Source organism: Typha latifolia, chromosome 7, assembly GCF_019914945.1.
Source record: "Typha latifolia isolate L0001 chromosome 7, TyphaL0001v2, whole genome shotgun sequence".
NCBI classification, from domain to species: Eukaryota; Viridiplantae; Streptophyta; class Magnoliopsida; order Poales; family Typhaceae; genus Typha; species Typha latifolia.
The window spans coordinates 12,869,285-13,969,225 of record NC_133092.1 but is presented as its reverse complement, the minus strand read 5'-3'; the positions used below and the strand labels follow the sequence as shown (position 1 = coordinate 13,969,225).

The 1,099,941-nt window shown below is 37.0% G+C and overlaps 147 protein-coding genes, 12 long non-coding RNA genes, 4 other non-coding genes and 1 pseudogene across 270 annotated transcripts; 86 read left to right on the top strand and 78 right to left on the bottom strand.

Annotated features, from left to right (window-relative positions):
* The first annotated feature begins 4,707 nt into the window (after positions 1 to 4,707).
* LOC140793090 (bZIP transcription factor 44-like) lies at positions 4,708 to 6,122 on the top strand. Its single transcript, XM_073144460.1, has one exon. The coding sequence runs from the start codon at positions 5,429 to 5,431 to the stop codon at positions 5,891 to 5,893; it is 465 nt and encodes a 154-aa protein (XP_073000561.1). The 5' UTR covers positions 4,708 to 5,428; the 3' UTR covers positions 5,894 to 6,122.
* A 3,245-nt stretch (positions 6,123 to 9,367) lies between these two features.
* Positions 9,368 to 17,171, bottom strand: LOC140792229 (bifunctional phosphatase IMPL2, chloroplastic). 2 transcript variants are annotated; one of them, XR_012109702.1, is made up of 10 exons: positions 16,545 to 17,133; positions 16,377 to 16,455; positions 16,196 to 16,290; positions 16,062 to 16,111; positions 14,558 to 14,682; positions 14,329 to 14,395; positions 14,084 to 14,173; positions 12,559 to 12,670; positions 12,102 to 12,263; positions 9,368 to 9,660 (listed from the first exon to the last, which is right to left on the bottom strand). XR_012109702.1 is itself a non-coding variant. In XM_073143086.1 (9 exons), the coding sequence occupies exons 1-9, from the start codon at positions 16,906 to 16,908 to the stop codon at positions 12,193 to 12,195; spliced, it is 1,053 nt and encodes a 350-aa protein (XP_072999187.1). In that variant the 5' UTR covers positions 16,909 to 17,171; the 3' UTR covers positions 11,897 to 12,192. The 2 variants fall into 2 exon arrangements, 1 of the variants encoding a protein (XP_072999187.1); XM_073143086.1 differs by lacking the exon at positions 9,368 to 9,660 and having other exon boundaries at positions 11,897 to 12,263; positions 16,545 to 17,171.
* Positions 17,172 to 18,250: 1,079 nt separating this feature from the next.
* LOC140792410 (NAC domain-containing protein 74-like) lies at positions 18,251 to 23,246 on the top strand. The gene is made up of 6 exons (XM_073143406.1): positions 18,251 to 18,411; positions 19,315 to 19,377; positions 19,475 to 19,652; positions 20,203 to 20,480; positions 21,002 to 21,214; positions 21,851 to 23,246. Exons 3-6 carry the CDS (start codon positions 19,487 to 19,489, stop codon positions 22,709 to 22,711), a joined length of 1,518 nt encoding a protein of 505 aa, XP_072999507.1. The 5' UTR covers positions 18,251 to 18,411; positions 19,315 to 19,377; positions 19,475 to 19,486; the 3' UTR covers positions 22,712 to 23,246.
* An 868-nt stretch (positions 23,247 to 24,114) lies between these two features.
* Positions 24,115 to 31,012, bottom strand: LOC140792228 (uncharacterized). 2 transcript variants are annotated; one of them, XM_073143084.1, is made up of 4 exons: positions 30,320 to 31,012; positions 28,888 to 29,356; positions 25,362 to 25,393; positions 24,115 to 25,241 (listed from the first exon to the last, which is right to left on the bottom strand). In XM_073143084.1, exons 2-4 carry the CDS (start codon positions 29,216 to 29,218, stop codon positions 24,300 to 24,302), a joined length of 1,305 nt encoding a protein of 434 aa, XP_072999185.1. In that variant the 5' UTR covers positions 29,219 to 29,356; positions 30,320 to 31,012; the 3' UTR covers positions 24,115 to 24,299. The 2 variants fall into 2 exon arrangements, with proteins under 2 accessions (XP_072999185.1, XP_072999186.1); XM_073143085.1 differs by having other exon boundaries at positions 28,888 to 29,350; positions 30,320 to 30,724.
* Positions 31,013 to 42,861: 11,849 nt separating this feature from the next.
* Positions 42,862 to 44,945, top strand: LOC140791667 (uncharacterized). The gene is made up of 5 exons (XM_073142279.1): positions 42,862 to 43,496; positions 43,680 to 43,820; positions 43,907 to 44,026; positions 44,378 to 44,473; positions 44,642 to 44,945. The coding sequence occupies exons 1-5, from the start codon at positions 43,278 to 43,280 to the stop codon at positions 44,771 to 44,773; spliced, it is 708 nt and encodes a 235-aa protein (XP_072998380.1). The 5' UTR covers positions 42,862 to 43,277; the 3' UTR covers positions 44,774 to 44,945.
* Positions 44,946 to 45,020: 75 nt separating this feature from the next.
* LOC140791669 (uncharacterized) lies at positions 45,021 to 47,361 on the bottom strand. The gene is made up of 2 exons (XR_012109610.1): positions 47,103 to 47,361; positions 45,021 to 45,460 (listed from the first exon to the last, which is right to left on the bottom strand). It is a non-coding gene; the product is annotated as an uncharacterized lncRNA (long non-coding RNA).
* Positions 47,362 to 47,807: 446 nt separating this feature from the next.
* LOC140792227 (uncharacterized) lies at positions 47,808 to 52,898 on the bottom strand. The gene is made up of 7 exons (XM_073143082.1): positions 52,464 to 52,898; positions 51,550 to 51,692; positions 50,875 to 51,146; positions 50,157 to 50,311; positions 49,758 to 50,020; positions 49,590 to 49,652; positions 47,808 to 48,496 (listed from the first exon to the last, which is right to left on the bottom strand). The coding sequence occupies exons 1-7, from the start codon at positions 52,735 to 52,737 to the stop codon at positions 48,239 to 48,241; spliced, it is 1,428 nt and encodes a 475-aa protein (XP_072999183.1). The 5' UTR covers positions 52,738 to 52,898; the 3' UTR covers positions 47,808 to 48,238.
* A 982-nt stretch (positions 52,899 to 53,880) lies between these two features.
* LOC140792225 (uncharacterized) lies at positions 53,881 to 71,758 on the top strand. 2 transcript variants are annotated; one of them, XM_073143079.1, is made up of 19 exons: positions 53,881 to 54,013; positions 54,448 to 54,516; positions 55,145 to 55,251; positions 55,359 to 55,397; positions 56,645 to 56,698; positions 57,670 to 57,744; positions 59,136 to 59,201; positions 59,313 to 59,355; positions 59,526 to 59,574; positions 64,301 to 64,394; positions 64,465 to 64,517; positions 65,442 to 65,526; positions 65,595 to 65,697; positions 65,782 to 65,874; positions 66,492 to 66,558; positions 66,695 to 66,761; positions 66,854 to 66,907; positions 67,026 to 67,183; positions 71,060 to 71,758. In XM_073143079.1, exons 2-18 carry the CDS (start codon positions 54,450 to 54,452, stop codon positions 67,158 to 67,160), a joined length of 1,251 nt encoding a protein of 416 aa, XP_072999180.1. In that variant the 5' UTR covers positions 53,881 to 54,013; positions 54,448 to 54,449; the 3' UTR covers positions 67,161 to 67,183; positions 71,060 to 71,758. The 2 variants fall into 2 exon arrangements, with proteins under 2 accessions (XP_072999180.1, XP_072999179.1); XM_073143078.1 differs by having other exon boundaries at positions 65,595 to 65,709.
* LOC140792226 (peroxidase 9) lies at positions 68,695 to 70,572 on the bottom strand. Its single transcript, XM_073143080.1, has 4 exons — positions 70,294 to 70,572; positions 69,830 to 70,021; positions 69,366 to 69,531; positions 68,695 to 69,266 (listed from the first exon to the last, which is right to left on the bottom strand). Exons 1-4 carry the CDS (start codon positions 70,558 to 70,560, stop codon positions 68,845 to 68,847), a joined length of 1,047 nt encoding a protein of 348 aa, XP_072999181.1. The 5' UTR covers positions 70,561 to 70,572; the 3' UTR covers positions 68,695 to 68,844.
* Positions 71,759 to 74,414: 2,656 nt separating the features above from the next.
* Positions 74,415 to 76,222, top strand: LOC140791680 (peroxidase 72-like). Its single transcript, XM_073142291.1, has 4 exons — positions 74,415 to 74,735; positions 74,928 to 75,119; positions 75,372 to 75,537; positions 75,634 to 76,222. Exons 1-4 carry the CDS (start codon positions 74,514 to 74,516, stop codon positions 76,044 to 76,046), a joined length of 993 nt encoding a protein of 330 aa, XP_072998392.1. The 5' UTR covers positions 74,415 to 74,513; the 3' UTR covers positions 76,047 to 76,222.
* A 332-nt stretch (positions 76,223 to 76,554) lies between these two features.
* On the top strand, positions 76,555 to 82,331 carry LOC140792326 (calreticulin-like). Its single transcript, XM_073143250.1, has 14 exons — positions 76,555 to 76,746; positions 77,972 to 78,079; positions 79,298 to 79,490; positions 79,729 to 79,987; positions 80,071 to 80,127; positions 80,313 to 80,360; positions 80,445 to 80,531; positions 80,609 to 80,666; positions 80,767 to 80,834; positions 80,921 to 81,016; positions 81,104 to 81,151; positions 81,245 to 81,277; positions 81,365 to 81,421; positions 82,037 to 82,331. The coding sequence occupies exons 1-14, from the start codon at positions 76,653 to 76,655 to the stop codon at positions 82,046 to 82,048; spliced, it is 1,218 nt and encodes a 405-aa protein (XP_072999351.1). The 5' UTR covers positions 76,555 to 76,652; the 3' UTR covers positions 82,049 to 82,331.
* Positions 82,332 to 83,768: 1,437 nt separating this feature from the next.
* On the top strand, positions 83,769 to 91,248 carry LOC140792380 (phosphatidylinositol/phosphatidylcholine transfer protein SFH8-like). 2 transcript variants are annotated; one of them, XM_073143349.1, is made up of 15 exons: positions 83,769 to 84,014; positions 84,108 to 84,193; positions 84,728 to 85,028; positions 85,496 to 85,595; positions 87,190 to 87,456; positions 87,548 to 87,625; positions 87,722 to 87,823; positions 87,906 to 87,955; positions 88,045 to 88,144; positions 88,235 to 88,333; positions 88,423 to 88,536; positions 89,404 to 89,530; positions 89,942 to 90,345; positions 90,750 to 90,824; positions 90,912 to 91,248. In XM_073143349.1, exons 2-15 carry the CDS (start codon positions 84,160 to 84,162, stop codon positions 90,930 to 90,932), a joined length of 1,872 nt encoding a protein of 623 aa, XP_072999450.1. In that variant the 5' UTR covers positions 83,769 to 84,014; positions 84,108 to 84,159; the 3' UTR covers positions 90,933 to 91,248. The 2 variants fall into 2 exon arrangements, with proteins under 2 accessions (XP_072999450.1, XP_072999449.1); XM_073143348.1 differs by having other exon boundaries at positions 83,827 to 84,014; positions 89,401 to 89,530.
* Positions 91,249 to 92,563: 1,315 nt separating this feature from the next.
* On the top strand, positions 92,564 to 100,640 carry LOC140791949 (bifunctional dihydrofolate reductase-thymidylate synthase-like). Of its 2 annotated transcripts, none has more exons than XM_073142681.1 (13): positions 92,564 to 92,878; positions 93,400 to 93,495; positions 94,461 to 94,904; positions 94,982 to 95,381; positions 95,473 to 95,517; positions 96,361 to 96,426; positions 97,681 to 97,742; positions 97,838 to 97,912; positions 97,989 to 98,154; positions 98,816 to 98,939; positions 99,620 to 99,726; positions 99,857 to 100,035; positions 100,318 to 100,640. In XM_073142681.1, exons 3-12 carry the CDS (start codon positions 94,483 to 94,485, stop codon positions 99,965 to 99,967), a joined length of 1,578 nt encoding a protein of 525 aa, XP_072998782.1. In that variant the 5' UTR covers positions 92,564 to 92,878; positions 93,400 to 93,495; positions 94,461 to 94,482; the 3' UTR covers positions 99,968 to 100,035; positions 100,318 to 100,640. The 2 variants fall into 2 exon arrangements, with proteins under 2 accessions (XP_072998782.1, XP_072998781.1); XM_073142680.1 differs by having other exon boundaries at positions 94,366 to 94,904.
* Positions 99,360 to 109,069, bottom strand: LOC140791948 (toMV susceptible protein tm-1(GCR26)). 2 transcript variants are annotated; one of them, XM_073142679.1, is made up of 11 exons: positions 108,823 to 109,069; positions 106,634 to 107,287; positions 106,128 to 106,334; positions 105,258 to 105,473; positions 104,935 to 105,160; positions 102,599 to 102,846; positions 102,319 to 102,497; positions 101,803 to 102,056; positions 100,878 to 101,044; positions 100,732 to 100,797; positions 99,360 to 99,734 (listed from the first exon to the last, which is right to left on the bottom strand). In XM_073142679.1, exons 1-9 carry the CDS (start codon positions 108,934 to 108,936, stop codon positions 100,887 to 100,889), a joined length of 2,256 nt encoding a protein of 751 aa, XP_072998780.1. In that variant the 5' UTR covers positions 108,937 to 109,069; the 3' UTR covers positions 99,360 to 99,734; positions 100,732 to 100,797; positions 100,878 to 100,886. The 2 variants fall into 2 exon arrangements, with proteins under 2 accessions (XP_072998780.1, XP_072998779.1); XM_073142678.1 differs by lacking the exon at positions 108,823 to 109,069 and adding an exon at positions 108,269 to 108,359.
* A 1,935-nt stretch (positions 109,070 to 111,004) lies between these two features.
* LOC140791951 (heavy metal-associated isoprenylated plant protein 2-like) lies at positions 111,005 to 111,733 on the bottom strand. The gene is made up of 2 exons (XM_073142682.1): positions 111,599 to 111,733; positions 111,005 to 111,427 (listed from the first exon to the last, which is right to left on the bottom strand). The coding sequence occupies exons 1-2, from the start codon at positions 111,681 to 111,683 to the stop codon at positions 111,099 to 111,101; spliced, it is 414 nt and encodes a 137-aa protein (XP_072998783.1). The 5' UTR covers positions 111,684 to 111,733; the 3' UTR covers positions 111,005 to 111,098.
* Positions 111,734 to 118,367: 6,634 nt separating this feature from the next.
* On the top strand, positions 118,368 to 120,375 carry LOC140793095 (probable jasmonic acid carboxyl methyltransferase 2). Its single transcript, XM_073144466.1, has 4 exons — positions 118,368 to 118,604; positions 118,698 to 119,108; positions 119,289 to 119,564; positions 119,913 to 120,375. The coding sequence occupies exons 1-4, from the start codon at positions 118,536 to 118,538 to the stop codon at positions 120,288 to 120,290; spliced, it is 1,134 nt and encodes a 377-aa protein (XP_073000567.1). The 5' UTR covers positions 118,368 to 118,535; the 3' UTR covers positions 120,291 to 120,375.
* Positions 120,376 to 125,167: 4,792 nt separating this feature from the next.
* On the bottom strand, positions 125,168 to 128,553 carry LOC140792307 (uncharacterized). The gene is made up of 4 exons (XM_073143213.1): positions 128,370 to 128,553; positions 127,421 to 128,133; positions 125,925 to 126,353; positions 125,168 to 125,611 (listed from the first exon to the last, which is right to left on the bottom strand). The coding sequence occupies exons 2-4, from the start codon at positions 128,055 to 128,057 to the stop codon at positions 125,436 to 125,438; spliced, it is 1,242 nt and encodes a 413-aa protein (XP_072999314.1). The 5' UTR covers positions 128,058 to 128,133; positions 128,370 to 128,553; the 3' UTR covers positions 125,168 to 125,435.
* Positions 128,554 to 130,198: 1,645 nt separating this feature from the next.
* LOC140792306 (dihydroflavonol 4-reductase) lies at positions 130,199 to 132,506 on the top strand. Its single transcript, XM_073143212.1, has 6 exons — positions 130,199 to 130,561; positions 130,664 to 130,833; positions 130,911 to 131,105; positions 131,191 to 131,350; positions 131,698 to 131,890; positions 132,110 to 132,506. The coding sequence occupies exons 1-6, from the start codon at positions 130,447 to 130,449 to the stop codon at positions 132,312 to 132,314; spliced, it is 1,038 nt and encodes a 345-aa protein (XP_072999313.1). The 5' UTR covers positions 130,199 to 130,446; the 3' UTR covers positions 132,315 to 132,506.
* An 887-nt stretch (positions 132,507 to 133,393) lies between these two features.
* Positions 133,394 to 137,097, top strand: LOC140791777 (proteasome subunit alpha type-1-like). The gene is made up of 2 exons (XM_073142423.1): positions 133,394 to 133,883; positions 136,371 to 137,097. Exons 1-2 carry the CDS (start codon positions 133,533 to 133,535, stop codon positions 136,806 to 136,808), a joined length of 789 nt encoding a protein of 262 aa, XP_072998524.1. The 5' UTR covers positions 133,394 to 133,532; the 3' UTR covers positions 136,809 to 137,097.
* Positions 137,098 to 137,766: 669 nt separating this feature from the next.
* On the bottom strand, positions 137,767 to 141,570 carry LOC140791778 (soluble inorganic pyrophosphatase-like). 5 transcript variants are annotated; one of them, XM_073142425.1, is made up of 9 exons: positions 141,252 to 141,570; positions 140,053 to 140,175; positions 139,806 to 139,834; positions 139,468 to 139,533; positions 138,744 to 138,851; positions 138,591 to 138,656; positions 138,279 to 138,399; positions 138,078 to 138,159; positions 137,767 to 137,982 (listed from the first exon to the last, which is right to left on the bottom strand). In XM_073142425.1, exons 2-9 carry the CDS (start codon positions 140,171 to 140,173, stop codon positions 137,940 to 137,942), a joined length of 636 nt encoding a protein of 211 aa, XP_072998526.1. In that variant the 5' UTR covers positions 140,174 to 140,175; positions 141,252 to 141,570; the 3' UTR covers positions 137,767 to 137,939. The 5 variants fall into 5 exon arrangements, with proteins under 5 accessions (XP_072998526.1, XP_072998528.1, XP_072998529.1 ...); XM_073142427.1 differs by having other exon boundaries at positions 141,245 to 141,380; XM_073142428.1 differs by having other exon boundaries at positions 141,228 to 141,347.
* A 1,188-nt stretch (positions 141,571 to 142,758) lies between these two features.
* LOC140792481 (protein RER1A-like) lies at positions 142,759 to 145,647 on the top strand. Of its 2 annotated transcripts, none has more exons than XM_073143516.1 (4): positions 142,759 to 142,924; positions 143,124 to 143,493; positions 144,853 to 145,033; positions 145,272 to 145,647. In XM_073143516.1, the coding sequence occupies exons 2-4, from the start codon at positions 143,138 to 143,140 to the stop codon at positions 145,320 to 145,322; spliced, it is 588 nt and encodes a 195-aa protein (XP_072999617.1). In that variant the 5' UTR covers positions 142,759 to 142,924; positions 143,124 to 143,137; the 3' UTR covers positions 145,323 to 145,647. The 2 variants fall into 2 exon arrangements, with proteins under 2 accessions (XP_072999617.1, XP_072999618.1); XM_073143517.1 differs by having other exon boundaries at positions 142,783 to 142,924; positions 143,133 to 143,493.
* A 339-nt stretch (positions 145,648 to 145,986) lies between these two features.
* LOC140792480 (uncharacterized) lies at positions 145,987 to 151,968 on the bottom strand. Of its 3 annotated transcripts, XM_073143512.1 has the most exons (12): positions 151,694 to 151,968; positions 149,986 to 151,405; positions 149,171 to 149,281; positions 149,056 to 149,088; positions 148,142 to 148,322; positions 147,864 to 148,045; positions 147,038 to 147,174; positions 146,823 to 146,918; positions 146,660 to 146,729; positions 146,467 to 146,541; positions 146,307 to 146,352; positions 145,987 to 146,174 (listed from the first exon to the last, which is right to left on the bottom strand). In XM_073143512.1, exons 2-12 carry the CDS (start codon positions 151,360 to 151,362, stop codon positions 146,128 to 146,130), a joined length of 2,355 nt encoding a protein of 784 aa, XP_072999613.1. In that variant the 5' UTR covers positions 151,363 to 151,405; positions 151,694 to 151,968; the 3' UTR covers positions 145,987 to 146,127. The 3 variants fall into 3 exon arrangements, with proteins under 3 accessions (XP_072999613.1, XP_072999614.1, XP_072999615.1); XM_073143513.1 differs by lacking the exon at positions 149,056 to 149,088; XM_073143514.1 differs by lacking the exons at positions 145,987 to 146,174; positions 146,307 to 146,352; positions 146,467 to 146,541; positions 146,660 to 146,729 and having other exon boundaries at positions 146,840 to 146,918; positions 147,038 to 147,098.
* Positions 151,969 to 153,003: 1,035 nt separating this feature from the next.
* On the top strand, positions 153,004 to 153,824 carry LOC140792479 (uncharacterized). Its single transcript, XR_012109761.1, has 2 exons — positions 153,004 to 153,276; positions 153,387 to 153,824. It is a non-coding gene; the product is annotated as an uncharacterized lncRNA (long non-coding RNA).
* A 471-nt stretch (positions 153,825 to 154,295) lies between these two features.
* Positions 154,296 to 156,147, bottom strand: LOC140792477 (eugenol synthase 1-like). The gene is made up of 5 exons (XM_073143510.1): positions 155,786 to 156,147; positions 155,582 to 155,716; positions 155,200 to 155,437; positions 154,898 to 155,101; positions 154,296 to 154,816 (listed from the first exon to the last, which is right to left on the bottom strand). Exons 1-5 carry the CDS (start codon positions 155,969 to 155,971, stop codon positions 154,650 to 154,652), a joined length of 930 nt encoding a protein of 309 aa, XP_072999611.1. The 5' UTR covers positions 155,972 to 156,147; the 3' UTR covers positions 154,296 to 154,649.
* A 648-nt stretch (positions 156,148 to 156,795) lies between these two features.
* LOC140792478 (eugenol synthase 1-like) lies at positions 156,796 to 158,785 on the bottom strand. The gene is made up of 5 exons (XM_073143511.1): positions 158,423 to 158,785; positions 158,220 to 158,354; positions 157,637 to 157,874; positions 157,343 to 157,546; positions 156,796 to 157,269 (listed from the first exon to the last, which is right to left on the bottom strand). Exons 1-5 carry the CDS (start codon positions 158,606 to 158,608, stop codon positions 157,103 to 157,105), a joined length of 930 nt encoding a protein of 309 aa, XP_072999612.1. The 5' UTR covers positions 158,609 to 158,785; the 3' UTR covers positions 156,796 to 157,102.
* Positions 158,786 to 160,032: 1,247 nt separating this feature from the next.
* LOC140792327 (eugenol synthase 1-like) lies at positions 160,033 to 163,269 on the bottom strand. The gene is made up of 5 exons (XM_073143251.1): positions 162,803 to 163,269; positions 162,594 to 162,728; positions 160,799 to 161,036; positions 160,506 to 160,709; positions 160,033 to 160,407 (listed from the first exon to the last, which is right to left on the bottom strand). Exons 1-5 carry the CDS (start codon positions 162,986 to 162,988, stop codon positions 160,241 to 160,243), a joined length of 930 nt encoding a protein of 309 aa, XP_072999352.1. The 5' UTR covers positions 162,989 to 163,269; the 3' UTR covers positions 160,033 to 160,240.
* A 1,795-nt stretch (positions 163,270 to 165,064) lies between these two features.
* Positions 165,065 to 168,460, bottom strand: LOC140793102 (phenylcoumaran benzylic ether reductase Betv6-like). The gene is made up of 6 exons (XM_073144474.1): positions 168,221 to 168,460; positions 168,009 to 168,143; positions 166,195 to 166,432; positions 165,857 to 166,060; positions 165,601 to 165,775; positions 165,065 to 165,329 (listed from the first exon to the last, which is right to left on the bottom strand). Exons 1-5 carry the CDS (start codon positions 168,404 to 168,406, stop codon positions 165,609 to 165,611), a joined length of 930 nt encoding a protein of 309 aa, XP_073000575.1. The 5' UTR covers positions 168,407 to 168,460; the 3' UTR covers positions 165,065 to 165,329; positions 165,601 to 165,608.
* Positions 168,461 to 169,487: 1,027 nt separating this feature from the next.
* On the top strand, positions 169,488 to 172,696 carry LOC140793100 (pheophytinase, chloroplastic). Its single transcript, XM_073144471.1, has 7 exons — positions 169,488 to 169,702; positions 169,779 to 169,871; positions 170,440 to 170,578; positions 171,142 to 171,312; positions 171,443 to 171,686; positions 172,000 to 172,091; positions 172,256 to 172,696. Exons 1-7 carry the CDS (start codon positions 169,609 to 169,611, stop codon positions 172,527 to 172,529), a joined length of 1,107 nt encoding a protein of 368 aa, XP_073000572.1. The 5' UTR covers positions 169,488 to 169,608; the 3' UTR covers positions 172,530 to 172,696.
* A 762-nt stretch (positions 172,697 to 173,458) lies between these two features.
* LOC140793103 (phosphopantetheine adenylyltransferase-like) lies at positions 173,459 to 180,245 on the top strand. 4 transcript variants are annotated; one of them, XR_012109880.1, is made up of 8 exons: positions 173,472 to 173,702; positions 173,989 to 174,060; positions 175,211 to 175,270; positions 175,348 to 175,442; positions 175,521 to 175,590; positions 175,712 to 175,918; positions 179,878 to 179,893; positions 179,986 to 180,105. XR_012109880.1 is itself a non-coding variant. In XM_073144476.1 (6 exons), exons 1-6 carry the CDS (start codon positions 173,577 to 173,579, stop codon positions 175,853 to 175,855), a joined length of 567 nt encoding a protein of 188 aa, XP_073000577.1. In that variant the 5' UTR covers positions 173,459 to 173,576; the 3' UTR covers positions 175,856 to 176,059. The 4 variants fall into 4 exon arrangements, 1 of the variants encoding a protein (XP_073000577.1); XR_012109878.1 differs by having other exon boundaries at positions 179,878 to 180,245; XR_012109879.1 differs by lacking the exon at positions 179,878 to 179,893.
* Positions 176,014 to 178,255, bottom strand: LOC140793105 (uncharacterized). The gene is made up of 4 exons (XM_073144478.1): positions 178,083 to 178,255; positions 177,880 to 177,998; positions 177,671 to 177,801; positions 176,014 to 176,173 (listed from the first exon to the last, which is right to left on the bottom strand). The coding sequence occupies exons 1-4, from the start codon at positions 178,132 to 178,134 to the stop codon at positions 176,014 to 176,016; spliced, it is 462 nt and encodes a 153-aa protein (XP_073000579.1). The 5' UTR covers positions 178,135 to 178,255.
* A 321-nt stretch (positions 180,246 to 180,566) lies between the features above and the next one.
* LOC140793099 (tubby-like F-box protein 5) lies at positions 180,567 to 183,832 on the top strand. The gene is made up of 4 exons (XM_073144469.1): positions 180,567 to 181,873; positions 181,964 to 182,051; positions 182,675 to 182,807; positions 182,962 to 183,832. The coding sequence occupies exons 1-4, from the start codon at positions 181,520 to 181,522 to the stop codon at positions 183,629 to 183,631; spliced, it is 1,245 nt and encodes a 414-aa protein (XP_073000570.1). The 5' UTR covers positions 180,567 to 181,519; the 3' UTR covers positions 183,632 to 183,832.
* A 560-nt stretch (positions 183,833 to 184,392) lies between these two features.
* LOC140793104 (universal stress protein PHOS32) lies at positions 184,393 to 187,264 on the top strand. Its single transcript, XM_073144477.1, has 5 exons — positions 184,393 to 184,971; positions 185,332 to 185,411; positions 185,543 to 185,661; positions 186,802 to 186,878; positions 187,007 to 187,264. Exons 1-5 carry the CDS (start codon positions 184,728 to 184,730, stop codon positions 187,030 to 187,032), a joined length of 546 nt encoding a protein of 181 aa, XP_073000578.1. The 5' UTR covers positions 184,393 to 184,727; the 3' UTR covers positions 187,033 to 187,264.
* A 546-nt stretch (positions 187,265 to 187,810) lies between these two features.
* LOC140793107 (uncharacterized) lies at positions 187,811 to 188,490 on the bottom strand. The gene is made up of 3 exons (XR_012109881.1): positions 188,409 to 188,490; positions 188,137 to 188,248; positions 187,811 to 188,028 (listed from the first exon to the last, which is right to left on the bottom strand). It is a non-coding gene; the product is annotated as an uncharacterized lncRNA (long non-coding RNA).
* Positions 188,491 to 188,802: 312 nt separating this feature from the next.
* Positions 188,803 to 190,868, bottom strand: LOC140793101 (basic helix-loop-helix protein 79-like). 2 transcript variants are annotated; one of them, XM_073144472.1, is made up of 7 exons: positions 190,498 to 190,868; positions 190,170 to 190,418; positions 189,957 to 190,091; positions 189,679 to 189,750; positions 189,364 to 189,579; positions 189,162 to 189,246; positions 188,803 to 189,059 (listed from the first exon to the last, which is right to left on the bottom strand). In XM_073144472.1, the coding sequence occupies exons 1-7, from the start codon at positions 190,753 to 190,755 to the stop codon at positions 189,022 to 189,024; spliced, it is 1,053 nt and encodes a 350-aa protein (XP_073000573.1). In that variant the 5' UTR covers positions 190,756 to 190,868; the 3' UTR covers positions 188,803 to 189,021. The 2 variants fall into 2 exon arrangements, with proteins under 2 accessions (XP_073000573.1, XP_073000574.1); XM_073144473.1 differs by having other exon boundaries at positions 190,170 to 190,415.
* Positions 190,869 to 193,048: 2,180 nt separating this feature from the next.
* On the top strand, positions 193,049 to 193,871 carry LOC140792733 (uncharacterized). The gene is made up of 3 exons (XR_012109801.1): positions 193,049 to 193,096; positions 193,178 to 193,260; positions 193,459 to 193,871. It is a non-coding gene; the product is annotated as an uncharacterized lncRNA (long non-coding RNA).
* A 1,128-nt stretch (positions 193,872 to 194,999) lies between these two features.
* Positions 195,000 to 200,642, bottom strand: LOC140793091 (U-box domain-containing protein 5-like). Of its 2 annotated transcripts, none has more exons than XM_073144461.1 (6): positions 200,371 to 200,642; positions 199,851 to 199,938; positions 199,032 to 199,217; positions 198,427 to 198,579; positions 196,587 to 197,788; positions 195,000 to 196,016 (listed from the first exon to the last, which is right to left on the bottom strand). In XM_073144461.1, exons 2-6 carry the CDS (start codon positions 199,905 to 199,907, stop codon positions 195,233 to 195,235), a joined length of 2,382 nt encoding a protein of 793 aa, XP_073000562.1. In that variant the 5' UTR covers positions 199,908 to 199,938; positions 200,371 to 200,642; the 3' UTR covers positions 195,000 to 195,232. The 2 variants fall into 2 exon arrangements, with proteins under 2 accessions (XP_073000562.1, XP_073000563.1); XM_073144462.1 differs by having other exon boundaries at positions 198,427 to 198,534; positions 200,371 to 200,641.
* A 7,415-nt stretch (positions 200,643 to 208,057) lies between these two features.
* LOC140792484 (protein RADIALIS-like 3) lies at positions 208,058 to 208,949 on the top strand. Its single transcript, XM_073143520.1, has 2 exons — positions 208,058 to 208,415; positions 208,775 to 208,949. The coding sequence occupies exons 1-2, from the start codon at positions 208,147 to 208,149 to the stop codon at positions 208,797 to 208,799; spliced, it is 294 nt and encodes a 97-aa protein (XP_072999621.1). The 5' UTR covers positions 208,058 to 208,146; the 3' UTR covers positions 208,800 to 208,949.
* A 366-nt stretch (positions 208,950 to 209,315) lies between these two features.
* On the bottom strand, positions 209,316 to 210,050 carry LOC140792870 (peroxiredoxin-2E-1, chloroplastic-like). Its single transcript, XM_073144091.1, has one exon. The coding sequence runs from the start codon at positions 210,048 to 210,050 to the stop codon at positions 209,316 to 209,318; it is 735 nt and encodes a 244-aa protein (XP_073000192.1).
* Positions 210,051 to 213,031: 2,981 nt separating this feature from the next.
* Positions 213,032 to 214,574, bottom strand: LOC140793108 (zinc-finger homeodomain protein 6-like). The gene has a single exon (XM_073144479.1). It carries the CDS (start codon positions 213,902 to 213,904, stop codon positions 213,224 to 213,226), a length of 681 nt encoding a protein of 226 aa, XP_073000580.1. The 5' UTR covers positions 213,905 to 214,574; the 3' UTR covers positions 213,032 to 213,223.
* Positions 214,575 to 219,809: 5,235 nt separating this feature from the next.
* LOC140792726 (phosphatidylinositol 3-kinase, root isoform) lies at positions 219,810 to 231,649 on the top strand. The gene is made up of 19 exons (XM_073143889.1): positions 219,810 to 219,977; positions 220,075 to 220,171; positions 220,277 to 220,373; positions 220,462 to 220,620; positions 220,775 to 220,984; positions 221,959 to 222,137; positions 223,125 to 223,272; positions 223,957 to 224,052; positions 224,718 to 224,853; positions 226,105 to 226,226; positions 226,924 to 227,115; positions 227,272 to 227,442; positions 227,537 to 227,674; positions 228,826 to 228,980; positions 229,712 to 229,855; positions 230,178 to 230,325; positions 230,416 to 230,606; positions 230,692 to 230,767; positions 231,370 to 231,649. The coding sequence occupies exons 1-17, from the start codon at positions 219,869 to 219,871 to the stop codon at positions 230,551 to 230,553; spliced, it is 2,439 nt and encodes an 812-aa protein (XP_072999990.1). The 5' UTR covers positions 219,810 to 219,868; the 3' UTR covers positions 230,554 to 230,606; positions 230,692 to 230,767; positions 231,370 to 231,649.
* Positions 231,650 to 232,383: 734 nt separating this feature from the next.
* Positions 232,384 to 233,708, bottom strand: LOC140792504 (dof zinc finger protein DOF2.4-like). Its single transcript, XM_073143548.1, has 2 exons — positions 233,485 to 233,708; positions 232,384 to 233,310 (listed from the first exon to the last, which is right to left on the bottom strand). Exons 1-2 carry the CDS (start codon positions 233,542 to 233,544, stop codon positions 232,648 to 232,650), a joined length of 723 nt encoding a protein of 240 aa, XP_072999649.1. The 5' UTR covers positions 233,545 to 233,708; the 3' UTR covers positions 232,384 to 232,647.
* Positions 233,709 to 236,114: 2,406 nt separating this feature from the next.
* On the top strand, positions 236,115 to 297,878 carry LOC140791995 (serine/threonine-protein kinase ATM). Of its 5 annotated transcripts, XM_073142745.1 has the most exons (79): positions 236,115 to 236,412; positions 236,502 to 236,610; positions 237,652 to 237,795; positions 238,576 to 238,737; positions 238,826 to 239,021; positions 239,172 to 239,328; positions 239,416 to 239,555; positions 239,635 to 239,722; positions 239,815 to 239,918; positions 240,029 to 240,127; positions 241,427 to 241,483; positions 241,716 to 241,794; positions 244,078 to 244,161; positions 245,199 to 245,240; positions 245,308 to 245,378; positions 246,603 to 246,651; positions 248,144 to 248,215; positions 249,097 to 249,231; positions 249,351 to 249,449; positions 249,555 to 249,742; positions 250,610 to 251,225; positions 251,303 to 251,371; positions 251,487 to 251,651; positions 254,537 to 254,662; positions 254,749 to 254,876; positions 256,246 to 256,402; positions 258,183 to 258,229; positions 258,323 to 258,386; positions 258,714 to 258,788; positions 259,455 to 259,577; positions 261,770 to 261,955; positions 263,123 to 263,244; positions 263,328 to 263,397; positions 263,486 to 263,613; positions 265,425 to 265,566; positions 265,662 to 265,802; positions 265,960 to 266,058; positions 266,138 to 266,184; positions 266,295 to 266,490; positions 266,596 to 266,817; positions 268,850 to 268,921; positions 269,056 to 269,125; positions 270,621 to 270,729; positions 270,814 to 270,934; positions 271,039 to 271,167; positions 271,255 to 271,353; positions 271,452 to 271,499; positions 272,516 to 272,620; positions 272,711 to 272,797; positions 277,065 to 277,367; positions 277,535 to 277,650; positions 280,548 to 280,614; positions 280,714 to 280,788; positions 280,866 to 280,988; positions 282,007 to 282,171; positions 282,256 to 282,357; positions 283,072 to 283,223; positions 283,301 to 283,502; positions 283,579 to 283,626; positions 283,789 to 283,872; positions 284,189 to 284,272; positions 286,619 to 286,699; positions 286,865 to 286,954; positions 287,035 to 287,097; positions 288,086 to 288,226; positions 288,355 to 288,411; positions 288,534 to 288,593; positions 290,100 to 290,194; positions 290,272 to 290,380; positions 290,827 to 290,916; positions 292,397 to 292,476; positions 292,560 to 292,638; positions 293,043 to 293,089; positions 293,172 to 293,271; positions 293,480 to 293,611; positions 293,719 to 293,853; positions 293,935 to 294,000; positions 295,749 to 295,892; positions 297,467 to 297,878. In XM_073142745.1, the coding sequence occupies exons 1-79, from the start codon at positions 236,344 to 236,346 to the stop codon at positions 297,542 to 297,544; spliced, it is 9,075 nt and encodes a 3,024-aa protein (XP_072998846.1). In that variant the 5' UTR covers positions 236,115 to 236,343; the 3' UTR covers positions 297,545 to 297,878. The 5 variants fall into 5 exon arrangements, 4 of the variants coding, with proteins under 4 accessions (XP_072998846.1, XP_072998847.1, XP_072998848.1 ...); XM_073142746.1 differs by lacking the exon at positions 244,078 to 244,161; XM_073142747.1 differs by lacking the exons at positions 293,719 to 293,853; positions 293,935 to 294,000; positions 295,749 to 295,892; positions 297,467 to 297,878 and having other exon boundaries at positions 293,172 to 293,295; positions 293,480 to 293,612.
* A 705-nt stretch (positions 297,879 to 298,583) lies between these two features.
* Positions 298,584 to 300,539, top strand: LOC140791928 (small ribosomal subunit protein uS12). Its single transcript, XM_073142655.1, has 4 exons — positions 298,584 to 298,722; positions 299,571 to 299,726; positions 299,834 to 299,960; positions 300,194 to 300,539. The coding sequence occupies exons 1-4, from the start codon at positions 298,718 to 298,720 to the stop codon at positions 300,332 to 300,334; spliced, it is 429 nt and encodes a 142-aa protein (XP_072998756.1). The 5' UTR covers positions 298,584 to 298,717; the 3' UTR covers positions 300,335 to 300,539.
* A 682-nt stretch (positions 300,540 to 301,221) lies between these two features.
* LOC140791925 (glucan endo-1,3-beta-glucosidase-like) lies at positions 301,222 to 302,578 on the bottom strand. The gene has a single exon (XM_073142651.1). It carries the CDS (start codon positions 302,463 to 302,465, stop codon positions 301,440 to 301,442), a length of 1,026 nt encoding a protein of 341 aa, XP_072998752.1. The 5' UTR covers positions 302,466 to 302,578; the 3' UTR covers positions 301,222 to 301,439.
* A 647-nt stretch (positions 302,579 to 303,225) lies between these two features.
* LOC140791927 (large ribosomal subunit protein uL5z-like) lies at positions 303,226 to 307,463 on the top strand. Its single transcript, XM_073142653.1, has 5 exons — positions 303,226 to 303,312; positions 303,392 to 303,499; positions 304,222 to 304,264; positions 304,361 to 304,509; positions 307,095 to 307,463. The coding sequence occupies exons 1-4, from the start codon at positions 303,310 to 303,312 to the stop codon at positions 304,459 to 304,461; spliced, it is 255 nt and encodes an 84-aa protein (XP_072998754.1). The 5' UTR covers positions 303,226 to 303,309; the 3' UTR covers positions 304,462 to 304,509; positions 307,095 to 307,463.
* Positions 305,012 to 305,105, top strand: LOC140793138 (small nucleolar RNA snoR1). The gene has a single exon (XR_012109903.1). It is a non-coding gene; the product is annotated as a small nucleolar RNA snoR1 (small nucleolar RNA).
* Positions 305,522 to 305,615, top strand: LOC140793135 (small nucleolar RNA snoR1). The gene has a single exon (XR_012109900.1). It is a non-coding gene; the product is annotated as a small nucleolar RNA snoR1 (small nucleolar RNA).
* On the top strand, positions 306,058 to 306,151 carry LOC140793136 (small nucleolar RNA snoR1). Its single transcript, XR_012109901.1, has one exon. It is a non-coding gene; the product is annotated as a small nucleolar RNA snoR1 (small nucleolar RNA).
* On the top strand, positions 306,605 to 306,698 carry LOC140793137 (small nucleolar RNA snoR1). Its single transcript, XR_012109902.1, has one exon. It is a non-coding gene; the product is annotated as a small nucleolar RNA snoR1 (small nucleolar RNA).
* A 349-nt stretch (positions 307,464 to 307,812) lies between the features above and the next one.
* On the top strand, positions 307,813 to 310,931 carry LOC140791926 (universal stress protein A-like protein). The gene is made up of 4 exons (XM_073142652.1): positions 307,813 to 308,105; positions 308,385 to 308,506; positions 308,640 to 308,758; positions 310,630 to 310,931. Exons 1-4 carry the CDS (start codon positions 307,922 to 307,924, stop codon positions 310,736 to 310,738), a joined length of 534 nt encoding a protein of 177 aa, XP_072998753.1. The 5' UTR covers positions 307,813 to 307,921; the 3' UTR covers positions 310,739 to 310,931.
* A 1,081-nt stretch (positions 310,932 to 312,012) lies between these two features.
* On the bottom strand, positions 312,013 to 312,763 carry LOC140792566 (uncharacterized). Its single transcript, XR_012109769.1, has 2 exons — positions 312,489 to 312,763; positions 312,013 to 312,367 (listed from the first exon to the last, which is right to left on the bottom strand). It is a non-coding gene; the product is annotated as an uncharacterized lncRNA (long non-coding RNA).
* Positions 312,764 to 313,754: 991 nt separating this feature from the next.
* LOC140792611 (uncharacterized) lies at positions 313,755 to 314,527 on the top strand. The gene is made up of 2 exons (XR_012109781.1): positions 313,755 to 314,038; positions 314,164 to 314,527. It is a non-coding gene; the product is annotated as an uncharacterized lncRNA (long non-coding RNA).
* Positions 314,528 to 317,513: 2,986 nt separating this feature from the next.
* Positions 317,514 to 319,542, bottom strand: LOC140792369 (probable UDP-glucosyl transferase 73B6). Its single transcript, XM_073143328.1, has 2 exons — positions 319,044 to 319,542; positions 317,514 to 318,796 (listed from the first exon to the last, which is right to left on the bottom strand). Exons 1-2 carry the CDS (start codon positions 319,413 to 319,415, stop codon positions 317,699 to 317,701), a joined length of 1,470 nt encoding a protein of 489 aa, XP_072999429.1. The 5' UTR covers positions 319,416 to 319,542; the 3' UTR covers positions 317,514 to 317,698.
* Positions 319,543 to 320,168: 626 nt separating this feature from the next.
* On the bottom strand, positions 320,169 to 322,043 carry LOC140792368 (probable UDP-glucosyl transferase 73B6). 2 transcript variants are annotated; one of them, XM_073143326.1, is made up of 2 exons: positions 321,670 to 322,043; positions 320,169 to 321,434 (listed from the first exon to the last, which is right to left on the bottom strand). In XM_073143326.1, the coding sequence occupies exons 1-2, from the start codon at positions 321,985 to 321,987 to the stop codon at positions 320,298 to 320,300; spliced, it is 1,455 nt and encodes a 484-aa protein (XP_072999427.1). In that variant the 5' UTR covers positions 321,988 to 322,043; the 3' UTR covers positions 320,169 to 320,297. The 2 variants fall into 2 exon arrangements, with proteins under 2 accessions (XP_072999427.1, XP_072999428.1); XM_073143327.1 differs by having other exon boundaries at positions 321,706 to 322,043.
* A 1,586-nt stretch (positions 322,044 to 323,629) lies between these two features.
* LOC140792869 (UDP-glucose flavonoid 3-O-glucosyltransferase 7-like) lies at positions 323,630 to 324,931 on the bottom strand. Its single transcript, XM_073144090.1, has 3 exons — positions 324,776 to 324,931; positions 324,469 to 324,687; positions 323,630 to 324,361 (listed from the first exon to the last, which is right to left on the bottom strand). Exons 1-3 carry the CDS (start codon positions 324,929 to 324,931, stop codon positions 323,630 to 323,632), a joined length of 1,107 nt encoding a protein of 368 aa, XP_073000191.1.
* A 140-nt stretch (positions 324,932 to 325,071) lies between these two features.
* Positions 325,072 to 333,407, top strand: LOC140792366 (inorganic pyrophosphatase TTM2-like). Of its 2 annotated transcripts, none has more exons than XM_073143323.1 (12): positions 325,072 to 325,110; positions 326,904 to 327,264; positions 327,422 to 327,536; positions 327,694 to 327,889; positions 328,074 to 328,187; positions 328,272 to 328,445; positions 328,946 to 329,140; positions 329,909 to 330,031; positions 330,120 to 330,241; positions 331,966 to 332,083; positions 332,247 to 332,507; positions 332,892 to 333,407. In XM_073143323.1, the coding sequence occupies exons 1-12, from the start codon at positions 325,087 to 325,089 to the stop codon at positions 333,105 to 333,107; spliced, it is 2,019 nt and encodes a 672-aa protein (XP_072999424.1). In that variant the 5' UTR covers positions 325,072 to 325,086; the 3' UTR covers positions 333,108 to 333,407. The 2 variants fall into 2 exon arrangements, with proteins under 2 accessions (XP_072999424.1, XP_072999425.1); XM_073143324.1 differs by lacking the exon at positions 325,072 to 325,110 and adding an exon at positions 325,716 to 325,867.
* A 624-nt stretch (positions 333,408 to 334,031) lies between these two features.
* On the top strand, positions 334,032 to 340,445 carry LOC140792367 (RING-box protein 1a-like). The gene is made up of 5 exons (XM_073143325.1): positions 334,032 to 334,301; positions 334,465 to 334,515; positions 334,633 to 334,692; positions 340,016 to 340,087; positions 340,173 to 340,445. The coding sequence occupies exons 1-5, from the start codon at positions 334,166 to 334,168 to the stop codon at positions 340,208 to 340,210; spliced, it is 357 nt and encodes a 118-aa protein (XP_072999426.1). The 5' UTR covers positions 334,032 to 334,165; the 3' UTR covers positions 340,211 to 340,445.
* A 97-nt stretch (positions 340,446 to 340,542) lies between these two features.
* Positions 340,543 to 352,418, bottom strand: LOC140792365 (uncharacterized). Of its 5 annotated transcripts, none has more exons than XM_073143321.1 (22): positions 352,082 to 352,418; positions 348,862 to 349,096; positions 348,406 to 348,612; positions 346,693 to 346,947; positions 345,817 to 345,941; positions 345,668 to 345,712; positions 345,475 to 345,556; positions 345,311 to 345,379; positions 345,065 to 345,235; positions 344,921 to 344,986; positions 344,562 to 344,630; positions 344,301 to 344,441; positions 344,126 to 344,202; positions 343,372 to 343,638; positions 342,116 to 342,207; positions 341,907 to 341,992; positions 341,657 to 341,779; positions 341,534 to 341,576; positions 341,401 to 341,441; positions 341,016 to 341,077; positions 340,889 to 340,940; positions 340,543 to 340,787 (listed from the first exon to the last, which is right to left on the bottom strand). In XM_073143321.1, exons 3-22 carry the CDS (start codon positions 348,574 to 348,576, stop codon positions 340,737 to 340,739), a joined length of 2,088 nt encoding a protein of 695 aa, XP_072999422.1. In that variant the 5' UTR covers positions 348,577 to 348,612; positions 348,862 to 349,096; positions 352,082 to 352,418; the 3' UTR covers positions 340,543 to 340,736. The 5 variants fall into 5 exon arrangements, 4 of the variants coding, with proteins under 4 accessions (XP_072999422.1, XP_072999423.1, XP_072999419.1 ...); XM_073143322.1 differs by lacking the exon at positions 348,862 to 349,096 and adding an exon at positions 347,046 to 347,094; XR_012109745.1 differs by lacking the exon at positions 348,862 to 349,096 and having other exon boundaries at positions 342,116 to 342,179.
* A 4,088-nt stretch (positions 352,419 to 356,506) lies between these two features.
* LOC140792867 (putative disease resistance protein RGA4) lies at positions 356,507 to 360,319 on the bottom strand. Its single transcript, XM_073144089.1, has one exon. The coding sequence runs from the start codon at positions 360,317 to 360,319 to the stop codon at positions 356,507 to 356,509; it is 3,813 nt and encodes a 1,270-aa protein (XP_073000190.1).
* LOC140792051 (disease resistance protein RGA2-like) lies at positions 359,267 to 369,683 on the bottom strand. 3 transcript variants are annotated; one of them, XM_073142858.1, is made up of 2 exons: positions 369,543 to 369,683; positions 359,267 to 365,340 (listed from the first exon to the last, which is right to left on the bottom strand). In XM_073142858.1, exon 2 carries the CDS (start codon positions 365,105 to 365,107, stop codon positions 361,334 to 361,336), a length of 3,774 nt encoding a protein of 1,257 aa, XP_072998959.1. In that variant the 5' UTR covers positions 365,108 to 365,340; positions 369,543 to 369,683; the 3' UTR covers positions 359,267 to 361,333. The 3 variants fall into 3 exon arrangements, with proteins under 3 accessions (XP_072998959.1, XP_072998958.1, XP_072998957.1); XM_073142857.1 differs by lacking the exon at positions 369,543 to 369,683 and adding an exon at positions 366,211 to 369,441; XM_073142856.1 differs by lacking the exon at positions 369,543 to 369,683 and having other exon boundaries at positions 359,267 to 363,585; positions 363,691 to 365,846.
* On the top strand, positions 369,408 to 370,449 carry LOC140792052 (uncharacterized). The gene has a single exon (XM_073142859.1). It carries the CDS (start codon positions 369,423 to 369,425, stop codon positions 370,278 to 370,280), a length of 858 nt encoding a protein of 285 aa, XP_072998960.1. The 5' UTR covers positions 369,408 to 369,422; the 3' UTR covers positions 370,281 to 370,449.
* A 1,289-nt stretch (positions 370,450 to 371,738) lies between these two features.
* Positions 371,739 to 376,764, bottom strand: LOC140792180 (1-deoxy-D-xylulose 5-phosphate reductoisomerase, chloroplastic). The gene is made up of 12 exons (XM_073143020.1): positions 376,512 to 376,764; positions 375,843 to 376,024; positions 375,180 to 375,266; positions 374,955 to 375,080; positions 374,813 to 374,875; positions 374,548 to 374,697; positions 374,329 to 374,396; positions 373,884 to 373,995; positions 373,692 to 373,796; positions 373,426 to 373,547; positions 372,381 to 372,527; positions 371,739 to 372,165 (listed from the first exon to the last, which is right to left on the bottom strand). The coding sequence occupies exons 1-12, from the start codon at positions 376,603 to 376,605 to the stop codon at positions 371,991 to 371,993; spliced, it is 1,431 nt and encodes a 476-aa protein (XP_072999121.1). The 5' UTR covers positions 376,606 to 376,764; the 3' UTR covers positions 371,739 to 371,990.
* Positions 376,765 to 378,565: 1,801 nt separating this feature from the next.
* LOC140792084 (peroxisomal membrane protein PEX14-like) lies at positions 378,566 to 383,550 on the bottom strand. Of its 2 annotated transcripts, none has more exons than XM_073142914.1 (9): positions 383,396 to 383,550; positions 382,410 to 382,630; positions 382,263 to 382,311; positions 381,860 to 382,050; positions 381,536 to 381,719; positions 381,282 to 381,440; positions 380,170 to 380,201; positions 379,459 to 379,503; positions 378,566 to 379,281 (listed from the first exon to the last, which is right to left on the bottom strand). In XM_073142914.1, the coding sequence occupies exons 1-9, from the start codon at positions 383,442 to 383,444 to the stop codon at positions 378,790 to 378,792; spliced, it is 1,422 nt and encodes a 473-aa protein (XP_072999015.1). In that variant the 5' UTR covers positions 383,445 to 383,550; the 3' UTR covers positions 378,566 to 378,789. The 2 variants fall into 2 exon arrangements, with proteins under 2 accessions (XP_072999015.1, XP_072999016.1); XM_073142915.1 differs by having other exon boundaries at positions 378,566 to 379,275.
* A 1,506-nt stretch (positions 383,551 to 385,056) lies between these two features.
* Positions 385,057 to 389,593, bottom strand: LOC140792081 (protein KINESIN LIGHT CHAIN-RELATED 2-like). 3 transcript variants are annotated; one of them, XM_073142908.1, is made up of 3 exons: positions 389,501 to 389,593; positions 386,929 to 388,973; positions 385,057 to 385,534 (listed from the first exon to the last, which is right to left on the bottom strand). In XM_073142908.1, exons 2-3 carry the CDS (start codon positions 388,890 to 388,892, stop codon positions 385,324 to 385,326), a joined length of 2,175 nt encoding a protein of 724 aa, XP_072999009.1. In that variant the 5' UTR covers positions 388,893 to 388,973; positions 389,501 to 389,593; the 3' UTR covers positions 385,057 to 385,323. The 3 variants fall into 3 exon arrangements, with proteins under 3 accessions (XP_072999009.1, XP_072999012.1, XP_072999010.1); XM_073142911.1 differs by lacking the exon at positions 389,501 to 389,593 and adding an exon at positions 389,206 to 389,341; XM_073142909.1 differs by lacking the exon at positions 389,501 to 389,593 and adding an exon at positions 389,143 to 389,284.
* A 2,820-nt stretch (positions 389,594 to 392,413) lies between these two features.
* On the bottom strand, positions 392,414 to 397,225 carry LOC140792086 (serine/threonine/tyrosine-protein kinase HT1-like). The gene is made up of 3 exons (XM_073142918.1): positions 396,414 to 397,225; positions 393,281 to 393,736; positions 392,414 to 392,928 (listed from the first exon to the last, which is right to left on the bottom strand). The coding sequence occupies exons 1-3, from the start codon at positions 396,774 to 396,776 to the stop codon at positions 392,680 to 392,682; spliced, it is 1,068 nt and encodes a 355-aa protein (XP_072999019.1). The 5' UTR covers positions 396,777 to 397,225; the 3' UTR covers positions 392,414 to 392,679.
* Positions 397,226 to 401,582: 4,357 nt separating this feature from the next.
* On the top strand, positions 401,583 to 403,941 carry LOC140792087 (uncharacterized). Its single transcript, XM_073142919.1, has 7 exons — positions 401,583 to 401,709; positions 402,412 to 402,563; positions 402,647 to 402,777; positions 402,904 to 403,121; positions 403,211 to 403,417; positions 403,510 to 403,590; positions 403,673 to 403,941. Exons 1-7 carry the CDS (start codon positions 401,684 to 401,686, stop codon positions 403,905 to 403,907), a joined length of 1,050 nt encoding a protein of 349 aa, XP_072999020.1. The 5' UTR covers positions 401,583 to 401,683; the 3' UTR covers positions 403,908 to 403,941.
* A 1,116-nt stretch (positions 403,942 to 405,057) lies between these two features.
* Positions 405,058 to 410,119, top strand: LOC140792083 (probable glycosyltransferase At5g25310). 3 transcript variants are annotated; one of them, XR_012109693.1, is made up of 8 exons: positions 405,058 to 405,519; positions 405,605 to 405,649; positions 405,735 to 405,827; positions 405,904 to 406,034; positions 407,092 to 407,440; positions 408,282 to 408,999; positions 409,181 to 409,267; positions 409,931 to 410,119. XR_012109693.1 is itself a non-coding variant. In XM_073142913.1 (7 exons), the coding sequence occupies exons 1-6, from the start codon at positions 405,175 to 405,177 to the stop codon at positions 408,963 to 408,965; spliced, it is 1,647 nt and encodes a 548-aa protein (XP_072999014.1). In that variant the 5' UTR covers positions 405,100 to 405,174; the 3' UTR covers positions 408,966 to 408,999; positions 409,181 to 409,268. The 3 variants fall into 3 exon arrangements, 1 of the variants encoding a protein (XP_072999014.1); XR_012109692.1 differs by having other exon boundaries at positions 405,100 to 405,519; positions 409,896 to 410,119; XM_073142913.1 differs by lacking the exon at positions 409,931 to 410,119 and having other exon boundaries at positions 405,100 to 405,519; positions 409,181 to 409,268.
* A 608-nt stretch (positions 410,120 to 410,727) lies between these two features.
* Positions 410,728 to 415,048, bottom strand: LOC140792082 (protein EXECUTER 2, chloroplastic-like). The gene is made up of 11 exons (XM_073142912.1): positions 414,593 to 415,048; positions 414,264 to 414,380; positions 414,107 to 414,172; positions 413,861 to 413,967; positions 413,695 to 413,776; positions 412,856 to 413,596; positions 412,066 to 412,192; positions 411,829 to 411,992; positions 411,684 to 411,758; positions 411,390 to 411,482; positions 410,728 to 411,175 (listed from the first exon to the last, which is right to left on the bottom strand). Exons 1-11 carry the CDS (start codon positions 414,911 to 414,913, stop codon positions 411,074 to 411,076), a joined length of 1,995 nt encoding a protein of 664 aa, XP_072999013.1. The 5' UTR covers positions 414,914 to 415,048; the 3' UTR covers positions 410,728 to 411,073.
* Positions 415,049 to 415,923: 875 nt separating this feature from the next.
* LOC140792085 (E3 ubiquitin-protein ligase SIS3) lies at positions 415,924 to 420,404 on the bottom strand. Its single transcript, XM_073142916.1, has 10 exons — positions 420,143 to 420,404; positions 420,024 to 420,062; positions 419,886 to 419,952; positions 419,727 to 419,800; positions 419,207 to 419,345; positions 419,007 to 419,099; positions 417,763 to 417,828; positions 416,989 to 417,105; positions 416,803 to 416,916; positions 415,924 to 416,561 (listed from the first exon to the last, which is right to left on the bottom strand). Exons 1-10 carry the CDS (start codon positions 420,169 to 420,171, stop codon positions 416,172 to 416,174), a joined length of 1,128 nt encoding a protein of 375 aa, XP_072999017.1. The 5' UTR covers positions 420,172 to 420,404; the 3' UTR covers positions 415,924 to 416,171.
* A 3,406-nt stretch (positions 420,405 to 423,810) lies between these two features.
* On the top strand, positions 423,811 to 440,135 carry LOC140792408 (uncharacterized). Of its 3 annotated transcripts, none has more exons than XM_073143402.1 (21): positions 423,811 to 424,317; positions 425,223 to 425,285; positions 426,023 to 426,369; positions 426,468 to 426,564; positions 426,638 to 426,715; positions 426,797 to 426,856; positions 426,935 to 427,039; positions 428,119 to 428,229; positions 429,914 to 429,955; positions 430,129 to 430,245; positions 430,324 to 430,508; positions 431,247 to 431,521; positions 431,663 to 431,784; positions 431,875 to 431,917; positions 432,010 to 432,101; positions 436,283 to 436,331; positions 437,934 to 438,004; positions 438,120 to 438,239; positions 438,992 to 439,080; positions 439,563 to 439,608; positions 439,804 to 440,135. In XM_073143402.1, the coding sequence occupies exons 1-21, from the start codon at positions 424,075 to 424,077 to the stop codon at positions 439,849 to 439,851; spliced, it is 2,403 nt and encodes an 800-aa protein (XP_072999503.1). In that variant the 5' UTR covers positions 423,811 to 424,074; the 3' UTR covers positions 439,852 to 440,135. The 3 variants fall into 3 exon arrangements, with proteins under 3 accessions (XP_072999503.1, XP_072999505.1, XP_072999504.1); XM_073143404.1 differs by having other exon boundaries at positions 423,859 to 424,272; XM_073143403.1 differs by lacking the exon at positions 429,914 to 429,955 and having other exon boundaries at positions 423,925 to 424,317.
* Positions 440,136 to 440,739: 604 nt separating this feature from the next.
* Positions 440,740 to 443,290, top strand: LOC140791760 (uncharacterized). Its single transcript, XM_073142404.1, has 5 exons — positions 440,740 to 441,021; positions 441,195 to 441,805; positions 441,890 to 442,024; positions 442,229 to 442,320; positions 442,415 to 443,290. The coding sequence occupies exons 2-5, from the start codon at positions 441,200 to 441,202 to the stop codon at positions 443,061 to 443,063; spliced, it is 1,482 nt and encodes a 493-aa protein (XP_072998505.1). The 5' UTR covers positions 440,740 to 441,021; positions 441,195 to 441,199; the 3' UTR covers positions 443,064 to 443,290.
* An 892-nt stretch (positions 443,291 to 444,182) lies between these two features.
* On the bottom strand, positions 444,183 to 449,736 carry LOC140792080 (histidinol-phosphate aminotransferase, chloroplastic-like). 2 transcript variants are annotated; one of them, XM_073142907.1, is made up of 10 exons: positions 449,678 to 449,736; positions 449,349 to 449,599; positions 448,672 to 448,755; positions 447,788 to 447,942; positions 447,584 to 447,681; positions 447,267 to 447,375; positions 446,830 to 446,987; positions 445,921 to 446,063; positions 445,592 to 445,732; positions 444,183 to 444,614 (listed from the first exon to the last, which is right to left on the bottom strand). In XM_073142907.1, the coding sequence occupies exons 2-10, from the start codon at positions 449,556 to 449,558 to the stop codon at positions 444,486 to 444,488; spliced, it is 1,227 nt and encodes a 408-aa protein (XP_072999008.1). In that variant the 5' UTR covers positions 449,559 to 449,599; positions 449,678 to 449,736; the 3' UTR covers positions 444,183 to 444,485. The 2 variants fall into 2 exon arrangements, with proteins under 2 accessions (XP_072999008.1, XP_072999007.1); XM_073142906.1 differs by lacking the exon at positions 449,678 to 449,736 and having other exon boundaries at positions 449,349 to 449,662.
* A 2,479-nt stretch (positions 449,737 to 452,215) lies between these two features.
* Positions 452,216 to 457,999, top strand: LOC140792418 (proline-rich receptor-like protein kinase PERK8). Its single transcript, XM_073143414.1, has 9 exons — positions 452,216 to 453,877; positions 454,103 to 454,519; positions 454,612 to 454,698; positions 454,820 to 454,890; positions 454,974 to 455,050; positions 455,135 to 455,282; positions 455,930 to 456,091; positions 456,166 to 456,378; positions 457,486 to 457,999. The coding sequence occupies exons 1-8, from the start codon at positions 453,352 to 453,354 to the stop codon at positions 456,349 to 456,351; spliced, it is 1,674 nt and encodes a 557-aa protein (XP_072999515.1). The 5' UTR covers positions 452,216 to 453,351; the 3' UTR covers positions 456,352 to 456,378; positions 457,486 to 457,999.
* Positions 458,000 to 458,437: 438 nt separating this feature from the next.
* Positions 458,438 to 461,913, bottom strand: LOC140792598 (ATP synthase subunit O, mitochondrial-like). Its single transcript, XM_073143680.1, has 6 exons — positions 461,762 to 461,913; positions 461,561 to 461,611; positions 461,226 to 461,469; positions 460,768 to 460,880; positions 460,068 to 460,154; positions 458,438 to 458,784 (listed from the first exon to the last, which is right to left on the bottom strand). The coding sequence occupies exons 1-6, from the start codon at positions 461,810 to 461,812 to the stop codon at positions 458,665 to 458,667; spliced, it is 666 nt and encodes a 221-aa protein (XP_072999781.1). The 5' UTR covers positions 461,813 to 461,913; the 3' UTR covers positions 458,438 to 458,664.
* A 23-nt stretch (positions 461,914 to 461,936) lies between these two features.
* LOC140792597 (putative disease resistance protein RGA4) lies at positions 461,937 to 464,791 on the bottom strand. 2 transcript variants are annotated; one of them, XM_073143679.1, is made up of 2 exons: positions 462,901 to 464,791; positions 462,392 to 462,802 (listed from the first exon to the last, which is right to left on the bottom strand). In XM_073143679.1, exons 1-2 carry the CDS (start codon positions 464,771 to 464,773, stop codon positions 462,711 to 462,713), a joined length of 1,965 nt encoding a protein of 654 aa, XP_072999780.1. In that variant the 5' UTR covers positions 464,774 to 464,791; the 3' UTR covers positions 462,392 to 462,710. The 2 variants fall into 2 exon arrangements, with proteins under 2 accessions (XP_072999779.1, XP_072999780.1); XM_073143678.1 differs by having other exon boundaries at positions 461,937 to 464,791.
* Positions 464,792 to 467,358: 2,567 nt separating this feature from the next.
* LOC140792866 (putative disease resistance protein RGA4) lies at positions 467,359 to 474,978 on the bottom strand. Its single transcript, XM_073144088.1, has 3 exons — positions 472,425 to 474,978; positions 468,128 to 470,032; positions 467,359 to 467,696 (listed from the first exon to the last, which is right to left on the bottom strand). The coding sequence occupies exons 1-2, from the start codon at positions 474,968 to 474,970 to the stop codon at positions 468,181 to 468,183; spliced, it is 4,398 nt and encodes a 1,465-aa protein (XP_073000189.1). The 5' UTR covers positions 474,971 to 474,978; the 3' UTR covers positions 467,359 to 467,696; positions 468,128 to 468,180.
* A 1,858-nt stretch (positions 474,979 to 476,836) lies between these two features.
* Positions 476,837 to 478,531, bottom strand: LOC140792865 (ATP synthase subunit O, mitochondrial-like). The gene is given in 5 exon segments (XM_073144087.1): positions 476,837 to 477,249; positions 477,251 to 477,304; positions 478,062 to 478,148; positions 478,353 to 478,395; positions 478,521 to 478,531. Coding segments are annotated over 5 exon segments (261 nt in total). The 3' UTR covers positions 476,837 to 477,183.
* Positions 478,532 to 478,891: 360 nt separating this feature from the next.
* Positions 478,892 to 491,754, bottom strand: LOC140792247 (disease resistance protein RGA2-like). 4 transcript variants are annotated; one of them, XM_073143114.1, is made up of 5 exons: positions 488,296 to 489,776; positions 487,877 to 487,945; positions 486,874 to 487,781; positions 479,657 to 480,277; positions 478,892 to 479,233 (listed from the first exon to the last, which is right to left on the bottom strand). In XM_073143114.1, exons 1-2 carry the CDS (start codon positions 489,747 to 489,749, stop codon positions 487,903 to 487,905), a joined length of 1,497 nt encoding a protein of 498 aa, XP_072999215.1. In that variant the 5' UTR covers positions 489,750 to 489,776; the 3' UTR covers positions 478,892 to 479,233; positions 479,657 to 480,277; positions 486,874 to 487,781; positions 487,877 to 487,902. The 4 variants fall into 4 exon arrangements, with proteins under 4 accessions (XP_072999215.1, XP_072999213.1, XP_072999216.1 ...); XM_073143112.1 differs by having other exon boundaries at positions 487,877 to 491,754; XM_073143115.1 differs by lacking the exon at positions 487,877 to 487,945.
* On the bottom strand, positions 479,710 to 482,832 carry LOC140792864 (putative disease resistance protein RGA4). Its single transcript, XM_073144086.1, has 3 exons — positions 482,482 to 482,832; positions 482,179 to 482,193; positions 479,710 to 481,941 (listed from the first exon to the last, which is right to left on the bottom strand). The coding sequence occupies exons 1-3, from the start codon at positions 482,830 to 482,832 to the stop codon at positions 479,710 to 479,712; spliced, it is 2,598 nt and encodes an 865-aa protein (XP_073000187.1).
* Positions 489,237 to 497,036, top strand: LOC140792245 (uncharacterized). The gene is made up of 4 exons (XM_073143111.1): positions 489,237 to 495,380; positions 495,476 to 495,563; positions 495,959 to 496,086; positions 496,584 to 497,036. The coding sequence occupies exons 1-4, from the start codon at positions 491,728 to 491,730 to the stop codon at positions 496,843 to 496,845; spliced, it is 4,131 nt and encodes a 1,376-aa protein (XP_072999212.1). The 5' UTR covers positions 489,237 to 491,727; the 3' UTR covers positions 496,846 to 497,036.
* Positions 497,037 to 498,280: 1,244 nt separating this feature from the next.
* LOC140792266 (acetyl-CoA acetyltransferase 2-like) lies at positions 498,281 to 506,223 on the bottom strand. 3 transcript variants are annotated; one of them, XM_073143144.1, is made up of 15 exons: positions 506,116 to 506,217; positions 505,696 to 505,756; positions 504,673 to 504,771; positions 504,380 to 504,553; positions 504,198 to 504,303; positions 503,874 to 504,012; positions 502,613 to 502,690; positions 502,457 to 502,522; positions 501,329 to 501,414; positions 500,953 to 501,052; positions 499,938 to 500,048; positions 499,807 to 499,848; positions 499,175 to 499,261; positions 498,928 to 499,013; positions 498,281 to 498,670 (listed from the first exon to the last, which is right to left on the bottom strand). In XM_073143144.1, exons 1-15 carry the CDS (start codon positions 506,200 to 506,202, stop codon positions 498,637 to 498,639), a joined length of 1,356 nt encoding a protein of 451 aa, XP_072999245.1. In that variant the 5' UTR covers positions 506,203 to 506,217; the 3' UTR covers positions 498,281 to 498,636. The 3 variants fall into 3 exon arrangements, with proteins under 3 accessions (XP_072999245.1, XP_072999247.1, XP_072999246.1); XM_073143146.1 differs by having other exon boundaries at positions 506,011 to 506,129; XM_073143145.1 differs by having other exon boundaries at positions 498,531 to 498,670; positions 498,907 to 499,013; positions 506,116 to 506,223.
* Positions 506,224 to 507,134: 911 nt separating this feature from the next.
* LOC140792267 (uncharacterized) lies at positions 507,135 to 508,301 on the top strand. The gene is made up of 2 exons (XM_073143147.1): positions 507,135 to 507,913; positions 508,042 to 508,301. Exons 1-2 carry the CDS (start codon positions 507,350 to 507,352, stop codon positions 508,117 to 508,119), a joined length of 642 nt encoding a protein of 213 aa, XP_072999248.1. The 5' UTR covers positions 507,135 to 507,349; the 3' UTR covers positions 508,120 to 508,301.
* Positions 508,302 to 512,388: 4,087 nt separating this feature from the next.
* On the top strand, positions 512,389 to 516,793 carry LOC140791660 (phosphate transporter PHO1-3). Of its 2 annotated transcripts, none has more exons than XM_073142269.1 (14): positions 512,389 to 512,767; positions 513,088 to 513,388; positions 513,695 to 514,103; positions 514,222 to 514,270; positions 514,355 to 514,426; positions 514,571 to 514,700; positions 514,782 to 514,902; positions 514,979 to 515,228; positions 515,361 to 515,465; positions 515,534 to 515,578; positions 515,674 to 515,826; positions 515,909 to 516,187; positions 516,313 to 516,449; positions 516,553 to 516,793. In XM_073142269.1, the coding sequence occupies exons 1-14, from the start codon at positions 512,534 to 512,536 to the stop codon at positions 516,638 to 516,640; spliced, it is 2,373 nt and encodes a 790-aa protein (XP_072998370.1). In that variant the 5' UTR covers positions 512,389 to 512,533; the 3' UTR covers positions 516,641 to 516,793. The 2 variants fall into 2 exon arrangements, with proteins under 2 accessions (XP_072998370.1, XP_072998371.1); XM_073142270.1 differs by having other exon boundaries at positions 512,607 to 512,777.
* A 547-nt stretch (positions 516,794 to 517,340) lies between these two features.
* On the top strand, positions 517,341 to 523,937 carry LOC140792819 (probable apyrase 7). Of its 6 annotated transcripts, XM_073144037.1 has the most exons (5): positions 517,341 to 517,508; positions 519,053 to 519,309; positions 519,427 to 520,935; positions 522,198 to 522,520; positions 522,794 to 523,266. In XM_073144037.1, exons 2-4 carry the CDS (start codon positions 519,099 to 519,101, stop codon positions 522,491 to 522,493), a joined length of 2,016 nt encoding a protein of 671 aa, XP_073000138.1. In that variant the 5' UTR covers positions 517,341 to 517,508; positions 519,053 to 519,098; the 3' UTR covers positions 522,494 to 522,520; positions 522,794 to 523,266. The 6 variants fall into 6 exon arrangements, with proteins under 6 accessions (XP_073000138.1, XP_073000137.1, XP_073000134.1 ...); XM_073144036.1 differs by lacking the exon at positions 522,794 to 523,266 and adding an exon at positions 523,488 to 523,937 and having other exon boundaries at positions 519,053 to 520,935; XM_073144033.1 differs by lacking the exon at positions 522,794 to 523,266 and adding an exon at positions 523,474 to 523,937 and having other exon boundaries at positions 519,053 to 520,935.
* A 7,796-nt stretch (positions 523,938 to 531,733) lies between these two features.
* LOC140791904 (paired amphipathic helix protein Sin3-like 1) lies at positions 531,734 to 533,382 on the top strand. Of its 2 annotated transcripts, XM_073142629.1 has the most exons (6): positions 531,736 to 531,864; positions 532,076 to 532,241; positions 532,339 to 532,507; positions 532,577 to 532,894; positions 532,980 to 533,078; positions 533,168 to 533,382. In XM_073142629.1, the coding sequence occupies exons 2-6, from the start codon at positions 532,093 to 532,095 to the stop codon at positions 533,240 to 533,242; spliced, it is 810 nt and encodes a 269-aa protein (XP_072998730.1). In that variant the 5' UTR covers positions 531,736 to 531,864; positions 532,076 to 532,092; the 3' UTR covers positions 533,243 to 533,382. The 2 variants fall into 2 exon arrangements, with proteins under 2 accessions (XP_072998729.1, XP_072998730.1); XM_073142628.1 differs by having other exon boundaries at positions 531,734 to 532,241.
* Positions 533,383 to 533,802: 420 nt separating this feature from the next.
* On the top strand, positions 533,803 to 535,253 carry LOC140791906 (uncharacterized). Its single transcript, XR_012109650.1, has 3 exons — positions 533,803 to 534,405; positions 534,493 to 534,665; positions 534,744 to 535,253. It is a non-coding gene; the product is annotated as an uncharacterized lncRNA (long non-coding RNA).
* A 2,972-nt stretch (positions 535,254 to 538,225) lies between these two features.
* LOC140791903 (paired amphipathic helix protein Sin3-like 4) lies at positions 538,226 to 549,965 on the top strand. Its single transcript, XM_073142627.1, has 23 exons — positions 538,226 to 538,638; positions 539,075 to 539,239; positions 539,331 to 539,499; positions 539,585 to 539,683; positions 539,762 to 539,932; positions 540,272 to 540,593; positions 541,619 to 541,752; positions 542,760 to 542,835; positions 542,958 to 542,987; positions 543,137 to 543,405; positions 543,494 to 543,648; positions 544,291 to 544,418; positions 544,549 to 544,803; positions 544,971 to 545,651; positions 545,801 to 545,886; positions 547,098 to 547,763; positions 547,847 to 547,947; positions 548,031 to 548,169; positions 548,269 to 548,421; positions 548,705 to 548,868; positions 548,936 to 549,047; positions 549,142 to 549,323; positions 549,627 to 549,965. The coding sequence occupies exons 1-22, from the start codon at positions 538,562 to 538,564 to the stop codon at positions 549,298 to 549,300; spliced, it is 4,311 nt and encodes a 1,436-aa protein (XP_072998728.1). The 5' UTR covers positions 538,226 to 538,561; the 3' UTR covers positions 549,301 to 549,323; positions 549,627 to 549,965.
* Positions 549,966 to 554,636: 4,671 nt separating this feature from the next.
* On the top strand, positions 554,637 to 574,425 carry LOC140791862 (calpain-type cysteine protease ADL1). The gene is made up of 32 exons (XM_073142551.1): positions 554,637 to 554,774; positions 555,181 to 555,361; positions 556,015 to 556,265; positions 557,546 to 557,728; positions 557,854 to 557,989; positions 558,180 to 558,310; positions 558,396 to 558,510; positions 558,607 to 559,645; positions 559,766 to 559,876; positions 561,235 to 561,293; positions 562,429 to 562,591; positions 564,472 to 564,745; positions 564,871 to 565,021; positions 565,107 to 565,218; positions 565,320 to 565,485; positions 565,586 to 565,656; positions 565,805 to 565,896; positions 566,042 to 566,204; positions 566,685 to 566,756; positions 567,475 to 567,852; positions 567,955 to 568,070; positions 568,189 to 568,486; positions 569,107 to 569,426; positions 569,586 to 569,937; positions 570,580 to 570,900; positions 571,013 to 571,117; positions 571,225 to 571,353; positions 572,281 to 572,661; positions 572,758 to 572,895; positions 573,022 to 573,258; positions 573,344 to 573,781; positions 573,946 to 574,425. The coding sequence occupies exons 2-31, from the start codon at positions 555,234 to 555,236 to the stop codon at positions 573,647 to 573,649; spliced, it is 6,498 nt and encodes a 2,165-aa protein (XP_072998652.1). The 5' UTR covers positions 554,637 to 554,774; positions 555,181 to 555,233; the 3' UTR covers positions 573,650 to 573,781; positions 573,946 to 574,425.
* A 359-nt stretch (positions 574,426 to 574,784) lies between these two features.
* On the top strand, positions 574,785 to 577,473 carry LOC140791863 (protein Dr1 homolog). 2 transcript variants are annotated; one of them, XM_073142553.1, is made up of 6 exons: positions 574,785 to 575,117; positions 575,526 to 575,595; positions 575,858 to 575,947; positions 576,187 to 576,281; positions 576,985 to 577,053; positions 577,145 to 577,473. In XM_073142553.1, the coding sequence occupies exons 3-6, from the start codon at positions 575,863 to 575,865 to the stop codon at positions 577,298 to 577,300; spliced, it is 405 nt and encodes a 134-aa protein (XP_072998654.1). In that variant the 5' UTR covers positions 574,785 to 575,117; positions 575,526 to 575,595; positions 575,858 to 575,862; the 3' UTR covers positions 577,301 to 577,473. The 2 variants fall into 2 exon arrangements, with proteins under 2 accessions (XP_072998654.1, XP_072998653.1); XM_073142552.1 differs by lacking the exon at positions 575,526 to 575,595.
* A 216-nt stretch (positions 577,474 to 577,689) lies between these two features.
* LOC140792502 (phosphoenolpyruvate carboxylase 4) lies at positions 577,690 to 590,882 on the bottom strand. 2 transcript variants are annotated; one of them, XM_073143546.1, is made up of 21 exons: positions 590,741 to 590,882; positions 590,471 to 590,631; positions 590,007 to 590,170; positions 589,422 to 589,536; positions 589,255 to 589,332; positions 588,329 to 588,397; positions 588,173 to 588,251; positions 588,020 to 588,096; positions 587,841 to 587,936; positions 586,616 to 586,757; positions 583,527 to 583,661; positions 582,366 to 582,424; positions 581,940 to 582,209; positions 581,618 to 581,743; positions 581,390 to 581,491; positions 581,151 to 581,297; positions 580,593 to 580,691; positions 580,346 to 580,434; positions 579,762 to 579,888; positions 579,484 to 579,690; positions 577,690 to 578,865 (listed from the first exon to the last, which is right to left on the bottom strand). In XM_073143546.1, the coding sequence occupies exons 2-21, from the start codon at positions 590,624 to 590,626 to the stop codon at positions 578,041 to 578,043; spliced, it is 3,162 nt and encodes a 1,053-aa protein (XP_072999647.1). In that variant the 5' UTR covers positions 590,627 to 590,631; positions 590,741 to 590,882; the 3' UTR covers positions 577,690 to 578,040. The 2 variants fall into 2 exon arrangements, with proteins under 2 accessions (XP_072999647.1, XP_072999648.1); XM_073143547.1 differs by having other exon boundaries at positions 590,696 to 590,842.
* Positions 590,883 to 593,290: 2,408 nt separating this feature from the next.
* Positions 593,291 to 595,964, bottom strand: LOC140791811 (uncharacterized). Of its 3 annotated transcripts, XM_073142470.1 has the most exons (3): positions 594,993 to 595,964; positions 594,250 to 594,670; positions 593,291 to 594,174 (listed from the first exon to the last, which is right to left on the bottom strand). In XM_073142470.1, the coding sequence occupies exons 1-3, from the start codon at positions 595,200 to 595,202 to the stop codon at positions 593,441 to 593,443; spliced, it is 1,365 nt and encodes a 454-aa protein (XP_072998571.1). In that variant the 5' UTR covers positions 595,203 to 595,964; the 3' UTR covers positions 593,291 to 593,440. The 3 variants fall into 3 exon arrangements, with proteins under 3 accessions (XP_072998571.1, XP_072998570.1, XP_072998572.1); XM_073142469.1 differs by having other exon boundaries at positions 593,291 to 594,670; XM_073142471.1 differs by having other exon boundaries at positions 593,291 to 594,670; positions 594,982 to 595,187.
* A 4,358-nt stretch (positions 595,965 to 600,322) lies between these two features.
* LOC140793098 (protein decapping 5-like) lies at positions 600,323 to 608,346 on the top strand. Its single transcript, XM_073144468.1, has 8 exons — positions 600,323 to 600,615; positions 602,276 to 602,376; positions 603,529 to 603,597; positions 603,700 to 604,590; positions 606,492 to 606,557; positions 607,299 to 607,487; positions 607,595 to 607,705; positions 607,782 to 608,346. Exons 1-8 carry the CDS (start codon positions 600,468 to 600,470, stop codon positions 607,929 to 607,931), a joined length of 1,725 nt encoding a protein of 574 aa, XP_073000569.1. The 5' UTR covers positions 600,323 to 600,467; the 3' UTR covers positions 607,932 to 608,346.
* Positions 608,347 to 609,697: 1,351 nt separating this feature from the next.
* On the top strand, positions 609,698 to 611,041 carry LOC140791817 (uncharacterized). The gene is made up of 4 exons (XM_073142479.1): positions 609,698 to 609,987; positions 610,171 to 610,289; positions 610,541 to 610,666; positions 610,750 to 611,041. Exons 1-4 carry the CDS (start codon positions 609,772 to 609,774, stop codon positions 610,823 to 610,825), a joined length of 537 nt encoding a protein of 178 aa, XP_072998580.1. The 5' UTR covers positions 609,698 to 609,771; the 3' UTR covers positions 610,826 to 611,041.
* Positions 611,042 to 616,061: 5,020 nt separating this feature from the next.
* Positions 616,062 to 617,438, bottom strand: LOC140792863 (putative transcription factor bHLH086). The gene is made up of 5 exons (XM_073144085.1): positions 616,950 to 617,438; positions 616,726 to 616,830; positions 616,564 to 616,629; positions 616,414 to 616,479; positions 616,062 to 616,309 (listed from the first exon to the last, which is right to left on the bottom strand). The coding sequence occupies exons 1-5, from the start codon at positions 617,436 to 617,438 to the stop codon at positions 616,184 to 616,186; spliced, it is 852 nt and encodes a 283-aa protein (XP_073000186.1). The 3' UTR covers positions 616,062 to 616,183.
* Positions 617,439 to 620,828: 3,390 nt separating this feature from the next.
* Positions 620,829 to 624,909, bottom strand: LOC140792862 (disease resistance protein RGA2-like). Its single transcript, XM_073144084.1, has 2 exons — positions 621,610 to 624,909; positions 620,829 to 621,135 (listed from the first exon to the last, which is right to left on the bottom strand). Exon 1 carries the CDS (start codon positions 624,907 to 624,909, stop codon positions 621,640 to 621,642), a length of 3,270 nt encoding a protein of 1,089 aa, XP_073000185.1. The 3' UTR covers positions 620,829 to 621,135; positions 621,610 to 621,639.
* A 2,779-nt stretch (positions 624,910 to 627,688) lies between these two features.
* Positions 627,689 to 630,826, bottom strand: LOC140792861 (disease resistance protein RGA2-like). The gene has a single exon (XM_073144083.1). The coding sequence runs from the start codon at positions 630,824 to 630,826 to the stop codon at positions 627,689 to 627,691; it is 3,138 nt and encodes a 1,045-aa protein (XP_073000184.1).
* A 268-nt stretch (positions 630,827 to 631,094) lies between these two features.
* On the bottom strand, positions 631,095 to 636,496 carry LOC140792876 (putative disease resistance protein RGA3). Of its 3 annotated transcripts, XM_073144102.1 has the most exons (3): positions 635,051 to 636,496; positions 632,974 to 634,927; positions 632,214 to 632,467 (listed from the first exon to the last, which is right to left on the bottom strand). In XM_073144102.1, exons 1-2 carry the CDS (start codon positions 636,043 to 636,045, stop codon positions 633,004 to 633,006), a joined length of 2,919 nt encoding a protein of 972 aa, XP_073000203.1. In that variant the 5' UTR covers positions 636,046 to 636,496; the 3' UTR covers positions 632,214 to 632,467; positions 632,974 to 633,003. The 3 variants fall into 3 exon arrangements, with proteins under 3 accessions (XP_073000202.1, XP_073000203.1, XP_073000201.1); XM_073144101.1 differs by lacking the exon at positions 632,214 to 632,467 and adding an exon at positions 631,095 to 631,129 and having other exon boundaries at positions 632,974 to 636,496; XM_073144100.1 differs by having other exon boundaries at positions 632,974 to 636,496.
* A 2,356-nt stretch (positions 636,497 to 638,852) lies between these two features.
* Positions 638,853 to 642,294, top strand: LOC140791762 (double-stranded RNA-binding protein 4-like). 7 transcript variants are annotated; one of them, XR_012109626.1, is made up of 7 exons: positions 638,853 to 638,975; positions 639,473 to 639,735; positions 640,517 to 640,727; positions 640,832 to 641,251; positions 641,474 to 641,525; positions 641,614 to 641,748; positions 641,901 to 642,294. XR_012109626.1 is itself a non-coding variant. In XM_073142406.1 (5 exons), the coding sequence occupies exons 1-4, from the start codon at positions 638,948 to 638,950 to the stop codon at positions 641,164 to 641,166; spliced, it is 837 nt and encodes a 278-aa protein (XP_072998507.1). In that variant the 5' UTR covers positions 638,853 to 638,947; the 3' UTR covers positions 641,167 to 641,177; positions 641,614 to 642,294. The 7 variants fall into 7 exon arrangements, 2 of the variants coding, with proteins under 2 accessions (XP_072998507.1, XP_072998508.1); XR_012109624.1 differs by lacking the exon at positions 641,474 to 641,525 and having other exon boundaries at positions 640,832 to 641,177; XR_012109627.1 differs by lacking the exon at positions 641,901 to 642,294 and having other exon boundaries at positions 640,832 to 641,177; positions 641,614 to 641,784.
* A 1,402-nt stretch (positions 642,295 to 643,696) lies between these two features.
* LOC140792521 (uncharacterized GPI-anchored protein At4g28100-like) lies at positions 643,697 to 645,138 on the top strand. Its single transcript, XM_073143574.1, has 2 exons — positions 643,697 to 644,543; positions 644,625 to 645,138. The coding sequence occupies exons 1-2, from the start codon at positions 643,917 to 643,919 to the stop codon at positions 644,934 to 644,936; spliced, it is 939 nt and encodes a 312-aa protein (XP_072999675.1). The 5' UTR covers positions 643,697 to 643,916; the 3' UTR covers positions 644,937 to 645,138.
* Positions 645,139 to 645,777: 639 nt separating this feature from the next.
* On the top strand, positions 645,778 to 653,390 carry LOC140792897 (heat shock 70 kDa protein 17). Its single transcript, XM_073144123.1, has 14 exons — positions 645,778 to 646,799; positions 646,959 to 647,191; positions 647,341 to 647,500; positions 648,450 to 648,695; positions 648,817 to 648,953; positions 649,095 to 649,431; positions 649,516 to 649,677; positions 650,177 to 650,251; positions 650,342 to 650,442; positions 650,528 to 650,597; positions 651,962 to 652,018; positions 652,108 to 652,169; positions 652,717 to 652,789; positions 652,891 to 653,390. Exons 1-14 carry the CDS (start codon positions 646,026 to 646,028, stop codon positions 653,089 to 653,091), a joined length of 2,688 nt encoding a protein of 895 aa, XP_073000224.1. The 5' UTR covers positions 645,778 to 646,025; the 3' UTR covers positions 653,092 to 653,390.
* Positions 653,391 to 653,527: 137 nt separating this feature from the next.
* LOC140792898 (pentatricopeptide repeat-containing protein At3g61360-like) lies at positions 653,528 to 655,745 on the top strand. The gene has a single exon (XM_073144124.1). The coding sequence runs from the start codon at positions 654,491 to 654,493 to the stop codon at positions 655,589 to 655,591; it is 1,101 nt and encodes a 366-aa protein (XP_073000225.1). The 5' UTR covers positions 653,528 to 654,490; the 3' UTR covers positions 655,592 to 655,745.
* Positions 655,746 to 661,333: 5,588 nt separating this feature from the next.
* LOC140792899 (uncharacterized) lies at positions 661,334 to 663,740 on the bottom strand. Its single transcript, XR_012109841.1, has 2 exons — positions 663,668 to 663,740; positions 661,334 to 662,035 (listed from the first exon to the last, which is right to left on the bottom strand). It is a non-coding gene; the product is annotated as an uncharacterized lncRNA (long non-coding RNA).
* An 8,900-nt stretch (positions 663,741 to 672,640) lies between these two features.
* LOC140792896 (uncharacterized) lies at positions 672,641 to 674,096 on the bottom strand. The gene has a single exon (XM_073144122.1). It carries the CDS (start codon positions 673,956 to 673,958, stop codon positions 672,750 to 672,752), a length of 1,209 nt encoding a protein of 402 aa, XP_073000223.1. The 5' UTR covers positions 673,959 to 674,096; the 3' UTR covers positions 672,641 to 672,749.
* Positions 674,097 to 675,443: 1,347 nt separating this feature from the next.
* LOC140792894 (protease Do-like 7) lies at positions 675,444 to 699,662 on the bottom strand. 3 transcript variants are annotated; one of them, XR_012109840.1, is made up of 26 exons: positions 699,253 to 699,645; positions 699,079 to 699,149; positions 698,743 to 698,877; positions 692,879 to 692,937; positions 691,961 to 692,041; positions 691,515 to 691,551; positions 691,131 to 691,256; positions 690,703 to 690,792; positions 689,100 to 689,165; positions 688,881 to 688,937; positions 688,708 to 688,773; positions 687,703 to 687,810; positions 687,440 to 687,520; positions 685,687 to 685,736; positions 683,825 to 683,990; positions 682,542 to 683,051; positions 681,154 to 681,336; positions 680,979 to 681,081; positions 678,808 to 678,978; positions 678,634 to 678,713; positions 678,328 to 678,555; positions 677,323 to 677,538; positions 677,097 to 677,254; positions 676,581 to 676,692; positions 675,822 to 676,201; positions 675,444 to 675,709 (listed from the first exon to the last, which is right to left on the bottom strand). XR_012109840.1 is itself a non-coding variant. In XM_073144121.1 (25 exons), exons 1-25 carry the CDS (start codon positions 699,542 to 699,544, stop codon positions 676,025 to 676,027), a joined length of 3,423 nt encoding a protein of 1,140 aa, XP_073000222.1. In that variant the 5' UTR covers positions 699,545 to 699,662; the 3' UTR covers positions 675,638 to 676,024. The 3 variants fall into 3 exon arrangements, 2 of the variants coding, with proteins under 2 accessions (XP_073000222.1, XP_073000221.1); XM_073144121.1 differs by having other exon boundaries at positions 675,638 to 676,201; positions 699,253 to 699,662; XM_073144120.1 differs by lacking the exon at positions 691,961 to 692,041 and having other exon boundaries at positions 675,638 to 676,201.
* Positions 699,663 to 702,150: 2,488 nt separating this feature from the next.
* On the top strand, positions 702,151 to 708,051 carry LOC140791704 (putative disease resistance protein RGA4). 4 transcript variants are annotated; one of them, XM_073142324.1, is made up of 3 exons: positions 702,151 to 705,618; positions 705,739 to 705,835; positions 707,102 to 708,051. In XM_073142324.1, the coding sequence occupies exon 1, from the start codon at positions 702,213 to 702,215 to the stop codon at positions 705,531 to 705,533; it is 3,321 nt and encodes a 1,106-aa protein (XP_072998425.1). In that variant the 5' UTR covers positions 702,151 to 702,212; the 3' UTR covers positions 705,534 to 705,618; positions 705,739 to 705,835; positions 707,102 to 708,051. The 4 variants fall into 4 exon arrangements, with proteins under 4 accessions (XP_072998425.1, XP_072998422.1, XP_072998424.1 ...); XM_073142321.1 differs by having other exon boundaries at positions 705,735 to 705,835; XM_073142323.1 differs by having other exon boundaries at positions 705,709 to 705,835.
* Positions 708,052 to 708,269: 218 nt separating this feature from the next.
* LOC140792860 (putative disease resistance protein RGA3) lies at positions 708,270 to 714,953 on the top strand. Its single transcript, XM_073144081.1, has 4 exons — positions 708,270 to 708,394; positions 708,516 to 712,242; positions 712,375 to 712,475; positions 714,025 to 714,953. Exon 2 carries the CDS (start codon positions 708,831 to 708,833, stop codon positions 712,149 to 712,151), a length of 3,321 nt encoding a protein of 1,106 aa, XP_073000182.1. The 5' UTR covers positions 708,270 to 708,394; positions 708,516 to 708,830; the 3' UTR covers positions 712,152 to 712,242; positions 712,375 to 712,475; positions 714,025 to 714,953.
* A 1,808-nt stretch (positions 714,954 to 716,761) lies between these two features.
* LOC140792118 (putative disease resistance protein RGA4) lies at positions 716,762 to 722,102 on the top strand. 5 transcript variants are annotated; one of them, XM_073142959.1, is made up of 4 exons: positions 716,762 to 718,218; positions 718,609 to 718,752; positions 718,885 to 720,135; positions 720,942 to 721,623. In XM_073142959.1, the coding sequence occupies exons 1-4, from the start codon at positions 716,865 to 716,867 to the stop codon at positions 720,980 to 720,982; spliced, it is 2,790 nt and encodes a 929-aa protein (XP_072999060.1). In that variant the 5' UTR covers positions 716,762 to 716,864; the 3' UTR covers positions 720,983 to 721,623. The 5 variants fall into 5 exon arrangements, with proteins under 5 accessions (XP_072999060.1, XP_072999058.1, XP_072999059.1 ...); XM_073142957.1 differs by having other exon boundaries at positions 716,762 to 718,752; positions 720,942 to 721,624; XM_073142958.1 differs by having other exon boundaries at positions 718,609 to 720,135.
* Positions 722,103 to 722,565: 463 nt separating this feature from the next.
* LOC140792116 (nuclear poly(A) polymerase 1-like) lies at positions 722,566 to 729,353 on the bottom strand. 2 transcript variants are annotated; one of them, XM_073142951.1, is made up of 12 exons: positions 728,637 to 729,353; positions 728,480 to 728,557; positions 728,290 to 728,397; positions 726,984 to 727,046; positions 726,746 to 726,907; positions 726,166 to 726,279; positions 725,958 to 726,020; positions 725,527 to 725,856; positions 724,423 to 724,587; positions 723,380 to 724,342; positions 723,048 to 723,124; positions 722,566 to 722,842 (listed from the first exon to the last, which is right to left on the bottom strand). In XM_073142951.1, exons 1-12 carry the CDS (start codon positions 728,748 to 728,750, stop codon positions 722,785 to 722,787), a joined length of 2,295 nt encoding a protein of 764 aa, XP_072999052.1. In that variant the 5' UTR covers positions 728,751 to 729,353; the 3' UTR covers positions 722,566 to 722,784. The 2 variants fall into 2 exon arrangements, with proteins under 2 accessions (XP_072999052.1, XP_072999053.1); XM_073142952.1 differs by having other exon boundaries at positions 723,048 to 723,117.
* An 809-nt stretch (positions 729,354 to 730,162) lies between these two features.
* On the bottom strand, positions 730,163 to 731,555 carry LOC140792117 (uncharacterized). Its single transcript, XM_073142953.1, has 2 exons — positions 731,502 to 731,555; positions 730,163 to 731,407 (listed from the first exon to the last, which is right to left on the bottom strand). The coding sequence occupies exon 2, from the start codon at positions 731,405 to 731,407 to the stop codon at positions 730,295 to 730,297; it is 1,113 nt and encodes a 370-aa protein (XP_072999054.1). The 5' UTR covers positions 731,502 to 731,555; the 3' UTR covers positions 730,163 to 730,294.
* Positions 731,556 to 734,115: 2,560 nt separating this feature from the next.
* LOC140791761 (uncharacterized) lies at positions 734,116 to 735,569 on the bottom strand. Its single transcript, XR_012109622.1, has 4 exons — positions 735,541 to 735,569; positions 735,356 to 735,430; positions 734,855 to 734,935; positions 734,116 to 734,170 (listed from the first exon to the last, which is right to left on the bottom strand). It is a non-coding gene; the product is annotated as an uncharacterized lncRNA (long non-coding RNA).
* A 3,499-nt stretch (positions 735,570 to 739,068) lies between these two features.
* Positions 739,069 to 740,077, top strand: LOC140792859 (WAT1-related protein At3g18200-like; annotated as a pseudogene).
* Positions 740,078 to 740,695: 618 nt separating this feature from the next.
* On the top strand, positions 740,696 to 744,021 carry LOC140792893 (fructose-bisphosphate aldolase 3, chloroplastic-like). Its single transcript, XM_073144119.1, has 6 exons — positions 740,696 to 740,998; positions 741,595 to 741,864; positions 741,968 to 742,077; positions 742,187 to 742,277; positions 743,062 to 743,331; positions 743,520 to 744,021. The coding sequence occupies exons 1-6, from the start codon at positions 740,840 to 740,842 to the stop codon at positions 743,796 to 743,798; spliced, it is 1,179 nt and encodes a 392-aa protein (XP_073000220.1). The 5' UTR covers positions 740,696 to 740,839; the 3' UTR covers positions 743,799 to 744,021.
* Positions 744,022 to 744,426: 405 nt separating this feature from the next.
* On the bottom strand, positions 744,427 to 748,521 carry LOC140792892 (T-complex protein 1 subunit delta). Its single transcript, XM_073144118.1, has 2 exons — positions 747,200 to 748,521; positions 744,427 to 745,102 (listed from the first exon to the last, which is right to left on the bottom strand). The coding sequence occupies exons 1-2, from the start codon at positions 748,417 to 748,419 to the stop codon at positions 744,721 to 744,723; spliced, it is 1,602 nt and encodes a 533-aa protein (XP_073000219.1). The 5' UTR covers positions 748,420 to 748,521; the 3' UTR covers positions 744,427 to 744,720.
* Positions 748,522 to 748,895: 374 nt separating this feature from the next.
* LOC140792344 (DExH-box ATP-dependent RNA helicase DExH3-like) lies at positions 748,896 to 760,670 on the top strand. Its single transcript, XM_073143293.1, has 19 exons — positions 748,896 to 749,545; positions 750,183 to 750,337; positions 750,430 to 750,517; positions 750,705 to 750,950; positions 752,099 to 752,194; positions 753,219 to 753,407; positions 753,564 to 753,723; positions 753,837 to 753,967; positions 754,911 to 755,078; positions 755,150 to 755,422; positions 756,575 to 756,769; positions 756,984 to 757,187; positions 757,284 to 757,353; positions 757,465 to 757,613; positions 758,072 to 758,380; positions 758,760 to 758,819; positions 758,950 to 759,102; positions 759,219 to 759,329; positions 759,855 to 760,670. The coding sequence occupies exons 1-19, from the start codon at positions 749,120 to 749,122 to the stop codon at positions 760,299 to 760,301; spliced, it is 3,630 nt and encodes a 1,209-aa protein (XP_072999394.1). The 5' UTR covers positions 748,896 to 749,119; the 3' UTR covers positions 760,302 to 760,670.
* A 3,467-nt stretch (positions 760,671 to 764,137) lies between these two features.
* On the top strand, positions 764,138 to 771,209 carry LOC140793053 (CDP-diacylglycerol--serine O-phosphatidyltransferase 1). Of its 9 annotated transcripts, none has more exons than XM_073144398.1 (13): positions 764,138 to 764,280; positions 765,089 to 765,281; positions 766,014 to 766,079; positions 766,432 to 766,491; positions 766,966 to 767,056; positions 767,777 to 767,831; positions 767,922 to 768,001; positions 768,114 to 768,230; positions 768,326 to 768,410; positions 769,103 to 769,194; positions 770,150 to 770,403; positions 770,596 to 770,684; positions 770,804 to 771,209. In XM_073144398.1, exons 2-13 carry the CDS (start codon positions 765,115 to 765,117, stop codon positions 770,824 to 770,826), a joined length of 1,179 nt encoding a protein of 392 aa, XP_073000499.1. In that variant the 5' UTR covers positions 764,138 to 764,280; positions 765,089 to 765,114; the 3' UTR covers positions 770,827 to 771,209. The 9 variants fall into 9 exon arrangements, with proteins under 9 accessions (XP_073000499.1, XP_073000496.1, XP_073000490.1 ...); XM_073144395.1 differs by having other exon boundaries at positions 770,791 to 771,209; XM_073144389.1 differs by having other exon boundaries at positions 770,566 to 770,684; positions 770,791 to 771,209.
* A 1,171-nt stretch (positions 771,210 to 772,380) lies between these two features.
* On the top strand, positions 772,381 to 774,317 carry LOC140792925 (alpha-1,3-arabinosyltransferase XAT3-like). The gene is made up of 4 exons (XM_073144169.1): positions 772,381 to 772,729; positions 772,817 to 772,909; positions 772,986 to 773,538; positions 773,609 to 774,317. The coding sequence occupies exons 1-4, from the start codon at positions 772,600 to 772,602 to the stop codon at positions 774,207 to 774,209; spliced, it is 1,377 nt and encodes a 458-aa protein (XP_073000270.1). The 5' UTR covers positions 772,381 to 772,599; the 3' UTR covers positions 774,210 to 774,317.
* Positions 774,318 to 778,659: 4,342 nt separating this feature from the next.
* LOC140791870 (beta-1,2-xylosyltransferase XYXT1-like) lies at positions 778,660 to 781,141 on the bottom strand. The gene is made up of 5 exons (XM_073142560.1): positions 780,614 to 781,141; positions 780,443 to 780,496; positions 780,275 to 780,355; positions 780,104 to 780,187; positions 778,660 to 780,011 (listed from the first exon to the last, which is right to left on the bottom strand). Exons 1-5 carry the CDS (start codon positions 780,756 to 780,758, stop codon positions 778,849 to 778,851), a joined length of 1,527 nt encoding a protein of 508 aa, XP_072998661.1. The 5' UTR covers positions 780,759 to 781,141; the 3' UTR covers positions 778,660 to 778,848.
* A 1,546-nt stretch (positions 781,142 to 782,687) lies between these two features.
* Positions 782,688 to 784,795, bottom strand: LOC140792432 (alpha-1,3-arabinosyltransferase XAT3-like). Of its 2 annotated transcripts, none has more exons than XM_073143432.1 (3): positions 784,480 to 784,795; positions 784,280 to 784,354; positions 782,688 to 784,024 (listed from the first exon to the last, which is right to left on the bottom strand). In XM_073143432.1, the coding sequence occupies exons 1-3, from the start codon at positions 784,607 to 784,609 to the stop codon at positions 782,844 to 782,846; spliced, it is 1,386 nt and encodes a 461-aa protein (XP_072999533.1). In that variant the 5' UTR covers positions 784,610 to 784,795; the 3' UTR covers positions 782,688 to 782,843. The 2 variants fall into 2 exon arrangements, with proteins under 2 accessions (XP_072999533.1, XP_072999532.1); XM_073143431.1 differs by having other exon boundaries at positions 784,280 to 784,357; positions 784,480 to 784,761.
* Positions 784,796 to 786,153: 1,358 nt separating this feature from the next.
* On the bottom strand, positions 786,154 to 788,569 carry LOC140792405 (alpha-1,3-arabinosyltransferase XAT3-like). Its single transcript, XM_073143398.1, has 3 exons — positions 788,166 to 788,569; positions 788,028 to 788,066; positions 786,154 to 787,441 (listed from the first exon to the last, which is right to left on the bottom strand). Exons 1-3 carry the CDS (start codon positions 788,308 to 788,310, stop codon positions 786,261 to 786,263), a joined length of 1,365 nt encoding a protein of 454 aa, XP_072999499.1. The 5' UTR covers positions 788,311 to 788,569; the 3' UTR covers positions 786,154 to 786,260.
* Positions 788,570 to 793,192: 4,623 nt separating this feature from the next.
* On the bottom strand, positions 793,193 to 809,176 carry LOC140793055 (leucine--tRNA ligase, chloroplastic/mitochondrial). The gene is made up of 20 exons (XM_073144399.1): positions 808,834 to 809,176; positions 807,491 to 807,635; positions 807,362 to 807,418; positions 805,345 to 805,464; positions 805,051 to 805,155; positions 804,689 to 804,912; positions 804,522 to 804,588; positions 804,298 to 804,452; positions 801,734 to 801,995; positions 801,455 to 801,649; positions 800,084 to 800,163; positions 798,265 to 798,327; positions 798,088 to 798,169; positions 797,518 to 797,595; positions 797,346 to 797,447; positions 797,092 to 797,264; positions 796,816 to 796,993; positions 795,799 to 795,876; positions 795,496 to 795,627; positions 793,193 to 795,010 (listed from the first exon to the last, which is right to left on the bottom strand). The coding sequence occupies exons 1-20, from the start codon at positions 809,121 to 809,123 to the stop codon at positions 794,777 to 794,779; spliced, it is 2,820 nt and encodes a 939-aa protein (XP_073000500.1). The 5' UTR covers positions 809,124 to 809,176; the 3' UTR covers positions 793,193 to 794,776.
* LOC140792858 (alpha-1,3-arabinosyltransferase XAT3-like) lies at positions 793,666 to 794,580 on the top strand. The gene is given in 2 exon segments (XM_073144080.1): positions 793,666 to 793,793; positions 794,133 to 794,580. Coding segments are annotated over 2 exon segments (576 nt in total).
* A 306-nt stretch (positions 809,177 to 809,482) lies between the features above and the next one.
* Positions 809,483 to 814,931, top strand: LOC140792616 (proteasome subunit beta type-5-A-like). Its single transcript, XM_073143716.1, has 7 exons — positions 809,483 to 809,709; positions 809,834 to 809,963; positions 811,989 to 812,095; positions 812,262 to 812,396; positions 812,467 to 812,570; positions 812,657 to 812,757; positions 814,505 to 814,931. The coding sequence occupies exons 1-7, from the start codon at positions 809,593 to 809,595 to the stop codon at positions 814,630 to 814,632; spliced, it is 822 nt and encodes a 273-aa protein (XP_072999817.1). The 5' UTR covers positions 809,483 to 809,592; the 3' UTR covers positions 814,633 to 814,931.
* Positions 814,932 to 817,154: 2,223 nt separating this feature from the next.
* On the top strand, positions 817,155 to 822,201 carry LOC140793026 (disease resistance protein RGA2-like). Of its 3 annotated transcripts, XM_073144353.1 has the most exons (3): positions 817,155 to 817,661; positions 817,751 to 820,896; positions 821,881 to 822,201. In XM_073144353.1, the coding sequence occupies exon 2, from the start codon at positions 817,935 to 817,937 to the stop codon at positions 820,839 to 820,841; it is 2,907 nt and encodes a 968-aa protein (XP_073000454.1). In that variant the 5' UTR covers positions 817,155 to 817,661; positions 817,751 to 817,934; the 3' UTR covers positions 820,842 to 820,896; positions 821,881 to 822,201. The 3 variants fall into 3 exon arrangements, with proteins under 3 accessions (XP_073000454.1, XP_073000452.1, XP_073000451.1); XM_073144351.1 differs by having other exon boundaries at positions 817,214 to 820,893; XM_073144350.1 differs by having other exon boundaries at positions 817,214 to 820,896.
* An 893-nt stretch (positions 822,202 to 823,094) lies between these two features.
* LOC140792648 (uncharacterized) lies at positions 823,095 to 825,349 on the bottom strand. The gene has a single exon (XM_073143758.1). The coding sequence runs from the start codon at positions 825,199 to 825,201 to the stop codon at positions 823,243 to 823,245; it is 1,959 nt and encodes a 652-aa protein (XP_072999859.1). The 5' UTR covers positions 825,202 to 825,349; the 3' UTR covers positions 823,095 to 823,242.
* A 4,443-nt stretch (positions 825,350 to 829,792) lies between these two features.
* Positions 829,793 to 834,540, top strand: LOC140793041 (putative disease resistance protein RGA3). Of its 3 annotated transcripts, XM_073144375.1 has the most exons (4): positions 829,793 to 831,717; positions 831,868 to 833,439; positions 833,537 to 833,689; positions 834,168 to 834,540. In XM_073144375.1, exons 1-2 carry the CDS (start codon positions 829,854 to 829,856, stop codon positions 833,352 to 833,354), a joined length of 3,351 nt encoding a protein of 1,116 aa, XP_073000476.1. In that variant the 5' UTR covers positions 829,793 to 829,853; the 3' UTR covers positions 833,355 to 833,439; positions 833,537 to 833,689; positions 834,168 to 834,540. The 3 variants fall into 3 exon arrangements, with proteins under 3 accessions (XP_073000476.1, XP_073000475.1, XP_073000474.1); XM_073144374.1 differs by having other exon boundaries at positions 829,793 to 833,439; positions 833,537 to 833,685; XM_073144373.1 differs by having other exon boundaries at positions 829,793 to 833,439.
* Positions 834,541 to 838,326: 3,786 nt separating this feature from the next.
* On the bottom strand, positions 838,327 to 841,182 carry LOC140792685 (probable protein phosphatase 2C 40). Its single transcript, XM_073143813.1, has 4 exons — positions 841,112 to 841,182; positions 839,552 to 840,707; positions 839,187 to 839,451; positions 838,327 to 838,591 (listed from the first exon to the last, which is right to left on the bottom strand). The coding sequence occupies exons 2-4, from the start codon at positions 840,653 to 840,655 to the stop codon at positions 838,464 to 838,466; spliced, it is 1,497 nt and encodes a 498-aa protein (XP_072999914.1). The 5' UTR covers positions 840,656 to 840,707; positions 841,112 to 841,182; the 3' UTR covers positions 838,327 to 838,463.
* Positions 841,183 to 841,850: 668 nt separating this feature from the next.
* Positions 841,851 to 846,199, bottom strand: LOC140791724 (uncharacterized). Its single transcript, XM_073142359.1, has 8 exons — positions 846,057 to 846,199; positions 845,831 to 845,974; positions 844,940 to 845,052; positions 844,083 to 844,175; positions 843,299 to 843,401; positions 843,126 to 843,200; positions 842,235 to 842,330; positions 841,851 to 842,160 (listed from the first exon to the last, which is right to left on the bottom strand). The coding sequence occupies exons 1-8, from the start codon at positions 846,138 to 846,140 to the stop codon at positions 842,101 to 842,103; spliced, it is 768 nt and encodes a 255-aa protein (XP_072998460.1). The 5' UTR covers positions 846,141 to 846,199; the 3' UTR covers positions 841,851 to 842,100.
* A 239-nt stretch (positions 846,200 to 846,438) lies between these two features.
* On the top strand, positions 846,439 to 850,062 carry LOC140792403 (ATP synthase subunit beta, mitochondrial-like). Its single transcript, XM_073143386.1, has 9 exons — positions 846,439 to 846,993; positions 847,393 to 847,468; positions 847,625 to 847,713; positions 847,835 to 847,952; positions 848,037 to 848,140; positions 848,231 to 848,389; positions 848,467 to 848,691; positions 848,787 to 849,098; positions 849,653 to 850,062. The coding sequence occupies exons 1-9, from the start codon at positions 846,523 to 846,525 to the stop codon at positions 849,764 to 849,766; spliced, it is 1,668 nt and encodes a 555-aa protein (XP_072999487.1). The 5' UTR covers positions 846,439 to 846,522; the 3' UTR covers positions 849,767 to 850,062.
* Positions 850,063 to 850,302: 240 nt separating this feature from the next.
* On the bottom strand, positions 850,303 to 854,119 carry LOC140792404 (uncharacterized). Of its 10 annotated transcripts, none has more exons than XM_073143388.1 (4): positions 854,047 to 854,116; positions 853,765 to 853,941; positions 852,111 to 852,199; positions 850,303 to 851,493 (listed from the first exon to the last, which is right to left on the bottom strand). In XM_073143388.1, exon 4 carries the CDS (start codon positions 851,429 to 851,431, stop codon positions 850,580 to 850,582), a length of 852 nt encoding a protein of 283 aa, XP_072999489.1. In that variant the 5' UTR covers positions 851,432 to 851,493; positions 852,111 to 852,199; positions 853,765 to 853,941; positions 854,047 to 854,116; the 3' UTR covers positions 850,303 to 850,579. The 10 variants fall into 10 exon arrangements, with proteins under 10 accessions (XP_072999489.1, XP_072999494.1, XP_072999490.1 ...); XM_073143393.1 differs by having other exon boundaries at positions 850,303 to 851,459; XM_073143389.1 differs by having other exon boundaries at positions 853,901 to 853,941.
* Positions 854,120 to 855,548: 1,429 nt separating this feature from the next.
* LOC140792407 (uncharacterized) lies at positions 855,549 to 862,319 on the bottom strand. 2 transcript variants are annotated; one of them, XM_073143401.1, is made up of 9 exons: positions 862,177 to 862,319; positions 858,772 to 858,799; positions 858,401 to 858,657; positions 857,209 to 857,280; positions 856,818 to 856,885; positions 856,520 to 856,673; positions 856,344 to 856,424; positions 856,166 to 856,255; positions 855,549 to 856,061 (listed from the first exon to the last, which is right to left on the bottom strand). In XM_073143401.1, exons 3-9 carry the CDS (start codon positions 858,653 to 858,655, stop codon positions 855,963 to 855,965), a joined length of 819 nt encoding a protein of 272 aa, XP_072999502.1. In that variant the 5' UTR covers positions 858,656 to 858,657; positions 858,772 to 858,799; positions 862,177 to 862,319; the 3' UTR covers positions 855,549 to 855,962. The 2 variants fall into 2 exon arrangements, with proteins under 2 accessions (XP_072999502.1, XP_072999501.1); XM_073143400.1 differs by lacking the exon at positions 862,177 to 862,319 and adding an exon at positions 859,311 to 859,971.
* An 828-nt stretch (positions 862,320 to 863,147) lies between these two features.
* On the bottom strand, positions 863,148 to 869,553 carry LOC140792406 (uncharacterized). The gene is made up of 9 exons (XM_073143399.1): positions 869,215 to 869,553; positions 868,799 to 868,992; positions 867,705 to 867,880; positions 866,869 to 867,153; positions 866,724 to 866,782; positions 866,570 to 866,606; positions 866,390 to 866,461; positions 864,590 to 864,899; positions 863,148 to 863,740 (listed from the first exon to the last, which is right to left on the bottom strand). Exons 1-9 carry the CDS (start codon positions 869,372 to 869,374, stop codon positions 863,369 to 863,371), a joined length of 1,665 nt encoding a protein of 554 aa, XP_072999500.1. The 5' UTR covers positions 869,375 to 869,553; the 3' UTR covers positions 863,148 to 863,368.
* A 2,937-nt stretch (positions 869,554 to 872,490) lies between these two features.
* Positions 872,491 to 874,380, top strand: LOC140792992 (protein PIN-LIKES 2-like). 2 transcript variants are annotated; one of them, XM_073144285.1, is made up of 2 exons: positions 872,491 to 872,646; positions 872,806 to 874,380. In XM_073144285.1, exon 2 carries the CDS (start codon positions 872,901 to 872,903, stop codon positions 874,242 to 874,244), a length of 1,344 nt encoding a protein of 447 aa, XP_073000386.1. In that variant the 5' UTR covers positions 872,491 to 872,646; positions 872,806 to 872,900; the 3' UTR covers positions 874,245 to 874,380. The 2 variants fall into 2 exon arrangements, with proteins under 2 accessions (XP_073000386.1, XP_073000387.1); XM_073144286.1 differs by having other exon boundaries at positions 872,510 to 872,646; positions 872,803 to 874,380.
* A 6,578-nt stretch (positions 874,381 to 880,958) lies between these two features.
* On the top strand, positions 880,959 to 889,460 carry LOC140792024 (oligoribonuclease). Of its 3 annotated transcripts, none has more exons than XM_073142804.1 (9): positions 880,959 to 881,100; positions 881,574 to 881,726; positions 883,353 to 883,487; positions 883,862 to 883,938; positions 884,336 to 884,417; positions 884,533 to 884,588; positions 886,335 to 886,421; positions 886,957 to 887,047; positions 889,100 to 889,460. In XM_073142804.1, the coding sequence occupies exons 2-9, from the start codon at positions 881,615 to 881,617 to the stop codon at positions 889,216 to 889,218; spliced, it is 759 nt and encodes a 252-aa protein (XP_072998905.1). In that variant the 5' UTR covers positions 880,959 to 881,100; positions 881,574 to 881,614; the 3' UTR covers positions 889,219 to 889,460. The 3 variants fall into 3 exon arrangements, with proteins under 3 accessions (XP_072998905.1, XP_072998907.1, XP_072998906.1); XM_073142806.1 differs by having other exon boundaries at positions 880,969 to 881,100; positions 884,542 to 884,588; XM_073142805.1 differs by lacking the exon at positions 880,959 to 881,100 and adding an exon at positions 881,195 to 881,334.
* A 1,319-nt stretch (positions 889,461 to 890,779) lies between these two features.
* Positions 890,780 to 897,815, bottom strand: LOC140792023 (ABC transporter G family member 7). Its single transcript, XM_073142803.1, has 11 exons — positions 897,475 to 897,815; positions 896,829 to 897,019; positions 896,566 to 896,716; positions 895,809 to 895,941; positions 895,306 to 895,507; positions 894,046 to 894,322; positions 893,581 to 893,712; positions 892,680 to 892,900; positions 891,915 to 892,127; positions 891,746 to 891,830; positions 890,780 to 891,318 (listed from the first exon to the last, which is right to left on the bottom strand). The coding sequence occupies exons 1-11, from the start codon at positions 897,715 to 897,717 to the stop codon at positions 891,151 to 891,153; spliced, it is 2,016 nt and encodes a 671-aa protein (XP_072998904.1). The 5' UTR covers positions 897,718 to 897,815; the 3' UTR covers positions 890,780 to 891,150.
* Positions 897,816 to 898,111: 296 nt separating this feature from the next.
* Positions 898,112 to 906,071, top strand: LOC140792728 (rDNA transcriptional regulator pol5). The gene is made up of 9 exons (XM_073143891.1): positions 898,112 to 898,733; positions 899,529 to 899,654; positions 899,747 to 899,944; positions 900,538 to 900,765; positions 900,973 to 902,127; positions 903,061 to 903,351; positions 903,673 to 904,192; positions 904,537 to 905,374; positions 905,629 to 906,071. The coding sequence occupies exons 1-8, from the start codon at positions 898,215 to 898,217 to the stop codon at positions 905,340 to 905,342; spliced, it is 3,843 nt and encodes a 1,280-aa protein (XP_072999992.1). The 5' UTR covers positions 898,112 to 898,214; the 3' UTR covers positions 905,343 to 905,374; positions 905,629 to 906,071.
* Positions 906,072 to 907,906: 1,835 nt separating this feature from the next.
* On the top strand, positions 907,907 to 911,825 carry LOC140792621 (beta-glucuronosyltransferase GlcAT14A). Its single transcript, XM_073143726.1, has 4 exons — positions 907,907 to 908,780; positions 910,524 to 910,599; positions 910,691 to 910,806; positions 910,897 to 911,825. The coding sequence occupies exons 1-4, from the start codon at positions 908,276 to 908,278 to the stop codon at positions 911,412 to 911,414; spliced, it is 1,215 nt and encodes a 404-aa protein (XP_072999827.1). The 5' UTR covers positions 907,907 to 908,275; the 3' UTR covers positions 911,415 to 911,825.
* Positions 911,826 to 912,332: 507 nt separating this feature from the next.
* On the bottom strand, positions 912,333 to 914,961 carry LOC140791765 (uncharacterized). Its single transcript, XM_073142409.1, has 3 exons — positions 914,856 to 914,961; positions 912,829 to 913,295; positions 912,333 to 912,661 (listed from the first exon to the last, which is right to left on the bottom strand). Exons 2-3 carry the CDS (start codon positions 913,249 to 913,251, stop codon positions 912,596 to 912,598), a joined length of 489 nt encoding a protein of 162 aa, XP_072998510.1. The 5' UTR covers positions 913,252 to 913,295; positions 914,856 to 914,961; the 3' UTR covers positions 912,333 to 912,595.
* A 2,416-nt stretch (positions 914,962 to 917,377) lies between these two features.
* LOC140791838 (uncharacterized) lies at positions 917,378 to 919,636 on the top strand. Its single transcript, XM_073142505.1, has 3 exons — positions 917,378 to 917,812; positions 917,920 to 917,995; positions 918,426 to 919,636. Exons 1-3 carry the CDS (start codon positions 917,774 to 917,776, stop codon positions 919,523 to 919,525), a joined length of 1,215 nt encoding a protein of 404 aa, XP_072998606.1. The 5' UTR covers positions 917,378 to 917,773; the 3' UTR covers positions 919,526 to 919,636.
* A 3,381-nt stretch (positions 919,637 to 923,017) lies between these two features.
* LOC140792446 (uncharacterized) lies at positions 923,018 to 924,988 on the bottom strand. The gene is made up of 2 exons (XM_073143453.1): positions 924,707 to 924,988; positions 923,018 to 924,062 (listed from the first exon to the last, which is right to left on the bottom strand). The coding sequence occupies exons 1-2, from the start codon at positions 924,849 to 924,851 to the stop codon at positions 923,272 to 923,274; spliced, it is 936 nt and encodes a 311-aa protein (XP_072999554.1). The 5' UTR covers positions 924,852 to 924,988; the 3' UTR covers positions 923,018 to 923,271.
* Positions 924,989 to 925,318: 330 nt separating this feature from the next.
* Positions 925,319 to 930,262, top strand: LOC140792975 (actin-interacting protein 1-2-like). Its single transcript, XM_073144253.1, has 6 exons — positions 925,319 to 925,779; positions 926,447 to 926,608; positions 927,415 to 927,601; positions 928,313 to 928,738; positions 928,991 to 929,398; positions 929,629 to 930,262. The coding sequence occupies exons 1-6, from the start codon at positions 925,388 to 925,390 to the stop codon at positions 929,881 to 929,883; spliced, it is 1,830 nt and encodes a 609-aa protein (XP_073000354.1). The 5' UTR covers positions 925,319 to 925,387; the 3' UTR covers positions 929,884 to 930,262.
* Positions 930,263 to 930,843: 581 nt separating this feature from the next.
* Positions 930,844 to 938,613, top strand: LOC140792745 (uncharacterized). The gene is made up of 13 exons (XM_073143908.1): positions 930,844 to 931,005; positions 931,278 to 931,360; positions 932,123 to 932,180; positions 932,679 to 932,738; positions 934,002 to 934,131; positions 934,593 to 934,819; positions 935,237 to 935,329; positions 935,399 to 935,470; positions 935,611 to 935,643; positions 936,396 to 936,536; positions 936,853 to 936,909; positions 937,886 to 937,975; positions 938,058 to 938,613. The coding sequence occupies exons 1-13, from the start codon at positions 930,892 to 930,894 to the stop codon at positions 938,118 to 938,120; spliced, it is 1,221 nt and encodes a 406-aa protein (XP_073000009.1). The 5' UTR covers positions 930,844 to 930,891; the 3' UTR covers positions 938,121 to 938,613.
* A 2,327-nt stretch (positions 938,614 to 940,940) lies between these two features.
* Positions 940,941 to 944,846, top strand: LOC140792964 (multicopper oxidase LPR1 homolog 2-like). Its single transcript, XM_073144230.1, has 3 exons — positions 940,941 to 941,326; positions 942,234 to 943,682; positions 944,562 to 944,846. Exons 1-3 carry the CDS (start codon positions 941,123 to 941,125, stop codon positions 944,613 to 944,615), a joined length of 1,707 nt encoding a protein of 568 aa, XP_073000331.1. The 5' UTR covers positions 940,941 to 941,122; the 3' UTR covers positions 944,616 to 944,846.
* Positions 944,847 to 949,084: 4,238 nt separating this feature from the next.
* Positions 949,085 to 951,259, top strand: LOC140792857 (multicopper oxidase LPR1 homolog 4-like). Its single transcript, XM_073144079.1, has 3 exons — positions 949,085 to 949,309; positions 949,434 to 950,900; positions 950,996 to 951,259. The coding sequence occupies exons 1-3, from the start codon at positions 949,085 to 949,087 to the stop codon at positions 951,047 to 951,049; spliced, it is 1,746 nt and encodes a 581-aa protein (XP_073000180.1). The 3' UTR covers positions 951,050 to 951,259.
* Positions 951,260 to 955,933: 4,674 nt separating this feature from the next.
* LOC140792856 (multicopper oxidase LPR1 homolog 4-like) lies at positions 955,934 to 957,865 on the top strand. Its single transcript, XM_073144078.1, has 3 exons — positions 955,934 to 956,158; positions 956,254 to 957,720; positions 957,812 to 957,865. The coding sequence occupies exons 1-3, from the start codon at positions 955,934 to 955,936 to the stop codon at positions 957,863 to 957,865; spliced, it is 1,746 nt and encodes a 581-aa protein (XP_073000179.1).
* A 3,458-nt stretch (positions 957,866 to 961,323) lies between these two features.
* Positions 961,324 to 963,738, top strand: LOC140791816 (multicopper oxidase LPR1 homolog 4-like). The gene is made up of 4 exons (XM_073142478.1): positions 961,324 to 961,372; positions 961,466 to 961,705; positions 961,815 to 963,278; positions 963,373 to 963,738. The coding sequence occupies exons 2-4, from the start codon at positions 961,487 to 961,489 to the stop codon at positions 963,424 to 963,426; spliced, it is 1,737 nt and encodes a 578-aa protein (XP_072998579.1). The 5' UTR covers positions 961,324 to 961,372; positions 961,466 to 961,486; the 3' UTR covers positions 963,427 to 963,738.
* A 10,348-nt stretch (positions 963,739 to 974,086) lies between these two features.
* Positions 974,087 to 975,396, top strand: LOC140792973 (uncharacterized). The gene is made up of 4 exons (XR_012109853.1): positions 974,087 to 974,302; positions 974,557 to 974,654; positions 974,757 to 974,834; positions 975,338 to 975,396. It is a non-coding gene; the product is annotated as an uncharacterized lncRNA (long non-coding RNA).
* A 2,076-nt stretch (positions 975,397 to 977,472) lies between these two features.
* On the top strand, positions 977,473 to 980,359 carry LOC140792631 (multicopper oxidase LPR1 homolog 4-like). Its single transcript, XM_073143734.1, has 3 exons — positions 977,473 to 977,826; positions 978,535 to 980,001; positions 980,100 to 980,359. The coding sequence occupies exons 1-3, from the start codon at positions 977,614 to 977,616 to the stop codon at positions 980,151 to 980,153; spliced, it is 1,734 nt and encodes a 577-aa protein (XP_072999835.1). The 5' UTR covers positions 977,473 to 977,613; the 3' UTR covers positions 980,154 to 980,359.
* A 908-nt stretch (positions 980,360 to 981,267) lies between these two features.
* Positions 981,268 to 988,944, top strand: LOC140792855 (uncharacterized). The gene is made up of 14 exons (XM_073144077.1): positions 981,268 to 981,397; positions 981,498 to 981,632; positions 982,426 to 982,542; positions 983,092 to 983,220; positions 983,497 to 983,670; positions 984,235 to 984,375; positions 985,577 to 985,765; positions 985,844 to 985,915; positions 986,005 to 986,134; positions 986,448 to 986,548; positions 986,966 to 987,066; positions 987,678 to 987,979; positions 988,065 to 988,194; positions 988,403 to 988,944. The coding sequence occupies exons 1-14, from the start codon at positions 981,281 to 981,283 to the stop codon at positions 988,830 to 988,832; spliced, it is 2,268 nt and encodes a 755-aa protein (XP_073000178.1). The 5' UTR covers positions 981,268 to 981,280; the 3' UTR covers positions 988,833 to 988,944.
* A 2,054-nt stretch (positions 988,945 to 990,998) lies between these two features.
* LOC140792854 (tetraketide alpha-pyrone reductase 2-like) lies at positions 990,999 to 992,784 on the top strand. Its single transcript, XM_073144075.1, has 6 exons — positions 990,999 to 991,107; positions 991,321 to 991,493; positions 991,563 to 991,751; positions 991,877 to 992,039; positions 992,301 to 992,490; positions 992,595 to 992,784. The coding sequence occupies exons 1-6, from the start codon at positions 990,999 to 991,001 to the stop codon at positions 992,734 to 992,736; spliced, it is 966 nt and encodes a 321-aa protein (XP_073000176.1). The 3' UTR covers positions 992,737 to 992,784.
* Positions 992,785 to 994,853: 2,069 nt separating this feature from the next.
* On the bottom strand, positions 994,854 to 996,600 carry LOC140792026 (ethylene-responsive transcription factor CRF3-like). The gene is made up of 2 exons (XM_073142810.1): positions 996,181 to 996,600; positions 994,854 to 996,069 (listed from the first exon to the last, which is right to left on the bottom strand). The coding sequence occupies exon 2, from the start codon at positions 995,895 to 995,897 to the stop codon at positions 995,154 to 995,156; it is 744 nt and encodes a 247-aa protein (XP_072998911.1). The 5' UTR covers positions 995,898 to 996,069; positions 996,181 to 996,600; the 3' UTR covers positions 994,854 to 995,153.
* Positions 996,601 to 1,000,690: 4,090 nt separating this feature from the next.
* Positions 1,000,691 to 1,001,704, bottom strand: LOC140792457 (uncharacterized). Its single transcript, XM_073143471.1, has one exon. It carries the CDS (start codon positions 1,001,534 to 1,001,536, stop codon positions 1,000,949 to 1,000,951), a length of 588 nt encoding a protein of 195 aa, XP_072999572.1. The 5' UTR covers positions 1,001,537 to 1,001,704; the 3' UTR covers positions 1,000,691 to 1,000,948.
* A 2,706-nt stretch (positions 1,001,705 to 1,004,410) lies between these two features.
* Positions 1,004,411 to 1,005,264, top strand: LOC140792769 (uncharacterized). Its single transcript, XR_012109812.1, has 2 exons — positions 1,004,411 to 1,004,962; positions 1,005,066 to 1,005,264. It is a non-coding gene; the product is annotated as an uncharacterized lncRNA (long non-coding RNA).
* Positions 1,005,265 to 1,024,484: 19,220 nt separating this feature from the next.
* LOC140792773 (uncharacterized) lies at positions 1,024,485 to 1,025,916 on the bottom strand. The gene is made up of 4 exons (XM_073143960.1): positions 1,025,747 to 1,025,916; positions 1,025,384 to 1,025,539; positions 1,025,228 to 1,025,291; positions 1,024,485 to 1,025,110 (listed from the first exon to the last, which is right to left on the bottom strand). The coding sequence occupies exons 2-4, from the start codon at positions 1,025,527 to 1,025,529 to the stop codon at positions 1,024,832 to 1,024,834; spliced, it is 489 nt and encodes a 162-aa protein (XP_073000061.1). The 5' UTR covers positions 1,025,530 to 1,025,539; positions 1,025,747 to 1,025,916; the 3' UTR covers positions 1,024,485 to 1,024,831.
* Positions 1,025,917 to 1,028,723: 2,807 nt separating this feature from the next.
* Positions 1,028,724 to 1,029,893, bottom strand: LOC140791763 (ribulose bisphosphate carboxylase small subunit, chloroplastic-like). The gene is made up of 3 exons (XM_073142408.1): positions 1,029,522 to 1,029,893; positions 1,029,300 to 1,029,431; positions 1,028,724 to 1,029,207 (listed from the first exon to the last, which is right to left on the bottom strand). Exons 1-3 carry the CDS (start codon positions 1,029,696 to 1,029,698, stop codon positions 1,028,977 to 1,028,979), a joined length of 540 nt encoding a protein of 179 aa, XP_072998509.1. The 5' UTR covers positions 1,029,699 to 1,029,893; the 3' UTR covers positions 1,028,724 to 1,028,976.
* Positions 1,029,894 to 1,031,494: 1,601 nt separating this feature from the next.
* LOC140792587 (metal tolerance protein 7-like) lies at positions 1,031,495 to 1,035,837 on the top strand. Of its 2 annotated transcripts, none has more exons than XM_073143666.1 (6): positions 1,031,495 to 1,031,746; positions 1,033,877 to 1,033,989; positions 1,034,122 to 1,034,367; positions 1,034,683 to 1,034,763; positions 1,035,047 to 1,035,277; positions 1,035,375 to 1,035,837. In XM_073143666.1, exons 1-6 carry the CDS (start codon positions 1,031,563 to 1,031,565, stop codon positions 1,035,717 to 1,035,719), a joined length of 1,200 nt encoding a protein of 399 aa, XP_072999767.1. In that variant the 5' UTR covers positions 1,031,495 to 1,031,562; the 3' UTR covers positions 1,035,720 to 1,035,837. The 2 variants fall into 2 exon arrangements, with proteins under 2 accessions (XP_072999767.1, XP_072999765.1); XM_073143664.1 differs by lacking the exon at positions 1,031,495 to 1,031,746 and adding an exon at positions 1,032,926 to 1,033,420.
* Positions 1,035,838 to 1,038,299: 2,462 nt separating this feature from the next.
* On the bottom strand, positions 1,038,300 to 1,039,907 carry LOC140791807 (uncharacterized). The gene is made up of 2 exons (XR_012109636.1): positions 1,039,733 to 1,039,907; positions 1,038,300 to 1,039,148 (listed from the first exon to the last, which is right to left on the bottom strand). It is a non-coding gene; the product is annotated as an uncharacterized lncRNA (long non-coding RNA).
* Positions 1,039,908 to 1,041,604: 1,697 nt separating this feature from the next.
* LOC140792732 (LOB domain-containing protein 41-like) lies at positions 1,041,605 to 1,042,559 on the top strand. The gene is made up of 2 exons (XM_073143895.1): positions 1,041,605 to 1,041,851; positions 1,041,953 to 1,042,559. Exons 1-2 carry the CDS (start codon positions 1,041,662 to 1,041,664, stop codon positions 1,042,414 to 1,042,416), a joined length of 654 nt encoding a protein of 217 aa, XP_072999996.1. The 5' UTR covers positions 1,041,605 to 1,041,661; the 3' UTR covers positions 1,042,417 to 1,042,559.
* Positions 1,042,560 to 1,050,098: 7,539 nt separating this feature from the next.
* On the bottom strand, positions 1,050,099 to 1,051,173 carry LOC140792688 (LOB domain-containing protein 41-like). The gene is made up of 2 exons (XM_073143816.1): positions 1,050,843 to 1,051,173; positions 1,050,099 to 1,050,738 (listed from the first exon to the last, which is right to left on the bottom strand). The coding sequence occupies exons 1-2, from the start codon at positions 1,051,030 to 1,051,032 to the stop codon at positions 1,050,290 to 1,050,292; spliced, it is 639 nt and encodes a 212-aa protein (XP_072999917.1). The 5' UTR covers positions 1,051,033 to 1,051,173; the 3' UTR covers positions 1,050,099 to 1,050,289.
* Positions 1,051,174 to 1,055,547: 4,374 nt separating this feature from the next.
* Positions 1,055,548 to 1,057,077, bottom strand: LOC140792563 (NAC domain-containing protein 92-like). 2 transcript variants are annotated; one of them, XM_073143634.1, is made up of 3 exons: positions 1,056,815 to 1,057,077; positions 1,056,371 to 1,056,636; positions 1,055,548 to 1,056,278 (listed from the first exon to the last, which is right to left on the bottom strand). In XM_073143634.1, exons 1-3 carry the CDS (start codon positions 1,056,966 to 1,056,968, stop codon positions 1,055,781 to 1,055,783), a joined length of 918 nt encoding a protein of 305 aa, XP_072999735.1. In that variant the 5' UTR covers positions 1,056,969 to 1,057,077; the 3' UTR covers positions 1,055,548 to 1,055,780. The 2 variants fall into 2 exon arrangements, with proteins under 2 accessions (XP_072999735.1, XP_072999736.1); XM_073143635.1 differs by having other exon boundaries at positions 1,055,548 to 1,056,275; positions 1,056,815 to 1,057,074.
* A 2,607-nt stretch (positions 1,057,078 to 1,059,684) lies between these two features.
* On the top strand, positions 1,059,685 to 1,062,131 carry LOC140793112 (uncharacterized). 2 transcript variants are annotated; one of them, XM_073144484.1, is made up of 6 exons: positions 1,059,685 to 1,060,060; positions 1,060,125 to 1,060,459; positions 1,060,538 to 1,060,876; positions 1,060,940 to 1,061,314; positions 1,061,411 to 1,061,607; positions 1,061,706 to 1,062,131. In XM_073144484.1, the coding sequence occupies exons 1-6, from the start codon at positions 1,059,810 to 1,059,812 to the stop codon at positions 1,061,949 to 1,061,951; spliced, it is 1,743 nt and encodes a 580-aa protein (XP_073000585.1). In that variant the 5' UTR covers positions 1,059,685 to 1,059,809; the 3' UTR covers positions 1,061,952 to 1,062,131. The 2 variants fall into 2 exon arrangements, with proteins under 2 accessions (XP_073000585.1, XP_073000586.1); XM_073144485.1 differs by having other exon boundaries at positions 1,059,686 to 1,060,060; positions 1,060,541 to 1,060,876.
* A 2,111-nt stretch (positions 1,062,132 to 1,064,242) lies between these two features.
* Positions 1,064,243 to 1,070,106, top strand: LOC140793113 (caffeoylshikimate esterase-like). 2 transcript variants are annotated; one of them, XM_073144487.1, is made up of 8 exons: positions 1,064,243 to 1,064,527; positions 1,065,460 to 1,065,531; positions 1,066,200 to 1,066,326; positions 1,066,424 to 1,066,570; positions 1,068,295 to 1,068,425; positions 1,068,506 to 1,068,643; positions 1,068,902 to 1,069,000; positions 1,069,615 to 1,070,106. In XM_073144487.1, the coding sequence occupies exons 2-8, from the start codon at positions 1,065,529 to 1,065,531 to the stop codon at positions 1,069,840 to 1,069,842; spliced, it is 873 nt and encodes a 290-aa protein (XP_073000588.1). In that variant the 5' UTR covers positions 1,064,243 to 1,064,527; positions 1,065,460 to 1,065,528; the 3' UTR covers positions 1,069,843 to 1,070,106. The 2 variants fall into 2 exon arrangements, with proteins under 2 accessions (XP_073000588.1, XP_073000587.1); XM_073144486.1 differs by having other exon boundaries at positions 1,064,245 to 1,064,527; positions 1,065,460 to 1,065,489.
* Positions 1,070,107 to 1,073,548: 3,442 nt separating this feature from the next.
* Positions 1,073,549 to 1,075,183, bottom strand: LOC140792680 (zinc finger protein STAMENLESS 1-like). The gene is made up of 5 exons (XM_073143809.1): positions 1,074,928 to 1,075,183; positions 1,074,712 to 1,074,818; positions 1,074,496 to 1,074,621; positions 1,074,235 to 1,074,316; positions 1,073,549 to 1,074,082 (listed from the first exon to the last, which is right to left on the bottom strand). Coding segments are annotated over exons 1-5 (750 nt in total). The 5' UTR covers positions 1,074,930 to 1,075,183; the 3' UTR covers positions 1,073,549 to 1,073,649.
* Positions 1,075,184 to 1,080,611: 5,428 nt separating this feature from the next.
* Positions 1,080,612 to 1,089,905, bottom strand: LOC140792691 (uncharacterized). 5 transcript variants are annotated; one of them, XM_073143836.1, is made up of 16 exons: positions 1,089,596 to 1,089,905; positions 1,089,316 to 1,089,454; positions 1,089,025 to 1,089,229; positions 1,088,732 to 1,088,806; positions 1,088,540 to 1,088,647; positions 1,087,392 to 1,087,424; positions 1,087,208 to 1,087,297; positions 1,085,237 to 1,085,362; positions 1,084,700 to 1,084,843; positions 1,084,129 to 1,084,548; positions 1,083,839 to 1,083,973; positions 1,082,814 to 1,083,035; positions 1,082,424 to 1,082,699; positions 1,082,026 to 1,082,160; positions 1,081,272 to 1,081,577; positions 1,080,612 to 1,081,019 (listed from the first exon to the last, which is right to left on the bottom strand). In XM_073143836.1, exons 3-16 carry the CDS (start codon positions 1,089,211 to 1,089,213, stop codon positions 1,080,804 to 1,080,806), a joined length of 2,475 nt encoding a protein of 824 aa, XP_072999937.1. In that variant the 5' UTR covers positions 1,089,214 to 1,089,229; positions 1,089,316 to 1,089,454; positions 1,089,596 to 1,089,905; the 3' UTR covers positions 1,080,612 to 1,080,803. The 5 variants fall into 5 exon arrangements, with proteins under 5 accessions (XP_072999937.1, XP_072999936.1, XP_072999935.1 ...); XM_073143835.1 differs by having other exon boundaries at positions 1,089,025 to 1,089,238; positions 1,089,519 to 1,089,844; XM_073143834.1 differs by having other exon boundaries at positions 1,089,025 to 1,089,238; positions 1,089,596 to 1,089,828.
* A 1,613-nt stretch (positions 1,089,906 to 1,091,518) lies between these two features.
* Positions 1,091,519 to 1,098,374, top strand: LOC140792422 (uncharacterized). The gene is made up of 10 exons (XM_073143417.1): positions 1,091,519 to 1,092,171; positions 1,092,266 to 1,092,403; positions 1,094,414 to 1,094,602; positions 1,096,226 to 1,096,363; positions 1,096,452 to 1,096,573; positions 1,096,663 to 1,096,795; positions 1,096,911 to 1,097,040; positions 1,097,230 to 1,097,309; positions 1,097,408 to 1,097,539; positions 1,097,747 to 1,098,374. Exons 1-10 carry the CDS (start codon positions 1,091,704 to 1,091,706, stop codon positions 1,097,978 to 1,097,980), a joined length of 1,764 nt encoding a protein of 587 aa, XP_072999518.1. The 5' UTR covers positions 1,091,519 to 1,091,703; the 3' UTR covers positions 1,097,981 to 1,098,374.
* Positions 1,098,375 to 1,099,941: the final 1,567 nt, after the last annotated feature.

Sequence of the window (1,099,941 nt, the reverse complement as noted above, 5' to 3'; positions counted from 1 at the left end):
AAACAACCACTGATTACTGTTTTCAGACTATTATGTCAGCTTTTCCTGGTTAAGGAATTTGTCAATTGTCTAAGCATTTTGATGTGCACTTTAAAGTGCATGTAAGCTAATGAGACTTTTGAAAAGCAAAATATACAATCTTCATTTATTTTTCGGTTATCATCTTTCTCATCTGATTATTTATTTATTTTCTTTCCTCCCTTTGCGAATGTTTTACAGTACAAAGTGACCAATTCAGGCTCATTGAAGCGTTCAGTAGCAAGAAAATATTATGGAAAAAGGACACAAGAAACAACAACACACTATGAGTAAATCTTTGGTGTATATATGACTGACGCAATGCAAAATTAAGGATCTTTATCAATCTTCAAAGTGGCAGTGCTCATCTTCTCTTTAGTAATTGTCATGAGTATGACTTGGCACTTGGCAGAATACAGTTAGTGAGCAGAAGAATCAAACTTTAGTTGTTTACATTGTACAGGAGATAGAAGTTTGGTGACATGCATTTCGCTGGCTTCAAGAACATGATAAGTGCATTGGTGGGGACAAACTAGTACTAGCGCACTGACTAATATGTGATGTGGGGTATCTCCATGGATTGATGTTTTATCCCAGGAAGGCATGCAGTTGTGGATTAGATCATTTTTTTTTTTTGTCCAATCCACAAAGAGTAGTTTATCCTGGAGGCAGGTTTATTAACTAACAAATAAATAAAAAGATTTGAGGATCATAGTATTTCTGCCAATAATTTTTCTAAGTTTTATCTTATTTAGGAGGCGGCCTTTTGCAGCTCTTCTAATCATAGTCCTTTGTAGCAGTTAGAGTTAAAAAAGAAAGTGGTGAGAACTTTTAACTGTTTTGATAGCTTATCATAGACTGCCAAGTAAACCCACTGTATAAAATTCTTGTAGATGGGGGCTGCATCATGCTTGAGCAGAGACAATGGTGTGATGTAGATGCTAGAGTTGGAATCTTCTCACACCAAATTATCAAGTAAACTATAACAGAAGGACCCACCTAAAGGAGAAAATGTTCCAAAATAGAGGAGGATTTGATTGTGAAGTTTGTGACAATGCTTGTAGAGTCCAATCATATCAGAGTAGTGTAGCAATAAAAAGAGAAGTTCCATCCATTCTGGTGGTCTAGATTCATCTAACTAGAGGATGAGCTTGATCTTTCTTTTTCCGGTTCCTTCTCTAGAAAACATTAGATTGCTTTGGACTAGGATATGTTCCTTCACCCAATAAGATTCTTATCCATTTTTAAAGGCTAGAAGCATCAATGTAATTTCTTCTGCCTTTTTCTTTCTCTTTGTTCTTTGGTTTTGCTGCCTCAGGACAAGTAAAAATCTTGCAAAGAGGAACGGAAAAAGCAGCTCTTTCTTATCCGCTCTATTTTTTCGAGCCTTCCAAAGTTATTTTGCATGTATACATACTGCTAGAACTTTGATATTATTTCTCAATCTCATTCTTGTAATGCTAGGTAGTAGTTCAGAATTATCTATCTCCTTGTATTTATTACACATAAGGTTTGAACTCTGATTATAAAGATGTTTAACTAATAATCTTGCTGATCAATACATTCATATATGATTTCCACTTATCATTATCATCAGAAATTATTAGTCAAGGTCTCATCTATCAAGTTAGGTACAAAGTTATCTAGAAGTACTGCTGAACTAAACCATACTAGCACAAAGAAAATTTTGTTCCGAAGTACTACTTGGTTTCATTGCATAGATTTCTTTCTAGGTCTAAAACATTGTGCTAGCTAGTACCGCAGGATTCGCCTTCAGTCAATTGTCTACTAAAAGAATTATACAGTTTAGGACCACATGGCAAATACATGAGCTAATTTGCCAAATCCCCTTAAGTTCCTAACAAGTTTCGCTTTCGCTATTATTAACCCGATTAGATGGCATCTCCCTTCTTCTATCCACTTCCTCTTTCTCTTAAGAATGTCAAAGTTTTCGGAGCTATCCTATAATTTTCACTTTACATAATTCAGCACTAATGCATATCTCCTCGTGGCAATAGAAATTTCTCAATTAGTACTCAACCAAGAATAAGCCGCCTTGTGCTTTTACTTGAATTCTCCAATTTGAGATGTCTTTAACTACTTTTGACCCCTTTACTTGACCAGCTTAGAATTAAAGATGAAGCTGAATCAAAGGAGTTTCTTTTTCTTCCTTCTGCAAATATACTTGAAAAAGGAATCAATCTGAAAAACTGCAATGAAAACTGCTAATTTCTTTTATACTCTGATCAAAGATGATCTCAAAACCAAAAGGCTTCAACTGGATAGATTACAGTATGTCATAGATGCACTTAGGACTGTGTGCCAACCAACTCATGGTAAAGATATTTGCAACTGAAAGAGAGAAAAAGAAAAACAATGAATGACACTGGAGGCTATATGCTTGAATGGACCAACTAGCCAATGTGCTTCTTTCTTGGTAGGTAGGGGATGGTTGGATATATAGGAAGCTTCCCCATTGGGTCTCTCTTGTCAATTAAAATGATGTCTACCTACTTGGATTTACTGCCTTAGGGGCACACAAGCAAGGACTTGAAAAGAGAGATGAGCCTGGATTCTCTGCTAACTTGATTAATTGCAGGAAATTTATTGCAGTTGCAAATCTGCAGCAGTGAAAGTAAAAGCAAAAAAAATAAATAAAAAGAAGAAGAAGAATTTATAAGCTTTTAAAACGATTCAATAGGCAATCATATATTGCCAAATATCCTAACTGCAGAGAATTCATGCGGGTCTTCAAGGCTGTCAATTGCCTACTCCCTATAAAACTCTCTTGCTTCCAACCTTCAATTATTCCCCTCTTCATCTTCTATCTATCAATTAGTAGGTCATTTACATTTGCAAGATAGAGAAAGGTGTGATAGGCTATCAAATCACATGGCAATTGGAATCCTCCTATAAGAACTTATCTCGTTTTTTTCTTTAAGAAAAAGTATAACATAGTAAAGATGTATACCTTATAAAAAGGCATGTGCATCAGGTGGGCTGCTGGAATAACTATTTATGACAGAGATAACCTTTTCCTTGTCTATGTAAATAGCCATCCATTTGACTTGCACAAGGTTTTATTGCAAGCAGCACAACGTTTCGACAAATGTCCAGCTTCGAATAGATAAAATATATGCAATCTTATCCTCATTTTTTTCAGAGAAAAAAAAGACTATTTGCCTAATTAGAATTTTTCTGTGAAAGAGAATCAAATTATCCTATCATTCTTTGAACCATCCTTCAAAGTGTATCAGAGGTCCAATTGCTCAATGGTGTAGAAGTATCTGATGCTTATATTAGCTAAAACCCTCAAAGCAAAGATATTATTCTGAGAGCATAATTTTTTACCTTTATTAATGTGAACAAAAAAAAAATTAAATTGGGGGACCCCTCCTGATGTCACATTTGGCTCTTCAATATAAATGTAAAGGGGGTTCATCATGACACTTTTTTTAATTTTGTTAACATCTTATATGTTAAACAAATGTTTCATCTTCTAAAGCAACAGTGACAACAAAGAATTCATGAAATGATACAGTAAAAGGAGTGAGAGTTGCTGTAGAATAGATAAGTCTAGTATCTTAATCATTTCAACCTTTGGTTGCAAATTTGCAAATGGGCAGTAGACAGATGGTAGTGGGATTGTGACTATACTATCTGTTTGCTATTTTCCAGATGAGAATGGTGATAAAATATATATTTGAAACATATATTGAATGCTGTGTTCTTTGTGGGACTTTGAGAACATCATAGAGATGGATATGGACCATTCATTGCATTAGATATGTCTTCAAAAGATTCCAAATGCTACCAGTGGTTTAGCACTGCTATGCCCAGAAGAAAGAAAGCCCTCAATATTTTAGACAAAGATTCCAATCATATGGAGAAGAAAACAATTTCTATATATTGATTGGTTTAATCCTCCTGATTGACTTCAATGCAAAATGCATGCACCTTTGGTCAAGTAGCCTTATCATCATCATATTTAATCTCTAAAAAATATTCACACATTCAAACTTTTTATTAGCTTACTAATAAATGATAACAACTGTGATTTGTCTACTTCTCTTAATTTGCTATCTCTTTTGGGTCCTTAAATTACATCAAGCAAATAAAAGATTATACAACTCACTAACACTTTGGTAGTATCTCTCTTAATGCACTTTAAATGCGTGAATGCACGAAAAGGAAAAAAAGAAAAGAAAAAGAAAATTATTAAAGACATTTGGATTCATCACATGACAATTAAGAAGAAGAACCCCCCCCAAAAAAAATATATATATATATATATATATTTAATTATAAGAATTCTCTCCTAATGCAGGAATTTCCTACATCCGGTGTTGGAGAGGATCTCTTCACGTACGATAAAGCAGGATGTCAGAGTTTTATTACCACCGCCATGGGTGCGGATCACCTGCATTCCTGTGCTGCGAGAATTTACTACAGTAGTTGAATGCTACCCAATCATACTGTATGAACTTAGTAGCATGCGTGTATAAAGTTTGGTGAATCTAGGATTGCAGGCGATCAGTTCGGTGAGGCCCTGGGGCTGGGGTCCTGCACACCAGCTGGAATTGGAGTCTTGCAGCAAATCCCATTCTCCACCCCTCTTTCTCCCTCCCACATGGCTCATCACTCATTCCAACAACCTCAAACAGCCTACAGCAGATTCCACCCAACCCCTCACCTTTTCTCATAATTTCTTTTTTCACTTTTTCCCCCCCGCATCTTCTATAAATTCCACCCCTCTCCAAGCTCAAGACCTCTTCCCCCTGTTTCCCTTCCTCTTCCTCCTCCATTGCCTCCTTCTATCCTCTTGGTTTACTTTTCCGTTGTTTTGGGCTTTTGGTTGGGTTCCAGTGCTCCGGGATTGGCTCTTCGATCCTAATTCGAAGAACCCATCTGAGGAATCTGGACCTGTTGCTTCCTCTTTGCATCGATTGGTGGAAAGGCGACTCCTTTCGGCGTAATTCTCTTCTTGAGCTTTAAAAGGAGTCATCTTTGAGCTCTTCTTCCACAGAAGTTTTGGTTTTTATTTTCTCTTCTTCTCATCTCTCCTCGTTAATCTCACATGCATCCGCTTCTCTTGATGTTCCTCATTGATGTCGCCCATCCTAAGTGAAATCCTTCTCTCTGGGTTTATGATAAATTCCACACTCAGGCGCAGGACCCATCTCGTTCAATCCTTCTCTGTGGTGTTCCTTTACTGGTTCTACGTTTTCTCATGAACTCCTTTTGAAATCTAAGCACTTGAGTCCTATTATTATTATTCTTATTACTACTACTACTACTTCTACATCCCTATATATAAAGACTCTTATACAATATAGAAGAGATCCTATCCAAGGTCTACTTAGTATTTCCCAAGTAATTAGCTCTAAATTGCATATAATCCATCTGTACCATGGCTTCTTCTAGTGGGACTTCATCTGGGTCCAGCCAAATTCCAAATTCTGGGTCCGAAGAGGACCTCCAAGCTTTGATGAACCAAAGGAAGCAGAAGAGGATGCTCTCCAACCGAGAGTCCGCAAGGAGGTCAAGGATGAGGAAGCAAAAGCATTTGGATGGTCTGATGGCCCAAGTGAATCAACTCAGGAAGGAGAACAGCCAGGTGAGCACAACCCTTAACATCACCATGCAGCACTACCTTGGTGTGGAAGCTGAGAACTCTGTGCTCAGGACCCAGATGATGGAGCTGAACAATAGGCTGGAGTCCTTGAATGAGATCCTATACTACTTGAATGGGAATAACATAGCTGGCATGGCCTGTGAGGAGTTTGAGACCTCTCATACCAACATGAGGCCATGGAATTTGTCAGCTGTGAACCAGCCCATGATAGCCTCAGCTGACATGTTTCAGTACTGTTGAACTGAGAATAGAGAGGGGATCCTGGTATTGGTTTTGGTCTTTATGGTGGTTTTGCGATGGGTCATCCTTCTGTGGTGTTCAACTTTAGCATTTAGAAATTGTAAAAGGAAACAAAGATGAATGGGCTTAGTATATGGGATTTTAGATTAACTATGCATTCAGAGCTAAGTAAGTGTAATTTCTCTCTCTATTAGTGCTAAAATAATAATTGCTACAAGCTGTTCTGTTCTCTCTCTCTCTCTCTCTCAGCCAATATCCCTTCCATGATAATAGTGCAAAAGTTGTTTCTTTCTATGAAATTGAGCTAAAACTGCTTAAATTGTGTGTCTAGAGTTATTTATTTATCCGACCAACAAAGAAATTACTATCAAGCTTAACATGGTCACAGTGATTCTCTTGAATTCTGGGTGTAGAATCTCCTTGTTGTGTTACAATGTATAGTAAAAAACAATTAGCACTACATTTGTTGCTGAAGCCTGCCTCTGTGTCCATTGTTTTGTTATTTCTTGAGTGGTTGTTGAGTTCTGTGCTTATTACTTAAATTTAGATGAATCAAGCAGTCAGAAAGAAGTGCACATAAATGAGGTGTTGGGGACGAAATAAAAGCCATTGATCTTCAATTCTATAATTTTACTTCCAGGCATGGACCACTAATTATTGGTGTTGAGCTAGCTTTCAGTCACTACAGCAGCATGCATATGCATACATGTTTGCATGCCAAGAACTCAAATTTGCCTATTCTTATCATTCCAATTCCAATTCCAATTCCAATTTGATTAATTAACCAGTTTATTCTTTTCATAAAGTGCGGCCTCACATGTAATGATTGAATCACACTATATTCTTCATCCAAAACTTACATCTTCTAGCAGCTAAAGCTGTTGATTTATCAGATATCTCACGGTTATTGTTTCACATAGTACCAGAGTTGGAGATCTTGTAGACCTATCTATGGTTAATTACAAAAACATCTGGTCATTTAGGTGTGTGTTTCTATTAATATTACAACCTTTCATCCATTGTTTTCTTTTTAACATGATCTGACATATCCTACAGTAAAATGCTGAGATTCTCAGCATATGGACTAAAAATTAAAGAAGCACTTCATGAAGTGATGCAAATTATTAATTAATATATGTATTCACCTGATCACCTCCAGTGATGGCTTATTCTTTATTGAATCTCAAGATTTACATCATACATAGAGACAGGCTCTTACAGTCATGTCCATTTCCAATGTCTCATAAGCACTAATATAATGTCAGATGGGTACTTAGATCAATATGAAGTACAAGGAAAGGTAATTGTTTATTATCATGCAGATCTGCGAGATGTAAAACGCTTTTGAAATTTCAGTTCAAGAACCTTAACAAAATCATGCATCAGATTAAAAACAAGTAGTTGTAGCTTCTCAGGATTTTGTGCCCAAGGCTACTCAAGCGACTACTGGACAACTCTTCAAAACAAAAGGATCCTCCAGGTCACATTAAATTTGTTATGAATAATTTATACAGTTCTTTGAATCCATCAACATCTTAAAATTATGTACTTATGTACCCTATAGCAATCAATTGTTGCAGATTTTACTTGGGCAATTCAGTACCTGTATCCCTGCAAATAAATGCTCTCATGTTTGTAGGTGTGAGGACTCGTTCATTGCGCACAAAGTGCGACTAACTTTATACATATATTAAGAAGTTTTATTGTCTCTTTGGAATACTTGCTCTAAAGGGGGCCATATTATGAGTAAATTGAAAAAAATAAAATAAAGAGGAGGAAGAGCAATTGACAATGTTAGGTGCTATCTATAGTTCTATTTTACTCCTCACATACAGAAAGAGATAAGATGATGAGATCATCTATATAGCTATTTGACCCAGCATTTGGTTTCTATGCTAGAGAAGGACTAAGAACACCAATAATGGAACTAGAGAGTGATGAAAGCTTTTGGCCATCCTTTAATGGAAAGGTTAAGGCCCTTAAGCTAGATGAAAGGAAGAAGGAACCTTGTTTTGTTGGAGGCTTTTATAGTTTTTTATGAGCTTGATGGTTGTGAAACATTGAGGTCTAATGTGCATAGATATTGATGTCTGTGACTTACATTGCATCCCATGAGAGGGAGAGTGAGAGTGAAACTCCTTAATGGATATTAGTGGTGGGTGGAGAAGAGCTTATTTTAGTGATTACACAGTTGGCAAATCTACATCTTTCAGCTATTGGGTGTCCAATTAGCACAAGAAAGTGTTTAAGCCTCTACTTGGTGGAATATATTTAGAAAGCAAGATGAAAACACTTAATGTATTTTAATCAGCAGAGTAGCAATCAGCAGCGTCATGCATAAAAAAGAAAAGAGTTACAATAATATTAAGCACATCAAGACAGCAGCACAAGTAGCCTCAGCATCTTAAGACTCTTAATTGTTTATTCCCTAGATAGAATAGACATTTTATGTTTGAATTTTTTGTTGTTTGCGTTATGACATCAATTGCATAATTTATGCTCTATGTTCAATTGCAGCTTATTACATCTAGATAAACCCAAACATAGATTCTGTACGTTCCTACGTTGATTAGAGTGTAATATATCTTTGCCTTAAAAACTAACTAATATCTGGAGGCATGTGTGAAGATTTAACTTAAGCATTGTCTTCAGTATTCGTTTCAAGATGTAGGAAGGTTAGAAAGTGCATAAAGTTTGATGTGTGTCTGATTGCATCAAAACGTACTCATGTCTATTACTGCCATAACTTGAAAATTCTATATATAATTCCATTTATTGAAGCATCAGCACTTCTTATTTTTTTTAGTGTCCATTTTGGTTATCGAAATACTATCAATTTTTCTCTTTCGAATAAAAAAAAGAAGAAAACATCAGTATATTGCTGACACTTAGACATCTACCTTATAAATTTCGTCAGGAAGTCATAAGCTATTTTGATGACCAGTACCCTCCATTTTGTTCTCCCTGAACTTTTTAGGTGGGATAGAATCTCCTTCACATGGCTTTCAGCAATTGCAGAATAAATTGTACATTCCACCACTCCTTAAAATCTATCAGCAAGTCAAAAGTTGTTCACTTGCATCTCATTCCACTTCTAGTTTCTTGATTTGTTACATTACTTTCTAAATATTGAGAATCTTGTCTTGTCTAAGATTGCATGCCCAGGTAACTGACATTATTCTTCTGGGACAGGAAACAAACAGTGAAAGGAAATTGTACAACATGTATGTTCATTTTGCAACTCTTATCAGGATTTGAGAACCAATGGCTCTATTAGGTGCTATCTACTTTTCTAGTGTATCCAATATACAATTGGTTGCTAGACTCAGAAAAGACACAGGGGAACCAATAATGTGAATGGAGATAGATGAATGAAGCATGTGGCCCTCCATTATTTAGTGGGTTAGAGCTTACTTTGGTTATATTTCAGTTAGCTTACTCATATGTATCAGTAAATTAGTATACGACGCTTGCTCAATGAAATGGCATCTATAATTAATGCAAGGTTTACAACATGATTTCAAAATTTCAGAACAATAAAATTAGCATGCATAAACGACGCAAAAAAGAGCCCTTAGCAATCATAGTCACAGCAAACAGTATAGAATACTTCGTATTCAACCAAAAGCATACAACAGAATAAGTCAACCAATAGGTAGGCAGAGATCACAACAATTTTCTTGTCTGGGCTGATCTTAACGAGCCTAGAATTTCGTCTTCCCAAATCTGTGATGATTGTCCATCCATCAAATTTCTTTTGGTTTCCACTGTAAAAAGGAAAGAAAAATGATGAGATAAAGTTGCATAAGAGAACAAGTTCGCTATAGTATAATGGCTAGAACACATAACCCCCAAGACAGAAGTAAATATATGCATGATGCAAGAGTGCTGTTAATCCACTGCTTGACAACTTACAACTATTTATTAAGCAAGTAAATTAGGTGCCCTAGCAATGGCCTATCAACATATTTACTGTTCACTTAAGTTCTGTCTATCATTGTCATAATAAGAGTTGGATAATTTCTACTTTGTTAAACAAGCTGCAATTTTTATCAGAGAGAAATGATACCTTTGTGCTAAGTCTGCCAAAAATTTCTAGGCAAAATCGGTATCATGTTAACTGTTTGAACGTCTGTACTAAGCTGCAGATCTTTTAGATCAACAAGACTTTCAGGTACAAATTTAGAGCTCGGCAATCTCAGTAACTGCACAATGATTTTGGAATAGCAATCGTAGAGGTACTTGATATATCCAGATATCATAGATGCTTTAAATCACCTAATCATTCGGGCAAATTCTGCAAACTAGTCAACTCTAGGTGCAGCACTCATCAATCTCTTCAATCTTTCACAAGCTCTAACATTTTGAGACACTGTGACCGAGACCCATAGGATGAGATCAAGAGTAGTCTTACCAACCCCTGGTCGACCAACTATGGCAATAATAGATTCATCGAGCATTCTTCCATTATCCAACAGGGACGTTATAATATGATCACGATCTTTGTCTCCTCCGAACACTTTGGCCGGAGGATGTGAGGTGGTGGTTTCTTTGGCAAGATTTGCCACGTTGGCCTTTACGTCTAACAATTTGCAGAAGTGTTTGGGTTTGAAGACAATCTGTTCGAAGTCATACAGGCATTTCCTGAGCTTCCTCTTCGTGTAAATCAGCTGCACGAATTAGCTAACATTTAATTTGTTGTGATTGATAACAGCAGTCTCACTCAAAAGCTTAAACTTGACTCGCTCACACCATTTATAAAACCTTAACATCTGAACTGGATATTAGGCTTGATAATGGACATTGGACAAGCTTCATTAGTCTTCTCAGACTCGAAATTAATATGAAGTCTAGCTTGAACAAACGACTCAAATCAACCCTATTAATCTAAGAACTATATATATATATATATGAAATGGCTCCCTATGGTTTTACCTTTCTATCAAAAATTAAAATAGAAAGTAACAAAAATATAAAATAAAATACAAATTAATAACAAAAAATTTTCCCACCGTAATAAATATTAAAATGATAGAGTTGCTCTTCTCCTCCTATAAATTTACTTACCTAATCATACTCTTTATATTTAAAATAAAGTGTACTTTGAAATTTACTTATATATATATATATATATATATATATATATATATATATATATATATATATATATGAAGTATTGAATAGGCACCAGACCTATATATGGCGGATTTAAAACTCGAGCTTGAGTCATATCAAAATTTAAATGAAACTCAAATACTCAATTGAAGACAATCCGATGTTGAGAGATAAAGCCAGGATACACGTTAAATTAATTAATTCGTTTTGAGTCGAAATAAATAGGCCCGAAGTTGAGGTCATCTTGGCATTAATTAGTTTGAGCTCTATAGTAGAAATTAATTAATTAATTAATTAGGAAGAGGATAGGATGGGAGGAAACATAGTTTGAAGGTTGGGGAGTACGGTTTCAGTTCATGTTCAGGAAGACGGTAGCGATATTGGTCGAGCATATCGATCTTGTGCTTCGTAGAAACAATCTTTGGCTTCCCTCGAGCCATTCTTCTATCTCTCGAGCAAGTTGAGGGTGGGAGGATCTCCTGCCTGCCTTGCCTGTTGGTGTGCAAGCAGCTCCATACCTCATTGATCAGCCTTTCGAGAGCAAAGGAGATACACACCACCCATCCGACTACTGTAACAAGTATTGTTTTTCTGCAGCCATGGAGATTATTATTCTTCACAACTTCCACAAGAGAGGAGAGGTGAGAAGAAAAGGGAAGAGAAGACAAGAGAAGAGAAGAGAGGTGAAAATTATTTAATTGATGAAGTTGCTGTGAGGTCTCGCATAAACTTACTTCCCTTCAGACGATCTTGATCTGCTGATATTTGACATGCAATACCGTTCTACATCATAACTTTAAGGTCATATAATCAGAAAATACTTTCTCATACCATACAGCACGTATTCTTGAACCAACAATTATCACCTGTTCTTTGAGATACTTCCAGTGAATCAACATAATCATCATGAATTAGGCGATAGCTTATGTTAAGGACAAATGTACTACTTTTCTTCCTAAAAAGGATTACCAGATGAAACGTCCAGAGCTATCTACTATAGCAACAGGGCATGGAGCAGTCTCATAATTCTACCTCTTCCACAAGCTATATCACATGAATAACATACTTGTAGATCAAATATAGAATATCTAACCGGATTCTCATACGACACCTTTCCCTCTCATGCCCCTTGAATTCCAGAATTGAATGTAAAGGACATCAAGAACCTCTGGGACCAGAGCTACCTACGGCCATTGCAGTGCATCCAATGCCTGCTTGTGGACAAGGGAATCTCCCGCTGCCACCACGTTAAAACCTAGACATATATAAAAAGTTAAATTTTAGATGTAAGCCTGATTATAAAAGGTAGAAAAAGTCGAGAGGGTTTGAGATAATGTCCTATTATAATGGTATAGATATATGTATGAACTCTTGCAATAAGCTTTGTCAGATAAAGAAGCCAAGTAAACAAATTACATATATATAAGGTAAATCACATTTTGTTGCCTTAAAAGTGACTGCAAAATAGTAGGCAGCTCAAAAATATAATAAGAAATAAAAATAAATCAGTGATGGAGACTAGAAAGAATTTTAGAGCAAAGAAGACATACTTGTTGGGCGTGATTGAGCAGAGGCATCCCACTGGAGCCTATTTCCTTTCCAATCAGTTATTAATCCACCAGCACCTTCTATTACTGGTACCAATGAGAGAAAATCATATGGCTGCAGACCAGGTAATTGATGAGAAGCTTGTCGCATTTGACTACAAGAAAAACACAACAATTGCAGGAATACGCATGCACACACACATTGGAGAAGCAAGATCAAGTAAAATCAGTTCGATGAGGCCAAACCATGAGAAAAGAACGTATTTTAAGGATTAAGCAGGTGATTCAGGGCAGAGGGGGACTACACTAAGTACTGTGGAATATTTCATAGTTTGATTCACAGATGCTAACTTTAAGGAATTTAAAATAACTGAATTTGTATTAATGGATCTTTCTTCCAAATAACCAATAGTAAAGTAATTAAAAAAGAATAGGTTGCAAGTCAGGAGTTTTGGCTAGCTGAATGGGCTGCGAATGAGGCCAGGTTTTCAGATAATCCGCACCATATGAGTCTCCTGACTTACATATTCTTCAAAAGATAGGTCAGAAAAATTTATAGCGGATTTCGTAATGAGTTATGCCATATTTCTTGATCAAGACAAAAGTAAGTGTTAAGTGAGTTTAATCAATCAGAACAAAAAATTGCAGAAATTTTGTAAAAGATAAGAGAGTCTGCAGTAACTTTAGAAGGAAAAGAGGAAGATAAAAGTGAGAACACGAGAATCGGACAAGATGAAGAATTCTTACTTCCCTTACAGAAACTTCAAAAACAATGTATTAAAAAGCTATGAACCTATTCATTACATTAGCATTAGTCTAACCAATCTGAAACTAGTCCAACTATAGAAGCTGGATCCTGACACAGGATAACTCGATGTCCCCAAAACTCTCCAAGTATTCAAATATGCCTGATTTGTATTTTGTGCCTACGCATCCTCAAAAGGAGATATCGTTTGGATGCCAAAAGGTAGTTCAGTTTAGCTGTAATGTCCTCTATTTATTTTCCCCCTGGACCAACTTAAACTGAGCCATTTGATTAGACAAAGAAAACTGCCAAACAATCATATCTACCTTTGACTTCCTATTGTTATGAGTCAGAAAAACAACAGCACAAATATGTAAGCTAAACCTGAACAGCTTGGTTTCTTTCTGCTTGTACGGATCCATTACCCCTTCTTGATCGTCCTGATTCAATGATTTTGACATCTGATTCACCATCCAATCATTTTACTTTAATCCAAGGCACATCCATCTCTCCATGTTTCACTCTACTAAATGTTTTTTCACTCTCTCTACTATCTAATATTATGTGATGATTTGTTATTCCATGTTGTTATTAACTTCATATCAAACAAATCCAACAAGAGCAATGAGCAACCAAGACAAACTAACACAGAAGCAGAGTCACAATCTATATAAACTACAAAGCATACCAAATTTGAACTTGTACGCAACTAAAATATCAAACATAGATAATCAATTCACCCAAAGTAAATTGTAGTATCCCATCATATTATAAAGAAATTACCTTCAGCCCAGATTCAACAACAAGGTCCACATGACCAGAAGCCAAAAGAGCGTAAGCATAGCAATCGCAACCATATAATGGGACTTTAACCTAGCATCAGAAAAGAGAATTAACACAAAGGCATCTTATAGGGACAAAAGCATTCTATCCCAACTCATTTCCATTTTTCAATGCATAAAAATAGCAAAATTTGAACTTGAAATTGCAAATAACTTTACTACTTAACTCATGGAAACTACACCAACCTTATTTCTGACACGAACAAATGCTTGCTCAGCATCCCCACTAAAAAGGTGTGGGCTTGTCGTATACCTGAGAAAGGGGTAGACCAATGCAACATGTTATATTGATAAACTAACAGAAGTATTTACTTTATACCTCCATAAATTTATAGTGAAATGAAGTATGAGTAATACCACTAAATCAGAATTATAAAAATGAGGAACACTAAAGCATTCTAACAAGAAGTCATACAAATAAGCTTGAGAAAGAATGCTACAAGCACGAGTTGACACTTCTCGATCATTCAAGGTTGTTTTCCTGCCACTAATCCCAACCCATCTTTCTCTCAGTACAGGTTGATCAATAATTCCAACAACCTGAGAAAGAAAGAAAAAAAATATTGAGATAAATGAAAGTGAGCATTAATTCTTTAGCACCAAGGAAAGAAAACAGATAAGAAGTTTCAAATAAACATAATTCAGATTATGTGCTATCTTGACAAGTGCCAACCCAAACCATTGATTGATACACAACAACGCCAGATCTTAACACTTCTAGAATATGTTTCATAAAGTCTTTTCACTGCCCTGCATAGGACCAATTAAATGAAAAAAAAAAATTCAACTGGCCTAGGCATTATAATTTTTCAATCATTATCTCTTTCTCCATTCAAGAGTCCTCGCCTGGACAGAAAAATCCATCTTCCATTTTTTCTTTCAAGATCTCTGATTCTCTTATTTATTATAGTTCTTTTATTTACAATTTTATGCATTAATGAATTGAAGTGCTTATGACATTAAACACATACTCAAAACCGGTCATCTGATTTCAGCAAATTTGTTATGCAATTGCTTCACAACATGCATAAATAATTCCCTTTTGAAAACTTAGAAATGAACCCTAAGTGAATCAGACTAAAAAGGATCAAGGATTCCATCATGCTGGATGGTAGTTTTTGTTAGCTCGCCAAAATGGTGCATTACTGCTAGACTGTGCCAGCATCTACTTTCAGGAAAATAGAAATTTTCAGTATAAGAATCAAATAGAAATATGATGGAAATGCTTGACGAGGATGTAGATTGATAAAGAAAAGAAACATAAATGCATGAAGAGAGAAAAATGAATTCATGCACTAACAAATCAACCTATTCAAGCTCATCAGTCAAAGCTTTAAAGGATAAAAAGGTTAGTCAAGCAAGTGATACGTTATAGTTCTTAACTACTGGATTTACTTATTCCATCCGTGTAATTGTCATAATGCCCTGGTATTTGATGAAGTTGAATATTGATAAATCCTATACTTTGTACATTTGAGCAACCATCTTCAAGTTGTGGTTTCACAAGAACTTTCTGAATTCACAAATTTTACCTATTGTGGTTTCACAAAAACTTTTTGAATTTCAAAATTTTATCTATAGAAGGGACAGTAAAAGAACATATTTTATTGAAAAATACCAAACAGACAACATGATGATTTGAGTTTTGAGAAAAACTAAATTATTGCCTAAATCACTCCGGTTTCCCACTCAAGATAAACTGCATTGCAAGAAAAGTTCTTTCGCCCCATAAGAGAAGTAGCTAGGGTAACACAAAATGAATTCTTACAGGATGACAACAAGTTCTTCACTTTCACCTTTTCCATGAGTTTATATAATAGAAATGAGCATGTAAGGAGAACGTCAATAATATGTCAAAATATCAAATGAGATTTTTTTTCTTTTTTGAAATGCAAGTATATGACATCACAAGATTGTACCGGTTTCCCCATATGTAAAAGGGCAATCAGGGTCCCAAATAAAGGTTTCCCTGCAAATCAGAACAGAGTAATGCAATTACTAAAAAAACACTAATTTTATTCAAATATACCAAGAATGTTACTAGACACAATACCAGTTATGAAACTTTTCGTCCCATCGATCGGGTCCAAAACCCAGACATAATCGGCAGATTTCTCCTTACATCTCCAACCATTCTCCTCCCCAAAACTACATCACCATTCCACCACTAAGGTCGATTCCTTTTCCATCTCAACCAAACAGGAATGACTACAAACAAGTAAAAACAATCTTACACAGCATGAGAAGGGAAACTCTCCAATATGATCGACACCATCGCCTCCTCCGCCTCTCTATCCGCAATCGTCACCGGACCTACAATAGAAAACCAGTAATCGTACCAACCAAAAACCCCCAGAGAATTTTTTTTTTAAAAAACCAGCTTGCACAAAATGGGAACATACTAAGATCCTCCTTGTCAATAATGTCAAATCTCTGACGGAAATACTTGCGGAGAACCTCTCCGGCAGCATCAGCCACCTTGTTCGCCACCGCCACGAACCGATCCAGCTCCGCCTCGTTCTCCATCGACATCGAAACCGGAGATGTAAAAGACGAAGATGAGGAAGCCCCGGTAAGATCGAGGCAACTACGCATCCTTCTTCTCGCGCTTAGAGAACAGATGAACGGGTTATGGTCCCGACTTGGGTTTCGGGATAGGGGAAGATGGAAGCGAGGTTGGATATGGAAAGAGGAAGGGAAAAGAGGAGGGGAGAGGAGGGGATTGGTTAGGGAATGGAGGCGAGAAGAGGAAGAGGACGAAAACATTGAGAGAGGGAATGGTTGAGTAGAAGTGTGGAGGGGTTTAAATAGAGGCGGGAGAGAGAGAGAGGGAGGGAGGGAGAAGGTTGGAGGAGCAAAGGGGCGAAGTGTGGAGAAGGACGTGGAGAGCACCGGCGAGGAGTGTAAGTGTTGCTTGATACGTGTTTGTGTTTTGGTCTGAGAGAGTTATTTTCTTAGCTTTTGGGCAATTCTTTTGTCTTTGATGAGCCCAAAGTAGCCCAATGGCCCAAAAAGTCTACACATAGTCTAAGATTGCATTCAATTAGCAATGCTACCTAGATGATAAAAATAAAAAAAAAGATAGCGAATATTAGTCGTCCAGATATGAGACAGTTATGAACCTGTAAGATACCCTAATTATAAAAGTCGTCCAGATATGTGACATACTTTACATCTCAATAATCAGAATTATTGAATTATTATAGAAGTATATTTGTTTTTTAATCTAACGTAATAGAAATAAAATACTACTTTTATGCACACAAAAAATGAAGCATTTGGTTATAAGTCTTATCATATGATATCACAGTTAAAAGTTGGAAAGGAACTGTAAACCATAGATAGGAGATTAGAGAATACCACTTCTTTGAAATTGTCCTTCTATTGATATAGATGTTTAATCCACCTTACATGAACTAAACCACAGACTAAATTTTGTAGCTCTTCTAGAATATCTTCTATCTAGATTCTAGAGTTAGTTTGTGACTTTATTCCCTCCTTAATTTGTTACATTTAAAACATAGTCAAATTGAAGTTTCCCAACCTTACCCCCTATATATCATTATGCCATTAATTTTTATCTATTTGGGTGGAAATGAAGACCTGCTCCATTTAATTCGAAAGGACTAAGAATTTGTACAAACTAATTTCGTTACGACATTAACGGGCCATCTTGAATTGTGATTTGACTTAGTTACAAAAAAAATAAAAGCCAAGCTTAAACCTGGTAATTAATCCTATCTTAATAAATCATTCTTTACTACTTGATAGCTAATAAATTGATAGTTTTTTTAATTGTTTTATTTCACTTTTGTTTATAATTAAAATTTCAATTTTATTTTATTAAAAAAAAATCTAAATTAGTTTGTACATGTGTACAATAAATGAGAAGCTCCTTTAGTCTACATTTGGAGTACTATTCTCCATGGAGTTTCTTCCAGGTAGCTTCCTAGTCTTTGAATATTGAAGCCTATAGTTTTATCCACATCTATATTCTTATTGACAATTGAAAGCGACGAGAAGAATAGTTAGCTCAGTCGTAAAGCTCACCTAGCGGTGACGATACCCCCCACCCCCCCCATATAAACCGCGTAGAGATTAAACTGCCACTCTCACACGCTTTTAGTAGAATACAAAGACTTCGCCTTGGACGACGACTCGAGACGACGGGAACAGTGAAACCTAAAGCCTTCCCCTTCCTTTCGACTCTTCCCACCGCTCCTCGCGCGAGCGGTGGGTTCTCCTTCCGGATTCAATAAGGTTGAGGAGGTGAGGGGATCTATTCTTTTGAATTCTTTTCCCGAGATTTTTGGTGGGATTACTTGAGTTGTTTTCGTATCGGGAAATGGATCGTTGAACGATGGAAAAACAGCTGTCTTTTGGGTTTCTCTCGATGGTTCTTGTTCAATCCTTGGTGTTTAATTCTTTGGTTTTTGTTGGGCCGTCTTTAATTTTTGTTTGGATAGTTTAATTTCTCAGCTTGTAGTCGAGATTATTGATTAGGTAAAGATCCTCCCTTTGGAATTTCGTCTATCGGATAGATTCGATTGGTGACAGTATATAGTTTAATGCAATATCAATTGCTATGAAGAAAAAATTGAATCTTATACGTTGACTTAGTTACATAAAAATTTAGTATTTAATTCCCCAGGATTATTCTTGTCTCTTATAGTCTTACCTCTTGATGGAATACAACATTTACAGATGCTTGTTCTAGTTGCATAATTTGTGAAGTATCTTGACTATACATAATCTTCCTGAATTAGTTTCTCTATATTGGATACGAGGGATTTAGAAGAGGTGTACCTAGATGAAATTTTTGCCATAGGAGTGTAATGTTAGTGAAAAATAAGTGAGTATTAAAAGAATCATACATTTTCCCTATTTGTACTTATGCATGCACGAGATGGAAGCAGAGAAAGCATTGGGAGATGGTGATCCATGCGTCAGTTCACAGTTCTATTTATAACTTGCAACGCATTTGTGTTTGTTAAGACGAAACATGTGCATTGTGCCTCGGGTATCATGTCAGAAATTTATGCACTTACTCAAGTGACATCTCCATATTTTGATTGACATTTTATCAAATGAAGAACTATATTTTGTTACCTTTGCTGTTTTATTGTTCGATTGCTGTTTATTTATTTGACAGTAACAAATTGTGCATTTCAGATACCACTGCACTTAGGGGAAGGCAAATTAATAATGTTAAATAGAAGACTCTGATTAACCTCTGTAAGTCATGTCTTTTTACATACCAATCTTTAGAATTACGTTGTGATTTGTGACCTGAATCTGCCATTAATGTATTAGTTCATGTATTCTAATGTAGATATTTCACGCAATGGAAAGTCTGAGTTCCATCTCCCTACCACCTGGATTTGGTTTTCACCCAACAGATGTCGAACTCATTTCTCATTATTTGAAGAAGAAAATACTGGGACAGAAAATTGATTTTGAAGTCATACCGGAGGTAGATATATACAAATATGAACCATGGGACTTACCTGGTAAGTGTCTTTCGTGTTATGTCACAAATTCTAGCATTATTTGGTTTAGAATGTTCACAAAACAAAAGAAGAAAATTAAATGACATGAATCAGAAATTTTGTTTAGATTAACGTATGCAATAAATAACCTTCACTTACATGGTTCTGAGATCTTCTTTGCTGATAATTCTATTAGATCCATCTTGTGGATTGAATTGATGAAATATCCTGATAATAGATGTAGGAGTGACTTGCTTATTACTCGATGTGCAGTCTAAGTACGGTACTTTTGGTAAAGGAAAGTGCCATTACAGTACTCATTCACTTTTTGAATATTTTATTTATTTCTGCTACCTCAACCAATTACTTATACAAATGTAGCATAAAGACAGTCGATTGTGGAGAAATCAAGATGTTTATCTTATCTAATCAATGTTGTTGTAGTGGATTTTTACCAACCTTTTTAGTTGTATCTTCTCTTGGTACTTCAGTATAGAATTAGTTGGATATATAATCTTGCTTGGAAATTGGAATTCTTGCCATTTCTTAATTACTTATTTCTCTGCTCCAGCGATGTGCAACATCCCTACCAGAGATAGCAAATGGCATTTCTTCACATCTCGTGACAGAAAATATCCTAAAGGTTTGCGGTCAAATAGGGCGACAGAAGCTGGTTATTGGAAATCCACTGGTAAAGACCGGAATATCAAGGTTCACAAAAGGATTATAGGGACCAAGAAGACACTAGTTTTTCATGAGGGTCGGCCTCCTTCTGGAAAACGTACAGATTGGATTATGCACGAATATGACATAGATGAGAATGAGTGTAAAATTGCCCCTGAATTGAAGGTAATAAGCTTTTTTGAATTAATAAAACTATCATACTGTATTACTAAACATTTCTTCAATTTCACGAGCAGATATTGGCACAAAGATGAAGGTTAAGTAGTAAACAATTTGGTATTTCCTAAGATCAACTGGAGCATGTTTCAAGACACACAAGTTCTACTTTATCATCTTTCCTCGGTGTTTCTTTATTTTCAGTTCAGTCCTTTTATATCTATCGACCTATAAAAAAAATTAAAGTATGCACTAGACACTGCAAAAGAATATGGAATAAAACTATGCTATTTACATGTAAGTATAGAATTTCCAGTATTTCCTTACATTGAATCGTTATCCTTGTTTCAGCCAAAGGTTGAATACTTGCAGCTGAACATAAGTAGACTATACACTAAAATAAAAATAAATGACAGATATATACTATAAGAGCTTTAATAATTATTTGAGTAATGAGTCTAATATTATGTAGTACTTGTAATCATCTTGTATTTCATTTTTTTATTAATGTTCTCAGCTTTATACAACAGGATCTCTTCGTTCTCTGTCGTGTTACCAAAAGGAATGATTGGGCATTAGAAGATGAGAGTAATTGCCCAGAGCAGACAAATGTAATGACCGGATCAGTGGCCTGTGATGAATTATCAGGTCCATCTGGCAATGCACATATTCAGGAGATGGTCTCAGAACTCTTTGATCCTGACTTTTGTGGAATTTCCCCTGCAGATGAACAAAAGAGTGAGGTAAAAATTGTGCTATGATCTCCTACAGCCATAATAAGATTTAAATTTAACATAAACTACATCACTAAATAACAGATGCTTACTGACAAATTTGGATTTTAATCCTCAGTACTAATCTAATTCAGTATCTCTACTTCCTATTTCGATCAATTAATGGCCATATATTCATAAGCACTTGCTAGATAATCTTCTAGACTGTCATTTTAACCAAATGACAAAAGTTAGCTAAATCCATCGCAAAAAAAGAGTATCATGATTCATGGGCTTTTGCAATTCAATTGCATTTGATTTTTCGTTTTCCAATAATGGACTCTAGTGCATATATGAATCATGTGTATTCCATTATAACAAAATGTGTATTGACTATAAAAATATATGCACTCATTTTATATGCTAAATAGCAAAACGAAGTTTAACTAAATTGCAAAAACCCCCATGATTCATGATAGGTCTTCTTTGTTAAAGAAAAAATGGTGTGAAGTAGTTTGGCAAATAATCTTTGTTGATCTTCTGAGTAGAGAGTATCCTCTAAGAAGCTCATCTATAACAGTATGTAGAAGATTCTGGTTGGAAGCATGAAATGTTATAAGCAGTAGAGCAATGGTTACCATTCTCTCTTGTTTTGTGATTTCACAGATATGTCTCGATTATGTGGCACCAAAGGTGGAGCCAGTGGATTCTTGCCTTGACCAGAGTTATGTAGACGACACAGAGTTCTTATTACCAGAGGACATCTATAGTATTTTGTACCCTGGTACTGATAACTTCAATGAAGTTATTGGAGATCCTAGAGTTGGGACCACAGATGCTGCTCTCCTCCATTCTTCATTGAAATCTGATAATCTTTTCCCTCTTTTAAGTCTCATGGAAGATGAAATAGAGAAGAAAGAGATTCCTCCATCCTATGATGATAATAATGCATCCACCAACTCAAATGAAAACATTGATACTGGAATTCAAGTAAGACAGCGGTGCAAAAAGCCTATTGAGGTATCGAACAGAAGAGTCAGGCTTCAAATTCAACTTCACAAGATGGAAACAAGAAACTCAGGAGCAGTCAATGAGACCATCAAGCTTGTCGACCAACATGGTCATCTTAATCTGAATGATGGTTCACATTGTAGTGTTAAAGCCCCCATAGTGATGAAAATCAGATCTATGCACAAATTGCCTTCATCAGATTCTAATCTGATTAAACACAATGGAGATTCTATTATCAGTAATGACTCTGAAGACAACCAATATGATCTTCTTCATCCAACTGAATCTAGTGCCAGTGTTTATAAGTCTGAAGCATCATTTCAGAAGAGTTCAGCTGGCTCTACTGGTCCAAGAAGATCGAGAGCTTCATTGGATGACATGAGATCCATCCAAGGAGTTACAAAGGGGCCCTCTCTGTTGCTAAGAAAATTTTCATCTGCTGGTTTAAACTACTTGTTGCTCAGTGCTTGTATGGTTGGAGCTGCTGGTCTAATACTTTATTTTTCTGCTGCGTGATGCACACTGCTTCTTGGGAATTTTTTGTCCCCTCCGATTACAGCATGAGAATATTGGCTCTTATTGTTAGATAAATACAGATTTATTGTTTCATAGGACCACTAGGACCTCTCTTTATATTGCAGTTAGGTTGAGAGGCAGAACTTTGGCAGCTGGTTTAAGCATTGAAGTTACAGTCCTTTATACTCATACCATCATCTGATGCTCTATACGTCGTTCTGTTGCTTGATGTACAGTTCCTCATCAGATTATCTTCCTTTCAGGTGTAGCATATGAATTGCAGAGATTTCTGATACTGTATCTGGTTTTGAGAGGCAGTACTTCTAGTATCACCAATTTCTTTTCGTGGCCTTTTGTATAGTCTTGAATGTAAATGTAAGGCTTATCTTTTTCCTTTCCCCTTTTGTTTTGCTTTGAGTGCAAAGTTGATCCTTGTATATTTATGTGAATTATGTTTCATTGTTATACATTAGAACTTAGGATGACATGCAGTATATGAAAATTTGAGCTTACTGGCGATGATGATTTCCCAGCAGTTTTTCTTTTATTTTCTTCTCTGCTGAATGAAAAGTAAATTCTCAGGATATTTAATAGGTTGCCATGTTACTCTTGATACCCATGATATGACGTCGAGCATATAAAATACTGATGCGCTTCCTTCAAATGAATAAATTTTATCTGGAATTGATGAATGTAATCGGTATGAAAGTAGCAATTTGTTTTTTTTTAAAAGAACTAGCAAGTTTTTTAAAATTTCTTTTTGAGAAGAGAATGGAAATAGAAATATTATTAGAGCTCTTTCCAAAGATTAGAATCTTAATGCACTCACCATCATGAGCTGACGGAATCCTACACTTCCGTAAAAATATTTCAGAAGGATTTTGATTCTTAAATGATAGCCAGGAGAGGTCTAACGATTATACAAAAGTCATCTAATTGCCAAGGAATGGATGTTTCCACAACTTAAATTCGGAGAAATTAAAAAGTGAAGCCAAACCTGTGCTGATCAAGTGATTATGATCAACAATAGCTAAAAGGTAATGAAACATAACTGAACACAAACACAGGGACAAATCAAAAGGATATAGTAAAAGATGTCAATCAAGTTGTCAGCAGCAAAAGTCTACTCAAGCTTCTCTTCCTCTGTTGATCATTCTGGGGATTGTTGCACCTTCATAACCTCCCAGTGCCTGTCCATGCACCATAGGTCTGAGTGCACAATTGACTCAAAACTTCATTAGTGCCCCTTATACTATAATTTCCAAAATAGAAGAGTAGATATTCCCTTGAAACATTGCTAGTTTGATTTCACATAGTATAATGTATGCTTGCTCGGAGAAGTCCAGCCATCTTTTATGCACTGTAGGGAAAAGCATTTGCTTCATAAAAGCAACAAATGGGGGTGGAAAAGAATACTTGGACTTTATTAGAAGAGCAAGCAGAAGGACTACAACAACCAAGCCTTTAATCCCAACTATTTGGAGACGGCTGGGCAAAACTACTTTCTTATAATCCTCAAATTGAGTTTAGGCAAAAACATAAGAACTAGATTAATAGCTGATATCTTCACTTTGAGGACACTCTATTTTCATTCCCTCCTGTATCTTGACCAGAACCCCTTCTTTCTGGTAGATTCACTTTCTGATACAGATCGTGAGGGTCGTGAACCGATAGAGAAGTGCCGCATTAAGGACGGCCTGCCAAAAGAGCTCTTCGTGCTAGAACTTGCTCCCATTCTGGGACTTTTCCCACCTCTTTTCTGATTATCAAAGAGAGAATCTTCGTTGGCATCTACATCAGCGACTGCACTCCTGGATATCTTGCTTCTAACTTTTGATTCAATCTTTTCAAATAACTTTGCTGTACATTTCTCTCCATGGGTGCAGATAGGACAAGGAGGGTCATACTTATCAGTTTCTAATGTCATGTTTTCCAAACAATCAGCATGGTAAACATGACCGCAAACCAGAACAGCTACTACAGAGAGTTCATTTGTAGAAAATATCTTTTGGGTGCTCCATGGAGATTTCTCCTTTAACAGCTTTGAACAAGCTTTGCACCGTTGCTGATCAGGTGAGAGTGGTACTGATTGCTGAGTGCTTAATCTAGTTATCTTGCCAGAGCTAAGGTTTTCACTCTCAAAAGACCATCTCTCTCTCTGAGAGGATGCCACAAGCTCAGAAAATGTGCGCATGGACCAGCCATCAGAAGACCCACCATAAGATCCTCCTGCAGACAAGTCATTGCTACAGGCAGATAACACAAAGGACTGCCTTCCTTCAGGGGAGCTGTTCTCGTTCAGAGACTTTAGAGATGGAATCCTGCTGTCTGAGATTTGCCTAGTCAGTTGGTATCCTGGTGAACGACGTGCTTTCCTCAATGAAGCTGGGTCAGATGGCAGAGAACGACTCCTAGAGGATGAAGGATCAGCTCTAAATCCAGAGGAGGACGGAGTTGATGGAAAAGAGATTGGAGGCTTCAGATCTGAAGCAGAGCTTCCCATGCCTAATGACCTAGTGCAGTCCTTTACCTTGCAAAATATAAAAACAGCATCATCAAACACAAATGGAATGCAGTATTTAACTTCACAACTGAGAAGGGCATCAGCAAATAACTATGAATAAAGTCATCACAACTTATTACAACTCACCTCGGGGGAAGAACTGCTCTTCATGGATAGATCTGTTAAGAGAACAAAAGATATGTCAGAGAGGAAAAACATTAGGAACCTTGTAACAGAATCAGTAAATACAATAGGAGAAAAGTAAGAAAAAGAAAAAAAAAGTGAAGGGATAAATTTAAACATAGTCCAGCAAGATAATGTCAGCCTATGAGTAGAAAATAAAAAAATTTTAAAAAAGAAAGGAAAAGGAGAGAGACCTTCAATATGTTCCACCTAATGTTAATCTGCCACAACATTAGATAAACAACTTCAAATTTTCTTCATTGTTTAGTAATGCTTCAACCTCAATTTCTAAAGAATCTGACCAAAGATGATTATCACTACAAATTTGAGAAACTTTTAACTAGGGGCAGAGATATAATAAGATAAATCCAAAACCATATGGATGAGATAAATCCAAAACCATATGGATGAGATGTATGTTATGAGAGAGTCACTTGTTCCTATATGTACTCATAACTTAATAGTACATCTTAGACTAAATGGAAAGTAGAATGAAAAGGAAACATGAAACAAACAACTAAATGGGGCCCAATAGCCATCCATATCCTCTAAATCAGAGATTGAAATGAAAGAAATTGTGAGTGCTGTAAGTACTAAACCATAAATAGAAGCTACTTTATATAGATCGAATAAATAAGGACTCACTAAGAGAATTTGAGCAGATTTTATACATTGATTCTTAGGAAAAATAAAAGGACCAAAACATACAAATCAGAGCACCTGTAAAGTAGTAAAAGTAAATATTCTATAAAATCATAAAAGCTGAGATACAAAGCATGTAGATCCAACTATTTAGGGTCCATCTTCATAGATTTCTTACTAAAAGTTATACATTAGTTATCATGCTAGTTAACACAATCCTCCTGCTATACATGGCTTGGGAATAGCTGATGAAGGATATAGAAATTAGAGTGCACATGAAAAGTTGTAACAAAAAGAAAAATTGAACGGGCGTGGGGGCACGTGCGCGACCTTACCTTTCCCCCTCCTATACATGGCTTGGGAATAGCTGATGAAGGATATAGAAATTAGAGTGCACATGAAAAGTTGTAACAAAAAGAATAATTGAACACGTGCACGACCTTACCTTTCCCCTTCCCCTCTTCTCTCTCTCTTTTCCTCCCTCCTCCCTCCCTCACCCCACAGCCGCCACCCCCCTCCTTTTCCCCCTTCTTCTTCTCACCGCGTCAAAGCATCGTCGGAGCTCGCTGACGTTGCCGATCAATTCATCAGTGAGTCCTTCATAACCCAAGTTAATTTCAGTTTAGTTGCATTGCTAGCCTTTTTCCCATTCCTTATTGCTTCTCAGTCCCGTTAAGAGATCGGCCGGTGGCGGCGGCCTTGTGTTGGTGCCACCCCAATCTGGGAAACTTCTCTTTGCAAAGCTCCTTCAGTTTTTGCCCTTCGTGGGCTTCCCCCTTTCTTGGGAAGAGGCCACTTCCCGCCAGCTTCCGAGAGCAAAACGAGCTATCACCATCGTTGTCTCCTCTTGTACGATCTAAAGCATTTCTCTTCATCAGACGAAGCTTCCAGTGTCGTCCTTCGATGCCCTTGTGGCCAGGTTTGTCGGGCGACATATGTCCTTGGCTGTCGGCCAAAGTGTGGGGCTTGAACGCCACCAGCCGCGCGTCACCTAGTGTAGATTATGTCTGTTGTGTGTGCGAGGTGTTTTGCATGGTAAGTTGGGAACGCCAGTGACTGGGATTGTCAGTCACTTCCCCCTTCACTGTCGAGCTCTTCTCATCTTGATAGACTCCTTACTCAATCTCCGACCATATCCGCACCTTGTGTACTCTTCCCCAACTTATGAGTGTTGTCTGACGTGTCGGCCTCAGCTGTCGACGGTAGTGTTCGCCAACAACCACCTCCTCCTTCCTCTGTTGTCTTTGGTGGAAGGAAGTGGTAAGGGAGGTCCTCAACTTCGGTTGGGTGTGGCCCAACCTAGGTGGTGAGTTAGGCTGAGCCCAACCAGGTGTGACTTGGGTTGAGCCACGCCAAGATTGTGGACTTGGATTGGCTGTGACCTAACCCAAGTAGTGGGTTAGGTTAGGCCCAACTCAAGTTGGCTTGGGCTAGGTGCGACCGAGCCAAGGTCGGGTTGGATTGGGCTACGACTCAACCCAGGTTGGTAGTAGGTTGGGCTGCAGCCTAGCTCATGTTGATCATGAGCCAGCCCAAGTAGCAAGCTTAGTTGGTTTGGGGCCAGAGATGTACTTCAGAGGAAAGAATGTCAGCCTGAATTAAATGCTTGGTGGGCTTATGTTATGGTCTTTGAGTTGGTTGTAGCCTAGCTCATTACTTTGAGCTGGCTTAAGTGGATTAATTACTCTTTAATTTATTTTCACTTACTTGAGTCATTTTATTATTTATCCTTATCAACTTGAGCCTTAAATGTTACTCATCACTACAAGATAGGTTTGCTAGTTATATTAATTATTAAAAATCAATATTAATAAATGAGGTTAGGGCCTAGGAGTACCTCTACTAATTGCTCATATTGGAGAATTAGTTCTAATTAGTATTGTGTAAACATTTTTAAGGATGCTTCCATATTTAACAAAGTAAGTTAATTAAATGTTAGCCTATTTTTTTTTAATTTTAAATCAACACTAATTATTGGGAAGATAAATTTGATGTTAATTGTATTAATTAATCCTAATAATGAGTCAGATATCATTATTACTATACTAACTCTACCTAATTTAGAAAATGCAAGAATTCCTAGTTGAACCTACAAAACCTATAGTGGTTGTCATTAAGATTATTTAATTAATTAATTTCACGTAAGTTGGTCCTTATGTTTATTACTTTCGTTATCATGAGGTAAATTTAGTATCATATGAGGATGATCATGTTTTACTATATGATCTCATCGCATTCATATCATACATATGCAGATATTTATTTATCAGTTAGCATGATTATATTATTTTACTGCTTCATAATTATGCATGAATTGTGGAGCGTATTCCTGAGGTATGATAATTTTCATGCACACTGTCGTATGATTTATGATGATGATCATTGCACCATTTACACATACAGGCTTATTTATGACCTATAGTATTGTGAGATTCTTTTTACTTGTATCATTTGTGAAAATGTTGACTTTTCTCTTGTATATTATAAAAACATTGATTACTATGCCATGTAAAAACCATATGAATTCCACCCACTGATCAACCTGCCACGTAAAAACCATATGAATTCCACCCACATGGGGGGGGGACGTGTATTTGGAGGCATGTTTCAAAAAAGTTCAGAGCCCAGTAGAGAAAATTTGTAAATCAAAAGATTGTGATATTCATATATAAAAGATATGAGAAATTATCGATAATGACTTAAAATAATTTAACACAGGTAAACAAGGTTAAATTCTAAGTTTCTAACAATAAAGTAAATTCACATTCAATAGTCTTATCACATTAAAATGATTGTGCACAAGGACATTAAATTCACCATGATTAGAAGAAGCATGTAAAGTCCTAACCTCTACTTGGGGCACCTGCTTTGAAGTTTCCAAAAGTTGCAGTCTTACTGTGGGACTTGTGCCACTGAACCATCAAAGAAGCACCAGATGGACTACCTTCATCAGAAAGACCTTCAGTTTCTGTTGCTGCACCACTTCTAATTTCAGATCCAACACTGACGCTACTGTGTTGAGAAAAGTGAGCACGGTTATCCATTATATCCTCTATGTGTGTTCGGTTGTCCCATCGAAAGCTCCATGAAGGTGAATGCCTAACATTCCTATATGTAGAAACTTCAAACTGAGTGGGCAGTGGTTTGTCCCTTGCAGCCACACAGCAGCTGGCCCCCATATTGTTTAAGAAAAAAATTTTTCAAACAGCCCCCGTCAACAATGGCATTAATATTTTTAACAGTCAGAAAATGTGAATTATTTTGGGTCCATCATTCCCATTTCTCCAATAGAACCGGGTTCAATTCTGCAGCTGCTCCTAAAATTCAAAAGATGGTGATAGAATCAACAATGGCACAAAAAAAAAGATTCTGTCATTAAAATAAAAGGCAAAGAAAATTGAACCCAACACAGAGCAACATTCACTAAGCAAAATATAAGTGGCCCCAGACAAACTTCTGAATAGCAGAAACGGAGAGCAATTGCTAGCTGAAAGCCTTCAAGAACAATCTCAAGGTTAAAATCCAGACAATAAATTAAAATCATCCAGACAATAAATTAAAATCCATAAGATTCTAGGAAAGCATCCAGACAATAAATTAAAATCCATAAGATTCTAGGAAAGCATCCAGACAATAAATTAAAATCCAACAAGAAGATCAGATGTCATTCCAAAATAGCAGGATTCTGAGAAAATGTCATCACTGAGATTATTAACACTCTTTCTGCAACAATAAATATCATATTAAACTTCCCAAATAAAATTCTACTTGATAAAGCAATCATTTCAGAAGGAAAAAGATGATTTTTAACAACAAAAAAAGTTGAATATTGAGATGTTATGACATCTCACACTCCAAAACTAGAACAAAGCAAAACAAGCTAAAGAAAAGTGAGGTTGCAGTTCAATCAATTCCTTCAAAGAACACTCGGGACGCAAATGGAGGTTAAAATAAGAAGGGTCAAGAAAGATGAAATTACACGCACATACTTGCAAAGTCCAAATAACTGTACTCTCCTACAAGAAAGAGATTACAAAAAAAAAAAAAAATGAAATGAAATCAAGCAAGAGAAAAACATGCTCTACTCTACTATCACACTCACCAGTAATTATCACAACAACATACTATTATCAATATTAAAGGTATACAAAATTTTCACCTTTGGTCACGCAAATTATAAAACAGAAGAATAACTTAAAACGATCAAACCACCTACAAATCGGAAGAAAAAAATTTTAGAAAAATCCATCTTTCCCACTTAATATGAGATGTTAAGGTACCTAAAATTTACAACGAAATTGATTCGATCGATGCCGTAACGCTCCAATCCGAACTGCGACCGCCTAAAATCCGGAAATCTTCACCTCAATCGGACAACAAAGAGAGCGAGGAGGAGAGAGAGATAAGTCCTAGTTCCGCCGCCGCGAAAGCCGCCGCCTCCAGCGGTAGAGACTAGTAGGGTTTCGGATGCGGTCCGAGGAATCCTCCCGCCTCTCCAGCTCATCGGCGAGAAGCGAACCCGAAGGGAGACCAAAGAGGTCGGTCTCCTATCGATCCGAAAGCGCCATCTAAGGTTAGGGTTTGTACGAGAGAGAGAGAGAGAGAGAGAGAGAGAGAGAGAGAGGGTTTTGGGGGCAAGAGATGGAGTAAAAAGAGGCGAGACGAGTGGGCTTCTTACTGGGTTCGAACGTAGAGCGTCTCTCTCCCCATTAAATGAAAAAAAAAAAAAGGAAAGAAAAGCGAAAAAAAAAAAAAGGAAAGAAAAGCAAAAAAAAAAAAACCTCTTTTATACTTATACCCCTTGAAAATCTCATATTCACATGCGGATACTTTTTAAAGGCCTAGTTAAGTTTGGTTGTGGACAGGACAGCCCATATTTTCTTCTATAAATGCAAAATTAGGTCTATTTGTAAATAAAGAACTATAGAAGGGAGTATATGCAAAAGACAACTTACAAACGACGACTTTTTTTCGGAACAAAACTGAGGTCGTTCCTCTTTGAAGAAGGAATGTCTCGTCATCAGATGGGCTCCGCAATCGGAAGCATGGCAGTAGTTTCCTCTGTTTGTTTGTTTGTCACAATAACCACCGTCGGTTAAGTTCTCTGATTAGGATGGACGGCTGGTGATCTTTCTGATTCAAGCGGTGGTAGCTCTCTCTCTCTCTCTCTAATTTTTCTCATATAAACCCCTGTACTTCGATCATATTAATAAAGTTGACGAAAATTACTTTACTCCAACTTTGTTCGCAATTGTTAACTTCTCTATCCAAAGTTTTTTTTTATCTTAAAAGTTTATCTTTCCGAATTTTTTTTTTAATCACTAAATTATCCCAAACTTTTTCTTAGAATATTTATCCAGTTAAATATCTGTTAAAAGTTTGAAGACCATTGGACTAAAATAAAGTTCAAAATGATGATAAAATTTTTCTTAGAATATTTTTTTATATTTAATCATTCCATTTCTTCAAAAAGATCCAGAGTCCCAGTGGCTAAGATTAGAAGGAAATATCTTTGGCTTTTTTGTTTTTGTTTTGTAACAATAAAGTAATGACATGAGATCATGACAAGGATGATCTACCACTTAGATGCTAACTATGCATCAGTAGACCTAACAATTAAAATGGAATGCATGCAGAAGAACGTTTTCTCTCTGAGAATTTCTGATGATTTTGGTGGTTGGCAATTCCACCTACAAGATTACAATTAAGTGGCTCTATGGCCCATTAATTAATCTTTTCTTTACTACTCTAATCATTTCATTTATGAGTACATCTTCCACTCCAACAAGGAGCAAAGGACACTAAATGGGACACTTAAACCTCCATTTAGCCCACCCATCCTTTTCAAATCAAGGTGTAATGCAAGTGAACTGATGCATCTTAGGTATCTATTTTCACAAGCATCTGGAGATCCAATTGCAGCATTAATTTATAGCATAAACTACATCAATACTGGCTTAGGTTGCCCAATGCAGGGCAATGGTCGGATCTATTTGTCTATGAAATGACAACTAGATGAATGAAAGCTAAGAGAAACATATAAGAAATTTTGTACTTAAACTTCATAAGCTGGAAAGTTATAAACAAATTAGATCTCTGAGTAATAAAGTTTGTACTAATAACTGTACCTTTCTTAAATTTGAGATGGTAATGGGAATTAATCAGCCAGCCCATTAGATGTGATGCTCTCTTTATATGAAAATTGCAGCCATGGTATGCTATTAGATCTTGTAAACTATGACAGAAACACTTATCTTTTGTTTTTAAAAAAAAAAAATTATAAACAGACAAAAGAGCTAGCTCTCTCTGATATCTAGTCCAAATCTCATTATGTGTATATAACACTGTAATAGAAAATCTATCAAATATCAGCTTCAACGCAAAAGATTATCATGATCAGAAGCATCAAAAACCCTAATCTTTTGTGAATTAATTGATTTGGTTCTGTTACTTGTTTCAGTTAATTATATGTCAAAGAATGAAGTGTTGGAATTTGATTTAGTTCACATTTCTAGTTCTTAAACAATTTTGTGATTCATCTTCCAGCATAGCAATTTCACTGATGAAAATTGAATAATATAAAGATGAGTAAATATTAAGTGTTAGTTTAATTTAAATAGAGTTATTAGAGATTATTTTTCTCTTTCAATCATCATCAATGAAATCGAACTAGCTATATCCTAAAGTGTAGCCAAGGAAGTTATTATAGTTTCTATTCTGTTCTATAATATTGGAGTGCTCTATGTTTGTAACATATAAAACCTTTTTTTATCTTATGTATCCTTAGATAATGATCCATTTCGGAATCAAAATAACACACCATATTAATCATTGTAGCAAAAAGATTGTTATGATCTAAATTCTTGTCTAAATTGTATATTGACAAATTTGTAGTTCAGTCTCATGCAACTCAAATGTCTTAAAAAGTTCATACATCTGCACACAAAAAAAGAAAAAAAAAAGATCTTAGATGGAGGAGGAAAAGAATAGCTTCAATGCAAGGAGTTGTTCTGATCTCTCTTCTTAATATAGGCTTATGAGATATATATACTTCTACCAACATACATTTGACAAGCTTCTCTTCAACTGTCCACTTTGGTGGACTAACCTTCAATAATTCTCTTCTCTAAAAGTTCATATAATGTCTGAAAGACCAAGTGAAGCCAAAGGCCTTCTCCAAATAAATAGTTGAACACTGAAAGAATCCAGGCCTCCTGCTTCTTTTCTTTGCACTAATTATCTCACTGGTTTAAAAATAATAGAGCTAATATTCGCCATAGCAGAACAGATGCAATACATGGAGGTAGTTAACCTATATACTTGCTGATATGTCACTGAATATTAATATGCAGCATGATTTATAAGTAAATACCAAGGAATATTTATAATGCACTCAATTATTCTACATCCTTTGCCAAGAAGAGAGCAGCATTAGTTAGGTATAAGCTTGAAAGGAGGCTTTGCGAGCGATGGGGAAGTCTCGTAGCTTCCATAATCATTTGTCTGGACTTTGAGTATCCTCGCATGGATGATGACTTCATCTTCTTGTAATAACTTTCTAGCTATTTCCTGGCAAGAGCTTAGAAACTTAGGAAGACATAATGGAAGAATATGTTGTTCAATAACAAGAGAAAATTGGAGGTTTTGAGACCATATGCTTGTGTAGTTATGTTTGCTTTTATATAAGAGTGCAACCTTTTCGTTCTTTAAATCTAATGATAAGCTTAATCGCTGGTAAATTTAAGTAGCAAAATGAAGCTCCTGTACAATGAGCATGAGAAGGTAATTAAATTCTATACAGATATAAAAGAAAGGAGAATCCTACTCCATACCTTTGTTTCCACTTGTACTGTGTATTTATCGAAAAATTTCCGTTGCCCTCCTACATAAGCACATCGATCGATGTCTTAACACATAAAGAACCAGAAAGCACATACATCTAAGGTTACAACATGATATCATTTATAACTAGCTAGCCTAAATAGATCTATGAGTTCCATACTTTTATTCACTACGTACTGCAGAAAACTTATATAAAGATTAATTTTCAGAACTGTTCTTAAACTCTAAATCTTCTTCCATGAATTAAACGAGACGACGAACTAAATCATGGGACAAACCTGCCAATGCAGTTGAGAGCAGTGAGGCCAAAATGAGAACTAATAAGAGAATAGTGGATTTCTTGGACTCCATCAAAACCATGCTGACAAACTGCCTTGATCACACAATGTTCTTCTAGCTAGTACTCTCTCAGCAACATAGAGAAGAGATGAAGCTTCCCTTTGATGTAAACACTAGGAAGCTAACTAAGGATGCCATAACTTGAGAGAGGAATATTAGATAGGCAATTCTTTAGACATGAGAAATGCGAATCTCACTGGCTTCTTTTAATAAATTCAAAAGGCAAAAGTAGAGGGGCAGCACTTTCTTCATGGAATGTTTAGGTTGTGGCCTGGTCATGAGAGTTGGTGGGGTTGTTTAATTAATCCCATAAGAAAAAGTCATTAGCATGTAGACTTCTCTTGTTGTGTTAAATTAACATCATTGCCCTTGAGAGAACCATCAGGATACTGCTAAAGTAGCTAAATATCCAGTCAGGAATCTTAATTAATTGTGATGATAGTATGCTAAACAACTATCTTTGATAGCTTTCCGACATGCTTCAGTCATTACCATTCTAAACTATTCTTTTATTTTCTATTCTCATTCTCTTACACCGATCACTATTTGCTTCAGAAAAATTCCAACTTCTAGTGAAGTACCGACTATTAACAAGAGTGGAAGGGAAGAAAGAGATGCAAATAGAAGTGGTCAGGTAGAAGTGCACGTCCCCAACAAAGATTTATAGGCTCTTTATTGCTTTGGAATGTACATATGTCAAAAGATAAGGCAGCATAAGGTAGCATAAGATAGCATAAGATAGCTTAGTGGATGGGTAGTGCTCCAAATTATCGTTAGCAGACGAGGACAAGGAATCAAACACATTATCATGAGAGGACAGTGGTGGAGGATAAAGACTAGATGCACTACACACTATAAAATACTAAGTGGTCATGCTTTTTGATAAAGTGGTATGTTAAACTAATCATAGTGCAAGTTCAAAACTAATGGAAATCCTTGTGGTCTAAGCAAGGCACTTGGGATTTCAAGACTTGGGTCATTTGATTCGCTTTTTTATGAATGAAAAATAGTAACAATTTCATGTAGTTAATCTTGTTAATTAATTCGGTGGCTGTTTAAGAAAGTAGTCAATCTTTTAGTGTTTTCTTGATAATGCAATCTTGAAAACTAAATAGTAATCATATACGAAGTGACTCATTTTTACCATTACCATTACCATTGCCATTACCATTGGTAGATAAAAACGAAAAAAATAAAATAAACTAGTAGATAAAGTGGTGTCACTCTGAATATATGGACATCCATTAGATTCAAATGCGGCCAAATATTTATGTCTTAGAAGCACTGCAGACGCTAAAAGTCAGTGCTCAAGGATTGCGAATTCATTACCACAAATGATTCGGCGACGATATACATTTTTTTGCCGACTTCAAGTCCAAATTTTTGGCAACCATCCATGCTTACCAATATAAAGAAGGGCACGAAGACAAGGTTAGCAAATTGAAGAAGTGTGCAGCTAATCAAAGTGGTCACGTATAGCAGGTATGCAATACTCAAAACTTCAAATGCACTTTGACCAAAAGAAATCAAACCTGTAAGATTTTTTCCAGCATTGCTGAATCCTGATTCAAACCATAGATATAGGGGAACCAAGAAGCACAATTAAGATCAAGAAAGCTGTATGGTCTAGAGGAATAATGAGTCAGTAATGACATAAACAAACTTATTCAACAATTACAAACTAGATGTACAATCGTTATGATGTCAGAGATCCAAGATGACAGAATTACATTAAGACGTATCACTAATTAGTTTCACCCTCCTCCCTTTTCGAGTAAATAGCAAGAGGAATGTAAACGGCAATCAGACTAATCAAAATTGATGAGAATTAATTATCAAGGAGGAGGAACCGGAAATAGCAGAGCAACGATAGAAGAAGAGAAACTTCAAACATGCTGCTTAGATTGTATCCATGTGTCAATTGATCGATCTATAAGGAATATGGGCGATCTTGGGGGCCAGTTCTCACCTTTCAGTTCTAAGCACCGCTCGCTCCTTCAAGACTGGGCACCCAGATATTCTAATATCAGAAAGTGACTATGGCAGACGAACCAGCAATGATGAAATACCGGGGCAAAAAGACAAGCTTAGGAAACGAAGAGAATTAGGCAAATCCGACAACGACGATATACCTTCACAGCAAGTTGGATCTACAGATTTGAGTGACTCAGGCAGATTCGACAATGATAAATTTGAGTGGCAAAAAGACTCACCACCTTCATCCTCTACCATCTTCAAATCCAAGCAGGAGCAGGAGGAGATCCTGAGTATTTCCAAGGAAAGTAGGGCATGTAAACTTCCAAGTGATTGAAGACAATGACAGTCAACAATTTCTAGATCACATAATGCCATCAAGTGATCAGTTGGAACTTCAAGAATGTGAGAGACATGAGCGTTCCCAGACACTGAGATAGTGCCATCCGTAATGTTAGTAGATGCAATCTCCAAATGATGAACCAATAAGGGCAAGATCAATTCGCTCCTCTCACCTCCCAACAATTACCTCCCAAAGATGAAGATAATTTAGTTGCATTGACATTTCCTCACACTGTAGGGTGGTTGGAAATGTCTGGAAATCTTCCGGTATGTCTACCTTCTCAGATACCATGAACTTCATAACATCCACAGAATCTCTTTCCACCATTTCTCTGATATTATTAATCTCTCCCATGAATTCGGGTGTCATGTTAAGCTAGAACTTCGTACGACTGTCATTATAGATTTCTTTCGGTCATCACTCTTATGTAGTTCTTCCTCTGAGACAAAATACCAGTAATAGGCAAGAGCCTATCACCAGCTTTTGAAGAGTCTGAGGAACCAAGGGAACCATCTTGATGTTGGGGAGAGTCGAAATTCTCAGCCTTTTGCAATGAGGAAACAATTTATTAATGGTTGGAAGATCCTCAAAGGGAGTGTTGTCAAAATACTTCTTCATCTCTTAGATTGGCTCCAGTAGACTTGTCCTTGCCTTCAACATTCTCCAAATGGGAAATGGTAAGTGATCCTCTGAGCTCATTTAGGTTCTTTAGCTGCCCAATATCATACCAATGTTGCGATGACATCAGTGTGTGACTAGAAATAGCACAAATTGAATATATTCTTCAGGCTTCTTTGTAAAATAATAACCAAATAAGGCAATTTTAATACTTGTAAATGGTAAAGCTTACCTAACGAAACAGGCAACTCCACCACATCACACCTAGTCCCCAATTGAGTTCTATGTAGTGGAGATGCTTTAGATCTCCTATGGATTTGGGTAATGCATTGATGCTCCACCTGGAACCCAGATAGATTCAGAACATGTCGTTTCTTGAATTTCTCTAGAGTAAACAGCCTTTGGTCATTATTCTAGTGATTAATTATTGAGGGTGAGCTGTCAGATTAAGCCCTCGTGCCAAAACATGGAGATGTGGTCTAGTCATATATAGACCAAAGATATATAACAATATAATATTGCGAAGAATAATAAGGGCATGAATAGCTACAACCTAAGCCATACTTACATACATTAAATTCAGCTAATCTTGTAAATGCAGTAATTTACTTCGTCAAGTTTCTCCTTATCCGGTAAGCATCCTCGGCCTTTCAGAGTAGAAGGTGATTATAGGAATTTCCTTAGATATTTTGCCACCTGTCCATTTTAAAAAGAGAAAGAATGTGCATGAAGACAAAGTTTGCAAAGTGTGCAATTGATGAAAGTGGTCACAATAAACATTATTGTAATACTTCAGATGCATTCCTACTAAAAAATTCGAATCTGTAGATATTTTTCTAGCATGGTATAGAGGAACAAACACAACACCAAGTAAGCTGTATGGTATAAAAGAACAATTAATTTTAAACTATCTAAAGAAACTTATATAACACCAAACTAGGCGTAATGTTCTCACAGTGACATGTATTAAAGAGATAATTATGTTAAGTCATATGTTGGCAGAAGGATTAATAAGTCCCCCTCCTTTTCAAGTAAAGAGCAAGATGAATATAAATTGCAATCAGCCTACTAGTGAGAGAAACAGATGAAGAAGCTTCACACATGCTCCTTGGATTGGATCGATGTGTTTGGTTTTATTAGATGTGTAAGGATACTTTGTAGTGCATTAAGATTCTCAAGATGAGGGGATTCCTTCTTGGAAGATGACTATTATCTCCCTTGTGTGTCTTAAGATATCGACCTAACAGAGACACATAGACCACATCTTGATATCAAAATAATAAACTTTCCTTCTATCATTGTAGATGAGCTGTGTTAGCTTGCTACCCCTCCAATGCCAACATTGGCAACTACTGAGTATCTTCTTTTGTTAGAAGTGCTAATTTCAGGTTCACAAGCGTTAAACTGGTCAAGTAAATACTTTTCTATTATCTTGTAATGATCTTTCTCTCTCCCAAACACTTAAAATTGTGGTATGGAGGTTATCACATTCAATTGCCCATTGCTCAAATTATGGGCCACTTTCTCATTTCACAATCGTAATAGTTCACAGAATTTCTTTGCTTCAGTAGCAATCTCCAACTTTTTTTCATACTTCTTCTTAGCTCAATCTTATCTTCTTATCTCAATCTTTTGAGGGGATAGTTTTTAAATTCCATGCAAGTTTCTTGAAAGGTTTAAGTGCAGGATGAGAGTGGAGGCTGTGCACCTTCTCCTTAAGAAGTTGGTATTTATACAAGTCTAGCATGCCCTCTGCCTCGTAGGGAACATCTTTGAGCTTTCTCATCCATTGTTCCATCTTGGTTTTAACGCCTGCTATCAAATATTAGAAAGGACTTTCTGTTGTTCTATACAAGGCTTTGTTTATAAAAGAGTCTAAGAAGAGTAGAAGACAAGATTCAAAAATATGACAAGGCCGTTTAGATGCAATCCTACTTGTCGAGGATAGGTAGCATGCCATTGAAGATTTCCCCGTCTCAGTATACTTTCCAAATCCTCATGTAGAAAGAGCAACTGCAAAAGAAATTAGAGACAAACATGCCTTACAGTCATTCAATAAAATGGCATTTAGAAGCGATCTCTATTGAAAAACAAAAAAGCTTTCCAAGACAGGGACGTGTTTAGGATAAGTTAACTTACAGGATCACCAATTCCTGCCAGAGTTGGGATGGATATGAGCACACGAGTCGCATGTTTCAATGGATGTAAGTCTGTCAGCCTAGAGAGTCGTAAATACAAACTTACAAATAGTGGGATATCGATAATGACAACATTAAAGATAAGTTACCAAGATAAAAGTTAACAACAAGAGTTCAACTAAAAGTAAAGCGGTCAATTAGCATACATAAACATATATATCTTAGTGATGTGCAAAACATATTAGACAGACTTTCTGATTGACAAATTAGATCATAAGTTACATCAATGATTCAAATCAACGAACACCGAGCGCTATTTGTAGCAGCCAAAATCAGAAGGGAATGCAAGTTCTCTTAGAAAAAGATAAGTCACAAAACAAAGTTCAGAATTCTTAGCTATTGACCAGCCCAAATTAGTACAGTTCAGGAAGTCTAAAGAGTTTCAATATGTTGCACTCTTAGACTCTTAGTACATTTTAATGAAAGTTTTTTGTCAAAAGTAAGTCAAAAGTAAGAAAAGATTGAGAAATATATAAAATATATTAACTACCTATCATTTAGAAATCCTAAGTACATTTTAATTGCATGGAGACAGATACAAAGAACTTGTCATCTGAGAAACGAAAAAGACAAGGTTAAAAGATGCAAGGAATTTAGTGTTTATATGTGATATCAAGAGTAAGCTAGAAGATGTGAAAGTTAGAGATTCTTCTACTCTGCAAAACTTAGAGTTAATGGAATGTCTTATTTTAATAATAAAATTCATGGAAGTGATAAAAGCAATTCTACTCATAGTTAAAGATAAAGATGAGGGTGTCACTTGGAGCAACTCTAAGGCATACCTATTACATCCAACTATCCAAGTGGATATGGGTTCAAGTTATTGAAACAAACTCTTAAATCATGATGTTGCAAAATTGCATGCATTCTCCTACTGCAAGCCCCACATTGGAGAGAACCTCGTACTCTAGTCACTCTTTTTATTTTAAGTGAAAAAAGAAAAAAAAAAAACACCAGAAACTTTTCATATATTAGAAAAATCTACCTCAAATGAAAATGTTTCAGTTCCAGAGCCTAGACGCAAACAAGCTCAGACCAAACGAAACATGCTTCAGTTTCCATTCCTAATTCTAGGAAAAGCACACGATCATGTTCTGGCGCTTATGGTATACCCCCTGGAGTTACTTGAGATAGATCCGGAGAATATTAAAACCTATTCTTGTAAGCATAAAGTTTGAAAGAGAGCTACTTTCTTTCAGCAGCACAAGTGCTTACTAAACCAACCTAATTTGATCCAAAATAATTGTTCCTGTAACTATATTCAAAGCAGATTCAACAGGGGCACATGAATATCCTACTTGAAATTTCTTGCATCAAAGACGAAAGCTACAATTCTCATCTCCTCGAGCTATTTCCTCTTCGCAGCGCTAGTGCAGGTCTCAGATACTTCCCTGGCAGTCAAAAGTCGATGGCTTTAAATCTCCATAACAAATCTTATGTATCAGAAACCGTCAGTACCGAGATAGGAAACCAATGAGATGTTACCATCCCTGTTGAATCAAGCGCTCCGACACGTATCGGCCGACGAATCCCGTCCCGAACAGGAACATGCGATTGCCTCCCAATTCCGACCTCGCCGCCACCGCCATTGGCACGACGCTAGAAGTAGTCGGGCGGCGAAGTACTCGCCGGGAATCACCACGAGACGATGCGAGTCGCGTCCATCTCGTGAGAGTATTGAGATTCAGACCCGGCCCGCTTCTTCCCAAAAGGGTGAATCTGCACTGAAGTCGGTGATAGTAAGGAGTCGGCACAGCTATTAGTATCGGTCACTGGAACACGGCAGTGCTTCATATCAGACTAGAGTCAGACTATAAGATAATCGGCAACGATTTCCTGCTGAGTTAGGCCAAGCAATGGATGCCCTTTTGCTTGTTAGGATCAAATTAAACCAATTATATAAATTATGAAAAATATATGCAACCCACTAAGTTTTTTAACTACATCTCAGATTGGCTTCATTGTTTTCTGGCCCTTTCATGTGATATTGAGGTACTGCACGGGATTTGGTAGGCGAAGGTTCTAACACAATGAGCATATAATTATTTACTCCTCAGATGGCTCATCATATGGGTGTGACATCCAACTGCTGCAGTTATTACAACCCTGAGCCATATGTGATGCTAAATCTATTGCCTTTTGGTTAGTGAAAGCCATTTATTGCCAGTCTCAGATCATATGATAACTACCAACAACCACCTACACTGGAGGTGCATTGATGTCCAATCTGTTGCTGAGGTAAGAGGATTAGATATACCAGATGGTATGATGCACAAATTATATACTACTGGTAAGGATGATCATTGTCTCTACTTGTTGTGTTTTTCTATGTTTATATAAAAAGTGATCATATATATGATGCTGAATTTGTGGTATAGTTGCACTCATATGCAGTGAAACAATAGAAGCTTTGTGGACTTACAACTTTACTTTTTAATTCATTTTACTTGAACTTTCATCTTGAGAATCTGAAACACTCTCTCTAGCATTTGAAACAATAGAAGTTTTCAAGGAGTACACGCTTCTCTTTACAACCAAACATTGTTTATAATGGGTGAGTAAAAGATGCAGAGATAGAGGTCACTTCGTTATCGGCACAACTATAAATTGATGAATAATATGAGTACCTTGATGGGGACCTCATCAGACACACATAAATCTAATTTATCTCATCTAATATGACGGTCAAGGACCATCTTAATTATGGAGGGGGAAATATATGCTAATCTCAAAAATAAGGAACATGTTCAATTACAAGTTAGGTGGGAATCGGCTGCTTAACAAAGTTAACTCGTTTTTACCATCTTCTATCTTGCTAAATTATCAGACCTTGTTATACTTGACAAATTCACGTGGAATATAAATGATTCTCTAGTTATATCACCAAGAAAATTTGTATATGAACTAAGACAAATACATTCCTAATCAATATTATTCTGTATATTGCAAACAGTCTTTGCATGCCTCAATGAAATAAGACGAGAAAATAATTGGTTCCTCCGATTTAGATTCATATCAATAATTTAAGCACCAAATCTGATAAATTCCATGGAATTGAGAGTAAATGCAGTATCCGGTCCATCAAAACTAGATGCTATGATCCAATATCTCAAGCCACAAGTTCACATATATGGACAATATGGCAACAGCTCATCTAGTGGAATCTCCTAACTCAACTTGGATATACTTAATTGTCTCCCAGAATTCGTAGAGAGCTCAACAACTTAACAACCCAAAGATGGACTTCTTCTACTTCCAGTCCATGAAAAGTTGTAGTCTTTCTTAAACATTTGAACAGATATGAATAGGCTGGCCTTAGTCTCATATTGTCAAAGATTAAAAAGTTTAATAAAAGGAATTCCTATGGACGAAAAGGACATTTGTTGTTGAGCTATCCACACCAATAATTGTATTTTATATGTACAAGTAAAAATGAGATGAACATGCATGATGTATGAAGGGGTCCTCAATGACCTCTAGAGAAGAAAGATCCACAGATAATAATACTGTTAGTATTTTTTTTTTTAATCCTTCTATAGAGATACCTATAGCATTCTCTAGTTGCTTGTTAGGTTATTTAAAACTATGACCTTGTAAAGGGGTTCTTTGGTTTGTTTCATTTCTCTTTCTCCTGATGTGATCTTTTCCAATTGCATGAGTTAAGGAAGTCAAACGTTTAGATAGAAATTCCCTCTCGAGTTTTTATTGCTCTTCTACAACATTGATTTCTTCTGTTGCCTCTTTAATTATCGCATTTTCGATATAACTCTCAGGAGTTTAGCATCTTATATAACAGTTCTACAGTTGTTCTTCTTTCTGTATCATTTCCTTCTGGTCACAAGCCCAAGTTTTTATATTTTGGAAAGGAAATTGCTTAAAAGTTTAAGGATTTCTAATAAGGAGTTGAGGCGTCCATTTCCTTACATGGAGGATTATATTGTGAAGTGGGTAGCCTCTGGAGTTGTTTTCTGGGCAACAACCTTTTTGCTAGTCAGAAACTTATTTCCAAACCGTTCTTTCGATTTCTGCAATCGAATCGTCTCCACAATCCACGCATCATTGGCTGTTTCTTTAGCTTCTCTTTCTGTGCAAGACTGGAGCTGCCCTGCATGTCCTTTGGCATCAGAGTCTTCTCCATGGCAGGTGAACTTCAACTTGTTCATATTTGTTTCAGTTCAAGCTTTATGAAGTTTCATCCTGAATTCTTTGCTAATGTATCAAAAGATCTCAATTTGTTATCAAACTCAAAGATATCTCAACACATCTCGGCATACTTACAAAGAATCCAATCTAGATTACTAATATGAGGATTGTCGATATCTTCAGATGAAAACATTGGCAGTGACGCTTTCTTATCTGATATATGATCTCATATGCTGCCTGTTTGATAACCATGTCAGCCTCGACAACTCAGTTCATCACCTAGTAAGTATAGTTGGCATAGGTGCAGGGCTTAGCTATAAAATGGTAAGCAGAACACTGTCCATCTTGCCTATTCCTTCAGCAAGTTTCCGTCTAGCTATTCTGACTGGATCTATTTGTTCTCTTTGCAGTGTGGGTCAGAAATGGTAGCAACACTTTGGATAACAGAGATCTCTAGTCCTTTCTTGCATGCAAGAGAGAGTTTGAAAGAGCTTGGCATCAAAGACACTGACCTTAATCTAGTCTTTGATGTGAGTTTCCTAATAGCAAACTTGCTCTCTCTCTCTCTCTCAAATTTAAACATATAAGTTAATACTGTAATTCAGTGATTAGGTCTTACTAATAAATCATGTGTTCAATTCTCCCCATCTGACATGGAGGTTAATATTTGATCAATTTTCTATTGAGACACTATATGCATATTGTTTCGACTTATTGTGGTATGTTCTTAACAATTGTCCAAGCCATATATCAAGGAGGGATCAAAATATTAAACATATATTAGTGCATTCCAATCACCCATATAGATTATTAGGAAAGAATTTTGTTTTTTAAAAGGACAATAATGAAGATGTCAAAAGTACTGATTTATTTTCATGCAGATTTTATTTGCAGTGATCTTCTCATTAGCAAGGATGGTTGGGGGCCCTTATCTCACCTATGTAACCCTGACAGCAGATAACCCACTGCTTATCAAGGTATGGTGTCAAACTCCTTTAATATGCTCAATTTGATGCATTATCTAATCTACCATTCTACTTACTCAAAAAGTAAAGTACCAATTTGCTGCATAGAGTCCAGTTTGTATATTTTGTGTCTCACTTGATCCCTTCTCCTCTTCCTTTCTTGTTGGTGTGGCTTCCCAGGCTATGGCATTCGGATTGCAGCTTGTCAGTGCCTTTTGGTTCTATAAGATTGTCCGAATGGTGAGATACAAGATGGGGAAAAGGATAACACCCAAGAGAATTGTCACCAGAGAACTGAAAGCTAGGAAATGAACTCATGTATCATTCAACCATTAGTGGCATGAGAATGAAGATTATGCACAGTTGCAGTGTGGTTAAATTTGAAAAATATGTGATGTATAATCAACTTTCTTTTTAACAAATATTGTGTAAATGATGTTGGATTTGATGATTCAAAAAAATAGAATCCGTCTGTTTTAAGTAATGCCCTTGTAAGAACTCCATTGCTAAAAGTTAATTTTGTTGCAAATTCCCTCCTAGGTACATAAACAACTTAAAGTGAAGTCGACAAACACTTGGAGTGTCATCACAATCCATTAAACTTTTCAGGAAAATTAAATAACTGTCACAAAAGAATATTCTTCTCAAAATAAGAAAATAATAAAAAAAAACCGTCACAAAGAATAACTTAGACCTGAATGGTGTAGTAACAGAAGCCAGCCACAAGAAACGCAAGCTACATATGGCAAGTGGGATACGGCAATACCAAGATAGTTCATCTGATCTGCATGCCCAATAAAAGCAAATTCCAGTATGCATCCAAAAGAACAATTCTCAGATTTCGCGTCATCAGATGACTCGTGCATGGGAGTAAAATGAAACAGAGTTGCACTGCCATAGCATCCGTGGATAATGAAATAACTTTTGCCACGCTTCTAATCTTTGTCAAAGTCAGCACTGTAACTCAAGCTTCTTTGCTTCATTTAATTTTCTCAGAGTCTGAAATAGAGATGCTACAGGGTTTAAGGAGGAATGACAAACATTTAAGAGATAATCACTGCCATGATATATGGTTTAAAATAAAATATAATCGCAAGTCAAATGATTACTGAAAGTTCTCGACAATTCTTATTCATGAATAAGATTTGTAGTTCTTTCTACTTTTTAAGGTTAAAATTATTATGGCAACAAATGAAACTGATGTTTTGGATCTGGCACTTCGTCATGGTAGATTGGTCAGGAAGATAGAGATCCCATTACCGAATGAACAATCGAGAATGGAAATTCTTAAAATTCATGCTGCTGGTTTAGCCAAACATGATGAAATAGACTATGAAGCACTTGTGAAGATTGCCAAAGTGATGTTATATACAATCATGCAAGGGGTACGTGATTATTGCTATAATGATCTTGGTTCTCAACTTTCCGAAACCCTTCAGGGCTTCAATGATGCTGATCTACGAAACATCTGCACAGAAGCTGGGGCGTCAGCAATCCATGCAGAATGTAACTATGTTATTCATGAGGACTTCATGAAGGTACACTCTTTATAGAAACTGTTGTCATGTTACCCTTTCTGAATTTAAAATCATAATTCTTTGTTTAATTGTTTCCAACATGAAAGTCATTATTATTAAAGTGGAAACTTGACTGAGCAAAGGTAACAAAGCAAGCGCTAGTAGAAGGCTAATTGAAGACTGACTACTAAAAGATAAAGGATATGGTCAATTATTTTGTACATCTAATGTTGCATTAATGTCATTCTGGTCTTACAATGCACTTTCCTTTCTGGTTTTTTGTATTTCCTTCTGATTAATCAATACTTTAATTCTGTACTGACATAATGCTGACATTATCGTAAGTATTCAGTATATCTTGGACTAACTTTGACCCTAATGTCTATTGTTCTATAGACAGGTGGTTTAAATGGACCATGAAACTTTAGCTTCAATGGCCATAATCTGTACTAGAATGTTCTTGTGGTATCCATTCTGAAAATATAATGATTAGCCATACTGTATAAATCTGCTGTCCTTGGAATTTCTGTCCTGAAGTATATTTGCAGAGGAAACTTTTCATATCCACCCACACTTTATATGTAATTCGTAGCAGGGCAAGTATAGAAGGTAAAGGCCTCTTAAAGTTTTTGTATGGGAAATGGCAAACCAGCAATAGGACCTATCAATTAAACATATTACAGCAAACTGCTTCAGTTCTGGTTGAATATGGTAGTTGAATAGGGTCAATAATAATCAAATTGCTAACCGTAAGACATAAGAATGGATTGTGTTACTTGTGAAGAGACATGATTTCAGTGTCAAAATATCAAGAAAACAATCATCAGTAACCATATGTAACATATGGATGGACAATCCAGAGTCACAGATATTTTTTGGTACACAAATGATAATTAAAAGCTAGTGAGTAGCTAAAATATTTAATGATGAGATGTCTCGAGACACAAATCCATCCAAGCTTTTAGTAACTCTGGAAGAGATGGATAAGGGTCGTTTGATATCTTTCCCGTTGGAATCAGGGCAGTATTCCAATTGAAATAAAAAGGGCTTCTTTGTACCAATTGAAATGAACAAACTAACGAATAATGACCTCTAAGTTTTGAAAGAAGTGAACTAACGCTTGCCTCTGTGAACGCGGGACTCGAGCTCTTTGTAGTTGAGGAGCTTCTTCCGTACTCAGCCATGGCGCTCCGCCGGCGAGCAACTTCCTACCCTTCGCTCATCTCCGATCTGAAACCGATATATGAGTATTGGAGCGCGGGCGCCATCTTTCTTCCCGACTTACGATCGATGAGATAAAATTAATTATCTGGAAACGAGAAGTATCCTATTCCTCCTACCTTTCCTAAGGCCGTCCGAAGTCTAATGCCGGATTACATGGGCATGGTCTACGACGTTGCCGATTCCTTGACAAACACCCCAAAAAAAGAATAGATAAAAAAAAACTAGTTCTAATATTATGAGCAACTGTTTAGGAATAATAATTTCAAGGATTCATATAAAAATGTTGAAAAGGCTAAACTATATGTTTTCTTCCTAAAGTATGATCGCATACATGATATATCCCATGAAGAATAAGAGCTTACAATCTACCCTTAAACCATCTAAAATGGTATAATCTCCACTCTTTTGTAAGGTTGTTGTGCTTTAAGTAGTATAAGGTAATAAGGGGAGACTTATGTATCTTTATTCTTCAGAGATATAATGTGAAAGTAAGTCATAATGCAACGGATAGAAGAGTAGCTTAGCCTTTTAAAATCTCAATATGAATCAATTTCAACTCATTATACCGTAGTAATTATACCAATACTACTTGACACAAGAAGAAATCAGTACAAACTAGGAAATCCCAATCAAATGATCATTCAAGATAATCCATCATACATCACCATCATCATAGGATTACAGAAGTTGAAATACAAATGCAAACATGGTGAGAACAAGTAGCATTCGTCTCCAGATTCAGAAAAATGGCAAGGAGACTCGCAAGAATGGAAAAAAAATATAATATATCTTCGTAGAGCTTGCCACTACCTCACGTATCACAATCAGATTATAGAGATTGGAACCATCAAAGACAGCTTAAGCTGCAAAACACACCAATATATTCAAACTTATACCCATGATGTTTACACTGCACAGCTGCCTGCAATTGGGATCGAAATTTCAGCCAGTCTCCAAAAGCAGACTAGCACATTTGAAGTCAGTACTGATGAGAACAAACCAGAGCATCTTGCAAGGTTTCCATTCGGACAAAATCTCAAGAATGAGAATGACCCTTAGATTTTTGCAGGACTTCTTTTAATACTGATGCAATTCTGTCAGCCATGTGGTGTTCCAAGAATCTCTCCTTCACTCTCTTGTAGCCTTTCTTTCCCATAGTCAGCCTTCTCTCAACATGGGTGGCAAGTTTCACGATGTTCTTTGCAAGAGGTGTGACACCCTCCTTTCCTGCAGGATGCAATAGACCAGTTGAACCATCCACAACAATTTCTGTGGTGCCACCAGCAGCTGTCCCCTGTTAATAGGACAATCCCTCATGATCAGAAAGTCGCTTTCAAGTTTCAAGAGAATTATGTACATGAAATTCTGGCAGTACATGTGCATGGTGGCCAATAAAGAGGTTCACTTTAATCTTTGTTGTCCTAATTTTCCCAGCATACGTGGCATGTGGTAAGTGTCAGTAGATATGTGATCCTGGTTGTGCTAATGATTCATTACTCTTGGTTCTTAACTGGTATCTGCACATATCAAAGAGTTTCCTTTTGCTGATTCACCACCATCTTCTGAATATAGCATCTTTTCTTGTCTTTATTTTTTATTTTTGGTAAGATATAGCATCTTTTCCAAAAACAATATATTGTCCTTTCTCTTAATGTAGGAACTTGCCCATATAAAACTTTCTGCCAAATAACCCAATAAAGATGGAAAACCAACCTACCAGACGCTGATGTGTCAGCTTAGCTAACCGGTCCTTGGTACTCCTATCAAAGACATTGGAACACAACCTTTATCCTAGTAGATGGTTCCTGATCAACAGGAACACAAATATGGCTTGACCTCCTAGAGTTACTGTTTGAAGCATCATATCAGATCCTAGCATACTTCTTATCTAATATAAGCTTAAGCTAATGACAGTAATCAGTTATTGAAATAAGCAACATGAAGAAAGAAACCAACTATTCATTCATGACATTATGAGAAATGAAGGAACTTTAGGACCAAATTATGGAGACTAAGCACCTAATTACCAGTTGGCCAGAATCCACAACATATAGAGATAAAGAATCAACAAAATATGCAAAATATGCCTGGTGCAGTTTAGAAGATTTTGGAAGTAAGTTTGGGCTGAAATCAGGTACTCTTGCTGTTTTTCAAAGTTCCAAAATGCATGAGAACTGTGCCTATTCAAGTCCAATAAATACATGCTGTACAACAGTCTAATTGAAATAGCCTTATGATTAAGAAGCTCATCCAGGCAATTAGCTCACTGTACCATCCTAATAGTCAAATTGTCAACAGCTAGGAATAGTGTAAGATAAAGAACACCATGACTTACTATCGAATGTCTTCAAAATTAAAAATGTAGAGGGAGAAAGAGAGAGAGATACCAATACTGGTAGCTGAAATGCCATAGCTTCAATGGTTATCCTACCAAAGCATTCTCCCCGGGCCTAAAAGACAATGGCAATTGCAATGTTTTTTCTCTAAGGAAAAGGGAAAACAAGGAAATTACAATGATAATTTGACTTTATGAAAAATAATAGTATAATATTGACCTGAGAGTTCTGGACAAGCACATCTATTGCAGCCAAATATGGAGCAACTGTTAGTGTCTTGTTGACAAAGTGAACACGACCCTGGATTCCTTTTCTTAATACAAAGTCACGTAGTTCTGTTTCAAACTTGGTCTGAGCATTCATATCACTTCCAACTACAACCGCATGCATTGACGGCACTTGCAGCTTCTGCTCTTGGATAAGCTGCAGACTTTGATGAAATGACTGAAGAAACAAATCCTGCCCTTTCCCACGTGAGACACCTGCACTATTATCAACATTCACATGAGGAAGCTACTGAAAGAGGAAATTAGAATAAATTAGTTTAAGAAGGATTAATACAATTAAGCATACATCGCAACTGATTAGCTGCCTAAACACTTAAAGGAAAAAACTTACTATTTATTATGGCAAAGATAAGATCTTCATTTCGGACTCCAAGAGACTCACGTATATGCTCCCGGAGAACTTTTCTTGCTACACTATCTTCAGCAACTTCCATCAGCTCCTTGCTATTTCCAAGGTGCACAACATAGGTTTGTGGCATCTGTATTCTGCAATGAAGAACAAAGAGAAGAATAAACAAAAGACAGAGAAAGAGAAAAGAGTAGTTAACAAATTTCTACTTCAAAAAATTATTAGATAATCAAGTGAACTTATGCAGATCGAACAAGGCATTTAACAAATCATGATAACACAAGGTCAGCTGATTAAGTCAAGCAGATATACTTCTAGTAGAATAGTGATTAGCTACAAGTTATGTTCTCTTCTTTGGTTACTGTGCAACTGCAAACTATGTCCAATGAAACTAGGAGAACAAAGTTTACACTGACTAGAAGATACAAATCTGAAAGTCGATGCAAGTTAAGACTTGCACATCCCTTTGTTGAATCATACTGGACAAAGATAGAAAGCTATACCAGATAATGCAAGCTAGAAATGTCAAATGATTTATTGTGCTCTACAAACAACACACTAATTCCTAATCTACAGAAAATGTAGAAATGATATCAATCATTCAAAAGATGACAGAAAGATAATAAAGACTTTATAAACATGAATATTGTCTAATAGATATGCAATCCACACAAAAAGCTATCTTGCAATTCTAACACACTTTAGACGGTCGTGAGTCCTATTCTTCCAGTATTCTGCTGTTGTGTAAGAATCAATCATGGCACCGGCAACTAAGGGAAGATGCTTGACATATTCCAATTTAAAGTAATGCCCTCTCATTTCATGAATCCACCACAAAATCTTTGGAAGAACTTGAGGAACATGCTCCTTGAGAACAGCATCAAGCCACTTCCCAGCAACAGCCGTGTTCAAAACAACCAAGTCTGCCTTAAGAGCAGTATCAATAGCCTCTTGGCCCTTAGCAGAAAAAACCTGCAAATAGAGAAAGAGTGGTTTGAGATTGCAGACAAGAAGGAAGTGCTGCAAAACCACCACCCTGCAAGGCAATTCAGCCAAAAGAAATACCACTACCATTTCCCAAGCACATTATCTAAGTACATCAAAACATAATATCATCAAAAGGTTCCCATATCTGAGGGATTCTTAAATAAGATCATCGCAACAAATAAAACTTCTGCCGTGCCTTAAGACATTTAGGTACACAAGACTTAAAAGCTGAAATATATCCACTGAACTGAGATTACAAATGTGTGTGATCACTCTGCTCAGGAAAAGGGTAAAACAAGGCCTGTTATAGAAAGCAAGTATCTCTCACAAACCAAAAGAATTATTCTAATTTACAGGATTTGTTCTCAGATTAGGACTAGATTTCTACCTGTACTCCCCGGTTCAACATCTTATGCTCCAAGCTATATGTCACTTGACTCATTTCTTCTGATCTCTGGTTGGTGATCCATACCACTTGGGAACCAATGCCTCTTAAAAGAAATGCTAACTCCATCAGCAGTAAGGGTCCACCTGCAATAGATGCAAGATGATGTTTCCATCAAGCTGAACAGCTTTTAACCAAAGATATAATTTCAATATCAAAAAAAATACAATGATTTGCATTTTGAAAATAGCACAATCATCTTACCATAATTGTAAGTGATTGATTGGGAAATGATGCTAGAGGCTTCATTGCTGCTAGGAACAAAGGATCCATACAGCCAATCTCAAATAGTTGGTTTTGGAAATAAAAGCCTCATTATCATTCCACTTGTAACATCTAACTCAAATTCGTGTGATTCTCCATAAACTAGGTAACTAAACATCGGCCAGAAATACACAGAACGTTGTCTACAAAGCAATCAGAATACCAAACTTTGGAATGAAAATTTTAATGATGCATGAGACTACTTTTGCAAACTCTCAGCACTGCGATTCTATATGTCTCACAAGTTTTGCCCACCCCAATGTTTTATCTCTTCCATAGAAAATGCCACAGCCAGCTCTAGATAATATCCTAAAACCAACCAGACATACAGCATCTCACTCAATGTACAGGTTATCTAGCAGTTGTTTTCTTGCAAACAATTTCTTCTGCACAATTAAGAGAGAAAAAATAAAACTTTTCGAAGAGCTGAACGCATCCTACTTCATTCCCGCCAGAATAAGAGACAGTTGACAAATTCCCAGCAAAGCAACTAACAAATGTAAAAAACTAAAACTAAAGCAAAAAACAATCACTCTCCATAACTAGCGAGCATTTAAATCAAAGCGCAAAATGCAACAATAGGTACATCTTACCTGAGAGGGAGAGCTCATGAGAGACAAGCAGCACGAGCTTGGATCTCATGAACCCTAGCGCGCTACTCCGGACTCCGGCGACCGGCGCCGGCATATGAATCCGCTCCACGTCAGCGGCGACGGCATCCCGCCGTGGATCGCAGGAGTCGAGGGCGCCGCGGAGGAAGAATCCGACGACGGTAGATGCGGAGAAGACGACGATGAGGAGAAGGAAGAGGCGCTTCCTGTGGAGTGCATTGCACCCACCCGCCACCCCCGTAGGCGTCTTCGCCATTAACGGAGGAGGAAGAGGAGGAGATCAAATCGCTCGCTTCGGATTCGAAATGCTAGGATTTTGTTGAAGGATTCAATTCTGGTTTGCTCTTCCGATTTGGGCGTCGGTGCTACAAAGCCACTGTGCGAAGTCGGTTGAGTACAGCATACGACGCCGTCTTCAGACTAGTTATGCCGACTTCCCGAGCTCAAGTAGGTTGCTCTGTCTCTCAGGCCCATGGGCCTGAAACCAAAAAAGGGCCCATTTAAGCACATCCAGGTAATACCATTTCAGTATATTTTTTTTATTCACTAAAGTAAAAAAATGTGAATTAGAATAAAGATCTCATAAATGTACGTCTAAGAACTTCACAAAATATAATTAATTGAATTAGGATTCAAGCAAGCATGAAAGTCTGAAAATAACTTTCTTCTTAATCGAAATTACTTTTGAGTCTCATAATTTTGTTCAGGCTTGGTTCAGCTCAACTCAAATTGAGCTTGAGCTAATCCTAATCGAGCTAGAATAAAGCTCGAGCTTGATTAGAGGATGAGGCAGTGGCGGCATGGACGGCGGCTTGCCAAAGGAGTCGGAGACGGATAGAAGAGGAGGCAATGACGAGAGATGGTCAATGAAAGAGGGGGAGGAAGCCAACAGAGTGGACGAGGAGGAGGCCAACGAAAGAGGAGGAGGCTGATGAAGAGGAGGGCGTTTGTGCCGTGGTGGTGGCTTGCTAATGGAGGCTGACGGAGAGAGAGAGGAGGTAACGATGCGTGGGTGAGGTTATGAGCGGTGATCGAGTGTATGAGGGTGAGAGTGACAATGAGAGTGAAGGTGAGGATTGGGTGGGTTAGGGAATTGAGGATGGAGAAGGTGATGTGATAGGCAGGGTGAAGTGATGAGTGAGAGTGTGGTAGGTGAGGGTGATAGAATATTGAATGGGTTAAGAGTGAAGATGGGTTAGTGAGCTACGGGTGGCAATATTTCTTTACGCCACGTGTCATTAGTTATAAGCTAGTTAGGCTATCGAACCTATCGAGCCGAGCTTGAGCGAGCCAGCTCCCGCTCAGGCTCGGCTCGATAGTAATTTCGAGCCTATTACGATTGCTCTTACCGAGCCGAGCCGGACTCGAGCTTCACCTGAGCAGAGCCGCTCGTCAAGCCTAACAGCCCTACCCTCCAAGCATTCGTATTAAGAAAAAAAAAAGAAGAAAAAGAAGAAGAAAACCATTAGAAGAGAAGCCCTAACAACCTTCTCTCTCCTCGTTCTTGATATCGATCTCCAGATTTCTAACAAGTGAGTCCTTAATCTCTTTCTCTATGCGCTCTATCTCTTGCCTTTTATAAGCTCTCACTCTTCAATCCACTGAGTGACCTCCCTTGTCTTCAAGAATCATGTGATTTAGTTGTTTCGGAAGATAATTCTTGAATAAACCCTAATTGCCGATTCTTTCTGTCCGCTGCGAGAACAAGAACTGCTACATATTCCGTAGCCAATTAATTCCTTTTAATCAAATTTCAGCTTCTAATTTTTCTTGAAGTGGTTTCCATCAAATGAGTTGTTTGCTGCATCCATTTCTTCCGTTTTGCAATATGATCTTTAATTTTCTTATGTACCGAACTATGGGGTAATGGCTAATTGTTAGAGGAATTCCCAAGAACTTGGGATACTCATTTATTGGATCAGGCATTATGCTATCTTTTTAATGATCTGTGATTTTTATTTGCCAGGAATGTTGCTTGGTTGGAGAGCGTTCAGCACCTACTTGTTCAATACTTTTCTTTCTTATATCTCAATCGGTACGGCCTCCCATATACTTCAGAGAATACATAATCTCTTCATCTTTACTCGATTTGACGCACTCTGAGTCTTCCTTTCTTGTGGTAACGGCCAGCATGTTGTTAAGTTCTGGTAAGATAGATTGGTAAATATGAAGTACTAGATAAGAGGATTCCGTATTATTTTTCGATAATCCAGCTCCAAAATGAGGGATGATTTATTTCTGCCTAGAGGGTAGAGGCTAGTGGATATTGTATGCTTTGTCTTTGCTAGAGGTCCAATGGTTGACAAAAACCTGCAAAACTTTGACCCTGAGATTATTGGCTTGTCATTTTGTTGCTTTCAATGAGTGCCTCATTCTGCGACCCATAAAACCAAAGTTGGCACGTCCAGATGCTGGCCATGTCTGTCAGGAGCTATTTACATTTTTTTTTTTTTGGGTCTGAATCAGATGAGTTTGTGTCTAATGTAAAGGCAAGAAAATGTAGGTATCCATCATTTTGTGGGTGATGTTACTTTCGTGCGGATAAGAAGGTGTCATCCATTTTCTCAAGAAGCATACAAATAAGCATGCAATCTGCACAGCACTTTTTTTTTGCATGAAATTTTTGTTCTAATTTCGTTCCTACTTTTTCTTTGGTGATGCAGTGGTATTTTTGGTAGCCATTTTCATACGCTTACCAACTACTACCTCAGTAGTAGTTCCAAGTTCTAATTGTTACGCCCTTGACAACAGCAGTCGCCTTGTTGATTTTGTATCCTTTTTCAAACTTTCAAATAGATTAGTATATATGTTAGTTTCTGTTTATGAAGCAACATAAAGTGAAAATTTCAAGGTTGTTCTCTTCTAAGCTGCTGCTAGACAGATTGGATCGGTCACCCATTTGAATATGACGGGAAGGTAAAGTTGCGAAGTATTTTCTCCATTATTGATGTACATTTATTAGATGTTGCTATCCTTATGATTGTTGTATATGTAGACTTTAAGTCTTATTACTTTTAGCCAAGGATTGCTGTGTCAGTGGTATGTGCAGTGTTGATACATTGTCGGCACAGGACGTGCTAACTTGACATGCCTCGGCATGCCCCAACACTTATTGGCATGCTTCTAATATGTATTTAGGATTTTTATATGTTTTTAGTTTTTGTTTGTGTCTACGGACCTTTATCGACAAAAAAATGTGTTTTTTCTTGGAATATATATATATATATATATAACAAATAAAGCCTACATTGGAGTCTCTTATCCCTAGATAAGTTGTAAATATTAGAGCTTAATACATCTGCATTTAGCAAGCTTGTGGTAACAGTCGTTAATTATATATAATAGAATATATTCAGGAGATACTGTAAGAAGATAAAGTAAGTAGCAAGTGTCCTGATGAGAAAATTTGCTCTAGTTCCTATTATCTTTCTAAGAATATGAGAATCTGGGGGGTGTGATTGGATTTCTTTCTTGGATTGTACGCATCATTAGGATATACATTCAAGACAGTTTGATGCTATCAACTAATTGTCGACCCAAAACGTAGACAGAGTAGCCAGCAGATCACTGTGAAAATTTAGCAGTCCCATTGTAGAATATTGCTTGTTAGGTTGCCTGAGCCTGAGGAGCCTGATAAGATTGGTTTTTACGTCTATATGGATGAGGATGGTGATTATTTTTCATTTCCCATACTCCTTGAGTAAAATTAAGTTGCATTTTGCTCTAATATTCTGAACTACATTTGCAGGTCTCACTTAGGTTAGGTCAGATAGACCCATCAATGTGCACTTAATGCATCTGTGATCAGATTAAAGTTAGAACTGACACTTCATGAACCAAAATTGGATTCATTGAATCAAGTTGCTCTACTCCTAGTTGATCCTCAATTTTATACTATCCTGGCATGTTTTGAGGTCTAGAAGCTTTCAGAGAGAGACGCTAAAAGACTTGCTAGATATGGAAACCTTTTATTAATAAAGGATGTTGCTCAACTGCACTGAATGGAGAAAGAATTCACAATCCAGCCACAAATGATCAGAACATCATGCTCTATATTATTGTTATTACATCTTGTTATATGTTAACAAACTCACATGCTGTTCACTTTGCATTCATGAAAAGTTCTATCAGGAATTTATTGTTCTTGCCATTGTGATTAACAGGATGCTGATCTGGTTGTCCGATTCTGCAAGGATGTGGAGAGCCGATCTCAATCGGTATGGGATGTCAGTTCTTGATATTGTATTGAAAAGATGTTGTCTAGAATTTATATTGCCGTTTTGTGCTTTTTGATTGCTTAGTCTTTTATACATATTTGCTTTACTGAAAGGTTACAAATCAGTGTGCTGAATGAATGTGCTTTAAATTTCTAGCCTAAAGAGCAGGAATATTTTTCGCACAACACGGCTGCCCATTGCTTGTTGACTTTAGAAGATGAACTCAGCTTTTGTTTGGCCTGACCTCTTGCGGGTTGATTCAGGCAGTTCTCGGATGCGCATCAACGTATAAGTTGGTCACCTCCAACAGCTCTGATCGCACCCAAATGCGGATACAGGGGGCCGTTGGATTTGACGGGCATGATTGGAGTTGTGCGCGACTTATTTGTTGGTGAGCATTTGATGGCCGCTCGGACTAACCCACACGGGATCGGCCTTGATGGAATCCTCATCCTTAGAGGATATATTGATGTGAAGGATGGTTTAGCTCTCTTTTTGATCAATAAACAGAGTTTACTTTTTTTCTTTTTCGTTGACATTATGCTCAAACTCTTGTATGCTAGAGAACTTTTCTTGTTTGCTTTATAATGTTATTTATTGAGAGTTGAGATGTAGACTACCTAATTCTATCTTAATGAGTAAGTACTTGATGGTAAGAAAAACAATAAATACTAAGTGCTACAATATTGTGTGAAGAACGTAGGTTCCGGGAAAAAAATGTATCTGATGAATGGCTGTAGCCAGCAGGTAACAATACCCACACTTTTTCGTGAATGGTACAAAAGGTGAATAATAACACTGGCACAAGTTTGGCTTTCATATTCTCAAGAAAGTGTTTGCTTTATGTTCTCTAGCCTGCTATGATGGTAAATTTGATCTATATGCTTCTCCTTCTGAATATTATTTTATGCTTTATATATACATATATGGATGATCCTCTAAATAACACTTCCACCGATTCCATACTGCAGGGGTACATTGATTTTGGGCGTTATATTACTCCACACTATTTTGTAGCTGGTTCAGAGCCTGTGGACTTCATTCAGGTAAATTATTTGTTGTCTCAAAATTAACCCACTAATACGCAAGTTTACCAATTCAGTAGGTTGGTAAAAAAGGATACTTTTTGTGACCTAATAATGATGAGAAACAGAGAAAGTAATAGAATATGCGTCATGACCATCTATGAGACTTTGCAAGTTTAATTTACTGAATGTGTGTATTCAACTTATAGATTGGTGTGGGATTGGCAGAAGCCTGAATTAAGAGCATTGAGGTCTAAAATTATAAATATCCATGGATTCATATACGCTTAGACTGCGATGTGCAATCTTTTGTCTGCCTCTCATTGCCCATTAAGGGCCCCTTAACTATCGGACTCTACTTGCAGCCCTTCACTGACACAACCCCCAACTACTGACCTGACGACTGGCCTACAGAACTCCTCTTTTGTGATCTCACTTTTCACTCATATTCTTCTATGTAGCGGAAAAGAATAGCGATTCCCCTGACTTGACGAGGAATCCATTCTCGGCGGAGGTCACTCTGGAACGTGCTAGGATCTTGTCTCCTCTCGCCCTAGTTTTACCATCTAGATTCTCAAGCGTCCTAGACATCTGCATTTGACAAGTAGCTCAAACATGTAAATATCCAAAGGTCATGCATGGATTTTAAACTGAGGCTTGAATTAAGGTTGATTTCTTGCTGGTGAGCCAAAAGCTTGAGTGTGCTTCACAAAAGTAGCTTGATACCATGGCTATTCTCCTACTTACTGCATGCAAATAAATGAGTGGAATCAATTAAATGACTAATATTGTGTTGGACTAACTGAAGAAACCGAATTGCACCTGATCTTGAAACAAGACAAGACGCCTATTAGAATATAAAATATAAAATTCATTATTCTTTGACAACTTAAACTTTCAGAACAATTAGTGAGTTATCATGATATTAGAGCAAAGGATCTGAGTTTAAATTCTGCTAAGCCTATCTATCATTTAAAACATTACTCTCCATCTATTTAAGTCAAGTCTACTTCTTGTGCTTATGTTTCAGTCCCAAAGTGAGAGATAGTATTGGAATATAAAAAATATAAAAGCTATCGTTTTCTAACAGCTTAAACTTTTAGAGCAATTGGTAAGTCATCATTGCCATTTTCAGTAAATTGAATTGAAAGCTCAAGGAGTTGGTGGGATGATCCGACGAACTACCTAAATATGTTTGTGATATCAGATATTAACAACTAGGATGTGTATATAGGTAAATTTGGTTAAACATTCTGAACCTAACTGAAATTGTCGATCTAGGCTTGAAAACAGGCTCTTTCATAGTTTTGATCTCGGGTTGAAATCTTAGATGTTGGTATCAGATGTGTTTACTTTGTATATAATAGTTTTTGTGCTTTTAAATTTTTAGTCCTGAGTTGTTATAATTTCAGAGGTTCTACAGTGGAGACTTAACAAATTGTGAAGATAGCTTTGACAAAATGGGTCGTGCAGCTCAGGTTGTATCCAATTTCCTTTTTGTCAAATTACTTGGTTATTTTCTAAACCAATTCAACTAATTAAGTAATTGGTATATATCTGGTAATATATATTTGCCATGGTTGTTTTAGGTAAATATTATATGCGGAAATTGCTTAAGTGGAACATGCAAAGGTCTGTAAGCCTTTCTCCAATTTCCGGCTTCATGTAGTTTGGTCCTGATGCTTGATTTGGTTTTATGTTTATGAGGTCATAATTTAGATTTTAGAAATTTATTTGTAGAAATCACTTAGTAAGTAATTTACTGTTCTTGACAATTTTTCGTTTTGTTGCTTATTTTGCAGGTGAACTTGGATGCATATGCAGTGTAACTTATGATGAAAGAAAGTGCAGGTACCTAACCATGATGCAATAACAATCCATTTCCATCACATTGCTATTAATAACTTGCCATTTTTACTGATGAATTTTGCGTTCATTGAAATCTTAAAGAAGTAGATAGTTTATTATAGCATTACTGTTTGTTTTAGGTCTAGTTTCAGATTTGGATACAGTTATTGGATGAATAACAAAATTTAAAATCATGTTCTAGCTAAAGAGATACATATATAAATTGGATACAATTATAAATTGGATATGAATCAGATCTTAAACGGATACGAACTGGATCTTAACCGGATATGAATATGGATACATATCAAATCTTAATCAGATACGGGTAAGAACCAACATAAGCTCTATCAAACATTTTTCATTTGATTTTATTTTAATAGGTTGATCATTTTAATGAAGTATTGCCCCAAAAAATCCTACATATATCGAAAGCTAAAAGACCTAACCTTCAAAGATGAAAAAATAATAAACTTGGAAAGGCCACGCTATCAATAATTTAAAGCTGCAAAATTTGATGAAGAAACCATGATTCCAAGTTCCGGGCGATCCCGAAACCATCTAACAGCTAGTTACTACGGCCGATCCCACTTGATATGGGTTCACTTGTATGGATTTAGGTTGGATACGATCTGAATCTGAGAATGGTGACATCAATATGATGTCCTTGTTCTCTATCTCATTTTCCTATCTTTTCTCCTTCTCTCCCTTCCCACTGGCGGCATTGATTGTAGATCTCGACGACCTCGACGTCCGACTACCAAGATCTAGCGATTTCGACCTCCAACGACCTTGGTTAGTACTTTTATTTTTTATTTTCCTTTCTCCCCAACACCCCATCTTTCTCTCTCTTTACTCTCTCTCCTCTCTCCCTTTCCCTCACTCTTTTTGACCTCTATCTCATTATCTATAGTGACAATGAGTGAGACAGAGAGACGAAAGAGAGTGGAGAGTGGGAGAGACGGAGAAAAAAAAGAGAAAAAAAGAGAGGGAAAGAAAAGGGAGAGAAGAAATTAAAAAAAAATACCCTACAGCAGTAAGAGAGAGATCAAGAGAGGGAGGAAGAGAAAGAGAGGAGAAGAGAAAGGAGATGGAGAGAAGAAATTAAAAATAAATAAAATAATTGCTTTGCGGCAGGAAGAGAAGGGGATGAAGAGAGAAAGAGAGGGAAAGAGATTGGAGAGAGAAGAAATAAATATTTTTTGAGTAAATTAATACATTTTTTTAGTTTTTAGGCTTTATATGTGAGTAATTATTATTTTTTATATTTTTATCAATTTTTTTCTATATACTTAAATAATATTTAGAATTTTATGTAATTAAAAAATAGTCCGATCCGATACAAGTAGTCGACGCAATCGATACGCTTGACACGGCTGATACATATTGTTTTTTTGATGAGAGCCGATTCTGATGGATATCGAGTTTTGGAACCTTGGAAGAAACTATCCAACAGATTTAAATTGCACAATTCTAAATGCAAAGAGTAACTAAAGGACTGGTTGCATAGTGAAGCTAAAATTCACAAAACCATTTGTGTTGATGGAATCACTAGAATATTTAAATTTAGTCAATTTAACACAAACTACACAACAACACTGTATTAAACAAGCCTGTCATAACAAACCATTACGATGTAGCAATACTCCAACCATTTGATCACAATTTCCTACTCCCCTCAACAAAAGAAGTGATATAGAACATGAAGTTACAGAATTGATCTTGAACTTGTATACAAAAACTCCCACTTTCCATTAAGCAAATTAGTTTCAACTGCTTCATAATTGAATTAACTTCTTCTAGTTCACATGTAATATGATGAATTAAAAATTAAAGGGATATTTACAAATCACACTCTATATTTTATCTATTTTGTGATTCACACCCCGTCTTCTAAAATTTTGTAATCCAACTCCTCCTTTTTCTCTATAATTCTTATTTAACACTCTGGGTTAACTTAGACGGTACTAGAAAAGAAATATTCCGTTATAAAATACACAATAATTTATAAATACCTAAATTACTTTTATCTTCTTTATCCTCTTTTTATTTTTCTAAAAAAGAAGAAGAAGAAGAAGAAGAAGAAGAAGAAGAAGAAGAAGAAGAAAATGAGGAGAAGGAGGAGGAGGGGGATGGTGGAAGATGAGGAAAAGTGGTGGTGGCAACAATAACGACGATGGAGAAGGTAGATGGAGAAAAAAGTGGAGGGATATAGAAAATAAGAGAGAATGGTGAGGGTATTTTAGTAACTTGGTTGACGTTAGTTAGTTAAAATAACGTTAGGGTGTCAAATAAGAATTCTAGGAAAAAATGAGGGGCTAGATTACAAAATCCTCAAAGACGGTGTGTGAATTATAAAATAGGTAAAATATACGGTGTGATTTGTAAAAAATCTCAAAATTAAAACACAAAAGAGATGAAAGAAATACTAATAAAATAAAAATATATTGCAAAATAATGTGAGAGAATTTGCATAAAGTATGACTACCTTGAAATAACTTATAAGACGCTTTTGATCTGAATTAAAAATGTAAGTTTCTAGTATGAAAGCCACTTCTCTGTGCAGTGATACTAAAACAATAGTCCACTTGCTAAACCTTATGACCTGAAGCACATGATTCTCAAACCAAGTTAGTTAGGGCAATCATTTTATTCTCAAGCATTGTATAGAGGGCGTATTAAGGTTTTATTAATGGTGCTAGAACCATTCTACCTATCTTGCAACCATAAAAAGTCAAGTTCATCTTTTTCCTGGTCTCAACTCCAAGTAAAATTAAAGTCAATTACCATAACATCAAGTGTGAAACTTCCAATAAGTGGGCTCAAGTCCATTATTAATTTCAAGCTAATATTTACACTACATAAATGGTAAAAGAAGATATTAGATGGTGGAGGAGAAGAAAGACTTGATCGACTCTTCCTTGGTCCTCGGGTGAGGCCTCGACATTGTGGTGGAAGGGTTTGATGGCGTCGAGGAGGTCCTCCACTTCTTGGCTACCTCAGAGGGGGAAGTTAAGGTTATGTATGAGTCGGGTTACTCGGGTAGGGTTTATTATTTAGTTCTATGTGGGTAAATGGATATCCACTATTCGTATCCATGTCCGAATAAATCTACCCAACTTGCATTTGTATCTATAAGACTGTAACTGTATTTGTATCCATAACTAGGTGGGGTAGGGTTTTTCTCCCATCTTGATCCGGGTTGGGTCGGAATTAATCCGACTTTTTTTCACCCCTACTTTGCAATCATTTCTAAATTTTGGGTATTGCCCCTGACCCTTAATTAATATATGGGATCAAAGATGTGATTATGTATTTTGAAGTTTCTGGATTTGTTAATGTAAAGAATTGGGCCACACCTAATTTTTTGTATACCAACAGCATATAATAGTTGTGCTAATAAATATACTATTTAATGAATCCTTAAGAAATTAAATATATTCTCTTCTATCATATGTGTATATTGAATTCTTAAATTTACTCAACTCATGTATCATCTCCTGTATGGTTGTAAATAATAAGTTGGTGAAACTACAGCTTTTGACCAGAACAGTTATGCTCATCTTAGTAAGTCAATCCTTTTTAGCATAAGAAGAATCAAGCAAACATTATTTAGTTGTAAGAATGTGCATCTGATTGTTCATACTGAATACATATCCAATGAACAAAAATGATACAGGGAATTACATGACATGATGAAATATTATCTTCAGTCTTCATTCCTTACATTTTTTATGTTCTTTTTAGCAAAAGAGAGAATTTGAGATCCCAGTTTTGTGTCCCTTTTGTTGTTCCTGCTATCAAACTTAATAACATAAGATGTTTAACTAAGTGTGGTATGCATTGCGTATAAAGGCTTGCCATAATGGCTGAAGTCAGTTTACTGCTTAATGGTTATTATGCCTTGTCAGATATTTTGCATATTTGACTCAGCAATTTATGTATACTACTTTGTTATTTGAAAAATTATATATGACATTGAGAAACAAATATTTATATGGGAAGAAGTGGGGTCAGGGTGTTTGGGGAAGTAGGGCAGGAGGGAAAGACGTTATAGATTTAATTGGTATATAAGTGAAATACCTTTTGCTGAGTCTGTGGTTATACCAGCTGCAGAAAGGGACCTTCGCTTGGTTAGAAACATGGATGCTCAAGAAGGGCTACACTACGCAAACTCATAGCTCCCAATCATGCCAATAGTACAATAATAATTGAATTTCATCATTCAATAAGAACCATCAATAAGGCTTTGTTTCTGCTAAATGAGATGTTATAATCTCATAGATATATTGTGATATGAACTAGGTAATAAGAATATTCATCAGACCAATTGTTTCCAAGCCTCTTTATTTTCTTTCCCCTGGTTCTTGTTAGTGTTATACAGGATTAATTAACAAATTGAGAATTTCTTTTCTAATGACATGGGAAAAGGATAAATTAGGTGAGGAAGGGAAAAGGCTACAAAGGTTCCAAATAAATCATAGCATGGAAAAATGGAAAGAAGAAATTCTTCATAATCCGTTTCAACTTTGTTGGCATCTATCAGAGATAAAAGAATGACTGCTGATACACTTATTCTGGTCAACCATAAATAGATGTGATAAAATTGCTATTATATCTATCCGACAAATTGTGTTATACTCCATTTTCTGCGATATCTTCTGTGAGGTTTTTTATTATTTGAATTGTGGTATGCTCCGAAAGTTAACATTCTTCAGTTTTTCTCTAGGGCTTTTGTTGAACTTGCGATCCCATGTGCTAAACGTGGTTCCCGAGTATTTAAGGGTTTCACTGTGGGTTTTCATCCTCGTTCATGGGAAATTGTAAGGATGGTTTCTTCTTGCACATTGTATTTAATTTTGATGAAATATTAAGTATGGCTTTTGACCTCAGGTTTACAATGGGATGACTCAGTTGGGTTTTGAAAAATCTCATCATGAATTCAGGTATCATTCTTCATGTAGTTGTATATCTTTGTATCTGCAACAACCGTTTCTAATTGTATGCATTATTGATATATTACCTTTCTATCCGATGCCTTACTCTAAAATCTAGGTATATTTGTTGTCTATGTAGAGAAGAGTTCTACTTTCTTCAATGTAATCTAATATGGTATTGATTAAGAATGCAAAAGGGATGAAATGAATCTGCCGATGCCTGATTTGTTTGAAGCTTCAGCTGTTGAATTCCAGGAATGAAGACTGCAAGGATATGATAGCAACAAAGCCATTTTTTTCTTTCTACAAGTTCATTTTGATGTCTGGCTTTTGTTTTTGATGATATATTTCACTTCCAGGAAGCTAACCCCTGTAGATTTTCATTCTCATTTATTTCTTTAGCAATCTGAGAGCTCCCTCTTCTTTACTATCTTTCATCATTCACAATGCCTAATAATGGTGGGCGTGTGTTATATTCGGATTATGATTATGAAGGTAAATCAGGATAAAATTTGCTATGTTTTTACATGCTTGGCTACAACAAGAATTCCAGAGATGCACCCAAAGAAGGATTTTAGAGTTAGGGAGCTTCATTATAAGGATTGCCGAGCCAGCATACCCCTTAGCATGAGGTAACATGCATTGTGTGGATAAAGTTTTAGGCTTTTAGCATCATCACTAGGTACCCACAATACTAGGTGCTGATCTAAGAAAGTTGGAAATTGTCATCATTGACTGAGTTGGCTATGACCCTTTTGACCTTTTAGTGATACCTATAGAAATTTCACTGTGCCATCATTGACTGACTTGTTGTTAGTTCAGTCATTGAAGATTTAGTCCTGAAGATGTGTACATTGTGTCATGGACTTTCTTTTTCACAACCTTATATTGCCATGGTCCTCATTTTTTGTATTGTGATTAATGAATATGCAGTTTTGGGACCGAGCAGACCCATGTTTCTCTTTATCTAACAGCCATATCAACTTTATCAGGAATCATTGGAAAACCAGTCTTTAAGGTAAACATACTTCTATGGTGTCTTCTGCATGGAAAGCTTTCTTCAACAACATTTTTCTAATTAAACAGGTTAGCCCAGAGCGAGGACTGGAGGTCAAATTTTCAGGATCTGGAGCAAGTGGCAGTGCCCCTACAACCTTGTCTCCCTCAGTTCTGAATGTGAACTGGAGATGTATGGGTTGTTGTAAGCTTATATCATTGTTGCCATGTCTTTTACAATTGAAATTTCGTAAGAACTTAATTTGCCTATTTGCAGGTGAACTTGCTCGCAATACTCCTTATGAAATTAACATTTTGATCCCAGTGGAGGGTTATGATCCAATTGAGTTCACCCTTGCGAAGATATGTGGTTAGTTCTGCCTATCTTTTCTGATGGAAATTTTCAACTTATGTTGTTTCTTCTTTATGGGCCCATGTTGAAAGAATGAAAGTGAATCAGAAACTTGCAGAAGATTATTTCTTATGGGTGAAATTCATTAAGATATAAATGGGAAAATGAACTAAAGTCTTTTTGTAGCTTATCTAGGATAGAATATTAGAATGTATTACCTACAGTCTTAGTATGTGCTTACCAGCGCTCTAATCCTTCCATTCTAATCATATTTGAGATCCTGAGTTACCGATTCCTGTTGTTCTTGAGGATTCTTTTTGCATTAAGAGTATTCAATGATAATAGGCCTCTTTCAGAACTTATTATTGATATTGTGTCCCCACTTGCCACTTAGGTTTTTGTCTGAACTCATCTAAATTGGTAACATGAATCAAGTTAAATGTACCTTTAGATGGTATATCTGATATTCACTGATCAGCTATCTATGCAGTATCCACTTAAGGTCCCTAACCTCTTACAGATTTCAGAATACAGAGTATATCATGCTAATTCATGTAATTTAAAGAGATGTATTTGGCAATCATGAGAAATCTGGTCTGGTATTCAGATATTGATGAGTTGATTCTTAACTTCAGGTTACACGCAAGGGCAAGAAGGTGATGCTGCAAGAGGATGGGCGACATTCGGAGTGCTTTCTTGCATGTACACTGCTTTAACTGTATTTGGTTTAAACTCTGAAGTTGTTTGTTGAATCGGTCATAGGTTGTTAAATTCTGCTTTGAGATCTTTCCATATCTAACATTTGGCTCTTGTTATATGTTGCACTGTTCCGATCCAGCTTTATTGTCTTATCTACTATATTTTGCTGTGGAGGATTCATTTATAAAACTCGTGTGCAGCATCAGGTTAGTCCGCATTAAACATTGAAGTCTCTGAGCAACATTCATATCGGTTTTCTGTATTTTATAAAGATAAGATACTCTATTCTCCTTTGCAGTATGGTCTAGACGCCTTGCCTGGAATGACTATTCTGTCAGCCTGTTTGGAAGCTGTGAGTGACTCTAGTCTGGCAAGAATACTTTTTTTTTTTTTGCTTTTTGGCTATAGTTACTATCATTTGTTCATGATAATTTAATTAAGAACTTACTATTGACTTAAATTTAAATCAGGTGAGTGGACCGCGTGGCTACACAACAGGAGTGGATAGTAATGGCAACTTTGTAAATCAAGCATCTTGGGAACGTGCACCTGGTTCAGGACAAGTAGCACAGGGAACAAATGAGAGGAGATATGGATCAATCTAAATAAAGAGATAGTTAATTTACAGGTTATTCTCTTATATTTTGCATATAAATAATGGCATAGCTGTAGATTTCTATATTTTGTTTCTCTTATATCTCAAAAATAAGTTGGTGCATTTATTGTTGGTTATTCTTATTCTGAATCCTGAGTACTACATATTACAATGACAACAAACTTGGGGTATGGCTGTTACTTGGGATCCCAGCTATTTGGGCCAGTTATTACCTTTTAATATAAACCTGAAAGGAAATTAGCAGGACGTTTAAAATGGAGAAGTCCATTGAGTGTATTATCATATACCACTTAAGCTGAAAGGAAAATTTTGTGGTTCAGGTTTTAGAGCCACAATACTTAAATAGGGATGTTAAAAATTGGGCAAATATAAAGTAATTTAACATAAAAGTTTAGGGTTAGTTAGATCAGGATGTCGAGAACTTGAGAAGATGATTAGAATCTGCATAGAAGAGTAGGATAAAAAGCGATTGTAAGTTTGTAACAGATACAAGTTAGAGGCAGTACCAGCCACCAGGATTCAAATAACTTGGTTTTGATCCCTGAAAAATGAAACATCTTAAAGGTTCAGACGACTTGGGCCTTCTCTGGTTTTATGCTGAAAGTTTCCCTTTGGTACTTTGACATTTAAAAGGAAAATCAACTAACTTCCTGAAAACAATTTAGAAAAGAAAACAGCAGAAAAATTAGTTGAAATGTCGACACATAATTATCCTAAAATTGAGCTTTGGCTAGAGGACTGATAATTATTTAATTTCTTCTGGCTGCCACTGAGGCTGTGATTAATGGCAGATTGGCAGCAAGACAGCTACTATAGTGGGCTAGTGGGTGCAGCAAGAAACAGAGCCAATCCTGTTTTTGGAGTCTTAAAGTTCATAGAATGCCTTGGCTGTGGCATTCTCCGTTGGTTGCACTCCTTTGTTTGGTTGGGGAAGGAGAAGCGGAAGAGGAAATGATTATGGACAAATTGGGGAATTTAGATCTTAGGGGATTGTCATGTGCTTCTTATGCCTTGTCAATTCTGTTTAGGTGTGGACAAATTGGGGAATTTAGATCTGAGGGTATTGTCATGTGCTTGTTATGCCTCATCAATTCCTTACAGGTGTGAGTTTGTGACAGGTCAGATTTCGATCAAAATATAATCATATGCCGACCGGCCAGTTAAATGGCTAAAATACATTTTATTAGTCTGTAAATCTAGTTTCAGGCTGTTTAACAGACCCACAACAGTCTAAAACCTCCTGCAACTCAACTGTAGCAGTTTAATACTGATATGGAAACCTAGTTTGAGGGTCAGTTTTGACAAGCAAATTCTCAGTTTTGTATATACTATATATAAGCAAAAGACTGCAGGAATCCACCCAGGATTATCAGATTCTCAGGTGATGGTTTAAAAAAAAGAAATAAATTTAGTGGACATTTACTTGCAGTTAGAAAGTGGCCATTTTGGATGCAAGTTCACTACTTCAGTCCATTATTCCCTGCTGTAGCAAACTAGAGAAAAGATATATGGAATATGCTTCATTCAGAAGAGCTGCAATTGTATTTCAGAATAACAAGAAGACTCACTAACGGACACACATCTTAGCACACAATATCCTAGCACACTTAACAGACTTGAGCACCACACAATATTCAGATGATAGGTGAAAACAAGACATGATAACTTAGTGATTACATATTCCTATTAACCTTGCGACAGTTCTTACGAATTTCCCCACTATGACCAGTGAGCGGATTTATCTTCCCCATTTTGACTATCGACTTCGCAAAATGGTTGAAGAAGAGTGCCTCATCTTCTGCATAACTTTTAACTAATTCGGTTGTTTTTGCATTATTTCCTGTCAGCAGAACTTCATCTGAATTAAGGAGACCTTTTCCCTGCACGATCAACTTAAAGTAGTAGTTGTCAAACTTTGTTGGACTAACAAAGTCGAGAGGGGATAGATTGTTATCACCCCCTGAGCGTGGGCAGACTGATTTCAGGGTGTAGTAGAAATTTTCTTCTAGGGTCTTATCTGCCTTATTATTTCCATTCTGGTTGTAAAGCCTTTGCTTAAAGCTGACGCATCTTGCCATTCCAATTGTGTGGCTTCCTGTTAGAATGTTATGTCAAATAATACTTAGGATTGGATTTATGTAAGCATGAATGAGTCAACAGTATGCAAGGTGATTGGCAAATTCAGTATACTCACCTGAAAGTGCTACCAAGTCTGCTTCATCTAGGCCTTGCCTCATGAACAGTGTTATAAGATTCTGCAAGGTGGAATTCGGTGGAGGAATATTGGCATTTGATCCCTGTAAACTTGCTGTCTTCGAATCCCTCCTCCCTAGGGGAAGCTCCCAAGACGGTCCACCACTCTGCAGGGAGATTTTCAGCAAGGACCCTCAATTATGTCGCTGTTCGATGTTCACATAAAATTTCCATAAACTTATGCTAAAAGGTTGAATCAGGTTGGGCCTTGAATATGCTATTGTATTGAAGAATAATGCTTCATTATCTGAAAACTGTTCTGCCATATGATAGTGGCTAAATTCTCAAATTTATAAAATATAGCAGTTAGTGATGCAACTTTATTCTGAGTTCTTCTGATTCGATAGAAGTTAAAAGGTATGTGGAGATTATATTCTTGTCAGCTATATCAGGGCTCTATCCTACCAGTACAGTGGAACCTCTTGCAGCAAGGGTAATAATGTCGGCACAAGAAACAGTTTCTGGGCATGCTTCTTCAAGCTTGGCTTTGATCTCATCAATGACTTCAAATCCCCTTACAGAATTTTTATTTGGGAGTGAACCTTTCTCACTTGCAATCTTCTTGCTATCATCCAACAGAATTGATGCATCACATCCCTGAAAATGCTCAATGCATTGAACAAATTCACATTAATAAATGAAAAGGTATTAGCTTGCTATGATGCTCTACTCCTAGGTATGGATTTAACGATGAACTACAGTTGGTGATTTCAGCTATTGTTACAATGTGATGCATGGAGGATGACATTGTTCATGTAACAGTTACCAATTCTGTTCCTGAACAAGTTGGTGAATATTGCAAAATTGGGACAGCACTATTTTATTGATTGTTAATAAGAGTTGCAAGTTATCTATAGTTGAAACTTTACCTGAACAAAGCAGTCATGGAATTGAAGCCTGAGAAGAGAAGCAGCCATCCTAGGTTCCTTTGCAATTGCCCTCTTTAAAACAGACATCACAATTTCATTGGCTTGGGGACATGAGTGTTGATAGAATTCTGGGCATAAACCCAAATATGGACTACCCGCTCTAGGAATGCCACTCTGGAAATTATTGTAGCCCGGAAAAGCTAGGGAAAGAGAGAAGTAGAGGGAAAATGTTACCAATACACTGAGAAGATCTTTGGAGGAAGCCATGACTTTGAACAGTTGTCTGCTCTTATCAAGGGTTTTGGTCCATATTTATAGGAGTTCATATGATCTATCTGCTTCATTAGTATAAAGAGTTCATATAATCTATCTGCTTCATTAGTTCATTCTACCCACTCCTCTTATGGAACCCTAAGATAAACACTGCTATGTTAGCCCTGTTGACCAACCTAGAATCTACATATAGCTTGTGGCCATTGTTTTTTGCTCCTTTTACATGATTATTTGTTATTTTGACTGATTGTGCACTATTTTTATATGCCTTGCAATGCTTTACCTATCCAAGAGATGGGAGATGGAGTGATATTTTTATGGTTCACTACTCCTTGAGCATTCTTTACAATATCAGTTTATTATTATTGATTATCTATGCATTATTTCTAAGAGAAAAATAGATTGCATCCAGGTTTTGAGGTGTCTACTGCATATTTGGCTATCATCTTTAGGTGATGAAAACTTAATACTCTATTATTGCTTTTATTTGCAGCATACTTGTTCACTGGCCTAGTAACAGAGAGACTACTAAACTTGAAGAGGGAAAAAGTGATGGGTGTTAGTTCTACCTACTCCAGCAAAGGGAGCAGGTTACTTACATGGAAAGATGGAAGTTGCAATGGAGTTGGGACTCTCCTGTTCACATTCTTAATGAAACTGCTTGTATGGAGTTGGAAGATACTCTTTAATAATTATATTGGCAACTTCTTCTCTTATATTGCACCAAAGAAGGAACAAATTTCTACTGAAAGAATCTAGCGGATGTAGGATATATGGTAGGGCTTGGAGAGAAGAATTTTTATGGTAAACTAAAAGAGAAGGGTTTATTTTGCAGCAAGGGAATGACGCGGATCATTTCGGGACAGCATGTGAGATGTTGATTAGTTTACACGAAAGAATGAAACTGAGTTGAGAGACCATGTATCTGCTACGTAGTTGCTTACTCTGCTACTTTATTATATTTGCATTACATTACTAGTCCATATATATGCAAAGCAACTCCTAACTCGTGTGTTTCAAAAGATTTTGCTTTCTTGATTAGCGCCTTAGTAGCTTGTAAACTGGCCTTCTTTTTTGGTCCTGATACATGATGATACCTGTACTGAATATGTGAATGCAGAGTTCCAACTTTGGTGATTAACTAACAGCTTCAATCTACTGCTGGTTGATCCAGCCTAATGGTTGTCTTTTATTCATTTGAGGGAGGTGCAGATATTGTTATTGAGCCCTTTTTTTAGTTCTGCCCCTTTTACTGAGTGCGTGATTGTAACTTCTGTAAAGCAACATTAACACTTGTGATTCGTTAAAACATTAAGTATGATGCCTCTTTGGTCCTTTTAAGTTATCTTTCATCCATAAGGTGCTTGGTGGTATTAGCTATGATAGTGAATATGATTTTTATTTAATGAAAGCAGGAAAACATTTGAATGAATGCGATATGAATGATGTAATGTAGTATTTTTTTATTCGTCTCATGGTATGATGGCAATCTGGCAAAATTTACTTGACAGACAATATAATGATAGAAAGCAATTTATTTTCTCCTTTCCTTCTTTGATGAAATGGCTAGAAGAATTTTTGGATAGCATGGTTAAAGGCAATCAACTTTCGGTCATTAAACAATTAGAATGTGTTGCTGCCAGTGCATAGAAAAGAGCACCACTCCAACCTGCTCTTTACTCCATTGGCTTATAGTCTTTCTACTGGTTCTTTAGCTTTTTCTGTATACATGGTCAAACAAAAGGAAAGGAAAGGAACGGGGACCAGTGATTAATTAACTGGGTTATTATTATGTGATTTAGAGTTGCCGAACTACATTGTGGAAATAGTTGGAGATTGAGATTGCAGGAAAACCCTTTTTAAAACCTGAAGATTTGGGGTTCCAGAGAAGGGATATAGAAGCATTTTAAAAGTGCACGCTTAGTTACATGACTAGGATGCACTGGGGAAAAGGAAAATGGGATAAGAGTCTCTAGTAACTCTTAAGTCTCATATAATTGGATCCAGAAGTGAAGTCAAATTTGTCTCATATCTATGCCATAGTTGGGGTAGGTACACTGCTGAATTGACATTCACCAAGCCTAAATTGATATGGGTCAAAAGCTATAGAGAGGATAGCACAAACATTAGTTAGAATGTCAGCCAGAATAGCATAATTTGGATTTTATTAGCAATATTTTAGCTATTTCTCTTTGACAAATCGATGGAGTAGGTACCCGAGTTCAACTGAATAATGAAGGATAGACAAACTTTCACATGGCTCTATACCTTTCCTTACCTACCTTCTAACAATTACACAAAAATCTAAAGTATTCTATATAGCCCTACCAAAGCATAAATTTCGATCATCTTTTTGAACGAAGTAGATCCTTCTTATATAAGATCTTCGAAACTTATGTCTTGGTAGGAGGAACTATTTATTACTAAAAAATAACCTTCAAGATTAGTGCTTTCAAAAAAGAGGCACCGTTAACATTTCTAGAGTAGCCCCAAGTTGCTATATGGACTTATTTGGTTCAGATTAATTGCATCCTTATCCCTAATCATTTAATACTCCAATGTAACATATATATATATATATATATATATATGTGTGTGTGTGTGTGTGTGTGTAGGAGTAATGCCACTTTAATATATTATTTACGTTAGGTTAGATTAGTCTTCTAGGAGCTAATAGTAGATTAGAGATTACTGTACAATTCGTATCATAAAATGTCTAGTCATTTTATGAGAAGGTTCTAATGTTGTTGACAATCGTGTATGTCCCATAATATCACCTTGCTTAGTCCTTCTCATATATGAAACTAATTAAAGCTATGTCCAAATTGACTAACTAAATTTCCTCCTAAAAACAATGAACTTTAAATCCCAAAAAAACGATGTGAAAATCAATTGATAGGAGACTAAGGAGAAGTCTAAGATGTGTATAATAGTCAAAGAGCAGGTAGATCAAGGACTTATTCAGCATTAGCTTTTCTTGAATTGTTATTATTATTGTTCTTTATTTTTTATCACCTTGAACTTAGAATAGGAGCTGCAGGAAACAAGAAAGAAGCAATCACAAGAGTTAATGGGCTGCCAATTAGTCAAAGAGCAGGTGGGTCTGCAGTCATTTTTCCCTCAATTATCTTTAACAGATAGCTTTCAAGTCATTTCAGGAAGCTGCATGCAGCACCTAAACCCCCCCAACTGAGTAAATAATGTTGAGTAGCATTTGACTAGTTAATAATTCTTCTCCTTATTTTTTCAGGACTTTTACACAGCACAGCATACCTTTCAAGAAAGTGACATAATACTGCTCTCCCATGGTAACTTGCATTGTCATATTTTGTTCAAGTATTCAATACTGTTCACTAACAATTTTAAAAGCTTGTAGTAGGATTTGGATTCATAATCTTTGCTTCGATATTATGTTTAACTTATCAATTACTTTAAACACTTAAGATAGATAAAAAAAAATGATGGTTTTAATATGTATAATCCCTAAAACAATGTTGTGGCTATTTTAAAGTCCTTCGTACATAGTTGATATCCTTGTCAACTTATGAGATACTTCACCGACATGGTTGAATCATAAGAATTGGCTTCTTTACGTGATCAATGTCCTTTTGATCACTTCCAACTCAAGGTTATACAACCATGCATAAAGGTAACTAAAGACTTAGTCCTTGATGGAATAGTAAGCGTAAGACTAATTAAGAGACAGAGCCTAACAACAACAACTCCCAACTCCTTTTACCTTTTCTTAAACCCCATCTGCCTAACCTCTTCTCTCAAGTCATTATTATTCACATACAAACACTCTTCCTTCCCTCTATAAATATCCTTTGCTCATTCCATCTATCTATCTATCTATCTATCTATCTATCCATCACAATCCCTTCTCTCTCTCTCTCTCTCTCTCTCTCTCTCTCTCTCTCTCTTGTAGAAGCTATAGGATAAGGGAGATGGCTGTTTCCATTAAGTGTCTTGTGGTTATCATCTCACTTCTTGCTCTCAGTACTACTCCTCTATGCTTCGCCGGCGGATATCTTTACCCGCAGTTTTACGACCACTCGTGCCCGAAAGCTCAAGAGATCGTGAAGTCGGTCATCGCAAAAGCGGTGGCGAAGGAGGCCAGAATGGCTGCTTCTCTTCTGAGGCTTCACTTCCATGACTGCTTTGTTAAGGTCCATTAAATTTCTCTCGTCATCACTAGTAGACATGCATGCATGCATGCATACCTCCTTACTTACTTCTCCAAGGGTATTTTGGTCATTCCACCCTCACTAGGCAGACATAAGCTCTTAAGCTTTTCTTTCACAATGTGTTCAAGTTCATACCAAAACCTAAAATTGGATGTGTGTATATCTTGCATGCAGGGCTGTGATGCATCCTTGTTGTTGGACAGCAGAGGGAGTATAGTAAGCGAGAAAGGGTCAAACCCAAACAAGAACTCGGCGAGGGGTTTCAATGTCATCGACGACATCAAGTCTGCGTTGGAGAAGGAATGCCCCCAGACCGTCTCCTGCGCCGACATCCTGGCCCTTGCTGCGAGAGATTCGACGGTTCTGGTGAGACCCTCTCTTTTTTCTTTCCAATTTGGCCCTTGTTAAATATTAATTTAGACTTCCAAAAATTATTCACAAGCCCCCATCATATCCATTGGGCCCCCAATATATATATATATATATATATATATATATATATATATAACCACCATCTCCTACTGGACTATTTTGGCTAACAACGACGTTGAGAAGAGACATTCTTTTCCTTATGTTAGTTTGTTAATATTATCTAATATGTTTTAAATTGTGAATTAGGCTGGTGGCCCATACTGGGAGGTTCCACTTGGGAGGAGAGACTCCTTAGACGCAAGCAAAAGTGGCTCAAACAACGACATCCCTGCTCCTAACAACACTCTCCCCACCATCATCACCAAGTTCAATCGCCAAGGCCTCGACGTCGGCGATCTCGTCGCCCTCTCCGGTAAGATCACCAACCGTCCACTTCAAAACCAGACAGCAGCTATATCTATGATCCAAATTTCAATTCTCATGACATGTGTCCATTAATCTAATACAGGTAGCCACACAATTGGGCTGTCACGTTGCACTAGCTTCCGGCAAAGGCTATACAACCAGAGTGGCAATGGCGTCGCCGACGGCACTCTGGAAGAATCCTACGCCGCCCGTCTCCGGTCGGGATGTCCACGATCCGGCGGCGATAACAACCTCTTCCCCTTGGATTTTGTTAGCCCTGCCAAGTTTGATAACTACTACTACAAGAACATTTTGGACGGCAAGGGTCTGTTGAATTCCGACGAGGTGCTATTCACGAAGAGCAGCGAGACGATGAAGCTGGTTAAATTATATGCGGAAAATAACGATATATTCTTCCAGCATTACGCTAAGTCTATAGTTAAGATGGGGAACATCTCCCCACTCACTGGATCTCAGGGGGAGATTAGGAAGAACTGCAGGAAGATTAATTCTTAAATTGCTAGTGTCTTGAATGCTTTGCTTATGAGATTGAGTCTGATCTTTACTTACTTATATATGTATCGCAATGATTCTTTTTCTTCTTCTTCTTTTTTCTTTAATTTAAGGTTATGTGACAAGCCCAGTTGCCCCCATCCATGAGAATAATAAATACTTTGCCATATTTTAAGCAATCTTCTCTCTACTTCTGTGTACAATTTGACATGAACTGCCTTCGTTCAAGTGATGTGTTTACACACACATTTGAGCATTTACGTTGTTTGGTTATGTGCTGTCTTACAATAATTATTAATTTAGTTTATATATATATTAGTTATTTATCAAGCTTATGATCTATATAAAATATTTATCACATATATATATACATGGGCCTTTTATCTTGATAGGGTCCAGGCCAATTAACTAATGGGCTAAAAGTTGCTGTCTGACGTGGCAGACACCTATTCTTGAAAAAATTTAGACTATCGCCTATTTCAGAAATTACTTTGGAAGAAAATTTTAAATAGAGAACGAGAGGCCTTCTTCCTCACTACGAGGAGAGCTATAAATATCCGCGAGCTCACCTAGGTCAGCACTCAGCTCAGATCGATCTCCCAGGAAGAAATGGCGAGGAGACGAGGCCTCCTTGCTCTCTTCCCTCTTCTCGCACTTCTCTCACTCTCCTCCGCCGAGGTCTTCTTCGAGGAGCGCTTCGATGGTAAAGCGATCCACTCTCATAACTGCAATTGATCGTACTGCGATTCTTCTAGTTTTCTCGATTTCGATCCTTGATCTCTTCGTTTTTAAGTTCGATTGATCGTACCTGTGGCGTTTTTATCTACCTGGTTAGTTGTTTTCGATCTTAGCGGTGTCGGAATGGATTGTTTCCTCTAAGATTCGGATCGGTGCAGAGTCTGGGATGTAGGGATTACTATGTTTTCTATCTGTTTGGTTGAAGTTGTTCGCGCTTCTCTAATGGGAACCTGCTTCTTAAAATTCGCTGCGACTTGGATCTGCTGAGTGCTTGTTTTACTGTAGGCTTTTATTAGGTCTGTCTCATTGTTCTCATAGTTGTGAAGTTAGTTTGTCTACTTTGACTGATATGGGTTACTTTCCTTGGATGAGGATGAGCAATAAACGTCTAGATCAGGTACCAGAAATAGTTCGAGACAACAAATTGGGACTTGTTAAGTACATTGCGAAGTACAGAGCACTATTAAGTCTAATGTATATGAACAGAAACTGGTAGTTCAGGTGATAGTTCCAGGCGAGCAATTCTTCAGATGTGTAATTGAAACAGGAATTCAAGTCAAAACTTGATTAAATCTGGAGATGATGTTTACTTGTATTTGTTAGTTTAGCTTTTGTCAGATATTGTTAGTAGTTCATGCAGATTTTCAAATTGTATGTACGTTTGAAGTACTATTTAGTTGAAATGGAAACACCACAAAGTAAAAAATATGGTATATTTTTTGTTGATGTTTATGCAAAGCTACACTATTGTTCACCATTAGTTATGATCATCATTGATATTTGTCTATCAGCAAATTAAGTTGTGTTTAAAAAGAAAAGATCGATTTTAGATATTCATTTGGCTTAGTTCACAGAGGAGCTATGAATTCATCAGCAGTATTTCTGAGTTGCCTATGGGATTTTTATGGTTTGGTCACATTGTAGACAAAGATGAAGCCTCTATAAGTTACATGCACAGTTGCAACATGGAATGATGAAATGTCGGTCACTATGAAGTTGTGACACCATAATAGCATCCCAAGGAAATCTACACTTTTCTATTTTATAACAACACATTTTTATTTGTGGACACTGAGCAACGTTATGTTGAAGTTTTGTTTGCTACGTTTACATGCATCTATGCTATTATGCATTGTTTTCTTGAGAAGGTCACTTAAAAATTTATCATTATGTTTTGATGGCTGATTAAGATGGGTGGGAAGAAAGGTGGGTGAAATCTGATTGGAAGAAGGACAAGAACACGGCTGGGGATTGGAACCACACATCTGGAAAGTGGAGTGGCAATCCAACCGATAAGGGTATTTGTTCTTCTGCTTTCACTATTCTTTTTTTGTCATTTTCATTCTTTATTACATCTAATATTCTCAAAAAAATTCTATAGCTATTCTATTGGTTGCACACTTTTGATTTGTTCAAAAATGAGAGTGAGATAATCATCTGGGTTATAATTATTTGACAGCCTTGCGAGAAGATGGAAAAAGCTACTACTCTTTTAAGTTAAAGGAATATTAATTCTAATAGGAATGTGCAATTCTGAAAGGGATTAGCATGTGATCTCATCTGTGAAGTTATACATTTGATCACATCCTATGGAATTGATCATTCGATTGGAAAGCTCAAGTTCCCATTTGCATATGTGTACATTACTGCTTGTCTCCAATAAACGTAAACTAAATGTTAATTTATAGAGAAAATCTATAAAAAGAAATGTTGTGTCTATTCTTCATTTTTTTCTTAGTATCATAGGATCTTACTAACTATGTCATCCTCATTACTGACACATCATAATTATATTGTCTTTTTAATTGGGATAGCATTAACTATCTAAATATTAAATAGAAAAACATTTTACTATACCTCAGTGAACATAGTAGGGACTGTTACAACGAAAATACTAGGAACTACTGGAAAAATATTTATAAAACAGTAGTAACAGCAGTTGTCCCCAATATGTTAGGCTGAAAGGTGGAATAACAAGGAAATAATAGCAGTTATTAATGTGTTTACCTGTTGTGTTAATTGGGAAGTTACCCTGAGAATATGAGATATTTATCTTTTGTAGTTTCTTCTCTTTGTGGCCATATTATTTATTCAATATAATGATTAACTATCCGGAGGTGGCAGTTTTTCATGATCTTTAATTCACATAAAACAATAAGAGGGCTTGAAACCATCATAGGAGTTGTATATTCGGTTATGCAGCAATAAATTATGTGGATCTACTTCCTTTACATATCCTTCCAACATGCTCTCCCTATTCTTACAACTTTCTGATACTCTGTTTCAAACTATCCAGCTACAGTAAAATTTATCAAAAGTTTTTCTCTAACAAACCTGTACAATTAGATTTAATACTTGAAATAAGTTATTAGTAGTTGAAATTGATCCAGTACAAATGTTTGTTTGTGAGGGTGAAGGAAATTTTAATGTATTTGATCAACTGAATGTATAGTCCTGTAGATCTAGAAATTTGTAAAGACCTCAATGCAGCACAAGATTTGTCTTCCTGTATGCAGGTATCCAGACTTATCCTGATTATAGGTTCTTTGCCATCTCTGCGCAATTTCCTGACTTCAGTAACAAGGACAAAACTCTGGTTTTCCAATTTTCTGTCAAGCATGAGCAGAAGCTTGATTGTGGTGGTGGATATATGAAGTTGTTAACTGGTGAGATTGATCAAAAGAAATTTGGGGGTGAAACACCTTACAGGTAACCAAGGAGTTTTTATGTATACAATTCTTTGAGATTGTAACCTCAATTTTGCTATCTGGCTGCCTAAAAAATTAGCTTGCCTACCTCAAAAGGAACAGCCTTTGGATAATTCTGTTCCTACTGCATTACCTAAAAGCTGTCAGTCCCCCTGCTAGGGGAGAATAAATTTTCGAAGTTTCTTTGTAGCCTGCTGAGACTTGTCCTAAGTTTTGCTAACAATTCATTGTTCATGCAGTATTATGTTCGGACCAGATATTTGTGGTTCTAGTACAAAGAAAGTCCATGCCATACTGACTCGCAATGGGAAAAATCATTTGATAAAGAAGGAAGTTCCTTGTGAAACAGACCAGCTCACCCATGTTTATACTTTCATTATCCAGCCAGATAATACATATAGCATTCTGATTGACAACCAGGAGAAACAATCTGGAAGTCTTTACTCTGACTGGGACATACTTCCGCCAAAGAAAATTGAGGACCCTGAAGCCAAGAAGGTCATAATAAAAGTCAAACTCTTCCTCGCTTTACATCAGCATCTCCAATATCTTAACTAAATATAATCCTGCTAATTTGCCAGCCAGAAGATTGGGATGATGAAGAATATATTCCTGATCCTGAGGACAAGAAGCCTGAGGTGAACACTGTATAGTATAAGATTACAGATTAATTTTGCCTGAAACAATTTTGGAATCTTGTCCCTTATTTCATATTATCTTATTATACACCTACATACTGTTCCAGTGTGAATTTCATCTTATATATAATTATTCATCTTATTCTCTTATCTTCTAATACTGTTTGATTGCTTATATTTTACAGGGTTACGATGATATTCCAAAAGAACTAACAGATCCTGATGCTAATAAGGTGCCTATCAATTTGTCATGTTTTCGTGATTTTTAAGGTATATTTGATATTTTTTGCTTCATGTATAAATATATTGATCGACAGCCAGAAGATTGGGATGACGAGGAAGATGGTGAATGGACCCCCCCAACCATTCCTAATCCCGAGTACAAAGGTCCATGGAAGCAAAAGGTATGTATAACAGTGAAACTCTTGCACTGTTGATTGACTGGCTGAAAGAAATATTTTTTTTCACCTTGCCATTGTAGAAAATTAAGAATCCTAATTACAAGGGCAAGTGGAAGCCGCCGATGATTGATAACCCAGGTTTTGTCCTGCAACCTTCTATACATATATCTGTTTAACTTGTACTCTTGGACTACTTTCTTTCTTACCTCTGTGAGGTAACTGGAACTAATTTATACAGATTTCAAAGATGATCCTGAGCTCTATGTCTTCCCAAACTTGAAGTATGTGGGAACCGAGTTATGGCAGGTAACATAGTATCCCTTTTGTTGCATTTCACCTATAAAGTGTTGTGCCGAAAGTTTATCTTATTGTTGGATGTCTCCTTGATTCAGGTCAAATCTGGAACTTTATTTGATAATATTCTGATCTGTGATGACCCTGACTATGCCAAGCAGCTGGCTGAAGAAACTTGGGGAAAGCACAAAGATGTATAATGTGGATGCCTTTGTCAATTGCTGCCATAATTTCCTCTGATAAAATAAGTGCTCTTATTTCGACATTTTCTCTTCTTGCAGGCTGAAAAAGCATCTTTTGATGAAGCAGACAAGAGGAAAGAAGATGAGGTACATTTGTTAATTTTCTTTTGATTCTCAGATTCACAAACATATGTTAATGTGCTTCGTTGTCTTCTTTTGAAATTATTGCTTTCTCAACAGGAGGAAACTAAGAGTGATGTTGAAGATTCTGATGTGAGTTCCCTGTGGATTTCCTTATCTGGTACATATTCTTACCTTGTCCATCTATTCATGACTTACAGTGAAACTTTTCCATTGCAGGATGAAAAGGAGGATGCTGATGATGATGCAGAAGAGGAAGATGATACAACAAGTCATGTATGCGTCCCTTGCTCTCTCTCTTTCTCTGTCTCTGTCTCTCTATCTCTGTCTCTGTCTCTCTATCTCTCTGTCTTTGTCTCTCTCCCTTTCTGGGTTGCTCACGTGTTATATCTGTGACGTTTCTGTGTATTCCCATCCATGACATATGAATTAGCACAATATGCAACTGGGCAAAAGAAGCATAGGGTATATAAATAGTAGAGCCATGAGCATATATTTGACCAACTCAATCAAAATAATGGTAACATGGTAACATGAACAGTTGCATCCAGAATATTTTTTTCTAGGTTCACTATGCACTACCATTTGGTTATGCTTGTTACTGAGCCTTTCAAGGCCTTCATGTTTGAGTAATATAACATAAATGCCTGAGGACAAGAATGTAGTTGTTCAAGCATCAAAAGTCTTCTGACCAAATTGCACTAGCAAAGAGGCATTTGTCTTCATATACTTGTGATGAGAACCAAAAACCACCATACTATTACTCCAAATTAGTTGTTTGAGCATTTATCTTGCTTGAAATTTACCTCATCTTTGCATTGTAGACATTCTTTGTTATTTACTTATTTATTTCTTGCCTAAATTGATAGTTTTCTCTATCGATTTCTGCAGGATGAACTTTAGGAACAGCAAGCAGTGAGAGTAGCAGTTTCTTGATTCATTAGACCCAATTACCTAGCTGTAGAAGAGACTGATTCGGTCGAGCTTTATCTATCTTTACCAGCAAACAAAACTGGGACTTGCTTGAGGACAGAAGCATTTCGTAGTCTCTCTTCACCATATTATTCCATTCTCGTGAGTCTTGAAAAAAAAAATGTGATGGTGACTTGCTTATGTACTCTGTCCATTTCTATTCCAGTGCCAACTATTGGATTATAAAAGAACTTTCTTAAGCTTTTTTAGAGAATATAATATTGCCAACTACCTAGTGATTCCGATGATAAAGAGGTTAGCTGGTTTGTTGTTGTCTTTTTCTTTTTTCTTTTCTCCAGAAGAGAGGTTAGCCGGTTGTTGTTCTAATTTATCTACTTAAAGGCTACATTTGTTCCAACAGTCCTACCTTTTCCTTCTGTCACCTGTGCATATTATATGTCTTTTCCTACTTAATTATTTCTGGCTCTAGAAATTTAGGCTGTATGTTACCTAAAGATTTCTCCTCTTTCTTTTTTTTTTCTTTCTTTGATAATTCAAGAGCATATAGACTAGACTTGGACAAAGTGATAATCCTCCAGGGCTCCATAACTGAGCCATAGAAAGGCCCACCAAATCTAATCAAAGTATTAAGTTTTCTAGTCTAAGCACTAAGTCGATACGCTACAGTTAAATGAGTCATTGTTTCGAGCTGTGACAGAGCCCCCTACTCCAAGTAGCCCAAAGAATTTTGTATGTAGCCAGTCTTGACTGAGCTATGGGGCAAAAACGAGTGAAAACAAATTGGGTCCAAGTTGAACCAAAGAAAAGCTGCAATATCTTGAACGGGGTATTAACAGCTGCTATATGTTGAACGGGATGTCTAATACGTTAGCCTTAGGCGGAGTCACCGTTCGAGTAAAGCCTTTTGACCTACCATAATCTTTCGAAGCTTTAAATAAGAAGAAAATAGCTGTATATGATCTGTTAGTTATTTAGTTAGTTAGTTAGTACTCTCTACGTATATTTAAAAGTTCCTAGTAAAGATTTAAAAAAAATTATCTACATGATCAAAGATGTTCTGCGTTATGTTATAGTACAATTAAGAGAGAGTAAACCAAACCAATATTCTGGTAAAAATCAAATTCATGTGTCCAATTCAGGTGAGATAATACAAATTCTATTCCTCTTGCCTGCTTGTATTGAATCGGCCCAATATTAATTTGTCAAAAAGCAAGAACAGAAAGAATTATGTAGGCTTAATTGGAGGTCAAATTCTTTGACTACATTGACCTTGATTTGGGAGCATTATTTTTGTGACCAAAGAAGAGAGTGGACTAATCATTGGAAGGATAGATAAGAAGAGGACCAGCTCAAGGATAAAAAAAAAATGTATGAAGGCATGAAGCATAGCATTATTTTACTTGACTCTTATTTCTAACAAAATATACTCGTCTTCACTAAGTCAACTCCTCACATTCATACTAGACGTAACGTAATGCAACGATGACCAATGAGGCAATAAAACAACTAAAATTATTATTCCTAATCCTGGGGACAAAATTCATAGCCGTTACGGTGGGGTGGGTGGGTCACCAAAGGCAACAGGCGTCGGCCCAATCCCGTGTAACCTTCTCCTGCCACGTGGCAACAGGAAGAGCGGGCCCCACACGCTGCTTCGCTTACTAATCGGTGTCCAAAATACGACCGACTTAAATTAAATTAAGAAAACGAAAATTTCTTAATCCCCCCGATTTCTCCGCCGAGGAATTGGCGATCTTTTGCTCTTTTATAAGTTTTATCAGCGTTCTCTTTTCTTCTTTCTAATTTCTCGGGCCTTTCTTCCTCTTCTCTCTCCGAGCTCCACGTGGAATCTTCCTCCGCATCCATCCCCTCTCGCCCAGATCGCTCGCTTCGCCGTTCATTATCTGAATCCCCACTTTGCGGCGGTCTTTTCGAGGTACGTTGATCTCGATCTTGATCTGTTTCTGCGCCGATCGGTTCGCTTCGAGGGCTTTTTAGGGTTTCTGATGTGAATGCAGCTCTTTTCCAGGTGTTGCGATCTGAAATATTCTAATCTTTGGGCGTTTGGCTAGTCGTCGATCATGTCGGGGCCACTCGATCGATTCGCGAGGCCTTGTAAGTTTGTTTAAACTCCAGAATCGACTAACATTTCTGTGAAAATTTTCTTCTACTTTGGTTTGTTAAATACTTGTGTCTCTGTATTGATCTGTACTAGTTGCATTCTTTATGGGTTCTTTACGAATTTTAGATCTCGGGGTTAGTATAGTAGTATGGTATTACGGGGCTGAATTTGGTTGTGGGTTGAGATTTCGAAGTAATGTGCTATGAGTTCTCCAACAGACTCGTAATTTGTTTGTTGCAGCTCATACAATAGCAAATAAATTTGATTTGTCATAGCATCAGTCGACTCTGCTTTACTGTAAATAGATATTAATCACTTTGACTCTCATTATTCACTTGCCTTCTATCTAAGAGACTACTAATATTTGGGGCTTTAGGTATCCGAGCTTTCTTCTCTATTTGGTGTAAAACAGCACATATCTACTTTGTCCATTCTCTAACAAGCAATAATTAGTTCTGACATAAGGAATATAATTCTATTACTGATGTGTGAAATATAATATTATGTGGAATATTATTTTGTTTCAGGTTTTGAGGGATTTTCCAGTCATGAAGAACGAAAGCAACGTAAGTCAGACGTTGAGAACTCAGAAGATGAAAGGAGAACGAGAATTGGGTCTCTTAAGATGAAGGCTATAAACGCATCAACTAAGTTTAGGCACTCTTTAAAGAAAAAGAACAGGAGGAAGAGTGATGGTCGAGTTATTTCTGTTTCAATTGAAGATGTACGAGACATTGAGGAGCTGCAAGCTGTTGACGCATTTCGTCAATCACTAATTTTGGATGAATTACTGCCTGCAAAGCATGATGATTATCATATGCTGTTGAGGTACCCTCAACTCTTCTTTCTTCCTAAAGTTTTGACTCTGCAAATATGTTTCTATGGTTTGTAAACATTTCTGGGAGATTATGCCTCTTTTGAATCTGATCTTTGTACTTTGGCTTTGCCAGAATTTCCATGTAGTACGTCTATATGTGCGCGTGTTTCTGTGCATGTGTGTTCAGAGGGATGAGTCCATATATATTCATTGTTTTGGCTTTTCCCATGTGAATATTCTTACTTGGACCACATCCATGAGTATTTGTTATACCTACAAGTCTCCAACCGAAGCCAAAAGAAAAGAAAAGTTCAGGACTACTAATTCATATCCTTCTAGTTATGCATACATCTCGTTAGACATATCAAACATGTGCTATATATAAATAAGTTCGTTTTTCTTCTTTTTAATCTTTTTTTTTTTTGTTGAAACTGTTACATTCTTGCATCTAATGTGCAAAGTACTTGATTTATTTTAGATTTTTGAAAGCAAGGAAATTTGATATTGACAAAGCAAAGCACATGTGGGCTGAAATGCTTCAATGGAGGAAGGACTATGGTGCTGATACTATAGTAGAGGTAAAATTCTTTTCTTGATCTATCTCTATAAGGTCCACGAATGTTGATATGAAGAGCATCACTTAGTATGATAATAACATATAACAGTTACCACCGTACAACTTGTGATCCTAGGTTTTAATTTATGGAAACAACCTATCTGGACTACACACACATCTTGCTCTTACAAGACACTTCATCCATGCGAACTATTCCATTATATATAATGCTGGAATAAAATGGCTGAGTTATAACTTCTCTGCACAAGCCTTAGTTGGAGCTATTTTTACTAATATTTGTAGATACAAAAAGCATATGTTGCAGAGCTAGTTGAGAAATATTACTAGACATGCAGCAAAATGCATCAAGAGACCTGGAGGAAATTTATAGATGAAGTCTTTATAAGATTTGATTCCTCCCCCCTCCATTTTATGCATTGTATTATTTAGGATGTAGCAACTATGATTCTGTTAGTTTTAAAAGTATCAGTTGTGATGTTCTCCTAGAGGAGCTCTGACAATCTCTTACCAGTTACCATATTGCCGACGATATATAATTGTGTGCATAATATGATTTAGAACATCAAGGTTAATGGCACATTGATATTTGTCAGAGTTGTTTAGGCAGATGTGAGAAGGTCAGATGAGGTACCACTCTAATGTCATAGATTCCCTCTGGATTGTGGCAGTTGTGTATCTATGTACAAGAAGTAATTTTCTTTATGTAAAGGTGGGATGTATGAAAGGGTAAGTGCTTTTGTAACTTATAAGATAGTCTCCATTGTCTAGTTGTTTGAGATGTGTTAGTGGATGTGTGTAGAGCAGAAACTGTCAAGAAAATGGATAGTGTATAGAGTAGAAGAGATCTATGGTAATTACATGGTGCAGGACCAATCTTCAATTATGACCTACGGACATTTCTTTGAATTGTTAGGATACTAAATTCAGTATATTCTAGTAATTACTTCCTTGCGATAGGTGCTTTCTTTTCCTTCTGTCCATAACTAGCTCCAGTGACTAAGAAGGGACAAACTATAACCTAAGGTAGCGTTAATGTTTGTCTGACGACCACTACAGAGAAAAGCAACAACTAGGATTTTGGTTGCCCTACTGTAACACTACTCTGCAATAGCAACAACAACAATTGCCTCTATGTAAGGAACAACAACTTTTCTTGCCAATACATATGACTCTTTTGAGATTCATTTGTGTTGTTTGACTGCCTTATATCTAGGCACCCGCCTAGTGCCGAGATGCTAGGCAACCCCTAGCCGCCTGCCTATTGTCTACATTTTTTTTAAAACATTGCAAATGATGATGGATCACATTTTTATTTTCATTCTTTTTCAAAAACAGTAATATCCTATTATATCGATGAATTAATGTAGTCTTATCCAAGAAACTGCTTGTTGTTGCTGTAGATTTTCTGTTGTCACTTTGATGTTCTTGGCGCTGAACTTGCTGTTAGCTCTTGATAGAGGAACCTTCTGTACTAACTTTATTCCCCTTGATGATATTTTATTGCTCCTCCTGATATTGTAGTACAGGCTTCATTTATTTTTGTAGTTGTCATTAAGTCAGTTGATTATTGTCTAACGGACCCTATTTTCTCATAGGATTTTGAGTTCACTGAGTTAGATGAAGTTCTACAGTACTATCCTCATGGTTATCATGGTGTTGACAAAGAAGGAAGACCTATCTATATTGAAAGACTGGGGAAAGTTGAACCAAACAAACTCATGCAGGTAACAACTATGGATCGTTATGTAAAGTACCACGTAAGGGAGTTTGAGAGGTGCTTTCTGATCAAGTTTCCAGCTTGCTCAATTGCTGCTAAAAAACACATTGATTCAAGCACAACAATTCTAAATGTTCAAGGCGTGGTACGTTATTAAATTTGGTATCATGCATAGATATTGTCTTACTGTAGTATGTTCTTAAGCAAATCGTTGATGCTTGTAATGTTGTTTTTAGAGTTTGAAAAACTTCAGCAAGACTGCCCGAGAACTGATTGTTCGGTTGCAGAAGATTGACAGTGATAACTACCCAGAGGTTTGTGATTATATTCCTATTATTAGGTCTAAAAGAGGGCTGTATTTATTTTCATGAGATTCACCTGACAGTAGTATCTCCTGATGGTCCCTACAGACATTGTTCAGAATGTTTATCGTCAATGCTGGTCCAGGCTTCAGGCTGTTATGGAGCACAGTGAAGTCTTTCCTTGACCCAAAAACAACTTCAAAAATACATGTGAGTAATTCAATTCTGTTGTGAAGTTTGCCCTACAGATTTAGGAATTGCATATTAATACAATCTCTAATAATTCCTTCAGGTTCTTGGGACTAAATACCAAAGTAAGCTCTTTGAAATAATTGATGCCAGGTAAATGCAGTGCCATTTGTTTGTTCTTGCATATAATAAGATTTCATGTTTAGAATTTCTTCTAACTTCTTAATTCTTAAATTTATTAGTGAGCTGCCAGAATTTCTTGGTGGTTCTTGTACCTGTGCCGAACTTGGAGGTTGCCTTAAATCCGAAAAAGGCCCTTGGAAGGACCCAAACATATCAAAGGTTTCTCCATTTACTGGCATATTTTATTTATTTTTACATGCTTCGTACATTTCTTTATTTATCATTCTGACACTATTTGCTAATATCCAGATGGTCCTAAGTGGTGAAGCACAATGTACCAGGCAAATTGTAACTGTCTCCAACAGCGAGGGGAAATTTATTGCTTATGCTAAGCCACAGCTCCGTGCAGTAAGGGTTTTAATGATGTTAGTATAATTCATCATTTATGGTCTGACAATTTCCAATGAAATAGGTGTTTTTTTCTCTTGTTGGAACAGATAAAGGGTAGTGATACATCTGCTGAGTCTGGTTCAGAAGCTGAAGATGTTGCTTCCCCAAAAGCATTAAGGAGTTACATGGCACATCCTCAGTTGACCCCAGTTCGTGAAGAGGTAAGTTGAATTTATATGTTGTGTACAAACGGCACACATCTTCCTGTTAAAATCACTTTTGTCTAAGGTTGTGGTGTTAAAATGGTCATCTTGGATGTGTAACATGGGCTTGGGATAGTGACATGATTTCTGTTATATTTTCCTAAGTAATTTGTTATTCTGAGGATATCATAACAACCAAGATGGCAAACATTCTTCATTTGGTCTTAACGGGCTGTTATCCTGGCACCTTTTGCTCAACCTTAACCTACGTGCCAACAAGGTTTAAGGAGTAGGGTATCATCCATGAGAAGATGCCATCACTATTTACATTTGCTTCCAAAAAGAATATAAATGACTTTTCTAATGTTTTAGTTGAATTTCGGTAATTTGTCCTCTTTAGCTAGTTATTTCGAAATTCTAGTGGTGTTTACACATGCATGTCATAATTAATAATTAATATAGATGATACCTAGCATCAACACTCTTAATCTTGTTAGGTGAAATTTGTCGTGAACTTCAATGCCTATGCATTATGTTAGAAGGCATATCTTGATAAGAACTGTACTGAATTAAACTACTATGGTATTACCAAATGCCCTATGTAACTTATCCACCAAAATTGACATAAGTTCTTTCGATATATGAAAAGTTTATTTGTAGTGTTTATCAATAAAATTAAATCCCTTCTTCTTACAACTTCATCCACTATCTCATATCCAACAATTATCAATCCAAGTAGACACAAAATATGTAATACAGTGTATTTTGTCAAATATTGGTTGTGTAATTTTTGGTGGCTTATGATATGTCGTGCCATATTATGAATTCTGGAAGAGGTTACAAGAAGCTGATATTATAGATCTATGTATCTCTAATTTCTAGCAGGTGAAAATGGTCAAAATGGCTAGCTTTTCAGTTGGACTTTATGATGAAGGTGTTCCCATAGTTGACAAGGCTGTGGATGCAGGATGGAAGAATGAAGTTCCTAATAAGAGGCTCTTTCCATCTAAAGGTTCATTTATAATCTTCTAATTAATTATCTGTCATATACTGCAACCTCATCTGGCTTTTGGATACCGATTTCCAAAGACCATATGACCCAATACATAATATCTCATGATGCTTTCCCAATCATGACCATATAAATTTAGCAAACTCAGCATTTATATATTCCAATTCTTTCCATGAAGTAGACTAATTAACTGAACTGAAGAAACACTTCTGAAGTATCTTAAAATGACTTCTGTATAGACAATAAGTTGAGCTCTTTATAAGGTTTTGTAGTCAGATAAGTTTGAACACAGCCAATGTCAGATGATTCTTGTGAACAAATCTGTCTTAAACATCATTCTTTGAAATCTTTACTTTTTGTTACTGAATTGATCAGCGGCCATGACAAATTTTTCCATTATCCTTAATCCAGGGACTACTTCACTGCCCAGTACACTCAAACATCCTGAAGGCCTTCGTGCACAAATAGTTGCATTGCTTGTGGCATTCCTCATGACAATCCTCACGATTCTTCGCTCAGTCACATGCCGTGTGGCGAAAGCTCTACCAGACAGAACATCTGAGCTAGATGACCACTTTTCTGCATTTTCACTAGACCCTTCACCAAAAGAGGAATTTCGCCCTCCTTCACCTGCTCCTGGGTTCGCCGAAGCAGACCTCCTTTCCTCAGTCTTGCTAAGGTTGGCAGAGCTTGAAGCGAAGGTTGATATTCTTCAAGCAAAACCATCTGAAATGCCATCTGAGAAAGAAGAGTTGCTTAACGCTGCTGTTTGTCGTATGGATGCATTAGAAGCCGAGCTTATAGTTACTAAAAAGGTATACTTTTACAAACCTATTACCCTCTTGGATGATTATCAGATTCTCCATTTATTGTTCACTAAACATGGGACTGTGCAATAATTTTGCAAAATGATAGTGTTATGCCAAATAAGAAAAGCTTGACAAAACCTTTTTTCTTTCAACGCCACATTATGAACATGTAAATCAGTTAGTTATAACTCACATGATAGCACTTCATCTAGAGATTTTGTCACCTTACATTTGGTTTCTTCCTGCTCCAAAATAGGTGTCTTTGTCTTCCCTTTTTTCCTGTCTTTCTTTAGAATATTTCTCCTTTCCACCATGCACATGGACTCATGTGAGTCATATTATCTACCCTGGAAATGAATCAATAAGACTTGCTTTGTCTTTCTGTATGCTGATTCTCTGATATCTTCTAGGCTTTGCATGAAGCTCTAATGGGGCAAGAGGAACTGCTCGCATATATCGACCGCCAAGAGGCAGCCAAGTTTCAGGTTTTTAGCCCTCCCAAAACATTCCTGTTTTATTTGAAGATTTGTGCTTTCACAATACTGAATGTGTCCTAAAATAAACCTTTGCAGAAGAAGAAATTTTGCTTCTGAAATGAGAGGGTGCACAGATACATTTAATCTTTCAGTTCTTCGGCGTTCCTCCCAAAAAGAAGATCTTGAGGTGTAATTATTGAGACTAACTCGAGTGGCAAGCATCACTGAGCTTCTTTGACTGTAAACTGAAATAAAATTGTATCATTACATTGCTCTCTACTGCTGCCTTTCCAGAGCAATTTTTCCTTTGTGAGAAACACAGTTCTAAAGGAACGAAATTGGCAATTTCATGCTGTAGATGCTAGATAGCAAAAGAAGTAAAGGAGGCTGTTTCTTTTGTTTATAAATAAGAGACCTTTTTTTGTTTTCTTAATCTTTTGCTTCTATTTGAGAGAACAAAGTAGACTGCTCTTATGACAGCATTCTCTATTATGGCCATTTAGACTAAGAAAACTTGTAGTAACATTGTCTATGATTCGCTTGGATGTATCATGCGTGCGTGCGTGCGTGCAGTGATGTACAGTGATGTAGTAAAAATAAACAATGTTTATAGTTTTCTCGACACTCCAACAAGTAATTTTATATAACTTCGTCCTGATGGAGATGATGATCGATATTCTCTTGAATGGTAATCCCTTGAATTCGCACACAGATTGAGAAAGAAGTTCTCGAGTTTAAAAGATGTAAAGCTAAAGTATGGCAGACAGAGAGTAAGTGCATCTCTCTAAAGTCTAAACGCTTGGCCATGGTGTTGGGACACGAGATCTTTTTGCAATTTTGGGTCTTGGATTTGCCAATTCCAGGGTTGGGTCTTTCGATAGATATAGTGCTTAATTGGCCAAAACCACATTTAACTTATAATATATGTGATTAGAAACCTCTTAACAAGCAAAATCAAAGCTTGCAAATTGGTGTTAATGCATTGACTAATTACTTGTGTTCTATTCTGCTGCTTCTTTTATAGTTACTGTACATTCTTGGTTTCTTTATCAGATAACCCTATAATCCAGCTAGAACCGTTTTCAACCCCTAATTTTATCAGATTTATGAGAAACAAATAATTCAATAAAAACTATAAATTTCTCTCTAATGTCAAATAAAATTAATTAAAAATATGAATCATATTAACTGAAAAGTACTGATTACTCTCCTATATTATTTCTCTCTTCTTGACGTCTCTTTTTATACAACAAAAAAGTAACAATAAATCACAAGTCAACAAAACATACATTAACATCCCCACTTTTGTTGTCGTCCTTTTCTAGTTTATATTTATTATTATTATTATTATTATTTTCAATTTAAACTCTATGTTTTTATGTAATATTTACCTGAAATATTTACAAAAGAATATCCTACTATATGAGTATTTTTCATCTCTTTGTGATTTACACCTTCGATTTTCAAGTCATATATATATATATATAGATTATCTTATATACCCCTTTAATTCATTAATGGATGACTACTTTTTTTTTTAATAAATAAATGGGTTACGAAAATTTATCTCTATATTTCTTGCTTTTCGAATTTTATTTTTGTTAATACTAACACGATTCTTATAGTCCACGTTCCAACATCCGCTTGATTCTTGGGATGACCCGCCGAGCCACAACAAGATAGGGGGCAATTTAGTAAATTCGTCCACCAAAAATCCCTATAAATAAGGAGCTCCCCGGCGGCATTTTGCCGCGAGCTCTTTGGCATTTTGGCTTTCCTGGGGTTTTCCGCTTTTCTTTTGGGGTTCAATTATTCTTCCCTCCTCTCTCTCTCTCTCTCTCTCTCTCTCTCTCTCTCTCTCTCTCTCTCTCTCGCGTATTAATTAGAGAGAAAAAGAAGTTGAAGGGATTTTCTCGTCTCCTTTCTCTCGTATTAATTAGAGAGAAAAAGAAGTTGAAGGGATTTTCTCGTCTCCTTTCTCTCTAGGGCTTGGGTTTGGAAACTCTAATACCAGTCAGTTTAGGGTTTAGTTTGTGCTGCTTCTCGTTTTGGCTCCAATTCAGGTACGAAATCTTCCAGATTTTCTCGTTGCTATAGTGCTTGATTCCTTTATAGGTTCGATGGATTAGATGTCTTTTGGTAGGAATTAAAGCTTTGATGTGTATTTCTCTTCAGTTCATGATTATTTAGATGAATGATCTGATTAGATATTTTTAGGACGGCAATAATATTTTGATCTCTATTTCTGTTTTTCGGTTTCTATGTATGGCTTGAGGAATGCATGGAAGTTTGGTCGAACAGATGGCTTCTTGTTACGTGTTTGTTCCCAAATTCTTTTTTCATTAGCTGATCTTTTGATTGATGTAGAGAAAAATAAGCTGAAGAATCTGAAATTTGTTTATCTTTAGCAGAGGAAACAAGATTTCAAAATTCCGGTGTAAATTTGTGGGTTTATGGATATTTTGTGGAGGAATATATTTACATTGTTTAATTTTAACTGAAATTCGTCCTTTTGCATTCTGTTCTTTGCTTCTGAGCATCAAATCAGATGTGTCTAACGCACTCTCCTATCTTTGAAAACAAGGGGTGCTTTGTGATACTGGGAAGTGTTAGGAAGAAAGAAAAAAAATGAAAGAATAAATTATCCTATTTCAGAAGAGCACCACTGGCTACCACAACTGTAAGTTTGACAATTCTACCTTTTTTTTGCATAATCTCTTGTCTATGTAGGGTAGCCATCTTTGATGATACTTTTGAAATGTAATTCTGTTGTATACTTGCCTGGTTTTGCTTGCTATTTGAGCAACTTAGTTGTTTCAAGGATCATTTATTGTGGTACATTTGTATGTGGATTTGTTGGCCTTGTTATTCATCTATTATTCTTGTCATCTATACAATAGCTTACTTATCCAAATAAAACTTATGCAAATCATATGCATGTGATCATAGTGTCTTGTGATTCTCTGATTATTTTGCTTTGTACCATCTTGATAATGGTCTTTTGGCTGCATTGTTCTTGAAATGTACTCGAATCCTTAATGCTCAAAATATATAGCACAATATTTAGCTGGAGATAATTTCTTGTCTTAGCTTGCATAGTCAACCTACTCAGAAAAGGAAGTAAAATCATAAAGATGATTTTTCATCATCTTATGATCAATGGAGCAAATAAATAGAAACTTTGATGATGCAATCTTTTGTTGATGGGTAGCAAATTATATTATTTCTTGATTATTGTCAAGGATACAGTTAATGCTATGAGCAACAATGTGAACAATCAAAATCATATTGAAAGAATATGTTCATATATGCATGAACTCCTTCATAGTGAATTTTAGAAACATGTAGAAAAATGTAACATTTTAATTTTTTTTTACATGGGCAAATTAGCAAGTATGGTGCTCCAATCTTTGTTCCATGTATGTAGTCTTATCTAATAAGTTGAAAATTCTGTTTTTCAAGTTCAACTGCATTTCTTGGCAAGGTTGAGTATAATGGTTCGAATGATTCTCTCATTTACCTCACCAATTTGATATCTTTTCAAATTTAGGTTCTTAGTTTATTTAACAAAAGTAAGATCTCCATTTTTGGGCTCCAGAGGCGTCATCCAGATAGCAAAAAACTGACCAAAGTTATAAAATATAGTTACTTGCGGAGTTCTCCATTTATGGCTTCCGCCATTTCTCCCAACTCCACAAATGGTAGTTCACAACATGATCCTCAAAGGACCTATCAAGTTGTTGTTGCTGCTACTCGAGATCTGGGTATTGGGAAGGATGGGAAGTTGCCCTGGAAGCTGCCATCGGACCTCAAATTTTTTAAGGAGGTCACGATGACTACCTCGGATCCTGCGAAGAAGAACGCAGTTATCATGGGTAGGAAAACATGGGAAAGTATTCCTCTTCAGTACCGGCCGTTGTCTGGCCGTTTGAATGTTGTTCTGACTCGTTCTGGAAGTTTTGATATTGCAACACTGGAGAGTGTTGTTATCTGTGGTAGTATGAATTCTGCCTTAGAGCTGCTAGCGTCAACCCCTTACTGCTTGTCAATTGATAAAGTGTTTGTTATAGGAGGCGGCCAGGTATTTAGGTGAGTTTCTGGTCGGCATTTCTTGTAAAATTGTCAGTTTATTTACTGGTCAGGTTTATTTGCAATTTTTACTACAGGGAAGCTCTTAATGCACCTGGATGTGATGCCATTCATCTTACAGAGATAGATACGAACGTTGAGTGTGACACTTTTATGCCCCCAGTTGATTATACAGTGTTCCAGCCATGGTATTCATCCATGCCATTGGTAGAGAACGACATTAGATATTCTTTTATGACATATGTCCGAGTGCGAAGTTCAACAAATGAGCTTCATGTTTCAAATGATTGGGAAGCAACTGAGGTCAATTTAGACAAGGATAAGTTTGAGGTTGAGCAATTCTCATTTCTTCCTAGAATGTTATTTGAGAGACATGGGGAATATATGTATCTGAGACTTGTCCAAGACATATTAGCAAATGGTGCTCATAAGAATGACAGAACAGGAACTGGAACAATATCGAAGTTTGGTTGCCAGGTATATCCTCTTGAACCTTTTTTTCTCTTCTGTGTCTTCTCTTACAGAGAAATTAGACTTGTATCTTAATTTTTGACTGCATACGTTGCAGATGCGATTTAACTTGCGGAAGTCATTTCCATTGCTTACAACCAAGGTACTTTCTTTGTTCAAGTTCCTATTCAGTAAAAAAAAATGTACAATCAATATTCCAAGTCTCCAGCCTAATTGTGAAACAGAATGCTCTTTCTATGAATTTAGAATGATCATGAACTCCTTTTCAGAAAAAAAGAGAGGACTGGGCTGTTGCATTAATACCTACTTGTCTGAAAAAAAGAACATTGTAAAACAGAGATATTTCTGTAAATTTTTTCCTGTTGCTTTGTTTTGATGGCTTATAATTCTATAATTGAATGTTTATGCTCAAAGAAACTTTCTTTCCAATGGTTTACTGTGCATGGAGTAAACATCTTAAGCTGGAGATAGAGAAGCAGAGGAAATGCATAAACTATCCAGCTCTTTATGTTTACGTTATGTTTTATATAATAATCTTTTACTTCTAATGACTAGTTTCTCCAGCTCCATAGTACTTGTGAAAAATTTGACAAGTCATTGAGCTATCTATAGCAATAGGGATAATCTACACAAAACAAAGTTATGCAAGTGTTAGGTCTGTCTGTCCCTTTCTTTCCATTGGCTAAAGATATTTGTGAAATTTTAATGTTTTTTCATTTCTGGATTGGCATTATATGATTTTCAACATGCACTTTACTGAGATTCTGTATGATTTATCTATTCTTGTAACCCTCTCAAATAAGCCTTGAGATGTTCTCAAGAACCTCATATTTGAGCGTAGGCGGTATGAGCCTTACAATGCTTCTGATCGGTGCCATCTGCAACCATTTTTATGATAGATGTAGCATCAGTATCCCTTTTCTTTTTCTCAACTTGCTTGCACTGGTTCTTGGAATTGAGAATCAGCATGTGGTTGTTCTTCCAGAGGGTATTTTGGCGTGGTGTTGTTGAAGAACTCTTATGGTTCATCAGTGGATCGACCAATGCAAAGGTACTGCAGCGTAAATAAGTTGTCGAATATTTGGTTCAAATTTTTTCTCGTCTCCTGTTACTATACTAATTTCTACAAATACATTTGGAACTTGGATAATAATTTTTCATAATCATTTTCTTGAATTACTGGGATGTTTTGGCTAGAATTTGCTTCATTTTCTGATGGGAGCTTGATAATCTCCAGTAAAGCAATTATTCTAGGAAACGTATATTAAGGATTCACCGCATATTTTGTGATTGTATCTTAGAAAATGTAGTCCCCATTAGATAATGCTAAGTTAATTGTAACTTTTATTCAGCTTCACTGAAATTGAAATGATTATTTCCAGTTCCAACCCTCATTACTTGTTGCTCAAGTTAACCACTGCCAATTACATGTGGGCCCTGGCTTTTATTGGGAGTAAGGTGGAGTGCAGTATGTGGGGAGTTATTTTAGATAGGTCTCTAGCAATCATCTCATTTAATAGGAATAACTTTTCTTATTCTGATGGAAGTGTATTCCACCCTCCTGGTTTCTTTTTATGCTGATTATCAGAGAATTCTATGTTGATACAAGCAAATGCTTGTGCATATTTCTACCTAAAGTGATGGTGTGCCAGAGTATTTGAAGCAGAAATAGTAAGAATTACTCTGCCTAATTTCAGTTGCTCCTATTCTTGCTTGATTTTAAACGAGAGCCCCAATTCTAATAATTTAAAACCTTTTGTCTCTTTATGATGTGTGATATGTCAGCACATGATAGATTAAGTGTGCTATCTTTCTACTGTGAATGAATCTCAACCTCCCTATAAAATCTATCCTTAGTGTGAATGAATCCCAAACCACCATGATACCACTCTACTATGTGCTTATTTTATGGGGCTTTCTATTCTTAACTATCTTAGCCTTATGGCTGGTTTACATATTAAAATTAGTATAATTCATTCTATAATGAATATCAGATAATCAATAAATACTTGCTAACAGAAGGCATAATCATCTGAAAATTTTCAGCATCATGATGCTTGATCCTTTCAAAACCTGGCTCTAGGGACCTGATGTCTGGATTAGTTTTTCGTTGCATTTTGATTCTGCTAGGTAGAACGACGAGTCTTGGTGAAATTAGCTTTGCAAGTTTGCAGAAAAATTTCTTTGGTTTCTTTTCTGGTTTATGAGTGTCATTTTTATCAATTCAACTTGTTCAACTGGTTCAGTTTGTTAACTTGTTTTTCTTGCTAAAATGGCATCTCCAGTTCTCATTTTTCTTCAACAGGTTTTGCAGGAAAAGGGCATACATATATGGGATGGCAATGCTTCAAGAGAATACCTTGACAGGCGTGCCTCTCACCTGACATCTTTGCTTAGAAATTAATTGATCATCTGATTACCATCTGATCTGTTGTCTGATTGTCAATGAATCTCCTTCTCAGTGTTGGCTTAGCATATAGGAAAGAAGGTGATTTGGGTCCAATATATGGATTTCAGTGGAGACACTTCGGCGCTGAGTAAGTGTAATAATTTTAGGCACTAGCAGTATTTTGCTCTTAACAGGTTTCTTAAACAAGGTCACATGTTTCACAGGTATATTGACATGCATGCTGACTATACTGGGAAAGGTTTCGATCAGTTGTTGGACGTAGTTGACAAGATAAAGAATAATCCAGATGATCGTCGCATCATTCTTTCCGCTTGGAATCCTTCTGATCTCAAGAAGATGGCTCTTCCCCCTTGTCACATGTTTGCACAAGTTAGCACATCAGCAGAAATTTCAATTATTTGAGTGTTCTTTTTATATGAATATCTTAGCAGTTATAAACTAGAGCTTAAGCTATCTCTAGCATAAGATGTAGGATCTATGCTTTTGATTAGTTGAAGTTTCCATCCTGAAGTTCCTTGTTTTTGCCAAGTGCCAAGCTATTGAAGATTTTAGAAGACAACTGGTTTTGTGATATCTAGGAGTGTTATGCATTCTCCTGCAGTATCAACTAAGTACTCAATACCTTCATACTTATTATTATTAGGGAAATTTTCAAATAGCACCCTAGGTTTAGTGATTTTGTGACCAATGGCCCCATCTTTGAGCGATTTAAAAAATAGTGTTACTTGAAAATTTTCCAATCAGATAATGGGATTTTTACTGAGTGGTTTTTTAATTTATTTTTCATTTTAAGTTTTATTTATTTTTCTTGGGATCCATATTTATTTGGACCAGAAAATAAGGAAAATTTCAAGGTATTATGTGGATTAAAGTTTGAATACGTAACTCAGTATTTACATGTGGCACCTATCTTAAATGTTGCAAATTTTTTTCTTAACAGTATTGCCTATTCTGTTGTTTATTGTTGTTTTTTTGTTACTAAATTATCTAATAGAACTTCTCTTTTTTGTGAAAATTATTTATTTGCCAGTTTTATGTGGAGAATGGAGAACTGTCATGCCAAATGTACCAGCGTTCTGCAGACATGGGTCTTGGTGTGCCATTCAATATTGCATCCTATTCACTATTGACATGCATGATTGCTCAAGTCTGTGGTATGCCATCTGATTCTTTAATCTTCTAGATGTACAGATCACGTTGAACTTATATGTCCATTTTCAGTTAGCTACTTACTGAACACATTCATGGAATATTTGTGTCATCACATGCTCTATATGATTCAAATTAATTTTATGTCCATTCTCACTGAGCTGACTACTCGACCGTTTCATGGGAATTTGTGCTCACATTTTGGTATAATCCTGACACACACATACAAACACATATATAGATAAAAAGAACTCACTATGCATTGCATGCTCTATTTGATACAAATTACATCTGGTTATTTTAGTGGCTCATATAAGCCACTAAGAAGCAATTTTAGATTTAGTTTTAGAACTTTGGTGATGCAAATGGAATATCTCTAGTTGATTAATTAGAGAACAAGTAGAGAGAGACCAAATATCAAGGTATTGAGCACACCAAATTGATAAATTAATAATAGCAAACCTTTAAGATCCAAAGGGTAAGCATACCATGGCATAAAGTTCACTATGAAATTATTGCTCTTCTTACATCTGACCTGTTGCAAATTGCAATGCAAACTTTAAGTAACGTTTGGTATGGAGTAGTCTGTTGAATCTTGCTGCTTGCTGTTGTGCAGTAGAAGCATCTGTTCAGCAGCTGGCCATTACATATCTTTTATCTTATTGAGGTTCCTCTCTATATGCAGATCTTTCTCCAGGAGATTTTGTCCATGTTATAGGAGATGCTCATGTCTATAGAACGCATGTTAGGCCTTTGGAGGAGCAACTCCAGAAGCATCCTAAACCATTCCCTGTGAGTGACTGTAAATTCATTGTTCAAAAACACAGCAAGTTAGCAAGAATGTCCGGTCCGATGCTATTTATAAATTATAACCTTTTGCTTAGCCTTATACTGCAAATCTTACTTAGAATTTTATATGCAGATTTTGAAGATTAATCCTTTGAAGAAAGATATAGATTCTTTTGTGGCGGCTGATTTTAAACTTGTTGGATATGATCCTCACCTCAAGATAGAGATGAAAATGGCACTGTAGATTGAGCTTTCTCAGAATCCACAGAGGAGAGCTTCTCTACTGCATTTGCAGATCCCGCTGCCACAGAGGTAACTTCTCAAAAAAACATTTTTACTGCTTACCATAATGCAAACCATCTCTGCACAGGGGAGAATTCTTCTATCCTAATTCTACAAGTCATTTACTATATTGCACCAATTTTTGGGGTGCTTGGGTTTGGATCCAGAGTCTCAGAACACTTTAGTATAAATAGATGAAGCCATATCAAGTTGCTTTCTCTGTTAATATTTAAATAATAATATTATTTGAAACAATTTGATAGTTTATTCTTCTCCAAAGTCTTTGACATTTTTTTTTATTTTTTGTAATAGGTACTGCTGATGCAACCAAGGTTAATGAAGTTTCAGAACCAGAAGCTACGGCTCATAAAAACAAAAAATTCTTAGTTTTGAGGGGACAGTGGATCAGGGCATATCTTTTTTTTTTTTTTTTTTGGTTTTATATTTCATGTTGCTCATTTTTCTGCATGGAATTCATTTTCTTTTTCATCTAAAATTTGCTGGAAGTTCTGGCTCTTGTTTAGTTTGAGCTTGTAATGGATTTCCAATTCGATATGTATCAAGTTGAGTCAGGCGTTATATAAGCTGATACTTTTGACGGGCAAATATTTGAGATATTTCTCTCTGTTTATTAAGTATTTTGTGAAATTGCAGAGTTCCATATATGAAAAGGATTTAACAAAAGCCTGTCAGAGTGAAGGGATAACTTTTCAACATTATATTTACCTCAAAAGCTCTTAGTTTGTAACTCCAGGTAAAGATGTACGCGATGACTGAAGTGGTAAAAATTTCCTGGCGAATATCACAAATTATAGCATCCGAGAAAATGTAGATACTGATAAAAGCCATCAAGCAAAGAAATTGAATCACACCTCTCGATTTCAATCTCTTTTAATGGAAATGCATTTATACTGCTTGACAGTGTTTGTAATGGCTTGCTCAACAGGTAGCCTCTCCATGCTTGATGCACCATAGAACCCATGAACTCCTTTGGTACTCTTCAAAATGAACTCAGCTTCTCTGGGACCTGATATAGGACCTAGGAAGAACAATATTTACCCCATCAATTTAGTTGAAATGGTAAATTTGTAAGAGAATAACACTATCCAAATACGGCAATAAAAGAGCTCTTAATTTGTGTATTCGCCAGACCTTGTTTTTTGTTTTTAAATTTTTTTTCTACAAAGTTCTTTTCAGTTGTTAACACGAGCATATTCTCATGGCATGATTTCTAACAAAAATTACACATTATAGCCAGTTCCTTCAATATTTAAGTGTAGATTTTTTTGTCTTCCAAAGATGCAGCTTTAAGTTCTCTTTTCTATCTTCAAAGTTAACAAAAAAGAATATATAATCACTCATCATACTAAAGACATAATAATTTAAATGGATCACATCTTGAGCAGGTTTATATCTCAGGATCACTCTTTAATACTTTGATATGGATAGTTCGACACAAATTCTAGCTCGTAAAGTGGGAGGTGCTAACAATTACTATCATGCCCAATGTATGTCAAACTATATGGAAGTGAGATTGTCTAAACTATCAAAATAAACTTGTAGTCTAATTATGAGATGTCGGTATTACAGGAGGTTTTGCCAGATTTTCCTAATACCTACTGTATATTTACTTTTCTGCCAGATTTTCCTACATACCTACTGTACACGATTTCAGTTATCCTTTCATATTACCCAAGTCTGTGAGAACCAAATTGCTAAAAGAAGAACCATCAACGAGCTGAAACCAAAATCTTAGTAGAAGAGGAAGCTTCAGGAACAATATGGTAAGCTAAGTACCTCCATGGCAGAGTATAATTATATTAGGATTGACTCCAACCGCAGCATCAGCAATGGCTTGAACACGAACAACACTGTCATCCAAAGTGACAGAAGTTGTTGCACCAATGGATCCTGATGTTGTTAGACCCATATGTGCCACTATAACATTAGCACCAGCCTTAGCCATCGCAATGGCTTCATCTTGATTGAAAGCATATGGAGTTGTCAGGAAGCCTAAATTATGAGCTTTGCAGATCATCTCAACCTCCAAGCTAGCAAGGACCAAAAACATTAAGTACTTTGGGTCACAAAATGAAACGTGAAAGCTATTATAAATGTCATTAACACTAAATATCTGTCATACATAGAAATATGTTGCAGATTTGAGAAGAATTTAGGTGAACAGAAATAAATAAATCGATCAATTTGTTAAAATAATAAAAAATGGCTAATGCATCTCACTAATGTGTAGAAGACTACTTAATGGTGATATATTAAAAAAAGCATCACAATCTCATGAATTGGAAGACCTACTTGTAGCCCATTCCTGTTTCTTCCAAGTTTTGCCGGAAGGTACCGTCAAAAAGTCCAACTGTTGGAAAGTTCTGCACTCCAGCAAATCCAGTTGCTTCTAGCTGCTTTAGAAAGTAATCCATCCGTCGGAATGGATCAGTAGCACATACTCCAGCAAGAACAGGTACTCCTTTTACAACCTAAACATGCTCATTCAATAGTGGAAAGTTAATCCATCCAGTGGAATACTATGTTACTTTGTCTATTATATCTTGGTTTTGTGATAAATAAGAGAACTCACTGGCAAAACTTCATTGGCCATCTCAAGTACAACTGCATTTGCATCTGCAAATGGCAACAACCCTGCCAATGAACCCCTTCCTGCCATTCTAAATCGACCTGAATTATACAAGACTATTAGGTCAACACCACCAGCCTCTTCAAATTTTGCAGATATGCCTGTTCCGGCACCTGCGCCAATAATAGGTACACCTTGAACTATCTGTTCCTTCAGTTGATGTAATATTGTTCTTGTTCTTTGCAGAGTTTCTGTAAGGATGATTATAGAAAGTCAGAAATGGTTACTATATAACCACAAGTTAAAATGATGAGATGTTACAGCTTTAAGAGTTGAGACAACACATGATCACCTTGTTTGCATATCCTTCATAAAAAAGCAAGCAATCAATTAAAATGAAATATCACTCAAATTACCCAAGAATTGTGGGATCAAAATCATTTGTTTTCGTGGTCTCCAGTAATATCTAAATTAGTTGATTGAACAGTACAGAAATCAAGAGAACAAAAGGTTTTATCTCATAACGGCAAAAGATAATCACATATATTCATGGTCATAGACTCATAGCTATGTATCAATTGCTGTCTGTCCCATTCAACTTTTTCTGCTTCTGCAGCTTAAAGTATCAGCTGGTTCATTAATTGGTCCGTGCCAATTTACGTGCATACCAGCAAGCTTCAATTGGTTCTGTCATCCTCTTGCAATCTGTAAGCTTATCCTGTAATACTGAAATACAAGGTGGTTTGATAGTCCCATTTATGCCCAAAAGAGAAGCATACACAAATAAGTTACTAAGCATTTTACCTTCCTCTCATCGATTTTTACAAGCCTAATTCAAGGTTATAACTGCTGGTACACATGTACATAAGCCAAAGTTCTAGGGGCAGAAATTCAGGTACAGATTTTTCTATCATGATGGCACTTCTGATGCAACCATATGGTCCAACATGCCATTTATTCTCCCATCAAGTATGTATTGGCAAGTTACTGGTACTGCATGGCAGAGTACAATACGATATGGCACAGATCCATGATATGCCATATGCCAAGCAACCTGTGATCAGGATAGCATATATTGGAATATGTTACATCAATTCTTGTCTTAAGATGTTTGAATATTTTCACTGCATAACTAGATGATATGTTGCGGAAAATATTTTGGCATGTCTAGAATTCAATGATTTCTCTCTAATCTAATCCTAAAACTATTGAAAATGTTGAAGAGGGCACTGTAATGATAGTATCATGTCCAGAATTTCATCTTAAAGAGCAATCATGGAACACATCCACACAGGCCTGAATTGTTAGGAGGCTTCCTCTATGTAGCTCACTACACATTCACGTCTAGTTGTAAAAGCAAATCCTCTGACAGATTATTTAGCCTTTGTATTTTGTAAGACATTATCCAACGTTGACTTTATCATCAGTTTGATGATTATTTAGAAATGTCAAGAACCATGGTGGGGCACTAAGAAGGAAACTACTATATATGTAAGATCACATGAAACTCTCGAATTTTTAACAATACCTCAGTGAGCACAAGTTATATGAGGAAGCAAAAAAAAAAAGAATGATAAGTAGTGGAACATCAGTTCAGTGATTTGCTTAGTTTTTCTTCTTTAGGTGACCTGATTTGCTGGCCATCCAAATTTGGATATACTCTAGATCACTTAAAGCATACAAATCATCTTACAATGCAACTGATATGTTTTGACTGTTACCAATCCTTGAGAATTTTGAAGAGGGAGTGAAATGTATTGGAAGATTTTTATCTAGTTGGTTATGATAGTTAGTAGTCTCTTTCTATGATAATTACTTTTGTATTTTCTGGAAGTCCCCTATAAGAAGTATCTGCATGCATAACAAATTTCCATTAGTCTCACTTGATCAAAATCAATTGTTTGATCCACTGTGCTCCAATCATCTTTAATGCTGGTAATTTTAAAAACTTGCTTCAGAAGATTTCACATGGCTACTTATTTCAAAGCAGTAGTATGGAACCTCCAGGTATTACTTTAACTGCCTTTATGCCTAGAAGTCAAAAAAAGATGAATCCAGAACCTGCTAAATCTGCATTTAGTGTGAGCATTGTCATGTAAAATTAGAATATTAGTCATGGGAATATCCACAATTCCCCAGTAGCCACCAGCTTCCTCAATGCAGGCAAATAGAGAAAGAGAACACAAGTAAAAGTTGCCCATGAACACCTATTAAGAGTTTTTAAAGATCAACCATCAGACAATAGTTTAGCATAATTTCTGATTTCACAACAATATCACCTACGAGGAGCAAAAAGTGCAGCGTGCAGCATATCATAATAGAGCAAAATATGTAAAAACCTGGTCTTGCATCAGGAAATTCCACGGGAGTTCGCCAAATGGCTCTATCATCTGAAATATTTCGCCCTGTAACAGTGTCTTCCACATTTAGAGTAGGCTTACGTGCAATAACAGCACTTTGTCGAGTAACTGTACTTTTCGAGATATTGACATTCATCTTCAAGAATGAGTTCACCAGTGCGTCTGCAAATTCTGGATCATTAATATGGTACGGGAATACCTTCACCTATTAAGAAAATATCTTACTTTATGATGATATGTAAAAAAATATTATCACAAAATTTAAGCAAATAAAATCATGTTATCAATGAAAAGTTGAAAACCTGCCGGTCTTCATTTTTCTCTATACGTTTGTCCAATTCGTCTATCAAAATAGATGTTGTCTCTGGATCATAAAATGGCTTTCCAGGAGCATCGAGGGCAGAGATACCCTTCTGCGGCAGACAAATACTAATTCTTGAAGAAGATTTATTCATTTTCTCAGCAATAAACCAAGCAAATTTCTTGTTCTCTTCTGCAGTAGTTCGCATCAGTGAAACCTGCAAGATCTTGGTCATTTCCACTTTATGATGCCTTCTAGCATTCTCTCTGCTGACATACACACACAAAACCCAAAAAATAAAGAAAACTAGCATAATCTCTGAAAAGTAAAAGGCCCCTTTAGTCCAAGGATGAATTAAGAAAGCTGTTGTAGCTCATTGTTACTTTTTACCCAACTGTTAAGTTAAACATTTGTCGTGGATACAAGTGAAAAGAAAATGGAATAGATAAGTATGAGAAAGAGAAACTAAAGGATATTATGAATGTACTAGATTCACTGTATACAAAATACAGGAGTGATGCCCTAAAGGCCAAGCTGCAAGGTCTCTAGTTGTAATAATTAATGCTATTCTCATATATTAAATCGTATAGATTGAATCCATGGCCTGTATGTTTAGTCTGTAGCCATCTTTTCCCTGTTCCCGTGTCAAGCAAATTTGCTGTATATATGCATTTTCCACTTTCCCCTCCAGAAGAATAACATATTTAAATTATTAAAGAACAGTAGTAAGGTCCAAACAAGCTTTTACAATGACAGAATACAGACATCTCAACCATCAGTAAACAATGCAACAAGCTGCGCATAAAAGATGAAACATGATATAATTTAACGAGTCACGTGATCTAAAGGAACGGAAATACTGACATCTAACCTGCTCATTGTGTATATGAATCTTTCTGTGTTCAAAGATAGAAGGTATTGTATTTCGAGCTCCAAAGTTTACCATATCCAAGGCTCCCACACTAAGAACTAAAGGAACCCTGTTCTCTGTAATTGCATCAAATCGTGTTGTATCACAGGCCATGACACCACCAACTATATGATCGGCAACCTCTGTGGTTGTTATATCCAATACACCCTATATCCACCCAGAGGAAGAGTAAACAGTTAGAATGAGGAAATGGCCAGAATAAAAAGGTTAGGAGCTAGTTTTGCCAACAGTAAAAGAATCATGACAATTCTTGTTGACTGAGCCAATAAACAAATTGACAGGTGAAAAAGAATTTAAGATTTAGGCAGAAGATAGCAGTAAAGAAAGACAATTGTGATAGGTTGATAAAAAAAATCGGAGAGTACCACTCATTGGAAATAATAATGTTTTTCTTGTTTAAAGAAGGAGCATCCCTTGAAGGTAGCATGAGCTCAAGAGTTGTATACCTGTATAAAACCCCCTCTGACAAGGTCTTCCATAGCTTTGCCACCAACACCAGTGGCATGAAAAACAAGCACCTCATACCCTTCTTGCATCAGTCTTTCTTTCACGGAATTTACGCAAGGAGTTGTGACTCCAAACATTGTTATGCCAACAGTTGGTTTCATTGTCATCTCACTGGAATCATCGGCTGCCAATTTTCCAATTACCATTCCAGCAGTAGCTGCTGCAGCATTAGACAATACAACCCTGCTAACATTGTTGATCCCGCATATGTCAACAACGGAAGCAAACAATGTTAAATCAGATGTCCCGATATAAGGTTCTGTTTGACCGCTAGCCACAGTCGATACAATTAGCTTAGGCACTCCTAGAGGAAGAGATCTTAGTGCAGGAGAAATTAATGAAGTTCCCCCACTTCCTCCAAGACCTATAGCTCCCACAAGGAGACCATCTTCATAAACTCTTTTCAGAAAACATTCAAGAGCCTTGCACATGATAGAAATAGCTTCACCTCTGTCATCTGGAAGCTCAAAAGAAGAATACTCTTCCATACCCGGATAGCAAGAAAGAACTGACTCCCTTGTAATAAAAGGAACTTCTTCTATACTTGGTACTTTCTTCTTACTTGTGGAAACATCAACTACACTAACTTGTACCTGCAATTTCCAGGAAAAGAAAAAAAAATCTGCATGTCACCTAAACAGTCATCAGAACAGAAATACAGCAATATAATTCACACTACCATCATAAAAAAAATCTGTTAAGAATTAATTTAGTAGATATCTTGCCTTATTTCATTTTCTATGGCAACTCGCAAGAAGATATTCTGAAAAAAATTTCTAAGATGTATACTGTATAGCATCAGTACTCAGTAGTACTATGGTGTATTTGCAATATAAGTATGTTGTACACCTCTCCTAAAAGTTCAGTAAGAAAATGCAAATAGAGAAAGAATTGAACAGTACAGTGCAAGGTTGGTTAGTTTTGTTAGTAAAAGTATAGAATATTATCCAAATGACTAAATGGATAATTAACTTATGTCAGACTTGAGAACATAGAATACTTATGCGACAGCACTAAGTTCAATGCTGCAAACAACCTTATCGTTATATTAGTCTCTCTTTTGTGTCCATGTGCAGCTGCCTGCCTGAATCCATTACTTTTAATTATTTTCATGCACCTTAAGTAAATGTCAGTCTTTACATAAAATATTCATAAGCTTCCCTTTCACCTAAACTCTTTTAGGTTTTGAGGAAGCCACGTAAGTTATTTCACAGAAGAAGGAGCATCTATAGTTACTAACGAATCAGGCATTCTCATTTTACTATATGTACTCAGCCTTGTAGATTTCTGGGCACTTTTCCCTTTCTTCCATTGAAGTTGCCTTGGTCAAACCAATATCCCGAGTTTTGACTTAACATCAAATAATTATTCTAATGAGATATGACCAAACCTTTTAATTGTGCCAACATTTTCTAATCAACTAAAATTTTCTTGGAAAGGTTTCAAATGACAAGGCAATGGTCTCACTCCACTGGTATAAAAAGTAACGTACGCACGCACGCGCACACACACATGAATTTGGAACATGCACACTAATTCAACTATTTGTTGCAACTTATAACAATAAATTACACCTCTTCTCCAATCCATGAATGAACGGGAGGACTTTAGGCTTCAATGAAATTTTGTCCCAAATCCTGATTAGACCAGATCTTCACAGAAATCCTGATTAGATCACACGTAGAATTATCATTCGACTCCCAGACGAGGGTTAGTTTTCCTTTTCCACTGTAGACTTCAATGAAATCATTCCAAACGCCAAGTAGCCGAGGCAGGCAATCTCCGATTGAAAGACTTCTCATCAAGAAGCCAAAAGGCGTAACAGAGCATTCAAGATTACAATCAGGTCTTGAATCCTCCATCATAAAACTCAGATCAGACGCAGCATTACCAATTGAAAACAGAAGAACCGAAGATGTTTCAAAGTATGGACTTCCAGACAAGCATTAGCTTCCGTTTTCCATTGTAGACTTCAAAGAAATGATTATAAATGCTAATTAGGAGAGATTCTACATAGAGATCTCCGATCAAATACTTCTCGTCAAGAAACCGAAACGAGTAACTCAGATCCACGCAGGATTATCGATGGAAAACATCAGAGATCAATAAAGAGATATCTTCGGCCTACCTTGAAGGAAGATCCTATGGCGAAATTTCTGAGATCGGATCTAACGCGATCCGCAAGGAACCGGAGCTCCTCTAGCTTGGTATCCGCGGTCCCGATGCAGAACACCTGCGCCATTCCTCTCTCTCTCTCTCTCTCTCTCTCTCTCTCTCTCGGTATAGGGTTTCGAGATCTCCGTCTCCTCTTTCTTTTGGAGATCGGAAATGGTGGAATTTTGTGGAAGCAGAGGACGTTCTGCGAGGTATAAGTATTGGGGAGAGGGAGGGCGTGCCTGAAGCAGTGTGAGTTAGTTATAGTGAGCATAATAGTATATGCTGCTCCGCGGAGAATCGTAAAATTAGTATATTTCTATCATTCCAGCTGTCTGTGTACCACGAGTTACGATGTCTCCCTTCTTGTGACAAAAATGCCAACATAATAATAAATAAATAAATAAAAGAAAATTTATTACATCTTAGACTTGTGAACTATTACCAATCTCCACACAAATCCACTCATTTAATTGTTTTGATATTTGACTCTCCCAACTATCTAATATTTGTTATCCATAAAAATATTTTTTAATAAAAAATCAAACAGATAATTAACTGATAGAATATTTGGAAGGTTTTACATAATTAACAGGAGATTAGCAAAAATTGGTGATAGCAGAACTAGGTTTAGTTATCTTTTAAAAATGTAAAAGTTAAAAAGATCCCACCTTTTAATTTTATTTTTAGTCACAGCTTACTATATAGATATATATCATTTTATCTCTATATTTTATTTTTAATATCTCAAAAATATTCTAAATTAATTCAATTATAATAACAATTAACCGAATAGAAAATATTCTATTAATTTTTAAAAAATTTAAAAAAAACTACTAAAATATATTTTTGTATCTATGATTATTTTAAATAAGTTATATGGTAACCCACTGCCTAAAATCTAATGGTAGAGTACTTTCGAGACATTTTTAAGCAAAATGCAGAGTTGATAACAAATATATATATATAGTTTGAATAATAATAATAATAATAAGAAAGATAAAATGTAGAATATTTTTCTTAAGTTCTTCAAAAGAAATGGTCTCTCCTTTTGTATAATTTCTCTCTTTTTATTTTTTCCTTCTGGGCTCATTTCATATTTATTTCTATGAGAAAAAATTGGTCTCAATTATTCAATAGAGTCTAAAATGATATAAGCTTAAATGCCTATAATGTATCAGAAATAGTTGGCCATGAATAATCTACGAGTTCACGCATTTCTTCACGTTGAAGTCGGCATGTTAGCTCAACTGGCGGCCCACACATCTTAATAAGCATTGCCGACTTCCGCCAAAGGGATACTTCAAATAGCTTCCGGATGGGGATTCTGAAGTCGGTGTCGTTAATAGGCTCTAATAGCGGAACTCGGCAGAAAGATAGTTTTATCTCTTCCAACTTGTATTCTCGAGTCTGGGTCTCAGAGAGACCAAGTAATTTTTACAATAAAATAAATACAAATATTGCCACGTCACTTACATTAGATAGGATCAAATAAAGTTAAAAAGATTTCTCTCGCCATCCAAGCCATTGACTAAGAAACATCCAATTTCTTTTGATAAGAGAGAATGAATTATTTTGAATTGTTTGATGACATATTGAGGAGTTTACCAATTAAATATTTTTAGGCTAAGATTTATATATCTCTGGAAGTAATCAACAACCAGGGGTAGAGAAAGTGACTTACCAAAAGTTTTTAATAAGATATTCTCGCATTGTCTGTACGACTGTTTGGATTCTTTCATCACCCCCAAAAGAATAGAAAAGAAAAGTTCATTCTTGACAAGAACTTATAATATGCATTCTAAAAGTCTTCCTCATGAGACTTCCAAATGGGTATACTCTTATATAGTTGGTAAGAAGATTAAATTAACACCTTGGAATGGTTTGAAGTTAGAGAAGTAATACTCTTTTGGGTTTTGCTCATTGCCCAAGTAACATTTATATCATAGGTGGTGGTATTAATATAGAAATTATTCTACAATGACAAATTATTCCTCTACAAAGTTGATGAAGTTGGAGTTTATAATGTGATGACGCAATGCTTTATTCATCATTTGATTTGAAGCAGTTGTGGTTGCTTTGATTGTCTTTTTTTTCATATAAATATCATTAATCGCAATAATTATGTTCCAAACATTATTATCCTCAGAAAAAGAGCATCTGAGATCAAATATCAACAACAAGTAATTTTTCTTGATTCAAACATCCACTCATTTTATTATGAGATTTGCATATTGGTATGTCTCTTTGTCACATAATGGAACAAGGGGGATTGTAATCATCAACAACGACCATCCGCTGGCACACTGAACATGAAGGTATATGCACAAATACCGGCGGTGGCGGATCAGGCTTCTTTTCGGGTTTCTTCTCTTCCGCCTTTTTTTCGGGCATCGGTTTCTTTTCTTCTTCCTTCTTTTGTGCATCAGGCTTTGGTGGTGGTGGCGGCGGCGGACCGATACTTATTACTTCTGCAGATCTTCCTGCCTTCCTCGTGCGAACAATCACATCAATTGGGTCAGCATTGCCCATGACTGTCAGAGTACTTTTCGCAGTATCCACCTCAATTTTATCAATACCTGCCAATGAATTGACATATAACTTACAAGTTGAACAAAAAAGTGTTTTTTCAAATTGAACATAATAAGAGGAGAGCAAGATGTCTCATTAGCTAGATGAATAACCTTTTGAAACCTTCAATTCAACAAGGCTCAAAATTGTTTACAGTATCTAAGGTTTTTGAAGGTTACCTTCTATCCCTGAGATAGCTTTTATAACCTTCTTCTTGCACTTTCCACATGAGAGATCAACCTTCAGCACAATCTTCTTCACCATGGATGAGCTATCCCTGAGAATTCCAAAAGGCGATACCTCGGGATTATCGTCGCGTTAGTCCTATACAAATGCCAAAGAATTGGTTAAGAACTTTGAGCAGTTCAGCTCCTCTTAATTAAAAAGTCAGCAATACATTTGTCAACATCCCTTGTGCCTTTGGAACCTTCTTATATATATATATATATATATATATATAGAGAGAGAGAGAGAGAGAGAGAGAGAGAGAGAGAGAGAGAGAGAGAGTTGTACATACTATTATAATCCTAACAGAAATCTACATACAATATCATATATTTTAGTGATTCTATTGTTCAAACCATACCTAACAGGCTAACATAACCTTCACATCCTTCCTATAAGTTTAAAGTCAGAGATCCTAATTGTAGACCTGAGTACTGAAGTTGCAAAGATACATTTAATCAGGAGGTAATTAAACTTATCAGCATCCATGTTAAACCTAAAAGTTATTACTTTTGGGTCAGATGTCTCAATCTAGCTAACCGAATTCGACCTTAAGAAGGAATTTGTTTGGACAATCAACAGAGGAGTTGATTTCTGAAGACATCCTGTCCAGCATCAGATTTGGTCTTAAGCATTCATTCAAAAGGGTTAAAATATTGTAACAGCACATGGTACATTTCTCCATAGATTGTTGTTTTTTTTATTTCCTGGTAGGTTGATAATAAGCAGTAGTTTATGACCTAGCTAGTTATACACAATCTAATCCTCTTCTAGAATATTTGACAGTTTAATAGGGATATCTTGACCTCAATCTTTGCACCCAAAAAAAATTCAGCTGAGCTAAAATTAACAGGAAAAAATAGAGGTAATCCAAGGTTGATGCTGTCAAATTGGAAAATATCACTGAGTCCAGGGATATAATTCTTTGCCTATGGATCCTTCATATATCACATCTGATTGCAAAGAGTTTGTTTTGGGATATAGTGATTGACTTGCTGTTATAGTCCACCACAACTTTATAATGATAAGAAGAGAAAGGTTCATCAGTTTATTAAAAATTGGCTCAAATTTAGTTTCAGCAAAATATCAGCATTTCTGTGCCGCACGTTCGAACGGGCCCTGGGGGCGTTCGAATGCGGGCTCCAGACAGAGAGCAGTCTGTGATGCAGGCGTTCGAACGGCCTCAGCCGCATTCGAACGCGAGCCAACCCGAGAGCAGCAGTTTCTGCAGGCGTTCGAACGGGGGCTTTGGCCGTTCGAACGCCGGTCTGCATTTGCACTAGGCGCGTTCGAACGTGGCCCGAGGGCGTTCGAACGCGACGCGGAAAAACCCAATTTTGAACCGGGCCTATAAATAGAAATGTTGGGTTTTAGGGTTGGGAGTGGGCATTTTGCAAGAGAGAAAAGCTTGTAGGGGAGAGCCACCATTGTTTAGATAGAGATTAGAGTTGTAATCTCTTTGTATTTGAAGATTTGCATAGTGGATTGAAGATTGCTCCGCCCGTGGACGTAGGCACATCGCCGAACCACGTAAATCGTGTCTCTCCCTCTTTTCTCTTCATGGTTTGCATTGATTTGGTGTTCATGTTTGTGATTACTTTGGGTATTTAAAGTTCTCTACAACTAGCATCTTGCATTTGAAGTTCTCACATAGATATTGATATTAACTTTGCTAATATTTGGTTTGCCCCAAATTATTGCTATTCCACTTGGATTTGTTTGAGGGTGAAGGGTATTGCTTCCGCTTCCTTCACCCATTTGAGTATTTTGCACAACACAGTTTATATGTAAATCATGCTGCTGATGATCTCCAATGCGAAATAAATACGGTTGAGAAAAGACACCATTCTCACTGTCTCGGACTAGTAATTATATAAGAAAAGTTTCCAAATCATATGAGTGACATCCTATTTGAAATGGTATCGAAGGAATTGCGACGATTTAATTCCAGCCTAAATGCTGTTATTGAAAATGTTGTAACAGTATAGGTATCTGACATGCCAATACAATGCAAAGGATGAAAGCTATGGATGGAAAGTACGTCTAATTTGCAAGGTAAGATAGAGAACATTGAATCAGCTTCAGCGACAAATGAGAAGTAAAAAAGAAAAGGGAAAGAGATGTAACCATGTACTCCAAGAGTTCCTAGGAATAGGAATATTGGATTTTTCAGCATATATATAACAGTGAGTCAAGATAGTTGGATCTCTATGACAGTCATCATAAGGGGGCCTAGTTCAATCAACAATGCTTTACAGTGTATAATAGGGAATGGCAGTTAGATGTTAGAATGAAAGGACAATAGGTGGCCATGATTTAACAACAAATCCCTGAGTTAATAAGCTTATGAGACTTTGGAAGGACTTCAGTCAATGCAAAACAGAAAAGAATCTAGAAAACCATCAGAAAATGAATTTCTCTCATAAACTTCACAAATGAGCCCTGATACAAAAGGGTGATCTCATCTCTTTTTCCTTATGAAAAAATATATATAACCATACATGTGATATAACATCCCTGAGATATCACATAGGATCATCTGTACATCAACAGCCCCATTGCACACATCCGCATTCAATCACCTTTTACCAGTATGATCATCCAAGAGCTTTTGAGAATTGAGATCCTTACAGATTCCAAATGTACGAAAAATGGATGTTCTGTTTTGTTTCATATAACTCATAAGATATTACAATAGTTGTAACCGTCCTCTTCCATTATGTACCACACATTGCATTTCTGACAAGTTCTAGGTAAACAAGGGATGGCATCTTTCTTCTCGTCCTTCTTTTCATCCTTTGCTGGACCTATACTTACTATTTCTGCCGATCTCCTGAATTTTCTCGTCTTTTTCATGATCTTACATGGATCAGCATCTCCTACTATCGTCGCCAAGCTCTTCGTTGAATCTAGTACTATAGAGTTTATGCCGTCTATACCTGCAATTAGCTTCATCACTTTCTTCTTACACTTGGAACAAAGCATGTCCACTGAGACTACAATTTTCTGCAGCAAATAGCAAGGAGTGAAACCAAGCAAAATATGAACAAAAGAATAGCATAATTTCTTATAAATAACAGTAATTGGACCTTTGACATGATTTGGATTGCCAGTCAGTTGATTGAGAAAAAAGATGGATGTAATGCTTTTGGTTGTAGATCCTCCGGCCTCAATTAGAAATAATCACTCCTCAACCAAAAGGCTATCTTAGATATCTGCAAGCTAATTCTTATATGGGTATTATAGTATCAACTGGATCTCGAGTAGAAGTATCAGTGATGGAGATTGGTTGAGGCTGGAAGACTCTTAAATGAATCACCTAAATTCATACTGTGCATTTAATGTCTTAAGAGTTCATCTTCAGAAATTCTGATACAGGAGAACTAAAACTGCCTAAATTTAACCTCTTTTGCCATTGTAGGATGCGAGAAATAGTATATCAGCTTCATCTTTCTCTGCCATGGATTAAAAACTTACAATTTCTTGTGGAAAGATTCGGTCAATCTTTGGGCGGTAAAAGTTATAAACAGTTCTGTTCTTATTAAGTACTCAAATCTGCTTGACTTGACTGTATGAAAAATAAAATCTAGTGACTTCAAACTGGTAGTTGGGAGTTATCTGTAAATCATATCATCAGAATGCTCCAAAATTTCTCTTCAAACATTTTCTTTCCTGGGGCTAACTAGCCTGCATAAAAGATGTCGCATTCGATATGTCGGAAACCTTAATTCCATCAGGCAACTGCTTGATTCATCTATAGATCCTATGCATAATTGGATAACATAACCACCACGGACATACTTACAAATGCACCAGGAGTAAACACAGCTAAGCTATCCATCAGCTTCAGCTACCATTTTAAATGTGGAGTAGTTATATGGCCCAGAGTAGTTGCTACATCACTTTCTTTGCAACTGGAAGGACTTCCATGTCTCTACCCAATCAAATGACGAATCCAACTTGCTGGCAGTAAATTCCTGCATGAGCGCAATAGTGATACAGGAGGAATGGCAGTGAAACTTTTAAGCTCCACAACTACTGTTTTGAATCCTCTAGACTTAGCTTCACTTGCCTTGTTCTTTGGACCTCCAATTATTGACTCTAAATTCTGGATTTTTATCATGCCTCACAGTTGATGAACATTACTCCTCTTAAGACCCTTTGTCATTTAGTCTACCAAATCTTGTTTGTTATATATACCGAGAAGGATACAGTCGATGGTATCTCATCTTCAAAAAGTAACTCAAATTTCTAGTTTAGCTTTATCACTAACAGATCAAATGCATATATGAACAACTAGAAATAAGTTCTGACAAATAGATTCATTCCCTCGTTAAGAAAACTTCATGCTCATTCTTATGTCAGACAAAAAGAAAGAAAGAGAAGTTAAGAGTAAAATAATAAATACTATTTGATACATTTCATCTACGATCGAGAACTATTAGATAGTTGGGAAGATTAAAATCAACGAGGCAAACTTTTCTACCTATTATGTGAATTTTTAAGAGTTAATTACATGGTTTTTCACATCGATCATTTTTTTTTTTTGTCCTTCTAGACAATGCTGTCGTCGAATCAAAACGAGGAAGGAATGGGTCTTCCTCGTGATCAAGGTTGCTTTTGATTTTGAAGCCTTACCTACCTTTTTGCCCATCGACACTATGCACGCTTCCTTGACATCTTGGTAACTTTCTATCAATCTTTTTTTTTTAATAACTTAAAAAAAAATTAATTTAGTAATAATTTAATATTATAATTTTACTCTTAGATTAGATAACACCTAGTACCACCACTATTTTACGTCCAATTAATAATATTTTTATTATTTGGTTTAAAATGTCATAAATTTTTAATATAAATTTACTATTCTTTGTTACTGTAATATTAATTTTATATCACATATATAATTATTACTCATTATACTAATATTCAACAAAATAATAAAATAATTTATACTGATATTAACTTTTGTGTTTTGTTATTAAAAGTTAAAATACTTTTTATTCGATGAGTAAACAGGATCTAGAAAAAATAAGAGAAATAACTCAAACAAATATCACTACTCGTTAAACATTATCAACTACATTGCATCCAACTCAAAGGGTACGTAAAGATATAGTAAATGCAACATTGTGCTATGCGAGGAAATGGAGAAGATTTGGAAAAGAGTTATTATATGAGTGTTTTGGCCCCAAAAAAAAAAAAATATTCAATTATAGTTTATTAATTTGGCTTGATTTAAATTTACGGTTATTACTATTAATCTTTCATTAATAGATATATAAAAAAAAACTTAATATATCCACAGAAATATTATGATATTGATTGGACTTTGTTTTGTTTACGGGAGACAAATTGGAGGTTTCACTGAAATTGATGTGGGACTTGGTACGGTGATAAAGTGCTGGTGGACTCTTGATTAGGAATAGGCAGTTGAAAATAAATTAAGAAAAGTGGGATAGATAAATTCTCTTCCACTTCACGTCATGGAGATAAACGAGTACAGGAGCAGAGAGGACAGAATGTTGGGTTGTCGGCTGTAAGAAATGAATAGGAGAGAAAGGAAGGAGCTGAAAATTCTAAGGAAAAACAAAAAAAACTATGGAGGTTTGAGAGCTTTGAACCTGAAAGAGATGAATTTAGCTTTTCTGGTTAAGGTGGTGGCATTTACTGAATACAGAGAATGATACATGGATTGATGTTATCACAAGGAGATACCATAGTAAACTTAATAAAGAGCCTTTTAAACTTAAGAAATATGAGAATTTTTTATTTTTAGAGAGGGGTGTTGTAGCCTTCTGCATGCATGCAGGATATAGAAGAAGTAGTAGATTTTTGAAGAATATCTCAATTAGTAATTAATTGTTCGCTGAGAGTTGCTTTATTTTTTCCAAGCTATTTGAGAAAACTTGGGACAAATAACCTCAAGTAATAGATATTTGGAAGAATGGGACCTTGATTGTACTATTCCGAGTAAATACCTCAACAGAAGAAGACGAAGGCGAACAGGGTGTATCAAATGCTGGGAAAATGTGTAAATGGATGTGGAGAAGAAGGATTAAATTAGGTAGGTAGGTCGGTGGGTCGAATTTAAATGAATTTTGTACGGTGAAGCTCTTTCCAATTTCTTGAATCACGGTGGAAAGTTATTGCTAGTCTGTACGACAATTTATTTTTTTCGAAAAGAGAAAAATAGTATGATAATTTTTTTAAAAAATAACCTAATTTATTTTAATACATTATTTTTAGATCATTCATAATTAGAATTTTTAAGCCTTTTTATAGAAGCAAAAAAAAAAATGACATAGATACTAAGGAAGGGATGTGAGGTAGGAGGTAGAGCTAAGATCACTGAATAAAGCTTCCCTTCTCCTTGCCTTTATAACCAAACTAAGATCTTATTAAACCACTTTAGCCTCTAAACATCTTTCCTACTCACTACAAATGAGATTTTTATTGCCTCCAAAAATCAAGAAACAAAACGATCGTCAATTATTGATGTTGTCCTAGTATCATAATAGTCCAACAGTGAAGAAAGTAGAGTCTCGCAGAATTACGGCATTGTCTCTTGACCCTAGTTTAGACACAGTAATAGTTTACACTCTTGACAATATCCTTAGCGCTTCGGTCTTGACATTGTGCTGTCATAATTATTATATATTTTTCTCTGGCACAGTCACTAATTCACTATCAGCTGCAGGAAATTTCTGCAACCAAAACAGTGGAAGAAAATCTCTCTCTCTCTCTCTCTCTCTCTCTCTCTCGACTATATATATAATCCATCTGATATGTGAAGCCAGCCAACATTACTGGCGAGCTTCAAAGAGAGAGAGAGAGAGAGAGAGAAGTCCATCCTCAGTTTATTGTATAATCTAAGTAGCCAAAGAAAGCATGCAGCAAATCGTACGCATGAACAGCGGAATCGACGACAGGAGTTACGCCAAGAACTCCACTATCCAGGTCGAGCTCGCGTTGTTGCAACTAACAGCTATATAAAAGCTTTCAGCATCTTTATTTTAATTCTAGTAATTTAAAAATTAATATCTTTTACAGAACGCCATAGTATCATTAACCAAGAAAGTGAGGCAGGAGGTAGCCATAAGCTGTTACGCCGCCGCCGGCTACTCCGAGACGATGGTTATAGCTGAGCTCGGATGCTCGTCGGGGCCGAATTCACTCGTTACCGTGTTGGATGTCATCGAGGCGGTGACGACGAGGTGCAGCCAACTAGGCCGCCGGCCGCCGGCGTTCCAGGCTTTCCTCAACGACCTTCCTGGGAACGACTTCAATACCATCTTTAGATTCTTGCCCAACTTCAGCTTGAATGGACTAAACTCCCAGTGGAGTGATCAGAAAGGGCTTCGCTTCGTCTCGGCGGTGCCCGGAAATTTCTACGGGAGGTTGTTCTTAAGCAAGAGCTTGCACTATGTGCACTCTTCTTCGAGCCTTCATTGGCTCTCCCAGGTTAATTTATGTATAAAATAATACTCTCTCTCTCTCTCTCTCTCTCTCTCTCTCTCTCTCTCTCTCTCTCTCTCAGCAGAATCCTATATATTATGCTCATTATTAATTTTAATATATAAAGTCTCTACCTATTTTCCTACAAAATTTTAGCTGCTTCATATAAGTTCTCACTTGCTGCAGGTGCCTCCATTACTTCAAGATGGAGCTAGCTTTGAGACATTGAACAAAGGAAGAATATTTGTCTCAAAGACTAGCCCTCCTTGCGTTGCCGATGCGTACAGGATGCAATTTAGGAAAGATTTCTCGTTGTTCTTGTCGTGTCGGGCAAATGAATTGGTTGTGGGAGGTCGCATGGTCTTGGCGTTTATGGCAAGGAGCACTCCGGATCCTTCCAGAGAAGAAGATTGCTATATGTGGGAGCTCTTAGCAAGAGCTCTCATGGATATGGTCTCACTGGTATATATATATATATATATATATATATTAATCATTGAATAGAAAATCATATTATCTTTCTCCGAGACCAGCTGGTCCTCTATTTAATAAATTAAGAGTGGATATTTAAATTATTACATCTTCTATTACACACTAATCTAATTATATATTAATTTATTCTTAATATATATTCCATCAATCTACTTTATATCAAATTAAAAAGTATTTATCATAATTTTAATCTTTTTCTTCACTTTATATTACATCAAGAATAATTATTACACTCTTATTCTAGAATATAAATAAATAAATTTCAATTTTATTTATGAAATTAAATAAAATTTGTTAATTTTGTTATGAATAAAAAAGGGCCTGGTGGAAGAGGAAAAGGTGGACTCATTCAATGCTCCCTACTACGCACCCTCGTTGGAGGAGGTGAAGAATGAGGTTATAAATGAAGGGTCGTTTGCCATCAACAAGATCGAGCTCTTCGAGGCAAGCTTGGAATATGCCGAGGAAGACTACTCCAATACTAAGGAACCAAGGAGCAGGAGCAGGTGCAACAGCAATTGTGCAGAACTGATGGCGAAGGGAAACAGAGCTGTGATTGAGTGCATGCTAAAAAGTCACTTTGGAGAAGATATAATTGAGGAGTTGTTTGAGAGGTACTGCATCTTGTTGGAGGAGTACTACTCTCTGCACAAAGCTGAACTCACCAATATTGTGGTTGCAATGACAAAGATATAGAGGGTTAATGTACTAGTTCGATCATCACTACAAAACTTTAGTACTTAGATCTTCTAATAAAGCAAAGCTACCGGTTGTTATATTATCTACTCATACGATCATATATATATATATCAGTACTTTGGTGAGTTTACGAGACTTTTCAGTTTGAAACCTGCCAAATTTATAAAATATATAAAATTTTAGTTATTTAAATCAAATCTATACTTTGGTCATCTTTATGATTATCTCTAAGCTTAATTTCATGAAAGTTAGATCTCAAGTTTTTGATCAAATTAGCTCTGTTCTAAAACTTCTTTACCAGAATGGATTACCCTCAAATTTATTTACTAAATAAAGTTCTAATTCATTGTAGCTCTAACAAAATTGCTGAACTTATCAGCATTTTTTTTCTAGACAAAAACATTAAACTGTTCAGTGTTCTTGTCCGGTCCTAAAACGTTGATCGGTTCAGCATTTTTATGTATATAAATTTTTTTAATTTAGTCTTTCAATAATTTAGAAAAAAAATTTGTCTGGTGGTTAAAAACTCCTGAATCTCTGCCTCACAGTTACTTTATCCGCACACGACATGATGAATGAAAGTTTGAAAGCGGTAGGATTTCTAATTTAATTAGAATAATAAATTATAGAAAAGTCAAACTCTAATTTAAAGTAAAAAAAAAAGAATTGTACTCTAAAATTCAGAATCTAGTTCGAGATAAAACTACGATAAAAACAAGGGCATAATTTTTTAACAAGAAGAACCTTTTAGTTCGTCAACTGAAAAAAATTACAGATTTATTTAAACCAGATCAATCTACTTTATATCATTCCTAGACACACACACACACACACACACACACACACAAATAAACTTACAACGACTTAAATTGTGGCAGTTAATTAATCTATGAGTAGATTCTTCACGCATACTTGATTATTCTGTCTGAAATTGCTTCTGTTTGTCGATTCTCTTCACACATACTTGCTTCGGCATGAACTAACCGTGCATTATTTTTTGATTCTATATTCTTTGAGATATTTTAGTATCCACAAGATTATCCTTACATCAAATTGTATAAACAATGACATTTGTAGTGTTATGTGGTTAATCATTTTTCTCGTATCGCCATCTGTGTTCTTATTATGCATGCATGGAACACGCAATCTACCTTGGCGTCAGTCGTAGCTCTTTGCTAGGATTTGATCGCCCCTTTCTCCCCTCTCGAGAGGGGCCTTTTTCATGACTTTCCCTCTCCTGTCCTTCCCTAGTCGGGTGTTAGCGAAGGGGAGGGGAGGGTTTTTTTTTTCCCAAAGGATTTTTATCTCTAAAGCTAAACTTGTTTCGTTATGTTGCTGAGCTGTTCCTCCAAACTAATCGCACTGTTGAACCATCAACCTAATCGAGTCAAATCATCAAACCACAAAATAATTTCTTTACAATATTATTTGGAGTTAAGTTGAACTCATGACTTTCTTAGTTAATAATTGAATAATAAGTTGAATTGAATGACATATATGACTAAGATGTAGTATTCTCTCTCTTACCTACTAAAATTGAATGACATTTACATAGAAGATATTAAAGCGAAGGTTATGTACTTCATTGACTTTCTATTAAAGAGAGAAAACGAATAAAATCGAGGCAAGCTCAAATGGGATCGAAGACTAACATTAACTCTTCAGAAGAATAATCGTGAATGAATACCTCGAAATAATTAATCGTCTGCTTTGATTGCTGAAACATTCTTCATGAAATTAAAGCTGTGACGGAATCCAGCATTCTCCAGTGACGTTTTCGTGGAGAAAACTGCAGCTTGAATAATGCTGTGGTTGTTACGGCACGAGAGAATCAAGTAATAGAAAGCAAAACACTATTGGTAGTTAAACAGTTCATATCAGCAGAGTGGTGGGTTGTTTATACTTACATACAACACGACAAGCATTCCGTCCACTTCCTCACAGCTCACAGTCAGAAACCACATCATTGTTTTGCAAGAACGAATGGTGTCCATAAAAGTGTGTGCAAATAGTCAGTTGGAGTTTCTACATATCACTATCAGTATTTAATTTTCAACAGGCTAAAAAGCCTATATATCTACAGGATATCAAAGTTAGAGTTTATAGGGTATTTATCACGAGAAAAAGTATGTGAGTTATCTATAAAATGTAGTGCAAATTTAATACACGAGTCTCCTGTCAACAAAAGATATAGATGTTACTATATGTATTTAATTTTCAACAGGATTATTTAAGTTCCTACCTGTTAAGGACAGTGTTACGCATGGCACAATGTAGAAGAAGTTTAGGGTACTCATCAAGAAAAAAGAAAAAAAAGGTGTGTGAATTGTGCCTATAAAATGAGGTGCAGATTAATACAGAGGCTCCTATATATTACTATTATGCATGACATAATATAGAAGTTAGAGTTTATCGTATTTATAGAGAAAATTGTTTCTTGTTGTAGGGAATTCTTCATCCGGTATACCCCACAAATTTAATATTAACTTGTACTGTTCTAATCACCTATTTCTTTTGTCCTTATTTTGCTCCTTGAGATATAAAATTGATCTTCTAATGTATGCCTACATTGTTGATCTAAATACGAACAATATAATAGAACTTGATTCGAGATAAAGTGGCTTAATATTGCATCTGTCTATTTGCATATGACAGAGAAGTTTGATCATCTCTTGCTAAGCATTAATTCCTAAGATGCTGCCGGATGAGGTTTAATTCAGACCAACAATAATGATAGTTATTAATTAGTAGTAACAATCAAAAGTGGCTTAATGCACAAATCAATAGTGTTACTTGATTCTACCATATGATTTATGTGTGGATGCCAATTAAGTTGAATAAAGACAGACTGTTTATATATGCTATTAGATAGAATTATATTAGTGATTAAAGTTTTCTCTTCTCTGATAAGGATGTCTAGGAGATAATTGTAATCCGATAAGGATGAGATCTTTTATCTATCCACAACACAATCCAATACGAATAGCAATAGATTAGGGTAAACTAAATATTAACTAAGCTAACATCAGTACTAAATGAGAAATTTATAATTAAGATGCTAGATGTAAAAAAAACATTAATATCCAAGCTAATCACAAATAAAAATTCTAAATATATGCAAACAATAAAGAAAAAAAAAGAGACGAGATTTACATGGTTCAACAATGTACTTACATTCACGGGCAGTGCAAAACTTCAATTCATTAGTAGAGATACAAATATAGGTGTTTCCACGTTCCAATATGCTATCTCACAAAGCCCTTTCCTCTTCAAAAACCCTATCTATTTCTCTCTTTTTTTTTTGCCCTAAAAACCCAACAAAAAATATTTATAGGCATGATTTGAAGGAGAAGAAATTAGCAAGTTGTTTGAACGGTGGTAAACATTGTTTGAACACTAGAACAAAAATTTAGAATATCAACAATATGCAACAAACCCATTTAAACATCCCCAGCCCATTTGAACGATTTTCTTGATTCGAGCCAATCTTCAACATGTATATATGTATGCTCAATAGTATCGAAAATATTGTTGAAGATGCTTCAAAAAATGAATTTTTGTTTAACCCCTCTGGAAAGTCCTAAAGTTCTAATCACATGTATACCATATGATTTATGTGTGGATGCCAATTAAGTTGAATAAAGACAGACTGTTTATATATGCTATTAGATAGAATTATATTAGTGATTAAAGTCTTCTCTTCTCTGATAAGGATGTCTAGGAGATAATTGTAATCCGATAAGGATGAGATCTTTTATCTATCCACAACACAATCCAATACGAATAGCAATAGATTAGGGTAAACTAAATATTAACTAAGCTAATATCAGTACTGAATGAGAAATTTATAATTAAGATGCTAGATGTAAAAAAAAATATTAATATCCAAGCTAATCACAAATAAAAATTCTAAATATATGCAAATAATGAAGAAAAAAAAAACGAGATTTACGTGATTCAGCAATGTACTTACATTTATGGGCAGTGCAAAACTTCAATTCATTAGTAGAGATACAAATATAGGTATTTCCACATTCCAATCTCTCTTAGTACAATAGAGGAGTGCTATCTCACAAAGCCTTTCCTCTTCAAAAACCCTCTCTATTTCTCTTTTTTTTTTGGCCCTAAAAACCCAACAAAAAATATTTATAGGCATGATTTGAAGGAGAAGAAATTAGCAGGTTGTTTGAACAGTGGTAAACATTGTTTGAACACTAGAACAAAAATTTAGAATATCAACAATATGCAACAAACCCATTTAAACATCCCCAGCCCATTTGAACAATTTTCTTGATTCGAGCCAATCTTCAACATGTATATATGTATGCTCAATAGTATCGAAAATATTGTTGAAGATGCTTCAAAAAATGAATTTTTGTTTAACCCCTCTGGAAAATCCTAAAGTTCTAACATATAAATATTGATTCACTTCTCTAATGTCTTTAATGTATACAAGTATGAAATTGCTTCAAGACAAGCCTATTTGTCTTGAAAGGCGATTAAGTTGTTCCAGGATTCAGGTGGTTGACAACATTGAGAGGTGTTTGACAGTTGTGTTGCTCAACAGGAGGAATTTCACAAACAGCTCTGTTTTCCAGCATCTGAAGGTTGTGAAAAGATGATAAATAATGCATATTAAAAATGTCTACAAGCCTACATGCCCCATCTTGGACGCCTATCAAAATGCAACAAACAGGCAATATGCTTTAGATCTAGTCCCTTTAAAGTTTAAATTGGACCCACTTTGTACTTCCAGGAAGCCAAACAACTTCGAAGTAAAACATTCGAGAACCAAATAAAGATATGTTCCCTTAAATTACAGAATGGATAGAACAAGTAGGAACAAAATTTAAAATACTATCCCAAAAGAATACATTTATTTAACTATTTCGCATTCTCTCCCATGCTATTATTATTTACTTTAGCAGAAAAACAGATATATGAGTAACACCGAATGGAACCAAGTCTGAGTAGAAGTGGTCCATTCAGATTATACACAAATACAAACAAATTGATAACACTCACAGCCATTGGCCAGCTGTAGAAGAGACCTCATTTATCTTTATGCAACTTTAAACTGTTGTATAATTAGATCTTGTTAGGAGAAGAGGATAAAACTGAGAAAAGAACGAGCGGTGGGGTTTAGTTCTTATTGCCATTCACGGTGGTTGTGTTATCGCCTCCACCAGGTGCCACCTTTGAAACAGGAAGATACGACCATGCAATTGCTGCAGTCCCAAGGGTGACACCAAGACCTATTGAACTCCAAAGCCACTTCTGCCTCCTCTTTCGCCTATGACGGTGTTGCCGTGCCATTTCTGTAGCCAAAGCAATAAGTAAAAATGAGGATACAAAATAACAGATATTCTCTTCTATAGATCAAGCAGTCACGACTTGTGAGCATTCTATTCATGCATAATTTTTTGGTGATTAAAGCATCAAGTGGCACAATCTAACATTCCATGTCCAACAAATAATAAATGCAGGGACATTTACAAAGATCATATCTGGACTATCAAGATTCACACAATATGTGATTTCTACGACTGAGGAAAGCAAGACAATTACTGCTTGTAGTTTATTTACTAGAAAGATTGAGTGACGAGAATTGACCAAGTTTAGCATTCTCACCAACAGCTTCTTGGTTCCTTTGGCACATCTCCCTGTTTGCAGCCTCATAGTAGTGAAGCCGGTCCCATAACCTTGCAATTTCGAAGTTCTTTAATTCTATCTGAGGTTCCACTTGCAGCTCAACCTCTGCACGAGAACAGCCCCTTTCAATAGCACCAGCCACAAACTGTGAAATAGTGATTTGTTGGCACAAACTTTCTGCAGGATCAATGGAGTGATCATTACTCTCTTCCATGGTTGGAGGGGCTTCAAGCGTCAAACCCACAAGTGAGAGATGGTGTCTCAGCCTCTCCCATTGATTTTGCAAGTTCTCAAGTACTTCTTCTGCTTGCTTCCTCCTCTCAATTTCTGTCAATAAGTTCAACTTCATTTCACGCAGTTCATCTTCCACATTTCGATCAGGATATGCAGCACCATTGCTAGCAATTTCTACATTATAAGAGGATCTCATGTTAGCCTGACTTGCAACCATTAAAAATACAAATATCAATGCATACAAATGTAAAATATGAACCCCACTAAAACTCAAATGAGAGTGCTTTAAGCTTTGCTACATAGACCATTTTAGAGCTATTGCTGTATAAACTTGTTTAACAGCCAAAGACACTAAACTATATTGATGAAGTTAAAAAAATACAGAAGAGAATATAAGGTAAAAAATTTCCCTCTTTCTTGGTTTCCTACATTATATCAACGCAGGGAAAAAAAAGAAACATTTTCTGAGATGACAAAGTATTGGCACAAATATACACTTTTGCATCACCATCTTTCTTATACAGTTAATCATGTTAGAAAACACTAGATAACCCTCGTTTCAATAATAACTTGACTGACATTCTGGTCAGTCAAAAGAAAGTATCCTGAGTTACATTGAGTGGAAAGTAGACTTTTGATATCTTCAAAAAATCCAAAAGGATGACACCAAGAGAAAGGTCTGGATTTGTACCAATTTTACAACTTCATATTAGTAAGTTTTCAAAAGATAACCGGAGGGTCAGTAGAAATAGAAAGGTCTACAAAATAATCATCATACTGTCAGTGGTAAATTGTAGTCAGTTAACTGAAGATGCAAGAGAATCGAATAGTTGATGTCAACTAAAGAGAGTAAGTAGCAACTCTCATTTCTCAGAATTATTAATGCAACAGTAAACTGCTACTCTGCTGATATATCTTTGAATAAATAAATAAAAAGATTTCATCTCTAGACCTTGTCCTCACAAAATTAATAAAGGAAATACCTTTTTCCCTTGACAATGATCTTCTCTAGTTCTCCAGTCACCAACCACCCTATTACTACCTAAGAAAGATAAAACAGATACACCATCTAGCTATTTCCAGCTAAATACCAGCAAAAACTTCTACTGTATGAACTAAATATCTGAAATAACCTCAAAACTCAAGTGCAAAAGATTAATCAAATTTAGAAATACAAAGAGCATACACAACATAAATCTTCAAGAAAATTCTATTACAGTGTAGATTTAATTATGTAATACCTTCGAAGGCATCATAGTACTCCCCAAGAGGAGTCCGCGGCTTCCACGTCCCATTGGCATCATCCACCTCCGAATTACTGACCGTACTCAAGGAGTCCTGGGGATCAAAGAAATCTTCATGCTCTACATCTCTTTCTGGATCAATAGCCCCATCCTTCACCAACTCATCAATCAAGTCTGCATCTTCAAGCTTCCCTTGTTCAAACTCAACCGGCACTTGTTCATCTTTGCTTACATTCTCATCTTTAAGCTTCTTATCATGAAACCCATCCACGTCCTCCAAGACTCCATTCCCACTGGAAAATTTGACATCTGTGGAAGCAGAGGTCACCAGCGGCTGATCTCCACCTATCTCATTCTGAGATAAGCTTTTGAGGAGGCGAGGACCCCGCCGTTTGTGGTTGATGATGTATGGTGAAGCAGGAGGGAACGAGGACGGGGAGTCCGGAAGCGGAGTGCTCTCTGGTGTGGCATAGAGTGCCGGGGACACGTGGGGACGTGGTATGCTCTTCTTCACGGAAGAAACTGGTACTGCCCTATCCAACTTCACCGGCACCGGGGGCAGCTTCGGCGCCGGATTCCGAGAATTTCCAGGCTCCAAAAGCCTATCCAAGGCGATTGCTGTAAAGGTAGGCATGGAGCTGGGATGAGAAAAGATAACAGAGCTGAAACCTTCAGCTCATCAAAGATCGCATCTTTCCATATATCCAAGCCTAAGTAACAAAGACTTGATCAGAAACAACGCAATAGAAATCCTTCTTCAGCACAAACGAAATCCAATCTAAATCTAGAACACAAATTAACTAAAGGCTTCAATTGCTCGATTTCACCAGTTTCCAGTTTAAAGGAAAGCCGAATCAGACGACCAATTAGATATGAAGATAAGCTTTGATTCTGAAATTGAAAAAATTTAAATCTAAAAGCACAGAGAGATCTTAAGATGGCTTACCTCGACGAGGAAGACTCCCCGAACCCTAATCGTCTTCCCCCTTTTCGATTTTGTGTGGTTTTTTTACTTCCTCTACGCTTATTTGTTTGAATTATTCCTCATGGAAAATGGTTTAACTAAGACCAATTTAAATCCTTATCCACCAACTTTACGCCCTCCCAAATGAAAGAATTTATGTACATCCTAGTGCTCGGCAGCCTTTAATAGGCTATAAATTTAATAGTTGAATTCCTGCATCAAGGATTGCAGACAATCCTTTCATTTCATACGTGGATAAGCGTGGGGCCATAAAGGAGTGATTCGGTCAGCAGTTGCGTGGCATTGAGGGTGTGAGAAGCCACGCAATCTCATCTAGAGTCTTGGACCGTAAGCAAGAAACAGCGTCCGGAAACTTTTAAAAGTTGACACGTGCACGGAGACACCATCTTTACAGGCTGAGGTTTTGCTGGATTCTCCCTTGGAGCGGAGATAATTGTACTAGATCGGGATTAACCCACGCATGGATTAAGTAGCTTTAGAGAATTAGAGGTGATCCGACACCTTAAAAAAGTTTCGTGAGAGCTAAAAGTGTCTCTGTATTTAGGGAGGGACGAGGTAGTCCTTTGTCTAATTTATATTTAGTCTTCGGACTCATGAATGATAAAAAGAAAAAAAAATAAGGTGATCAACATTTGTGTTGTATTGGGACCTTTGGACCCCCTTCCCTAAACCTCTGTAACCAAATTTTGAGGGGATGCATAGCTGAATATAGCTCTCCCATGAGAGAGTAGGTTTGGGCTAGACGAGTCGAGCTTCAAACGGCTTAGAAAGAAGTAAGGCTTAGAGTCCAGATAGAGTTTAAACACACCACTCAAACATCCGTAATGCATAGGGCCCAAATAGCTGACTACAAATCCATTGAGAAAAACTGTACTTAGTATGACCGCAAACTAGTTAGTACTAGTTAATACTTAGTAGGACCAAAGAGGATAAAATTTTGATCCTAAGACTCTTAGCCAATATTTGAAAGAAGAGATGCAAAGTGAGAGACTAAACTAAACAGTAACAGTTAGTACTCAGTAGGAACATCATGCAGCCCCGTAAACTAGAGACTAGTACTTAATAGGACTAAGAGTTGATTTGGCAAGTTCACAAAATGGGAAGATGTTTTATAATTAAATAAGTAGTTATACACACACAAAAAAAATTGTAGGCTTCTGAGTTAGGTTTCCGGGCCAAGATAGGCAGGCAAAGGACTAGCCCATACTACTCATTAGTAATTCGAGTTCGGGTTAAGCCGCAAATCGTGTACTTCTCCATATTTTTCTTTCAAATATGAATGAAATCATCAAATGCACACGGTTGAGCTATTTCACATTGATAGACCAATGCAGGCCATCTATTATAAGAAGAAGATACTCTTTGGCACTGAATCAGCCCAATGGTCCAAAGTTGATTGGCACCAAGAATATAGAAAGTAGACATGAACTTTGTCGCAATTTTTTAAGCTCAAGACTACGTGCATAATTAGACTTAGGGTTAAGTCTGCTCATCAAAAACCTGTCTGACACCCACTCAAAAGGTTTGGATCATAATTATCCGAACCTGATCGAACCAAATAGTCTTATTGAACCAGTTAAAGGGCAACTAGCCATCTTAATAACCCGAAAAGTTCAAAGAGTTGTTTATTTGTCGCCTGTCCTGAATGTGGAATAATCTAGCACTACCTAATATTTTCCATATCTTCTGTACTACTATAATATTCCAAGATAGGGACTAGCACATTTGTTTCAGAGAGAGATTAGGAATCATCTACCTCTCTCATTGACCTCCTTTGTCTTTATTAACCCGTGCAAAAATTGCTTCAGGACTAACAGGTCATCGTTTTCGCTGGATGCCCATCTATAAGTTCATAAAGATTGTTAGGTAGTATAATAGTATGAACTATGAAGGTCATTTTAGACATGTTTAGATAATCACATGTTCAAGAGTTAGATAGAATTCAACCAGACAAAAGGTGTTAGATAGAAGCAACATTTGTATTTATAGGGGACATAGACAGTTGCATTATTTCACTCAGTACTTGCAGCAAAAGATCATGGCAGCAGGGGAGACAGTCTGTGTCACAGGAGCCTCAGGATTCATTGGTTCATGGCTGATCATGAGGTTACTAGAAAAAGGTTACACTGTTAAGGCCACTGTAAGAGATCCCAGTTAAGTTCTGTACTACTTGTGGGAATTTATTTGCTTCGTTTCTTCTAAAATTAGGTGTAACTTAAAGTTTGATTGCTAATCAGTAGTATTAATTGTTTCAGACAACATTAAGAAGGTGAAGCATCTACTAGATCTTCCAAATGCTAGTAGCAATTTAACTCTGTGGAAGGCTGAGCTTGTCGATGAAGGAAGCTTCGACGAAGCCATTCGAGGATGTACAGGTGTCTTCCATGTTGCTACTCCAATGGATTTTGAATCCTCAGACCCTGAGGTGAGTTACAAAGTTGAATTCTTGATTGATCTTCTATGTAGTACAACAGTACTTGCTAATTCAATTGATTCTTTCAGAATGAAGTGATTAAGCCGACAGTAGATGGAATGCTGAATGTGTTAAGATCATGCGTGAAAGCAAAGACAGTCAAGAGGATCGTCTTCACATCATCGGCAGGAACTGTTAATGTTCAACCGAACCGCAAGATGTTCTGCGACGAGAAGGACTGGAGTGATATAGATTTTTGTAGGACTAAGAAGATGACTGGTTGGGTTAGTTTAACAATGAGAAATCAATGAACTCTTGTTGTAGTTTGATGCTATTACATATTACTAAAGATTTGCTGTGTAACTGCAGATGTACTTTGTTTCGAAGACCCTAGCGGAGAAGGCCGCATGGGAATTCTGCGAGAAGAACAATCTTGATTTCATTAGCATCATACCGACATTAGTTAATGGGCCATTCATTATGAACTCCATGCCCCCCAGCATGCTAAGTGCCTTAGCTCTTATAACAAGTATGTTTACTTTGTGTTCTTATAGTTAAGAGTAGTAATGGCAGCAAGTATATCAAGAAAAAAGAGCTCCAGAATCTCTGCATCTTTTTTTAACATGCCCACCAGCGGAGCCTCTGTTGAACTCAATTATCATAATGATTCTTGCTTAGATATTAGAAATGTTCTCCTTTTGTGTACATACTCCTGACAACAATTTAGACTGCGTAGGTGCTGATCTGAAAAGTTTTTCATAATCTGCTGCGCAATTGTAATGTGAATTTCCTTGAATCATTTTTGCGATTTTTGGTAAATATATCCATTAAGTCTCCATTATAAAACTTTGCTGACAGATTTGAGATAATTTGCAGGAAACACACCACATTATTCGATCTTGAACCCGATCCAATTTGTTCACTTAGATGATCTTTGCATGTCTCACATCTTCTTGTTCGAGCACAAAGAAGCAAAGGGAAGATACATTTGCTCTTCTCATGACCTCAAAATCTCTGATCTGGCAAAAATGCTGAGAGAGAGATATCCTGAATATGACATCCCCATGGAGTAAGTTCCAAACATCACACAGTATCTTCAAAGGTTGAAATTGTTAGACTATATACTTCAAGCTAATTGATCACACGATAATTTCCACTACAAGAACAGAAAACCTTTATATTGAACAATTAAATTGAAAATTTAACCATAATAACAGTCTGAAAAAGTTGTGTTAGTAAGTATGTTTCTCTTTATCTTTGACTAAATTTTTGGCGCAATCTTGAATAGGTTTGAAGGCATCGATCAGATATTGGACAGTATAAAATTCTCCTCACAGAAGCTCCTTGACCTAGGATTTAAATTCAAATACAGTTTGGAAGATATGTTTGACGGCGCGATTCAAACATGCAAAGAGAAGGGGTTTCTGCCACTTACCACCAAGAAAGAACATGGCAATGGCCATGCAACTAAATCTATTAGTATCATTCAGTAAATGTTTCTTTTAAATCTATTAGTGTCATTCGGTGATGTTTCTTTTAAATCTATTAAAGTCATTCAGTGATGTTTCTTTTCTCATATTCTGAGTGAGTTGAAATAAGGTGATTGTCAAAGGTGCTTCTGTTGTAATATTGATGTGAGAGAGAAGGACAACAGCTAATGGAGTATCTCTTTTTCTCTTTCTAAATCTCCACCTATTTGTGTATAATTCTTTGCATTTCTTAGCTTCATCAAATGTGAGATGTCTGAATTGATAGACCGGGTAAAGAGAAAACAAGCCATCTTGTGTTAAAAAATTAAATATCCTTATATTCCTAGCATAATTGTTCATTGCTTTCATAAAGTGATTGAAATGAACTGCAGCACACTCACTCCCTAATTTCAATCCTTGATGGTCTAGATTTAATTTATATTTGTCAAAAGTTTACCTTTCCTATGTCTGAATTCAGCAATAGTTGTTGAGCAAAAGACACTCGCAGATATCGTCAGTTCACATTATTCTGCAAATATTTGCCCTCAATTGACATGAAAGTTAGGTAGAGCATCAGTTTATTGTTATAGAACTGTTTACTGTAGTTTAACCAGTCTAATATATATATATATATTATATTGGTTGGATGGATGGATATCAAAAGAATATCTGAGAATGTTTACAATGTACGAAATGGTATTAATCATGGAAAAATATCTCGCCATTTGAAGGTGAAATAAAATTGCTAATATGCAGATGGTTGATATTGGTGCTAAGTGCTACATTGAAAAGAAATGAGCATTCCAAGCACAGAATATGTTTCAGTAACCCAGATATTGTAAAAGGAGAATAAAGATATAAGAAAGCTCATGCTCTTCTTCCAGTTATTCTTATTCGTTATTTTCTCATTTATTCTCCATATTTTTCACAGAAATAGTTTTATGGAAACTACTACATTGGTTATAACATGTCGAAATAAGTGCCTTTAGGGCCAAATATCGCCTATAAACCAGAATAATTAAATATTAGTTCAGACTCAGCACTTGCCAAATGGATCCGTATTGAGAACAGCTATAAATCCGACCCGTTAACGCCCCTACTCCGGAATGATGACTGCTCGACCTTGGGCAAGAAGAAAAGTAACTCTAGTAGTATAGATCTACAAACAGTCTCACCGAACCAAAAGAGACCAAGCATCGAACAACTTCGGGGCAAAGGGAAGAAGAAGAAGGCATCTTCGCCATGTTTCGCAACCAGTATGACACGGACGTGACGACATGGAGTCCCGCGGGTCGTCTCTTCCAAGTAGAATACGCGATGGAAGCCGTGAAGCAAGGCTCCGCGGCGATCGGGCTCCGTTCGCAGAGCCACGTGGTTTTGGCCACCGTGAACAAGGCCGCATCCGAGCTATCCTCCCACCAGAAGAAGGTGTTCAAGGTCGATGACCACATCGGCGTCGCAATTGCGGGCCTCACCGCCGACGGCCGGGTCCTCTCGCGGTTCCTCCGCAACGAGTGCATCAACCACTCTTTCGTTTACGAGTCGCCGCTCCCTGTAGGAAGACTTGTCGTGCAGCTCGCGGATAAGGCCCAGGTCGATGCTCTTCTGATTTAAGTTTTGCTCCCCTCTTAGATTTAGGACCGTAGTTCTTCTTGTTGATCAGTTCTGTGATTTAGGTATTGCTTTTCTTTCGTTGGATTTTGGGCGATCGCATTTGAAATGGGGTTTGGTGTGTTTGGGTTGTTTGTTTGTTTGCTATCTTAATTGATGTAGATTTATGATGAGCTTGTGGCGTATGATTCTAACAGAAGAGAAAGAAGAAAAGGTCTGTTTTTCTTTCTTTCGTTAGCAACCATCACCAAATAACTTTGAATTTGTTTTAATGATCAGTGCGGTAAGAGCAGCGGTTTCTAGATTCCAATGCAAGTAGTATGCTTGGGTTAGTTCAAATTGTTGATATGTATAGAGAAGAAAAGAAATGGTGTTAAATAATTAAACTTAGGTAAGTAGTCTAATTCTAGCTTTGTGGTGATCGGGTCTGAATAGGGTTCTGATGCTTTTGTATGAGTATTTTGTTCAGTGAGTTGTTTTATTGTAGCTTTGCAATTAGGTTTTAGGATGTGATGCTATTGAAGTAAAAAGGAATAATTTATTGTTAGTCGTGAGATTAGGTTTGCTATGATTTATTTGTTTACTGTGAACTAACCTAAGTAGTGTATAGTTTGATATATTTCTAGATATGAGCTCATCAATTAAGAAAGAAGAAAAGAAATTGATGCTGGATTATAAGCTAATCTGCTCGATGATGTCATTCTACCTTCAAGCTCTTTCATTCTGGTACTCTTTTTTTATCGGTTTTATTTGATTCTGATTTGATTTCCTCTAATCAGCACTTTTCAGTTTCCATCATTTTTCTCTGTTCCTTTTGTTTTCACTTTATTTTTCATGCTTGGTCTCCCTTTTGGTTATCTTGCTAAGAAAATCTATTCGTAATATGTACTCTTAATATGTTGCTTGTCTGTCTAATGTTTAAGCTGAAAGGGGCATTATGGCTTTCACTAAGGTAGATTATGGTCCTGTCTTACAAGTTTTCTGCTTGTTTCTTGTTAATTTATTTTTTATTTTTTGTGCAGGATATTTAAATTATTGTTGATCGTTAATAGCTTGACATCAACAAGATTAGCAATTACCTATGTATATTTTCTAGATTTCATGTTTGTGCTTTGCCTTCTCCCACATTTAGTGTGTTCATGTCTTGGTTCTAGACTTCTTCTTTTCTCTTGTATGGGGCCTTTTCTTTTCATTGGAACCTTGTTTTTTGGTTTTCAATGGGGAAGAAGCATATTTATGAGGTGTCAGTAAACAATGACCCTGTTCTTGCATTCATAAAGTACAACACTTGCCTCATAACATCTTTGTTGGATATTGTGTTCGTTTACTTGTTAATTTAAGAAGCTGCTATTAATATGTTTAGAACCTTAGTCTTGCCATTAATGCCTCGATCATGCTGTTTGAACCAGGTAGGACTAAGTTTTATCCATTTACCTTCTTTATTGCTTATTATGTGACTGCACATTGCTAATCTTAGTTTTCTGTTTAAAGCTTATGAGCACATAAAAGCTAGGAAATTTTTCCTAATACAATAACTTTCATGTTTGAAGTTCCCTAAATTATTTATCTTCTGTTATAACTTGTGATTGTGCTTGGTGGAGTCATTTTGTCTCTTTCACTTTGTTGTATTCTTTTTGGTAGAGATCAGGTAGAGTAGGTGGCATCCAAACATATCTAATTTTATTTCAGTGCATATTAGAATTTTAAAAGGATGTGAGTTGTGGACTACAATGCTTTGTAGATAAATTGGGAAGAATAAGTTATAAAACTGTAAGAGCGTTAGTCTAAGAATATTACTTAAGTAAAGCTTATTCATGAAATTTTGATATACAATGCTATGCCTATTAAGAATTCTCTAGTGGTATGTATCAATTATTGTCCAACAGTCATCTTTACACTAATGGGCTCCTCTTTTGAGATTGATGACTGCTCTCTTTTCTGCAGTAGGTTCACATTTCTTCCCTCTCTTGAGACACTTAATGGTGTTCCACAGGTAAGGGGTGTGGATACTCATTAATCTGTTTCACCACAAATAAAAAGAAATCATCTCAGCTTCATAAAAGATTTGCATCTGCATGGTTTCTACTCTAATTGGCCATAGAGGAGTATGCTTTCAAAACTGCTGATGCTGCACAGTGGACACTTAAGTAATTCATGATAATATTTTTCCCCTCTCTCCTGAATGTCCTCTGAGGTAGGAAGTGTATAGAGAAGGTTTTCGTTCATCTGATATCATGTCAAATTTGAAGACAGATGTACAACTTTTCCTCTTTCTTAGAATTCTGCAATCTCATTTGTTTCTCACTCTCTTTACATTTTTTATAAGTATAACTTGTTTCTCTATATTAGTTTTATGCAGGCAAATCTCCTTTTCTGCTTTCTGAACTTCATTGCAACTATTTTTTTGAGAAAAAAAAATTATAAGAGTTCTAAATCTTATTTCTCTTCCTGTAATATGATGTCATGCAGGTCTGCACGCAGCGTTCTTGGAAACGGCCCTATGGTGTGGGTCTCCTTGTTGCTGGATTGGATGAGTCTGGTGCTCATCTCTATTACAACTGCCCTAGTGGGAACTACTTTGAGTACCAGGCATTTGCTATAGGGTCTCGATCTCAAGCTGCAAAAACCTACTTGGAACGCAGATTTGAGGCTTTCAACAAGCATACTCGTGACGAACTGGTAAAAGATGCTCTTTTCGCTATCAAAGAAACACTGCAAGGCGAGAAACTGACCAGCTCCATCTGCACGGTTGCTGTCGTTGGGGTTGGGGAGCCATTTCATGTAGTTGATCAGAGAACCATCCAAGAAGTAATTGACTCAATGGAGATCACTGATGATGCTGCCACTGAACAGGTTGCGGTGCAAGAGGAGGACAGAAGCTCAGAAGCTGCACCAATGGACATCTGAATGAGATGAATGTCTCAAGAAGCCAGCATCACAGCATCATTTTACAAAGTGATTGGTGTTTTAGAAAGACATGATTCATTCCAAAACATTTGTAATATTTCTCTTTGCATGGTCATGCTTCAGATACTCTAATTTATCATGTGATCCAGATGGAAGCTTCATTTAGGAACGTTGAATGAGACAATTATTATTGCTAGGTTATGCTGTTTGAGAATTTGATGTCTGATGCCTGTTCAGATGATACTTTGGTCATCATAAAGAAAATTCATTTTTGTTGTTGCGCTTCCAATTCTTTTTGACTGGTGGGTCTTGTTTAAATAGTCCTCTGTTAGGGAACTTCCAGGTGCAGGCTCTGCATGGTTTTAAAATTGTTCATTTGGTTTAATAGTTTCAGCTCTGTTTGTTTTCATAGAATAATGGCTGGTTGCTGCCAGTTAATGCAAGTCTGTTGTGTAACTGCATGAAGATGCCTGCATCTTCACCTAGTCAATATCTTAATATAAGTTGTGTATGTGGAAAGAAAAATGAAGATTGCATTTCCAATTGCATCAATACATATCTTAATTTGGAGTGGTAAATTTTCTCAAAAATGAAAAGAATAAGGATAAAGTTTGGCCTCTGGCCAACACTTAGACAATATATAGATACATGTAAGTCCTTTTAATGAATACCCCTAGGTTTTAATACTAGTAAGAATTTGCTCTCAAAACTGAATGAGTTTATTTTTTTATACGAAGTATACACAACTTTTTATAATAAAATACATACAATTTTCGTAAGAGGGCCTATTTTTACTATTTTGAAAATTAAAGTGTTTTTTTTTTGTTGCAAATGCCCCCAAAAACTCCATGCTTTTAAATAGAAATATGATCTAAAAGTTATGTAAGCACTAAGCATGCTACTCCTATACTCCTGTAACACAGACTAGTATGCAAAATTATCTAAAAAAGCCACGAGCTAAAAAGAGAAATAGTTCGTGCCATATGTTGGAAAGAGAGAGTTATATGAGTTATGGTACTCATTGTATATTTAGCAACAGTAACAAGATCCTGTAGTGCAACATTTGCATATTTTTCACCATTGATGATCCGATGAGCAGTCGGTTGTTGCAAGAGATTTGGTGAAGAAGAGCTACTGCCTCAAGGCTTCGACAATATAAGAAGCATACAGATTCCTGCAAGTTAAAAAGTACAAAATGCGTAAAGGATGTTCAAATTAGTCCAGTAATCTCGAGTACAACATTAAGCTCTGTGGAGGAATCAAACTCACATTGAATACTCGATTGCCTTGATGGCATCTTCAGCTGGAAGGAAGTCATTCACTGCAACTTCTTTGTTTTCGTTCTTCTTATCTATTAACCAGTTAAGTTCAAGCTGAACATGGTAGACAAATGAAGCACTGAAACAATGATCTTAATATTGATATACATACAAGGAAGAGGTTTCTATAACTAAGTATATAAATGGATACAATCTTCAAAGAAGCGGCGAATTTCAGCAAGGCGATGAGGAGGAAGATCCTTGATGTCCGTGTAGTGCCGGAATTCAGGGTCATCAGCACAGACTGCTATTATCTTGTCATCCTTCTCACCCTATAGGGGCATTGGACAAGAGTAAAAAATTATAAATGTCAAACGGGTTCCAATATCAGACTTTGCCTTCCTCTAAAGTCTAAATGATCTTAGATTTTCTGACCCCAAAATTGATGCAAAGCCCGTCCACTAAGTTTATCACTGCATCCGTACACAATCTGAGTAAATATTTTGAAGATAAAGGATTTCACCTGATCAATCATAGGCATCAACCCAATAGCACGGGCACGGAGAAAACAACCTGGCACCACAGGTTCCTACAAAAAGGAAGCCCTTTAGTTTCCTGTGGCTGAAAAATAAGCTTCTACTTGATTTAAATAAGATTTAACATTCCTCAAAAGTACCTGCATCAAGACTAGCACATCCATGGGATCACTATCCTCACAGATTGTCCGTGGAATAAAGCCATAGTTGTGCGGGTATACAACTGAGGAGTAAAGAACACGATCAACCTGATAAAACAGCTACAAGCATGTTATTTTCTTTTATTATTACACGTTTTCAATTGGATCCGCAGTTCCGCACTAACTTCTTTATATCAGTACACTGTCAAATCATTGTCACAACTTCAAACCCATGGTTTCTTATATGTAGTTCTCCATTTTTCAGATGGAATGTTATTTCCTTCAACAATTTACACATAGGATGATAAATGGTCATTATAATAGTATTTACTTCATGTAAGAATACTCTTTTGCTTTCTGACACAATATTTCTAGGATTTCTGCCTCATGATTGTACCATCACTCTTGGCAAAAACTTAATCAATCTGTTCATCCATGATGTAATTAATTCTTTAGTAAACATGAGAACCCACACAATAGGATCCCTGCTCCCAAAATCCAGCAGGAAAATTCATGTAGTACTTCAAAAGTACATTCGAATTTAAAGAAGAATATAGTTCTTTGGTGAAGCAGAGATGGCAAGACAAATAAAATCAGATCTACTCTAGAAGCACAAGTAGTCCAAACTGTCAACGATAGAAGAAAGAGAGGGATCATAAATGTCTTAAACACTCGTAAGGAAAATTTTGAAATACAATTATACAAGTCATAACATAATTCGGACCTTGATAAGACCACTTGTTTTGTCCAACTCATACTTGACCTTGCTTCCTCTGGCAATTTCAACCACCTGCAAAAATTTGAAATGTGAGATTTCACAAGGGAAAAGCAATCAACAAATTAGAAGGAAGGGGAAACAAGAATCAAAGATTATATGCAAATCCTCAACCACATCCACATCCAAGAAAGTGCAGTAAGCATGATGGATCAACCTGAAGAAATGTGATGCATAGCATACATTTGAAGAAGGCGAAGGGTCACGGAAAAGGAGCAGGTTATATGCATAACAGAGAATCTAAGATAATTGCATACTGTACTCTCTTATGCAATGTATGAACTTACACAGTTGAAAACTGCAGGAGCTCCAGGTCCTGCATAGGACAATACAGTCATCAACTAATAAGATGGCATCGTATTTCATTTAAGCTTCTATAAGAGAGCTTTGAGAATCAAGAGAGAGATTAAAACATTATTTATAGAAAACTATAAGTACATATGAAAATTACCAGACAGAAAATATAAAAAAGTAAGACATATAACTAATGTAGAAGACAGATCCTGTGAGGTTGTGACATCTAATTTTTTTCACCTATCTCTAAATCGTGCCATGGATGAGCAGCAATAGATTTGCGCGACATGGAAGAAAGGATACGCTCATTGAGAGGCACCCGAGGGAAACTGGAATTGCTCCTCCCATCAGCTCCAGCCATGACTGTGTAATTAAAAGAAAACCAAGTAAAATGTCATTTTTCATCTATACTATCTCTACATCTAATATGAGAGGATAAAGAGAGGCAGGTGAGGCAGGTAAAAACTAATTCCATCTAAGATAACAGAGAACAATTTCCTGGAAGCCTCCAACCATGAAGAAAGCCAATTAAGAATGACATCTAGGAAATATAATACAACTGATCTTTATCCATGATTGACACAACAACCAACATATGTGAAATTATACCTTGCAATGTACTACTCGACGAATGTTCCCGTAGTTATATCTAACTAGTAATATTTTATTAGCACAAGCAGAATTCCTACATGAACCATAGACATGGCCAGAACAGTAGCATAAGTTTCTACAATAGAAATAAATTAATGCTGCGATTTCAAAGTACTTGAACAAAAATTTCTCATTTCTTTCATCATGTATACTTTATTCTATGATAGATTATTGCATTTTTTTTCCCTTGTATCAGATAATTCCTGATTTCTTCTAGTCTCTCCTGCTATCAGCCTACAATAGAATTCCATGTACTGCTCCTATCGTCAACAGTCAAAACCTTCCTAAACATCTCTATCACTTGATGTTTTACGATCAAAAAATACAAGAGAGAAATTAAAGTCTCCAAATATACTTTAAAAATTATATCATACAAGCTGTTTCTCAGATCGATAGTCCACAAGTAAATAAAAACTTATCTACATGCAGAAAAAGCACATAAAGATCACCAAAATCTAATAAAAAAAGTAAAAAAAATCACCAATTTATCATTCGCCTATTACTCGATTAGACAAACAAAATAATAAAAAATATTGCATAACAGAAGCTCCCGAAAGATGAGGGCATTTGCAGCAAGAAATAGACATACCCATCTAGGAATAACAAAACTCTAAAACAACTAGTACCCAAGAAACACTCGTAAAGCTTCTAACAAAAGGGCCCACATCCCTATCACGAGGAACAATCGAAATCTAAGAAGAAGAATAGCATTAAAACAGACCGTAATCAATAGAATACAAGGAAAGATAGCGTTTTTAATCAACCCAAATGTTGACGTTACAGCTTACGATGTGAGCTTCGTAGCGATGGACCAAAAGGCTACAAGCGATACAGAGGAGAGAGAGAGAGAGATAGAGAGATAGCAAAGCAGAGGGCGAGGAGGAGGTGAGATGTCAGAGGCTGTCCTAAGACTTCGGAATTGGTAAAGTGTTAGTCAATTTGCTGTCATCTCGTTCGTTGGATCCAAGTACATCTACAGATGGACGGTGATTAATATGACACTTGTCTTGCAACTCTGGCACACTGGTCCCGTTTTGCTGATATGGTAGCCGAAAAGCGTGTAGAATATTGGTGAGGATCGCATGAGGAATATGCTTCGGGGTTTGTACGCGACCGCTTTTCTCCTTGTAATATATATATATATATATATATTATATTATGGCATTTTTAATATCATTTTTATGAGCTCATAGAGATAAAAATATAATTATATGATATAACAGCAGATTACTCTCGGGTGGAGTTTGGTTACCGGCTAAGGAGAACTCTAGCTTAATTATTCTTAAATTTTAATCTTAAAATTGTACATCTAATATAGAACAGGGAGATTTTTTTACTAAGAATTGGTTGTCTTTTTAGTTTTTGAATCTAATTGGGTCAATTAAAATGTTATTACTAAAGATGTCTGTTTTGCTGAGCTGCCTTGTTATGAATCAATAATTGCTGACTCGTTTAATAATCTATATAAAAAATAAACTGACGAACAATTTAGCAATACATATAAAAAAAATACTCAATACTTAACAATAAAGTATTCAATAAACTGTGTAGTAGATAGAATATTTTATTTTAATAAAGTATTGAATTGTTCAGTGTTTTATTAATAATATTCGACATCCTTATTTGAAACACTTTTAGATACCTAAAGCATTTTTCCCTAATTTTATTGGGATTAGTTACATAAATTTGACAAGTGAAACACTAGAAAACCTATAATTTCTTAGTTCTTCCTTCTCTTGTTTTTATTTATTAGTATATATATATATACGACGCTGAAAGAAGAAGGTCCTAATAATAGACTCGAACGAGGTGTGCAATTGAGTGATGGTTAGCTAAAATGCTATCAATGCACCAACATCTCGTTGCTTTGGGTTGGGCCCCACTTAATACGTGATAGATGAGCAAATTTTCAAACCCACGTATGCCATGAGTTTAAATTCCCGTTAACGTTAGACATGGACATCTAAGCAAGTAAAAAAAACTCTAACAAAGCTATTTTAAATTTTATTTTTTAAAATTGTAGCTCTAATTTAAACTATGAAATTATAATATTTACCTTATAATTCAAAATAAAAGTATATTTACGTTCTAAACTTCTAATCTAGAATAGAGAAAAGATAACTTTGGAATTAAAATAAATGAAGGTTATAGTTTAGAGGGTAAATGTGTCATTAAAAGAATATATTGGTGCACAGTTATTTCTTTTAAAGAAGAGAAATATTTGAAAACCCGCGTTAACGGCAGTGATTGCGACGCCTTACTCCTAGTTGTATTTAATAAACGGCATCAGAAAACACCAGAGTCTCGTATTTTCTCCTCGTTATTCTCTTCTCTTCCACGTCTCTCTCTCTCTCCTCGAGAGCTTAGTTAGGGCTTGTTCCGGCCGTTCTTGAAGCACTAATCTCTCCGGAAGATCTTCTTCCGCCGGATTTCTCCGGTGTCCGGATCCGCGCGATCCAAGGTTTGTTCTCCCGATCGAGTCCCGATCTTTACTGCTGTTTTCAAGGTCCTTTTATTCGAGGTTTCTAAGGATCACGATAGATTTGTAGTCCTTTCTGGGAGAAAGGAACCCTGATCTCGCCGTCAGGAAGTCCGTTGTTTAGCTCTAGATGTTATTTTCTGGAATCTTTACTGTATTCTTATCCGGAGAACTTTTTTAGAATCTACAGGATCTATGGAGAGAGCTTCTGATGATGACGACGGCGGCGACGAGTCATTGCCGCTGGCGAAGTGGATGAATGAGTTCTCTAGGGCATTTCAGAATCATCTGGACAGATCCACTCCCCACACGGCTGGGAGATGGCTCGGGACGCTCGGGGTGGTCGCGATCTATGTTCTTCGTGTGTATCTTCTTAACAAGTTTTACATCGTGAGCTATGGGCTTGGGATATATTTGCTTTATCTCCTGATTGGGTTCTTGTCGCCACTGGTGGACCCGGAGGCGGGAGCATCCGACGGGCCGTCTTTGCCGATGAAGGGTTCTGATGAGTTCAAGCCCTTCATTCGCCGTCTTCCAGAGTTCAAGTTCTGGTAAACTTAAAAAGATAATTTAAGGTGTTTTCGTGCTTTAGAGTCTCAATCTGATTGTGATTACAATGCCTTGACGCTTGCAAATACTTATCATCTCCATAATCTCCTAGAGATGCTTTGCAGGATTCAATTGCTATTACTTATATGCCTTTGATTAGTTGCAATTCTCTTTTAATTAACTCCAGACTTTTCATCTAAGAGTTCTCCACTTTGAAGAGTGGTTATGCGTTACACTGTTACTTATGTGCCCTTGATTAGTTGCAATTATCTTATTATATTCCAGGACCTGTCTATATTAGAGGATGCATCTTATCTTTCGGTTGGCTTCTTTCTCTTAAATTTCTCTTGTTGTTCAGCGCCAACTATTTTGATTATTTCTGTACTATATGTAATTTTCTTACTGACATGAAGATAATTATATTGAGGTATTAATAGTTAGTTCTTGTTACGAAGAAATATGTGTTTTTCTCTTCTATGATTTGCAGTTAGAAAACATTATGTGCTGAAAATATATATAGCTTCATATTTTCGTATTATCACACGCCTATCGTTTCTGTAAGAAATTATCTCTGTTGCTCTTCTTCCTTGCTCTTTACCAAGTGAAGCCAATTGAAGTAATTATAGTTATCTAATCGTTGTTCAAATCTTCAAACTTTGTTTGCCTATAGTTCTTCAAGAAATGTTGCAGCATCTTGTTGTAGAGAATGTTTGATTCAAATCTAAAGTTAAATATAGTTTTAAAGTGGAAGATTTGTTAAACAGCATGAGGTTGTTTTCACATTCAAATAACAGTGCAACCTGCAATAAAGTTCAATTGGTAGCAACTAGCAAATTGGTCAACAGAGATTTACTCTTCCAGTTAGGTGAAACCAGTGTTGCTCTTGTTGTATGTATGGGAACTGGTTGTTGGAACCTGCTGACCTTCGAAAATTTAAAATAGATTAACTCAAGCACACATGGTTTATGTCAAACTTATTTCACTCCTCAGCCTTTTGATGTTGGACTTGTAACGAACAGGGTGATCTAAATTAGTACTTTCAGTGTTATCTCATAATAAGAATGCAACTTTATCTAGTCAAATTCCCATTTGATTCTTTGATTTTTTTTTCCCCATGTTTGTTTTAGAAAGGCAGAACTAATGTTCCCTGTTTTTTGGTATGCACTCAGTGTGCTGCATCATTCATTTAATACTGATTGAATCTATAGTCATTGTCAACTTACATTTAAGCAGGTTTTCATGAATACACACATGACAGCTCTTTTTTATTTATTTTGGTTTACTGAGAAAAAAAGGGCTTCTATGAAAAAATTGCGAAAAAAACTTATGATACTTTTCCTTTTCCTGTGTTATGTTTGCAGGTATGCCGTTACTAGAGCTCTCTGCATTGGTTTCTTGATGACTTTCAGCCCCGTGTTTGATGTCCCTGTCTTCTGGCCCGTACTTCTGTTCTACTGGATTGTTCTTTTCGTCTTCACAATGAAGAGTCGGATTGCACACATGATTAAATACAAGTATGTCCCTTTCAACCTAGGGAAACAGGTGAGTGCCAATTTTTTAGCATCTTAATTGGTTGCTTTAAGTTTTGCTCCCTCATAGCAGCTGCCCACTATGGCTTACCAGTTGCTCTTTAGATAGCAAGTGCAATTACACCGGTCACATCCAGAATAATCATCCAATCTCTTATTGGAGCTGATAAAATGATGTGCACTGTTTTATTATTTAACCACTCTATTCCATTTAATTTCATTTATAACTAATTACTGCACTGACTTTTTAGAGGTACGGTGGAAAGAAGAGCTCAGAAAGCAGCAGTTCATCCAGAGACTGATGTCTACTGGCGAGAGGAAGTATTTCTCAAATGTGTGAAGTACTGACGTAAGATACACCTTATACTAGTCGAATTTGAAGAACATCGCTTTTAGTTGATAATCCTTTTTTTTTTTTTTTTTTTTTAGTGGGCATCTGTCATTAAGAGGATGCTTTTAGTATATATAGTGATTATTTCATTATCAATTTGGATAAGTCATGGTTACTCCTCAATTGACAAAGTCAGATGTGCATTTCTTGTTGCACGAACCCAGAGCAGGTCTGCAAGAACATGTGGATATAAACTTGTCTCTTGTTAATATACTTCAGCGAGGTCTAAATTCTGATGCTCTCTCTCTCTCTCTACATATATATATATACGGACACGTTGTATGTGTGTGCGTCCATGTGTTGTACGTGGGACTGCGTGTGCGTGAAGTGCCTGAGAGGATGTACATGGTATGTCCTCCGTATGGATCGTGTGGGTATGTGTTTTTGTGCTACTGCGCGTGTTTGCGTGCATGTGTGAACGTATGGACAAGCATTATGTATGACACGTGTAGTGAGCTGGAAGGCATTTTAATTACAAAATATTACGTTGGGCATATATTACAACATGCGTTTCTACTATAGCAAATTTAAAATTTCTACAAGATGAAAGGCTCGAGTCATATCGGAGAAGGTACTTACTGAAACAGGGCAAGGCAAGGCCAAACTTTATTTCAGATGCTCGAGCTTTCTTTATGGCAGTAGATCTCTTGTTCATCATAATTGTGTTACATAAAAATGGAACGGCAAGACACTTATGGTGAAATTCTTTTGAGCTGCTAGGTTCTGCTCTTCCTATGTAGACTCATGAACTTCGCAACAAATTCTGTGGCAAGTCACAAGATATTTTAGCAAACAGTAATCATGCAGTATTCCTGCTCCTTTGTTGTGATGAAGAGAGCAACCAAATTCGATATACGTAGCCAAAGAAGAGAAGCACCACGAGTAAGTCATTTACCTTCTAATTTCAGCAAGGCACTTGGTCCAGTGGGTAATCTCTTATCCTGAAATCGTAGTTTCAAGCTATAAGACTTCTCATATAAAAGAAATTTCTACGAAGAAATTGTGAGATTATGGCCGTGCATAATACAACAACAGGATGGAATGGATAAACTCACATAATAAGCATGCCAGTAATAAAGCTCCCTCTTTATACCAGCTTCGATTCCCTTAAGAAATTGTTCCACGAGCTTCTGCATGCATTCGGGTGAGGGGGCAGTGGGATCATTAACAAATTACTTTTGCGCCAATACAAAATACGTCTGGAAATTAATGTTGAAAGATTCAAGTAGAACAATTCCATGGAATTACCTGGAGAATCAACTTCGGATGAACTGACTCCACGAGCAGTTTTTGCAACTTCCCACGCGTCAAAAACAACCTAAATTGGAGTTATTGTCTCAATATCGTGGGCAATTTGAGGGCTCTAAAAAGCTTACTACACACACGGAGAAATAATGTTTTGGTATTTAACCTTTTAGGAGATGGATCAGCTAGAATATCTGCTGCAAGTTCCATTAAAACTTCCTCCCAGCCAAATGGTATTGGTTGTCCATCAACAAAAGGGTAGCTGTACAAGTGAAATCAAAAGCCAAAGAAACCTAAGCTCTGTCAATGCTGTAAAAATCAAGGGAAAAAACACCTGAATGACTTTTTCTCCTATTCTATTTATGTGCAAGTATACAGTACTTGTTAGCCTTGCATGCTTCAAGGGCCATAATTGCTTCCCTCAAGTTCTGCTTGGATTCAGCTGCAATAGAACCAGCAAAACTCAGAGGAAGCTCTAAATTCTCCTTCTTTGCTATCTGAATCAGAACATCCATAATCTGACACATGTGACGAGCAATTTCAGTCTACAAGATTTAACAGCATCAAATAATGTCACAACAGAAAGAAGATCCTATCTTCATTCTCATAATTGAAGCTGTCTACTAACAATTTGAGGTTGTCTAACTCACATCTCAAAGTTGATAATTCTCTTAGAAGAACATAAGTATCAAACAGTACTTCCAATAACGAGTAGTGTTCTGATGATACGAAAATCATACACATCCAGTTAATGATTAATCAATCCTTACAAAGGCATGCTTAGCAAGTTTCAATAAGTAGAAATTTGATTCTCCTGAAAAGAGTCATAATAGTTAAGTTATTTCAAGGAGCTTGATATAAATTAGCTTGATAAATTTATGTCAGTAAATTCAATTCTCTGATTACCACAGTGTCAATCTCATCGTGGTTCACAACGATACAGTGAATTCACCATGAGAAAAGAAAGCCATAAAGGAACTTTACATGCACCGAGTGAAATTTAATGATCAACGCATGTACTTGAAGTGACTAGAAGTTTTTCTCTATTACTTCCCATGCTCACCAAGAAAATTTGAAAAAGGAGACCAACAGAAATGAAGGATGATGAGAAAAAAAAGGACCTAAAGAAGTTGATGCTTCCTATTGTGAAGTTCAAATGTTAAATGCTATATAACTCAATCAAAGAAATATGAAGAACAAAACTTACCTCATTAGTACCAGGAGCATCAATGCTGACAAGTTTGCAACGACTCTTTATTGAATCAAGGATATCAGTGCCATCTTCACAGCAAAGTAAAATCTTGCAAGCGTCAGTGTAGCATTCGATTATCCATTTTATCAAGTGTTGAACATTCTCCATAGCTTTGTCAACACCGAAGAGAACAATTACTGCAAGAATAAAACAAATCACCTTCACATAACGAAAATCGGATATCTGGACAAAAGTTGGATATCTGGTGAAAGAACAGAGTGAAAATAGTAGACCTTTGAAGTCCATTCTGAAACTTGGATCACTAATTTCAGGAGCTTCTGCATGATTGCCAGCTATTTCCCTGGCTAGAGCTATTAAAGTATATCTAGCATTCTTTAGTTGAGATTTCAAATTAACTTCCACGTGATGAGGACTTGAAGTTATTGGAGCAACAATTTGTACATGCTTGGCTTCCTGTTAAAATTAGGGTACAACTGTTCAAATTGAATCTTGCACATTCACAAACCTCTTACATTATGTACCTTGAACAAGTGCAGAAAACCAGAAAAGGGAAAAAATGTATATTGTTTAGCTACATTGTTATGTAGCTAAAGTATGTGTAGTAACTGTATAAACTTGCTCATTATGTTCAGCTACGTTGTTATGACAATGATAACTGTATAAACGCATCACATTTCTTTCAGCAACTGTTTAGTTACTACTAGAAAGGCAGAAAAAAAGAAACAGCTATACCTGTAAAGTATGTGAAAGTACAAATACTTGCTTACATTGTTATGACAAATGAGTATAAATATATAGCATCTCTTTCATCAACTGTTTTAACTTTTAACTGGTCCAGGAAGGACAATGTGCAGTTTAGGTTAACAATTGCCAACAATCCTCGATTCATGAGAACAAGTAATTGTATGCCATATTAGCATATTAATACCTTTGTAAAAGTTAAAATGGTTTCAAACCACCACTTGAAGGCTGTCAACAGTATAGGGTTTCAAAAGGCAAGAAGGGGTAATACACTAATACTGATTCATGGTATTCAAGTCAGGAACCTTTTTATTGATGCCCCTCTTTTCTGTCAATGATTAAATTTCCATGTGAAATATTGCCCCAAAATCAAAAACGTTCTTCTGCAAGAAATGTAGAGATTGGATATTGAGCATAAATAAAAGATTTTTAGGAGCATGCTAACCTGAATATGAAAATGTCTTAAATCATGAGAGATCTACAAAATAGGCAAAGAATTATATTAGCTTATTATTAAAATGAAACACGGATAAAATTTCATCACAGATGATAGTTCATACTTTAAGAGAGGAGTCACCAAATATCTCCTGTACTAAAGCCTTGCACAATGATTTCTTTCCTGATCCTTGAGGTCCCTTAAACAGGATATGAGGAAAGTTGTTACATGATACCTAACAAAACGAAATGTATAGATCTGTTAGATGGAGCACATCTGTTAGTTGGAGCAAAAATATTTGTTTCTGGGCTAAAACTAAAATCAGGACCACAGTAATAAATTCATAAGTTCAATCAGTTTACACCAAATCCATAAAAGTAATTGAAGTTAAGCCAGTCGAATTGGCCTTTGGGCTTGATCAATTGTATTAGTTGTAATTGTATCAACATCGTAGAAATCATGAATTATGTTGGTTAGACTCACTATCTTATATGGTATATCTTTTACCTATTTGATGCAAGATGACAACATATTAACTAGATAACAAATCAAAATGCACTGCATGAGGAATGATGAGCAAGCATAAAGCAAGGTATATGAATGGGCTAATGCCAACAAAAAAAATCAATACTTCCAATTTAAGTGTGATCAATTTAACCTCCAATGAATTAAACATATTAAATTATGAATAGCCCACAGGCTTCATACTTGAAGAGTTGAAGGAATAGACAAAATTAGACACTAAAGTTCAGCAAATGAGCACAAATTAAGTAAAGTTTAAGTCATCTTCAAACATGGAATCATTATAAGCTCTATTACAGCAAGCCTACAGCTACTGAAATTATGTGACATTATTGTTTGCAAACACATTGCAAACAATTTTATCAAGAAGAAAAACATTAAATAAGGAATCACAAACAGAGAAGTGATAGAGTTTACCAATTGTTTGAGTTGCTGCACTTGCATTCTGTGACAAATGAAGCCATTCAATGTCCAAGGACGATGCTTATCAGCCCAGAAAAGCCTCATTTCTTCCACCACAAGTGCCCTCTCGATAAAAGAAATTTCATCTATTGTCCTACATTCTGGTGACTTTGATTTTCTGCAGGATCCTCCCTTGACGCATGAAAGCCATGCATCTATTTGACCTTTCTGTCTATTGAGGGTGAAGCTTCTGAAATTCCCACCGAGTTTTCCACTGCTAGCACTAAATTTACTACCATCATCACTAACCCTGCCACTACTCAGCCGATTAGTAACAGAACCTGAGCTAGTGTTTGTCCGGCCACTACTCATCCGACTAACAGCAGAAGTGGAACTTGTGTTTGTTTGTGAAAGAACTGTGCTTATTGAAATGGTCTTAGTAGTTCTAACTGGACTATAAATTCCTCTATTTCCATGATGGGAGACTATATTTGTTTCAGACACTGCTTTCCGTGGTGGATCACAGGTTTTATCACCATTGAGGTAAACAGAGCTTTTCTGAGGAACTCCACAATCACGAGAAAAGAAGATATCACCTGGAGAAATAGAGTCTGTGCTCATAGCTGCATAGGCATTGTGTGAGGGAGATTTAGGTAGTTTCTTACTCCCAACCATATCCTGAATCTTATTTGGTGAAGGATCTCTTGCAGCCTCAGTGTCTTGTACATTATGAGTCATCTGTCTCACAATCGGTGAAGGACCTTGACTGATCCCATGAAAATCTGAGATTGGCTGCTCCTTTTCTCTTGATCTTAGTTTAGGAGTAGAGATTGACCTATTACGACTGTAATTTGACCTCTCACTCCCCCTTGGAACATGTTGAAATTGGGAAAGAACACCATTTTCAACATATTCACGGAATCTTGGAGGCGTTCTATGGCTCTTCTTGCGCAAAGAGTTGGTGACCTCGTTGTTCCCATAATTTGAATCCTCTCTATTGACCTTATATGGAGAGATATGTCTGCAGTGCTCTGGGACCTCCAGAGGATTGGCATTTTTTTCTAAATTTTCACATGCTAGAGAAGAATTCCCATCATTACCAATTCTTGCACGGCTATAAGGAGATCTGCTATGTCTTCTAGCTCCTGGAACTTTCAGTGAGCCATTGTCCTCCCTTAGAATGGGCCTCGTACTATATTTTAAAGGACTAATAGTCCTTGAAGGAACCAAAGGTGTTATAGGCCCGTCTGAAGTCAATAGCCCTTCATGCCAGGGGCTTTCCTGCCATTCTGACTCCGTATCGGAGGGTTCATAGCCACTTCTGGTGCGCCTCAGGGAATAATTTTGTTGACAGGGATTATTGTATCTTGAGGCATTCGTAATTTCAGGCATCTTGGATAAAATTGAGAGCCACTATAGTTGCAAAAGGCAGGATCTGCACAAATTCTCAAATAATATTTAACAATAACAGTAAGTGGCTTTGTGGTAGAGATGCAGCATATGAATGACCAAGCAAGAAGATGTCTTCTAATTGTAGTCATCTACTTCGATCTCTCCTAAATACAAGTTTCATCCATTCTTAGTTCCAACTCCAAAATACTAACCAAAAACAGAGAACAAATTACAAGATCCAACATCGAGGGTTCTCAAAAAAAAACGCATCAATTACCAAACAGACAACAACATACATGTCCAACATCAAGGATTTCTCGAAGGATCATACCTGAAGAACCCCAGATCGGCTCGATCCCCAGGATTTCCGCAGCAAGAACTCGAGCCCGGGGAAGGAATCAGAAGAACTCCACGAATCGCTCCACATCCGATTCCGCAAACGAGGAGGAGGGAGCGTTGGGGTATAAAAAGCGATCGACGAGATCGAGAGATCCGCATCGAAGACGAAGAGTGCAAAGAGACGCATTCTGCAATCCCTATGCCTTGGATTCTTCGAGAAGGTTTCGCTCCTTTGTCTCTTTTGCTCTCTCTCTCTCTCTCTCCCCCCTCCTCCTTCGACCTCAGCTTCTCCGTAGCCGCCAACTCTGTGATGCCCTTTAAATAGCTTTCGTCTACCAAGCTGGCGTTCGTTTGTTCGAATTCAAAAATCTAACCGCGCTTTTACCAAAGATCGGTGATGTTGACGCGTGCGCTGTTAGCAGTTGGATTTCATTACATATTCCCTTGGTATAAACTTTGGCCTCCTCGGAGAGAGATGGCAATCGATTAAGGTTAGTTGGTTTGGTTGCGTCATGATAATATAAATAATATGATCACAATTTATTTATTAAATAGGACAGAATTTTTAAATACAATTAGAAATAGATTATCTAGTGGCATAGTTATTCAAATTTATATACATTTTAGTTAAATTGTAAATAAGTTAGTTAAGTCATAAATAGTTTATTGTGTCATGAACAAATTGATGAGTCTAATCTTAAATGAGTTGAGATAATAAATATAAATATGGTTTGTTTAATAATTAAATTAAAAAATTTAACATTTTTATAACACCTACCTCCTTGTTTTATTTATGAATTAACACTTTCTTATTTATAAATAACACCTAAATATTATTATTTTTTTCTCAAAATGTGTAGTATGGTCAATATAACTTTAAGTTGTATATGTATCATAAAATTATCACATATTTTTATTAAAATATGCAAAAACTCTTTATTCAAGTTTTAAGGCTTACACACTAATTAAACAAGGTTTTGTCTTATTATTCCTTAATCACCGCAATTTTAGTACACTGTGACAATTATTTACTCTTCTATGAAAAGCTTAAGGTGATGTATAACAAACAAACAATTATTTACCAGAATATAGCATTACAAATTCCATATTATATTAATATGGAGTTTCAAAGTAGGATCTAGAAGAGTTATTTAATTATGGATGTCATTGGGTTTAACACGTTGTCTATGTCCTTCAACCCAGAAGATGACGAAGGAAACGTGGGTGGGTCCCTTTCTTCTATCATTTACGCGTTGATAATTTTGCAAATCCATAAGAAAACTTAGTACTAATATTGTTCCCACTCCTCCTAAAACTAGAGATAAAATTGTAGGTAAATATATTTTAAACTTCTAAGTATTACTCTCTCTCTCTCCTCCTCTGCTCCATTGCAAGCAAGATCTCCTCGTTCTCTTCTTCCTTATACTCTCTTCAAAGTCTCCTCCCGTAGTAAGAAGAGAAGGATGCCTCCCAGAGCCTATGTTCTAATCTTTTTCTTCTGGCTTCTGCTCACCATCATCACCCCTACTCTAATCTTTTGGTCTGCGTCAGAAAAAACTAATATGGGTTCTCAAGGTAAGATCTGTTTCTCTTTTCATCTCATCCGGCTTCTTTCAGTTGGTAAATGTTCTTTGTTCTTATATATATATATACTTTTTTTTTCTTCTCTTTATATGATTTGATAGGAGAGACCACCATGAAAATAAACTCTAGGAGAGTGATTGTATCCATGGAGAATGCTCAGGCTCAGTTGAAGAACAGACCAATAACAATCTCAATGGTGCAGTCGCCGTCGCCGTCGCCGTCGCCATCACCGGCAAGGGCTCTGTCGCAGAGAGCAATGAGAGAGAATGGCACGGAGAGGTAGCAGGGGACTCGTGTTCTTCTTAAACATTTTTTTTTCCTTTTTTTTTCCAGGGAAGAGATTGGAATATACACTGTGATCAATTGATATCGAGTTTACAACCTTTTCTTCTTGCAGTAATTACAGTAGAATTTTTATGTAAAGTTCCATTAGGATTGATTCTTAACTGCAACCATTCAATTAAATATTTCTCTCTTTTGGGATTAATGTATATATCATTGCCTTCATCCTCTTTAAATTTGGGGGCTTGACATCTAAATACAGCTTGTCGTTGCTTCTCATGTGGCAATTTTGGTACAATAAGTATGACAGATGTTTGCAGCTGCAGAAGTAGTAGGACCCTCAATAGAACAGAAAAAAAAAAGGAAACATGGACTGGGCAGTGGGCACTAGTTGTACGAGTGAGACATCTTTGTTCTTGGTGGTTTAGCTTCATTAAAGTAAATCCTGGATATTTTTTGAGAAAGAAGAGGTGTGACAATTATGCCAACTTTCAACTCACAATGTTACAAATTGCATAAGCCAGTTTATTTACTTTTTTTTATAAAAAAATAGCAAATATTTGGGCATTCAATGAATCTACTATCTAGCTGCTAAACATTCACTGTTTTTCCCAGATTAAGATGATGTTTAACCTAAACTTCAACTATATTAGTATGACATGATGTAGCAATCCTCCAATAAAATTTCTTGCATTTGGGTTAATTCATTTAAAAGTAAGAGACAGAGCTAGTTCAAACATATACTAGATAATATGTTTTCCTCACATATTTCACAAATCTATGATGTAGATCCCTGACCAAATGGATGTGTCTGAGTTAATGTCCACCTTAAGAAGTGATGTAGGTTACTCCAATAATTTTTTTTTTCTTTAGCAAGTGAACAAGTATAGTTTCCATTATAACTCAAACCCAAAGTACACAGCACAAGGCCAAATATATAAAGTGGACGAACTGCAACAAAAAAAAAAAACCAAAACATCAAACACAATCCAATGATTGCAAATAGTAAAACCAAGCCATCAAAATTTAAAACATAACGAGCTCATCAGGACTGCACTATCGTGGCTCGGTTTCTCGGATTCTTAGAGTAAGCGGTTGAGGTATTCGTCAACTGTAGTGTAGTTGACGTCAGGGTAGAGCTCGCTAGCCTCCACGCCAAAGGACGGATCGATCTCAAAGTTGGTCTGGTCTCCCTTGACGAAGATAGAGTGGTTCATTGCAAGAAATACATTAACCGGCATTGGAGATTCTGGAGCACAGTAAGCAGTGAGATCAGTAGGTATAACGAAGAAGAAACTAAAAACGCTTCCAATTTGACAACAATTAATACCTTGAATCTGCTTCAGAACCACATCTTCAGGAACATACTCCCTCTCAAAAGTCCTACCAGTTTTCTTCTCCCAGAGTGAGACGAGCTCATTGTGGGATAAGATATTGGCAGGTGGTCTCAGATATAGAATCTTGTTCAAGGTTCTGGGGTCATCTACTGCCTTAATGGTGTATGTATCGATGTCATCTTCACCGATAAATATCGCTGAACGAATGAAATGGAACAGGATAAGATAGTTACTGGATTGATTCATTAATACGAGCTATGAAGGAAGGGTTCTAGGAGGTCATAATTGTTGTTACCTTTGGCATTTCCATCACCTAAGATGACAATTTTGTTGGTCTGAGGACCATTAGCTCCGGATTGTACGATAGTTGGGAGAAAATACCCTGCGAAGCAGTTGGAGGAGACGTAGGTGTAAGGTATCCCCTCCGCCTCGATAGCACGCCGGATCTGCGCCTTGACGGCGAATGTACTCTTCGCTGGCTCCACAGCGTGCCCGCGATCCACATCGTTCCCAAACTCAGACGGTAAGAACCTCTACAATCTTCCGATAATTGCAAGTCTTCAGGGCAATGAAACAGATGCTAGGAAAGCACTATCCACCTACTAGGCGGTGCCCGGATCCCATCATCCAAAATAATAAAAAAGAATTTAAAAAGAGGGCGAGAGTAAAACCCTAACCTTGACGTTGCCGGCTTCCTTGATGGCGGCTATAATCTTCGTCTGATCCGCCAATTGTAGGACACCGACGGTGGAGATCACCACATCAACGGTCTTGATCGCTTTCACCAAGCTCTGGTGATCGTAGAGGTCACCCTAAAGATGAGCATAAGGGGTTAGGATTTTGAGGCGGAGAGAGAGAGAGAGAGGTGACGGTAACCTTACCTTGACGAGGGTGACGCCGGAGTCCCTGAAGCTTTGGAGGATCTGGGCCTTAGAAAGTTCCGAGGGAGCAGTATCTCGCACCAGGGCGAAGGTGGGGTGACCGGACCGCGCGCTCGCCGCCACGATGTGCTTCCCGATGTATCCTGTCGCTCCGATGATCAAGATCTTGAGCTTCTCCGGCGCCATCAGGACGATCTCGGCCGTTGGATTTGGCAAGCACAGCGTAACAAGGTTAACGACGCGGGAGGTGGAGCGGTTGATTGGAACACCAGAGTCGAGTAGGCTCGAAATTTATAGACACGATCGAGTGGATTCCCATCACCACGTGGCAAGCTGACCTCTTCTATTGTAGCTTGTCCTTTGTTGAGTAACGTTCCAAAGGTGAGTGGAAGAAGGACACGAGGGATACGAGTGTGAAGCTTCCAGTGATGAGTGTTGGAACGACACGCGGGATGGCTGTGGTCGTCAGTGATTCAATCACAGTAGATATTAAATATAAGAAGTTTCTTTTCATAACATAGCTAGCTTAGTTTAAAATTACGTCTATCTTATACAGATTCCGGGCTAGTGGACTAATTCGTAAGCGAGTGGGTGGTAAATTAATCTAAAACCCCGAGAAGAAAGAATCCAGCCCCATCAATCTAAAAGGCTTAGTCTAAACTCAAATATGGTGGTGGCCCTTGCACGAATGCAATCGTTGTAAATAAAAAATGGTGGTCCTGATCAACCTTGGGGAAGAGATGCCTAAAGTTCTTCAGGACTTGATTATTTTTCATATATCGGTGGCTGCTGCGGCACGGATAATATAAGTAGCAGTTGCCATGTAATAATTGAGATACCAATTCAGAATACATTAACTGGAACTAGACCATCCAATTATTTCATGACCGGACCATCCAATTATTTCAACGCTCGATCGCAAAGTCGGCATATATGGTCTCCCTTGATGTTAGAGAGAGCAGCAAATAGGCATTCTTACGTTCAAAGACATTGGAAATTCTGGAGAGGAATGAATAGAATCTTCTTTTTATTAAGTGATGTAGGTTAATCCAAATACATTAACAGAGAGAGAACTTTCAGCAAAGACTCAAGTTATCAAATACAACTAATACAACTTCCATAATAACTCAAACCCCAAGGTTCACAGCACAAGGCCACAGACAGAATATTGACGAACTGCAACAAACAACTAAAACATAGAACGCAATCCACAGATTCCAGGTAGTAAAACCAAGCCATCACATAACAACATAACGAGCTCATCGGGCTGTTTTATTGACATTCCTGACTGCACTATCATTGCTCGGTTACGGACTCCTAAAGTAAACGGTTAAGGTATTCGTCAGCTGTAGTGTATTTGACGTCAGGGTAGAGCTCGCTAGCCTCGACGCCAAAGGACGGTTCGATCTCAAAGTTGGTCTGGTCTCCCTTGACATGGATAGAGTGGTTGATCGCGAGCAGTATATTAATTGGCACTGGAGATTCTGGAACACAGTAAGCGGTGAGATGAATTAGTAGATATATACATCAGGCTTCCAATTTGACAACAATTAATACCTTGAATCTGCTTCAGAACCACCTCTTCAGGAACATATTCCCTCTCAAAAGTCTTGCCAGTTTTCTTCTCCCAGAGTGAGACGAGCTCATTGTGGGATAAGATATTGGCAGGTGGTCTCAGATATAAAATCTTGTTCAAGGTTCTCGGATCATCCACTGCCTTAATGGTGTATGCGCCAATGTCATCTTCATCCACAAATATCGCTGAACGTATGAAATGGAACAGGATAAGTTAATTGATGCATTTATACGAGTTGTGAAGGAAGCTTCCTGGAGGTCCATAGTTGTTGTTACCTTTGGCATTTCCATCACCTAAGATGACAACTTTGTCGGTCGGAGGACCGGAAGCTCCGGGCTGTCCTAAAGTTGGGAGGAAATACCCTGCAAAGAAGTTAGAGGAGACATAGGTGTAGGGTATCCCCTCTGCCTCGATGGCACGCCGGATCTGCACCTTGACGGCAAATGTACTCTTTGCTGGCTCCACAGCGTGCACGCGATCCACATCGTTTCCGAACTCAGACGGTAAGAACCTCTGCAAGCCCACCCACAATTGCAAGTCTTCAGACAATGAAATCAATGCTAGGAGAGCAGTATCCACACATTATCGCACGATTAAGTCGTTATATATTGTATAATTAATTCGTTAAAAAGCTATAATAGGAGAACATAATATATTGAAATAAATTCCTATATCAAATAGTGGAATTCATTTGAAATGAAAATAGTCAATTACCAATTGAAATCCATTTGAATTTGGTTCGAAACACCGGACAATAAAATATCCACCTACTAGAAGGTGCCCGGATCCCATCACCCATAATAGTAACAAAATAATTATATGAAAAGAAAACGGAAGACAGAGAGAGTAAAACCTAACCGTGACGTTACCGGCTTCCTTTATGGCGGCTATAATCTTCGTCTGATCCGCCAATTGAAGGGCACCGACGGTGGAGATCACCACATCGACGGTCTTGATCACCTTCACCAAGCTCTCGTGATCGTAGAGGTCTCCCTAAAGATGAGCGCTAGGGTTAGGGTTAGGGTATTGGGTGAGAGAGAGAGAAGAGGAGTTAAACTTACCTTGACGAGGGTGACGCCGGAGTCCTTGAAGCTTTGGAGGAGCTGGGCCTTAGAAGGGTTGGAGGGAGCGGTATCTCTCACCAGGGCGAAGGTGGGGTGACCGGACCGCGCGCTGGCCGCCACGATGTGCTTTCCGATGTACCCTGTCCCTCCGATGATCAAGATCTTGCTATTCTTCGACGCCATCAGGACGATCTCGGCCGTTGAATGCCGCAGGTGTAACGGTCGATGGGAGCGGTAGAGTCCGGGGGGCTCGAAATTTATGGCGCGATCGAGTGGATCCAATCACCATATCGTAATCTTACCTCTTCTCTTTTAATTTCTACGTGGTAACGCGGGTGAGTGAATGAACGGAAGAAGGACACGCTGGATGGGTCCTCACGGTGATTTAATCACCGCAGCGGGAAAAGACGACACGCGTGCACAGTGGAGGAGATCTTTCCGTCGGTTGACTAATTAGTTATAAGAGGTTTTTTGGGTTTTTTTTTTTACGTAATTGCACCAAAAAAAAACTTTAAAATATCATAATTGTATTATTGTGCTCTTTTCAAAAATATTATTTAATTAACCAAATCTAATTAATTACTCTTAGAATCAAAATTGATTAAAAAAAGATTAGTCTACCCTTATAAAATTGTTTAATATTATTTGTGACCCAAATCATAGAGATTTGGTGCAATCGAGATGGTTGGTAATCACTCAAGGCCTCACAATTAAACTATATTTACCTATTATGATTGAAGTAAAACGTGTAACCTTTCGTACAGGTGTCTCAACTATTACCGAAAAGAATGAAGATGAATCTGGACGTGATTACGAAAAGGAGTAAAGATGAATCTGGACGTGATATTGGAACGCGCAATGTCCAGGAAACCGTCCAGATTCGTGCACTGTTGGCTACCAATTCCAAAAAAGATTCTCTATGCGTCAAGCTGTAAGAATTTTTTACTACTAGAATAAAATTAACATAAAGTGTGTTTGAAGAATTCTAGGGAGAATGTAGGGATCAAATAATAAATAATTTATAATAGGATGTAAAAATTAATAAAAACAAAAGGCATAGCGGAAACCAATGAGAGGTGCCACATAGATACTTTTAGTCGTTGAAGCGAGAGTATAAAACATCAACTATATTATTATGATATGATGCATAAGGTATACCCCTAACAATTCTCCAAACAGGATTGCTTGCATTTGAATTTACTTTATTAACTACAACTAGACTTTTTTCTAGGCAAAGTCAGTAGACAAAACTACATTAAACAACCAAGATTGCAGAATTTAATTTGAGGGTGGATTAGTCCATTCGGTACAAGATTTCGTTTGAATAACAAAATTGACAAGATAACGAGCAGAGTTACTCGATCGAGTAGAAGACCTTAAGGGATAAGAACATTGAAATCCACCTTTTGCATTCTTCCACCACAACAAGAATGTTACAATCAACTGGGAGGTTGGGGTCATTTACCATTAAGATGAATGATACACTTCCCAGTTGCACCATGCTGAAATATCTCCTACAGACCATAGAGGATGCGTCTGAGTTAATGCCTAGCTACCTTGTAGGTTACTTGAATACTTCTTTTTCTATTTATTAACAGAGAGATAGCTTTATGCAAAGACTCAGATTATCAAGTAAAAGAAGCGTAGCTCGTATTACAGCACAATGCGGACAAACTGCAACAAATAACTAAAACATAGAACGCAATCCACAGATTGCAGGTAATAAAACCAAGCCATCAGATAACAACATAACGAGCTCATCGGGCTGTTTTATTGGCATTCCAGACTGCACTACTGTCGCTCGGTTTCGGAGTCCTAAAGTAAGCGGTTAAGGTATTCGTCAACTGTAGTGTATTTGACGTCAGGGTAGAGCTCGCTAGCCTCGACGCCAAAGGACGGTTCGATCTCAAAGTTGGTCTGGTCTCCCTTGACATAGATAGAGTGGTTCATTGAAAGAAATATATTAATTGGCATTGGAGATTCTGGAGCACAGTAAGCAGTGAGATTAGTACGTATATACGTCGAGAGTACGTATAACCAGAAGAAACTAAAACGCTTCCAAATTGTCAAAAAATAATACCTTGAATCTGCTTCAGAACCACCTCTTCAGGAACATATTCCCTCTCAAAATTCTTGCCAGTTTTCTTCTCCCAGAGTGAGACGAGCTCATTGTGGGATAAGATATTGGCAGGTGGTCTCAGATATAGAATCTTGTTCAAGGTTCTGGGGTCATCGACTGCCTTAATGGTGTATGCGCCAATGTCATCTTCGTCGACAAATATTACTGAAAGAATGAAATGGAACGGGATAAGTTAATTGATGCATTTATACGAGTTGTGAAGGAAGCTTCCTGGAGGTCATAATTGTTGTTACCTTTGGCATTTCCATCACCTAAGATGACAACTTTGTCGGTCGGAGGACCGGAAGCTCCGGGCTGTCCTAAAGTTGTGAGAAAATACCCTGCAAAGCAGTTGGAGGAGACATAGGTGTAAGGTATCCCCTCTGCCTCAATAGCACGCCGGATCTGCACCTTGATGGCAAATGTACTCTTTGCTGGCTCCACAGCGTGCCCGCGATCCACATCGTTTCCAAACTCAGACGGTAAGAACCTCTGCAAGCTCTCCACAATTGCAAGTCTTCAGGCAATGAAACCAATGCTAGGAAAGCGCTATCAACACATTATAGCAAAGTTTAAGTTTTATGCGATGAAGAATCAAAACCTAGTTGGATGATCACCTAAATGATCGATCAAGAGAGTAAATGTAACTGTATCTAGAAGGCATCACTCTGTAAGCTGACTGCATGACAGTAATTCAACACCTCATTTAGATCCACCAAACAACTATGAGCAGAAGCAGCACAATTGCATAAAAGTTAAAAATGAATATCTTATAGTTGGATTTTAGTAACAAGTTTACATTTCCATCAAAGTTGAGAAACAAAGAGAAGACCTTTCTGCAATACTCTAACAATCTAAGCATAATAATCTTCCTCATAATTCCTAATATTCCCAATCACATTCATTATTTGGTGATCAACCGGCTAGGCTCGAATCCAGCCGAAATGAACCAGGATAAATCTGGCCTGAGCCTGATTTAGTCGTATCCTGAAATGATAATAATCAATATTATAGTAATGGGCAATATGGGTTAGGTCTTTGCCTGTCCAACCAGCCAGAAAGTTCGACTCATCAAGCCCACCCATCAGTTTTATATGCTTACTTAGTCCCATATAGAAAGTTGATGTATTGAAGACCACTGGATTGATATTTCCACATGATATATGACCAAAAATTTTGGTAGTACAGTAACATTACTAAAATATTTTTAATACTTTATGCTTGTGCCATTAAGCCCGACATCTCATATGAGTTGAAATATTCTTGCGCAGTCTAAAACGCTCAAAAAACTCGACTTTAACTCCTGCGCCATGTGTCCTGCCCGATGATCCCCTATGTTTCTTTCCTTTGTTCTTCGTGAGTTGGGTGATAGACCCCAAGATAATATACCTTGTGATTGTGAATGCGACCCAAATAGATAGCGCATCTGCATCACTAGTGGGTGAACGACTCACTTATTCGTATACCTTACTTATAGCATCAACTAGTGAGTGAACAACTCTCTTTTTCGTACATCTTACCTAATTATTATTTAATTGTACGGAATATAGTTGGATAATCACCTATTTGTTTTTCAATTGTGCGTTCTTTTCTCTTAACTCCACTTTCTAAGTTAGAATATAAAAGATAAAAACCATCCACCCTCAATTGTAATTTAAAAGATCCTAGTGTAACGCTATTAATGACATTTCTAAGAGAGGGAGATGGTTGAAAGGCATATCTAATTATCCATCCAAAATTTTATGTGATGCATGTAATTTCAAAAGAGAAAATGTTGAGGAAATTAAAACAAAAGTACACATTCTTTAATAAAAAAAATAGAGATTTTTTTTATAAAAATACTAGTCCAAAACAGACACGAGATGAATTGAGCAAATAAAATAGGAAAGACTTGAAGAATATTTTAATCCCCAACCTTCTTAACATCCTCGAAAGCAAACAATGGACAATAAAATATCTACCTACTAGGCGGTGACCGGATCCCATCACTCAAAATGGAAATAAAAAAAGAAAAGAACAACAGAGAAAGGAGAGTAAATAAAACTTGACCTTAACGTTACCGGCTTCCTTGATGGCGGCTATAATCTTCGTCTGATCCGCCAATTGCATGAATCCGACGGTGGAGATCACCACATCGACGGTCTTGATCGCCTTCACCAAGCTCTCGTGATCGGAGAGGTCCCCCTAAGATAAGCATGAGGGTTAGGGATATCGTTTCGTGGCGGGGAGGAGAGAGAGAGAGGTGACGGTAACCTTACCTTGACGAGGGTGACGCCGGAGTCCTTGAAGCTTTGAAGGAGCTGGGCCTTAGAAGGGTCCGAGGGGGCGGTATCTCTCACCAGGGCTAAGGTGGGATGGCCGGACCGCGCGCTCGCCGCCACGATGTGCTTCCCGATGTATCCTGTCCCTCCGATGATCAGGATCTTGCTCTTCTCCGACGCCATCAGGACGATCTCGGCCGTTGGACGCCGCGTAACAACGACCAGGCGGGAAGTGGAGCGAACGAAGGATGGGAAAACCAGAGACGGGTGGGCTCGAAATTTATAGGCACGATCGAGAGGATCCAATCACAACTTCGTTAGCTTACCTCTTCTTTTTTTAATTACTACGCCGGTGAGGCGATTGAACCTTCCGGAGATTGTCCGATAGAGAGTGATGACTAATGAGTGGAAAAAAGACACGCGCACAAGTCTTAAAGAGTAGATAATTTCCTCATGGCCATGTCATGGATTTATTTCAACCTCAAAATAATATTATAAAAAAAATATTTAGTAGTTGGTGGTTTAGCTCGACTCGGTTGATGGCTCGACAGTGCGGTTAGTATGGAGGAATAGCTTGACAGCGCAATGGTTTGGAGCAGGTCTCTACGACGTTTGATTCAGAGCAATTGTTTGGCAACGCATATGGCTTGAAGCCTATATTAAGCGCTAAAAATTCAGGTGGAGCTTAAGTGTCTCTGCATCTAAGAAGGGTTCTCTCTTTGTCTAGCTTAGAATGATAAAAAAAAATCTAAGGAAATATTTGTTATTGGTAGACTAATTCATTTGGTAAAAAGAGTTTTTTTCGCGTGCTCTTTTAAAATTTTCTAAATTCTAATTAATATTTTCTTAATTGAGAGACGAAAATTAAAAAAATATATAAAATATACGTGAAAAATGATAATAATTTAAGAGAATAAACATAAGTATCTCAAAATTTAAAGGTAAAATAATGCCGTCAGCACTGTTCCATTAGCTATCTTAGTTAAAGATTATATATAAATTTTTTTTCTTTTAAACAAATTGGGTCTAGACAACTACTAGGATCTAAAAACTGACACATAATTTAATAAAATAAATTTACTTAAAAAGTATTTGTGATCCAAATTATAGAAATTCCATGCACTCATGCCCTCTCAATTAAGCCATTGGATGAAAGGATATATATGTATATAACTGTTGAGTGAAGTAAAACTTAAACACATTTCAACACAACGGAGAATTAGGTGACCGGTCAACTACTTGAAACCTTTTTGTTTGGGTCCCATGTAAAAGTAAATCTAGTATTCTACTCCAATCCCAGGGTAGCTTATGGGCACTAGTGGCCTTGGAGGTTGGATGCACGTGGCGTGATTATGGAATCAGGGTAGTTCGGCGAGCTGTCCACTTTCATGGACCTTGCTTGGCTTCCAAACTAAAGAGTGATTGACCAAACTACCCCTATTTTAAATTTTATTTACCAAAATGGATTGACTCTCAAACTTATTATTAAAAGTGTGTTTTTTTTAACTGGTAGCAATAACCTAAAACATCGAACTCATAAGTGTTTTACATTTTTATTCAACCGCTGACTAGTTTAGTAAAAACGTTTTATATTTTTACTGCTACATTTTTTCTGTAGCAATACTAAAATAAGTATTTTTATGTTATGTTAAAATGTTTAGCATTTTATTCGTAAGAATTCATTTTAAGTTAGTATTTTAGTTATTTAAGTTAAGACTTTATTTTATGTTAAAAATACTTATCTTAGTAGTATTTTACCTTTAAGATAAAACGCTTATGAGTTTAATATTTTTTTATAGGGCTGCTTCATATAATAAATTAATTTAAGGGACAATCTAAATAAAGATTCAAACAGGGCTAGTTTGGTCAAAAACCCTCCAAACTAAGGTGGGTGGGACCGACTTCCATCCAATGAAATAGGTATTACCCGAAGGAAGGCCTTTGAGAGGCTGCCACGTAGATTGGTTACAAATCAAAAAGACAAAAATCTTATTACTGTATAACAACAAGTAAACAACTATTTATTTCAATACTAGTATTCTAATACTTACACCTCTCTTATCTCCTCTTCCATCTAATATTTTTATATTTATTAATTATTATTTTACTTTAAGAAGAAGATACTTTAATTGATTATCATTTCAATTATTCTCTCTTTCCTCTTTCTCCTCTCTCTCTCATCCACTCATTTATCCATTTTAATTATTTGCCAAATAATCATTTAAATTTGATATCACGTATTCACGTCAGTTATACTAATTTTCAAAAAAAATAATAAATATAAAAATAGTTTATATTAGTATAAACCCTCTTAATACTACAAGACAAACGAACGCAGTGTTCTTGATTTGAGACGCGAAAACAGACTTCCTATCAAATAAAGAAAAAGGAGTTAGATTTGCGCATTGGGCCTACACCTTGAATCCAGACTGAGCCAGTTCTCTATTTAACTCATTGACAAGCCTCTCTGAGTCTCAAATGAATAAACTTTGCCTCCCATGTAACTCTCAGTCCTAAGACATATCTGAAAGAAAAGAAAAGAGAGGATCCATCAGGGTATCAATGTTGAATTATGAATTTGCTCAATAGATGAAACAGGTATTAAGTACCGCGAACTCAAATTTGAAACAAATGAAATATCAAAATTATAGTAACTGCGATTTGATCACGCCTGCTGACCACACTGATTTATGTGGTAGTAATAATTGAAATACCAGCTCAGAATACATTGACTGGACTTAAGCCATCCAATTATTTCATGATCGAAACATTGACTACGGCAAGGAAATTCATACCATAATCTTTACAGTAATCGGTTCAGGTATTCCTCGACAGAAGTATATCTGACATCTGGATATAGCTTTGTAGCCTCAATGCCAAATGACGGCTCAATCTCAAAGTTTGTATGGTCTCCCTTGATATAGACAGAGTGGCAGATAGACATTCTTACGTTCACAGGCATTGGAGAGTCTGGAAAGGAATGAATAGAATCTTTGAATTTACAGGAACAAAAATCAAGCATTTCCAGTGTAGAGTTAAGAAGTTTCTAACCTTGTATCTGCTTCAGAACGTCTGGCTCAGGAATATAGACCCTCTCAAAGCTCTTGCCAGTTTTCTTCTCCCAGAGAGAGATGAGTTCATTTTGAGATAAGATGTTGTCGGCTGGCCTCAGATATAAAATCTTGTTCAAGGTTCTTGGGTCATCCACTGCTCTAATGGTGAATGTGCTGATATCTTCTTCATGCAAAAAAATTGCTACAAAGAACACAGTGTAACAATGTTTACATATGAGTTATGGTGTTCTTAGATCTTTAAAAGTGAAGCTTCAATTTTTTCTCATAAACAACTTGTTCTGTTATATGGACGAAATTTCGAGAGATTGATATTACCTTTGGTATTTCCATCACCAAAGATGACCACTTTTTCTGTTGGAAGAACTATAGCTCCTGGCTGTCCTAATCTTGGGAGGAAAATTCCAGCAAAAAAATTAGATGAGACATAGGTGTATGGGATCCCTTCTGCCTCAATAGCTCGTCGAATCTGGACCTTGATGGAATACACCGTCTTTGCTGGCTCTACAGCACGTGAGCGATCCACATCATTCCCAAACTCGGATGGGAGAAACCTCTGGAAAGAGCAAGCCTTTGGCATCAAAATAACTAAGAGGAAGAAATTACCAGCCTTACTATGGCTATTTACAATTTTACATTACTAGAGATATCCAAAAGGAATATTAGAGAAGGTCTTCATAGTTCAAACTGGTTGTAAAGATGACACTTTATACTCTCAAGGCACAGATTAGAAGTTAATGACTCTTCAGACTCATTTTTATTTTTTCTAAAAATTGATGGATGAACACATAAAGCTATAGATGTGCCTTGATGATATCCTTGCTTCGGCACATATAAAGATAGACAATACAAAACTAATGACCTAGATTAAGCAATAAAGAAATCAACCAATGATTAATGTTCTTATGATGTTGGGACTATAAAGGAGAAAAACTAAAGCATCAAATGGTGGAAGTGCTAAAGGAGTATCACTTTACAGAAAAATGTGGTTTATCACTATCTTAAGATAAACAGGCTTTTCTAATTCTAGTTTTTCAGGGCAATGGCAAAAGGATTTATAGTCAACAAACGTTGGGTTTAATTTTCCCTCTTGCCCTCTCTAGTTTATTTTTAATCTTTTATTTCTCCTAATCCTTTTACTATGCTTCTATTTTCTTCTTGTTTACTTTCAAAGTCATAATGCATCATTTGAAAGTTCCCAGATTTAGTGACTCTCCTTTTCCAGGAAACATACTGTATGTGACCTATGCACTAATGAAGCCCCCAAAACTCCTTCATGCATTAGCATGCTATGCTTTATTGGCTGTGGATCAAAATGTTATAAATGCCAAACCTCCTTCTCTATTTTCTGCTCTGCTTAATCCTTTTCCTATTGCTCCAATTTTTCCTTCAGTCCATGCTTCAACAAACAATATAAGAGTTAGAGTTGAATTATCATTCATCCCAAAGAAAAAAAAAACAAAATTTGATATCAAAGCATTCCATTACATGCACATCAAATGTCATCAAATAGAAACCCAAAGACATTTACAGATAGCAACCTGAAACTGAAAAATGTCATGTCACGAGCTATAGGGACCAAGTCTAGAGATTGAAAAATCTGACTCCAGAAAGGTTGCTCTTCTACTGATCCCTAGATGACAATTCACCATTTCTAGCAAACTTCTATTTATCGAGCATACACCACTAAGTGAATCTACTACTTTGACATCACTTGCAAGATTCTTTCAAGTTGTAACCTTTGTTTAGATACCTTCCTGATGCTCTTCACCAGGAAATTGATTGAGTGATTCATAGATGAGTATCAAAGCTGCTGTTGGTCAGCAAATCATGAGGCCTATTATGGGGTGAGATATGAAGTTAAAATATTGAATTATTTAAAGGAAGCAAGCCATGACATCAACTATAACACCAATTTATAGGCAATCCTTTTCTTTGCGTATGTAGAGGATAACTTTTGTATACAATTTTAATACTACCTTGGAATCAAAGTTGGTCTGATTTTGCACCTCATGTAATCGCCTTCATTATAGTAAAGCAATAACCTTCTACTTGCAGAATTAAATTATATTCACTTTCTAAAAATTAAAGAAAAGAAGAAGAAGAAGGAAAAACGGGATCTAAACCTTCACCTTCACGTTGCCGGCTTCTTTGATAGCAGCGACGATCTTGATTTGATCTGCCAATTGGGCGTAACCCACCGCCGAGATCACTACATCGACGACCTTGATCGACCGCACCAAGCTCTCGTGATCATATACATCGCCCTAATTAAGGGGATGAAAAGAGCAAACTATGAAGAATTGAGACCATTTGGGGGGAAGAACTGGGGGGTAGTAATTACTTTGAGGAGAGTGACGCCGGAATCCGTGAAGCTTTGGAGGAGCTGGGCCTTGGAGGGGTCGGAGGGGGCGGTATCTCTCACCAGGGCGAAGGTGCGGTGACCGGCCCGCGCGCTCGCCGCCACGAGGAATTTGCCGATGTACCCGGTCCCGCCGATGATCAGGATCTTGCTCTTCTCTGATGCCATCACGACCGTCGGATAGTGGAGGCACAGCCTTAAAGAACATGGCCCCGCGGGAAAGGAGCTAAATAACCTTCTATTGAAAATTTCTTTTCGGAAACACATTTTGGATATTTTATTAAAAACACCCTATCATTTGTCTTTATTATCATTCGCATCCTATTGTACTGATATTTAGTATTTACCACACAATTTGCAAATACAATTCTCAATGGCAAGGTCGTAGTTTAGCATACTTATGACTAAAACGATACCGTTAATTTTTTCATCTAAAATAATGGAACGCGTCTAAAAAATTTTTAAAATTAAACGGAGCGCTGAATTATCCTCGTTTGTAATTTTTTATAAATAAAAATACCCTTTTTCGCTTATATAAGTTTTTTTTCTCTCAAAAAAAATAGGCACATATTTTCTTGTCTTATTTTCTAAATTGTTCTAACTATACAATACAGTAAGTTTTGTTAAACTTAGATATTTATAAAGTTTAATAGTTATATTATATCTAGGAACAAAATAAATATAGGTTAAAAAATTTATTTATTTTGCTTAATAAATATAAATAAATATTTTAGTTATTTGGGTGCGCTCCATTAATTTGGACAGTAAAATTGATAGTTTTACTTTTATCGTAAATACATATACTGATTTAAAATTTTTTAAAGTGAAAAGAGTAAAATAATTTTTGGCTAGTAAAAAATAAAAATATAAATCAATGATCCTTTTGGTACGTAGATTTTAATTGCCAATTTCTTTATAAGTAGACTTGATTAAGTTTCACTTCTTAAATCTACCTCACTCTTGACGGTTTCTGAAACCTGTCAGAAGACTAGCAACACTTTGTAGCATAACCACTCCCACGTCTCACTCCGATGCTGCAATGCATTACAATTGTACAAAGATGTCGAGCAGAGAGAAGAAATCTAATTAGATTGTGGTAATAAATTTCTTTAGTTTTTAAAATTAGCTGTCTGTTTGAATAATGTAGCAGTTAAGAAATAAGTCGGTATTCCAAATCTGGAACGTTGAAAAAATATCCGGGGGAAAAAAATGACTCTATATAAATCATCTATTTGGCTTAAAAGTCGCCACGGTTTCTGAAACCCCGCCATCCACACACCGAGAGAGATTAGCAGAGCTCAGTCTCTCCACCGTCTCGCATCAGGTTGAGTCCATTTTGATCTTTTCGAGATTGGGGATTTTCCAATTCAATGTCTTCCTCCGTCGCACTCTCTGCCTCCTTAGCCAGAGATCTCTCCGATTTCCACCATCGCCGACTTGGTTCTCAAAGGATTCGTTTCAACGGTTTGTCTCGATTCTTGATTAATTCGTTTGCTTAAATGTTGGATTTTGGTCTCACCCAATTCGTCTTTGTTGAAAGGGAGTAGATGTGGAATGCTGAGACGGAATTTGGTGTCCAAAGGAGTTGCTTTATCGGTCTTCTGTTCTTCGTTGAGTGCCAATCCGGTTCGAGGTCAGTTTTCCTTGATCATTTAATGATTCAAGGAGATTGCTTTGTTCTAACTCTTTTTTAGATGATGGTAAGAGGACAAAAAGTTAAACTTTCAGAGGAAGAAGACAAAGAAATGCATCATCTTTAAAGATGTTCTAAAGATTAGGGGTTAGTCTGCTATCATGAACCAATGCAATCGGAGGCTTCCAAACCATGAAGGATTAAAGATGAATACATTAGTCGAAACAGCATATGCTCTGGATTGTGGCCTATCAAGTTCAAGTTACATGTTTTAAGACCTTCAAAGTTCAAACTAGAGGAAACTATGGATGTGAATGCAGTACAAAGTTTTTTTATTCCCTATAACTTTAATGTAAAGCTTAATCTTTTAGTAGAAGCGTCAAAGAAACAGTACATAGAATGTGCTTGGTCCTATATCTATCTATCTTTGTTCCTCTTGCTATTAACTGTTCTGAGAGTGTTTACCTTCTTAAAATTGATCTTTTATCCTCTATGCTGCAATGGACTTGTAACATAGAATGTGGTCTTAGTTACATTAGCAGTAATTCTTTTTTTCTTTTTTTTATAGGAATGGACAGGTTACCTTTCAAGCCTGAGGGTTATAACTTCTGGACATGGAAAGGTCACAAGATACACTATGTAGAGCAAGGAAGTGGTCCGCCAGTTGTTCTTATACATGGATTTGGTGCTTCAGCATTTCATTGGAGGTAAGCTTATTTTCTTCCTTTTATCAGGACTGTTGGAATACATGCACTTGAAACCAGAACATGATTTAATGTAGTAGGATACATATGATCTCCATTGATGACCAGAGAATCTGGACCGTGTTTCAGATTTCACTAGTGCCATCTTTTCTCTGATATATTTATTGGCTCAAAATCTAGTTGTTTGTTTCTATAATAAGGAAACATATTCCTCATTCTTGAGCATGTTCCTCTAGATATAGCTTCTGATAAATTCACATATGGGAAGCATAAAAATGACCGATCAGATTATCTTATTGGTTCCTTTCTTTTCCTGGGTTTCTTCCATATTAGTTATGTGCAGCTCATTGTAGGTATACTAATTTAGATTCCAGGAGAGACTGGTAGTCACTGCCTGCAGATTTGGATTTGGGAAAGTATTAAGCCTTTTGATCTTTTCATTAATGCTGCATGGGTTTCTTTTAGCTGAGCCAGTTTCCAATATATGCATGGACCTAATAATGTAGTACACATCATGATAGCTTTTCCTAATTGATCTCCATTGAATTGTTTCCATCTTTTTTCAGATATAATATACCGGAGTTGGCTAGAAACTATAAGGTCTATGCTGTAGACTTGCTAGGATTTGGATGGAGCGAGAAAGCTCTTATCGAGTATGACGCATCCGTTTGGATGGAACAGGTGTCTGATTTTCTGAGAGAAATTGTAAAAGAGCCAGCAATCTTAGTTGGAAATAGGTAAACAAGACTGACTTCTCTTGATCTGACTGCACATTTAGCTCACTTTATGTATTATGTACCTCAAAATCTCAAACTACTTGGTTACGAAGCAATTTTATAAAACTATTAACTCATACTTGCTCTCCAGTCTCGGGGGATTTACAGCTTTATTAACAGCTACACAACTGCCTCAGCAAATTCGTGGAGTTGTTTTACTCAACTCCGCTGGACAATTTGGAAACCCAAACAGAAAACCTGATAGAAATGATGAAGAATCAGCAATAAAGAAGCTCATAGTCAACCCACTGAAGGAAATGTTCCAACGAGTTGTCCTTGGGTTTCTATTCTGGCAAGCAAAGCAGCCTACTCGTATTGAAAAAGTCTTAAAAAGCGTAAAACACTTCTATTACTTTTCCTCCATTGTTATTTTTGTGTAGGTCTAGATAAAAACTATCTGTTTCTGCATTCCTGAGTCAGATTATAAGTAGGCTTACATTGAACACTGCTAAATAAGAAACATTACATCCTTGAGTTGATCTGCCTGCATAGTCCATAAAGCACCGAATATTTCATTTTGATCTCATGAGTGGAACGTAGATTTGACGACGATTTAGTTCTATGTCTAGTACCACGCACATTCCTGTCATCTCTGTGGACTTCTAGTATTTTTCTTTTCTCTGATGAGCATGCTATCTGACGTCTCAGGTGTATATAGATCCCTCCAACGTGGACGATTATCTCGTGGAATCAATAACTAAACCAGCAGGAGATCCAAATGCGGGAGAAGTTTATTACAGGTGCTAATCTATTTTTACATATATTGCCTGCTGTCTAAATTATGTTAGCTTCCATCTACTCGCAATGGTTGTCGTCAAAGAATCTCCAAACTTTGTGGTAAAAGTTAACTACTAATCCAAGCAAAGAGAAACAACCGAAGGTGAATCTTGTGGTGTTTCTGCAGATTGATGACACGGTTCATGTCAAACCAGAGCAAGTACACACTGGACATCACCCTTAGCAAGCTTTCCTGCCCCTTGTTGTTACTATGGGGTGATCTAGACCCGTGGGTCGGCCCAGCCAAAGCCGCAAAAATTAAGGAATTCTATCCAAATACTACCGTCGTCAATCTGCAGGCCGGCCATTGCCCGCACGATGAGGTCCCGGAACTTGTTAATAGAGCTTTACTTGACTGGCTGTCATCCTTGGAGCTCAAACCAAGCTTCCAAGCAGTGTAATTAGTTCTTTCTCCTCTCCTCTCTTGTTGTTCACCATACATGATCCACAAGATTCAACTCATATTTCTGGAGGTTCTTTGAGAAAATTAGAGAAAGGAAGTTGTTGGACTGACTTTTTACGCACATAATAGAACTGCAGAAGCAAGTTCTGCACTCAGTCATGGAAATTTCAGTGAGTCTACTGGAGATGTGCTAATTTATTTCAGTGGTCTCATGACTATGATGCAAGTTGTCTAGTTGTGACAAATTAATAACGACGCTAACTCACAAGCTCCTCTAATTTTCGAAACTTTTGTATCTTATTTGGTGAATTCATTTGCTGTCAATCTTGAAGTATCCTAAGAAATTGTCCAGGTGCACTGAACCAGCATTAGTTATGTATACATCAGCAAGATTCCAGTTTACAATCTTAAAATTACGAGAAAAAGTTGAGCTTTTGACCAAATTAGCCCTCCCAAACTTTTTTTTTTCAACGTTTTTTTAACACTGTAAAACTTAAAAAGGTATTTGAATAAATTTTCACATAAATCACTAACCTGGAGAGCATTTAGAAATTATTATTATCTCGATGTAAAAAGAAAAAAAAATCAACAATAGACTTCGATATATGAGGTGTACTAGTACTACTCTCTTGATATCATTCTATCTTTTACCCTAGATTTAACTCTCTATTTCTTTTTCTTATTTTGAATAATAATAATAATAATAAATAGCAGTATTTTGTTATGCAGTCTATATATATATTGCGGCTTTGACAACGGGAATAACTAAAAATTATGACATATTTATTTATTTTTATTCCAAATTATACGCTCCTAAATTGGGCTTCCTCAAAGCCTGGCCCATCTCCTTAATAACAAATCAAACACAAAATCTACAAAAATTTAAGTATAGAGTATATATTACTATATATATATTGTTGTGTCGGCACTCGCACCAATCATTTAGGACGTTGGTAGTCGTGTCAAACCAACCCCTCTTCCCCCCTCTCTCTCTCTCTCTCGGTCTTCCTCTCTGTTCTTCTTCTAAATCTTCTTCTTCCTCTCCATGGAGGAAGCTAAAGAAGAGGAGGTTGTTGGGGCTTCAGGTTCCACCCCAAGGAAATCTTATGCAGCCGTTGTTATTGGAGGGACTTTTGACAGGCTGCACCAGGGCCACCATTTGTTCCTTAAGGTCTATTTCTTTCTTTAGTTTTATCATCTACTTACTCTTCTTCTCTTTTTCTTCCATTGGTTCCATTATTTGTTAGAGTTATGTATATAGCTTATAATTCTTGGTTTCTTCTTCTCATGAATCTGATTAAAAAGTTCCAATCTTGTGGCTTGTAATTGTTGGGGTTTCCTTTTCTTTTCTTTTCTTTTGTTCCTTAGCTAAGTGAACTTTCCCTGATACCGATGTATTATTATTCTTCTTCTCCTGTTATTTACTTGGGTTATGGTTATTGTGAATAATTGAATAGGCATCTGCAGAGCTGGCACGGGAACGGATAGTTATCGGCGTCTGCGACGGGCCAATGTTGAGCAAGAAAGAGGTTTTCTTCTCCTTGCTACTGCTTGTTGATTAATGGCTTCTTATTTTGCTTACGCATTACCTTTATCCCCAAAATTAGTATTTTGACTCTTGTGCCAACAATAAGTCTCCTGACTTTTTCCTTCTATTGATAAGCTCATTTACATTGCTCTGTATAGTAAGTATATTGGCCAAAACATTGACCCAGATAAATCAATAAAGATTGGGAAATTTGTGAAGCACAGTGGAATCAAATTAAAAATCTAGGTTGATAAATCAAGATGCCTATAGCTTCCTTTACCAAAGTATAGATGAACTTTTGAAAATTTTATCGCTAGGATATAATGCATTTATTATTAAATTTTCGAGGATTGTACTTCCAAAAAACTTGGGGACCAATCACCAACCCAATGATCGAAAATAAAGGAGATCAAATATTTTGTAGGAAGGAAGAAGGATAAAAGAATATGATTGTCATTATATTCTTTTAGATGCTCTCTCCCTCTTTATCTAAAGAGTTCTAGAGATAAAATATGCATCTTTTCATAATATGACACATTCCATTCGAAATAACATCTTTTGAACCAAATGACTGTTTTATGAAGGGTGTTTGAACGGATTTCGAATATTAGATAAAATTTGCTCTTGAAAAATTCTATTTGAACGGATCTATCTTTGTTCGAATGGAATCTAATCTCATTCAAATATATTTCCAACAGAATTTCTGTAACACTATTTTTCAAATAAAAACAGCTCATTTTATGCACGTTTTATTTCATATTATCTAAGAAAATACCCTACAATTGGATTTCATAACAAACACACGTTGACCCAAATATTTTCCATCTCCAATCAATCTCAAGTAAAATAAGTCCAACATTCTTTTGAGGTTTTGCTGCCTTTCGAGGAAGAGGAGAAGATTATAAGGAAGAAGATAACAACAATTACCAGGAAACCTTTAGTCTCAACTATTTGGGGTTGACTAGATTGATTCCTCCATTTATCTTTGTTTAGAATAAAGGTCTCTATCAAACTATGTCCTACCTTATCATTTCCTACAAATGCTTGAACTCTCAACTCATATTTGATTCTGAAATCTGCAGCTCTTTTAATTATGCAAGTTATTCAGAAAATCTGACGTGATTTTTTGATTTTTTTTTCCCCAATTGCAGTATGCCTATCTAATAGAGCCCATTGAGAGGAGGATGCAAAATGTGAAGGACTACATAAAGGTACCATATCCAGTGAATTTTTTATGCTAGTCAACTTATTGATTTTTATATCTGGATAAAAATGCTTTACCTTTCAGTCGATCAAACCTGAACTGGCGGTGATCACGGAGCCAATTGTGGATCCTTATGGCCCCTCTATTGTGGATGAATTCTTAGAGGCAATTGTTGTCAGGTTTCTCTCTTACTTGATCATTGTTGTGTGAACTAAATTTTCAAATTTAACAGAAAACTCTTTTTGATTGTTTAATAGCAAGGAAACTTTACCAGGAGGATTAGCCGTCAATAGGAAAAGGGCTGAGAAAGGCTTATCCCAGTTAAAGGTCTGAAAATGGATCATTAGATCTTTTGTTACACTAAATATAGAAAGATTGCAGTCTCTTATTGTATTGTATGTATGTTTTGGTGATTTATTTGTTTCATGCTTTCCTGCCATTGCTACAGATTGAAGTGGTGGATTTATTGCCAGAGGAATCAACAGGGAATAAGATAAGTTCTACTGCATTCAGAAGAATGGAAGCTGAAGAGGCCATGAGAAAGCAGCAAAACCACCACCAGCATGTAACTGACTTACAGCACACCACATAGACATTGTTAGATTCTAACGAAGACTTTACATCCTATCATACTCTCTCTCTATACACAACCAAGGTACTTCTATTCACAAGAAGGTCTCTTGAGTGTGGGAGTACCATTGTCTTCTATGAAAATCCAAGTTATTCACAATCTTTTTACAACCTTGTGAGTCATGACCTATCATAGCTAGTTATGAGCTGATTTTTGAGTTTTTCACTGCTTTTTTGCTGACAGTCTGTGGCATGATACTGTGATGCATACTTGTAGGAAGGCCCTTCCATGGCAGTGACTGGTGGTTCATTAAGGAATGCCCAGTTGCTTCTGGTCCACCTGTAGAATAACAAGCAAAATTCAAGACAAACCAAGTTCTGTTGAGTCTTAATAGCTCTACACATTAGAAGGTTAAGAAGCTATTCATAAGTATAAAAGCTGCTAAAGGTAAATTATTGCTTGAGAGAAGATAAAGAAGAAAACATAAGGCAAGCCCTTGGAAGTCTTACAAAGAAATGGAAAGAGAAAAGAATCTTAATTTTGTGCTTGTGTCATTTTGAACTACTTGCCATACTGAATATTCATAATTTTTTGAACAGTACTTGCATAATTGGATGTCTTTTTACTCATCTGTCATCGCCGTTCTTGGAAAATACATAAAATATTTTCCAAGACATAAACTATTTAATTGGTTGCCAAATGTTATATGACATTTTAGGTAAATCAGCCATTCACAAACAAGTTTTGAATATGCAACCTGAATTGTATACCTGATTTTAGTACATATTATCAGAACCTTTTCGTTATCGTAAAGGAGTGAAATAATTTGCATTTCTCTGACATTCCACGTTCCCGAATGAACCAAAAAGAAATTTATCAGAGCTGTGATCGTAGGAACTGTTGGCAATAACCGTTGGTTGAGTTATATGGAAAAGGATGCAGCACAGTGTTAGTTGTGGATGGTTTAGTAGGCTAGCGAAAAGGTAGAACCCCAAAAAGGAGAAAATGAAAAGGAAAGCACAACATCCTAATTGTAATAGTGCATTTAGTGGTTTGATCTAAGAATTCAATTCTTCCACATTTCATCAGTAGCCTATTGTTCAACGATAATGTCTGGCAGTGTTGGTTCCTTTTCTGTTAATAGTTTCTAGAGCAGCTATCAATGAAGCTTGAGAAAGTTTTAAGATGAAAGTTATCACTAGTGTTTCACTTGCATCTTCAGTCAAGAAAAAAACTTAAAAAGACTGATATCACCAGTTTCACTATTTCTGTCCCAGAACAATATGCACAACTACTCAAACTTGAGAATCACCATGGAAGAAACAATAGATTTTCAATGACCAAGGCACTGGATACTAGACAATTCAAGGTTAGATATTAATTTGCATCCCCAGGAAGCCAATTCGTGCAGAGTATAAGTTATAAGTCGATTTGAAAATTGGAACTTACTGTTCTAAAAGAATTTTGACAAGATAAAAGGACAGAATTTTAAGAGTTGATTTTTCTTGAAAGAGGACTGCAGAATTAGATCAGGCAAACTGAGTCTTAATTGCTAAAGTTGAAATTTTTTCCTTCGGTCTTAAGGCCTTCACCAATGGTCTTATGATCTTATGATCTTATCAATATCTCTAAGTTCCTGTTAGTTCTTCAGAGTTTATTTTCTGACGCCAAGATCCCTATCTTATGATTGTTCCAATCTGTATCATGTAAATATTTGCCATACCCTTGGAAAACTTGATGTGGAAGGCTAATCAATAACAACTCATGCAAGAAATGCAGAAAGAAAGCTTTCTGATGATAGATTAGCTCTTATAAAACTAACTTTACAAATTATACCAGCAGTTTGTCGGACTCATCATCTCAACATCTGGCTCTAAGCTGCTGTTCACTGTGCTTCCCCTCCTATCAGTCAGAGGCAAAGTGTTTGACCTTTTAAACCTTTCTCTTGCAACCTGGTATATGTTCTCCTGTCATAAGCACAGTCTTTGTTAATTTGTAACCCTGATATAGGTAATAGCTGCTTTAAGCTAGTAAATAAAATTTACCTGATTCTTATTTATATCACTGCATGTATGTTTCAGCTGTTCTTCCTCACTCTTGTTCTTTGTTTTCCAGTATGCATCTATCTGTCCTCTGGTAAGTGACTTGTTCCTCTGGTACATAACTGAAGCAAATCCCAGCTCTCAATGATCAAAATCAATTGCAACTCTCAAAATATATTGAACTTTTTCCTGGTCATTGGTATTACCAGCCTTGGGATCTTTTACTGGTACATCCCATCCTGCCATTAGAGAACCCATGAGTACTTTCTCCTTGTGAAGCCAAAATGCTGATCCTAAGTGGGACTTTGTGTTAGCCCTGACTTCTACTTGTTCTGATCCTTAAACTGCATATGCAAACAGAAGTGATAGACATGACAAACATATCATATATCCTGAAATTTTTAAGTTTTATCTCTTCTAATAAATACTATGTGGCAGGTAGCAGGTTGATGAGCCCATAGTTTTTTTTTTTTAATCCTTTCCTCTTGTCTCAAGCTTCAATTTTCATGGTGTCTCCTTTTCTTCATGACACATGTCATCACCCATTTCTGTTGTTTTCCCTTTGTCTATCCTGTCTGCCACTTTCTTGTTCATCAGGGAGGGGGAATCATATTCTAGCTCTGGTCTCTACTATTGACATGGTAACTACTCTATAAAGTTGATCAGTCCCAACTTTGTTAGTCTTTGCTAAAGCTAAGGAATCATTTAAAAAGTGGTGATCAGACCCAACTGTGTTAGTGTTTGCTAGGGCTATGGAATCACTCATAAAAAGTGGTGATGGCAAATGGGTGCCCATTTCTAGGTGCATGGATATTAACTGGATGATGATACATGCATTGTATGAAGGCATGAGATAGGCAGTATTTTAAAGGTTTTTTTTTTTTGTGTGCATAAGTACTCTTAAAAAATCCTTTATTTATTTATATATCTATTTAAATTAATATTTACGTGTATATCTCTCAAAACACACGGTTATATATGTATCTTTTTTAAAACTCTTTATCTTTTGCATTAATATCGTAAGAGTATTTTTTTAATTATTTTTAATTATTGAGATTTAACTTGAAAAGTAATCAGGGTGGGCATCTATGCAAATAATGCATATTTTGAGGGGATATCCATACAAAAAAGCCCTATTATATACATGCTGATGCACATACATCCTTACCTTATATCTCTCGATCAAAACCTAACATATCTTTGTAGGGGCATTTCTATTACATTGTAGAGGATGTCCTTAGCTTATCAATTTCTTTTTTTGCTGATAGATATTTAGTTTTTCTTAGTGATACTGGTGCCATAAGACCAATTATTGAAATTTATAAAGCTTCTCTCTCTAACCCCTATCACTTTTGGTCATTGATAATTATCTGGTACTGCATAGCTGACAAGGAGTATTGTTTTCTTTCCTCCTAGGATTAAAAACAAAGGTCATCTATTCGAGGCTCTCAAATCCCTATCCATAATGAATATTCTCACCTAAGGAGCCCACATAGGTCTTGTAATGAGAAGAAGCAATTAGAGTCAACTAGGAAGCAACACAGCTTTGGGCTCCACACCAAAGTGATCAAAGAGGCCAACACTTTCTGCTCAGATTCCTCCACAGTAAAACCTTTTAGATAGGGTTGAGAAGGGCCCTTGCTGCAATGCCAATTGCCAAGTTGTGCCTGGGAGTTAAATGCAGCTCCTTTTGAATTGAATTGCTCTCATAACTGTTACATGTGGCTTTCAGACATTTCAATAAGAGCAATTATGCAACTATCACTTTATTCATTTTCTATCATAGGAGATCACAGGCTCATGGGCTAGAAGGGGACCAACCCTGTGTCCTTTTAATGCCTTGGCAAAGCTAAATCTATCCTTCCTCTGAGCATAGGGGCTGAAATCTGAGTATATTTCTTCTGAAGCATTGGTCAAACAAAGCCTCTGATGTGTGCATTGCAAAGTTCATGTAGATATATATAAATATTTGAAATTAACTCTGCTTTCAAACTATTGCAGAACTGGTGACCCAACAGTATGCTCCACTTCCTTGTCCTAATGTGCAGGATTTTATTTGGTGGGATTTCAATCAGTAACTAATTGGGCCTAATGATGTTCTTGGTGTAGGACCTACTTGTTGGTGATATAAGTAGGATGGACCTCACATGGCTTTGATTTGGGTCAGTCAGATCAATGATGGAATTGATAAAAGATATTGGCCTTTCAGCAACTCTTTCTTGTACAAAATACCATATTTTTTTAGAAGTTTTCTGTTTAGAAGAATTGGAGATGTGGACTTCTTATTCTAAAACTAAACACTGTACTTGGGAGGAGGGTTTCTTAGTGTTAACCAATAAATTTTTATTTAAAAGAAAAGTTTTCTAATAGGTATTGACTAAAGTCTCTTTTTTCTAACTAAAATTTTCACTTGGATCGAGAGATTGGATATCATATTCTTATAAACTTTCTTCACTCAGAAGTGAATGAAAAGGTAACTTAGTTTGAACCAAATCTATGTTATATACCAAATGATCAAATTTAATCACCTGGTTTTGATCTTAGATTAAATATAAGATTTTAGCTCAAAGTAGGTCTTCTTCATGTCTAATCAAATTCTAGATTAGATATGGAAAATCTCAACCCAATGTCAGCGAAGATTATCGATCACAATTTTTTCTTTTCTACACTCGCCACCAGTCACCACCTCTGTCTACAAATTTTTAAAGGTCGACTCACAGGTCCAGTTCCTTTCTAACTGTTTCGCCTATTTTTATCTTCCCAAGGCAGAGAAAGGGATACCTCACATGAAGAGAGAGAGAGAGAGAGAGAGAGAGAGAGAGAGAGAGAGAGAGGGAATCTATAATAGCCTTTGCAGCTCCAACTTTGGGAAACGCCAGAGAGAAAGGATAAACAAAACCAAATTCCTCACAGAGAGAGAGAGAGAGAGAGAGAGAGAGAGAGGAGGGAGAGAGAGAGAAAGGTGGTACTTTTGAGACCGTTTTGAGAAGAAGCGTAGTGGGTTGTTCTCGGATCTCGAAGGAGGGGAGAAGGGGAGGGGAGTTAGTGGGAGAAATGGGAGTTGAAAGAGACGAAAAGATTGGAGTTTGGAAGCAGGGGAGGACGGAGTTCTCGATCGAGACCATGGAAAGATCAAACCTTTGTTGCATCCAAGGGCTTCCACAAAGATATCGCTCGACTTGGTTCTCCATTCTTCCGCATTGATTTGCCTGGGAGCTTTTGGATAAAAAGGTGGGATTTTCTCTCGAAAGGGATACAGATTAGGCTCTTTTGCCTCAAATCTTTTTTCAAATTTTTGCGGTCTTTATTTTCTTGGAGAAATTATTCTTGTCGAAAATTTCCGATTTGAGAAGAGGAGAGAGATCGTGTTATTCTTCAAGTGGCTATCCTTTCCCCACTCCATCCATTCTATCTTAGCGCCAAGATCGGAGGTGGAAATTCCCCCAACTTCCAAAAAAGATTGGACTTTTATCCATTAATCCCTTCTTCTATTGTGACAACAATCCCAGTGATTTCTGAGCTGTCTATTGCCCTTTTGGACTAATGGGCCATTAATGGAGAAACCTCCGTTTCCTATTTCCTCTCTTGATCCACACCCATCTTAGTACCTGAGGGAATAGAAGGAAGAGAGAGGGAAGCGGAGATGTCTTTTAAGAGCATTGTCCGGGAGCTGAAGGAGATGAGAGATGGGATAGGGAGCATGTCAAGGAGAGGAGGCGGGGCCGGAGAAGGAAGGGCCGGGCACCGCCAGGGGGGCGCCCGGCATTCTTGGCCTAAGCAGGTGCCGGAGCAGGAGCAGGGGAGGTGGGCGAACCTGCCGCCAGAGTTACTATTGGATGTGATACAGAAGCTGGAAGCCAGCGAGGCTTCATGGCCTGCGAGGCGGCACGTCGTGGCCTGTGCCGCAGTGTGCCGGTCGTGGCGTGAACTTACAAAGGAGGTCATTAGGACAGTCGAGGAATGCGGCCGGATCACCTTTCCTATCTCCCTTAAGCAGGTTGACTTTCAAAGTTTTAGCTTGATCCCCAGGATTAATGTGTTTGCTTTGGTTATGGAAATTTTACTTACTTTTGGTTGTTTCATATAGCCCGGGTCTCGTGATCATCCGATTCAGTGCTTTATAAGAAGGGAGCGAGCGACATCAACATATCGCCTGTACTTGGGATTGAGCCCATGTAAGACACTGCTCTTCAATTTCTTATAGCATCTCATACTTATCCATTGAATTGTATGATTGCAGAAAATCTGCCAATAAATTGTATCTAGATGACATATTGTTCATTGTTATCTGATGGCAAAATTATGGTGGCAACAAAATCTATTTTTAATGTGAACTTGAATACAAACTTTCCTGTTGGTTGTGTTTTTCAGTTAGTGATGGCCTGCTAGTTCATGCCAAATAGTACAACTGACATATAGGCGACAGTTTGTTATCCAGATGAGGTTTAAGCATTTATCATAGGATTTGCATTTGTATGAACATTTCTGTCGCTTCTATGAGAGCAGCTGTAGGGGCACTTTAGGCTTTGTTATATTACAAGGGATTGCCTATAACTGGTGCTTCATTCTGTGCACTCAGTACATTGATTTACAGGCGTCAGTTTATCCAGTAGTTTTTGTATATTTGAGTGAACAGTGGATGCAATTTTGTTTGTTAAACTATAGACGAAACTAAGGCTGGAATTTGTAGTTCAGGAAGGAAGTTTTCTGACACATCCTATAGAACCTGCTGAAATGGCAATTCTATCTGTTCTTTTGCACGGCATTGCCGGTGTTAATGAGGATACCAACTTTGCAGCACTGCAGGGAGAAAATGATAAGCTTCTGCTGGCAGCACGCAAGGTCAGACGTGCAACCAGCACAGATTTTGTGATTTCACTAGCTTCTGATGATTTTTCTCGAGCTAGCAGCACTTATATTGGGAAACTGAGGTATGTAATATGATCTTTTTTCCATCGTACTTGTGTATTTAGCTGATCCCAAATAGTTGAGACTGAAGGCTTTGCTGCTGCTGTTGCTGTTGTTGTTGTGGTTATATATTTGTTTGCTTTCCTTACTACAAATTGTCTATCGGAGGCTTAACAGGTCAAATTTTCTGGGCACCAAGTTCACCGTCTATGATAGCCAGCCTCCCTATGATACTGCAGTTTCATCAAACAATCGCCAAAGCAAAAGGATTCACTCGAAGCAGGTGTCTCCAAGAGTACCAGCAGGCAATTACAACATTGCCACCATCTCTTATGAACTTAATGTCCTCCGAACTCGAGGACCAAGGAGGATGCAGTGTACCTTGCACTCAATTCCAATCTTAGCTATTCAGGAAGGTGGAACAGCCCCAACTCCTACTGCCTTCATCCACTCCCTGGATGAACAATTTTCCATCTTATCAGTGAGTAAGGGAAAGGAACCAGCTATAGAATTTTCTTCGACGAGCCTCACATCCGAGCCACCTGTGCCTACTAATGGGGAGCCGCTGGTTTTAAAGAACAAAGCGCCTAGGTGGCATGAGCAGCTCCAGTGCTGGTGTTTGAACTTCCGTGGGCGAGTAACTGTGGCCTCTGTCAAGAACTTCCAACTTGTGGCTGCTGTGGATCCTTCTCACCAGGTTTCTCTGGCAGAGCAAGAGAAAGTTATTCTTCAATTTGGCAAAATAGGTAAGGACATCTTCACAATGGACTACAGATATCCACTCTCGGCTTTTCAGGCATTTGCTATCTGCTTAACGAGCTTCGACACAAAGCCAGCATGCGAATGAAGGGCGAAAGTATTCATCTCTTTTTTCTTCTTCTTCTTTTTCTTAAATCCGTATATCTACTCTTTGATAGTCAATGCTGTAGTATTCATTGTGGAGTTACTTTCCAAAGCATATACTATTCAAAGATGAACCCTGGAAGCTTGTAACTTGCTATATTCTATAGTATAATTGAGAAGGAGGTAACCTTATTGGCAGTGATAATTAGAGATTATGAACATAGCTCATAATGACGGTATTTGTTGATGCTATGCTGATGCCTTGTCTAGTTGTCTATCATATCATTCCAACTATTAAGTTGTGGAGGTTATCTTGATTGCTTTCACAAGACTAAAAGTACAGTGATACTGAGCTTCATTTGTATCTCCTAATCGTGGCAATTAATCTACCACAAGTTTTATCTCTTTTTTTCTTGCTGCCGAGCGTTGACTATGTCAATGGCGTACCCTTTCTGCGCCGCCGGACCAAAGGCAGACTTTTCCTGCTTCTCGAATTGTGGCCTGGAAAGAGATGAGCTCGAAACCAGTCGATGTAGTTTTTTTTTCCTCCTCCTCAGACGTGCAACCACGTAAGATTGAATGGATTAAGCTTGCCGAAACCTCTTTTTTGGGTGCTTTTTTTTCTTTTTTTTCTTTTTTAAATGTAGAGATTTTTCATGTGAAGTGTAATTGGTCAAACAGAGTAGCCTCCAGATGTTTTCTTTTGGGGCAAAGGTTGACCTGATACCTTCGGAGTAACCTTCATACTTTTGACTTTAAAATTTTAGGCAGAAGCAACGCTACCTTTTCCTTAAAAATAAGGGGGAAAAAAAGATAACCATCTACCTTTAGCATTAATTTTTTTTAATTAATTTGTTCTGTTTGTTTTGTAAAACATCAAAAAATTTGACTGCACGAAACTCCTGCATCCCAGTCGAGACCGCATAGAAATATCTGCAGTTACACGTAGCGCCACCTTTTTCTCCCATTATATCCCACCTTTCTTGTTTCTTTTGAACACTTCCTCCTAATTTCTTCTTCCGAATCCTCTTCTCTCTCTCTCTCTCTCTCTCTCTCTCTCTCTCGATCTGGGAATCTGGGTATAAGGGAAAGAAGAAGAGATGTCATCGATGGAGCCGTTGGAGGAGGAGGTGGAGGAGTACAGCTGGCGCGAGGTGGTGCTACCGTCGCTGATCCCGGTGGTGCCGGAGCCGGAGCTGGAGAGGGAGACCGGCGAGAGGCGGCGCGGGAGGGACATCCTCGTCGCCGTCGACTTCGGCCCTAACAGCAAACACGCCTTCGATTGGGCCCTCGTTCACCTCTGCCGCCTCGCCGACACCCTCCACCTCATCCACGCCGTCTCGAGTATGTTCTTTGACCAAAACGCCCCCCTCATTGTGTTTATTTCAGCGTTCTCTATTGTGTTTATTTGCAAATCACCACTTATAAATAGCTATATTGCAAAAGACTTCCTTGCTTTTGTTATTATGTGAATTATCTCCTTTTATTCAATTATGTTTGCAACAAAACAACTCAGGAGCCTTTTGATTAGTACATTGAGAATATTTCTTTTTACATATAGGAATGTGTTGTTTTGCAAGTATACTAGCTAGAAAATGGAGGTGGAGATCTGCAAATATATTTAAACAAGGGGACTAGAATGTAGGTGATAGTATGATATGACTCCATTTCTGAAATAAATTTGAAAAAACGATTGATTATTAGGTGTGAACAACGAGATCGTGTACGAGAGTAGCCGTAGTTTGATGGAGAAATTGGCCGTGGAGGCATTCCAGGTTGCTTTGGTACGTTTTCTTTTTCTCCCTCTTTTCCATCTTTTGTTTATTTATAGGAATACTTGGAGGAGAGGTGGAACAGTAGAATTGGTATTTTAAGTTAAGACAGGATCGGTTATATAACGATCTTATGGTTATAGGTTCGGACCAAGGCTCGGATCGTGGAAGGTGATGCTGGGAAGGCGATTTGCCATGCAGCGGAAAAGTTGAAGCCGGCGGCCGTTATCATGGGCACTCGTGGAAGAACTCTCTTCCAGAGGTAAAATTTATCAGAATTTATGTCATCAAGAGTCTATATTTTCTGTATTGTTATCTGATACTTACTCTTGTCAAATTTCTGATGTGAATAAAATTATACTTGCAACAAAACCCTTCTTTAGTGTGTTTCAAAGTGCACCGTTGAAGGAGATGGTAGTTTAAAGTCTAATGAACCAATCTTTAGTTTGAAATATAGTAGAAATATTTGATACTTATCGCATTAATTGATATCTGATATGATCTATTCAGGCCGTAAGATGAGTCAAATTGAACATGCCTTGCATCTAGCTTGTATATTAATTGAGCAAGGTTTTTGAACTAATTGATGAGCTTGATCAGAGCCAAAATTAAGCTTCTTGTTATGATTGGCACCACCCTGATTTCCTGTAATGGTCACATGTTTAGTGGTATCACTCTGAAGTCTGAATGAACAAGGTGAAGGGAATGACAATAGTGTGACTGAAACTGAATTAAATATGCAATTTGTGTTAAATAGTTTTTGCTGCAAATATCCATATTGATAGGAATAAAGTTTGATAGTAATGCAGAAATTGCTTTTCATATCGAGGGACACTTTAGGGACCAAAGCTTATGATAGATCTTTCTATGGAAATGTGAAAACTCAACCTGAAGTTCCGTTTTTTCCATTGTTAATGTAAGATGGAAAATTATAAATTTCTACTCATATGTTGAAAGTTAAAATTGGGTGACCTTTTGTAAACGTAGTGAGATTTGCTGGCCTTCTAAATGTTTCTAGATTCAGGCAAATGAAAGATGACGGAGGTAGAATGAATGTTAGAGAGGATTATATAGACTTTGCTTTCTATTTTCCAGGGAAATTTTCTTGATGAAAAGCAAATCTTTCCTCTATTGCAATTTGTACTATACTAGTTCAGTATGATACTATGGTTCAATCGGTCATTCAGTTGAAGGATCTTTTACTCTCTAATCTTGTATAATTTTGCTTTCATAAATATGAAAAAGAAGCACCTTTCCGGACACAAGTATGTATGGATTCCTTGAACATAAGTTTGGCCCATGTTATATATAAATATATATGTAATATTTTATATATCAATCTTCTATTGATAGCTCCAAATGCAACTTTTACATGTACTCAGGAGATCCTTTTCATTTTCAGTGTTTTGCAGGGTAGCGTTAGCGAATACTGCTTCCATAATTGCAAGGCGGCTCCTATCATTATAGTCCCAGGACAAGGTTGTCACTTAAATGTCTTTTGAGTACATCACCATATTTTACTACAATATGACATCCTTTTATTACCTATCATTCTCCAAACATTTCAGGCACCAGGTATCTTAACAAAGTTTTCTGTTGTCTTACAGAAGCCGGTGAGCAGTCCGTGATCTAGTTAAGAAAAATTGATGTACTCTTATCAACATTGTGGTGTGTATGCTGGTAAAACTCTCCCTTGGGCTTGTGGCATGTCTGCTCTATGTGAACAAAGACATCGGGTTACAGTGATATATACAGAGACGTTTAGGAATTTGTCTGTGGCTTGTAATAGTATTGTTGCGATAGAGAATAACATTACAATATAGCTATATGTTTGCAATAGAATGACACGGAATATTGTTGTTAAATGTTGTCACTGAGAAGGAGAATTACATTACACTTCTGTGGGTATCTATTTTACTTCTTGGTCTATAAAATTATCTCGCAATCTAAATTTTGGTCACGACATAAAGCTGAAAAACATTGTAAAGGCATGATTCCGAGTACAGCAGTGTGAGGACAGTAATACTCTGCAATTCTTGGCAGCCTGTAACAGGTTATTGAATTAGTCAGAGATTTTCTTTTTAGCTTCTTTTACTTCTGCATAACTTGGCAGCTAATTATGACCTTCCGAAGTGTCTTTCAACACGAACATTGGTGAGCGGCTGACTTCTGCAAATTATTTGGGAGGATCTAAGTACTTCATTTGTTACTTCTGCAAATTATTTGGGAAAATCTGGTATCTGGTATGCATCCAAAATGTAGCAATGTGGACACATTTCGCAACCAACAAAGGTATGGTACAAGAGAGAATAATTCAAAATAAAAGTTATGCATTGTGAATTTTGGAATTTTGTTGTAGGATTATGATGAGCTGTAGTACTATCTATTAATGTTTTGTCGAATCAGGTATCTGTTTAGAATAGATTGTCGTGATTTATATTGATTGTGAGATGTTAATTTGGTCAACAGGGCACTTCAAAGACTTTATGTGACCATAAAAGATATCTTGATATATTTGGAATATTGGTCATGGAAGAGTGGTGTCCAAATGCCTCCTGTTTGGATTTTGGTCCAAAGATTCGCTCCTCGATCTCCTTGTTTTTTCCCCTCTGCGTTTGTGATATAGATCCTGAGGTTCACATAGTGGTCAGTTACATCTTTGTCAGTGGAAAAAAGCAAGAAGGAAAATTTTCAAAGCAAATATGCAAATGAACAGAGGAAAATACTGTCACAGTACAAGAAGATGTTCCCAATCTTGATGGGGTCACCCAGAAAGGGAAGGCACAATGTTACATCTCTTTCAGCAGATCCTTTTGTCTGATAAAATCCTCCTCTACCATTTATTAGCCCTGGACCAGAGAAAGCTCAACCTTTACCATAGAAAAAGGAATGAGAGATTAACTCCAAACAGTCAAACACAATGGGAAGATGGTGAGAAGATGCATGCATGACAATGCTAGATACTGTGTTATGGGACCAAACAAGATGTAGTAGAACAGTGTGCTTCACCTGATGATAGCAAGGGTAATGTATTTGGTACTGGATTGCTATCATAAGGGATAGCTCATTTTATCCCAGGTACTGCACAACTACAAAATATTTCAGTAACAAATGAGATACTGCTATTTACTCGATAAATTTTGAAATATTGAAAAGTAAATTTTTGAGCTAAGAGAGGTAAAGAGCCATTCAGAAAAATTGATCCTTGAGCAACTCATAGTTTGTAATCTGTGATTCTTAGGCTTCTACTCATATATGTAATCCTTTTATGTGTTTTAGATGTCTCCTCTAATACTCGGTGGGTCGATCCTGGATCTGCGGTTCGTATTAGATAACGCAAAGGATTTTGATTTAATGACCTAGTTGATAATAAAACAGATAGCTTATGTACAATCACTAGCGATTTAACCCAAATGGTAGTTGATTAATACATGGATTAGGGTCAGAGTACACTCTTCTCTAGAAAGTATACAACAAAAATAGGAAAAGAGTCAATTTGGTACATTCAACTCCTATTAACACTGCTGTCGGAACCATCATCTGAAGTACTAATAGATGTACTCAGGAAAGAATCTCAACTCCAGCAATTGGCAATCCTAATTTCTACAGTTTAAACATCATCTCAAATCTCCATCTTAGGATTGCTAGGTAACAAATCTCCTGCAGAAAAAAGTTTGACGAATTTATCAGACGTCTGAGAGAACAAAATTTCAGAAAAGCTATCTTTTTGCAACTACTCATTTTAGTCACACTGGTTTGTACCTTGTAATGATTGGAACGGCAATGTAGATTCTCTTTCTTGGTGGAGTTGTAATGCATACTCCCAAGGAGAAGAACACCCATGAACCTGGACATTTATTTCTGAATGTTAATAACTAGTGACCACTAGTTGCAGTCAAAAAAAAAAAAAAATAGTGACCACTAGTCCTTTCAAACTAATATATTAGTGGGCATAAGTCCTTACGTTGAAACAGGAATCCAAGAAGGTGTGGGTCACTGGTACTTGTGTACTGATGGACCTATCGAGTATCAGATCTGGGTTGTCCATGGTCATATCTAGCCCACAACAAGGACCATCTTGTGCTTGTTGCAGTGATTTGAGTTGAAGATAGGATGGATCCAATTGCTCAGGTAACATATTGGTCCCTTGAATGAATCCAGAATTGCAAGTAGGATTAATCTGCATTAATATAAACAACAAGGAAGAAAAAAAAAAGTATAGTATTGTTTAGCTAGCTTTTTCTTCCAAAAAGAAAAAGAGTGAGAGAGTGATCTGAACCTCTCCACTGAAGAAGTCATCAATGGTGAAGTCCAGCCTTGGATTGACAGCAGCCAGCTTCATTGATAAGAACTGCATAAACCCACAGAAAAACAAATATTAGTTTAAACAGCTATGTTTTGTCTATCTGGTAGATAGAGCAGGCATTTTGTTTCGTAATGAAACTGAGCCTGTATGCCTTTTGCTCAAAAACAAATAAAATAAAACAAAAACAAAATTCTCTTCCTCTCTAAATATATTTGTCTTTAAGCAGATCTAAGAATTAGTTGAAAGCTTACCTCTACTTGTCTTTGTAGAGACTGGACATAGTTGATGATCTCATCAAGCATGCCTGCTTTCCCTGTGATCTTACTGCATCCTGGCACCAAATCTTGCAAGTACTTCATCCTCTCACTTATCCTCTCTCTTCTCACCTACACCATTAATATCAAACACAAATGTTACAACTAATGAGAAAGAGATCTAAAAAGAAGGCAATGTGAATCACATACTCTTTCAGCGAGGCTATGGCGATCGGTTGCCTGGCCACGTCGAGCTCTGACATGAATGTAGTCAGCCTTAGGTGTCGTCGCCGCCGGTGATCGACATGCTTTGCTGCTCTCCTTTAAGCTTTCTATCGATCCCTCATCTCTGTTGTTTGGCTGTTGTATCTCTGAAGTGTCCTCTTCTTCTGAGATGCCTCCTTTTGTTATCTTATTAGAGCCGTCTTTTTGCTCTGCTGCATTGTGACCATCCACCTGCTGGATTTTGATGCTTGTTAGCCTTAGAATTTTGTACTTCTTAGGCAAAATTTACTATCAAGAAACCAAAGCTTATTACCTTCAGAGTTGAAGAACTCTCATACTTCCTCTTGTTGGATCTACTTCTAGTTTGTCTACTGCTTATCTCCTCTCCAGCATTAGCCGCAACAAAATCTGCATAGTGTGCTGTATCAAAATCTGGCCATCCATTGAAGTCGATTCTTTTGATCGGATCACAAACATGATCATGTCTTTCGACATCATCTTGAATCAATTGTTGTTGTTGTTGTTGTTGCCAATTGAGATCTGACGTTGAATTTGGGATGCATTGAGCCATCTATGACCTTATCAGTGCAACAATTTTTTTTATTTATTTTGGACTTTTGGATTATAGAAGGATTTGATGCAATGCAATGGGGAAGAGGAATGGGGTTTACTCTCTCTGTATGATTAGTGTGTGCGATGAGAGGGATTTATATATGAATTTTGATTGGATAAAACTGTGTGAGTAAAGTAAATGGGAGGACGACAGCTGTCCGTCGTGGGCGCGAGGATAGATTGTAGATACCTTTCGTCATCCACTCCGGGGCCCACCCTGACATGACCGACACGTGGGCGTGCAATAAAGAATGCTACCCGATAGAATCAGAGTTACCTCATCACACCCACCTGCATGTGGTGACATGGTATGGACGGTCACGTGGGTGATTCACACGTGTCAGTCGCGTGAGCCACCGTTCCCGACGCATCAGCATGATGACGTGGCCTCTGGGCCATGTTTGCGATCCTACGCGGTTCTTATCCAATCATTGGGATAGTAACTTAAGAGGACGGTGGATTCTCTGTAGTTCTGTCTGTAGGAATTCCTGCAGCCGAAAGTATTTGATATCACATAATGTAGAGCAATGACAGTTTTTTTTTTTTGAAAAAGAAAAAAATTAGACTTCTGAACTACTGCTAAATTTTTATATTTTGATATCTTGACACTAATATCTCCACTTAATTCAAAATTATCAAATGGTTGTTACCTTCAACTTCTCTCTTTATTTTTCTCTAAAATTGCACCTAGAAGTAATCATGTGACATACATAAGATATTTTTTAATGAAAAAAATTTAACCAGATAACTAATAGTTCATTTGGAAGGTTTTAACTTTTACATAGTTGCATCTCAACATTTTTCTATCTATCCGATAGGGTTTGAGTGTCTTCGATGTTTTCTCCTCCCATTCCCTCTCCTAGCCTAAATACTAGAGAGCTTATCTCCACTTGCCTATTGTCATGACCATCTCCTTTATCGGCTTCAACTCTTCTAAACCACCTCCTCACCACCTTTGCTTAGGTACTTTGGATATATTTTGTGTTTCTTAAGTATTTATTATGCTAAGAGAGTTTGTCTACGTCTAGAGTGTCCTTGACATTACTGTCATCTCCCTCTGTTAGTTTCTACTTTATTTAGGGTTTGTTATGTATTACATATTTGTGCATATTGAGTCTATTGTGGTTTTAACAACGCCTTATAGCTTCTAAGAGGAAGATTTATTTTTAGGTTCATTGCCATACTTCTATAAACTCACCAACTATTCTAATAACACTCACCCTCACTTTTGGGCTGAAATATTTTAATTGATCCAAGAAGTAGATTTAACTTGAATGGGTAAAGTTTTATATTTTTAGATAAAGATGGACATAACATTATTTAAAAATATGACATGTGAACTCACCAACTACTCTAAAAACTTAAGCTATTAGAGAACGATGATTTTTATCTTTTATATTTTAATAATTTTTTCCCATTCTTTGTTTGACTGCTTATGTCTTGATACTAGATTTCTTTATCGTTCTGTCTATGTTTCATCCAAATGAAAAGTTTATTCAAAGGTCATCTTTTTATCCCCCACTTCTTTTAGTGTATTAAGTTTAATGGATTATTAATTTACAGACTTTATCTGTCAAAAATAACTTTTACATAATTGAGGAGGTAAATGTGGCACAAAAATAAATTATAGGTACTAATAAATGGGCAATAGTTCTACCTGTAATATCTCTGAAAATTTTTGTATAGTTAGTGCTGCAGGGAATCTGCTCATTGGTGTAAATCAGACAGACAGTTGACCTAGTCAAGATGATAAGGTTGATCTACTCTGAAAAGAATGGAGACTTTGTTGATTAGCTTTTCCTTACCCAATTACTCTTTTAACATTTTTGGACTTGTATGAACAATAGGATGCAAGTTAGAACATAAATGGTAGTGGTAGATGCTAATGATGACAATATAATTGATATAATATCCTTGAATCTTTGGTTCTTACCAAAATCTTGCATTAGTTTAGATCCTCTCAAATGGTACCACATTAGTGGAAAACATGCCTTCTAGATTACTGGTGTATTGACGAGATTCAAACTTTTTTTTAAAAAAATATTTATATATAATCTAGTTCTAAAACCATAATATATAATAACTTGGTAATGGGACAGTGAATTCACAATGTAAAGAATTCAGGAGGCCCCCACCATAATGACTGTTGCAATTTGTAAAGCTGCTTTCAATCATCTTCACAACTCCTGGTTTGATTTTTATTCTAAACATATCAACCTATTAATCCACTCTTGGTAGTGCTACAGTTATGGCTTTTGTCTGGGCTCCCTTTATCCTTACTTGTCTTTGCTGCAAAGGAGGTGGGCAAAGAGGATCCCTGCTGCTATATAGAATAGAGTGCTGAAAACCACTGTTTTTAACTTTCTTTTTTAATGTAACAGAAGACCCACTAATATCAAACATACCACATGACTCTACCATTTGGTGGATCACCTTCTCTCTTATCCCTCTCACAGAGGTGCAGGTACAGATCAATGGAGTTTGGAAAGTAGTAGATAAAGAACAAACTTATCATGTTGGATGACAAGGCACTGAAATGTAGAGCAACAGATGAAAAGTTTGGAGTTGGATTAGACTTTCTTCTTTGGATTTCTTTTGCAAGATAGAAGCATTTCTCTCTTACATGGAAGAATGATTAATAAATTTGTTTCTCTGATAGCAGTGAAGAGAAGCAATGCAGAAGGGCAGAGGTTGGAGATTGTTGGGAAGGGTGTTAGCAACCCATCTTGGCATGTGAGTTTGTCCCTATTTCCTATTGCCATGGAGGCCACTCTGCAACACACCCACTCAACCAACTGCACTCAGGTTGATCATCCCCCACCTGGGCCTTGTCCCCTTGGCCACCATTCTCAACTAGTACCAGCTTCAGCAAGAGTTGCTCACCTACCAACCTGTGAAATGATAGCTGAGGGTCATAACTTTGCCATCTCAAGTTCCAATTCTATGCCTTTTTAATATCACCAATTGGCCACTGGGTCACTGTACAAGAAAAATTAAAACAACAAGAAGCATATCTTGTGCAAAAAGATTTAAGCAAACCTTAACTAGAAAACTAATGAAATATAAAATTATTATGAATGCCATGCTTCTGTCTTGTAGACTTGTACATCAGACTGAAATAATTCCATCTTCCATATACTCAATACTTTCACCTAGAAATGAGCTGTTTATCACAATTGATAGCTACACCCTATCATCCCGCAAGAATAATTATGTGAAAGCTATCTTTATGTCTCTTATCTAGTTTGCTGGGTTCCAAATTCCCGTTCTTCTCCATCAATTATCCTTATGGATGGGATGCCTCTGGGCCCTTCACTAGAGCTTTCTACAACTGTAAAGATGGCTGAGATGCAAAAGTTGATGCTGAAATGGGGTTTTGTGGGCTGGCTTTCCAGCTGGTTTTGGCTTTAGCAACTTTCAATCTGCATTCTGCTACTGCTATCTGTGCTTTGATTGTGACTAAGAGCTTAGATACTCCCCCACAAACAAATATTACTACCAGTCTCAGTACTAGAAATAGGAGTGAGAAGTGATACAAATTGAATTCAGTTGACATACCAACTTATCCATAAAGGACAGCTATCATAATAGGCCTGCATAGTTTATGGATAAAGACCAAGAGGTACTCTCCACTATTGACATCTTGGAGTGAACTGCAACCTAAAATGACTGACATCAGTAATTTGAACCATTGAGATATTTGAATACAAAGTATGTTTGATCATTCTTTAGTACAGCAGCAGGGATATCTGTTGTTAAAATTTAGACCAATATAAAGCCTCAAAGGGAGAAAAAAAAAATTGAATGTAAAAATGCATTTGATCATTTTCTAACAAAAATCTAGGCCGAAAAGTGATGTTAATAATCTGTTCAAAAAATAATGTCTTCTGAGGTTCCCTGAAGCAAAGATGTTGATTTCATTGGAAGAACCATTTGGTTGTAGGATCCCATGTCCATATTATGTAGTATCTGAAACAGGTGTTCTGTATAATACTAAGCAAAGCACAAGTTCCAAATTTCTCTCAATGAAATAGATGTCATCGAATAGAAACGCATTGCCGTACCTATGCTGCTATGCACTCTGATTCAGAAATAAATAAATAAACAAACTATTACATGATTTATTTTTTCGAACAAATGGAAATACGTGTGGATGAACAAAACATCACACCAAGTATTCCATGAAAAGAAATCATTAGCTGAAAAAAAAAAATATATATATATATATATATTTATACACTCATATTGGTCACAAACTAAACAAAATAACTACATCAAATATCAAACAAATGGAAATACATGTGGATGAGTAAAACATCTCACCAAGTATTCCATCAAAATAAATCATGAGCTAAGCATATCTTCACCTTTTTCCTAACGAGTGTACTACCTGGTCAGGCTAGGAAATATGTACACGAAATCTGCAACCAGAGATCTCACCGACTGCTCAGAAAAGAGCCAATGATCCTATGTTTTGAGAAGAACCTCCTTTTTCTTGAGAAGAAGCCAGAAGATTTTGAAATTGGCTGTTCATTTACAGTGTGATTTCGAGAATCCACTGCAAGTTCAGAAATGGGTTCAGATTGGGAACACGAGTCATTGAAGCATTCACTATTTCTCAAATCCCTCAAAAGACGGAGCAGCTTATTCGAGGTCTCTCTTCCTTCGTCATTTCCATTTACTGATATGTCAACTAGAGCTGGAATGACACCTTCTTTCAAGACAAGTAAGCAATTATCAAAACTATGGGAACAGACAGAGTAAAGAATAGATACAGCATGTTCTTGTTCATCACGGCTACCAGTGTCAAGCAGTTCCACAATTGAAGAAAGACACTCATTGGTTTCAACCATTAATACAGTAGCTTCTTCGTCACAGCTTAGATTCCGCAAAATCTTTAAGCAACACTCTACCAGTCTTTCATCAGTTAAAATGGAACCCAGCTTTGCTATGCACCCAGAGGAAATAATAAGAGATCTCATATCATCCTGAGATGAAAGTTCGCAAAGAATTTTCATAGCCAATTCGAGTAATTCTGCATCCTCAGAATCTAGAAATTTTAATATTGAAAGAGCAACACCGGAAGCCACAATCTTAGGTTTGCTATCCAAGTAACATGACAGTTTCTGAAGTATCATCAAAGCTTCCATCGCAATCTCTGAATTCAGAAAAGATGTCAACAGCTGAAACACATCTTCACGCAAAGACAGAATTTCGACTCTGCATAGTATTCAAGAATGAAGTTTCAGAAAATTGCAGATGGAAGGAAAAGTGTTAGAATATTTAACACCAAATAAAAAATGTTAGCAGTATGAAATGGAAAGAACAGTTCCTAGCTCAGCCTTTTGACACCTTTGTGATCTTGAAAATAATTAGCAATACATCATGTTATAAATTAGAATATGACATATTAAAATCATCTTTCTCAAACAACTTATGCTATTTGAAAACATGGTGAGCTAACACAATATCATTGCAGAAAATCTTGAGTTCGAATCTCATCAAATCTATCTATTGTTAAAATCCACCAAAATGTCTCTAGCCCAGACATGAGGATTGTCAAAATATAAGAGATTAAAGCCAACTTCTCTAATAGCTTAAGCTTTTAAGAAGATGGTATTTTAACACATCCATATAACACTCAAAAGTGCACAATCCTTCGCAATTTCTTGCTTCTTTAACTAATCAATCACGGCAATAGAACATCATGTGCTCCCTTTCCAAATTACTCAGAGCATCAGTATCTGAAAAGTAAAACAAGAGAAGGAAAAGAAAATTGTAAGGGTTTACCTGTTTTTATTAAGAAAAGCGAGAAATAATTGAGCGCCAGTTTTCTGTTCTTGAACATTGGATGAATTGCTAGAGTTCTTCAAAAAGTTTATCAATGCTTCTACAAAACCATTAGCAAAAACAACATAGCAAGTCTCATCATCCTCTTCAAGAAGAGTTTTCACATCTTCTATGGCTTCGCCTTGGAGCTCTGGTGGAAGCTCAGAGAGGGTACAAAAGAACCTCAGGAACATATCATGGTCAAAGTTAGAGAATGATTGATGTTTCTGGTAATCAACACTCCACGGGAATAAATGGGAAAAGTTATCCTTTGGATACTCAATGCCTCTGACATGGGATGAATCTGAAAGGTAACTAGCATCAGAAGATATAAAAGACACATTGCTATGGTCACTCTGAAGTAAAAAATCTCCAGCTTTCACATCTAATAGAGGTGCAGAAACATTCTTTAGACTTGATATGGAGTGGAAATGTGAAGGTTCCCATACACGAAAGGCTCCAGAATAAGATTCCACACATGGTTCGGAAACTTCAAAACCATGCTCTCTGCTCCAATTTGAAATAAGATCCTTCATGCAAGTATTTGGGACCAGAGAAAAGTTTGCCAACTTTTTCTCTGTCTTAGGGCAGGAGTCATGTCCCTCAGAAAACCATTTCTCTATGCATGCCCTTTCATAGGTCTGCCCAGAAGCAATAACCACAGGATCGTACATTAGGCTCAATGAAATAGGGCAACAGAATTCCTCAGGAGGTACAACAGCTCCGGATAGGTCAATTTGTTCCTCACCTTTATCAGCAGGCTCATCATTTTTTTCAGGCTTTATGATGCTGGTCGCAGAACATAAATTTGGGGTTGAACATTTGCTATGTGCATTCAGATTCTTTGTGTGATTACCAACATCAGGTTTGATGTCCTTTCCATACTTTTGCAGGAGATACAAAAGAAGGTTCAGAATCCCTTCTTTTTTTGGATCAGTACCATGTATCTTATCGAGTAGTTTTTTTACCGACCGTCTTTCTACTAAAATGGCTTTTGGAGACAACAGATCCAACATTGAAGCTGCAATCCTAAAGGTCTCAAATTCAAGTTCTTCAGTTGAGTCGGTTTGCCGTAGCAGTCCCCGAATAGCTTTTCCAGGTTCCTCTTCAGTAGAATCAATAATAAATTTTGCATTTGTAAGATATTCAATAGCTTCCGCAACCTGTAAGTCACATACAACCCCTATAAGACAGCTTACAAAGAAGCATTCGGATATGGTAAAAGCTAATTATGTCTTTGCAGCACATAAAATAAGTCCATAGCCTTCTAAAGAATCTAAACAAAAAGACACAATAAGAGAAGGACAAAATGGATAAAAGTAATGGAAACCAGAAAAGCCAATATGCAGCATTCAAGAAAACATGAAATACCAGCATAGGTTGGCCATAAACAATGATAAAAATGTTAATGGGAACTAATGAATGGACAACATACAAGAAGTTGGTGTGTTCAAAGATTAATTAGGATGGCACAACAAAGCAGGACAAAAATGTACATAGAAGATCCCAAACTAGGTTGGAAGGATGAAAAAGGAGAGGACCTAAGGGCACAAAGGTGAAGCGATATTAATCAGGTAAGCAGGGTGATCATGTGCCAACGTGGCCTTAGTATCTTTTACTTGAGACAGGCAAATGTAAAGATATATCCAATTCAAGTCAAAAGTGGAAAGTTCTTTGACTTCTTTCTACTTGGATATAGAAAAGAAAAGCACCATATTTTAGAGCTCCAGTTGTCTCCATTACAAATAATCACATTCCATGCAGAACTGTAGAAGTTTGTCATATATAAAGATTGATTAACCTGAGCAGCTAATTGCAGCGGAACCAAATTTTGAATCTGATATAAGCTTTGATTCAATGAGCTTCTTATCCTTTCACATCTTAGTAAAATTGCTTCTCCAGTAATTGCCTGAAATTTGTATACCAACAAGGCAGGAAACATTAAGAGAGCAGCCTGAAATGTGAATGTAAAAGATGACCCAAAAATTAGGACGAACTAAGATATTCAACTTGAGTGCATAAAATAAACAGAACCGATGACCAAAGGCTTTCAGGAGATGATGGCAACAGCAATCTTCAGAAAGATCTTAAAGAAAGAGAAAGTCTAAAAACATATAACAGCAATCATTCATTTATTCAAACACTTCCGCAAGTAGAGGGCATCACCCTTTGTGAGGCAATCAGTCTTGCCTCTTTGCACCAAAGCGGTCATGGTTTCAAGCTAAGAAACTACCTCTCCAGGAAAGGAGGTAAGTTTAACATTGCTTATACCTTGTCCTTCCCAGGAGGCCTTTTTTTAAGGATTAGTGCATGCAGTATCCCTGTGTATTCACTTTGAGGAAAAGAACGTCCAAAAGTTATTCTGAGAAAACTTCCTAAGATCATGAATCCAGAGGAATTTCTTACCAAGTAGAGCTTGCTACCTTCAGCACAGTACTGAATGAGTAGCCTGCCTTTCTCAACTGAATTGTTTAAAGAACATAGCTCTTGTATCCCTAATTTGCTTCCCGGTCGTGCTGATTCTATTGCAGGAAGAATAGATGTGATTCTCTCCAATATCTTTTTAAGCTCCAAACACATTGAGCCATGCACCTAATAATGGACACTGGTTAGGAGAAAAAATTAACTGCATAAAGTACAAAACTTCAGAAAAGCAATAAATAACATGAAGTGGCAGACCCAAAGAGGCAAACATATGTGAGCCAGAAAACTATGTATTGTATCGCAGACACATTTCTAGCTTGAAATATTATATGTTTTTCCTTTCCCATGATATATCACAAGAATTGTCCTGGACATACACATTTACAAACTCAGAGACAATCTCAAAAGAATCTAAAATTACAAAGTGTCTGAAAAAAGAAAACAGTAAAGAATTATAAAGAGTTCAAATAATTTTGATAACAGCATGTTCTACAAATTATGTTTTGTCATTCTCCAACAGATACCGAAAATGCTCATCACACGAACCGGTTAATCAAGTGAATAAAATAATAATACTCCTTAGGTAAATTTATAGCTGATGTTCTTTAGTTATCTCAAGAAAAGTTTGAACTAAAATCAGAAATCACCAACAAACTTCTAACTCTATGCGCCATCAGCTCAAATATAACAATCTTACTGCAAAATCTTCACAGAGGAGGCTAAAACATTGATTGAAAGAAAAAAAAATTGAAAGCAATGATGGCTTGTTATCCATGACTACATCAAGACAAGCATATGTACCTTTACAGAAGAAGAATTCTTCACTGCATGCCTAACTTCAGCAACATCGCTCTCCATCACACGAAAAGAAAAACTCAGTGATCTTGATCTGCAAAAAAGGAAAAAAATTACTAATAATTCATTAATAAATGAAACTTGAATATCTGAACATAGCGATAACTGAAGGGAAAATGAAAAAAAAAATTAGTAAGTCAAAGCAATCAAGAACGCTCATGATTTAGAATCGTAAAGGTACCATTCATCCAGTGTTAGAATTTCATCTGTCAAATGTAACAGCCCTTCATCGAGTTACAACAGTTAAAACAATCATAGCCAGAATCCCCAAATACACATACCCGAAGAACAGTCAAAAAAAAAAAATGAAAGAGGAAACTCTAAGGAGGAAAACAAAATTTACCAGACCCAAATAGGAAACTAATCCCGCGCTCATAAAAACCAACTAAAGATCGAATTTTGAGCAGTATAACCAATAGAGCACCAACAAAACCAGCAAAAGATTCAATTTTGAACTAAAACCCACCTCTCAAATCACGAACAGGGCAAACTCCTCTTCTTTCTCGATGAAGTGTGAAGAGAAGAAAGGATTCTCCAAAGGAACCAGTATGTACCAAGAGACAGAGAGACAGAGAGATGAAAGGTATAATAAGCTCGATCCTAGCAGCCCACTGGTAGCGATGGAGAGAGGAGAGAGAGAGGGTTGGGTTGGGTTGAGGAGGCGACGATGAAGAAGCGAAAAAAGGGAGAGGAGAGGAGAGAGTGGCACCTAACCCGCGGAGCTGACACTAGCCAAAGAAATGAAAGCTCGGTCTTCTTCTCCAGCGGTTAAATGGGGCCCATACCACCATTTGACTACCCAATTAACTTCCCCAAACTTTGGCACACATCTAGCACCACTTATTTTAACCCTTGTATCCATCTTTTACTTCACACATTCTTCTCATCTGATCTGACCCATTTATGTTATACATAATTCTCCAAAAAAAGTAAAAAAAACACATTCTTACTATATTTGATATATTAACGAAAGCCCAAACCATTAAGCATACAGTGCCCATATAAACCTTTTATCAAGATCTTTATGGATTTGCTGGGGAATTTGTTGTCAAAATCTTTTCTTTTTCTCCTAAAGTGGGTGCACACCATTTGCAAACCAAGCACCACCAAACACAGAAAGGAAAGGAGCACGGCAAGGTTCGTTTTTTCATGCTTGTTATCTAAGCATGAGAGGGGGGAAAAAAACGAGAGATTTTTCTTACTCTACTTAATTAATATATATAAGATTGTACCATACCATAAAGGAGAGATCATTACTGTTCATGAAAGGCATGGGCCCATTAAAGACTGACTTTAAGAAGTGGATAGGAGAAGATGGCACTATTATAAACTATTTATCAAAATAATTTTCCATCAAGAATGCACATCTACCAGGTTTTGACTAATATAATGACTGCATTATTGCTAGATTAAGTTAAGGAAAATTAGTAGATTGAATTGAAATTACTATTGTTTCTTCTTCTTTTTCTAATGTCAAATTTCAGTGCATGCACTCGAGAGCCCAGGGAAATAATAAGTCTTTTTTTTTCTTTTTTCTTTTTTTAAATAGCATGGAAAGAATAAGTCAAATCATTGATCAACAACCCCCCATCAGCAAATGGAGCAGATCTTCTGCAAATAGAATTGTACGACTTTCATGCATATTAGTTGAGGGTTGAACCAAATTCTCGCATCTATGCCTTCGTAGGATCCACTCCGCTAGGTCCGACGCCTATCATGTATCTAGTCTCATAAATAATTTAAAAAAAAAACTTTCATAATACAACTTAATTAAGCTCAAACTGAGGTGAATTAAGGAGAGACTCATGTGATAATAATAATAATAATAATTAATAAATATAGCAATATTTTTCATATCACCACCAATATTTTGGTCTTATTGTCAAAAAATATCTTTTCTTTTTTATTTTTGCAATGCTCAACATGCGAAATTATTTCCAGAAGGAAAATATAGAAGATCTGGAGTACCTTAGAGGTAATTATCAGACCAACATCATTATCCCTTAATAGACTTGTCAACTACCAAATCTACTAGGAGAAAAGGAAGGGAGAACTAATGTCATTAACGCAACAGGAGCAGAGCTCATTGTCAAAGAATGTATATATATAGATAGGTGTCATTTATTTTAAAGGGAACATTTTGAATCATTTATAATATCCTCTATGTAACTTGATTAGACCTGTAACTATTCTTCAATAATTATCTACTACCTTCTATATATGAGTTTATAATGCTTAAATCTCAATAGCTTCGATTTAATTAGGATACTATTAAATTCTCATTTCTATCTAAAAGTTATTATAATAATAAAAACTAATATCATTATAATACTAGTTGTGGATATTATCACCATATTATTTTATTTTCGAAAAAGAAAGTGGTAGGTCTAATCATTTATTAATGGAGCCTTAATATCATGGGGGGAGGGGGAAAATATCTTAGAGAGAGAGAGAGAGAGAGAGAGAGAGAGGAATATATATAAATATATTAACCCAGTCATACGGTCAACGGGACTAAATGATTGACCAGATAAGGCGGCGGAGACCAAATCTGCAATGATTAGCTGTTCTCTGACAACAGCAAACACCATAGTTGGAAAACTTTGGCCTGAAATAAAAAGGTTGAATATTTGAATTTTGATTTCACAATTTAATTGAATATATGAAAAAATTTCAAAAAAATTAGGTGTTCCTATGAGTGCCAAGTTCATAATTAATAACTATCATTATCTCCATCTATTATATAATGTTTGAATTAAATAAGTCTTGTTATATTCAACCTATCCTCCTCTTTTTAGTTACATTTCCGAAATATAGTGTAATAAGTTATCCCATTTGGTTAATGCCCATAATTTTGTGTCTTTTTCCCCACATAATATGAATGATAATAATAGTACTCCTAGCTATTTGACAAATGGTTTTGTGGTCAAGTCTTAGGGTGCATGTTCTCATCTTTGTAAAATAATGTGGTCTGATGGATGGCCACATCTGTCCATATTCCTTTCCTTGATTGCTTGTCTTGATTATAATTTATAATGGAAGTCAAATGGTCACATATGTCCCAAAGGATCATCACTTGCCTTACATTTATGATTATATTATAGGGCAATCTTGGAGGTTTACCTTCTTCTATCTTCTTGGTTTCAGGTTAAAGATTTGGGTCATTTAAATTGTGCCACGAGAGAGAGAAAGAGAGTACTTATATGAATAGGTCCAAGTAGCATTCCATGGATAGAACATTCTTGGAACTTTATTTGATGAAAGGAAATAAATATTAGAATACTTTTTCTCAAAGACCCAGTTTGGTTATTTCTATTTCAAGCCTCTGAGTTGAGGCAAAGGAATGTTGTAGAGGTAGGTCATTGACTTCCACAATAGATTATCCTCAAGCCAAGCAAAGTAATGTTGTAGAGATCTAGAAGAAGCTTCTCTATCCTTTTGAACAAAGTATTGTGTGTGTGAGAAACCATAGCCCCCAAGTGGATGTTGTTAGGTAAGAGTATGAATCGTGCGTATGTATGAGAGATGTAACCACATGTGATCACAAAGGCATCTACTTTATAAAGCACCAAGAACTTTTTGAAAGAGAAGAAAGTAAAATAAAATATTGCTTTCTGAGAGGTGATGGCATAGTTTCCACCAAATAAAATGGTCTTTTTTTCTACCACCGCTATCATTTAGGGTTGTCAAAACAATAAAGTCGACTCGAGCTCAACTTGAAAAAATTTGATCAAGCTCGGCTCGAAAATGAGTGAGCTCAAGATTGATCTACTTTATAAAGCACCAATAACTTTTTAAAAGAGAAGAAAGCAAAATAAAATATTGCTTTATGAGGGGTGATGGCATAGTTTCCACCAAATAAAATAGTCTTTTTTCTACCACCTCTATCATTTAGGGCTGTCAAAACAATAAAGTCTGCTCAAACTTAGCTCGAAAAGGTTTGATCAAACTCCGCTTGAAAATAAGTGAGCTCGAGATTGATCTTTTAAATAGGTTCAAAAATAATTATGTATAATATGAGTAATATTTTTTATACTACACTATATTTATGTTATGTTTTAAAATTTACTTAAATTGATTGTTATATATTCTTATATTGTAAAGTTTAGTTTTAAATTATGAGCCTAGAATTTTTTTTAAAATATACCGAGATTTTCTATTAGTTTATATTTTTATAGTTAAATTAGAGTTTATTTTAAACTTGATTAAGCATGAAATTATACTTGAATTGCTTATTAATTAGCTCATTTAAAAAAATGACTCAAATTAAAATAATTTTAATTTAAGCTTGATCATAAATTTAGCTTGAAATTACTCGATCAAGGTAGGCTCAGCTTCATATGGGCAATTTGTGAAAGATCTGTGATTTCCAAGTGATGGGGAGTCCTGTCTCAATTATTTGTTAATATTTTGATCTCGTTGGTGTTAATGTTTACTTTTAATTATATTTCACTGCTTGTACTATGACCTAATATTATATAATTTACTCTTAATACTATCTAAAATGTAACACCTGTTAAAGTTTACTCCACTGCCCAAATATTTCTTCTGATTGCATCATTTAACCTTCTATATTATATTGTAGACATTTCAACTTTTTCTACCACTCCTACCAATATTTCTTCTTTTATGTGACAATCTTTGCTGAAGGTGAAAGGTTGCAGTCAGGGAGAGAGAGGTGTCAGATTAGTTAATCCTATCAAGTTACCAAATGGAGAGAGAAATTGAATGTTTCAACTATTATCACCTAATAAAGTTTCATATCTTCTTCATCTTTCTCCATTTCTTTTATCACCTTAGAAAGAGAATAAAACACAAAAGAAAAGGAACAAGATGAGAAAATTATATATATAGAAAATAAGTCCACTATATTAATTGGAATGACTTGACTCATTCCATGAATCATGATCACCAACACTAGTAGATTAAATGGGAAAAGAGAGAAAAAAAAAAGGTCACCTAGCTTAAATGGACCAAGTCAGCAAATCTATGTCGTATAGTCTAGTAGAACATTATACTTGGTCGTTTCAAAGTAGTGTTGACTTCTTACAAAATAGTTCATTTTGCTATAATGACCCAATTGTCCAAATACAGTGGGCTCGGAGTAACAGCTCAAGCCCAACCCACAGCCATTATTCCATTTAAGACCCTAAATATTATCGAGTTTTTATATAAGGCTCCTACAGTGGTAGAAATTTTTTAGTGAAATCACTTCAAGTAAATAGTTATGAGTTATTAGTGCTTGATAGAAATTAAAATCACTATAAACACTAGCCGTAACCCTAATTCAACCTTCTTCGGCAGGAGATTAGTGAGGGCACGGCCAATTATAGTCTGATGAGTTGCTTTTGATTCTCTTTTGCTATAAATTTTGCAACAGAAGTTGTCCATCTTTGTAGCCTATCTTCTGTATGCTTTGATGACCAAGTTAATTCCTTAGATTTGAGTTGTTTCTTAGTTTGTTTTGAAATAGTGGATTATATCTACCCCTGATGAGATTATTTATCAAAATCTGAATCCATTCTTCATGTTATATTTTGGTAGCATTAACCAGAATATCTGAATCCATGATTGTGGTTTATTAATATAGTTTTGTTCATCTTCAAAGATTAATTATTGTCCTCTCCTTTACACACAAGAATTGCACCATATCTTATCCAACTGACTGTAGGCCAGAGATCTTCTGCGAGTGCATATCTCCTCTACTAAAAAGGAAAATACCTCTCTTTAATTCTAATAGTGCATCTTTATTATACAGCCATAGAAATATCCTTGAGCCTTCTCCCCTTTCTTCAAAGAATCAAAGTATAGGAAAATTAGCATCATGCTCTTTGTCTCAAGGATGATTCCTTGTTAATTGTATCTGGCTCTCTTCTTTCTCTTCTTGTGCCATCCCATTCATTGCAGAGTATTATATGTATGTATAGATAGATCGATAGATAGATAGATCGATAGATAGATAGATGGATAGGTGGATAGATGCTGTGGGATTCTTCCAAGTTGCTTGGAAAGACCAATAATTGAGAGATGTCCTCCAGGAGACTGAAAGGAGGAGAATCCAGAGTCATTGCTTTACTGGAAATGGACATGAGATGATAAGGATTCTCAATAAATATCAGCAAGATTGTGCATCTCAGGAGCCACTTTGATATAGAGATTCGTCGTAAAGTTGATGGGTATTCCAGGTCGACGAGTCCTGCCTCTCAACTTGTTTAATAGGGTTGGTCGACTGGTCTTCTTTTCAGTGATCATACTCCAGTTGCGTATTTAGAAGATTCCTATTATTATTATTATTATTATTATACTCTCTATTATCAAATCAAAGTCTCTGCATTTGATGGTATATCTATCATGCTTATTCTTGATCAGCTTCTTGCGTGGAACCTTCAACTGTTGCAATTATGCATTAATAACGTTATTTTGTGTAATAAGCTAATGTGATAGTACTTAAATGGTTAAAGAAGTTCATGATGTATAAGTATATCTAAATTTGAATCCCAACGGTGTCGATTTAACCGTGAGACAATGACTTAAACATTACTTTTTGCAACTTGGTCTTGTATACTGATTTTGACAATATAGATTATAGAAGCATCAAATCAACTATATATATATATATATATATATATATATATATATATATATATATTGTCTTAAGTTTGAAGGCTTGAGTCTATGGTTGTAAATAAGCTTGAGTTCTCATCAAACTTGAATTAAAATTAATTTTAATCTTAATTATAGAATCAAGCTTAAATTGAAATGACTTTAATTCAAACCAATTTCGAGCTCAAACTCAAAATTAATTTCAAACCTATATCTAGCTTGAAATAAGACCTGATTTAATGGCAAAGGTGTAAAAAAATTAATGTAGTAATATTATGAGCATTTAGATTCATATTGGTCATATACATTATATATTATATTATATTATATTTTTGAATCGTATTAAGCCGGCTCATAATTAAACTCGGTTTGAAATTAATTTTAAGCATGTTTTGCATATCAAATTTGATTTAACTCACTTTCAACTCGAGCTCAAGCCGAAAGAGAGCTCTAAGCAAGTTTGAAATAAGGACTAATTCTTTAGATCAAGCTTGAATCAACTCAGTTTCAAGCTTAGGGTTGAGGACAAATGCTAGTTGGATCACATTATTAGCATTCGTTGAGATCCGAATCAAAGTACATGCCAGCTACATAGGAATTTGGAACATAGCATATTACTTTTGTATTACAGGCTCTCAGAGTCACAGTACAAAGGGAGGAGTAGAAGCCCCACCCATAATTGAGGAATCTTATAGGAAAACCCCTCCCCCAAACCCCCAGATTTGAATAGGTTCTTAAAGGACGGGCCTTGCCTCCATTAAGTGTGGAAAAAAAAGGAAAAAAAAAAAAGGAGGATAGCTTTGATCCATTCCATGAGATGTTTTGTAATAGGACCTATAGATTAACATTAACCTTAGATGTCCATTTCATGCCTAGGACTCTCAAAAAAAGGAAGAAGAGAGAATTGTGGCATAAAGAGCTCTTATCTACTTGAGTTAAAAGAGAGGACAATAGCCCATATCTTGATGTTTGATTGGATTACATTGTAGTGCAATTGTTGTGGAGTTTGAAAACCATTGTCATAGTAGATTTCGAAAGATTCCTTTTGAGAAAAGAATAGTGTTCCGATATGGCAAGTGAATCTTAATCTCGCTCATATAATAATCTTGAGATATTGTAATCATCCAACTTTGAATGAGATGTAAACGAGTAGTAAAACTTAGTTGTGACAATGGATATGCTAGAAACATGCTTACAAGTGGAAGAGGAGAGAGAGAGAGAGAGAGAGCATATGTAAGATAGGGAGGCAAAAAGAGATGACAGCTCTCTCTTTCTCTCTAATATTAAGTAGATGTGGTGATTGATTCCCCTCCTCCCCCTAAGTTGATAATGATTCTCCCCTACTTCACACATGCAAAAGAGCCCCTCCTCTTGCTCATTGTTCTCAGCTCCATCTTGTGGTTCTCATGCAAAGCAGTCACCATTTTTTATTCTAACCCCCTTCTTTTCCAAGTAGTAGTATTCACAACCAAGTGGTTCTCTTGGCCTCTCCACTCCCCCCGCCTCCCTTCCCCTTATAAGGAGCCAGCCACCCTTTGGCTAACTCCACACTCAAAACGTAACCTCCATAACTTCCTCTCTCTCTCTCTCTCTCTCTCTCTCTCTCTCTCCTCCAGTCTTCTTTGAGATCGTAGCTAAAATGGCATCAGGCTCGCTCTCTCGCAATTCGAGCTCCTCGTGGACCGCAAAGCAGAACAAGTTATTCGAGCGGGCGCTTGCGGTCTACGACAAGGACACGCCCGACCGGTGGCAGAATGTCGCCCGTGCTGTCGGAGGGAAGTCCGCTGACGAGGTTAAGCGACACTACGAGCTTCTTGTTGAGGACCTCAAGCACATCGAGTCCGGCCAGGTGGCTTACAACCACTACAACTCCGGCGGCAGAGGTGCCACTGCTCAAGAGGAGCAGAGGTAGTAGTTAAATATTCCATCCAACATCATTGCAGCTGCATCCTCTGTACAAAATTTCTTCTGCATTGGGATCATCATCATCATCATCATCACCATCACCATCACCATCACCATCACCTTCTCTTCTTCTCTACTGTTAGAAGTTAATATTCAGATGATGAGAGTAAAGATGGAGCAGGTGTTTCCATTTGGCAAAAGGCCAAAAAGAACACAATCTAAGTTCTTGTTTTGTATGACAATAGGGACAACAACTGCACTTATCTTTGTCCCCCCCGCCCACCAAAGCTCTATCTCATACCTTCTGAAATAAAATTGAGTGAGATTTCTTGAATTTTTTTTATTTTTTATTTTGTTTACAGGCTCAGGTACATGAAGCTCCAGTGATGCAAGAAGTGTAAGGCAACACCCTTGTACGTAATTAAGTGATTGGGCCACTGTACTTCTGTGGATGGTTTCACTATATATATATTATATTCATGTAAATATTGATCATGGATTATCCAAATAGATATGATTGGCTAAGCCATTTTCTAAGTAAATGTCCCTGCGTATTAAAGGAAAGCCTATTTGGTGTACCTTTGTTAACTATTTGTTTAAACTCTTTTGAGACATTTTTTGAACAATATAATTATAGTCAAGTCACACCTTTCTTTTGCACTATTTTTAATCAACCCATTTCGTTTTTTTATTATATAAAAAATAATAACACCCAATTAGAATTCAGGAAAATAAAAACCTTTAATTTTTTTAATTTTTTTTATAGTGTTCTTCGTGTAAACAAAAGGGTACCCCATTATTTCCCCCTCTCCTTGCCAAAAATTAAAGAACACCAAAGTTAATGCGAAAAAAAAGAACAAAAAACAGGGGAAGGGAAGTCATCCCCTTCCTTAGTCCTCCTCCTCAAAGCAACAATTTGATCACCTCGTCGAATCGAACACCGTCACTTCGACCGTCGTCATCGACGAAGAGGGCTTTGACGACTCCATTGTTGGCCACCATGAGGTAACCCCTCGACCTCACCCCGAACCCCTCGACCCCGCCCCTGAGATCGACGGCGAGGCCTAACGCCCTCGCGAGCTCCGCCTCGGGATCCGAGAGCATTAAGACGCCGCCCTCCTCCGCCCCCAACGACTCCCCCCACGCCCTCATCACGTGCACGTCGTTCGCCGCCACACACGCCACCGTGGCCGCTCCGCCGGCCCTGGCCCTGATCTCGGGGGACCTTCTGATGAGCTCCTCTGGCGAGAGCTTCCATCGGCGCGGGGGCAAGAAGGCGCCGGGGACGGCCAAGATGACGACTTTGCGGCGCCGGCTGAGGTCGTGTAGGGAGAGGGTGCGGATGGCGCCGGGGGAGTCGAGGTAGGAGAGAGTGGTGGCTGGGAGGCGGTAGCCGGAGGCGGCGGATGTGGGGAGAGGAGGATGGCGGCGGCGGAGGGGGAGAGGAGAAGGGCGGAGGGGAGCGGGGAGGCCGTAGAGGGAGAGGAGAGAGGAACGGTGGGAACGGAGGATGGAAGAGCGGTGGGGATTCCACGAGGCGGAGACACTGGGCGAGAAGGCGGCGGTGGAAGGAGGAGCGTCGGATATGGAGACACTGGCGGCGAAGGTAGCGGCGATGTTGTTGACGGAGGCAGCCATTCTCTATCTCTAACGGAGCTCAAACGGGAGGGTTTTGAAAGGTGAGGAGGGTTTAAGAGATATGGATATTGTCTAAAAAAAAATAGTATTTTTTGCGTTAAAAAAATACTTATTTTTGGTTATAAAAATAGGAGTGTCTGTTCTTAAGCAATTTAGATATCGTTTCATTTAAAACTATTTCAACATCTCTCACTTTCTAATTTGTAATATCCGATTAAAATTAATATAATTATTAGGTTACAAGTTTATTATTGAAAAAAAAAGGGGCATGATTGATTAATAGTAGCAATTTATGTGGAACCACAGGACCTCCAGTGACTTGGAGAACAAGCGAAGGGAAACCCGAGAACAGAGGACATAGTTTGGTATCGACTGGATTCCATATCGTCCAAGGAGTATGAAAGATTACGACGCAAACAGCACAAACGACAAATCATTACGTGGCCGCCTCTAATAGGCCGGAGTCTTCTCTCATGGCTCTATAAAAAGAAAGAAGAATCTGTCTTCTTTTACTAATTTAAGCATGTCTTAAATACTTGTCCCTTCCCCAATTAGCCCAAAAAAAATTTAATAAAATATATAAGACGTTCGCCCCACGCTCCTCTCGCTTGTAAATTAAAAAAGCCACAGATTCTTGCCACGTGGCTCCATGCCAACGGATAGTTTTTGTGGGCCTCCCTTTTAGTTTAAGGCCCAAACCCAAGAAGTCCACTTAAACTTACGAGTTGGTAGTTTAGAACTATATATATATATCATATAATCTTTCAACCTTAATACCAATCAAAGCAGTCTCAAGTCTCAAAAAGGGTATGGATTAAAAAAAATAATAATAATAATAAATAAAAAATTAAAGTATGACGATTAACGTGTTTAAAACACAACGTGGCTCCTAATCATTGTATTGGAAGGGCAACAAATCTAGGACTCATGCATAAAAAGTAAAAGCTGCAAAGAAAACAAAATATGCAGTAGTGGCCAGTTACTCCACTTGTCAAAAAGGGTGAAGCCAAGTCTGCTGCTTAAGGAGTGAAATCTTTAATCAGGTCTACTTATAAAAAAGAAATTGGCAATTAAGTAAGACAATTAATTAAAGTCTACCTACCAAAAGAAGCAAGTCTAGAAGGCGTCAGAGATCATTTCACACCAATCTGGATAATTAGCTAAGAGGCAGCTGCATGCATGATGTTTGTTATATATTTATACTTTAAAAGTACAGGAGAGGAAAGCAACAATATGCTGTCTCTCCTGGAAGCTAGCTACCTCATTTGCTCAAATAAACTAATCTTCTATCATTGATAAGTAGTTAGTTTAATCTTCCTCTCTTCCTCTCTCTCTTGATACAGTCTACCTTCTCTCTGACAGTTTCTGAAACCTGTCAGCAGATGAGCAACACTGTTTTCACATCTCACTCCCATGGTGCAATGCATTACAAATTTACAACTTACAAAAGGCTGCAGGGTCTAGAATGGAACACGGAGCAGATGAGAGAGAGAGAGAGAGAGAGAGAGAGACTTAAAAGAGAGGGGGGGGCTTGAGAACTTTAATGGCATACTAATTGTACTAGATGTAGATCTTACCCCCTTAAGTACAAGCACAGCAAGAAAGTGCATCACCAACTTCAATGCACCAAGAAAAGCAGAAGGCATACAGATGCATCAAATGCAGCTTTGTTGCTTGACCCAGATACACTACTTGCAAACCATCAGACCTAAAAAGTGGTAAAAGATTGTAAACAATTTTGAGAAATATTAGTAGCAAATAATATTTCTTGGGAGCAGGAGTGGTACCTCTCTCACTGCTAAAGGAGAAACTTCCAAAAAAAGCACCATGATAACAATTATAAGTCCACACCCCCAGCAGTACTCTTCCATAATAGAGATTAGTGTAATATTAGAACAAAGTGTTCATGCCTGTACTCAAACCTAGAAGATTATTCAGGGACAAGAAGGGATTGCATGCCATAGGACCATGATTCAACTCAAACAAGCAGTCTTGGGAGGCAAACAAAGTTGAGTGCGAGATGTGTTTCGCTCTCGCGCCATTCTTATGTCCTCACCACAGACCCTCTCAAAGCAGCCGCATGATCTCATGCTATTAATGGACAAATATATAGAATAAGTATTACTAGCAAACAACATTTGTTGGGAGCAGCAGTGGTGCTTATCCCTGCTAAAGGAAAAACTTCCAAAACAAAAGACATTATGGCAAAGTCCACATCCCAACACACTCTTTCCACAATAGAGTTTACTCTCAGAGCAAGCAAGTGAACATAGAGATAATGCCCAAGATAACAACAGCCATTCTTCTTAAAAACTTCTCATCAAACCCAAAAGATAGTAATGTGTGGAAAGAAATGCTTGAGCATGCCATAATGCAATGATGCAGCTCTGACAAGCAATACTGGAAGCAAAAGGAAATTAAAGAAAAGATTTTTTGTTCCCATATAATCTGCAAACAACTACTTAATCTCATGCTATTCATGGCCAAATACATGCTCATAGACATTATTAACAAATAATACTTGTACCTCTCACTGGTAATGGAGATAACAGCTTCCAAAACAAAAGCAACCATGATAAGTCGACATCCCAACAGTTTCCCATAATAGAGTTTGGAGTGCCGGTATAGTTCTTCGTTCAGAGCTATCCTACAATATAATTAATAATGCAGAAGACAAGATTGCACCATAACACTATGACCATGCATATTTCTAAGAGAAGGGAAAGAATTTTTTTTTGCTCTCATGGAATTCTTAGCAAGACACCTAAAGACATCCAATATCAGCTCAAAACACCCACTTATTCTCCTGCCATTAATGAACAAACTTCTTGGGAGCAGCAGCGGTACCTCCCACTGGTAAAGGTAGAAACTTCCAAGAGAAAAGCACCACACCAACCCCACATCCCAAAACTTCCATAATAGAGCTTAGAACACAATTAGAGCTAAAACCTAACATGATCTAATGGAGAAGAAGAAGATCATGCAGCCAAAAACAAGCAATCTTATGGGGGTTAAAAACAAAGTGAAGTGAAAGATCTTCCGGGCCTAGAACACAATTCCACATAATAGAGATTACAACAAGAGAGGAGAGTTAAAAGCCCAAAGATGACCTAGGAACAGAATTTTCATGATGAGAATGGAGTAGAAAGGCATTGCATACCATTTCTAGCTATTTAGTCCTCACAAACATCCTCCTCCACTTCTTGGTGGTGTACCTCTTGATGGTGCAGCTGTTGATATAGTTCTTGTTCTTGTTGTGGTTGTGGCTGCTGCTTTCTTAAGGTGTGCTTGTTGTTGTGCATCCACACCTTCAGGACTTGGCGGCTGACGGCGGCCTCGGCGCAGAAAGCCTCGACGGCAGCCTCGTCCTGCTTCTGGATCCGCCACCCGACCCTCTCGGCGAAACCGAGGAGTTTGTTCTTCTGCTCCGGGGTGAATTTTGTGCGGTGCCGCTTCTTCGGCGCGGAGGCGAATTGCCGCTGGGGAGGCGCCCCCGCCGGCCCTAGATTGCGCTCCTCGCTGGACGACTCCGTCGTCGTGCCGCCGCCGCTGTTGGCGGTGAAGCCAACGAATCCCGGGGGGATCAATTGCGGCGGATGCGGCTGCTGCTTTTGGCGGTGGCGGTGGGTGAGTAGCTGGGGAGTAATTGAGTGGTGGTGGGGGTGGGGCGGGGGGAGTAGAAGGGGGACGTTGCTGGGGGAGCCATTGGGCACGACGCGGCCGTGGTAGAAGGACGAGGAGTTCGAGTTGGGGGTAAGGTTACCACCGTCGGGGCACTCCTTCCGGTGGAAGCTGCGGTGGCATCCGCACGCGGCGCACTTCAGCGCGTCGTCGGCGGAGCTGCCACCCGGCATGAACTCGCAGCACCCGTCGAGCACGTGCCCCCGAGGCTAGCGGCATGGTTCCTAAGGCATTCGCGGTACCTCGTCGCCGAAGCTGCAGCGGCCGCTGGGGAGGAGGACGAGTCGGCGGCGTTCTGATTCCCGTCCCCGATTCCTCCATCCCCGCTGCTGCTACTAATAATACCGTTTCCGACTTCAGCTAATTTGCTTACTCCCCCTCTATTAGGCAGGAGAGAGGATGTAGGGGGAAGCAAAGGCCGTGAAAAAGCTGAGCTGTCATCATGATCTTTCCTTCTAAACTCCATGGACTCTAATTTTGCTCTCTTACATCACCAAAACCGAGCAAGATCACAAGGTTTTAGGTGAAGGTCTCAAAGACCCATGTCCCAAATTCCTACTAAAATTTGGAGGTGGTGGGGTGGGGATGGACTATGGAGTGGAGGGAGAGTGAGAGGGACTAAACAAGGAAGTGCAGCACTAAAGGGAGGGAGCAACCAAGAGGGGCATAATGCATGTAAAGGATACCCTACAACTATACCAAGGGCTTGTAAAGGAGGAGAGAGAGAGAAGAGAGAGATGGGTCTTGGGGAGAGGTGATGAGGTGGGAGATTAAGGGTTGAGAGGGAAGCCCATATCTACCGACAGGGTCATGTTTCACCCCTCCCACACCCTGCACCTGGCCCCAGCAACCATTATTGTTGCTGCTTTGTTATCAGTTTTTACTCCTCTCACTTTTTGTTAATACTCCTTTGTTTTCTTCTTACTCCCATTAATGCATCCTCTCTTACCTTTTTACCACCGTAGTGGTAGCTGAGTGGTCGAGAACTCTTCATACATAAGCACTTTTGTCTTAAATATATATATTAAATAATAGTTAGGACAATTAGGTCACTCGTCTTATTAAACCGTTGCACCGAATTATTTCACAAAACTAAACACCGTAGAGCCAGGCTCAAAGCCATTATGTCGAGCTAATTCTTCAAACCAATACACTATTCGAAGTTAATCATGTGATAATTTTCTTTATTATAAGTATATTGAAGTTAATTTTATTTTTATATACTCTTCATTAGTAGTAAGTATATTAAAGTTACTATATACTTGATGTAAACATAAATATTTTTTATACGCTCTTCAACGTACTTGCTGTAAAAGAAAAAAATAATTTGTATGTGCTCTTCCTTTTCTTTTATTCAGAAAATATACTTGCAGTAAAGAGAAATTAATTAAGTATGTTGAAGAGTATATAAAAATTATTTCTCTTCGCATGGCTTAAATATTCTTAATTACGTGGTCTTTAGCAAAGTGTGGGAGATAAAGAGCTATCTAGAACACTTCATTCTTCATGATCTAATATTAAGTGGTTTCTTTTTTGTTAATATGGCTGACTAATTACTATGGGCATAGCAACTATGCATCATTTCAACTTTAATTAATAATTATACCTTTACATCAACTCTTTAGAATCCTCTATTCCAACATCTTTTAGAAGGTACTATCGTCATTCTAAAATTTGTTCAACAGGTAGAAAGATGTGCCATGTAAGCATATCATCAACTTATAATAAGGCAAGAACATAGGTGATCATATTGAAAAATAAAATTATATAAAGAAAAAATGTAGGAAACTTTATAAGGCAAGAACATAGGTGATCATATTGAAAAAAATATATATATAAAGAACAAATGTAGGAAACTTTATAAAGACAGCATTTTACCTTTATTATCATTCGCTCTATCTTAAAAAGATGTTTATACTCTTCTATTTTACTTTAATATCTCAAAAATATTCAGAATTAAATAATTACTTTCAAAAAATAATAATTAAATATCTAAAATACCTTAAATTGATAGTATAATTAGGTTTCTGTTTTATTTTTACCTTAATCTTAATAGATTAACTCAAGAATTTTACTAAGGATATCTATGAGAAATTAAAAGTAAAATACAGGGATCAAATAATGAATGATAATAAAGACAAAATATAAATATAAAAAAAATCCTAAAATTGTTTAATATTTTACTCCATGGATAGTAGTCTAGTGGGTAAAGTTGCACCCATCTATCTATCTCCTCTTTGATGAGTGTTTCCTTTTCCCTGCCATTGGCACAGCCCATGGCAAGGGTTGGCTAGCCAAAAGGGTATCAAAGGAAGGGCTTTTGTGGGAATTGAAATGATGGACCCCCCTCTCCCTCCTCTCCTCCTCCAATACAACCACACCCTTGCCACTCTTGTTGGTGTGTCAGAGTCTCCCACTAAAGAGAAGAAGGGGGGACCCATCCACCTCTCCTCTCATCTCCTCTCCCTCTTCCTTTCCCTCCTTCTTCTCATGGCTAAATTTCCTATTCAGAAAGCTCCATGGAGGGATATTGGTATCCTATGAACAATAATGTGTGTGTATTTGGTGTGTCTTCTTTACTTTCTGACATGGTAGGTGTAGACTCTTGGCAATTTCAGTTTTTGTTGGGATAACTTTGACTGTTTTAATGCTCATCATCCAACCATGGGTGGTGGATACCCACTATTGACTTTGGTTGTAGTAATAGTGGTGGTGGTGGAGATTAGCTATTAGGACATCATTTTCCCTTAAACTTAATCAACAGAGGATGACCACCATAAGGTAATATATAGATATTTATCTATCGACACCTCCATGTATTTTGCTTATCTAAAAATTACTATGTTTTTAAATTTTCTTGTGATCAGTTACTATAACTTTGAATAGAGTTTTCTAGATCAAAGGAGGAAAAAAAAATAAAGAACTAGATTTTAGAATTAAATAAGATGTTTTTTAGGGAATTTAAATTTTATTTCCCTTTTAAAAGTAATAACTCATGATGTTTTTGAGCCGTTAAAAGCAAACTACATAGTTTAATGATAAATATTCATATCTTAGGAGGTAGAGTGTTTTTGATAAATATCTCTAAATTATCTGTATTAAACTTAATCACTAGCAATCTTGATTTTTTATTAAAACTTTAAAATAATTAATGAGTTATTATGGTATCGGAACACAAGATTATGAGTTTAATTACACAATCATAGGTACTTCTCATGAAAGAAGTAATAAAAAAAAAGTACTTCAATCAAACTAGAGATAATATAAATAAGCTAGCGGAAACTAATTACTAATTAGATTTAACATTTGGTTGTTTAGGTTGCATGCATCGATCTTATCTTCTACTACATACCTTGTATTGGAAAACTCACTTTCTTTTCGGTTATAGGTGTGACATAAGAACGCAAAGTAGATGCTCTCACCTTGCATATATTTTCTTAGCCTCTGTCATATTTTGGATGGATAAGATTAAGTCTTAGTGTGAACAAATTAGATCATCATTCAGATTCTATGCATCATTTATGGCATAAGTGATAAGGATATAGTTTTTGTGGATTCGTCAATAGATGCATAAAATATTGAATTCACGACTCAAAAAAATAGTATAGTAATACAAAATACTATCTTTACATCTAGTGGATATACTTTAGTCCATAAAGAGTTTGAAATTTTAATCAAAATACTTTACTTTTAGTTTTTATTATCATTCATATTATACCTTATGAATATTTATTATTCAATCCTTATATGTTTCAAAAACACTCTGAGCTAGCTTTAATTTACATAATAGTATATTATATTATCTTTATTAATATGTCTCTTATTTGACTTTAAAAGCTACTTCTCCTTTTATTTTTTATTTTAACCTTAAAAACTTACTCAAGAATATTAATATTATTTTACATCTATAGTTAGTTTGATGCATTAAATGCAGTAGCGGACCACTAAAAAAACTATTTTAGAGTATTTTTTTGGGTATTAAAAGTTAAATATAGAAGTCCAATAATAAATATCTATACATCAATGTGTGAATGACAATAAAGACAAATTCTAAAATATTTTTGATAAATTTTCTAAATGGGATTTTAATTATATTTTAGCCTATGTCCACACAAATTAGTTATAATTGAACTATAGGTGAGAAATAGAGACAAAATGGCTAATAGTATTATTATATGATGCAAGTATATATCCCTTAAAAGTCTCCCTTACTATTATTCAAATTCACATTAAAACAAAAACAAAAAAAAAGATAACATTGAGTTGACCAATTCTAAACCATTCATTAATTTTTGCAAGGGCTAGAGAGAAGCCCCATGCTTCCTTATCTATTTGTCTTTTTTCCCTCCTCTTCCTTATTAACAATGATCTCATAGGTTAATTGAACTGGCTAATATGGCCTCCATTCCTCACCTATCCACTCATCTAATTTGACTTGCTAATATTAACAAATTAAAGTATGAAAAGAACTTAGCAACCTTAATTATTCATATCACATGAATTGGCTTAGTTTTTAGGCCACGAATACTTATTAAAAAGTTTGAAAAACTTACCTGTTTTAAAATAAATTTAACTATTTTTTTGTAAAAAAAGTTCCTTCTATAGATCATAACACTATAATTGATATAAGATATAAACCTAATATTTATAAAAAGATTAAATTCATGAACTCCTTAATGAGCTGACTGGATCCAATTAAAAGAAATATTATTAATATATTTTTTTTTTGTATGAGGAGAGGAGACCAAAATGAGCGGTTTCAAAGCGCTACAATTTCCCAGCAATCATATCGTATCGCATTAATTAATGCTTATGAATTAAATTAATCCGATTTGAACATTAAACTAATTACAGATTGGTGTCATTACAGTGGTTAAGGAGGTTTTATATAATGTGGTCCGAAAGCCGGGGAAGTGACACGACGTGACAGTAAATCGCACTACGTGGCGCGCCCCTAGCCGTTCAAACCAGCGGCCCCATCAGATTTTGCCGCGCGGAGTCGTCAGAGATTTATGCGGACGTTGCATGGCGAGGTACAGTATAAATATTTATAGGAGATCTCGCATAATTCTCCTCGTGAAAGCAGAGATGTCCTGCAATTCTGACTGCAGTAATTCCCTGCATCCAGGGTACTTGACAGTCCTTAATCACTGCAGTATATTTTTCTACATAAAATCTTTTATTTTTATTTTTTTCAATTTTTCTCTATAAATATGGGCCAAGCTAGATCTGGCTCTCGGACCTTTAACCGGGCTTAGGTCGGGCTTATGGGCTTATTATCATAGTCAAATCCTAATTTTATGGGATTCTACTCGAGCGTAAAAATTATCATTATTATTATTATTATTTAAAAGTTTACGATTAAAATTTGATTTTGAGAAAAAAGAGTTATATTTTAGAGTCTTAGTCAAGTATGCAAGTGACTGCTCCCTCTCACCTCAGCAACCTCAAAAGCTATGAACAGGGGGGGTACAAAACTCTCTCTCTCTTTCTCTCTCCAATATAGGTTGGTTCTCTATGTACTATACATAGAGAAATAATTGAAGAGTAGAAGTAAGACAACAATACATGTGGGTTGCTACTTTGTACCAATAATTTATGAGGAAGGTTGAGGCCTTGAGGGAACCCAACATGCAAGCAACAAAGACAGCAAGTACTAGGAGCACTCCCTTTATAACAAGGGGGGTGTTTGTGTTTATGTTTGTGTTTGTTGGCCACCTTTGCATCCAATGCTTGCCTATAAAGTCTAACTATCCTAGGTCACTTGCCAAGGGATCAGAGTTGATGCTAACTTAAATATAACATGGATTCACTAGTTATTTTTTAAATCTTATAATAAATAAGCTTAATTACTGACACAAGTAGTGCTAATCCTATTGTCTAGTCTATATATATTTTACGCGCGGTATCAAATTATTATAAAAAAAAAGGAAAAATAATTTTTAATTAAATGATGAATTATCTTTAATATTTTATTATGGTAAAAATATATTGGGCCCGTTTTTATTTTTAATTTTAATTTTAATTTTTATGGGCTATATGAGTCGGCCCGGTTAACGAAGCGCTTTAAATGGAAGAGCACGGCCCACGTATTCCTCGATCTTCTCTCTCCCATTTCAACTGCTCTTTTCCCAGCCATGAGCAGCAACGAGTTCCGCTTCTTCTTCTCCTGCGATATCAACCTCCCCGTCACCTTCCGAATCGAGAAGCTCGATGGTGTTCTCCCCAAATCTCCGACCCCGGATGGTGAGATCCTCGACTGCTTTCTTGATCCATCTCCCCTAGTATAGGGTTTCCATCTGTAGTTCGTGAGTTCCTAATCTTGGTTGTTGTTGGCTCGTAGATCTCGATCTGTCGGCTAAGAATCGAGTTCCGGAGCTTTTCGTTGAGTGCAAACTGTACATCGATGGGGCGCCCTTTGGATTGTCCACGAAGACGAGGTTTTGTTTTTCATGATCCCAATTGGCGTGGGAAGCAGACCCTAGTAGCGTAATCCTGTTAATTTCTGTTGTTGTTTTTTTTTTCTTGTTGGTATGGAATTATAGGCTGGAATCTTCTGGACATCCGTATTGCTGGAATGAGCTTATAACGTTGAGTTCCAAGTACCGGGACCTAACTTCTCAAGCGCAGCTTGCTTTCACGGTAAAATTCTTGAATATTTAACACTTTTTATTTTGTTCCCGATAAGGATACTTAGAGTCTTGTTTCAAATTATTCAATCTTCTTGTAGGTATGGGATGTATCATGTGGTAATGGTGATGGTTTAGTCGGCGGAGCAACTGTTTTCCTTTTCAATCGAAAAAAGCAACTTAAAACAGGGAGACAAAAACTTCGGCTTTGGCTTGGAAAAGAAGCCGATGGAACAATTCCAACTAGTACCCCTGGCAAGGTTATTGGGAAAAGTTGTTTGTACATTTTGGTTTATTTACTTTTCTGTAATTTTTGTGCGACTGATTTGAACTTGCTATCTGATGTTTGCCTAGGTGTATAATTATATTGCAGCTGCTAACCTTCAGTTATTTCTTTGGATGTTAATTTGCTAGGTTCCTAAGCATGAGAGGGGTGAGATAGAGCGTTTGGAAAGGCTTGTGAACAAGTATGAGAGAGGGCAGATACAACGTATTGATTGGCTTGACCGTCTCACTTTCAAGGCCGTGGAAAAAATTAAGGAGAAGGGAAGTAGCCGGAGTGAAAATTCATTCCTCACTCTGGTTGTCGACTTCTGTAGTTTCGACCACAGAGTTGTTTTTCAGGTTTGTATTAACTTTTTCACGAAATATCTTCATATTTCATTGTAGAAATTTCATTTATTTTGCAGTTATTATTTTTTAATGATTATTTACTCATGTCAGACAATTGTAGTTTCTACTTTGCTAATAGCCTAATACTATTTGTTAAAGCTAAAAGTTCTATTGAAGTGATGCTTATAAGTAGTAGATATAGAAACTATTTTGTCGACATAGAAAAGATCTTAGTTATACATTCTTAGATTACTTTCCCTAGTATTTTCTTCATGCAGCAGTATTCATGACTCATGAGGACATTAATACATGCAATATCTGCTTAGTGAGTGGACTGTGATAAAATTCAGCCCTATCGCTCCCATTTTTTTGTATCAGATTTGAATATTAATTTTCATTTCATTCCCGAGAAACTTTACTTCGTCATTTATTTCTGACAGAAATGAAAAACCTTGTTTTGGTGTACAACTATTTGAACGTCGAGGACAAAGGAGCTTATCAGTAGGCTATAAATTTCTTTGACACTATTTTTGTATTAATTTTCAGCATAACTCATTATCCTGCATCAATTATCAATTTTGTTGTTGGTTGCAGTCTTCATTTTTTATTGCTCCAGTTGAATTGATATATTTAAGCTTCTGCTGGTTCCATCTTGATCCATGTTTCATCTGAATATGGCAATTTTATAGTATTGAGTTTTAGTGTTTAGAAATTACTCAATTAGAATGATCCATCAATATGACTCTGAGTAGTAACTTTTATATTGTGAGGCTATGGTTTTCAATTTCCATTAAAATTGGCTAGTTTGACTTTCATTAGGTTGTGACATCTGACTTATTTCATGTGGTACTTTATCTATGAAGATGAAGTTCTTTTCTGTCTCCTAAATCTTAAGCATTTAAGCTGCCAGCTCATATATTATATTTATCCATTAAATATATATTGCCAAGTTTGGAAACTAATGATCTCTATCTTTTGACTTGCAGGAGTCTGGAGCAAATTCTTTTGCACCAATTCCTGTATCATCGACGAATGAACTTGTTACTATATGGGATCCTGAAGTTGGAAGAATAAACCCATCAGAGCACAAGCAACTAAAGCTAGCTAGGAGCCTGACTCGTGGAATAATTGATAGAGATCTAAAACCAAGTTCCAATGAAAGGAGGTGAATTGAAATTGCACTTATTTGCTTTTATCATATTGAGTAGATGTTGTACACTTTCAACTGTTCTTTTCATGTATTTATGATCCTATGTTGTTTTTGTTTATCTGTTTCCTTCTCTATCTTATTAATTTGTTTTCCTGTCAGTGATCAGTCTCAAAAATCTAGAGAAATTAGGCACTTTTTATTGTCATAAAATTAGTGGAGAAAGAGGAATTAACTAGGAAAAGTAATGTGAGATATTTTTTGTGTATACTTTCATATGCCTAATTGTGTTAAAATAGGTCACTTCACGAGTAGGAAGCTGACTAGCTGAGTACTTAGAGTATCCGGCTTAGACTTTTTTGCAACCAGAGCTTCATTGGTAGGTTTGGGAATTGAACCTCAATGGGAATGGTCTGACAAAGCAGTTGTGCAAACTTTTTTTGGAGGATTCCATCTTTAAAGAACTATAACTCGACCTTCAAATAACCAAGGTCCACCCTCCAGCACTCGATCAGTCATTTGGTTCATTTGAATGTTCTATCATAATTTTCAAGTATCAGCACTGTGTCACTGTGTCAGTAAGAAGTATAGATAGTATCAGTTCATGTCGTTGGACCATTGAAATAAATGTACCCAAGCTAATATAAAATTTTCAATTTTCATATTGTTGTCAAGATACCCATTCTTCTCTTAGACTGATTTTACTGCAGGATAGATTTGCATTTAAATTTAACAATTTAATAATTACGGATAAACTATGGGCCACTTTATGTCTCACACATCAAGTGTAAAAAATAAAAAGAAGTGTTTGTGTTACTAATTTTGGGGGGTTAAATTTGCAAAAAGCTTCTCTTTTTGTTCTTTAGGACCAATTGTTTTATATATAACTGGTTAACGTGGTCGGACTCTAGGCTTTGTTTCCCCTGTTTTAGTCTGGATAACCCAAGTAATTCTATGTTCCCTCTAATTGGTATATGACATGTGGCTGTGGCTTATCTGGCATAGGTCAATACAAATAATTCTTAAGTACCCTCCAACACGCACTTTGAATGGTGATGAGAGACAACTACTATGGAAATTTCGTTTCTCTTTGATGTCCGAGAAGAAGGCCCTGACTAAGTTTTTGCGCTGTGTGGAATGGAGTGATGTTCAGGTCAGTGGCATTCTATTTTATGTCTTTTCAGGGACATAAACTCCTTTTAAATATGTACATTATCTTGTATTTCTGATGTTTCCACTACTGGCAAACCTATGTTTAGTATATGTGCCACATGTTACTCCTATATGCACCCCATGTTACTCCTATATTGTAGTTTACTCTTTTCAGCTTGCATGAACTTACAGTTTTGTTATTTTGTAAGAGTATTATAGCCTAAAACTAACTAGTATTCCCTTCAAACTTGTAAATGATCAAGAAAAGGAGTAGTGGAGAAGCACTAAAACATGCTATCTTTTCAACAGTGAACTGCTAAATTTTTTCTTTGTACTCAAACGATTGTATGGAATGTGGTAACAAAAAATAAACGGATGTATACTAAAGTGTAAACACATACTAATGCAGCATATTTCAAAAAGCCAATAGAGGGTTGTTCAATACAATGGACTTGAACAGCTCTCCAATTTCTCGAAGGAATGCTCCCTTGACCTAAAAGGAAAAAATGAGAGGGTAAAACGGACCTAAAATTGTGAGGATCATTGCTGCCTTGCAATATTCATATATTATGAATTTATGATATCATTCTTTACATGCTAGCATGATTTAGCAATACCAAAGCATTCTATGTAAGTTTGCATAGGTTTCACATTGTGCCAATAAGTTCATGATGGTTTTGTACAGGAAGCAAAACAGGCTGTTGATTTGATGGGGAGGTGGGAAACCATTGATGTGACTGACGCGTTGGAACTTCTTTCTCCTGTATTTGAGAGTGAAGAAGTGAGTCTACTGGATATCTTCTAGTAGTTTCTTTATGTGTTGACTATTTTAGGGTTTTATGTACTTGGATCATATATACAATCATCTACAGTATGTCTGTGTGATCTTTTTTTTTGTGCCTAATCAACTATTGCACTCCTCCCATCATCATGCAAACCTTTTCATAACAAAATTTGCTTCATGATTCCTCAAAATTAGGAAATTGGGACAAAAGAACTTTTTTATGACTGGCTATCATTTCTTAGGTTGAATTTTTGAAACTCAGTTAAGTTTGGTAGTATGTTAGAGCTATATGTTAATTCATACAAGCTTTTTATTGGCTTTTCATGTCAACCATAACTAGAAAACCTGAGCTTAAATTTTAATCTTCGGGGAGTAAGAATCCTCTTTAGTTTTTTTTTTTTCAGTTTACATTTAAGCAGCTTTCTTTTTAGTCAATTCAGGGTTTTGTACTTTTCTGTAATGTAGGCATGATAATATTTCGGGATGAATGTCCTTTTGTTTACACCCATCAAGGTCACAACTTTTAATAGACAGTCAAGAGCACTAATATTTCATATTTGGATATGTAGCCTTGCAGCATCTCGATTTGCACATCTCCTGGAAAATCACATATTTTATCTCTACATTTTCTTTTCCATTTTTCACATGTATTTTCTGCACAGGTTCGTGCATATGCAGTAACTGTACTTGAAAGGGCTGATGATGAAGAGTTGCAATGTTATTTACTCCAGCTGGTGCAAGCTCTTCGGTTTGAGAGAACCGATAAATCTCGCCTATCACTATTTCTTGTGCAACGCTGTATGTTTTTTTACTAGTGGTATCTTTAAATATGTGTCTAATTTGATATTTTCTTTCATCATTCATATACTTGTTTGACTGTTTAATACGTAGTGGTAAATGCTCGCTCCAGATTTTCCCATGTCAAAATACATAATTATGGTTTTATATTCTAAAGTTTAAAGTTATGAGTGCCCTTACAAGGTGCCAAGGGCAGTATCATAACTAGATCAAATGCTTAGTGTACAAGTAACAGCAATGGTGATAATTCAAGCCTCTTATGGTTGTTACTAATTGATAATAGGGTTACTCCGCATCTTATCTGGATTTACATTTCCATCTGTTGATGTATTAACTATAAAGTCTATGTATCATTTGTCAGTACATTAATGAAGGCCTCTTTTGGGGTACCTTTTCTTTATAATCTTATCCCATCCCTGAAGATTTCTTCCTATGACTTTCATTTTATGTTTATTTGGCATGCCAAGGATCTTCAATCTCACAATCTCCACATAAATTTGACTCAGAATAATACATGCACCAAAAAGAGTGAACTTGAAATACTCAATTAAATAATTTATTACGATCCAAAAAAGAATTGCTTACATATCATTAAGAATTTAATGGTTCGTCTCGGAAACCTTAATATGAATATGCAATTACATTGCATCAGTGCTCAAATATTATGCAGAACTTCAGCTAAACCTAGTAGAAGGGTTTACAAGCAATTGAACAAGTTAATCCTATCAAAATAGGGCCATAACACTCCAACATAACAAGAGAGAATGAAGTAGTTATATAGCCATCTAATACTTACCAATTGCGAGCACTAACGTTGCGACAAGAACTGGATGGCTGTCCTTTGAGCAAACAAAATAACCAGCAATTTAGCTGAAGAATCAGAATTTTGACGCATGGCTACAAAAGAACCCAAGCAACAGACTAGTGAGGGAGAAAAGGCAGCACAACCCCCTATGAGTTGGTTTTTGGTTTGTTTTTGGTAGATGATTCAGTTCCTTATATCAGGAGATATAGTTTTATGTCAGAAAAGATGAAGCTGTCAGTCTCCTTTAGCTTCTATGTTTCCTTATCTTGGACGATTATCCATCAGTTGCTTGAATTCAGTACATGTGAATATGTGATGCATAACTACTTTAAAGACTATATTGGAGCTGGATATTCACTTCCTTTTTTTCCTTTTAGATACACCTATCTTCAATGATTTATGAAGATATTGCAATTACAGTTTGCACCGCTTTCATAAATTTGCAGCATTATCAAATATTGAGATAGCTAGCTTCCTTCGCTGGTATGTGTCAGTGGAGCTTCATGATCCTGCATATGCTAGGCGGTTCTATTGTACCTATGATATGCTAGAAGATGGCATGATGAAAGTATGGTACTCCTACTTCCTATCATCATGAATTTGACTCTCTTATTTCGATTGTTATTTGTGATTTAACTGTTTGAACTACCACATTGACTGTGATTCAATGCAATTGCGACATGTAAAAAGGCCTTGTGAGCTGTGATGATAAAATATAGGTCTTGTTGGTAGACTGCCCTGGTATTTCCCTTTATTTCTGTGCTAGGAGTTACCTAATTGCAAACTTTTAACCTTAACAGGATGGTTTAGTATAATTAAAGAAAGCAGTAAATTCATTTTCAAAATAAACGTGAATTTGGAATGAATCAGATGTCTAATCAAATCTTCCTTGCTTAAAATTAGGAAAAATTTATACCAAGATATTCCAGCGCAATAATGTATATAACATTGTCCAAGCCCTAGAGACTAGTAAAGTGCAACAAGTGGGCAAAATAGAATAGGATCCGATTTGTTGTTCATGCATTCAAGATTGCATCACACCTGTTCATCTTCTTTCTTATGTAATAACTGAGCAGGCATCCGTTCTATGATCAAAATGGAGATTTCAAGTAGCATAAATTTCACTCTTTTAACCCTGCTCGATAAAGAATTTGGGGGGATTCTTGCACAAGTTGGTTCACTGCTTAGTTGAACCTTAAAATTTGTAAGCATACTGTTTTAGTGTAATATCTGGAATTTTATTGGCATCGCTGTTCTTTTTACAGTTGGAGGCTGGCACAAGTGGAGAAGATGGGTTTAAGTTGTGGCAGAGTTTGGTGCGTCAGACAGAACTGACAGCTCAGTTGTGTAAAATCATGAGGGATGTAAGAAATGTACGTGGCGGAACACAAAAGAAAATTGAAAAATTAAGGCAACTTCTCTCTGGGCTTCTTAGTGAGCTTACCTATTTTGATGAGGTAAGTTTCACTCAGTGTTCATCTTTCATGATCAATGCTTAAGCTAGTTTGAACTGGTGGCTGTCTTGAGTTCCCACCTAGCATTCAACCATCTGACGTATTTGGTTTTCTAATGTTCTCTCCATGTTGAATAGTTTTAATTAAATATTTTTTCAGCCAATTCGATCACCTTTAGTACCTGGTGTACTCATATCTGGAATCATGCCTCAAGAATCATCTCTTTTTAAAAGTGCATTGCATCCTTTGCGTCTGACATTTCGTACTGCAAATGGTGGTACTTGCAAAGTTATCTTCAAGAAAGGAGATGACCTCCGCCAAGATCAATTGGTATGTGCCTGAGAAATATTTTTATTAGCAATGGTGACATCATAGGTACTTGGTTTGTTCTATTTGGATTTAGTTCCTCTTTTTTTGTCTATAGGTTATTCAGATGCTCTCTCTCATGGATCGCTTGCTTAAATTGGAGAACCTTGACTTACATTTAACTCCATATAGAGTTCTTGCTACTGGGCAAGATGAAGGGATGTTAGAATTTATTCCCTCCAGCTCGCTGGCGCAGGTGATTTAAATTTCTGATGATAGTTCGACTATCTATTGCATCTTGCCAGTTAAATGGGCATTGGAATACTATGTTTAAGCTTTTTATAATTAATAGAAATAATATGCGGATTGATAATATTTCTTCCAATCAACACTATTGCATGTTTTGGTAGGCAGAGTTCAAAATTTTCAATTGTAATGTTAGGGAGAATGGCCAAACTTGATTTCCACTAAGGTAACCATCGAAAGATCTGCCTAAAGTAGTTATCTCATCAATGCCCTTAGTCAACTCTCAAACATGTGACTTGAGTCAGAAACTTCAACACATGGGATGATCACATGCATCAATGAGGCAACCCAAGTCATCAGTAAACTAATTGGCACCTAGAGACACCTGAGGTTAGAGGCACCTAGAATTTGACCTCTTATTACTCTTCTATGTTTTTGTAATAATATTTTTAGCTTTTTGTAGTGTGCTTCAAACTTCAAATTGCCATCTAGAAATAGCCTGTAGCTCATCCACCTTGCACCTGCACTCTGTGATGGTGTTTCCTTCTTCCATCAGATTGTGGAATAGTAATTCCTTATATATTCTGTTCCTTCCTATAAACTAACACCCTATTGTAATATAATATGGGTAGCTACTGAGATGACAGATGATATTGGTCATCGTGGGTACTGATTAGTTATGCGATCAAAGATCACCCTCACCTGAATCATTCAATATATCAAGTTTTAGTGACTCTTTTGCGGTCACTAATTAGAATTTTTTTTCCACATATTAGAATCAAGAAAGAGCTATTATGATTGTGTTTCTGGAATAATTTGGAAAAATACAGATATAAAATGATTGTTATATTATTCTTGCAAAATGTTTGGACTGTAAAATGCATGAATGATGCTATTGTTATATTATTCTTGCTAAATGTTTGGACTGTAAAATGCATGAATGATGTTTGATATATATTATGAAGTACTTATTTTGTGAATCTGCTTTAAATTTTTTATGAAGGATACTATATGTTGCTGCTGTTTGTTCTTTGTAGAAAGGAGTGAGCCTGCTTCTATTAATGGGATGTTGTCTATATTGATATATTCATGCTTCTATCTTCATGTTCCCACGAAACTGATATTAAGTTCAAGTTCTTTTCCTGAAAATTCCCTTGGCAGATTCTATCAGAACACCGCAGTATTACAAATTATCTGCAGAAGTTTCACCCGGATGAGGATGGCCCTTTTGGAATAACAGCTCAATGCCTTGAAACATTTATAAAGAGCTGTGCTGGCTACTCTGTTATTACGTACATTCTGGGAATTGGCGATAGGTAGGCTGCTTTCCGTTCTCTGCACGTTTACCTTTACTATAACATTCAATTGCCATGCATTTGGTTATGAGGTAACCACTAAAAACGATATCATTCATCTGCCCATATTTGTAATCACGAAAAAGAAATTGCAGTTTGTTCGACTGATAACTAAAGTGAGTTGATTATTTCTCTCATGTCATTTTGACTACAAGGAACTTCAACTTGCAATAATAGTGCGAGAACATTACCAAATGAATGGGTACATATATTGTCAGCAACAAATTGTTAGTCCTGCCCATTTTATGTTCTCGATTCACAAATTTGGGATTTCTCATTATTTTTTGTGCACATCTTCTATTTTTAAGCTGGTCTTCTCCCATGTGTAATCCCAACCTTCCATTCTGTTAAATTTGCATCTGGTCACTTGATAATATTTAAGTTTGAGATCTCATTTGCTAAGCTAGTCTACCAGGCTATCTCAATTTTTACTATGCTAATTCGCTTCTTAGTATGTTCATTGACTTTCTCTATTCATTTTTTAACTGGTGGAACATCAGATGAACTTCCATTATGTTATTCATAAGCATTGATTTTCCTGGAAATTTGATTTTTTATTTGCACCAAGAAAGTAATATAATAGAGTTTCCGGATTATAGTAAGTTCTTTTTTGAATTTCTGCTTTGTAACGTCAGTTACATGTTGGTTAGTTTCAGAAGATACAGAAGCAAACTGATACTTGTGCGTTGCAGGCATCTTGATAACCTTCTTCTTAGAGATGATGGACGCCTCTTCCATGTGGATTTTGCCTTTATTTTGGGTCGTGATCCTAAGCCGTTTCCACCACCTATGAAACTTTGCAAAGAAATGGTTGAGGCCATGGGTGGAGCAGAAAGGTAACACATTTTGGTCAAGTGTCCTACATGTAAATTGTGCATCTCTTTCTCGCACAGATATGCCTGTGAATAATATCATAATATACAGTTTACGAATAAAATAGAGAAATATCACGATACGGCAGGGAGACATTGATTTTCTGTTTTGTAATTGAAAATTGCACCAGGGAACTTGAAATGCATTGTTCCCTTAGCTTTTTTTTTTGTTTTTGAAAGAAAGTCCATAGGCTGTTCCCTTATGTAATATGATTGATTCACTCCTGTTCATCTGTACCAGATGCCAATCTTTGTATGCTAATCTGTTTTTTTGCTTGGGCTGCAGCCAATATTATACCAGATTCAAATCATACTGTTGTGAAGCATACAACATTCTACGGAAATCCAGCAATCTTATCTTGAATCTGTTTTATTTAATGGCTGGTTCAAACATTCCTGACATAGCTTCTGACCCTGAAAAAGGCATTCTCAAGGTAATTTTTTTTTCTTATTCAGTTTTGAAATTTAAGAATATATCTGATATGTCCATGTAATAATCAGGAAATATCCGTCTCTTTTTTTAGCTTCAGGAGAAATTCCGGTTAGATTTGGACGATGAGGCGGCAATACATTTTTTCCAGGATCTCATCAATGACAGTGTCAGCGCATTGTTCCCTCAGATGGTTGAAACCATTCATCGATGGGCTCAATATTGGCGTTGATTACAGTTTTTTTGCTGTTGGTTAGACTACTAATTTAGAGGCATAGATAGATAGTAAGTTCAATCAATTTTTCCTACTTGAGATATTTCCTCACTGCAAACTCATCATTTTTTAACTTTATTTTTGTCTTAATAACAGCTGATCTCCTAGTTGATTGCCAGATTTTTTGTCCATTGGTTCTGTTAATTATCACCTACACGGAAAATCTGGCCAGGTAAGTTGAAGTGTTGAACCATGTTTCCAGCTTATAGTTGATGGTATAACTATAAATCACTGAGCAAATATATTGTCTTGCTGGAAGCATTATTCAGTCATTTATTGCATGGCATTTAGAATACTGCCAATTGATTAGATTTATTGGATATAACCATTGACCAATTCAGTGCTTGAAGTCTGAAAAAAGAATCTGGTATTGCAGATTGATCACCGGAGACATCTACATAGTAATTGGATTATTATCATGCTCTCAGCATATGCATTTTATGACTACAAGTATTTAACTAATATTGACTATACTAACTTAGAAGCATATGAAAGGAGTAATTTATTTTTCACTCTAGGAGAATCTCGACTATGCACTGATTTTTCAACAATAGAAGTGTACAAGGGCCCTCAATTTCTTGTGAATGAAAAATAGCCAGTTTGAGCTCTCAAGACTTCCCGGTTGTTTTTCTTGCTGCATATATTCTTTATGTGTGTCGTGACTTTTAACAGAAGTAGCTAGCTTTTATGTCTATCAAGACTTTTTTTTTTTAGAACAGAATTATTGCTTAAAGGTAGTTCTGACATTGTAAGAATTTTCAACTCTTTTGTCAGATCTAAAGTTTGCTGGAGCTGTAAGGCACCTTAATACTGTGACATCTTTTTTTTTCCTATACTCAAAATTGTAAATAATGTCTAAATGATGTATACAACATTCTTATTGATATATAGCTAGGAAGAAAGTGGTGTGATAATTATATCATTGTAAACGTCCTATTATTTATTATAATGTATATATTTCACTGTTCTTTCTCGAACAAAGGAGAGATTATCAGCCAGCTTGTTGGGTTGAGCTACTATTTGATGAATACAGTCGTCAGTTTGGAACTTCAAAGTATTTATTTTGTTTCTATATATACCATCTTATCAGTCTGGAGCATGTATGTAAAAGTTTCAAAATTCAAAGAGCATAATAACCTTGAAGTTCTCACTGAGATAGGGACGTTGTGAAAGAGTAGCCTATTATTCTTCTTGTGTGAATCTTTATAATGGGCCCCTCTAGGTGTTTCTTGCCATTTTTTCTTGTCCTTCCTGCCATCTAATCAAGGATCAAATGGATCTAACCCTCTCGAGTGCTTCAGTCATACCTTAATTTGCATCAAAAGTATGACAAAATAAGAGACGTCAATTTACTGTCCTTTTCCGGTTGTCTGCTCAGACAACTACAAATCTCGCATGGAGATCTGCCGATGTTTTTCTTAGCTATCAGCCTCGCTTGGTCAAGTGTCTTATCACGGAAGAATGCCTATAAGTTTTTGACATGAAACAAGTTGCTAGATCTGCTTCTGATTTTATTGTCTGTGACGAGGATAGGATGATCTTGTAGTTGAACTGTGCTTCTTTATTGCCTTAAGTCCCTCCCTAACACGTGTTTGATTGCAAAATGAAGCATTATGGTATAGGTATCCATTCTTCCTCCCCGTTTAAGTTTTAACCTCTCCATGCCTCTTGCAATGAACATGATCAATAAATCCAACGCCAGGTACTTGTATGTGAATTAATGAGTACATAATTAACTAATTAGCCCTTGCAGAGACAATATCATCTTTGGCTTTCAGGAATCTCAGATGTACAAGGAGATGTTTACTTGCAAAATATTAAACACACGGATGACTTCGATCAACAAAAGGTCATACATATGCTCAGTACTTTCTAAAAACTATACCTCACAATATGACCGAGAAACAGAGCAAGACGCAGAAGCTAAACCCCAAGCGGTAAAGACTCTCTGCTTCTTTGGTTGATACCACTTGGAACAAAAACACATGCATTCAAAAGAAACCAAAGAGGTGGGGGGAAAAACTTTCCACTAGTAAGTAGTACTAGTCCATTTTAGTAGGAATTAGTGCCGTAAGCTCCATGCCCATCGATCATCCCAGCCCACAAACCGAGGCCATTCGAGTAACCAGTGGATTCTTGGCATTCTAGTGGCGAGAATGAGATCCTCTCTCCTGACTTCACCTCCACTGCATTGGCGAACAACAGCGCGCTGTTATTGCTGTCGGCTGGGAAGCCATGGCATGTATCACCTATGCCCATGTAGTCTTCTAACATTGCACTAGATTTATTAGGATCCATGACACTCTCATCCATCATCAAATTGTACTTGTAATATTCCATGAAATTGGTATTGAGAGGAGTGGCTTCGGATGGCGTGAACTGCGGCAGTTGCACATCAGAGAAGGAGAGGCGGAGATCGGTGACGTCGTCTACCGCCGGCTTCTTCGACACGGGGCGCTTGTTCCTGCGGCAGCCGCCGCCGACGGGGACGTTGCGGAGGGAGCCGCCTTTGGTCCAATACCTCCTGCAGGTCTTGCAGAAGTATCTCGGCTGGGAGAGGCTGTAGTTGTTGTAGTAGCAGAACTTGGTGTTGGTTGACTCGCATCTCGGGCACTTCAAGGCCTGCTCGTGCGGCGGCCGCAGCCTTCTCTCGAAGACAGGCGGCGGCGCTAAGCACGACATTGGATCAGCTGCAGTCTCCTCGGGATTGAGGCCCTACGTCGACGGAATTGAGGAAAAAGAAAAAGAAAAAAGAAAGATAATATGATCATTAATGGAAGGGAAGATGCTCATTATGATGCACAAAAGCTTCAGATGTGTGTTCATGTTATCGATTATATTAGATTGATGATTTTTATAGATGGCCATGGAGATCTCTAGTAGGCTTACCTTTAGCCAGTGATCGGTGGAGTCCATGCAGGTGCCCATTGAAGGAGTAGGAGTAGCCATTTGTGAAAGGAAACAAGAAAACCTAGATATATAACTTGAACTGAGGCAGATCTATATCTTTACTCGATCCACTAGCTTGCTTCAAACTCATGTGAAGGGAATGATTAATTAGTTTGAGAGGTAGAGCAAGACGAAGAAGCCAGTTTCGGAATGGCTTGGAGGGTAGTGAGATACATATATATATATATATATATATATATATATATATATATATATATATATATACATAATGGGGAGCATTTTGATTTGGTTGGTGAGTGTTATGACTTTAGTGACGATGCGAGTATGAAATCTATGGAGGAAAAGGTGGCGGACGTCAAATGAAGAATCAAGCTCTCATTTGTAGCAAAGTGGGGCTCACCGTGCCGGATTTGCAAAGAAGACCCCAATGCCTTTCACATTTGAATTGACGATCTTCTGCACCTCCGAATGCATGAATTCGCTGCACCCCCCCAATCATCTGTGATTGTAATTACATCAAAAACATGAGATTAAAAGTTAGATATGGACTCGACAGACAGCCAATCCTCCTTAGATATAGAGGCACTTAGACTCTAGTGAGCTTTTAGGTTGTTTAGTCTAGACTTCAAGCAATATGCATTGCCGAATAATTACTCTGAATCGAACGTCGTGAGATTTGTTCCAAACTGTTGCGTTATTAAGCTGTTCTTCCAAACTAACCGCACTACCGAATCATTAATCGAATGGAAGCCAAGCTACCAAACCACCAAATTTATCTATAAGATATGAGAAATTATAATGCAGTGAAATAGAAGTAGGATCAAATTCTTGCAACTTGAGATGCAGAGTAGAGTATCTCAGTGCAGGTGGACCCCCACCCAATTCCATTGCTTGTCTTTCTTTGGAGTCCTTTCTTATTATTATTCCTTTCGCCTTCCACAAGTAAAGGATCGATTCCGACTGCGAAGAGAAGACCAAAATGCCGCCACACTCACGTGACACGAATTTTTGCCGTTGAGCGCTCCAAGGGCACAAGTGGACGTTTGTCGCGTAGTGATTCGCCTTCGTCGTCCTCGTCGTCCCCCTCCTACTGTGTTTGCTGTGTGAGGCCAAGGACAGCCTCATTTCTTTGACGACCATTGTCGGCAGTATATGGTCCACGTGGCAGTGTGTGAGATTTTTTTACTTGTTAATCTTAAAATACTATTTTTAAGATATCTTATACGGGTCCACGTAATTTGGCATAATATTATAACTAATAGTCTATGTTTATATATATATATATATAATATGTCGGGAAGATGAAAAAGAAACCAAAAGTAACGGGTATTACCGGAGCTTAATCGGAAATATAAAAATATAGTTTAAATTATCATAATTTTATAATTTTTTATCATTAATAATACTGTTTTAAAAATATAGAAAATGATCTATAAGCCAGATTAAGCTTGCATATCTCTAACAACAAGTGTCCTCCAAATTTAAATTCAAAATTTTTTGTCTAACAAGTTATTTTTTCCGCTATGCATTTCAGCTATTTTGACCATATGACATCTAATACCATTCTAACAATAAGAATTATTGCTTAGTTTTGCATTCTTCTGAGCCCGTAACATATCTAAGCTGTGTAAGAGGCCTCTCTTATTGGGCCTGGCCGTGTGAATCGATTTGGGCATTTCGGATGCTAAATTAGAAAGGCCTGTTCACTGACCACAATCTTATTATCACATTGGGGTTATATACTTATAATTTCTTCTTTATGCTAATATACCCTCCTCATATTAGTCATATACAGCGAGCAGTCTTCTTTATGCTATTAATATAAACGAGTGGCTCGGGCTCAGGCTCGGGCTCGGTTGAAGCTTAAGTTCGGCTCGGCTCGGTTAGAGATGAGCTGAGCCCGAGCTACTAAAACCAACTCAAAGTTAATATCGAGCTGAGCTTGAGTTGTAGCCGACTTGCTCAGGCTCGGCTTGATAGGTTGGGGTATAAAAGGGATGAGAAAAACATTAATCCCCAAATCCCATCTCCACATTCCCGCCGCGGTGTGTTAGTGCCGTCTCGTCTTCCTTCGCCAAGCCACCACCATCGTGCCACCTCGTCTTCTTTTGCTAAGCCGCCACCCCCGTACCGCCTCGTGCCCTCGTCTTTCTTTGCCAAGTCACCGCCGCGGTGCCTCCTTCTCCTCTTTTGGCAAAAGTAAGCTGCCGCAGTGCTACCTCATTAAGTTGCTGCAATGCTGGCTAATCTCTAGTGAATCAAAGTGGATCAGCATCTCCACCACACAACTCTCCGGCAGGTCTCCTAACATCATCCCACAAGTCTCGATCTTCTTCTTTTTTGGCTTAATTTGGGCTCAATTCGGCTCGGCTGGAATATGGCTTGATGATAGACTCATTTCAAGCTTAAGCTCAGCTTGAGTTGGGTCTGAGCCTAATTTTAAGACTCAATTAATTTCGAGCTGGGCCTAAGGTGGTGCCCACTCGCTCAAACTCGCTTGTTTTCCCCGTATCCTTGCATTTGACTGTTAGAGGGAAACATAGTAATTACACCAGTAGATGGCCCCACCGCCTCTTGTAAATTGTAATCTTAGTCAGTCGTAGCACACGTTTGGGGAGCTCACACGCGCTCCGTTGGCTTTCTTCAAAGCCCCTCCAAAACCCCCCACTGGCCTCCTTCTCTTCCCTCCGTCTCCATTTCCTCCTCCTTGAAGCCAGTAGCCATTCTTCTCCTCAGCCTCAGAAACACTAACCCTAAACTCCGATTCCAAACCCGAACCCTTCCATGCCGTGATTGTCGCAGCCGGAGAGACGTCTGAGACTCGGCTGGGGTGGAATCATGGCGACCTCCCGAGACGTCCAAGAAGTCATCGCCAAGCTCTCTTCAGATAGAGCCAGAGTCCGAGAGGTGATCTCCTCTCCGAAGCCCTATCCTCAGATGATCTCGTCCTTTCTCTTTTAATCCGTTTGCCTTTTTGATCTCTTGATTCATCGCAGGAAGGGGTGAGACTCCTGAGTACGTGGCTGGAAGGCGAGAGATCGATCGGTTTCTGCAAGATTCTCGGTCGGAATACTGCCAAGATCAAGCCTGGAGAAATTCCAAGCGGTGAGATATTTCTTCGCTGACTATCTTTGAGTTTTTTTTCCCGAAGTAAGCTACAGGCAAAAAATATTTTCCAAAGTACAGCACTGTTTATACTATTTTCTGAACGACTACAACTTTTGCTAGCTTGGTCACATGTCGGTATGTCACATGGAAAATCTGTCTGGCACCACAATTCTTAGGTGATTAATTGAAACCATTCCTTTCTGGCAAACGTTTTCTTGTATATAAAACCCTCTCCCGAAAGCAACTAATAAATCGCTCTCCCAGAAAGCTACTAATAAATTGCTATACAATAAGGCGATTTACTTGTTAATATACCTATACGCTACAAAACAGTTGTTTTCTATATAATACTCTTTTAGGGAAAGCGACATATAAGTTCCTTATATAAAATATTTGGAAACTGAAATTTGGAGGAGCTATCGTCATGTTTGATGATTTTAAGCCCACCTTCTTGTAAGAAATGGTTGGGCTATTCCAACTTATAGATTTTTGTCATATCTTCACACTGATATATTTCGTGACTAAAACAGATAATTCAGTGATTAGAATGGATAAGTCAGTGCAAAGTTACGACACTCTTTAAGTTTTTTCTTTATATTTTTGCCTATATCTTTTTCGTACGAGGTTCAATCAAACTCTGGTCAGAATCATTGTATTCGTTTTCCTTTCATCTTCATGACGACATATCATATGTTCAAAACAACTTTTGTTTACAATATTATGCCTTTTCAAAGAATGATTTTTAAGTGTATTAGTATTTTGATAAGTAAATCGTCTTTTCAGAGAGTGATTTATAAATCGCTTTTGGGAGAGCGTTTTACATAGAAAATGACAGTTTGATAAATCCAGTACAACGATTTCCTACGTGACACTAAGTTGGTAAAAGTTGTAGTTTGGAAAATAGTTTGAACAATACTGTATTTTAAAAAATATTTTCCCTGTAGCAGTACTTTGTAAACAAAACTCTGCTACCTTTATTCTTGGAGGACATCTTTGACTTGGATGGGTTGTGATCTCATACTTGTTGTCTTCTTGCAGTTGAGACGTGGCCTTTCATTCTTAAGTTGCTTGCCAAATGCATAGAGATGGAGATATCTGCAAGCAAGAAACGGCAGCCGAAAATTATAATGGCAAAGACTCTTCGAGCAGCAGTGCAATCTGCAGAGGATCCGAAGCTCTCAGGTTAGTCATAAAATTGTTCTAAATTATGGTCTATATTATGGTCAAGATTGGGTAAGGGCATATCTTGGCCCAGGAACTGAAAATAGTGACTGCCCAAGTAAGTAAACACGGATAAAATATACCAATTATGTTCATGACATAGTACTATGCCATGATTGCTGACTGTAGACTATGCTGTTCTATCTTGACTGGTAAACTCATATTGAAGAGGAGGGTTTACTTATCTGTGAACTCATTTTAAGTACAATTTCATGCCAAAAGAATAGTTTCCCTAAAAAAAATGGTGATATCTGATTGATTTAGCAGCTGCCCTTCAAATGCCTAATCCATATGTTAGTACATAATGTAGTTTTCAGAGTTTATTGTGTGCCATGAGTACCGTACTACCAATTTTTTTTTTTTTTTGGTGGTGAAACATCTGAGTCAGTTTATTATCTACCCAATGATTCATTTTCTTGTTAATGGGACCCAAAAGCCTTCATCAAATGCTTCCTTTATTTTGGTTGCATATAGCCATTTCTGGTTATTAGGAAACAATGTAACATTTACCAAATGAAATATCATTTTTTTGAATAATTTTGTTGTCATCGATCAAGTATATTGTCACAAACTTGTATGGCCATGCTCATTCATGTGTAAGGGCCATGTTCAAGTATCTTGTCATAAAACTTGTTATTCTTCGAACTTCCAATCAGTACAGAAGTTTTCGATATGTTGAGAAGTAACATTAACTTTTATGTGCTTATGTGGTTTAATAGAAGAAACTTCCATATCTTGCAGGAAAATCTTTGCATCTGCTTTCTGTTGCTAAAATGCTCTTCAATCACATATGGGAAGTTATAAAAGATGTTTCTAGTTTCCAGTCAGAATACAGTAGCATTCTTCGGCATCTTGCAATGGTCAAAGAGTACCGCTATCAGATGAGGAAGATGATTTATTGTAGTGAGTGCTTCCTTGATATCAATTCTCCTGCTTTAGCTAGATAATGCCAGTCAATTCATACTAATTTGTTTTATGTTACTATAAGCAGGTCTAGTAGTTCTTTATTTAAAAAAGGTTGGAATAAGCATTGATATAAAAACCAATAGTCTGTCCAGCTCTAAAGAGGAGGTCTTCCGTTATATCTTGACACTTCATATTTTATTGGAGAATCCACCGGGTGATTTTCCTGATAATATCAGGGAGGATGTGGTCAAGGGATTTACTGACATTTTTGCACAAGTTAGGTAAGTAATTTGGGCTAAATGTATTCTTTTGTCTTAATTTTACTTACGAAGAAGATTATATCATGTCAAATCTCTCTCCTATTTGTATTTGTACTTTCTGGCATCTGTGAATGTTGCTGATTAAATTATATTTTAATCATGCAACAACAGGGATGAGGGTAAGGTTTCCCGCAAGCTTATGGATTGCATTAATACATACTTGTTGAAAGATGGTCCAAATCTTGGATCTGAAGCTATGGACATCCACTCTGCAGTAAAGGATTTTATGTTTCGTTGTTGGCTAACTACTCATGATCGGGGGTTGAAGGTCACTACTGTAGACAATCTCTTTTTGACTTGTCACTTTTGTAATTTGTAGTGTATTTATTTTCTATATAAATGTTCTTTTTGGCAGCACTCGTTTATTGTTTATGCAAGAATTATGCTGAAGCTCAATATGGATAGGGCAGAAGGAAGCCAGCTTGTGGCTCAACTACTTGATGTAATCGTTAAGGAATTGGATCAGAGTGTTAGTGCTGGATCTGGTTTTTTATGGTGATTCTCTTACTTTTTAGAACCACTGCTCTGAACTTTTCAAGCTCTTGGTTCACTTATTGAAAATCAAGCAACTCAGGGCCGAGATTTCTAGAGATGAGAAGGCTGGATCAGCGGGAAGAATTTATGAAGGTCTAATGGAGCTTGCAGCCACTGTATTTTATCAGGTTCTGAGTTCTGAAACTTACTGTCCATAATTTGCACCTTGGACTATGGTATCAGTTGATCCGTTACTGATAAAAAGTGAACTAATATTCAGGCTTGCAAGAAGACATCCAAATCATCACACAAAGATAAACGGTTGAAGATGGAGAATGCATCTGTTCTAATCAAAGATGGTCTTATGAAAGGTTCTTGGTTCTGGTGAGAAACATTTACTGAACCAAAATATTATTTGTCATCTTTCAAATTCACCCTTTATGGTGTTAATTTATGGCCTTCGTATTGTTATTTGACTGTGTTATCTATGACAGGAATGGTGCTGTTTCTTTTCTAGTTCGTAACTATGGATATCGTATAGACAAGACTCTGTTGATTTATTGGTTTGAAGCCACTTGTGAAAGTTTAGAAAGGTATTTATTTTTCAGGGACTCTGATGGAATCTGATTGAATGCCTTTATATAGTCATCGATTGCATGTTTGCTACCATCGACTTGTAGAATTGTAAGTTCAAATCTGACTTGATATTGTGATTAAATCAAGGTTCCAAAAATCGGTACGTATCGGCCGCCCGTATTGGATCGGATTATTTTAATTAAATAATTCTAAATAATATTTAAAAATGTTGAGAAATTTCTAAAAATTTAGAAAAAATTATAAGAAAATAAGAAATAATAATTACTCACATATAAAGCCTAAAAACTAAAAAACTAAAAATCTCTCGTCCTCCCTTTCTTTTTTTTTCTATTTCTTTAACTATTAGTTTGAAGTATCCATTCTTTCCTACACTTTCTCTTTCTTTCTATCTTTCTCTCTCTCTCTCACCCTCTTTTTTTTATCTTCCCCCCCTCTCTCACTCTCTTCCTTTTTCCCTCTCTCTCTCTCTCTCTCTTTCTCTCTCCCTCACTCTCTCTCTCTCTAGCTGCTGCTGTTAGCAGCAGCTGACAGCTGCCTGCTGCAGGTGGCCTGTACCGCCGAAATTGGAAACTGTGGATTAAATAACCTTGATTGGGATAGATGGTATATTTGATTACTTGAATATTATTATAGTATTTTATCTGAATTATCAAGGTTTGTTTCATGTGATTTAGTAGTCCCTAAAGTGTGTTAGTTGTCTTGGGATAGAGATATTTGAATATAGAAAAATTTTCAAATCACACCTTACATTTGACCTATTCTTTGAAAATTTTGTAACTCGATCTCTTTTTTTTCTCTATAATTCTCATTTAACACCTTGAGTTAAACAATACTAGAAAAGAAATATTTTATTATAATATATAAAATAATTTATAAATACCTAAATTACTTTTGTCTTTTTTATCTTCGTTTTCTCTTCCTAAAGTAGAAGAAGAAGAAGAAGAAAAGGAGGAGGAGGAGGAGGAGGAGGAGGAGGAGAGGGAGGGAGGAAGATGATGAAAGGTGGTGGTGGCAGTGGCAACAACGGTGGAGAAGGTAAGTGAGGAAGATGATGGAGGGATATAGAAAATGAGAGGGAATAGTGGGGGTATTTTAATAACTTGGTTGACGTTAATTAGTCAAAATAACGTCAGAATGTTAAATAAGAATTATATGAGAAAAAGAGAGGTCGAGTTACAAAATCTTTACGACACCCGAATCAAACCCCGTAGAAACTTATGAAATAAATTTAAGATTTAAAGTTGCCAGTGGACTCTAATTAGGATCTAATTTCTTCCTGTCCTTTCCTAATTCAGGATTTTAAATAATGCAAATGCTGTTCAATCTCAAGATGCGCTTTTGTGGCTCTTGCGGTATGTTAGACTTTACTAAGTTTATTGTATTATATTGCCTAAATTATCATGGTAAACCATCAAGGCATCAATATAATGATCAACCTTGTCCCCAAGTATTCGGTGATATAATCTTTGAGGTGCTAATTTATTTTATCCTAATGTGGTATTGATTTGTTTTTCTCTTCTGGGCATTTATTTCAATCATCATGGTACTGATTTGAAATAAAATTTCGTCAATTTCACTTTGAAGGGCACTGCACGAATTTTCTGCTGTGCTTCCTGTTTGCGTAAGGGAGACTTCTCAATGCTTACCATTGACATTAAGTGAGGTACTCTTTCCACATCTGACACTTGTGTAGTTAATTTTGCTTTATGGCTATCTAAAACTACAGTGAACATCCTTTTCTTGTAAAGCCTTCTATTAGATATTGTCATCTTTCTCCTTTGTCTATGGGTCTGTCCATGTAGAGAATGATATTTAGTCCTTTGTTGCTTGAGCCCGAACCATGAGATATACCTCTCGTCTAGTTTCCTTTGGCTGGAAATTTGGCACCGGTTTTTAGAGGGCAGACTTTTAAGGGGAGCTGACATTATATAGACCTTCTCACCTTTTGCCTTGCTTGTGCCTACCACCAGCTTTTTGGAAAATATCTGGACTTTCTAGCCACCATAGACCTTTTTGTGGAACCCTAGTGTACATTTTCTATATATTTAATCATCAGCAACTCAGCATGTCATGGGGATTTAAGAAGATATTCCAATTCAGTAGAAATTTGCATTTTTGCAAAAAGCCAAACAATGGACATTTTAGATCTACATATCGTTGTCATTCTTTTGCTTTCATACATAATGGTGTGTGAAGCAGTTCAGAACTTTAGTTGAAGTACATGAATGATAGTTTGCTGCTGGGGAAATTTCAGATGATACAAGCACCTATTACTTGTTTCAGTATACTTTGTGTGACCCACTTGTTGGAATTTGTTACTTTTCCAAGTCTTCATGACATAAGTTTGAACTCATTAAAATCAAGGTTTGAAAAATCGGGATCGGGATTGGAATCGGCCTTCCGAAAGAACGATAAGTATCGGCCGAATCGGCCGTATTGGTCGCTTGGATCAGATCGGACTTTTTAATTATATAAAATTCTAAATATTCTTTAAGATGCAGGACAAATTTCTAAAAATTTATAAAAAGTTTACCAAAAATAAGAAAATAAAAAAAGAAAAACTATGGTGCAATCAAAATTGAAAAGAAGAAGAGATTAGAATGAACGTGAGTGAAAGAAAATCACACAAAAGAAAGAAAAACCATGATGCAGTGAAGAAGAAGAAGAAAAAAAAGAAGATAAGAGAAGAAAAAGGGAGAGAGTGGAAGAAAAAAAAAACTAAGAGACAAATAAAAAAATTAAATAAAATTTATATACTGGAGTTCGTCAGAGTTTATCAGAGTTCACTGGAGCTAAATTTCTCTGTAAGAGAAATAATGATTATATGTACGGAGAGAAAAAATAGAAAGAAAGAGTAAAAGAAAAAGTAACAGAAAGTAAAAGAATAAGAGAGAGAGAGAGAGAGAGAGTGAAAAGAAAGAGAGAAAGAGAGAAAAATAGTTCGTTTCGGGCTTGGATTGGGATCAGGTTCGGCCGATTCGGCGAACCATGATTGAAATATATCTGACCCAATTATCTCGCAGCTGGGTCAGTAATATAGGTTGTGTAAGTAATTTTTCACTGCTTCGGATTTTATTTAGGTGCACTTCCCCTTTTCTCTTCTAAAAGTTAGATTCCCTAAGCTGTAAGCACTCCTTTTTTCTGCCCAACTACTGTCTGCCGTTTCTCTTTAGTAATTCAGATTATTGGGTTCTTTTATTTTCTTCTATAAGCAATTTTTATTGCAGTCTTTTGTCCAACATTTTTTGAATTGTAATATAGTCAGTCTTAGAATTAAGAAATATCAAATGGCATACGCTAATCATGTAGCTGTTAATCCTAGACTCGCAGGCTCACTGTAATCTCATTATGCATCATTTTGTATCCTGCCCTCTCTCTTCATTTATTCTTATGTAGAAATCATATGTCAAAACTTTTCACTTTAAATTTCAATGAACTGTTCTGACATCCTTCCTCTTCAGTGCAACTTCTCTTCGTCTTTTGAGTCGGTTGGATTTTTTCTAGAAGGGACTATGCTAGCTCTTTCTTTCTTTTCCTCTTAGTCTTGATTATTTGATAAAACTTGTAATAATTATATAGAGGAGCTTGCGCATGGTCTTCACTCTTCAGTGACATTAATAAACAGTGGCTACAGCCTACAGCAGCTTTCTCTGCTGAACTTTGAAAAAGAATACAGGGTCATACTATCTTTTCTATATTAAGGATATGAAAAACAAGAATTATATGTGCCTTAAGTATTATAACTTTTTGACCTTTCTCAGATGTATTTCAATTCATAGCTTCCTTCTCTTGATGTTTCTTTATCAAATTTTAAGATGCTTCTGTCCTGTACTTATTTTTCAAGAAAATTTTATTGCCTTTTCTTTTCAGTTTTCGCTCCAGAAGTTGATTCTTGATTTTCTATTTTGGTTCATAATTGTTATTGTTAGATGCCTTATATTTGTAGGTGTCACTGGTTAGAAACCATTGGCGAGATATCTGGAGCTCCTTGATGCATGGGTTAGCGGTATTTAGGACAGTAACTTCAATTGTGAGTTTTCTTACTAGTGACTATTGTGATGAATATATTCTGATTTATCTGCTTGCTTTTGTGGATTTCTCTGCAATAAGGTCTCTGTTCTACCACATAGAATCTCATAGAACTGTGGTTGCCTATAGGAATCATGTAAATTATTGTATTTGTCCTTGAATGACACTAATATGCAAGAAAATGGCATACTTCACATCTTAACCACAAAAATTGGTTGTTAACATGAGATCACTGGATAATGACGGTATTTGGACTTCTAGTTTCTAGTTGGATGAGAGTTCCCATGGAGAGCAACTATTTCTTTCTTGGTCAGAGAAATGCGGCAGCAGACTTCAAAGTTTTGAAGTACATTCAAGAGCTACATTATAGTTCTTAAGCCAATAACCTACTATAAATTTTGTAGGATCACCAATATCTTTAGTTGTGATAAGATAAATATTTTATCCATTCTTATCCAAAGATGGCCGTGCCGACTACTGCCGGTACGACACATGTCGCAAGGGAGGGTGAGAAAAAGATAAGGGGCTACTCACCTTCACCCTTCACTGCTCCTTGTTGCTACTCGCCGATTGTTGCTCGCCGAGTTGCAATTTTGCTTGCACCTTCGTTGGGTGCCCTAGCCTAAAGAGGAAGAAAGAGCGAAAGAGAGGGTTAGGTAGTTTTTAATCAGCCGACCTGACTTGACCCTCTCTCTCGCTCTCTCTTGCTCCTCGGGCTAGGGCGCCCGACGGGGGGTGCGAGCAGCGGTGAGCGGTGACGACAACTTGGTGAGCGACGACAAGCTCGATGAGAAAGTCAATTACGAGTGGTAAAGTTGCCATGAGGGGTGCACCCCTCATGCCATGTGCCGGTGCACCGCTGACACAGTAAGTGTTGATTGGCACGTCCATCATTGTTTTTATCTATATATGCATTTTCTACTAATTTTATTTTCCTTGGATTAAGATTCCTCTCCTAGACAGTAGATCTGCAACTTGATTGCGTACATATTTGCTAGGTTTTCTATTTTTGATCAGGTATTCTGTGTAATTGTGCAGGTCGATTTGGCTTTGATTTTGTTAGGAAATATGATCTTGCAGGTGAATACCCTCTCTAGTTGTATTTCCTTTTCTATATATTTATATGCAACTTATCCTTCGCTTTCAGGACCAAATAGGTGTAGCTTTTGTGTCTCAAGACGTGTGGGACTTGCGGATATTTAAGCATACACCCTCATTGTATGTCTTCTCTTTTGGTGACATGTTCCTAAATACAGTTAAATAATATTCCTGCATTAATTGTTGTGACTTGTTATTTGACCAAGTATCCTGGCCATTCATTCTGCTAGATTTGTAGAGGGATTCCAGTTACCATCTCTCATTGAGTAAAGTAGTGAACTACAATAGTATAATTTTCAGCAAATGAATGCGTAAGGCTACTTGAATACTCGTAGGTTTGTTGGCAAAAGCCTTTAGTTCTTCACTTCTTTGACTATTGGCTGTTAGTACCACAACTTCTCTTTCTCCTATAATGCATCCTAAGTGAGTTAAGACATATAAGTGGATAGAGTTTCTTCATCTTTCTCAGGAAAAATGCATATAAGTCTAATATCTTTTGGAGCCTTTGATGATTAGTTATCATTTACATGCTGAAGTTGCCACAATCAGTTACTAGTTTGCCTTTTTGTTAGTGTATTTAATCATAACAATGAAATCCATCATTTAGTATCTACCTAACCAAGAGTAACACATGGTACTATGATTCTCAACACTTATCAAATTATGATAGTAATTTGCTGCCATTTGTATTTTGTTTGGTATCTAATGATGTAGTATTGATGCTTATGGTTAGGATGTTGTTTAATTTCAATAATGGAATTAAACATTGGAGGGAATTCTTTCTTATTAATGGCATCATTTGTGCTAAATTTCCCAATTCAAAGTTCAAACAATGGTGGTACGAAAACATCAGGCATGAGAAGTTTTGGATTTGCTTGAAATTGTAGTTAACTATTTATTGACCTAGAAATTAAAATAAGATTGAAAATTGGTTAGCGCTAAATACTTGTATGGACATTGCATACTTCTTTTCTGGATAGTTGATGAACGGTCCTTCATATAAGTTGAAACCACATGAATCATGTTTATTAGAATGTTTTACCTTGCATAAGTGTATGCACCACGGTCATATTAGCTTGATTTTTTTGTTAAATATCTTGTTTTGATCCATACCATTTGAGGTTTGTTATCTACGAGGTAGTTGGTCTTTTTTCTTTGGTTGTCTTCCATGATTATTACTTGATCTTTCAACACCAAGATTCCCATAGCACGTCATTGGCAATGCATTGTTTTCTGTTACATTTTATGATGCAGCAAGCAATGTATCCATCCCATCTCTTGTAGTTCAAATTTCAAGTGTTCACTACTTTGTAATATTTCTTTTATGTTAAAATCTTGTTATAGGCCTGCTTTGTACTTCATCGCTTGTTATTTCTCAAGGACAGGAATCCAGGTATTCTTTTCAATTATCAATTTATGCCTGTATTTTCAAATGTAGTTCATTTTTTCTGTTAGACTTTAATGGGCCTTGAAGTATTCGTTCTTGGTAATTAAGAATCTCTGTGCTCTTTTTTTTTTTAAATTTTCTAATTACCCAACTGTCTGTCTAAACGATGTAACACAATTTAGATCATTACAATTGGCTCATTTTGATTTGTTTAGGTTTTGTTTAAATTTTGGAGGTGTTGCTACATTTGGTGATATTAACAATGATTTCTCAGTAGCACGGGATGACCCTATAGCCTGTGAAGTGTGTGAACAATCGCTCTTGGTTAGCCCCTGCTGGCCTGCTTGGTTCTAGACTTTTACTATGTCTATATTAAGGTCTTTCCTTACGCTTTTCATCCTATCTCTATATAGTTCATTCTCATCTTGCATTGGGTCAACCGAACCACCCCATTATGGTGGCTTGTGCTGGAGAGAGACCCCTCTCCCATAGCTTTTACTGAGTTTTCCTCTATCTTTTGCTCCCTAAAAATGGTCATGTTGAAAAGACCCTTTCGGTCTTCAAATTGTTCTTGGTTGCAAACTTTCCTACTGCTTGTCCTATTGTGACAAAGATTCCTTTTATGTAGAAAATAGAAATCCTTATCAACAATTATAATCTTACATATGGACAATTCCTCAATGTCTTGTTCATTTGCCACATGATATTTTCTCTGTGCATTGATAAAAAGAACACATTTTCTTTGTGGGGGTGTGCAATGAACTGGTTTCCAGAAAAGGTTGGAAGATTTGTCCGAAGAAGGTGATAAGTGATAACCTTGTTCAATTGTTCCCATGATTAATCCTTCCCTATAAAATGTGTCATGTTCGAATGATGATCGCTTCTACAAGAGCGTATTTTGGTGGCATTTAATTTTCTAATCATAGTATGCTATTGGAGTTTCCTTTGTTTATCCTTTTGTTCAGTTTTATTTGTAACATAGAATTTCAATTTTTCTTATTTTTCTGGTGGTATATAACTGTGAAGTATTTTAAGGGATGTGCATGCAACCATGTGTCTCTCCATTATATGTGCACCTGTCCTTTGACCAGATGCGTACCCTGGCCGCTTTTTGAATGGTAGATGTTAAGAAAGCTCTCAATATTGTTTTTTGATATGTGAGTAACCTTTTCAGTATGAGCATTATTGACATAGTTCTTGCTTTTGAGTAATGAATTGATACAGCTTGAGACCTATATCAATTAACAGTGCTTAGGTACTTTGATATTTTTCTTATGATGGTCTCTTTTCTATCGATGGTTACTATTTCAGTTACTCGTACTCGTATTTCCTTTGACTTTTTTTTTTCTTATGAATTCATCACGTATTAGTAAACTTTTTCCCTTGCTACTATCTTTTTATCTTCATTCCATTTTGCAGACAGTCAGTTTTGTGTTGGGATTCACATATCAAACTTGTGTTTCATTACAACCCTATGCCTTTTCTTTCATTTCTACAGGGTGATACTCGTGATGTTTTATTCATTAGGAAGAATCTACTAAGATCAGCTCTGGAATTAGTTAACCTAAAGGTTGCCTTTCTGAACTTGCATGGAAGTTCATTTCTCTTTATATTTTCTACATGCATGTTAGGCTGCTCAATATCATGTCTAGAATATGCAATATTTATCATTTTGGACATTTCAAATGTATTGATTCATTTGGTAGAATTCTTTCTTTTGCCTTTCTGCATAAATATTAAGCCTCGTTAACTTGTGGAATAAGAAATTAAGGATAGCCTTATTCTAGAATAAGCCTCTTTATTTTAGTGTAATAAATAAACAACAACATAGCTTCTTTTGGTATACTAATTCATCACTCTCTCCTTTTATTCCGTAAAACTTTTAAAAATCAATTCAATAATAATATGAAATTACTATTTTGCTCCTAGATTATACAACACTTAATTATACTACTACTACTAGTACTTTACATCTAATCAAGAATATTTCGGTCATTTAGATCTGCACAAATTTCTTTCTCACAAGTTGTAATAGACTAATAGTTTAACTTGTTCCTTTGATTTTAGTATTCTAGTGTTTTTTACTAGCACAATTTGGGTAATTATATATCTTTTTCTTGTCAATTTTGTTTAGTGTTTTTGTCATTTTTCTACAATTTTGTTGCTGTGTGTTAATGATGTGATAAAGTTCTCCTGTTGTTCAGTAGCTACACTTATGATTTCATGTTCTGATTTTAGCACATATCATTTTTGCATATCTGTTATGGAGTTATACAAGGCAAACATTGTTTGGGTGGACATACTGATTGGTTTGACTTAAAATTTGCTTCTCTGGAACGTTTTGTGTGTTCAACCTGATTTGCACATCGATTAATTCTAACCTAATTTTCTGTTATGTAGTGTCCCATGATACTGCTGCTTGCTTTGCAACTGATACATATTTACCTGTAGGAACCACTCCTTTTGAATGAGCAGAGTGTCGTTCTCATTCCTAGAGCCATATTTTCTCTTTCTGCTGGTTCTGCTTTTATGACTTTGTCAGAAGGTACATCTGCACTGTTAAGTTCAAATGATGACCGTGAAAAGGTATGTTTCTAATTAGAAGATTAAAGGCTTCTTACTGGACATGTTTAGTTGATTTGATGCTTTACCAAATCGTAGTCCCTGTGGTCTGTGCTAAATACTAGTATAATAATTTTTGGTAGTTGTTGTTGATGGAGGAAGGAGACCAGGGACTCGGAAGTGAAATTCTAGAATGTTCTGTGGAAGCTTTAGCTGAAATTAAACCAGGAACATCCATTAAGGTGGGTATAATTTTCTTAAATTTTGTTAACATTAGTTTATCATTTTGAATTTATCTGTAATACTCCTGAGTTCTGAGGTCTGAATACTTGGTGGTCTTTTTGTAGATGAAAGCTGAGAAGTATCATGGGATACACCTTCCCAAGCTGATCAGCAAACCATTAGTTCATGAAATTATGGAGTATATCTCTGGTTTTGTGATTTCAAATAAAGAGTTCGATAAAATAGATCTTTCGGTTCTTATCTATATCTGCTCCCTGTTCTGCAATATCATATGCTCTGCAATATTAGCAAGGTAAGTTAACTGTTGGTGTCCTTAGCTCTCAATGTTTATCGTTGTTTTTGACTTTTTTCTTTCTTTTGCCTTTATGTTAATCATACACTGGTTGAACATTGAGACAGCAACCACTTTTGATGCTACGAGTTACTTTTCAACTGTATTATATATTGTATATTGGACAATCAATTTTACTTTGTATGCGGAAGTAAAGGATCACTTCATGTATAAGTTATCTTTAAATTTTTTCTAGCCTTTTTTCCTTATATTTGAATGATTGTGACTCTTGAAATTGGCTAAACTTCCAAATGAATTCATTAGTAAAGAAGAAATACAAGACTTCACTGTATAGTTTTACTCCTCTTCTGTTTCAACTCATCTCTTGGCTGTAATATCATTTTCTAAACATAGTCTAATGAATCAACAGACAATTATTTGCCCTTTCTTCAGAAAGAGTGATGTAGTTTCTTGCTTGTGGTTTTTGTTTTTACAAGAACTCTTGCTTTCTTTCTACTATCCTCGAGCACCATTTTCATAGGACTTCCACATCTTCTCAATGACTGTTTTGACTGAATATCTAATTTCGGTATGCTTTCCAAAATTATCTTCATTCTATAAGGTGTTTTCTGTGGGACCTGCATTTTTTTTGTTCTCGTCTTGCACTATCAATTATCTATCTATTTTTTATGCCCTCTCTTGTTATTGTTCTTTTATGAAGTGGTCAATTTAGTAGAGTGTGATGTATTCATGTTTCTATATTTTTCATGATTTAAATTATTTTGTCCCCTGTAATCATGCTTAACTTGAGGAAGAAATGTGGCATAATTCTAAAGTCATATATTTGTTTAGATGACATGTTTATTTCTTAAATTTCCTTTTATGCAGGCAAAGAGAAGAAACATCTTCCTTCTTCATTATTGTGCTCAATTATGTTTCGGATGTTCTCAATCATATTGTTTCAGTACTCGAGGACAAGTGTAGTGAAATCCAGTGTCATGGATTTTCTAGTATAAGTTCAATGTTTGATTCATCAGGATCTATTTTATCCTCACTTCGCAGTTTGATGTCTTCTCCACTTTTTGGTCTCTTGAAAGTCAATGATGGTATTGATTATGAGATGCTTCACAGAGTCATTCAGTTACTTGAGGAACTTTTGGTGGTTCTTTCTAAACTGTTTGCTGTACTTTCCACTTGTGCAAATAACCTAGATGGAGAGACGGATACAGAGATGTTACCTATGTCTTCTGTAAAATTGATGGAAGAATCCAATTCATTGGTTAAATGCAGGATGCGAATTGTTGATATAGATTTAGATGCAAATGATGGTTCGAGGGATATTGATGCTTCAACTTCTAGTGGAAGTGCTAATATAGTTATCTTTTCCTCTCCTTTGCAGTGGAAGTTAGAATTAGTTTCAATGATAACCACTTTTTTCTCTGTGTCACCTAACCATGTGTGGGAAACCTTGTTTAGTCTGATGGAAAAAGAAAATGATTATAAGGTACTTAACACAGGTTGATGTCTATCTAGTTTCTCGTGTAGATATGTTTCTTCTGTACTAATTTCTTTGCAAACCAGGTTCATGAGAGTATCTTACTGAACCTGTGCAAATATTTTTCTGGGCCTGCTGAAAGTCTCTCTGCTCTGGTATGGTTATTCTAGATATTTCATTCAGTTTCACATTAGTTTAAGAAAAATATAGCTTTGGATATTTCTTTCCTCTAGTTTTCTTATAGTTCCTTTTCTTTTTCTAATTGAGCAGATATGTGTAATGAAGAATATGTTGGTGAAAAGCCCATGTCCGAAGTTTTGCTGTTTTCATATTTTAACAGCTATCCATGCTTTATTAAGAACCTTATTGTCTATCTGCTCTGATGGAGGAAATGCCATTAATAAGCAAAGTGTTGGTGAAGTAATGTCAGGCGAGGTATGCGAACTTCACATCCATGCAATCATTTTATATATCAAAGATAGAAATAACTGAACACATACTGCATTGTTAGCTTTTCATGTTATTTTTATTTCTCTTTGTTTCGATTGTTAATGTTTATATTACTACGTTCGACGGGGATTTCTTGATGTTCCGTCATAGGGGTTTTTCTTTTGTTTGCTTTCTTTGTCTCTGTTTTGAGATGGTTTGGGGTTTGAAGGGTTTTTCTGGTGAAGTGTTAAAAATCGACCCCTTTAAGTAACAAGTTTGTAAGTAAGATCATATGCGTAAATAAGTGAGGCCTAGTTTGGTCAAAAGCTCTATATTTGGTCAAAAGGTAGATTCTTTGGTGGGCTTGTTCAATGGGAGGACCATTATGAGAATATGTTTTGTTCTTTTGTACTAATGATGATATTTACGTTCATCAACTATTTCCTTGAATTATGAGAAATTTTCTATTTTGATTAAAGTACTATTTACCACCAAAATTCTATGATACCTTCACAGATTAGGGTATCGTTTTACATAAACAGCACGCATTTTATATACAAGATTCCAGTTATGCAGTAAGGAGGTAACACATCAAAGTGAAGTAGATGCCTCACTCAGGGTTAAAAGTTAAAACTGAAAAGTTTGATTTTGTGAAAAGATAACATGACTTCTTGATGCCTGCATAGGTCAAACTCTATAAAGCACGGATACGATACGATACGGATACAGGGATACGGCAAATTCTCAAAATACAGGATACGATACGTCTAGGATACGGCAATTAAAAAATTATATAAAAAAATTATGTTCTAATGACAACATATACATAATATTGCATTCAATATTTTAATACATCTATTATCTACATAAGCATTTAATAGCAAAAATGAGAGTAATAGATATCAAAGACAATTAGACAAAGAATACATCAACGTTCAACAAATAATGCACCAAAACAAAATTTAAGAAGGGAAAGGGGAAGAAATCAAATGAAAAATTCAGAGAAGAAATCGAGGAAAAACTGAAAAGAAAATTGAAGAAAAAAAAAAGCTAGTTCATTGAGAGAAGAAATAAACATACCTTCATCGAGAGAGAGGAGGAAGAAGGGAGAGCGGTGGCTTGTCGAGAGAGAAGGGGAGAACAGGGAGCGGCGGCGTGGTCGCGAGAGAGAGGGAGCAGCGTCGTCGAGAGAGAGAGAGAGAGAGGGAGAGCTAGGGCACGGTTTGAGATATCAAATTGGGGGTGGAACGACGGGGGGTTGTGGGGTGGGGTGGGGGTGGGTAAGTTAAATTTCTTAAACGGGTTTATAAAATTAAACTCACCCGATTACCCAATTAAACCCAAAACGTATCCAACACGTATCCAGCCGTATCCACCCCGTATCCGAAAATAAAAATTAATTATTTAAATTTAGGATACTCCGAAAACATATCGGATACGTATCCGGGCCGTATCCGGCCCATATCCGATACGTATCGGATACGGATACTCCACCCAAATTGGAGTATCCGTGCTTCCCAGGTCAAACTTAACAAACCCATGCTTTTTAAATTCCCAAGAAAGCATGAACAGGATCAATGCGTTTTTCTTGAAGAGTACTATTCCGCTTAAAATCTTGATCAATTATAGTTAAGCAGAGATTTTATTAGGATACAAACCTCGATTCTCGTACACATTAGTGTCTTACCGTTATAAATATATAATACAAATATATAATATTTTGGTCTGTTGTTACAACGTATTGGAACTTTTGGGCTATGCCTATTCTCCTGCAGACTAGATTGATGCTCCTAGATTGCTTTTTCTAAAGCAAGTATAGTAGTTGAAAAAGATGTTAGAATATTTCTTTTGGAAACCTCATTGACTAGCTAGACCCTTGTCTTTCATGCAGCAACATACCATAACATGTGAATTGCATGCAAGCAATCCAACAGATGCTATGGCTGGATATAATGCTCATGGAGGACAGCATATTATGGTAGGGAATAGGGATGAATAATGCCAATGTAATGTAACATATAGACTAGGCGAGTGGCGTTGCCCTTGTACCATGTCACCATGAGTAACGGAAAGAGATACCACAATGCATGAACTAGTAGAGCTAGTCAAGGATGGCAATGTAGGGAATTTTTTTTTCTGCCATGTGAATCTGAGGCCTTTAAGTAGGTTTTGGTTGACTACAAGTGGACTCATAATGGGTTGACTCATCTACCAGGAATACTAATTGGGTTGTGTTTGTGTTTCTAACATCGACTTTCTTAACCACTTCAGCCTGTTTAAGTCAAACAAATTGTGTTGGTGTCAGTCTAATAATACAGTCAACCCGGCCCAATTGCCACCCATACCTTCGGTTTCTTTATTCTGTAACTTTGGTATATACGGATGTCCCTGAACTTCCATAAAAATCGGAACTAATAGTTAACATTTTATTAGCACTCCTAACACATTGTCTTTTCCTTGTTCTTCCTTATTTTGGTATACGAGCTACCTGAAATTAGGGTGGTCGAAGTGTTATAGCTTTCTGAGCATAATATTCTGTGGATGTCTTGTTCTTTGATGCTTCAAGTCTCCAATAATGATCAGTCTTAGGCATGAATTGCACACCTTATATTTTATTGATAACAGTGATCTTCTTTTTTTATCTGTATTAAGTAGTCTAACAGGCAACTTAGATCTGTTGCAATGGATGGGTCCTATCTTGTTTGTAATGATTTTGGTCTACATAAGTTCAGCATAGGGATCTTTTTTTGGTGGTGTCAGAACATATATGGTTCCTTTATTGTTCTCTTTATTCATATTCATGGAATTCATTGTATATATGTTCTTTAACTTGCATATAATTATATAGGTGAAAACATGGTTTATTAAGATACCTGCTATCATATATGCAGAACCTGAATGTTCTATCTGATTTGTTGGACAAAGTCAGTGAGAGTGGTCTCCCAGATTGGTTCCTTCGTATTGAGCTGATTGATTGCATTTCGTCTTTTATTTCACTTGAACCTTGCAGCGCACAGGTGATTCACCTTGTTGTTTATGGCTATCAGGCGCTGTTCTATTCTTATTAATTGCATTGTTTTGTTCTCTGTCTGGATCATATCAGGTGATGATTGAACGGCTTCTTGCAATGCTTCAAGATACTGATTATCGTGTTAGACTCTTTTTGGCGAGAAAAGTTGGTATTCTTTTCCAAACATGGGATGGGCATAATGAGTTGTTCCATGATATTTGGTGGGTATATCACTTGTTCCATGATATTTGATGAGTATCTCACTTGCAACTGATATGAGTATCTCCATTTATATTTTGCTTCGAAAGTTCCTTCATGCTAATCACTATTTGTTTGAACCACGATTATTCGACCCTGTCTGTTTAATGGCTATAGGCAGTAGAAACTAAAAAATCACTAGATGAATTGGAATACTTAAGTCTTCTAGAATATTCTTGTCATTCCCCTAGCTGAGTTCTTGGGCACAGATTGTCATGTAATCTAGGCTTCTGCTGCTGTAATCTGTTATCGTATAAGATCTTATTTGTGCTACCCAAGGATGGTCGTGCTGGTCTCTGTGTCGATGTGAAGCTATTTAAATTTTTTTTCTTATTTTCGTCAAATCAAATCAATTTTAATCATTTTCTTAACAAAGATATTATGACATGTGAAGTCCATTTTTTTAAAACTTTTTCTTAATTTCATCAATCATCATTAATCAACTCTAATATTATGTGTTGAGTGTTATTATATGTTCAATTATATTATGTAACATTCAATCATATTATAGAGTGTTCATTTTATTAATATTAGTTTTAGTGAATATATTCAATCATATTATTTATTGAATAGTATTTGTATTTGGCTATTGCTTTATTTTTAATAAATAAAATAGGCTATTTATAAAAATAATCTAAAGATAAAACACTATAATATAAATTTTAATACATATATAAACCAAAAACTAAAGATTGACATGCTGAAGACTTGAAAACATCTCTAGGTATTCTAAATTTTTTTATTAAAATTATGTTAAATGTGTGTCGGTTAGCATGCCCCGTGCCGTTATAACTCTGTCCTTTTCTGCTTGGTTTCCTTGCTTCAATTTAAAGCACAAAATTTGTTCTTATGATGTCAGGACACATGCAAAGTTTGTCCTGCTTTTCTGCTGTTTCATGAGAGTGAGTTCCATATATGGGTAATTGGGTATAGCTGCATAGCCTTTGTAAGGGCCAGGAAATCTTTGAGTTTGGTTTGGTGCAAATAACTTTTCTTAATGCTCAGTTCTCATCTCAAATTCTCAACTACAACAGGTAAAGCTTGAGCATGGCTTAACATTTCACTTGTTGAATTCCTATTTCTTTGCAAGCTGACGATTCATTAGTGTGTAGATCACTAATACTTTAACGTTTTTCTTCTTTCTGATTCATCCCTTGTCCATTTCCTTGGTCTTCTCTGGTACCTTTTGATTACAACTTCCAAGCTAAATTCTAGTCCATTCTTTGTCATTACATGAGTATTGTATATTGTTTAGCTATATTTCTGCTAAAATTTCTCGAATATTTCTGAAGGATATAAATCAGCTGTCCTTTCATCCTTTGTCATTTGCAGTTCAAACTTTGGTGTTGAGATGGTTCGGTTCTCAAGGGAGAAGTCAATTAAAGCTGGAGAAGTCTTATCTGCTGGCCATCAGTCTGAGTTACTTATGGAGACTGCCCTTATTACTCTAGCACATCTTGCATTGCATAGTGAAGATATTGAAGTTGAGGTATGCACATAGATTTTCCTTTTATATTGTGATAAAATAGAAGTTCTTAACTTCCTATGTTGGCCGTTTTGTGTGCCAGTCCTCTTCTGTATAGATGAATATCGTAATGAGTTCATGCATCAAAGTTTCTTGATCGAATATTGGTGGTTCTGATGAATGTTTTGTCGTGATACATATTAGTTTTGTGTGATGGTTTTTAACTTTTTATTGAAAGAGTCTGTAATGTATTTTTTAAATCAGTTTCTCAAGTTGTTACTTCAATTGGCTTTGGCTGCAGACTTGTATAGGACAAATAGTCAGGGTCTCCTATAATATGTTGGACTGTCCAGTAGAGGTGAATAAAGAGTAGAAAAGGTAGAAGATGATCCATGAATAATATTCTAGAAAGAAAGAGACAAGAGAGAGAAATAAACCAGCTAACCTGCTTAAGAAAGCTTCTCTTTTAATTGGTCAATTCATTAGTCATTCAATTTTCCCATTTTTACGACTTTTATAGGATATCTCTTACTTGCAATTTTTGAATAATAATAGGACCCTTTAAGACTCAGTGTCATTGTAGCTTATTGTTCACATGAACGGTACTGCTACGTTATAAGAGAGTGCTTTGCTTTGGTACTGTCCTTTATAGTAAAATGTGAAAATAATTGTCAGATGAAAAATCTAACGGTATTAAAAGGCCTGTCTAGGTTTATATATGGAGTTCTATTCCTCATCAGTTACCACTAACATCACGATTTGTAGTGCATGATTAATCTGATAGTCACTGTAGAATTCTTTGATATAAGGAGTATATGATCACATAATACATCGATGCTTATCACCATTTTAAACAATCTGCTTTAGTTCTTTGAATAATGATGTCATCAAATTGAAGGATAATTTCTCCTTCATTGTGCCTCGGTTTAGTAAAATTGAATTTGATCTACTCATGTACTCATCCTTATACCTACCTCCCTGTTCTCCAAATTTCAGATTCTCAGATTCTTATCCATTCTTCTAATTTAAAAGCTGCCAGGAAACAATGGACTCCACAAAATTTTTTTTTAGATTTCTTTATTTAAGTCATCTATCTACAACCAACCAAACAAATACAGATGCAATGATGAACTTTGGTACAAACCTTTCATCATAGGAGATACTCTCGTTTCTCCCAGAAGTATTCTCCCTTGATTCATACATGTGAAATTGGAATGGAAAGAGTAGGCGAACTAGGAAGCTTCTTCATTTCTGGGCTGTTGTTGACTGTTGAGTATTATCTACTCTCCATGTCAATGTTTCTAGTGAATTCCTTTCTGTCTCTTTATTCCAGATTAAAGACAGTGAATTCCTTGGTAATAATAGGACATGCTTTCTATGGCCTAATGAAATTCTATAAAATGTGTACTCCCGTATTAATAAAGAATGATCTTTGATGATGATGCTATGACTTTGTTTCTGACTTAGGGTGTTGAAGCCTCAAGTCAGTTGAAAAGATTATACACTAACTTAATATTGATAAGCATCTAATGTTGAAGAACAGGCAGAAGGACATCTATGATGATATGCATGTATCCAAAGAAAATGTAATGTTGATGCTTATTTATACATTGGGAAATGCAGCATTAGTTTGCTTTCACTAATTGCATGTGCTTTTGACCTATAGTTTATAAAGAAAATGTGAAACCTTTCTCTTGCCAGAAAATTTGACCTATATATATATATATTTCCTCTTTGTTTTGTCCTTCCCTGCTCCCTTGTTTTTGTTTTCTCGTGGTTTTTGACTTTTGGTGTCACTGTGCAGTCTGTTTTTATGATGTGTGCTGTTGCTGCTACAGAACCTTGTCAGAGGTATGCTAACAAGAAATGGATTCTGTGTATCAGATTAGTCTTCAGGACTTCAATGAATGCTCAACTTTTATTTTATTGCCTTTTTTTTTTCAGGGAACTGACGTGCGCTTTATTTGATAGTCTTTCAAGACAGCTTAATTATGATTCTAGGAGTAAGGTAACAAACTGATGCCTTTCTTAGAGTTCACAAAATTAAGAATCTGCCAGAGAAGGTTGAAACTTGAAAGTAGAATTAGGTTGTAAGGCATATGATTAGATCATTAGTAACATGCAGACAGAGTCTATATATGCATGTATATCATTTGACATACCCTCTTAGGGAAGATAGAGTAATGTTATTTACTTTCTTTTGTAGTACTCTTTACTGTGAATCTGATGCAGTGCGACCATGTTTACCATTGTTAGATGATGTCTGTCGTTGAAACTTGGGAGTGCCCTATCCTTTATCATGTGTAATATATTAAATTTGGACATCTTTTGGCAGTTTTTAGAGCAGCTAATGGCATCAATACTCGCTCGCTGGGTTGCTTGTGAAGTAAGCTTAGTGACACTAGTTGAGGTAAGTTATCATATACATTCTAAGGCCAATAAAAGTTCATTTGATTAAAGCTTCATCTAATATATGACTTTTCTTTCATTGTATAAAAAATATTCATTCTTCATGAAGCCAGCTGCCAGAGTTTCCTTTTTAGAATTTTATGAGATTATTGGAGAACAAAGAGGGCTCTATGTAAAATTTCAACTCCATTTTGATGAGTTGGAGTGTCTATATTTGGTATGGTTTTGGTCATTAAAATATCAAACCCTTGAATACAGATTGCTTAGAATCAGTATATTTTTCTATGTTGATATCGTCATTCTAGAATCTAAATATATCTTTTGTGCTATCTAGTTTGTGATACGACGTTCAGTAATTAGAGAATAAACATTCTTGGGGTCCCTTGTGAAGCTATAATATGATGTATTGAAATATTGACATTAGGTCAACGGGGAGAAGCCCTTTTTCTTCTTTACTTACAAAATTAGTGCTAACGTAAGATTCATATGAAATGAGCAGGGTCCAGTTAGTTAGGATCTGTCATTAAGAATGATTTCATATTCATTCCGTGGTGTAGAAGTCGATAGTCATTAAATTTTCTGTTACACATTGCATTGAATAATTCATCTAGCTTTCTTTAGATCTATTTCCATAGATTCTATATTTTTAAATGTTAAAGTATTGCAGGTACGAAATATCTTTAATCTTAACTCATCGGATGCTAAACATTTTGTGCAATATTGCTGCCCCTGGCTACTTCCTCCCCTTGTTTTGAGAGGAGATGTGACAAATCTTAATTGGTTATCTAAGGTGAGCTTTGTTACAAGTTCTTTAGATGATGTACTTGGTGAACTATCTATGGTATTAACAAATATGTACTTTGTTTGGTGATATTGTAGTGATCTAAATGTCTTCTACCTCTTTTGTCTTAATGTTCTATACTTGTGTTCAACTATTTTGTATGTTACCCTTTCATTATGTTAACTGGCATCTCTTACTGTTTAGTACTATCCTTTTATACTTGTCTCACATTTTCTTACTGTGCAGGCAGACTTGAGTCAAATGCTTTCTCTACATAATCGTCTTGTTCATGAATTCTCTAATATTGTCCATCTCACTCTTCTTTCCATAACTCTTATACCCCAATATTCTTGGTATCTAATTGCTTGATGTGTGCATTATGTGGAACTGACTCTGGTATATTTCCAATTTGCTATCATGAGATTTTCTGTGCTCTAGTTATATAAGTGATGGATTCTCTTCTGTATTTTTCCTTCTTTGCCTAGGTTAGTTCAGGTCATGTCCACTGTCCACCAATGCCTTGTTTATTATTCTACATTGGGAGGTTTATGTCTTACCAAATAAAACTTTTTACAGTAAAACTATATTCACTGATCTCTTATGACATCTTTTTATATGATTCTAGTCAATAACATGCACTTTGTTCTTCTCTGACAAATGCAAACACTTGTTTTAATTGTGGTCAGCTACTTATATATTTTTTTTTTTCAAGTTATTTCGCCACCAATACATATTCACAAATTTGAAATATCATCTATCCAAGTTTAACATATGTGTTAAAAACTTAAAATCACAGTCAAATGCACAAAGAGTATCAGTTGCTTACATGTTGATTTTTGTTTCATATTATGGTGAAGTTGGAAAACTTGTTCCTTCTGTCTTATGTCTAAGCAAGGATGCAATTGTCTTCCAGAATTTTTCACAAATCTGATCTTGGGGTGGGGGTTTGGCTAAGAATCTCGACTAAAAACACAACTGTTTACATTTATTTCATTTTTCACAAAATGTCCTTACTTTGTTGAACACAATTTTTTGTTGTTTTGTTTATGTTGTTTATCTGAATCTTGGAGAAGCTTGGTTTTGTTTGGGGTGCATTGATAACATGGATTTTGCCTTTCTGGTCTATTATATTAAGGCCTCTCTGAACTTAGTTGATAAACCTGTAAACTATTATCTGAAAATATTCGCTTCTTTTGCTTTTGCTTCCTGTGATGAAAATGAAATCCTTCATGTAACTCTTTGTTACTCCTGTTTCATGTCCCAGATTAGCAAAACAAAATATCATGTAAGTTCTGAGGTTTCTTTTCTTTATTGTTTAATTTTTTATGGAGTCTTTGTTGGATAAGGTTCTTCTAGCTCGGTGGAACACAGAGGAACATGGTGTTTGGGAAACTGACATTATTACTTAATCTGCTCGAATTTTGTTCTCTTTATCTGAATCCTTAGAGTACAGCATATTTCACGTGTTATAAGGTGCTTTCTTATCTCACTTTAATTGATATTTTTCTTTATTGTAGATAATCCACACCTAGAATCTGTATATTACCAATTCAATCATAATTGTGGAACTCTTGAGGTTAATAGATACTGACATAGTTTAGGACTTGCAAATCATATTGTTACCTAAGGTCTTGTTTGCTTTGAGTTTAGGAACCCTCTCAACTGGTCTTGAGACTCATAAACTGGTTCAATATTTTTATCTTTTTCATATCTAATGAAGTTAACTCTCTACAAAATAAAAACTAAGAAATGAGACTAACTAATCGAGATCGGACTTAGTCTCAAACTAAACAAGGCCTAATAAAATGGAGTTTAGATATTACAAAAATTTAAGGTAGGATGTGCTGAAATGCAGATTTGTTTTCATATCTTACCGATAGGTTTCTATAGAAAGCATGTGTAGTGCTGAAAAGAAACTTCTTTTGCTGAACAAGCCCTTTGTGTTTTCATACATATAAGTCCTGTGTTATGATAGCATATACTAGGACATGTTATATGCTTATATAGTGCACTTTATTGCAATGGTGGTAAAATATGTGTGCTAATCAGCATTTGTTTTCATGGATGGTTTGTTTTCTCTTTTGGTGGGTTGGTTTGCTTTATTATCTGTTTCTTCTATCATATTACAATATAAATTTCTCTTTCGTTCCTTGCTTTCTCTGTCTATTCTTAGATACTTGATTCCTATACAATTTGTGCAGGTTTCTTGTCAGCATTTGTCTATTCTCGTGAAGGATTACTTTGTTCCTATTTTTGCAACGTGCATGGCAGTGCATTGCAGTGGAAGTCCAGATAAGGAAATTGCTGGAACTGCACTTTGTGAATCACTTTTGCTTTTTGCTGAAATTACAGAGCTTGAGCGAGATGATCTTATAAAGAAGCATATGGTATAATTTTAGGGTCATCTAATAAACAACCTATGCAGTATTCTTTTTGCTTCATAGATTACATTTTGATAATGCATAAATTGTCATGCCGATTAGCTTGGATGACACAAATCGATATGGATCATGCCAGTGAATTAGTAGTACCAATACTGAGGGAGAGCATTGACAGTTGGTACAAAACTACCACCCCATGCATACCATGCCAATTTTTGTCTGTCCCTATGCCTATTCCCTTGTTGACCTAAAACCTTTTGTACTTTCTCCTTTATTTTTGTCACTTTTCCTCTACTTTCTTATTCCCTCATTGCTAAATTTTTTTTCTTTATTCCCTCCTTGGTTGTCGGAGCTTGTACTTGGGTGAGGATTAAAGCTCGTCGCCACCAAAATTGCCACTATTGATGGAGATGATTGGTTTTGGGCTTCCTTAATAGAGTTAGTGGCTGGGAAAGTAGGTTATATAGCTTGATGTTCCCAAGTTATCACAGTCATTATATCAGTTTGATGGATAAACTATCAGTATTGCCATAGCTATGCTGGTTGCCTGGTACTGCCACTCCAATGTCCAAGTTGGAAGCCACTTCCTCCTGGAAAGACCTTTTCTCTCTTCTCTACTTTTGTTGCTTGTCACAGTGTCCTTCATCACTTATTCCAGATAGGAGTTTTGATCAATTGCTCAGATATCTTTTCAATTCTTTGTTTTTTAGCTTGATCGTTGGTGGTCTAGCCTTCAGTTTGGGCTTGCTAGAGAAGGAAAGGCTAGATTAGGCTATGGAGACTTAGGGCCAAGCTTGCCTTCTTTCAGTACATCTTGGTTGAGCAGTTGAGCTCGCCATGAACCTTTAGTAACTCTTAATGCGACCTAAAGTAGAGAAACTTTTGATCAAAAATTTAAGTTTCAGAGATATTTAAGTTTTAAACTTTAAGGAACTTAATTAAGAAAGAATGCTTCCAAAGAATGGCGTTGAACTCAAAAGTCAAAATAAATACTAGGTTAGTTGATCAAAATATATCATGTTCATCAATTATTGATGATATTTTCACTATATAATTGGACACCTTCAACAGGAATAAATAATCAGCTCACCTAGAAATAGATAGTAAATATTCTTTATTCCTAGACTCTGCTATCATTTTGATATCTAATATATATTTATTTTCCTTTTCTAGGTAGCAATAGTCGGCTTTCTTCTCTCTCTATCCTCAGCTTCTCCTGACCCAGAAGTGCCTTATTTTACCAAGGATGTCGTTGTGCTTTCAGTAAAAACAGTTGTTGATGGTTTTGTGGAAATGTATGAACTTCCTTGAGCCTTTTATCTTTTCAATGGCTTGTACAAGTATTAAGACATTATGTATACTTCGACTGGTGTTTCAGGTATGACAATTCTTACGGTATATGCATAGCTGATAAAGTCAACATCTTTCGGCCTGATAGAGTTTTTAAGGTATCTATTTTTGTTAAAATGTCTCCAGAGCCTTGTATTTCTGTATTGATTTCAAGAAATTGCATAAGTAGTTCAAATTATACTGCAGTTTCTAGTAGAAATGCATTACCAGATTACAGCTGCTAGTCATCCCCGGCATATGTTCCAACGACTATCTGCATTTGAAGTTCTTATCCACATAATTGGGCACAGAGCTCTTGTTCCTAGCACTTCCTAGTAAGCTTTTAATTTCAATTCTTCTGTAATTTGTTCATTTTTCTCTCTATTTTTTCATGCTGCCTCATTCTGGTATTCAAGGATGTGAACTTGCAATATTGTGCAAATAGAGTGTCTGATTGCATCACTCCAATTTTTTTGCCCCTACATCTAGTGAGGACTATCTCTCACAGTCTAACATTTCTTCCCAACAATGTGCTCATGCATCAGTATTTATTTTTTATTTAGGTAATTCTTTTGATGAGGTTTTCCATGTTGTTGTGTTACAAACTAACTAGACTCGACGCTACAAGGGTTTGCTCTGATACCAAATTGTTATGGACCGATTGAGTTGAATCGCAAAAGGGAATTTAGGCTTCAGTTAGTTGAATGATGGTTGATGGAGATGATAGAAGGTGGTGGATTTCGATTATAGGAGGGATGATCGTTGTGGTGATGGTGGAGGAAGAAGGGTGGCGATGGTGGTGATGAAGACAGATTAATTTACTTCTACTTCTAAGTTATTTTACTCTTACTACTAAAATAAACTCAAAGTTAAAATACATTTTCAATGCTTGGATGATTAAACAAAGGAGTTTAACCCCTTTATATATAGAGGTCGAATATAAAAAGCCTTACAAGGACTAGCTCTAAAGGTTTATATGACTTAACTGGATTTGCCTTATAAACTTACTTGATTTAATTAGACTTACCTTAGGAGCATATGACTTAATTGGACTTATCTTCAGTGTTAACATGATTTAACTAGACTTATCTTAATGGATTACATTACTTAACTAGACTTTTTTTAAAGACTTATATCATAAATTAATTAAAAATAAATAAACTCGATCCATCGAGCTCAATGCCCCCATTAGTCGACCCGATCGGACCCGGATGACATCATGCGGTGACCAGGGAAGGTCAAATTTGATCACAGAAAGTGGATGGCAGCTTTGTATTAGAGCGATAAAGGGTTCAGTTTTTATCAGATATTCTTCTTAGGCGGAGCATAAATAAAAAAAGGAGTTAGTTTGATGTGTTGTTGGAGTGTGACCCTTTATCATTGTCTAGGTCTTCAAAAAGAAGTATTGCCTCGTCTATCAAGGTTGAGGCCTATGAAAATTGTGTATGTTTACTGCTGCTTGTTAACCTGAAATCAGTTCAGAATTTGCAGGTAATATCCTGCTAGTAACTTCAAGAGATGGCCTTGGGATGAAATAGGTTATCCACTATCCTCATTGCTTTTTTGGATCATGCATTGTAGGGACTGAGATAAATTCATCTGGAAAGATATTTGGATTATCCAGATTAACTGACAAAGTAGAAAGATGTGAACTTTTAATTTGGGCACAAATAGCCACTGAACTAAGTGAAGCTTGGCTTTGCATAAATGTTTTATGATTAACTGACAAAGTAGAAAGATGCATACACTACTCTACTATGTCCTCACAAAAATGTTTTATGATCTCATGCACAAAGATGTGCAGCTAGCAGCGAAACATTGAGTGACCTTAATATTACCTGTTTAAGATTCGTCATGCCACATGACATAATGAGTGGTTCACTGTTCTTAGTTTACAAATATTATCCAGTTTTCTACAGTAGATTGCTTCATTTAGATCTGCAGGACATTTGTTCGTAGAAATTTGAATTACAGATTGCAAATCATGACGTACTATGCAGTATGTACTGTTTCTGCTTCTTGATTATTGCAGAAATTGCTTCTGCATCTTCTTGATTTTGTCTTAATTGTGGCATATTGATTGTTGCATACATTACTTCTGCATTTTCTAGATTTTGTATTTATTGAGTCATGTTTCCTCTTTCAGCTATATAATAAGTATTGTGGGAGACTTTCTCCTGAGTCAACCTTTGCAAGAGCAGTGTTGCGTTATTCTATCTAAACTGATTGATACATATAAAACAAATCCTCCTAAAGAAATTGTTAGCGTTCTTGGTGAACAGCTTCAGGTGCTTTACCCCATCCTCTAATCTATTTTTCATACTTTATGGAACTTCCATTTTCTACCTTTCCTCTTTATTCTTTTCGTTATGCATCTCTGCAGTTTTTGGTTTCCAAGTTGGTTGCTTGTCTCATACCTCTCAAACACCAAGATGAAACAGCTATTGAACATTCAGCAGGAATTGTATCTCTGCTTCATCAGCTGATTGTGGATGCTGATCCATCACTTTATGACTACATAAAGGTATGACTAAGTTTTTTCAGTGTATATCCTGATCACAATGAGTTCCTTGTTCTTTCCATTTATTTTTGTAAACAGTTTTATTTACTGTATTTGTATTCCATCACCAATTGCTCCTCTTTTGAGATATGTTATCTTTGTGACTTTAATGTGATTACAGGACTTGGAGCCATTTCCTAAACTTGATTGTTTGAAGAGCATACGTAGTTTTCAAAGTGACCTTTGCATTTCCTACTCTCCCAGAGATCACTTTCTGAAGGCAAAATTATTTCTCTTAAGTTTTTTTATTGTTATGTTTTTTATCCTACTCAGCTCACACCTTGCCTTTGATCTTTTAGTTTGTTATGAGAGCTCTGTACCTTCCACAAAGACTGCGGTTGTTGAGGTAGTCTTTTTGGCTTTAAGTCAGGTGTTCATGCATGCTTCTGTTCTTATTTTTATAATATTCTAATCAATGAAGGTGACTGTTTTCTGAATTATTTGAACTATATTTAGTCTAGAAACACTGCGAGCGAAGTTAGTCTCGGGAGAAATCATCCTTAGAGAAACAAATTCTGTGGAGGGGACACGGGAGAGCAGCTGTTGGGGTGGCGATCCTGATGTTGTTTCTGCTATCTGGACCCTTGTTGGCCTTTGTAACTCAACTGAAGCAAATGATATGAGTGCAGTACTTGCTGATTTTATATCTAGGGTTGGTCTCAACTATTCACCTTGAGACACAATGATGCTATTATATAGGTGTACTCTTTCTTCTATTTTTTTAATCATTTATTTTATTTATTTGTGATTTTCACAGGTTGGCATTTGCAATCCTTATCAAGTCATGTTTCATTTGCCCGAGAGGTTTTACCAAAAGTATCCTGTCCAGTCTTCAAACAATGTTTGCTTGAAGGAACCTAAATTTTACACAGATAATGGGGTTACTGAAGAGCTTTTGGTTGATCTCATAAAACTGCTAAAATCTTATTTGTTGGATGTTTCTGTGAAGATAGTGGATGTGACTTCACAAACGCTAAGAGTAAGTGTTTCAGATTATGCTATCTCTAGCAACGTAGATCTTATTATCTGTCAATATTCAACAATATTAAAGCTTCTAGCATTGAAAATAAAATATATTAGTTTCCCATGGTCACTGCCAAATTACTTTGCCTTTTTCTTGCATATGTTTTTACTGGACCTTCATATCCATGTAATCATGGCATAGACCAAAAATGCTAGTCACATTAATCTTTGCCTTTTAATGATGTCAAGTGATCCATCCATGTAGAAGTAGAAATTGTTACATTGTTAGAACTTAGAACTTATACTTGCGCTTTTTGGGACTCTTATATCATCTGAAAGTTAGGGCAGATATGGTGATCCTTAACTACAACCATACTTGGAGGTTGCAGCCACTAACTGCGTTACACGGACCCTGGATTGTCAATATTTGGGTTTAGTTGTCCACACCAGTTGCTAAGAAGCCTAGGCATTGTGAGTTCATTACTGTAAGAAGCGTGTGACATGTGGTGTTGGCTTAGTGTGGTTCATCACATAACATCTCCCGCTGTGTTTCTGGCAATTACATGTGGTTAGGAATGTATCCATGCTGTGCTGTTTGATTCCTGGATTTACACTTCAGAATCCAGATTATGTCCCATCTTTTTTAAGCTGATTGGAAAAGGGGTCCTCCTCCAGGTTCATTTGGACATTAACCATGGGTTGGTAATTAAATGAAGACCTTAGGAATTTATTTCTCGTTCAACTCATTCATGACTTGATATTCAACTATTATTACGTTGGTTTCATGTCCTTATGAGTGTGTAATCACCTTATGGAACACACTCATTTCCTCCTCTCATACTTTCATTTGTTCATTCTTCTCTTCCAACGGAAATGAGGGATAAGATAGCTTCTGTTTCATGGCTGATGAACTTTGCTGAATTATTTTCTACTTGGTCATATACTAATAGATCAGAAGCAAAAGTTTGCTATATCACTAATTTTCTAGTTTATGCATTATGATAATTTCAGTATGTTCATACTTCATAGTATTTCTGCTAATATCATTATAGAATTCACATTCATAAGCATATTTACCTTTTATCATAAATTCATAATAGTGATCAGAGACATTTCTCTACCATTTTCTTTTCTTTTCTTTCTTATATACTGGTGCTTCCTGTATAAATAATAGAAACTTTAGGAACCGTATATTATTCGTAGAGATGCATTAGTATGCTTGTTATGCTCAATGGATTTAGATAAAGAGTACGCACTTCCATTTAACATAAATGTGTAACAGCTTTTAAAAGTTGATAGTTTGATACCAACTCCCTAGCAAGAGACAAGTCTATTTAGGTTTGGTTTGCCATGAAACACATTGAACAGTTAATGAGTTGAATTGTGTTCACAGTGGTTCAATTCAAATTCAGATTAATACTATGTGGGAGAAGTTTGAGCTTTTTGCAACGTAAATCCAGTTGATTATCCTTTGGGAACCGGCCCACTTTTGACTTTTGACTTTTTTTGGGACAAAATGTACCCCCTCACTATCTTTTTTCCATTTGTCATGTCATCAATAACCTCCTTCCCTACCATCATCAGAACTCTGTTGATAGCCTATTCCCCCTTACTCCTTTCTTCTTTCTCTTCTCTTCTCTTCCCTTTCCTCTCTCCCCACCTCCCCTTGTCTTCCCCAAAGCTAACTAATTTGTTTTTAGCAAATACTTAGCTTAAGAGTAATTTTGTCTTGAAAAGTATTATTCATCAAGGACAAGAATTAGATATAAAGGACAAAATTGATGGTCTGTTTCTAGTTTTTATAGTATGATACTATGATGTAAATCACCAGTCTTAGCCTCTCAGGGGACAGGGACACTTAATTATAGCTAGCTTAACAGGAAGTTTATCATAGCTTGGCGTGGTACATGACCTTCTTACTCTTCATTTAAGTTTATAAGCTGGTTGGAAATTTTAATTATTTTATGCTCCCTGATTCTCTTATGCTTCTTAGCTTACATTCATGCAATTCAGTCAATTATATTGGTACTTCTGTTGGTCATGCTCAGGGGATTCTTTCGACGGAGAAGGGTCAGAATGTGCTGCAGTGCCTTGATTCTCATGAGAGGTCCTTAATTGCGGTAATTTTGCTATCTGCAACTGATTGTGGCGTTGTGTGCAGATTTTCTCTATCTCCTGCTTAATTGGTTGTCTTTTCTGGCATAAATTTTGTTTCCACTTTTTGGCACATGTTTCCTTTTGTTTTGATATGCAGATTCACTCCAAAGGTGTTAGCTTGGCAATTGTTGAAAAGTTAGTTTTGGATTCTGGAAATAACTCTAGTGGTAAGTTATTTCTTAAATATGAATTTCCTCATCCTTTTTTCTTGCCTTGATGCCTTCTATATTTTCTCGGAAATTGTTGTCAGCATTGCATCAGCAGTAATTTGGAGCTTGCTATTTTATTTGTTTTGATAATTAGGATACTGTGCACTACACTTTAACTTTCTGTGTTCCTTTCATTTCCAATTGGTTGTTACAACTAATCAGAAGTAATTCATTTATAATTGTAATCTTGTTATCCTGTATTTAGTTTCACAAATCATGCAGCTGTATGCTCTGTCTTATGATTCTGTTGATTATTTTAACTTTAAGACCAAGAAAAGTAGTCTAAGAGTAACTAATCTGAGATTTTTAAGGCTTAAAATGAAATAAAGAACAAAGAGAATCCAATCAGTTTGCCTGGTAGCAATTTAGAAGGTTTCAGGCTAGAGATGGGAAAGCTGGTCAAGCTCATGATCAGAGCGCCAAAATCTAGATTCATAATTGATGAGTTCTTTCTACTGATAATTACGCCCTAGGATGGCTGTGCCGCAAAAGAGAAAAAGGAAAAGATGAGGGAGACTATCCTTTGGTTGCTTGCCGTCGACCTCGTCGTCGCTGCTATTCGCTGATCATCTGAGCTCGAGTTGTTCACACCCAACACGGTGTCCTAGCTCAAGGAGGAAGAAAGGCAGGTGGGTTAGGTCAGGTTTGAATAAAAACTTATTTTGCGGATCCATTGGGTCCGAGCAGCTGGAGTGTGGACAATCGACGAAGAGTGGCGACGATGAGCGGGTTGCTGCTACGAGAGGTGCCATGCGACACCGTTCATGCCACATGCCGGTATGCCGCCGGCATGCCCCGTGCCGATTGGCATGGCCATAATTGATTATACCGTCAGTCTTGTAAGGGTGTTGTCGAATATCTTGTGTGAAGATGTTATAGAAAATTTGCCATTATTGTGGTGACTTCACCTAGATAGTGATGTAGTTACTAATTTGGTGACACTTAAGTAGTCTGAATTCTGGTCGATGTACTGATTAGTTGTGGCAGACACAATTCGAAGATAATGTAACTTTAGGGTTAGTTTCTTTGGTTTACTAGTTTAGCTGTTATTTAAGTCTTATAAATCTTTTTTTATTATTTATGATCTTTGGTGTGTTTGTACTTTGTATATGTATCCTATTAAGCTTGGAATATTTCGGTTGGGAATGCTTTTGGATCCTGTGATTTATTTCTGGATAGTTTCAGGAGTTCGTCTTTGTTTTACTGTGTACTTCTTAGGAAAGTTTGGAGAGTAAATTAGGAGCCCACCTTGAAGTAGATTATTGATACTTTGAGGCTGACACTGTGCCAGGTGGCACGAGTGAGTTTGTTCAACATGGCATTTTACACAGCATGTCCCCTGCACGTTCTAAGCTTGTCCACAGCCTCAATACGGCAATCCTTGGTTATGACAACTTAAGGTATATCTTATGGTAAAATTAGAAAATGATTTTGGTGTCTTTGGTGTATGCAGTTTCGCTGGAAGATTCTTCCCTGTGGCGCACAGAACATAAATCCTATGATACTTGGGTGTGCTCTCTTGTGCACGCACTTATTAGTCACTGTGATGATACAATTTTACGGTAAATGTTTTGCTGCAATAACTTAGGCAACTAAATATTATTCTAGATGGGATGCTAATGTACTGTTTTTTATTGGATTTCTAGACTCTGTCAAAATATAGTTCTGTTGAAAGCCGAGGCAGCTGAGCTTTTGCTTGCTAGTGTGCTGGTGAACCTAGCAAAGACTGACTGTAGTGCTGTCCTTTGTGATTTAATTTCAACAAAGGTTTTCTGATTGACTTTCAGTATCTCTTATCAAATGATGTCATCTTTTTGAATGTATTTTGATCTATTCATGTGATACTCTAACTCTCCTTATCCTTTTGGCAGGTCCAGGAAAACATTTTTCTTGAATCCAATGATTCGTTGAAGTCAATCCAGGTGCTATTGGATGCATTAAATAAGCTCAGATCCTTTTATGTGGCTGAAAGGGCTGGCTCGGTTGCAACTCCACTTAAGGTAATGATGTGTTAATATGAGGAAATTATAATATTATATATTCTATAATTTGGAACATTATATGCATATTTTTTGAACATTGTGCAGAAAAGCAGATCCTCTACTTCTATAGAAGCTCGATGCACATCCGAAAGATCAAAAGGTCAAAAAATTAATGTTCTCCTATCAACTTCCTTTTGGAAAAAGGTATTACCATCATTAATTTTTATGTCATTTCAGCCTAATTTAGTACTTTATTGACAGCAACATATTTCACATCCTCTTAACAAGTTTCTTTTTTAAAGGTTTACTGGCTTTCGGTTGATTATCTTGTGGTAGCTAAAGCGGCACTTGTGAGTATAGCTCCTAGTATTTCATGTACCTCTATTTTCTGCTGGTTAAAATTGAGAGTTTATATATCTAAAATCTAAATTAAATGTTTCTCTTTTTTTGTTGAAACTAAGGGTAAAGGAGAATGGTATTGAATCCGATGGTAGCAACTGGAAACACGATCAATTTTTTTCTAGTTCATCTTCACGATATTAAATTTAACCCAACCTAGTCTATCTTGAATTTATAAACTTCCCTCTGTCCTTATTTGATCTTTGAAATCTTAATCTCCTCTTCAACCATTTCTTATCATAATGGTGAATGGCAAAGGGCAGAATGCTGATGAGGGAGAGCAGATGCGATGAGTGACAACCATCTGCATGGTTCATGTTGGATGCCGCAAAAGTTCTTGATCAGGAAACTTTAGAAGCAAACAGTGAATATTAAAGTTAATAGCCAAATTATTAAGATTTTGTGTAAGAGATTGGCTTTTCTCTTTAGGGTTCTTACATGTATACCTAAGAGTTTCCTTATTTGCAAGTACACCATTTTATATGTATGTGTGCCTGTGTGTGTGCATGTGTGTGTGTATCATATTTTGCATGTGTTACATCAAATACTTGGTTCGTGTAATAGGTTACCTTCATGTTACTTCTTTGGCAATTAAGAGTTAATTTCTGAGTAAGAGTAAAATTGAACTATTTAAGAGGAAAAAGACATACTTTTAACTATAAGATGTATACATGTAAAATGAATAAGGGCATTGCATTAAATGATTCATGCTTTCATATCTTATCGGTTAGTTAGCTTTGACGGGTATCATAAATTTTGAGGGGCATCCACACAAAACACAATGTTATTAGGATATGGTTGTGTACATGAGGGGGAAAAAAACTTGCCCCTTATATGAACTGGACGTGGAACAGCCTTACCATATACATGCAGATAAAAAAATTGTGTATATATGCAAAACACATTCTTTCTATTTTTTGCTTGAAATTTTACTTTGTTCCTTTGACATTTGTTGTTATCTTTGCAGCGTTGCTCATCATACTTCAGTACAGTAATGTATGTAGAACTTTGGTGCGAGGAACATTTTAATTGTCTAGCACTAGGATCCCCTGATTTCTCGCATCGAGAGTTGGTTAGTTTATCATTTATCTCTTTTTCTAGAATAAATATTGTTGCATTTTAAAATGCCATGACCAATCCTTTCCTCTTTCTTTTCTGCCAGTTGCCTCAACATGTTGATTTACTGCTTGCAGCATTTACCCAAATTAATGAACCTGATGGCATATATGGGATCATTCAATCCAATAAGGTTATCTACTTGTAACAATGTCTACTCATTATATAGTCTAGTCTTCTTAGATAATGTTTTGAGTAATTTATTTTCTCTCCTTATCTCCTGTACTTTATGCATATGTTGTACTGGTTACTTGTAGGAGATCTCAGCGTTAGAATAGCACAAAAAAATTTCTGTATGTTAACAAAGTTATAATATAATGGAAACATGGCATTTTTTTTCTAGTGATAAAGCTTCCTCAACCAATATATTTCCGTCCTACCATATGGATTACATGATTAATGGAAACTTTCTTGTGGTAAGAACAAACCCTTAGCTGTTTGTTCTTGGTTTGATGAATTCTTGTCCATTGTTCATATTTTATCTCGAGCCATTTTAGAAGTCTACATAGCAACTTTGTCTGTTACCAATTCTTCTACTTCAGTTTGTTTTTTTTGCTTGTCTCTTACTTCAACCCCACTTGTGATAAAATGCAATTTATACACGAAAATATTTCTGGTTATGACAAACTCAAGAACCACAATCATGGACAACCATAGTCACTATTTAAATATACATCCTATGCATCCTTAGGATATTGCATCCTTGTTTTTAGGATTTGTTCTAACTGCGTATTTGTATTGTGTCGTATTGGTATCAGTATTTGTATTCAAACTTCATAGAATTTAATGACTATTTTCCTTGTGTCTAACTGTTTGACAATAAAGACAGGAGAACATAACAACTGGGCTATAGTACCTTAGTTTTTTTTCTTCACAAACTATTATACCTAAATAGGCTGTCTTCCAAACTTAATTCCAAAATATGGTCTTGTAAACTACGTACCACAATCTCAATAGTGGTTCCAAAAGACCATCACCCACATATGTGGTCTATTTGATAGTACAGAAATCAATCGTCATGTGATTTTCATATACCAATCAATAAATGAATCATTATATTCAATTGCTATGTCCACCAACGTCTCATTTATTAATATGTCAATGTATAATACATGGTGATTGTAGAGCTCTTGCTCGACGGTCACGTGCTTGTCCATGCACCCACCCGTCACACGGGACACACGTGACAGGATAATTGGGTTTGTTACACATAAATAAACTTGTACTCATATAATTCATCCCAGTGGTAAATCCTACTATAATTCAAATAAGTTAGCATATGAGTATCTAAATCCATAATAATTATACTAGACTACTACATAGTATGGTAGAATCACACATACCATGACAAACTATCAAGTTACGACTAATATATAAATAAAATGTAATTCAATTTGTATTTTACGAATCACAGTCTAATATAGTGGAAGATATAATTATACATCATATGTATAACCCAATTTTCACATAAACTATCTTCTATACTACTTCTAGCTTATTTTATCTTTGCTCTAAAATGTTTCGTCAATAATCTTAAGTTGTTATCAGTACTACCTATTTGAGTGTTAAAAAAAATAAATAAAGGGTCATGAGTCAAAGGCTCAGTAAATAGATATATCTTCTGTGATATAATCGTACTATAATCTCCTCAAATATTATAACATGATGTATGACAACCATGACCGTGTTTTGACAATTTCCAATGCAACCACATATGACGAATGATAACCACTTGATAATCATTTATATTAAATGATAATTAAATCATTGCATTTTTTAATATCTCAGCCATTATTGTTAACTTTAAATAACACAATCATACTAGGCCAATGAGCATAGCCACACCCAGTATTTGCTTCATTATTCTGTACAAATGCTCAAACCATATCCTGTCATTTGTTAAGAGTGTCTCAATTATAATCATACCTTATTATTTACTAAGGGTTTCAACATTCATCCAGGCAAGGTACCCATTTAGCTGATAGAAATCATACGATGATAACTCAATATGCCTTAGCGAATGACATGTCTAATCATCTGTGCGCATCAGACTCAATTAACCTCGAATATAAGTCATAATGCAGCCCTAATCTTGGCATCTACTCGGATATCTTCAAGGTTTTACTATTAACTAATATAATTTCCAAGGTTCCGAAACTCAATATCGAGATCGGGATCGGTCGCCCGAAAAAACAATACGATTCGACCTTATCTGCTATCCGTATCGGATCAGACTATATTTTAATTAAATAAATTCTAAATATTATTTAAAATGTTGATAAATTTTTGAAACTTTTAAAAAATATATAAGAAAATAAGAATAACAATTACTCACATATAAAGCCTAAAAATCTCTCTTCTTCTCTATCCCTCTTATTGCTAGTATGTTGTATCCATCACTCTCTCGCCCTCATTCTCTTTCTCTCTTCCTCTTCCTACTCTCTCTGCCCCTGTTGTAGAACACCTCTGCCTCATTCACTCTCTTTCTCTTTCCCTTTTTCTCTCTCTCTCTTCTTGCTCTCTCTCTCTCCCTGCTGCAGCAGACCTCCGTCTCTTTCTCCCTCACTCTCACTCTCTTTCTCGCAACAACCCGCAGCAAGCCTGTAGCTGCAACATAGCAGCTGTAGTTTTAAGTGGGATTGGTCGTATCGGCTGATCCTGACCTAAAACGGATCGGGTATCAACCGATACGATCGATACCCTAGTCGTAACTAGCCAACTAGCTGGTTTCGTCCCGAATTGGAATTGACCGAAACTGGGATCCATGATGATTTCATGAATTTCTTTTTAAATGATAAATCATATGTATTTATTTAGTACTATAATAAATCATGCATATCAGGAATTTATGTGGTAAAGAGATGTTATGTTCTTAGATTACGAGGAAGATTATGTTAGGTGTTTGGATTGAAAGTAGCTTGGTTGGTGGTGGAAGGGAGTGAAGGAGAACCCATGGTTCTAATACCATTGTTATGTTCTTGGATTATGTGGAGGATTAGGTTAGATGTTTGGATTGAAGGTAGCTCAGTGAATGGTGGTGGAAAAGAGTGAAGGTGGGGTGCTAAGGGATGGTGATGAATGTGGCTTAGGAGAGAGATAGGACGAGGAGGGAGAAGGGGTCGCTCCTAGGAGAGTTAGGGTTGCGACAGAGGAAGGGAAAGGTCTAGCTTGCGTCGGCAAGGGGTCGACGGGAAGGCTAGGGCACGAGGAAAAGAGAAGAGAAGAGAGAGGTAGAGAGAGGTAGAGAGAAAGAAGATCAATCGACCCTCATCCAACTCAGGTGCACTCCACATGGCCTTGCCTGATCTGGCTTTGGACTAACCCATTGACAATAAGTAAACAAATCTAACTAGCTAATAAACCAAGCAACTAACATGAACCAAACTCCTAGATTGGGTTCGTAATAAGAAGTCAAAGGAAATATAATGCATTGCAATTTGCAATCATATCTATCACATGCCTACTTATGCTAGAGATCAATTTGATATTAAAGTATGAATAATATATCCATCTCCAATCATATTTATATTTTTTGCATATTTATGTTCGAGATCAATCTAACAAATGGATCATAAAAATATGTTTATCTTTAATCATCTCTATATAGGATTATATAAGCATGTTGAAAACCAAAACAATATGTGTATATGTAAATATGTAATATCCTAGTTTGGAAAAGCTGACTAACAGATAAGACTATTTACTATCTAATCTGAATACACAAAATGCATATTTTCACGTTCGTCAAACCAAATATTAGCTTATTGCTAACAAGATCCTCAGGGTCTCAAATAAGGGGTTCAGGATTGGCAATGGCAGTCTGGCATGGCAGAGGCGGCAATGGTCGAGATGGTCGACATTGACAACAGAGAGAGATAGAGAGGTGCTGGGGCGTCGACGACTAGGCCCACTGCGTCCAACAAGCCCGACCTTGTTTGCTGGGCCATCGGCCACACGCTCCCTCGGCTGCATGCCACAAGGTCGGCCACATTGTCACACCATGCAAACAATTCTTTTTTTTTAATTTTTAGGAATTAGTTTTTACAGTGACTTTGCAAGTCAATACCTAATACTTGGAAGTACGGTCCTTAAATAATGTTCTCATGTTAACTAAAAGGATATATGGAAGCCATGGAATACATCTTCCATATATGGATCACTGTATTCCATCGCTATGACCACCCGTTTGCATGGCTTCACGTTGATCCCATATAGCAATGTACTCATAACTCAAAGGATATACGGAAACTATGGAATATGTCTTCCTTTTAAATATATCAATAATCTTCCAATTGTTTTGGAGAACTTTGCTATTAGTTTTATAATTTTATCTTTTATTTATCTAATAACTTCCTCAGCTTGCTTATCTTAAGTCCTGTTCTTTTTTTCATTTTCATCAGATGACATCTCAGATTATCAGATTTGAGCATGAAGGGAACTGGAGTAAGGCTCTTGAGTATTATGACTTACTCGTAAGATCTGCTCCAATGAAATGTATAGAAAACATATCAGTAGATCGGTCTAGAGATGGCTCTTCAAATTCTTTCCAAACAGAGGAAAGAACGGTAAATTGGGAACTACACAAAGGGCTAATGAGGTCTTTGCAGAAAACTGGTTGCACCCATGTACTTGATGTGTATTGCCAAGGTTTAACCAACCAGAAAGGCTATCTTCAACATGACTCACAACTTACAGATATACAGGTCTTCATTTCTTCCAGATATTACCTATGTCCTTTATTTCTTTGATTGTGTCAATCAATTTATATCTCGCCTTTTTGTACTTTTGAAATAAAATCATGTTTTGAGGCTGATGTAGTTTAGTTGTACTGACTATTTATTTTTCTTACGTAATATGGTGCATGCTGAAGTATGAAGCTGCATGGAGGGCTGGAAACTGGGATTTTTCGTTTTGCACTCCGGATGCAAGTATTCCATGTTCAACACTAGATACAAATTGCTGTCTGTTCAATGAAAATTTATACAGGTTTCTGTCTTTAGAACATTCTTGATGTCATTATGTTGCTATACATTCTGGCTGCACTTCATAAATTCATTATTGCTAGTAGATCTTCATCCCAACAACGGTTGTGCCTATCAGCATGCCCCTACGTGCTATTGGCATGCATTGACATGCCTTTAACACATTTTTAATAAAAAAAGTTTAGTGTATTTAGATATGCTTTTGAGTCGGTCGTCAATCCGTAGTTTTTGTTTGGAATATATTTATTAAGAAGTACACATTAGAGTCGTTCATCTTTAGATTATTTTTTATAAATGACCTATTTTATTAAAGATATAATAAGAGTTAAATAGAAATATTATTCAACAAATAATATGATTGAATTTAATTGATAATAGTTTAATAATAAAAACTAATACATAATTAAACGTAGAATAGTGGGGAGGATCAAAGACTTTATTTGTCAGTTCAAAAATAATACAAGAATGCTGCGTCAAATACCGTCAATAATCTTCAAAACTAATTCACTGATAGTATTGCTCTTTGTAATATCTCATATAGTCTTGATACAAATATATATTTTGTAATTGTAATCTGATGTGATATGCATATTAAACATGCGCATAAATGACTAGTATCGGCATAAGCACATCATAGGCATTTGCAATTCATGGATATGTGTGTGATTGATATGATAACAATGATGATGATAAACTCATATCATCTTATGAGCGCACGTTTCCTGATGTCCTGTTACCTATAAACTTAAGTCTTTCGTTCATTTCTTCCATTTTTTATTAATTACGTGTCGTGCATGTCGTGCATGTCTAGGTTTGGTCCCATGGTCTTGATCTTGAGTTGCACGTATGAATCTTTTCTCCTTTGTAAACACAATGCCTCTCTAAAAAGATTGTGTAGTAATGATGCATATCCCATCCCCTATCATCACCGCCATCATCTCTGGTCTCATCATTATTAATTGTATTTTAGCCTTCTAAGGGATTCATTGGTCGTGAAGATGATCCGGCTTGACTAGTAACCGATCGTGAAAATCTAGGTCAGCTAGTAGATCATCACCCTCGTTCACTACCTAAATGGCCACTCTTTGTCTAGCTTTGATGAGCTCAACCTAACATGAGTTGGTCAAACTCCTTATGACCATCCTATACTTCCTAGCAATCTAAGTTCCTCATGCGTGCTCTGTAGCCCATCCTCTACACCTATAACTCTCAGCAATAAATCTAAGGTCAAGGAGGATCTCCCTCCTCATTAAGCAATAGGTCTTACTGATTACCAGCAGTCTGCATTCACCTCATTATAGGATTCTCCTCATATTGAGGAAAACCAGCATCCAAGGGGGCAAAATCTACCTCATCTCTATCTTAAACATCTGTTATTTATTATAGATATAACCTCATGTTGTGGTGGACATATACCAATTTCTCCAAGCGTGCATACGGAAGATGATTTTGATTTTGGTACAATTTAGTGCAATAGTTGACTTATTACGTTGACATTCATTAGATGAGGTTATTTAGGAAAAGATGCGGAAAACAAACTTCTTAAGATTGACGGCCCCACATGATATATAATATTTGTCACATGATATAAAAAAGAGGGTCACATAGAATATTTTAGATTTACCATGGATCTATTACGGATTAATAAAACTCATTTCAAGTCAATAAAATCTATTTTGGGCCTCACGTGACTTATGTCAATCAAGACAGCTCAACACAAACTCATGCTGATGGGCACAACTCAGCATGGCAAGCAATTTAGAGAATCAAATGGCTCTCTTTTATTTTGACTTCCATCATTCACAATTTTCGTTCCAAAACTACTACTTTCATTTTTTTTTTTTAATTCTTTTGTTCTTGACCTTAATTTTGTTTTGAGTACTTTTCAACATGGATGGCCGTGCCATGGCATGGCATGTGCCGCAATAGAGGGAGAGAAAAAGAGAAGAGACGAGTAGTGCTTCGTCATCGCTTGTCGTCGTCGTTGACCTCGCCATCATCTGTCGTGCCTAAGGTCACCGATCGCGACATGGATGCCCTAGCCCTTGCTGGCTCGAGGAGGAATTTGACCCGACCTACTCGGGTCGTCGAGATCCGCAACTTAAGTTTTTATTTGAATTTGACCCGACTTACTCGAGTCGTCTTCCTCCTCGAGCCAGCAAGGGGTAGGGCATCCGTGTCGCGACGGGCGACCTCTGGCACAATGGGTGATGACGAGCGGCAAATGACGACAAAGAGTCTTTAGTGAAGCGCTGCCAGGAGGCACCCCTCATGCCACGTGCTGGTACGCCGCTGACATGGCCATCGTTGCTTTTCAAGCTGTGCATCTAATGCCATGTTTACAGGGTTGTAATGTCCTCCTCAATCTCCTCTATTTATTCTCTTTCTTCTTTCACTTCAACTTTTTTCATTTGGCAAAGTGACTGCTATGGCTGGCCCTGGTCAATGGTTGCCACCCAATACTCGATCTGAGCTAGGTGACATGTGGTTGGTATGCAGTCAGGCAGCACACATGTTTGCCGAATGGCACAGGGCAGTGCTAGTGGCACACCACACCCCATGCTGGGTGCCATTTCCTCATCGGCAAGGCCAACCTTGATATCCACTAATATCTTTAACAAGTTTCAGTTATAGCATCCTTTGTAACTAATAAACAAGCATGACTAGGTCCTTTTAGCAAAGATTTGTACACCATAAACAAGTATTTGCCATTTTGATGAACTAAGTAGGACTCTTTATTTCCTGAAGGTCGATGTTCTTATCTGTTCTGTTGATTTAAACTTTTGGTCAGTTTTTCTGAATGCTGCTGATATTTTATTAAGTGTTTTCTTCTTCTAGTTATTGACATCTTGATTTGTTTTTTTTATATCCAATCTTCTTATTACTTAAATTACTGTATAGTTGCCTGAAATCTTTGCAAGAGGGTGATGCTGGTGAGTTCCATTTGAAACTGACAGATGCCAAGAAGGTACTAGAAGACTATTTTATTAGCTTTCTCTTATGAAAAATTTATCATGTCATATTGCTCTTTTTTTGTCAATTCATTGTACTGAGATTTTTCCTTCAGGATCTTGTGTTATCTATCTCTAATGCAAGCAAAGAGAGTACTACATATATCCATTCTACTATTATCAGACTACAGGTATTCCCCTAAACAATAATCTGCATGATTTTAATTGATTTATAGCCATAAGTTCTTACCAATTTCTTTATCGGCAGATGTTAGACCACCTTAATGTGGCTTGGAAATTACGCTGGAAAGCCTATCCACATCAAGAATCAAAACCTTACCACAGAATCAATGATATTTTTCCTGAAGCTGTTGTTCCTGCAATGAGCCAGGTTCACAAACTTCCTTTTCTTATCATCAGTAGGCTTTCAACAGGGTCATGCATACCAAGTACTTCCTCTTTACCTTGTATCATACTTGATTTTGTGGTTATTTGTTTGCCAGGACGTTATGACAGACAACTAATTTGAACATCAACTCTTTCTTTTTCTTGTATCATACATGCTTTCAATTTCTCGATCTTTCTGTACACCAAATTGTTTTTCCTTTTGACAGTCAATAATCCTTTCTTAGAGAATATTTCTGCTAAATATACTTTTGTATGCATTGGGTCTTACCAAGAGATTACATCGGAGTGTTGCGATCGGCACAATATGTTCCAGATAGAACAACTGGTGCTTGACAGACCATCTTGTCGACTGCATGAAACTGATATAGGTCTGATGGAGCAGAAGTGTGAGCAGCTAGTCAGTATCTTCTGCGTTTCACTCAGAAATAGGATAACCTTTTCTGTGTCACATTTCAGGCGTAAAAGGAGATTCATTGTACAGCCCAACCTGACAATTTATACACAATATTTTGCTCTGATTTGATCTGTTCCATTTGATGGTTCGCCACTTTGATATTCAGAGTTAAGTTTGAAACTGTAATTCCCTTTTCTTTTCTACCATCTTGTCTAGGAAGACTTTCCTATCTTCCCTTCAGCAGTCGTGGCGAATGGTGGACCCAATCAAACGACAAAATAGAGGCACATCCTTACATGTGTTCCACTCCAACACTATGTCAAAAGGATAGGTGGCATGGGATGCTAATTTCGCACTTAAATTCTTGCATTCAAGATCTCTCTTTCTATGCTTGCTGAGGTGTCATAGAGATGATGAATATTTAATCTAATTTTAGAACTCATGCTCTACAAAAGCTGCAATTTATTAAGTGGGATATGTCAGCCCTCTTTGTGAATATGCACTTTTATCAAATTAATCATGCTCAAACTTGGAGACTATTTGCTCATTGCTAAAAGTTCTTCGTTATCTGTTCTGGTCACCTGATTTCTTCAGTCTTCTATTGTAGCTGGAGCCTTTGAATGCGGAATGGAGCTTCATTTTAAAGCAATCCCAACTACACCTTGATTTATTGGAACCATTCATTACCTTCAGACGTGTGCTTCTTCAAATTCTAGATTGCAAAGAATGTACAGAAGAACATCTGCTGCAATCTGCTTCCACACTCCGTAAGGTCATTGTCATCTTTGAATTCCTCCTCAGAGGCCTTTTTCAGACGGTCTTCTGATATTTATTACCTACATTTTTATGAATCCAGGGTACTAGGTTTTCGTTGGCTGCTGCAGCATTGTATGAGCTGAAGGAACTATGTGCACAGACAGAACAACAAACTACTTCTCATACTTATTTTCTTGCAAGGGTACATAATTAGACATTCCACCTTCCAGCAAATTAGTGCAATTTAACTTAATAACTGAGTTGCATAGATTAGAATAAATATTTTATGTCAGATCTTGCTTCTCCTTCCAGTCAATCTACTACATAATATTGTATGAATGATTTCCTTTAGTTCTTCTCTGGAATTATTATACCATGCCTTGGGTAGTGTTCTTCACAAAAAGCAAAATTTTTTGTCTTCAGCTAAGATCACTTGTTATATCTGGCTACTTCTTTTTCTGTTATAGTAGGAGATTGTTGCATAAATCAATATTTGTAAGAATCTGGTTTTTGTTTGCAGGTTTCTTTTTCAATTTCTATCAAGTACTAAGTCATGGTATTAATCTGGAAAGTACAATGTCATCAGTCCCGCCATCTTCTCTTCTTTTGCTCAGTATTAGTAAAATCCAATATAAGGGGTGACACCATGACAGGAACTAGTATGCATTATGCAATGGCTTGATTTCACAGTAATGTTTCGCATTACACAATGCCTTGATTTCACATTAATGTTTCGCGTTACGCAATGCCTTGATTTCACATTAATGTCAGCAGATTTAGTCCTTTTAATCTTTATGCTTCTCCTCTTTAATGTGTTTCTCTTCTGATTGATTGCATATATAGTATTATTCTCCATGTTTTGTATCTTTCATCATAATTCTTGTTGAGTGTCCATCTATCCAAATACTTCTCCCAGCTTGAAGAAGCTAAACTATTGCGGGCTCAAGGTCTGCATGATATGGCTATAAATCTTGGAAGATATATACTAGAGAAATATCCGATGGAAGAGGAGATCTCAAATGTTTACCGATTAGTTGGAAAGTGGTTGGCTGAAACTAGATCTAGCAAGTAATAAATAGTTACTATTTTTTACAGAATGCATTTATACAGTGCATTGGCTGAATCACATTTTCTCTATTATGTAGTTCAAGAACTATTTTGGAGCAGTATCTCAAACATGCAGTAGAACTTACCGAAGTAAGCAAGAGTGTGGATAAAAAGTTTATATCCAGACGGTGTCAGACATACTTCCATCTAGCACATTACACAGATGGTCTGTTTAAAAGCTATGAGGAAAGACTAGCATCTAGTGAATGGCAAGCAGCTATGCGGTTGAGGAAGCACAAGGTAAAGAAAAACTAACTTGCCATTTGGAAGTTAATTTACTTTTTCCTTTTTAATCTTAAACCATTATTTGATTCAGACCAGGGAGCTGGATGCACTGATTAAAAGGCTAAAAAGTTCCTCCAAGGCAAGTAATATTATTATTTACCTATATTATAGTATTTTTTTCCATAGTCTGTCATATGGTTTGTTTGCCTTATCTGATACTGATATTAAGCAGTTGCTTTCTCTCCAAAAGTCCAAATTACTTCTTTCTTATTTAAGTTATTGCCTGTTGGAGTCCTTTTAGGGTGAAAAGACAGACTATTCAGTAAAAATTCAAGAGCTGCAAAAACAACTTACAATGGACAGGGAAGAGGCAGAAAAGCTACAGGTATAAGCAGTGTCACACATGCAGTTTTGCATGACAAAACGGTTGATCTACTTGAGCCATAAATTGATTTGATTTAAAATTGATCATTTTTCCCAACATTTATTTATAAAATTCGAAGTGTAATTTATATAGACCAACCATCTGTGTTGATAATTCACTTGCATAATACATTTCCTCCATGTATTTCATCATCAAGTAGTTTATCATGACCATTCAGTTCATGTCTCATTTCCTAATTTTTTTTCCTATGAATATTAGAGCTGTATGACTTCATTTGATGATATCTTTGTTTCTTTTTCTTTTTCCCTCTTGTTAGGATGATAGGGATAATTTCCTCTGTTTAGCTCTGGAAGGATACCAGCAGTCTCTTGTCATAGGTGGAAAATATGATCTAAGAGTGGTATGTATGTGCTTCTGTTAGCATGAAGTATTAGCAATCTTTACCTCTTGCATAAAACAAATTTCTTGTTTTCAGCGGAAATGATTTATGCTTTATTCTCTTTTCAAGCACTATTTATAGATTAAAATTTCCTGAAAAGAGGTTTTGCTTTAGTTTAGACTGCTGATTTTCATTATATATAATATTTAGCTGTGAGTACTTCACATTCCTAAGTCTAAGTGCAAATATAAATATCACAGAATATTATATTGAAGGAGAAAGGACGGAGATGGTGTAACTGAAGATCCTTGATCTAGGAAACTGTGTCCTAGATAATCTTTGACCATTTTGATTGGAAAACATGACTAAGCTGTTAAATATATAGTCTCTCTCTCTTGGAAAACATGACTAAGCAGTTAAATACTCTCTCTCTCTCTCTCTCTCTCTCTCTCTCTCTCTCTCTCTCTCTCTCTCTCTAAGAAAGGAAATTGTGAAAAGTGATGATGAGACTCCTGTTGCTTTAATTGTTGGATCAAAACCTGCGGAGTATGTTCAAGTTTACTTTGCCGACAATGCCTTATCAAAAATCAATGTGCTATCAGTTCAACTGCTTCAATCAGTCGATTTAGTCTAATTTAGTCTATGGTTAGAGTAAGAGCAAAAGTTATGTCTGGGCATGTAGACATGTGATAACTTCATCTTTCAAGAATTCTATTCTTTTTGACTGTGCAAGAGCTTTTTAGCTCAACATGTCTTGAAGTGTGGACAAGCTTTCAGAATTAACCATTATTAATCTTTGATAGTATAAAATATAGAAGAAAATGTAAGGAAACATCATGCTCTACAGTTCAGAGTTCAAATTTAATGAGTAGCATGAAGGAGTCTATCTTAAGGATGTTTGGGTTGGCTCCATGTTTCATAGTGGCTTGCTCTTTTCACACACCCTCCCTGAGATAAAGAATAGAGAAGCAGTAAAGTAGGGCAGCAGATTTTTCTTTTGTTATTGATTTTACATTTCCAGGCTGCTGTTCTCGCTTTTCATTCATTTAGGAAGTAGATGAAAAAATGTAACTTATTTCCGTGTCTGTGGCAACATTTGCATATCATTCAGTTAAAAAAAGTTCTGGTTTTAACCATGTTAGCTTGGCTTTAAGAGTATAAAAGGAAATACCAACTCATTATTTTTGGTTGATATCACTATTATGGATATTGCATTACTTGGAAAAAAAATGAATATTGAATTATAGTGTTGTACCCAACGATGGCCGTGCCATAGACATGGACCGTACCAACCATCGGCCGGCATGACACATGCCGCGGCACTTGCCGGCCGTGCCGCAAGAGGAGAGAAAAAAGTAAGGAATACTCACCTTCGCCTTTGCAGTCGCCATCGCTCGCCGATCGCTGCTCGTCATCGCTATCACTTCATCGGGTGCCCTAGCCCGAAAGAGAAGAGAGATCGAGAGAGAGAGAGGGGGGATTAAAAACTTAAGTTGTGGATCCGGATTTGGTATAATTATCCTATGATATGATATAAATATTGAACATGCACGGAAATAAACGGCACCAATACAAGCACAGACATACTATAAGCATATGCAGATTGTAAAGATAGAGTATAATAATGGTGTTCTAGTTTTGGTGAGTGTGATTGATATGATGGTAATTATGATGAACTCATATCATCCTGTGGGTGCATCTCTCCTAATGTCCTGTTATCTACAAATTCAAGTCTTCTGTAAAAAGATTACCTCTCTGAGAAGGTTGTGATAGGGACGCATGTCTCATTTCCATTATCACCGCCACCAGACTGGTCTCGTTATTATCACCATCACCATCATCATTATCATCATTATCATTAATTTTATCTAAGCCTTCTAAATGATCACTTGATCAGTTAATTTGATAATGACTGATGAAAATAGAAAAAGTTAAAAAAAAAGGGCTTCGTATGGCACAATAACTGGCACGGGGCCTTGCCGAACGGTGCACAGCTGTGCTAGCCCATCACGGGTCGGCACAAGGCGTACCGACCAGCACGACCATCCATGGTTAGTGCGAACCCACATTTTGTCATCTTGTCTAGAATATTAACCGTGTTGACATAGATAGACAATAGAGTAGTTCGTGCAATGAAGTGGCACACATCAATGGCATTAGAATTTCGCCTTTTTATTCTGTTCATATATTAACAATCCAATATCCCTGTATATCTTCCATTTCTCTTTGTTCTTCTGAAAGAACCATTAGGAGCTTGGTTTAGATCAAAGTGATGTGATACTATGATGTTTCTTTAGTGTGTTTTGTTAGACCAGTAGATGCATCGGTTATTACTAGTGACGGCCAGAAAAAATCAATGTGCTTCAGGTGTTTCGGCTTGTCTTCTTGTGGTTCAGCCTTTCTTCAAGAGACCATGTTGTGAAAGCTATGATTAGGACAATAAAGGAGGTGACTCTCTTGCTTTGGTTTTTTCCAGCATTTTCCTGTTAATAGTTTTAAAGTAATTTTGAAATTTTCCCCATGTACACTTATTCAATTCCATATTCCACCGATTATTCCCATTTTGCAATCAAATTTGTTTTGCTGAAGGGTAACTAGTTATTGAATATGCAGGTTCAATCATACAAATTCATACCACTTGTTTATCAGATTGCTTCGAGGCTTGGTAGCTCAAAAGATGCTCATGGATCAACTAACTTCCAGGTTTGTATTCTATGATCCCATTGGCTTGCTTATTAGCCAATGTCAGATGTCCTTAGTACAGAAATTTTCTCCATCTACAGGTTGCATTGGTTTCTCTTGTGAAAAAAATGGCCATTGACCATCCATATCATACTATTTTTCAGGTAATCATGATGACATACTTTTGTTCCAGTTGTTTCTTTTATTCTGAGTTTATAAAGGGGATTTGTCTTTCTTATTTACATAATTGCCACTTAAAACTTTCAAAATATCATAATTGTCATTATATTCTTTAAAATATTATAATTACCACTAAATTCATTCTTTTAACTCTTTCAGAATTGCCATTAATGGTTAGTTGGTTACTTTTTAAACAGAATATACCTAATAAATTATTGTTAAAGTTAACAAAGACATATAAATGACTAAATTACCCTTCTTTCTTGAAGTTGTGTGTAGAATCTTTACCAACTATTTTTGTTTCGCATAAAAGAAGATATTTTTCGTTATATTATGGTATAAGTATAAATATTAGAAGCTTTGAAAAGAGTTTGAACAATTTATGCAAGGGCAAAACAGTTTTTTTAATCTAACCTCAGTTTTAATCATGATTAATTAGATTTAACTAATGGAATGTTATTTTTGAAAGAATGTAGTGGTAATTATGATATTTTGAAAGTCTTCAGTGACAAATATGTAAAAGTTCCTATTTTTATTGATCTTTGAGTTAATGAGCTCTGAGAAGAAAATTACTTTACTCTGCTGCATCAATATTTATAGGATGCTTAGAAATTCTATGCACAATATAATCCTAGAGGGGAGGACAACTTCCATTTGCATGAACAAGATTTAGCTATAAGAATCAACTTCATAAGATGAATAAACCTATATTTGTTATGATCCAGAATTTGTGGGAGTTCTTAGATGTACAGAATATAGGTTAGTGTAGTTCACATAGTTGTGAGAATATTCAAACTTGTCAGACTTCAAGGAAGCATGACTATTCCATTGAAGAATTAGGTATCCAGTTCTGTTGCCACAGTTTTGCTTGCAGGGTATTAGGCATTTAATGAAAATTTCAGCTGCTGAGTTTATGTCCTCTTGGCTCTCAATGTTCTTTATTCATTAGTTGGTGCTATTTTTATGTCACAGCTTCTGGCTCTAGCAAATGGTGATCGTGTCAAAGACAAGCAGCGAAATAGAAGTTCCTTCATTGTGGATATGGATAAAAAACTTGCTGCAGAGAATCTCTTGAATGAGCTGTCTTCACATCATGGAGCTTTGATTCAGCAGGTTCATCATTTTTCTGGACCTTATAATGTTCTACTTTGAAACTTATATTGTTGAAGATGGTAAACAATCCTCTAAACATAGAGGCTTCTATATAGACTGAAAAAAGTGATTATGCTCTCGTCTTGTAGATGAAACAATTGGTTGAAGTTTACATCAAGCTTGCTGAATTGGAGACGAAAAAGGAGGTTAGTGGAGTTCTGTGATACGATGCATCAAGTTCTTTATGCGCATTAAGTAGCAAGACATGCTGATTTTTTTTTCATTTTTAATTATTACTGATGCATTTTTCCGTACATTTTATGGGCAGGAAACTAATAAAAGAATTCCATTACCAAGAGAAATCCGGAGCCTTAGGCAGCTTGAACTTGTAAGGACATTCCAATTTGCTATTTTATGCCACTTATTCAATTATTTTAAAAAAACCAAGCATATTAACCCTTATTCTAGAACCCATGCATCCACTTGATGTTGCTTTTCCTCTTTACAATTACTGAATGAGCATCAAGTATTTCCTTCTTTTTGAATATTCTAATACCAGTACTTTATACATCTCATAACATAATTTTTCCTTCAATTGATTTGCATATTTTGTCGTAATAGAAAATTCTATTTCAAGTCAGGAAAGTTTGCTTCAGATGTTTTGGGATTTATTACATTTTGATTCGATACCACTTTCACTTCCTCAAGAGAAGAAGCAAATAAATGCAAGGATTGACGTGTCAGTGACACGTGTTGTGCACGCACATGGTGTGCTAGCTCAACACTTCCTAGCGTGCCAGTGGCGCACTGGCGCACCTACTTGCACATCCACTGACACATCTCTATATATTTTTGAGGGTTTTTCTACATTAGCCTTTCATCTCTAGATAATATTGTAAATGACCTATTTTGTTTAGGTATAGCAATAATCTAGTACAAATATGCTTTAATAAATAATATGATTGAGCTAAAAAGTATAAACTTTGAGTTGCAATCAACTCCTATGAAATTAATCTAGCATGCTTCTACATCAATTTTGAATTAATTTGAAGAAATTTGACATATTTATTTTGTAATTTTTTTTTAATTTGGGAGAAAATTTTGGGGAAATCAAATTTTCCTATTGATTCCTACATTTTGTGGAGTATTTTTTTATTGATCTAGCACTAAAATACTAAAAATCAGTTAGAAATAGCTATAAAAATGTAAGTAGCTAAATTTCTTCCCTTTTCCCTCTATTTTTTCTTCTCTCTTACCCTCATTTCTTCCTATCTTTTTACCTTCTAGTCTTTCTCACTTCTCTTCCCTTCTTAAAGTGGAGATTTGGAGAATATTAGATATGGGGAAAGATTGAATGTGGGTTTCAAAGGGATTCGGGGAAGGGTTGGCTATGGTTGAGTATCTGGAGAAGAAGTTGCCATAGAGCCATAGTGGAGGAGATGGATGAAGAGGAAAAGGCAAAGGGGGAGGACAATGAGGTGGTGGACATTGGTATCCTGGAGAACATGGATTGTGGGATAAGAGAAAAAGAGGGAGGAGTAGAAATGAGAGAAGAGAAAGGGTATTTTTAGGAATTATAGCTTCCTTTGATCAAGTTAAACCTATGCCCATTGTCATATTATCCTTGAGTGGGGGAAGAGTTATAATTTTATGATTCTATTAATGACATCTAGGGGATCGTGGAATTCTAGTAATTTAAGGAATTCCAGTAAGTGTTGCATCTGATCACTTTTTTTCTTAGGGGGTGAAATGATATAAACTTATAGTTCATGGGGTCAAAATGTAATTAACAAGTTTTGTAACATTTGTAAAGCTCCCCAACCCTAAACCCTAAACTCTCTTTTCCCTGTTTCATTGGCTAACCTATCAGTAACTGAATTGGCTGACCTTTCAGGTTCCAGTTATAACAGCTTCTGTTCCAGTTGACCCTAGTTGCCATTACGGCGAAGGGTCCTTTCCACATTTCAAGGGTCTCGCTGATTCTATTATGTGCGTTAGATGTGACTTTTTAATCAATTATTGATGTATGAAAATTGTTGTTTATTTGTTAATTTTGTTATTTTCAGGGTAATGAATGGGATAAATGCTCCCAAAGTAGTTGAGTGCTTTGGCTCGGATGGTCATAAATATCGACAGCTAGCAAAATCTGGGAATGATGACTTACGTCAAGATGCTGTATGATTTTGAACCATCATTCATACTGCATCTTATGAATTGATGTCCATTGTGCATGTTCTTTGTTATTTGGTTAGAAATCTTCTTGTTGCTTTAGAATGCCATACATCTTGCACTCTTGTTATTCACAACCAGCATAATTGAGCATCAGGCCTTAACCCTGGGTTCAAAATTATTGTTATGGATAATTTAGTGTAACAGCCTGGGAACTAGAAGCATTTACTGTCTGTTTATTGCATGGCACCGTAACAGATTATCTTTAGTTAACTATTCTTCTAAAGGATTTTTTCTGATGAAACAATCATCAAGAAAGATGACTCAATTAATTGTAGAATGACGAAATTTCTGACCTTCTAGACATAAGTTTTGAATGTTAATTCCAACTCTTCCATGAAAAAATGGTTATATTGTTTTTAGATGGATTTATAGAAATCCCTGTTTTGCAGGTCATGGAGCAATTTTTTGGTCTAGTAAACATGTTCCTACAGAATCACAGAGATACATGGAAAAGGAGATTGAGGATACGAACATACAAGGTGTCTTCAAATTCCTTATCGTCAAATATTATATGATTATCTCCTAACCAGTTCTTCATATTACCCTTATGGAATATCTTGTGTTCTTCATGTTTCTACAGATGTATGCCCCTTGCTTGGCTGATCATGTTTTCCTTTTGCAGCAATGGCCTTACTTATTTTAGGTTGTTAATAATAGATAGGTCCACATTAGGAGATCCTTTTTCTTATTTAAAGCTTGTAAATTTTGATGTCTTTCTTTGTAAAACCAGTACCTGTGTTCTGCCAACACTTCGTGGTTTAGAGAAAATGTGAGCATGTCGATTTAGGTGTTCCCTCCATGCCCAATTATTCAAATTCATTTGTCGATGGGGCAAAACAGAATTATTGGAAAGGACTTGCTCCAGATTAGTTAATCACTTTATCAATTTCTGACCTTCTAGATGTAAGTTTTGTATGTTAATTCCAAATCTTCCATGAAAAACTTGTTATATCTGTGAGGCAGTTCTGATGATACTGACATCAGATCTACTTCTCTTTCATCTCCTCTCCTTTTTTGTGTTTGATTGTGAATGGAGAGCTGTACCTTGTATTTTGTTGAATGCCAGTCTTGAAATGCTAATTCTTGATTTTGTTAGAACTTAGAAATATATACTTGGCATAAAACCAGTAACTTTTCCTCATTTTTGACATCAAATATTACTTGCAGCCTAATATTTACCATTCTTTATCTTTCTTGAAAACAAAATATAAAAAAATCTTTGGATGTGATTGATCAGAAAAAAAAAAAGAATTCCACAAATTGCACTTCTAACAAAGTTTTTGTTTGCATACTTTCTATCAGCTTATACACCGAAAAGTATTAAACATTTCTAAACAAGAATTACATCATCGTCCTTCATCATCCAATGAAAGGTCGTATCAAGAATTCAGGTTCCTTTAAGCTATAATTGAATATGTGGATAATCACTAGAAGACCTTACTCCTAGTTGTCATAAAAAATTCCTAAAGTCAGCTGTTTAGAACTTGGTGACAAGTTCTTGGAGAAATTGAAATCAGGTACAAGCTAAGCTGGTGATGCAACCTCTGCCCAGCTACTTGGTAGTGCTTCCTTGGTTATATCCTGGGTCCATGCAACCAACAATCAATGCTCCAATTATCCCTCTAGAAATGGAATGTTCCTAGCTAAGTAAGAAAGTGGTGTGGGAAGTGGTAAGCTCGATATTTACGGGATCTCAATTTATCAGTACAGATAAACTATTGGCACAACAATCCTTGAGTTGAAGTTATTTATTTACCCTCAAGATTTAACTTGATTATCTTCTTTAGTGGACAATCAACTTAGCAATCTATAGACTTGTATCCTTTTTTTGTATTGGCATTTCCTTTCTTTCACTTTTTTTGCTAGCAGGAGAGAGTTTAAAATATTTTCTCTTGTGAGCTTTTCAAGGTTAAATGCTCATGCACATGAATTTCACTGTAGTACTACTCTGCTTGATAGGTGGTTCCCTTTACCCCAAGTGCTGGCATAGTTGAATGGGTCAATCGGACTATTCCCCTTGGTGAATATCTTTTGGGAAGGTACTTTATTTGCTTGATGCTATATGAGAAGTCATTCATCTGCAATTTTGGTATGCATCAACCATTTTCTCCTGCTTATTTAGTACAAGAAATGGTGGAGCACACGGACGTTACGGGATGGGAGATTGGTCATTTCTTCAATGCCGGGAGTACATGGCAAGTGTAAGTCTCTATATGTCGATCTTTCATTTGAAACCTCCATAACGACTTCAGTAGTCGAATGTATCTTTGCGATGACATAAAATAATAATGAGGATGCGTTCGCTAGATGCATGATTTTCTGATGAACTTGTTTACAGAATTAAATGATAGTCAGACAATAGCATAATGAGGATGCTTTCACTAGATGCATGATTTTCTGATGAACTTGTTTACAGAATTAAATGATAGTCAGACAATAGCAACAGGTAAAAAACTGTTGGATGGGAGATCATCCATTTATATCTCTAAGCTGCATCTATTTTGATTAGAGGTTGCTTATAATATCTTCTTTTAGTTAGATTACTAATAAATATTCAGCATAATGTTTTCTGCATCATTTGAAGATTGATTCCTTTTTCTATCAGGAAAGGGACAAAAGAAGGGCATTTCTGAAAGTTTGTGAGAAATTCAGGTCTCCTCATGATCTCTTGTTTTATTTCTTTTAATTTAGCTATGGAGATTTTGCTTTCGTCAACTTTTTCCTTCGCAATCAGGCCTGTGATGCACAACTTCTTTCTGGAGAGATTCTTCGAGCCTGGTTATTGGTTTGAGAGCAGACTATCTTATATAAGAAGTGTGGCAACAAGTTCGATGGTAAAGGATTTCTTTTGAAAAGCTGTGGGTACATATAACTTCATCAGACATGTATACACATACATATGTATATGATACACACAAAGATAAATGTATACTGTACTGGTCTGATGTGCCACATTACTTGATTGTATTCTCACTAGGTTGTGTAGCATTATGGTGCACTAAGATGAATTCATTTCTGGTGTTTTTTTCATTTTTATTCCAGGTTGGATATATTGTAGGACTAGGAGATCGACATTCTATGAACATTCTCATTGATCAAGATACTGCAGAGGTTGTACATATTGATCTTGGTGTTGCCTTTGAACAAGGCCTCATGCTTAAGACACCTGAGAGAGTATGTCTCTCAATAATTCAAAATTTCTCTATATTATTATTTGGATGCACTTGTCCAAAGAAAACATATCTTCAAATTATTTCTTTTATATTTCTTTACAACGGTAGGTTCCATTTCGGCTCACAAGGGACATCATTGATGGCATGGGTGTTACCGGTGTCGAGGGAGTTTTTAGAAGATGTTGCGAGGAAACTCTCTCTGTCATGAGGACAAATAAGGAAGCACTTCTCACTATTATCGAAGTATTGCAATCCTTCGAGATGTCCTAGTTACAGATTATTCAGCTCTTTATTTCTATAGGTGACATTCTATGTTATTTGCAGGTTTTCATCCATGACCCTCTCTATAAATGGGCCCTTTCTCCTCTGAAAGCTTTACAGCGTCAGAAGGTAAATCTGATTTAATTATAGATTGTGGTCCAAATATACTTTTTCTACTTCATTAGATGTATGGAATGCTTCATCAAGATCAGAGATTTGTAGTGTTACACGGCATAATCCTTACCGCCCAGCATGTATTGTGTGCTATGGTATTGTCACAACGAAGTATCATCTTCTGTTCTTTGCTCTTTGTTCTCCAGTTTCTGTCTTCCTGAATACATACCCTAAACCTTTAATTCAGGGTTTTTAAGATATTTAGCCCTATAAATTAATGAAGTTCAGTGTCAGGTTGCCCCAGATCTTTTGAGTTCTATCAAGACCTTCGAATCTTCAATTTGACACTTTTAAAACCTCCTATTCCTTGTTACTCTATGCTTCTTTTTTTACTTCTTTTTTTTGGATGAAACATATGGGATTTGCCCAGGTCTTGAAAGTTGAAACCTATTCGAAACTTTTAAGGTTGCCAGTTTCATTTGGTTCTAGACAGCAATTTCAGTGGTTTCAGTCACCAATTTCGTCGGTTTAGGTGACTTTGATCGTCAGTTTCAATGGTCTTGTCAGTTTTGGTGCAGACTACTAAAATGGCTAGATTCTTCATAATTCCAAGTTTGATTTTACGTTGTTGGGTTGGATTTCTTGTTCTTTTTCACCCAAATTGGACCCTACTTCAAATTAGAAAAAACTAATTAGCCATTATTGGTTTCTCAAACTCTCCTTCCTTCTTACTTTGTTTGGCCCTCATCCTTCTTTCCCTTGTAATTACTAGGTTGATTGGCATGATATAACTCAAGGTGGCCAGCACGGCATGTGCCACAGCACTTGCCAACCATGTCACAAACAATATAAGCTCTATTGCCAGCCTAATGCAAGAGAGGGAGAGAAAAAGTACCGTGTCGTTGTTGTTGCCCTCCTCTCTCTCTTGATCCATCTGGGCCCTAGGTGATTGGAGAAGATGATAGATCATTCGCTACTCTAAGTTAGATCCACCTTTTGGATCCTTTTATTTCTAGACCCGTTTCCATTTCTCTATTTCCATTGTCTTCTCCGATCACCTAGGGCATAGACAAATGAGGAGAGAGAGCAAGGCAATAACAGTTGTCTGCGATGGTGATAGGTAAGTATTCTTACTAGTGGATCGTCTTTCTTGTCTTGCATCATCGGTCCCTTATGTTGTGTGTCACGCTGCATCCCTCGTGCCACATGCGGCATGCCTCATGTTGGTCAGCACGAAAGTCATTGGTATCACTTGCCATTCAAAGCAAGGACGCATGAAGGCAGCCACATGCTTGTAGACTGCAAAGACTAGAGATTGACACTAAAAGTGACTACTGTCTAATTCTTCTACAGCTGGTGTTGGATATAAATTGTGAATCTTCATAAATGGCCTAGAACTTGGTAGATGACAATAAGAATAAAGAGGGAGATGGACATTAATTTTGGACCACAATGGGCTGAAACCATTCTAATTCGGCTTAAAATATTTATTTTTTCTAGAGGTCAAAACTGAAACCGAAATTGGAACTTCGAGCCATAGACTTAAGTCATCACTTGTTCCTACCCTGTTGTGTTCAGCTATATATTTGACCATTTTATTTATTTAGTGTACACACTTTTCCTTTTAAAGCTAGATAAGTTTATTTGCTTGCTTAGTGAGGCTATCTAATTGCCCTAATGCCCTTGAGAGTGCACTTAATTTTAACTATGATGAAACGTCTAATGTGAGTATCACTTTCCCATAACATGTGTTCCTCTTACAGGAAACTGATGATGAAATAGAGTCATGTTTGGGGAGCTCACAAGATTCTTATGAAGGCAACAAGGATGCAGCCCGTGCTACACTGCGAGTCAAGCAGAAGTTGGATGGATATGAAGAGGGTGAAATGAGAAGCGTGCAGGGCCAGGTAATTTTCCTGCTATACATAGTTTAAGTCAACTGAATTTTTGCATGCTCTGGTACTTGATGCAAATGCAACATATGTAGTCTTGAGATCTGTTTTTATTGCCAATTATTTTCATGGTCGCCATATAATTTTGTTGCATTAATTTTGGTGTTTTTAGTTTCATAGGCTAGCATTTATGTCGTGTTGGAATAGGAAGTTGATATTATTAGATTAAGGTTGCATTTTTTTTTCAGTTTCTCATTCCACTTTTTGACACTGTCTGCTTTGTCTTTGATATTTACAGTTCATGCTCAAGCATGATCGTCTGCTTAGACTATTAAAATACTGTACCATCTCGAGTAGAGCATTACGGGATTATAAAGTTTGAACTAGCATAAGAATGAAAACAAAATCGTCTAGATCAAAGCTCAATGTTAAGAAGGTTCCCTGGAAGAATTGATGGGAGATGCAATTGTCAGTGATACAGGTTAGCTGCTTGTAAAGGTCCAAGGAAAATATGGGTTTGATTCTCCTCATGGAGAGATTTTTCTAGCTCATTAGCAAAATGTGGTCACAATTGCTCTTGCTTGGCTTGCAAGTGATTGCTTTGTCATAATCACTTTTCTGGCTCATGCTGTTCTTGCCATACTGACAGGTTTGGGTGGAGCAGATGCAGTCACTCTGAGTCAGGCCTTGTCAAATGACCTTGAACTAGGTCCGACATGGTTAGACCTTGAGCTGTCAGCATTGGTTGATTATATCCAATCAAATGCTGTCATCATGAGTGAAGCAACTGCTATGCTTAAGTTGGGCATTGCTTTGCAACGGTGTTTATTTCTGTCGTCATGAAACCGACTGCAACAATTAAGTCAGTTTCAGTTGGGCATCGCTTTGCATCAGTGTCAGTCCCATCTGGTTCCAGTGTCAAATCATGAGGTGCTACCACTTAAGCTCAGGACACATTTGTGACGGCCACCCTTTGATATCTAAACTTTTCTAACTTTATGGCTTCTTGGTTTTAGTGATTGTGCACATTTGACCCTGTCAACCTTCTCTCCTCCAATTGCTTAATTCTGAATTTGTTATGAGACACCAACTTATAAGTTTTCTGAATTTGTTATGAGACACCAACTTATATGTTAAAATGGTACTGTGAAGCCTGAAGGTTGTTTAGCATAGCTTTCGAAAGGAATATCATAAATGTGCACACCAGAGATTCGGATTATAGTATCAAGATAGTAATTGCCTCAATCCTTACAAGTAATGGACAACTCACTGTCTTAAAAGAGTTTGCCCTTACTCACTATAAAAAATCCAGCAGATAGATCAGTTTCTAGAAAACTATCTTTTCAATCTTAGGCAAGTCTGATCAACTGAGCTTGAGAACTTCATAACTTGGTGTGCATGAAGTAACAAATTTAAGACAGGAAATGCTGCATCCGATAATTTATTATCTGGTGCAATATATTCCTCTGCAATATGACATTTAGAATGTAAGTTATTAATTAAGATCAAAGGAAGTAGAACTTTGGTTACATTTTATTTGCTTTATCTGTCATCCGAAGTTCGCATTGTGGCTTTGATTGTGTTTGCAGGTCCAACAACTGATACAAGATGCAGTAGATATAGATCGTTTGTGTCAGATGTTTCCAGGTTGGGGAGCTTGGTTATGAGTTACGACACAAAATATATCAAGTTCTATGCAGTTCCCTTACCAACATATTCTACAGGCGGCTTCATTTTTGCTACTTTCACCAGATTCCTTCAACATGAGTTGTGTCTGTAATATCAAATTGTATAGTTGTAACAGTCCACCATTCATCCAAAAATTGTATGCTTTTCACAGTTTTCTTTGTCCTGACAGTTATACTACCAGATTCCTACAGCCTGGGGTCTTGTATTGTACATGGAGGCAGATAGTTGGTATTAATACTACATGGGAATGTAAATCCTCATCCATTTTTGTAGACCTCATAAATTTCCATTACAGGGTATTTATTTATCAAACATACTGGTTTTCTTTCCTTGTGCAAAATTAGTAGGTTATTATTATTGATTTGTGGTGTTCTTTTTTCCGATTATCAAGTGAGATCCAGGCTTGGTGCATTAGGTAACCAGGGATTAGATCTCTCATTTGTTGCATTAGCCAACAGCTTAGTATTGTTTATCACATCAAGAAGGTTATATACTCTTGAGAACCAAGGGACTACGAGTTATCCAGTTGATTGAGATCTACTTGTTATTGATGGAACCTTCTGCTTCAGCTCTGTTATGCCAGATCTCTATGTAACATGAATCGTAACCGGACACATCAATGTGTCAAAATTCATCATCGCTGCTCAGACAAGTATGTTGTGTTCTCTCTGGAGCTCACTAATTCTAGTTTCTAGATCTCCTTCCTATAAATTCACCCTTTTAAATTACTCTACTCAGAACGATGAGAAAAATATTCCCAAAAAATACATCATTATTCCACCTAGAATCTTTCTCTAAGCTACATCATGCATACTTGATAACTATAATTGCACTCAAAAGAAATTACACGTAGTATTTGACTAAGCGAACCGTCATACATTACATGGGTACCGTATTGCAAAGGAAGTGGCCAAAGCTTGACCTAACTAACGCAAGTCCAACCCGACCTCAATTAATCCTATCAGCCCAAATTATCGACTCCAGTATTATTCTATATATGCATAAGGATTTTCTAAGATTTACTAAACTACTCTTTTAGTCCAGTTGCAACCGCGGCATTTATATATATATACAGATAATGGTTTAGGGTTTTCTTCTCCACTCCTCTCTTCTTTCGCCTCCGCGTCGCCGAGCAAATTCCTTCCAGAAAGATGGGGTGAGTCCTCCCAAGAACCGCAGTTTGAATCCTATTACTTTCTGTCGAACTTTTTGGATCTCTATGGAAGCCCTCTCGATGAGACAAATTCTTATCTGTTCCTTTCTAGGATTTTATTTATTTGTTTTAAGTGCTAAAAGAGACTAAGGATCAAGCTCAAGGTTTTGAAACTGCAAAACTGTCATTTTCTGTAATGTCGACGGTATATTTTGTAGATCATAGATAAAGTTTTGTGAATTTATTGTATGACTGGCTTTCTCAATCACCTTTTGTTCTTTGTTTCTGGAATTATGTGAACTTATTACGTGTTTAGCTTGTAATGCCGAAAGTACATTTATCCTTTTAAGTCTCAAGATAGAAGAATGTGATTACAAAACTAAGTGTGAGATTGGCATAGCCCGCTCATGGTAGTTCTTGTTTAAGTGTGGAATTAACAATAAATATATAAAATTATCAGTGTGCATTTTATTTTACCAAATATTTACTATCCTCGTGGGCTATGTCCATCTTTCTAAGCGGTATGGATGCAGTTTATTTCAGCAATTAGTGATCCTATCCTGTGTCAGCTAGTTCTCTCTTTCAACAAGTTTTGTTTTGGTAGACATCTGGAAGGATTTTTAATTATTTTTCAGATTATGGCATTCTAGTGGGAGCTTGTAACTAATGCATTGTATTTATTTAAATTCCTGGCTTGAGGCTTGTATGGTGGAGATTATTTGTAAATTATGTACCTAGAGATGAATCATCTACCGTATATAATATATTTCTGGGTATCTGAGAGATAAAAATTCATAGATGATGGATATTTTTGCTCCCTGATTATGATGAAATGTTTTGCTAAATAATAGGAAGACACGTGGTATGGGAGCTGGTCGCAAGCTGAAAACCCACAGGAGGCGGCAGAAGTGGGCGGATAAATCATACAAAAAAAGTCATCTTGGCAATGAGTGGAAGAAGCCTTTCGCTGGTTCTTCGCATGCCAAGGGCATTGTCCTTGAAAAGATGTAGGATATATATGGTGTTAGTTTTCACCCTTCATAGTTTATTTTCTCTCCATTTTTGTCCTCTTTTGATTTAAAATTTGATAATCTTATATGGATCTATCTTGCAGAGGTATTGAAGCTAAGCAACCCAACTCTGCTATCCGAAAGTGTGCTAGAGTTCAGCTTATAAAGAATGGGAAGAAAATTGCAGCCTTTGTTCCAAATGATGGCTGCCTGAACTATATTGAGGAAAATGTGAGCTTCGGTTTCACTTTAATCTTTATTTTCAAATTTTGCTGGAGAAATTGCTTTCATTTAGTGTGAAGACAATGCTCTCTTCCCAACATATAATATCAATTATATTTGCTTTTATGATCATCACCAAGTACAACACTAGTATGCTCCAACTCTGGTCACTGTGCATGTGTATATCATTTTTCTTTGTCATTATTATTTTCTTTGTGGAGATTACATCCTGTAAATTACAGGATGAAGTATTGATTGCTGGGTTTGGACGAAAGGGGCATGCTGTTGGTGATATTCCTGGAGTACGGTTCAAGGTTGTCAAGGTTTCTGGTGTATCACTGCTGGCTCTATTCAAGGAAAAGAAAGAGAAGCCTCGATCTTAGTTTGTTTTATTTATATATTCAGATGTGAGCTACTTCGATGTTCTTATAGGTCGGTATATTTTCTTCTATTATGTATGCCAATTTTCAGTGGACATGCAATTGAGAACTTCATGGCACACCATGCAGCTCTTTTTTCTTTTCCTTGTGCATGTATTTTTCTTTTTGAGAAATTATGTTATTTTATTTAGTATTTCGGTTCAGGAAATATTTCAGGGATATATTGAATATCAGGCCCATATATTGAATATCAGGCCCATATATTGAATATTAGCCCATATTATCTTAGCCCAACACAAATTATGAATGAGATGTATACTATATGAGATTCTTTCACAATTTTCCTTTCTTTATCCCCTTAATTTGATTTTTACTTGGATATCAAGGTTATTGTGTCCCTAGTATTGGGTACAAGAAGTTTACATATCTTTGTGCTGCATTACTTTTGATACTCAGTGAGGTCCAGTATTTATATTTACCAAGAGCTTAGCCTCATTGTTTTTGTTTAGTCCTAAGTTGTTAAATAATTATGCCAATAATACCAAATCAAGTGCCCTATTTGTTGAAAAATGCAACTCACTTCTGAAACAAAGAAGAGAGCAACTTCTAAACTACTTATCAACAAACACTTTATTTATGGAGAGAACAACTTCTAAACTACTTATCAACAAACACCTTATTTATGGAGAGTGCAATTCACGTTTAACAACTGTAATCTTTATTTTATTCCGTCAATTAAATTTCTTAAATCTGCAACTAGTTTTCAAAGATTAGTTGGTATGTATGTATACAACTCAAGTTTGTCTATTGCTTCATAATAGCAAGTTTTAACTTTTGAGTCTTTGGTGTTGGTTTTGTTGACAACTCTCTGCTGGTTGATGCAAAAAACAAAACAAAAATAGTTCATCCTTGCTTATTGACATATTCCTAATAATGTTACCACAGAAAATAGAATCTAGTTTTGCTGATAGATTCTTCTCATGAACAAGCTACAAATTGTGGTACTTTTTTCCATCAGAAATATAACAATTTAGGCAAGCAATCCGAAGTAATAACTCGGCAAGAAGATTAAGCATCTGAATTGGTGGTCAAGAAAACCATGCCAATTCTATGTGAAGTTGATGTTGTAGGCTTTGGTTCCATCCAGTTTAAAGATCCCAAAATGCTTCTCGAACTCTTCCCCATTCTTCCCATTCTCATCATACAGATCAAACAGATAGACCTCCACCGGAGTTCCTGGCCTCCGCGGCGTACCGATGCCACCTGCGACCCGTTCGACGATTTTCCCATTATAAACTGCCGCATTCTCCGGCGTCGCAACCTCGTGCCCGGACGTCGGCCACCCAGTCTCCGTCACTGCCACCGGCACGCCCGCAAACCCCTCCCTCTCCATCGCCGCCACGATGGAGTCGACAGTGGCGTCGAAAAGGTTGGTGTAGGTCAAATCTCCATCAATAACCGGAGTAGCATCGGATCCAAACATAGCATAGTTCAACGCAATGTTGGTCGGATCATTGACGTAGCTAATAAAAGGATACGTGTTTACCATGAAAGGTGCATTAGTTTGTGCTAAGAACTCAAGCATTGGTTTAAGAACTGAAAGGATACTCGGATCGAACGCCCCAGCGGATGGTGGATACGATGCTGCAAGGATCGAAGAAGCGTGGGGAGATGAAAGCTTGATCTTTTGATCAAGACCCAAAAATTGTAAAGCTTTGTAGAGGTTGTTGATCGCCGGCATGAGGTGAGGCGAGTAAAATTGGTCCTTGTACAAGATCTCATTGCCAACGGCCAAGTAGTTGACTTGGTCAGGGGAGAGGAAGGCCAAGATGTTTGACTTGATCCAGCTCAGGGCGGCGTCGCGGCCGCCGGTCGAGATAAAGGTGAGGTTCTCGTTCGGGACGCCGACCATGAGCTTGACCCCGGTGGCGTTGAACGCCGGGAGGACCGCGGGGTCCGGGAGGAAGAGGCGAGCTTTGGATATGTTGTTGAGATAGAGGAGGTCGACGACGGTGGCCGAGGAGGGGAGATTGTCGCCGACTCTGCCGTGGCAGACGCCGACCTTTTTGGGCTCGGCGGCGGCGAGGATGGGGAGGAGGACGAGGAAGGAGAGGGCGAGTATAGTAGGTGTCATTTTTCTCTCTCTCTGGTGTTGGATGGGTTCTGGTAAATATATAATGGGAGGAGGAGAGAGTAGGCTTGGCTTGTTCCTTTTTTTGCAACGGTAATTTTTCTTGCTTTTAGGCCTTTTCTATTCTTTTGAATGCGTTGCCGTTGATATAGCCGTTGGTTTTGGCTGGTATTCGAATCACAAATTCACAACTCAATTCCACTATCTTCTGATCCATCACATGAATTGGGTTTCTAGATCGACTCTCTAATGACTCTGCTCTTATTACTCTTAATTGAGATGGATCCTTTCTTGAATGGGTCCACAATTGATACCATAATTAAACTGTAGATTGAGTTGATAATTTAGGCAGATTATTAGAGATTTTTGGTGTTCTTAGGAAGAGTTTTTTCCGAGTACTTTACTGTAAGTTTTTGACCTTTGATTTGAGTTGTGCTTTCTGTCCTTATGGAAGCTAATTAATCTATCTTAATTTCATCTTAAAAGAACATCATTGCTTGAGGGTATTGGAGACTTCTTGGTGGAATTTGTTTATGCTATAAGCCTACATGAGAGAGGTTGGTGATGATGACTTTTAACATAATAATAATAATAATAATAATAATGGTGATTATTTAAATATTTGATGATGACCTATATGGGTTTTAATTTAAGCTCGAAGGTTGTAACCTGAGAACCGTTCGTTGCAGATCCGACGGCTTGAGTTGAATCTAAACATGATATACTACAGCCATGGCGTATCGCTCTCCCTCTATAAATGTTCCTCTCCTCTAGGGTTTAAGTCGTCGCGCTTCTCGCTCTCCTACGCCATCGCCCTCTATTGCCCCTCGCGAATCCTTTGGCGGCCATGGTATAAATCCTTCTTCTCGATCTCTTCTTTTCTTCTTCGTAGTGTACATCCTACTATTGGATTCTTCTGTCCATTGTAGGCATCGGAGAAGAAGCTAACGAACCCCATGAGGGATATCAATGTGCAGAAGCTGGCGCTTAACATCTCCGTCGGTGAGAGTGGTGATCGCCTTACGCGTGCCGCCAAGGTAGATCCACTTCCTTCCCTTTGCTTGCTTTTGATCTTTCAAAGCTGCTAAGAGACTGGATATGTTGTTCGTTGTTTTCTGGTATAGATTTGATGGTTTAGATACGTTGTGTGGTGACTGTGTATGTCATTGTATAAATGGATCTTTTTTCCTTTACTAGGGGTGTTGTAATCTTTTAGTAGGATTTGAGAAGTGCTTTTATGTAATTGAGAGGGAACTCATGGTTTCATTTAGCATGCTATTTGTCGAAGAAGTTTGTATCTTGCTGAAGATAGGATTTATGAATAGGGTATCATATTGCAGTAGTTTCCGTCCATTTACAAGGATTATTTGTTTTATAATTCATGTCATACTTCTTGACATCGGTGGTACCACGAACAGTAAATCAAACTTCTTAATTAAGCTTGCAGTTTTACTTCTCCTGTTTTGATGTGAAGTTGTCCAGGAATAAGTTGCATTGTCTCTTTCTATCAAGTGCCAGCTATAAGAGATTTATTAGATTTGGTGAAATGATACGAGATCTGCCTCAAACTCTTGTCACGTAAAACATGGATAGTATTATTTGAAGTCAGTCTGTTGCTGTTCATTGTAGTTGGTATCAATCAGCTTGCATTTTGTTGGATTTTTTGGGGCTGCAGATCAAACATATAGGATTGTACGGTTTTGCATTGTTCTCATCAGTTCCTGCTTCCAGTTTCTAATATGTGACAGTATATTTGTAGGTGTTGGAACAACTGAGTGGTCAAACTCCTGTCTTTTCTAAAGGTCCACTAATTAGTGTTATACCATTTTTTAAATTGTAGACTTTTGCATTGAGTGCACAGTTACATGTGTATACTGAAGTAATTTTTATGTCCACAGCCAGGTATACAGTGCGGTCTTTTTCAATCCATCGTAAAAGATTGCCTGTTATGTTACGGTTAGAGGTGACAAGGCAATGCAGCTCCTTGAGAGTGGGCTGAAAGTCAAAGAATATGAGTTGCTAAGGAGGAACTTGATCTTGGAATCAAGTAAGATATTTTCATTTAGCTTGTTCAAGCTGTTTGATTCTTGTTCATGTGCATTCCTTTCTACTTTAAAATTGCCGTATTGCCGTATTGCCATATTGCCATATTTACAAATCCTTGGTTAAACATTAACACAATCTTGATATGAATCTATGGCGTCCGAGTGTACATGTGATTGGGGATGCCTTGATTGGTTTTTTTTTTCTTTCCTTATTGATAGCATCAATAAGTGTTTCTTTCTTCTTTTTCTTTCTCTTTTCTTGTTGGTATTTTTGGCGGCGGATGAGAAATGCGATTTCTGACACCTCTTGTTACTTGTATGAGAAAGGCATATAAGCCTTTCTTTGAATGGAGCAGCACTTATTCTGAGCCCTCTATTTACCTCACTTGTATCCTTTCTCAGTTATTTTGGTTTCTTTTGTAATTTATAGTGAACAGTTTCTTTCAACTGCGGAATCTTTGGGCTATGTTTTTGTCATACCTATGTGAAGTTAGTAATACAGATGACTATGATGAGTATTGCTTCCTTCTGACACCTCTTGTATGAGAAGGGATTTCTAGGAATCCCTTTGCTGAGCAGATTAGCAACTCTCTGAGCTCTCCCTAAACAAGCGGCTTTCTTTTATCTGCAGTATTGATTTGTAGTAAATTAGCGTTCTACTATTTACTTGTATATGGTTTTGGTTTTGTACTGAATCTTGTTTAAGATGAAGCCCCTTCAATCTCATTCATGTTTTGAGCAAGGAGCTTCTAAGCTCATTTAGTAGTATATAAAATTGTATTAGCTTTTGTAGCTACCAAGTTCAAGTTTAATTCCAATTATCTTTTGAAGCCCTTGTTAGTTTCTCTTTCATATTTGAGTATTAAGTTCAAGTCTAGTTTAGAGGATTGTTTCTGCTGCTTAAGTTCGTTTTCATATGAAGTTAGCTACTTAGTTCAAATCTCTTTCATGTTTCTTTTGGATGTGGAGTTTTGGACTGATGTTTTTGTCATACCTATATAAGTTAATATAGATGACTATGATGAGTATTGCTTCCTTCTGACACCTCTTGTATGAGAAGGGGTTTCTAGGAATCCCTTCGCTGAGCAGAATAGCAACTCTCTGAGCTCTCCGTAAACAGACAGCTTCCTTTCATCTGCAGTATTGACTTGAACCGGCGGTATATGGTTTATTTTTGCACTAAATTTTGTTTAAAAGGAGAAGCCCTTCCGTCTCATTCATGTTTTGAGCAAGGAGCTTCTAAGCCTTTATAGATTTATATACAATTGTTTTAGCTTTTGTAGATACCAAGTTCAAGTCTAATTTAGAGGATTGTTAGGCTTAAGTTCATTCCAAATTATCTTTTGAAGCCCTTTTCAGTTTCTCTTTCATGTCTTTCAAGTTTTGAGCTTTTGTAACTACTAAGTTCTAGATTAGAAGATTGTTCCTGCTGCTTAAGTTCGTTCTTATATAAAGTTAGCTACTTAGTTCAAGTCTCTTTTGTGTTTCTTTTGAATGCAGAGTTTTGGACTATGTTTTTGTCATACCTATATGAAGTTAATAGTACAGATGACTATGATGAGTATTGCTTCCTTCTGACACCTCTTGTATGAGAAGGGTTTTCTAGGAATCCTTTCGCTGAGCAGATTAGCAACTCTCTGAGCTCTCCCTAAACAGACAGTTTTCTTTCATCTGCAGTGTTGATTTGTAGTAAATTAGTGTTCTACTATTTACCAATATATGATTTTGGTTTTGTACTGAATTTTGTTTGGAAGGAGAAGCCCTTCAGTCTCGTTCATGTTTTGAGCAAGGAGCTTCTAAGCCCATATCATATATAAATTTGTATTAGCTTTTGTAGATACCAAGTTCAAGTCTAATTTAGAGGATTGTTTGTGATGGGCTTAAGTTCTTTCAAAATTTTGAAGATTTTCAGTTTCTCTTTCATGTTAAGCTTTTGTAGCTATTAAGTTCAAGTCTAGTTTAGAAGATTGTTCCCGCTGCTTAAGTTTGTTCCTATATGAAGTTAGCTACTTAGTTCAAATCTCTTTCGTGTTTCTTTTGAATCCGGAGTTTTGGACTATGTTTTTGTCATACCTATATGAAGTTAATAGTACAGATGACTATGATGAGTATTGCTTCCTTCTGACACCTCTTGTATGAGAAGGGGTTTCTAGGAATCCCTTCGCTGAGCAGTTTAGCAACTCTCTGAGCTCTCCCTTAATAGACAGCTGTACTTCATCTGCAGTATTGAGTTGGATTAAATTATTGTTCTACTATTTACCAGTATATGGTTTCAGTTTTGTACTGAATCTTGTTTTAGGTGAAGCCCTTCAGTCTTGTTTCATGTTTCACGCAAGGAGCTTCTTACCCCCCATATAGTAGTATATAAAATTGTATTAGCTTTTGTAGCTAACTAAGATAAAGTCTAATTTAGAGGATTGTTTACACCGGTTCTGAATTATCTTTCGACGCCCTTTTCGGTTTCTCTTTCATGTTTTGAACTTTTGTAGCTACCAAGTTCAAGTCTAGTTTAGTGGATTGTTCATGCAGCTCAAAGTTCATTCCAAATTATTATGATAAACAAATTGCTCATGGACATCTTGTTTAGGTATGATGATCCTTCGACTGGCATATATGGAATGGACTTGTATATCATCTTGGAACGCCCAGGTTACAGAGTAGGTCGCCGTCGTCGCTGCAAGAACGCCCAGGTTACAGAGTAGGTCACCGTCGTCGCTGCAAGTCTGGCGTTGGGATTCAGCACAGGGTAACTAGAGAGGACGCCATGAAGTGGTTCCAGATCAAATATGAGGGTGTGATCCTCAACAAGGCACAAACAATTGCTTAGACATACGAAAACATTTCAAGTTTTGAAATTAATCATTCATTGTAACCATTGTTTCATGGAAGTAGCTTTTGTTTATTAGTGACAAATTGGTTTGGGTTAATTAAAGTGATAGTGGATTATTCCTAGCAACTTAAGAGAGTTTTTGAAAACTTTTATCTATCCCTCAGGTCCGGCCTCCGTGCAATCTTAATCTGTAAATATTAGCAATTGAGAGGGTTTTTATCAAGTTTATAAATTCTTCTTATGGATGAAATATATTGGAATTGATGTTTAATTATATATTTTTTATTATTCTATATCGGAGTGGACTTTTATTATTTTGGTTCTATCTCAATTAAATAATATTTTCGTTTTGGATAAAAGATCTCACTAATCTAATATATTCTCTTCTGTACTTATCCTATCCATTGTCGATGACGTGTCCTGTGGGCCCCACTTAAATTGCTAAAATAGTCGGTCATCCATCCTCAGACGAAGCTACGCGATCAGACTCAAATAAATCTCCGCCTTAAAAGGAAACGGGAAACGGGAGACAGGAAACCCCAGCCTCAAGTGCACGAGAGCAGGAGAGGAGAGGAGAGAAGGAGATGGAAGTGGATGGCGACGTGACTCAGATCTTGATGGGGGTGAACGAGTCGTCGATGAAGGGCTACCCGCATCCCTCCATCAGCAGCCGCAACGCCTTCGAGTGGACTCTCTCCAAGATCGTCCGCTCCAATCTCGCCGGATTCAAGCTCCTCTTCCTCTACGTCCAGGTCCCCGACGAAGACGGTAAATTCCCCCCTTATTTGGACGAGGATTTGTAAATTGCTAATGGGAAGATGGTTTAGTCAAGTGATTGATTCAAAAAGTGAAATTTATGAAAGACGAATTTGTGGTGATGAAAATGAGCATAAATCATTAGTAATCCTTTCCCAACGATGCTTATATTGTATTTGTATACTGCAATTAAATTGGATCCTACTTGCAAAATGTGAACTTATTGAAGTTTCTAGCATGATGGCGTAAGCTCTCTGAGCTCCGTAATGTGGTATTTGCTGTCTCTTGAAGGGTTCGATGACATGGACAGTATGTATGCATCACCTGAAGATTTCCAAAGCATGAAAGAGAGGGACAAGATAAGAGGGCTTCACTTGCTGGAGTACTTCGTAGGTCGCTGTCATCAAATTGGGGTAGTGGAATTTGGCTGAAAGCCCTCAAAGCTTCTCTTGTTTTTTTGTTGTTATCATCTCTTTAACTAGTTCTCATTTAGAGACATGATACTGACATTTACCTTGCTCTTGCATACCTTAATTTATGCAATAGATAAGCTGTGCAGCATGGATCAGGAAAGGTGATCCAAAAGAAGTTATCTGCAGTGAGGTTAAAAGAGTTAAGCCTGATATGTTGGTCGTTGGGAGTCGTGGACTTGGACCCTTCCAAAGGTAATGAACTATTTGCATGCTGTTTAAAATGCATATCTTATTGACCTATATGTGCTTCGGTCTTTACGGTGAATATACATTTATCTTTCTCATAATTTAGGAACACATCATTAGTAGCTAAATATAGGCTTATACATCCACCTCAATTTGTTTAGTATCTAGGATGGATTTATTTTGGTTATGAGGAGAAAGTGTTAATCTAATTATGAAACTATTCAGCTAAATTTATTTAGTAGTTGGATGAATTTTAGTGTTTGAGGGTGAAGTGGAACTACTCTACTGATTATTTTTATCCACAGAATGTTTTATACCAAATGTGCTGGTTATGAAGAATAATTAGTATGGAATCCTTAATGACATTAATATGTTACAACAGGAGATATATAACTTGATGTCAAGTAATTCATGTACTCTATCCTTTTCAAAACACCTATCATATTCATATGGCATTTACTCTCATCAAGGGCTATTGGATAAGCCCTTGGAAATTTTTTCCTTAGTTTTCATCGTGTACAAGATTGCTTGACTACTTTGTCTGACTTTGGGTAGTACCTTTCCTAAGCTGGTCTCCTTTTCTCCCCAAAAATTCATCTATTCTCTTTTTCTCCAGAAAAAAAAAACAATCTGGTCTCTTTCTTTATTGTGCTTGGCTTTTCCATCATCCCCCATGCTGTGTAGGAATAATTGTAATTTAACATAAGTTCTGATGCACTTAATAATTACTTGCATGCTTGATCCACTGACAGGTAGTTCACATGACTATTTTGCATGTAGTAGAACAAATCGTTAAGCCCTTTAAACTTGTTATCTTAGACGTGATGAAGCAACTCTATTTTAGAGGAATTTGAATTTCTCAATTGTGGTCTATCTATTCTTTGTCGCTAGCCTAAAGAGTGTTCCATCTTAATCAGATAATCTTAAATCTCCTTAACCCTAGCTTTATCATGGACCAAATCAGAATTGAGCTCTCTTACAGCTTCATTTATATAAAACTGACGTTATATGGTTTACTCTATTCTCTAATTTTGCTTAAGGTTTTGCATTGAGCCAGCTTCAGATTGTAAAACAGAATTAAGGAAAGTATTATATGTAATTGACTAATTTCAGGAATATTTAGCTACATTGACTTATAAGATGACCTTAATCACAGAAAAAAAAAAATGAAGAGACAAGGGGAAGAAGAATAATAATAAATACACAGGTAGAATAGATTAATCAATAAAAATGCAGGAAGGTGAGAAACAAAAATTGCCGATCAACTGTCCTTTCCAATTTGGAGCATTTTCGCCATTATTGTATGATACTTATCAGAGTTTTCCTATATGAGTTTAATGGATCAAATGAAGCACTGGTGTCACATTTCATAATGGAAAACGATGAACCTGAACTGGCATACACAAGTAGGATAATAAAAGAATTGTTAACAAGAAGTGATATCCTGTTTTTAACATGAACTATGCAGCACAATAGAAAGAGAACTGTTGGAAAGACCTAGAGGGCTTTAATTGCAGGTGTATAGTCAGGATCATTATCCATTTGGCTTGAGAATTTCCTCTTTTCTCCTTGGCATATATTTGGTAAAGACGGTGAAGCAAATGACTACTTAAGATCAGCAACCTTGATAGAGCATATCAGGTTATTGTCCAAGATTGGCCTCTTTCCCACAGCTTAATTGTTATGTTGTGTTGCGCGCAATTTTACATTCATTTATGCATGTAGAAAAGTGCTTATCATCTACAAGCATCTATAGGCTAATGAATGAAATGATTGGCATCTTTTTGAGTTTGTGTATATTGTTTTACATGCTTTTGATGGCCCTGCTCAATTGACAATTAATTTACATTATATACGTTAACATGTATACTTTTCAGGGTTTTCGTGGGGACGGTGAGTGAATTCTGCGTAAAGCATGCGGATTGTCCTGTGATCACCATCAAAAGGAAGGCTGATGAAGCTCCAGAGGATCCCGTTGATGATTGATTGACTCTACCATGATTAAAACCTGACCTGGCATTGGAAGTTGAAATATCTAGTGTTCTTTTAGCACATCAGCGAACCAGGATAAGAGGAGAAACAAAACAGCTTTCATGGATGAGTTGTGTGTTGTATCAAATGTGGTCTCATGTTTCCTACGATGTACTTGTTTTTGCATATATATACCTTTTAAGCTCTATTTTGTTTTTTATATAGATACTCTTTGAAGTTCACTAACTAGTATAGATGATGGTATATATATATATACTCTTTGAAGGTATATGTATATATCTGTCCATGCCTTAATTGTCTCACTTTTGGGAAAAGAAGAGACTAGAGCAAAGCACTAGTTTTTGACCAAACTAGATAATACCTAAATTTAAAATTTATTTATCAAAATAGATAATACCTAAATTTAAATATCGGAGTTTATTTAACTCTAGCTTTAATTAAGACGTTTAACTGTTAAATATTTTACTTATCTAAAATTAAAACGCTAATAATATCAATGCTTTTCTAAGTAAAGATCTTAGATTAACATAAGGACTTGGTAAGGAATATCGTTTTAATAAAAACGTTAATTTTATTTAAAAAATATTAATCTCATCAATGTTTTACTTTTAGATAAGTAAAATATTTAACAATTATTTTTAGAGGAGTAAAGTATTTAACAGTCAAACATTTTACTTAGAATTATAGTAAAATAAAGTTATTATAGTATTTGAATTTGGGTGTTATCTATTTTGATAAATTTATTTTGAAATACAACTAGTTCGGTCGACAACTCTTGATTCTTGATGGTGGAACGTATTGGTTTTGTCTTGTACAATAATTGTAGCCACTTAGTTTAATGAGACCTCCAATTGACTCATGCAAATAGTTGGATAATTGCTGACAGGGTCTGCGTCATAGCTAGTACTTTGTTTATTAACCTATTCGGAATTGCTAACTATGAGATCACAGTGGTCTTGGTTCATGCATTAATTTTCAATTGTAGTTGAGAGTAGATAGACAATGTGATTGCTTTATTTATCCTGGAGATAAGCCCTGGTTTTTTTACTGCAGAAACTGTTGGCTTGTCTGTCTCTCTTCTTGGGCTCCGTTACTTCTCAGAATAGCAGAGCGACCTAAGCTCTAGTAGGTGTTTGGAGACTTCAACATAATCAACTTTTTGTAGCTCAAGTTACCAAAGTGGCTTAAATGACAACACGTTCCTAGCACACAACGCCTAATCCAAATAAATAAAAAACCAATAACTCAATCAGACACACAGAGAGAGATTTGAAACCAAATGCCTCAAAAATGTTTGGTAGAGATAGAATTACAAGATCATGCAGCCAAGCAAATATATAATTGCTCCAGATAGAACATCGACAACAAGCAAGGATCAAACAAGCCTTCTTAGTTGTGCGTAAATATTGCTCAGAAGCTCACTAACTCAAGAACTGGCCCATGTTAATTCCACAGGTGACGGTGGTGGCGGCGGCAGTGACGGCGGTTGCACAGGAGCAGATTCTTTGTCAGGGATATTTCCCTGCGGTGGAGGTGGACTGGGGCGTGATGGTTTTCCAAGATTCTGCGAAATAAACCTTCGGCCGATCATCGACGAAGCTACTTCAACAGGAATTACTTGTCCTAGTTATATGATCATAGAGTATTCATAGTTAATTGAAAGTTGAAACAGATGCAATCATGAACAGCTTCAAATGAATTGATCAACGAGGGTATAAACCGATGAAATATGTCTTTCGCATACCTTGTGCGGAAGTCGCCAAAGAAGGAGCAATAAGGAGTGATAGGAGAAAGATTGCTACTAGAATCCTTGAACACAACTTAGAGTCCATTTCTTCTCCTTCTTCTTTCTCTTCTTCTATGGACAGTAGAGAGAGAGAAGAAGTAGAAGAAGAAGAAGCTGGCCAGACAAAGCTTAGATCTAGCCCCCTGTATGAAGGGAGGGGAAGCTTCGTTGACTTTTATAGCCCATCATGGATATTACAACTTAGCTACTATTGTATACAACCCAGTTCAGACAAATGCATGTGAAACGTGATCCAGTGGATGTAAGAGATTTCAAAGCTCGTGTCTGTAGAGATTGGTCAAAGTTGTTAATCGTAAGAGGAAAGATCTTTTTGCAACTAGGCACAGTCTGCAGAGTAGGATGCAAATGGCACTATTGAAAACAACGTGTTAACAAGTTAACTATTTTTAACTATAGAAAAAGAAGCGAAAGACGAGGTCAATTTTAATCGTAAGAGAATCACTGTAATCTTTCTTGTTGTGCATGCTTTGGAGGATCACAACACCCGGGGGAATACTCACTCGCATATATTAAGAGAACAGAGGAAGGATTATTCATAATTAATTAACAATATTATTATTGGGTATTTGGAGCAAATGGGGAGGTGGAAAGTTTTTTATTTTATTTTAATCTTTATGTGCTTTTTGAATTAAAAATTGTTGTGAGATATGCTAAGTATTAGAAACCCGAGGAGTTTGCAGATGCAATAAAAGTCAGCTTCAAAGATAGAGGGTTAACATTCTTTTCTAGAGCGTTAGAAGTGTGATGCATATCAAAACGAGTAGCTGCCCTATCACATACACTATAGGGATGCACAAATAAAAAGGATAACAAGGAGTGACTGATGTATGTAATCAAGAACGCATGCACCAAGAAACATCATCAGAACTGTCGATAGTATTGATGTACAACAAAGTCCTCTTAAAAAATAACATGCCTGAGGGTGTGGTGAGCAGTAGTAGTGACAGCTTTAAGAAGAGGTTCGGCCTCGGCTTTAACACCTTCCAGTCCATTAATTTGGTAAGTATCCGACGAACGTAGCAGGGCTTCCCTTCCAGATACGTGGTAAGGTTGTTAACACGTTGTTTTCAATAGTGCCATTTGCATCCTACTCTGCAGACTGTGCCTAGTTGCAAAAAGATCTTTCCTCTTACGATTAACAACTTTGACCAATCTCTACAGACACGAGCTTTGAAATCTCTTACATCCACTGGATCACGTTTCACATGCATTTGTCTGAACTGGGTTGAATACAATAGTAGCTAAGTTGTAATATCCATGATGGGCTATAAAAGTCAACGAAGCTTCCCCTCCCTCCATACAAGAGGCTAGATCTAAGTTTTGTCTTCTTCTTCTTCTTCTTCTACTTCTTCTCTCTCTCTACTGTCCATAGAAGAAGAGAAAGAAGAAGAAGAAGAAAATGGACTCTAAGTTGTGTTCAAGGATTCTAGTCGCAATCTTTCTCCTATCACTCCTTATTGCTCCTCCTTTGGCAACTTCCGCACAAGGTATGCGAAAGACATATTTCATCGGTTTATACACTCGTTGATTAATCTATTTGAAGCTGTTCATGAGCAATTGCATCTGCTTCAACTTTCAATTAACTATGAATACTCTGTGATCATATAACTAGGACAAGTAATTCCTGTTGAAGTAGCTTCGTCGATGATCGGCCGAAGGTTTATGTCGCAGAATCTTGGAAAACCATCACTCCCCAGTCCACCTCCACCGAAGGGAAATACCCCTGGGAAACGATCTGCTCCTCCGCCACCGCCGTCACTGCCGCCGCTGCTGCCACCAGCACCATCACCTGTGGAATTAACATGGGCCAGTTCTTGAGTTAGTGAGCTTCTGAGCAATATTTACGCACAACTAAGAAGGCTTGTTTGATCCTTGCTTGTTGTCGATGTTCTATCTGGAGCAATTATATATTTGCTTGGTTGCATGATCTTGTAATTCTATCTCTACCAAACATTTTCGAGGCATTTGGTTTCAAATCTCTCTCTGTGTGTCTGATTGAGTTTTTATTTATTTTTTAATTTTTGGATTAGGTGTTGTGTGCTAGGAACGTGTTGTGATTTAAGCCACTTTAGTAGCTTGAGCTAGAAAATTTTGATCATGCTGAGGTCTCCAAACACCTACTAGAGCTTAGCTAGCTCTGCTATTCTGAGAAATAACAGAGCCCAAAAAGAGAGACAAGCCAACAGTTTCTACAGTAATGGATTCATTTGTTATCTCAACTAAATCCCACTTGACGTGGGATACATGGTAAAATAAAAATATCTACGTCCAACACCGAATTGGGTGGCTTGTCATCGAACCAAAGCAAGTAATGGGAAGAAGAAGAGTTTAGTATTATGAGATTAGTAGCACTCTTGATGGAGAGAGAGAGCGAGAGAGAGAGAGAGTTCCGGCGCTCCATAGTTGAGCTTGCTGGCCTACAGGTAATCATCGGACAAGTCAAGTCAAATTTATCGAGCCGATTGAGCTTAAAACTGTGTTCACCAACCCGTTCACAAGTGGGTCTATTATTGGAAAGAGAATAATATGTATCGATATTAATCCATGAATGAATCAACGGACTTGCTGCCATCCAAACAAATATTTATTCGATATTATTATGAAAGAAAGAAGTAAGTAGAAGACTACTACGCTATTCTTTATCCTCCACCGTTGACACGTATGACCTGCCCGGTTGACTCAGCATCCCTGCAAAGGAACCCGACCACGGGCGCGGCGTCCTTCTTCTCCCCGAGCCTGCCAATCGGATTTATCTCGACGAACCTCATCACCGCCTCTTCGCTCTTCCTCCATCGCCACCGGCGCCATGCAGTTCGCCGTGATCATCGTTCCCTTCAGCTCCTTCGACAGGATCCGTGCCATCGCCTCCACCGTTGCCTTCGAATTAAGCGGTGTACGCCTCGTACCCAGGGGACAGAGCCGCCACCAGTGATGATGTATGTTAAAAAAAATATTAATGATAATTTTGATGTTTTCAAAATTTTAATGGCATTTATGTTTTAAAAAAAAAACAGAGAGGACGGAACACACTATACCGGTAGACACGGATGGCAGAAACACCTGAATCCTAAATTTTATGTATTAAAATGAATCAAACTCTAAATTTAATACTAAAAGTATCTATTTATGTATGGGAACTCTGTTCCTCTAACTCTGTAGTTTTTTAAGTTAAGAAAATAAAATGTTATTCTCAGCAGCTTATGTTGTAAACCGCTGAACTGAATATTTTAGCGTCTTATTAGGCCTTAAGTTCCTCGTCTTTGTCGGCATTTTATATGACTCAGTCGAAATAGTAAATATTTGGTCACATGTAATTTACATTAATTATTGATAATGTCAGCGTATCTTATTATGGTTGTAAAAATGACTCAACGTGTTAAAACGTTGAGCTCCTCTTCTAATCTATCGTGCGAAATGGTAGCTCGCAATCGCATGTTAATTGGTTATTGGCTATATATCCAGAACTATCCTACTCATTTCCTTTCATTACATTTGCTCCACTACGGTTTCATCTGGCTCTTATGCCATTTTACCTTTCCCGACGTAAAGCTCTGCTCTCTCTCTCTCTCTCTCTCCCCCCTTGTCCCTTGTAGTTGTACAGAAATGGCCACCGCCACCTACGCCTCGTCAGAGTTCACCTCCGGATCCGACGCCTTCTCCGCCCCGGCTGCCTCGTGGCCGACTTCATGGTCATGTGCTGCGCTCGGGATACCGGTCATCACGTTCAACGGCACGTGAGTGTTCGCCCTCCTAGAGGCCGAGATCGTGCACCAGGCGCGCCCGTACGAGGGCGTCGCCGGCGATGACGTGCCCTTCGTGCTCCCGGGTCTGCCGCACAAGTTCTTGGTGGGTGTTGCGTAGATCGGGGTGCCCGTGAGGATGAAGGCGTGAAGCGATGAGGAGGAGGAGAGGGAGTTGGTGGTGGAGGAGAGTCATGGGTGAGGATGCCGGGGCACGAGAGCTCGGGGAGACGGCGACAAAGGCGATTGAGAAAGGTGGGTCGTCGTATGACTTGACTGGGTTCATTGATGAAATCGTTGAGATCAAACGTAGAGGCAATTTTGGAAATGAGCAGTAATGGGATATTTTATTACTCTCCTACATGTTATTACTGTTCCCCCAAATATTATGTTATGGAATAATTTAGTACGTATAATCTCACTTAAAAACTAAGATCATTTTTATAAACTTATTAAAAAAAATTTTATCACTTTTACTTCCTCAGGCCTCAGCCCTCAAGTGGCCGGATAGTCTTAAAAAAAACTATGGCTGCATAGAATTATGCATGGTGGAAATTTCTGGAATCTCCACTGCAGCGATTGCCACGTCTGAGAGTGAAAGGAAGAACCGGTCTCTCTTTCAAAAAAAGTACTCCACTTCCGTAGGACCTGTGCCCACATAACTCGTACAAATGATGATAAAATCATTTAGTCCTACCCTGCCGGCGAATTACCTCAACTTCCTGAGGGAATTTATTTTACTAAACATTTCTACTACCCACTATCATACCTTGCTTCGCAGCCCAATTCCTCGCTCTATTTCCCTCCCTATGAGTGTGGCAAAAAAAAAATTTACTAAAGAACTTTAGAAAATCCCGACAATCCTCTATGATGCCTCGCAGTCGCCAAGACATCGCTCTCTGACCCTGTAATATTCTAATAATTAATTTTGCATCAGATTTCATTACTATTTGATGACTTTTGCCCCAAGCCTCTCGTATTGCCTCGCTGAAGATCGCTGACACCTTAGCTATAGGTTCTGCTGCTGCCGCCACAATAAGACACCCGTTTTCATCCCGAATTACGAGCCCGGCTCCCCGTTTGTACACTCGTTCGTCGTAGCCTCGTCCGTGTTAAGTTTAATCCATTGAATGGTACCTCTAGCATGTGGTTAGAAAAAGAGGTTTAATCCATTTAATGGTACCTCTAGCATATGGTTGGAAAAATGACAGCATCCAATCAATTTAATGATACCACGTCTGACGGTGGACTACTTTATATATTATGTTACATAGAAAAACAAAAACAAAAACTGAGCAATGAAATGTCAATTCCAGCTTAATTAGTGAAAGAGGTTGATAAACATCGCCAACATCTTAGTAAATACTATGACAACTACTCCGATAACAATACGTACCGCTACGAACATTATCCCCTCCTATCCATCAACTCCTCAATAAGTCCATCCACGTCGGCATAAGAAGAGCCGCCCACCTCCAAAGCCCTTTTCGCCATCGCACCCAACTCCTTCGCCCTCCTCCTCCTCTCCTCCGCCTCCTCCTCCTCGCCTATCAACCGTCGGATCGCCATCTCGACCTTTCCCGATCCCACCACCGGCCTATCCTCTGGCGCCAGTGCGAACTTCTCTGAGCCAATGGGAACGCCGATACGTAGCACCTCCACGAGCAGCCTCTCGTTCAAGAACTGCTCGGCGAACAGCGGCCAAGTCGCCATCGGCACCCCTGCGCTGATCGCCTCCAAGCTCGAGTTCCAACCGCAGTGGGTGACGAACCCACCGACGGATTCGTGGTTTAGTATTAGAATCTGCGGGGCCCAACCCCTCAAGACCAATCCCCTCTCTCCGATCCTGTCCATGTAATTCTCCGGTACCCAGTCGTCGTTCTCGCACTCTCTAATCACCCAAATGAACGAGACGTTGGACTTCTCGAGGCCCAACGCAATCTCGCGCAACTGGGCCTCACTGAACTGGGATAGGCTACCGAAAGAGACGTAGACGACGGAGCGAGTCTGTTTCGTGTTTAGCCAAGTTAAGCACTCGTTTTGGTCGATCGCGTTCTTTTGTCCTCCTCTCAGAGGGTTGCAAATACAAACTGGGCCCACGTGCCAAGCCCTACGGCCCAACACGTTACGGTAATGGTCCGCATATTCGGGCTCTAGCTCGTAGAAGCTGTTGACTACTACTCCATAGCTTCTTGGCTCGGTTTTGGCAATCGTATCTAATAGCTCGTTGAAGACGTTGCCGTTCTTGGTCGTGACGGGGAGCTGAGATCGGAGCATCTCAATGCGATGAGGAAGGCCGGGGAGGACGACAGTGTCGGTATTGGTGCCGGCGCGCGAGAGGAGGGAGCGTTGGGACTCGCTGCCGCATAGGGCGAAGAAGCATATGCCATGGAAGACGATGCGCGGGATGTTGAGGGACTCGGCGTCGGATAGTGTCCACGGGAGGAAAGAGTCGGTGACGATTGCGTCCGGGCGGAGGTCGAAGAGGAGGCGGCGAAAAGGGGCCTGCGTTACAATACAGAGGATCTATCAATTTCTAAGTTAAATATAGTATTTTTTTTTCTTAAAAAAATATTAGAAATCGTTTAGATGCTTGTGTTGTACTTTCCTTTTTCTTTCTTTTTCTTTCTCTTGTGGACTCTTTGCACTATCAAGTCTCACATAAGGATCTGACTACAAGACGCAAGTGACGGCACGAACGTTGAAAAATAAAGCAATAAACTTTTAGTGAAGATGGTGAGTTAATATAAACCTGGAGCTTGGCAACCGCGGCCATGAACTTGGACTTGGTCTCGAGGTCCGGGCAGGCGGCGAGATCCTCGGAGCCCTCTGGTAGGCCGGTCTCGGCGGTGGAGGGGAATGGGAGGACACACAAATCAACCGCGGAGGAGCGCAGCGAAGGCTCTATAGAAGCGGCATTGGATTTGGTGGTGACCATAGTCGCCCTAGCTCCGTGGGACGCGAACAGCTTGGCCATGTCCACCAAAGGAAGCATGTGGCCGGCGGCCATCATGGGGAAGAAGAGGATGTGGACTGGTTTGGACTCTAAGCCCATGAGGTGATTGTCGCTCACACAATTACACAAACAGTTTGTGTGCCTCTTTACCTCGCTACGATCACTCATTAGAACATCAACGAGCTACATATATATGGCCAAAAGAAAGTGTTCGTCATTGCTTACGGTTGCAGCCCTTATGTTTCCGCAAGTTCGAGCGGTGGCCTTATCCTTTCGAGCTGCTAATTAAGGCATTGGATCAATAAATTAGATACATGAGTTTATAAGTAGAAGGATGTGGTAACTTATTGGTAATAAATCCTACGTATCCTTAAATGGTTGACAGCACGTTATGATGTCCGTCCCTGTATAAAATGAAACCCTCTAGAAGCACACGGTGTGGTGAATACTTAATTAAGTCTTCTAGAAGGAGGGGACGGAGACATGATAAAATATTTGGCAATATTATCAGCCTGTCGTTTATCCGCATATAGAGTGTATTTACAAAATTCAAAACAGAATTTTATAAAAAAAAAAAGAAAAAAAAAATCAAAGATTGATATTTACAGGATTCATATATAAATTATTTCTCAGTACATTTCCATGCTTATATATATATTTTGTGTCAAATAAAATATATTATTTTTTTTATATAATGGAGAGACTTCAAATAATACAAGAGAACTTCATCCTCAGTATACAAAAAAAAGTGTCTTTGATGAATTGAATATACTTAATAGCGATTTCACATTTATTAAAATGACCTTTCATTAACTCATAAATTTTGCCACTTTTTAGCATGTCATAGTTATTTGTGACGTGTAGGGTTCGATTGCTTCTCAATCAATACTAACATATAGTTGATCAATTAACTGCTATATCTCCAAACGAATCACTAATCATAAGTTTATATATAATAAAATTATTTCTAAGATTTTGCATTAAATTAAGATAAGTAATACGTTGGAAAACAATATAACAACTACTCCAACTTAACAAAACCCCATACAGTCACACTTGGATCCTCCGATCAATCAACTCCTTGATAAGTCTACCCACGTCGGCATAAGAAGACCCACCCACCTCCACCGCCTTCTTCGCCATTTCACCCAACTCCTCCGCCCTCCTCCTCCTCTCCTCCGCCTCCTCCTCCTCGCCCATCAACCGTCGGATCGCCATCTCGACCTTTCCTGATCCCACCACCGGCCTATCCTCTGGCGCCAGTGCGAACTTCTCTGAGCCAATGGGAACGCCGATACGTAGCACCTCCACGAGCAGCCTCTCGTTCAAGAACTGCTCGGCGAACAGCGGCCACGTCGCCATCGGCACCCCTGCGCTGATCGCCTCCAAGCTCGAGTTCCAACCGCAGTGGGTGACGAACCCACCAATGGATTGGTGGTTTAGTATTAGAGTCTGCGGGGCCCAACCCCTCAAGACTAATCCCCTCTCTCGGATCCTGTCCACGAAATTCTCCGGGACCCAATCGTCGTTCTCGCACCCTCTAATCACCCAAATGAACGAGACGTTGGACTTCGCGAGGCCCAAGGCTATCTCGCGCAACTGGGCCTCGCTGAACTGGGATAAGCTACCGAACGACACGTAGACGACGGAGCGAGGCTGTTTCCTGTTTAGCCAGGTTAAGCACTCGTTTTGGTCGATCGCGTTCTTTTGTCCTCCTCTCAGATATTTTGTGGAGTCCATCTCCTGGTTACAAATAGAAACTGGGCCCACATGCCAAGCGTTGCGGCCTAATACGTTACGGTAATGGGCCGCGTAGTCGGTCTCTAGCTCGTAGAAGCTGTTGACTATTACTCCGTAGCTTCTTGGCTCGGTTTTGGCAATCGCATCAAGTAGCTCGTTGAAGGCGTTGCTGTTCTTGGTCATGACGGGGAACTGAGATCGGAGCATCTCAATGCGATGAGGAAGGCCGGGGAGGATGACAGTGTCGGTATTGATATTGGTATTGGCGTCGGTGAGTAAGATGAGGGCGAGTTGGGACTCGATGCCGCATAGGGCGAAGAAGCTGGTGCCGTGGAAGACGAGGCGCGGGATGTTGAGGGATTCGGCGACGGTTTGGGTCCATGGGAGGAAGGAGTCGGTGACGACTGCGTCGGGTCGAAGCTCGAGGAGGAGACGATGGAAGGGACCCTGTGTAATGAATACAAGTATCTACCTTTATAAGTTTAAGAGATAGATCGTACTTTAAGCTAAGATAGGACATTAAAAAAATGTTAAGATTAAAATATTTTCAGATGCTTGCGTTTTACTTTCTTTTTTCCTTTCTCTTGTAAACTTTTTCTTCGATAGAGGCCTCTATATATATATATATATGTGTGTGTGTATAAGACCAAAGTGAGGGCAACGTCAGTGAGTTAACAATAACCTGGAGCTTGGGAGTCGCGGCCGCCAGGAACTTTACCGTGGTCTCGAGGTCCGGGAAGGCGGCGAAGTAATCCGAGCCGTCAGGGAGGCCGGCCTGGAGGACACAAAGATCGACGGCGGAGGAGCCAATCGCAGACTCAATAGACGCGGCATTGGATTGGGTGGTGACCACACTCGCCCTAACTCCGCGGGACGCGAAGAGCTTGGCCATGTCCACCATCGGGAGCACGTGGCCGACGGCCAGGAAGGGGAAGAAGAGGAGGTGGGTACGGTTGGACTCTGAGCCCATGATCTGATGATGGTAATTGTATGTATGCATCTACCCCTCTATGGTCTTCTCTTTTACTTTGCTATAACTATTCGTTTATTCATTAGAGACGAGTTAGTTTATATATATATATACACATGGCCAAAACAAGTGCTCGTCAATCGTCATTGCTTACGGTTGTAGACGGGTGGTGATGTGCACTTAATATATATGTTTGCCTATATTGATTAACCCGCTTAAACTATGAATTCTAATTAATAAAATTAAATATAATTATATTAATTAATGAGTAATGCTATGCGTGACTGGGAATAACCTGAAAATATTACTCATCGTGTCTATAAATTAAAGTGTAAGAAATCCTACTTGCCAAATATCTCGCAGCTGCTAATATAGAATATTATTATTCTTCTAGAAGAAGATGATAGCTATGGAACAAGGCGGCTTTACTCGGTAAACCGGGAAAGTTTGACTAAACTAGTCTTCTCTCAAACTCTATTTATTTAAATAGACTTCATTTTAAACTTAATAGTAAAAGAATATAATTTTTAAGCCATTTTTAATTAACACTCCATACTCATTGGCGCTTTATGTTTAGCTGGAAACATTAACCAATTCTACATCTTCCATTAAGTAGCCGACCTCGTCGCATTTCATCCCATAAAAATAAAATCTATAAAAATTAAGGGCAATGGATTATTAAGTAAGGGTGGTATACTAGATAGAAGATTTATTAAGAAGTCGTTGATCCTTTCAACATTTGTTTCTTAGGCGTTAAATATAAAAACACTGTTGATTACAGTGTCTTATAAACAAGTGGGACATACTAACACCAAAATAAAATTATATGTGTATGAGTGTCTTCATTAAATGTAAAGTGCTGAATAGTTCAGCATACCTTGACGTGTTCTCTTTTAGTTTTGTTGTAACATTTCATTGATCACTTTTAAGAAATTATATTTTACTTCTATGGTTAAATTTAAATTTACTCCATCCTTTGTGATTTTATTTATGTCACTTTACTTCTTATGATTATATTAAAATTAATTTTTTTTATATTTAATTAATCTACGAGTTAAATTTGAAGATACTCAAAGTCTATCATCCACTGGATTTCTCGACCAGCCACCGGCGAACACATAGCACCTCCACTAGCATCCAGGAACAGATGAGGGAATAGCACCTCCACTAGCCTTATAAGAGGATCTATCTTTATTTCTTGTTAGTTAATTTATAAGTGGGTGTAGAGGATTTTCTAGATTCTTGCTTCCATATTTATATATTCCACTAAATAATCAAATAATTCTAACAAAGATTTATTAACAGCCTTCTACATTATTGCCATGCTCCCTTAATTAAATGGGCTCAAGTTATACTTTGTTTAATTACTACTCAGTTCTAGTGTTTTAGAGATAGTCGAATATTAAAAGCTAGATTGAAACAAAGTAAAGTTTAAGCCTACGAGATGAAATATTAAGGGGGACGATATTAAATTAACTAAGTAACGTGGGAACAAGTGGATCAAAGACAAACCTGCTGACTCTAATTAATAACTAAAAAGGACACGGGTACCATTATGTAACTAATTAACCTCCTGACTCTTATTAACTTCTCCAATTACATTCTCTTTCTTTCCGAATTCCGACCTTTCCCCGCCTTGTCTTGATCTCAACCATCTCCTCCAGTAGCTTCGTCAGCTCGTTATACGACGACCCGCCCTGCTCCTCCTCTCCGCCGCCTCGGTATCCTCACCCATGAGTCTCCTCACCGCCTCCTCCACCTTCTCCTTCCCCACCAACTCCCTCTCCGCCTCCTTATCGCTCCACGCCTTCACCCCCACGGGCACCCCGATCTTCGCAACATCCACCAAGAACCTCTCGTTGAAGAACTGCTCCGCATGGAGCGGCCACGTCACCATGGCCACACCGGCGTTCACCGCCTCCGTCGTGGAATTCCATCCGCAGTGCGTTACAAAACCGCCGACCGCCCGGTGGTTAAGGATGCTCACCTGGGGGGCCCACCCGTTGATAATGACTCCTCTGTTTTCTCTTCGGACCCTCTCCTTGAAACCGCTTGGGAGCGCGGCAGAGATATGGATGTCCTTCTTGACGACCCAGACGAAGGGATGGCCGGCGGAGTCCAAGCCGCGGGCTATCTCTTGCAGCTGGGTCGTCGTGAACCTTCCCATGCTACCGAAGCATATGTATATGACCGAGTCGGTCTCCCTCTCGTCCAGCCATTGCAAGCAATCGATTGCGTCTTTGGATGCAGCTTCGCCTCTTAGGGAAAGATCATGATCCTTTGTTGTGGGGGACTTCCTGCAAACTGGGCCCACGCTCCAAGCCTTGCAAAACTGAGTCATTAAGGCGGCGTATTCGGGCTCGAGCTCCAGGAAGGTGTTCATCACCATGCCGTAGATCTTGGGCTGTGCGGCGATCATCCTTCGGATTGAGATCGGTGGGGGTGATGAGGTGGCCCGGGATTTGGGATGGGGAGGAAGTCGATGGTGAAGGGCACGTCGTCGCCGATCACGCTCTCGTGGGCCTTGAAATGGCTGATGGCCGCGGCGACGGCGATGGAGAAGAAGCCCGTGGCGAATAAGGAGAGGAGCGGGATGCCGAGGGTGGCGGCGTGATAGACAGCCCTCGTGAAGTGCACGTCGGCGACGATGCAGTCGGGGAGGTGGGAGAGGAGGAGGCGGAGGAAGTGGGGCTCGAACTCATCGGTGGCAGCGATGAAGGCAGGGGAAATCTGTGTGTCCCGGAGGCCGGCAGCTGTCTCGACGCCGTCGGGGAGGCCGGCTGCCCTGGAGTTGAAGGGGGGGGGGGAGGAGGAGGACGTGGAGGTTGGGGTGGTGGGGGACGGCGGCGGCATTGGTGGGGGTGGTGACTACGGTGGTGCATACGCCGCGGTCGGCGAAGAGAGCGGCGATGTCGAGCATGGGGATCATGTGGCCGGGGGCGAGGAAGGGGAGGAAGAAGACGTGAAGATCCATGGAAGGAGGAGATGGAGTGGGAGAGTAGAGTAGCTACCAGCTAGAGAAAGAGAGATAGAGAGTGTGTGTGTCAATGCTTTGTTAGACACAGCGCTAATATTCGTGATGCAAGGCCATTATCAAGAATTTATAATAGACCGAAAAAATAATCGAAGATGACGACTTGCAATTCAGTATCGGTAAGTGTGCCATTCATGCGTCGAGTGATCGACCATTTAAAAATTTTATTAATTAAAATATGTTTTCACTCAACCGCTCACTCTGGTCACTAGTTGGATATTTTTATCTTCAGCTAAAACACAATAATTTATTTAAGTTAGTATTTTAGCTGTTTAAATTAAAATTTTATTTTTATATAAAAGTACTTATAGTGCTACAGTTTATTAGACTCAATTGTTAAGTTTAGGTAAAAAAATTTCATTGGAAGTCGCACTATTGCTTTGCTGTGGTTCAAATTAATCATATATTTGAGGTAAGTTAGATAAGCATATATGTTTGTGATGCCAATATCAAGTATTATGGATCAGAGCATCTCAATGCAATGAGGGAGGCCGGAGGATGAGTGATGATAAGTAGATATAGTAATTTATTTATAATAAATATTAAGTAAATAGAAGTTTATCTAAGTAAAACAAAGAAAAACAACGTAGAGAGATTAAAATTTGAGAAGAAGTCAAGAGTGTAAATCGTAATAGATACATAATGCAGGGTGTGAAATAGAAAAATCTCTATGTAGATAAAATTAATGGAGCATTATATTAAAGATAATAATTTCCGTAAGACTATGTTACACTATTGTCGGATTTCAAATGAACGGTCCGGATCCTCTCTCTCTCTCTAGATAGAGAAACCCTCTTCTCCGATCGCCACCGCAGCCACCGGCGTGGCCGTCGCGTCCCCGTCGTCACCTCCCGCACCGGAAAATTTCATATATAGGTATATACCCTCGTAGAATGGAAGAATTCGATCTTTTTTATGGATCATAAGGTAAGGATTGTTATTTGGGAGATTGGAATTCTGGTATGAATTAGGTGAGGCAATCTTCGGTTAATTTCTACTTGCCCATACCTTGCGGTGCCTAATTTGTTGTGGATGAGAGATATTTCTACTTTGTTTGATCGGTTTGTTCTTGTTAATTGGAATTTTCACTCTGCAATAGGAGTATAGAAATGTGTGGGGTTTGGTTCTTCTATGCCATATAGAGTTGTCATTTATGGGATCAAGAGAAAAGTTCCTAAATTTTGCTGCTCTAGTGTGTTGCTCTGTCTGAAGAAGTGTAATCTATTGTGTAGTATCCTTATTAGATTGACTTGTTGGGTGGAAGGATTGGGTCTGACTTCTGGGAACACGCATAAATGGAAAGAGTTCAAGTACAACAATAAGAATATGTACGTACGGATATTTGCATTTTTTATGTCAGAATGCCCTGGTCTATCTATACATACATGCTTAATGTGTATAGGAGCTTAATGAGCTTAAAATAGCTAAGTATTTATAGGTCCGCAAACAATATTTTGAAACCATTAGATAGGAATATTTACAACTCCATTTAGAAGGAGAAGCAGTAGTATTTATTATCATTATTTTCTTGATGATCGACGATAATAAAAAATTCAAGTGAGAATGAGAGAGGAAAGTGAATATCATCATCATTGTCCAGTAATTACTGACCAACTGGGAACCTGGTGTCAACTCTTTAGAAGGTGTCAAGTTCTGACCAAAGTGGACCCGAGCAAGAGAGGAGCTTGTGATGAAGCATGACACAACTCTTGGTGCACATTATGGCTTTTTTATTTCTTAAATATTAATATCTTAAAACTTAAGGCAATGATGTTATTTTGGAAAATGTTCTTTTCATTATAAGATTCCAAAGAATTGTATAGGCAATGTATTCTCCGTTCCTTTTGTTGATTTTGGTTTTCTTTTGATTATTTATACAATATTAGTATACTGGCATATTTCGTTGTAACAGGCACAGTCCGGATTTCTTTTCTTGATGGCACAAGACAGTTCTTATGCCGAATCACCACGGCGAAGGCAAGGTCTCCTAAGAGATCAAGTTCAGTTAGTAAAGAAAAAGAACTCTGATCGACATGAAATTGTTCCAATTCAAGACCCCTTATCTTTTGAAAAAGGTTTCTTTGTCGTAATTCGTTCTTTCCAATTGTTGGCCCAAAAGAATGATGGAATTATTTTTGCTGGGGTTGCTGGTCCTTCTGGGGCTGGAAAGACTGTATTTACTGAGAAAGTGCTGAACTTCATGCCTAGCATTACTGTCATATCAATGGACAATTATAATGATCCAAGTCGTATCATTGATGGAAACTTTGATGGTAATCTGCTCTCCTATTAAGTAAATTTTCTTGTTTCAGGACTATTGCCTTTTCTTTATCTGTGTTGTTTCTCTGGTGTGGATTTGTTAAGAATCTGTGGTTCTTCTGTTTAGAAAGTATATGCAACTCACCAGATATATCTGCAATGTCTGAACAGACCCGCGCCTAACAGATTACAACACATTGTTGGAGAATATCCAAGGTTTGAAAGAAGGGAAATCAGTTCAGGTGCCAATATATGATTATAAGTCAAGTTCCCGCACAGGTTACAGGTATGTATTCTGATTTTCTCATTTCTATTGGATTCTTAGTCTGCTATCACATGCCCTAATTTGCTTTTCTTGAACATATGAATCTTTGATTCATGAAACAACACTAATGCTTCTCAGGTCATGTATAATTATATTGTTCTTCCTATACTGCCTACAGGACAGTCGATGTCCCAAGCTCCAGAATTGTGATTATTGAAGGCATCTATGCTTTGAGTGAAAGATTGCGACCTGTACTGGATCTGCGTATTTCTGTGACAGGTGGTGTTCACTTTGACCTAGTGAAAAGGGTTTTGAGAGATATACAACGGGCAGACCAAGAACCTGAAGAAATAATTCAACAGATATCAGAAACAGTTACATAACATTTTGATCTTTATTTCATTTCCTTGGATACTTGTAATTATGTAAAGATATGATTTGTCTCATTTCCACTAGCTAGTTCTATGATATCTGACTATTTGCTGGATGATTTTATTGTCGCAATATTCAGTCACATTCAGCTTTATATACTTGACATGATCAGATCATATTCTGCAGGTGTATCCAATGTACAAAGCTTTCATTGAACCAGATCTGCAAACTGCTCAAATAAGAATCATCAACAAATTCAATCCATTCTCAGGGTTTGAGAATCCTACTTACATTCTAAAGGTTAGATGCTCACCTTTGTATTTCTGTTTTGGGGCTGCATTCACTGGAGGCAGGAGGAGCTCTAACATTTAAGTGTTTTTTTAGTCATCAAGATCCATAACAGTGGATCAAATCAAGGCTGTTCTTTTCCAACAACATACAGAAAGCAGGGAGGAGACTTATGACATATACCTACTTCCACCGGGTGAAGATCCAGAAGTATGTCAATCTTATTTAAGAATGAGAAACAGGGATGGAAAATACAATCTTATGTTTGAGGTTCGTGTTACCTTCTTAAATACTATCGAATACAATAATACTATTATATGTCCAGCTCTTTTTATTCATATGTGTGTCATCCCTGTTTGATAGGGCTCATGAAAGGCAATCAAGCATATTTAGACCAACATAGCCTGCAAGAGCAGTTATGTACCGTAGCTTATATGCATTTGGATACTCTAATTCTCAGCTTGACTGCAGAAAGCCAGAAAGTATTTCAAAATTTTGATTAACCTTCAGTAAAGAATTTCAACATATTGACTGCAACTTCAGACTGCTTGCCCTCATGTTGCATTAACCTATGAGGTTGTAACCTCATGCATGTCTTTTGATTTTACAGCTCATCTAGTTATTTTATGTTCTGGATAGCTTGAATGCTTGGGCATCATGAGTTTCTTTAAATTTGCTGATCAATCAGTAGTTCATTTATGTGAAATTGGTTTGTTTCATTGTCTACAAGTTTGACAATTCTAGATAACTCAGAATATTTGTTTTTTCAGGAGTGGGTGACAGACAACCCCTTCATCATATCACCAAGGATCACTTTTGAAGTTAGTGTGCGACTTCTTGGTGGACTAATGGCCTTGGGATACACAATAGCAGCTATTATGAAAAGAAGCAGTCATGTATTTTCGGATGAAAGGGCGACTGTTAAAATTGATTGGTTGCAACAACTTAACCGACAATACGTCCAGGTATGGCGATAAATCAATATTGAAGTTGGCCTGCAGATACCTACTATTGTGCAATATTACTTACTCTGGTCTATAATTGAAAATGAATGAACTGAAATGAACAGTTATCTTTGTTGGAGCCATCCTCACATACAAGTAATATTATGATAGCTTTGTCACACTAGTATCACACAATAGGTCAATCCTTGGCCCCTACTATACTGTGAGGTCCCCGACAGAACCTTCCTCAATTTGATTTTTCGAGCTAGAGTTGCTTCATTGAAACAAAAGAACCTTGTTGATTTGCTTTTAAATGTCTAAGCCTTTGCATGTTAAATATAAGGCTAATTAATACCAAGACTGTAGCATCATCTGGTATGCTGTCTGTGTCCTAGTTTGGGCAGTACCGGTCTGTAGTAGATCCTATGCTCTTTGATCTTAACTGGATATCATAAATATCTTATTCTCCTAACCAGCTTAATTGGATCCTTAGATTAAAAAATAATAATAATAAATTAAAAATAAAAAAACACATGTCGGCCCATCTTAGGGTGAAACTGGTACGGTCTTTTCTTGATAAGATCATTCGGCCCATCTTTTATATTCATATCCGTCTCTTGGGGCAAAAAAGACTGACAGTTTTGTTTCTAATCTATATTCTGTCATTTTATATTTTTTCTCTACAAGATTCCTACTCATGTCTTTTGCTAGAAACTCCTTTGTGCATTCTTTCTTGTACTTGATTGCAACTTCTGTCAAAATTTAAAAGCTTGCAATTGTTTTTATAAGGTGCAAGGAAGAGATCGGCTATATGTTAGGTACATTGCAGAGCATTTGGGCTTGGAAGGCTCTTATATTCCTCGCACTTATATTGAGCAAATTCAACGGGAAAAGCTTGTAAATGAAATCATGGTACGAAATCCTTATCAATAGGCTCCTTTGGTAACTTTTCATTGGTTAGGTTTTGTGGTGGTGCATATTGGATAAGTTTAAAATGCAGGAACTGCCAGATGATTTAAAGACAAAGCTCAAAATACAAGAGGATCTGGTTTCTAGCCCCAAAGAAGCACTTTCTCGAGCATCTGCTGATAGAGTGGCCATGAGAAATAAGCACCTCCAGAGGTTCCTTTGTTTCATCTTCTCCTCTTTCTCTAATAGAATGTTCACAATATTCAATGTGGTCAAACAAGCAATCGACAAATGACTACCTCAAATTTACATGCTGTCACAGGAAGCATTAAAACATAATCATGACTTTTAACTGTTCATGGTCAATCCCTTTTTCATAAGAGCTGCTAACTTCTACAACTAGCAAGTTCCCCATCCTAAATGACCAGAGTGAGCTGAGCCCAAAGAAAGATATTTCTTAAATTTCAAGAAAGTAACTGTAAGATGGTGTGGTATGTTGAATTTTTGAGTTGTCAATATCTATTGCCTACATCTTCTGTAACATTGGAAACTTTCTCTATATACTTAGATATCTATGATCTTAACAAATAACGACAGGGCTTTCCATAGTGGTTACTTACTACTCAAAACTATCTGCACGATCCACTCTATTGGCTCTATTATCAGAGTAACACCTTGACGTCTCTTTATGTGTTTTCTTAGACACCTTATGACAATTTCTTTTATCTGAGTTATAGGTTGTAATCCCCACCATCTAGCTAACTGCCCAAAGGACATGCTTGTATGCATTATAAATAGTTTATCTTGCCGGACTTCTTTATGGAATAGTGTAAACATATATTAATATTTTAGTTGTTGAATGGTAAAATTCAAGAAACTTATGAGGTCCATGTCACATTGATTTGTGAAATCGACTGATAGTAACTTCCATAAAGGTTCCTCCCAGAGAGTTGCTTCTAACTTGATCTTACTTGTTTCCTTTGTATTCAATGTTGCTTTATCTTCTGCTATTCTGAATACTAGTTTAATGCAAATTTTCCTCCTTGAAGGCATAATATTGTAATTTTTATACACATTAATAAATGCAAGGTTCCCAGTTTCGGCCGATCCCGATCCTAGCCGAAACCAGTCAGTTGACTGATTTCGGCTGCGGTTTCAGCCGTTTCGGCCGATCCCGACCGAAACGGGTGGGAACGGGTCGGATCCAACCCGGGGGACATCAATAATTGATGTCCCCACCCCCCCACCTGCCTCTCTCCCTTTTCTCTCTCTTTTCCTCTCTTTCCTCTCTTTTCTTCTTTTTCTTTCTCTCTCTCTTCTTTCTTTCTCTCTTTCTCACGGATCTCTTACTCTCTTTCTCACCGGTGACTGAATAGTGAGTAGATCTCCATCTCTCCGGTGATCTCGACCTCCGGCGACGTTATCCGACGACCTCCAATGAATCTTATTTTTTTGTCATTTTTCTAAATTTTTCTGCATTTTTAAATAATATTTAGAATTTTATATAATTAAAAAATAGTCCGATCCGATACGAACGGCCGATACCGATCCCAATCCCGATACTGGGAACCTTGAATAAATGTGTTTTAATTAGTTATTTACTCAAGTATTGTTTCTTTAAATTTTGCAATTTGAAATACAATGGCTGGGACTACCTTTTTGAGTGACAGAAGTCACAGAATGGAGATAATATAGTGTATGAAGTTAAAATTTTTTTTGCATATTGATTATCAGAGTTGCAATATATACTTATTTTGTATTTCAATGGGCATGGCTTGTTTGGCTCTACTTTTCTTACGTCTGATTTTATTATTCACATGCAGTTATTCATGTGCAGTATCCTTGTAGTAATAGAAATCTAGTTCTCAGTTTATGAAATAAACATATGATATTTGAATGAAGAACATTTTGGGTTTTAAGTATAATTTGGTCTGCAGCGGTCTATCACAGTCCTACTCAACACAAGCAGTTAAAAATCGAGTGAAGTTATCTGTAATTACAAACAGCAACAGAAGATATGAAAGACAAGTCCCCGATTCACCTACAATTAACCAGGTGAGTAAATTTGTAGGGCCGTTGGTCACACGAAGATTATTTAATGATGTTATTGTGTTCAAGATCTTGTTGATACAGTATTTGCTGATGGTAATTTACAAATGAAGAATGATAGAGCTAATGTGGTGTGTTGCTTGTTGTCTTATCTTCTAATCTTATATAGGGAGCTATCACCCAGCTTTCAGAGCAGATATCAACTCTGAATGAAAGGATGGATGAGTTCACTTCCAGAATGAAAGACCTGAATTCCAAGTTTAATTCGAGGAAACCTTCTATGAGTCAACAGAATTTATCTCTCCAAGGAGAAGCCTGTAATGGCTCAGTTCCTACATCTTTGTTTGTTTCTAACTTGGGGAATGGTACCCTGATACCCCATTCATCATCCTCCAACCAACTGGCTAAAGAATCTTCATTGATGGAAGAGGTAAAGTGGTAAACCATGATTCATTCACCTCTTTTTTTCCTTTCACTTGCCTTACCCTTTTAGTTTGCTTTCTGACAAACCCTGATAATATAATCATGACCACCTAATCTTCTACTGGTTAATCATAGAGTTATGTTTAAATGTTAAAGACTTTTGTCTAGTTTAATTATCCATTTCTGTCTAAACTCCTGGAACTTGGGTTCTGGTCAAAGTCAATGATTCCTGAAATTTCCAACTTGGCTGGCCTGACACTATTTTGCCTCATATGAAGAGGCCAGCATATTACTAATATGCGCTGCAAATATTACTGATCAAATAATCTCTTACATCTAACTTCTTGTAAATTAAAGAAAATGCAATCTGATTTTGAATTATTATATATAGATCGTGCTCATCTCACGAGGCCAGCGTCAGATTATACATCAGTTAGACAATCTGTCCAACTTACTTCATCAGAAAGTGGATGAGTTAAGCCGCCAAGAAAGATCGGTGTACCGATATAGATTGTTAGATGTTGACAAGATGGGGAACCCACTTATTCTTATGCTTGTATTAGGCGGCATTGGGAGTTTTGTGCTCAGGAGTCTCTATAGAAACTGAGCCAGATGAAGAATCAAGCTGCATTGGAATTCACAGGCCTTGAGAACTACTGCAGGTTGATCTTTTATGGGTTACTAGTATGCAGTTTGGCAAACTTATTCTGCTTCTTTGGTAACAGGTTCTACTCACCTCTCAGCCAACACAGGGATACCTGTCTCTCTCTCTCTCTCTCTCTCTCTCTCTCTCTCTAGCATTCTGAAAAATGTATATATTTAATGTTGTCTAAAACTTAAAATATCTGACCAATAAATGTATATATGAATACTTACACCTTGTATAAGAGAATTACTTTTTCTTTTCTTTTCTTTTTTCATTTTTCTTTGTGCAGCAGTTAGTCAATCTATCTTTCATCTTTAAACAGAAGTCAAATATCATTTCTTTATTGGATTATGCAGAGAAAAAGAAAAAAAAAGAGGAAGAAAAGCACACAAACCCTACCATTTTGCAAATGGAGGCTTGAGGAAAAAGTCTAAAAAAATTGTTGGTATTGAGTCATATTTTTTCTAATGCCAAGTATTTGTGTGCTACTTTGTTTATTACCACTTAATTTGCAATTACTGATAGTTAGCTACATTACGTACAAGGGTCCAGGAAACATAAAAATAATTCTTTAGGTTCCTCTTGGTACTCAAATTACTATGTGCTACTAATCAGCTGGCTTTTAATGGGGGGTATTATCCATGCATAAGTAATAAGTGGGATCCCTATTCATAAGTCATAACCCAGTGCAGCATTTCTTTGTGATCTAAGTTCAAGAATATTGTAATAAAGATGAAGTTAAGATATTTTGGCCATTTCGGCTTTGTTATCCTTGCTTATCCGGATATTTATCCGAAAATTTATCCGGAAATTTATCCGGGATTCTTTATACATTATTGACTCTTATTCCTCGTATATCTATCTTTAGTCCATTATTCTGTTTCATTCCAACCTCTCCTGTGTATATATAAACTTCCTCGCCGGTCGCCACTCCTCTAGACTTCACTCCCTTCTAAGGATTCGTTTTCGAAACCTCTCTTCCTCTCTTTTTCTCTCACCCAGGGTTTCCATCGGATTCCATGGCGGCGATGGAGACTGACCTCAACGTAGTCCCCTCCGGCGAGGGATCGAGCGCCGCCGGCCTGTCGTCGTCGGCCAAGAAACCGAAGCGATTCGAGATCAAGAAGTGGAACGCCGTCGCCCTCTGGGCCTGGGGTATGGGATGACCGCTTGAAAACCCTAGATATCTCCGACTCTCTTGCTTTCCCTTATCTTTTTTAGGCTCCATTTTAGGATTAGAGTTTCGATTCTTGACTCTATCTTCCTCATTCTTCGTGGATCGGCTTTCTTGATTCATTAACGGGTTGAATCTCTGCAGATATCGTCGTGGACAACTGCGCCATATGCAGGAATCACATCATGGATCTATGTGAGTGATATTTCCTCTTCTTCCTTCCATTTCTTGAGGTTAGGGTTTCAGTTTTCCTTTTTTGTGCTGATCATTCTTTTCCTGTTTTGTTTTGTTTTGATATCGTGATCTGGTTAGGTATCGAGTGCCAGGCTAATCAAGCGAGTGCAACGAGCGAGGAGTGCACGGTAGCTTGGGGTACGTATAGATTTGATCTTATACGCATTACAAGTTGGGTTTATTACTATTATTTTCAGTTGAGATATGTTCCAGCTTGATTAGGTGATAGTTGAAGGCATGCAGAGTTCTAATGCTCGGCTTTAAGATTTTTCTTAATATGAAATTCTTATTTTAGCTCCATGATGTTCTAATTTCCAACAAGTTTTTGCTTCAATTTAAGGGAAATGTTAATATGTGGTTTGCATGATTCTTCAAGAAGGATTTTTTTTGTGTGGCTTCTCTGATTGGACAACTTACGATTATGAGCGACATAATTTGCCCAAAAATATTGATGCTATTAATGATCTGCCACAAAACTGCAATTTCAGTTTTGTGAATTCAAACGGCATAAGGCAATTTTGTGATATAATCAAAGAGGAATTATGAGATAGGTACTTCAATGAATTTGCACCACTAAATTAGGCTTTCTATATGGAATATCAAAGATAAAATAGGATTGAAAAAATAAAAATAATAATCGAATTAGAGTGCTAGTACTGACGAAAACCAAGTAAAGTTTTTAAAAATTATGTAAACTTTTATTTTGATCCAGTAACAAGGATTTAATTCCTGGACATCAAATGATGATCCTGAAATGTTGGAGTAGTTAAGAGCCTTTTCTTATTAATGCTGTCTAGTTAAATGATAATTAATAATGGTATTTTTTTCTTTTTTCAATATTTAGCAAGTTTTAAGACATGTAAGGTAATATCTCATTGTGGAGCTTATAGATGAGATGAAAGTATTTTCGATGCTACTACATTTTTCCATCAGGAACACTCGATAGTGGAGATTGGGGTCTTGAAATTTAAAGGTTATGACTTATATTCTATTATATCTGGGTTTACTGGGTTGAGTTAATTGACTCATTTTTGGCAGATTTATATATATGTTTGTTGTCTTTAGATGATACTTATTTTAATCATGGGATAGATGATCGAGTTTATTCGATTATATAGTTTTGCAGAAATTCATTCTAGCACTCTGGTGAAAAGTCCTATTGATAGAGTTGTTTGTGATTGCTGGTCATAGTTATTTTTAGTTAACAATATTACTCTTAATTCTCTTGTTTCTTTCAATAAATCTAGTTTTGCATTCTTAATCTATTTGAACTGTACAACTTGTTTGGCACTTAGCGTGGCATGTCTTCATGCTATTTCTCACTAGGTATATCAAATGAGCTTGCTGGCTTGCCAGTAGTTGTCCTTGCCTCATTTCTCCTTGGGTTGTGCTCCTCCCTTGCTTATTAAATGAGCAAATCTCAGGCTCTAATTATGAGATATTTTAATAACAAGGGAAACTCAAGCCTCCCTTGGTTAGCTTGAGCCCAGCTCACATTTTCTTGTGTAGGAAAGATATTTATTCTATTCATTTCTTTTGATGTATTTTTGCTAGTGATATTACCTGATGGCTCTTGGCTGTTCAAAATTTAAGGTTAAACTTGCTACACAAATGTTTTTTTTTTTTCTTTCTAAGCTGTGCAAAGCTTTAGATGGAGAATAATTAGCCAGTCTTGATCTTGAGACAAGTTCAAGTTTGGCTTCTAGCAATTTGAAGCAGAGCCAAGTTTGGTTCTAGTGAGCTTCATAGTTCACACTGAGCTTCGCTTGTTTACACCCCCATTACTGACATTATTAAGTCTTGCCAACTGATTTTTGGAAGATTCTTGTGTAACTAGTGGACATAGAAAAATGTCTTTTATATGGGCCTATTTTTTCTAATGAGTTTAGCATTACATAGATACAAAAGGAGATGCATGTTTCTTTTTAAGTGCCATCCTCTACCTCCATATCTTTCTTAGAGCTAGATATTAGTTTCATATATATTTAAAATTCTGCTGTAGTTCCTCATTGCGAACCGACTATATTAAGTCTGGTTGCACCGAGCATGATCTTAAGGCTTCCTCATTGTGAACCGACTTTTTTAAGCCTGGTTGCACAAAGCATGATCTTAAGGCTTTTCTAGGGGTTTGACTTTAAAGTATGCTCTCTAATTCCCCCTGAGTAACCCCTTGCCTTTTCCTTACCACTCGATTCGTTTGACTGTTAGATGAAACCAGACCATTATTGCACCTTGTGTAAATTGAAGTCTTACAATATAAGAATTTCAAATTAGGATTTGCATTCTGGAACCAACTGCATACAATTCGAATACAGTTTAGAGAAGTCCAGTTACATTAGAATTAAATTTAACTGTTTCATGTAATTGGAATTAAACGTACTTTTCAATTTTGTTTGTTGCCAGAAATTAAACGTACTTTTCAATGTGTTTATTTTCCAACATTACCCTGGTTTTTAACCTCCCTCATTTGGAGGTCAGGATTCCTTTTTCTCTCTAAGGATTTGCACCTTCTTGACCTGGAGCTGTCATATTCTTCTTGTGTTAGTAGCCCCTTTTTCCTTGCTCTGTCTCTGAAGCTAGTCATGACTGTCAATACAAAAGTAACCGTTAGTTTTAGATCTTACCTGCAGCTTTTCATGTCATGTCTATGTATTAGCTCCCATCTTTCCTCATTTTCTTGGAAGATGGGCAGCAGATAGTAAATAGCTACCATAAGTTAGCTATTTGTTCAAATATCCTTAGAAAGGCATTCAATATCCTGAACCCAATTGTGAGTCATGTTCGCAAATTGTGCAAATTGTAAAACAAGATCCAATGATATAGGATAATTTGTTAAGATATCATCTCATTATCCATTTGGAAGAGAAGAACAGGGTTCATGCAATCCTATCAAATACTCCCAAATCAATTAGAATCTAACAAGTTCTTTCAAAATATCAGAATTGAGAAAAATTAGAAATATATATGATAGCATTCCAGGATTTCATGTTCGGTGGGCAGGCTCTTAGGAATTCTTTTCCCCTATCTTATGCATAGTATAGACCCAGTTGCTTGTGTCATCCATCTGCAAGACAGTCTGATTTATTTGTAAGCTGAGCTTGAGTGAGATGAGCTGGGCTCAAGTTATTTGACTCTGCTTGAAATCAGTAGAAGCAGAGCTCAAGCTTAAAACCAACTTGATTGAGAGACTGATTGAGCGCCACTTGCTCAAATATTTTTCTTGAGCTCTGCTCAGTCCAGAAAAAGAAATTAGAACTCTATTTGCAGGCTTGTAGCATTTTTGAGCTAGGTGCAGTTCCTACAACTTTTGGACTTTGTCAAGAGGATAATAAGTCAATGAAAAGATTTTTGTTTCTCAATGAGAGATTAAGGAGCTAGGTGCAGTTCACAATATCATGACTTTCATGATTCAATAATTATGCTGCATTAGTGCAGGAAGGACTCTTTATGATCTTACCAGCTCTACTTTTTAATGTAGTATGAACTTGTTTGATATTCATGTGCATATGTAGGTTCTTAAAGATATATATACATAGACATTTATGCGCATGATAGAATGCGGATATGCACCCGCATCCTCATATGACCGCCAATAATTGCATGCCTTCATCTGCATACAAAAGAAATATGTTGTAATATTGAGATATCTATACCGCTTGTAATATTTTTTGTTGATTAAGTTTATTGCTGCAAATTATCACACTTGAAAATATTTATTGAGTAATCCTATGATTAGAAAGTAGCATCCATTTGTGGATAGTATACTATGAAGATGATTCTCCATATATTATATTGCAAATCTATTTATTAGTTTATTATAATAAAATATTCAATATACTAGAGGTAAATTACTTATAATATTTTGCTAGACTACATATGCACCATGCGGTGGATGCTTTGCATAGCATTGGATACATATAAATTATACATGTCCATTTTTCATTTTGCATTATACATTATACATTATACATCTTACATGATTACACTTTACACTGCACTGTGCACACTATGCATGATACACAAGATGAACTATACATCCTACATACTATACTCCAGACAAACTATACGTACACCCTCTGTATTATAATCTGGACAAACTATACATTGTACATATTGTACACTGTACACTAGATACATTGCACAGATTATACAGTATACATTATACTAGCACTAGACAAAGTACACTTCACAGACTACAATATACACTAGACAAACTATGCATTGTCCAGACACTACATTATACACATTATGCAATATATAACTATATGCACTATATAGTGTACACCATGGACAATATACTATAATATGCTATATGAAAACTAAACAGTAATTATACAATATACCTTATACACTATATATTCTGTGTACTATGTAAAATATTCACTAAATACTATACAATATACACTATGTTCTATATACATTATGTGCAGTACACACTACAACTCTACATACTATATAATATATGCTATATACTGTATGATACACTAAACATGCTAGACACTATGTACATTGTACATTGTAGTATGCAATATACACCGTGCACTGAAGTACAATATACACTATAGTATAGAAGATACACAATATACTAGACAATATAAATTGTATACTAAACTATACACAACATACCCTACACACTATATACAATATAGGCTATACTCTATGGATAGGGGTGAAAATTGATCCAATACGGGTTGGATAATGCTCAACCCACTTCTAGATCCATATCTGATCGGGATGGAGAACAAATTTTAAAACCATATTCTAGCTAAAAAGATATGGATAATTTTCGAAAGACAATTAGTTGTAAATGGATACAGATCGAATTTTAAACAAATTATGACATTTTTTTTGACACAACTAACCTAGAATATTACAAGTTAAATTTTTTTTGCATATTAAACACATATAAAATTAGCAAAATCAAACAATATATAATACATCATTAGTAACAATATCATTATTTACCATTTAAATAAGCAAACTAAAAACTGTAAATTATTCAAAAAATATACAGGTAAACGGATATATGATATATGGATCCGTATTCGAAAAATTGTACCCGACTTATATTTGTATCCTAATTTTTTTTTTTGAAAAATCTTCTGAATCCGTATTCGGGTCGGGTAAGAAAATTTTACCTGTATTTGATCCGGATCGGGTTGAGTTAGAGTTAATCCGACCCATTTTCACCCCAATCTACGGACCAAAGCCTACAAACTATTCACTAGAATTATACACGCTAAGCATTGTATAGTGCACACCATACAACTATGTTTTGTAATATATAGTTATATACAATATATACAGTATTCGCTACACAATATTCGCTATAGTTATATACAATAGTGCACATAGGGGTGTAAAACTTCAGCTTAATTCTTAAGCAAACAATGGTTTATGTTTTCGCTGCTGCTTAATTTCTTCCGAGTGGGTCTTAAGCTGACATGCATAATTAAATCAGGTGTTTGCAATCATGCGTTCCACTTCCACTGCATTAGTCGGTGGCTGAAGACACGACAAGTGTGCCCTTTGGGTAACTGCCCTTCTTACCTCCTGTTTTTTTTTTTCTTTTATGAAATCAATTTTTTGGTTCTTTCTGACTTCAGCTGACTCTCCAGACAATAGCGAGTGGGAGTTCCAAAAGTACGGTCATTAATTGCTCAACGGTGCTTTTATGCGGCAACTATCCATAACAAAAAGATCGGAGTCCGGATTATTGTTGCTTTAAGCATGGCTATATCGATGCTTTTTTTAACTTGGTTGACTTTGTAAAGCGTGCGTTCTCTTCTTTGGTGATCCTGTCCTTTCTTTTGCTTTGTCTGCGTGAAGTTTGATTTGCGAAAAAACGGTATAATGCTAGTCGTGTTCTCAATCTGCAGTACTTCACCAAATTGGTTGCAAGCATCAACTGTTTACACTGTCCAAGTCTGAGCTGAGTATTGCTGCTTTGCTTGGAAGTTTTTTTTGAGTATAATACAACACCTAGAATGACTATACTCTTGATTATTTTCTGTGCTTCCTCTGATGGCAAGCCAGGAAAATACTGTACAAATAAATTAATATATGGCTACATCGTCTACTGATCAACTTTACAGAAGGCCATTCTCCACGCAACACCAAAAATTGATAAAATAATAAGCATAAAATATACGAAGCCTCCAAAAACACGTGTTGGATAGGCCTCATTTATGAGGATATCCCATTGTTGTCCTCTCTTTAATCTGCCGTTCTAACTGAAACACAACAAAATCAAGGCGTATTTAGTACCTTCAACATGAAATAGAAAAAAATTTATATTAAGAACATTAATCCCAATGATATTTCCGACAAATACCTGAGCATTTTTCAAGTTTAACTTCTGCACCTCCTCCGCAAGTTTTGTGTTGCTAAAATTGCAGCAAGTTTCAGACAACAGCAAAAAAATAGTGACATGCTTGATTGAAAAATAGAGCATTACGTACCTTTGTTCCAGATGAGCAACATAAGCCTGCAGTTCCTTCACATTCTCGGAGGCTCCTGACGGCTGTATATGAATAGATCAAAGTTACTGTCGGTCCAAGCTATTCAATGGAACTAATCAATGAAACAGCCAAGTACAGTAAATACTATTGACTATCTTTTGCATCTGGTATTCCTAACTAAAAACAATGTACTTAACACTCGTGAACTCTAAAAAAGGTTTAGGTTATTTCTTCACCTAGATGATGCCATTTAATATACCAACAAGGCTAAGGGATCCTACAAAATAGACTCATGAGACTACAGCAGAATTTACGATTTACTAAAGACGCTCCTGAAGGTTTTTGCACCTAATAAAACCAGGGGAGAACTGTCGAAAATACACACCTGTGATAAATCACTAGTGCCAGGAACTTCTGTATGCAAGCCTGCCTCAGACAGTGTTGAATAAGATAGTCAGTTTTAACAAATTTAAGCTGAATGATGGGAGAAAAAAAAGATATCCTGTCATGATACATACCAGGTATTTGCTCAATACATGTGATCAAATTATTCAGTAATTCCTGCCAAATGCAGAATATAACAAATAAATACTATAGCCAGTAAATATCAAGCAAAATGAAAGAAAGCTCTGGAAACATACCTGCTGCAAAACATTTTGCTGCAACAAAAATTGCAATGAAGGAAGAAGTGACACAGCACTGACAGGATGTTTTCTTGGTGCTCCAACCACTTGGTTCGATAAGCTGGTTCCTGCTGAACTTATCTAAGAGATGATAAAATATAAGGTTCTACATGTAATAAGGACTTCCATATTATTCCAAAAGAGAAGATTTTTTATGCCCTAAATTCTGTTTACTATTTAAATGATATCAATTTGAGTAACTAAGTACCTTTCTATTCGCTTCCTCGGAAGTAACTTTAAACCGCCCCTTACGTTGGACGACTTTTCCTTCTGTTGATTCCTCTTGTGCTGATACTGCAACAACAAAGCAATAGTGATTGATAGAAAAAAAAGGAGAGAACACTTAAAAGAGTACCCGGTGGGGAAGGAGAAAGAGAAGTAGATATTTGCAAGAGATAAATGTTAACAACACCATACCTGATGAAGAGTTATATGAATCTCTCTTTTGACGGAACAGTAGAGGGCCACTATGGTTCCTCTCCTGTTGATATTTCCGATGCAAATCACCCCTTTGAAATGTTACAAAACAAGTATGAAAATGTTGCATAGATAGAAAAATTATAAAGGAACAGGACAATTAAGAAACTAATAGACCAAGAATAATAGGCAGAATATTTAAACTATTTTTAGTTTCAGTTTACATGATATCAATAAAGAAGATCAGCATATCATGATTCCTTTACATTGTTGTTTGCAAATTTCTTGAAGCACACAAAATTACAAGAAACCACCAGACCTGTGTGTATGGAGTTGGGCTACAACCTTTCTGTTAGAACTTTCAAACATGTTTTAAGACCTTTTTACCCATTGATTCTCCCTTGAGACAATGAAGAGATACCCAGAGAGAAAAAAAGACAAGAAAAAGAAAAAGAATTAGTAGGGACCAGCTGCTATAGTTCAAGTGCTGATCCCCCTTCCTCACCATTATGTGTCTCCAACCATGATCATGCAAATCCAATAAGAAATGTAAGAATGGAAAAGAGAGAGAAAAGGAAACCAAAAGTACAGCAATTGTAGCTGTAACTAAATAGGGCTATAGCCCACACAACCCCTCCTAATTGTTCAATGTCTCAACAACAAGAGGAAAAACGAGAGAGAAAAGAGAGAATCTGAATGATTCCTCTCCTCCTAATTGTTCAATATCTCGACAGCAAGGGGCAGTGAGTCCCTCCTCTCTAATTCGCCCAGTTTCTCTTTCTTCTCTTAACCCAGGATAATGAAAGAGTTAGTTTTGCCCAGTGGTCAAAACTGTTTGGTTTCAGCAGAAACCTACTGTAGCCCACCAAAACTTATAGGTTTATTGGTTTCAGCCTATTCTTTTGGGCCGGGACTGGCTGACCAATCTATATTGGCCGATATGGATCTGCTTTAACCAATTTCTAAAACTAAATTGCATTACATATACCCCTCTCATATATGTCATAAATACACTGTTTCATCTCAAATGAGCATCAGCAGCTTGGTACTTTCACCAAATTGTTTGATAGTATCATAACTTTTGATATCGCGTTAAAGCTACTTTGCTTTACATTCTGAAGCATGGAAATGTAAAGGTTCAAGCTATGAAATAAATGACTAATCATATAAACTTTAAAGCAGATGAAACAGAATTTAGAAAAGGTCACAGTTTGCAGGACCTATGACATGAAGAGTTCAATAAGTAGTATGATTACCTCTCTGTATCCCCAGCATTATTCCTGTAAGGAGAAAGAACATGCTCTGGGAGAAGAGAACCGCTTGAAAATTTTTGGCGTCCAAGAGAGTTCATATTTGAGGGCACAGAGAAACTCCTTTCCATCTCTTCACCATTACACTTAACAGATTTTAATTCCACCAAATCTGACGATTGATGAGAAGGAATCGGAAGATCTGAACTTGCCTCCCTCTTCCAATTAGGACTGGTAGAATTGGCATCATCATCACAAACATCAAAACATTCTCTACATCAATTGAATCAGAAATGAAATTAGTACAATTTAATAAAATCTGCTTCCTATAACATTAGTTTCTAACCAGTGATTCCTAAGTCCTACTTTCATCACAGAACTGTTGAAAATGAATGACCTAAAAAGGCTATATATTTAAAATCAGAAGATGAGTATCAAAAAGTTTGGTACTCTCATATTATGTTTTATTTCTAAAATTAACGAACAAAATATTACATCAATTCTATGCAACCTCAATCACTTCATTAGATACTCTCATGTAGAACCTTGATGTTTTTAACTTTTTATGAATACTGGAAACCTTACTAGTTGAGGGACATCTGCGTATCTATAATATTAATTCTTTCTTTGCTTTCAGCAAAAAGGCAATGAGAAAAGACAGAGTAAAGTCCAGTTAGCCTTGCTGGACGGAATCAGCAAGAAGGGTTTCTAATATGAAGAAATTTTGATTAGTACTTTTGAGCAGCTGAAAAGGACATACTTGAGTGCCTGAAGAGGACGAGTTGGAAATACAGAGGCAAATGGACCCTCCAAATCCTGAAGTTCCTGTAGCTCCTCCTGAAGAAGTATAAAAGGTGATGGAATGATCTACAAAACAAGGGTTGGAAAGGAAAACAATTTGAAGGGAAAAATAATAATAATAATGAGATTGATACCTCCACACAACTTGCAGCATTACTATGGTTACATCTTTCGGAGGGAAATTGCTGTTGAAAATCAACATCTTCAAGATCATCCATTAACTTAGGGTTATATTCTACATCTTCTGGATGGAAGATGTCATCTGAAGTATCTAGCTGCAAAAGCATGATTTGAAAGGAAAGAAGACTTAATCACTGTCTTTTCCTTCAACTGATAATAACATAAGCATGGCAGCCTTTTAATTTGTGTTAAAAACTGGAAAGGGACCTCCTTACAAGTGCAGCCTGAGCTTTCAAGTCCTCCAGATTAAAATTCCAACCACTGATTCCCCTTATGTATTCTTGCTGCAAAGTAACGTATTTAACACCATCACCAAAAATATCAAAATAGAAAGCATAAAAGTCCGACGTGCAATTCTCGACTGATACAGAAGAATTCCCAATGGTTTTTCATACAGGTACTTAAGTGAAAAGCAATCAATTGCATCACAGATGTAACACGAGAATTGCAACAAGGTTAGATGCTTTGACCAGATGGTGAATGCCATGTAACGAAAGACAACCACATGAAAGAGGAGCAAAATTTCTACTCACAGATGGAAAATAAAGATAATAGTGTCATGTAGTAACTTCACCTGTGACAGTTGTTCCTTATCTCCAGACAAAACCTTGTTTTGCATAAGAAATTCAGCCTCCTTACCCTATAAATGGAAGTCCAACTGTGATATATGAATATAAATAAAGCAATAGTTCCAGATCAGAGGTTCATAGATAAACACCTTTAGTTGCCTAAAACGATCACCAAGTGGAGAAAGGCCTTGAAGGATATTTCGTCGAAGATACTCACTTGAACGAGCATGCTTAAAGAAAGGGTGCTTCATAAGCTTTTCTGAAGTGGGCCGCTTCTTTGGGTCCTTGACTAAGCATGTAGCCACCATATCTTTGAAAGACTACAGAAAAGATAGCACTTCAAAAATCACAGTCAAAAGTTACTTATGCTGTAAGTTTTCAATGTAGAAGAAAACCTTTGAAAATCGTTTATCCCTTTCATAGTCAAGACCGGGTGGTGCATTTTGCAAGGTCATAAGCAACACCTACAATAAGAAAAAGTAATATGTATCTTTACAGACATACCGGAAAAATATTTGACATGCTTAATGCCTCTATATGGTTTCTTATTCAAACTGACCTTCATTGGAGGGTACTTGGAAAACGGAGCATGACCATGGGCAAGCTCTAATGCTGTTATGCCAAATGACCAAATGTCTGCTCTGTTTACACAAGATAGTAGAGGATGATATAAGGTGAAAATAGGAACATATATCAAAGAATATGTAGTTAAATGGACTTAACATGTCCCAACTAGATAGTTGTCCACTCACTTAAAATCATAACCATGTAATTGCTGCATAACTTCAGGAGCCATCCTGCAAAAATGTAAGAGAAGATAAGGAGGGTGAGCTTCAATGTACTAAATCAGCACTATTATCACATTGCCAAAAACAAAATGGAGTAAATTTGAAAAGCTCACCAACATGGAGTCCCAACAAATGTATTTCGTGATCGTTGCCTATCACCAGTATCAAACATGCAAGCTGAGACTCCAAAATCTGCCAGCTTAACATCTCCATTAGCATCAATTAAGATATTCCCAGCCTGAAAAGAAAAGGGTGGAACAACCTCAATATATTGGGAAAAGTGGTGCATAAATGTATATATATTATACCCATATGTAATAACCCAATTGTATATGGAAGATGGATAAACAGTTAATATAGTAGACGAAAAGTCAGAAAAGAACCAAACATAAAAGCTACTACTATAATTGTCATCGACCATGAAGTCTATAAAGACAATTTCTTTGCCACACTCATTTGACACACATATTTACCCAGCAATGTAAAATATCTAGAGTACCAGCTAATTATACTTGTCCCAGGAAGGCAATTTGACAGGGAAAAAGAACTTGGAATGAAAGCTACTAGATTGACTTCCAGTTGGCAACCTTCCCACAAATAAGCTAAACATGTCACTTGAGTGAAAAATTATTAGTTATGACATCTGGCATTTCTTCTGGGCGAGAAATTATAAGCTCTCTTTAGTATTAATACCAGCTGCCAACTTTATGGTTATCAGGTTATTAGGCCAGCAAGTTATATACGAATAAATGAAAAGCAAATGAATAATTCAAGAAGAGAGAATTTTTTTATTCTCTGAATTGAAATACTCTATCTTTTGTGCTTCACAATGGCACCTTGAGCCCAAGATAGACCACTAAATATGCATGGACCACAAACAAAAACCATAACTCAATTTAACCCATTTGGCACGCATTTGGTCATAAAAGGGTTAATCTGTAAATAGAAAAGACAACGAAAGACAACAGAGTCAAATTTTACATAATTACCTTAACATCTCTATGAATGTGCCCATCAGAATGGAAATAAACAAGAGCTTTCAGGACCTCACGTAACAGAGTTGCTATAACTGCCTCCTCAAAACCTTCTGGATATGAAGATTTCATAATATGAAGAGCAGATCCTCCAGCCATGTAAGGCATCACAACCCAAAGATTATGCTCTACTATGAAAGAGCAATGTGCACGAAGAACGTTTGGATGATCAATCAAGATCATTGTCTGTACTTCCCTTCTTATTCCATCCTGTAAAATTAGAGAATCACAAAGAGATTATAAAAAGAAACAAAGGATGCACCACCTTTGAAAAATGATATTTTTAGCACCAGATAATAAAGATTCACCTTATACCAGTGGAAGAAAGATCCACTACCATGATTCTCAGATGCATCTCTAGATTTTTCATATTAGAGTAGCAAACAATCAAAGAATTAGATACTTTCTGCTTTAAGCATCCAGAGAGGCTAAAAAAAAGATACAACTGAAAGTTTCTCTTCTTGTAAACATATTACCATTAGAAGATAATGACCTATCAGGAACAACAAAATCCATGAAAATTATCAAATAAAGAAATTATATATATATATGGTTGAGACCTATTCAAGGCCTCCCATGTTCCTCAATAATTGCTATTTAATTTTTCTCCACTTCTCCGCCATTGTTGGAAATTGTGTGATAGAGAAAAGGAATGTTTCTTAAGCAAAGTAAGGAATTTCTTTTCAGATATTAGTCCACTAATCATCAGCAGTTACAGGAACCCTTCCTATTACCATAACAATTCCTTAAACTCTTACACTCTTAGCTGAGATATCATACAGCAACCTTAAAAACAGATGTCTTACTGTAATCATGTGATGTTCTCCAAGATAGGAGACCTCATCATCCCCTTGGCAATGTTTCAAACAGTCAGTGGACATGTCTTTAACCTCCTCATGTCACCATTTTCGGCAAAGAAGCTCTAGTGAATCCCCTTCACCCAAAGTGTCAATTTTAAAGAAATAGCAACTTCATTACTTGAATTTTGACAATATTTTAGCCTCGATCTTTAAATACAGAATGTACCCAACCTCCATGCTTTTGCAGTTTCTATATCAAACTTCAGTTTATAATATCTTTAGCCTTTCTCCCCTTACATTTTGAAGATATTTGACTTATTTCCTTTTCTTAATGCACAATAACATATTCTGATCTTGTTATGTGATTGATTTGGTTAGGATGCATCTTGCTTTGCCATTGCTCCTATGATCCAGTAGACAAGCGACATGTATTGAACTTTTACTATCTTCCATACAAGGGAAGAGATATATACAATTAACAGTTAAACCCATTATTTGATATATTTCACATTGAGGAAATCCACCATTATTAGCAAATGCAAACAGAGGAACAAAATGAAAATATCAATCTATGAACACATTGTTGCCTACATCTAAAGAAGTACTTGGATGCCACCCTGAGAACAGAGCTAGGAATAAAGGGAAAAGTCAACAAGAAAAAGAAAAATAACTGAGTCTGGAAGGACACCGGGTAGAAGTAATGGAGCATGAAATTATGTGGGCAAACATTGTGGAGCAGTGAGTACAAACAAGTTGAGAATGTACACGAAAGAAAAAAAAAGTACATGAAAGCAAGGAAATCTAAGCTACATATCTACCAAAGCGAAAAACTCAAACTTCCAATAATAATAGCAAAAAACTAACTTACCAGATCATTATTGCACTTCTCAAGGTCAAGAACTTTAATAGCAACTATCTCATTTAGTGGAATACAGAGAGCCCTGTACACTGTAGCACTAACACCTTCTCCAATTTCCTCGTACAACTTGTAATCTTTAGGATTGACCGGAAATCTCTTCTCAGATTCATGTTCCATCATTCTCTCTTAGAGGACATCATTAACGATCTTCATGCCCTAAAATTCCCATGATGCATAAATAAGTTAAAACTAGAAGGAAATACTTAAGAAAAAATAAAATCCAGTTTGATAATCTTTCTTCTCCCTCCAAGATGATATCCCAAGGTAGTTTTGGCAATTACATGGAGGTGAATGGTGCCTCAGTTTTTTCATGCATGTGGACAGAGCTGAATTCAAAGATATAACTGCACATATTTCTACATATATAGTATGTTAGCAAAACTCAAAAGTAGTTTCAGTACTAACAATTTTCATTTTGCTCTTCAACAGTGACTGCAGCTTAATGATTGAGAACTGCATCTCTAGAGCATGGCCATTGATAACTATCAACATGAAAAAGAGGCACCTTACTGGAACCTCTAATATGGAAAGAAAATGGATATCTATGACAAGGACGAATCAAAATCATCTCATGCTGTAACTCTGAACTTTCAACTAATTCAGCACTGAAATCAAGCACTGCTATGGCATGACAATGTATCTGCAAAAATTTTATAAAAAAAAATGAACCAGTATGCTATAATAGCCAAGAATCATTAAATTAAAGTCATCAACTTTTACTCAACGAAATAGCAAGGAACAAAAGAAACATAAAAAGGGAACAAAACTAAACCAAAATTAACAAAAGAGAAGGCACTTGATATAATGCGAAATTCAGGATAAGTTAAGCAAGAAAAAGACATTCTATGTTGATTGGTGAGAAAATAAAAATATTTGACACAAATTAAAAAGAACATGAAGAATAAATAAAACCAAAGACTGAGAAAAAAGAATGAAGTAGGAAATCCAATAAATGCTCCATTAAGAGACTTATACTATATCGTTATACCTAGGGGTGTAAACGAGCCGAGCTTGAGCGAGATTTGAAATTGAAGTTTAGCTCGAGCTCAAGACGAGCCTAATAACATGGGCTCGGCTCGGCTTAGTAAGATTATCGAGCTGGCACGACTCTACTCAAACTGGCTCAGTTTTTAAAAAAAAAATTTATTTCGTGTTTACTTCATAGCTACAATATTACAGCCTTTTGAGAGTTGGGCACACATAAAGATGAATTCATGATTCATAACTCTTCATTTCCCGATGTGAGACTAAATTCATTCAACCAATTAAAAAATTAATCTTTCTATATGTAAAATCTAGGATTCGAACCCTAATCATCCAATTTGAAATCGAAGGGCATTATAAACTATGCTACAACACATTATTCTAAATTTTAAAAAAGACAGCGTACAGTATATTACATTAAAGAAATATATATTGAGCTAATTCGAGCCAAGCTCGAGATCCAGTGGAGACAGTGTGAGGCCTGTAGCTCAGAGGATTAGAGCATGTGGCTACAAACTACAATGTTGGGGGTTTGAATCCGTCCTCAGTCCTCACCCATAGCCTTCCCAAAAGGGAAGGACCTTTAAAAACCTAGCTCAGCTTGGCTCATTTAAAGCTCAAGCCAAGTTCGAGCCAAGCTTATGATCCTTGCATTCCAGCGAGCTTTTTTGACAGCCCTAGTTATAACCCCACCAGCAGCAAACACCACCACCACCCATTAATGAATCTTGTCATTGACAAGTATAGCCATCAAATCAGTTGTTTTTATTTTAGATGTTGCATCATAACCTATTGATCTTAGATCATAATCAGTTATTACAGATGCAGCAGCAAAAATAAGGCAGCCAAAAAGGTGAAAAAAGATTGAACTAAAAACTTATAATAGAATTAAGATATCCATGGTGAAGGAACTTAAATCTGACCAGCAACAGAAAAAAAAACATAGCTAGCAACCACGCCACTAATGAACCTTGCTTTGACATGTATGTCAATCATGTCAGCTTATATTATTGTAAATGCCACATCACAACTTTCATCTTTGCCAGATCCTATGACGAATTATCATAAAGTAGCCAACCCCGCACTAAACAAAACATACAAGCAGGCAATTAATAAAAAATTTCAATAAAGGGTGTTCCTAGTGCATGAGACTTTGGCTTACATGGTTCGGTGAGGGGAAATGTAAGTAGCCATACCGTCATCTCTAAATAAGTTGTTTCCAAGGCTTGAGCCCATGATCACTTGGATGCGGCTAATTGCAAAACCTTATGATGGAAGACAATGCCGCATCAAAGAAATGTAGCTCTTCGAATAAAAGGCACTTGCATTTAGTCTAAAAGTCCATATATTATGATAATGAACTTTCTATGGATCTTGATGGAGAGGAAAGGCTCACCTATTAAGCTTCCTACCACTATTTAACAAGACAGAATCTGCTATTAAACTTATGCACTCAGGTCAGGGTTTACAACTCACCAAGGCAGCAAGGCCTAGTATACCTAATTACTTCTTTGCTTCTCCTAGTTGGTTTGCTTACTCAAAAAGCCCACAACTTAATAAAATCATGCCAGAGTCAGACGGCCTCCTTTCTATTAATCCCTTACTTATTGAGCTTAAAAATAAGAAGCCATATCTAATCAACCCAAATTGTACACTAATTAGTATCGAAACTAGCAAAATAAACAAATATCGAACACAACCAATGTAGACTCCTATGGACTTAGGGCCTTTTGAAGAATGAAGACATTTAAAATTAATTCAGACATCCATCTAATGTCTCCAACACATCCAAGTGTATCATTTAAGAAACTAGGCAGCACTAAATCTTGCCTCTAGTTAGTCAAAATGACATTGCAACTAATAAGGTAAGTATTTGTTTATTACCAATTATTAATGGTAAGTATCGAGCAGCATGCCTTGTGCACCTCAATATAAAAAACCTTAATTGTATCAAACAACTGGTACTGGTGATCTTATGAGTATCACCTTTCCTGGGTACTCTTTATTAAGTGCAGTGGCCTCAGATTCTAGAGGTTATCACAAGTTATTGTCTGAGAGAAATTTCACCAATATATGATCTTCAACAGTAATGCCGAGGTTACAGAAAGCTGTAGCAAAATATCGTGGATCATTATCTTGATTTGTAGCTGAAATCTTAGGATATAAGGGAAGATAAACAATAGGTCAAGTACAAACATCTAAAAAGATAAGAAGGTATGCCGTTGGTTTAATTTTGATGTCAAGCAATAGTAATCAACGATGAGATGATTCGTGATATAGACAGTACAGGACACTGATACATCAACAAGGCAAATGTATTGAAAAATATTGCACATGTGCAGGCATGTATGAACATCTATATATATATAAACAAATACGCAGAGTAAAACAAAATGTTCAGTTCTCTTTCACAGAAAACACATGACCTGCCCAATCAACTCATGGCATTCTTCATCAACTGCAGTCAAACTTCAAGAAAGCCCAGGAAACGCTCAAATTCTACCCAATCAACTCAACGTATCGTTCATGAAATGCAACAAACCAACAACAAGAAACCTCGAAGCACCACAAAAGTAGCCAAGAAATCAACTCAGATATATGTAAGGAAGAAAAGAAGAAGATTCATCAAGGGGATGCGCACCTAGGGTTAGGGTTTCCTTCAAGAGTCAAAGAATCGACGACAGGCGAATCGAGCCTTGATCGAGAGACGGGAAAGAAGACGAATCGGAGCTCCGAAAAGATCAAAAGATCTCCTCCCTCCCTCTCTCTCTCCCTCTCTCTCTCTCTCTCTCTCTGTAGAGGAGGGTAGATGGGATCGCCGCTTAGGATCTGGCCTCCTCCTTCATCATCACCCCCCAAATCTCTCCCCTCTCTTCCCCCTCCCGGCGCGATCGGGATTTTTTCTCTTTTCCTTTTGGTTTTCTCTCTCTCTCTCTCTGTCTCTCTCTTTTTCTTTTTTTCCTTTTTTTCCCCTTCTTGCTGTAAGCGGAAAGAGATTAGCCTTTTTTAAGGGGGGGCCTTTTCGCCTTAATTTCTCTCGTGGAGAGGAGAGAGAAAAAAGATCAAACCCTCGTTTTAATTTCCAGAGAGGCGGCAGTGTGAGATGCCGGTCCCTGGTTGGATCCTCCCTATCTTAGCTGGAACAGGCAACAGCTTCACTTGCCTGACGTGGTGTGGCCCCCACCCCCCCCCCTCCCCACTTAAAATGCTTATAGAATGGCGGCGGCACAGTAAAGGGAAGGGTTAATTACATTTTTGACCCTATCACTTTCACCTCCCTGAGAAAAAAAACATACATTTACTGAAATTTAAGTACAAACGAGCCCTCTTATTTAAGGACCAAATTTTATTATAAAATTAATTAATTAGTTAATTGATGGATAAAAATATTGTTAGAAATAGAATATGAAAAATATATAGAACGAGGAGGAAGAGGGGAAACATTTTTTTTCTCCAATTATTGATTTAGTCAAAAAAAAAAAAAATATTTCTGTTGGAATTTTTATTGAAATATTGTACAAGTAGACTTAATGATATATTTAAATAGTTTAGAGAGTTTACATATCAACTCTTTTTTTTTTGGAGCTATTCACTGATATTTGATATATTAAGATGTGATTAACTGTTAAAAAAAGTTAATTTGCATATAAGCTCTACCTTATTCATGATTAGCCCTTGACAAAACCTATCTATAAATTTATTAAAAAAAACTTTAAATTTTAACAATAGTTTTTATTATTAAAATCCTATCTAACACTGTACAAATACCCCCACAGATATATATAGAGGAGATTTTTATCATCAAAACCCCAAACATTTCTTCTAATTTGCTACTCAAATCCTTTTGTGCAAGTTTGGTGGATCTCTCCACTTGTTAAGGAGCGACCAACAACTGAGCTGAGTCAAGACTCAAGAGTCATGAGTCAAGATCCCCCCTGGCCAAGTGGGGCCCAACTACCCACCGCTCGACAAGAGTGGGCCCACGAACCAGTATATACTTTCTTTTTGTAATAAAACGAATCGGTATATACGCAGAGCGATTCCTAATCCAAACAGTGTACTAACAATTATATATCCTTCTTTCCACATCCACAAAAGCTTGGCAATTGGCATTTGGGCACTCCCGTCTAGCAAATGCCCCAGTTGTTCTTATAAACTCTGGAAGAAAAAAAATATAATAATAATAAGAATAAGAATAATAAACTTGTAGCTAGCTATATTTTTTATTTTATTTTTTTCAATTTTAGCCTGACTTGTGCATGGCGAGTTGATGCTTAACTATGCTTAATCAACCATAATCAATAACGTGCTGAGTAATGTGGTGGTTTTTTTTTATTATTCACGAGTCTGAAGGATAAATATGAGCTGAACAAAGGACAAACTCTTCCTAGATATAAAGACATTTAGATTCTACCGAGTTTTTAGCTATCTAGTTCAAATCATATATGTTATTTAATAACTGCTCTGAATTAAATACCGTTGAGATTTACTTTAAGTCGTCTTTATTCTTTCAAGCTAATCTACTGAATCATCCACCGAATTAAACTAAGTCACTAAATTATTAAAAAAAATTAATATTATTTGAGGTTAAAGTTGAAGGCAAGACCCTAAGTTGATTATGAGCAGAGTTAGGTTGGTGGTGGCGAAATCTGGATGGATGGGTAGAAGAAAAAGTCTATGAGTTTGACTTCTCAAGCTGATCGCGTACAATGACCGATTGGGTCAGCGCGTCAATCCGGGAGACGTGCACGATAATTGCTGCACACGTGGACGAGACACGAAGTATTGGGCATTGAAACTGTTGATGGTCATTAAGGCAAGACTTTCCCTACAATTATGTACTATATTCCACGTCAACTGGCAAATTTGGCCCTATATAAATTACAAGACCTAAATAAACTACATTAATTCATACATATACTCTTCAGCTTATTAAAAATTTATAAAAAAAGATTAAAATTAGAAAAAAAAAATTTAAATTTCAGAGTTGGAGGCCAAGGATTACTTTTGTCGATTTTGTCGTATCATAGCTTCCTCATTATTTGCTATTTGTTTCAAAATTCTTGAACAAGTGTTAAAAAGAATATTGATTCCTTGCAAAGAGCATTCTTTTGGAAAGGTCGAAGTGAAGCTTTCTAGCTTTTGGGGGACTGTTTGCAAGGGAGAAAAAAATGGTGGCTTATATCATCCTCTCATACTGCTCCTTGGAAGGCATTGTTCTCCTTTTAAAAAGAGGTCAAATCTTTCACATTATCAGCTAAAGTTAGTCAAAAGACTGTTTTAAATGAGAACGGATACATTTCATGTTCTCTTCTCCGGAGGCGTGGAATTAATCAGAGAATCTTTGGAGTGGGACAACGAAGACCTCTGTTTGGATACAGTATACATTTTCTTCTTGGAGTTTTAACACCGTGATAATTAAATGATGCATATCTTATTACTATGGATATTATGTTGTTTATATGAGCTTTAAAAATTGTATAAATTCTATTCTCCAACTGTTTAAAAAAAAAAAAATTCTTGGTGGGCTCTTATCCTCGTTCATCATTTGAAAGATAAAGATTCCTATGAAGGTTAAAAGAATTTATTTGGCTTGTTCTTCAGTCTAAAATCGATTCAGAGGATGTTGTGATAATCAAAGGTGTTACTCGAGATCCAGGGTGTGTCCTCTGTAGATAGTTGTGGAAGGATAGTTGCCAAGCTTTGAAATCTCCTTTGCTAAGTGGGTGGGATATGATATCACGTCTAATTTGGTGGCAACTTTGAAAAGAGAGGAACAAAAGAATTTCTCTCAAGCAAGCCATATCTCTTTCCGTAGAGTAGAAACTATTGAAATTTTTGGATGTCCAAACTTATGACATTTGACGGATATGTTCCTGATATGGAGTAGAATAATTGTAAAATATTTCATAAATTATCAATGCCTAGATCGTTACTGTACGTTAGGATCTTTTCATCTATCTGAAAATAAATCTATGGTAAAATTTCTGGAATAACAGGTTTAGAAGTTTATAACTTTTAATTCGCAAGTTGAGACTCAAAAAAACCTTTATAGACGTGTTATTGATATAGAGGAGGATCATCTCCATATAATTTTATAAGTTATCAATGCTCAAACAGATCTGTACGATAGGATCTTTTCCTATGTCTGACAATAATTTACAGCAGGTAGTCTAGGATACCAGATTTCAAAGGCGTATAACTTTTAACTTCACTGGCATGTTTCTGAATCCCAAGCAGGGGCAGGAGTCTATAATAATCCACACATAAAACATAGCAGCAACATTGCATGCCAACTCCATTTTCAGACTTCAGGACAGTATAAATCATAAAAACTACGATATCAAGCTAAAGTTTTTATTCAGATGCTTCTCAAACCATTAATTTCTGGTGCTCCACGAGTACTGAACCTTCCTGGATAATAAGCTGAGAACTGCAGAACAAATAGGACTGAGATACTTTCAACTGCCACAAGAATTACTTGAAAAATAAGTATAAAAAACGGAATGAAGATTCTCAAAGCAGACTGATACTTAGCCCAAAAGAGTTGATTGGACATATCTAGCTGAACATAATTACATATAAATGCAGGGGTAGCTATTATAGATCAAGAGCACTATATTTTTGCCAAATGGATAAAAAGTTCTAAAACGTAAGGATTTTAGGGATATGTCTTCATGATTATCTTAGATTCTTAATACGCTGATCAGCTGCTAAGTAATTTAATACTACTCTCTAATTCTAGATCCATTTTTTGAAGTTTGCCATAAAAATTTCTGTACTTACACTCTTCTCCCAAACACCTTCATCTTGGTATGTATGGAATTATCTATTGAAACATGAGATACTAATAACATACGGGAGTGTCAGTGCCCCCATCTTTACCAACAGAAAGCACGTGAGCAAAGATAACTTTTTCAAAGTGAAGAAAGTGGGCAACTAATTAATGCGATCACAGACAAACTTCAACGTATTATTTTCTAGCACAGCTAGATCCTGAACCAAATCATATTTTTAAGCATAACTAGCATGAAGCAATTTGTATGATTGGAAGAATAATTAATCATTAATGAATTATCTCAAGAAACTTATTCAACATTAAACTTGACGAATTGTTTGGCATGCATGCAAGAAGAGAGAAGTACTCAATTAAGAGGAGGACTAGATTCAAGCTCCTTGGCAGAGATTGGATTTTGCAATTCGACAGGACCAGATTCTCGAGGGAGGTGAGACAGTTGAAGGCATCTTCATGGAAGGATGCTTCGGGGGAAAGATACAAAGACAAGTTCCTTAAACTGGGAACAAAATTACTACTACTTGAGAGCAGCATCGTTGCAAGTGTTGCAGAATTGCTGATTTGAAGCTCCTTAAACAATGACAAGTCGACAGCCTCGGAGAGAGAAGAAACTGACACGAGTTTTGGGACGTCCATAATTGTTAACTTCTCCAAAGAGCCAAGTGCGCCTTGGGAGAATTTCAGTGCAGAAAGCTCTGAGCAATTTATGATCATCAACCTCGTGAGTGCTCTGAGGCGAGACAGTGAAAGAGATGCTAGGGATCGACAATTTTTCAAGCGAAGGCTGAGGAGGCTGGGTAGATCACCAACGACGACGTAGCTCATGCTTACGCATTCGGAGATAGAGAGGCATTCAAGCGAACGTGGAAGGATATCCCTACCACCATCCTCACTAGCTGGCATCATTATCTCCAACTCCAAGCAGGGGCAGGAGTAGATTTTGAGTTTCTTCAAGGACAGAAGGGCATGTAAACCCCCGAGTGATTTAAGCCAATGGCAGTGACGAATAGTTAGATCAGTTAATGCCATCAAATGATGTAGGATCTCTTCAGATGGAAGGGTTGTTATTGTCCTGATGTTTAACTCCAAGAATTTAAGAGAAGTCAACTTTGCTAGGCATTGAGATAGTGCCCCGTCTGTGATATTGCAGTGCACTATCCTCAAATTTTGAAGCGAGGAGGGCAAGATCAATTCGCTCTTCTTACGCCTCCCAAAGATAGCTTCTATTCTCTGCTCTTGACAACAGCAGTAGGCCTTCCAAAGACGATCCACTTCCATTTGCATCGACAATCCGTCAGAACTCTGCAGGGCAGCCGAAAGTGTCTGGAAATCTGTTGTTACGTCTAGCTCCTCAGATTCCATCAATGTCTTGACTGACAAACAATCACCTGCTAGATTTCTTCTTATATAACCTTCAATGTCTCCCATGATTTGCAGTTTTGTGTTGAGTTGACAACTTCGTATAGTGGTCATTATAGATTTCTTTTTGCCGTCAATCTTCTCTAGCTCTTCCTCTGTGACAAATACTAGGGATTGACATTCATATATCACCAGACTCTTAAGACTCTCAGGAAGTAAAGGAAGCGTATTGAGGTTGGGGAGATCAAAAATGTTCAGTTCCTCGCAACGAAGAAGCAATTTGCTCATGGGTGGAAGATCTGCTAAGAAAGTGCACCTTGTAAGTTCGAGAGACCTCAGCTTCTCTATGCATCCCCTTCGTAGCAACCAGTTGGGATACGTAGGAGACTTGTAGCCTTTAATAGACAAATTTATTAGATTACGATGTGGTTGGAGGCCCTCCAGCACCTGCATATCCAAATCCATCGTCCTACAGTCCCTCCCATTATCATTCTCCCACTCCAAGCACAAACTCTCGAGATGTTTCTTGTCTTTTAGATTGGCTTTAATGGCCTCGTCATTGCTTTCAACATTGCCCAAATTGGAAATATTTAGTGATCCTCGGAGCTCGTTTAGGTTCTTTAGCTGACCTATATCATAACCTTCCTCCTTCTTTATGTCAAACTGGCATAAATTTTGGAGAGAAGTTAAGCTCCCTATATGAGGTAATGATAGTCCTCTGTATTCTGTATCATCTTGCTTGAAATGCCGCAAATTGATAAGATTTTTCATACTTCTTGGTAAATTAACAGAAGGACATTCCAATAATTGTAAATTGTAAAGCTTACCTAATGATACCGGCAACTCAATCCTATCATCATTATAGAGATATAAGTAGCGTAGATGCTTTAAATCTCCTACAAATTTGGATAATCTTTTGATTCTTCCCAAGGATAGTTGAAGAACACGTAGTTTCTTAAACTTCTTTATTGCAGCTGTAAGATGATCAATGGCACCATTTGTAAGTGAACCAGAAACTATGAGAGTACGCAAGTTTTCTAATTTATTGAAACTGATGTTGTCTTCTATCACACTTCCACCCGAGACATATAGATGGCGAATTGTCGTAGGGATTTCTTTCACCTGATCATCCTCTATTCTAAAATACTCTTCTTCTGAAACCCTTTCTGCCAAGTCGTGAAATAAATCATGCATATTATAATACCAAGTACTACCCTCAGTTGGTTGCAGAAAAGAACTAGATACTAACTTAGAAAAGTAATCATTTCCTATGTCCTCTGTTCTCATACTATTGTTTGGGGAACTGATGAATCCCTCAGCCATCCATAGGTGAACCATCCTTTTCCTTTCAAACGTATAACCTTTAGGAAATAGACTAAAATAAGAGAAGCAGCGTTGTAGGGGAGCATCTAGGTGTTGGTAACTCCACAGTAGAATTTGTGCAATGTCACTCAAATTGTCTCTCTCTAAAGTAGCTTTCCACATGTCGATTTCCAATCTCTTACTCAATTGACTGCCTACAGCTTTCGCCGCCAAAGGAGATTTATACAGCTTTCGCACAATTTTCTTTCCTACCTCTTCGAGATCTCTCTGTAGATGCTGATCATCTAATTTTGTGCCCCTAAAAGCATGATGCATGAAAAGTGACATAAACTCATCCTCTCCTAGATCCTTCAATTTCATGATATTTTTGGGGCATAGGACCTCTGGTATATTCTCTGCTCTTGTAGTCACCATGATTTTGCTTCCCCTTTTACCATAAATAGCAAGAGGGTCAATAAGCTTCTTCCATTCCTCCGCCTCAGATTTTTCGTACCAAACATCGTCTAATACAAGCAATACCTTCTTTGATTTTATTAGATCTAGAAGAGTGCCTTGTAGCGCTTCAAGACTCGAGAACTGAGGGCATTCTCTCTTGGTAGACTCTATCATCTCCCTCATGTGCCTAGCGACATTGAGCTTGCGTGACACACAGACCCACGTCTTGATTTCAAAATGATTGATTACTCTTTGATCATTGTAGACGAGTTGTGCAAGAGTAGTTTTACCGGCCCCTCCAATGCCAACAATGGCAATAACATTCGAGTAGCTTCTTCTAGTGGTGCTTGTCTCAGGTTGACAAGCCTCAGATGTGTCCAATAAATATTTATCTATTAAGTTGTCACGATCTTTGTCTCGCCCAAACACTTGAAGTGGAGGTAGGGAGGTGGTCACATTTGGTTGTTCTTCGTTGCTCAAATCAGAGGTTATGTTGTTTCTAATTGATATTCCCAAGAGTTCACGAAATGTCTTGGCTTCAACAACAATCTTCTCTAACTTATTCAAACTTTTTCTTAGCTCAATCTTTAACAACCCTTTCTTTACATTGCCTATGCATTTTAGATAAAATTTAGGCGTGGGATGAGAGAGGAGATGCACCTTCTTCTCAAGAAGCTGATATTGGTACAAGTCCAGCACATCTTTAGCCTCGTACATAGCATCTTTGAGCTTCTTCAGCCATCGCTTTAGCTTGGTCTTGTGCTCGCTCTTTTCTGCAGCCTCGATCACAAGTTGGAATTGTGGAAGGATGGTTGTCTCCAAATTCTCCAGCCTATCCGTGATGCTGATACCACCGAGGCAAGAGAGGCCCTTGTCGTGGAGGTAAGAAAATCCCTCATTGAGTAGCCTAGTAACTATGGGAGATACCACCCACCCTGCACCTGCGAGCGCTGCCATCTCCGCCATTGGCATATAGCAATGAAAAGGTGAGGATTGAGAGGGGGGGGGAGGGAGAGAAGATTATTGGTCGAGATAGATAGAAACAGAGACTTTTGGCTCGTCTTCTTTCCTCAACGATGAATTATTGAGGATGAGTAGACGTGTACAATTAATTAACGATTGACGTGTACAATTAATGAGCTGCCATGAGTGAATTAATTAAGGACATAAGTGGGCGTGCGTCCTCAACTTGCATTTGCTAGACATCAGTTATTAGAACCGTCGTTCTCAAACAGCACAAGATTTCTAAGTCAACTGCTCATCTACTTTTAAAAAAAAAGAAAGCAGCTTATCTAACAATATCAGTTACGTATTTCATCACGTCTGTCGAACGACTCAAAACACGCCCAATAGAAAATACGGACACTTCGACATACCATGGACATTGTAAGATCTTTGCCGCCGCTAATCCCTGGGATACAGTGGAAACAGAGCTCACTGGATTTGATTATAACACCAAATCCATCTTTCTCTTCTTAAAACAAAATAAAATATAAAAATAAAAAGAAAGAGCAGCAACAATGCTTTGATCCTCTGTCAGCTCGTGGGGTAGGTCATCGTCATGACATGGTATAAGGAAAAATAGAATTAGGACAACAGAATAAGGGTAATTATTTCTTTCCCAACAGGATCATGACTAGACCACACACTTGACGCCCTAAAGCCATGCATAATAGAATAATGAGAAACCATGATAACAAGCACTAGAGGGTCTTTGAATATATTGTTTTCTAGCACGAGTAGATCCTGAACCAAATCATATTTTTAAGCATAATTAACATCAAGTAACTTGTATGATCTGGTGGATGAATAATTAATCAAGAAACTTATCTAACAATATAGAGAGGGACAAGGACAGGGACTAGATTCGGAATAAATAACAAATTAAGGAGGAGGAAGTGGTTACCACTGTCGCAGAGCAGCAGCAGTAGAGGAGGAAGAAGAGAAGCTTCAAACGTGCTTCTTGGATCTATCTATGTCTCACCGGATAGATCTCTGAGGAATACGGGCGATCTTGGGCCAATCCTCACCGTTAGGTCTTCGACATCGCTCCTCCAAGACTGGGCATTCGGCTATTTCAATACGCATGAGCGACTCTGGCAGATCCGGCAGTGATGAGATAGGGCAAAATTCCAAATTTAGCATACGGAGCGACATAGGCAGATCGGATAAGGACGAGATACTGGGGCAGCTTGTTAGAGAGAGTTCTTCGAGCGACTCTGGCAAATTCGACGACAGCGATGAGATTTGTGGGCAGCGATCTAACCCTAGTGTCTTAAGGGAGGGGAGGCTCCTCAAGCTCCTTGGCAGAGACTGGACTTCGCAATCCCACAAGACCAGAGTCTCGAGGGAGGTGAGAGATTTGAAGGCATCGTCATGGAAGGATGCTTCGGAGGAAGAAGACAATTTCAAGCTCCTTAAACCGGGAAGGAAGTTACTACTACTTGCGAGTGTTGCGGAATTGCTGATTTCAAGCTCCTTGCACGATGACAAGTCGACGGCCTCGGAGGAAGGAGAAGAGATTGACACGAGCTTTGGGACTTTTAGAATTGTTATCTTCTCCAAGGAGCCAAGTGCGCCTTGGGAGCATTCCAGTTTAGAAAGCTCTGGGCAATTTCTGATCTCCAACGTCGTGAGTGCACTCAAGCAAGACAGTGAAAGAGATGCTAGGGATCGACAGTTTTGCAGGCTAAGGCTGACGAGTTTGGGTAGATCTCCGGCGACGATGTAGCTCATGCTCATGCATTCGTAGATAGAGAGGGTTTTGAGCGAAGGTGGAAAGATGCTCCTACCACCACCTTCACCTGGCGTCATTGTCTCCAACTCCAAGCAGGGGCAAGAGGAGATCACGAGACTTTCCAAGGACAGAAGGGCATGTAAACCTCCCAGCGATTTAAGCCAATGGCATTCGTTAATTAGTAGATCAGTTAATGCCGTCAAATGATGAAGGATCTCCTCGGATGGAAGGGTTGTTATTGTCCTGATGCAAAATAAGTCCAAGGATTTGAGAGAAGCCAGAGTTCCTAGGGATCGAGAGAGTGCCCCATCTGTGATATTGCAGTACCCTATCTCCAAATTTTGAAGGGATGAGGGCAAGATCAATTCGCTCTTCTCACGCCTCCCAAAGATAGCTTCTACTCTCTGTTCTTGACAACAGCAGTAGGCCTTCCAAAGATGATCCATTTCCATTTGCGTTGGCAATTCGTCGGAACTCTGCAAGGCGACTGCAAGTGTCTGAAAATCTTCCATTGCATCGAGCTTCTCAGATTCTATCAATCTTTTGACTTCCAAACAATCATTTGCTAGTTCTGTTCTTATGAAATCCTCCATGTCTCCCATGATTTCCAGTCTTCCGTTGAGTCGACAACTTCGTACAATGGTCATTATAGATTTCTTTTTGTCGACACTCTTCCTTAGCTCTTCCTCGGAGACAAACACAAGTAACTGACATTTACGTATCACCAGTCTCTTAAGACGCTCGGGAAGTAAAGGAAGCGTCCTGAGGTTGGGGAGATCACAGATTTCCAGTTCCTCGCAACGAAGAAACAATTTGCTCATGGGTGGAAGATCTTTCAAGGAAGTGCAGCAATCAAGCTTGAGAGACCTCAGCCTCTCTATGCATCCCCTTCGTAGCAACCAGTTGGGATACGTAGGAGACTTGTAGCCTTTGATAGACAAATTTATTAGATTACGATGTGGTCGGAGGCCCTCCATCACCTGCATATCCAAATCCGTCGGCCTACAATCCCTCTCATTATCATTCTCCCACTCCAAGCATAAACTCTCGAGATATTTTTTATCATTTAGATTGGCTTGAACGGCCTCGTCCCTTCCTTCAATATTCTCCAGGTTGGAAATGCTTAGCGATCCTCGGAGGTCGTTTAGGTTCTTTAGCTGGCCTATATCATACCCCTCCTCCTTCTGCACACCAAAATAGGATAAATCTTGGAGAGAAGTTAAACTCCCTATATGAGGAAATGGGAGTCCTATGCCTTGATTGATATACCGCAGATTGATAAGATTTTTCAGGCTTCTTGGTAAATTAGCAAAAGGACATCTGAGCAGTTGTAAATTGTAAAGCTTACCCAATGATACAGGCAACTGAAGTGTATCACTGCCAAAGAGATACAAGTAGCGTAGATGCTTTAAATTTCCTCCAAATTTGGGTAATCTTTTGATTCTTCTCAATGATAGGTGAAGAACACGTAGTTTCTTGAACTTCTTTATTGCAGCTGTAAGATGATCAATGACACCATTGCTAAGTGGATCATGAACTATGAGGGTACGCAAGTTTTTTAATTTATTGAAATTGATGTTGTCTTCTATCACATTTTCACCTGAGACATATAGTCCACGAATTGCTGTGGGAATTTCTGTTACCTGATCATCTTCTATTCTGAGATAATCTTCTTTTGAAATCCTTTCTGCCAAGTCATGAAACAAGTCATGCATATTATAATATTTAGTACTGCCAAAATAACCCTCAGCAGGTTGCAAAAAAGAACTAGATAATAACTCAAAAAAATAATCATTTCCTATGTCCTCCATTCTTGTACAATTGTTTGAGGAACTGATGAATCCCTCAGCCATCCATAGGTGAACCATCTTTTCTCTTTCAAATAAATAACCTTTAGGAAATATACTAAAATAGGAGAAGCAACGTTGCAGGGGAGCATCTAGGTATTGATAACTCCACAATAGAACTTGTGCGATGTCATTCAAATTGTCTTTCTCTAAAGTAGCTTTCCACACGTCGGTTTCCAATCTCTTACTCAATTGACTGCCCACTGATTTCGCCGCCAAAGGAGATCTATGCAGCTTTCGCACAATCTCCTTTCCTATCTCCTTGAGATCTTCCAATAGATATTGATCATCTAATTTTGTGACACTAAAAGCATGATGCATGAAAAGTGAGATAAACTCATACTCTTCTAAATCCTTCAACTGTATAATATTTTTGGGGCGTAAGACCTCTGGCATATTCTCTGTTCTTGCAGTCACCAGGATTTTGCTTCCCCTCTTCCCATCAATAGTGAGAGGATCAACAAGCATCTTCCATCTCTCCGCCTCAATAACTGATTCATTGTACCAAACATCATCTAATACAAGTAATACTTTCTTTGATTTTATTAGATCTCGAAGAGTGACTTGTAGCGCTTCAAGACTCGAGAACTGAGGACATTCTCTCTTAGTAGCAGACTCTATCATCTCTTTCATGTACCTAGAGACATCGAGCTTGTGTGATACACAAACCCACATTTTGATTTCAAAATGGTTGATTACTCTTTGATCATTATAGACGAGTTGTGCAAGAGTAGTCTTCCCTGCTCCTCCAATGCCAACAATGGCAACAACGTCTGAGTAGCTGCTTCTTCTAGCAATGCTCGTTTCAGGTTGACAAGCTTCATATGTGTCCAATAAATATTTTTCTATTAGGTCGTCACGATCTTTATCTCGCCCAAACACTTGAAATGAAGGTAGGGAGGTGGTCACATTTGGTTGTTCTCCATTGCTCAAATCATAGGTTGTATTGTTTCTAATTGATATTCCCAAGAGTTCACGAAATGTCTTAGCTTCAACAACAATCTTCTCTAACTTATTCAGACTTTTTCTTAGCTCAATCTTTAACAACCCTTTCTTTACATTGCCTACGCATTTCATATAAAGTTCAAGCGTGGGATGAGAGAGGAGATGCACCTTCTTCTCAAGAAGCTGATATTGGTACAAGTCCAGCACATCTTCAGCCTCGTACATAGCATCTTTGAGCTTCTTCAGCCATCGCTTTAGCTTGGTCTTGTGCTCGCTCTTCTCTGCAGCCTCGATCACGAGTTGGAATTGTGGAAGGATGGTTGTCTCCAGATTCTCCAACCTATCCGTGATGCTAGTGCCACAGAGGCAGGAGAAGCCCTTGTCGTCGAGGTAAGCAAATCCCTCGTTGAGTAGCTTAGTGACTATGGGAGATACCACCCACCCTGCTCCTGCGAGCGCTGCCACCTCCGCCATCGGCATATACCAATGAAAAGGTGAGTATTTAGAATGAGAGGGAGAGAAGTTTGATTAAGATGGATAGAAACAGAGAGATGATGAAACAGAACAAAGTTTGGCTCTTCTTCTTTCTTTTAAAGATGAATTGTTGAGGATGAGTTGACGGCAGGTTTTTTTTTTTATGAAACAAAAACGAGTAGACAATATAATTAATTAACGATAATGAGCTGTCATAGTGGATCTGAACATGGCCATGAGTGAACTAAGGACATAAGTGGGCGTCCTCACCCTGCATTTGCTAGACATTAGTTATTAGGACTGTCATTCCCAAACAGCACAAGATTTCAAGTCAACTGCTTACCAAACTTACGAAAAAGCTTATCTAACAATTTTAAGCATTTCCATAGATGTCCGTACTAGTTAACACTTGCCGTGTCAGCAGCATACCGACAAGCGGCATGAGAGGTGCCACACGACACTCCTCCTAGTAGTTTCGCCAATTGACCTTGTCATCGAGTTATCCGTCGCCGTCGCCGTCGCCCAATCTCTTCCTCCTCCATCGGGCTAGGACATCCAATGCGAGATCGGGCGAGGACGAAAGCTAGCGACGACAACGACTAAGACGAAGGTAAGTATTTTTTTTCTCTCTCTCCTCTTACGACATGGAAACTATTGCGGCACGTGTTGGCCGATGGTCCACATGGTCCACTTCTGTGCCACGGCCATCGTTACACATTTCATCACGTCTGTCAAAAGACTCAATAGGAAATATCTCTCTTCCCTATCAAATGTGCTATCGTGCTTAACACGTTCACTTTTAACACCAAAAGAAAAGCTCAGTGTGTATTAAAAATACGGACATCTTGACATACCATGGACATTGTAAAATCTTTGCTCACTGGATTTGATTCTAAAACCTTTTATAACAGTGAATCCATCTTTCTCTTCTTAAAATCATAAAAGGGAGCACCAATAATGATTTTGATCATGTCAACATACTCTCTCTATCAAGGTCTGAGCGAAAGGAAACACCTCAGCTTGCGGGGGCCGATCATCGCCATGAATTGTATATTTTCCTCTCTGAAGGAGAATAAGGAAAGACAGAATTAAGACAATAGAATGAAGTTATTATTTTTTTTTCCCAATAGGATCATGACCAGACCACACAGTTCATGCCCTAGCGCCATGCATAATGCAATAATGACAAACCATGATAAGTGAGACATCATGACATGCAAGATGATTTCAGCCAAGATAACAAGCACTAGAGGTCTTTGAATATAGATAACGTTTTAATTGTGCTCCCCATGTTGCTTTTGTGAATTGGTGTAACTTCTAAGTTATTCATCATCAGAAATTACCATACAAACAAAAGCATTCCTATATATGTATCTCACTCTGTATATATGCATATACAGAGAGAGATACTTAATGCAAAACATAGATGGGGACTAGCAACAAAGTAAGCAACTCCATCTCTAGACTCATTTAAGGGTGAAAATGGACCATATATTGATCACATAGCGGTAAAATCATATGCATATCCTCTTCTTTTTTTATTACTGAAAACGGACCCGTCTTCTACCTCTAGCATAAGATTGCCCAATCAACAACTCTATTATACTCCTTGTATGAAGAAGTCAAAATTCGGGTTGTCACTTGCTGCAACTGTAAAGCTTGCCTCTTACATTTAACTGGATACAGGCTCAAATTATGAAAATAACCTTCTTATCAGTGAAATTTCCTATATCCTCCCACTGCAAGCCCCACATTGGCAAGGACCTTGTGCCCTTGACACCATTTTTATTTTAAGTAAAAAACTAGAATATATACGAATAAAAAATCTATCCATCTCATAAATCATAAATGATTCAGTTTCAAAGCCTAGCTGCTAATCAGCTCATAACAAAAAGAAACATGCTTCAGTTTCTATTCTTACTTCTCAGAGAAACATAAAATCATGTTATGACACCTATTACTTGACATAAGATCTGGATATACCAAAACCTCTCTTGTGGGCCTGAAGTTTGAAAGAAGGCTACTTCCTTTTTAGCAATGCAAGTGTTGTTGTAAATTGATGTTTGAATCCGAATAGGATTAGGAAAAAGGTTTCCTACTTGTATGCCTTGCTATAGATGAAACAAAAATTATTTGGAGGTGGAGTACTATTGTGTTTATCTCCTAATACAATATGACTTAGAGGTGAAAGATACTTAAAATAAGAGTCCTATCATGATCAGGCAATAGCAGGTCTACTTTGAGAGAATTAAGAGAGAGAGGTGTTGTGTTAGCTAAGAAGCACGCAGGAGTTCTGCATACTGTGTCCGGAAGCTGAGGGATTACGAGATGAAACTAGGTGATTTTGCTCTTACACAAGTTTTCTTATTCACTGGATTTGAGGATTACTGAGAGGGTACACAAGGGATTTAGGCACAGATTTTGAGTGGGGTTTTACTCGGGTTTTTTTAGTAGATTTATTTGTATCGGATTGTTGCCTTCCTCAGAGTAAAAAATAAACAATCGCATGCCCACACAATCTTAGCAACAAGCAGGCCAATATCCTAGTAGTAAAAGTTATCCTATAAAAAGGTATGCCTACTGTCCCATTGATTCATTCAAATGTTGATTAGGAGATTTGGGTGAGAAACTGTGGATGCCAATTGATTTTTTTATCATAATAGAATTCTAAAATAATTTAGTATCCACTGAAATATAGAATGTCAAATGGCATATAATTTTCATTGTCTATGAACTTGTCCTTGTCCACTCTGTTTTGTTTTAAACAGCATGGATTTAAAAACTTAACACTCTTTCTTATATCTATGTGAGTGTAAGTCAAACTACAATACAAATATGTCCTAAACTGAAGAAGTTACATCCACTCTAGTTCCAGTTAAAAGAGTAAATTGAAGCACTAAACAATTCAATATTATCCAGCAAACTTGAAAGGCTTACAGACGATGTTTTGAGAAGTTTTTTAAAAATTCAGAAAAAAAAACGTAGGAGCTTAAATGTTAAACTTGTGACCTTTACTCCTGAACTTTAATTAAATTGTAATATCCTCATATATGTATGTGTAGATACCAAAAAAATAATAATCCTGATATCTCTGCATAAACACATGGATTGTTGCCTTTAAGCTCAACTCTAGGCATCCAATCTCATTAACATAGCTTGTCTCCAAAATTCTAATAAAAACAACTCTGGACCACCATGCAAATTTCCATCAAGTAGAATGGCTGAGGAGGTATTCTTGAAATTAAAATCTTAAATTTCCCACTAAGAAGGCTTCATCATCATATACCTAATTGATTTTGAAGGCAATGATCTACTTGCAAAGAAGTTGTTCTGGGGTTTGCGACTCGGGAGGCTGTACAAGTTATGTCAAAGCATGACTGTTTCTAGACATATTCCAAGCAATCTTGTACCAACTAATGTAATCTGTGGTCCCTATAGAATATGTACAGCCTAAATAATTTCACCAACCACCTCCCAACAACTAAAATGGACAAATAGTCAATGATCAAGTAACTCAACCTGAACCAATGTATTGACAACCCAATAAATGCACTTAAACTGATATTATCTTATCTACAACCAGATAGCATCCAAAATGACAACTCAATAAATAATCTTCTCAGCCATATGCAATGAACTAATAGATATCTCATGCAATTTAAGATATGCATTGCTTCTATAGTATTCTGGATCTCAATCTATTGCATTAAAATAAAACCTATAAATATTGGACATTAACACTTACGATTTCAATAGGCCTTATTGGATTATGGGTTCTAATCTAACTTCAATAACGCATGGATGTCAACTTCGGTGAAACCGAAACCATCCATTTTGGGCATCTGGATGGTAGGTTGAATAGTATATTAGTTTGGCTTTAGTAGTGTCCTCTCCAAGAAACTCCTAAAAGACTTGTTAAATCTGACCTTCGAGAAGATCTTTTCCACGTGCTAATCGAGCTTGGTAAACGCGAAGTTGCTAAGAAAACTCAACGCCAGTGAATACGTCAACGTCAACAACAGCGTCGCAGTTCATCTCACGCTTCTATATATATGTATCTCTCTAGATGGAGTTGTTTTATATAAGCAGCACGGAGATTTCTCTACAATCTAATCCAAGAATAGGGAAGAGAGGAGAGGAAGAGGAATCGAAAAGATCTATGGAAGAACACGGAGAGAAGCCATACCTTATGAACTGCCCAAGCTTCGGAAACCCCACCTCGGACGACGTGATCGATCGCGATCGCTTCATCTCGGCCGTCCATCCGGAAGAGGAGGAGGCCGCCGTCGACGGCGACGACGACGACTTCGAATTCGCGATCGTGGCGAGGGAACCGGACGGCGATCCATCGATCACCGCCGCCGGCGGCTGGATGTTCCCCGTCTACCCCGTCTTCAACCGCGACCTCCTCGCAAACGACTCGACGAGTACCACCAGATCCGGCTCGATCTCCTCGACCTCGTCGGAGGCCGACGAGCTGGCTGCGGCGACGGAGCACTGCGTCTGGTCGCCGCGGCCGGCGGAGCACTGCGACTGGTCGCCGCGGCCGGCGGCGCAAGCGCCAGAACGCTGCCAGAAGAGCGCCTCCACTGGGTCGTCACGCCGGTGGCGGATTCGTGACCTCATGGTTGGGAGAAGCCATAGTGATGGGAAGGAGAAGTTCGCCTTCTTAGGATCGCATTCACAGGAGAAGGAAAAGAGCCCAAATCGTAACCCTAACGCTACGGCTGACACGAAGGGGGAGAAGAAGGAGAAGAAGGGGACGACGGAGATGGATATGGTCACCGCCCACCGGCTTTACTACAGTAAGGTGGGAGGAGGACAGCGCCAGGGTGGGAGGCGGTCATTCTTACCGTATCGGCAAGATCTGGTCGGGTTCTTCGCCGGTGTGAACGGGTTCAGTGGGTCACACCACCCCTATTAGAGAATATCCCCTTTTTTTTTCCAATATTTTAATTAGGCATATGCAAATGTTAATTTTAAAAGAGAAAAAAAATGTATAAAGATTAGAATTTCTTTTCTTCTTTATAAATTGTTGCTTGTTACTTTGTAAAGCATAATATTGCAATGCAAGTTCTTTTTTATGTTCAAAGCTATTTGTTGACTTATTTAGTTTTGCACCTTTTCTATTTTGGTAATATTATCAATCTTTTCATTAAAAAAAATTATTTGTTGACTTGCTTACGATGTTCAGTTTAAGCTTCTAGATAGAGTAACCGATAATTTATCAATCTTAAAAATAATAAAATTTTTTGAAATTTTTTTTATCAATATATTATTAAGATAGTTTTTAATTTGATTAGTAAGTAAAATTATCTTAATTTTTTCAGATTAACAGAAAGCTGAAAGCTACATTTTCTTTTGGATTATTTTTAATTTTTTCAGTTTTTTTATTTATTGTGAAAGAGGAAGCTAACAGCTAACAGCTACCCTCCATGGATTTGCTTGGAGGGTGAAATAAATTTTGTTTGAAGATCATGATGGAGGTAAGGCTAAGTTGTTTGGAAATGGCTGGGAACAAGGAACTGATCATTAAAGAAAAATTAATAATTAAGTCAGCCTGCAAATAAGATAGTGTTTTATTTGCTTTCCAAATTTCTTACATCATACCAACTGTTAGACAATTTTTAGAGATGCCCTCTAATCCAAGTAATGCAAAAGATAAGTTTTCTTATTTTATTTCCTACTTGACCTTCTTGTCTTCTTATTTTGCCTGCAAGTTGGAGTTGGGATTCAATTAAAAAAATCCCATTTCTCCCTAATGATGCACCAAAGTAGGTTGGTCTTTGTTTCTTATGTCTCAAACTCTATCTTCTCTTTTGCAAGTTTCATCCTCTTGTAGGCATATTAAATAGATAATATTTATTTATTTATATAGTTTTTCTTTTTCTTCATTTAATTTCTAACAATAAATAGGTAGGATGATAAAAGCAGTGCAATGCATATGGATGATTCGAGATTTCACCCAAAAATTTATTAGAGCAGTGATTTAAGGTAGAGTTCTTAAATTTTATTGAAAGCAGAGGGCATATATATATAGCTGCATGGAAACATCCACGAAAATGAAAGTTCTTTAGATTCTTTCACCTTAAACATCCAAGTGCTAGTTGTGTAAACAGCTGCAGCATTAATTCCGGCAATGATTTCTAAATGCAGAGAATAATACATTTAAGCTATCGATTAGACTTGCAGATTGTTATCTTGCAAGAAGTAAGCTTGTAGTCAAACAAAAATGAGTCTGGTAGCTCATTCCTAGAAGAGAGAGATTATCAAACTAATTCTCTCGTTTCACATATTTGATATTTTATACTTACTCAGATTCAGAACTTAGTGATTATAACTTGTGTGCTGCATAACCAGACTGTTAGTAGAAAACAGAGTCTAAATTTTGAGCTTTTTCCAAGATTTTTATTGATCTGATATCATGCCATTGATATTTTAGCTGAAAGATTACATTAATTGAAAAGTTGATATACATACTGGTACACCACTTGTCATGGTGTGCTTTACGCAGCTTCAGAAAATATTTTGCTCTTCAGAAAATATTTTGCACCAAGGGATGCAAATAAATCAGACTAACCATAGGCATTGTTCGGCCATATGACTGCGTCGTCTCAGTTGATAAGCCAGATCTCTATACTGGAACTGGACTGCGGCCAGATGATAGTTGCAAACTGGCACTGGCAGCATACTTTCGAGCCCATAGATCGTAATGTATGATCTCTTCAAGGGAAGGGCTGACCACTAGGTCCTTCCTATGCGCATCACAAGTAAGCTCCACGACCTTGAAGATATCCAGGTAGCTGATCCTGGAAAACAAAAGCAGACAATATTTTACAATTTATTCATCTCATTTATATGAAAGAAAATTACTTCCTTGCTCATAATACACACACAAACACAACATGCGCATAAGAAGACTCATATTAGCCAATAAAAGGAGAAAGGAAAAAAATGATAATGATAATTTTGTCAGCTGAAACTTTTATGATGCAAAATCATCGAAGGGAAAAAAAATGCATACTTCTCGTCGATAAACAACTCAACAGCCTTCTCATTAGCAGCACTTAGAACTCCTGTCATGGTGCCCCCAGCGCGCCCGGCTGCATACGCGAGATCCATGGATGGGTACTTCACATTATCAGGAGCTTTGAATGTCAATGAACCTAGCCTGCATCAGCCATTTGGAGACAGCATTGAACAAAGGGAGAATAAGAAATAAGATCAAAGAAACTCTGGTTTCCTGCACGATATCATCTAAAATATCAATATCTAGCATTAATTCTACAATTTATCACATGATGAAAAAGGCAAATATTTCTGGATAATGAAAAGATATAGCATATTCAAGTAGTCATGAATCAACAGGACTCCACTCTGGCTTTTATAATGGAACAAGTTTCAAGATAAATCCTGTCCAGTAGGTGCAGTATGTTTCCGAGATTGGAGCCGAGCAACCCATTGAGCATTCCTCATTACCTATGTCAAAACGAAACTACCCTAGAAAATAGAAGAAAATATGTTGTTGGTCAGATATGTGATTCTGAAATCAGAATTTCTCCCGTAAAATTTACTTGAACATTGACAGCATTTTCCTTCTCTTCCCTGTCAATTTCATGTTCTGTTCCACATTACTCTATCGCACTGATCCCTATTTATTTTCCACCCCCACAATGACAGCCATCCACATTCACAGGCACATATCGCTTTCCTGCCTATTGTTCCTTCAAACCAAAAACCAACTACACCAAGGAGATTCAACTTTATCATCAGGAATAGTTGTAGTATTTTGACTTACTACCATGATTTTCAAGATGTTCGATAAGATGCATAGGCGACACGCTGCAAAATTGGCAGCTATATAGTAGAAAATAGAAAGAACATATTACACGACCATTATCACAATCATTTAATTCTGTTACTAATCTTCCATCGACTAGGCATTAAGGGAAAAGCTATCAAGTTATAATGTCCTACGGCATATTATATTTGAAAGTCAGACTTGAACAGTAAATTTGCTCATGTTATGATAGTAATAGGACAATGTATCAGAGGAAAGAACTCCATACTTGCAAAGATCAAGTCGGGGCCATGTAACCTCAGAGCAGTAAATTCTGTCTGGCCAAGATAATGTGTAAAGGATTGGTAATCGCATATCCGGCCATCCCAACTGAGCCAAAACAGATGAATCCTGCAAAAGCAACACAAAGTATTAGACTATACATAGACAAGCTTCTTTGATCTTTCAGAAGTGCCAGAAGAAACAAATATAGGCACCTTAAAGTTTACTAAACCTGGGATAAAGAGGGTATCAATGAGATAATTATAGACTAACCTGTGTCTCAACCATGGAATGAATGATTGACTGTGGATGAATGACAATCTCTATATTATCATATTCAGCACCAAAGAGATAGTGTGCTTCAATAACTTCTAGGCCCTGTAGAATGAAAGATTTACCTTTAGGCCTTGAATAACTAGAGACAGGGAGAAAAGAAAAAGATTATTGAGAACATATTACAGATACCTTGTTAAATAGAGTAGCAGAATCAACAGTGATCTTCTTTCCCATATTCCAGTTTGGGTGCTTCAATGCGTCAGCAACTTTCACTTCTTTCAAATTCTCAACCGGCCAATCCCTGTAAGGAGCGTATGAGAGAAGTTTCAGTTACAAGTTTTTTGTTCAACCTGCCAAGAAGACAAATCCTTCTTGACAACTTATTATTGGACCTAATAATAAGTTGCATCATTGGTAGCATCAGAGAAGATATAGTAAATGTAACTAAGCAAAAATCATTATTGGACCTAATCAAAATTTTCAACTATCAAGATTCTGCCACTGGAGGAAGGATAGTAATTAATAGCTGCATAATATGTTATGACTAGTACCTACAATCTAGTCATCAACTCAAAACTAAACTTTGAACAATTAAGAAACAAAAAAATATTCTTGCTATTCTATTACATCACACCTGAAGGCTCCTCCAGATGCAGTCAAAATTATGCGGCGAAGTGCACCCTCCGGCAACCCTTGGATACACTAGACACAAAATAACATCTCTAAAATCAAAATAATTCATTAATCAAGTGACCATGAGTCAAATGAATAAAATAAGCATATGAAGATAATTTCCTTCAATTAACTAGAAACAAACATTGAGATGCACTCCAAGAGAGTATCAGTCTAATACCTGGAATATGGCAGAATGCTCAGAATCAGCAGGAAGTATCTTCACTTTGTGCTTGTGTGCAAGAGGAAGAACAAAAGGACCTCCTGCAATAAGAGTCTCTTTATTTGCCAATGCAATGTCCTTTCCCGCCTCAATTGCCGCAACAGTCGGCTGATTATAAAGGAAATGGAGACCATCATCAAATGAATATGCACCCACCAATTTACATACAATATGAGCATGGACAGTATTCCATTAATAGCTACATAGAAGATTCCTTCTTTACCTTTAATCCTGCACACCCTACTATTCCTGTAACAACTGTGACAGCATCTGGGTGGCGAGCAACCTGACAATTCGACTCTAAATTTGTTATAGACATTAATGGGAAATACTCCAGCAATTAAGAAAGATGCAGAATGGTTGACCTCTATAACACCTTCCTCCCCAGGAATAATTTCAGGTTTAACTTCATAGTCAGCTAAAGCTTCTTTGAGTTCACTGAGCAATGACTCATTTCTTACGGCAACCAACCTAGGCTTGAATCTTTTTACCTGCTCAGCAAATGTAGCATTCAGCTCTAGTTAACAAGATTGAAGAACTAGATAACATTCACTAGCTTCAGCCAATCAATGTAAGAAATTTATGCACACCTGATCAGCTAAAAGTGTCACATTAGAGCCAGCGGCAAGTGCAACAACTGTGAACTTATCTGGATTCTCAGCAACTATGTCCAAAGTCTGCAATAAAATTTGCACAAACAGGAAAAGAAATAAGATATTATTTACTTATTTCTCAAAATAAATTGGATTAATAATATGATTCCAGTTTCAGCTCAATGAAAATGATATGAACTTCTATTGACAACCCGAAACATTTTTTTATATTAAAAAAGCAGATAGTTTTAGTCATTTAGAATTTTTGGAAGTCAATGATTTATTTCACTGATTTTCAAATTATTCCTTGTTCTTGAAAATTATGCAGCACCACTGCTGCAGCCACCTTACATGGATATTTCTCATAAAACAGAGCTATCCTCCTGCCACCATCACCTAGGTATCAAATAAACAACATTTTGCTGGTACTACCAACCACAGAACATCTCTTGCTTTCAGTTTATGTAACACTTCCAGTCTAATAAAAGCCATCAAAGTATTCTATATCAAGAAATTGGACTTCCCACAATATTTGTTGCCAAATAGATCCAGTTTCACATATAATGTTGTTTATTTTAGAAATCCGAAAAATTGTTAGATGGTCTTTTCAGATACATATTAACCAAGTTGTTTCTTCCTGTGATCTTTAAAACTCCATACCTGAGTTCCAATTGATCCAGTAGAACCTACAATCGAGATAGGTTTGGGGCCATCCCACGACTTCCGTCCTTCTTCCACCACAGCTCGACCTGGCCAGGCCGGCGGAGGAGCCTGCTGCATCAAGCAACATGTTCTCCTTAATGAGATTGCTTTCTTCTCCCTCCTCTTCAATGGAAAATCCACTGGCAATAGAACAGATTAATAGAAAATATTAATGTCAATATTACCGGAAATAAAGGCTATACATGTTTATAACCATGGCCAACATAAAAGTGCACTAGAACCCCAAATTTCTGTTAAAAAGATGGGAGTAATACAGCTTTATAAGAATTCTTATTATACACGCAGAAACACTCAAAAAGTAGACTAGAGGATTTACAAATTCTAGACCTCCTTGTCCCACTGTTAAAAAGACTAATTTTCATCTAAGAAAAAAACCTTGATGAACTAGACATCAATCCAAGAGCAATTATATTATAACTACAAAAGAAGGTAAATTCAAGCTAAAAATGACAGCCGACAAAGAGATACCTAGAGAAATTACCCCCAAAAGTAATCAATAAAGCTGTATCCTTTTCACGTAATCCACTACTCTAAAAAAATGAAAAAGGGCATAAAAAACGGATTAAAAACTCGATCTTTAAGTCCAAAACCCCATAAAAATCTCACCTTTAGGCTGGCGGAAGGTCCAGGTCCCTCTCCTGGAATCCAAAAAGGAGACGCCTCTGCCAATCTCTCCCGGAACTGCAGTTCTCAGTGCCATCTCCCCCACTTCTTCTTCCTCCTCTCTTCTACTAGATAGTGAACAGAGACAGCGAGAGAGATAGATCGATAGAGACTTACTAAAGTAGTTCTACGAAATGCGAGGGGCTTTAAGAAGGCGAGGGATAAGACGAAGGGGGAATCCAGGAGGCATATGGATGGAAGTGGAGAGCTCTTATACCCAATTATGCTCCAATATTTACTATTTTCAATAGGATAAGTGGGGTATGATGTCATACATTGCCAGAACTATAATGATATAAACATTTGCAACTATGAGTGAGTTGGAATACATACTGCAATTTGATCAAAATGGGCCTCTTTAGAAACTCATTCATCGAAATAGTTGTCATTTTATGAGTCTGATTAAAAAAAAATACTAAATTGTTTAGCTTCTTAGAAATACTAAATCTCAAAAACAAGTTTAATATCATTTTGTCGAGCTTATGAGCAAATGACGAGTTCAAAATAGATTCTTTTTTATATTAAATATGAAGAATAAACTATTTAAATAAATAAGTTTTTTAAGGACGCCTAGTTTGGTTAAGAACGCTCTAATTAGGTGAATAGACATGATTTCATTTTTCACATGTATTTCAAGTTGATGTGATATTAGAGTCCAACGAGGAGCACGAGTACTTGACTATTTTTACAATAAACACCTTGCATATTATATAATCAGATTTAGGTGTTTATGAGCAAGATTTGCTTTACAAATTGTCAAATATCAATGGGGGTAGATGATAAAAACGCAGTTAGCTTGGAACATTCTATTATAACTTTTTAAAATATAGGGTTCAAAATGTAAATAAATCTAGTTTTTTTTTTTAAACTTTTTTTAAGCGAGTGATAAATTTAGAAGTATTAGATCAAATGGGCACCAAGATAAGATGTACAAGTATTTATGGTATATATGTGAGATTTTTCAAATATTGATGGGCTTAGCTGCTTAATAAATCCCAATGATCTCAAAATTAATGCAATTCGTCTGCATTAATAAATACCCACTTGATCACAAGTTCATTGCATAACCCTTAACGAGTAGATGTTACTATCATGTGTAAGGGTATTTAATCCATTTCAACTAGTTGCATTCTAACGATTTATTTCTTCTTTAAAATTTTCATAGACAGTCTTGATAGTGTATATTTTATTATAACAAAATATGCATTGATTAAAAATCAGATACAAGAAATTTGCAAAAGCACTGTGTTGATAGCCCTATTTTATTAAGTTTAATTTATTTGTAATCTAGAATGAATAATCAAAGTGTTGGTAGACATGTCAATTTAAAATAAATCAACATTAATTTCAAGAACTGCCTAAATTTGTTGATAACCAATATGACAAGTGACAGCAGCAATTGAGGAAAACCTTTCAAATGATTCCAGTCAACCACATCTTTTGAAAAGAATTATATAAGGTGTATGGTTAATCATAGTTGTATATGATCTTATCTAAAGCTTTAACCGACCAAAGTTGTAAGTGGAGTACAAAGATCAAAATTATCTCAAAGTGGAGGGTGGCAAAAAGCAACCTCTATGCTATTGCCACATTGCAGTAGGAAGTTCTCTTCCTTATCCTATCAATCAAGTTATTAAGCTCATTCAAACTTCAAAGTTGTGCCACTCTCTATAACAAATGTCAAATGGTGAAGTTTAGTTTTTATATGCCAAAAAGGGGGATAAAAAGAGTTGGTAAAAAGACTAAGAAGAAAGAAGTAGCAGGTATGTCAAACACTCTATGGTCTAGTTAAAGATGCTGCCCTCTTTTTCTTCAATTTTCTGAATAATTCCTCTGGTAGTTTGTTTATTGTCAAGAATAAGATCAAAGAATCTCTTCCACTCTAGTCTACAAATGTCCTCAAACAAGTAATCCAAGGCAGGCCTTGCTCATGTTGTTGGTCATGCACAAACTTCAAGAGATCCAAAAAAAAAAACATAAGAAAGGTCATATAACAATTTTCTAAGGCTAATACACATATAACATTGACCCCGAGTTATATGCCAATCTTTTCTTCATTATTTTCTCATATGATATCCAAAGTTGTAGTATAAATTATAAAATTACATAGCAGAAAAAGAAGAAAATGAGATCTGGTATAATCACTTGTCTTTGCTCTTTTACTACCAAGCATGGTTGGATAGTGAAAGTTTTATAATATTGCTAACACATATAGGAGATCTCAATTTACTTCAATGGCATCAGATCTTTCTTCTTGGATCTCACTGTAACTTCTACCCATGACAGTGCTAGCAGAGACTTCCACCTCATTGACAACAGAGTCTGATGCTTTTTGCATTCCAGTCTCTCCATCATCGGAGCTCGCTACTGACCTTACATCCCCAGATTGCTGCTTATGGATAGATGCTTTTTGGTGACGAATGGCAGCTGCAGCTTCTGGCATAGCAATGGGCGGCGATTGAGGAGGAACCCATCCTCGCTGGATGGGTCTCTCATTGGTTATAGTAGTATAGGGAAATTGCCGTGGCTCCTCCACTCGAGGTTCTGTTTCATTGATCTTCACCACCTTCTTTCTCCACCAAGGTTCTGAATTCTGAGATAAAGCACCATAATTATCTTGAGCTTCAGAAGTCAAATTTTCATCACTTGACTGTGATTGGGTAGCATAGGTAGGCCTTTTCTGCATCTGCTGAGCCACTTCCCATGGCTGTATCTATAGCAAAGAAGTCGGATATCAATAATTACAATCCGTAGTGTCAAATTAGCTAGAGCGCAGATATTCCACATTAGATGTAAAACAGTAAATATAGTCTTGAAGGAGAAGGATAAGAACCAATTAAAGTGGTTCAAGAAGGAACGTATGCTGAGAATCAGAATATTAGCAATATACCTTCATCCCAGGAGATTTCTCCCCTGTTTGTCCTGTAGCCATTACCTGCACATAAAATGACAAGATAATTTTAGCTCCCAATTAGTAGTTGACCCTAGCAGCTTATGCTTATTTAAAAACTAAACCTAGCTTGAAAGTGTTCCACTATGTATGCCCAGTGGAATGCTAAAATATTCTTTAGATAACTTAAAGATCCAGTAAATCATGTAACCGAGCTGTGCTATAGGCTAGTCGACAAGCTGGATGATTTGAAATCATGTAAAGCATATGCTTAAGCACACACATCATATATGTCGAGTAAAGCATAGGCTGGTTCCCCATTCACCTATCTCAAGTAATTGCCCGATTAAGTTTAAGTTAACAATTCAACATAATACAGAGAATATCAAAGTGCTACAATAAAGGCATTACTGTTTATACTATTCACATGAATGGAAAGTGAGAAGGAAGGAGACTACAGAATAAAAAGGTTAAACCTGCAAATAAAAAGAGAAGAAAAGAAGTCAACAATTAAAGGACAGCCTGAGATGAAGTCAGTATTCGACAAGCTATTCATCCATATTAGCTAGCTAGAAGATATAAATAAGTGAGTAACCCACCAAAAACTGAAGTTGAAAACTTTAGATACAATCATATAATAATTGACTCAGATATACAACTACCAATGGAAATTTAACTTGTAAACCAGAAAGAGACATCTAATTCACTTACTCGAGAACTGTTCCACGGGTTGCTGACTGGGCCTGAACATTACATAAAACAAACATTAGGGAAGTTAGCAGGAGGAATCTGTTTGTACTAGCTATAAAAATGTTATAAGTACATCGTCCACATAATGTGTAATTAGGTGACATTCGATAAGGATTTCACTGACAATTATTGAATAAAATTCAAATGTACTAACAGTGGCAAAAAAAGTCCAGAAGATCAGGCAAAGGTGAAAGCTTAGACAACTGAATCTGAGACACTAGGATAGCTAATAAGAAGTCAATTTTCAGATTATAGGAAGAGAGACTCTTGCAGCCATTATAATTAATTAGCATAGGTTCCTTCTAGTTGAATTGCTATTCTCTGCATTTGCTGTCATATTTTAGTGTGTTTCCAGCTCAAAAGCATGGAATTCCATATAAGCCACCAAGTAGGGTCACTGTTTCTCAGCTCTTCGCTGCCATATTCTGTGATGCCAAGTTAAGCACATGGAAGGCTATGTCAATGCTGGTCTATATATGCCAGCACATAATTCACAAGCAAGATATTGCAATGGTGTTGTGATGAAAACAGTTTCAGGCACGATAGGCCATATAAGCTTCTACCTCAGCATAGGTGATACAGAATCATAATGGTAGGGGCATAAGATCTAACTGCTGTAAACCATATCAAATTCTTCAAACTCAGCATAGGTAATACAGAATTAAAATGATAAGTCCTAACAAAGGATCTAAATCTACGGAGAGCAGAGATTTTGCAACTCATCTCAATGGCAAGACCGATGCTTGTAGTTGTTGACTAGTCCAATAATAAGAGATACTTGGCCTCACCTATAGTTCATATAAATAATCATGGGATGCACCGGCTAAAAGTCACCTAATACTTTTTTGAGTTTTTCTGGTCGTGTCGATTAAACAATGATCCATAGTTTCCATTTGAAAAAGTTAACTTAAATGGAGAACTGTAAGACTGTCCTATAATCACATTAAGATTTAAGATCATTACACTGTAGTGTGACCAAGTTTCAAAATATAACCTTCATAAAGATAAAGGTAACAGCACTTAAGATAAGTGTCATTTCAGAAGAGATAGATAATATGCATTTGATGACTAACCATTCCTTGCTGTAGACTGGACGTGCTCTTCTATCAAGTTGTTCTGAGAGAAACTATCCTCTCTTCTACTTTCCAACTTTCTTATGGCATCACTCATGGATTTCATCTCCTTCACTTGGACATCTAGGGCTCCCATGAAAGCCTCGAAGTACTTCCTTTCTAACAATGACAAGGTGGAAAATCTTTCAGTATGGTTAAGTTTAAATGATAAAAGTAGAACTATTAATTGGAAGGACGAATTTTATGGCTTAGACCTTCATGTTTTGTGCTAATTAACTCTTGGCTTGCTTTAGCAACCACAGCTGCAGCTGAGGCAGCTGCTTTAGCAGCTTCAGCTGCTTCTTCATTGAGCCTGGAACTAGGTTTAGCCTCCTCAGATTTCTTTCCTTCTGCTACAGTCTTACGGATCCAAGCTTTCACCCTAGGAACAAATATATTCTGTAAAGCAGACAGGCAAACATGTCCGAGTCTGAGTGAGTGATTTCCAACATAACTCAGAAAACACAACAAATCATTAGTTGACCTGCAATTCTGTATACTGCAAAGTAGGCAAAGAGTGAAGAAAACACCGAAGTTACCTTGAAAAGAACTGCAGTACCAGCTCCAGAAGCAGAAAGCACTCCAATGGCAAGAAGTGCATGGTACCAATGAAGCTTTGACATCAGTGTCCTTGGAATCATAGGGACACCACTAGAAGGAGCACCAGCAGGTTGTGGTGCATGTACAGAGGTTTGAGGCTGCGTGCTGATAGATTGTTTTGGCTGTGAAGCTGATAGCAATCAAAGCAAAACAACCTTCAGAAATCTTTTGTTGAAATCAACATTACAAGAAATCTGTCTTATCTTTATAATTCTCAGTATTCTCATTATAAGAGTATTATCCAGCAATTCTGAAGATCTTCCTTTGATGTTGTACTTTCTAGTTTTTGTCAATATTTATGATTATGTGTTGTTCCATTCCTTAAGTTTAAACACCACTTACCCTGACTTTTCACAGCAGCCTCAACACTTGTGACATTTGATGGTGGATCCTGAGATGAAAATTTATCGCACATATTAGCTCTGGATGTTTTAGAAAAGAACTTAAAGCTACAATTAGATTCAGCAAGAAATGGTGAAAGAGTCTTACAGGTACACGGCGAAAGGCTTCATCAATTTCCTCCTTAGTCAGACCCTTATTTTCAAGAAAAGAACGCCTGTGAATGATTGGGGAACCCCTTACTTTTGGATGTGATAGAAACTTGACAGCATTTTGTATTTGGTCCTCCCTCATTGGTTCTGGGTTTGCAAAAACTGGTTTTTCTGATGATTCACTGACAGCCTTCATATCTACATCCCTTTTATCCCCCTCTGCTTATTTGAATTCACAGGAGCAATGAAAAGATTAAAATATAATAAGTTGTCTAAAAATTAAAGGAGAAAAAGTAGGAAAACGACTTAATTGCCACCCACTTTGTCTTAGACAACTAGTTGCAACTCACAGTCACTAATCTAAACAAAGAAATCAGCAATTTTACTTTAACACAAGGATGCCACGAGAACCAATCTTAGTCAGTAGAGTTTGCTAAGTGGACGGAACCGATGGGCCACCCTGTGCAACAGAATTGCCATTCCATTTCCACTTAAAACTTGCCATTATGATTTATTATTTATACAGTTAATTTGTGACTCTCCCAAACCCTAACCTCATCTACTGTACTGACATAAGCTTTTCCAATTCATCAACCAAACACACCAGAACTGAGCTGAACTAACTAAACGTAATGAAACAAAAAGGAATCATGTAGCCAAATTGAAACCAAAATTTAAAATTTTGAATCACTTCCAAGCTTAATTCCCGTTTCTAGATCTAACATTTTAACCCCCTTTGCGCCCATTAAACTACAATATGAGCTGAAAACATCAAACACATTAGCATCCGATCGGGGATAAAGCAAACCCAATCCATAATTACCAAAAAAAAAAAACATGAAAGATCCAAGAACGACAGCAGGAAATAGTAATCGGTCATTCCCTAAGACATCAAAAATTGAAACTTTAAGCTATAAGGGAAGAAATTGGAGGAAAAGGAGGGAGAGTAGAGAGAGTAGGGATCGCGAGTAGAAAATTTATCACCTGGGTTTTGGGGATTCTGAATCGGAGAAGCCGTGGATTGGGTCGCCATGTCCAAGCAAAAATCCGATAAGGAAGAGGTCTCTCCGCGGTTAAGGACCGAGAAGCCACAGGAGTGGAAGACGACGACGAGGAAGAAATCTTTATATCATCTCGGACGACTGTAAAAGGGACCAAACCATATGCAGGAATTTCCTTGCAACCAAAAACTTGGAGCCATTCTGCAAGTTCACACCAATCACTTCTCCGACAAGTAACGGGTGTACGAAGTTCCTACATTCATGAATACAGACGACCTCGTATTAGTTGAGTCACGACTCGTGTGTGCGGTAACGTGCGCACACCAATGTGAGTAAAATGCACAGTAGTCGAGGCGTGCAGAGAGGTTCCTTTGAGTTTGAGGTTAGCATTATTTTTAGAGTTTTTTTTAACCAAACTAGGTTATCTTTTAAAATTTATTTATCTAAATAGCTGCCCCTCAAACTTAAATAGGTATGTGCCACATAAAATGCTAATAAAGTTATTACTTTACCGAGCCAACATTATGTAAACATTGAAGAATTGAGTGTTTGATGGTAAGAAATTAAAAAAAAATTAAGAAATAAAATTTGGATGAGCTATAGTCTTTTTTTTTTATGATTTGAAGGGCAGTTGGGTACTGAGAATAGTTCATATTCTAACTTGTGGATATTTTTTATATCTTCACAACAATATATATTATAACTAAAATGGATAACCCAGTACAAAGTTACAATGTCACAATTTTTTTTTAATATTTTTACTTATATTTTTTTTTTTGAGATTCAATTAAGTTTTGATTAAAATTATTACATTCATTTTTCTTTCATTTTCATAATGACATGTTATATGTTTAAAGTGGATTATCCGTTAGAAAGTTATGATTTACGAAGTGAGTACCTCGGTGTCTTAATAATACATTGTATAATTATTATTTTTAACAATAAAATACTTAATTTTTTTTAATGTGTATTCTGTTTTTCTAGTAAATCACTGTATTTTTTAGTATTTTTTTCTTAATAAAAATATTGACACTATATCTACGTTTTAAAAACTGATATGATTAATGTTTTATTTTTTGGCAGAGTAAAAAAGCTTCCATTTATAAAATAGACTCATTTTAATATTAAATTTAAAGTATAATCTATTTCGATAAATAAAATAAAATAAAAAAAGTCTAGTTCAATCAAAAACTCATTTTTAAGTCAACAAAGAGAAAAAGAAACGCAAATCACGGCCCAGTGTTTCAAGCCTAAGGGGCTTGGTGTAAGTTTAATAAGTCCTATCTTAGCCCATACCTTCCAAGCCCCTCAGTTTGATATTTATTGTGCACATTAATACATAGATTGTGTATATTATTGCTTCTATATATATTTTTTAAATATAATTAAAGTGTTGTTGAATGTGCCCGATCGATACATACATGTTTATATATCAGGAACTTTCGGACCTTACCCTTGATATAATCCAACTCACTATGCTCAATTTGCAGGACTCATACATTGATACAAAGCCCCTGTAAAGGTTCAATAAGCATAGGGATGTGACCACTTTCACCATTTAAGTTGCCAGACAAATGTAGGTTTTAATCTTGGCCAGAACTAATCAAACAATAGATCTGTAACAATGCCAAATGAGGCTTAAACTGTTCACAATATTACCAAGCTCATTGCTTTTTGAAACAGATTAAAATCTTATGCCATGCCAATACATTCTGATATTATATTCCATTGACATAAATCCTATCAACAATTGGGAAGCAATGGAATGATCTCCACAAGAATAATAAATACACATCCAATCAACCATATTTTGCAAATCTTGAGCCCTTCTATCCTCCTCTACTACCTCCAAACCTACAAAGAATCTAATATGCATACATGCATATGGATTCATCTTTCTTTATGAGCAAATCATGCATCAGCAGCATCTTCTTGTGTAATATGGGGGTTGACTTCAAGGAGAGTTGCCAGTGATCTGGTCTTCCTGCTCCTGGCCCTGCCAGCTTCTCTTAGTAAATCAGCCAACCTCCTCTTCTCATCATCTACATCTGGGCCGGCAGTTCCTAGCTTCTCCTCCCTCATCCCAACAACATATTCTAAGATCTCTATGGCTTCATCCAACCTGAATAAAAAAGAGGATACAAGAATAACATGTTAACATCCTTACCACCCATAGATCCATTAGAAAATTGATGCACTTTTGGCATCAGACTACACATTTCAATTGCCGAGATCAAATAAACCTTGGAGGCATCTAAGGCAAATGGCGAAACTAGGGAATCCAGGAACTTGTGTTAAGGTGCATCGTTTACCTGTACTTCATTTAACAAGAGATATACTTTTCCTAAAGTATGATTCCCCCTTAGAAACTGTGAATCAATGGATTTGCAAGACTTCAGACCCTTTTCAATGGTTCTAAAGCAAAGCTTGAGCTTATCTTTGCTACTGTATGAAGAAAAGGAAAAAAAACACTGTCCTGTACTTATTAATTCCATATTATATGCATACTGAGACTAGCAGGTACTTAACAAAGTTGATGGACACATGCCTCCAATGCTAGTGGGAAGATTCCAAGAACAACAAATAAAGCACACAGAAAAGATAAAGCAAAACAAACCAAAGGAAACCAAAGTGAAGAAAGAAATCATAAGTGACCGTGTGATTATACTTGAATAAATAAGTGAACCATGTACAACCAATGAAAAGAGTGCAAAAGTTTGGTTATTGAGAAGGGATCCTGCTTTAAATGGTAACAACTTTATGAACATGGAAGCAAACCATGATACCCAACATGTCTGTCCACTTTCATTCAGATCTAGTTGTATAAAGCTGGTACTTAGAGTGACTTGGTATACATGCCAAATTACCAGAAAGTGGGTAAAAGTAATATAATTACTTGCGACAGACATCCTAGCAGCCATTCAATGAGGAATAGGTTATATAAAAAGAAGAAGCAAGTTTCATTAAACAATATGAGAGGACAAACAGTTCCATCACTGTTAGGCTAGCAAAGATATATCACTTGGTACTTGTGCTCTTCTACGAGACAGCCTGTAAAGAGTGTTTGTTATCCGAATCAGATTGAAAGTTCACAAGGAAAAAAAAAGCTACTCCGACAAGCCACGATGATATTAATAGGCAGAACATCTCTACGTGAAGCATCCTTTGGGAATGAGGTGTGCATCGAACATTTTACAAAATTGATAATCAACTCATAACTTTAAGTCAATAATCTTAAGCTGTTAGAAGGTAATAAATAAACGTTACTGGATATGTGATTCATTTCATGAAACAAAGGATTCATGCAGCAGAATGAAAAAAAAAAAACAAAGAAGAAGATTACTTTATGAACGATTTCTTGAGGACCAGAGGAAATGGCAACAAGCAAAAGTAAAATAATTGATTACTGAATGACTGTAGAAATGATTTATGGAAAAAAGAAATCAGAGGATTGAGAAAAAATAATTCAGGCATGTAAGACACAAGACAGGCAGACAAAGCAAGAGGTGCTCATACCTTCCCATGGCATCATAAGTTCCTGCAAGATTGCTGTATACTCCGAGGGTATCTGGATGACATGGTCCATATTCCTGCTCAAGAATACTTCTGGCTTCCTTAAAGTGATCCGCTGCCTCATTAATGGCACAGCGCTGAACACATGCAAGTCCCATCTGGTTTAGAGCAATGCCAAAGAAAGCAGACTTCTTCTCCCCACAAGCCCGGAGTTTACTTATAGCATTCTTGAAAAAAACATAAGAATCTGCATAATTCTCTAGGATATAATATAGCACCCCTATCTGTGCCTCAATTCCAGCAATTGTGCTCTGCTGACCAGCAGAATTGTTATACATTTTTAAGGCTTTCTGAAGTAACTTTAATGCCTGTTCATGCTCGTTCATGGATTCATATATGGCAGAAATATCAGTTAATCCAGCGGCAATGTCCTCAGAGGATGAACCCAGAATTGGTTTTCCATAGATCCGAAGGGCATTTTCACAATAAGACTTCGATTCCTTAAGCTTCCCAGTCTTATTGTACAAATCAGCAAGACGAACAAATACAGAAGCCACATTAGGATGATTCTCCCCTTTGCTGGTTTTGAACACCGTGAGGGCTTTCTTGTAAGCACATACAGCCTCATCGTATCGAGCCAAAGAGAGGTATATGTCACCTATGCTGCAGTCCAAAGAGGCTACCTCTGTGTCTTCGCCATTGGCCACCATGGCCATGCTAGCCAAGACTAGATGCTCAAGAGCTGCTTCATGATCACCCTTGCTATCACGAATAAGACCCATCAACCTCCTGTCTGCTGCTTCTTCTAGAGAAGATAGTTCTCCATTCTCTTTGTGAATGTCAAGAGCCATCTGGCACAACCTTTGTGCCTCATCAAATTGCAGTGCCTGTACATGAACTTCAGCTATGTACCGACAAGTCTCCCCAACTCTTGGGTCCACATCACCCAGTGCCTGCTTCTGGATTTGCAACCCTGTTGTATAGCACTGTAATGCACTCCCAAGCTGACCCAACATGGCATAAGTGTCTCCCAATTGCATATAACCAGAAAACTTAGCGAGAGCATGCTTTTCCCCTTCTTCAATTACAGGAATCTCAACAGAACGCTGAAGCACTGGGATAGCATTACTATACTGTCCTAAGTTGCAGTATGTAGCTGCCACAACATGTAGGCTCATAATCAAGTCCAAGCTTGGTATCCCATCCCCACATTGCTCGAATGATTTTGCTGCTCGAAGAGCAAATTTGATAGCTCGCCGTGGGTTATTGGAAGCAATCAAATCTCTTGCACGCTTAAGAAGAGAAGGCCCAAGATCCGGATTATCAAGTTCAGCTTCAGCTGGATCTTCAGTTCCATTCTGCAAATTTCCCTCTCCAACAGGATAGTTCTTCTGCTTCTGGCCATGACCAGCTCTACTGCTAGGCACCTTCGCAGTAGTTTCGCCTTTCCCAGGGGATCTTTTTTCCTTTAGGCTCAGTTTCTTCGATGCATCAGATTTCAGTTGCAACCGAGAGGGCCTCTTCGGCTTTTTCGATGAATTGGAAGACAAATCGGGAGATTGGGATTGTGCAGGAACTTCATGATGTTTATCAGCTGAACCATTTTCAATTTTCATAATAACCATATCGGTCACACTCTCAACCTCTTCTTCTTCTTCTTCTTCCATTAATTGTACAGCTGCCATCTCCCCACCAGCAAGATGGCCGAGTTCTGAATCTATCCTCGACTCTGCAACATATGATTCGAAGCTCTTCCGAGAAGGGGACCCATTGCTTGAGCTCTTCATGTCACGTAAATTATCATACAGCTGCTCAATTGAGGGCTCAACAGGAACCTCAACAGGGACATCGAGAGTCTTGTTTGGAGAATCCCTTGGGCTTGGAGAAGCCCCTGGGGATCTGGAAGTAATAAGAATTTCATCCGATGCCGGCTCTATGCCATCTCCGTCCATCATAATTCCCGGCATTGTAGCAGATGAGGAAATTTTCCGAGCCAAATGGTGAATTCCAAATCCAACAGAAGGCTAAAACTACAAGATATACAAGTACTGCAAGAAAAAACCAATTGACATGTTAGAAAAACTAAAGCAGTTCACAAAGTTCATCAACACCATCCAATCCAAAATAAACAATCTACAAAACAAAACTACAAGGAAAGCCTTGGAACTTCGGTTCTTATTTTTGGTAGAGCAAGTAAAGTCACCAAATTCCACATACCCAAGTTAGAAAAACTGAATCTTTTGGGAAAGACCAGATAAAAAACAAATTCCACAAACGAACCAGCAGTCAACAGCACCGTAATAGGGGGGAAAGATAAAGATAAGGTCGGTGAAACCGAACTCTGCGGATCATTCAAAACCACTAGCTCCAAAACCAATTCTGCAGACGGGTATCCATCGAAATCCTCAGAGATAACTCGTCCTGTAATATTATATTATCGAAATCATTCGAACCGACAAAAACCAACCCAAAATTTCAATGAATTCGGTACACAATGATCGCAATATTAGATTCAATAGCTCTTAGAATCCAGAAAGAACTGAAGAAGATTAAGAATTCAAATCTTAACGAGTACCTTAAAAAGCCGCCATTGGTGAAAGCTTGGAGCTTTTGCCCTCCTCGAGGAAGAAACGAACAAGAGGAGGACACGAGGCGTATTGCAATCTGTTGAATATTTATACGCAGGAGAAGGACATAAAGGAGAATTTAAGAGCGCAATGAGGGCACGTTTGGAATTTAAGATTATACTCTTTTAATTAGAAGGCGACTTCTTGCCGACCATTTCTTTATTTTCTAAATTCCCAAAAAAATTAAATTACTGATTTGCCCCTAGTGTGTGGCTGTCTTTTAGATTCGTGCACTTCGTATAGACGGTGGCGATGAAGGTAGGAATTTCCATATTGACTCAAATGGGCTCCAGAATTGGCATAACGACGAATGTGTCCAATCTAAGAGAGGACAAGGATAATAACTAACTTGTCTCGTGATATGTGCATCAAATCTAATTAGAATAAAAGGATTAGTATCCAATCACTGGGATAAGGTATTCCTAATCCATGAATAAGGATCCTTTTATTCTTCAACCCAAGGTAGCTAATAACTCTCCATTAATTTTATATTGTTATGCTATAAATGCTTCATTTATATGCCTATAGATAGTAGGTTTTATTTTGCTAACAAGTCCTTAATTTGTTGTTTATCCAAAAAAAATATTAATTCAGCAGGGTACAGAATGACAATAATAGTCAGAAAAGGAGGTTTTGTGATAACTTTTGTTACTGCTTCTAAGTAATTCTGCTATAAACCATTGTAGGGCAATAAAGCCATTTTTAATTAGGTTAAATTACAGTTTACTTTATATGGTTTAGCTTGATTTTAACCTACTCTCATGAGAGTATTTTAAAGTTAAGCACTTAACTTATACTGTGATACCATACCAAGTTGCAACCATTAGTCAACTATTAAACATGAACGTAAAAGAAATTAATTATCTTCGTAGATTTTACTCGGTGATAGTAGGAATAATTTGATCATTTTATAACTTTGTTTATGGTTTGGATGAAAATTTTAACAATTAAAACTTAGTCTGAGTTAGAAGAATAGAATATTTAAGTTTGAAGTATATAAGTTGAAGTTCAAATCGAGCCAAACCACATGAAATAATTTATCATTTTCTCTTTGAATTATATAGAACTAATCAATTGAGTGGTGCATGTTTACAAGTATACATTCTCTCCTAATATGCCTCATAGAAGGAGAACTTTAAGATTATTTTGTAGCTTGATGATATTTATGATGATGGAATAATTGTCAAAATGATGCATATATATATATAAGATAAGGATGAAGATATAAACAGCATAAATGATGAAATAGACATGCCAACCTCAACTAATTGAATTAAAATACAAAAATGCCTTCATTTTTTTTTTCATATCCCCTGCTACTTGCCAGATATCATATTAAACCCAAGTATAATTGATATTTTGTATAAATTGCCTTTGCCCATCAATCACTATCCAGAAGATAATGTTACACTCTTATTGATACTATTGTTAATCTGGCTTTCAAAAGGAATTAAACTCCCAGATTCTTCTACATGTAATAGTATCAAACAATGGCTATAAATCACTATCATAAGCTAAGAACTACCCATTTTCTACCTTAATTCCATTAGCAAGATAGCTCATGGCATACAAGTTATAATTTAATAAATGATTTCCTGCAACAAGTAAGGCCATACTCTTTCAAAACAAAAAAAGGCCATCCTGGTACATTTTATTTTATTTTATAATACATTTCATTAAAAAAAAGTTCAGGTTATGACTATCTGAAATGCCATTTATCTATGAATAATCATCCGAAGAAACCAAAACATGATAGGAATTAACATCAAAGCTAAAATTAAATATTAAAACAAACTAGGATTCTCCCATATAGAGCTCCTATAAATTTGTAATTAGTATTTTTCTTTTTTGCATGATAAAGATAAAAATATAATATATGAGAAGATGACCAGAATTATGCATATGCCTCGTATGCAATTATTATTCATTTATATACATTTACTTTATCCTATATTATATGGGTGCGTTATTAATTATAAAGTAATGAAAAAATAAACGGCAAATTAAATTTTAAGATCAAATAAAAGGAATTTTAGATTTATTTTATTTTATTTTTTAAGATTTAATAGAATATTCTCTTATGATTGGTGGTGGCATCTCGTAATCCGATTTACGGCTAATATCTTGTCGGTCTCGTGATCGCAAACTAAAACGAACCTACTCCATCGAGATTCGTGCTGGGGGAACGTTTTGGCCGTTCGTTAAGGATAAAGCAAAAAATGACGGCCAGGATTCTTTTATGGAGGAGTACACGAAAGGGACTAATCATTATGCATAATGAATGGAATATACTCTACTTATCCAAACTCTATATTCCGATTGGCCGGGGAACGTGTGGGCGGAAATGCCCCTGACAGTTCGGCCATCGCTTTCTCTATCTTGAAGGGCTTAATTGTCATTTTACTTGATATTGGATTTTTTCCCCTTCCTAAATTTGAAAAGCCAAAGATTTGCAAGTTTCTGGGGATTTACTAGCAAGTAGCAACAAGGTTCCGGTTCAAAGGACCAGTTTTATCTTAAAATCATATTGGAAGCAAAAGTTTAGGCAAATAGATTCTAATGATATCTCGACCAAATAGTTAAAGAAACTCATGTTGTATAAGTATTGACGATCTAGATGCAATATCATCGGTTTAATAGCGACGTCATTTAAAGTTTTGGTTTCTCTCTCAAAGAGGAAAAAGAAGCAAGAAAAACAACTAACAAGGTAGATTGCAAATCTTGCATAGTGAAGGTATTAGGCCAAGTTATTGGCTTTTGCCTTTTGCCCGTTTACATAAGCTTACAGAGTATTTCAGATCATTAAAGTTTGACATCATCCAACATCCTAACCTCAAACTCATAGAATTCACTAAAAGAGATTTGACACAAATAGAGATAAATTTTCTTCCATGAGAAGTCACAGCAAATATTTCACCATAATTCTGGTAGCGCTTAGCTGATTTACTTTTTTATTCAAGTTTCCTTTGTACTGGAAACATTAGAAGAGACCATAAGAAACTCTAGATAATAGAGACCTAGAACAGGGCCACGCCTTCGCCTTATTTTAAGCGAGGCCGGCATATAGATAAAGACTGACATGACGGTGAACATATGATACACACTACAATGCACAAGATGTTGGAAATTATGCTTTCAGAGATGCAGACCTTCTAACAGCTATGCACCTTCGGAAGCATGTGAAAAAACTCTGCTGCTGAACTGGCTTATAGGATAGGAAGAAGGCTGGATCTCCTTCTAGGGACTCTTTGTAGCTTTCAAGGATGGTAACAATATCCTCAAACTGAGGTCTTTTATCTGGGTTGGTTGCCCAACACTGTTTGATGAGATGGCTAAATGCTGGTGGACAAGAAGGGGGCAGAGGTGGTCTAGCATTCTGCACAAATGATCAATAATAAGGCTATATAGTTGAACTATGAAAGGCAAGAAAGAAGGAATTAAAGAATGAAACAAAACATAGAACATAAGTATCCTCAATTCTTGTTATATCATCAGACTTATGTTAGCTCTTTTTTATAATATCGGGCAGTATATGTAGTTTAGTACATATAAAGCTGCAGAAGTGACCAACAAAGACGAATTATGATATATTTCAATCTTAAAATTGGTGCTTGATAAGGCATTCAGTAATCAGCCGAGATCTAATCAAAACTAATCTAATTAACAAGAGGTGGTTACATGAGATGATAATTTCAATTTGAAAGTGATAACCGCCTATATTATCATACCTTCTGAGCAACAGCAAAAGCAGCCTGCTCTGGAGTCATATCATTGAATGGAATCAGAGCTGTTAAAAGTTCCCAAAGAACAACGCCGAAACTGTATACATCAACTTTCCTTGTATGACTTTTTTCTTTGATCATTTCAGGAGCCATCCATCTATACGTACTAGTAAACCCCTTTCCACTGCCACACTGAGATTCTACACAAGAAATTCCAAAATCTGCTACCTTTACAGACATATCTTCCCCAAGAAGAATATTTTCTGATTTGAGATCTCTATGAAGTATTCCTTGAGAATGAAGATAGTTCATCCCACGAGCAATTTCAAGGGCTAATTTCAGAACCAGCTTAAGTGGAACTGAATTGGGCTCTTGCTTGTGGAGAAACTTTCTAAGAGAACCACCTGCCATATATTCGGTGATGATGCAGAAGACAGGGGATTTCTTGCATGCCGCAACAAACTGCAAGTGAAACCAAAACATCTTTTACGTTAGATTGTAAATAAAGGAAGATGATGGATCAGTTGGAAAAAGATACCAGCGTGATGTCCACATCTAATCTAGCCATGAAAAGGCTGTTACATACAAGAATGAAAAATTAGAGCAAACATTGTCATAACAGAATGAACATTTGAAAACACAGTTCACCTGAAGGCTGGAGTAGATAACATACGTTTCTCTACTTCAGATAATGTCTTTCTTCAACCAACATCAAAGAGAACTCCTAATCTTGATCCTTGACTAGAAACTTTAAGCTTGCACATACTTGAGTTATAAAATGAACCATTTGAGTTGTTTAATAAGTGACTGTACCTCAAAACTCATGTGGCAACAATGAATGTGGTGTACATGCCAATAGTAGTTGGGCGTATCCGTTTGCCACTTTAACACTTAATCCTAGGGTGCATGGCATGAGAGCTCCAAATCATCTTTTGCATTATAGATAGCGTTAATGACCTTGGGAAAGAAATTAGCTTTATGACTCACCTGTCACCAACCCATCCATTTTAATTGCCCTACAGGTTCAACTTCTATGAGACCAACAAACTGCCTTGTCTGGCAAACATCATAGGACTTCATGTTCTCTAACAACTTAAATTTTTAGTGTAGTTGTTAAGGTATCAAATGTCAAACAGGACCACATTTGGACTTCCCTTTTCACTGATGATATTGGATGAAATATTAAGCTTCTGTCAACACATGTGATCACATTCAAATGCCTTTCATCTTTAAAGCTAACAAACACCAAATCTGGAACTAAAAATGGTAGCTCTGAGATATTAATAACAATTTGCCATCCTTTACACAACTTGTCATAGTTAAGGATATGGTTCCATTATCATTCTATATTTTATTGATAAGAAGGAACCCATATTTCTTCTTCGATGGAAGTAGCTCTTCACAAACCCATATTTCCTCTTCAATGAGCTGATCCATCGCTTTTTACTCCTTTAGATTATATAGTTGAAGTGAAGTACTGAGGAATCATAAATAGCCATTTGAGTTGCATATTCGACTGCCAAACAATTCAAAAGAGTGCTCTTGTAGACAGACAGATCATGGCTCCAGAAAGCTTACAAGAAAATGAAAAGGTCACAAAAACCATCCAGATCCCCATCTGCATCCTGATAGTCAATTCCAATTCTTCTTGTTTCTTACCTCACCGCCAATTAATAGAGAATATTGTCAGTATAAACATGGTTATGAGTTTGGTTGCTAGCCTATAGAATTGTTATTAAGCCTTTTCTCTAAAACTTTTTGTCATACAGTAAGTGATCAAGCTGAGTGTTTAATCACTCGCAGTCGGTAACAATGGGTTTTCACAGCTTCATGTTAGAGATCTCTTTTACTTTGTCCCCAGCAGCAGGTGTTCTAGAGTTCCAGTTGTAAATGATCTCTAATTTTCATCTGACTCTCATGTTGCGGTATTTTTGAAATGGTCATTCTCCTAATTTATAGAATAGTGTATAGTGTTCTTTCTCTTTTAGTTAATTCAAAATTATTGTATTACAGATCTCTTCAGAACAGTTTATGGTCATATTATGGTAGGTCATTAAAGAATGTTCTCATTCTCTTTTCAATTCTCTCTTTGATATGGTCGACAATTTCTGACTGTGGAATGGTGTTCCTTGGTTGATTATTGTTTTAATTAGTAGTCTCTTACACTACTTAAATGCTCTTAATTTTCCTCTGGTTGGGTTTTATGATTGATGGCAATTTCATAATCAAGTTCGCCACTAGTAGCATAGGTACTACAAACTTCCTTCCAATCATTTTCTACTATTGTTCACCTTAGATAACTATATAGAACATTAGTCAGTGTGACACTAAGTCTTGCTCTTAGAATCCAAGAGGTTCATGGGTTCAAGCAGTGAAAAGATCTCTCTAGTAATGGGCAGTCAGTTTGTGCATCATGTTGCTCTATTCAGAATGAAAATCTCATGCACTGGAAACCATTAATCATTTAACACTTACTTCACTTTGAATTATGCACAAAAAAAAAAAAAAAGTTCATAAGACAGTAGAGACTCATAAAGCGAGGTGAACTTTAGACACAGGAATGAGCACATGAAACAAAGAAAGTAGAATTAACATGACGAGTTATAAATCAGATCTCACATGATGAATTTTTTTCTTGTATAATTCACGAACTATTCTCCTTTCCTTTGTAGCTTCAGTTTATAAACTTAGTCTTGCTTCTTCACATGTGTATAATTGGAAAGGGTGGTGATATCTCCACTTTTCTCTATCAAAACAGAAGGCCATGCTGCTTCAGAAAAGGACAGATAACAAAGTTTGTATTGCTTATGAACTTAGCAGCTACCAAGCTACTAGATCTAATATAAGTACAATCTAACGGACAAAAGGAGGATAACAACCATATCTATCATCATAAATGATAAAAACATTCGATGGCCAATTATGATGTCACATTTCATCAACGCATCTACCTCCATATATCATCTATTAGATGCAATTCTCCAGAAAATTATTGAATGATGCAATTAATTAAGCTTAATAAAACTTCATCAATCTATGATATAAGAGTTGCACGCTCTAACATTGTACATTACAAAATATGCAAATAGTAAGAAGTATATAAGCTGTCAAAAAGTGAATCAAGCTACGATTTAATTACCGTAATGATGTTAGGATGCCGGAGGCGAAGCAGCAAAGCAACCTCAGAATCAAACTGCTCTTCCAGAAAAGCAGCGAGGGTCGCGTCCTCCTCGGGTTCGCTTATTAGCTTGATTGCCACTTCCTTCTCCTTGTAAATCCCATGATAAATCCGGCTATGCCGCCCGGAAGCAAACTTAGTCCCGATAAGCAATTGCGACATATCGGCGCTCCATTCGTCCTCTTCCCCTCCTTTAATCTCGCCACCAGAAGATACCAAATATTTAGACCAGGACACCGACTTCTTATACTCTCCAAGAGAAAGCCTCCTCTCCAATTTGCTTCCTCTATTCGAGTTCTGCTTAAAGCAATGCAAGTTCTTCATTGATCCAAGATCTGGTGTACTCAAGGTAGGATTAGGGGAAAAGAACTAAGAAATCCATTTTTCTCGAGTTTGGGCAAGAAAAAGGTGATAAAATCCCGATCTTGGAGCTGAAACCCTCTCAAATTCACCTACATTTCGCTGGTTATCAAATTCTCCGCGGAAAAACTCGAAAATCATCAAGAACGCTCGGAAGGAGTAGATATCAGATCGGGATAGAGAAAAAGAAAAAAAAATCGATAAAAATCCTCGAAAAATCTCTTGCTCGGTCCTCTTTTGTGCTCAAATGTAGCAGCTGGGAAGCTTTGTAGGTACTGATCCAGTAAACGAGAGGAGTCGACGTCTCTATCTCTATCTCTCTCAGCTAGGGTTAGGGTTGGGAGGAAGAGGAAGGAGAAGAGAGAGAGGGAAGATGGGGAGGTTGGGGGTGGTGGGGAAGCGTATTGGGTAGTAGAGAGAGAGAGGGGAAGTTAGCGGTTACATAAAAGAGAGTAACGTGGGAGGTGATGCTGAGTTCGGTTCCTGGACCAGCCGTTCAAACTATGACCAGGAAGTTGGATGAAATATTCAGATTGCCATCCAAACTAGCTTATTTATTTTCTTAATATAATAAATAAATAAATAAATAATAGAGAGTGCACACACACTCTCTCTCTCTCTCTCTCTCTCTCTCTCTCTCTCTCTCTCTCTCTCTCTCTCTCTCTCTCTCTCTCTCTCTCTCTCTCTCTCTCTCTTTGAATATCTCAACCTCCTACTAAGGATACATTTAATCAGGTCAGTCTCCAATTAGAATTTACTTTTGGTTATATCTTAAGAGTTTATAGACTTTTACTAGATCTATAACTAGTTAAATATTTTTATTATTTTAGAGCTCGTAAGGCTAACCCTTCTTAAATATAAAAGCATAACAACTTTGAACTTATCCTGAGTTGCTAAGCTAAGCTAGCAAAAATATTGTACATTAAATAAAAGAGAAGAAAAAAAAAACCAAAACAAAAGAATGGATAGAAGAGGTGAGTGGCATTTCCGTAGTTAATGAGCTGGGGAAGGGCATTCTACAAAGAATGGCTGGGCGTAGAGACAGGACGTTGGTGAGGATGGAATTATTTATGTATTTGGGGGGGGCTCTTTTAAATGAAAAGGAAGTGGGGGTTCGGGCCCCACAACAGCATGCATCCCCTGAGGACCTGTCGGACGACCGTATGCCTCCTTCCGTATACGGCTACGACTCCATCACCCAAACTATCTATGTAATAGTATCAACTTCAATTTTAAATAATTATTATAAAAAATTATTTAATAATTTAATAGCTTAAGTTTATAATTTGGTTCAATTAATAGCCGAATGATTTAAAATAAGTGTCGACGATAATTAGTTCGACAATGCACACGGTAAAACAAAAATAAGAGGGTTAATTATTTATAACTTTAAACTCTTAAGTAATAAAATAATAAATGAAACAACCATGCACGTCTCCCCAGGCGGGTGTCCAAGTGGGTGCGGAGGAGGGAAAAAAGTACTTTCTGTACGGGATGGTATGTAAGAGGGGTAGAAAGAGGACAAAGATTGATGCGGTGGAACCGACACGTCATCCATCGGTTGGTGCTAGATTTGGGTCCTCCACCAACTCTCTCTCTCTCTCTCTCTCTCTCTCTCTAAAGGACTAAACAAAAGAAATTAAATTCAATAAGATAGCTTAATTCGATTAAAAAATATATGGTGTTTAATTATAAACTGGTTTAATTGTGACATAAAAATAAATATAAATTTAAGATATATTTAATTAAATAATTAAAGTACTAGAGGAGAGACTTTTGTAGGGGGCCAATTATATTTTACTTGGATTTTCTATATTATTTCATTCGTGCTGATTAATATTGTTAAAATTATATAATAGTTAAGTGCTTAAGAGTAAAGTTGAGGAGGAGGTAAGTTAAAATAGAGCTAAACCAGATGAAAGATAGATAATGGTATTCTACTCTTAATAGATTTGATCTTAATTAATACCCTAATTGGATCAACATCTAGCTAAAATGAAAGGGATTGAGGTGTTGGGATATCATATCTGTCACAAAAATGAGCAATTAATGAAAGAGCTAGGGGAGTGGGTGATGCAAGTGGTGAGAATAATATGGGGGGTGGGTGGGGGACCCACCAATTAGATGGGTCCAAATGAAAGCAACTGTGCCAGTTCATATTAATACCTTATCTTAATGTCAAGTGGAGTGATTTCAAAACCCACATTTAATCAAAGCAATTTGATACTTTAAAACTCTTTAATTATCTCTTAAGCAAATCTTAAGAAAGAGGTGGCCCAATGGAAAGCCTCCATCTTTGTTGTACTCTTGTCTTATCCTAACAACCAAAGTTGGAGATCACTTTCATCATGTGTACCATTTACATGCAAAGTAACCTAGGTGGGCCTTGAGCCCAATGAGTGGGCCATAGTCCTGTGATTATTAGGGCCGGCCCAACAAGTAGGGCATTTTAAGATCATTCCCTAGGGCTTCTTTCTATTTATAGGAGAGCCAGTTCCAACCCGGGTGTTTTGGTCTGAATCGGTTAGGGCGTGCCGTCTGATACGCACTAATCAATCGATTGTATATAATGAACGATCATAATTACGTAGAAGGCTAATTGGATTTGGTTCGCACATTATGATTGTCTAATGTGTGAGAACGGTGACACTTCGGTTAGACTGATCTAGACCAAAATGTTAAGATTGAAAACAAGTGCATACATAGGAAAAAATAGGAGAAAGAAAGCGAGAGGGTAGAGTGACGTTTGCTATTAGCTCAACAACTTTTCTAAATGCTCATGCTCGAATAATTCACCCATCTCCTTTACTTTAATCCAGATTCATATTTGATAAGTGATTTATGTTAGATAAATGTTTTATCAAGATTATAAATTTACGAGTCAATATAGTAGATAGAATATTGATCCGCGCTCTTTGTAGATGGAAGTGACCGTCTTTACGTTTTGAATCTTTACGCACTTAAAATTACTGTGCGATGTTAGTGATAGGATGTGGACTATCTATTAATAAGCGAGGGAGCGGCGAGATCTCTTATCATCACATAGCATATTCATTGTAGATACATAGAAAATTCCTCAACAGAATATAAAAATAATAACCAACCCAAATTGATCAGGTTTAATGAATGTAGAATAGTGGGCCATTAAGAGATACATGAATTAGTTAATGGATTATCTTGTATAACATATGAGATTCCCTCGACTAACTGTTTAGAGAGAGGTTTCAAAACTAAGCCACCTCTAACAATTTATAAGTCAATACCTTATATTGTGATACGAAATGCTACAATTCCAAAAGAGTGATGGGATATTGATGGAGCCATAGAACCCTACCTCTGCTGAAGAATCCACACATTATTGGATGGACTGAAGGAGACATCCCACTTCAGTTTGAAGGGAATTAATAAAGGCCATGTCCTTCTACCTCATTTGATTAATCCAAACTATGTTGGACCTGCAGATGCCAAATCCCAGGAGCAAATTGAAAGAATCTCTTAAAAAAGGAACACCAAATATAGTCTCAATACATTGAATGCTCATTTCTTATTGTGAAACTCAAAAAAAAGAAGGAAAACAAATGTGATGGATAAGAGCATCTGTTTGATGGGCTTGCTCACAGTGATTGGTTTGAATTTTTCAGCATACCAACTTGCGGAAATTAGAAATGTGTGGCTAAAATATAATTGTATCCATTGAATTGCTCTCAGTTGTTTCTATGTTATTCAGAAATGCATGAATAATGATAAATGATAGCATAATTATTTTAAAACTAGTTGTTTTATAGGAAGTACCTCTATTGCCTGATTTTGTTTGTCTGAAAAAATGTATCAATGTCTAAAAGGTTGATGCCACTCAATTAATTAATTTGGAATCTTACATTATTCATAACTATGACTTGCAAAGTTTAACTCATGCAATTGACAAGAAGGTAAAGGTGAAAGATTTCACTTTATCTTCTATGCTAAGTTTTCTCTCTGAATGGTTCATCTACCCTTTCCCTGAACCTTTATTGGCAATGAAAGCTGCATGACTGTAAAGTTAGAGGTGCATTTTGTCCCATGAAGCTAAAGAAGCAGCAGTCTAGCATCAAGGATATCTACATAGATCCTTGTGTTATCAGTTAGTTGTAGAAGAGAAATCACTGGAAGGTTGTTTTGTCTTCCAGTATTCAGAATCAACTGAAGTAACCACTTCATCTTTCTGTTTGACATTCGGATAGACAGGCTTTGTTTGGTCAGAGAGGTGTTGTTATCAAGAAGACATAGAATCCTAGATCTTTGAAAGACTATTCAGTTTATTCTCTTTCAACAGCCTCTTTATTGACTGGGTATCTCTCTTTACACAAGAAATAGAATCTAGTTGGGATCCTCTTGGACAAAAGGCTAGTCAAGGATGGTCAAAAGATAAATACTGTTGCAAGAAAGAAGCTCAAGTCAAACACCTTATCCTTTTCATATCTCTAACTCAAGACACTATTTCCTTTCATCTCTTTTTTTCTCACTTTCTTTCTTTAGAGAGAGACCAATGTCCATGCAATACAAGCATAACCTCTTTTTTTTGTGGATGAGCATGGTCTTGCTTTCCTCTAGGAGAATCTTCTAAATTAAGCACAACTTATTAGTAGATAGCTAAACCCAAAGATTTAATGTTTAGCCACATTGATATAAATCAGCTCAAGAAAAGTCAAACATTAACGATTTACATATTTATCAGCAAGTAGTCTCTACTGGTGAAGGTTTAATCTCGCGATACGAATTTGCGAAGGATCAATGCCGACCCTTGCGTATAAATACCCATCCACACCCTCTTCCCTTCATCAAACTTGCATGTTCTTGTTTCTAGGATATTATACAAGTTTGAGTCAGAAAGCATGGCTGAGTCCTCAGAGACTCTTAGGTAGCTATTATTTTCTTCTGAATTCTTTCTCTGTCTCTCTTTCTCTAACTATAATATGATGTCTATATGTGTGTGATAATATGTCTCTCTGTAGCATTATACAATTAAATGAACTAACACAGGGATGGAGTAAGGATATCTTTCCTCAATATTCTCATGCAGCTCTTCCAAATTTTATCATCTTACTACTCTCACCATATGTTCTATTAGTTCAAATTAAACACTTGTACTGAAGAATTATTCTTCCTGGTTATAGGTTGTTATATCCAGAGAAGTAATTTTCCTAGAGTTATTACTGATACAGGCTACACTTAATTATACCCTGTTGCATCTTTTTTGAATATTCTAATTCAAGGCAATCTTCATCATGAAGCTTGCTTCATCAATTTTTTCTTTGAAACAAAATGGTTATAGTCAAAATTATTAACTCTAAGCATCATGACTCTCCTTAGAAGATCAAATCCATCAGTTTACAATCTTACAGTTACTATAATAACATAAAGACAATTGCTTTAGTCCTATATAATCTACTCATGACTTTGAAAAGACATGGAAATTCACAAGCTTGCGATGATTCTACGACACAATTCGAAAAGTGAATCTTGAATATTACCTCCTTAGTACTTCTAACTATCACTAACTCCTTTTATGAACTCATTAGTATTTTTTTTCTTTAATTTCTAATTGCATCACCTCCACCAGGAACAAATGTGCAGCATGTTTCAGGCAATACAACAAGGTGGAGCATCTGATAGAACATATGAGGGTCTCATTCCACTCAGTCCATGAGCCCAAGTGTGGTGTATGTCAAAAGCACTGCAGATCATATGAGTCACTCAGAGAACATCTCATAGGTAAGCCAGAAATCAAAAGATAAAAGCACTGCATCTTTCACTTATTCTGAATTTTTTCCTCTACCTTCCTCTTTTACTTCAAGGACCACTGCCAAAGATCGAATGCGCACGCATATTCAGCAATCGGGGCTGCAACTTGTGCTTGAACATCTTAAACAGTTCGCACGCTCTTCGAGTTCATCGAGGATCATGTCAGTTCTCTAGGGCTGCTCCTGTAAGTAATCTCGCATTACATGTTAGTTTCTATCTTTTATCAGCATCATACAGTTAAGGTCTTGGCATTACTGTAAATGGATTCAGAACCTTCTTAATTGCCTCCGTTTTATCTATCTACTTGCAGGGCTTAGCATCTCGAATGTCAAGGTTGAGTTTGCAGAATTCTTCTGATTACGACGGGCGAATGCAGGCTATGAAGGTGGTGGCTTTAGGCTGTAAGATGGTCGGAGGAGGCAGCGACGGTTCATTAGACCTCTGCGCAAGAGTTTGCCTCATTGGTGAAGATGAGAACATCATCTTCTCCACTTACATCAAGCCTCAAATTCCAGTAACTAACTATAGGTGAACTAATCATATATCGAAAAGCAATTGTATAAACTACTTTCTATGATCTGTAGCTAAATTTTTTAACTTTGTACTTACTGTTATAGGTATGAAACAACTGGAATAAGACCAGAACACTTAAGGGACGCAATGCCACTGAAGCATGCACAGAGGAGGATTCAGGATTTCCTCTGCAATGGCGAACCAATATGGAAGATAAGATCAAAGGGAGCAAAGGCGAGGATCCTTGTAGGTCATGGCTTGGATCATGACCTTGAATGCATAGGAGTTGAATACCCTGCATTGCTTATCAGGTAGGTGCATGGATAAGTTTTAGCACCTCTGACTACTTATTCTTGGATAAAGCTCTTGCCTTATAAGCTGGTGTACTATTAACTGATCACAGGGACACTGCAAATTATCCACCATTGATGAAAACAAGCAAGCTCAGCAACTCACTCAAGTATCTAACACAAGCCTATTTAGGGTAAGATTTCTAATCTTTAGCATTGCAGAAAAGAAATAAAAATTTGCAGACTGAAGTACAGTTTTCCTTCTTTGTACTGCAGATATGATATTCAGACAGGCATTCAAGATCCATATGAAGATTGCGTCGCCGCAATGCGACTCTACATGCGAATGCGCTCGCAAACTCATCCACGAGACAACTCACCGGGTTCAGGCGATGCTCAAAACCGCAACAATTTTCCATCTTGGAGGCAGAGAGAGCTAGAAAGGATGACACCAGATGCCTTACTGGAACTTTCAGCATCTGATTACTACTGCTGGTGCTTAGATCCTTAAGCAGACAACATAGCATATATATATATATATATATATATATATATATATATATATATATATGAGTCATATAGTATCAGTAATTGATGTAACTTCCATATATGGGACTTGGTTATCATAGTAAATGAGTATATGATGAGATTATATTGCAGACAAGAAGAATGAATATATGATGCAGTTACTTATATTGGCCACTATAATTTCCAGCTTTGTGTAGAAATCTTCAATATCTGGAACTTGGTACAATGATTAAATGCAAGCCTCAAGATCATAAGAGATTGAAGGATTGCATTACTGCAGCAATTAGGAGATTAAGATACTGCAACACTAAAGAATGTAATAAGCAATTAAATCCAAAAAAAAGGTGAAAAGGAATTCAAGTAGCCTTTGCTGGGTCTACAAAGAACTTAAATACATTTTATATCCACCAAAAGTATTTTACCTTTTGAAATTTATTTTGTATTAGTAGGCCCTCCTGAATTAGTACTCTGTATCACTTTCACCTCTTAAAAACAATAGACACCTAGACCCCATGAATTATTTAATTGTATCACTAAGCTTTATTTGTTAAAAATTCTATTAAAAAATTATTAAAAAGATTAGTTAACTAATTAGATGGACAAAAAATACTCTTATTTTATCTTCGGCCATCTTATTAGAACTTAAAAATAGATATCGAAAGAATTAGATAAGATCGATTTAGAATTTAATATTTGAAGAAAATGAAAAAATTATGAAAGGAATAAGGGAACATTTTTATCCATCTACTAGTTACTTTTTTAAGATTATTTCTATGGAAATTTCTAATGAAATAGAGCTTTGTGGTATATTTAAATATTTTAAGTAGTTTATTGTAAAAAAAAATTTTAATCCATATTTTATTTTGTAATAAAAAAGAATTCGATTTTCGGGGTAGTTATTGGGCAGTTACTTCACCGTCATCTCTCTTACAATTACCCTCTAATTCTTACTAGGCTCTTAGCTCAGAGTCAACCAGTATTGACCAAAAATACCCCCAATATTATTCGATATTTCAAATTTATTTTAAATCCATGATCGAAATTTTGCAAGATTTCCATGGGTAATGGAGTCATTATAACCAGACCACCGCTTTTTTTTCCCAATCCCGCTCCTTACTTTCTCCCTTCCGACTTCGCCTCTCTCTCTAATTTCAAAAAAAAAAAAAAAAAAAAAAAAAAGACTTCGCCTCTCTCTCTCTCTCTCTCTCTCTCTCTCTCTCTCTCTCTACGAGATCTCACCGCCGCCGCCAATGCCGAACACTAACCTTGGAAAGGCGGTTGTTTCGTGGCGGCGCCACGTCATTGCCGCAGCTATCCTGACCTCCGTAGCTGCGCTTCTCCTCTTCTTCGCAGCTCCCCAACGCGACTCTCTCTTGTTCTCCGCCGCATTTCCCTCCCGTACTTCCGACGGCCCCGATTCCTCCTCCGAGGATCCGCTTCTTGCTCCAATTTCTACTGAGAAGTACTCTAATTCGTCTTCTACTTCTTTGGTTCCTCCTTCTACTGCACCTGCTCCCTCCCCATCTGAGAATTTCGACGATACTGTGGAGGAGTCCGGTAGTCGCGACCTGAAGTTACCGCCTTTCATTACGGAGGTAGGTGTGTCTGCTAGAAATCCTCGTCAATCTTTGTCCGTGAGGAAATAATGTTATCTGTGATTCTGTTCTTCGATTCCTGTAGCCGAATTCGATCTCTCCGGCCCCTTTCGTCCCAGTGCTGCAAGAGGTACAGATCTTTCAGATTTTTTAGGTGGGTTTTTTTTACTCTTTTTTTTCCAAGGAGATTCTGTGATTTGTCTACTTGTTTATAGGCTGTTTCCAACTCTTCACCAATTGGGAATCCTGGTGCCCCAGAAGTGGAATCTGCGAGTGCTGATAAAAAAATACCCCCTTTACTGTCTGAGGTGGAGATTTTATCTGCTTGGTTTGTTGAATTGGTGAGAAAGTTTTAAGAATTTGATGCAGTTGTTGCTTTCTCAGATGCCAATTTGGTCATCACCTATTGATCAAGAACTTATGTATGCTAAGAGAGAGATCGAAAGTGCTCCTGCTGTTTTTGGTGACCCGGATTTGCATGCACCGCTGTTTCGCAATGTGTCCGTTTTTAAGAGGTAAGAGTGAGGTAGTTCTCTTTTGCTACATGAATTGGGCATGACTTTTTCTTTTTTTCAGATATATCTTGACTACTCAACTGTCTAATCTTTCATATTTGGAGTTTATCTGTCGAAATAGATCCTAATGGCACATTTATTTTCAAAAACATAACTACATTAGTTAATCAATGGATCAATTTGGATTGCGCTTATGAGTCAGACCAGCATGCTTGCTGTCCTATATATATGACCAAGGATGTAAACTTAAGGGAAAAATATGAGGAGGAAGTGACTTCGTGATACAGTCAGTTTGCATTCAAGAAAGGAAGGTTGATAGGTTATCATTCTATTCTAGATTTCTACCATCATTATTGTGTGCTTGAGTTACGAAGGTAAAAACTCCAGGTCCACGAGCTCTATGATTGGAAGGAACAGATTCTTAATGGTCTGAGAGCAGTTTATCAAACTAAGTTTTATCCTTCTAGACAAGGGTTATTGCAGGCCGTAAATGACCGGACATGTGCTTTAATGTACTTATTGCTTAGTGTGTCCAATTTTGCATTTTACAGAATTGTTTACTTGTAAATATCCCTTCATTATATGCATAATTCATGTGGTGTTACAGTTCCCCAATTTATCCAAGGATATTTAACAGAATAAAGTGGTAGTTTTGAAATGATCAATAGTTAGCCCTGTCACCTATCAGCTAACAACTTCATATTCAGTTATTCACCATTATTTATTCCTGTAATGAGGCCATCATTCCTCTATATTATAGAGTTCAGAATCATTTTCAAGTTCATATTTTAGTCTCTCTTGCAAAATTATGTTGTGTATCTTATTAAGTTCACCGGAATCTTAACAGGTATCTGCTGATGTATCTAGAAGAGGATACTACTTGTATTAGGTTCTTATCTAGTTGTTCTATAAGCGGTTAAGTTTAGTTGCATCCTTTAAAGGACTTCAGATAGAATATCTTAAGCTTCAAGATTTACATGTCATTCCTGTATTGATACTCGGTAACCATATTCTCGCAAAGATAGTGTATTGAACTCTTCAAATTACATATCTCCAGGAGCTATGAGCTGATGGAAAGAATTCTTAAGGTTTACATCTACAAGGAAGGAGAAAGACCAATTTTCCATACACCAGAGCTAAAAGGCATATATGCTTCTGAAGGATGGTTTATGAAACTAATGGAGAGAAGCAAGAAATTTGTTGTCAAGGATCCTGGCAAGGCCCACTTATTCTATCTTCCATATAGCTCACGCCAGCTGGAATACGCTCTTTATGTGCCTGATTCGCATACTATAATTCCATTATCAATTTTTTTGAAGAATTATGTGAACATGCTCTCTGCTAAGTATCCTTTTTGGAACCGGACAAAAGGAGCTGATCATTTTTTCGTTGCTTGTCATGACTGGGTATACTTTTACATTCCTCTGTCTTTCTATGTTTACTTTAACAGATCACTGATGGAATTCCAGATTGAACAGATGACCGACCTACAATAAGACGAAATGTCATTCCGTCTTCCATTCTCTAAGACGAACTAAAGGGATGTGGTTAAATTCTTGCTGAAAGCACAGCTACATGCTGGCATTATTAAGAAAATGAACAGACAATAAACAAACTTTTATACTTTTAACCTTATTCTGCTGACATATGAAATAATATTCTTACAGCAACTGCCTTTTTCATATGGAATAAAAATATAAAATTAAAAATTAAAATTAAAAAATAAAAAGGATAATCTCTTTCTGTTAGGTTTTTAATGTGTATTATTCAAAAGAGACTTAGTAACTAAAACTTTTTTTTTGCTCATGTCATAACAGAATACTAATGCTGATATTTGTCAAATCAAGCAAATAGTTTTAAGAAGAAAAATTTTCCTAAAGTTTTTCTGCCTATGACAAAGTATGTTGGATATCATTGAAATAGCAACCCAAACATATGAGATAAGTGTTCTCTCCTCAAAGAAGGGAGGGTATAAATTAGTGAGTCTTCATTGATAGACATCTAATAGAGGACCATTTGGCATCTTGCATCGATAATGTATTATATGTTTGATTACTTTCAAGCAGGCATCTCCCTTGAATTTTTTTGCAAGGTGAAATTTTCTCATCAGATCATAGTAGTCAGTTCATCCATTTTATTTTTCAGTTTATATCATCACAACTTTTTATTTCCATATTATTTGCATTTGCTATTTTTTAATATCTTTTCTCTTTAAATATTCTCCACTTAATTTTTCATTTTGTTTAGGGTCCTTACACAACTAAATTGCATGATGAACTGCGGAAGAACACCATCAAAGCTCTGTGCAATGCAGACATTTCTGAAGGTGTTTTTATCCGTGGAAAAGATGTCTCTCTCCCAGAAACATTCATCCGAATACCCAAAAAGCCTCTTAGAGATATTGGAGGAAAACCAGCTTCACAGAGATCTATTCTTGCTTTCTTTGCTGGACAGATGCATGGTCGTGTCAGACCTATCCTTCTGCAGTATTGGAGTGGGAAAGATGAGGATATGAGAATTTATGGTCGCTTGCCAAAACACGTTGCTGGAAAACTGACCTACATCCAACACATGAAATCAAGCAAGTTTTGTGTGTGTCCTATGGGCTATGAGGTAAACAGCCCTAGGATTGTTGAAGCAATCTATTACGAGTGTGTTCCAGTAATAATAGCAGATAATTTTGTGCTTCCATTTGATGATGTGCTCAATTGGGGTGCATTTTCAGTAGTTGTATTAGAGAAGGATATACCCAAATTGAAGGAGATCCTATCAGGAATTTCTCCAGGACAATATGTAACCATGCAGATGAATGTTAAGAGGTTGCAGAGGCATTTTCTGTGGCATGCAAAACCTGAGAAGTATGATATCTTTCACATGATACTACATAATATTTGGTTTAATAGGCTGAACCAGATTCAAGTTCAGCAGTAGCACTGTTCCTTCATGTGGCTCCGTCATCTTATTGGTAAGGGGTGAAACCACAGTTTTATGGTTCCCATCTGTCATCAGTTAAAAACTATCTCCAAGTTAATTTTGATTTGAAAGAGGATACAGTTTGTTTTGAAGAATGGTATCTACAATAATATTGACAAATAGTTGAAGTGCTATTAGTTTTTCTCATCTAATTCACTTGTTCACTGCGCTAGGTTGGCTGCCAAAATTTAAGGTACATTAATCAACTATGAGGAAGATTCAACAAACTGTGCAGTCAAATTATCAAATGTTACTCAGAGGTATGAGGTCTACTATATCGAGTTCTTAATAATCCATCCAATGCTTCTCATGTTAAATTATGCTGAATTTATTTTAGTATCAGGTGCGAATCTATTACATTTGTCTTCATTGCTAGATTTTCGATGCCTTGTAAATCATGATTGATGTTTTCACTCTTTTGTATTGATTATAATCTACTTGTCTTGCAACTAATCCCACAATGCTGAACTCAAAGGCATAAGGAAGAAGGTTCCCTTGGGACCAAGATATTTGACTACGTCGAAAATGTAAATGGAACATCAGAATCATTATGCAATTGCTTCAAATAATATTCCTCTGACAGAATATCCGAAGTTGGGAAATTTTGTTAAGCAATTTTTTGGATTTATGAGAAAGAAAGAAATTAAATTATAAAAATATAGAACTTTCTCTCAATGTAACTAGTCGTAGGAGTGACATTGACAACTACTTACAGGAGTCAAAATATCTTATAAATAACTCCTGGGACTCAATCCTTTTAAGAACTCTTGAGAGCCGAGAATTTTGGATTGGCATGAAATAATTACTGCAGCTAAACCTTTTACTAGCTCAACAGCAACAGTAACTGCGAGTATTATGCCTAGTGAGCTTTCATGTTTGCCTTTTCAGGTCACATCTCCGAAATTTTGTGTGTTCTTTCCCAGGTAAACATGAAGAAAATAGTAAGACGAAGGAAGCAGGATCCGGCCGAGTACTCGTGTAGAGCTTTTTGTAGTTCTGTAGCATTACTTTGTAAAACCGTGTATTAAGTTGTACACAATAAACTAGCATGTAGAATTGAAATTTCTGTAGAACTTGATTAATAAAGGTGAAAAGGGAAATTTCAATGATCATTTTCAGTTGTATCTTGACGCTATACTACACCTCTCCAATGCTTTTGAAGTAAATGGTGTTAATATTTTACTTGACACTTTTGACAGTTTTACTCAAGAAATATCAGTTGACCAAGCAGTACACTTTTAGCAAATTAACTGCATTGAATTTTTCTATTTTTCTTTTTCTTATGGAGATGGAAATTATTCTTCTGATTTATCATGCGCCAATTTCATCAACAATGGCAAATCTCAATCTCTCCTCTCTCTCCCTGCACTTCTACACATCCTCCATAGATCATCCATAGTGCCCTAAGTTGCCCACTTTGGCATGAGGAATAAAGAGAGGAAGCAATGTTCAACAAATATGAGAATAAGTGTACAGGAAAGCAATTTCTCTTTAGAAATAATGCTCACGAACAATTGGCTTTTAGTTGTGGAGATGAATTAGAGGTACAACTTTTATTTTCCTAAGTTGATCAACAACTACAACTGCAAGCTTCCCCTTGTTATCAGACCAGATAGTTTTGCTGCCAGTCATCAGAGCTCCGAGTCAAGATTTAAGATTGGAAGTAGCCCGAATGGCCACATTCCTTGCTATCAAGAAGAGTGGAGAATGCTATAAGAACTGGACCCAATGATACCCTATTTGCAAATTAATAATATGATGTTAAAATCAAGCATCATACAAAGACCGGAATACTATTACTTACAATCCGGGAGCGGAGCACATAAAATTTTTCCGTAGTTATGTTCAAAGACAGGAAAAAAAAAACCAAGGAAATAGATCTTTTCAACATGAAATATATTTCCACTATAAACCTCTCCGATTGGGGAAAAAAACTCGGGGACCAAAGGAAGACAAGATGGAAGCTAGTCGGGTATCTCAACCCAGCCTCCTCACAGGTCAGGTCAGTCGTTCTCCAGGTGCTCATGCAATTTGAAGATGAGCATTACTTCATTTGCATAATAGAATCACTCTGGAAGTTTTAATCTGTCAAACAGCACCAGGAAGCTCTGTTCAGGTACAATGTATAGAAAACCAAGCTCTGCGCCTCTGACATGAGGACCCATGCCCTGCAGAAGAAATATTGGAAGTCAAATTACTAATTATTTGGGAAGATTACATGTCTCATATATCCTGGTAATAATGAAAGAATATTCCCCTTATGCAACAAGTATAATTGCAATTTAGTTATCAATCCCATCACAAGGGGACTATTCTTTCATTCACTACAATCACCAGTAATTGTAAATAATCTGAAACAGGTAAATGCAAATCAAACTTTACTTTGCCGTTGAGCTGGAGTAGTTCACCATCAACCCACTGAGGGTTCTTAAATCCGGTTTGTGCTATTCTTCCTTGGCCTTTGTAACTGCCAACCTGCATCAAATTTTGAATTTGGTAACTCAAAGCATATGAGAATTCCTCAATACATAGTCTCATATTTATACAGGATACATGATGTGAAGTACCAATGTTTTCTTGAAGTTTAATAGATATTTTCTCTAAGAACATGACTCCTAAGCCTTCTAATTTGATTTCGCAGATTGGAGAAACAAGAAATGCAGAGGCAGAAATTACCACTCCAAGTTCCTCTGGATAAATACCACGATTTAGGAGACGGTTCCCTCTCCCAATTTTAGCACGAAATGTGACCTGCTCAAATAAATCTTGTGAGAAATAAAGGCATCCCATAATCAGCACCAAAGAAAAATTGTTTACATGCCTGTCCAGCAGGAACATTTAGATCGCCGGTCAACTTTACTGCTTCAACATATTCAAAGAACTCTATGTCTGCATCCGTCTCATCTGAACCACCCCAATGACCATACTTACGCCGCAGCTGTACCACCTCAGGGCCATATGGACCAAAGGCTCCCACATATAGACCTGCATATGTACCAACATTGCAATCTATAAATCTAATTAATTTTTAAAAATCAATTTCCCGAAACAAACTTACCATCAAAGGGATCTAGGCCATTATTGTCAGTGATAATCCGATTAAAGACAGTAGTTTTTGACAGTCTGTTTCTTCTCTGAGCCTGGCTCAAGGCAAGCTTTATAACCTCCTGAACATCTTTAGTAACCTGATGTAGTTAATGATAGATCAGTCAGTGATGATAATTCAAGATACTCCTTGTTAAAGCATCAAGTACTACCACTGCTAAAATAGAGCTTATGAGCCTATAGGTTACACACTGAAAATCCATTCCAAATTTGGTAGCATCAATTGCTTTGCTTCCATCAGCTTTCTGGTTTCACCCAACCATACCACATATATAGAGTACAGACTTAAGATTCAAAACATTGTTGTGCATATGTTCCCTGGTTTCTTTCGAGACAAAAAATTTGATACTATCCTCACAGGGCTGTTCAGACTTCAGTTGAAAAATGTAAAGGAGAAGTACAAGAAAGTAATGCAAATAAGCGCCCAAGATATAATCACAGAAGTAACATATGATCCTGGTCCTTTTTGTGGAACATGAATGATCAATAAAGTTCCTCAAAAAAAAGTCTGCTTTGCCAGACATGCCAAAAGGAAATAAAAGAAGGAAGAGAAAAGCAAAGAAATAACAAATTAGAATGAGCAATTCTCTGCAGTAATATCATATGATTATAAGATAGACTAAATTTCTCTCTAAGTTTTGCATGCAGTTATAGCAAAATTTACATAAGACATATATATAACCAGAAGTAAATTAGTAATTGTCTGTCTTGATAAAATTTTGGAATAACAATTTATAACACACCTTCGAGGTAGCCTTATTCGTACTCCAGAATGCCTTGGCAACATCAGAAGGCATAAGATCTGAGGCTACTTGAGCAGCAATAGCTGCAACTTTGATTTTTGCTGCCTTTCCTTCTCCAATATCTGGATCATAATTTTTTCCAGGAATATGAACTACAAAAGAATCCCTTTCCATATTCTTCATTTCTGCTGGTACACGTACATATGATTTTGACAAGATATCCTCCTTGTTATGAAGCACCCCACCGAGAAAAAGTTTCACTGCTGAACTTTTACTTCCTTCAGCTTCAGATGGATCAGTACTACCACCCACTGGAAGTGCTTCATGTTCAACATTTTCCAGGTCAGTGGCTTCATCCCTTGAATCTTCAGGGGGGGCAGTCTTTTCATCATTTTCCTGCACTACTTGTGATTCTGATTCCACTTTAATTTCCTCAGGTACTCTGACATTTAGTACTTGAACTTTAAATCCAGGAATTCTATCCTTGAGAAATTTTATCACACTTTGCAATCCTTCCTCATTATTATCCTTAGCATTTGGGACATCACCTACTTTCTCTACACTATCTTCATTTCTTTTCACCACTATGTCTTCATTGCCTTTTTCTCTAGTATCTTCATCGACTGGACTACTTTCCATGGAAGGACTCTCACTGTCAGGTTTAGCTGAACTTCCTGTAGTTCTTGGTGGTGATGGAGGGGACAGGGATGAATTTCCTTTGACTGCTTGCAAGGATACTACCTGTCTAAAGTTCAGTCATCAGGGCTAAATGAGAAAATTAACTTAGCTGACAGTAAAAAATTTTGGAACACAGAAAACTATCAATTGTGTCAACCGACCTGCATCGTGTATGTCCCATCATCATCTTTGACAAGAAAGATTTCAAATAATGGGGATCCCGGAGATTCAGTGAGCAGTTGTCTGATAAACAGCATTTTAGTAAGTTACAAAGGCAAATCTAAGTATTTAAGGAATTAATTTCCATTTATATTATATTGCATGTACCTTGGACTGTAACTCTTAGCCACATATCTACCAACTCCAGGAGTTATACGTACTATTCTGCCAAAAGGGTCATCAGAATCCTTCGCATACCCTACCCACCAACCTACCTGGAAAGTGAGATGATTGAAGCAATGCAAATTGTTCCAAATTGAAGCACATGGTTAGATATAAAATTCACCTCCTACATAAGCTGCAAGATATTACTGAAATAAAACATGGTAGAATAAATTATATGAAAGGAGTTACCAGCCCAGTTCCAGCAAGTTTACTTAATTTTGACGCATCATGGTATCGTTGCTCTTCTATAGCATTCTGTTAAAATAAAGAACATCATATAAGGATAGAAATTGTGGTCAGATGATATTAAGAATATATATATATATATATATACAATGAACCAGACCTTCAATTCAGTCAAAACTTCAGCTACAACATCCTTCGATGTTGCTTCGGCAATAGCTTTCTTCAACTTGGAGGCTTCTGAAAAGTCTTCATTCTCAATAGCTTCTTCCAGTTGAAACTATAAATTTTAAAGAGAAATAAGAGTGAGATAAGATGAAAGTAATCCGAAAACGATAAAAATCTCAAGTTTTCCCCAGACACCTAAAAGAACTATAAAGAAAGACGAAACCTCCACGATCCAATTCACGGAATCATCTCAAAATTACGGAGACTCCAACTCATAGATCGACCGAGGTAGTTTAAGGGATGGGAGCAAGAGAGAAATCAAACCTTGAGCACCGACGCGTAGTTCTCCGCCTGGTCGGTCTCCGAGAAGTGGCGACTCCAACGGCTCCAATCCCACCCAGAGAAGCCGGGTTCCACGGCGGCGGAGGAAGAGGAGAAGGTGCCACTACACCGGCACGACAGGGTTTGCTGGCCCCTCTCGTTTCTCACCACGACGGCGCGCCGGATTCCCCCACCGCCGACGCTGACGTGGCCGGCCGCCGCCTCCTTCTGCGGCTGCTCGATCCTCGAGGAAGGCCGGAAGAGGGCTATCGCCGGAGGCGGCGCCGCCGCCGCAATTCCCCACGCGTTCGCCGCGGCGGCCATGGATACGGTTCGGGAGAGAAGTGGATAGAGTTGGGGGAAAGAGAGGAGAAAGAGAGAGAGGGGTCAGCAGAGGCGCAATTGATTTATTAGCCACAGGAGCTTCTTTGTGGTGGCCACTTGTTAAATTTGTAAGCCATTTGGGAATTTATTTATACTAATATTAATATAGGGTTAGGTTAGATTGAGTTAATTTGGATCTATGTAAATGTAATGAGGAGATGATGGATTGATGGGTAATGAATCTAATGATGAGATTGGGCATTCCTTAGTTCTGGATAAAGGGGAAATTATTTTTTGTTTGTTTGTTATTTTTAGAGAAATAAAAATTTAATAGTTTTCTAATTAATCGATATAATTAAATCCGAAATATTCATGCAATATTAGTTTCTTTAACCAACTAATCAATATTAGTAAAAAAAATTAAGGACAAATAATTTAATAAAAATTACTAAATTCTCTCTTAGAAATTAATAATTAAAATTAAATAATATTAAATAAAATTAATCGAAAGTACCATGAACCTGAAAAGTACCGATCACACTTTTAAATAATAAAAATAAATTAGTAAAATTTTATTTACTAAAATGTAATATGGTCGGTGTCGAGGGCCACATCAAAGAAGAGTATTGTAATAACTAGTTTGAAAATTATAGCAGCACAATAATAAGTTTTGTCAGGGATAGAAGAAGTGATTATAAATTTTCTTTCTGGAATCTGTTTTAAGATTATTATTAGAAGTTTAATTTCAGCTTTATCTAAGGGTAAACATTATGCCAATTCATCTTACCCTTCAAAACAAATATTGATAGAGAATGTATTGCAAGGATCGTACTTCAAACTTAAGTAAAATTTGTCCCCATTGACTCACTTAGTTGTGACAGATCCGCTGCTAAACGTCATCCATGACCCATGATTGCTTGGTCTTATTTTAACGACTTTGATTAGAGAACTATAAACAGGAACATGTTGTCTGGGAAAATCAAAACAAGAATCAGAAGAGAGATTGCAAATAAATAAAGTGCGAGTGTCAATTTAATCTGTAGATCTCAACCCAAATCTCAGAACTATACCCACACAATCATCTGCCACCAACTGCAGTACAGAACAAAAACTTTCTCATTGTTATAGGAATTGGAAAAGGGAATGAGAAAAATACACAACAAAGAGAGGATAGGAGTGAGATTTTGCATACCATGTGGTCCTCTTGTCGAGGAATCAAACCAAAAAGATTACATTATATATACTAATAGATCAGTGATCAGGTAGTTTGGCGATCAACCACTATGCAGTGCACTTCAGGGCTCACTGCACTTGCTGAGCCCTGAGAAACCACAATAGTGTGCAACCCACTTTCCAGGCTTGCCTCATCTTCACCACCACTGATGGAGTTTTCGGCTCGAACTGGGCGTAGCAAGCCCTGCAGCCGCAACAGGTAGCTCTGCCCGGCCGGTTGAGACCTAACATATCTCGTGGCTGTCGTCACATCGCTTGCAGAAGGCCGTTCAGAGTCTGCCCGAAGGTTCGACAGGGCACTGAGGTCCAGATTGGGGAACACGGAACATCGGCATCGGGGACACTTTACATTAAGCCGTAGCCACTGGTCAATGCATTCCACATGAAAGTTGTGGGCACATGGAAGGCCACGAACCTGCGTGGGTTGCAGAAGTATTGTATCTAAGTGCCTTAAGCTAAAAGAAAGCAAAGGAAACTTTTAGTTTTTCATAAAATTATACTAAAGCAAATAAATTGAGCACTCGGAAGCATACTGCAGTACTGAAGAGCAAGGATCAATGCATCAAAGGAACTTTCAATTGTTTCTAAAGTTGTGAATATCCATTGTTACCAAGTTCCTATAGCTTAAAGTTATTACAATATGGGATTCCTGTTACCTCATTGCCAACACGGAATTCTTCAAGGCATATGGGGCATTCACTGCAGTCAGTTGGAACAGCCTTCAGCCTGAATTTAGGAAGTTCTTGAATAAGTGCCTCAACTGCTTCTCTCTGTGCAAAAGAAAGCAGCATGTTAGCAAAGGTGCTTATATTAGTAAGCAAGCATTCTCCAGAATAAATTACCTGGGTTGTTGTCAAATAGAGACCAGGATGATATGCAGTATCTTGGCCCATCCCTCTCATTTCCTGTCCAGCAGCTTCAAATGCCCAACCAGGCACACGGACCATGTCAACCAGAACCTGCATAAACCATCATCTCAATAAATAAATTTCCAACATCCATGTATAACATTGGAGAACAGGGATTCATCTTCAATATTATTCGGAACATATCAATTTTCCATTTACGATGTAAATTGTAAAGTTGACAGCCAGTTGTGAAATTCTGTCAATTTCTTTGGAGTTTGGAGCCTCCTATCTTTGAGTTATGCTCTTACAAACATCATAATGGGTAAAAGGTTTAAATGATGATGCATGTCATTCTTGTACAACTTCAGTTTGGTCATTGAAGTTGTACATATTCAGATAAACTAAATCTTGATTATAGGTATAATGGCAGCAACTTCACCACTGTACTGCAGGGTGATTATATTCGTGACTTCATGATCCAACCAAAAAGTAGAAGTGAGACGCTGCCCTTATTTACAAATAAAGGAACAGAAATACTCTAATTTGCAGCAATAGAACCAAAAACAAAGAAAGAACAGAAGAAATACGTGTAGTTCAGTTTTACAAACTGCACCAACACAGTAAAGGCATTTACAATGTAGTTTATACATAACCAAACAAGGATAAAAAATAAACTCTAATTTTATAAGCAGTCCCTGATAACGATAAAGCTGGAGAACATAAAGTACCTGCACTGGTAATTGTCCGAGGAAAATTTAGAAATCTTACCCCATATTCTGAAATTGGGATTCCCTGCTGTGCCCGCTGTAAATGTGCATGCCTTCGGGTAACCCACTGCAGAAAAAACAGATATATAAATAGCCTTATGATTCTAGTTTTTTGTATGTATTTGTTCATAAATTGTTTCTATTTATACGAAATCATGAGTAAGTAAAAGATAGCAACATCAAACATTCATCCATTCCTACATGCCAATCTATGAGGATGATACTGTAATGTATTGCTGCCTGACAGCATTACTATGGAAAGTTGTGCACATTGCAGGAAGATGCACAAGGTGTGCTTAGATTTGTAGGCTAATCATTGATTTCCTTTTTGATAAATATCATCTATGTTTCAATACTGAATTACTGATAAGTGATAAACTGTACTATTGTACAAGTCTTGAGTACATACAAAGAATGCTATCCCGGACTAATAATCTGTCTAGACTACTAGTAAGAAGAATGAAGAAGGTAAAGTACCACAAAAAAAAACACAAACATTATACATAGAAGTATCAGACTATAATAAACTAGAAATATTTGGTCTAGAACTATAAGTTGCAAGGCAAAAATGAGAATTAACTAGGTTAGTAAAACATTTAATATGAATTCAACTATTCAAGGAGTAATTTATATGGATTAACAATAGGGTTTATGAAGAATTTCAGAAACTTCCAGTTGTGGCATCACATACTAATTAGCAGCATTTTGATGAAAAAGAAAAATAGCAGTACAATGTTGATTCTGCACAAACTTGGTGCATATAGTACAACACCAAAACATTTCAAGTTAAACTTCAATTTTGGATAGTAGGGATAACGAAAACAAAGCAGGACATCAGATATGGCATGTAAAGTTTCTATTAGTGGCAATCTCTAGGCGATACCATGTAGTGATTAGTGAGCTCAATGCAAGTGACAGCAAAACAACAAATGTTAGACAATCATAAAGAACTAAAAAGAGAAATTAATTTCATATCTCAGTTTCTCCAAAATTAATCTCATCCCTATGATTATATAATTCTGAAATAAGCTCCACATCATGTCCCACAATTAGGTTTCCTCGAATCATGAAGGAACACTTCAACTGACTACACAAATTTGAAAATACCTAAAGACATTCCTGGAAACTTACTACCAATACAAAGTACTGGAAACAAAGGATACCAACAAAAGAAATAGCATGCTATCTAATATAATATAGAAAAATCATCTGCATTTCAATTGGCACCTATAGAGGATGACAGACCTTTCCTGCAGACATGCATGCAATGCAAACAAGTCCACAGTAGCTGAAAAGCAACCATATAAGAAAGCCCCACTTTTGACCTTCCTCTGGTAGCTGCAAAAAATTAGAACATGATTAAGTGGTTATTTATAAGAATGCATATTTAATGCTCTGATAAATGCACATGGATTAAAACAAAAGGAGAAAGAGCAAATACATACACAGCTTCTTGCACTAGTGAACCATAAGGTTCCAATCACTGTCCAGACCCATAGAAAAGGATAAAGAACAAGAACAAGAACTGAGAGTACAACAATTCTTCCACGAAAACGGACATATCTTTGCTGCCATCCGAGATCTCTGGATATACATTATCAGAGAAAGGGAAAAATATCATTACATGTTTTCAGCATCAAGCACAAACTTGTATAATTGCTAATAAGAGAGTAATACTCTATATGAAAATAGGTAAATTAGGCAAGCTTTATGATTCTGCACAACCATCCATCCTTCAAGCAGCAGTACCTTTCCAAGCAATTGGATAGCTTCTCAACATGTCTGAATAACTTATTCTATTCTTCCAAACTCATAGTCGACCTAAACAAAATGCTAAATCTCTATCCTCTCAAGTCTCAGTTACGTAGTGAGGAGGCATTTAAGCATTGTAAGATAGCATTAGGTTTTAATCGAAACACTACCAGCATTACAGTGAGTAGAAATGACCAAAATTGGATTACTTACAAGCCCATTCCTGCAGCAAGGCCATTGTCCACAAACATCAGCAGCCGAAAAATAAACACAGTAGTATAATCAACCTGGAACCAACTCATCCCTAAGTTTATTACCACATGACAATTAGAAAACTTCAGTAACATGCTTACCAACTGCAGCAGAACTCACCACGATCCATATATGCAACGGATGCGTGCAAAGATGGTACCTCTTCCAGTTGATCGAAACGATAATTCTAACAAAATCAAGTCAAGAACTACAACAAACTAATGATTCTTCCAGAACTTTAAAAAAAAAAAAGGATACACACTAGTCGCAAGCATCGACAAGAAGAACCCATCGTACCTATACACAATCAAAAGAACAACACCCACATTCGAATTAGGGTAACGAAGAGCCAAGAGGAAGAGATCAATCGCACTCACCACTTGAAATCGACTCCTCTCATCGCCATCGGACCTAGGGCAGTGGGGATTCAGCTAAACCCTAGATCCAGTCCAAGAGACGCCTCCATTCGAGATCAACTACCGATCGAAATCAAAGTAGCAGCCGCAATCCTCGATAAGACCACCAAATCTAGTGGAAGAACGCGAGAACTCAAATCTCATATAATCGGGGAGAGAGAGAGAGAGAGAGGGGGGGGGGGAGATAACGCCTTTAACGGCCATTACTGGAATAGATAGGGACATAGGGTGCTAGAGAGAGAGGGGGGGGAAGATAACGCCTTTAACGGCCGTTACTGTAATAGATAGGGACATAGGGTGCTTTAAGAATCGTGGTAATAATGATTCGAACCATAGGAGGGGAATAAGGAGGATAGGAAATAGGTGGCATTTTGATTGGCTTAGTAACGACGCAATCCACATTCCTTGAAGGCAAAGTTTATTTATTATGTAATAAAGCTTATTATTGTATAAGATTAGGTGCATGAGGAGGATTTATTTATATTTTTCGAGTTTGAATTTGTATAAAAATCTAAATTTCCACGCTTGTCATAGCTTACAAGGGTGACAATTTTTGCACATTGATAATATGAGCAAACTTGAAGGCTCTTAAATGAGTCCGAGGTTGATATACTCGAGTTTGAGTTATAAATAAATTTATTTAATTAACCTAATTACAAAGCAATATGTGTTTGTGTTTATTATTTCAACTCATTTATGTTCGAAATAATCTGGCTATGATCTAAATAAGTGACCCATTTATTAAGCATATTAAACATGTGATTAAGTTTTGTGGGGGGGGTTAATCTAATGTCCAATTTTATAATACTAGAGATATTATTATTTGAATTGAATCTAATAATTATGTCCAAGTTGAGTGATGTCCCCTGCTTTGCATGGTGAAATTATAGGATAATTGGAATTCAAGTGGTTGGACCACCTAAGATTTAGCCTTGTTAGTTAGTTCCATATGTAGCATAGATTATGAAAATAAAAAGGGGTTTGTGTTTTCTAAAGCATAGAGAATATGTTATGACGACTAAGATATTATATTATCTTAGCATAAAAAGGCATATATTTTCATTGAAAGGCATTCATTGTCTACTGAAGCAATCCATCACACACACACACATATTACTTCTCATCACTTTTTCTTTCCTTCAACTTTATCACCCAAATGAATTAAAAAAAAAATTCTGGCATCAAAATCATTTGGTGATTGCAAATTGAAGAAAAAGGTCCAAAGATCCAAAATCATATTAGTCAACAAATTGAAGATGTCAATGGCAATCATTTTATGCTAACAATTTGTGTCACTAAATTTCCTTTCACAATGAATTGTATATAATCAAATTTTGTTCCTTTCCCATTTATTTGCCAAACATACAATAATAATCATAATAATTAATTACAGTAATAGTTTATTTTAAAAAAATTAAATAAAAACTAAACAGGGTCAGTTCCATTTACAAAACCTCTAATATTGAATCTATCTAAGATAAATCCAGAGCATGTCACAATTTTTTTTTATATCAGTCACAAAAGAAAGCAAAAGATTAATCATCCAAATTAAAAGATTTATTCTTCTATTTAGTCAGATTTTTTTAAAAAAAATATTATACTTTTTATATATTTTTTCTGCCGGAGCCTTGTTTGTTTTGAGTTTAAGACAAAAAATAATACTAACTAATCAAATTCGAGACTTAGCCTTAAACTGAACAATATTTTTTTTGTTTGAGACTAAGCCCTGAATTCGATTAATTAGTCTCATTTCTTAGTTTTAATTTTTTAAAGAGTAAACTTGATTAGATATGAAAAAGATAAAAATATATTTAATTACTGAATCAATTATTAGGGGTTTTTGAACTAGTTCAAGGATGCTCACTAAACTCAAAGCAATCGAGGTCATAAGCACCATAATTTAGCAAAATTAAACTTTAAAAAAAGTTGCCTATTAGTCTGAAATATATTTATTTAATTTTAAAAAGAAAATTTTGTATATAACATCCTACTTTATAACGTAATTGTAGTTTATACTCTAAATTTTTACTATTTATAAATTAAGCACTCTGATTTAGCAAATATGTATAGAAAACACCCTATGTTATATTTGAATTAACAACGTCAAAATATTCCGTTAAGTAAAGATATTTTTTTAAATAACTAAGACACCATTAGTATTACTTAGTTGATTGTATTTTCATAATTTTTTTAGTTTAGTCAGCTTAACTTAGATATTTTATTAAGTTTAACTAACTAATCTAATGACATGGTGTTTTCTGTATATATTCGCTAAATTATATGACTCAATTTGTAAATAGTAAAAATATATGATGTAAACTATAATTTTATTAAAAGACAGAGTGTTTTATATGCAATTTTAGTGAAAAAAAAATACTAACAAATGAAGAATTTTTATAATTTTATTACCCAACTCAAGTCCAACAAATAGTCCAAAGTCAGCGCTAATGTCGAGTCACAACGCGGCGGCATTACTAGATTCCGCTGACCACGTCAATATCCACTAAGATGGCGACACCTGTCTTGGGCCCCACAGCCACCACCTCCGTCAACGCCCAACGGTCCAGATCTAACTTTAGTTCCTGGGACGAAGCTTCTCCAATCCTTTCTTGCGTCGGACGGTGGGGATTAAATCATCAGAAGCATCGCGTGCTCCGGACGTCTTGATTAAGTCCATCCTCACACCGTTAAGGAAATCTTATTTTCTCAAGCATGAGATAAATTTCGATGCTCTTTTTTTTTTTATAAATATTTTTTTTAATAATTAGCAAGTGTAGATATATACGCTTTACTATAGCCATGGCAAATGAAATGGTAACGATACCATTGTCTTAACCTTAAACTATCAGCCTACTAAAACTAGTAGTGAAAACGATTTCTTAATCGGAGATTCGAAATAAATTTTTTTTATTCGAATTCAAATATAAGTAAAAATTTGAATAGAATGCGAGTCAGCTATAATTTTTTAGATATAAATACGATCAGTTTACTCACATATTTTTTAAATTTTTTATAGTTTTTTATTTACTTATTTAAATAATAAATATTAATATTATTATTAATAATGTGTTCTATTTTATTTATAGGGATTAATTTTGTTAATATATAAACTCTCAATATTTTTTGTTAATTGCCTTCAAAAGAAATATCATAATTCGTTTAAAATTCGATTATATTAGTTTAAGTTTCGATCTATCCAAAAATTATTCAATTTATATTAAAATTTTATTTATATTTGATTAGTTATGATATAAATTTAAATTTTACGATACGTTGAATTTGTACTCGGATAAAAAATATAAATTGAATAATAATCCGATCCGTATATAATCCATTTTCACCGTTAGCTAAAATATAATACATCCAACGGCATGCAAAATGGACACCGGACCAATCGACTGCTGCCAAGTGTTGTGTTGGAGTGCATTCATGCAATCGGGCCTGCATGAGATCAGATCTCACACCAACACGTCAAATTTAACTCCTCCGTTTGGCAAACCTCACGTGTCTCCCACCTGAGAGTATCCTCGTTCTCCATCAGTGGCATTTCCGTGAATTCCTTAATTTCTCGTGGCGTTCTGCAAAGAGTAGACGAAAGTAAAATAGACGAAGAAAAATGAAAAGAAATCAAAGATCTCTTCCTCTCTTCCCCCCCCCCCCCCACTCTCTCTCTCTCTCTCGCATAAGAAGAGCACGGAAACGCCTTCAAGAATTCGAGCTGTGGATTAACTTCCCCACGAATCCGCTCCTTCTCCTTCTCGATTTCTAGGTTTTCCAGTTCCCCTGCCGATCTCTTCTTCGTCTTAGTCTCTCTCTCTCTCTCTCTCTCTCTCTCTCTCTCTTAGCTCGATCTTTTTGTCTCCCTCCTCGCCGAGTTTCTTGATCCGAGTCGCATGGGGGCCTACGATTCGAACCCTAGGAAGGAGCCGCCGCCCCCGCCGCCCTACGGACGCGGCGATTCGAGGCCGCCGTGGGTCCCACCAACGGATGTGGCGCCCGGCGGGGGCGTCGGCGGCCTCGGGGTTAGGAACCTGGCTGACCAGTTCTCGGGGATCGGCGTCAATGACTTCTCCAACGATAACCTGTTCCAGGTAATGAGGGCGGTGGAGGATGCCGAGAACACCATCAGGCAGCAGGTCGGGCTGCTTAATCCGATATCGCTAGTCTTTTTGCGATCTTTAGCTGTAGTTTGCTCAGAAATATGTTACCTTTGACACTTTCCTTAAGGACCAATTAATATATTTGGGGGTTCTACGGTTTTCTGAAGTAAATTGACGTTACCCTTGCTGGTTTGAGTGTTTTAGGCGAACCATTTGCATATATTAGCAGATCTAGGCGTAGTATCATGCTATTTGGAAGAAAATATGCTAATATTGACACTTGTGTAGTTCTAGCCGTTCCTTCTGAAAGGGTACTAAGGAAATTTGGATTATTTCAAGTTTCTCAGAAGTAAAATTGATGTCATTCTTGCTCGTTTGGGTGTTATAGTTGAACCACCTTTATGTATTAGCAACCCTACATTTTGCTTCTAGATATGCCATATTTGACACTTGTCCTCAGTCTTAATGTTTGTTTCTTAAGGATTAATAAAGGAAGTTGTTTATTTTAGAAATAAATTGACATTATTGTTTTTGTTTGGATGTTTTAGGTGACTCATCTGTCTATATTAGCAGTTGTGGCTTGACATATGGTCATACCTCTTCAGCATACATCTATTAGTATATTTTGGATTTTTTTTTCTTGCACGCTACTAGGTTGAAGAATTATACGGTGATGACAATATTGCAATCGTGTTAAACTTCTTTGTTCTTTTATGAATTCCTTTCCATGATGAAGGTATCCTATTCCTCTGCCAAATTTTGAACTTTAGATGTCCATTGAATGTTGCATACCTTTTGCACAGAAGTATCTATTGTAGAATTTACTTGAATTGTGATTCATATATTTTTTAAGCTAGTCAATTTTCCTCGACATTTGAAATGATCTATTTAGGTGATCATGCTATCAGAACTAATTCTGGTTTGGTGCAACTGATTTTTAGTTGGAGGAGAATAACCAACTGAAGGATGAGCTCTTGCAAAAAACACGAGAACTAGAAACATATGTAAGTTTTCATACACATTCTCGTGCACTTCAATATTATTCATGGTTACTGTTTGTAATATTTTCAATAACTTTCATCATTCGTAATCACAATTGTTATCTTCTTTTCTTATTCTATATCCTACTTTTGTTCTTGTTGATTAAATATTCCTACTAGATGCCTAATTGCCCATCAAATGCCTTAAGTTTGAGCTTTTGGAGAATTATGAGTCTGAAAAAGCTAAGTCATGCCTTGGATTTGGGAAAGTTGAGTATATTTTGTTGCTTCTTATGTAGAACGGTCACAGTTAGTACAATTTTATTATTTCTGGATTTTTGTCAATTAGTAAATGTTTGCTAGGCAAAAAAGAAACAGCTATCACAAAACTTAAAACACTCTGTATGCTTTTATAATTTATACTTTATCGTAAATTTGAAAATTGAGATGATGTAGTAATATACCATTGAAAGAGCATAGAAGTGAGTACTGTTTATTGCCTTTCCACGATATAGAAGCTGTGTTTTGGTTGTCAGCCATCTGTCAATATTGCTCACATTCTTGTCCAGGAAAAACAGAAGCAGCTATGAGTATACTGTATATAAACCTTGAAAACTTTGTATATGCTTTGTATGCCATCATAATCTTGAAGTATGATAATCTGGTAATCTATTTTCAGAAGACCTTATAAGTGGATACTAATTTTGTTACCTATCCGTGGCAACTTCATAGAGCTATGATGTTTCTTCCTTTATTGGCAGAAGCTAGAGGCTACATCTCTTCGACCTTCTGCTGAAGTCTTAAGGGACAGCCATAAAATAGAGCCCTACAAGTCCCATCTCTCGAACACTCCAGTTGGAAATGAATCAGATACAAACAGATGGCTTGATTATAATTCTTCAGTGAATCCTCAAAGTAGTCTAGTTCTTCATCAGATGAGAATATCTGAAAGTGACGAGCCTTCTTTACAGACTACGAATCAGCACTACACTGAAAGCAGGAAGATGGATGGAACTTTGAAAAAGTTACCCGGAGGACAAACTGGCTTTGACAATGGTGTCCCATCTCAGTTATCCACACCATCTACGAGATCACTTTCTCCGACCAGGTATCTTGACATGGCACATTTCACACCACATCTGCACTCCTGATTCAGATTTTTCTTGATGAAAATATGATAAAATGCAAGTTTATTTTATCTTATAGGAACATGAAGGAAGGAGATTACAATCCTAGGTTCAACTTATCTGCACAGGGACTGATGCCAGTTTCTGAAATTAACTCAAATGTCCTCTGGAAGCAGGTAAACTACATATGGTTGGATCACAGTCATCTATGCAATTTTTTTTCTTAATGAAGATTGTTTCCTTGTATAGGATCTTATTAGTAAGGTAAGAGAGCACGAAGAAGAAATTGCTCAATTAAGAAAGCATCTTTCTGACTACTCAATGAAGGTGAGAGAGCCATATGAAGAGTGTATATGCTCTTTCCACCTACTTTTTTTTGATTCAATGTATGGTTAATTTTTTTTGTAGGAAGCTCAAATACGTAACGAGAAATATGTTCTAGAAAAACGCATTGCTTATATGCGTATGGTAAGAAATCTTTGCTACTCCAACATTTCCATGTTACTTGACGGACAATATTCTGTTCTAAAACAAACTTGTACTCAGGCGTTTGATCAGCAACAGCAAGACTTGGTTGATGCTGCATCAAAAGCGTTATCCTACAGACAAGACATAATCGAGGAAAACATTCGTCTAACATATGCATTGCAAGTAATATTTCTTGCTCTTAATTAAGTTTTTCATGATCTATGGACTGCCAGTGAAAATACTATTATATACTAACTCTGGAAGTCCATTGAAACTTCGAAAGCTTAGTTTCTCTAATTATCATATGCTAGTGCATACTCCTATAATGTTGAAAGTTGGTAAAAGATGCATTTAGGTCCTATCAGTTTTATTAATATATATATGTCATAACTCACAAGTGGTTATCATATGGCTTTCTTATGCATTCATCCTTTATCATAAATCTGTTATTATTTATCCATGCTGCTCCTCTCCTAGGAAGGCTATCTTTTTTAATTTTCCTTGCCACACATATCATATGTTGCTTTTAGGTGTACTAACTGCTTAACATCTGGTTCATTTCAGTGACCCTATGCAGTGTACTTATTTCTTTCATATTTGTCCCTGAATCATACATCTTGGGATTTAACAAATATTAGCAGCAATTGGCATTCAATCATGCTTATTTACAGCCTACTAAAAATCTGAATACACCTTTTGTTCTGGGGTTTATATTTATTTTTATTTTTCTGTCAATGTGTATGTTGATGTGATGGGTGGATGTTGCTGATAGGGGGTTGATCATCTTCCCTCCTTTTGGAATGTAACAATGGAGTCTAAAGCATGTCATTAGGCATGATAGATCTAGCTCACCAGAAAGAAACCCAAATGTGACATCTTTGGTTGTTCGATTTATGACACTACACTGTTCTGTTTCTATCATTCGAACCCAATTAGAGCTAGTCAGGTGATCTTTTGTATTAAAATCTGATAATTAAGTCCATTATGCATTTGCTTGGTGAATTTCTTGGGTTGGCATCTTAAATGGTTTCTATTGACATAATATAGGCTTATTACACATCCATTTTGACCTGAGTTGTATTGTATACACTTTTTGCATTCTGGTAGACTATCTTTAGTCTTCATACTTTCCTTGGGTCATACATGTAGATATACCTGTCAGTAGTTAAAATCATTACTCTTACCATTTCAATCATGTTCATTCTGATATGTAGTTATTAAGGTACAAGGGAAGTTCTGAGTTTTTCTTCACTTCTCTACAGGCAGCACAGCAGGAGAGGTCTACATTTATATCTTCTTTGTTGCCTCTTCTTTCAGAATATGGTCTCCAACCTTCTGTACTTGATGCTCAATCCATTGTCAGTAATTTGAAGGTTCGTCAACTGATGCGTATGCAAATGATAGAAACTATTCTGACATTTCTTTTGGCCCCGTAAATGATAGCACATGATTCAATGTTATTCACATTGTATATGGTAACACTGAGCATTCATGTTCCTTTATAGTGTGTATAATTACATTTAAAAGGGATGCTATTTCCTGAGCTGATTAGAGTCTCTAGTTTCAAATGTATGCACATGCTACTTGGCAAGTTAACGGTTTATTTTCTAGTCTACACTTCTAATCAAAGATGAGGCTGATGCTATCTATACCGTCTTGGCTGGCCAATTGCATTTGTGGTGACTTAACTTCTACAATTGACTTGGTTCTCCTGAATCTTAAAAGTTATTACATCTTCCTTTTTTCCTTGAAACCTGTAAGAGAAAGGAGAGGAAGGGTGAGTTCTTTTCTTTCCTTTCTTGTGCATGTGCTGGTGTGCTTATGTGTGTTGTGCAAGTTGGTGGGGATGTTGGTGGTTCGATCTTAGGGTCTTAGGGAGCAGAAGCATTAGACATGACTGGCTTCAAGTTTCTAATTAATGCAGCTTTGGATAACCAGAAAAAGCCTCTCGATACATCGAGATTAGGCTGTCTAGAGTGTACATCTTACCTTGACACACCATGTCCTGTTTAACTGTGAACAAGATTTCAAGTTGCTGGTTTTGTGTAGAGGAAAGATATATGTGGCTAAGCTTTTATGGGTCATTTGGTTACACATGTTTCAAGATGCATCAGTTATAATGTTAAATGAGAAACTAATGTAAACAAAAGTATTATACCTATCCTTTTTTCTTTTCATTAAAGGTTGAGAGAATGCATATTGACAACCATTTAATTGAAGTGGATGTCAAGATGCTGCACGTGAGTCCATCTTAGCCTCTAGAAAAGATATTTTCTAGAATCCATAAGCTAACAACTAATTTTTATGTTACACTTTATATATGTAAATGCAGTTTTTCTAAATATATGAAGCCAAACGCCCCTTAGTGGTTTTTCCAGCTTTAACATGCATGGTGTGAAGTAGACAGCTCAGTGTTGGACAGTAGACTGTTTGTTTTACATGGACTTCTTATAGTCATTGATTATCTTATTTGTAAGTCATTCATCTGACCTTGAAGCTACTGATTGTCAAATTTGTTAAGTTCATTTGACCTTATACTAATCTCCTGATTATCAATTTTTTATGGGTTTTTGTACTTAACTATTTCCTGTTTTTTGCTTGAAAAAACGAGTTCTCTCTATGAAGCTTCCATAGTTTTCAACATCTCACTCAAACATATATGTCATGCGATAAAGATTGCTCAGTAGTCTAGCCAGTAGGCCTTTTTTTCGATGTTTATATTTTGATTGAAAGTGGTGTTTTCAAATAGTTCTCTAGTATTACATCAAAAAGGAATGAGCATCCGGTATTCTTGTTTAGAGGGTTCTGTTTGCTTTCTTCTTGTGTAAACCTTGGGAATTGGTGAAATTGTTTCAAAGAGTTGGATTTCACATAAACCTCGACTTCTGCTCAAGACAATACATGTGATCATTACTTTCTCTATGCCTTCGATGGCTTTCTTTAATGATAAGAAGTTCAAATATTTATATTTGAATCTGTGTTTTAGCTGTAGACCTGGAAGAAGCTTTTTGTCATTGTAATGTGGGTTCTTTTTTTTTTTTCACTTTCTTCTTCCAGGTTTTGTTTAAACATTTGCAGGAGAGGCTCATTATAATAGAGGTACCTTATATTGATCTTTTTGAGTTTGGAAGTCATGTGTGCTAGATTTTCTTCTTTTGGAACTGGAATGCGATAAGCCCCCGATAGTGGGCTTATTATGATAGCAGAGTTTACTGCTGATATTTTCTCACAGAACTTTGAAGTTGCCTTGTATGCAAACTTGGATGGTGCAGGAGAAATTAAAGGAGTCTCAGTACCAGATAGCTCCATGGCGTACGGAGTTAAATAATAATACAAGCTTTCCTTCACAGTCACCTTCTCATCCTCTCGGGACAGCACTGATGAACACAGTATGATCATAAATAACTTTTTTTTCCTTCTTTTGTTTGAAATTTATTCTCTCTCCTAATATTTTGTCTTTGTATCAGAATAAAAATAGCCTTGATATTGTGCCTACTCATGCACAATCTCCGATTTCTTCTCCTTCAAATGTTCAAACTAGAGCTGACTGGGATTTATTAGAGAACCAAAAGCAGCAAGCTGGTTCAGGTGTAGTTGCCACAAGGAATCTGGACCATGATACCATGGGAAAGAACTCTCCTTCAACAAGCAGGTAAGTGTTGTAGTTACATTACACTTGCAGAGACCTATGGTTATGTTGGCTTTTGAGTTACGTTCCTATCTGCTGCACTAATGACAGTCAAATTCATTACGCTATTATCTAAATTGCAATTAACGCACCTGGACATTATATGGTATGGAATATCAATCAAAGCATTGACTGGAACACAAATGGACCTTCTGAAGCAAGTAATTTTCCTGTGTTAGATCCTTTCTTTAAGGTCCATCATGATTTGGTAGTTTCCTGTTGCCACTGTGTTCCTTCTTTCTTTTTATCCAACCACCATTAATTATGATTAAATATGCCGTGCAGAACAGGCAAACATCCTTGGTGCGTCTATCTAATGAAAACTATACTGGTGTACTTTTAAGTTATGGCTTATGGCTATTTTTACAGCCTTGCATGCCCTATTCCTCAAGGAGGACATCTTCTCAAAGTAAAGATGAAGAGCATGTCTCATGCTTAAGACTAAGAAGCCTAACATAGTAGGTTTTAGCTAATGAGGCATAAGCCTGTGTATATCTTGATACTTTAATGATATGATTATGTTACTATATTAAGTGTGGTGACAAGTGCAGATTGACAAAGATCTTAGTTCATAAAAAGTTACTTCTTTTGAATTTTGACTTGTCTAAATTTTGAGATATACTTTAATGTTGAATTCTCTTGTATAATGTAGCAATTCACATTACCACTGTTTCACTAAATGAGGTTTGAATACCTTTCCAGGAGTCCTATTGCCCAACATACTTCAGCTCCAGTAATTCAAGATGATCCTCATGTACGGTTTGTAGATTCCAAGAGTCAAAATCCATCGTTTAAGGACTTGGTTAGAGGCGGTGAGCAGGAAGATTCTGAGGGAGCTGGAATTCCACAAGGAAGAGAGCCTTCTGCAAATTGGGGTTCTGGAACCTCACCTAATATGACATATGGACTTGATGATCCAAATTCCTATCCTTATCTTCCAACAGTTCAAGAGGAGCCTGGTTCTTCATTCTCTGAAGGTGTTGGATCATTTGATAGTTATATTCCTTGAAAATTTTCTTTGATGATTCACTCTTTTTTTTTTTTTTTTTCTGTTGAGGAAAGATGATTCACTCTTATGTTTATAATTTTTTTTGCCAATTATCCTGGAAACTTAACAGCTGCAGAGGATGATCCTTTGCCAGCTATAGAAGGGCTTCGAATTTCTGGTGAAGCTTTTCCAGGAAATGAACTTCAAGCAAGTGGATACTCAATCAATGGAACCACCAGTTGTAACTTTGAGGTATGTGTACATTTACTGTTTCCCTTTAAATTTTGAAGAACAATATATTTAATGCCATTTGTTTACAATTTTGTTTTATATAATATGTAGTGGGTACGATTCTTAGAAGATGGATCTGTGAACTATATAGAGGGTATGTAGTTTCTTCGAACTCTCCTTTGATGCAACTCACTTCTTATTGTTATCTTTCTGAAAGTTGGGAATCAACAACCTTTTCTGTGAAAGGTGCAAAGCAACCGGCATATCTAGTTACTGCTGATGATGTGGAATGTTACCTTGCTATTGAAATCCAGCCCCTTGATGACAAGAAACGAAAGGTATAATACTTTTGTAATTTTATTAGATACAAAGTTTCTCAGAGTACAGACATCACTGGGTGAAAGTTATCAAAGCAAGTCTGCTAAGCTCCTTTCCATTTAAAACATAATACTTGCACCTATACACATTGTACTGGCAAAAATGTATTAAAATAAATATAGTACTTTAGAAAAGAGCAAGTCTCTCATGTCCAACTAAACAACTTGACCTCTGGATTCTGAAACGAGTTGCAAGAGTTGAGAAAAATACCGAACTGTTGAAGGTAAAACCAAGGTTCCCAGTATCGGGATCGGGATCGGTATCGGCCGTCCAGAAAAACGATACGTATCGGCCGTATCGGCCGTTTGTATCGGATCGGACTATTTTTTAATTATATAAAATTCTAAATATTATTTAAAAATGCAGAAAAATTTAGAAAAAATGACAAAAAATAAGAAAACAAAAAATACTCACATATGAAGTCTAAAAACTTAAAAAATGTATTAACTTACTCAAAATTTAAAACTTTGTTGAATACCGAGCTGGTTCTCGTAAATTTCTATAGTCTTCATCATCATAATCACCATAAGTTTATAAATATTGATGTCTGGGACCTGATGCTCCAAAAAGTGATTTCATCATACTAGTCATATTGTATGGATCTTGTTGTGTGACTTGCGTTTGAGGAGGATAATAACCAGCATTTGGATCTTGTGCCTGAGAATACTGAGGATACTGAGGATAATAACTAGCATATAGATCTTGTGTTGGCTCCAAACAATAAATACTCGATATACCATAATCATAGGAACCAAAATGCATCTCATGACGACGTCGCTGATATGTATATATATCCTCAGTTTCTCTGTCTTCACTCCTTATGCCTTCTTGACTTTCCTCAACAAATGTAGATGGAACGATCTCACCACCATATGTATCATTAAGACTATGACTAGTACTAGTAGGTATACTATCTCTCGCTGCTGAATGACTCGTACCAGCCTCTGCCCTCGTCGTGGTCTCTCCCAATATTTCATCTAACCATGGGTTATCTCTGTCATCTAATAATCTGTCCTCTATTTCTCTGATCCATGGAGTCAAGGGGTCTTCTTCATCAAAAACATGATTTAAATCAATCAGTTGTTCATTTTCTGCCATTCTTCTTAAATTTCTCTCCCTCAATCTCATATTATAATGACAAAAAACTAACTTCTCCAATCTTTCCATTGTCAATCGGTTGCGTGTTTTTGTGTGAATTAAGGAAAAAGTAGTCCAATTTTTTTCACACTGTGATGAAGACACAGTTTGACTTAAAATTTTCTTTGCTATTGGCGTCAAATTTGGTGCTTCCTCCCATCCATAAATAGACCACAATTTAGCTGGAGTGTTATGAGATATAGTTGCAGCAACTTTAGCAGTACTGAATTGCCCAGCTCTCAATCTATATCTCTTCATCTAAAATCAGAAATATATTATTAGCTTATTGATTATATTGAAAGTTAAAACTTGAAACAAATAATAATAAAATTATTTAATTGAATCATAACTCACTTTTTTATCGCACAGGATTTGTTTATGAATATCGGGCTCAAGCTTGCTGATTACCTTTCTAACCCCCAACAAGACTTCACTATCATTATTGACATTTTTAGAGAATTGAAATCTTGGATTAAGAAAATACCCTGTAGAAATTTAAAATTTGTAAATTGTAAGCATTCAAATTTTTAAATATTCATAAATAAAAGTAAATTAAAACTTAAAACTTAAAAGCATGCTTACCAGCAGCGTGTATATCTCTATGTAGTTGTTTGTTCTATCTAGAATCAATCATCTTCTACCACTTCCTATAACTTTGGCCCACATTTTTTTATTATTGATTCTTTAGCTATGTCCATTGCCTCATATAAGAAACCCATCTCGACTTGTCATCACTCAAGTCTACAAGTCTTAATACTTTGACAAAGAGGCTCAAATACTTGCGGTGGCAATTGTAATATTATCCCAAAATGTATTTTCAAGAGCCATATTTTTCAAAGTTTCACCTAAAGATTTATCTTTAGGTTTCATATTCTTAATTTTCATAGACCACTCCTGTGATGTAAACATCCGCATAATATCATCCTTGTAGCGCATGATGCTCTCCAAGGCTAAAAAGTGAGTGGCAAATCTAGTGACGCCTGGGTCGATGATCTCCCTACCACCGACCATCCGCCCGAGTAAATTAAGAACCCAACCATGGTTATATATAAAATTTGTTAACCTCTGACCTTCATATATGACCATATCAATTTCAGGCTCTTTTGCAATATCCTCTAACATCAGATCAATACAATGTGCAGCACATGGCGTCCAATATAAATGAGGTCTTTTAATCATCAAGTAAATTTCCAAAGAGCTTTATAATTTGCCCCATTATCGGTAACCACTGACTACTCTTTTTCACCGATTTCTTGTACCACCTCATCCATCAACCGACAAATATAATCCGCATTTTTGAAATGAGCAAGAGCATCCACAGACTTTCAAAAATATTATCCCCATGCCGAGTACACTAAGAAATTAATTATATTTCTTCGTTTTGTGTACTCCACCCATCACACATCGTTGTACAACCAAATTCATCCCAATACCGTTTAAATGTCTCAATATAAGTATGAAGTTTATCTACCTCTGAGTCAAGATATTTAGTAGCAATATCATTTGAACTAGGAGGGGGAACACCAGGCCTTACTGATTGTATAGCATCCACCATAGTGTGATAGTAAGGGCTATCAGCTACATTGAAAGGAATATAGTTGTAGAAGAAAAATTTAGAGATAGCTCTACCAATGTGTTTCTTTGCATTTTTAATTCCTTTGAGAGCTGTCTTGATTGAAGTCTGTGTACGACCCCCTTTTTTTTTTGAAGATATATATCCATTGGTCCAATATTTTCAGACTCTGCTGTAACACCAGGAGTCCTATGGGTAGAACTGCTGCCCCCATATTCTCTCTCTCATATATTAACTGATCTAGATCTCTGAAAGTTACCACCAGTGCTTTTTCTCATCTCTTCCTCTTCTCTATGCATATTTCTGCTCTCTTTCATTGCCCTCCTCATCTGTCTGCCCTCCTCATCCTCCTCACTTTGCTCACTGCTATCATCATCAATGTGTACATGATTATGCATCAATTCTTCACGAATCATTGACTCTCTTTGTTGTGCAGATTGTTTATCCTTCTTTTTGCCAATTAAATGAGCCAACATCTGCTTTCTAACTTCCAAAGACACTTGAGTACAAGCTGCTACATTTCCTTGTCTTCCAGCTAAATGTTCTTTCAAACGGCTGACACCACCACTCATTTCCTTTCCACACCAGTTGCATTTAACGCGTTTTTTATCTTGCCCAATAGTGCTGCAATGTTGCCACCCAATGTTGGTATCATATGACTTCTCTTTTGGAGCCATTGATATTTTAGCTCTGCAACTAAAAACATAAATAAAAATTAAAATAAAATATAGTCTCTACTCTCTATCAGCGGCGAAAGAGCAGAAGAGAGAGAGTCTCTACTGCAGCGAGCCAAGCGGCAGAGAAGTCTCTCTTTGCAGCTCACGGCGGCGAGAGAAGTCTCTACCGCAGCTCACGGCGGCTGCGGCGGCGGCAGCAGCAAGACTGCGAGTGCGGTGCAGCTGCACAATGGAAAAAAAAAAAAAAAAAAAAACTGAAAAAAAAACTTACCGAAGGTCGCCGGAGATTGAGGTCGTCGGATAACGTCGCCGGAGGTCGAGATCACCGGAGAGATGGAAATCTACTCACTATTTAGTCACCGGTGAGAAAGAGAGTAAGAGATCCGTGAGAAAGAGAGAAAGAAAGAAAAGAGAGAGAGGAAAGAGAGGAAAAGAGAGAAAGAGAGAGAGAGAAAAGGGAGAGAGGCAGGTGGGGGGGTAAAAACCATAAAACAACTAAATTTAGCATGAATTGGAAAGAAGCAGCATGGATTTTCAAAAGAAAATGTTTCTGCAAAAGGCTTCTTTTGAATATTATAATTATGAGCATTCTGGTATGTAAAATCAAGCTAATGTATGAGAAGGTTATGATACTGAATTAACAAGGGAAGGTACTGGAGGAGCACTGTACCATTAAGGCACATGGTTGGCTGAAAATTGATTCTAATCCTTTTTATACTGACTTTATTTAAATTTCTTTTGTTTCTCACTGTAGGGCGAACTTGTAAGGGTATATGCTAATGAGCAAAGAAAGATTACTTGTGGTAAGTTGAATGATTCCATATGAACTGAACATTTCTATGTTTAGTTTACCGATTTTGTTCCTTGGTGATATAATTGCATTTGAGTTTCTGTAAACCATTTTGTAGCCCTCATGTAACAGCTCTTTGTTGACTTATAATTGAGCCTAACTTCAGGTGACTAGTAAATGTAGGCATGAATGCATACCTTTTCTTTTGATCTGATTAGTAGTTAGCCTAGCAAACTCCAATTTGAGTTAGTCTAGGTATAGTCGATATGGAAAGGAAGTAGATGTTAGGACTTAGGACAGCCTTTTGATCAGAAATTGGCAATGATTTGATTTAGTGATGAATCCTCTTCTCATTCCCAATTAAGATTTCTATTGATTTCCAAATTGAGCAATAGTTCTTACCAATTTGAATTTCGAGTTGTTTCCTAATCAAATACCTTGATGGTCTTCCTCATGGGTTTTGGGCCTTTGGAGGTCTCTAATTCCTAGGACACAGTATTAACTAATACCTACCTATATACCAAGAGACGAACCTTTGAAAGATAATACAGTAGCAATAAAGGCTTAGTAAGTGTTATCGGCAGTTTGGCACGACCTGCAGCTAAATTTTACAGGGACAATCTTCCTTGTACTAAGGCCCCATGAGATAATTGATGGAAAATTTGCACCATTTGGTGTGAGCACTCAATGTAAAATCAAGAGGATTCAAGAGTCATCTTACTATCCTCTCTGATCAATCAAGATTTGTAATCCTAGATATATGTGCTCTCACTTTCTTGTTGGCTTTGATGTAAATGTTAACTTTGATGCCTTTTATTTCAATAGACCACAAATGAACTTCATGACTGTTCTGTATCTCAAACACAGATTTGCTTTATTTTATCTCTATTGTGTATTTAGGCTTTGATTGCCCTAACTATGTCGTACTGTTTTAAATTTATACTTATAGTTGCTCTGAAGATGAGTTTTGGGCTTCTTATGAAAGTTGCAGTGGCTGATACTATGAAAGTGCAATTTAGGATTATTTTCCAATAAGAAAGTTAAACTGTTAAGAAAATGAGTGTAGCTGAGATGAGAACATTATTTGTGTCACTGCAAAATTGGATCAGGAAATGGTAGTCTACTTGACAAGTTGAAGCAACACTAGCTGAGTGTTAACTAAGTTGAATTTGATCAAGATAATTTTAATATTCAAACTAAGAGAATGTAGGAGCAACTCGGAGTCGGAGGTGAATGTTACCACAAGCAGGACAGGAAAACTGAGGACTTTGGTTAGAAGAAGCAAGAGAAGATTACTGCTGCCTAAAAAGTTAAAAGACGAAACAATTCATGTAACCAAGTAGCCAACCACATATTTGGGACATAATGATTTAAGGTTGTACTCTCCTTACTGAAGTAGTTGATTGTTTTTTTAATTTCTTCATGTCTCTTTCGTGATATTCTCTTATTTTAATTTATTTCATATCATTTTACCCTACTGTTTGTTGTTAATTACTTACTATCCCAGTTTTGCGGAAAGATTTTGACAAATTATTCTAATTTCTCTGAACCTGAATCCTCTCTTTGTTGCTCTGTTGAGCTTCTGCAGTATGACATCCTATCTATTTTTATGCAGACCCTGAAATGCAAGACCAAATAAAGAGAACTCTTTCAGTTGGACATGTATCTTATGAAGTTATGTTATCAGTATGTTTTCATCTATCTTATTTCATGCCTTTTCATTTTTCACTGTAAATCTATTGTTTTTTAAGCATTGTTTATTCTTGTCTAGTGACTAAATGTTGAGCTGCTCTGGTTGTAGGTTAGATATATAGGTATATGGGAGCCCGCTGTTTTGGCAATCAAGCGTGAAGGTTACAGCATCAAGTGCTATGGGCAACTTGGTGTTGTTGTTACAGAGAAGTTTCAACAAGCTACTACTGTATGATTCTTATCTCATCAGCAGGCGTATGAGAACTATCATATGCCCGTTCCTATAGTTAGTTAATTTGTCAAGAACCATCTTTTCTAACCATCTTTTCTATTCATCTTTGTTTGGGATAATAATGTTCATTATATATATATTGTGATGGCTTTCAGCAGCTGGCAATGTAATATCATGTCCATACGTATAATATATGTCAATAAATCAATCATCTCACAATAATTGCAGAGCAAAAATCATGGTTTGCAAAGATTTCATGAAATAATTGACAGATTTTTAAGTCAAAACAAAATAGCATGATCAATTGTGCACCCATGAGAAATAAACAGTAAAAACAGTTACATCCTTAAATATCTAGAGGTTAATAAAGCATCCCAGTAGATATTAATTACTTTTGTTGGAACTATGCTGCTACTTTTTTCACTTATACAGAGCAAGCTGTTCTTCAAAACAGCCAGGTGAACACTTGATTTTGGTTGAGGAAGAGAACTAGTGGTAGTGACTGTAAGCATGTCATATGATTAATAGGTTTAAAATAAAGCGGTTCTAGGCATGATGCTTGCGCATGATTTAAGACTTTGATTTTAGTCATGTGGAACTATAATCATCTTATCTTATGTTGCTACGGAATGCTTCAATACTTACTGGATCCTCTTTTATTTGGTTCTTAGAGGTCAACATGTTTGCAATTTTCTAACACGTGTTACTTACCAATTACAACAGTTTGCTAATGATGCATACTTCTTCAGATTAAAATTCCGTTTGGAAATCCCACTGAGTTCTCAATTCAGTCTGCTGACGGTGTTGATCATATCTTAAAGACATCAGAGGATGGCCTGTAAGTTTTAAGTTTGCCTGAGGCTTGCTTCTCTATTTCTAATGGAATACAAATGCCTTAGAATCCAGGAGAAATCAAGTATGCTGCTACATATTTCTGCTAATTTGGCAAAAGTGACATTTTAAAATTTTTTGCAGACATACTTTTTGTGCAACACTTGGTCTTTGTTTTAGCAATCTCAAATTATATTTGTGCAACTTTATGGGTTTAGTACTCAGGGTGGGTTTTGGCCATCTTTAGCAGTACTTCTTGGGATTTAGACTTTAGTGTTGGTGTCAGCAGAAGAATGGGCTGTAAAACATTAAATCACTGCTTATTCTCTTTCTAGATGCTTCATATGTCAGATATGAGTTAGAGAAATGTAATACTTCTGACTCAGTACGTGTATTGTATATTTTCCCTAAGCTAGCTTTATCTGCATGGTTAATATTCAGTGTAAGAATGTAAGTGTTACTAATGTAGCTCCTTTTCTTGTGTTGCAGCTTACGGGATACCATTGTGCTTACACTGAGATTGTTTAAAATGATGGTATGAACTTGTTATCCTTGTTATCTTGGTGCACTTCAAAGTAGCAACTGTAACATGCCACACCCACCCACCCCTTTGTTGTGCAACTTTGCTGGAAATTTCTTCTCTTTATTGGTTACTTGTTCATCTCTCTTTTATTCATTTACGATCAAAGAAAGATGTCTCACTGTATTTTGCTACAATATCCTTTTATAGGCTGTGGAGAAGAGGAAAGGGAGGAGAAAGGGTCTGTTCTTCAAATAGATGTTGCCACAAAATTTACTTCTTGGATTTGTATTTATTTGTTAGCTTTTACACATAGTGATATCCTGCAAGAAGGTTTCATTGGTTGTACTCCATGCGCTTTAACGATCGTCACCATCGATTGTATTTTATCAGCTGTAATGATCATTGCGAAAAAGCCTTTTTTGTTTTCTCAACTAAATTTGTATTTATCTTTTTTCTTGAGTCTCCATCATTACTGGAGATTTGAGTAGTACAATATACCATTGTAAACATTTCTAATATATGCTTCAGGAAATTCACTATCTTGTATGTGAATTATTGGGTCCAGTTGCAGAAATACATTGTTGGATCCAAATTAGCTTTGGTGCCAAAATTATGCCCGAAGCTGTTCTCTCTTGCAAATATAGTCGAAAATTAGCAGGGGTGGTTATTATTATTTTTGGCTATGAAGCAATATACTGAAATTTTTCCTAACAATTGCAAGGTAGTTGAAGATGATAAAATTTTAGAGAGTTTATGAATTATTCAGTGATACATATGTAATTATCATTATTAGAGAGCAGATGGATGCCATCAATTTCATGTTCGGTGGAATCATCAATTAGTCCTGTGAGAAATAGGGATGTCAAATATTTCGATGGGGGCAAAAATAGTAGCTAAATTGCTCGACGATTCATTTCTAGTGTTTGTATTTAAAGAAAAGTTTCATATTTGTATCTCAAAAATCATATTTAAATTTCAACATTTTAATTTTTATAAGAAGATAAATCGCTAAAAAGTTTAGCATTATTAGTTGTATGTGGCTCTTTTCGGTCTATACGCAAAGAACACTACTACAAGGGCATTTCCGTCATTTATTCCCGGTTCAAACGAATAAAAAAAAGTGGGGGGAGAAAAAATTCGACCGTTGCCGAACGTTCCAAATACTCGGAGAACTTTTCTTTACCGTTGGAGCGGGCCCAATATAGGAAGCTCTGTCTTCTCTCGTCTCCTCGAGCACTTAACCTACTACCACTCCGCCCAGAGAGAGCAATTCTTGAGAAATCCAGCCGAATTGGGTTTTACCTCCAGTTCCTTCAAATGGGTCCTTCCCAGATTCAGAGACGTATCTGAATTAAAGGCGGCTCCTTGAGGCTTCTCCGTTGATCTTTTGAGTTTGGGTCCTCTCCATTGATTCAAGAACTCCAGGTATTGTGTTATGTCACGGCTATCTAAGAATCACGGCATCTTTCCATGCTATTCTTGTTGATTCTTAAGATGGGTTTTATAAATTGCTGGATTTTCTTAATCTAATGGGCGATTTTAGTCGACTAGGCAATTATTCGATGGTATTCTTGATGGGTAGCTTCTTCTTTTTGCAGAGACAATGGCGGCATTGGCGCCGGGCATTCTATTGAAGCTTCTCAATGGCATGAATTCTGGCGCCGCGAAGCCGGTTGGCGAGCACCGCACCGCTCTTTTACAAGTTACAGACATCGTCCCTGCCGACCTCGACGACAAGGACCTCTTCCCCAAGCATGGCTTCTACATCAAAGTCTCCGATTCCTCCCACTCCATCTACGTCTCCCTCCCATTTGACCAAGATGACCTCGTCCTCAGCAACAAAATCCATCTCGGTCAATTCATAAACGTCGAAAAATTGGCACCGGCGTCGCCAGTTCCCATCCTTGTTGGTGCGAAGCCGCTCCCGGGAAGACACCCATTAGTCGGCACCCCGGAACCGCTAAGCCGGAATAAATCGATGACCAGTTCTGGCAATGGAAGTCATAGAAGAGGGTCTTGGGGATCCGAGCATAAACCTGTTTGTGGTAATGCCTCACCGAAGGTTGTGAAGCCTGTTATGTTGGATTTTGATGAGAAGACGCCAGTTAAGGCGTCTTCCTTGAGAAAAAGCTGCGCCGCTCTGAAGTTCTCAAGGAGCAAGAGCTTGTCAGAGCGTGACCCAAAGATACCGAAGAGCCCTTATCCAACTGTAGGTAGATTAAGCAAGCACTTTTTTTTTTGGTGAGCTGGATATATGTTTGTGATGGTGTTTGATTGTTTTCTTTTGTTGTAGGAGAAGAGTTCAGTTACTTCTATACCCAGATTGAGGAGTGCTGCAAGAATTGGAGAATCTTCTCCAACAACCGAATCCAAGCAGAGCTCCAGTGATCGGATGGCATTGCCCGGGAGGCTCAGTATGCTTGGGAAAGTATGTAGTCCTCTCTTCTTCCTTCTAATTCCTTCTAACAATTACTACTATAGACATTGTTAGATAACCAATGAACCCAAAAGCTTCAGCCGTTTCGGTAATGCGACAACAATGTGTATCATGTCAGAATCGGCCTACAATGTATATTATGTGTCAATAGATGCTACTATCACTCGCAATAATCAGTTGCTTGAAATATTTCAGGAGGCTATACAACAAAGGGAAGCAGCTCAGAAGGTAGCACTTCAAGCTCTGCGCGACGCATCAGCCTCCGAATCCATCGTTAGAGTTCTCAAGTATGATCTCCAAACATCCTTGCTGTGCTCCTCTGTGGCTTTACTGATTTTGGTAGTTGATCAAAAGCTTGATCTGTTTGTTGCTTTGTTGCAGGATGTTCTCAGATTTAAGCAAAGCTGCAAGGCCAGATGCTCCTGCTGCTTGCTTTGATCAGTTCCTAACCTTCCACCAGGAGACGGTACAGGCGGTGATCGACATGGAGACAATCCATGCAGCTACTTCAATCGCTGCGACGGCTGAAGAGCCGACAGATGATCCATCTATCCTGCAAGAGATAGTTCATAACACAATTAACCATCAAGGAAAATCATGTGTGAGCTCATCCAAGAGAAGAGCCTTATCAGTGTCCAAATCAGTGTCCTTTGCCCCCGATACAAATGAGTTAAAAGTGGAGGTCAGTAAGCATAGGAATTCAAATGCTACCTCCAAGGCTTCTTCTTTGGACGATGAGAACAGAGTTCCAACATCGCACTTAGGTGGATCAATAAAGTTGGCAAAGCAGATACAGACTGAAGCTGGGCATTGGTTCATGGAATTCTTGGAGTTGGCATTGGAGTCAGGTGTGAAGAAGGCGAAAGGATCGACAGGGGATGGTCGGAAGTCGGGCTGCTGCCCACAGTCGCTGATACTAAGAGTTATCAACTGGTTAGAGATGGAGCAAAGTGATAGCAGCAAGAGGCCAGTTCATCCAAGAGCTGCACAAATAGCAAGAAAGCTCAGGATAAAAGCCAAGAACCCCTGATTTCACATTGATTGATAAAGGAGAGCTAGATATATTACTCTAGGTTTGGATTACTATTGTCATCCAGTTAATGTAGTTGTTGATTATACATTCTTTTCAAGGATTGTTGTAAAATCTTCATCCTATAACTATCCAAAAACTTGTTAGTGTCATAAGGAAGAAATCAGCAAGAAGAGTGAAAAAAGCATAAAAATAAATTGTCCAGATTGTTTTCATGACTCCGAATCCTTTTTCGTACACTCAGACGTGCCCCGGGTCAAATTTTGCCAAGAGAAATGGAGAACAGGAATAAGTGCATGGTGGAGAGATTATGCAGATCTAATTAGGTAACATATTTTCTTCCCCCCCTCCCTCCATGGAGTTTAGGTACTAATCCTTTAATCATAATAGTAGAGTTTTGATATTTTAAGTTTTCTTGGTCAGAGTCTAAGTAACAATTATACCAAGCACTATTAACATTTAACTCTTTTCAGAATCAGTCATTTAGTGACATATTCATTAGACTGTGGAACATTTGAATCCCATGTTCTCTCTTTCAATAATATATGAGGCTTGGCCTACTTTTCTCAACAACAAGAACATTGCTGAGTACCAGTGGTAGATGGTACTAGGTAGTCTACTTGTGAGACTGATGCTTGTTGATCTCACAGTTCTTAAGCCACACAAAATTTTGTGCACCATTTCTGAGACGGTCTAATATCATATGGAGGTAATAAAGCTTTGAGTGGCTTATATATTCTGTTTCAAAATATAAAGGCTAGGATAATTTTTCAGAGAGCCATTTGAGTTGGAGAAAAACAACTTTGGAAAAAATGTACATAAACCTTCTATTGTACTAATAGCTCGAAAATATTTTACTTCCCTTGTAACTTCTTTTATATGGGTAAGAATTTCTGAGTGAGAAGTGAAAATTGACCTGTTAAACAATATATGGGATTATTCTCAGTATATTTGATCTATCCTGATCTTTTATATATGGGATTAATTCTGACTATTTAATATCAGCTGTGGTTACTTTAACCTTCATTCAGATCTATCTATTTGGTGCAATGTTCACTATTGAATCAAGTGTTACCATATCTTTGCCAATTTAGAGAAAGAAGAATAAAATCGAAAAAATAAGCCTACTAATAATCCCTGCAATTATTGGAACACAGAGAATTGTAACAGATGAACTTCCGAGCTTCGGAAAATACAATTAATCCTCTTCCCTTTTGTTCTTATTGGAAAGAAATACCTAGTTTTCCCTTGCATTTTTTTTTCTGGGTGAATCTGAAATTTCTGTATCTTTTCGTACATATGGAGATACAAAAAAGCTCATTTTCATGGAACATTGACTCAGCTGATACTCTTTGAAAGTTTGGACTGAAGAGCTTTAACATGTTCTGGTGAATGGAGGATGTGTTGTTGCAGCAGAATTCCTCATAGGAGATTAAGGCATTGCATTAGGGCATCTGTATGTTCAGGCTTCCCAACCGATATACGAATGTAACCCTGCAGTTCTTTCTTACTGTAGTGCCGGATCATAACACCCATCTTTGCAAGTTCTTCCTGAAATTATTTTTTGACTTGTGAGTAATTGATTCAACCAGATGAACAGAAGAAACAGACACATCTCTGTATCTTCCACACAGTATTAAAAGAACATCTGTAAATTACTATAATAAATGATTTTTGCTGCTCTTGCCATAGTTAGCACAACCAAATCCTGAATACACAGTGAAAATATCAATATTAATATAGGTCTTACACTCCTACATTCATACTAAAACGATCATCATTATTGTTAATGCTACATAGCATCACTATTGCTATACCATGCTTCAGCCAGCCCCTTAATGATGAAGTTAATGAGATCAATATATACTCAGGTTTATCTCCCATCATCTCATGGAGGAGGTAGAAATGGAGTGATGAGTCCTTCAGCACAAGGTACAGTAGAAATAGAGCTTCTAAAAGACAGGATATATACATAGAAAACAGAATTGCCAAAAGCCTAAAATATTATAATATCAAGTAATCTCAAGTCATGGTGACTCTTGTCAAAGGTAAAGATGGATTCGATTACCTTTTAAGTTTTTACAAGCTAGTAGAAAGTACATGTTGTTAACAAAATCTCTTATTGGGTGTAAAGGAAAAAAAATCAGCAAATAATTTGGAGCATGCTTGTGGATATTAAGAGATATCTAAATGATTCTGTGGTGCGACTATATTATATTTAAAAGGTATAGTTGCAAACATCATACAGTTCAATCAATAGGTAATTGTTGTATATGTCTAACAGGCAATATCTCGAAGGAAGCAGCTCTTCATCGCCAGCGCAGTGCTTTACAATGACCAAACTTTTCTAATCAGCGGGGTAAGGAATCAATGGAACTTATGGAAACCAAGAAACTGATTGACACAATTGACAGCAAGGTTGTTGCCATATATTAAACAAATCAACATCCTAATATTATAAGGACAACAATATGTAACCAGCAGAATTGAGAGATCAATAACTACATAAAAATAAGATAAATAATCACCTTCATGTTTTTAGCATCCTTTCCTGATGTGACCTCACAAAGAATGAAGTTGGAATAGCTTGGGTACGGCTTCAGGTAGGGTATTCCTTTTAGAAGATTAAATAACCTTTCCCTTTCTTGCACCAAGGAATTTTTCACTCTCTTTTGAAAGTCCAGCACAAAATTAATAGGCAAAGTTAACTTCAATTACAGTTTAGAATAGAGAAGTTCAAATATCATAGATTCATGCACTGTGTGGCACCAAAGCCTGGCAATAATTCCATGTTGCCACGGGTTGCACTGGTGGCACATAAAACCTTACAGGAGATAATTTGTATTATTAGACATACCTCCAAATAAGCAGGGTTCTGCAGGGCTGCACAAGCAGAAACTTCTGCCGCTACAGACACATTATATGGCTGTTTTGCCCGCCATAAAAATTCAATAATGCTTAGAGGAAATGCACCATATCCCACACGAAGCCCAGCTAAACCTGCATTCATTTACCACATAACTTGAGTTGACAGAACAGATCATGGGAACTACCAATGCTGGATAAGTTTTACTTAAATAATAAATGCTTTTACTAAGTCATACGTGTGGTGCAGTGGCTTTGCTCAGTGCCCAGATCATAAATGGTCACTTATCTGCCTATCGCTTCACTTTAGGTAACTCTTCTACATCATATACCTCATCTATCGTAACCTTTAAATTATATATCTTAATCAATTGCCAAGCAATTTTTTGGTGGCCTGTATATCAGGTTGTATATCTTTTCAAAGTAACTTTAATTATTTCAAGCAGGCCATAATCAGTCTGCATGGCTTATGGAATAAGCCCGGAATCCATCATGGAATGATCAATTCCTTGATCAGCCCTCTGTCTATTTAATGAGTGATGAAGTCAATAAACGCACAACTTTGGGCAAGAGAGGCAGAGCAAGCCAGATATATAAGGATTTCTCACTGCAAATATGCATTTGAATGAGATAAGAAGAATGCAGTCCACTTTCTCTTGGTTGATGAAGCAAATGAAGTAGGTAAGAACAGCCAACAGACAATACCAACAATTATGTGGCCCAATAAGAGGGACATTTTCTCTTCACACAATATTTAGCACTTTAGCAACAAATGAATGCTTGCACTCTACATAGGATGTCTTTAAGGGAAGTGAGTTGAGAAAATTATAGACTATCATTGCCATAGTAGCTTCTAGATAATAGTTGTGATACAGAGGACAAAATAATACAAAATCCATACCTGCTCTTTTGCTAAATGTTCGAAGAACAATCAAGTTCTCATGCTTCTTTACCCATTGCATTCTTGAATTTAAATTAGAGAATTCAATGTACGCTTCATCCAGAACTACTAATACTGGAAGATTAAGTACTTTTAGGAGATCCTCATCATTGATTATGCTGAAGGAACAGGAAAAATACATCCTCGTTAGAAACAACAAGAAAGTAGCATATATATATGGCAAGCTAATGACATCAGAAATAATTTGACAAGAAAAGGGTTATTCCACAAGCATGCATAATACAAAAAGAGCTGTATAATATATTCTGTTCAAGCACCTCTTGTGAACTATCAAATAAATATTTTGATTGCTTTCTTTCTCTTCTTGATTTCTTTTATAATTAAAGTAATATCTTTAATAAAGGAGAAGTTCTCTTTGAATGAAAAAAGGATTATACCTTCCATCCGGATTATTTGGTGAAGTCAAGAAGATGCATTTTGGCTTTTCCTGCTCCACAACTTCAATAATGCGAGGAATGTCTAAAGAAAAATCTGGTAGCCTTGGAACTGTGAAAAGAATGATGATGATCATATAAGAAGTTCTTGACAACAAAGATGCAGAATAAGCAAGCTTACATATAATCAGAAATAAAGGTTTAAAAAATTTCAACTTATATATGTTTAAAAGAAGGTTAGGATGTAAAGTAAGTGCATTGTACTGTGTACCAGTCTTCTGAAGTAAATAAAGATCACATTGAAGAAGCCAGTGGTATACCTTTAATGACCAGAGCACCATTTACTGCTGCATCAAACTCATACATTGTAAATGTTGGAGGGCAGTCCACAATCTTATCACCTGGATCAAGTACACATCTGTAGGATATCATTTGCAGAACAACAGAAAAATTAATTCCTGTAGATATTTGAAGAAATAATATCTTTGCAGCAAAAATGTAATGACTGGAATTTTATCTGTAACCTCATGATTAAGTCAATCAGCTCATCTGCACCACATCCAGCAAGTATGTACTCAGACTCAAGGCCTGAATCTTCAGCAAGAGCAGCACGCAGGCGGCGGCTCTCAGGGTCAGGGTAAACATATGGAAATTTTAAATTCCCCAAAGCTTCAGCTACCTAAAATATCATCCATAATTTAAGACTACAAAAGTGCACATTAGAGGATCCAAGAAGCAATATGTAATGCATGCTATCTGTATGATTAAGTTTATAATGACCAGACATAAATCAAAAGGAACTTCTGGAGGATAGTTATCATATCAAGTATACTTTTGGTAGTTATTTTTGCATGTTTATACAAATACTACATACTTCTTGTTAGTTGTTCCATTAAGAAACCATTGTTTCTACTTATCAAACATGCAATTATGTATGCTTTCAAAAAGAGAAGTGAATTTACATACATATTGCCTTTTACTGTTTTAAAAGGGACTACAAGTTTTTGTGTTCATATGGATATTTAATTCTCTCAGTTCAGGTACCATCACAAAGTATCTAAATATGACCATTACTAGTTAATCCAACAGGAAAATGAAGAGAATACCAAAATCTGGCAGATAAAGCAACTGAAGATCTCAATTCGTTTCTGATTTTTTATACCAGTAAATATGAGAAAAGTTTATGTAGCTCTAGCAAATATAGACATTTTGTAAGTTGCAATAATCTCTTCAAGTAAAAATTCCTTTTCTCCTATTTTATTAACAATAAAACATCCGATATGTCAAATCTCAAAATTCGTGTAACCAGTATAAGTATAATTGACAAGAGAAATGTGCACTGATTGTCGTAGCTATTGGTGTTATTCCATCACAAGTCTTTTAAGGAAGGAGAGAAAGACCAGCTTACCTCCGGTGGTGGACCATATGGATTTTCATTTGCATCAAGCTTGACTATGTCCTCAGGCTTCCTTCCGAGCCGTGTAGATAATACCTATGAGATCTCACAATGTCATGAAGCAACCGATGTATTGCTAATCTTGAAATCGTAACCACTTAACAAGATTATGCATTGTACAAAAGATTTGCAATCAATGGAGGTATTCTGACTAGCACTAGAACACCATAAACAATCAATAGCAAAATGGAAGTGCATCTCACCATGCCTCAATAAGAAATAACTAACATCCAGCCACTTAAACAAAATATCTGAAGTGGCACATTTATTAAATGAGATTTCTTTCTCATTTTGCAAAAGCAATGTAATGTTTCTACATCTCTAACAAAAGCAGACAGCTTTCCGCACTTTTTATACCCAAACTTCGATAGAGATATATGCCATTGTGAAAATCGAAGAGAACACCTGATAAACACAATAAATCTTCAAACTTTTGTCAAAAAAGCAAGCAGTTAGAGAGCTAAAACGCGCACTAAACCAGAAACAGAGCAAGCACGCAGCTTTCTACACTTCCTATACCCAAGTTCAACAGAGACGCATGCGATAAGAAAAAAATGAACAAACACCTGGTAGGCACACCAAAGCTTCCAACTTTAAATAAAAAACAAGCGACCATTCGAGACGAGTACCTCAAAAGGCAAGATTGGTTGATAGGGAGACAACTTTCTGAGGTGGAGACGGATGAAGGAATCGCCTGTCAGACGCCGACTCTTGGCCTCCTCCTCCACCGGAAGCGCCGAAGCCATGAAACGACCAGGATTCCTTCGCGGCCGCTCGAATCCAAGGTGGGTTTTTGCAACGGATGGAGAGGGGTTGATGGAGATTCGAATCGAACCCATCAAAATCTAGCACTAGCCAATTGTACCGCTCTCACCTCTCACTGCTCGTTATAAGGAGAGAGAGAAAAATTAGTTAATAAATTAGAACGCCCAAAAGTCCCAGTTTTGCTACTCCATACCTGTGAGAAATAAAACCCTAAAATGGTCAATTCGGTCAAGGAGAAGAATCTAAGACATTGTCTTTTCAAACTGAGTTGGAATGACTTTAATCATTTTCCAAAATGAGTTGGAATGGCTTTAATCATTTTCCAAAATGAGTGTCTTCTCAATAATCTCGGGAGGTTGGAGATTTGAGTTCTTACATTGGGCATGAGATAATATTTGTGGGACAATAAATTGTGCTAACTCTATTAAAGGATGGTTTAGGTGCCTAATTTAATTATTAAAAATTTTGGTTTAGTATTTACAGGCTCTTGAAACATCAAAAATATTTATTTTTTGAAAAGCTAAAAATAAAAAGGATTAATTACACTTAGACTCTATGTACTATCAGTCTATCATCTTTTTTCCACATACTTTATATAAATATTTTTGTGATATATAAAAATATTTTTTTCGTTTAGTTTTTAATTTTTTTTTATTCATAAGTTATCACGTGCTAGCTATATCAGCAGTTATATGACATGTTTATACCTTACATTTTGAACGTGAGAAGAGAACAAAATTTTAGTTTATCAAAATAATCTTATCTTTCTTGTATAATTTTTTTCAGCTTTTTCGTCTATCGCATCGATGGGCAAGATACTTTCAATAGTTCAAAAGTGGGTCTGCATGTCAAAAAAAAAAAATGCAAGACTTACTAGGGTTGAAATGTAATTATTTCAAAATAAAACTTTAGGAAAAACTTTTATTAATAATTAAAGGCTTATTAAAATAGCCATGAGAATAATGTTAGAAATTCCTCAATAGAAAAGTAAAGATGTTTTGGCCCATAATAAATGCTTTGTTATATTTATGACTATCTTATCTATGAGCTTGTGCTAATCTAAGTTATATGCAAGGAGGAAGGTGAGGAATTAATGTAGATGAGACCTAGGAGAAATATCCCTTTCTTATTTAGGGCCCATGCATCCATGGAGTAGGGACCTCCACATGCATTCACACATTCAAGATCCACAATAGTGCACATACAAACATACATAAAAACATTTTTGGCATTGTATATTTTGAATGGAGAGACTTTTTGTTAGTGTTTATTAATTAAATTTTTTTTAACCAAGAGTTTGAAGAGCTACAAGATTAGGTATTGTAGTGTCTTTTCCTTATCATTAGCTTTTTTTTTTCTTCTAACCTACTATTAAGTCGTCAAAATAATTAAGCTAGCTCGATCAATTGAATCATGCTCGGCCCAATATATATATAAGCATAAATAAAATAAATAAATAATTATATATATATATATATATAGCAATGAAGTGTAGAAGTGACTTGAAATTAGGGTCAAGCTAAACATAAGCTCAAAATATGCTTAATTTGAAATTAGTCCATTCAAGTTTTGATCCATTAGCTTAGTCTATTGTGTGTATATATATATATATATATATATAACTACTATACCCCTACCTATGATTAGCCTGGGGCAAATCATCTATAAAAAAAATTAAAGAATTGAAGAGAGAGAGAGATGTTAGCTATGAGTCAAAATTACATTATGTTATAGTTCTAAGCTTATCCTCGTCTAGAAAAGCATGGAATAAATTATTAGTTACTAATACACAGGGGGAGATGTTGGCATCTAATAACACTCAAGGTTGATCTGCCATCTTATACAATCTAAGAAGAACATGCTATGATTTATTCTATTAATTAATGGATAACTTTAAAGTTTTAATTTTTTTTGTGATTATGCTCATGTTGGATTTCAAGATTACAAAAGTGATCATAACCTCCTATCATATATCAACCTCTTCATTACTTTAGGAGGAAGCAAAACATTTAAGAGGGCTATGAAATTTTGGAACCTACCACCATAATAAATATCCAAATCTACTCTAGATTAAGGTGGTCAAGCAATTTAGGGAACAAAACACACTTTTATTAGCTGGCATTGCTGTTTTGATGTCTTATTCAAAGACAATTGTGCACATATTTGCATCTACAATAAGAGTAAAACTATGCTACTATAGGAGATGGGTGGAAAAAAGATGTACATAGTCTTGTCTTCATCTTTGGTGATAATGGGAAGTAATATTGTTTTGAATAAGATAATATGATAATAGTAATGTTTTTTATTGAGAAAGGGAAGAGAAAACAACAAATTAAAGTTTAAATTTCATCATCATATATTGATATACTATGTTCTAGTAAAGTTATTGACAACTTTACAGAGGTTTAGTTTATAAATATAGTTAAATTAATATTAATTATTCTTTAAGTTAGGATTGAGATTCGGTACTAGCTAATATGTCTGAGTTAGTTCGATGGCATCATCGAATATAAATCTACTAACTGGATTGACTTCCCAATCATTAGATTATAATCTACCATAAGATGTCTAGATACTAAGAGCCACGGTAACCTCACCTCCAATGCTCATATATATTTCATAGAAAAATAGAAATAAAAAACAAATGCATTTGTTTCTCGTAAATTCTCTAGGAGTCGTATCTGACAGTGGGAAAGAGTCGACCCATTTCTTCTATATTCTCTTTAAAATAATAGGAGCAACCACAATCTCTCTCTCTCTCTCTCTCTCTCTCTCTCTACACTAGAGCCGTCGAGTTCTGGGTACGTTCCCTTTTGGTACAAAAAGGGTAGAGGAGAAGAGGAGAAGAGAAGAGGAGAAGAGGCCTGAGGTGAGGTGTGGGTTTCGCTTTTGGTTTCTTCCATCTTACAAGCTTGCCGCATTTGAGTTGGGAGGTGTTTTGGTTGATTTTCTACTTTCTGCGATCTGGGTTTCTCTTGATTTGCCATTCTGGTGTGGAATTCTCGGTAAAGGTGGGATTTTTGGAAGATGCAAGATTAGAGAATGTGCTACTGAGTCGGTTGGCTGTGCTTGGGAGATGGTATGAAGATTTGGGCTTTTGATAGCGTAGAGGTTCTGGAATTACTAGGTCCGGAAAAGCTTGCAAATTTGGTGTTTGAATCTAATCTACTCGTTTGATCGATATAGAAGATAAAGTTGGAAGCTTGCTTCCTAAAAAAGAAATCTTTTGAGAGGTTTTTGGGTCTTCTAATCTTGAGATCTCCTGAAAAGGAGAAACTTTGGAGTGTCTATTGTTAGAGAAGATAAAGATCTGGGTCATGGAGATTTAGCTCTTAATTTGAAAGAAGAGTTATGGACTATTTGAGCCATAATTGGAAGTGAGGAAGGAGCTGAAACAAGCTAAAACTGGCTTCTTCACCTTCGCCTTCTGAAGTGGTAGTGACTGCGGCCGCACCCGCTTCCTCCATTGCTTCCCCATCGCCATCCTCAACTTCTTCACCACCTCCCACACCTCAGCTCAATGCCAACTCCAATCCATCCAGTGATCCAACTACACCACCTGCCTCATCCCCTCCTCATGCTTCTTCCACCCCGCCGCCTTCCGTTTCGCCGCCGCCCGTAGTCTCAACGCCGGCGCCTGTCGCCGTGTCCCCCCCGCCTCCTTCCTCTTCTCCTCCACCTCCAATAGTATCCTCACCGCCACCAGTACCTTCTGCTCCTCCTACTACCACATTGTCTCCTCCACCACCATCCGTCGTCCCTCCTGCGGCTTCTCCACCACCAGCTACCGTCTCGCCGCCGTCCCCGCCAGCTACCATCTCACCTCCACCATCTTCCAATCCCCTATCACCCCCACCACCATCTGCTATGCCACCTACTAGTTCACCTTCACCTCCCAAATTGGCTACACCGCCCAAGAAATCTCCTTCACCAGTAGCACAATCACCTCCTAAGTCACCCAAGAGTTCGCCTTCACCACCAGTAGTACGAGCACCTCCTCCTTCTAAGTCGCCGAGCCCTCCTAATCCTTCACAGACTCCTCTTTCTTCTCCTGCTTCATCAGCTCCCAGTAACTCTTCTGCTGGTAGAATCCCCTCAACACCATCTAGTCCTCTACCCTTGCCTTCTCCTGCCATTGCTGGTGACCCTACTAGGCCAAGTAAACCAAGTTCAGATATATCATCAGGTTCTGGTGTAGGAGCAGATGGCAACAACTCCTCAAGTGGCGGGCTTAGCGCTGGAGCTGCTGCATCTATTGTAGTTGTGATAGGCCTTCTTGTGCTCAGTTTGGTTGGGGCTGCTATGTGGTATGTGCGAAAGAGGAAAAGACAAATTGATGGTTATAGTTCTGGGTTTGTGATGCCATCACCTTTTACATCGCCCCCAATATCAGGTTAACTGCCCCAACCTTTCTATTTGATTTTGCAATGATCTTCAAATATCTATTTTAGCTATAGATAAGACTCTTCAAAAAACTTGCTATGCTCGTCCTAGAAATGCTTTGCAGAATTTCTGACCTTTGGTAATTCACAATTTAGAAAACTTTTTCTTGTTCAAGAATCAAAATAGGTTTAAGCGTTTAATGATTATCTGACAAATTCAGCATAGCTTTCCTCAGGAGAGTCACAAAATCCAAGGGCCTCATCGGTTCCTCTTGTATATAACAGCAACAGCAGTGGAAGTCGCAGGTTAAAAAGTTCAGGGACTGACATAAGCTTGGGCACTCCAAAGTCATGGTTTACTTATGAAGAGCTATATGATATTACCAACGGCTTCTCAGCTCAAAATCTTTTAGGTGAAGGTGGATTTGGTTCTGTGTACAAGGGTTGCTTATCGGATGGAAGAGACGTGGCTGTAAAACAACTCAAAGATGGAGGTGGACAGGGGGAGCGTGAGTTCCAAGCTGAAGTTGAAATCATCAGTCGTATACACCATCGGCATTTGGTTTCACTTGTAGGGTATTGCATATCAGAGAACCAAAGATTGCTTGTCTATGATTTTGTGCCTAACAACACACTTCATTATCATCTTCACGGTATGATGTGTTTATTTACTTCAAAATTTACCGATCATTATTTTGTGAAAGAGACTAACAGCAGCTATTTGTTATGTTCATTTCGTCTGCAGGTAAAGGAAGGCCAGTAATGGAATGGGCAATTAGGGTCAAAATTGCAGCTGGTGCAGCTCGTGGAATAGCATACCTACATGAGGATTGTAATATAATCTTATTCTTCTATTTACTTACTTTATCCTCACATCTTTTGGTTTTCTCTATCAATTTTATTTGTTATCATTTACTTGGTTAGCTAGCTTGGTCTTATTGTTGCTTTGGCAGGTCATCCACGGATAATTCATAGAGATATAAAGTCCTCGAACATTTTACTGGATAACAACTTTGATGCTCTGGTGATCCTCGATTTATTACTGTGGTCTTGGATTGATATATTATGCTTCTTAATTTGCTATTAATTGCGCCATTCATGAATTAGGTGGCTGATTTTGGCCTTGCTAGGCTAGCTATGGATACAGTCACTCATGTAACTACCCGTGTGATGGGGACTTTTGGGTAGGTGAATCATTTGAAAATTTCTATTAGGGATATTCATTGTAATGGAAATTTTGGCAATAAAAAGATTGGCATGATTTCTAGGTATATGGCTCCAGAATATGCATCATCTGGTAAATTGACAGAGAGATCTGATGTATTCTCATTTGGGGTTGTGCTATTGGAACTTATTACCGGGCGGATACCTGTTGATGCATCTCTGCCCTTGGGTGATGAAAGTCTCGTTGAGTGGGTAAGCTCAATAGTAATTCATTCTTGACCCTTTCTCTTTTCTTCTTTTTGCAAAGCTTTCGTTGAAGATGCTAATACTAGCTTCATGCTTGATTATGAAAAGGCTTCACAGGACATGCAATGTTAAGGTATAACTAGGGATATGCAGTAAATATACTAGTCAAACTTGCTAGTGGAAACTTTCATGCTTATAAAAGGAATAAATGAAGAACATTTTGATGTAGAAGTTTCTCTTTGATTCATATAGTAGAACAACATTGGAATTCTGGGAAAGATGCCAATTATTGGTTTTGCGTTTGTTACTAAAACTTCTCTCATAATGTCATCTTCTCGCCGGTATGTAGTATGGTGTCGTCCTTAAGATAGCCTATTTTTCCGGAGCATCGGAACTTCTCTATCGAGCTTGATTATGTAGTCTCAGATAATTGATATTGGATTGATCTTGAGAGTCTGATAGCATATTTCTTTGAGTTTTTCTTTTGATTTTATTACTAGTGGTCTGCAAGTTGCTACAACTTCTATATCTTGTGAACTACAAGCTTAGGCCTTCATTTTAAGTACGGTGGCATTGTCTTCAATGTCTATTGCTCTTTGTTTTCTTTGGAACTCAAAAAATTTGTTTAGTAATTGTCAATTGACATTTCTCAGGCAAGACCATTGCTGACTCAAGTGCTTGAGACTAGAAATTTTGAAGAGTTGGTTGATCCTAGGCTTGAAAAGAACTACAATGAAGTTGAAATGACTCGTATGATTGAAGCAGCAGCTGCATGTGTCCGTCATTCAGCATCAAGGAGGCCCCGAATGAGTCAGGTAAATATTCGATCTTCGAAGAAATGAACTTTAACTCTGTTGATTTTTATTACATCTTAGATGTTCCTTTCCAGGTCGTGAGAGTTCTTGATAGCTTGGCTGAAATTGATATCACTAACGGTGTTCAACCGGGAAAAAGTGAACTTTTCAACGTGGCAGATACAGCAGAGATCAGATTGTTTCAGCGAATGGCATTTGGTAGCCAAGATTATAGCTGTGATTTCAGCCAATCTAGTTCAAATATTCGAAGAGATTTCTGAAAAGGATACCTGCAGCTTGAAGATGAAGTAGTTCTTTTCCTTTTTGTGTTGCTATATATATATTTTTATCATAATGAGGATAATTATGATTTCATCTTTATGATATCTTTTTTAGTGAAGTGAGGTCATACATATATATCATCTCCCAAGTACCTAGAAGTTGGACATGGTTCCATCTATCATATGATCTTCATGGAGCAACTACTTTTGGCTATACTAAGATGATAGGCGACTTTCCCAGATTATACTTATTTAAGCAAGTCATTGGTCATTCATCCTCTACCACCAAACGAAACGTAGTAGTTAATGGAGATACTATCATGCTTCTGCATGATGGTTGTCTACTTGTATTCTCATAATATTTAAGTAAACAAGAACTGCAAAATATGCAATCCTCGATTAGATTAACATTACTCGTGTCATAGACATACTCTCATAATTAGAGTTGGTTCTCTCAAATTTACAAACCTTCCTCAAGTTTTATTCCTGATAGTTACGTTCTTTCTCTCAAATTGACTTTCAAAATTATAATTGTTTACAAAACAGCAACTCTGCCTCATGGTATCTTGAGGGCAGTGGACATTAAAACCCTGTACTTCAGGAGGATACCTATATCTGTGTACATTTTTGCATTATTATGCTTGTGCTGAATCTGTGGAATCCTCTATGTGCCTGTATTCTGAACATTCCAAGAATCCCAACATCTCATAGTTGCTGACAGTAGTAATTCAGATTTCAAGGTCCCAAGAAGATGTAGGTTTTCTGTTTAAGGTTTTCTTAATACAATGATTAGTTGGCATTATTAGCTGCAAATCTCTCGTTAATATATTGATACTATACAATATCTTAACATCCTGTTAGATGTTCTCTGTTCTTTCTGTCAAATGCAACCTGAAACATATACCATTATTATACATCTCATTGAAGAAAAGTATTAGATAATAGGTTATATATAAATGTTCATCCATTTTGACAATGTTTCCAAAATACTTCTCCCTGAATGCCCGTGCTAACCTTTTAGAATTCTAATATTACACTCTCAGAATGATGCAGGCCTTTTTGTACTAATACCTTTAGTTAAACATTAACTGAGTATCTGCAGACTTATTATGTCTTTCTTTATCTTGATTCCAGATTATCCAAATGATCTTGAAGTCTTGACGTTGCGTTAGATTGCCGCTTTGACCTTAAAGGTGGTGCTAACTCATGCAAGAAAAATGGACCCAGTGGGTGACAAAGGGGAAGGGGAGTGGAGCACTCGAAAGATATCAATCCTGACTAGAGCAACATAACAACATGCCTTTGTCTCTCACATCAACAAGAGGATTCTGGCTCACAAGCAACTTTGCAGGAGGCTTGAAGTCATTTTACTCTGTTTTTGGATAGGAGGCAAGACTACATATGTGAATGTGAGGTGAAAGAATTGACCATGGGGGCACCACCACTTTGTCCTGACTTCTTTGCCCACAAGGAGCACTTTGTAGAATTCTTTGACTCTTCTTTCAGAGTACCAATGATTTCAGATTCTGCAATTGCTTCAGCTTTAAGACATCCACTTAGAACTAGTTGTTAGTTTCCAGGAACTCTCGATGTATACTTGTCATTATCTCTCTTATTTTGGCTTAATTGACAGTTCAAGTTTGTTCAATCTTTTAATTCAGTAGAAATAATTAGGAATATTTGGTGGAAGACTTCTCTGGCCGAAAACATAGCTACACAAATTTGAAGAGTCAAACATGGCATTTTCAACATTCCACTCTACTAACTATAAAACCTAGTGGTCCTAGTTAATATACTAAATCTTATATATATATATATATATAACTTTTTGGTCTATTCATTGTCTTTGTCAGATGTGTGAACTTTTCTTTCTTTTTTTCATTCCAGAAAATAAAAGCATGTTACATGGCTAATTTTTAATATATTCAAAACAGAGCCCTAATTCTATACAGCATCCTGATTATTTACCTGGCATATGAGTATATTTTTTTTCAAACTAAGAACTTCAAACATTAGCTTCGAATTTGAATTCCGAGGTCCTTAGTAGTTGCAATCAGAGGTAGGTACTTAAAAAAATGTTGACATGTTTGATCACTTCAAACACTTCGTTTCACTGATCCATTGAGATCCTCAAAGAAAAGAAATAAAGGGAAAGAAATATTTGTAGGTTTTACACCTATATAAAGCAATATAACACAGCTTTTCTTTAGAAAATTTATTCCAAACTGAGATAAGACTCTAAGTAGTAGCTGCATGGAGCAAAGGGTGTACAAAGTAGGGTTGGTTGATGCTGCCATGAGTCATTAAAAGCAGTCAAAAGTGGACAGGCTCCCTCAGAAACTTCTCCATTTGCTTGGCCCTAGTTTTTATTGACATGTCAAAGACCTTCTGCCCAAATTCAATCACCAAACCTCCAAGGATACTTGGGTCAATCTGTGAGAGAAAAGAAGAAAAAAGAAATATTGCTATTTCAATCAATCTATTCTCCATCAACTTGCATCTGAAAAATTGTAGTAAAAATTAAGATTAAATCACAAAATCGAAGAGGGCATCTATTGGATTAAATCACAAGCTGTGGGATTTTTCATATGTAAAAAAAAAGAAAGAAAGATAAACAAGTGCCATGGTATACTTGAAGATTTGATGCACAATGATTTAAGAAAACCTTGCAAATATAGGGACAAGAATCATATTTGGTTCTTGACTAAATTAAGTCAACATAATAGCTTAACTTAACCAACAAAGTAGGCAAACACATTATACTAACAAATACATCTACTTTCTATCAAGAATTATGACAGATACTGTCTTATCCTATAAATGATCTAACATGTAAAGTTCCGGATACTTGATCATAAGTTTGAACAGTCACAACCTAATATGCTTGCTTAAGGCTTTGAGAAAGAGGATATGTAGTGGGGAAATATCAGAACTTGAATATTAGTATCATTTTCTTTTACATGCTAGTAGCTTATTAATGATTAATTCTGCGACACATACTTGAGTTTTGTCTGACAGATATTTAACCTGATTTAATGAGCAGAGAATCTGATTGATCTAGTATCTTGTGATCCAAGGGTTTTAATAATCATAATATGATGAAATATCTTATACTCTTCTGACATGCAGGAACGAGATCATAATCATTTGGGGTCTCTGGATAATGAGATATGGAATGTGCATCCGCAAGACTGACAACAATGGTTCCAATTGTCTGAGAGGACTCAGGAGCCAGAAATGTAGAACGTAAACTATTAAGCTTAAATATTTTGAGAAGCCACACCAAAACTAATCCCCTCCAAAGATCAAATCTTCCATCCATCAGGGGAAAAGACACTGAACATGTCACCACACTGCTTGGGAAACTATACGTCCAAGGCTCATACCTAGATACCACTAATTTCCTTTTCTCCCTCAATCAATATTTTCCAGTAATTGGTCTAAATGTTTAAGATAATTCACATATAAGCTAAACTGAGCATAAGATAATTCAAATATAGGCTGGGAATGGGCTCTTCAAACTCCAAGAAGAGTGAGGTTGCATCTACTTTAGTGGTGATAGTATAGCGACATTGACAATGCAAACTGAAGCAAGATAAAATGTATTAACAAAACTGATAAAAAGGCTTTAAGAATCCACAAAGGATTAACACACTAGTACTGAAGGGAATCATTACCAAAAAAGGATGCAATACATAATAAAATCAAGCAAATACCTTCTGTTCAAGCAGCACTGTTTTCCCCTGGCCAAGAATATCTACCAAGGTCTGCTTAAGTTCCTTTTCCTCCTCTGCAGGAAGTGGCTGGAAAACAACACAAATTGAATGAGCAGTTATTTAAGACAGGGGAAGCATATAGACATAATACAAGGGCAAGACAGGCCACATTGGAAGAAATTATTTTGTTAATTACAGACCTTAAGGACTTATAGTGTAGCTTCCTTAGATGTCAAATTAGTGTAGCTAACTTTAGTCATGCTTATATAAATCAGAAGGCATATATTTTGTGATATGGAAGTCAAATGGTGCACCCGTTTCTGCCTTTCATAATGTTTTAAAGACATCTATCTGTTTGATAGACTGAGGTACCAGCAATAGCAAACTACCTATCGACCAACTGGGATGATTAAATCACAAGGAAGAAAAGCACCAGTGACCTCCACTTGCCTACCAAAATGTGCTTTGCTATATATTATTTCTTATTCAAATACCATAATAGCATGAGACATTGTTCAAATATCATGAATTCCACAGTCATCAAGAAAACACTAGGTCACTGGGGAAGGACACAACATCCATTTTAAGAGGATTAAAAGGGACACTTTACTTATTTGCATATTCGCATTTCTACAAGTTCTTATTTATATTGGCTAAGGTAGCTATATATTTCAAGGATTGTTGTCGAATATCAACTTACAATAACAGTTGTGACAATGACCTTCACCTCCCCCTTATGCGCCATGGTCAAATCAACGAACCTCTTGGAAATGCGATCCATATGTCTTAGCCTCCCATTATCAGCCAAGACAGCTGCATTAAACAGTTAAATAAGAATTGAGAAAAAAAACCTTACAAATATCATCATTTAATAACAAAAACTCACAGTTGTCATTGAGGTTAACTGGGTACCAGAAGGACCTATATGGAGGCTACCTCAGGACTCTTAACAACTCTTAATGCATTCAAGTCATGACTCATCCACTTCATATATTCCTAAAGTGATTATATTTAAGTCTCCGTAGTTACAACTCCATCAGCTCAAGACGAGAAACTTAACAAACTTGATTTGTCGAAAAAATCTCATGTATCTTTGTTTTAGAGTAAGCTCCTCCCAATATGTAGATAAAGAAAAAAAATGAAATTCATTTTTGATACCCAAGAAATTGATTGTGACATCGGTAAAACCAGCTTCAGAGAATATCTCTTGCACAGCCTTCACCCTAGTCTCTCTCGGCACAGATGAATCCTTCATGAATTGGGAAAACAATGGACTCTTTTTGGAAGCCTCAACAACATCAAGAATCTCGGATTGAACCTTGTCCAAGGCATTTGCTTTGGAGGCTGCAAGGAACAGCGCAGATGCATAATTTCCTGAGCCACCAAACAGCGATAACGGCACCTGTGATCGCGAAACGAAGCAAGACATGAAATTAACCCAATTTCTTTACTCAGTATCCATAAAACATTAAAAAAAAAGGTGTCTCCTTTACCTTAATTTTCGCATCGCTCGACTTAGTTTGAATCGCAAAGCTCCTGAATCCCTGGAACAAAGATATCTCAGAAACAAAATCTCACTGTTCTCTATCACTATCAAGATCTTAATCAAGCTAACACCATCGCTAACATAAAAAGGAAAAAAGAAAGAGATGATGATTTGAAGCAAATTCCAATCCACCGAAGCAACTCGAGACCTCGCGGAAGAGAGGAGGGAGAGCGGATCCGAGGCGCCGCGCAAGCGCCATTTGGGGGTGGAATCGTATTGGATTTCTACTCTCCGATGCGGAGGATCGCGAGATGATCAGCGAAGTGAAGACCGGAAGAATACCTAAGCCGGCCTGAGCCCCTATGGGGCTATGGCCTATGGGCCGGGCCCAGTTCGGATCGGATCTGCTTCCAAACCCGACCCGTATGGAGACACTCATTGATGAATTGAATTCTTCTCCAATCTCCCTCCATAGCAATTTAAATCACTGTCATCCTTGTTGCAATCAACAAAGCTAAGCTAACCCACATATTCTCAAGGGCAGAGAGAGATCTAGAGACCAAGGAAAGATTATTATTCTTCCAGGTTGCAAAGCATCAAGAAAAGAATAGAAATAGCCATCTTTGATAAGGTTGCCGAGATTGGGGAGATCTCCGGCGCCAACCACGAAGCTCTTGATTCTCCTGCATTTGATGATTTGGAGGGATTGAAGCGAATGTGGAAGGATGGCCCTACCACCACCTTCACCGGCTGGCGTCACCATCTCCAACTCCGAGCGAGGGAAAGAGCTAAATGTGCGCCTTTCCGAGGAGGGAAGGGCATACAAGTCGCTCGTTGGTGGGAAATCTTCTAAGCCTGTGCAAATTTCAAACTTTAGATAACTCAGGTTCAGTAATGGCAGCCAACTAGGAAACGGGGGAGACTTATAGCCATGGATAGTTAGTTTTATAAGATCGGGATGTGGTCGGAGGCCCTCGAGCACCTCCCTATCCAAATCCCCCCTCTCATCACGGGAGCCCCATTTCAACACCAAACTCTCGATATATTTTTTATTCTTGAGATTGGCTTCAACCGCCTCGTCCTTCCCTTCGACGTTCTCCAGATTCGAAATGCTTAGCGTTCCTCGGAGCTCGTTCAGGTTCCTTAGCTGACCTACATCATACCCCTTCTCCTTCTTTACATGAAAATTTTCTAATGTTTGGAGAGAAGTTAATCCCCCTATATCCGGTAACGATGTCACTGCATTTCCCTTAAAATGCCGCAAACTGATAAGATTTTTGAAGCTTCCCGGTAAAGTAGTAGCACGATAATCAGGAGTCACAAGAACTTGTAAATGGTAAAGCTTACCCAATATCACCGGCAACTCAGCCACTTTAGTCCCCGAAAGATCCAGGTAGCGTAGATGCTTCAGATCTCCTATAGATTTGGGCAGTGTGTTTATGCTCGTCCAAGATAGATCTAAAACACGTAGTTTTCTATATTTCCCTATTGCTGCAAAAAGATGATCAATGGCACTAGAGCTATCTGAACCTTTCACGATGAGAGTTTGTAGGTTTTCTAGTTTATTTAAGCTCGTGTTGTTTTCCAATAAGCTTCCATCTGAAACATATAGATGGCGAATTGTTGGAGGGATTTCTTGTACCTCATCATCCTCTATTCTCAAATAATCTTCCTTTGAAATATTTTCAGCCAGATCATGAAATAAATCATGCATAGAATATGTTTTATACTTGAGTTGCAAGAAAGAACCAGATACTAACTCGTCTAGGTAGTTCATTCCTATGTCCTCGAGTCTCATACTATTTTTTGATGAGTTGATAAAACCTTCGGCCATCCACAAATAAACTATCTCTTTTGCTTTGTAACTAGTACCTTTAGGAAATAGACTGAAAAATGCGAAGCAACGTTGTAGGGGAGCATGCAGGTGTTGATAACTCCATAATAGAGCTTGTTGAGCATCACGCAAATTATCTCGATTAAGAGCAGCTCTCCAAAATTTGGGTTCCAACTTTTTGCTCAATTGACTGCCCACTGCTTTTGCTGCCAAAGGAGATCTATGTAGCTTTTGCACAATCTGCTTCCCTATATCCTCTAGCTCCTTTCTTAAATGGATGTCAGTTGATTTGGCGCCACCAAAAGCATGATGCTTGAAAAGTGAAAAAATATCATTCTCATCAAGATCCCTCAATAACATTCTGTATTGGGGTTGCAAGGACATCGGCAGATCATTAGTTCTTGTAGTCACTAAGATCTTGCTTCCCTTTTTCCCAGCAATAGCTAGAGGAGCAAGAAGATTCTCCCATTTTGCCTCATTCGTTGATTTGTCATACCAAACATCGTCTAATACAAGCATCACTTTTTTTGATTTTATCATATCTATAAGTTTTTTTTGTAGTGCATCAAGATTCTCAAGATGAGGACATTCTTTTGTAGAAGAAGACTCTATCATCTCTCGTGTGTGTCTAAAAACGTCGAGCTTGCGAGACACACAAACCCACATCTTGATATCAAAATGATTAGCTACTTTTTGATCATTGTAGATGAGTTGTGCAAGAGTAGTCTTACCGGCTCCTCCGATGCCTACGATGGAAACAACCGAGTAGCACTTTCCAACTTTAGAAGCTTCAGATTGGTCCAGTAAATACTTGTCTATTAACTTGTCGCGCTCTTTGTCTCGCCCAAACATTGCAAGTGGAGGGAGAGAGGTGGTGACATTTGGTTGTTCTTCAATCCTCAAATCATGAACAGTTGTGATGTCTCCAATTTGCACTTTTAAGAGTTTACGAAATTTCTCGGCTTCATTAGCGATCTTCTCCAACTTATTAAGACTCCACCTTAGCTCGATCTTTAAAGGGGACAAAATGCATACCTTAGCATTTACCTTTCGGGCAACTTTCTTAAATCGTTTGAGTGCAGGGTGAGTGTTGAGATCAGACACCTTCTCCTTAAGGAGTTGGTATTTGTACAAGTCCAACATGTCCTCCGCCTCATAAAGGGCATCTTTGAGTTTCCTCAGCCATTGCTCTAGTTCGCTCTTGGGCTCGTTGCTCCTCTCTGCAGCCTTGATCAAGAGCTGGAACTGGGGAAGGATGGTGGTCTCGAGATTTTGTAGCTTAGTTGAGACATCGACGCCGAGGTAGGAGAAGCCTTCTTTGAGTAGGCTACTAATGATAGTAGATGCCACCCATTTCGCTCCCTCAAGCACTAATGCCTCCGCCATAATATTTGGTGAACACTAGCTATGAGAGAATTGGGAAGATAAAAGCGTGAACTAAAGATGGAGAGAATCATGCAAAAGAAGGTGGTGGATTTAAAGAGAGGGAAATGGCGAGTAGAGCACGAAAAGTATGAAGAGTATTCGTTGCCAATGATGTGTGAATTAGTAACGAATAAAGCTGCTATATTCTTTCGTATTTGAGTTACTTCTTAGCAAGGAATACAATTTTGCTTGCTTCTTTCTTATTTGAGTTACTTCGTAGTAAGGAATAAAGTTATTTAGAGAGAATAAAATTGTGCACTTGTTTGCTTCTTTCTTATATGGGTTACTTCTTAGCAAGTAATAGCTCAATTGAACCAGCCTAGCTAACTCAAAGAGTACTAACTTAAAAAATACTGATCTAGTTTAGAAACCTCTTCTATTATTCAATGTTTAGTTACTGATTTAAATGAAGATGACAACTGACATCTGAGAAAGAATTGCAGACCTACTAGCAGTTGCTGGCTATGAGGAACTATTTGGCTTAGAGTTAGGATGAGCAGAGAGGCAAAAAGGACAATATAAATGTTACAAGGATGATGAGAGAGTGTCATTTGAGATGTTTGAAAAGAACATAGCAGTACTGTTTTATGCTACCATAGAAGTCAAATACTATCAACTCTATTGATATGCATTAAACGAAGGAAGGAAACCATTTTTATGCTGCAACACTCTCTCACAATCCTTGGATGGACTAGTAATAGTCTTGGCCATGGCCTTCCTATTGCTACAAAACACTGCTTCTTAGTAGGAGTCTGCATCTCTCCACCCTGCAAGAAAAACAAATTATGCCATTCAACCACTCGTTAATTGAACACTAGATTTATTTAGTTAAATCTTTGTGAACATGATGATCTAGTAGCTAGTCGAGATAAAAGAAATCAAGTACCATATACTGGCGCTTTTGTGCGATTTTATCTCTGTCCAAAACTCTCTTGCAGGACATCTACCGACCTCCAACTTTGGTGAAGAAATCCAATACCCACTACTCATCTCAAAACTTTGATCTTTGATTGAATCATAAGTGAACCCACAATTCCAAATGCCATTGCAAGCAAGGTTTTAGTTTGCTTACCCAAGATCATGTGATTAATTAGCGATGTGGTCGAGCTGGCATATTAGTTTTCTTCTTAATCTACCAACCAGTTAGATGATTAGAACGCCAAGCTTGGTTTAGATGTTAATTCGATTAGATTAGCATTAATGACTCGGTTATGAATAACAACACCCATTTGTTGTTTTAACCTTCTATAAGATCAAAGAATTGCATGAAGAAAAAAGGAAACAACAAGGGGGGCTGTCGAAATTATCGAGCTTGCTCTTGCTCGGCTTAAGTTTAGTTCGAAAGTGAGTCAATTTAAGCTTGATCTCCATAATAGGCTTGGAATTAATATAAGTCGAGCTTGAACATGAACTAATTTTATCAAGTTCATTTTTTAGTATATAATATATATGAGTAAGATGAGATTTTTATTAGTTTATATTTTTATAATATTTATAATTTTATAGTTGAATCGGGCTTTATTGAAATTGCTTATTAATCAGCTCGTTTGAATTCGAGCTTGAAATTAGCTTTAAATTGACTTGAATTAAAATTATTTTAATTTAAACTTGATCCTATAATTACGTTTGAAATTAATTTCAATTCAAGCTTAATCAGAGCTTAGTTTAATCAAGCTCGGCTTAATTACACCCTAACAAAGAACACTTCTTTGTCAAGTTCATCTATAGTATTTAGAAACTAATATGTAATGTAGGGCGACTGGGCGAGGGACTATAACTCTGTATGTCTTCAATAGTTTAATAATCGATTTATGCTAGTCAATTTCTCGATTATGTTAAACCAAAATCCATTTAAAATCAAAGATTAGCACTGCAGTCATGTATCTCAGCTGATAGAAAGATGTGATAGTAACCACAAATCAAAATCAAGTGCCCCTTCTTTTCAACAAATCGGTAGAGAGAGATCATGAATCAAATAGCTAGTTCCAGATGAACAAACCCCAATAGCTATCACATTTCATTTTTTTTTAATGAAAAGATCTTATGGATAACTAAAGAAAGGAACATTTTGGAGATTTCTTTTTATAAGTAAAGAGGTCAATGTGTGAGAAAAAAATAAATAGAATTGGGTTAATAATTTAAGGGGTCTAAGTGTAATTTATCTAAGTGAGGTGTATCTTAAATAGTGGTAATCGGCGAGGTTAGAATATTATAGTTCGTTACCGCCTATTAGCCTATAAGATATCGAGCTTGGGCTAGACTTAGCCAATCCCGCTCATTATTATTTCAGGGTCGGGCTCAAATTGGGTTACGGCTGAGCTTAGTTTGGTTAAAACCGAGTGGGTTTGGGTATCAGACAATATTAAATAAAGATGTATAGGGGGGCTATTTAGCACAGAGTCGGTGAAGGGACAACCAGTCCTGCCGACTTTCATAAAAACAAGTTACCCAAAAAGTGGGTGGGAGATCTTAGGGAAGCAGAATGTGAATCAAGTTTGCAGCTTCCCAAGAGTTCATCTTAATTCAATCATAACTGACGACCAAACTAGAAGCCAAGGTATTACAATGGCATTAATTGAAGCCAAGGTAGAAGAAGGAGATAGGCATCTCCAAATGTTGGCAGATACCAAATAATACATAACATCTGTTACAAGGGAAACCTGCAACAACCACTAATATGCAGTTTTGCATTCCACCATTATTTATTTCTACAACAATTCACTGACATACACCAAACATAACAACAACATTGCATACCGACTGTTCCATTAATTATTAGAGTTGAGGGTATAAATCATAACAACCACGACATTGAGCTAAAGTTTTTTTATTCAACTGCAACTGCAACTGCTGCAACCTTCCTCCCTGGATAATAAGCTGAGAACTGCAAAACAAATAGCAGGCAGACATCTGAACGTAAAAGAGTTGATTGAACATCTGAATGCATGCGTGTGTAGCTAACACAAGTCAAAAGCAGTACAAAGTTATTTAATACTACTTATGTTATTCTACATCCATTTTTCTGAAATATTCCTAATCATAAGTAGATCCCGGTCCAAACCATAGTTTGAGGATAACATCAATTAAATTGTAAGGTCTAGAAAATAATTAGTTAATAATTATGAAAGAAGAGAGAGCCCCCCTCCTTTTCAACTAGATAGCACTAAGTAAGCTACTGGTGAGAGAAACAAAATTAAGAACAGGGGTCATGCATAATATATGTATGTATTTATATATATGCGCGGTAGTAACACAGGCAGTGACAAATCCAAATTGATGAGAATTAATAACCAATTAAGGAGGAGAAAAACTTACCACCATCGCAAGCAGCAGCAGAAGCAGAGAAGCTTCAAACATGCATCTTGGATCTATCCAATATATCTGTAAGGAATACGGGCGATCTTGGGCCAGTCCTCACCGTTTGGCCTTCGGCACCGCTTCTTCAAGACTGGGCAGTTGTATATCTTAATACTCGTAAGTGACTCAGGCAGATGATCCGGCAGAGACAAGATACAAGGGCAATCTGATATGTGAATACTCGTAAGTGACTCAGGCAGATGATCCGGCAGAGACAAGATACCAGGGCAATCTGATATGTGAATACTCGTAAGTGACTCAGGCAGATAATCCGGCAGAGACAAGATACCAGGGCACGTTGATATGCTAATACTCGCAAGTGACTCAGGCAGATAATCCGGCAGAGACAAGATACCAGGGCAATCATATATCTCCAAAACCTCGAGTGCTGTAAGGCGAGATAGTGACAGGGATGCTAGGGATAAACAATCACGGAATACAAGGCTGACGAGGTTGGGTAGATCTCCGGCAGCGACGACGAAGCTCTTCATTCTCATGCATCTCTCGATATTGAGGGATCGAAGCGAAGGTGGAAGGATGCCCTTACCACCACCTTCGCCAGCTAGTATCACCGTCTCCAACTCGAAGCATTCAAAGCCACAAAATTCGAGCTCTTCCAAGGAGGGAAGGGCATACAAACCTCCGACCGATTTAAGCTGAGGGCAGCCATCAATTTGTAGATGAGTTAGTGAAATCAGGTGATGCAGGATCTCCTCAGATGGAAGGGTTGTTATTGTTTTGATGCTGGCTAACTTTAATGATTTGAGAGAAGTTAGCCTTTCTAGGGACTGAGAGAGTGCCCCCTCTGTGATATCGCACTCCGATATCTTTAAACTTTGAAGTGATGAGGGCAAGATCAATTCAATCTTCTGTTTCCCCCCGAAGCTATCTTCTTCTACTCTCTCCTCTACCTCTTCCTTTGACACGAATACTATTGATGGACAATAATATATATCCAAGGCGATGAGTGCTGTGAGGTGAGACAGCGACAGGGATACTAGGGATGGACAATGAGAGAGGTTAAGTTTGGCGACGTTGGGTAGATCTCCGGCGGCGGCGGCGACGACGAAATTCTTCATGCTCCTGCATCTTTCGATAACGACGGATCGAAGCGAAGGTGGAAGGATGGCCCTACCACCACCTTCACCCGGCATCATCCTCTCTAACTCTAAGCAATCGCAGGACATAAATTTGAATACTTTCAAGCAGAGAAATTGAAGCAGCGGGGGAAGGATGCCCTTACCACCACCTTCACCGGTTGGCATCACCATCTCCCACTCCAAGCAAGGGCAGGACTCAAACGAGAGCATTTCTAAGGAGGGAAGGGCATACAAACCTCCGACGGATTTAAGCGAATGACACGCCTTAATGTATAGTTTAGTTAATGAAATCAGGTGATGCAGGATCTCCTCAGATGGAAGGGTTGTTATTGTGTTGATGCCAAGTAACGACAAGAATTTGAGAGAGGTCAGCCCTCCTAGGGACTGAGAGAGTGCCCCATCGGTGAAATCGCATTTCCATATTATTAATCTTTGAAGCGAAGGTGGAAGGATGCCCCTACCACCACCTTCACCAGCTGGCATCACCATCTCCAACTCCAAGCAAGGGCAAGAGCTAAATCTGAGCCATTCCAAGGAGGGAAGGACATGTAAGCCTCCGACGGATTTAAGCGAATGACACTCCCAAATTTCCAGATGAGTTAATGCAACCAGGTGGTGCAGGACCTCCTCAGATGGAAGGGTTGTTATTGTGTTAATGCCATATAACGTCAAGGATTTGAGAGAGGTCAGCTGAAACACCCAAACCTCCAAATATATGTGTAAACCGCGTGGATAATTTCCCCCACGCGGTACATCACATGACCTGTCAGTACAAGGATTTCACAAGGCACACAACAGCACAATTTCATCATAAATAAACTCAATTATAAGAGTCCGGATACAAGTCCACAGGCCACAACAAGCCTTCCAAATATACATTCAAAATACTATGTTAAAGTCCAAAAAGATACAACGTCATCATCATACCCTCGCAGGGGTTTAATACAACTAAAATACGTACTAGAAGAAAGAAAGCGGCTACTCCTCGCTACCCGCACCTGCGTCCCCTAGCTCTGAAATAATACGCCACGAGGGGTGAGCTTACGGCCAATAGTAGGATCCATACAATCTAAAATAATGACATCACAGGTGTATATCCAATGTATGCCTATATTTGCTAACGATAACGACATGCTTATTAAAAGACTTACCATAATTTACTAAGTCAATGCAGTTGATAAAGATTACCAATCACTATCTTGGAACATGCTAGTTCCTAAACATATTATGATAAGTTCACACAGATATAAAGTTTGAGACAATCTCTTATTCGTACACATCTCAATCATAGGTTTACATATTATGCATAGCAATAAAATAGCAGTTTAGTCACCTCATGTCTACCAAAGCAATAATCATACTCGTCATCGCTCACCGAGCTATTCACCACACAGGGTAAATACTCTTAAGAAACAATCATCCATCATCTAATCATCCATCACATAATCATCCATCATCTCATACATCGAGGGGGGGATATATACACATCTAGCGGTAATGTCACCTACACGTGTATGGCGACACTACATGTGACCGGTTGTCTGTGGCCATCAGACTTAGGACCCCGGTCGTAAGCCCATATCTCACTCTCTCTAAATCATCACCGCCCTCGGTGGGAGAATCGGGAGCCCTCGGCTCATCAACAGACGCCCTAACCCTGCGTCGTCGGGTACCGCTAGAGTTATATCCCCGCCTCACAATCATGTTCTTCTATCATCATAATCTAGTCCTAACTATGCAGTATAACTACCTGAATGCCACACAGGCTTCCCGACCTCAGGTGTAGGCCGCTAATAGTATAGACATATATGATACACTCTGCCGATAACCCTGGGCTGAGTGAGTAGGGGTACTGCCTAGTCAGAATTCGACTACTAATGATAGGTGGAAGTGGTGCAGTGTTTATGCGTGTATAAAGCATGTTATAGTCATCATGATCATTACACCATAATCACAAAGAATCATACATCTATGCAACGGTATACCATACAGGACACATGTAAAGCATTATCATACACATTAACATTCTCATGATACTATGATGAACAGGTTATAAATAACTACATATGCAAAAGATATAACAGGGAGTACCAACTGCATGCATTAATACTGACATTTCCTACTGTATCATGTTATTCTAGATTTGTATAACTCTACTCGCCTGGGGGGTCTCCACGGTATGGTAAAACTAGTCAGTTAGTCCGGGATCCCAAAATCTTCCTCACGCGGTGCCAATCCTATTAATTCACGCAAGTAAAGTCATTAGCGAACTAATAAAATTAATTATCTTATTAGCACATTTATGTTTGGTACGAGTCAAGGGTATCCTAGGAATCTTATATTATCCCAAAATTAAGGATCAGGCTAATCAAATTAGGTGAAAATGGTAAACAGAGTTATAGGGTCCAAATGGACCCATAAGGGCTAGGCTAGAGGCAATAGGTAGACTCAAACCTAACCTAATAGGCAAAGGGCCAAGGTGGGCTGCAATTGGACTGCAGCCCACAAGTTTGGCCGAAGTGGGCTGGGTCCAACCACAGCCCACCAAGGGGGCTCGGTGGGCTGCGTCTGGGCACGGGGGGTTTAACAACCCCCCCCTCCCACCCACCCACCCTCCCTCGGTATTCCCCAACCGAGGGAGGAGACGAAGGGAGGTGGAGAGGCCGATGGGGCTGCGGCGGCGGCGCGGCACGGGCCGGCGGCGCAGCGCGGAGACAGCGGGCGGCACGGCACGAGGCCGGCGGCGCAGCGCAGCCGCGAGAGCAGCGGCGGCACGGCACAAGACCGGCGGCGCAGCGCAGAGGCGGCGGCGGCAAGGGTCCGGCACAGCACGAGGCCGAGGAGGGGAAGGAGAAAGGGAAGAAAGGAAGGAGGTTTACCGGAGGGGGGAGGGGTCGGCGAGCTCGGCGGCTTCGGCGGCTGTCGGCAACCACGAGAGAGAGAGAGGAGAAAAGAGGGGCTGCGGTGAGGGGGAAGAGATGAGGGAGATGGGGAAGGTGGCGTGCACGGCAAGGAAGGGAAGAGAAGAAGAGAAGAAGAGAGGAAGAGTGGCAGGGTGGCAGGCCGACGCACGTGCTCGGCACGTGCGTCGGTCAGGAAATTTATTTATTTTATTTATTTATTTATTTTTTTTTATTTTAAATTTGGGGTGTTACATCAGCGTTTCTAGGGACTGAGAGAGTGCCCCATCGGTGATAATGCAATTCTGTATCTCCAACTCCTCAAGACTCGGAGGAAGCGAAGACAACTTTCGGAGGTTGGGGAGATCCAAAAGATTCAGCTCGTGGCAATTAGGAAACAAGTTGCTCATGGGTGGAAGAACTTCCAAGGCGTTGCAATTATAAATCTTGAGAGACCTCAGATCCCGTAGTGGCAACCAACTAGGAAACTCGGGAGACTTGTAGCCATTGATGGACAAATATGTTAGATTGGGTGGATGTGGTTGGAGGCCCTCGAGCACCTCCCTATCCAAATCCCTCCTGGAGTCACTCTCATCATCCTCCTTCCAATTCAACACCAAACTCTCGAGATGTTTTTTATTTTTGAGATTGGCTTCAACCGCCTTATCCTTCCCTTCTATATTCTCCAGATTTTGAATGCTTAGCCATCCTCGGAGCTCGTTCAGGTTCCTTAGCTGACCTATATCATAACCCTTCTCCTTCTTTATATGAAATTCTGGTAATGTTTGGAGGGAGGTTAATCTCCCTATATCAGGTACTGTTGTGAGTGCATCATAATCTCCCTCAAAATGCCGCAAACTGATAAGGTTTTTCAAGCTTCTTGGTAAAGTAGCAGAAGTATAATCATAAGTCATAAGAACTTGTAAATGGTAAAGCTTACCCAATACCACATCCACTTCAGCCTTAGAAAGATCCAGGTAGCGTAGATGCTTTAGATCTCCTATAGATTTGAGTAATGTTTCTGTGATGTTGCCAGATAGATCTAAAACACGTAATTTCTTAAACTTATTTGTTGCTACCAAAAGATGATCGATGACACTAGAGCTAATTGAATCATCAACAATGATAAGAGTACGTAGGTTTTCTATTTTATTGACACTTATGCAATCTTCCAATAAACTTCCATCCGAAATATACAAATGGCGAATTGTTGGAGAAATTTCTTTTACGTGATCATCCTCTATTCTCAAATATTCCTCCTTTGAAATATTTTCAGCCAAATCATGAAATAAATCATGCATAGAATAATATTCCAAGTCACCAAGTTGCAAGAAAGAAACAGATACTAACTCATCAAAGTAGCTCATTCCGATGTCCTCCAGTGTCATACTATTGTTCGATGAGTTGATAAAACCTTCAGCAATCCACATGCAAACAATATCTTTTGCTTTGAAGATGTGACCTTTAGGAAATAAACTGAAATAGGAGAAGCAACGTTGCAGGGGAGCATCTAGGCACTGATAACTCCATATCAAAGCTTGCTGAGTGTCACGCAAATTGTTTCGATCAAGTGCAGCTCTCCAAAATTTGGGTTCTAACTTTTTGCTCAATTGACCGCCCACTGCTTTTGCTGCCAAAGGAGATCCATACAACTTTTGCACAATCTGCCTCCCTATATCCTCCAGCTCATTTTGTAGATGCATGTCAATTGATTTGGCGCCACCAAAAGCGTGATGCATAAAAAGTGAAATAATAACATTCTCTTCTAGATCTCTTAACTGCATACTGTATTGGGGGTGCAAAGCCACCGGTAATTTCTCTGATCTTGTAGTCACCAAGATCTTGCTCCCCTTCTTCCCATTGTGAGCTAGCGGAGCAAGAAGTTTCTCCCATTCCACCTCATTCACTGATTTGTCGCACCAAACGTCATCTAATACAAGCAACACTTTCTTTGATTTTATCATATCTATAAGCTTTTCTTGTAGCACATCAAGATTCATGATATTAGGACATTCATCTCTGGAAGAAGACTCTATCATCTGCCTTAAGTGTTTAAAAATGTCAAGCTTGCGGGACACACAAACCCACATCTTGATATCGAAATGATCGACTACTCTTTGATTATTATAGATGTATTGTGCAAGAGTAGTCTTACCGGCTCCTCCGATGCCTACGATGGAAACAACTGAGTAGCATCTAGCTTTAGAAGCTTCAGATTCGTCCAGTAAATACTTATCTATTATCTCATCGCGCTCTTTGTCTCGCCCAAACACTTCAAGTTGAGGGAGAGAGGTGGTGACATTTGGTTGTCCTCCGGTTCCCAAATTAGGAGCAGCGTCTTCAATTTGCATTCCCAAGAGTTCACGGAATGTTTTGGCTTCAGCAGCAATCATCTCTAACTTGTTTAGACTTCTTCTTAGCTCAATCTTTTGAGGGGACAAAATGAATACCTTAGAGTTTGCCTTTCGAGCAACTTTCTTAAATCGTTTGAGTGCAGGGTGAGTGTTGAGATCAAACACCTTCTCCTTAAGGAGTTGGTATCTATACAAGTCCACCACGTCCTCCGCCTCGTAAAGAGCGTCTTTGAGCTTCCTCAACCATAGCTCTAGCTCGCCCTTGTGCTTATTGCTCCTCTCCGCAGCCTTGATCAAGAGCTGGAACTGGGGAAGGATGTTGGTCTGCAAATCTCGTAGCTTAGATGAGAGATTGTAGCTGAGGTAGGAGAAGCCCTCTTTGAGTAGGCTATCAATGATAGTAGATGCCACCGATTTCACTCCCTCAAGTAGTATTGCCTCCGCCATAATATTTAGTGAATACTAGCAATGAAAGAATTGTGAAGATAGAAATATAGATAAAAGATGGAGAGAAGCATGCAAAAGAAGGTGGTGGATTTAAAGAGGGGAATGGAGAGCAGAGCATGAAAAGTGGAGTATTCGTTGCTAACAATGTGTGAATTGGCAAGGAATAAAGTTGCTATATTCTTTGCTCCTTTCCCTCTAATCAAGGATATAATTACATCAATGGAAATTGGTGAGGAATTAGAGTTGTTAGAGGTTTTAGAGAGAATAAAATTGTGCACTTGTTTACTTCTTTCTTATTTGAGTTACTTCTCAGGAAGGAATAAAGTTTTGTTTGCATTTATTTGAGTTACTTCTCAGTAAGAAATAAAGTTTTGTTTGCACTTATTTGAGTTACTTCTCAGTAAGGAACAATAGTAGAAATTAGTAAGGAATCAGAGTTGTTAGAGGTCAAAGAGAGAATAAAGTTGTGCACTCGTTTGCTTCTTTCGTATTTGCATTACTTCTTAGCAAGGAACAAAGTTTTGTTTGCTTCTTTCTTATTTGAGTTACTTCTTAGTAAGGAATAAAGTAGTTAGAGAGAACACGATTGTGCACTTATTTGCTTTTTTCAATTTTAACAAAGATAAAGGGAATTAGTAAGGAATAAAGTTGTTAGATGGATGATTTTGAATTTTAATTTGTCTAAATCCTCCATTTGAAACCATAAAGTTAAATTAATTTCGGTGGATGTAAATAAATTTGAATTAAGTATAATAAAATTCGACAATTTGATATTGACTTTGAGTATAATTATTGTCACATTTAAAATAATTTTTCTAAATCTCAAAACTAATCCTTATTCTTATAATTTGTCTTCCAATTACAGTTAACATCAAGATTCACCAGGATAATTAATGATGCAGCATATTTAGTTCACTAATTCCACAAGCAAATTTAGTCATGCGAGCATATTACGGAAATTAAAGAGGACTTGAATAGCTCAAGAACAAGCCTAGCTAAAGTAAAGAGTACTAAATAAAAAAAAATACTGATCTAGTTAAGAAACCTCTTCTGCTATTCAATATTTAGTTTCTGATTTGAATGAAGATGATATCTGAGAAAGAATTGCTGGCTATGAGGAACTATTTGGCTTAGAGTTAGGATGAGCAGAGAGGCAAAAAGACAATATAAATGTTACAAGGATGATGAGAGAGTGTCACATTTGAGATGAACTCAGATTTAAGTAAGATCCACATATTAATAATGATAGATTAATGGTTTAGTTAAAAGAGCTTAAAAAGTATTTTAATTGTTATATATTTACTTATTCAAATCTACGAAGAGAAATGAATGTAAATTAGTTTTAAAAAAATGAGTTTAGTATTATAATAGATATTTAAAAATTATTAGTAGAATATATAAGTGTTAAACTCTTTATGAGCTTTTAAACCTCAAAATTATCACCTATTTTATGAGTAAAATTATTTTTTGCAAATCAACACACATACTAGTTCTGATATAACAAAATAATCGGATAGCGTCTTATTATTAGACTTGACTATATAGAATTTTGCATTTTGTAACTAATAAATTTATATAATTTTACTTAGTTATTTTGGACTGAATTTTTTTGTGACTTTTAGAATTAGATTATCATCGCCTATGATTATATCAACTCTATGCAATTAAACTTGCAATATATATATATATCTCTATATATTATAATAATTCTACTTAGTAATCAAATTACTAATTGAGGTTAATCTTTGCAGACTAACTGATGAGTTTGATAACCAAGCCGAAAGAGATGAGATGAACTAAGTCAGAAACGTCCTCTGCATCGCATGTAGGAGAGTTTGTTGAGAAGCTACAACAGGAGATATCAACTTCATATGAAAAAGATTATTCATCTGAACATCATTCTGAAACTCAAAATAGGAGGATTGCATCGAAGAACAAGTCAAGCAGCTACTGCTGCGCAATCAAGTACACTTGATGCCATAACAAAGCACAAAGATGAGAAATATATAGGAGAAGGTGCAATGAGATCTTCATCTCTAGGTCTGGGATGCACAAAGATCCAGCAAGCCATTGTAGAATTATGTTGAAGATATAGTTAAATTTATTCCAAACTGAGATAAGACACTGAGTAGTAGCTAGATGCATGCAGCAAAGGGGTGTACAAAGTAAGTAGGGTTTGGTTGATGCTGCCATGAGTCGTTAAAAGCAGTCAGTCAAAAGTGGACAGGCTCCCTCAAGAACTTCTCCATTTGCTTGGCCCTAGTTTTTATTGACATGTCAGAAAACCTTCTGCCCAAATTCAATCACCAAACCTCCAAGGATACTTGGATCAATCTGTGAGAGAAAAGAAGAAGAAGAAAAAAAAAGAATTATTGCTATTTCAATCAATCTATTCTCCATCAACTTGCATTCCAGAAATTGTAGTAAAAGTTAAGATTGGATCACAAAATCAAAAGAGGGCATCAATTGGATTAAATCACAAGCTGTGAGATTTTTCATATGTAAACAAAAGAAAAGAAAAAGATAAACAAGGTGACTTTGTTATGCTTGAAGATTAGATGCACAATGATTTAAGAAAACCTTGCACATATAGAGACAAGAATCATATTTGGTTATTCACTAAATGTAAAAGGTAAACTAGCTCAAGAAAGTAAGCCTAAATATTTGTAGAGCCACAACAAAACTAATCCCCTCCAAAGATCAAATCTTCCATCCAACAGGGGAAAAGACACTGAACATGTCACTGCACTGCTTTGTCTAGGTGCCACTAATTTCCTTTTCTCCCACAATCAAATATTTTCCAGTAATTGGTCAAAGTGTTTAAGATAATTCACATATAAGATGAACTGAGCATAAGATAATTCACATATAGGCTGGGAATGGGCTCTTAAAACTCAAAGAAGAGTGAGGTTGCATCTGATCTGGTGGTGATAGTATAGGGACATTGACAATGCAAACTGAAGCAAGCTAAAATGTATTTAAAAATTTGATACAAAGACTTTAAGAATCAAGAAAGGATTAACGCACTAGAAATGAAGGGAATCAGTACCAAAAAAAAGGATTGAAATACATAATAAAATCAAGCAACTACCTTCTGTTCAAGCAGCACTGGTTTCCCCTGGCCAAGAACATCTACCAAGGTCTGCTTAAGTTCCTTTTCCTCCTCTGCAGGAAGTGGCTGGAAAACAACACGATTTGAATGAGTAGTTATTTAAGACAGGGGAAGCAAATAGATATGATACAAGGGCAAGACAGAGCAAATTGGAATAAATTATTTTATTAATTAACAGACCTTAAGGACTTATACTTGTTAACTCTGTCAGTTCACTACTACATAACTTCCTTAGATGTCAAATTATAGTGCAGCTGAATATCAACTTACAATTACAGTGGTGACAATGACTTTCACCTCCCCCTTATGCGCTCTTGGAAATGCGATCAATATGTCTTAGCCTCCCATTATCAGCCAAGACAGCTGCATTAAATAGTTAAGTAAGAACTGAGGAAAAAAAAAACTTAAAAATAACATCATTTAATAACAAAAACTCACATAGTTGTCATTGAGGTTAACTGGGCTCGGGTGGAGTGGGGCCCAAACCGGGCTACGACTGAGCTTAAGCTTAGCTCCATTAAAACCGAACCGGATCGGGCTGGGTCAGATCAGGCATGATCGACTCTAATATCAGACAATTATTAAATAAAGGTGGATAGGGGGGCGATTTAGCACAGAGTCGGTGAAGGGACAAGTAGTCGTGCTGACTTTCAGAAAAACAAGTTACCCAAAAAGTGGGTGGGAGATCTTAGGGTTGCGAGGTGGTGATAGATAACAAATACTGTTGAGTAATAAAAGAAGCAGAATGTGAATCAATTTTGCAGCTTCCCAAGAGTTCATCTTAATTCAATCATAACTGACCGCCAAACTAGAAGCCAAGGTATTACAATGGCATTAATTGAAGCCAAGGTAGAAGAAGGAGATAGGCATCTCCAAATGTTGGCAGATACCAAATAATACATAACATCTGTTACAAGGGAAACCTGCAACAACCACTAATATGCAGTTTTGCATTCCACCATTATTTATTTCTACAACAATTCACTGACATACCAAACATAACAACAACATTGCATACCGACTGTTCCATTTATTATTAGAGTTGAGGGTATAAATCATAACAACCACGACATTAAGCTAAAGTTTTTTTATTCAACGGCAACTGCAACTGCAACTGCTGCAACCTTCCTTCCTGGATAATAAGCTGAGAACTGCAAAACAAATAGCAGGCAGACATCTGAACGTAAAAGAGTTGATTGAACATCTGAATGCATGCGTGTGTAGCTAACACAAATCAAGAGCAGTACAAAGTTATTTAATACCACTTATGTTATTCTACATCCATTTTTTTGAAATATTCCTAATCATAAGTAGATCCCGATCCAAATCATAGATTGAGGATAACATCAATTAAATTGTAAGATCTAGAAAATAATTAGTCAATAATTATGAAAGAAGAGAGAGCCCCCCTCCTTTTCAACTAGATAGCACTAAGTAAGCAACCGGTGAGAGAAACAAAATTAATAACAGGGGTCATGCATAATATATGTATATATATATGCGGCAATAACACAGGCAGTGACAAATCCAAATTGATGTGAATTAATAACCAATTAAGGAGGAGAAAAACTTACCACCATCGCAAGCAGCAGCAGAAGCAGAGAAGCTTCAAACATGCATCTTGGATCTATCCAATATCTCTGTAAGGAATACGGGCGATCTTGGGCCAGTCCTCACCGTTTGGACTTCGGCACCGCTCCACCAAGACTGGGCACCCCGATATTGAAATACTGTCAAGTGACTTTGGCAGATGATCCGGCAAAGCCAAGATACCAGGGCAATAATATATGTTCAAATCCTTGAGTGCTGTAAGGCGAGATAGTGACAGGGATGCTAGGGATAAACAACCACGGAATTCAAGGCTGATGAGGTTGGGTAGATCTCCGGCGGCGACGATCAAGCTCTTCATGCTCCTACATTCCCAGATGTCGAGTTGCCGAAGCGACGGTGGAAGGATGCCCCTACCACCACCTTCACCAGCTGGCATCACCATCTCCAACTCCAAGCAAGGGCAAGACTCAAACGAGAGCATTTCTAAGGAGGGAAGGGCATACAAACCTCCGCCCGATTTAAGCGAATCACAGGCCTCAATTTCTAGATGAGTTAATGCAATCAGGTGACGCAGGATCTCCTCAGATGGAAGGGTTGTTATTGTGTTAATGTAAGATAAATCCAAGTATTCGAGAGAAGTCAGCCTTTCTAGGGACTGAGAGAGTGCCCCATCGGTGATAATGCAATTCTGTATCTCCAACTCCTTAAGACTCGGAGGAAGCGAAGACAACTTTCGGAGGTTGGGGAGATCCCAAATACTCAGCTTGTGGCAATTAGGAAACAAGTTGCTCATGGGTGGAAGAACTTCCAAGGCGTTGCATATATAAATCTTGAGAGACCTCAGATCCCGTAGTGGCAACCAACTAGGAAACTCGGGAGACTCGTAGCCATAGATAGTCAGTTCTTTTAGATTGGGATGTGGTTGGAGGCCCTCGAGCACCTCCCTATCCAAATCCCTCCTGGAGTCACTCTCATCATCCTTCTTCCAATTCAACTCCAAACTCACGAGATGTTTTTTATTTTTGAGATTGGCTTCGACGGCCTTGTCCTTCCCTTCAATATTCTCCAGATTCTGAATTCTTAGCGATCCTCGGAGCTCGTTCAGGTTCCTTAGCTGACCTATATCATAACCCTTCTCCTTCTTTGCATGAAATTCTGGTAATGTTTGAAGGGAGGTTAATCTCCCTATATCAGGTACTGTTGTGAGTGCATCATAATCTCCCTTAAAATGCCGCAAACTGATGAGGTTTTTCAAGTTTCTTAGTGAAGTAGTAGCACCATAGTGTGAAGTTATAAGAACTTGTAAATGGTAAAGCTTACCCAATACCACAGGCAACTCAGCCCCTTCACTCTCAGAAAGATCCAGGTAGCGTAGATGCTTTAGATCTCCTATAGATTTGAGCAATGTTTCCACGATGTTGCTAGGTAGATCTAAAACACGTAATTTCTTTAATTTATTTGTTGCTACCAAAAGATGATCGATGACACTAGAGCTAATTGAATAATCAGCAATGATAAGAGTAGGTAGGTTTTCTATTTTATTGACACTTATGCAATCTCCCAATAAACTTCCATCCGAAATATACAAATGGCGAATTGTTGGAGAAATTTTTTTTACCTGATCATCCTCTATTCTCAAATATTCCTCTTTTGAAATATTTTCAGCCAAATCATGAAATAAATCATGCACATAATAAGTTTCATAGTCACTAAGTTGCAAGAAAGAACCAGATACTAACTCATCAAAGTAGCTAATTCCGATGTCCTCCAGTGTCATACTATTGTTCGATGAGTTGATAAAACCTTCAGCGATCCACAAGTAAACTATCTTTTCTACATCGAATCTAGTGCCTTTAGGAAATAAACTGAAATAGGAGAAGCAACGTTGTAGGGGAGCATCTAGGCGCTGATAACTCCATAATAGAGCTTGCTGAGTGTCATGCAAATTGTCTCGATCATGAGCAGCTCTCCAAAAGTTGGCTTCTAGATTTTTACTCAGTTGACCACCCACTGCTTTTGCTACCAAAGGAGATCTATACAGCTTTTGCACAATCTGTCTCCCTATATCCTCTAGCTCATTTTTTAGATGTATGTCAATTGATTCGGCGCCACCAAAAGCGTGATGCATAAAAAGTAAAAAAATAACATTCTCTTCGAGATCCCTCAATGGCATTTTGTACTGGGGATGCAAGGCCACCGGTAAATTCTCTGATCTTGTAGTCACCAAGATTTTGCTCCCTTTCTTCCCATTTTGAGCTAGCGGATCAAGGAGATTCTTCCAATCCTCCTCATTCGCCGATTTGTCGCACTAAACATCATCTAGTACAAGCAACACTTTCTTTGATTTTATCAAATTTGCAAGCTTTTTTTTGTAGCAAATCAAGATTCTCGAGACGAGGGCATTCGCCCTCGGAAGCAAACTCTATCATCTCCCTTAAGTGTTTAAAAACGTCAAGCTTGCGGGACACACAAACCCACATCTTGATATCGAAAGGATTGACTACTCTTTGATTATTATAAATGCATTGTGCAAGAGTAGTCTTACCGGCTCCTCCGATGCCTACAATGGAAACAACTGAGTAGCACTTTCCAGCTTTAGAAGCTTTAGATTGGTCCAGTAAATACTTGTCTATTATCTCGTCGCATTCAATGTCTCACCCAAACACTACAAGTGGAGGGAGGGAAGTGGTGACATTTGGTTGTCCTTGGGGCCTCAAATCACGAGCGGCGGTGACGCCTCCAATTTGCATTGTAAGAGTTTATGAAATTTCTCGGCTTCATTAGCGATCTTCTCCAACTTATTAAGACTCCACCTTAGCTCAATCTTTAAAGGGGACAAAATGCATACCTTAGCATTTACCTTTCGGGCAACTTTCTTAAATCGTTTGAGTGCAGGGTGAGTGTTGAGATTAGACACCTTCTCCTTAAGGAGTTGGTATTTGTACAAGTCCAACATGTCCTCCGCCTCGTAAAGGGCGTCTTTGAGCTTCCTCAGCCATTGCTCTAGTTCGCTTTTGGGCTCGTTGCTCCTCTCCGCAGCCTTGATCAAGAGTTGGAACTGGGGAATGATGGTGGTCTCGAGATTTTGTAGCTTAGTTGAGGCATCGACGTCGAGGTAGGAGAAGCCTTCTTTGAGTAGGCTACTAATGATAGTAGATGTCACCCATTTCGCTCCCTCAAGCACTAATGCCTCTGCCATAATATTTGGTCAACACTAGCTATGAAAGAATTGGGAAGATAAAAGTGTGAACTAAAGATGGAGAGAACCATGCAAAAGAAGGTGGTGGATTTAAAGAGAGGGAAATGGCGAGTAGAGCACGAAAAGTATGAAGAGTATTCGTTGCCAATGATGTGTGAATTAGTAACGAATAAAGCTACTATATTCTTTCGTATTTGAGTTACTTCTTAGCAAGCAATAAAATTTTGCTTGCTTCTTTTTTATTTGACTTACTTCGTAGTAAGGAATAAAGTTATTTAGAGAGAATAAAATTGTGCACTTGTTTGCTTCTTTCTTATATGCGTTACTTCTTAGCAAGTAATAGCTCAATTGAACCAGCCTAGCTAACTCAAAGAGTACTAACTTAAAAAATACTGATCTAGTTTAGAAACCTCTTCTATTATTCAATATTTAGTTACTGATTGAAATGAAGATGACAACTGACATCTGAGAAAGAATTGCAGACCTTCTAGCAGTTGCTGGCTATGAGGAACTATTTGGCTTAGAGTTAGGATGAGCAGAGAGGCAAAAAGGACAATATAAATGTTACAAGGATTATGAGAGAGTGTCACATTTGAGATGTTTGAAAAGAACATAGCAGTACTGTTTTTATGCTACCATAGAAGTCAAATACTATCAACTCTATTGATATGCATTAAACGACGGAAGGAAACCATTTTTATGCTGCAACACTCTCTCACAATCCTTGGATGGACTAGTAATAGTCTTGGCCATGGCCTTCCTATTGCTACAAAACACTGCTTCTTAGTAGGAGTCTGCATCTCTCCACCCTGCAAGAAAAACAAATTATGCCATTCAACCACTCGTTAATTGAACACTAGATTTATTTAGTTAAATCTTTGTGAACATGATGATCTAGTAGCTAGTCGAGATAAAAGAAATCAAGTACCATATACTGGCGCTTTTGTGCGATTTTATCTCTGTCCAAAACTCTCTTGCAGGACATCTATCGAGCTCCAACTTTGGTGAAGAAATCCAATACCCACTCACTACTCATCTCAAAACTTTGATCTTTGATTGAATCATAAGTGAATCCACAATTCCAAATGCCATTGCAAGCAAGGTTTTAGTTTGCTTACCCAAGATCATGTGATTAATTAGCGATGTGATCGAGCTGGCATATTAGTTTTCTTCTTAATCTACCAACCAGTTAGATGATTAGAACGCCAAGCTTGGTTTAGATGTTAATTCGATTAGATTAGCATTAATGACTCGGTTATAAATAACAACACCCATTTGTTGTTTTAACCTTCTATAAGATCAAAGAATTGCATGAAGAAAAAAGGAAACAACAAGGGGGGCTGTCGAAATTATCGAGCTTGCTCTTGCTCGGCTTTAAGTTTAGTTCGAAAGTGAGTCAATTTAAGCTTGATCTTCATAATAGGCTTGGAATTAATATAAGTCGAGCTTCATCGTGAACTAATTTTATCAAGTTCATTTTTTAGTATATAATATATATGAGTAAGATGAGATTTTTATTAGTTTATATTTTTATAATATTTATAATTTTATAGTTGAATCGGACTTTATTGAAATTACGTATTAATCAGCTCGTTTGAATTCGAGCTTGAAATTAGCTTTAAATTAACTTGAATTAAAATTATTTTAATTTAAACTTGATCCTATAATTACGTTTGAAATTAATTTTAATTCAAGCTTAATCAGAGCTTAGCTTAATTAAGCTCGGCTTAATTACACCCTAACAAAGAACACTTCTTTGTCAAGTTCATCTATAGTATTTAGAAACTAATATGTAATGTAGGGCGACTGGGCGAGGGACTATAACTCTGTATGTCTTCAATAGTTTAATAATCGATTTATGCTAGTCAATTTCTCGATTATGTTAAACCAAAATCCATTTGAATCAAAGATTGGCACTGCAGTCATGTATCTCAGCCGATAGAAAGATGTGATAGTAATCACAAATCAAAATCAAGTGCCCCTACTTTTCAACAAATCGGTAGAGAAAGATCATGAATCAAATAGCTAGTTCCAGATGAACAAACCCCAATAGCTATCACATTTCATTTTTTTTAATGAAAAGATCTTATGGATAACTAAAGAAAGGAACATTTTGGAGATTTCTTTTTATAAGTAAAGAGGTCAATGTGTGAGAAAAAAATAAATAGAATTGGGTTAATAATTTAAGGAGTCTAAGTGTAATTTATCTAAGTGAGGTGTATCTCAAATAACGGTAATCGGCGAGGTTAGAATACTATAGTCTTACCGCCTATTAGCCTATAAAATATCGAGCTTGGGCCAGACTTAGCCAATCCCGTTCATTATCATTTCAAGGTCGGGCCCAAATTGGGTTACGGCTGAGCTTAGTTTGGTTAAAACTGAGTGGGTTCGGGCCAGGTCGGATCAGGCATCGGGTCTAATATCAGACAATTATTAAATAAAGGTGGATTGGGGGGCTATTTAGCACAGAGTCGGCGAAGGGACAACCAGTCCTGCCGACTTTCAGAAAAACAAGTTACCGAAAAAGTGGGTGGGAGATCTTAGGGTTGCGAGGTGGTGATAGATAACAAATACTGTTGAGTAATAAAAGAAGCAGAATTGATTTTGCTGCTTCCCAAGAGTTCCTCTTAATTCAATCATAACTGACGACCAAACTAGAAGCCAAGGTATTACAGTGGCATTAATTGAAGCCAAGGTAGAAGAAGGAGATAGGCATCTCCAAATGTTGGCAGATACCAAATAATACATAACATCTGTTACAAGGGAAACATGCAACAACCACTAATATGCAGTTTTGCATTCCACCATTATTTATTTCTACAACAATTCACTGACATACCAAACATAACAACAACATTTCATACCGACTGTTCCATTAATTATTAGAGTTGTGGGTATAAATCATAACAACCACGACATTAAGCTAAAGTTTTTTTATTCAACGGCAACTGCAACTGCAACTGCTGCAACCTTCCTTCCTGGATAATAAGCTGAGAACTGCAAAACAAATAGCAGGCAGACATCTGAACGTAAAAGAGTTGATTGAACATCTGAATGCATGCGTGTGTAGCTAACACAAATCAAGAGCAGTACAAAGTTATTTAATACCACTTATGTTATTCTACATCCATTTTTTTGAAATATTCCTAATCATAAGTAGATCCCGATCCAAATCATAGATTGAGGATAACATCAATTAAATTGTAAGATCTAGAAAATAATTAGTCAATAATTATGAAAGAAGAGAGAGCCCCCCTCCTTTTCAACTAGATAGCACTAAGTAAGCAACCGGTGAGAGAAACAAAATTAATAACAGGGGTCATGCATAATATATGTATATATATATGCGGCAATAACACAGGCAGTGACAAATCCAAATTGATGTGAATTAATAACCAATTAAGGAGGAGAAAAACTTACCACCATCGCAAGCAGCAGCAGAAGCAGAGAAGCTTCAAACATGCATCTTGGATCTATCCAATATCTCTGTAAGGAATACGGGCGATCTTGGGCCAGTCCTCACCGTTTGGACTTCGGCACCGCTCCACCAAGACTGGGCACCCCGATATTGAAATACTGTCAAGTGACTTTGGCAGATGATCCGGCAAAGCCAAGATACCAGGGCAATAATATATGTTCAAATCCTTGAGTGCTGTAAGGCGAGATAGTGACAGGGATGCTAGGGATAAACAACCACGGAATTCAAGGCTGATGAGGTTGGGTAGATCTCCGGCGGCGACGATCAAGCTCTTCATGCTCCTACATTCCCAGATGTCGAGTTGCCGAAGCGACGGTGGAAGGATGCCCCTACCACCACCTTCACCAGCTGGCATCACCATCTCCAACTCCAAGCAAGGGCAAGACTCAAACGAGAGCATTTCTAAGGAGGGAAGGGCATACAAACCTCCGCCCGATTTAAGCGAATCACAGGCCTCAATTTCTAGATGAGTTAATGCAATCAGGTGACGCAGGATCTCCTCAGATGGAAGGGTTGTTATTGTGTTGATGCCATCTAAATGTAAGTATTTGAGAGAAGTCAGCCTTTCTAGGGACTGAGAGAGTGCCCCATCTGTGAAATCGCAACTCCATATCATTAAACTTCGAAGCGAAGGTGGAAGGATGGCCCTACCACCACCTTCACCAGTTGGCATCACCATCTCCAACTCTGAGCAAGGGCAGGAGTAAAATTTGAGATCTTCCAAGGAGGGAAGGGCATACAAACCTCCGACCGATTTAAGCTGAGAGCAGTTAGAAATTTGTAGCCGAGTTAGTGAATTCAGGTGATGCAGGATCTCCTCAGATGGAAGGGTTGTTATTGTGTTGATGCCATCTAACTGCATGGATTTGAGAGAGGTCAGCCTTTGTAGGGACTGAGAGAGTGCCCCATCGGTGATAATGCAATTCCGTATCTCCAACTCCTTAAGAATCGGAGGAAGCGAAGACAACTTCCTGAGGTTGGGGAGATTCCAAATTATCAGCTTGTAGCAATCAGGAAACAAGTTGCTCATGGGTGGAAGAACTTCCAAGGCGCTGCAATTATAAATCTCGAGAGACGTCAGTTTATGTAGTGGCAACCAACTAGGAAACTCGGGAGACTTGTAGCCAATGATGGACAAATATGTTAGATTGGGTGGATGTGGTTGGAGGCCCTCGAGCACCTCCCTATCCAAATCCCTCCTGGAGTCACTCTCCTCATCCTCTTTCCAGTTCAACTCCAAACTCTCCAGATGTTTTTTACTTTTGAGATTGGCTTCAACAGCCTTATACTTCCCTTCAATATTCTCCAGATTTTGAATTCTTAGCGATCCTCGGAGCTCGTTCAGGTTCCTTAGCTGACCTATATCATAACCCTTCTCCTTCTTTATATGAAATTCTGGTAATGTTTGGAGGGAGGTTAACCTCCTCCCTATATATGGTATCGTTGTCAGCGCTTCATCATCTCCATCAAACTGCCGCAAATTGATAAGATTTTTCAGGATTCTTGGTAAAGTAGCAGAAGTATAATCATAAGAAGTCACAAGAACTTGTAAATGGTAAAGCTTACCCAATACCACAGGCAACTCAGCCCCTTCAGTCCCAAAAAGACCCAGGTAGCGTAGATGCTTTAGATCTCCTATAGATTTGAGTAATGTTTCTGTGATGTTGCTAGGTAGATCTAAAACACGTAATTTCTTAAACTTATTTGTTGCTACCAAAAGATGATCGATGACACTAGAGCTAATTGAATCATCATCAATGATAAGAGTACGTAGGTTTTCTATTTTATTGACACTTATGCAATCTTCCAATAAACTTCCATCCGAAATATACAAATGGCGAATTGTTGGAGAAATTTTTTTTACGTGATCATCCTCTATTCTTAAATATTCCTCCTTTGAAATATTTTCAGCCAAATCATGAAATAAATCATGCATAGAATAAGTTTCATAGTCACCAAGTTGCAAGAAAGAATTAGATACTAACTCATCAAAGTAGCTCATTCCGATGTCCTCCAGTGTCATACTATTGTTCGAAGAGTTGATAAAACCTTCAGCAATCCATAGCTGAACTATCTCTTTTGCATTGTATCTTGTGCCTTTAGGAAATAAACTGAAATAGGAGAAGCAACGTTGCAGGGGAGCATCTAGGCACTGATAACTCCATATCAAAGCTTGCTGAGTGTCACGCAAATTGTCTCGATCAAGTGCAGCTCTCCAAAATTTGGGTTCTAACTTTTTGCTCAATTGACCGCCCACTGCTTTTGCTGCCAAAGGAGATCCATGCAGCTTTTGCACAATCTGCCTCCCTATATCCTCCAGCTCATTTTGTAGATGCATGTCAATTAATTTGGCGCCACCAAAAGCGTGATGCATAAAAAGTGAAATAATAACATTCTCTTCTAGATCTCTTAACTGCATACTGTATTGGGGGTGCAAAGCCACCGGTAAATTCTCTGATCTTGTAGTCACCAAGATCTTGCTTCCCTTCTTCCCATTGTGAGCTAGCGGAGCAAGAAGTTTCTCCCATTCTTCCTCATTCACCAATTTGTCGCACCATACGTCATCTAATACAAGCAACACTTTCTTTGATTTTATCATATCTATAAGTTTTTTTTGTAGTGCATCAAGATTCTCAAGAAGAGGACATGTATTTATAGAAGAAGACTCTATCATCTCTCGTGTGTGTCTACAGACGTTGAGCTTGCGAGACACACAAACCCACATCTTGATATCAAAATGATCAGCTACTTTTTTATCATTGTAGACGAGTTGTGCAAGAGTAGTCTTACCGGCTCCTCCGATGCCTACGATGGAAACAACTGAGTAGCACTTTCTAGCTTTAGAAGCTTCAGATTGGTCCAGTAAATACGTGTCTATTATCTCGTCGCGCTCTTTGTCTCGCCCATACACTTCAAGTGGAGGGAGAGAGGTGGTGACATTTGGTTGTCCTTCGGTTCCCAAATTAGGAGTGGTGTCTTCAATTTGCATTCCCAAGAGTTCACGGAATGTTTTGGCTTCGGTAGCAATCATCTCTAACTTGTTTAGACTTCTTCTTAGCTTAATCTTTTGAGGGGACAAAATGCATACCTTAGAGTTTGCTTTTTGGGCAACTTTCTTAAATTGTTTGAGTGGAGGATGAGTGTTGAGATCAGACACCTTCTCCTTAAGGAGTTGGTATCTATACAAGTCCATCACGTCCTCCGCCTCATAAAGAGCATCTTTGAGCTTCCTCAGCCATAGCTCTAGCTCGCCCTTGTGCTTATTGCTCCTCTCCGCAGCCTTGATCAAGAGCTGGAACTGGGGAAGGATGGTGGTCTTAAGATTTTGTAGCTTAGTTGAGACATCAACGCCGAGATAGGAGAAGCCTTCTTTGAGTAGGCTATCAATGATAGGAGATGCTACCCATTTCACTCCCTCAAGCGCTAATGCCTCCGCCATAATATTTGGTGAATACTAGCAATCAAAGAATTATGAAGATAGAAACGTGGATAAAAGATGGAGAGAACCATGCAAAAGAAGGTGGTGGATTTAAAGAGAGGGGAATGGCGAGCAGAGTATGAAAAGTATAAGGAGTATTCGTTGCTAACAATGTGTGAATTGGCAAGGAATAAAGTTGCTATATTCTTTGCTCCTTTCTCTCTAATCAAGGATATAATTACATCAATGGAAATTAGTGAGGAATCAGAGTTGTTAGAGGTTTTAGAGAGAATAAAATTGTTCACTTGTTTACTTCTTTCTTATTTGAGTTACTTCTCAGCGAGGAATAAAGTTTTGTTTGCACATTTGAATTACTTCTCAGCAAGGAACAACAGTAGAAATTAGTAAGGAATCAGAGTTGTTAGAGGTCAAAGAGAGGATAAAGTTGTGCACTCGTTTACTTCTTTCGTATTTGCATTACTTCTTAGCAAGGAATAAAGTTTTGTTTGCTTTCTTTCTTATTTGAGCTACTTCTTAGTAAGGAATAAAGTTGTTAGAGAGAATAAGATTGTGCATTTGTTTGCTTCTTTCTTTTTTTTCAAAGGTAAAGGGAATTAGGAAGGAATAAAGTTGTTAGATGGATGATTTGGAATTCTAATTTGTCTAAATCCTCCATTTGAAACCATAAAGTTAAATTAATTTCGGTGGATTTAGATAATTTTGAATAGGTATAATAGAATTCGACAATTTAATATTGGCTTTGAGTATAATTATTGTCACATTTAAAATAATTTTTCTAAATCTCAAAACTAATCCTTATTCTTATAATTTGTCTTCCAATTACACTTAACATCAAGATTCACCAGGATAATTAATGATGCAGCATATTTAGTTCACTAATTCTTCACTGAAATTAAAGAGGACTTGAATAGCTCAAGAACAAGCCTAGCTAAAGTAAAGAGCACTAACTAAAAAAGATAGTGATCTAGTTAAGAAACCTCTTCTGTTATTCAATATTTAGTTGCTGATTTAAATGAAGATAACAACCGGCATCTGAGAAAGAATTGCAGACCTACTAGCAGTTGGCTGGCTATGAGGAACTATTTGGCTTAGAGTTAGGATGAGCAGAGAGGCAAAAAGGACAATATAAATGTTACAAGGATTATGAGAGAGTGTCACATTTGAGATGTTTGAAAAGAACAGAGCAGTACTGTTTTTATGCTACCATAGAAGTCAAATACTATCAACTCTATTGGTATGCATTAAAAGAAGGAAACTTTTTTTATTAATTAACAAATCCAGATAGAAAAAGCTCCGCTGACCGGTTAAGAGATAATCATCTATTATATTATACTTAATTTATAAATAGTAAGTTTAGATATCTAAATCTATAAGTAACAATCTCAATTACTTAAAAATTTATATTTACATTTCTAAACATTTTAAAAAAAAATATTACGTAATTAAATGATGATGTTCTACTTGTAAAACATCCCATAGATTTTTTTTTTTAATGCAATCAACGTTAGTATATTCTTCACATTGTTATACAACTACATCCAATTACATCCTAATGTCCAGACTAAGTAAATTGAGTATTATTTTTATTAGATGCATTAAATGAAAATTACCTTTTTATAAACTATATCATCTATATGCAATTAAATTGCAACATATATATCTGTATATATTATATAATTCTACTTAGTTATCAAATTACCAAATGCTTTATTAGATATTACCTATCACGTTGACATAGTTGGATTCGCTGTGCATCTATCACGTGGTCTGATCTCGGAACGTGTCATCTTTGTCATCAAGCTGCTCGCTTTCCAACACCGAGCCACCAAAACCACCCAGTCGTCGCCCGCCACGTGCTCACCGAACCCCGACCTTATCCTATCTCCCTGCTGCCTTTTCCACTATCTCCATCACCTTCTTCTCCTACGAGCGGTAACTTCACCCGCTAGTATTTTCCTTTTCTACCCTTACCCCCGCCATGTACGGCGGCTACACGGCCGCGGCCCTCGCCCTGAGGGCAAAGTCGTCCATTTCTTACGACTGCGTCCCCTCCTCCTCCTCCTCCTCGGGCTACTCCGCCGAGTTCGCGCTAAACCCTAGGCTCCTACTCTACAATGGCTACCTCCTGAGGCAATCGAGCTTGCTCTACTGGTCCCCTTCGAGGACCGTCCTCGCCGGAAGCCGCCGCCTCTGGCCGAGGTGGACAGCCAAGGAGTCGTGGGGGTGGCGGCGGTGCCCGTCGCTGTCGGTTGAGATCAGGTGCTGCTGTTGCGATAGAGTCGGCTGCGAGAGATCGTGCCTTGAAGCGGATTTTGGCGAATTCGGGCAGTCAAGGTCGAACCTTGAGAAGGATCGACGGGTTTGCGATTGCGATAGATTCAGGTGCGAAAGATCGAAACTTGAAGCGGATCGTGGCGAGTTCGACCGATCTAGATCGAATGTTGAGGAGAATCGAAGGGTTTTGAGAAGGGGAGAGCGTGATCGCGATGCGTGGAGAAGTGGGTCTTGCTCGGCCTGCGGCTCGGAGTGGTCGCCGGCTTCTAGAGAAGGCCGTGGAAGAGTTGTGAGAAGGGAGATTCGAGAAATCTGGGAGTATGATGACGAGAAAGATGCGGAATTTAGGGTTTCGGATCGTAAAGGAAGAGAGCAGTATGATTACGAGGACGATTATAACGCTGTTAGGCGAAAGGATGGTAGAGAAAGATTCAAGAATAGTGTTAATGCAAAGAAGAAGAAGACAGTGGACCGGCGAGCAGTCTGGCGAGGCGAGGATAGTGAGGAGGAAGCTGAATTCTTGATTGATTCAGCTCGTGAAGACCGAGAAGAGTCTGCTTATGAAGAGAAAAATGTGGTCGACAGAAGGTACTCAGAGGAAGATTCATGGCGACCGAGAAAGACTTCCGGGAGGACAGTGGACTGGGAAGAAGGTTTGAGCTCACAAGTGAAGCTGCACAGCAGCGATGACCGGCTGGAAGCAGAACGAAGATTTGATTTGGCTCGTGCAGAAAGAAATGATTTTGCTCATGAAGAGGAACGATTAGGTAGAAGGGAATCGAGAGAAGGATCTCGAAAGGATAGGAGGACATCTCAAGTTCATGAGGATGATAAAAAATGGGTTTCAAGTTCTAACAGTAAGGCTGATGCGAGGAAGGTCGATAAGAGAGTGAATTTAACTTCTTCTGATCAGGGACTAGTTGTGCGCACTGAAGAAAAGAAAAGCACACAAAAGATCAAGGAGATATCAGAAGTCCATGATGCCAATGTTGGGAGGGCTTCACACTTTGAAAGGCTTTATGAGGAGATGAAGGCAAAGAATAGGGAGGATACATCCACTTCGGTTCAGAATTTTGCGGAGATGAGACGGGCTAAAAGAAGCGTAACAGATCAACAGGTGATTGATGAGAAGGAAGTTAATATTTCCAAGAGCAAGATTGATGAAAAGGACATTAATCTTTCTAAGATTAAGATTGATGAAAGGGAAGTTAATCTTTACAAGAGCAAGATTGATGAAAAGGAGGTTAATCGTTCCAAGAGCAGGATTGATGTAACAAAGGTTGATACCCAAGTGAATTCTGGTTCAGCTTTGAAGCAGCATCAGACTGAGTCAAGGAGAAGTTCACAAAATCTGACAGAGATATCACTGGCAAAGAATAGCAATATTGATGGGGTTTCTAACTCTTGGAGTCATTATGATGAAACTAGGGCAAAGGACAGGGAGAGTTCATCTACTTCAGTTCAGAATTCTTTTCAGATGAGAAGGGACAAGGATAGCCAACTAAATCAGCAGGTAGTTGACAATTCGCAACTAAGTATGCAGAATGTAACTCGAACTGATGTTTCTAATTCCAACAAGAGTGACACTGTGATAGCAATCAGCTCACAAAATATTCATGATACTAGAATAGATAACCGAGTATATTCGACTACAGTTGTGAATATTGGTCATGAGCAGATGGGGCAGCAAGAATATTTAAGAAAAGATGCTGAAAACAATTCTCAAGTTTCCGGATTTGCTAGGAGTAATACAGAAAGATGGGACAATTCCCAAGAGGAACGTAACAGGAGAATAGAGGATGAACGTGTCAAACGTCAGTATAGTTTGAGAGGAGAATCTGAAAGGGATACTAATGCATCTCATTATGTGAGGAGTGATGCTGAAAGGATGTCTGATTACAAGGAGATGTCTGGTTCGAGAAGAGAGAATGGTAAAAGGAGCTTCTCCATTATGGTTGAGGAACAGGAGGCAAATGAGGAGACTCATCAGCAATTAAAAGCTAAAATGACTTTTGCTGGTAATTTAGGAAGTTCTTCAAGCTCCAAACAGACTGATGAGTTTGATAATCAAGCTGAAAGAGATGAGATGAACTTAGTCAGAAATGATGCATTAGAGTCTGCTACTCGGTTAGAGAAGTCCTCTGCATCATATGTAGGAGAGTTTGTTGACAAGCTACAACAGGAAATATCAACTTCAGGTGAAAAAGATTATTCATCTGAATGTCATTCTGAAACTCAAATAGGAGTTCTGCATCGAAGAACAAGTCAAGCAGCTACTGCTGCGCAATCAAGCACACTTGATGCCACGACAAAGCACAAAGATGAGAAATATATAGAAGAAGGTGCAATGAGATCTTCATCTAGGTCTGGGATGAAAGGGCCATCCGATGAGATGTGGGATGTCAAGGGCCCAACCTCTCAAGAGACTTTCAGATTTGCTGAACGAGAGGAGGTTTCCTCACCTGCTGGAGCTGCAGAAGTAGCTCTTACTGGAACTGAAACTGCTCATGCACAAAGATCCAGCAAGTCATTGTGGAATTATGTTGCAGATATAGTTAAATTGGGTTGGATTTCACGTGCTGAATCTCGCAACTCAACTAAGAAATCAGGCAAGAGAAGTTCTTCAAATGATTCTATAGGCAGTGAGGGTTGGTTTTCTGGTCAGGAGCAAGACGAAGATGACGAGATGGACAGGAAAGGGGACACAAGTACAGCTCAAGAACCAATACTAATAAAAAGACCTATTGATCAATCTTATCCCAACACGCCTGCTGGGCCAAGTCAAGGAAGCTCTGTAGTGCCAAGGATGGGGGCCAAGGTAACAATATCAGATGCCAGCACTACAGCCTCAGTGGATTTTATAAATGAAGGTTTTTCGGCCCCATCTTCTTCAACTATTCTCAAACCAGAACATGTAGCATGGATTGAAAATGAAAACAGCAGAAAGAGTAATATTTCTAGTGTAGCAACAATTGACCAGTCATCAATAGTGAAAGATGATAACTCTTCACCCACAATTGCAGAAATATCTGGCAGTGCAAATGTGCAAATTCCTGTGGGTAGCTATGTAAAGCAGACAGAAAATTCCGTTATAGAGGAACCACCTGCAATGGTCAGGATTGAAGGTACAGATGCAGAGTTGAAGAGGAGGAAATTTCAAAGAAACAAGCAAGTCTTAAAAGAGAGTTTCGATGAGTGGGAAGAAGCATACAAGCGTGAAAGTCAACAGAGAAAGTTGGATGAGTTTTTCATGAGGGAAGCTCTGGTGGAAGCTCAGAGGGCTGCAGATACATGGGAAGTACCTGTTGGGGCTGTGCTGGTCAGAAATGGGGAAATCATTGCTCGCGGTTGCAATTTGTGAGTGTTGTTCACAGCATCTAATCTTGGTTCATTTCTGACCGTGCTTTATTTACAGCATATTATAGACATGCTTATATCCTTTTTGCCCTCAGAGTTGAAGAGCTGAGAGATTCAACTGCACATGCTGAAATGATTTGTATACGTGAGGCTTCTAATCATCTCCGAACCTGGCGCCTTGCGGTAAATTTTCCTTCCTCTCAAGCATGCTAGCCATTGTCATTTTGATTGCTGCTGACATTGTGCCATTCATCTAGACAATTGGTGTCTGACCTATTTTGTGTTCTAGGAGTGGAAATTTGCAAAATCGCTAGATAACTTCAATTCAATCTCCTGAATTAGAGACCCATCAGATTTTCCTTTCAGGTTATAATTTGTGGATTAGTTTGGTTCTAAATTCAGGTAGATCTGTAAACCTGTTGTGGAAATTTTTCAAAAGGGAAGACTATTTGCCACCCTGTACCTAACAGTGAAACTAAAGGCCTTTGGAAATCACAAAATAGTAGTAATCATTATAACTTTTTATATGTTTTTGATGCCTTCTTTTTATTACAAGTTTCTTATGGAAATTTTTACAGGGGACAACACTTTATGTGACACTCGAACCTTGTGCAATGTGTGCCGGAGCAATCCTCCAAGCCAGAATTGACACAGTCGTTTGGGGAGCTCCCAACAAGCTTCTAGGAGCTGATGGCAGCTGGGTCAGGTATGTGTTTTTCACTTATACCAAAACATCTGAATTTAGCCGATTTTCTATCCTTGCCTTTTCTTGTTGATACTTGAACCTTTTGTCAAAGATTTCTTGTTCAACCATAGTAGTGTTATTTATTGCATTACTTCCTTTTAGTGGCATTGTTCTGAGCATGTAAGATGGATCATATTTTCAATGAGTCAGTGTCATCATTCCTGTGATGAGATTAGGAGTGGCGTTGGTAGGTTCTTTGTGTCAAATTGTTTGGTAATTACTTCCACTTTGTTGTTACATTTCAAGTGCTAACTATTCTAGCAATTATGAGATTGTAGTAGTTTGACAATTACGAGTTCCTGGGAAAGAAAACAGTCTCCATTGGAATTTCAGGATAATGATGGCTGAATGTTTAACTAAGATTATTGAACTATATGTTATTAAATTACATAGGTTCTTGCTTTTCTTTCTTGCTTGAAGCTAGTCTACTTCTTGAAATGCTCATACTTCGTTTACAGGCTTTTCCCTGGTGATGGAGAAAATAGCAATGCGGATCTATCAAGCCAGACCGCTGGACCTGTCCACCCTTTTCACCCGAAGATAACGATAAAGCGTGGAGTCCTCGCCACCGAATGCTCAGAAATAATGCAGCAATTCTTTCAACTGAGAAGGAAAAAAAACAAGAAGACCGAACCGCCACCATCATGTCTTCCAGTAGCATCTCATCCAATAAAGTTCTTTACCAAAATGCATGGGCTCTTTTCTGTGTTCTGCTTGTAACATTTGAGTTTTCATGCATGTGTGTTTGAATCTTTTCATTGAGATCCAACTTTTGTGTTTTTGTGTCCGGGTAAAGTCGAAGTCAATGTTTTGGGTTTTGGAGTTATTTTCTCTTCAGAACATGGGATCCTACATTTCTTCAAGTTTTGTGGTGTTATTGTCCACTTGCAGTTGATTTTATGGTTTCCATAGATGTTACCAAAAGAAAATTGAAGAATTTTCTTCTCTTTAATGTGAATGCAAATATGAATGAATTTTATCTTTACAAGATAAAATTGATAAACTGCTCACTTTGTAGCTGATTTGGTTGATGTAACAAGAAATTCATGGGAGTTGGTTACAGAGCAAAACATCAGTCATAACAGCTCCATAGTCTAAATCAAATGATGAATGCACCCTTGCTTATATTCTAACTCATGTTATTTTTGAAAATTGCTCTGCAAGCAGATTTTTCATTTGTGTAAAGGGAAAAGTTATTATTTTTCATTTGTGTAAAGGGAAAAGTTATTATTTACCCCTATGTAGGTTAGGCCGATTTTAACTTACTCACTGTATTTCAAATTAGAGAACAGTATGGTTCAGATCAAATTTTAATTGTTAGTCAACAGTTAACTGGAACGATATGGACTTAATTATTTCTATAGAAATATAGTCTGATTTGAAAGTGATATGAATAGTTTGATCATTTTATAGTTTATTTATAACAAAAAATTATTTCTGAATGAAAAAAATCTAATAGTTGTTATTTAGACTGGATCATGAGGAGATCTAATGCTTAAGTTTGAAGTATAAGAAAATAAATTAAAATCAAGCTGAATCTCAGAGGTAGTAAACTGTAATTTGCCTCTCTTTTTTTTTTTGGTAAATACACACTGAAAGTTATCTGATGAAAGAATGTATAGGGAATTGTAAAAGTTTCTTCTACTTAAAGGAACAACAAAAATGTAAGAAATGCTTCCTAAGATGTTGTATACTTGTATCTATGTCTCAGCTGGTATCTCTGCCACATGGACTGATGAAACCCTTTATCTGTCTAAGAAAAGAAAAGCAAGAGCAGTGGTTTTAAGAGGAAATCCTCCTTCCTCATTATCAAGGACTGATGAAACCCAGAGAAGAACACAATTGTCTTCTTCTCATGCAATTTCATTGATATCAAGTTCAACAAATTCTATACAACTTCCAGTAAATAATGAAATAAAATAACCATGACAACCCAGATAACCGAAAACTTTATCCTTGAGATAAAATCCAGATATCTGTGGCTCCTTTGTTTTCCCTTTTCATTGATCACCTCCATAATTTCTAGTAATCCTCTTCTTTTCTAAGAATGTTTCTAGTAATTCTTGGCATAAAGTTAACACTAGAAATATAATGTAAAGCCCATGAGTAAAGCTTGTATCTTTATAATGTACTCAGAGAAAGTAGGGTATGGAGATTATTGCAAATATCATTAACTTATATTGATCTTGTTCTCCCACAAAATATATTGTTTTGAATAGGTCAACAACATGGCTCCTGTTATTTCTCTCTGAGAAAAGAAATGAAAATGGTAGTCCTAATGCAACATGGATACTGGTGTTAATAGACATAGACAGACTTCAATGCAAGTAATTGACAATGTATAACAATGCATAGACATTTTACTCGATATTCAACTTCATAGATTGGCACCTCGGACACCCGACCTGTGTTTTCCGCACTGTAATGTTCCCTTGATCATTACTTTTCTTCTGCGATCAAGGTATACTTAACATAGTATACGTCTTCCATTACATCAGATAAGATCACCGTTCATAGTGAAGAACGTTTAAACACTGCTTGCGGCCTGCAAAAAGTAGTTGTTTATTCACTTGATAAGTTCCTAAAATTTAACAAGACATTTTTTACTTGGTTTCCACATGATTTAAAGATTAAATGGATCCAGAGGACCTTCAAGATGTGGCTTTAAATATGTTAGAAGAAATATACAAATGTCTTAAGAAAAAGACATCTCATATCCGGACTTGACAAAGGAGATTTCTGAAAACATATTGAAAAAAACCATGACATGCATTCAGATACCTGTAAGCTGGAAATACCTACATGATCTCAACAACTAGTGCAGAAGCACCCCCACCACCATTGCAAACTCCAGCAACTCCAAATTTTCCATTTCTATGTCTAAGAACCTGTCAATAGATCATTAAGGGATAGCTCCATGGATAATTTTGTTACATAAATGAAAGTTATGAGCTGTAACCATTCTTTGTTCTGAGAAGATCACTAATAGTTATTTAAACAATTTAAGTTGAGATTTGACTTTGAAATAAAGGGTTGGAGACAGTCATACCCCTAACAAAGTGACAATTATACGGGCGCCACTGCAGCCTATAGGATGTCCCAAAGATACAGCTCCGCCACTTCTATTAAGCTTTTCCTGAAAGGTATATAAAATAGTAAGACTGAAATGGTGAAGAGGTTCTTAACTTAGATCTTCTAAAACAAGAAAAGACCACAGGGGTTTTTTGCACATGAAACATGTACATTTTAGTCTAATTATAGAAACCTCCTCCTTTTGAGTTATTGCCAAATGGTCTTTGTAGTTTATTTCCAAACAATTCTTGTTCATTCATAAGGAATATTCTCAGTATATTCCAACTGAAATATACTTTCTTTTATTGACATGCTGTTCTGGTGGTCTTTTTGCCAAAGTGGAGAACATGAGAGGGAAGGGCATTTTGTCAGAACTATCATATACTGAGAATATTCCTACAAATTAACTAGAAATGATTATTTTTACAAGCATACCCTAAAGGGGGGGATATGCAAGTACGTCCAAAAGAGCATGTTTTCATAATAATGCTAAAATATAGGTGGTGATATGCAAAATAACCCCTTCCGATCTAAACCAAATAACAAACACCCTGTTAATGGTCCAAGGATATTAAGGTCTGGAAAGCTCCAACATGGTGAGCAACTTACAGAAGGAATACCAAGAAGCTTCTGATTGGCTAAAGCCACGACCTGCCACCATAAAGAAACTGTAAGTCTTGGGAATGATATCTGAAAAAAAGAGGTAAGGGATAATTCAGATGGAAGTTTTTGGAACATACAGAAAAAGCTTCATTGATCTCATAATAATCTATTTTGGAGGCCTGCAACCCAGCATTTGATATAGCTTTTGGTATGGCAAGTGCTGGGGCTGTTGTAAAAAGCTCGGGTGCCTGCATGACGATTATCCCGTTAGATTTTGCTAGTGCATGGCTAATGACTGCATAGAGTACTAAGAATTCTAATCAGCCTATATAATAACATAAAAAGGAGAGATTAATTGTTCTGAACGCAAGAATCACAATTGAGCATATATGTTATGATCAACAGTTTTGCCCTTGAGTAATGGCAAACTGGCAATATATTGAGATGACCAAGCTCACTTAAATTGAGCTAAAGTGCCACAGTTGCAAGATACTGGATCAACATCCATGGACATGCAAAACAGTGTTGACAATTGGGAAACATAATGTAGCATTCAGGTTAGTTTTGTGACTTTGTCCCTGAAAAGATGCTTGAACACCTCTGAGCCAGTATCTGTGCTTATGGACACCTCTGACCTGTTATCTGTGCTTATGGTATTCATGGATTCAGTAAGAGGAGTTCGCTTTACATGTAGCCGTGAGTGGACGCACATATACAAATTATACATAATCATCTGTGGGTTTTGAAAAACACTTCACTATCTTATACTAATGGAATGAAATACAGCTCTCAGATTTAAAACACACACACAAGCATGACATATTTCTGGCAATTACATCATTGATTTTTTTTTTTACTTTATTTACTTACAAAATAAATCAGCAAATCTTCCTATGTGAAACTACAAAAAAGAAAAATAATAGTATAATACAAAGCAAAATATAGTCAAACTTTTTATCTACTTTCGCTCAGTTTCGATGAATGTTTCATGGTATTTTACATTTTATTGAGTTTGACTAGTTTCATGAAAAAAAATTCTCAACAGATCTGGAATTCTCGAAACCATGGAAAGGTAACTCCAACATGCAGGCTGAAATCTCAAACATAATTGTAAACTTTGACATTATTTGGGCTGCAGAAATAGATAAGTACCTGAGCTGCATCACCGTACCCTCTGATTTTAGCAATCACTTGGACTCCTAGTTCCCTAGCTTTGTCTCCACTCACAAGTACTAATGCAGCAGCACCATCGCTGTCCAACAAGAAATTTATCATAAGAACATAAGATGTACTTAAATACCCTCTCCTTACGGTCACAGTGAAAAGGCCATCAAGAGATTAATAATAAAAAATTGCCACCAATAGGTGTAAGTCATCTGGCAAACTATTTATGCAAGTAGTTTTCAGAAACATAGTGAAAAGAAGTCCAGACAAGTAATCATACAAAAGTAGGACAATTTAACAAAGCAAAGCCAACCAAGAGCCTTTTCCCAATTAGTCAATGATATGAACAAAGGATACCACCAACCTTATACTCGAAGAGTTGCCTGCTGTTACAGAACCTCCATTCTCCTTAAAACTTGGCCGGAGTTTCCTAAGTTTTACTGGGTCAAACTACACATACAGAAACAATATAAAGACATCTATATCAGAAAGTGATCACAGGAAAATGATGATGATGTAAGGAAGTTTGTGTTCATAAATCAATATTTAATCAAGCTACTCAAACCAACGTCAATACTGAAATTACTGAAGTTATCTGGATCAAAAGAAAAGACATACAAACTTCTTCTACTGGATTGTTTCATCCAAGAAATCCCTTATTATGAGAAAGTACTTGGGTGACAGAAGTCATGGAACCCAAAAAAAAAAAAAAAAATACAGAAAGCTGTCAAAATTCTCTTTAAAGCAAAAATATATGCACCTTGTATTGTGCCAAAAAGTGGAAGAGATTGGCATGCTTTGGCACACACACTGTGCAATGTTCACTGCTATTGTATTGGCAGGAAAGGCATGCTAAAACTTTTTTGGTTTGGTTTTTTGTTCTTCATTGATCATCTTTATTATCTTCAATAAATTCAAATAAGAGTAACTTCAACTAAATATAATGAATTATCTGGATGCAATAGTTATTTGTATAGTTGAAAGAAATTCAGTGCATCTATTATTCTATTTATACCATCGCACAAAATGATGACTATCATCTACTCAGACATGTTAAGGAAAAAGAGGGTAGGTTTAAGGCTTTAAGATCATCTTATGATCATGATGCTTGGAAATTAAATAAGAATGGTTCATAAATAAGAAAATTAAATATGGTCTCTTGGAATATTTATCCCAAGCCATGTAATATAATTCAACTGACAGAATTACCAAAACGTGTCAGACAGAATTTAGACTGAGGGCAAAGTAGAAAATACTGTGCAATAAGCTACCCAGCATGAATGATTGGATAAAATTTCTCCTAGATTACTTACTTTATAGCGCTCTTTTTAAGGAAAATAAAGGTAATTTGAGATCCCAAGAAAAGGGATATGCTGTAGTCTAGGATCGACTCAATAACATAAATTGAATATATCAAATACCATATATACTATATGCCATGGAATGTAACAGTAACCCAATGCAAACTATTCAAGGATTTATAGGGGCTCACCCTTTCAAGACTTTCATCTTTATCAACAATAATTGGTCGTCTCCCTTTTCCAGCAGAAATTTCAACCTTCAGAATAAGAAAATATTGGAAGTAAGCCCCAGAACCAAGGTGTACAAGGAACTTGCCTTTTATGTACCACAGATTTATAAGACTAACCGGAGTGATTTCCCAAGTAAATGCACCACTATTTCGAGCAGCTATGCCACGCTCATTACTTTGAATTGAATAGGAATCCTAGAAGTAGGAAAGGGGCATAAAAGTTTTATATCTTCTATATGAGGGCAAATAATCAAAAAATATTACAAAAGAACTTCATGACAGCACAAAACATGGATCAAGAAGAAGAAATATAATTTCAGACTTGCTTACATAAGAAGTAAATTTAAGGCATATTATATTCCCTTTAGCATCTAGGAATGAAAATTGACATGATATTTAAAGATGAGAGAGAACTTAGGCATTTCAAATCTTAATATATTGCTTACTATTACTTCAAGCCCAAAGTTTGTTATTTTAAAGATTACAACAAAACTATCGAGTTGACAAATACTAATTCACCCTAAAAAATTTAAATATTGCAATTGTGGTATTTGCATAAGTTGTTGATTTGAATTCTCAGAAGCAGACATAAGAATCTTATTCAGATGGCTTTCAACACAGACTTGTTCTTCCTCTCATTTGAGGAGCATGTTCCTCTCCCTCCCTAATTACAGAGGAAAATCAAGGAAGAACTTTTGTTTAGGAGGATCTCCAAAAGCCTAGAGTCCAATGCGCAAACTAAACATATAAATATCCAGTCAAAGATGGAGTGTCATTACGACAAAAGCAACTTGATAAGGTCATCACTTAGTTTGATGGTTAAAGCTTGCTCCATGCACCTTCTTGGTGTGGGTTTGAGCCATGAAAGCAATGTCTTCTGTGACTGGAGTAGGTTACATATAACTTGCCCTTCCTTGGCCCTTCACTGATATGAGCCTCATGCCATGGAACAAATTTTAGTGCATGAATCGGAACATCAACTACCAAAGTATGTAACTCTAATAGACTAGCCCTTAATAGTTTCATAGGATGTCCTTCTCCTGCCTAAACTTTTTTGGACTGGATTAGTACCATTCAACTTTCTTGCTCTATTATAAATCCAGATTGCTGATCTAAAAGAAGTGAGACCAGTAATTTATTCTTGTGGTTATTTTTTGTAATTTTTATCTCTGTTTTTAACAAAAAATTTCATAAATACAATGTGAACAGAATTTAGCAAGTGTCCTAATTCCGTATCCATGTACAATTATGATTCTCATTTTCCAAAAGTCTGGCAATAAGCTTATTTATGCTTTCTTAATGCAAGTCTATAAAATATTAATATTTATTATTTGATAGAACACTTAAATATAAGGACTACAAAAATTAGAAGAGATACCTGCTCTGCTCTTGTTATTGAGTGCTGATCTGCACACAGTTCAGCACACATTCCCATTGCAAAATCATTATATACATCCCACAGGCCATCTTTAAGCATTCCATCAATAAGAATATCATGTCCAAAGCGAGATCCTTTTCTGCACGAATTGAGATGTTCATACTGAATTAGTGAAAATATCAGGCATAGTCAGGCAACTTCATAAAGAAAAAATAGATTAATCTGAAGAACAATTTACTCCAGAAATCCCGTCTTCCCTGCTTGGATTGAAATTATATTACATGCAAGACAAGGAACTTTACAAAAGAAGGAACACTGATAAACCTTGCTTCTACTACATATTTAGGGGCATTTGACATGCTTTCCATGCCACCAGCCACAACAACATCGTTGATTCCCAGCTGGATACTTTGTGCAGCAAACATGACAGCTGTTGAAGCAATGGATATATGTCATCCATAATGATAACAGTTATCTGTATATATTTAATGAAATTAGATTTATACCCTTCATCCCGGATGAACAAACTTTGTTGACAGTGGTGCAGACAACTGTATTTGGTATACCAGCACCTAAGGCAGCCTGCCTCGCAGGAGCCTGCCCCAAATTGGCACTCAAGACATTCCCCATGAAAACTTCTTGTACAAGTGCTGGATTAACATTCGCCCTTCTAAGCGCACCTGAAGATTTCAGATGACATGTCTTAAGAGCCAATATGCTAAGACATTATAAAGAAACAAAAAAAAAATCACGTAAAAGAGCCTAACAACTGACTTGGGCCAATGAATCATAATCTTACTTTCAATAGCAATGGAGCCTAGTTTAGTAGCAGATAAAGATGATAAGGAACCAAGCAAGCCACCAACTGGTGTACGGGCAACACCAACAATGCACACATCTGTAGAGGAGATAAAATCCAAAGAAAACAAATCAAATTGGTAATAATTCAAAACAATAGATGCATATATGTGGATCTGACGCCTGCAAAAATTCCACAGAACACCAGCTACTCAGCGCACATTTTGAGAGACTAAAATTTACCATACCCAGAACATTAGATGAGATTCAATACTGCTTGTGAAGTAGAAATCAAGATATGAGATGTCCTTTTCTTTTCTTGGACAAAACAGCTAATAGAAAAATATACACAAGGTATATTCCTGCCTTGCATTTCTAATATCAACTATTGACTTATTATGCTTGTCCAACCAAAATTATCAAGCGATTTCGTTCCACCAAATCACCGATACCATTCCATTCTACAAGAATGTAGACCTCATGTCATGATCTACAGTACTGAAACGAAACACTAGCAATAGAACCATGACTATATACAAACAGAATAGAAGATATGGTGAGAAAGCTATAAGAGATCAATCTGCATACATCAACCAAAGGATCCCATGAATCGTTGTCAGAAGGAAATAGTATGAATAAGAATTACCTCCTCCTTTCAAGGGTGATAGGTGTGTCAATTCACAATTCAGAACATGCAAACTGAAGATCCATTTATTCTACAAAACAAACAGTGATGTGCAAATATATATGATCGTCTACTTGCATCCATTAATTTGCCTCTCGAAAGAGTCAAAATTATAATAATGTCACCCTATTAACTGATTTCAGCTACTTCAATGAGTTACTCCATCTGCCTATAAGAAGCACTCCTTTTCTTCTTATAAAGGCTAGATTCTCAGTATAACGTGATAATGATGTAAGAATGGTATTAAAGCACACAAAGACTGAGCTAGATGATTTCAAGGATAAAAAACAATTTCAGCAATTATCAGCACTCTACATCTCAGTTAGATAATTTATCTACCTCTTGGCTTCAAGTCCTCATAAACCCCAGTTGGCGCCATGAGCAATATATCAGAGACTACCTAGTAGTTCTCAAGAGAGATAAAAGAATCAGCGGAAGCATATATTGGCAAAACAATAAACACTAATTTCGAATTGCTATCATTGATCCTGATAGCAATTCGAAATTTCACATATAGAGAACGGGTAAAACCCTAATTGCGTTCGAAAATGGATGAAATAAATATAAGGTTCACTCAAGGACCCCGCCCAGGACAAAAGCAGAGAACGCAACAAATTCATCAAAGAGACGACGAGAACCGTCGAGAAAACTTACTACCATAAGAGATTTCGATCGCTATATTGCAAATACGGCTTAATAAAACTCCCATCTTGAAGAAATTTCCTAGGATTTCGAACGGCAAAAAAAAAAAAGACTCACCTTTGCGCTCTTTCTCGCTTCGTTCGGCACACACCGGGAGAGGAAGAGGAAACACGAAAGCTTGGGGTGGGATTTATAATTTTCCATAATCCTTACCGAGACCAACATGGGCGACACCCACCGATGCATGTGACCTGGGTTTTGCCATTTGTCTGTTTCTATCTGCGAGGAGTTTATTTCAGAGTCCTCTTTGTTGGTGCACGTAGTGTTTTCAAATATATGCTTACTGATAAGCTTTACTTGAACAATTTGTCAACATCGAGGGCGATAAAATATTTTATTTTCCTCAATGACTATGTTGACGTAATGGATATGGTGACGTCATCACTTGCATATGCATATTATTTTTGGTTTCTTCTTCATTCTTTTTTTTCTTTTTTGGGGTAATTAAAAGGCAAATTTTATGCAAACATAAATAAAATTAGATAACTTTGGAGAAAAGTTTGTGTTGAGTTTTGATAAGAGCATATATACTATGATATAAACGTCTAATAGCTAGATGTTATCATTTCTCCGACGATCTTTCCTTGTGCAATTGTATCGATCGTACCAATACTATCAAGTTTATTATAGATATTAGAGACTCTTTTTTGGATCATTTTTGTCATTCATTGTCTATAATCTTGATTCCTTCCTTCATGTTATTTTCTATCAATTCAATTGCCATCATCATTCAAGAAAGGTTTGTATATATAGATATATTCTCATATTATTTCTGTAAATTCCTCATTTAATAAGTAGAGGTTAGATGATTAAAAGGGCTTATTTATATGAGATTGTGAAATAATCCACACATTATGGTACACCAAAACTTTAATTTTTCTTTGAAATCTCCAGCCATGCACAAGCAAGCATGTGTGACAAATCCAACCAATAATGAAGTGGTAGAGTGGAGAGTCACCAACTTCCATCATTGGAATTTGGAAGATGACATCTTATCTAACCTAAAGAACTAAAAATGAGAAAAAATTTCTTCTCATGCATTCATTCATAAATTATTCCAGCTGGTGTCTTTCATTAAAGGTAAAAGCAAGCACTTTTTCCTATGAGGTTGTTCTTATGTCATTTTAATCTATCTACCTATCAATGCAACCACCTTCCTTCAATTCCAAGCCTCTCTCTCTCTCTAGATCTCTAGATCTCTAAATCTATAAGCATATAATAACCATCTTGTTCGATAACACTACCACATTGATCACTTGCAACCATCTCTGTAGGCAAATTATCCTCTAGCATGGAGGCCTTATGGTGGCTCTACTCCTTTGTAGCCACCCTTCTTGTCGTCCAGCTTGGCGCCGCCGTCGGCCAAGCGCCGGCCGGTGGGCCATCCCAGCAGCCGGCGCCGGGCACTGCCGTCGCCCCGACGGTGTCGACGCCGCCTCCTGTCGCATTACCGCCTTCTGTAACTCCACCACCTCAAGTTTCACTTCCACCACCTTTACCAGCACCAGTATCGCCGCCACCGGTGTCGCCGCCACCAGTGTCACCGCCACCGGTATCGCCGCCAGTATCGCCGCCACCTGCATTGCCGCCACCTGTAATGCCGCCAGTGTCGCCGCCGGTGCCGGTGCCAACTGTAGCGCCTACGGTAGCGCCTGTGGCGGCACCAGTGCCGTCAGTACTTGCGCCGGCGCCGGCGCCGGCGCCGGCGAAGGGAAAAAGGAGGCACAAGAAAAGAAGGCATAAGAAGAAGCACGCTCCGGCACCGGCCCCGGTCGTGCAAAGCCCACCGGCGCCGGCGGCGCCAACACCGCCGGATGAGGACGTAGTGGGCCCGGCACCACAGCCACTTGATTTGGTAATTAACTAACTCCAACTAACTCTTGGTATCTGGCAGTCTTTGATTGGCTAGCAGAGTATCCAGAAATTAAACTAATTCCTTTATACTCGTTGTTAATTATGTCATGTCTTGAATCTTAATTGCAGAATGGAAGCAATGGGACATATAATGGAAGGTGGCTGCAAATGATATTGGTTACAATTTTACTCCTGGCGTTTTGGTAGAAGAGAGAGGGAGAGAGAGAGATCTAGAGATGGAGTGAAATCATATAATTAAAATTACGTATTTGATGTTTATTATTATTTTATTTCTTTTGGGTTTCTCATAAAAGAGGCAGAGAGAGGTTTGCATTTGTTAAAATAAAAGGTTGAAATGTTGAGCAATTAATGTTGGATTTTGGAAAATATATTACATGGAAGATGTTGGATTTTTTTTTTTTAAAAAAAAAAAACTTTAAGGCTAAAAAATATCAGCCCCTTTTGCGTAAATATTCGAAAAGAAATGTCTCAGATTGTAAATAGTGCAAACCAAGGATCTGAATCATATTATCGATAAAAGATAGGGTTTGGAATGAAAAAGGCTAGCTCTTGCTAGATTCTTAATTAGAGTTCAGTATCTGTCACCTTCTTTTGATTCCAAGATATATTCCATGATAATGTGAAAATTTTCTTACCTCTTCTACCCTGAGCAAGAATTGAGTTTATTCCTCAGCATATTTCTATCATTCTCTTGATCCATTCAGCTTTCAACTACATTTAGAACTATAATTACACTAAGAATTTTCAGTGCTAATCTTTCAGAGTCACACGTTACACACAAGAAGTATTTGATTCTGAGCATCAGAATCATTAACAGGAACAAAAATAATACACTCGTAGAGCGGTAACCGATGCCCACGTGCCCCTCGAATGATGCAAAGTATGGAATATACTGAATGAAAATTAAGTTTAACAGTATTTTGAGAATGCTTCTGGATGTTGGTTTCATGTCTTTACTGTGAAGTGTAGATGATTAGGAGAAGATAATTAGCATTTTCCTCTCAACTTTTAAAGTAGAATTGTTCTTTTGTTGGGATGAAGCACTGTTAGGAATTCTATTTATTGAGAGGAATCCTATGCTCTGAATGAAAGGAATAAGACACTGGAAAGAACATACTGATAGACTTAGTTGAGGAATGGAATTCAGGCTTTGATACCAGCAAGAGGGAATTATTATGCAATTTGCTCGAATGAGAGCAAACAAAATGTGCGATTTAAGAGTTACGTAGGCGAATTTACTCATCATAAAATCCTCAGAAATTAGAAAAGAATCATCATGATAAATATCATGTCACCACTTGATTGAGTCAACTAGACACTTTTGTGTGTGTGTGTGTGTGTTGTGTGTGTGGTATGAATCAAATCAAAGTTCAAATGTAACATGAGAGAGCAAGCACATCACAAGAAAAATGATGGCATTATTGAATCGAAAACCTCTGAAATATCTTTCGCTTAGATTGCGACCACTGCTACAACCTACTGGCCTACTTGCTGATCCTCTGATCAAAATCCAAAGGCTTCATTTAAGGCAAAAAGTGGAGCTCTTTCGCCGAACAATAGGTCTTCTTGGACAGTTCAGGGGAAAAGTAACAATATCTTTGATGTCACTGGCTAATCTTTGAAGTATGATATAAAGTTAGAGAGTAGTGGGGGAGAATGCAATAAGACTAGGACAAGCATTTGGTCTGAGTGCTTAAGGTTTGGGGAGCAGAAAGGACTGAGGATTCTTAATGGATTCTCAAATTGATCCTCAGAATAATATCCCACATACCTATTATGTGACTCGGAAGCCTCACAGGGATATTGGCAAAAACTGACCAAAAAGTGTAGTGCCTATGAAGCTCTGCCATGGAAAGAAACTTCTTTGAAGTTTATTATAGGTATACTTCTCTGAAATAAAAGACTTAAATTTGATTGCAAATGTTAAAAGAGATCTGCAACACCAAAATTAGCGAAATGGAATTCATGCATAATATGGAGAGAAAAAAAAATGCTATGTTTTTATGCTTAGCTCCAAATCTCTAGCTACTTATAATTTATACATGTCTTCTTTTGAAGAAAAGCGAAAACTTTCATCATTAGATAAGAGATTTAGCATATATGCTCATGCACAATGTCATGTCAACGATAAAATCTTTTTTTCTTTTTGAAAAAAAAGAATAGCAGGCAAGCTTTTTTTAACTGCCAGCACTGGTATTATTGTGAGTGAGTATGAATGATGATAAGGAATATTCAGCACATATTCTTTCTGAACTTAGAATAATTAAGCTTTTCTTTCCTCCTTATCCAGCTAATTGATACTATACTTTTATCGACTCCGAAAAGAGAAGAGGATTCTCTGCAGTCTCAATTGCAGCAATTTCCTAATTTTGTGAGTAATGTTGGCTACCAAATAATACACAGCTTTAAAGAAAATTTTAAATTGATCATAACCTACTGAAAATACACAGGCTACAGAAAATTTCCAAAACAGGGGCTGCAATGGATTTGCTCCTTCAGAAAAGCGTAAAGTTTTTCATGGAAATTGAAATTCATTTGTACCTTATAATCAAGTTATTTGTATAGCAATCCGTCAAACTAATTGTGACCTTGTTAGACCAGTGCTCGTAATCTTGATCGCAACTGAAATAGGAGGATGGAAATCAAGTCAACATGAAAACCAAGCCTATTATTTACTATATATCAATTATTTACATCTTATTTTTCTATCCTACGAGGACGTCATACATGGTAAATACTTGACATTAATAGTCATATGAAAGAGGTTTCAGACCGGTAGAATTCCACATCATGCAGCTTCAAATATTTTGCCAAAAAGATCCTTCAGTGCTCATGACAGTGTTGGCCACTTATGACATTCTGGTCGGTATACGATGTCCAATTTCCGCAGATCTATCACTTGAGTAGTGCTGTGAGATAGAAAGGGAGTCTTCAACTTTAGTTATTTATTTGATCAGACTCCTTAATGATATGATAGTGTTGTGAGCTTCTTCTTCTTTTTTTCTTTTGTGTGGGTACTTTTTGACACTAAAAGGGTCACATTTGATACACAGAGGTATATATGATGAACTCTGTGATTTCAAAATATAATATGTTTAACTGTTGTTTGTGCTAAAGATAGCAAGTAACACCATTTCCACCACAAAGCGCCATTGCGCATTGAGCTTTACAAGCAATTGTAATTTGAGGAAATGGCCTACTTGTGCAAGTTAGCTAAACATGGTTGGCCATGAAACTAGTCTGAGAAGGAATGGCATGCTAAAGATGCATGAGAAAAGTTCTTGCTTAGTAGTGGAACCTTTAAATGTCCCTTAAAGGAGATTATAAACACTAAAATCGCGGGCACACTCACGAAAACACTTCCGTATCTTCTTGCACCGACATCATCTGAAATTTTATAATAAAAAAAAGGAGGTTTGAAGATAATATAAAGTTAAGACTTCATGATTCAAAATGTAATGCCTTGTCGCCGCATTTCTCCTTTTATCATGAACTTTCACCATCATCAATATTTAAACTTGAGAGTAGCTGAATCATGCCTTACAAGCAATTGCGATCAATAGTGATTACCAAAAGGAGAAAGATTATAAAAAAAAGAAAAACAGAAGTAATGACCTCTATTCAGCAATGCTGAAATACCTTTTAAGTTCCATGAAGAACAAGATTTTCACATAATTGATGAGCCTGGTATGATATTTAGCAAAGAAAGTCCTGAGAATTAGCTAAATTATACAATGTGATAGGTATGGCTTTGAGCCATGCATGCAACTTGTCCTCTGCCTAATTGCAGGATAATCTTTTAAAAGATTAAAGGCAGGCATCCTTTTTGAAGTGGAAAATTGACAAAGGAATTCCTTTTCTCTTCATGCTAGTGTCCATCAGATTGCTCTAAAGGGATCCCTCTCTTATGGCTCTTAAACATCCTTTGCATGAATCAAGGGCCATTTGCCTAAAAGTCTTATTACTTTGCCTGCCAATTGTAGATAATGAGGTCTTATCCATACATAAGTGAGATCTTTCTCCTTTATCTGATCTGTCTTTAATCGACAGTGTAAAACGTAAGTAAGTAATTAAGTTTTCTATCAAAATTTAAATATAATGAACGAATAAGACCTTGCTGAAATAGACCAAGGCTTTAACTTTAGAAGCATTGTAGACATCCAACACCTGAGAAAAAACTACAAAGGTGGCAAAGTGTACCTCTGTGTGTGTCCTCTTTTATGAGCACCCATGAAGTGACCCTCGAGCACCAACCAAATGCTGGACCCACACCCTTCCACTCTCTTATGCACCTTCTCTCTTCCAACCCCTCTCCCTTCCCTCCCTTCTCCCTCTCTCCTTCTCCCTTGGAGAATCCAAGCCACCATGGCCAAGTGGAGGGGAAGGTGCTAAGTATATTAACTACAAGCCTTATGCATAGGATATCTTAGAATGTGCTGTCTTCCAACACCCACAAATGATGCTCTCCTTCCATCTTTTCTTCACCTCCTCTTCCCTAACTCTAACCTCATCAACTATATATAGTCACTCATGAGTCTCTCTTCAAAAACACATCCAAAGCCTATTCATTACCAATCCTTGAGACAAAAAGGAGGTAAATATGGTGAAGTTTTCTAAGCAGTATGAAGGGCAGCTTGTTCCTGAGTGGAAGGAAGCCTTTGTGGATTACTGGAAGTTGAAGAAGGACCTCAAAAGGATGCAAGCTCTTGGTCCTGATCACCAAGGTCTCATGGACAAGCCACCACAGCCTCCTTTAGCTCAGAGACTCCTCTCTCCCTTGGGGAAGCTCTCTCTGTTTAGATCCTATCCACACAAGCACCATGGAGTCATACAGGCATCCACAAGTTAACTTTGTTTACAATATAAACGACTAAATTCATTATTTTCTATCAGCTTCAAGTTTTTAAAGAACATAGTGAATTCTGACATTTAATTTATACCCTTGTCTCTAGCCTATCATAGCCTCTCCATTGTTCACTCTATGGAGGAACATGGATTGAAAGTACTTCTCTTCTTCTTTCTCCTAGCTATTTAGGACAATGTATATATTATAATGTAGGACCTCAAGATTCTCATGAAGAGATCATCTTGCTCGTTATAATCACTTTCTAATGATTTGCTCTGCTTTAATATGTTACATTTGTCTTCTTTTAGGTTCATAAGAAGCTCGCGAGCTCTGCAAGCAGCGGAGACTTGTATGAGACCGAGTTGTTAGAGCAATTCGCCGACACTGAAGCGGCCAAAGAGTTCTTCATGATGCTCGACCTTCAGCTCAACAAGGTGAATCAGTTCTACAAGGGAAAGGAGAAGGAGTACTTGGAGAGAGGAGAATGCCTAAAGAAGCAGATGGATATCCTTCTTGAGCTCAAGGCTGCACTCAAGCAGCAGAAAGGAAAGGGTCCTGATAGTAATGACTCAAAGGAGGATCCTTCTATATCTTGTTCAATTACATCTGGTAAGTGCATTAGTTTTAGTAAAGATCATGACAACTTATCATGATTATTGCACTAATTACAAACATTATCATGATAAGGTAGGCAAAACAATATAATCAGATTTAAAGTCTAAGTAAAAAGGAAAGAGAATTATTGATGTTCTAAAATCAATTACCTTGGTGTGAAATACATCATCATATTTCTCATGTCATTCTCCTTCTTTGGTCTACCTAGAGCTTATGATCTCATTTCTATCTTATGAATGCTACATTACATTGTATTTAGCGTAATAGTTTTATCTTCTTTTTTTCTTTGGTTGAGAGCAGAGGAGGAATCCACAAGGGGAATAATAGACCAGGATCAAAACCAAAATAACTTACATATAGAATTTGGAAGGATTGAGGAGCAGTTGTCGAGCTCGCGGAGGCTAGATGATTCAGGGACACTACTGAAGGCTAGAAGAGAAGAAGGGAAGTTTAGAAGCCTCTCAGGGAGGTTAATAAGTTTTCAGGGGAAGAACCTAAAGATCAATATACCTCTTACTACACCTACTAGGACTATATCTGCTCTTACATACTTAGTTTGGGAGGATTTAGTAAGTCAGCAGAAGAGATGTGGCCCTGAGGGTGGGAACAAGCTAAGTATCAACAAGACTAAGCTTCATCGTGCGGAGAAGATGATCCGAGGGGCCTTTACCGAGTTATACAAAGGATTAGGATACCTCAGAACTTATCGGTTAGTATATTCATCTAGAATTAACAATATTTTTCCTTTGGTGATAAGCAATGAAAATTAGCATGAATAACTAGTATTCAGATTACTGCTAGTACTAATACAACTATTTCGTCAACAGGAACCTGAACATGCTGGCTTTTGTAAAGATCTTGAAGAAGTTTGACAAGGTCTTATATTTTGTTTGATCTTCTTTTTCTTGAGTTCTTATCAGTACAATTCATGAAAGTTGTATTAATCTATTCATACCTCAGGTGACAGGTAAACAAGTGCTACCCATATATCTCAAAGTTGTTGAGAGCTCCTATTTCAATAGCTCAGACAAGGCAAGTCTATCTCAATCTCTTTATACACATACAGACATAAATAACTTGAATTATAACCAAATTATATTCCTTGAGGTTAACTCTTAACTAACCAGAAGTATTAGGCAAGTACTCAAACTTGTAGCTAAAGAATCATATTTACAGGCAATTAAACTAATGGATGAGGTTGAAGAGATTTTCGTCAAACATTTTGCTGAAGATAACAAGAGAAAGGCCATGAGGTACCTCAAGCCTACTCAACGCCAAGAGTCACATACCGTCACTTTCTTTATTGGTAATTTTTCAGTCATCTAGCTTATACGTCTCAAAGCATTATATTCATTATCTTCTGATTGTATTTGTATTCTTGTTATAGGCCTATTTATGGGATGCTTCATTGCATTGTTCATCGGTTACTGTATAATTGCACATATAGCTGGTATGTATACTCAGCAATCGGATTCTATCTACATGGAAACTGTCTACCCTGTCTTGAGGTATAAATCCAAATCTGCACCTTAGTAGCCGTGATTCTTATATAGCATTTGTTAACATCAAATGTATGAACTGCAGCATGTTCAGCCTCTTGTTTCTGCACCTGTTCCTCTATGGATGTAACATTTTCATGTGGAGAAAGACGCGCATAAATTACAGCTTTATATTTGAATTTTCACCTACTAAGGAGCTGAAGTATAGGGATGTGTTCTTGATCTGCACCACATCTATGACTATAGTGGTAGGGTTCATGTTTTCCCACTTGGCCCTCACTGTGAGAGGGTACTCATCTACTGAAATCCAAGCAATCCCTGGCATTTTACTTTTGGTGAGATGACATTCCCTTTTCATACTAATTGAGAGAATCAAGAACATATTGAGGTGGTGGATAACACCAAATATTCTTACAATCTTATGAGATAATCTTGGCATAACAAGGTACCATTCTGATGTGCTACAGATGTTCTTGGTGTTGCTTGTGTGCCCTTTCGATCTCCTCTACCGATCAAGTCGCTACCACTTCCTTAGAATCATAAGAAATATCATCCTGTCCCCCTTGTATAAGGTACTTATCTTGTTGCTAGTTTTGAAACCATGCATCAGAATTAGTAGCTAACTTTTACATACTTGCAGGTGGTTATGGTAGACTTCTTCATGGCTGATCAACTCTGCAGCCAGGTATTCGTCAGTAAAATATTGTAAATTCTGAGGATTTCTTCGGGAAGAACATTAAAGATTAACTTGAAAAATGAATGAATACTTGATGAACATAGGTTCCAATGCTTAGGAGTTTGGAGTATGTGGCTTGCTACTACATCACTGGAAGCTATAAAACACAAGACTATGGCTATTGCATGACAACTAAACATTTCAGAGACTTGGCTTATGCTGTATCATTCCTACCTTACTACTGGAGGGCCATGCAGGTAAAAATAAATCACACATAGTTTCTTATTATTCCGATTATATATTATTTGTTCTCTAAGCTCAAACTCTTGTTCATATTAGTGTGCAAGAAGATGGTTTGATGAAGGGGAGATGAGCCATCTCATTAACTTAGGAAAGTATGTGTCTGCTATGTTTGCTGCTGGCGCAAAAGTTGCATATGAGAAGGAGAAAAGCGTCGAATGGCTATCGCTCGTTGTTGTTATGTCGAGCGGTGCAACTGTATATCAATTATACTGGGATTTTGTAAAGGATTGGGGATTACTCCAGATCAATTCGAAGAACCCGTGGCTTAGGAATGAGTTGTTACTCAAAAGGAAGTTCATATACTACTTATCAATGGTATGTTCTACTACACATATTATCCTTACCATAAAAATTTAGCTCTTAACGACAAGATATTATCGAAACAAGTTGCATCTCTGATAATTACATGCGTGTAACATTCTCGTGAACTTATTTCGCAGGGCTTAAATCTTGTCTTAAGGCTTGCTTGGCTGCAAACTGTTATCCACCCTAATTTTGGGGGCTTGGATTCAAGAGTAACTTCATTCTTCTTAGCAGCTCTGGAGGTGATCCGAAGAGGACACTGGAACTTTTATCGGTAAAATTATCGCTCTAAATTGGCCAAAACACTCTCCCTGTTCTTGTATCATTTTTAGAAGATTGCCAACAATACTAAGTTCAGTAGAATTTTAATACTGCAGGTTGGAGAATGAACATCTGAACAATGCTGGAAAATTCAGGGCAGTAAAGACTGTTCCATTGCCTTTCCATGAAGTGGATCAGGATTGATTTTGCTGATGATCTGAAGCTGGAGTTTACTATGCCATGACTTTGCAATTTCTTCGGTTTTTTTATCAGAATCAGTGATGTTAGAAAGAGCACATACATGTACACAGTGATTCATTCTTCATCCTATTTTAATGAAAACAAATTGCATCAAAATCCACATTGTTGATTGTTTGCAAACTAAGCAGCAGTAGCTTCAATTGCTCATCTATAATAGAGCCTTGAACTCGGGAAGTACAAGAGATTAAAAGAACAAATTAAGAATATTAAAATTTTACACTCTTATGTTTTCTATCTATCTTCTTTAATTTTATCCGGCAAACAACTTTTGAGGGACTTCAAAATTTCATTTCAAACTTTGTTGGTGTCTCTACTATCTTAGATCGTTAAAATGTTATTACATTTAAGCCGGGTCGTGGATCACAGTGGTTATAGTCTTACCGATCCGATCCGAACCGAACCGAACTGAACACTACCCGATCCGATATGACCCCGGCCAAGCCCAAATGCCCAATGGACAAGGGAAGGGGGGGGACCCACCTAGATCTAATAATCCTCTCTTTTTTTAAGTCTCTCTTCCATTATTACTCTATTTAGTGGTTAATTTAGGATTATTAGTACACTTCTCACCATTAAAAAAAAATCCCTGTTATTATTTTTATATTATTTAGGCATGTAGCACACTTTTCTTTTCTTTTACTCTCTCTCTCATCACCAAACTACTCTCTCTCTCTCTCTCTCTCTATATCTCTCTCTCTCTATATCTCTCTCTCACAACCTGAACGACCATCACCGGCGATTTTCCTCTCTCGCCTCCGCAGCGCGAGCCGCCGGCCCCACCAATCGCTGCTGGATAGGGCCACGGGCGTAGGTCAGTCGACTGGTTCGAAGCTTTTTAGCGATCCTGCTTCCTTGCCGAAAGATCTGAAGTGTTTTCTCGTTCAACGGGTGTAATTTGATGAGATTTGGCTGCCCATTGATCTGTTAGGTTTCGGATTGGGTAGCGCCTATTGATTGCGGTGTGATATGTTGATTTGGATGCTTGTTGTGATTTTTCTGGTCGGGATTTCTTTTTGGGTCTTCTTTCCTTGATGGTAAAGGAGGATCTTTGCCTGATTTGTTGGAATGATGATTGGGACAGTGTAAAGGTAGATCTTTTCTTCGAAAGGCGTGCTGGTTTTAGGGAGAGTTGGTTTTGTAGTTGTAGGAATTGCCGTTATGAGTTTTATACCTTTCTATGCTAACTAGGTATGGTTTGGCACCTGGAATAGATAGCGCCTGGTCGTTTTGCATGTGATCTGAACTGCTATTGGATTGTCATAGGAGTCTAAATCATAATTAATCTTCCAGCATAAGATTTGTCTGCTATGCAACCTCTAAATTTGATAATATATGATAAGAAAGTGAGAAAGAGGCAATCATTTGTTTTTCAGGACATATATGTTCTTGTTTGAGTTTACTGAATCAAACATTTCAATGCATGTATGGAAGCTTGTCTCTTCTGGGATGCTTTTACCTCTTAGTTTTTGCCAAGAAGTTACGAGTTCCATTAGTTCCTGTTAGCTTCTCTTTTTTTTTTAATTATGCTATTTGATGTAGTTATGTATTGCATTTTTGAATGCTCAATTGAAGTTAACTACCTTTATTAAGATAGAAAAACATAATTTTATTAGTCAAGGTCTTAAGAAAATGTGTCATATTATACAATTGCTCACAGTTTGTCAATTTCTCCCTGATTCATCATTATATCATTTCTGTGTGATGTTATATGGTCACTTTAACAAGAAACTTTGGAGAGATAAAATAATTCTGGTAGCTTGGTCCTAAGAATTTCTTCATGTCTTGCCCCGTGGAGTGTCATTGGTTTAAGGTGCATTGGTCAAAATGAATTATTTGACACTTTTACGGTTTTACCTACTTTCTCTGTAACTTGATTCATTTCATTTTTTGTCCCAGCATCCTTCTGTTAGTGTGTAGTAGTTGTAGATGACTAGATGCAATTTGGAGAATTTGTTTATCTGTTGAGCTGATTCTCTTTATCTTTTCTCTTCTGTCATGTTATGTGGAAATGAACTGTGATATATAAATATATTTAATTTACTATTGCGTGATTTGGTATTTCTTTTGTCACTTGGCATTTTGTTCTACTGGTTTTGCATTTTGTAAATTTTAACATCCTGAAAGGGGTATTCTTCTTATAGGAAGAACAAGAGAATCCTTTTTATTTTGTTCTCATTCTGGATTTTTTTAATTCACATGTTTTTATATATTTGTAAACAAAGTCGTTGAGTTGCTTTCTAGGAATTCTGTCTTTTATATCTGTTGAAAAATAGTTATTTTATCATATCTTTCATTTGCCAGCATTCTAGTTGTTATTGTCCTAGCATGTTGAAGTAGTTATTTGGCATCATATAGGTTGGACTGAGATATTGGACAAATTAAACTGGAATAGTGAAGAATTATGCGGATTTCTTTGTCTCTACAAGATCTCCCAACATTCACTAAAATTGATCCAGCAGAGAGAGAATTTGACCTTGAAACTGATCAGAGTTATGGACGTACAAAACCTCTCCGTACTCTAGAAAGAGAAGGTGTTGCATCAAGCTTTTCTAAGGAGAAATCATCTCCATCAACCCCAACTAAACGAAAGAAATGGATACGAGCAGTTTTAGGTGCTAGTGCACTTCTCTTATTGTTTTTACTGATTTATGTATGTTCAAGATACTTTAGTAGTTATCTGCCTCCTAGAGCGTCCAAGTATTATGTGATCCTTGATTGTGGTAGTACAGGCACACGAGTGTATGTCTATGAGTGGTCTATTGATCAAACCAAAGGAAATGCAAATTTGCCTATTGCCTTGAGATCATTACCTGAACATCCTCAGCAGAAATATAATGCTAGAAGTGGCCGTGCTTACCAGCGTATGGAAACTGAGCCTGGTTTTGATAAACTAGTACGAAATGCTTCTGGCCTAAAAGCTGCAATAAAGCCACTTCTTCACTGGGCTGAAAAGCAGATACCAAGACATGCCCATAAGCATACCTCTCTTTTTCTGTATGCTACAGCAGGTGTTCGCAGGTTACCAAGTTCTGATTCACAGTGGCTTCTGGACAAGGCATGGACCATTTTAAAGAATTCTTCATTCTTGTGTAATAGAGACTGGGTTAAGATTATAACAGGCATGGAGGAAGCTTATTATGGATGGATAGCTCTTAACCATCATATGGGGTTGTTGGGTTCCTTGCCACCTAGAATGACTTATGGCTCACTAGATTTGGGTGGTTCATCATTGCAAGTTACTTTTGAAACAGAAAAACCAATGCATGATGATACAACTATAAGTTTGAGGATTGGAGCTGCTAGTCATCATCTCAGTGCATATTCTCTCTCAGGATATGGATTAAATGATGCATTTGATAGATCTGTTGCCCATCTCCTAAAAAGTCTAGGAGGAACAACTATGGCTGGTGTAGATAATGGTAAAATTCAGATTAAGCATCCATGCTTGCAGAATGGGTACAGAGAGGATTATTCTTGTTCTTACTGTGCTGCGCTTAACCAAGAAGGAAGTCCCCTTATTGGAGGTAGAACCATGAGCAAAGGGAAACCTGGAACAGTTGTTCAACTAATTGGTGCTCCTCACTGGGAGCAATGTAGCGCTGTTGCAAAGATAACAGTGAATCTTTCTGAATGGTCTAATGTAAGCTCTGGATTTGATTGTAAACTCAAACCTTGTGCACTTCGCGATGGTCTACCAAAACCACACGGGCAGTTCTATGCCATTGCTGGGTTCTTTGTGGTCTTCCGGTTTTTCAATTTGACCTCAGAGGCTACTCTTGAAGATGTTTTGAAGTTGGGTCAGCAGTTTTGTGAGAAACCATGGGAAGTTGCAAAGAGTAGTGTTGCACCACAGCCTTTTATAGAACAGTATTGCTTCAGGGCTCCATATATCGCATCTCTTCTAAGGGATGGATTGCACATCAAGGATAACCAAGTGGTCATTGGCTCTGGTAGTATCACCTGGACACTAGGCGTTGCTTTAACAGAGGCTGGAAACTCGTTATCTAACAGAATTGGTCTTCAAGGGTATAGACTTCTACATGCAGAGATAAATCCGAAGATTCTTTGGATATTGTTCGTGATATCATTTATATTATTACTATGTGCCCTGTCATGTCGCAAAAATTGGATGCCAAGAATTTTCCGCAGGTCATACCTTCCACTTTTCAGGCATAATAGTGCAACCAACTATATGTCATCCCCTTTCAGGTTTCAGGGGTGGGGTTCTATTAGTCCAGGTAAGACTTCTAATTGGGTTTCTCATAACCACTTGCAAGAACTTCTATGTTGAGGCCACAAATTGGTATATCCTCTCATGCATTTCTCTCTGGCTAGATATTTGCCAGAATAGCATGTCATGAATGCAGAATTTTTTTATATGAAATTTGTGGCATCTCACCTTTTCCATTCATAGAAGGAAAATTGAAAAGAATTCTTTTTGTAATGTTACTTGCTTTGTTAAGACTAGCCAATGAAGCTTCTTCAGTCAACTTATAAGTTAAAGCGTTCTATGATCTCTGCATTACCATTAATACGAATTCAATTAATTTTGACCGACAAACTTTTCATCAAGGTAATTTTATTTCGCTTTATTCTGTAATAGTCAACTCTTACTAGGCTTGCCATATAGCTAGTTAGTTTCTTTGTTTCTTTTGTTTGCATACTTTGCCTATGTTATGTGTTCTCTGTGATTTTGCTATAGATCCACAACACTGCTCTGCTATTCATTGTGCATGCTTATTGGGACACCAGCATCTTAAATTGTATGATATTATTAGGCCAATTTGATCATTTGCATTGGAGATCTTTTATTTGTATATTTCTCCTTTTATATTGTTTATTGATTGGTGAGTTTCCATTCTTACTGGTTGGAACTTGGAACTTCCAGTTTCATCAATTTTCTTGCCTGCGATGAATGCAAGTCATTTAGCCTGATCTAAAATTTTACTTCTTTACAATTTCTTTCTGGATTTTTGGCTGTTCCCCATCCATATTACCAGTGTACGCTTCTGATAGCAAGCATCAATAGCCTCCTTACCGATCTGTTGATAGTTCGTCTTAAATTTAAGCATACAGGGCAAAATTGAAAAGAGGAATTATATTCTTTTATCCTATTCTCAGCTTTCATTCTTTTCTTTCTTTCTCATATATTCTTATTTCAGCATATGTGATCTTATGAAATAGGCCATCGTTTCTACAATTTTACTGGGTAGTCCAAATGCTTCTTTTAAGTCACAGATTTCACATGTAAACTCTTCCTTCAATATTTGTTGTTATCTATTAGCTAAGTTGAAAGTATCATTGCAATTTAACATGTCAATGTTTATATCAAGTTATTAACTTCTTTATTATCACGATGTAGACAAACTTCTATATTGGACCAGAGCTCTCTACTTGTTTTTTTTTTCTTTTAGATTCCATTCTACAATAATAAGTATCTTGATTGCAACTATGGAAACAGAATCTGATGTATTATGGTTCTGTTCTTTTTACTTATTAGGTGACGGAAGAACAAAGATGCCGCTGAGTCCTACTGTAGCAGGTTCCGAGCAGCATCCATTTAGCATGGGACACGGGTTAGGAGGAGGCAGCGTTCAGCTTGTGGAATCATCAATGTCTCCATTGGGTGTTTCACATAGCTATTCGGCTGGTAGCTTAGGTCAGATACAATTTGCTAATGGAATGGGATCCTTCTATAAGCCCCTCCGGGGTCAGACAACTCTTTCAAGTCGAAGATCCCAATCTAGAGAAGACCTTAATGCATCATTGGTGGAAGCCCACTTGGGGAAGGTTTAGCATATATCTGGACCGTTGACGAGACTGGTATGAGCCCTTATGCTATAACAAACCATGTATATAATAACACTGAAGTATTTGAATTTTTTACCTAATGAGAACATCAATTTTGTACCGTCCATAAGGTATCAATGTTGAAAAGTACTCCATAAGGCATCTTCCACATATATTAGTAGCTGCCAGTTTCATTCAGTATTTAGTACATATAGCGTGACATGAGTGGTAAAGCTTGTTATTCAACTTCCAAATTTTCAGAAGCCTTATAGGTTGAGGCTATATTAAATGCTTCTCTTGAAGCAGGTGTAGGATAATAACCACTCAAAAAACTGCCGGATGGCGAGGTCACGTTACTGCAGCACTCTTCAATCCCCCATCAAACCGTGCTTGCGATGCCCTTCAAGTTTCCATTATTGACATGGAGATTCCATAAACTCCTCTGGATTCTTTCTTCCCCCATAAACAGCCAGCTAAAATTATTCCCATCTTGTTATATTGTTATTAATTTTCCATTCATTCATTGGTGTATTACTGATTTTGTAGACATGCCAAAAATATACAGGCATACAGCCAACTTTCTTCATACCAATTCTGCGGAGGTAGAGGATACATGTTAATTTTGGGTTACATCTCATTGTTGTTGTCATTGATGTACATTATGAACTGACATAATATTTGTATTGCTGCTCACTATGTTAACCTTAAGATGGTATCTAATCTCTCAATGAAGTAGCTTCTGATATACATCAGTTGCATTAAGTCCGGTATTTCCGACAGCAGCATCATTCAGTGACTTCAAGTGGAGTAAAAATGTATTCTACTGTTTGATCATTACTTTTGATAACTTGATGATTTTAGTGTTTTTGACAATATCACAGGGGCTATGAGCTGTTTGTTGACTTTAATCTCTTTTCAGTTGTTAATCTCTTCTCAGATTTTGATGAATGGTATAATTAGTTATTTCTCACATTAAATGGCCACAGGCCATTCTCCTCAGGCACATTGACTGCAGGATTCTTTGTACATGGAAACCACCACACTGGTACATTTTCAGATCTTAGGTACCACTAGGACTCCACACCACAAACATTCTTCCTCCGGTTGGTCGAGCGAGTTTGTTGCGGAAGTCGAGGCAAACAGCGTGGCTTGCAATGTGGATCCACATTGAGTCATATGTTACAAGGGATCTATCTGGCTTGATTGGTTCTGATTGCATCCATTAAATGTCTAGACACATGATTCTGTTTGAGAGATGGGGGAGTCCAACCACCGTGGAGATGGTTCCAAAAGTTTGAAACAAGTTATGTCATGGGTTTAATAATCATATCATTTAGTTCAATTTGGGAGCAAAGTGAACACTTTTTTCCTCACTGCTTTCTTGCTTCATGTCTCCTTGAATCTAATGCATGCCTAGTTATTATTCAGATAGCAATAGCTTTATTGCTTACCTTAATTCTTTGTCAGTGATGCTAATATTGTGCATGGAATGCTAACGTGCCTCCACTATAAGATTAAATCCAAAAGCTTAAACTATTAGATTAATGTTAAATAATTAGTTGTTTCTTTTTTTTCTTTTATTGAAGTTTAGCTGGCTTAAACATGCATCTAGCGTAGTACCGACTACGCGGTTCAAATTCAATCCGACCCGCTAAGAATCCACCCTCTCCCTCTATTGTGCAAATTTTGTTACAAAATATCATTAACCCTAGTTAATTGGTCACTAAATTCAAATTATATATAGGGAATCAAAACTTACACTAAAGTAAAATAACTCAAATATAGGGTATCTCAAATGTTGGAGAGCATAGCAAATCTTTCTTTGAGGGTAGGAACTTATTGGAGTTACTCTCTGATAAACTTGTGTTTCTATTTTTATTTTATTTTAATTTAATTTATTTTGAGTTTGTTGTAGTAGATATGGCAAAAGAATAGGCACACAAGAGGGGGAAAACTATCTAAGATTTGAATCATTCTCTGCTGGAAAGTAAGCATGATACGTGGAAGATATGGAGAGGAATTCTAGAAAATCTTTGCTATAAAACGTTGAAGGACTCTTCCCTCTCCCTAAGTCCTGTATAAACGACTAGAGGAGGGAGGCAGACGACAGAAGCACCTTCTCTTCTGCATAGATATTTTTGTCTGCGATCCATCCTTCTCCATTCGATTCTCATCAGAAGGCTGTCATTGCTTCATCAACCTACCCAGGAAGCCATGGTTTATCCCCCTATCATGCCAGGAAACAAGTAAACATCTCTCTCTCTCTCAGATCAAACAAGTTGACAACAGTACTTCTAATGCAACACTTTTACACGTATATATGCATATATTACGTGTGTGTGTGTGTAAATATATAATGGGTGTGTGTGTGTGTGTGTGTGTGTTTTGTTTGTATACCTTTCAAAAACCCCTTGCTTGCTTGTTGCTTGTATGTACAATTGTACATAGATACCCATATGAATACTTTTCAAATTAAATCCCAATAATTAATAGAAATAAGATAAATATCCTTAACTAAAAATAATTTATGAAAATTAGAATAAGAATAGTTTCTAAAATTTTTCAAATTTTAATTATTAGTTAACTCCAAGGGTACTAGAAAAATAAGAGTTTTAAAAAGTATACATATAAATATCAAATTTGGAGTTTGGAGTATATAAGAAAATATATGCAAAAAAAAGACCATATATTACATTAAAACATATGTATATCAAAAGGAAGGTTTTTTTTTTTTTTTTTTTTTGAGACTGAGAATTGTTATTTCTACTCTTTTGGAATTCATTTAATGGATGTATATCTTCTAAATTCTTTCACTTATGGATGTAACTGCAGAAAAATATCTACAGACGATGCACTGGAGTTTCTGGGTATAGTGAGAAAAACATTTCAAGGCCAACTAGCTAAGTATCAGGAATTCCTTGACATCATGAAGGACTTTGCAAGCAAAAGGTTAGGTTTTTACTCTCTTTTTTTATTAATTACTGCCATTTTTTTTCTTTCTTTTTTCTTTCTTTCTTTTTTAAACACTTCTATCTTTTATTATTCATCTAATATTAACTCTCTTTGTTTTTCTTTTTTGCACATAGTAGGATTGATACTCATGAAGTAGTCTTGAAGGTAGAGACATTATTTTGTGGCCATCCAGATTTGCTCTTTGGCTTCAACATCTTTGTACCTGATGGCCATGAGATCACTACTGACTCTTCTTCTGACTCTTTTGAGGAACAGCTTGCACATTATATGAAGAACATCAATCTAAAGTGAGAAATAAAATAAAAACATTCTCTACTTGAGAGACATTCCACTCCAAGAATTAGGGCTTCTTCCTAATGGTGCTAGGTAGTAGAAGGATCATTCTATGTATATGTTGGACTTTGGAGATTATAGTATATGAAATTGTCTTAATATTCTTTACCACTTTCTTGGTCTCAAACATAAATCATGAAAAAGAACAGTGATTTATGAAGCATTTTTTTTTATTCTCGAGGGTTAGATATGGGCCGGATAAAAAACTAATTTCATCCCGTTTTAGCTAATATATAAATTCACATAGTTTAGGTTTCAAGTCGTGTGTATAATCGAATTATTACTCTGAACTAAACGCTATCGAAACATTGTTCAAAGCCATCGACGCTACTGAACTACTTCTCTAAGCCAACTACACCAATCAATTTCAACCGAGCCGAGCTATAAAGACAAGCCATAAAATCACCAAACAATTCCATCTACAATAACTATTTGCCACAAATAAGATATCTTATATTTTACAAAATATTTACGTAACGTAAAGAATTTCTAGGAAAAAAGCTACAAAACATGGAGCATGGTTTAATATTCATCAATTTATTAGAACTGTTTATTATAATTAATTCTAATGATTCAATAATCCTACTGATTATTTTTAAATAACAAGTTTAATCTTTTTGCTCTTCCAACCAAATGATTTATTAATGTTGGGTCTCTTTTACATGCAAATTTTTTAGAAAGAAAAGCTATACTTGAAAATAGTTAACCTAATTGGGCTAAGTGCTTAGAATCTTGATATAATCTCAAATCATATCATAATTCCTAACTTTTTCTCCTCTCTTTCCTTGACAAAAACAAGTGACTTATTCCAAGCACTAACTATACCCATCTTATCTGGCAACCAAACAAGCATAGGGAACAAGGAATCAAGAACTATTCTTATCCAGGACTTTGATGACTTACTCTGGTCTAAGTCTAAAAACTTTATGAATAAATAATATAGAGATTTTTACATACTTGCCACCAAAGAATTTTTAAATATCATAATTGTCACTATATTCTTCCTGCAAACTCTAATTAAATCTAACTAATCATAGTTAGAACTAAACTTTCATTATAAAAATAAAATTTTGCCATTATATGCATTTTTTAAAATCATTCAAGAACTGTCTAATGCTACATGATATTATAGTACAAGCAAAAAATCTTCTTTTTTATTAGAGGAAAAAAATTAGTAATAAATATTTTACACAATAAATTTTACAAAAGAAAGTTATTTTAGTTATTGATATGCATTTGTTAACTTTAGTTAAGAACTATATGCTAGAAGTATTTAATAAATATTCTATCAGAACTATAATAGCAATTCTAAAAGAATATTTTAAAAGTTTTAAGTCATAATTATAATATCGGAAGTTCATATCATATATGATAAATCTAAATATCAAATTTGAAGATCTTTGTCAGAGATAAATTTGTAGAAAATTAGATAAAATTTTTAATTCATCTAAAATAATATTTATAAAATTTTAGATTATATATATTTAGCTTATCTTTGTCATCTAAGTTCTAATCGTTATATTTTGAATGCGTTAAAAGACTTATTATCTCTAACGACTAACCTTCAACTTAGACATTTAAGTTGATCTAAAATAATGGGAAAAAATAAGTACTCGGACCACATGAGTTAGATTTAAGTTGAAAATATATGAAGTTTTTATGTAATTGAGTCAAATTATGAGGGAGTAAATTGTAATTTCTCCTTCAAAAACAACTGCAATTAATTTGCAAGAAGTCCACTTTATGGCTTGGCAATTGCCATCCAGTCAAAATGGGTCGGATCAGAGTGATAACGGATCCGGGTCGGTTATAATCCTATCAACCTAATCCCTGTCGGTAATCTCACTGCGGTGACGAGAACTACTCGGGCGGTCACGAAAGTGCCGGTGAGAATAAGCTCCCTTTGCTCCTAAGTCTCCAACGCCTCTTTGGCTTCTTTTTTCCCTTTTCTTGTCCCTCTTTGGTTTCTCCTTCCCGAGCCTCCAAAGCTGCTACCTTTCCTTCTTTTCGTCGCTCATAATCATTGGGTTGGTAAGCAAAGCTGTTCTTTTCTGGATTTTATGCGTCTTCTTTGTTGATCTCCAATTGGGTTATTCCGTAGCTATTGATTGGTTTCAGACTAGAATCTGCAATCACTTCTTTTCCCATTCCTTTCTGATGTTTTTGTTGATGGGTTCTTTATTTGAAGTCTCTTTTTTTCTAAAATTCCAGTGGATTATTTGATTCTTAGTGTTATGGTACTGCTGATTGCAGCTGTAATTTATCTGATTCTCATTCTGGCCTTCTAATTCTATTGTTATATCGTGGATAACATGGCGTTGTTACGTTGTTTGTGATGAGATTGTGAAGGTTATGGCGAGGGAAAAGTTCATGTTTAGAGGGCATTCAAGTCTGATGTTGGATTTCAGTGCCTTGCTAGCTAAATGGAGGCCTGTTACCTTTGAGGAGTCTCTCATCTTTGTGAAGAAAGTGAAGGTGAGAAGTGGTTTTAGATAATCTCTTTTCTCATAAGAGAATTGTGCTTATTTTATGGGTAATGCAGAATTGAGGAGGTAATTATTAACTGTGTTGTTCTGTTATGATGGTTTCTCTGTGATGAACTGTTGGCTGGTCTTATATGCCTCAAGGATCAAATGCAATAGACGAATTCAACTTGCTGTAGCTAGAAATGGAATTCTTACAGTGAACTCTATGAGACAGACAAAGCACATTTTCTCAGTGTCTGCAACATATATGTTTTCCTAAACTCTTTTTTATATAATTAATGTTGCCCATTGTTATTCGTGAGGTCTCTATCAGTAAATTCTAACATCAATCAGCCTGAGGTGAGCAAGCGAAGACATTTTCAGAGTTCAAACATAGCTAAACTGCTAAAGTCAATTTGAAGTTGAACGTGAGGCACTTGACACGATCGCGAAGATTTGTTCTTTGATTCATTAATGAGATTCGAGGAATATATTCTTCGATGGTTCTTTATGATTAACTGTGTTATTTGCATATGTTGACTAAAAATATGATTTAATGCTACTCAGATAATGTACCTCTATATGATGCTTGTGTGACATACCACATAAAGATCCATCAGATGGACAATTCTGAATTTCAGATATTAATCGACTGCAATTTGTTCTCTAAACCAAATACAGGATGAAATACAAGTTGCTCACAAATAGCTTACACATTTGATAACCTAGTCTCACTTACAATATGCTACTTCTTTTTGTAGCAAAGCCAAATTTTAGATAGCAACAATCAGGTGGCTACTTTATTTTTTTTTCTGGCAATGCACTTAATTGGACTCTAGAAATTTATTACTGTGGCTGAAGTTAAATACTCAGTTGACTTCTCTTATATGATTTGTAGAACCATTTAAATATCTTAAATTAAGGTAGAAAATACTGTAATATTATATCTATATCCTAACTTCCCTTGACTGGAAATATCCCCATTACTGTGGAATCATAATTAATTCATTTAGTTGTTCCTTTTGTCTCCTGGTAATGAAGTTTCCAGCCTTTACTTTTGAATAATTTACTTTACTTTTTATGGTTTTATTCCATTCATTGTGCTTATTTCACATTCCTTGGGCAGTCATAATAAAGAAAATCTTTTTAGATGCTTTGGGCAGCCAAACTCATACTACCGGCTAAGCAACTCTCATACCCCCACATCCATAACAGATATAAGTCCTCTTTTGTAAGGATTCATTACTTGCTTAGATATGCTTTCCCTGCACCCGTCTTCAAACAAGAATGAAACCATATTCCATCTAAAATGAATAGCGGAGTAGCCTCATGCTAGCATTTCAAGAAACTAAGAATAGTCCATTGTCCCTTTCGTATTTGAATTATCGTAACACCTGTTTCTATGTCCTTGTTTCTTCAAATTGTGGGAGAAGCTGCAGATTTCAACGGATACTCCCGAGTCCTGAGCCTATTCCTATGATCCCAGGTTAGCTTTGAGTTGACAAAATGTTTAGCCTCTCCCAACAAACAATCATTTTCTCTCTTGATAACAGGCTTGCAATAATGAAAGTTGTAACAAATATTTGAAATTTAGAACATTTCTTTTTTGATAATTTTACATTTAGGCAACCCCTAACCTGTGAGCATATAGGCCTTTAAATGTTGTGTTATGCTGCCTGGGTAATTTCATAACTTAGGGCAGCACCGGCAATTGAAAGTTTTGTGGTGACAAGCCTCCATTAGCATTGACTTTTATATGATGCATGGAGATCATCACCTTATTAGTCTATGGAAAGGTTGCATCTTTAGAAGAGCCAGTTACGACCACATAAGCATCTTTCTCTATTCTTCGCAATAGTTTGTGTATGTAGTATGACATTGAATTTTGAGTAATGCTATATTTTGTCAAATTAATGTCTCTTAGTACGTATTAGTTGTAATATAGTTAGGTGCAAGCTCATGCTATAAAAGTAACACTTAACATCAATTATCAAAAAGAGAACTCTGTGATAAGAGAGCAGAAACTTCATTGCTCCTGACATCGAGAATTAGTTGAATATGATTGATATTACTTCATATTTTCTTAATGATGCAATAACATGACTACTATAACTTGTGGTGCCATGATTAGTTCCTCTCTTTTGCAGGCGCGTGATTACATGTTGTACTTGTCACTCTTTGATATTCTTAGCAGGAAGGAACTCGTGTCACTTGAAATGTACCAAGAGGTACAAGTGTTATCATGTATAAATTTATGCCCCTTTTGAAAAATTCTTACTTAGTTGTGATTGTGTTCTTTGGCCTTCCTTCTTTTGTAGTTACTACTGCTCTTCCAGAATCATGACGACTTACGAGAAGAAATAAAACGGTTCAGACCTCTTGCTCCTCCAAAAGTTGTATCCAATCAAAATACTCTCTGGATGTTTCTTTTCCTTTTACCCCTAATTCTCCTAAGCTTAATCCTAGTGCTTGAGAAGCCATTAGCTTGTCTCATTCAACAAACTTTTGTTAACTATTGACAAAAGTTAGAACAGTTACTGCTTAAATAAATTGTAATTTGTATATATATATATCTCTGAAGCTCATCATTCAAGATATGTCAGTGGTTATCAATCTTGTTCAGATGTTATATTCAGCAGAATGCATTTGTTGCCACAAATTTCAACAATAGATGACAATATTTTGAGTTCCATTCATGCTCCTTATCCTCAACTTCGAAAGGTAGTGGACATTGGAAGGTAGTTGGATATTGAGATTTGAATCTGGAAAAAACTTTTCATTCTGAAGTTTTCTTTTTTTTATTTGATCAAATGTTTAAGAGAAGATTGAAAAAGTTGACCTAGTAACACACCCTCTATTTTGTCCTAATTGATTCATAAATTCTCATTACTAGAACATTTATTAATGGTGAAACTTGTAGGTCCAGAAAAAGTGTTCAAATTACCAAAGCAATTCTAAGATGATCATGAGGTGATTTGGAATAAGAGTAATTTGTTAACAACTTAGATGGAAAATATTAAATGATAATTTTATACTCAACTTTTTTGCCTCTGACCCAAGAAGTGTCAGAAATTAGTCATTCACAATTAATGGAATAGTCATTTGAGAGGTTTTATATAATTGAGGGAGTTTATGTGAAGATAGATAATAGCTCAGGTGGTTTAGGTGTAATTATCGCACTAACAATTGAGCACAATCCTAAACCTCTCTAGTAATTATCACATGCTTATACCCAAATCATGCCACTAAACAAATAATTAGCTTCATAATTAAAGTCGCTAAGGTGTTCTCTGTGATTTATCAAAAAGGTGGGATCGAATTGAAAATTATGACAGAAAAATGATATTAACACATAATGGAGGGTGTGAAATGAGAAAATCTCTTTTCAATTATAAGCCTTCCATCTTCCCTCGCTCTCATTTCTCTCGTCTGTCCCTCTGTTCTCTCTCTCTCTCTCTCTCTCTCTCTCTCTCTCTCTCTCTCTCTCTCTCTCTCTCTCTCTCTCTCTCTCTCTCTCTCTCTCGTCTTCCATCGTCGTGTTCGATTGCCGAGGAAGCGATCTAGTCCTCAGTTTGCTCGAATTCGAGATTCTTCGAATCGGAGGAGGTTGTGCCCATTGGCTCCCAGGCCAGTTCTTTGCTTTCTTTTCTTGTTTGTTTGTGTTGGGTTTGTTCATATGTCGAGAAATTTTCTGCACATTTCTTCGATTTTATTGGAGGATTGAGGGAAATAGAAGTCGGTTTGGCGAAAGATTCAATCTTGCGATGCTCATGAGGGAAATACGTGATCTTTTTTTTTTCTGGTGGCTTTTGCGAAGGTCCGAGCAAACCTCCAATGGCGCCGCGGCTGCGATCGGCCTCGAAGAAGAGGCCGACAAAGGACGATGCCCTAGCTTTTCTGAAGACTGTGAAGGAAGCATTTAAAGACGAAAAAGAAAAATTCGTCAAATTCATGGAAATCTTGAAGAACTCCTGGAAGCTGAGGTCTCTGGCCCTGGTACTGTTATTCTGGTTAGATCCTTGAGGTTTCCGGATCGATAGCTACTTGGTAACACGCTTTATTGCGGTATCTCGGTTACAGGATCGGGTTCAGTGAGGTCGTCGAGAGAGTGAAGGAAATACTTCGAGGCCACGACTATCTGATCCTCGAATTTAACATCTTTCTGCCCAAAGAGTATCAGATTAGAAACGCAAAGGAACAGGAAGCTGCTGATCGTGAGGAAGCCAGGAAATTTGGGGGAATCATGAAGGTATTGGCATTTAAAGGTTTCCAGCATGGTAACAACTTCGTCTATATTTTCTTGTTTGTGTTTGTGAAGGCCATGGCTGCCTCCCGTGAAGCTCAGTCGTCGGCCGGCGGCGGTGCTTCGAAGAAGGTGACGCTGCGCGACGCCACAGCATTTCTGACGGCTGTGCGGAAGGCATTTGCAGATGAAAAAGAGAAATACTATGAATTCCTCGAAATCATGATGGATTTCAAGAACAAGAGGATCAGCAACTACGTGGTTCACGTGAGGGTGAAACGACTATTTACAGGCCTTGATGATCTGATCCACGGTTTCAACAACTTTTTGCCGGAAACGACCATTACGGTGTCAGATCAACTCATGGCTTTGAGATTAGTCGTAAAGATAAAGGTACTGCCATTTGATCATTCTTGTTAATAAGATAAATTATGAGCAACCTTTCTTTCTCTCCCCCCACCCCACCCCACCCCCACAGGATCGTTTCCGGCATGATGAGGATGTCTACATATCGTTCTGCGATGTTCTTAGCATGCATAGAAGAGGGGAAAAGAACGTCGATGAAACTTTCAACATGGTATTCTTGGCTTTCAGCTACTACTAGTTCAGGACTTGAAAGATATTTTTCGTCGTCGAAAAATCTGAATCCTCTTTGTGTGTTTGTAGATTTCAGAACTCCTTCAAGATCATCAGGACTTGATCGAGGAATTCAAATGCTTTCTGCCCTCAAGGTTTAGATAAAAATTTTTAGTGAGTTTCAGTTCTCTGTTTTCAATTTTCAACACCAATGAACTTATCAAAGAAAGAAGCTCTGGTGCCTATTTTTGATTGGAATCCTTTCAGTTGTAAAATTTCATACTTTCTTCTGTCAATTTGTACTATAAGCTTGCTTGCTGTTTAACTTCTTTTTAAAACTTACATCTTTATGTGTAAAGCCTTCTAATAAATGTTTGAGCAAGTTATTGGTGATTTTAAAGGTTAAACTTGTAGTAGGCCCAAAAGAATTGTTAATTGAATGAGTTGTGCATCACTTTTAGTAGGCCCTAATTGATTCAGAATGTTTCATTGTGGTCCAAAATAAGAAGTTCAAATTATGAAAATAAAATTTTAAAATGATCATAAGGAGTTAGACAATCAATATAACAACTAAGAATTATCCTAACCTTCTCTAGAATCACAAGCTTACACCCAAATTACGCCACTAAAGATGTTTTCTGTTATTTAATAGAAGATACGGGACCGAATTGAAAAAAAAAAAAGGGAAAGCAAAAGGATATAAACACACAATCCCGGGTGCAAAATGAGAAAATCTCTTTCCAATTAGAAGTTTAGAACTCTCCCAGGCTCTCGTCGTTCTCTCTCTCTCTCTCTCTCGCTCACCGTTGTGTTCGGTTGCTGAGAAAGCGATCCTGTCCTCAGCTACTTAAATTAGGGAGGAAGAGGATTTCGGTTCTCCGAATCGGTGGTGGTCTTGCTTTCGTTCCTTGTTTCTTTCGTTTTGGCCTGTTGATGTTTTTCTTGCTCTATTTGACGCCGAAGATTGGGATGGAACTTATGGAAAACGTAAAATTTTCTGGCACATTTCTTCGGCTTTACTAGAGGATTGAGGGAGATAGACGTGGAATTTGCGAAAGATTTAACCTTGCAATGCTCATGAGGGAAACAATTTGATCTTTTTATCTGGTGATAGAGAACTTGGTTAATTTTCTAAGTGGTTCTTATAGTTTTCCATTTGCGGGATTAACGTTTGGAAGACCAAAGGCTCTTTTCTGGATTAATTTCTCCTCTCGTCTGGATAATATATCATGTTGGTCTCGAGCTTCTGTGGTAATTAATTTCTGGTTGTTTTTGTGAAGGTACCGGAACCTCCAACGGCGCTGCCATTGCCGGCCGTAGGCATTGGAGTTCGTGTCCCTGTTACTGTTATTCTTATAGACCCTTTGGACTGATGGTTCTTACTAATATCCTTTGTTGTGATATATTGGTAACAGGGTAAAAGTCATTGAGGTCCTCTTGAGGATGAAGGAACTATTTAGAGATCATTGCAATCTGATTACTGGTTTTATGCTCCATTGGTTATGACATCTTTTCGCCGAAAGAGTACAAGGCTAAATACACTGATGAAATGATTGAGGAGGCCAAGAATTTCGTGAAATTGATGAGGGTATTGGCATTTGATCATTCTTGCTTTTGTTCCCTTAGGTTTAAAGGTTTATTATTAAGAATTCTCCTTTTTGTACAGGATCATTTCTCATGTGAGGAAAATATCTCCAGGACATTTGACAAAATTCTTTCGTGTCTGTGAGAAGAGAAAAGACTATCCTCGACATTTCTGACATGATATTTTTGGGAAGTCTATCCTAGAATCCATATTTTTCATTGGAAAGTCTGAATTCTCTGATTTTGTAGATTGCAGCACTCTTGAAATTTCAGGATCATGATTACTTGTTTGCGGGATTGATCCACCTTTTCTCAAAGTGAATATAAAGTTTTGATCTGAAACATATGGCAGATCTATGTAACAGGACCGATTGTGGTCTCATTTTTCAACACCAGCTTCCTGACTTTCTGGTAAGGAAGAAGTAAATGAGGAGAACAGGAAAGAAAAGTGAGAAAAGAATTAAGTGAGAAGCAAGAGAACCAAAGAAACACTTTTCAATTAATCCATTTGTGTCTCGCAATAAATGTATCATGTTAGGATCCTTTGTGTATCGTCTTTAATAAATATAAAAAAAGAGATTTTTGGTGCCTATTTTTCATTGCGAGAAGTTCTATGCTGATAAAATGTTTTGTTCACAACAATCAGTTTTAAAATTCCATCCTTCTTTTAATTTACAATATTAACTAGTTCACTGTTAACTTGGACACTTTCATCCTTCTTGATCCTTTCTAAATGCTTGAGAAAGTTTTTGTTTTACAAAGTTCATCACCACAAGTACCATCACTACAGTGCAAGTTTATGCTGTAAGAGTATCAAATATCACTTCAATTATCAGAAGCTAACATCACGATAATGCTTAAATTCTGAAATCAAGGATCTTGTTCAGTACCAATAGACATGATGGTAGTACTCCACATTTAATTGATGATTCAATTGCATGGCCACTTTATTTCTTTGATTCAATCTTAGCACCCATACTATTCAAAGTGCTCCAAGAATTATGAGCATTACCAAGTATGAATTCTCATCCTTTTTCAAAAATCTCATGCTTACTTCTGATTGTTTTTTTCTCTGTTCTTTCTTATGTAGTTAACATTGCTCTTTCAGAATCATGACAATTAGCGCAGAAGCCACGAAGTAGGGTCTTCTCGACATACTTTTGCTGCTTGAATAAACTTACTTGTCGTAAGTTGTAACCTGTTAGTTCTGCTTATATTAAAGTACCTAGATTTCCCTTTTTGATATGAATGTGCCCAAGTTTAACCTTATTGGAAAGCTTTTGTTGGTATTGATTTTCTTCAGATGCTGTTACACTGGTAAGTGTGGATTTGCTAATCCTCAAGGAGATTTTGGTAAACAGATGGATAATAATCAACATCTGGTTATGGAACCTTGCAAATTGTAGCTCATCTGTGTCAAATGCAAAAGAAGATTCATGTGTAAGCTTACAAACAAATGTTACCTTTCAGCTTGATAGATTGTTATGCAATCTTCTTACATATGGTGAGAAAAGATTACAAGGAATTCAGTTCTGCTGCATTGGTCTGTTAGATAACTGCAAAAATATTTCGAGTTTCACTAAATGAGGTTTATCCTTTGAGTAAAGGAAAATGAAGTCAGAAACAACTTTGCTTACTAAAGATTGTGCTACTTGAACCAAAAAAAGGGAAGAAGAGAACAGTGACATGGTTGACAAAGTCAAACTTAAGGTTAGGATTAAATAAGAGGAATAAGTCATCCTAGGCTTATTTCAAGAAATAACATATCTTTGGGATTGCTAATCTCATATTATAATTTTAATCTACTGTTTGATTGATATAAGACTATATATAAAATAACTAAATAAAATTACATTATTATCCTTAATAAAAAATTGCAACATTAATTACTATGTAAACTATTATTGATGATCTCAAACTTAAATTATATTATTGAATATAGTTAAATTATATTAATTAATTATAAAAATTAATCACGTTCAATTCAAAATAATCAGAATTAAAAATCAAAAGTAATACAAAATAATAGAATAAGTTATAGAAAACTTTTAATAATAAAAATTTAATTTATTTAATATAGCAATACTTTAAATAAATATAAAATACTAATTAAAAAAATTGAGTAATTAAGATTGTTCATTTTGTTATTTACATATCTAAATTTATTATTTCTTACATAAGGTATTTAGTTCATATTTCTAATCTCACCAAACATAAAATTATGTGAGACCATCAGATAACCAATCCAACACCCTTACTTGTTTAGGAAGTAAATATTAAAAAGACTTTGTACTAGGATAAATCACTGGACATCCCAATGCATTTAACTCATATAATACACTAACTTGCAGTCATTTAATGTATAATATAATTACCCTCATTTATAAGTGAATCATTTAATCATTGCAAAGAGATTTATAATTACCCCAATATACAATATACTTTTGGTCAAATTATAAACATTCCAATCATCTAAAATCGATATAGACAGACAAAAATATACTAAGAACATATATCTTGATATATTTGTCATATCTTTAAAATTTAAAATTTGAGCGGTATAATTTTAAATATATTGAAAAGTTTAGTCGATTGTTTACAATTGTCTTTAATGGGTATGTTTAAATTCGATTTCTAATTTAGTGAAAATAAGTATGTGACACCCCTATCACTTCCCTCTAACCCCTATCACTTCCTGTGCTCTAAGTTGATAGAATTGCTTCCCCACCCCTCCCCTCCCCCTTCTACCCCCAATTTCCTATCCCCTATCCCCTTTCTTAAGCATTACACAGAGTGTTTTGGCTTCTCTTTTACTGATTGAACCCTAGTCGGCGAGCTTTGAGGTCTGTGAATTTCAAGGATTGAAACCTCATTATGTTGTCCCTCTCTTTTTTTATCTCTCGTTTTTTTTTTGCGCTAGTGTAGGAGGTGAACCCCTGTTGCATCAAGCCCGAGTCTAAGGGCTCGGGTGATCTAGGCCAAACTAATTACTCTAGGTTGGTCCGATTAGGTAAAAACTAGGGGTGAAGTTAACCAGTAAATAACATAAAATGAAACTAGGGGTGAAGTGAATTTATTCCTAATCATAGGGTGTATACCCACATATATATTTCATAAATATAATTTCTCCTATAATTTTATAAGATAAAAATTTTAGCGCCACCACACTATTATTAATAATAGGGGTAGTTTAGTTATTTATACAATTTAATGTGTAGGTTAAGAGGCTAATTAACTAAATTTGAAATAGAAGAGCGCAACTAAAAAAAATTAAGAATCCTTAACCCTAATATAACCATGAAAAGCATTAGAGAGAGGTCTAGTCTAGTGTAATTACGGACAAAGCAAGCAAAGCTTCCAAATATTAAACAAAATCTGCACCGTTTAAATCAAATCGAACGATGGTTTGTAGGTATGATCATCATATGTCCTCCCATTGACCGATCGGACGGCGGAGATTAGCGTACTCAGCAGCCGAGGCGGTTTTTATCAACTCCTCCGGTATTAGTAAGCGAACACTCACCCGTCCTCCTCTTCTTCCAATTCTTCTATCATCTCTTTCTCTCTCTTTTTAATTAAAAAGCCTTTCCTCTCTCCCTCGCTCCCTCTTCTCTCTTTCTCCATAGCCGAAGGGGAGGCGATTCCCTTCTCTCTCTTTCCTTCTTCTATCGTCATCCTCTCTCTCTCGCTCTCTCTTGTCTCTCTCTCTCTCTAGCTTCTCGTTGTGGTGTTTGCTTGTTGTGGAAGCGATCTTGTTCTCGATCCGGCCGAATTCGGGGTTCCTAGATCCGCGTAGTAGCCGTTGCGTCTGAATCGGAGGAGGAAAAGAGGAGGAGATCGAGAGGAAGAAACGGGTGATGGTTTGGCAGCCTTGGGTTCTCCGATTGTTCTGATGGGTCGATGAGAAGGGAAAGGGAGGAGGAGGAGGCGTTCATGGGTTCTCAATTAAAGAGGCCTAATCTGTCTCGAGCGGATCCGTGAGTTCTTTGCTTTCTTGTTACCGTTTGTTTGGCTCATGTTCGTTTCTGTGTTTGTGACGTTATTCGACGGTGAAGGCAGCGACGGAGTTCGGGAGAACGCAAAATTTTTCGGCGTATTTGTTTGGTTTTATTGGAATATTAGGCTTTTTGGTCGTCTTTAGAAGTGGTTTGGTGAAAGATGTAATTTTGCAGCGCACATACGGTTTCTGGTCTCTAATTTGTGATCGGTTTCGCTGATCATAGAGAAAAAGGTTTATTTTTTTTAATTGTTCATTTAGAAATGGAACTTTGCGAGGATTACCGGTTTTTTCCGCAGAATTTTTGGTTTGGAAGAAAGATTATATTTTGAATCGATTTGGTGTTGTTCTGTGGAGATTATATTACATGCTCTCGATCTGATGTGATTTAGTGGATTTCTGGTTGTTTTGTGAAGGTCCGGGCAACCCCACATGGCTCTTTCTCCGGCTACCGCTAGTGCTCCGAAGCTGACGACTAACGATGCCCTAGCTTATTTGAAGGCCGTGAAGGATATATTTCAGGACAAAAGGGAAAAATATGATGAATTTCTTGAAGTCATGAAGGACTTCAAGAGCCAGAGGTTGTTGTAGTATACTGTTTTCTTGTTGATTCTTAGTTTTTTGGATTGGTGGTCATTGTTAGTATTATTTTTTGTGGTATGCCTTTGATAGGATCGACACAAACGGGGTTATCATGAGGGTAAAGGAACTATTTAAAGGGCATCGGGATCTGATCCTCGGTTTTAACACCTTCTTGCCAAAGGGATATGAGATTAAACTTCCAGAGGAGAAGAAGCCAGTTGAATTTGAGGAGGCCATTAATTTTGTAAACAAGATAAAGGTAAAGACATAATCCATAAAAAAAGGTGTTTGTCATTTTCTAATTTATGGATGAGTTTACTAATAGGATTCTTTTGTCCCAACAGAATCGTTTTCAGAATGATGAGTATGTGTACAAGTCATTCTTAGATATTCTTAACATGTATAGGAAGGAGAATAAGTCCATCCAGGATGTTTATCAGGAGGTATTTTTGGCTTTCAGCTATTATTTTATAGAGTTCAATTCGCATCTTTTGGAAAATGTTAATGCTTTCCTTTTGTAGGTTGCAACACTCTTTCAGAATCATCATGATTTGCTTGAGGAATTCACACACTTTCTGCCTGATGCCTCGGCAACAACAGCTCCACAACACCCTTCGTCTGGTAGAGGTCTTCTGCGTCGGGATGAGAGGAGCTCTGTGATGACTGGCATGAGGCATAATTATGGTGATAAGGTATACCTGGAACATTCTGTGGATTTATGGCTATAATTGTTATGTAAGTTCATTTGAGAACGGTTATTCATATTAAAAGCTAGTAAACGAACTGTATATCTATGCTCTTCACCTCCCATAGATTGATTTCGTAGACTTAGCATTATCTCTTAATTAAGTGGAGGGAAGATAACATTTTTATGTATCATCCATAAACTCTTCTTGTTGGTGTGTTTCCTTCGTCATTATTATTTATTCTTCATATGCTATAGGAATTTTGATGCATTTAAATGAATCCCTTATCTAGATGTTGTCCTGTGTTCCATGAGGAGACTTATTAATCTGTTATTGCGCTTTTAGAGGGACAGAGCTTATAATCCACATGCTGATCGAGACCTTAGTGTTGATCGCCCTGATCCGGAGCATGATCGGCAGAGAAGACGTGTTGAGAAGGAAAAGGATAAGAAGGAGGACAGGGATAGGAGAGACCGTGAGCGAGATGAGAAGGACTTAGAGCATGACAGCAAAGACTTGGACAGTGCACAGCGGAGACGTAAACCTCCTTCCAGGAGGGTTGAGGATTCTGTTGCTGAACAGATGCACCAAGGTAGGGAAGGTGCCGAAAATTGTGGAATGTATAGCATCTCAGCTTCATCATTTGATGATAAGAACGCCTTGAAGAGTAAGCCCTTTGCTATGTTATCTTGTGATACTTAAATGATGTATCTATTTTAATTTATATTACTTAGCTTTGCTTGCAGTTTGTATGCCTAATAATTCAGCTTTGCAACTATCGACCTGCTTTTCATTGGATTGAGTTCTTCCATTTTCTTCTAAGATTTCTGAATCATTTTCTTGATGCTTTGTTTTCTGTTTTCTTTCTGATAGTTTCTTGGTATTCCAGCTTGTAGCATTGGTAAAAGAATTTTGCAAGGTTCCTGAATTGACATTGATATCACATTTTCAAAGAGAACAGCAGTTCTCAATAACCTTTATCTACTTAACTCTAGGTAGGGTAGCCCTGCATATTTTGATATTCTTGTCTCCTACATGTTCCGGTGAAAAATCACATCTTTTGAATCATTCTCACCTTTGTTTTCGTTGAATAACATGTGATGCTTCTTTAGGTGAAAGTCGTGAAAATTTTACTAGATTTATGTTATTTGCTTAGATGCATGTTATCTTGGTATTATAACCATGACTCTCGGTGTTGTTTCATCCATTAAGTCTGAATGGATTCTGCTTTCTTAGTGCTTTTAGGCACTTTGCTTGAGGTTGTTTTGGAACTGCTGAATAACCAACATAATATTTTCTGGATAAATGCTAGTTGGTAAGGACCTTAGTTCTAGAAGGTAGGGTTGAGACTTCATTTACTTAAGAAACCTTTCATGTATTGTGATTTTGATGTCTAGATAGGCATGCCGTTGTATTTGAGGACATAGTTATGATAGTTTAAACTTTAAAGTAGGACAATATTTGCTGATTAAACATGTTCAGTCATGTAAGAAAGTGAGATCAGGGGCAGTGCAGGCATTTGGAATCATGTATGCTTCTTCCGCTTCTTTTATGGTGTGTAGGTTCAAGTGTGATATGATATTTAAGTTTCAACATGCTTAAATCTCTTTTGGTTCTCGTTTGTTGCCAACATTGTAAGGTGCATCAGATACCTGGTATTGATACTTAGATTTCTTGAATCATTAATGGCAGGTGTATACACTCAAGAGTTTAACTTCTGTGAAAAGGTGAAGGAGAAATTGCATCCTGACACATACCAGGAGTTCTTGAAATGCCTTCACATATACAGTCAGGAAATAATTACAAGAACTGAACTAAAGAATCTGGTAAGTTTCTTACAAGACTTCCCACATTGGAATGATAAACTATTTCAGCTTAACTAAAATATGAAGCTTCATTCCTTCCCTTTATTTTATTCATTTAACTATTTGGAAAAAATCTATATGAACTTTTTTCACAATTTTGGACATTTGATTGTCTTGTACATATATGTGAGGTGGCCGCCGGTGACCATTTCATGCCATAAAAGATATATTAGGCTTGGCTATTTTGTTACCAATGGATAGGTATTGGATTATTGCTTTAAAATGCCAGTCAATAGGTTGAATTCATTTAAGTTAAGCCATTTACGTAATTTTCCCAAGTTGTACATTATGAGTTGACACAATCACACAAGGCAGTGTCTAGAATTTAGGGGATGTGATTGAATTGAAATAAACATTTTGTAGTATCGGTAATGGTGTTCTAGTACATTATTTGTGAATTCATATCTAAGCTAGGTATTTGGAAGCTCCATCAGATGGAGACATAGATTGATCTTATATGTGTTGCATCGAAGTACAAAGGGAATTTCAACATTATGGATAGAGTGAAGAAGAAAAGGAGGAGATTAAGAAGGAAAACACCAAAAAGGAAGCAAAATTCAAGAGAACAAAGGACAAACCAAGTCACCAACACTAATCAGATCCCTTATGACAATCAATTGCCCTGTACTTCATCTCCAAGAAAAGGAAAGATGTAAACTATGGTACTGTTCATATGAAATGAGCTATAGTACCTGACATGATTATTTGCTATCTACTTAATAATTCATATGTTGTTCACATGGTACATCATAGACAGCCTTAACTGGGTTTGACAAGTGCAACAGCTATTAGAGTCGGTGGCATTCTTTAATGTTGAAATATATCTTTGCATGCATTATCAGAACTTATATGCTATTAAAATTGTCTTCACACTATTCAGTTTTTTTTTTTTAAGTTACAAATCTGTCTGGTACTCTATTTATCTTTTTTCATTTTTCTTGAGGTAAGTATTTCAATTTTCTTTTCAGGTAAGCGATATTCTGGAGAAATATCAAGATCTTATGGATGGTTTTAATGAATTTTTAGCCCACTGTGAGAACATAGGTAGGTCAATACATTAGACGCAAATGGTGAAATGGATTTTAAATTATCTTCCTTTGTTGATTCATTATATGTCCTGTAGAAGTTTAATTTTTGGTCGTTTCTAAGTGAATTGTTTTCTGCAGATGGATTCCTTGCAGGAGTATTCAATAAAAGTATGTACTATCTCGTTATTTCTTTTCATTTTCCTTAACTTGCAGTTATATTCAATTATTGTGGAGTTTTTTTTTTAAAAATTTTGTGCAACCTTAGATAAGTTAGTGTGGATTTCTTCTCATGCTAACCGAACCCTTGTTTAATGAAGGACATATAGCTAGGCCAGTTAAGCTAGAGGATAGAGAGAGAGACAGGGAACATGAAAGGGATGAGAGGGAGAGAGAACATGAAAGAGAGAGAGATAAAGAACGGGAAAGAGTCGATAAAGGTGCTCCATTCAATTCAAAGGAGGGGACCTCTCACAAAGCTCCTCTGTTATCCAGAAATGAAAAATATAATTTATGCAAGCCAATTTCAGAGCTTGATCTCTCAAACTGTCAGCGTTGTACACCTAGTTACCGTCTTTTACCAAAAACTGTAAGTTCGATTCAATCTCTTTCATTATATACTAGGAAAAGTTATCATTTTAATTTCTCATGCTTATCTTTGTTCTATCGGCTGTTAGTATCCAATGCCTCCTGCAAGCCATAGGACTGAACTGGGAGTGTCTGTACTGAATGATGTCTGGGTATCCGTGACATCTGGAAGCGAAGATTATTCTTTCAAACACATGCGGAAAAACCAATATGAAGAAAGCTTATTTAGATGTGAAGATGACAGGTGCTGATTCACTCCATTCAATTGTATTGAATAGGATTTTTATAATTCATCTGCCATTAACATGTAGCTCTGTTAGAAGTCCTCTTGCTTGAATGTGCTTTGATCAGGAATTTAGCATCAATTCTGCAGAGGGTTGATGTTAGGTTGACCACAAATGGAAAAAACTCTGTATCTTTAGTTGTACTTTAGCTGTCCCATGTTGGAAGGGACTTTGATGCTGACTGCCTTATAAAACAGAGGGCTGAGAAATCTTAAACAAATTCTCAAATTACTAGTTGTTACCTTATCTGTGAAGGAATTACTTTGTTTCGTGGGGAATCTCACCTTTTTATGTCTTTTCTTTTTTACAATATTAACATTACTTAGTTTATCCTAATCTGTTTGTATCTCTGTTACATTAGCAATTAGCAGGCTCCAGGATTGAAATAGAACCAGTTAGTTTTTATATGGATATACGAAGATACGGCTTTCTTATATAGTCATTGGTTTGAGAGTTGAGACCCTAGTAGTTTTGTAATATGGTACTTGCTAGACCAATGTCGGAAAACAATGACATGAAGAGCAGTTTCGTAATATGCCATGAGTATAGCTGCTTTTCTATACCTTCTGCAATTGCGACTAATAATATTGAGGTGTTTTTAGGTTTGAGCTGGATATGTTATTGGAATCTGTAAATGTGACTACAAAACGTGTGGAGGAATTGATAGAAAAGATGCAGGACAACTCAGTTAAACCAGAAAGTCCAATTCGAGTTGAAGATCACTTCACTTGTAAGTATGCATCAATAAATAGTTAATCGTGGATAGAAAGATTCCACAAGCTTCTTTGGTGGTTTGGCCTATCATTTGTAGCTTGAATAACGATATGTTGATATAACTCTGTTTCCTATTTGTTTGGTAGCCTTGAATTTGAGGTGCATTGAACGACTATACGGTGACCATGGCCTGGATGTTATGGATGTCCTCCGCAAGAATGCTAGTCTTGCATTGCCTGTCATATTGACTAGGCTGAAGCAAAAGCAGGAGGAATGGTCACGGTGCCGTTCAGATTTTAACAAAGTTTGGGCTGAAATATACGCCAAGAATTATCACAAATCACTTGATCATCGTAGTTTCTATTTCAAGCAACAAGATACAAAGAGCCTGAGTACAAAAGGTACATGTATATTTTTTTTTAAAGATATTTTAGAAGTATGCATCTTAGAGAAATACATTTAGAGTTGTATGACAATATATAGGTACTATGATTTTTCATACGATTATACTTTTTCTGCAGTTTTAGTATTGCAATTTTCAATAGTATTTTATACACCTTTTGTACAGCTTTGTTGGCTGAGATCAAAGAAATTAATGAGAAGAAGCGGAAAGAGGATGATGTGCTTCTTGCAATTGCTGCTGGAAATCGGCGGCCTATAGTACCAAACATGGAATTTGACTTTGTAGATCCTGAAATTCATGAAGACTTGTATCAAATCATTAAATACTCATGTGGAGAAGTTTGTACTTCTTCAGACCAGTTGGATAAAGTCATGAGGGTGTGGACAACATTTTTGGAGCCAATGTTGGGTGTGCACCCTCGACCTCATGGTGTAGAAGATACAGAAGATGTGGTGAAACCTAAAAGTCGTGCTGCAAAAGTTGGTGTAGCAAGTGTAGGGGAAAACAATGGAAGCCCAGGTGCTGATGGTGCTGTTACAACTAAGCAAAGTAATGGTGATGAAAACATTCCACCAGAACAAGCACTACCATCAAGGGGTAGGTTGGTAAATGGTGAAACAATGGTTGCTGAGAATGGTTTCCATGATGCTGATAGAGCTGCCCGTAGAAGTGATACTCTTGGCAACTCTGCACTTCAAGCAAGAGTGCAGGCTACCGCTCCTGCAACTGAGGAAATGTCTGGAATAGTTGCACAATCTACTTCTACTCAACAATTAACTGATAATGTCTCTCCTGCTGGTAGAGCTGAGCAAAGCCATAATAGAAATAATCTGGAAATAACATCAGGTTGGGGAAAGTTATCCTTTCCTTTGTTAAGCTAAAGTTAATTTTTACGGCTGTATCAAATTTATTTTCCTCTCTCTTTGTTGTTAGTTACTTTTTGTGATTCTCCTTGCAAGTTCTTAGTGCTGACTGTTGTTTATGCTTTCTGTAAGGTTTTGGGGCTCCACCTAAAAATGGTCATGCTGGAGGTGAGACGGCTGAACCTAGAGTGGCTAATGAATGTTTACCTTCTGTAGAGGTAAGAACATGTTTTAGGTGATTGCTCTTTCATGTTTGCTAGGCATTTCTTTTGACTCTAGAGTAGTATTTGCTTATTTTTGTAGTTCCCAGGTTTTCTTGGGTCTACAGTTGAAGATTTTTCTCCTTCCTCATTGAGCTTGATAGTTGACCTTTTTCCTTCAACTGCCCTGTCCTGTCCGGCAAATTTCATGATCTATATTGTGATTTTTTTCACCGATATAGTAGAACTAGTCTTAGGGGAATTTTTTTTTTAAATATGGCAACCTGATCTTTTATTTTTCTTCTCTTCCATTCATCCAAAAACTGTGCGTTGATGATTTTTCTGAGGTTGATGGAAGCATTTTTACAAGTTGATGGGTATGAATGTAGAACCTATTACAATAGATGCATCTGAATGTAATATAAAAGATGTACAGATACTGATGTTATTTACATGATTTGAAGTAAGATTTTTTTTGGTGGGGAGTCTGATTGGTTCAACTGAGTGAAACTTTCAGCTGAGAATATTTTGATACTATGACAAAGTTTGCTCCTATTAATTGACAAATTATTATAACAGTTAAATAGTGTAAATCATAAGTTCATAAGAAATTTGTATAATGCAATTTTATGACTGACAATTGGTTCTTGAATAACTTAAATGTAAAAAAAATAATCTCAAGTGGTTAGGTTTTCATTTAGACGATTAAATTATTATGACATACAGGCTCAAAAGAGAGTAGTGCAGCCTCAATGGCTACTACTGGTGCTTGACAGAAGTAACAGAAGTTGAAGATGTGGATGGATATATTAATGTTCCTTTATGATAACATTTTTGGTTCTTTCCGTATTGCTGCATTGCTACAAGTAATGAAGTAACATAATTACCTATGACTGATTTGTGAATTATGGTGCCTCTTCTGAATCATTCTAAATCCCTGACTTGTTGGTTGTCTGCAATGACTGAAGTAATTACAACTGTTCTTATGATAGACAGGCATTCACATACTTGTCAAGGCTGTTTTGACTTCATAAAATTTCTGATTTTCTCCAGTCCAGATATTTTGTTGAAAAGCTTCCTTATTTATGAATATTAATTTGTGTCAGTGAACATATTTAAGTATTTACATATGATAAATTTCCTTATATTCAAAGTCAATGCATATACTTGATGTTGATTTTCTTATGAATTTGCTGCCATGTCATTCCTGATATGCTCATTCTTAATAGGGAGGGAACAATGCAAGGTCAACCTTATCTGCAAATGGTGGTTGCAATAATGAAAGCAACAAGGTTCAGCGGTTGAATGAAGGTTCCACGTCCCACAACAATTCAAAGGTTGAAAGGGAAGAGGGTGAATTATCACCTAATGGAGACTTTGAAGAGGATAATTTTGTGACTTTTGAAGATGGTAGCATTGAGGTGGCACCTAAACCAAAAGACAGTTCCACTGGCAGACAGTTTCTCCCTAGACCTGGGGAAGCAGAGGCCTGCTGTGGTGAAGCAGCTGGAGAGAATGATGCAGATGCAGATGATGAAGGAGAGGAAAGTGCTCAAAGGTCTACTGAGGACAGTGAAAATGCATCTGAGGCTGGTGAGGATGTTTCAGCCAGTGAGTCGGGTGATGGGGAGGAATGTTCTCGCGAAGATCATGAGGAAGAGGAAGATCATGACGATCAGGATGCCAAGGCTGAAAGTGAGGGTGAGGCTGAAGGAATGGCTGATGCACATGATGCTGATGGAGAAATAACATCATTGCCATTTTCAGAACGGTTTCTGCATACAGTCAAACCTCTTGTGAAGCATGTACCTGCAGCATTACATGAAAAAGAAGATAAATGTTCACGGATTTTTTATGGAAATGATTCCTTCTATGTCTTATTCAGACTGCATCAGGTCAGTATGTTCTTATTTCTTACACAATCATGTAGCCCAGTTTATAAATGCATCAATTTTCATGAATCCACCAACTATTGCAGACATTGTATGAGAGGATACTCTCAGCAAAGACAAATTCATCAGCTGCTGAAAAGAAATGGAGAACTTCCAAAGAGACAAGCCCCTCTCACCTATATGCAAAGTAATATAATCTTGAAAACTTTATTTCTCTTTTTCTAAATGGGCTACAGAGCATAGAAATATGACAAATACTTCTACTTGCAGATTTATGAGTGCATTGTATAACTTACTTGATGGTTCTGCCGACAATACCAAGTTTGAGGATGACTGCCGTGCTAGCATTGGGACTCAGTCGTATTTACTTTTTACGTTAGACAAGTTGATATACAAGGTTGTCAAGCAGGTAGAGTCTTTATCATTAAACTCTCAACCAGGATTCAAAAAAAGTTGCTACTTTTGGTTAAAATTGTTATTGATTTTTCATCTGCACTTCTTTCTCCAGCTTCAAGCAATAGCATCAGATGAGATGGATAATAAGCTTCTACAGCTCTATTTATATGAAAAGTCAAGGCGACCTGGCAGATTGGTTGACCTAGTTTATCATGAAAATGCCCGTGTCCTTCTCCATGATGAGAACATATATCGATTTGAATGTGTAGGTTCTCATTCATTTTCATGCTTCTAGTTTCAGTGAACACCAAATTTTATGAGCTGCAGCTTTTAGCACTAAGACCTGGTTGTTGGCTTGCCCATTCTACAATCATCCAATCTGAATATACTGTTGTCTGGCAGTTCGAAAGGAACAGTTCATATAAAGTAAAAAGTGATTGATAACAGAGGGCTGCAAGTTAAATCTGTTGAATAAAAGAAAATACTAAAAAATGATGAAAAATATAAACTGTTGATTTTCTGAAATTTCTTAATTATGTTTTTTGCAGCGGTCAAATCCAACTAGGTTATCTATCCAGCTCATGGAATATGGACATGAAAAGCCTGAAGTAACTGCAGTGTCAATTGATCCAAATTTTTCATCTTATCTATATAGTGAATTTTTGTCAAGTGCATCAGATAGGAAGGGAATATACAGTGTCTTCCTGGGAAGGTACTTTCAAGTGCTAAATCATCTTATATATGAGGAGTTTTGTGTGTGACTGAAATACTTTTTGCAGGAATAAGCGAAAATATGGGAGTGATGATGAGTACTCTGCCACTTGCAAGTCCATGGACGGGATTCAAGTTGTTAATGGTCTTGAATGCAAGATATCATGCAGTTCCTCGAAGGTATTTGCTGACTGTGTTTACATTTTTTTTTTCTTCTTCCTCTTAGTTATTACTTTTACAAGTTTCTAAAATCTCTTAAATGAATATTTTGTAGGTTTCCTATGTGCTTGATACAGAAGATTTCTTGTTCCGACTGAAGAAGAAAAGGAGATACACTTGTAATGGCATTGCACCTGCACACGACCTTGCATATTCTTTGAAAGTGAAAGATATAAAAGTACAGCGATTTCATCGCTTTCTATCCAGATCCTAGTACCACGAGGCCCCCAAATACTGGTACTTTTCAGTTTAATAAGCATGTAGTTTGTTACTAACTCTTGCACACCCTTTTGATGTCATTGTTCTATTATAAGCAATTATTCATCTGAATTCAATTGGGTTATCTTGGATTTCCTCATGATAGTGGTCATACTGAAGGATTATTAAAAAAATCAATTAGCATGCTAAGAAATAACAATTGATGTATCGCTAGTATGTCAATTTTGTATACAAGTGTTGGGAATTCTTTCAAATTTTATTTTTAACAGCCTGAATGGGACAATCTGACCTTTTCTTTCCTGGTATCTTCTTCCTCCACAGTGTCTATATGTAATCAGGCAGGAGCTGGTGCCACCATCTGTTGCTTAGGTCCTGCTAAGAGAAGTCTTGCCAGAACTCAGCCAGCTTGTACCTCTCCCTGTTGTGCACTCTTGGTAATAAAAGTTGGGAAGATTTCTGGTGAATATATCAAAGCTTGTAACGAGATGATTGCAATGGCTTTTTGTGCCTCAGATGTGTATATATGTAGTACCGACAAATTTGTTGTTTCAATTCAAACACTGCTACTTCTTTCTGCTAGCAGCCAGCTTCTTGTAACTTATCATCAGGGTGTTCATGTCATTTTTCTCCCTTATATATGCAGCCCTCAGTTAAATTCCAGTTTAAAGAATATTATATAGTATCATCTTTTTTTGTCATCAGTTTTCCTTTTTTCCAAGAGTCTTTCTTTCTTGGCTGCAGGCAGTAAACCTAATAAAACTTTATTTCTATATCTCTGCTTTCTAGCATAGTATTCAAATACATGCCGCGGATTTATATGATGCTTTATGTCGGCATATTTCCATTTCCAGAGTTGAGATAGAAATTGTGATGCTCTTTTTAATACAAGTGTAAACATATTTCCGTTCCATTGGTTTGTATTTTAAGTACTCAATTGAGAAGATCTTGATTGTGTTTTTTCCCTCATCATTCCAATCATGTCTCTTCCATAGTAGGTTGATTAATTTTTTTAAAAATTATGTTAAAATTTGGAGAATAGCAATAGATTGGTCAAAAACTCTATTAAAAAAAAATTAATCATTAATCAAATGATGTAGCTTTTAAGTTTCTTTTATAATGTTGAGTTCTTTTGACCAAAATAGACTCATATTTTTAATTTTTTTTTATCGAAATGGACTGTTCTTATTTACCTTAACAAAAATATTGAACTAGCATTTTTATTGCAAGATAATTTTTTAAAAAAATTATTAAAAGATTTAAGTTAAAAAATTTTATATACATAAAATGTTAAATAGATTAATATTTTAGGACAAGACAAAAATGTTGAACAGTTCTTTAATTTTTATTAGGACTATATTGAATTAAAACCCATTTGTTAAATAAGTTCAAGTGTGGTCAAAAACTCTTGCAAGTGGTTTAGAAGTACATACAACTAGCAGTAGGAGTAAAATTGTGAGATTGGATACTGCAGAGGTTTCACGGGCTTAGTTCGTACAAGTGGTAACTTGGATTTGAAGGGAAGAAAGTGCATAGCCAACTAGGCATCAATCATGGTAGTATTTTTGAACTTTTTCCAACCCTAGGGAGGTGGGACCTCTTCCTTCTGTTTTATATGCACCTTTTTTTTTCTTTGTTTTCTCGTGATAAAAGTTTGTATATGCAGATTAATATTTTTCATTATTATTATTATTATTTTGTTTGGATATGCGCCCATATTTTAGTTTGCTGAATCAAGCGTAACGAGACATTTTTGCCTAGAACTACAAAGAGATGCGTTCACTTAACGAGGGCTTCCTCTGCTCTGATTCACCTCTCCGGTAGTACGGAGAACACAATTAATTTCTCTTTTCTTTGAGGAGGATAATCATACCTAAACTTTCTAAGCTATTGATCAATTTAATTAGAGTATTCTTACATCATTAGTTTAGGTAAAAAAACCGCCTTAATACCCTTAATTGTTGGTTTCATATTTTTGTTAAATTGTTAATGAATAATATTTGGAATTTTGATAGTCGCCGTATTCTTACTTAGAGAAAACAAAACGATAACCGTCGCAAGGGTGAGAGATATAAGTGGTTATTAGCAATTTTAATTACAAATATGTCAACAAAAGAACATCAATCATTTTTAGCACCTAAAATGGCCTACAAATTTCTGGCTACCTTACTAGGAACCATGGATCTTAGATCTAGTATTCCTAACCTAACAAAAAGATTGACATAATTCTTATGAAATGTGGTCCATTGTCTATGGTCCCCTCCTCCAATGTAATAATCTTTTTTTTTTTATCATAGAGACAACAAGGGGCTTTTATAATTTAATTATATTAAGTTTTTTTATTTACAATAATCAACTCTAATATGTGCACTTTATTATAATAAAATATGCATGCTAAATCGGAAAACAAAATGTAATTAATTTCTTAGTGGTAAACTTGATTAGATGTGAAAATAATAAAAAGATGTTTGGTCACATAATTAGATTAGGGGTGCAATTAAGGAATCCCTAAACTCAAAGCAAATAAGACCTAATTAATTTTTAGTTGTACAAAGTGGATAATAACTTTATGTGCCCTTTGTGGTTGGGCATATGAGCATATGATTCATCACATGAAACATCTTATAAACTTTCTCACCTAACCACTCTGTGATGTGTGTCTAGATGCATAGTTAGGTGGCTGCCAAGGGTTTTGATGAAGGTGTACTTGACCACCTACCTAGGATGATATGCTCATCTACTAGATCTCCCACAATGTACTAATTTGGGTTTGATTTGTGATCTAATTCTATCAAATTTAAAGCCCTTAATGTGTTGGGTCCTGCCAAAATCAAAGTAATCATATCAGATTGTAAAAATATATATTGATTTATTTTCTACGGCCTTGTTTAGTTTAAGACTAAGCCCCGAATTCAATTAATTAGTCTTATAAAAAGTTAATTATTAAATCAATTTAGAAGTTCATAAACTCAAAGCAAACATAGCCTAGCATGATTGACTAAATCAAAGTAATCACATCAAATTGTGAAAATATACTTTAATTTGTTCATAGTGCAAGTTTGACTTGGCAACTAACAAAATTGGGTGTTATTATTATGCTTCTAACCCTTTAGTAAAGTGTAGAAAAAAATGATATATATATATATATGACCTAATTCCACCACTTTGAAAGTCCTAATATCTTTAAAGCTGAATCAAAAGAATCGAATCAGATTGTAGAAATATATATTTAACTTATTTTCTAGTGCAAGTGTGACTTTGACAACTAACAAGTCCAATTTTTCAAAATTGGGTATTTTAACTCCTTTGTTAAAGTATATCCTCAAGCAATCAAAAGTGATGCTTCCTATTAGCTAATAGTGTCAACTTCCAATGGTGGTCCATTCTCTTATTATGGCCCATCAAAACCATTGGGCAGTATACTAGCTTTGGAAGTCATCTCACATTAGGGTTTAGGTTTCTTTGGAAGATATTGGACTAGGTGTCTGCCTGGATTTGAGCTTTTGATTCAAAGAATACATAACATGGGAAGGTTCATGATAGCCCTACATTAAGATGACATCCATAATTATGCAAGCACTAGAAAAACCTTAGTGGGACCTCTCAATCTCTTCTTTTTAATGGGCTTTTTTTTGGGCTTTGGGCTGGAATTATCCAATGTAAATCCTTTGCTTTGTTTAAGGATTACGGTTTAGAATGGGTTCGAGACTCGGATATCATCTTTAAGATCCGATTTGTGTAAGTGACATTTTACCCCTGTGTAGTTAGATCTAAATTTACTTCACCCGTCTATAGTGTCATTTTACCTCTTTGTGGTCTATAATGAAATATAACCGTTATTTTTTCTTTCATATTTGATTAAATACAAGTTGAATTTGAACATAATCAATGAAAATAAAGTTGTAAGCTTTTCAATGTATCTAAAATAATATTGATTAGGTTTTAAATAATAAAAATACGATGAAAATATATATTTGTTTAATAATTTTGATATATCTTTGTCATATGATATCCGATCAATATTATTTTATCTCTAATCATCCCTCTATAGTTTTGTTTGTGTCAATTTAGTCCTAATCACATATAGTGTAGTAGGTAGAATATAATTTCTCCAACTTTTTATTTCCATATTCATCTCAACTCCGTATCTTAATTTGTATCCGAGTTTAACATAACCTCTTTGATTTAAAGATTCTTAAAAAAACTCTTGCTATTTTGCATGAGATTGAAATTATCCTTGCATTCTAAAACTGCTAATTAATTAGGTGACTCACTAACTAATGAAGGACTTAAAGAAGAAGAGTAGGAAAAAAAAACAAATAATGAATTGGTTGCTATGATTTGGAGAAGATTAATGATAAAATCAATATTTGATTATGAATTAATTTTTTTTTAAACATGAAAGAACTAAATTGATCCCAAAGATTAAGGTGTTATAATTTCAACAATCTTTTGACATTCTTTTATCACATTCACACCCCCTCATGTATAGCATGTACATACACTAATAAAATTCTCCTCCACACCTCATCTTGTCTTATTATGTGAATAGGAATCAATTAGTCCAAAAGCTTAGAAGGTATTGTTGATCTATCAACCATCCATAATATGTATCACACCTTGACATAGACTATAAAGACTATGCTCAGTACACACCACCAGATGATTAGAGTTTCTTGAATGGATTCAGCAGTCATTATGGATCCCATTAATCTAAATCTCTAGTGTATCAGAGTTAAGACTTATTATTTGTTCAACATATGACATCTTATTGAGACTAAAAGAAGGAAAACATAGATTAATAAAATTTATATGATCATTTCCTACCAATATGTATCCTCATTTATATAGTTTTATCCGAACTTTTGAGGTAAATTTATTTACCTAGATGATCAATTTTCTAAACTTATTACCTTAAAATGTTGAATTGTTCGATATTTTATCTTTGTGAGCGTCCCGTAGAAATACATATAAATATAAGAACATGTAAAAAAAAATGAGAAGAGTGAAAAAATTAATATTCCTCTTTAGTTTATCTAATTGCAATACTTACTTATTTTTAATACGAATAAGACTTCATATGAGATTAATTAAGCGTTGGAAAATAATAAAATAGAAACTCTGTTAATATTAAATTGAGGAGATAAATTATTTGGATAAATAAATTTATAAGGAGGCTGAATTTAGTGAAGTAAATATCATTTTGTCGACAAGGTTAATTTGAGCCAAGTAAAGAAAGGATCCAAGATAGAGAAAGAGATTTGAGCTTTTGTTTATCTTTTTTTTTAGTCCTCTTCTTTATTCGTTTTTAGTCAGCATATAGAAGTTGACAAACGTCACACTCTTTTCTTTTCCCACTGACTCCTCTCTCTCTCTCTCTCTCTCTCGTTCTCTCTATAGCCGTCTCCTTCCCCTTTCTTCTTGATTTCTAGGGTTTCAGAGGTGAAGCAATCGAGGCCTAAGAGCTCAAAGGTACGACCTTTCGCCCTTCTTCTCCGTCTGTCTGCGGCTCTGTCTCTCTGTGCGTAGCCCATTTTAGGGTTTCTCGGAAAGATCAGGATCTCGGTGAGGCTTCTGGCGCCCGAGCTTCTTATGCTAGATCTGCACACAAGGAGGGCCCTTGGATGTGGTTTTTGGGATTTCTTTGAGGAGAATATAGGGTACAGTGAACGAAATGTGGCGTCTTGGGTGCTCCGGATTGGGGGGAACAGTTGAAATTGCGGGTTTTGGGCTCTGGATTTTTGTGGGTATCTCAAAAATGGGCTCCCATGTTATCTGGGCACCGGATATTTCTTGATTTTAGATGGTTTTGTTTGCCTTCCCTCTTTTTGGGGGTAAAAGTTTGATTTTTTTTTTTTTTTTGGGTGTTCTTTTGTAGGTTTCTGGTGCTGTTCCCATGGTTTGAGGTTGAATCAGTGGGAGGCAGGAGGAATGGAAGGGGACGAGCACCATCGGGTAGTTCTTGCGTGCAGTATCTGCGGCGCCCTTTTCTCCATCCTGAGTCCTCTCAGTGTTTGGATTCTATGGGCTGTTAATTGGCGGCCATGGAGGATATTTAGGTAGGTAGCGTTGTGTTAATTACATCTTAGCAGGGTTATCTTGTTAAAGTTTTGGTGCATCACTCGTTTTATTGGTAATGATCGGTTATGGTTTGGTCCAGCATTTAACTTACATCCCTTTTATTGTGATTATATTATAAAGTATTAATTTATAGTGGAATAGGAGACATTCACATTTTCTTCTAAACATATCTTTGTTCTTTTTGGTTTCAACTATAAAAAGGAACTGGATTTGGTTAACAACATGATCCCCTGATGAATGTTCTTCTTCTAAGTACTCCAGTAGCCACCCTTGCTTTATGTTCTTTAGTTGGCAGTCTCACACCAACTTTTTTCTAGTTTATGTCATGTTATTATAAGCGGCTGCTCTGATGCATTAGATTCTAATTATTTGAATTTTGATTCTGTATAATGACTTGGTAACAACGCTTTTCAAATGGAAACCAACGGCATTTGTTCTACTTAATTACATGTGCTTTTCTTTGACTTCCATGTATTGGTATTTGTTTTGGATATATCTCTTATGGGAGCAGATTTTTTGCCTGTTCTTTTGGATATCTATTTCATGTGACACGAAACTATTGTTTGTCGAACTTGATTTTTTTTTGTTTCCATTAAGTTCTTATCACATATTTCCTTTTTTTATGATTCAGTTGGATATATGCAAGAAAATGGCCGGAAATTGTACAAGGACCGCAGTTAAGTGCAATATGCAGTTTTCTATGTTTGTTTGCATGGGTGATTGTCCTTTCGCCTATTGCAGTTCTTATAGCCTGGGGAAGCATTCTTATTGCACTTTTGGACAAGAATATAATTGGGTTAGCTGTAATGATGGCTGGCGTGGCTCTGTTACTGGCTTTCTATTCTATAATGCTTTGGTGGAGGACACAATGGCAAAGCTCGAGTAAGTATATCCCTTCTTTTAATTAGATATATCAACTTTTTTTAAAAAATTTCCAGACATCTTAAAGGATATTAATCAAATCCCGTGTTTTCGAGTTTTTCTGCTTTGTTATGTTAATCTTGTAATATCATTAACCTTTTTGGTTGCATCTTTTATTTGTCTTAATTTTATGGAACTTTGATTTTCATTGCTCATTGTGGATAGTTCACAAATAGTGTGCGATAATGGTTTTTATCCTTCTACAAAGGCCTATTTTTGGATGAGGATTCTAATTCTGACAAGAAAGCTCTATTGTTCCGTTGTACTGCTCGGAGCCAAAAAGACGGAAAAGAGCGGTTGAATGGGGAAGGAAAAGAACGGGGGAGGAGTACAACTAAGCTAAAGTGAGAGGGAGACAACGGTGGACAATGGCACTGATATGCTGGGTGGCTATAGCCATGCCATTAGTTTCTCCTCTGAGTACCAAAAATGAAACATCAAATTTTCAGTTTTCAATTTTTCTCACTCTACAGAATGCCACATCTTGGTATCTTTTCACTGGTGTGAATGATGGTATTAGATGATGATACTTGTGAGCTGTGACACCTCTGTCCTTCTGGCCTAATATTAGAGAAAATGGACATAGCTCTGCCCTCTCTTGTTAGTATCGTCTGCACTAGTTATTTAGTTTTATATTGGCAATTTTAATATTATAGGGTACTCGCTATTATCTAATGTGAACTGATGTACTGATATTTCACTATGTACTTGACCATTTTCTCTGTAGTCTACTTATCCATTATGCTTCCTTAATGCTCGCATGTACTTAGGGCCTCTAGATTTGTGATTATTACCATTACTAAGTTAGCTATATAGATTGGTAATTGTAATTTAGATGTACATAATTCTTTTAAGTCTTACAATCGTCGAAGACTTGCCTAATGTTGTGCCTTCATGAGATCTCAAACTTAAATCATCCACTTCACTAAAACCTCATGATAGTAAGCATCAAGAACTGTTGTGAAATCTATGCATGCTAATTCTGCCTCTTAGTCACTTACCTTCTTGGGATGCCACTCAGACTGATTACTTGTGCAGTAACCATTGCAGGAAGAGTATCTAAGTGGCTTCATATCATGAAAATATTGTTGTTATAATTATACGGAGACATATATGATTTTTAGAGGAACCATGTACTGAATTTTCTTTTGCAAAATATTTTACTTATCTTGTTGTATTGAGCTTATTGTTTTTATTAATGCTTTTCTTGCTTCACTAATTAGTTTCGATCCTTACTGCAGGGGCAGTTGCTTATCTTCTTCTCCTGGCAGTTGCTCTACTTTGTGCATACGAGCTTTGTGCTGTTTATGTTACAACAGGCGCAACTGCCTCTGAGCGTTATTCATCATCTGGATTTTTCTTTGGTCTCTCTGTGATAGCATTAGCTATCAACATGCTCTTTATTTGCAAGATGGTCTTTAATGGTATTTGCTTTTATTATCCACTTTACTAGATGGAATCTTAATTTTCATTTCCTAGTGCCACGTTATTGCAGGGGAGGATTGGAAACTACCACTACTTAATGTGCTTTTTTTCATTTATGTTTCAGGAACTGGATTTGATGTTGATGAATATGTGCGGAGGTCATATAAATTTGCATATTCAGACTGTATTGAAGTGGGTCCTGTTGCCTGCTTACCTGATCCTCCAGATCCAAATGAGTTATATATGAGAAAATCCCATAGGCAAGTGGATGCTGTACATCTCTTCCCTTCAGTTTTTTTTTTCTTCGCATTAAAAAATTCTTGTAACCTGTCTACTATATTCCTTGAGGTTTTACTTACGTCTCTCATGGAACCTTTTAAGTTTGCTTGGTTCCCTTTTTTTCATTCTTTAATCACTACTCCTGCCATTTAATTATGATTTCTGGTGCAGGGCCTTACATCAGGGACTTCTCTACCTTGGTTCAGTGCTAGTACTTGTTATGTACTCTATTTTGTATGGTTTGACCTCAAAAGAAGCACATTGGTTAGGGGCAATAACATCATTTACTGTTACTATTCTTGGTAATTATCGTGGGCATCTTTTGCTTAATCATTTTACTTCTAAATATTCATCTCTTGAGACTACCCTCTGTCTCACTTTTTGCAGACTGGAACATTGGGTCATGTTTATTTGGGTTTAAGATACTTAAAAGTCGAGTTGCAGCGCTATCTGTGGCCGGAATATCCAGGATTTTTCTGATATGCTTTGGAGTGCACTACTGGTTTATATACACCTTCATATTAACTTGAATATATTCAGAAACATCTCACTTTAGTAACTTCCATGCTGATATATACTTTGAACTATTTCACATCAGGTACCTTGGACATTGCATTAGTTATGCATTTGTTGCATCTGTGCTGTTAGCTGCTGCAGTATCACGTCGCATGTCTGTTTCAAGTCCTTCAGTTGCAAGGAGAGATGCTTTAAGAAGTACAGTAATAAGATTGCGAGAAGCATTTCGGAGGAAAGGGCAAAGTGGTTCATCAAGCTCGTCCGAAGGTTGTGGTTCGAGTGTGAAACGTACTAGCAGTAGTGTTGAAGCAGGTCAACATGGCAATGCTATTGATGCTATGTGCAGAAGTAACTCACACTGTGTGAGTGATGGTATTAACTGGAACAATGTGCTTTTTGGTCGTTCCAATAGTTGCCAAGAAGGCGTTAGCGGTGACAAGAATGTCGACAGTGCACGGGCAAGTTTAGTGTTCCGTAGCAATTCATGCCGTTCTGTTGTTCAGGAGTCTGAAATGGTCGTAACATCTGATGATAGGCATTTGGATGTGAGCACTTCACATGTCATTTGTACGAGCAGTGGTTTGGAAAGTCAAGGTTGTGAGTCAAGTGGATCAGGTGGTAATTCAACTAATCAGCAACTGCTGGACTTGAATTTAGCTGCTGTTTTCCAGGATAGACTGAATGATCCGAGGATCATATCTATGTTAAAAAGAAAAGTTGGGCAACAAGATCACGAGTTGGTTAATCTACTTCAAGATAAAGGTCTCGATCCAAATTTTGCATTCATGTTGCAAGAGAAGGGTTTGGATCCTAGGATTTTAGCATTGCTGCAGAGAAGCAGTTTAGATGCAGATAGAGATCATCAAGGGGCTACAGATGTTGCTGCCACTGATTCAGATAGAATGGATACCAATATTCCGAATCAAATATCTCTGTCAGAAGAACTTAGACGCCAAGGGTTGGAAAAATGGTTGAATCTTTCTAGGCTTATATTATATCAGATAGCCGGCACCCCAGAACGTGCTTGGGTCCTTTTTAGTTTACTTTTCATCATAGAGACTGTAATTGTGGCTATTTTTCGTCCAAAACCAGTTAAAGTGATCAATGCAACACATGAGCAGGTGAAACCAATTGTATTTGATATCTTTAAAACTAGTATTTGAAATTGAATGACAAACTTTTCAAATGAACAAAAAATATATTTGCTCTTACCTACTCTCTTTTGTTTTTGGAATTTGCAGTTTGAATTTGGTTTCTCTGTACTTCTTTTGTCCCCTGTTGTCTGTTCCATTATGGCATTCCTGTGGTCTCTCCGTGCAGAAGAAATGGCCATGACATCCAGACCCCGCAAGGTGATCTCCACAATCTTGAAAACTCTTTGATATGATACATAAATAATTCTTATGTTTTAGTATTTTCTTTTTTGAAAAAGTATGTTTTGTATTGACTATGTCTTTCATACTGCTTTATTTGAAGGTAGAACACTCTTTAAAATTTTCATTCTTTCATTTACATTTTAGTATGGCCTACAGAGTGATGATGCTCTAATAACAGATGGCATGTACTTAAACCTTGAAAAAGTCAAAACAGTTGACTTATAAAGATGCACCTTATGGTCATTGAACTGAAAATGCCTATTTATTTTGAAAGAAAATTGAAAAAAAGAAACAGTGTCTTTCACTGGAAACGTGATTAATAGGATAAGTCTTTTAGTTTGAGCCTCTAGTAGATATCTTCTTGTTTGTATTTATGTCTATTTAGTTCGAACTTCTAGAAGATGTTTTGCATAAACCTTATATCGGGTATCATTGTTAGTAAATTTTCATTAAATGCTTAAATGTTAGTTCTTGCTTATCAGCGGATACAGAATTCTCATGTATTATGATAATATTATTCAATTTATCCAATTTTACTCTTTTGTTCTCAGAGTGTCCGCCATATTTTGACATCAATAATGAAGCTGTGAAACTCTAATTGTTATACTGCTCTACACACAATTACATACATATATATTATATTCTTGTATATGAGTTTGCATTTCATCTTACAACATCTTGCACATTGGGCAACTTTTCCTTGTTTGAATCTTTTGGGACTATAATTGTGATTCTACTTCTTTCTGGCTTCTAAAAGAGAGCATATTGGTGCGCACTGCACATGGCCTTGCCAAAATGTGTAGTCTAGGGTGGGCAAGATTTGCAAAGTTTCATTACTTAATAGGTTGTTTCCATTACTGCTTTGATGCAAGAGGCAAACCTTAATTTCACACCAAGTCAATATGGATGTAGATAGCATATTATGAAATGGTACAATGATGAATGGCAAAGAGAAGATGGTTTGGAAACTTGTTGTCTTAGTCTAAGTGGAGGAAAAAGGACCTTTTGCAAGTCTGAGCAGTTTCTCTTTGATACCCATATTCTGTAGCCAAGAGGAAGAAGAAACTTGTTAAAGTTTATGGTATTGATGAATTTAATATAAGCGGTACTGTGGCAAGCCAACAAGTGAGAAACTTTACTATAGGCCCCTAAAGGGCCTCAATTGTCCTGAAATCTTCTGTAGTTCATGTTTATTCTTGCTGGCTGAATTTTGTGTTATGTGTGCTTGCTTCATCATAAAATACACAAGCCAGTGTACTTATAGTTGCTATACATATTGCATGTAATTGGTTTGTCATATTCTCATGTATCTGACTTGACTTTATGCTTTTCAGTACGGTTTCATCGCATGGCTTTTGAGTACTTGTGTTGGTTTGCTTCTATCTTTCCTAAGGTATGATATCTTCTTACATTCATACTACAGATTTTGGTTACCTTTCATTATTCTTTGAAGAAAACAATTTTTTTAATAAAAGAAATAAACAGAAGTTGCTCCATGTACATTGTCTACCAAAATCTAACTCTAGCATGATTTTCAGTAGTTTCTTCCCTTACATAATTTTGAAAGACACTGTGTTGTCTTTGGTAAGAGTTCTGACTGTAAGGGTGTGACCTGGTTGCTTTGCAGAATGGTATGATATTGTAGTCAATGAAAATTTTAAATTTGAAGGAAGATTTGAAGCAATAGTAGAAAAGAAAAGAACAACATTCATGCCACAAAGGGAATAATCTCTCAACTAGGTCTATCATTCATGTTTCCAACAGCCACTTCTATTATCCTGAGATCCAATATATCAAATTATTCTCTGGTATCTTATCTTAGTCCATTTCCTTTTATGCAACTTTCAGTCTCTGAAAACACATTCAGAACACACATTTTTGCCGGTAACCAGACAAAACAATTGTTGGGGCAATAATTCTTCATTGGCTACTCTCCTTAACGGTTTTAAGTTAAAAGATGATCATTAAGTGTTTGAAACTTAAACGCTAGAATTTCTAGTTAATTCATGGCGCAATGAAGTACTGGAATACTGTTTTATGTCTTCTCAAAGGTCCTTACTCTGGTCAAGAAGTCTAGGTCCTTAATCTGGTCAAGAAGTCTAGGATTTTGTTACTTTGTACATCCATAAATGTATTTGGAGAACGGAATTGATGCGTTAAAGGTACAATAAGGTTGCAGTAGATGTGAGTTCTCTTATCTTCTGAAAATGTATAGGATCAACTTCCAAGAGAAGAATTCTGAAATTTCTCTCTAACTGTTTTCCAGAAATTATGTGGCAAAATGTAAGCATCTTTTGGTCCTCTTTCTTTCTGAACAAGCATCATTTGTTGTGCTGGTATTATGCGTAAATCAAAAGCTCTGTTAGTAGAGATATGTTGTATGCACACTGTTTATTTGCATTAGTAAATTGAACAAGTGTTCACTCGTTGGCCATATATATATTTATGTGCATTAGTAATATCTGTACTAATCTTGTCACTTTTTTGCATGTCATCTGCCTCTATGTATGAACCATATGATCGTGTAGCAAATCATCAGTTATACTGGGTTTGGCTTTGGTAGTCCCACTTATGGTGGTCTGCCTTTCTTTTGCCATTCCGATATGGGTTTGTAATGGCTACCGCTTCTGGGTTTCACCGGGGGAGCTTGAAAGTCATGGAAACATTCAGCAAACTCCTGGGATAAAGGAGGTAACACTTTAAATTTGAACTCCTTTGATCTTCTCTATTATTGAAATTCAGGCATTATAAACAATAATTGTATCAATAAGCATCCTTAATCAGAATGTCCATCTATATGCCATATCCCCTCCCACACCGCCGCATGGCATTTCCTTCTTACAGTCTGATAAATGCAGGGTGTGCTTCTTTCATTGACTTTGTTTTCTGTTTTTAGCACTCTTTTTTCCTGTGGTGGCACCCAACTTTATTTTATCATTAAGATGTATGAAGAAGGGGTCGTTGTGATCGTCTTTCTTGACAAAAGGAAGTGTATTGCCATACAAGTGCCCTTGTCATCAAATGTGCTCTGCTGTTGGACCTTGCTGCTGTCTAGGTTTTGCGTTAGGACTCTTTAATTGAACTCAATGATATTGTTTTGCTGATTTAAGCAGCTTGAAATGCATTTGAGCTCTACTAGATCTGTGATTGTAAAAGGATTGCCATATATCAGTGGAAAATTATTAAATATATGATAAGCACTTGAAAGAGGATCCACTGGAAAAGAGGGTTATACCTATATACTCAGTAGGACGAGGAATGTACATTGTGGTAAAGTATTTCTTCCACTTAGTAGATGACAAAGAAAATAGGGAGCTCTGATGTCAGGTGTATTGAGCAGAAGGGAGGGGATATATATGGGAGTAAAATAAGATAAGTGAGTTATCTTGGGTCGTGCCACATTGCTTGCCAATCGGCACACTTTGGTTGCTGGCCGTCACAGTGTACTCTCCTTGACTGCTCTTCAGTAAGGCACAATTGATATCAATAAAAGAGAAAGAAGTTTATGGTAAAACTCTCCAACTCCTCTCTAGTACAAGTAGCTACAGGTTTAATACCAAACTAGGATTGTGCCACTGGTGGCAGCCCAAACCTGAATGGATATGAGAATCAACCTTCATAAAAACGAATTGAATCCCTTAAATGCTCTGATGTCTTGAAAGAGTGCATTTAAGACTTTAACTCAGTCCCATGGATAGTCATGTTAGTCAGCATGTGGCTAGTCGAACCGCACTACATCAAAAGGAAGTGTTCAACCTTGGCCTCTGGAGGTTATCTGCCACCCTGATTTACACTTCAGTGATGGTCTGCTGAAAGTGGAACACCCTGCAGGGTGGATCGTGCAGGTGGCTGCCACCATCATTATATTCCTTGATTAGATCATTCGATATCCATCTAGAACTATAGTAGAAACTTCTGACCCTTATTAGAGTGCATCATTTAAGAAAAAAAGGAAAACAAGGGCAAGGGGATCCTTAAACATCAATGAACCTGAGGGGTTGGCAGGTTCTTTCCAAAATTACTTTGTAATAACTCTTTTCCAGTATTGAATAGAATTTGCACACAACGGTATCAGAAAAGGCAAGATTACAACGAGTGGAACTTTTGACAACTACTTTTACGTTTCTTGTTAAAGTGTCGTTGAGAAAAATTGTGTTTCTATGAACCAATTTTCTAGTTTGTTTTAGTTGTCTGAATATATTGATCGGATTTATGGTAAGAGAAGAATTTTGTATTCTCTATTTCATGTAATATCTACAAACTTCTAATGTATAGGTGATGTTTGTTATTTCAACTTGTATTTTCTGTATCGTGTAGAGTTAAACTTTGCCCTCTCAATCTTGCTATTGCTGATGCTGAGATGTCTTGCCATTATCTGATTAGCTTATGTTTTGTTTCCCTGTGTGAGGAACTGGATTCCTTTTCTCCATTTAAGATTTTATGTATGTTTTTTAGGTCATCGTCTGATTACCAGGATGAAATAAATATATATGATGTTCTGTGACGCCAATGCAAGTTTTTAAATGCCAAATTTTATCTTGTATTGATGTATGTTCCTGTGTTTTTATCAGCGGATTCTCCTTGCTCTCAGCATGTTAGTATTTGCTGGATCAGTTATTGCTCTTGGTGCAATAGTATCAGCAAAACCTTTAGATGATTTAGGCTACAGGGGATGGAACGGTGATAATAAGAGCTCCTACTCTCCTTATGCATCATCCATGTATCTTGGCTGGGCATTAACTTCAGCAATTGCTTTGCTGTTTACTGCTGTGTTGCCCATTGTGGCATGGTTTAATACATATCGGTTTTCACTCTCATCAGCTATATGTGTTGCTCTCTTTGCTAGTAAGTCCTACTTGAACTCTTCTGCGAGTTTTCAATAAAATGATTCTAGTCCCCTATGAAGCAGATGTACTTTTTATGAAATGTCATAATGAATAACTTTATTATATCTTGGTTCTATGCTGCAGTTGTTCTTGTTTCTTTTTGCGGCGCATCATATTGGGGTGTAGTGAATTCTCGAGAGGACAAAGTTCCACTGAAGGCCGACTTTCTTGCTGCTTTACTTCCCTTGATCTGCATTCCTGCAATTTTCTCTCTCTTTACTGGGTTATATAAATGGTTAGCAAGGGACTCTTCTTTTGAAAAATCTACATATAAGTTGCATTCGTGGCTCTGTTAATATGTCATATGATATTGTTTACAGGAAAGATGATGACTGGAAACTCTCTCATGGAGTTTTCGTCTTTGTTGGCATTGGCATTGTGCTATTGTTTGGTGCAATTTCTGCAATTATAACTATTGTTAGACCTTGGACTGTAAGTGACCCGTAAACATTACTATCTTAGTATAGCTTTCATTAATGCATGTTCTGGTCCTAGAATTGACATAATAATGTCCGTTTATCAATTTTTGACAGGTTGGTGTGGCATTTCTCTTGGTTATTCTCCTTCTGGTGTTTGCCATCTGTGTTATTCACTACTGGGCTTCAAATAATTTCTATTTGACGAGAGCTCAAATGTTACTAGTTTCCTTTCTTGCTTTTCTTCTTGCCTTGGCTGCATTTCTATTGGGCCTATTTGAAGGTGGCTACTTCTTTTCTAAACTAGCTAACTCTCTCCATCCTATTCTAAACTAAATTTTAATGTTTTATATATTCATATTCAAAATTAAAAATGGTTGCAGGCAAACCCTTTTTTGGTGCATCAGTAGGGTACTTTTCATTTCTCTTTCTTCTGGCAGGAAGGGCATTGACTGTAAGTTATACTTATTGTCAAGAACCAAAGGAATATAATTTCTTTAGCTAGATCATCTTGTTGCCTTACAGTCTTATTGTCGTCACGCTGTTGTTCTTTGATGATCTGTGTCACCATCATGTGATGAAGAAAGTTTTCTGTCTCTCAGGTGCTTCTTTCACCACCTATTGTTGTGTATTCTCCGAGGGTTTTGCCAGTATATGTGTACGATGCTCATGCAGACTGTGCAAAAAATGTCAGGTATTGTTAGTGAAACCCTCTGCCTTTGTGTGCATGGTTTTTGTGCATGACTCGTGAATTTGATATGGTCATAATGTTCCTTTTTCCTATTGCATTTCTTCTTATGTTTTCGGAGGATAAACTGTGATATTATTCTTTTTGACAGTCATGCTTTTCTGGTTCTCTATGGGATTGCTTTGGCTACTGAGGGATGGGGTGTCATTGCCAGTCTAAAAATTTACCCTCCTTTTGCTGGAACTGCTGTGTCTGCCATTACTCTGGTTGTTGCCTTTAGTTTTGCTGTTTCTCGCCCATGCTTGACATTAAAGGTTGGTTCATTGTCAACTGTGGTAATTCTTAATGAGATAATTATGTGTTTTTTTTCAAATAACCACCAACATTTTGAGTTTTTGACCGTCTTGCAAAAGCCACCTCCATTGTGTATTTACAAATCAACTTCATTTTTAAGGTGTACTTCAAAGAACCACCACTGTTTAACTATAATACCCTTCTCACTTTTTCAACCTTGCGCTTGGACTCGGATTGTAACAGTCCTGTCCAGATGAGGTTTTGAAACTTGCATGTTGAGACTGATGTAAAATGAAGTACATTCACTGCGAGGCTGATAGTTGCAAATAGACCTGTAAAAGGAAGAGTTGCAAATATGTAAAATGGAGAAACGTTTTTCACAGTAAATATAAAATTTTGGGTGGTTATTGCAAAGAAAAAAACCTAATTCTATATTTTTCTACTTGGGACTGCAACTGTCTATCTTGTCTTGATTTTTCTATGTATTTTTGTCATGTCAGATGATGGAAGATGCTGTTCACTTCCTCAGCAAGGATACTGTTGTCCAAGCAATTTCTCGGTCTGCCACCAAGGTCTGTTCATTGTCTAATATGGATTATCTAAAGGCACCATTTGATCAACTTTATCAAGCTATGTTTTTGCTACCCTTATCGGTTGTGTTCACTTCTACGACATTGAGAAATTGAGATAATCCACTTGATATAGTATTGACTTGTAGGTTACCACTGTTCTTGTAAACAATGTCTAGATTGTTGCTGTATTTGAAAATGAGTTATTTTCTTTTTCGTATGTGTAATTGAATCTCTTCTGCTGCTTTATTAATTACTCATTGGATCTTTCATGTTATATTGTTAAATTTAAGAACTAGTATGATCGTATTTGAGATTAATGATTTGCAAGATAATTCTACTTTATAATTAGTTAACTAGATTAGCAAGTATGGACCCAAATCATGCTGCTTTGCCTACTTTGTTTTAACTGTGTATTGTACAGGTAAGCATTACGTTTGTTAGGATGAGTGAATGCCTTAAACATAAAAGGTGTGCATTGCTCTAAAACGTAGGAATTACACATAAAATGAGCACACTACAAAACCCAAAGTCACCCTTGTTTGCAAGCAAAATGGACTTTGATCCATGTTTGCCAATGTGCTTATAAACTGGAATCATCTTCAAATTATTCCAAAATTGTTGGGCACCTGGTGAACTTTGTTTTTTTTTTTAACATTTTGTATATCTTAATGCCACTTGTACACAATTGTTGTATTAATTAAATTTTCTTATAATCTAGACAAGGAATGCTTTATCCGGAACCTACTCGGCCCCTCAGAGGTCTGCAAGTTCAGCTGCTCTTTTAATAGGAGATCCTGTTGTCACACGTGATAGGGCTGGAAATTTTGTACTTCCTAGAGCTGATGTCTTGAAGCTGAGAGACCGTTTGAGAAATGAAGAAATTGCTGCAGGTTCCTTTCTTCGCAGACTTGGGACTGGTTTTGCATGCCATCACGAGGCCTCAAGGGATTTAGATTACAGGAGAAAAATGTGTGCACATGCACGTATTCTAGCCTTAGAAGAGGCAATTGACACTGAATGGGTCTATATGTGGGACAAGTTTGGTGGTTATTTGCTTCTTTTGCTTGGTTTGACTGCTAAAGCTGAACAAATACAAGTAATTAGAACTTTTATTATTCGTCAGATCCAATTTTCTCTTCTACTTTACTACAGTTTATTGATATTGATATTTTTGTGTGCTGCTTTTATTTGATGTCAGGACGAAGTCCGCCTTAGACTTTTTCTTGACAGTATAGGCCTTTCTGATTTAAGTGCCAAAGAAATCAAGAAATGGATGCCTGAGGACCGCAGGCAATTTGAGTTAATTCAGGAAAGGTGAGTTTTGTTTCCCTAATTCTTTAAAGTTTAAATAGTTATTCATGGTTTGTGTGTGAAAGATACTCATCATCTTCTATTGTGTCTACATTGTGGAAACTATTATGTATTTCTATAGTTACATAAGGGAGAAAGAAATGGAAGAGGAGATCTTGATGCAGAGGCGGGAAGAGGAAGGGAAAGGAAAAGAAAGAAGAAAAGCACTTTTGGAGAAAGAGGAGCGTAAATGGAAGGAGATAGAAACCTCTTTATTATCCTCTATACCAGATGCAGGAAACAGGGAGGCTGCAGCTATGGCAGCTGCCGTACGAGCTGTTGGGGGTGATTCTGCTTTAGGTGACTCTTTTGCAAGGGAGCAGGTTTCTAGTATCGCTCGTCGTATACGTACTGCCCAATTGGCTCGTCGAGCTGAGCAGGTTTGTTTTACACCATCTTTTTTCTGCTTTCATGAGCTTGCATATATTATTTGTCAAGATCAAAAGGCCATATATGATAACAGTATTGAAATGATAAGAGAGCTTCATTACCAGGAAAATACTAGTGATAGCTGTGAGAAAGAAAGTTGAGAACTACTATTAGTGAAGGAAAGTCTTGGTTGAAAACCAAGTCTGCTAGAGCTATGTAAATCTTAATTTGTAGAAGGCACATATATCAAGCATAATTATGGAGTCAAAACAGTTGGAAACTATTTACTGTACATGTCATAGTGCAAACATGAACTTCACTAATTAAACATCTAGGTTGATGCCTGAGGTCCTGATGTACAAAACGTTTTCAATTCAGAGGTGCATTATTAAAGACATCTGGTCATATTAGACGTATGCTTTGTGATTCTGGTTTTTATTTATGGAGGGCATATTGAAAATCTCAAACTCGAGAAATTGCCTGTAAGATGTAATACATTTGCATCTTTAATATTCATTAAAATACTCCTCCAACTTGTTCAAATATTTTAATGCTTAAATGTGTGATTATTATTATTTTATTTAGTCTTACATTTAAACTTTCTAAATCCATTAGCATGGCTTTTTAACAGACCGGCATTCTTGGCGCTGTGTGCATACTTGATGATGAACCTAGGGCTACAGGCAAACATTGTGGAGAGATCGATCCCTGCCTTTGTCAAAGTTTGAAAGCTAGCTTCTCCATTGCTGTCATGATTCAACCGGAGTCTGGTCCAGTTTGTCTTTTAGGAACTGAATTTCAAAAGAAGGTCTGTTGGGAAATCCTCGTGGCAGGTTCAGAGCAAGGTATTGAGGCTGGCCAGGTTGGTCTCCGGTTAGTCACTAAAAATGACAGGCTAACAACTGTTGCTAAAGAATGGAGTATAGGTTCTTCATGCATTGCAGATGGAAGGTACTTGATTTCATGAGAATTTTTATGCTGGTCATTGGTTTCAAAATTCTAGTTGCTACAGTCCTTATTAACTGTGATTGCGAATCAACCAACACACCATCAGTGGTTGTCCTTTTCTGATCCTCCTTGAAATTCTTATGATTTCCAACTGATTTGCAGGTGGCATATTGTCACTGTTACTATCGATGCTGACTTAGGTGAGGCAACTTCCTTCATAGATGGAAGCTTCGATGGTTATCATAATGGGTTACCTCTCCAAAGGAGTAATGGCATTTGGGAACGTGGAACTGATGTATGGGTTGGTACTAGGCCACCAACAGATTTGGATGCATTTGGCAGGTCAGACAGTGAAGGTGCTGACTTCAAAATGCAAATAATGGATGCTTTCCTATGGGGACGATGTCTGACAGAAGATGAGATCGCCACATTTCATACTTCTACAAGTGTGGGTGAGTATGGCTTTATTGATCTCCATGAAGATGGCTGGCACATTGGCGATTCCCCTTCAAGGGTATGTTGTCAATATCCTTATGAGTTAGCTTAGCTTCTTGGTTTCATTCTTGCTTTTCCTGGATAAGTGGTATGTAGCCTGTATAAACATAAGGCAACACTCGTGGTGGCCCAAATATTTTGGAAGAGCCTTCGTCTTGTTATCTTGCTAGTCACTAGTAAATATGGCACGTGTTATGCCAACACTTGGTAAGCTTGGGTGTGCTATCCATATAATGCCAGTTTAATTGACATATTTTGCATGGTTTAGCATGCTGAGGTGCAGAACTTCCACTCCAATTCAATTTAATGAAGCTAAACAAAAGATTTTCCTTAATAATACTTTGTTGAGTAGTATACATTAACATTAAGAGATATACATTTAAAGAACTCTTTAACTTATTTCTGTTGTTAAGCTAGGTTGCAGTGCTTCCACAGGCAAGCATGATGAATCTTTGAATAAGGAAACACTTAACTAAAGAAAATTAACTAAATTCTTTTCATTTTCCTTTTCATTATGTAAGAATTGTTGCATAGACCACGTCTGATATCCCAATTTAGAAATTTAGTTGTTTATTTTGTGGCATGCAAAATCACATTGAGTATCAGAGATATCAAATATGTAAATATGTTTTTTCATTGGTATCCCTCTTTTGACTTTCAGATGGATGACTGGGAGAGTGAAGTAGCAGATGTTGAGTTGTACGATAGGGAGGATGTCGACTGGGATGGGCAATACTCAAGTGGGAGGAAAAGAAGGTCAGGACGCGAAGGAGTAGCACTTGATATAGATTCCTTTACTAGAAAATTGAGGAAATCTAGGTTTGAAACACAAGAGGAAATCAATCGGCGTATGCTATCTGTGGAAAGGGCTGTCAAGGAAGCTCTTTTGGCAAGAGGGGAAATACATTTCACTGACCATGAGTTCCCTCCTAATGATAGGTCTTTATATCTGGATCCAGGAAATCCCCCTTCAAAACTGCAGGCATGAACTATGTGTTTTGTTAACTTTTTTAATCAGTAATTTGCTATCAAACATTAACATGGCAATATAAAGTTTATCTCCAATTCACGGTTACTCCCATTTGCCACTATAGGTTGTTTCTGAATGGATGAGGCCGACTGACATAGTGAAAGAGAGCTGTCTAGGCTCTAGACCCTGTTTATTTTCTGGGTCTGTAAATTCTTCGGATGTTTGCCAGGTATACTGTGTGTTTCTGTTGTAGCTTCATTGAAATTATATAATGTTCTTTCACCATAAACTTTGAAAGTTTCCGCATTTCAAACTCTAATATGAACTCGTTTGCAGGGAAGGTTAGGTGACTGCTGGTTCCTAAGTGCAGTTGCCGTTTTAACTGAAGTGTCCCGCATTTCAGAGGTTATAATAACACCGGATTTCAATGAGGAGGGAATTTACACAGTTCGCTTTTGTATTCAGGTATGTCAAGTTGCAATTTGAAAATGAATTTGCAGATTTGAGACATTTCAAAGTAACCTACTCCTTAAACGCAAGAAGCTGATGTTGGAACTTGTAAACCCGGAGTTATAAGGTTTCCTGCATTTATGCTGTAATTATCATGGTATTTCTAGAATCTAGATGACTGATATACATTGCTCTCTTTGTTTCATTGAGATTCACCTCATGTCCACCATTTCATTGATCATGCTTCCTCCAGTACCCATTCTAGCAAAAAATTAGTTCTCCTGTAATCTTCTGATGATTATGGCTCTAGTTGTGAGACTAGGCTGTGCTTGGCGATAGTTTTTATTTTTTATTTTTGAGAAAGGTTGTATCACGTCGTAGAGTTGGATGCAATTCTTGATGAAGTTTATTCACTTTTCCTGAAGGAAAAATTACGAAACCCTGCTCATGACCCATGATGAAGGCATATGATTGCTAATACAAATTCTGGTACAGTGCACTAATTGGATATTTGAACTTGTGTAGTTGCAAGAAAAGAGAATAATAATTATTAATTAGTACCATCTAAAGGAACTAATTGACCTTCCATTGTTTTCCCACGGAACATGTCTGCAGAAAATGGATACATAATTGGTTATTACATTAATTTTGTGTGTGTTGCTGATCTTGCGAAGGAAGTGCTGTAATTTGCATATCAGAATGTCATAGATGGGTATACAGTGCCTATTGGTCCTCTCCTTTTTCCTATGGCTCATATTTTGTTATCTGTCCATGGAAATGAATGAAGTTGTATAGTTTGAACTTTGAAGTCTCTTTGCCATAATAGCTGACTAGGTCATACCTTTGGTGTAGAATGTAGACTAGTATTTCATGATATTTATTTCTTCAGTTATTCGTCATGCATGTGGTACTCCTGTTGGAAACCTCATTTGCTTCTTGTAGGGTGAGTGGGTCCCAGTTGTTGTTGATGATTGGATTCCTTGCGAGTCTCCGGGGAAACCTGCATTTGCTACCAGTAGGAAACCGAACGAGCTCTGGGTATCTGTCTTGGAGAAAGCTTATGCCAAACTTCATGGCTCTTATGAGGCGTTAGAAGGTGGGCTTGTACAAGATGCACTTGTAGATCTCACGGGAGGTGCTGGGGAAGAGATCGACATGAGGAGTGCTCAAGCACAGATTGATCTGGCAAGCGGAAGATTATGGTCTCAATTGTTGCATTTTAAGAGAGAAGGTTTTCTGCTTGGTGCTGGGAGTCCATCAGGCTCTGATGTACATATTTCATCCAGTGGCATTGTACAAGGCCATGCTTACTCGATACTGCAGGTAACCATGACGTCAATCCCTCTCCATTATTTCTCTGAAAAAAAAGAGAAACAATTTCAGTACCTTTATCTTGTCTGGTTAATATTGTTGATTCAGGTGAGAGAAGTAGATGGTCACAGGCTTGTTCAGATTCGAAATCCATGGGCAAATGAAGTTGAGTGGAATGGTCCTTGGTCTGACTCTTCACCTGAATGGACTGATCGAATGAAACATAAGCTCAAGCATGTGCCTCAGGTATTTCTTCTATAGTGATGAAGAATGCTTGATAAGTGATGCAGTTCTGTTGGTCATGGTTATTTAGTGTCGGTCTATCTTATTGAATTTCCTCGGCATCTAATTGGACGATTTCTCATTTACCAGTCAAAGGATGGGATATTCTGGATGTCTTGGCAAGACTTTCAGATCCATTTTCGCTCCATATATGTCTGTCGTGTCTACCCACCTGAGATGCGTTACTCCATCAATGGTCAATGGAGAGGGTATAGTGCTGGTGGTTGTCAAGACTACGACTCGTGGCATCAAAATCCACAGTACAGGCTTAGAGTAACAGGCCCTGAGGCTTCATTCCCTATTCATGTGTTTATCACCCTAACACAGGTACATGTTAAACAAATGATTTGTCTATCTCTAGTGCTTTTTGGAAAGCTTGGTCTAATGGCACTTTTAAACACACTTTTATCAGGGGGTGAGTTTCTCCAGGAAGACGAGTGGTTTCAGGAACTATCAATCTAGTCATGATTCGTCAATGTTCTACATTGGAATGAGAATACTCAAGACCCACGGTCGTCGTGCTGCATACAATATTTACTTGCATGAATCAGTTGGGGGAACAGATTATGTCAACTCAAGAGAGATATCATGTGAATTAGTGTTGGAGCCATATCCAAAGGGATACACTATAGTGCCAACAACAATCCAACCTGGAGAAGAAGCACCATTTGTGTTGTCTGTTTTTACAAAAGCATCAATAACATTAGAGGCCATATAAGGCAGAAGGCTACATAATGCATGGTCAAGCTCATCGAAGCAGCCATTTTGCAACTCAAAGGCTGCTGCATGGCTCGGGATTGCGGGGGGTCCGAGGGGTGCACCACAAAGTGCTAAAGCACATATATTTATGGTATGGATTCCCTTTATCTTTGCTGGATCAGTTCTCTTTTAGGACTAGATGTTCTCACTGGCCATAGTCGGTTCCAATGCCTGCTTCATATCATAGTCTGACAAAGAACAACTTTCTTAAAAAATTTCATTGTTAGTAATTTCTTCTCCTTGTCTCTTTTGCAGAGTATCATAATGTCTATCATAATACAGCAACGGCTGTGCTCTTCTTCCACCAGAGGACCAACATTCGTCGATCAAGGATCTTACTCGAAGCACACAGCGCACTTCTCAAACATGATACTTGCATATAAGGTGTTGTGATGCTTAGAGTATTCCGAACAGCTCTGGAGGTGTGCTTGACCCCAGCTTCCGGCGGGCATTATCTATGGCTGAGCATGTAAATAGCGGCGGCGGCGGCAACCGAGGATTTCAAAGAAAGCGGGCCCCACCCAAGTACAGGTTTTGTTTATTGACATATGTACAGGAAATAGGAATGTAACAGGTAGACAAAAAGGAAATGCAGAGATGAAGTGGGGGAAAGTATTTTGATCATTTTTTAGGTGACCACAAGTAATTTTTTGTTACAGGTTATGGTTTTTCCTTCAGTTTCTAATGTTAAACCTTTTCTTTTGGCAATGCATTAAGTGGGTGCCATGTTGTTCACCTCCTCTCGATGGGTGGATTTTATCCTTCTCTTCTTTTGGGTAGTTCAATTATTTACTGTGTTTAGTGTTCATTATCATTTGTCAATCATTCATATGTTTCTCTACTTGGAAAGATTGCACAAAATGCCACATTTTTATAAGATATTTGCTGAAGCAAACCCTCCTTTTTCGGTATTTACATACTTATTAATCTAACAGGATAAAATAAAATAAAAACCAAACTACCCTTACAAGGGTGCGTAGAGATCCAAACCCTTCGTCATAAATAACTATAAATCCAAGGTATTATATGCAATTTGTCTGCACATCGAAACTTTGACCCAGTAGATAAAATCTAGTCCGAAAGTACTGCCACGTAAGACCGAAACCTAGTTTTCCTTTTTAAATAAGTAATTTTAAGGCTCCGGAGTCGTCCTCCCCTTCTAGTTTCCGAGATTTCTCCTGCTTCGAATCCTTCGAATTCGCCATCGTTTGATCAATTGGGTCGTGCACGCTTCCACCTCGTCGCCCCCTTTCTTGCGTCTCGCAACTTTCCCCAATTTTTTTCGTCTTGCTAAGGAGTCTTGCACCAGTCCGGGATCCTGCTAGGGCACGAAGTATCAGATCTCGATCAATATTTTAGTATTATTGGAGTCATGGAGCCGATGGACATTGTCGGGAAATCAAAGGAGGATGTTTCCCTTCCGAAAGGTGCGATTTTTAACTCAAAAAACGATTATCTCGTGTTTATGTAGCTTATCCTGTGGATTTGATACATACGTAGTTTATTCTGCCTTAAAGATATCCTAGTTCACTTTGCAAAGATTCGGATGGAGCATGCATGGATTTCTTTTAATTTTCTGTTTGATAAGGATTGATTTGACTGGATTAGGTTATGAGTGAAATTAGCATAGAAGTCCAATTGTAATGCAAATAAATAGATAATAGCAAGGGAGAATGTATCACTTGCTACTTGCATGCTCAAACTTTATGTCGGTGGATTTTGCAATATTACTTGATTACCGCTATTTTTGAGAAGTATGGCAAGGAAGATATGTGTGATCAACATCTAATATATCTCACTAATGAGTATCCTGTCAAATGATGATATTGCGACAGGCAAACTCTCAGACTCTTTGAAGGTGCAGATATGAACATGAGATCATTATAGAAGCTAATTTGTTAAAAGGTAAAATATTAGCTTCCTATCAATAATATAAGAGACCTCTAAAGACTAAACAAGCTGCATCAAGCTATTCTAAGCATGCTTCTAATTTGTTAAAACTTAAATATGAAAATGCCCAAGCGTAGTGATGAAATTGAATGAAATTTACTGGAAACGTCATCAGATTGAACCTGCACGATCTAGTTGATGGAATTTGGTGTTTGATGTTCCCTGAATTGGCTTTTCTCTTAAATGTAACTTATTTGTAATTATAACTACTTTTCAGCCACTATGTTTAAGATTATTAAGGAGATGCTGCCTCCCGATGTTCGTGTAGCTAGAGATGCTCAAGATCTTCTTGTTGAATGCTGCGTAGGTAAGAACATATCACACACCTTGCTATGGTTATTATACAGTTCCTTCTGGCATTATTAAGAAATGTCACTTTGATGTTTCATGTGTATGATTATCATCTTAAATGAGTAACCCATTCTCCTCCCTCTGAAACAAAACGCACCTCTGATTCTATGTGCACTTAAAAGTTTAAACAGCTCTCTCTTTCCTCCTCTCATATTGTTATACTGATTAATATTCTCCATCCTATATTATTGGCAGAATTCATCAACCTTGTTTCTTCGGAGTCCAATGACGTGTGTAATCGGGAGGACAAAAGAACAATTGCCCCTGAGCATGTCATTAAAGCTTTAGAGGTCAGTTACCTGTGGCACATGCTTACTGATTTAAGGTTCCTATTCATTTGAACATATTCTGCCGCCACTTTACTACTGTCAACTCCTTGGTGCTTAGTTTATCTAAGAACATGACATTTTGGACGCCTCAGTATTTTGGCAGCTAATATTATAATTAATGAATTGGAACTCATGGCTGGAGATTAAAGAAGTCATGTGCTCTTGTTTGAGTTGGAAAAAGATTTATAACTCTTTTCATTTTGCTGCAATGATCAAACTATTATGGCAGCTGAATGCTGGTGGTATGAACCATATTGGAGCTGACAAGTTTAATATACTAGTCCTAACAGGCAATGGGAACATTTATTCTTTCTTCTCTTTTTTCCTGTTTATGGTGACCATTGATAATCTTGCACCATATGGTGAAGTTTTGTGCATTTTCTTGTTCATTAGATCTGAATTTTGATTTGTTAATACTATCGAGTCGCATATTGGCATGTCCTAGTATATTTCTGGGTGTTACCATAGATATTTGTAGCAACCTACCATCCTTCTTTAAAGCACTACCCATTACAAGTACGGATGGTTGAAGTTTGAATTTTTCATCATACTATTGTGCAACCAGCAAAGATTCATACAAAGTAGATTGTGCCTGCCCAAAAAGAGATGGCAAGCTCCTCTCTTTTTCTTACATTTATATTGAAGTGATTAACAATACTCTCAGGTTCTCGGTTTTGGCGAGTACATTCAGGAGGTCTGTGCTGCTTATGAACAACACAAGATGGACACTCTGGTGTGTTTACATCCAATTTTTTTTATCATTCTTGTGTTATTTTTCTCCTGCATGCTTTATTCTTGATTCGTCTTAAATGTGCATTCAACAGGATTCTCCTAAAGGTGGCAAGTTTACTGGCATAGAGATGACAGAGGAAGAAGCGTTGGCCGAGCAGCAGAGGATGTTTGCGGAAGCCCGTGCAAGAATGAATAATGGATTAAATCCACAAAAACAGTCAGACTCAGACCGCAGTTTAGAAAGCTAATATTGTGACTTGTCTTATATAATTATGCAAACATCCTCTGCCATCTCCAGGATGTGCAGTCTTGTGGATTTTGCACTTTGTTTTTACTTTTCTAGCTATATATAGCTATGTCAATGGTGTCAGTTTGTACCATAAATTTTATGAAAGAACAGAGTAAATTACCTTCTCTTGCAGTCTTTGTGTCCGGTGCACTTCCTAATTATTTGCTCTTTTCTAAGTCGAAATCAAGTGTCGAAGAAAATTGTGTCAAGGCCTAAATGCTGAATACTTGGTGCCTTAATCAGAATCTAATGCAGTTAAACTAGCAAGTCCACTAAAGAACATGTTTGAAGGTGTAGGCAAAATATAATGATACCTGAAGCATCTGAATTGAAGCAGATAGATCAAAGTAAAATACAACACAGGCGATGCCTCGAGAATACCAGCATTACAAATTAGAAACAGGTCTTTGAAGGTTTCAGGTTATGTCCATAATAAAGCACTCAGTCTGTGCACACATTGTGGATGGCCCTAAACAGCCATAACCCAGCTGAGTATACAACTTACATATTCATATTGATTCATCTAAGAACTCAACACTAGACTTGACTGCATTCCAAAATTTGGAGATTGTTCATCACAATATAATACAGATAATCATTAATTTCAGCAGTGAAAATTATACTTTAGATTCCTCCAGAGTGCTTCAAAACAAATGTGTGAACATAAAAAGAAAATAATGACCTCAATACTCTAGTACATCAACCAGTATTTCTCATGCCAGCTGCAATTCCATTTATAGTAATGAGCAGTGCATCTCTAAGTTTATGGTTATCCTCATCACGCCTCAATCTCCTCAATATCTCGACTTGCAGCATGTTCATCGGATTTAAGTACGGTAGCCTGCTCTCGATTAGCCGCCTCAGACTGCGGTTGTTCTCTGAAAGTTTCTCGTGTCCACTGACAACCAATACATAGTCCTCTGTCATCAGTAAGTTATTTCTCAGCTCCGTGCCAAGGGCCCTTCTGCTCTCTGATACAAGCACTTGATCATAATGTTTTGCTATTGGAATGTCAGCCTTGGCAAGCACCATTTCAATAAGATCTATAATGGACTGGAAGAAAGGCCACTCCTTGTACATGGCTTGCAAGTCCTCTTGGTATCCTTTATCACATGCATCTTTAAGGCCAGCTCCAATGCCGAGCCATGCAGGGAGGACAAACCGAGTCTGAGTCCATGCAAAGATCCAAGGGATAGCTCGAAGGTGTCCAATGCCAGTGGAAGCCTTCCTCCTCGTTGGCCGACTTCCGATATTTAGGAAGCCAAGCTCAGCCTGAGGAGTGGCCTCATGGAAGTAGCTTATGAACTCTGGGTTATTGTATACGATGCTCCGGTAGTGGTTGCAGCTCGTTTTGGATATCTCTTCCATGACGCAACGCCACTTCTCTTCTCTAGGAGGGAGCGGGGGGCGCATTGTTGACAGAAGTACAGCTGTGGTGTAGATCTCGAGCTGCCTTACTGCTGTTTGAGGCAATCCAAACTTGGCCTGGACCATCTCACCTTGCTCAGTTGATCGGAGAGTTCCCTGGCAGCAGAATTGGTAGCTTTCAATAGTTCACGACCATGATGTTATATTTATTCAAGGAAATACAAATCATTCTTAGGAAATAGAACAAATATCATAAGCAGAAAAATAAATGAGCTATGACCTAAAGAGCTTTAGATTGCCAAGAACAGGAAAAAACACAATAACAGATTTTATACAGAGGAAATCGTTAGAGGAACTAAATGACGGACTGACCATTCAACAAAAAAATTATAAAATATCATGGCTGAAATGGATGGAGATACAATTACATACACAATTGCTGATGATTTAGTAGAAGTTAAGAGTATTTCAGGGTTAAAGTGGGAGAAACCCATAATAGGCAAAAAGGTGAAAAAATATATGCAAGATTAATAGCTAGTTACCATTGTTTAATGGTTTACAATTAAGTAAGAAAAAGCTATGCATGTAGACGTAACGGAAGAAAACTGCAAACTGGAAAGAAGAAATCAAGCATGTAGTAATTACCCATATAGGTAAGCTAATCATCTCACAAAAGAGCACTGGCTTCATTTTTTTCTCCTTTCCGATTTTACCTTTTTGAGAAAAAAATATATATCTGGATATGGAGACCAAATCGCTGAATCATGGACTTACCATTACAGAACCAGGAGGCTGTGACTGTATGGCAAGATATGTCGGACCGCCACCACGACCAATACTACCACCACGCCCATGGAAGAGTGTGACTTTGATCCCATACTCATTGCAGGCAGTAACAACATCCTCTTGAGCCTTGTACAATTCCCATGCTGCTGCAAAACGCCCGGCGTCCTTGCCAGAGTCTGAGTAACCAACCATGACCTGTTGCCAATTCCAGAGTTTAATTGAAGTAACAAGTACAGAGAGAGAAACAATTTTTATAATTGCAATACCTCTTGGTGCCCATTATGGTTCCTTATGATATGCTCTCTATACCAGTCAATTGACAATAATTTCCTGATTACAGAGCCAGCTCCTCTTAAATCTTTCACAGTTTCAAACAATGGGACAACTCTTAACCTGTTTCAAAAATTAAAAAACCGATTATACATATATATTCTTGCACAATGGTGCATGTTCATCAGATGCTGCAATAGAAATTAACTATCTGTGGTACAAACACACAGTTTGCAACTCATCCTATTCTATGATACACCTAGAAAATCTTTTTGATATAGAAACTAACCATTAATGACCAAGGCTCAACTGCTCAAGTACAGTAGATATGATAATTATAAAGATCAAGATAATGAATTAATTGTTAAACAGTGTGCACTCTACTTTCTTAATAATTTTTCAATACTTTCTTTCATGAAAATTTTATAATTCTTAGATTCTTGTTTTGCTCTGCAACTGTGCATCAATTAAGACATGATTGTCACAAACAGTGAAAATAACTATTAAATTTGTATTGTATATAATTCCAAATTTCCAATATAATCATGTTCAGATTTTCCTCAAAAGGTAAGCATCTTACGTTCCCCCTGGACATGGTCTTCCAAGCTCCCCACTTACAGAAAGTCTAGCATCTTTCTGCAAAAGCTCCACAGCAAGGACATCGCTGGCCTAAAATATACAGAACAACGATATATCTTGAAATTTAGGACATAATACATGGTATCAAGTATCAACCAAACAAAGTAACTAGGAATGAAGAAGAATCTTTTATATTTATGTGCTAATACTTCTAGTTCAAATAATTACATAAACAGTACAAGACATACATTAGAGGCCATTGAAATCACATATGCTCCAAGTGAGTCACTGCCCAATTCAGCTGCTACTCGACAAGTATCAAGAACCTCCTTCACATCAGCAGACACCTACAGAGTTCAAAATGAGGTGAAAAAGTTTTGGCTGAATAAAAGCAATGAAATAATGCTAAACTACTTACAGAGGCATCAGAAGTAGAAATTGCGAAAGCATGATATGGACAAAAGTGAAAAATAGAGTACAAAAAGGGGTGTGATTGATAAAAAACATATAGATATTTGCATAAGGCTTAACAAAGTAGACTAATATTAGCTGTTGCATACTTTCATGGTAAGCAACTTTTTTTGTTTTGGCCAGGAATATGGCACTAACTTTCAAGGGGTCAATGTGAAGTTAAGAGCTGGATGTACAGATCTGTTAATTATTTGAAGGTTTCTCATCCTTGTACTCCAGCCAACTCCATGTCTAGGATGGTGATGACACTTGATATACAGGTTTAACAAATTACAGAAACTGATTGAGTAGAATGAACCATGAAATAGTGGATGTTCACGCGAGTAAAATCTAACCTCTATACTTGGGGGTACTAGAGGTCTCTTTCCTTTCAGCTCTCTAGTCAAAAATTCCAGCTTTTTTTCTTCATCCCACTCACTATAAACACCCATATCTAGGTATGTTGTAATAGCATCCAGTGTTTCAGCATGTCGAGCTGACTCCTGTGAAATCAAAATTAATAAGAGAAATCAACTTCATGATCATCAAATTTTGTAGAAGTTGCAATTCCAACAATAATAATAACCAGTCATACCTGCCGCAGATCAAGCTTCATTAAGACCATGCCAAAGGTAGCAACCCTTCGTATTAGATCTGCTAAGCGCCCATCAGCAAGTACGGTAGACCCACATGATTGCTTCATGAGACATTTATTAAAATGTCAGTAGATATCCATAAACATAAATTATTACTAAACATTGAAAACAGTTCTACTAGATTGCTTCTACTGACGTTCCATATATACTTTGACAAATGACTTTACCAAGGATTCATAACACAAGAGTAATGGTTCCAGCAGTTGATCTGTCATCTCATAGTATTCCATGGGATCTTGTTCACAAGGAAGATCCTCAAGGAGGAGTTCCAGCCTTCTCCGTGTCTTCATAAGCTGATGTCAAATGTATGTTAGACATGTAATATAATAACTTAACAAGCATAACAATAAATTGTTAGGACCTTATGTCGCCCTATCATGAATAAGTTACGGCATGATGATCAGGAGTCCAAGTCTCCTTGAATTACTTGTCAAGTGGTCATCGTGAAAAATTGTTGCAGAAAATTACAGCCAGAAGAGAGAAACTAACCTTATCTTTGACATTCCCAAGAACAATTCTATATGGAGCAATGCCAGGATATTGAAGTGAACTAGGCTCGAGAAGTTTCCTGAAGCTTGATCTGCCAACCTGAGATTCTGCAAATATCTTCCTCTGAGCAAGAAGTTGACTAGAACTTGACTTACTTATTTTAGACGACCCGGTTAAGGATGACCGAGGACTCTGAGGCAAATAATTGTTGTCTTGACAGACTGTCCCATCTTCACGTCTTCTTAATGAAGATGAAGAATCCTGATCACTCTGCAGTCACAGAGCATGCAAGGCAAAGTAAATTACCAGATACCTGGAGTAAAATTTTGAAGGCAAGTGGGATTATGATATGAGATAACAATGGTTAGTTTAATTTAAAAAATGATGCATGTATTATGAGATGTAAAAAGCTTTCTGATCTGTTACCTGGTGACTAATATTGCCAGGGAATTCTAGTATCCTATATGGAGAACCATCATTGCATTCTACATGAGTAACAAAACTCATGGTCAGAAGAGATAAGGAGATAAAGGAACAATATCCAGATACTTGGCAGCAATTATGTAGATTAAGAAATTGCACAAATCATTAAATAGAAACTTTTAAGAGACCCAATTAGAAACTCATCAATGTGATAAGGACCAGGAGCATAAAACCAAATGGTGGTTTATATAGCTAAAAGTGTGTCAAGTTCCAGCAAACTATCGTCGCATACAATTATTTCCATACTCTACAATAGGCATACACATAAAGTTTCTGTCTTATCAAAGTATCGACAGTGAAAGAACAAGTTGATACTTAAGAAACTTTTCATTTCATATTCAAAAATAATTTGCTTTATCATTTTGGCACTAGTGAATTATGTAGGCAATTTGAGATAACATTACAGCAATCAGCATGCATGTCAGATGATTGTTCAAATAGTTATCAACATTTTTAGAGTAGTCCATTTGCAATTTGAGATGAGAATTAAAGGGCTATAATTAAGGAGCTTTTATATCACATGATTATTCGTTGCCAGATCATGAAATTATTTGTGAGATGTGAGATTGTGTCTTTCCCTTATTGGTCATGTATGCTGATTAGCAAAGTGAAAAGCCATATACGGCTCTTCCATCCACTCTCACTGTTAATTAACCAAGAAAATATATTTATTATACTTTATTGCCTTTATTAGGAAGTGATCAAGGACAAGTCTTGGACTATCAAGAAGGGTCAAGCTATATAAAAGAGTGGTTCTTTTAATTAGATAGGGCAAGATATATATGGAAAAAAGATGAATTTTGCAAGCTAGGGTCCTGACAAGGACTTCCAAAATTTTTTTAATAGGCCCTCTATAATCCTATACAGATGATAAAGCACTATTCTCATGGCTGACAACAAGCAAACAAATATGTACTTGAAAAGGTAAAAGCAAAATCATACCTGTAAAGGATGAAAGTTGATTATTATATGCTACAGTATTAATAATTCTCAAAAGGTCATTGAATGAGAAAAAAATAAATAGTAACTACAATTTGCAGGATTCCACAAAATATGTAGCAGTCTATAGTACATAATTTAAGATGGTAAGAAATATAGACCTACCTGTACAGGAAGGAAGATCAGCACCAGCTGGAAGCTGTGCTGGCAATGCTGAGGTTTGCTGATTATAATGCTTTGCATGGTTTCGAGTTATCGTCTGATTCCAGCTTTCAGAATGCCGATCCTCAGGTGCTGACTCTACAGAAATTATTTGAATCGCACCGTTACAGCTAAACATGACTTAGTGGATCTGTATAACTTAATAAAAGCAGAAATTTGAGTAAATATGTTGCTCAAAATATCTTTCACTGATAAGGATATGGATGGAAGAAGTAAAGTCTTAACATTAAGTAATTTAAGACCTAAGCAAGCTTTTAGATGTTAAAGGATTGCCAATAATGCATTCTTCTGAGAATAGCACTTCAGGACAGTTGACGTCACAGAGTTCTAGTATTGATAGCACTTTTAAGTCTTGATTGATATAAATACTAATTAAGAGCAAATTCATTAATTCTTTTGCTCAAAAGAAGGTTTGTACTTTAATAAACTATAAATCAACACACTGCTGAATTAACCTCCATAGGAACATGAGTTATAATTGGCTGACATTTTCCATTGCTCTGTACTCCTAATTTTCTGAGGTTAGAATCTTGATTGATTGAGGCTTTGCTACAAGAACAATTAATGAGCAAAGGAAATATGTAGTGATATATAATATGTTTGAATGAAAACTGTACCAAATGTGGCACATGCATTCAAGAAATTTCTTTTGAATGTAGCCCACAAGTATATTATATCTTCATTATCCCTAGGATGATCTCTATAACTGCAAGTATGAATAAGGAGAGTAGATCGGATGTGCATTAGCTCTACCACTGGGAATAATAATAAGGTGAAAAACTCTCAATAATTCAGACTTCCTTAACTTGTCGCCATTTCAGGATGGTGCCCAGACAGTTCTTGATTTACTATACCAAACATTCATATCTTAGAACCAGGATGAAATGGGGCTTATTTTGGCTCTCTTGGTAAATACTTGTAATTTCAGTAGTGCGAAAATAGGAAGGACCCTTTCAACATCATAAATTTTCTATATTAGGGGCCCTTTAACATTCTCCAGTATGTTATATTGCAATTTGAATCTGGTCCCTGACAGTTATATAAGGTAAAGATACTCATGATCCTGATGAATTTATGTTCATTAGGTGATCTTTGTGGTCAGAATATATCAGTTACTATGGTAAGGATAATGTTGGGGTCTGAACAGTCTGAACACAATCATTGGTGTAGCCATGTATATCCGGGGGGCCACGGCTCCCCCTAGATTAAGAATTCTTTTTATTTGGTAGAAGAATCTTTTGGTAAATTACTAAATTTACATAAGTAGCACTACTTGACCCCTTAATTCTAACAAATCCTTCTATGTACTCTTTTTGTTTCCAAATAGATACATTTTAGTATTGAGAACTAAGTCATGTAATAATAAAATCAAAATTTAGTAGGGGTTAATTATATTTACACCCCCTTAACTATATCTGATTTTCATAGAGATCTGTTAAAAAAAATTTCGTTACAATGTCCCCCCTAAAATATGAATTTAATTCAATGTCTTCCATCAATCTGAAAAGCAAAATACTGAGGATATGTTGATAGAAATGCCATTCTCTCCTTTCTTTCCTTTCCTTTGTTTCCCTCTCTTCTCTTCTTTCATTTACCTTCCCTCCTTTCCATTGCCGATCATGATGGCAATTGCGGCAATGACGTCGACGACAGTGCGGACTTCGGAGAGCTTAAGTTCACGAAGTTTGTTGCTGTGAGTGGAGATTGAGGCATTCATCTTATTAAAACTGGGAATTGAAAAGTGAGGTCGGTTGGGTTTGTTGGTTCCATTCATTTTGCTCCCAACAAAGGTTGTTGCAAAAGCGTGCACATTGTTTTAAATGATTCGACTTTGCAGCTGTAGTTGACCGGGTTTTAAATTGATCGTTTTGAGACCTTTTTGAGTTAGGAACTTCATTACTTTCATAGTTACAAAATCATGACCTTTGTGAGGTTGAGTTTGTGGCTTTTCTTTCTCTTTTGTTTTCTTTGTATGTTGTGTGCCTGGGTTGGTAAGTTGACTACGAAGTGTAAAGATAGACATATATGTTATGTCCAATTGTCCATCCTTTTCTTGTAGTTGAAAGTGTGAAGGATATTTTTCTATTATGGGAGTTCTTAGTTTCAAGTGAACCAGGGCCTATCTATCAAATACAAACGGGATACAAGGAAATGGATGTTGCTGCTTTCGCATTTAAGTGTGTTGAAGTGGCCTATCTCAAGGCTGCCTACTACAAGTCTCCTGGTGCAAGTAAAGATAGATATGAACTGCAAATATCTCTGCAGATGGTTCCATGGTTCCACCGGGTTAAGAAAGATGGCAAAGAAAGGTAGGAGGAGCTTGCGGGCAGAACGAGGAGAGTCTGGTGGGAAGGAAAAAGGAGGATTCCCTGGAAAAGAAAAATCTTTGCTCTTGGCCGAAGGTAGAAGACATGTATGGCATGATATATTACTATATTTATAAGGGGTATACTAGTCATTTGACATATTCCATCACTGTCGTTTCTTGTTTTACTTAGATCCAAAAGCGAAGGGGAACATTGTAATGAAAAAAGTTTGGAGTCTCAATAAAAACTAGGTATAATTCAAGGGGTGTAAATGTAATTAACCCTTTTATTAATTGAGGAACCTTTCAATGTGTTTTCTCCTCTTTCTGTGCAATATATTGTTAATTAGATCACTATAACAGATAGTATTTCCTACAAGCTGATTTTCCTTGTCCTGCTATCTTTGTTACTAATTTGTTGAAACAGCAGCAACAAGCACCTAATCCAAGCTATATAGGGTTAGCAAAAGGGCATCCTAATGCATTAAAAACGTAGGGTTTAGGGAGGGAAGATGCACCACTGCCTTACTCTCATGAATGAAGAGACTATTTCCATAACTTGAACATATGACCTCTTGGATTTACATGACAAACCTAATCAGCTAACCGTTACACCAAGTAATACGCTGACCAGAAGACGGTGAATGATCGGTCACTGGTTTATCAAAATTGAAAAGAAAAGATTCACACAGATATAAACTAATGACTGAGAAACAAATGGACCAACCTTTAAGCAAGATTTCATTTGCTAAGCTTGCCAACTTATTACTGCATCTGTTCATAGACAGTTCAAATCTAAGATTGTCAACTTCTCGGATGTAGAGATCTATTGCCATCCACCGTGACAACAATGAAACATCTCTTGTCACCTGCATCAGAGGAATTGTAAGTTCATCAGTCTTCTTTATTAGGCAAAGGCTAGTAATTTAGATCATTTTCATACAGAGAAAATGTTATAAATGTTTTCCAGCAATAGCAAGTTTAATAGCATAATTTGTACGTCAAACCAAAGCTTCTCTCATTGCTGATACTGATAATACTTAGCAAGAAAATATAGTACTCAAGAAACTATAAATTCCCCTATAAAGGGAACATTTTTCTTCATAGCATCTGAAATTTATCAGAACATTTTTCACTAAATTGAATTGCACAAACAGGGAACAGTACTATCCTACAGCATAAAGCACTTCAAGAAACTTGTTTTTTTATGATATAACTAGCGCTATGAAAAATAAGGTCTAATACAAAGCTACATCACATGTGACAGAAAATTATAAAGGTACACCAACAAAATAAAGCATGCCAATTTAGATTATCATGACTAGTGAAATAGAATTTAGCCTGTTGAGTTCAGTCAGGTCCATTAGGCAGGCATAAAGAAAATAATAATAATAATGATGATAAAAAAGTGCAAAAATAGGTAAGACATTATTACTCATCCATTTTTATGGTTCTGATAATCTGTTTTGAATATGTTTTAACAGACAATAATATAAATAAATCTAACAGTAGTCTTTTTTTTTTCAGATGCTTCTCATGGCCAACTAAGAGAACAGCAATTCTTGTACATATCTATCACTGAAATAAATTGGTATTAACTCAATAATATTAGCCTCAATTTCTAGTGGTAAGCATGTCTGAGTTAGTTTCCTTGGGAGAAAAAAAAAACAGCGCACCAATTTTTCAGATCTGAATATGTGGAACCTAATGGAGGGCGGTATAGTCTATCCATGGAAGCACGAGATCATTTCAGATGACAAATTATCATGTTCATAGTTCAGACTCATTCACTGGAATACAGATTTAAAAATTTCTATTGCAGACATTTGTTTTTTTTTCCTATTAATGTTTGCTCCAAAAGCATTTAAAGTTCTGCAACTGACAATAAATTTAGCATCACTTGGATAGAAAATTTTCCACATTCATCAAAGATTATAGAAAGAAAACCTCACCTTTGCTGTAACATTAGGATTTCCATCTCGATCACCGCCCATCCAAGATCCGAATTTAATTGGTGTAGATGTTAGAGGAAGTGGCCTACCAGTATGCTGTAGGTAACGAGAAATCAATGCAGTGATTAACCATTTTATGGTATGAAGTTTTAAAACCCAGTCCATGAAACGGGGAAGACCTTCTTTAGAGCATTGCTAACACGGCGTAGATAGTGAGGAACAGCCTTCCATAGTGATTGCTCCACAATGTGTAGACCTACAGAAGGTCAATGAAGCAGCATTCAAGAAATAAAGGAAGCATAAAGTCTGTGCCAAAAGCATTAAAAGTTTACCAGCCCTAGCTTCGTCAACTGGAGTAGGCTTGTGACGTCTAAGCTCATCTGTCTGCCATATTGAGGTGATCTCCCTCACCTACCAGGAATAATGAAATGTATAGGTAACCATAAAAGAGGGGTTTGTAGTTTTATATAACTCTTTCTGAAATATACCAGATCTTCTATCAGCATTTCCTTATCTTCATGATTGAGATCAGGGCGTTCATTGAACTCCAATAAATGCTGCAGAAAAGGTCAGTTAGTAATTAACTAATTATAATAATAAATGAAACAGCGATAAGAAGAATATTAGTTTGAAAGTCTTGGATAACAAACTAGTAAAACAGAAAGTGAATAACAAAGATAATCAGAGGAATGAAAACAAGAAGACAGAGGTAGAAGATGCAAAATACGATTTGTATAGAAGAAAAGATATCAAATAGCCATCAGTACTATCCAAAATATCTACAACTCAAAAGGGAACTTTTGACTTTAAAGGCCTCCTTACTGCAGATGTTAGAAAATCAGATGGTACAAGTATAATATTCTGAAATGTTATGATCAACATGATTAAGACTTCCAGACTATCAATTTGGATCTGCACATCTTAAGGTACATAAAACAAACTTTAATAGAGTTTCATTCATGCAAACAATAAAAAAAAAATGTTACATCTAACCTTCTATTTTGATATAACAAGAGAAGAATCTGAAAATTGATCTGCATCATTCCAAAATATAAGTTGGATGATAACATTGTATGTTCTCATTTTCAGATCATTTGATGCATAGATTGAGTAAGTCTAAACTCTTGATGTTTAGATCAGGCGACGTACATATTTACAGGTCTATCAAATTGAATGTCCTCCTATTAATTTTGCAGAAGTTAGATTGAGATTTCAAAACTACCCAAAAAGTATTAGCTCTGCTAACTTAATGTGGACTCAATCCATAGAATAAAGGACAAAAGACAATACAGGATGTATTCTCAATGGGAACAAATTGCAACTATTCCGTAACATTAGATAGTAGTAAAAATCAAGATTTAACTGAAGTCTACTAATTCCTTAGCATTTTGAGGAAAGTAAGAAAGCTGCTCACAGCTATTCTGATGTGTTTATATTGCAGAGTGCGTCTGTTTATTTGAGTGGGATGTGCTGTAAGGACAATCTCAACCTCCTGCATCAGCATCAACCAAAGAACATTAATTTGCTTTGCATGCATGATAGCATTGGACCCACTTGCAAGTAACAACGAAAAGAAGTAACCTGCTTGCAGACAGTATCATAAAGCTCTTGTGGAGGAACTCCACTCTGTATCAACTTATTGAATATGTCATCACAAGATTTCGACAGATGAGCGACATTACGGGCCTTACGGACCCTGCAGTAGAGATCAGAACAGTTTCAGAAGATGCAAAGGTGAAGTACCACAGTCTGGTACCTCTCTTCTATAAGTAGATCAAGATGCAAGAGGGAGCTTCAAAAAAATAATACATCCATTCATGACATGAAGTGATCATCGGGCTACAAAGTCAATGAACTAGATTATCTTTTCCCCCATTTTAGTTGTGATGACTTGCACCAAAACATGAGTGTAAGACATGCATTTGTGACATGAAGTGCTCATCAGGCAACAAAGTCAATGAACTCCGCTCTATTACAGAAAAGGCTGTTATTAAACCACAATAAAGACAGCTAAAACTCTCCTCATGTCGGCCTAATTGAGTACATTGTTGTGTGAGGATGATAACATATCTGACCAAAAGAGCTTGTGTACGAAAAAGATGGAAGATGATTTATGAAAACGTGTAACAAATAATAAATGGTGGGTGAAGAAATAATCAAAAGCACCTGTGATGGGTTTCTGCAATACCCATCAGATTAAGGTAATGGCTAAAAGCACGGGCAAGCGCCAAGGCTTCCTCAAGGGTCATTCTTGAGATCTCAGTCGCCAGTTGCTTCTCCAGTAACTCCGCTGTGTCCTCCATCCCCGCCGCTCTCATGTTAACAGCACTCTACCATAACAAAATGACAAGAAAACAAAGATTACTACCAAAAACAAAAGAAGAAGAATACCAAAAAACCAAATTTCTAGCTTTAAGGTACAGACATCAAAACACGAATGAGATATATGCCTATGCTTGAAAAAGAAAATTGATCCAAGAGATATAACTAAAAGTACAAAGAAGAAGCTGAACGAGGATTCAAATTATAAACTAAAACAAAGGCACCAAGGGAAGCAAAAGGAGGCAGCTTTAAGAACCCAAAAGGACGAGAGGTTGAAAAGGGAAGTTGGGCATGAACTGGGAACCAACCTGAGCGAGGATCCTCTTCCTTTCGACGTTCTCCGTGAACTGGGAACCGACCTCTCGATGCAACACATCGATGAGGAGGCTTCCAAGAAGGCGGCAGTCGTCCTCAAACGCCTGGAAAGAGATCTCCTCAGCAATGTCGTCGGTGGTATCCGTCATTGTCTCTGCAGATATAGTGTGACAACAAGATGCGACCCAAAACCATCAAAACAGAGGAAGAAGACGAACCTAATAACAAGCGATTCAACGAACTGGGTATCGATCAACTCTCACCGAACAAGCGAAACAGAGAAAGGATAAGATATAACAAGCGATTCTCTGAAGTGGGTCTCGATCAACGCTAAAAGATATGGAAGTAGATGACTTTGAATGAAGAGAGAAACCGAAGAGAGAAACAAGTAGAACAAGAGAGAGAAACTAGAGAGAGAGAGAGCAAGGAGGAGGAGCGCAGGAGATGTGAGAGAGAGAGGGTGGGGGAGAGGAGGGCTCTCTTTTACCGCGTCATCGGCCATCAGGAACTCGGCACGTGTCGCCGAATTCCGAAAGTATCGCCATGGAATCAGAGCATTAGAGGAGTCCTCTCTCTCTCCACGGAGGGGCATTATGGTAATTCTGTTATACTAGGTGCGGGTATAAATCTTCAGTTTACTGGGTGAGAGGATTAGTTGATTTTTTTTTTCAATAAGTTCTTCTTTTGATATACAAAAATGCCTAAGATTTTGGTGGCTTTTGGATATATATACTAAAAATAAGTAATATTTTTAGTACAATGAATATACTTATGCATAATTAGTAACTAAATATAAATTTTTAAATAATTTATTCAATATAATTATTATATTTTACAATTAAATAATAAAATATTAGTATAATTATAGATGTATCTAATTTATATTTAAAATGTGTGCATTAAATTATTCTTAAAAATTTTATACATGAATCTAATGAGATATTATAATATACTACCTATAGAGTTTTGATCTAAATTATGAGAGTGACTCTGACAATTTTAATCCACCCAAGTGATCCCCAATGAATCATATCCCCTCTTCCTCCTTACTCTCCTTTTTTTATAACAAAATTATATATATATAATTTAATTATAGGTTAGATAATAAAATTAGCGCTCCCTGATTGATATATATATAAAACTCAATTACTGGACTACCGGAAAAAAAAAAATAGAGATCATGTTAAATTTTGGCAGAAGTATTTGGATGTACGAGGAGACATGGCATCTTGGCATCATTCTGGGGATATCCCAACCAAAAGAATCACATCAAAACTATAAAATTGTTAGTTAAAAAGGTTCACGAGCTCCATCTATTATAGAAGATGCCACGTGAGCACATGAATAAAAGGGAGAGAGGCACCTTGGTGAGTGACTTGTGACCAACCTCCCTCATAAAGTGTTAGCTCTTCCATTTATTTGATGCCACGTTGGCATATGAATAGAGAAATCTATATATAATTATATATATATATATATATATATATATATATATATACGTTGTTGATTCCTTTTTATACCTTTCGTGTGAATCTTAGAAGATATTTCTTTAGTGGAATAATTAAAAAAATATTTACTTGTAACATCCTTTTCCTTTAGGATACTTTGCTTGCTAATGCACATTGGTTGTTATTAAAGTATTCTTTAATCGTCGTAGTTAATTTAATCTAATCTCCTTTATTTTTCTTTACAAAAGACTTGCTAGTGGCTATGCCACTCTCTCTCTCTCTCTCTCTCTCTCTCTCTCTCTTCAATGCATCCATATTCTCAGTTAAATTTTTATGTGTATTAAATTCATAAAACTATGTATATGATGATGAGAAATGCCCCCCATCTTCTTGATTTCTTGTTGGCTAACAACATTTTGTTACTTCTGGTTTAATTTTTAGGCTAAGACTGGCACCAGTATTAATAATTAAATCATCATCCAACTTGGCTTTTTCAGATGGTTGATGTGGGTTATTTGCATCCAAATTGTTTTCTTTTTCTTTTCCTGTTGATGAAACCTTCTAGTTCTCTTTTAACTTGTTTAAAGATCAAAGGCAGTGGATTACATCTGTTGCTCATCCTAAGCAGACAAATCCACTAACTGCAGAGAGGGAGAGAGAGATTTGAAAGGAGATTTAAAAGGTTAGATGGGAGGAAATCCTAATGAACATCAGATCAGAGGATATCAGCCACCAAAGGAGAGGTGCAGGTCTCATGTAAAAGGATAGATTGTACTGCTCTAATCAATGTGCTGCAAAGCATTGAGTGCTTCTGCAGCCACTTTTTGTTTAAAACCTCTGATTGATGTGAGATGGTTTAGGTCGATGGTAATGGCAGCCCATTTTTTTGATACTGCAAGTAATGCTTAAAGTAGGAGAATTTGTTCATTAATTCTCAGCCAATGATAGCACCTAACCAGCCCCTCTGAACTATAACTTCAAAAAAGTTCTTGCAAAGTTATTTGAGCTATTAAAAAGTTCTTAAATTTTGATAATAGCAAGATTTAGCCTTTAAAATTAGAGAATATCTTTTTGAGAAAACTCAAGAAAAATACTAAATAGCATATTCCTCAAGCAGTGAGCCTATTCTTGCAAGTCTGCTTGCAGTATGCAGAGCAATAGGCTCTGCCATGTTACAGAAGAAGCCTATGCTCTTCTACTATGGAATCAGTTTAAATTTGTTTCAGAAGGTCAGTGCCTCAAAAGTATATAGCCCACAGAGGCACAGAGTCACCAGCCTTCCACTAAATATTCTTTCAAATTATGATATAGAAGAAGAAAATGTTCTGGTTTTTCTTATGTTTACTAAAATCATTTTGGAATGACTTAGAACAATACAAGGATTTCAGATATACTAAGAATATTTCTTGTAAATCGTCCTTGCCACCATTGATTCATTACAAGAAACTTCAAAAAAGAACAACAAGCATTCTGTATGATCTACTATGTATATTTTTTTTTTCTTTTGTCCATTATCTATAACAGCATCACCAGAAGGAAGGCAGCCACCGTTTCTTGAGCAAAAATTAGCCACCAAAATCCATCGACTTTGGAAGCTGAGAGACTGAAGGAGGCCAAGAGGCTTGAGCTCTCATCTGGTTTACTGTTATCCACTTTGTTTCTCAGGTCTGAATTCTCCACTGATGCTTGTTGCTGCTCATCCTTGCACTGCTGCACACCAACAGGGACATGTCTTGCAGTCACTGCCACAGCATTGTAACATAGATTTGGGTTGTTCCAAGAGGCAAATCTCCTCCCCATCCTCTCATAGAATCCTTCAGGGAACTCGAGCTTTCCTGTCAAGTTGTTGCCATTGAGGTAGAGAGCAGTAAGAGAAGGCAAAGCTGCAAGCTTTGGAGGCACACTGCCAGAGAGGTGGTTGTTGTCCAATGCAAGGAATCTTAGACTCATTAAGGTTGTGATGGATTCTGGAATTGTTCCAATTAAGCCCATGTTGGACAAGTCCAGTGTGGTCAGATTCACTAGATTCTCCCACCCAAATCCATTGAGATCACCACCTAATGGATTGTTGGATAGCATCATATCTTGGAGTGAGACCATGGTATGGAGAGAGTGAGCTAATCCACCAGAGAAGTTGTTGTTTCTCAAGTCTAAGAGTGTTAGATTCTTTAGCATTCCAAGCTCATCGGGGAGGCTCCCATGCAAGAGATTGTTACTCAAATCCAGCTTCAGAAGTGAAGTCAGACCACCTAGTGATGAAGGCAGAGAACCAGTTAGAGAATTCCTGCTCATGTCCAAGATCAAAAGCTCATTCAGATCATTACCGAGAGAAGTCGGTAGCAAACCGGTGAACTGATTTCCTGAGAGCACGAGCTTCCTAAGGTGGACTAAATCGCCAAGTTTGCGGGGCAATTCTCCAGTGAGCGCATTTTCCACTAGTACTAGTGACTGGAGATTTGTAAGCTGACCGAGGTTGGCGGGTATTGACCCGGTGAGGCCGGCATTTGATCTGAATTCTAATGTTTCTAGGCTCTGAGATATCTTCCCCCAGTTGCTGGACGGAATTGTTGTAGGTTGATGGGCAGAGAAGCAATTGTAGAAGGAGAGGCTTTTCAGGTGCTTGAGCTCAAAGAGCTCAGGAGTAAACTTTGCATCTTGAGCACATTCTAGGGAGTTCTCAAAGACTGGTCCAATGTTTAAAACAGTAATGTGCCAGAATCCATCAAAAAGATCACAAGATACTCCCTGCATCACAACACTCTTGAGGGTTTAAACTACAAATGTCTCTCTGGAAATTCTATTTCTGAAAATTAACAGAACTACTATTGAGTAAAAATCTAGCATGAATTAAAGATTTCAAAAGGACAAAAGAAGAAGGTACAAAGAAGGTTAAAAGTTTCAACTATCAAACTTAATGTGTCCACCATGAGATATTCCAACATTTCTAGACTTCTAGCTCAAGTAACTTACCAGAGTTAATATTCTACACTGTTTGTAATTCTGAATTAAATGAACACACATGAAAAAAAAAAATGAGAAGAAAGATATTTAGGTACCAGATGATAACCTGTATTGGGGTCCATCCACATGGGTCTGGATAAAGTCCTGAGCCATTCCACCATTTACCAACAAAGCTTTCAATTACTGAGTACAGAGCATCTTGCTCCTTCTTTTCCATTGGAGCCACCGAGTCTCCTGTCTCAGAGAAGCCATAGAAGAAGAAGAAGAAGAAGAGTGGAAGTAGTAGAAGAGCTTGGGTAGTACTCCTCCTCCTCATAGTATCTAACTCAAAGAAGATCAAATGAGTGCAAGACAAGAGTTGTGTTCTTCCTCCTGTGCCTCTTATAAGCAAAGTAGCACTAAAGTGAACAAGTAAAACTAAAGGAACCCAACAAGGAATCCATCAATAGGTGATGAAGCCATGGACTTTTTTTTTACTCTACCTTTTCTTAAACAAAGGTTTTCACATTGAGGAGAAGCCCAAGAATTTCACAACATTGGAAGGAAAACCAAAATTCCCATGGAAAGCAGCAGTTGGGATCTCAAGAAAATGGAAAAGAAGAGACCAGAGCAAGAAAACAGAATGTCAAAAGAAGAGAATCCAAAGTGGGTTCTTCTTCTCCTTCTTTTTTCTCTCTTCTCAGGCTCTGCTTCAGCTAGCCAAATAAAGGAGATATCTTTTTGGTGTAGGAGAACATTCCAATGCACAGGCCAGGGAACAATTGAAGAAGGAAAGCGAATAAATGAGCAATAAGAGAGGAATTCTTGTTTATAGAAATGGCAGCATTGAGAGGAGAGCTGGAAGGAGTTGAAGAGTTGCTATTTATTGGAGGGCTCTTCACATTGCCCAAGGTTAGTGGTAATAATGGATATGGCAACAATAAGAAAAGTGAGGTGAAAGGCAGTTGACAGTAGCTGCAAAACATGCATAGTTGCAGAGGTCTGCAAGAGCCAGTGGTGCTTTGGTGGCTCTTTGGTTTGTACTTTGGATAAAAAAATTTCTTTTTCTTCTTCATTTTACCTCACTGTTATTCCTTCTTTTCAGCAATAGAATTACAGTTATCCTTTGTAATTTAATCCTACATCACTTTACCTATTGAATTTCAAACTTAGGCCCATACTAAAATGCAATAGTTAAAATTTGTATCCAAAATTAATATTACAAATATTAAAATTATGTGATTTATTGGCATCAAATTTTTTTTCATTATAAGCAAGTTACTAAATTTCTAAACTATTTCTATTATCCTCAAATTAAATTGTACTTTTATGAAGACACTTAAATCATTTTTGCATCTCTGTTGGTGACTATCTAAAAATTGCAACTTAATATGGATCACCACATAAAGGTTAATTACTTAAACTAAAATTTAATCTTAAATTTTTTTTTCTTTTTATATTTCTTTGTAACTGTTATTCCTTTATTCTTACTAAAGATCCTTCTATAATTCTGTCATCAAGCATCACCTTTTCTTTTCTCTTGGAGGGTGGGTGAATTGGTGAAAAGAGATTAATAAAAGAGGTATGCTCATATGTGGAGGGGACCATGCAACCATGCATGTGATTGCATGCATATCAATGCAGAAGGAACACATGCTGTACCCTTTTCTTCCACCATTTAAGAGGAATTTTTTTCCCTGAAACTTTGTATGTTTTTGCATTAATATTACACTTACAATTTTTTTTGTTAAACTAAGTACACTTGTAGTTTGTCCTAAGTTTCTGTAGAATGTTCTATTCTTTTTTATCTCTAATTTTGACATTTGAATTGCTTGCCAATTAAAATGAAAATAATACTCAAGAGCAGCACGAATACAGTAGCTATTTTTATCTGTATTACTAATTTTTTTCTTATTAAGAGAAATGAGTCAACCTCCGAGAGGTTATTGATTGTCTCTACCACTACAATAATTTATTAGATCAAACTCATTAGTATTAAATTACATCCAGTTTGTCTATTGTCAGCTTAATGTTCTTAAATTTGTTTCAAATTTTACATGCTGAAATATATTCTATGGCCTGTTGTTTTGAGCTGTGGTAGGATTTAATGAGCCAACTGCAGAGACTGCAAGGAGGATCAGAGGGATCATATTTGGGGGTACACTGAGCATATGATGTGCCTCTCATCACACTCAATCATTATCAACAGGACTACTCTGGAAAGACAAATAAACTTGGTCCAATTTCTACCCAGATTTGAAGATTCTGAATGTTTTATTATTGGAAGGAGGCAGAAGGCAGAGTATGTTGGTTTCTTTGTAGGATATGGTATGTATAATATATGGCATTGTTAATGGATAACATTTAATGAGGCATCAGTATATGAGGCATTCTGGCCTACTAAAAAAAATAATTTAGTCACAGCTACTACATCAAAAGAATGCCAGCCACACAAACAATATATCAATCCTCTACTTCTAGTTTGCAAGGGAAAAGAATTGGCTTTCCTTTTACCCAGCTGCTTCTAGTTGCAAATTCTTCCTTATCTCTTCAACTAAATATACTAACTATACTCTTTAGATAAACAGTCCTCTTAGATACTTAAGCTATTAATTAGATAACAAATCAATAATGTACATTATGTCTTTAGCACTTCATATGTAGCCCCTAATACTACATAGACAGATAAAAGAAAAAGTAGTTTGATAGCATATTGATAATCAATTGATCTAAAAGATTAAGCTATTAAGTAATAGATAAATAGTATATATCATGTCTTTAGCAATATTATTAGTTGATAAATCTTAGATTAAGCTCAAAATCACACTTATTGAGATTACTGAAAAAGATAATGTGATAGGAATTTTGTAGTTTCTTACTTACTATGGCCCATCATTCAACCAAGCAAGATTTACCATGCTACTTAACTAGTTGTGAAATTGTCAATACTCAATAGTGCATGATATTTACTAACTGAGGCATGTAAGTAGTAGTAGTAGTAGTAGTCTCTGATCACAGGTAAAACAACAAGGGGAGGAGGACCACTTAGCACTGCCAATTAGGTCAGCAACTTACAACTAAAGCAGCAGGCTGCAGTACATAGGAGTTAGATTGCATTGGGATCTGGATTAAAAATAAAAAGAGAGAGCCCTAAGTTAAAAGAATTAGCCATTAACCTAGTTTTTTTACTATAGTCCGGTGGTCGGATCCTATTAGATATCACGAGTTTCTTTCTTAAATATTAAAGTTGATATTTAGTAAATTTAAAATTTAAACTTATATATCAGAGAGGAGTAGCTTTATAATGACTCACGATCTATTAAAAATAAAAATAAAAACTTAACTTTCTGTCTCTCTCTCTCTCTCTAAGATGTATCTTAGTGTTGTGGTCTCAAGGGTGAGGAGTCCCTATCTAGCCCAGCTTTTTATTTGGCTGGAGTTGCATGGTTCCTTATGGTTGTTTTGTTATGTAGCAGTCTCTCCATTAATTCCTCTTAATCAATTGGAGTAAGAAGAAGAGAGTTTAAAATTTAAATGCCATCTACTCAAAATATTAAAATTCATCTACCCCCCCTCTCTTTCCTGAAGAGATTTCAAGAGAAAATAATGGAGATTGAGCACTAAAAATCTACTATAATTTTAATAAACATCTTCCTAATTTACTTATTAAGGGTCTAATCAATTTAAATCAGTACTCTATTGTGAACTATTAATACTGCGAGTCTGATCACTAAGAACAAATGGAAAATTTTTTATTCAAGAATATATTGGAATTTATTGTCAAGATTGTATGAGTAGTTCAGGAAATACTGACAGATTTTAAATCAATAATATTCCATCATGTCCAAGTGGCAGTATCAATGCCATTGTCATTTATTATCTTTGTCTCCTTAGTAGATACTATTTGATTAATTATAAGTATAATAGATCAACATTATTAAATTTTAGTTGTATCTGAAACCTTTTCTGGCTGCATGATCATACAGATATATAATTATTTTTGAACATTATACAATACAAAACAAAAATCAAGTTAGGGGGAAAAGAAAATTATAAAGTGCAACTAGTTTTTGGGAAAGGAAAAGAAGAGCAAGAAACTCAAGAATCTTAAATACTAAATCATCAAAGATGAAGTTGTATACAATAGTTCTATTTGGAACAAGCAAAGAAAACAAAATAGAATTGCAATTCTTAGCCTTGTACTTATTCAACAAATAAATATGATAAAAAAAAATTTAAATCCACTAACATTAGCAATGGCAGTTTTATACATCAATTTGGACACTAATACTAATTTAATAAAATTATCTTTAACAAGGAAAGCAAATTAAGTGCCAAATATATATGCCATGTATTTGATCATAGCTACTACATTGAATATATTTGAAGTATTTGATGTATTTCAAACTTTATTCTCACACAGATTTTAACCCTTACACATGCTATGACAGCCCTTATTCAAGATCATGCATATATCTTCCATAAGCTTAATAGTTAGCAAGTCTTAAGATCTGAGCAAAGCTCAGATTTTTCTTCCACCATCTTATTCATTCCAGTCACCGAAGAATTGATAGACTAGTCGGCAAACTCTTGTTCACAACTCCCAGGTGCATCGTCGGTGCTATTTACTGAGTTAGCTGCTTTAGCATATGACTGCGCTGTATATTTTATGCATCCTTTAGATCTTCAATGACGTTCCCATAAATTTGCCCACATTTAGTGCAAGGCCTCTTCCTTTGGAGTTCTAGGAGCTTGTAGAGACTGTAATATCTAGAGCAATACTCGCGAGCCCTGGGACATACATTGTTTTGATGCTTCGCTTATCTGAAAGGAGTGTCAAGGTATAGAAATTTGCATTGGCATACATGATTGAAAGGAAGATTATAGAAGAAAGAGGAGATGAGGAAGAAGCAAGGAGTGTTGCAGGCCATTGTGTTCAAAGGTTGCAAACAAAATATAAAATAATATATCTACGTTGTGAAGGATCTGATCATGGAATCTCATGACCTTGTTACAGAATATTTCTCTAGGCATTTGTAGAAAACTCATTAAAATTTTGGAAAAAATATTGTGGCAAAAATTTGGATTGATTCACTTCCATAAATTTTGGATGTATAATTGGGATCAAGATTTGACATAGATCCTGTGTTGGGCCCTTATTGGGCCTAGGTTAGAATTAGCTCTTAATATTTGGGCCCATATATTGGGTTAATTATCATGTTAATAATACAACTCCTAAAATTTTGATTCAATTAGCTCAGATAAACATATTAGCTTGCGATTCGACTCTAAATATTTATTTAGATTAATTATTACATAAGATTATAATATTTTTATAATGAAATAATTAGTTATTAACTTTCAGACCAAAATCCTCCAATTCAAATAAATGCAAAAAGAAGAAGAAAAAAAAATATCTTCAAGGGTAAAATGGGTAAATTGAACTAACTATAAAATGGGCTAATTGGGGGGTCAATTTTGCAAAATTGCCTCGTAGTAGTTCAATAGATTCGAGACAAAGGAAGGAAACCCCCAAAGGCGAAGGGTTCTCTGCTTCTCTCTCTCAACCATTTGCGGCGGCGAGAAGAGGCGGCGAGAGGCCATGTCGGCGCCGGAGACGTCGAGATCCGGGGCGTCCGCCGACTCCTACATAGGGAGTCTCATAAGCTTGACGTCGAAGAGCGAGATCAGATACGAAGGGATCCTCTACAACATCAACACCGAGGAGTCCAGCATCGGGTTGCGGAACGGTACTTCTTGGATCCCTCTCTTAGGTTTCCTTTCCTTGGGCCGAATCTATTACATAATGTTGTTGATGCTCGAAAGTTAGGGTTTTGAGATGGCCCTTTGGGAAAGTTGACTTCGTTCTTTTTCCTTGTTTAGGGATTAGGTTTAGAAAATAGTAGTAATTGAAAGATAGTTTTGTTCTTGGCTTCTTTAGTAATGCAAACGACTCGTGGGATCGGAACGTCATGATGTTGATGCTCGAAAAATAGGGTTCTTAATATCCCTTATGGTGATTTGATTCAAATATTCTATTTTAGGGATTCTGTGAAGGATTTATTAGTAATGGTATGTTTAGAATAACGATTTTGGAGGGCTTGAATTCTGGGTTAAAATATACCGCGGTTGCTGTTTTGGGTTGCTCTTTTCTTTATCCAGAAACATATTCAGTGTTCTTGATGCTCGAAAGTTAGGGTTTTGAGATGCCTTTCCGGGAATTTGTCTCCTTTTTCTCTCACTCTGTCTCTTTTAGGGATTATATGGAGAAATTTGAAGTGATGGTAACAAATTTTTCTTCCTGGGATTTTGATTAATGCACCTGATGAAATTGGTATATGGTGAGGAGAGCATTACTTTGAGTTATGTTAGTTTTTAATGGGTTTCTTTTCCTTATACGATCTTGAATCTTGATTCTGAGAGAAGTTGGGTCATTAGATGGATTTAGGAGACTTGGTTGTTTGTTTTCTTGTTAATAGGGGATTTGTTCATGATGCTAGCGTAATACTTATCCTTTGCAAATCTTGCAGTCAATGTTTTTACCCATTTTGAAGGAGTTTATGTGGCTTATTTGCATTCTTCAATCCTTTAAAGTCTTACCCTCATCGGTCATTATTATGGGTTCTTGGTTGTTGATTTCTTCATTGGTACTATTTGTGTTTCACATAACGTTTTTTTGACTTAGTAGTGGCAAAGCCATAAAGATAATTGGTTTTCATCCTTGGATTTTTAAGCAAAATTAGCCCTGGTAGGATTGACATAATTTTAGGTAGTGCTTTATTTTGGATAAACTATATGTGGGTAACTTGTCTTTTTTCTGTGGCAGATTGGGCTGTAAGTTTTTCTAGACAATGGACAATCTCTTTTTGTAAGGGAGGCTGAGGCCATCCGGCATGACTTGCTACACCTTGTTTTTTATACGCTTGGCACCTTCATGACCAGACTTATAAACAGCTGACCTTCCAACTCCTTATATTTCAGAAACACACACAAAAATTGTCTTTTGTCCTGCAGATGAACGATAAATTATTTTTCCTGTCTCTCTCTCTCTCTCTCTCTCTCTCTCTCTCTCTCTCTCTCTGTTGGCTGTTTTGATAAAATGATTGCTAAATAAGATGTATTACATCCTTGTCACTGACTTTTAATGGTCTTGGAAAATATCATCTAACCTTGCAATACATGTAGAGCATCAGTGAGTAAGTGCCCGAATGCTGCATGCCAACAAGTGTGATACTTTTCATGGCACCTTTTGTAAAATCCTTTCGGTTTTGTTTTATTTTAGCCCTTTTATTCTAACATTCAATATTCAGCTATCTGTTGTGCCATCTCAATTTGTGACCTTATTAACATGCAGGCTGGTTGTACTTGGAAGCTATTCTTAGCTTTAACTAATTTACTTTTATCCTGTAGTACGTTCATTTGGAACTGAAGGACGAAAGAAAGATGGCCCACAAATTCTCCCTAGTGACAAAATTTATGAATACATACTCTTTCGAGGAAGTGACATTAAGGTACATGAAAAAAGCATATTACTGTACATGAAATGGTATAATTTGCTGACACATTCTTGAGCTTTAAATACTACTCTTGCTGGAGTAGTGATTATGACTGTAAAGGTCTAAGACATATGTGAGGATGAGGATAGCTTGTGAAAAATGAATAATCTTGTAGCATGTTATGACTTTTATCTTAGTAATGGTTACAGCGATTACCTATCTACCATCCTATGTTGATGGACTCAAAATTTGTCACTCTGCTGACTTATGCTGGCATTATCTCTTATTTCATGTGGTAAATTCTACTTTAAAGCTAAAACCAGTGTTGTGCTGGCATATCATCTTTACTAACATTTTCTTTTGACCAGATAGACAGTGATTTTATTTCATGTTTCTACATGTTCTGACAGTTGATACTCTCAAGCAAGTTTGTTGCTTCTGTTTTTGCATTTTTTTTAATATTGCATCTGCTATTTTATTTTCTTTCCACTACTAATGTGAAAAATTGCCTTAGGCAGCAAGTATTTTTGTTCTGTTCTTAATGTTTTAGTGTTGTCCATCCTAATTGTTAGTTACAACTATGTTATAGAGGTGAAATGTTGTAGCTTTTAGTTTGGTCTAAGCATACATGTTACATAAGGTCACGTTGTTTAAGGGGATCATTGACATGTTTAATGTGAATAAGAACATGTAGATGGTGGTGTGGCCACCAATTTTCGTATGGGTCGAGTTGCCACCAATCTTGATGTTGTAGGATTCTAATGCTTCTGAATATAGGTGAAGTTATCAGCAGTTTTTGGTTTTTGTGCTTTTCTCATTTATGTAGTTGTACAAGCTTCCAGGTGATACTGAAATAAATGGTTTATTAATCTGATGTAATCATATAAGTAGACTGCCTCTCCATGAACTTGACACTTCAAGATCCATGAGGTTGCTAGCTGTTGTTCTGTTTGGATGGTCATGGAGACCACGATTAGTTACATACCATTTTGTAGTTCTCTTGGATACAATCTGTTTTAGTTGCTAATGATCTTTATCATGTACAAGATGTCTTCATGAAATTAAGATTTTCTGGCTTCATTTGTTGTCTCCATTGCTTGCAGGCTTCATATATGATTTGATTTTTATCCATAATTTTTATTTTGATTCATTCCTGTACTTCTGCAGGACTTACAAGTTAAGTCCTCACCACCAGCTCAGGCTACTTCAATACACAATGATCCTGCTATTATTCAGGTAAAGTTTTTCTTTTTTGATGAAAAAGGTAAAGCTTTTCAATGTTAAAATTTTGAGTACCATTCCCATCGTAGGCTCATTTACTTTTTAATGTTTCCGCAGTCACATTATTCTCGTCCTCCATCGTCAACTTCAAACTTGCCTTCTATTGGAACTGGAGCTGTACCAGATCTCACTTCACACACAGGTCAGTTGGGGCTTCAAAGGCCAACCTTCCAAGGCAGTTTCCCTCTATATCAGCCAGGAGGAGGCTTAGGGTCATGGGGTTCCACTCCTCCACCTCCAGCTGCGAATGGCACTGGCCTTGCGATGCCACCAATGTATTGGCAAGGATATTATGCTCCGTCAAGTGGGCTTCCCCAATTGCAGCAACCACCTTTGCTTCGGCCACCCCCTGGATTGTCAATTCCCCATTCCATGCAGCAGCCTTTGCAATTTCCTGGAACTAATGCATCTGTGCCATCGGGATCTCAAAATGTTCCAGAGTTTCCTCCTGTTCCTGCACCATCTCTTGGTTTCAGTCTCCCATTTGCGACTCCATTAACATTTAATACTGAATCTAGTGGAACCATGGCACAAAATATGCCTTCTCTTATTAGCAACAAGCCTGTTTCTATTCCTGATGCAGCTTTGAATTATCAAACTATGTCTCAGACAGTACCATCAATCGTTGCTTCATCCAGTTCAGCTGAAGTTGAAACATTGGTACCACTTGTGACTCCAGGTCAACTTCTACAGGCTTCTCCATCAACACTTCCTTCATCTCAGCCCTTGCAAACGCCCCTGCAATCATCTCAATCCTTGCAACCATCCCTGCAACCATCTCAGTCCTTGAAACCACCTTTGCAAACAACATTGCAAGCAACCCATAAAGACTCAGAAACCAAACAACTAGAAAATAAAGCTAAACCACTTTTACCTGAACCATCATTGCATGTTGCAGCTGAAAATAAGGAGCCAATATTGCCATTACCTAAACCGGCTGCTCATAAGGTACGCTGGAGATCTTCTACATATTTTCTTCATTTGTGTTTGTGGGAGCAGGAGAATTGCATTTGTCCAAATCTATCTATGCTAGCTCTTGTACTCATATGATCACATGTATAGTTGCAATGATATGAACAAGAAAATCATTTCAGCAATATTTCATTGAAGAAGTTCTGTTTTGGCAAGTATTTGGTCTTCGAGTTCCCTTTTTTGATTGACAACATGCAACTCACTTGCCTAGTACTGTGTCTTGTGGGCTTTACTTGCATAGTTGTGCCAGCGTTGACTTCTTACTTTTACTTGATCATTGTTTCTTAAATATATTTTACCATTGTATATGGTATTGTGAACTATCAAAGTTCTTCATGTTTAATGCAATTAACTTAGGTCTTGTTTAGCTATCTATTATCATAGGTAAAAGACAATACTGTTTTCTCTGTTTGCCTGTAACAAGGTTATTATCTGGTTGCTTTTGCTTCTCAATTTCTGAATTCTTAATAGTCAGTAGAATCTTCTGTCTATTTTCCTTGTCCCTTATATTAGGTGAGAGCGTGTGCTTACATCTTGTGTTTTTCCCATGAAATCAAATGCTCCAAGGATTAGTTTTCGTAGTTTTTTTGAGTAGTTCATGTGGAATTTAATGCAAATATATCTTGAAAAGAACCTTGCTTTTAATAAACTGTATTAGATCTGATAGAAGAAAATAGAGTGAGAAGTAGTTGAGAAGGTTTAATTTTGATACATAATGCAAGGAAGAACCTAGATTGCTTTAACAAGTGCTTGTTTTTGTTCTATACTACATCATGAACTTTTAGATCTTTATTAAGTGACACTGGGCTGGGTACCGAATGATAATTCTTACTCTTGCTTCAAAAAGTCAAAAGAAATGGGGAAGCTTTTCAGGCTTTTATGGGGCCGATGCATAAGATCAATTGTCAGATGCAGGACTCTTAGTATCCTTCTTATGAAGGATGTAGATGCGATAATTGTGCCTTGTGCCTCCATATAAAATTGCCACATCATTAAGAACTGCAGCATCAGCTTCAGCAGCAATAGCCTTAGCATTTTTTTTTGGCTTCCGAACAGTTTTCTGTCTTCTAGGTCTAAGTTCCATTTTTTTCTTTTTTCTACTCTTTCATAGCATTCTTCTGGATCTGCTAGAATTATCGCCTGTGTAGTTTCAATTTGTCCATGTTGAAAATGTTCTGAACAAATAAATTTCTTTTTGCTCATCTTCTCATTAACCATTGATTAATACCACTTCTTTACTTTCTCAGACTCATTCTATATTATTCTATCTCTCTTGCAATACTCATTTATATCAGCTTTCTCGTTACTGCTATGATCTTGTGGGGAAGAAAAGAAATTTAGTTCTAATTTCCCAATTAACCATATTCTTAAAAACTGACTTTTGGAAATTTCTTATTAATTTAAGGATAATACTGTCCTCAATTGAGAGAAAGCAACTCTCTCTATTTTAATGTTTTGTCTTTTTTCCATTTACACTCCAGGCACCTCTTCAATTTGGGAAGCATGAACTTTTAGCACATAGGCACTGTAATGCCTCATATGAACAATATTTGTTTTTCTTGATAAGCAATATAGTAGCACAAGCTTGCATAAATATAAAGCATGTTTTGATGAGTGATGACAATTTCTGCTAAAATTTTGTCCTGGATAAATAGTCTTTCCATGCATATGAAACGACAATTTAATGAACTACAAATTTTGTTTCTGACTGGATTTGGACTCTGAATGTGATTTACTTATTCAGTTGGAGGTTCTTTTATTTCTATATATTCTTCTAAAATTGATGTGTTTTTCCTTGTCTGGCAGTTTAGCTTTAATATTCAGTTTAAAAGAATTTATGTTGCTATGGTTTTTTTAATACGCCACCTGAATTCCAGCCTAATGGCGATACTTCATACACCCAGTACAGCAATAGGGGGCGTGGTAGAGGAAGAGGAAGTGGGGTATGTGTTTCTCTCCTTTGTTTTTCCTTTCTTAAAATGCTTTAGCTGCTACACATCTTTTACTGCAGAATCAAATATAATGCGACTTACTGTTATCTTTGATATACCTCAGTTAATTTATTAGTGAAATAAGTCAATAACAGAAAGTATTCACTATCAGCTTTCTCTTTCAACCATTGACTTGCATGGAGGTAGTATTTCCATCTTATACTTCAGGGACATGCTTACATTAAATGATTTCTACTCAATCTTGTTGGAATGATGTTCAATTAAAATTGCTACAGACACGTGGGCAACAATATATCTTTGTGATTGCTAGCTAGTAGATGTAGAACCCCAAATGAAATTTAAGTTTAAGAAGTTCTAATTATTTTTTTTAATCCTATTTCTGCCAATTGCTTTCTCAGTAAAATAAGCTAGACTAGTTCAGGTATGTTGTGCTTCTTCTGTTGCAGTTATTACTGGCACATAGTTCTTATATTGGTCATTGTGGTTTTTGTGGATGTCCATTTGATGCACCTTCAGTATTTATACATTTGCCCTTTTTTTATGTTCACGGGAATATGTGAGATTTCCAAGGAGGATTTATGTTTCATAAATTGTCAAATATTTTCTAGATCTAAGAATGTTTTCATGTGTGTGTGTGTGTGTGTGTGTGTATTCCTGTCTTTAATGTCAATATTATCTTCTTTAATAAAGGTGAATTGGGTTGATGAAGTTATTTGCTCTTTGTTTTTGCAGTACTCCCGCACTGTGACAAAATTTACTGAAGACTTTGATTTCATGGCAATGAATGAAAAATTCAAAAAAGATGAAGTCTGGGGTCATCTTGGTAAAAGTAAAGCACAGTCGAAGGATGATGGAGAACTAAATGAGGATGAAGATTATGATGATCTAGAGGATGATGAAGCAGCTCAAAAGTTGGATAAGGTAAAAGCAGCTACTTGATGTTGTGATCTTTGATTATTCTAGATTTTTAGCATTTGTACTGCTGCTGATTGATTAGTTTGTTTTTCTTTCCCATCTTTTCCTGGTAGCCTGGTTATGTCAAGGATGACTTTTTCGATTCACTCTCTTGCACTTCACTTGACCGGGGAGCACAGAATGGAAGGACGAGATTCTCAGAGCAGTTGAAGATAGATACAGAGGTATGCGGAAACTCTCCTTAAATCTTCTTTTGTTGCCCTTCTGTTAGGATGCTTGAAGCTTCCTTTCTTCATGCAGACATTTGGAGACTTCCCAAGGCATCGACCTTTTCGTGGTGGTGGACGGGGTTTTCGTGGTGGTGGTCGTGGTCGGGGCTCTTACTATGGTAGAGGGTATGGCTACAATGGCAGGGGACGTGGCCCCTCCTTCCAAAACCGTGCTTCCTAGGGAGTTGATCCTACTTGCACCAGTCTTGGATGAAAAGGAAGTTGGATGATAGGGGCTGCTTTTGTACTATACTCTCTAGTTTTAGGAGTCTCTGGATCAATGTTGGAATAAACATAGTCTTTGGATAAGCTTGGTGATTACCTGTCCTGTCAAGCTTGATGGAAACGATCTTTGTATCAGCTGAAGGTTGAGTGGAACTAACTTAATGGAAAGATCGGAGTGTCTTCTTTGTGGACTCAACCCTGTTTCTTATGTAAAAGGTGGTCCATAATTACTGCCCTTAGGTACAAGCATTAGCATGGTTGTTTTGACATGTATTTTGCATTGAAAAACTTAGCTTCAGCAACTGATTTTATTCCGCAGTCTGATGAAAATTGGACTGTAACCAGTGGAGCCAGTTGAATGATTTCGCAAATGTTTGTAGTTTTAATAGCAGCACAGTTTCCCTTGTTATCTATAAAATATCTACGAGGTACGCGTATTACTGACTAGGGTTTTCAGCTGAACAGCAAGTGAATCCAGTTATTGGGTATGGTATTGGAATAACTGACAGAATTGTCGTGCTGATTAGTTCCTCAAAAATTTGTGCTTGTGTGTGTTTGAGCTTAGAAAGAATGAAAATAAGTTGCATTGTCATTAAAAGTGCTTGGATTTTACTTGTTTGTCAAGTGATTTGCCGGGGCTTTTGCAATTTAATTCTATTTGATGATGGAATTTAGTGTGCATAATAAATTTTATATATTCTACCATAGTAAAATATGTATTGATTATAAAAATTATATGTTAAATTAAAAAACCCAATGTAATTAAATTGTAAAAACTGAAAATTTTCCAGTTATTCATGTAAATAACCTATATTTATACAAAGATAAACCCTTAGATTCCGATTGTTATCTGAGTGAGAGGTTTCGTAGTTCTGACTCCTTTTCTTATGTATTTTATTCGGATTTTTTTAAATCCAACTTGAGCTTTGATTGAGAGAGAGGCATGACGTTTCCACCAATAAGATATTCTATTACTCCCCAACAAAAGCAGAGCTTACGTCGCTTGTGTTATCTCCACCCTCTTGGTCTTAAACACCCACTGAGATATTCCCTTCCCCTCATCACTCATTATCCCCTTAATCACACCCTTCTAATCATAATAATTAACTAAATCATGGGCAGTATTAGTCATTAATTCACATGAAAGACGCGTTCCCCAGTTGCTAAAAGTAGTCACACACTTTCACTGCATTCACGCGTAGTTTGCTGCCAGAAAGTGAATTGGATTCATATCTTTGGTGCCAACCCAAAACTGCTGATGGTGATTATGAATTATATTATTACATTCTAGATACTTGTTTAAGCAGTCACCTAATCTTACCTAATACACCATTTTATTTTTCGTAGCTTTAAAATTATATATATATATATATATATGTAATGATATAATCAAAGGAGCACAAAATGGTATAATTAATTATCAAAACAGTAAACAATATGACGGGCTTTAATGCTTGTCTTCTGTTTGGTCTGCTTTCAATGCCCTAACAGAGCAAAAGACACTGCCCAGAGAAAGCTACACTTACCTTCTTTTTCACTAGATCCTCTGCATCCATGGCTGCAGAAATTTTTCTCCAGAATCCACTGACAACCTGCCAAGTAATCTCAATACATAATATTCTTTCATCTATGAATGCAGTGAATCCAATTCTCCTACCTTTTCTATCCATAAACAGTTGCATGCCTTTAAATAATCTTTTTGGGCCCATGAAGCCTCATACATACTACTACTAAGTCTAAAGGAAAGCAAATGTATGAAGTTTTCCTTCTTTTGTTTTTAAAATTTGTGAAGAGAGATGGAGAGCCAGAGAGTGGTGGTGGTGGTGGAGGAGGAAGAGGCAGCCCGGGCTGCCCTCCGGTGGGCGGTTCGCAATTTTATCCGCAGCGGTGACTCGATAACTTTACTCTATGTCTGCCCCTTCACAAGGTCTAAGAAAAAGCAAAGGAATCTCAGGCTCAAGGGGTTCCAATTGGCACTCTCTTTCAAGGATATGTGCAATGGAATTGCCGAGGTACGATTCCCGAGGCTGATCCTTGTTGTCATGTCAGTAGTTTTCAACTGCTGTGACTTTTAAAGTTTCAATCATTGTAGCTATCATTTGGGAAATTTACAATTATGATACTTGTGTTTAACTTCTTTTCTGCTTCTAATAATTAGTATATGCCATTAGAAAAGTTATTTGAATATTTTGCAGGCTAAGGTGGAGATTTTAGTGACTGAAGGCGATCCTCGGGTGTCGGTAGCATCGACGGTGAGCAAGATCAGAGCTACTACGCTTTTCGTCGGGCTCCATGATCGGAGCTTCCTTTACAAGTAAATTAAAACTCTCATATCTTTCATGTATCATCTAAAGTTAATAGTCAGAAGGGCTAGATTAGTTCTACTGTTTGCTGAATCATTTCAGATTAAGATAGTTGTCAGATAAGTAACAATACCTTCTACAGACATATTGTTTGATTTCACAATTGACCTCTTGACTAAGTTAATCAAATAACTCATTTTTCTGCAAAAAATTTAAGATAAATTAGAAATTTCCCTCAATATTAATTGGTTCTAAATTTCAGAACCCCTGATCCGAACTTCGGTATGAGGAGCCTCGATTGTCGAGTACTTGCGATTAAGCAGCATCATTCGATGCGCAGTGGCTTCATAAACATGGAATTCTCTCAAATTGAACCTACAAGTTTACAGTAAGTAGTCTTAGCATGCTCAAAACATTTACATTTATCTCTGAGTTTGAAATATTTATGGTTGTTCTTATTGTGATTTATAGCATACCAGAGCCAAAAATTCCATTTCCGATATTTACTCTTTCGATGATATGGAGAAGATCAAAAAGGCGAAAATGATGCTTCCTTATTAGGTCAGAGCAGATAACAGTTTGGCATAAAAGTAGTCAATATCTAACTTGTGATCACACCAAAAGAAGAACAAACAGAATGGATTAAAATGTGGGTTGTTTCTTTGTTTCAAATTTTAGACAGTAGTTGTATGATATGAATCAGTCAATCACAAAGAGTACCAATATGCTATGTTTTATATAAAGATTGAGATATGTGCTAATACTTGAGTGGCTACCAACTTGTACAAAATGAGAGGCTTTGTCAAACCCACTCCTTTATTTTATCAGTTGATGATTCCCTAATGTTTTGATTTGGTTGATTGAATAGCGTATTTCAGAAGTCAGGACCACCTAATCTCCTTTAAATCTTTGAGTTGTATTTGAAAAGTTCATATTGTTGATCTTTCTATTAGGTTGGCAATATAACTTTAACTCAGGAAGATGTTATACTTCCTCATAAACTTACATTAGAAGTTAGAACTTGGTGTTATAATAGCCTTCACAACTTTGATTCAATGACTTTGTATTCACTTATTATAGATGGTCATCAGAGCTTAATTAGTTACATTTCTACTGCATAAATATCAGATTAATGTGGAAGAAATGATCATTTACCAGTAAGTCTGAAAGCATTAGTATCTAAGAGATACTCCATGGTTTAAATTAACATTTTACAATGAAATTTCCTAGTAAACTTCAAAGCCCTACTAGATTTTAAACACACTCCAATCAAAATTAGAAGCTTACTCTGTTCTATAAAAATTTAATCTGATAGAGAATAACAGAAAATAATGCATAATTCCTTCAAATTTGACAATTTTTTTAGTCCCTATATTCTACATTGAAAACTCCAAATTTTGTATCAGAAATTACTCTCATCATTGTTCAATTAAGAGATGGAATTGGATATCAGCATCTAATATTTGATTCAGGTGTTCACAATATATAGCATCATAAGTTGTATGTAGAATAACAAAAAGGCATAAGGCCCATATTGTATATAGTCCAACCCCAATAAATCAAGGCATAAGGCCCATTATTGTATTATATAAATTTTTTAGTTTACATAATTACCACTAAAAACTTTTAAAACATCATAATTGCCATAATTTTTTTTTTGCAGTATGATTAATTTTTGAGGAAATACTCATAGAATACTCATTGTAAATTAGTCATTTAGAGTGTAAAATATTTATAAGTGATTCTTATTTTCTTATACTATGATGATATTGTTTTTGAATTACTTTAGGTAATTTATACAAGTTTAATTATGATTATCTAGATTTAACTAACATAATTATATTTCTGGAGGAGTATATGATTTTGTGATATATTTTAGAAAATGGTACCTTGGTTATGATAATTTTGAAAAAATAAAATAAAATCAGTGGCATTTATGTAAAAATCCCATGAGTTAATGGAATGATGCTTGAGATCCTTATAAGGTCCCTAATTAAACAAGGTTTAAAGTTTAAATATGAATACATTATTAAACTAATTACAACCATCTTTGCGCATATTACGATCTTACCCTTTATATTATTGGAACTAATATTAAACCCATCAATTTAATAGTATCTTAGACAATAATCCAAGGAATCAACCCTTAATTTTTTTTTTAATATTCTTTACTCCTTAAATCACACGCCCCATGCATCATGCATGATGCGCCATGCGAGCTTACGTGGCCCATGTTAGGTTGCCGCCGTGGCTAGCTTAACTGAGCTCCACGTGGCAGCATAATACACGGCTGAGTTGAGGATTCGCTGCGGAGCTCGAAGCACCAAGCAGTCGGAGGGGCACGGACGAGCGCCGCGTCGACACGTTAGGCTAAGCTCGATGGGCATTGGCAGGCAGCATGCCAACCACGAGGCACCGTCACACACGTGCGAGGATTATTAATTACTAATCTTTGTAATTATTTTAATACTGTTGACAAATTAATGTTTGGGGAAGTAGAGCTCCTCACGTCTTGGTTAGAAAATTAATTATCATTTAATGCTCCCATCTTCCTTTTTTTTTTTAAATTTTTTTTAAATTTTTTATTACAATTGTGTTGTTCTAACTCTACCACATGGTTGGAAATAATATATTGGATTTAGTAGTCATCATGTTTGAAATTAATCTAGAAGTATATATATATATATATAATAGAAACAAAAAATATCTTATTTTTTAAGGTGTCACTAGTATTATATTACTAGAATGTTATGATATGAATGAATAAAATTATTATTTTTATAGTATTACGTTTTTAGAGTAATTAGTGAATTAGGTGAATTAGCAAATAATACTTAGTATTTGAGTTAATTATCGCTCGTATTAAAGTCGGTGACGATGAAATTTTGATAGATATGTGCAAAGAAAAACTTAGAATAGACTTATGATGAAGTGTTATCTTTTACTAATTAAGTAATAGTCTTCCAGGTGAATCAGAAATAATTAAGGACTACATTAGTCAGTTCTTTACATCATATATCTGGAGTAAACTTCTCTTAAGATTGACTTTACCTCTTTTGGTACTTGATGAGAACTTTTTATGAAGCTCAACTAGAAAGAGTAGATTATGTTGGGCATTGACCACTTAAACTAAGAAACATGTCTGATGATTAATTGGCTTTCCGCATAGTTGACTTATCAAAAAATGGCATTCAAATGTCAACATTAATTGTTTGCTTTTATGAGCTTTTCAGTGATTACTCAGAACAAGTCCATGAATCTTACAATGTAGATCTTAGAACACCAATTGTTAAGTATGGACTACTATACTTTTTAACTCCACTTCTTGGCAAGTTCATCATAAAAAGTGTCCCTTACTGAATCAAATACTAAATAGTCCTCCCAGGATCCAAGTTACTTAGCTGTAATTTTAATCTCTACTACTTTTCTATATGAACACCATCATGCATGATGCATATATATGTAGGCTCTTGTTGCAACTCACTCAATATTCATCCTTTAAAATTAGCAATAAATTCTCCAATTGACAACTCGTGATTCTAGATATTTCGAGTCTCTTGTCGATAAAATAACATAATATATACATCCTTCTTTACTAGAAAAAGATTGAAACTTTTAATGGTGATTTTAGCTGCATGAAGTAATGCATCACAAATTTTCTGTGTGGTTATATTTGGACTAAGGTTTTGTATACCCTACTAAAATATATAAGCAATAATAAGTGACTAATGATCTATTAGTCTCATCTCGTCTTACCTTCAAATTTTGATCATTAAAGCCCTCTCCTTTCGATCAGTACTCCTATATGTGATGGAATTATTAAAGCATCTGTTAACCATTAAGAGTGAGGATTTTAACATTCTAATGTTGTAAGCATGTGAGGGAGTTAATGGCAATAGCTTGTCATTAATGCCAGGCCAACCAACAAGCTTTAATTGTTCAAACATTACGGCTTCCAATCTATACATTAATTAGCATTAAACTAGTCTCACCACTATGCACATAAATGAAGTAGAAAAGTAAATAACAAATCATTTAATTGTCAATAAACAAGTGTGGAGAGTCACAAACTCCCAATGCCTTTGCCTGCTTTGAGACGAGCAGATGCAAGAACACATCATTCTCTTCACTAACTACTACTAAAAAGAATTGGCACCGTGGAATTCTACAATTTTGCCTACATGGAGGAATTAAAATAGAGCAAGATGACAGACATCTAGAGTCAATTGATGATCTTATATTCATAGCAATCAAGATTGGCCCGATCATCGCGATCGATGAGGTAGTCGGCTAAAGAACGTCTGCGGTACGATCAATTGATCAAACGCTTATGAGAGAGGGATAGTGCTATGATAGGGATGGCTATTTCCCTAGGAAGAACAGGTATTCTACTTAGGGATGCACTCCCTTATTAATGAATGGCTTGTTATGTTATAGTGAGAGGTTGTGACTTGGTTGTTGTCATGTGATTCATAAATTCGTATCGACATGCACGGTAGATCCGAGTATCAAGAAAAAAAGAAGAAGTATAAATGATCACTAACTCAATTGATGAAATTTGAGTATTAGTACCTAAGGAGGTTATCTAAGTGAGATTTGTAATACTGCAACGGCAATGGTCAGTGTTTCTAGATGCATCTGGTAATACATTAAGAATTTACTACTTGCTCCTTCAGAGCAAATTGCTGTAATATATGGACCACTATCAGCAGGTAATGTAATAAAAATTCAATTAGAAGGCCTTCGCCATTAAACCATGATGTTTATGCATGTGTCTGCATCTTTCAATGCAAGGCAAGTCGAATCTTCATGTTAATTCGAAGAATCTGCATATTTAAAGAAGTTAATCTAAGCCTATTAATAGCTTTCTTCCAAGAGAATTTAGGTATTATTGAACTAATTCACTCATTGATCTCATCATAATTAAGCTTTGAAGGTTCTTATTTCATTCATATATATATAACCTTAGAAGAAATATAGTCATCTGAGTTGAAATGAATGATAGAGTATATGCATGATGAGCTCAATGAGTAGCTAGGAAATGCCAGAGATCTAGTAGTTGGTGTTTAAATCAATGACAATCCATTGAAATCGCCACCATAAATAAGAAGGACTCGGCAATGACTTCAAATGCCAAGGTGATGTAGAGATAACTTTGGATATGTAGGCTTAGTGTCTGCATTCGGAAACTTATCTCAAGAAGGCCATGAGTTATCTGTGTGAATGCAATCTATTGTCAATAAAATATCTTTGGTTGTGTTTATAATATGTTAGTTTCTAATTAATGCGTGAATCAAACCAAGATTTTTATTCCATTAAACTACTTAGGAACAATCAATTGGTCGTCGCTTAACACATGTAGAGTATTATTATGACTGCAAGTGGTTCTAAATTCCTTATTTTACTACTAGTGCACTATGGTGAAGAATTAATTCTTTTCAATTCATTCTTTTCCAATTCCGGTGGTATTTCTGTTGTTTGATCACGAGTGCGTAATTTTCAATTGACAAGTTCTACTGCTCCATGCATTTTATGAATTAATATACAGCAAATTAAGTCTTTTTGGGCTAGGACTGTAAGATTAATTTTTGAAATATTGATCTAGTTAAAGAGAAAGGAGCTTATTATAACTATGAACAAAAGAGCAAGAAATCAAAGGAATGGATCCTTTGTTTCTCTTAGATGTCCATATATAACTGCAGCTCACTGATTTACCATTACACTGCAAATTAAAAAAAGATTAGAAGGAAAAAAGCACTAGAAACTTAAAAACTAATCTCCTTTCTCTTCTTCTCTAAGTTCTAAACCATGCATGCATGCCTTTTTATTTGTCTTTAGTTGCATGAGGAGTATCCCACTTCCCTTTTTTATTTCTCCTTCTTGGTTCATATGATCCCATGAAAGATCACTTCTTAGTGTTGGAATCTCTATCTCTTTGTGAGGATAAGATGGCATCAATGGCCTCCTTCACTTGAGAGAGCTCTGGAGCTTTGCCACCTTGTGCTGGCCAGAACTCATCAGTTGCCAAAACCTATAAAGTTATAATCAAGCATATATGATTAGTTTAGTTCATATACTTCAAAGAATCAATCTAGTAAGATTAGTTGTATATATATATATATATATATATATCACCTTTACTTGCAACTGGAGGAACTTCACATAACTAATGGCTTTCTCTAGCATGGTAACCAAATCAACCTACATAAATTGGCATGAAATAAGAACGTAAGAAAATTTAATCATGAAACGAATGAAATGATGATTAGTAATAAGGTGCAGTACCTTTGTGCCATTAGGTACGAGATCTTGCAGAATTTTGAGCCGTTCGCTGATCCGTTCTCTTCGGTTCTACAACATGTTAATATTCTTTTAATTAGTCATAAATAAACATCATAAAAGTTCTTGACATACTCCAAGATATGTAGAACTCGGTATATTAATTACCTTTGCTGCAACACTCTGAGGATCCTTGGATGGACTAGTATTAGTCTTGGCCTTGGCCTTCCTATTGCTACCACACTGCTTCTTAGGAGTCTGCATCTCTCCACCCTGCAAGAAAAACAAATTATGTCATTCAACCACTCGTTAGTTGAACAATAAATTTATTTAGTTAAATCTTTGTGAACATGACGATCTAGTAGCTAGTCGAGATAAAAGAAATCAAGTACCATATACGGGCGCTTTTGTGCGATTTTATCTTGTCCAAAACTCTCTTGCAGGACATCTACCGAGCTGGAACTTGGGTAAAGAAAGCCATACCCACTACTCATCTCAAAACTTTGATCCTGATTAAATCTAGAGTCTGCTGATCCAGACTGATTGATGTTATAATTCTGCTCCATCGCATCGATCCATAATGCACACTCGTCCTCTTGATCCAGGTTAGAGTAGCTATCATGCGGTAACCGATCACCTTGCTCGAAGCTAAGCACAGAAGAGCTCGAATAGGCCCACGGAGCTTCTCGCGGCGGAGAATTCACCGTCGACCCGAACACGTAACAGCTGCCGGAGGAGCTGCTCGGAATATCGGAGAGCATAGGAGGAAGGCTTTTATATCCGAATAGTTCCAGAGAAGGAGAGCTAAAAGATCGAACGGATGGCCCTTCGCCGCCGTCTATATTATCGTAGAACGAACTACGCTCCCTTGCAAGGGCCATAGAGGATAGAACAAGCCTAGCTACAACCACAAGGAGGAAATAAAAGATCTAGAGAGAGCTAGGGTTTGTTGGTAGAGTTCATTGTATGGACTAAACTCAAGACCTTATATATGGTGATGATCGAGTCTTTATGATCATATGGGAGTAATTTATAAAGTCTATATATATATATTTATATATATATATATATATATATATATATATATATAGTAGAACTACTACTACTACTTCTACTACAAAGCATGGGGATGTGGAAACACTTGCACATATAAAGTATTGTGAGAAATAGTTAGCTGTCATGAATGAATGGAGAAGAGGAGGAAGAGATAAAGAGATAGATAGGGAGGAAGAGAGAGCAAAGGTGACGCCGTAGTTTGCGCATTTCCACATCGAAGATTCCTTATAATTAAGAGTGTTTCTCTTCTCGTCTCCTTACCTCAACTTCACGTGGCATTGAAAGCCATGGGAGATAGTTTAGTAAGAGCTTCTCCTCCTTATCATAAGAAGCTAGCAGAAGATTAATTGCAGACAAGATACTAATTGAGCATTTAATGCAACTGGTTTTGTTTATTTTAGCTGATCATCCTAACAACATAGATAGAAGAGATCAATGTAGAGGTTTACGAGGAGATCTCACTTGTTTACTTCTTTCAGAAACCCTAGGCTGCATTAATTCATGACATAGTTTTGAGATTCTTAATCTATGACTACTTCTCCTTCAATGTTAGCTCCATCTCATGTTGCGACAAGAATCCGATGTCGTTAACCGTGTGTTCATCCATCCACGATCGTCGTCGCGGAGATAGGAATCTACCAATGCTTGTAGAGGTTACAAAATCAAGATAAAAGACAGCATATATGATGGCTAATTGAGGTAGTTTCATTGTGAAATTAATTAAGGTGATAGCTTCTTAGAGTTTTAATTATATTATTGCATGGTCTTTATTTTTTTTGTTTGTTGTAGTTTTAGTATCTCTGAGAAATTACGATTGACCATCTAAATTAAATTCATTTCAAGATCAAGTAGAGTAAAAAAGAAAAGAAGAAGGAAGCAAGAGATTAGTTACAGCCTCAGAATGTTTACAATAGTTTTAGCCATTATTTAGTTTGCTTAATTTGCTTCACCTAAGACGTGATTAATTAGATGATGTGGTCCTGGGATATTATCTTCTTAATGCACCAACCAGTTAGATGATTGGCACGCTGAGCTCAGTTTAGGTGTCAATTCGATTAGATTAGCATTAATGACTTGGTTAAGAATAACAACATCGAATAGCTGAGTGAAGGACATGTGAGATCTCTCATTAATACTATTCCAGCGTACATATCGTGGTCCATTTATGGTTTTAACCTTTTAAAAGATCGAAGAATTGCATCAAAGAGAGAAGGAAACTAACAACTAGGCTGTCAAAATAATCTAGCTCGCTCGAGCTCGGTCTTGAACATAAGCTGATTCAAGCTTGATCTTCAGAATAGGCTTGAAATTAATTTCCGGCTGAGCTTAATCATAAGATGACTTGGATCAAATTCAGCTTGATAAGACTCGATATACTAATATAATATTTAATAATATATAATATATATATGAGTAACATGAAATTTCTATTAGTTTATATTTTTGTAATGTTTATAAATCTATAGTTGAATCATGCCATACTTGTCTTCAAGCTTGATTTAAATCAAACTTCACCAGACTCGAATTAGGCTTGAATTGGGTTCGAATTGAAATTGCTTATTGATCGACTCATTTAAGCTCGAGCTCCAAACTAGTTTAAAATTAGCTTGAATTGAAATTATTTTGAGAGAAATTTGTATATAACACCTTACTTTATAACATAATTTTGGTTTACACCATATATTTTTATTATTTACAAATCGAGCCATATGATTTAGCGAATATATACAAAAAACACCCTGGGTTAAGTAGAGATATTTTATTTATAAAATGACCAAAATGCCCTTATTTGTAAAATAACTAAAATGCCCTTAGTATGACTTGGTTGAGGATATTTTCATAATATTTTAGTATAGTTAATTTAACTTAGAGATTTAGTTAAGTTTAACTAACTAATCTAACGACAAGGTATTTTCTGCACATATTCACTAAATTATAGAGCTCGATTTGTAAATAGTGAAAATATAGGGTGTAAATCATAATTTCATTAAAAGACAGCGTGTTATACGCAAATTTTTCTTATTTTAATTCAAGCTTGATCTTATTTTAGAAACGGATAAGAAGTGACCACAGGAGAAATTAATTTGATGATAAATAATAGAGTAGGCGAGTCTGGTCCAAAATTAATTATAGATATAGCAGTATGAAAACAATTTTAATTAAGTGTTTTCTAAAGAAATGGAAGTTTTGATTAGTATAATTACATTTATATTTATAAGTATTTATTTCTTTTAATTTTAATTTTCATATACGATCATCTAAGCACTTAGATTAGTGGCATAATTTGCATTTTAATTACGTTCTCAAAAACACATTAAAAAAAAATTGAATGTTATAAAATTATTAAAGTGATCAAATTAAATTATAAATTGTACCCCTGTGAGGTTTTGCCTAAAATCACACTGCACTCTAAAGTCATACGAACACACACCCTTTTAATAAATCGATTTATGCTAATCAAAATTTTGATTATGTTAAACCAAAATGGATTTAAGTAAAAGATTGGCACTGCAGTCATATATCTCGGCTAATGAAAGAAAATCAAAATGAAGTGCCCTATCTTTACAATCCATCCGTAGAGAAAGATCATGAATCAAATAGTTAAGCTCCAAATGAACAAATCCACATTAGTTTTCAAAATAAATAAACAGATTAAATTACATTTGTGAATAATAAGGGTCTCTATAAATCTAAAATTGATTATGTGACTGTCACATTTTAAATTTTTAACGAAAAAAATCTAATGGATAACCAACGGAAATGACAATTTAGAGATTATTTTTATAATTAATAAGGTAGACATGATATGAAAAATAAATAGAATTGAATAACAGTTTAAGAGTCTAAAGTCGGTGAAGGGACAACCAGTCCTGCCGACTTGCAAAGAAACGAGTCACCTGAAAAGGTGGGTGAGAGATGTTATAGATAACAAACACTCTTTGAGTAATAAAAGAAACTGAATTCATTCATATCTAACTACCAAACTATAGAGAAGTAGTAATGTTCTTAGAATGATGGCATTAATTGAAGCCAAGGTAGTAGAAGGAGAGGCAGCATCATCTTCATCATCCCTAACTCCAAACAGAGAAGGAGGCTGTGTTCAGTGATTGAATTGTGAATATATATAAGGATCTCCAAATGGTGCAGTTTATGAATCATAAGTGAACCCAAAATTCCACTACTTAGCATAGCAAAGCAAGGTTTTATTCCATTGCATGTCCACAGATAACCAAATACATAACATGTGTTACAAAGGCAAACGTAGCAGCATGTACTACTCATAGGCAGTTTGCATTCAACCATTATTTCTAGTTCTACAACAATCCACTGGCATACCATACATAGCAGCAACATTGCATGCTAACTCTTCCATTAGTAGTGTACTTTAGGAGAGTATAAATCATAAATCATAACAACCACGACATCAAGCTAAAGTTTTTTATTCAACTGCTTATGGAACCATTAATTTCTGGTGCGCTCCACAACTGCTGCAACCTTCCTTCCTGGATAATAAGCTGAGAACTGTAAAACAAATAGGAGGCAGACACCTTCAACTGCCATTAAGAAAGACACTTAATTTACTTGAAAAAATAAGTCTAAAAATAGAACGAAGATTCGGAATGCATGGGGCGCAGTTACAAATCAAGAGCACTATATTTTTGCCAAATAGATAAAAAGTTATAAAACTTTTAAGGATTTTAGGGATGTATCTCCATGATTGTCTTAATACGCTGATTGCCAAGTTATTTAATACTGCTCTTTAGATCTATCTTTCTAAATTTTCCTAATAAAATTTCGATGAGATGCTCAATGGCAATCCTATATCTACATGGGTTTAAGAGTAAATTTGATTAGTCAAGTAGATAGCAAGAGGAGGAACATAAATTGCAATATTAACCAAAAGAGACAAAAGAAGAGGGGTCGTGCATATATGCGGCAGTAACAGAGGCAGGCACGAACAGATCCAAATTGATGAGAAGAGGAAAACTCAGTTACCAGCACAAGCTTCAAACATGCACCGTGGATCTAGCCAATAAGTTTGTAACGAATATGGGCGATCTTGGGCCAGTCCTCACCGTTTGGATTTCCGCACCTCTCCTGCAAGACTGGGCACCCCCATATGCTAATACTCCAAAGTGACTCGGGCAGATAATCTGACAGAGCCAAGATACCAGGGCAATCACCGATGGTCAACTGCTCGAGTGGTGTGAGGCGAGACAATGACAGTGATGCTAGAGATGGACAATCGCAGAATGTAAGGCTGGTGAGGTTGGGTAGATCTCCGCCGCCAACGGCGAAGCTCTTCATGCTTCTGCATCCCGTGATGTCGAGTTTTTGAAGGGAAGGTGGAGGGATGCCGCTACCACCACCTTCACCAGTTGGCATCACCATCTCCAACTCCAAACAAGGGCAAGAGTGAAATCTGAGCCTTTCCAAGGAGGGAAGGGCATGTAAGCCATCGACCGATTTAAGCTGAGAGCAGAAAGAAATTTCTAGACAAGTCAGTGAAATCAGGTGACGTAGGATCTCCTCAGATGGAAGGGTTGTTATTGTGTTGATGTCAGATAACTCCAAGGATTTAAGAGAAGTCAGCCTTTCTAGGGACTGAGAGAGTGCCCCATCGGTGATATCACAATAGTCTATAATTAAACCTTGAAGTGATGAGGGCAAGATCAATTCAATCTTCTCCTTCCCTCCAAAGATATCTTCTCTTCTCTCCTCTACCTCTTCCTTTGAAACGAATACTAGTGACCCACAAGAAGATATCTCAAAGTCTTTAAGACACGAAGGAAGCGAAGAAAACTTCCTGAAGTTGGGAAGATCCAAAATTCTCAGACTCTCGAAATGAGGAAACAAGTCACCCATGGGTGGTAGAACATCCAATGAGGTGCAATTCTTAAACTCGAGAGACCTCAGATTCTGTAGGCATCCTTGTCGTAGCAACCAATCAGGATACTGGGGAGATGTGTAGCCATGGATGGACAAACTTGTTAGATTGGGATGTGGTCGGAGGCCCTCGAGAACCTCCCTATCCAAATCCTTCCTATCCAAATTCCTCTCGTCATCATTCTTCCACTTCAACTTCAAACTCCTGAGATGTTTTTTATCTTTGAGATTGGCTTCAACCGCTTTGTCCTTCCCTTCAATATTCTCCACATAGGAAATGGTTAGTGATCCTCGGAGCTCGTTCATGTTCCTTAGCTGACCTATATCATAACCCTTCTCCTTCTTTACATAAAACTTTGCTAATTTTTGAAGAGAAGTTAATCTCCCTATATCTGGTAATGATGTCAGTGCTTTATCATCTCCCTTATAATGCCGCAAACTGATAAGGTTTCTCAGGCTTCTTGGTAAAGTAGTAGCACCAAAATAAGGAGTAATAAGAACTTGTAAATAGTAAAGCTTACCCAATACCACAGGCAACTCACCCACTCCGGTCATTTCAAGATCTAGGTAGCGCAGATGCTTTAGATCTCCTATATATTTCGGCAGTGTTTCTATGCTCGTCCAAGGTAGATCTAAAACACGTAGTTTCTGACACTTCTTTGTTGCTACCAAAAGTTTATCAATGACACTAGAGCTAATTGAATCATCAGCAATGATAAGAGTACGTAGGTTTTCTAATTTAATGAAACTCCTGTTATTTTCCCATAAACTTCCATCCGAAATATACAGATACCGAATTGTTGGAGGGATTTCTCTTACCTGATCATCTTCTATTCTCAAATAATCTTCTTTTGAAATATTTTCAGCCAAATCATGGAACAAATCATGCATATAATAGTTTGTATCATCCTCCTCGTCAAGTTGTAAGAAAGAACCAGATACTAACTCATCAAAGTAGCTCTTTCCTATGTCCTCCAGCCTCATACTATTGTTCGATGAGTTGATAAAACCTTCGGCTATCCACATGCGAACTATCTTTTTTGCTTCGTAATTAGTACCTTTAGGAAATAGGCTGAAATAGGAGAAGCAACGTTGTAGGGGAGCACGTAGGCGTTGATAACTCCATAACAGAGCTTGCTTAGTGTCACACAAATTATCTTGATTAAGAGTAGCTCTCCAAAAGTTGGCTTCTAATCTTTTACTTAGTTGACCCCCCACTGCTTTTACTGCTAATGGACATCTATGCAACTTTTGCACAATCTGCTTCCCAATATCTTCTAGCTCCTTTTGTTGATGCAAGTCACTTAATTTGGCATCACGAAAAGCGTGAAGCATAAAAAGTGAAATAATAGCATCCTCTTCAAGATCCCTCAATGGCATACTATATTTGGGGTGCAAGGCCATCGGTAAATTCTCTGTTCTTGTAGTCACTAAGATCTTGCTCCCTTTCTTTGCAGCAGCAACTAGGGGGGAAAGAAAATTCTCCCATTCTGTCTCATTTATAGTTTTGTCACACCAAACATCATCCAATACAAGCAACACTTTCTTTGATTGTATTAGATCTATAAGCTTGCTGTGCAATGCATCAAGATTCTCAAGATAGGGGCATTCTTTCTTGGTAGCAGATTCTACCATCTCCCTTGATTGTTTAAAGACGTCAAGCTTGCGGGACACGCAAACCCACATCTTGATATCAAAATGATCGACTACTCTTTGATCATTGTAGATGAATTGTGCAAGAGTAGTCTTATCGGCTCCTCCGATGCCCACGATGGAAATAACCGAGTAGCACTTTCCAACTTCAGAAGCTTCAGATTGGTCCAATAAATACTTGTCTATTATCTCATCGCGCTCTTTGTCTCGTCCAAACACTTTAGATAGAGGGAGGGAGGTGGTGACATTTGGTTGTCCTCCAATTCCCAAATCAGGAGCGGCGGTGACGCCTCCAATTTGCACTTTTAAGAGTTCAAAGAATTTCTCAGCTTCACTAGCAATCTTGTCCAACTTATTAAGACGCCTCCTTAGCTCAATCTTTAGAGGGGACAAAACGCACAGCTTAGCGTTAATTACCTTTCGGGCAACTTTCTTAAATCGTTTGAGTGTAGGATGAGTGTTGAGATAAGACACCTCGTCCTTAAGGAGTTGGTATCTATACAAGTCCACCGCGTCCTCCGCCTCGTAAAAAGCATCTTTGAGCTTCCTCAGCCATTGCTCTAGCTTGCTCTTGTGCTCATTGCTCCTCTCCACAGCCTCGATTATAAGCTGAAACTTGGGAATGATGGTGGTCTCGAGATCTTGTAGCTTAGTTGAGACATTGACGCCGAGGTAGGAGAAGCCTTCTTTGAGTAGGCTACTAATGATGGTAGATGCCAGCCATTTCGCTCCCTCAAATGCTAATGCGTTCGACATAATATTTGGTGAATACTAGCAATCAAAGAATTGAGAAGATGGAAATGTGGATAAAAGATGGAGAGAACCATGCAAAAGAAGGTGGTGGATTTAAAGAGAGTGGAACGGCAAGTGGAGCACGAAAAGTATTAGGGAGTATTCGTTGCCAATGATGTATGAATTAGTAAGGAATAAAGTTGCTATATTCTTTGCTCCTTTCTTTCTTAATCAACCATATAATAAATTACAATAGCTGAAATTAGTAAGGAATCAGAGTTGTTAGAGATCATAGAGAGAATAAAGTTGTGCACTCTTTGCTTCCCTCGTATTTGCGTTGCTTCATAGCAAGAAATAAAGTTTTGTTTGCTTCTTTCTTATTGGAGTTACTTCTTAGTAAGGAATAAAGTTGTTAGAGAGAATAAGATTGTGCTCATGTTTGCTTCCTTCTTGATCAAAGATACAAGGAAATTAATTAGTAAGGAATAAAGTTGTTAGACGAGCTAAAATAAACTGTAATTCAATTGATTTAGAATTTTAAATTTTCTAAATCATTTATTTGAAAAAATTCAGTGGGTTTGGATAAGATTTAAGTAAGTATAATAAAATTCAAAGATTTGAGTAAAATTTATTTCACATTTATGTTAGTTTTTCTAAATCTCAAAGTTAACCCTTATATAGTTACGCTCTTTTTCTGGTGAAAAATAAAATAGAGAAATAGAACGTAATAAGATAAATTTTAACCTCTTTCTAAACAAAAAGATTGGATAAATCTCACTTTTATTTGCCAAACAGCATATTATATTATATTTCATCTCCAAAGGAGATCAACTAGTTTTATTTTTACTACTTAGCAAACTGCAGGAATTTTGTGCAGTTTCTCAATTGCAATACTACTGGTGCATGAGATGAAGTAAATCTACAACTCCCAACTCAAAATACTTAATAATAAGTGCATGAAGTGTTCTATAACTTAGCATAACATAGGATATTCCATTGTCCAAAGGTACCTAATACAACTTATAATATTTCTCCTTTTATTTTAATATAAAAGAAAAACCTCATAAAGAATGCATTCAAGCAATAGCAGCAGCATTGCATGCCAACTCTTCCATTATACTTCAATAAAGTATAATAAAGATCTTTTCATTGAAAAATAAGTCTAGAAACACCCCCTCCTCACTTATTTGTCAAGTTCATCTTGTATTTAGAAACTGATAACAAGTGATAGACAAGAGAAATTTGAAAATAATTAATAGAGTAGGCGAGTCTGGTCCAAAATCAATTATAGGTATTACATGATAAGAACATTTTTTAATTACATAGGAAGGACAGTTTTGTAAACAAATGCATGTTTTGATTTAGTATAATTACATATATTTATAAAAAAAATTAATTTCATATACGATCAACTAAGCACTTAGTGGCATAGTTTGCATTTTGATTACCTTCTCAAAAACCCATGAAAAATTGAAATTTAAATAATTATTAATGATATGACCTTTAATGATCTTAATTTATTACACTAATACTATATGAAATCTGTTTTATTTTATTATTGGGCCGGAAATACGAGTGATCCGGTAAAACTTATATGGTTCAAGAGATGGATTTTTTTTTCGGAATCGACTATGTTGCACAATTATTTTAAAATTACCTAGTTATTTTTAAATTTAACTATTTTATTATTTATCGTAAAGATATTTCATTTCTAAAATTAAATTAAAAATATAATTAAATAAATAATTTTGTACTAGTCATATGATTTGATGTAATTAAACCTAAAAATATAGGTAAGAATGGCTAAACAATGGATGAAATACAATTGTAATGCTTTTACAGACTATTTTTGTGTGCAGTTTTTAAAATTATTTAGAATTATAAATATATTATTTTCAATATATAGAACTATAAATACAATATTTTTAGATATTGAAATTAATTCGACCCGGTCTTCACACATGGTCGAACCGGACCAGGCGAGTAATTACTTGATTAGCGTAGGGGCAATAAAGTCATTGAATCATATACTCCCAATTCGAGCCCTAAAACCCCTTTTCCTCTCAAGAAGAAAGAGAGGCGGGAGTTCAAAAGCAGCGCAGTGAGTGTTTCCAATCTTGATTCTCTCTCTCGCTCTCGCTCTCGCTCGTTATTTTGATGTATGTAATCGCTATAGTTAGCTTAGATTCTTTGGTATGTAGTAAAATCCCAATTGTAATTGATGGGTTTACTCCTTGTACTTGCTTGATTGTAAAAGTTGGGTATTTTTTGGAGTTCATTTGATGTTAGTCCAATTGGTTGATTGTTGTTGCCGGAGGAGCTCGATCACTGGAAATGGTATTGTTGATGCTTTTCTAGCTTAAATATTTCTCTTTTTTTTAAGAGTGTGGTTAAGTTAGACTTGATAATGGCAATTTGCTGTGGAGCATTGAGTTGGATATCCTAAAATGTTGCCAAATTGTTATAGTTTCCGGTTGGAAAGTACTTCGCGTCCTTGAATGCATCCTTTACAATCAATCGGTAGAGAAAGATCATGAATCAAATAGATAGCAAGAGAAACACAAATTGCAATGTAAACCAAAAGAAACAAAATAAGAGAAGCCATGCATATATGCGGCAGTAACACGGGCACTGATAAATCCAAATTGATGAGAAATAATAACCAATTAAGGAGGAGGAAAACTTACTTACCACCAGAAGCTTTAAACATACATCTTGGATCATATCTCTCTGTTAGGAATACGGGCGATCTTGGGCAGTCCTCACCATTAGGACTTCGACACCGCTCCTCCAAAACTGGACACTACCATATTGAAATTCTCTCAAGTGACTCAGGCAGATGATCCGGCAGAGCCAAGATACCAGGGCAATTCCAAATAGTCAACTTCTTCAGTGCTCTGAGGTTAGACAGTGGCAGGGATGCTAGGGATGCACATTTACTCAGCCTCAAGCTGGCGAGGTTGGGTAGATCTCCGGCGGCGACGACAAAGCTCTTCATGCTCCTGCATTTGGTGATGTGGAGTTCTTGAAGCGAAGGTGGAAGGATGGCCCTACCACCACCTTCACCAGCTGGCATCACCATCTCCAACTCCAAACAAGGGCAAGAGTGAAATCTAAGCCTTTCCAAGGAGGGAAGGGCATACAAACCCCCCACTGATTTAAGCGAACGACAGCCATAAATTTCTAGATGAGTTAATGAAATCAGGCGATGGAAGACCTCCTCAGATGGAAGGGTTGTTATTATGCTGATTCCATTTAACTCCAAGGATTTGAGAGAAGCCAGCCTTTCTAGGGACTGAGAGAGTGCCCCGTCCGTCATATCGCAGTCCTTTATTATCAAACTTTGAAGCGTTGAGGGCAAGATCAATTCAATCTTCTCTTTCCCCCCAAAGGTATCTTCTTCTACTCTCTCCTTGGACACAAACACTAGTGATCCACAAGAAGATATCTCCAACTCCGTAAGACTCGGAGGAAGCGAAGACAACTTCCTGAGGTTGGGAAGATCCAAAATTTTCAGACTCTGGCAATGAGGAAACAAGTCACTCATTGGTGGGAAATCTTCCAAGGCAGTGCAATCATAAAACTCGAGAGACCTCAGATTCTGTAGTGGCAACCAACTAGGAAACTCGAGAGACTTGTAGCCACGGATAGTGAGTTTTGTTAGATTGGGATGTGGTTGGAGGCCCTTGAGCACCTCCCTATCCAAATCCTTCCTGCACTCCCTCTCATCATCCTTCTCCCACTTCAACTCCAAACTCTCGAGATATTTTTTATTTTTGAGATTGACTTCAACCGCCTTGTCCTTCCCTTCAATATTCTCCAGATTCCAAATGCTTAGCGATCCTCGGAGCTCATTCAGGTTCCTTAGCTGACCTATATCAAAACCCTTCTCCTTCTTTACATAAAAACGTGGTAATATTTGTAGGGAGGTTAACCTCCTCCCTATATAAGGTATTCTTGTCAGTGCGTCATAATCTCCCATAAAATGCTGCAAACTGATAAGGTTTTTCAATCTTCTTGGTAAAGTAGTACCACAAATATAAGGAGTAATAAGAACTCGTAAATGGTAAAGCTTACCCAATACCACATGCAACTCATCCACTTCAGTCTCACAAAGATGTAGGTAGCGTAGATGCTTTAGATCTCCTATAGATTTGAGTAATGTTTCCACGCTGTTTCTAGATAGATCTAAAACACGTAATTTCTTAAACTTATTTGTTGCTACCAAAAGATGATCAATGACACTAGAGCTAATTGAATAATCATCAATGATAAGAGTACGTAGGTTTTCTATTTTATTGACACTCATGCAATTTTCCAATAAGCTTCCATCCGAAATATACAAATGGCGAATTGTTGGAGAAATTTCTTTTACCCGATCATCCTCTATTCTCAAATATTCTTCCTTTGAAATATTTTCAGCCAAATCATGAAATAAATCATGCATAGAAAAAGTTTCATATTTGCCAAGTTGCAAGAAAGAACCGGATACTAACTCACCAAAGTAGCTCATTCCTATATCCTCCAGTCTCATATTATTGTTCGATGAGTTGATAAAACCTTCAGCAATCCATAGGCGAACTATCTTTTCTGCTTTGAAACTATAACCTTTAGGAAATAGACTGAAATAGGAGAAGCAATGTTGCAGGGGAGCATCTAGGCGCTGGTAACTCCATAAAAGAACTTGCTGAGTGTCACGCAAATTGTCTTGTTCAAGAGCAGCTCTCCAAAAGTTGGCTTCTAACATTTTACTTAGTCGACCCCCAACTGCTTTTGCTGCCAATGGAGATCTATGTAGTTTTTGCACAATTTGTTTTCCTATATCTTCTAGCTCTTTTTGTAGATGCAAGTCAATTAATTTGGCACCACCAAAAGCATGATGCATGAAAAGTGAAACAATAACATTCTCTTCCAGATCCCTCAATGGCATACTATATTTGGGGTGAAAGGCCACCGGTAAATTCTCTATTCTTGTAGTCACCAAGATCTTGCTCCCTTTCTTTGCAGCAGTAGCTAGAGGAGCAAGAAGATTCTCCCATTCTGTCTCATTCACAGTGTTGTCGTACCAAACATCGTCTAATACAAGCAACACTTTATTTGATTTTATTAGATCTATAAGCTTGCTTTGCAGTACATCAAGATTCTCAAAACGAGAGCATTCATTCTTGGAAGCAGATTCTACCATCTCCCTTGTGTGCCTAAAAACGTCGAGCTTACGAGACACGCAAATCCACATCTTAATATCAAAATGATTAATTACTCTTTGATCATTGTAGACAAGTTGTGCAAGAGTACTCTTGCCAGCCCCTCCGATGCCCGTAATGGAAACAACCGAGTAGCTTTTTCCAACTTTAGAAGCTTCAGATTGGTCCAATAAATACTTATCTATTATCTCATCACGCTCCTCGTCTCGCCCAAACACTTTAGATGGAGATATGGAGGTCATGACATTTGGTTGTCCTCTATTCTCGAAATCATGGGCGGTTCGCATTCCCAAGAGCTCACGAAATGTCTTGGCTTCAGCGGCGATCTCCTCTAATTTATTAAGACTCCTCCTTAGCTTAATCTTATGAGGGGACAAAATGGACAGCCCAGCGTTTACCATTTGTGCAACTTTCATGAACGGTTTGAGTGTAGGATAAGTGTTGAGATCGGACACCTTCTCCTCAAGAAGTTGGTATTTGTACAAGTCCAACATGTCCTCCGCCTCATAAAGAGCATCTTTGAGCCTCCTCAACCATTGCTCCAGCTCGCTTCTGTGCTCGTTGCTCCTCTCCGCAGCCTCGATCATAAGTTGGAATTGGGGAAGTATGGTGGCCTCTAGATCTCGTAGATTAGTTGAAACGCCGATGCCGAGATAAGAGAAGCCCTCTCTGAGTAGGCTACTGATGATCGGAGATGCCACCATTTTGGCTCCTTGAAGTGCTAATGCTTCCGCCATTGTTGAATGCTAAGGAAAATGTGAGGATTGAGAGGGAGGAGAAAGAAGCAAGATCGATTGAAAGGTAGGAGAGATGGATTGAACGAGAGAGGTGATGAAACAGAACACTTCTGGTCAACCATCTTTGGCTTATTTTCTTTAATGATAATCATGGAGGATGAGTTGACAGTAGAATTTTCTTTTTCCTTTAGAAATAGAGAGTTGACAATAGAATTAATTAACGACAATAAGCTGTCATAGTAGGTTTGAAGTTGTCATGGATGAATTAATTAAGGATATAAGTGAAGCAGTGGGCGCCCACACCTGCATTAGAATGTTAAAGGAAGGATTAATGTCATGAGTGAAAATGATTAATTAACGATGATGATTAGTCAATTAATTAAGTATATAATTGGAGGATTGGGCACCCTCACCTGCTTTAGAATATTAAAAAGGATTAATATAGTTGTTCTTCGACAGCCTAGATGGAATTTAGTTGTCATATCTGCTATATATAACCAGATCGGATAATAGAAATATCCCTATTTATTTTCTAACTCCATAAAAACTTGTAATGTAATTAATGTAGTATATAGTAAATAACTAAATATATATTAATATTAGATTAGATATTCATATAAAAGTACAAAAATATTTTATTTTTATATATTTACTATGTTCATATTATTTCATACTATATTGATAGATATAAGGATATTGATTCATATACTATTTTCTTCTATTTATTTGAAGCCAGATGCTCCAAACCATGACAGCTATCACAATCTTATTTTAATTATAAACAAATAAGACTCTGATTAATTTCTCTTTACCATAGAATACACAATCATAGCATCCTGTCCAACCCCTCTTTATTAGATTATCTCTATTGAGAATTCTATTGTTACAAACCAGCCATTGGAATGCTTTAATTTTCACAGAATTTTTTAATTTCCAAATGCTAGCAAACCTCCCAGTAGCGCAGAGAAATGAACAATATAGATCCCATTGCTATTGAATCTCCAAATAGCACTATCAAGATCCAAAGACTCTTATCCTTTGCCCTTAATTCTGTTAATTTACATTTCATGCTTTGTTTTGAATTCATCTTCTCTTAGCCCAAAGAAAGTTCAATGTTTTATAGCATTGACAAACCGATTTGCTTAGATTTTTATTTTACATGTAAAGAAAATTGACCCTGCTAAACATAGAAACACCCTCTATTTTAATCTGGAATGATAAGATTATAAGTAAATAATCACCGATTGAATCGATGATAGGACTTGATTATTTGCTGTTCCTAGTATAGTGTTAAATAAATCAATGGTTGGATCTCTCTTCTTTACAAAAGGATGGATAAGTAGGAAGGGCCAGTGGAGGAAAATGAAGTATTAGACATAGCAGCAAGTGTTAATAACAGGCAATTTGCATTCAACCATTATTTCTAGTTCTACAACAATCCACTGGCATACCAAACATAGCAGCAACATTGCATGCCAACTCTTCCATTAGTAGAGTACTTTAGGAGAGTATAAATCATAAATCATAACAATCACGATATCAAGCTAAAGTTTTTTTTATTCGAATGCTTCTGGAACCACTAATTTCTGGTGCCCCACAAGACCTGCAAGCCTGCAACCTTACTGGATATTAAGCTGAGAACTGCAAAACAAATAGGAGGCAAAACACTTTCAACTGCCATTAAGAAAGACATTTAATTTACTTGGAAAAATAAGTCTAAAAACGAAATGAAGATTTGGAATGCATGGGTAGCTATCACAAATCAAGAGCACTATAGTGTTTTTGCCAAATAGATAAAAAGATCTAAAACTTTAGGGGTATGTCTTCACGATTGTTCTGATACGCTGACTACAAAGTTATTTAATACTGCTCTTTGGATCAATCTTTCTAAATTTTCCTAATAGAAAGTTCTATATTAAGATGCTCAATGACAATCTCATATATATATATGGGAGTAAAGATTAAATTTTGGATGTACCTCTCTTTTTAAAGTAGATAGCAAGAGGAGGAACATAAATTGCAATATTAACCAAAAGAGACAAAAGAAGAGGGGTCATGCATATATGCGGCAGTAACAGAGGCAGGCACGAACAGATCCAAATTGATGAGAATTAATAACCAATTAAGGGGGAGGAAAACATACTTACCAGCACAAGCTTCAAACATGCATCTTGGATCTATTTTAATAATTCCTCGTTGATAAATATCTGAGGAATATGGGCAATCTTGGGCCAGTCCTCACTGTTTTGACTTCGGCACCACTCCTCTAAGACTGGGCACTTTGATATGAAAATACTCCTAAGTGACTCAGGCAGATGATCCGGCAGAGACAAGATACCAGGGCAAGCATTGATGTCCAAATACTCGAGTGCTGTGAGGCGAGCCAGTGGCAGGGATGATAGGGATGGACAATGACAGAATTTAAGGCTGACGAGGTTGGGTAGATCTCCAGCGGCGACGACGAAGCTCTTCATGCCCGTGATACAGAGTCTTTGAAGCGAAGGTGGAAGGATGCCGCTACCACCACCTTCACCAGTTGGCATCACCATCTCCCACTCCAAGCAAGGGCAAGACTCAAACAAAAGAAATTTCAAGGAGTGAAGGGCATGTAAGCCTTCGACCAATTTAAGCTGAGAGCAGAAAGAAATTTTTAATTCAGTTAGTGAAATCAGGTGATGCAGGATCTCCTCAGATGGAAGGGTTGTTATTGTGTTGATGTCAGATAACTCCAAGGATTTAAGAGAAGTCAGCCTTTCTAGGGACTGAGAGAGTGCCCCATCGGTGATATCACAAGACTCTATCTTGAGTCTTTGGAGCGTTGGGGGCAAGATCAATTCAATCTTCTCCTTCCCTCCAAAGATATCTTCTCTTCTCTCCTCTACCTCTTCCTTTGAAACGAATACTAGTGACCCACAAGAAGATATCTCAAAGTCTTTAAGACACGAAGGAAGCGAAGAAAACTTCCTGAAGTTGGGAAGATCCAAAATTCTCAGACTCTCGAAATGAGGAAACAAGTCACCCACGGGTGGAAGAACTTCCAATGAGGTGCAATTCTTAAATTTGAGAGACCTCAGATTCCGTGGGCATCCTTGTTGTAGCAACCAATCAGGATACTGGGGAGATGTGTAGCCATGGATGGACAAACTTGTTAGATTGGAATGTGGTTGGAGGCCCTCGAGAACTCCCCTATCCAAATCCCTCTCGTCATCGTTCTTCCACTTCAACTCCAAACTCTCGAGATATTTTTTGTTTTCGAGATTGGCTTCAACCGCCTTGTCCTTCCGTTCAATATTCTCGAGATTCTCAATGCTTAGCGATCCTCCGAGCTCGTTCAGGTCCCTTAGCTGACCTATATCATAACCCTTCTCCTTCCTTATATAAAATTTTGGTAATGTTTGGAGGGAGGTTAACCTCCTCCCTATATATGGTATTCTTGTCAGCGCTTCATCATCTCCATCAAAATGCCGCAAATTGATAAGATTTTTCATACTTCTTGCTAAAGTAGTAACAGGATAATAAGGAGGACGAAGAATTTGTAATTGGTAAAGCTTACCCAATCCCACAGGCAACTCAGCCACTCCAGTCCACTGAAGATCCAAGTAGCGTAGATGCTTTAGATCTCCTATAGATTTGGGTAATGTTTCCATGCTCAACCCAGATAGATCTAAAACACGCAGTTTCTGATACTTCTCTGTTGCTGTAAAAAGATGATCAATGACACTAGAGGTAACTGAATCACCAACGATAATAATAAGAGTTTGTAGGTTTTTTGGTATATTGAAACTCGTGTTGTTTTTCCATAAACTTCCGTCCGAAATATACAGATGGCGAATTGTTGGAGGAATTCCTTTTACTTGATCATCTTCTATTCTAAAAAAATCTTCCTTTGAAATATTTTCAGCCAAATCATGAAATAAATCATGCATAGAATAAGCATTGTACTTATCAATTTGCAAGAAAGAATCAGATACTAACTCATTGAAGTAGCTCATTCCTATGTCCTCCAGGCTCATACTATTGTTCGATGAGTTGATAAGACCTTCAGCGATCCACAGGTGAACTATCACTTCTGCATCGTATGTATCGCCTTTAGGAAATAGGCTGAAAAATGAGAAGCAGCGTTGTAAGGGAGCATCTAGGTGTTGATAACTCCATAACAGAGCTTGCCGAGAATCTCGCAAATTGTCTTGATCAAGAGTATCTCTCCAAAATTTGGGTTCCAACCTTTTACTCAGTTGACCTCCCACTGCTTTTGCTGCCAAAGGAGATCTATGCAGCTTTTGCACAATCTGCTTCCCTATATCCTCTAGCTCCTCTTGTAGATGCTTGTCAATTGATTTGGTGCTACTAAAAGCATGATGCTTGAAAAGTGAAAATATATCATTCTCTTCAAGATCTCTTAACTGCATACTATATTGGGGCTGTAAGGCCATTGGCAATGTATCTTTTCTTGTAGTCACCAAGATCTTGCTCCCCCTCTTTCCAGCAGTAGCTAGAGGAGCAATAAGATTCTCCCAACCTTCCTCATTCACAGGCTTGTCGCACCAAACATCATCTAATACAAGCAACAATTTCTTTGATTTTATCATATCTATAAGCTTGCTTTGTAGTGCATCAAGATTATCAAGACGAGGGCATTCATCCTTGGAAGCAGACTCCATCATCTCCTTTGAATGCCTAAAGACGTCGAGCTTGCGAGACACACAGATCCACATCTTGATATCAAAATGATTAGCTACTCTTTGATCATTGTAGACGAGTTTTGCAAGAGTAGTCTTGCCAGCCCCTCCGATGCCTGTAATGGAAACAACAGAGTAGTTCTTTCTAATTTCAGAAGCTTCAGATTGGTCCAGTAAATACTTATCTATTATCTCGTCAAGCTCTTTGTCTCGCCCAAACACTTTGGGTGGAGGGAGGGAGGTGGTGACATTTGATTGTCCTCCGATACTCAAATTAGGAGCGGCGGTGACGCCTTCAATTTGCATTCCCAAGAGTTCACGGAGTGTTTTGGCTTCATTAGCGATCTTCTCCAACTTGTTCAGACTTTTTCTTAACTTAATCTTTTGAGGGGACAAAATGGACGGCCTAGTGTTAGTTGCCTTTTGTGCAACTTTCTTAAATTGTTTGAGTGCAGGATGAGTGTTGAGATAAGACACCTTCTCCTTAAGGAGTTGGTATCTATACAAGTCCAGCGTGTCTTCAAGCTTCATAAAGAGCATCTTTGAGCCTCCTCAGCCATTGCTCTAGTTCGCTCTTGCGTTCCCTGCTCCTCTCTGCAGCCTTGATCATGAGCTGGAACTGGGGAAGGATGGTAGTCTCCAGATTTCGTAGCTTATATGAGAGATCAGAGCTGAGGTAGGAGAAGCCCTCTTTGAGTAGGATATTAATGATAGTAGATGCCACCGATTTCGCTCCCTCAAGCAGTAATGCCTCCGCCATAATATTTAGTGAATACTAGCTAGCAATCAAAGAAGTGGGAAGATAGAAACGAGGATAAGAGATGGAGAGAACCATGCAAAAGAAGGTGGTGGATTTAAAGAGAGGAGAATGGCGAGCATAGGACCAAAAGTATGAGACATTCGTTGCCAATGATGTGCGAATTAGCAAGTAATAAAGTTGCTATATTATTTGCTCCTTTCTCTCTAATCAAGGATATAATTACATCAGCGAAAATTAGTAAGGAATCAGAAGTGTTAGAGGTTTTAGAGAGAATAAAATTATGCACTTGTTTGCTTCTTTCTTATTTGCGTTATTTCTCAGCAAGGAATAAAGTTTTGTTTGCGTCTTTCCTATTTGCGTTACTTCTCAGCGACGAATAAAGTTTTGTTTGCTTCGAGTTACTTCTTAGTAAGGAATAAAGTTGTTAGATAGGATAAGATTGTGCACTTATTTGCTTCTTTCTTCTTGATCAAGAATACAAGGAAATTAGTAAGGAATAAAGTTGTTAGACTAGCTAAAATAAACTGTAATTCAATTGATTTAGAATTTTAAATTTTCTAAATCATTTATTTGAATCAATTCAGTGGATTTGGATAAGATTTAAGTAAGTATAATAAAATTCAAAGATTTATTTCACACTTATGTTAGTTTTTCTAAATCTCAAAACTAATCCTTATATAATTACGCTGTTTTTCCTCTTAACGGTGAAAAGGATAAAAAATAGAGAAATAGAACATAATAAAAATAAATTCTAACCTCTTTCTAAACAAGAAGGTTGGATGAATCTCACTTTTATTTGCCAAACAGCATATTATATTTCATCTCCAAAGGAGATCGACTAGTTTTATTCTTATTACTTAGTAGCAAACTGCAGGAATTTTGTGCAGTTCCTCAATTGCAATACTACTGGTGCATGAAATGAAGTAAATCTACAACTCCTAACTCAAAATACTTAATAATAAGTGCATGAAGTGTTCTATAACTTAGCATAACATAGGATATTCCATTGTCCAAAGGTACCTAATACAACTTATAATATTTCTCCTTTTATTTTAATAAAAGAAAAACCTCATAAAGAATGTATTCAAGCAATAGCAGCAGCATTGCATGCCAACTCTTCCATTATACTTCAATAAAGTATAATAAAGATCTTTTCATTGAAAAATAAGTATAGAAACACCCCCTCCTCACTTATTTCTCAAGTTCATCTTGTATTTAGAAACTGATAACAAGTGATCAACAAGAGAAATTTGAAAATAATTAATAGAGTAGGCGAGTCTGGTCCAAAATCAATTATAGGTATTACATGAGAAGAACAATTTTTAATTACATAGGAAGGACAGTTTTCTAAACAAATGCATGTTTTGATTTAGTATAATTACACATATTTATAAAAAAATTTAATTTCATATACGATCAACTGAGCACTTAGATTAGTGGCATAGTTTGCATTTTAATTACCTTCTCAAAAACACATGGAAAATTGAAATTTAAAAAATTATTAATGATATGACCTTTAATAATCTTAATTTATTCTTAATGTATTACACTAATACTACTCCTACCGTTTCAGCATAGTTCGTAGAATTAGATCAGACTAGGTGGTCAAATCAAACGAACCGATAAACCGATTATAAAATCTAATTTATTTTATTTTCGGGTCGGAAATACAATTGATTCGGTAAAAATTAGCTGACCGATGGTTCAAGAAATGTACACAAGTGTTTTTTTTTTCTTTTTTTTGCGAATTGACTAGTTTGTTCTTTTTTTTAAAATTACCTAGTTGTCCTTAAATTCAACTATTTAATTATTTATCGTAAAGATAATTCATTCCTAAAATTAAAAGTATAAATTTATTAAGATTTATAATTTTGTATGAGTCATATGATTTGATGTATTTAAATCTAAAAATTTGTTAAAAATGGCTAAACAATGGGTTGAAATACAATTGTAATGCTTTGATAGTGTTACGAATATAAGATGATCTTGAGATTTTGAGGGGTAGTAATCTCGGAAGTCTATGGCTTTGGAATGAAGTCAATTGAAAATCTGGATGAAAAGTTATGGTTAAAATAGTGGAGCAAAACTGAAGTAGAACGGAATAGTAATTAACAGCGATAGTCAGAGGGTGCCGAACAACTAAGGGTGGGAGGATGGTTTATGGTGGAGGGTGGTGGCTAGGGTTTGAAAGGTCGGATGCTTCGGCTATAATCTACTCGTAGAAAGATAAAGACGATACGATAAAAAATATTTAGCTAAATTTATATTTATTAATTATTATCAACAGAATTAAAAATTTCTGGCATCTATTATTTAAAATTTAAAAAATAAGATAAAGCTAACTAACTAACTTGACTCGATTTGATTTAACCCATGAGGTTATATCGTAATAGACAGATTTTTTTTTCAGTTTTTAAAATTATTTAGAATTATAAATATATTATTTCGAACTATAAATACATTATGTTTAGATATTGAAATTAATTCGACCCGGTCTTGAGTCTTAGACACATGGTCGAACCGGACTAGGCGAGTAATTAATTGATTAACATAGGGGCAATAAAGTCATTTAATGATATGATTCCTCATTGGCGCTCTTCCCGTTGTTGTGCCACTCTTTAGTGCACACTGAAACCCCTACCCACCAATCGAGCCCTAAAACCCTTCTCCTCTCAAGAAGAAATGGAGGCGGGAGTTCAAAAACAGCGCAGTGAGTGCTTCCAATCTTGATTTGCTCTCTCTTGCTCGTTCTTTTGATGTATGTATCGCTATATGTAGCTTAGATTCTTTGATATGTTGCAAAATCCCAATTGTAATTGATGGGTTTGCTTCTTGTACTTGCTTGAGTGGAAAAGTTGGGTTTTTTGGAGTTCATTTGATGTTAATCCAATTGGTTGATTGTTGTTGCGGGAGGAGCTCGATCACCGGAAATGATATTGTTGATGCTTTTCTAGCTTAAATATTTCTTCTTCTTTTTTTTGGGACTTTTGTAGGAGTGTGGTTAAGACTTGATAATGGCAATTTGCTGTCGAGCATTGACTTGGGCACCCTAAAATGTTGCCAAATTGTTATAATTTCCGGTTGGAAAGTACTTCGCGTCCTTGAATGCATCCTTTATAAAGTATTTTTACAAGGCTTTAGGTTTGAGATATTCAAGATATTTGCAAGGCTTTCCAATGTTGTATAAGTTAAGGTTGATCCTAACAGGTATGGAAGAGCAGTTTAGGTATAAGAACCTCTTACAAGAATTTGCTCAAAGATCGGCCATTCCATTACCAGTGTATCAAACTGAAAGCAATGGGTCACAACATCTACCACAGTTCAAATCAACTGTTTTAGTAAATGGGGTCACGTTCAGGACGAGCAGTGCATTTCCCAATAAGAAAGCAGCAGAGCAAGAAGTTGCAAAACTTGCCTTGGAGGGCATCTCGAAGAGTATTAAGAACAAAACTGATTCTCTTATTCATAATGTATATCACTTATTTAACTTTACGTAGGCTCTCCTTACACGTAATATTGAGTTCCTAATCTTAGTTAGCTTTCTTCTATTCATATTTGATGCATTTGGATGATGCCTATGCTTGGTAAATGATTTATTGGTACCTTCACAAGGAATAAGGTGTCGTGAAAGATTGAGGATGGCTTTTCTATTTGTATTTTTAATAGCTTTGATATCTATGAAGGGTATTTGGGCCAATTTTCAAAAATAATTTTCCCAAATAAAAAAGATGAGTTTTACATTTGTGAAAAATATCGAAGTTCTCAGTGGCCTTATATGATAGTGGAAGAAAGTAGTAGCATGTAGAATCAGAAGTTTTTATTAACACATTTTAGATAAAATCTTGCTTTTGGTCTATGGCTCTATGCTTAGTCCTTTTCTACATCTGTCACATATGTAAATGTCTTTGAATGCATCAATATACTTAGGATTTTCTATCGTTGGTAAGACCAATTTGGGATTATGGAATCCTTTTCTATAGATATGAAGGATCTGCATAAAATGTTCTTATTTGCACTAGTTAAAAGATCTATGAGAAGGTTAAAAAAAGTCATGTCAATGAAGAGATGTAGAAAAAGTGAAGGCATGTTCTCCATATACTTGCACTCATTTGTGCTTAATTTGTTCAAATATTTGTTACATGTGAAGGTTATTGTCTCAAATCTGGTTCTTATTTGAGTTTCTTGGTATTGCCCTTCTTGCACTATTCACATGTCATATCGTGTATATATTCGTTCCTTTTCTGTGTCCAGGACACAATCTTTTGCAAATCTATTCTCTATGAATATGCAATCAAGATGAATCTTGACAGGCCAACATATAAAACCTCACAATCAGAAGGCCTTCTTCCGATCTTTGTCTCTTCTGTAGTTTTTGATGGAAAAAGTTATCTTGGTGGCGGTGGAAAGAACAAGAAAGAGGCTGAACAGATTGCAGCGCGAACTGTTATTGAATCTATTTTAGGTTTGCTTCATTGTGCAAAGTTGATATGTCCTTCAAATCAGAAAAGTCAGCTAGCATAACAAGTTTAGAGGAGGTCCATAACATTTTCACCCTTTTTATTGTAGGTAACTCTGATACAAGGTCTCTGTTGATTCAAATTATCAGATCCAAGGATAGGCTATATGCTGCAATGCATAAAGGGGATATATCATGTCTGAAGGAAGATCAAAATAATGTCAAAGAGCAAATAGAGGACAATAGCAGGAATGCCAGTGCAGATTTGCAGGCTATAGTGCCATATGATAGGTCAAATGCCAGTCTACCTATTGAAGGAGAAAGTGAAATCTTATGTCATAGTCCAACTATTCTCCCTAATGGCTCCCAGAGTGCGCTTTGCCGTAGCAACAAAAAACGCTCTCGCAATAAGAAGAAAAAGGAATGTCAACTAAAAAAAGTTTGAGCTGATGAGCAGTAGGTTATTCTATTTGCTGGCTCTGCATTCCGTCTTGCATGTACCATCTATATATGGCCTCTTTGCTTTTCAGGTATAATTTTAACTGTCTCTCTAACATTTTAGAGATGCAAATGATTAATCATTGCAGTCTTGCTCATTGCTTTCACTCATATAGCATTTCTTTTTGTCGGTTTCCTAATTCGCCATCTAACAGCCCATACTGTCCTCTTCCATGAGATCTGCTTACCCCTTTTCTAAGTTTTATTCACATTTTTGTTGGACATTCTCTTACGAAAAGAAATATTTTGTCTAGTGATACCCACAAAAGCTGGCAACACTATCTACAGATCAATTTCTCTGAAATGGTTTGTTTAGACTCTTTGGAGAAATCTGTGCATTTTGTTCTCTTACACTTGAAATCTTGATCCCCACTTACATGTTTTGCTATACCAGGCTGGCTGCCGAGCAACCCACGCAACCATGAGAAAGAGGTTCACGCTGCGTTCAAGGGTTCACGTTGTGTAGATTTTGTACTGATGGCATTTCTTGAGTATTTTGGTTCAGGGTAGTGCCCTCTGTTCATCAATGGTAATGTAGATTAATGCAAAGTTCTCTTACTTGTTATGTGTGTGTCTAAAATTTCTAAAACTTCCAAGTAGTAGTATCATTTTGCTCTTCATATCTGAATCCAAGTTGGATGTTTACTTTCCAAAACATTTTAACCATCAATGGTGGTAAAGAAGAAATGAATGGAAGAATGCAAACAAAATAGTTGACAGATTTGGAAGGAAATGATCAAATGACAATCTTGCAAGTCTTAGGCTGCAAAAAGGGACCATGAAGAAGAGGAAAAGAAGAATATCCAGCTCACCAATATTCTCTTCTCTGCCTGACCAACTCTGTCTTCACTCCCACTGCATGCGGAAAAAGGCTCACAGTATCCGATGCTGTGGGAAGTTTGTCCGACCAGGGAAGCAGACAATCCACGGGGCCCAGCATGCGGGTTGCACGTGAGGATCAGGACATAGAATGACAGAGAAGAAGTTTCACGCGAAGGGAGTGATAGAAGCCAACGGCATTTATTATTATAATTGTTTCTCTTACACGCTTCAATGATATCAAAGTATTTCTCAACCTCTTCTTTTAGTTGTGAGAACTAAAATAATATATATATATATATATATATATATATATATGGGTTAAATATATTTTTTACCTTATTGCATTTGATTGACAAAATAACTTTATTGACCTTTAAATATGTACTCAAAGACAAAAACATTTATTCAAATTGGTGATATTAATTTTTTAAATTAAAGAGGTATAAATATCTGTCATTTTGGATGAAAAACTTAGCGATATACATGTCGTTTGTAGTTTGTTCTATATAATTTAGGAAAATTTGCATATAACACTATTTACAAATCGAGTCCTATAATTTAGTGAATATGTGTAAAAAATACTCTGCCGTTAACTAAGTCTTTTAACTATACTGGAAAAATTATAAAAATATCCTTAGCTAAATTATACTTACCTAACATATACTATAGGTATTTTAGTAATTTTTTATTAAAAAAAATTTGACGAAATATTCTCATTTACGCAAACAGTGTTAGTTCAAATCTAACAAAAGATGTTTTTAGCACATATTCACTAAATCATAGAGCTCGATTTGCAACTAGTGAAAATATAGTGTAAATCACAATTTCATTAAAATACAGGTGTTATATGTAAATTTTCCTATAATTTATAAGCTCTTGAATTATTAGAAAAATAATTCAGCAAGTTTTAAAGTTTTAGGATACTCTGTGATCATACATACAAGATAGCTATGCAAAAGTAGGCAGTGTCAGATGAAATATAGAATAGAGTAATTGAGTTCTATTATTCTATACTTCACTCTTACAACTTTTTCAGTAGCAAGGATTGAGCCTTGACCAACTTCCTGGAAAGAATAGAAGCTGCAATTAATAAATGCCTAAAAGCCAGAGCGGTGAAACATTTACTAGCAAACGTGAGCACGAGCTCCTCACCACCCTATTCAAAGAGCCCTATGGTATATGTGTACTTGTTCTAATTAACACAAAATAAATGAGAGTATTAACTCATTTATTAGCATTAAAAGAACAACGGTAAAAGTTAAAGCTTATAGCCCATCTACCATTCCTTCCGATACAATAGAGTGAGTGCTAGGTCTCACTAATATTTACTAGAATAAATACCAGTGTAAGTTTACGGAGAATCTATCTAACTTTTATAGTGGTTTGGATTAAATTATGGATATTAGTTAAATATTAACTTGATCTAAGACCAAAGTATATAGAGAAAAAGTTAAAATCGAGCTTAATCACCGTCAGGGTAAACTGTAATTTGCTCTAAATTAATTCACTCTCTCCTTTTCCCATGACTCAAAATTAATGACTTCCCTCATGATAAATTCAACTATTTGAACACCACCTCTCTCTCTCTCTCTCTCTCTCTCTCTCTATATATATATATATATATGTATATATACAAACCCAATCACCTACACATCATACATTGCATACATACTCCTCTTCTCCTCTAAACTAAAAGGAAAGGAAAGGAAAGAAAGAAGAAAGAAGGCCAAAAGCAAAAGCTACAAAGTCTTACAATAACCACTTCATTACTTCTTCCTTCCCATTATCCAACCAACCATCATCACATTCACATACTAAGTTTTTTTTTTCTTTTTTTTTAGAGTGAGAGAAAGAGAGAAAGAAAGAAAGCTAGCAATGGCTCAAAGTTTCCTCCTTTCTTTCTCCCTTCTCCTCCTCCTCCTCTTGTCCTATTTCTCTCTCTTGTCCGCCCTGCCCGTGCTGCCCCATGACGCTGCCCAAATCCTACCCCACTCCTCCTCCACCACCAATGCTACCACCATCCCGGCCTTCCCGGAGCAATCCGACGTGGCATCCTCCGCCTGCCCACTCGAACCCGCCGACCACCTCCTCCCCGCCGTCTCCGCGGCCTGCCGCCGCTCCGCTGACCACAAGGCTGGCCAATGCTGCCCGGCCCTAGCGGCGTGGCTCCACGCCGCCTACGCCGCCACCTCGCTCGCTGCCCGCCCGGCGCCGGCGACCGACCTACCGGAGCTGCCGTTCGAGGACGCCGAGGCCTGCGCCGGCGGTGCAGACCGCGCGCTGCGGTCGCGCGGCGTCGTCCTCCCGCGTGTCAACGGCACGTGCGACATGGCCTTCTGCTACTGCGGCATCCGGCTCCGGCGACTCACCTGCCCTTCCCCCGCCTCCGCCTCCGGCGGCGGGAGCTGGACGCCTTCTCCTGCGGCGGCGCGCCGCCTCGAGAGGGACTGCGCGAAGCCCGGCATCGACGGCTGCTCTCGATGCCTCCGCACACTCAACCAGGTATCTTTTTTGCACATAGCCCCCTCTAAATTGCCTTACTTTTAACTTGGTACTAATCTTATCGATATCGAACTAATGCAGCTCAAGGATGGAGTAGGGACACGTCACCATGACTGCCAGCTCATGGGGGTGACGTGGCTGCTGACGAGGAACGGGACCCGGTACATCCCGGCCGCCACGTCGGTCCTCCGCGTCCTCATGGCGGCCGATGGCACCAAGTCCGCCGACCCCACCACCTGCCACACAGCCGGCGACGAGATGCCCCTGGCGGTCGGCTCCGACGAGATCAAAGGCCAAGATGGATCATCCGCCGTCCGTTGCACGCAATCAGCAGCCGTCCATCTCCTGTTCCTTTCCCTAGCCCTCCTCTCCTCCCTGGCATTCTTGTCCTAATTATACTATGTCACTAGATTATGTGTTTAGAATTAGAAAGGTGTTCTCCTTAATTTCCTTCTTTCTTTTCTGGTTTGTTTGTTTTTTTGGTCTAGTAGTTTGACTAATTTTATGATTATTCCAATATTTGGTGCAAATTATATAGATTTGTTTGTCTTCTATTTTTATCATAAAAGAAATATATATATATTTGAAACCTAAATGAATTTTAATACATGAGGTGTTAGTGGATTCAAATAAGAAGCACATAAAAGTAAGCAAGGCAAATATTTACATTTCAATAATTAGAGTTTGCAGTATTGCTAAATATAAATTATGAAAATTAAATTAATTATTAGTAGTTTTATTAGCTCTACGAAAAATAGCCTCCTCTGCTGATAGGTCTCAATTACTGGACTATGCAACAATAATAACTTCTTCTTTTTTTTAATTTTTCATCTTCTATAATTACAAGTATATAAATATTTATTTGAATAAAATTTAATTTAACTTGGAGTGTTTAGTTTCTAGAAAATAAGTAATTAAATTTTAGTGGAGCGAATTTTTTTTTTTTTGTGGCAACAAAGGAAATTAAGAAGAGAACAATTAAATATTAAAAATTATATTTCTCAAAAAAATAAATACTTTATAACTGCTTGCTTAGTTGCTTGTGCTGCCTACAAAATGAGTCAACCAGACTATAACTCCTATCTCTCGCTCTTCCAACGCACCGAACCCACCACATCGAGCCACGTGTGAAATTATCAACGTGGCAGCTTCCCATTGGCTAGTTCTCTCCCTTTCCACGCAATTCGACACTTGAACCCCCCATTTCAGTCCTGAATTAGAAACTATAAATTTTAACGACCTAAAGAGGAGAAAAAAAAGAGAGGAAACGAAAAAAGAAAAATCTCCCGAGAGAGCTCCATTTCCCTCGCAGCCTCGAGCTCTTGATCTCTCCTTCTTCCAATCTTCCTAACCTCTCTCCACAAATCCAATTCAAAAGCCCAACCCGAATTTCCGTAATCCTTAGTCAATGGTGGAAGTCCTCCTCCAATCTCAATCCCTGGCCTTTTAAAACCTCATTCCCAGTCGCGATCTGGAGCAAAGATGGGGAGATCCGGATCCATCCTTGGCATTCTCCTCCCCGCCCTCATCCTTCTCGTCTCCTTCCTTGCGATTCCGTCCGAATCGGCTGTCTCGAGCATTGATCTCGGGTCGGAATGGATGAAGGTTGCGGTCGTGAACCTGAAACCGAACCAGATCCCGATCTCGGTCGCCATCAACGAGATGTCGAAGCGCAAGTCCCCCGCTCTCGTCGCCTTCCACGACGGTAACCGCCTCGTCGGAGAGGAGGCAGCCGGGATCGCGGCCCGGTACCCGGAGAAGGTCTACGCCCGCGTCCGCGACATGGTCGGAAAGCCTTACAAGTTTGTCAAAGATTTGGTCGACTCGCTCTATCTCCCCTTTGATCTCGTGGAGGATTCAAGAGGAGCCGTTGGGATTCGTGTCGACGACGGCGTCACGATTTATACAGTAGAGGAGCTATTGGCCATGATTCTTGGATATGGGATGGGATTGGCGGAATCGCACGTGAAGGGCCCAGTAAAGGACGCGGTGATCTCAGTGCCTGCGTACTTTGGGCAGGCAGAGCGGAAAGGGGTTCTTCAGGCGGCGCAGTTGGCTGGGATTAACGTTTTGTCTTTAATTAATGAGCATGCAGGCGCTGCTTTGCAGTATGGAATCGACAAAGACTTCTCTAATGGGTCTAGATATGTTATGTTTTATGATATGGGCTCGAGTAGTACGTATGCGGCGCTGGTTTACTTCTCGGCATATAATGTGAAAGAATTCGGGAAGACGGCACCGGCAAATCAGTTCCAGGTATGTGTTATCCAAGATTATTGGTGTAAAATCTATGTTTTTTAATCACAAGTTCCCAACTCTCATATTACTTTGCTTTGTGTTCTCTGATATCCAATAAATTTAACTATATGAATTTATCATACCTTGGAAAGTTCTTAGAGGATTTACTGCTGACAGGTCAAAGATGTTAGATGGAATGCTAAACTTGGAGGTCAGGATATGGAAATGCGGTTGGTGGAACATTTCGCTGACGAGTTTAATACGCAACTAGGAAATGGTGTTGATGTGAGGAAATCTCCTAAAGCAATGGCTAAATTGAAGAAACAAGTAAAGCGTACCAAAGAAATTCTTAGTGCAAACACAGCGGCTCCAATATCAGTTGAATCTATGTACAATGATATTGATTTTAGGTACAAGTGCCTCTAGTCTGTCATGGCAAACATCAGATATAATTTCTATTGATTTGGCTTTTTAGTTGCTTAGTTAAATGCTTTCACTTTTATGCTTTTTTTATGATATTAGCTTCTAACATTCCACATCATATGTTTTCCTCTTTCAGAAGCACAATAACACGTGAGAAATATGAAGAACTTTGTGAAGATTTGTGGGAGAAAGCTCTTATCCCTTTAAAAGAAGTGCTTGCACAGTCAGGCTTGAAGACTGGTGAACTTTACGCAGTAGAGATTATAGGTGGAGCTACTCGTGTGCCAAAATTGCAGGTTTTTAAATCCTTTTCAGTTTATTGGGTTGTAAATTGTTTGGCTACATTGTATTCAGATATTTACCATTATTCTTACTTGCTCCATCATAGGTTTTTGTTTTCCTTGTGAACTACACTTTGATTGACCTAGTGCATATGATTTCGATCAAATATAACACTGTCTTCTTAATCTTTTGTTATTCAAAATTGTTTTTTCGGTATTGAGGATTTCTATTATAAGTTTACATTCCATTAGATGATATTGGTGCCACTAAAATATCTAGTAGATTATGTTATCTTAGAATACTTGTGCAAGGCTATTTCAGAATAGTGATACTTGTAATACTGGTCCACATTTAGAAATTTCCCAAATGTGAGTATTCATTTTTGATATTGTATGTCACGGTCAGTGACTTGGTTTATTGTTATGATGTCATATCATTGACATTTCACTCATATTGGTAGGCCTGCAATCTTTATGATTTATAATCCACCTAGTTATTAGCATGGTTTGAATTTCACCTCAGACGGAACAATAACTACTGAAACTTGATGAAAACTATAGCCAAACTCATTGGTTAAGACCAAAACTTATGTCTCTTGATAAGTCATCTCTAAGAACTAGCATGTGTCTGTGCCAATACAATAACGAAATGTAGTAGTCTATGTAGTTTTCTCATCGTCAATGATCTTTTATGAATAATATATGATTTGTCTCTTAAAATTTGCAAGTGATAACAAGCTTCAATTTTTTTTAAATTTTGTTGAGATTCTACCCATGTAACAAGTAATATCTACTTAGTAATTCTGTTCTTCTTATCTTCTAGTTTAAGTGCCCTCTATTTAATAATTTGATTTTTTTTTTAATCATTTTGTATTGAAGATTGCAAACAGAGTTGCACTAGTCTACTTCATTAACTCTGATCTATTGTAGCTAGCTTCTTGACGGAATCTGTCTATTGATGCAGGCTAAGCTCCAGGAATTTCTAGGACGAAGAGATCTGGACAAGCATCTTGATGCTGATGAGGCAATAGTTCTTGGTTCTTCACTGCATGCTGCAAACCTAAGTGATGGAATTAAGCTGAACCGTAAGCTGGGGATGATTGATGGCTCTTCTTATGGTTTTGTTCTGGATATAGATGGCCCAGGTTTTGTCAAAGATGAGAATACTTATCTCTTGCTTGTACCACGGATGAAGAAAATGCCAATTAAGGTGGTTCTATGGTGTACTCTTTCTTCTTGCCTATCTCTTCAGTTTCAATTAAGTTAGTCTGGTCTAGCATTAATTGATGGTATGCTTTTTGATAACTGATGTTGGCATGTATAATTTACAGATATCAAGGTCTATCAAACATAACAGGGATTTTGAAGTTTCACTCAGTTATGAAAAAGCAAATGACTTGCCACCGGGAGTTTCTTCATATAAGTTTGCACAGTATTTGCTATCTGGTCTGACAGATGCAAGTGAGAAGTATGTAATGACCAACATGGTCTACCGTTAATCATGCTCTGACATACTTGCTTTTATGATTAGAAAATTTATCTACATTTAACGAACATCCTTTTCTAACATTAACTGACTATACAAGATTGTATGTTTTCTTTTTCCTAGGTATGCGGCTCGCAACCTTTCTGCTCCCATCAAAGTAAATCTACATTTTTCTCTGAGCAGAAGTGGAGTACTTTCTCTTGATCGAGCAGAAGCAGTGATTGAGATATCAGAGTGGGTTGAGGTTCCTAGGAAAAACATAACAATAGAGAATAACACTACTAGCAATGTTAACATATCCACTGAGGCAGGATCTACCAAAAGTCCAGAAGAAAGCAAGGAAAGTTTGAATTCTGAGAATGATTCTAATAATTCCAACACAACCATAGAAGAGAACAACAGTGCAGATCTTAACATAGAAAAGATTCTCAGAAAGAAAACATTCAAGGTTCCATTGAAGGTAAAATTAAGTGATTGCTATAAACAGTAGTTTGATTGAAGGATCTCCAAAACTGATCACTGACAAACTTCCCATGTATTGTAGGTCCTAGATAAGCAAGCAGGCCCTGGAATGGTTCTTTCAAAAGACCTGTTTTCTGAAGCAAAGAGTAGATTAGAGACACTTGATAAGAAGGATGCTGAAAGAAGAAGAACTGCCGAACTAAAAAATAACCTTGAGGAATATATATATTCTACAAGAGAAAAGGTTGGTTATTTAGTTTGTTTTTTCACTGAAATGTTTGTGTGTGTGTGTTTGAGCGTAAATATGTGTGGGTATTTATGCATGCAATCACTTCTATTTTCTCCTTTTACTGCAAACAGATTTCTACATTCATTCTGACTTTTGCCTGAATTAGTTTGCCACTGTGGAACATACAAGTATATGATGTAGTGCTTAATGGTTTTTTTGTCCAGTCCTCTTAGAACATAAAATCACTTTGCATTCAGTTTTGCTGCATACTTCCTGGGATTCACAATCATCTTTCTTGCATTTCCTGCAACATAAATATAAATATAGTCTAGTAAGGCTTTCTTTACCAAATGGAAGACACTGGGTTTTCTTTAAAGATTCTTGTTAAATGCACAGAGATTTAATCTCTAACTGTTGATTTGACGCATACTAGTATATCTCACCTTTAAGTCAAATCATTTAAAATCAAGCAAGATAATTTCTTCCTTGTTGATATTGAATTTGTTTATTGCAGTTGGAGGATAATCTTGAGATTGAGAAGGTTTCAACAGAACAGGAGCGTCAATCATTTGTAGAGAAACTCAGCGAGGTGATTTCTGATAATTTCGTTCAAACAAGAAACTTTTTTCTTTGCCTACTAAAATATTGGGCAGTTAAGTTCCTTACGCAATAACTGCAGGTTCAAGAGTGGTTGTATATGGATGGCGAGGATGCTCCAGCAAGTGAATTTGAAGAGCGCCTTGAATTACTAAAATCTATTGGCGATCCAATCTTCTTCAGGTTGTTTCTGCAGTATCTGTAGAATCCAACTAAGTTGATAAACAGGACATAGATATGTAACAAAATGTTGATTCTTTTTGTCCAGATTGAGTGAGTTAAAAGCTCGACCAACTGCTTGTGAAGATGCTCGGATGTACTTAGATGAGCTGCAGAAGGTACTTATCGTATATGAATTCATACAGCTTACTCTTGGAACCTTCTTCTGCAACATTGGGTTATATTGCTTGCACACACTTTGCACTTGATAATCAACCAACAAAGAATAGAATATTCTTGAAAACTAGGGTTATGTAATGTTGGTAATATGGAATTCTGGCAAAACCAAAGATTGATAAGAACCCCCTGTATAGTCTATAGTAAGTTTCTCCTATTTGAACACCAACAAAAATTATAAACATAATTTCTCAATGAACTTGTCAAATTCATGCTCCTACTGTGATAGTGCTTGCTAACATACATGAAAGCCCATAAAATCTTTTATTATTATTTAGTTTGCCTTGCATATCATCCACCAATTGTAATGTGATTCATGAAGCTGTCATTATGATATCAAACTCATTATTTGGGATTTCTTAAGAACAATAGATAAATGTTCCTACATTTAAATCTTCTATAACTTAGCACACCACCATTTATCATTGTGTAATGCTTGTATTGGTCAGATCCTTGATGTTATAAACTGCTGTTCTTGTTAAGCCATCTGTAAATCAATTTTTTGAACCTCATCATTGTACTTTTGTGCTCTAATTTCAGTTTCAGTTATAATTTTGACTTAGTAAAAGTAAAATATGTTGTAGAATGGGTGGAGATAGAAGAAACATCCTCATAACATGTTTGAGCCTTATAGGCATATATTACTCTTCATACTCTTTTCTTTTTGTATGAACTGTATAAGAATGTATGCAAACACACATAAAGTGCTGTAATTTAAGAATACAACACTATCTAAGAAAAAAAAATTGCAGAAGGAAAATGTTAGGATTTAATTAGTCATCATTGTGATTTGAAGTACATTGAGTATATGTGACAATATGGATTAATGCAAATTAGTGCAGTATCTTTCATTATGCTGTGATGCATAATTTCTATTGTAGTCAGACATTGCTTGCACAATGTTACTCAAGTACTATGTGTTTTTTTCTGTTTAAGTTATCTGTAATTTCAGGTTGCAGAATCGGCATGTGGTCCATCTGCTTGTTTAGACCATTGTGTACTTACATGCATATTTTTCTTAGGTTTTACTTTCTGATTTCCTGCTTGACAAAGGGTTCTGTATATATTACTCGTGTGCAATCCTCCCAAGTTGATGGTTGTTGTGCTTATATTGTCCAGGATTTTTTATTTCTTGCCCATGAATACCACAAGTTATAGAGTTTATTACATACTATAAAAGTTTAATTGAACAGTGTCAAAGTATTTACCTTTTCTTTGAAAGGTCTGTAGATATTCATGGTATTTACTTATTGAATGTTATTTGCAAATTATTTTATTGACCATTGGGTTCCAAAATTCTTGTTAGATTGTTACCAACTGGGAGAAGAACAAATCTTGGCTTCCCAAATCTAGAGTAGATGAGGTTGGCTCCTTTAGCATATCGATGGCATTTGCTGTCTCTGTCTCACACACACATGCTGTATTCTGATAATATGATTAATTCACTTTCAGGTTCAGACTGAAGCAGAGGAAATCAAAAGTTGGTTGAAAGAGAAGGAGGCCCTACAAAAGAAGTATGCCCTTACCTTACCCTTAGTCTGTCCCATGATTTATATACAAATGGTACATGTTATTAGTCCTTCAATTGAAACTCACCAAGTAGTAATTCAATGCAATACTGGTATAACAAAAAATCAGTGACAAATTGGGCATTGGAAAGTGAAAAGAGTTTGAAAGAGTGTTAACCTGAAGTGGACTAAATGCATATTCATTGGGTTCACTTAGCTTTCTTAAAATGAAGTTATCAAATGGATACTCAATGGTCTTTCACTTTTCTCATTCATCTAAAACTAGACATAATCAATGAACTTCTCTATGATGGCTAAGGTTTGAAAAAAAATGGAATTCTATTTGCCTTTTGTATAGGCCAGTATAATCTGATTATTTTGCATGTTGAATAAATGTTTCATCATTTTTCATATGCTAAAATCCCCATGAATCATTTTTTGCATTTCTTGAATTTTATCTCTAAAACCTGAGAAAATTGCCAACTCCTCTTATTGGGTATTATATTCTCCAATTGCTAAATGCTATAACTCTTGATGGGTGTTCTTTCTCCAGAACCTCTGACTTCAGTACCCCTATATTCACATCAGAAGAAGTCTATGAGAAGGTGTTCAGACTTAAAGATAAGGTAGACACCATTCTTTTCCCCACAACACACCTACAAACTGTATGATATACATCAGATTCACTATTAACCATGGTTTTTGACGAGAATTTGCTTTCTTGTAGGTTGCGGCTGTCAATAGGATTCCAAAACCAAAACCAAAAATTGAGAAACCTCCAAAGGACGAGTCAGTGAGCAAAGAGAGCACAAGCACCCCAAACACAACATCAGATGAGACCACATCTCAGACAGAGCCTCCTAAACCCGATCCTGCTGATTCACCCGATGCTACCAAGGCACAAACAGAACCCCACGACGAGTTGTGATCAGACTTTCCATTGCTAGAAGAATCACCAAAATCGCCATTATTCTCACAATTTTTCTTACTTAGTGATTGACTTATTACAAGAGGGAGGTGGTGGCTTCTGCACCCTACAGTTTTGTTTAGACGATAGAACAATAGGCAGGGGGACTTACTGAATCTTGCTCGAGTTTTTTTTATGTAGGGTTGATAAGGGCAGGGGGAGGATGAGGCCTCTTCAAACTTTTATTTGTCACTTAATTAGGGGATATCTTTTTCTGAACCATTGGTTATACAAAGAGCAGATAAATTAGCCTCACATAATTTGATCGCTCCTTGTCTCTTATCCTCTTGAAACTGTTGCAGATGATCTTGGTCTAAAATTTAGATGAGATAGGATTGTTATTTATGAAGGAAGACTACGAATTAGAAATGGGATGATTTAACTGAGACGGGCATTATTAGTATTTTGATAATACAGGATTAAGGGTTTATTTTGGTCAGCTCAACTAAATGTTCAACAGTTTATATAGAAGATAACAATTCAGCGCTTTTATTACATTGAAACCATTAAGCTATTCTGAGGTTCATTTATACAAGTGAACAAGGCCTTAGTCTCCACCTTCGACAGTAGTTTATCCCATTTTGGTCAAAAACTCTAAAATAAGCGTAAAAGGACAAGTTAAAACACCTTCAGTAGAAACCTCATCCTGGGACGAAAACAAAGCAAACATTATCTTTCTTAAGATCGAAAGATAGATTTTTTTTTTCTTTCACCATCTCGAGGCACAACTAATGAATAAAAGGTTGTTAATTATCCCTAGTTATTGCTTCTAATGAGCGCCTAATTAGTCTGGATCAAGCCCAATTCCCCGGCCCTATACCTCTCGCCTCTTCTCCCTCTTCTCCCTCTTCTCCCTCTTCCCAAATCCCCCCAAACCCTAACGCTAATTATCTCTTCTGCTCTCTCTCTGGAAGTAGACGGTGAAAGAGGGATTCAAGGCCATGTCCCACCGCAAGCGCCACCTCACCTCCTCCCCCGGCCGCCTCTCCCCCACCACCACAAGCGCCGCCCCTCCTCCGCCGGCGGCGACGAGGACGACCTCCGCCGCCGCCCCCTTCCGACTTTTCCCTCTTACCTCGACGATCCCGACCTCCCTCCTAAACCCCGCCTTCTCTGTTCCATCCTCGCCTCCTCCTCCTCCTCCCCCTCCTCTACCGTTGCCTCCCTCGATGACTCCGGCGTCGCCGTCTCCCCCTCCGACGTTGAGCTCGTCCTCCGCCTCTCCTACTCCCACCCCTTCCCCTCCCTCGCCTTCTTTCGCTGGTCCTCCTCCCGTCTCCTTCCCCCTCACACTCGCCACTCCCCTTACTCCTACAACCTCCTTGTCGACCTCCTCGGTAAAAACCAGCTTTTTGACCCCATGTGGGACGTTGTCAACTCCATGCGTGCCGAGGGTATCCTCTCCCTCGCCACATTCGCCTCCATCTTCTCCTCCCTCGCTGCAGCAGATCGCCCTGACGAGGCGGTATCTGCTTTCTTATCAATGCCGCTTCACGGCGTCCCCCGCGACACGCCGGCCTTGAATTCCCTTCTCTCCGCCCTCTGCCGCGCAGGGCGCACCACCGATGCACGAGGGGCGCTCCCGCGCGTGAGGTCCGAGGCTGGCGTTTCCCCTGACGCCGACTCGTTCGCTATACTTCTTGAAGGGTGCGAGAATGAGAGCGATTACCGTGCTGCCCGTCTGGTGTTCGATGAAATGGTCAAGACGGTTGGTTGGGATCCAGTGAACGTGCCGGCGTATGACTCATTCCTCACCACCCTCGTCCGCTCCAATCCCTCCGGTCTATCAGAGGCAATGAGGTTCTTTGAAATAATGCAGCATAATCGCTGCTTTCCAGGGATCAAGTTCTTCCGTGCAGCCCTCCAGGCGTATGTGGATACCCGGGATGCACGCGGGGCAGCGGGTCTATGGGAGGTGTTATCCAGGCAAGGCAGATGTCTTGCAGACACAAATATGTACAATTCCATGATTTCTTTGCACGGTTACCTTCAGCAGACCGATGCGGCCATCCGGTGCCTTGATGAGATGGTTCTCCATGGGGCATTCCCTGACTCTCAAACATACAATGTGTTGCTCCAGTTCTTGCTTAAGAGCAGGAAGCTGAGGGAGGCGGTTGCCATCTTTAATGAGATGGTGAAGAATGAATGCTGCCCGTCGCACAGTAACTGCGTGACAGCTGTCAGGATTTTCATTGATACAGGGGATTGGAAGATGGGGGTAAAGGTGTGGAAGTGTATGGTGGCCAACAACTTGCAGCCATTCGAGGAGAGTGGTAACATGTTAGTTGCAAAGTTACGTGACATGGATTTGCTCCCAGAGGCTTGTAAAATTGCGGAGGATATGATCGATAGGGGCATTAAGTTGAGCTCGTCCACATTGTCAAAGCTGAAGCATAGCTTGTTGAAAGTGGGTAAGGGAAGTATTCACGACCACCTCCTTAGGAAATGGAAATCTCATTAGGAACCAAATTTTGTAGTCTCTAATTGTATACATAGCCATGTTATGTATGTCCACTCATGCAGATTATAGGACTTTGAGATGTATTATTGTGAATTATTCTGTTTATTGCAGATCCATATTGAATACGACTTCAGTTAAAGTTACTTTTTGTCTACCATGGTAAACTTTACCTTACTCTTTTCCTTATTTATCTTTGTGTCCTATTATCTTCTTTAAGAAAACTTGCTTCTGTAAACCTGCATAATTAAGTGAAGAAAGCAAACAAAGTGCCATGTGAATTGCTTTGTTGTTTTCTCTTAGTGTGTGAAAGATCAGATTTTGCGACAAGCATAGGAGTTAGCATCACCGTATACATATTTTAGGACAAGAGATGAACATTATACATTTGGTTGGATGCTTGAGAAGAGGATACAGTAATGGTACTCAGGGAACACACACACACACACACACACACATATATATATGTACTGTAGGTATTTTATTATGTTTCTTTTGATTTATGTTCTAGTGAAAGTGTACTGTCCACTGGTGAGTTAAGAAATTAAAATTTGATACCTTGAGAAAAGTTGGTCTCAGTTTTTTGTAGTAAGGAAATTAAAGTTTAAGCTATTGATTGATTGGGTCTGGATTTTACTCCTGAAGCCAGAGGGTGAGCTTGGTACTGCAGGCTGACATTTTCATCTATCTGGCAGAAACTGCAGCTCCTAAGGAAATGGGAATTTATTGCTACAATGTATTACAGATAAAATTTCTTTGCAGATGATTGTCTTTCCAGAGTTCCTTGATTTGTTGCTAGGATTTCATCACGTCCATGAGATGACTATCTTATAACTGATAGTTATTAGTTAAATCTGAGACTTGCACTAGAAGCTTAAGATATGAATCCTCGGGGAGTTGGAAGGGCTACTGAGTGCTCTTGTCTTGGTAATTCAGTGACCAAAGATGAAGGGTAGTGGTAATATGAGTTTATAATGTGAAAGCCTAGTTTTGTGTTTCATTCTCTGGGATTTAAGTATAACAAAGATTTTTTTGCCTGCAAATGTTCCACTGCTACTCTCAAATCATTTTGAGCATGAGTTCTCTCTATCATGTAGTTGTGTGTGTTACTTAAGAGGTTGCTATATTTCTTTGGAGCTCCTGTAAGAAGTTTGAGACCAGGTGTCTACTATTATAGCGCGGTGCTGATAATCCTTCTCTATTTTCATCTTTATTATTCTACGCTGGAGAAAGGTGAAGGCAGTGAGCTGAACATCCATAATTGTTCGATAAAATTTCAACCATGATCTGCCTTCTCAAAAATTTCAGTAATTGTTCCAGTTACTATCTAAAATTGCCAGGTCAGTCTGTATCATTTTCAGTTTCTTGCATATCTTCTCTTGCAATTTATTTGATTCTCTCTAACACCAGGTTCTTCTGATCGGATACTATCAATGATCCCCTCGAACAACTTCAAGCATATATCTAATAGCAATCAGGTACCTATGTAGCCTATAGTTGTCTATTACAGAAAATGTAGTAGATTATCTCTTTAAGTTTGCATGCATCAGGATGCTTGATGATGACCTATTATTTTAACTAGATTCATATTGAAATTTCCCCTCTAATGTGTAGATTTATCTCTTCTTTAATCTTTATCCATTGTCCCTCTTAGATGACTGCTCAACCATCAGATTTTTCAGAAAAGCATGCTCATCTCCGATAGGAATTACATAGGCTTTCAGAGGTCTCACCATTGACTTGCGAAAGACATGCCTATAATTTGCCTTACATTTGGTTCGGTCTTTGACTTTATGCTTTCTGAAAGACATTTAATCTGGTCCAAGAACATTCACTGTGCCATTGCCCTCACTGTTGACTTTTTTTCTTTATCACTGGGACCTATATAGATGTATATAATGTGACAGTAATAGTAATATCAACTTCAAATTATCATGTAGATATGCACAACTCTTTTAGAAAGAAACGTGACCATCAATCCTCACTTGGAAAAGGATCTCTGGAGCGGTTTTGTCAAAATCAAAAGGGAGAAACCCAACCAACTCTCTCGTTTTTGTTTCCTCCCTTTATTCTTTGTTATCTTTCTAGTTCCTAGGAGATTTAAGCTGAGTAAATAGATAATTACTCAATCAAAGGCTGTCTACTCTTCATCCATATGTAGAATGTCAAATTTTAACAACTTACTGTTGGTCAGGTTGTCGATGCGATGATTCTTCTTTCACAATGGAGCGAAACTTGGAAGAAAGAAAGAAAGAAAGAAAGTGCACACAGATTATTCTTTTGTTTGAGGTACATCTCGAGGTACTTTCCCATAGACTTGTTCATAGACTTCTTATGTCTGATTAGCTTCAACAGAGCTTGGTCAACTAAAGTAGAGATGAACCTCATTAAAATTCAAAATTTGTTTTCTTTTTCTTTTAGCTTCATTGAGGAAAACCTCCATATATTTGCAAACAGAAACCTCTTATATATGCAAAATCATCTTTTCCTCATTCACGAAGAATATTGTCAGTATATTTGAACTTCTTGGATACAATTTCTTCACCCTCTTTTTTCCATCTTTATGAACAGCAAAAACAATTTATTCTATATTTTTATGAATAACATAAAGCTGATGATGGAAAAGAAGACGCCATATATAGTGTAATATATATTAGACAAGCAAAAGCTTGGAGTCTAACACCCTAACAAAAAAGAAAAGAAAATGATAATAGGAAAATATGCACGGGCGGATAGCTAGCATGCATGCATGATAAGATAGATTACATGGTAGGCTCAGTTACTGCCCTGGATACTACGACCGGCGGTGACGGGATCCTTCAGAAAGGACGGCAACGGGCTCCGTAACGGCGACCGCGGTGTGGGCACTTCGTCGAGCATCCTCCCGTCGGCGTCGTAGTATATCACCCCGGAGAAATCCAACGGCTGGCACTTTTCCCCCATGAGTATGCTCCTCCGCCACACGCCCTCCCCCATCTCCTCCGACTCCTCCTCGGCCACCCGCCGCTTCCGACCGCCGATCCATTTCCTCCCGCTGCTGAGGGAGGGGACGGCGAGCGAGCGGGAGGAGCCGGATCGGAGCCTCCGGGCCGCTCGCGATACGTGCTTGGAGCACGTGCTCACGAGGGAAGTCATGGTTTCGAGTATTCCGAGAGCCATGAGAGCCTTTGGGACCTTCTTTCTTTTGCCTCTTCACTATATATATATATATGGGTAGAAACATACAGAGAGAGAGACGAGTAGTTTGGACCGGGTATTCTTTTTTATATCTTTTACTATTTCTACTTTGACCTTTGCTTCTACGTTAATCTTAAAATTAACTCCACTTGCCTATTATTATTGTTATAATATATTTTTCTTAGGAAGAACTCGTAGGCAAAGAACTTCATTAATTTCAATACAAGGTTTATACACAAAGAGAGCAGGAGATAGGGCGAAAGCCCATGAACAAGCCTCACAATTTAGTAATCATCTTTAGCTTAGGAAAAAATATATTATAACAAGCTCATATGCAAAGGGAGATCATTCCTGATATCTAGCATACAAATGGAGAGGGTGATATTTTTCAACTTTTTATATTCTAGCATGACATCATTAATTGCCATAGTTTTCTACCAAGTGATTCTAATTTTTACCAAACTCTAGATACTTTTACTATTTTGTCATTCCGTTTTTTATCAATGTTCTAGGAGGTAAAACAAAGCCGACTTGAATAGTCCAAAATAAGAAGGGGTTAGAATAAAAAAAATTCTCTTTATTTTGTTTTAAAATGTTGGATAACTATGTGGTATTGTTTGGGTATTTTAATTGGTGTATGAAATTGCTTGAAAAGGTCATATAATTAGGCTTGACAAGAAAGGCTTATCTTGGGAAGCTGGTAGTAGATAAGCTTCCTTCTCTTCTAATGTTTGCGTATTGCACTACTACCTACATTTATTGTCCTATTTACTCTCCTCTCTTTTTTTCGGATACGTTAACAAATTAATCTGTAAAGTGATAAAAAAATTTGTTGAAATTTTGCAATAATATAGATTCATTTTATATGACCTAATAAAGTGCTCAGTTTATCATGAGTTCTTTCTATAAGATATAACTGCAGTACTACACAAACTTCATTGCTTGTGATCTAATAAAGATAGAGAACTTGTATGAGAAATAGCATGAATTAAATGGGAAAGGTTACAGGTGATGAATATTCTTTGTAACCTTCAAGCTACAAAATTTATTTGGTTCATATCCAATTTAGTTATAGTTATAGTTATAGTTATAGTTATACCTGATTTGTTGTTGGGTTAGATTTACCAGATAGATACAAGTACAATGTATGCACTAGAATTTTTTTTAATTATTTTGATTTGGATATTATAACTATGTCTAAGTATTCTATTTTAAATCCATTTTATATTCTTCTCCCTTGTGCATGAACTAAGTTTCAATGTGAAATTGACTAGGATACAAGTGGTTGGTCAAGTTCATAGGGCATTTATTATTATCAAAGTTGTGTCTATCTCTTGCCTCATTAGAGAGAGTTATCTCCAATCCATTTCATCCATAATCCTAGATAGGGTAAGTTTTTTTAAGATATCATCAAGAATCTTATTCGTCAACCTCTCAATCTTCTGAATTCATTTGGTAGGTCAACTTTAGATTGGGTTGGATTGGATTCCACTTACAACAAATCTCGATTCCTTTATTAGTGCCCAAGTCTAAAAAGTTGCCGAAAGGAAGGCCCACATCACTTGCTAATTGTTATCTTCTCACACTCAATTATTATTATTATTATTATTATTATTATTATTATTATTATTATTATTATTTAGATAGGTCATGAGCTCACAGACTAGTCATAGATTACAGAAAGAACTAATCCTCTCTGATATATAGATTAGATAATTATGTCAATGAACCATTTAAACTATATACATATAGCATTCTATTAAGAAATTCTAGACACCTCTTTTGGATGCCACCATTAGAAAATTGATGGCGTTTCTCGGTTGCTCACCTTATAATCAACACGAGGTTGAGTGGCCAACTTAGTGGGTGGAGCACTTAATGGGATTGCAATTACCAAAGAGTAGTGACATGCAACTACCCATATTTTGTATTGATGATCTTGGAAAATGAAAGCAATTGCAATTGCAGTGGCTTTTTTTCCTACTGGAAGAAGGATTTCTTGATCTTGAAACCATGTCAAACTGCTCTATTTTTACCTAGCTCTAGTCTGAATGATAAATCTTATCAAATTTGAGAGTTCTAATACTAGTCAAGAAATTAGGTTGGAGTGAACCAGTTTATAGTTTTACTGGACCAATTCAAATGATAAAGTCTTTCAAAGACATTTATAAGTGAAACAGACATCAGGAGGACCTTGTCCTGAAGCAGTTGGGGTCAACTCATTAGTTCTACATAAAAGTCAAATAAGGTTATTATACTATGAGCTACGTACCTTCTACTACAAGTCGTCTGCATTTTCCAGTGGCACATCAAAGAAAATAGGGAACTTCGTCGAAAACATCACATGAATTTGCTCTTAAAATGTCTCCAAAACACCTGATATTAGTCTCTTTTTAAACGGATTGTTGCCATTTTAGATGAATTAAATTAATATATATGCAAGATGAACTTAATATTCTTGAGTGAAATTAATATTGGAACTATCTTTTAAGATCAAATGAGGAGTATTTTAAATAGTATTTTTACTGTTGTTAAATGTATGGGTAACATTGTAGAATGGGAATGATAGAAACGAAAGTGTTAAGAAGTTCTAATAGGTATAACAATATTTCTAGTTGACATAATAGACAAGTATACAAAGTAAATACGTAGATATATACATAAAAAAAGTACGTATACACACATACATGGAAAATTATACAACCTTAAACGGGCCGAAGCCTGTTCACCTAATGGGCTTAGTTAAGGCCCATGAGCTTACTTCTGCATTCATACTTAGGAAGAGAAAAATACACTTAACTAACCTCTTCTTCTCATACACAGCCATCTCCGGCCACCACCACTTTCGCCGACTCCGGCAAACGGTTACCTTTAGAATCATACAAAATCTGGCCGGAGAAACGCAACGGCCGACACTTCTCGCCCATGATTATGGTCTTCTTCCACAGGGCTTCATCATCATCATCATCAACAGGATCGACTTCCTCCTCTGTTTTCCTCCAGGACATCATCTTGGCCACCACCATGGCCTTGTTTCCTATGCTGCTCAAGTTGGAGAGGAGCTTCTTTTCCTCCTGCGAGGGAGGAGAGGTTGCCATCTTGACCTTCTTGGAGTGCTTGTGGGTGGTGCAGAGGGAGATGACGATGCTGGCTATTGCACTCATGCTTGCAAGGAGGAGGAGAAGAGTTGTGATGGGTGATGATGACATGGTTGCCGTGATGTGTTTGTGAGAAGTACTGAGAGGTCTTATTGGAGTCTTAACAAGTAAACTGGATGCCAACCAGAGAGGAGAAGAATTTGGAGGGGTAAAATTGGAAATATTAGGATATGTTAAGTAGAATTACAAATATGTCATGGTTAGTGTGGTTCTTCTACATATATTGTTATTGCCAAGGGTCAAGGGACAAATATAATTTTTTTTATTAAGATAAATTCCAAAACTATACAGAAACCATTTGAATAATTATGTTCATGCGATCATTTGACTTCTTATGCAGGGGAATTCTCCTCAATTTTTTACATATAATTTATCTAAGTACAATATCTCGATTTGGGAAATGGCAACATCGTAATTTTCGAGTTCCATCGTGGGCAAAACCGACGTTAAGTCTCTGCACCGTGTTTAACCCTTCGAGTTGACGCAGCGACGGGATGACTTCGCCACTTCGGGATATTTTTCACTTCACACCTCCACTATTTTGTTTTTTTTTATAATTCCCTACTTGGGGTGCTTTCTATGTAATATTACATAAAGATAGGGTGCAAAACAAAATAAATCTCGGAAGTCGATCGATCACGGCCGTTGAGGGGATAATTAAAGTAATTGAGATGGTTAAGGAGTTGCTATAAGATTGGGTGAGAAGGAAGTGAAATGGAGATGCTTCAAAGCAAAGAAGCCAAGTGAAACAAATTAATGAGGACAAGATAATTAGGCCACAAATCTAAGTAATTATTGGCTTATATGTTTGTTAGAACCTTGTGGTTATACCTTTTTACTAACTTTTAGTTGAGTAAAAAATGTTTAACTTTCTAGCATGAGAATCATGACTTATAGTTATTATAGTTATGGTTGTTAGGGTTGGTGTCTGTAGCTATAGAATCACTATATATATACTTAATATCACATTATATTCTCAAAAGAGAGTGAATAATTTATCTTTTATATTATCTAAAGATAGAACAATATGCTCTCTTTAAATAGTTCAGGAGGCTGATTGTACGCTATGTAGAGTGACTGCAATATGATACTAAATATTTAATTTAACTTATAATTTGGAACTTAATGCTTTTAAAATGGGCTGAGAAATCCATAGTTTAATTGGGCCAATGGGGGAAATAATGGGCTTAGGCTGGTAATAGAATTGCTTTTGTGAAGATTTAGAGATATGAAAATTTTAATGACATGCAGATATAAAAAAGTTAACATCTAAGCGGGTTTGATTCCCCTGTCAGTATTGGAGTTGATATTTAGTAGATTTTCTACCGGAGCATTATATACATATTGTTTGAGCCTATTGTTAGGTTTTTTGAAAGTTTGGCTTATATATTCGGGAGGACTAATTCTTATAACTTATAAACTCGTAATGCATAAAGAAGAAGTGTTATTCCATTTGAAGGTCACAAGGGTAGTATTGTCAAGGCCACAAATACTAATTAGATGAAGATCATGTTAATCACTTATATAATCAGAGTTGCAAAATAACTCAAGATAGCATGAGGATGTCTATGTACATGTCTTCTTAAGCATTAGAAAATAGAAAGAAAAGAGGTATTTAACTAGCAAAAAAGATATTAACAATCATCTTAAAGTACAGTATTACTAAGGTTGATGTATTTGTATCTCAAAGATTGAGAAAGAAATCAAAGAAACACAAATATAATCAAAGGATAAAAATCAATACCATTGAAAATTTCCATATAGTGTAGTCAGTCATCTCTTTCTCTTCCTCTCTCTAGATTGATTGCATCCTCCATTTGTTCATGAGACACATGACTAGGAGGTCTTTTAAAAGAAGTATATTTGATCTTTTAAAAAGAGAATCTCATAAAGAATTAATGGTCCCATGTTCCAAAAGAAGGAATGAATGATAAGAAAGGATATACAGCACAAACACTTCAACAATATCAGAGTTCAAGGAAACAGGTATAGTTGGTGAAGTGCATGTTATCTTAGCCTTGACTGTCTTAATTACAATCCTTTTTTTTTTAATCATCTATCTTATCAACAATTTTTTAGATGATCGATTCCAGTTACGAACTTTTATCAGGATAATTCACTTGCTTATTTGATATGTTAAACTTTCATATGCAGTAATGCTGAATAATGAATCAGCTTCCATGTCTACTTCAAGAATCTATTAGCTTTAACAAGTCCCTATTGCTGTGATGGATCACTTCAGAAGAATATACTAACTTTAATTAAGGTTGTCATCTTTACTTAATTGATGAATGAATGGTGTTGTTAATTAATCCCCATGATCTGAAGTCCTACTGATGTCATGTTCTCTAGTCAACTTGAAGCCCTTCTGCAATTATTTTACAGATTCCATTTGAGCCGTAATCGCAAGCATTGAAACGTAAAAATTACTACTTTGTGCTGCAAGTATAAGATTAGCAGAACATCATGTAGAGAACTGATAATTTTAAACTTCTTTACTAGATTTTAGATTCAAAGTTGATAGAATTCAAGTTGCAAAATTATGCTTAAGACTGCAATTCTGTCTCATTTTGACTCTGGACAAGATCACTTCAAACTACCATCCTTGTGAATGTTATTGTTGTTAATAATATTTACACTCCTGCTCAATTCTGCTAATAAAAGGATGTGTGCAACTAATTGCATAAAAACAATATAATTTAAGATTCATAAATCTATAAAATTCACTGAATTATTGGAAGAAACATCCATGTCCTTTTTTTTAATTTCTATTTTTCTAATCCTGAAGAAGATAAGGATTAAGGGATGAGCAAAAGATGCTTCTGAATTGGATGAGTTTGGTGCTCACTTGCTTGCCAGCTTTCTCAATCAACAACCAGTGCATATTTGGATTCCAATTCCCCTCTCCCTTCAACCCCACCATCTCTGCCATATATATATATATATATATATATATATATACATTTGTTCAATTTTAATCCTCCATGCCTAACAATATCATCAGGATGGTGGTGTGTCTCCATCCTTAGGCACTCTCTCTTATGCCATTCATCCAACAAAGCTCCAAAGTAATCAAACCTTTTCCTCCAAACTTTAGTGCTTCCCACTTGCTCATGCTTAGATTTGCTAGCTATTACTGGCCATTCTAACCTAACTAAATTGTAACTTGATTAACCCTCTTATTCAACTTTGCGTTAATTAAATCAATTGTTATAGCCCAGTGATTGAGTCCTGCTAACCAATGACAAAAATAAATATTGAGGTTGATATTAAAAGTAACCTCTTTGTTTAGCTTACGGGCTCATAAATATTAAAAAATATCAAAAAAAAACTTAAAAAGATAAAAGTGAGTTCCATAGGAGGGGATTAAGATAGTCAAGGAGTAAAGGTCAATCAGGTAATATTTTATCATAAGATCATGATTAAATGGAAGAAACATTTTAATAGCTAATAGGTAGGTTAAGACCCACCTATCATGGGAGATGACGACACACGTCCAAAGGACCATCTCATCACCATCAGTAGAATAACGGACGGACGGTGTTGTTGCCAGGTCAACATCATCGGCAGCCTTCCGATCTCCATCGGATGGTTCACAATCTCCCATTGTTTCCATGTGTCATATTGTTATGGCCATACACACCATCATCATCATCATCTTATCATGCTCATGTGGTGGATGTGTGTGGAACTATGTATATACATGGGGATGCTAATTATATAGTATTTGAGGAGCATGGGCCCCATGACAAAAATTAGTGCAATCCCACATGCATATCACTTTCATATGCAAACTAATCTAAATAAGAGAGAGAGAGATTTAAAAGGAGGAGGCTTTAAACTCACGTTACACTTATTAGCTCTACTCCATGCACTCAAAGAGAGAGAGAGAGAGAGAGAGAGAGAGAGAGAGAAATTAGGAGAGAAGAGGAAGAAGACCTTTTGGAGCAAGTTATATTGAGAGTGAATCCAAAGGAGCAAATCTTTGGTAACTTGGTTTGCACGAAAATGGTACGACTCCTCTCGCCGTTCCTCGTCGCCGTGACGGTGGCGGTCGTTCTGGGGCATGCCGTGTCACGGCCGACGAGGGAGCTGGACACCAACTGCCTCTGCTTCCCCTGCGGCAATCCTTGTATTATTCCCAGTCCGCCGCCACCGGACATGACGTATCCGCCGCCTCCGGACATGACGTATCCGCCGCCTCCGGACATGTATCCGCCGGAGTGGTCGTATCCGCCGCCGCCGCTGCCGCCGTACCCTTCGACTCCGTCGACGCCGTACTGCCCGCCGACGCTGATGCCGCCGTGGGGGCCGTGGCAGACGCCGCCGCCGTTGCCGTGGTGGGCGCCGCCGGCTATGTTATACCCGCAGGATCCCATGTACCATCCGTCGGCCGGTTGCCGGAGGTACTTGGGGTGGCTGCCGGCCATAATTGGCGGTGGTCTCTTGGCCTTGTGGTGGTGATCATAGGGAGGTATTTATTAGTATATGTGTTGCATATTTGAAATAATTCTCATTAGCTTTGTAATATGTTGGTATTAAGTTTTCCCTCTGTTCTAATATTCTGTTGATATCCATGAGATGTCTCTCAAATTACGAGCCATCTTTGTCTCTAACTCAACATCTTTACTCCTTATGTGTTATTATGTCTGTCATTAGTAATAAAAAAACTAGATTTTTCTCATTGCTCTTTCTTCTTGTTTGATTAGCTAGAGATAGCAATCCCCCTGTTAATTTCATTGATAATTAGGTGTAGTAATTAGTATTTTAGGAAGAAGATAGAAAGGTACTTTTCTCATTAAGAAAAAGAAAGATAATTTATATTGCACTGTTAATTGTGCTTTTCACTCTGTAACTATCATCACTTTCTCCATCCTTCTCCCTTTTTTTGGTGTCAATGTTGATGGTGATATATTAATTAAAGTTGACAGAAAGATAAGCCAACAAGGAAATGGTTTTATAGTTAGGCATGTCCAGCTGTTAATTTGTTTGCTTAATCTATTTTAAAGATCTCTAATTGGAGGAGGCTTCTTTTACTTTGTTTATTTTATTGGATTAGTTAAGATGAGATGTGAAATGGTAAACACTTTCACTCACTTCTATTTTTCTGTTCTTTTGAAATCATATGAATCAAATTCTTTCATTGAATTAAACAGAAGAAGAAAATTATTCTTTTTGCCAAGTTGAGATTATGCACCATGAGATGTGATTTCTCCACCATATCTCACTCCACCCTTAAAAGTTGACCTTAAAAGATGCCTTTCTGGAAGAGTGTGAAGAATGGCACTACTGGGGAATGGGAAGGATAGGTCACAACTTGGAAAGGTTGGATCTTGGGAAGAAGCTGGAACTGATGAGGAAACTGAGAACATATCAAGTTACATTTGAAAGAATTCTAATGCCATTCCACATGAATTGAAAATTTTTCTGCATTGGAAAGTGTCTAAAAACTCATCTAGGAGTCTGTTTAGTTCATGAAAAAGTAGAGAAAGTTATGCTTTTATCCACTCCTTATCAGCCAAAATACATCCTTAAAAGAATAAAATTAAGAATCCATGTCTTGTTGTTCTTCTATTATAGATTATTCTTGAATAAGAAGCAGATAAGACTCCTTATGCCAGAAGGCATACATTCCCAATCCCTCCATCTTTCTAGAGTAATAAACAACAAAAATAAACAATTTTCAATTCCTTAAAGATGAATGAGCTAACAGTGAAAAGTACATATCTTCTTCCATCAAGAGTTAAAATAGAAGGAAAAATCCAATGCCATATACAAGTTCATAATTGATGGCCGGCATGATAGGTAGCATTTATGGAGTATAGAAGACTAGAAATTAGAAGAATTATTTCTTTCCAATCTAAAGTGGCGTGAGGAATCTTCCATTCTATTCACACACTTTTGACTCCTCGTCATCTTTCTAAGAAGATCAAACGTCAATAAACAACAACGGACCAAAAGACAAACACCAATCGCCACGTTTAAAGAATATTACCTGCCCTCTTTGTTTTTGTTCTCTTGCTGTAACCTCTTTAACCTTGATCCATCATCTCTTAGATGTAATAAGTAACTCGGAAGCTTCCACTGTTCCAAAAAGTCCAATCTAACTTTTCTTGGGATAATTGAGTTTGATGGAGGTCATACTTAGATATCCTAAACCTAATCTTTAGTGAAACTTGGCTGCCATATGTTTATCTAAAGGCTAAATTATATTTTTCACCATCTGGACTATGACTCAGTATTGTATTGTATGATTAATAAAGCACACAATTTACCTCTTAAATTGTTTTAAATTAAAATAGAGACTTGTGAAAGAACTTACGAGAGGAGAACTAATAACTTAAATGATCACATGAATCACAAGCATTCAACAGCTATGATCATATCGTTATTGTCGATGCATATTCGACGACGATCCCATTGAATCCTATCCTCACTGTCGGTGTTAGTTATTACCTTTTAGAAGTAATTAGCGATAAACTTATCGGTCATAGTTTAACGGGTAAAAATATAATTTAGGGAAGAATGTCTATCCATCCATAATTAAGATGTACACATGACTACATTGTGATCAGGAAATACAAGTGCAACCAACATGTCCAAAGGACAAGTCAAAGAAATCTTGATAGAAACTTTGTTTTCCACCAAGAGCCAAACCAAGTTTGGTAGCCTATCAATAAGGACCACACCCCCTGAGAGCACCCCCCCAATCTGTAGTCATTAATGTATACTAGTATCTTGATTACCCTAAATCAGGGATTAGTATTAGTCTCTCGTTATAGTCATTACTCTGTTTCCTACTTTAAGACAGCCAGAGAAAAATCATGGAGTGTTACCATAGATACATACACACATGATTGTTAATTTTTATGGTCATAGGAAGGGACTACTACTACTACTACTCCTCATGCATTCAACTAAAGAGAATTTATTCCACTCGCTTGCATTACAAGAGAAAACGCACAACCACCCCTCCAATTATTAGAGACTTCTAGTCTACCCCACGTTGCATTCCTCTCCCTTTCCATTCCCTACTATTACTAAAACACATCTCTACGTCCAACCCTTCTCACTTCCAATTGTCTCCCTACCCTTCTTTCCATCCACAATGGCATCTAACACCACCGTCTTCTTCCTCCTCTTACTCTTGACTCTTCTGAGTGGATCTCAAATGTCGCTCTCATGGGACAATTCTTCTCCCGAGTGCCCCTACCCGTGCCTCCCGCCGCCGACTTCGGTGGCAGATTGCCCTCCCCCGCCGTCGCTGCCGACTCCAACTACACCGACGTACGGCTACCCGCCTCCGCCACCGGGCACGCCGTCGTATTGGAACTACCCACCACCACCAGCAGCACCACAGGGGTATGTTCCATACTACCCTCCTCCTAATGCCTTCGCTGCTCCTCCCCCTCCTAATCCAATTCTGCCTTGGTACCCCTGGTACTACAAGACGCCGCCGTCGGCGGCTTCCGATGTTCGTCTCCCGGACGGCGGCCTTCGTCAAGCCCTGGCAGTTTCAATCTTGTCTTTGATAGTTTTGTTCCTATTTTAGCATGCATTGTTCTTGTTTCATGAGAGGAATGTAGTCCCTGCGGTTTACTTTGTATGAGATTCTTATGATAGCAAAGCAAATGAATGGAAACGAAGGTGGTCGGTAGTGGGGGAAAAGCTCAACAAAAGATTGAAATAGAGGGAAGGTGGACACTTTTCCTCTTATTCCTCTACACATAAAGGCCCTTTAACAAAATCTTTATATTAGATAAAGTTTTCATTTTTTTTTTCTCTTGGGCTCATCGAAAATGATACGGTTGCTTAATGCGTACGTTGGATCTCATCAAATAATAATAATAATAATAATAATAGAAGAAGGGTACAAAGGAATAGAGATGGATTGCTTGGGATCAAGGAATGTGTCTCTCTATCTTCCCACCATGCACATCTTACCATAAATTGTTCATGGGCACATTAGAGATTAGCACGCATTTCCACGGATTAGCTGTAATTGTAGTACTAAACTGTTAGCAGTCAAAAGATAAATAAATTATATGTCAATGTCATATGAAAGCTATTTAATGTAGATATATGGTCTTGAGTACCTTGTCAATGTGATGTGCATATTTCATAGCATGGCAAAGCAAGAGCTCTCAAGAATCTTGCAATTAAGGTGTTTGTGGATCGTAGAACTTCCTGACAGTCCAAAATAGCCGAAGAATTAACAGCAAAGAAGAAAATTTTAACACCATACAATTTTTTTGTTTGTTTTTTTTTTTTTTGCATTTTAACATTTTGGGTTACATTTAAAATTTGTCCAGTTTGAGCCCTGCAATTCCACTTCATTCACAAAACTATAGTACCAGGAATTAAAACTAGCCAAATAGCAACTAATATAATAAAATCAACATTCCATTTGGTTCAGCTATATAATTTTTAAATCCTCAATTCACCATCAACATCAAGGAGTGATTAATAGGTTTAGGTTACTCTAGAATACAAATTTAACTAAGAGGATGGGAGTCTGGTCATCAAACTGATTATTAGACATCAAAGTCATGGGTTTTATTTCTCTGTATTACTCAAAGCAAGTGAGACCCACTAGTCTCCTGAGGTCTAATTCTCATTACGAAGAAGAATCTGCCTATTAAGTGAAGTGAGGCCCACTAAATTACGCATAATGGTGCAAGTTTCAGACAAACCTCCTCCTGTTTCCTCTGATAGTGATTTGTTAATGAACAGTTTTGGTAGGTGCAGCATCAGCATCATGGGCATCGAGTCATGCTGATCAAAGTTGCAGACATTGAAGAAACTCGCTTATCAGCTAGCAATGATTTGGACTGCCAGGAAATCAACTTGACATGCCATTTCAACAACCTGCAACAACACTAGAATCCACAAATTATTTTGCTATAAGATCATTCTATTGAAAAAGAATTTCTTTCCAAATGTTGGGACCAGAAAGGAAAGATACACTCAGACTTGCCCAGTAATTAGATGATATTTCAGTGACTCAGACTAAGTGGCTCATTAGTTCAAGATATTCTGTTACTACATATAGTTCATTGATTTGACAAAGTAAGTGAGCTTATTTTCGTCACAATACGGTCATAATCAATACGTAGATATACATGCAGAAGTATGCAAACTTCAACTGTTCAACATAGTAAAGTTTTCTTCATTTGTAACAGATCACTTTCAACAACTCAAATCAATACAAATTAAACAGAAAGGAGGCACTCAGACTTGCCCAGTAATTAGATGACATCTTGAGCACAGACCATGGCCTATTAATTCAAGATATTCTGTTACTAATATGATTCACTGATTTGACAAACTATGTAAGTGAATTTTCTTCACGTCTCAGTGTCAAGATACGGTCACAATCACTGTGACGCATATATATATATATACACACACATGTAGAAGTTTTGCAAACTTCAACTGTTCAACATAGTAAAATTTTCTTTCAGCAAATTCAAAATAACACAAATGAAACAACAGTGAAGAATAAGGTTTACTTTTGGTTTGCTTGGCACCTTATTTACATGCCCACCGTTGGAAGATAAAGCTTACTATGCTTGAAAACATGACGTTTAATAGTTCAACAGCATAGTGTTCATGAAAATATCTATAGAACAATAATGATGATACTAACATCTTATGTCATATATAATAATTTGCATAACAGAGACAATGTAAAAGGAAGAGGGCCAAAATCAACATGTTTAGTAACTTAAAACAGTAATATATGTCATTGGCACTTGATGAGCCTCCAAATAATGCGCAAAAAAAAGAAGAAAAAAAAAACACATTCCACATTGAGAGGTCTCGATCCTCTTCGGTTGTAGGGGAGGTCCACTGCCCCTCCAATGGCAACTTTCGTGACACCAATTGTGGGAGCAATAGCCAATGGGCAGGCTATTGAATGAACACTGGATCTTCACATCACTATGAAGGATCTGAATCCCACCTTCAGTGAGGATTACACATTCATCAGAACCTGAATTTCCAAGATTAAACTGACAGAAAGACTTCTGTTGGCCAACATGAAGTCTCATTAGCTTAGGATGCCAACGATGCTCTAGATGAATATTTCAGCATTAACCAGAAATTTAAATGGTTTTCCCTAAATAAGCACATTAAAAAGTTGTTATAAGGGTGCAAAATGATTTTCCTCAATAGCATAAGTATGAACCATCTAATGTTTTACTGTCAAAAGTTAGGATTTGGGTTATAGGTGCCATTAAGTGTCTACACTGCACTAGCGCAATGAAACCGAGAAGAAGCACTAAGGAAACATTTACTTATGAAAAAGAAAAGCATATCAGTAAATCCACTTTTCATTGTTAAATGTAAAAAAGTAAACATTTCATCTGATAGTCATATAATGACAAGAAACTAGGTGGCTATATAAATGAATTTTAGCAAGTTGCTGAAATAAATGAAATACTAGCTGACAAATTTAAGTTTTTACCACCACCTCCTAGTGCATCAAGATAACTGAAAAAGATCTCAACACATAAAGCTCAATATAAGCAACTAGAACAAGATAATTTTAACTGATATTTCTCAGTAATTTATGCCCTTCAAAAATGAAAAAGTAAAAAAAAAAGATCTTCTTCGAGAGGAGATTCGTTTTCACCTTCTTCTGCTCAGCAAAGTGAGATACCACACAACAGATATATGAGAAAAAGAAAATAATACCCAGAGAAGAAGTATATCATTTCATCCAAAAAAACAATTCCTTCCGATGCAAATAACAAACTACAAGATCCAGTGTTTGACAGTACTTTTGATCTACTTCAATATAGAAATTCTGAGACAAACTCATCCTACACACCTCCTTTCCTACTCGCTTCTGTTTGCAAGTGCTTGATAACTTCATTCACTGGACAACACAAATCCACTTCCGATGCCAAGGAGCTAACAACTTTCTCAGCCGCTTTCACCTCCTTGTGGAACTCTGAGTTCAAAACCAAATAAGAGAAATGCTCATCCAACACCAACCCCAATGCCCTAACGACCGATTCAAGAGAAGGAACACTCTCGCATTCCCTCAAACCCAGCACAGACCCTGCCGAAGGGCAAGGCCTTGCTTCCGGGAATTCCTCATACTTCTCCAACCACTTGATGAAGTACCTAATCAACCCCAAAACCTCAGATCCATCGAGCCTTGAAACTGCTGATGACAGCACAAGACCGTCCACATTCGAGGATCCAAACAAGTAATGCAAGCATAGCTCGGACGACGAGAACCCATCATGGGCCATCATCATAAGAACCGAAGCTTCTCTAGCCAAGACCGAAACTTTCTTCGGCAAACCACTCTGCGTAGCCTTCTCAACTGTTAAAAGAGCTTGATTTCCCCATTTCTTCCTCACCTCAACCATACTCCCATAACAATCATCCAAGGGAGACAAGAAATACTTGAGAAGCGCAAGCATCTCATCAGAACGGAGATCCGAAATATGCTTCGCAAAGAGACAGAGCAGCTCCGATTGCTTCTTCTCCACAAGCTTATCAACTAAATTAACCGATCTAAGATGCCCAACGAGGCGATTAACAATTAAGGTTTCTAAAATTTGCCACAGCCCAAGAACGACGCAACCTTCCGCGATCAACCCGGCGATCTCCCGGCCGATCAAAAACCCTAACTTTTCGATCCCAAGACACGCAAAATCGACATCCGACATCCCCGGATTCAAAGAAAAGCGGATCTTTTCCGCGTTGCTTCGTAGAAACGTGTTGAGTAGAGCCAAAAAGTCGGCCTTTTTAAGGGATCTAGGGTTCTTGAGCTTGGGGGTCAGGGTTTCGGCGAGGCGGGTTGCGGATTGGATGACATCGGTGTCGAACGGGGAGATTTGCCACCCGGAGACGCGGTTGAGGAGGAGAGAGATCGGGGAAGGGGGTTCGGTGGTGGGTTTGAGGTGGGGGATGATGTCGTCCGGGTTGAGGACGATGGGGCAGTTGTTGTCGGACTGGGGAGAAGAGATGAGGTGGTTGTCGCCGGCGACGCGGATGATGGATTCGAGGAGCGTCATGGGGGAGAGGGAAGGAAAGGAGAGCGTGGAGTGTGAGAGGGGGGGGGGGGGGCTAATTTTTCCGGCTAGGGTTTTAGGATTTTGGCTCACGTGGATGGCACGTGGTTAAACGAAGAAGACGAACCTTAAAATTTGAAACCGTATCTCTTGATTTGACATTATATTAACTCACTAATTATTATAAAAACTTAAACTATAAAAAAATAAAAAAATTATATTTAATATTTAATAAGATCAACCAAGCTGTCCTATACTTTTTTTTTTTTTTTGGTGCTAAAGAATAATTCCATTACTAATCAAAACGAAAAACATTAGGCATCAATAAAAAAGATACAGGGTGTATCCCTACTTAGGAACTCAAAAGGACTAACAAAGCCCCAATAGAAGAGAAACTCTGGGCTTTCCCTAACTTGGCCAGTCAATACGTCGTATGAGTGCTGGGCCTACGGCAGGAAAAAGAAAAGAAGAAATAAAAGTAAATAAGGAAGTAAAGACTTTGGATGTAAGAGAAGACGTGTTCGCACTTTGATGTTGATGAGAATCTCATAACCAAACTCGACGGTCAAGGAGTCCAGGTGATGATGGTTCGCAGGCTTAATTTAAGACAAGGCAAACAGCACCGCTCATCAAACCAATCACCCTGGCCCCAATGAGCCTTATGCTTTAATGAAATAGCAAAGGTGTTGTTCTAACTTAGGGCCAGAGTTCCTCTGCCCTCCAGCAATGGATTAGAAAGGGCAGGAAGAAGCATTCCGAGCTAGGGAGATATTGTGGAGGTAGGCATTGGTGGTGGGGAGCTGCACCTACATCAATTGATAGTCCAAACACGCTTACTACTGGTAGGGATATGAGGTAACCAGATAGAGAGAATGCATTTAGTGAGACTTTCGCCGAAGCTAGCCCTGATCCTACTAACTGGCAAAGGTAGGATTAAAGGGCAAGGGAATGTCAAAGATCCAAAGGCCCCCAAGCATTCCAAGGCCCAGCCAACCAATATTTGTATATCCATAGCCTGAAGGCCAGATAGAGAAGTCCAAGCCTCCCTCAAGCATTGAAACCTTCGACCACTCCTCTCAAAAGTGTCGAGAGAAAAGGAGCAGCCTTTTCAACACAATCAATGACAGAGACAGAAAGAACAGTTAAACTATTTTATGTAACCAAAGATCTGCATTCATTTTACAAAATGTGATTGAGATCGAGGGGTCGTTTGATTGAAAGCTTTTTTAGATGTTGTATCTATTAATAAGCATCTAATTTAAAATTTATTGTCTGATTTGGTGCACCAAATCTGAAAACCAATATTTTTTAAAAACTAATTAGATTCAGATGCAGCCTTGGATATCAAGAGACTACATCTAGCTATCTCAATCTATCCTTCTCCTCTCATTTTAACCCTAACTCATCTCCCTCCTCTCATTTTGACCCCAACCCAACTCTAACCCATCTATCTCATCTCCTCTTATTTCCATTATCAGCTCTAACTCATCTCAATCTAATCCATTTTTACTAAATACGTCATTATGAAATATAACTAACCAAACATGTGTTTAACAAAGACAGCATTGTGAAAGACTATCAACCAAACAAGCTATTTGTTTCTCTAGATACAATATCTAGAGAAACATATCTCTTAATACATATGTATTTCTAAATATAAAAAACTAAATGACCCCAAAATGTGGCAAAGACAATATCAGTCGATACTAGATAATCTCACTTCAAAAATCTTGCACTTTTGGTCACATTGAACTCTACAAAACAAATTTAAAAAAACATTATTTCTCGAAAGAGACAGAATAGTTCAAGCAATATATTTACATAAAGGGGTTTACAGATGTCAATGTAACTTAGGTTGAATATTACCTGAATATGATGACTGAGATACAGTATAAATGCAAATGAATGATCAACATGGAACTTCCAGCACTGCACGAGATCATGAAACTGTAGAGATTGGATCGGATAAGAAATTGGTGCAGTCCCTGGATTCCTGCTTCACTCTTATTCCCAATTTGGGGTTTTCTTATTATTGTCCAAGGAATGATTTCAGAACAAGACATGCGTCTTCATGCTGTGCTAGAATCCAATTCTTTAATTATGCTTCGCCGCCACGTGGCAGTATCTCGGTCAAATTTAAGCTCCCAGGTTGGCCAATAGTGAAGGTCCTGCTTCAGCGTTAGCACGCGGGGCTTACCATTTAAGTGAACTGTCTTTACCCTGACAAACTCTCCATGTTCTAACTCCTGCATTTAATTGAATTATGTGAAGCATAATTTAAAAAGATCCCAAGGCTAATGTAAAGTTGAATGACCTGTCTAGTAGTTTTAATTTTTAAAGAGAACTGTAAAATCTGCTTTAAGTCGAGAAGTAACAAATAGTTGCCAACCCAAAGTTTATATAAATGGTAGATAGGAAGTGTTTGGAAGAAACAGCTAGAATATATATTTGAAAGACATGACCATGTGGAGATCTTTCCTTTTTCACATCTTGTACTTCCATGATATTATTTTACATTGCTTATTAGATGAAAAAAAAAATACTTAACCGCTAATTAGATCTACCAAGTATCTAAAAGAAACTATTGACATCAGATACATATCGTAAATTTGTAATATAACATACCTTTGTCACTTGTACAAAGGTTTCAAGGTCTGGTGTCAGTTTTCCATTGATTTCAACTATCCACTGAAGGGCATACAGACTATATCTATGTACCGGACTCCCATGGCACCATCTGCATAATGAGGCAACATTTCATTCTTGAAACAGCATTTAGTAGAAGATTTGATTCATTCTCAAGGGAATAGTAGCTTGCGGTAGTTTACTCAGAAAGAAATGTCTGATTTTCCCATAGTGAGGGAGATTTACAAGAAGATGCAAATGCCGCCTCTTTATTTCTTAGTAGTCCAACAAAATAAAGTAGAAATGGACATAATCTTCTCAAAGTTTGAAACACATTAGCCACAAAATTTATTATGGTGTCAAAAAGCTCAAGTGTTTCCATGAGCATTGCAGATTTTCCACACATATTGAAGTGCCTTGAGAAATGGAAAGTATAATAATTTGATCTTCTAATGTGAATATGTAAAGAGAAGAAAGAAGGAAGATAGGCAAGATAAAGTGTGGCAGGTTTCTCACCTTGCCACATACACCCCATGGCCTTCTTCAGGAAGAAATCCAAGAGCACGCACAGCAGAATGAGGATCTTGAATTATACAGCCACACCAATTCACCAGGCGTGTTGTGCCATTGCCACCTCTGACATCAGTTCCAACAACTAGATCGATTTCATTTCCCTGCTTGAACATGAAATCAAGATCAGAGGTTTCCTTATCAATAGAGTTAATATGTTTCAGTTACGCACCTGTCGGAAAATAGTCATTCTAAGCCCTCCATCTGGGTCTTCAGATCTATCTAGCTCTTGACAAGCATTTTCTATGTCTCGGAAACATGTAATTGGTTCTTTATTAATTGCCAAGATCATATCTCCTTGTTCTAAGAGGCTCTCAGCTTTTGATCCGGCCAAACAACCTTTAACACGCAAGACTTGTCTTCGAGCTGCATCCTTTTTGGCAAGAGCCTGCAATAAAATCCCACTTGCATAAGACGATTAGCAAGATTTAGATATAAATGGAAAACGAGAATAATTATAGAGTTGTATGTAATTGCCACGTCACTTAGAGCACAATTCTTACAATAGGCACTTAAAAATACAGAGGACACTAAGAGATGTATGTTTATACAATAAAGATTACATGGTGCAATACCAATCTGTCAATGGCCAGGACATCTTAAATGTGAGTTGCCATCCCAATGACTAAAACTGATCAAAAGTCCATCGCATAAATAGATGCAAAGAATTGTTCATCTAGGTTAATTTGCATGACTTGATTAATGTTATCAAAAGAAAAGAAGTAATTTCCTTCATAAATTACTAAAAGTTTGTGCCTCTAGGGTCACCTACTACCTACCTCTTATTAAATACAGATCCTTCTTTGAGCGAGACGACATAAATAGGATAATATCTGAACTTCATTAATATGTCAAACTTGGTTATGTGCACACAAAAATGGATCCTTAGCAGGTTATAAAGAGCAACCAAATGCATGGGATTGCATCAGTGCAAGGTGTAGGATTGTACTTACAATCAAAATGAAACGGATTTTTCCGATGACTCAAACCAGCACAGCCACATGATGAAGCAAGAATTGACACGAGTAGATTACAGTTCCAAAAGACTGATGCTTACCAGGTAAGGTCACAAATACGACCAAAGTTTAGAAAAGATTCATCATGAAGAGTGCAACTAAAGTTGTCATTCACAGATTCGTGTCATATAGTTCTTGGGAGTGAAAACGTGAAAACTTACTTGCACCCAGCTGTCACTTAGTCCAAAACTTCTTGCCTTAGAAAGCAAAGTGGGATACAGCTCCACTTCCAATATTCTGACAAGAGGCATTGGTTTCTTTATGCCATTAATTAGAAGAAGTGGGCCTGATGCACCAAATATTATCTTTTCAAGGACTTCACTGATTGCATAGATGGGTATGCCTCTAACAAACTGATGATCCTCCAAAGAGCTACCCCCATATTTGAGCTGCAGATGAGAAACTCTGAATTTATTTCCAAGCATAATTCACACAAGATGCAGAGAATGACAAGAGACAGTGTAAACCTGGGTAGAAAAGCTTGCCCATAATGCTTGAACTCTTCCATGTTCATCACTCAATACACCAGAGAAGCTGCTCCCAAAATCTATAATAAACTGATATCATTACTGAAAAAATGAAGTCCTGGTAGTAGGAAGGGAAAAAGAGTTGGCATGAACAATCTACAGCTAACAGCTTACCTGTATCAAGTTCAATGACCTCCATATTGGTTGCCCGATAACGTGGGCAGTCGGCTGATCCAATATTTACTGCAGCACAAGGATTGGTGACAATTGATTTTCTTGATGTTGCCTGCAGGCTTCTACTTAACCCAACTAGATAAACAGAATCTCCTCGGCGCAAAGCAGGTTCTAAAAGATAACCATGATGAATCAACAATTAGTGATTTAAAGACAATAGTAAATCACTAATTTGCCAAATCCATTCTTAATAATCACAAATATGTGAAACATCATTTTATCTATCAAATGACCAGGTGCAACAACTTATGGTATGAATTTAATTCATCCATTAGATATCAACATACACAAATAAACTACAATAATCAAATATGTGAACTATATAAATAATAAGTATTTGGCTGCAGTGCACTGGAATTACACATCTTAGTATGGTTACGCTAACTATGTCAGACAAACTATGTAACATGTCTGCCCATTCGCCTCATCCCAACAAATTGTGCTGCTGCCAAGACCCATTCTTTGAACAAGAAAACTCAAATGGAACAAACTAAGAACCACCATCTCTAATTTTCGATTTTCCATAACTGTCTATTTTTTCTCAATCCTATTGGTCATACCATGCAAGATGTTAGGTCCTACTGGTCAGTCACAATATAAATTAACAAAGATAGAGTTTTAGTTCAGAAATCAGAATTATATCAAATTTGAGGCAAATATGACTTAGACATGAAGAGATCATCTTTGGAAGAAAGGGATGAAACCAAGATTCTAAATATTAGGGTTGGGATTGGAATCGAGATCGGCAGCCTCAAAAAACGATACATATCAACAGTATCAGCCTACCGATATCGAACAAATTTTTAATTACATAAATTTTCAAAAATTATTTAAAAATTATAGGAAAAACCTTAAAAATTAAATAGATATAAATTGTTCACATATAAAATCTATAAAAATATTGCTGTCTCAGTTTCTCTCCCACTCACTCTCTCACACAAATAAATCTCACAAATTTTTTTTAAAAAAAAATATCTCTCTCTGTTGCTACAGTAAAGAGATCCATCACCATCATAGCTTGTTGAACGACTGCTTTGATGGATTTGCATCGGAGGACTTCGTCGGTGTGGAGTATGGAAAAGAGAGAAGGTATATGGGAGCTAGAGGATGGTTGGTTTTAGCCAATATGGCCAAAACGGGTCCGATATGGAGCCGGATCGACCATTCGGGCCAATACTCCATCAAAACCATCAATAGAGGTGGGAACGGTGAATACTGGGAACCTTGGACGAACCCAACAAACCAGTATGAAGAAAAAGAAAATACAAAACAAAATAGTTCAATCTGTAGGAAGGTATGATTGAAAAGCGAAGAGAACTGATGGAGAAAAGAAGGCAAGCAGTGAAGAAGATTGCAAAATCAGTCTTGAGGTCAAAAGAGAGGTAACTTATGTATTTTAGGTTTTCTCCAAAAGGGATAGAAAATTCTAGTTCTATTGGTAGTTGTCAGGTTAAATTTGACTGGCATGTTTTTTAGGCAACAAAAGTAAAATGTAGAGATAGAACAATGAATCCAAATAAGATAGGGTGTTAATGATAAATATAAAAATTAAAGCATGTGCTAATTATCAATTCATCAATTCACTGATTCACCTCATATTCGATCAGTCAGGTTTTGCTACAATTTCAAGCATATTTTCCCCAAAACTACTCTAAACAAATACTTCCAGGGAAAAAAAAATGTACAATCTGCTATTGGTTTGGGATGTTGTGATTGATTGCTGTGGCCCTTGTCCATCTAAGTCATCCTGTGACAAATTTGAGTCTACATCAGATCATACCTATATGTGACTTATCCTGTTGTGACTTGTGTGGGTCGTTTCTTTTTTTGGAAGATCAACTCATGATCATATAGATGCACACACTAGCAAATTTACATACAAATCTATAATTATAAAATAAGTGGAGCTAATAAATGCATGTTTTGTGACAGAAGAGAACTAGAATCATCTTATATGAATAATTAAACCTGACATCAAGACAAAGTTATCAAGACGACATAGATGTTGATAATGACCAAAAATGTTAATGCCATGTCAAAGGAACACAACTATACACAGCAGTGTAAACAAAATCTTCAATAGACGTCTTTAGGATCAAGGGAATACTAACCAGGAAGAAGTTTAGCAGCACGAACAATTGCAGCACCTGCTCCTAGAGCAGAAGGATCATAAGCAACTAGTGCATAGTTGTGAACAGGATGCAGAAAAACAACCTGTGGGTAATATTCCAGTCAAATTCTACATGATGAATTGATATTTACTTTATTTAGAGATCTTTCTTCTACCTCTCCAGGAATTTCCATTGGATATGCAGCAAATGATAACATTACGTCAGAGACAGATACAGCAACTGTATTTCGGTCAACAGCAACTAAGCCCATAGTTTCTGAATGGTACACAATAACCCCTGTTCCAAAGAAATGCTGAGAGTGTACTCCATCAATCATACATGATGGTGGCACATGAACCTGCAAAAAGTTAAAGTCAAATGCAGAATGTGATGCAATAAACCAAGAACGTCAACTGAAGACACTCATAGTGCTCCAGGCAATGCATATGGATCGACATTTTATTAAGAAAATAAATTTCAGTAAAGACGACCAATAATTAAAGATAAAAAATTAATGCAGGACAAAAATAAGAGCCTAAACTTCAGGAGTAGTGAAGGACCTTTAAAAATATTGAAAAGGGCCTAAATCGAGTAGTGAACCACAGAAGTATGACCAAGAATTCCAAATGGGTATGCCTCATGGGAGAGTCGAGCTGTTGTTGGCTAGACTGTCACTTAAGGATATATAAAAACTAAAGATATTCTACATGATAAACAATCTTTTCATGTTGGTCCTCACTTATTTCTGAATTCATCCTTTACCTTACTGGAGAATCCCCAGCAAGCCTTACTCCTTAGACCTATTGTAAGCAAGGCTTTACCTCATGGATTTTCTTGATATATGTAAGAATGTAACAATATATTTCAGAAGATAAAAGTTAAACCATACAAATGTTACTTTCATTTAGACCCTGACTAGACTTGTGAGGATCTTTATGAAAGGCATACACACAATATACTGGCACAGAATTTTCAAAATTAGTTGGTTGGTTTCCGATAACATATCTAACAAGATTTTAAGTTTAGGAAATGGAGAAGGGTGTATATAGCTGACACCATTGTTTTAGCCACCCCCTAAAAAGGGATATGCATAGGCTCAGCTTAGTTCTGCCTTGGTGTTCGCCTTTCTGTCTTGTTCATGTCTAATTATGTAATTGAACTTGCAAGCTGAAACTCAACTTAATTGTAGATGCTGCTATATTTGTGGATTTTAATAGCTTAATACTGTTCTTAGACAAAGTTTAAAATTTAATTCTATTGTTTGTTTATTATCTTTTAACCTTTTCTATTAAGTTTAAACAAATGAACAAATGAAAGAAAAAAAAAATAGTCTATAGTCTTGTAAACCCTTGGCTGACAAATAAATTGGGTTATGACTTATAAGGATTTGCTGTCATAAAGGTTGTCGGTAAAATAAATGATCAAGCAACTGTACTCATAACACATTTATGATAATAAAAGCGACAGTTAACAAAATAGACAAACTGAACCTAGACCAAGAGAAAGGAAAAGGGAAACATCATAAAATTGTCAACATTAGATTGAAATTGCTTGTATCCTTACCTCAAACATTACAAGAGTGGGCTCAATCACTTGCTCGGCTAATGATGCATTAGTTGGTTCTGTTCCTTGATCTTGAGAAAGGTCACTGTTATCCAAATTAATAGGATGTTCAAAAGCCTGATCTTTGAAGTTATGTACAGCTCCATTGGATGAAATGATTGATTCTACTGTTGATTCTTCTTCTATCCTTCGCCTCTTCTTCTCAAGAATCAAATCTTCATTAGAGTGTGATCCATCAACAATATTCTCGCCATCAGTCTGCATTCTGATGGATCTGTCTGTTGAATTTCCATCATCATGTTGGTGTTTATGTTCCAAGTGATCAGATTCCACGACTGACAGAACCCTAGTGGAACTTGCATTTATTTGACCACCGGAGACCTTTGAAGCTAACAAAGCAGAATCAGATGATATTGCTGGACTAGCAATCCATAATCCAGTGCTATCATTGCGAGTGTATAGCTGAGGTGGTGCATACCATTCATGACGATCAATGGTGACCAAAACTGACTAGAAGAAGTTGACAGAGATAAAAGGAATAAGGTGGAGATAAGAAAGCCTGCTACTGGAAATTTGAAGCTCAGTTGCTCATAGAAAATGGAAGGTACATAAAATATGTCAAATAACTATCTTTCATTATTGAAACAGTTGCTGTTCATCAATCTAATAGATTTTCCCTTTATCTAATTAGAATAACATAAACAGTCATGTAAGCTAAGAAATTAAATGTATTTACATTTTTCTGTGGTATTTCAGAATCATAAAAAGAAAAAAGCTGCCAACAAAGCACCAAATTGGACAGATTAAACATGGGTAAGGAAAACTATATTATCTAATCGCCAGAAAAGCACAAAGGTCGCCTAAATGATATACACCATTAATAATCAGTAGTACACACTACACAGTAATCATATCGATAATAATAATAAAAAAGAAAAATTGTGTCATTGGCATAAATTGTGCCAACAGATTCTGTGATGACACAGAGCACAAGTGGCAAGGTTGGCAGCCCAATGGAAGGTCAGAGGCCAGAGGTGAGGATTATAGCATAGGAGAAAAAGATAGGAAAGGCAAGAAACAATACGAGAAGTGTAGTGAGGAAGAAATGATATTTATAATATATAATAGAAGGCAATAAAAGATAACAGAGTCCATACTCCATCGGTATTAGAAAAACACAAAATTTTTAAGTCAAATTCATCCCATTTTGAGTAAAAATTACCGACATATTTATTGCTAAGCAGAAATAAATTATAATTTTCTAAAACAAAAATGCAGCGCACCTTATTTCGATGGCGATCAATATGGCTTATATACTCCAAAGGAACCCGAGCACCTTTAGATAGTTTGGCAAGAACTGAGATAAAATCATCTAACTGTACTATCTCTTCTCCTGCGAATTTTTTAATAATGGCATGGCGTGGAACACATGCTCGTGAAAGCATATACCTGCAATTATGTGTTGAATACTCAAATTTGCAACAAGTAAAACACAGTCAACTTCCGAAATCTTTGTATAACCTCTAGCATACTTTCAGAGCAAGGATGGCCATGCCGATCGGCACTCCCCGTGCCAACCGGCACTTGCCGTGCCAGTAAAGGCACGACACTTGGCACGGGGTGTGCCAGTGGCACAACCCCGTGCCGAGCTGTGTCGAGCCGTGCCGTCCGACACAGCCTCGTGCCGATCATGTGCCAATGTAGAGACTTTTTTTATAAAAAAAAATCTATTTCCATCAATCTTTGTCAAATCAACTTTACTTATTTTTTTAACAAACATGATATGACATATAAAACCCATTTTTTTAACTTTTTCTTATTTCCATCAATTAACTTTTATCATTTGTCATTTTTGAAATGACAACTTATTTGTTATTTTTTAAAATTGGAATGACAATTTATTTGCTAAACCTAGATAACCACAAAGCTGAATTTATCAAAGATAAGAAAGGAAAAAGATCATCCCAAGCTCAATATGATTATAGTCAAATGAGGAAAGGACTTGAGTCTATAGGTAGCAAGACATCAAGAGATGTGCGCCCACAAGATGATATGAGTTCATCATTATTACCATCATATCAATTACACCCACTAGAGCCACAACACCCTTATTATACTCCATATCCACAATCTGCATATGCTTATGGTGTGCCTATGCCTGTGCCGATTGTTCCCATGTATATTCAATATCCATATCATATCATCGAAGAATTATAAAATTTTTATTTCTATGAAGACTATGTGAGACGTTATAATGAGCAATATTATCAGTGGATAAGTTTTGAAAAATATCAACAGTATTTAACACAATATTTCTATGTTATTCTTGTGCTAGCAAATGAAGTATTTGATCATCCTCGTCATTCTACATACAACTAGATATTAGTTTTAATTATTGAACTATTATCAATTATGTATTGAATGTTATTATGTGTTCAATTATATTATGGAGTATTCAATCATATTATGGAGTGTTTAATCACTAATATTAATTTTACTGAATGTATTCGATTATATTATGTATTGAATAATATTTATATTCAACTGTTGTTTTATCTTTAATAAAATAGGTTATTTACAAAAATAATCTAAAGATAAAATATTATGATGTAGATTTTAAATTTTAATACATATATTTAGACAAAAAAATCAAAGATTGACATACCAAAGACCCAAAAACATCTCTAAATAAATATCCTAAAAATTTATTAAAAATATTATAGGGGGTGTGCCACTGGCACGGCATGGCCATCACTGTTTCAGAGCACTATGTACTATAATATAGGACTATTTCTATACAAATATTTGCAACGGCAGTGAAACATGAAAAAAAATCCAAAATTATGTTTCAGCAGAATTTGTGGCAAGGAGATACTGATTCCAAATGATAGACAACTCCAATCTATGCAAAGAAGGTATCATACTTTTATAAAATTAAAGACGTTACAAAGGAGGAGCACCACTGTTTTGTTGCTAAAATTAGGAAAATCACAGGGCCCCTTCCTAAAATTTAGTTAAATCAGATCCAAAAATGTATAGATAACCACAACCTCAATGAATAATGCAGTATGAACAAAACCTAAACTAATAAGTATGCGAGTTTTAGGAAAAGCATCACCATATTCATTAAGAAAGCCACACTTACCCTGTTTCAGCAACATATACAAGACCACATTTGAAACGAAAATTTCGAGCCTGCAATTTCATGAGAATATCAGATGTCAAAAGCAGCCACTGTCTCAATGGTAACATACTAAACATTAATATACCAACGTAGATATTTAAGGTTTCCAGACCTCTCACTTTATGGAGTAAAAGATGTATCATCATCAAATAGAAGTAATAATATTAGATTCAACAGGTTTAATGATTTAATAAATGTCTAAATGAACTAGAAAAACTATGTAGATGTAAAATATAAACTCCTTTCTGCAGAATCTAATCAAAATACAGTACATCTACAAGCAAGAGCTGAGAATTCTTAAGAATTGGCAAGTCAAATATCTGCTGTAAGAAGCAGCACCTCATCTTTCAGACAGAGTAGCAAATTTGTTACTAACTCAAAGCAGTAAACAGCAAATTGCAAGCTAAGGAAATCAAGCAAATACTAGGACTGAATGGTTCTTAACTTTATATGTTCTTAATCAAGTTGAAACTTTAGTTTTAAATGAGCATTAAAGCACATAGATTTACAGTGATATTGTATGCATCATATGTTTACTTTTGGTGTACTCATTTTGTTCTGGTAACTAGTCCTGATTTATTTATTTTTATTTATGTGTGACCTTTTCAAGGAGCCGACTTGTAATCAACTTGTGATGCTTTGTAAATTTTTTTCGAATTCCTCTGCATTCAGGAATTTATAAGTCCCAAACATAGAAACAGCAAAACAAGCTTTTGCGAGGGCAAAATCATAGCTGAACTCTGGAAGAAAAAACAAAACAAAAAAAAAAGAACCCCACTATAAGCTTCAGTGAAAGACTAGTAGTTTTAATGGGGAGAGAGGAAAAGATTCTCCTAAATGGGCACCTCACTATGGGGAGCATGTGACTCATGAAGCTCTTAAAGAGTAGAGAATCAAGAAAGCCAAACGGCTGTTCTTAAAAATTGCAGTAAATATGAAGAAAAACATTCCCCACTAAAAAGGAGAAATTTTTTGGGATTGTTTCATTCAAGAGTCACTATGATTAACAAAATAAGGGGCTGTTTTTATTATGAATAGCTACTGCTAAATCAACTATACAGCATGACGCAAAGACTCCTACATATTCATAGAAATAAAATGTACATTCCCTAATTGTCTCCTATCTAATTTGGGGCATCAAGTCTTTTAGGTCTCTTCTGCATTGATTAAATTAAGATTTGGCCTTCCTCTCTAACTTGCAGCATCTTGAACGGGCATTCAGTCCCTCTCATCATTACTGCACTAGTTGACATTTACTGTTAACTCGAAAACTGTCTCAGCATTATGTTATCATCTTTACATACTATTGTTACCTATATTTTGGAAGCAAAACAATATAGTTTTGCTTTATACATTTCAGTTATTGTGCTCATTTATTTAAATCATTTCCATTGAACCTACATTCATATAAATTAGGTTTTCCTCATTGTTCAGTAATGACCAATAATCAAGGGAATTTACTAATAGTTAAATAGACGAAAAGCAGTTATCCTATTTAAATATCAATTTAAATAAAAGAATAAAAGAAGGGTAAAGTGCATCTATTTTAGATCTCAATTTATCATAAGTTCTACTTTCACTTTAATGAACTTGTGAGAAACTCACACAATGGCAAACGACTAGCACAACTGCTCTTGATATAAAATTCAAGTACAGCATTTCACAACATTTTAAGAGGTTAGAACAATGTAAACTACTTTAAGCCTCTCTGCACCTGTTGGTATGAAAGTTGGTGGATCACAGCACCACTCACTTCCAAGAAGTAATTCGGAGTTATAGTGTGCAGATCCTGAACCTGTAGGATCAAGAGATATGCAGCGTTAACTTAACAAAATATAATAGAACAAAAAAAAATGTACACATTCATATCAATTAGTCCTTTCTTTAGAACAATATTCTGCTTGAATACTAGTTGGCATTCATTCATACTTTATTTTCCTAAGAAAGGAGTTGTTGCACAAGAAAATCTAGACCTACCATCAAATTCACTGTTAAGGTAGTTCCACCTCTTTCAATCTGCAAATGTATCTCCCCATGAACGCCGTCATCAAGTAATGTCTCCAACTTAAGGAATTGGGTAACAACCTGCACTAGATAGTCATAAGTTAACAAAACAATAACTATTTCTTCAAGCCACTACTAGAAATAGCTGACATTAAAACATGGATGGCATTATCACACAAGCTCTGTAAAAGACTTAACACATGGAGCTTCCCAGACTACTTTGTGACAATAAAGGACCACCACCTAGAAACATCGATTAATGAGAAATCTACCCTTTCAAAATCTGAAGCCAAAATCTTTAAAAAAGGATGCCCCAAGAAGTGACAAAAAAGTAGGGAGCATAACTGGATTAACAATGATAGTTGAACTTGGTAGCAATCAAAACTTCAAGGATATTTGCAGGTACAATGACCAAACAAATCTGTGTTTTGAGTTTAAAATATGAAATATTAGGAGTTGTACAACTTCAATTGTGCGGAGGACTGCTAGATTGCTAAATCAAAATGGATTCTTACTCTTAAGAAATTTTATTCAAACCAAAACTTGACGTTTAAACTTATGTTCCTTAAAAATAGGGCTTTCAGATCATGTTAGATAACTAATTGGCACAAAAGCTTTTATTAGGTAATGGACCAACAATATATATCATACTATTTAATAGCTAGAAAATGACTTCTGATTTGTGGACACTACACCAAGATGAAAAAACTCTCCTCTCACTCACCAAACTTGTGCACATAATACTAGTTACAAACTTTCAGCTAAGTACATTATAAAATCTATGACCAAAAGAACCAATTTTATATGCAAAAAAAAAAAACTAGTTCCCCCTAATAAAGATATTTTTGCATCCAAGTATTATTTCCACAGGTATATGAAGAATACCGTCATACATAAATAATATGTCCAATAGTATTTGTCAATGGACAAGGCAAACAAAAAAGTTTACAGATGTTAGTATTGCAAATTACCACTCACCTCACCATTAACATGAACTAGAACATCACCAGGCTCCAATTTTTTATGTGCAGGACCGCCTGGGACCTGCGAGACAACTCTATTACGTAAAATTTATCAAATAAATCAAAAGAGATCTATCAAAATCAACCCTAGACATCGACAGTTAGAATGAGAACTATTGAATTTCTTACCACAGAATCAACAACCAGCATTCCTGTCTCACCAAATGGAGAAGCAAGCCTCACCATCTAATTAGTAGCAATAAATAGGAAACTAAGTGAGCAGGGATAAAATCATCAAAGCGGTGTAAATCAGGAATATTGAAAGTTTCAAAGTATAAATTTTAGGTAAATAAGATAATAAGTATCAAAATGGAACAACAGGACATATTCATAGCAGGTTCTACTCACTTGTTCTGTCTCGCTTTTAAGTCCAAGTCGCCGTGTTTCATCAAATCCTTTATGCAAAAATGTCACCTAAATATCAAGAGATAAGATATTAATATATTGTAATGCAAAAGAGAAAATAAGCTTTACTCTGCCCCTGTCAAATTTTAGTCGTCTGAAGTGACAAATACCAACATCTCAACATGACTAATAAAGCAATAAGGAGGTGCAGTGAAGGAGTCTACTTGATACATTCCTAGAGACTAAATCATGTAATCTATTTTCATCATGATCACATCTGTAGTGGGCAAGCTTCCAATTGTAAAAAATCATCATTCTATATACTGGAAATTAGAGAGTAGCAAGTAATAGCAGACTATTGAGTATCACATGTGAGAATTTAGTCCCAAATTGGAGAAAGAGGAAAAGTGAAAAGGTTTATATAGAAACTTGGGCCTTCACCTTATAGCTTAAATTTTTGGGTGAGGTGGTTTTTAAGGTTTGTGTCAAACCATGTTTCATTTGGACTATGAGCTAAAAAACCCCAAGGTTGGACTCGGGCATGCAGGAATTGGTATACAAGCTCGATTATACTCGATGGGTCAAAGATTCTAGATGAAATTGATGCATGGCTTTGACGAGTGGATTTGTGGTGACTCATGAAGAGCAGTTGACGGCAGAGCCAGACTCTTGAGACCGGTGGACGACTGGAAGAGAAAATGGGCACAAAACTTAGTTAAGAATAGTAGATTGGACTCGACGAGAGCAGTTGATGTTTGGTTCACATGTGAAGACTGAAGAGGGATTGTTGAGTATAACATGTGAGAGTTTAGTCTTAACTGGAAAGAGAGGAAAAGTGAAAAAGTTTATATAGATACTTGGTTCTTCACATAATAACTTGCTTTGGGATTGAGTTAGATTCTAGTTTCTAAGGTCTGTGTCAAACCCTATTTCACTTGAATTAGGACTCTCCTATCTTTCATAGATTGGAGTATTGGCCGATTCGATCGATTATTGATCCAAATTGTCCAAATTGGAAGGCTGATACAGCCGATATAGACCATATGTATCGATTTTTCAAGCATTCGATTTCGATTCCGAAATCGATATTTAAAGCATTGCTATTTTCCCAACACAGATTCCTCCCTTTTCAATATAGCTGCATTGTTGTTTCTTTAAACTTTAATGCTCTTTCTAATATATATATGTATGTTTGCACTACGACAGATAGGATAAAGAAAGAAAATCATAGTGACATAATTTTGAAAATTCAAAGTTAGTCAAGATTCAAGATAGAGGAGAAAAAACAAAAGCAACCCTAACATAGGAGCCTCAAAACTTCTGCTATAAATTATAATTTCCCGTGTTACTCCCTTTCAAATCTCTATATATACTCTTCCAAATAGCACAAGCCCCCCACCCACCCCCCACCTTTTTTCTTCTGTTGGACAAGTTACTTAGCACAGATGAGCCAATTGAAGATAGAAGGAAAAAGATAGAACAGTTAAATATGTATGAACCGAGTATAATGCTATGTGAAATTGGGAAAAAATCTGTATTGCTTGTTAATGGATTTCTCCATCTAAAAGTATATCATAGATAGCAGATGAGAACAAGATCAACAAACCTGAAGCGTACCACGAGGAATTGTAACAGTTTCCAGATTGCTTCCAAATGAATTCCAATGTTCTTGTATTAATGTCAAAGCCCTGACGACCTATAAAAATATCAGGAAAGAGCATTTCAATCACTTAGCCAAATGAATGAATTTAAATGAGAGCAGGTTATTTAAGATTTCGAATGGAGGAATGGAAGTTTCAAGCAAACTTCAAAGTTCAAATATCTTTAAGTCTCATCTATCAAGTAATTACATGACTACCAGGTAGATACTAAAATACATGAAAAATATGGACAACCTTTCTTAGTGCTTACTTGCACATTTCATGATAAAGTTCCAAGAAGATAAGATCACAAATACATGAGATGAGTAAATCCAATGACAAATGTAAAAAGTACACATAGCATGGCATTATTAAACAAGTGAGAAACACTTACCCGTTCTAAAGGAAGAAAAAAGGCAGATGCACTGGAGGACTTGCTACCAGCATTCAAGGCAACAGCTCTTCCTTTGCAATCAATGACTGGTGAACCACTAGAACCTCCTTTAGTCCCAGATGCAGCCTGTGGAAGAGATCTAACATATATCAATAAAAAGATGCAAAACAAGATACAACACAGGATATAATCAATCACTTTGTGTGAATCTTAATCAGAAAAGCATATTTCTCAAATCAAATAACTGAATGAGCAAACAAACCAGAACTATAAACAGATTAAGTTTAAAAACTGACCAATCTTGCAGTATAACTACAAGCTCAAAAAAAGAAACACAAACATAAATTTCCCTATGAATGAAGTCCATCGATAAACCAAACTAACCTGCATGTAGAATGTATTGAAGTCGTTATATCCATCCCTGAATTGAAAATGCAGCATAATCAGTTACTTAAATGAATAAATAACATCTTGTGTGATTCCAGGACATGACAAAAATCATTGAATACCAATAATAATGCATTCGCATAGCAATAGCATCTGCGGTTCTGTATTAATGAGAAGTATATGTATCCTTGCACCACATGCATGAAAAGGAAAAATAATGCAGCAAAAAGTGTGAACATGAGACATGACACCTAGCTTGAATTTCAATATGGAGGTCAGAACTCAGAAGTTCAAGTTCAACATTAAGCTGTTGATGTGGTCCTAGGGTTTGAAAAGCTTACAAAACAAAATGCTTGAAACTTTCTGTCTTTTGCACCAAATAGCCCTTTAAGGAAGGTAACTTCATGGAGACTACTAAAATGCTGATACAGTCCACAACTTACGATTTCTTTTTCTTTTTTCTGTTTACAGGCTTTCTACACCAAGTATATTGCATCAAGGGATCAAGCAGCTCAATCTTGAGCCTGCACACAAAAACACAGACATTTCCAGTTGGCCAAGCAGTCTTGCTTGCTCATGGCAACGAAAAGCTGATATATTTTACTATCTTCAACTTTACTTTTCTGAAGGAAAGCCATTAATATCTTCTAATTTTATGATATATTCCATACAGGTGAGACAATGTTGCTAAGTTGGATAAATCCATATTTTTTATACATATCAAAAGTACAAAAGCACGGAGCACTTGCAAAGAAAAAGAAAAAATAAGGTTAAATTTCTCTAAAGTATGTGTGCAAGTATCCGGATCAAAATTATCAATACAACATGTGCCTTCTAGAGATGGTATGCTCATAACTATTAATCATTGATATTTTAGCTCCACAAAAAAAAATTAAATAGAGGAATGTGTCCTGAAAAGACCAAAAATCAGCAACTGAAAAAAAAATGTCTAGTTGTTCCAATACAAAACAGAGGGAATAAAAATCTGGAAGAACCAGATTTACCATAAAAGATACTAAGTTATATCTAGATAAAAAGTTTCAAATTAAAAAAAGCGACCACCCTAAGCTCCAATGACTACATACTGTGTTGCAACAGCAGAGTGAGATATATCATTTTACAAGTCTGTAGCTGCAATGCACTACTAATGATCTAACATCCAAAAATATCTTACCAAAATAAGTCCCATACACTTAATTCTATGTTATACTACCTTAGAAAAGAGATGTTTCTTGATGCTGTATGAGCAAGAAACCACATCGTCAGAACAAAAATATGGAAGCAACAAATTCTCAAGACATAATCATTTAATGACATATAAAGGACAGAAATATAGCAGGATCTAGCAATTGAAAATATACTTCTTGTAGTGAGGGGCATCTCTGTCAAGGCGAGCAAGAGTTCCTGCCAAAATGGAAACCTGAAAACCAATGAACTTAAATCAGCAATACAAGCTAACATCTATGATAAAAAAGGAGCTACATTTTAGATTTTACACATACACAAAAAAAACAAAAGAGATATATCAATGATTTAGAAGATTAAACATCTTCATCAAGATGTTTTCTTAATCTGATGCAAGGGATAGGTTGTATTAATGGTCATATTGTGATCTGTATCAAACATGTCTCTATGAGCAGGAGGTGTAAAGAGAGGGAGAAGAGGATACTAGAGATCTGTAGAAATTATATATGGTAAACTGAATTAAGAGCTTTGACATGCTCAGGAACTATGAAAAATACCCATTCTAGATTTTACACATGACAATTTCCAAAAGTACAGTATTGTATTCAAGAACACCAATCAAGGTGGTCATCTAATGGCAATTTGCAGTTTGGAAAAACATAATGTAAGATTCCAGTGCCTGTCCTTCAATAATACACCACCTTTTTTGATATGGTCCTAACATACATCCATGCGAAGGTGAAATACCTATGTACAGTTTTGTTTCATGATGGGCATAAATACATACCATATGGTTAATCCTAAGAACATTAGAAATGCAAACTTCACAGGTAAGTAGGTAATCAATATGTTCTACAAGATCTAATTGAAAGATTCAACACACAAACACACACACACACACACACATATGTATGTGTATATTCAAAGTATTTGGAACTCTATAATTTATGCTGCCTATCAAAAATAGGATCTTATAGAATAATACAGTACATTAGATGGGAGTACTTCATGTATATACAGTAAAATTTCATAAGATATGTTTTTCCTTTCTTCTTTCTCTTTTTTCCTATATAAACTTTTAGATCTTCTGATAGCAACAAACATTTAATAGATTTTCCTTTAACAAATACATCATCAATATTGAAGGCCATCGTATGTGTATCCTACCGACATAGTCAATGATGATTAAAGAATAGGTATTCAACTGAAATAATCACTCTTAAGGGTTTGTACTATCTGATCAAATATTCCAATCTGAAATCAAATCCATATTCCTAACATGTTTCTTATATAACCCAGGTGCTAGCCCCTTGGTCATAAGATCCACAAGCATCATCACAGTGTTGATGTGAAGAACTGACACGTAACTTTTATTTTTTTTTTACTCTTTAACAACATAATACTTGACCTTGATATACCTTAGGCCCTTGCATATCTTCTTGTTGTTAGCAAAGAGGATAACTACCGAATTATCATAATATATTTTCAGTGGTCTAAAAAGATAATCAATCACTTGAAGTTCGGTAATAAAATTTCCAAATGACAGCGCATGAATGTGGCTTCATAGCAAGCAATGTACTCTGCGTGCATCGTGGATGAGGCGATCAAGTTCTACTTTGTGCTCTTCAAAGAAATTGCACCCTTAGTGAACATAAATATATATATATATATATATATATATATATCCTGATGTTGATCTGCAGTCATCTAGGCATCTAGCAAAATTCAAATATGTGGAACCAAAAGTGCCTTCTGATAATTTAATAATTCCAAATATAGACTCAACTCCCAATACATGAAGAATTTGTCTTAGCTAATTTTGATCAAGAAGTTACTGATCCAACTCTTCTTAATCAGGGTGAAGATGTAATGGCATTAGGAGATCAAATAGTCCTTGATCCTCCTCCTCCTAGCCAGGGTAAAGGTCAAATGATATTAAGAAGATCCTCAAGAGACAAAAGGTTTTCTATATCAGATGAATACTTGGTGTATCTACATGCAGGCCACCAATTAGAAGATCTCATAACATTTTCACAAGCCATGAATAATAGAAATTCATTTGAGTGGTACAATGCTATATTAGAAGAAATGAGTTCTATGCCAAAAAAATAAAAAATAAAAACAGTCTAGGAACTTGTTGAATAGCCTGAAGAAGTCAAACCTGTAGGGTGCAAATGGGTCTATAAGACTAAAAGAAACTCTAAAATTAATATAGAGAGACATAAAGCTAGACTTGTAGCAAGAGGATTCACTCAAATAGAAGGCATTAATTACAGCAAAAACCTCCACAGTCTCTCAGAAGGCCTAACTCAGAATAATCATCGCATTAGTAGCTCATTTTGACTTAGAACTATATCAGATGGATGTGAAAACAACTTTTCTAAAAGGTGATCTTGATGAAAAAGTTTATATAGATCAACCTAAAAGGTTCACACATAAAAATAAAGAACATCTAGTATGCAGACTAAAGAAATCGATATACGGACTTAAACAGGCCTCCGGACAGTGGTATCTAAAATTCAATGAGGTAATCATAACTTTTGGTTTTAAGGAAAACATTGTTGATCAGTGTCTATACTTAAACGTTAGTAGGAGCCAATTCATAATTGTAGTTTTGTATGTTGATGCTATTTTACTTGCTAGTAAAGGTCTCGAGCTTTTACATGATACCAAAATAATTTCTTAATAAGAACTTTGAGACGGAGGATATGGGTGAAGCCTCATATATTTTCGGCATAGAAATTCATAGAGATAGATCAAAGTATATGCTTGGATTGTCTCAGCAGATTTGAAAGATTTCGTATGAATACATCTAAATCTAGTACAGCTCCTATCTAGAAAGGTGATAAATTCAGTGAATCACAATGCCCAAAGAATATGATTAAGTTGGCAGAAATAAAGAATATTTCATATGCTTCTGTAATAAGTAGCTTAATGTACGATCAAACGTGTACTCATCCAGATATCGCTTATGCAGTGCGAGTACTTGGTAGATATCAAAATAACTCAGACATAACACATTGGAAGGCAGCCAAAAAGATTATGAGGTATCTTTAGGGAACTAGAGATTAATATGCTAACATACAAAAAATCAGATAATCTTAAAGTTATTGGGTACACATTCAGATTTTGTTGGAAGCCTAGATGACTGCAAATCAACATCAGAATATATATTTATGCTCACTAAGGGTGCAATTTCTTAGAAGAGCACAAAGCAAAAATTGATCACCTCATTAATGATACACGCTTAGTATATTGTTTGCTATGAAGCCATGTTCATGCGCTATCATTGAGAAATTTTATCACAGAATTTCAAGTAGTTGATTATATTTCTGAACCATTGAAGATGTATTGTAATAATTCGGCAACTATCCTCTTTGCTACTAAAAAGAAAGTATACAAGAGCCTAAGGCATATCAAGATCAAGTATTATGTTGTTAAAGAGAGGATAAATAAAGATTACATGTCAATTCTTCACATCAGTACTGTGATGATGCTTGCAGATCCTATGGCCAGGGGGCTAGCACCTAGGTTATATAAGGAACATGTCACGAACATGGGTCTGATTTCATATTAGAATATTTGATGTGATATTTAGTTATTGACATCATATTATAGTTTTATATATCATTCATTCTATTTCTTTTCAACATCTTTTGCTAGTTAAAGTGTCCTCACAGACAATAAAGTAAAGGCAAGCAAGAAGGCGTTATGGTTAATAACCTTTTAATAGACATAAAGGTAACTTCTATTAATGAGCATAAGATATAAATGCTCATATAAGGACATCACATAAAGGTACTTAGCCTAGAGCAATCATTGATAATAAATTATGGAAGGAACTACGCATAGGAACTGTCATAGAAACGTCATAGTTTTTATCATTGGGTTCTTTAAGTTGAGTTAAAGAAACTGATTCATGGTTTTCTAAAATCGTACACAAATTCTATTTTCAAAATAAATCAGGACCAATGAATAAAAAAATTTCTTTATATATGTATAAAAAATCTTATTATTATTTTTGAAAATCTACACAACGTGTGATTATGGGCCAAGTGGGAGAATGTTAGGCGTGGATTATATTTTGACGTAGGATTTGAGAAACCCACATATAATATTTGGTTAGTTGAGTGATTTTCATCTAGTATATGAGATAACTACTAACTATTCCACTTATCTCTTTAGTGACCCACTATCGACCCACTATCCCACGTTCAATGAATTTGATCAGTTTGAGTCAATTACAATTTTCTAATCTATTGTAGATATTCCTATTTGGTTAAGAAAATCCCTACGTATACAGGGTAGGATACGATAAAGATAAAGAATTGTGATAATAAAGAGATCTAGCCCCTCCCTCATCTATAAATAGAGAACCTATATTCCATTAGTGGTAATCTTATCTGGTGAGATAAGTATAAAGGAGAAAGCTCAGCAATCCCTAACGCGTGGAGATTCAAGATGTGGAGACGATCACTTTCGCCTAAAGAGTTAGCATGAATCGACATCCTATCTACCATGCTGATACATAAGTCTTCAATCATGATAAAGTATTTTATCTAACAGAATAACTATTCCATACAATGATACAATACAACACAATTTGTGTTTTTAACTACTAAAATCTTCCATAAAATGGCAAATTTAAGGAAGATGGGATCTTGTCCACATGGATTTAATGCCTAGAGTTGTATAAGTTCAGTGTATTGAAAGGTGGCTACGAATTACAGACGATCACCCTGTTGCCTAGCTCCTAGGTGGAAGGTGGGTGCCCAAGGCAGACACCAAGGCAGTCTAACAATTTAATATATAAAAGATAAAAAATAATTATGATGATATAATATATATATATATATATCATATCTATATTATTTATAAAATTTTAACAGTGGAATTCATAGCCATAAAAATAATAGATTATAAAGTTATAATTCACAAATATGTAAACATATTTCATTAACATCTTAATAATAAATTACCATGATCTGATATTTAATGCATTCATAGTGTGGTTTGAAATGCATAATAGTTAGTGCGTTGGTAGTTTCCAATGTTAATATGAACCATGCTCCCTTTCCCATCACTCTCTTTCCTACATGGCCTCTCTTTCCCACCACTGTCTTTCCCACATGGCTCTCTCTTTTCCAACTCTCTCCCACCACTCTCTCTTTCCCAACTCTCTCCCACCACTCTCTTTCCCACATGATCTCTCTTTTCCAACACTGTCTCTTTCTCACCATTAAAAGCATAGAGAAAAAAAGACAAAAAAAAGTGGGTGGTTTTCAATGTCACGGAGAAAAAAAAAGAAGAAAAAGAAGAGGAGGATGAAAAGGCGGAGGAGGGGATGAGGCAATTGGCAATCCGCGGCTTCAACAAAATCATCGCTCGATTGCCACCGTTGTCCGCTTGCCACCGCCCCTCGTTGCCGCCACTGCTCGTTGCCTTCGCTTGCCGCAGCCGCTCAGAGCCTTTGAGCCTTCGCTGCCCGCTGGTTATATTTGCTTGCCATCGTCGACTTTTCGTTGCCGCTCAAAGATGATCGAGAGAGGAAGACGATCGAAGCCACTCGGCCCACTATGCGACTTGGCGGCCCGCCAAGTTCGCCTAGGTGGTCTAGCCATCATTCCTATTGGTAGGTGGGCCGGCGTGCTACCTCGTCAAGGCAGCCGCCATGGCCGCTTTTCAATACATTGCTTAAGTTTCTCAAGAAAAATATAATGTCTCCATCAATGCAAAGGATTATATTTGGCACACAATTTTCTGTTTATTCCAAAAATATGAAACTTTGTGTGCAAACAAGTTCATGCCGGAGATCTACTAACTTATGTTGTATTGGGTGTGACTAGTTCGCAAAAGATGTAGTATTATTCCCAATTTGAAATTGCTTTCATGGTGGATAGTTGTAATATCTCGTCACTTAAATTACTCCAAGCCATGAGTGACATAGTTGGACATAAAAATTAAAAACCATGCTGATCACTATATAACTCCAAAGATAATGCCTTACCACAAAAAAGATAGAAGAATATATCATTCTTACCTTTTCACCGCTATCATTACCAACAACCCGGATTTCCAGACCAACACAAGCAGCTTCGGGGGTAAGGGGAATCTCCTCGTATTCTAGAAATTTAATTGCTCCAGGATCGTAGCGGAAGAAGCCAAAATCATGCACCTACGTAGAAAGAGTATTGCATTGACAAAGCAGTAACTAAGGTTTGAATAGACATGGAAGTAACAGCAAAGATTGTCGAAGGGTGTGAAATAGTTGCGGGAAGATTTGTATCATAAGTTAAAAAGTTAAGAGATAAGCCTAAGAAGCATGAATAGAATAAACAGCACACCCTCTGAGTTAGATGTAAAGAGAAAAGCTTACAGGATCCCTGTATATAGGGTAAACCGGAATTTCTTCCCTGTTCACAAACATTGCCTCCGCCACAACAGGACCTAACACCACCAACAAAATACACATTACTCCGAGATCATGAAACCACATCAATCCAAGAATCACCACATCTCGCACCAAGAACAAGAAAGAAATCGAACGTACCGGGCTTTACGACGTGGCGATTGGTGAGGATAATCCCATGGCCCTTGTCGACAACAAATCCGGTGGCATAGCTCGCTCCGGCGGGCTCCGTGTCGAACGCCCTCGTCGCCGTCGTCCTCAGCACGACGACGGCCGGAACGACCCTATCGAGGGCGCGGCGCCAGTCCTCCGCCGTGGCCGAGCCCTCCCGGCTCGACGGCGGCGCGTCGATCTCCATCCCTAGATTGTCCTCCTTCATGCTCGACTCGACCCCCTCCGATCCCAGCATCCCCGACGTCTCTCCGTCCGCCATGGAATCCTCCGATCTAAGGTCAGGGTTAGGATTCGGAGCGGGGATCGCACGGTGGAAGGGGGGTGGAGGAAGCAAGAAAGAGAGAAGTGATGAAGCGAAGTCGAGAATGCTTCTTCTTCGAGCAGTAATATATTGACCATTTGTTACCGAGGATATTACGGAAATAGCCCTACCAGTGTTGTCTCCTTTTGGTCTCGAAGGGTCTCCCAATTTGGACTTAGAAGTAAATAATTCACAAATAACTACCTACACTTTGGATGTATTACGAAAAATCCCATTTCTTTTATATATTTCCAAATGGACTCCATTTTTAATGGATTTTCACAAATAACTACCTAACTTTCTAATTATTACGACAAATCTCCTCTATTTTAGATATTTACAAGTCCGCTCCTCTTCATCAATATATTTCCAACAAAAATAAAATATAGCATATTTGCAAAATAAGGGACAAAATAATAAAGTATGTTTGTTCAGAAAAATGATATTTATATATAATATTTCTGATGAGCTAAGAGGTGGTTAAGAGTTGTTTACTCATACATTTGGAAAAGGGAGTGGTTATTTGCAAAGCAACAAATAATTAAGGGAAACTTACATTTGACTCCCTATCTTATAACGAAATTATAATTTACATCTAATATTTTTACTATTTATAAATCAAATTGTATGATTAAGCTAACGTTAGATACGTTAGCTAAACTTAATCAAGCATCTAGATTAAGCTAATTATACTAAAAAAATTATAAATACCCAACCTATATTTAACTCAACATAATCCTAACCTAACCCTAAGACACTTTAGTTAGTTTTTATAGCCTAAGCCCGACTCAATCTATTAGCCAAATATGAGGTTAAGCATGGTCCCTCTTATATATCCTAATGAAATTAAGACATTTTTTCTTTCTGTTAGACAATAACATCATTGCTTGATATTAATTAGTATATATAACGTATTAAGTTCACCTAATGAGATTAATTAGTAGTTAATCCAAAAACAACATTAAAAAGTTAAAAATAGACATCTACATTATTTGCCAGTCGTCATCTTCATTAAACTCAGCAACTAGATATTGGATAACAGGTGGAAGTTTCTTAACTAGATAAGGAGCTATTCAAGTCCCCTTTAATTTAAGTAATATGCTTCCATGACTCAATCAGAGCCCACATGCTTGTGGGATTAGTGAACTAAATATGCTGTATCTTTAATTATCTTGGTGAATCCTGAGGTTAAGCGTAATTCCAAGACAAATTATAAGAATAATATGGTAAAATTAATGAGCAAGTTATCAAGGTTACGAGAGTTATAGATTTTGATAGTTCTGAAAGTTAGAATGTGGCTTCATGGAGACAGGAAAAGACTTGATTTATTTTCAACATGATTGTCTTTTGTTTTCTATTATGGTGCTGTTAATGAAATCATTCTGAAGTTATTCTTATGTCTGAAAAACATTTTGCACTTCTCCACTGTTTAACATTTGCAACTTGGTAGCTAAAACCAAAAGATTCAATGAACATATTTATATTTACTTCTACTGCTGCTCTTATACAGCAGTTCCTGTTCCTCCTTGGTAATTTATTCTGATCATGTTGGATTTGTGACCATATTGACATTACTGCAGCATGCATGACATCTGAAAATTTTGTTTCTCTCACTCTCAATATTGTAAGAACATCATATCTAGTTTGGTAGTACGAAATGCGAAGTTTCACCGCCTCGTCGCGAACTTAGCTCTAGAACTGGCATTCATTGAGTTTTGGGTGATCCTTTCGAAAGTCGGCAAGAGTTCTTCTTACTATGTTGGACTTGAAGAATGGAAGTGTAACCCTGTTCATAGTGTTCCTGAGCAGGAAATGACTGAAGTTCCAGCAGAGTTTCTGAATTGAGTCCAAACTTTAGCTTGATGTAGTGGTTTGTTATGATTTATAATTTTATACCCTGCTGAAGTCTATGGATTGATGTTTTGTATCTCTGTGGATTATTGTTTTTTTAAGTACTTGAATTTTGGGATTGTAGATTTACTTCATGCACCTGCAGTCATAGTTTTTGTACTTCTACAGGAATCTCTAATTTGTTTTGCATATATGTACTAATTATGCTGTAGATTTTAGTGATATTAATATTTGCATCTATACTTAACAACCGATATGAATAAATAAATTCACTCTCTATTACCCAGTGCCTATACTGTGATCTCTCTCTCTCTCTCTCTCTCTCTCTCTCTCCTTCCATAACAACAGTAACATCTAGATATGTCAATCATATAAAAGTTGATCTTTAATATTCTAATGCAGGTGAGGGTGCCCAATGCTTCAATTATATCCTTAATTAATTGACTAATCACTAACTCCAAACTTCATCTGAGTCACTGCCAACTCATTATCGTTGACCCAATTCTGTTTCATCCAATCTTCTCTCTCTCTCAATCCTCACTATAGAATTTAACGATGGCGGAATCATTGGCGCTTCGCTTCATTAATATCCTTTAATTAATTCGCCAATGTCAACTTCAGGCCTACTATGGCAGCGCATTATCATTAAAGAAAAGAAGCCAAAGATCGTTGACCGAATTCTGTTTCATCATCTCTCTCATTCTATCATCTCTCTTACCATTCAATCGATCTTCCTTCTTTCTCCTCCTCCTTATCTTTTCCTTACAATTCAGCAATGGCGGAAGCGTTAGCACTTCATGGAGCAAAATTAGTGGCATCTCCGATCATTAGTGGCCTACTCAAAGAGGGATTCTCTTACCTCGGCATCGACGTCTCAACTAATCTACAAGATCTGGAGACCACCATCCTTCCCCAATTCCAGCTTGTGATCGAAGCTGCGGAGAGGAGCAGCGAACATAAGAGCAAACTGGAGCAATGGCTGAGGAAGCTCAAAATTGCCCTTTACGAGGCAGAAGACGTGATAGATTTGTACAAATATCAACTCCTTGAGGAGAAGGTGTCTGATCTCAACACTCATTCTGCACTCAAATCATTGAAGAAGGTTGCACTAAAGGTAAACACTGGGCTGTCCATTTTGTCACCTCAAAAGATTAAGTTAAGAAAAAGTCTAAACAAGTTAGAGATGATCGCTGCTGAAGCTAAGACATTCCGTGAACTCCTGGGAATGCGAATTGGAGACAGCACGACTACCCATGATTTGGAGAATCGACAGCAACCAAATGTCACGACCTCCATACCTCCATCTAAGGTGTTTGGGCGAGACAAAGAGCGCGACGAGATAATAGATGAATATTTCCTAGATAAATCTGAAGCTTTTGAAGTTGGAAAGAGCTACTCGGTTGTTTCCATTACGGGCATCGGAGGGGCTGGCAAGAGTACTCTTGCACAACTTGTCTACAATGATCAAAGAGTAATTAATCATTTTGATATTAAGATGTGGATTTGCGTGTCTCGTAAGCTCGATGTTTTTAGGCACACAAGGGAGATGGTAGAATCTGCTTCCAAGAATGAATGCTCTCGTTTTGAGAATCTTGATGTACTGCAAAGCAAGTTTATAGATCTAATAAAATCAAAGAAAGTGTTGCTTGTACTAGACGATGTTTGGTATGACAAAACGGTGAATGAGGCAGAATGGGAGAATCTTCTTGCTCCTCTAGTTAATGTTGGAAAGAAGGGGAGTAAGATTTTGGTGACTACAAGAATACAAAATTTGCCCGTGGCCTTGCACCCTCGATACAGTATGTCATTGAGGGATCTTGAAGAGAATGTTATTATTTCACTTTTTATGCATCATGCTTTTGGTGGCGCCAAATTAAGTGACATACATTTACAAAAGGAGCTAGAGGGCATAGGGAAACAGATTGTGCAAAAACTACATGGATCTCCTTTGGCAGTAAAAGCAGTGGGTGGCCAACTGAGTAGAAGATTGGAAGCCAACTTTTGGAAAGCTGCTCTTGATCGAGATAATTTGCAAGATACTCAGCAAGCTCTGTTATGGAGTTATCGACACCTAGATGCTCCCTTGCAACACTGCTTCTCCTATTTCAGTTTATTTCCTAAAGGTCGTAATTTCAAAGTGGAAGAAATTGTTCACCTTTGGATGGCCGAAGGTTTCATCAACTCATCAGAAGATAGTAGGAGAATGGAGGATGTAGGAATGGATTACTTTAATGAGTTAGTATCTGGTTCTTTCTTGCAACTCGGTAAGTCTAATGCAAAATTTTATATGCATGATTTATTCCATGATTTGGCTGAAAGGATTTCAAAAGAAGATTGTCTAAGAATAGAGGATAATCGGGTGAAAGAAATTCCTCCGACAGTTCGTCGTCTTTATATTTCGGGTGAAGGTATGAAGGAAAATTGCATAAGTTTTGATAAATTAGGAAACCTACGTACTCTTATCATTTACGGTGAACTTGATATCAGTGTCGCTGATCATCTTACAGCGACAGTAATGAAGTGCAAGAAACTACGTATTCTGAAACTATTTTACTCGAACATCAAAACATTACCCAAATCTATAGGAGATCTAAAACATCTGCGCTACTTGTTTGTTGATCGGACTGATGCAATTGAGTCTTCTGTGTCGTTGGGTAAGCTTTATCATTTACAAGTACTTACTTCTCATCATTCTAGTTTGCCAAGAAGCCTGAACAACCTAATCAATTTGCGGCATGTCAACGGAAAAAATGGTGCACTGACGGCAGTACCCGACATAGGGAGGTTAACTTCACTCCAAACTTTAGAACTATTTGATGTAAAGAAGGAGAAGGGGTATGATATAGGTCAGCTAAAGAACATGAACGAGCTCCATGGATCGCTAACCATTTCTAGTCTGGAGAATATTGAAAGCAAGGAGAAGGCCGTCGAAGCCAATCTCAAAGACAAAGAACATCTCGAGAGTCTGCGGTTGATATGGAAGAACAACAATGAGAGCGACTCCAAGAGGGATTTGGATAGGGAGGTGCTGGAGAGCCTCCAACCGCATCCCAATCTAATAAATTTTTCGGTGGAAGGTTACCGGTCTCCAAGTTGTCCTAATTGGTTGCTACGACGAGGATGCCTACAAAATTTGAGGTCTGTGGAGTTTAAGAATTGCACCTCATTGGAAGTTCTTCCACCCATGGGTGAATTGTTTCCTCATTGCCAGGAGCTGAGAATTTGGGATCTTCCCAACATTAGGAAGATTCCTTTGTTCTCTGAGAGTCTTAAGGAGCTGTGGCTAACTCGGTGTTCGTCACTAGTATTCATGTCAAAGGAGGAGGTAGAGAAGAGATCAGAAGATATCTTCGGGGGTAAAGAGAAGATTGAATTGATCTTGCCCTCGCTGCTTCTAAGTTTGACTATATGGTACTGCGATATCACAGACGCGGCACTATCTCGGTCCCTCGAGAAGCTAACTCATCTCAAATCCTTGGAGTTGACTGGCATCGACACGATAACAATCTTTCCATCTGAGGAGATCCTGCATCACATGGTTGCTTTAACTCAGCTACACATTGCTTACTGCCCTCATCTTAAATCGCTCAAAGGTTTACATGTCCTTCCCTCCTTAGGAAACCTCGGAATTGACGCCTGCCCTTGCTTGGAGTTGGAGATGGAGATGGAGATGGTGATGCCGGGTGAAGATGCTGGTAGGAGCATCCTCCCACCGTCGCTTCGAGTCCTCGTTATAAGGAGATGCGCGAGATTAAAGAGCTTCGTCGTAGCCCCCGGAGATCTACCTAACCTCGCCACACTTCACATCAGAGATTGTCCATCCCTAGCATCCCTGTCACTGTCTCGCCTCACAGCACTCACCTACTTGGAGATCATGGAATGCCCGGAGCTCTCATCGATGTCGTCGAATTTGCCTGAGTCGCTTGAAGAAGTAAATCTGAGGCGTTGCCCTAGTATCTCGTCTCTGCCCGATCTGCCCAAGTCGCTTACGAGAATTGGAATATTCGGATGCCCAGCCTTGCAGGAGCGGTGCCGAAGTCCAGACGGCGAGGACTGGCCCAAGATCGCCTCTATTCCTCATAGATGTGTCTGGTGAGACCCCAGACCGGTCCAAGATGTATGTATATGTATGTCTGAAGCTCCTCCTCTGCTGCTGCTGCTGCTGTTGCTCTGCGACGGTGGTATGTTTGAAGCTCATTGCTTTTTAGGCTTAATTTTCAAGTAAATTAAATGTGCAGTTGAAAGTGTCCTATTCTTTTTGCACATCTCAGCTTAGAGTTTCCAGTTTATTATTCAGGAAGGTTGCAGCACTTGTGGAGTACCAGAAATGAGCACTTGAATACTGTCCTGAAGTCTGATATTGGAAGAGTTGGTATTGCTATGTTGCTGTTATATTTGGTATGTCAGTAGATTGTTGTAGAAATAATGGTTGAATGCAGACTAGCCATTAGTAGCCCTTCTTCTACCTTGGCTTCGATTCCATTGTAAAATTATTACTGCATCTAGTTTGGCGTTCGTTATGTTTTTTCTTTTCCCCTCCTAAAACTGCGATCAAACCAAGATCCAGCAATGTTGCTTTTGAGAAGTTACACATGAATTAAGAAGTTACATGAATAGAGTAGCCATTAAGATGCAGAATGTTAGGTAATGTTGCTTTCTTATCAATGATGGCTAGTTCTATTCTTTTGATGCTTTGCAACCTGGAAGAATAATCTTTTCGGGAAATTAAATGAAAGGCTTTTGAATATATTTGCCTTACAAGTCAAAAAGTTGTTCTTAATTTATTACATGGGAGCATATTTGATTTTGGACTAAACCTGGCCTTTGACAAGCTCTTATTGTCGATCATAAGATTTGCTTAATTAAGTGACTGTTGAGCAACCAGATTACGATTAGCTGTGCACTTGGTTTAATCAAGAGATTCAAGGTCTAGCTTCAAAAGCAGGTTGCAGTCACTGCACTATAATATACCAACTTCAACTAAAGGCAATAACAAGAAAGAAAATGTGAAGATGAAAACCCAAGTTAAAAGAATTGTATACAAATTGAGCTAATATCCTATGAGATTTTATGGTTTATTATCCAATTGCAGGTGATTCTTATTGCCTATTGGTGTAGAATAATCTGATTAATAATGTAAATATAACAATGGTCAATTTTTTTGATAATAGATAGATATTTCTGTTACTACTAGACTTATTGTGCTAACCATGGCAGTGTGGATGACCCCACATCCAAGGACTGAATCTAATTGTAATTAGTAAAGCTTTACATCTCGATAGGTATTGCTCGAGGCATCAGTTATTTGCATCGGGGATGTGATATGCAGATTATGCTCTTCAACATCAAGCCACGGAATGACAACTTTACTTCAAAGATTTCATAAAGATTTCAGGGTTTGGACTTGCAAAATTGTATCCAAGGGACCACATCCTATTGTCAATCAGTGTAGCAGGAGGAACAATAGGATACATAGCTCCTAAATTGTTATATCACACAAATCAGATGTGTCTAGCTTTTTTATTTGCTTTCTTGATTTGGTAATGAGGTGAATGATTCAGTATTGATAGGTCCTGCAAACTAGTAGAATCTTTTACATTCTGCTCATCTTTTAAGTTGAAATTTCTTGTGCTGAAATTTATATGTTTGTATTCTTTGCCTCAGGAAAACAGAATTGAGGATTGTATCCACCTTCTAAACAAGATACAAGCAAGCAGAATTGCAATTTATAAAGGATTTGAAGAATATACCACTATGTTATTAAGTGCTTTGTAGGATTGGATCCTCCAAAGCCAGTTTTCTGTTCAGACGGATCAAAGAGAGCACAGAGCACTCGTCTATGAATACATGCCTCATGTATCATTTGACAAGTATATCTTCTCTTCTTCAGATGGGGCAGTCGCTGTCCATATACATGGAATGAACTCAATGATATCGCCTTTGGTATTGCTCAAGGCATCAATTATTTGCACCGCAGATGTGATATGCAGATTATGCTCTACGATATCCTAGACCTCAACTTTACTCCAAAGATTTCAGACTTTGGACATGCAAAGTTGTATCCAAGGGAGCACAGCATACTGTCAATCAGTGTAGCAAGAGGAACAATTAGATACATAGCTCCTGAATTAATATGATATCTAGGAGCTCTGGTGTTATATCACACAAACTAGATGTATATAGCTTCGGAATGTTACTAATGGAGATGGCAGGAGGGCAAAGGAATGTTGATCGCTGCACAGAGAATTCAAGATGGTACTAAATCACCAGCAACTTTTATATTAGAGGTGGAAAGAAAATTGTGCATTGTTGGCTTATGGCGCATTCAAATGAAGTCTTCTGATAGACCCACTATGCGGAAAATTAAAGAGATGCTGGAAGATTATGTGGATATATACACAGGAAATGCCACCGAAGACTTATTTTTCTATTTCTTCAGAGGAGCCAATTCCTGCAACAATATCTTGGTCAGAATCTTCATCCGAATTATTTGCCACCTCTGATATATTGGATGTTGTCTTAAAACTGTAAAGATTGAATATTTCTTAACCTATCGGAAGATTGGAGAGATTCTTTACATCTCTTAAGAAGACTAGCAAACAGTTTCAGAATCAGTTATCTGTCAAAAAACTTAAGATACAAATTTTCTAGATTGAGTTACTCGTTATTTGCTCTTTTTTTATTTGGCAAATAGAAATAAATGATTTGGTGAATTGTGCTTTGATATTCCTTACAAACTTGTGCTACATGGCATCTTTTACATTCTCTCATCTTTTTTATGCAGAAATTTCCAGAAGAAAGATATAGATGAAAGAGTGAATGTTCACTCACCGCACAGAGCCAAAAGAATATATTTTTGCTCTATATCTTTCAGTCACCACACACAGTGAATGCTGGAAAATTGATTCACATTTGTTTTATTTCTGGGAATGCAATCTACGACCACTTCCCAAGCTCGTAAGATCTCCCACCTACTTTTTGAGAGTCAGCAAGACTAGTTATCCCTTGGCCGACATTGTGTTGAAGAGCCTTCCTTTACACTCGTATTTAATAATTGATCTTTAATATTCTAATGCAGGTGAGGGTGCCCAATGCTTCAATTATATCCTTAATTAATTGACTCATCACTAACCTCAAACCTAATCCGAGTCACTGCCAGCTCATTATCGTTAATTAATTATAGTGCTGGGTCGTCCTAACTTCATCCATCTCTCCTGCTACTCAATTTTCCTTCTTTTTCCTCCCATATCTCATATTCATTGGAGCCCCGATTCATCTTAAAAGTTAATCACAAAAGAAATAAAACTCAAAACATTGTTGACTTTGTCCTCCGATCATTCTTCTATCTCTCCCTATCCCCCTCAATCCTCACCTTTTCTCTAGCATTCTAACAATGGCGGAAGCATTAGCGCTCACCGGAGCGAAATTGGTGGCATCTCCAATCATCACTAGGCTACTCAACGAGGGATTCTCCTACTTTGGTATCAACACCTCAACTAGGCTACGAGATCTAGGGACTACCATCCTTCCCCAGTTCCAACTCATGATCGAGACTGCAGAGAGGAGCAGGGAGCACAAAAACGAGTTGGAGCAATGGTTGAGGAAGCTCAAAGATGCTCTTTACGAGGCGGAGGATGTGCTAGACTTGTATAAATACCAACTTCTTAAGGAGAAAGTGTCTAACCTCAACACCCACGCTGTACTCAAACCATTCAAGAAAGTTGCAAAAAAAGTACACACTAGGCTGTCCATTTTGTCCCCTCAAAAGATTAAGCTAAGAAGAGTTTTGAACAAGTTGGAGATGATCGCTGCTGAAGCTAGGACACTCCGTGAACTTTTAACAATGCGAATTGGCTACGGCACAATTGCTCATAATTTGGAGAATGGAAGACGACCAAATATCACTACCTCCATACCTCCATCTAAAGTGTTTGGGCGAGATGAAGAGCGTGACAAGATAATAGACAAATATTTACTAGACCAATATGAAGCTTCTAAACTTGGGAAGTGCTACTCGGTTGTTTCCATTGTTGGTATCGGAGGAGGTGGTAAGACTACTCTTGCACAACTCATTTATAATGATCAAAGAGTAGTTGATCATTTTGATATTAAGATATGGGTTTGCATTTCTCGCAAACTCGACGTGTTTAGGCATACAAAGGAGATGGTAGAATCTGCTACCAAAAAGAAATGCCCCCATCTTGAGAATCTTGACGCACTACAAGATATGCTTAAAGATCTAGTAAAAATGAAGAAAGTGTTGCTTGTGTTAGATGATGTTTGGTGTGACAAAACTATTAATGAGGAGGAATGGGAGAATCTTCTTGCTCCTCTAGCTAATGTTGGGAAGAGGGGGAGTAAGATCTTGGTGACTACAAGGACAGAGAATTTGCCAATGGCTTTCCAACCGCAATATAGTGTGGCAATGAGAGATCTTGAAGAGAATGTTATAGTTTCACTTTTTATGCATTATGCTTTTTGTGGCATCAAATTAAGCGACTTACATCTACAAAAGGAGCTCGAAGATATAGGTAAGCAAATTGTACAAAAGCTGTATGGATCTCCTTTGGCAGCAAAAGCTGTGGGTGTTCAACTGAGTAAAAAGCTAGAATCCAGCTTTTGGAGAGCTGCTCTTGATCGAAATAATTTACGTGACACTCAACAAGCTCTATTATGGAGTTATCAACATCTAAATGCTCCTTTACAACGCTGCTTCTCCTATTTCAGTCTATTTCCTAAATGTACTAGTTACAAAGCAGAAAAGATAGTTCGCTTGTGGATCGTTGAAGGTTTTATCAACTCATCAAACAATAATATGAGATTGGAGGACATAGGAATGCGTTACTTTGATGAGTTAGTATCTGGTTCTTTTTTGCAACATGACGAGGAGGATAATACAGAATATTATATGCATGATTTGTTTCACGATTTGGCTGAAAATATTTCAAAAGAAGATTATTTGAGAATAGAAGATGATCAGGTAAAAGAAATTCCTCCAACAATTCGCCATCTATATATTTCAGATGGAAGTTTATGGGAAAACAACACGAGTTTAAATAAATTAGAAAACCTACGTACTCTTATCATTGGAAGTTCAGTAAGCTCTAGTGCCATTAATAATCTTTTTGCAGCAATTGGGAAGTACAACAAACTCCGTGTTTTAGATCTATCTTGGACGAAGACAAAAACACTACCCAAATTTATAGGATATCTAAAGCATCTTCGCTACCTGGATTTTAACTGGACTGAAGTGGCTGAGTTGCCTATGTTATTGGGTAAGCTTTACCATTTACAAGTTCTTATTACTCCTCGTCATCGTGCTACTTTACCAAGAAGCTTGAAAAATCTTATCAATTTGAGGCATCTTGAGGGTGATAATGAAGCACTGACAACAATACCTGATATAGGGAGCTTAACCTCCCTTCAAACATTACCACTGTTTTTTGTAAAGAAGGAGAAGGGTTATGATATAGGTCAGCTAAGAAATTTGAACCAGCTCCGAGGATCGCTAAGCATTTTGAATCTAGAGAACATTGAAGAGAAGGACAAGGCGATTGAAGCCAATCTCAAAAATAAAAAATATCTAGAGAGTTTGGTGTTGGGATGGGGTTACCATGATGAGAGGGAGTGCAGGAGGGATTTGGATTGGGATGTGCTCGAGGGCCTCCAACCACATCCCAATCTAACAAAACTGACCATCTTTTGCTACAAGTCTCCTGAGTGTCCTAGTTGGTTGCTACGACAAGGATGCCTACAAAATCTGAGGTCTCTCGAGATTTATAATTGCACCGCCTTGGAAGTTCTTCCACCCATGAGCACCTTGTTCCCTCGTTGCCAGGTGCTGCGAATTTTGGATCTTCCCAACCTCAAAAAGTTTTCTTCGCTTCCTCCGAGCCTCAAGGAGTTGCAGATATGTGAATGCCCATCAATACTATTCGTATCAAAGAAAGAGGTAGAGGAGAAAGTAGAACAAATCTTCAAGAGGAAAGAGAAGATTGAATTGATCTTACCCTCATCGCTTCAGAGTTTAAGGATACGTTACTGTAATATCACAGATGGGGCACTCTCTCAGTCCATTGAAATGCTGACTTCTCTCAAATCTTTAGATTTATATGGCATCAACACGTTAACAACCCTTCCATCTGAGGAGATCTTGCATCATCTGATTTCACTAACTCGTCTACAAATTTATGACTGTAGTTCGCTTAAATCGGTCGGAGGCTTACATGCCCTTCCCTCCTTAGAAGGGCTCACATTTGGGTACTGTGATTGCTTGGAGTTGGAGATGGTGATGCCAGCTCGCGAAGGTGGTCGTAGGGGCATCCTTCCACCTTCGCTTCAAGAACTCTATATCATTGAATGCAGGAGCATAAAGAGTTTTGTCGCCGCCGCCGGAGATCTACCCAACCTCGCCACACTTCACGTCAGAGATTGTCCATCCCTAGCATCCCTGTCATTGTCTCGCCTCACAGCACTCACCTACTTGGAGATCATGGAATGCCCGGAGCTCTCATCGATGTCGTCGAATTTGCCTGAGTCGCTTGAAGAAGTAAATCTGAGGCGTTGCCCTAGTATCTCGTCTCTGCCCGATCTGCCCAAGTCGCTTACGAGAATTGGAATATTCGGATGCCCAGCCTTGCAGAAGCGGTGTCGAAGTCCAGACGGTGCGGACTGGCCCAAGATCGCCTCTATTCCTCATAGATGTGTCTGGTGAGACCCCAGATCGGTCCAAGATGTATGTATATGTATGTCTGAAGCTCCTCCTCTGCTGCTGCTGTTGCTGCTGCTGTTGCTCTGCGACGGTGGTATATTTGAAGCTCATTGCTTTTAGGCTTAATTTTCAAGTAAATTAAATGTCTTTTATAATTGCAGTCGAAAGTGTTTGCGTCCTATTTGTCTTGCACTTCTCAGCTTAGAGTTTCCAGCTTATTATCCAGGAAATTTTGCAGCACTTGTGGAGTACCAGAAATGAGCACTTGAATACTGTCCTGAAGTCTGATAATGGAAGAGTTGGCATGCAATGTTGCTGTTATATTTGGTATGTCAGTAGATTGTTGTAGAAATAATGATTGAATGCAGACTAGCCATTACTAGCCCTTACCAACACTGGGCATGCCGGTCGGCACTTGCTATGTTGGCAGCGTACCAGCACATGGCACGAGGGGTGCCGCACGACACCCTCCTAATAGTTCCATCTCTCGCCGTCGATCTCGTCGTAAGCTACCCGTTGCCGATCGCCGTCGCCGGTCTCTGTCGCCCGAGCGCGTTGGGTGCCCTAGCCCGAGGGAGGAGGAGGAGAGATCAAGAGAGAGATCCTCCTCCTCCCTCGGGCTAGGGCACTCGACGCGCTCGGGCGACGGCGAAGGCTAGCGGCGATCAACGATGGCAACGACGAAGACGAAGGTGAATATCTCTTTTTTTTCTCTCCTCTCACGACACGGCCGGCAAGTGTCGTGGCACGTGCCGTGCTAACCACCTATGGCATGGCCATCGATGGATCCAGCAATGTTGCTTTTGAGAAGTTACACATGAATTAAGAAGTTACATGAATAGAGTAGCCATTAAGATGCAGAATGTTGGGTAATGTTGCTTTCTTGTCAATGATGGTTACTTCTATTCTTTTGATGCTTTGCAGCGTGGAAGAATAATCTTTCCTGGAAATTAAATGAAAGGCTTTTGAATTTAATTGTCTTACAAGTCAAAAAGTTGTTCTTAATTTATTACATGGGAGCATATTTGATTTTGGACTAAACCTGGCCTTTGACAAGCTGCCTTAATTTGCTTAATTAAGCGACTGTTGAGCAACCAAATTTTGATTAGCTGTGCATTTGGTTTAATCAAGAGATTCATGGTCTAGCTTCAAAAGCAGGTTGCAGTCACTGCACTCTAATACACCAACTTTAACTAAAGGCAATAACAAGAAAGAAAATGTGAAGCTGAAAATCCAAGTTAAAAGAATTATATACAAATTGAGCTAATATCCTATGAAATTTTATGGTTTATTATCCAGTTACAGGTGATTCTTATTGCCTATTGGTGTAGAATAATCTGATTAATAATGTAAATATAACAATGGTCAATTTTCATGATAATAGATAGATATTTCTGTTACTACTAGACTTATTGTGCTAACCAACGCAGTGTGGTTGACCCACAACTAAGGACTGAATCTAATTGTAATTAGTAAAGCTTTACATCTCGATAGGTATTGCTCGAGGCATCAATTATTTGCATCGGGGATGTGATATGCAGATTATGCTCTTCGACATCAAGCCACGGAATGACAACTTTGCTTCAAAGATTTCATAAAGATTTCAGGGTTTGGACTTGCAAAATTGTATCCAAGGGACCACAGCCTATTGTCAATCAGTGTAGCAGGAGGAACAATAGGATACATAGCTCCTAAATTGTTATATCACACAAATCAGATGTGTCTAGCTTTTTTATTTGCTTTCTTGATTTGGTAATGAGGTGAATGATTCGGTATTGATAGGTCCTGCAAACTAGTAGAATCTTTTACATTCTGTTCATCTTTTAAGTTGAAATTTCTTGTGCTGAAATTTATATGTTTGTTTCTTTTGCCTCAGGAAAAACAGGATTGAGGATTGGATCCACCTTCTAAACAAGATACAAGCAAGCAGAATTGCAATTTATAAAGGATTTCAAGAATATACCACTATGTTATTAAGTGCTTTGTTGGATTGGATCCTCCAAAGCCAGTATTCCGTTCAGAGGGATCAAAGAGAGCACTCGTCTATGAATACATGCCTCATGTATCATTTGACAAGTACATCTTCTCTTCTTCAGATGGAAGCAGTCGCTGTCCATATACATGGAATGAACTCAATGATATAGCTTTGGTATTGCTCGAGGCATCAATTATTTGCATCGCGGATGCGATATGCAGATTATGCTCTTCGATATCAAGCCCCACAACATCCTCCTAGACAACAACTTTACTCCAAGATTTCAGAAAGATTTCACACTTTGGACTCGCAAAGTTGTATCCAAGGGAGCACAGCCTACTGTCAATTAGTGTAGCAAGAGGAACAATTGAATACATAAGTCCTGAATTGATATGATATCTAGGAGCTCTGGTGTTATATCACACAAATCAGATGTATCTATATGTTACTACTTACTAGTGTATATGGCAGGAGGGCAAAGGAATGTTGATCGACGCATGGAGAATTCAAGATGGTACTAAATCACCAGCAACTTTTATATTACAGAGGTGGAAAGAAAATTGTGCATTGTTGGCTTATGGCGCATTCAAATGAGTCTTCTGATAGACCCACTATGAGCAAAATTAAAGAGATGCTGGAAGATTATGTGGATATATACATTTGAAATGCTACCAAAGACTTATTTTTCTATTTCTTCAGAGGAGCAAATTCCTGCAACAATATCTTGGTCAGATTCTTTACATCTCTTAAGAAGACTAGTGAACAGTTTCAGAATCAGTTTCTTGTCAAAAAACTTCAGATACAAATTTTCTAGATTGAGTTACTCTTTATTTGCTCTTTCTTTATTTGGTAAACGGAAGTGAATGATTTGGTGAATTGTGCTTGGATAGGTCTTGCAAACTTGTGCTGCATGGCATCTTTTACATTCTCTTTATCTTTTGTGCAGAAATCTCCAGAAGAAATCTCCAGAAGAAAGAGTGAATGTTCACTCACCACACAGAGTTAACAGAATATATTTTTGCTCTATATCTTTCACTCACCACACAGTATATGCTGGGAAATTGATTCACATTTCTTTTATTTCTGGGAGTGCAATCTATGACCACTTCCCAAGCTCGTAAAAGATCTCCCACCTACTTTTTGAAACTCGGCAAGACTAGTTATCCCTTCACCGACATTGTGTTAAAGAGCCTTCATACACACCTGTATTTAATAATTGTCCATATAGTCTGAGAGATACCAACCTTTGCTGTTTCCTTTCTTCTTCTTCTTCTTTTTTGTCCTTTTTCCTTTTTATTCTTTATATGAAGCTTCTCTTCTTCTGCTGCTCTGCGACGGTGGTGGTAAGTAATTAGCAGGGTCAACCATCTTTACATGTAGAATAAAAACTATACTGTGATCTCTCTCCTTCCATAACATCAATACCATCTAGATATGCCAAGCATATAAACATTAATCTTTAGTTGAGCTAAGAGAAGATGAATTCAAAATAAAGCAGTATATGCAAATTAACAGGATAAGGGCAAAGAGTAAGAGTCTTTGGATCCTGGTAGCATTAGATGGTTTGTAATTTTACTATCCATTGCAGTAAACAAATGTAGGAGCTACTGGCAATCACCAAGATATTATTTAGTTTCATGGATAATTCTAAGTCAAGACTTACCCAAGCAGAACCAATTAACTTACCACTATGATAAATACTGAGGTACTTCAAAACAATTAAGTTAATTCCTTTTTCGTCTTGTCTAACACCAATTTTGCTTACCGGCTTTTTTGAATCAAATCCACAGGATTTTGTTATTCTTTTTTCTATTAAAAGCGAACTTGTCAAGCAAGAAGCATATTTGTTGATATATGTAATGGAATAGCTAATAATATCTGAGTAATATTTGCCATATAACCAGTTGACTTGAAATCTTGAGCTGTTAGAGGATGGCAGGTGGATTTTTGAGATAAGTTAGAGGACATTTATTAATCCTTTTCATATTCTGATAACATATATTCTTAATTAATTCACTCATGACAGTTTCAGACCCACTATGACACCTTATTTTCGTTAATTAGTCCTATTGTCAACTCATTTTTTCTTTTAAGAAATTCTACTGTCAAATCATGCTCAATAATTCATCATTAAAGAAAGGAGTCTGTGATGAAGGGCCATTATATCCTTCATTAATTGACTAATCGCTAACTCCAGACCTAATCTGAGTCTCTGACAGCTCATTATCGTTAATTAATTGTAGTGCTGGGTCGTCCTCAATAATTCACCATTAAGGAAAGACGAAGAATTCAATCTTCTCTCTCTCTCTCTCTCTCTCTCTCTCTCTCTCTCTCTCTCTCAATCCTCACCATCGAATTCAACAATGGCGGAATCATTAGCGTTTGGCGGAGCGAAATGGGTGGCCTCTCCGATAATTTATTAATTCGCTCATGGCATAAATCCTTTAATATTCTAATTCGGGTGAGGGCGCCCACTGCTTCACTTATATCATTAATTCATTCATTCATGACAACTTCAGACCTAGTACGACATCTCATTGTCGTTAATTAATTATATCGTAAAATATCAACTCATTTTTAAAAAAATATATATATATTCTAGTGTCAATTCATCCTCAATGATCATCATTAAAGAAAAGAAGCCAAATATCGTTTACTGTGCTCTGTTTCATCATTTCTCATTCTATCCATCTCTCCTACCGTTCAATCGATCTTGTCCTCATTTGCATTGTTGTTCAACCATGGCTGAGGCAGCAGCGCTTGCAGGACTAGGGTGGGTGGCATCTCCCATAGTTACCAAGCTACTCAACGAAGGCTTCACCTACCTCAGCGACGAGGGCTGCTCCTGCCTCGGAGTCAATCATAGGTTGGAGAATCTGGAGACTACCATCCTTCCCCAATTCCAGCTCGTGATTGAAGCTGCAGAGAAGAGCGTGCACAAGACCAAGATGGAACGATGGTTGAGGAGGCTCAAATATGCTCTTTATGAAGCTGAAGACACGCTGGACTTGTACAAATACCAACTTCTTAAGAAGAAAGTGTCCGAGCTCAATACTCATCCTGCACTCAAACCATTCAAGAAAGTTGCACAAAAGGTAAATGATAGGCTGTCCATCTTGTCCTCTCAAAAGATTAAGCTAAGAAAAAGTCTGAACAAGTTGGAGAAGATCGCTGCTGAAGCCAAGACGTTTCATGAACTCTTACGAATGCAAATTGAAGACGGCATGGCCACTCGTGATTTGATGATTGGAGGACAACAAAATATCCCAACCTCCATACTTCCAACTCAAGTGTTTGGGCGAGATGAAGAGCGTGATAAGATAATAGACAAGTGTTTACTAGACCAATCTGAAGCTGGAAAAAACTACTCAGTTGTCACCATTACAGGCATCGGAGGGGCCGGCAAGACTACTCTTGCACAACTGATCTACAATGATCAAAAAGTAGTTGATAATTTTAATATGAAGATGTGGGTCTGCGTGTCTCGCAAGCTCGACATTTTTAGGCACACAAGGGAGATGGTAGAATCTGCTTCTAATGGCAAATGTCATCATTTTGATAATCTTGATACACTGCAAAAAAAGCTTGTAGATCTGATACAATCAAAGAAAGTATTGCTTGTATTAGATGATGTTTGGTGTGACAAAACTGTGAATCAGGAGGAATGGGAGAATCTTCTTGCTCCTCTAGCTACAGTTGGGAAGAAGGGGAGCAAAATCTTGGTGACTACAAGAACAAAGAATTCGCCAGTGGCCTTGCACCCCCAATATAGTTTGTCATTGAGGGATCTTGATGAGAATGATATTATTTCAATTTTCATGTATCATGCTTTTCTTGGCGCCAAATTAAGTGACTTGTATCTACAAAAGGAGTTAGAGGAGATAGGGAAGCAGATTGTGCAAAAGCTGCATAGATCTCCATTGGCAGCAAAAGCAGTGGGTGGTCAATTGCGTAAAAGATTGGAATCCAACTTTTGGAGAGCTGCTCTTGATCGGAACAATTTGCATAATACTCAACAAGCTCTCTTATGGAGTTATCAACGGCTAGATGCTCCCCTGCAACGCTGCTTCTTATTTTTAAGTCTACTTCCTAAAGGTACAATTTACGAAGCAGAAAATATAGTTTATTTGTGGATGGCTGAAGGTTTTATCTACTCATCAAACAATAGTACGAGACTAGAGGAAGTAGGAATGAACTACTTTAATGAGTTAGTATCCGGTTCTTTTTTGCAACTTACCGAAGAGGATGGTATAAGATATTCTATGCATGATTTGTTTCACGATTTGGCTGAAAATATTTCAAAAGAAGATTATTTAAGAGTAGAGGATGATCAAGTAAAAGAAATCCCTCCATCAATTCGCTATCTTTATGTTTCGGATGGAAGTTTATGGAAAAATAACACGAGTTTCAAAAAATTAGAAAACCTACGTACTCTTATTTTTAAAAGTTCAAATAGCTCTAGTGCCATTGATCATCTTTTTGCAGAAACAGAGAAATATCGCAAACTACGTGTTTTAGATCTATCTTTGACGAGCACAGAAACACTGCCCAAATCTATAGGAGATCTAAAGCATCTACGCTATCTAAATTTTAGTTGGACTAAAATAGCCGAGTTGCCTGTGGAATTGGGTAAGCTTTACCATTTACAAGTTATTATTAATCCTTATCATGCTGCTACTTTTCCAAGAAGTGTAAAAAATCTTATCAATTTGCGGCATTTTAAGGATAATGATGAAGCACTGACAAGAATACCTGATATAGGGAGGAGGTTAACCTCCCTCCAAACATTACCAGAATTTCATATAAAGAAGGAGAAGGGTTATGATATTGGTCAGCTAAGGAACCTGAACGAGCTCCGAGGATCGCTAAGAATTGAGAATCTGGAGAATATTGAAGGGAAGGACAAGGCCGTCGAAGCCAATCTCAAAAATAAAAAACATCTCGAGAGTTTGGAGTTGAATTGGAAGGAGGATGATGAGAGTGACTCCAGGAGGGATTTGGATAGGGAGGTGCTCGAGGGCCTCCAACCACATTCCAATCTAATAGAACTGACTATCAATAGCTACAAGTCTCCCGAGTATCCTAATTGGTTGCTACAACAAGGATGCATACAAAATCTGAGGTCTCTCAAGATTGAAGAGTGCACCGCCTTGGAAGTTCTTCCACCCCTGAGCGACTTGTTTCCTTATATCCAGAGTCTAAGAATTTCAAGTCTTCCTAACCTCAGGAAGTTTTCTTCGCTTCCTTCGAGTCTTAAAGAGTTGGAGATATATGATTGTGGATCACTAGTGTTTGTGTCAAAGGAAGAGGTAGAGGAGAGAGTAGAAGATATCTCCGGAAGGAAAGAGAAGATTGAACTGATATTGCCCTCCACGCTTCAAAGTTTAAAGATATGGACGTGCGATATCACAGATAGGGCACTCTCTCAGTCCCTAGAAAGGCTGACTTCTCTCAAATCCTTGGAGTTAGGCAACAACGAGACAATTACAACCCTTCCATCTGAGGAGATCCTGCATCACCTGGTTTCATTAACTCATCTACAAGTTGCTTTCTGTTATTCGCTTGAATCGCTCGGAGATTTGTATGTCCTTCCCTCCTTAGAAGAGCTCACATTTTGGGACTATGATTACTTGGAGGGAATCCTTCCACCTTCGCTTCGAAAGCTCCATTTCATGGTATGCAAGAGCATGAAGAGCTTCGTCGCCGGAGATCTCCCCAACCTCAATAAACTTTTGTTGATTGATTGTACATCTCTAGCATCACTGTCACTGTCTCCTCTCACAGCACTCACGGAATTGAAAATCATTGATTGCCCTGGTATCTTGTCTCTGCCGGATCATCTGCCTTACTCACTTATGAGTATTTACATATCTGGGTGCCCAGTCTTGGAGGAGCGGTGCCGAAGTCCAAATGGTGAGGACTGGCCCAAGATCGCCCATATTCCTAACAGAGAGATATATATCAACTCGGTACCATTTGATAGATTCACATGCATATCTGAAGCTTGTGCTGGTAAGTGAGTTTTGCTCCTCCTTAATTGCTTATTAATTCTCATTACTTTGGATCTGTGTCACTGCCCGTGTTACTGCCGTGTGTATATATATATATATGCATGACCTCTCTTCTTAATATTTGCTTCTATCACCAATCACCAGTAGCATTATTGCAATTTAAGTTCCTCTTGCTATCTACTTGAAACAGAGGGGCACTAATTAAATTTGCCCTTAATTCCCACATATATAGATATATATGACATTGTAAACATTACTACATCTATTTTGGTGTTGAATAAGTTTCTTTACATGATTAATGACAATTATTCCTCCTGATCATGCAACTTACTTGATGTTGTTTGAATATAAACTCAAAATATGTTTTCGATCGGGATCTAGCCATGCTGGAAAATAATTGCACATTCAATTATGTTTATCTGTGACCACTTACTCTCTTCACTTTAAAAACATTGTCATTTTATTATCTAGTATAGAACTTCCTTAATTCCCGAGTAGAATCTAGTACAGAACTTTTTACTAGGAAATTTTGAAAGAGAAAAGATCTAAAATAAAAGAGCAATATTAAATAACTTGGCAGCCAGCGTATTAAGAACTTTTTATCTATTTGTAAAAAATATAGTGCTCTTGATTTGTGATAGCTATCCATGCATTCAGATATCATTAAGATATGTTCGATCACCTCTTTTCGACCAAATGCCAGTCTGATTCTAGAATCTTCATTCCATTTTTAGACTTATTTTTCAAGTAAATTAAGTGTGTTTCTTAGTGGCAGTTGAAAGTGCCTGCGTCCTATTTGTTTTGCAGCTCTCAGCTTCCTCGCATTTATAGAGATCATCAGTGATTAAAAACTTTAGCTTGATGTCGTGGTTGTTATGATTTATGATTTATACCCTCCTGAAGTCTAATAATGGATTTGACAAGCAATGTTGCTGCTCTGCTTGGTATGTCAGTGGATTATTGTAGAAATAATGGTTGAATGCAGTTAAACTGTCTATCAGTGGTTGTTGCAGTTTTGATTGTATGATGATGATGATGGTGCCCCTCCTTCCACCTTGCCTTCGATGGCACTGTAAAATGATTACTACTACATCTAATTTGGTGTTCATTATGCTTGTTTTTTTTTTCTCCTAAAACTGTGATCGAATCAAGATCCAGCCATGTTGCTTTTGAGAGCTTAATAAGAAAGACTATATATGATGGATGTTCTTGAAGGATAAATTTGTAGATGAAGAAGATCATTTTTATGGTTTGGCGATAAATATGTTCACATGGATTAAGAAGTTAACCAAGGAGTGCGTGGATGATCCACAACGAATTAAAATTGAATCTAATTGTCTAACTGGCAGTGATATTCTCATTTTTTCAGGTGCTAGTATTAGTAAAAATTTACATCTTATCAGGTGCACAGAATTAACCTATAGTTGAGTCCTGCGAGACTTATCTTCTATGATAAATATGATTTCCACTATCAACTCTGTATGCACTACTACTACAATTTACTTGGCAGGTTTGTGTTTGTGCCGATGACAGTTTTCAGTCTTCCTGGCCTACAAAATTTGAAGATCAATTAATTAAGGGATCTATGAACAAGGTCGAAAAGTTCCTCTAAAGCCAGCAAACCCTCTTGTAATCACAGACCACTTCAGGGACAGTATACCAAGTTGTCGTCCTTATAAGTTGGATAAACTCAATCATAATAGCCTTGGGTATTGCTCGTCGCGGATGCTCATTAGCTCATACGCAGATTATGCTCTGCAACATCCTCCTCCAGGATCACAACTTTACTCCAAATATTTCAGACTTAGCAAGAGGACCACAGCCTATTGTCAATCAGTGTTAGCAAGAGGAAGAATAGGATTAGATAAATCCTGTCAGATGTGTGTAGCTTTGTTTATTTACTTTCTAGATTTGGTAATGAAGTGAATGATTGGGTGAAATTGTGCGTCGATAGACCTTGCAAACTTGTACGATATGACACTTTTACATTCTCTTTAATCTTTTGAGTTGAAATTTCTTATATGCTGAAATTTATGTTTGTATTGTTTTGCCTCGGGAAATTAAACAAGATGCAAACAAGCAGAATTGCAATTTATAAAGGACTTTGATGAATATAACACTGTTATTAAGGGATTTGTGATAAATATCTATCAAATAAACTAAGTATTATCTGTCGAATCACAACTAATAGTCCGTATATAAAAGACAATGTTGCTTGTAAGCTATCTTGAGAAACGAGCAGGCCAAGACAAGCTAGAGTTCTACTTGTCTAAAAAGCTTCAAGCTGCAAAAAATTTCACAACTAAATAGAATAAAAATCACCAGGAAAGCAACGGTTCTGATACTTAACACTACCAGTTCCCATTGAAAACCTCGAGTCCACAAGAGCTATCAGTAACCAACACAGAATTTAATTATCCGAGAGGAAACAAAGCAAGGAGGCAGAGATGGAATAATACATTTCATAACAAGAGTTTATTACAATAAGGTTATAGGTGCCAGTCTGACCCCAGTATTCTTAGTAATAATACAAAGCTAATTTCAGCCGCTTGCTCGAGTGAAAGAAAATTCACTTCGATTTTTAGCAAGAGCCTCCTTAGGGCTCCTGCAACTCTGCACTCGCTTCGAAGGGGGTAAGAGGAGTTGGAACTCACTCCGGAGCAGGTGGTTGCGTCCCAGTTGATTTTGCTACAGTAGACAGTCTTAATCTGTAAAACAATATTTCGAAAGCAAAATTAGCTTCATGGAAACCATCAAAGAAAATGACGAGCAACTTGATGACAACCCAGGCAAACAATATGGCCATTAATGCAAGTGCAAATTGCAAAATGTAAAAGTAAAAGAGGAATTTAATGTGGAATCCATGAAAAATCACTAGCAAAAAACATTCGGAATAAAAAAAGTGATAATTACCTTAGTGGCTTGCGCTGAGTGGTACTCGATGTTGATGCTGGACGGCTGCTGAAAGGTGGAGCAGATAGTTCTGGAGGCTTTGCTCAAAACAAATGTAAACAATCAGTAAAAGGTAATATAATACTAAAAAAATAATGCCACTTTATAAATTAACCAATTCCTTTAACACCTACTCAGAATATGATATTTTTTGCAGTGCATTGACATATCATAGCACATAAGATATATCAACGAGAACTCAATAAACATAAAGCAGCTAATTTCTTGTTGCAACAGTAAATTGGAAAGAAACAACAGTAGACAACAACATATACAAGACTAAAAGCAAAGACCTCAAGCTCTTCCATGCCTCCACTCTTTGGAGAATAACGGAGCTTTGTTTCAGTTTGCACCCTACTATCCTTTGCGGTAGAAGACTCGATAGAGCTGCCAGCAGCATCTCCAAATTCTTTATTCTGTCCTTGTGATTCAAAGAATTCAAGCTCATCAAGCTCCTCTGGTAAAGCTTCTAGATGTTTGGGTGACCCACTGCTTATTTTCTTGATTGCAAGTGCCTCAGCTTCTTTAGAGCATACATCAGCTGCATGAGAACTGGCTTCCTCACTGAAACCAACCCTAGATGTGTCCATAGCAACACTTTCGAGCAGTTTGTCTGAATGACTAGCCACACGCTTTGCATCGACAACGCTGGTCTCCATCGTATCCACATATTTTCTCTTTCTTGACTCAACATCTGGAACCACATTAGAATTTCCTAGGACACTGCCCAGTGATCCTTCAGCTTCCTTCACAAGCAGACCAGTAGAGGAAGAGATCATTGCGGAACTAAAACTTCCGTCAACAACATGATCACTAGAAGCACCTACAACTAATTGTCTATGAGTACTCAATTCATCTGGTAGATGTAAAGCTTTATGACCACCTATACCGACAGCATCTGACGGGTTCTCTACATGAACAGAAGTGGAGGCCTTACTTTTAGAACCATTACGTTCCCCTACTGCTTTCGGGCGAGGAGGACGCACACCTCCAGGGAAAACAAATAAAGGAACACTTCGACGCTTTATATGTGAAACTTGGATCTCCATGCCAGGTTTCCATAGTGTATACATGCCAACAGTGTGCTTGAACTCTTCTACGGTTGCCCTAATATCAAATTGTTCACCTTCATGTACCGGTGCATCTTGTTTTCTTTGCAGACCCATGAAGTAAAAGCAGTGTAATGGTCGAGACTTGTCTGAGAAATCACCTGGGTGAGGATGACACTGGAGCATGCCAAATGTGTGCTTTTCGATCTGACTCAAGAATAAAGCAGCAAGATCATTACTAAAGAAGTTGATTCAAGCAAGAACCTTAAAAGAATTCATAAATTTACCTTCAATGTAAGCGTACGAAGGCGGGATTCCACCCAGCCTTTCCATTTCCTGAGGTCATCTTCATTTTCTGCAGTGACATCAATCTCCAGATAATGTTTATAAGAGTCAAAGAAAGGATACGGCTCAAAGAGAGTATCCCAGTCAGCTCTACCTGCCTCCATTGCCTGCATGTTATCGATCAGCACAAGCACTCAGGACACTTTTGGCAGCACAAAGGAATAAATAAAAAAGCACAATTTACTCCAGCAGTAACTAGATAAAATCCAACCATCTATGTAAGAGAGGAGAATATATGAATACAGAACCAAACTCGGGGAATAAATTTGTGAGCAAAGAGTCTGAAGACTATCATTCTTGCCCACAAATAAGTACTGCATTTTCAATTCATCCAAAAAGAATGTAAAATAAAATTAATACCCAATATAAAAGATAGTTCAGCTTCTTATCATGCACAAATACGATCTGGGACCACAGTAGCAAGTATTGCAACAAGACAGAAGCTGGAATCATGAATATTTACTTTATGCTTTCTATGCCTATCTCAAGAGACAGAAACATAAAAGAATACAAAGGTCAGTGTTGCAGGAACCAAATAGTAATATCTCTCTTTTCATTTAGCAGCATATCCAGCATTGAGTTTAATAAGTGTTCTGAACAAATCAGATAATTTGTAGCAATAACATATGAACTTCTATATACCATAAAATAGTTCAGGGAGACATGAGAGATAAACTGCTCTTTTCACGACCACAGATGAAGGTTACTAAAAAAGTTTCAAGATTGCATAACAAATTGGAAGGCAGGCCTTTCTACAAAGTCTCCATCAAGGAACTAGAATCGAATCAGATGTACAAAAGAAAGTTAACAACCCATGTCAACAAAAATAAAGGTTACTACCATATACTTCACAAGATGTAGTAGGCAAACTAAGGAACATGACTTCTGATGATGCTCAGCACACCAAAAAGGTGCCCATAACAAATGACGCATAAAAGCACATGACATTAGCATTAACAGCAAGATTCCAACTACTTATTAAGCTTTCCAAAGAAAAGCATTATTAACAAAACTGAAAAAATTGCAAATACAATAGAGCAACAAACCTCACAGATATCATATCCACGTTGAAATTCCTCAGTCATTACTCGCAAAGTGCTGGAAGAGACATTGTAGCTGGAATTCATACATGGATAAGCAGGTGTTATTATAGGCATTTGGTGAAGCCTGTCTCTAAAGTTTTTTCTTGGATCCCAAACAGGAAGTCCAAGAACACCCTCCTCAATATCACACAGCATCACAGGATTGGGCCAGCGCCACTGGGTGTAGACCCGGAAAAAGCGAGATACCAACATGCTAGGTAGGGCATTTGGGTATAATTGACATATGCGAGCAACAAGCAATGCCCAATTTATACCACCGAGAAATCCTGACACCTGACCATAATTTAAAGAGTTCAGCATAAAGGAGCCATAAGAAACTAAAATAAATGGACAATATATGCTTATGAGATGTCTATAACTAAAAAAAAACATACATTTGAGTAGACTCCACGGCGCTTTGCCCAGAATCTCATACATCTCAGTGTTGTACGGAAAGTCTGGATCATGTAAAAGCGTAGTACTGAAAGACTTGCAAATGATAAAACAGTATTTTTTTCTAATATTGCTCCATATCCAACAGAATATTTGTCTAGCCTCCATGCAGATAAAAAAGCAGGAAATAAAAGGCACACAAGGAAGGACCTGAATATTTGGCACCAAACATAATATTTGATCAGTAACTCTGCACCCATTCAAGCTACGGACAGTCTGCTCATCAGCATTTTGCAGTATAGAGTCTTGTGAGATATCCAGGTCCTGAAAGAGAACAAAAGTAAAGATCAAAAGGCAACAGTCGAACTTGACAAAGGAGAGTAAGTGTATAAACAGCTTATGAACCAAGGATTTCACCTTGTTTGCATCATCTTCAAAATTGGTAAGTATTACAGTTAAGAAGTTTTTCCTAACCTCCTAAGCAATCTACAGACCCTAGGATAACATATCTATATTTTGGTCCCACCTACAGACCTACTAAATCAAGTTGTACAAAAGATTGCATATACTCCTAAACGATCTAGGCAGGCACCATGTTTTTATCTTATCTACGGTAGTTTGAAGTGAAGTGAGAAACAAAAATATAAACAATTATACACGGCAAAATTCCTTAGTAAAGAGAATGTATAGTAAAACTGATAGAAGTAATCTATTAGTGCAGTCTCCATTTCAGATGGTGATCTTCCCAAAACAATGTAATGAAATAAATAATCAAATAAAGGAAACTCACTTCAGGAATCACCCAAAGTGACAGCTTTGCATATAAAAGATCAATAGAAACTCCACTAAATTTGAACCCCATGACAGGTACATGAGCATCAGGCACAGGATGTAATTCTGTCACTTCTGACATCTCAGCTAACATATTATGTAGCTCTGTGAAGAAATCTTCCTATATTCAAGTATAAAAAATGGATTAGCTGCAAATGGAAGAGTAAACTCTTCAGCAAAATACTAGCAAATCTTACTTCTCTAGTTGCATGCCTGGGGCCCACCAATAGTGTGTCTATATCTGCACCTGGACCATGTACCTACAATATTTAAGGAGCAAAATTTGTAAGGTTTAACACCACTAAGAATGAGTAGTATCCAATTAAAATGATTAAAAGAAAGAACTATTACCACCACCTAATATGCAAGTTGTATGATCTAGGCTAAAAAGTGTCAAACCCAAATGCATTAGTGAAAACAGTTAAAAGTATTATCCAAATTATATATACCTAATAATTTGAGGCTAATATACGAGCTATTCATGAAGATGATCAATAAGATATACAGGTGCTACACACGTAGCCATGCTTGACTTTTCAAGGAAATCAACCTACAAGGCATCAAAGAAATTGGCATGGTTTAACTAAAAACAGGAATAAGGGAAATTCGTCCACTATTCCACAGCCATCACTTTAGTAGTTGAATTTCAGGAATCAATCTCCAAAACACTAGACATGACTTTAAACAGGCCAAGCTAGAAAAAAAAACTTTTGCATGCCTTTCTAAATCTGCCCGTCTTATTTGTTTTCATAGGGATCTTAAATTGTACTGTATCTCAAATCTCTTCCTCAGTGTCAAAATAGTGAACATGATTAATGATCACCAAGGAAAACTGTTTTTTCATGCTTTCTTTCGCTTCACTTATCCTAAAACTATTTGCATGTATGACACAGTTACTTTCGCCTCATGTGTAAATTGTAATGATAACCTTATATTATTAACTTTGCACTCTCAAACATTTGGATAGCTTGTAAATATCCACAATGCTCTTGAAAATTCAATTTTAGATAACAACTGCAGGAAGTACCCTCCAAGGTGAATTCACCAAGGTAATGTGAATTTGCCAAGGTATTTTGAGTAAATAGATAGTATTTAACATCATGAATTTATCATGCGTGCTCAAACATTTGGATAGCCAGAAAAGGAAATTAAAACAAAGAAATAGAAGGGGAAAAAAAATAGTCTTTAACCTTCATTAATTGTGGAAAAAGATGGCATCACCAGAACATAACAATTATTAACCATGTTCATGAATAAAATATCTAGATTATATTTCTTCTCTACCATCTTCTCCATCGCAATGTGTAATAACTAAGCAGATAGTTACATTGTACATTCAGCAGAGATAAAGAATGGTAGCAAATTCACATAAACTGGACAGCAGGTAATAACTACAAAGGAAGGAAAAAACAAATAGCAACTGCAAGTAGATTTTTCAACTAATTGCTTTCATGCATTCTCGTCTAATAGCTCCTGTAAAGAGTAAAGCAGAGTGCAATGTACCCCAAGTCGGTAAGAACCAAAAGTAAAGATTTTCGCATTTGCTTCTCCAACAAATTGTTCATTGAAACCCTTGGCCCTGCTAATCTTTTTAACCCATATCTTCACAATCTGTTGCAAAATTCAAACTTTGACACAGACACCCCCAAATAAGACAGTTAGCAAGCTTCCAATCATTCAACAAAACATTTACCTGATCCAATCTTCCCAGAACCTCTTCCCTAGAAACAGCTTCTTCCTGGCTCTCGTACAGTCCAGCATCTGCAAGATACTGATAAAAAAGAACACCATAGTGTACAATTTGAATCACACAAGAAACAAAATTCGATATATCATAGCCAAAATCCAACCTTTTCAAGCTCCTGGGTCTTGATCACATCATTTTCACTTGGCCCGCTCCATGATATCGGCTCAGTAACTCCAAGGTATCCATTCTTCCTCTTAGCTACTCCATTGCTCCCCATTAACCCTTATCCAAATGCTTTATTTACGCCGAAATACACAAGTTTCTCAATTGTATAGCTAATGAACACGCTAAATTCTTTCTCTTTTTCTTTTTTTTTATCTCTTCTCTTTCCGATACAGGAACCAAGAGAAGGGGGAAGCAGAAAAGAAAGTTTATAACGAAAAAATAAGAAAGAAAAAGGGAAAAAAATACTATCTGGAGTTACTGCTTCCAAGCATCAAAAGAATTAGAATCCATTCAGGTTCGAGCGGAGCGCTTATTTTTTGTTACAACGAGGATGGATCGAAAAACCCTAACAACGAGAATCCATCAACCAAACTCACAGGGATTTGATTACAATCCCGTTAAATATTTCTCAAGCCAAAAACTAATAAGAACAAAGATATAACTCGAATCAGTAGACCGAAGAAAAAGGAACCGATCGTTCCGCGAAACCGCCACGATCTATCGATTCCGAGAGATTTCTCTTCTTCTTCTTTTTTCCTTCCGCGATCCCAACTTCTTCTTCCTCGGATTCGAGATGAGAGCGAGCTCCGACCTTCGCCACGCGATCGCGCGATTTCAGAGCGAACCCTAAAATTGGAAGAGATAAAAAAGAATTATCACTCTAAGAAGGGGAAGGAGATGATCAGTATCCATAAGGTGCTTCGAGATTCGGGACTCCATATCTCCAATTTGTATCGGACGGATCAAAACAATCTAAGCTGATGCTTGATGCCTAGTACTTTCCTGCTTAGGTGGGACCCACAAGTTAGTCGGTATGACACGTGTGACCTGGTATAAAAATCATTAAGATTGTTTTCATTTCACACCCTACATCACTGTTTATTGTGGTTTCTACGTTGCCTTCTTTAAAATAGACGCAATGTTAGGATGTGAAATGAAAACGTCCAATTATTTTTCCACGTGCCCATCCCTGACTTCACATAAAAGCCAAACACTATATCCTTTGTTGATTGAAAAGCAGCAATTAGGAAGAAGCAAAGGTTTTTGTAAATAGCAATAATATCTACTTAAGTGTCGAATTTAACAAAAAGATCTTAGTAGTATAGAGTGCAATGCATGCAGTTATCTCACCAGATATTGTACCATATTACTGTAGCAGCATCACCATATTAATTGCTATCAAGCACCAGTGTGTGTATAAACTCTGTTTACAGATCTAATCAGGCGCTTAGTTAAATTAAAAAAGCCAGTTTCGGTGCAAAGAACAACACAAGCATTTATTTTAAAATTTTCACCTGTAAAACTCTGCTGTCCCTACAGAGAGTTCCCTTTTCAAGTACATATATCTATAAAATGCATGAATAGCCTAAGGTAACTAACAAAAGGTAACATCTTGAGTATTCTTCTTTGATTTACTTTTGTCTTTCCTGAGCAGCTACCAAAACAGAGCTCCTCTTTGTTCCCTGTTCTAAACAACCACCTACTGCTGCACTGCCATCATAAGTAAGATGCAAAACTCAGCTATCCACAGCATCAACACCAAAAGGAGAGGTCCGCTCTGTCACACTCTAAACAGTCTCTTTGCCACGGTCACCTCTAGCAATCTTTGAGAGAAGCTGGTAGCTCAGTTGGCAAGCTTGTGATACTACCACCAGATACAAAGGTATGTGAGCTCATCTGTGGGCTCCCAATATCAGAAATTCTAGCATTCATCTCGTGAGATACTGACGCTGAAGCCATTTGCTTTTGGGTCACCTGCAAACACGGAGTTACCTGAGCTAAAGTAGATGAGTCCTGCTGCAGAGGAGAGCCTGACTGCAACTTCTGCTTCAGTTGGAAAGGCTGATGGGACTTTCCTTTTTGCTGTGCACACAACTGCTGCCATAGATCAAATTTGTTTGTGTTCACAGCTTCTCTATCCAGGGGAACCATTGAAGCCCTTCCTCTGGGTTGAAGCTGGTCAATATAACTTCTACCTGGTGCCTGTTCCAGCTGAGACCCATCTCCTGGCACAGTATAATTCATCATGTGCATTGCCTGGTTATTTGTTTGTACATACGGCAATAATGCTGCCTGAGCTTGCAAAGTTCCCCTGTTAAGGAACTGCTGACCTGCATGACTGAATCCAGAAAATTTTAGAGGGCCACTGGTCTGAGGCAGATTAGAACGAGAGTCATCATCTCTACCAAAGCTTGTGATACTGTTTGCTACGCCAAGGAAAGCTGCCTTATTCTTCACGATAGACTGCTGCTGGAACTGTTGATCCTGACTTTTTTGTTGGAGGTGAAGAATCTGTACATCTGAAGAGCTGTTCGACAATAAATACTCCATATGCATGTTTACATTATCGGATAAATTATTTGGAACAGTCGACAGTGAACTTCGGCATGCGTGATTTTGTTGATTTGAGGAACACTTATTAGATGCAGTCTCCAATTGTTGGTGCCTGGTAAAGTTTAACATGGAAGGTCGAATCATGATTGGTGCTACGATATTCTGAGATGAAAATTGCAGCATGTTTGATCTTAATAACTTGTTGCAATATGGAACAACCATATTTAGTAAATGATCACGGGTAGGTGTGACGCATCGCAGCTGAGTAAATTCTGGGGAAGCAATATCTACCAAATGATCAGGAGTACCACCAGTAGTGCTAGATGAAGACAGTTGCATCAGATCATTCACAAGTTTATAGCCATCCCGTTCCATCTACACAAGCAAATAATGAAGCCAGGAAGAAACTTTAAACATTGTTTCACCAAAAACTATAGCATTTATGTGAAAATCAGTTATAGTTAGCCACCTTGTCTAATAGCTTCTTGGTTTTATGATAAAATTCCTCAGCTATTTTTAGATAATAATACCAGAGAAGATAAAAATGTGATTGTCTCCTCAGTATGACTAATAGATAACGATCCTAATGCCCATACTGCATCAGAAACATGTTCATGAAATCTAGAGCAGACAGATACATATATGTTTCCACAAAACAACTGAGTGGGAGTGTTAAAAAGAGGCTTACCAATAAAGTGAATTGAGCCGCAAAAAGGTCTGCATGATGCTGCAAAGTATTTCATCATGTGTAAGGTGAAAATTCTAGTGAAAATCACTTGAAAATAGATAAATAAAGACTTACAGGAGTAGGAAGCGGGGCAATACGGAACAGCTTCTCTTCATCCCCATAGACAATAGTTACTCCTACTTCATCATTGTCTGGTTCTTCAGACTGAAACAAGACAAGTTTGCAGCGAGATTCATTGACCAGAAAGGGGATACCACTACCTACATTAAAGAGGAGCCTTAGAAGGTCAGTAAATCAATAGTAAGAACTTCATAGATATGCGAGAGAAGTCAAGAACAAACCTGTAAAGAAGAATCTTACACGCAGAAATGTCAGTGTTCGAGTCTTGCAAGCATTTCTACTTCCACCAATTAGGTACTTTGACATACACACCTCATCTGTTAAAGACTGACATTCCTCAACGTCCTCGGGCTTTAAGAATTCAATTGGTGGTACAGCGCAATGAGATACTGATTTTGTCATTGGGTATCTGTCAGCTGTCTTCTTGCTTTTATTGAGTCCATGCCTACAAAGAGTATTGAATACAAAAATGTGAATTTTCAAATACAGATCAAGCTGATGCAGGATTTAAATACTTTAAAAACTAGCTTTTGCATTAACTTATAAGCAGATTCACTAAAACAAAAACATATAAAAGAAAAAGGTTTACAATTTCAGTCTCACCTCTGGGTAACCATTAGAATCTTAGAAAATCTACTATGGAGAGCATGATCAGCATTAGCTCCTGAAATGGGCTGCATAGACGTATTCCCTACCGAGGAACTATCAGTTAGAAAACAAGCATCACTAGTACCAGCTGAGACTCCTAATTTTGCACTGTTAGATGCTACTTGAATATCAGCATTGGATTTCTTCAGTTTTTGTAGCGGCAAGTTATTATTTTGCACTGAAGGAATATTAGAAGCAGAATTTAGGGCCTTCTTGATTGAATCTGCAGGGACTGATGCAGTATTATCCTTCTGCAGTTCAACTGCGGCAATAATAGGAAATGAACCAGAAGGAGCTACTGAAGATACTCTTTCATTTCCTCCCAACTGAGGTACAGGAGAATTATCTGAACACCCAACTGAAGCTTGAGGACAGGCTGATGATTTTCTCTTCCGAGAAGAATTATCCTTCTTGGGGCACTTTTCGACATGCAAAATATCACTCCTGCGCTGCAAATGGGGTCGAGAAGATCTGGTATCTGATAAAGGCTTCTTGTGACTCGATCTATTGTTATTGATATGAGTAATATCCAATGCATGACCATTAATAACCTTCTTCGCTGGATTATATGAAATCCTTGTGCCCGTTGGCTCTTCTTTTATGACCCTCTTTAAGTCCTGTTGGCATAATTCAGCAAGTTTTTGAGTCCCTTGCTTTGACATTTTGTCTGTGGATGTTAAGTAATTCTCTTGGGGAAAATGTTGGTCTCCTAGATTGGGACAATGCAGATTTGAAGCTTCACAATTGTTTTGCGACGGAATCACCTTACGTCGAGATTCCTGGCTAAACTGCATATTTATTTGACCCATGTTAACACGAGAAGATTCCGTTTCCCGTGGCTCTTGTTTTGCCCTTTTGACTGAAATCAAGGAAGATTCTGCAACTGATAAGCTCCTCTTCACATTAGACAAAGTGGAACTTTCCAGGGTTATGCAAGAGCCTCTGATGGTCCTTTTAGGATCCGATCTTAATATGGCTGCTCCACTACTGGAAACAGATAATGAACAACTGGCAACCAAATTATTATTTTTTGTATACGGCATGTCCCCTGAAATAGCAAATGGAGCACTCTGCACTCCTCTATCTCTAAAGACAATGCATTCCTTAGAATTGGAGTTCTTGACAACTTCATGGTTTGAAACATCTAGAGCGAACACATGGTTAGTATCTGGTTTGTCTTGCTGCTTTCCTCTAGATCGGCTCTTATATATACCTAAATCAAGCTACAAGGCACTAAACATTTGTGAGACAATAAAGAAATGGAAGAAGAGAGAATGCTGATGAAAACTGGAAAAGAACAAATAAAATTCGAGAGAATGAGGACCAATACCTGTTTCAGAAAAGGTTTTCCACAAAATCTTTCCATAGATGGCTTTGGGTCCAAGTGAAGCTTTGGTTGCAAAGCCTTAATGATCTGAGCCTCAGCTTGCTGAAATATTCAGAGGGGTCAAACCTCTAGTGTTAAAGATTGATATGACAATTAAGCACAGGCAACAAAAAACACAGCAAAGAGTACTGACCAACAGATCATTATAAGTCCATGTATCATCTGAGATTGACAGCAAATCATTAACAACATTTTCTGAGCACATCCTTAGGGTCACTTTTTGAACTTTAGGTAACTCATCTCCTGAAGGGTCATGGCCACTGAACTTAGTGATACAAGATCTATAATCCCGCACCTGTGCAATATATGCATGTTAGGCAAGTACAACCTATCAAAAGCACAGCATATGGCAAATATTACTAGATAATCATTTGAAGAGTTTTACTACATGAAACTTACGAGCTTGCATTTACAGTAATCACAGGCAAAACATACTTTCTTGATACTACCGTGATAATATGATATTAATATCTGATGGCAAGAATAACAACAAAGTTCCTATAATGTACACAACTAGTTAGGTCAAGAAAATATATTATATGGCTCAAATGCTTACAAGTGACTTGAGATATGATGTACCATTAAAGTAATTTATTTAGGCCTAAAACTAGTACGAACATTTTGGTCACTAAGCGCTGATAAGCGGAATTATTTGACAAAATGTTTGGATTTCATGAGGAACAGACACTATGCTGGCCAAGGTCAACTACATAAGTTGCTTGTCAAATAATTTGGCATTACCATAAGTAAACAGACATTATAACAACCACACTTTCAAAGACTTATGCTATTAAGTTAAAATGACAGTAAAATGGCATTACAAAATAAACAAAGAAGTGAATAAACCATGATACTATTATCTAAATATTTTATCACGAAAATTTCTCTTCAAAGTCTGTTGGAATCAATGGTTCCTCAAAGGAAAACGATGTAACTGGATAAACAAAGAGCCAGCAGCCTAACAATACTACTAGTTCACCTCACAAACGACATTTCCATTCAGGTACTTGCAGGGTATATCATCCAAGATATCTCCAGGAAGCCAGCCATTTTCAATTGCCTATACAAGAAAAAGTAGGTTGTCAGTAAGAAAGAGACATCAAGTAGAACAATTTGATGTATTATGTACACATCCATAGAAAAAAACGCATAGAATCAACAATAGGGGGAAACATTTATATTGAAAACATTTACGAAAAATATTGATTCTCTAATAGGACCCAACTTCTATTAATTGCTCAACAGTCCATCAAGAATGTTTATGGCACTTCGTAATAGTGCATCAATGTAGGCAATATTACATTTGGATTTGAGAAAAGTACATTTAGACAATAAAATAATATGACAATCTATCATGTGAAATTAGTAGGACTACATACAGAAGCCTTGAAGAGTTGAAGGAATTAATTGTTTGAATAATAAAGTCTTTCTACATCCTATCAGTTTGAAAAGCAAGTAATCTAATGAAAAGCTAACTTACAGAAAATAAGGCCTGTGATGCCCTATCATAAGGATGCAACTTGTGGACATCTCCAGGAAAGGGAAAAAGCATATCCTAGAATGGAAAGAAAAATGCAGGTTAGTAATAATAAAGTATAAAAAATCAAAGCATTATTTTATGGCTATCAGTAAATTTGGTACCAATGTATGGTATGACCAACAAACCTCAGTAGGTTTTCCAACTGAAAATCCAGAAGGAAACAGGTTTAGAGCAAAAGATGTCTCAGGCTCTGTCATGTCCATAAATCAATCTATCAGGGAAAATGTAAGAGACTGATAGGCTTATCCTGTGCACCAAAAGTTTGGGACCTCACCTTGTTCCACACAGTTGTTTCCACCTTTGTCTGGAAAAGATGAATGGTTAACAATGTCATCACCTAAACTCAGCAAACTAACCTACATGCATAGAAAATATGTCACGATTACTATTTACTATTTCAAAAAAAAAAAAGAATAAAATGCTAGCTAAAGATATGTTCCTCCAGACCAAAATTAGGTTAGCATTCTAAAAAATAAAAATTATATACATGAGTAGGAATCGAAATTGTCATCACAGTCAATGCAGAGGGCATGTGCCAACCATCTGAAGCCCCACTCTGGTGATACAACCAACTTAATCATGATGAATAGAAATTTAAAAGCAAAACTTAATTCAACCTACGTCTTAATAATATTCTTCATGCACTATCCACTAAATTTATGCTTATGATCTTCAAGTATGTCAAGCCGATTTCACCTCTACTTTCTTTTGATATATATTATTGATCTATCTCTTATTATCGTACATAACGTCCTCCCAAATACACCGTAGACATCTACCAACAGAAAAGTCCACCAAACAAAAATAGAATTTGCATAAAGATTCAGAACTCAATAATGGTAAATGGCCAAATGCTGCCCAGCCAGTGTACCCAAATTATAGGACTCAAAGACGAAAACCAAATAAAAGAACGAACTCCATCCACTGCAAAAACCCTAGCATTTCAATCAAATAGCCACACCCACAAAAAAAGAGCTACATCGGCCATAAGAACCACTTGCAGTCAAGAGATACAACACAAGGGAAACAGAGCTCCCAAAGTATCGTATCCATCAAGAAACCATCACCAAACCCTAAAAACCACATCATACAACAAAACAACCAACATGCAAGGCCTAAATCAACCAAAACCGACCACTGCCACCAAACCAAAACCGCAAAAACCACACCGAAACGCAAAACCCTTTTCACACGACGAAAACCTTATCAAAATCGCGATCGAAAAGGCCCGACCGGGCTCACCTCCCGGCCTGGCGGCTCCGGTGCCACTTCTTCGTCGGCAGCGGGGTCCGCCGGCGGGAGCTTGTGGCGGTACCGCGATCCCGTGCGCGCGATCTTGAAGGAGACTCCCATCGCTTCGCAGGGTCTCTCTCTAGGTTTCCAAGAGAGAGAGAATAGAAGAGAATAAGGAGAGCAGAGAGACAGGAAGGGAGAAGGGAGAAGGGAGAAGGGAGAAGGGAGAAGAGAGAAGAGAGAAAGAAGCGAAGGGTTATGGAGGGGAGGTTTTGAATGCGATGCATGCATGTGTATATACACATAAGGATGCAAGGAGGGGAAGTGAGTAATGGAATTAAAGTGAGCAAAAGGAGGAACAACGTGGGGAGCGGGAGTTACTCAGGGGTATATTCGTCTTTTCACTTTATCTTTTTCTTTTCTTTTCTTTTTTGGCACTGTGACCTCTTTGTCGGGGGACCAAGCCCCGAATGAGTCGGATCGGATTCGGTAGCCCAAATTCGAGTTCGAGTTCGAGTTCGAGTTAATTTTATTTTATATTTTAATCCTATTTATTTAGTATATTTTTAGATATATATTTGTCGAGATGTATTAAAGGCAACACCTAATTACTTTGTGTAACGCCAGGTGAGTAGTGTAACGCTCCATTAATCTTTTTGTTATGGTTTTTAGATTATAGCATTGAGAATTTATTTTATTTTAGATAGGTCATTATAACAAACTTAGCTTTTAACGAGATAAAAAAGAGAAACCCTAGTGTGACTTGGAGTTTTTTGACTTGGGCCTGGGCCTGGACCCTAATTGGGCCTCAAGATAGACCTTCGAATAATATTTCACTATATATATATATATATATATATCAAAGAGAATTAGCAACTTTATTTTGCTAATGATCTATCGAATAGAAAAATATTGTGCTCGAGATTCACTTGCGAAATAATCTCATAGTTTTAACACTCACATCTCTCGATTTCAAAGTGAGATATTTTTTAGCTAATAAATATATTTGATGGGATTCGCACTTAATATATATTTTTTTAATACTATGTTAACTCACTAACTACTCTAAAAGTATAAACGGTGATAAATCTTCTACCTGTCTCAAATACAAATATATATCATACCAAGTTAGATGTATTATCTCATGACGCTAGTTAATAGATATAGTCTTGTCTCCTTGTAACTTCTCAATCTTGTCTCCTTGTAACTTCTCAATCTGCATTAAGAGAGGAAGATTCTGTTATGCTCCCAACTTGTTGTCCTACCTTCTACTAACAACATGAAGACTCTTGCAGGGGAATTAAAAGACATAGATGGTTCTGGCTTTTGAAACATAAAACATCCCTTCATGTCCAAATGGGACATATGATTCAGACCTTACAGTTGCAGTGCATGCCGTGTTAGCTACAAGAAGTTGACATCAATAATGTCAAAAATATAAATGATAAAACTACCATTTTCTAACAATTTAAAATTTTCAAATAATTAGAAGAGATTATGAGTACTTGAATCCTATTAGAACCATCTGTTATTTAAAATATATATATAAACTTCTAAACATTTAATATCTCAACAAAGAAATAAGAGAGAATGTTAAATGTAAAATATAAAAAGTAAATGAGCTCTCAGCAAATCCATGGCCTCCCTTTAATTTCATAAATTAGTCATCGGAGATCATATTAAACCTCCATGTGCTTCACTTAGTTTATGACCTCTAATCCAAAAAGTATAGCCAAGATGAACAACACCATCCATTGAGTACCAGAAGACATTTGATTCCATCTCTAATAATCAAGTTGACAAGTGACTTAATGTTGCCTAAGCTTTACTCATGGCACACTATCATAACCTTAGTAATGGGCAGGAGACAAGATCACCACTTAAACTATCTTTTTTCTTTCTTGCTTGTCTTAAAATGATCATAAATTGTGAAAGGAATAGCCTGCCAAGTGCCAAAGGATCAAAATGAATAGAAGTGGGGATGGATGTGAATAAGTAGATAGGTAATTATATGATCTACATGAATACATCCTTCTCATGGATTGCAGATTTAGCAGTCTAGCAAACATGTCTCTAATTCCTCCTTTTGCCTTCCTAACCAAATATTTAAGTTATGATATATATTATTTGTCTATTAACTTACAACTTAAAGTTTTAAATGAACTAGTTATTTAATATAATATTAAAACTTGAAGAGTTTGAAGTTCAAATCTCATTTAGCAATATATATATTCTCTATTCTTTTCGGTGTGCAAGGTCGCTGCTTAAACTTTTAGGTTAAACTAATTATGTAAGGGAACTTAGAATATTATTTAAGAAGGAACCAAAAAAAAGTAATATCTACCACCCATCTGATTGAATACCCAAAGCATTATTTATATGAAGCTCTTGCAGGATCCCATGTTCACCATCAAGAAGAGATGGCAAGAAAGTCTGAGAAGGTGAAGCTTCTCCTCGCAGTGCTTGCTCTGCAGCTTTGCCTTGCAGGTTTTCACATAGTTTCCAGAGCTGCACTCAATATGGGCATCAGCCAAATTGTGTTCACAGTATATAGGAACATCTTTGCTTTTGCTTTGCTGGCCCCCCCTTTGCCTGCCTACTTCTTGGAGAAGTATTGATCCAATATTTCATTGTGTTCACAGTATATAGGAATATGGGCATCAGCCAAATCCTACCTCCTTTACATTTCTTTCAGGAAGGATAGGCCACCTCTGTCTCTATCTTTGCTTGCTCAGTTCTTTCTTCTAGCATTCTGTGGGTAAGTAAAAAGATGTGATAAATTTAGTATCTTTATTCTCCAGCTATTAACCTTTTTTTTTTGGCAATACTTTCTCCAGGATTACTGCTACCCAAGGATTTTACCTCTTGGGCTTGTACTATCTCTCTCCAACTTATGCTTCTGCCATACAGAACACAGTTCCAGCAATCACCCTTGCCATGGCTGCAGCTCTAAGGCAATCACAAAAATTTTAAAGGCCAATCTATGTTTCATTTATTCTGAAAACTTATCCTTCTCCTTATCTTAGGCTTGAGCAAGTTCATATGAATAGGAGATATGGATTGGCAAAGGTAATTGGAACAATTGTTAGCATAGGAGGAGCCACTATTATTACTCTCTACAGAGGCCTCCCCTTGTTACATTGCCAACCACAACCCAATCTTGCAGCCATTTCTTCTTCAAAACCAATTGTGAACTGGACTTTGGGCTGTGCCTTCATTCTTGGCAATTGCCTTGGTCTGGATGGATGGTACTCCAGATTTAGTTTCACTCTCTAAAACTCATATACCTATGTTCTTTCCCTGTATCAATTGATGTGTCCAATTAATCCTCGATAGGTGCCAGTTCTAAAGATATATCCAGCCAGGAATGGCTTAGCTCTCGGCACCGTTTGGTTCGCAGTAATAACTCGACGGTATACAGCGGCTTAAAGATTTTGGTAGGCTCAATGATGGGCCTCGTCTATGGCTTGATTAATAACGGCGAATTTTAACTGTGCCTTTGTATTTAGAGAGAGTTCTATTATATTTAGTTTGTATCAATATTGGTCGAGGAGCCCATTAAATGATAGAAGATAACTAAAAGAATATATTGACTCCCTTGTTATTGGATACCAATAAAAATTCTTTTCAAATCCGACCCGAATACCACCAACCATTGCCACTACCACACCTACCTCCCCGTTGACTAATTGACTAAACCCATTACAATTCCTGAATTACCCTTCTAGAACGCGGAAATCACAGTGCTACGTACGTTCGGATCATCGTGATTCACGATCGAACGGCAGGTATTTGTGTCATTTTGAAGGCGTTGAGTGCCCCAAGGAGTCAGCTCTCCTCGTCCAGATCGCCGACGGAGAACACGATAGTTTCTTCTGACGACGAAAAACTCAAAGCGTAACTCGACACCCTATCCGAATAGGTACAACGATACTTCCCAATAAGTACCCAAAAAAGGCGAAACTAAAAAGGAATTAGTTTGGGTAGTTATTCGGCACAATATTCTTTTGTAGTATAAGAATAGAAGCGCTTTTTGTTGAGAAATTCGTCATCATTACCTCACCTCTTTCCTTTTCCCCAACCTTCCCTTCTTCTTATATTCCTATAAATTAAAAAACCGTCTTAAGGAGTTAGAGAGAGAGAGAGAGAGAGAGAGAGAGATCGAGGAAGAGGAAGAGGAAGAGGAAGAAGATGATGGCGACGATGAAGCTGAGTGCTCCGGGGAGCCAGTGGGTTGTCGGTGGCCGGAAGCCGTCTGAACTCCGGTCATCATCCCTCCGCCCGGCGACCCGGAATGTGGCAGCGCCGATCAGGGCCGGATCCTACATCGACGAGCTCGTCCAGACCGCGGTGAGCTTGCCCTGACCTTATCCCTGCGATCTCTTCTCGTGATCCCGTACTTTGATCAGTTCCTGACGATTTTGTTTTTCCGGAAGTTGGGATTTGGTTAAAGATCCAATCTTATGCAATGTGCTGTTGGTTTTTCTTTAATATTTTTTCTCGTCATGTTGAAATTGATAAGAACTGATGAGAATCGTAGAACACAATAAGTACTGCCAAGAATGCTTCCTATAAGATTTAGATTTTATCATAGTTGTGGAAACAAATTTGTGGTTAATGGCGTACCTTGTCACCTACTGCATAATTACATCATAAGGTGTTCACCAGTTTTTACCAAGCAATCTTAAGGTTAATATTGTATTCGTAGGTGCAAACTTCATAAGAAATTAATATTTGACCTTTAGTATCAGAAGCACGATAGGAATCCTTTATGTTGTTAGCAAATTTCGTTGCTTTAGATTGCGATCTTCTATCCCAAACCCTTGGTGGATCCAGAATGACTACTTGAATCCTATTCCAAATTGATAAAGTTGTTACCTTTTTTTAATCAATCTTTGATTGCTAAGCTGTCTATCTAAGCACATCCTCTGTAACTGCCTTTATAGAAATCAATAGCTTCCCCTGGACGTGGAATCCTTGCAATTGATGAATCAAATGCTACATGTGGGAAGAGGCTTGCATCCATTGGTCTGGACAATACAGAAGTAAACCGCCAAGCCTACAGGCAGCTTCTGCTGACCACTCCTGGTCTAGGTGAATATATTTCGGGTGCCATTCTCTTTGAGGAAACTCTTTACCAGTCAACAACAGATGGAAAGAAGTTTGTCGATTGCTTGCGAGAAGAGAAAATTATGCCTGGTATCAAAGTTGATAAGGTACTTATGCCACAATAATTTGCTAAAATATTCAGGATAAAAATGCTAGTCTGCAGCTGTGCAAACTTTTATGAGTTACTGATCCTTGAATTTTCCCACCAAGGGTTTGGTTCCCTTACCAGGATCAAACAATGAGTCCTGGTGCCAAGGCTTGGATGGATTGGCTTCAAGATGTGCTGAATACTACAAACAAGGGGCGCGATTTGCCAAGTGGTTAGTCTACGTCTATCTTTTGGCTCATTATTATTTTAAAGAATGTACTTGGTGGAATAAGATATTAGTTTAACTTGACCTCACTGATCAAAGCTATGGAAATTTGCAGGCGAACAGTGGTTAGCATACCTTGTGGTCCTTCTGCATTGGCTGTTAAGGAGGCTGCATGGGGACTTGCTCGTTATGCTGCTATTGCTCAGGTACACCGAAGCTTCTATAATTCTATTCATGTCACTAAGAATATTATCTGCAAGAAAAGCTTTTGGTCTCATCTATTATCTCATAGCCTGACTATTTTTCATTCCCTTCATATGTCGATTCATTTAGATCATTTAGCTATTCTATTTGTGCTCTCCAACTTGCATCCCATCCATATGTAACTGTGCACTTAGCCACTTACTTTCCTCACTTGTCGGAGTGTTCATTTTCCTTTGAATGCATTGTCCATGTCAAACGCTGGATAGATGGTGTGTGATAGTTAACATAATTTGTCTCATCTAAAAAGATATAATTAAAACAAAAAGATAGTGATGTCCTTGGGGTCGGTCAAGTGGGAAGAGATCAAAGGCATGTTTTGACCATGTATTATGCATCCAAAGGAATATTTCTGGGAGTGCTGTTCTACTTGTATAGTACATGTTTTTAATTCTTCCGGCAAGCTATTTGATCTCTTAATAATGTAGTGTCAGAAAAGTTCTGAGAAAAGCTGCGAACATGTTCTGCACTTGTAAAATTGTAAGATGAACACTAGGAGCAGCAGTGCCTTATTCTGACTAATCAAGTGGAAAATTATGAACAAATGTGTAGAATATAATGATACACAAAAGTGATTTAGAAAATATCGTAAGAAATATTTCAAAAGTCATGCCTTCATTTTTAAGGTATTGTATTGATTTGTTCTGTAGGCAGGCATCGCAAATAGACCTTTTATTTTCTCTGTCCTGTGGCAATTGAACTTGTATGTTACTGTTACATTATCTGCAGGACAATGGTCTTGTGCCAATTGTGGAACCTGAGATTCTTCTTGATGGAGATCACCCAATTGAAAGGACTCTTGAGGTGGCAGAGAATGTCTGGGCTGAGGTCTTCTTCTACTTGGCCGAAAATAATGTGGTGTTCGAGGGAATCCTGCTGAAGCCTAGTATGGTCACCCCAGGTGCTGAGCACAAGCAGAAGGCATCTCCAGAGACCATTGCAAAGTACACGCTCACAATGCTGCGAAGGAGGGTGCCGCCGGCAGTTCCTGGAATCATGGTATTGTCTTTTACCAACTACATCTTCTGCGAAGCAATATAATATGATTATCTTGACACAGTTTTTTGTTTTCAAAACATAGTCCCAAGTTATACTACTAATTATTTCACTACAGAAAACTCCACATATGTTTCTCTATGATGATAGATGACCTCTCACATAATAGAATTGCCTTAATTCTGTTGTAGTTCCTATCTGGAGGGCAGTCTGAAATGGAGGCAACTCTAAACTTGAACGCCATGAACCAAGCCCCTAACCCATGGCACGTATCATTCTCCTATGCACGAGCTCTTCAGAACAGCGTCTTGAAGACATGGCAGGGGCGCCCAGAGAATGTAGAAGCCGCACAGAAAGCATTGTTGGTGCGTGCTGGGGCAAACTCTCTGGCACAACTTGGGCGCTATTCAGCTGACGGCGAGGATGAGCAGGCCAAGGCAGGAATGTTCCAAAAGGGCTACACCTACTAAAACAAGAGGCTGATCATTCCGCTACACCTTCTTCCTTCGTTTAATTTCCTTCGTTTTTGTTTAAGATATGGATTTTCAGAAGAAATAAGTACTGCAGCGTCGTAGTAGAAAGATTGCAACCTGAGTAGCCATTGTCTTGTCTCGAGGTATATTCTGTGAGCATAAGCATCACATTCTACGCCAAAACATTCTAGCATTGAGAAAAACATATTTGCTTGTGAAACTGTATCCTTTACGTGTTGAATTATCCAATTTTCGATATCTCTTTCATTTATTTCTTCTACTTAGGAGGTAATTAACCTATCTGGAAGTTTTTAAGCCCTAGCAACAAATATTCCAATTCACTGTCTCCGAGACATGGGATTGGAGATTTACAGGAGTTAAAATTGGCTAGGAACACAAAGTTTATCACCTAATTTGCTCTTAAAGACAACATAAATTACAAAAGTGAAAGAAAGCTGAGACGTGCTTCTGTTCGCCAAAATATAAATTACTTCTTTTCCAGATGAAAGAAATGTCACTCACTGAATTTTTTTTTTCTATCAGTACACTTCAAATAGCCTGGGTGAACATAGGAAAGATGAAAAGAACAATGCTGCATTAAGATAACAAAAGCGAACCATCTAACATTGTTAAATGCTCACAAGAAATATCTAAATTTTAGCAAACTGGAAATGTGCAAGCACCATATTACCAAAGCAACAAAAGGGGGTGGCCGGTCTATGTTAAACTAAGTCCATCAAAATAAAGCACCAAAACCATGTTGCCGTGGTATCACGATTGGCAACAAAGATAAAACATAACACCACGGCGATTACTAGAAGTATGAAATTTGTTCCATAAATATAAAACCTCTACGGCTAAACAAGATAGCTCGAAAAACAACCAAACCAAACCACTATAGCAGTTTGACATGTCCACCCTATCGTACAGTGACGATGTCATCAATCTTCAAGATCATCCTCACACACTCGGTGGCCAGTGTGATCGCACTTGTGCTAACCAGCAGTGGCTGCACCACGTTCTCCTCTAAGATATTTGTGATCTGGCCCTTCCTCACATTGATTCCTGTATTGATCTCTCCTTGTGCGTGCCGGTTCCTTAGCTCTGTCACGATGGATATTGGGTTTAGACCTGCATTTTCTGCCAAGGTGTATGGAATGACCTCAAGAGCCTCAGCAAACTCCTTAATACAATAGCTCTCCATTCCTTGCAGTTCCTTGGCCCATGCACCGAGCTGCCTTGACATCTCAATTTCAGGTGCACCACCTCCAGCAATCAAAAATCTCTTATTCACCAAGCATCTGAAGATGGCAAGATAGGAGATTCAGCTATGCTTAAATATAGTAAATGAGAGAATTATCTACCATGGAAATCGTCTTCGAAACAATCAAAACTGAAAAGCTTATGTATTTTGTACAACTCAATAATGATGTTTATAGTGTTATGGAAGACAGCTATAACAATCCTCCAGAGATCTGAAGATACAAGTAACAAGTGCCATCGCAGGACCCAAATAAAAAAATACTCAGGTGGAGAAAATGAGTATAAACAAAATGAAGATACACAGAACCAATCAGAGACAGGTCATGCCTTCAGCGTTACTATGACTTTTCAGAAAAAAGAAAAACACGAGGACAAGTTAGCAAGCAGCATGTAAACCAGTCAAATTGCAGAAATAGCCAAGTATCTCCTTATTTGCTTAGATTTTAAATCTAGGCACAAGGCAGAATCTGAAAGGACTCTCATCATGCTTATTGTTTATTGATGAAGCTATTCGGATATGCAAAAATAGATAAAGAATAAATTCTTACTGAATACACCCCAATTCCATAAGCAAGAGGTCTACAAACAGTAACGTGACAAGAGCTAAAATTTTATTAAGGATATAGCATTAAAAAAGTCACTGGACAAGGATAAGAAGGTTACAAGGACCAGCACCCTATAGTGGCTGATAGTCATTATTATGCCAATAGCAGGTCTAAGCTATCTTGCAGTATCATCACATGAAACCAAAACGCTCATAAACAGCACTTCATAGAGTAGAATAGGAGATGGTTCACCAGTTTATCATTGTGCTTAAGGGATAAAGCTATTGGGAAGGTATTTTGAAAGGCTTCTAGAAATTTCATACAAGGCAACTGAGGCAAGAAAATGAGGTAAGGTGACTGAGGAGTTAATTAAGTGAAGGCAACTGCAGTCTCATCTCTGTGCCTCTTGGACAAGTATCTGACACAAGGACTAAGTGGGAAAAAACCACGAATTAAAAATCAAACACAACTACTATCCACACTTGTAATATAAATATAGACTCAATAATATGAAACTTAGCTTGTCAACTACTTTTTGATCCGCTTTATCTTTAAAACGCCTAGAGTTTCAAAGGTGGCACGCTCATAAAGTAATTAAATCTTTTCAATGGGGAATACATTCTATGATCGCTACCAGAGATAAATCTTCCTTAACCAAGAAATGCCCTATAGATAACTCACAGCAAGTTCAAGTTAGAAGGTGCAGCAGCATAAACGTTTCAGTAAAATTTATTCATCCGATTACAAGCAAAGTGCCCAAACTTGCTGGCTGCTGGCTTACACAGGAAAGATTTGAACCAAAGTTGCATATGACTGTTCTAACATATGACTGAAAAATTCTGTTGCTTTGTCATTTCTATTCACAGCCTTAGTCACAATCTTCGTCAAGCTATCATCCAAACAAATTTCATGCATGTTCCTGTTAGAGATAAGACTTTTAGCTCCCGTTTGTTTTGAGTTTAGAGGGAGTCCTAAACTAGTTCAAGGACTTTTAATCTAGTTCAGTAACTAAATATTCTTTTATCTTTTTCATATCTAACCAAGTTTACTCTCCAAAAAATCAAGACTAAGAAATGAGATTAACTAATCGAGTTCGGAACTTAATCTCAAACCAAACAGGCCATTAGAACTCAATTGTCCAGATTTATCCACTCCTACTTTAGGTGCTCCTTATTTGATTGCCCGTCCATTTACTACCAACTAGACCTTCGAAAACCAACAACATCAACTTTAAGCTATTGTAGCCACTACAACAGCTCATCTAAGTTTCAATGAAAAGCTACTCCCGCTGGTGGCCAAAAACAAGAAGTGTGTGTGAAGTGGCTACCATCTGCAACCTTATAGAAATTCTGATGTTTCTCCATTTCAACAAGCCGTAATACTCCTAGTATAAGCAATCTGTTCCTAAACAAATTATTACACTATGCAGACTAGAGGAGCCAAAAATCTGTATAAAAGAAATTTTTTCCTAACTAACTATTCATCAGACACAAGCACATTTTATAAACCTACATGCAGGAGAGTAAGTGAATGGCTTATTGAAAAAAAGAGAGAAACTTTAAAGAGTTTAAACCAGAAAAAGTCCTTTACCTGACAACACATAGAGCATCATGGAGACTGCGTTCCGCCTCATCGATGACAAGCTGGTTCGAACCCCGAACCAGCACGGTGGCAGTTCTCCCCATGTCCTTGATCCCGGTGATCTTAACAATCTTTCCATCCCCAACTGAGGCCTCCTCAACGCAGTCAGCGAACCCAAGCTTATCCTCGCGAAAATGCTCAATATTAGCAATAGGCAAGCAGTTAAGAGTCTTAGTAATGAACTCAATCTCATCCCTTTCAACATCCTTCACCACCAAAATCTTAGCTTTGGCCAGATAATGAAGGGAAAGGTCAGTAACAGCATCGCGGAGTATACTCTTCTGGATTAACAGCACATTGCATCCAGTGGCCTTAATCTTTTTAACCATGGAAAGGATATAGTTACGCTCCTCACGGAGGATCCGATCCATTTGGGTGTAATCGGACACGATCACGCTCTGCTCAATGTCGGTCTTGGGCGGAGAGATCTGGAATTGGATAACTGCGATCTTTGCGTTTTCGACACGGGTGGGGCCGCCGGCAGCATGGCTGGCCTTCTTGTCAAAGACAAGACCTTTGACGAACTCAGTGTCATCAACAGTGCCTCCAAGCTTCTTGACGATCTTGATGTCATGGAGATCGACGAGGTCGGGGTGGGAAGGGTCCACGACGGTGAGGACGGCGTCGACAGCGAGCGGGGCGAGGAGGGAAGAGTACTGGGAGACAACCTTGGAGTTAAGGGCGGTAGCAGCGGACTTGATTAGGGTTTCCCGGTCGGAGAGGTCGACAGGGACGGCCATGGAATGGAGGATCTCGACGGCGCGGACGGAGAGGCGGTGGAGGGAATCGGCAACGGCAGTGGGGTGGATGCCGGCGGAGAGGAGGGAGAGAGAGTGGCGGAGGAGGCATCCGGCGAGGACAACAACTGATGTGGTTCCATCGCCAGCAGCGGAGTCCTGGGACCGGGAGAGGTCGACGAGCATCTTCGCGGCGGGCTGCAGTACCTCCATCTTGTTGAGGATAGTAGCGCCATCGTTGGTGATAATGACATCGCCGGAGGCCGAGGAGATCATCTTGTCCATGCCCTTGGGGCCCAGCGAGGTGCGGACCGCGTCGGCGACAGCCCGGGCGGCGAGGATGTTCGCGCGGCGGACGTCATCCCGGCGCTTTGTGTCGGTGTAGGTCTCCGTCTTGGAGGAGGAGGGAGGAGCGGAGACGACGGCCGCCATGGATGATGGAGGAAGGAGAAAACCCTAGAAACCCTAACTCTAGATGGAGAGAGAGAGAGGGAGACGGAAAAGAAGAATCCCGACTTACTCTAGAGAGATCTAACGGGCTGACTGTATGTACTCCTAGTATTTGGGCTTTTCGTAAATTTATCAGTGGACCCATAGGTATTTTTTATTTATGTTTAGGCCCAGAGTACCTAATTAGAGAGTTAAAATGGATTAGGGGGTTATTTAGTATGTGGGCTTTTTTTTTCTTTACTTTTAGGCCCAAAATGGCCTTCATTTTGGACCTATTATTGTATAGCTAACACCCAATAAAATCGGGTCAATTTCCAAACGTGCGCCTTTTCCCAGCCCATCACCTACTTCGTTCCGAACACCAAATTGTCATTGGCCCAATAGTCTCACACCACGTAGTCACTTCTCATCCCCCCACGTCTCCCTGTCGGGATGCCCCCACATCGTATTCTCAGTAACAACCGGAGCCGAAACAAAAACCCTAACCGCCATTTCCTCCGCCATCATCACTACCAATCCCCATCTCTCTCCACCGTCACCATAACCAGAAAAATATATGCTCTTCTATTTTGTCGTTTAACACCCGGTTATAATTTTTATTTATATTTTTACTTGATTTTTTTTTTTGTGGTCCGTGAGGGTATATAGAAGGGGAGGAGTACATGAGATGTGAGCAGCTATCATGCTCCTTGCCGCGGTGCTGCGGGGCCGCATCCATCCGCGCCCCTTCATGACCATGACTCTTGTCCCCTTCTCCTACCCCCTCCTCCGAAACCCTAGACCTAGAATCACCACCCTAAACCCTAGAACGACCGGGGGCAACCCTAGCTCCACCGCCGCTATGAAGGCCAGCTCCGCCGCAGGAGGCGTCTACGTGCCGCCTGTCCGCCGGCTACTCTCGATGATCGCTTCCGCCGACGGCACCCTTACCACGGCCCGATCTGTAGATTACGAGTGGCGCAACGGTGGTGGTAGTCTCACTGGGGGAGACGGCGACGGGTTCCGGTACTTCCGGCAGCAGAGCTCGGGGTACTCGCGGTATGCGTACGATGAGTGCTCGGATGACGAGTCTGATCGCGATATGGAGTCCTCATCGGCATCGAATAAGGTATGTAGTTATGTTCCTTGCTGTTCTTGATTTCAGCCTGATTTCTTGGAGGTGCTCGTGCAGAAATGGTGGTTTTCAAGTTGTCCCTTGCCTACTAACTGATAAAAACCTGTTTTTGATATGGTTTGTTAGATATATGCCATCTTTTTTTTGGGTACGGGAATTGCCTGATGAACAATACTGTAAATATGAGTACTTTGCCATATTGGTGAATTCCTTGGTTTTAGTATTTAGCTGGGACGCCCTAGATAGTTTTGGCTGTGAACAAAAATAATTACTCGCCAGAGGACCTTTATAGTTGGCTGTCCATATAGTCAACATTATACTTTTTATACTCCATGCATTGTTTTCGTAATTGATTTCATTTATGAGTGGTAATTTATAGGAGTTCTTTTCATCATATTAATTTTATGGAAGGATTTTGCACATTGATCAGCACATATCTTGGTGGTATCTTTCCAATGTGTATTTTGCCAATGAGTTGGTCCTTGTTATATTCCATTTATTTACGGTTTTTGCTAGTTTGTTTCTGTCCCGAGCGAATATGCAGAAGAAAGGTTTGCTATTGTAGAGTGCACAATTTTATTGCTTCTTTAGCATGGAGTTTTGATTTTTTAAATTAAATGAATCTGTTCAGGGTGCCTCCACCTTAGATAATGTTGATGAATGGAAGTGGAAACTAAGCACACTTCTCCGAAACAACAATGAGCAAGAGGTGGTAACAAGAGAGAAAAAGGACAGACGTGATTATGAACAACTTGCAGCATTGGCTGAGAGAATGGGCTTGTATAGGTATTCTTTTGGTTTCCCTTTCCTGTAGATATCAACCTCCTTGTCAATAATTTACTGTTGCCCATCTTTAACATTGTTAATGTTGTTCACAGTCGACAGTATGCAAAAGTGGTTGTTTTCAGTAAGGTACCACTGCCTAACTATAGATCTGATCTCGATGATAAAAGACCTCAAAGGGAGGTACTGTAAAACCACTCTTGACAAGTACTTTTTTCTGGTTCATTAGTAAACTACTTTAGTATTTACTTTTACTCGAAGTAATAAAAATATTTAGCATGGATGTTTGTATGATCTTTGCCAGTAGGATAGCACGGAACCTGTCCTTTCGTTTTTATGTACTTATTCGTATAGCATCTATACTTGATAGGTGTCTTTACCTGTTGGTTTGCAAAGAGAAGTGGATGCGTTACTTGGAGATTACCTTGCTCAAAAACGAATAAACAGAGGAAGCTTTTCTGGCGTTGCTTTTTCAAGATCAAGCAGCTCTGATAGTTTTGCAACTGATGAGGGCTTCTTTGAGCAGCAAGACCCTCAGACTTCAACTAGTACTGTGATGGAGAAAATTCTAAGAAGGAGAAGCTTGCAATTGCGTAATCGGCAACAGACTTGGCAGGTTTAAGTCAGCTAGATTTACATATCATTTTCTGCTGCTAGCTTGTTTAAACTAAATATCCTTCTATGCCACTTAATCTTGTTTTTTTGGTTTTGACAGTAGTTGCTATATGCTAATATCTATTCTAATGTGTTCAAAGTTAGGATGTACTTGGGTAATAAGTGTATAACTGCAATAATAATTGCATGTCTACACGACTACATTCACAACATTTTAATCATAAAACTTGGGAATTGGGATAAATGGATTTTTTTGCTATATCCACAGAAGCAAAATTTGAGGTTTCAGTAAAAAGCAATATACATCAGAAGGTGGGGTACTAATAAAGTAATGTGGTTAGCTATTTAATTAGTATTTTCTGGTGAAATATCTAAAGAAGATGATTTTATTTTGGGCAACAATATCAAATTCTTAGGACTCAACTAATTTGAGCTGGTTACTCCAGTTGTTTTTCTTCTTTTAGTGCTACCATTTGAAGTGCTTTTTGTCGACATTGAATGTCTCCCAGTGTGTTTACAGTTCTATAAGTTATATGTATTATATTTGTATCTCATAAGTAAATAGAGGTGTCCTAGCACGTAGTCTTTGTCTATCCGAGGTCTGAGAATCGAAAGATGTACGCAGCCCCTCGTTATGAGGGATGTAGTTTTCATGACTTGTGAACCTATGATCACTTTGATGCAAGTGGCGCGCCTTAATTTCATACCAAGTGCTGCCTTCATAATAGTTTAGGATACCTTATTAAATTGTAGCAAATTTCTAATCTAATAGGCGATTTGATTTTGTATGGACAACTTCTGTATCTCGACCAATTAAGTCGGTTAGCTCAATGACTAATTAAAAAGAAAGGGTTGTGCATTTCGTACATACCTTAGTCTTCATGCCACTGGCTAGTATTTATTATTTTACTTGTATTTTAGTCAATGTAGAATGCTACTAGTTGATTACTTGATTAATTGTTTTTCATAATATCTGCTACAATTTACCTACATTTTAGCCAATAATAGTGGAAAAAGATTTTATTTACTTGTTTAGATGTATACTTCGCTTTGCTTTATGTTTTCCCTACTTTTGTCAACTTTTATCCCTAATTGATTGGTTGATGTGGCTGAGTATTTTTTTTTAAAGTAAATTATGCTCTTTTATAGGAATCTCCGGAAGGTCGAAACATGCTAGAATTTCGCAGAAGTCTTCCTGCCTATAAAGAACGAGACGCATTATTAGCAGCCATATCTCAAAATCAGGTATCTTTTTATCCTTTTCTTGTTTGCTGTAAAGCACTGTATTTCTTAATAAGATGTATGGTTATTCTTCCTGAACTGTATGGAGATCTTAGAGCTCTCATTGTCTCACCTTTTTCTTTTCATGAAGTAGTCTAATGTGAAAATTGGTGGTGAAAATGGTCTGATGAAGTTATGGCAGTTAAAGACATGTTTGCTACCTGCTGAGAGTGTGTATATTTCTACTGTTTCGTTCAGGCTATAGATTAACAAACTTCTTTGGCTTCTTGGTTCAGTTCTGCAATATTTTCGTCTCCTGGTCAACACCCATCATTTGTTTTGAAGTCATAGAATAAAGTTCATGTCTTGTTACCTGTCTGGAGAGTGAGACAGCTGAATGAACATATATCCGTGGACTGAAATGAGATATATATGACTAATGCCAATTAAAAAAAATTAAAAGGTTTGCCAGTAGATAAATTATATGAATATTGAAGTTTGTGGTTTGTTTTAAACTTTCGATACTACATTCCTCTAATTATCTTTTAGTAGGACAGATCTTGGCCTCCACACTGAAACTATAAATTACTTCATGCTATGCGCCTATTACATGGTCCCTTGTACCCATAAAGTTGATCACTTACTATTGCCACTCAATCACTCATCCTCACAGTTCTGCTATTTTCATGGTAGATTGCCTCTTGTTGGTTAATTACTTGGAAAGTCTCTTTGAAATTGTCAAGTCTCACTCGTCAAGGCACATATTTAGTTAGTAGGCATGTTCTTGAAGGTTTTCCTTGATGTAAGATGAGCATTTTGCAGCACGCCTCCCTCCTTTGGCATAGAAATATGAATACTGTAAATAATTTATCCAATCTTTCACCTCTATATATTTAGAGATATATGTTTAACTAATTTAATCTCTAAATGTGAGCAAATTTTTGCATAAGTATGAGCAATTTAGCCTTTTTTTTCCCTTTCAGAATCCTTAGTTCTAGGAGCATTTTAAGACTGCTGGACATTAATTACTTACACATTGATTGAGCAGGTCATCGTCGTTTCAGGTGAAACAGGTTGTGGGAAGACAACTCAACTTCCTCAGTACATTTTGGAATCTGAAATAGATGCTGCGCATGGAGCTACCTGTAGTATTATTTGCACACAACCAAGACGAATATCTGCAATGTCTGTCTCTGAAAGAGTTGCAGCAGAAAGAGGGGAGACCTTGGGGGAATCAGTGAGTTCCTTATGTCCTTAAAGGCTTCAAAAAATTAGAGCAGTATTCTTTTGTAATCATGGTAGATTTACTTGTGTACATTGGAGACACCTTCTTTAAATTCACTTGTGTTTCTTAAAGCATCTGTAATCTTAATAACTGGAATTAGTTTTATAGGTTGGTTATAAAGTTCGACTGGAAGGCATGAAAGGGAGGGAGACTCGCCTATTATTCTGCACAACAGGAATCCTGTTAAGGAGATTGCTAGTGGACAGAAATTTGAAAGGTGTAACCCATGTTATTGTAGATGAAATCCATGAACGTGGCATGAATGAAGGTGTCCTTTTTCTTTTCCCAGTAGACAAATACTATTGCAAGGTAGATTTGCATATCTTGATCTTGCAGAAAAGTGTGATACTGACCATTTTCTTTTCTACTTCTGAATTATAGATTTCCTACTTATCGTCTTAAAAGATCTTCTTCCACGTCGGCCTGAACTTAGGCTGATATTAATGAGTGCAACTCTCAATGCTGAGCTGTTCTCTTCTTACTTTGGTGGGGCTCCAATGATACACATACCTGTAAGTTTGAGTAAAATTTAATTGTAATATTAGTCTCATTTTATATAATGGGGTGCTCTTACTCAGTTGAACAAGTTTTCATGGTCACCTTTTTTTAACTCTCTTTGAACTTTAGCTTGATTGCTCTAACCCAAGATTTTTTCCTTAAATTTATGCTTGTCTCTTTTGATATTGCATTCCTTTTGATCTAGCATACATTTATTCTGATTAAACATTCCAAGTTATCTAGACAATAGACATGCACAAAGCCACAAACTAACTTTTAACTTATCTGGATGCTTCTGTTCTACGAATTTCAATGGAGATGTATCTATCATTAAAGTAGCATAAATTTTGAACTGTGGATGCTCAGTTAACTTTAATATATGGTTTTATTTTATTTCTTTTTTTCTCCATCATTCATGACTTCATGTCATAGATGATGTAGGATATATTTATCTAGTATTTGGAAGTTTCGTTATTGATTTTGACTTGAGAGGATAGAAATCTTAAAGACTTAAACCACCCAATTGGATGGTAATTTCTCCTCTATTACTATCTTCTTGTAACTTTTTTGTTGGGTGGCTGTTTACTTTCTTTTCTTTCTTCTAATATCTCCTCCATACTCTTTCCTTCTATTCTCTTTTGAGCTGTGATGCAGAGATCTTTCTGTCTTGTCTGCTGTACCCCATGGTAGTGTTGCCTATTCATTTCTTTTCTCTCTTCTGGAATATAGCACCTTTTGAAGCTTTATTACTGCTTCAACTCTTGAGTCAAATCCAGTCTCTAAGGTAGGCTATTATAGGGTATTAAATGGATCTTTGGAATGGTCCTGTCATGTCAATTTGATAATCCAGCTATTCCACTCACGAGTTTAACTGCATTCCATGTTGGAAGGAAAAGTTCATGAAATATTGAACTAAGACATGATCCTTTATTTGTTGCTTTTCTTACTTTAATGCAGGGCTTCACTTATCCTGTCCGAAATCATTTTTTGGAGGATATCCTGGAAATTACTGGACATAGATTGACTTCATATAATCAAATTGATGACTATGGACAAGAAAAAGCATGGAAAATGCAAAAGCAAGCCCTAAGAAAGAGGAAGAGCCAGATTGCTTCTGCTGTTGAGGTATGCCAACTTTTCTCCCAGTAGTAAGCTTTTGTGGGAGATTTAATTTCTCAATAATTTCTTCGATGCAGGATGCACTAGAAGCTGCTGATTTTAGGAACTATAGTTTGAGAACTCGCGAGTCGCTATCATGTTGGAATCCTGACTCAATTGGCTTTAATTTGATAGAGAATGTTTTGTGTCATATTTGTCGAAAAGAAAGACCTGGTGCAGTTTTAGTGTTCATGACTGGGTGGGATGATATCAATTCTCTGAAAGAGCAGTTGCAAGCAAATCCCCTTCTTGGGGATCCTAACAAAGTTTTGTTACTTGCATGTCACGGTTCAATGGCAAGTGCAGAGCAGGTTTGTCACTTGTAATGCATTTTACAAATAAGGTCTATGATTTTTAATACATCTGCTCTTATATTTACTCTTGAATATATTAATTGTGGCTTTGAATGTATGTATTGCAACTGACTCACTTTCCTTTAATTAGTAGACTCAGACTCCAACTTGTGACAACCAGCAAATAGAAAATTCTCTTTTCCTGCTGAGATATGCTCACATCATAATAGCTATAAAAATGAGAATGACAATATGTAGAAAAATAGCAAAAATAAGTATTTGAACAGTATTATGTCTAAACTTTTAAGCATAGGGTGTTAAACTTCCATTTCAACTTTGTTTTAATCCATAAGCTGGTAAGTTGATTAGTTTGAATTGGTATAATGTGTATTGCAATCTTGACTGGTAATTTACAGAATATAGTGGAAATATAAAATTTATCCTAATGAGACATTCGGTGAATTTTCATCCTCAACTAACATCAGAGTCTAAACTTTTGAACTTGCATTTATATATTTGTTTCAAATTGTCTTTATTAGGATCGACTTTTACTTTTGAATTTTGGATGGATCAAGAATTGCTAATAGGTTGCATTGTTCTGAAAGAAGACATGCACACCATTTGGTTTTCCATTGATTGATTTGCCATGGCATTATGTTGTGGTGCATGGCTACTACATGAAAAGCATGTCACCCCCTGTCCTGTCATGATAGAACAATCCTTGCCGGGAGTTGATGTGAGTCGCAAATTATGTTTTTCTAATTCATTTAAATTACTTAATCTACCTGGAGAAAACTAGCTGACCTTTCTTTTGAGATACATATTGTGGATTAATTGACAGGTACTGGTGTTTAACAAAGTCTTTGGGTGAAAGTTGATATAGCTTATATCTGATAACTCTATGGGGATTGGCTAGAATGTTTTAGTAAAAACTTGGCTAAAGAAGTTTGTAAGTTGTAACTGCTTTGTAATATTGTGTGGACATTCAAATTTCATATTGATCAATTTCTCTTTTGCCTATTTTATGATTGCCTAATTTTCTAAATTTTCTCAGTTTATGTCCAAGCCATCACATAATTTGTATATTTTTACCTTTCCTTTTTCTTTTTGTCAATGTGTGTTGCTTGTTATGCACGCTTCTGACGGTCTTTTCCTTTTCTTTAATTTCAGAAATTAATCTTCGAGAAGCCTGAAAATGGTGTGAGGAAGATTGTTCTTGCTACTAATTTGGCTGAGACTAGTATTACAATAAATGATGTGGTTTTTGTTGTTGATTGTGGAAAAGCAAAAGAGACGTCTTATGATGCACTTAATAATACCCCTTGTTTGCTTCCAACATGGATCTCAAAGGCTTCTGCACGACAAGTAAGAAATTGATTTCTGCTTGATTCATCTGTTTCATTTGAGATTTGATTTTTACTGATCGTACTAACAACAGTAATTAAATCACTGAAAATAATTGGCAAGCTGATTCGTCTTGCATCTATGATTTTATATGTCTATAGTTTGTTTTCCAAACATATATTTATTATTCTTGCATTTGAGACGTTTATTTATCTGTTTCTGATTAATATCGCAGAGAAGAGGAAGAGCTGGTCGTGTCCAGCCTGGGGAGTGTTACCATCTTTATCCACGTTGTGTCTATGAGGCGTTGTCTGACTATCAGTTACCGGAACTTCTAAGGACTCCTTTACAATCTCTCTGTTTGCAAATAAAAAGTTTACGTCTTGGAAGCATCTCCGAGTTTTTATCCAGAGCTTTACAGTCCCCAGAATATTTATCGGTATCTTTAGCTCTTCTTTTACTGATAGATAGATCATAGATCAAAAGACGTGCTGGAGAGTCTATCATATAGTTACTAGAAAGATTTATATTGCAGGTACAAAATGCCATTGAATATCTAAAAGTAATTGGAGCTCTGGATGAGAAGGAAGAGTTGACCTTGCTAGGTACAGATTTTTTTCCAGTGTTTTTACATGACATGTTTTTAAGTTTTAACTGATTGATTAACTTCAAAACCTGGTGGCTCATCTGCAATTTCATGTATTCACTATCTTCAGGGCGACATTTGTCAATGCTTCCTGTGGAGCCAAAATTAGGAAAGATGCTCATCTTGGGGGCTATCTTTAACTGTCTTAATCCTATACTGACTATTGTTGCTGGTCTAAGTGTCAGGGATCCATTTCTGACTCCATTTGACAAGAAGGATGTAAGTATATCCCTTAAGTGTTTTTAAGCTGAATTGGTTTAACTTCTCTGGTTTTCCTATTTTCTGTAACATTGTATCTCCTTTCTATATTTTGAAGTGTTTATCTACTTCTTCCTGTTCATTTCATTCTTCCTCGACTTGGGTCTATGACTTATGACATTATCCTGTATTTGTTTGTGTAATCATGAGGGACTATTGATTCTCAATTTCTTCGTGGATGTTATCTACATCCCTATATGGATTCACTGGTAATGATATAGTTTGTATGCTGATATGCGGGGTACATCTTACTTTTCTGATGAATCGATATTTAGGTTCTTGACTTTTTATTAATGTCCCTCTCTCAAATTACAGTTCTACTTGAGTCTATCTTCCTTCATTTAGGCCTTTACTTTATTACAGCAAAAAATTCTTTCTTCAGCATTAGTTATACAAATAATTTCACTTTCTTCATGAAGCTTGCAGAATCTGCAAAATCACAATTTTCATGTCGAGACTACAGTGACCATCTTGCCTTGGTTCGAGCATATGAGGGATGGAAGGATGCTGAAATGGAGCATGCTGGATATGACTACTGCTGGAAGAATTTTCTTTCTGTGCAAACCTTAAAGGCAATTGATTCAGTTCGAAAGCAATTCTTATTTCTTCTGAAGGATACTGGTTTGATTGATGAGAATCTCATCACGTGCAATAAGTGGAGTCGTGATGAGAATCTTCTCCGGGCTGTAATATGTGCAGGCTTATATCCTGGTGTTTGCTCTGTTGTGGTGAGTTCTCACTTACCTTTTATTATATCACCTTATCTGCCAATTAAAATGCTTGAACTCATTGTGCAGTTGCTTGATTAAGTTGTTCAATCACAGTGAATTGTGTGTGCACTCTGGGGACTTTCCCAACATTTTCTGCCTTTTATACCACAATTTATTGTATGAGCAACTTTTAGAAATTCTTAACTATTGGAATAGTTTCAGTTTTGAGCAATATTGCCTTTTATTGTATAGGCAATATTGCTCATACAATAAATTGGCGTGATAGGGAAAATTTGTTGCTTGCTAGTTAACCAAATGCTTGAGCAACGTATGATCCTAACTGAAACTGACTTTCTCATCCATCAAGACAATGATAGGCTTATTTACCACCTTGCAGAATAAGGAGAAATCAATATCTTTGAAGACTATGGAGGATGGCAATGTCATGCTTTATTTGGTAAGTTCTTCTGCTTCATCTTGGCCTACTTATGCAACCATCTGTACTAAAATGTTATCCATCATTCTCATTAAGGAAGTGTACTTCTGTTTTATCTAATTCTTTTGACATCTCTTTCTGTTGCTCCCAGAATTCAGTCAATGGTCGGGAGGCTAAGATTCCATACCCCTGGTTGGTATTTAATGAAAAGGTGAAGGTGAATTCAGTATTCCTTCGCGACTCGACTGCGCTCTCTGATTCAGTATTGCTTCTCTTTGGTGGTAGCATCTCACGAGGCGGAGTGGTAAGTTTATCTCCATCTGCCATTAATCTCTTTAAGATAGATTTAATTGTTCAAGCATTTATTATTTATTTATTTTTTCATTATTATATTGATTCTGTCATCTCCAAATTCCACAGGATGGGCACTTAAAAATGTTGGGAGGTTACCTGGATTTCTTTATGAAACCGGATCTGGCCTCAACTTATCTGAACCTTAAAAGTGAGCTTGAGGACCTCATCCATAGCAAAGTGAGTTCTTTATATTCTGGCCTATCGTTAAGAACTTCTTTTGCGGTGCAATCTGAAGAAATCACATGAAGAGTAAATGAAGAAAATAAAATGTTATCAGTGTGCCCTTCTAATACAAACTGCTTGTTAATTTTGTGACATCTAGGGTGATTGTTGTAGGATATTCCTTTTAGGTGTCATAAATTTGTGTAACATCTGAATAGATGCAACGGTATAATCACCTTCGGTTGCTTTAGGACATTGGTCAGATGTATGTATCCATGCACTTAGATTACAATCCCATATAGATCATGACATTTTTTAATGCTTTGAATTCATACCTGCACTTAAGATTCATGCAATTGTGAGCTTGCAATGTTTAGTTTTAATTCTCCATAAATTGTAGTTTGCTTCCTTTTTTTTACGTCTAGAACTACTAAATACTTTTTCCTTTGCTGGTGCTATTGTAGGCCAAGAAAATTTTAAATGCCGACTTGTATATGTGCACTTCATCACTTTTATTGATGATTATTCTCTTGTTGATAGCTTCTAAATCCCAGAATGGACATCCAAACCAGCGAAAAACTCCTATCAGCCATTCGTCTGCTGTTGACAGAGGATCCATGCAGTGGTCGGTTTGTCTTCGGCCGTCAGGAGCCAAAGCCTAAGAAACCAAAGTCACTACTTCCTGCAACCTCTAGCGGAGGAGGTGATAACTCCAAGAGCCAGCTCCAGACTCTGCTAACTAGAGCCGGGCATGACAACCCTTCCTATAAGATGAAGCAGCTCAAGAACAACCAGTTCAGAGCAATGGTAGAGTTTAACGGCATGCAGTTTGTTGGGAAGCCGTGTAACAACAAGAAGCTTGCAGAGAAGGATGCTGCGGCTGAGGCTCTGAAGTGGCTTATGGAAGGGGCCTCCTCAGGATCCCGTGCCGTTGACCACATGTCAATGCTGCTCAAGTCACGCAAGAAGAAGCATCATAGAACTTGATTTGCTCAGTATCCAACCAGAGGCCTTTATCTTTTTGTTTACATTGAAACCGCAGATATCTGATTAAATAGCCTATAGATATGCCATTTTTGTCTGTGCCCGTAATTTTACAGGGCATCAAAGTGAGGGGGTGGTGTTGTAGTCAGGATCAACAAAGATAGAGTAAGCAGAGGTGCACTATAAAATAGTGGCTGTCTTAGAGCAGGAAGACCACAAAAGCATCATACGTTTGTATGTGGACCAGGTGACATAATCCCTTGTATATTGATTTCCCCACTCCTCTACATGTGCTTCTATTCATGTGGGACTATCTTATGTTTAATTACTTGGAGGTACGTATGAATCATGTCAGAGCTCATCTCCTTATCATGTGACTCTTTGTTCATCTGTGATTATCATAATTTCTCATTCTATTTTTTAAATGTAGTTACACAAGCATTTTATGTGACGATATCATTTCTTTTTAAGGGTGAGCAAATCGATGGTGTATCGTAGTTGTCCATTAGTTTTCCTCTTGTTCAGTCAAACGTCATGCAACTGGATAAAATTTTAAGCTATAGCAAAGTCATGGCAATCTGGGACAGCCTTCGTGTGGACACTTCCAATAGATTAGACTTCAAACTTTTTTGTTTGTTTGTGCATTTTGTGCATGACACCACCTACAGTTTTGTATTATTTTGTTTTAACTTCCTCTTCCACAGGTCATTCTAAATTGACAAACTTTTTTCCAGGTATTTTCATGATAGACTCCTTCACAAGGAATATTTTCAGTGATTGGTATACTCCTTTTTTTCATTTTTGCTAGGTAGGATTAGCTGAAATCTAGAATAGTCATATGCCAAGAACATTTTTCATGATATTACCTGAGAAAATGTCGATTTGGACATTGGCACGAGACACAGAAAAATCCTTATATTTATGAAAGCGGAGAGTTCTCACTCAGAATCTCACTGGGGAGCTGGCAGACTTCCTTTCTGCACCAATGTGGTCCACTAATGGAGTAATTATGCTTCCACTGGTAACACATTTCAAGGAATAAATGCTCATCAGACTCATCCTGATCAGCAAGGGCAGGGCACACAGTGTGATCCTTTCTTTATATGTAGGTTCATCTCTGGTCAGCTGGTCGGCTACACATAGATCGGACTGCGGTCCCGATCAGATGTACACCGCATTGGCAGTCCGTGTGCCGTCCGATCGAATCACAATTCACACACACACCCCTCTGAGCTGAATTAGGTCAGATGAGCCAGAACAACTATGCGACAGGGGCACGAGGCTGCCCTAGTCTTTAGATCATTGAGATTTGACCGGTCAATAATTCTGTGGAGGTCCAGACCAAAGCTACCACCATCCTCCTCCCCCCTCACTCCTGGTTTATGGGATTGTAGCTCTTTGGTCCCCCATGTGTTTTTCCAGCCTGGTGCTTGTCTCATTGTTATGTTCCTGCTCCTGGAATCCCCCTCTCCCCCCTCTCTCTTTGCTTGTACTACAAATAATTCAATCACATTCTTCTTTTTGTAAAGCAAATGCTTATGTGATGCCTAAATCTAAGCTGGCATCTGGTCCCAATCATTTGATTCTAATCCTGTGGTTTATTTCTTTGACCCACACCCTGCCCCATCTAGTCAACCAGATTGTTGTTGTATACTCTCTCCTCTCTATTTCCTTTTGAAAGTGGTACTCCTGTCATAGCTGGTGGTGTTACAATTAAATCTATGTGTCGCTATTTTAACCATCCCAGCATTATCCATGACGTAATATATAAATATTTTTTTTTCTTAATTGTGTTACAATTATATCTTTATTTATCTTTTTAATATATTTTTCTCTTAATTTTTGTCGTGGAGCTGGGGAGGGGGGTGGTTTGTCTTGTAGTGGTGGGTTTGGGCTGGCAACCACATGATTCAACTTTTAGGCCCTGCGGCATTCTTTTGTCGTCTTGTGTCTTCTCCTCTGACCAATTTTTAATACATCAAATTTAATGAACCTAATAATGCCTTTATTTTTTTATTCTCTATTTGCCTTTCTCTTGATAGTATATATCTATATATATAAAAAGGGTTCGTGGTAATTTTTTAGAGGGCAGCGAAGCGAAGCGGTGCTTCGTATGTGTAGGAGAAGATTGCTGCTAATCTCATTTATCTTAAGTATGATTAGCTTCCGGCTTTGTTAGATTACTGCATGTTGGTTTATATTCCTCACGAGCCCATAATAGTTTTTTTTTCTTCTTACCATTTCCATTTATAGAAGTTTACGGCTGCCACCATTCCGTGTAACCTTTTGCTCGGCATTGGCAATTTGGCATTGCTGAGAGTCTACAGTGGCCGCTGCGGTGCTCATTGCACTGCCACGTATACGCCCTCCCCTGTTTTTAGCGTAGAGCTTGGGAAACGCCCTTTTAGGCCTGGGGAAACCGCTACGAGGTAGCGGTTAAGGCACGTTTGGGGAAACGGGCGAGTAGAGCGGGAAACACCAAGTTGATATTTTTTCTGCTTTGAAACTCGTGCGTTCTTTTTTATTATATATATATATATATATATATATTTCTTACATTTTTCTTTTCTCGTGGAGCATTTCCGATGTGGCTGTACGTCCTTCCGAGTTTGGCGACTCTGCACGTGAGTCCACATCTCGTAAAAGTACGTAAATACCCTCTTGTGATAGCATTTGCTCATAAATTTTCCTTTTATATTTTTATTTTTTTTCTATTGCAATTTTATCTTCAATAGTGGTAAATAGTGAACAAAAATTTGCACATTCTTTATCATAGTAATAGAATAACACAATAACACATTGCTAGATTACAAAGCTCTTATATTTTTAGAGGAGATGAGAACTCTAGGATTGCTTAAAAATTAGATCTCTTTTGATGATCTTTTATTTATTTATTAATTATAAGTCTACTGTAATCCTTCCTTATATATTCAACCCACTATTTAAAAAAAAATGTTTTATTACACAAATTACACAAAAAATATTTTTTTTAATAAATAAAATTAGATAAACTGAGAAGTACATAGTAAACCATGAGAACATTCTTTGACAAACAAAAAGAAAAAAAAGAAAAAAGAAAAAAAAAATCAATCTTTGAATTAGAAAAAGACCATGGCTTGGCTAGTAGAGTATTATAGTACCACCTCCATTTTGAGAGTGTACTTATTAAATCACTAGATTTTGTAGGTATAAAAATTGTACCTTTTGCATCAGAGCATCAAATTTTATCTCCCCCACATGAGGATCTTTTCCTTGTACATGCAGGGGTATTTTGGGGAAAGTGAGGGGTATTCATTTGTAATTGAAACAGTACTTTATAGATTGTGACTGCTGTGACCGTAGAAACTCTCAGAGCATACACTATTTGGTGTCAGCAGCGTGGAAAGATAGGACAACTTCATGCCTATCATTTTCTCTCTTTTTTCTTTTTTTTTTCTCATTAAAATATTAATTTACTCATTTTTTTTAATATACTTAATTTTAACGTTTTGGAGGTAGGACTAATAGTTCTTTTTAATTAAAATAAAATATGAGGGTATTTTGATAAATAGGTTTGTTATAATATTTTTTAACCGGCGTATATTAATTATTTATTGATTGTACCCAGAGGGAAAATAACGACAAATAAAAGAGAGAAAGGTAATAATATTTCGGGGGAAAAAGGAGAGGAGTGGTCTGTCATGTAAATAATTGCCTTCTTAGGGGGCAAAAAATTATTCTCGTCTTCCCAAATCTTGCAGCGCGCTTTGACCATCTCTCTCTCTCTCTCTCTCTCTCTCTCTGTGGTCTTTATAAAGATTTTCTGTTCCTCTGTCTCTCTCTTCCTCATCGCAATCAATTAGAAGAAAAGAAAAGGAAAAAAGAAAATTAGATTAGATTAGGGAGAGAAGAAAAAGGCGTCACCTTTGATCCCTTTCGTCGGCCAGGATCTCCTCGTCTCTCGATCGTACGGCCGGGGACGGCCTTGTCGGCTGCCTTCTACGTGAGTAATCATTCTGAGGAGGAAACGGGAGTAAAAAAGGAGCCACCTTTGCTCTCCTTTCTCTCGTTCAATTCCCCGCATCAATTTTTTCTATCTTTTTTTTTTTCTCTACCCATTTATTTACATATGTACATATACATACGTACGTACGTACGTACATGCATATATGTGGACAAATTTGGTTTTTCTTACCCAGAAATTTTTTTCGACGGAGTTCGTTCCTGATCACAAGGTTGCTAAAAAAAAAGACCACCTTTTTGATGTTTGCATTCTGATCCTCCCTAAAAGAGCCATCCTTCATTTTATTTTTGGGTATTTTTTGATAGCCAATGCGTTGTTAGATTTATGTTTTACTTTTTGGTGGTCTCTTTTGATTCTTCAAAGTACACTTGATTTCCGTTACCTTTTTCCCTTTTCCGTATGGTGATGTGGGTTGTTTTGCACGTAGGAGGGCTTTAACTTTTTGTCATGAGCATTTATAATTATTTTGATTTTAAATCCTAGTGGTGATTTCTCTTGGAAAAGTATGATTTTGTGATCATTTATTTTGATTTGGTGCTGTTTGTTTCTGAAGTTTACTCTCGTTAGGTCAATATCAATTAATTTGGAGAGGCTTAGAATTCTTCTGGTTTAGGGTACTCTTGGTCTTCTCTTTGGTAGTTTCTTTCTTTCATCACTTTACAGGCAAAGACTTGCTCTCTTTTTGTTTGTTAATTTTCTTCTGAGAACTTTAGTGTTCTGGGTTTGTTTCCTACGATTGCTCTAGTGTGCTTGCGTTTTCTGTTTTGATTCTTAATTTCTTCTTCAGATAAGCGGCAATAAAGCAACTGTCTCATGGAGGTCAATGGCCAGAGGAAAGCAAGAAAAAGGGAGTGCATGTCTCAAGAGGATAATGACTCAAGATCACTACTGAGTAGTTTTGGTGAAGTTGATCCATGGACAGCGTGGGCATACAAACCTCGCACTATTTCCTTGCTATTAATTGGCACCTGCCTTTTGATGTGAGTTCAATTCTTCTATATTCGTCAAGTTTTTATAGATTTCTAAGAAGAAACTTGTCATATAAGTATCTCTTATAGGATCTTCTTCTGTTCTCAATTGAAGTGTTACGTCATTTGAAGGATATTTAAGATTACTATAAAGTGCAGATAGTAGTTGATTGATGGAGAAGAAATTTAATCTGTTAATCTGTATCGAGCAAGCTGAAGATAAAGCTTCTGTATAATTAGATTCGGTATCATTAGTAGATCGCTGGTTAGATTTTATGGAACTGGGATTGAAATTTTAACGATTTCTTCTGATAAACTAGAGGAAAATAGCCTTCAGGAGGCAACATAAGTAAAAGTAAGAACATTTTCTTGGATTCATCATTGAGAAGCACTATTCTTGTTTGTGATGATTCTGTCTTAGTCCTGGAACTCTAGTGGAATGGCATCTACTTTCTTTTCTAATGTACTGGCTGTGTAAGTTGCTTACAAAAAGGGAGACGGTAAAACAAATCCCATGTCTTTTTATATAATCCCATCTGGTTTATGTCAACTTATTAACTCCTTACAGATATACCCAAAAATTTTCTAGTCAAACAATCTTCTTTTTGGTATCATGATTTGCATCTTTCTCCTCTAATAAATTTTACGATGACTTACTTGAAATTGGAGATAGTTTTCATTGTAACTGTTAATTAGAGAATCTTCTGCATACTTGGATACTAAACTGATTATGTCTTCTGTCAGTTGGGCGAGTGGTGCTCTTGATCCAGAAAGCACCGCTTCCAGTGATCCTGTTTCATCTGTGAAGAGGTATGCTATTACATGGTGCTAGGAGTTATATATATATATATATATATATATATATATATATTAGTGTAGTTCTCACTTTATCTGCACTCCATTATTAACTGGACCTCCATATTATAAAGCAGACACCAACTATATTTTTTCCTTCTTTTCCTTGTTTCTCTAGTTTGGAGATGACATAATCACTCCAGTGGTTTCATTGTTTCCTATGATTGATTGCTAGCCTTAAAATTTATTACCTTATTTGATAACCTCTTCATATATCTCCTTGTAATTTTCATTTCTTCCTAAGAACATCTCGATCTGCTCTTTAAAGGATATATATATGCTGACCCCATCTTTTTTTTAATTGTAGGGGTGTCTGGGCTATGATTGCAGTGTTTCTAGCTTATTCATTGCTTCAAGCGCCTTCCACGTAAGTTGCAACTACAGAAATTCTTGTTCAAATAAATCAATATTATTTCATATGCCATTACAGAAGTTTCTATGCAGTTTGGTGCTCTGGAATAGATTTAGTTGCAAGTGCAGTAGGTTAATGTTTGTCTTCTTTTCTAATGATCATTTGTCGCTATTTGATGCATAGCTTTGAGCATTTGGAAAGTCATATCTAGAGCAACCATAGAAAATCTGAGTAACTTATAGCTCAGATTTTTATATGGTTTTTTGAGTTAGTTTGCTTCCTTCTCAGTGAAGGAAGCTGCACATGATGCCATGTGATTGCCTAAGCAGAGAGATGCAACTTTGGATTGGAATCTAACAAGAAACTACCATAAGATTGCAAATCTTAACATTGCTAATCCCTAGTACTAAAATTTTGTATTTTACTGCAATGTTGGGCATATAACTTCACATATACTGAACTGATGGTGTTGTACTTTATATGTTTCAGGGTACTTATTAGGCCACATCCTGCCATTTGGCGGTTGGTTCATGGGATGGCTGTTGTTTACCTTGTTGCCCTTACTTTTTTGCTTTTTCAGGTTCTTTCAAATCCTTTCTCCCCTGATTAGCATGTGGTTCAGGTTTATTTCTCTTTTTTTTTTGGGGTGTGTTTTGTGTCACATGCCTTGCACTTTTTAGTTTCTATAATAATAAGAAAGCCTTTTCCTAAACTAGTTGTTGGCTACATTTGTCCATCTTCTTACCTGATTGTTGGTGCTTCATAGTTCATACAGTATGTCATGTAATATGTTTCAATCCTTCTTATCTGAGCAAGAAACTCGTTTTGAGGGGAATATCACTTAGAATGCTGAGTAGAGTCAATGACTTTGTTCTAGTTCTATTCTGTGATTTCATAAAATTGAGGACTTTAGAATGTAAAATTATATCTTGCAAGCTTTTCTAATTTTTTTCAAGTATGGAACAACTTGTATTTGGGCTAGATATTGCTTATGTTAGGTCACATGTGATGTGCATATTTTCATCAATGGTTTGGAAAATTTCTTGGTATCTTTGGAACTGAAAGCCCAATTGCCAAAAGTTGTTATTCTATAAGATTCTGATTTTAAGACACCTCTGAGTCTATGACAATTAGAGTGTTCTCACTCTTGAATGAACATCTGTTCTACTTCTCAATATTTTGTCTTGATCAGAGTTTTCTATTGTAGACCGACTTGAAAATTTATTATGGAAGTAAATTTTTTTGTTTACCTTACCAATGGTCAATAATGATCTAAATTTCACTATCTTTTTCTTTCCAGAACCGTGATGATGCTCGACAATTCATGAGATATCTTCACCCTGATCTTGGTGTTGGTAATGTGCTTGGTGTTCACAACTTTTCTTCTTGTAAAGCTATAGTAGCTCATTTGAGGAAATTTAACATCTTTGTTCACTTTTGAGCAGAACTACCTGAAAGATCTTATGGGGCTGATTGCCGTATTTATGTACCTGAGAATCCAAAAAACAAGTTTAACAATGTTTATGTATGGTATCTTCATTGACCAAACTATTATCTTTTTCCAACTATTTGTTAGTCATAAACTACAAATTTTGAGATTTGTCAAGTTATTAATTTTGTCCATTAGGTTTTTCTAGGAGACTCTATTTGATGAGTTTGTTCTTGCTCATATTTTTGGATGGTGGGGTAAAGCTATAATGATTCGAAATCAACCCCTTCTATGGATATTGTCAATTGGGTTCGAACTAATGGAGGCAAGTCCTTACTTTATCTGCAGCAACTAATTCAGAAGGCACTGTTTTCCAACTCTGTTGTTTTAAAATGGAACCCCATATTTGAACTTTTGCAGCTTACTTTTCGTCATATGTTGCCAAACTTCAATGAGTGTTGGTGGGACAGTATAGTTCTCGATATTCTGATCTGCAATTGGTTTGGTGAGGTTCTGACTTTGCTTCGTCAACTTTCTGGTGGAAAGAAATATCTGTCTTTATCTTATTTTTCTGGAGTTCTAGGCTTCTAGCTTGATATTTAAGAAAAGAAGAGTTAGAATGAAGACTATTAAGATTGAAGTATAGCTGATGATACAAATGTCTCAGTGGTATAGAAGAGTCATCACATTATTTTATTTTGTTGGCATGGTGCCTTGTTGACGTGAATCAATTTGGCACAATTTATTGTCTTCTCTTCATCTGCCTTCTTTTCCTCTATGCCTACCAAAAAGGTTCTTTGCTGATTGATGGCTCAAATTGTGCAACAAAGTGGATAGTCCTTCTGTTTGTTGTTTGGAGCGTATGGTGCTCCAGACAGCAAGCTAAATGGGGTTAGATTCTGGATAGAGTCATGTATAATGGAATTCTTTTAGGTAAATTTTGAACGATGAGAACATATGTACAAGCAAAAGACAAAAGTTGATTTAATTTGGACGAAGAGTCAAAATGAGATTCTAAAGTAAAAGTAAATCATGTAAGAGTCCACCTCCCAGTGTTATGATTTAACCTATACAAATCTGATGAAGTCACTCATACACAAGATACTTGGATGTACTCATTTTATGAGTGCTGAGGTGCAGATGTTTTGAGGGGATCTTCTATGACAATAATTTACAATTATCTGTTCTATTTTTCAGGTATCTGGGCAGGAATGCGTACTGTCAGATACTTTGATGGGAAGACATATGAATGGGTTGGTATAAGCCGCCAACCAAATATTATTGGTAAGGTATGTCTTGTTCCTACTTTTCACTCCATGGGAACACCTTTTATTTGAGATTTATATACATTGGGACTTAAATTATTTTGATCTCAACTCTACTTTCTCTTATCGGTAGGCTGGTAGCTTTATTGTGTTATAATATGGACTGTATTTTATATATTTTCTGTTAAATGGGCAGGTTATGAAATGATTTAATTTATTCTCTTCATCTCTTATGAACATCTTAAATGTTGCATTGGCAGTTTTAAAATTTTGGTCATAAATAAGAAATATTTGGAGCTTCCCTTTATAAATTACTAGTGGCTCAGGAAACAAAGAAATGTATACGACAAGAATCAACAAAGACCTCTTTCCATGGTGACTCCTAGGTCAGGAATCTTTGACCAATATTTAGATGTCTACCAACAACTGCATCATAAAAGTCAATCAGATTTTCCAATTTCCACAGAAGCTTTTCAGCTTCCAGTTCTTTATAGCCAACCCCCATTTAATAGATGTGAAAAGGCTTGGGTGTTATTATGATGCAGCATTAACCTTGTCTCTAGGTCCAACCAGATACTAAGGATCACAAATATTTGTACAAGTTTTCTGCTACTTTCATAATACTTATTTCAGTCCTGAATCCCATAATATTCAGCCATAGCTACTAGTTTTCAGACGACAGAAACAAATCAACAAGTCTGAACATGGGTGAGATTTATGAAAAATTAAGGCTGGTGGTATACTTGTTTCATCGATGCGCACTATCATGGTGTGTCATCTTTTGAAGCTGAAGAAGAGTCTATAAGTTGTTTCCCTTTCTTTAAAGTATCCATCTGAATCTCATGGTATCAATTTGCAAAGTGTTAGGACCTTTGCTATTCCATATATGATTAATCTCCATTAGAAATTTTTATAGTTTAAACACTCCATTAAGTTCATATTTTATCCATAATGTTCTTGTTTCTTTTTTGTATTTTAGGTGAAAAGAACATTGGGTCAGTTCACTCCCGCACGGTGGGACAAAGATGAATGGCATCCCCTACTTGGTCCTTGGAGATTCATCCAAGTGCTGGTCCTTTGTGTCATCTTTATGACAGTAGAGCTTAACACATTCTTTCTCAAGTTTTGTCTTTGGATTCCTCCTCGAAACCCCTTGGTTGTCTATAGATTGGTTCTCTGGTGGCTAATTGCAATACCAACCATTCGCGAGTATAATACCTACTTGCAGGACAGGTAAAAAAACCTTTAAGATATTTTCGTACTACTTGCACCTATCTAGCAGGAAATAAATTTCACTCTGTGATTGTGTTTTACTATTATCATTTATGTCAAGTTCTTAGTGAAGATGTTTTGCAACTAATATAACTTCTCTGGCATTCAATTTGGATTGGCTAGAAATATCTTTTACATATTGAATGATTGCAGGAAACCTGTGAAGAAGGTGGGATCCTTCTGCTGGCTCTCCCTGGCAATATGCATAGTAGAGCTTCTAATTTGTATTAAATTTGGCCATGGTGAGCACTGTTCTCCGCTTCTATTATATCTCTCATATCATCTATCTTTTCAAATAGCAATATCTAGTAAAGTGTTTGTGATATGAGAGTAACTTTCCTCTAATAGGTCTTTTTCCCAGTCCAATGCCTTCATGGCTGGTAATATTCTGGACGTCCGTCAGCTTACTCCTCGTAATTTTCCTGCTCGGTTGGTCGTGGCATATTCATCGATCAATGATGAGAAAGAGGTTATGATAAACAATTGCGGCGTTCTCCTTTACTGAGTCTTTTGTTTCCTTCTTCAATATAAATCATGTAAATATCCATTGTCTTCAAATTGTATACATGTCATTGTTTTTAGACTGGAGAATAGTCTGGCTTGTGGAGGATATTAATTCAATTTCTCCTTCTGTTCTCGCGGCAAAATATCATTGTAATGCCGAATTTTTTCTTTTCTGCTTTCATTGCTTCCAGAGCCAGAGGATTCATTTGATGCTTATTTATTTAGTGAAACAATGAGAAGAAATATCATTTTACTTTGTGTGATTTGATCTAATTTCCTTGAAGGATATTTTGTTAGATGACTTTATCAGTTGTCTTTAGGCATGTTACATTTTGTTCTGTGAGGAGGAAGTAAATCTGTTAAATTTCCAGAGTTATTCAACCAAGTGCATGATCAATATATTCTATTGATGTGAACTTTCTGCCTACATCCATTACCTATTGCTACACCAGTTGACCAATCTCATCTATAGCTTTAGCACACAAAACTGTGACAGATGTGAAAAGATTTAATTATTTCTACATGAATATAATCAAATTTGTGAGTTACAGGAGTAGTTTTAGTTTGGCATGAAAAATTTAATAGCTGCAATTTAGTCTTCACCACAAGAAGGTTGAAAGTATATGAATAAACTGTAATTTACTTAGAAGAAATATTCTCCAATTTGAGAGTGTTCAAATTTATTACAATGTATTTATTGGCCCTAGCCACCACTAAAAGAGAACACCTTGCTGGATTCTAGTGCTTGTATTCCACTTTTATTCTGACATCATGTTCCTCTGTTCTGAATTAGTTTGATTGGACTCCTCTATTCTTCTTCTTACTAAGTTTTATTTTCTTTACTTCATTTTTTTTTCTATGTCACTGTGAGACCTAACAGCCTGCATGATATAATGTCTAAAGCTAGAAATTTAGCTGTTATTAATGGTCTCATATACTCTAATTGTGTTACCTAATTAAGTCTGCTGAAGTCTCAGTCTATTCTATAGTTTTAAAAAATGATTTTATTATTGGCTAATCTAGTCATTTAGTGATCTTTTAAAATCTGACTGCTTAAAGTAACAGAAATTAATTTGCAAAAGGGTTAGCTTCAGTCTCATAGGTGTCAATTAAAAGTAACAAATATAAATACAACATGGAGGTAAAAATTGGGCAAATAATTAAGTTTTTTTATATCTCTGCTAGACAATGGGCGATAGGTACTTAAGTTAAAATATACAAAACTAAGTTAAGATTAGGCTAAAATATAAGGGAGTAAACTATGATTTATAAAAACAAAAGAAAAAATTGATTTGTTGAGTTACCTTGTTGTTATCTGATGGAGTACATGCTAGGTTGTAAGCAGAAGGTGGCCTCTTGATGAAATCTTAATGTTATATGTTTATGTTGGTGAAAAGAATTGTTAATAAAAAAGTATCCCCTTGAACATACTTTGGTGGTAGGTTGTCACTTAGTCAACCATGTCACCTAAAAGCTTGTGGCTTTTTTTTTTTCTCCCTTCTTTTTTTCTTCTTTTTTTCTTTCTAAATGGACCCATTGATCCAATTGGGTATAAGATCCAAAGGATGAAGGCATCAACAAAGAGGTTGTTGGATTGGGAAAGAGGGGAAAGAAAGGAGGTAGCTTAGCTTAGGGAGAGAGAGAGAGAGGGAGATGAAGTCCCAAAGAAAATTTCCTAGACCAGAGCCAAGAAAGCTAGGCAATGTTCTCATCATAGCATCCATGCTACTCTCCCTTTGCCTCCTTTCTCTCATCAAAGCTCTCTATTGCTCAACTCCTTATGGTATATTCCCTCTCTCTCTCTCTCTCTCTCTCTCTCTCTCTCTCTCTCTCTCTCTAGATCTAATGGAATCTGAGCATCATGATGCAGGGAAATCAGATGGGCCTCTCAAACTTGAGTTAGAGAGGCAGAAGAGCTTGAAGATGGTAACAAACAACACCTCACAGTCTGCAGTACAAACTGGTAAGTTCTCCATTAATTGCTCTTCTACTTGTAACTAAGATTTTTTTTTTTACCTGCCACATCCTTCTTGTTGTAGAGATTAGCAATGTAGTCGATTTTAGCAAACCGATATGCTTCGAATCGAGCCGGAAATCGAACACTTGCGATGCTCAGGGGGATATAAGAGTTGAAGGAATCACACAAACTATCTTTGTGCATCCAATGCAGCAAGAATGGAAGATTAGGCCATATGCCAGGAAACATGACCAAGCAGCTCTTGACAGTGTCAAGGAATGGACTTTAAGGCCATTCTCGGGCGGCGGTCCGCCGCCCCGGTGCACGACGAGCCATTCGGTGCCGGCGTTGGTGTTCTCGAATGCAGGATTCACAGGCAATTTGTTCCATGACTACACTGATGTGTTGATCCCTTTGTTCATCAGCTCGTATCAGTTCCATGGAGAGGTGCAATTCCTTGTGAGTGGCTTGAAATCTTGGTGGGTGGACAAGTTCATCCTGTTCTTGAAGCAACTTAGCAAGTATGAGATCATTGACATTGATGCTGATCGAGAAATCCGATGCTTTCCCCGGGTGGTCGTCGGGCCGGCCTTCCATAAGCAACTAGGAGTTGACCCTTCGAAAACCCCAACTAGGTATTCTAGATAACTAGTTAACTCAAAAACTTAAACCGTTAGATAACAGACTAATAATATATATCAACAGGTACTCTATTTTGGACTTCAAGAGGGTCCTAAAGGATGCATATGGATTGAAGAGATCTATCGTCGCGCCGAGGAGACGGCCTAGGTTGCTCATCATATCGAGGAAGGGCACAAGGAAGTTCATGAATGAAGGGGCGATAGCGGAGATGGCCACAAAACTAGGGTTTGACGTGAGGATTGGCGAGGCCGACATGAACACCGACATGGCCACTTTCGCGAGGATGGTGAATTCAATTGACGTGATGATCGGCGTGCACGGTGCTGGCCTGACGAACATGGTGTTCCTCCCTTTAGGGGCAGTGGTCATACAAGTTGTTCCTTATGGGGGGTTAGATTGGTTGGCAAAAGAAACATTCAGGGCACCAGCAAAGGAAATGGGGATCAAATACATGGAGTATAAGATTCAGGTGGATGAGACTACATTAAGTGAGCAGTACAAGGGAAGTCATCCAGTGTTGAAGAATCCTCACTCAATTCAAAAGCAAGGGTGGGATACAATCAAGACTGTATACTTGGACAAGCAAAATGTTAGGCCTCATTTGGGTAGGCTCAAGAACACTTTGATGCAAGCCCTCAAGCTCTTGCCACAAAGGCAGAACTAATTGATCAATCCAATTTTTTTGTTCTTTTTGAATTTTTTTTTACATCCATATGATTGTTTCAGATAAAAGGTATAGGTTTTGAAAAAGTTATATAAGATTCTTTTGTCATGAGCTACTCTTGAGTAAATTCTCTTTATATGTGAGTCATGCAAGATTGATGGTTTATGTAAGATTGTGCAATTATTGATTCCAGAGTCACTTTCCTCCTTTATTCCAATGAAGCAAATCAGTTGGTGGGTTGATTCTATCAAAGCAAAGGGCCATCATGGAGGAAAGGTGGGGAAGAGTAGTATCTTTTTATCTTTTGCTCTAAATAATTAATCCCTTCAAAATGATAAAAGGGACATTAACATTTGGACTTATCTATCTAAAAGTTACTCTCACAAGTGCTTCATCATATTTCATATTCTTGAGAATATCCTCATGTGAGAAGACTTTTTTTTTTTAATCTAAAACACATAAAAGCTTATGCATACAGCCCTTTTTAATTTATAGATTACTATAACAAAGAACTAATTCTTTCAGATATATAAGTTGGATATTTAGATAATACTACAATTCTTTAGTAAACACATGTACAATAAAAAAAATGTCAATCTCTTTACATCTAAGCAATAACACAAGGTGCAAAATTGAAAATGAAATATGACCTATGTACAACTCAACTAAAGAAGTAAGAAGTACTAATGGTGAGAATAACATGATTTGGCTCACTTCAAGTGACAATTAAGTTAATCAATCTTTCATTGTCCTGGTCATCATCATCAAAAATAAATTCTTTCAATAATAACTATAAAAATTGCTATTCTTATCGAGAGATGTCGAGAAAAGATTAAAAAAAGGGGTCTAAGTACACGAGACTCTTTACTCTTTTGACCCTAAATTTAAGCATGATTTTGTTTATAATACTTCACACTATTTGTTAGTTAGTGCAAGATTAATCAAATTCTCTCTCTTTCTCTCTCTCTCTACTCTTCCTTATAAAATTTTATAATATCTTCTCATCTTCATTAGAGAACAAAGTTGCCAAGAAAAGCATTACATGTCCCAAGTTCAAATGGGCCTACTTAGTTAGCAATATTAGTTTGTTACCTAACAATTTTGGACATAGGCTCATCTAACCCTAAAGCACAACACCACCTTTATATATTTCTTTTCTTCTTCTTTATTAGATGGCACATATATATCTATTGCTAGTTGATGAGAAGTTAAGCAAAACGTAGAAGAGAGAAATAGACAAAGACAAGAGACCCAAATGACATAGATGGTTCAAGAAAATGACATCCTAACTAACATAGCCCAACTTGTATGAATTTTGCTACTACCTAGCAAATGTATAGCAATAGCATAATCTCATTTCTTGTCTTATAATGTTATGCTTTGAGCCAAGGTTGTCGTATAAGAAATTTCTACAATTTGGGATGTAGAGGATCCACATCCCTTCAAATTAATTATGCATCACATATGGAGGCAATGACATTGACCATCAACTCAATCACATGAAAGATAAGCTTCTAATTGAAGTTGATTAAAAATTGGGATTTAAAAACTTCTTTAATCTTTTTCATTTATTTTTAAAATTTAAAGGATCTCTTACCATTAAAAAAAATGGAGCTTATGCAATACCAATTCAACTCTTTGGTATGCATGTGATTGATACTACACTTGCATTTTAATATTTGAGTTATTTGCATAAAAAAAAGTCCTTAAAAGATTTGGTAATAACAAAATTAAACTCTTATTTCTCAAAAAATTAAAAATAAAAATAAAATTAAGCTCTCTGAAACTAAGTGTATTTATTTTCTATCTTAGATGCATATCTTTTTAAAAGAGTGCGCACAATTTAAGCGCAGGTGCACATAAGAACCCAATCTTAATATTTTGAATACTTAGTTTTTTTTTTAATGCAAATGTCCTTAATCTCTATTACTTCTATTTTGCTCTCTAATGTGTATTTTTAGGCCCATTTCCTAGTGGGTTTTCTAAGTTTGGGCTAACTCCACCCCTCTTCCTTTAATCTTGTGGATTTCTACAAAATTGCTATTAAAAATTCAAAATATCATAATTTCACTATATTCTTCCAAATATCATAATTATCGCTAAAATCATTGAGTTATTTTTAAACCTAACTAATCATTATTATAAAAAAAAAACTTAGATTAATATTTTTTTTGATAAAAATAGTTCTATAATGTTACTTACTCGCATTATAATACAAGTAAATAAAATCTTATTTTGTAAGAAAAAAAAATTTAATAGCAATTATATCAAAGACCTATGCATAGTACATGCTATGCATTGACCTGCCAAGGTTTGTATAATTGATTTCTGACACCAAGGTAACGCTCCATCTATGAACATTAATGCTGCTATGCTTATTATATTGATTCTCTCTACGTATATTTAATTTTCAGACAAATTAGGCAGTAAGCAAGGTAGATTAACATTAAATTACTAAAATAATTACTTTTACCATTACCAATGTCCTAAATACTCCTTTTAATATCCTTCATACCACCATGTCTACTGGCACTACTATTGAGGCAGATTCAATTAGCCTACATTATTTTGATTTTTATCATTATATTTAATATATTTGAAAGACTCGCATTCATGACTTGGAATTTTTATTAAAATAAATGGGGTTTTTTTTTTAAATATTTGGGAAATTGGCGTGCACGTTAAGATAGATATAATAATAACAATTTAACCTGATTGTGAACCATTAATTTATTTGATGCACGAATACAAAAGATAAGTTCTTTTTTAATATGTTGATTAATTTATAAATATTAGATCAAAAACATCATTTTCTTAAATTTTTTTATAAAAGTTGAACGATTGAGAAATATCTTAAATTTTCATTAAATAATAAATTCAATTCTTTGGTGACAGCCCTGCAATTTTATATATAGTTTAACCAAATACTTAGCTCTAATTCGATAAAAAAAGAGGCTAAGCTCTAAACTTAATTAGTTGGTCTCATTTCTTAGTTTTAATTTTATGTAGGAAGTCGTGATCTTAAAGTAAACAAGGCCGTAGAGTTCTGATTCAAACTTATAAACCTCTAGTTTAAGCTTAAAATAAACATACTAGAACAAACATAAATAAAACAAAACTGTCCTAAAATAGTAAAACCATTAATTTCTGAATAATTTTTAAAATACACATTGGATTTGGTTGTGATGTGTTTTATTAGAGAAAGTCTTCTCTTAGGATATGAAAAACCCTTGAATTTAGAACTCAGTGAATTTTTTTCTTATAATACAGATATCTTCATCAGATTTTATTTCTGACCATCTCATCATGTAAACTCAACTCCTATGATGAGCCAGCCCTTCATTAGATGAAGCTTCCCATTAATATTAGGGCCATGGGGATCCCACTACCTACCCCATTCATTGTTTTTGCTAAAAAGACACATACAGGATACAATCAATACACCTTTGTTTATCTTATCACAAGCAAAAAAATTTTGTCATCATCTCCGGTCATAGAAAAGGTTCAGTTGCCCAATTGGAAATTCTAAATGGACCACCGTCTTCTCCTTGTATGCTACTAACTCATGTGGGTCTACAGTTTGAATAGTCTCATGGACACCTAATAAGGACTGCTCAAGCAGCAAGCATCTCCATTGACATGCTCCATTGTATGGTTCCAGGAAATTCCCTGCATCTGAGTGTACTTGGCAGCCTGAATCTGAATTCCTGCAGACAACCTAATAATATAGCTCATGGTTTTAGCTAAAACCTCATGCAAGTTGCATCACTATTTACTGCCATTGGTTTTGTTATCATATGGATGGGAAGCCCACAGAACTAATTAATGCCCACCTTCCTGCCTACAGGACTAATGCAAATGGAGATTGGAAGTAGTAAGCATGAACCTATATTTTATAAGGAAAAGCAATATTCTGCTGGTAGAACAATTAATACGGAATTTGACACAAAGCTGTGGATTTTGTTTTCTCTTAACTTTATGTCACCAAAATGTTGGTAGCTGTCTTTCAGAAGTCCTTTTTATACTTTGTATATCATCATTAACATCACGACACAAGCATTTGCTACACTATGAGGATGATTGGAGAACAAAGTACTCATTATTAGTACAAATCTTGAAAGAGAATGATCACAGGCTTGTTGTTTTTTTCTCCTAATATGAAGAAATCTTGAAGAATTGATCCCATGGTTTCCTACTTTGGTTAGAAAAATTCAGCAGACAAGGGAGAATGGAAGCTCTTGATTTGGTTTGCAGATCAACAATTCATTCACTTATTTTGCAGATCAACTCTTCTTTTCACCAGGCATGGTATAAGAGCATCTACCATATTGACCAACTCTAAAATCCCAACTACTATACATATATTATAAGCCAAGAACCTTAAAGAGAAAGAAGCTATCTTAACAACTAATGGGGGTCAATTAATTCTACAACCATATTTGAATAGAGATTTCCAGAAGAAACCTTATTATTATATTTGCTGAAGAAAAAATTCAATTCTTTGGTGTTTGTACTCATTAAGATTGCCATACAATACCAAGAGGCACATAAGAACTTACAAAAAAAATTAAAAAAAAGAAGGAAAAAATTAGGGAATTTGAAATGAACAAGAAGACCAAAAATGCTAACTAAGCTAGCTCTATTCAGAGAGAAGCTCAAGGGCTTTCTTTAGAACAGGTTCAAACCTGTTCACATTAAGCCTCACATTTTGCTTTCCAAGATAAAATTCTGCAACCTTCTCCCATCCACTCTTGTGTATAGACATGGGGTCTTTGATCACTGGATGATCCTTTCCAAGCATATCTATGAGTGTGCTCTCCTCTGCAGTTATGCTGTACTCCAAGTACTTGAGCTTCATATCAATGGCTGGCTCACCGAAGTCCGCCTTTGCCATGCCTTCTAGATTGCCATAGGGGACTACTTGGATCATCACCGCATTCGTCGGTAGGAAGACGCAGTTCGTAAGCCCTGCGCCATGGACGCCCATCATGACGTCGAAGGAGTTCACCGTCTTCGCGTACTCTGCGATGTTCACGTGGAATTTTGCGTCCATGACGACCACCTCAAAGCCAAGCTTCTCTGCGGACTGAACGATCTCTGGGACGTTGGTGAATTTTCGGTTGTGGCCTCTCGCGATGAGCATGAGCCTTGGCTTCCTACCAGGACTCTCCTTCAAGGAAATCAGAGAATTTCTATCTAGCGAGTAAGCAATCCTCATGAAACTCCTGAAGTCGACCATGGAAGAGCCATTAAAGACGCGGGAGGGATCAATGCTGAACTCCTTGTGGCTTCGAAGACCGACAAGCGCATGCGAGAAGCATCGGATTTGGTTATCCTTATCGAAGTCGACGACTTCGTAGTGTGTCAACATTTTGATGATGTTCTGGTACTTGCCTAGCCACCAACCCTGGATGTTTGTGATGAGGAATTGCACCTCGCCATCGAATCTCTGCGAAGCGACGAACAGAGGGATGATAACATCACTGAAGTCATGCCAATAGTTGCCTATGAATCCACCGAGTGTGAAGACAAGAGCAGGAACATTGTGTTTGATAGAACAAGGAGGGGCTTCCTGAGGGCCATGCAGTTGTTTCACAGTGATTTCTTTGATACTAGTCATGTGTTTTCGCGAATAACCTCTAATTTTCCATTCAATTGCTTCTGCGTTGCTTGTTGGATTGGCAGGAGGAACAAACAATACGGTAGACGATGCGCCGTGAGTTCGAACATCGCCGACCATGTCGCAGATGTCGGATCTCGGGTCATCTGTGTCGCAAATTGGCTTGCTCTGAGGAGCTTGTTCTGGTGCATGCAAAGAAACATAGCATTTTGCATTAGATATTATATTCTTGAGTTATTTCAGATGAAATTTTGTTATTAGTAGATTAACATACCAAGTTGCTTAAAAGGAGTAGAATCTTCTTGGGTCTCATGGAGTTCAACCTGCTCCATTGGATCCTCTGCTTTCCTTTCATCCCCTGGTCATAGAACAGAGGAGCTCAATTTAACTAAAATAGCTTACTTTCTTGATGCAATTTGATTCTATTAACACAAGAACAACTTACTTGATTGAAGAGGTGGCGTTATTTCCTCCACTTTAATAATATCTTCATTCCTGACAGGATCTGATCTTGGTTCTACATCATCTAGAAGAAAGAAAAAAAAGAAATCTTAATTCTAGACTTTCTACAAAGAAAAAAAGGACTTCGAGAAGTTCATCTTTGTTGCATTACCTGGCTGCACAGGGCTAGTTTGCGCGACATGCGGCGGCGATGATTGCAAAATAACTGCAAACACCGATGAATTTATTATAAGAATTCAGAGGTGGGGGAAAGAAAAAAGCTGCAACCTTTGGCTAGTGATCACAACATGCAAAGATGATAGAAGAGAAGAAACTTAATTACCAGTTGTTGGGCCTCGAACTGCGAACTGCTCAGACATGGTGAAGTAGGTCAGAAGGACCAAGAAGAATCCGACAAGAAACGCGAAAGTGAGACGGTTTTGCGAAAGAGCTCTTGTGAAGGTTGTCATCATCTTCATCTCTACCATCTCCTCCTCCTTTCTTCCTTCTTCTTTCTTATAAATGGCTACAAGAGCTCTCAGAATAAAAGAAGGCTTAGAGAAGCTCTAGAGAACCACCTTCATGGTTGCTTCCACGAGTTGCCCAGTCTTTGCCTGGCCTCCTCCTCTTTATTTATGGCACCTTCCAATGTCGTGTTTGTTTTTATTATCGAATTACAACCTCATAATTCGTCTGACTAATAGATCCCAATGGTAGATCTGCATCTAAACTCCCTCTATGGTTTTGGCTCGATTTCAACTTAGACTCCTATATATTTTAAACATAAAATCATTAAATAGAGGGTGCCATCTGAAATTTTCCATTTCCATTTCCCCACGAGGGTGTGGACGTCGATGACGTCTTCGTCGACAGGCCATGCATTGGAAAAAAATAATAATATATATATTAAAATATCTAACTTATGGTCAAATATTTGAACGAGCGTTACGTGTTTGAAAGGGTCGTAGCTTACCAAAGTCCAGCTTCGATGAATGCGAGAGAGGGAGTGAAATGTTTTTAATTTATCCTTCAACGTGGCTTGGTCAATAAGAGTGGTTCTTTTGCAATAAAACACCTATATTTTAACCTTATTACAAATTGACGGACGAACGTATCATTTTTCTTCCCTCTCCTTGACAACCTTTCATATTTTTGTAAATTTATACTCCAGTGTTAAAAGAAATATAATAATCTTATTCCAAACAACAAGACACAACTTTTTACACTCAATTATAATAGTTTAATAATGAAAAATTAGAGACAATATTATAATCAGCTTACTACACAGGCTTAATGTATTAAATAAATATAATAATAGAATAATGATTATTTTTTGAGAGGCTCAATTATTCATACTATATGTATAGGAATCAAAAGAATCCATTACTCTGTTTACACAATTTAAGTATTGGAATGCATATTTGTTGTCTATAAACTTATAAAAAGAAAACTATTCGTTCTTAATCCGAATCCGAATCCGAATAATTTAGATCTAATTACACTCTTAGTTGCAAAATGATTAAACTATTTCTAGCATCATCATCATCAAATTAGACTATATTTCTTGGTAATAAATCCAAATATACTTAATGTATTTATTTGCAAAAAAAAAGCCCAAATAAGTCATCTCTTTCTTTGCATTATCAGTGTTAATAATGCACCACTTGTGACAAGTGGTCTCTTTTGTGCCTCGTCACTGCTATTCTAGAAAAGTACAGCTTAACGTTCATCGAATCTATTCGGCGGCATTTACTTGTATCATTGATGATTTATTTAATTTGTAGTAGAGACAGTATAGAAGACGACGCCAAACTAAAGTGGGGGAGAGAGAGAGAGAGAGAAGCAAATGAGAAGAATAACACTTGTCAATCATGGGGATCCACATTTAACTGAAGACAATTATTGGAGAAAGCTCGGCCAAATAAAACCAAAAACTTAGTGGCAGATGGGCATGTCAGAACGTTACAAAGACTTTCTGGTAAGATCTTGCAGGCAGAAGAAAGGGTGGATTATGTTTTCAAGGTAAATATAATATTTTGATACTTTTAGTTGGTAGCAAATATGTAATATTGATATTCTATACTTATTTCTAATTTCTCTCCCTTCGTCTAACGACTGAAATTATACGATACTCGACGAAAATCTTGTTTAGACTATCTAGTTTCTGGCAATTTTTTTGAGGTGATTACAATCTCAGATAGTTACAATGAGTGGCAATTTCAATTTATTACTCTACTTAAAAAGAGCATTTTAGTTAGTTCGTATTAAAGCAAACTACTGTTAGGCAATTGTAGATAAATCAGAACTACATTTTAAGTGTCAGGAATAAAAGTTTAGGGGTGGTTTGAATTTTAGAAATAGCCATTCAGTTAGTTAACACATGAGAAATATCAATTTTATCTGTTGGAGTTGTTACATTTATGGAGCAAATCTTGTTTCAGCAATTCATTAGTCTCTAAATCTTCAAAAGTTACAGACAATATAATATCATAAGACTAAACTTTTCTCAAGTTTACAAAAAGAAAAATTAGAAATTCTTGTTTAACCTCCAATATTTGCTTCCATTCCACATTCTAATGTCTGAGAAGCTCAAGTGCTTTCAGTAGAAAAGGCCTGAACCTTGTGACATTAAGCTTGACATTTTGTTCCACAAGGTATATTCTCCCCATAGCAGTCCATCCTTGCTTGTGAATTGAAATTGGATCCTTGAACACAGGATGGTCTCTTGGATATAAATCCATTAGAGTGCTCTCCTCTTCACTTATACTATACTGCAAGTACTTCAGCTTCAAATCCACTGCAGAGTTGCCAAAATCATTCTGAGCTATTCTTTCAATATTTCCAAAAGGGACTATTTCAATGACTACTGCATTTGTAGGGAGGAATACCATGTTTGTTAGTCCTGCACCATGTACTCCTATCATCACATCCAACGAGTTCACGACTTGCGCATACTGTGCTACTTGGGTGAAAAATGAGGCTTCTTCGACCATGACATCGAAGCCTAACTCCATTGCCATTGGAACAATTTGATCGATATTTGTTAGTCTTCGAGTGCGGTTTCTTGCTATGATCATAAGCCTTGGCTTCTCAACATGATCCTCCACTAAATTTATTGCTGAATCTCGATCGAGAGAGTAGGCGGTCCGCAGAAACTTTCCAAAATCAACCATAGAGTAGTTATTTGGAGCTCTCAAGGGAATGATTGTAAAATCCTTGTGGCTATGTAGGCCTATGGTTGCATGAGAGTAGCAATGCACTTCATCTTCCTTGTTGAAATCGATAACTTTGTAGTGAGACAGCTGCTTGAGAATGTTTCCATACTTGTTCACCCACCAAGTCCTCATGGCGGCGATCAGGAACTGGACTTCACCGTTGAATTGTCGAGAAGTTATGAAGAGAGGAACAATTACATCAGTGAAGTCATGCCAATAGTTTCCAGTGAACCCCCCTAGTGCAAATACGACGGCAGGAATGCTATGGTTTTCAGTGCATGTAGGGGCTTCTGCAGGATTATTCAAGGACTTAATGAACACTTCCTTGATCTTTGCCATTAATATTTTGTCTGCTTTGCGAGCATAGGGTCTAATTATCACAGTTTCATTCAGTGCTGAATTGCCTATTTCAGAGGAACTAACAAATAATACAGAAGAAGAGATTCCATCCATTCGAACGTCGCCATGCATTTCACACACATCAGATCTCCAATCTGCTAAATTGCATACTAGCTTCTCCTGAGGCTCTGCAGTCACAGCTAGATATATATATATATATAGATAGATAGATAGTAAGTAGAAGGAAAAAAGAATAGTTATTAACTCATTAAAAGCAATGGAATGCGAAAAAAGTTTCGACAATTGCCAAGATTCCTGCACTCTGTGCTGTTACAGGAGTGAGATGGATCATTCAAACAAATTCAAATTCAATTTACTAAATCTGAATCTGAAAAGCCACAACTTTTCAGTATTTTTCTTTTCAGTATCCTAAGATTGACTAGAATTGTACTTACCTAATTTTTCTGAAGTCCTGTTGTCTCCCACCAATGCATCAGAACTCATATGAGTCGATGTTACTTCGAAATCAACTGCTAAAACATTAACTAACATAATTATAATCTTAAAAAAATTCAACACAGAGATCTTCTCACAATTGCATTAGTTTTCTATATTGCATAACAATGAAAAGAGATCAAAGGAAGTAGACACTTACTGATGCTGTAAGGACTTGCGAATTGCTCAGACGTCGAGAAGTAGGCCAATAACACCAGAGAGCATCCTAAGAGCAATACTATTCCAAACTTCTGCGCATTGATTCGGCTCAAGTTCCTGATCCACTTCATCTTGTATCTATTTCTATCTCCCAATTCTTTCACCTGGAATCCATAAACTCTATAAGAATGGAGATGTTGGAGAACTCAAAGGCCTTGCTAGAATCTTGTTTCTTATAATGTAATCAAGTGATGATGAGACAATGGATAAAACATTCTTGTGGGATATGCAAATGCTCATGAGCACAACCAGCCTATGGACTTACCACTATATATGCATGCTATGCTTGTAGATTCGTTACGTGCTTGAAAGGACAAATATGCAAAAGTCCACCTTCGATGAATGCGAGAGAGACGTTTAACTTATTTTTTTTAGGTAATTAGAAATTCTTCTGCCTCCCCTGTGAAGCGAGCGGCTAGTATCAAGACATAAGATGGAGGTGAGCTCAGACATACCTGAGCCATTCCACAAAAAAGAAGAAATTACCCTCGACTACTCTGCTAACCAATTAGCGACAAGATTTTCCTCTCTAAATGTGTGATTAATAGTTACTTTCTTAAAATTATGAACGAGATGAGTATATCTTTGATAAGATTTTTCATAGGCTAATTGCCATCTCCTTTGGCCAGGAGCTAGATAAACTGTTTGAAGTCAACCATAATAATCTCCCATTTATGATTAGCCTTTGACGTGGCTTATCAGGCAATAGGAGTTCTTTTGCCAAAATAAAGAAAGAAATTATATATTGACCTTATTAGAAAACGCCAAATAAGAAGGAGGATGTTTTTGTAATAAATGTAAAATATATGTGGTTATTTGCAAAAAAAAAAACCCAAATAAATCATATCTTTTGTACTTTATCACTGTTAATGGATTAATGCACCAATTGTGACAACTATGGTAGATGTCAGTTGACAGGTAGTTGGGATCCACAGTTAACTGAAGGCAATTATTGGAACGAAATTGGCAAAGAAAACCGAACTTAGTGGCAGATGGGCATGTCGAACTTTGCGAGACTTGTTGGTAAAAAGTTATAGGGAGAAAACAGGGTGGATTATGAAAAAGAAAAATCATATTTGCAAGGTATATAATATGATATTTTGAAACTTTTAGTGGCAAATTTGCAAGATTGGCAAGTGATTCAATACTATACGATACTCTACATAAAGAGAAAAATATATGTAATCCCTTGTAGCTTATTCAAAATTTGAAATTTGAAATGCTCCTGAACTTTAATTTGTAGTTTTGATTTATGTGCAACTGTTGAGTTATTTGCATTGCCCTTGGCAAATAGATCAGAACCATAAAAATGTAGCAAATATTTTTTCTTTTAATAATATCAAGTGATGATGAGAAAATGGAACCAATCCATGGTATTATAAGAAGGCAATGGATTAAGGGATCATTGTGGAATATCCAAATGCTAGCTCATGGACATCCCCTGTTCCTCTCTCTAACACAGATTAAATGTCTTAGATGATTTGAGTATGGAAACAATAATAGATGATTGAGATGAGATTTGTCAGATGCCATTTTCACCTAATTAAAGTTCCATTAGCCTTGATTTATCCATTTTCGGCTTCAGCCGCCAAAAAATGATCAATTTAAGCTACAATTTCTTTGGCAATACTCAACATTTTATGTCTCAAATCTCATAGAAAGATAGCAGAAGTTACAAACATAAGTTAATTATATCTGCTACCAGTGACTGCAAAATACTAATTAGTAGAGAAGCTTCAGAGCTTGTAATAGAACACCCTTAAATCTTCCAACATCAAGACATACATTTTGTTTAATTAGATATGTAGATCTTAAAGCAAGCCATCCTTGCTTTCGAATTGATGCAGGATCTTTGAACACTGGGTGGTCTCTAGGATACTGCTCTATTAGGCTGCTTTCTTCTTCATTTATGCTGTACTGCAGGTACCTCAGTTGCATGTCTAAGGCTGGCAATCCAAAGTCCTCCAATGCTATCCTCTCCAATCCACCAACTGGAACTACTTGTATTAATGTCGCGTTTTCCGGGAGGAAGACGAGATTTGTAAGCCCAGCTCCATGAACTCCCATGAGCACATCGCATGAGTTAACGATTTGCGCAAAGTTGGCTAAGTTGGAGCCTAATTCAGCCTCTGCTACAATTACTTCATAGCCTAATCCTCCTGCCATTTGGACTATTTCATCTATGTTTGTGAATGATCTTGTCCATTTTCTTGAAATAATCAGTAATCTAGGCTTGGTGTCATCATTGTTAGCTAGCTTTATTGAGCTTTCTCTCTCTAGTGCGAAAGAGCTCCTTATGAGCCTTGCAAAATCGATCATTGAGTAGCGGTTAGCAGATTTTGAGGGATCAATGCTCATTTCTTTGTGAAACTTTAGGCCAACAATCACATGAGGGTAGCAAAGAACTCTAGTTTCCTTGTTCAAGTCGATAATTTCATACCGCGAGAGCTGTTCTAGTAATGGTTGGTACTTCTCAATCCACCATGTCTGCATGTCACTGACCAGGAATTGTATTTCTCCATAGAATTGGTGCGAAGTTATGAACAAAGGGATAAGAATATCAGTGAAGTCATGGAACATATTCCCCATGTATCCACCGGTCGAAAAGATGATCGCAGGAATGGTATACTTTGCGGTGCACTTAGGTATGCCTTCCTCAGCAGTCATAGATCTCACTGACATTTCTGTGACATGAGACAATGCATGCTTGTCTAGCTTTCTAGCATGAGGTTTTATCTGCCAGGATTCATATACTTCTGAAGTGCTCCTCTTCAAGGAAGTTATGAAGAGGATAGAGGAAGAATTCCCATGGATCCTCATATCACCCTTCATCTCACAAACATCTGATCTTATACCTGAGAAATCACACAGTGGCTCTCTCTCATGCTTCTCAGGTTGCTTTCCTACAAGAGAGGAAAAAAAAAATTTAATCTGAATAAGATAGATAAGAATTTTAAGGAACATAATTATTTGTATATCCTGAAGAAGTAAATTAGCAAAACTATTGATCAATTTTATTAGGACAGCATATAGCATTTGCTCACCAACTCTTAAATTTCTTTACCACTGTGACATTTCAATTTTTTTTTCATGCACATATAGTCTTGCCTAACTATTTATAAGTCAATGTACAAATAACAGCTCTGAAATTGTTAGACAATAAGTAATAAAGCATTTCTCCTAAAATATATAAGCAGGAAATATTTTTCGTAGGATCGATCTTGATTTCTATCTCTACTATATGTTCAGCATATTCCTCTTGAAAAAAAAAATTAAGCCACATATTCCTCACTAAGTTCAAATTGTTAACTTATTCAGAAATTCTATCTACATCAAACTAATCCACATACTGGAGAATAATATGAATTTAGAAGCATTCTTCTCTTCTTTTCGCATAAAGCATAAGTCTTATTCATTAGTGGATAAGGAAACTTCTACCAGTTCTGAATGCTTTCAACTACAATTTCAAAAAGATTGCAATAGACTCACCACTCAAAGCAGTCGTTTGAACCGAGACTGAGAAATTCACTGCAAAAAAAAAAAAAAAAAAGTTTGCAGAGAAATTATCATTGCATTTCTCAGTTCTACATGAGAATTTGAACATTAAGACATAGATTTAGGACTTACATGGTAGAAAAGGAGATCCATAATGTTTAGAAATTACATGAAGAGCAACTGAGGCCAGAAGGCATCCAATGAGTAACACTAATACAATCTTTACAAGCTCAATTCGGATAAATCTCCTGTTAATCTTCTTCTTCTCATAGCCCATCTTCCAGATGCTGCAAGGCTTCAATTTGATGTTGCTAAAGATCAACTACTGTATTGCTAGCCAGCAGATGCTTGGCTTAAAAATGAATTAAGGCTAAAGTTTTGTCCATAAATTGGAGGCAACTATCTAGATTAAAGTAACGTATAAAGTAGGACAAAAACATCGCTAGGCATCATCGATAAGAAAAGGTAAATAAGAAATCTCATTAGTTGTATTGTTATCATCACAACTGAAGCAATTTGATAATTGAATGATGTTTAGACTAATGAGAAATTAAGGAGCAGATGTTGTTCAGAGTACTACCTACTTTGTAGAAATTGGTGCTGAATTGAGTGAAATCTTCCAAGTTCTAACCAACTTAGGTATACATTAAGAAAAGAACTAGTTAGGTCCAACCCCTGGTTTAGAAAAAAAAAAGACATAGAAGATGTTGTCATACAGTGAAATTAATCCATCAGTTAGCTTAAACACAAGTTTAACTTGTGTAAAAAGAACAATTAACACATAATATATATAGAAACAAAGTAAGAAGGAGGAGCATGAAACTTGTGTAAAAGAGAATGTGGGTTCTTAACTCACTCTCTTCTAACTAGTGAGCATCCATTATAAGAGCACTCTTTGAGCTACAAACACTATACATGTAGTCTAATACTGATGCATTGCTGCTAATGAAGCAAAAAAATCTCATTATGATCTAACTATTTTTACCGACCGAAGATATCTCGAAATTTTTTTTCTTCAAGAATTGGGGAAGAAGCATAGTGATGGATTAAAAGAGCTTGGATGATAAAAGGAAACCTTTATTTTTTTTTTGTTGATAATTTGGAACAAAATTTGCCAAATAATATTCTTTAGATTTTTCTAAAATACTATGTGAAAAAAATATTTTAATACTTCACAGGAGGCTTTTAACATATGACAAAAATGCTTAATACAAATATTATATAAGCTATTGGGCCATATTTTGAGATTGGATATATGTGTGGACTTAACTCTAAATGAGCTCTTAATACTTTTTAATAAAAAATAATCTTCTTCATTACGTTTTTAAAATAACTATTGGAGCTACTAGTCATATGAAATAAGGGCTTTAATAACATGGCAGGTATGATAAAGTTCACCAAAGTTCTAAGGTTACATCTCTGAGATAGTGAATTAACTGCTGGATAATGTAAAATGGTCATAGACAATGCTAGGAAATTAACTATTAGATGACCAAACAATTACTCACTATATATGTGCATTAAAGTTCATATTAAGGTAAAGTATTTACGGATCAAGATCAGAATGAAATTTATATCCAATTTGTCTTGTAACAAATTCCCAACTGGGAGCAACCTTAACACCTTTGATGGGAATTTAGAATTCTAACCATAGACTTGAGCCAAGTCATTAATTGAAGTAGATGGCATTTGAGAATTAAGTAAGAGAAAGCTTTATGATGCCTTTATTTGATTCACAAGAAACCCTTCCAAGAATGGCATTTGAAATACTTAATTATTTTTTTCTTAGAGAGAAGTGAGAAATTAGTGTTTCTAATAGATTTCTTAACAAAAGGAAAATATTCCCAGAATGAAAATTTTAAGCTCTTCTTTTATTCCAAAGTGATCTCTCACATAGCTAACTTTTTCATTGGTTATCATCTTAATGTAAATAGCAATCATTTGATGATCATTAAAAGCTATTATGTTAGAAGTCAACCCTTTGGTTCCAATCGTTTTGAGCCACATACGTTATTCTCTTCCTCCCTTCGGTTATAATATGATGAATTATTGTTTACCTACCATTCATTCTCACCTTTATAATATATATATTTAGGAAAATTTGTATATAGGAAACTACTTTACAACATAATTATAATTTACACCCTATATTTTTATTATTTACAAATTAAGCCCTTTAATTTAGCGAATAAGTGCAAAAAAATACTCTGGGTTATATCAAAATATTTTGTTAATAGAGATATTTTATTTTTAAAATGATTAAAATATTCTTAGTATGACTTGGTTAAGAATATTTTTGTAATTCTTTAGTTTAATTAACTTAACTCAAAGATTTGATTATGTTTAACTAATTAATCTAACGGCAGAGTATTTTTTTGTACATATGGACTAAATTATAAGGCTTGATTTGTAAATAATAAAAATATAGGATGTAAACTATAATTTCATTAAAAGACTCGGCGTTCTATGCAAATTTACCAAATATTTATCATTCAACTGAAGAGGGAAGAACTTGACTTTAGTCTTCTTAATAAATAATTAGCACATAGATGAGTTAAATTAACTACAGATATAAAATGACCTTAATAAAGGCAAAAGTAAAAGGGAACATTTTCTCAAAAATTAAAAATAAAATAAAAGGGAACAGTCTTTAAGGCCAAATGTGAGGTGTTCTACATATTTTAATGTTTTTTTTTTAAATTTTCCAATGCATAATATCCTAATTTTTCAATATCATGACAAGAAAATACTATTTAAATTATTTCTAATCTCTTTCTCATATATTCGTTGACTTTCTTTCTGTATTCCTTAAAATCAAAAGGCTGCTTAGTACTTGTTAAGTCTCTGGAAAGTCTTATTATTCCTCTCAATCCAAATTCACCAGCAATAAGCCACCATTCAGATTCTCCAGGACTGTTTATTTTCTTCAGCTATCCCTCTGCACTTCCCTAAAGTCATGCATGAAAAAAAGTCTGATTGCTGAATACATACAAATATGTAACAATGCAACAAAGAGCTTAAATTGAAGAAGAGTAGAAGATGAAAGGAGTTGGCAGCCTTGTTAGGATCAAAGCACAGAAGTTCGCTCACATGGCGGTCGCAGGATGCCTGCTATTTCTTCTAGCCGTCCAACCGGTCCTTAGACTGGCATTGGCTCTGATCTTTATTCTTCGGAAGTCTTACTCTCATCTGGTGAGAGATTTAGATCACAATATGATATGCGCTTGTTTGACAAAGCTATAGATGGAATCAAAATTTGATCAATTTGATTCATTACACAAAGTAATGGTGGTTATTGAAGGTTACAGAAATCACTATGGCAGTACACTTTCTCCAGCAGAGCTCTAGAATTTTCTCACTTAATGCAGGTGTACTTGCAAAAGTTGCAACTCATGATGGAAGTATATGAAATGCATCACAGAACATCCCAAACCAGCAGGAAATTGATAACTCCAATATGACCTCATGTATGGACAAAGACAGTGAACAAAAATAGTCTCAAAAACTGGATGGATCTCATCAATATATGTGCTGTGCTGCAGGTGGAATCACAAATTTACCTCTTCTAATGAGCTATTTGCAGGTAAAGAAACAAGCAGATGGATAGTACCTTCTAAAGAATAGAAAAAAGTGAAGAATACACTCAAATTTATTTCAAACAATCTCCTCCTGTTTGACTCCTTTTTTCAGATACATTTGTAAAAGAACCACATCCATTTAGTTCATAAGAAACATTCCTAAAGTTTCTTTTGTTTCCAATCTTTGCAGGGAAAAAAAACCACCTGAAGGGCATTCGAGTCACAAAACAGTATAATAACAACACTTCTTTTTTCTTTCTACTGATATGTCTAAAAAAGCTTGATCTGCAATTAGGGTTAAAAAGAACAGGTTTTCCACGATAAATTAAAGGTACGCAGTGATAAAAAAATATTAGGTTTCAAAGTTCAAACTCATCCTATTTGACGAAGTATCACATTAAGGACTTTTTATATGATAGCAGCAAAGGAATCATCTCGCAAACTTACACCACAAATAGATTGTACAAATTACAAGAGCAGATAAATGTGCAATGGTGCATATGATGCAGGTGAAGAAACCAATTTTCCTCTCGCATTGATAGAAAAAGCAAGATGGGAAGGATTCACATGCTGGTGAGTGCAAAGATGGGGTTATATACACATTACATATGCTTGGAGAGGTCTTATAATGTATCTCAGAATATAGATATCTAGATACATATAAAAGCAAGACAGCCTGAGAAAATCAAATTAAATTCTGAATAGAAAATTTTATTTATGATGGTACCATCATTCTGAAGGAAAAGTGAACACGAAAAATAAAATTGCAAGATGGTACAGCCTCTACAGGAAAATGCACTCCAACTTATACAACCTAACTGTGCAATTTTAATTCTATATGCATGATTATTCTGCATACATCTACGTAAGGCATGATAAGCATGATTATCACATATAGACCGTACTTGAGATGAAAAGTTCTAAAAAATAACAAGCTTATCTTTGCAACCTGTTCAATAGGAGAAGTTTGTAAACTGAAATGCAATTAACTTGCTACAACGTTCTAATTTCAGGTCTGAAAAATGCTATCATCGTTTCTTAATATGAAAGAAAAGCAAGAAACTTAGTTATCCCTGCCTGACAATTCCAATGTAAAGCTAAGAGCGAGCAAATCAGTCACAGGCAAGTGCATATTAGTTTCGTTTGGTTCATCTTAATGTTATCATGCAAGAACAATAATACCAACAAACATGTGCATTTCATGTAGACTGAACTGAGACAACTCCCACATGTTATGCATAAGAGATATGAATCCTCAAAATTTTTGGAGAATATGCAATCTATTACTAAAAAACGGCATTTTAGAATGGAGAGCAAGCATAGCAAAGAAAAATTCATACTGTTGCAAGTGTAGCAGCTGTTTCCCAAGCCATACAACATAAGCATTTCCTCTAGAAAACCTATGTGAACCCAAATAAAGTAAAGAATCAAATGGAAGTTGTAAATCTTCATTCTGTAAATGTAACATCCTGCCAACTAACCCTAGACAATCTAGCCCCTTCTCCAAATTTGCTACTAATTGACTTAACTTCGTAGCTAAGTTAGACTAACAAAATTAATATTTGAAACCGAAGTCAGATATCCATAAAATGAGGATCAAATACGATTTTGATCATTATAGAAAGGCTCATCTCAAAATACATGTCTGATATTCTGATCCCAATACATAGTGGATTATCCACCTGCATCACATTGGAAAGTACGATATTGAGGAACCATTTAGTTTACAGAGAAAGGCAAAATCCAAAATAGAAAATAATTATTTTTCTTATTCATGAGTAATAATTTATTTTTACTCTATTCAAATGCAGAAAGTCCAATCCAGAATAGCAAACTAGCATGTAATTACACTCCGCCAAGGTCAGATACCTGCTTCATGGATGGTGATATCAGAATAATTGGCAATTCCTCCACCACCATCATCATATCTCCCTCTCAGCATCAACCAAAAAATGTAACATAGATGATCAGACCATACACACAAAAATGGGAGACCCCTCAAGGAAATCACTATAAAATAATCTTCTGATAATGTGCAAATCCTGCACTGCATCATGAACCACGATGTCCCTGCTATCATCTTCACCACAGGTGGATTTCTCGGTAACATCTTCCATGACTTCACCAATGTGCTGATTCCAGTTTTCATTGCCTCACAGGCTCACACCATTACAAGGGGAAGGTTCAGTTCCTTATAGCAGACTTCAACTGGCACAGGATCCAGAAGTACCAACCTATACTGAAACATCTTTCCCAGTACCAATTTGTTAACTTAGATCCAGACAACATGGTCCATTGCTTCCATTGTGCTCATGTGGGTCTCAAGAGCCATCTAGTGCTAGGAATTGATCCGTCTAAATCTCCAAATGGGTACTCCATGATTGATTTCAGAGTGTTCATAGGGACATGATTTTCATTGAAAGAGCGCATGCCACAAGAATCAGGAAGCAATCAAGGAGAAAACCGAGACTATTAATTATTCTGTGGGAGGGATCAAGATCATTGACAAATGAAAGAGAAGTGATAGCAATGGCTCGAGGAGTGGTTATAAAGTGATAGCTGCAGGACCAGAGGAAACAACGAATGTATCTTGCTTTGCACAAATTGTCAACTCCTATGATGTGATGATGGGAGTAAATGGCGCTGGATTAACTAACATGATCTTCCTTCCAACAAATGCAACACTCGTCCAAGTAATTCCCTGGGGTTAGTTGAAATAGACATGCAAGAACGACTTCGGCGAGCCAGCCCCAGATATGGGAATAAGGTATCTCAACTATGAAATCAAAGAAGAAGAAAGCACTCTAACAGAAAAATATCCAAAAGATCATGCAGTATTTAAGGACCCTCTTTCAATACACAAGAAGGGATGGTATGCACTTTGGTCTATTTTCCTAAATGAACAAAAGGTAAATCTTGATGTTCATAGATTCAGAAGAGAGAGTTCTAAGTACTGGTGCATTCTTTGACGTTCTTAATGAAATTGTTTGTCATAATCAATTAATTTCAATACAACTTTTTAATGGCATAAACATCAAATAGAAAGAATTTTAGTTATCAAAAAATGTGTTTATAATTATGAAACATTGAAAACTACATAAAATGGCTCCAAATAAATAGAGCAATGATAGGAAAATTGATTGTTACAGTTGTCAGATGCAATGATCACAACCTTACCTTCTGTTGATCTAATATAACATTCAAGATCCTTCCAGGTACATATATTCTTTTTCTTATTGTCTTCCCCAGCAAGTACTTGGAGAGCTTCTCATCCACAGATGCTAATCTAAATGCATCATCCTCAGAGCATACTTTGTCAACCACTATTGTTCCCCTGGTCTTCCCGTTGATTTGAATAGGTAGTATGATGCTTGACTCGTTCAAGTACTCACTCTTTGCCTGAACCATCAAAGAACAACACAAATCTTGAATTTGAAGTAATGAGAAATTGCAGGAAGTAAATTAATGCAAGACATCATTGGTGGCTCTTCCATTCAAATAGTAAATAACAAACACAATGGGAAAAAAAGAACCCAGAATTATTACAGATCTTGCAATACTGGTGTTCTCCGCATTATCATGTATCCTATTGTTTTCATATTATCTGGAACAAAAGCCTATGCATCAGTGACCAAATCTAATTGAAATCGATGCTAAGCGATTTGTTGCAGTCTTCCTTGTCATATATCGCTGCTTTAATTCAATATCTTGCAAATTTTCTTGCAGTTTCATTATGTAAAAAGAAGATTCAAAAGTATGGTCCAATTACCAATAAGAGCACTTCAGTTGTATTTTCATAACTTGAATGACAAGATTAAGAATATCAAGTTGATAAGTGACAAGTAAGCATCCAACAATGGGAATTTAATTTGGTAAAAATGTACCTCTGGAAAACGTTGATATGCCAATGAATTTGTATATCCTAGACGAGACCAAAGCTCCTCCGCCATGTGTGGTGCAAAAGGCGCAAGCAGCAAAACAAACGCGCTGATAACTGATTTTGGATTGTTGTTCCACTAAAATTATGTGAAAAACATTCCATCAGATTTTTGGATACTTGTAAAAAATTTATTGATGAATACCAATGTATCTAGTCAGGCACTTTCAATTATTAATTACAAGCAACTGCCTCAATTGTTGATCAAACATGTACAGACAAAACTTATGCCATGAATAACAGAAGAAACCTTGTATGCAGCATTTACGAATTCCATCATTGCAGAAATTCCGGTGTTGAATCTTGTTTCTTGAATTTCTTCTGACACCTAAAAGTTATATGAATAGGACTATTAGAGAAACTTCGACTCAGTCATGATAAGTTCAAATATAGATGGCAAAAAAATTATCCATTGAATAAGACAATTGTGTTTAACATCTGTAAGAACTCAAGAATTGTGTGTCTACACACACACATAATTAAGGATAATATTAAATATAGCATATCATTTACTCCAAATATAAACAAAGTGCGCACCCATGTTAACTACAAAGGATATACTTATAGCAACAATCCTAGGAACTCCAAAGAAGCCATTGAGTAATAAGAAATGAGTGGGAGTGGCACAAGCAAACCAAGGCATATGGTTTCTAGAGGGAAGAGAGAACCACGAGAGTCCAAGGTTCTTAAACATGAGAATCAGAAATCTTCTGTACCAGGAAAAGCAGAAATGAATAAGAGATGGTAATCATGGTATTAGGCTATTAGCAAGATGATCCAAGATGCCAATGTCTTGGGTAAATGCCAAGTAGGATGCTTTTGAAGTTTCTTTGATATTAAACAAATATTCATGAAAATAGTGACGGATGCAAAATATTTGTCTACATACTAAAACTGAACTTAATTCGTCATTTTATTAGCTTCAACTATCAGTCAATGACCATCCCCTTTCAAGTAGCTGTTATCTTCTTCAACAAGAATGCTATCCCAATCCAGCAGGTCTCACTTATTCCCTTTCACTATCTACAATCTCCTCACAAGCCCATTCCGGAGAATGCCAACTTGTCCATCATGACAAGATGGGACACATGCCTATTCATGGGCCAAGTCTGGGCTTTTATGTAACCATGCAACCGGGAGCCTTCCTTGCTACAGATTAGACGTCTATCCAGAATGCAACCTGTCCTAACCTTTGCTCAACACTAACCTTAGCAACTGCCAAGAGAATTCTTCAGATAATTTATTTAAATTTTGAAAAGAATTTGACCTTAGATATACATTTGTGGAGAACACGAAGCTGTTCCAAAGTTGGCTCATCATCAGTAGCAATTGTTCCATCTTTAAATGACCCATCAGGTAAAGGAGGACCAACAATCAGCCTCCAAGTCCTCCCTAGAAACCGATGTACACCTTCGATCCCGCCGGTACTCCACTGTTTTGGATCTCTGCAAGATGGTATGTTGTCCAGGGAACAGAGTTAACAGGTGTGTTCTTGAAAGCAGTCCAACATATGCTTAGGAACTTAATCAAGGAAAATAAATACCTCAAAGGTCCCATGAACATTTCATATAGACGAAGGGAATCCGCACCATATTCAGAAACAACATCATCTGGATTAATGACATTTCCTCGACTTTTACTCATTTTGTAAGCGCGGGCATTTACACGAATATTTGGACTATCTTTTAGCACATAATAATCACCAACTTTCGTAACCTGTAAGAAGAATCAATATGAGAACAGACTAAAAGGATGTTTCAACATTCTGCAAAAACATATATACTAAGAAGTGCACACCTTCTCGGCAGGTACTCTTTCTTGGGAATATTCGCTTGTAACGGAAGCAGAGTCGGTGGAAATCCATCTGCCTTCTTGGTCTCTGAATGCTGTGTATTCAACCTGCTACTACCTATTAGAAATGTACAAAATGGGCATATTAAGGTTACTCTGATAATGTACTTTTACTTACTTCTCCAAGTATTAATCCTTGATTTATCAAGCACTTGAATGGCTCTTTGGTAGAAACTATGCCAATATCATACAGAACCTATCGAATTGAAACAATGAGGTGATTAGAAGTCACGCAAAAAGTAACATAGTAGGATTTGCCCAGGATAATACACATAGATACTTTATATATTTATACTCACTCTATACTAGGAAGCAGGAACCAATTCACATTTTCAAGATGAGAAAAGAACTAAACAACTAGGATTTGCAAGACAAAGTAGAAAACTGAAGGTATGGTATGATCATATAAGATAAAGAGAGCATGCTATCAGAGAAGACTGTATAATCTCACAGAAAAGAGACAGAAAAGAGAGACTGTAATGATAAATATCAAACAAAATATATACGGAATAAGTTTCTATAGAAACAATTAAATGATTAAAGCAATCAAATTACTATAATTTATTTCATCTCGAGACTAGAATAGGAATGCCCTCCTTTTAGGAATTGTGAATTATCACATTATGGTTCAGTGACTGAGAAGAAAAAAAAGTTTGAAGGAGATCAATTGTTTATGGCTAGAGAGAACCTTGTGCCAAAACCTTGCATAGAGCAAATGTAGGACAGAATGCTCAGCACCACCTACATAGATGTCAACAGGACCCCAATACCTGAAGACAAATCAACAATAGGAAATGTTCAACTGCATTCAGATATCCTTTTCTTATGACCATAAAATACAAAAGGAAAGGGAAAGTTTATCTACCTTTCTTTAGCCTCGTCTACCAAAGCAATGGAATTTTTGGGATCCATAAATCGTAAGTAGTACCTGAAAATGATTAAAAAGCAAAAAAATTATGCTTACTAGTAATGAAGGAGACTATTTTTATGATTAAACAGATTATGGAACACCACAAGAAATAACATATTTTTTGCACATGCGTTTTATTAGATTGCTTCTAAGAGTTGAAAGATAAGAGAAAGGGGGCTATACTAGACTCCATAACTAATGTATTAGATTCTGGATAGGAAATAGACTCAACATTGCATTTCATGTCTCACATTGTTTTCTTTTTGTTAGATTAAAAAAGACAAAAGTTAAAAATCACAGTTCTCTAATAGCTTAAGCTTTTAGTAATTTGTGAATTAATATGGTGTCAGAGTAGAAGGTTCTGACTTTTGAGTTCGAAGCCCTTCAAGCCGATCTTATCAATTAAATTAAAAAACCTTCTTCCATTTAAACCAATTCTATTCTTAGGCTTATAAAAAATACCTCAAGCCCAAAGTGAAGGCAAGTGTTAGCATATAAAAGATAAAACTTAACATTTTCTAACAATTTAAGCTTTTAAAGTAATTGGCAAGTTCACACTTTTTTGGTTCTCCAAGGAACTTCTTCAATAAGAATTTAAGACATAATCGTTAATGAGAATTTAAGTTAAAAGCTTTAATGGGAAAAGATGAATGAAAGACATGTTAAAAGGTTTGGTGATATATGAAAGCATTAGGACAATAATTAAATCACTGCATGGAGTCTTTAGTGCATGGAAACAGACAGGAGTCTCCCATCCGGTTGTATATTCAAATATCCACGAGTCCAATTAGGCAAGAGGAAAAAAACAACATACAGGAATACACAATAAGCAATTAAATTTACTATTATAAGATAGGAACAAACAGAAAATTATTTCTCATTTCTCGATTAATCATATATATGCTCAGCAAATCCAATTCATCTAACAGTAAGTGCAATAGACTAAGGAATTTTGATATCTAAGTTGAAAAACAGCACCATAAGAATGGATACCTTTTCAATCAGCACTGCAAAGATATACATGATGAGATGTAGACTGTCTTTAGCTATATAATTACAAATAAAATGGTGTTTCTTTTTAACGTTCATACTCATCAATTCAGTGAAATCTACGCCATGGCATTCCATGACTCGATTTCAAATTTCACAGTTCAGAGATGCACCTACGGTATCTAGTTGAGAATAGATTTTCATTACTGGATATCAGCCACTTATCACCCAAACAAGTTAGATTACTTTATTCAGAAGTGATATAACTACTGATTTCTTTTATTTGCAATGCTAAATAGCTGAGAAGAGACCACAATTCTGACCTCACTTATTTCATTATGGAAAGCTGAATTCACATAGAAGCTGATCAGAATTTTTTTTTTCACTTTGTTTGTTGACAATCCTTGAAAATGATGATAACTTTCACCACCCGGATCTAAGATATTCTTGAACCAAAAGTGTCAAAGTCATTGTTGAAGAACCCAACATCATTAGTTTCACAGTTGCCAAATCAGATAAGACTCCGACATGGGTACATGTCAAGGTAGATTTTCTAGTAAGCCACAAACTTCCAAATGATATGGTAAGGTATATGTTCTATCTTAGCATTGAGTTTCACCTTCCTCTACGAAACTCATTTGCTAACAACAAGCTCACAAAAAGAAAAGGAAAGAAAGAAATAAAGAAAGAAAACTTCAACCAAGAGGTAATTGCTATATTTCTGAGAAAGGTTTTGTAGAGAAAATGACAAGTTACTTAGAAATATTATGTTGGATGAAATTACCAACAAGATCCAGCCCACTGTGGCATAGTACTTGTTTCTCGTCTAGCAGGTTTCCCTGACACAGAATCCACAGTTTTAACCTGAATAAGAAGACAAAACAATGCAAAGTTGATGACATAAATAATGTAAAAGCTAAATGAGTTTATAAAAATCAAGAATGGCATGGAGAAAAGCATTCCTTTTAGCAGACCAACTAACGTGCAATCTTGCAATATAAGTAAGGTTAGCATATAAAGCTCAACAAATTACAAGATACAGGACGTTTTGTACAAGTGTCAGGGCAGAACAGTTTGCGCCAACAATATACTGGCATGATACAAGAAGATTGGCGCAACCTGGTTTTGCTTATGTGATGATGCAACAAGATATGTACAATGTTGACACGGTGTCCACACCTACCACCACTGTCCATGCTGACCGCCCTGTACCTACTGGCAGCCTGTCAGCATGGGTTGTGTCTGAGGCACTTCAATCCTTGAATGACAATATATTCCAGTTCTTGATATGAAAATTAACAAAATTCCACTTCATCTCTTCATTTACTGCTTCCTTTTTCCTTGTCTTTGTTTTTTCTATGCTTTATTTATTATTCCAGGAAGCACTTACATGCAGCAAAATTAGGACAAAAGTAGTAGATAAAAAATTTCTTGGAAGATTGAATTTCTCCCCTTACTTTTATGGTGTGAATAATGAAGACTATCGTCCTTGAACTATGACTCAAGAGCACATATATCCCTTGAAGAATAAAAGCATAAAATCTAACCCCTGAAACAGTATTCTGAAAGGTGGTTTTAGTGGCCTCCTTGACAGTGCAGCCCATGGACTGCCTTGCCATATCTTCTAGTGTTTCGTTGAAATAACCAGTGTGTTCTTACTTATTTATTAGCTTTTTCATTGATTACCATTTGTAGGTTGTAATTTTTGTATATTTAATACAAACATGATGCTACTAGATGTTATTTATGTGCATAGAGTACTGTTCTGCATTTCTCAATTTAGTACATTTATAAAAATATTTGTTTATTACTTTATTACTAACAATTTCACATATAGTATATATCATCATACATAATATTTATAATACATCTATAAGCTAGAACTTATTGGTGCTCATATCTGCTCCTGCATAGGGCTCAATGCTATGTGGTGAGGTGACTACCTACATATACTACAGGCCTTTTCTGCAACACTGCCTCAAACTATATAAAATATTAGAATTACCATCCCTATATAAAGGTTCAAGTTGTTAAGTTTCCATCCCTACATAACGGGCGTATTGTGTGCTTTTACAACTCAAGATTGGAATGTGGTGTTTAGACTATGAAAACCAAGATTAAACCCATTTAAGGATTGTAAATTCATAGAACATACCCAAGATGTCGCTTTTGCCAATGGGGGTTCACCTGTTCCAGTGGGACTAAAGTCATCCAATTCAGGAAGGATTAGAGGCAGCTCACTTTCCAAAAGGGGCACCATTTCACCAGTGTCATCAAGATAAATTACAGGAAAAGGTTCACCCCAGTAGCGTTGCCTTGCAAAAAGCCAATCTCTCAGCTTGTAATTTACCTGATCATAGATATTGTTCAGCCATCATATATAGCACCACTTTATGTAAGATAAAATTGATGCCATACAAGCAAATGAGAGCACCTTTTTTGTCCCATGACCAGTATTTTCAAGCCATTCAATGACTTTTGAGGCAGCATCTTGGGAAGACAAGCCATTAATATTTAACCCAGATAATGAATTTGATGAGTTTATTACAATTCCGTCATCCAGATAAGGTTCATCAGGATCACAACTTTCATTGGGCGGTCTTATAACCCCAATAATTGGAATTCTATATTTCAAGGCAAACTCGTGGTCACGAGAGTCGTGTGCTGGTACAGCCATGATAGCTCCAGTGCCATAACTGCATATTGATTATGGACTGGGAGGTCAGTGATGTTGCACAAAGAATAGTGGCAGTTAATGAACATACAATAGAAAAGAACGTGTGAGGCAGAAAAACCTCAACTGGAGATTGTCCAGGACAATTGTTCTATATGATGAACAGGATTATAGTCATTTACAGAGAGCCAAGCAATAGTGATCTTTAAGATTTCTCAACAAAAAAAAAATTGACAGATCCTTGAGATGTCCTAAATATAAAAGAGGGCTCTACTACAGCATAAATATATGAATATCAAAGCAACAGCATCAAAGGTGGAAAATTTCATAGTAAAATAGACAGTAAACAGCTAAAGATAGAGAAGCATATGAAAGACAAAGTAGCAACATTTTGAATTGGCAAGAAAACATAGAAAGTTACAAGAATAAAAACTTTATTATTTAAAATATAAAATTTACTACTATAAAGAGCTTTTGCCAAAATATATAGCCTGATAATATAATGAATGTGATAAGTAAACACAAATGAAAACATAAAGCAATTCCAACCCCACCTGAGCCATTTCATATATTGTGTGATTTCTTATCCTGTCCATATTTTAAAACAACATAAAAACTAAAAGGTTTCTATGAGAAAAAATTGTATCTATAATTCAAGAAATTAAAAAACTGTTGGTAAAATGAAAGGCACTAAAACTCGAAGATAACATCACTGGGCAATAATGAAAATAAAATCATTTGTCACAATATATAGTAACTAAGATATCCATTTATGAAACAGAAACAAAATCATTGATAAAACTTGTCATCTAAGTTTAGACCGCTTTGCTATTTCACTTATTTATAGCAATTTCTAATCCATTGTGCTGAACTTTTTATCGGTTATTAGACTTCAAATCAAACAAATTTTGTATTTGAATTATGGAGAACAAGTGGCTTGTTATTTACAAAAAAAGTTAATGGTTTGCCTTAGTCATACCTCTCTCAATAGAATAAAAATTCCTCCATGTAAATGGCTTAGTAATCATGTAAATTTAAACTGCAAATATGTTTATTCTTGTACATGGCTTCCAATATCATCCCAGCAATCACAAACTGGAATGATGGCCTACTAACTATAATGATGTGAGGTAAGATAATTTGCTTATACTCATAAGGAGCAAGGAGCACAATGAGCTAACCATCCAACCATAAAGCACAAATGTGGAGGAAGTATAAGCGAATCAGGGATGAGTGTGATGTATAATACAACTTTGTTCGTATTTCAAGTCTTAATAAATACAGAATTGCCCAATGAGTGCTGATGTCATAAATTGGTTCATAATCATCTGTGCACAAGCCTGGACACATTATTTTTATAGCACACTTCTGCAAATTTATTAATACGAAAGATTTTTGAGTCCAACTATCCATTAAACATGGTAATTAAGCTTTATATGCCAAGGTAGGCTGGCTGTCCAAATTAAATGCTTCTTGAATACCTCCTCAAAGTTATTGTTCAGCTGTGCCCTTATAGAATATCCAATGGAATGAAAAGTGTCACTGAAACCACAAGCTACAAGGCTCTTGCAACAAAAATGACCGAATAAGATCTCCATCCTAGTGGTGGCAATTAACAGCTAGTGTAAATCTCTAGGCAAGAGCAACTAAGAAGGTTGAAGAAACTTGATGCCAGAAACTTCTTTATTGATTGACATCCATCAATGCATCTACTAGAAGAACTATAGGGAAAAAGCTGAATATGACCAAAAGATGGAGTTGAACTTGAACCACACAAGGAAAGAAGAAAATTACCTGAATACTAGAAGAACACTAGATACTATGGAGAGAGGTGCACTGCAGTACTAGATAGTGGAAACTTAAGAGTCTGAGTACCTACTTCCAACTAATTCCTTAAACAGATAAGATTATGTATAAGGACCACCAAAACATTGTCCTCAAATATTTAGAAGTTAAAAGGCTCATGAATATAGTTTGATCCTCTAATTTCTCAAGCCAAGAGCCTTGTCAATCAGTGGAAGTTGGATTAGTTTTATCAAGTTTATCCAAATCCTTTGGCATAGCCCTATCAATACAGTTTTAGATAGTTCCACAACTTAATCCAGCAGATTGCCAGATGCCTACAGCATAATTTGGAAAATTTCCCTGCAAGCCTCAGGATCAGCAGCAAATACATAAAGTAACAATGCCCAGAGACTAGTGAATAGTAATTATGAGTTATCTATAATTATGATAACCAAAAGAACTTAGTCAAGTCATCACAAGAAAGAAGTATAACAAGAATAAAATGTAAAACCAAACATAAAAGGTAAATATAGATAAACCTTCCTAAAACATAATCTGCTACCCATATTGGAATGACTTCTCCATTAGCTGGATTCTTAGCATACGAACCACTAAAAACTCCAGTCTTCTCCTTTTGAAGATCAGTTCTCTCCAGTTCACTCTTCCTTGCAGCAATCTCTGTATATTCCTCAACCTGTATTTGTAATTACTTTTCTTTTAACTGCTATGCAGATAAAGTTACAGAACAAATGCAACAACATACACATTTACGTTGTTCCTCAGATGTCAATGATGATAGCAGAAAATGCTCAGGTGCCACAACAAGATATCTGCAATGAGAGAGAGAGACAGTTCAATGTCATACAATTGTCAAACAAATAATAAGAATTCTTTTTGTATAAAAGAATAGAAGAAATGTAAAATGTTTACGTTGCACCAAAGATAGTGTCTGGTCTGGTTGTGTACACAGAAAGATTTAAACCTCGCCCATGTCCTTGAAAATCAACAACATGGAATTCCAGCTCGGCACCTTCAGAACGGCATATCCAATTCCTCTGCATTTCTTTGATGCTTTCTGGCCAATCGAGATCTTCCAAATCTTCAAGAAGACGATCAGCATAAGCTGTTATCTTGAGCATCCATTGGCGCATTGGCTACTTCAACCAAAAAATAGTGACAAATGTAACTTCTATCTTCATGTACTGTGTAAACTAATTTAAAAGAACAGAGTAGCAAGAGAGAAACACAGAGAGATTCAAAGCATCAGATAGTCCTAAAAGTTCTTGAAATACCTTTCGTATGACAGGATAACCACCTCGTTCACTAACACCATTCACCACTTCTTCATTTGCCAAAACAGTGCCAAGAGTGGGGCACCAATTAACAGGTACTTCAGCCTGATTTAAAAATAGAAAATGATGCTAGCATAAATCATCAGAAAGCACAAGTGAAATAGTAGAAAGTGAAAAAATGAAAGCCCAAACAGAGAGGAAAAAAAATGTAGATCATGACTAGACTGTGAAGCCTCAATCAAGAATCATAATCCACAGTATCCATGAGGAGAAACAATGAAAATATTTTGGGACCTGGTATGCAAGTCCTCTCTTCAGCAGCTGAAGAAAAATCCATTGCGTCCATCTATAATAATCTGGTTCAGTAGTGGATATTTCACGATCCCAATCATATGAGAAACCTAATGCTTTGAGCTGCAAAACAAATAACAATAACAATAAGCTTCCATATAGATTACAGATCATACATGATAAAGTAAATGGTTTATAACATAATTACACTTCTTTCGTAAGTAAACCATTTTTTGCCAACCACAGATTGTCCTGTGGTGGCACAATATCCTGGCAGCACAAAGGCAGCAGCACACCTGTTCAGGCATGTAAGGTGCCACAACAAAACACAGCTTACCCAGCTGCTGCACAATTCCAACTTGACTAGAATAGTTCAACACATTTCAATGCGGGGTTTCACATCTGCAGTCAGCTATTTGGACCTTATTCCTCCATTTTTCTCTATAACAAATGTGTATGTCAGTTCAAGTACTATCATGTTCTTCTATGATGACCACCCATGTAAATTTTGTTTCCCTTCCTTCTCAGGATAGCTCATAAATGAAACCAATCCTCTTTGATGCACTATGTGGTCTCTGTTGAACATGTCAATATTATCTCTCATGCACCCTATCCAATTGGTTGCTACTTTAACTTGCATCTACTAAAATAAAGGGGTCCAAAAGCAAAAAACTCCTGCCAATGCAGGGTCTAGGAGTGAAGATATGTGCAGTCTTACTCTCCTTAATGAAGAGGCTTCCATGACTTGAACCCATGACCTCCTTTCGGGTCAAGCTTTACCGTCACACAATGTCTCTACAGTAATCATTTCTTATTATAAATTTTCTATTAAACCCATTTATCTGCCTCCACATCGTCATATTATCACATTTTTGCATATACTGTCTTTTAGTTGCCAAATGCTTTGACACATAAAACAGTGTTGGTCTTATAGCCACCTAACTATGTGCCAAATATCCTCATCACATCCCCTTTTATGAATAGATCCAAGGTAGCAAATATCCTCACTAACTCACTCTAGCTAGTTCTTGTCTATCAAGAAGAACTCCTATTCCATTTTGATACCTCAAATACTGAAATTCACTTTCAAATGCTCGGTCTTAGACCTACTAATTCTAAAGCCTTTACATTCTAATGTTTTCTTCAAACTCCTAGATTAGCTTCATCAATAAAAGCAAAATCATTAGTATATATCGATTTACATTTGTTCCAATGTCAGCAATAAATGCCCTGTCTCCAACTTTATAAATAGACAAAACAAAGGCTATGAAGAGTGTCATTAGTTTATAGAAGTATGAAGATATTAAGATCCCAATTCTGAAACATTTAGGGTCCTCCTTCCACAAAATTTAAATAAAAATTGCTACAGAAGTTTAACTAAAATATGAGAAAAAGACATTTCCAAGTAGTCTAACAGCATAATAAATGATGTATACTTCATTTATTTTAGCATCTATTTGTAACAATGATGTATCCTTTAATTAAGTTAAAGCATGCACCAGTATCAATTTGCATTTCATGTATTGGTTGTCTATTTATTTATTCCACCAGTAAAAACAAAGTATGTGTAGGCATATACAGGTCAATGGCTGATTCTCACTCAAACATCATGAAACTCAAAAACAAAAAAACTTCTAAGAGCTTCAATCATACAGCTTGCTAAATGTGGGCATAGTCATGCATGTATGGCACATCTTGTGTGTGCAGTTCCTGTTTCAGGTGAATTCTAATATATGGTGGTGTTACATGGTGCCTTGAAGTGGAACTCCTCCATAGCACCTGTCAACATTGATGTGCAGTGTTAATGACAAAGCATGCTGCAATACTGGCACAAAGGACTGTAGGTGGAGCAAGCAATCCCCATTCTCAGCATTTATCTAATCAAGTGATTTTTGAAGCAAATGATCCAGAAGAATTAAAATTGACAAGATACTTTGTGTGACTTGTCAAAAACAAATGCGTAAATATTTTTACATGTACAACTTAAAGATACCAGAAGAAACTAATTAAGACCAAGTACCTGCGAGCGGAAACGATCAATATTTCGTCTTGTTGTGACCTTTGGATGAGTTCCTGTCTGCATAAAAGGTATATTATTCAGACAAGAATCATTCTAATAGTATACACCAACATAAATTTGAAATTCAACCTCGATAGCATATTGTTCAGCAGGAAGACCAAACGCATCCCATCCCATTGGATGCAAAACATTGAAACCTCGCATGCGCTTGTATCTTGATAGAATGTCAGTAGCTGTGTATCCAAGGGGATGTCCGACATGTAGTCCAGCTCCACTGTGAATAAATTGTTGCATGACTTGAGTTTGAGCAAATAAACTCAATATAGTAGATATAACAAAGGAAGTAATGAAGTAAAATGATAAGAAAACATAGCAAATCAAAGAACCTTACGCCTATAATCAGCATCGACGAGAAAAGAATATCCTGGAATAGAATATCAAGCTACACAATTGGGTATTGACTGCGTAAAATTTTCATCTAATCTGGATTCCTCTTTGAAATAAGTGACGATAATGGAGAGGATAAAAGGCAAATGTTTTATTCAAATTGATAAGAGCCATATCCAAATCCCAAGATGAATATAATAAACATGTTTTTATAGCTATGAGACTTTTTTTCTCTTTTCTTCCTCTATTTGTATGGCATTAAAATAAAGTCTTTTACTCGTGTGCAAGACAATTGAAAGTAAGCAAAAAGTATATAGATATACAGAATGTGTATAGATATGTGAGACAACCATTGAACTAACAAGTATATAGATATACAGAATGTATATAGATATGTGAGACAACCATTGAACTAACATGAAATGACTAGAGGTTGCATGCTTATGCCTCAATGGTCTAAGTTAGACTTAACTAGAAACTCATCATTGGTTTGCAGAAGATTATACAATATACACAAGAGGGGTTAAACTAGAAAAGAGTGAAGATTAACAGACCAAGCAAAAGGAGTAGATAACTCATACTCAACTACATCCCTTATTTATAAAATTCATCACATAGCATTTGAATGAGTTTCATGTGTCCTATGGAAATAATGGAGTAATCAAAGCTCCTTGAATTATGATGCAACAAGCAATGCTCTTCTTGTAAAAATATTCAGTTCCATGAGCTATTCCTCCGATCTTTTTACCTACTTTAATGATTGGCATATCATCATACATCAATCAACAGTGCACAAGCTTTGCAATGACATCATGCCAATAAATAGGCAATCATCATCAATAAAAACAATTAATAAGACAAATAACACATTTTTGAACTTTCCATAGCAAAGTATCAGAAAAATGCTTTAAGGGAACCATCCTTTTCTCTTCCAGTATTCTTTTTTTTAACGCGAAATTCTTAAAAATAGCCAATCTTCTTTTCCTACTGGGTTTACTTTCTCTTCGAAGCACACAAAATCCCGCCAAGATCAATTTTATGCAAGATATCAAAATGGTTCGCCTCAATTCACCCGGAAATCTCACCTGGGATAAGGAAACATGTCGAGGATATAGCATTTGGGCTTGGAGGTGTCAACCTCGTCAGGGGTGCGGAACGTGCGATTCTCCTCCCAGTACCGCTGCCACCGCGGCTCAATCTCGTCGAAAGGATACGCCTTCCGCTGCTGTCCGCCGCCGCCATCGCCGCCGGAGAACCGAACTCTTATGGGCCGTCGGATTTGGGTGCGGAGTACCAGGTAGGGAAGGAGAGGGAGGTGAGAGGAAGAAGGGAATAAGGTCCGCAAGGGAGGTGGCGCTTGCAACGGTGTTTGCATTCTTGGGAGAGGAGAGGAAGCAGAAGAAGAGAGTTAAAGAGAGATTGGAGAGAGCGGTGTGGCCAAGAATTGAAATGGATATGGGGAGGGGCTATATATATTTGCATTGGTATAAACTAAAATAGATAGAAAGATAAAGTTATTCTTAGTGAATTAAAATTTAACTGTTGGTTAATTTTCGTGAGTTTTAAAAAAAATTGTATGTAAAAAGAATGGCAAATACTTCAATGCACCTTTAAAAATTATAAACTTTAGAGAGTATGAACATAAATATGAAATTAAAGAAGGGTGTGCCTGCAAAAAGCTCTTTTCTAAATTACATTTCTATCCTGCCATGTACTCCATCTCCATGTTAAGTTCCTTTGTTTTCTTTCCTCCCAAGTCTCTCTCTCTCTACAACCTCCTCACTCTGATCCTCTCTCTCTCTCTCTCTCTCTCTCTCTCTCTCTCTCTCTATAGAACTGCAAGTATGAAGCTCGACACCACCGGCTTCGAATCCTTCCCTTCTCTCCCCGCTGCCATCGACGATCTCGGCGCCGACAACCTCCTCGCTCCTCCTTCCTTCGATGTCCCCGCTTCCTCCGATGTGAGTCGATTCGTCTCTTTCCCCATTTCTTTTTCTTTCTAGGGTTTTTTACAACAAAAAAAAAAATTCTGTTCTTGCCCTAATTTCTTCTCTTCTCTCCTTTCTCGTGGCTATTGGAAACCAGTTCGATTCGTTCCAGAAGGATGCGGCTCGGATGCTGAAGCACGCCAAGGGAACGACGACGCTCGCCTTTATCTTTAAGGATGGCGTCATGGTCGCTGCGGACTCTAGGGCTAGCATGGGAGGATATATATGTGAGCATTTCTTAGGGTTACAATCTTTGTTACTTGCTTCCATTTATATTCTGCTCTGATTTGTAATCGTGACTATTAACTTTAGAGGTTTTCTGTCATTATTTAAGAAGAATAAGATTGACGCGTCCTTGTGAAATAGGTGGTCAAAGTCATATATCTTTAAAGGGAGATCTTGCAATGATCGATCCCTGAGATATATTTGACTGTAAGGCAAATCTCATTAGTTGCAAAGTATTTACACAATTAGGAAATAAGAATTGTGTCCTGATGGATGTTGAAGCCTATAAGCAGCCTATAGAAAACTGATATCATGTTATGAATTATCATAAGTAGTTGGAGACAAAGAGATCGGAATTTTTAAATTGCAGTAATGAGCTAGAAACTTCAGGACCAACTTTATATGGACTCAAAATAACAACAGAATGTAGTTTTGGCTGAGAAATTTAAAGTATAGGTATAGTATAATTTGCCATTATTTATGTTGCTGTCAGATTACATGGAAAATTGTGTTCCATGTTAGGAAGGACTAGGGTGATATAGCTTTTGACAAAGTATCTTAAGTGCCATTCATTTTTACATCTAAATAAAGGTTTCCTTTTACTTATGGAAGAAATGTACCAGTATGATTTTAGCTTGCAATTGAAATTTTATATTAGACTGTAAGCAGGAGTAGTGAGATGCAACATTTTTCAAAATCTTATAAGGATTCTAATTAGAACTCAGATAGACATGTTTTTCTGGATTCTTCTTTTCTTCTTCATATATATATTTGCTGTTTGCAGGAGTCAAGTTCTCCCGTTAGCATATAATTTTAACTGGAATAGCATACTAATGTTTCTTGTTCACATGATGTAAATTTACTTGTTATTAACTGGATAACATCATCATTGCGCATCTCCTGCATTAATTTTCATAGGGATGAGCAATATTAGGGTCTTTGGATAGATCGTTATGCTTGTGCTTGCTATTTTTAGCTTCTTTTTACTGACAAATTTAACAATTGACCAATTATACTAGCTGTCTAGGAATGTTTTTGATAAGAGAGGTTCTTTATGTAAGACAAAAGTTAATTGGTGATTGTACGTTGTCTGAACTTGTCCAAATAAGTAGCTAGCATTTAAGGTAACCTTATACCTTAAAACATCTATGTGAAAGAGAAAGAAAACTACGTAGATCATAAAACAAGTGTTTTATGGCGAGGTCTCTTTGTATCTCTTTGTAATCAGGGAAGCTAGCATATGTAGTCATAGTGTCTAGAACAAAAGGTGTTTATGTGTTTGATGTTTTATTAAAGAATGCATTTATTTTGAGATTCATGGAGACAAGTATATGTAGTCAAAGACTTAAATTTTCTTATATTATTCTGTGTTAAAAATAATCTCTTCATTTTGGACCGATGTGCATGAATTGTAGTAGTTCAAGATGTCCTATGATTATTTACTTCATCACATCATCCTTTACTGTTTATATATACAGTTTTACTGATTATATATACGACCTTCATTTCAAACTCATGCACAGCCCAATGATTGACATTATTCTTTATGAAACTATCAGGAAACTCCAACTTTTTGTCTGGTAGAACACTTTCAACAGGACAAAACTAAACTGTTGGTCCTGTTCTTAGGGACATTAACATTACACATTAAGAAGGCACACAAATCTTTTGCCAGGCAACATGCTGTTTGTACCCATTTACTTAAAAATTATTGTGTTTGAGTTATGAAGATATTGTACCCTTACTTAGTGCCAGCCAATTATTTATTGCGGCATCTTTTATTTAATTGCACAAAGGTACAGCAGAACATTTTTAGAAGACTATATTCTAAGTGACTGAGTCTATTTGTGGCAGAATATGTCAATATTCGAGTACCCAACTTGATATGATTACAGCTCATTTTTGCATTATATAACAATCTATAGCATCTGATTTGAGTTTCACTTTCTATTGCATATTATTCTAATTAGCTCTACTGAACCTCTGTTGGTTAATAGTCTCACTGAAAATTTCTTTTTAATCTGCAGCTTCTCAGACTGTTAAGAAAATTATCGAGATTAACCCTTACATGCTTGGAACAATGGCTGGAGGGGCTGCTGATTGCCAATTTTGGCATCGAAATTTGGGGATCAAGGTAAGTGTAGAGATCTGGTGTTTACACTACCATATTAAGTACACTTTGCTTCTGCAGATGGGTTCTTCGATCTTCACCTTTGATCTGCTATACTTAGGCTGGTGATCTTAGTAAAAGTTTTTTTGTTCAATATCTTAAGAGTTGGTCTGACTTTCCTTTTCTGCAGTGCCGACTGCATGAACTAGCAAACAAGAGAAGGATCTCAGTTACAGGTGCTTCAAAGCTGTTGGCAAATATACTTTATTCATATCGTGGGATGGGCCTCTCAATTGGCACCATGATTGCTGGATGGGATGAGAAGGTACTCCATGTCTACTCTTATTTGCCTTCAGCTACATGACTGATTTACTACATCATTGTTTTCCTTTTAGGGGCCTGGTCTATATTATGTAGACAGTGAAGGAGGAAGGCTCAAGGGAACCCGTTTTTCTGTGGGGTCTGGATCCCTATATGCTTATGGAGTCCTAGATAATGGGTAGGCATTGATATTTGTATCTTCTACTGTAATGAAGTATGTATCATCTTGACAACAACCTACACATGCATTTGTTGCTTTATCAGATATCGTTTTGACATGTCAATTGAGGAAGCAGCTGAGCTTGCACGGCGAGCTATTTATCATGCAACATTTCGAGATGGTGCAAGTGGCGGTGTTGCCAGTGGTATGTGCTATTTTTCAAGGATTACTTTCATTTGACTTTTAGTTCATACCTTTCCTGCAGATTATTTTGTCAATTTGGTTAATCACCATTGGTGGCTATGCCAAGTTTAGCACGTTGGCACGTCATTATGTATTCTAATTGCAATATAAAACTTAAGTTTTATTACACCTTGTAATATGAACTTATGGATGACTCTTTAATGGCATGCTTTTAGGGGGTGACTGAAGTAATAGAATGAAGATTAGTAATATGCCATTTCCATTCTAATTCTTTCTTTTGTGGATGGTGTATTCATCTGTTACGTGTTATTTACCTCAACTGTATATACAACTATTACATGAGCATGCTGCTAGGGGTGTAAACGAGCCTGGGCTTGATCAGGCTCTGCTTTAAATTAATTTTGAGCCTCAATATGATGTCCGATTCATTTTGGCGGAATTTAAGACTTAATCAAGATAGTTGGCTCAAGCTTGATTGACACCGAGAGTGTCCGTTATATATACCGAACAAGTCCAAAGTTGATGGCCAACATGAATAGTGATGATATGAAGCTTTTACTATATCTCAAAGCATATTTTGTGCTAAGCAGATAGCATGAGGATCTCTACATAATTATCTTATTTGTCATTGGATAATTATGAAATATGGTGCTCCAAACTAAATCCATGCATGTAGAGTACACCTCCCAACTCTTGCATGCATGAGTATTTGACTTTCTATCGTCATGGTGGTAGATGGTTGGATGGAAGTATTATTATAATATTTATTAGGGATTAAGAAGTTAAAGAGGTAGGTGTTGGGATTCATAAAGTCTTTTAGTATTTTGTAATAGGCCTCTTGGAGTCTTGTATATCTGGGAATTCTAAGAGATGATTAAGAGTTATTGCATGATGTTTCATATGCCCCATGTATGAAGTGAGGGCTATAAATGTACCACAGCAATGGAAAGGAAGCTTACTATGAGTTATTAAACAATTATTTTTTGGAAGTTCTTGTTTGCTCGTATTCCCTTGGTGGATTTTAAGTGGAAAAGGAGTGTGCTCGGTGGATTCCATGGAGGGGCAAGTATCTATCTGGCTGCATTTATTGTACCTCCCCTGGTCTCCAGTTTACCCAATATAATTCGTTCAAGCTTGAATAAAGGCTTAATTCAAGCCTTAAGAAGACAACCCTAGGAGAGAGATTGGTATTAATAGGTTTGAACAATTAGATCAAGATCTAATGGTCCCAAACTATTCATACATAGTATATAATTATATTTTAATGTGTAAATTAAATGGAGCCTTATCAAGCTGAGCAAAGGCCAGCTGGTTTCTGTTCAAAGGTTGGGTTGAAACTAATTTTGAGCCTAGATTAGCTATTCAGGCTCAACTAGATTATTATTATTGGAGCTGAGCTTGAGCTGCTCGATTATTTTGATAGTCCTACATTCAGCTGCAATAGATTGGCACACTCCATACATGGATGTTGTTTACCATGCTTCTATCTATTGTGGTAGGACAGCTGGTATAGGATGAAGCAAAAGTATAGTGCTTTGATTTGCTCTCTATTGATTTGTCTATAGCTATGTCATTATTTTCAGCTTGATATGTTGGATAAACTCTTTTAGACTAAGTGCCAGTCTGATCCTAGAATCTTCATTCCATTTGATCTGATGAATTTCTAAACCCCAGCAGGAAGGTGTTTCTAGATTTATTTTTCAATGGAAAGTCTTTCTTATGGCATCTCTGCCCCATTTTTTTTGTAGTTTACTATGTTGGACCTGATGGATGGAAGAAGCTCTCAGGTGACGATGTTGGTGAGCTGCACTACAAGTATTACCCTGTTCATACTGTTCCAGTTGAGCAGGAAATGGCTGAAGCCCCACCAGCTTGAGGGTTCACCCTTGTTTTCAGGCTTATGAAATGTTTTGAGAAGCAGTTGAATACAAACTTTAGCTTGATATCGTGTTTGTTATGATTTATACCCTCTAAGTCTAATGGAGTTGGCATGCAACATTGCCGCTATATTTGACATGCCAGTGGATTATTGTAGGGATAATTGTTGAATGCATTCTTTTTGCTGTATTGTTCTTTTAAAAAAAATTGTAGACTGTCTGTTGTAGTTGTACAGGCAGAGAACATGATTCAAAAATGGAAGTGTGTCAGCAATTGCATTGCTTAGGATCATCACAATTACCTACCATCTGTCTGTTTTGGTTGGAGAATCATCTAGCAGCATCTGTGGGTCTGAAATTTAACTGCTTTGATAAATTACAAAGCATTTGCAGTTTTGCATTGTATGGGTGGCAGATATTATGTATTTGGTACCTATGGACAAGGGAATATAACTATGCTATGCTAAGTCATGGAACAATTCATGCACTTAAATGATTATAGGTATTTTGAATTCTGGAATTGTAGATTTACGTCTTTTTTTGTTAATGAATTGTAGATTTATTTCATGCATCAGTAGTGGCGCAATTCAGAAACTGCACAAATTTTCTGCAGTCAAGTCAGGGTATTTAAGAGTTTCTACTATTTTAAGTCTGCCTCTAACCTCTAAGTCATTTTGAAACTTTAAATACGAGGATCTCGTGTGTTTAAAAATTGCTAACCGAGTCAGTGATTTCTAAATATAAATTATTGATTGGGTGGGACTTTCAAATATGAGTAAGTGTGAGGAGGAAAATTTTATATAATTTGGTAAGAGTTTCCAGCTTATCCAGAAGGTTGCAGCACTTGTGGAGCACCAGAAATTAATGGATCGAGCAGTTGAATAAAAACTTTAGCTTGATATTTCTGCTGTTACGATTTATACCATCCTGAAATCTAATAATGGAGCTGGCACGCAATGTTGCTGCTATGTTTGGCATGTCAGTACTGGATTTATTATAGAAATAATGGTTGAATGCAAACTGTCTATTAGTAGTTGTTACACTTTTGCATTGTATGGGTGACAGATGTTATGTATTAGCAACAATGGAATATGCCTTGCTATGCTAAGTTATGGAATTCTGAGTTCACTTAATTCATGCACTTGCTGTAAGTAGTTGAGCTCTGGAATTGTAGATTTACTTCATGACAGAACTCACAACTGTAAGATCATTACTAATCTAGTGCGGTGTTAATTATGAAATTAGCACCACCTAGCCTAGATATAATTAGCAGTGTCAACTATCTTTACATGTAGAATAAAAATCTAAGCACATTGGTTTGTCAATAACTAGTAACAAATTCAAATGATTCAATTGGTTATTCAAATTCAACACAGCTAATGTTAGCACATTTTTATTCCCTCTATTGCTCCATCCATAAAAACAATAACATCTAGATATGCCAACAGTTAACTTGCCAGTTTAATCACAAAACTAAAAAAATCATTTTGTCTTGAGTTCATATGCATTTACCGTCTTGTATTGTAGAGTTAACATGAAAACATGCACTTTATTTGAATGAAATACCAACACGTGGCAAATTAACTGTATCGATAAATATGGCATAACTAAGATAAATGGTTTGTAATTTCACTAATCATTGCCAAAAATAATAAGCTAAAGGGGAGTTTGTGGAGTCCGTACATGCAAATACAAATTAACTTTGGACGGGTATGTATATGAATAAGGGACAGAGGTACAGAAGTAGAAACCCCAGCGTATAACAACTAAGATTTATTTGGTTGCAGTAAACAAACGCAGGAGCTACTGGCACTCACCAAGGGATTATTTAGTTTCATAAAATATTTCTAAGTAGACTTACCCAGGCTGAAACAATCAACTTACCACTATAATAAAAGGTGCGGTACTGTGACAATTAATGCTACACCAAAAGAAAGAAAGAAAGACATCCATGGAAACAAATTTTACCGAAACCATACAGATGGGCACTTCAAAAACAATCAACTCACCACCATAATTCTTTTCTTTTCTTCTGATTATAAGAAGAGAAAGGTGAATTTTGGTGTTATGTGGTAAAGATGGGTCAATGAGTGCCTTGTATCAGCCTCCATGTTCTTTTTTCGTCTTGTCTAAAGTCACTTTTAAGTTTTAGAATCAAATCCATAGTTTTTTTTTTAAGAAATTCAAATCCATAGGATTTTGTTACACAATGGTTTTCTTTTTTCTTTTTCGTATTAAAAAAGCGAACGTGTTAGGCAAGAAGTACATTGTTGAATAAACGTGTTAAGCATAGAAGCAAATTTGCTGATAGATGTAATGGAATAGATAACAATATCTGAGTAATATTGCTATATAACCAGTTGACTTGATATATTGAGCTGTAAGAGAATGGCAGGTATTAATTCACTCGTGACAGCTGCAGACCCACTATTACAGCTTATTATTGTTAATTAATTATATTGTCAACTCGTCTTTTCTCAACAAAAAAAAAAGAAAAGAAAAGAAATTCTAGTGTCAACTCATCCTCAATGATTATCATTAAAGAAAAGAGTCCTTAATGAAGAAGAAGAGCCAAAGATCTGTTTAGCCTTTGTGTTTCATCATCTCTCATTCTATCTTCCTCACCTACAGTCAATCGATCTTGATTCTTTCTCCTCTCATCCCTTCTCATTTGCTTTGTTGTTCAGCCATGGAAGAGGCAGCAGCGTTTGCAGGTTTAGGGTGGGTGGCATCTCCCCAAATTACCAAACTACTCTGCGAAGGCTTCTCCTATCTTGGTGATGCCGACATCAATGATAGGCTGGAGAATCTGGAGACCACCATCCTTCCCCAGTTTCAGCTCGTGATCGAAGCAGCGGAGAAGAGCGAGCATAAGACCATGATGGAACAGTGGCTGAGGCAGCTCAAAGATGCTTTTTATGAGGCGGAGGACGTGCTGGACTTGTACAAATACCAACTCATTAAGGAGGTGTCTGATCTGAATACTTATCCAGCACTTATCAAGCCATTCAAGAAAGTTGCACAAAAGGTAAACACTGCGATTTCGATTTTGTCCCCTCAAAAGATGAATTTAAGAAGAAGTCTGAACAAGTTGGAGATGATTGCTGCTAAAGCCAGGTCATTCCATGAACTCTTAATAAGGCAAATTGGAGACGTCACGGCCACCCGTGATTTGGAGATTAGAGGATCACGACCAAAATACACCACCTTCCTATCTGCACATGAAGTGTTTGGGCGAGACAACGAGCGTGGCATAGTAATAAAATATTTATTGGATCCATATGAAGCTTCTAAGCCTAGAATGAGCTATTCTGTTGTTGCCATTGTGGGCTCTGGAGGGTCCGGCAAGACTACTGTTGCACAGCTTGTCTATAATGATCAAAGAGTAGTCAATCATTTTGATATCAGGATATGGATCAGCATGTCTCGCAAGCTCGATATCTTTAGACACACAAGAGAAATGATAGAGTCTGTTTCCAGAAACAAATGCCCCCCTCATGAGAGTCTTGCTATGCTACAATATATGCTTATAGATTTAATAAAATCAAAGAAAATATTGCTTGTATTAGATGATATTGGATATGATTGGTCGATGACTTGGGCGGAACAAGAATTGGAGAATTTTCTTGCTCCTCTAGCTGTTGTTGAGAAGAGGGGGAGCAAGATCTTAATAACAACAAGAACAATGAATTTCCCGATTACCTTGCTCCCCCAATATAGCATGTCATTGGGGGATCTTGAAGAGAATAATATTGTTTCAATTTTCATGTTTCATGCTTTGGGTGGCACCAATTTATATAATTCATATCTACCAAAGGAGCTAGAGAATATAGGGAAAAAGATCGTGCAAAAGCTAGATGGATCTCCTTTTCTAGCAAAAACAATGGGCCGTCGGTTGAGTAAAACGCTGGACATCAAATTTTGGAGAGCTATTCTTGAGCGAGACTATCTGGGTAGTCTTTTGGATGCTTCTTTATGGAGTTATCAATGCCTAAATGCTCCCTTGCAACGTTGTTTCTCCTATTTCAGTTTATTTCCTGAAGGTCATAGTTTCAGAGCTGAAGAGATAGTTCAGTTGTGGATGGCTGAAGATTTTATCATCTCATCAAACAATTCTAGGAGAATAGAGGACACAGGAATGGAGTATTTTTATGAATTAGTATCTAATTCTTTCTTACAGCTAGTCAAAGATATTGATGGTACCCAATATTGGAGTATGCATCACTTGCATCACTATTTGGCTACATTAGTTTCAAAAGAAGATTGTTTGAGGATTGAGAATGATCGAGAAATCCCTTTGACAATCCCTTTGACAATCCGTCATCTATATGTCTCGAATGGAAGTACATGGGCAAAAATAAGGGATTCCTATAAATTAGCAAACCTACGTACTCTTATCATTTCTGAGGTATCTATTGACAGTGCCACTGATCTTCTTAGAGCAGATATAGTGAAATTTGAAAAACTACGTGTTCTAATGCTATCTGGACGGGGAATCCATAGATTGCCCCATTCAATCGGAGATTTAAAGCATCTACGCTACCTGGATCTCCAAGGATGTGAAGTGGGTGAGCTGCCAACTTCGTTGGGTAAGCTTTACCATTTACAACTATTCAATTCTTTTTCTTGCGATAGTTTACCAAGAAGCATGAACAACCTTATCAATTTCCGGCATTTAAAGGGAAATAATAGTGCGCTGACAGCCGTACCTGACATAGGGAGGTTAACTTCACTCCAAACTTTAGAACTATTTGATGTAAAGAAGGAGAAGGGGTATGATATAGGTCAGCTAAAGAACATGAACGAGCTCCATGGATCGCTAACCATTTCTAGTCTGGAGAATATTGAAAGCAAGGAGAAGGCCGTCGAAGCCAATCTCAAAGACAAAGAACATCTCGAGAGTCTGCGGTTGATATGGAAGAACGACAATGAGAGCGACTCCAGGAGGGATTTGGATAGGGAGGTGCTCGAGGGACTTCGACCACATTGCTATCTAATAAATTTGTCCATTGAAGGCTATCAGTCTCCCATGTATCCTAGTTGGTTGCTACAACCAGACTGCCTACATAATCTGAGGTCTGTGGAGTTTAAGAATTGCACCTCATTGGAAGTTCTTCCACCCATGAGCGACTTGTTTCCTTCCTGCTGCAAGCTGGAAATTTCGAGTCTCCCCAATCTAAAGAAGTTCCCTTTGCTTCCTCGGCATCTTAAGGAGCTAGTGATAAGAGATTGTCGATCACTAGTATTCTTCTCAAATGTGAGACTAAAAGATAACTTCGGGGAGCAAGAAAAGATTGATGAGGAGAAACTAAAAGATATCTTTGGGGAGCAAGAGAAGACTGAAGTGATCTTTCCCTCGTGGCTTGAAAGCTTGAAGATAGAGTACTGTGATATCACAGATGGGGAACTTTCTCAGTCCCTTGAAAGGCTGACTACTCTCAAATCCTTGAAGTTATGTGGCATCAGCACAATATCAGCCCTTCCACCAGAGGAGGTCCTGCTTCACCTGATTGCATTAAATCATCTAGAAATTTCTTACTGTTGTTCGCTTAGAACGCTCGGAGGTTTGTATGCCCTTCCCTTCTTAGAAGACCTTGCAATTGACACCTGCTCTCGCTTGGAGTTGGAGATGGTGATGCCGAGTGAAGGTGGTGGTGGTGGTGGTGGTGGTGGGTGCATCCTTCCACCTTCGCTTCAATTTCTCAATATCGCGGGATGCAGGAGCATGAAGAGCTTCGTCGTCGCTGGAGATCTACCCAAACTTGCCAAACTTCAGGTGCTAAATTGTTTATCCCTAGCATCCCTGTCACTGTCTCAGTTGACAGCACTCACGAGGTTGGAGATCGAACATTGCCCAAGTATCTCGTCGTTGTCCGATTTGCCTATGTCGCTTCATAGTCTACGATTGGATTTACGATTGGATGGATCCAGTGGTATCTCATCATTTCCGGTGCATCTGCCGGAGTCTCTCAGCATCCTAGAGCTTTCGAAGTGCCATGGTATGTCCTTATTTCCGATTCGTCTGCCAGAGTCGCTCAGCAACCTACAGCTTTGGAATTGCCCTGATATCTTGTCTCTGCCGGATCTGCCTGAGTCACTTACGTTCATCGGTATATTCGGGTGCCCAGTCTTGAAGGAGCGGTGCCGAGATCCAAACGGTGAGGACTGGCCCAAGATCTCCCGTATTCCTCAGAAAATTATCTGGTGAGACATAAATAGATCCAAGAAGCTTCTACTGCTGCTGCTGCTGCTCTGCCATGGTGGTAATTGAGTTTCCTCCTCTTTAATTGGTTATCAATGCTCATCACTTTGGATATGTGCCCATGTTACTGCTGCATATATGCATGACCTCTCTTCTTTTGTTTCTTTCACCAGTAGTCTTTTTGCAATTTATGTTCTTCTTGCTATCTACAGTCTACCTCAAATGAGGCGCACTAAGTAAATTAACCCTTAATTTTTTGCCCAACATGTGGCTTTAGTGTATTTCTCTATTCTTGGATATATGCTATTAATTGTAAGAACATTACTAGATGTAGTTTTGGTGTTGAATAAGTTTCTTTAGATAATTAATGACTAATTTTTCCTCAAGATAATACAACTTGCTTGATGCTATGCCCAAAACTATGATTTGGATCAGAATCTGGTCATGCTGGAAAATAGTTACACGATTCAAGTTTATCCGTGACCACTTCGAGTAGTTCCACACTTTCATCACTTTGCAAACATTGTCTTTGTTCACATGCCTTCTGTAGGTTAAAGATGGAGCACTTCCATAGATTATTAGTATCTCATGCTTCCATTGATAGTTCACCATGCAGAAATAAATAAAGGATTCCCATTGAGCATCTTATTATCTAGTATATAATTTTTCTTTTCTTTTCCTTTTATTTTTCTTTTTGATAAAAATCTAGTACAAAAGTTTTTATTAGGAATATTTGAAATAATGGATCTAGAATAAAATGGTGGTATTAAATAGCTTTGCAGTCAGCGTATCAAGACAAATTGTGAACATATATCCCAAAAATAAAGTTCTAGAACTTTTTTTATCTATTTTGCAAAATTATAGTGCTCTTGATTTGTGATAGCTACCCATGCATTCAGATGTCACTGTATATGTTCAATCAACTCTTTTGGACTAAGTGCCAGTCTGATTCTAGAATCTTCATTCTGTTCTTAGAGTTATTTTTCAAGTACAGAGAATGCCTTTCTTATGGCAGTTGAAAGAGTGCGTCCTCTTTGTTTTGCAGTTCTTAAGTTACAGTTTTTCATCTTATCCAAGAATGCTGCAGTATTGTGGAGCATCAGAAATGTTTTGAGAAGCACTTGAATAAAAACTTAAGCTCTATTCCTGTGGTTGTTATGATTTATACCGTCCTGAAGTCTAATAATGGAAGAGTTGTCATCCAATGTTGTTGCTCTGTTTGGCTTGTCAGTGGATTATTGTAGAAATAATGAGTAGGTGTTGCAGTTTTGCATTGTATGGGTGATAGATGTTATGTATTAGGTGCCTGTTGGCAATGGAATGTATACCTTGCTATGCTAAGTTATGGAATTGTGGGTTCACTTAATTCGTGCACTTATTATTAAGTAGTTCAGCTCTGAAATTAGAGATTTATACCATGCACCTATGATTCAGAAACTGCACGATTTGGAGATGGTTATTTGCGTTAATATAGCAGAATGCCCTTCTCCTCCTTTCACCCTGGCTTCAATGCCATTGTAAGAACATCACAACATTTTATTTGGCGTTAACTATGGTTTTTTTGCTTCCCCTAAAACCATAATTAAATCAAGATCCGGCCATGCTGGAAAACTGATTCAGATTCAGTTTCTTTTATTACTTAGAGAAGCCGTTTGATTTCATATGTTTCAAGATGCAGAATTATAGTGTTTAAATAAGAAATCACTATAAACAGGAGTTTTGTATCTTTCCTCCTTTCTTCTCATTGAAAAATAAGAAAATGTATTTTAACATCTACTTAATTAAAGTAAACAGCAGGATATTATGTGAGAGCCCATTTTAGTCCTTGGAAAAGATATTTTATGGAGCCTATAAACTAAATTTTGATTTCTGTGTTACACTTACATATAATATATAAAGGAGTTGTTTAACTTCTTGTATTTAGAGATACATGTATTTTAAGATATATATGTTTCTTTAGATGTTGTATTTAGAAAAACAAAGGAATTATTTGGTTTCTCGTATTTCATTCAGCCGAGGCCGAGTGATTGGTGAGCTGGCCGGCGAACATAGGCCCATGCCAGATCAGCTCAAATTAGGCTCAGTTCAAATATAGATGAGCCTGAGCCCAAGTAAAATTTAAAGCTCAAAATTTATTTCAAGCCAAGCCTAAGGAAGAGCAAGCTAGCTCTGCTCATTTTCACCCCTGTATCAAAGCATAGTAGCGTAGAGACAGACTAATCCTATGATATTAAGAGTAACCTTTACAGCACTTAAAAATTAACAAAGTCTCAATTTAATTTGTTGATTCTGGCAACTGGACAAACAAATCGAGGCAAATTTTCTGCCCTGGAGAAAGTTGTAACAGTCTCGGAATTGGAAAAGAGAAATTGAACCTTTGAATGGGTTTAAATGAGTCCTTAGTTATTCAAAGTTCTACAATGTATTGCTCTCCTATCCCAAGATGAGCCATCAGAAGCCATACCAATGTGAGTAGCTCTCCTCCAGCAGTGAGCTGCTTAGCATGGATGTACTCTCTGCAATGAGTTGCAGCAAAACATAACATCTCTATCCAGACAGCATTGATCACCTTCCATCTCTCCTGTTCCGGCAACTTTAGCAACTCTTTCGCAAGTACAGCTGCATCAAAAAACACTGATTTGCTTCCTTCCCCTATAACGTGACTCGGTAGAACTGTAATTGTGACTTCGAGAAGCTTGTGGCATGCCCTTTTCTCATCTAATTTTATTCTTTGATCTTGGAAGAAGCGGTTAGCAGCTTCACGGGTGTCTCCATATCGGATTTGTGTGATCCTATCAATAACCGTCGTAAAAGGTTTCACTACGACAAGAAGATATAGCATGTAATCTGATATTGCTTTCATAATCTTCTGGTTCGAAGTGGTTCTCTCACTGTGATAGTAGCAAAGATCGGTGGCGATGTGCCAGAGAAGAATGCTTTGGTCGAACTCTACCTCAACACTCTTGACAAGTTCCTCAACGTGTTCCACTCCCATCTTCTCGAGAGCATACTTTCCTCGACAAGTGCTAAAATGCTTGTAATCTTTGGAACCTTTTGCTTGGCTAGACTCTCTCGTGAGCACCTCAAAGATGAACTGTTTTAGCTCATCAGTAACTGGAGAACTCTTGGTGTGCCAAAATTTATCCCAGACTTCTTTCACAGAAAGGAAATCCAGGAAACTTTTGAATGCAGATGGACGATCTTTGAGGCAAAAGGTTATCAAATTGTATTGTGCCATTAAATTAGACCATCTTGGCGTGTTCCGGAGACAGAAGGGCATGATGGAAGATAATCTTTTGAAACGGAGGAAGGCCCAGTCAGAGAAGACAAGTAGACCAACAGAGTAGACCTCAAGAGAAAGAGCCCCTCCGAATAACACATATGTAATGACTACATCGATCGCTACATAGTTGTGCTTCTCGGTGATCGTGAAGAAGAGAAGGAAGGAAAGCAAGATACAAGAGAGAGTGATGCCGCGGAGATAAGGTCCTAGATTGTTATGAATCGCGGTAGACTTGGTGTAAAACATTGCATAAAGAAAGGAAAGCTCTACCTCGATCACCTCGAAAGCTTTGGAAGGAGTGGTATTGAGGAAGAAGTTTTGGCCATCGTCGCGGTCTTTCAAGGTAAGGATGAGGTCCACGACGAGCCGCTTGAGGGTCAAAAAGAAATGATAAGACGTCGACAGGACATGCGCGCTATTAACAGCCGCCATGACTTGGTTCTGATTGCGTCGTCGGGGTTCATGCTCGTTCTTCTCTTGCAATTGTGCACCGGTTTCCAGCATGATTTTGAGCTTCTCAGCGAAATCAGCGTAGTCAGGCCCGGGGTTGGTCCCGGGGTCCATGGACTTCCTCAAGTAGTCCATGCTAGCACACCTAAGAGCCCAAGACTTCTCAGCGTACTTGATAAGTCCGGCTAGAAACATCGGAAGTGCAGGAGCCAGGAGCTTGGTGACGGGAAAAGACACAGCGAAGGCATAGAAGGCTACTACAGCTTGAAAAACTAGTCCAAGCAAGTGCCTCAACCAGAGCTCATTGTCCTCTAGGGAGAAGGCCGTAATGGTGTCGGGGCCACCAAGATGTAAGAGAAGGAAGGGTGCCCAAAAAGCTTGGAGTTGGTCATTTACATTTTGAGGACCTGAGTAAGTACTTCGGTTTCTGGAGAGGATACCAAGCGCATAGGTGGCTACCCAGTCGGCGAGCAAGTAGGCCGACCAAACCGTCGAGCTGATCCACCCAGAACTCTTGCGCTTCCTAAGGTCCCCGCAGAAGATGAGGACGATCTGTAGGAATAAACTCAACAAAATAGATGCCCGGAGATCCCAGTCACTCCATATTTTTCTTACTCTAGATGAGAGCTGCATTGTTCTCTTTTCTACCTCTTGATTTGTCTTTCTCTACCTATGGCACTGCAAAAGCCTGGACCTATCACCAACCTTATGCCACAAAGGAACAAACGCAGTTCATATAACCCAATCAAAACGAAAAAAAAACTAATGCCACAATGGATTTAATCACTCACCAAAATAAGAAGTGTAAAATGGGAAGATGTCACCTGTTTGGCGCTCTCAAGTCTCAATCGCCAAATGCCTCTCTCTTAATATTATTTGGTAAATGCTAACAATGCAAAAAGTGGAAAGATAGAAATAGAGAGAAGAATGAAAGTGGTAAATGCTAACTTGTAGGGTTGGTTGTGATGTTTCATTTTGGGGAGGTGATTATCCCTGGACTGTTTGTGAAGGTGGGTATTAAGGAGTGTATATGCTGTTTGTAGTTGTGTTAATTGTAGACTGTTCTGTCTAGGTTGATGAATGTTGGATGATGTTTATGTTTCAATGAAACTGGGCAATACTGCATTTTGTCAACAAAAAAAAAAAAAAAAGATAAAAGAGAACTATTCAGGTCAGCCGAGTATATAACAATATTAGTTATTGCACATTTGATTAAAACGCAAAGGATAAGATCATAATTAACTACTTATACAAGATACTGTTGATCAATACGTGCAACTATTTTAATCTGTCAAAAACGCACTGCAGAAATATCTGTCTTCTGTCAATAAATGTGGTTCTATGCTTAACAAGTTTGCGGTTAATACAAAAGAAGAATAAGAAAATCGTTGACTAACAAAATACTAGTGATAGGAAGTTGCAAGCGCTCTTGAGGAACGCTTAAAATCTGGGCGTTTTCTTTTCAAAATAAAAGTTCTAAAATTATCTTAATGTGCTCTCTGCCAAATTACTTAGTACTGCTCTTTTATTTAAAATCCATTTTGCGAAGTTTTCTTAATGAAAGATGCTATGAAAGTGGAAATCGGGTCGAGTAGTTTAAGACCAACACGCACGAATATGGTCAACGATCTTTGGCAGTTCTCCATCACAAGTCTTTTTTTATGATGAATTATTGAGGATGGATTAAAAAAAAACAAGTTGGTAATATAATTAATTAACGATAATGAGCTGTCATAGTAGATCTGAAGTTGTCGTAGGAGCTACTAGCAGTCAACAAGATAGTATTTTGTTTCATAAATTAATCCTACACCGAAAAAAAAAGAAAAAGAAAAGGAGAGAAAGGCATGCATGGAAACAAATTTTATGACCAGGTAGGCCTCACATCAAGATACTTATTCTAAGTAGTTCAGCACTGAAATTATACATTTACTTCATGCACCTATGATTCAGAAACTGCACGATTTGGAGATGGTTATTTGCGTTAATATAGCAGAATGCCCTTCCTCCTCCTTCCACCCTGTGGCTTCAATGCCATTGTAAGAGCATCACTACATTGTGTTTGGTTTTAATTGTAGTTTTTTTTTTTGCTTCTCCTTAAATCATAATTGAATCAAGATCCGGCCATGCTGGAAAACTGATGCAGATTCAGTTTCTCTTATTACTTAGAGAAGTCGTTTGGTTTGATTTCATGTGTTTCAAGATGCAGAATTATAGTGTTTAAATAAGAAATCACTATAAACAAAAGTTTTGTATCTTTTCTCTTTTCTTCTCATTGAATATTGGGAAAATATATTTTAACATCTACTTTATATAAACAGCAGGATATTACGTGCGAGCCCATTTTACTCCTTAGAAAAGATATTTCATGGAGCCTATAAATCTAAAAATTATTTTTTGTGCTACACTTTATATATTATACATAAATGAGTTGTTTAGCTTCTTGTATTCAGAGATATATGTGTTTTAAGATATACATGTTTTTTTAGATGTTGTATTTAGAGAAGTAAAGAGATTGTTTGATTTCTTGTATTTCACCTAGCCGGAGTGAACAGAGGCCCATGCCAGATTAGCTCTAGCTACTTTATATGGGTTTACAATGCCAGATTCCTCTCTTTCTTAGTACATATGGCTAGTTTACTGTTCGAGCTTGGCTCGAGCTCAAATTAGGCTAGGTTCGAATATAGAAAAGCAAGTCTAAATAAAATTTTAAGCAAGCTAGCTTTGCTCATTTTCATCCCTGTATCAGAGCATAGTAGCGTAGAGACCAACAAATCTGATGATATTAAGAGTAACCTTTACAACACTTAAAAAATTAACCAAGTCTCAATTTTTTTTGAGAGAACGCTCGTAGGTTGATAGTTCATTAATATCTAAAGATTACAGCAAAAAGGTCTGATACATAAAGAGTATGAGAGATGGAGCGATAGTTTTTTAACATAAGCCTCATACTTGGCTTATAATAGACAGCACAATAATTAATCCAACGGATCAAGGTCGAAGGCACAACACAGTAATAAGATGAAGAACAACCCAAAAGATTCTCAAGAGCAAAGAGCCTTGAGTTCGACATTATTTGTCTACAACTATTAGTTTTGTCAGTCTAACAGCTCAAAACATAGTCCTAAAAATATTCAAAGATTGACCTAGAATATAAATTAATAAAACCTACTACACCATAATACTGTTATAGAGCCAAACAAAATCATCCAGCCAAGGACCGCCAAAAAGCACAGCAACTGTGTCCAAACAAACTTAGGTGCTAGCGAGCATGGAACAACTATGAAATGGGTCCTAGGCCCACACCCCACCAGAAGGCCTCACCACCTGCCTTGGCTATGGGCCTACCAGCTGAGAGTGCCATTGAAATCGGGAGGATCCATGACAGTAGAGCTGCCATGGCAGCAATAGATCGGGCGAAGAACCGACGGCAAGGTGGCGACCAAACATATGTGGCGGCGATAGTGGGGAGCGGCGGTGGAGAGCATCAGCGACGATGGGGTTTTGGTCAGATCCTAACCTGACGAAGGAGGCAGCAAGGCCTCGGAGCGTAGCAGGCTTGGATCCAACGGATGGGTGGTGGCCAAGCGCGAGTCCGATAAGGAAGGGGAGGAGAAGGAAAGTAGTGGTGGCGGCAAGTGATTTTTTAGCGATTTACGAGGGGGAAGTTCTCCTTTGATGGAGATGAGAGATCCTGCGCCAAACCCTAACAGAGCTAGCGTTAGTGCAAGAGAGAAAAGACCATGGCCACAAAATCTCATTTTAATTTGTTGATTCTGGCAGCTGGACAAACAAATCGAGGCAAATTTTCTGCCTTGGGGAAAGTTGGTAACAGTCTCGGAATTGGAAAAGAGGAATTGATTTGAATGGGTTTAAATGAGTCCTTAGTTATTAAAGTTCTACAATGTATTGCTCTCCTATCCCAAGATGAGCCATCTGAAGCCATACCAATTATTTAGTCTGCCACTACAGAAGTATCTGCCTTCTTTCAACAAATGTGGTTCTATGCTTAACAAGTTTGCGGTTAATACAAAAAAAGAATAAAAAAATCGTTGACCAGCAAAATACTAGTGATAGGAAGTTGCAAGCGCTCTTGAGGAACGCTTAGAATCTGGGCATTTTCTTTTCAAAATAAAAGTTCTAAAATTTTCATAATTATCTTAATGTACTCTCTGCCAAATTACTTAGTATTGCTCTTTTATTTATGATCCATTTTGCGAAGTTTTCTTAACGAAAGATGCCATGAAAGTGGAAACCGGGTCGAGTAGTTTAAGACCAACACGCACGAATATGGTCAACGATCTTTGGCAGTTCTCCATCACAAGTCTTTTTTTATGATGAATTATTGAGGATGGATCGACACTAGAATCTTTTTGACAAAAGCAAGCAAGTTGGTAATATAATTAATTAACGATAATGAGCTGTCATTAGTAGATCTGAAGTTGTCGTAGGAGCTACTAGTAGTCAACAATATTTAGTTTCATATAAAAAATTCTGTCAGACTTACCCAAGCTGAAACAATTAACGTACCACTATAATAGAAGATGAGGTATTTTAGATCTACTGTGATATTTAATTCTACACCCAAAAAATAAAATAAAAAAGAAGAAAGAAAGACATGCATGGAAACAAATTTTACCGAAACCATACAGATGGGCACTTCAAAAACAATCAACTTACCACTATAATTCTTTTTTTTTTTTTCTTCTGATTATAAGAAGAGAAAGGTGAATGAGAATTTTAGTGCAATGTGGTAAAGATGGGTCAATGAGTGCCTTGAATCAGCCTCCATATTCCTTTTTCGTCTTGCCTAACACCAATTTTGAATGACAGCTGAGGTTTTTAGAATCAATTAATCCAACGGATTTTGTTACACAATGGTTTTCTTTTCTCAGAAGCACATTTGCTGATGGATGTAATGGAATAGCTAACAATATCTGAGTAATATTGCTATATAACCAGTTGACTTGATATATTGAGCTGTAAGAGAATGGCAGGTATTAATTCACTCGTGACAGCTGCAGACCCACTATTACAGCTTATTATTGTTAATTAATTATATTGCCAACTCGTTTTTTCTCAACAGAAGAAAAAAAAAATTCTAATGCCAACTCATCCTCAATAATTATCCTTAAAGAAAAGAGTCCGTACTGAAGAAGAAAAGCCAAAAATCTGTTCAGCGTGTTCTGTTTCATCATCTCTCTCATTCTATCCATCTCACATACAATTCAATCGATATTCCTTCTTTCTCCTCTCTCATCCCTCCTCATTTGCTTTGTTGTCCAACCATGGCGGAGGCAGCAGTGCTTGCAGGACTAGGATGGGTGGTATCTCCCATAGTTACTAGGCTACTCAACGAAGGCTTCTCCTACATTGGTGATGCCGACATCAAGGATAGGCTGGAGAAACTGGAGAGTACCATCCCTCCCCACCTTCAGCTCGCGGTCGAAGCTGCGGAGAACAGTGAGCACAAGAAAACGATGGAACTATGGTTGAGGAAGTTCAAAAGTGCTTTTTACGAGGTGGAAGACATGTTGGACTTGTGCAAGTACCAATTCATTAAGGAGGTGTCTGATCTCAATACTTATCCTTCATTCATCAAACCTTACATGAAAGTTGAACAGAAGGTAATAAACACTATGATTTCCAATTTTTTACCTGAAAAGATTAATCTAAGAAGAAGTCTGAAAAGGTTGGAGATGGTCGCTGCTGAATTTATGACATTCCGTGAATTTTTTGAAATGCAAATTGGAGTCGGCACTACTGCCCGTGATTTGGAGAATGGAGGACGACCAAATATCACTACCTCCGTACTTTCGTCTAAAGTGTTTGGGCGAGTCTACGAGCATGACACTATAAACAAATATTTATTAGATCAATCCGAAGCTTCTGAAACTGGAAATAGCTACTCAGTTATTGCCATTGTGGGCATAGGAGGGGCCGGCAAGACTACTCTTGCACAACTTGTCTACAACGATCAAAGAGTACTCGATTATTTTGATATCAAGATATGGGTCAGCATATCTCACAAGCTCGATGTGTTAAAGCATACAAGGGAGATGGTGGAATGTGCTTCCAAGAAGGAATTCTCTAGTCTCGAGAACATTGACTCATTGCAACTTATGCTTCTAGATCTAATAAAATCAAAGAAAGTGTTGCTTGTATTAGATGATGTTTGGTGCGACAAAACTGTGAATGAGGCAGAATGGAAAAATCTTCTTGCTCCTTTGGCTGCTGTTGGGAAGGGGAGCAAAATCTTGGTGACTACAAGAACACAGAATTTGTCGACAGCCTTGCACCCGCAATACAGTATCACATTAGGGGCTCTTGAAGAGAATGTTATTGTTTCACTTTTCATGCATCATGCTGTTCGTGGTGCCAAATTAAGTGACAAGCATCTACAAGAGGAGCTAGAGAATATAGGAAAGCAGATTGTGCAAAAGTTGTATGGATCTCCTTTGGCAGCAAAAGTAGTGGGTGGTCAACTGAGTAAAAATCTAGAAGCTAATTTTTGGAGAGCTGCTCTTGATCGAAACAATTTGTATGACACTCAACAAGCTCTGTTATGGAGTTATCAACGCCTAGATGCTCCTCTGCGGCGATGTTTCTCTTATTTCAGTCTATTCCCTAAAGACTATTGTTTCAAAGTAGAAGAGATGGTTCATCTATGGATAGCTGAAGGTTTTATCGAGACATCAAAGAATAGTAAAACAACGAAGGACATAGGAATGTATTACTTTAATGAGCTAGTATCTGGTTCTTTCATACACCTAGTCAAAGATTTTGATGGTACCCAATATTGGAGTATGCATGACTTGTTTCACAACTTGGCTACATTAGTTTCAAAAGAAGATTGTTTTAGGATAGAGAATGATCAGGTGCAAGAAATCCCTTCTACAATTCGCCGCCTTTATGTCTCGGATGTAAATACATGGGAAAAAAGCAAGGATATCCATAAACAAAAAAATCTTCGCACTCTTATCATTTCTGAGGTACCTACTATCAGTGTCACTAATCTTCTTAGAGTGGCTAGAGTGAAGTTTAAAAAACTACGTGTTCTGATTCTATCCGGGCGGGGAATCCATAGATTACCCCATTCAATCGGAGATTTAAAGCATCTACGCTACCTGGATCTCCAAGGATGTGAAGTGGGTGAGTTGCCAACTTCGTTGGGTAAGCTTTACCATTTACAACTATTCAATTCTCTTTCTTTCTATAGTTTACCAAGAAGCATGAACAACCTTATCAATTTGCGGCATTTCAACGGAGATAATAGTGCACTGACAAGTTTAGCTGATATAGGGAGGTTAACCTCCCTCCAAACATTACCAAAATTTGATGTAAAGAAGAAGAAGAAGGGTTATGATATAGGTCAGCTAAAGAACATGAACGAGCTCCATGGATCGCTAACCATTTCTAGTCTGGAGAATATTGAAAGCAAGGAGAAGGCCGTCGAAGCCAATCTCAAAGACAAAGAACATCTCGAGAGTCTGCGGTTGATATGGAAGAACGACAATGAGAGCGACTCCAGGAGGGATTTGGATAGGGAGGTGCTCGAGGGACTTCGACCACATTGCTATCTAATAAATTTGTCCATTGAAGGCTATCAGTCTCCCATGTATCCTAGTTGGTTGCTACAACCAGACTGCCTACATAATCTGAGGTCTGTGGAGTTTAAGAATTGCACCTCATTGGAAGTTCTTCCACCCATGAGCGACTTGTTTCCTTCCTGCTGCAAGCTGGAAATTTCGAGTCTCCCCAATCTAAAGAAGTTCCCTTTGCTTCCTCGGCATCTTAAGGAGCTAGTGATAAGAGATTGTCGATCACTAGTATTCTTCTCAAATGTGAGACTAAAAGATAACTTCGGGGAGCAAGAAAAGATTGATGAGGAGAAACTAAAAGATATCTTTGGGGAGCAAGAGAAGACTGAAGTGATCTTTCCCTCGTGGCTTGAAAGCTTGAAGATAGAGTACTGTGATATCACAGATGGGGAACTTTCTCAGTCCCTTGAAAGGCTGACTACTCTCAAATCCTTGAAGTTATGTGGCATCAGCACAATATCAGCCCTTCCACCAGAGGAGGTCCTGCTTCACCTGATTGCATTAAATCATCTAGAAATTTCTTACTGTTGTTCGCTTAGAACGCTCGGAGGTTTGTATGCCCTTCCCTTCTTAGAAGACCTTGCAATTGACACCTGCTCTCGCTTGGAGTTGGAGATGGTGATGCCGAGTGAAGGTGGTGGTGGTGGTGGTGGGTGCATCCTTCCACCTTCGCTTCAATTTCTCAATATCGCGGGATGCAGGAGCATGAAGAGCTTCGTCGTCGCTGGAGATCTACCCAACCTTGCCAAACTTCAGGTGCTAAATTGTTTATCCCTAGCATCCCTGTCACTGTCTCAGTTGACAGCACTCACGAGGTTGGAGATCGAACATTGCCCAAGTATCTCGTCGTTGTCCGATTTGCCTATGTCGCTTCATAGTCTACGATTGGATTTACGATTGGATGGATCCAGTGGTATCTCATCATTTCCGGTGCGTCTGCCGGAGTCTCTCAGCATCCTAGAGCTTTCGAAGTGCCATGGTATGTCCTCATTTCCGATTCGTCTGCCAGAGTCGCTCAGCAACCTAGAGCTTTGGAATTGCCCTCATATCTTGTCTCTGCCGGATCTGCCTGAGTCACTTACGTTCATCGGTATATTCGGGTGCCCCGTCTTGAAGGAGCGGTGCCGAGATCCAGACGGTGAGGACTGGCCCAAGATCTCCCGTATTCCTCAGAAAATTATCTGGTGAGACATAAATAGATCCAAGAAGCTTCTACTGCTGCTGCTGCTGCTGCTCTGCGATGGTGGTAATTGAGTTTCCTCCTCCTTAGTTGGTTAGTAATTCTCATCACTTTGGGTCTGTGCCCATGTTATTGCTGCATATAAGTTTCTTTAGATAATTAATGACTAATTTTCCTCTTGATAATACAGTTTGCTTGATGCTATGCTCGAAACTATGATTTTGATCAGAATCTGGGAATGCTGGAAAATAGTTGCATGTTCAAGTTTATCTGTGACCACGACGAGTAGTTGCACAGTTTCTTCACTCTTCAAACATTGTCTTTGCTCACATGCCTTCTGTAGGTAAAGATGGAGCACTTCCAAAGATTATTAGTATCTCTTGTTCCAATTGATAGTTCCATGCAAAAATAAATGAAGGATTGTCATTGGGCATCTTATTATCTAGCATACAACAAATTTTCTTTTCTTTTTTTCTGAGAAAAATCTACTACAGAATTTTTTATTAGGAATATTTGAAATAATGGATCTAGAATAAAATAGTAGTATTAAATAACTTTGCAGTCAGCATATCAGTACAGTTGTGAACATATATCCCTAAAATAAGTTCTAGAACTTTTTTTTATCTATTTGGCAAAAATATAGTGCTCTTTTGTGATAGCTACCCATGCATTCAGATGTCACTGTATATGTTCAATCAACTCTTTTGGACTAAGTGCCAGTCTGATTCTAGAATCTTCATCCTATTTCTAGAGTTATTTTTCAAGCAAATAGAATGCCTTTCTTATGGCAGTTGAAAGAGTGCGTCCTCTTTGTTTTGCAGTTCTCAGGTTACAGTTTTCATCTTATCCAAGAATGTTGCAGCACTTTTGGAGAGTCAGAAATATCTCGAGAAGCACTTGAATAAAAACTTATGCTCAATTCCTGAAGTTTGGTAATAGAATAGTTGTCGTGCAACGTTGCTGCTATGTTTGGCTTGTCAGTGGATTATTGTAGAAATAATGGTTGTATTAGTAGGTGTTGCAGTTTTGCATTGTATGGGTGATAGATGTTATGTATTAGGTGCCTGTTGGCAATGGAATATATACCTTGCTATGCTAAGTTACGGAATTGTGGGTTTACTTAACCCGTGCACTTATTCTAAGTAGTTCAGCACTGAAATTATAGATTTATTTCATGCACCTATGATTCAGAAACTGCACGATTTGGAGATGGTTATTTGCGTTAATATAGCAGAATGCCCTTCCTCCTCCTTCCACCCTGGCTTCAATGCCATTGTAAGAGCATCACTACATTTTGTTTGGTGTTAATTATGGTTTTTTTTTCTACTCCTAAAATCATAGTTGAATCAAGATTCGGCCATGCTGGAAAACTGATGCAGATTCAGTTTCTCTTATTACTTAGAGAAGTCGTTTGGTTTGATTTCATGCGTTTCAAGATGCAGAATTATATAACATTTAGATAAGAAATCAATATAAGCAAAAGTTTTGTATATTTCCTCTTTTCTTCTCATTGAATATTGAGAAAATATGTTTTGATATCTACTTAATTAACGCAATATTACATACGAGCCCTTTAGTTTCAAAGAACCTATAAACTAAAATTAATTTTTGTGTTACACTTTATATATAATGCATAAAAGGCTTGTTTGATTTTATATATTTAGAGAAACAAATGGATTATTTAGTTTCTTGTATTTCACCCGTCTCGTCTGGGACGAGTAACTGGTGAGCGAGCTAGCAAACATAATGCCCAATCTACCTGACCAACTCGATGATCACCTCTATCTAGCTTTACATAGCTGGTTTACATGGGGCTTGTTTTCTCATTTACAATGTCAAATTCCTCTCTTTCTTAGTACATATGGCTAGTTTACCGTTCGAGCTGGGCTCGAGCTCAAAGTAGACTCGGTTCAAATGTAGATGAGCCGAGTCTAAATAAAATTTTAAGTTCATAATTTATTTCAAACCAAGCCTAAGGAAAAGCTGGCAAGCTCTGCTCATTTACAACCCTGTATCAAAGCATAGTAGCGTAGAGACCGACTAATCCTATGATATTGAGTAACCTTTACAGCACTTCAAAAGTTGACAAAGTCTCAATTTAATTTGTTGATTCTGGCAACTGGACAAACAAATCGAGGCAAATTTTCTGCCCCGGGCAAAGTTGGTAACAGTCTCAAAATTGGAAAAGAGAAAGTGAACTTTGAATGGGTTTAAATGAGTCCTTAGTTATTCAAGTTCTACGATGTATTGCTTCCTATCCTAAGATGAGCTGAACCTCAGAATCACGTGTTTTTCGCATAGAAAAAGTTCACGTGACTCTCACATGATTTATCAATATAATATTCTCACAAAGTATCTAATATAGATCTAAAATACCATAACAATCTAAGCAAAATAATCTAAATTATGAATATCATAGACCTCAAAAACCCTCCAAAAATACATGTCCATATACTACCTTAAACATAAAAATTCTCATAAGGACTAAAGTCCAACTAAAAAGAAAATGAACAAGCTACACTTATCAAAAATAAATTGCTACTATTTGATGTCCGCATCCTCCGTATTTAACTATGAAATATTTCCACCAAAATACGATGAGCACACGGCCCAGCAAATATAGTCCAATAATAGTCTTTGGCAATCCGATCACAAAATCTATATTGACATACTCCCAATTCCACTCAGGAATGGGTAGAAATCTGAGGGTCCCTGTAGGTCTTTGGTGTTCAATATTTACATGTTGACAAGTTAGGCATTGGGATACAAATTCTGTAATGCTCCTCTTCAATTCTGGCCACCAAAAAAATCTATGATCATCATGATACATCTTCGTCTCCATAGGGTGAACGCTAAAAGAAATCTAATATGCTTCCTCCAAAATTTCCTTTCGAAGTTCACCCACATCTGATACACAGAATCCATCTCCAAATCTCAAGTTCATGTATTATCAATACGAAAACCCTATTTGCCCGAACTTTGGACTTGCTGTAGTATTTGCAGGAAGTGTGGATCCTCCGCCTGTGTAATTTTGATCCTCTCAGCTAGAGTTGGTCTCACAACCAGATGAGCAAAAAGTCATGAACTTGTACTGTTAGAAATAATAGGAATATCAATCATCTACAAATCTTTCAAGATGCCCTCCTGCTGAGTGCTCATATAAGCTAAGTTGCCCATAAACTTTTGACTCAAGACATCAGCTACCACATTTGCCTTTCTTGGATGATAGTTAGTAGTGCAGTCATTTATCAGCTCAAGTCATCTACATTGTCTCAAGTTCAGCTCCTTCTAGGTGAAAAGATATTTTAAGCTTTTGTGATCAATAAAAATCTCACACTTCTCTCCATAAAAATAGTGCCTCCAGATCTTCAATGCAAATACAACTACTACTAGTTTCAAATCATGAGTGGGATGATTACGTTCATAATCCTTGAGTTGTTGCGATGCATAAACGACAACCCTGCCCTCCCGCATTAAAACGCAATCCAAGCCCAAGTGTGAGGCATCATAGTAGACTTGGTAGCCCACTCTACTACGAGGCACTACAAGAATAGGAGTAAAAGTAAGTTTCCTCTTCAACTCCTAAAAACTTTCTTCACAATCATCTGACCACACAAAACACTGATTTTTCTGAGTCAGCCTAGTAAGAGGGCTTGAGATTTTTAAAAATTCCTCCACAAAGCACCGATAATATCCAACCAATCGAAGAAAACTGCGAACCTCCGCCACGATGCTCGGCTATTTCCAACCCAAGACTACGGTGATATTGGATTAGTCAACCCGAATGCTCTATTCTGATACCAAGTTGAAACATCCACCTCCAAAATCATTTATTTTTCACGAGGAAAAAGTCTATGTGACTCTTACATGATCTATCAGTGTAATATTCTTACAAAGTATCTAATATATGTCTAGAATACTATAACAATCTAAGCAAAATAATCCAAATTATGAATATCACATGTCTCAACATATCCATATACTATCTTAAACATAAAAACCCTCGCAGAGGCTAAAGTTCAACTATAAAGAAGAAAATGAACAAGCTACACTAATCAGAAATATATCTACTACTCATTGATGTTTGCATCCTCCGTATTTAATTATCAGCACAACATTTCTATTACTCGTAGATTAACATATGATCTACACTAATCACGCTTCTCCTAGGTCTCGAGATCCTTCTCGTACGATAAATGGTCTAATAATTTATAACATAAAATAATACATAAGAAAACAACTTCTAGAATAGCTACCTCCTAATAATTTATAACATAAAATAATACATAAGAAAACAACTTCTAGAATAGCTATCTCATTTCATAAATTCATTTATTTTTCCCTGTTAATAATATTATTTTGTATTAATTAAATTAGTCATTGTTGGTAAAATTAGAATTTTCCTTATTTATAAATGTCAAAGGCATTAATAGTAATTTGCAAGGATTAATAAATTTTAAAATAAAAACTATTTAACTTAGTTCTGTATTATCCTAAATTTATGTTGGTAAAAATGATTAGGAAAGTTCTAGGAACGTAGATAACATAAAAAAGCAGACTAAAAATAAAAGACTAGTAATGGACTAACCTATGGTCCACAGGTTGGGCTGGGCTCAAGGCCCAGCCTAGCACTGCACCAATTGAGGAAATGGTCTGTGGGCCTACTACAGTCCATTAAACGAAGGGGTAATATTGGGCTGGCTACGGGTGTGGGCTGAGGTCTACCTCGTAGTCCACCAGAGACAAGGTGGCCCGTGGTTGACAGTATTTTCATAAATTTTTTAGTATAGTTAACTTTACCTAGACACTTGGTTAAGTTTAACTAATAAATCTAATAGTATGATATTTTTCGCACATATTTTTTAAATTATAAAGCTCGATTTATAAATAGTGAAAATATAAGACGTAAACCACAGTTCATTACAAATCAGGGTATCATATGTAAATTTTCTTTAATCATAAAACAATATAGACATTGATCGTTCATCAAACCAAGAGAAGATGAGTGCAAAATAAAAAAATTCTTTGCAAATTAACAGGAAATTTTGGAGAACCATTTGGAATATATAGGAAGATTTGGAGCAAAAACCTAAGAGGATTTACAACCCATCAAATTGCTATTGATGTGTCGATGCAGTTGATGTACGATATTCACTCCCAAGAAGAACTACGATTACAGTGACATCGTCATGGTATTTTCTTCTTCTACCAGCAGGGGTACTCATTAGATCCTCCAAACTCAGTCCTGCAAGAACCGAGTCATTTAGTGTTAATGTCCTCTCAGAGCACCACAGTGGACATTCATCTACATATTTGACAGAGATCATTGGGCAGCATAAAATTCAATTGGGGAAGATACAACAAAAATCCAACAAAAGATTTATGTGATTGAGCAGCAGCTCTTTCCAATGATATTCAGCTATAAGAGTCTTTGTATCCTGGTAGGCATTAAAAGGTTTGAAATTTTACTATTGGTTGCCAAAAAAATAGTAAGCTTAAATAGTGTCCTACGAAATAAGAGTTTTGAGGGATATACAAGCAAATACAAACTTTGGAGAGGTATCTAGGCAAATAAGGGACACAGGTATAGGAGGAGGAAAACACCTAAAATAATTTGGTTTGCAGCAAACAAAACTAGGAGCTACTGGCAATCATCAAGATATTATCTAGTTTCATAATCGTCTAAAATATAATCATATAATAGACAACTTGAAAGCAATAACCAATGACTAGATTACATGCTGGAGTGGCAAGGAAGTTGAAAGATGATATCCAAATACCTTCACAAGCATGTAGGTGTAGAAGGTTTTAAAGCAGAAGATGTGGCACAATGGCAGTACCTGATATTTTAGCCGCCCTAAAAATAAGCTGCTCCACTAAGAACTCGGCTGGATTACCAGTAGGAGAATCGATGAGATAAGAGTGCACAAGCATAACTGCTTCCTCGTTGCTCAGGAAGTCAAACAATCCGTCACTAGCAACTATCACAAAGTGATCACCTTCTGATATTTGGTGAGCACCAAGTGATGGTTGAGTAGAAATATATGGTGGACTTGAAAGATTTGGAACTTGAAGGATACCCATAAGAGCATCATTCATCTTCTTCTGTAAAAGTGACCGAATTTTAAGTTCACACTGAGGGGTTCATAAGAAAACAATGGAAGATATTTACAGGAAAAAGAAAATTGAGTATTACAGAATCCACCTGTTTCAAATAACCTACACCAAATGCACGAGTTAACTTCAACTTCCCCTTCACCTTTCCACCTACTATAGTTCCCAGATCATCAGGATGCTCTGATAAAAGTCGAATTCGCTCGATATCATTATCTACTGAGTGACAATCAGTAAGCTGAACTGCTGCCAAATCCTCATAGTCATTAATGCTGCAGCCTGTGCTCTTTGCCAGTATAGCTCTACTGTCACCTAAGCTAATTGTGTACAGTTTCTCCCTATAAAGGAGAACAACTAGCACACAAGAACCTATAGAAACTAAATCTGGTCGGTCATCCATTTCTTGTTCAACCATACATAAGAAGTCATTTTCAGCTTGAGCAAGAGCTTGTTGGAGGCAGTGAAGTATGTCATGTTCAAATAAATCACATTGTTCTTCATCTTTGAATAATTGTGTGACTTCTTGATGGTAAATGCTACTATCATCCTCAAGTAAATATTGAAGCTCACCTTCTGAATCATCGAGACCAGTCAAATTGCTCTTCTTCAGTTCTGAATCCATCATATTTAGATATAATCTGATGTTCTCATATAAAGTCCCAGCCAAGAAGTCAGCTGCATCCCTCCCATTAAAGCCATCATAAATACTACAGAAAAGCCAATCATTCTCTTCAGAGCAAAAAGCTTGGACTCTATCTTCACCGGCAGCTCCACCTGCCATTTGCACTTCCAAAGAATTAAGAAAGCCTTTGCTCCTGGAAGGAGCACTCATAGACTTCAAATTTGTGTCCCAATCAAAAGAGTCGCTTTGCGATGATATGCTTCCGCTGACAATGGATAAATTACTTTGCACAGAGGATGACAGAACCTCCAAACTTGATAATGAAGGTGAGGAAAGCAATCTCTGGAATGTCTTCGGAGAATCGAGGCCAGGTAATATTCCAGTTCCTATTAAACCATTGCAAATATTTGTGTTTGCCAAAGTTGCATTTGCACTCAAAGCAGCCCCTGATAAGCAAGAGAATGAACTTTTGCTCTCAAAATCCCCGCATACGCTTCCTTGCCTACCCGCACATTGTAAACCAAAACTAACATTGAGTTGTCCATCAGATTCACTGAATATTTTCCTCAGCATTATATGTGAGCGAGTGAAGCTAAATAACTTGCTCACAGAAGAAGTAATCTAGCTGCATAGAGAATCAAGAACACATTTACAAACATATAGTCTTTTATAAACTAAATAACACAAGAAATTGGTTAAATGGTTCTTGCTCCATCTACGGACTGGGCCGTTATCATCAAAGCATATGAAAAATTGGTTAAACCAAAAGTTTACTCAATTAGTGGACACAACATATGAAAGGAAGAAGGGCAGGAAAACCATGAGAATCTTTATGATACTCGCAAGTAACTCAATGATTTTGAATGTCAGTTTGCCTCTCTGTATATATATGTAAGATATCAAGTTTCCAAGTCTAGATGTCTAGTATGGCAAATAAGAACTTTCTGAGGTTATATACCAACAAAAAAAGAGGAGTATGGAGATGTTTATAAAAATGAATGCGAACAAAGAGGAGGGAGAGTTGCTTACCTCTTCTTTCGTTTGGTTTCCTTCTTTCTTCCGAGAGAGAGAGAGAGAGATGGAGGAGTCGGCAATTTGTGCAGCGTGGAGTCGCTTGGGGTTGCAGACTTTGGCAGGTGCTCTTTTTAGGTGGGTGGAGATGTGTGGGCTCCACTGAAAATTTAGGGACCCACTTAATATTAGATTAGACATTTTTCCTTGGGTTTTTTTGAGTGGTTTTTAGAGATCATCTCCAAGGATGTAAAATTTCTGTACCAAATCAACCATTATTTGACATGAGTGGCTTCTGTTTTATGTCTGTTGCCATTTAGAGTTTTTCCTGACCAAGAATAATTGTGATATATATATATATATATATATATATATATATATACACCACAAGGGAAATAAACTAATATACTTTAATTGTGTGATCCATATAAGTTTCTTCTCTTGACCATGGCCTTTTCTCTTAGATAGAAAGCATGAAAACTGATAGCCACTGAGAATTAAATTCAGAAAAAATCTATACTACGTGAGGTTACTTTATCATCTGAGCACTATCCCATTAATATATATGCAGCATTGCAACTATAACTATTCATTAGCATCTGTTAACCTCTTTAACTCTCCTTCTGTACTTATTTTATGATCTGAGTAGCATAACATTAAAGGCAAAAAATTCAGATTTTACTGCTTGTTATTAAAAAATAATAATAAAATAATCTGAAAAGGATGCATGCAACATACAATGTTTGATAATAAGTAATCAAAGAGAATAAAAACGAATTAATGATATTTAAGGTAGGCAGTAGAGTGTTAGGAAATGGGAAAGAGACCCAATTGAGCAGCATCTGATACAGCAGTCAAATACAAAATAGGTTGCCAACAATTACATGGATACCAGTTTCTGGTATTAAATTTAACTCTGTAATAAGAAGCTGATAATTTTTTAGGGAGATATTAATAGCAGGAAGCTATATTGGTCAACAGTTCATATTGGAATTAGGTAGCAATCTTCAAGGGCTGATGTTATAGAAAACTTTGGTAGACCCTTTCTTTATTCGTATTTGAGTGACCTGAATCGTGAGAAGAGAAAGAAGAGTTAAAATGCAAATTAACAATACCAGCAAGATGAACCAGTCATAGTTACCTTTAAGCTATTAATATTGGCAATGTCAGCAACATGAGTCCCTCCACAAGGGCATCCAGGGTAGTTACTGAACTTCACGATACGCGGAGTGCTATCCTGATTTGTTTGATGAAGCATCATCACAATCAAAAGAGTATTATAATCATGTTATGTGAAGTATGAATCCAAAATTGTGAAAAGCAATGTACCAAACATGGTAAACAAAAAAATAAAAATGCTCACTGGCTATGACAGTTCTTTTCTCCCTTTATATTTTTACCGAGGTAACATAAAATAAATTCACAGTACTACTGTGCTAGCATATGCTAAGATCTTCCTCACATATTGATAGACTACATGTGCTCTCCCAGTAATTCTAACAATTACTTAGACTGGATTTCAGTCTTCATTTCAAATAGATGAATATTATTTTCTTTCTTGAATGTTGACAAGAGATATCTCCCTTCCATCTTCTCTCTTCAACAATTTTTTATTCTTATCTTTCTTCAGTTGCTTCATATTAATTGCCATTAAATCTGATGGAAAAAGTTTCAACGTCTCATTCCTCCTCAAAATGATCTAGATTTCATTAACTTTATTAGATCTACATCTGACAAAGCCTTAATTGGAGCTCGACAAGTTAGATCCAACCATACTAATGCATGCACAACCAGCACAAATTGGTGCGAACCAGTGTACCTTGAGAAATACCAATATGACTAGTACAGTTATTTGCACTTATATAGTCCAAACACAATTGCCGGCATGGCACATATCTTTTTGACCAACAGCGAGCCCTAACATCAAGGTCTTCTTTTATTTTGCTTTCTGTGATACTAACCAACAAAATTTTCTTCGAAAAAAAAGAAGTAAAGCTACATGTACATAACATGAATAAAGTGTCACACCAACCTTAGAAATGTAGTTAGGCAGAACGCCACCACACCATTCAGCAGCCTCCTCATATGGTAAAACAGAAGCTGATAACTGTCAGATTACATACCATGAATATGGTCACTGAATGAGAAGAATTAAGGAAATATTGTTACAAAACCAACCATTATTTGTACAATTTAGGGGCACACCTTTCCACCAGTAGAAATTAATGAATTTGCTTCTCTTTCCAATTCATTTTGCTTGGTTTGCAATTGGTCTTTTGGAATTGTTCCTTTATATTCAACAAAAGGTCTGTCACATTGAAAGGCTCATAAATTTTGACCTAATTATCCCAATCCAGGAAGTTAAAATTGTCTTCATCCTAGAACCCATACAAATCTACAAGAGAAGCATGGTGAAGCTACAGAAGCAAATGCATAATTCAGTGGAAGCTACAATATATTGAAATAAAAACAACATGCAAAATAAGTAAAAAGAAAAAGCATTGATGAATTGGGACATGAAACTAGAAGCATCATTTTGTCTCGAGTTCATATGCATCCACTGTTGTATGGTAGTATTAACATGAAAAATACACTTTATTTTACTGAGATACCTACAAGTGGCAAATTAATTGTATCGAAAAATATGGAGTAACAAAGATATAGTTTAGGAGACCAAAAAAAGTGTCACGGAGCCGTTAGAACTTAGAACAAATTTACAACATCATATTGATGTGCAACAAGAATAAGCAAGAGTGGAGAAGAGGCAACACAGTAGCAATTAATTCAATCACAACATTATTACAATTATGTAGCAGTACTCGGGAAAGCACTATAGCAGATGTTATGTGATATAATACCAAGAATTCAGTGCACATGTATGAGGTAAATGCAAAATAAGGTGATTAATTAGTATAAACAAGACTAGAAGACTGAAGTCACTGAACTATAAGAAAAGAAAGATGAACAGTCATAATCATATGATTCTTACCCATCAGGAAAATGGTAACCTTTCCCAGGTTCAAGATGAGATAAGCCCACATTGTGCATGCATATATCCAACAAATGCCCTGCTGAATGAAGCCTGCAATACAAAGGAAAATAAATAGTTAAGAGAGAAACAGCATATGGGAGAAGATCAGGCTAAAAGGGTCTCTTTTCAATGCACGCACTTGCTCTTTGGATTGGAGAGACATCTATTATAGCGTAATGAAAACTGATGAAACATACAAAAATGTAGTAGCTTTGGCATAAAATTAAGGGAGCCTTTAGCAGCTCAAAGTAGATTCGGCATCTATTTAGCAGCATTCTGATATAATAAAATGAACTACACTAGGCAAGAACTATTATATAATAGATTCTTTGCATTATGCGACCTCATTGCATCCAAATAAGGTTTTTTAATTCATTGCAAGCACATAGACTGACATCCATCTATTATTCACTAAATATTTGACCAGAGGTCCCAAAACTACAAATTACCACTTTAAATTTGATGAGTTCAGGTGACTACAGGGTAAAGAGGGAAGCAACTGCAAGGGTAACAGTGATGACAACCAAATTGGACCACACAAATAGTTCAGAATTGGAGAAACACTGTCAGATTTTCATGATGACAACCACATATTGTATGACAAAACACTGTCCATAATTAATATATGCTCATTACTTGACTGGAAGATATCTAAATGTACCTGCAGTTGAGACATTTGGGAACACTACTCATTACCTAAGGAATGTTTCCTTTTTGTTTATAAAAGTTAAGATACAATTCTAGTGATTATTAACATCTAATATGAAGGAGATTCAGTACCAAAGAAGCCATGCTACTTCCTGAGAATTCCAAACCTGGAATTAGTATTGCGCCTTTCTGAGTCAATATGCAAGCTAACTTCTAGGCCTTCTCTGAATTTGAATTCACATTCATCTCGAATATCCTCAAAATTACCGTAATGGTAAACCTAGAAACATTGAAGAGAACAAAAGGGAAATCTGAGATTTGGGGTTGCTAATGCCAAAGATATACAAACTTCAAAGTCACCAAGTAGTAGAGTAAACAATGATATGTCGCATACTTGCGTATAATTTCTTCAATAGCAGAGAGACAATAACATCGATACATGAGACTCACTTGGCTCATGATATAAACTTTTCCTGATTAACTATCTTTTTAATGGAACTCAGATTGTTCCATTTCCATAAATATTTGAATTTTACATTCCACAGTAATTCCAACATAATAATTTCTCACTTTTCATTCTTCTCCAACTGCATTTTCAAGGACCAAGGAGAAAAGTTTAGAGTCTATATGACAGATGGTCATCAATCATCATCTTTATATTATAGCAGCTACAGATATTTTAATTTAATTTGATGGGAAATGAAATCACATAATTGTTTTCTTCTTCTTTTTTGACAAAAGAAATCTTACATAATCGTCAGATAAAACTTATTGTCACGACAAGTATGTGCGATTATTAATGGAGTTCCAATTCAATGTTACAAGGATCCAAGCATGGTTATAAATCCATGATATGCTATATTAACAAAAACACCTTAAGTAACAACTGTTCTAACTTCTAACATAAGTTGCAGCGGATAATAAAAAGCATTATAACACATTCTATAATTCTCCGATAAGGCAAGATTAATTGCTTAAACAAGACGACTATACCTGTTATAAATTTATCTGCAAAATAAAAATGGAACTAATATTTTAACAAAGATTAGATTGCTCACCAATCCATCCTTCGATCTGACGTCCTCCACGACAAACTTGGCACCGCCGCCGGCGGCGATGAATCCGTGATCCGCCGGTTGGCCGCCACCTTGGGGGTGGAAGATGGTAGCGTCAAGGATCACAGCTCGACGACCCTCTTCCTCCTTCAAATTATAGAAAAATAGCCTTTTATTAGAGTTTACAGAGATCGAGATAGAAAGAGATAGAGCGATTAAAGGGGAGAACCTGGAGGACGGCGAGGACGACGGCGGTGGACTGGAGAGCCCACATGTCTTCGAAATAGGATAGCTTCGTCGGGCTCAACTCCATCGCCGAGTTCTTCCTCGTAACCAACCGTCCCGGCGACGACTTCTATTGCAAAAGGCAGGAGAAGTCGGGGGGTGTGTGTAAAAGAAAAACTCCCAGCCGCCTATGGGCTTTTAGCCCTTTAGCCCAAAATGGATTCAGAGCCCACATTGGAAGCCCAATTAGTATAGAATCCTCACCAAACGTCCGCATCATCTCATTCATATAAATATTCCGCATACGAATATATATGCTCCAGCATCATCCAACCGTCCATTCTCTTCCGCATAAAACTATAATAATATTATATACGGAGTATGCTGATGAGATCTAATCCTCAGTCCTCACCTTCTTCCTCTATTTCTCCTCTCCCCAGAAACCCTAATTCTAGATCGAATCAGCAACCATGGCAACTCGCCGCGTCCTCTCCTCCCTCCTCCGCTCTACCCGCCGTTCTCCGGCGGTGAGCCGTGCCTCCGTGCTTCCCCGATCTCCAATCGCCTCCCGTCGCCCCTCGCCGGTCGGATTCCTCCTATCCCGCGCCGTCGAGTATGCGACCGCCGCCGCCGCTCCGCCGTCGCCATCGCCTCCTCCGAAGTCCGTAGCCAGCGGTCCAAGTGGTAAGATCACTGACGAGTTCACAGGCGCCGGCGCGATCGGGCAGGTGTGCCAGGTGATCGGTGCCGTCGTCGACGTGCGATTCGACGAGGGGCTGCCGCCGATCCTGACAGCGCTCGAGGTGCTGGATAATTCGATCAGGCTTGTGCTAGAGGTGGCGCAGCATCTCGGGGAGAACATGGTGAGGACGATCGCCATGGATGGAACTGAAGGGCTTGTTCGTGGGCAGAGGGTTTTGAATACTGGCTCTCCAATCACTGTAAGTTTACCTCTCCGATCTGTTATCTACTGTTTCAATTATACAAGTGGAATGATGTATTTGGGTACTGGCAGTAGATTCGATAAGATTTGACGCTGTTTACGATTAGAGCGTAGGTTTCTACAATTCGGATCTGTTATCTTCAGGGGGTTTTTGCGGGTTAGTTTGTAATCTACGTTGTGTTCTCATTTTGTGAAATTGAACAGCTTTTTTTCATTAAATTTCTCTAAGATCGTGTCTCATGATCTCTTTCTCCTTTTACGTTTATATTCTGAAAATTTTAAAGTAATGCACTTGTTTCTGGTTTTGTGCTTGAATATTCCTTGGATTTCGTTTTCCTTTCTTCTGTTATTGTATGACTGCTGGTTCTTGATGATTCTTTTTTGACAATTTCTTTAGGTACCTGTTGGTAGGGCTACCCTTGGACGTATCATGAATGTCATCGGTGAACCCATTGATGAGAAGGGTGAAATAAGTGAGTCTTAGTTTTTATTGTAATATTTCTAGAAGAATAGCTGTTATTGTTGTATTCTAAATATTTTGCATATTGTGATATTGGTTTGTGTTTTAAATATTTTGCATATTGGTATGCTATGTTTATGATTGAGTCCCTCTGTTTCTTCTGCATTAGCGACCAGCCATTTCCTTCCTATTCATCGTGAAGCCCCTGCTTTTGTTGAGCAGGCAACAGAACAGCAAATTCTCGTCACTGGAATCAAGGTACAGTAGTTCACTTTGTATCTTCTATTCATTGCAATGTATAAAGTATTTTGAAGAAGTAAGTTTCTGCCCATTTCCATGTCCTAAAAGATATTACATGGATACTTGGCACATTTTGTAGGTCGTTGATCTCCTGGCACCTTATCAAAGAGGTGGAAAGATTGGGCTTTTTGGTGGTGCTGGTGTGGGTAAAACTGTTCTCATTATGGAACTGATCAACAATGTTGCTAAAGCCCATGGTTAGTTATCTGAGGATCCTGTTTTTTTATTATTCTTTCTTCTCTTTTTGTTTGCTCTCCATTCACACTCTTCTTATCTGCCAGGTGGTTTCTCTGTCTTTGCTGGTGTTGGAGAACGTACTCGTGAAGGCAATGATTTGTACAGAGAAATGATTGAGAGTGGTGTTATTAAGCTTGGGGATAAACAGGTCCAAATTTTGCACTCTCTTCTATGTTTGGCATGTTCATTAGTTTGCATTTGACCCTGATCTTAATTTTACAATTGTGCCTTATTGCAGAGCGAGAGCAAGTGTGCTCTTGTCTATGGGCAAATGAATGAGCCACCCGGTGCTCGTGCTCGTGTTGGACTGACTGGATTGACAGTAGCTGAGCATTTCCGAGATGCTGAAGGGCAAGATGTGCTCCTTTTCATTGACAACATTTTCCGGTTCACTCAAGTGAGCATTCAGGAGTCTGAACCTTTGACTTTTATATATTAATTTTTCATATTCTTACACTTCAATGCACTTTCAAGGCAAATTCCGAAGTGTCTGCTTTGCTTGGTCGTATCCCATCTGCTGTCGGTTACCAACCAACTTTGGCCACTGATCTGGGAGGACTTCAAGAGCGTATCACAACCACAAAGAAGGGTTCTATTACCTCTGTACAAGCTATTTATGTTCCTGCTGATGACTTGACAGATCCAGCGCCTGCAACTACCTTTGCTCATCTTGATGCCACAACAGTGTTGTCACGTCAGGTGCTTTTACTTGCTGCTGGATTCCCCATTGCTCCAATTTTTCTCTTTTTAATTTGTATTCCATTTTTTAAAGTGCATTTGTTTTTGTTGACTAGATATCTGAACTTGGTATATATCCTGCTGTCGACCCTCTTGATTCAACATCTAGAATGCTTTCTCCTCATGTCTTGGGAGAAGAGCACTACAACACTGCTCGTGGTGTTCAGAAAGTCCTTCAGAACTATAAGAATCTTCAAGATATTATTGCTATTTTGGGAATGGATGAACTTAGTGAAGATGACAAGTTGACTGTTGCTCGTGCTCGTAAGATCCAACGGTTTTTGAGCCAGCCATTCCACGTTGCTGAGGTGTTTACTGGTGCACCTGGAAAGTATGTCGAGTTGAAGGAAAGTGTTGCCAGTTTCCAGGTGAGATCTTTTTGAAGAAAGAGTATTTGACTGTTTATTTTCCCTTTGGCATACTCACAGGGTTTTGAATTGAACAGTAGGTAAGATATCTAGTAAATCTGAGTATCAACTGTAATCATTACTTATTTGCTTGAATGTTATTTTCTTTCCTGAAAGACAATACTTCTTAGAAAAGTGGGTATTAAGGAGCAAAGTATCTCGATAACAAAATTAACTTAGCTTTTGGATAAGAAGCGGACATATTGTGCACTCATAAAACTTGTTGAATTCACCATGATTGATACTTGTTCTGTTGATTATCCATTTCGTTCTTATGATCTGTCAATCCCTGCTGTTCCTTGATATTAAGAGGACTATTGGGACTGACAATTTAACATTGTATTATTGTTGGTGTTTGCTTTAGCTTTTCTAGTACTATGCTTACTTCAGATTGTAGTAAAATGTGCTATTGTTGAATCTTTCCTTCACATTTTTGTATTTGAAGTGCTAGTCATTCTTCCTGCATAACAATTTACATCATGTCATTTGCTGATGAGTTTTTTTGTTATTGTTAGGGCGTTCTGGATGGCAAGTATGACGACCTCTCAGAGCAGTCATTTTACATGGTCGGAGGGATTGAGGAAGTTATTGCCAAGGCTGAGAAGATTGCCAAGGAATCAGCCTCCTAAGCTAGATTTTGTTTTATTGTGAATAAATTAAAGATGCAGTTAAATGTTCCCTGCATCAAATACAACGATTTTTTTTCTTGAGGTCGGCAAACGTATGATGGTTCCCAGTGCTACCTGAACTTGAGATTTTGATGAAAGAGCAAGCACCTGTTCTGCAGGGGTTCTATTTTCACTGAATAAGCATTCTGGATAATTAATTTCTTTCATGCATTTGTATCCAAACATTCTTCTCCCTTTCGACTGTATATTATTGGTTGAGTTTCAGATTATGGAGTTACTTTGTATCGTTGTTTCTAGTTCGTATGGTTGTTGCAGTATTTCCACAAGATTTTCCTGTTTTAGGAACTTCTCTTCTATATAATGATGTGATTTTCTTGTTTTCTTTATTCATGCTCCTGCCCATGAAGAGAGCGAGTACCGATAGCTGCAGTATTTCCACAAGATACTTATTTTTCTCTGCTGTCTAGTTTATTACCAGATTGCAAGACTTTTTGCTTCTTTGTTTTGTCAAAAAGAGGAAAGAGAAGAAAGATCAATTCAAGGGCAATCTTCCCTGAAACAATCAGAGAGAACCATAGCACGAGTCGATCAATATCCTTAAACATCACTTTCAGAGCAGACGAAGTTCCTAAAACAATCTGAAAGCACACAGATATCATAGACAAGTAAGCATGAGTACAATGGTTTCGAATGAATTTTCTTTGCCCAGTTGGACCTGCCTTCCAAAGAACAATTCCATTTAATCTTTCCATAAGATGCCCAGAATGGTTACCAAGCAAAATTGGAAGAATCGGACTAGCATTTCAAGCACTCTCAATTATCATCACCCACATCAGGAGAATGCTCATCAACGACATCACTCTGCTCCCCTGGTTTCCTGTTAGAATTAATCGGATCACGATGATGGTTGTAGTGGTGATGGTGTCGGTGGTGGTGGTGGTGCCTGTGATGACTCTTTTTGTTGTTTTTTGGCTTCCCAGGTTCTTCCCCATTTTCATCTGATGATTTCCCCAGGGACTGGCTTCTCCTATTACACTTGTGATCATCAGAGCCTGCAATCAAGTCATCAGTGCTGGACATATAGTGGAGCTTTAGCTTCATGCTGATTTTTCGCTCTCTAGAATCTGACGGTGAGTCGGCATCCAATGATCTGCGGCTATATTTGTGGTGCCTAGAATGGCTCTTCTGGTTGGCTCTCACTTCATTCTCAATGCCTGAATCTAACCTATCAGAATCCTCTGACCCAGAAGAAATATATTTATGCCTCCTCTTGTGTGAATGTTTCCTCCTAGGGCGCTCTTCCTCAGACCCACTCTCTTTTTCATCGCTGCTACTTTCATCGCTCGAGCTCCTTCTCTTTGATCTGTGACTATGCTTCCCACCGCCTTCTGAATCAGAGTGTCTATGTCGCCTATGCTTCTTGTGACTCTTCTTCCTCTGCTTCCTCTCAGCACCACTGCTATCAGAATCGCTGTCATAATCTGATACAGAATTGGACTTCCTCTTATGCTTTGCTGTTTTCAGCTTTCTCGCCTTCGCTTCTGCATCAGCTTTTGCCTTGCCTGCTGTTTCTAGCTTCTGTTCCCATCTCAACGGGGCTTCTTTCTTCTCGAGAATCCTTTTCTTCTTCTCTTCAACCAACTGTAGGAACTTTTTGCTGTCCATTCGATAGTACCAAACACAGACTTTACACCTGCATAATGGTGAGATGATGCAAGGAAGTGCATCTCACAAAAGAGAAGAATCCCTGTTAGTTACTTCAACCATCTCATATTCCTGAAATAACATAACATAAATAATCATTGTAGCTTTCATGAGTTAAACCCAAAAACAAACATAAAATTTAGGAGGTTCATAACACCAAATATTGATATCTTCCAGGTACATTATGATTTTTTTTAATTCTTTAATTGCATTGTAATTTTTATCCTTTTGTCATAAGAAGGCAGATCAAGACAGTAAAAAAGTTCTGATTTGAGGAAAGAAAAGAGAAGAACACAAAAACAAGAATCCGTTTTGAGGTGCCAGTTTTTTTCCTTTCTTTTCTTCTGAAACTAATTATAGGTCTTTATGGTTCCTGCAAATTTCATATGTTTTTCAAAAGTGAGCAATCTTTTAAAACCATAAGTATTGGCTCTCTTATTTTTTAGATAACTTCTTATGATGTTCTTCCATCTTGACGGTAGCAGTTAAGTACATAATTATCACTCTTTTGAGAATTCTAAAGGAAGATATGTCAAAAGGTAACAAAGGGGTAGGAGGAATAGAAATAACCGGAAGACCATGTTAAAATCAAAAAGAGTAATCAGTGGAGAAAGAAAAAAATGCTAATCAACTTTCTTACCTTATCCAAAAGTTTATACCGTCCAGCCTACAACTTATGCTACAAATGAAAATAAATAGTCTCCCCCTTTCTAGTTACAAATTGGCGACCTGTAATCACATAAAATATGCATCGTCAAATAACAAATACTAAAGCCCTACACACTGTTAGAAAACTATTAGTTAATGGAAAATAAGAGCACTAAAACATTATCATGACACATGGCGGAGGATAAAATCATATTATACAAAATGTAACAAGCCACAAAGTGGTTGTGATCTTTTTCACTTTTCTTTATTGTATAATATGAATACCAGTTAATATGCATTGGATTTGGGCCACCAAAAAAAAAAAAATTTCAGAAAACGAACAAAAGCATTCAAGATCTTCCAGAAAAAATAAGTAGGATTAAATTTCGCACATGTTAACAAGGATGTGAACAACAAAATGAGATCCTTAGTAAATGTTATCTCCATCTCGCCAGTTTCCTTTACTACAGAAGATAAAATCATAATATACTTTCAAGTTCAAGCTAAACCAAAATATTTTGGTCAAGACTGTATACTTCCATCCAGAAAAAAATATAAAAAGGAACCCAAAACTTAACTTTCATTTCAAATAAAAACAATAGGTTTCAGCTGAAATTTCTAAAACTAACTGGAACTTAATTGAAGCTGATGTAAATCAGCCACAAATGATAGAAACTAGTTGAAACTTGGTTACTTTCAGTCATTATGGAAATTCAACAGGAACTGCACAAAGCTGACTGAAAGTTGAATTGCACATTTTCCTTCTTAGTTGTGACAAAAAGGTTGTACTACTCTGGTACACAAATTAAAGCTTCTGTCATCCAATTGCCCTTTTTTTCTTTTGTTATTCCCTTGCTAAGGCATTTCCACTTGCTCCCAAGTTGGACAAAAGATAATAAGCTTAAGTAAACCCACCCAATTTCATGAAAGGCATAGAATAAAGTATATAAATCACAAAGATTCAGGTAATCAAAAAGTACCCAGCTCTTCTGTGTAAAGAATTGTAGTTCTTCAAATACTAAGGAGTTGCATGATAAGGAGCATGTGGATAGTGAATCAAGGGGCACATAATGCATGCATAAGTGTGAATCTTATTATCCATCAGCTATCAGCATTGGGCTAGAAGTTGAAGAACAGGTGCCTTTTTCGCTCGTTTTCTCAAAATTGCCCTGAGAAGTTGAGAGGGAAAATGGATCTACTGTGTTTACAGGTGGTTATTTGACCCCCTTCTCCCTAATGACTTTCCTTGCAATAACAAAATAGCATAATTAAATTTCTTGAGCGTGCCTATCATGACGAGTGCTGAAGTAGCTTCAAGTTGTTTAAAGCGTATATCAACTCCACACCTAACCTAATACCATGCACCATTTGAAAATAAAAGATATCTTATGTCCTTGCTGCAAGATCTCACTTTTGCAAGCAGATCATCCCTACAATGATTAGATCAAAGACATGCAATAGACACAACCTCACAAAACACACCCTTACAAACCTTACCATCGATATTAGCAGAGCTAGATCACAGTACAAAATCTCACATAATAAGAGGGGGAAAAAAAGAATTCGCAATCATCTAAACTAAGTAATATCTTGAAATTATAACAAGTAAATAAATAGATCCCAGCCATCTAAAGTAGGAGAAAAACCTAGGAGAGCAAAGAGAAGACACCACAATAGTAAGTTCAAAATTTAAACCACTAAAACCAAATCCAGCACAAGATAAGGATAATTCATCCACATATTTCACGATCCCAAGGAAATCTAGAGGAACAAGAGCGGAACCAGAGATCCAACAATATCACCACCAAAAGAACCCTCAATAACTGCGAAAAAAGGGGGATTTCAAATCACGAGGCCTCGATTACGAGAAAAGAAGTCGACAGAAAAAAAAAATTGGAACAACATGGATCGAGACCCCAGGAACTCACCGTAGGAAGAAAGGAGAGGCGACGCGGCGTCGAGAGAAAGACGACGAGGTCCTTCGCTAACATGCGCAGCGAGGTGCTATGAACCGAGCGGACTCCTATTTATCGGGTAATGGAACGGGTCGGATTGAAGAATTCCAGATCCGACATTTAGAAGCGGATCCAATTCCGTACGAGTAATTGGGTCACGTTCTTTTCTAATTAATAGGAGCTGATATTTGAGCTAATATTTACTTCACGGGCCCAATAGCCAATTAGCCGCTTTATTTTCTTCTATATAAGTGTGAAGAAATTTGATACTCTTAAAAGATGTCAGCTAGGATATCACCCTTAATCGCAATCGACTACTATCCTCCCCTCTAAAAATTATAATAATAAATAATGCCTCTGACTCCAAATTACTTGGTCTCATCTCCTAGGCCTGCTTGCATGGCCTAAACCTCACGACAAACTCTGCAATCGTCGATTTTGTACTGCCTTAAGAAGATGGGCATTTTTATCTCGAACGATGAATCTTGCTCCGCCCTGATAATATCCTTCCTTAAGAACCGTCAACATTCACCTTTAGGGTTACATTCTTGAGTCGTCCTAACTCCATAGGGTCCTTCAAGTAATCCTAGGCTAACATAATCGCCTTCCTAGCCACCACTCTTGCTGTTGAGTGTCTGCTTTGAAAGATGCCTACATTTCGTTCCCTCTAAATCCCCAAATCGTGGCTGCGGAAATTGCTTTAATCAAAATGTCTGTCTCGGGGACCAAATCCCCTCTTCGGGACAGCCAATCTGATTCTACTGAGATGTTTTGTCCTCTTATTGTCAAACAAACTCAAACTTCCAGAACAAAACTACAAGTGTAAAAGAGATTGGTCCACATTTCGCAATTGTCATTGGGCCCACAATTCAGCCCATATAGGTGTTCTCGAGTTAGGACACCGATTCTAAAACAGTTTCCACAAAAAAGCCTTGATGTGAGACACTGGATAATTTCCACAAAAAAAATTGTAGATGGACTCCGGGGCCCTGTTTGCTTCGCCATTGGTCTCCGGGGCTCACACCCAAAGATCATCTACTTGATTGCCACCTGCCTCCAACGCGGCGACGTCGAAGGCAGCGTTTCCAGATCCCGTGTGCCATTCAATGGCAAGGTTGCCATGCGAGTGCATGCAGTGAAGTTATTCACATTCACTATGCATGGCTGGTGAGTTAAAAAGCCCATGGCTCCTCCAGCACCCTAGTTTCTTGGCCATTGGCGATACTCGTATGAAACCCCTCTCTCTCGAGTTAGCGGCGGCTCTAGAGCCAAGAAGACTTTGGCACTGAGTTGACTTCCCATGGATTGAGGATGCCATATTTGTGCCTTACAATGCTCACTCACGACGTCACTCGACCGCACAGGACGTTGAAAACATGTTTAACCTAGGAGGGCTCTCTTTGTTGTTCGGAGGCAACGAAAACACATCATCCCTTGAATTTCCGCTCCTACATTTTGTCCTTGGCACAAAGAAATTTACTAATAATGCTTCTACTTAATGAAACTTGAGAATATCAAGTAAAAGAAGGCAGAATACATTTTTGATATTATGAATTCATCCCTTGATACTTAGGATGTGAAATTTAAGTGCTAAATTTAACTTTTACAATTATATTCCTGTGCCACTTTTCTCATCCATTTCGATCAGATGTGCAGGACCACTTCATCTTCATGCATATAAAGTGAGTGGCATAAAACCGTAATCCTCGATCTATCATATAGCATGTTATGTACACTGGTGTTGGACTTGATTGACATCCATGTCAACTATCAGTCGTAATCTCTCTGGAAGTTGCACAGGTTTCGTCCGGTTCCACTCTTTCATCACTATATGTTAACTGATGGTGGAATTATTTTGTTTTCGCCGATCTAAGCGACAGGATATTTTGTTAGTTGACTCGAACTAGATTCGGTTGAGATCGCATCAGCTGCAAGGAGTTGGATCGAATGTTCTCCACTTCTGTTTCAGATGATAGTTCGCGAGTTTCCTACAGTGTTGAACAAGTCAGACTCAAAAAGTTGTCTGCAGAGAAGATGGAAGGCATGAAGTGAACTAAATTTTAAAATAAGTTCTCTAGCGACGAAGGATTACCTGTTGGCGGCGTCGACGATGAAAAGTGGCTACTGCTCGCACCATAACTACAATAGGAAAGATTACTCCAGCAGTCCTCAGCACCAGAAGCTTTTAAATTATAGAAATGCACAAGTAAATAATTAAATCATTCTTATGAGTAATTTTATCAAGGTTTGTATATGTATCAGAGGATTACTGAAAATAGGGTGAAAGAATACTGCTCTGCTCCACTAATTATGAGAGGAAGAATGTGGCGAAGAACCAAAAGAACCATGAACTGGGCAAAGACAAAAAGGACAGTTCTATATTAGACTAGCATACGATCAATAAGAAAGTTCGAATTATTTCACTTTTCAATCACAAGAAACTTACAATAATGGCAACAGACCGACAACCAATTGAGCTTCTCGTTCTCAGAGAGGAATAGTCATCATAGTCAGAACCTCCTATGAGTCCACGTTCAGACGGAACCATTGTTATGATCTGTGAATCATGAAGATCCCTTCTAGAGATCTCCCAACTTCCCCTGAAACAGACCATAAAAAGTACACTAGCAATGCTTATGGAGAACTAAAGAAATTCATCTAGTACCTACGCATACTCAGAGCTTTGATATTTAACTATGTGCTGGACCATATGTGTAACTTTATATCAACATTCAAGAGATTACCTGAAGTTCATCGGGACACTACCATAGTGAAACAACTGTTGAGGAGCTGTATAACCTGGCTTGAATTGCTAGATCAAACAAAGAAATGATTAAAGTTAACATCAGTACATTCATTTATATCTAAAAAAGGAAAGAGCACAGTACTTCTATACCAACAAACATGCATGAGAGAGAAAACCCATCATGTGTTTATCTTATACATAAGGAGCCCATCTGATCTAATTTCACAGAAGGCGACTGTCGCAACTGATATGCAACTAGCTTATGTTTGACAATTGACAATTTGTCCCATAATGCAACTTTCTCTTAAATATGCATGCATTACTATATTACACATGCAAGATGCATGACAAGACAAAAACAAAATATTGCTGAAAAGACAGAGCTTCACCTGTAAACATATTTCGCAGGTAGTATCACCCTTCTCATTACACCACCGCTGCACACATTTTCTGTGAGCGTACTACAAGTATACACAAAAAAGCAGTTGCCAAGTGATAAGGTCTCCATCCAAGTTGGGCAAAATCATTCCAGAGTATATGGTTACAGAGAGAATACAATTTTGAAATAAATGAATGGAACGTTTGCAAATCATCTTTTGGTATCCGATAAGAGTAAAAGTTATAGAAATGGTATTGAAACAAGGAAAGGCAATCATCAAAGCATCTTAAAAGTTAAAAGTATAAAGTTTACATATCATAACTTTAGGGAAAACTACTAAAGAGAGATGAACATGAAAGAGCAGTCTTAATCTTTGATGAGTTCAAATAGGTTTTGAGTTACGGAAGTTAAAAAAAAAACAAATTTGTAGAAAATAAGACTATTCAGCAGTGATTTTCAAACCACAATCTCCAGTGAAATGCTCTCTGAAATGGTAAATAAGCCGTTTACTTTATTACAATAACACTACAATTTTTTTGGAAAAAACCTAGGTAAAGTTTTTAAATCCAATATCTCACCAACTTGGTAATAACTTAGCTTCCATGAGACATCGAACCTTTTGAATGAAGCATGACTTAGATTAAATGGGCAAATCTTCAGGCAAAGAGGATATTTTTACTAATTTGTTAGTCTCGACCTGAATTTAGGCCGATGGATAAAGGAACCAATTGTAACACATAGAGAACCTAAAACTTCTCTTCAAGAAATCAAACAAATTGACATACTGGAATCTTCTTCCTCAAATGCTTTATGCTTGATACAGAGAACATCTAATAGCAAGCAGAATAGAGAATACAAGTTCTACAAAAAAAATTTGATTATGATATACATCATTATTGTCCATCACTTTCCCAATATTTATTCATTTACATAATAAGTCTCAGGCATATATATATCAATTCGAATGTTTCCTCCAACATAGCAAAGCAAGATAGTTTTGTATAAATTACTCTTTCTTTTATGCATGAATGTGAAGAACATCATGCTGGCACAAGAAAATGCTTGAGAATATCAAGAAGAAAATGCAAGAAGGAAACATACTATAAAAGGCAACTCTACTAAAGCCTCCATAACATCCACTAATCCAACCACACAAAATCGGTAACTACAGAAGTGCCATAGATCATAACCAAGCTGTCTACCTTTAAACTGCCACAACATGAGCAGGGGATCTCCATGTTGGTGTCAAAGTCTTCATCTTGGCAGATTCGGCACTCGACCAACTTCTGGGCAGAGCACCCATCCTCATTATTTCTACTCAGAAAGGATTCACTAACATAGATCTCAGATGAGGGCAACACGTGCCTAATTTGGGTATGCTCTCTGTTTCCAATTGCAGCTTCCAATGTCGATTCAGTGAGCAAGCGATCCACCAGCAAAGCAAGATGGTCCCCCATTCCTTCATAATCACATAATACAGAACTACAGGATCAGTAGAAAATTCATGGGTATATGGAATAAAGACAAAATTTGAGAAGAGTAGAATAGCCTATCGCTCAAAAAAAGAAGTTACCTTTTACCAGCAATAACAGGCAGTTAATCTGCAAGAGGTAAAAAAGAAACGGAAAAAAGTAATTATCACAACAAAGAAAAAGGACTATTAATAGAAGTAGAAGAAGACTGTACAAATAACAAAACATATAGAGCTACAAGGGAGAAGCCACCTTTAGAAGAAGAAGAGAGAAAACACGCAACAAGATTATACGAAACAACTATAGTAATCAAAGTGTAGTCCCAAACCAAAAGAACAAATCTAATGGAAACAAAATAGCTTTGGATCCAAAGCAGGTGTGGAAGAGCAACTAAACTCAAAATCCGTAATCCAACCAACCATAAACATACAGGAGATTCACAACTCAGCATCAATTTATAACTAGAAAGTGAGAAAACAAGGCAAAGGAAGAAGACCCAATAAAGCCCTGTATCAAAAAGAGACCGAGAAAAGAGGAAAGGGCCCAAAAGATAGCTAAAACTAAGAGAATACCAAGAAAGGAAGCAGAACCCGCCAAAAGATGAAGAACCCAATACTCCCAAAGACGAAAGAGGACTAACCAAATGGTAAAGATGGCAGCTTTCTAATTGTTCCTCGAAGCCCTTTTCTCCCCTCCCTTTCTCAAGAGTAGCAGCAAGGAAAACCAACGCATGAAGCAGAGGTAACTGTGCACAACAAGGAGCCGGAAGAGGATACTTACAAGGTGGGGTTTGGATATGTCGAAGTGAAGAAAAAGAGGAGAAAGAGAAGAGAAGAGAAGAAGGGGGGGTTTAAGGAGGAAGCAAGAGATAGAGTGGCAAGGGATGTTACAACTTACAAACAAACCCAACCCAAAGTCTCAAATTTAAATGCAACACTTACACTCCACCTATATAAATTCTCCATTTCTCCAAATACCCCTCCTCACTCTCTTCCTCTCTTTTCCTATTCCCATAATACACTCAAATAAGAGTTCCCAATTTATCATCCGCCATTCCCGTACATGTGAGCATGGGATCTTCTACAAAGATCACTTTAAACAATGAACTTCATTCCCGTAACGCCCCTGGCTATGTGTATAAAGCTTTCTCTCTCTAGAGAGAGAGAGAGAGAGAGAGAGAGAGATAGTTAACGGCCGGCGCACGTTTGCCACGATCTCCACGGCTCCACGCCCTATTTTTTTCCCACCGTTCTGGCCGTTAACGCCCACGCACGCCACTCCGTGGCCGTCATTATTACCATGAGGATAATTAGTATTATGTGTTTCAATTAAAGGTAGATTAGGGAAATTTCTATTCGAACCCCCCTTATTTTCTGTTTTTATGATTCGGCCCCTGGTAAAGTAGTTTTTCTTTCTGTATAAAGATTACAGAAATCATGTGGAAATTTTACTTATGCGAACTAAGATTAATGGTGCTTGAGTTATTAATCAATACTAATGTTCTTATGTAGTGTTTTCATTTATGAACACCAAAGTTACTATCCACAGTCAAAGAACTATGAAAAGGATCATTTGAAAAAGAAATTAACTCTCAAAATCTAGGGTTTGGTGAGTCTAGAGATGCTATAATGTTGTCCATTCTCCAACCAACTCCCTTACTGTGAAGTGACCAACTTCCTTAGAGGAAAGTTATGAGGGTCAATGAAGATGACCCAAGTGAGGAAAAAAATATGAGGCTTTCATTTAAAATCTAGGTAAAAGTTTGGTTTGGTTGGAAAATGCTAAACTTTGGTCACAGGTTGCTCTCTTTGTCTAATTATCTCTGCATGCTTTTGTTTAGGTTGGTCTAATGCCTCACCTTTCTCACTTAGTATGATCTAATATGTGCCAATAGTTGGGAATCTAAACCAAATGCACCAACTAAATTGTGGATTTTTCAACCAACTAAACAAAAAATCTAGTGAAAAGTATCTGGGAAATATAATTCATCAAATAGACATCACATTTTACCTTTACTATAGTTCATACTTTTATCATATCAAATTTTATTATTCCTGCATTTCTCTTGATAGTCAATGACCATATATATTAGTTAAATTAATTAAACATGCAAAAATAATTTTGATACCATTGAAAGTAACTTAAGATATTAAAAATAAATGGTACAGATCGAATAATATATGATAAGCTGTAAACGATAATAAAGACAATATGATTTTGATAAATTTTCCTACACTTTCAGATCAAATAACAGTGGGAGAATGCCAAAGTTGACCCACATCGACGGGCTTAAATTTTGTGGCAATTTTAGTCTACTCTACCCCTAATACAGGAAGCCTTGTCTGTTGTTGAACTACCTGAAACATCTTTGATAGATGACCTATTAATATGTGTCATGTTTGAGGAGTTTAAGGACTTATATAATATCACAAAGAGTTGCTTTCCTAATTGCAGTTGAGAGATGAGGAGATATCACATCCCATTGAAACATCATCATCTCTTCTTGGATGATATGCTTTAGGTAGGAAACACGAGAGAATTCTTATTCTCAAAATTGCTATGATATTCCACTGATGCCCTCAAAAAGATTTAGATAGTAAGAGTTTTTTTTTTAAAAGGGCAGTTTGGGAATTTCACATGCAGAAACACTTCATGAATAAAAGCCCTTTATGCCTAACATGTTACATCTTGAAGTCATGACATGAGGATGCCTAGTGATATGTCTTGTATTCTTTTTGGCAGGAAGTTAAAAGCCAATATGAGGTTAGTCTTAAGATAACAGTGATGTGGACTTGAACATTATAGAACTTAATTTTTAAGGCCTATATATATATATGGAGGAGTTGGTTACAGTTGATTACTGTTAACTAATTCCTTCCTACAAAGGCAATTATTCCACCATTTTGATCAAGTTGGATTTGGTGACACAAATCATTGAAAAGCAACTTATCCCAAATTACTTCATGCCATACATAAACATGACATTTTTAATCTTTTCCCTGATGCCAAACCCACTTGTCAAGATTAAATAAACCACAACTCAATAGAATATGGTATGCCAATCTTATGTTTTCACTCATAGCTAACAACCAGCCATTTCTCCATTTATTACTTTCTAAGCTACCCAATTTGGAATGGATCAACTCTTCTATTGGATAGTTAATCCTACCCAACAATAATGTTTTTGGCCCCAACCACAAGCAACTCTTAACTCACTTTATAGTACTTTCACATCTTTTATATTTGGCTAAGTAAAAGAGGACCACACTAGTCTACAATCCCCCTTTTAACCTTCTTTCTTACTCCAATGTTAGTGGTTATTAATATACTCATCTATACTGCCGAACTAATTATTCTTCTCAGGCTATTAATGTAGTGGAATTGTAGTGTACTTGGTGAGCTTAGAACTACCAATTGCTCTTTTGACTGATTGCTTGGATGTACACTAAGGTATTAGAGATGAATGAATACAAAGGAAAACAAACAGCATGATGATGATGTGTAACCTTCCTTGCAGTCCACGGTGGCGATGGTGTGCCGTCGAAGACTTGGATGCAGTCCCAGCATCATCATGATCGACATAGACGACGATCACAACCGTCATCGATCTCATGAAAGACGTAACATTCATGCAGTCTCACATTGTATCTTACCTGCCATTACTGAAACAATGATGGGGGAGTATGAACATATATACACAGCATTGATCCGATATAAAACAAAAACTAAACAAAATTGTTTGACCTGCATGCAAGCATGTACCTTTTGATTGAGATACAAGGGAGGTACTTTTGGTATCATTCCAGGTTCTGTAGTAAATCCACTGGAACTTTGCTTTTGTCTGCCATACACACCCCCAATGGTCCATGCATCACATGTTGAAGAACAATACTATGCATGGCAAAGATCCAGGAGCAGCATTAATGAGTCCACATAGGTGAAGCCAGTTTGAGGTGACCCATCCTAGGATCCATCAAAGCCAATGAAAGCCAGTACGACCATCAAGGGTGGTCCCTTCAAGAAGAAAGCTTTGTGTGCAAGTGAAAAAGAGTAGCAGATCATGATAAGAAGACTAGATTAAGGACCAGACCACAGAGGGAATGACTGTGGCCTGAGATCCAACATGACAAACATGTTTCAGATTCATCCAAGCTTGTGCATTATGTTACAATTCATAGTTCGCAATGTAGACAAAGACTTAGTATATAGGTAAACATACAAAAAAGAAAAATTATTAGAGTAACCCTTTGGTTTGCAATCTGTAAAACTAACTAGTAGTTACATTTTTATTAACAGAGAAAGTTTGCGATTAAGTAGAATTAGTGGATTTCCATAATAAAGCCGATTCAATAGGGAGCATTTCTAAATGATTGCTACTCACAAGTATCCCTACAATTAGAATGAAACCAGAAAAAGAATAATCGCAAATTGCAACAACAGGGGCTAATGTGTGTACTCTTTCCAAGATGAGAAAGGATGACACGAGAAGAAGAAAGGATTCATATCAATAGCTCATTACTTGGATAAGGCCAAAGCCTGCAATATTCCGACAGGTGCAGCAACTGCAAATTACTGAGAAAATGTAACCTATATGGTGCTTTGCCCCATTTTAGGGATTTCTCTACTGGCCGAGAAAATCTACATATCATGTATTTGCTACGTATATTTGTATAAGGATGAGACTATTTTTGCCTCTTCTCATGGAAAAGTTGATGCTGAAGCAATCTTCGCTCCTGACGGTTGAGCAAACACCTCCTCCCTTCGGGGGCGGTTTGCATAGAAGATCCACACGACATGGCAGAGCAAGACCCCGATGGCAATCAGGGCCAACCCAGCACAGACCACTCGTAGATCACGCTCAAGATGGGGGCAATATCGAGTGGTGATGGTGTCAAAAGTATCTCGGACAAACTTGCAATCCTGAAGGTTGAGTAGTAATGGAGTGTAGTGGTAGAGGGCATAGCTCACATTGACAGCAACCACCAACTGATGGTAAATCTCAGGGGTGATCCTTCCAACACTAATACATGAAACCGAGTTGGAAATTGTGCATGTATAATTCTGCCATACCTATAATTATTGAAAATTAAAAGAGAAATAAGAATAGATTATCTTAAATAGATGATGATGAAACAACAATAATAACCAAGGGAGATTTATCCGGAAAAATAACATCGCAGCAAACAACATTACAAATCAAGCAGTATTGTAGTATACGATGCTCAGTGGAGAGACTGGAAGGGCACACTGTATGCAGCTTTACCACAACTAGTGAAGAGTTGGTTGTTTCGCCTGAACCTTATATCATCTGAGGCAAGGCTTCCTCCCATCACAAAGAAATGAAGCAGAGTAGCTTGGATATTTTTTAATACACATATATCATTGAATTGAGTTTCAAATTTTCAATAACTGAAGAGCTAAATGCCATGAAAAATTGTAGATCTGAGCATTAAAAAGTCAGAGAGGTCTAGTACACTTGTATTATTCCAATTCATATCGCTCTAAAGCGCCAATTCTTTGCTTAGCAAGTCCCAAAGCAAAAAAAAAAATCAATAAATTGAGCAGACAACTCAAGGAAAAGACAAAGACAATGATAATGCAGAAGACCTGGGCAATAAACATTTCAATTACTACATTTTTGATACATCTCAAAATTTTACTTTTCCCTGAGTTGAAACAAAATAAAATGCTTGCACTAGAACTAGGTATTCAACCCTAAAGATTAATCAAACTATATTTATTGGTTTTACCTCAACTAGCAATCACAATTCAATTGTTGAGTGTAAAATCACATTTCTGTATTAAGTTTGTAATGAGATCCCGTATCTACACAGAATTTCATAAATTTCCTTTGCTAAGAAAAACATATAATCAACTTGAGAATCATCAGTGATCTCATAGAGGGAATTGGTTGCGTACCAGTGATGCATTGGCAATTGACACCTCTTGAGGTCTGCACTGCTGATCATGTAGCTCGGCATCATAAGGAGAGCAGAGATAAGGCAGTGGAGGCCCAGACTGATTGTAATGATATGCAGTGTCGTCATTTGCTATGGAAGATATTGCTGTGTTGACTACATTTACAAGCTGGCGAATCACTTCTTTGCTTTGGTACAGAGTCCGGTTAGTTGTATGCTCATTGACACATGGAAGGATGCTGCTGAGGGCTGTCTCTGCCTGAGGGTATCGTACCCATTCATTCATGGCCTTACAAGTATCTGTCGCAGCACTGACAGACCAAAAGTATCTGAATTATTCTTACTTGGAAGTTGAAGATAAGCATTCTCACATAAATGCATCAAACATAAATTTATTCTTGTGATTGCATTTATGGTCATGGTGCTCCAGACGAACTTAAAGTACTCTAATCAAAGACAAAACCATGCTTATGTCTTAATAACACGATTAAATGCTTATGTGTCCATTATAATCATGTATCGCCAATTTTGCATCGACAGTACATCAATTCAACAAAAGTCATAACTCACAAGTCAAGCAATTTTTTTAATTTTTGCCATGAAAAGTTTCTGAAGCTTCTAATCCAGGTTCAAACTTTGAACAAGATAAAAGAAAAGTCAATGTATAATAACAGTAAATAAAGAAGAACAGGTCTGCCAGATATCATTTAAAAGCCATGTTCGGTATTAGCTTCTGAGAGTGTTGTGTGCAGTCAGTGGATTGAAATCCTTACGGAAAAAGAAAGGGTATAGAAAAAAGAATCAGATAACATAACAAGTTGAAAAATTAAGACAATATGATGTTGGCACTACAACTGTAGGAATCCTAAGAGGGAATTACAGAGTATAGACATTAAATATGAAAAGAATAACTTTTGGGACAAAATATACCCTGTTTTATATCTTGATAGCTTACTATTTCATGAAATTTGAGTATCATAGCATGACAATACTCGAAGATCTTTGATTATATGTTTAGCAGGAAAAATGAAGGGATGCAATTTTTTGAAAAATTCATCGTTCGTCCCATCAATATATAATATCATGTTTTACAGTATATTAACTCCTTTTATTAATGAAATGTACAAAAAAAAAAGCAGTTCAAATTCACACTAAACATGTTTCCTATGAGTTGTAAGTTGCAACAGAACTCAAAAAGTCTTGTTTCTATTTGAGGGTTTTGAGAAACAAAAGAGTTGCAACATAGATATTCCAAAAGAATAAACAAACAACATTGAAATTTTCTAGTGAAAAATAAACATAACATACTCAAATCATTATTAATGCACAAACTTCCTATTATAAGAATCTCTACAAATGATTGAAAGTATATGTTGTTATGATCAGGTACTATGAATTTGTTCATCCTGGGCTCAAAGCAAACTCAGCATAAAAACAGAAAAATTCAACTACCCTAATCAGATGTTGAGCCAAGTACCAACAGAGTATACAAAAAGATACAAAGAAAGCAACAAATTGACAGAACTCACAAGTTATAACCAGTAAAAGATTGGTTCCATTCTACTCAAAATAACATTTAAGTCACAAAATAGAATCTCCCAAATGCCCACCCCAGAATAAGCTAAATTTTTTATGTATGACTTCATGGAGAGTGTTTTAAGCAGACAGGGAGAGTGGGAAATCTCAAAAAGAAAGTGAAAACACGGTCCCACAGATAAATCAGTTTACATACATATTGACACAAAAGCACCTAACTACTAAATATAATTGAAAAAATAATATAATGGTTTACGGTTCATACCTTTCAATAATAACAAAAGCCCCAAAAAGAACGAAGGTAACTGCCACGAGTAGCCAACCACTAATGACAAAGCTGAAAAGTTGTTTCCGAAGAACGTTCAACAATTTGAAGAAGAAAAAAATGTGCACCATTAATGCAGGAAAACTAAATCCTATGAAGAGGTTTGGATCCTCAACTTACATGTAAACTGCATGTTTAATCCCAAGTATTGACATTACTGCATAAAATAAAAAAGAATAGTGAGTCCGGAAAAAACTTAATCTAGACAGATATAAGCATTATTATGCATGCATTGAAAGGAAACAATTTACAGGTAGTAAAACAGAGAACTTACAAAAGCCAAATATAGCCAGCACAAGCATTAATGAGGCTACCGCAATCAATGTGCACCGCCTAGCATTGGTGAAAAGTCAGAATCTTGTAAGCATAGTCATATTAGAACAAGCCAAGAACAAAATTGACAGTCTGTAGAAACATACACGTCACTAATAGCTTGATTAATTCTTCTAGAATTTTCACTTGTTTTCTCCGATAAGGCACTAGCTGCAATACCCAAGTCTCCACTTAACTTGTCAACTTGATCCTGAATATCTGATGGAAGATGAACTGTGTCCACATTTATTGTCTTTGCAAAGTACAAGAAATTTGTTACATTCCTCAGAATCTGTACGGTGAAATCTGATTGGTTGACAACATAATCTAAGGTACCCAATGCTTCATGATGGAATTCACCCTGCCCAATTGAAAGAAGAATGCATCCAGTCCTGGAGGCAAGAGTGCCTTAAAGGTAACAATATGTGGCAGCTCTTTTATAGATAACACTAATACACAAAAGAACCAAATATACAAAAGCAAAACAAGCAAAAGTGAAAGTAAAATGCTGGAAAGGTTTCAATGATTTGCAAAGTAAAAGTGAACAGACCCATCAGCAAAGCATTTCTAAGAATCTTAACCAGTACAAAAATCATGGATGCCATTTAATGTCAATTTATATAAGATTGGAGCTCCACAACATGTAATCCAGTGAAGGGCATGGGAACATTAACAATTACAAAAGGAAAATCTAATCAATAAACACATAACCCAATGTCAGAGACTACAAAGCAGCACCTACCCAACTAACGAAGGCTGGTAGAAGATAGATTCATTTAGTATAAATATTGGGCTAATCGAACACTGATTAACGTAAAAACTAGCAGGCTCCACTTATAAGTGGTTGGCAGTAAAAGTTTGTTACAAGAACATCATTTGACACTAATTGCCATCCATAGATACTTCAAAGTAAAGGTCTCCATTTAGAGTTTCAGTGCCTTACGATGCAGCACATGTGAAGATCAGCAGCAATACTAGACTAACATGTCCTATGCGATTTGAGCCTTTCTCTTTGCCCATTCTCCATCTACAGCAGAAATGTGCACCTAAGGAAATGCCAAAGATAACGATCCATAGTGCAGAGAGAATGACTCCAGCAGCTCCTGTAAATGCAACAGACTGCAGGAACACTAATTAATACTTGAGAGCAAAATATAAGTCAAAACCACTTAATATGAGCACACTTTATTAGCGGCAAGCATTTCAATTGAAAATGCTATTTAAGCTAATACAGTTCTACATTGATACACTTTGCAAGATGTGCAATTTAACTGATTAGTATTTATATTCGGTGGCAATATAACTAATGACTTGCAATAGTCATCATGAAAATGTTCATCCTTTCTGTTTTACAAGCTTGCAACAGAGAAAGTTTCTTTTAACAAAAATAGTTCGGATAAACGGACTAATCACCTCTAAAGAATAAAGAAATGTAAAAGTTTGAGCCGTATTAAATTACAGCAAACAAGACAGATTCTATTAAACCAGAATATGATTCAAGTGGTCCCCAAACTTACTACAGGCATGGATTTATTTGTAATCTTTTATCGATCAAGACCAGCTCAAATCCTAGACAGTTTTGAAAATTGTGTGACCATAGGCAAGAAAAAGGGCCATATATTTTTATGAACAAATACAACAGAAATGCAACCCGACCTTCCTACCTTATATCAGATGACTAAATATTGAGCAGGTAAGATCAGAATTTCAAGATCCAGCCACGATGGCTTTAAACCCATCCAGATGATACATGTATACTTTATCTAGTCTCATCTCCAAAACCTAGTCTACATGCCATCACCTCCATAGCCAGTCTCTTCTCTCCAAAACATCTCTCATTTTGTAAGTTGCAAAAAACTGTATAAAAAAGTAGACTACCAGTTCAACTTATCCAAGACATATTGGTCAAAGAATTCACGCCAATTTCATTTGATTGAGGCATAAACATAGCCAAACATATATCTAGCTTATGGACATCTACAAATACAGGACACAAAGATACACAAATGAAATACAAGCGAATTTAGATCAACATACCGCCCAGTAGTGTTTGTTCGTGATGTCCCAGCCCCCTTTATAAATCTTGAAACTGTTCAGTATATCTGGCCTCCTCGTCCTCTTCTCCGCCAATACCAGTGGAAATTTCGCATCCGGAGCCATCGCAACCGGTCCCGACGCCACCGGCGCCAACTTTAACAGACCCTTCGTCCATGGCTCCAAATTCCCCTCCTCTATAGAATAAACACCAATATATATTACTTCTGCTCATAGTAAAATGAAGAAAAGATAAATCTATTACAGCAAGAACAGCTTCAAGAAACGAAACCTTCGCCCGGAGCTCCCAATCATAATAACCCATCAAAAAATAATCTTTTTACTAACACCGCAACAAATGAAAGGATAAACCTTTTGGATCAAGAGGAGCTTAAAAGAAGCGAGATCGGATCACCGACCTAGTACGATGCCCTTCTCCGTGATCTCATCTCTTCCCGACTCAGAGATCACAAACTGGGACGTTAAGAAGAGGAAGAAGAAGAAGACGGAGATAACTCCACCCCCGCCGACGCGGACGCCGACGCCGACGCCACCGCCAGTGGTGCCGCGGGTCTCCATCGCACGATCTCAATACGAGAACCGCCGCTTTAAGATTTACATCAGGAGGGTTTCCTTCTTCTAGGGTTTAGAAATCGTAAGAGAAAGATATGGAAGGAGGAGGAGGTGGAGGAGGCGGGGAAAGGACTAGGGGAGTTGAAGCTCTTTAACGGCGGGAGTGAGGTCACGGAATCGAGTACATACCTGGGTCTCACATGGAGCAGCTACTTGACGTGTCAAGCTTCCCTGACACGTGTTATCGGGGTTTCTGTGTGGGGCCTATTCTCGTTCTTTAATAGTTCTATTTTGGGTCTGACACCCGGGTGCGTTTACGAATTGACGCACATGAGAGCGGGACCTAGCCGATCTTTTGCAGTTAAACGGATTCCGATCTACAGAATGAAATCCCCCCTCTATCTGTATATATTTGCGGTACTGCCATTACCGGTATTACATTGACAGTGGCACGATGGTGATTAAGATGGATTCCGATGCATCGTGGCTGGGTCGGTAAATTAAAAGGTAAAGTAGGGGTTTTTCTTATAACAAAAAATTTGTGGGGATTCGGGAAAGGAGGAGATCACATTGTGAACAGCAGCCTTTTGGTGCTCAAGGAAAGTATTTTCACACGTGTCAGGCATTGATTAGTTGCCAGACTAAAGCGGTCTGATGAAAATCGTACGGCTGTCATGGTGTCGGAGAGCTTGCGTTGGATGAATTATTACTAATGGTAGATCTCAAATAATTATTGCTGGCAGAGAAAATATCCGAGTATTATTTACGCAATTTATTAGCGTCTCTTATCCTAAAGATAAATATATATATATATATATTTAATGATTTATTTTAAACTAAATCATTTCAACAGATTAGCGTTTCATCATATATATCAAAATTTAATACATTTGGTACGACAATAATTTTAAGTCAGTGTTTGGTTGGTGCATAAAGAATTATTTATAAATTAACTCTCTTATTTATATCAAAACTCAAAAACACTACTCTTGCTTTAGACCAGTAGACTAGTAGTTGAGTATAATTTTAAATTATGCACGTTTTCTATCTCAAGTAAAGAGATTTGATAAAGTCATTAATATATATATATATATATATGGTGAAATATTCGAGTAAATAAGTTTAAGTATGCCTAGTTTGGTAGAATTTCTAATCCGTTTTCTAGCCTAATAACAATATTATTTCATTTTACTTTTAAAAGAGAGGTCCCGTAGTTCATTTCTTAGCCTAATAAGAATAGAATATTACAGCCCAACTCTAAAAATGAAAATATATCAATTTGTGATCTAGGAAGTTTAAGTCCACTTTCAATCAATTTATTGTGAACAAATTATTTAGGTATTAATAGTTTAGCTTAGTAGTTCAACTTAGCTCAGTTTAATGGTTCAACGATGTATTAATATGGAGGAGCAGCTACACCTAAGAGCAATAACTTGAAGGTACAATGACTTAAAGTTTAGATTATATAACTAAATATATTGGCTAAAATTTTAGTAATATTTAAATATCTTTGTATCAAGAGAGAATTGACATTTGTTTAATTAATATTTAATATTCAGACTCATATATAATAATAATAATAAAGATATTATTTCATTTTTATTTTTTTTAAAAGAGCCCCCATACTTCTCTCCTTTTGCTATTTTATTGCCCATGCTTTTCTTTAGACTTTAGAGGTGCCTCTAGATCCACTTTGAGATGCAACTTTTTCTTCCACAACCTTTATGTCACGGTGGGCATATCAAATGCAGGAGTTTGGCATTAATTAAGGAGGCATGAGGCTGTCCTTTTCCTTTCTTTTCTTTAATGAAGCATGGTGATTTAAAGGCAAGCCACAAGGCCAATAAGCCAGCCACGTGCATACATCACCGACGCACGTGCTTCAGGATGTATGATTTGTTTTAAATCACTTAAGAGTTTTCGCTAAATATGAGCGGAACAAATGACTAAGTTATTTAAGTCTTACTAAATTTTAACCAACATACTAAATCGTTCAACTATTACTCTCATCTAAATACTACTGAAACAATACTTTAAGTCGCCACACTACAGTCTCGTCTAATCTCATGCCAAACTTCTTGACATTGATAGAATATATGATTTGCCGTCTCCTCATGCCCATGCGGTTCTCTTCTACGTTCATTCCTTTGTTGGGGGAGTTTATTCATATGAGTAGGCTGATGGCTCAGCTCGAATCGGTCACGACCTAAAAGGTGAACTGGTTTAGAAGAGCAGCCTGATGGCAAGAATCTGGAGTGGATCCTCTGCAGTCCCATCTGTAGGGGTTTCTTACAATATGAACACTTGGCAGTCTTAAACATCCAGATTGTAGGAAATTCCTACAGTGGGGGGCTGCAAGAACTTTGCTCCAATCCTTTCGGTCAATATCTAAAAAGTAGGCCGGATATGGGCCATCTAATTAGGCGTATATGGGCTGTGGTACAGAAATGCCCTAGTTGATTTTGATTAAGACGTCTTAATTACCAATATTAGCTGCTTAAAATTTAACTAATGCCTACTATCATTCTATATATTACTCTCTTATTCTACTAAAAACTAGTGTGTTGAATTTGATAGTTTGAGACCACTTTGCATGCATAGCGTACTACTAACTTGGACATAGAAGGCGGGGCACTGCAGTCTACTGATCGGATCTATATTCTATCGGTAGAAGGCGTATACGGGTCTCGTTTGTGTTCGATTCACAATAAAATTTAACGAACTCGAATATGCCCAGCTGCTGAAGAGGATGAGCTAAAATCTTAACCTGTGTTAGCTCGAGTTCAGCTCGTTTGGCATGGCGAGCTAAGTCGAGCTGGTTCATAACTCAGTTTAATTTGCTAGGATTAAACTAATAAACTTATGGAACTAAAAATCTAGCCGTTAAATTTTAATCTAATAGCTAGAATACAGTAATCATTTTCATATATATAAGATCGTACTCTTGTCCGCGAGACAATCAACCTGACATCGTGACAAAATATCGATCGTTTCATTTATCGTTTTCTTGGATCTACCAGAGCCGTCCGATCCTGCACGGACGACCGTGGCGAAAGATTTAGCTCCGTCCGAGAATAGCGAGTCCGATAAGTACTAACTCCGGTGCGTATAAGACCAACTTACCCGAACCCAAACTCGACCGTGGTGAGAACCTTCGCGAGGATAAAGATCAAATCCATCACCTCACGGGAAGCGAAGTATGAATTTGAAACACTCTTCGTGTAGATATTTCCTGCTCGCTGGAATCGTCTTCATCTAGTGATGGTTATCATACTTTGGTGAGCAACCCTTCTAGCTTTCTCGTCCACGTTTCTTGCAGTTCTCGCGATTATTCTGCAATTTATGCGATGCCCAAGTTGTAGATTTGTTATTTCCGCACGAAAGATCTCGCCTTTAGAGAAATCTTTAAAGATTTATTGTGATATTTGCATCAGCAGGCCTTCATTGGTTCCATAGATTTGAGAAGTCTTGAAGACCCAACTCCCGAATTGTCCCATTTTTTAGGAAGAACTGTTTGTTAGCTTCGTCCCCCATGGATCATCAAACTGTGAATGATAGGAATGGCGACTGGCTGTCGGCTGTGGTGCCTCTTATGAAGCTCTTGTGCCTTACAGTGATAGGCCTGATACTTGCCCACCCAAAAACCCAAATTGTGCCAAGAGCCACCTTCAAGCTTCTCAGCAAGCTCGTCTTTGCCCTCTTCTTGCCCTGCCTCATCTTTGTCCATCTAGGCGAATCAGTGACCTTGAATGATGTCTTGCTTTGGTGGTTTGTGCCGGTCAATGTGCTCATTAGCACGGCAATAGGTTGTGCTCTTGGATACATCGTCGCAATTGTTTGCCGCCCGCCACCGCAATTCTTCCGGTTTACCGTGATCATGACTGGATTTGGCAACACCGGTAACCTCCCGTTTGCTATAGTTGGATCGGTTTGCCATAGCTCAGATAATCCGTTTGGCCCCGATTGCCATAGAACAGGCATTGCTTATGTCTCTTTTGCGCAGTGGGTTGCTGTAATTCTTGTTTACACCTTGGTTTACCACATGATGGAGCCACCGATGGAATATTATGAGATTGTTGCAGATGGGAATGAAGTAGAAGAGGAACCAATCAGTAATATCAGTAGACCTTTGCTTCATGAGGCTGAATGGCCTGGGATGGTGGATAAGGAAACAGAACATTCTAAGGTTCCCTTTATTGCCAGAGTCTTTGCAAGCATTTCAGGATCTTCGCAGAACACTTTTCCAGACCTCGATTTTACTGAGGAGGGAGAGGCAAGTGCAGGGATTTCTAGTCCAAAGTCTATTAGGTGTTTGGCCGAGCCAAAGGTCGTTAGGAGGATTAGAGTTGTCGCCGAAAAGACTCCAATCCAGCACATTCTTCAGCCACCAACAATTGCATCTTTATTGGCGCTCATTGTAGGAACGGTTCCTGTATTTAGAGATTTTGTGTTTGGAGGTGATGCACCACTCTCTTTCTTCACAGACAGTTTGGAAATCTTAGCAGGGGCTGTGGTTCCCTTAGTAATGCTAATTCTTGGAGGAATGCTTGCAGAAGGCCCTAATGATTCATCTCTTGGTATCAGAACGACAATTGGGATCACTGTGACAAGGCTTTTGATCCTCCCATTTGTCGGAATTGGGGTAGTAGCTCTGGCAGATAAACTAAATTTTCTTGTTCAGGGAGATCAGATGTATCGATTTGTGCTTTTGCTGCAATACACAACTCCAAGTGCTATTCTATTGGGAGCTATTGCCAGTTTGAGGGGTTATGCTGTCAAGGAAGCTTCTGCACTCTTGTTCTGGCAGCATGTGTGCGCCGTAGTTTCTCTTTCGGTCTATATCGTAATCTACTTCAAGCTGCTCTCCTACATTTGAGGTTGAACACTCAAATTACTTAGTTTCTTCAATCCCTGTCGAGGGAGCATTAGCTCGTAAGCTGTTTCGTAGTTTGTACGAACATTTCTGTTTATAAATGGTATTGAATTATGCTAGTAAACTATTTTTGCACCAACTGAGTAATCTTCAGTCTTCCATCTATATATGTCTATGGTGCTATTTTTTTAGTTTACGATTGGCTTATTGCACTAACATCTGTAATCTACTATTGATTTTGATCAAACTATTGTCTCAGTTGGAATATATGCATCGTAATTGCAATCTGGTTTATAGAACTCATTATATTGGCAAGTCTGATGGACTCTTCATGAATGAGATAAAGTAAAACAAACTAAGCAACAAAAAGAAAAGAACAGAGAGAAAACTATTACTTTTTCCTATTGTTGTCTTCTCTTCATCCAAGCAAAGTGATCTTATTTTCTTCCATTTCTCCTCTCCCTTTCTCTCCTTATTGATCTAACCAGCTCTCAGATTTCCATAAGTCAAGGTTATTAAACTAATATATGTAAAACAGAGCATCAAGAATCCATTAGCTATGATATGTTGCAAACTAGTTGTACTATATGAAGAACTCACAGATTTTTACATAAGCACATCACTTCAAGAATTTTCATATGCCAAATATGTGACATCTTATACTAACACAATTCACAGTGCTCTGGTGCATATGGACCTGAGTAGAAACAAGTAAAGCAACTCATCCCACTATCAGAAAATCTCTTATTTGTGAATAGTAATCAAACTTCACTCTCTTTACCGTAGATAATTCGATTACGACAAAAACAAAGCAGGAGTTTGTCATCGATCTACTACTACTCCCCAAATTTATTACAGTTCTATTATAGTTTATAAACTATTTGTTAAACTACTATAGTTTTTATCATGCAAATATAAATTGTTCTCACAAAAAGAAATTTATAAAATCATCTTTTCAATCAGCGATTTCTATTATTTTAGGATAAGAATCTCTTATAAGATATATTACTCCATAAATTATTATTTTGACCTCACTGACACTAGCGCTTACCTGATAATAATAATTTGGAAACTATGCCAAACTATAGTGAATCAGTCAAAACCTCATTAATAGGGGAGGGAAAAAGACTTTCCCTTGTTCTAATCCCAAAAGCCAACCAAAACAAAGGCAATTTGTTAGATGGGGCTTTCATGAGCCCCACCAAATGCATTTGGCATCTCTCTCATCTCTCATCTCTCTCTCTCTCTCCAACCACAAATTTCTTAAAGCTACGTAGAATGGGAAAAAGTCCTCAGATTCATTCTCTCCGACTATGAACTGTTGCTCTCTGAGCTTTCTCAGGACTCTTTATTTCCCTGAGCTTTCCCAGGACTCTTTAATAATTATCACCGCTACCTCTTCAGATCAAAAAAAAAAACAAAGGTGAGCTCCCCAAAAATGTTGGAGTTTTTTTTTTCTTTTTTCCAAATAGGATGAAGCACAAACGTTGTGAGACATAAGCTCAAGATGGCCCATGAGCATTAATTACCACTCCCAGATTGAGAGCAACCCTTGTGATTAAACTTTAAAACAAGGATTATGGATTATTAATTTAAAGGATATACCCTATTAAAAACCGAGACCCCTTGTGGTTGGGTTTATTGTCATAATGTCTAGTTATATCATCACGAATCTAATCTCTTCTAGGATTTAGTTTGTTTGTGATCCTAAAATTTGAGATGGCTAAGTAAGAACTTTGGTCCTTCTGAGTTTTATTATTATTGAATATGTCTAGTAGACTACATTTATACTTACAGAGAGGTTTAATGACATCAGAAAATAAATGGTTATTTTGAAGAGTAAATTAATATATTGTTTTTAAGACAATGATTTACATAGCAAGTAGTCTAGGGATAGACTTTTTTTATGAAAATATTTTTATTATTCTACAGAAGGGTCGTAATAAATAGGTAGGTGAAGACGATTCCGCTGCACCTCCCGGTCAGGTTACCGTCTCCGTCGCGAAACCCCAGGTAGCGTGATTCTGCCCGACAAGACCGCCGCCTGCGGTGGGATGTGCCGTACGGGGTGGTGCTCATAGACGTGATCCCCACTAGTAGTTGACCGGTCAAAACGCGAGGGAGGATGCCGGATCGCCTGCAGCAGCACTGCACGAACTCGCCTTCCAATCCAGTGGATTGATGCCAAGTCGGCCGGGTGGATTCATCGCAGCGCGTAGCCGCATACGTTGTTTGGAGACGAATCCAACAATTAGCAGAAGGTGCTGAGAGGCGATCTAGCGTTGGATTCTCCAGGATCTGACATCCCGGCTGGCCCCCCCACGTGGCGGGAAACGACGGGTACATCGTGTGGTTGCTGGCTCACGTGGACCCCACCCCCTCTTTTGTCTTGTAGAAAAAAAATTCTTTATATATACATAAATATATATATATGTTCAAGAGTTGTCTCTATCACCTGCCTCCTCTCTAACACAGTTACACAGGCACGCAGTTTCAACTCTGCGTATTATTCTATTCCTTTTCCTAATAATAGTATCTCCTCATATTCTTCTACTAATTCCAAGCTTAATTAACCAGTAATTAATGCTTCAAGTTTGCGAGATATATACACTGAAATTAAAAGAAAAAGGAGAGAAATAAATGCATTTGATACTAACATGATACTATTCCTTTCTTCTGTGGAGAGGTACTATTTTCTCCACTGGCAATGCATTATATCAATGTAGCTGTAGAATGGATAAGCTCGGATTAACGTAATGGCTGAAAACAACTGGTTAACTAATTACATTCTAAGAATTGCATCTCACTTGACGTAAAAAGAAAGACAAATCCGACCAAATATGATGGCCTTGATAGAAGCTTTTGGTTTCCCTTAAAAGTCTAAATATTAATACATAACTAATATTAAAATATACTTAACAGTGTACTATAAGAAGAATGCATTTTTCTTATTAAACGAAAATTATATGTTACTGAAAATTTTAAACCAGACAGCACAATAGAAACGCAGAAACATCCACATTTGCTGAAAAGGTATAATTAATATATATTTTTTCTATATAAAATATCAAAAAGAGGAGATTTTTCTGTGCCAATTAAAGAGGAACATACGATTAATGGTTGGTCTGTGCCATTCTCATTAGTCATTTGTCAATAGTCAATATTATAAGCTTCTAAGCTTTCTTGTATCAGATTTTTATTTTCATTTTTTATTGAGAGAATATTAGGTTTAAGTTTTCATTTTATCGAACTTTGAGATAGCCTAATTGCGTCTAGAAGTACTTCTATACTTCTTTCCATAAAAATATATATACTACTTTGTTGTGAGAGAGAGAGAGAGAGAGAGAGAGAGAGGTAGGTGTCCACCAGACATGTGAGTGATCAGCAGGGAGACAGGGAATCTATTCAAGACTCTTCCCGAGACTCCATCTATCCATCAAAGTAGGGAAAGGAGGAAAAGAGTGAATGAAACTTGCCATTTCCCTACTCCCAACCCCTCCTTCCTCTCACCCTATAAATAAACCCTCTCTTCTCCCCTCCTTTCCTCCATTGCTTCTCTTTATTTGCATGATTTATGGATTCCTCGTGGCTTGTTTGGTGTTCTTCTTGTTTGATGTTTGGGTTGTAGATGGTGTAAACTTTGCATATTTGTTAAAAAAAATAGTTTTGGTTTTGTTACTTTTTTGGGGGTTTTGGTATGTGGGTTTTGGAGTGGAGCTCCTTGAGGTCCAAAAGAAGGTCTTTGGAGGGGCGATTCAGCTGCTGGATTATGGATCCCACTCTCCTATCTCATAAGGAAGAAAGAGAGAAAGAAAGGGAAATAGAGAGAGAGATGATAACTTGAGATAGGCTTGTGGCTTGCATGACTCGGGAGCTGCATTAGCCTTTACTGATCTTTATTTGGATTGAAGGGAGCTCTACATCTATACTCATCTCCTCTATCCTCCTATTTTTATTCCTTGATATCTTTGTATAGCTCTACCTTAAACCTTTTTGACATAGTAGAGCTCAGTAAGCATTTCAGAAAGTTCAAATTGTGTGGCTCAAAGTATTCTCTTAGTTTGTTGGCATGATATATATTCCATGATTCCTTTGCTGATAATTTATTGTTGGTACTGATGCTACTAGATTTTTAGTGTACAGTACTTCCTCCAGGCTATTTTCGGCTAGGGTTTGCTTGCTGCTTAGATTTGCCTTGGGAACTTTGGATAGATTCGATGGTCCCCTTTTATTTTTATCATGTGTCTTGTTTGCCTACATATGGAGAGAGTTACAGCAAATAAACTATTCTACTACTTTTCTTCTTTTGATTTTAAAAAATCAATGTGATGACATTTGCGTCTAAGTGCAAGCTAGATTTTCCACTTGTCAAACTTTGATTTTTCTCTACATGATACCTTTCTATGCAATTATTTCTTGTGTTCTTTGAATGCAGATGCCACCTGCCCACAACCATCATGAAAAAGAGCTGTTGGTTTTGATGAAGAACAGTAGCTTGTACCTATACTTTCCTTTTTATTTTAGCATGTGTTATTTGCCTTGGGGAGATCTTATAACGAATTTAACTATGAGTTAAGGTAGATTAGATAGTTTACTTGTGTTCTTTTGGATCTTGAAAAATACAGTGTGAAACGGAGATATAAGTTCTACAATCATGAAAAAGGAGCTGTGGATCCTGTTGCAGTATACTACCAGCTGTGTTTTTTGCTTCTTTATCTTCCTTTATTTTCCTGTTCCTTGGAGCAAAGAAAGCCTTGTAAGACATTTAATATTTATTGATTACTTTCTTTTGCTGAAACATTCTTACCTGCCATTCTAAAACTCTCTTTACTTCAGTCTGATGATAAGATTTAGGTTGAAGTGATGTGGATAATGTTCAAAGGATACCCACTTAAAAAATGAGAACGATGTTGGAATTTATTGTGGTTGTGTAATGGCTATGTATGCGTCGTTGGCAGGTTGGCAGATGAGTGGGACATCCACCAAATTTGTAGATTATCTTGTTCCCCTTCAAGATTCAACAAATATCTTGACAAGCCTTTTTTTTTCCTTGGAATTTAATCAATAATCTCTTCATTTAATATAAATTTGTAATAAATTCGATTGCAGTTCAATAAGTACCACTGCTCATCTACAAAAGCTCAAGAACCTCATGGTGCTTTGTAGTTAATTCGATGGCATTTCTACACTGTTAGTAAGGTCATAAAGATGAAGAATAATATTAGTGTTCTCATACAATATTAGTTATATGAAGAATTTTTTAATAGATTTATATGATATTTTAATATCGTTTTTGTAATATACTATATTAAGTTTTTCTTTTTAAATACTATTTAAATATTGATATTACAGTATTGAAGAATAATAAAATTATATTAGAAATTAGTAAAATATGTTTTAGTAATAATAAATAATATGTTTATTTGAAATGACGTTAATTTTTATGAAAGTTGGGATTTAATGAACTCTATAAATTTGGATTATGTTTTGTTTAATGCATTCTTCCTTCTACTCGTGGTGAAAATTGATCTTAATTTATAAATTTTTTTCGTATTATGGGGGTATAGTCGTATAGAGAATATAAAATTAGAAAATATTAAAATAAAATAAGTTATTATTTAATTACTATACCATAATAATTTAGAGGCTTAGATTTCAGTAATTCTTAGTCATCAGAACCAGACTAGAAAACGATTGATTGTTATATATTTAACTTATACAAGATTATATCTTAATTACACCATTAATTTTCTAAATATAAAGTTATCCGTATAATTAATAATAAAATAATTAACTATAACGATTGGTGAAATGTCTACAAAGCGGATGATGGTCTAAATAACGGAAGAAAAAATATAATCATTTATTGATTTCGATCCATTAAATTTTTTATCCGTTTACTATTTGAATTTGAATTCATAATAAAAAAGAAAAATATGTGTATAAATATACGCTATCAAATCCATATCCGTTTGCCATTAATTTTCACTCATTCATATCAACTAAACCATTTCACATCCAACGTAAGGTACTAAGTATTTTTTTTTTCAAGACTTACAAAGATCCTTAAGCTAACTTTCTCCATGATCATTAGTTCGTTTTACTAAACCTACCATTGTTCCAGCTGATCAGCATTTTCTTTTCCCTTTTATATCCTTCATTTGATCCAATATAATATATAGATATTAGGAGTAAATTTGTAGTTGGAGTTAGAACTCAAGATTTCCTTCTGACAATATATAATCACTAACTAATGGCAAAATAAATCTGGGTAGAAATCTTAGTTATAAAGATAACCAAACTTGGTTTTAACTGGAACAAAGACAATAAGATTTCCTCTAAAACGAAGACAAAATATGCTGCTTCTTTCATTGAACAACTTAGTTTAAAAAGCTTTTCTCTTTCTTTTCAAGCAACATAGGCTACATTTTTGAGTTCTTTTATCCTCATATTTATCTTTTTACTATTTCTAATTTGATTCTTTTCTCATAAAATTATATAGAAAGCATGGTTTTTTGAAGTCCAATGGCCTATAACAAAGATAAGAGTAGTTTAGGCTGTTTGTTGGTATTTTATTAAAATTAAGGGGTTGAATTAAAAATAGTTAAAACACAGGGTTTAAATATTAATTAATACATAATTTAGGGTGTGAAGTGTCAAAACTCCAATACCGAACTGGATTAAGTTTCAGATCGTAGTTAGATCCAATTTAGTATCACGCCTCTCTCTCTCTCTCTCTCTCTCTCTCTCTCTCTCTCTCTCTCTCTCAAAACCCAGACGAACCCGAGGGTATTTTTTTTCTTCTCTATTTCCACCCAAATCACTCGGCGCGAGAAAAGAGCCAAACTCTTCTATCTTGGTACGATTCTTTTTCTGAGTGCTTGTCGGTCGTTAGAAGAGAAGCTTGCCAGATTGGTTTGCCTTTGTAGTTTGGGCGAGTTAATGCCTTACGGGTTCTATGTAGAATTATACTTGTTGGTTCTTGTGTATTTCCTCTCTAATTTAGGATTGACTAATTTTCCAAAGGGCTCGGATTCCTTGAAGCGTTAGTGGGCTGCTTGTAGTTTTGGATTTCTTACACCACTTGGTTGAGGTGCTTTGAAAAATTGTATCTTGCCGTCCTAATTAATTTTCCTCTTCATGTTTTCTGATGATGTTTTTTTTTTTTTGAGTTCTATTACAATCAGCCAAACAGGACATACTAATCTCCTCGTTACTGTGGCTTGGACCTTGATCAACAATTTGTTGTTTCAATTTTTTGTTATGCTCCATTGCGGAGTGTTTCTTCTGTAGCTCATTGAATAATATATTTTTATGTTCATTGTTAACCAGGTGAACTATACGTTGTGGCTTCACAGAAGTGGTTCCAAGTGATGAATAAGCTCACCAATATCTTTTCTGTTCTTCGCTTGGATGCTGAAGATGATAAAGAGCAAATTACCACTGCAGAAGTTGTCAAGGATAAAAATAATACCTCACAATCAGGTTATTTTTCTATTCACATAAAACCACAAAATTCAGGTACAAAGTATATTAAGTTTAGTTCATCATTTACTTTATTGACCTTCAAATGAAGTAGATACTACCTTCTGTATATGTATGTTATGCCTTTGGCTTGTGTTGTCTGTTTGTTTGGAGATCGTTTTTTTTTCTCCTGAAATTGTGATTAGATTGCACAGGCATGGACAGTACACCTCATAGGTTGTGGAAAGAAACAATATTCATTATCTGGTTGTTCCTTCCTACCATTTGTGGTGCATTTATGAGCTATTTGAATGATCAAATTGCCTGCCTCTTTCTTTGAGCCATGTGAACAGTATCATAGTTCCATTGGCTATTTCACTACTATTTGGTGACTTCAAAGTCATTTCTCGTTATCTGATTGTTCATGCTACTTGGATGCATTTATATATTGAGTTATCAAATTCCATCTGTTGCTTTCTTTGTACCATGTCAATAGTACCATAGTTGTGATTTCTGTTTCATCTATATTTCTCTAACTCAAAAATACATGATTTAGCATAAATCTTAGTGTGTGTTTAACCTACCTCTTGCATTTTCTTGATCCAGGTCTGTCTGATCAGTGCTTTAATACATGAAAGCAAACTATATAGTAGCATTGTTCATAACTAGTTTCCAGAAGAATCAAATAACACCAATTAAGTTGAAAATTCCTCAAGTTGATTTATAGTTGTACAGAATTAGTAATCAGGGTGGTTCTTTAATTAATTTATCTATATTTAGTATGAAAAAACATTCTTTGCCATTTCAAATGCACGTTAAAGTGATTGAACATAAAAATGCGCTAAAAACGGTTTTGGTGCATACCGGTGAGCAGATTTAGCACTTTGTTGTGACAGAAGAGATCAACAAATGCATTAGTTTTAAGTCATTTTGACACTTCAAAACTCTCATTAACTGGCTATGTTTTCAGTGATCTGTTTGGAAACTGATTAAGTTTGATACTTTGATGTCATATTGGATAGAAAATTTGAGAGAAATGATGAGGATTATCAGAAAAATTGGGGCAATTTATCTAACCCGCATAGAAATACTTGTTACTGTAGGTTGTGTTCCACTCTAAGGTAGAGGAAATAGTTTTACAGCTTTTATTGTTTTTGATACACTATGCAATCCTTGAAATGGTTGATGCAATGTTTGATTTTGGCAGACTAGATAACACAAATTAAACATATTGATTGGTTACCTTGTGATTTTGCATGACTAGGTACCTTTCTAAACCCTTATGAGATTCTAAAGTATTTAGTTAAACCTTGTACCTCATTTCAAGTTCTACGAAAGAAGAGACTATGTATGCAAATAAGCCTATTTGGCTTTCATTGAATTTGTATCAATTTATGCTCATTACTCTTTGTCCTGTGGAGCCTTTATCTGAGTACTTTGAAAAACTGAACATTTGTTGTAGGTAGGTTATCTATATTTCTGGAACATAATCATCAAAATAGAAACAAACAAACAAACCAGTGAATTAGGTAATAGGAAATCATCTTTATATATTTACTCATGTATCCCTGTATGCAGATGACGAGGAAATTTGAGTGAATTAAGAAGTCATTTTATATCATTTCTGAATGTATTCCCTTTATGCAGATGAAGATAGGAAAGAAAATGACTTATCAGGAAAGAATGATACTCTAATAAGTCAAAGACTCAACCATGGAAATCTTGCATCATCTTCTAAGGACTACAAGATGCCTCTTGTGTGGATCGACTTGGAAATGACAGGTATGCATTTATCTTATTCAATAATAGCTTTGCTTGAGTTTGCCTATTCAGTAAATTTGAATTAGGAGGACATAAATTTCACAGTGGGATTTCAGCAGAACATAATTAGAGACAATAATACTAAGAGAGAGTGAAAGAATAATATTTGCACGTACCAAATCAACTTACTATTCTGAAGATTATTACTACAGTGGCCTTTGATTGCGCCATTTTGATCTCTGTATCAGCTGCTTTTCGATGATATAAATCATGTTTTAATGCTATTCGATGATATAAATCATCTTCATTTCTATCTTGCTAGTGTATTGGTATCACAAATAATAATTTTAATGCTCTGCAACTTCTCTTTGAGACTTTGACTATGATGCTCGTAGGTTTGGATGTTACAAGTGATCGGATATTGGAGATCGCTTGTGTCATTACTGATGGTAAACTTACCAAATTAATAGAGGTGACTTTTGATTTCTATATTATTTCTTGTCAAGGCAACCATAATTTATTTGTTGTAGTTTCACTGTTGTTATAAGTGCACCTTACCAGAGAAATACGACTGTTTATCGCTAGAAAGTACAGTCATATTATTAGACATCTTGTGAAGAGGTGAAGCTTTAACAGCAAGTGCATGGTAGACCTAAGTCCAGTAAAAGTAAGAAGTGAGAGACATCCATCTGATGCCATTTGGCTGTCGTGTATGGATTCTGAAAATTTGTTAGTAGACTTGATTTCCTTATCGGGTTGTCTCATGATGCTTCGACTATAACTCGTGTACGAACAATTGGGCTTTATCTGACATTGGTTACACTTTAACATGAATTCTTAATAAATAAAGCATTTTTTTCTCTATAAAGGGCCCGGATTTGGTTATCAGTCAAACAAAGGAATGCTTGGAAAACATGGGAGAATGGTGCCAAAGTCACCATTCAGCTAGCGGTATGTTGGTCATCTGATGTGATCATATAAAAAGTGAATTTGTTTTACCAATTTACCTTCACAAAATTTCTTCTGAAAACAAAAATGTTGATGTATTCACTTCAATGCAATTTAGGGTTGACAGAGAGAGTTCTACAGAGTACAGTAACTGAGCATGATGCAGAAAAGCAGGTATGCTCGCCCATTCTTAGTCACTCCTTTTTTGTGTAAAACAGATCGTGATAATGAAAATCTATCCTACATATATATATATATATATATAATTTTCTTTTACATTCTGCATATTAGTTATATAACTGATTGATACTAAATTCAACTTTGGATTTATTGTGGATTTGGTGAAATTTTCAAACTAGATGAGTGACCTATCCTGATTTTCCTGTCAATTGTTTATTTTTGGAAAATAATTTTGACATTTTAAAGTAGTTAAAGGGTATTACACTATGCTTCAGATGAGGATAACAAATTAGTAAGTAATGAAGTAAATAGAAAAAAATTAGAAAATATAAATATACACATATAAGATATTATCATCATTCATGAACAGACCTAATACCTAGGGAGAAACTTTAATTGATATTTTGCAAGCCCAAGCAGAAGTTGACTTCATATTAGTCTCAACTATGTACTCAAGTACAGCTTGTACATCCATGCTATTGAATATTCCACCTTTAACACATTTCTAACTTGATAATATAAAAGATTTGTAAAATATGGAGTCCTTATAGATGAAATTAATGTTCATAATTTAGTCAATGCACATCCATATAATTCTTATCTGTCGAGTGATCAGTTCTTTATTGCAATGTTGAGTACTCTGTTGATCAATTCTTTATATATGAGATGGGCATTTTAACTGATTCTTGGGTCCCAAAAATCTTACTAAGCATTCATAACAGAAGGGGCAAAAAGTCATTTTTGTTAGTTTAATTTTGTTGCTTAATTTAATGATTTTATAAAATATAAACTGCTGAATCTGGGTTTGAGTAGGTTCAACCAACTGATTCTTATCCCTTCGGCCTTTGTACAAGTAATTAAAAAGCGTATCAGGAGAAGCAAGAGGGACTGAGGAAGAGTTAGGAATGGTTGTGCATAGGAGAGAGGGAAAGGAGCCAGTTGAACTCCGTTGCCACTTTGTGCCGATGAAAAGAGATGGAGGGCTTAACTTTAGCAAGAGGCTGCAAGAGAAACTTGCAAAAGTAATGTAAGATGATCCACTTTAACAGACTGTCAAGTAAAACAAAGCATAAGAGAAACTTGCAAAAGTAGTAATGTAAGATGGCCCATTTTAACACTGTCAAGGAAAAAATAGCATAAGAGGGTTGCTTATGCAAAACCCTATACTGTGCCACCAAGCTGGTGGCGTGGTGATGTCAGTAGTAGTTTTATCACTTTTTTATTTGCTTAACTATTAGGTCGCTAATTTTATTTTGAGTCTATTTAGGTTCTTTTGCAAATTTGATTCGATTACAATCCATTTGGTTGAAGTAAACAGAGATACTGCACCAGTTACATAGAAGTGATGATGGTGGTTTGTACTTGTTCAACGGACTACAGTTTTTGTGGGAGGAATTAGTTGGAAAAATCATGATAGCAGTTGAGTTTATGCAAAATGGAGATGAATGGAGGAAAAGAGCTTATGAAACCAGCCACAAATTTGAGACTAAATGCTGGGCTTTTCCTGCTGTTGGTGTTCTCTTTATCAAGTGGTGTCCTTGCTAATATCATTTTATGTCTAACTTTATGGTTGTTTGAACAAGTTGAAGTTGGTGCCTATTATTTCTAGGTTCTTTATCTTGATTTAATGTTTCTATTTCCTTTTAGTAGTTATACCGTCTTCAAGAATTACATACATGTGGAAAGTAGAAGAGATTAACTGTTTGCAGCTCTTTACCTGCTTGCTGTAATTCCTTTCAGGTTGTAGATTTTGTGAAGAAGCATATAGGTTCAGATACTCCACTTTTGGCTGGAAATTCTGTTTATGTGGATCTCTTATTCTTAAAGGTTTGTGAACAATTTCTGTGTCTGTGTCAATCAAATGATTTTTTTATTCTCTGTTGACAGGCTAATCAAAGTTCAAATATCCAATGTATTACTGCTTTAGTCATAACAGAGAGGTGTCCATCCATTTGAATGTGAAGTGGTCAAGTTCAACTTAGCTGGTCTTTTCTGATTATTAAAATTTTCGAATGCCAGTTATTTTTTGATTGAAACAATCAAACAATAAGAATTGCATTCTTAACTAACTATATATATTTTGTAATTTGCTTTATAGTTTTCTTATCTAATTTTTTTCTGATATCCTTGATGAAACTACTTTAAACTCACATTTCTATCTATACAACACAGTAATATATTGATTATATAGAAGATCTCCATCAAATGAACCTATCTATTTCCCTGTCTCCTATATACATAATAGAGCATTTATGTTGACTAATGTCCACTAATGTCCCTTATTGGACTTTTATTTTGGCCTTGATGCCCTATTTTTCTTTCGTTTGGTTTGCTAACACTTTCTGTATTTTTCATGTGACAGAAATATATGCCAGATCTGGCGGCTATCTTCCCCCATGTACTTGTTGATGTTAGCAGCATCATGGCTTTATGCATCCGTTGGTTCCCAAAAGGTAATACTTTTCTATCATGTTTATTCGAGGAAATTTCGGGATATTTGATGTCTTTGATGCATATATAATTATATATATTTCATAGTATCGAAACAAAGAAACATTTGCTTATTCTCCACTTAGTGCAAGCAACAATTCTACATTGATGCAGTACAATTGAGTTAGTTCAGTATAACTAATTTTATTTATGAACACTACAGATTTCTATGTCTACATGGCTACATTTGAAAGGAAAAATGTTAGCTGAAGCGCTTTGCAGTCCTGTCCTCTCTTTTATTGACAAACCCTACAGTGCCATGTCTTTTACCAAGAACTTTTTCTAGAAGGTCACTAGGATTTGAATGATCTTCTCCATGCCGATCATATTTCTGGTTCAACCTTGTTGGTTTGGGACAGTAAAGATTCTGACTGATAGAACAGGGTTCCACTGCCACACATACTTTTATGTCATTATCTTGTTAGATCATGCTTCGGCCTTATTTTTCTAGACCAATGATGCCATTAGTTTGTTAATTTTATCCATAGAACTGACTGCACAACAATATTGAAGAACCAAATTACTTTATGGTGTATAAGCATGAAAAGGAAAATAGTAACAGAAATTGACAGTTAAAAGTATTTCTAAACTTGGCTTGGAAGAGCCCTGATAAAGATAAAAGAGAAGGGGAGTGGAGCGGCTCTCATGTTGCACACATGGAGGGTCAGAGGGGTGTACTGTGCATGAAGGAATGAAATCAGAGGGGGTGGGGATAATCTCAGTGGAGAAAGAAGGAAAAGAGTTCTTGACATGCATTTAAGAGAGGTGAGGGAAGTTGCTTCTGCATTCATGGAATTCGAGTCATATTGAGAAACGGGAATTACTGACTCATGTACTGGCTAAGTGAGCTACTTCAGAAAGACTGAGAATCATCCATCTCATTCTGCCGCATTGGTTTTGATCTTCTCTTTTCAAACATTTGGTTGATACGGAAATTTCTGACTCATGCAACACCTAATCACACTATCATCTGCCAATGCCAATACCAGGTTAGAAGCTCCAATAGCAGTTACCGCCCGACCACCTAACTTATAAGCTAATGCCTACCAGCTCAGATGTGGGAAAGAACTACCTTTTCCTATCTTCACATACTATTAAAAGAAAGAAACAATTGATAATAGACATCATGAAATAACTTGCAACTTAATAGCTGATATGATTTGTTATGGATTAATTCTAGAGAACAATAACTGGCTATCAAGTTGAAAATAAGAGAAAAGTAAAATTTCTCTTACAGGTATGCTAGTAAGGACATGTATTCGTGTGTAAAATGAACCACTATGAATATAAGTAGTCTTTATGCTGATGTTTCTCATAGAGAGCAGAAAGGTGACAGATTTGATATGCTAGAAAGTTGTAGTCATCAGACTAATGAATTTTTGTCTTAGTCTATTTATGGACTTTCTTTGAGAAAACATGGATAGATCTAAATTAGAAGAAACAAAATTATGAGAGAAGTTCGGGCAATTAGGTTAAGGGAGACAAAAGTGGATACAACCACTAATGATTCTTTTTGAAAAAGCATGCTGTTTTGCTTATAGCTTCATTCATTTTAGACTTTCTTGGGCAGAGAAAACAACAATATTCAGGAGCAAGTCACTAAAGATTGTGGTTAGAATAGCTGGAACAAATGGCTTGTTGTTTATTTAGTACTTCAAAATAGAAAATCTAAGTAACTATAGACCCACAATCATTTGTAACTTGCTCCTGCAAATGAGGAAAAACTTTGGCCTGTATTTTGAGGTCGTAGGTTGAAGGAAATTGCTTCAGCTGAATTTATGTTCTAAATAATAAATTAATTACAGTGTGTATATGAGGAAAAGAAAATTCATGAACTTACAATTCCACTGTTGAACTCTGATCTGTGCTTCTAACGATCAAAGCTAAGTTCTTGATCACTTTATTGGTGAATTCCCTGACCACATTCACATAGAGTTGAATTTGTTTGTTAAATTGTGTTAAAGTCCAGGGAGTTGCAATATTTTTTATTTATCCTGGTTGTACTTTCTTGACAGAAAAGAAAAAGGCTCCTCCAAAGGAGAAAAATCATAGAGCTATGGATGACATCAAAGAAAGCATCAAAGAACTCAAATACTACAAGGAAAGCATTTTCAAATCGCCAAAGTCTAAATAGTAGCTGTTTAAGCAATGCAATATTACTCAATTCCTCTCGGTGATTTATCATTTTGTAATTCTAACAATCAGCTGAGTCGCTATTTAACTGATCGGCTGATGACATAACAGGATGTTGCACAATGAAGGAATGTTCAGTTTCCTTCATTCTTTTGGTGATCATTTCTTGGTGTATTAATATTATAATATCAGGGATACAAAAAATGTCCTTTATAGTCACTTCAAGAATTATAAGTTTCTACACGATATTTGGATATCTGTATGTTAATTTGGATCAGAGAACTATATCAGGATAAGTTCTGAGACTTATAACCATATCCAGATTCCATATCTTGGATTCGGGTCGGCAAGAATTCCACATTTTTCCAATGATAGATATTATCCACCTTGTCATTCTATATGTATTTAATGTGCTTTTTTTTAGCGAGGGGCCCAGTTTGCTACAGATGAGATTTGTATTTCTTCTCATTATAGTGCTAATAATAGTGATCCTGAGATATATCCTATACTTCTTGGAGCATTATCTTACATTCTGAAACATTGACCAATGCAACAAAAATTGTTATTAACTGTTGAGAGACCATTAAAACCTAACTGTATTGCTAAATAGAATGATCATTATTATGTACAATCACATTCCCTTTTACACTCAGTTAACCTTGTGTACTTACATGTATGATACTAATTGAGAAGTCTAGCGTTTAGAATCCCCTTCATTCAGATGTATTCTATCAGCAACTCCCTTCGCCAAATCAATCAAGTGCAGCATGATCACAAGCACTGATATTGGCATGCTCAGTGATACCATCAGAGTTACTCCGACCGCCAGTCTCGGCCGCGGACTTGTAGGATCAAGTTGCAGTAGCCCTAGTATCTCACAACTATGAGACTCAAAGAATGTGTATCTATATTCTTTCTCCAACTCAACAATACATTTATCATCTCCTCTGTTAATCGCCTCAACCTCCTTGATTCCTTCTCGAATAGTCGTCATAACATCATCATCCATGTCTTCATCTCGTCGAATAGCACGGATTTTTGCATCAACTTTCTTACGTTGATGAAGCCTAATTCTTCGAGCACACAATTCACCGGAAAGCAGCGGCAGAGCTGGCCAGAGACCTGAGGGGATGATTGAGGAATGATATGAAGAGGCTCTCATTCTGATGTGGAAGATACACTAATAAGGGAATGAGAGAAGATATGAGCCTCATGATATCTCCTAGGATTATAATAACCATGTACGAGTGGAAAGTAATACACCCCGGAATTAGAGGAGAGAAGTAATGGACTGGAAGAGACATCTGGGTGATGACTTGAAAGTATAGTTTAGGATGATGACTTGAAAGTATAGTTTACCAAGAAGTCCGAACTTGTGGAAAGAGCTGAATCATGAGGCAGATTGGAAGTAATATAGCCATGGAAGGAATTAGTTAGTGAGAAGGGGAGGACAAGGGGAGATTACTTCTACGCATTGGCAAAATGATATAACGTGTAACGATAATGATGACATTAATAAATAAATAAAATACTATAACAACCAGATAATATTTCAGCAAAACTACAGATCAATTTATCAGTATAGCTGATAACCGATTATATTATCTCGGTAATAAGAATTTTCGAATAGTGGATTGTGCATTTGCTACTTTCACGGTAGTCTGGTACAGCATGAAATAGCTTAGACATAAATTGAAGAACACAGGAAGTGAGATTAAGTTCCACATTTTTTTTTCCTTTTCGACAAGTGGAAGCGAAACTAGGCTGACTCTTAACTATTAAGTACATGCCACCATTATTAGAAAAATATGATTACAATAGGAAGATGGCAAATTAAATAGTTCATAACTGATCTGATGTCAGAAGGCTAGAGATAACAATGTAGATGGAACATGAAGCATTTACTGAAGCAACTGCAGCTTAGTTTGGCAAGTTAATCAAGCTGCTGCTTCAACTCAGAGGGAGGTAGGAGCTGCTGATATTTTGGTTTGTTTTTCTTGAGAAGAAGGTAAGTGGTCCAGTACCAGAACATCAAAATTCTACCTTGCGCAACCATCGTATCCCTTATGCGGCTCCCTCCAAAGGAAAGCCTCTCCAAAGCCTGCCATAGGAAGAAAAAGAAGGGAAATTCTTTTAACCCTGAAAGATCTCTCTCAAAATAAAATGACAAAAGGACATCAAAGAAAACCCAAAATAGGACTGCAAATGTTTTTTTACCTAATTGAAACTGCTCCTGTTAAAAAAGATTTACAACTGCTAGTCTGCTACTGATTTTGATTCTTAGGAACATCAGAACCTTCACATTTTTTATACTAGAAAGACCAGGCATAAAGATAATCTCTTTGAGAGAACCTATGCCATGATATCATCGTACTTCAGAGAAACTATATATTTTTTTTCTGTCTGATTCACCAGCAGTTGAGGAGGCAATTTCATGCACTTAAAACTTTAGTTATACCTTGCCTTAACCAAATAAACATTGTTACATTGCTCATTACTAGGGAAAAGAGCTTATGTGTAGTAAGTACCTGTTCTCCAGTTTGTATATCAAAGGAATTTTGTTGCTCAAATTGTAATCCGCTGAATTCGTTGATGCAAAGCCCTTGAAAGGCCCTGAATGATAAGATAATACAATTTGGTCTTTACTGAGATATCCATCGTATACTACATCAGTAAATCAAGTGCTAAGAGATGTACCATCTTATGAGAGAGACTCTAGGAATCCATCGGAAGATGAGAGGTGTATTCTCAGAATTTACGTAATATCCTCCAAAGACAATGAAGACTGTCATAAGGGATGGACCAACAGCCATCGCTGCTTCAGTTGTAGGGACCATAGCCCCAACAGTAAGACCCATTGCTGATGCAGCAAATGACTCCACAGTGTTAACGGCACAAAATTTTGCAAATCTGGGAATCAAATACCATGTTTAGAAATCAGTAAGATAGATGCCAGATCTTCAAATTTCAATTTATTAAGGTTAAACATAATGCTTAGTATACCTAAATCAAAGTCGCTAAGTCAAATTTCCATTATTTGTACTCTTCTCCACTAGATAATTACATCTCTCAAGACTAGAACAAAGAAGATAGGAAACAATACACAAGGTATATATATTTTGTTAGAGATGAGAAATTGATAATAAGAGCATTTGCAGGTATTATGCTGGCCCAGGACAAAATGGTGGTGTAAATCTTAAAAATGGTAACAGCAGAGTAATAGAAGCATCGTATTGCTTCGATATTGACTTAAAGGATCCATAGAACAATAGAAAAATTACCACAACTTGGATTAACATCCCTTAATGGATTTGGGAAATAAGAAATTGGAGCAAAGATATTTAAAAAGTAAAATCTGCAATGATTCAACATATAAATCATAATGTTCTTTGGCATGGAAAGCATTCTCGAGAACTACAAAAAGAATTAATGTTCCAATACAGTCAGAAACCAGAGAGTGACCTGGATAAACTAGGATGAAGACGAGCCATTGGATAGAGAATCGTCCCAAACATTAAGGGGAATGCTGCTCCGATAGGGATTTCAGCCAGCAGTTTAGATAGAAGATATGGACCCAAGGCGTATGAACCCTTTGCACGCTCTCTATCTACTATTGCCCGTTCCTTTGGGAAAACACCTACTGTCTTTGTAAGTGCTGCCATTGCTGTGTTAATTGCAGCCACCTTTAACCACAATAAAGTGTTTATTACTTTAAGTCTTTTGACAAATTTTACAATTTGAATTCAATCGTGGAAAGCTAAACTACTGTAACCTATTAGACAGACTATTTTATCATTTAGAACTTCAAGAGAAACTTAGTATCACTAATTAAAAGAACCTTCTTGGGAGCGATAATAAAATAGAAAGGTAGAACATTATATTTATAAGATTTAAGGTTCTCCTTCATGTTCGCATGACAACACAATTCTAGGATTGCAGAATATATACATATATCATTTCAAGTAATAAGTTGGTATAATCAGAACCAGAACTGCTACACCCTTCAAGAAACACAATTCTAGAACTGCAGAATATATACATCTATCATTTCAAGTAATAGGCTGGTATAATATAAATTGGTATAATTATAATATAATAGATACAAAACAACTAAATAACTATAACTAGAACTAGAATTTTAACAAGAATTATTTTAGGATATATTCAATATGTAGTAGATAGGATGTAATTAAATAAAAAACATTAATTAACATCCGTGATATTATCTTCGTGTATATAGTATATTTGCATACACATACATATTCATGCATGTATATAATCTAAAACTGCAACCTTGACTCAAATAACTAGCTCCTTTAGCACAGCTGGAAGTTTAAACAATAAAAGCATGAAATTTGCATACCTGAAGAAGTCCCATCCTATCCTGTATAGAAGTCTGAGATTTTCCCATTCGCCAAAAGACTGATCCAAAAATGATTGCCGAAGCAACAGACATTCTTGTCCTAACGATGTTTGTTGGTCCATCACGACAAGCCTAGGCACAACGGATCTCTTACTACTGTTAGTGGATAAAAGACAGACTACAGTACAAACATAAATTGCAACTTAGAAGGAAGTATTGCTAAAAAACACTTTCCAAATCATAGAGTGGAACAAAGATAAGTTGCTAAAAGTCAAGGACTCATACGGAGTTACATATGCACGACCCAAAATATCTTTGATATCTGTTTTTACAGTAATATACTATTATGCTCTTGTAAAAGAAATATTTTTAGTAGGTGACTTGAAAGGAATATAAGGAATAGGTTAAAAGGAACATTTTTATTAGGTGAACTGAAAGGAATACAAGGAATAGGAGATCAGCAACCTGCATCCATGCGCGTTTGAGAAGCAAACAGAATTGCCTCCACCAACCATGTCTTTTCTTAACTAAAGATTTCCTACCAAATTTTTCTGGAAATCCCAATCTCCCTGTTTTCATAATTGGACTAATGCATTCAGTAACAGAAATCTTATTTGCAAATGCTTCAACAAGATCATCAATCCTCTTCTGGGAGGAATGTACACTTTCAGCTGAGCTATAATCAACTGAAATGAGATCAGCTAGAAACTCTGCAGGGTTTTCATGGTCTGGACATTGATACCTGACAAATTTATTACCAAAATAACATGTAAATTACTAGAATGAAGAAACTGCAGCAGAAAACACAACATACAAATGCTGATAGATCATAGATGTTCACTATGCAACTTCATGCCATAGCAAATTAACAAAGCCAATAATTAATTGCAGTGAGGAAAAGAATAAAGGCAAGAAAGAATTCTAATGTATAAATGCTTTCGGAATCTAGGAAATTTCTTAAGGTAGCCTCTAGATCATTGCAATTGCATTAGAATTGTAAGCTGTAATGCCCAATCCCCACTCACAAATATGGCTTTAGCAAGTATACCTATATGCACACACAAATATATGTTTATCTATAATGGGTGCCAGTGTACATACATTCATGCATGTGTGTTTGAATATATACAGGTCGGTTATAAATCAAAAAGTCAAAATTCTTGCAAAAAAGAAGGAAAAGATCATCTCTGCGTCAAAGCCAAACTACTACTGCAAACACATATTCAACTCATTTATCATGGGATTTTGGGTCACATGATGCATTGGGAAAGACCAGGATTGTTATGATGATACACATTGTCCAAGTATTTTTCTATCATAATTTGGTAGATAGGTATGTGCATGATTTAATATTTTGTCAAAGACCGACGAGCTAACCTCTCTCACATACTGCAATTGGTTTGATATGCTTTTTGGAGTTAATTTTTTTAATTATATGATGAAATGGAGTATCTTATTCTAGATCTTGATCAGAAAAGTTAACTTTGCATGCCAGAAACGTTGATCACGTCATGGAACAACTGAGTCTTGAAAATCAATTACGTGATTTTGTAATCCGTCAATCATGCATCAAATGGAGGCAAAAATGAATGGTTCTAATGACTATAGTAAGATGATACACAAATAGGAGTATTCTTGAAAAGCACAAGAGATTATGACAAAATGTAAAAATAATTATTATAGCTTGGAGATGAAGATTCCATGGAAAAATGATTGAGTAAATACCCAAATGTTGAGAAGTATGCTAAAGGTTCTTCTTTTGCAGGACCCATGTACACAATTGCACCCTCTGATAACAACACAATGTCATCGAATTTGCCATAAACTGAACCTCTAGGCTGATGTATAGAGCAGATCACAGTATGTCCATCTTCTGTAAGCTGCCTAAGAGTTTCCATAACCTTCTCTGCCTGAAAAGCATCCAGACCTACAGGATACATGGATAAATTATGAATAAGCATATAGAAGATGCAATAGAATGAATAGATAATTCATAAACTTTGGCAAGGAAAAAGAAAATAGAAACAAGGTCAAGGCGTGGAATCTATCTGATCCTTACGCCTCCAGACCTACTTGATACTTAGATGTTAATTTAAGTAGAAATTCTGGCAAATCTCACTGTCTTGATGAAAATATATCACATCCACTAGTGTAAATTCTACAGGATAACTAAGGAAACCAATAGACTGTTTCAGAAAGGAAGGAGGTGATGAGGATATGTAGCATACCTGTTGTTGGTTCATCTGCAAAGATGACAGATGGACTAGCAATCAATTCGCAAGCAAGTGAGAGACGCTTCTTTTCACCACCGCTGATTCCTCGTACTTTTGCATCACCAACAATGGAATCCGCACAACTAACCTTTTAACAAGAAGATAATCACCATCCAGAAGAAAGACGAGAAAATTAAGTACAACTTTTATGTAAGATTTATGAGAAAACACGAAAAAGTGGGCAGATATTTTAGAAAGGAAATGCCCAACAAATCTAATAGAGTAACATTCTATTATTCTTAATAATTCATTCAAATATTCAGGAAAAGAAAATAAAAGAACTTGTTATATGAATGCATATTTTGGTATGAATATGTTTAATAAACAAATTCTAGGAAAATGACTAGTATTCATATTTCTAAGGATGAAGAATGAAGATACTTCAGAACAATATAGAATCCCCATCTATACCTACTTCAGATATAGGATAACAGAAGCAACTTATTTCACCATTGACTTGTAGTCTCTGCAGTTAGCACCCGCAAGCATTAACATGTCGATATCCTAGTAAGATTGGCAAACTATATAGGAGAGTTAAGTTCATGGGTTCTTCTGGGAACTCAGCAACCTACGTTCCGCAATGCCAACTACCATCTTGCATACACACGCAAGCAACTCTTATCTTACATTTCATTTATTTATTTTTATAATTCAAGTCATATGTGTTGATCCTCCATTAGATTCAATCTTTTAGATAAGATGCCAGACTTACCAAGCCCAGCCGGAATAAAAGCTCACTGACATACTTCTCCTTCGTATCAGTTGACATTGTATCTGGAAGCTGGAGATCTGCAGCTAGTGAAAGTGTCTCCCGGACTGTCAGCTGCGAGAAGAAAATGTCCTCTTGTCTCACATATGCGATCCTGCAAAAGCCAACTCATAATTCTTTCAGTTTCTAAGCATCTGGAAAATATATTCATTTATCACAGTGAAAAGATATCAATTTTGGCCAAACACCACATCAACACAACTTACTTACAACTACCCCGTGATATCGGCCGCCCATTAAAATCCAAATGACCAGAGAGATGCAAGCGAGGCGAGGCTGCAAGCTGTCCAGCAAGGACATTAAGCAGAGTTGTCTTCCCCGACCCTGACGGCCCCATAATTGCTAGTAATCTTCCTGGTTTCGCCTCCCCACTCACATTTGTCAGAAGAAATCTTACCTGAAAACATGGAATACATTTAAAACACAAACTGAGCCGAGGTCCATTCGGATTTATGGCACTTCTCCAAAAAGCGGTCTCTTATTGGAGCATATTATAATTTCTTTAACTACAACTATTGCTAGACATACACAAGATGCCATTTTATAGATATGTGTCTATCTTCCATACTTCACATCAACATCAACATATTCTATTCCTTCCAATTTTAAGTTGCTACGCCACCTTTCAGAAATTTCTTAGGTGAATAACAAAACTAGTTCCACCTGCAGTTATAGACATAGTAAATTTGAGACCCAAATAACGCTGGCGTATCAAAACAATAGTAGTCGCTTATCAGGAAAATGGAGTGACACCCAACCAAGTTAGCAAAACTTGGCAACAGAAGCTAACATGCGGAAACCCCTGAGACGGTATCACGTCAGCATGCGACCAACACTTGAGAAATGCGTTACCGTCTTCCCTTGCTTGTCGGAGAGGGAGCAGGTGATGCTGCTCCATCGGATTGTGACCGGAATGACCCCGCCGGAGACTGGAGCCTCCTCGTCGCCCTCCGCTGAGCACTCTTCCGCCTCCTCCTCTTCCTCTTCCGGCGGCGGGGGCAGGGCGGGGCCGGGGCCGGCGACCGCTCGGAGGAAGAACGCCGCCGCCAGCGCCGCCAGGAGCTGCCCCAACCCTTTCCCTCCTATCGCCATCATCTCTTCCGCACCCCTCTGTACTACTCTTCTCGCGTTGAAGTGTGAGAGGTGGAGCTTGAGAGGGTGTTAAATGTAAAAATTTGGATAGGAGAGAACTTAGAAAGAGAAGGATAGAGTACGGGTATGTCTCATGGATAGAATGGAAATGAACGTCCAAAAGGTTATTAATGGGCCGGGCCCGTAATAAGGCCCCTTTATTTGGGTTTTTTGCTTAAAAAGTCCCCTATGTGCTGTTTATATATATATATATATATATATATATATATATATATATATATATATATATATATATAACGGATCGGATCCGATTATTAATACAGAACCCGTATCCAATAATTCTCACTATAAAATTCATTTTAAGGTTTAACGTTAGGGTTATAAACCCTACTATCCTTCCACGCGAGATTCTTCTTCTCTACAAAGAGGGGTGGTGTTCCCTTGCTCGAATCGGCGGCTCGTGTTAGGGACGATAGAGATTTTTTTTTCTCTACTTAAAGATGGCCGGTAAGAAGAGACCTTCTTCTTCTCTAGAAGAACTAGACGTATCTAGTCCAAAATCAGCGGAAGAATCGGGTCAAGGTGACAATAGTGATGCAAAGGTGAAATCCATGGAGAAGAAGAAGATGAGGAAGGCATTGGATAAGGAAAGGCACCGCCTTGCTTTGGAGACCAAGGAACAATCCAAGGGCAAGAAGCCCGAAGAGCCCATTGCGGTGGCGGCTCAGATGTCTGCGGTCCCTTCTCTTACAGCAAGTAATCTTCCTTCGCTCCACGTGAATCTATTTGGGGATTTGGCGTCAATGGATTCATCTGTTCGGGAAGCCGCGGCGGAGCAGCTGGTGGATGAGTTGCGGGAGGTGCAGAAGGCGTATGAGGAGAGCGGGGGGAAGGGGGCTGATGAGGCGGCGGGTGAGGCTCGGTTGGAGGCTGAGCAGAATGATGGATTGGAAAATTGTGCGGCTTCTCTTAGATATGCTATTCGTCGGCTTATTCGCGGAGTGTCTTCTTCGAGGGAGGTAAGGGGTAAATATTTATTTGTGCATTGCTCTCTAACCATTATTGGATTGCCAGCCATATATGCATATGGAGGCTTGTGTGATGTAGGTAGAGCAGAAGCGTTTACTTTCCTATAATAGATTGGCTAGAGCGGAACCCAATGATTAGAGGATCCACAAGAGCTTGCAAACTTTTAAGATCGGCTGTCAGTCTGACATTAACCATCTAACAAACTGTGTCAAATTCCTTGCTAAAACAAAAAAAAATCAGATGACAGGAAATAGAATAGTCTACCTTCTTTGCTGCAGCTTAGATTTCTACAACTTATAAAGTAGAAGCAACCCTTTAAAGACTTGGTTGCTAAAATTTTTGAAGACCTTACTTTGTTGCCCAAATTGTGGACCTAAAGTGGACTACTTTTAATAAAGTAGATGAAATCCTGTTATTTCCTAATATTGACTATTGCTATTACAGTATTACCAAATTACATATCACTAAGTTTTCCTCATCTGGCAGATCTTTTTGAATTATTATTCCCTCGTGCGTCCTGCGATTTTTCCCATTCAAAAGATTTCTAAACTTTGACCAGCGAAATCCTTTCATTAATAAAAGTTTATTTTTTTCCTGTTAATGGTTTATTTATTTGCTGGACCACATTTCATTTACACTGCCTTATTGTGAAAAGTTAGCTTGTTTGATACCCTGTTTTGGTGGCTAATATGTTTCATGTGGAAGGCAGCAAAGTTTCAGTTCAAATAGGCAATAAGGTGTTGATATCATATTTAACACTATCTTGAATTGATTCTTATATGTAGTGCGCGAGACAAGGGTTTGCGCTGGGTTTAACACTTGTAGTTGGGGCAATTCCTGCTATCAAGGTGGACTCCCTGATGAAACTGATAGTTGATTTGCTGGAAGTTTCATCTTCAATGAAGGGTCAGGTAACACCTAGCGTGCATTCTTGTCATGTAAACAACTAATTAACTTTTCTACTCTTGTTGTATCTAAGATATTTGCTTACTTATTACTTCAGGAAGTTAAAGATAACCTTTTGGGTCGCCTATTTTCTTATGGATCACTTGCTAGATCTGGAAGAATTGCCACAGAGTGGATTTTGGATGATAAAACATCTATTGTCAAGGATTTTATGAGCGTTGTCATCTCACTTGCGGGCAAAAAGCGCTACTTAAGTGAGCCAGCCACTTCTATCATTTTGGATATGGTTGAGAAGGTATATTCTAGAGGGTCATTATAATCAAGGGATGTATGGATTCAGTTTTATTAATCAGTTAAAATTGTATGTATTATGACAATGTAACCTCTGTGACATGCTTACATTACAATGTACTTTATAGCATACATGTGATAGGTGGATGCCTATCTGAGTGTTTGAAATCCTAGTAGTTTAATTTATAAATGTTTAGAATTTAGCAGATATGCATGAATAAATTTGAAAGAACATAAAGTATCGAGAAGGTTAAAGGAGAGAAAATTTAGAGCTTATGTGGGTAACTATTTAAGTGTATAGTGCCACATTGTTATTTTACAAAGACCATGGGAAAGTTGCTGTTAATCAGTATGGGAAATTAATGCTCCAATATTGATGAATAGTGTAGAACAAGGCTGTAGAAAGGCAAGTTTTCTATTCAGTGTTTTACTTTGTAGTATACTACTCTTCAAAATCTAGGCCTAACCTGCTTATATTTTCATTAAAGTACCTGAAATAGGTGGTATCCCTACTAGTCTACTATATGTTTCCCCATAAATTGTTATCATATATATAAATTTAGTTAGATCTGATAAATGTTTGTATTAGCTTTACAGCTTCCAGGTGAAGCTATATTGACTGAAGTCATTAAAGCTCCTGGCATGCATCAATGGATGGATAAAGCTGCTGAAGTTGGAGATCCTGATGCACTGTTGCTAGCCTTGAAGTTGCAAGAGAGACTTAATGTGGATATTGAACTCTTTAGAAAGCTCCTGCCACATCCGTTCAGTAGTGATAACTTTTTTACACGAGATCACCTTTCATGTATTTTGCCTTGTTTCAAGGTAATTTTTTTAAACTGATATATCTAGGTGATTAGACATTGCGTTTGATATATTAATCTTACAAGCTTGTTGACGATGCTGTTGAAATAGCCATGATGTAGCATAATCAGTTGATGGGGATGTGCATTTATAGTTGCTTTGTATTATATGTATTAAACCAATTTTCTTTCAGCTAAATTTCACTATTTGGACTTCGTGTCTCTTCAGGAATCAACCTTCTGTCTGCCTCGTCTGCACAGCATTTGGCCCTTGGTGGTAAACATACTTGTACCAGAAATGGCATCTCAAGAAGATGCTGCAGTGTGTTCAAGTTCTAGTAAGAAGCACAAAAGGAGTAAGAAAGGTAGCTCTTCTGAGGATATTGCTAATAATCTTCGTAGTTTCTTTGAGGTTGTCATTGAAGGATCATTGCTGCTGTCATCCCACGACAGGAAGCATTTGGCACTTAATGTTCTTCTTATTCTCCTCCCAAGACTGCCTGAATCATGCATTCAAATTGTCCTCTCCAACAAAATCATCCACTGCTTAATGGACATTCTGTCAAATGAAACATCCTGGTTATATAATGCTGGTCAGCATTTTTTGAAGGAATTAGTAAATTTGGTTAGTGATAACGATGATCGGCGTGTTGCAGCTATTGTATCATTGCAGAAGTACAGCAATGGTAGATTTGACAGCACTACACAAACACGAACAGTCAAACAGCTGGTTGCCAAATTCTCTAGTGCCCCAGGTTGCATACTTTTTGTTCATAACTTGATGTCCTTGTTTGTAGATGAAGGTCCTGTTACAGATGAACCTTCTGATCAGAGTCAGACCACTGATGAGAATTCTGAAGTGGGTTCAACAGAAGATAGGGATCCTCAAGCCCAGGGAAATTCAGATTTTTTGAAGAACTGGGTAATAGATACCATGCCTCGTGTTCTAAAAAATCTAAAACTAGATTCCAGTTTGAAGTCTTTGAGCGATACTGACACAGAGAAGTTTGTCAAAGAGAAATTTCGGGTGCAGGCAGAAATAATGAAATTTCTAGCAGTTCAGGGTTTGTTCTCTGCCTCCTTGGGGACTGAGGTGACATCATTTGAGTTGCAGGAAAAGTTTAAGTGGCCAAAAGCTGCCATTTCCAGCTCTTTACGAAGCATGTGCATAGAGCAGCTTCAGTTATTATTAGAAGATGCACAGAGAGGGGAGAGCCCGCATGTTATTAACGATCCTGAGCTTAATGACCTAGGATCTTACTTCATGTGTTTCCTTAATACACTCTGTAACATCCCTTCAGTATCACTCTATAGGACCTTGAGCAATGAAGATGAAAAGGCATTTAAGAAGCTGCAAGCAATGGAATCTACACTTTCTCGTGAGGTACAAATTATTTTGGCTGTACAAATTATCTTATGTAATATTGACTTGATTTATCTATTTGTCACTTGGAGTGACAGTAAACCTTGCCACTTTTATCTAAAGAGGTGATAGGTTCAGGCCATAGAAACAACATTTTCTAAAAAGAGGGCAAGGCTAGACAGTTCTCTTTGCAGTGTTGCACCCTTTATGCTACTTATTTTTGATCTAGTTTGATTTCCAGACATCCTATTTAGGTGTTCGATGCCTATAGTAGTTAGTCTCTCTTCCCCCCATCCCCCATTTACTGCAACAATCTTTTATACATTGACAATACTTTCAAGTACGATACCATTAAGTGATTAGACTTTGGTATTTAGATAAGTCATGTCTTTTTATAGTACAGCCTTGAAATCAACTTATAAAATCAAGATCCGTCTTCCCAAAAATAGAAAAAAGGACAGTTTCTTTTTCAATTCAACTTTACCATTTGTTATTCCCACAAAAAAGTAATCTGTCTGGTACAACTATTGAAATAAGTGGGAATAAAGTTACTTTACTGAGCTTCCAGACCGAACCTTCTTTCTACACTCCACTCGTTCATCTTCTTTTGGCAATTCTTGGTTGGGCCTGATAGTACGTGGTTCCTCTTTGGTCATGGAAGCAAGGTTTACTTTGTGCATGCTCCTTTCTGGTGAGTAATTGTTCATTTGGCTAGTTATCTTGTTGCTTTGGTTACCTATTTCTACACAATTTAGGTGGATCTCTCATTAAGGGGTGGATCTCTCGTTAAGGGTTTCTCTGTTTACTGTGTTGTTTGAACTTATTTAACTTAGCTTATCCTACTAGGCTAAGATCTTAATTTTGTTTCCATATGTTCACAGTATGACTTTTATTATTCCATTGTTTAGATTACTTGTCTAACTTTTCTTTGGCTCCATTCTTTGTTTGTGAAAGGAAACAAAAGATAAGGCTGGAGTAGATGCCACTAAGATTCATGCATTGCGTTATCTCCTCATCCAGTTGTTGCTACAAGTCCTTCTCCGACCAGGGGAATTTTCAGAAGCTTCAATAGAAATAGTCATATGTTGCAAGAAGGCTTTTCCTTCTGCTGCTCATGGTGATTCATCAGAGGAGGAAGATGAATTTGATGAAAATGGAACTCCAGAATTTATGAATGTGCTAGTGGACACTTTGCTTTCTCTTTTGCCTCAGTCATCCGGTCCTACATGTTTTGCTGTTGAACAGGCAAGTTGGATTGTCCATTAACTGCACAAATAAGATACTTTCAAGTTTAAAGAATTGGAAGCATAAGCATAGATATTGTTCCCTATTATCTGTTGGACATCTTAGTTATAAAAACTTCATCAAATTTTGGAATTAATGGGAAAACAGTAAAACTTATCATGGTGTTTTTTTTTCCGAACAAATAATTTGATGTCAGAGTAGCAGCATTATATAACTTCTATTCCAAGAACAACCAGGAATTTATAGCTGGTATTATTTTGCTTCTGCTTGATGGCAATGTAACTTTAGCATTTCACCTAACTTTCTTGCTTTTCCTCTCAGGTTTTCAGATTCTTTTGTGATGAGATAACAGATGCAGGACTTCTTCAAATGTTGAGAATTGTGAAGAAAGATCTAAAACCTCACCGCCATCAGACAATTGGAAGTGGAAGTGATGAAGATGATGAAGAGGATGATTTTCTTGGAATTGAAGAATCTGAGGAAAATGACGTAATTGATCCTGCTGAGACAGGTGATAGTGATGATCATGGGGATGATTTTGAAGGAAAGTCTGGAGCTGAAGTTGTTGATGAAGAAGTAAACAAGAATGATGAGGATAATTCAGAGGAAATGGTTGGAGTTGACGCAACTGATCCAGAACTTACAGAAAAAGATGAAGAGCTCCCTGTTTCTGATGAATCTGATGATATGGATGATGATGCCATGTTCCGGATTGATCCATATATTGCACGGGTCTTCAAGGAACGTAAAATTTCCACAAATGATGGTGTCCAATCCCAGCTTATGCCTTTCAAATTTCGTGTGCTTGCACTACTGGAAATATTCCTGCAGAAGAATCCAGGTAGTACACCCAATAACACTTTTGTGATTTTTTTTCCTTTGCAAGGAAAATTGCATTGTCAAAACTAATATTTATAATTTTTGCTATATACTTGAAAGAAGGAAAGTTTGCAAGACATTTAATATGTCTTTGAGCTGCTTCTCTAGATACAATTAATGTTTAAAGCACTAAGATTTTATGCAGGAACACAGAAATTCTTTTCTTTTCTATTTCATTGTCTTTTTTTCTTCTTCTTACAGGTTCCTATTTGTTTCCCTATTTGTATTTTACTTGCTTGTCAATTGCACAACCGGGAATTTGCTTACATTTTGATTATCTTTTGTCAAATCTTCTTTCTTATACAGGAAAGACTCAGGTGTTGACAGTGTATTCTTACTTAATGCAAGCTTTTATCAAATCACATACTGGTGATGGTGGTGAGCAGCTTAGACAGCGTATAGGTGGAATTTTGCAGAAAAAGATTTTTAAGGCAAAAGATTACCCTAAAGGCACTGAAGTTGAGATTTCTAGTCTTGAGACCCTATTGGAGAAATGTCTGAAATCTGCATCACGTTCCCGATTCAAGACGATTTCTTCTGTAGCTCAGAACTCGACATTCTGGATATTGAAAATCATAAATTCCAGAAATTTTTCTGAACCTCAACTGGAGGGAGCTGTAGATATATTTCGCAATATATTGGTTGACTACTTTAATAATAAAAAATCCCGTCTAAAGCTTGGTTTTGTGAAGGAGGTTATTCGAAGACATCCCTGGATTGCTCGGCAGCTTTTTGGCTTCCTCTTGGAAAAATGTGGAAGTGCAAAATCAGAATTTCGACGAATTGAAACACTAGATCTGGTAGAGTGCATATTGAAATCCTGGGTACCAAGAAGCAAAGGGGAGCTAGATAAGGATGTCTCAGGTTCATCTAAGCTATTGAAGAAACACTTGAAGGCTCTTTGTGAGCTGATCCGAGAACTTCTATCGAAGTTGCCAGAAAAACAATCTCGCCGTGCTGAAGTACGAAGATTTTGTACGAGAGTCTTGGATACAATCTCCGTGCTTGACCTCAAGAAATCATTCCTTAAGGCATTGACACCTGATGCCTGTCTTCTCTGTCAATCGCAGCTAGGGACTGCATTTACTCCTTTTAAGGCATTAAATCAGTAAATCCAATTCTCTAGACATTCTTTGAGCTAAAGGTGAGAGGTTTATATTTTAAGTTTCCTTTATCTATATGTTAATGTTCCGTGTACTCATCTTAAGTTCTCATACAACCATATAGTATCTGTTTCTACGTTAGCATAAACTGATATAAGTACTTGCTAAATATTCTTATTTTTCACTCTTTCCACACAAATTTATCCTACCTAGCATTATGTTGTACAAGTTGAACTGATGGAATATTTTGTTGCTTCACACTAATTCTGTGGATTTTTTTTCTTCCGTCGCGCAGCTAATGTCATACAAGGGCTCATTGAGATGGCTGTTCATGCTTCACTGCATGCTGCGAAAGCTAATACCTGCTGTCTGAAATGTGCTGCATTTGGATCTTAAAGCCATCATTTTTTGTCAGTTAACAAGGACTTGTTTGGTTGTATAGGATGTGGTTACCAAAGTACCATATTCTTTTCCAAATGTCTCAACAAAAGGTATAATCTGTTTGGATGACTGGTGAAGAAAATAGAGTTTTGAGCACTGTATAATGGCGGAGTTCATAGATTGTACTTCTAGGTGATCATTCTTGGAGAATCTATTGTTGTTTGCCTTCAGATATTACTCAATGTAGAGGACTATTTTGCTGCATTTTGCATGCTTATAATTTGTTTTTCAGTTAGACGAAAGAGGTGTTCATTCACAGTTCTAATTTCTTCCGGAGTGTACCGGTTTATTTTTCTCTGGGTAATGTGGGAAATTCTTTAGTTTGATGTGACTTTCAGCTTTGTTCACAAATGACAACTATTTCATCACATCTGCCTAACAATCAATTCCTTTTATACAAACAGTCAGTTGACTGATATATATACATGAAACTAGTAAATAGATATGAGATTTATCCTGGGTAGATCATCTGTCCTCCTAACATGCTGTAATTAGTCATTTCATTGGATTCAAGGTAAGGTTCTACGAAAATAAATCCAAACTTAGCTTCTAATTTTGTTCTAATGGTTACTATGTTTGAGTAGCCAGTTAGGCTGCTTTATCTTGATGACAGTGAAAGATTCCCATCCAGATCATTTACAGTGCCTTGAGGCAGTAAATTATTGAGTAGATCTGATACTATAAAGGACACGCTTCTGAGGGAATGCCCTGGACTGCAGATGGGGCCTATTTAAATGACCAATTCAGCATGGTACGCCTCTACTGGATAACTTATCTATTTCCCAAATACTTATCTTGTCTAGTCAATGGTTAGATCTTTCACAATGTGAACCCTTATTAAGTCAAAGTGGTTGTGTTATATGAGATTTATGTAGATATTTAAAATTTTATATTTTGCATTTTCTGTCATTTAGGTAGGTGATTGTGAGGTAATATGTATTTGGGATGAATTTCTTTGGTACTTTAAACTTTGCTATCATTTCGCTCATCAGTGGACACAATTAACAGTAAGCTAGAATTGTAAGTGAAGATTGTATAAAATTAGTATTCAGCACTTAAAATGTTAGTCTAGTCTTATTCTTCCTTCAAGGAATTTGTTCTATAATTTGCTTTTTATAATTAGGTTGCTGAGAGCTGGTACACCAATGACATTGGCATAAATATTTCAATAATCACGTACTATATATCACTGTATTCTGGCAGGTTTAGTACATTTCTGGTTGCCTCTGCTTCTCTGATATCTATTATTATGTAAAGTTTGTTTCACTGATGATGAAACTTGTGTTATTTTATCATGTTTGCCAAGTCATTGGTTTGGCAACTTTGTCTTGTCTATTGTGCATTTCTCATCATATGATACTTAAATGTTTAATTCATACCAACTTTCTTTTAAGTATTATAAATTTAAGATGGTGTTTAGCATAGAGACCTTTTTTGCACAAAAAAAAAACAAAAAAAAAAAGGAGAAGAAGATTTAGAAAAACTCCTTAGGATCAAGCCAAAGATGATTGCATTGCATTGTCTACTGCAGATGAGAAAAAAATTTGTTCCATTTTGAATGGAATCATTCTCGTCTTCTATATCCAGGTCAAAGATGAACCTTGAAATCTTACCAATGGATCAACATTACAAATACCTCTCATTTACTTCAAATTTTGGTTTTCCTCTTTATTTTTACCTCAACTTCAATAAACTTACTGAAGGGTGTTAAAATTATTTTGCATCTATAATTTACTCAACTCGTATTATACGGCGACTAACAATTAAGAAAATTAACAGGGTATTAAAAGAAAATTGGATAGTATATTGATAAATATGCATATAATAGGGTCGGTGAATGATAATAAAAATAAAATGCACGGTGTTTTGACCGTTTCAACAAAAAGTTTTAAATATGTTTGGATTTTCGTGTAAACAATTATCTCATTATCTGCTACTGTGCGTCCAAATTTTTTAATTTGACCCCTGCATTCTTCATTAAATCATCGCCACACCATGAGAAACTCCTAAATAGATAACCCAAAAATGTATTAATAAAAAATGTCGGTGTCAAATTGAAAACTTTGATTTAAGGTTGGTTGTAGATCTTAATCTTTGATAAGGTAAAAGGTGCTAAAGACTATGCTTCATTTGCACTCAGGCACCACCATAAGAACGCGTTTCCCATCTTCCAGACAGTAACCCTGTATCCCAAGATCTGCGAAATCCGTTTCCTGATCCGTTTCCCCTCCTCTCTCTCTCTCTCTCTCTCTCTCTCTCTCTCTCTCTCTCTCTCTCTCTCTCTCCTGCGAAGTCCGTACCCGAATCGTTCCTTTCGAAGAAACAAACCGACGAAACTAGAGTCGAGAGAGAGAGAGAGAGAGGGAGAGAAAACGAGAGAGATGAGATCTCCTATAGCCCTAACCCTAATCCGATGGCTCTGATCTCCTCCTCCGGCGAGGGAATCCCATGCACCTGACCCTAAACCTAACCCTAGCCGCAGATCCCATGCTCCTGGGGTCATGTCAAGGTCCCCCGAGAAATGGCTCTTCCCCCTCGTTTCTATCTCCTTCGTCTCCCTCCTCCTCTTCCTCTCCGCCCTCTCTGGCTTCTCCGCCTCCTCTGCTCTCTTCTCCCACCACTCTCCTCCTACCTACCTCCGCCGCGGGCCCCAACACCTTCCATCCTTCGCCTACCTCCTCGCCGGGGGCCGTGGCGACTCTCGGCGGCTCCTACGCCTCCTCCTCGCCGTGTACCACCCGAGAAATCGGTACGTCCTCCACCTCTCCGCCGACGCCCCCGAATCCGAGCGTGCCGACCTCGCTGTTGCTGTTCTCCGATCCCTCCCCGCCGCGAGGGCCTTCGGGAATGTCGACATTGTCGGGCGGCCGACCGCTGGGACCCACATGGGGTCATCGGGCTTGGCGGCGACGCTGCGGGCGGCGGCCGTGCTTCTCCGGATTGATGACGGATGGGATTGGTTCGTGACGTTAAATGCCGCAGATTATCCGCTCGTCACCCAGGATGGTACGTTGGATTTGTACTGGAACAATGCAATTTTATTTGTTTTATTTGTTTTTGGTGGTTTCGAGCTTTTTTGGCGATCTGGGATTGTAAGCTATTTTAAAAAGTTTGGTTTTTTTTTTTATGTGTCCTGATTTTGGTAGGCTAGATCTGGAAAGATTTGAGTTTTTGCTTTAACTATTGAATATAGTGCTTGTTCAAGTCCATAATTTGAGTCGTCTTTGCTAGATGTTTAGATTCGAGGAACTAAGTTGGTTTGTTTACTTTGAATTTCACGTTGACTTACGTATGTAGATATCTGCCGATCTCTTGCAATTTACTGTGATATAGTTTTTTCATTTGTGCCTGCGTTCTTTCCTCAAAATTCGTTTTCAAGTTACTTTAGGAAGCTAAATTCTTCTAACCTTTGCAAGTTTTAGTAAGAAGTATATTATCTTCTTGATTTATTTTAATTTTAGGGAAATTAGGAGATTGGAATAACTTAAAATAAACTATGGATGCAGGATATGTGGATATCTATCAGTAGAAATTGTTACTGATGTATACATACTGCTTGAGACTTTACCGACATAAAACACAATACTGGATCATTGTCTCGTTCTTTTATTTTCCTCTACTATTTGTGAATATGCATATGGAGATAGTTTTAAAGTGTTATATTTTGTCTAATCGTCTTTAATGCTAAGGCGCATGTAAGTTGTGGAACTTACCAGTAAAGAGGAAGATAACAAGAAGATGACAAACTATCCTTAAGATCAAATGTTTCTTAGTGTCTTATGAGTCAATTCATTCTATTATTTGAGAGTAACTAGTATACAACCTACAACTTTAATCTGTAAACCAACAGAGGTTGCTATAATTTTTTGATTTGTTAATGGTGGCAGATAATTATGACTTATGACTGATAATCACATGTTTTATTATAGTGCTTTTCAGGGTAAATTCCTAGATCTGGAGCGGAAAGTCATAGACTTTCTTTTAAATAGGTCTTTTAGTTATGCTTCTCTTGTATGTGAAGTTCCTTAAGTGAAAGTTTTCTGTAGGCTTTGAAGTTTGAACTGCTGCACCACTTTTGTTAGTTATAGTTGGCTTCTGCCGTGCAATGTATCAACAGAGTGAATGACAAAGCGACTAGGAGAAGTGGCCTTGTTTGGGTGGCTGGTGAAAATTTGATGACATTTGGGGGGTTTATGAAATTTCTTTTAAGCATATTTCTTAAACCTCTTCTCGCATGCACATGTCTTTGCTTTTGGATTTTAATTCTTTTAGCTAACCTTTTGCTCATGGCTTTACTAGTGGATTAGATTATCATGTATTTTATTGTAAAAGTTATGAATGGAATTTTCTTATTATTGTTGAAAATCTGATAATGTGAAACCCTGATCTAAAATGATTCTTCCAATGTTAATGATTTTTGCAACTAATGTTGTCCTTTCAAATATTTTTTTTCTTTTCCTTTTCTCTGTAGCTTAGTTCCTTTTTAACATTTTTTACTTTTGTTCAGATGAATCATTTATTGGTAATTATGTTTCTCATCATTAATATCATGCCCACATTCTATCTTGTTTGTTCATTCACAATATGACAATGCATGCACACTTCTTATTCTGTTTGAACTTTGAAGTTTCGAAAGGATTTTGTGCTCTCATTTTGTTATTGGTGCTTTCTGAATGATGCCCGTTTATGCTAGATCTACAGTGGCATACTGATAAATGATACCTACATTATTCTTACTTTTTCTTGCAGACCTAATTCATGTCTTCTCCTCTGTGCCAAGGGACCTCAATTTCATAGATCACTCTAGTGACATTGGATGGAAAGAGTAAAGTCATTTATTTAACTCTTTAATATCCTCATGAATGTTTTCTTCCTTTGAAACTGTAGTACTAATTTTGACAGTTACATTGTTGCAGATTTCAGCGAGTTCAACCCATTATAGTAGATGCTGGCATATACTTGGCGGGGAGGAACCAGTACTTTCAAGCTTCAGAGAAGCGGACAACTCCTGATTCTTTTAAATTCTTCACAGGCAAATTTTCTCTTCTGACCAATTTGTTTTGCCGTATCCTAGCCATTTTTATTTCTTTCCTCACCATTATGTAACATGTTCTTCGAACAGGTTCACCATGGGTCATTCTAAGCCGAAGCTTTATAGAGTACTGCATTCTTGGTTGGAACAATCTTCCTCGGACACTTCTCTTGTACTTTACAAATGTTGTATTGTCCCAAGAAGGCTATTTCCATTCAGTTATATGCAACTCTCCTGATTTCCAGAGCATGACGGTGAACACTGACCTACGGTATATGGTGTGGGATGATCCGCCGGGGATGGAACCCCACTCCCTGAACATGACTGATTATGACAAGATGATACGGAGTGGAGTGCCTTTTGCAAGGCAGTTCCGGGAGTATGAACCAGTTCTAGACAAGATTGATGACAAAATACTCGGGCGCTGGCGCAACAGGCCGGTTCCAGGGGCTTGGTGCTCTGCCAAAAAGAGGTGGTGGACTGATCCGTGCTCCCAGTGGGGCAACGCCAACATTGTGAGACCTAGCTCTCAAGCAGAGATGTTTGGGAAATTAATGAGGAAGCTTGTAAAAGAATCTAAGGCGCAGTCAAACTCATGCAAGCGATAGTAACATTGAGATATGGGTGAAGGTTTCACATCCAAGTTGGAGCACAGATCATGATCACCCGGGGTTATCTCTGCAAGTTATCTCCAACTTGGGCATTCTTTCTCATTCCTGCCTGCATTTTTCGTGCTGCTTTTTATTTTGATTATTGCAAGGATGGAGATGAGCTGGTGATAGAATTCTTTTCATTTTCCGAGTGATCTGCTGTCTTAGAAGCCACATTGCTTAGAATCAAATAAGAGAGCTCATCCACAGTGGAATTCTTGGGGTCAGTTACACTGACGTTTTGAGATTGTCTATATAAGGAATTAAATGAGTGGTATATGTTTCGCTTCAGAAACTCCGGTCCTATCCCTATGTGAATTTACTCTTATACAGCTTTATATTAGCCAGAGGCTTAACACTATTTATCTATCTTGGTCATCTCGTGCTATGGATACTTATAAGAATCTGTTGAACAGCAGTGTTATTGTGTAGGATGTGTTAAATAATGATGTTGATGTATAGGAAATTCTATGTGCAAGCAGGACATAAATAATCCATTGAAAGGTAGTGGCTTTTTCTACGATGTATAGAAAAATCGTGGGTGGTTGTTTGATATAACCAAAAAAATCCAACACATCACCATCTGCAGACGAAGCCTAATTAATTTCTTTCAATTTTTGACGGTAGAAAGTTAGGCTGTCACCAAGACTAATTATCTTTAATGAGAGTGAGGGCCACAGGCATAAAGAGGTAGTGGATAACTCTCACTCAACAAACTCACAGAAAGAAGGAAAAGAGTGACTCAACTAACTCTCACTCAACGAACTCACAGAAAGAAGGAAAAGAGTGACCCAACTACCTCACTGTTACATCCAAATCGAATGCTATCAGCTTTATTTAGCAGGCATTTTTAATCGCATAATGCTCTAAGACACGGTGAAAGAGAGGGAAGTAAAAAGTATATATGGCCAAGTTAACTGTACAACCACTTAACAAGTGCCGGAAAAGAGCTACACAATTACAGAACAAACACACCAAAAGAGAAGAAAAGGCTTGGTGAATCACTGCCAGGGTGAAAGAGAACGCCTAATATATAGTGAAACTCTAGGCAAGACTTGAGGCCATGTCATATTAGCCGGTCAAGCTGCAAGATGAGATATTTGGTAGACCAAATTGCATCCAGTATTACCACCACTGACTTAGAATTTCTGGGCAGAAGGATCCAGATGGCCGCTGGTTTCAGAAGCTTCACACACTTCACCATACTGCAAGTATCCCACTTGTAAGTTAATAATGATAAATACTTTTCTTTTCTGGATTTCAATTAGAGATAATTGTAAGAAAGAAAATGCATGAAAAAGCATTGCATTCAATGCTTTTCAGACACAATTTTATGCTGAACTAAACCAAAAAAGGTGCATGGTTTTGGTACCTCAAGCTGCTCCAGCATATCAGTCGTCTCATTCACATTGTAATGGTTTGCATTCAACAGTCCAGCTATGAAATCCACAGAAACACCCGGGTACATTGATGAGAGATATTCCACTATTATGTTCTGATCATCAATGAAATTGATTCCATCTTGCGAAGTGTTGCCAGAGCTGAAGGAAATGTCTGCCTTTTGGGACGACTTAGAAGCAAGTTTCTCCATGTTCTGTATTTCATAGGCCTCAGAAACAAAATCCAGGAGCTGATGCTTTGAGGATTTCTCAGTGGTCAAGTCTTTCTTTTCAGATTCATCTAATGTTTCCTCTGTGACCTTTTCCCCTGTCTCAAAACTTTTCTTGGGATAGATCTCTGAAAGAGGCACATAGGGAGTGGCATATGGATTCAAAATCGGCTTCCCTTGCATCATTGTATCAGTTGACAAAATCTACTGAACTTGTGTGAAGCTCCAATCTATAATATCCAGAACCAACCCCAAAAAATGAATACTACAATACTTCAATAAAGTTGTCTCTAGAAAGAAAGAAACACTTTCTAGAAGAAAAAGAAAAAGAGTTCTAATTTCTCAGAATAATGACAAACTCTGGAAGAAATTTCCCCAAATTCAAGATGAAAAGCCACTGAATGCTTGGAAACTCCAAGACCTTTGGCTGATATGACTGAGTATGAAAAACCACTGAAAGCTTGATTTCTCAAGGCAAAATATAAGAGTGACATAGAATCAAGGGAGAAAAATTTGCTGGGAACAATCTCAGGGTAGGCAAATCAACAATAGTGCAAGGAGTTTATCTGAAAAGAATACATCTCAAGGATGGACTCCTTATAGGACTAGGCCACAAGTTCCTCTTTAATCTTCTTATCATTAAGTACCATGTGGACACAGTAATATAGCAGAATAGTTAAATAAAGCTTTAAAAAAAAACCAAAGCCAAAAGAATTGTTAACTGTAATTTGATAATATTAGCAAAAGAGACTTGGTAATAAAAACTTATCAATCGGCGTGTGTCTTCTATCTAGTCAAAATCATAATTGACTTGCATCTCATCTTAAATACTACTTGCTGAAAAGATATCTCACTAAATCCTCCATCTATATTAAATTGATCCAAGAGTTCAACCAATTCAATTGCAAAATGCAACTCGGATAGCATGCTTCAAGACTGAAAATTCTCAACCTTAACGTTACATCGTGAGCCAAAGAGGTGTAATTTTGTTTAAACACTTTACTATTGCTAGAAGAAAATCTCAATTGAATATTGACAAATTAATAAAACATGATCACAAGAGGGTACGACAATTCTTACTTCTTGATGTATTTGAACACATCATATCTTAGCAATGGAAGTGAACAATACTACTATATCTATAAACGTCATATATACGTATTTCAAACCAAAACGGTTTAATAGTCTCTCTATATATTATCAACCTTATTGGATATCTAATGTGGAATTCCCTAAAAGCTAAATGATTTTACCTTCATGAGACCTCAATGCAAGCTGGAGAAGTAATATTCATTACTTCGATTGTCAAGTTCAGTCAAAATACTCAAGATTGATTCTTTATTGCTATCCTCGATCTATAGCTCCAGAGATATAGTAGTACTTCGGAAGAAAAAAAGGACTATCGACAAGACGAATCGATTCCCCTAGCAATCCTGGGCGGTACATAATCACTAGAATATATGAAAATGTTTTAAAAAAACCTTTGAAAGCAGCACCTTTATATATATATATATATATATATATATATATATTTTTTTTTTTTTTTTTTTTATAAAAGAAATCCCAAATTCATATAAGTAACACTAGTATTCTTTCTAGAATCAAAATAGCATCGAGATATCCAAGCACAATTCTCCATCAATAATCCCAAGCCGATCAACACTACGGATTCCAAGGAAATCGGATCAAGCCCTCAGAGATCGCAAACATCGACGAGAGAAAACGAAACGGAACTCCAAAGGATCGGAGAAGAGAGCAGAACAAGAGGAAGCGATAAGATCGAGACGCACCTCGGGAAAGGGGGGAGGAGGAAGGGTAAAGAGAACCCTAAGAAGCTTCAGATCTCCTCGTCTTTCGCGGCTCTCCAGGGGGAGTTACGAGAAAGAGACGACGAACGCAAGACTGGAGGGAAAGTTAACACTTTATCGTGTATGGGTGTGCGTCTTATATACGTCCTTTAGGTGTGTAATCCAAAGTCTGTTGGGCCGTTGATTTAGTTATGCTGAGAAATGGACGGCCGAGATTTACCCAACATCATATTGAAACATATGCGAGGCCTCCAAATAGTTGGCCCGCTTACCTTCTTGGGCCCATGGGAATGCCACGGGCCTTGTATTCATGGTGAATTCTTCTCTAATTAGTGATTCAAAATTTTTAATTCAAATCTTGAGCTTCATTTTCAAATCTAATGGTTGAAATTGAGATTGAGATCTATTTATTAGAATTTTAATTAATTTTATTAGTTTAACCATAGCCAATTGAATTAGTTTGCGAAGCCAAACAAGTTATAACATAAGCTTGGATTTTAACTCTTTTCATTATTTTGACTCGTGATAGGTTCGATAAATTTAACTCCGAACCGAAGACGAGCAAGATCTATCTCGCTCATGTTTGGCTGATTGACATCCATAATTAGATCATTTTTTTCAAACATATACAATTCAAAGTTTCTTATTTGTATGTATACATTTTATAAATTTCGTATCTTGTGTGTATAATCTCAGAACCCATGAAAAAAATAAATATTCATAGCAAAAATGAATGCATGTAAATAAAAATAATGACATTTATATATTTTGTCAATTAACTTGTTAAGAAGAAGTAACAGTTAGTTAAGTTTGAGAAATAAGAAGAGTATTAATTTTTAAGTATCTAAAATATTTTAAGAGATCAATATTAGATGCAAATATTAACTTTAAAAGAATATATATATATATATATATATATATATATATATATATATATATATAAAGAGATTTTAGAAGGGTATACATTAAAAAAATCACTTAAATCAATAGGCCTTGATGCTTCTTTTCTTCACTAGTGGTGGCATTAAGGCTACATAGTTGACATTAAGACTACATAGTTGAATTGACTATGAGATGAAATGAATTGGCACTACTTTGAGTAAGTACCATTACCATAGCAGCATAGCTAATGGTCAAAAGAAGAAATTTATTCTACTTTCTCCTAGATCCTCACAATATTAAATTTGTTATTCTTGACATTTTTACATGCCATTGGTTGGATTCTTGTGAATTTGGACTCTTGGATCTGAATCAGATCTGTGCATATTAATGACTAAAAAGAAATAGCACATCTTAGCACGAATTCACTTACTTGGCTGAGTAAATACACCAAATTAAATTAGTCAAACACTACATCTAAGAGAAATAAGGGGGAGAAAAAGGACTTCCAACTTGAGTAATTCCAATTAAAAGTAAATCCCCAATTAATTACCTAACATTCTTTGTTGTACTCTATGCCCTGAGATCCAAAATTGCAATGGATTGGTAGAGAACATGCATCTACTACTCTATGTTAAGAATATTAGGTAGATTTTATATATATATATATATATATATATATATATATTATAAGGTTCTATAGATTAGACGGAAAGAACTAATCATCAAAATTCTACTAAATATCAGCTTATGATCACTGAGATGGACTCAGTAGAATTTGATCACTAAGTTAAGATGATTAGATCTAGGATGTCCTAGCAAAAGGAATTGCGATAATAAGATTATTTACCATTAGTCATAAATTATATTAGTAGGTTATAATTGCACTATAGGGGAGAGTGAATCTTAAATGCTCTCTTGTATTTATTCAGAGTAGGGCAGTCATGTGAAGGTATTAACCTTAAATATGGAAGACAAAGCCCTTAAATATGGCTGTACGTGTGTCGAGAGGTAGGTGGCTAACTTCCTACAGGAAATATGAGAAGTTTATTAGGACCTTATAATGGTCCTAATAATTAGATGCCTTGGGCAAGAATATATACTCAGGATAAAGATCATGATCTATGATGATGATGAGTTCATCATTGTAGTTATTGCTAAGTTATTAGGTGTATCGTCTCTAAAGGGAAAACTTTCTAAGCATATGGATGGACTTCTAATGGAGCTTTAAACCTTTAGGCGAGACCTGCCTATCTTTAAGATTGTTGATGTAATCATGAACAAATCTTTCATTAATTAGTATAAATTTTGAGGGAACTAAAATAAGAGGACTAATCACTGTAGCTTAGTAGTTGAATAGATGTTATTAGCTATCAAAGTATTGAGTATTGTTGCTAATTCTAGGCTGCCAAGTGTCTCTAAGTGGCAGGATCATGTCAAGTCACAGTAGTTTTTGCTATTTCTCATATTAAATCTCTCTCTCTCTCTCTCTCTCTCTCTCTCTCTCTCTCTCTCAACTCTCTACACTCTTACAGCTCATGGTGTTTTGTTTTGACCGTTGGATGGCATTTCAAAAGGCGAAGTTTTGGCAGGATTATGTAGGATGTTTTTTTTACTTGGGATATGAGAAGTTCTCTCTCTAGAGACAATGTTAGAGAGAGAGAGAGATAAAAAAAGAAGTGCTTGTCTGCTAGGTGCTAAGTGGTAAGAGGAAAAGGAGGTAAGTGTGAGTATATGAAATATATTTACTAGCTTGGAGTGGGACAGGGGGAGCTCTCATTCATGTGGGTGCTTAGTGAGATATATAGAGGGAGAGGTGGAGAGAAAGAGGAACAAGGGAGACTCTAAAAGCTGGATAGGAGCCTTCCATGCAACCCTTCTTACCACCATTCTAAGTACTCTCTCTCTCTCTCTCTCTCTCTCTCCCCTCAACTCCCTAAATCAAATTTCTCTCTAGAGACAGAGAGGTTGGTCTTTGTTCCCTTCGATCTTTCAAACAGCAACTGCAAATAGTGGTGGAAATGACTAAAGATGATGACTTTAAGCTCCTCAAGATCCAGGTCCTCTCTCTCTCTCTCACCTCTTCTCTCTTGTCATCTTGTAATGTAGCATGAGAGAATGGAGAAGGATGTGAGAGAAGTATTCACCTGTGGTTAATTTCTTGCAGACCCATGTCCTCAAGGTGAATATTCACTGTGATGGGTGTAAGCTGAAAGTGAAGAAGCTACTCCAAAAAATTGAAGGTTAGGAAACTAGCAAAATTTTCTTTTTAATATATATTTTTATGGATGCTAGTTACTTTTTTTCTTTGATTTTCTTTCTCTCTCTCTCTCTCTCTGTCTTTTATATGCCCTCTTTCACTTTCTGATATCATTCTTTGCATTTCCAAAAGCTAACACTTTGCTCAGCTGCATGAATACTTGTTTGACTGTTTACTTAAACATGAATCTTGATTTAGAAGCTTTACCTCTGCAATATAGAGCTAGCAATCTAGTTTAAAGTAAAGTAATATATCAACATTTCCCCCAAATTAGCCTACTAGACTTTATGGATCTAAACAGAGACCTTCAATTGCTTTTATTTTCTTTGCAAACTTGTGGTAGTTTCCCTTTCAAATTTTTTTTTTTTTGAGCATCATGAACTGACTTCCAAGTTCATTTGTAAATTATTCAGGGGTGTTCTCAATAAGCATAGATATTGAGCAGCAGAGGGTCTCAGTCACTGGAAATGTAGACTCTGAGACCCTGATCAGGAAACTAACCAAATCAGGCAAGCATGCACAGCTCTGGCCCCAGAAGAACAGCAATCAGAATCAGAAACCAAACCAACAGAAGCAACAACAGAAGCAAGCAGCTACTCCTAACAAAGATGGCAACAAGAATAACAAGGACAATGGCAAGCAAGGCCTCATGCAAGGCCTCAAAGCCTTCAAGTTACAGCACAACAACAAGCTTCCTTCAATCAGTTCAGATGAAGAAGATTATGATGACGATGATGATGAAGAATACGACGATGAGGAGTTGCGATTTCTTGATGATAAGATGAATCAGCTCAATTTTATGAAGCAGGTGAATGCAGCAGCAGCTGCAGCAGCTAATGCAAAGAAGAATGTCAATGGCAATGTCAATGCCAATGGCAAAGGCCATGCCAATGCTGGTGGAAATGGCAGTAATGGAGCTGGCAAGAAGGGTGGAGGGATTCAAAATGGTAATAAACAGATGAAGAACACAAATGGGTCTGATCAGAAGGGCACTAATTTTGCAACTAATGGCAAGATGGGCAATGGTGCCCACTTGGTTGGTGGCGGTGGTAATCCAATTGCTGGGGATGGTAAGAGGGTGAATGGCATCAATGGCATGATGGGTCTTCATGGGCTTGGTGGAGGTAATGGCGGGGGCTTTCCAGGGAATGGCTTCCCTGCTTACACAGGGTTCCCACCAAATGGTGGAGGTGGGGGATATGGAGGGGGGCAGCAGCAGCAGCAGCAGCATCAGCATCAGACCCCCATGATGATGAACATGCAGGGCTACCAGGCTCATCCACCACCATCCATGATAAATAACTTGAGGGGGCTCAACAATAATATGATGATGCATGACAGCAGATACATGCAACCTCAGATGATGTATCACAGATCCCCTCAGATCTCTCCTTACACTGGCTACTACCACTGCTATCCAAGTCCCTACTACTCCAACAACCAGTCAGAAAACAGTGATTATGGTGCACATCTTTTCAGTGATGAGAACACAAACAGTTGTGTGGTGATGTAAAAGTTTTAATCTCTGGTCCTTCACTTCTTTTGTTTTCAAGTTGTTCTTATGGTTTTCTATGAATTTGGAGCTAATGAATATTATAATGTAACACTACTATCTTGTGCTTTACACTGTCTTTGTTAGCATTGACTGGTTCTGCTTTTTAGTGTTAGGAGTTTGTGCTTGTGGACTTCTATAAGCCCGAATTACTATTCCCACTTGATTTTTAACAAGTGAGATGGAATACATTAGCACTTATAGATGCATGATCCACTAAAGTTGGTCAACATTGGGTTACTGCATGTACTGGCAAATTTTTTTGTCCCAAGGAAGATCATGATTCATGAACAGGGAGGGTTGCAGACAACAACCCCATGTGAGTAATATATAATTAGTGAATTTGGCCAAGAAGTTTCATATATTTATTCCCCATCAAACACTATCACAATACCCCAGAGAGTTATAGAGAGAGGAAATGACAAGCATAAGGGAACTTATTTTCATAATGGGTAATGATAATCTACATCGTGTTTTAAACAAATAAAAGTTTAAAAAGAGGAAGCAGCATGCAGACCTGCAGCAATTATATATTTTTAAAATCTTCTATGACATAAAGATGGTCAACTCGCAGGCATGCTTCAGATCCAGAGTTAAAAGTATACCAGGTACTGGCAATTGACAAGGCATGGTCATTTCTGATCATTTTTGAGTAATTTCATAATAAGTGAAAATGATGCTAAACTCCAAAATTTTCTTTTCCCTATAGAGAGAGAGAGAGAGAGAGAGAGAGAGAGAGAGAGTTCTCTTGAAAGCCATCCAAGGGGTAAGAAATTACCAAGCAAAGCCATCCAAGGGGTAAGAAATTACCAAGCACCAACATCCATGTGATACCCACATAGCACAAGCCCAACTCAAGGAGGTAGGAGACCATGGGGACCAATTACACAGGAAACACTGGACAAAAGCTGGAATTTAGCTGAGACAATGTAAAGATAAGCATAGTAAACCAAAGCACAAAAGATCTTCTTTAGACTTTGGTTGCCAGCCTCTGTGGCTCTGTATCATTAGAGGGTGTTGTCACTTGCTTTTAGTACAAGAGAATGATGGCAGGATGGGTGTGAAACAGAAAATATTCTGGAAATTTTAGGACATTGAAGACCAGACCCATGCCTTTTGACTTGCAGACATGAAATATAGCAGTGTTTAGTGCTTATAACAGAACAGATAAGCTCACCAGGTCTTTCCTGAACTTATTTCTGAACAAAATAGCCACCTCTGTAACAAATCTATCTAATTTACTAGTAACCTAGCAGCTAAAAATACTCGACACAGTGCATGTTGATCGACATGGAGAGACTAACTCTCATACTAAAGAACATCGCAAACTTCACCCTCCCACTAATCATTGATGGGCAATCTTTAAACTAAATCCAAAAGGAGAAAAAATTATCTACTACGAGTGTAATGTGGATGGACTGTGGAGATTTATTCAAAAGGATACTTATAAATAGGATAGGTAGTTCATATTTCTTTATAGAAGATGCTATCTGGCTCCTACCAAGAACACTTGTATATTAACCATAAAAGAGACATGAATAACTGAAACATGAAAAGGCATCATACAGAAGAAAAGCTTCCAGATAAGAACCTTAGCTAGAGAATCTTATGGTACTAAGCATTTTGAATATAATATAGTGCCATTCTGAGTGTGACAACATGAAAGCACAGGCAGGCTCCTTCCGTGATACAGATGAAACTTCCTTCTTCCTTCCTAAAGACAAAGCAAACAATGTTTGGTGACCCCCAATCAGGTACTAATTTGACAGCACACCCCGGATTCCACAACATAAAGATCTAACATATGGCTATCGCCAACCCGAGCTTAGGACAAATAGGTCCCCAATATTTTAGATGCAAAAAGTATTATTTTGCCTTATCTGGAGAAAAGCCCCTTCTGGCAGTTTATAAGAAACATCAACAATATATTTTGCCTTTATCTCCCTTTTACACATTTATAAAACACAAAGGCATTCACATAGAATGTTCCTTATGAATAAAATGTGGTCTTTCTGCAAATATACAAAAAAGGACGATTTGAAAATGCGTCAAAAAGAGAATTCCTCAATAAAATTAAAACAGAAGCAGCGATATGAAAAATAATGAAAAAAGGAAATAGATGGAACTGAAGGGTTTAACATACATTCTCTTGCATGCACTTCATGTTCTTGTCATTTTTTTCTTTCTCAATATATTGAGGACAAGTATAAATAATTAAACATATGATTGATTGTATATATGATAGATGTACCAACCAGGGTTGAAGGGTTTAACAACTGAGTTCACCTGAAGAAACTACTGACCCAAGTATAAGTGTAAAACCAAAATTTTCTATCGACCTTTCCTATTTCTATTATAATGCCTCATCATAAAAAAGTTGCTCTCCAAGACAGAATTTTCACTACTAGATCCATTGAAGAGGCGAGGCTCTATAAATCTACTCCAACAAACAGATAGCATCCCTAATTCACCACATGCTTCAGATATTCAGATATTTCTTAAGGCTGTTTGAGGCGACTAAGCCCCGAACTCGACTAATTAATCTCATTTCTTAGTTTTAATTTTTTAAAGAGTAAACTTGATTAGATATAAAAAAAAATAAAAACTATTTGATTACCGAACCAACTTAGGAATCCCTGAACCAGTTCAGGAGGGGTTTTTAAAGCAAACAAGACCTAAGAACTGACATCTTCAATTCTATCTGAAAATTGTGTCTCTAGTCACTATGAGTCTATGACCATCTTGCCACACCAAATCTAGTCTGCTGAAAGTATATGATACAATATTCTACTTCTTTTTTGATGCCGATGCTTTTATTAAGAGAAAGAACTACAACAACAGAAGAAGAAGATAAAAACAAGATAAAGGAGCTTCTCTCATTCTTTCACCAAAAAAAAAAGAAATGTCTTCTTTGGGTCTCCCTAAATTTTGCTCATTTACATGCGTTTCTAATGTTTCCACACACAACTTCTTCAATAGCTTGACCATATAGTAGAAGAAGATTAAGAATTCCAGTACAACTAGACACTGATAATATTGTTTCTCTATAAGTTGTTAAAGTTCTTTTAAAAATTCATCACATATAGATAAGAAGAGTACATATCCAACTAAGCCAAATATGAAAACTTAAGATGCAGTTTATTTAAGAACATGTAGAAAAATTATAAGTAAACCAACGAGCAAAAGTGTCGAATTAATAGATGATGCCAGAGATTCTACAAATGTATTGCAAACTTTGTGAGAATATCTTCCGAGAAGGATTGGAAGTAATCGATATATCACAAACTTTATTCTATCATCTGTCATCAAGAAGAATGGATGAAAAGGAAGGACGAAGCAAAAATGAAAAAAAGAAGTAAAGCTTGATATGGACAAATAGTAGAAGTAAATTTATTCAGTAAACAGTTTGAGACACTTCACAAGTTAGTAGGAGATCATTGCCTTCCCAAGAGATAAAACAAACACTTCTATTATTCTGGAAGAATGGTTTAACTTATCATACAAAATTGATACATTTGGATCTATAAAGTATAAACAATAAACAGAGCAAGAAATCTCCTTGCTAAAAAGCTGAAAAATGAAAAGTTTCCTCTGTTTTTTTTTTCTAATACATGGAATCTCATAGCGATTATGCCGTGACAAGTAACATCTTAGATCAGACTTATACCTACCTTGAACAGGAGGGATAGAAAATTTGTTACCTCCTATCAACGCCTCTCATTTTTCCTCCGTCTAGATTTTGCTTTCTGCCACTTTTTTCTTGGCACTAGTTTGCTCTTTGGCTTTAACTTTAGCTCAGGGGTAAATTTGAAATTTGGATCCCTCATTCGTGCTTGTATATCCTTAAAGAACTGTATGTTGAGTTTTTTTGGTCCACCCTCACGTAGCTCTGCGTACTCTGGTCCTGAAACAATATTCTCAAAAGCACCAATCAAAATATCAAGATCGGTCATAACTTCAAACACATTTATATAACGCCCATCGGGCCCTTTCTTCAACTTCTTCAAAGCATTTTCTACTGCAAGCTTTCTAGCTTGCTTTCCTGGAGACAGCTCTGGAGGTTCTTTTTCAGCTTTCAACAACTCTGTGATTGTGCGATATTTAGGTGCTTCCTCAAATTCAAACAACTTGTCTATGTATGGATCACTACGCTTATGAGGGTGTGCATCAGTAGGAATATCATCATCATCATCACATTCACTACCACTCCACAGAGTTACCTCTTCATCACTCTCAGACAATATACTCCTCAACTCATCGCTGTCATCAGCATCAATAAGTTTGGCATGTTCCTTTGCCTGCCTTTTCGCTTTCTTAATCTCCTTTTGCAAATCTGTGTCCTTGTCACTATCATCTTCTTCCTCCGTTTCGCTTCCAGTCCATAAGCAGTCCTCCTCATCTACTTTTTCTGCCCAGGCTTCTCTAAACTCCTGATCACCAGGTCTTCCCTTACCAAACAAGTCATAATCTGAGCGTTCACGAGCATAGGATCGTGATCCTGGAGAACAAGAAGAATAGAAATTGAACACTTAAGAAAGAAAAATCAGCACTTTGTGCTACTAAAAGAACAGGATACCATAAATAAAATGAACTTCCGGCCCTGCTGCAGCCAGTAGACTATGTAAATCTCAAGGTGTAAAAACTTTTTTTCCAAACATATTCAAAGAAATGTTGCATAAGAGTTGTCGAATAACAACTCATCTATATTCAATATGGTCACAGTAAAACAAAACACTCGAACATGTTATACTATAATACAGATTGCTATTTGATGAAGCACATGGTTGTTACATTTGTTTGGAGAAGTCGCTGATTAGACTCACAAATCAAAAGAAAAAATAGTCCCACATATCAAGATATTACTCTTTCCAAGTCCTAAGAAATCTTTTCTCCAGTTGACAAATTGCAAAACCACCATGGACACTTTCCTCAGCTAACGATTTCAAAAACTTGTGATCAAATCATATAGGATTTTACTTCAACACCATGTCACCCCTACATAACTTAGCACAGTTCACATACAAAAGCTAAAAATCGAACACATAGATTCACGCCAATCGACTTAACAAAAAGTGGGTATTCTTCCTCGCCTATAAAAGCTTCAACCTGAATCATTACAACTAAGAGAAAGAGGACGTATACCTTGGAAGATAGGAACCAAGTACGCCCCACTGCTTCTTCCTCCACAGTGCCCAATCGCCGACGCCAATGGAATCAAACGAGGCCGAATGGCAAGAAGGGAATGGAACATGGTTAGATATCGACCAAAAGCTCGAGCCATTTCCATCCACTGTGTTCTCCCATCAAGTAGGGAATCGGGGAAGAGGAGAAGAGGGAAGAAAAAGAAGAGGGAAGCGGCGGTCGAAGAGACCCTGTAAAAAAGGATGGGCTGGAGATAATTGGACCTTGGATAAGTCTATGGGCTTATCGGGCCCATCGCTAACATTGGAATATATATTATTCCAAGTAAGCTAATTTGTGGAACCAATTGGATTCCCAATTGAAATGTTAAAATAATCACAAATAAAAAAAAAGAATGTTTACAAATAATTTTGAAAAAGAAAAGAGAGTTATAGAAAAAATAAATAAAAAGAAGGAAAACGCCAAAAAGAAAAGAACCAGCAATGACTGTGCCTTGGTCCACAATCTATCCCTCGCCACGTGTCTAAATCTCCTTCTTCTCCATCCTAGAAGCACGTTTCACCGTAATCCCCTCCATCTATCCAATCCCTTTTTCCTCCTTTTTCCCACTCAATAACTGTAATTCTCCTCCTCCGCCTCCTCCCACTCTCTACCTCTTCCTTTCTCTCCCTAGAGATTCTAATGGCGCAGCTCTCGGAGACGTACGCGTGCTCGCCAACCACGGAGCGCGGCCGCGGGATTCTTATCTCCGGCGACCCCCGGTCCAACTCGATCGCCTACTGCAACGGGCGTTCGGTGATCATCCGCCGCCTTGACGCGAATCTCGAGGCGTCAGTGTACGGGGAGCATGCATACCCGGCTACGGTGGCCCGCTTCTCCCCCAACGGCGAGTGGGTCGCCTCCGGTGACTCCTCGGGAACCGTGCGGATCTGGGGAGTGCACGGCGATCGCGCGCTCAAGAATGAGTTCCGGGTGCTCTCCGGCCGGATCGACGACCTCCAATGGTCGCCCGATGGGTTAAGGATCGTGGCGTCGGGGGACGGGAAGGGGAAATCTCTTGTGAGAGCATTCATGTGAGCTGGATCGCTTTGGTCTCTCTTGATTGATTTATTTGACATCTTTGGTTCTAGAATTGGCTTGATTGAATAGATGTAGTTATTCTATGATTGCTCTTAACTTTTCGTTTCTTCTGTTGGTAGATATTTTGACAAATATTTATGTTTGCATTTATAAGGGAAAGGACCCATAATAACTGACCTCAAATAAATAGTTGGGATTAAAGATTTGGTTGGTTTTTTCTTCTTCTTTATAGTAGTTATATGATCTGTTATATTCTGGATATATTTACTATAATCTAATATGATAGTTTTCGACATTACATATTATAAACTTTTTATAATTTTGCATCAAAAGATACTCTACTCATTTATGGTTCTGGTCCACTTAGGGGCATCTTAAGTGTGCTATGAAAATCAGTTTTATTCTGTAAGTGCCATTATGTAGCTTTGTCAAGTGCCAAGCTTGGTATATGCAGTGTCTGGACATCCACTCAGATTATGGGTGTCAAGACACTATATCTCAACTTTTATTGAGAAGAAAATAGGGAAGGATCTAAGTTTCACTCACATTGTTTTCTCTATTTAAAAATTTAACTACAGATGCAGTATCTAGAAATACATGAAAACAAAATGGCCCCTTATTTTTCTGACGTGCTGATACTGAAGCCTTTATATCTTGCAGGTGGGATTCAGGCACTAATGTCGGTGAGTTTGATGGCCATTCAAGGAGGGTATTAAGTTGTGCTTTTAAGCCAACAAGACCATTTCGCATTGTCACATGTGGTGAAGATTTCCTTGTGAATTTCTATGAAGGACCGCCATTTAAGTTCAAGCTCTCACACAGGTTATTACGACTTACAACAAGCTATGCAATGTGACTGTCAGATCCTGTTCCTTTTTCTTTTCCTGTTTTCTTATTTGTTCTTGAGTATTGTTACACATGTTTCTCGATACTTTTATTTTCTCCATTGGATCATTGATATCTGGATTCATTTCACAGTTCTGATGCATATTCATTGGAAAAATTAATTTGTAATTCCATAATGTCTTCTTTGATGTTCTATGCCTATTGTTACATTGTCACTTTTCTCAACTGTCAAGTGCGTGCAACAGTTATATGATGCAACCTGATCATGAAAGTTTGATGAGTGTTAAAATGGAATGCTGCTCCAGTTACTGTATATTGCTGCTGTTTGATGTTCCTTTAATTCAGTATCGATTGGTTTTCATGTTCATTATCATTGCATGAAGCCAGCAGAGTAATACTGAAGTATCTAACGTTTAGGAGTTTAGGTGGGCCATCAAGCTTTACAACATGTCAGTAAAGAACCATAAACATTATCTGAAGTTGTTTACTTCACTGGATTTCTCTCCTTCACGAATAAGTTCCTGATGGTTGTTCCTAAATTTCAGTGTAACTAGTTTAATTCCTTGTCTTTTGAGTCTTGAAGATTCTCCCTTCAACTTTTACTAATATTTAACTTGGTTATAGTATCGGCAAAAGCCCTTCATTTTGCTTTCTAATTCTTACACATATGATTTGCAACATGTGGATTATTCCAATTACTATATGGAACAGTACGTACACTTCATTAGAGGACATGCATCCTTTTAATTATTATTAATCGACATGCATCCTTGAAACTGCAGGGACCACTCAAACTTTGCTAATTGTGTACGTTTTTCTCCTGATGGGCATAAGTTCATTAGTGTGAGCTCAGACCGAAAAGGCATAATGTATGATGGAAAAACTGGAGAAAAAATAGGAGAGTTGTCTAGTGAAGATGGGCATAAAGGAAGCATATATGCTGTTAGCTGGAGTGCCGATAGCAAACAAGTGACTACTTATCCCTTCAGTAATCTTTTTCAATACAGAAATTCAATGTGTTTTGCTTCTGGATTTCAAACCAACAATCTGTCTTCTTCTGAAAATTTGGCATCTCATGGTGAATCATTTTCTTTTAAGTTCTTGCCTACTCATATTTAATTGTCAGATAATACTATTTCAGGTGTGTAAGTGCTAACAACTTTAAATAAGTCTTTTAGATTTGAAAAATATCTTGCATTCTGTTGATTTTCTTGTGAATCAAATTTGATTTCTAAGCCTTGTAAAATGTAAACCACCTTTTCGAGTGGAAACCAAAAAGATACGGTGTCTTCATCTCAATCTCAATATCGATCTAAAATGTCCTTGACTATGTATAATTTGTAGCTAAGCATGCCATCAAGGAGTAGATTTCAAGTGTATCATACTTTTTGGTATCATCTCAGTGATGCTACTCAAACATTATGTCAAGTGAAGCAAATGTGCTAGAATCCCAGACTTGCTATGCTAGTGCATGACTATATAGTTAAAGTGACGTAGGTAGTTTCTTATTCTTATATCACAACAAACATTAGTTTTGCACTTGGGAATGTTAATATCTTATTATCTCATATTTAGCTCATACTTATTCTTGCCTTAATCATGCATGATTTCAGTCTTTGGTGCATTTCATTTGTGTAAACATCTTATTTGAGTCTCATCTCATATTATATGTCACCTTAGGTCTTCACAGTGTCAGCTGATAAAACTGCAAAAATATGGGATATTATGGAGGATGGAAGTGGGAATGTGAAGAAAACTTTGGTTCCTCCTGGCTCAGGGGGTTTAGATGACATGCTCGTTGGTTGCCTCTGGCTGAATGATCATCTTGTCACAGTTTCTCTTGGTGGTGCGTTTAACTTGTTTTCGGCAAGTGATCCAGATAAAACACCTGTAACATTTTCTGGACATATGAAGAGCATCAGTGCTTTGTCTTGTTTTCTTCAAAGTGGGCAGAAAACCATATTATCTAGCAGCTATGATGGTGTTATTATAAAGTGGATACCAGGCTTGGGTTATGCTGGCAGGATGATGCGAAAGGATAACACTCAGATTAAATGCTTTGCTGCAGTTGAAGGAGAACTTGTCACATCAGGCTTTGACAATAAGGTGTGTGATGCAATTCTGATTGTTCCATTTTCTCTCGACTACTTTGCCAGTTATGATTTTAGCATTGTTAACATGTTATTTTTCTGAATGTTATTGTAACTTGTCCTTACCACTTTGCTGCAACTTTAGCAAGTTAATCCTTAATACTGGAAAATACTGATAACCAGCTGCAGTTAGCAGTCACATGTACCAAAGAACCTGTGGAACATTTTGTATCTTTCTCTTGTCACTGATTTTTCTTTTCAATTGTAGGTTTGGAGAGTTCCTATAAGTGGAGATCAGTGCGGAGATGCTGCATCTGTTGATGTTGGATCTCAGCCAAAAGATTTGAACCTTGCAGTTCAGACCCCTGAACTCGCCTTAATTTCTACGGACTCTGGAGTTGTCATGCTGCAGGGCCCAAAAGTAGCTTCAACAATCAAACTGGCTTATACTGTCACCGCATCAGCTATTTCTCCTGATGGAAGTGAGGCTATTATTGGTGGTCAAGATGGAAAACTGCATATATATTCAATTAATGGGGACACACTTGTGGAAGAAACAGTCCTTGAGAAGCACCGAGGTGCTATTACTGTTATATGTTACTCTCCAGACGCTTCCCTGTTTGCTTCAGCAGATGCCAATCGTGAAGCTGTCGTATGGGATCGTGTAACTAAGGAGGTAAACTTTCACCCCTTATAATGAACTTACATTGTGCATCTTAAAGAATACGCTGTCATCAATCATCATAGTTTTGTTCCTTTTGGTCAATTAATATATGCTTTCAAGCAGGAAGTACGTTGCAAGATTTTAGGTACTTTTTTTAATATTCTGAGCTATTTTACTCTATTTCTTAAATAATTTGCGTTCTGGATATAGTTTCAGAAAGTTTGACATTTTTATATTTACAGGTGAAGTTAAAGAATATGTTGTATCACACTGCTCGAATAAACTGCCTTGCCTGGTCTCCGGACAGCCGTTTGATAGCAACAGGCTCCTTGGATACTTGTGTGATTGTGTATGAACTCGACAAGCCTGCGTCCAGCCGAATCACAATTAAAGGAGCTCACTTAGGAGGCGTTTATGGATTAGCTTTTGTCGACGACAACTCTTTGGTTAGTGCTGGCGAAGATGCATGTGTTCGGGTGTGGAGATTAGTGCAATAACGGCCCTTTGTTTTAAAGAAGTGCAATTCAAGTTAACAGCAACAATAAGCAGTTTGCTTATTTAGTCTTTTGCTATCAGTTTTGCTGATCAACTTTTTACTAGTTGAAGCGAAATCTAGTGGCTGGATGGATAACAGTGTGATTAGTGCGTTGACCACATGAAAGTTAAGAAATCTATTGGGCCACATGAAAGTGTTACAGCTTATATGTAGGATGTTTTCATGGGTTTTGTTTGTTTGAGGGGAAGTATGTGATCTCCGTGGAGATTTCAGAACTGGTTGTGAGATTTGTTGATCCACATAAGTCGTCTTTCGTAGTGAAACTACTATCTCAGTTGATCTTTTCCTGAGAAAAGAAATGCTTTATTTGTTGCATTACATATGCTCTGTAGCATTTCAAATCTTTCTCTTTTAGCGAAATTACTCCACACCCTACACTTTATCATGATTTATGGTCCACATTCTAATTCTTGGTTTTGGAGAAAGCCCGTTGGCTTAGGATCACATTTGGAGCCCTGTGTTTTGGATTATTCCTAAAGAAAACAATCTACTTTTTAAACTTTATTTTGTCATTTTGTGTCACTGCACTATATTTATAAACACAGTTAATAGAAACGAAAAAATAACTTAAATAACTTTAATTTTTTGTTACATTGATATGTATCCAAATATTATTAATTCTGGATTAAAAATTTAATAGTTATAATTTAGTCAAGAGTGCACTACATAGTAATACAAAATAAAATCTATGAGGTGAAGTAATTTTAGTCTAAAATACTTAGGGGTAAAATATTTTCAACTGTTTTTTTCCCCTTTATTTTTGAGCTATATATTATATCAGTATACCGCTGGGGTAATCGACTCAAATGATCTTAGTCTATTGGAAATTCCTGCAGCCAGGGGTTTTCAGGGGATCGGCAGCAATAGGTTACTACAACTACCATCTTTCTCGCACCTTCCCTTCGTTTCGTCAATATAAGAAGAAAGTGAAGAGGACGAAGTGCGTGTAATGACTTCTGGGCGTGGGATGGATCCCGACACCGCCCTCGAGCTCGTGAGGAAGGGCTCCACCCTTCTCCTCCTCGATGTCCCCCAGTTCACCCTCGTCGGTATCGACACCCAGGTATCCCTAATCCACCCCACCGTTCCTCTTCTCTTTTCCCCTCTACGCGATTCTCGAATGTTATGTCTCGCTGGTTGTTTAAATTTTCGTTTCTCGGAAGGTTGATGGATAAAGTTTTAATCTTTATCCTCGTCTAATGTCAATTCTCGCAAGATTGTATGAAGAAGCGACACTAATGTGGGATATGAAGAGAATACAAGTAGCCCTTGTTGGTTTTGTTATCTTTAATGTTTGGAAATTATTATGTTTATTATTATCTCATGTTCTTGCAGATGTTCTCTGTGGGGCCGAACTTTAAGGGTATAAAAATGATCCCGCCCGGTCCCCATTTTGTTTATTATAACTCCTCAAACAAGTAAGTTAGAACTCATAACTGTTTGTTTCACAATTGGTTTTTCTTTTTCTCTTCAAATAAGTATAATATTTTTTTGATAATTGTTCATTGAGAGCTTCTCATCTTGTCAGTTCTTTCTAGTTTCTACTATTAGAGAGCATACTATGAAATATAAACGTAGACAAAATTACTAGTTCGGGATGTGCCAAATCTTTGTCTGAACCTTTTTAAAGCTCTTCTCCACTGTAAAATCGTTTCTGTGATGCCATTTACCACTACTATACTAAATTCCTTCCTGCACTGATCTCTTTTCAGTTTTTCAGGTAATTAAGGTTACTTTCCAATAACATTGACTGTAGCCTCAAGTGTCAAAAAGGTTAGAAAGGTGTCATGTTTGGAGAACTGTTTTCTGAAGGACAAGGATCTTGATAATATATAAGTATATAGGTTAATATATATTGCAATTTGTGAGTAGTTGGATTTAAAGCTTCATGATTTTCTTCTACTTTTGTAATATGACTCTTAGTTTGCAAAACTTCTTGTGGGCTGCCTGGTGCCATGCAAGGCTCGTCTCTGACAAATAATGTTATAAACATAAGCAGAATGCATTTGAAGAGAATTGGCTTTATAGCTCATTATGAAATAATGTGCTATCTTCATGTGAAAAAAAATGGTGATGTAGGATTAGTTAAGGGATTAAGCCTATATGAATGCTTCTGTTTTTATTGTCTCAAAGTATTTGCAATTGCAGATCTAGTGCTTAATTTCCAACTACATTTACAGGGACAGAAATGAATTCGCACCAACAGTTGGCTTTTTTCTTATTACTCACCCAAATCAGGTATTTAGAGTAACCTTTCTAGCTCAAAGATATGAGCTTTTTTGAAAATATTTCCACAGCATACTTGCTAATTTGTCTACTGGGCGATAGAACTTGTAGTCTTTGAGATGAACAAATTGGAAGACCTATTTAACTCTTGTGGTCTTATGCTGTAAGTAACTTCAATAATCAACCTTTTATAATCTTAATTTGTAAATTGATGTATTCTTGCAGCTAGTCCGTCAGCCACCTCTTTTCCATACTTCTATTGTATAACACTACAAGTTTGCTGGTTTATGCATATCCTCACGAGAAAGATTTAGAATGCAGAATATCGAGGCATTAAGATTAGATAAACTGTATAATTTCGATGTCACGTATAGACTACCTAAAATCTACTTATTTGCTTAAAATATTGGAGGAGGGCATAACATATCATTTATCCTACAAAATTCACCCTTCTAATAAATAGCAAAGTACAAAATGTGTTCATGATAAGTCATTCAAACGATTCTTCAGGTAGTGGTTCGTAGGTGGCATAAGGAAGACGAAAGACTGGTCAGATTAGCAGAAGATGAGGTTTGATCTAGTATCAACTTTTATTATTATTTGTACATGTTCTAATGACATGATGCATTTCGTGGTCATTATTTAACTATTTGCTTACGGTTACTAGTGTTTTGTGTCTATGAATTTGCCATTACATAATTTGTACCTACAAATCAAAATTTTCTTTTGATTCTGATAATTTAAAGAGTATTTATCATAGATCTAGCACCAAAATGCTATATCTATATAGAATGACTCTTAAAATGATATATATCTATCATTTTAGGCCTCTGACTTAATTTAGTGGGTTTCGGGCGCCCAATACGGAATCAGCACGAAGACATGTTGGTCATCATGAGAGATTCCCCTGTATCACTGGACTAAGGGAATCCCGAGTTAGTAGAGATTCTTAGATGAGCGTTCATTGCGCCTTACCAATATTGGCCATCTAGCATATTATCCATAGTAATGAATTGTAAGGCCTTGCTGCCAGCTGTAAACACTGGCACATTAACATACGGTTCATGTCCTTGAATGTCAATAAAGATCTGCTCCATATCATACAATGTTACTATGATCATGATAAATTTCAGTTCTGCTCAATATAGATTCTGCTAATCCATATCTCAAAGCATATAATTACTTGCCGTAGAATGGGGCATGCTTGTTGGCCATCAAGCACACGCCATATCTTAGTGGTCATCTTATGTACACAGTCCCATTCAATTGTATAATTTCTAGGTGCACATTGGGATGCATGAGATGACAATTCATAACTAAGATTGATAATCGGATAGTTAATGGAGCTTCAGGATTGTCACTTTGGCATCAGCAATTGGTTGTCATTTGCTTGCTATCTTTAATAGTTCTTGTGAAACAAGTTTTACTAATTATTCATAGCTTCTGATGCTTCCTGTTGAACTCAATGATCAAGTAGTTCAAATAATCATAATCCTGTTTGTTTTATCCTCTTGTAGACTATATAGTGCATGTCTCTAGTCAACAGTGGGTCACTCGCTGTTTAAGCAGGTTAAACAAATCTATCTACTGAACATGTCAACATGCTAAACCATAAAGTTTACTTCACAAAATGACATGATATTATGTACATAACGAGATACTATCTGGACTTGTTGAATGGATCTTGCATTATTGTTGCTGTTAAAAGAATACCTTATCATATTATTGGTGCATAAATTCAGAAATTTGCTCCATGTAATTCAAGATGTAGGGCATCTAAATCTGTGTTCTGTTATCTATTATCATGTGATACTGAAATGAGTTTCTTCACAGGAAGGCAGGTATTCTGAAGCAGTTAAACAGTTGGAGTTCGATCATCAACTTGGACCCTACGGTTTAGACCACTGTGGAGAGTGGAAGCAGCTTTCTAATTATATATCACAAAGTATCATTGAACGAGTTGGTATGTGATATATGCTGAATGTCACTTTTGTCCTGTCATTGATTAGCTTGATAAAAGGAAAGAATAGATGTAATATGGCTTGCAAAGAATGTAGGTCTAGATAGATGTAGTATGGAGCATTACATATAATGAGTGCCATTATGTTAAAACAAAAAAAATGAGATAAAACACTTGCTTGCTGTAGCAATTTAGCTGTTATTCTCATGTAAGAGCTACAAAGAATCACTATAGAGATCTGCAAAGACATTTAACTAATTAACTATCTTGGGGAGTGCTCATATAGAACATGCCAAAATTTTGTACTTTTGAGTTTATACAGTAAAACCATACTGTAATTTTTTATCACATTGGATTGATTTTCCTTTCCTTTCTTTGTGTTGGTTATTTTGGAGAAACACGAAAATGTTGTTTGCAATTTTCTTCCAAATATTATTGAGAATGCTAACCAGTCATGATTTCAGAACCTGTTGGAGGAGAAATCACGATAATGGATGAGCCTGGATTGATGGATACAACTCCTAGAACAGCCATGGAAAAATGCTTGATGGAGCAGTTAAGAGAAAGCAAGTTTTCAAAGTATGCTAAGAAGGAATCACAGAGGAGAGGATGCTATTACACTACTATTCCTCATGCTGTTAAGCATAGTACCATATCCAGCGAGGAACTTACAGCTGTGAATCTTGACAAAGTAATCTTTCCTGCGTCCATACGAATTTCACCAGAACAGAAATTTTGTAGGTTTTGTTCAGCAATCATTTTATCATCTTAGAATAGCAACAATGTGATTTGCAAAACCATCTATTCTACTTTGAAGTTATATGTGCTCCTTTACATCATCATCAACCTTAGTGCACCTTTTCTTTTTCTGTTTTCTTTCTCTTTTTTTGAAAAAAAAAGATTTATTATGTTTTTTTTCATAAAAAGTTGAACTTGTGTTATGTAATTGATATTTCTTGAATTTGCCTTTTTCATGATTTAATAGCATGCCCTAAAAGACCAATTTTTCTTTTCATTATATGTCCTCTGATTTAACTATCTTATCAAATTTAATTTACTTATTTAGAGTAATTGTTTCAACTGATAAGGAGACTACTTTCCTGTTTAGACAAAGTTGCTGGAAACCATTTTGATCAAAGAGTATGGAGGTGCAGAAGATCTTCTTTTGGGAGAGCTCCAATTTGCATTCATAGCATTTATGGTAATTAATTTCGCATCTTTCCAGGCTAGTAAATTACGTAATGCTTTGTTAACATTTTTTAGTACACAGATGGGGCAATCACTTGAGGCTTTTCTACAGTGGAAAGCATTTGTTAGCCTTCTTTTTAGCTGCAGTGAGGCTGTAAGTACTGCTACTTCTTTTCAGTTGGAGATCACGAAAACCTCTAACCTTTTTAAGTCTTTAACATTTGGTTCTTATGTCACTTGTCATTATTATAATGTATTTTTCTTTTCATTTTCTGTTTTCCTCTTTTTGTGCAGCCTCTTCATACAAGGACACATCTATATACAAAGGTAACTTTTTACATGCTTTCATTCTGTACTTTGTCAACTATATGACAAATTTCCCCATACTTAAAAATTTCATCTGCTGTTTTCTTTGAATATATAATATGTTGTATCTATAAGGATGAAGGAGTTATATTTTGTGATACACCTATATTGCAGAACTCGAAAAGTAGACATGGTGGGTAATTTAGCATGAGATTGGGTACTTTATTAGCATCTGTAACACTTGTTTGTTGGCTTATATACTAAAAGTCTAAAACAAGCTGGAAAGAAAAAAAGTCACTTGTCTAATTTGTAGAATTCCATATAAAAATTCTACAAAATACTTTATTTATGTGCACAGAATGAAGATAGTTGCTAGATGTCAAGTGAGTAGGTTGCGAAGTATGTAAGAAAGGTATCGAACCTAAAGACTCACTAAAGCAATGAGGAAACGTCCATCAAGTCAAACAAGTATTTGGGTCTAGATTAGCTGAGTTTGCTTACTACCAGGTAAGTTGGAGGTATGGCTCCTACAAACCCATCTATACACTTGCAAATGGACAAAGCTAATCAATGTCAGCATTCTGCAGATTTGTAGGGCTGGAAAAAATGAAAACATTTTAATAATAGAGGATAGATAGGACTTAATTGTAACTTTTATATCTTGTCTTCACTGTGGGTGTTTTCTCTAGCTCCTCGCCCCTTCCCCCAAAGCTTAATGATATATTTGTTTGTTCATTTGTTCATGTATTTGATTGTAATATAACTTTGCACAGTTTATCAAGGTGATTTACTATCATATAAAGCATGGCTTTCAAAAAAGTCAAAGGCACAGCAGTGGTCAGGGTATGGAAAACTCTGTATTCTTGGATGATGCATGGCTATCTAAGGACATCTTCTTGTACCACCTTTGCAAGGTAATTTTTTTTGCATTGATCTTAATATTTTGGCAGAGAGGTAGAACTATTTGGTTTTGCCATATAATTGATAATAGATTGAAGTGCAGAACCTTATAATTAAAGATTAAAATGGTACAACATGGAACAGATAATTAAATTATTAGTGAATAACTTTATTAGAAGTCAAATGTGCTTGAGCTTCGTTATTGCCAATATAGTTTGTCATTATTCTACTAGCAAACAACTTGCAATCTCAGTATTTGTCGTTCAAGTGGTTTACTTAATATTATTGAGGAAGCTGTCTATTAACCTTTGATTGCCTTTTTTTCCCCAGGATTTCTTTCCCTTGGTGTTGGAATCTCCAGTTGTGGATGGAGATCTTCTGTCATGGGTTGGAATATGCTAAAACTTTGTCTATATATTGCTCCATTAATTTAGTTTTTCTCGTTGCAGAATATCAATCATTATTCCTGTTCCTCTACAATATCCAATTCTTCTTCCATTCGAGTTTAAACTAATGTTGGTTTTTGCTGAAGTAATATGAGACTGAATAAGTAATGAGACTATATTTATTAAAGCCAAAGATATGCTTTATATTTTTGCTTGTCATGTTTTATAAATTCATTGTTTAATAAAAATTTACATTGCGTCCACGAAGAGGATCTAAGGTAACAGGCTTTTGTTAATTTGTTTTAAGAAGGAAAGAGAAGGATCATATATTTCCCAAGGAGTATGTGAACTTGGTAATACGGTATTTGAACAAATATCTTCAGTTTCCAAAGTAGTAGGTTTCTCGGTGATCATGGCTTTGGTTGATTTAATCTAATAGGAATGAGAAAAGAATCACGTAATTTTTAAGGATGGTGTAATCTTGGAAATAGGACCAACTTGAACAAATATCTGCAGTTTTAGATTATATTGTGAATATACCATTTCCTGGAGGTAGGGGAGGAAAGAGAGCATCCTCATTTTCTTTGCAAAGGGGCCAGATATCGATGGCCTGGTAAGCACTTGCAAGAGGATTCCCCTTGTCCACTATGTGTAAGGGGCTGAATATCCTTCTATAAGGCATAATTCCATTTGTTTTGATGTTAGACAAAATGTTCAATATATATTCTCGATGGTGGTGCATAGTGTAGCCAAACTAAATTTTACTCATTGTCAATGACATTACCTTGAGCAAAAATATGTGGTCCCACATTTTCAATGCTTTGCTTTTACTGTATCCAAACCCTTGGCGATCACTTCCAATAATTTGGTGTCTAGCTTCCTTGGTGATCACTTTCAATGATTTTGGAATACTATAATTGTTGCTTTAATTACACATAGACTTTTTTCTGTTTAATGGGCTGCTCTTTATTTTGCAGACAAGAAAATTGAAGGAACTGGTTGGAACCACATTTGGCTGGGATCTTCGGAGTGATGCAATGAATCTCATTGCTGAAGAAGATGACGAGGTTTATGTTTGTCTGCCTAATTGACTGTACCTTTTGGTATCTAATTATAATAACTTAACATATTATATTCTCCTGACTGCAGTTCTCTCCTGTTATTGTACCTTCAAATGAAGCAAATTACGGTGAAGCCTCATCAGATTCATAATTCCTAAAAGGGCATTCAACTCTCCAGATAATGCTGTGCCGGCAAATGCTTATCCTGATAATCTACTTCACCACTCACTAAAAGTTGGAAACTGCCTCAAAATTTTACTCTGAAGTGATCCTCTCACATTGCTAGCTTGTGGTCTATCAGCGCTGAAGTTTATTCAGAGTCATCTCACTGTAGTACTTGAGTTCCACAAAACAAGTATCCTCTGATGTTGCTATTACTGGAACGGGTGGTTGTCTAGTTCAATGCTGCTTCCATGAGACACGCTCACTCTAATCAAAATCATGGTGTTCAGTCACTTGTAGCTTAAAATGTCTTGACTAGTTAGTGCTGGGGTTTGCAAACTCCGTCTATGATCATAAACAAATTGTGAAGAAACTGACCAGATTTTGATCTCCCTGTAATTTCTGTACAACTAGTTCTGTCTACACTTTGCCGAAATTTTGTTGTCATCTTAGGTTTTGATGGAAAAGAGATATTACCAAAATATGAGCCACACAAGCAATATAGATTCTTTGGAGTTTATTATCATGAACTACGACAGCTGATGATATGATTTGCAGCAATGACATGAGGCGGTAAACTTTTGCCACTTGAAATGATTCTCTCTACACCTTCTGATTACTACACATACAATTCATTATTATTATTATTTGAACAGGAGGCAGATCAATTGACGATAAGGTACTATGGATCTTCAAAGTTATTTGAGGCTGCTATCATCCAGCCGGACATCACCACTATCCTTTTCATGGTAGTCCCAATGTCCAATACAAACAAATGGTCGTCTCCATTAAGCATCTCTATGAATTGTGGCAGCAATCCTCCATTTTTCGTGACCATATACTTGATCAATATAAATAACTATCCATAATTGTGACATTTACCAATGCCCACTTTCTATTTAGTACTTTTGACGATTCAAATAAGAGAAATGTCTCCAAAGAAAGACAGACAATGACCTTCAAATACTCCTAATGAACTCTTTATTCTCAAGCTTCTACTTTGGTCAGAATGTGACATAAAAATCGTATAGTTGGTAATGAGGATGCTGTCTCATCTCTACTAGGTCAAAAGGTGATCTTTGCTTATCAAGTTGTTTAAGAAATATGTATGCACTTGCTATAATATCTAACTAGGATAAGATTGCTTTTAGGAAGAAATCAAGTGTATGTTTGAAAAAAATCTTCCCAGTTTGTGGAAACTAATGAGCAAACGAATCATTTGAGTGCATGAGACTCCTTCCATATATATGGGAACGGAAATATTTATATTCTCATTAATGTAAAGGTTTTCCTGGCTCAGTGTATCTCAAGAGTTGCTATTCTGACCAAGTCCAAGTCCAAGTAATATATATACACCTTAGAAGTGTGGATGCCAACCCTCCAGTAATATACTCGATCGAATTTCCCCACATATTAGTTTCAACTCAAATTTTTGGGACGTTTGTAGAACTTATCTTGGAATAAAGAGAGTTGCCCATGGCATGCAACCAGTAGACTTCTTTTATTCTCTCCGTTCAGGGGGATATCAACCTTATTCTTATTCCAATAAATAAAAACAAAGAGTAATAAAATATGAAACACTTTGGAATATTGAGAGAGAGAGAGAGAGAGAGAGAGAGAGTTACCATCCAAATAGAATCAGATATTTACATGACGGTGGAATCCAAAACAACTGCCAAGTCAAGCTCATAAGTCACGAGTTATGGATATGTTTTGCCTCCCTCCTATTAAGCAATAGAATAACTTTTGGTTGCATTTTAAGCTCATTCAACCAAGGAGTAACCCTTTTGCTAAGTCTCCTAATAAAAATAAGAATGATAGAAATAATCCAAAAGGTGTAAGGAAAAAATAACGATAAATTTTAATTAACAAACTTATCATATTTTTTACATCAATCACAAATAAGCTTGTTTGATAATCTGTTAATACAATAGGTTAATCTTGAACTGTTACCTGCGACATCTATGTAAACTAATGCCATAACTTTCATAAAAGCTAGGAATTATTAATCTAAGATGTCATAAACTATTATTTATTTTCACATGCCTCTCAATTTATTTTTGTACATATTAACTCCACTATATTATGGAAAACGTCTCATTCCATAATAGTGTTCATGAAAAACATAAAAGGACTATTTTATTCTCAACTTTTATTTCTTTCTTTCCTCTAAAATAAATAAAATAATCTAATAAATAACTAATAGAAGAGATGTTTTGAATGCTAATTACTTTGTAATTATCCAAAAAAAAGTTACTCTAATACAAACCTTAGGATTTAGGCAACAATCTCACAAGTATCCAAACCTAATAATAAGATAGAGAGAGATAGGCCATAGGGAACCCCAAAAACTGATTAGATTCTGGCAGATTGGCAGTTCATTGTAGGCAACAGTCTCCAACATTGTTACTCCTACAAGTGTGTTGCTATTATTATTCCAACAAGAGAGACTACTACCTTTCCCTAGGACTCTTTCCCTCTATTATTTGAACACACCCATGACTCTTCCTGGCCCATCACTGCCAAACTCCCAGGCTGTGGAGCCCTAGGAATTAGAATATAGACACCCTTCACCAGCTAAAGTTTGTACATTATGCGACAAAAGCCCTTGCACTTGTCCATCAACCCATCAACTTTACTTTGAACTTCTAATCAAAAGGAAGAAAAAAATAAATAAAACTTTACTTTGGACTTTTCATTTCTTTGCCCCATCTCCAGCCTATCCAATCCCATCTAATAACACTTCATAATCTAATCTCACCAATACTTTAAGTCTACAAATATAATCTCAAACCCACTAATGCACACTAAGTTAAAAAAGTGACAACCACCTACTTTGTTCTCCACGCCTAAGCTTTCCACTATAAATCCCAAACACTATTTCCTCCATATATACATCTCTCTCTCTCTCTCTCTCTCTCTCTCTCTCTCTCTCTCTCTCTCTCTCTCTCTCTCTCTCTCTCTCTTGTGGTCCGAGAGTGGAACCTAGAGATGGAGAAGAAGCTTCATGCTCTCTTAGTAGTAGTGTTAGTGGAAGGAGTGTTGTGTGATAGTGGAAATAACCTATTTGACCTCAACAAGCTTGAGATGTTTGTGGATGAGCTCCCTGACATGCCTAAGTTGCAAGGTTTTGGGTTTAAAAATGGCGTCCTGGTCGCCGGCAATCTCACCGTCGGGATGTACGACACCATGTGGGTGAGTTCTCTATTCCTCTCTTTTGTCTTCTTGGTGTTTAATTAGTTAATTTTCACAGCATTGTTGGATAACTTGTTCTTATTCCTTGCAACAGTTGGAATAATTTTTCGAGTTATCCAAGCATCACATAATAGTATATAAAAGGGAATTAGAACGTTTAGTTAAGTTTAAAATGCTGCTGTTTGTCAGAATTTTGTACCTTTTATTAATCGGAAAGCTTTGCATTTACCAAGCTACCTTTTTAAGCATCTATTCCATTGTTTATTAGGAAGTTACATCCAATTTAAAAATTCTTGAGAACAATATCTTAGTTCTTTAAATTTATTAGATAAAAAGAGTTTTTTTTCTTTTATTGCATGCACATCTCTAAAAAAATCCTCTTATTTGCTTACCTCTCTCAAATTTGGATTTGCATCTATACTCCTCAAAACCGATCTTATTCGAATTACTATTCTTTTGACATAGACGTTGACTTAATTACTCTTTGACGAAATCGAAATGTTCTATAAATGGACTGAGATTTCTATAGAACTTTTTGACGGAATAGAACAATTTATATGACGTTTTCTAAAGATATATAGACTTGTTTATTAGTTCAACGAATTGATCGATTCATTCAAGATACGTGCGTCTTGGTGGATAGGATTTAGTTTGGATGTTCTAGTTGTCTTTTAGAGTAGAGATCAACCAACTGCTGGCAAATCTAAGGCAATGTCTTGCTTAGATTTGGACCAAATCCATCGACGTACGGATTAATGTAATCGTTCAATTAATATACCGAAAAAAAAAATTCTCTTTATTTAATGTAATATAATCTGTCCACAAAAATTTAGCATCTTTCATTTGAACTTTGTTCATGCGGTTGGATTACGAATATGTTTGTATTTATTTATTTATTTATTTATAGAAATTTCATCGCGACCTCCCGCCTACACGAGTGTTCGCCTATGGCACGTGCAAAGAGGCTGCCACAGTCCCAGGCCCCACCATCGAGGTCCTCGAGGGTGTTCCCACCTACGTGACCTGGACCAATCATCTCCCTCCTCGGCACTTCCTTCCCTGGGACACCACGTTGGCAACCGCCAAACCTATCTCCGGCGTTCCTACGGTCGTCCATCTTCACGGTGGCATACAGCCGCCGACCTCCGACGGCAACTCTCTTGCTTGGTTCACCTCCTCTTTCGCAGCCACTGGGCCCCATTTCTCCTCTCCTGTCTACTACTACCCAAATCATCAGCCTCCTGGCAATTTATGGTACCATGACCACGCCCTCGGACTCACCCGCATCAACCTCCTCGCCGGCCTCGTCGGCTCCTACCGCATCTCGAGCCTCTCCGAGCTTCCCCTCCGGCTCCCCTCGGGCCCGGATTTCGACCGACAGCTCGTCATCTTTGACCGTGACTTCTGTTCCGACGGCTCCCTGTACCTCAACTCCACTGGCGACAACCCGTCCATCCACCCGCAGTGGCAGCCCGAGTACTTCGGCCCAGCCGTCGTCGTCAACGGCAAGGCTTGGCCCTTCCTCTCCGTCCGCCGCCGCCGCTACCGCTTCCGCATAGTCAACGCTGGCAACGCCCGCTTCTACCGCCTGTCCTTCTCCAACGGCCTCAGATTCGTCCACGTGTCGTCCGACTCCGTCTACCTCCCCAGTCCAGTCACGTCCAAAAGATTCCTCCTCGCCCCGTCTGAGATCGCCGACGTCATCGTTGACTTCTCAAAATCAACCACCGACGACGCCGTCCTACTAAACGACGCGCCGTTCCCGTACCCGTCCGGGGACCCCACGGACGAGCTGAGCGGAAAGGTGATGAAGTTTTCAATCCGACGGCGGAGAGAGGAGGACCCTTCCCGCGTACCCTCTCCGCTGCTTAGATACCCGGCACCGCACGTGCACGAGGCGGTCGCCTCGAGATTCGTGACGATGTACGAGTACGAGAGCGTCACGGGGGAGCCGACCCACTTGTACCTGAACGCCAAGTCCTTCAGCGAGCCAGCAACTGAGACTCCGAGAGAAGGGACGACTGAGATTTGGAGCGTGATCAATCTGACGGATGACAACCACCCGCTGCACATCCACTTGGGCGTATTCAAAGTGCTGGAACAGCGAGGGCTAAAGGACGCAGAGGGGTTCGAGAAGTGCATGAAGGACATCAATGACGCAATCAGATGCCACGTGGAAGATCACGCGATTGGGCGGCGTTGGCGCGTGCCGAGGCACGAGAGGGGGTGGAAGAATGTGTTCAAGATGCAGCCTGGTGTCGTGACGAAGATCCTGGTCCGCTTCAAGCCGCTCAGGCCGGAGGAGAGGTTTCCGTTCGACGTGACGGCCGAACCGGGATACGTGTACCACTGCCACGTAAGAAAATCTCAATGCTCTCTTCTTCTTCTTCCACTGCTAATTAATATAAGTTTTTTTCTTTTAACTTTCCTTGTCAATTAATTATCATAGTAAAAAGATAATTAGAAAAGAGAAAAAAAAAAAAAACTAGAAGGTACATATTCAACTTATGTGACATAAGAGTGTGGATGGCAGCAAGCAATGAAAAGGGATAAGATTTTGGCAGGCAAAGGTGACAGGATTCCACAACTATTCGTTTTGTTCCAAGTTATATATAATATGCATATATATATATATATATGATGGTTATAAGGGGGCAGTTGTACGTGTTCTTTTATCCTTATGTCAGATACCGACATATCCACCTTGGTTGGATAAAACTTATCCGACACGTACAGTCGCCCTTTGGAGAAGTCGACTTGAGAGTGTAAACAAGAACACGACTATTCTTGGTCCACGTGTCACTCACCTTGGCCAGTAAATAAGAATTGGGTCCGATTTGCTTACACAGTGGAAGTCTTAATAACGTTTGAATTGGGTTGGTGGAAGTCCTAGTCATCTTTGTTCATCAACATGCAGATACCATTGAGTTGGCTTTTCATCTTTCTTTTTATATATCTTGGTGGAATCATAAGTTATTCGACTAGGTAAGAGACTAGCTAGTTTTGCCCATTAGTATTAAATATTGGCATCTAGAAACCATTTGCATCCACCAAGTAGTCCAAGGAAAGCAATAAAGAAGAAGGTGATATAAAGCTGGACTTGTTTGGCGTCATGATGAATGTTCCTTTTTCTCTTTATTACTACGATGAATTATAGTATTCAAGAACTAACATTAATTATTTGTCACTGTTAACCCACATGTAATCTTTCTATTCATTTCCAAACCAAAAACAGATTCTGGATCATGAAGACAATGAGATGATGAGGCCCTTGAAGCTTGTCCATTAATGGTTGCTGCAGAGGACTCAAAGTGCAACTCAAGTTTACTGCTGCTGAAGAAGACATCAGTTAACTTCAACATACACTATAAATCTCTATTCACTAGTGTATACCTTTTGAAGTACTAGGCCAAAGTTAGGGCAATTAAAACATGCAACTAGTGTTGTACCTAAATAAATGATAATCATCAGTTGTGACATGAATATTCTTTCAGATTAATAAAGCTTTACCGATTGTACCTTTGTTGGTGTGGTGTTAAAATGTTAGCCATTGTTAAGATTGACCTATTCATGGATATAGCTTTTAGGCTTTTCTTCTTCAAAACCCTTTTTCCTCCTATAACTTGATGGGCCATTAAGGACATACCCTAACAGGCCTTAATTAGCCCGGCCTAAAACGTCCATGACTTCAAATCTTGATAAAGAATTTTATGACATGAATATGGTGCAGAATGCATTTATTAGTAGGTTAATTGATGCAAATATGGTCCTGTGTGTCCTATCAAAAGAAAAAGAAATCAAGCGTGGGATTTTTTTTATAAATATCTCTTATGGTGGCTAACTTGGAAGGAGCACAACATGAAAATCTTTTAATGAAAGGCGAACACCGAGACAGGGTGTATCCAAATTATCAAATCCTTATGGTGGACATAGAATTGTTTTTATCCTTATTGCTGCAAAACTAGCTTCTCTTATTTAAGTCTCTTTTTTTCATTTCTATTCTTTTGGAAACTTTTTTTTATTATCTTCATGAATCTTAATTGCGGTATAATCTCCTAACTTTCCTAAAACCAAAAATGTGCATCTTTCCCTTTGGCAATAAGTCCTCTAGAACTCATGGAATTATGTACAAAATATGGTATACCACTAGTCATCTCCAACTGGCTACAAGTACTTAAAAAAAAATTTCTCCTCTTTGCCGACAACAAATCTTACTAAATCTAATGACAAATGTCAACGCAGACAAGAACAGTTTACCTCAGTTGTAGAAATTGACAAGTATATTGGGGTTGTTGAAGTAGTACTCTGTCAATCTTTTTTCTTTATTTTTCTTCTCGTTCTCCTTCATGCCCCCCACTAACTCATGCAAGATGAGAGCTTATGACGGCAAGAAAAGTATATATTTGAAGTAGGAAATATATCAATTATTAATTTAACTTGCTAGAGATATTAATATATATCTTGAAGAATCCAACAATGGCACGTCTTGCACAAATCAAGTGGGTTTGCCCATAGTTTCTCTGATCCAATTCCTTGTTCCGTGACTTAGTCCAAGTCCAATCTGACGTGTTGCATGCATATCATTGCTTTAGAGAAATCTAAAATACTACGAATTCGTTAGGTTTGAGTTCCAAGTTCGCTGATCACGTAGGAATCCAAGTCATACATCAACTGTATCTTGGAGTAACATTAGTCTGAAAGCAATTGATATTGATACCAAATTAGGTACCTATTGATGAGGGTTTCTTGAAGACTAAGCTATTGACATTTTGAAATACCAATAGTTTGAATTATGGGGGCAATGAGTTCTACGTCCAGTTAAGTTTTGAAAGTGATTGTCGACTAAAAAACAATAGGTTTATCTGGTGGAGAATTTACTACTAAAACTAATTTAGCACATGCCTTAGCCTATTGCTTAAGTATCTAATAAGATAGGAGATAAAAGCTGGCCTTATCTTAAGTTATATAACAAGAATATATACATATATATATATATATGTTACTATAACGCGGTCTGCTGAAAGACTAAGTTCACGGATGCCATATGCTTGCACGTAGGGATGGATAAATGAGGGCCAGGTCAACTGGTCAAGGCCAAACATTTGGATAATTCTTTGGATAACCAGTCCACTGTTCCACTATTCCGGGTCGAATAACGTGGAATCCCGCCCACAGTTCTTAATTATCACCAAAAGTTACAAGTTTATTCATGTTCCAATAGTAATACGTACATACGTACATACATATATATATATATATATATATGTAGACTAACTAACGGTGGTTGGGATGCTAATAGAAACCAGCTAGCCAATCTCTTTAACATCTGAGTTAGGTTCTTAGCTGGTGGGATTCTTGAAGAGTGTTCTATAAAAAATTGTATAATAAAGATAGAAAACTAGGAGAAGGCATCTTATTCTAAGGCCTTGATAACAAACCAAGTACAACATGTGGTTCATTCCGAACAGCAAGTTGGAAGAAATAAACTAAGGATAACCATCACGGAATGTTCATGAATAGTTTTAATAAATATATATCAAACTTTGATAAATATATATCAAACTTTGACATGAAAAGCATGTTTAATACTATATATAATCTATTATGAAGTCATTACAACTATATGACAGCTTAGACAATGGCCCATGATAGCATTATAACACTATTTTCCATCTTAATTTTATCACAGCGAGTATCATTTGTTATGTATAGTGGATAAAATTATAAGATAATTATTTATAAGGGAATTGGATCAACAAAAATAAAATGGATAAAAGGAAAATATCATAATCTTTTCAAAGTCCTATCTAACAGCTACGAAAGGAACAATAAATAAATAAATGCCATGTTTTCACACCCTTTGAAGGTAGGAGGAGGCTGCTCCTCTAATAAATTAGCATAGATTCCTTGTTTTTATCTAATGGAGGATTGTTACATTATATTATGCTTAGTGGACTATATTAATACTAAGTACGAAGAAGAACTAAACTAACATCCGAAGAAAGGGAGTTGCACACATACAAGTTGACATTCTTCGCTAATGATTGAGTAGGTTGTATTATTAATTTCAATGGAAAAGATTTTATCGCCAGATACTTCTAAAAATAATCCTAACTTATTAATCTAAGCAATTCATTCCCAACTAATTGGTTCACTCAATAGATTTTCCCTACTAATTAATGCCATTGATCAAGAATAAGAAAAGGTGAAGTTTTTGATCCAGCAAGCGTGCAAGTGGTAAATTAAGATGAGATGACGTACTTATTATGAACCTTAACCCTTTATCCAAATACCCTTTTCCTTCTTTATATATATGTTCAATATAGAGAGAAAAAATTTACCCTCTTACAATCTGGCCAAACTTAAAAGTTTTCCTTGAATTAAATTTATTTTATGATACTTTAACTCATAAGCAACTTTATAATTTTTATCCAAAGCTAATGGCCAGAGTAATTGACCATCGTGTTTTTGGCAACTTCACATTTTATTCTCTATTTGTTCTGAGATGTTTGTGATTATCAACCGAGTGCTATAAATTAGAAAGAAAAATATTTTGGTCTTCTTATATTAAGATTAATAGTCGTTAGATAATAACATATATGTCAAAGTTGCATGAGTTAAATGTCACAAATAAAAATTCAACCGCACTTTAAATTTTGACCAAACTATAATTAAATTAAATCTATTTGTCTCTTCAATATATATGTGTATATATATATATATAGTATTTTGTCTATGACTAAATAAAGAGCTAGATTGCGGTCTCTAACCAACGAATAAGAGTGTGTTCTGAGTACGATCTTTTAATATAAATAATGTGAAACCCTCTCTGATCCTTTTATTACCCCTCTCTGATCCTTTGATTATTGGTCAGAGAGTGTGATTGGGCACCACTTGAACAAGTCATTGGTAATGTTTGGCAGATCCCCAACTAAAAAGATGGAAGGAAAACAATGGAATGCCGGCCGGCAAGAACGTAGCACACGTCTTTCCCTAAAATATTAATCCCTTGATTACGAAATTGCAACGAGCTGGCTTGGCTTTCTCACCCCCTTTGCTTGGCTATATAAGAAGGATCTTGGCTCAATAGCCAAAGCATTCAACTGTGCTTACCACACGCACTCTCAACCTTTGCAAAAGGTGGGGTTTCTCTTTCTCTACATCTATCTCTTGTTCTCCTTCTTCCTCAAGCCAAGCCCTCTTGTTTCTATTATTGAGACCGTAATTCTACAATTTTCTTTATATATAACTCGTAGACATGTTATGAAAGTGTGTATTTTCCCTTCTATCTTTTTCGCTGCAACGTTTTCACGCTTTTGCTATCTGGTTTTGTTATAGTTTGGTAGCTGTTATGATAGATCTTGGTAATGCTTTTTTTTATCTTTGGGATATATATAGTTTGTCAAGAGATATAACTACTCATTTTCACTATTTTGTACAGCCCATCATATATATCCAAGTTAAAATATATATATAAAGTAAACAAAATATGCGTGCATGTACAAAACTGTATATATGCATGTAAATATTAATTAATTCAAAAGGACCCAAGTTGTTGATGATGCTCGGTTGCTATTATTTCTTGGATTTGATTAGAATACATAGCAGAATAAGTCAAAACTATTGTTTCCATTCTCTGCTAGGCAACGATTCTTTTCCAAATTTCCTTTTGACTACTGTTTTTTACATAGGAAAAATATAATCGTAACCACTGCATATACGATTAATTTTTGCAGCTAATTAGAGAACGTAGCAGAAATGGGGAGCAGAATGCAAATAGCATTCACGCTTCTCTTGGCAGTCTCAGTTGTTGCCACTAAAACCATTCAACCCGTTACGGAAGAAACTCTCCAAAAGGTGGCTGGATCATTGCAGATGTACGTGGATCCACTGCCCCAGATGCCAAAGATATATGGCTACTCTATGCACAAGGGCCAGCCAGTCTCTGTCAACCTCACCATTGGCATGTACAAGAAGACATGGGTACGTAATGTTCTCTTCGATTAATAATTCCTCTTATTATACGTAGTTTTTTCCTCTTTAATATCCCTATATTAGCTAGAATAAAGTTTGACGTTCGGCAGTCAAATGTTTATATTGATTACAGAAATTTCACCGCGATCTCCCTGACACCCCGGTGTTTGTCTATGGCACCTCCGCCGCCAAGGCTACTTTCCCTGGGCCCACCATTATTGCTCGCCACGGTGTGCCCCTCTATATGACGTGGGAGAACCACCTCCCGAAGTCTCACATCTTATCCTGGGACCCGACTGTCCCCACGGCCATCCCCAAGTGCGGCGGCGTCCCGGCCGTTGTCCATCTACACGGTGGTGCCAACCCTCCGCAGTCCGACGGCAGCGCGTTTGCCTGGTTCACCGCCGGCTTCAAAGAAAGAGGTCCCAAATGGACCACCCCCACTTACACCTACCCCAACGTCCAGCCGGCCGGCAACCTCTGGTACCATGACCATGCCCTCGGCCTGACCAGGGAAAACCTCCTGGCCGGCCTTCTCGGGGCCTACGTCATTGAGAAGCCGACCGTCGACGACCCGATGAACCTCCCTTGCTTGGAAGAAGATCTCCACCTCGTCATCGCCGACCGGAGCTTCAACGTCGATGGCTCCATCTACATGAACACAACTGGCAACGTCCCCTCGGTCCACCCACAATGGCAGCCGGAGTACTTTGGCGAGGCGATCACCGTCAACGGCAAGGCATGGCCTTTCCTCTCCGTCCGCCGCCGTAAGTACCGTCTCCGCATCCTGAACGCCAGCAACGCCCGCTACTTCAACCTCACCCTCTCCAACAACCTCCCTTTCTACGTCATCGGCTCCGACTCCTCCTACCTCTCCGCACCCGTCTGCACCTCCAGCATCCTAGTGGCTCCTGCCGAGATATTCGACGTCGTCATCGACTTCTCGCAATCCACCACTTCCGAAGCTGAGTTGTTAAACAACGCGGCCTACCCGTTTCCGACCGGAACCCCAGCTGGCCCATTAAACGGCAAGGTCATGAAGTTTACCATCTCAGCAGAAACGAAGCCCGACAAATTGGATAAATCCACGATGCCCAAGGCGGAGGTCAACTATGCTGTGGTGAACATACCAGACATCTCCAAATTGAAGACGAGATACATCGTCTTGTACGAGTACCAGACCGCCGACGGTGAGCCGACCCACCTCTACATCAACGGCCTACGCTTGGAGGATCCACCGACTGAGACGCCCAAGTCCGGGACGACCGAGCTGTGGCACGTGATAAACCTGACCGGCGACAACCATCCGTTGCACATACACTTAGCGACGTTTCAGGCCGTTAAGGCGCAGGAGCTGTTGGACCTGCAGAACTTTACGGATTGCATGACGGCGGTGAACGACGCCGTGAAGTGTGACGTGTGGCGGCACGCGGTGGGGAAGGTGGTGGCGATACCGGAGCACGAGAAGACGTGGAAGAACATCGTGAAGATGGAGCCGGGTTACATGACGAGCGTGGTGGTGGCGTTCAAGCTGGTGGATACCGACATGCCGTATCCGTTCGATGCCACAGCGGAGCCCGGATACGTCTACCATTGCCATGTAAGTTATTCTTCAAGTCCAGCGTAAAGCTTTTGCATTACATGACCTTAAATTAATCTCTCTAACATAAGCAATTAACTTAATTATGTTTGCAGATATTGGATCACGAAGACAATGCTATGATTCGTCCCTTGATATTGCAGCCTTGAAAGCTTATAACTCTGAATAAATATGGTAAGAGAAAGTGTAGAAATTTGTGGGAGATTGAGAAGAAATTATTGTTTTTAAGGTAAGTTATTGTCGGGACTGGTGTTGAGTCACTCGTCGTGTGGTATATTTGATTATATTGTATTGTTCGAATTATATTTCAAATGTAATTCTTTTCTCAATAAAATTGCTTAACCCAATGGCGCAAATAACGATGCAGCCATAAACAATTTAGCTTTTAGCACCTACGTCGATGGTTGCAATTGAAAAGTATATATATATATATATATATGTATTTGTATATGTATATGTTGAGAAAGTAGCTTGTGCCTGATTCCCCCAGTAGTTGGATAGATGAATTGTTTTTAAAGTATTTTTAAGTATGCATGTTGCCTTGACTCATGTAAGATGAGGCTAATATAGCAAGGAAGAGCTTTGAAGTGTTCAACGGGGATTTGTCCACAGCTTCATCAACTGAATTTATCCGCGCACATCTTTCTAAGGATTACGTTTTATTTATTTAGGGAATAATGATAAGTTGTTTCGCGACTAGTACTCATGTCACTAGGCCGAAGTCAGCAAGTCTTTCTTTCACACTAAGGATTGCTATATATATTCCAAAAGAATTTAGCTAGTTTTGTGCTTCAAATTTCCTGCCCGTGTAGACTTCCATGTCATATATCAACTGCATCATGTTTTAGTAACTTAGTAAAAAACAATTGATACTAATTTTTTATTCATTCATAAAGGTTTAATTGAAGAGCAAGAATTCAAGCTAATAATTTGAATTGAGGAATAGTTTTACTTGGAATCTCTGATTTATTATTCTTTTCGATGTACTTTTTCTAAACTCTTTTGGCATATACGGATTCTTGAATTATTAAAAAATCTCTTACTTCTCTAATGCTATTAAATACAAATAAATAAAAATATTAAACTATCCACTTATATTGACCTTGATGGTTAAGAAAGTAAGTGAATAATAAAAAATTTTAAAAAAATTATTTCAATATGTGCCCTCGAGCACTTCCGTCCTTTGCTTCCCCAACTCCCACTCTCGCTTCAAAACTCTCCACCACGTTGTCCAGTTGCTGCGTCTCGAACCCAGACTTCAAGTCGAACACCTCGCTGATCCCCAATAACACTGACGCCTCTAAGAGTTACTTGCCTCGCCGGAGCGACGACCTCACCATCACACCCGACGTGCTGCAAGCTTAACCCTCGAGCTATCTCGGCCTCGTCACCATGGAGATGTAACAATAGACGCCTCGACCGCCCCGATAACTGGCAGCTCTCTTTGGGAATGGAAGCGTCCGGAGTCCATCTACTCTGTGAAAGATACATGCCCATTAGACGTCGACTCCACCAGCTCCGTCTAAGGTCCGTCATGGACCTCATGGTACTACTACCAGGGCTTGGACTTAGACTTCTTAAGGTGCTCAATTCTTGATCTGCCATCGAGATATAACGACACCATTTTGGAAAGATTCCCTATTGTCGTCTGAATGGCGCCATCTTGCCTAAAGCCATGTATACCTTGCAGTCCATCTTGTCGTTCCATTGCTGAGACGTAAGGGGTGAACTCGATGGCCAGTGGAGGAGTCATCCTCGGAGGTGGCACTCGCCCTCCAAGTCTTCTCCCATCTCCTTGTATTTGCTGTCGATCTCCTCTTCCTCCTCTGTCGCTCTTCTTCCTCAGCCTCCCCTCCGGCTCCGGCTCCGGCTCCTCTTCCTCTCTTTCCCCATCTCTCAGTCGCAGGCTTGGCTCAAATATTGGGTTCAAGTTTTCAACTCCAAAGGCTTGGCCGGAACCCGACCAGCCCCGAACTACCTTCGGTTTCGATGCCCAATTACTTTTCCCCAACCTGGCTGGCTCATTACCACACGTTAATACCGGAATAAACAAAATTGAATTTCGACTTCTACACGGAGTAATATAAGCAAAATAAATTTATTCTAAAATAGTAAACTTTTAATTTGAATGTCTAAATGATGGAATGTCGCCAAAATACCCATGCTTCATGAGGATTAGGATCTAAATTAGCCCTACCAAATTTTATCTAATTCTAAGTCTGCCATCTCGTACATCGTTTCTTAGTTACATTTAAATTCCAACACTGAGTCGATTACCGACTTGTAATCTCCCTCAAATGCGAATATCATCATTATCATCATCTATGCGGTCCTCAGGTATTTTCATAAAATTATCATTAAATTATTCATATTTTAAACTGTTGGTGTCACACAAATGATAAGAATGTTATTCAGGTATACACACACACACAAATTTAGGATTAAGAATTTTATTCCGGCTAAAATGCTGCATGAGGTGAGATAAATCAATCTTTATACAGATGCAAATGGTCAAGCTTTAATTCCATCTTAATCTAAAATTGATCATCAAGTGAGACTAGTTGCATATATAAGAGTAGAATAGGAGTACTGTTAAATTTTGAAAGTGAATGTCGACTAGAAATCAATAGGTTTATCTGGTGGAGGATTTTACTACTAATTAGAACTAATTTAGCACATGAATTAGTCTACGCTTCAGAATCACGAAGTTGTCACCAGTTCGGACCATGGATTAAGTTATACCAAGTACTAAGGATATATATAAGATATTCCAACAATTATTAGCAGGGTCTACAATTAAGACTAAAACGCAGTCAACTTCATTGCTTGCACATCAGATAAATGATTAGGGCCGGGGTTTAAGGACAACCATATGCAAAATTCTTCTGGTAACCATGTCCACCTATCCGGGTGGAATAGCCGACGCCCACAGATAAAACTCAATTAGCAATCTCTTATATCTTCTAATAGTAACTAATCCCAAGGCTAACTAGTAGTGCCGTTGAAATGCCAATAAAATTTTAATTTTTATTTAGTTCGTGCATAAAAAATACTTATTTATAAATTACACCTCGATTAGATATATTCTATAATCAAACACCTAGTTATGCATATTTTGATTAAACTTTACATAAGGTAAATAACATTATAAGTTATGTACAAAATTCTTATTACATGTGGTGGGTTGCGATAACGTTATTCACGTTTTTAAAGCAAAATTTTTCTTATAATTAATATGCTTATTTATAGCCTAGACTGTTTTGTAAGTAAACAAAAATTCTTACATAAATTATTCACAATAATTATTATGCTTTACAGCCAAACAATAAAATATGAGTAAAATTATAAATTTATCTAATTTATATTTAAAAGGTGTGCTAAAGTAATTCTTAAAAAATCTTATACAGTAATCAAATGATACCTTAATCTCTTAAAAGTTTAAGATTGATCTTGGCAGTTGGAAGTGTAGAATAAAATATTAGAAAACTAGGCGAAGGATCTTATTCTAAGGGCTTAACTAACCAATTACATAATAATACTCCAAACAACAATTAAGTTGCAAAAAAAGAAACTAAAGAATAAGCATAACGGAACGTTCACGAATGACTTCAATAAATAGATATCAATTTTTGTCATGAGAAATCGTTTACTATCCTATAGTTTATGAAGTCATCACAACTGCATATATAACAGCTTGATTAACGGCCCCATGATAGCACTATAACACTATTTTCCATATTAATTAATTTTAAAGCAGTGAGTACCATTTGAGATAGTGGATGCAATTATAAATAGTTCTTTATAAGAAATTTTGATTTATCATAATAAAAAAATAGGAAACGTAGAATATCATAATATTTTCATCGGAAGGAGAGAGAAACCATTTGATGATTTTACGCGGTATCAAATAGAAAGTGCTTAAGTTTAAATCTTACACGAGCAACACAATATACCTAATTTAGTTTAAATATTACACGAGTACGTAACACAATCTATCTATCGTTTATTAAAAGAAAAAAAAAAGAATTAACCCACCTCTTAAGAGATCTAACACTATTTGTCGAGGTTGAGAAATGTCAAACGAAAGGCCATGTTTTCATACACTATGAAGATAGAAGACAACTATACTATAGACGCTTTTATTTTCTGAGAATAGTTCCATTATTAATCATGCTTTAATGGACTAATACCAAGTAAGAAGAATATCATGCTTTAATGGACTAATACCAAGTAAGAAGAATATGGAACTAACATCCTACGAAATGCAGTTGGATACAAGTTGGCATCCTTTAGTAATGATTGAATAGGTTGTAAATAATGCCAGATGCTTTTCAGATATATATTTTCTAATTAATTGATCAAAAATAAGAAAAACTGAAGTTTATGAGCTAGGCAAATGGTTTAAAAAAGAGGTCTTTAATTATTTTGAGTCTTAACTTTGATTAAATACCCTTTTCTTTCTGTCCATATATGTTTAATATATATACCATAAATAAATTAAAATAGTTGGACCTATCACTTCCAATAAGAGTGTGTTCTATGTACGACCTTTCATTAATGACACTATACTTCAACAAATTGGTGGTGTCTGGTAGATTACCAACCCAAAAGTCAAGGAATATATATATATATATATATACATATATATATATAATTAAATAATAGTACTGTATAGTTAATGCATAAATAATTATTGTAATCAATATTGGAATGTCAGCAAGAACGAGTTAAGCACACGTCTTTCCCCCAAAATATTAGATCTCTTAATTGCAACGAGGTGCTGGTTTTGTGATCCCTTTGCTTGGCTATAAAATGGGGGTCTTGGCTCAATAGCCAAAGCATTAAACCGTGGCTACTACACGCCCTCTCAACCTTTGCATAGGTGGAGTTCTCTACTTATCACACGCCCCCTCTCTCTTCTCAATATTTTAGCTATCATCTTTTTGAATTGGGAAAATGTAATGCTAACAAGTTCTTGTGCTAATTGATTGATATTTGCAGCTAGTTATATGGATCGATCATTTAGAGTAGAAATGGGGAGCAGAATGCAAATGGCATTCACGCTTCTCCTGGCAGTCTCCGTCGTTGCTGCTCAAACCATTCAACCCGTGACGGAAGAAACTCTCCAAAAGGTGGCTGGATCACTGCAGATGTACGTGGATCCACTGCCCCAGATGCCAAAAATATATGGCTACTCCATGCACAATGGCAAGCCAGCCTCTGTCAACCTCACCATTGGCATGTACAAGAAGACATGGGTACGTAATGCTCTTTCCATTAATGTACATATATGCAAAATATAAAAGTGTGATATTAATTCTTCAAATATTGTATATATATATATTGATTACAGAAATTTCATCGTGATCTTCCTGACACCCCGGTGTTTGTATACGGCACATGTGCTGCCGCCGCCACATTCCCTGGCCCCACCATCATTGCTCGCCACGGGGTACCACTCGATGTCACCTGGGAGAACCACCTCCCTGACACTCACATCCTTTCCTGGGACCCGACCGTCCCCACCGCCATCCCTAAATCCGGTGGCGTCCCGGCCGTCGTCCATTTACACGGTGGTGCCAACCCGCCGCAGTTCGATGGCAGCGCCTTCGCCTGGTTCACTGCCGACTTCAAAGAGAGAGGCCCCAAATGGACCACCGCCACTTACACCTACCCCAACGTCCAGCCGGCCGGCAATCTCTGGTACCACGACCACGCCCTCGGCCTCACTCGCGCCAACCTTCTGGCCGGCCTTCTTGGAACCTACGTCGTCGAGAAGCCGCCCATCGATGACCCGATGAATCTTCCTTGCCTCGAGGAAGACCTCCATCTCGTCATCGCCGACCGGAGCTTCAACGTCGACGGCTCCATCTACATGAACACAACTGGCAACGTCCCCTCCGTCCACCCGCAATGGCAGCCGGAGTACTTTGGCGAGGCGATCACCGTCAACGGCAAGGCATGGCCTTTCCTCTCCGTCCGCCGCCGTAAGTACCGTTTCCGCATCCTGAACGCTAGCAACGCCCGCTACTTCAACCTCACCCTTTCCAACAACCTCCCCTTCTACGTCGTCGGCTCCGACTCCTCCTACCTCTCCGCCCCGGTCTGCATCACCAGCATTCTAATTGCTCCCGCCGAGATATTCGACGTCGTCATCGACTTCTCGCAATCCACCACTTCCGAAGCTGAGTTGTTAAACAACGCAGCCTACCCGTTTCCGACCGGAACCCCCGCAGGCCCTTTAAACGGCAAGGTCATGAAGTTTACCGTCCTACCTGAAACGAAGCCCGGCCAACCAGATAAATCCACGGTGCCGAAGACGGAGGTCAACTATGCCGCGGTTAACATACCAGACATCTCCAAATTGAAGACAAGATACATCGTCTTGTACGAGTACCTGACGGCCGACGGTGAGCCGACCCACCTATACATCAACGGCCTACGCTTGGAGGATCCGCCGACGGAGACGCCCAAGTCCGGGACGACCGAGTTGTGGCACGTGATAAACCTGACTGGCGACAACCATCCGTTGCACATACACTTAGCGACGTTTCAGGCCGTTAAGGCGCAGGAGCTGTTGGACCTGCAGAACTTTACGGATTGCATGACGGCGGTGAACGACGCCGTGAAGTGTGACGTGTGGCGGCACGCGGTGGGGAAGGTGGTGGCGATACCGGAGCACGAGAAGACGTGGAAGAACATCGTGAAGATGGAGCCGGGTTACATGACGAGCGTGGTGGTGGCGTTCAAGCTGGTGGATACCGGCATGCCGTATCCTTTCGATGCCACGGCGGAGCCCGGATACGTCTACCATTGCCATGTAAGTTATTCTTCAAGTCCAGCGTCAAGCTTTTGCATTACATGACCTTACATCTCTCTATTATATGCAATTAATTAACTTATGTTTGCAGATATTGGATCACGAAGACAATGCTATGATTCGTCCCTTGATATTGAAGCCTTGAAACTTGAAAACTCATCATTCTAAACAACCATGGGAAGAGACGATCTTCCCAAGGATCCAGAAGTTTCGGGAATTCATTAGTATCATTGGTTGCAGATTCTTGTTGAAATAGTCAACACATAGTAATTAAAATTAATTCTTCTGTTGTCAAATTTTATCGTTTCAAAGGTAAGTTATGCCGGGATTGGTGTTGGGTCATTCTTGTACGTTGATTATATTTTCGTTATTCACATTCAATTCAATGTAGTTCTCTGATCATCAATAAATTTCTTTTACCAGTAAAGCAAATGTCCACGCAGACAAGATAAATATGACAGCCACCTTGGTGAAAGAAATTGGGGTTGTTTAAATAGTACTCGTTCAATGTTTCTTTTTATTTTTATTTTCTTGCTGTTCTCATGTTTTCCACAGTCCCACTAATTGGATAGTGAATTGTTTTATAAAGTAAGTATTAAAACTAATAAACATGTTGCATTGACTCATTGGGATGACAGCTTATGATGACGAAAAAAAAGAGTATTTGATCTATAGGAAATGCGGGGGTTTTGTCCACAGTTTCTCTTGATCCAATTCCCTGACAATCAAGTCCAATTTCACGGATTCTATACATATCACAATGTTTGTTTAGAGAATAAAGCACTATAATCTATAAATTCATGGGCAAATGAAGGTCTTACCCATGCAATATTGGTCTTTATTAACAAATGGAATTCGGATAAGAATTCTTTATATTTGGTAGGTTCCTTTCTGGTAACTTTGGTAAGCTAGTTTCTGAGATGGTTTTAATCTAATATATAATAATAGGCATGCAGTACCTGATGACTTACTTTGGATTCGATATTATTCACCGACAAAATTAAATTATTTCAATATAATATTACTCCAATAAGCATGAACTCAATCAACCAGAAGGTTCCAATGATTTCCTAACGGACTAAGACATGAAAAGATTAATAAAAGAACCTCTTCCTTGACTAAATGGCTTGCTTAATTGGCTCAATTAATTACGTACGTTCTTGTCCAACCTATGAGGCAATAATTCATATATATATTCATATATATGTGTGTGTGTGTTTATGATTCCAAGCATGACGTGGACTGGTCAACTCTGTTATTCAATTAATTAATTGTCCCAATAGAGCTGTGAACATGCTTGGATACCTAGTCTACCTTTCTCGTATTAATTTTCATTTTGTTTAGTATCATGTTTCAGTGGAATGATGCTCATTTTAGTTGACGTAAGGACTAATTATGGAGCTATGGATCCTCCTCCAACTAACACAGATCCTTGGTTACTAATTCTTTATATATATATATATATATATATATATATATATATATATATATATATGAAGAAAAAATAGCCATTTGTTCCAAAAGCGGTCTGCTGGCTTCTAAATTTTCACTCTTTACAACCAGAAACTCTTTTTTTTCTTTCTAGTAATTAAAAACTATGTATAAAAAATTAATGGAGCGGCTGTGTAATGATTCGTCTGTTCCAAAGTGGGAGAATGTTTATAAAAAATTTCGTTTGTAAAACCATAGTATTATAAGGTGTAATTAAGATGTTTGATCGAGTTCATTGCCATGAAAGTTTTCAAACAACATACTCGGTCAAATTCAATCTAGAAAGAGTAAATTCCGTCATTTTCTTAGAAAAATATTTGTCCTAATTTATCTCCCTCACTGTCCAACTATTAGATCATCACGCTTTTCAAATAATTCTTGGCTTAGTATTTCAACATTTGTATGGAAAGGAAGGGTCTAATAGAGAAATAATGAACATTGCACATGTTCATATAATCCTCGTTTTATCAGCCCATGATCTGCCTAACTTCTATCATCTTAAAAGATTTTCCTTTGGTGAAATAAAATATTTGAATGAGAGAAGATGGCAAGAGTGCAACAGTCATGAACAGTAGTAGTCTGTAGGCATTTAAGGCTAGGTTGAAATGTAGTGTCTATTGATTGATCCTATTCAAAATAAAACTGTGCATCCAGCAATATAACATAAAAACTACGTGCTAGGCTGCTAGCTCTTTATTAGGTATAACTAAAGACTAACCCATAACAAAACAAAATAGTGTGGGCCAACTCACAACGCATTGCCTTGATGTTTTATTTCCGTGCACATTTAGTTAACCTGTGGAAGGTGCAACCTTAGTCCATAAGTATGACCTTAATTGTGACATATAATGTGAACCCCTCTAAATTTATGATTCCGTTAATTAATTATATGTTATAATATGTGATTAGGCCACCAGGCATGTCAACCTTGATAGTAGCTAACCCAAACAAAAAGTGGGTTAGTAGAGCAATTACATAGTTTGAACTAGTCTGATGAACTTAATTATACGTTAAACGTATGATTGGGCAAATATTTCAACATGTAAGTCTTAGTTGTGGTTGGTGCATCCTCCAACTCAAAGAAGAAATACATATGAGAAGAAATTAGATACGTTTACATGGATGATGGCATGAGGTAACAACCCCGGTTTTTGTTTATTGGTTTCTTTCTAAATCACCATCCGTTATAAATTATGCCAAAATAAGAAAAGGAGAAATTTCAAGCTAAGGTATGAATTAGCTATTAGGTACCATCTGCAAAAAGATCATCTATAATTAGTTATACTTTCGTTATCGATCCATTACATTAATTATTCTGTGAAGTACTCCCTCTTGACTTAAACAATATTTTATGAAGGACAAGAGCATCCTAATCTTAACCCACAAGGTAAGGACATGTAGGGTACTCTAATATTATTATTTTATACCATAAAATGATCTAATATAATGTCAAATAATTGGAAATGTTTCGATTATGAAGTTTTGCACTCTATATTTTTCCTGTATATATCCTCACTTTATTTGCCAGAAAAACATCATGAGTAAGATTAACATAAAACTAACTTACATAATGTAACCAAACAAAAGGATTATTTTGACAGGTTTTAAAGTAAAATATTAAAGGGTTCATATAACGAGTTTTGGTAGGTTTTAGATAAGGATATATACTAAAGTAACTTTCCTTATGTTTATGTTTTCTGGTAAACTGTATAGAAAACTTTGGCTAAATGTAGACGGGGTAAAGATGTAGGGCAAACCGGCAAAGTATATACTAATGGTGCTAAATCTGAAAGAAAGAAGAGAAGTTGCTTTGGTCCATCCTGGGAGAAGAAACGTGGAGGATAGGATTAGGAAATAAAATAAATATCGACAGGAAACAAGGCTGTCTTTATTGAATCGTCCTAGCTAGTTTGCCATCTTTCTACTGTGATAGGTTTGATTGTGACCAAACTAATAGTCGTTGGATTTGACATGCTTCCTTGACAATGCGTGGCAGTGGGGACGCACGGGGTGGGTTGTCAGCAAGTCATGGTAGGTTTGGAGGTCGATTTATTTTTAAATTGATTTCATTCGTCTATAAAACGAGCACTTAGTCTCTTTCGCCAAGACATCCAAGCTAGCTTGTGTTAGCCACACGCCACTCTTTGAACTTTCCCTCACGGTTCAACATCTCTCTTACATATTTGATCTCTTATCCATTGAGGTAAATATCCATATATATATACACTAAACTTGTTCATGCACTTTGCTGTAGTGCAAGAAACGAAGCTTGCAAATGAGGATCAGAATGCAGCAACTAGCTTTCATACTCCTCCTGGCAGCGTCCCTCGTCGCTGCTCAAACGGTGACGCAAACAACCCTACAAAACTTGGTAGGATCATTGCAAATGTACGTCGATCCACTGCCGCAGATGCCAAAGATTAATGGCTACGCGATGCAGAATGGCTCTCCAGTTTCCATCAGCCTCACCATAGGAATGTTCAAGAAGACATGGGTAATATTTAATTTAATTACTACGTGCGTACGTAATTTATTATGAAAGTAATAAGAATAATAAATAATATAAGATCGATATATGATTTTTATTATTTTTCTTACGGCAGAAATTTCACCGTGATCTACCTGAGACGCCGGTGTTTGTCTATGGCCAATGCCTTGATACGGCCACTTTCCCGGGCCCCACCATAGTTGCCCGTCACGGCGTCCCTCTCCACGTCACTTGGGAGAACCACCTCCCGCAATCCCACATCCTCCCTTGGGACCCGACCCTCTACACCGCCATCACTACGTCCGGTGGGGTCCCAGCGGTGGTCCACCTCCACGGTAGCGTCCACCCTCCCCAGTCCGATGGCAGCCCCTTCGCCTGGTTCACCGCCGACTTTAAAGAGAGAGGGCCCAAATGGACCACCACCACCTACTCGTACCCTAACGTCCAGCCCCCCGGCAACCTCTGGTACCACGACCACGCCCTCGGCCTCACTCGAGAGAACATTTTGGCTGGCCTTTTGGGTGCCTACGTCATCGAAAAGCCGTCCGTTGACACCCCGATGGATCTTCCCTGCGACGAGGACGACCTCCATCTAATCATCGCCGACCGGAGCTTCAACGTCGACGGCTCCATCTACATGAACAAAACGGGAAACGTACCCTCCATCCACCCGCAGTGGCAGCCAGAGTACTTCGGCGAAGCGATCACTGTTAATGGCAAGGCGTGGCCGTTCCTCTCCGTCCGCCGCCGCAAATACCGCTTCCGTATACTGAACGCCAGCAACGCCCGCTACTTCAACCTCACCCTCTCCAACAACCTACCCTTCTACGTCATCGGCTCCGATTCCTCATACCTCGCCGCCCCCGTCGCGACACCCACCGTCATCTTGGCCCCCGCCGAGCTAGCCGACGTCATCATCGACTTCTCGCAATCCCCCACCACGGAAGCTGAACTGTTGAACACCGCACCGTACCCGTACCCTAATGGCACCGCCGCCGGCCCACTAAACGGCAAGGTCATGAAATTCACCATACAACCCTTCTCATTCTCCGACCCCCCTGATAACTCAACGGTGCCTGAGAAAGAGGTCAACTACGCCACAGTGACCATGCCGGGCCCTACAACGGTGACTAGATACATAGTGATGTACGAGTACCAGACGTCATCCGGCGAGCCGACACACCTCTACATCAACGGACTCCGGTTAAATGATCCAGTGACGGAGACACCCAAGTCCGGCAGCACAGAACTATGGCATGTGATCAACTTGACCGGCGACAACCATCCGTTACACATCCATTTGGGGATGTTTCAAGCAATCAAGGTGCAGGAATTAATAGACCTGCAAGGCTTTACAAATTGCATGACGGCAATTAATGACGCAGTGAAGTGTAACGTAGACCAGCATGCAGTCGGTAAAACGTTATCGATTCCGGATTACGAGAAGACATGGAAGAACGTCGTCAAAATCGAACCGGGTTACATGACGAGCGTGGTTGTAACGTTCAAATTGGTGGACACCGACCAGACTTATCCCTTCGACGCGACGGCAGAACCCGGATATGTCTACCATTGCCATGTGAGTTATTCTCTTCCACACTTTTGGTAAGTAGCTAGATAGGAGAATAAGTCGATCTATTCTGACATACGCAATATTATATTTATCTTTGCAGATATTGGACCACGAAGACAATGAGATGATTCGTCCATTGAAATTGGTCGCGTGATACCTGAAATTAAAGTGATCCAGATAAGGAGTAGTAGTTTATGTCTGTCATGCATGATTCAATAATACGGTCAAAATGAAGATAGAAGACGGGATGTCTATTTTAATTCTAGAAGAGTCTAAAAGTCTAAATGTCAGTGTATGTAGATGGTTGGTTTTCAATCTGTGAGTGGAGTGAGTCAGAAATTAGTTTCTGAAGCTAATTTCATGCGACTGTTCGTATCTGGGCCAATTGTTGTTGTATAATGTATTCAATTGATTATTTGAATTCTATAAGATTGATGTATAAAATCTCTCATTGTCCAAAAAGCAATATGTGAGTATGTAACATCCTTTAATCGGGTGTGAAAACAGTTATTAGACATGCTATACCAACGTCAGGTAAGCCACATTACTTGACTAAATGCAACCATGATAATTTTTTATTCGCAAAGTTGGTACGTAGTTGTTGTGATATAGTGATTCTATTGAAAGTTTGGCAAACTTGGACTAAAAGAACAAATGGTAATATGTACTTCTGATTCTGGACTTTTAATGTATGCATAGTTATCTTATTCAAATAGCGTAATATATCTAGCATTTAGCTTATCAAGCAAACATATTCAACAAATAAACCGTTGAATGCCTTCATGGTCCAATATCTACAAAGGTAATTGCATATGCTAGAGAGAGAGATTACAAGAAACCAACAGTAGCAAATCTATCATAGCATTAGTGAAGTAGCTAATGAGCTCCCTCACATCCTCCTCTCCCCAAATAAACTTCTAGCCTCGATGGAATATGTATATATTACTCTTTGCACATTGTACTATTTATATGTACTGGATTAAAGTATACGTGCTTACTTAACATTTTATCTGGTTTAAATCTGAATTGTTACTGTCGAACTAGAGGAGCTTATCGGGTCGGGTAGATAATGTGCTCATCTCGGACCGGATTGCGAATAAAAGTAGTATCCACCCATTTCTTCCTCGATCCGGAGTAGCGTACGTCCAATATTGGACTTACACATAATCTATGAAGGACAAAAACATCCTTGTTGACATGCAAAGAAATTTGTTATTTTTACTATACAATACATAAAAAATCAAAAGATAAATAATTGGACATGACGTTTTTTTTTTAATATTCCTCCTGAAACAGGTAGATACTTGTTTATCTAAATCAAAGGGACTAATATTTAGTAACACATAATTTGTGTATATTATGTTATGCACTCTTATTTTTTTAACTCGTCTAGTTCAAGTCTTTGTATGCTCATTTATTCATCCAAAAGAAAAAAATTCAAGCCAATCATAAAAAAAAGGACAGGTTAAATACCCTATTTTTGGAGACTTAGCTAGTGATATGATGAGTTTTGATAAGTGAAATATAAGGACACCAACGTACGTAATCTCCTTGTGTTTAGTTATTTAGGAATGTCAACTAATACGAGAGGATGTTTTCTTCTGATAAATAACAATGGCTAAATTTAGACCAGATAATAGTTTAGGGCATAATATGTAACAAATCAAAGGTGCTAAATCTAAATGGTTTGAAAAAGAAGGAATTAATAGTTTTGGTTCATCCTTGGAGAAGAAGATGGTCAATCGTATTGGGTAATGCAACATGGACAAACATGGGAAGCACCTTCTTTTTCCAATCTGTTTTGGATTAATTTAAAATGATTCCAAAAGAAATGATGCTTCCCTTCCTTCTAATTATGTATTAGTTAACTTATAATGCATGGAAGTGGGAACGAGATTGTCAACCCTGTCCTATTTCTTTTTGAAGATAGCTCTTTATTAATTTCCTCAACTCCGCCCTTTAAAAGAAGGGCCTTTGCACTTTGGCAAAGGCATCCGAACTTGTATAATTTCCTAACTGAAGGTTCACCTCTCATATATACTGAACTTGTTCGTCACTTGCAGTGCATGCAAGCAAAAAAGCTTGCAAATGGGAATCAGAATGCAGCTAGCTTTCATGCTACTCATGGCGATGACCCAATTAACTCTAGAAAAGGTGGCCGGATCATTGCAGATGTACGTTGATCCACTGCCGCAGATGCCAAAGATTTATGGCTACGCCATGAAGGATGGCTCTCCAGTCTCAGTCAACCTTACCATAGGGATGTTCAACAAGACATGGGTAATGCTAGATCTTTTCCATTTTAATTAATTCGCAAGCTTGTTATCAGAGCATTGACATGTTCTTCCCACTGACTAGTTGAGAAATTAATGGTGCATAACTTGGCATGCCCATCTTGTTCTGTTCATTAATTAATTAATGTGATAGAAACTACGTAGCACCACTCGAAATAACGCCTTCCAGTTTGCTTCTAGGAAGAAGCATCTAGTATGTAAGAGTTGTGATCGATGATGCAACATATAAAGATTGTATAATAGACTAATTTATTTTAGAACAATTCATATTGATTTTCTTACAACAGAAATTTCACCGTGATCTTCCTGAAACTCCGGTGTTTGTTTATGGCCAATGCTCTGCTACGGCTACTTTTCCGGGCCCCACCATCATCGCCCGCCACGGCGTGCCTCTCCACGTCACTTGGGAGAACCACCTCCCGCAATCCCACATCCTCCCTTGGGACCCGACCGTCCCCACCGCCATCCCCAAGTCCGGTGGCGTCCCCGCCGTCGTCCACCTCCACGGCAGCGTCCACCCTCCCCAATCCGATGGCAATGCCTTCGCCTGGTTCACGGCAGACTTTAAAGAGAGAGGACCCAAATGGACCACCACCACCTACTCCTACCCTAACGTCCAGCCCGCCGGCAACCTCTGGTACCACGACCACGCCCTTGAAGGAGATGGGTCCTTAATTCTAGGGGATTCATTAAGTCTGTTGTTTACTTAGTCATGCATCTCAGTTTGTTCAAATAAATCCCTGATATCCAGGAAATAGTTTAGCAACTATTTTTTGAATTCAAATGCATATATCGTGTGCTGTTGTTTAGGCTAAAGATTAGGAATTGTATGGCTATTTAATGCCAAACTAGTTTTAATAATGGATGATCTGATTACGAGATTTTACATTTGGTATCGAGCCCGGCGAAAAGGAAAGCCGCAGCTTTCTTGAGTGATACATAAAAGATGAGTGAAGAGAAGATGAAGCTTCCTCACTTTGATGGTCATTATGACCACTGGAGTGAACTGATGGAAAACCTTTTGAGAGCAAAAGGACTATGGAGCCTGGTGGAGAATGGTTTTGTAGAACCAACGGCTAGTACGATGCTCACTGATACACAGAGAGCACGGCTTGAAGATTCAAGGATGAAAGATCACAAAGTAAAACATTATCTTTATCAAGCAATTGACAGGGTAACATTTGAGCAAATTCTTGATAGGCGCACGGCAAAGATTGTGTGGGATTCCATGAAAAAGAAATTTGGAGGAAATGATCGTGTTAAAAGGTCACTCCTTCAAAAACTAAGGAGAGATTTTGAAGTACTGAAAATGAAGGAGAATGAAAATGTCTCTGAGTATTTTGTCAAAGTCATGTCAATAACTAATCAAATGAGAAGCAATGGAGAGGAAATGCCGGATTCAAAGGTGGTTGAAAAGATTTTAAGAACCCTCACAGAAAGGTTTACTTATGTTGTGATATCCATAGAAGAATCCAAAGACATTGAGACAATCTCAATTAATGAACTGCAAAGCTCCCTTGTAGTTCATGAGCAAAAATTTCAGAGACATGATCGAGGAGAAGATCAAGCCCTAAAAGTGAACCATATGGAGAGTTTTAGAGGTCGTGGAAGGACAACTATGAGAGGAAGAGGACGAGGTCGAGGTAGAAGCTTCTTCAATAAGGCAACTATAGAATGTTATAAATGTCACAACTTGGGACATTTTCAATATGAATGCCCAATGTGGAACAAAGAAGTCAACTTCGCTGAGTTTGATGAAGATGAAGAGCTCCTTTTAATGGCATTGGTGGAGGAACGAAAGCAAGGAGGAATGATGTCCGGTTCTTGGATTACGGCTGCTCTAATCACATGTGTGGAGATAAAGCTATGTTTTCAAGCTTAAATGAAAATTTCAAACATTCAGTTAAGCTTGGAAATAACACTAGAATGGAAGTGACCGGAAAAGGGAATGTCAAATTGGTTTTCAATAATGCTGCCTATGTGATTAGTGATGTGTATTTTGTTCCCGAGCTCAAGAGCAACCTCTTGAGTATAGGACAACTCCAGGAGAAAGAATTAACAATCCTAATTCAAGGAGGAATATGCCAAATCTTTCACCCAGTAAGAGGGTTAATTGTTCAAAGCAAAATGAGTTCAAACAGGATGTTCATACTAGTAGCTCAAACTCATTCATCTCCAAAAGCACAATTTGTAAACTGTTTGCACACAAGCTCCATGGATCTACCTCAACTTTGGCATGAAAGATATGGTCATCTAAGTTATAAAGGTCTAAAGATATTGCAAGACAAGAAAATGGTGCGAGGTTTGCCACAGTTTGAAGCATCAAATAGCATCTGTACAGATTGCATGGTTGGCAAGCAACATAGGAATGTCATTCCCAAGCAAAGTACTTGGAGAGCAAAAGAAGTCTTGGAGCTCATACACTCAGACATATGTGGTCCAATTAGTCCTACATCCAACAGTGGTAAAAGGTACACTCTATGCTTTATAGATGATTTTAGTCGTAAAGCATGGGTGTATTTGCTTGTTAAAAAGGCTGAGGCCTTTAATTGCTTCAAAATGTTTAAAAAATTAGTTGAGAAAGAAACAGGAAAGCTGATCAAGAGCGTAAGGACATATCGAGGAGGTGAATTCACTTCCAATGAATTCAATGACTATTGTAAGGAGCATGGAATTCGAGACAATTAACAACTCCCTATACGCCGCAGCAAAATGGTGCAGCTGAGCGCAAGAACAGGACGGTCATGAACATGGTGAGATCCATGCTATGTGCAAAGAAAATTCCCAAGACTTTTTGGCCGGAAGCTGTAAATTGGACCTTCTATGTCCTCAATAGATGCCCTACACTGGCAGTCAAGAATATCACACCACAAGAGGCTTGGAGTGGAGTTAAGCCCTCAGTGGAACATTTTCGAGTTTGGGGATGCATTGCTCATGTCTACATACCTGACACTAAGCGAGGTAAACTCGATGACAAAAGTTTTACTTGTATTCTTTTGGGAGTTAGTGAGGAATCTAAAGGCTATAAACTATTTGATCCAAGAACTAAGAAAGTGGTAGTAAGTAAAGATGTGGTTTTTGAAGAGAATAAGCTATGGGATTGGGGAGAGAATAATGTAGAACAAACTAGTGTAGAGCTAGTTTGGGGTGATGATGAAATAAGTGAAGGAGAAGAAGTCTTTGAGGGTGTAAATTGGAATAATGATGGCGTACAGGAAGACTTGGATGCAGCTATAGAGATAGTTGCAGAAGCAAGGGAGGGACGAGCACGTAGAACACCTTCTTACCTTAGTGACTATGTCACTGGTGAAGAATTGTCAGAAGATGAAGATGAGGCTAATATGATGGAGTTGGATTTCATGAAGCTTGACACGTGTGATCCATTTGAGCTGAATTTGGTGGAGTTTGACACATGTGATCCACTGACATTTGAGGAAGCACAAAAGAACAAAAAGTGGAGAATAGCCATGGATGCGAGAAATTGAAGCAATTGAAAGGAATCAAACTTGGAAGCTGACCGAGTTACCAAAGGGAAGTAAATGCATTGGTGTCAAATGGATTTACAAAACTAAACTTAATGAACTTGGGGAGGTGGATAAGTTTAAAGCTCGATTGGTGGCAAAAGGGTACTCTCAAAAGTATGGAGTTGACTATACAGAGGTATATGCACCAGTGGCTCGAATGGACACAGTGAGAATGGTCATTGCTTTGGCAGCTCAGAATGGATGGGAGATCTTCCAACTTGATGTCAAGTCAGCATTTCTGCATGGAGCTTTGCAAGAGGATGTCTACATTGAACAACCAAAAGGGTATGTGAACAAGGGCAGTGAACATAAGGTTTATAAACTTCACAAGGCTTTATACGGACTAAAACAAGCACCTAGGGCTTGGTTCAGTCGTATTGAAACCTATTTCATCAAAGAAGGCTTTCAGAGGAGTCAAAATGAGCATACATTATTCTTTAAAGGAAACAGTGAAGGTAGATTTCTCATTGTCAGTATTTATGTTGATGACCTTATCTATACTGGTAATGATATTTTGTTGATGAAAAAATTTAAAACTTCAATGCAAAGGGAGTTTGACATGTCCGATCTTGGGAAGATGAGATTTTTTCTTGGAATAGAAGTAATGCAGTCACTTGATGGCATTCACATTTGCCAACATAAGTATGCTATTGACATTTTGAAACGTTTTGGAATGGAAGACTGCAATCCTGTATGTAATCCCATTGTTCCAGGGTGCAAATTGAGTTGTGATGAAGAGGGAGAAAAGGTTGATGAAACACTCTACAAACAAATGATTGGAAGCTTAATGTATATCACTTCCACTCGGCCAGATCTGCAATTTGTTGTGAGTCTTATTAGTCGTTTCATGTCCAGACCAACCAGGGCACACCATCAGGCAGCCAAGAGGGTGTTAAGATACTTAAAAGGAACTCTAGATTATGGGATATGGTATAAGCGTGGAGGTACAAAAGATCTGAAGGTGTTCACAAATAGTGACTATGCAGGAAATATTGACAGGAGGAAGAGCACCTCAGGCTACACATTCTTGTTAAGTGATGGGGCAGTAGCCTGGTCCTCAAAGAAGCAAGCCATTGTTACACTTTCCACAACAGAAGCTGAATATATTGCAGCTGTGGCTTGTGCTTGTCAAGCTATCTGGATGAGAAGAGTTTTGAAGGAACTAGGTTATGCATTGGAAGAAAGCACCACTATCATGTGTGACAACACCTCAGCAATAAAATTGTCTAAGAATCCAGTGTTTCATGGTAGATGTAAGCACATTGATGTGCGGTTCCATTTCTTGCGAGATTTGGTTAATAACGGCGTGATCAAGTTAGAGCATTGTGGAACACAAGATCAAATAGCTGACATTTTTACGAAGCCATTGAAACTTGTCACATTCCGAAGCTTCGCACACAACTTGGAGTCTGTTCAGCATCAAGTAAACTAATCGGTGATACGATTAGTTTGAGGGAGGGATTGAAGGAGATGGGTCCTTAATTCTAGGGGATTCATTAAGTCTGTTGTTTACTTAGTCATGCATCTCGGTTTGTTCAAATAAATCCCGATATCCAGGAAATAGTTTAGCAACTATTTTTTGAATTCAAATGCATATATCGTGTGCTGTTGTTTAGGCTAAAGATTAGGAATTGTATGGCTATTTAATGCCAAACTAGTTTTAATAATGGATGATCTGATTCGAGATTTTACAGCCCCTCGGCCTCACTCGCGTCAACCTTCTTGCCGGACTTCTCGGGGCTTACATCATCGACAAGCCCTTCGTCGACGCCCCGATGGGTCTCCCCTGCAACGAGCACGATCTCCACCTCATCATTGCCGACCGGAGCTTCAACGTCGACGGCTCCATCTACATGAACAGAACCGGCAACGTCCCGTCCATCCACCCGCAATGGCAGCCGGAGTACTTCGGAGAGGCGATCACCGTCAACGGCAAGGCGTGGCCTTTCCTCTCCGTCCGCCGCCGCAAGTACCGCTTCCGCATCCTTAACGCCAGCAACGCCCGCTACTTCAACCTGACCCTCTCCAACAACCTCCCCTTCTACGTCGTCGGCTCCGACTCCTCCTACCTCGCCGCCCCCATCATGACACCCACGGTCGTCTTAGCCCCCGCCGAGCTAGCCGACGTCATCATTGACTTCTCGCAATCGGCCACCACGGAAGCTGAACTCTTGAACACCGCGCCCTACCCGTACCCTAGCGGAACCGCCGCCGGCCCACTAAACGGGAAGGTCATGAAATTCGCCATACAACCCTTCTCGCTCTCGGACGCCCCAGATAACTCGACGGTGCCAGACAAGGGGGTCAACTATGCCACGGCGACCATAGTAGACCCGACGATAGTGACTAGATACATAGTGATGTACGAGTACCAGACACCATCCGGCGAGCCGACGCACCTCTACATCAACGGGCTCCGGTTGGAGGATCCAGCGACGGAGACGCCCAAGACAGGGAGCACGGAATTATGGCACGTGATCAACTTGACCGGCGACAACCATCCGTTGCACATCCACTTGGGGATGTTTCAAGCCATCAAGGTGCAGGAATTAGTTGATTACGAAGGCTTCAATAATTGCATGACGGTAGCTAACGACGCAGTGAAGTGTAACATTGACAAGCATGCAATCGGTAGAACGTTGCCGATCCCAGATTACGAGAAGACATGGAAGAACGTAGTCAAAATTGAGCCAGGTTACATGACGACCGTGGTCGTGGAGTTTAAATTGGTGGATATCGACAAACCTTATCCCTTCGATGCGACGGCAGAACCCGGATATGTCTACCATTGCCATGTGAATTATTCTCTTCCACACGTATGATAAGTAGCTAGATAGGAGAATAAGTCGATCTATTCTGACATATGCAATTATATTTATCTTTGCAGATATTGGACCACGAAGACAATGCGATGATTCGACCCTTGATGTTGGTTGCGTGATGCTCGAAATTAAAATGATCCAGATATAATAAAATTGATTCAGAAAGGCTATTTTCTAGATAGTTCATTGTCAATTTATGAGTCAGGCATTAGAATTAATTTTGAAGCTCATTTCATGTGGGTATATGCAATTGGGCAAAATAGTGGTGTATAATGTACTCAATCAATTACTTGTATTCTATACGAATATTGATGTATAAAATCGGTCTCTTGTTCTCCAAAAATGATTTTGAGTTTGTGACTACTGAGCTGAGATAGAGAACAAGCATTAATTGTTTCAATCATTTCTTTATCTAGACGGAATTAAGCACCGTTCGTATTATTACAAACAAAGTAATGATCCACTAGATTTGTGTTGCATCCCAAACCTATAACTATTTGGCATCCTTTGAGGAGGAGGATGGAGGAAATAGACGGCGAAGAGGGCGAAGTAGAAGACGAGAAAGTCTGATTGTAAATTTAATTAGATATAAAAAAAATTAAAAAATATATTTAATTACTGAATCAATTTAAGAGTTCTATATATAAGGATTGGAATATAAATTAATAGTTTTATTATATGAGATTATAAAAAAGTAATAAATTTAAGAAATATTTTAGTAAATAATAAAACTCTTTATAGTGATAGACGAGAGATCCAGAGAAGTATTCAAATAATAGTTGATTAAAATACTATTTTTAAGAGCAAAATAAATTATAAATATTAGATGAAACATAATAGGTTTATATTATAGAATAATGGTATGATAAAGTATTTTAAAAATAAACTGTTGTTATCTATACTTAATAACGCAGTATAACCATCACTGTACTAAAATAAAAATTAATTTATACTGATTTCACATCCAAAAAACAGCCTTATCCATCACACTATCTAATTCATTTTATAAATTGATCAGATTTGAATCACTTAGTCAACTGCATCACACAAACATATTCACAAACAAATCATTGCATGTCTTCATGATCCAATACCAGCAAAGCTAAATTGCATATGCTAGAGAAAGAGAGCTTACAAGAACCCAAAGAGTAGAAGATCTTCCATAGATTAGCACTGGGGAAGTAGCTAAACAAGCTCCCATATCCTCCTCTTCCCTGATAAACTTACTTCTTGGCTCTCTCAAATCTCAGTGGGCTGAGCTGCTTCTGGGTGGAGGATAGTTGTACACATATATATCTCTCTATCCTTTACTATCGCACATTGTACTAATCATATGTACTGCAAAAATAATTATTATATGTACGACGTGTACTGCATTTGGGAAGAACAAGTACACGTGTACTGCCCCAAGATTATAGGTTGTCTATTTGACCCATTTCAATTACTAATATATATTATGAACGTGACATAAATACTATTATCTCTATTTTGTGGTATTGAAATCTTTTTTTTCTCTACACCTTATCAAATAGTATTCCTTCCATCGATTTCTTATTAAGATTTCTAACAGAAAATCATCACATATCTAGCGTCACATGATGTCCTAATTAATCAATATATCATTAGCTTAAGTCTCTTGCTTTTCTCTTTCTTTTCTTTCTCTCAAATTCAAGTCTAGAAATAAATCTCAGTACCTCTCTCTAGGAGGTTAATTTATAGAGAAAAATAAGAGTAAAAGGATGAAACAGTTGAGGATATGGGTGTAAACTGGGCTATATATATATATACATTGGAGCTTAAGCGAGCCTGTTGCAACTCAGAATCGACTCAAAGTTAATTATAAGGCTAAATTAATAGCTTAGATTAGACTTAGCTTAACTCTGGCTGAGCTGCGAGCAGGTCGTTTATTTGAAAAACTTAGTTGTGGGAGTGAAAATTTAATTATATTTTTAATTTAAACTCTTTAACATCTCAGCAGGTTTAAATTTTAACTACTACGTTGACTCGGTCAAACTAGACGAGTTTGGCGGGCCGATGAAGAGATTAAAAGTATCCCAAGCTCCAGATATTGCTGCCATGGCGATATCAGCCGTCCATCGTCCACATCTATCTCCTCTCGCCTTCTTTCTTCGTCGTCCACCACTACTAGTACTATACTACCGATCGCAAGGTAAGGTACTTCCCTTTCTTTACGAACCACGAGATTGCAAGATTTTTTTTGTCGATTTTCTAACGTGGAGAGATCCCCGCCCTCGATTCGGATGGGTCCCACAGTTCAAGAGGCCCTACATGAGTGGCGTAGGCGCGTCCATTGGAGGGTTCGCCGGCGACGTTCTTCCGGTGGCTCGAACCCTCGCCTCCGTCGCCGATCGCCTCATCTCCATTCCAATGTAATCCCCTTTCATTTTTCTCTCTCGAAAAAAAGAAGGAAAAGAAAAATCTCTGTCTAGATTCAGACCTGAGATCTCGACCAGACTTGAAATTGGTCCCTTTTTTGTAGTGTTAGTATGCGAAAAAATTCGAGTAATTTTAAAGTTAACGATATATAAGTGCGATTAAACTAATTCCCGCGCATCTTCTCATTTATTACACTTCATATGATTATTGTGGATGATCCTAATACATATAAAATATTCCATGGCAGATTGGCAGGTCTTGAATGCGGCAATATTGCCAAAGAGATTTTTTTTTATAGGTTCACAGAAGGATATTTAGGTTTTCAGCCTGTTCAGCAGAGAAAAGGTAACTAACTAACGAGAGATGCCCATGTCTTTGGAACAACTCTTCAAACCACCTGGCAGAGTGTGATTTTCAAGCTAACAGATGCTTGTTTTCTTCAACCAGATGGTGAGAATCAAAGTAATTTATAAAGTAGTGGACTTTACTCATCAGAAGAAAAAGGAAATGCAACATGTTGCTAAGGTAATTTCCTTCGTGAGACATTAGAAGCATATGTGAGAGTTGTCAGTGGTCCAAATCTTATCTGACTGGTTGTTTTTTATTTGGATTTAAGCGTTTGTTAGTGTTTGCATGTAAATTTCATCTTAAATAGCAGAACAAAGAAATAAAATTAAGTAAGATCTAGGTGAAATGCAAATTTTATTAGAATAATTCATACCTTCATGTTAAGCCTCAAGCCAACATATACTAGAGTCAGAAGAACAAGCCTATAGCAACTTCTTCTTATTCTAGAAAGTTTGAGAAGTTGATTAAAGAAGTGAAATCTTTATGAAACTGGAGATGCTATTAGAGAGTTACTTCAGTAAAAGCCTCCTTTGGCCTCTTGACTCTGGCTTTAAGCAATTAAGCTAAAGATGTTTAAGAGTTCTGTAAATTCACCTTAGGTAATTAATATCCAGTCTAGTTAAAGCTCACATACTTAATACTATTCTCATGTGGAAGTAACTTGTTTCCAACCTTGCTAGGTTTGGTCTTGGATGCTGGAATGGAGGAAGATCTACTATTGGCCTCCCTGTTATTGAGTACATTGTTACAGATACTCCTTTGAAGGTGCATACACTTCACTTGACTTGGTCCCGCTACAAGAATAATAAATGCAACTATTACCTCTGATATGAAGTCTATCTGTTTTATGCCATTTTCATGTGTTCATTTTGGGACTAAGGTGAATGGTAATCAGACTTAGCTATTCCTGCTAACTGCTGCTAGTAATACCTTTCCTTCTACCTTGAATTTGTGATTACGCTACCGTGTCAACCATTGATAGATGTGGTTTGGTGCATCCTCTAACCTAAACAAAAAAGTGAGTGAGTAGAGCAAATAGCCAAATACTTAGAACTAGTGTAGTTACCTTAATTGATTATATGTTTCAACATATGATTGGCCTATAATTTTAGCATACAAGACAGCTTTGGTTGGTGCATCATCCAGCTCAAACCAGATATAAATATGAATAGAAGTTAGATATGGTTAAATGCATGATTGCATGATGTGTCGATTATAACAGACGCATTTGTGTTCTTCTCAATTTTTTTTCTATATCTTGGCTTCTTTCCAAATCACCATCACTTATTTGATTATTTTAAAAGTAAAAGACTTCAATCTGAGCTATTAACTATTAGATGTGATTGCAAAAGGATCATTCATTGTTAGGTATAATTCAGTAATCCATCTGTTTCATTTATAATCTTGTGAACTCCAGATTGACTAAAGATAATGTATGAAGGACAAAAGTATCCTTGTGTAACCTGCAAGGAAAGAGATGCTATATCGGCTACACTGAAAACTATGTTATATTTACCACAAACTAATCATTGTCATGCCTAAAATAGTTTATTTATCAATAGCTCAGAGGCAACTAACATTTAGTGCCACATAATTTGTGGTTATCTTCTCAGCCGCCGCATCTCCATTTTATTCAAAGTTTCAAACACAACGGGTGAAAGTCAGCTTAAATAACTTATACGAAAGAACCAAATATAGGAACTTTTGACAGGTTTAATGTGAAATTTTAAGGTCCCTAAAATACCCTCCTTCCAGGGAATAAAGTTTTGTAAGATTGACTAAGAGGAGGACATTTTCTGGTAAATACAGGTAAAACTAAGTTAAAATTAGACCCAATAAAAATGTAGGGCATAAAATGGAACAAATCAATGTCAGAGAGTTAATTGGTTTGGTTCTTCCTTTGAGAAGGTGGACATGGAGATCAGGTAATGAAATATTTGTTAGAAAACAAGGCTGTCTTGTATCCAATCGTGTTTGTTATTTAGTGTGATAATTGTTTTTGACTAAATTAATAATAATTATAGTACAGAGCCTGTTATGTTTGACAAAGGGCACTGCAGGCTCCAACTAGACAATGCTTCCTTACCTTCTAATGTATAAACTAATGCGTTGAAGTGGGGACATGGTTGTCTGTTTTGAGCTAGCTTGTTTATTGATTTCCTCTGCTATAAAATAGACCTTATGGCCAAGGCATCCATCCAAACTTGTGCTCGCCACAAGCCACTCTTCAACCTTTTCCTCAAGGTCGCTTCTCTCCTCTCCTCCTCTCTCTCTCTCTCTCAGCCGTTGAGATAACTGGTGGGTTTCGTTTTCCTTTTCTTTTTTGGGTGTTCTTTTCTCATGTCTCTCCAACCTACAACTTCATGACAAAATAAATGTCATGTGATATGCCAAATACTTCATTCAATTCAAGGTTAGCTGATGTAGACGTAGAACAGTATTGGCGCCATGCATAGTAGAGCTATGTCATGATAAGATACAGGCTACCTTATTTGTACTGTTAGGTACGAGATACATCTTTAATGATGGTGTCATTTTGTCGAAGAGCTCTTATTCTGAATAGAAGTTAGAGGATAGCATATTATTATCTTTATACAGGCTTGGACTATAAACTCTATTTCAAATATTTAACACGTCTAGTTATTTGATACATCTCGGGATTTGAAGAACCTCATTCCAGATGGGAAAAGTAGAAAACAAAGGGAGTAGCTTTTCTATGATTCTTAGACAACTAATTGACAGAGGAATATTAATATGCTCTGATGATTAATGAATTACTTTTTATTATTATTGTTATTGCTTTGTTTGCAAGGTAAGTTTGACTCAATACGCCAGAAGAATTGGCCCTTCAGAGAAGGCCACTCATGTGATTGCAAGAGTTCAGACCTACTGCTAGAAATACTAAACTTGTTCAGCACTTGCAGCTCAAGCACAAAGATTGCATATTGGGATCAGAATGCAGCTAGCTTTCGTGCTTCTCTTTGCGATGTCCCTCGTCGCTGCTCAAACAATTACGCCGGTGACGCCATCGTCATTGCAAAAATTGGCCGGTTCATTGCAGATGTACGTCGACTCACTGCCGCAGATGCCAAAGATTTATGGCTATGGGATGCAGAATGGCTCTCCAGTCTCTGTCAACCTCACCATAGGCATGTTCAAGACGACATGGGTAATGTTTTCTTCCATTTTATCCTAACATAACCAGTTTCTAGTTTCTAGTATCGTATAACAATGACAACGTGGGCGACGATAGAGTTGATATTTTTCTTAACTACTTCTCAAACTTGTGATTAGAGCATGTGCCTTTTATATTTTATTTCCCACCGATATACTTAATTTATGATGATGATGGTGAACAACTAGACGAGTATTTTCTTCTGCTCATTAAATAATTACATGTGATGGAAACTAATGTGGGACCCTTTAATAATGGCTTCTAATTTGACTCTATAGTTGTAGATTGTAGTATTTAAAGGCAGAAATCTCTTCTTTTTTTAAGAAGAGTTGTTATGCTGCAATAATTTCATATGCAGCACCCGACCATATGGCAACGTGAAGTCATTGAGGATGAGGAATACTCAAACAGTCCAAGCGATGGGATGACAAGTTCGTAACCTAGAAAGAGAAAGGTCGGACTATTGACCAAGTAAATGTTATCAAACAGATTTGATAGCAAGAAAAGGTCTAATTCGATTCTTTATTAGAAATTAAGGGGACAAGGGGAGCAGTTTAGATGTCAATTCGTATAGTTGACCATTTGCAAGAAATCATACGTGTGCGTTGAACAACTGACACCCGAGTATGCAAGGTAGGAAATCATAGATCTGTGGAGTGACTTATTTAGCAAAATATTTATATTTTAATTTTCTGATGACAGAAATTTCACCGTGATCTTCCTGAAACCCCGGTGTTTGTCTATGGCCAATGCCTTGCTACGGCCACTTTCCCTGGCCCCACCATCGTTGCACGCCACGACGTCCCCCTCCACGTGACCTGGGAGAACCACCTCCCGGACTCCCACATCCTCCCCTGGGACCCGACCGTCCCCACCGCCATCCCCAAGTCCGGCGGCGTCCCAGCTGTCGTCCACCTTCACGGTAGCGTCCACCCTCCCCAATCCGACGGCAGTGCCTTCGCCTGGTTCACCGCCGACTTTAAAGAGAGGGGACCCAAATGGACCACCACGACCTACTCCTACCCTAATGTCCAGCCCCCCGGCAACCTCTGGTACCACGACCACGCCCTCGGCCTCACTCGCGCCAACCTCTTGGCTGGTCTTCTAGGCGCCTACATCATCGAGAAGCCCTCCGTCGACGACCCGATGGACCTCCCCTGTGATGATGACGACGACCTCCACCTCATCATTGCCGACCGGAGCTTCAACGTCGACGGCTCTCTCTACATGAACTTCACCGGCAACGTCCCCTCCATCCACCCCCAGTGGCAGCCTGAGTACTTCGGCGAGGCGATCACCGTCAACGGCAAAGCGTGGCCGTTCCTCTCCGTCCGCCGACGCAAGTACCGCTTTCGCATACTGAACGCCAGCAACGCCCGCTATTTCAACCTCACACTCTCCAACAACCTCCCCTTCTACGTCGTCGGCTCCGACTCCTCCTACCTCGCTGCCCCCGTCACGACACCCACCGTCGTCTTAGCCCCAGCCGAACTAATCGACGTCATCATCGACTTTTCGAAATCCACCACCTCCGAAGCCGAATTGTTGAACACTGCGCCGTACCCATACCCCAGCGGCACCGCTGCCGGCCCGCTAAACGGCAAGGTCATGAAATTTACCATACAACCGTTATCAATCTCCGACCCCCCTGATAACTCAACGGTGCCGGAGAAGGAGGTCAACTACGCCACAGTGACCATGCCCGACCCTACTACGGTGACTAGATACATAGTGATGTACGAGTACCAGACGGCATCCGCCGAGCCTACACACCTCTACATCAACGGACTCCGGTTAGAGGATCCGGCGACGGAGACGCCCAAGTCCGGCAGCACGGAATTATGGCATGTGATCAACTTGACCGGCGATAACCATCCATTACACATCCACTTGGGGATGTTTCAAGCCATCAAGGTGCAGGAAATAGTAGACCTGCAAGGCTTTACAAATTGCATGACGGCATTTAACGATGCAGTGAAGTGTAACGTAGACCGGCATGCAGTCGGCAAAACGTTACCGATTCCGGATTACGAGAAGACATGGAAGAACGTCGTCAAAATCGAGCCGGGTTACATGACGAGCGTGGTGGTGGCGTTCAAATTGGTGGATACCAACCAGACTTATCCGTTCGATCCCACGGCGGAGCCCGGATACGTCTACCATTGCCATGTGAGTACTAGTAGTCATAAGTTATTCTCTCTCACTTGTGAATAAGTAGATATTCGAATAAGTTTATTCTTACATGTGGGATTAATTTATCTTTGCAGATATTGGATCACGAAGACAACGCCATGATTCGTCCATTGAAGTTGCTTGCGTGATAATGGAAGTTAGTTAAGTTGTCCAGATAACGCACTTACTACTAGTTTTTTAAGATTCTCAATAAAACTATTCAGAAAGCTGATGGAAATGTATGTCTATTCTATTTTCTAGAAGAATCTAGATGTCTATATAGTATGTGTGAGTGAAGGCATGAATTAGTATTTAAGCTAATTTCATGTCGGTGTATGTATGTATGTATTCGGGATAAATTTTGTTGTATAATGTACTCAATTGATTATTTTAATTATATTTCATTGATGCATAAAATCTCTCTTTTCGCACTATTAGATGAGGATCTCTGTGACCTGAGATAGAGAACGAGCATTAATTATACTTAGACCATGGAGTCTACTCTGGACTGCATCCAAAGGCCAAGAACTATTTTGATAATTGTGTGAAATCCTTATACATAATTGATTGATAGAATCAAATTGAGCTACCAAAATATCGATTTCCAACAAAATATAATTATATTAAAATCGCATCCCAACAATATCAATAGATCTAAATCTACTATTTTTTAATCGTAAGTGTTATATTAGAAAAGCGAGATAAGAGTAAGAAATATAAAACTATTATTTGATTAGAGGAAATATTTTATGTTTTAATCTATTCTGTTAGGTTTAAATTAAATTTAACTTGGATAAATAATAAAAATAGAGATTTGTATTTATAATATAGACAAAATGTAATATGGTAAGCGGTTTGTTGGTGTATATTCTATAATATATGTTATTTTTATTTTTTGGGTAAAATTTTGTAAAGCTTTATTAATTTAATTAGGTATTTTATTAGGTCATTAGGTAGAGCTTGAGCTAAAAGTAATCAAAATTAAGCATGTCGGATTTGAGCCTTTCTACTAAAACATTAATGCATTATATGCTCAAATCGTCCTATAAATTACCAAATGTTTTTGTTATTATTGATGAAACCGCTCTTAAGTATAAAGATTTTTTTTTTACCCGGCTCATTTTATCAGGGTTTTAATTTGAATTGCAACGGTCACAAAATAGACGGGTTTATCGGGTCGGGTAGAAAAGCACGTTTCAGACCCGATTACGAGTTAAAAAATATCCCACTTGTTTAGATAACGCCCTTTTCTTCCTCCTAGAGTTCTATTTCTGCGATGGCACTCCCTCTCGGCCGTCCGGTCCGGTGGCCAAGGCATCCCAGCCGTCCATCCTCTCCGGCCATCTCCTCTCGCCGCCTCTCTTGCTCGGCTACTTCTGCAACCCATCCAAAGGTACCTCCCATCTCCTTACAGACCTCGAGATTCCAAGATTTTCTTCTCTAATTTCTGACGTGGAGTGATCCCGTTCGTCGATAATCGATGGGTCCCACAGTTCAAGAGGCCCTACACGACGGTCCTGATCGTCCCGACGGGCGTGGGCGCCTCCATCGGAGGGTTCGCCGGGGACGCTCTTCCGGTGGCTCGGACCCTCGCCTCCGTCGCCGATTGCCTCATCTCGCATCCGAATGTAATCTCTTTCTCTCTCTCTCTCTCTAGTTATTGTATTCTATCCTATTAGACATAATCATCGGGCGGGCCGGGCCGGGCTTTTTAGGCCAACTAGGCTTAAGTATTTGTTCACGGCCCAACCCACCAATCAATCGGGCCGGATTCGGACCGGGCTAGAATAGTCTAGCCCGTTACCGCCCGTCGGCTCGTGAGAAATCGGGTTAGCCGATTGGGCCGGGCCGGCCCGACCAACCAATCACTCGGCCCAACCCATATTTTAGCTATTTTTAGAATTTTGTTAACTATTAGCTTATTTTTTTTAAAAATATTTATATTCCTCCATTTAAAAAAAAATTAAAAAAATTAAAAAAATTTAAATGTGTGCTTAAAATGATGCAAAACGATACAATACTTTAAAAAAACTGTAGCAACAGTATTTTATTGTAGCAACGGGCAAAGTACTGTAGCAGACGGGCGGACTACTGTAGCAGAACGGGCGGGCCTAGTTGCGGGCTTTCGGGCCAGGTCGGGTGGGCAAAGGGCTGGCCCGTACCGCCCATGGATAGTTCGGGCTCAGACTCGGGCCGGGCCTAAACCGGGTTCGGGCCGGGTCGGGCCTAAGCCCGAGCCCGGGCGGGCTGGGCCCTTTGATCATGTTTATATCCGGTATGATTACTTTATTTGGATACCGATGAGTTATGGGATTTGTATTGAGCTACATTTGGGTTGGATTTGGATAAGAAGGGGTGCAGCAATAATATTCAGTTTTGAGGTGTTTAAAATATAAATATGACATATGATTGTCCTGCCAGGTCTTGAATGCGGCAATGCTATACTGGCCGATGCCGAATTCGCTTTATGTGGAGGGATATGCTCTTGATAGATTCGCAGAAGGATATTGGGCTCTTCAACCTGTTCACCAAAACAAGGTAAAACTTACACTAATGCTGTAAAAGTTAGTACAATATGGACATGAAAAGGAAGAGGAAAAGGAAATGCAAATTCTATTAGTATATTTCATAATTCAAGTCTCCATCTATATCAACTTTTTGATATCGCACAAGGACAATCTTATTAAGCTTAAAATGTTGTTAGAGACAAAGGGGTTCGGCCAATAGTGCTGCGGATTGGCTAGCGAACCTTTTGATAGATTCCAGGGGTTCAGCCGTACCCGGTTGCGGGTTTTACTCCTTTACTTCTGCACTTTTCTGCCTCTAATCTCAATTAAGCGTCTTTTGTAACTGGAAAGTTAATTTATCTTAAAATAATTTTCCTTTTCTTAAAAGAAACATTATAAGAAAGTTACTTCAGTGAATACGTGCTTTGGCTTCCTGTTTCTGGCTTTAAACAACTGTGATAATGTTGCTAGAGAGCTCTGCAAAATCACCTTAGGTGGTAGTGGTACTATCCTGTCTATTTCATCAATATGAAAGTTAAAGATCACATATTTATATGTAAGTAACTTTGCTCCAACTTAGGTAGGTTTGGTATTGGATGCTGGAATCGAGGAAGAGCTTCGGATTCGACATTTACAAGTTGCAGATGCTACAAGAGCTTCGCTAGGCCTCCCTGTTATTGAGTACGTTGTTACAGATACTCCTTTGAAGGTGCATACACTTGATTCTGAACCCACTAGAAGATTAATAAATGCAACTGTGTCCTATTCTATTACTCTGTTTGGTTCTACTTCTTTTCTCAACAAAGGATTTGGGATCAATTACTGGACTTTCTTTAATATTTATCTGCTGTCAAAAGTCACCTGTGGAAGATTTTCCTTCCCTGAGCTGGCGCATTTTAAAATTAAAGTAGATACTCATTGAATCTTTATAAGAATAAAGAAATGTGCTACTCCTTTCACTCTGAGTATTTATCTTCTTGTATAGGTTGAGACATGGATTGATCCAAGATGTGGAAAATCAACAGGAAGGATTGATAATTCTGATTCATTATTAAGAGCTGTAGATTCTCTAGTTAACCATTCAGAAGTGAATGCTGTGGCAGTTGTGGGGCGTTTTCCAGATTATACAGATGACTTGGACAATTATCGACAGGGAAAGGTAGTTTTTCATTCTTGGTCTATAATCTGATCTTGATTATTCCCTATATTTATTTTTCAACTGAAATGTGTAGGACCCTAGGATAGGTAGAATGAAGGAACTTTTTGACTAACTTTCAAGTATAATCTGTTTGATGACTCATTTCATTAACAGAAACATGCATTCATGTCTTCTCATAGTGGACCATTTGCTTAAATTTGATCTTATGAGTATTTTGTGCCAAACAGAGGTTGATCTGCTAAGTACAATTTTAGCCTTTCAAGGATCTGGTTTGCTTAAGATCTTTTGTTCTAAGTGATGAAACAAATAAGATCATAGTTTTACTTGAGAATGGTATGATGTTTTTTCACATGATGGCCCTAAAACTTTTGGAGGCACGGACCAACATAGAGCTAAATGGTAGTTAATGATCACTGCAGAGGATCCTGAATTCTTTTTGTTGATGTCATTGAAATTATTGTTGATTTTTTAATGCTAATGGTTTTATCAACTGAAAGATATGTCATGGTGAGATGTACTTATGACTTCTGACTGCTTATACACTCTGATGAATATGATATGTAGGGTGTAGATTTGTTGGCTGGACTTGAAGCAATTATCAGCCATCTTATAGTGAAGGAGTTTAAAATTCCCTCTGCCCATGCTCCTGCACTGTTGCCTCTTCACCCGAGCACTTTACTGTCTCCAAAATCTGCTGCTGAAGAGGTCGGTCAGATCTTAATACCAAATTATTTACCTTTCTCTGCTAATTATTGACCTAAGTTTTTTATTTCTCAGTCCTTATCATGCAAATTTTATAGCTGCAAAACTCTAGCTGAAACTGCAAATTATTGACCTAAGCTTTTATTTCTTGGTTCTTATGGTGCAAATTTTATAGCTGCATAACTCTTGCTGAAACTTAATTTCTATTTTGATGACAGAAGGATCACTATGAAACTGGACCATAAAATAATTAATACAGGAGCATTGTTACTTGAGATTTGCCAAGGAGTTACTCATAGAACTGTGGAGTTATGAGTTATCATTATTGATGTTGGAAAATATACCTTTGAAAGCAAGTTTGGTAGGATATTTGTTGGGAAGACTTGCACAACAAAATGTGAGGCAAGAAATGTAGATCAGAAACAATAATAAATAGGGTAGTTTTATGAGTTTTTGAGCAGGGTTCAGGATTCAAGACTTGGTCCTAGTTTTATATGCTAAAAGAGCTCGCCAGGTCATCTGATAGTCCGGCAATACTGTGTTGCAAGATTCCATGCTTGATTAGTTGGTTAAGGTCAAACTGCTATTAGGATGGAATTATTTTTAAATAATTATGGATAGCGTAAGAAAGTTTTTCACTATAGAGATTGGTTAACATGGTAATATCACTGAAAGAGATCAATCATGGAATTGATCAATAACATTGCCAAAGCTCATGGAGGCGTATCCGTATTTGGCGGAGTAGGGGAACGTACTCGTGAAGGAAATGATCTTTAATGGAAATGAAAGAATCCGGAGTGATTAATGAAAAAAATCTTGCAAGACTCAAGAGGTGTCCATTATCTGGAGTATAGAGTACAACAACCAAAATCAATCTTTTGTGCTGAAACAATTGGAAGTTTGTCTTACTCATACTACTAATCTGGCACAGTGAGATGATGATTTCCTATTTCAATCAGCAATAATTTGATATACGCTGCAGATTTTTCTTCTGTAGAGATTCATTCTGTTGCACAAATTGTAGTTATTTAAGCTGAGCAAGCATCTTTTACCTAGAATTATATAAAACCTGCTTCTTGACATGGGGTTTTTATCTTTGCGAACTTGTCACTGCTAAAAATACTTGTTTTGTCTATACCGAGATTGATAATAATACATTTTGAGGTACCATGGTGTACATATCCTCATCAACTTTGTGTAACAGATTGGATATACCTTTCTACCATGCGTACTTGCTGGGTTAAGTAGCGCACCCCAGTATGTGATGAGGAAGCAGGGATCCTCTGACAATGATTGCATAGTGGCTGGTGATGTGGACAGTGTAGTTCTTCCATTCAATGCTTGTGGAGGAGATGCTGCTCTTGCTTTTGCTCGAAGCACAAGAAAAAATAAGGTACATTATTATAGTTTATTCATTAAGTAGAAAAGAAATTATTATTACTAAGGATGAAACTAACCTTTCTATTCCCAGCCCCTGATAATTACTGTTCAGGAGAATGAAACTGTTCTTGATGATACACCTGACAAGCTCGGTATTGAAGCGGTAAGCAGTGCATCACATAAACCTTCTACTGATTGTACTGGTCCGATGGTCAAGGACCTGAGAAATCTTAACATCTCCTTTTCTCTCAGGTGAATGCCCTGAATTACTGGGAGGCTATAGGGATTATTGCAGCTCACAAGGCAGGTGTAAATCCAAGAGCCCTTAGAAGAGAAGGGGTTGATAATCTTAGATCCCCTTCACAGTTGTACTCTGATGGTTGTAAGGCATCTACTTATTCTTCGTTGCATTACTCATACTGATTTAAGAATTCCTATGAATTCTTTTAGTTTTGATATATATATTGGTGAATTAAAGGAGCTCTGTATTTGGAGGAGATACTAACGACAGTTCTATTCAAGGATAAATTATACCTATGATTAAACTAATCTTATTAAAAAAAACTAAAGCTTAAACAAAATCAAATTACTAGTATATAAGTATAGTATAGTATCCCATAAATCATGTAATTGTCAAGTATTATGTGATTCTGGGCACCTAAAACAAATTACTAGTATTTCCTAACCAATCCCAGTTATTGCAGAATGCTTCAGGCTATATAACTTACGGTTTACGGCATTCTGTCATGCTTACTTAGGAGAAAACAAAAGAAGAGAAACTACCACTAGTATTGAGGCACAATTTTAAGAAACCTTCTATGGTAAGCAAAATTGTTCCCAAGAATATTTTTTTATTTTTTGTGCAAAGGATACAATTTACCACTTTACAGCGAGTCAATTTTATGTGATATCGAAATCATTATATTATGTTTCTTAGACGACGAGAATGTTTTTTTAGTGTGGTCCACTTGCATTCTTCGTCCCCCTCTCCCCACAAATAGAGTAGTAGCCAAATTTTGATTCATCTGTCCTTTTCTTTCAAAGATAATTGTCAGATCATGTCAAGCTCTGGATAAGGTTTCAAGTTGAGAGATAGATCTCTCTCCTTATCCATGTATCTTCTCGGATGGTAACTAACTTTGAAGATCTATGCCATCACCGAATTTTCAGGTGGTAGGATGGATAAAGTGAAGGTCCTTGTATTATTATTCAGCTTGCATCAGCCAACCACCAATCAAAGAGTCTTGTTGTCTATGTCATATTTATCTTTTATGTCCTCAAATTGCTCCTCCTCCTCCTGGGTGACACTGACAAGTTGGATGGGGATATTGAGTTTTTCTACCATAAAGTCATTGTTTTGAAGGTCTTTTGTTTAGTGTTATATTAGCTAGAAAAGAAGCTCTCAGGGTGGGAGGAAAAAGAATCAAAATCTTGACATACCTAAACTTTTGAGAGATTCTTTTGCCGTCTAAAATTACCGGTATCAAATTTAATTTTTTTTTTTTGTTTTACAGAATAACGATTAAATAATTCATCATGGATAGTGTAAGCCCCAAACAGTTTACCGAACAAATTGACAAGTAGAAAGAGGATGAATGTATATAGGTTTTGTGCATGGGAGACGTAAAGCTATCAGTCAGCATGAGAACATGTGAAGCCACCACCTTCGCTTCATTTCCTGATGTTTGACTCTGTCCTTGAGATTGAATGATCCAATACTTACTTATATTTAACACCAACCATTTTTTTATTCTAGAAATCTAAGGTAGGACAGTTAGACGAACGACTGTCATACACAACTACTGACTTTTAGTGAAGAACAGAAGACTTTGTAAAGCAGCTATCCTAGCCCACAACTAACACACACACACACACACACACACACACACACACACACACACTTCTCTTCATACCTAAACCACCAGTCTTTCTAGTCAAACTCCCTCTCCCATCTTATACTCCTCTCTCTCTCTCTCTCTCTCTCTCTCTCAACTATATATATGTACATTTCCCTTGCTTTTACTAACCTACAATCACACCTCTCTCTCTCTCTCTTTCTCTCTTCTCTGGGTATATCTCTATCTCTCTACGACAATGAGGAAGCGTTGTTGTGATAAGGATGACAAGAACTACAAGGGAGCATGGTCAAGGCAAGAGGACCAGAAGCTACTCAACTACATCCTAACCCATGGTGAAGGCTGTTGGAGATCAGTACCTAAGGCTGCAGGTTTGTATTACAAATTAGTTAGATGCTACATGAAATCTAGCAATTTTGATTGATCATTAACTATTCTTTGATGCTATTGCTCTAGGGTTGCAGCGTTGCGGGAAGAGTTGCAGGCTTCGATGGATCAATTACCTACGACCCGATGTGAAGAGAGGAAACTTTGCAGAGGATGAAGAAGACCTAATCATCAAGCTTCATGCATTGCTTGGTAACCGGTATGCTTGAATTCTATCATTGATCACTATTTATGTTGTGTCTCAAGAGAGTAGATGTGCGTAGTTTTACTCATTGCTCAAGAGGCTGTTTACTGAACTTATATTTATGTATACATAGTCTTCTTTAGAATTTGAAACCTTACGATGAACATTAGTAGTTGCACATCCTTCTTTAACTTAATTTATTTTTCCATGGTAATTCTTCCAGTTGGTCATTGATTGCCGGGAGACTACCTGGGAGAACAGACAATGAGGTGAAGAATTATTGGAACTCTCATCTAAGGAGGAAGCTTATGAGCATGGGGATTAATCCCAATAAACACCGAGTTACTGAGAGCCTCTCCCTCTATCTACAGCAGGAGAACTCAAAGACTGACGAGCTTTCGACTAAGTGCTCCATGCACCATGGATGCATGGACTGCAAAATTTTGTACTCCCCGACTGACGACGATCGTGTTTCAGATGCCACAAGCTGCATCGAAGACAATGGCCGCATGCTGCCTGATTTAAACCTCGATCTTACAATCTCCACCTCTTCTCCACCAAGTATATTTTCAGAGAAGAAAGATATTAAGGAGGTGGAGGCAACAATAGAACTTGAGAAGATTACTATTCCGACACTCGTTCTCTTTAGATAAAGTCCACAGTTATAGAGAGTAGTATCAATTTGTAAGCAGATATAGAGAAGGTATGAAGAGATTCAAAGTTAGTATTGAAGCTTTAAAAAAGAGAGTAATTGGTCTATTTCAACTCTTCTTGTGTATATATTTTTGTCTCTTTCTTAGTTGGCCTTTTTCTTCGTGGATATATCTTCAAGAAGTAAGTCGAATAAGTAGATGATTGTGTATGTTTCAAATTTAGATGAGAAATATGGAGAGTTAATGTTATACTGATTGATAGATAAGACAAGGTGAGCCTTCTTTTTTTGCCTTATAATATATTCTAAAGCTAATGATTTAATCTGTTAGCCCAGCTTGTATAGCATTATGTGATCTTAAGTAAAAAATTGGGTGAAAATTCTTTTTAATTTCAATTTAGCTTTGTTCTTAAACAATACAGGCAAAGCTACTCTAAATATTAGGCGTCCAAATCACAATCAAATGAAAGCATGGTATTCAGTAGATATCTCAAATTTCTCTAAATACTTCTCCATCGCACATCAGTATAGTTCTTTTATTTAGGGCAAGCACATCATTTTACTAAATCAGTGAACACACACATTGAGAGAGAAAAATAGGGCGACGCGTTAAAATAAGTCCTCACTTGGCTACTACAGTATAGAAACAATACTATACTTATATATATATCAAACCTTAGGGAAAAAAAAAAAGAACAATATGAAGCACAACCTTGGGAATTTGCATGAGCAAAAGGGTTAAAAGTTAGCATGCAGTTTTGTCACGACCCAACAGTCGAAAATACATAGCCCTGCAGGTTTCTTAAAAGGAGAGACTCTTAACCAGTTAACCTACATTAGAAGAAGAAGAAGAAGAAGAAGAAAACATATAAACCTAAGAGAGACCACAATGTCGCAACTCGAACAAGAGAACAGTAGGCAGCGGAGTGGATAAATAGGCAGGTTAGTGGCAGGTCTGCTACAGTAACACGGCAGCAGATGAAAAGAGGAGGATAATACTGGGGTAGATGATGTGGATAGAGGAGTGGATCCAATAGCGGTGAATTGGCTAAAGAGGAGGTCAATGACAACGGATGTGGAGAAGGTAATTAGAGGAGATCGGCAGGAGGAAAGAGCCACAATAAGGCACAGATTAGGCCAATATCTTCAGGAAGAGGACAATGGAAAGAGAGAAAATGAGGGAAATTTTCTTTTTTTCTCAAGGGAGGTAAAAAGCACCTCCCCTCCTAGCCACCGGCTAGGAGAAGGGAGAGAGGTCAAGTCACCGGTGGCAAAATGGAAGACCCTTGCGACAAGGGAAGAAAGGAAATCGAAACCCTAGTAGAACTCTCTGATAGGGCCGACAGAGATAGTACTGCTCTTTAAATTCTCCTCTATGTATATATATATAATCAATTTCTTACGTGTTTGTTTCGTTAAACTGTGATCTTATTATCATAATTGTATACTTAATAAAGCTACACTAGACCTACTCTTCAATGTCTTTGGATTAGTTGGTTGATGTAAATTTCGATCTTCCCATTAACCAATTCTTCCAAAACTTTAGCATTTTAATACAAAACTACCATTCCTTTCAAAAGTAAAAATCGATACAAAACTACCATTCCATGTTAATCCCTGTCACCTTGATTGTGGATTAAATAACTTCACTAAATCCACTAGTGGGGATCCACGAGAAACCAATCTCAATACCTAGGCCTTAACTTATATTTAATTTGTAACAGGCTCCATTTTATTTTTAGTGAATTGACTTGACTGTAGGCAGATAATTCATAAATATATGAGATTAAATAGAAAAATATGGTCCTTAATTCCAACGAAGAAAGTATAAGTATCGAAAGAGGAAAAAAAAAGAATTATATCAATATCTTTATTTGCTAATGATTACGCACATCTCTAAATATCTGATTGATCCTTCCTAACAAACTTCAATTAATGTCACGCATTTCATTGAAGAGTACATGCATGAGTCATGACACAAACTCACTAAATCTCCCAACTTGTTCTTCCCACATGACCTGCCTAACTCTAAACTTAACTCAACTCTAACATGAAGTGATCAATCAAATTAACAAAAGCATAATCTTGACCATGCCCTTTTCTATATAAGTATCATATCACAACTAAACAATGGATTGATATATAAAATTATTAGTGTTAGAGATAGATGGCAGAGGAGTACTGTGTGACAGGAGGGACTGGCTTCATAGCTGCCTATCTCATCAAAGGACTCCTAGCAAAGGGCTACAAAGTACGAGCCACAGTAAGGGATCCAGGTACTCTAATGGGGCTTAGTTAGATTAGCTTAAACTATTTCAGATATGACTTTAAAACTTGATCAGTTACTATTTTAATTTTGATTTAAACATAAAAATTTACACAAGGATAACAAGGTTATCCGTATAAAATATCTCTCCAAGTTTTTAGAGACGTTTATGAATTAATTAGCTTAACTCACTTAAGTATTTCTTATTTAATTATTAATTAAGGGGATGAAGGCAAGGTTGGATTCCTATGGAGTATGGATGGTGCCAAAGAGAGGCTCAAGTTGGTGAAGGCTGATCTAATGGTGGAGGGAAGCTTTGATGAAGCCGTGGACGGTGTAGATGGCGTATTCCACACTGCCTCTCCTGTTGTCGTCGCCTATGACCAAAACATTCAGGTCTAAATTAATCACTATAAATATATACAATTAATATTTAGTCCTCACCGTGATCAAAATAATCTGCAGGAAACTTTAATTAATCCAGCCATAAAAGGCACGGCAAACGTGCTCAAATCCTGCTCAAAAACTAGCTCTAAGCCACGTCTCGTGCTCACCTCTTCGTGCTCTTCCATTAGATACCGAGACGATGCAACTCTAATCTCCCCATTAAACGAGTCGCACTGGAGTGATCCTGAGTACTGTAAAAGGAACAACGTAAGCACTTAGATCTCCTTCCTCATACGTCCTCTTAGTTAAATGGTACGTGGTGAGTTCTTTGATTAGTTTGGGATTTTAAATTTTTTATTTTTATTTTTTATTTTTGCACGCATGCATGGCAGTTGTGGTATGCGTACGCGAAGACGATGGCCGAGAAGGAGGCGTGGCGACTGGCAGAAGAGTTCGGCGTCGACCTCGTCGTCGTCAACCCGTCATTCGTCGTCGGTCCGTTGCTCTCGCCGCAGCCCACGAGCACTCTCCAAATGATACTCTCCTTGTTGAAAGGTTTTGTAGAATACATGCACGTATATATCAATGGAGAACAAATTAAATTATATTTCATGCCCAGTATTTTTAGTATTTATATTTCGAGGCTCATATTTTGGACTTACTAAGTGCCAAAACATTCTAGGTTAAGCTAATGGAAAAGAAAAATCTTTTAATTAATTAAAAAAATACTATCTCTAATAGTATATTAACTCGGTTATCTTGTAAAAATGCTTAAGGTTAAGCTGATAGATAATAGTTAGTATGATTTTATCACAGGAGAACAAATTAAATACCCTAACATGACGGTCGGATTTGTTCATATCGACGACGTGGTCCGCGGCCACATCCTAGCCATGGATGAAAGAAGAGCATCAGGGAGGCTCATCTGCTCCAATGATGTTGCTCATTGGTCAGAGATCATGGAGATGATCAAGTCCAAATACCCCCTCTATCCCATCCCTAACAAGTGATCGATGCTATATATTTCTATCAATTATTCTTGATCATATGAGTTGCTATCTTACTTTGTGCTAATTAAATTGCTAAATTGAATGAAAAAAAAAAATTCAGGTGTGGCGATCAAAGAGGAGATAACAATTCACATAGCATGGATACCACCAAGATTAGGGAGCTCGGTTTGTCTCCTTTCAAATCTCTACAGCAAATGTTTGATGACTGCATCAAGAGCTTCCAGGATAAGGGACTCCTGTGAGGTTAAAGGTGCTGGTTTCGAAGGGAAAAATGATGGAATAATGGAAGCAGCCAGAAAGTAGTTCTTTGAACTCCACTAGGAAAAACGTGAGCTTCTGGTCATCAACTCGGGTGCACGGAGATGCAACAACCGACAAAAGTCTCTGACAAATTATTGGTTGAATAGAAATACTAGCATAGATTTTGATCAGATAATGCAATAAAGATTCAGGACAGTGGTAGGGACACACCCCTATAATTTAATAATGTTATGATTAATACCCATCTTTGAGTTATCTGTAATTAGACCTCTTCATATATTTCTTCTGTAATTTTCATATCATACTCTTTTTTAATGTTGTTTTTGACTGTCATTGTTTGAAACTTTTCCCTATATAAAATCCATATATATGTGAATTACCACACCGACCAGCTACAGCTTAAACAACCTCATAAAAAAAAAAACCAGTACATTAATGCTGCTTAATGTTTGTACTCCAAAAAATATTCACTCTGCCCAAAGATATTTATAAAAGACTTTAACCAACTCGCTGCTGTTATTAGTGACCATTATAATGTCATTGGTCTTTTTTTTTCCATTCTTTCTGACCAAAAAAAACACTAACTTTTCCTTTTGGCAGTACAAAGAATGCCTTCAGTTTTGTATGGATCTCCAACCCAAAGTAGAGCACATGATATGCACGAGAAGTACTTCACGTGTTATGTAATTATATTATTAAGTGACAAATATTAGATGTAATGCCCCAACTTAGTACCCCTTGAGCAAAAGATTAGATTTTTAACAATGGCTTTTATTTTATTTATATTTTTTCCCTTCAAGTTGTTAAGTACTACTATTGATAGCCGGATAGGATTTTTTTTTTTAAAAGAAAAAAAGAGGGATAAAGTAGATTTTTTTTTTCCACATAGCCGCTGGAAGTTAGGCTTCTCTAGTGAACCAATTTTAACACAAGGTCTCTAAAGCTTCACAACCAGGTTAATGCATGTCTTTTACATCATAGAATTTAAAAGAAAAAATAGATGAAGTCATATCAACGAGTTATAAAACACTAATCAAAGTTATATATATATATATATATATATATTTTTTGGTCTTTTATATCAGGTAGGCCCACTGAGGCAGGTGTCTTAAAAAATTAACGTCATTAGAGAACGAATAGTTTTTATATTTTATATTTTAACCCTCTTCTTTTATTTTTGGGCTGAATCATTTTAATTGATCCAAAAAATAAATTTAATTTAAATAGGTAGAATTTTATATTTTCAAGCAAAGATAAGTACGACAAAATTAATCTTATAACTTTTGGCTCTCATATTATGTTAACTCACAAATTACTCTAATAGCTTAAGCCGTTAAAGAATAGTAATTCTTATATGTTATATTCTAACCGAGAATGCATTCGAGAAAACTTAGAGTTTTAAGCGGTAACAAAGTAGGAGAGGGATCCGGCTGAGAGAGAGCTTGGGCATAGGAGAGATCTGAGAAAGAAAAAAAAAAACTGTCTCTCTCTCTCTCTCTCTGTCTCTCGTATAATTTAATAGAGCAGCCATATAGGAATCTCAAGGTAGATACACACCAAAAGAATACGGAGAAAGTACTGTTGAATTAAAAAAGAAAGAAAGAAAAAAAAACTCGGCTCCTTATTGGGTGCTTTCCCCTGGTCAAAGATGTCACAGTACTACTCCACTAGAGTAAGCTCAAATTGCCTCACCTCAGTGAAGCAGGCACGTGATAGGGACCTCCATTAATCAACAAAACATAGCATGGCTTATCAAATTTTACTCTCTTTTTTCCCACCAGTAAATTCTTTAAATGTAAAACTTAATTCATTTTACACCTGTTATAGAGAATAGAGAGCCCCCCTTCTTCTCCTTCACACAAAAAGAGAAGAATACTGTAGAATTTTCCTCTCTCTTTCTTCCATTCCCCAAATCCCAACCGAACAAAGGAGAGAGACCATTCTGAAACATACGATTCCAACACCAAGACCAACAGCCCAACAGTCTTATTCCCCCTTTCTTTTTTGGTGGCCCACCATTCTTACCCATGACCAAGAAAAGAGAGAAGCAACAAGCAAGCAAGCATGGAGAAGGGTGAGCATGACAGCCATGAAACCATAAAGACAAAGCCCCCACCACACCACCTTCATTTCCATTCTCATTTAATTATCAAATGCATATACCTCAATTGAAGAAGTTATAACACTAACAACAGCATAATAATAAGTAACAACAATTACATCTCTAATAATAATAACAAGTGTGTAGGATTACAAAAAGAAATTTCTTGGGGGTGGCTCTTGCAGCTCAGAAAAACCCAAGAGATTTCCGCCCACACACTGCACTCATAGTAATATATAATTTAATTATAAGGTAAATACTGAATATATTAGAAGAGCAGCAAAAATTGTTGGCCTCTCAGAGCTCACGATTCATCCACGCGTCCACGCTTGCGAAATCGACGCCGTCAGTGGGATCCCAGAGTGGGATCTCGTCGAGCCAGAGTGGGATCTCCTCGACGAGGATTCCCGGGTCGTCGCAGAAATCCCCAAATGGGTCGAACCCGAAGATGACATCCAGATCCGCTTTGGGGAGGGGTATCTGGTCGAGTAGCTCGGCGGCGGTGCGGTCCTCTGACGCTGAGTCGGATGAGGATGTGGATGTGGAGGCGGACGCGGACGCGGACGAGGAGAGGGCCCACATCCTCTCTTTCTCCTCCTCGAAGCGCTTCGCTTTGGCTTGGTAAGCGGAAGCGGCGTCCTCCGCCGTATCGAAGGTGCCGAGCCAGAGACGGCCGCCGCGAAACGGGTCGCGGATCTCAGCGGCCCATTTGCCCCATTTCCTTTGACGAACACCTTTGTACTTGGTGGTGGTGGTGGGGGAGGACGAGGTGCTCGAAGAGGAGTTCGAAGAGGTCTTGGGCTTAGATTGCTTCTGGGTTTTGCTGGGTTTTGGGGTTTTCCCATTTTGATCTGTGGAGAGGAAGGGGTTGACGAAAAACTCGTGGATGACTCGCTTCTTCTTGAGATGAGTGGCCATGGGCCTTTCGTCTTCGCTTGAATCCGTCGCATCTGGGTCGTCGAAGACGACCCGGACCCTTTTCGCGGTCGCCGGTACTAATCTCTTGTGGGGGTTTTTCTTCTTGGACATTTTGTCGAGCATCTTGCCTGCGTTACAAAATCGAAGGGGGAAAAAAAGAAGAAGAGGAAAGCGAAACCTAAGATCTGAGAAAGGTTTCCGAAGCTATGCCAAGTGAGGGCCTCTTAAGAAGATGAAGAGAAAACTATACGCCTCTATGTGCTGGAAACCAAAATATTTCATCCCAAATCCAATCCTGTGGCCACCAAAGAGAAAGAAAAATTAGAACGAAAACATTAAAAAAAAAAAAAAAAACGAGATGGGTATTCCCCAAAATAGATCAAGAAATCTAAGATGAGCTTCATACCTTCGCATCGAAATCTTGTTCCAGCCTTGAAGCCTCTGTTGCATGCGGGAGGAGGAGGAGACGAAGGAGAAGAGGAGGAAAGCGAGCACTACGAGATGGAAGAAGGAATCAGACGACATATATGTCTTAGATCTCTTCTTCTTCTTAAACCCACCTCGCTCTTCTTCTTCTACCTTCGCTTCTCTCTCCCCTCCCCCCTCCTTTTCTTCTCTAAAACCCCAAGCAGAGGTGCAAAAGGGAGGTCAAAATTCTCGGTGGGGAATATTTAAAGCCAACGGAGGAGGAGAACCCGAAGAGATGAGGATGGGAGCAAAGAGATGAGAAATCTATGGCTGTGATTTATCCTTATCAAACCTCTCTCTCTCTCTCTCTCTCTCCCCCCATATCACTACCGAGCCCAAGTGACGAAAAACATTTTCCATTTTGCATATCACTACCTACATTTTAAACTTATTGTAACAATTCCCAAACTTTTGTAGAGATTCTTTTTAATTCTTCCCTTTTTAAGTATATATATACACTAATACCCACACAAAGCATATCTCCTAATGGATCATAAAGAGAGAGAAGGCAGATTCATTTTTGTCAAAAGGTATACTTAGACTATGATTAATACTTTACCCAAGTGGTTTTTCCTTTGTATATTATGAATTTAATTAAATTTAGAAAAATTTGTAATAAGTACCTTTAGTAATAAAAAAAAATTAAATATCTAAAATACTCTTCATTTTTTATTTTAAAATATTGTTCTCCTTTCATTTTATATTTAAGTTAATTTAGGATAATTTATACTTAGTATTCTATTTTAGTTCGAAGAGTCGACATAGTTAATTTTTTTTCTTAGTTGTGAAATTTATGCGGATAAAAAAAGAGATCACAGAGTGCATCTGTTTAGTTGAAAAGATGTGTATGGTTTAGGAGAGGAAAATGAGTAGAAATTAAGGAATGGAGACAGAAGTAAGGGGTTGGATATGAATGGTATTGCTGGCAGATAAATAAACCAAAAGTTGGGAGTCAAATGAGACCAACAATTGTGGGGGATGTCTTTTTGTCCAACTGATCTCGTTTATTGCTGTGACCCACTGCTGCAAATGAGAAATTAACTATAAATTATTATGTTCTTCTCAGTCTTAGTCTCTTATTAGATGCAGCTTTTTTTTTCAAAAAAGAAGAAGTTATTTTACTGCTATAAATTTTATAATAATAAACTAAGGATGGAAACAAGTGAATGTTTTCTGGTAACATATAAAACTCGCCCAATGCCAAGTGTTAATTCACAGCTGGAGGCCAACCGAGAAGCCAGGTTTGGTTGTCAGCTAGCAAGTAAATTAATACAAATATTTGATTTTTAGGACCGGAAATAAAATCAATTTAAATTTTACTTTGCTAATAAATTTATGATTAATTTACCAGCTCATAGTCTAATCTCCTTTAGAGGAGGAAAAATGAGAGATATAATTTGAGAGGGCCACAACTTCACATGGATATCACATGAAATCTTAGCTCTATGAACTGAACTGTGGGGTGTGCACAGAGTTGCTACTAACTCTTTGCTTCTCTTCTACGTTGGTAAACTACCAAATAATATTTCTAGTGTTCTCATGGCATGGCTATCAAATATCCTCAATGGTGTATAGTAGATTGATTACTCGTGTCTGTTTACAAATTCCTAGGACTCTGCCCTCGTTAATCGTGTTCATGCAGGTGGGCAGCAGCTCTGAATTCTTAGGACTGTGATCGTAGTTTTACAAAATTAATTTATTTAATAATTGAATTGTTTTTATAACATTATAGTTGGGCTCGTTTAATCCAATCCAATTATCACTATTGTGATAGAGATATTTGTTTGCTTAGACTAGTCTAGATGATACTATGAAGGTCACGTAGTGACAGTGATTGGACTAATGGATTAATATATATATATTTATTGATGAAAGCTTGGAATTACTTAGAGAGATAAAAATATTACCTCTATATTTTATTTATTTTATAATTTACACTTCGTCTTTTATATAACTCAACTCCTCGTTTTTCTCTATAACTCTCAACATTATTTTGACTAATTAATATCGACAAAATTACTAAAATATTTTTACCATTATTTTTTCTCTCTGTCCCTTCTGTCAAGAAGTCATAGGTAATTTAGGTATTTAAAAAATATTTTATATATTATAATAGAATATTTTTTTGCTGATACCGTTTAAAGGGTGTTAAATGAGAATTATAAAAAAAAAGTAGGCGTTGAGTTATAAAAACCTAAAAATCAGGATGTGAATTATAAAATATATAAAATATAGGTGTGATTCCTGAAATTCCCTAGAATTTTAATGGATTGGACTTCTCTCGATCCATTGGGCTAAATTTATTGGGCCGAATCATCGAATGGGCCGTGTGAGCCTACAAGGCCTAATGTTATGTTATGTAATTAATCTGCCTGTTAAGTGGATTAATGTCATGATTTTAAGATAATAAAAACAAAGGCGGTATAAATATAATAATAAAATTACAATGTAATTTTCATGCATCACCACCTCTTCCACTAATTAGTAGTTAGGTCACATGAAACTGCTAAGAAAAATTATTGTTGTATCACATGAAGTGCACCCAATTATTCAAACCTGATGCTTAACGATATCTACCTCTCCTTGCGACTGACCACATTGCCCAACTAATTAATAGCATAAGTGTTAGGTTCACATGCCTCGGAAGTCGTAATGCAACAACCCTAGTCATTTATCCTACTTAATTGATAGGAGCAAAATGATTTATTATAGTTTAATTATTTATCCTTTCATAACTGGGAAAGGAAAGATCCATCCAGATCAGTATTAAGCTATTATTGTGAAAAATAAACTAATTTATTTTGTTATAAGTGTAGGCAAGAAGTTTTGTTTAGTCCATTTGTGATTAACCTTTAGATGAAGAAAGAGAAGAGATCACAATAATGGCATAACCTTACTAACTTTTAATATCAAGATGAATAATGAAAATAAATGAGAAATTTGCACCAAAAGGCCAGACCCATTTTCTGTTATATATATATATATATATATATATATATATTTCTTTTCAACTTTATTATTCTATCTCATCAAATTCTGAAAGAGAGAAGTGGCATGTACTTTTCTTTTGTTATTTCTTCTTCTTCTTCTTCTTCTCATCTTTTATCTTTCTCTTTCTTTCTTTTTTTTTCTATATAAATATCTTTCATCACTTTTTAATTAATAAAGATAAAAAACTAACTAAAAAACTTTGAAATTTATATATTAACTACCAAATGAATTATGAATTTATAAATAACTATGTATCTAATATGAAATTATATAGTAAAATATATGTCTGTCATTATTTTAGCTACACATATCACCAATATTCTCTAAAGATTAATTATTACATTTGATTCTTTTAGCTCTTTTAAATAAAAAATAATAATATTATGTACACTTAAAAAATTATGTTAAATTAAAAGTGATGCTCATAATAATTTAAAAAAAATTAGTTATTATAAAATATCTCTAAAAATTTATATAGGGTAGTATTTCTCTTACTTCTACTAATTTTTTATGACTATAATTCATAGTTTATTTAGTATATGAGTGAAATATAAACAAATAAGTAGAAAAATACTAGAGTAAATTTTTAATAAATTAATTATAAATTTTGTAAATAAATAACAAATTCGAGTGATAAAAAAAGAAGAACGAGAAGTAACAAGCAAAGATACTACCCATCCAAGCTTTTGAAGGCATTTTATAATTATTAATATTTTTCTTAATAGTTATAAACACTATTTTTAATATAACATGATTATTTAAGTGCATATGAAATTTTTTTCCCAATTGAAAGATCTAAAAAATAAATACTAAAATCAACTTTTAGGTGCATAGTTAATTTAGAAATTTATAATTAACTTACAAATTTCGTAGTTAAGTTTTAAATATTAAAATTTTCTAACTAATTTTTTACTTAATAAGCAATTATAAGCATAATTAATAAATTCAAAAAGAAATAACAGCACGAAAAAAAAGGTAGTAGTAGAAGTGGAAGAAAAGGAATAGTAGAATAGTAGGAGGTTATTGCTCTCTAATGTTTTAAAACCTAATATGTTTTTAATGCAAAATTTTCAAAATAAATCATTTTGCAATATTAATATAACAATAGATAGTGTGGTTGGATGCGATAATTTTAATTAAGTTACTAATACCATAATTTTGAATTTAATAAACTAATAATAATAATAATAATAAATTTTACAAATTACACTCTATACTTTATCTTCTCTAAGAATTTTCCTCTCTTAAACGTTATAAAATAATTTATAATACTTAAATTACTTCTGCCTTTTTTATCCGTTTTTTTTTATCTTAGTCGAAGCAAGAATAGGTAAAGAGACTTAAAAAAATGGTGTCAAAGGCTTAACTAAAATAAACTTAGATGTTAAATAAAATTTATAGAAAAAAAAATTAGATTATAATTTTCTTTTAAAAACGGGTGTAAATTACAAAATAGATAAAATATAAAGTCTAATTTATAAATTTTAAACTAATAATAAGAATATCCAAAACCTAAAAATAACACAGTATCGACCGTCTAATCCTCATCAACGGGCCAAAGAAAAAAAGGAGAAAATGGAACGAAATACTTAAAAAAAAAAAAAAAAAACTAGCTATAGAAATAGATAATCTTTCTATTCTTTTAACCATATCGTATTTTTTGTCCTTCTAAACTTTACAAACTCCTTTTAAAAAGAGAGTTGGAAAAGTCTCCATCACAACGCCGGCAGCGTCTCCGACCGCCACGCCAGATCAGCGAAATCAGACGGCCCGCAGGCCATGTCGGAGTAATCGAACAACCCGCCGTCCAACTCTACCACTTCGTCGGCGGCGACCGCCGCCTCCGGCCGAATCCCGAACTCCAATCCCTCGTAGCAACCGGCGATGGCGTCATCGAAACCCCAGATCTGGCCGAACCCTCCTTCCTCCTCCTCCTCCTCCGCCTCCCCCTCGCCGGATGCGGTGACGTCACCCTCCCGTTCTGGCGACGACACCGCCGTCGTCGCCGGAGGCAAACCGAGCTCGTCGTCGGAGGCCTCCAGGAGGTAGCCAAGATCCGACTCCCTCGGATCACCGGAGCACGGCGAGACACTGGAGAAATCCGTTCCCGGAGAAGGTATCGTTATCTCCTCCTCCAAGCTTCGCATCACGTAGGCGAGGTCCTCGCCGGCGGTGATGTCACCGCCGGCATCGTCGCCGACGTCGAATATGCCGAGGATATCGTCTGCCCGAAGACGTTTTGTCTCCGGCGACTCCTCGCCGGAGTCCTCCCTTGGCCTTTTAGGGTTTTCGGAATCCTCCATGATAGAATAGGAGAGAGAGAATAGTTTGTTTTCTTGATTAGGGGGGGTATACGAGGAATAGAAAAGTATGGGGGTGTTTTGGGCACGAAGGTTGAGTTCCGAAAGGCCTTATATAGGGAACGGGCGGATCTTTCCGGGGTTGTTTTTGTAAAATAAAACGAGGTAGTTTATCTAGATTACTCTTGTAATTCAAATTTATTTTAGGGGGTAAAAGGTAAAAGAGGGAGGAGCGTGGAGATCGGGATTCTGCGGCCATGCGTCACGGGCTCGTCGGTTGTTGTCATTTTTCTAGATTTAGTGTTTAGGTTTCACATCCGGAATAAACTGGATTGAAATCCGCATTTGATGTCCGGGAACAACGGAGTGAGTCAGCGGCTTTCGGGAATCGGCTCGGCTTCGTAGGAAACGTCGGGAAACGGTTACTTTCTTACGTAGAATAATACTTTAATAACGAAGGGTGGGAATATTAGTAACTAATTAGACTAAATCCTGGTCATCGGTAGAAATAATTTATCTCTATGATTCTTATTTAGTGAGTTAATTATATTTCAATAATTAAAATCCTAAAATGTCAACGATACAGTGCTATTCGCGTGCTATGGTCAAGTCGTCGGTATAACGCCCATGAAGCGATAAATCTTGTTCTATAAAATGAATCTCCTCAACAACCTCCTTAATACTTACACTCAAAGTATCATTCGAATTTCCATATGTATGACCTCTCCAATTGTCAACATAAATGGCCCAACTTTATGTCCTCGTCATAGGTAATAAATCAATGCTTAGTCTAATATATAAGGAATCGTACTATGGGCTGCATCGATAAAGTTGATGCCCTCTTAGAATAGATAAAGATTCATGCAGACTAAGTAACAAGTTGCTTTATTTATCCATAGAATTCTCAGTGATATAAGGAGTCCACGTCAATGACAAGTAAGTCCCTTAATTAGACGAGCAACTTGGTAGCTCCTTTCGACCCACTTAATCAAAATTAATACGTATAATAGTGATATAGGTAGAGTTTTCTGGAAAAGTTTCAAATGTTGGCAAGACTAAATCAATCCGACTGTCGTAGGGTCAAGGTGACTTAATTTTTGATTTGGTATCTTCGATTCTCCAAATATGAGTTGGCGGATGAATAATGTAGAAAAATCTGAAAGATTCGGTACGTGTCATACCATCACTTGTCGGTATTGGTGTTGGCTGAGTTGCCTTTGCAGCAGGAACGTGGTTCGGCATCCCAATAACTTTTCGCGCGACGGTTACTTGAGCCGACCGGAGAGCCCGAGCCGACGCGCCAGCGTCCGCCACGGTTCCTAATACTCAGCGACACCTCGCCGTTTCATTATCCCATTGGAAATACCGCCCACAGTCCGTATCGACGTGGCCCCTCGAGCGGCTCACTCTTACCGATTCCACCGCCACTACTTGCACCGGATCAGACACGTGTATGGCTTCTCTCCTGTTACCCACTTAGCCGGTCACCTACGGGATCGTTACCGATCGCGCCAACGGCGCGTGTCCGTTTCTACATCACGACTCTTTGGTGTGGCGTGCGAGGCGCGAAGTTAGTGGAGTGTAAAGTGTAAACGCAGGGGTGTAAACCTCAACGGACGTAAAAGTAACGGCGTGAAATGTAAAGTTCGTAGTTCAATAATATAGAATGAACACTTTCTAAATTTATATTTCTGACCTTGCTTTTTTACGTTGGTCTTCCTTTTTGAATGATCCCTTCCTTTTATTAGGTTACGGATCCGGAAACCGGTCCACGCTCACCTCTTGGCATCTTTTTGCGAACCGTTGCGAGAGGGAAGGGGTTGGTTGAGAGTGGTGAAGATTCCTTTGTTCTCACCGGAAATGCACGTACGTTATTTTTCCTTTTTTTTTCCCCCTCCCCACTCCGTGGGCTTCTTCAAAGTTCCAATACCGTCATTTTCTCGGACGCCTTGTCGAAGAAGATCCCGCGAGATGAACTAAGGACATATTCTAGAAGGTAGGTAAATTACTATATTACCCCTAATATCTTGGATGGTCCTTTTTTTTTTTTCTCTTGTCCTCAAATTGGGGGATGAGAGAATGTCCGATCTCATCTTTCCAGAATCCAAATCGATAAATTCGTATGAGTTGAACGAACCCTTTCGTGAAATTTTAAACAAGGGGGGACATGTAAGGGTATTTCGGTCAAAAAAGAGGGGTAAAGGATCATCTCGCGAGAAAGAAAGAGTAGCTTTCTTTATCTACGGGTGGGATGGGTGGCGCGGTCCACGTGAAACTGTTTGTATACGCCAGCATGGGGATGCGGAGGACGGTAGCGCATCGCAGTGGTGTAGGGGCATGGCCGTCATTCACCCTCATATCCCTTTCGTTATGGGTTAGGGAATCACGTGAGCGTCGTGTGGGCCAGCTTCATGGCACGCCGTGTACTATTGGAATCCGCAACTGGCGCGGGAGCTTTCGCTTTTTTCTTTTTTTTTTTAATTATAAATTTTTAATAGTTGGGAAACGGACTAAGTGGGGAAACGCGTTTGAGGACGGGGGGAATGATTTGTGTTTGTGTTTTGGACCACATCTAGATCTGATAAGAGGTGTATGTATGGAGGACCCGTACATGCACTAAAAATGTGCGGATAAAACTTCGGAAAAATTGTACTTACAAAATTGAGATCTAATTATGGACTCGATGCACAGTATTATTTTTTGTTCTTGCCAGTTTCAATATTACTCCCCAAAAAAAAATCAAGATAAGGAACTTTTTGAGAAATAAAACAATGAGTTTAATAACTATTATGCTCTAGGGTTTAGTTTTCCTTTTCCTACCTCTAAAAAAGTTCTTCCTCTATGGACAAAACGATGACCCCCTTTTCTCCCCTCTCCTGGCCCGTTCTATCTATTCTCTTTTCATTTTTCACATTTACTTTTTCTTTCTCGTTGTTTGTCATCGTATTTTATCTCCTCCGCCACTCTAACTTCCTCAACTATAATTTTTTTTTCCATCATTCTCCTCTAGTTGTACTCGCCCCCTTCACTCTCTCTTCATCTTCGCTAGAACTATTGGATCCAAGCTTGACTTCCATGGCTGATGTCAACTCGGTTATCAGTATGCTCTAGGGTTTAGTTTTCCTTTTTCCATCTCTAAAAAAGTTTTTCCTTTGTCCACAAGACGATGAATCCCTCTTCTCCCCTCTCCTAGCCTGTCCTATCTATTCTCTATTCGTTTTTCACATTTACTTTCTCTTCTCATTGTTTGTCATCGCATTCTATCTCCTCCGCTACTCTAACTTCCTCAACCATAATTTTCTTCCATCACTCTTCTCTAGTTGTACTCTCCCCCTTCACTCTCTCTCCATCTTCACTGGAACTATTGGATCCTAGCTCGTCTTCCATGGTTGATGTTAACTACGTCACCTTCTTTTCCACCCCCATCCGGTATGTCATTATCTATCTACTTGTTATACCATGGTTGTAGCATACGCTGACGCATTTTTAATTTTTTATTAGTTGTTCATTTTTTTTTCTCAATTCTTTGTAGGTTGTTGTTCTAGCAATGTGTTTCGTGATGAACTAAATTTGTAAAGTTTGTGCTGAAGCTACTAGAAAGCCTTTTTATACCGGTGTCGTTATGTGCTTCTTTTTATTATATTTCTTTTTCTGGTCTTGAGACAATATATTGTTGATGTTCGCCAAGTTGTGAGGCTTGTCTAAACTATATATTTTTTTGTTTCTGTGCATCAGTCTTGTAGTCAGCTGACTATAATCTTATAGCTAAACTAAATGATATCTAACTTACGTGTTGTTTTAAAAAAAAAAAAAATATATATATATATATATATAGATATTAGACAAGATTTTAAAAATTTATGTAGATATGCTGACATCTCATACAACTAGGACGGCATAATTATTAAGAGTAAAGCTTTAGGTGTGATCTGATCAAGTTGTCTATTAGAAAAACCATTGGGGGAAAATAAAATAAAACTTTGCATGACGCCCACGGGATCTTTACACCTAAAAATTGCATTCATGGTGCCCTTTCATGTGCTTAAAGAGAGGGATTAGGTTGAACTGCCCCTTGATTCGAAAATCAATGTGCAGATCCAGAGTTAATTAGATTTAATAATGCACAAACACTCCAATACTCTATTATCAAACTCGTCATCATGTATCTTCGATTAATTAAATTATCAAATTTGATGTTGTTAATTAAGACACTTAGATTGTTATAAACCCTAATTTTAAATCAAGCCCATTAGTGTACATGCACTAATGTTCAAATCAATTACATAAACAAATTATGTCAACAAAGTTAGCTAATGCGAGCACACCTAAAACGACAAAAAGGGCCCCCAATTAAATTGGAGAAATTTTCCACTTCTAGTTTGAAATTTATTTAAGACAAACACTAAATATGCACGATCTCTTCATTTTAGTCTACCATATGTCCCACTTTTGACTTAATAAATGACCTTAATAAAGTGTATTACCAATAAGACATTTCAATTGTACTTTTGAAAGGGCAAATGGGCTTCATTCAAAGTCTAAACCATAGAAATATAACCTAAAAAAAAATCAATTAAGCACGTTAATCATGATTAGTAAAACAATGCTTTCTGTAAATATTTGATAAACCATAAGGTGCAATTTATTAACATTGGATGTTAAATAAAGAATTCTTAGTTATGTGATAGAAATTTCTACATTATTATTTCAAGGATTTGGCTAAAAAAATAATAGAGCATAGCATCAATATGACTCTATGTAGCCATTGAAGTGGTAATTACTTGGTTTTTATTTGATAAAATTTACTTCAAGCCAAATAGTCCATTAATTTTGTGGGTCCAAAAGTTTAATACTTTTCATTCAAATTGACATCTCAACCAAAGTTTTGGTAATTAGTTTAAGAATTAAGACCACTTGTCACCAATAGATAATTATAAGTAACCACACATTTTGTCACCTTCAAAGTTTGGTAGTTTGTCAAATTGGTATCAAACAAAATAAAATGTAGCATTAAGCTTGAATATATCATAAATTATAATTATATTTCATTAAAAAATTAAAAAAAACTATATGAGAAACTGAATCAGAGAATGTATATAGTAAAAAAAGTTTAAAAAACGTATACAAAAAGATGGTGATAGTTTAGGAGATCTCAGTAAAATTATACCAATTTATAACCCTTCACATTAGCTAATTATATATATATATATATATATATATATATATCTTGGAATTTTCCTTACAAATTCTAGTATTATTTTTCCTCAATATAAACGTTGACACAGGAGAAAATTAAATAAAAACTAAGAAACGTCAAACGAATGCTTACTTTTATATTGGGTCTTTTTTCATGGCTTTCACAAGGAAAAAGAGATGCCCATTGAGATCCTTCCAAGATACCAACCCTATTGACAAAAGCAAAGACATGAAGAACATAAGAAAAAAGGAATGCAATTCTTGGGAAAACTTTACTCCCTTGTTCTTTATTCCTATTAAAACCCTAGACCCACGCTTTGGACATTATGCTTGGAAAGTAAATTAATTGCCATGTCGTCTTCACTAGGATTATATATCAATGTGTACAATTAATAATACTAACACTATCATTATTTAAGTTAAATTATTACGGTCATATATATATATATATAGTTAATTTAACTCATCGATATATAATATTCTTTTCATCTTACTCGCATAAATAATTATTTTAGTGAGGAAGACATAGATAGATGAGTGGTTCTATTATTAAGAGACTAATTGAAAACTTGAAATGGGATGTCATTATCATAATTTAAATCTATCTAATAGTCAAAGAAACATCTACACAATAAGAAATTTATAGAAACTTGGGAGGATAGTTGAGTTGGTTGACCAAACCATCTTCTTTCCATCCCTACCTTGTTCCCTGGCAGACTTTTCTTTGCTTATAAAATTCTTCAAAGATTTTTCCTAGTCCCTAACATGAGGAAAAGGACATAAACCTAACTTAAAAATAAAGATCGAGTTATGTCACTTAAAGCATATACCGAGATGGATGGTGACTCTAGGAAAGTTAATGTCTTTAGTCTTTGTTTAAGTAAATTTAATTAGACTAGTAAATATCTTAGTTTAGTTGTTAATTATATATCATGCCCAATTTGCTTTCTACATTCTAAAGTTGATGATTTAATAATAGGCTTTTTTTTAAGAGTAGTCAGATTTTTTACATAGTCGCCACTGATTATTATTTTTTTGCTTTCAAAATGACGGTGATAGTTAATTTTTAACAAAATATTTCTAACATATTATTATTAAAGTTAAAAAGAATACAGATAAATAACTAATGTACCTAGATTTTTTTTAAGTTTGTAAAATATTTATCAATAATTTTTCTCTCACATGAAATAAGATATATTTTATTGTATTAGAAAATGGGTTGTGCAAAAGTAAAATAGTCTTTTTATAAAATATATTTAAGTTATATTTTAATCAAGATTAGTTAGATTGACCTAATGAAATATTATCTTTAAAATAGTACAATAATTTTAGTGACAATTATAATATTTTAAAAAATTGTGTTAGCAATTATGATATTTTGATGGCAATTATTTAGAAATCCCTGATCAATTTGTACATTTCGACTGTGAAAGCTTAAAGTAGAATCATACAAGGAGGCATCATCAATTGGGTGGGGTCAATCTTTGCTTCTCATCAAAACCTCCTTTATTACTTTGGTGGGTATCTTCCTTCTTACTATGTCAATTGTTCTTCTTTTGTTTGTCTTTCAAAAGGACAAGCACCATTGCTTCTTTTTTTTTTTCTTCTTTTTACTATGTAATAGCCGAAAGCTAGATATGGATTAAATAAAAAATTAACTCTTCCTGGATACAAAGGCGGAAGGCCCCGTTAAATTTTAGTCATGTGCATCGTCGAACTATTATCCCGAATTAAACGTTTGCTGAGACATTACTCAAAGTCATTGCACAATTAAGTCATTAACCGAGTCAAGTCATTGAGTTAAGCCACCACTAAATAATTTTCTCTATAATAATAATTTAAGGTTAGAATCGATCTCATAACCATCTTGATCATAAAAAAAATATCTACAAATTTTACTGAAGTTAGTTTGTCTTCTCCGTTCTCTTTTTACAAGAACTAACAAGGAAGTATATATATATATAATTCCATTTGAACTTGGGGAGAGATGTCCAAGACTACAATTAGGTGACTCTGCTCAAACCTATAGGTTTTAATGTCATTATCATAATTATAAATCTATATAAATATGTTAGCATTTTTACAAATGGGCCTATTCCAGGCCCAGTATATCAGGCTAAGGCCCAATTTAGGTAGTAGAGAGATCAAATAATCTTCGTAGAATCCCTCACAATGTGGTCAAGAATAACAACAATAAAGAGAGCTAGGTTGCTAATAATGCAATTAGAAGTCCCAGGGTCTAATGAGCACAAAGACTAGAAAATTAAGTAGTTTAATCCTAAGGCTGCCTATTTATTGAGAGCAAACCATTTCATTTGAAGTCTAAAATGACCAAGTTCTATTGGAGGATAATATCCTCGTGACCAAAATAAATGACTGAAAGGATAATATATATATATATATATATATATATATATATATATATATATATAACGTATCAGATGATCTTAGTCTTCGTTCTGAGCTATGACTCAATATTATTTAGAGAAGAAAAAAAAAAGACTCTTGAGACTCATTTATCATGTTATAAACAAAATATTATCATAAATGGATTGACTAGTTAAGTTATAAACCGATTTGAGATAATAAATATGAACCGTTAAATACTTTGGATTAAAAGTGGATCGATCCTAAACGATCCAATTAAATTTAAATCAGTTTAAAAATCGAGTTATCGTGGAAGATCAACTTTTTGCCACCCATGTTTGCAAGTTGACATTGAAATCACTGTTTATCCAGAAGAGAAGAGGGCGGATTAGTTTAGCCACATTGCAGCAATCTCCATGGAAGAGTTTCATTCCTTGCTCCAAAAGACAAGTAAACAGAGGCTTAACAATTCCTTCATCAGAACATTGCTCACAGAAATTAGAAGTACCAACAAAGCTGTTTGTAATCCCCATAAAAGTTTCACCCTATTTTCCTTCCTGATCCTTTTACTATTTGTACAAAGAGAATGAAAGAAAAGAATCCAAAAAACAGAACCAAAAGAAGAAGAAGAAGAAGAATAAAGCTACCACCTTTCTCTTTCCTTCCTCTTATTCTTCTAAATCTCTTCAATTCCCACATCCCTTTGCTTCTTCTATCTCTCACTTGGTCGAATTGGGCACCTCATGAATGTTCTGAAGCTGCCATATATCATGCAAATCCACCATCCCCTCTTCCCAAAATGCCCCCAACCCACCTCCCCCTCCTCTGCTCTCATGGCAGAGGAAGTCTTCGTCCACGAAAGGGAACCAACCCAAGAGCATCTCCTCATCGACTCCACAAGACCACCACCCAAACAACTCCCCCAAGGAGTCCACGCCAATTGGTGGGCTCTCCTCCGCTTCCCTCTCCAGAGGAGGAGAGGAGGAGGAGAAGGAAGAGGTGGAAGGCTCCTTCTCCTCTGCTTCTAGCTTCCTGGGCTTGTGGAGAAGCTTCGGCGACGACTTTGGTGTGGATTTGGGAGTCGTCTCCTTGTATCGGCGCTCGGTTTTGGCGGGCTGCTCTGACGGAGAGAGCTCTGCTCTGCTTCGTTTCATCTTTTGCTTTCCTTCTTCTAGTTGTAGTGCGGAGGAGGATGGCACTGTTGAGAAACTTCAGCTTTTATAGAGAAAAGAATGGTTGGTTGTGATAGTGCTATAAAGAAGATCGTAATATTTGAACAATATAGGGGTTTATACGCAAAAGTCGACTCTCGCGCGCAATTTCTCCTTCCCCCCCGTAGACGAGAAATCGAACGAAAACTCTCGATCGCCCACGGTATCCACTTACCGCCCAAATGCGTGCGCACCGGAAAACATAGACGCTTACAGTGGAAACAAAACCTTTTAATGGCTAATTTACAATTTCACACCTGAAATATGAGTGGGATTAAATTAAATTAGATAAATAAGAAACAAGAACATGAGATAATTACATTTAAATCCCCCACCTATAACTTATTTTTCACTTACCTCTCTCTCCTAAACCATCTTTGGTGAAACATATATTTCGCGGAACTATTACTCTTAATAAATTAAAATTTCTCTTTTTTTTTTCTTTAAAAATATTATTATAAATATAAATAATTAACACACTTTTAATTATTCACAAGGTCTATGTGACACAAAAATAAAAATTTCAATAAAAATAATATGATAATTTAATTAGTCTTAGTATAATTAAGACTATGAATAACTGCACCATAAATCAATTAGAGAATCTATCTTCAAATAGATAATAATTCAGGATCTAATATAATTAAATATAAAACCTCTTTATTCCATCACCAACTGAAATCAATTACCTGTATCTCTTTATTAATGCCGACATAGGAAAAGAAAAATTACATGTACACCAACACAATCATCCCTCCTAATTAAACAAATAGTGGGACAATAATTATTTAATATTAATAATTATTGTGTTAGTATGCATCCAATAGTATATTCTATCTAATAATATATCATTGTGTCGGCAAAAAGCATATTAATATTGTTTAATCTTTCTTTATCAAGCTATTTAAGGACCACAGAATTTGGAAAGATGGTTGGGTTGGAATTGCTTCTCAATTTGGTTAACAGATTATGTTGTTTGAGTTTAATTAATATATATAATAAAAGAAAAGGAATGGGAACCGACGTACTAATTATTATCCACACCAATATTACTGTAGAGTTTTGGAGTGATGACATTATTGGCGAAAATGACCATTCTCCCAAGTTTTTGGAACCTTGTAATTTATTCGTCCTTAATGTCGGCAAGAAAGATTAGCACAGGATTAATGTTCTTAAGAGTTTGTGTATAGAAGTTAGAACTTTAAATTTTCAATTAATTAGTTTATTTATGAGTTAATTTTTAATTATTTAACTTGGAAGATAATAATGCAAAAAAGTCCTTGTTAAATGTCGATAATTTCTATATTTCTAAAAGAGAGACCCACGGTTTCCCCGAAGGAGTGATTACGAGCAAAACAGCCGGCGCGAAGTTTGACGGAAGGGGACTACCCAGAGTAACTTGCGGCGTACAAGTGAGGCCCTTTTGGGCCCCAGGAGTACCAGCCAATCCAGTGGCGTGGGTCGGAAGACGAGGTTGAATCCAACGGGCAGTTGGGTGCGTTAAAGGGATACGGACCGGTTCCGGGCTTTCCATTTATGGAAACAACCTCCCCCCACCCCCCCCCCCCAACACCCGAGCGGGCTTGACGTGGGTGTTATTTATCTCGCGATATATTGAGAGTAATTTCGTGATAGAGTTTATCGCAATAGCGGGAATAGCCTGATAGTTTTAAGGGTGATCCACTACTTTTTGCAGTTTGGCCCCTCAGCTTGCCTATAAATTTGTTTTCGGATTTTATTTATTTTAATCTTTTCACTGAAGCCCCTGAACCAAACAGTCTGGGAGTTTGGGCTTGAATATTTTCTAGCCCAACACTGTTCATTAAAAAAAAAAAAGAGAGTAGACGATCTGAAATTAAAATTAAAATTAAAATTAAAATATTAGAAAGTATTAAGTTGATATGAATTTAGATGCTATCCATGCATCATCCCACTCAGGAATCCGATTAAAAGGAAAATTTAAAGGAAATGATGAAATTGAAATAGAGCCTCAGTGAAGCATATTATCACCATATAAAAGGAAGACTTTGCTATCCAAATACTAAACGAAGACTTTTCTAAACTACTTTGATTGTTGAACTGCACATCAATTCCTCGAGGCTCAGATTGTGAGTCTAGCAGTTGAACTTGGCTAATTGATCTCATTTCTTAGCCATAGTTTTAGCTTGAATTAGACTAAAAAGATATATAAGTATTTGGTTGTGAATTAAGTTAGAAATATAATTACTAATTTTTATATGACATTTGAAAATTTTAAAAGATTATATGTTAGTTTGGAGGGAAAATGAGGATATGTAGGAAAAATAGACTAAATTGTCCTCTGATGTTGTAGGCTCACAGGTGTTAAGGTTACGTTTTTTATTATATATAGGTAAGTCTTGTAACTTGGTTTAATTGATGCGAGCCCAGCTTGCAAGCAAAATTGTAGGGTTATATACTTAAATTTTTTTAGCGTTGCAGGTTTCTAAGCTTGCGGTAAAGTTATTTATAATTTAAGAGTACTTAACATTTTATACTTTATTCCATGAAAGTAAGCTTGAGTTCTAACCTATCTCCTCCATTTTTTATAAGCTTGAGTTCTTATTATGATACATGTATTAATTATTATTCAGTTTGTACTTCAATCAAGTGTAGGATTTGCTTATATGGCTCTTGTCCTATTTTTCCTTATGTTTGTATCAAGTTATAATCGATATATTGAAATATAATCAGTCTACAAATTTTTTTTTGCAAAAAAAGTCACTTTATTTAGGAGATTGAGTTCGCTAAGTTGAACCTATTCATTGTAATATTAATTTATTATTTCTAGACTACTTTTAGCCTCAAGCTTCTCCTATCAAACTCTATGCCAACGAAGTTTAGACGATTGAACGTGAAAACAACATTTGTCTTCGAACATCAACCAATTGCGTTTGAACGTTCTAACCTGATAATGCAAATTTGAAGTTTTGATAAAGTGTTCAAATGCCCTGCAACGCCATCCGAAAGCTTAACGCCCTATATGGAAGATAGTACTGTTTGAAAATTTTAAATTATATTGATTATTTTTTATCTTCTCCTACATCTCATCTCTTCTAATCTTCTCTTTCAGTTCAAAGTCGACACCAACTCCTTCCTAGTCCAGTGTCGTCTTATCCCCTCTCCCTCGAACCCAAACTATTAGCTAGCTCATCCTTCATCACCCGTTGATCCTTTTTTCTTTAAGACCGATAATTTTCTTACGAATATTCCTTTCTAAATCACATATTTATTCCACACCATTGTCATCTCTATTATCGCTGCTTTCATTATCTTTATCGATTCCACCACCAAACCGCCCACCACCATCACCTCGAATAAATCATCCATTCCGAACGCTTAATGCCATGATAGATGGGCCTTCTATTTGGCATTTACTGTGCCTCTTACATACCAACACGTGAAAAGCGCTTTGTTGTCCTCGTTGCCACATCTCCCACCCCCCCTTGCCCCGGTGAGTGGGTGAGTGGTCACCTTCCTTGCTAGTCTATAAATATATGGAAGACAGTTACTTTGAAAATTTTAAATTATATTAATTATTTTTTTCTCGCCAACTCCTTCCTACTCTTTGACTGTGGATCCTTCTAGTCCACTAGAGTAGGTCATTTTATCCCCTCTCCCTCGAACCCAAACTATTAACTAGCTTAACCCTCATCATCCGTTGATCCTTTTTACTTTAAGACTAATAATTTTCTTACAAATATTCTTTTGTAAATCACATATCTATTCCACACCATTGTCATCTCTATTATCGCTGCTTTTATCATCTTTATCAATTCCACCACCAAACTGGCCACCACCACCACCACCACCACGACCTCAAATAAATCCTCTCTAATCTAATATATAACACAATTATAGAGTTGCAAAGCCACTTGCAAACCTAGAGGCTCGTAAGCCCACAATCTTATACACAAGAGAATATCTATAAAAAAAAGTGTTACTATTAATTTAATGTGACATAAAATTATTAAAAACATTTTAATTTTAAAAGAAAAATATTAATAATTTTGATAATAAAACTAAAAAAAGTTCCTTTCCTCGAACTTGCCTAGAAATTCTAACCACGTTTTATTTAATAACGAAATATCGTTTTATCCTGGATGAAAGATAATTAGGTCACAATCAGAGACCGGTCCAAAGTACCTCGAACCGTTGATTTGGAGCATTGGAATTTTCTTCTCACATGAATCAAAGTAAACCAATCCAAAACGCAAAAGTCCCTTTAATAGCTTTAAGGTTTTTCTATTTTCCCCCCCTTTGCAAGTTCCTATTTATGCAACAATCCTTTTAATTTAATTTTTGTTCACATACGGTTTGTTAGACAGCAGCAAATAGAATAAAGAAATACTCAAACCTAATGAATCTAATATTTTTAACAAATCACCGCCTACCATTTCACCTTATTTTGAAAATAACTTGTTTTCTTCGTGAAGGACGTATGCATATATTCTTAACATTCCACCCACTAATTTCAGAAAAGAATACTATCCTCCCTCCAATTGCAGTGAAGCATCTCGAAAGATCTTTGGCGCATCATAATCTTATCAGCTATCGACTAGGAAACTATTCATAAGAATATTCTTCACAAATGGATGAACAAGAGAGCGGGTTTCCGTGATATCGACGAACTATAGGTAGTGAAATGCGAAAAAGACGCTTTGAGTAAAATAAAAACTATTACCTTGACTCGATGGCCGCCATCGTGAGACGTCAGTACGTCACTCATCCTACGTCACGACCAATAATGCTATTTCAGGGATAATTCGACTGAGTCACGTGCCCATCTCGTGACCAGCGATCTTTATCTTCACTATTTTAGATGACGCCACCCAGAGTGGGAACGAATTAGTACCCCGAGATGGAGGCAGCGGGGAAACGGCGAGCCGGCGGGGAGAAATTGGGGGAGGAGGAGAGGAAGGCGAAGCGTGCCGGTGGAGGAGCGGCGGCGGGCGGCGCCACGGAGGAGGAGGTGGAGGCGTTCTTCGCAATCCTACGCCGGGTGCGCGAGGCCAGGAGGTGCTTCGCCGTCGGGCCGAGGAGGGACACGTGGCATCCCAAGTTTGCCCGGGAGGACTTCGAGGCCGCGGCCGCCATTAGAGATGACGGTAGAGGGGCCGCGGTGGCGGAGGACGCGATACCGAGGCGATTTGATCTGAACGCCGAGCCTCCGGCCGAGGGCGTCGCGGAGTCGGAAACCGGGCGGTGATCGTACTACTCCATTTTCTTTTTCTTTTTCTTTTTCTTTTTCTTTTTCTTTTTCTCTTCCCTTTTGGTAGTAAGTAGAGTATGTGATCAGCCATGTAATGTTGTCCATTAATATATAATCAAACTTAATAGATTAATTATTATGATAAATTCCCAGTTGTTAAAATATATTTTGACAATCTCTAACTATCACTATATATTATTTTCACTCTCTCAATCAAAATACTGGATACATAAATCTCTCCTAAGTTATCTAATTGTAACACCAACCTCCTAAGTTATCTAATTGTAACACCAACCTCCATCCATTAGAAATTGTGTTAGAAAAAATATTTAAAAAAAATTAGCTAATTGATCATATGGATAAAAATACCCCTTATTTTCATTTTCTCTCTTATTACAAGTAGGTTATGATATTAACGAAGATCTAAAAATATAATAAAATATTGACCGATGTCATTTATCTAATTTATACTTATTTGGTCTGATGATACTTAATATAATATTAATAGAACTTTTAATCTACCTACTTTTTCCCAAAGTAGAACTAAAGAAGTATACTCGAAGATTAGTCCTAACTCGGGTTTTTATTTTATCATTAATGATGAATCGCAAAAAAGTATACATATTAGATCAAATATTCCACTAAAGTCGCCATCAAATAAAGAGGCAGAGTCGAGCACAATATTGTTCACAATTTTGTAATTTCCGGGACTTTAATTGTAAATTTTCAATTAAAATCAAATCGAGGACTTGGAGATTTGTGACAGTCGGAAGATTTAAAAATGAATTAAAAATCAAATCGAAGTCAATTCAAGTAAAACTTATGACGGTGGATATTAATTAGAGTACGTTATAGTTATACGTTTCATTTTCGAAAGGATTGCTTGCCACTAACTAATCTCAATATATAGTTTTTCTTCTCCAAGGATGCTCGAAATTATTAGAGTAGTAGGTGAGCAATCGTAGTAAAGAAACTATTGAGTATACCAAGCCGAATAATATTATCTTTTTCTTTTTGTGATATGATGAGGAGGAGAAATTGAGTGCCGGCAATAGGATTCCATTTTTCTACCACCTAATAAGACCTAATAATGATGGAAAGGAAAATTCTAAGTCGCTGATCAATAGGATTTTGCAAATTGCACCTTATGTTTTCAATAAAATGAGCAAAATATGCTTAGATGCGCTTTGTGTTGTTTCGCCATACTTTGAGTACTTATGTACAAATGTGAATTTCGCTAAGATTTTCTCCTCCACGTTACTTTGTTTATTATCGACTTTAATATCCTCTTTATTCTTTTGGATTACGAAGTCAGTCACATCTAATTTTGAGGAGTTACACCGACGAGAGGAGCGATTGAGATCTCACACTTAGATGGCTTATTATTGACTTATCCGAGTAAGATCCAGAGAAGCAACAAATTTGAAAGCAATCTCGGACTTATATTGCTCTCTTTCAAGCCAAGAAATTAATTTGGATAAATTTTAATAACAAAGTCAAATCATTTGTTCTGTAATTAGGTCAAGGCTATACTTAAAGTTATATCTCTCACAATAAAAAGAAAAATGCTTGGGCAACTCCTTTTGCCTTTAACTTGGTGGTTGTGGAGATGGTCCAAGAAAAACTTGTAAGATGAAAGTTAAAACACCTATCTCATGTCGGAAGACTTATCGTAATCAAGTCAGTTCTTAGCTCAATTCTTTCATATTACATGGCCACCTCAATCCTTCCTACGTCTACTATAAGGAAACACATACTCTTACGAGAGACTTTGGATCGGGAGTGAACTTTGGCTCTCGCCATGTTTACCTCCGCAGCTGGCATCTGCTATGTAAACCGATGCAATATGGAGGTCTTGGTATCCGCAAAACCCGAGTTTGTAAGCAAAAGCGTAATCTTAAAACGGGCATAACCCTAAACCCAAATAGCACTTGGGCCACCATTCTACGGACAAAATACTTTTCTTGCTCAACCGTTTTGGAAGCGAAGCCTAGGCCACAACTTGGACCACCTAGTCTTCAATCATAAAAATGACTTTAAAGTAAAACTGCTTCTGAAAATCAACCTAATTGACAATCTCAAATGAAAATTAGTTAAGTATAATTCTTCAAAAAGTAAACAAAGAATCAGCACTCATGTTGCACGAGAACACTTCAATTTAAATTTTAATAGCATCGATATTATCTCTTGAAAAGAGAGGCCTGGGGATTATTGCTAAGTAGTTAAAATGTATGCACAAATAAAGTATTTTTGGTTTAATTTTTTATAATTATTTCATACGAAGGAGAGACCTTGACTCGCCGGACCTCTCTGGTCGTATTATATTACTGGAAAATTCCCCATCCTCTTAATGTCCATGACGTCTGCAACCCACGTCAGCTCACACCGACCCTGACGTCATGGTCTTTTATCGTCACTTTTATACGTTCTCTCTCTCTCTCTGTCCCCCCCGTTAGGATTAAGAGTAATTTAAGATTAGTGGAATAATTAATTTCACATTTCTTGATCTCTTTTTATAGCGGAGGGGAAGATGAAATCGCGATCCATCCCATTTCTCTCACCTACTCCGCCGGTCGAGATGGACTCGACGCCGTCGCCGTCGCCGTCGCCGTCGTCTAAAAGACAACGGAACGAAGACGCCACTAGTGACGACGACGCCGCCGCCCGCCGCCACCCTAGACCGCGAACCGAGGAGGAGGACGAGGAAGAGGAGGAGGACGACGTCACTGATGCCGAGGTGGAGGAGTTCTACGCTATCCTGAGCCGGATCCGGGACGCATCGCGCTACCTCGCGCCGAGGTGGCGGCCCGCCTTCTCGCCGGAGGACTTCGCGAATCCCGACGCCGTCAGGGACAACGGAGGACTGCTAGAAGAGGCGGCGGCGGAGGAGGAGAGGGTGGCGGAGAACCCGACGCCGCGGCGTCTCGATCTCAATGCCGACCCGGAGCCCGAGGAAAACGCCGAGGCGAGGAAATAATGCTCATTTTTTATTTTTATTTAAAAAATAAATAAATAAATAAATATATATATATATATATATCGATGGCGGTAATCTATATTTTAGTATGACTTCAATATTATTGTAGAATTAATGCTGTGGTTAATAGTTCTCATGCTCACTTTTGCTTAATCTAAAACCCAGTTAGGATTTTATCCTCAATCTAATTTTATTTCACACCAACTCTTACGAAGTTAGTTTGAATGATTTCTAGTAGTAAGTTATTTGTATCATGGGGCCAGGATGAATGTTATTAAAATAAAATAAAAATTCAATAAGTTCAAATATTCTTCTCTACTTCCATTCATGTTCAAATCTATCATGCACCTCCAAAAACAATCAATGAATTCGATAGGAAATTATCATACTTTGCTGAGAAAGTTACAATCTGACCGAGTTTAATGCATACCTTCCAATTGCATGTAGCTGTTTTGAACTTTCATCAAGTCATTTGTTTAATATAAATCTTAGGAAATTAACATGAAATTGTTATACATATATATACAATAAGATCAGATTATAAAGAGAAAAGAAAAATGAACTCAGTCTTTGTATTCAATGCTCTCTTTTAGAAGACCAATTAGGATCCACCAAAGTTTAATTTGATAACATTAATTCGAGTAATTGAACTATAATCAAGATTTAAATAATATAATTTGACCGAAATCCACATTGGGTTGGGTTCAACAAGACTTCCTTTTGGGATACGAGATATTAAATATTTATATCAAATCTCGTTCAATTATGAACACGTTACAATATATTTCTTATCATTCAAAGTAAAATTCCAACACCGTTATTATGCCAATACCATCCAAATTCTTAATCAACCTAAATCGCAACCACTCTCATCGAAGTTTTTCCGTATGGCTGAGTAGCAATCGTTCCATCAACCTTAATAAAGTTTCAAAAAGAGAAAAAGAAAGAAAAATCTCCACTCAGAGGGACTCTTTCTATCCAAGTTAAAGTCGATGGTCTACTCATTCTCTTCTCTTCTTACCTAACAATTTTTGGTAGGAAAAGGCTAGAAGGTTTTTTTTTTTTTTTTTTCTCTTCTATGTGCAGATCCTTTTCTTCTCTTGCAATTTATCTTCTTTGTCTTCCACAGCGTCCACATGGATGTCGATGTAGAGTCTCCATCGCCAAATCTACAGTATTATGACTAGGTGAATCTATAGTAGGTTAGACCTGATTAAATGGCCCAGCCAAACCTGGCCCGAGCTCGAACAACCAATGGGCAGCTCAAGCCAGTTGTTTGCCCATCCATCCGCCCGACCCGAAAACCCGGTTCGAAAGCACTCGTGTCAACTCGCATGAAAAGCCCTCTCGTTCAATACTTTGTATTGTTTAAAATTCTTTTAACATATTATTTTTTTCTAAAGAAAAAGGAGGAACAAAAACATTTTTTTTTCAAAAATAAGCTAAGAGTAAAAAAATTCTAAAAATTTGTGCCAGCCTGGCCCGACCAACCCGTTATCTCATAGGCCAATGGGCGGTGGGCTAGACTATTCTAGCCCGGCTCGAGCCACTTTTGGTCGGGCTGGCAAACACAGTAGCTAGCCCGATTGGCTTGACCTGGCTTGCTCGATCATCACGTCTAATAGTAGTTAAGGCTAGTGTTACGATCCGACCACGTGGTTAAAACGAGTCAAGTTGAGTCGAGTCTATTTATCTTTTAATTATTTCATGATGTAAGTCTTTTAGGCAAGTCTAGTTCAGTCACATAAGCTAATAAGGCAAGTCGAAATAAGTCATGCCAGCTTTTAAGGCAAGTCTAGTTAAGGCAAGTCTAAATAAGTCACGACAGCTCTTAAGATAAGTCTAGTTAAGTTAAATAAGCTTTTAAGGCAAGTCCTAATTCGAGTTGTGTCAGCCTTTAGGGTTAATCATAATGGGATTTGTTGTAACCAATCTCTATATATATAGGGGTTGGGCTCCTTGTTAAGCATCCAAGTATCTATTGAGAATTAATTGAGTTTAGTTATTTTCTTATTACTGTATTTATCGTTTTATCGTAGCCGTTAGATCGTCTTTAACTTTCTAGAAGTAGATCATAGCCGTAGAACCTCTAAAGCTTCCAGACCCTAACCACCACCTTCCTCCAGTAGCCACCCTACTATATGGCTGTCCACCACCACCCTTGGCCTTCCGCCACCCTCCGATGGCTGCCGCAATGTCGGATATTTACTGTTCTATCCTATTCTGACTTATCTCCACTATTTTATTTTAACTTTTTATCTTAACCTTCAATTTAGGTAAAACTAGAGCCATTAGAATCCTAACTCACGAGGCTACGACTACTTAAATTTTTATAATTCTCTGACGTCTAGATCGATTCAAATCTAGTTCGTAACAGTTAGGTAGATCTAGCAAAGCAACTTTCAGGTTGGGCAAAAAAAAGAAAAAAGTTCTTTATTTTGGTGCGTTGGACTTAGGGGTGAAAATGGTTAGATTAACTTCGACTCATTTGGATTGGATTCGAATAAAAAATTTCTATCCGATTCAGATATTGATTCGAATTCAAATAGAATTTAAAAAAAAAATCCTAGATATACATTTGGATTTGGATACAGGTATCGGATATCCATTTATCCACATTTTTTTGAATGATTTATAATTTTTAGTTTTCTTATTAAAATATTAAATATTGATATTGTTACTAATGATGTGTTTTTGTAGAGAGTAATTTCTCGAATTTTATATATTGGACATAAAAAAATTATTTTTTGTGAAACTCTTAATATTTTTGCATTAATTATGTCTAAATAAAATATTATAATTTATTTAAAATTCGATCAACATCCGTTTAAGATCCAATTCTCTATCTAAAAATTATCCATATCCATATTATTCGTCTAATATCCGTATCTGAATTCGTATCCGGACTAAAAATATGAATCCGAATACGGTTAAGCACTATCAAATATATATCCGATCAGTTTTCACCCCTAATTGAACTTGATAACAAGTAGTAGGCTTGTTCAAACCATATTTGTCTGAAATATGTGCTTGAAATGAATGAAATCTCTCTGATATGAGTTTTCCGGAAAAAAAAATGATTACATGTGGTTTCGGATAGCATCACATTATAGAGAATAAAATGAACCAAATATTTTGTATCGGAAAACCAATTGTGAGATAGATTAATTTAGTAGTATAAATCAAACTCGAGCAAATAAAATTCCCTATGATCTAAAGTTTCTTTGGTGAATTTTTTACAATTCCATGAGTATGTCTAGAACTTGGAAAGAACTTTATCTCCTTTCATGGATAGCTTTAAACCTATCCTACTTTTTATTCAAACTATGGATAGCTTTGAACCTATATCATCATTTTGTTGGGAAGAGTTCTTTCCTTTCATCATTTGGCCATTGCAGGCTGGAGTATTCATGATACTATATATATATTCTACTTCCCAAAGTGCTATCCGACTATTTATTCGACTTGGATCTCACATAATTAAACACGAGATTAAACTCTAATTAATCTATTAGGCTAGGCATTAGGGTTCTTAATCAAATTTTTTTGAATCGGGTCGAATCTAGTCGGGCCAAAGAAATTTAACAAGCCTAAAATATCCTTGGGCTAGGGTTCTCAATTTGGGCCGTGGGATTGGGTGTTATTAATTCCACCTACTAATTAGCCAGATAGGATGACATAACAGCACATAATCACATAATTAAGGTCAGAATTAGTTATTGGGGGGCTAAATAGACGATCAACGAACCAAATTATCACTGCTCTTAGGAAATTTATCAAAAGATGCCCCAAATTTTGTTTTTATTATCACTGGCACCCTGCTTTCTTTTTATACGCTATTTTTTTAATGGATATTTATAATATCCTTACTAAACTTTTTGAGATAATTATATGAAAATTATCATGATTTATTCACATAAATTATTTAATTAAAAAATTAAGAACAATATATATATATAAAACGGTGATATATTTTTTTTTTCAAAAAAATAAAAAAATTATTTGGTCGCCTAAGGTAGTGATTAATTCCACCAAGATTGGGACGTTCAACATCCCTCCTAAAACGAGTCAAAAGTAACGTCTTTATCACAAACTATTCCTCGTTCTTATTCCTCTTCGCCATCCACACAAAATTAAACTCCTACGTGGAAGACTCATCTAAAGATAACATCACCCACACAAAGGAACAACAAACGAGGGGCTAATTTGCAAATAGATATGGGGAGATGGAGGGGGGAAGGATAAGCCTGGGGGGCGAATAAAGGGGCGTATCGGGCGTCAGAGGAGGGGCGAATCCTGGACTTATTCTGCAACTTGCTATTCGTGCTTTGTGCCCCGACAAGCCAAAGCCCAGCCGTACTTGGTGGAAACGATATCCGGGTGGATGGGGACGGATAAAAGCTGGCCACATAATAAATGGGGAGAGACGTGGATAACTTTGCGAATAAGGGGTATCATTTCCGTCACCAATGCCGAGACTTATCCACGGACTTTTTTCTTATATATATATATATATTTGAACCATTTTGCATATCACCCACTAATCTTGGCGTGTCTTTACACGACTCAATATTCTCCCTTCTCGTGGAAAAGTCGTGCGATAATCTAACTCTTGGACATTATGGACTCTACTAATGATTAAAGACGTATTATGGCTACGTGTAATCTAGTCACATTGCATATTTAATAGTAACACTAAATTTCGGGAGACAAGTACAAACAATAATATTATAAATTTATACACATTGACTATATTCCAAACATAGTTCTAAGTTTCAATTTTGATTCTAATTTTGTTGTATCAATTTTGAATTTTTTTATAAATCTATTTTATCTTCTTCTTTTTTACGGCATTCCACAACATTTAATAGTATTTAAGTATATTTTACAAAATATATTTTACAAAAATATAGCATGAGCATTTTGATAATTATTCGAATGGAACTCTTTTAAGTGGGATGAAATAATATAATCATAAATATATATATATATATATTTATGTAGGAGGGTAATTTTACGAATAAGTACAAAAGCATAAAAATATTTAAGAAAATTTACTAATCTGAGTTAAGCTTAGCCTAACCAGCATATGAGAGAAGTAAGGACTCAACAGACTCATTCATTAGAATACTAAGTTTATAAACAATAAACAGAGAAAGCTTAGTTTGTAACATAGTAAAAAAGATATGGTATACTTTATAATTTTCTCAATTAATTATTTTTGACTGGATGATAAATATCAAATCTATCCTAAACCTTATCAAGATATATGCCCCTTAGTTGATATTTTTTTAAAAAAAATTAAATTAATTAGATGAATTGAAGACCAACATCCATGCAGTGCTTATTAACATCTTTGAAAGGAAGCTGTCCCACTGAAAGTGAGTGACCACCAGCACCAAAGTGGCCCAAACCTTAAGTTGGGTAGTTGTAAGAGTAATCTGATTTCCTTTAGCACTTATCTCTCCTCTTTTAACTTTGGTGCTAATAATTTATTTATTCACATTCACCATACAATATGAACCTTTTAACCAACTGCAAACTATCCAATTGGTGCAAATGTTTAATATATTCAACCTGCATGTTTTGACCACTCTCTAATCCTAACAAAGCACCAAAGAATTGTTTTTAAGTTTTTAAGGTACAAGTCCTGATCAACTCTTTGACAATTCTATATTAAAAATTTGGAATAATTGTATCCACATAGATATTATAAGTATAATTAGCCCTTAAACCTTCCCATGATAGCTCACCTTCCAATAATTAATTTCCATTTGAATAGTTACACATAACACCCTAAAATTCTAAACCAACTACTCGAATTAGTTTCTCTACCCTTCTATCTAACTCCACTAGTTTGAAAGATTCTTACCGCATAAAATTATTGCAGGAATAGTATCCACAACTACCTCACAATAAACACCAAAGAGAGGTATTAATCTACAATAATATGCATAATATTATGAGAGATTAATGGAAAGGAGTAAATAGCTCAGATTACATAAAAGAATATATACACATTAGATGGACTCAAAACTGATCCACCTTCCTAAATCCTTTTTTTACAGATTTCATCACTAATTTCCAACCCCTTATTCCACTCATTTACATGATACCTTTACTTACACATAAGAGTAAAAAAAAAAAAGGAAAAAAAAAGATTAATACAAGGAAAAATTTTACAATTACAAAATACCTCTTTCTCCCTTGATGTTAAAAAAAACTCCTCCTTTTTATCTCTCTCACTCTCTCTCTCTCTCTTCCAACTTGGTTAAAAGTATCAACTTTGCACAACTCTTTTTTTTTCCCACTTGTAATCATGCGACGGCAGTGATGCCACATCCGCGCCGTCCACGACTTCCGAGGCAATCAAAACCCTCGATCCTAACGGTTGCGGGTTTGAACCCGAACTTGGCTCGGGCGCACCCGCTTGGTGACATGGGGGAGCCGGGTCGGACCACCTGAACCGGGCCGACGGGGGAGACCGGACGGTCCGCCCCGAACCGGGCGTCGTGGACAACCGGGTTCTCGGCCCGACTCGGCGGAGATCCGCAAAAGAACGGTGGCGATGATGCCACGTAGTTGTGTTCTCCTCCCTACAGATCAAAAGCGTGGAAATGGATTAAAAAATAATAACTTACAAATTAAATCTCATATATATATATATATATATATAAAGTTTATTACAAAATTTCAAGAAAATAAAATCTCACCTTTGGGAAGAAAATATCAACCACCTCCGACCCATCTCTTGAATCAAAAAAATCGACTTGATGGCTAAAGAGATAGAGACTAATTAGAACGATAAAAGAGAAATTAACAGATTTTAAAATAGAAGAAAGAGAGAGGGAAAAGGGTAGGAAAATTACCTTGTATGCCATCGAAGAGGTCTCACCGGTACGACCGGTGGAGGCGGACCGAGGCGGCGAGGCTTGGGGCAGAAAACCGGGGATTTTCGGTTCGCAAACTCGTCGCATGAGGCGAAGGCGTTCTGCTGCATCCCGCAGTGATTCATGCTTCCAGATCTAAAGAACAAAAAGGGGTAAAATTATTCAAGCCTTCCGATTTTTGCCTTAGAAAATAAACAAAATATTGGAAATAGATCTGGAGGATTTGGGCTTTGATTAGAGAGAAAAGGAGGAGGAAAACGATTTTTTTTAAAAAAAAATGGAGTTTTGATGGAGATTTCTTGTATGATTTCTTCAGATCTGAAGGAAAGGAGGCAATCTTACCTTATAATTCTCTTTCTATACACCCCTCTTGTTCTCTCTTTAAGAGAGGGGAGGACCAAAACAACGATAAGGAGGAAAAAATGGGGAGAAATAGAGGATGAGAGGAAGGAGAGGAAGGTGGGAGGATGGAGGGCATTTATAGATGGAAGGAAAGAAAAGAAGGCGTGAGTGTATCAAGAGGATCAAGGAGGGCCTGCCGATAATAAATACCAATTAAGAAAATATCTTTTTACAAGTTACCGCCTCACTTTATAACATTTAAGAACCGACTCCAAACTCCATAATTTTCCTTCACGGCAGAAGAAAAAGTGCACCGTTCTCCGTATAGCCGGTAGCCCCCACCGAAAAGGTTTCCAACACAAATATTAAAAAACTCAGGGGATTAAATAAACAAATATCTAGTGGGAGAAGGCGTATAAAACGAGGCTACAAACTAATCCTCCTGTTTTTAAGACCGATTAACTCGTTCTACATTTTTACATAATCACAGATTAACTCGTTGTATTTTTATGCAATATTAAATATTTAAAATAATTATACATTTTATTTTATTTTATTTAAAAAAAAAAAAGAAAAATGTGCATTTTCCGAGGCATAGCCATTTATTGCGTCGCAAGGGTACGGATGGTGCGATTGGTAAGCCTATGCATTTAAAATGTTTTTAAATTTGAAGGCATGCATGCTTCCATGCAGTTGGAAAGATGCCCACTGACACATACACATGGCTGCACAGATGTGGATGCTCTTTTCCTCTCTGTAGGTGCAGTAGGTGGGAGAATTTGTTGCTTTAAATTAAAAATAAATATAATGTATAAAATTGCTGATAAAGATAACAATTTTATATGTAAAATAATCCTATAGTTAATAACTAGCATGACTATGCTCTTAGATATCTATTATAGGAGACTTTTTTTGTTATATATATATATAAAGCGCACCATCGATATATTATTTACATGTACAAGTTTATGCACTTCTAAAGTTAATTTAGTTGATATTTTATTCTAAGATAGGAATTTGCTATAAATGTCTTAGTATATACTAAGTTATTATCCATTTAGCGAGAGAGAAAAGAAGAAGAGGGGGGCAGTTGACGAGATTTAGAATGGATCCAGGGGTATTAACATTAATCATAGTGATTTAGCCCACGTGGTGTGCTGTAACCCACTATCCAGACTTTTGATTTCGTTGTCTAAAAGGATGCATAATTTATATCCATGTGGGGTAGATTAAACTTATACTAATCCAACTATTAGACTATTATTAGGTACGGTTACCGAAAGCGGCATGTTATGCGTGGAGATTCGTGTCCTTGTCTGCCCACAGTAAAGATTTTAATTTTTTTTTTTAAAAAAAAACTACGGTTCGCTTATTCAAATTATTATTTTTTACATACGAAATTATTAAATAATTTTTTTATAATAATTATTTAGAGTTAGAGTTAATTACATAACTTTGTTGTTTGTACAAGATAACTCTAAATGAAGGCATTTCTTATCTTACTAAGATACCATTCTTACCATAATTCTCTTTGGACTAAACAAGATGAGATGGGGTTAGAATCAAAAAGATTTCTCCTAAGATTCCACTCAAAAGAGAAGACTGGGAAGGTGATGGTGGGGCCTCAGTGATGGAGAACAAACACAACATCTATGAAAGGGATTGGGTCTACTTGTCGACTGCTCATAGCAACTCACAGCCTGTCTCTCAAGAGGTGGGGTTTAAATTTTTGTTAGGTGAAGTGCACAAATCATGCCAAGGTTGTGAGTTTCCAAGAAGTACCACTCCTAGTTTTCTTTAGTTTGATTAAATTAATGAAATCTTAGACATAGGTTCTTGGGCTTATCTTGATTTAATATTAGGTTTGACATTTCATTTCATAGATTTGTTAGGGAATTAGTGGTGCCTAGTTAAGGCCAAACTGCTGTTAATAGCTTTGATCCATAGGGCTTACATTAATTATCTACCTCCTCCCTATTATAGTTATTCATGTTCTTTTTCTTTGAAAAAAGAACTTTATTTTATGAGTAAGATAAAGCGAAGAAAAAGATGAAAAAACTATTTTTTTTGTTAATAGGATAGATATTAAAAGTAAATTGGTAATCGAGTTAATACGTGGTATAAGACATAATTTTGATGAATATTAATTATATTATAGAATATAATTATTATAATATTTAACGATTATTTTAAAATAAAGAGTTATATTTTTGAACTAACGAAATTATTTCAAAATGAGCGAGGTGACGCCTCATCAAAATTTTGATCAAAATCGCAAGGTTGAAAGCATCAACAATACAATAGTTAAATTGGACCCGAGGGACGCTACGATAATTAGGCGACTCGAGTTTATTCACTACTGAACGAACCTCAAATTTCTCCACTGCTGCTGGATCGATAAGGATAAAGGACGCACCTCTAGAAAAGATATTTATTATGATAATTTAATAACTAAGTTTTCTTTTCTATATAAGAACTTGAAGCCATTACTTGTAAATGCATCTAAAGTTCTAGTATATGAAAAGAAGTAGGACTTCAGTAAGAAAACTTATATTTTTTAAGTGTTATTTAAGGCTTTTTCTCTTTAGTATTTTATTACTTTAAGATTTATTAAATCTTACGAAGAAATTGGGGTGTTGCAGAGACTTGCCAAAACTCTCAAAAATCTTAAGTCTGTGACAGTGGGCTTATAGTCTAGATTAGGGGAGTTTGGTGTGTTATATAGATTTGGGCCATGCAAACTTTTAAACTGTGCTATGAACAATCTCAAGGCCTTCTCTTGTCAGGCCAAGCCCAGTAATGCTTTTAAATCTTTTTTTTTTCTTCTCAATTTTTTTAGGGTTGGAGAAATATTTAGCAAGTTATCGTAATAGTTCAATTTTTTTTTTATGTTAATTGCAAAATGAAAGTAGCCAATTGGGATATTGGATCAATCCCTTGGCTCAAATTTCACGATGCAGCAGGAGGAAACAAACCATGAAATGCAATAAGTTTATTATCATAAAGCAACAAGATATATGTAGCTGGAGCTCTTATGTTACCCACCAACCCAACCAAACTCAACTGTTGGAGAGAGAAAGGATAAACGAGATCCAGCAGAAGAAGGAACAATATATGATGATGAAACTAAAGCAAATTAAATGATTCAAAAACCAAATTTATCGGTGGTCGTCGACGGATAGAATCCGGTGGGTGAGCTGACATCATGCCCACATTTTAGAGCTCATGATCTAGTAGTTTTCAGGCTTAGCGGCTATGAAACTCACACACTGGACTTGGCGGCTGTTGTCGAATCCGATGATCCGAACGAAGCAGTTCGGGTACTCCTTCTTGCATTCCTCGATCTCCTTGATCACCTGGGTGGCGTCGGTGCACCCGAACATCGGCAGCTTCCACATCGTCCAGTATCGCCCGTCGTAGTATCCCGGAGATCGGTCGTTCTCACGGTAGATGAACCCCACCTGCTCGATCACATTAACTTGCACAATATTACAAGAGATCTTGATATATTTTTCCTTTCTTAAAGACAAAATATGCATGATATAATACTTACAGCGCTGAATTCTAAGGAAGCAATCCAGTTGTTGCGCATAAGGTACTCGATTTGCTTGAGCAAAGCCTCTGTTGAGAGAGGTGGAAGGTAGGAGAGAGTCTCAAACTTCTTCACACCTTCAATTGGCCACACCTACAAATTCACATCAAATATATTTTACATCAACAGAACTACTGTGAGAGTGGACGAATGGTATATAAATTGCATGTTATACGTACGTACCTTCATGCATTGAACTCGGCCTCCATTGCCTGGGAGGTGGGAGAGGTCGGCGTTCGCCCGGCGGGTACCGGGGAATGCGGCGGCGGACTTGAGCCCGGTGAAGGGCGCGACCATGTTGGATTGAGCGGGGGTGGTTCGGGCGACGGTGGCCGATGAGACCATCATAGATGAGGCCATGCCTATCTACCTCACCGGGAGATCGAGCAAGAGAGGAGATGGAGGAGAGCTTGAGGGTTTAGCTATGCACAACTATTAGCTATATATAACACACCAATGGAAAAGGGATGGATGCGTGATTGCTGTTTTGATCCAAGGGATGCGAGAGATGTTGGACGTCGGATGACATGAAAACTACGTGCACCACACATGGACGGGTAGGGGTGGATGACATTGATGATTGATATCGTTTGTCTCCAATCACGAGCCGGCACGTGGCGAGAGAGATCTTATCCTCATGGGGATGTGAAATGGGTGATGGCATGACGGCTCTCTCAAGTCTCTCAACGGCTCTCCTTTTCTTACGCCCTGCAACTTGTGAGCATACATCATGGCGGTGGTTGCAGGTCACATAAGAAGTATTAACGGTTTGCCACTCGGATCCTTTAGAGAATCCGAGTCCATTATAAATCAATCAAGAGTTCAAGTCTTCAAAGAAATGGAACCTTTGAATCAAATGTGGGTCCAACTCAACCAAAAAATTTTAGACGGGGAAAGCTCGGGGCCTTGACATGATAAATAAATTTAGTTTTTTAGCCTTTCTTCCAATGTGGAAACTTTAATTAAGTGACACTATGTTTAATGGAGTAGTTGTATGTTAGTATTTTATTTGATCTAGCATGCATGACAAGCCACAAATATTAAGAGGCTTCACGGTTAATTATAACTTGCATTAGAAATCCTATGAAAAGAAATGGAATGGAACCACTAGAGATGAGAACCCTAACTGCAACCACTACCCACACTAAACAAGGATTAGTGACATAACCCCTACCTTTAAACCTAAAAGTGGAAATTAACTGCTCGTGTCATACTCCTCCACCATCGATATGGATAACCCACGCGTGCAACTCCACTGAATGCCTGAAGAGCTCTTCTTATTTTTCTCTTGCAATGAAGAAGATGGAAGAGGATTCCGGCCAGTCGAGGCTGCCGTGGCGACTCAACGCCAATGACTTCCGGTTGCCGGAGCCGCCGAAGGAGCCGCCGTTTGTTTCCAGAGTGTTCCTCAGGAGACACGGTTTGCTTCTTATCTTATTCCTTCTCTTTGTGTTTGTTTACAGTCATTTAATTATAGTCCAGAAATTAATTACTCATTGATCAACTAGACAAGTGAATTGAAATGAATGCTTTTACCGTTTACATAATTGTTATCGAAAACCTCTAAACTATTGTCATTATCACTTAAATCTTTTGATATGTTAACATTAGACAATTTTAAAACTATTTTAAGCAATTTATACAAAGAATAAGAACGAGCTCAATAATTTTAGTGGCAATTATAAAGAAGTTAGTGAGACTTATGATATTTAAAAAAATAATTAAAATAATTGAGTGCTAATTATATAAAAATTCCTCCATTGAAATGGTTAATAGTTTTGCAAATACTAAATTGACAAGATTAGAACTATAAATTTACTTAAATTCAAGGTAAAATTTCGGAGCCTTTTCATTTGGAGAACCCACCCGAATATTTTGCAAAGCGATCTTCTTGTCTCGTAGCTATATATCCAATTCCACACGTATCTACTTGTCAATTTATTCAAATCAATGACTCCAAAAAGTAGCAATCTTGCAAATAACTCCAATTTTCTGGAACAAGTGATTACTCTGGACAGCGATACTTCCCACCTAGAAGAAATTGATTACTCCTACTTAATCAGCAAGTTAAGTATTAATTATGATAAAAAAATTTTAGGGCGGCAAGAAGGGACCGGACCGTTTAATTAATGCCTAAAAATATATTATTAACAACTATTCTTAAAACCAAATAAGTCTTTAACAACATGCTTCTCTTCTCTAATCACTGCCAATACCAAGTGAGATGGATCTGAGAGTGGAGTCCTCCGGCTCCCGGAGGGAGCTCCTCTCCGTCTCCATGCGGCAGCGGCTCGACGGCGACTCGCCGGAGCCCGCCGAGGCCTGGAAGCTTAAGATGGGTGGATTTAAGTTGCCTGAGAGCCCAAAGACACCATTTTTTGTTGCTAGACTTCTTATAAGAAGTAAAGGTATGGTGGCTTTTGATGTTAGTTTGTCGTTCAACTTTTAGAAAATTTATTTTAGAGTAAGTGGGTTATCATCTCTCTTTGCTATTTGTGATGGAACTTTCCGGTCTGTTAACTTATAAAATAAGAATAAGCTTATTCTGTGTATAAACTTACACAGTAAGTGAATAATCAACTTGGGTTATATTAGTAACTAATTACCATTTCATTCATTGTCTTTGTTCTTCCACTTTTCTCATTTCTCTTTATCATCCGTTAGAAATGATATTTTAGTATCTGATATTAGTATACAAAATTAGAATAACTATACTAATGTTAATTTTATTCTATGAGTGAACGTAGAGGATTTGGATTCTTTGAACTGGACCACAACATCCATGATATCCTTTTCATGAGATATTTATTTGAATGTGTGTTAGTGCATACCCTCCTAAAGTTTATATTTGAATCTATATTATACCTTCAACAGTCATTATTTTTGCATGGATAGTCCTCGAGTTACTTTCGAAAATTATAATCTAAAATCTTAGTAATTTAAAAGACAAAAGAATATATACACCTTTAAAATAAGATTAAGAGTATATACATATATATATATATAAGACTCATTTTCTTTACAAAAATTAAAAAAAAAAGGAGAGAAGAGAATGAAGAAAATATAAAACATGTAAATTATATTTTAACTTTCTCAATTACTATTTTGTATCATTTCACCCCGTAAAAAATTATCAAATAAATCAACTAACTCATTAGATGGAGACTCCCCACTCTAATTAGAGATAGATTTTGAAGGAACTAAAGAAGATCAATTTAAAATTTAATATTTAGAGAAATTGTTTATGCCACTAAAGAAGGAGATTAAAGTTGGAATGTCACACAATAACTTTACTTTAAAAAGGATTGTGTATGTATTTATTACTTAAATCTATTTAATATATATATATATATATATATATATATATATATATATATATAACCTCGACAATTCTTTTATAACACAATAATTTATTTATAATTTGATTAATCTATTTAAAAAGTCTCTTTCAAAATCCAACAAAATTTATTGATAACCTGAATAACTTACATAATTTGAAACATTTTATGCCACCATAGTCTATTTACAACTCATATAATCAATTTAATGTTCTTGTTTATCATAGTAACTATGATGAGTATGATCCTACCCAAACTCAAACTCAAACTCTGCTGGCACGCCTAGAAGGAAAGAGGTGGAAAGAAGAAGACGTGGCCATTTTTGTCCAACTAATAAACCTCAATCTCTTCTCTTCTCTTCTCTTCGTCGAAACATAGTGACAAGGACCGAGTCGAAAGGAAAGTTATCGGGTATAACTAGGCGTTGGATTCGATTGCGATCCAACCCGATCGGAGTACTAGTACTTTTTATTTGTCCATAAAAAATCCCTTCTTCTTCTTCTTCTCTACCTACGTGGGAGTAGAATTCGAGGACCCTTTCGAGCGTAATCGAACAAGGCATGGCCGCGAATCCCGATATCGAGCCGGAGGCCAATCGGGCGGGCGCCCTTGTTCCGATCAGGCCGGAGGGCAACACGTCGGACCCGGCGCCGACCTGGAGGATTAACGCGAGCGACTTCCACCTCCCGGAAGCGCCGCTCGCCAAGCCAACCTCCGCTTCCCGAACTTTTCTTAGAAACCATGGTTTGCTTCTTCTTCTTTTTTAATCTTATATACAGTTTTGCTTTTGATTCGTTTATCAAGAATATGTTAGATCCTAGATTTGCGTTCTATTTTTTATTTATTTATTGTGTTGCTTTTGGATTCCAATTTCTTATGCACTTTTCAAAAAGTTGTTAAGGTTGGGAGGAAGCTTCGCCATAGATGAAGTATCTAAATGGGACCGACTTAAGAATAAGTTCCCTAATAATAGGAAAGCTTATTTACCTTTAAACATTCTTTACTATCCTTCTTCTAGAATAATTCTACATATGTTTTCTTTGAAGAGGATTAGTAATGCAAAATGGAATCTTTGAAGAATTGGCTTAGCAATCTACTTGTACAAATGAGTGATCACCGGTGGAAATGGAATCCATTGAATGGTTTCTAATTGAGATGTTTCTAAGAATTTGCACTTATGATATTTTCCTTTTGTTTTAGGGAAGCAAAGCAAAATTGCAAAATATTATAAGAAGCAAGAAAGTCTCCTCAAGGGATTTGTTGAAATGGAAAACATTAATGAGTCTGGTTGCTTAGAGGCAGCTCCTACAGAGGTGTGCTACATGCATTGTATCAAATTTTTTATATCTTTTTGTTTTTAATATGCTTGAATTTTATTCTTTCGCCAGGAATTTAAAATGCAATCTGTATACATTTGTTTCTTTTTTATTTTTTCTTTCTTTCAGGAGGAGTTGAGACAACTAGCCAAGAGCGAAAGACTGGCAATAAACATTTCAAATATAGTTAATCTAGTTCTTTTTGTGGGGAAGGTGGTTGCATCTGTAGAAAGTAAATCCATGGCAGTAATTGCTTCAACTCTGGACTCTCTATTGGATCTGCTGTCAGGACTTATACTCTGGTTCACATCACATTCTATGAAGAAATCTAACAAGTATAGTTATCCAATTGGAAAGAGGCGTATGCAACCTGTGGTAAGTCCACTTTTTGTGAACCTTAATTAAGCAAGTGGGATATAATTTTATGAAGTGATTTACTTAATGAAGTCCATACCTCACCAATGAATTTGTGCATTTTTTACTAGTATGATTGGAGTTTTCTACACATATAACTTTTGCATTATAAGCAACTCTATGCTATTTGGGATAGTTTATTCTTGTCGCATAGCAGGATGTGAATTGAATAGCTCTGCTCACAAATTACTAGATGTCTTGAATGCATAACTTTGTTGAGTTAGTTGATTCTTTCATTCTAAAATAAGCAATGAGATGGGGGATATTTTTGTGCAGGGCATTATAGTTTTCGCTTCAGTCATGGGGACTCTTGGCTTTCAAGTACTGCTGGAATCTGGTCGTCAGCTCGTTACACAGGTAACTCAGCAGTTATATTAGTTCTTTAGTCATTGAGTTTACTATTTTCTTAGTGTTATCTTACCACATTATCTGAAATGGTTAAACTAAGTTTTCTAAAAAGTAAATCATTTCACCCTCATATAGAATTCAGATTGTTTGATATACTAAACATTATTATAACAACAGAACCAACTAATTCTTTTCCCTTGTTTTCATATTAATATCACTTATGTCAACCTAGATAAGATTTTATTGATGGTTTTGATATGTGCTATTCATTAAAATATCTCTGTTCTTGCAGTCCCACACCACTTTTGACCGTGCGAAAGAGATTTGGATGATTACAAGCATGGCTTCGGTTACGATTGTGAAATTTATTCTCATGATTTACTGTCGTACCTTCAAGAATGAAATTGTCAGAGCATACGCGCAAGATCATTTCTTTGATGTTATTACAAACTCAATTGGCTTAGCATCTGCTCTACTTGCTGTTAAATATTATTGGTGGATGGATCCTCTTGGTGCTATATTGGTGAGTTAATTAAACAATTCAAAGAGATGAATGAACTTGAAATTTAACTTTCCTGGGTATCATTGATGTACTAACTGAATGCTGAATTTTTGTTCAGATTGCATTGTACACAATAACCACTTGGGCGAAGACTGTCCTCGAGAACGTCTGGACATTGATCGGCAAAACGGCGCCTGCCGACTACTTAACTAAGCTAACCTATCTCATATGGAATCACCATGAAGAAATCAGACACATTGACACAGTCAGAGCATACACTTTTGGCACTCACTACTTTGTGGAAGTAGATATAGTCTTGCCTGGAGATATGCTTCTAAGCCAAGCGCATGACATTGGTGAGGCACTGCAAGAGAAACTGGAGCAGCTGCCGGAGGTCGAACGGGCATTTGTGCATGTAGACTTTGAGTTCACACACAGGCCGGAGCACAAGAGTGAGGTTTGATGATGAGAGAAATAATACTGGAGCAATCGATTGCATAGTACTGTATCCAAAGAAACAAGAGTTTGTAGGAGATATTGATCTTAATAAAGCACTTAATAATATCTAAATATTATTCTCACTCTTGGCTGTTTGTCTTCTGTTTGGAGCTTGGGATTTTGAATAAATACTCTTATGGAAGAATGAGATGAAGAACTCATATGGATGAAAACAGATGTGATATGGATTGAACACTGTTAGTCCCCATCCAGATTCATAATTTTGAATCGGAAATAAATTTTGATAGGTTCAATTTTAATATGGGTATTAGACAAATAGCAAAAGTTAAAATTATATTCTAGTTAAATGGATACGAATTGGATCTTAAACAGATGCAGATCGAATTTTAATTGAATTATAACCCTTTTAGAGATAATTGATAATATCGAACACATCATTAATAAGCAAATTAAAAAATATAATTTATTAAAAATAAATATGTGGGTAAACATATATCAGATATCCGTGTTCCTATTTGAAAAATTATATCCAATTCATGTTTCTATCTATATCCCTATCCAAATATTTTTAAAAATCCAATCATATTCAAATCCATCCAGATCTTTTCAAAAATCTTACATATATCTGAATTTATGTTCGAGTCTGAGTATACATTTTTTATTATATTTGAATCGGGTGAGATAGAAGTTAATCCGACCTGTTTTCATCCCTATTAACTAACTCATGATGGTTGAATTAGGTGAAAATTCTAAGATTAAGCTCTTTGATCAACATGGTTCATATCCAACTAGATGTTATTTTGCAACTTTGTACAGTGAAGCAAATCGGCAAACAGTATCTGAAACTGACATTCTCAGCGATGATAACGGCAGATCAATCTCAAGGGAATAATATCAAGTTCCCAAACGGACCAATTTGAACCAAATTTTAGATTTAGATAATACGAATACAGTACTACTCAGCATGCGTTGGGTTCATCACCAGAGATCCCTTCTGTTAACAAACACTCTGCTCCTTGACCAAATGTTTCCAGTAATCAAATTGTGATTAAATGTTTGGATAAGTTAAAAGTCATAAATTCCAACTCCCAAATATTCACTTCTTTCTTTTCCTTCCACATAGCTCATATCGACATTTAACATGTTTGATCTTATCACGGAATCAAATTGGGTTAACACTTGACTGAAACATTATAGATTCCAAGTATAATTCACTCCTCAGTCCTCAAAAGAGAAGAAGAAAACCAGCAAAGATGAAGCAATCTGAGCTCTCCTTCAATGACAAACATTTATCTCTCTCTGACTCACGATACTCTCAACTATTTCTCAGCCATGATTGTACCTCCTAGAAAACCTAAGGCCATCAATTAATACACATTTCCTTTTATCCAACACCACCTATTAATTACTACAGCATCCTAGTCCTTTCTTCTTCTTTTTCTTTTTGAGAAAAATTTAATGCTGGTCCTTTCAAACCAGCAAACCTCTTAATTAAGAGTATTTTTTTAAAGTTTTTTCTAACCCGTTCTTTACTCCAAAATTTAGAAAATAAAGGACTACTTATTCCCTAAATTTTAAGAAAACTAGCCTCCCTATTTTGTTAAAAAAAAATATTTCATCTCACTAACAATGATAATGCTTTTTAAAAAAATAGTATTTTTTAAACAACTAATGAGAATAAGTACAAATAGAAAAAAATTTAGATGGTCTAGAGAATGAAATAGTAAACTTGATGTGTACAACAAAGTGCTTCTCTCATATAGAAAATTTGCTAAATTTAATTTATTTTTTTTGCTAAAATAACTAATGCAAATGCTATATACTATAGGTATCAGAATCAGACTGAATGACCAGTTGGTGGTGAATCTACAAACTGATCACTAAGTCAGTTTAGTATTATTATTGTACAAAAAATTGCAATTGAGTGCAATCCTGATAGATTTCTGTGAACCAATTTAGTCAGCATTTTCTTATTAAAACAATAATTTAGTGAAGAAACCGACTGAATATCTAATCAGATTTTGATAACTTTGCTATGCAATCTGATATATATATATATATATATTTATTTATTTATTTATTTTTTTTTTTATTTTTTTTTGAAGAAGAAAAACAGTACTGTTGCGTAGGTACTGATATCATCATTTCTACTCTTAGAAGAAGTAATGCAGCAGCACCCATCATTGCAAGTAACTATTACAAACACATGCATCATATCTCATGCAAAGGAAGAGGAAGACAACATATTATCCAATAGCAACTCCTCACCATATGGACAAGATTTGATAAGACCCTTCCTTTGACAAGACACATAACACCACCCCCTCAATTATTTAACATGCAAGAATCGACTATTCTATAGATACATACATGCCCAACCACCACCTTGTTTCTTTCTTTACTCGTGTTGGTAACTTCTAGTTTTAGTAACCTCTCAACTCAGTACTCCAGTACTTACAAGTAAATGTAAAAATAAAAAAACAACAACAATTTTTACCATAAATATATATATAAATATCTCGACACTAATGCCATATTATATTTAGGATCGAGTATTCTTGGATTCGAATCCACTCCTCTCAAAAACATAAAATAAGAGAGTATCCTTGGCATTGATTGAAGAGGTAGTAGAACTCTATATCAAGAATTAGTATACAAACTTATATAAACAAACAAATGCAATTAGTATCCAAACCAGCAGCAGCAGCAGCAGCAGCAGCAGGAGGAGGCTCAGGTCGACTGTACACGAGATGCAAAATAAAGCCAACAAGATGTCCAAAACTCCCCCTCTTTTCTCACTCGATTCCAGTGTACTAAGGAGGGGGTGTTTGCGTCATTTACCTGTTGTGAAGCGGATCCGGGCAGCTAGGGATCCGCCGCTTGCTGTCGTCGAACTTGGCGCCACCGCCGGCGGCGCCCGCATAGAATCCGGAAGGGATGGGTCGCGTCCCGACGAAGGGCTTCGCTTCCTGCGGCCTTGCGCTGGCTTTTGGAGGAAATAACGGAAACGCCGCTGCCTTGTAGTATTGGAAGCAAACCCACGTAGTATAGAGGATAGCTATGGAGAAGAAGAGAGACCTCTTCCTTCTCCTTTCTATGGACGACGACATTGCCTGGAGAGATAGAGCGATTGCGATGGCGATGGCGATTGCGATGGCGATGGCGATGGAGAGTTTGAATGATGGGGGGGATTAAGTAGAAGAGCTATCTTTTTGTGCATAAGAGCCAGAGGGGGGAGGTTATTTACGTGCTTGCCCTTGATGTTTGGTTTTAATGGCAGAAGTGCCATTGGCTTGGAAGAGTACGCGGCCGTTTATGACGGGCGGTCTTCTTGCGACGGGTTGCTCTTCACTGTACTCCCTTTGATGCGGTTTTTAAATTGCATGTGACTCTGCACATGAAGTTCGTATCTCCTACCAGACGGACACAGAGACTGAGAGAGAGAGAGAGAGAGTTTTGTTTTAGTAATATATATAGTTTGGTTTGCAGTACCAAGTTTCATAATCAGCTTAAGTTTATAGAAAATTACTATAAATTTAATATGGTATTGGAGCAAAAAGTTTAGATTTGGATCTAAAGCTTAGCAATTAAATAGTAAGGACTGTTATGCACAACTTTAACACCAACTCAAAACGATTGAATAAATCAATCGCAGTTGTCAAAATATACAATAGAGAAAGAGTTACCTTTAACCCTATTGTAAGTTTTTATAGTTTTAGAACATCTAACTGGTTGCAAAATATTTATGGTTAAAAAAAAAACACAAAGACTTCTAAGGATATAGATACTACTTGATCTAGTTGTTTAGAAGACATGCATGTTACTCACTAATGGCTGTAGAAGCTTGTACTTTGCTTACAGTAGTATATGTAAGTTGGGTTTTGGGTATAAAGCGTGGTTATAATAGCAAAAAGGCTTCTTTGGTCATTTCCTATAATACCAAAGGCAATGAGTAGAAAAGAAAGAAAAAAAAAAAACAAGGATAAAAAGAACGAAAGGACCTTCCGATAGCCTTACCAGCATCATCCCTTCCTTCCTCGATTTGACAACAAGACGCTGGAAGTCGGAAAGCTGAAGCTTTGCGCGTCTCTTGTTGGAGTCTTTTGGCTCCCTTCCTAACCTTTTCTTGGCTTCTTGCGTTCGTCTGCTTCTCTGCTCTCTTGCTTCCTTGTGAGGTTTTAGTTTGTCCGCTAGCTCCACTCCCCAACATGAGCATGAGTATTGAGTAACACCCAGTTGCATCACACCCTAGAAACCGAACAGCACAGTACTGCTACTCTACTACTCCGTCGTCTCCTCCTCGAATTATTTACAGATCTACGTGATCGATGATGGGTCGCCTCATCATTCTGCCTAACTTTAGCCATTGTTAATAATGCCCCAGATTCGCTCATCTTGCAAACAGCCATTACTCATTAGCCATACCTAAAAGAAAGGAATTGATCAATTGAACCCAGTACGTCCATGGGCTTCCTTACTGGGCTTTCTTTTGGAATAAGTACTAGGAACTTGCAAAGGCCCAAATCTTGTGTTTGATATATTCTCACAATATTATAGTTTCCAACATCTTGGGTCTTATTATAATATTTGGGAAATAAACTATATATTTAGGTAACATGCATAGGCACAAAGTTTTATTGATACATTTGTGACGGGCCTGACAATGCCCTGATTCATAAATTGTGAGGAAAAAATAGAAATACTATATTTTGACACAAGTTTCAGACTTAGTTAATGATATAATAATATTTTCTAGAAAAGCAAGATATTAAGCTCCATGGTATAAATAAATATGATAAAAAGTATATCCTTAATCGATTCACAAGTGCAAAGAGTCTAAAGTTAGCTTGAACCTCCGTCGTAGTTCAAAGAATACTCCTACGAATCTATAAAAAAAAGCTTGAGAAGCGAATATCACGCACAATAATAGTAGAAAAAAATAAAGAAGAGCTCAACGAGCAAACATACCCCGTCCCATTAGAGGACCATGCATGGGAGCGAGTAGCATAACACTATGAAACCAGAGATCCAGCACCATGCTGGCTTAGAGCAGCCTTTTAAGTATCTCTAACCGAGACACAAATCTCTATATTTGGAGTTTGAAATTTGAGTTAAAAATCCCACTATACTCTAAAAGGAAGAAAAAAGATAGAAAATATTCTTAATATTTTTAAAATAATAATTTATAGATGACGGAATATTTTATTTTTATGGAGTATGTATAAATGGTTTTTGTGTTAACTTAACCTACGAGTAAAAAAATTCGGGGTGTTAAATATAAATTTTTCTAAACAATTAAGCTAAGGGCCGCCCACAGCAAAGGGCGAAACCACTGAACCAGAAACCACTCCCCCAGACGGTACGGACCCAAGAAGACTGGGATTTCTCTTTTCTCTATCCGCGTCGCAGGATAAAAAGCATGGATAAAAAATAATACTCTCTTTTTATCTTACATATACATATATTATCTTTAGAAGTTATGTGGGCAAGTAGCCAAGTACTCTATAGCAGCTCCTCCTAGTGATATTCCACCCATGATAAAAGACTAGAATAACCAAATGATTGATAGTGAACGCCGGATAAGAATTCCGATAGTAGGATAACAAGTTTCTTCCGCTCTCCCGTACCAGTGGCGTGCGCGTGGCCACCACGCGCCTCTGTCCATTTTCTCCTCTTCTTCTAGATTTCTACCTCACCCCAAATTACCATCCCAACCCTCACCCCAATCCTCCGCCAAACCGGCAACACCGTAAATTTAGACGCCAATGAGGCCATTCACGTAATTCAACAAGTCTTCTCGTCGTCTTCAGACTGACCAAATCCACGGACTCTCTCTCCCACCGATGCTTTATATACCCCACTAATTATCTATCCACCCCCCCCATCCTCTATCCTAACTCTCTTATTCTCCTCTTTATTCGCCGGTTGCAGCCATTACGTTCATCAATGAGGATGAGCTGCAACGGCTGCCGTGTACTCCGGAAAGGATGCAGCGACGACTGCGTCATCCGACCGTGCCTGCAGTGGATCCAGAGCCCTGAGGCGCAGGCCAACGCCACCCTATTCCTCGCCAAATTCTACGGCCGCGCCGGACTCGTGAATCTGATATCGGCCGGACCCGTCCATCTCCGACCAGGTCGGTATTTTGGTAGAATATAAACGCATTAAATTTATCGTTCTAATTAATTTTTGAGTTACATAGAATTAAGATAAATTGATTTATTTATTTATTTTCAGCTATATTTAGATCGATGTTGTTCGAGGCTTGTGGTCGGGTCTTGAACCCGATCTACGGCTCGGTCGGGTTGTTGTGGTCCGGAAGCTGGCAGCGTTGCCAAGCCGCCGTCGAAGCCGTCTTGAAAGGCATGTCGATCACGCAGATCTCCACAGCCGTAGCTGCCGTGCCGCCGCTGAAGACCTGCGACATCCGACACGTGGCGAGGAATCCACACATCGGCGTCGCGGCCAGGTCCCGCGCCCGGTTCAAGCGGGCCGGTCTGGTTGTGCCGGTGAGCCGGGAGAACGACAGCGATGCCTCGGTGGAGACGGTCGACGCCTCGCATGTTAGCCAATCCGAGCAGTACGACGCGGAGGTCGGCCTGGATCTCACCTTGGCCCTCTTTCACAGGGCCCAACCAGCAAAGAGCGAATCAGGAGACGACACGTATCCGGCGGAGCTGGGTTCCACACCTCCGGCGTAACACTAGAACACTAGTTGTAGCTTGTAACAGTTCTTCTCTTCGATCGTTATTATTTTTGGTGGTGTTTTCGGGATATTTGATGTTTGTGTTTTACTCTTGTAATAGTCTCGACATCATTTTCTATAGTGAGTTGCATAGATATATATTATGTTTATACTCCAAATTTTTCTCTTCCTAATTAAGTTTAACATGATCCGTTCATCATCCGGTTGCAGTAGCTACCATCCTTTTTTCTTTTCCTTTCGATTAATGAGATTCACATTCGCACAATCACAAACTAAAACAAGGTGAGGAAGAAAGAAAAGTAAATATACAAGTAGAGGAAGAGCAAAGGGTTCTTGAAATCTTGAGAAATTTTCATTTAATCAAACACCGGCCTGATTCTATGTTTTCACTAATTGCAAATCACACTTAACGTTTTCCTATATATTTTTTTTTCCCCACAGATATAGATTGCACTCATGGAAGACGAATTGATATACAAATTACGAGGAGAAATAGAATGATAATTCTTTAGTACAAACCTCCTACTTGGTTATAATAAGTAGGCATATAACAAAGTCATACAGAATATCAAACCCTAGGACACAAATACAAAGGACCTAATGTTAGTGTGCGACTCTATCACAATTCGACTGTTGAAGGTACATAGTTTTGTGAATCTTAAAAAGGCTAGAGCAAAAACTTTAACCAACAAAAGAAACCTACCATAAATAAAAAAAGAAAAATAATTAATAGACAATGCCGAAGAACAGAACGGACAAACTCGACAACCACAACATGGAGGAATGAATCTATGACGAGGGAAGAAGATGACTGGGGTTAAGCTTGAATAGCAATAGTCAAACTCGAGGACCGACGAATGGGGGTGAAGCTAATTGAGATCCAATCATGTCAGGAGGAGACATACCTAAAAGCGATGAAGAAGCGATGATGGATGGCAACAACAAGAAAGAACATAAGAGATTGAGGGGATAGAGCAGAGATGGAGGAGAGCGGGGTTGCATGACAGCGAGGAGAGGGCGACATTAAATCGACAACGACAACAACAATAACAAAAGAATGAAGTGAACTGAGTTGAAGGAGGAAATGGAAGGAGAGGGAGAACACTTATCCCATTCTCTAGCCACTCGGGCTAGGAGAACGGAGGGGAGTAGCTTGTCAGCAACGGGAGAAAAGCTCTCTAAAAAAGAAGAAGAAAAGCTTACGGCCAAATCCTAATAGAGCTAGGACCAATGTAGGGGGACATTTTTGTATAATAAGCACTGAAAAATACCCTGTCTTAGGGTAGGTAGTTAATAAGCTTTAGACATTGTTTACATATCATTTTTATTTCTATTTTCTAGATAAATAATATGAAAGTTGTCAAGGCCTTGTTTGGTTTCAGGCTAAACCCCGAACTCAATTAGTTAGTTTTATTTCTTAATTTTGACTTTTTCAAAATAAACTTGATTAAATATGAAAAAAGGGTAAAAATATGTATAGTTACTGAACCAGTTTACAGATCCCTAAGCTAGTTGAGGGGGATTCCTAAACTCAAAACAAACAAGCCACAATGGAGTACCAAAATTATGACAGAAATTAAATAACCATCTATAGCTAAGCATAAAGGATCAAGTTTTGCAAGTATATACTCGTACGTTTTGTCCCTCCATAGATTTTTTATCTATTGACTTGATTAAAATCATCAGGTTGAAAACAGTATTGCGGGATCGATGTTCTTGTCAACTTAAAGGACTTTAAAAGAAATTAATAGTTAGTTAACATTTATGGTATGAAGGTTAGAAGATTTGACTTTGATTCTCCCAAATCTATTTGCAATTAGATATAAACCTCTTATCCCTTATCTCAAGCCTAAATATGAGAGAGTGTTGGAATATAAAAGAACTAAAACTACTATTTTTTATTAGATTAAGTTTTTAGAGTATTATTGTGTTATCAATTCTTACTATTTTCCTTTCTAAAAATAATTCTCTGACATAATCTAATAACCTTGCCAACTATTTCGTCAAAATCTTTGAGCTAATAGCAATATTTTGCTCTGGAAATAGCGCCAATTTTATTGCCATAAGATGTCCAAACAGCCCAGAGCAAATTATTTAATTAAGTAAACACTGGTCTTGTTGTCATCATAATCTTGTAAGCATTGTTAAGGCTCTTGAACTTATCATATTGCCAAAGAAGGTTCCAAGATCACTATAATAGTTGATAACTTTTGCTTCCAATATATAATTCAATAGACATCTATTTTCCATTAGCCAACAGCTATCATATATATAATAAGCATACAATAACATCTTCTTTGTCTTCCATAATTCCATTTCACCAAGTTGCATTATAACAAGCAACTAATTTTTATTTCATTATTACATCTAATTAACATGACACAATCGTATAATATACATTAGAGATGGTCATTTAAATTAGGAACTAACATGGCTAAGCATCAGCATTGATTACTGTTTGGAAGTAACAATCGATTCCAAAGAGTCACAATTAATTCGATCAAAATAATATATAGAACTTACAGATTACAGAATATAAAATTCTGAATAGTCGAGTCTAGTGTTAGACACTATCTCTTTAAGACCAATTCGCCCTCCACCGATTGCTTCTGGAACAGTGGATGTCGGTCTCCCAGGATATAACGACTGCCTTGCACTGGAAAGGAAGCAGCTTTCTAATGCCTTGATTGAACCTGGACTGTGTTGTACTCTCTTTCGGATGCAGACTCGACTCTAGAAGGAATGAACCAAGTTTTTCTTCTCTGATGTTGTTTTAATTATGCAGACTGACAGCCTATTTATAGAGGTAAACGGGCTTGACGAAAAGATGCAAAATGTCACCGAATGGATGCACCATATCGGGTCAAAACTAATTTATAGTTACACTGTGAAGGGATGCACCATTTGGGTCGGGTTCAACTAACTAACTGATTGAACTGTTCATCGAAGGGACACACCACTTCAACCCCGAACCAAACCAGATTTGAACCCGTATCAGGCAAAAAAATAAAATTGGACTTGACCCGTGCGTGCAAACCGAAACCGAGCCGGGCGGGCGACGCGCGTGTGTGAGTTGAGTTGCATAGTAATATTTACCCACAAAATAGGTACCCCTTTTGGGGTCCAAAGCCCATAAGAAGTTTGTTACTTATATACCATACTAACATTTCTCAAATATCCAATATGGTACTAAACTTCCTTTTCTTTGTTTTCAATTGCCATGATACCCATTTTAGAGCCAATTTTCATTCACTTCTTTTCATGGATTTGACTAAGTGAATATTTTGACAATAAAGTACACTTTGAGCTAAATTAATTCCACTATTAAACCATCATTAGTAATATGTGGGCCCCACTTAAAACTTAGCTCAAAATTAATAAAATTCATGTCAAAAACATGAAATTACTAACAATTACACCATTGCAAGGATCAAGTTTCTACTCATGGTTCATCATTCATTCTTCTTTCGTTAGTTTTTTTTAATCTTTATAGCACAAATGTACATTCAATTCAGCTAATAATTTCTCTGAACAAGTTCCTAAAATTTTCTCTAGTAAATTTGGAAAAAAAAAAAAAAGGAACTTTAGTACTCGTGAGTTGAGATTTTTTTTTTTCATGTTTACTTTTCTTCTCAACATTGTCTCTATTACCACTGACACTTTCATTTGCACTTTGAATGATGGAAGAATACAGAAAGAAATAAATCAAGGAAAGCATAGAAACAAACCTCTCTCCATCTATCCACTGCAATAATAATCGTAATGGATCGGTCCCAATATCGATTACGTCATAAAGCTAGCTCAAAGATTAACAATTTAGTAAATGGCAATCTCTGACCTTGTAGAACTATTACTTGTTTCTTGACGAGGTTATGTTTGATGTACTTTGAATCATATAAAATATCAAGGCTTTAGGAAACCACGAGATCAAATATTCAACCCAACAAAGCTTTAGACAAGGATATATGCTTCTGCATGCCTTGAATCCTATCGCTCTTTTTACAATAAAAAGAGCATCTTAGGTCATTGTATCTTTGTAAATAGATATGCTCTCTTTCCAGTGATTTAATTATATGCCAAATAAGCTTCTTCGTACGTGGAATCTTTTTCTCTGCTCCAACCTAAACTTGTTTGTTTCTTTAACCATAAAGATGTGGAATAATAGCAGTCCATGATTAGATTATAGCAAGTGGTGGGGTAAAGCTTAGGACCGCAGTTCGTGATAAGCTATCGGCATAGCAACTAAACTCCATTTTTAATGGAATAGGGTTATTTAGAACGCCACCTTAGTTCTTTGGGTAGTACAAGTTGATTTCACAGTGCAGTACACATGCAATAATGGAAGAAATATAATTGTTTTCTTGCAAGTTGCAAAGCTTTGGTGATCGATGGTACCAGTTTCCACATAAATTATCGCGATAGTTACGTATAGTCTACAAGGCCTTTGGAGGAGGATAAATTACTCGGTTAAATATTTGCAAGATGAAAGAAAGAGTAACGGGTGCATCGATTAAAGCACATACAATGGGCATATGTCGTTGTTTATAGTCTAAATTAACTAAGATTTCCACACTTAGTCTTAGGATGGGTTATAAATCAAGGAAAGTCCAAATAATTTTTTTCAAAAGTTTTTGACTTTTGATTATCTTAATATAAGAGACGCGTGGTAGACGTAAAAAATTAAGTTAAGGAAATTTCCATCGAAGTTGCCTTAAATGGTTTATGTTGAACAATGGGCTCAAAAGTTTTGTGTCAAGTCCAAGGATTAGGACTAATTCAAGCCTCATTTGGATTATGAACTAATATAATTTGCACCGCTGTGATCTTCTCACCACATCTTTCCTCGGATTTCTTGGACTTCCGTTTCTATAAATATTATATATCATCAACATCGCAAGTCGGAAAATATAACGTTTGATGTTGGAAATAAAGCATGGCCAGCTCACGCCTAAGTGTTTTCATGAATCCATCAACATGGGCTCCATGTCTGTGTTATAGGAGACTGAAGACCTGGTGAGTTATTATTCTAGCCAACTAGCTTGAGTCAATGCTATATGAAACTAAAGATATGCAATTTTGATCATATCAATGGTCAAGGGATGGTAGATGCTAATAACGTGGGACCAAAAAAAAAAAAAAACTTAAATGTTGGTGTCAAGAAGCCGTGCACTAATGATCCAAATTAATTTCCAAATAAGAGCAATAAAGTAAAATATTTTTACTTTTATTTCACTACATAGAATACTCGTATTAGATGATTTATCTCTAGTAGTCATTGAGCAGCGTTTGCCGATAATAGCATCATCAGGGATGAGAAATGTTATCACTATAATTTACTGACTTTTATATACATATGATTATGATCTATTATAGTTGATTCAGTTATCCAACTTATATATCGAAAATGGTCAGCCTATTTACTTATTTCACAACTAGCCTATAAAAAAATTATCAAGCCTGAAATCTTCTAACCTAGAAAAACCTATATAGCAAACATATACTCCTTTATTACTGAGGTTATAATAATGCATATAACTTGTGTAATTAACTATGGTGGGTTTTTAGATGTCACAGGCAATTATTGAGAACCAGAAGATTAAAGAATCAAACAGAAGGTTGGAATAGATTAAGCCTTCCATATACCATGAACAATTGGAAAGGGAAAAAGAAGAAGCAAAGAAACAAAAACAAAATGCATATTATACTAACCAAATTGATGGGAAGTTCAATGCACGAAGAATTGGGCGTCAAATTATCTCCATATTTTATGGACCAATTTGCCTTTAATTTCTTCGTTATGCTTAATTTCTTTATATAGTTTACTTACTACAAATAAAGGGCTGTGTCCACAACTGCTGCATGATTAGATGGGTCTCGTGGAGACCATTATTCGACGATTTTTAAAGTAATTGTTTAGAAAAGAAGTGTTCGTTAGATTGAGATCCTAATGAGTTTTATATTGTCCACTGGAATTATATAATGGTTGGTTTACCATCATTGCTTAGGTATGGAATGCACTTGAGAACATACACATTAGTGAGCTATAAACAAATTAGATTTACTATCTCCAATAAACAAACGATAATTATATATAGACCAGACTCCTCATTTATTTTATGTGCCTTTAGGTATAGCTTCTAAAATATCATTTTTATTAGTTGTCTGTTTATTTATTTATTTTTCGTTAAAAACTATTGCCTAATTAATTTTAGGTATATATATAAAATAAACTTATATTGATATCCCAAAATGAAAAAAAATAATCACAAATTTGAAAGGAAAACTTGTTACCTTGTGATGTTTTCCGTAAAAAAGTCAAGCTCATTAATTGAAGTAACTAAGAAAAATGGTAGTCAAAGTCGCTTGAATGGTTGACTGTTGACCTATTCCGTCTTCAAATTTGCTAGCTTCATAATTAATTAGCATTCGGGATTCTCTTGATCCACTGATTAAGACTAATTTGGCTCCAATTGGACTATAAACGGAACCATTTATTGGATCATGTGAAGATCGATGGATCTCCTATTAATCAATGGAGTTGGATTTCCAGTACTTAATATATGATGTTCAACTACGTAAGGTTGGCACACGCCTACTATATTTCTTTTGGTCAATAAAGATTCCATGTAAGACACAAATTTCCATGAAAATATCTTGCCAATTAGACCTAATTAATCAAACTTAATACATTTTAATTGCTGTGTGATCATGGGATTGATGAAAGCCCAACTAAAAAAGAAACAAGATTTTGAGTCCACATACCTGCAATTATCATAAAAGACTTAAACTTTTAGTTCATATGTCCAATATGGGCTGAGATCTCTTAAAGAAAGGAATTCTAAAGAAAGTTTATTCTCAACCTAACTCAAGAAATGATCATGTTCTTCCTCTCCTCCTCGCTTCAGGCTTAAGCTTGGCTTAAATTTAATCTAAGCTAAAAAAAATAAGACTTAAATCTAATTTGATTCAAACTTGAGCCGAAGCTAGCCCACTCTGGCTCGACTTATTTACACCCCAACTTGTAGCAAAGAAATCTCAGTTGGTTGAGAGAGCCAATTGAAGCTGCTGGCTAATAGAACATCAATGTAAAGCTTGTATCATGTCACTGATAGGTATATGTACTTTTTTTTTGTATATATATATATATATATATATAAAAGAAAGAAAGTCTATAGACACATACTTGTATGTACAAGCCTGATGTCTAAAGAATCGATTAAGCTTGCTTCCTAAGAAATGAAGTCAGATCTACAAGGTTAGCTTTACTATTTTATGTTTGTTTTTTAAAGGAAAAGTACATAGGTGAAAACTTGGTACATTTGTTTTGTTCTGTAGGATAACCTCCAGAGCTATGTCTCTTTTCCTCGTGAAATATGTGCTTAATTAAACATATAAAATTGGAACTATAATTAATTATCTTTCTTTCCTATGTACTGTTCTGGAAGTACTTAAATATGCTTAAAACTTAAATCTAGTGATTTTAGCATCATAATAACAGGCCAACTCTCAACGGTCGTTGCGAGACGAATTCATTTCTCATATGCTATGTAGGTAGTTTAGTCATGCTATCAGCTGCTAGAGAAAAAGGAAGAAGAAGAAGAAAAGAATATATATATATAATACTCAACTAGGATCGACAAGTATAACGTACAAGAAAGTTTCCTAATTAAATTTAAGTACTGCAAAGGATTTTCATATCATTAAACGGATATAACAGCGATGGCTGTTATTATACCGTATCATCATTTACGTACATGGATAAATCCCAACGTACACAACTCCCTATATCTTTAATTCTACGTGTCCAAAAACTGTACCCCAACGTACGTAGATACAGACATACGTACATACGTATCATGCCAAGCTAGCTAGCTTCGGCCCAACGTGAGATCCAATCCCACGTGCTCATCTCCCGGCTCGGCTTGGCTCACGTGCGAGTTCTCCACCGTCTCCACCGAGAAGTCACTATCCTCCCCGTCCTCCTCCGCCACCGTCACGAAGCCGCAACCGGTCGGCTCACCATGAACCGACCCCGTCCGCTTGAACTGAGGCCGGGATTTCGCCGCCACGCCGATGTACTGGTTATTCTTCGCCACGTGTCGGATGTCGCATGTCCTCAAAGGCGGCACTGCTGCTGCTGCTGCGGCGGCGGCGGCGGTGGCGGAGTCGGGGATCTGCGCGATTGGCTCGCCTTTCAAGACGGCTTCGACGGCTGCCTGGCATCTCTGCCAGCTGCCCGACCATAACAACCCGACCGAGCCGTAGATCGGGTTCAACATCCGACCACAAGCCTCGTACAACAACGATCTAAATATAGCTGCAATCATAGATTTAAAACCAAAAACGAATCATATTAAAAAAAATATATTATTTCATATTTTTCAACAAAAAAAAAAAGCATTAAGCCGATAGAAAACAGACCTGGTCGGAGATTATCCGGGCCGGCAGATAGGAGATTCATGAGCCCGGCGCGGCCGTAGAATTTAGCGAGGAATACGGTGGCGTTGCCCTGCGCCTCGGGGCTCCGGATCCACTGCAGACACGGTCGGATGATGCAGTCCTCGCTACATCCTTTCCGGAGTACACGGCAGCCGTTGCAGCTCATCCTCATTGTCGTTGTCTCCGAATATTTATGCAATTGGAGGCGAATAGATAGATAGATAGATAGATAGATAGCTAAGTCGGAATAGTGGACGAGAATTAGAGAGTTATGATCGAGGTATTATAACTTGTGGGGATATATAAAGCATTTGGTGGGATTTGGAAGCCACTAATTCGGTGAAGGTTGGGGAGCGAGCCAGCGGTTTGGTGAAAGCTGACTTGGGTCATTGGAAGGCCATGGACTTGTTAATTCACCATAATGCCCTCAAACACCTACTCAAATGGCATTGCCTTCTGCTGTCCAGGTAAATTGGAGCGATGGGTACTTTGGTAATCTACCCTTACGGGGAGATGAATTTGGATTCTGGAAGCAGACGTGTGGTGCCCACGTGTACTAGTGGTTATATACTTCAAATTTGCATCTTGTTCATTTCACAGTAAACACCCTACATTATCTTACCGTATAATCGTAGGGTGTAAAATGCAAAAAAAAACCCCTTCATTTGAGTGGTTTCGCTTCAGAACGGTGGGCGATCGACTGGAACAGCCGGTGGTTTTGGCCCCCCCAATTTGCTAATCCAACTATTAAGTCTTAGCTAATCCTTCCTTGAGTTAATTAATTATGTGGGTAACTAGTACTAGAACAAAACTTTGGAAATAAATTATTCTCCCGATATTTATGTACTGCTTCGCCCAAATTGTACTTCCCAAACAAGCAATATAATAAAAGATTATAAGCCAATGGTTTTGATATCCCAACATATTATGGACTTTTCTTATAATATTAATCTCTAAGCCCTACTTGCAGTAGCACTGTGAGTCTGTGAACCCCACATGCTTAATTATGTCACAGATGATGATGAAAGTGCTTACGTATTCTTCGCATTATAAAACTAACAAATATTTAAGCTAAGGATAAGATAAGAGGCAAAACTTGCATCAAAACCATTGGAAAAAAAAAAAATATATATATATATATATAAATAATACAAACATTAAGCTCTCTCTCTCTCTCTCTCTCATATTGTTTGTAAATATTTCCTTGATGTGGGGGACTTAATATTGTCTAGACTTTGTTGCCACATGGGATTTGGACTCGTGGCTTCCACAGGCCTGGGCATTATTTAAGGATTTAAAGTACATGACTTGGTGTCCAGAAAATTCTAGATGTGTGGAAAATAACAATTTTGTATGAAGTATATGACTCGGAATATGTCACCCTCAATTAACTTGGTGTCCAGAAAGCTTTAGTCTGAATAAAAGAATTTTGTCACATCCTTAACATTTGATCATATAACAACTTTACCCAGGCCTCACTAAATGGGCCGTCTTGTGAGACATCAAGGCCCATTATGAGTTTGGCTAACCTTTTAAATGGTAACTTAGAAAGGATCACCAAGTTCCAATCTTTTCTGGAGGTAGGAACTCTTGAAGTAGTGTGTAATAAAAGGAGATCACAGTTTACACTCTCTTCAAGCTCCTCTTCTCGAAACACCTGCAGTTGATATGAAAGCAGAAGCATCATCCATCAACTTTTTAATGGTTTCATTCACTTCAATCCACTTCTCTTCTTGAATACATACCTACACACAAAAGAAGGGAGACAAAACTTAAAGAGGAGAAAATTAAAGAAGAAAAGAAAAGGAAAGAAGCAAATTAACAAAGGGATCGAGTGATGAATTAAAAGGAGCTCCCTTCAGTCCAATAAGTGGGCGAAGAAGAAAGGCAGAGTTGCTCCCACGCCATGCAATGGCGAAGCCTTGCACTCCAATCTCCCCAAAGAAATGAATCAAGTCTTGGCCAAGTCCATGAGGTGGCAGCTCTAGCCTTTCCTCAACCCTCTTCATTGGACCGAATGGAGCTCCTCTACCCCCACTATGCATCATGCATGCATATAAACCCAAACCCAAAGCCAAAGCCAAAGGTCCCCTTCCTTGGAATTAACCATGGCCCCTTTCCCTTCCATGTCCTCGTTTATATCAAGCATCAAATCGTCCTACGTTCTGACAAATTTACAATCTACACCTTATATTTTTATCATTTCTTTTATTAGAATCCATGTGTCTATGAGAAGTTTGTAATCTTACATCTTCTCTTTCTATAGTTTTTATATGATACCGTGAGTTAATTTAAACCAACTATTGTCAAGTGGAAGGGTATTAACCAAAGAATATTATATTTTAGTACTAAATTTAATTACCTAAATAATCCATTAGTGAGTTATGACCGAGCAATTAGATCTAACAAAAGATTTTTTTTTACTTGGTAGAGTGTGGTAGGATAAGATGGGTCATGGTTAGCAATTTAATAAGTAGAGTTAAATAGTAGTTAGTTAAAGTAATAGTAGAATATTATAGAGTAAAAAAGAGTGGTCTAATTATAAAATTCTCATCTTAAGATGATAAAAATACAGGGTGTTATTTGAAATTTCTTCTTTATTTTAAAAGCATCATCCGCTAACAAATTTGATAGAAAAAAAAAAAATAAAGATAAAATATTTCTTCAGACTTAAAAAAAAATTGAAAAAAGATTAAAATATAAGGTGTTATTTTTAAGTAATGTTTCTTTATTTTAAAAACATCATCAGCTAACGAATTCGATAGAAACATTGTCAAGATAGAATATTTCTTCAGACATAAACTTAGACTTTCTGAAACATAAATACTGAAAGTTAAATTAACTGAAAGGGTAGGGTGTTAATAATAAATTCTTAAAAATATAAGGTGTTAAACGTAATTTTCCCAGAGAAAGACCAGATAATCCAGAAAGCAAGATTTTTTGCAGCCAACTTGCTTCTGTGGGTAGCAGAGAATCCTGGGCATCGACCACTATAAACTCTTCTTATTGGCTCCATAGTGATATTTTTTTCCTTCTTCTTTCGATTCTTTCCCCAAAGCACCAACTTTTTTTTTATAATCGATTCCGAGTCCAAAGTGGTATTTATTTTGACCAAACTAGTCTTTCTCAAAATTAATCTATTTCACTGTCACTATGGTTTATATATGTATTTTTTAAACCTTTGTCTGGTATTAAATTTTAACGTGAGATAAAAAGAATATTTTGGAGAAGGCTAGTTTGGTCAAAAGCTCTAGCTAGTATTTCATGGTTTCCTACAATTATTATAATCTTATCTTAAAACATCTAGTTAGATGAGAGACTAAACCAACCTCCGTTATTCCAAATATTTCTCTCATTTTGACTCATTTTCTACTCGAATTGATTAAAAGGATGAGGGCATATTTGTCATGCCAGTATATGGCAGTGGGTGGGGGGGTATCCCCTAATGCCTCCACCGAGGAGTAAAGACAAAAGAAGTGTGAAAAGAGAACCCAAAGCATTAGATATGGAGATCTTTCAGTAGTAGCTGCTAAAAAGAAGCCTAGGTGCATGAGATATGTATATAGGAGATCACATGAGATGAGGACACCAAAGAACCATGAAAGCTAAATAAGGAAGCAGTGCAGTCCCCAAACAGCCTTACCCTTACCTTCTTTGATGGCTTCTTTGTCTCTTATGTCATTGTTTGGGCCCTTCAGCCCATGGGCTGCTCACCTTGGGCTCATTCTAGCGTTTTAAGTCTCGAGTAAACAATTACTTATCTCAATACTTAAATAATAATACTTATTTCTCTCTCATTCGTCACTAAATTTCTAATACAATTAGTTTAGTTTTCTTCACTTTAATATTAATTTTATGTCACATTAACTATTCTAGCATATAACTAAACAGTATAAAATCTCTTATGTACTAGTATTGCATATCATTTAAAAAAAAAATGAAAAGGCTAAACCTCCCCGGATATATATAGAGAGGTTAGATAACTTAACTAACCCTATGTCCAAATGAATCATAACATGTTTATACCATGTGCATATATTATTGTAGGAACCGAAGAATGACTTTCGTCATAAGTTGGTAAGACTCAACTATTAGACTATAACAGTGACTTTGATCCAAATTTTATTTGGCTAAGGGAAACCAAAGTTTCTTATTTGACTGCAAATACCCTTCTTAGTTTCAAGAATTTTGCGGGATACTATTCAATTTATTCTTTAACACTTATAAATTAGAATCTTAATAGTTTGAGAGAAGAAATGAGTATGTACAAATGAGAATAAGATTATGTCTTTCTCTAAAAAATTGATAGTGTTTCCAGTGTTAGTTGGATTTAAAATTCATCCATATAAAACCAAAAATCAAGGGATATCCATATGAAAACCAAGAATATTGAGGAATATACATGCCAATATCAATTTTTGAGAGGTATACACAAAAATAAGAGAATTTAGATGGGTATACGTTCAAAATAACCCCTCAAATTTGGGATCTTTATTTCCGATAATCTTGATAGCAAAGTTAATTACCTTATCATTTTTTTTCAAGATATTAAGCATTCTATTAGCTTATTCTACCATCACAACCAGAAAGTAACAGACAGTAGAATTCAGATAAAGCCACAGTAAGTTTAAGCATTAAAACATTTTCCCTTCATTAATAGAAAAAACTGTTAAACACTTGTACGTAATTATCTGAAGCGTGTAAGTCATTAATCATTAACAAAAGAGATCGAATTAAACTTTGGTACATTTGCCTTCTCACATACCTAATTTATCAAGTGATAATACTAGCATTATGCTTAACTTACAATTTAATAAAGGTTTGGCCCAATGGGCTTGTTGACTTGTTCCCATTTGACCTATATTAATAAAGGAGGCAAGACTTAACTAAGTACTTTAATTGTTAGTCTTGTTCCTGCAGTCAATAGCCTCTCCATATCTCCTCCTGATCAAATCCTTGCTGCTGCTGCTGCTGCTGCTGCTGCTGCTGAGGTTGTTCGTAATCTATTCCTTTAGATGACGAACCAATGAAGCTTATCTTTTGTTCACTTCCAAAGATTGCATCTGCTTGCGCATTTAAAGTGCTTAAGTTTGCACTATTGTTTCCTTGCAGTTGATAACCATTAATAACTGGCAATGCCTTCAAGATCCCTGGATTAAGTGATAACATCGAGCCCCAAAAGCCTGAAGACCAATCAAGTGAATTAGGCTGCCTTTTAGCTTGATCTCTAGCTGACATCCAATTCATATATGTGCTCATATCACCATTAGGCAAACTCGAGTTATTCGCTAGATTATTCAGCATTGATACGTCCACTTCTCCTAGCTCGCATGGAGAATCGAGCAACGACGGTGAGCTCGGTTGCTGCCTTTTAACACTGTAACACTTCTTAAATACCCTGCAAACTACCCATTCCTCCTTGTAGACAAAGAAGATATATAGACTAACATTAGTTATTATACTAATATATATATAGTATTACAAAAGTTAGCTAGGTTTTAATTAATTACCTTTGCAGGCCTATAAGGGAACTTGGATTGGAGCCTGTATTCATGCATCACCCAATTAGTCTTCTCACCCTTGGGAGCCCTTCCTTTGTAGAACACCAAGGTTTTCTTCATCCCAATCAAGGCTACACAGTCGAAGATCTCCTTGTCTTTCCCAGTAGTCTTCCAGTAACCGGCGTCGGTTGCGCGGTTCGTTCGCATACCGGTAGGGTATTTTCGATCCCTCAAGCTGAAGAAGTACCACTCTTTCTCACCCATATTTGCCTTCCCTACATCCATTAATATACGTAATTAATTAAACCAATCTCTTCAAATATGTTTAACTGGGACACCATTAAGTACTTCCTACTTCTTTCAGAAACACTAAAAAATTACATAGTTATGTTTAAGACCTACAGAAACAAAGAAAGGTATATAGTAAGATGATCGAGCATAGAACATACGTACCAGGGAGGTCCCAAGGCTCGCACTTATTGAGATCGACGTCGGCAATGGCTCTCGACACGAACCCGAGCTCCGATACCTTGCGGGCGAGGTAGCAAGTGATGAGCTCCTCGTCGGTAGGGTGGAACCTAAAGCCCGGAGGAAGGTTCTCCTCCATTTATTTCTGCCTAGCTAAGCTATATGTAAGTATATATGTAATCAAAACTACATAAAGAGTACTCAAAACTATAGTAAGTGTTAGCTCCTTTAGGGTTAGTTTTAGCAATGGTGGAGAATGTGAGCCCTTCTACTAAATAGAGACTCTTCTTCTAGAGCATATGCAAATCTCATCCAACTATTTGAAAAATGATTTGAGTTGTTAGGGCATAGAATTGACTTTTTTTTACAAGGCTGCCACTCATCATAGGAACGTGGACATTTTCTAGAAGGGGCTTTTGGTAAATATGATAGGAATGTGGGCAATTTTGTCAAATAGTTGGAGTACGGATTATACTTCGGATCTTATGTTTCTCCTACGTCCAACCAACTCCAACCATTCCTACCCAACCCGAGCGGCCCACGTAAGCCGCATTTGTAAGCTGCACGTGGCAGAAGTTGTATGTATTTTATTTATCTCCATCTCTCTCTCTCTCTCTCTCTCTCTCTCTCTCCCTATCACAAGGAATTTTTTTTGCTAAGTTTTGGATTTGAAATTTAATTTAGATAAATAAAGAGCTTATAATAACAACGCAGGATGTGACAATAGTATGCTACTCATAATTATCCCTAATGTTCGATTAAATTTGAAAAAAAAAGAATATAAATTTATTGCATCAATGAACCTAGACATACATGCATGTCACTATAATGTTGGCATCTATCATATGATCAAGTGATCGTAGACAAGTACACACCACACATCATTGTAGCTAATAATTAAATTAATTTCCTCGTAAGTCGTAATTAGGACACTTCAGCAAACCTTATAATTTAGAAGTTGATTAGTGTGACACAATCTAATAATTTATTAATGTCTTAAAAAGTATATCCAAACTCCTTCCATGCAATTGCACTGCAAGAAACGAAATGGTTTGGTGAACCACAAGAAAGGAAAAGAAAATTTAATTAAATCAAAAGATCAAATCTCCTACTGCATGCGGAAATAAAATCTCACCTACCTATAAGACTAAGTAATGCTTCTCCTTTGCTCTTTTATTGGCCTTTTAATTTCTACATTAGAATGAATGGTAATTTATATTTCTTCTGTTCTTTTGGTGAAAGTGATGGGATTTCTCGAAGTCGTTGTCTCTCTTTGGTACTACGGACCAAGTCCTTTTTTTCACTACCAAATTGTGTTTTTAATACAAGTTGAGGAAGTTTTTTTTCTTCTTAACGTTCTTAGTTTATTTCAATTAGGTTGGGTATAAGTTTTCCTTTGCATAACAGTTCCTTAATTTGATGTTGATCATAAAAAAGAAATGAAAAAAAAAATTAAAATTTCGCCATAAAGTAGTACATGAAGAAACTTATTAAAATTTAAGACCAAACTCACTGATCAAGACGGATACTTACAATGGATTAGGAAATTATAATATGTAAAGTACTATTATCTTTTATTATTAGGAAAGTAAGGTTATTATTACTTTAGAAGGAGAGTTAGATCAAAGTAAATTTAAAAATTATTGATTTTTCAAACTTGAAGACTATCTCAAGGCAAAACTAATGTCACCCAAAAGCTTAATTATCATCATATTCTTTAAAATATTATAATTGATATTGAAATTATTTGACTCTTTAAGTTTTTACTTGTACTTAGTGAGACACTATTAAATTCTTATAATAATTATTTTTTAATATTTATGAATTTTTTTTAACAATGGTTGTTAAAGTTATGAAATGAATAAAATTAACTAAAATACCCTTATTATGTAAAAGCTAGTCTGAAATATATATATCACTGATTTATTTTCTTGCATAAAAATAAATTTTCCTTTCCTGTTACGAGAATTTGTTAATGTTCTATTACTTTCAAACCATTTCTTAATCTAATTTAGTTATAATTAATTAGATTTAACTACGGATGATATTTTTGAAAGATGACAAATATAATATTTTAAAGATATATTTTTTAAATAAAAATATTGCTACCAGGCTAGGGCCCCCAACATTGAGTCAAGGCCTAGACACACTAAACGGCCCAATATCTCTTTGTCAACTCTTTAGAAGGCAAGAATTATACTTCATTAATACTCAAATAATTAAGTCTCTAGTTAATGACGAAGTTAATAGAAGCTTGTAAACCCGGAAAAAAAACACAACAGCACATGCATCGCACGTGCTGCCCATGTACCCATACACGTGGCGGTCGCTGTTCAGAACCATCTAGATCTGACGAGGATCCACGTCGGAGAGATTGGACCGTTGTACGTACGTGTCGTCTAAAGCCAAAGCCTTCATGGCTAAGCCTTTCCCATGCAACTACGCAAGGTGTGGTGCATCTAACAGGGGACCGAGTACATCAAGTCATGGAGATATCACTCCTTTATATCACCTCTAGTGTTATCTCATCATCCTTATCTATCATCATTCCATAATTTCCATGGAAAACACGAAGATAATATGCAGAGCTTCATTTTCTATGTCGGCGTCCATACTTTCTAAATTCCAAGAACTGACGTCTCTCGTCAGCATTATACACCAAATACCACTCGTATTACTTCTCAGCAATGGAATGTCTTGGTACCTTTATATATACCAAAACCCAGCGACATGAAACGCATATAGCATATGATCTTACCCAGTCCTTAAGTCACTCGGATCATGGCCTTAATTGTTTTGATTTATTTTACTCTAATTGGGTCCCAAAGCTTCAAGCTTTAGCTGTTCCTAATCCCCACTTTCCAAGGCTACTCTCGTAATCTCAATCCTAACTTTCCTCACATAAAGCTAGTGATTGGGTTTGTGGCCATTGGCCTCTTAGCAAAGCGAAAGCAAGCATCATCAAATCCTTCCATCTTAAATGCGTAATGGAAATAGTTGTTTTGTTCTGGAGACCGCCATTGATCCCGTTGCCATCTTTCCTTCTTACCATGGAGTACTCACAAGTAGTAGTAGTAATGCTCTTCTTCTTCTTCCATGCATGCGCAGTAAGGAAGAGGCTGTGATGTTTCTTCTTCATGCCTCCTCCTCCCTTTGCTTCCTCCTCCTCCTCTTCCACCTCCTTTGCTTCCTCCTCATCAAGTTCTTCACTTTTCTACACAATTATAAAAGGTAAATATATCTCTTTGATCTCTATCTCTATCTCTTTCTATATACTTATCTCTTAGCACTGCAGGGATGTTGCATCGGCCGATGGAGAAGAGTTGGCCGGCGACGTCGGCGGTGGTGGAGAAGAAGAGGGAGAAGAAGGATTATTCTTTTGGTACGGTGAGAGCGTGTTTGATGATTCCCAGCTTGTCGATCAAGGAGAAGAATATTCCATCGAACAACATTGCTTGGAGGTAGAGGACACCTTTGTCGAGGAATCTCCATGCATCTCTCCGTTGAAGAATCTTGCCCCCGTCAAGGTTGGAATCGAGGGTGAGCATGACGTCTTGATAGCCGACGTGCTAACGCCGTCCGATTGCGTGAGTCCAATTGTGTCGACTTGCGAAAACCTCAATCTCAAAGGTAATTAATCCCTCTTAAATATAATACTTATAAGATAATTTACTATTTCTCGCCCTGATATCGCTTATACGCTATTAGCAGAAGAAGATGGTAATAAAGAAGAGACTCGCGATAATAATGAAGAGAAAGGATTCTCGAAGGATGCTAAATTATTGGTCAACAACTCATTTAAATTGGATAGCAAGAGATTTGAAGAGAAGGAAAGCTATGGAAGCTCGCTCGTCGGCGAGTCGACTTCCAAGAGCTCGATGGAATGGCAAAGCTCGACGATCACAAAGGATTCCGAGATGGAGTATCCCTTCTCGTCTTCGTCTCGAAGAAGCTCTTCCAACTGGGAGTCATACACATTGTTTCGCAAGTACGATGAGGAGATGATGTACTTCAACCGAATTGGCACACAAAAACTCGCGGAAACAGGTAATAATTTGATTGTTACATGATATGCTTGAATTGTTTCTTATACTAAGTACTCTTTATCAGAATCATTTAGGTCCATAAAGTACCAACCAAGATCAATCTCACAAAGAATAGTTCATAAGTTGACCACCAAGCATAGGAGTTATCCGGTAGGAGTGAGAGATCCATATCAAGAGCTGGAGAGTGCATACGTTGCACAGATTTGCTTAACATGGGAAGCTCTCAATTGGAACCACAGCAACTTCTCTAAACTGAATGCCAACAGAGACGTCCAAGAATCGTTCTGCCCTGCGCGAATGGCGCAAGAATTCCAGCAGTTTGAGGTCCTTCTGCAGAGGTTTATAGAGAATGAGCCATATGAATTCGGTCGAAGGCCCGAAGTTTATGCTAGGAGGAGGATTTCATCTCCAAAGTTGCTACTAGTTCCTGAATTCAGAGGTACTTTGACTCTGTAGTCTTAGTTGTTAATCAGTCATCCTATTCATTCATCTTCTCTTCTATTAACTCACTTGATGCTTTTGTATTCTTGTTCAGAAGCTGATGATGGCAAGGAAGATCTAATATCTTCAACTGAATTCTTGGTAATACTCCAACAGTCGATCCGAACGTTCATGAACTTCCTCAAGGCAGACAAGCAGAGTCACTATCAGAAACTTAAGTCTTTAATGAGGAAGAGATCAAGTTCTGTTGATAAAACTTTACTTAGTTTTCTCAAGAAAGCTAACAAAAGAGTAAGTTTGTATTGCTGCCTACTTTCCTTTTCTTCTTTGTTGATATGTTAATAGCTAACTAGTCCTTTTGATGATGATGATGATGATGATTACTTCAGAAGAAATTGAGGATTAAAGACCTTGTGAAGCAGAGAAGATGTCTGAAGAAGAGAAGGCTAAAGGTGGATGAGGAGATGGAGATACTGATGGGCCTAATTGACATGAAGGTTGTGTCAAGAGTTCTAAGGATGCCAGAGATCAGTGAAGAGCAACTGCATTGGTGTGAAGAGAGGATGACCAAAGTGAGGATTTGGGATGGCAAAATACAAAGAGATTCTGCACCACTTTTTTTCCCTGTGCACTGAGACCCCACTAGCTCTTGGTGTTGTATAATCTACTTTCATTTAGGTTTGTTTTATGACTAGATAAAGTGATTGGACATGAGAATATGCATGCCAACCTCCCTCTGTAAACAAAAAAGTATACTGTATAGAAGGATGAATTGAGAGACCCACACCTCAAATTGGGTGCATGTGGTGAGATAAGGATTTGGGATCCATGAAACTTGATTGTGGTAAAAGGTGATAAGATAAAGACTAGATGTATTCATGCACACTGAAAGATAAAGTTGAATCAGCAAAAGTAAAAGGGAGAGAGTGAGGATAGAGACAAGCACAACTTTAACTTGCTTTTGCTTTACAATGGTGGGCAAATGTCTCTTAGCTATGGGTTTTGGATTATAACATCAAGATAAGGGCAAATAGATAGTCCATCAGATTACCCATTACACACAATGGAATAACAACTACAATATTGTATCTTGTCTTCGTGGTTATTACGTCGTCCAAATTAGTATTTGACTGTAAAAGACATGCATATGGCACTTAATGTTTTGAGCAAGCAAAAGGCAAAAGCTGAGGAAATCATAGTACAGACATCCACTATTTTATGTCTATCTGTATAAAATATGATTGTTAGGATCATGATCTTAGTGCTCGGGTCTAAGTTTGCTAGCTTTCTCTTTATTTCAGGGAAAGATTCCTCTCTTTAGATGACCATTTAGGAGAAAGAAACCATTGTCCCTAATATTGCATTGTTGATATATTAAAAATAACTTCAACTCTCTTTTGATGTGGACCAAAAGTCCTACAAAAATTTTATATAGAGTCTTAAGGGTTAGTCTCACATGGAATAAAAAATATAATATGGATTGTGAAGGCCAATATAGATGACGAGATATGAATACTGTAGCTTAATAGTTGAATCATATGTTATAGTTTAAATTCCCTCTGTTGTAGTCGGTGCTTGCCTATGGACTCAGCGTATAAAGAAGAGAAGAAAACTTTTAAATTGATTTTCATTATGAGTTAATTACCTCTGAACATTTTTTTAATCTTTTTTTTTTCTTAATTCTAAACATGTGAAAGAGGATAATAAATTACGAGGTCCAAATAAAGTTATTTTATTATTATTTAAGAGTGGGCTACATAATTTATCAACGTTCGATCTCCAATAAAGTTTTAATTAATATACAAACTATTTAATCTAAATTTAAAGTCATTTGTCGTGAATCTATTACTCCTAGCTAATTGCCGCTGAGCCCTGCGGTTAAATGGGTGACCACCGAATATTCTTTTTTTTTGGACGATCAAATAATTTTTTTTTTTGATCATTCATAAGCCCTAAGGCTAGATATGGGCAGGACAAAGGGCCAACATTTCCTAAATACAAAGGTATTTTTAGGTCCCGCAAAGCTTTTAGCTATCTAGTCTAGCTTCAAAGTCATATACGTCGCCGAACAATTACTTCGAACCAAATGCCGCTGAGACCTGCTCCAAGCCGTTGCATTGTTAAACTATTCTTCTAAGCTAACCGCACTACCGAGCCATCAACTGAATCAAGCCAAGCTATTAAACCACCAACCACCAAATAATTTCTCCACAATATTATTTGAGGTTGGAGTTGAACTCAAGAGCAAGAGCAAGAGCAAGAGCAAGGTAATTACCAACTCTAAATAATTTTCGCACAAGCCCACGACAAGGCCCACAATAAGAATCTGCAGCTCCTAGTGTAGGAATGCGCTACAACTCATGTTTATGTTTGGCCCACATAAAAGAAAAGGCCTGATTTAGATAAAGGCATAAAAGCTTCACATTTGAGCATAAAACAAAAGAAAAATGATATATTTGCAAGAAACAACCTTTTAGCGATATAATTTGCAAGAAACCACCTCAGCAGGTATACAGTGAGAATAAATCTATAATATTTTTAGACTAAATGCCCGTCAGAAGTTTTATTTGTAAGCTGGGAAAAAAGGAGGAGGAATATGCAGAGGATTACTCCTCCGTTATTAGCTAAACAAAGATGGTTTATCTGCAAATATATTAAAAAAAAAATAAGGAATGAATTTGTAAAATTGAAAAAGGGTGGTGTTGGGCTTCTCACACAAAAATTAAAATGAAGGTTCTGAAAAATATTCAGTGAAATGTGGGGGTGTTACATGCAATTTCAGTAAAAAGAATTTGACAGACCCAATTGCATATATAGGCCCTGCGATCGGGGCTGCAGACGATCCGCTCCATTATTTTCCAATCTCCACCCGTTCGTTTTCTTTCCTTCCAAATTAAATCCACACGACTCTCGCGGTTCGTTTTCTAGTCCTCTCTCGCCCACGGATCTTTTCCCTTCTCTCTCTCTTCGAATCCAATTCGTATTCCTTCACGCGCTCATCTCCATTAGATTCCCTTGGTGTTCTCGAGCTCTCCTTCCGCAAGAAGGAGAAGAATTTGGCGTTATGGCGGCGGTTGCGAGGTGGGAGGGTGTCGATGAAAGGTTAGCGAAGATGGTGTCGGAAGCCAATCTTGATCAGGCCCATGAGCGCCGTCGGATTCGGGAGGCTTTCAAGGATGTGCAGCTCGGGATCGACCATTGCTTGCTAAGGGTATCAAGATTCTCTCTGTTTCTCATCTTATTGAGATGGTTTTGTGGGTTGGGTCTTTGTTGGAATACCAAATTCTTTACTGGAATAAAAGATTTCAGATGACCCAAGACCACTTGGTGTAATTGAGTCTTGTCTATGATCGAGTTTGGATAGGTTTCTTATGGCCAAATTTTGATCTTTTCCTTTTTGAGATTGTGTAAACTTTCAAGGTAAGGTGATTCGTTGTCCCTAGTAGTTCCATTATCTGTAGATGTACTAAACATGAACCTTCTAATTTTGGATAATCTTGGTGGTCACTACCCTGTTTCTAATCTTATTGAGATCAGTTGACTTGGTTCTTTTCATGAATACTTGGTGTAATTGAATCCTATTTCGCATTTGATGATTTGGTTTGTTTAGGTTTATTCCGGCCAAAATTTGACTTTGTTTGAGCTTTTTTGAGTAAGTGAAACAAATTAAATATTGGGTGGTTCTCTGTTCTGGAAGTTCCATAGGGACTCTAATGAACCCTGATGGCATCATAGCATTTTTATAAGAGCTGCAGAGGAAAATTTCTTACAAATCGCATGAGGACAACAAGCATTTATCCAACTTTTTTGAGAATTTTACCTTTTCTCTCCTGAGTATCTTGTCAGATTATGTTGAATTTTGTGCAATCTGGTACTGATTTTCTGCATTATGAAAATGGTATGATTCTCAAACACAAGTAAGTCATGATTACTTGGTATAATTGAATCCTACTACATATTGTCACTAATTTTGCTAATTTTCCCTTCATTGTTCCTTTAATAAGACTTTAGTTCCTTAAAATTGTTCTCAGCTTCTTCCTTTTGAAGGGTTCTCTTCTTTTCATGGAAACTATCAAGTTCTAATTGGTGACTCTATCATTAATTTGAGGAAGATGACTCACATATCTCTTGTCCTCGTAACAGGCACAATATAATGGAATCAAAATGGAGGAGGTACTATCTTGAACTGCCAGAAATTTTGAACTCTATCAAATGGTATACACAGTTGTTAAAATTATAAGATTGATTGATTTTGGCAAAAATACTTCAATTTTTAATTGCCGATCTATTAGCAACAAGTAGATCTACGCCAGGGGAATTAGTAATGTGTCAGGAGAAATTGGTACAAGAAGCCGTCAATACACTTCTTGATAATGGGATTCGTGATTGTTGAAGCTGGATCAGTATTCCATTCTGAGATTAAAACATAGGCCAGATGCCCAAAATAGTCCTAGTACTCTAGAAGCATTCTTATACATTAACATATTTGTGTATGTGTGTGGAGGAAGAGAGGGAGAGAGGGAGACAGAGAGAGAGATATAGAGTATCTGCGTGTCCAGCATCGGTGAAAAGTGCATGTAAGAAAAATTCATGTCCGTATTAGCCAGCTTGCATTAAATGCGTTGATGAAAGTTGACTTATACTTTATCTAGCCTTATCTATTGAAACTTTTATCTGGCTGTGTGGGTTTTACCCTGTGGCATGCTTCAGTAAATTCTGTGCCTTGTGGCTAGTAGGATCAACTTTGAAACTTAAGACAAGGTGAAAGTGGCCTACTGACACCCAGAGCTCAAATTGCTTGAGTTTTGTACTTGAGTCTGTAGGTTGCATTATTGTACTAGTTAAAAGCTGATGCTTTATCTCATTAAGCTGTTTATGCGTAGTCCTTCTATATCAACTCCAGAGGTTTGGAAATTTTTTCCAAGAGTTGGCTGCCAGAGGAGTCAAGATTGAAGGCTCTAGTTTTTTTTTGTCATGGATATGGAGACACCTGTACATTTTTCTTTGAAGGTATTTAGTTCCAGCATTGCAGCTTGTAACTTAATTTACTTTACCTTACATCTAACTCGTTCAAGGTTTACATTCAAAGTTTTTGTCTATCTTTTAGGAATTGCTAAGAAAATAGCATCAGCTGGGTATGGAGTTTTTGCATTAGATTATCCTGGGTTTGGTCTTTCAGAAGGACTTCATGGATATATACCAAGCTTCGATTCTCTTGTCAATGACGTAGTTGAGCACTTCTCTAAAATTAAAGGTCTGTCTCTGCTAAGAATATTCCTCTAATCATTTAGTGCAAGTATAGTTCATTATTTCTGTTGAGAAATTTTTGCAATTAATTTGCTTGTTGAAAATGTCTACATTATCTTCTCAAAAATGTTCTAGGTTTGTGAAATAAAATTCAAAAGACAAATATATTTCCAGCATTAGGAATGGTAGAGAAAATAAAGGGGAAAGCAACAATGGTTACACGGACTTACAACATCAATTGGATCTATCTTACTACCTCCACCAGTTTTCTTGCATTCTTGTCGTGTTTGAGAATAACAAACAAAAAGGGAATGAACTCATTTCCTGAATATTATAAGCTTACAGTGATAGTTTCCAATATACATCAGTTTTCTTGCATACTTGTTGCATTTGTGAATAACAAAACAAAAAGGGAATAAACTGTCATTTCCTGAAGTGATATTTACTATGTGCACATATAATAGGTCAATTATATGAAGAGAAGAAGCAAAATTAAATTGTCAGAATTAACATATAATAGGAACTAGACACTAGTCTGGAAAGATCAGTATGACATCAAAGAAGTTGTAGTCCAGTTGGATAGACAATAATGTATAATGCAATACAAGGATACAATTGAATATACATTACCAGAACTTTGTTGACCAAATTCCGGTATATAGACTTATAAATATAGTCAACCTTCGCGCAATGTGGAATAAAATGACTAGCCTTCAAAACATACTAGTTCAATGAGAGAGAGAGTTCATCATTCTATCACTTGTTCTGGTTCTTAGCTCTCTCAGCATCGAAATAAGATGCAGTTCATTGCCCAACTTGGGCTACATTGAGTCTGAGAGAATGGCTCTTCTCACCTTCAAGTAAAGACGTCGTGAAGATCCTACAAATCATCTCTCTTCTTGAGAGGGCAAAGTGTCTCATGCCAATAGCACACTGGTTTTGTTTCCAGACTCAATCTAAATTTCAAGTCGTTGAGTGGTGAGATCAATTCTTCTTTACTTGCATTGTAGCATCTCAGTTATTTGGATCTGAGCATGAATGATTTCATGGGAAAAACATCCTGGGCTTCAACGGAGCATTTACAAAGTTGATCTCAATCTCTCCAATGTCTTCGGTGGTAGAATTCCTCATCAGCTAGGCAAGCTCTCGTCTTTTGTACGTTGATCTTGGATCAGATGATTCCATTACCATTCCTGGGCTATATGATGATGATCTTAGCTGTATTTCTCATCTTTTCTTGTTGAGATATCTTGATATGGGGATGGTAGATCTTTCTAAAGCAACCAATTGGCTCATTAAAATCAGCAGTGCCAGATAATTTGCAACAAATAAACAGTGCAGTAGGTGTATGGAGTCCTTGTATCCTTCAAGAACAAACGTGACCGGATTCCTAACATTAAAAAGACTATGGTACTAATACGCATTACTGTTTATATGATGTAATGTACCAGTTGAATATTTGCAATGCCCAAGTGGATTGTAAAGCTCTGTTATGCGTATGTCATTGTATGTTTCATTTTGATTGGAACAAGATTCACTGAGACTGATGCAGAATGATATTATCTCTTCCTATACAATAACTCCTCACACATCCTAGGCATTGTTTCAAAGCGCTGCCTTTAATCCATGTCAAAGTATGTCATATTATAAGAACAGATGAATCAGAATACAGATTTTAATCTTTCTTTCAATCCATCGTCCTCTGTATTTAATGCATGGTTTGTCTGATAGAAAATTCTGAGTACCATGGTATTCCAAGCTTCTTATTTGGTCAATCAATGGGAGGAGCAGTTGCATTAAAAGTACACTTTAAACAGCCGGATGCATGGGATGGTGCAATCCTGGTTGCACCAATGTGCAAGGTAATTTTGCCTTTGCTTCATTTAATGAACCTTACAGACTTCAGTGTCATCTTCTAATAAGTGTGAAGAATCTCTAGTAGATAGCAGAAGATGTTATTCCACCTTGGCCTGTTCAGCAAATTTTAATTTTTATGGCCAAAGTTCTTCCAAAAGAGAAGCTGGTCCCTCAAAAAGATATAGCGGAGATGGCATTCAAAGATATAATAAAGCGAGAGCAGGTTTGTTCCCTCTACCACCATCCTGATTAATTGAAATCGCATATATGAATCTGTTGAAGTTTCTGTGCAGCACTGATTAATCTATGTGATTCCCTTATTTTCCACTCTCATGAGATACATTGTAGCAATGTTTAGTGTAAATTGTAGACTTCTGTTGTCCATGTTTTCCAAATTAGGATCTTTACCATCTTCTTAACTTGCAGCTGCTTTATATATGCTAATATTGTGTTCAACATGGCTCTGGTTTTTTGGATGCAGACTTCGTACAATGTTATTGTTTACAAGGACAAACCACGCCTCGGGACAGCATTAGAGTTGCTTAGAATCACCCAGGAGATAGAAAGGCGACTAGAAGATGTATGAATATTAGATAGCTCTTCTTTTTTCCAGCTATGCAGTGTCCGTATGATTTAGTTGTTGGTTTTTATCTTACATATTGATGCAGTTGGAACGTTGTGGAAATTTGCCTAGTGACTGGGCTGTCTTACCTAGGCACGTTAGTAGAATGACTGCCTAGGAGCATTCTGCTTGCATTTAATTGTTATGTTATCACATCATTGATTATGTTTGTAAGTTAAAGGCAAGCATATGGTTTTATGCAGAGATATAACCACTATTATCTTATTAAATGAACTTTTTTAATAAGGTATTCTGGTGGGTTGGATAGATTGCCATTATTCCTTAATAATTTTGAATTCCATAAACTATATAACTAGTTAAAAACTTCATAATCATTGAACACTCAATTGCACTGAACACAACCTCTCTATAAGTTATTCTATACAGTATCGACAGGTGACCAAGGTACTGCAAAGTGTATGCAGTAGGATGGTTTGCACATATACTTATGAGAATGACCACATAGCAGAGTCTGCTACCAACTTTCTACGTGCTGAAGTGAAGTCGTTGTTCATTTACATTCTTTCGTTTGGTATAACAGAACATGATCAGGTCTCCCTTCTCTTTCTTAGGTTTCTCTGCCACTAATGATTCTGCATGGTGAGGCTGATATTGTGACCGATCCTTCAGTGAGCAAGGCTTTGTATGAGAAGGCCAGAAGCTCGGACAAGGAGTTACGACTTTACAAAGACGCTCATCACTCTCTTCTAGAAGGTGAATCTGATGAGATGATATTCAGAGTTCTCGACAACATCATCTCTTGGCTGGACAAGCACTGTGCAGGAAGTGTGGCATCGTAATCAGGTGTACAAAAGGTGTTCTCTGTTAATCTGATACACATGATGTTCATCAGGTGCATTAAATTTTTTGTCTGTGATAATCTTATCTTCAATTCTTCCACAGTATTTGATATTTAACAAGTGTGGTTTGTTCAAAGGATCTTCAAAGGTTAGGATATGTAATTGACTTCATTGCTGATCTATTTATTGTTACAACCAACTCAATTCAGTTTGTATGTTACTAATAATCCTTTTAAATTCATCTCTACAAATTTTTGCACTGTATCTTGATTTATTCCAATAAATTAATGCTTCATATTCCTTTCTTCCTTTTGCATTGCGAATCAAAGTATCCATTTAAAAGATCTTGATTTTCTCTGGTATTTAAGTGCTTTTTTTTGGATTAAAATATCGAATCTCATACCAATGATCCCATCTAGTTTACTATGAAATATTGGGAAAGGTTCAAAACCCCATTAAGGATGTTATTGCAGAAACATGATCAGTATTATTGGTATTATGCTGCTTCTGTCAGAGATTGGATTCAATTCCTTTTCAAAAGTTAAATACCTCTAGTGCAATAAGCCCTATTCAGATTTCAGAGCCAGCTTCCACAAACAAAACTATCCTATTAACATGTATTGAAAAGAATATACAGATACACAGTAACAAAGACATCCCATGGCCTATGGGATTTCGTTGCTCTATTATCCTCTTATTTGTGGAAATTGATTGCTCCATATATACAGAATGTACAATAGCTTATAGGATGTTTGGTGTGTTCTGTGCATTCTAACTGAGGCCCAGTTGTAATGATTTGAACTTTTTTCTGTGAGACAGGTATACTGAACTATAGCTGCATGGAAAATTGTAAGGTTGTGGTTTGTCTTGATATGTGATAGTTATTACTTCTGCATCCTTAATCCTAATAAAAATCTAGTATTCCTATTTATGAACCCAGTGAACCTTTTAAACCTTGAGCACAAAGTACCACAATGGTATTAGGATCCTTCATTAAGATTAGCCATGAGTATTATGTTTAGGTCAAGTACCGGAAAAGTCTAGTGAAAGTTGATGTATATAAGTAAACGTACAATTTCTTATTTGAGATGTTTACAGTACGTCATTCCTCATAGATTCAATGAAAATATTTTAAATTATAGGATATGAGTATCCACAAGAGCTTCAAACAATGACATAATTACTTCAGAGTCATCAAAAACTATTCAGTAAATCATCACTGTGGTTACCTACACCCCTTTGACATGGGTAAAAGCACAAGGCTTCGATAGATGAGCTCAAGAGTAATCCAAGTCCAAAAATAGCAGTTAGATTTGAGGTTCTATCAACATGCATCCCCACAAGTGATTTCTGCTTCCAAGTTTCATATAGTACCTTTAAGAAATATTCTTCTCCAATCATGTAATAAAACGTTTCATACTTTATATAAATTCATAGTTTAAAATCGTTAGATGTGAAGATAAGTAAATGCATAAGATTCTCTTTTACAAGCATCTTTTTTTTTTAAATCCATATTTTTTTTTTAAACTTAAGCAATTAACTTCCCGATGATCTGAACTAAATTACAGTAGTTAAATTTTTCACTCAGAACTTAATTGTGGCTTATTGGCGCTTTTTCTTTAAAATGCAAAGTGATCAAAGTACCTTTATAAATTAAATCAGACTATATTTATATAGGGTTAATTAAGTCTTTTTATGTTTTAGTTAACGGTTGACTAGTAATTTCAACTCAGTCTGGACCACAAAAGAGTTAAATATTCAAGTTTAAAGTATAAGGGGTGAGTTTAGATCATGCCAAATAACAGGAGAGTGTTTTTCAAAGTTGGTAGCCATTATAAACTTTGGCAATTAGAATATCAGGAAATACAATCACACAAGTGTTTGTGGATAATATATGTGACTTAGTGTTCCTACCCTGCTTATACTCCTCCAAATTGATGTTTGCGCAAATATCCTTCAAAACCTAATATTTTTGCATGGATGTCATTCTAGCTACTTTTCAATAATAATACGTTAAGATCTGAAGCATTAATAGATGAAATAATAAAGACATTCTTATTCTAGAGGAATACATCTAATATAAAACTTAATTTACTAGTTAACATTCATGGATATCAATGCAAAAAGAAAAGGGTACTCGTGCAAAAATCAGTGTTTTGAGGGGCATATAAATATCAACATTAGAGGAATATTATTGGAGTACGTATATAAATAAGGGATCTTAGAAGGGTATACATGCAAAAATAACTCTTTTCATTTAAAGTCTTTCACCCGAAAGCAACTCAGAATGTCATCAGTTTCCATGTTTCATTCAGAGATTGCTTCTTTACAAGTCCCTCTTGCATAAGAGTAGTATCATTGTTTTCCATTATGAGCAACTGGTTTATTATATATACTATCCTCATTGTTTCTATCCATAGTCCACCAAACTTCATTGTCTCTGGGTATCCTTTTCTTTTCTTCATATCACTCAGTGGTAAACTTCTCATTATGCTCCAAACTATTGTCAAGCAATTGAATTTTCAAGTCATTTTTATAGTTCTTGAAATGTAATATCATGTACTGATCATAAAATATAGAATCATGCACTGTGTTATCTTCAGGTAAACTCATTTATATGAAACATTGTGAACAGATATCTTAACCCGTAGTAATTGCAACTTTCCAACTGGAAATGAATTCTCCATGAGCTCAAAGGCCAAACAGTCCTTTGTGATAGGGATCATGTGATATTTTCCTACTTTTCTTGTGTCAAACTTCCACTTCATATTAGCTTTATCTCTTAGTTTACCAACTTTGAAACGTACAAGCATATCCAATCTAATTATCCTAGAGACCAAGAAATTAAAGTATGAAGTCATTGATTCATAACTTGCAGAGTATTCAGATAAAAAGCATCATAAGTTTCATTGTTGTAAACGACCAAACACTCAAAGAATGCTCGTAGATATCAAATATTGTCAGCTGCATAGTTTTATTTTCTTATTCTTTTTTTTCTTCAGAAGTGTTATTTGACCAATAAGTTGCTCAAGCCTTACTGATCATAAAAATGATTAATATTACCATGCAGCTACTTAATCATCTCTTCTCGTTGGGCTCTTCGACCACTTCCCAAAAGATAACAGCTGCTGCACAAGCACCACTAAGCTTAGTCTGATATTAATTTAAAGCAATATCATTTGTATGCCCGTGCTCGCATGCATTGCAGTAAACATATATTGACATATATATATAAGTGTTGTTTTGTTTTCTTTTGCTTGGATTTCTTGCGGTTTGTGTGCCCAAGGGCAAAGATAAAAAGTGGGAATAGATAGAACCTAGCTAGACTGCTCAGGCTACGAGTTTTAGCTGGGTGGCTTTGCCATAACACTTAATTGGAAAGCTTTTACTGCGGCTCACAGGCTCACTGATTAAAGTGTTCGATAGCATCCAGAACTCTAACCGGATTAGCTCCTTTGACAACTCATGACTCGAGAAACTAAATTTACTTGGATCGAAGCTTTCTTCAATCGATCCCTTGCCTGCTTTATTCTCTAGGCCTTTTCTCCTATTGTCCCAAGCAAAGCACCTGCCTTAGCCTACATGAGCCCAATTTGGAATAAGAGATCTAGTTTGCATACTAGCTAGATAACATGCCACAATCTTGACTAGATATATAGATATCTACTACTACCCTGCTAAAAGATACAAAAGAGAGATAGCAAAGTTAAAAAAAGAAAAGAAAACTCACTTGGGTCGCCATAATTCTATTAAGGTAGTTTGGTGCAAGTGCTTACAAAGATAGAAGAGGAATCACATGCATTAAATTCACATATGTGGCCCATGTCCAAAACTACATCTCCAATTCACATTATCCTGTTGATTGTTCGGCGGCGCGGCGGGCACCCCTTCGATCGGGAAATTATGCGACAACGGCTCGCCGAAGCAAGTGAAGCTGGAGTCATGGCCATAATTGGGGTGGTGCGGGTTGCGTTGCGGTCCACCGGTGAGCGCATGGCCGATGAAGTATTCGCCGCCGCCGCCGCCGCCACCGGCTACCGAAGGATGGGAAGGTGGATAAGTTGTAGGATAAGGTAAGTTATGTGAAGTGGAGGAAGGATAAACATAGGGTTGGATAGGTGGAGGTCTTGGTGGTGCTTGTGGTGGTATTCTTGGATAAACTGGCCGGAATTGTAGGCATGGATCTCCTCGATGCTGGAAACCTCCTGGTTGTGTCCCTCCAATGTTTACATCCATCATGCTATCATGTAATAACAAAGAAATCCATCAAAAAGGAAACCTAGCTAACAATTTTTTTTAAAAAAAAAAGTACTCAAAAGTATATCTTAGATACTATATCATAAAACCCTAGAAAGCCAAAATAAAAATAAAATAAAGAAACTAACTTGTTACCTCATAGGAGCTCCGACGGCGGCTAGGCCTTCGTTGCCGAACACGAGTTGCCGCGCGCGGTTAAGGGTCTCTGTCTCCCTCTCTAATATTGCATCATAATTAATTTCACATTTCACACATCAAGAAGAACAGAAAAAAAATGAAATAGTATGGATCTCATGATCTCCTAATCGTATATAAAGATGATGGAATTTAGTGCAAGTGTATGTATGGTGCAAGTATGGTATATATATATATATATCATCATCATCATCATCATGCCTTGGCGATGTCGGTTCATGTGGCCTCCCAATGCTTGAGACTTGCAAAACTTGAGAGAGCAAAATCTACACTCATAGACCTTTGCACTCTCATCCTTCCCTCCAGTACTCTTCTTCTTCTTGAACTCTGAAACAAATCAGCTCAGTCCTCATAAGCTAAGTAAAACAAAGGTATATATATTCGTATATGTATATAGCTAGAGTAAAAGATCCTTACTGGTTGCGTCGGTGGAAGCGGCGGTGGTGGTCGAGCTCTCTTCCAACGCCTGCTTGCCGTACTCCTCCGGCAAGTTGTTGAGGTCTAGTGGGTTGCCTTCTGGTCTCCTGCAAGAAAAAATTAATGAAGCAGTGGAATTGGAGATGGGATTTTAGTATTTTTTACTAACTATTAACTCAGAAGTAAGAGAGATATATGAAGGGTATATATACATACATGGAGATGAAGGAAAAGCAAATAAAGGATTTCTTTTGAAGACAAATTAAGATGGAAGGAGACGAAGAAGAAGAGTTTGTGGAGTTTAGAAAAGCAAAGACTGCAGTTTGAGACTGCGATGTTGGGAAGGCTGTTTTAAAGTGAGGGTGGTGTGTGGGGAGAGAGAGAGAGAGAGAGAGAGAGAGAGAGAGAGAGAGAGAGAGGGCCTGAAAGTTCTCTATCAGTTTCACTCTGCCCCCAGCCGTCGCTTTCTCTATCCTCAGTCCTCACACAACCCCCCCTTCTCTCTCTACCTTTTTCTTTAAAGGAAGTTTTGCACGTAACACCCTGAAATCCTATGATTTTCACTGTTTGCAAATAGGACCCTACCTTATCCGAAGAATTAAGACACGCAGTCAGCCTTTCCTACTGGCCATACTGTCTGGTGGTGATGGGTCCAGTTTGTAATTAAGTTTCTGAAGCAGCACCTTGTTAAATCCTACATATAAGATTGTTAAATTTTTTTCATTTGAATATGAATTTTATATGAATCTTGAGCTCAAATTTAAATCAGGCTCACACTTTATTAATAATGAATTAATAGAGAACTGAAAGAGCTCAAAGAGTATTTAGATTTATATATTTATCTACTTAGATTTATAAAGATAGTGAGTGGAAATTAGCTTTAAAGTGACTAAGTAAGTTTAGAATTATATTAATTATTTATGAAATATTTGTAAAATATATAAGGTACTAAATTCAACTTGCACAAGAGGCCTCAAAGGGTACCTATTTTTATGGGTGAAAAAATATATGTAAGTCAACTTACACATGTGTGTTACTCTACTCACAAATAATTTCGATTGTACCCAAGCATATGCTTTTATTTATGTGAATGGGTGCATCTCTTGGGATCCAAATTTAATAGCAAAATGATACTTTCTTTTCTTTTGGTAACAAACAGGTTTCCAAACGGAAATTTTGCACCACTTGGTCAACTATTATTTATTTATATAAATAAGATAGAAGTTTGCATAAGAATTCATTCTACTTTCGAGTTTTCTGCTGGAGAGAATACTATACTATTCTTATTCTATAAGACACTAAAATCAACTTCTTTTCATGTACAATATACTTGTTGTATCCTGAGAGACAAATGCCTATTATTCTAAAAATAATCACTGAATGGGCTATTGGTCTTAACTCAAATTATATAGAATATTACATTATATAACATATATGTTATTGGATCAAATTTTGTGACCGGTTGAATTAGATTATTATTACTGCCAATAAAGGTTTTCGTTGTTTTAGGATTTCTTTTCTTATAGTTATGATTCTTGTAAGCTAGTTATAGTTAGATAAAAGAGTTTGTTAAATAAAAAAAATCAACTTTCTCTCATCTACTGCTTAAAATATAAAAAGAGATTGATGTCTAATAATTAAAACTATAAATAGATTCGACAAGTGTTAAAAGTCATGCTCACATGAAGCCAATGCACATAGAACGCTGTGTCAACCTCACAATCTCCTGCTAGATTAAGTTTACGATAGAGATTTTGCATTATAAGACACTACATTCAATCCGATTTGTGCTTGAAATCTTATATAGTTTAAAACAATACTCTGGGTAAGATTAAGCTTAACATCATGCACTTGTGCGGACGACGGCATAAAAAATGAAAAGAAAACATCACGTATATAAATCTACTGCTTCAAGTCATCACGCGCAGTTCCTCTCGGGAAACGTACCAAGCTAGCTGAGTCTTCTTCTGCTCATTTGAAGATACCACGGTGCGATTTGTAAATAGTAAAAGAAAAAAAAAACGCACAAGGATTTGAATAAACACAGGGTGTTATACGCAAATTTTCTTTTCCTCTTCTCTCTCCCCCACCCCCCTTCTTTAGATACTACGATAAGCGGCCAAGCTGCGTTGGATTCCGTGACTGTTAGACGACGAGTCGCTTTGGGTAGTATGAGTAGTAGTAAGTGTTTTTATTTGGTTGGGATGAGAGAGGTGTGAGAGCGACGTGGCATTTGCTCTCTCTCTCTCTCTCTCTCTCTCTCTCTCTTCTCTGCTGCAAACCCTAGTCTAGGATCTCTAGTCCCCCTCTACTTATCTACCACTGCTTCATATCTTGTAAGCAGTGATAGATAAAACTGAGCCCCTGCATGAATAATTACTAGTCTAGGCTACTCCGTGAGCCCCCAAAGCCTTGATCGCCACCCTTGGATCCTTCATCACTAAGGGGTAAATTAGGGTTATGCATACATATATATGTATATATGTGTGTATATACTAATGGTTTACATGTCCTTTAGCTATCTGTGGTTGTGGCCACTTGAAGAGTTAGGGCACAGGGAGTGTGATATCCCATGGTGGGCAATAAAGACAAGGGCACCTCTTACAAAGTGGAGCCCCAATATTTAGTTAAGAAGAGTATGCTAGTCTAGCTATGATCTTTGAATGGGCCCTATATATATTGTATGATGAGGGCCATCACAGGGGAGGTACCCCAGCCTTATTAGCTTTGAGGCAGGCAGTGTTGTTGTTGTCAAGTGCACTAGGATTTGGAGGGTTAGGAAAAAGAATACTCTTTTGACCTATTTGGCGTACTGGTTGTACTATATAACTTTTGGAGGGTTAGGACTTAGGAGGAGGAGGGGGTGTTACTCCAAGTGATAACCTTGTCGCCAAAATCACCTACAAACTTATCATCATTCACAGTAAAATTTTGACAAACTTGATTGTCAACCTCGGTCGGCCCGATGTCAGCTTGGTTTTTTTTTTTGGTCCGAACTTAGTACCGAATTTGTCCATGAATTAATAAAAGTTTTTAAGATTTCAAATGCAAAAAATTTAGAAATAAAGGATTCTTTTTTTTCTTTGGTCTAAACATTGGCATTTGCAAATGCCCATCCATTTATTCCAAGCGAGAGAAGGAAGGAAGGAAGGAAGGAAGGAAGAGAGTGACAAGATGTTATAGATTTCTAAGAGCTCACTGACAGTTGAGGGTGGAAAGATGGCTGTGGTTGGGATGATTAGAGGGTGGCTTTTTCCTCTGACCCTTCTCACATGTTTTGAAATCTTTCTTTCCTTTTCCCCACTGTCTCTCCCTTTGTCTAGATTTGCCGGATGTTTGTCAAACAGCTATCTCTGTGCCTGTCTCGGATGTGTGGTCATGCTCCTCTTCTCCCTACCCATTATGCATATGACATCCAGTCTTACCCCACATTATTAACTTTAGATTTCTTTCTTATATATATGTATATAGATAGATAGATAGATATATACAGCCAAATTTTTAGGCCCCATCTGAATTAAAAGGGATAATTCTCTAATATATATATCACCAAATTGCATCTAAATGTATGCCTTTATAAACATTACATTTTGTCTTTGTCTTTACATTTACAATAACGATTGCACCATACTTTATTCCATGATAAGTCCTTATTGCTATCCTGTCTTTGATTTTCCTTGTTTTGTAACCAAGGCACGTCGTCGTCATTCACCACGAATATTCTTAATATATTCTACTTTACGTCATTTGACTTACTCATCCTTCAAAAAGAAGCTGGTCGACGAGTTACACTCAATTGAATTGGGAGTGTTTTGGTAGTTAATTCAGCTATCTTCTTTAAAACCTTAAAATGTTAAGATAATTTAATATATGATTGTCATATGGGTATTTATTATTCCACCCCTATGTGTTGCTTTCATTGTCTTAAAATATATATCCAATTAACTACATATGTGAAATGACCATAATACGTACTCTTATGCATCAAGGGCTATCTTAGGTAATTTATAACGGAATACTCTCTATGCATTGGTTGTTATCAGGATAAATTTAACTCGCACTTATATTTGAAGTATTAAAAGCAAACTGCAAGTCAAATATCAAATATTTGTATGGTTGGTTGGTTGGGTAATAATGATAATAAAAGCAAAATGAACTATATTTTTAATAAATTTCCTTAAAGCTATAGTGTACATAGAAAGCATTTGAACTCAAGCCACTCTTTTTTCTTTTTGTGACCAGAATTATGGGGCCCATTGAAACGCCAAGATGCTGTCGTGTAGCAAAGTGGTTTACTGTCTCGACTTAAATACTTGTCTGGCTTTTAGCTCTCTGTACCGGAAGAACAACAATGATGTACAGAAAAGAGTTGCACGGCTCCATGTCACGTTATCGTTGTTATTGTTTCTCAACAACACCAAGAAAATACCACACACAAATTATATATATATATATATATATATCATTGCTATCCCAATACAATCTAATATGTTCATAGAATAGTGCAATTTGATAGTTGCACCTCTACTATAAAGTAGTATGTATTATTTCGTTGCAAAAAGGCCATTGGAATCTAAAGGTCATGGCTATATCATGCAGGAAATTAATGAGCACAAGTTTAACGTAGGCTAATCTGATTAATGGGAAATTATACAGCAGTAACTGATGGCTATTAAAGCTAGAGAGGAGTTGTCAGTTCTTTCATGAAGTTGATATCACATCACCTGCATGTACAAAGGTGAAGGGTTTGCATGCCACTCAAAAAGAATCTCGAAGAGAGAAAGACTTATTTAATATGTTCAATTGTAGATTGGTATCAGCCATATATAAAAGCTTAAAATTGAGAGGTTGTTTTCTTTGTATGAACTTGATGTCACATCACATGCATGTACAAGTTAGAGAGCTAAATAATTTATTTAATTTCACTTGTGGCAGCCCAAGTTCAAGCACTTGCATTCATAAAATTATGACAAAAAGAGTTAAATAAATTTTACCTTCTTAAACTTTTTTTATATAATTATGCTCATTCAAATTTTTAACTAAACTGCAACAACAAACAAACATTCTTAACAGGCATAAAAAAATAATTTATAAAACCATTAAACAAATTACATACTCAGAGAGAAAGTTCAAGCGGCTTAAAGTGTTAATTAATGCTTTTTAAGAATAAAAAGGTGTGAATACTATTACCTTTGAACGAATAATTTGGAGAGCTTAGCGGTAATTTTCGTCAAAATAAAAAAAAAAGTATAGAAGCTTAAAATGTATTTAACCAAAAAGAAAAAAATAAAAGTTGGCTTTATAGGAACTAAAACAAAGAGAAAAAGAAAAAGCTTAGGCTACATTGAAATGCATGTGCATGTAAATGGGGGAGAGGAACGAATGTCCATACCTGCATGAGAAAGTGTACGTAAACCTACATCCTACTCCTTTCCCACACTCTCACTCTATACCTCGCTCTCTCTCTCTCTCTCTCTCTCTCTCTCTCTCTCTCTCTCTCTCTCTTCCCTTGGGATTCTGGACAATAATTTTCAACCATGTCAACTCTTGCCTTCTTAATTCTAGATGTAAAAAAGGATGGCTTGAGTCTACAAGTGTCATGTCAAATTGTAGTCGTAGCTCACAAATTCAGTGCTTTTTGGGGTACGGATCTCATGCAGAGCGGCTACAAAGTCTACAGGTCAAACCTAGGCAATATTTTATATACTATATTGCTCTAATGTTACACTAGGGCAGTAAGCAGTTTGATTCAAGATAATAATATTTGAACCTTGCCTACATAGCTATATATTATCTCATTCTACATGTACAAGGAGTTTAAGATATATGCCACTTAGCTAATTCACTTCCCCTGTTACATGCAAGCAATACAAAAAGCCAATTGTTAGAACAACCTCCTCTGAGTATATATACAAATTCTTTTATTTTTCTTTTCTGGGTATCCTTGAACAATTTTACAGGTCATTGACATGCTACAAACAATCTTGTATGTAATAGTACATTCATAAGGAAAAACATTATGATTCCCTAAATAAATAAATAGAAATGCCTGCTCTCGGCGCATGCAATATTCTTTTGAAAGGAAGCATTTATTAAAATGGGAAATTTGCTGGGGTTGATGTTGTTCTAGTGATCTCTTGACCAAGCTCGCTTATCCTACTAATCAATAATGTCTTCTCCCTCTCGAGCTGGAGCATGTATTCCTCCTGGGCATCCTCGATGCTTTCGACTTCACTCAAGGACAGTGATAACCCCTCTAGATCGCCATCCTCGACTAAGCCTTGGAATTTCTTCAAGACCTCCCTCATCTGTAAAAAAATTGGTTGGTATTGTCTGTAATTAGCTAAAATAGACTAGCTAAGAAAATGGTCGCAGTTGGTGCTGAACTTGTAAAATCATGAAACATAGTCCAAGAGAGAGCTGCTGATATGACAGGGCAGAGAGCGAGCGAAAGGAACAGAGCCAAATTGACAGTTTTCACTTATCATATGGCTCTTTTCCAACAGGATAGACCAAATAATGCAAACAAAATTGAGAGAAAATTTAGTAAGCAGTCTCACCTGAATAGATATCTTATGTGATTTGCCCAATGGAGAAATATCAGTCTCTATGCTGGTTTTCTTCTGTAGTTCTGGATTTCTTCTCGTTATCTGTACATGGATCTCTCCACTTTTTACTCCTTGGAGAGGTATCCACTTGTCAGATGTTTCATTTGGACGTAACATTTCATACTGAACAGTGCAATGACCGATACTTAACGTTGGGAGTACAGCATTATGGTCCTTGACATGCAAAACCAACGGTTTCCCTGTGTCAGGAAACTCTAGAGTCTGGTTCCACTGGGGATTCAGTGTTTTGTAAACCACCTGCAGGATATGTCAAAGACTAAGATACGAATCCCATAGTACATTTACTTCTACTATTCAATAATATGGGATCGATATAATGGAAGCTAAGAGTTTATAATAAGATTTTGTTTGCCTGGATTCAAGGTATTGATCAAGTAACTAAATAAGCACCAAATTTCCGCATTCCTACTTGATGGGTAAGTTAGAAACTGGAAACTACTAAATAGTAAATATTAGGTTTTGATATGATAGATACTATTTATTCATCATGAAACATGTGGAAAATTAAAGTAAAAAATGTTTTAACTATCCAGGGATTTTTAAGAATATTTGATTTCCTATATTCACAAATTAACTTTTCTAAATTAAGTCTGTTACTGCAGATGCTTTCCCCATAATAGAACTTCCTAAGTAATAAAGTAATAAATGTTTTGAGTTTCAAAAGACCCCTTCTAAATTGTCTTACCTTAGTTCGTTTCTTGGTGTTCCCGTATTGCACCCTAACAAAAGGATCACTAGTTCCTCGCAGATCAGCAGCAACCAGGTCCTTAGCTTCAATTAGGACCAGCTCAATCAAGCCACCATATCTTGCAGCTGAATTCTGCAGACAGTAACAGGTGCAGTCAACAAAAAGTACAGCTCTTAATGAGAAACACAAATCAGGGAAAATTCATATAGTTGAAACTACATAAAAGTACATCATATTGGTGCCAAATATGAGAAGATTTACCAATTTCAGAATATTCACTCTTCTCCCAAATTCATATTCACAACTGTTGTTATTTGGAATATGATGTATCTTTTCCAACAAGTAGCTACCAACTTTATTACCTACCAAAGCCAGAACTTAACATGAGTGCATACCTTCGGTTCTTCGTTGTCATCATTTTTTATAGCTTCTACCTGTAGCCTTATCTCTCCTGAATTCACTTTTTCAAGAGGGATCCAGGCATCCCGACATGAACCTTCTGAAATTCCCTCCAGATTTACTCGTGCGCTTCCAATGTTCTCATCACCAAAGATATCTGCACTGTAGCATTTGATCTTGAGATACTCACCACCCCCTATTTCATCAAACTCAAACTTGTGGTTCCAGATAGGATTCGGAGTATGGGAGAGCACTTTTGTTCTATACAGGGCCTGAAAACAAAATCCTTCATTTGTTATAAAGTTTGCAAAATCCCCTTCATATGAGCAACAAAAGAATAAAAGGAATGCAACTGAACATGAGAGTTGAACATAACAACAACTAACCTTTCCATAATGGAGCTTTACATAAGGGTCACATTTTCCAGATTTTTCTTTAATTACTAGATTTCTACCTTCCACAACAGTGACCTTCAGTTTCCTCCCTGTCCTCAACTGAAGGCTTGGGAAACCAGAGATAGAAGGTTGAGATCTGCTGTTAACAGAGTTACTCAAGATGATTGAACCATCAGAAAATTGCCATTCTTTCAGCACAAGGTTCACAGTTAACTGGGGAAAAAATAATTGTATTAACACTTCCATTGGTAAGAGAATAAAGTGGTAGTACAGAAAGTGATAGTTAATTATATATAGCCTTTTGGCAGTAAGCGAACTTCAGTATAGCGAAGACATATTTGTAGCATCGAATGGAAATTTCTTTAGTCAACAACTACAATGACAAATGATCCATTTTTCAGAGGTAGAAATTCTAGGATGTCAAACAATGATGCAACACAAAAGGATCAAATTAGCATTTTGACAGAAAAATGCAGACTGGCATTTCCCGTCAATGTAAATTATTAACTTACAGGAGAAAAAAGTGGTGAAATTTCCTTTTCCTAGAGAAGGGGTATACTTGTTTTTAAAATAAGATATTTATAAGTATACAAGATAAATAGGCACCGTTCTTTATCAGCTTAAGCTTTTAGAGTAGTACGTAAATTTCTATCGCATCATAGCAAGAGGTTCTAAGTTCAAATCTACTTTTTAGGCATATTTAATGTTTATACAAGATTAAAAATTTAAAACTACTATTCTCTACTTCTCTATTAGCCTAAACTTTTTGATTAGATGGTGAATTATCAGTGCTATTCCTTCAAGCACTAATATATCCTTGCACGATAAGTTTGATAAAGCATGGTAGTGACAGATGATCTACAAACTCATACAACATCAACATAAAATAGCACACAACATGTATAATATGTCTACTGTACTACATACAAAAGGTAAATTGCAAACCACAAATGTAGTGTGGAATGTCATTCAAGCCATGTTATCTATAGTTAAAGGTAAAAAGAGAGAGTTGGTACCTCGCCAAAATTAACATCCTCAAATGGGACAACCATCTCAACTTCTTTTCCACATTGTTCAGCTTGTTTTGCGACCACACCAGATTCATGTCCTATTGCCCAAAATATTGTTGAGTCATCATCAACATACTTCATCTGTTCACACAGAGCAATTTTAGTTCCTTGGAGTTAGAATTAGACATCAAAGTTTCAAGAGTATGAGAAATAAAATAAGATATTAATAACGATAACAGTCCAAACTCCAAAGAGTAGTCCATAGTATTGAACAATTTTATCACTCTATGGCCTACCTTTATCTCACAGCTGGTCAAGTAGTTATGCTTGACACTGCTTGGATCCCATTCATAAAGATGAAACTTCAGAATTCCTGAATCCCCATGCAATACCATGTTTAAGGTAGAATCCCATCTGCGGTCTGAATTCTCGCTAATGCTCGTTTTTCTTGTTAAATTGTCAATTCCAACTTCAATAAATGTCCTCAGCACCTTACTGCCAAAGATCCCAGATGACTGATGGCCTACTGTTGAGCTTGTATGACTTCCTGAGTTGTCACTTTTCAAACTATTCCTGCCCACATTACTAGCTGAAACAACAGTAACTGACAGAACACCTCCAACAGCCCTTTTTCTTAAATCTACAGGTGGCAAAGAAAAGCATTGACGGCGAGGCTCAACCATTGTCTTCACTATGGTTTCGGTGAAAAGCTTTACCTGGTAAAGGAAAAACATCCAGGACTACATTATAGGAAACTATGATAAATGGAACTTCATATCTTCTTTGACCAATCAAAGAATATTGATGCATATTAAAGAGCCAGAGGAACATTGAAAATGAAAAGAAGTCACTCGAGGAGAAACGCACCAACCATGTTGACACTCCAGGTAGTTCTGTTGCTGGGAGCGTTTGGCTTCCACCACTTCCAAATGCAACACCTATTCTAATCTCAGGAGTTGAATCAAACGAATAAAGCACCGCTTGGCCATCAAGAATTGGTATCAAAAGAAGCTGCAACAGTAAAAAGTTAAAAGGAATGAAGCTAGATACACCATGATTAACTTTAGATTATTGCTTGAACGCCTTTTTCTCAAGACGGTAATTCTTGCTTTGATGCCTCCATTTGCTCATTCAATTCCAGTTAGAAGCATTTAAAAAAAGATGAAGTATCTAACCACGAATTTCATTCCAAGCATATATACTAAGTAGCTTCAGTGGAGTTGTCAAATCATCTAAACATTCTGATCATCTAATATCTAAGATATCTACAGAAAATCAGATAGAACTTACTTGGAAGTTTCATAAAAATGATACTTCATATGAGTTACTTGTAAATTCTGGTTCAACATTACAACAGATAACACTAGAAGCTATAAATAAAGAATGGCAGACAACTCCACATACATTTCCCTTGATGTGAATGCTGTTTATGACAATGCGGGCAGTTCCTATTAATGGCTTTGCCAACTTTGCGAGCAACATCACACTCATCTCATTGGTATCCCAGTCAAAACCCAATTGCATGACTTGCTGTAAGGGAAAAAGGAAAATTGATTAATTTACTGATAAATACAATTAAAACTTGCAGACACAAATGAACATCTATGTGTCTATGTATATCTATACTTACTATATTATATGCATCTGACAGAAAAAAAAAGAACACCATTAAAGAAAAAAAAATACAGTCATACATGTATCCCTAAGAGTGGCTTTATTATTCCTAGAGAATAGCACAACAATCCTAATTAAAATTTCTGTTCAATAAATAAGAAACTATTTATTTAGTTTTACTTATTAGATCCGTGTTCCCCTGTACTTGTGGAAATTGTAGCATCCATTTGGTTCTCTAATCAATTGGGCTGGTACTTCACTGAAGCCAGACTTTTGCCAAAAGTTAGATTATCGAGGCTTCGTGGACCATCCCCCCATCAATGAGCAGGACGATGATTTCAGTTATTTGGATTTCTCATTAAGTATTTAATGGAAAATTCCTAACTTGATCCCACTATGTTAGTTACCCTTACTAGTAACTAACTCAAGGTTTTTGGAAATAAAGATAAAATGAAAAAATAATTTTAGATGACTGGTAAATATAAGGTGTTTCCCACAATAAAAGAAAGATGGATGGTATTAAATAAATTTCCCTAAAATTAAGTATTGGAAAAATTATATGAGTTAGACTACAATATTTGGTGAAAGAAAGATTTAATACTTCTCTAGCCACAGATTCACCTGGTTAGTAAAAGATTTAACATTTTCCTTCTCAAGATAATATATTTCAGATCTTGGGGTGGCGACCAAAGTGTTAAATCCTTTTTTAACAAACATTTGACAGACACATAAGATGTTGATAATTTGATATACTATATAACCAATCAATGGAAAAAAGTTATCATTTAAATTTTAAACCAGAGCACAAATAAAAAAAGGAAAGCAGGAAGATCCACACAAAAGATTAAAGCAAGAGAATGAGGTCTAGGCAAGTAAAATTCTCACTGTTCTAACTGGGGGCAAACATTTCATCCTTTTCCCAGAGAAAATGAGCAATATTAGCAAGAGTCAGCTAGCAAAGGGAAGATGGAATACCCTTTTCCAAGGCGACCATAGTTGACTAACATGAGAAAAATGGTAATTATATAGAGTACAACTAAGATGGTTCAATTAAATCCTTAATCATGCCCAACCAGATTTTGTATGGGCACAAGTAGATATTTTTTGAAATCTAATCCGGCTCGATAAGGGATTCCTTAGGCCGACTAAGACTTGAGCTGGGTTGAGGGGTCAGTATCCCAGCATAATCTGAATAGCTCTGACTATTAGTGAAAATTAGGTAGTATTAATAATAATAATAATTAAGAGGAACAGGATATAACTTCAAAGTCCAAACCTCAAAGCCATGCAAGTTCATCTTTCTCAAGATATTAAAAGAAATGCTAAACTCTCAAGCTACAACCCCTGGTTGAGTTACAACTGCAATTTTCAAGAGAGCTACTATATGGAGGAAAGAGATTACTAATAACTGTCATTTATTTTAGAGACTTTATTTCTATTCCAGAGAACACCAAAGTAACAACTTCCAACATTTAAGTTTTAGTGAACCTCGGGGGTCGCTAAGAACAACAGCGAAATGCAATCACGAAGGAAGTGGGTCCAGCCTACTTGTATATTGGCGTGAAGAATTTAAAAAGTGTGGTATCTGAAAAAGTGACTCTTATTTTGCATATTCTCCATAATTTGCAGGAACCTAATTTTGTACTTCCATGATTATACCCTCAATTTACATTGACCATGTCATAGAGAACTACATAAGATATAAAAGCTACATTACTGAGTCATTGACAAAAAATGGAAGAGTGTAAACTGGCAACGGACCTGGTCGCCAGAGGTAATCCAGCGTATTCCACGCTGTCCTAAGTTGGGGGGACATGTACCAAGTGAGAACTCCTGCAGTTCTATTTTTTCCTACAAGGAACAGTTGCATTGCCAGAATGATTACGTACTAATCAATGACATTGAAGCCCTCAAACAACCAAGAACTCCAAATAGAAGCACTTACAATAAGTTTTGGTTTCCGATTCTTTAAGCGCCTCTGCAAAGCGACTGGAGATATATTAGGCATTTTTCCCATAGAAAAAGGTGCTACAAAAGCAAATGATGAACATTTGGCTAGATGCCAAATCTCCAACAATTTTTCCAGTACAGGAAGATGGCAAAGGTGACCAGTTCAATATATTCTGCTCATGTCAATAGACCTAAAGTAGCAGTTTAATCAATGATGTGCACAAATAATAGTAATAAGCTCCATAGCTAACATGTGAAAGATGAAAAGATATATGGCATAGTTCAAATATTTCTCCTATGGAAATAACTGGAAACCTATGCAACAACAATTGCTTGGGTCAGCACAAAGCCCAGCACAAGGTGGAGAGTTGAATACTCGATAAATCGCAAAACAAACATTAATATTTACATCTCCATGCAAGTAGGATAAGCAGAACATGCTGAACAATCCGAGTTTGTGAAGTATCTCTAAGGCTTTTCATTCCACTTTTCATTTACTTCATTTTAAAAAGGTCTCAGAATGTTATGTAGTATCAAATCTTTTCCAGGTTAAACCTTACCCGCATATCAATCTATTGAAGACAACTTAGGTGCTGAATGTAAAAAAGGAAAAAAAAAAAAAAAACCATGATTCCAAGTTTCATTTTTTCGGTTGGTTGCAGTTTGGACCCAAAGTGGAGAAGAAATAATTGGGCTGTAATGGATTGGTTTCAACCGATGGTGGTCTGGACAAGGTTAAAATTGAAAATCTTGCATATTTCAGCCTTAATAAATGATTTTTGGCCTTAGTTTTCAATAAGTTCCAGCTGTTCTGTTCCATCTTGGAAGAAATTTCAAATGATGCTGATGATAATACTACTCTCTAAGACAGCTAAGTTCACTCTTCATGCTAAGAGATCATCAAAAATATCTAATCAGAGTATCTAGAAATAAGATCCTTAACCTTATAAAAATTCATGAATTTTCATTTTCCCTAGCTAGAAATTAACTATTGAAGCTGATAGCTAAGACCTCTCTTCAGAAGCTACCAGCTATATCAGGACTTTAACACATACAGTGAAAGATTTAAACGTCTGTTCAGGAACTTATATAAGAATAGAATCAAAAATATTATCTGAAGACAAATAGGATTCTGAGACTAACCTCAACAATAGAGGAAATCTTCTTGGAAAGTTTGGGTTCCATATAATTAGGCCAGACTTCCATAAATAGCTTGTTCAGCCACTCACAAGGCTCTAATGGAGTAGAAGGCTGTACAATATATGGAAGCGATATTTACTCAAGTGCCAAACTCTAAAACCAAATACCCAACAAAAAGAAAATCAAGTAATATACTGATGAATTCAATATGAGTTGCTTCCATCTTTTATTCAAGTCTTCTACAAGTAGCTGGCGTTGATACCTCGCATACTGCAAGAAGGGAGATATAGCAATTTAAATATAACTCATTAATATACAACTAACTCCACATGCTTATAGCAGGAAATAATCATAATCATATCACATGGAACAAAGCAATCAAACATCAATTATTCAGCTGAAATCCAATACGCCACCATGAAAGATGTAATAAAAAGATCACCTATAAGTACTTATGGATGCAAGGATTGGCGATTTGGCCCACATACCTGAATCGTAGCCCACACAGCGGCAATAAGGGGCACCCAATTGGAGAACGGCACGAGCCACCGCTCGACGGCCCACGCGAAGAGCACCAGAGGGATCAAGAATGGCAGCAGAGGCTTGTCCTCCATCACATGGTTCAAGAACTCCATTGCCTCCTTGGCATAGAACCTCTTCAACCTCTTTCTCGCCATGCCTCTCTCTTCTACTCTGTCTCCCCTAAAATTTAAAGAGATCAGAACTAGTCCAAATGAAAAAAAAGAAAAAAGAATCTAATATAAATTCTCTTTTTTTACCTCTTTTTGTCTCAGTCTACAGAGGAGAATTAGTCAACAACGGAAAACAAATAAAACCAACACCATCTCTCTTATTTCCTATCTCCCAATCTCCAAACCCCTTCTAGAATGACGTGTTTTGACCTCTCTATATCTCCTTCTATTGTACAAGAAATAACAAGTCAATAGAATGAAAAGAAACGAAAGAAAAAAAAAATACACACTTGCCACAAGATGTCTCCTTGGAGAAAATTCCGATTCCCCAACCGTACTCTTTGTTCCAAATTCTCGTTCTTTTTACCTCTTTCTACCTTCTATTCCTTCTACGCACAAGGAATCCACACGGTGAAACAGTGAAAACCAACTCGCCCCCAAGGCGTCTTCTTTCCTCTCAGAGAAAAAACTCAATTGCGATCTCTTCCGACTTCTCTCGAACAAGGGGCAAAGATGCAAATATATTCTTGATTCCGAGTGATGATAATTGAGAATTGGGATTCGCCGGGGGATTCGGGCGAGAGAGAGGAAAGAGGAAGTGGAAGTCTCCATCTCCATTGCCGGCTTTTTGAATGCTTTCTCTTGTTTGGAGAATGGAGAGAGGAGATGAGAACAGCGAGGCAGGAGTTGACTTTGGACTTCGGTCTATTACGCCGGCCCGGTTGACGGATTCACTAACGGCGTCATTGCGATGATTAGAAAAATGCATGACAAGGATTTGACAATGTAGTTAACGCCCTGAATATTATTAATTTTTTCTATTGGCCACCCTAATTTTCCAATTTATTCCTACTTTCCCCCTTATTTATAATAATAATCTATTTTAATGTCTGGATAACACTCTCAATAATGGATGACAATAAAATAATAGAAGGAGAATATCCCATCCAATTTCAAATTAATATAATAAAGGTTACATTGTGGCTTTATTTTAACTAACAGTTTAAACCTTTTCAAATCTCCAATCTAATTTTTATCTAAGTGGAATGTGTTTATGGGCAGCAATTTTTTTACCAGATCCAATAATCCAATATGAATATGGGTTTCCACCGAGTCATAATTCTTTAGACTATTAAACATGATTAAATTCATATTTATTTATCACTTATTTATAATACAGCAAACTCATTTATAATATAAATAAAATTATTTAAATTCTAAATAACTTATATACATTTGAATAATCTATCACTGGATAACCCTTTATGAGAGATTAGGAGCACTCAACTACTCAAAGCCTGACAACTATTAATTGTTGGTTGTGAACAATAATTACTCTTTATTTAAGAAAACTTTTCTTTTCTCTTCAATTCTATAAGAAAAAAAAGAAAACTTGGATCAAGTAAATTTAGCTTCCAGGTTATAAAAAATGTCATTGAGGGAAGATAAATAGGAGGGAAACTCCTAAACCTAAGAATAATCAAAATTAAAATTTCTTCCAAGTTCACCTGTTAATTTGTAATTTTGTTGGCTTCCGACGAAGCCTTATTAAAAGGCCCACCGAATTGAGAGGCTAGAAGTAGTAATCTTTGATTATTTTTAATGTAATATAAAGTGAATTAAAAGATAAAATTATTACGAATGCCTTTTGATTTAAAATAAAGTAGATTGATAGAATAGGTATTACGGGTAAATTAATAATTGAGTTAGCGTGTGATATAAGTGTAATTTTGATAAATAATATTTATATTCTAGAATGAGATTATTATGATGTTCAACTATTATTGTGGAATAAAAAAATATTATTCCTAAATAAAAAAGGGCTTAGGATACATTCTCAATCAAGACTAACCAAACATGCTAGCACTATGGTAATAACCATTGTAAGCATATTTTTAATAAACCCACTTAAATCATTAATAACATGAATCCATTGGAATCATAGAAATATATAATTAAACCTAGCATTAGCCAAAACCCACAAGGTAAAAAAACTACAAGAGTAGAATAGATGGCTAATAAATTCACTGGTGAGGCCACAATTGCGTAACGCTCACAGGAATCCGAACACATACCTTTGTGTGGAAGATCTAAAAAAACTTCATTTAAAAAAAATCATCCAAAAGAAAAAAAAAAGAAAGAGTAAAAGAAAAAGAAAAATAGTATTAAAATTCATATCCATCTTTATCGGATTCCGGTCTTATCCAAAGAATAATCCAGATCCAATTACAAGAAGCACGTGCGACGCGACAGAAGTGCTTAAATAGTGCCCCTAATATTTTATTTAAAAATCTTTAATGGCTGAAATGCAAAAAAGCCCTAACGGAAATTAGGACACTCGTCCGCATAAGAAGCCCCCTTTCCTCTGCGCACAGAAATCACGCCTCGGTTTCTTCTTCGCTCGCTCTCTCTCTCTCCTCTCTCTCTCTCTTCACCTCTTTTTCTCCGTCGCCAAGATCCCATCTTTTCCCATCAATGGATATCCTCCAATCCATCCCCATGGACGAATCCTCGCCTTCCTCCGTCGATTCCAATAACAACCACGGCTGGCAAAAGGTCTCCTACGCCAAGCGCCAGCGCAAGCCAACGGCGACCGCCGTTCCCGTCCCTGGGGATGACCGACCCCGCACAAACGGCCTCCAGGATCGATCCAATGTATTCGCCTCCGTCGAGCAGAAGGCGGCCGAGCGCCGCCGAGCCTTAGAATCCGCTGCCGCCGCCGCAGCGGCGGCCGAGGTTGGAATCGCCGTTAGATCGCGGCCTCAGGCCACGTCAGACGACGACTATGACGAAGAGGAGGTGCCCCACGGTGGTCAAGAGAATGCGGGAGCGGCGCCCAAGAAGGTGAAGCAGAAGAAGCCCAAGAAGCCCAAGATCACGGTCGCGGAGGCGGCCGCGGCTATCGATGCGGAGAATCTTGCAGCATATCTTGTCGATATCTCGGTAATTTACTATCTGATCCGGATTTTGGGACAAAAACTGAATCTTAGAAAAGGTTTTCTTCTATTTGGGTAAATTCCTCTTCCTTTGGTTGCAGGGATCGTATGATACGCAGCAGGATATACAGCTCATGCGATTTGCGGATTATTTTGGCAGATCTTTTGCAAACGTGAGTGCTGCGCAATTCCCGTGGGCCAAGATGTTCAAGGAGTCCCCTGTTTCAAAGATTGCTGATGTGAGTTTGTTCTGCATGAATTTTTCTTAGCAAATTTATTCTGTTTTTTTTAAACATTTGTTAGTAATTTCTGTCGCTGTTCCTGATCTTGCGCTTTCTTGAAGTGAGGATGTCTAGGAGGCTATTTGGTCTAGTCCTTTTATAGAAATGAAAAGTTACGCATGGGGATTATTATTGTAAAAGATAAGCTTTGGGGAAGAGGATCAAACTTTATCTTTTGCTGAAAATATGCCTGTGAGACAAGATTTGGGTCATAGAAAGATGTTTATTTGCACTTGATTCAATTTCAATGGTGAATAAAAATAGGCTTTTTTTTATCTATTAGAGGGAATGATTTAAACTTCTAATTATGTGCACAGTTTGTCTATTGGTGGCACATTAATTGCCTTGCTATTTATTGCTGAATCATATTTATTTGAATCTCAGGACAAATGCATGAATAGTTGGCATCAAATACTATTGCAGTATGCAGTATTTGGCATAATTTGATTTTCAAGCCTGTTACATGTGATCTTTTATGTCTTTCTTTTGTCAGGTAGACATACTATATAAAATTGATGTTTCCTGACTGTCTTTCAAATTTCATGGATTATCAAGTAGCTGGAATTTTCACTTGAAACTTTCTTTCTTAGCATATGCTTTGCTTTGGTCAAGAATTAGGAGGCCCCAAAAGTTTATCATCATTTCGATCCATTGATAGTCTAGGTTGTTATGTATTGTTGTAAACTTGTAATGCCTTTGTTATACACTTATTACTGACATGATTTCAAACAGCGAGAACATAATAGCGTTGCCTATTAGTAACACTATTTTATCCATACTAGATAGATCACATGCACATTTTTGCTACGTAGCACCTCTGTTCTTCTACACTGTTGCTTTCGTGTAGGTTTATTCATGCAACGATATTTATCTACTAAAAATATGCTTCCTCATAGTAGATCAATTTCTATAGCTTTTGTTAGTTTGACCACTAATTTTTCCTTGTTAATTGTTTTCCTCTTGATAGGTTCATAGGCACATTCTGGGTGCACAGTCACCTGGGCATCCACCTTGACATCAAGTTTCATATTTTAGTATATAGGATGAGTTTAGATTTTGAAACATTTCAGAGATTTGGCTTAATAACCTAATGGCATACTATTTTCTTAGTAGAAGGGTATTTTATCTTGTACATTTGAATATTTCATACTCATGTAGTATTTTCTTTATCTATTTTTTGTTGTGCCGTGATCTCTAGGCATCTGCCTAGACATCAATTGGGCATTCTCCTAGGCATTCTTCATCTACTCTAATTTTAGGTGATTGCAGCATTTCAACGATATCACATCATTCTCAAAGCATGATGAAAGTCATTAGCTATTAGTTTTATGCTCATTGCATAACCACCGTAGTGGTAAGCTTTGCCATACTCCAGATTTCTAACCTTCTAGAACCAACCTTGCATGGTTCCTTGTATTGTCTATGCCTCCAAAATTTTAGTAGCCTATTTCCCAAATTGACACTTTGGACTCCGCTATTGATGAGGTTACTTAGAGCAGAATCCTTAGAGCCTATAGATCAACTGAATCAGGTAGAAGCTTCACTCCAAGTCTCCAACTCCTTGCATGGTACCAAAAGTAGATCCACCTGTGCCAATGGTTGTTCCACCTATGAAAAGGCATTTTACGAGCTAGTACAGGCTTTACAGCATTCACCACATTTATTACTACCTTAAGGATTCATTTTTTTTATATCATTTTCATAAGTTCTTTTTTTTTTCCTTCTATTGACTTTCGCAATATCTTAACGTCTCAGTTAATATCATGACAGCTAAATGGAGACCACTTTAAGTAGCAAATAGACTATATATTAGCCTTCATGAATGATTCTGATTATGAACAATTTGACTGTGTTAACTCTCTAGGGGAGACTTGGTCATGGTTACATTCTGATCTTATCACATAATTAGATTATTGTCAATGTTTTTGGTAGATGTATAATTGGGTTCCTTAATTGATTTTTGAGCAGGTTCCACTGTCTCATATATCTGAATCTGTTTATAAGACTGCGATTGATTGGATAGCTCAGAAATCTCCAGATGCTTTGGGTGATTTCATTTTGTGGTGTCTGGATAGTATCCTCGCTGACCTATCAAGTCAACAAGCAGCTGCTAAGGGCTCGAAGAAGGCTGTCCAACAGTCACCCTCAAGGGCCCAGGTAACTTTCATCTTTTAGCTAGTACCTCCCGGCATTGTTTTCTACAATAAAGAATATATTGGTCACGAAATGAGCTTTTTAATCCACATTTGATGTTGATATTCTGGTTGGCTTATGTTAAGAAGATAATTTCCTCTTATTGATGAATGCTTAATCAGTTAGGATGAAGAGAAGCTACTGATGATGAGTTAATTGTGTATATTTTCCAATAAATATCCTGGACACCTCATCAATGTATCTCCAACTATTTTTTACTTGCTTATTGTATCACGTTAATTCCTGGTATCTTCTATCCTTCTTACTTAGATTGGAGGTTGTTTCATTTGTATTTTTCACAAATTTGTAGCATTTTGGCCTATGATTAAACGGGAAGTAGGATGTGCTTCAAGATAGTCAGTAGCTTCATTTGGATTATTGAAGAGAAGTCAGATTTAAGTTATTGTATCCGAACAAGTGAAGGATCCTGATTGGCCTGTCATCAGATTTCTTGTCTCTATTATCATCTGTTTGGTATCTTTTAAGGAGTTAGTAGTTCATCATGTGAACTATGTAACAGATGGATCTCCATATCCTAGATCACTTTTTTTTTCCTTGTCTTATGTTTCATATTCCTCATTTAATATATTTTATCACCAGATTGGAAATTATTTTCTCTCTATTGAAATTCTGGGTTAGTTTTATTAGCATCTTTTTTTTATGCTAGTCAAGTGTTATTCTCTTTATGAGAAAGCAGTGGTGCTTGTAAGATTCTGATGTAATTTTTCCCCTTCTTTTGGTTAGTATTACATCTGGATCTACATAAGATGAGACAGATCTAAACAGGTCTTCAAGATGGATGGCGTTACTTGTGTTCTATGTTTTGTATAACACTTCTGATGATGAACATAAGCAAATCAGTATTCTAGTCAGAAAAGGAAAATAGAAAAACAGAGAAGAAGAAAGGGCTGCATAAAGAGAAGAAAAGAAGGATTAAAGAGAGGAAAAGGAGGCATGTTTTGGAAAATGTTTGATCAAGCGCCACTTCCAGTAGTTATTAAACTAGAATGTGCATTTGGCAGTCTTAAACTGCTGTTGGTGGAAACTTCTTTGATTTTCATCTTGGGTGTAGGTAGTCTTAGATGCAGGCTAATACTTCAGCTATCAAGTAATGGAGTTACTTTAATCTCATATTATCAAAAACAATTGTATTGTTGATATGTTGGATTCGGAGTCTGCCCTGCTTCTTAGCGATGACTCTTTGGGCTTTTAATGCATAATCTTGTTAGTAGAAATTTCTTTAGAAGTCTTCCTGAAATAATTTGTATTTACAGTGGGTGCTTTATTAATTGGGTATGTTGAGCATAAGCTGCATATTATTAAATTCTGTTTTAACTTAAAAGTCAATATTTGTCAGCACACTTGAAGGTTGAGCCCTGTGACCTTGAAACATATCATATCTGTTGAGCAGGATGGAGAAATTGAAATTTTCTTCTTGCCATTGAGTTTCTTCACTTCTTTTATTAATGAAAATGTTCTGATAACTACCCTGGAGCATATCTACTTAGATATGTTGCAGATCAACTTTTAGCATCATGGTTTAAATATTGGCTTACACTTTCATGCACATGACACTACCAACTACAGGTTGCAATGTTTGTTGTTCTAGCAATGACACTAAGGAGGAAGCCTGACATACTCATCAACCTGTTACCAAAGCTAAAGGACAACACTAAATATCAAGGACAAGAAAGACTTCCAGTTATCGTCTGGGTCATTGCTCAGGTAATATTTGTTCTCTTCACCTCTTGCATATCTGACTGAAGGTAATAACTTTGCTGTCTATAACATGGTTATAAATTCGTTTCTGTAGGCATCTCAAGGGGATCTGGTTGTTGGAATGTTTTCATGGGCGCATTATCTATTCCCTACAATCTGTGGGAAATCAGGTGGGAACCCACAGCAAAGGGACTTGGTTTTGCAGTTGGTTGAAAGGTATGCCCCATAACAGAGTGAACAAGTGATATATCTTATGTATGGATGTGCTTTGATCTAACTTTAAACTCCTCTGGCATTTTATGCAGAATTTTGTCAGGGCCAAAATCACGAACAATTTTATTGAATGGTGCTGTTAGAAAGGGGGAGCGCATAGTACCCCCTGCTTCACTTGATTTGTTGATGAGAGTTACATTTCCTCCTCCTACAGCCCGAGTCAAGGTGTTCCTTTTCACCTTTTCTTTTGGGACACATTAGGCCTAAATCCATTTTCAATCTTTTCGATCCAAATAGAGCTGTTGCCACAGTTCTACTGAAAACCCGAAATTTTGTGCAGGCTACAGAGAGGTTTGAAGCAGTATACCCTACTCTTAAGGAGTTGGCTCTTGCAGGTTCCCCTGCAACCAAAACCACTAAGCAAGCATCACAACAGCTTTTGCCTGTTTGTGTGAAAGCAATGCTAGAAAGTAAGTTTGGCTAGGATTTTGATGAATTATATTAGATTATAATTTATGTTCTCTATCTAACAATGCAAAAAGTACATTTGGGTATGATGTTGATGAACTGTACATAGATTTAAAATTGCTGTTTTTTAAATCTGTTATGTCTAGATATGTAATTATATAATGGCAGTTAACCTTGTAGTACTTTGTCAGACAATCCTGAACTGACGAAAGAAGCTGCCGATATATTTATCTGGTGCTTGACTCAAAATTCTGAATGCTACAAGCAGTGGGTGAGCAGTCCTAGTCTGTCTATATTACTTTCTTAATCGCATTTTAGTATCCAAGAGATCATTAAAATGCAATTATGCATTTTGGCTTGTTTATGCAGGACAAGCTTTATTTGGAAAATGTGGAAGCTAGTGTCTTCGTATTACGGAAGCTGTCTAGTGAGTGGAAGGAATTTTCAGCTAAACTCACTCCTGAAGCTCTAAGAGAGGCACTTAAGAACTTAAGGATGAAGGTAAGCAACTACATCATGGGCTTCAATTCTCATTGGCTGTTCAACTCTAGATGTGTATTCTTATGAAATGAAATTTAAGATTCTAAGCTTGGGTACTTGCTTTTAGAAGTATTCTGCTATATTAACATCATCATGCAGGAGATTGAAATTGGATGTTATATTGGACACTTAATTTTCTTATAATCAATAAACATTTTTGGCATGCAGAATGAAGAAGCCCTATCCGAGACTACGGACTCGGACAATGTAGCTTGCATTAAGGAAGCAGACAAGTACTGCAAGGTTATCTTAGGAAGGTTAACAAGAAGCTTCAGCTGTGTGAAGAGTGGTTTATGCGTACTCATGCTCGCTGTTGCAGTTGGTTATGTTGTGTCTCCTAACATGGAGTCGTGGGACTTGAAGAAGCTCCATGCCATGTTTGGCTCTCTTCAATCCTTCTAAAAATACTATCAATAAAGGTCCTCGTCTGACTGCCTACCACAAAATGGTGCAGAGACTACAGAGAGCTGGAATAGAGAAAGAGAGGAAATAGATTCCACATCAATAGTAGTTGTTTGCTTTACCCTTTCTTTATAATGATATCAGCTGAAACTAATTGTCCGAGAGTTCAGGTCATTGATAGAGTGGCCTGAAGGTCCAGGTCATGTGGTTCCTAAGACTAATTTTCCATGTTGTCCATTGCAATCAGGATTAAAGCACAGTTTTGTGATTCTTTTTCTTTTTCTTCGAAAGTAATTTCTTCTGAATTCACTAAAATCGTTGGTGCTTTCTAAATTTGTTATTCTGTTCTTATGTAGCGGTACTCTTGTTTAAGGTTATTATTATTGTCTCTTAAGCTGGTGCATTACTATTTCCTTCTAAGAGTATAAATGCTGTGGCTACTTTACAATTCATATCTAATTTTACATTTATATTCATATAGTTCATGTCAGAGATTTACCACTAATTCCATGGTTGTTCCTTGAACCTTCGTTGAGAATAATTCGATTGTCTTGATTAGCTCTTAATGACTTTGAAACGGGATAAATAGCTTGGTTTAAGGTGAAGTATGATGGTATATTGGAATTGGCATTTCATAAGAATGACCAAGTATCGATTACTTGGATGTAATTTGCTGGGGCACATTGAGGATCTCTGTGAAGTATGACTTAGTGTCTTTTACAGCAAATCTTTTATTGTAAACATTGATGATCCTCTTATAGCAAACCAAGTATCTGATTACTTGATCTAAATAATGTGACCTAAAGGAGGCCTTTTAAAACCCATTTAAGTAGAGAAGCTATTCATCATCAAAGTCCAAAATATTCCTTCAGATCTGGTTGCCTCTAGTGTAAGTGCTGCGTTAGAGAATGTTGTCTGCATTAAGCCATCCATCAAAATTACAAAAGTTAATAGCTTATAACTGCACTTAGGAGGGAAAGTAATTGATAATTAAGGATATCAAAATTTTATTCGATGTCAAATTAAGTAAATGTTATCAAATATTTATTCAATACAAATCAAGTAAATGTGCTCCTCAAAAGTAGTGGTATCTCTTTTTCATCATCTTTATTCCCCTCGAAAATTCGGTTTAGAATTAAGGCTAATCTGATATCAGCTTGTGCTATCCTCTTCTCCACAACAGGATAGCGAGAAAAGAAATATTTATGATTACCTGAGCAATCTCTTTGTATTCAAACATTATTTAGAGAGAGATTAGAGTTGTAATCTCTTTGTATTTGAAGATTTGCATAGTGGATTAAAGATTGCTCCGCTCCGCCCGTGGATATAGGCATATTGCCGAACCACGTAAATCGTCTCTCCCTCTTTTCTTTTTATGGTTTGCATTGATTTGGTGTTTATATTTATGATTACCTTGGGTATTTGAAGTTTTCTACAACTAGCATCTTGTATTTGGAGTTCTCATATTGATATTGATATTGATATTAGCTTTGCTAATATTTGGATTGCCCCAAATTATTGCTATTCTATTTAGATTTGTTCTGAGTGGGAAGGATTTTTGCTTTAGCTTTTCTCACCTATTTGGATATTTGCACAATACTCCGACAAGACCATTTCATTTGGAAGCCTCTACCCAAGGGAAACTTTACCTCTAAGTCACCGTACTGCTCCCTCTCGAATGGAGACTGGTTGAGCTCCTCTTCGTCGGTTCAAGACACCAGTCTATGGAATCTTATATGGAAAAACAAAGCCCTCACTCCGAGTGTCAAGTTATTCATCTGGAAATGTGCAGTGGGTGCAATACTAGTAAGAACTGATCTCCATAAGAGAATGATTGAAATAGATCCTTCCTGCCCATTTTTTTTTCCAATGAGCTGGAATCCATTGATCATGTTCTTCAATGTTCCTTTGCAAGAGCAGTGTGGTTTGCTAGCAGATTAGGGCCAGCCACCGCAAAGATT

Excerpts from the sequence above, each read along its gene's own strand:
- LOC140792368 (XM_073143326.1), bottom strand. The coding sequence starts at position 321,987 with ATGCATACATACAATTACCATCATCAGATCATGGGCTCAGAGTCCAAC. Across the intron at positions 321,435-321,669 it reads CCGCGACTCCCAAGCTCCAG|GGTCCCTTCCATCGTCTCCT; the intron begins GTTATTGTTAAC and ends TTCATTACACAG.
- LOC140792616 (XM_073143716.1), top strand. The coding sequence starts at position 809,593 with ATGAAGCTCGACACCACCGGCTTCGAATCCTTCCCTTCTCTCCCCGCT. Across the intron at positions 812,571-812,656 it reads TATGGAGTCCTAGATAATGG|ATATCGTTTTGACATGTCAA; the intron begins GTAGGCATTGAT and ends TTGCTTTATCAG. Across the intron at positions 812,758-814,504 it reads AAGTGGCGGTGTTGCCAGTG|TTTACTATGTTGGACCTGAT; the intron begins GTATGTGCTATT and ends TTTTTTTTGTAG.
- LOC140791660 (XM_073142269.1), top strand. The coding sequence starts at position 512,534 with ATGGTGAAGTTTTCTAAGCAGTATGAAGGGCAGCTTGTTCCTGAGTGG. Across the intron at positions 514,903-514,978 it reads ACTGTCTACCCTGTCTTGAG|CATGTTCAGCCTCTTGTTTC; the intron begins GTATAAATCCAA and ends TATGAACTGCAG. Across the intron at positions 516,450-516,552 it reads GGACACTGGAACTTTTATCG|GTTGGAGAATGAACATCTGA; the intron begins GTAAAATTATCG and ends TTAATACTGCAG.
- LOC140793053 (XM_073144389.1), top strand. The coding sequence starts at position 765,115 with ATGGAGGTCAATGGCCAGAGGAAAGCAAGAAAAAGGGAGTGCATGTCT. Across the intron at positions 767,832-767,921 it reads TCACCCTGATCTTGGTGTTG|AACTACCTGAAAGATCTTAT; the intron begins GTAATGTGCTTG and ends ACTTTTGAGCAG. Across the intron at positions 770,404-770,565 it reads AATACCTACTTGCAGGACAG|AAATATCTTTTACATATTGA; the intron begins GTAAAAAAACCT and ends TGGATTGGCTAG.
- LOC140792866 (XM_073144088.1), bottom strand. The coding sequence starts at position 474,970 with ATGGCGGAGGCAATACTACTTGAGGGAGTGAAATCGGTGGCATCTACT. Across the intron at positions 470,033-472,424 it reads CAGTCCCTAGAAACGCTGAT|GTCATGTGATGTACCGCGTG; the intron begins GTAACACCCCAA and ends TTGTACTGACAG.
- LOC140791838 (XM_073142505.1), top strand. The coding sequence starts at position 917,774 with ATGACTAAAGATGATGACTTTAAGCTCCTCAAGATCCAG. Across the intron at positions 917,813-917,919 it reads TTAAGCTCCTCAAGATCCAG|ACCCATGTCCTCAAGGTGAA; the intron begins GTCCTCTCTCTC and ends AATTTCTTGCAG. Across the intron at positions 917,996-918,425 it reads GCTACTCCAAAAAATTGAAG|GGGTGTTCTCAATAAGCATA; the intron begins GTTAGGAAACTA and ends TAAATTATTCAG.
- LOC140792563 (XM_073143634.1), bottom strand. The coding sequence starts at position 1,056,968 with ATGGAGGAGAACCTTCCTCCGGGCTTTAGGTTCCACCCTACCGACGAG. Across the intron at positions 1,056,637-1,056,814 it reads CGAGCCTTGGGACCTCCCTG|GGAAGGCAAATATGGGTGAG; the intron begins GTACGTATGTTC and ends TAATGGATGTAG. Across the intron at positions 1,056,279-1,056,370 it reads TCCCTTATAGGCCTGCAAAG|GAGGAATGGGTAGTTTGCAG; the intron begins GTAATTAATTAA and ends TTTGTCTACAAG.
- LOC140793103 (XM_073144476.1), top strand. The coding sequence starts at position 173,577 with ATGGAGGAAGCTAAAGAAGAGGAGGTTGTTGGGGCTTCAGGTTCCACC. Across the intron at positions 174,061-175,210 it reads CAATGTTGAGCAAGAAAGAG|TATGCCTATCTAATAGAGCC; the intron begins GTTTTCTTCTCC and ends CCCCAATTGCAG. Across the intron at positions 175,271-175,347 it reads ATGTGAAGGACTACATAAAG|TCGATCAAACCTGAACTGGC; the intron begins GTACCATATCCA and ends TTTACCTTTCAG.
- LOC140792819 (XM_073144036.1), top strand. The coding sequence starts at position 519,099 with ATGCGGATTTCTTTGTCTCTACAAGATCTCCCAACATTCACTAAAATT. Across the intron at positions 520,936-522,197 it reads GTGGGGTTCTATTAGTCCAG|GTGACGGAAGAACAAAGATG; the intron begins GTAAGACTTCTA and ends TTTACTTATTAG.
- LOC140792897 (XM_073144123.1), top strand. The coding sequence starts at position 646,026 with ATGGGGAGATCCGGATCCATCCTTGGCATTCTCCTCCCCGCCCTCATC. Across the intron at positions 649,432-649,515 it reads CATTCAAGGTTCCATTGAAG|GTCCTAGATAAGCAAGCAGG; the intron begins GTAAAATTAAGT and ends CATGTATTGTAG. Across the intron at positions 650,598-651,961 it reads ACTTAGATGAGCTGCAGAAG|ATTGTTACCAACTGGGAGAA; the intron begins GTACTTATCGTA and ends AATTCTTGTTAG.
- LOC140792087 (XM_073142919.1), top strand. The coding sequence starts at position 401,684 with ATGGCTGAGTCCTCAGAGACTCTTAG. Across the intron at positions 403,122-403,210 it reads ATTCCAGTAACTAACTATAG|GTATGAAACAACTGGAATAA; the intron begins GTGAACTAATCA and ends TTACTGTTATAG. Across the intron at positions 403,591-403,672 it reads CTAACACAAGCCTATTTAGG|ATATGATATTCAGACAGGCA; the intron begins GTAAGATTTCTA and ends TTTGTACTGCAG.
- LOC140792344 (XM_073143293.1), top strand. The coding sequence starts at position 749,120 with ATGCTCCTTGCCGCGGTGCTGCGGGGCCGCATCCATCCGCGCCCCTTC. Across the intron at positions 749,546-750,182 it reads CCTCATCGGCATCGAATAAG|GGTGCCTCCACCTTAGATAA; the intron begins GTATGTAGTTAT and ends GAATCTGTTCAG. Across the intron at positions 752,195-753,218 it reads CAGCCATATCTCAAAATCAG|GTCATCGTCGTTTCAGGTGA; the intron begins GTATCTTTTTAT and ends TTGATTGAGCAG.
- LOC140791904 (XM_073142628.1), top strand. The coding sequence starts at position 532,093 with ATGGCGCCGCGGCTGCGATCGGCCTCGAAGAAGAGGCCGACAAAGGAC. Across the intron at positions 532,242-532,338 it reads AAGAACTCCTGGAAGCTGAG|GATCGGGTTCAGTGAGGTCG; the intron begins GTCTCTGGCCCT and ends TCTCGGTTACAG. Across the intron at positions 533,079-533,167 it reads TCGATGAAACTTTCAACATG|ATTTCAGAACTCCTTCAAGA; the intron begins GTATTCTTGGCT and ends GTGTGTTTGTAG.
- LOC140793102 (XM_073144474.1), bottom strand. The coding sequence starts at position 168,406 with ATGGCATCAGAGAAGAGCAAGATCCTGATCATCGGCGGGACCGGGTAC. Across the intron at positions 166,433-168,008 it reads AAGAAGCCGGCAACGTGAAG|AGGTTTCTCCCATCCGAGTT; the intron begins GTGAAGGTTTAG and ends TGCTCTTTCCAG. Across the intron at positions 166,061-166,194 it reads TGGTGATGGAAATACCAAAG|CAATTTTTTTGCATGAAGAA; the intron begins GTAATATCAATC and ends TGTTCTTTGTAG.
- LOC140792446 (XM_073143453.1), bottom strand. The coding sequence starts at position 924,851 with ATGGAAATGGCTCGAGCTTTTGGTCGATATCTAACCATGTTCCATTCC. Across the intron at positions 924,063-924,706 it reads CTTGGTTCCTATCTTCCAAG|GATCACGATCCTATGCTCGT; the intron begins GTATACGTCCTC and ends CTTGTTCTCCAG.
- LOC140793095 (XM_073144466.1), top strand. The coding sequence starts at position 118,536 with ATGCAGCAAATCGTACGCATGAACAGCGGAATCGACGACAGGAGTTAC. Across the intron at positions 118,605-118,697 it reads CCAAGAACTCCACTATCCAG|AACGCCATAGTATCATTAAC; the intron begins GTCGAGCTCGCG and ends TATCTTTTACAG. Across the intron at positions 119,109-119,288 it reads GCCTTCATTGGCTCTCCCAG|GTGCCTCCATTACTTCAAGA; the intron begins GTTAATTTATGT and ends CACTTGCTGCAG.
- LOC140792380 (XM_073143348.1), top strand. The coding sequence starts at position 84,160 with ATGTCGGGGCCACTCGATCGATTCGCGAGGCCTT. Across the intron at positions 87,457-87,547 it reads TTCTAAATGTTCAAGGCGTG|AGTTTGAAAAACTTCAGCAA; the intron begins GTACGTTATTAA and ends TGTTGTTTTTAG. Across the intron at positions 87,626-87,721 it reads ACAGTGATAACTACCCAGAG|ACATTGTTCAGAATGTTTAT; the intron begins GTTTGTGATTAT and ends TGGTCCCTACAG.
- LOC140792975 (XM_073144253.1), top strand. The coding sequence starts at position 925,388 with ATGGCGCAGCTCTCGGAGACGTACGCGTGCTCGCCAACCACGGAGCGC. Across the intron at positions 925,780-926,446 it reads TCTCTTGTGAGAGCATTCAT|GTGGGATTCAGGCACTAATG; the intron begins GTGAGCTGGATC and ends TATATCTTGCAG. Across the intron at positions 927,602-928,312 it reads GGAGTGCCGATAGCAAACAA|GTCTTCACAGTGTCAGCTGA; the intron begins GTGACTACTTAT and ends ATGTCACCTTAG.
- LOC140792052 (XM_073142859.1), top strand. The coding sequence starts at position 369,423 with ATGGAGTTGTTTTATATAAGCAGCACGGAGATTTCTCTACAATCTAAT.
- LOC140792406 (XM_073143399.1), bottom strand. The coding sequence starts at position 869,374 with ATGGAGACCCGCGGCACCACTGGCGGTGGCGTCGGCGTCGGCGTCCGC. Across the intron at positions 866,607-866,723 it reads GCTGGCTATATTTGGCTTTT|TAATGTCAATACTTGGGATT; the intron begins GTAAGTTCTCTG and ends TATTTTATGCAG. Across the intron at positions 863,741-864,589 it reads CAATTGCCAATGCATCACTG|GTATGGCAGAATTATACATG; the intron begins GTACGCAACCAA and ends CAATAATTATAG.
- LOC140792864 (XM_073144086.1), bottom strand. The coding sequence starts at position 482,832 with ATGGCAGAGGCATTAGTGCTTGAGGGAGCGAAATGGGTGACATCTACT.
- LOC140791948 (XM_073142679.1), bottom strand. The coding sequence starts at position 108,936 with ATGGCGCAGGTGTTCTGCATCGGGACCGCGGATACCAAGCTAGAGGAG. Across the intron at positions 107,288-108,822 it reads CCATAGGATCTTCCTTCAAG|GTACAAGTTAGTGTAGTTGA; the intron begins GTAGGCCGAAGA and ends TGGAAATTGCAG. Across the intron at positions 101,045-101,802 it reads AATTATACTCTGCCATGGAG|GTCCTATATCAGGTCCCAGA; the intron begins GTACTTAGCTTA and ends TGTTCTTCCTAG.
- LOC140792081 (XM_073142908.1), bottom strand. The coding sequence starts at position 388,892 with ATGCCGGGAATTATGATGGACGGAGATGGCATAGAGCCGGCATCGGAT. Across the intron at positions 385,535-386,928 it reads ACTTATGATGCCATGGGAAG|GTTGGATGAAGCCATAGAGA; the intron begins GTATGAGCACCT and ends TTTTTTATTCAG.
- LOC140792405 (XM_073143398.1), bottom strand. The coding sequence starts at position 788,310 with ATGGGCTATGAGAAGAAGAAGATTAACAGGAGATTTATCCGAATTGAG. Across the intron at positions 788,067-788,165 it reads TGGATCTCCTTTTCTACCAT|TGAATTTCTCAGTCTCGGTT; the intron begins GTAAGTCCTAAA and ends TTTTTTTTGCAG. Across the intron at positions 787,442-788,027 it reads TCAAACGACTGCTTTGAGTG|GAAAGCAACCTGAGAAGCAT; the intron begins GTGAGTCTATTG and ends CCTCTCTTGTAG.
- LOC140792245 (XM_073143111.1), top strand. The coding sequence starts at position 491,728 with ATGTACGGCGGCTACACGGCCGCGGCCCTCGCCCTGAGGGCAAAGTCG. Across the intron at positions 495,381-495,475 it reads ATTGCTCGCGGTTGCAATTT|AGTTGAAGAGCTGAGAGATT; the intron begins GTGAGTGTTGTT and ends TTTTGCCCTCAG. Across the intron at positions 495,564-495,958 it reads TCCGAACCTGGCGCCTTGCG|GGGACAACACTTTATGTGAC; the intron begins GTAAATTTTCCT and ends AAATTTTTACAG.
- LOC140791760 (XM_073142404.1), top strand. The coding sequence starts at position 441,200 with ATGGCGGCATTGGCGCCGGGCATTCTATTGAAGCTTCTCAATGGCATG. Across the intron at positions 441,806-441,889 it reads CGAAGAGCCCTTATCCAACT|GAGAAGAGTTCAGTTACTTC; the intron begins GTAGGTAGATTA and ends CTTTTGTTGTAG. Across the intron at positions 442,025-442,228 it reads GGCTCAGTATGCTTGGGAAA|GAGGCTATACAACAAAGGGA; the intron begins GTATGTAGTCCT and ends GAAATATTTCAG.
- LOC140792051 (XM_073142856.1), bottom strand. The coding sequence starts at position 365,362 with ATGCCGATGGCGGAGGTGGCAGCGCTCGCAGGAGCAGGGTGGGTGGTA. Across the intron at positions 363,586-363,690 it reads TCGTGGACTATATGTCTCAG|CTGCAATAAAGAAGTTCAAG; the intron begins GTGAAAATGTGA and ends ATCATCTTACAG.
- LOC140792862 (XM_073144084.1), bottom strand. The coding sequence starts at position 624,909 with ATGTCGAACGCATTAGCATTTGAGGGAGCGAAATGGCTGGCATCTACC.
- LOC140792229 (XM_073143086.1), bottom strand. The coding sequence starts at position 16,908 with ATGTTTTCGTCCTCTTCCTCTTCTCGCCTCCATTCCCTAACCAATCCC. Across the intron at positions 16,456-16,544 it reads TATTGACAAGGAGGATCTTA|GTCCGGTGACGATTGCGGAT; the intron begins GTATGTTCCCAT and ends TTTCTATTGTAG. Across the intron at positions 14,174-14,328 it reads TTGTTCGTGTCAGAAATAAG|GTTAAAGTCCCATTATATGG; the intron begins GTTGGTGTAGTT and ends TTCTGATGCTAG.
- LOC140792587 (XM_073143666.1), top strand. The coding sequence starts at position 1,031,563 with ATGGATCTGAGAGTGGAGTCCTCCGGCTCCCGGAGGGAGCTCCTCTCC. Across the intron at positions 1,031,747-1,033,876 it reads ACTTCTTATAAGAAGTAAAG|GGAAGCAAAGCAAAATTGCA; the intron begins GTATGGTGGCTT and ends CTTTTGTTTTAG. Across the intron at positions 1,034,368-1,034,682 it reads AGAGGCGTATGCAACCTGTG|GGCATTATAGTTTTCGCTTC; the intron begins GTAAGTCCACTT and ends ATTTTTGTGCAG.
- LOC140793090 (XM_073144460.1), top strand. The coding sequence starts at position 5,429 with ATGGCTTCTTCTAGTGGGACTTCATCTGGGTCCAGCCAAATTCCAAAT.
- LOC140792432 (XM_073143431.1), bottom strand. The coding sequence starts at position 784,609 with ATGAAGTGGATCAGGAACTTGAGCCGAATCAATGCGCAGAAGTTTGGA. Across the intron at positions 784,358-784,479 it reads CGCAAGTCCTTACAGCATCA|CAGTTGATTTCGAAGTAACA; the intron begins GTAAGTGTCTAC and ends TTAATGTTTTAG. Across the intron at positions 784,025-784,279 it reads CAGGACTTCAGAAAAATTAG|CTGTGACTGCAGAGCCTCAG; the intron begins GTAAGTACAATT and ends ATATATATCTAG.
- LOC140792680 (XM_073143809.1), bottom strand. Across the intron at positions 1,074,622-1,074,711 it reads CGCTTCCACCGACGCAACCA|AGTTCAAGAAGAAGAAGAGT; the intron begins GTAAGGATCTTT and ends GATTTGTTTCAG. Across the intron at positions 1,074,083-1,074,234 it reads GCCGTCGGAGCTCCTATGAG|CATGATGGATGTAAACATTG; the intron begins GTAACAAGTTAG and ends ATTACATGATAG.
- LOC140791704 (XM_073142324.1), top strand. The coding sequence starts at position 702,213 with ATGGCGGAAGCGTTAGCACTTCATGGAGCAAAATTAGTGGCATCTCCG.
- LOC140792484 (XM_073143520.1), top strand. The coding sequence starts at position 208,147 with ATGGCATCAGGCTCGCTCTCTCGCAATTCGAGCTCCTCGTGGACCGCA. Across the intron at positions 208,416-208,774 it reads ACTGCTCAAGAGGAGCAGAG|GCTCAGGTACATGAAGCTCC; the intron begins GTAGTAGTTAAA and ends TTTTGTTTACAG.
- LOC140791762 (XM_073142406.1), top strand. The coding sequence starts at position 638,948 with ATGGAGGCGGGAGTTCAAAAACAGCGCA. Across the intron at positions 638,976-639,472 it reads GGGAGTTCAAAAACAGCGCA|GTATGGAAGAGCAGTTTAGG; the intron begins GTGAGTGCTTCC and ends TGATCCTAACAG. Across the intron at positions 640,728-640,831 it reads TGTTATTGAATCTATTTTAG|GTAACTCTGATACAAGGTCT; the intron begins GTTTGCTTCATT and ends TTTTTATTGTAG.
- LOC140791817 (XM_073142479.1), top strand. The coding sequence starts at position 609,772 with ATGGAGAGCCAGAGAGTGGTGGTGGTGGTGGAGGAGGAAGAGGCAGCC. Across the intron at positions 609,988-610,170 it reads TGTGCAATGGAATTGCCGAG|GCTAAGGTGGAGATTTTAGT; the intron begins GTACGATTCCCG and ends AATATTTTGCAG. Across the intron at positions 610,290-610,540 it reads GATCGGAGCTTCCTTTACAA|AACCCCTGATCCGAACTTCG; the intron begins GTAAATTAAAAC and ends TCTAAATTTCAG.
- LOC140792367 (XM_073143325.1), top strand. The coding sequence starts at position 334,166 with ATGGCGGCGATGGAGACTGACCTCAACGTAGTCCCCTCCGGCGAGGGA. Across the intron at positions 334,302-334,464 it reads CGTCGCCCTCTGGGCCTGGG|ATATCGTCGTGGACAACTGC; the intron begins GTATGGGATGAC and ends GAATCTCTGCAG. Across the intron at positions 334,693-340,015 it reads GGAGTGCACGGTAGCTTGGG|GTGTTTGCAATCATGCGTTC; the intron begins GTACGTATAGAT and ends TAATTAAATCAG.
- LOC140792867 (XM_073144089.1), bottom strand. The coding sequence starts at position 360,319 with ATGGCGGAGATGGCAGCGCTCGCAGGTGCAGGGTGGGTGGTATCTCCC.
- LOC140791862 (XM_073142551.1), top strand. The coding sequence starts at position 555,234 with ATGGAAGGGGACGAGCACCATCGGGTAGTTCTTGCGTGCAGTATCTGC. Across the intron at positions 557,990-558,179 it reads TATATGAGAAAATCCCATAG|GGCCTTACATCAGGGACTTC; the intron begins GCAAGTGGATGC and ends TTTCTGGTGCAG. Across the intron at positions 566,205-566,684 it reads GCCCATGCTTGACATTAAAG|ATGATGGAAGATGCTGTTCA; the intron begins GTTGGTTCATTG and ends TTGTCATGTCAG.
- LOC140792404 (XM_073143387.1), bottom strand. The coding sequence starts at position 851,431 with ATGGACAGCAAAAAGTTCCTACAGTTGGTTGAAGAGAAGAAGAAAAGG.
- LOC140791951 (XM_073142682.1), bottom strand. The coding sequence starts at position 111,683 with ATGGTGAAGAAGATTGTGCTGAAGGTTGATCTCTCATGTGGAAAGTGC. Across the intron at positions 111,428-111,598 it reads AGCTATCTCAGGGATAGAAG|GTATTGATAAAATTGAGGTG; the intron begins GTAACCTTCAAA and ends ATTCATTGGCAG.
- LOC140792728 (XM_073143891.1), top strand. The coding sequence starts at position 898,215 with ATGGCCGGTAAGAAGAGACCTTCTTCTTCTCTAGAAGAACTAGACGTA. Across the intron at positions 898,734-899,528 it reads GAGTGTCTTCTTCGAGGGAG|TGCGCGAGACAAGGGTTTGC; the intron begins GTAAGGGGTAAA and ends TCTTATATGTAG. Across the intron at positions 903,352-903,672 it reads CATGTTTTGCTGTTGAACAG|GTTTTCAGATTCTTTTGTGA; the intron begins GCAAGTTGGATT and ends TTTTCCTCTCAG.
- LOC140793101 (XM_073144472.1), bottom strand. The coding sequence starts at position 190,755 with ATGGCTCAATGCATCCCAAATTCAACGTCAGATCTCAATTGGCAACAA. Across the intron at positions 190,419-190,497 it reads AGAGTTCTTCAACTCTGAAG|CAGGTGGATGGTCACAATGC; the intron begins GTAATAAGCTTT and ends ATCAAAATCCAG. Across the intron at positions 189,751-189,956 it reads CTCTACAAAGACAAGTAGAG|TTCTTATCAATGAAGCTGGC; the intron begins GTAAGCTTTCAA and ends GGGTTTATGCAG.
- LOC140791949 (XM_073142681.1), top strand. The coding sequence starts at position 94,483 with ATGGCTTCCGCCATTTCTCCCAACTCCACAAATGGTAGTTCACAACAT. Across the intron at positions 95,382-95,472 it reads TATCGAAGTTTGGTTGCCAG|ATGCGATTTAACTTGCGGAA; the intron begins GTATATCCTCTT and ends CATACGTTGCAG. Across the intron at positions 99,727-99,856 it reads AGCATCCTAAACCATTCCCT|ATTTTGAAGATTAATCCTTT; the intron begins GTGAGTGACTGT and ends TTTTATATGCAG.
- LOC140792477 (XM_073143510.1), bottom strand. The coding sequence starts at position 155,971 with ATGGCGCCGGAGAAGCTCAAGATCTTGATCATCGGAGCGACAGGATAC. Across the intron at positions 155,102-155,199 it reads AGGTGATGGAAATGCCAAAG|CGATATTTATCGGTGAAGAT; the intron begins GTAACAACAATT and ends TCATTCGTTCAG. Across the intron at positions 154,817-154,897 it reads GGTTCTGAAGCAGATTCAAG|AATCTCCAATGCCGGTTAAT; the intron begins GTATTAATTGTT and ends ACTGTGCTCCAG.
- LOC140792598 (XM_073143680.1), bottom strand. The coding sequence starts at position 461,812 with ATGGCGCTTGCGCGGCGCCTCGGATCCGCTCTCCCTCCTCTCTTCCGC. Across the intron at positions 460,155-460,767 it reads TCATTGTCACAACTGTTATT|CCACTTCCTGCAGAGGAGGA; the intron begins GTAAGTTGATAT and ends GTTGTTTTCCAG. Across the intron at positions 458,785-460,067 it reads CAGTGCTGCTTGAACAGAAG|ATTGACCCAAGTATCCTTGG; the intron begins GTATTTGCTTGA and ends TTTCTCTCACAG.
- LOC140792117 (XM_073142953.1), bottom strand. The coding sequence starts at position 731,407 with ATGGAACGGGATGGCTATAAACTTGTGAATGATCTGATGCAACTGTCT.
- LOC140792964 (XM_073144230.1), top strand. The coding sequence starts at position 941,123 with ATGGAGAAGAAGCTTCATGCTCTCTTAGTAGTAGTGTTAGTGGAAGGA. Across the intron at positions 941,327-942,233 it reads GGATGTACGACACCATGTGG|AAATTTCATCGCGACCTCCC; the intron begins GTGAGTTCTCTA and ends ATTTATTTATAG. Across the intron at positions 943,683-944,561 it reads GATACGTGTACCACTGCCAC|ATTCTGGATCATGAAGACAA; the intron begins GTAAGAAAATCT and ends AACCAAAAACAG.
- LOC140792085 (XM_073142916.1), bottom strand. The coding sequence starts at position 420,171 with ATGGCGATGAGAGGAGTCGATTTCAAGTG. Across the intron at positions 419,801-419,885 it reads CGTTGCATATATGGATCGTG|GTTGATTATACTACTGTGTT; the intron begins GTGAGTTCTGCT and ends AGTTGGTTCCAG. Across the intron at positions 416,917-416,988 it reads TCTATTTGACAACAACCCAG|AGAGAAGCAGTTGAGGCACT; the intron begins GTAATTTATTCT and ends TCTTTTGCACAG.
- LOC140793055 (XM_073144399.1), bottom strand. The coding sequence starts at position 809,123 with ATGCAAACACCGTTGCAAGCGCCACCTCCCTTGCGGACCTTATTCCCT. Across the intron at positions 801,996-804,297 it reads GCAGATTATGTTTTAGGAAG|TTATGGCACTGGAGCTATCA; the intron begins GTTTATCTATAT and ends ATCAATATGCAG. Across the intron at positions 800,164-801,454 it reads TGGCAAAAGCGACATCTTGG|GTTAAAACTGTGGATTCTGT; the intron begins GTATGTTCTATG and ends CTTCTTATTCAG.
- LOC140792478 (XM_073143511.1), bottom strand. The coding sequence starts at position 158,608 with ATGGCGTCGAAGAATAGCAAGATCTTGATCATCGGAGGGACAGGGTAC. Across the intron at positions 157,875-158,219 it reads AGGAAGCCGGTAACGTCACG|AGGTTCTTACCGTCTGAGTT; the intron begins GTTAGGTTTTAC and ends GTGGGCTTGCAG. Across the intron at positions 157,547-157,636 it reads AGGTGATGGAAATGCCAAAG|CGATATTTGTGGATGAAGAT; the intron begins GTAACAACAACT and ends TCATACGTTCAG.
- LOC140792403 (XM_073143386.1), top strand. The coding sequence starts at position 846,523 with ATGGCAACTCGCCGCGTCCTCTCCTCCCTCCTCCGCTCTACCCGCCGT. Across the intron at positions 848,141-848,230 it reads TTAAGCTTGGGGATAAACAG|AGCGAGAGCAAGTGTGCTCT; the intron begins GTCCAAATTTTG and ends GCCTTATTGCAG. Across the intron at positions 849,099-849,652 it reads AAAGTGTTGCCAGTTTCCAG|GGCGTTCTGGATGGCAAGTA; the intron begins GTGAGATCTTTT and ends TGTTATTGTTAG.
- LOC140792876 (XM_073144101.1), bottom strand. The coding sequence starts at position 636,045 with ATGCTCTTTATGAAGCTTGAAGACACGCTGGACTTGTATAGATACCAA.
- LOC140792745 (XM_073143908.1), top strand. The coding sequence starts at position 930,892 with ATGACTTCTGGGCGTGGGATGGATCCCGACACCGCCCTCGAGCTCGTG. Across the intron at positions 934,132-934,592 it reads AAGTATCATTGAACGAGTTG|AACCTGTTGGAGGAGAAATC; the intron begins GTATGTGATATA and ends TCATGATTTCAG. Across the intron at positions 935,330-935,398 it reads TTGCATTCATAGCATTTATG|ATGGGGCAATCACTTGAGGC; the intron begins GTAATTAATTTC and ends TTTAGTACACAG.
- LOC140793098 (XM_073144468.1), top strand. The coding sequence starts at position 600,468 with ATGTCGGCGCCGGAGACGTCGAGATCCGGGGCGTCCGCCGACTCCTAC. Across the intron at positions 603,598-603,699 it reads ATGATCCTGCTATTATTCAG|TCACATTATTCTCGTCCTCC; the intron begins GTAAAGTTTTTC and ends ATGTTTCCGCAG. Across the intron at positions 607,706-607,781 it reads AGTTGAAGATAGATACAGAG|ACATTTGGAGACTTCCCAAG; the intron begins GTATGCGGAAAC and ends TTCTTCATGCAG.
- LOC140792732 (XM_073143895.1), top strand. The coding sequence starts at position 1,041,662 with ATGAGGATGAGCTGCAACGGCTGCCGTGTACTCCGGAAAGGATGCAGC. Across the intron at positions 1,041,852-1,041,952 it reads ACCCGTCCATCTCCGACCAG|CTATATTTAGATCGATGTTG; the intron begins GTCGGTATTTTG and ends ATTTATTTTCAG.
- LOC140791724 (XM_073142359.1), bottom strand. The coding sequence starts at position 846,140 with ATGGAGTTGAGCCCGACGAAGCTATCCTATTTCGAAGACATGTGGGCT. Across the intron at positions 845,053-845,830 it reads TCAGATCGAAGGATGGATTG|GTTTACCATTACGGTAATTT; the intron begins GTGAGCAATCTA and ends CAATGTTTCTAG. Across the intron at positions 842,161-842,234 it reads CCAATATTAATAGCTTAAAG|GTCACTCAAATACGAATAAA; the intron begins GTAACTATGACT and ends CTCACGATTCAG.
- LOC140793112 (XM_073144484.1), top strand. The coding sequence starts at position 1,059,810 with ATGCGTAATGGAAATAGTTGTTTTGTTCTGGAGACCGCCATTGATCCC. Across the intron at positions 1,060,877-1,060,939 it reads ACAAAAACTCGCGGAAACAG|AATCATTTAGGTCCATAAAG; the intron begins GTAATAATTTGA and ends ACTCTTTATCAG. Across the intron at positions 1,061,608-1,061,705 it reads TCAAGAAAGCTAACAAAAGA|AAGAAATTGAGGATTAAAGA; the intron begins GTAAGTTTGTAT and ends TGATTACTTCAG.
- LOC140791680 (XM_073142291.1), top strand. The coding sequence starts at position 74,514 with ATGGCTGTTTCCATTAAGTGTCTTGTGGTTATCATCTCACTTCTTGCT. Across the intron at positions 75,120-75,371 it reads CGAGAGATTCGACGGTTCTG|GCTGGTGGCCCATACTGGGA; the intron begins GTGAGACCCTCT and ends ATTGTGAATTAG. Across the intron at positions 75,538-75,633 it reads CGATCTCGTCGCCCTCTCCG|GTAGCCACACAATTGGGCTG; the intron begins GTAAGATCACCA and ends AATCTAATACAG.
- LOC140792407 (XM_073143401.1), bottom strand. The coding sequence starts at position 858,655 with ATGGGGGACCATCTTGCTTTGCTGGTGGATCGCTTGCTCACTGAATCG. Across the intron at positions 856,425-856,519 it reads GTCGGTCTGTTGCCATTATT|TTCATGGTTCTTTTGGTTCT; the intron begins GTAAGTTTCTTG and ends GTCTTTGCCCAG. Across the intron at positions 856,062-856,165 it reads ATCGTCGACGCCGCCAACAG|GAAACTCGCGAACTATCATC; the intron begins GTAATCCTTCGT and ends TCAACACTGTAG.
- LOC140792026 (XM_073142810.1), bottom strand. The coding sequence starts at position 995,897 with ATGCTCGACAAAATGTCCAAGAAGAAAAACCCCCACAAGAGATTAGTA.
- LOC140792892 (XM_073144118.1), bottom strand. The coding sequence starts at position 748,419 with ATGGCGGCCGTCGTCTCCGCTCCTCCCTCCTCCTCCAAGACGGAGACC. Across the intron at positions 745,103-747,199 it reads GATGCTCTATGTGTTGTCAG|ATGCTTGGTGAATAAGAGAT; the intron begins GTAAAGGACTTT and ends TGCCATCTTCAG.
- LOC140792856 (XM_073144078.1), top strand. The coding sequence starts at position 955,934 with ATGGGGAGCAGAATGCAAATGGCATTCACGCTTCTCCTGGCAGTCTCC. Across the intron at positions 956,159-956,253 it reads GCATGTACAAGAAGACATGG|AAATTTCATCGTGATCTTCC; the intron begins GTACGTAATGCT and ends TATTGATTACAG. Across the intron at positions 957,721-957,811 it reads GATACGTCTACCATTGCCAT|ATATTGGATCACGAAGACAA; the intron begins GTAAGTTATTCT and ends TTATGTTTGCAG.
- LOC140792023 (XM_073142803.1), bottom strand. The coding sequence starts at position 897,717 with ATGATGGCGATAGGAGGGAAAGGGTTGGGGCAGCTCCTGGCGGCGCTG. Across the intron at positions 895,508-895,808 it reads TGCAGATGAACCAACAACAG|GTCTGGATGCTTTTCAGGCA; the intron begins GTATGCTACATA and ends TGTATCCTGTAG. Across the intron at positions 893,713-894,045 it reads TCAAACGCGCATGGATGCAG|GCTTGTCGTGATGGACCAAC; the intron begins GTTGCTGATCTC and ends CGTTGTGCCTAG.
- LOC140792855 (XM_073144077.1), top strand. The coding sequence starts at position 981,281 with ATGGCACTCCCTCTCGGCCGTCCGGTCCGGTGGCCAAGGCATCCCAGC. Across the intron at positions 981,398-981,497 it reads CTTCTGCAACCCATCCAAAG|TTCAAGAGGCCCTACACGAC; the intron begins GTACCTCCCATC and ends TGGGTCCCACAG. Across the intron at positions 984,376-985,576 it reads CAAAATCTGCTGCTGAAGAG|ATTGGATATACCTTTCTACC; the intron begins GTCGGTCAGATC and ends TTTGTGTAACAG.
- LOC140792327 (XM_073143251.1), bottom strand. The coding sequence starts at position 162,988 with ATGGCGTCGGAGAAGAGCAAGATCCTGATCATCGGAGGGACAGGATAC. Across the intron at positions 161,037-162,593 it reads AGGAAGCCGGTAACGTTAAG|AGGTTCTTACCGTCTGAGTT; the intron begins GTCAAGTTTTAT and ends GAGAGCTTGCAG. Across the intron at positions 160,408-160,505 it reads GGTTCTGAAGCAGATTCAAG|AATCTCCAATGCCAATTAAT; the intron begins GTATTATTTTTT and ends ACTGTGCTCCAG.
- LOC140792502 (XM_073143546.1), bottom strand. The coding sequence starts at position 590,626 with ATGACGGATACCACCGACGACATTGCTGAGGAGATCTCTTTCCAGGCG. Across the intron at positions 590,171-590,470 it reads GGAAGAGGATCCTCGCTCAG|AGTGCTGTTAACATGAGAGC; the intron begins GTTGGTTCCCAG and ends TTGTTATGGTAG. Across the intron at positions 578,866-579,483 it reads AGCCTCCTGGTTCTGTAATG|GGAACTCTCCGATCAACTGA; the intron begins GTAAGTCCATGA and ends TTCTGCTGCCAG.
- LOC140791870 (XM_073142560.1), bottom strand. The coding sequence starts at position 780,758 with ATGGTAGAGATGAAGATGATGACAACCTTCACAAGAGCTCTTTCGCAA. Across the intron at positions 780,497-780,613 it reads AGTTCGAGGCCCAACAACTG|TTATTTTGCAATCATCGCCG; the intron begins GTAATTAAGTTT and ends CGGTGTTTGCAG. Across the intron at positions 780,188-780,274 it reads AACGCCACCTCTTCAATCAA|GGGATGAAAGGAAAGCAGAG; the intron begins GTAAGTTGTTCT and ends TTCTATGACCAG.
- LOC140792083 (XM_073142913.1), top strand. The coding sequence starts at position 405,175 with ATGCCGAACACTAACCTTGGAAAGGCGGTTGTTTCGTGGCGGCGCCAC. Across the intron at positions 405,828-405,903 it reads TACCCCCTTTACTGTCTGAG|ATGCCAATTTGGTCATCACC; the intron begins GTGGAGATTTTA and ends TTGCTTTCTCAG. Across the intron at positions 406,035-407,091 it reads AATGTGTCCGTTTTTAAGAG|GAGCTATGAGCTGATGGAAA; the intron begins GTAAGAGTGAGG and ends ACATATCTCCAG.
- LOC140792418 (XM_073143414.1), top strand. The coding sequence starts at position 453,352 with ATGCCACCTACTAGTTCACCTTCACCTCCCAAATTGGCTACACCGCCC. Across the intron at positions 454,520-454,611 it reads ACTTCATTATCATCTTCACG|GTAAAGGAAGGCCAGTAATG; the intron begins GTATGATGTGTT and ends TTTCGTCTGCAG. Across the intron at positions 454,699-454,819 it reads AGCATACCTACATGAGGATT|GTCATCCACGGATAATTCAT; the intron begins GTAATATAATCT and ends TTGCTTTGGCAG.
- LOC140792860 (XM_073144081.1), top strand. The coding sequence starts at position 708,831 with ATGGCGGAAGCATTAGCGCTCACCGGAGCGAAATTGGTGGCATCTCCA.
- LOC140792863 (XM_073144085.1), bottom strand. The coding sequence starts at position 617,438 with ATGGCCCTTGCAAGGGAGCGTAGTTCGTTCTACGATAATATAGACGGC. Across the intron at positions 616,630-616,725 it reads CTCAGAGTGTTGCAGCAAAG|AACCGAAGAGAACGGATCAG; the intron begins GTAATTAATATA and ends AACATGTTGTAG. Across the intron at positions 616,480-616,563 it reads TCGTACCTAATGGCACAAAG|GTTGATTTGGTTACCATGCT; the intron begins GTACTGCACCTT and ends CAATTTATGTAG.
- LOC140792366 (XM_073143323.1), top strand. The coding sequence starts at position 325,087 with ATGACGACTTGCAATTCAGTATCG. Across the intron at positions 329,141-329,908 it reads TTAACCGACAATACGTCCAG|GTGCAAGGAAGAGATCGGCT; the intron begins GTATGGCGATAA and ends TGTTTTTATAAG. Across the intron at positions 332,084-332,246 it reads ATTCACCTACAATTAACCAG|GGAGCTATCACCCAGCTTTC; the intron begins GTGAGTAAATTT and ends AATCTTATATAG.
- LOC140792408 (XM_073143402.1), top strand. The coding sequence starts at position 424,075 with ATGGGGGCCTACGATTCGAACCCTAGGAAGGAGCCGCCGCCCCCGCCG. Across the intron at positions 426,370-426,467 it reads AGATCACTTTCTCCGACCAG|GAACATGAAGGAAGGAGATT; the intron begins GTATCTTGACAT and ends TTTATCTTATAG. Across the intron at positions 429,956-430,128 it reads AGAGGCTCATTATAATAGAG|GAGAAATTAAAGGAGTCTCA; the intron begins GTACCTTATATT and ends TGGATGGTGCAG.
- LOC140792504 (XM_073143548.1), bottom strand. The coding sequence starts at position 233,544 with ATGGCTACTCCTACTCCTTCAATGGGCACCTGCATGGACTCCACCGAT. Across the intron at positions 233,311-233,484 it reads CCACCGATCACTGGCTAAAG|GGCCTCAATCCCGAGGAGAC; the intron begins GTAAGCCTACTA and ends CCGTCGACGTAG.
- LOC140793113 (XM_073144486.1), top strand. The coding sequence starts at position 1,064,381 with ATGGCGGCGGTTGCGAGGTGGGAGGGTGTCGATGAAAGGTTAGCGAAG. Across the intron at positions 1,065,490-1,066,199 it reads ATGGAATCAAAATGGAGGAG|TCCTTCTATATCAACTCCAG; the intron begins GTACTATCTTGA and ends GTTTATGCGTAG. Across the intron at positions 1,068,644-1,068,901 it reads ATATAATAAAGCGAGAGCAG|ACTTCGTACAATGTTATTGT; the intron begins GTTTGTTCCCTC and ends TTTTGGATGCAG.
- LOC140792307 (XM_073143213.1), bottom strand. The coding sequence starts at position 128,057 with ATGCCTACCTTTACAGCAATCGCCTTGGATAGGCTTTTGGAGCCTGGA. Across the intron at positions 126,354-127,420 it reads GTACTATGATGCCTTCGAAG|AAATTGCTAGCAATGGTGCT; the intron begins GTATTACATAAT and ends CTTATAATGTAG. Across the intron at positions 125,612-125,924 it reads AAGGAACCAAGAAGCTGTTG|AAATGGCACGGCAACACCGT; the intron begins GTGAGAATGCTA and ends CTTTGGCTACAG.
- LOC140792521 (XM_073143574.1), top strand. The coding sequence starts at position 643,917 with ATGGCTCAAAGTTTCCTCCTTTCTTTCTCCCTTCTCCTCCTCCTCCTC. Across the intron at positions 644,544-644,624 it reads GCCTCCGCACACTCAACCAG|CTCAAGGATGGAGTAGGGAC; the intron begins GTATCTTTTTTG and ends GAACTAATGCAG.
- LOC140792457 (XM_073143471.1), bottom strand. The coding sequence starts at position 1,001,536 with ATGGAGGATTCCGAAAACCCTAAAAGGCCAAGGGAGGACTCCGGCGAG.
- LOC140791863 (XM_073142552.1), top strand. The coding sequence starts at position 575,063 with ATGGAGCCGATGGACATTGTCGGGAAATCAAAGGAGGATGTTTCCCTT. Across the intron at positions 575,948-576,186 it reads TCTTGTTGAATGCTGCGTAG|AATTCATCAACCTTGTTTCT; the intron begins GTAAGAACATAT and ends TATTATTGGCAG. Across the intron at positions 576,282-576,984 it reads ATGTCATTAAAGCTTTAGAG|GTTCTCGGTTTTGGCGAGTA; the intron begins GTCAGTTACCTG and ends CAATACTCTCAG.
- LOC140792861 (XM_073144083.1), bottom strand. The coding sequence starts at position 630,826 with ATGGCGGAAGCATTAGCACTTCAAGGAGCCAAAATGGTGGCATCTCCG.
- LOC140792227 (XM_073143082.1), bottom strand. The coding sequence starts at position 52,737 with ATGGCGAAGACGCCTACGGGGGTGGCGGGTGGGTGCAATGCACTCCAC. Across the intron at positions 50,021-50,156 it reads TATCTTTGCCATAATAAATA|GTGTCTCACGTGGGAAAGGG; the intron begins GTAAGTTTTTTC and ends ATAATAGTGCAG. Across the intron at positions 49,653-49,757 it reads TGCTTGTCCAGAACTCTCAG|GCCCGGGGAGAATGCTTTGG; the intron begins GTCAATATTATA and ends ATTGTCTTTTAG.
- LOC140792118 (XM_073142954.1), top strand. The coding sequence starts at position 716,865 with ATGGCTGAGGCAGCAGCGCTTGCAGGACTAGGGTGGGTGGCATCTCCC. Across the intron at positions 720,136-720,941 it reads CATATCTGAAGCTTGTGCTG|CTCTCAGCTTCCTCGCATTT; the intron begins GTAAGTGAGTTT and ends TTTGTTTTGCAG.
- LOC140793105 (XM_073144478.1), bottom strand. The coding sequence starts at position 178,134 with ATGGGTTCTCTAATGGCAGGATGGGATGTACCAGTAAAAGATCCCAAG. Across the intron at positions 177,999-178,082 it reads AGTAAAAGATCCCAAGGCTG|TTATGTACCAGAGGAACAAG; the intron begins GTAATACCAATG and ends GATTTGCTTCAG. Across the intron at positions 176,174-177,670 it reads ATGAGTCCGACAAACTGCTG|GTGGACCAGAAGCAACTGGG; the intron begins GTATAATTTGTA and ends GTTATTCTACAG.
- LOC140792228 (XM_073143084.1), bottom strand. The coding sequence starts at position 29,218 with ATGGGGGCCAGCTGCTGTGTGGCTGCAAGGGACAAACCACTGCCCACT. Across the intron at positions 25,394-28,887 it reads AGCAGGTGCCCCAAGTAGAG|ATCTATCCATGAAGAGCAGT; the intron begins GTTAGGACTTTA and ends TTCTCTTAACAG. Across the intron at positions 25,242-25,361 it reads AGAGCAGTTCTTCCCCCGAG|GTAAAGGACTGCACTAGGTC; the intron begins GTGAGTTGTAAT and ends ATATTTTGCAAG.
- LOC140792925 (XM_073144169.1), top strand. The coding sequence starts at position 772,600 with ATGAAGTCCCAAAGAAAATTTCCTAGACCAGAGCCAAGAAAGCTAGGC. Across the intron at positions 772,730-772,816 it reads CTATTGCTCAACTCCTTATG|GGAAATCAGATGGGCCTCTC; the intron begins GTATATTCCCTC and ends ATCATGATGCAG. Across the intron at positions 773,539-773,608 it reads CCTTCGAAAACCCCAACTAG|GTACTCTATTTTGGACTTCA; the intron begins GTATTCTAGATA and ends ATATATCAACAG.
- LOC140791811 (XM_073142469.1), bottom strand. The coding sequence starts at position 595,202 with ATGAGGAGGAGGAGTACTACCCAAGCTCTTCTACTACTTCCACTCTTC. Across the intron at positions 594,671-594,992 it reads GTGGATGGACCCCAATACAG|GGAGTATCTTGTGATCTTTT; the intron begins GTTATCATCTGG and ends GTTGTGATGCAG.
- LOC140792080 (XM_073142907.1), bottom strand. The coding sequence starts at position 449,558 with ATGGGTTCGATTCGAATCTCCATCAACCCCTCTCCATCCGTTGCAAAA. Across the intron at positions 448,756-449,348 it reads AACCAATCTTGCCTTTTGAG|GTATTATCTACACGGCTCGG; the intron begins GTACTCGTCTCG and ends GAGATCTCATAG. Across the intron at positions 445,733-445,920 it reads AGAACCCTGCTTATTTGGAG|AGAGTGAAAAATTCCTTGGT; the intron begins GTATGTCTAATA and ends GACTTTCAAAAG.
- LOC140792326 (XM_073143250.1), top strand. The coding sequence starts at position 76,653 with ATGGCGAGGAGACGAGGCCTCCTTGCTCTCTTCCCTCTTCTCGCACTT. Across the intron at positions 79,491-79,728 it reads GGGGGTGAAACACCTTACAG|TATTATGTTCGGACCAGATA; the intron begins GTAACCAAGGAG and ends TTGTTCATGCAG. Across the intron at positions 80,667-80,766 it reads GCCGATGATTGATAACCCAG|ATTTCAAAGATGATCCTGAG; the intron begins GTTTTGTCCTGC and ends TAATTTATACAG.
- LOC140792180 (XM_073143020.1), bottom strand. The coding sequence starts at position 376,605 with ATGGCACTGAGAACTGCAGTTCCGGGAGAGATTGGCAGAGGCGTCTCC. Across the intron at positions 375,267-375,842 it reads CTGGATCAATTGGAACTCAG|ACTTTGGACATAGTTGCTGA; the intron begins GTATGGAGTTTT and ends ATTTTATTGCAG. Across the intron at positions 375,081-375,179 it reads TGACACTTTTAGCTGATCAG|GTAAAAAGATTCAAGCCTAG; the intron begins GTGTGCATAAAT and ends TTTGCTGAGCAG.
- LOC140793104 (XM_073144477.1), top strand. The coding sequence starts at position 184,728 with ATGTCATCGATGGAGCCGTTGGAGGAGGAGGTGGAGGAGTACAGCTGG. Across the intron at positions 185,412-185,542 it reads AGGCATTCCAGGTTGCTTTG|GTTCGGACCAAGGCTCGGAT; the intron begins GTACGTTTTCTT and ends TTATGGTTATAG. Across the intron at positions 186,879-187,006 it reads CATTATAGTCCCAGGACAAG|AAGCCGGTGAGCAGTCCGTG; the intron begins GTTGTCACTTAA and ends GTTGTCTTACAG.
- LOC140793091 (XM_073144461.1), bottom strand. The coding sequence starts at position 199,907 with ATGGAGAGCGATGTTGCTGAAGTTAGGCATGCAGTGAAGAATTCTTCT. Across the intron at positions 198,580-199,031 it reads AAGGTAGCAAGCTCTACTTG|GCTGCTCTCTTAATGTTTCC; the intron begins GTAAGAAATTCC and ends TTCACATTTCAG. Across the intron at positions 196,017-196,586 it reads GCTTTTCTTAATAAAAACAG|AGTCGAAATTCTGTCTTTGC; the intron begins GTAAACCCTTAC and ends AATACTATGCAG.
- LOC140792082 (XM_073142912.1), bottom strand. The coding sequence starts at position 414,913 with ATGGCCGCCGCGGCGAACGCGTGGGGAATTGCGGCGGCGGCGCCGCCT. Across the intron at positions 413,968-414,106 it reads AACTTGCTGGAACTGGGCTG|GTAGGTTGGTGGGTAGGGTA; the intron begins GTAACTCCTTTC and ends CTCACTTTCCAG. Across the intron at positions 413,777-413,860 it reads GCTAAGAGTTACAGTCCAAG|ACAACTGCTCACTGAATCTC; the intron begins GTACATGCAATA and ends GCTGTTTATCAG.
- LOC140792688 (XM_073143816.1), bottom strand. The coding sequence starts at position 1,051,032 with ATGAGGATGAGCTGCAACGGCTGCCGTGTACTCCGGAAAGGATGTAGC. Across the intron at positions 1,050,739-1,050,842 it reads CCCGGATAATCTCCGACCAG|CTATATTTAGATCGTTGTTG; the intron begins GTCTGTTTTCTA and ends CTATGATTGCAG.
- LOC140792773 (XM_073143960.1), bottom strand. The coding sequence starts at position 1,025,529 with ATGAATCACTGCGGGATGCAGCAGAACGCCTTCGCCTCATGCGACGAG. Across the intron at positions 1,025,292-1,025,383 it reads CCTCTTCGATGGCATACAAG|CCATCAAGTCGATTTTTTTG; the intron begins GTAATTTTCCTA and ends CTATCTCTTTAG. Across the intron at positions 1,025,111-1,025,227 it reads TTGATATTTTCTTCCCAAAG|GGAGGAGAACACAACTACGT; the intron begins GTGAGATTTTAT and ends TTTGATCTGTAG.
- LOC140792631 (XM_073143734.1), top strand. The coding sequence starts at position 977,614 with ATGCAGCTAGCTTTCGTGCTTCTCTTTGCGATGTCCCTCGTCGCTGCT. Across the intron at positions 977,827-978,534 it reads GCATGTTCAAGACGACATGG|AAATTTCACCGTGATCTTCC; the intron begins GTAATGTTTTCT and ends TTCTGATGACAG. Across the intron at positions 980,002-980,099 it reads GATACGTCTACCATTGCCAT|ATATTGGATCACGAAGACAA; the intron begins GTGAGTACTAGT and ends TTATCTTTGCAG.
- LOC140792870 (XM_073144091.1), bottom strand. The coding sequence starts at position 210,050 with ATGGCTGCCTCCGTCAACAACATCGCCGCTACCTTCGCCGCCAGTGTC.
- LOC140791765 (XM_073142409.1), bottom strand. The coding sequence starts at position 913,251 with ATGATGCAAGGGAAGCCGATTTTGAATCCATATGCCACTCCCTATGTG. Across the intron at positions 912,662-912,828 it reads ATATGCTGGAGCAGCTTGAG|TATGGTGAAGTGTGTGAAGC; the intron begins GTACCAAAACCA and ends GGATACTTGCAG.
- LOC140793099 (XM_073144469.1), top strand. The coding sequence starts at position 181,520 with ATGTCTTTTAAGAGCATTGTCCGGGAGCTGAAGGAGATGAGAGATGGG. Across the intron at positions 181,874-181,963 it reads TTCCTATCTCCCTTAAGCAG|CCCGGGTCTCGTGATCATCC; the intron begins GTTGACTTTCAA and ends TGTTTCATATAG. Across the intron at positions 182,052-182,674 it reads GTACTTGGGATTGAGCCCAT|CACTGCAGGGAGAAAATGAT; the intron begins GTAAGACACTGC and ends CCAACTTTGCAG.
- LOC140793108 (XM_073144479.1), bottom strand. The coding sequence starts at position 213,904 with ATGCCGGGTGGCAGCTCCGCCGACGACGCGCTGAAGTGCGCCGCGTGC.
- LOC140792116 (XM_073142951.1), bottom strand. The coding sequence starts at position 728,750 with ATGGGGAGCAATGGAGTAGCTAAGAGGAAGAATGGATACCTTGGAGTT. Across the intron at positions 727,047-728,289 it reads TTGGTTCTTACCGACTTGGG|GTACATGGTCCAGGTGCAGA; the intron begins GTACATTGCACT and ends TAAATATTGTAG. Across the intron at positions 723,125-723,379 it reads GAGGCATGGAAGAGCTTGAG|CCTCCAGAACTATCTGCTCC; the intron begins GTCTTTGCTTTT and ends TTTTGAGCAAAG.
- LOC140792691 (XM_073143836.1), bottom strand. The coding sequence starts at position 1,089,213 with ATGGCGAGAAAGAGGTTGAAGAGGTTCTATGCCAAGGAGGCAATGGAG. Across the intron at positions 1,083,974-1,084,128 it reads TGACCAGCTGTGAGATAAAG|ATGAAGTATGTTGATGATGA; the intron begins GTAGGCCATAGA and ends CTGTGTGAACAG. Across the intron at positions 1,082,700-1,082,813 it reads TAAAGCTCCATTATGGAAAG|GCCCTGTATAGAACAAAAGT; the intron begins GTTAGTTGTTGT and ends TTTTGTTTTCAG.
- LOC140792854 (XM_073144075.1), top strand. The coding sequence starts at position 990,999 with ATGGCAGAGGAGTACTGTGTGACAGGAGGGACTGGCTTCATAGCTGCC. Across the intron at positions 991,108-991,320 it reads AGCCACAGTAAGGGATCCAG|GGGATGAAGGCAAGGTTGGA; the intron begins GTACTCTAATGG and ends TTATTAATTAAG. Across the intron at positions 991,752-991,876 it reads AGTACTGTAAAAGGAACAAC|TTGTGGTATGCGTACGCGAA; the intron begins GTAAGCACTTAG and ends CATGCATGGCAG.
- LOC140793026 (XM_073144351.1), top strand. The coding sequence starts at position 817,323 with ATGGAAGAGGCAGCAGCGTTTGCAGGTTTAGGGTGGGTGGCATCTCCC.
- LOC140792024 (XM_073142804.1), top strand. The coding sequence starts at position 881,615 with ATGAATAAGCTCACCAATATCTTTTCTGTTCTTCGCTTGGATGCTGAA. Across the intron at positions 881,727-883,352 it reads AAATAATACCTCACAATCAG|ATGAAGATAGGAAAGAAAAT; the intron begins GTTATTTTTCTA and ends CCCTTTATGCAG. Across the intron at positions 884,589-886,334 it reads AGCATGATGCAGAAAAGCAG|GTTGTAGATTTTGTGAAGAA; the intron begins GTATGCTCGCCC and ends AATTCCTTTCAG.
- LOC140792857 (XM_073144079.1), top strand. The coding sequence starts at position 949,085 with ATGGGGAGCAGAATGCAAATAGCATTCACGCTTCTCTTGGCAGTCTCA. Across the intron at positions 949,310-949,433 it reads GCATGTACAAGAAGACATGG|AAATTTCACCGCGATCTCCC; the intron begins GTACGTAATGTT and ends TATTGATTACAG. Across the intron at positions 950,901-950,995 it reads GATACGTCTACCATTGCCAT|ATATTGGATCACGAAGACAA; the intron begins GTAAGTTATTCT and ends TTATGTTTGCAG.
- LOC140792084 (XM_073142914.1), bottom strand. The coding sequence starts at position 383,444 with ATGGCGACCCAATCCACGGCTTCTCCGATTCAGAATCCCCAAAACCCA. Across the intron at positions 381,720-381,859 it reads GTACTGCAGTTCTTTTCAAG|AATATATTTGTTCCTAGGGT; the intron begins GTAACTTCGGTG and ends TCTGCTTTACAG. Across the intron at positions 381,441-381,535 it reads AATTAGCACAAAACATGAAG|AAAGGAAGTACTTCGAGGCT; the intron begins GTCTAAGCCATA and ends TGTCATTGTTAG.
- LOC140792648 (XM_073143758.1), bottom strand. The coding sequence starts at position 825,201 with ATGCAGCTCTCATCTAGAGTAAGAAAAATATGGAGTGACTGGGATCTC.
- LOC140792266 (XM_073143144.1), bottom strand. The coding sequence starts at position 506,202 with ATGGAAAATTATAAATCCCACCCCAAGCTTTCGTGTTTCCTCTTCCTC. Across the intron at positions 504,304-504,379 it reads TTGTTCATCCGGGATGAAGG|CTGTCATGTTTGCTGCACAA; the intron begins GTATAAATCTAA and ends TTGCTTCAACAG. Across the intron at positions 499,849-499,937 it reads AGATCAATGAAGCTTTTTCT|GTCGTGGCTTTAGCCAATCA; the intron begins GTATGTTCCAAA and ends TTATGGTGGCAG.
- LOC140791903 (XM_073142627.1), top strand. The coding sequence starts at position 538,562 with ATGAGAAGGGAAAGGGAGGAGGAGGAGGCGTTCATGGGTTCTCAATTA. Across the intron at positions 542,836-542,957 it reads AGCCCACTGTGAGAACATAG|ATGGATTCCTTGCAGGAGTA; the intron begins GTAGGTCAATAC and ends TGTTTTCTGCAG. Across the intron at positions 544,804-544,970 it reads AAAGAGCCTGAGTACAAAAG|CTTTGTTGGCTGAGATCAAA; the intron begins GTACATGTATAT and ends CCTTTTGTACAG.
- LOC140793041 (XM_073144374.1), top strand. The coding sequence starts at position 829,854 with ATGGCGGAGGCAGCAGTGCTTGCAGGACTAGGATGGGTGGTATCTCCC.
- LOC140792685 (XM_073143813.1), bottom strand. The coding sequence starts at position 840,655 with ATGCTGAGGAAAATATTCAGTGAATCTGATGGACAACTCAATGTTAGT. Across the intron at positions 839,452-839,551 it reads GTGTAGGTTATTTGAAACAG|AAGAAGATGAATGATGCTCT; the intron begins GTGGATTCTGTA and ends TCACTTTTACAG. Across the intron at positions 838,592-839,186 it reads TAGGGCGGCTAAAATATCAG|GACTGAGTTTGGAGGATCTA; the intron begins GTACTGCCATTG and ends CGGTTCTTGCAG.
- LOC140792226 (XM_073143080.1), bottom strand. The coding sequence starts at position 70,560 with ATGGCTTCCTCCAAAGATCTTCTCAGTGTATTGGTAACATTTTCCCTC. Across the intron at positions 70,022-70,293 it reads TCCATGACTGCTTTGTTCAG|GGATGTGATGCATCAATTCT; the intron begins GTAAAGTTTCAA and ends GAGCATTTTCAG. Across the intron at positions 69,532-69,829 it reads CAAGAGGTTCCACTGTACTG|AGTGGTGGACCGTCTTGGGA; the intron begins GTAGGATAGAGC and ends ATCTCCCTGCAG.
- LOC140792247 (XM_073143112.1), bottom strand. The coding sequence starts at position 489,749 with ATGGCGGAGGCATTAGCGCTTGAGGGAGTGAAATGGGTAGCATCTCCT.
- LOC140791778 (XM_073142424.1), bottom strand. Across the intron at positions 138,852-139,467 it reads AAACAAGTGGTCTTATCAAG|GTTGATCGTGTTCTTTACTC; the intron begins GTCCGAATTATG and ends CTGTTTTATCAG. Across the intron at positions 138,657-138,743 it reads ATGTGCTAGTCTTGATGCAG|GAACCTGTGGTGCCAGGTTG; the intron begins GTACTTTTGAGG and ends TCCTTTTTGTAG.
- LOC140791816 (XM_073142478.1), top strand. The coding sequence starts at position 961,487 with ATGAGGATCAGAATGCAGCAACTAGCTTTCATACTCCTCCTGGCAGCG. Across the intron at positions 961,706-961,814 it reads GAATGTTCAAGAAGACATGG|AAATTTCACCGTGATCTACC; the intron begins GTAATATTTAAT and ends TTCTTACGGCAG. Across the intron at positions 963,279-963,372 it reads GATATGTCTACCATTGCCAT|ATATTGGACCACGAAGACAA; the intron begins GTGAGTTATTCT and ends TTATCTTTGCAG.
- LOC140792225 (XM_073143078.1), top strand. The coding sequence starts at position 54,450 with ATGTTGCTTGGTTGGAGAGCGTTCAGCACCTACTTGTTCAATACTTTT. Across the intron at positions 65,710-65,781 it reads CTGGAGATGTATGGGTTGTT|GTGAACTTGCTCGCAATACT; the intron begins GTAAGCTTATAT and ends GCCTATTTGCAG. Across the intron at positions 66,762-66,853 it reads AAACTCGTGTGCAGCATCAG|TATGGTCTAGACGCCTTGCC; the intron begins GTTAGTCCGCAT and ends TCTCCTTTGCAG.
- LOC140792086 (XM_073142918.1), bottom strand. The coding sequence starts at position 396,776 with ATGAAGAACTTGCATTGCTTTAAGCAGAACTCGAATAGAGGAAGCAAA. Across the intron at positions 393,737-396,413 it reads GGCATCCTAACATCATTACG|TTTGTTGCGGCATGCAAGAA; the intron begins GTAATTAAATCG and ends TTTCACTTGCAG. Across the intron at positions 392,929-393,280 it reads CTTTTGCTGTTGCTCAGAAG|AATGCTAGACCACCTCTGCC; the intron begins GTATGATAATAT and ends TCATTTGTGCAG.
- LOC140791927 (XM_073142653.1), top strand. Across the intron at positions 303,500-304,221 it reads GCCTTACGCGTGCCGCCAAG|GTGTTGGAACAACTGAGTGG; the intron begins GTAGATCCACTT and ends GTATATTTGTAG. Across the intron at positions 304,265-304,360 it reads AACTCCTGTCTTTTCTAAAG|CCAGGTATACAGTGCGGTCT; the intron begins GTCCACTAATTA and ends TTATGTCCACAG.
- LOC140792869 (XM_073144090.1), bottom strand. The coding sequence starts at position 324,931 with ATGGATCTTCACGTCTTCTTCCTCCCCTTCCTCGCCCCCGGCCACATG. Across the intron at positions 324,688-324,775 it reads CCCACCACCCCAACCTCCAC|ATTTCCCCTGCCTTCATCGC; the intron begins GTCCTCCTCCTC and ends CGGGACACACAG. Across the intron at positions 324,362-324,468 it reads ATTTCAAGGCCCACGAGAGC|CCCAAGATCTACGGCATGGT; the intron begins GTGATCGGCGAC and ends ATCGCCGCACAG.
- LOC140791777 (XM_073142423.1), top strand. The coding sequence starts at position 133,533 with ATGTTTCGCAACCAGTATGACACGGACGTGACGACATGGAGTCCCGCG. Across the intron at positions 133,884-136,370 it reads AGCTCGCGGATAAGGCCCAG|GTCTGCACGCAGCGTTCTTG; the intron begins GTCGATGCTCTT and ends GATGTCATGCAG.
- LOC140792365 (XM_073143321.1), bottom strand. The coding sequence starts at position 348,576 with ATGATGGAACATGAATCTGAGAAGAGATTTCCGGTCAATCCTAAAGAT. Across the intron at positions 341,993-342,115 it reads TTCATATAACTCTTCATCAG|TATCAGCACAAGAGGAATCA; the intron begins GTATGGTGTTGT and ends TTGTTGTTGCAG. Across the intron at positions 340,941-341,015 it reads GTTGCTCATCTGGAACAAAG|CAACACAAAACTTGCGGAGG; the intron begins GTACGTAATGCT and ends CTGCAATTTTAG.
- LOC140792992 (XM_073144285.1), top strand. The coding sequence starts at position 872,901 with ATGGATCATCAAACTGTGAATGATAGGAATGGCGACTGGCTGTCGGCT.
- LOC140792894 (XM_073144121.1), bottom strand. The coding sequence starts at position 699,544 with ATGGCGGACGGAGAGACGTCGGGGATGCTGGGATCGGAGGGGGTCGAG. Across the intron at positions 687,811-688,707 it reads TAGTTCATGTTAATGGTGAG|GTTGTTACCCAATTCCTTAA; the intron begins GTGAGTGGTAAT and ends TATCTAGTGCAG. Across the intron at positions 678,556-678,633 it reads GGGCAAGCTTTTCTACCCAG|CTCAAATATGGGGGTAGCTC; the intron begins GTTTACACTGTC and ends TCTCATCTGCAG.
- LOC140791926 (XM_073142652.1), top strand. The coding sequence starts at position 307,922 with ATGGAAGTGGATGGCGACGTGACTCAGATCTTGATGGGGGTGAACGAG. Across the intron at positions 308,507-308,639 it reads GTCGCTGTCATCAAATTGGG|ATAAGCTGTGCAGCATGGAT; the intron begins GTAGTGGAATTT and ends TTTATGCAATAG. Across the intron at positions 308,759-310,629 it reads GGACTTGGACCCTTCCAAAG|GGTTTTCGTGGGGACGGTGA; the intron begins GTAATGAACTAT and ends TATACTTTTCAG.
- LOC140792893 (XM_073144119.1), top strand. The coding sequence starts at position 740,840 with ATGATGGCGACGATGAAGCTGAGTGCTCCGGGGAGCCAGTGGGTTGTC. Across the intron at positions 741,865-741,967 it reads CTGGTATCAAAGTTGATAAG|GGTTTGGTTCCCTTACCAGG; the intron begins GTACTTATGCCA and ends TTTCCCACCAAG. Across the intron at positions 742,278-743,061 it reads GTTATGCTGCTATTGCTCAG|GACAATGGTCTTGTGCCAAT; the intron begins GTACACCGAAGC and ends CATTATCTGCAG.
- LOC140792597 (XM_073143678.1), bottom strand. The coding sequence starts at position 464,773 with ATGGCGGAGGCATTAGTGCTTGAGGGAGCGAAATGGGTGGCATCTACT.
- LOC140791763 (XM_073142408.1), bottom strand. The coding sequence starts at position 1,029,698 with ATGGCCTCATCTATGATGGTCTCATCGGCCACCGTCGCCCGAACCACC. Across the intron at positions 1,029,432-1,029,521 it reads GCCGAGTTCAATGCATGAAG|GTGTGGCCAATTGAAGGTGT; the intron begins GTACGTACGTAT and ends GTGAATTTGTAG. Across the intron at positions 1,029,208-1,029,299 it reads CTTCCTTAGAATTCAGCGCT|GTGGGGTTCATCTACCGTGA; the intron begins GTAAGTATTATA and ends GTGATCGAGCAG.
- LOC140793100 (XM_073144471.1), top strand. The coding sequence starts at position 169,609 with ATGTCTTCCTCCGTCGCACTCTCTGCCTCCTTAGCCAGAGATCTCTCC. Across the intron at positions 169,872-170,439 it reads GAGTGCCAATCCGGTTCGAG|GAATGGACAGGTTACCTTTC; the intron begins GTCAGTTTTCCT and ends TTTTTTTTATAG. Across the intron at positions 171,313-171,442 it reads GCAATCTTAGTTGGAAATAG|TCTCGGGGGATTTACAGCTT; the intron begins GTAAACAAGACT and ends CTTGCTCTCCAG.
- LOC140792480 (XM_073143512.1), bottom strand. The coding sequence starts at position 151,362 with ATGCCTGAAATTACGAATGCCTCAAGATACAATAATCCCTGTCAACAA. Across the intron at positions 148,323-149,055 it reads TAAGACATTTTCATATTCAG|GAAGCCAAGCATGTACAAAT; the intron begins GTTAGCATGCTC and ends TAATTTTAACAG. Across the intron at positions 146,353-146,466 it reads ATTACTGGCATGCTTATTAT|GATAAGAGATTACCCACTGG; the intron begins GTGAGTTTATCC and ends CTACGATTTCAG.
- LOC140791928 (XM_073142655.1), top strand. Across the intron at positions 299,727-299,833 it reads GGCATTGTCCTTGAAAAGAT|AGGTATTGAAGCTAAGCAAC; the intron begins GTAGGATATATA and ends TCTATCTTGCAG. Across the intron at positions 299,961-300,193 it reads TGAACTATATTGAGGAAAAT|GATGAAGTATTGATTGCTGG; the intron begins GTGAGCTTCGGT and ends TGTAAATTACAG.
- LOC140792898 (XM_073144124.1), top strand. The coding sequence starts at position 654,491 with ATGTGGGACGTTGTCAACTCCATGCGTGCCGAGGGTATCCTCTCCCTC.
- LOC140792481 (XM_073143516.1), top strand. The coding sequence starts at position 143,138 with ATGGAGAGAGCTTCTGATGATGACGACGGCGGCGACGAGTCATTGCCG. Across the intron at positions 143,494-144,852 it reads CTTCCAGAGTTCAAGTTCTG|GTATGCCGTTACTAGAGCTC; the intron begins GTAAACTTAAAA and ends TTATGTTTGCAG. Across the intron at positions 145,034-145,271 it reads CTTTCAACCTAGGGAAACAG|AGGTACGGTGGAAAGAAGAG; the intron begins GTGAGTGCCAAT and ends CTGACTTTTTAG.
- LOC140792422 (XM_073143417.1), top strand. The coding sequence starts at position 1,091,704 with ATGGATATCCTCCAATCCATCCCCATGGACGAATCCTCGCCTTCCTCC. Across the intron at positions 1,094,603-1,096,225 it reads AGTCACCCTCAAGGGCCCAG|GTTGCAATGTTTGTTGTTCT; the intron begins GTAACTTTCATC and ends TACCAACTACAG. Across the intron at positions 1,097,041-1,097,229 it reads TGTGAAAGCAATGCTAGAAA|ACAATCCTGAACTGACGAAA; the intron begins GTAAGTTTGGCT and ends GTACTTTGTCAG.
- LOC140792621 (XM_073143726.1), top strand. The coding sequence starts at position 908,276 with ATGTCAAGGTCCCCCGAGAAATGGCTCTTCCCCCTCGTTTCTATCTCC. Across the intron at positions 908,781-910,523 it reads TCCGCTCGTCACCCAGGATG|ACCTAATTCATGTCTTCTCC; the intron begins GTACGTTGGATT and ends TTTTTCTTGCAG. Across the intron at positions 910,600-910,690 it reads AGTGACATTGGATGGAAAGA|ATTTCAGCGAGTTCAACCCA; the intron begins GTAAAGTCATTT and ends ACATTGTTGCAG.
- LOC140792369 (XM_073143328.1), bottom strand. The coding sequence starts at position 319,415 with ATGAGTGATCGTAGCGAGGTAAAGAGGCACACAAACTGTTTGTGTAAT. Across the intron at positions 318,797-319,043 it reads CCGCGGTTGCCAAGCTCCAG|GCCCCTTTTCGCCGCCTCCT; the intron begins GTTTATATTAAC and ends ATTGTAACGCAG.
- LOC140792267 (XM_073143147.1), top strand. The coding sequence starts at position 507,350 with ATGGAGGCCTTATGGTGGCTCTACTCCTTTGTAGCCACCCTTCTTGTC. Across the intron at positions 507,914-508,041 it reads CACCACAGCCACTTGATTTG|AATGGAAGCAATGGGACATA; the intron begins GTAATTAACTAA and ends TCTTAATTGCAG.
- LOC140792306 (XM_073143212.1), top strand. The coding sequence starts at position 130,447 with ATGGCAGCAGGGGAGACAGTCTGTGTCACAGGAGCCTCAGGATTCATT. Across the intron at positions 130,834-130,910 it reads TTGAATCCTCAGACCCTGAG|AATGAAGTGATTAAGCCGAC; the intron begins GTGAGTTACAAA and ends TGATTCTTTCAG. Across the intron at positions 131,106-131,190 it reads CTAAGAAGATGACTGGTTGG|ATGTACTTTGTTTCGAAGAC; the intron begins GTTAGTTTAACA and ends GTGTAACTGCAG.
- LOC140791667 (XM_073142279.1), top strand. The coding sequence starts at position 43,278 with ATGGAGGATTATATTGTGAAGTGGGTAGCCTCTGGAGTTGTTTTCTGG. Across the intron at positions 43,497-43,679 it reads CAGAGTCTTCTCCATGGCAG|ATGAAAACATTGGCAGTGAC; the intron begins GTGAACTTCAAC and ends CGATATCTTCAG. Across the intron at positions 44,474-44,641 it reads ATAACCCACTGCTTATCAAG|GCTATGGCATTCGGATTGCA; the intron begins GTATGGTGTCAA and ends GTGGCTTCCCAG.
- LOC140792726 (XM_073143889.1), top strand. The coding sequence starts at position 219,869 with ATGAGCAGCAACGAGTTCCGCTTCTTCTTCTCCTGCGATATCAACCTC. Across the intron at positions 219,978-220,074 it reads CAAATCTCCGACCCCGGATG|ATCTCGATCTGTCGGCTAAG; the intron begins GTGAGATCCTCG and ends GTTGGCTCGTAG. Across the intron at positions 229,856-230,177 it reads GCCATGGGTGGAGCAGAAAG|CCAATATTATACCAGATTCA; the intron begins GTAACACATTTT and ends CTTGGGCTGCAG.
- LOC140791925 (XM_073142651.1), bottom strand. The coding sequence starts at position 302,465 with ATGACACCTACTATACTCGCCCTCTCCTTCCTCGTCCTCCTCCCCATC.
- LOC140792896 (XM_073144122.1), bottom strand. The coding sequence starts at position 673,958 with ATGACGCTCCTCGAATCCATCATCCGCGTCGCCGGCGACAACCACCTC.
- LOC140791995 (XM_073142745.1), top strand. The coding sequence starts at position 236,344 with ATGGCGACCTCCCGAGACGTCCAAGAAGTCATCGCCAAGCTCTCTTCA. Across the intron at positions 261,956-263,122 it reads ATCTTATAAAGAAGCATATG|GTAGCAATAGTCGGCTTTCT; the intron begins GTATAATTTTAG and ends TTCCTTTTCTAG. Across the intron at positions 288,594-290,099 it reads GCCTTAGGCAGCTTGAACTT|GTTCCAGTTATAACAGCTTC; the intron begins GTAAGGACATTC and ends CTGACCTTTCAG.
- LOC140792410 (XM_073143406.1), top strand. The coding sequence starts at position 19,487 with ATGGAAAGTCTGAGTTCCATCTCCCTACCACCTGGATTTGGTTTTCAC. Across the intron at positions 19,653-20,202 it reads TGAACCATGGGACTTACCTG|CGATGTGCAACATCCCTACC; the intron begins GTAAGTGTCTTT and ends TCTCTGCTCCAG. Across the intron at positions 21,215-21,850 it reads CAGATGAACAAAAGAGTGAG|ATATGTCTCGATTATGTGGC; the intron begins GTAAAAATTGTG and ends GTGATTTCACAG.